This window comes from Lissotriton vulgaris, chromosome 6, assembly GCF_964263255.1.
Source record: "Lissotriton vulgaris chromosome 6, aLisVul1.2, whole genome shotgun sequence".
Classification (NCBI taxonomy): Eukaryota; Metazoa; Chordata; class Amphibia; order Caudata; family Salamandridae; genus Lissotriton; species Lissotriton vulgaris.
The window spans coordinates 1,341,564,086-1,342,713,016 of record NC_141694.1 but is presented as its reverse complement, the minus strand read 5'-3'; the positions used below and the strand labels follow the sequence as shown (position 1 = coordinate 1,342,713,016).

At 43.5% G+C, this 1,148,931-nt stretch overlaps 1 protein-coding gene and 1 pseudogene across 3 annotated transcripts; both read left to right on the top strand.

Annotated features, from left to right (window-relative positions):
* The first annotated feature begins 236,708 nt into the window (after window positions 1–236,708).
* Window positions 236,709–1,117,575, top strand: LOC147708865 (muscarinic acetylcholine receptor M3-like). Of its 3 annotated transcripts, XM_086927480.1 has the most exons (6): window positions 236,709–236,798; window positions 394,500–394,665; window positions 785,106–785,281; window positions 821,787–821,912; window positions 1,081,474–1,081,598; window positions 1,114,391–1,117,575. In XM_086927480.1, the coding sequence occupies exon 6, from the start codon at window positions 1,114,410–1,114,412 to the stop codon at window positions 1,116,213–1,116,215; it is 1,806 nt and encodes a 601-aa protein (XP_086783606.1). In that variant the 5' UTR covers window positions 236,709–236,798; window positions 394,500–394,665; window positions 785,106–785,281; window positions 821,787–821,912; window positions 1,081,474–1,081,598; window positions 1,114,391–1,114,409; the 3' UTR covers window positions 1,116,216–1,117,575. The 3 variants fall into 3 exon arrangements, with proteins under 3 accessions (XP_086783606.1, XP_086783604.1, XP_086783605.1); XM_086927478.1 differs by lacking the exon at window positions 821,787–821,912; XM_086927479.1 differs by lacking the exons at window positions 236,709–236,798; window positions 394,500–394,665; window positions 821,787–821,912 and adding an exon at window positions 621,170–621,714.
* Window positions 479,779–486,379, top strand: LOC147708866 (TSC22 domain family protein 1-like; annotated as a pseudogene).
* Window positions 1,117,576–1,148,931: the final 31,356 nt, after the last annotated feature.

Sequence of the window (1,148,931 nt, the reverse complement as noted above, 5' to 3'; positions counted from 1 at the left end):
TGAACCCCTCAGGTTAAACTTCAGGTGCCCGCCGAGAAGGTCCTGCTGCAGGCAAAGTCACCAACTCCTCTCTGACCTCGTCCTGCCACCTGACTCAGAAGACTCATGGACCCTGTGGTATTCAGTTACCTGCTTGTTTTGTCCCCACAGGTTGGACCAAGGTTTTGTTTGTTCTTCAGTAGAGTTGGGGAGGAATGTATTGTCCTGCCGGACACATTCTAGTGTTCTGCAGGAAGCTGTAACCCCAGCCACTCCCTAGAGGGCTGGACACACCGCACCCCCACACCCATCCATCCCAGGTGTCACAAGTGATGTGGCCCCCCAATAAAAGGGCCCGGGTGCACGTGCTCGTGGCCAGTTATCACACTAACTCTCATGATGTCTGTGTCCCTCATTTACATGATGCGGGCCTGAGGCCCGACACCACATTGATGACGAGGCGGGTCTGACCCGCGTGTTTGTGGGCATAGACACTGCGGTTCCTCACTGTATTACAAGTTTCATAGGATATAATGGAATTATAATACTGTGGATGGGATGTCCGTCACCTTGTGACAGAGTATCCCATCCACTAACATCCTAATCAGGCCCATATCCATGACCAATTCAGGTGTAATTTACATATTACTACCAATACTGTTTTGTTTGCATTGCATATCACACCCTAGATCGTGTGTGTGTGTGTGTGTGTGTGTTTTTTACAGGCTGTCACACTTTGCCTGCGTTAGAGGATGTGGAAGTGAGGCACGCTTTGTTGTTTCTTTTACATACATTTATTTCCATTCACAGAGCTATAGAGTTTCATTCTGGTGCATACTCCTGATTAAGGGTTGAATTACTAACTGCATAACACACTCACTCCAAAAGTGAATGTATTAATAATTTACAAAAAAATAAAAATCGAATTGCAGGAAAGGGAAAATGTGTTGTAGAAAGATATCATAGCAAATCTATAAATGGGAGCTGCTGATTTTATTTTGTAAAGTGGCTTTAAGGCACAAGTGAAACTTTAAGATTATAACTTGCTAGACAACTATAGCACAGCATATCTCCCACTTAGATCTCACTGTTTGTTCATCACAGAGAAACCGGATAAACTGGTGCCGTTGTTCTCCATGTTTTCATTGCAGATAGTGAGTGAGCTTTCTCTGATGTCAGGTGCCAAGGAGTAGAACATGTCTGTCAATACAGTGTGTTTAGTAGTGAGAACAGTAGATAAGATACCCCAGATGGATTTATTTGAAATCCAGCTGCGCTGTACTTCAAGGAAATGGTCATACTTTTGGCACCACTCATGGACTTTAGGCAGGAAGCCCAAAAGGGCTCGAGACACAGCAGAAAGAAATGAAAGGATTGCATTTACTTTGTAAACTTTCATTTATACTGATGTTTACCTCCACCTGGGAGAAAGGGGAAATGGGGAGGGAGGTGGCACAGCACAACATTTGAAGTTGGAATCGAATTGTAGTAAGATAGCAGAATGCATTTTAACTTCCTGGATATCGTTCTAAATTGAAGATAATAGTAAGGGTTGGGGATGTGACTTTGGACATGTTGAAGAAAGGTGCAAACTATAGATTTACCTTCAAGCTATGATAAAATACCGCACTGAGACTGTACGCAGGGTCGGACTGGGAGAGAAAACAGGCCAGGGCACCAAAGTAAAAGAGGCTCCCATTAGTAAATTAGGTAGCTAAAAAAGTGGCCTATGTTTGCCAATTTGGGCAGGTTTGAACTTCCAAAGACACACGGTGGCAAGTTTTTTGCAAGGTATGAGGGAATGCCTGAATTTGAGCTTGCTGCAGACAATGTTTGGTTTAATATCAGGGAAATCAACAGTAAAAACCAGTCTAGCAGACTCTAAAACTGACTCCCAAACAACCAAATACTCTCCTGCACACTGATCTTCCAGACCAGCCCTTTGGGGACTGCATGTTTGCCCTAAAGGCTGTTAGAAATAGGGGTCCCTAGTTGGCATTGGTATGCACACTGTCCAAGTAGGTAACCTTCCTTCTAGTTAGTGTAAGGTAATTACACACCCATGATAGTCCTTGGTAGCTTGGCACGTGCAGTCAGACCCATATCAGAGGCAATGTACAAAGCATTTGTACATGACACACATATTAACACAGGGAAAACACTACAAATGGACACCACCCAGGTTTAGAAAAATAAAGTATCTTTATCTAAACTAAACAAGACCAAAACAACAAAAATCTAACATACACTCCTCAAAATATAACTTTTAAAGGTGTAATAAATGTTGTCCATAGGAAAATATGGCTGCAGTGATTTTACATAAATTACCTTAAGATGCGTAAAAATTCACAAGGCAAAACAGCCACAGAGGATATAAGCGTCAGAAAACACAGAAATACATTGGTTCCTGAGTCCATAGGGACAGTCAGTCGTGCTGCACGCAGAAGAGGGAAGTGGTGCATCAAAATACAAAATGAGTCTGGTCTGGGGGTGATACCTTAGAAAAACTTGGCGCACAGATGCAATGCCTGGAAATCTACATGCGCTGGAGGTCGATGAGGCTGCGGCAAACATGCGCTGTGTCTTTCTTCAGCCCCTTTCCCACTAAGTGTTGATCTTTTCAGCTGCACAGCATGTCCTGCATCGGTGTCAGTACGGGGGTCTCAGACTTTGGAGACATGTTTTGCTGAACTCAGGCTGTGGTGGTGTCTTTGGCTGTGGGCAGGCGCTGTGTCGATTTGTTCTGTCACATGGGGGCAATTTCTCCTGCACAGCAGTTCTGTGTCAGAAAAACAGGCGTTGGAAGTGTAATGCATCGATTTAGATGTCTTTTTGATGCTTTTTGCAGCAGGAACAGCCTCCATGAACACAAAACTGGAATTGGCACCATGAGGCTGGTCAGAACTCCCAGCAGTGGACTTCAAAAATTCTGCAGATGAAGTCTTAGTGCCCATGAGACTTCTTAACAGGGGACAAGCTCTACATTAGGCTCCTGGAGAATCTTCTCAAGGAGGATACAGCAGAGGAAGTCCTTTTCCACTCCAAAGCACAAGCAGCAACTGCAGGCCAAACCAGCAAAGCAACACTCAGCAAAGGTGCAGTACTCCTCCTCACTGCTCTTCAGCTCTTCTTCTTGTCAGAAGTTCCTTTTGATCCAGAAGTGTTCCAACAGGCTGTGGTTTTAGGTCCAATATTTATACCCCTTTTGACTTTTGAAGTCTATGTAGTTTACAAGTGCCTGCCTTGCCTGGCCAGGCTCCAGACACACTCCAGGGGGGTGGACACAGCATTGTGAATGTACAGGCACAGGCTTATTCAGGTGCAGGTGACAGATCCTCCCACCATTCTAGCTTAGGAAGGCCAATACGCCTGGTGATGGGCCATGAGCATAAGCAGGGCACACCTCAACTCCCTTTGTGTGACTATCTAGAGTGAATACACAAACCAGGCCCTGTCATTCTAAACCAGATATTGATTCCACAGGAAGGCAGAGGCACTAGATGGCAAAACACGAAAATGCCAACCTTCCAAAAGTGGCATTTCCAAGCATACAATTTAAAAAACAGCTTTACTAAAATATGTGTTTTTAAATTCTGAGCCCAGAGAGCCACAGCTCCAAACCTCCACCTGTTCCCAAATGAAAGTTAAACTTTTAAAACGTTACAAGGCACCTCCAAAGATAACCTATTGCCAGTATTTCACTATCAGAATATGTAAAGCACACCAGTACATGTCTTACCTTTCACATATACTGCGCCCTGTCCACAGGGGTACCTTGGCCTACCTTAGCGGTGCCTTATATGTAGTAAAGATGAAGGTTAGGGCCTGGCAAGCGGGCGCACTTGCCTGGTCATCATGGCAGTTTAAAACTGCACTTACAGACACTGTAATGGCATGCCTGAGACACGTTTACAGGGCTACTCATGTGGGTGGCACAATTAGTGCTGCAGGCCCACTTGTAGTATTGGATTCACTGGCCCTGGGCAAACACAGTGCACTTTACTTGGGACCTACCAGTAAATCAAATATGCCAAGAATGGATAACCAATCAAAATCACACTTTACACAGAGAGCATCTGTACTTTAGCCGTGGTAAAGTGTCCAGAGTCCTAAAGCCAACAAAAACAGGGTCAGAAAAATAGGAGGCAAAAAGGCAGAACGTTTGGGGATAAACCTGCAAAAAGGGCCAGGTCCAACAAAGACCACTTTAACCATGTCCCATACCATGTCTCGTAGCAAGCCATTGAAAAACAAGAGGACTATTTCACAAAGGCATTTCAGAGTATATAAAGTAGTACCCCTGTTCTATTCTTTCTCTTACATAATTTTGTAAACTGGCCCTAAAATATCTAAAATATGAACACAATGGGAATATTCAGTTTATATGCATATGCACTCAGGACAAGTATAATTAACTCTACCTTCCTTTCACTTTTACAGATAGGGAGGGAGGTGTTTAGTGGTCAAAATAAAAGAGTACTCCTGCACTCATAAATGTTTTTTGTAAATCAGCTACAAGGTGGATGCACTTGCCAAATCAACATGGCAGTTAGCAGTGGCAGGCCTGAGACATCTTTTCAGGGCTTCTCATGTGGGTGGCACAATCAGTGCTGCAGGCCCACTAGTAGTATCTGATTTACCAGCCCCGGCACACCCAGTGCACTTTACTAGGGACTGACCAGTAAGTCAAATATGCCATTCATGGATAACTAATCATGTTCACAAGTTACACAGAGCGCTTATGCACTTTAGCACTGATTAGCAGTGGTAAAGTGCCCAGAGTCCTAAAACCAACAACAACAGGTCAGAAATAAACAGGAGGAAAAAGCAAAACCTTTGAGAATAACCCTGCAAAAAGGGTCAAGTCAAACGTGTGTATGCGCTCAGGTCAAGTATAATGAACTCTGCCTTCCTTTCACTTTTACAGCTTAGGGAGGGAGGTGTTTAGAGGTAAAAATAAAAGAGTACTTCTGGGGCTATTACTTCCTGTACTCATAAATGTTTTTTGTAAATCAGCCACAAGGTTTTCTTTCTACAAGAAAACTGAGCAGTCATTGTGCTGTATCAAATGACAATTAGCACGTGGCTTGAAAATATTCAAGAGGTATGCCACAATAATGACAATTATATGGATCTTAGGGACTTGAAAAAATAGGAGATTTTCATGTTGTCTTTTTATGAGCATTCAAAATGGCAAAGACTTTTGGTTATCCCGTCCCATATGTTAAGGCATTTTAACAAAGCAAACTGTCCAAGGAAATGAAACAGTTCTCTTGTCAGCTCTGGCTTAGGAAGAGTGCAATAGTACTTAGAGCAATCAAGGATAATGGGGGCCCAGACTATTGACTAAGTGGTAAAACTAAGCAATAACTAGGGTACAGTGAGCCCCTAAAGTCACTGATCCCCAGTACCACTGCACCTACTGCACCATTCGTAGTTACTAGTCAGATTTATTTGTAATTTAGACATTTCAAGATGGCGGCCAAAATCTTAAATGGTAAGTCTTATGTGGGAAATATGTCAGAGTTTCAGAACACACACGGAAGTAATGTTTTGATTTGGCCTTATTGCAAAGTATTTAAAGTTGATATAGAAATGAAAATGTAATGATTATAATTCTATATCGATCAAGTATCATAGGATGTTTCAAGTGCTTTTACATTTCTTAATTACAAAGATACAAAATGAGGATTATTTGACTTTGGTAAGGCACAGCAACATTTGTTGTAGTAAACACACAGCCCCCTGACAGCTAACATCAGAAAACCTATAATTAACTCCCAGGTTTATCAGTCACACAAGGTCACCATTAAATACATTGGCTTTGTTTGGGGCACAACAATAGACAGTTTATATTTCTGGACTGCAGTAATCATACACGACAGGTGGATATTGCCAAACACCGTTTGTTATGCAATGTAATTACGCAATTATTCCGCATATGCTTCCTGCAACAAGTCCACCATATCTTTCCTTCTTTAAATGCATGGTAGCTATCTTGGAGAACCAAAGATTCTTGAAATGTAACAAGTCTAAGATGAAAATATGACTTCCAGGTGAAACAATCAATATTTAACTCTGTGGTCTTTAGAATACTGACCTAGGTTTCTCTTCCAGCATGACTAACATTATTATTTGGGAATTTATCTGGGATAAGAGCTACAACTGCGTCACTGGTTAACCAGCGTTGATAAACACAGGTGTGTTTCACAATTGTACTACTAAATATTGACACCAACAATATTGCGTTAAAAGCCACAGGAGGGACCCATAACCTCAGTTGCGACGTAGGTAGGTACAGTATCATATAACAATGTCTCAATGGGAGTCAATGAGAGTATTACAATTTAGAACGTAAATTGATTACACAAAAACATGTAGTCCCAATTTTTTGTTTTAGCGTAATTATATCAACAAAGAAAGAAGAAAAGATATATACTTTTACATGGGTCTATTAAGCAGCATCGACTATGCTTTTTTGGTAAATTGCATACAAGGGCACGATGAACGCATTGTTTTTGTGAAAAATTGTTTAAATGATGCAAGTGAAACACGTGAAAAATGTAAAGCAGTATTTTGGGGAATATTTGAAAAGAATATTATGTGTGAACATTCACTTTATAATACAAGCAATGGAAAATGAGGACATAATTTATAATCCCAATTAGGCTGCTATCATGACTTGAGGTCATCATCAGGACAAGGAAAAACAAGGAAGGTGATTGCTGCCTGATGGGGAGCAAGATGAGAGTTACCACTAACAGTGAATACATTTAAATCAATGTAGATAAATATGGGGTACGTGTTTTGAGGTACTTGAAAGGAATCCAAGGCACCAGGAAGGGAGGAAAAAGGGAAAAAAGGCTATGTTAGCCAACCCAAGTATAAGTTAGATGGAGCAGCCTCCATTAGAATCAGTAAAAGTGTGGCCAATACACTCACATGGATCAAATAGCTGGAGCAATTTTTCCAGGAGCTGAGCCAGCCCAGCTAGTTACCAGGGAGGGTGTCCGCAAGCTGTCCTTCAAGATATGAGTGATATTGGAACAAGGATGAAGTTGTTCAAAGGGCTGTAGGAGACAAATCAGAACAACCTGGTCAGATTAAGGTCTGTGAAAGGCTCAAGTAAAGAAAGTAGCAGCAGTGGGCACTCACCCACTGATGAATATGGCTTAAAGGAGAAGCACATCTGTGTTTGATAGAAATGAGAATGTGAAAAATCAATTTCGGTCTACAAATGATCTGGAATGAATCTGAAAGGGATAATGAAATGTGAGGATTGAAGGCATTTTTCCTTTTTAATTAAAGGCAGCTCTACCCGAGGGTACCTACGAAACCCATGGCAAATAGAATGAGGGCGGGCCAGCCAGAACATGCACCCCTCAGCAGTGCAGGACTAAAAGGGGATTTGTAACAATATTTAGCAAAAGATTATGCATGCTATTTTGGCCCTGAGAGTGGACTGAGACCTGCTAACCAGACTTCATTCTAGAACATATAGAGAGTAAGGAATTTCGTCCTTGGATGCTGGACGGGGAATACTCCTGATCCCCTGGTCAAGACTTTATAAAGAACAAATGGAGGAGTACTATCCGATGAGGGAGATGAAGGCTTTTTCCAAACTGTGAAACACTGTTCCTTTGTTAGTAAACCCCTCACTCACCACCTAGTGGTGACTTGCTTCATCATCGGGGCCCACCCAAGTGGCCTAGCGTCACTTGGGTGTGCTTCAACACCTGGGTTACAGTGGAGCAGGTAGTGAGGTGTGGGTTGCAGACAAAAAAAGTGTGAGTGTTAAAATTGTCCTGGTTAGTACTTAATATAGACTTTAATAAAAAGGTAACTGGACAAAAATTAAAACGTAACGGTGAGATACTGGGAGGGGAGTTACGACCTACGTATCTCTGCTATGTGTTGGTCAACATGTTTCTACCATTAGGGGTGATCCCCGGTATTCTTCAGGACCAAAACAAGGAAGTGGGAGGTGTGGGTCCCCTAAAAGACGCACCCTGTCCTAAATCCTTGGCCATCCAGATGAAAAAATTGTTTCTCTGGGAAGTCACACCTAAAATATAGGGTGTAAACAAAAACCTAAGGAAGGAAGAGAAGCAAAGGAAGTAATTACTATCCTGTTACGAAGTGCAGAAATTAGGTGCAAAAGACGTGCCATATTGCTCGCTTTCCACGGTGGTGAATGGAAAAAAGTGCCTTCTTAAGTAGAGGGTGTGTCTACTTATGGGGTGGGAGCGTGCTCATATCGTGAGAGTGTACGCTACAACATGGTATACCTAGGGATAATTCAACAGGTAAAAGTTCGGCGTCCTTAGTGCGTGCCTGAATCAGCATGCTTCAACATAAAATCGAGTTCACTGGGGTTTAGTGCTCATATCTTTATCAGCGTGAATTGCACTGCGTCTGATAATTGCCTTACATTGCATAGTGGGCTCAAATATATCCAAATGCGGATGAGTGGTGTACACAAAAGACACACAAGACTCACACAAACAAATAACACAGAGAAGGTCACGAAACGTGACTTGTCAGAACTAGGGCTTACTGGAGTAATACTCAAGTAGGACTTCAGCGAGCAGGGGGTAGGTGCTTCACTCGTATCAACATAATCTATGCGGAAAAGTTTGTTGCAAGATAATATGGTTAAGGGAAGCTTGCCTACATGCTGGCTCATGCGTTCAGGTAATGGTGGAACCTGTATGTAGTTCAAGTTTACTTACAGTTGGTAGTGGAAAGGAAAGGCTAGTCACCTACTTCTACCGTCCGCCGCTCAGTTGTAGTGAATGGGCGAGCGCGGTGTAGATAAAGCTGTCAGCCTGCTTCCGGGGTAGGTCACGTGGACGCTACGGAGGCCCGTGAAGGGGTTGGTTGACATGGAGATAGTTGGAAGCTACGCATGCGCATGGGCATGGGAGCTGCGCATGCGCATGGGCGATGCGGAGTGGGTTGGCATGGGGATAGTGGGAAGCTGCGAATGCGCAGTGCGATAGAAGTAAGGTTGCTACGCAATAGTGAACAACGTGACGAGGAACGCTAGGCTCAAGCACTAGAGCTGTTAGCGTAAGTTGATACGAAGGGAAAACAAAGGAAGCTGCGATAGTGCAGAGGGATTGGGATGCTACGCAAATGTAATTAGATACGAGTAAAGTATCAGGGAGACTGTACCCAAACACTAGAGTTGCTAGCGTAAGGTGATAAAAGGGGAATCCTCAGCGTTCAGAGTGGGTCTAATTACAGTGCGTGGCGAAGCTGAGGTACTGTCATGATGGCGTGTGATCATATACACAAGGATACTGTGTATGCCTGGTAATGAATCGGAGGCCATAGATGTTGAATGCATATCAAATATATGCGTGGCTGGTTTTGCTGAGGGGTGGCGGATGATAGCAGGCTGAGATGCTATTTAAATACAGAGTTCCACGGAATGTTATCATTAAGACCCCGTTTGTGCGTGGAAAGTCTGTATATCTATCTCTGTTCTTTTTCGAAAAGGCGCACTTGGATGTTGGGCCCTGGTTGCAATTGTTCTATGACAGTCCATCTCATATCATTGGTGGTGTGATGGGCAGTTAGAAAATGATCCGTGAGTCTTGTCATATTCTTTTTGCATCTTATTGTGCTTCTATGTTCGCAGATGCGTTGTTTGATTTTACGTGTCGTCATACCCACGTAGGGTTTTCCACAGGTGCAAGTGATGAGGTAGATGACATTGCTGCTGTTGCAGTTGGTGTGTGATCTCTGCTCCCATATTTTGCCAGGTTCCAAGGCTAAGGTCTTGGTGTTTTCAGTCAGGTGACAAACACTGCAGTCCCCGCATCGTGAATGTCCAGTTACTGGTGGGAGACCCCATATCTGTGTTAAGGTTGGGTCATTGGAATTCGTGTTATTTCTGGGTCTTGTATTGACCAAGGTGTTTTTTAGACTTGGCGCTTTTTTATATGAGAAAAGGGTTTTTTCCCAATTGAAGGTTCCAGAGTTGACTATTGACCAGTGTTTCCTGATACTTTTGCTAACCTTGTTGGAGATCACATTGTATGTAGTCACACATGTGAGGGGTATGTTATCATTATTTTTCAATGTTTCTTCCAACAGTGCTTGGCGCGGTTGATTTCTGGCTCGTTTCTGGCATTTCTTAGTGATCTTTGTTGGGTAGCCACGTTGTATGAGTTTCTCCGTCAGGTCTTCAGCCTGTTCTTTGTAGTCAATGAGTTTACTGCAGTTCCTGCGTAGTCTTAAGTATTGTCCATAGGGGAGGTTTTCCCTCAGTGGTCGTGGGTGAAAGCTCTCAAATCTTAAGAGGTTGTTTTTTGCTGTGGGCTTAAAGTGTGTTTTGGTAGTCAAGAATACTTGTTCTCTTTTGATCTCAATATCTAGGAAGACCATTTCGTTCTTGTTCACATTGTGGGTAAAGTGAAGGTGTTGATCACAGGTATTAAGCCAAGTAATGAATGTTGTTAGAATTTCTTGTGGGCCCTTCCAGATTGCTAGCACATCATCAATGTATCTGCGCCAGAACATTATGTTTTCCAGGAATGGGTTGGTGGGTGAGAGGATGTATTTTTTCTCGAAGTCAAATACATACAACCCCGCTACGCTCGGCGCGAAAACACTGCCCATGGACGTGCCCCCTATTTGTAAATATAGGGACCCTTCAAACTCAAAGAAATTTCTTTTAAGTGCCAAGGTTGCACATTTGATTACGAATTCCTTTGGTGTTCTATGTTCCCATGTGGTTTGTTCTAGGACTTCTTTTAGAACACTGATGGTGGCATCCTGGGGGATGTTGGTATAAAGGCTTTCTATATCGAAGCTAACCAGGATCATATCATCATCCATTTTGATGGTTTCCAGTAGTGTTAGGAGGCTTTTAGTGTCTTTTAAGTAGGTGCTGGTTCCTTGCACAATTGGTTTCAAGAAATGGTCGCAGAACCTAGACAGAGGTTCAAGGAGTGAGCCTATACCAGATACTATAGGTCTACCCGGAGGTGGTATTCTGTTCTTATGCATCTTTGGGACCACGTAAAAATATGGTATTTTTGCCTCTGTTTTTGTGAGGTAGTCAGCTTCTTGTTTGGAGATGTCTCCTAGGTGTTCTGCTTCTTCCACTAAATCCACTATTTCTCTTTTTAGATCATCAGTGGGATCGTTGGTGAGAGGAAGATCATTTTTACGATCCTCAAGTAGTCGTTTGCATTCTTGTTGGTAGTCAGTTAAGTTCATAACTACTAAGCCTCCGCCCTTGTCTGCTGGTTTGATGATGATGGTTTCATCTCCTTTGAGGTCTGATAGGGCCTTTTTCTCGGCTCTGCTGATGTTCTGGTATCGGGTGGGGGCAGTAAAACCAGATTTCATTGCCAGTGTTCTAACCCTTTAGTAAGTTATGCTAAATTGGATACACCCAATTGGCAAGTGCTGGCGTACTTATAATTGCTAGTAAGTGGTACCGCAGGTACCCAGGGCATGTAAGGCAGAGTGTTCACTCATGGCTGCAGCACTGTTTGTGCCACCCTGCATGTGACACAGACAAAACATACCCCAGCCTGCCACTGTTGACTGACAGGGCATTATGTGATACATCCAGTTCGACTTGCTATTATACCTAATGGCAAAGACACCACTTACCTTAAGTAATCTATGCCAGCCTCCCCTTAGGAAAGTCTATAGTCCTATAGCAGGGACCTGTATATTACTAAGTAAGATATATGATTTTCTATATGTCTTAGCAGCAACACTTCCAAAGGTCAGGAGCGCCATTGGCAAACACAGTGTTACCGTCTTCTCCTTTCCTTGGCAATGAAGCAACCACTGCAGCTCAACCCAGCAAACAGCACACTGGCAGAGGGCCAATCAAACTCCTGCAGCTTCCTTGGTTCTTCTCCTTGGCAAAAGGTGCCTTGCTCCCAGAAGTGATCTAAAGTTCTTGGGACTGGGTCCCAATAATTATACCCCAAAATCTGTTGTTCTCTGAAGGCAGAAAGGACTCTGCCGAGTCCAAACCAGTTCCTGAGGACTTTGTTTACATGACTCCTTCCTTCCTTTCACAGTGCAGGGCTGGGACATCAGACACCCCACAGGAGGTGGAGCCAGCACAGGGGAGGGAAGGCACAGCTCTGGAGCACTTTGTTGACAAGATTCCTCCTCTCCGATAACAGTGCAGGGCAGAGACATCAGACAAGCCACAGAAGGTGGAGCCAGCATTGTAGAGGGAGGGCCCAGCCCTATTCAGGTCCCAGATGCAACTCCTCCCTCCCATCTAGATGCAGATCTTTCTATTCACCACTGGGCTGCCCCAGCCTGTCTCCTGGAATCCCCCAGCCCTGTCACTCACAAACCCAGACAAGGAATACACATCCTAGCAGAGGCAGGCCTGGACAGTTAGGCAAGAAAATACCCACTTTCTAAAAGTGGTATTTTCAAACACAGAATGTTAAAACCAGCTTTACTAAAAGATGTATTTTAGCATTCTGAGTTCAGGCATACTAAATTCGAATTTCCGCCATGTTCCCTGAGTCAGTTAGGATTATAAGAATGTAATAATCTAACTGCCCATTCTGGCCTATGGAGAACAGGTAGCCTTGCAATAGTGAAAAACGAAATTGGCTGTAATTTACTATTAGGACATGCTACATACACCAGAGCATGTCCTACCTTATACTTACAATGCACCCTGCCCATGGGCCAACAATAGGGGTGTCTAATATGAAGCAAAGCGAAGGTTTAGGGACTGGCAAGTGGGTGCACTTGCCAAGTCGACAACACAGTCACAGACTACACACAGGCCTTGCAATAGCAGGCCTGAGACACACTTTACAAGCTGCTTCTGTGGGTGGCACAACCAGTGCTTCAAGCCCACCAGCAGTATTTGATTTACAAGCCTTGAGATGGACGGGATCACAGAAGCAAGATGGCGGCTGAGTGAGACCTCTGCTGACTCACCTCCACATCACCGCTCTGATCCCTGCGTGCTGCCCGAGAAATGCACCCTGGACCTGGGATCTGGAACCAGTGGAAAAGCTGGTGTTGCTGGCGGGACCCGATCGGAGTACACGGCAATTCCGTCGCTACACGGGGTCATTGGCATCGAGTTTCAGGATACAGCCGACGCTGGAAAGCGCTAGCCCGGCTTCCTTTGATAGTCATCCCCGGCTGGGGTGAAACTGACGTGAGCGGCCTGTGGGTGCCTAGCAACTGTAGCTTGCTGCAGAATGCCAGGAACGCAGAAACGTCCTTGAGGAGCGAGATGGCAGCCCGAGGGGGAGCGCGGGTCAAGTCGCGCTCCACAGTACCTGTTCCAGCCCTGATTTCACGGTCAGAGACCAAGGATCTGAAGGGGGATAAGGACGGGAAAATAAGCGCGGACCAGCGCGAAGCCGCCTCGAACACCAGTAAGAAGAGAATGTGGAATAAAAACGCTAAGATTACTTTAGCAAATTCAGGCAGTGCCCCACTACTAAAAAAGACAAAAAACAGACTGCCATTACAAGCCTCTTTCCCAGTAAAACAAACAAGGATTTAATTAATGATTCTGTAGGTGTGGGGGACCAGGCATTAGACCAGAGGGGGGCCATCGAGTGCAGGCCTAATCCTGAAGAGATAATAGTCACAGACAATGCAGAGCAAAGAGAAATGCAGAAATCATGGGCGTCAAGCTCCGAGATTACGGTGCTGAGCATTGATAATAAGACTGGCGACACATCACAGAAAGCGGGAACCGAACTAAACAATTCAAAGGTTGTCAATCAGCAAATAAATGATATTCATGATTACATCGTAGACAATGTAGTCACTGTAGAAAAGGGTTACATGTCCCCAGACCCCACAGAGAACTTTTTTTCTATGAATGAAGAGTCGGGGGACTCCGAAGATATGCTCCTGCTCAGTGGAAGTAGGGCCGAGGGATGCGAAGATTCTTCAAAAAGTAATGGTAGCCAGCAAGGAAATCAAAAAGGGCTTCAGGTGGACAAAGGTCTAAACAGCAAGAGGATATGGAGGAAGAGCATGAACTTAGATGGGATTACTCAGATACGCAACCACTTGCCCTGACAGGTGAGCAGGATGCAACAGCCGAGGGTAAGAGATCCCAGGGCAAAAGCAAGGATCATAAAAAGGCAACAGAACCCACGCTGGCAATGATCTTACAATCTCTAAACTCATTTCAGAAGGAATTCAAGACAGAGAATCGGATTGCTCGAGCTGCAGCTAAAAAACTCCAAGGGTCAGTGCGTAAAATCGGGAAAACATGCACGGACATCGCAGAAAGAATGAGCATGGTTGAGACCCGGACTGAAATACTGGAGAATACAGTGGAAACTCTAAAAACTCAGGTGACTTCACAAGACAGCACTGTGACTAATATAATGTGGAAGCTGGAAGAGGCAGAGAATGGCCAACAGCGGAATAATCTGAGGATCCTTGGTATTCCAGAGAACAGCGAGAGGACGGATATCAGGGTGTTCAAGAACGCATTTCCCGAACTGACATACTGGGACTGGGACAAAGAAATTCAGTGAGTGCACAGATTCCCCTTTACACCCCCTAAACATCCTAAAGGAGGCCAATCCTTTCCTAGAGTCATCCTGATCTATTTTGGTAACTTTTTATTAAGGCAGGCAGTCTATGACCTTGCAAGACCTAATAAAAAATGGAACTGGGGGAACTTTTCCTTTTTCACCAAGCCGGACTTCGCACATGCGACGGTGGAAAGACGCTGGCAACTGCGGCAGCTGATTACGTCATTTCAGAAAGCTGGGGCCACCGCTTTTCTACAAAACCCTGCTAAACTAAAAGTGGTATCACAAGGCAAAACAATGTTCTTCACCTCAGAAATACAGGCTGAGCAGGCCCTGAAGGATATCACTTGTGAGAAAGCCGGGCTACAGGGGGAAGCTGATAATACTGTCGCACCAGTCGCTACTGTTAAATCGGATTAAACTAGTCTGAAAAGGCTAATTCCATAGTAACTTGCAAATGCAGTTTAGTGATGTCTAGCTTATCTCTTTTTGTTGTCTCTGTATAGCTGCTTTTCTCTTTCTTTTGTTACATATTTTCAGGGCTAAATCACATCTCACGAGATATAATGCAATAATGTATTATAGGATAACCTTCTAGGGTTAGACAGGGAGTACACACGGATGCTGGGGGAAGAGGGGGTGTGGAGAGTGGGTGAGGTCGGTCAGACGTTATCACACAGGCTTAGGATTGAGCCTGGCAGCTTCAAAAAAGTGGGGGGTGGGGGGGTCAAGAGGGGGTGAGATCAGGGCCCAAGTTTTCCATTGGGGGTATGCGGAAGGTACAAAAAAGTACAAGAAAAAAAGGCACGGGGTAGCATAATGGCTTAGAAAACAACATAAAATTCAATCGTTAACTAACAGATATAAGGATGGCTAAACTAAAAATTCACTCAATGAATATTTGTGGCCTGAACGATATTAAAAAAGGCAGAAAGTAGCAGTGGGACTACAGCTGACTGGAGCAAACATCACATGTCTTCAGGAGACGCACGTGGAGGGGTTACAACAATATCTGCTCAAAACACTTGGATAGCGATTCTTTACACCCTCAACACAAGGGACTCGCACTAGGGGGGTCGCCATCTTGGCAAAAGGAGGGGGGGGTACAATTCACACAATCAGTTGCGGACAAATTCGGACGATATGCAATTGCCGAATGCTGCTATAACAATGGGGAAAGTAAGATGACGTTGTGCACTATCTATGGCAATGTTAGTGATGACCCAGATGTACTGATCAGTGTTTCTAATGAATTGGTACATTGGCCTCTCCCCCTGATTGTATGTGGGGACTTGAACATACATCTACCAGGAGAATGGTCCATAGGCTCAGAGTTCAAATTTCAGGGCAGGAAACAGAAAGTCTTCCAGGCATTAAAAGAGTTGGAGGGTGGAGTTGGAGGGTGAAGTTGGAGGGTGGAGTTGGAGGGTGGAGTTGGAGGGTGGAGTTGGAGTTGGAGGGTGGAGTTGGAGTTGGAGGGTTGAGTTGGAGTTGGAGGGTGGAGTTGGAGTTGGAGTGGAGTTGGAGTTGGAGGGTGGAGTTGGAGTTGGTGGGTGGAGTTGGAGTGGGAGTGGGAGTGTGGAGTGGGAGTGTGGAGTGGGAGTGTGGAGTTGGTGGGCTACATGGTTTAATTGATGGATGGACACTGAAACACCCAGGGGACCCCGGCTTTACTTATTATTCGCACCCACACTCACGGCATGCAAGGCTAGATTATATGCTTATTTCTAACTCTCTAAAAACGACCTGCCAAATAGAAAAATTACCTAGAGTCCTTTCGGACCACAATCCACTTGTATTAAGCCTAACATGTGGCCCAGATAAATCCACTATAAAACAAGCATTTGCAATGCAATAGGTCTCGCATTAGGAAAGTTTGAGCTATTGGTCTTGTAAATGACAATTTTTTTATTTATGTGTTTGTTTTGAAAATAGCTAAATTAATAGCTTTGTCATTTACAATGCCAATAGTTATATCTTTCGCAAATGTGACACCTATAGCATTTGTAATGCAACATGTTTTGTATTTACGTGACTTAGATGTATTGATATTACAAATAACAATGGCTTTTATTTTTTTTTAATAAATAATACTTAAATAAAAGTGATTGTAATTTATAATGGCAATAGCTTAAACATTTGTAAATAACTTTTGTGAAGAATATGTTCAGTGTATTTTATTGTGATGAAAATCCAAGATCAGAAGTGAAATATTAACATCTTTTTGTGACATTTGTAATAAAGCTTGAAACATTGAGCGAACATATTTGAACCAGTTGTAGTTGAATGGTTGCACAGATTGATGCTGTGATGGCGCGGAGTGATGCTGTGGCGTTCAGTGATGCTGTGGCGTTCAGTGATGCTCTGGTAGCACATAGTGATGTTGTGGTGCCCCTGAGTGATGCTGTGGAGGCCCTGAGTGATGCTGTGGAGGGTCTGAGTGATGCTGTGGAGGCCCTGAGTGATGCTGTGGAGGCCCTGAGTGATGCTGTGGAGGCGCTGAGTGATGGAGGGTGGAGTTGGAGTTGAAGGGTGGGGTTGGAGAGTGGGGTTGGAGCTGGAGGGTGGAGTTGGAGGGTGGAGTTGGAGGGTGGAGTTGGAGGGTGGAGTTGGAGTTGGAGGGTGGAGTTGGGGTTGGAGTTGGAGGGTGGAGTTGGAGGGTGGAGTGGAGGGTGGGGTTGGAGGGTGGAGTTGGGGTTGGAGGGTGGAGTTGGGGTTGGAGGGTGGAGTTGGGGTTAGAGAGTGGAGTTGGGGTTGGAGCTGGAGGGTGGAGTGGGAGTGTGGAGTGGGAGTGTGGATTGTGGAGGGGGGAGTGTGGAGGGGGGAGTGTGGAGGGTGGAGTTGGAGGGTGGAGTTGGAGGGTGGAGTTGGAGTTGGAGGGTGGAGTTGGAGTTGGAGGGTGGAGTTGGAGGGTGGAGTTGGAGGGTGGAGGGTGGAGTTGGAGGGTGGAGGGTGGAGTTGGAGTTGGAGGGTGGAGTTGGAGTTGGAGGGTGGAGTTGGGGGGTGGAGTTGGAGGGTGGAGTTGGAGGGTGGAGTTGGAGTTGGAGGGTGGAGTTGGAGGGTGGAGTTGGAGGGTGGAGTTGGAGGGTGGAGTTGGAGTTGGAGGGTGGAGTTGGAGTTGGAGGGTGGAGTTGGAGGGTGGAGGTTGGAGTTGGAGGGTGGAGTTGGAGTTTGAGGGTGGAGTTGGAGTTGGAGGGTGGAGTTGGAGGGTGAAGGGTGGAGTTGGAGGGTGGAGTGTGGAGTTGGTGGGTGGAGTTGGAGGGTGGAGTTGGAGGGTGGAATTGAAGGGTGGAGTTGGAGGGTGGAGTTGGAGGGTGGAGTTGGAGGGTGGAGTTGAAGTTGGAGTTGGAGGGTGGAGTTGGAGGGTGGAGTTGGAGGGTGGAGTTGGAGTTGGAGGGTGGAGTTGGAGTTTGAGGGTGGAGTTGGAGTTTGAGGGTGGGGTTGGAGTTGGAGGGTGGAGTTGGAGGGTGGAGTGTGGAGTTGGAGGGTGGAGGGTGGAGTTGGAGGGTGAAGGGTGGAGTTGGAGGGTGGAGTTGGAGGGTGGAGTTGGAGGGTGGAGTTGGGACTCGAAGGGTCCTCGGGGAGGGGAGGGAAGAGAGATTTTGCCTAAAAAAAAAACAAGTTGCGCTATTGGCATTGTAAATGACAATGCCTTTTATTTAGGTTTTGGATTTTAAAACATAAATAAAAGGCATTGTCATTTATGATGCCAATAGCTTAAACTTGTGTAAATTCGAGACCTACAGCCGAATTAGACCGCAGGAAGACGCACGGAACACACAAACAGGAAAACGGAAAGACACATGCACGCAATAATGACAACAAGTACACGCTCAGAAGGGCACAGGCACAGATGAGCACAAAATCTGTCACAGCCATCGATAGTCACAGGCGCGCACACAAACACACATAAAGTCAATAACTAATCAATAATAAATACTGAGCGCCGACAAGGACCAGCACACAAACACAGTCATAATCACAGACGCACACACAAATACAAGGGACATCAATAATGACAAATACTGCGGGTCCACAAGTACACACAAACACAGGCACACATAGCCATGATAATTATAGACAGACACACACACAAACACAAACACACACGAAGTTAATAATGACAAATACTACGCACTGAGAAGGACACAACAAACACAGTCATAGGCACCCATAGTCACAGACGCAGACACAAACACAAACACACATGAAGTCAATAAAAACAAATACTACCCGCTCACAAGGACCAGCACACACAAACACAAAGTCAATAATGACAAATACTACACCCCCACAAGGGCACACAGAAACACACATGAAGTCAACAATGACAAATCCTATGCGCCCACAAGGACACACAGAAAAACAGACATACATGAATTCAATAATGACAAATTCTACGCGCCCAAAAGGACACACAAACACAGCCATGGTATTCATATACGCATACACAAATACAAACCTACAAGATGTAATTAATGACAAATACTACACGCTCACACGGGCACGCACAAACACAAACTAAGTCAATAACGACAAATACTATGAGCTCACAAGTGCACACACAAACACAGCCACCTAGTCCCCAATAGTCACAGACGCACACAGAAATACACGTGACGTCAATAATGACAAATGCTGCGGGTCCACAAGGGAACACATAAACAGACATAAAAAAAGAGAAAGTCAGCGAAGCACTCCCCAATTCAAACTATGATAGCTCTTGAAAATCACAAAAGTATGCAATCAACTGTCTATTCCATCAATCAAATTAAAACGACTGGGCGGGCGCAGGTTTGCCTATTTGGCCCCCAGGCTCTGGAACTCATTCCCACTCTCAGTCAGGAACTGTGACAGTCTTATGGGATTCAGAAAGGCCTTAAAAACCTGGCTTTTTGGACAAACTGTTTAAACCGATCCTTGTAGCGGCTAATGTAGTAACAGCGCCAAGGGACCTATGGTGTAAATGCGCTTAATAAATCCATCTTCACATAACATAACATAACTATGTTATACATATGCCAAAATGCAATCAAAGACATAAAACAATCCCATCAGGGTAAGATGAGCAAATCATGATGTTATGGATGTGTAATTTTCTTTATTTTTTGTTAATAATAGACGTGAAAATGCAGCCAACACGTGTTTCGTCCGTATACAATTAGTACTATGGACTTTCTCAAGGCAATAAGGCGGTCCAAAATATCATCAAAGGTCACGTAATGGTAGGAACTCCTAAGCGCAGTGTGTTAGGAACCAAATCTTGAAAAAGTATATTTAGAGCTGAGGTAATCGAGCCCTCTGCACAAACAAATCGATGGTTATACACAATCCGTATTAATATGGCCCCCAATGACAAGCAAAATAGTTTTGTAGCGTGACCCGTGCAGTAGAAGTTACTTAATCACGGTCCGAATATGATCCATAACAAACAGACATGAAGTCAATAAAGAAAAAATGCGTGTCCACAAGGGAACACACAAACAAAGTCAATAACAACAGGTGTTACAGGTTCACAGACACATAGGCATAGCCATCGATAATCATAGATGTACACACAAACAGAAACACGCATGCAGTCAATAATGACAAATACTAGGGGCCCACAAGGGCACACACAGCCACATACACACATTAATGACAAATTCAATCGTTCACATGGGTATAAATGGACAGGAACACACAACACAAAAATTCACAGTCATCGATAATCAGACGCACACACAAACGCACACCCGGAAATAGATAAATGCACACTCAAAAGTACATAGACACAGAACGCTGCTCTCACAAACACACAAAGGGGCACAGAACCTGAACTCACGCCACTATTGCACTCACATTATAAACACTCTTACCCCATGCATATCATCATAGTAATGGACACATTGCAGAATCTCGAACCCCATCAGAAAACAGAGACATACAATAGAAACAAAGAACAAACATACATATAAACGTCCACACATGAAAACACACCTATGACGATGCACGCAACCAACAGAATTATGAAACCATGCGTGTACACGTACAAACGGAAAAAAGGGCACAAACACTTGTGCACATACATGCCAGCTAAACTCACAAACCGCAGGCGCCCGCACACATGGTGATGGAGGGGTAAACAAACATTGGCTCACCCAAACACACGTACACAGGCATTATCACACACAAACACGCAGACAGGGCCATGCTCACGCTCAAACACGGATACACACGTATGCTCACGTGCAAACACGATACACAGGCAAGCTCGCGCACAAATATGGATATACACTCATGACCACAAATATGCGGATTCACTAGCATACTCACGCACAAACATGGTCACAGGCATGCTCACGTCTAAACATGAATATGTAGGCATGATCAAAATCAAACACGGGTGCGCAGGCATGCTCACGCACACACACGCCTTTCATAGGCAGACAGCAACCCGTTTAATGACACAAACAGGCATTTTGATTATTGACTGATTTCCTAAGATTGGCCTTGCCTTTGCAAACATTCGAAGGTGCGAGAGTTATCATCAATACATGAAAAACGCCGTGAAATGAAGGCAAACGAAAGTACCTTAAAAATCTGCATAACGAAAACTATATAAACTCCACAAATATTTAATGAATGAAAATGAAGCGCTGCAGTTTGGGAAAGTGAAAGCGGCAAAAAGATTTAAAAGGCTGCAAAAAAAAAGTTAGTGGCCGTGATATGTAAAAAAGGAAACACCAAGAAAATGGAAGAAGCCACCTACAGTAGAACACTAGGCAGAACTGTAGCATGAGTCGACCGGATACAATGCCTGGTGTTGGTAAAGCGAAAGCGCTCTAAAGATCTAAAAGGCACAAACACAAAATGAAGTGCAGCGGCTCGGAAAGTAAAATATAAATAAAGTGAGCGTGGTGTCCCTAGCGGGTACCGCGCTCCCTAAAGTAATTAAAAATTAGTCGCATGCAATAATAAAAACTCACCGCCGCAGCCCGGCTTGAACAGGAAGCCAGGCAACCTGTGTTGGGACAGGGGCGGGGCCGCAAAAAGACAGGAAGCAGACCGGAGCCTACCCCGCGCTCCTGTGCTGAAGCGCTCCTGTGCCCATCAGCCGGAAGATATGTGTGTCAGCTAGCGGGGCTCCCGTGCTCGTGGAGAGCCCTGCCTGCTGCTGAGGATGACCCGCTGCCTGCCGAGGGAGAGAGGGACACACAAAAAGAACTCGGTGAGTGGGGTGTGAGGGGGGGATGTGTGCGCGCGTGCATGTGTGTGTGCGAGGTGTCTGTGTCTGTGTGTGTTTGTGCGCGTGTGTGTCTGCGTGTGTGCCTGTGTGTGCGCGTCTGTGTGTGCACGTGTGTCTGTGTGTGTGTGTATGTATGCATGCATGCATGCGTGCGTGTGTAAAAAGAGCCGATGACTGGTGGGGGATGGAAAGTGAAAGTAACCAGCGCGCGTGTGTTTCAGTCTGTGTGGTGGCTGGCTGTGTGCGCATGGTGCCGTGCGCGCCCACGAGGAGGAATCTAAGACAGCGAGGCGCGTGGGCGATCGCTGTCTCACATTCCCCCAGGCACGCCAGCAAAAGTCCATCGCTACGCTATCGCTACGCTCGACCTAAACATGGACATTTGAAAGATCATTATTAAAGAATGAGGGATATTGCCAGCATATGACAACCTGGATTCTGGCCTTTCTGGAGGATAATCTGGGCTCTACCACAATCAACATGGTGTGGGATACCCTGAAGGCCTGTGTCAGAGGCGAAGCAATGCAATTCTCCTTTCAGTATAATGAAGAAGAAAAAAAGAAAAGGACACTATTAGAACTAAACCTGCGTAGAGCTGAGGAGGATTTGATTAAGGCAGTACAGGAGGGAAGGGTAACAGTCAGTGAAGTGAGTAGGGTAGCAATCGCCAGAAATTATATTTCAGAGATATTAATTGAAAAAGCAATTACCAAAGCTAATATACGTAGAGAGAAAACTTATGAATTAATTGAAAAAGTGGGACACCAGCTGGCGGTACTAACTCGGGAAGAAATATCAATTAATCTAGTTAAAGAAATCAAGGACCCAGAACTCGGTTTGAGATCTGAACCCTCTGATATAAGAGCTGCATTTCAGGGATTTTATCAGAAACGATATCAAAAGGCTAATAATGAGCAGAGAGATCCTGAAACATATTTTGACCCACTTACTACAGATCAACTGGGAGCAGAAGATAAGGAAATACTAGATAGTCCCCTCCATTTGGAGGAAATCCTACTCTCTATAAACTCCCTAACTAATAGGAAAACAGCGGGGATGGATGGGATCCCAACCGAGTTCTATGTCAAGTTTGCACCTCAACTCAGGGCTATTATGTTAGAACTGTTTTCATATATCTTTCAGGGGGGGAATCCACCGATGTCATGGTCATTAGCCAAAATAATCGTTTTTCCCAAGAAAAATAAAGATCCCCAGGAAATGGGCTCATATCGACCCATTACCCTGATTAATGAGGATTCGAAAATATATTCAAAACTATTAGCCGCACGGCTCGCGCCAATGATACATAAAATAGTCTCCGACAGTCAACATGGTTTTGTACCGGGAAGATCTACAATTGACCATGTCCAAAGAGTTATTTCTCTCTTTGACTACACGGGAATAACAGGGGACCCTATGGCGCTCATTCGGCTTGACGCAGAGAAGGCGCTCGATAGGGTCTCCTGGAAATTCCTCTGGGCCGCCATGTTAAACTGTGGCATTGGAGAGAAATTCATAACAGCGGTCCAGATGCTATATGTAAACCCTAGTGCTAGTATATTGATTAACGGGGCTCTGTCTGAAAATGTTATCATTACTAGGGGGACAAGACAGGGTTACCCCTGTTCGCCCCTCTTGTTTTCAAACTATATTGATACATTTATACGCAGGCTAGAAAATAATGTTTTAATCCCCCCTATCCGAGTGCGTAATCAGGACACAAAAATTCTAGCATATGCCGATGACATAGCTATCGTCACCTGTGACCCCAATAATGCTATAAGTCTGATTAAAAAAGAAGCCCAAATGTTTGGTACAGTCTCAGGATCTAAATTAAATTCCAGCAAAACACAGATCGTGCTTAATAACAAAATCAAGATGAGGGACTCTAGAATAACGAATAAGGCCACATACCTGGGGGTCAGTATTAGAGCTAATATCGAGAATATTGTTAATGACAACGTACAACCACTCATACAGCGTACCAAGAAAGAACTGTTTTGATTAAACAATTTACACTTAACTATTGGGGGTAGATGCAACGTAGTTAAGATGCTTTTTTCCCCAAAATTTTTATATTTTTTCCGGGCAATATGCTTAGAATTTTTTCCCCAATTATTCAAAAATATAGACACCATGTTTTCTCGGTTTATATGGGGTTATAAGACACCATGTAGGGCATATAGATGGATTACACTACCAAAAGAACGAGGAGGGTGGGCATTGCCCAACCTTAAGTTATACTATTGGGCCACTGTGTTAAGATATAGGGTGGTACTGATAACTGTCAAACCGATCGGCAGTAGCATACCCACTCCACAAGAACTTTTTCTAGGGGAGGGATGTGCAGACTGATTTGCATATAGCCATGTCTGAACTGGGGTGGTAGAGTGGGCTAAAGAACGGTGATGGATTAAACCCAGATCTTTTGACTGGGTGTGAGTGTTTGATTGATTCAGATGCTCCGTCCATCACCACCCCCTTTTGTACCGCTTTTGGCCACCATAAGTGTGGCAGGGTATGCTCAGACTTGAGTCCCTTGCTCACTTTGCCACTGGATTCAAGCAAGCCGGGCTGAAGACGGCTGGAATGCCAGAAACCGGTCCTCAGAAGCTTGTTTCCGGTCCAGGGAAGACATGGCTTGGCAGTTCGGGCTGGACTGTTCCCATGAGGCATAGGGTCAGACTGATTTGCATATAGCCATGTCTGAACTGGGGTGGCAGAGTGGGCTAAAGAACGGTGATGGATTAAACCCAGATCTTTTGACTGGGTGTGAGTGTTTGATTGATTCAGATGCTCCGTCCATCACCACCCTCTTTTGTACCGCTTTTGGCCGGCATAAGTGTGGCAGGGTATGCTCAGACTTGAGTCCCTTGCTCACTTTGCCACTGGATTCAAGCAAGCCGGGCTGAAGACGGCTGGAATGCCAGAAACCGGTCCTCGGAAGCTCGTTTCCGGTCCAGGGAAGACATAGCTTGGCAGTTCGGGCTTGACTGTTCCCATGAGGCACAGGGTCAGACTGATTTGCATATAGCCATGTCTGAACTGGGGTGGCAGAGTGGGCTAAAGAACGGTGATGGATTAAACCCAGATCTTTTGACTGGGTGTGAGTGTTTGATTGATTCAGATGCTCCGTCCATCACCACCCTCTTTTGTACCGCTTTTGGCCGCCATAAGTGTGGCAGGGTATGCTCAGACGTGAGTCCCTAGCTCACTTTGCCACTGGATTCAAGCAAACCAGGCTGAAGACGGCTGGAATGCCAGAAACCAGTCCTTGTCATGGCTTGGCAGTTCGGGCTGGACTGTTCCCATGAGGCACAGGGTCTGACTGATTTGCATATAGCCATGTCTGAACTGGGGTGGCAGAGTGGCCTAAAGAACGGTGATGGATTAAACCCAGATCTTTTGACTGGGTGTGAGTGTTTGATTGATTCAGATGCTCCGTCCATCACCACCCCCTTTTGTACTGCAGGATGCCTATGGCGCCATGTAAATGATGGCTATTTTAAAAAAACAAAGTTTAAGACTATCTCCAGTGTCGCCAAAGTATGGGGGAATGTTAGAAAATTACTGAGTCTGGGTCGCTACTCTTGTTATACCCCCGTGAGTCAAAATATGGATCTTCCAGGGATTTTCCATGACACCTGTATGAGGAGATGGATTGAGGTAGGGGTTAGACAGCTCGGGTGCTTTTTCTCGGCAAATGGCCTTAAGACGTTTGATGAACTGAGGTCAGAATTTAATATCACTAACAGGGACTTCTTTAAATTCCTTCAGATGAGATACTTTTTATTAAAGAAAGGAGGTGGTCGTATTAAATTTCAAACTTGCCAAACTATAGAAAATCTGTGTAAAGAATCGCCTCCAAAAATTGGGGAAATATATGAAGTACTGAACACATCATTTCCAGATGACATGGATAAACATGTGGTAGCATGGCAGACTAAAGTAGGGGTATCTTCCTGAATCCCGCTCTATGCATACAAAATGTCACTTACCTGTTTGATGTCTATAAAATTTCAAGCGCAATTCTACAAAATCTTCTTCTCACTTTACTGTACCCCATACAAAATAGCTAAATGGGGGACGGGGAAAGGTACAACATGCCCACGCTGTGCATCGCCCGAGGCAGATATTACCCACATGTTTGCCTCTTGTAACATACTAATTAATCTGCTAGCGGAAATCTCTGGCTTTCTCTCAGACATTTCCCACGTTAGGGTGAATATTACAACCGAAGAGGTTATGCTGGGCACAACTAGCAGTGCCCGACCGAAACAGATACATGGGTTGATCTTCGTGGCAATGGCTGTTTTTCGGTTGTGCATAGAATCATCATAGCTGGATCCGATGCCACCATCTTTTTTGCAATGGAGGGCTAGACTACTTGCAACATGCAGCCTCGAGGTTGCTATCTATAAAAACAAAGGGCTTAATGCTTGAAGAAGGGGTATGAAATTTTGGGAACCTATGTTGGATTGGATCCAAGAGCATTGATCGGATTAATGTTAACAATAGGTGTCAGATCTTAATGATAGATTTGGGGCTCTTTCATTTTTTGCTTTTTCTATTCTGTTGTAGAACGGATGAGTTGTCTTTTAATATTTTTTTGAGAAATTCCCGTTTTCTCTTTCTTTTTGTTTTGTTTTTTCTTGTCTTGTGATAAATTGAGTGGCAACTAATTTCTACCTATGTTTGTAATTGAGTTGGGTACCTGATCTCAACGGAGGTGTGCGGGGGGGTGGAGAATGTGTAAAAATAAGAAAAATGTCTGAATAAAGATTTAAAAAACAAATGATTTACAAGTCTTGGGCACACATGATGCATTGTACTAGGGGCTGGCAAGTAAATCAAATAACCCAATCATGGAATCACTAAATAGTACATCAATTTTACATAGGGAGCACTTGCACTGTGGCACTGAATAGAAGTGACACAGTGCCCAAAGTATATATCCAGCAAAAACATATCAAAAACAGAGGAGGCAATCGGTAAAAATGGAAGGGAGACTCACGTCAATGATGCCAGGTCTAACACGTGTCCCCTCCAGCTGAAATGTGGGGAGAACTACCCTTCCCCTCGAGAGTTCTCTTCACTAAGGCGGAAAAATCTGGACAGACCATCAGCGTTGGCGTGTTCTGTACCAGGGCGGTGTTCCACCGTAAAGTCCATACCCTGTAGAGAAATGGACCACCTCAACAACTTTGGGTTCTCATCCCTCATCTGCATTAGCCATCTGCGGGGCCTGTGGTCGGTCAGAACCATGAAGTGAGTCCCAAACAAGTATGGTCTCAACTTCTTCAGTGCTCAGACCACAGCAAATGCCTCATGCTCAATTGCACTCCACCTCTGTTCCCATGGAAGTAACCTCCTACTGATGAAGGCTACAGTTTGGTCTAGACCCTTTTCATTAATCTGTGATAGAACAGCCCCCACACCATGCTCTGAAGCATCTGTCTGAACAATGAATTCTTTTGAGAAGTTGGGCGCCTGAAGCACGGGTGCTGTGCACATGGCAGTGTTCAGGGCATCAAAAGCATTCTGACAGGTGTCAGTCCAGTTCACTTTCTTGGGCTGCTTCCTGGAAGTCAGCTCAGTCAAGGGTGCAACAATTTTGCCATACCCCTTGAAAAACCTCCTGTAGTACCCCGTGAGTCCTAAAAAGGCTCTCACCTGTGTCTGAGTCTTTGGGGGTTCCCATGCCAGGATGGTATCAATCTTGGGCTGTAGGGGCGCTACCTGGCCGCTCCCTACCTTTTGACCCAAGTACACCACAGAACCCTGCCCGATCTGGAACTTACTCGCTTTGATCGTGAGGCCTGCCTTGTGCAGTGCCATCAACACTTTCCAGAGGTGGCGCAGATGTTCTTCCCAACTGGCGCTGAACACTGCAATGTTATCCAGGTAGGCGGCACTGAAATCCTCCAGTCCAGCCAACATCTTGTTGACCAACCTCTGAAATGTTGCAGGGGCATTCTTCATCCCAAAGGGCATAACCCGGAATTGGTAGTGCCCATCTGTTGTGGAGAATGCTGACCTCTCTTTAGCTCCATCAGTCAAGGTGATCTGCCAGTACCCAGACGCCAAATCAAACATGCTGAGGTACCATGCAGCCCCGAACCGATCAATGAGGTCATTAGCTCTGGGAATGGGGTGCAAGTCAGTCCTGGTGACTGAATTGAGCCACAGTAGTCCACACAGAACCAGAGTTCAGTTGTGGCACCAGGCGCTGCAGCCTTTGGGACCAAAACAAGTTCAAGTTCAAAGTTCAAAAACATTTTTATAGCGCACTACTCACCCAGAGGGTCTCAAGGCGCTTGAGGGAGGGAGGTGAATTTACTTATCGAATATCCAGGTTTTTAGTTGCTTTCTGAAAGAGAGGTGGTTCTGAGTGAGGCGGAGGTGGGTGGGGAGAGAATTCCAGCTTTTAGCCGCTAAGTAGGAGAAGGATCTTCCCCCCATGGTGGATCTGTGGATGCGCGGGATTGCAGCGAGGGCTTGATTGGACGATCGTAGTTGGAGGGAGGGGGTGTAGAAGGATAGACGCGTGTTGAGGCATTCGGGTCCTAGGTCGTAGAGGGCTTTGTGTGCGTGGGTGAGGAGACGGAACGTTATTCTCTTGTTGACAGGGAGCCAATGGAGGTCTTTCAGGTGGTCGGAAATGTGAGCTTGCAGAGGGATGTCCAAAATGAGCCTGGCTGAGGCGTTTTGGATGCGTTGGAGTTTTCCTGTAGTTTGGCTGTGGTTCCGGTGTAAAGGGTGTTGCCGTAATCCAATCGGCTTGTGACCAGTGCATGGGTGACTGTCTTTCTTGTTTCGGTGGGGATCCAATAGAAGATTTTTTTGAGCATTCGTAGGATGTTGAAGCAAGATGATGAGACGGCGTTGAATTGTCTGGTCATGGAGAGCGAGGAGTCTAGGATGAAGCCCAGGTTACGTGCGTGGTCCGTAGGTATGGGTGCGGTTCCGAGGGCCGGTGGCCACCATGAGTTGTCCCAGGCAGAGGGGGATGGTCCTAAGATGAGGACTTCTGTTTTGTCCGAGTTTAGTTTTAAACGGCTGTTCTTCATCCACTCGGCTACTTCTTTCATCCCTTCGTGTAGGTTGGTTTTGGGGCGGTCTTTGGGTCTTTGGTGAGGGAGAGGATCAGCTGGGTGTCGTCTGCGTAGGAGATGATGTTGAGGCTGTGTTGGCGTGCGATGGATGCGAGGGGACTCATGTATACGTTGAAGAGGGTGGGGCTGAGTGATGATCCTGTGGTGCGCCGCAGATGACTTCGGTGGCCTCTGATTTGAAAGGGGGGAGGCGGACTCTCTGGGTTCTTCCGGTGAGGAACGATATGATCCAGTCCAATGCCTTTCCTTGTACTCCGATGTTGCTGAGGCGTTGCATGAGGGTGCTATGACAGTTTGTGTCGAAGGCTGCGGAGAGGTCAAGTAAGATGAGAGCAACTGTTTCTCCGTTGTCCTGTAGTGTTCGGATGTCATCTGTTGCTGCGATGAGGGCGGTTTCGGAGCTGTGTTTGGCTCGGAAGCCTGATTGAGAGGAGTCGAGGGATTTGTTGGATTCGAGGAAGGTGGCGAGCTGACTGTTGACGGCTTTCTCGATGACTTTGGCGGGGAATGGGAGGAGCGAGATGGGGCGGTAGTTCTTAAGTTCGGTTGGGTCAGCCGTGGGTTTCTTCAGAAGGGCGCTGAGTTTGGCATGTTTCCAGTTTTCTGGGAAGGTGGCGGAGTTGAGGGAGCAGTTGATGACGTCTTGGAGATGGGATGTGATGATGGTGTCTGCTTTGTTGAAGATGTGGTGGGGACAAGGGTCGGTTGGCGATCCTGAGTGGATGGAATTCATCAGGCGGATGGTGTCTTCAGTGGTGATTGGGTTCCAGGCGCAAAGGTTGTTAGAGGTGGGTTTTGGTTCGGAGGTGGGTGGAGTGGGCTGGTCTTCGGACTGGTTTTGAAAGCTGCTGTGTATTTCGGCGATTTTGTTGTGGAAGATTGATGATAGAGTCGCAGAAGTCTTGGGAGGGGGTGATGTCGTTAGTGCCTGCGGAGGGGTTAGTGAATTCTTTGACGATGTTGAATAGTTACTTGCTGTTTTGGGCATTGTTGTCAAGTCGATCCTTAAATGCTGATTTCTTGGTGGATCGGATGAGTTGGTGGTGTTTGCGGGTGGCGTTCTTGAAGGAGGCCAGGTTGTCAGTGGTAGGGTTTTTTCTCCATGTTTTCTCGAGAGTCCGACAGAACTTCTTGGATTTCTTAAGGTCATCGTTAAACCAGGGTTTTTTTTTGTTCCCTTGCTTGATTAGATGGTTTTTCAAGGGTGCTAGTTCGTCTGCGCTGTGGGTGATCCATTGTGTGAGGTTGGTGGCTACTTGGTTTGGGTCCGATGAATTGGCAGGAGTGTTTTGTTGAAGCGACGAGAAGAGTTGGTCGGTGGTGATTTTGTTCCAGTTTCTTCGGGGAATAGGTTGTGGGGGGTTATGGGACGTGGATTTTTTGTAGTGGAAGTGAACGCAGCTGTGGTCCGTCCAATGGAGAGCTGTGGTGTGGTCGAAGGAGATGTGCTTGCTGGAGGTGAAGATAGGGTCGAGCGTGTGTCCGGCGGAGTGGGTGGGGGTGTCAACGAGTTGTTTGAGTCCGAGATTGGCCATGTTGTCCAGAAGGGTGATGGTGTTGTTGTCGTTTTTCTTGCCCAGGTGGAAGTTGAGGTCTCCCAGTAGAATGTAGTTCTCGGATGGGATGGCATGTGGGCTGATGAAGTCAGCGATGTCTTCACTGAATTGTGAGCGGGGTCCTGGGCTGGCCCAAGGACTGTTAGAGGACTCAACCACCCCTAAGGCAAACATCTTGGAGACTTCCTCCTTGATGTAGGCCCTGACCTTGTCAGTCTCTCTGTAAGCCTTGTGCTTCACAGGAGGACTGTCTCCAGTGTCCACATAATGGACGTACCAATCTGTGACACCAGGAACCAAGGAAAATAGATCAGAGAATTGCCCCAACAGTTGGCGACAAACTTGCTGCTGATCAAGAGTCAGTGTGGCAGAGAGACTGACACCATCCACTGACCCATCTTGCTCTGTTGCAGACAGGAGGTCAGGAAGAGGCTCTGTCTCCTCCTCCATTCCATCATCTGTCGCTAGGTGCATGCCCACTTCGGACCTTTCTAAGTGGGGCTTCAGGTGGTTAACATGTAGGACCCGCAAAGGGTTCCTTGGAGACCACAAGTTCACCAGGTAGATGACAAAACTCTTGCGCTCCACCACCTCAAATGGACTGGTCCACCTGTCCTGGCTCTACAGGGGCCATGACCCAAACTTTCTGTCCAGGTTGAAGCTCAATCAGAGCGGCATTCTTATCATACCACAGCTTCATCTCTTCCTGGCTGGCTTCCAGATTCACCTGAGCAAGATCTCTGAATCACTGAGTCTGGTTCCTGAAGGCCAGCATGTAACTGTATACATCCTGGGGATATTTCCTGGGACATTGCTCCCAGCCTTCCTTGACCAGACTCAAAGGTTCTCTTAACGGGTGTCCATACAACAGTTCAAAGGGCCTGAACCCTAGGGACTTTTGTGGCACCTCACAGTAAGCAAACAGAAGACATGGCAAGAGGAGAAACCACTTACGCCTCATTGGTTCTTCAAGACCCATGATCATACCTTTAAGGTTCCAATTGAATCTCTCAACCAGCCCATTACCTTGTGGGTGTTAAGGAGTAGTGAACTTGTAGGTAACACCACACTCCTTCTACAGAGACTTCATATAATTGGAAATTAAGTTAGTACCTCGGTCAGACACTACCTCTCTGGGGAACCCCACACGGGAGAAAATCCCCATCAGTGCACATCCCACCACGGGGGCCATCACTGTCCTGAGTGGGATGGCTTCCGTGTACTGGGTAGCATGCTCCACCAAGACCAGGATAAACCTGTTGCCCATGGCTGTCTTGGGGTCCAGTGGCCCCACAATGTCAATGCCTACCCGTTCAAAGGGCGTACTGACTACTGGTAAAGGTTGGAGAGGAGCCTTGTGCTTCCTTCCACTTTTCCCACTTGACTGGCAAGTTTGACAGGTTCTACAATGAGTATCTGAACTCTTCCGCATCTAGGGCCAATAAAAGTAGGAGACAAGCCTTTCAAAGGTCTTGTTATGCCTCAGATGTCAAGCTAAAAGAACGTCATGAGCCAACCCCAGTAGGAAGGCTCTGAAGCACACGGGCTGACCCAGGCTCAACAATCTTATGCAGGAGACCGTTCTCCTAGTAGATCCAATGTGATCCAGACTGATCACCTGCTGCCTGGTTTGTGGCCTGTTGCCTAAAACCCACAAGAGATGGGCACGTCTGCTGCTCTTCACAAAATTCCTCCCTGGAGGGCCCCCTTCTTTCTACCATTGGGTCAGCTCAGGTAGGTCCCCCAGTTCAGAAACTTGCTCCCCTGTAGGTTCCAGGGCATCCCGCTCAAGGTCTGCCTCCTCCTGGACCATGGGAACAATGGGGGCTGATTTCCCATGCCCCCTACCTCTTCTCTTTAAGGCAGGTTCCTGGGCCATACTTTCAGGCTCCAGGATCTCTTCAACACCCTTGGCTGCCAAAGACCGAGTGGTCACACACGCCCACTCTGGCAAACCTAACATCTCCAAATGAGCCTTCCTCTCCACGTTAGCCCAAGGGGAGCTTTCTAAATCATTGCCTAACAGACAATCAACAGGCATGGCTGGCCTTACAGCTACTTGAAGAGTACCAGAGACCGCCCCACTCAAAGGGAACCTGAGCCACTTTGCAATGGTTCTCTGTGTTGTCAGCGGCAACAACTGGGAAGAAAGTATTGGGGACCACCTGCTCTTCAGCCACCAAGTGACACTTGACAGCTCTCACACTGGCTCCGGTGTCTCTAAGAGCCTCCACTCTATCGCCATTGATGGTCACCCAATGCCTGTATTATTTAGTGTTATCAGGCAGCTGAGTTTTAGGGACCATCTCAAAGTCTCCTAATGAGACAAGGGACATTTCTGCGGGACCCTACCCACCTTGGGCACCCATCTCCTCCCCATCCAGGGCTGCACTGGCTATCTGATGGGGTGGTGCACGGGGTGGCACATACTGACCCTTTTGGGGACACTGGGGATCATACCAACGTTGTCCCACCAGCTTACACTGAAAGCAGGTAACAGGTCCCCTATGAACAGGTTTACCTGTCGGGGATCCTGACTTCTTCTCAGGGGGAGGCTGGGAACTTCTACCTTGGTTCCCTTGGGAATTACTTTGGGGCCCTTTCTGGAACTCCCTCTGTTTACCCTTGTCCCCCCACTCTTCTGCTTGGGACCCTGCCCACCTTTGGCGGAGTCTCCCACATGACCCCTGTGGGCTCAAGTACTGACCCAGTGGTCCGCCTCCTCAGCAAGATTCCTAGGGTTAGTCAACTTGCTATCAATAAGGTGCTGGCATAGGTCTGGAAAACAACTAGCAGACAAGTGCTCCCTGGCAACCAAATCATAAAGCGCCTAGTGACAATGAGTTACCCTCAGGGCAATTTCATGGGATAAGTAGGGCACCCCTGGCACCCTTCCCTTTAGTTAGCACTGGAGTAGAAAAGAGGACTGAAAAAGGACTTCCCTGCTGCCTTATGGTTTGCACCTTTGTCCGAATAGGGACCTTTGCTTCTAGTCGGGGAAAGGTGGATACACTCCTGAAATAACCCCTGCTCACCCCCTTGGTAGCTTGGCACAAGCAGACAGGATTATCTCAGAGGCAGTGTGTTAAGTATTTGTGAACACATTCAGTAATACAGTGAAAACACCACAAATGGACATCACACCAGTTTAGAAAATAGCAAATCTTTATCTAAACCCACAAGACCAAATACAATAAAAATCCAACCTGCAATACTCTTGAAAATAGTACTTGTGCAAAATAACCTTTAAATCGCAGGCTTGTCTCAGAGGCAGTGTGTAAAAATGTGTGAATACATACAGTAATACAGTGGCAACACTACAAATGGACACCACACCAATTTAGAAATATAAGTAATCTTTCTCTAAACCAAAACAAGACCAAACAGCAACAATCCAACATACTATACGCTTAAAAATAGTTACTGTGCAAAATAACCTTTAAATTGCAGGTAAAACGTGAATATACAGTTCCTCCAACTCAGTAGCTCCGTCTGGGGCTACCGTGATACTGATATGACAGAGTCTAACAGTTCCAGCCAACCACGTTGATACGGATTAGCAAAAGCATCAACAGACTCAGAGACAGTACCTTTTGTTGTTGGCGCCAACACGATGGTACAAGCTTTCCGGGGCAACCGTCGCAGTTGCGATGTGAGATGGAAGCATTGCAGCGTGTGGTGTCCTCGCTGCTCAGTGCAGACAGCAGCTTGCGGACGAGTCGGTGAGACCAAGGCTTGTCTTGCAGGGTGAGGCGGTGCTCGATGCAGTGCTGGCAGGTCACGATGCAGTGATTGAGCCGGTTGATATTTGAGTTGGGAAGCAACGGAGTCGATGATGCCCAGGAAGTGTGTAACGAAGAGTTGTAGAGTTACAATGCCCCCATGACGAGGTGCGAGCAGCGGCTCGTTGACAGAGTCGGTGAGACCAGTGTTGCGTTGCGCAATGAGGCGGTGCTCTCTACGGGGCTTTCAGGACACGGAATCCTGCAACGGACTCAATGACAGAGTTGGTTACCCTTTTCCTCTCCAGGCAACCAGCAGTTCCAGAGATGGTGCCCAGAAGTTTGTTCATTTGTTGAGGTCTTTGATGTTCCTGAGACCTTGTGAACAGGGGCAAGCTCGATTCAAGCTCTTGAAGATCTTCTTTCAAGCAGGGGACACAGAAAAGTCCTTTTCTCCTTTCCTTGGCAGCAAGCTGCCACAGCAGGCCAACCCCAGACAGCATAAAGCACAGGGGCAGTATTTCTCATCAGCTTCTCTGGCACTTCTCCTTGGCAAAGGTTCCTCTTGATTCCCAGAATTGATCTCTTTTTATACAGCAAAAGCATTTGTTCTCTGGTGGCAGAGAAGCCTTGTGCTCAATCAAACTGGTTTTGTCCTATCTGGTGCAACGTCCTAGCAGGAGGTAGAAACAGCATTGTCCTTTGCAGATCAGGCCCATTCAGGTGAAAGGAAATCGCCTCCCACTACTCTAAATGCAGTCCAGGTCTATTCAGCCCAGCCCTGACTCATCAGGCACTCTTTAACCACTACTCCACCCCAGTCCCTGTCATCCAAAAACCAGATATCTAATAAACAATCCAGGCGGAGGCATACTGGATGGCTAAGCAAGAAAATACCTACTCTCTAAAAGTGGTACTTTCAAACACAAAATGTAAACATCACTAAAAGATGCATTTTAACATTCTGAGTTCAGGCATACTAAACTTTATTTTCCTACCTTGTTCCCAGGGGTAGTTATGTTTATAAGATGTTATAGGCAAACTCCCCTTTCTGTCCTATGGGAACAGGTAGCCTTGCATTAGGGAAAAATGAAATTGGCAGTACATGCCGCACACATCAGCGCATGTCTTACCTTTCACATACACTGCACCCTGCCACAGAGGTACCTTGGGCCTACCTGAGGGGTGTAAAGACATGTAAGAAAAAGGAAGGTTAGGGCCTGGCTAGTGGGTGCACTTGCCAAGTCGACATGGCACACAGGCTCTGCAATTACATTTACAGGCTGATTCTGTGGGTGCCACAATCGGTGCTGCAAGCCCACTAGCAGCATTTGATTTACAGGCCCTGGGCACATACAGTGCACTGTACTAGAGACTGACTAGTACATCAAATACGGAATCATGAAAACACCAATCCATAACAGTAATTTAAAAAAGGGGTCACTTGCACTTTGGCACTGAACAGCAGTGGCAAATTACCCAAAGCATTTAGACCCGCAAAACAGAGTCCAACACACAGCAAAAACACGGAGGCAAAAGAAAAAAATGCACGGGAGACCCACGCCAATGGTGCCAGGTCTAGCAGGGCCCGTTCATGCATTACTCTGCTTGAAAGGGGTGTTCTATGGGTGTTGCTGTGAGTGTTGCCACGCAACATCCATTGAACTTGACGCATTGCCAGATTTACAAAATTTTCCAAAACACGGAATGCGTCAGAATCCTATGCCTCCCTATGGGAGACTTAGGAATGGCAATATGAGGAGAGATAATTTTTATTTCTCCTTGTTTTTCCTCTTTCTATGCATGCTGCATTCTGCAGCCCACATAGAAATAGGAAAATGCCATTAATGATTGCTTTTGTTCAGCGCAGGCACCCTTGCAAAATGACGCAAGGAAGCCTGCATTGGCACATGGCAGCCAATTGTGCACCAGTGCAAGGGAAAGCACAGGGACGCATCCTATTGTTGTTTGAAACAATGTGTCCTTACACTTTGAAAATGATGCGGCATGGTGCAGCTAACTGGTTTGTGGCACGCACTACATAATTTTCTTGGACATGAGACCCTAGAGGTGTTTCCTCTTGCCACTGCACCTGCGGTATATTATGGTGGGGGCAGAGAGGTAGTCGAAAGGCATACAAACAGGTGGGAGGCCATCAGTGCGCAACCCAAGGACTCCCCTTAGCAGACGAGAAAAAGGGTCCCATGCACCCCCCTTGTCATCGACCTGCAGACTGACTTTCAACTATCACTTGAGATGAGAGTTATAAATATTGAAAAGTCAGGTTCTTCCTGCGTACGTCCTAAAATGTGAACTCAAATTGCATACCTTTGAAAATCTGGGTTCATCCCTGGCTTGGCAACTGTGTTTATGGGCTGGGTGAATGGCAGAAAAGGTTCTAATGCTTTCAAATACATCTAAATTAAAGCAACCTGTAGAGCATATCCTTATTGCATTTCAAATTACTCGTATTAACTCTTAACCCCCTGGGCTTTGATCGCCCTCAGATATTGCATTGTTCTCATGCCCTTTAACCCTGGGAAAGGAAAACAAACATATAGGATGCGTGCCTGGTTCGCTTCTCAGAAGATGTGTGGCATTCCTACTTAGGGGAATCTATTGGGACCCGTTTACATGGACTTCATGCGAGGGTCGAAAACGCAGCAAATGCATAGCTCTTCCTGTTTTTCTAATAGAGAACAATAAACACATGTTTATGTCACCAGGCAAAAAAAGAAGAAAGCAGACTACGAAACAACTGCATCGAATTTATAACATATTTTCCACTTATGAACATTGTAAGCATATTTTACAATGTTTAACAAAGAAAAAGCCTGAATGACGGCTAAGCACTGATAAATAAAGTGAACCAAATTCCTCATATACCATGGATGTTGCTTTTGTAAAATGAAATGGCATACATTGGTTTTGCCTTAGATGTGGATTCAGCTCCCACATTTTAAAAGTGCAATCTTTAGGCTCAGTTTCCAAATCTTTTTCTATGAGTAGATGTATCTTACTCCTGTCGGATATGTGTTACAACTGAATATCCACTTCAGGGTCACAGGCAATTTATATGAGTATTTTCCAGGAGTAAGACATGCTTTCTGAAGGAAACCGTGAGTAAGCAAGTCATACTTCTGGGAAGTAATGAGTTAGTCACATCTAATTTTGAAGTTTGATAATCCTACTTATTGCACAAGATATGTGACTCAGTCCGGGATATTCGGTTGTGACTCCCAACCAAACCTCTAGTAGGACGCACCTACGCCGGCCAAAGTTCGTGAATTGGGCTCTCTATTTGTTCCCTAACAACCTGTACCACCTGAATAGTGCATCAACATGGGGCCAAATTGTGGGTCACATTTGACCAAATTATGCAGCAATGAAACACAATTATGTTGCAAGGAGAACGATACGGCATGGACAAGCAAAGTGTGTGACAAGTAAAAACCCCCAAAAAAATTTATATTCGTTTTTGAGGACATTCTGTGTAAGCATTGTCTAGCTATTTTTACAATTGTAACACATTGCAACAAAAGGAATTTCATTATTGTTTCACTAAAGGGGCAGGAAGGGTTAAGTCTATAACCCCTACCATCAGGTAATTTACCTACAACACATGCATCAGACAAACTGCACAACTCCCTATACCCAAACTCAGGAACAGACCACACAAACACACATGTTAGTACCACTTAGCAAATGCTAGTGATCTCATCCACTTTGATACTAATTCGCCCAAACACACACGCAAACCATGTAAAGCTTAAACCAGCCAAAACAAGCTCATCAACACACACATGGTAGTCATCTATACCTCACACAGAGTTGGCCTAATTATAAAACACAGCCTCAATAAACTCTTTATAACAGAAACATGCCTCACCCCTCCTCCAAACATATCTGTGATGTCATCATCCCTACCTGCTACAGCATCCAAAACATAGACCGGGTATGCAAGTCAGAAGGAAGACCCATTGCCATCCACAAGTCTACCTGGCTGTACATGTTCACTGACCAAGCAATATCTAAATCATTTGAACTCGTCGTCACCTGCCATGTACACCCTTTGCATGATACATGGGCTCTATCTTTTCATCTGTTCCACTGGGTCCAAAAAGAAATGAAATAAAAAAAATATCAGTTCTCATCAACATTGCCTCCATACAGCACTGCCTCTACTTCCTGCTTGGGAATTCCACTCTTACCAGTGACTGCAGCACCAAGATATTAACAGTGCCTCTCAGCACTCTCTTCAAGACCCTCGACAACTAGAAACACATCATCAATCCCTCCATTCATGTAGCAACATGCCGTTCTCACCCTCAATCCACTAATTCCTGAGCTGTTTGGACCACTACGTTATCAGCCTCTCCAATCTCCACCCCACACTGAAGCATCATGGGCAACTGAAATGAGAAAAAGAGAAACACTGCTCCTTCATTGACCTCCACATTGATACTCTTAAAAGGAACACAGCAGCGCCATAAATGTATCCCAGCAAATATCAATATGTTAACAATATCTGCATATCAAGGAGTCAACATACTATTCAACAAATAAAATAGAAGTGGGGGAAAGCTATATTAAAATCAATGCACCATTGAAACCACAGTCATAGAAGAAAATCTCCCCTCCCATCGTGAGCACCTGTATAGTTTATTATTGGTTGCGGTGAAACGTTGGTGTGGTTAAGTGGCCAGATATATCAGTTGTGTAGTGTGTGACCTATCTGGAATGCAAAGTCAAACTGTTCATTTTACTGAAACAATCGCTTGAACTCCTTCCAAATACATCCTCCTACATTGTTGAAAACAGACCTGACTTGGTCATATCTGACCATGATGAAGTTGTGCGCGGAGGAAGTAGATTCATATTAACTCATGGCACGATCTGCAGAAGTCCACCTGGTGTGCCTTGATCATTGAGTTGTGACAGCCTTGAAGGACTCTCAGTCTGCAGCCATTTTGCATACCCCTCAAATTGCCAATTTTGATATGTTTACAGTGCCGCAAGATAGTTACTCCTCATGGGCTCGATGCACAAAGCTTTTTCCATCAGTAGTTGTTACTCCTGTCTTAGAGGTGAGATACATCATTGTATTAGGGTCTGATCCACAAAGCATTTTTTGTTGGTAAGTTGCACAACTAATACATGCTTACACTCAAACTGTGGGTAAGCAACCTTACACTTGAAAATTCATGAATAATTGGCAATTAAGACAAGTGTAATACTCATCAAAAATGATTTGCGAATCAGGCCTGGACAGTGAGGTGTAACTCACACCTAATACCAGGGTAAGACACACATTGGGAAATCTTTGTGAATCATGCCTTGCATTTTTACCAGACCGCCCCCAAACCAATGCATTTGTAACTCGTCCCTTTTGCATTTGGCCATAGTGTCTTACAAAGTGCTATCTTTTCACATCTGGACATTCTATTGAAACAAGGCACAGAGTCAATCTTGCTGTCTCAAGAAGGAATGACTGCAGTGTTCCCTGACCTCATGCCAGATGATAGGAGGACACAAGCATCCTCGCCTGACAAAATACCTAATGCTGTTTCATTGACAGATGAGGTTGTGAGATCAATGTCCATAGCAGTCAATGAGCAGATTATTAGGCATGTGGAGTACACTAGCAGTGCTGTGCTAAAGCCTTTTCATTTAACATAGAGCATGGATGGGTAAGGGACATGATGAAGGCTTACACCACTGAAAATACTATAAAAAGCAGATTTCACAACAATAAAGTGATTCTAGAACAGGTATTGGACAGACGTAAACAAGGACACAGACATTGTCAACTACCCAGAGGGCAAAAGTGTACAGGGCAAAGCACAGATTGATTGTGTTGTGCCAGATCAACAGTGTTTTGAGTACCAAAATGGCAATAACAGTCATGTAACCAAACGGAGGAGCAGGGGAATAGATTCAGCAGCAGTTCGCTGCTTTCCATAAATCATGACAAGTCATTGTAAAAGATATCAAGAATAATCCGAGGGAGTGGCTTCACACTCGAGTGAGAGACACAATGCTGCTAATGCACCACAAAAGCCAACAATATTGGAGGAAATATTTGACGTTTTGTGGCAATGGAATTGAGAGAGCGCAATTTGAATAAAAAGTATATCCGGACCATATTCACAAGCATATCGCATAAACGTGGAATCTATAACGTGAAGTTAACACTTGTAGCGTAAAATTAGCCGATGTAACCAATGTAATAGGAAATGTATCTGTATCTATTTTATAAAGTGTATTAGAGTTGAGAAGCCCGTATACATAGTGGGCTAATATAGAAATGTACAGTAATGCTTAAGAATGGTAGAATGTGCAAAACTGAATAGACGTGTGTAATCATGAAATGGAGAAAACGGTGAAACGTAAAGTAACAAAATGTGCAGAGAATGTATAACACGGTAAACATGAGAATATATATGTTGTATTCTATGTAGAATGTATTCACTTATAAGCAAACGATTTGCTAAATTCGATTATATATAAATGTGTGTTAAAGGTTATACTGTGTAGAAGAGGTTGTAGGAATGTTAGGAAAGGTTTAGTCATATGTGATTTTAACCTAACTGACCAAGAGTTCGCAGGAGTGTAGTCCGCTGTATGTAATTTAGTGGGCTCACAGGAGTCGTGAATAGCCTTGAGTTGAATGTGCGAGACAAGAGTCAAAGGTCTTGCTAGATTTAAGGTGACAATGTTGGAAGAAGTTTATGGCCTAAACGTGATAAGAGACGCTTGGAATTTGAGTTTTGTTTAGAAATGACCGTTCACAGGACCAACTAAGGTTACGAATACAGTCGTAAAGAGTAGAGTTCTGCTGAGGTGATAGACTTTTGCTTCGAAAGTGTCAAGTGAAATGTCAAATGAAGTCACCAGCAAGAAGACGAAGATGGCGTCTAAGGAGAAGGGTCAACTTAACGGACGACGCGAAGAGATGAAGCTATGGAAAGAGCAAGGAATGACATCATGGGGAAAGTACGTGGTGGGCGTCGAAGGGGCGTTCCACCCATACTGTGATTGTGTATTTTAGGGACAGTACCCCGGAGAGAAGATAGCGCAGATGACTTGAGCAGATGGCCTGAGAAGTCAGAGAGGAAGATCAGAGCGCGAGAGAGCAGTAGGCCGAGGACCCTTAGAGAGCGGATGGGTAGGCAGAGAGGGTACTGCTTCTCAACATAAGTTACCATTAAGGGTTAAGAGAGTTTGAACTTCTTTGGAAGTCAAACTGCTGACACCTTTTTAGGTAAGGAACTTGCGAAGTAGGGATTTCACCTAGTACAGAGTAGGGACAGAATTAACTTGTTTATTCTTTTTGTAGATGACGCAACGGGACCACATTGTATATGCTTCAATCTGGAGATTTGGAATTTATTTGAATTGTATTCTTTTGTATACTTATTGAATCTTATCCTGAGAGGATTGTATATGCACTTAATTCTGATTTTATATAAAACTTTTAAAACTTCATCAGTTGTCAGTGGTCCTTCAGAGTTGCGTCAGTTTATGGGGTTTATCTAACCTATGCGGGGTTTGTCTTTTACTCAATGACAGAAAATAACCGATCCAAATTGATGAATGAGATTAGTATCTAAGTGATCAAAAAGGGTATCAAAATCTCATTCCCCGCAGTTGGTAGCAGAGAAAGATGGTTTTCTTCTTGAGGAAGACAACCTAGGTCAGGTCTAGATTACCCCAAGGTCCCTAGTCATCGACGACCAGACGAAGAATCCCTGCCGAAGACGGTGCTGACGGTGCGTCGAGAGAAAAGCAGCAGAATCGGTCGAGAGTGAGTATAAGGGTCATGCGTTGTAAGATTGCGGTATTTTATGTTGTACCTGTGTTGTAATGTCAAGCGGAGTTGAATGCCTGTAGTGTGATTGAGGGAAGGTTGTGAGCGCGCGCAACCGGATAAAATCTTAAGTTCAAGGAGAGCTTAAGTGGTTCGGGTGTATCGAACACCCAGAGTAATTGTTCACCATTGAAAGGGGGTCATGAGGTACCATTGATCGCCCGACAGACCGATGATAGGGGGAGCGTAAGAGTGAGTGTATGAGTAACGGACGCTGGTCGTACGTTTACTGTGTGTAAGTAACCTATCAGTTAAGGCGAGCGTCTGACCGTGTGAGGAAAGACGTCTCGTCAGTTGAGGTGACAATTACAGTTAGACTGTGGCCGTACAGTCAGAGAAAAGTGATCGCTTGGACGGAAGTAGTCATTTTTCAGCGTATGAATGAAAACGCATGCAAGATCGTGAGACGAGCTGAGAAGAAGGGGAACTGCTGCAGAGGGGACGAGTGACGTCAGCGTAGAGCCGCGCTGAGATTGGTCGGTCAGCGTAGAGTCACGCTGGGATAGGCCGATTAGCGAGAGCCACGTAGGGATTGGTTGTTTGTCATCGGGACGTAAATAAGGAAGAGAAAAGGAAAATCGTAGATTATCGAAAATGAAGTGTTTTAAACGTTTAAGGGCGATCTTTAAGAGAGATAGAAGAAACTTGTATGCCGGAGAAGAAGCTCCACCAGAAGGCACACCAGCTTATCATATGGCAGTGAATGTAGGCTTACACTCGATATTATGGATCTCCGAGTGGAATAAGCTAACGGAAGGGAATAAGGAACTGACGTTTCCGAGATACGGGACGTTTAAATTGGAAGTATTGAATCAACTGAAAGCAGTAATGCTTGCAACAAGACCTCTACCGAGGCCAACACAGTTCGAAGCCCTTAGTGCATGGTTTAGAGCAGCACACGAAAAGAGCTTAAAGAGGCGCCAAGAAAGAGTGAGGCGATCGGTAAAAGCAGTGCAGGATGCTAAATGGGACGATGAAGCTAAAAAGTGGAGGGTGCAAAAGATAGAAGCAGACAAACTGTTCACAATGCTAGAAGCTACGGGAGAAAAGAAAACTCTAGAAGAAGATGAGGATAGCGAGCCGGATGAGGATTTGATAGAAAGACTATTAACAGATAGACCACCTCCGTACAACAGAGAAGCCGAAAGTCCCGCATTACAGCAAGGAGACGGCGCTAGATGGGGGGAATATAAATCACTCCCAGTAACAGAGTGGGATGTCAAGAAAGGTGAGGAAGTACCCCAATCTAGTCCCGAACAGAGAGTAGTGGGAAGATTCGTGGTCCAGAAGGTGCCAGAAACACAGCATGCAAGGTCGTATCAAATGCCCGACGCTTTACAAGTTCCTGTTACTATAGGCCCTATAGTGTCAATCTACAACCCAGAGGGGGTCCAGCAGGAGGAACAGGCACGATGGGACAGAGAGAGGGCAGAGATAGAGGGAAGGAATAATACGATCAATTCCCAGAGGCAGTTGCTAGGACCAATGAGTCGGAGTACCCCACTAGATTCCGCAACGGGTCCCTGGATAGAACAGGGGGGCCAAAGAGGACAGATGGATTTGAGGGGACCGAAACCGAAATCCTATAAGGAATTAAGGGAATATTTGAGAGAATGGGATGCTGCCGAAGAGTCTCAGAATAAAAAGTTAGAAACAGAAGCAGAATGGAGAGATCAGGATAACAGGATCCTCTCTCACTGCTGAGCTGGCGAAAGCAGCCCTGAGTGGGAGGGAGGGAGTCAAGGAAGCCGAGGAGATACTTGCCATACTGCCAGTGGCAATAGGCAAATGTGCGACAACAGGAATGCAGGGTGTGGGGGAGTGCCTCGCGTCATCCTTAGTGAGGGGGAACGAAAGAGGCAAGAATACCGAAATAGTTTCAAGTGCACTCACCATGCCCCGGACAAAAATGTGCGACATTGGAATCACGGGAATATGGAGAGTCGCGAAACGTCTCGCCATGCATCCGGTGATCACGAACGAGATCGCGGGAACATGGAGGACCGTAGAGGACCCTTCATTTTATTGAGCGACACCAGACAGCAAGGGATTTGCAGTGATACAGAACAGCACGGAGGATCTTATATTGTATCTAGAGAAACCGAGCCGAAAAGACAGAATGTAGTAATGGGGAATAGATCAATGTTCCACCATACCCCAAGGGAAGATGGAAAAGCTTGGGATCTAGAGAGGTGGGAACAAAGAGAAACAAGAAGAACTCCTCATAACTCACCTGTGCTTAGACGTAGGGCGCATAGTGGAGGTGAGAGGGGTGTGAGTGAACAACCTAGGACTGACATACTGAGAGCTGAAATAAAAGCAAGACGGCTTGATGTAACGAGTTTAAAATCAGACTTGGATGAGATAATTGACGGCACAGTGGCAATAGAAAGGTTAGAGCTGTACGAACGGGATGAAATACTGTTTTTATCTAAGGATGTTACTCGGAAAGCAAGGGCAGCTCATGAAAAATTATCTGAATTGGCAGACAGGTATATGATAGACATGTCACGGACTAAAGCTTTACAGGCCAACCATAGGCTAAATTGCACGGATCAGGAGCTAGATGAGCGTAGGACGATTGGGCTAAGAGTACACATAAGGGAACTAATCATGTGTATCAGAATATGGAGGGATCTGGATAGATGGGAGGAAAGATGGTCCAAGAGGGGATCCGTCAGAAGGAGTACACTTGCGAAGTCCCAAGATGGAGAGCTAATGCGAATGGAAGCTTTCCCTTTGCGAGAAATCGCGAACGGAAACTACGTGCATGTACCCTGGAGTAGGGGGGATTTAGCGGCATTTACTAATTCTTTCCCCAAGTTAAGAGAGAACCCTGTGGAGTGGTACAAGCAGGTAGAGAGGTTCGTGAAGATCTCTAAGGTACTGTGGATCGATTTGAACACTCTGTTCGATATCGTAGTACCCGGAGATTTGTGGACGGCATGCAAGCTTAGTGTCGAATGGCCCGCTTGTGAGCCTCCGAGAGATGCCAGGACGAATGGTCCATCAGATAGAGTCATGGAAAAGTACGAGAGAGTAATAGCATGGTTAAAAGAGAAAGTGCCAGTGCAGGACATAGACTGGGTTAAGATAGATCGAACAACTCAGGAACCTAAAGAGACAGTTCACGAGTTTTATGAGAGATTGCTGAAAGCATTCAAACAGTATAGCGGGTTGGATGTCATGGATCCTAAAGACATAGGACAGTTTGTGTCGAAGTTTGTTCTAGGATTGAGACCAGACATAAGCCTAATGATTCAACAGCATTTGATTTGTTGGCAGAACAAACCGTTAGATGAGATTCTGAGATATGCAAGGTACTGTAGCGACGAAATAGACTCAAAAGCAAAGAAACTTAAAGAGAAGCTGATGTTGGTGCAGATGCAATCAGCTGGAAAGGGTGGACAACGGCAACAGGGAACAGGAACACCAGTAAAGAAACAGAATAATCAAAGCAGAGATGAGGAAGAAAGACCGAGACCGAGAATAGATATCGCAACACTGAAAAAGACAACGAGGTGCCATCAGTGTAACGAGGTGGGACATTGGAGACGCGAGTGTCCCTATAATGTCGAGACGGGGGAGTTAGAACAGGAGGAGGATGAGGTTCAACCCAGCATGGTAAAGGGAACAGCAGTCCCGAAGGGAAAGTTTATCAAAGGGGGGAATCAGACTCCTCGAGCGCCGTTCCCTCAACCGCCTCGCATTACAAATGGAGGAAAAACCTATAGACAAATGCCATTGTTCGTAGGAGGAGAAGAATGCTACTACGTTGATCCTCTTACAGGGCAACGAGTGAATAGAGAAGAAGACTGTACTCTAGGAGCGGCCCTGGAAGTAGACCAGAGAGGACCATACGTAGAAGCTGAGGTGGCTGGATGTCCTACGACCTTTTTGGTAGACACGGGGGCCACTCGATCCACTTTGAGATCAGTGGTAGTCCCAGGTCTGCCAATGTCGGGAGAGACGATTCAGGTGGTAGGAGTCGCAACCAGGAGGATGACGAATCCTCTGACAGAACCAGTGTCAGTGAAGATAGGGAATTACAGTGATGAACATCAGTTTGTAATCTGTGATTCTAGCCCTGTGTGTCTGTTAGGAAGAGATCTGTTGTGTAAACTGAATTGCACAATACATTGCACACCTGAAGGGGTAGAAGTGCAGACCAACGATGAGGATGCCGATTTTAAGGTTGTAAACTCGCAGGAATGCGTGGAACTATATCCTACCTTGACAGTGGAGGAGCTTCCACAGGACTTGAAGGAGACAGTGTCAGCTGAGGTGTGGGATTTTACTGGAGAAGAAATAGGATTGATCAAAGGGGTAGAACCAGTAAAGATCATGGTAAAACCCAATGCTGAGTATCCAAGAATACCACAATATAAGTTGACACCGGAGACGATTGCAGGAATTAAGCCTGTGATCGAATCCATGATTAAACAAGGAATACTGAAGGAGATCGTGGGAAGTCCATGTAACTCCCCGATTATGGGTTTGCAGAAGCCTAGTGGAAAATACAGAATAGTGCAGGACCTACGAAAGATTAATAATATCGTTGTTTCATGTTGTCCAGTGGTACCGAATCCATCAGTGATATTGTTTCAGATACCGTTCCAAGCTGAATGGTTCACCGTGATAGACTTATGCCAGGCTTTCTTTTCGATTCCTTTAGATGAGGAGAGCCAGTATTTGTTCGCTTTTAAGCTGGAAAATCGCGTTTTAACATGGTGTCGTATCCACCAGGGGTATACAGAAAGCCCATCGATTTTTAACCAGCTGCTGAAGAAGAATCTTGAAAGTCTAGTACTGCCCAAGAACTCGGTTCTAGTCCAGTACATAGACGACCTCCTAGTTGCGTCAGAAACTGAGGAAGCTTGCAAGGTAGACACCATCACCTTGTTAAATCATTTGGCCGAGAACGGACACAAGGTGTCTCCAAGTAAATTGCAGTATTGTCTCACCGAAGTGCAATACTTGGGCCACAGAATTGAAAAGGGAAAACGGAAGGTGTCTCCAGACAGAATAGAGGCGATCATGAAAATGAACGCGCCTAAAACACAAAGAGAAGTCAGGATGTTTCTAGGCATGGTCGGTTATTGTCGACAGTGGATAGCCAACTTTTCACTGAAGGCAAAACCTTTATTACAACTGACGCACAAAGGAGTAAGTGATCCGGTACCATGGGACAAAGATTGTTTGATGGCATTTTTGCAGCTGAGGGAGGACTTATGTCGTGCCCCGGCTTTAGGAATGCCTGATTACACAAAACCATTCTTGCTTTACTGCTGCGAAAGAGAGGGATGCGCTTTAGCAGTTTTGGCCTAGATACACGGCGATGCGCGTAGGCCAGTTGCTTATTTTTCGGCTACATTAGATCCAGTAGCCGCAGCGTTGCCCGGATGTCTCAAATCCGTAGCTGCAACGGGTGTCAGCATTGAACGATGTGAAAGTGTGGTAATGGGACATCAGTTAGTGGTGTACGTACCGCATTCTGTAGAATTGTTAATGACCAGGACTAAGACTCCGCATCTGACGAATAGCAGGCTCACACGCTACGAGCAAGTCATATTGGCTGCCGAGAATGTGACCCTAAAGAGATGCTCCGTCTTGAATCCTGCTACGTTGATGCCACTTCCAAATGATATTGATGATGAAATTTGTACAGATCATGACTGCCTTGATGTGACTGAACTATGCACCAAACCGAGACCAGATATCGTAGATGAGCCATTGACTGACCCGGATGAAATATTCTTTGTTGATGGTTCATGCGTAAGAGACGATATTGGTCAGCTGAGAGCAGCATATGCAGTTTGTACAATTACCAGAGTTGTGGAAGCCGCCTGCCTGGAAGGAGTACATTCCACTCAGGTAGCTGAAATTATTGCTTTGACCCGTGCCTGTTTAGCAGGTAACAAAATTCGAGTCACCATATACACCGATAGCCAGTATGGTTTCGGGGTAGTTCACGACTATGGGCAGTTATGGTCTCAGAGAGGTTACATGACCTCCTCGGGTTCTCCAATTAGGAATGGAGAATTCGTGAGATTATTGTTAGAGGCATTGCAAGGTCCGTCAGCCATAGCAGTTGTCAAATGTGCCGCGCACACGAAGAACGTAGACTTTGTGTCGCAAGGCAACCGTTATGCTGATGAGGTAGCACGTTACTGTGCAGAACAAGGTTATTCTCACACCAATGTAGAAGTGGGGGGAATACAGGAAAGAACTGAATTGACAATGTTGTTAGATACGGTAGATACATGGGATGAGTTAAAATGTGTTCAGGAAAATGCACCAGATGATGAGAAAAAGGGCTGGGAAACAGCTGGATGTACAAAAAGTGAAATGAACTTTTGGATATCTGCAGATGGGAGAGCAGTTTTACCAAACGAACTTGTTAGTCCAATGGCAAGGAAATTGCATGGATCAGCACACATAGGTAGAGATGCTATGGTGAGAGTATTCAGACAAACGTGGTTTAATCCGAAGTTTAGAGTAGCGGCAGAAGCAGTATGTCAGCGTTGTGCGATCTGTCAGCAACTAAACGTAGGAAAGAGAACACCAGTCACACTGAGTCACATTGGGAGGTCTGGGGGGCCTTTCAATAGAATGCAGCTTGATTTTATCGAAATGCCTCAATGCAATAGACTCAGATACGTTTTAGTGATTGTCTGTATATTTTCTAGATGGGTTGAAGCTTACCCGACACGTAGGTGCGATACACTCACAGTAGCGAAATTGTTGCTTAGAGAGTTGATACCGAGGTTCGGGGTGCCATCCTCTTTGGAATCGGACAGAGGAACTAATTTCAATAGCGAAATAGTGAAGATGCTATGTTCAGCTTTGAGTATTGACCAGAAGCTCCATTGCAGTTATCGACCAGAAGCTTCAGGGATTGTAGAACAAATCAACAGTACAATCAAGTCCAGACTCGCCAAAGTTTGTTCATCGACATCCCTGAATTGGCCTGATGCACTTCCATTGGTTCTTATGAGTATACGTAGCACACCAGATAGGAAAACAGGTCTGTCTCCACACGAGGTGCTAATGGGAAGAGCTATGAGATTGCCATCGGTTCCAACTGCAGCGCTATTGAACATCACAGACGATTTGATCTTGGACTACTGCAAGGGACTATCTGATGCCATTAATTCTGTGTCCCTCCAGGTCCAGGCTGCAGAGGTTCCATCAGCACAAGACTTATGCCATGACCTGTGTCCGGGGGACTGGGTCCTGGTGAAGAAGCATGTCAGGAAGAACTGTCTAGACGTGCGCTGGCGAGGACCGTTCCAAGTCATACTAGTTACGAACACTGCAGTAAAGTGTGGAGGTTTGCCCAACTGGATACACGCCTCACACACCCGAAGAGTGCCAACACCTCTGGAAGAAACAGCTCCTCTCTCGGATGAGAATCCAGAGGAAAGCGGAGAAGCCACAGAGGGGGAAAGCCAAGCTGTAGAGGTGATCGAAGAGGCTGAGCCTGTGTCGGTGCAGGCTGACGATGGTCAGGACACCAGTGGGACCGAAGTCGTCTCAGAAGAAGAGAGTACATGGGAGTTCGAATCAGATAACGAACAAGCTGTGAGTGATCAAGAGACAAGTCCAAAGACAAGGAGCAGGAGGACAAGGAGTGACGAAGCCAGTTGGCCGGAGAGAAGGAGAAGGCCAAGCCTAAAAGCAAATCAAGAGAGAACCCTTGTCCCGATTTCTGAAGAGTCGGATCAAGAAGAAGAAACTACGGATTCAGGTTCTGAGAGTCCGAGAAGATCGAGAAGGGTACGTGTGCCCTGCAGAAGGTACGCCACCCCAGAGTGGACTTATCTAGCAGATGTCTTGGGGACAGAAATCTGGGAGAGTGAAAGAAGTGAAAGTTATCGATCTCGATCCATTTGTGGCAGTGGAGATATGGATGTTGACGCCTGGACTCGAGACTGAGGGGTTACTGACTTTCACACTTCCCATACCCCCATACCTAAGTCGGATCAAAGATCTAGTGCTAAATCGATTACAGTTTCCGACTTTTGGTCATCAAATACCAGAACAAGAAGAAAAAGTCATTTGTTTTGAATTATTGGAACATGTTATTAAAGCTGCAGGTACGAGAATAATTGTAGATGCATAAAGACTTTTGTGTTTAAGCTATAAAGAAGAAGATAACCTAGCGCCGAGTGGAAAGAAGAATAAAATTAGGGATTACATTTAGAGGACGGAGAAGGGTTAGGGTTGTCTATTGCTGAAATGAAAAAGACATTGTTGTGAAAAAGAGACTTTGTTGATAAAGAGCACTTTACAGACTAAGAAAGCAAATAAAGCAACTAAAGACTTGAAAAGAAACTTTTCTTCGCAAAAGAAGGAGTTACACTGTTTGATAACATGGAGAGCGGCAACCCAAACCGAAAAGCCAAATGCATAATAGGTACACTAATAGCAGTAGTAATTTTTCTTATCATTACAGTAGTTACCACATCATACATGGTAGGACATGCAAGTGAAAAAGAGACAACAGATGTAAAGCCTGTAACGACTTTGAAACCTGCTCTTGTTGGGAAGAAGGAGGAGAGCAATGTCATCCGTGAAAAGACGTTACTGGCAAATGAAGCTCGTAGGTTACACGTAGACGAGTCACAGGGAAATTTTAGGTCAAATGCATATGCCAAGCTATTGTACGAGTATATCGATGCCATGGAGGCCAAGGAATGTTATGTATGTATGCAATTGCCGGCTTCCGTAGACGAAGGCATCCGATATCATCATCTCCCACTGACTTATGGGATAACATGTAGTTTATTGCTCAGTATATTTTATGGTAGGGAAGGATTTGAGTACTACTTTTCAAATTATGATTCGGTACTGCCTGAAGTCCCAAATTATAAACAAATGAATAAGTGGGACTATTATAAAAAGGAGGATAGATTAGCCAAGTTCTTTCTTCCTTGGGATACACTAGATACTTCATATGCACGCAGAAATAATCTGACTTGCAAAGTGTCAGAGGTAGAGAAAAAGTTCATAGGACAGGTAGATGATAGGTACAGAAGGCAGAAGATTCTGAAAATGTCAGGACAGTGGAAAACAGATTGGACCGAAGAAGAAAAAGCACACAAAAAGAAAGGTAGCAATGGTCCAATAGCTTTGGATAGAACGCAGAAAGGAAAGTTATGTTTAACTCGAAGCAAGACGTATTATGAGAGTGTATTTGTAGGTGAAGTAAATTGCGAACATGCTTTTAGGTTAGAGTACTATACGAAAGATTTTATGAAAGGAATGCAAGCGATTCCTAATGTATATTTTGTATGTGGAAGAAATGCCTCTGTAAAACTGCCTGACAATTGGTATGGTTCGTGTTACTTGGCAATTGTCTTCACCAAAATATATCATGCAAAGGATTTAGCGATCATAGAAGGAAAGGCTCCGACAAGAACGAAAAGGGAAGTAGGAGATGCTGAAGTAGTTGGAGACATATTTGGAGCGACGTTTCCTATGTTAGGTTTAATACTTAACGATGTTAAGATCAGGAGACTAGCTACAGTTGTAGATAGATTATCTGCAAGTACTGCAAGGTCATTAATGCTAGTAGAAGGAGAGATGCAGTCGATTAGAGCAATGGTTCTTCAGAATCGACTTGCTTTAGATGTACTGCTAGCAAAAGAGGGCGGAGTCTGCAAGGCTTTGAAGGCCCAAGAATGTTGTACTTACATTCCAGACAATTCAAAACCACTTGAGAAAGTCATACAAAACATTACAGAGATACATCGAGAAATCGAAGATTTATCAAAAACAAATGTTTGGGAGGAAGTAGGTCATGGAGTAGGAAAGGTTGGAAGTTGGTTTGCCAACCTTGGTAAAAGCATTGTGTGGTATATACTAAAACCTGTATTAATAGTATTGATTTGCATAATCACATTATTAGGGTTAGTGAAATTGTATAAATGGTATAGGTCGAACCGGTTACAAAGGTCCATGAGAGAGCAAGAAAGGAGATTAGCTGCTTTACAAGATCAACAGTACAAAAGCTTAAGAGCTCTCGAAACGATAAAAAGAGGGAATTTTGTAACTAGTTCTGTGTGAGGTGTTATTCAAATTGCATTTAGTGATGACCACTAGAGGTCATCAAAGGGGGGAACTGAGAGAGCGCAATTTGAATAAAAAGTATATCCGGACCATATTCACAAGCATATCGCATAAACGTGGAATCTATAACGTGAAGTTAACACTTGTAGCGTAAAATTAGCCGATGTAACCAATGTAATAGGAAATGTATCTGTATCTATTTTATAAAGTGTATTAGAGTTGAGAAGCCCGTATACATAGTGGGCTAATATAGAAATGTATAGTGATGCTTAAGAATGGTAGAATGTGCAAAACTGAATAGACGTGTGTAATCATGAAATGGAGAAAACGGTGAAACGTAAAGTAACAAAATGTGCAGAGAATGTATAACACGGTAAACATGAGAATATATATGTTGTATTCTATGTAGAATGTATTCACTTATAAGCAAACGATTTGCTAAATTCGATTATATATAAATGTGTGTTAAAGGTTATACTGTGTAGAAGAGGTTGTAGGAATGTTAGGAAAGGTTTAGTCATATGTGATTTTAACCTAACTGACCAAGAGTTCGCAGGAGTGTAGTCCGCTGTATGTAATTTAGTGGGCTCACAGGAGTCGTGAATAGCCTTGAGTTGAATGTGCGAGACAAGAGTCAAAGGTCTTGCTAGATTTAAGGTGACAATGTTGGAAGAAGTTTATGGCCTAAACGTGATAAGAGACGCTTGGAATTTGAGTTTTGTTTAGAAATGACCGTTCACAGGACCAACTAAGGTTACGAATACAGTCGTAAAGAGTAGAGTTCTGCTGAGGTGATAGACTTTTGCTTCGAAAGTGTCAAGTGAAATGTCAAATGAAGTCACCAGCAAGAAGACGAAGATGGCGTCTAAGGAGAAGGGTCAACTTAACGGACGACGCGAAGAGATGAAGCTATGGAAAGAGCAAGGAATTACATCATGGGGAAAGTACGTGGTGGGCGTCGAAGGGGCGTTCCACCCATACTGTGATTGTGTATTTTAGGGACAGTACCCCGGAGAGAAGATAGCGCAGATGACTTGAGCAGATGGCCTGAGAAGTCAGAGAGGAAGATCAGAGCGCGAGAGAGCAGTAGGCCGAGGACCCTTAGAGAGCGGATGGGTAGGCAGAGAGGGTACTGCTTCTCAACATAAGTTACCATTAAGGGTTAAGAGAGTTTGAACTTCTTTGGAAGTCAAACTGCTGACACCTTTTTAGGTAAGGAACTTGCGAAGTAGGGATTTCACCTAGTACAGAGTAGGGACAGAATTAACTTGTTTATTCTTTTTGTAGATGACGCAACGGGACCACATTGTATATGCTTCAATCTGGAGATTTGGAATTTATTTGAATTGTATTCTTTTGTATACTTATTGAATCTTATCCTGAGAGGATTGTATATGCACTTAATTCTGATTTTATATAAAACTTTTAAAACTTCATCAGTTGTCAGTGGTCCTTCAGAGTTGCGTCAGTTTATGGGGTTTATCTAACCTATGCGGGGTTTGTCTTTTACTCAATGACAGAAAATAACCGATCCAAATTGATGAATGAGATTAGTATCTAAGTGATCAAAAAGGGTATCAAAATCTCATTCCCCGCAGAATCCTAATCAGGTAGTTGAGTGTGGGTGATTATCTTAATTTCCCTAACTATTGAGGGCATATGTCATTGTTAATCTCTGGATGAATATCCTCGCTGCTGCTGTGTCTGAACTGGTGAGGATCTCTTGGTCTTTGAAGTAATCCAACATGCAGTATTTTGTGGATGCTTCAGGTCTAGTATGCAGGTGATTCAGGTGACAAATGGGGCAAGAAGGGAACCATGAGTGTGTGGGGTATCATGTAGAGGATTTTCGTGATTATTACCCATATGGATTATTCATGTAGTAGAACACAATTCAAATTTCTTAGCCTTGTAATCTTGCACAGTCAAAAATGATGTTGAGGATGGTTGTATCATATAGAGCACAGGGGAGCAGCTTTGCTTATGCATTGAAGCGAAAGTAAGCACTGTGATTGAAGTAGATGCAGGGGAATCTGTGGGGTTTCTTGATGGGTCCTTGTGTAAGGATGGGTCCATGTTTGCATCCGATGACTCCTATATAAATTGGAAAACAACTGACATCACAGATTTGTCTCTGTGCTTGTCAAATCTGAAAATCCGAAGGTTGTTGATGTGAAGTTGCCATCATGTGCCACATATTTCTGAAGTGCAATAGTATTGGTCCATACACTTTTACAAATGGGGATGGATAGTGATGCAAAATGTGTATTACGTTATTTTTTGTAGGGATTTGGTGCCATAGGGTGGGGTAGCATGTAGACATGTCTCTCACTCCAGGGCTTGATCCGTCTTTTCTTGAAAGTGACACATGGGACATAATTAGGGATAGGGATCAGTGGCGGCATTCTTGTTCAGTGAATCTCTGTATACATTCTCAGTGAATTTAGTCATACAGTATTGCTCTGTGCTTGAACCTTCTTTTTCTATGTGCGTTCCCCCGTAACTGCTTCCATGCTCATGACGGAGCCGCTCCGTCATGAGCCTCGGTTCAGCTGTGCTCATGACGGAGCGGCTCTGTCATGGCCCGCTTGGCACGCCTGCGCAGCGCGAATTCCACGCCTGTGCTGGACGTTCCATTGAGCGGGTGGGGCCATGACGGAACCGCTCCGTCATGAGCGCAGCTCAACTGAGGCTCATGATGGAGCGGCTCCGTCACGAGCATGCGAACACCGCTCGGCCCCCCCTCCCCTTCCCCCCTAGCGCTGCGGCGGAATTGCCGCCGCAGCGAAGGGGTTAATGCCCTGCTCATGTGTACAAAGCGGCGCTAAGCCACTTTGTGTGGCTTAAACTCGCCTGGTAAATATCGTACCCTTTGGCGCAGTTATCTGCATCGGAAGGGCATGAAATGGGTGTTTCTATGGGCGTTCCAGAGCAATACCCATTGCGTTTTGATGCTGGCCCAGATTTACAAGGATGTGTAAATCTGAGGCAGAGCTAAAATCTAACCCTATTGAAAGGCACGATTTAGAGTGGCGCAACAAGGAGAAATACTTTTATTTCTCCTTGGTTTTTGCTCTTTCTTTGTATGCTACATTCTGCAGCTAGAAGGAGCAGTTTGCCATTAATGGTGGTTTATGTGCTGGAAGTTATACCTCCCTGCACATAAATAATCACCCCTGCAACGCAGGCAACCTGGCACCATGGTGCAAGGGTGTCTGAGTTGATGTTAGGCAGTTTTGTTAGGCACCAGCATAAGGAATAACACAGGGTTGCACTGTATTCTTGTGAATATGACACACCCCTGCATTTTTTAAATGATGCAGTGTTGCACTTCTAAATTGCTTACAGCACTGCATTGTTTCATTGTAAATATGCCTGAGTGACTAGTTGGCAGAGGTATGCACCCTGTCCAAGTAGAGACCACAATCCTGGTCAGGGTAAGTCAGATACACAACCTAAATTAACATGTGCTCTCCCTCTGGTAGCTTGGCACAGAACACTTAGGCTTAACTTAAGAGGCAATATGTAAAGTGTTTGTGCAACACTTAAATTAAAGTAACACAGTGAAGACACCACAAAAAGTCTCCACACCAGTTTAAAAAAATAGGGAATATTTGTCTGAATACAAACAAGACCAAAACAACATACATTCAATAAATAGAATTTGAGATATGAATTTTTAAAGAATAAACTGCAATGTAGTACTAAAAATCCAATAGCGCTTAGGGGTTATTTGAGGTTGTGCTGGATGGTATAAATCCAAAGTTTATGCCGACGATGATGGAGAGGAGGCTGGCTACAGGGCCCATGCAGGGCCCACTGAAAAAGTACCTTGGTTTGAATAAATGTTGGTGTCAAAGCCTTAATGCATCGGTTTCAAACCATGCAGTCTAGTAGATGCGTCGAGTACAGCCTTGCAGTCGGGTCCTGCATCGTTGTCGTACCCCTTTCGATGCAGGCGATACGTTGTTGTTGAGCCTCGCAGTCAGGGCCTGCGTCATCATCAAGCTGCGCAATGATGTCCTCAAATCGGCTCTGTGTCAGCATCGAAGGGCACTGCATTGGTTCGGATTGTTGCTAAGTCGTCACTGCATCAATTTCTGTAGAAAAACAGCTGCAGACCCCACATTCAAGGCCCTGGACTGGATTGGCACCTCTTGGTAGGACTCCGAGTTGGCAGTCCAGCAGCTGAAGCAGTGTTAATGGAAGTCTTTGATGGACCTGAGACTTCAAAACAGAAGCAAGCCTTTGGAGAAACTTGGGTTCAAGGTTGTGGAGAGCAGATCCAGTCCTTCTCATTCCCAGGCAAGGAGCAGCATACAACAGGCCAGAACAGCAAAGCAGGTAGCAAAGTGGCAGTCCCTCCTACAGCATAGCAATCAGCAGGCAGCAGGCCAACACAACAATGCAGGTAGCAAAGTGGCAGCACCTACTACAGCACAGCAGCTCTTTTTCCTGGCAGAATGCAGTGTTCTAAAATCATGGTGTCCGGGGTCCAGTACTTATACACAGCTTGACCATTGAAGTAGGGGGACTTCAAAGAGATGCTTTTAAGGGCACAAAGCCCTGCCTTTCCTGTCCTGCCCCAGACTCACTACAAGGAGGTATGCAACCCATTGTGTGTAGACAGGCACAGCCCTATTCAGGTTCAAGTGTCAGCTCCTGCCCCTCATCCTACCTCAGGATGAGTCATCAACACTCAGATGGCTGATCAGTCACATCTGCTCTGCCTTTGTTTGTGGCTGTCTAGAGGGAATTAAGGAGGCCCGCTGTCACCGACCCCAGATGTGTATTTCAGGTCCAGGCAGAATGCATCAAAGGGTTTAAGTAAGAAAATGCCAACTTTCTAAAAGTGTCAATTTCAGAACTGCAATTTAAAAAACAACTTCATCATGAGTTGTATTTTTAAATTGTGAGTCCAGAGACACCAAATTTGATTTTCCTATCTTATCCCAATTGGAAACTACACTACAATGTTATATGGCAGTACCCATGTTAACCTATTGGAGAGATACGCCTTGCAGTAGTGAAAAATGAATTTAAGAGTAGTTAACTTCCAGGACATGTGAAACTTAAAAGTACATATTCTACTTTTTAAATACACTTCCCCCTGCACTTATGGCTGCCCAGGGCCTATTTTAGGGGGTACCTATTTGTAATAAAATGAAGGTTTGGGCCTGGATAGTAGGTTAACTTGCCAGGTAGAAATGGCAGTTTAAAATGCACATACAGACCCTGCGGTGGCAGGTCTGAGCCATGTTTAAAATGCTACTTAAGTGGGTGGTACAATCAGTGCTGCAGGTCCCTTAGTAGCATTTAATTTACAAGCCATGGGCACAAGAAGTGCACATTACCAAGGACTTAGGTAAATTGAATATGCCAGTTGTGGATAAGCCAATGTTACCATGCCTAGTGTACAGAGCACATGCACTTTAGCACTGGTTAGCAATGGTAAAGTGCCCTGAATCCTAAAGCCAGCAAAAATGAAGTCAGCAAAACAGGAGGTCAAAAGGCAAAAAGGCAAGGGAAACCAAGCCAAGGATTCCAGGTCTAACTGAGAGGCTGCTGGTATCTCTATTTTACAAGGCTGATCCCCTTTGTTGTCTGCTCCTTCATGTTTGATGGTTTTTTTGTCTGTTTTTTTGTCTTTTTGATTTACTTTGCTCTGAACAATTGCTAAGCTGAGCCCTGTCACTTGGTGTTTTCGCTGGGTGTCATAATAAACCACATTCTGGTTGTTTGTGGAAATGTTCTATGCGTTTTGTGTAATTTACATTCTGCTTGTAAACATGTCCACCAGTGGTTAAACAATCCTGCAGTTAGGGCAACGTGTTTCATTTGTTGTTGTTGTTTTAGAGCATTGTAGGCTTTCTTGGATGAGCATGGATATTCTTATATGTGGTCTCCTGTTATTTCAAGCAATGATTGAATAATCACCAGCTTATGGCCTCTTTTATCAGCGCGTAAACTGCTTCTATATAAAAATATAGGGCCTTATGTACAAGAAGTGTCACATTGATGCAACACTTTTCAGTGCACCCTCCTCGGAACACCATGGATGCGTCATATTTACAGTATGGTGGATCATGTTGTAAGGAGTTACAGATATGTCAGTATTACTGATGTATCTGTAGGCGCAAACGTGGCGCATTGCTGGGGTGTGTCTGAAAACAGACGCAACTCCAACAATGTGTCCTTTCACATGGGCTGTGTCACCCTTATGCCGGCCATGAGGCAGGTGTAAGGTTTTGGCGCATTGGCATCCTAGAAGTGGCGCAGTGAAAACTAATAGATTTCACTGCACCACTCCTACGATCTTTTCTTGTGGGGGAAAGCCCACCCTGCATACATTATACCTGATGCAGGTATAAGGTAGTGCAGGGGTTTACGAAGTGACGCATTGGCATAAGGATGTAGCAAGGGCTCATAAATATAGCCCATGGAGATTTTCACTCACGTTCTTCATCGTGACTCCATCATTTCTATATTTGGTAATGGTGCCTTTTTTCAAATACCCTTTGTCTACTGCATTCCAAGTGAGCAAACATCGGTCCTTGCTCCTCAAAAGACCATTCAAGAAAAGCAAGTGTTTCGAAGTTTCCATCGCACATTCTGACATGTCAAGTTATATTAGTTCGCCTATTCTCATTCCCAGAGCCTGTTTCTCAAATATTTTCTAAACTTTCATAGGCTTGTGTACTAATTGGCTGCAGATATCTCAGTCAGTTTAGCAAGCAGTATTCCCAGTTTAGCTTTCTTATTTTATATTGAAAAATAACAAGCAAATGGAGGCTGGGAGTTGCTGCGCCCGGTTTGAGCTGAGAGTGATTTGAGATTAATAGATAAGGCAAAAACAAAATCCCCATACATTTTAAATATTTTCAGCCCCTGAAAAACAGTACATCTAGACTCAAGGATTCCTCTCAAACATGCTAAGGGAAAACAACTGGACAAGTGGCATTAAAAGTCAAGAAAGATTCGTCGTGTTTGGTCTTAGATAAACACCCAGTGCCTCTTCCGTAGATAAGAATAATAAACAGGATGTCTGATGGTTTTTGATCAATTATGCCTGCATGAAAGCACCGTGGTATGTTACTGCACGTAGAATTTTTAGGGAAGGCACAGAACAAACCCAAAATGTATTCCTAGATGTTGGAATTGGACATGCATAAGTCTGCAAGAGGACTGCAGCAGGGAAGAACTAAATAGGATTCTATATACGTCTTTACCCAGGTGGGATCTTTATGCAGTTTTCCTCAGGGCTTGCCTCACCTCGATGACATTTGGTTCGCTGTCCGCAGTGGAATATGAAACATGCTTGTAAACTGGCCACTGCATGGGAGCTTCACTGCAGATACTGGCAAATTCTGGCAAGGATACTGCTCAAATTACTTTCTTATTTCACTATCCTAATTCACCACAAATCCTTTATGGGTTCCGGAGTAGCGTGCTACTCACCGAAAAAGCGCTTCAACACCTCCTATGTGATAGCAAGCGCTATATAAATCCTAACCTTTTCCCTCTTCTATCCCTCCACTATCCTTCTCAATCCAAATAACTGACTAACATGTCCACCACTCAAATTACTTTCATATTTCATTATACTAATTAACCACTAATCCTTTATGGGTTACGGAGTAGCTCTTCAACATCTTGTCTGGGGTAGTAAGCGTTATATAAATGCAATTACAATACAATACAATACAAAGAAGAAGTGGATTCTGCCCTGAGCCACGGTCACCTCCCTCCTTCTCTGAAATTACTTTAACTTTCATCCTGAGTTTACCTTCTTTTGATGTTGCCCTGCCTTTACCATTTTAATGTCCATGCCTCCAGCATCCCGCTTTTTTACAGTAGGGCAGGCCTTCCAAAGTACTGAAGCTGGCAGCCTTGTGGTGGAAGACTGGCAGGAAAAATTGAAACTCTGCTCTCAGAAACCCACAGTTCACCGATTTCTTGATGCGGCGGGAAAACCATGTGGAGGACGGCAGAACAGTACATCATCAACTTTTGTCATGTGTCTCCTTACTGCTGATCTCTCTATGACCCCATTAATCTGAGGGAGGACCGGATTCCATATTCTGCTAGTTAGGTAAACACAATATTTACCATGAAAGAATCAAGAGCCTGAAATATAATTGGGTGGCAATGGGAAATTAACTGATTTCCAGAGGAAGCACTCAATTTTAAGAGAAATCCACCAGTATATTTCCTTTCACCATCGGGGTAATACCACTTTTGAATTTTCTGTTGATTTGTGTTAGAAATGGGGGCCTCTAGTTGGCAATGGTTTGCACCTTTGTCCAAATAGGGACCCTTGCTTCTAATCAGGGAAAGGGGATACACTCATAAAATAACACCCTGCTCACCCCCTTGGTAGCTTGGCACAAGCAGACAGGCTTATCTCAGAGGCAGTGTGTAAAGCATCTGTTAACAATACAGTAATACAGTGAAAACACTACAAATGAACACCACACCAGTTTAGAAAAGTAAGTAATCTTTACTAGACTTACCACAAGACCAAACAACAAAAATGCACAATGCACTGTCAAGAATATGACTTTAAAATGTTAGGAATAGCTTAGTTCAATGTGACACTTTACTCTCAAAGTACCATTGATGCATCAGGCAAAAAAACCAAAAGGGTTGCAGGGAAGGTGATGCGTCGGTTCCTTGCTTCGGGGGCAGTGATGCGTCGGTTCCTTACTGCAGCACAGGGGAGGTAATGCGTTGGTTCCTTACCGGAGAGGAGGTGATGTGTCGGTTTCTTACGGCGTTTGGGTTACGTTGCGAGTGGATGGCGCCTCAATGCAATGTGACGATCCGGTGCGATGCGACAAACCGGCATTTTTGATGGGATGCGACAACTTATGATGCGATGCGTGCATATCCGATGGCCATGCCGCGAATTCGATGTTCTTGAGCCATGATAGGCCCTGTGACACGCTTCTCCAGTGATGCGATGGTGACCTCAGCGGCAGCGGCACGCTTCTCCGATGATGCAACACGCTTTGTCTGCGATGCAACAGCGAACAGCTGCGGTGGCAGCACGCTTCTTTTGGCGATGCGACGGCAACTGCTGCGGCATTGACCCGCTTCTCCCTTGTTACGTTGCGCATCCAGCTCCCAGCGTCACGCAGTCTCCAGAGGTCCCAAAACAACAGCAGGCACATCACTGCAGGTAAAATTCCCAGCAAGGGAATTCAGGGAGAGCTGGTGGTGAAGTCTTTGTGGCCCTGAGACTTCAGAAGAGGAGACAAGCTCAACTTCATGTCCTTGGAGATCTTCCTCAAGATAGTAAAAGTAGACACAAAGTTCCTTTTCTCCTTTCCTTGGCAATAAGTAACCACTGCAGGCCAACCCCAAATAGCAACCAGCACATGGGCAGTCTCCTCATTCAGCTTCCTTGGTTTCTCTCCTTGGCAAAGGGTTTGTCTTGATTCCCAGAAGTGATCTAAAGTTCTGGGGTCTGGGCCCCAATATTTATACTACTAAATCCTTTGTTCTGTGAAGGCAGAGAGTGTCTGTACCTAGTGAAAACCAGTTATGTTCTCCTTGGTGCAGCTTCCTGGCAGGAGGGGGAGACAGCAGCATTGAAAGCAGACCTGGCCCAGGTAGCTGAAAAGAAATCTCCTCCCCCTACTCTCTATTCTCTGTAGGCTCAGGCAAGTGAAAGGAAATCTACTCCCCCTACTCGCTATTCATCCAGGTCCTATTCAGCCCAGCCCTGACTCATCAGACTGCTGGAGCCAAAGCCCTCTCCAGCCCCCTGTCACTCACAAACCAGACATGGAATACACAAACCTAGCAGAGGCATACTGGATGGTTAGGCAAGAAAATACCTACTTTCTAAAAGTGGTATTTTCAAACACAGAATGTAAAAATCACCCACACTAAAAGAAGTATTTTAACATTCCGAGTTCAGGCATACTAAACTTGTTTTTCTACCTTGTTCCCTGGGCCATTTAGGATTATAAGATGTTATAATCAAAACTCTCAATTCTGGCCTATGGAAACAGGTAGCCTTGCAATAGTGAAAAACGAAATTGGCTGTAATTCACTATCAGGACATGCTACACACATCAGGGTATGTGCTACCTTTCATATACAATGCACCCTGCCCATAGGGGTGACTAACATGCAGAAAAAGGAAGGTTTAGGGACTGGCAAGTGGGTGCACTCGCCAGGTCGACATGGCAATCCCAGACTGCACACAGGCTCTGTTATGGTAGGCCTGAGCCATATTTTACAAGCTGCTTCTGTGGGTGGCACAGCAAGTGCTGCAAGGCCACCAGCAGCATTTTATTTACAGGCCCTGGACACATATGGTGCACTGTACTAGGGTCTGACAAGTAACTCAAATAGCCAAACATGGAGTCACTAATCCATTCCAACAATTTACAATAGGGAGGCAACAGCAAAATAATGGAAGAGAGACCCACGCCAATGGTGCCAGGTCTAACAATTTAACAGTTCCTCTAGAAAACAGACAATTTTCTATTATGACCCAGCTCTAAATCAAGCTTTGCATGATTACATGCAATCCCTGCATAAAACTCCTCTGGGTCCTGCAGTCATGATTTGAGATTTCATATTTGCTAAATCTGTTTTTAGTTGTCTGTACAGATTGATTTAATTTAATCAGCTCTTGGTTTTATTCTGTCTTTTGTGGAAATGCATCCTTCTTTATAAAGAAACTGACATTTCCTCCACGATTCTGGGGAGGAGATATATGCGAGAGATGGTTATCTCATAAATGTCGTTTACTGCCTTGGCTGTCAGGGTTATGCAGTAAGAAGTGAACACCACCTTACTAATCATCAGAACATTGTATGATACAACCTTGCATGCCTAAGCTACGCATGCTTATACAACGCGGTCTGAACCATGGCCTTGTCTTTTCCACGCATGTTTTTATCACTCATTGACTTACTACGAATTCCTTTGTGAAGGCATGATTGCTAAAGGGGTATGCATTATAAATTGCACACCCTAGCCCACCCGCCCCCTGCCCTGTGCCCTTCATACCTGATATTCCAGCCCTAAAATCCAACCCGCCCAGGACCCTGCCCCAAAAACTACCCTGAACCCAGCCTCACTGCCTTGAGCCCTAAAACGGATCCCTAGCACTTAAAACTACCTCGTGCCCGCCCTGAGCCCTAAAAACCTGCCTTGCCAAAAAACTACTCCAACACCCCACCGCCAGGAACCCTAAAACCGACCTCCACTCCTAAAAACTACCCCTCCTCCCCAAACCCAGCCCCAGCCACCACTTATCTGGCCATGTCCTGGAGCTTCCTCTCCAGATTCTTCCGGTTCCTCTCCCTGCCCATCCACCCATCTAGACCGCTGACTGCCTTAACCAAGCATATGCGTGTTTAAGGCATAAGCATGGGTCAGGCAGATGCGTGGTTTAGGGCAGCGTTGTTCTGCTTGCATGGAAATAGCATGCCTGGCTCAGCCCACATCGTGAAGGCCGTTTCCCAGTAGAACAGCGTCTGCAACCCAATGTGTAATGAATGCCTTCACATCAGAAACAACACTGCAATAGTGGTGGACCTACCCTACAAGTGCAGCATACCACCACATCTCGCCCCCTAAAACAAGGCGCTCCAGACACGTACGAGAGCAGTCCTGCAGCTGGAGCAATCCCACAATATTCCACACCTTGGGCATCTCTGGGTGCTCTCTAAGTGCCTCAACATCTCCCTCTATGGGTGTTGGCTGACCGCTGCCCAGCACTACCGTCTCCACTTCCCCGAAGCTTCCACTGCCCTCCATCGGGTCGGAGCACCGTGGTCGAGACTCCTGCGCACATCTGCACGCCAGCCCAGTGACCACCCTTGTAGCAAAGCAGCAGCAGCCTCAGCAATGGCGGCAGGGCTGGCTTCCGACTTACTAGCCGGTCAGAAATTCTGCCAGCAGGCAAAGGATGTGGAACGGCTGGACATCTCCCACTGTCTACATATAACCAACCAGACGTTGAAAACATTGGCTTTCTGCTGCCATTTTATCACATCGCTCAACATTACTGGATGTCCTAAGATGACGGTTATCAGTATTCAGTATTTGACAAGTGTTTGACGCTACCTCCATGTCTTGGGCATCTCCGATCTGTACACCTCAGTGACCGAGCGCTGAAGTATGTTCGCAAGAGCTGCAAACAACCCTGAATCCTCAAAATGCTGTCCTGCAGAAGCCTTACCAAATCAGCGGTTCAAAAATTGGAAGCAAAAGTGCAGAAAATTGAGTACAGTAGTGATGATCCACCTGTATGGTTTGGGTATGATCGCCAAGGAAATGTATTGAACTGCGGCTTAAAACCAAAGAACAAAACAGGAAATGACAATCACAAGCAACATGATTCTCCTGAACGAAAACAATGAGCGATCATAGGTTTGAGACAACCATTGTTTAAAAATGCCAGTTTCAATAATGGTGTTTAGAAATGTTTTAAATAACTCTCGGGTAAAACTGTAGTTTTAATTGTATTTAATGTATTGAAATAGCTGATATAGTGTAAGCCATCATAGAAAAAAAATGCTCGACATTATTCTGTAATTAAAATGCCATGTTATCATGTCTATGTATTCTTTTGTAAGTCTACATTTTATTAACTTAAGAGATGATGTGCAATTACAAATGTAGGTCTTCAGCACAGAGGATGTTATCCCCTTCAGTTGTAAAGCTTTTCACATACATATTTTGTCTCGAGGAAATTATACTTTATAAGTTAAGCAGAGCGAAGGTGTTCTAACATGCATAAGGCAGGATTGTGAAAAACAGCAAACAAAAACTTGCGACTGAGATATTGTAATAACAAATAAATACAAAAAAGGATCAATTTGTTCATATTTTTTGTAGTGACGCCACGCAACAATATTTTCCTGCATAATACTGAAACACAAAAACTTTTATTAGTTACCTCTCACAACTGTTGGAAGTCTAAAATTGAGAGAACAAATGACCAATACTAGATTAATAATTTGCATTTGTTGATACCTATTGAATACTCTAATGATTACAAATGAACATTAGCTGGTTTTGTACAAGAAACAGGTCACTCACCAACTAAACTGTCACTTTTGGTCGCGTAGCAGCCGTAACATTAGGCATTCATTGTAGGATGCAAATCAAACTTTTATGTGTATTGCGACAGTCCACGTTGCTTCTATGTGTATTGCGACAGTCCACGTTGCCACACTTCCAGAACAAGAAGAAAAAGATTATAATCTACAAAATGGTATTCTTGAAATAAATAAAAGAAGTTTTTTTTTTTGTTTGTTTTTTTAAAGGGGAGTGGATATAGCCTTACGGCTAGAGCGGTCGTCCACGAAGCTTGGTTCGAGTCTCGGCAACGATGCTCAACATCCTGTGATTCTGGGAAAATTATTTAATCTCCCTGTGCCTAACAAAAATGAATGTGTCCTTCTGTAACGAAACGGGTCCTAGGTAAAGCGCTCTGATACCCGATATCTCGGTCTCTTTCGCAAAACTCTTTTTTAAAAAAAAAAAAGGAATTTGGGAGATGTCCTTATGTAAATCAGCAAACTCCCTTTTGGATTTACTCCTTTATTTTTTTGAGATTATATAGCATGAAAATGTACCATAGATTCTCAGCATGGTTGATTGTGTTGCCTTATTGCATTCTACACGAGGGAAACTACTGTAATTGATTGAATTGTCTGTTTTATCCTGAAATTGGTGTATCTTCTCTGGTGGTCTCGAAAACGTCTGAATGCAGTCGAAATCTCTGTATGAAAATATACTGATCTGAGGCTGTATCGTGGAAAGGGTTGCACTGTCCTTCTTTGTGCCATGGTGCACCTTTAAACAGGTGTTCTGGGCAAACAGGGACAGTCCCTATGACAAATAATGCAGTGCTCCCTGGGTAGTTGCAAACCTGAGGTGCCCCCAGGGCGGCGCATTCAGTGAAATTCTGAGCAAGGCCGGTCTATGTTTGACAGTGTGGGCAGCATACCTCCCGCACTTTAAAGAAGGGAGTGGGATGCCCCTGCTGGCAGGGGTAATGATTGACTGCACCCACCCATAGAGGAATATCTGGCAGGGTCATAAAGACCCGCTTAACAGCCTCCAGAGGGCTGCCTTTAAGAGGTGCACTAACAGTGAGCCATGTTTTTATTTCACACTGTGAGTGTGCCTCCTAAGGGTCTGTTTTCATCTGCGCCCGCATCTATATACAGCTCGTGCACAGAAGCAAAAAGATTTCCTCATTTGCATTGGGCAATGCCCCCCATGCAAATGAGGGAATGCCCTCTCATCATGGCACTGGCACTACATGTGCACCATCGCTATCAGTAGTACAGGAGCCGCACAAGTGTCTGTGGCCACTTCTGTAATACCATAGTGTCCCAGGAGTGCACAAAGCAGCCGCACTTGTCCTTTGCGACCCAGTGCACACCAGGTATTATAGGTTCTGATCTCATAATTCCGATGGTTCAGTAACTGCTGTTACCGCCCCCATGACAATTAGGAGGCCACTGGTAATGAAAGCTTTCCTTGGGTTTTATATTATCTCACCCTCTGTTTTATGGGCAGACCAATCAGATAAAACTTGCCTGTTTGATAAAGTCTCTGTCCTGGATCCCATACTATCACCTATTTAGACTGTCTTCCTCTCCAATATAATCACATTTTTTTGCCAAATTATTTACAAACCTTTCTATGTTTCTCTTCCCCTTCCCTAGCTCTCTCTGACATGCATCCAATTGTCTTATAGCTTAAGGTCCTCTCACTTCCTTCCACCTCAGCACTATCAAAACAACACAATTTCACTTCATCAATGCTTCCTTCCAGTTTAACTTTCCTTTTACCATCTTACGGCTCATTCTCTTCAAGCAATTTAGACGACATCTTTGCACTCTCGTCCATGCACTTCACTCATATTTCAACTATCTGAGACAGGAAAGATGTCACCGGCCACTTGTTCAAGTGAGGAAAATGAGCCTCCCTGAACCAATATTGAATAGCAAAGGATAGCAACATTTGGTGTTCAGTGGGCCCCAGGGCCACAGCACCTGATGCATACATGACAGTTACACCTCTGCTCAGAGACACAGAGATTGCTCTTTTAAAATTGAAGCTTAATGCAGTCACGTTTTACTTTTCATACCACAAAACACTCATGCTTACTTTGGTATTCTCCCATCTTGACAATTGCTCTTCTCTTCTTCTGGGCCTCCTGTCTACTTCTTTTCAATCCACCCTGAGTGGAGCAATGTACCACTGTGCACGGTAAACACCCTTTGCCACGCAGTCTAAACCATTTCGTGCCTTTGTAATGCAGGCATCACATAAAATGTGTCATTAACACACGGTCCTTTAGCACACAAGTCGTTACAGCGACTTGCTTTAGGGAGTGTGGTGTTGGACTGGTGTTGGATTTCAAGTCCAACACCTCTTTCCTTATTGATACTCTGACTGAAGTTGGAAAAGTAAATTATACTATTCCAATGTGCAGCGCTCCCCTAAGGCAAGTCGTTGTAATGACTTGCGTGCTAAAGGAACGCTTTTTAACGATGCAGTCATGGTAGTGATTGCATTGGTAAGTCGGGTACAATTTAGGCTTGTGTGGTTCCGTCATACAACCTTGTGCACTGTCTGCTCTCCAAAACAAACATCAATGTCCTCTGGCAAATGCATGCATGAACACAATACTCTATGCAAATCCACAACAGGATATAGAGGGCTATTAACCAGTTTTCTCTTTCACAATTAATGCAGTTATCTACTCTAACATTAATCTATTCTAACTTTACCAGCCAATATCCAATACGTCTCACCTGTAAACAGCAAACAACATGGGCATATTTACTAGAAACTGGCGCAGCACTGTGTTACGACAAAATTGGTAACACCGCATTCCATCAGTTTCAAAATGAAGGGATGCACCTTATTTACAAGAATGCGGTACACCCCTGCGTTTCCCCTAGCTCTGCCGCTAAAAAATCCGCCTAGCGCCAGTGCAAGCACCCTTGCACCATGCTTTAAGGTTGCCTGCGCTGCCCGGGTGATTGCTAACCAGACTGTAGTGAGCCACCGGGCTCATATGATACAATGTCTCCACATCAACTCCCCGGTCTGCGCCCGGCCCAGAGAGTTGATGTGGAGATATTGTATTGTATGAGCCGGTTGGCTCACTACAGTCTGGTTAGCACTTATGAGATACTGCCATGAGGTAAGGATGTGTGTGGCAATTGGAGGGGGCGGCCTGTGTAGGAATGTGAAATGCACATGGGAGTGGAAGGAGGGCCAAGTGGGAGGTAGATTAGAGAGGGTGTTATGCAAGGTGCGCAAGAAGTGCAGAGGGGAAGGAGGGATGGAAGGAAGATACAAGAGGATGGAAGGCATGAGAAACAAGGTGCTCAAATGGAATGGAAAGAGGTTGCAGAGGGAGGGTGAGAGGGTGTTGGAGGCATGGGGACAAGCAGCATGAAACAAAATGGTGAGCAAGACACACAGGAGAGTCAACAGGAGCGGACAGAGAAGGCTCTAGTTGTAAAGGAGTCCGTCATGCAGTTGAATGCAAGCTCTGCGTTGGAAGCAGAAAGATCCACCCTAGTAGCCAATAGCTTCAAGTGAGAAAGAAATTACCCCCTAGGCTGAACCATTGTGTGGTGACAAAGTCTCAAGCCAATGACTGAAAAAGGCTGGTCAAAAAAAGTAACAGTTGAAAGGGGTGGAATCAAAGTCCACTGGATGTATATTGTGAGTAAAAAGAGCAAAATGTCAGCAAAGTGTCAGCTATACTGGGTATAAGCCGAGAGGGGCTAGATTTTCCCTTGATAAAGAACTGAAGTGAAAGCAGGGATTGTTCTTGTTCCAAAAAATGCAAACTGTAAGAATTGTACTTGAGGAAGACCTTTCTGTGGAAGAATTTGCAGTTTACAAAACATAATGAAAAGAGCCGAGGATACTGGTGCTACAAATGATACATCAGGCGGTAAAGTAACGTGTTTGTTCATGGAACCTGAATTTCAGTAGTGTTAGAGAGCCACATTTGTTGCATTGTGAATAGTGCATCAACCACACACTTTGTTAATAATATATCCAGTGCTTAATTTACAAAAGGTTAAGTGCAGGGGCTTAGAGTTTTGCTCAGAAGCCCAATACCAGTGTGTTGTATGTCAGCATGCCTAATACCAAGGCAGGTAATCTTAGTTATACCTCATGTCTCTTTAATCCACAACCAGATACACCCTTTCTTTAACTCTTTCATGGTTCTGCTTTCAACCTTTATGATGCTTCTGTGGCAATCACTCCTTCCCCTTATTTACAAGGTGGTGTTGAGCCCCTTAAAGCAGCTTAATGCTGCCTTGTGAATAAGGCCCCCTTTCACGCAGCACTTAGGGTGAAAGGGGTGTACAATAGGTTTTGCAATGGGCGTTCTGCCGCAACACCCTTTGCTTTTGGATGCTGCCTCCCATTTACAAGGGTGTCGTAAATAGGAGGCAGCACCAAAAATAACACCAGGGAAAACCTGTCCTTAACCAGACTCAGCGATGAAAAATGATTAATTACTGATTGTTTATGTGCAGAAAGGGACAACTTCCTGCACAGGAATAATCCTTCTCCTCAACACTGGCACCCTCGCACTATGGTGACAAACCACAGGAACATAAAAAAGTGGAACCATATCCGCTTAACCACCGCGGCAATTCCGTCGCGGTGTGGCAGTTTAAAGGAGTGGGCGGGGCTGCGTCGGCCAATGGATGTGCTCAGCACTACGGATGTAGTGCTCCCGACGGCCGTTGGCCGACGAATGCATGGAAGGGCCTAATATAGAAAAATGGGTTCATCATAAACATGACCATAACCTGCCGTGTAATAAACAAAACTCAACTGAGCAGTGCTAAATGATTGGAAAATATGTAAATATTGAAAAAATTGTAAGCGAAGAAGCTTCACTCCTTTGTAGGCAGTAGTCTGGTCTTTTGAGCTTCGGTAAAAGCTTTGGGGTCCTTGGATAATCTGTAAAGGTCACTCCCAGAGAGGCCTTCCTGAAGAACCCGGGAATAGGAGCCTGTCTTTTGAGGCCTTTAAAATAACTAGTTCAGCAGAAGTAGGCTCTAAAGACAGAAAGTCGTAAAGCATCATATCCATCTTCCCACTAGCCAGCATCTTTGATGATGAACCTTCAACAAAGGTGCTTAGAAGTGGGAAGGAGTGCTAGGCTTCAGAGACCGTGAGGCTCAATCTTTATTTTGTGGGGAGCTTTATAGCAAAGGTATCAGAGCGTTTTACATGAGCACAAGTTGCGATACAGAGGATCACCTTCATTACGCTAGGCAGAGGGGGATTAAATGATTTGCCTAGAATCACAGGATGTTAAGCATCTTGTTAGTAAAGGCTTAGTTTACTCTGTCCTACCATTCTTATTACTTGTTTTTGTACTTGGTGTGTTACTTTTATTGTTCTGGGGAATTGGTTCTACCTGTAATGTGATTTACTCTTGCTGAATTCTTTTAAAAATCGATATTTTGGGAGTACTGGTGGGGAATGATTTTTACATGAATTAACTACTGCTGAATTCATTTTAAACGTTTGGAGTGTGTTATACTCCCTCTTTTTTGCACTCTGCACTTTCATGAGGCCAGTCTCTTTCAGTGCCCAGTTTGGACGTGCCTTGCGCCTTTCGTGGGCAGCGCTCTAGTCGCTGCACGCTGCACACCCCATCAGCCAAACCCTACTTAATAGCCTCTACTCGGACGTGCAGTGGACGCGCACAGCTGGCATGCCGAAGGCGAGCCTAAGGCAAGCCTGTCTGTGACTGTCCGCGCCAAGTCAGCGCTCAGGGCCAGAAACGCTGCTCGTGTTGGGTCGTCTAGCAGTAAGATTCTCCATCTAACTAGCGAGTACCTAAAAACCTGTAGACCTCTGCTATGCCCTTCATATTGTGGCTACTCGCCACTTTCAAATTTGGTCTTCGTTTGTCCTGACTGTGGCTTCACGCCCACATGTGAGCCTTTCTCTAGCCCTGGGTCTAAAAAATCACCTAGGCCTCCGCTTATTAGAGCTGCCCTTATTAATGCCAGATCAGTAAGGAAGCACTATGTGGACATGGCTGACCTGGTCTCTGACCACTCATTAGATCTTCTCTTTATCACTGAAACCTGGTTAGACGCATCATCTAACCCCGTTGTTACGCTGGTTACCCCTGCTGGCTATACATTTCATCGGGCTGACTGCCCAGTTGGTATGGGAGGTGGCCTTGCCATCTTGTATAGAACTAATTGGGCTCTTCATAGCGTAGCGTGAGTGTGAAGCCTTGGATTTCAGCATGCAGCTCTCAGCCCATTTCACACTAGGTGGGTCTCTTATCTATCGTCCCCCAGGTCTGCCGGTTGCTTTTCTTAAATCATGCGGGGACGCTGTGGTCGAACGAGCATTGTGCTTTTCACATTATTTGATTCTTAGGGCTGTTAATCTTCATCTGGACCAACCTGAGGTGCCTGACTCTGCTGCTTTCCTTGACTCCCTCCAATCAGTCCAACTTTGTCAAGGGTCACGCATCCGACCCATCAAGGGGGCATACATTAGACCCCATCAGCTTGAATTTTCCGATTCAGGTAATAAACCTTTGCCTGTCTCCTGGACCACTTCCCAATCTTTTTTTCTTGGGAAACCACACGCCCAGTTCAGCCGGCAGGCTCTCATCATCCGCCGGCCTTTAGCAAAATCGACCCTCTCCAGTTTATTAGCTCTTTGGCTTCCGCCTGGCGACCCCCCAAGACAGTTTGCAGGGGTATGTGAACAGGTTTAAGACATGGATCTCTGATTCGGTGTCCGATCTTGCAGCTCCCTGCCGGTCTAAGTTGGCAAGAGATTCACCTTCCAAACCATGGTTTTCCCATGAGTTGAAAGCCCTTAAACACAAATGTAAAGTATTGGAGAGGGTGTGGCACTCCAGTGGCTACGGTCCCTCGTCCAAACTCGCACTTAGGGCCAAACAAAAAAGCTACTACGCTGCCATTGAGGTCTCTAAAAGCCGCTACTACACTTTACGTATTGTCCAGGCTAATAATAATTCAAAGGAAATCTTTGCTATTGTACACAGTTTTATGTCACCTAGCGCTCAGGTGCGCACGACGCCAGTTTCAGAGGCCTGGTGCAACACTCTTTCTAAGTTTTTCGTGGACAAAATATGCAGCATTCAAGCTATTTTTTCTGCCCCTGCTAGGGGGCTTACAGCTTCCTTGTCTGGCCGTTTGGCTGTTGGTACGGCCAATATGTTGTTAACCTTTGCACCAATAGATCTTCTGAAACTCTCAAAATTTCTTAAAGCCTTGAAGTCCGGCTCTCCCAACGACCCTTGTGCCGCCAGACTCCAGGCCGCTGCCATCATAAATCCCGAAGTCAACCATATCATCAACATGTCCCTTTGGGAGGCCACGGTCCCCATATCTTGGAAGCAGGCACTGATTCTCCCTCTTCTTAAAAAGTCGTCTCTTGATCCATCGATACCCGTGAACTACTGTCCAATCTCGCTCCTGCCAAGTTTAGCTAAGGTTTGCGAGAAAGTAGTTACTAACCAGCTCACCAACTTTGTTGAGGTAACAGGCATCTTACATCCGGCACAATATGGCTTCCGAGCAGCTTACAGCACAGAATCAACATTGGTAGGGGTGGAAAGGCAATTCGGGAGTGTTTGGATGCCGGTGGGAGGGCAGCTTTGGTTATGCTAGACCTCTCAGCGGCATTCGACACAGTGCCCCATTCCCTGCTCCTTAACGGCCTCTCGGAGATTGGCGTTGCCAGTTCTGTCGGAGGCTGGATCAGGTCTTTCCATGAAGCTTGAAGGCAGCAGGTCTGGCTTCCTCCGTGTGCCTCTGTGCCTCAGCTGGTGGCTACTGGTGTCCTGCAGGGGTCATCCCTTAGTCCCCTCTTATTTAACATCTACGTTACGCTGCTGGTTTACATATCAGAGACATTAGGGGCTAAGGTGATGGCCTACGCTTATGACACCCAGCTCCTGTTCTCTTGGGGAGGAGATGATGAATCAGTCTTGTCTACGCAACACTGTCTAGCCTCTGTCTTCTATTGGCTGGCCCAGGCTCAGCTGCAGTGCAACGAAGGGAAGTCGGAGGTTCTCCTGTACGGGACCTTTCCTGGCTTCCCCCTGCCTAGTGCAGGGAGTAATGCTGCAAAAAATCTTGGGATCTGGTTCTCTGAGAACCTGAACTTTTCCACACAAGTCAAGAAGCTCGTTGGGACCTGTTTCGGCACCTTGAAATCGCTGAGAAAGTTTCTTCTCTTTCTTCCAGGGCCTGCTAAAGAAACTGTGGTCCGTGCCTTGATTTTATCTCACCTGGATTATGCTAATGCCCTCTATGTGGGCATTCCTGGCTACCTCCTAAAGAAACTGCAGGTAGTACAAAACTCTGCTGCCAGACTCCTGTTAGGCTTGTCAAACAGGTTCAGTGTGCGTGTTCATTGGCGCTCAATGAACTGGCTTCCAGTGGAGTCCGGAATCCAATTCAAAATGCTGGCCATTGCCCATAGGGCTCTCTATGGCAGGGGCCCCACCTACCTTCAGAAGAGATTTGCCTTTTATAATCCAGTGAGACAGTTGCACTCTTCTTCTCAGCTTCTGATGCAGACCCCTATATTCAACCGCCAAAAGCTGGGCGGCTGTTCACTTGTCATGAAAGCTAGCCCGGCTTAGAATGCTTTGCTTTTGGCGCTGCAGAGCATTCAGGATCACGTGATCTTCAAGAAAAAGCTAAAAACGTTCCTCTTTTAGTTGTCTTCCTGCTACATTTTCCTTTACCTCGGCACACGCCGGGACACTCTGCCGAGTAGCTGAGTGCGATACAAATATATATAACATAACATCCCTGCTGCATCTTGAACCCAGTTACCCAGCTTCAAGGTTGACCTCGCTAGTGGTTAAGCCACAACCTTCACCATGTCACTTTTCCTCTCCAGAAGTGCTTTAAATGGGCCGGTACTGTCCGGTACCGAGCATGGGCACGTTTTTTATTTTGAGAGTGAGAGGACCGATACTTCTCAAGAGAGACTTAAAATGTTTAATTTGAGAGTATAAACCACAGGGGGAGCCAATTCTGGTTCCACCAAGTAGCACAGCCACACAGACTATGAATCCAATAAATTAAATCCACGTATGTAATCTTCACTTTTTAACCACGCTTTTCTTTCTTTATTCTTCTTTTTTAACCGATATTTTAATTTCTATTATGCGTATCTGCTGTTTTTCATCACTATTCGCAAAAGTTCAGAAGCACAAATGGGTTTCCACATGTCATGATTTATTTAAAAAGACCCAATGCATTTCGGGAAAGCATTCCCTTCATTAGGGGCATCTAAAAAGATAAATACATGTATTTAATCTACCTTCATCTACATAATGACGCGCGTCACTTCACATGAAATTAAGCTGTACTTAAATTAAAACAACCAAATCCATCTGTTTTACACAAGACTGATATTAAACGTAAAAAGTGAGTAAAAATGCTGCAGTTTAATCTAACTAAAACTTTCACATAGAAAAGCTGACAAAGTTTTACTCATCCCGACCACAACACTCGTACTGTTAACAACCATAGAGTAGAACGAGTCTACCCCATGTCATTCCCACCACTACGATGAATGATTATTTTCACTAATTAAAAAGGCTAATCACAAAGCGTGATTGCTCTTACCATGACATCTGGTTTCTTTATGGAATTCATCACTTCTTTAAAACGACATGACAGTTTCTATTGCATTTTCCTCATGTTACCCAGCATGCCGAAGCGAGCATATCTGGTTTAGAAACAAACTGACTGACTCGACGAAACTCCCTGTTATATATTTTCCCGCCCTCCTCCAATACATCCAGGCGAATGACTGTAACAAGATTCTAAACAGAAATAAATGACAGACTTTTGGCTATTACATGTTCTTATCCCTTTCTCCTCCCCCCATCGTTTTTTACACTAAAACTCCACTTCCCAGAATGCAAAAGACCTCATCTCTCACGACCCGATATTTTCCATAAACCTCCAATTTAACTTTTCTCAATTTTAATCAACCTAATGTTACTGATGATACAGTTCCATTACGCCCTATTATAACATTTAAAAACAAGCCTCACACTTCATAACAACATTTCATCTTTATAGCAATATTCGTGGTGTTTTCAATTCTTCCAACAGTTTATAAACTACACATATCCATATATGGTCTCCAGCCACAATTGGAAATTATGGCATGTCTTAGAGAGGCCTGGCAGGTCAGCCTGGACTGTTCCCATTGGGCGCAGGGTCAAGACTGATTTGCATATGGCTGGGTCCAAACTGGTATGGCATGGTCTGCAAAAAAATGATGGATTTAGGCCCAGATCTCTGTACTGGGGTGAATGTATGACATTGTTCTGCATTCTGTCCATCAATTGTTCTTTTTGCACTTCTCAGAGACAAGCAGGTATTCTGATACAGATTACCTGCACTTCTAATTTTCCATTTCAAGCACTGATCTCAAGGAGAGCTGAGGGCAGAGGTCGCGGGTAAGCGTGAGGCGGATGAGGGAAGAAATCCCTACATTTTCTAGTCACAAAAAATTGCAAATTGCACCGGAATTACAATCCTCGTAACGCTTCAGCATTCTCCAAAATAAAAGGATCACGGAGAGGTACAACAGCTAATAGAATCTGTGTACATAGCTTAAATTTGTCGTCAAAGAAATACAGCTATAAAGAATTCACTCGAGCAGCTGCTCCACAACATTCAGCACAAATAACACGTCCCCAGTCTTTTAAATATGTTCACAAATGTTGTGGTAAAACTGCAGGCAACAAGGTTGCCAGTCATTACAGGCACTTTTGACAAGTGGCAGGAGGTGTGCATTGTTATCTGGACACCCCCTGGTACTATCACTGAAGAGCTGCTAATTATTACAAATGTTTGTGATGCCCGGGAAAACAACCAAACGTTCGGTGAAGTGATGAACGGCTATTTTTCCCGCTCCGGAGAGTCACAAGAACATTCTGAATTACCTACTTAGCAAGCAGTGGCAACGTTAATCGGTCTCGCTTGCCAATGTTGAGTGATAAAATGCAAATAGTTTTGTCAGTGCCCTACTGGCCATGATAAAAGTATAGAAAGCAATGAAAATGTTATTTTTTATACTTTCCAGATGGCTGCTGCCTCGCGCCACTCAACAAGCATTGCATAGTGCAATTGGCCCTGTTAAAAGTATAATAAGTAATGAAAAGATACTTTCAGGATGACTGCCCGATTGCAGTAAAAGACGGAGCTATTGACATTGTCAGTGCTGGTTACTAATATCAAAATGGCCTCCAGTGTGTCACGATGCATGAACACACACGCATCATGCTGCATGCACGTGCATGCTGATGTATGGGTGGCCATGTTGCAATGGAGTTTATATTGAAGAAAATCCATTCCAAGATGGACACTGATGGACATGGTCAGCGACTGGCTGCCGCCCCCTCCCATATGGCCACACCAACCCCCGGACACTTGAACATGAAACATGGTTATCTTTGGAAGGCGGGGGGTCGCAAGACCCCCCGGCCGTATTTATTAAGGTATAAAATTAATAAATTTTTTAATTGCATGGTAAACAATGTATACAAAAATCAACAGGACATTAGATACAATATTGTCAACAAGTTTGAAAGACTAACCTTAACAGAAACTCTAATACAGATTGTTGCCTAACCGATTCTAACATCCTCATCTAGATTTTTGTATACTACATTTCTGGCCATATGGCAAGGTCGCTAACCGGTGTCAGGTCCTACTAGCTGCGCCTCACCTAGAGATGTGCGCATGCGCAGCCGGGCCTGATAATTACCCGGTCCACGCCGTCCTACTAGCTGCGCCTCACCTAGAGATGTGCGCATGCGCAGCCGGGCCTGATAATTACCCGGTCCACGCCGTCCTACTAGCTGCGCCTCACCTGAGATGTGCGCATGTGCAGCCGGGCCTGGTAATTACCCGGTCCACGCCGTGAACTCCATTTACCCACTAAAGGAGGGCCCTTACTCTGCGCCATCCGGTGACGTCATGAGTATGCGCGCGCGGGGTGGCTACCAGCCTAAGGAAAGCGTGACTACTCCAACCCGCGCTCCTTTGAAGCACCAGTTACCTTGCCCCTGAAGTTCTAGGAGGGGCCAATGTCCTCGTCCCCCTGGGCGGGAACCTCCATAGGATGAGGCCCGCCCCCTCGGACCTTAAAATAGCTGCTCACCGGTCATGACCTTACCGCATGCCCCATACCTAATAAATACGACGACCTATGGAAAAAGATTCTAAAGGACAACTACACTGGCTAAATTATGCACGCATCAATGTATCGCTACAAAGGGAGAAAAGGCCTAAACACAATTGCAACATCAAAACACGTTTGCATCAATGTATCGCTACAAAGGGAGAAAAGGCCTAAACACAATTGCAACATCAAAACACGTTTGCATCAATGTATCGCTACAAAGGGAGAAAAGGCCTAAACATAATTACAACATCAAAAACACGTTTCAGCCCAATTCACTAAAAGGGGAAAAATTCCTAAAGAAAGCATCATCAGCGTAATATACAAACCATAAAATTCACTTACGCATGGAAAATTATGGTCACATTATCCTAGCAAATTACCTAAACCGAACTAGTAAAGCATCAACCATTTGGTTCCAGGGATGGTGGGTGGGCAAACAAAGAGCCCCGAGCGCGGGGCACAACGCGATGTGGGGGGGCGTCCAGGGAACAAGAGGGTCTCCCGGGCGCTCCCCGCCTCTTTATCCATGCGGGGCCGGATGGGGAGTGCTATGCCCCCAACCCAGCCCCTCCTGCGGCCCGCCCCCCTGACCCGGATGTCCTATAATGCCATCCGGATCAGGGAGGGCGCCAACCAATCGGTGGCGGGGCGCGCCCAGGAGGGCACGCCCCACCACCGAGAAGCACGGAGGAGGAGGCGGTCGCCGCGCCGCCATGCGGGCGGGGGGGCCAAGAGCCCCCCCTTTTCACATGGTCAGCGACTGGCTGCCGCCCCCTCCCATATGGCCACACCAACCCCCCGACACTTGAACATGAAACATGGTTATCTTTGGAAGGCGGGGGGTCGCAACACCCCCCGGCCGTATTTATTAAGGTATAAAATTAATACATTTTTTAATTGCATGGTAAACAATGTATACAAAAATCAACAGGACATTAGATACAATATTGTCAACAAGTTTGAAAGACTAACCTTAACAGAAACTCTAATACAGATTGTTTCCTAACCGATTCTAACATCCTCATCTAGATTTTTGTATACTACATTTCTGGCCATATGGCAAGGTCGCTAACCGGTGTCAGGTCCTACTAGCTGCGCCTCACCTAGAGATGTGCACATGCGCAGCCGGGCCTGATAATTACCCGGTCAACGCCGTCCTACTAGCTGCGCCTCACCTAGAGATGTGCGCATGCGCAGCCGGGCCTGATACTTACCCGGTCCACGCCGTCCTACTAGCTGCGCCTCACCTGAGATGTGCGCATGCGCAGCCGGGCCTGGTAATTACCCGGTCCACGCCGTGAACTCCATTTACCCACTAAAGGAGGGCCCTTACTCTGCGCCATCCGGTGACGTCATGAGTATGCGCGCGCGGGGTGGCTACCAGCCTAAGGAAAGCGTGACTACTCCAACCCGCGCTCCTTTGAAGCACCAGTTACCTTGCCCCTGAAGTTCTAGGAGGGGCCAATGTCCTCGTCCCCCTGGGCGGGAACCTCCATAGGATGAGGCCCGCCCCCTCGGACCTTAAAATAGCTGCTCACCGGTCATGACCTTACCGCATGCCCCATACCTAATAAATACGACGACCTATGGAAAAAGATTCTAAAGGACAACTACACTGGCTAAATTATGCACGCATCAATGTATCGCTACAAAGGGAGAATAGGCCTAAACACAATTGCAACATCAAAACACGTTTGCATCAATGTATCGCTACAAAGGGAGAAAAGGCCTAAACACAATTGCAACATCAAAACACGTTTGCATCAATGTATCGCTACAAAGGGAGAAAAGGCCTAAACATAATTACAACATCAAAAACACGTTTCAGCCCAATTCACTGAAAGGGGAAAAATTCCTAAAGAAAGCATCATCAGCGTAATATACAAACCATAAAATTCACTTACGCATGGAAAATTATGGTCACATTATCCTAGCAAATTACCTAAACCGAACTAGTAAAGCATCAACCATTTGGTTCCAGGGATGGTGGGTGGGCAAACAAAGAGCCCCGAGCGCGGGGCACAACGCGATGTGGGGGGGCGTCCAGGGAACAAGAGGGTCTCCCGGGCGCTCCCCGCCTCTTTATCCATGCGGGGCCGGATGGGGAGTGCTATGCCCCCAACCCAGCCCCTCCTGCGGCCCGCCCCCCTGACCCGGATGTCCTATAATGCCATCCGGATCAGGGAGGGCGCCAACCAATCGGTGGCGGGGCGCGCCCAGGAGGGCACGCCCCACCACCGAGAAGCACGGAGGAGGAGGCGGTCGCCGCGCCGCCATGCGGGCGGGGGGGCCAAGAGCCCCCCCTTTTCACATGGTCAGCGACTGGCTGCCGCCCCCTCCCATATGGCCACACCAACCCCCGGACACTTGAACATGAAACATGGTTATCTTTGGAAGGCGGGGGGTCGCAAGACCCCCCGGCCGTATTTATTAAGGTATAAAATTAATACATTTTTTAATTGCATGGTAAACAATGTATACAAAAATCAACAGGACATTAGATACAATATTGTCAACAAGTTTGAAAGACTAACCTTAACAGAAACTCTAATACAGATTGTTTCCTAACCGATTCTAACATCCTCATCTAGATTTTTGTATACTACATTTCTGGCCATATGGCAAGGTCGCTAACCGGTGTCAGGTCCTACTAGCTGCGCCTCACCTAGAGATGTGCGCATGCGCAGCCGGGCCTGATAATTACCCGGTCAACGCCGTCCTACTAGCTGCGCCTCACCTAGAGATGTGCGCATGCGCAGCCGGGCCTGATACTTACCCGGTCCACGCCGTCCTACTAGCTGCGCCTCACCTGAGATGTGCGCATGCGCAGCCGGGCCTGGTAATTACCCGGTCCACGCCGTGAACTCCATTTACCCACTAAAGGAGGGCCCTTACTCTGCGCCATCCGGTGACGTCATGAGTATGCGCGCGCGGGGTGGCTACCAGCCTAAGGAAAGCGTGACTACTCCAACCCGCGCTCCTTTGAAGCACCAGTTACCTTGCCCCTGAAGTTCTAGGAGGGGCCAATGTCCTCGTCCCCCTGGGCAGGAACCTCCATAGGATGAGGCCCGCCCCCTCGGACCTTAAAATAGCTGCTCACCGGTCATGACCTTACCGCCACAGGCCAGCATTGTTGACCGACGATCTGGCCTCCCCCTCACCTCCTCTAGAAAGGTCATACTCACCCTGCAAATCCTTCGAACCATGCCAGTATATCAGTAGCCCAGAGCATATTCCCTGCCAAGTCGTGCCCCCCAGGTGAAGTATCACCACTGACGGGGGTGTGGCATATAGAGAGAGTGGTTCCTATACTAATTCCTACTTGGCTTACGCATACTCTTTCCACGAGGGCGTTGTTGAGCCGCCTTGTCCATACTACTCCTGCCCTTGGGCCAACCATTATGCATGCGTTCACAATCACTGTGATCTACTGGTGGCTAGTTTGTCATTTTTGATATATTGTTCCAACATGGCCGTCTGAAAATTTAGAAAAATAAAAGTTAAAAAAAAACGGATAGTGAATTGACATGAACAACTTTGTAGCTGCTGGCCCGTCAAAACAATTATAATAAAAACGTTTAAAAAAAACAGATGAGTGGGGGGAAGGTAAAATATACAGAGCTTGCAGGGCCATAGGATAATAAAAACAGGAATGGTGGAGTGACAGGAGAAGAGGGATGAGAGTTAGGAAGCGGGACAGGGATGCAGAAGGAACAAGCATTGGCAAAGCTAATATGTCTCCCCAATGAGCGAGTTATTTTCATTGTCAATTGGGTGGAGAGAAGAAACAGAGGCAGGGAGAGAGAAGAAACAGAGATGGGGCAGGTGGGAGTGAGCGGAGAGCAAACAAGGTTGGGGGGGAGAGGTTAGAAAAGAGATGGTGCAGGTGGGAGGGGGAGAAGTAACAGGGACGGATGGGTGGGTGGCAGGGCAGATAAAAGAGTGGGACAGGGGCGGGGATGAGTTTTGCAACAAAAAAAGAGCTGTAACGCAGCCAGCATTAATCTCTTTATAGCACAAAAAGTACCTGACTCACAGAGCAACTAACAGATGGCCAGCGGAGGGGCAGTAATGAAAGCTAATTAATCTGTACTTTTTCTTTGTGCCATGAACCAAAAAGGAAGTGATGCATGGCAAGCACTGCCCAATGAGAAGGCAGCAAAGAAGAGTGACAATCATGTTAATAAATGGTAAGCAATGGGCAGGTTCTAAGCCCATTATTGACTACAATAGTCTCGCAAGCAAGGGTGCATGTGAAAGCACATGCTCTTGCAGGCTCAACCTGAAAACAAAGGACATGTAGTCTGATGTAGTGCTGAAAGTCAAAGAGAATAAGCATTATCCATGCTTCTACATTCAGTTATAAACCAGAGCTATTTGCTTTGCCAGTGCATATTTCTGGAAAGTGGCAGGGCATTAAAGATCGAAATGAATAACATGCTAAACAATATAATGATGTCATCATCAGCACTGACATGCATTGGGATTATAAAATAACTACATCTAACTTGCAGACATTGGAATCAAATAAAACATCTCTTTAACTCACTTTGTAAACTTATTTACCATCTAGAATGCGGAGGGCTCTCATCTCCTTAGTTGAGCCTATTTGGCATAAGAGAACGTTTGCATTCAAATCTTTATGAACTTCTCCTTTATTCCCACAAAGTGATCATCGTAATGACACCTCAAATTTGTGTAGAAGAAAAAACCTTCTAAGGGGTTCACTGATACATCTGGTCCTTTAAACCAACAAAGAAGAGATTGGCACGGAAGCTGTAATATAAAAACAATGCATTTATTAATCTCACATTAGGGAGACTGCGTCATACAGTACCCTCAGGCCACTGTAGGAGACAGTCTAAGGAGTACAGAGAACAGGGGCCTTATATATGCATTTGTTACATAGTTAGCATAAAACCAAGGGGAAGTCCTGGCACATGCAAGAATACTATTTGACTAATATGGATATACAATATTTGCTTGCTCAACAAAGTGGGAGGGGAAACATTTCTCCTTACATCAGTAAGAATATCCTGACAGTTACATACTGGAATAGGGGTATTGGCAGCTACAGGTCTTTCAAAGCATGTGTAAGGTTCAGGAAGAGGGAAAAGGCACATGGCGAGCACATGGCTAATTAAAATGGCTGCCAAGAACAAAATGGCTTTTAGCTCATGCTAACAGCAATTTCTGCAAACTCTAACATTTGTATTTGTGGATTTGCAGTTATTTTTTACAATTTCTATTAATAAAGACATATTTTTCAAACTGTGGGGCATATTTATGAGGGACATTGGCAAAGTGTGTCATTTAACCAAGAAGGCTAACAACACGCTCCGTCACTTTAGAAATGCATGGCTGCACCATATATACAAGAATATGGTGCACCCCTGCGTTTCCCCCGCGCTGGTTCTAAGTTTAGCTGCCTAGTGTCAACGCAGGCACTCTTGCACCATAGTGCAAGGGTGCCTGCATTGAGGGGAGTGATTGTTTATGTGCAGGAAAGTGTCCCCTCCAGCACATAAACAATCTGAACTGGTGATTTGAAATTTCTATGTGTGCTACTTAATGCAGCACACATAGAAGTTGCAAAATGTAAAAAAGATTTGTAATATTCATTTATGTGCTGGAATGGTCACCTTCCTGCACATAAACAAAAGCGTTTTAATGTGTGCTTCACAACGCGGCACACATGAAAACAGCAGAAACTAGGTAAAAATAAACATTGCTCCTTATTTCGTCATGGTAAGACCAGGTTTTCCATGGTCTCAATTTTGGCACTGCCCCATATAAATGTAACACTAAATACACATCTACAACTGCTAGGTGTATGGGTATTAGTAAGCTCTGCAATGCTAGTATCAGAGAGTAAGTGAGCGCGTGTGTGTGAGAGAGACAGAGGGAGAGAGAGAGAGAGCATTTTTTTGGGGAAAAAGGTAGGATTTTTCAATACCATTAAATGATAGCATTTGATGTAGGCTCACATCAGAGAGAATGACAGTGTGGATTCTGACCGAGATGACATCAAGGCAAGCATGATTAGTGAGTGCCTTGTCAGCGCAGTGACAGACTTCATTCAACTACCACTTTACTCACCAGAAAACATACCAGCTGAATGTAGTTTTAACATCAGTAGCTGTTTGAGAGGGGCATTTTACGGTTATGGGCAGCTGTCAGAGAGCTTCTGCTATGAGAGGTAGCTTTAACCTTAGAACAAGTTCAAACCATAGCTTTCCCTAAAGTAGGAGAATGACAACAATAAGTAGGGGCTTTATGTAGGCACATGCTTTGACGAAAGAGCATTAGTAATATCCAAAGTAGTCAATATTTTCTCAGTACCTTCTTTATTTTGATTGAGCAGCAACTGGCCTATAGAGCTTTCAATTCTTTCAGTTCACTAAAAATCAGTATGCAATAGGTGGTTGCAAAACAGATTACAAGTTTTATTCTGACTGTTTTACAGGGCCCAGTCTGCTTCTCAGTAGTGAAAACCCTGTGGTGCTGAGAGTTGGGGTGGAGTTTTAATTAGGGCTGGTGAATTTATGTAATTTTTTAAAAGGAAATATGTGAAATGCCCTACAACTGACATGAAATTGCACAACATTAAGTGAACCGCTGTTTCAGTGTTTTGTGCTATTTTTTTTTTAGCTTGAAATGTGTGCTTGCATCCATGCACTTCATGCTAAAAAAGGGCACATTTGCCTATGGTGTAAACAGCTGCTTGTGTTCTGTTTGTTCGTGTAGTTCCTGTGGTCCAGTAATAAGCTTTTTTTCAAAGATGCCATCTCCTTGACACAGGGCAACATAATGGCATAGTCTTGGGCATTTCGTGTAACAAGCATAATTTGAAATGGCTGTGATTATGCAAGATTACGAAGGCGTAAACAAAATTTCACTTTTAATGACTTGTCTTTAGACAATAACTGCAATATGGTTATTTATTGAGGAAAACATACACATTCACTTTCTCTTGGCTTATTATGCTGATAAAATTGGGGACTGTAGTTCATGTTGCGTGTTCTAATGGGCAGTAGAATGTAAGTAATGCAGCTGTATGCTCATATTGCAGGCAACAATGCATATGCAAAATCTGAAAGGAGGGGGTCTATGCGGGCGAAGGAGGAAGTTCGAGAAATGTGTTAACATGGAACACCCATCATAGCAGAAGGATGCAAGGCACTTTTTGCCGAAGTGGCATGGTACAAAACGATGCCCTACTTGAAACTGTAGCTAGGGGCCCCTTAGTCTCCCATATTTCACAGATATTCATAAGCCTTAGGACGAATGGGGACCCCAGGAAGAGAACTGACCCCCTCTGTGTGGCACAGACTGCTCGGAACTAAGCTACGCCCCTGAGTCGCAGCTCATGATGCAAAGAACAGGAGATCGTCGCATGGGAACTGGTGTTGGTCTTCTGTGCCTATAATACTTACTGTGCACTGGAGTAGAAATAGAACAGGGTGTTAGATGGAATCAAAGAAAGATTATCCTGTGTTTATTTTTATCTTTATTTTGACTATATTTCCTGAATAGTCTTTCCTTGCATTGATTGCTAGAATACTACGATTTGATCAAAGTTGCAGCAACATTTAATTGGATTGATTCAAAGTTTGTAGAAATTGAAACACAAATATAAATCTGAAAATAATCCATACGAATAAAATCCCTTGCAGGCACTTCATACCTAATATTGTTAGTATTGCCCAAGCCTTCAAGGGTTTATTGGGTTTTCCCACCTCTTTGTTTTTTGCTCTTTACTGAGCACCTTTTTTTTGGTAATGTTTTGCCAAGGTTTTTGTGGGAAAAGTACACGCTGTGCGGTTTTACTGCACAGCTCATAATCCCATTTCTGAATGTTGGCAAGCACAACAACATAGGAGAGAGTTAATGGAAGCAAACACATACATGTTTTAGACCAAAAGATTTACAATCTTTGCAAGAATGCAAACTGCTTCTTGACATTTTTTTTAAACAAAAATTCTCATATTATAAGGTCTGCACATAATTATTAACCACACTTTTCTCAGTACGACAGATATCAGCATCTTGGAGAAAATAATTAAAGTACTGTGATCACGTGAATCTAAATTAATGTAGTGAAATCTTATTTAATGACCTATCAAGTTTGAATGCCACTTGCTTTGACTATGAGAAGTATTCTGGTAGAGCTAGAAGGCAAGCGTGATTTGATTTCAGTAGGTAACTTTCCCAGTTGTTACTTTAATGTTTGAAAAACAATTCACGCCTCCAGAGGACGGAAGAGACTCGTTTTCGGAAAAGATGATGCAGAAAACTGTCTTCGGTGAAGGTGCGCGTCCACGGCGGGCTCCTGCACCTGCTTGTTCATTCTAGGCCGCTCTCCCTGCCTGACTTCAGCCCATTCCATAGGAGGAGGCGGACAGCGGTTGATGGACTTTCACTGGCCAGGGATTTGCAGAGGAAATGTGCCGAGGGGGAGCTGATGACAGCGGAAGGCAGGGTTTTCAAAGTAGGGGAAAACATGCGAACAAGTCTGGTTAAAGTGAAACACTGTCTAGATGAGAGAGGACACAGCATCTCAGCAGCAGATTCATTTAATTAGAATTCGTCAGGATGAAATGTGCAAAATAATGCCAGATTTAAGTTTGAAGTAATTCAACGCAGTTTGGCCCCTAAATCTGATTTCTCAAAAGAGCACAATACAAAAAAAAGTGTTTTTTAAAAAATCTAAACATGGTAAATCAGACTTAAGGGCTGCACCTCTTCAAAAGCAAACCTAAACAATGTTTGAGAGTTCCACTGTTCTCCAATCGACAACTGGTAATTCAGGCGATTCGGAATCCACTGCACTAATACCATATAGGAACAGTGGTGGCTGGCACAAGTAAGCGCAGTGCGGCGGGGCAGGGTGGCGGTCGGGGAAGTCGACACTTGTTATGTTATGTTAAGGGAAATTTATAGAGCACACGTACACCAAAAGTTCTCTTGGCGCTGAGAGACCTTTTGCAGGTACATGCATCAAAGGATTTTGCGCTCGCAAACGGTGCGAATCGCAAAAAAAGGCCGTTTGCGATTGCAAAATCCTCTTTTGGAATGCATGAAGGTTCAAGGCCCTCGCAATTTAAGAATTCGCAAATATTTGCGAATTCTCAAATTGCGATTGCATTTAAGGAATCACATTTTGCGATTCCTTAAATGCAATGCAAGAAACCTTTTAAAATTGCGAATTCGCAATTAGGGGTTGCAAATTACCACAAGGGTGAACCTCGTGGTAATTTGCAAAAAATTATTAAAATGCTCAAATTAGCATTTTAAACACTGTCATGTTACAGACACACATGTCCTTAGCACATGTGTGTGTGAAACATGCACTTTATAATACATTTCAGGGGTGCAGGAGGGGGTCCTTTGGACCCCCCCCTGCACCAATGGAATGCATCAACATTTTGCGAATTCTAATTTGCGAATTCGCAATTCCCGTTGATTCCTATGGGCCTTTTGGCCCATAGGAATCAATCCGAATTGCGAAATAACAAATTGAAATTCGCATAATATTAGCGATTCGGTAAAAATTGCGATTTTTACTGATTCGCAAATTTTATGTACTTTCAATCATGCATCCCGTTTTGCGATTCCTTATTTGCGATTCCTTAAAAATCACTAATAAGGAATCGCAAAACGTTTTGTTGATGCATGTCACCGTTGGTGTACAACATACGACGGTATAAGTTAAATTACATTTAAAAATAAATAAAACCACTTACCTTGCGCTCGCCGCATTGCCAGTCACCCCCCCCCCCCCTCCCCCCACCGTTCTTACCTGTGCCAGCCATGACTGTATAGGAAAAGGTGCCTCCTGCTGGGCAGTGCATATTTAACAAGTGCCAGCTGACATAAGGCAGTCCGTTATATTCCCATTAGTCCTATTGTACTTGTTTGAAATAGCTGTTAGTTAATGTAAATAATAGCAGTTAAACAGAGAATCATGTCATTTTGGTATCTTTCATTGCATTTCAATGAGCTGCAATATTGATTTTTGATCGTATAACTGTGAAGGCTTTTGATGTATTTTTTATTCTTAAAATCAATATAATTCTGAATGCTCTTCTTTTTTTCTTTGGCTATGTTAATGCTTTCTCGCTGCTAAAACGGCTGAAACTATAAAATAATGCGATGAGTAACGCTGGAGTATATGCTGTTTAAATAAATGTATCATTGTCAATTGCACGATTCAGCCAAGGCGTCAATTATTTTGAAAGGAATCTTAAGAGAGAAATGTTTTTGCTTTCAGTGGCTCCTCCGACTAGATTAAACAAAAGTCTGCCGCTCTCTGAATTCTTTTCTGCCGCTCTACAGGAAGCATTTTGTTTGAAAAGTAGACATCAAAGGAAAAATCGACTTTTTTATTTATTTATGATTTGTCCATGTGAATTACTGAAATCCATTTCTTGCATCAGTCGAAGATAATGCTTGTCTACAATGAACATATCGAAAAAATGAAGTGTGTATCATACGAGATGTTAAAAAACCTCCTTGTTGAGGGAAAACGAAAGGAGAGTGAGAGGGGCAACAGCCCTGAATTTCTGGCTGTCTCATCTGAGCTTAAGAAATAATGTCCTCCCCTATAGACCTCAAGCCGGCATGCTACCTGGAACCTACCGCCGTTTGCATACAATGGACGTAGATTTATCGAATTGCTAGGGTAGAGGAAGTGACATCATATGCCCTCTGAACCTTTGGTCACTTGTTACATCTATTGCCCCTCCTTAGAATGCTATTTACGTGAGGGGTCAGCGGAAGGGCAAGAAGGCGGAACTATAGAAGGGCTTATCGAATCATTTCCTCTTTACGTTCTATACCTGCTCCTGACTTCATGACCTCGAGCTCAGTGGAAGTAAGGGCAGTGCCAGAGGTACCAAGGACAGGGGCAGCAGCTTCCACCCCTGGCGACCCCTATGTGAAATTATTGCATTGGGGCTATAATACTGGATCCCCTGCACCCACAACGCTGCTAGGACACTAGCATGGCAGCAGTATGTACCAACAGGCTGAAACATTCCTTTGTTTTATTTTACACGCTGCACTTCGTGAATAACAATAGTTGGGAAAGTAAAGGCCTCTTTCACTGTGCCCTAGAAATCCCAATTCTGCCACAAAAGCAAGTTTGCCCCAAATCTGTATTACAAGTAGTGTGCAAATGTTGCACTCCACCTCCCCACATACACAATTGTCACCTGGTTATACCTACATCATAACACCTGAATCCCAGGTCATTCATACTGAGACCCAGGGCCGGACTGGCCATACCAGGCACCGGGCAATCCCCCGGTGCGCCGCATGGGTGGGGGCCGGTTTTTGGGCCCCTGGGGGCCGTTTTTGTTACAGGGACCTTTTTGCAACCCCCGTGAGGGGAAGGGGGGGGGGGGTGGAGGGCGGCCAAGCACTTTGCCAGGGCCGGTTTTGGTTTCCAGTCCAGCCCTGCTGAGATCCAGATTTAGCCAAGTACTTGGACCCTGGTAGATGCCTCTGCATTTAGGACGTGATTGACTCTCCCTTAAATATCACACCCAGATGCTGCCTCCAAAGCTAGGAGGACTCTGACATGATAGAGCTTTGTACAATTAGTCTAAGACTGAGACCCTGAGCTTTCCTTTCTATTTCGAAAGAGTCGTTTAAGGTCATCAGAGAACTTCTGCAAACCCCCGAACCTCCGGTCACTCATGACAACCCGCGTGAAAAATGCTCAGAATTATCCACGTTCTTTAAATCTAAGATAGAAAACATCTTGGCGTCCCTCCCTCGGTTAGCGCAGGAGCAATCCTCCGAATGCAACCCTGGGTCTCAGCCTGGGGTGAGGACAGCAGAGCTGGACTCCTTTGGTCCAGTCACTGTGGACGAGGCTCTTGGGGTCTTGGTGACCCTGAAGAGTGGGTCTCCGAGAGATCCGGTACCGATGAAATACCTGAAGCAGGTAGCTTCTACCATCGGCGGCCCAGTGACATACCTTTTGAACCTATCCTTCACCCAAGGAGTTGTGCCTCCCAGCTGGAAAGGAGCGGTAGTTAAGGCCCTCCTGAAGAAGCCCAGCCTGGACCCCGCTGACCTTGCTAATTTTAGGCCTATCTCCCTGCTCCCCGGCCTTAGCAAGGTGGCGGAGAAACTTGTGAATAGGCGCCTTTCAGGTTTTCTGGAATCCAACTCTCTCTTGGGTGACTCCCAAACGGGATTTCGCCCTGGCCAGGGGACGGACACTGCCCTGCTGGCAGTCGTGGAGAATGCCAGGAGCATTTTGGATTCAGGGGGATCGGTGGCAGTGATCCTCCTGGACCTTAGTGCGGCATTTGACACCGTAGACCATCAGGTGTTACTCCAGCGGCTGTCGGGGGTGGGGGTCTCCGGGTTGGCCCTGAAATGGCTCACGTCCCTCTTAGAAGATCGGACGTTTGAGGTCTGGGAAGGCCACGAGAAGTCAACATCGGTTCCCCTCCAGTGTGGTGTGCCACAGGGCTCATCGCTGAGCCCCACACTATTTAATATCTATATGGCCCCACTGGAGAGTGTGGTACTGCCACTGGGTATCAAGATCATCAGCTATGCGGATGATACCCAGTTGGTGGTTGGGCTTCCCCAGCCGGCGAACCAACCCGACCTGCTGCACATATGTTTAGCCAGGGTCTTCACCTGGATGTGCAACTCAGCACTTAAACTTAACGGTTCAAAAACCGAACTGATGATGCTGGGGAACTCCCCTCCCTCCTTGTCCCCTAGTAGCTGGCCTAGCTGTCTGGGAGCGCCACCTACCCCAAAACAGGAGATTAAGAGCTTGGGGGTGTGGCTGGAGCAGGACCTATCCTTCAAGACACACGCAAAAAAGGCCGCAGGCGTGTGTTTCGGCCTGCTCCGGTCAGCCCGGAAGATCCTACCCCTCCTCCCGATGGCCACTAGGAGGTTACTAATCCAGGGTCTCATCATTTCACGGCTGGACTACAGCAATGCGCTGTTTCTGGGGGCTCCAGAATCAACTCTAAACAAATTGCAACAAGTGCAAAATGCTGCCGCCAGGCTTTTGACGGACCTTCCCAGGCGGCAGTCAGTCCGACCTGCGCTGAAGGCGCTCCACTGGCTCCCTGTGAGAGAGAGGGTGAAGTTTAAAGCACTCTGCATGGCTCATAAAATCTTGCAGGGAAAAGGGCCCCCTATCATGCGGAGTATGGTCCAACCTTATAAGGCCCCTCGCGCCCTCCGCTCAGACCACCAACATGTCTTGCAAGTCGCGAAAGTAAAAAAAGCCACGACTGGCGGTAGAAGATTTTCCGTCAACGTGGCAGCATTATGGAACTCCCTTCCGCATGCCCTTCGCTCCGAAACTGGCACCTTGCGATTTCGCAAACTTTTAAAGACTCATCTGTTCCCTGCTTAGTGCTCTGCTGTTTTGGTGTGTACTCTGGACGAGCGCTGGGATGCCCAAAGGTAACCACGCGCTATACAAGATTCAATAATAATAATATTAATAATAATAATATTTGTACTTGCACATGGAGAGCAATTGGAAGGAATAGTGGTGCAAGAGCCCCGGACTTTTGTCTGATGGATCTGCAGTAAGAAATACAGGGGCATATTTACTAGAGAAGTGGTGGAGCGAAGCGTTAGCCTCCTTGGATTAACAGCACGCTCCGCCACTTCTGAAGCACAGGGCTGGACTGTATTTACAACAATATGGTGCAGCACATCATTTCCTTCTGCATTAGTGCTAAATTTAGCTGCCTAACTCCAACACAAGCACCCTTGCACCATAGAGCAAATGTGTCCGCATTGTTTATGTGCAGAAAGTTGTCCTTCTTGCACATAAACAAACTTTAAATGGCGTTTTGTAAATTATGTGTGTGCTGCTTAACCTTTTCCATGCGTCGGACGTCCAATGTGACAGTGGGCGTGTGTGGAGGACGGCCGCCGGCTGTCTAAACTGCGCACGCGTCATTTTTTTCCGCGGTTAATTGAGCACACATAGAAGTTGCAAAACATAATTGGGGGGGGGAATTTGCACGTAAACAATCTAAGGCATTTTGCTGATTCTATGTGTGCTGCACAATGCAGCACACATGGAAAGAGCAAAAACAAGGAGAAATTAAACATTTCTACTCGTTTAGCCTGTTTAAGACGAGGTTTCCCCTGGTCTTAATTTTGGCGCTGCCCCATCTTTACGCCGGCCTTGTAAATATGGGGCAGTGTAAAAATCAATGGGTCTTGGGCTGGAACGCCCACCGTAACACCCATTGCTCACCGCTTTCATGCTAAGTATAGCATATAAGGGTGCCTTATTAACTTAACGTGGCTTAACACTGCCTTGTTAATAAGGCGAGGCACATATCACCACAGGTGGTGATAGGGGCCTGTAAATATGCTGCAATGCTCTCCTCCCTTGTGTCTTCAGGCTTTCCTCTACCTGCAAAGCAGGAAGGACAATGAGCAGATGCAGATCCCATAAAAAACTCAGGAGACTACAGCCCAGAAATGTTGCCTAATGCCTCTGCAGTTGGGAACTGACTGACACTCCCTTACATCTCCTGTCAGTTACCTTCTTCAAAGCCTTTAGGGCGATGGTGAGGTAGCTGTTTGTAGGATTACAGTGAGGGTTCATTTTGCATTTGGCATAATGCAGGGGGTGCAGAGGGATCCGATCAACTAAGAGTGGCAAAGGACCTGTCTCTACATCTCTTGCAGCATCCCACTTGTATTTCCATTTCTGTGCTCTCTGAAGGAAAATGTTTCCTAAAAGCGCTCCCCCTAACACAGTGGGAGCAATTCTAGCAAAACATTATGCAGAGTATCCCGCAATGTCTTGTTGACCCGTCTGAATTTGTTTAGATTTTTCAGAAAGGAGGGAGTGACTTTCTGCAGAACAAAAAAGAGATGCCCCCAACATGTTGGGGATTTTCTCCCAGAAGGGTTTTTTGTGAATATTAAAATTATGCATTAGAAGGACAAGCCTAAGTAGGCCGGGCTTGCTACTGCTTTCTTTCCTTTGATGTTATTGCCATTGGGGCACCGATCAACGGGGCACCTGATGGCCAAGCCATCAGAAGTTTCGTTGTTCATGTCCAGACAAAGCTTACAGTGGTTTTTGGTATATTGACTATATCTTCTAAACTCTAAAGGATTCCCTTGCGCTGTTTCCATTTCCTTCTGTTTATAATCTGAGTACAGTTGGTGAAAACTAGTAAAGTCTTATGAAAGGAAGAGAGTTCATTGCTAATTTCAAACACCACAAAAGATTTTACTGAGACTGTTAAATGGTTGACAGATACTAGAGCATTACATTGTCTTTGAGACTACTATTATTGCACTCCTTTTGTAAATATACTCTCACTAATATTTCAAGGTCTTAATATGGTGTAATTTGTCACAGTTATGTGACATACTTCAAAGTGTCTTCTCTGTGGTCTGTGGAATAGTTAACTTACCCTAATAGATATTGTAAACAGTGGAGTAAGCAGTACACTGGCTGACATGATGACAAATGCAGCAACGCGTTTGTGCAAGGTGCTGCGGTCCTCGTGAGCAAAGTCTGAGACTCCTGAGCAACATGGCTGACGAGGAGTAAGAACAGCGTCGTCTGTTTTTTAAAACAATTTTCACGTTTATGGCTACCATAAATATTTCTCATTAGTTTGGGGAAAGGATCACTTGTCCTGCGTAAACTAAGGTCTGCAGGTTGGTAACTGGGTGTCTCCCAATAAAATGACCCTCATACACGTGTTTGATTATCTCTTTCTTTTGGTAGCGGTATATGATGTGTCCCCGCTTCTTTTAACACGTGCGTGCGTAATCCTTGGGTCAATTTTTGTGTGCACCCTCCACCAGGAGGCTTTACCTTTAGTTGAGGCAGTAGTGATCGTGGAAAAGTGGTCTAGTGATAAGGGAAGTGGTGAATTAATAATAGTCCGGACAGCCAGTAAATGATTATTTATTAAGTCTGGATTCGAACTATGATAAAAATAGTAAGTCGTGCTGCTGTAGAATCGGTTATGGATTCTAGCGCACTTTAATGGTCTGATAAAATGGTCGACATGTTTCAGCCTTCGTAGACAAATTGGTCAGTTGGCTTTCTTCAGGACCAGGGAGTGAAGTGGTGAAAAAATTGTGAGAGAATAGGTAAAATTTTAACCTGATTCTTCAAGTGGTAGGAGGTCGTAATGTACCTCTTAGCTTGTAAGTTTTTACTTCATCGGGGAAAGGGGGACATGAAGAGGGAGGTTACGTTTCAGCCTTCGCCTCTCCGTTTGCAGCATGTGCTGTCTCTGCCGCGATTCCCTTATCACTAGACCACTTTTCCACGATCACTACAGCCTCAACTAAAGGTAAAGCCTCCTGGTGGAGGGTGCACACAAAAATTGACCCAAGGATTACGCACGCACGTGTTAAAAGAAGCGGGACACATCATATACCGCTACCAAAAGAAAGAGATAATCAAACACGTTTATGAGGGTCATTTTATTGGGAGACACCCAGTTACCAACCTACGGACCATAGTTTACGCAGGACAAGTGATCCTTTCCCCAAACTGATGAGAAGCAATTCAATAGGAGACTGAAAGGATCTAATCTCTTCCCCCCCCCCCTATATTGATTATCCATACCATAAATATTTGACATTGTTAGCGAAACAGCAAATGAAAAAGTATAAGGTATTAGTAGCAACTGACAAAGTTAGATGAGAGGGTATGATTTATAGGGCAGGTTCAAAGACGGAATAAATGCTGGAGTGGGATGCAAAAAGCAAATTCTCAATGAGCATAGCGGAACAAGTAAAGGTAAAGGGCCCATGTTTGCGCCAAGACTCAGCTGAGGATCGGACGGGCATGCGTCATTGAGTTCGGTATTTTACTATAAGTGTGGAAAGGAGTCTATATCTTCTCAAAGTCGCCAACACATCCCTAGCAGGTGCTGTTAGTTTCTCTCTAGTATATAAGTGCCAAATATTTGACCACCATACACCATAGAGTAGACATATATGGAACTCTCCCATGGGCAATTGCTAGCCTGGTAGGTAGTAATAGATGAGAGAGCAACTTATTAGATAATGATGAAAGAGTATAACCTTGCCCTACCAACATCTCCAAGCACTGCATTCAACTGATCGAAGGGTAACTGTGCATTGCTAATATCTTTAATGCAAGACAGATCCTCCTTCCAGAGTTTTGAGTGTGCACAACTTTCTATAGAGTTTATAGGGATGCTCATGCTATAGAAAATGTGATATGGAATGCTTAATGCAAGGCTCATCTGAGATAAAGTTGGTTTACGCCAGTACACTGGAAATACAACAACCGTGACAAACTGGCTACATACATATTACGTAATGACATGTACAAGATTAAGAATGGACAATTAATTGTGGGTTTGTAATGCGCTAGAATCGACTCCCGAAGGAGTATCTCTGCGCAGTAGACCGCTGGGGAACCCGTCCTGGCTTTCCCAGTGAGATGGTCCCTACTGGGTATCTCCAAGGTGAAACCAGGCATCCCCGGCGTATGTGGGGGGCCGTTGTGGAGATGAGGCAAGCTAATGCCCAGAGTTGCCGAGTGTGATCCCTGGTTAGAGTAGGCACCGAGATGAGAATTATCGAGTCCGCTGACCCTGGTCCACGACCCTGCCACGTCGGGAATTGAACCCTGGTCCCGGGCCATCCTCTGCTCTCAGGTCTGCCGCCTCTAACCAGTGAGCCACACCACTCCAATCCTTCACAAATATGGTGGATAGCCTTTTCTCTGTATGCCTTGTCTATAATACACTTGTAATATGCCAGCGGGTTGGCCGCCATGTTAATGACAGTGTATCCCATGCCCCCACCTCTAAATAAGGTCCCACGTATATGACACATGTTACAGGGTTGGTAAATAGATTAAAATGATGGCATTCTCAGTAAACCTCAATGCCTCAAGAAGCCTGGTATTACACCCAACCTGTGAGCCAATCTATTTTATTTGAAAAAAACGTTCAAAATAAGAGGGAGGGAAAACTCTTCAACATTCCAATGTTCTAATAGATGTTAATTAACTCGTATATACTTTCTAATTCAGTCTATATCACAGTGAGGCATTTTTTTGGTGAAATAATGAGAAAAATGTGTGACACCGAATGGGTAAAGAAGATCACCAAAAGGCAAAATGAACAACCAATATCTGGACCTGATCCTTAAAATAATTCAGACATCTGCATGCACTGCTGTGTAGGTCTACAACCTCACAGGAGATTTCCAACATTTTCTGAAATAAAAATAACAAATTTAGGCTGTGGCTGGACTTCTGTGTTAATTGTACCTTGCCAGGCTTTCCATAGGTTTCCAGGAGGTTAGTTAATTTCTGACATCGGACAATCTATTTAGAAATGTGTGCCTGTGAAATTGTGGATGGGAAAATGGTAAGACGTTGGTTAAATGACATTTTTTCCATTCTACTTTTTCTAGAAGCAGAAAATAATTTCCCTTGTGGACAAACTTTGACCACACCAATTTTGGGGTTTGTCCCCTTCCAATTCCCACCAACTTTGACAGGCTTAAATCGGTGTCCATTTTCTGGGTGGGAATAATTCTAGGAAAAACTTGCTAGCTGCACAAATGTTGAGGGCATTACTGCCCTGAAAATACAACTTCCTGCCCCTGAGAGTACATTTGTTGACACGAAAAACTGGATGTGAATAAATCTTTTAAGTAGCGAAAGTCACCTACTGGTAATTAGAAAAAAGTGGCTCAACATTCATAATAAAGGCTGCGTGTGTGTGAAAGCGGTAGTAAGACGGGAAACAGCCACTACAACGAAGCCGTTTCCACGAATGCACTAACCAAGCATGCTTTACAACGCATGCGTGGTTACCACTATAACCTTTACCACGCATTCCTTTACTACGAAATACGTAGTAAAGGAATGTGAGTTAAAGGCCGAAAAAAAAGGGGGTCTGGGGGTCCCCCCCCAAAAAAAACAAACGAGAGGGTTTTAAAAAAAAAAAGAAAGAAAACTTACCTAAAACACGCTCTTCTGTGCCTCTGTCCTTTATGGAAAGAGCCTCCCTAACAGACGTGATTACGTATGTGCGTCGACGTACTGCATCAAAAATAGAGAAAGGACCACTTAAAGAGCTAGAAGAAGAAGAATACCGTCGAAAGAAAATGTAAGTATATTTTTTAATTATAATAATTTATTAGGTTAGGCTTAATTAAAAAAAATATATATATATATAGGTTTGAACTACATAATCAATCATGCAGTCAGTTTAACATGAAAATGCCAATATCATGCATTGTTAAACAACGAAAAACGTTGTAAAGGCATTGTCGTGGTAAACCAGATGCGTGGTAATGGTATTCCGTTGTAACACATGCGTGGAAAAGGCATGCGTTGCAACGGAATGCGTTGTAACATCATATAACCTAGTAAGACGGGCAAATTGCCTTGTGCACCTTGTCTGTTAGAGCTCCAGGGTCTTGTGGTTTGATTTTGTGAGGCACTGTTATTATTTAAGGGCCGCTCGTTTTTGTGGTACTAAAACGTTTAAAATAATCCTGCACTTTATAGGCAGCTAAACGTCTCATGGCAAGCACAATTTATATTCTAGCTGTTAGCTCTCTCAGCGCGCAGCACACAAACAATTCCTAATATATACGCCTAAAGACTTGATGCCGTCATCTCCAAAAGCCGTTTTTAGGTCTGTTTTGACAGCGTAGTTTATGCCAGGCCCCCTGCGATCAACAAAACAGAATTACATCTTTAACACCTTAGCTGCTTTGGAACGTCCAGCTCCAGTGCTGAACGTTCCATTGCGCAGGTGCAGCTGGAACGTCCCATGGCCGACGGCAGCACTCCCGAGGTAGTGGTGCCGTCGGCCGCTGGTATAGGCGCAGCGCTTAAGAGGTTAAGAAGCACTTGAGAGCACTACAGAGAGAGGAGATTTCACTCCAGCATGTTCGCTACACTGAGCACAGGTTTTGATCGGGCAAACGTTGTTTGTTACTGCCTCAAAGAGTGCTTGTTGAATATCTCTTGTCTCACGAGGGGTGTTCCCTCACCTGACAGTGTCTCTAAATGTTTGTTTTTGGCCTTGATAGCACAATTTTAGAAAACAGCTTTTTAGTGGCTTTTTGTGTTTTCTGCTTTCTGCATGTTAAAACACAGAAAGTCCTCACCCTGATCATTGTAGCCACAAGGTGTCTAGCAGACTCTCTCAGCATCCCACTCTGGCAGTGGTGCCACCTGCCCTTTGCAAAAAGGTACAGAATGAACCCTCCTTCTCCCCCATCTTCTTACTGCGTTAGATCAAGTAAAATAATATAGGGGCATATTACCAAGCAATAGCGATAATTATCGCTATTGCTTGGTTAGCGTGAAAAAATTATCGCAGAGCTGTGGCGATTTTTATCGCAGATAAACCTTGGTATTACCAAGGTTTATCGCAAATGCGATAAAAATCGACCGCAATGCATGAATATCGCTGAAAAGTCAGCGATATTCATGCACTAGCGAGCTAATGCTCTTAGCCATGTTATCCACCTCCCATTGGATAACATGGCTAAGAACTGCTCAGGGCAGGTGTTAGCTTTTGGAGATATTCACGCTTAGCGCAAATATCTCCAAACGTTGGTAATAGGAGATAGCGATGTTAGCAACTGTTTCCAGTCGCTAACATCTTGGCACGCCCACTTTGCATGTCATTAGTGATAAATATCACTGACATGCAAAGTGGGGCCCAAGATGGTCGCTATCTCCTACTAGCTGTCGCTAACTGGTGTTAGCAAAAGCTAGGTAATAGGGAGATAATTTTATCTCCGCTTTCTTGGTTTTTAAAGCCAAAAAAGCGGAGATAAACCCCCTTGATAATATGCCCCATAGTCTCTTATCGTGGACCCTGGCATCTCAGCGCCACAGAGTTAATGGTAGGAGAATTGTATTGTGGTGATAGCAGTGGGGGAACTTAAGCACAGTCTGCACCATGCACCATCTGACCTGTACATAGTCACTGTCAGTCAACCGCCCGACACCTGATGGACCTTTCCTTTATTATGTCAAATTAAAGTGCTTGTGATGGATCCTGAGCAGTGTTAATCCCCCAAGGATTTTGTTGCTACTCAGCGGGATCTAGTCAACAACATTTTAATGCATATTGTAAAGCACGTTTGGCTTTACAATGAAAACAGGGCAAACGGTATTATAAAACCATGAAGGTTTATTTCAGGTTATAATCTTTACAGAAGGCAATCTGAATAGCTAAAAGTCAATTATATCAATAAATAGCATGACGCTCAGAATAAAATGCAAGAAATAATGCAACAGAACAATATACAGTTCAGTCCTTATGAACAAATCATAAATTAGGGGTCAGACCAGTGTGGTACTACTGGTTAAAGTCAAGGGGAAAGAATGAGCCGGCCACCTCCAAAAAGGGTCCTTTTATAATGCGTTATACAATGCAAGTCAAGCATTCAGTACAATTGTGTCAGAGTCACACTGGAGGGAATCCTTCCGTTATAAAATACTATGCTTAGATTAACTTGAAGCTTTTTCCAACTTTGTATGTGGCTGTACTGTGTAGCTCGCATGCAAAATCGGAAAAGGAAGGTAAAATTAAAGCATTTCTCCTTCCTTGCGCCAATTTTGAAAGAACGCAAATTAATTGAGGAAAAAAATGTTTGCGCCGATTTGCCTCACTATTGTGACGCAAACACGGCACAAAATCTTAGTAAATCTCTCCCTAAATCTGTAGTGCTCCACAGAGCCTCGCGGCATCTAAGCAGCCGCGGTCGGTAGTAGGAGTTCCTGCAGGGCGGTGACGTGGGGAGGGGCAGGGTGTGGGGTAGTAATGTATAGATTACGGAGTTTAACAGGTAAGTGAATATATAAATAATTTCGTTGCGCGCACTGCATCGCATTTGGTGATGCAGTGCACGCAACAAAATTCATTTTATTTATTTATATGTTTACTTACCTGTTAAACTCCGTAATCCATACATTACTTCCCCCGACCATGCCCCTCCCCCTCCCCACGTCACCACCCTGCAGGATCTCATACTACCGACCGCAGCTGCATCCAAGAAGTCAGGATGTGAGAATCAAGAGTTGATGATCTTGCAATCACCCGCTTCCCCAACGATGCCTTTGTCCCAGATGTGAAAATGGATTTGTGTGGAAAATATAGGCAAATATGTATCTGAAAACTGTGTAATTTGATTTACTCATTTTGTTCATTTTTATCTGACAGTGCTGAAAAAAAAACGAATTTTTAACTAATGTCCCCTGAATTAGTTCTAACTTACTGTGTGTTACCAGCTTAGGTGACCCGCTTTAACTGTTAACCTGTATACATCAAGGTTGCAGAAACTTTCACCTTGCGCAAAACATTCTAAGGTCATGCTGCTCTGTTATACACCTACCTTGGGCAAAGCACATTGTAAGATTGTTGTAGCACATCATCTTAGAGGTGCTGAAAATAAAACGTTATAAGCACTTAACCTCTGTGATAGTTAGCTTATTGACCTCAGATCAATGAAACTAACTACAGGTTGCTTGCCGACACCAGCAAAAAACAGATAACTGAGTGAGCTACTGTTCACATATCGGGCCCATGTGTGAAGGAGAATTAATTTCAGTCATGGATGGAACTGTTCCCCTTGCGTGTCTTGGTATACCTCCCCAAGATGGACCGAATTATAAAAAATGAAAAAAAGAATGGGCGTGCACAGAGAGCACAAACGTGCAGCTCGACGCTTCATTACCTCTACGTCCCTCGTCCTCGACCCAGTCATCACTCATGAGGTATTCCACAGACAGGAAACAAAACAGGAAACGCTTTTAGGCTCCACCCCCCACCTGCCAGGTGCTATATCAGACCTAACCACCAGAAGCACATCCTGTTTTGTTTCCTGTCGGTGGATTACTTGATGGGAGACGCTGGGGTGTGTGCCGGGCACTTACCTCCATCTTTGTCCTGTGGATCCTCCTCTGCTGGGCTCTGGGGGGATCCCGTGGACCGTCGTGGGATCACTTGGAGTGGGGCTGCTGGGCTTCCCTGTCTCCTCCTCGGCTCAGGTGTCCTGGCTGCTTGGCTTCTCGGGTCTTCCTGGTTTGCTGCTGCCCTGCTGTTCCTGCTGATGTTTTCTTGAGGTCTCCTGCTGTGCGAGGGGTTCCTTTCTGGTGTTGGCCTGCTTTCTGTCTGTCAGCTTGCTGGTGGGGGCTGTTTGCTTGAGTTCAAGTGGCACGCTGCTCCCCGGCTGGTGTCCCGCATCACGCCTGGCCCCCTTGTGAGTGGGGGCCCGGGTGTCTCCTCCGGTGTGCCTCTCTCGCCCGGGGGGGGGGTCACGGTGATCTTGCCCCCTCTCCGGGGGTCCAGTGTCGGTTCTAGTCCTTCGTCGGGCTTCCTCTACTGTTCCGTGGCAAGCCCGGCTGCTCTGTGTGTTCGCGCATGCGCATGGAGCGTTTGCGCATGCGCGGGGAGTCCACTGGTCCATTGCTTTGCCGGGAGCTTGTCGGGCCAGACGCCCGGGTGGGCTCCGGGCGCTCCGGTCCTTACTCTTCTTCCTTGGTCATCGGGGGGTCGGTCATCTTCAGCTCCCGTTGCCAGCGGCCTGGGTGAGTGTCTCTCTCTCCCTTCGGCGGTATTTGCCGCCCTGTCTCCCGCGGCGGATGTTTAGTCGTGGTTTCGTTTTGCCCGCCCCTCCCCTTTCTCTTCGGGCCTGTTTGGGGTTGGCTGGGGGGTCGGGGGGCTTTCTTCACTGGGTGTTTTATCACCTGTCTTTGATCGGTGGGGGGTTAATTGGGGTGTGCCCTCCTTGCATATTAGTACCTTTTGGGAGGTCGTTTTTTTTCCAACTAGTGCTCCTTCCTTGCTACTGCTTGGTGTGTTTGGTGTGTTACTATGGGCAAGCACCATCGTAAGAGGAAGCATTCCTCCCCTGTGCCTCCCTGTTCCCCTGATTCCAGTGGGGTCTCCTCCTCTCCTCCTGTGAAGCGTGCTGAGGGAGGTGATGATGACTGGATAAAGAGCCTTATTTTGGAGACTCTTTCCGATTTGAAGGCGAACAAGAGGAATACTGTTGGTCTTTCTGGTTCTGCTGCTCTTTATTTTGACATTTTGTCTTCTGCTGAGTCTGATGAGTCCTCTCTGTCTGCGGGTGAGCTTCAGGGAAAGTACATTTCCAGGGATCTCTTGCCGGACGTCCTTTCCCATGTGCGGGTTAACATGGGGTTCCCGGTTGATTCTTCGCCTAGTTCCTCTCAGGGTTCTCTCTTGCCGCAGTTTAGGAAGCCTGTTGCTTCTTCCTTGCCGGTGCATCCCTTTGTTTCTGATGTCTTGCTGAAGGAGTGGAAGGACCCATACCATATTTCCATGCCCCGGTTTATGTCCAAGCTTTATCCCTTACAGGATATGGCGGAGACTTTTCCTGATTCCGTTCCTGTGGACTCTGTGTGGCCAGTCTTGTGGGTCGTCCTTCTATGGCGGATGATAACATTCTGAAGGACGGCGTGGACAAGAATGTGGATTCTGCCCTGAAGAAGTCTTATGCCGCCTCGCACCTGGCTGTTCGTTCTGGCATTTATGGGGCATATGTGGCCAAGTCTCTGCTGACCGATTTGAAGTCCCTGTTTTCATCTATGCAGGATGGTTCCAGTTGTCCGGAGTTGCTGGAGTCTATGGAGCGCCAGGCAGAATTCCTGTTGGACATCGCCTTTGATTCTGTGAGGGCTTCTGCTATGTCCTGTGGTTCCTCTGTTGTTGCCCGTCGTAACCTGTTGCTGAGAGATTGGAAGACGGACGCGGCCCAGCGTTCCATGGCTTTGAGGCTGCCTTTCACCGGTGCCCGTCTGTTTGGTGACTCACTGGAGGAGAAACTGCACAAGGTCTTCAAGGAGCGCAAGCATTCTTTGTCCTTTCGTGATCTTCCGCCCCGTAGGGGTTCCTCCTTCTCTGGTGCCAGGTCTTTCCGCCAGCCTTCCCGATTTCAGCAGTCCTCATTTCGGAGTCAGCGGGGCACTGGCCGGTCTTTTCCCGGGAAGTTTCAGAAGAAGTCCCAGATGGGTGCCGGGTCTGGTCCGCAGCATTCCTGACTATGCCAGCCTAGGGGACGTTCTTGCTGGTGGTCCGCCTCTGGTTGGTGGGAGGCTTCGCCAGTTCCTTCCTGCTTGGCGCCTGACGACCTCCAACAGATGGGTGCTGGATGTCTTGTCGAGGGGCTACCGGATCGAGTTCCTGTTCTCCCCTCCCCCCTCTGGGGTGGTGCTGACCCCTTCTCCTCGGGATGCCTCCCGCCATCTGGCCTTGTCAGACGGGGTTCGTTCTTTGGTCAGCAAGCTTGCGATTGTCCCTGTTCCGATGGCGGAGAGGGGGTTGGGCGTCTACTCCGTCATCTTTGTGGTGCCGAAGATCACTGGGGGCTTCCGAGTGGTCATCAATCTTCGGGGTCTGAACTTGTTCGTGAGGAAGATCCCATTCAAGATGGAGACTCTCCAGAGGATTATCCCGCTGATCCAGTCCGGTTGGGTGTTCTCCACTCTGGACCTTCAGGATGCCTACCTGCACGTCCCGGTGGCTGTGAGGGATCAGCGTTTCCTGTGCTTCTGCCTGGAGGGCCAGCACTGGCAGTTCTGCGTCCTTCCCTTTGGTGTTTGGTCCACCCCCCGGGTGTTCACCAAGGTTGTGGCTCCCTTGGTGGCCCATCTCCATCTCCTGGGGGTGTCGGTGTTCCCGTACCTCGATGACTGGATGGTTCAGGCTCCGTCCTTGGAGGTCATGTCTCGCCACCTTCTCTTGACCATGTCTACGCTCAGGGACCACGGGTTCTTGATAAACTTGCTGAAGTGCCATCTGGAGCCTGCCACTTGGAGGACCTTCATCGGAGCTGTGTTTGATTCTGTGTTGGGCAAGGTGTTCCTGCCGGAGGCCCGGATTCGTCGCCTTCAGTCTTTGCTGAGGAAGTTGTTGTCGCAAGCCTTGGCTCCCCTCCTTCAGTGGCTGGAGGTTCAGGGCCACATGGCTGCTTCTGTCTTCACCGTGCCCTGGGCCAGGGTTTATCTGCGCCCTCTACTGTGGCATGTGCAGCGGTGGGTCCCCTTTCCTGTCCTGGATTATGCGGTCCCTGTGCCCGTGTCTCTGGACATTGTGTCTGCTCTTCAGTGGTGGCTGGATCCTTTCCACCTTTCCGTGGGGATGTTGTTCCATCTGCCTCCTCCTCTGGTTGTGACCACGGATGCTAGCGCTTCCGGCTGGGGGGCGACTCTGGACCATTGGGCTGTGCAGGCTCATTGGCTCCCGGTGGAGTCTCGCAGGTCGTCCAACTGGAGGGAGTTGTCTGCGGTGGAGAGGGCGCTCCGCTTTTTCCATCTTCATCTGAGGGGTTGCCATGTCCTGGTGAGATCGGACAACACCGTGTCTGTGGCCTATATCAATCACCAGGGGGGGACCCGCAGTTCTTGCCTGAATCTGGTGTCCTGCTCCATTTCGGACTGGGCGGAGATGAATCTTCTGGCCTTGTCTGCTCAGCACATTCGAGGTGTGGACAACGTGGTGGCGGATTCGTTGAGCCGGAGGTTTCCTTCGTCTCTGTCCCTGTGCCTGGCTCCCCGGACTTTTCGCTTGCTTTGCCTGAGGTTCGGGACTCCGGATCTGGACTTGTTCCCGCTCCCGGTCTTTTCTTTCTTCAGATGGCCTGTTGGTTTCTCGTCTGTTTCGTAGTTTTTCTCTCTTTTCCCCTTCTGTTCGTTCTCTGGTGCCACCTTGGGATTTGTCTTTGGTGTTGGGTGTTTTGCAGTCTTCCCCCTTTGAGCCTTTGGAGACTGTGGACCTTAAGTTTCTGTCCTACAAAGTGACTTTTCTGGTGGCCATCACTTCTGCGAGGCGGTTGGGGGAGCTTACGGCCTTGCGTTGTTCCCCACCGTTTTTGCGTTTTTTGGATGATGCTGTGGTGCTCTGTTTGGGTCCTGGTTTTGTCCCCAAAGTCCGCTCCCGTTTCCATTCCTCTCAGGAGCTGGTTCTTCCTTCTTTGTGTCCTTCTCCTTCTGAGCTGTTACTTCATTCTTTGGACCTGAGGCGTGCCCTGTCCATTTATGTGGCTCGTTCTGGGGAGTTTCGTTCTTCTGACTCTCTCTTTGTCACCTTTGGTTTGGCTGGTAAGGGTAAGGCTGCTTCCAGGCTCACCTTGGGTCACTGGATTAAGGTTGTCATCACTCCTGCCTATCGTGGTGCTGGTTTGCCCTGTCCGGCGGGTGTTCAGGCACGTTCCAGTAGGGGCGTGTCTGCCTCCTGGGCTGCTTACCATGGTGTGTCTCTTGATGAGATTTGTCGCGCTGGGATCTGGGCCTCCGAGTCCACGTTTGTGAGGCACTACAGGTTGAATTGTGCCCTGTCTGACCGGACCAATTTTGGTCGTGGGGTGTTGCAAGCTGTGGGGGTTCTCCCTCCGCTCTGAGTTCTGTTTGTGTGTTAAACTTTTTTCACTTGCTGCACTCCTTTGTGTCTGGTCTGTGTTTTGCTGTGTTTGGGTTGCCAAAGGCCTGTTTGGGCGTTGCTTTGGTATGCCTCATGAGTGATGACTGGGTCGAGGACGAGGGACGTAGAGGTAATGCTATGATTACGTACGGTAATCCCCATTACTCTTAGTCCTACTCGTCCTCGACCCAGTCATACTTCCCACCCTCCCTCCCTGTCCAGGCCTTTGTTGCTTGGTGTGTCAGGATGTGCTTCTGGTGGTTAGGTCTGATATAGCACCTGGCAGGAGGGGGGTGGAGCCTAAAAGCGTTTCCTGTTTTGTTTCCTGTCTGTGGAATACCTCATGAGTGATGACTGGGTCGAGGACGAGTAGGACTAAGAGTAATGGGGATTACCGTACGTAATCATAGCAGTAACTGACAAGGCAGAGTCGTCTAGCTTTAGAAAGTGGGATGCGCTTGTTTGGGGTTGCTTGGAATGCACCTATGCAATTATATCTTTGCTTCTCCCCGGGAAGTATTTCCATTTCAATGAATGAGTTGCATTGATTTCAGCATGTGGTGGAGTCGACTGTGTATGAACATAGATGCCACATTAGAAACAAGGCTTCCACTACTAAAATTAACACTTTGTTACATGTTAACCTATTGTTTACTTGCATTATGATATATAAGTATGTAACAGTAACGAAGTGCTTGTCAGATCTTAACCTTGATAAAAAAATATGTTTGTTTGAAAAAGAGCACCACATTAAAACTTTAAAAAGTTTTTTTTTTAAATAAGACTTTACAAGTATGATACTGAAATCCATACCTTTCTTATTTTTATTTCAACAAAACGTTTGTTTTTCTATCTAATTTAACAGGAAAAGATATTTGAGAAACACTACTGAGAGATGATTTTGTTGCTTAACTTGAGTACAGGATTTGATTGGACGTAAGTTGTGTGCTGCTGCAGCAGCGAAAGAGTGCTTGTTGAGCATGCATTGGCTCTCAACAAGATGGCCATGTAATGATATGAGAGCATGAACTAGGGAAAACCTTCAGTAATGAGACAACATATCAGAAGGGCAGGAGGCCATCTTTCTTTTATGTCTATGCCTTACCTTCCAGGATCTCCTTAGTATTTGTTATGTTAATATCCTGCTAGCCATGCACAAGGGGGTGGTAGAAGAGCTTCTGCAGTTGGACAATTGTAAGACTTGCATTGGATCCCTCCCACTGGTGCTGCAGAAGCTTATCAATATTTTGAAATAGCTGATGGTAAGTGGACCTCTTGAAGACACGCAATTTGAATGGACTGTCTTTTATCCCCCTCCCCCAGGCCATCTTCTCAGTCCCTGGGAACTTAGTGGACTGGACTACCATCGGGCGGCCTTCATTGTTCCCGTCTTCTTCGGTTGTACCCCGGTTGCAGCCCTACTCCACCTAGGGGTGCCTGGTTGACTCATGTCTTGATCCCCATTACCGTCCTCCCCTGCTGGCACTTGCTGCTTCACCTGGCCAGTCTTCTCCACTTCTGGGTGTCTGGAGAACTCCCATCATGCAGCCTGTATTTTTTAAGATATCTTCCTCTGCCCCTTGCTATCAGAGTGTTTGTTTGAATGTTTCTGTAAGTGCCCGAGTGCGTAGTGTGCATTCTGCTTGTGTGGGTGTAGGGAGTTGTGCCTGTGTAAGTGCAGGTTGAGTAGTGTGCCTCACTGAGTGCCGATTGAGCAGAGTGCAGGTGTGGATTCACGGAGAGATGGCTGCATAAGCATAGAGTAAGTTGTGCCTGTATGAGTGCAAGGTGGGTGAGCAGTGACACTGCATATATAGTGAGCAATGTAGCCTGTGTTGGTGCATGGGAAGAGATCTGTCTGTATGAGTATAAAGGTAGTTGTGCCTGTATGAGTGTAGGATGAGCTATGTGCCCTTGAGTGCAAGGCAAGAAGAGTGTTTGCATGAGATCAACAGTGGGCCTATATGACTGCAGTTTGAGTGATGTGCCCGCGTGAATGCAGTGGGAGAAGTCTGTACAATTATAAAGTGAGTTGTGCTTGAGGTGAGAGGGAGGTAAATGGCTGCTGATGGCATCATGAGAGGAGTGCCTGTGTGAGCTCAGGCTGAATGGTGTGCAAGATGAGTGGAGTGTCTCAGAGGGGAGAGTGTCTGTGAGTGGGTAAAGTGTGCCTATATGAGTGCAAAGGGAGCAGCAAGCCTGAGTAAAGTGATCCAGTGTGTATTGTGATTACAGTGGGTTGGAGCTTCCTTGTGAATGCAGGGTCTGTGGCGTCTCAGAGTGCAGGTTGAGGTGGGTTTATGAGTGCAGGAAGAGAGGTGTGTCTGTATGTGCGTGTGCACGGAGAGACGTCTGTATAAGTAAAGAGTGAACTATACCTGTATGTGTACAGGGTGAGGGAAATGCCTGAATAAGGTCATGGTGTGGGAAGTTCCTGCTTTGGGCAGGGTGAGGGGAGTGACTTTTTGAGTTCAGGGGGAACAGTGTGCCTGCATGAGTACAGAGTAAGAGAAGCGAGTGTAGGGTGAGTTCTGTACCTGTGTGAGGGAAGAGTGAGTCGTGTACATGTACCAGTGCAGGTTGAAGGGAGTGTTAGCAGGAGTGCTGTTGTGATCCTGGAGAGGGACCTATATGAGTACATAGTGAGTTGTGCTTGTGTGAGTGCTGATGTTGAAGGATGGGTGTGTGTGAGTACAGGGTGTGAGGTGTGCCTTTGAAGGGGCATTGAGCAGCAGATTAAAGCTAGACCTATTGGCTTTACTAATGGTTGTTTAGTGTGACATTTCTTTGTAAGAAATGACATTTACTTTAATTGCGTGCCATATTATATTTCTTGACAGGGGGAAAACAAAAAGGTTAAAAGAAAACTTCGACTCAGCACATCAGCAAGCCCTCACACATGATACCCAATATAATCAAGTGTTTGATCACAGAGGCAGATTTGCACTTTTTCTTCTCCAGTGCAAAAGTAAGAAGATTGTTTAACCGCTTGCTAATATTCACAATGCTTATTGTTTTCCTGTTGTTGCACTGCCTGTCTGAAATGTGTGGTGCACACGAGCAGCGGTGGCCTCTCTTTAGTGCACAGGAGAGCCGCCCCTTCCTTTACACTCAAATTAACGATAACAAAATGGGTTTTAAACGTCTTTTATTATCGTTTTATTTTAATCCCCGGGACCCGACCCCAGGACTCTGAGGAGTCTTGGGGGCGGGTCCAGGGGATGACATTGCCAGTGGGGGAATGGTAGTGCACTCCCTTCACTGCTCATGAGGGTTTGGACGGTTGTCTTAACCCGATCAAACCCTCATGTGCAGTGAAGCTCTCTCCATCTCCATCTGAGTTGCTGGGGCTGGAGAGAGCAGGCAAAGGATTCCAATCTGCCTGGGAGCACAAGTTGCCAGCATTCAGGCCAATCCCGACACGGTTTTCATGCAGCGTCAGGATTGGCTTCAGTGCAGTCTGGGAGCCTATGCTCAGAAGCAGGAAGAGTGCAATGCAGTGGGAGACGGTGGCATTGGTGGCAGTGGCGGCATTCAGGTAAGTTTTTTTTTTCAAATTTTTTTATCCCCGAACCCCCCCTCCCCACCTTCCTCCCTCATCCAGCCCGCCCACAACTTTGGTTGGGGATGTGCCGCTACTGCACATCAGACATATACACAATTTATTAAAAGTGAGGTTAGTGATCAGGTCTTAGATTTGCACACCCCAGTTTCACAAAGGGATACACATATTCATTTAACCTTAACCTGGGCTTGTCTTGTGGCAGTGGCAGGCACAAAGGAAGACCTGTTGTGCACAAAGGACAGTTTGAATAATTGTGTGCATTGCAACAGACCTATGACTGAAATAAATTTCATCTTTATTAGGTTAGGACATTAAGGGCCTGATTTAGTTTTTGGCGGATGAGTTACTCGGTCACAGTGGTGATGTAAATGTAAATGTAAATGTACAGGAATTTATATAGCGCAAATCACCGAGCGGTTTCTAAGCGCTTGCTTAGGGAACCCGTCCTGGTATTCCCCTGTGAGATAACCCCGGCAGAGTATCCGCAAGGTGAAAGCCAGGCATCCCGCCGCGGGGGGCCGTTGTGGAGATTAGGCAAGCTATTGCCCAGAGTCGCAGAGTGTGAACCCGTGAATCGAGTAGACACCGGAGCGAGAATTGTCGAGTCCATGGACATTTTAGGACTCAAGACCCCGCCGAGCCGGGAATTGAACCCTTGTCCCGGGCTGACCTCTGCTTCCAGGTCTGCCTCCTCTAACCAGTGGCTATCCCTTCCACCGAAATATAAATCCTATAGGATTTATATTTCGGTGGACGGAATATCTGTCAGCGTTGTGACTGAGTAACCCGTCCGCCGAAATCTAAATCAGGCCCTATATCTGCAACATATCAAGGGACAGCAAACAACTGGCCCCTGTAAAGCACTGTCACCACAGAGGAGCCCCTCGGTCCAACCACATGGACATACGACTCAGGCAAGATCGCTGTCAAGATGGTTCCATGAGTTAAATGTTTGCTACTAACATCTGCAGTGACCAGCCTATCTTGATTCCAAACTGTGGAAAAGCCACACAGTCCTTTATCCTTTTAGAGTTATAAATTGACATTCATTAAATGAGTAATAATATGAAAAGCAACTTATTTGCTTCACTAAAAACTATAAAAACTAAGTTTTAATAAAATTATACGAAAATATGTTGTGTGTATTCTCCTGCGGTTTTGATTTGCATCGAGTACCAGGTTACAAACCACTTCATGCCCACTTCTCCGAAAACAAGGCGGTCCAATTTGTGGTAAAAGGACCTACATGTTGAAGGTGTAGTTCATGAGATAGTGGTCATGAAAAATATACCCCTTCGACAATCTGTATATACTTCTCCACCTTCTACCTCCAAACAATAAATGAGCAGGGCGTCCTTCTTGTCTATCGACATACTGCTAGGACAACATAGCTCCCAAGGTTTCCAATTGCTATGTGTAACATTTTGTTTATTTCATTGTTATTACGAGTGACATTTCAATGACTATGAGAGACACTTTCTTGTGAGCAAACTCAAGCAATGAAGACAATGGAAACATATAGATAGCATAAATTACACCCATTTGAGCAACGGTAAACTCTAAAAAGATCTTAAAACTGCTGCAAAGCACAAGAAATGGAAGGGCAATAACTCGAGACTGACTGTGTGGCTGCAGTTCTCAGTTAACCGACGGCAGAAAGGCACTGCAGCTGCTCTGAAGATGATCTAATTGATCGGATCATTCATGACCGCGTGCTAGCCTAAAAAGCAAATTTTATAGCATAGCATAGCAAGTGCAACTAGGAGATTATACAGTCTCTCAGTCTCAGTCACTTACTTCTTTGTGAGTCTGGCGAGCGGCGGCGTGGCAAAATAGCTGCCAAGGTTTCAGATTGCTTATGTGTGACATTTCTTTGGTTCAGTGTGCTTGTTTGTGACATTTCATTGCCTTTTGAGTGACACTATAGAAACTAGCAGTTGTGCCTTGTGCCATTCTGCACACATACCGAGAATAAGCTGTGTAGAAATGGCTGAGTCCTAGCATTTGTTTACTTGACAGTTGCATCATGCTGCTTAAGAATCACATTTACCTTCATTGTCAATAGTAAAGAACATTATCACATTAACATGCAACTACAAAACATCACTGTGTAATTTGACTTCAGGCATAAAATACAGAAGTTCCAACTAAAACTGGCCTGACAAGATTAACAGCCAATCTATCTGTCAGTGAGGAAAGTGCAAAAACAGGCCCCAGAATGTAAAGTGGTGTTGGCTGTAAGGCTAGGACTGATAGACGGTATTAATCACGCACCTCACTACCACATGGCAGCTATTTATTGGCCACACTCACACTGCATTAAATATAAGGATTCTGACTGAATGGCTTCCCCCATCATCAAAGGAATTTGCAATATGCATATTCTCAATTTACTTAAAATAAATTTGGAAAAGAAAAAAAATACACGAACCTCCAAACATCAAATGCATTGTCCTGCTTCAGCAAAGTTTATTTTTACTTTTGGATGGTTGCACCAGTCATGGCCCACTTCTTTCACTCTAAGCCGTTGATACTTTTGACTGATGTCTTTGCTTCAGCATCATAAGCCAGAAAGGTGATAACCCATGTGTCATCATTATGGATTTGAACATTAGGCAGCAGTGGCTCTTGTAGCCAACCCCTTATTGCATTCTGGGATTTGTAGTTTTACTTTTTTTGCTCTGGTCTGTGCATTAAGTTCATCTAAGCCTACATCATTGTTATTACATTTCAAGGCCAACGAATAGCTGAATGAATGTGTGAGGTGATTGACCACCACCAAAAGACCTTTCAAAAACAACCCCATGCAACAGCTGCATCATTTCATTTCTGATTAGCTATACTGATTTCATGCGCTCAAACACTAGCATATCTCCAATTGCATGGTTTATGTTTGAATGTTTGAACAGCGAAAAGTGAAGAAATGTATGGTTTCGTTATGTTTTCCTTTAATTTACCTTTTACTATCTGTGCAAACCTTTTCTTGGGGTGGAGGTTTGCTTTCCAGTCTCCATAATCAACTTCTCAGGGTGATATTCTCGATTTACCGAAGTGGTGGCAGTAATATGGTCAAAGCAGAGTCATCAAGCAGATGCAATACGCAGAACACCCTATCATGACTCGCCTTACCTCTACTGTCCATACCCCACTCTGGCCTCACTAAGCAGCAAAAAGGGTCATTTCAGGTTCCAACATGCCCTAGCTAGGACCACCACCAAAAGACCTTTCAAAAACAACCCCATGCAACAGCTGCATCATTTCATTTCTGATTAGCTATACTGATTTCATTACAAGACAGGAGGCTACATTATGCATTAATCTTTTTAATGCAGCTCACAGCCGCTTACATCACAAAGGTTAAGAATAGAACTAAATGACATAACAGTGTCCATAAAAGGCGTGTGCCCAGATAAATCAGCCTCTTTTGAATGCGGCTCACAACAGATAAGTAACTCTCTTCAATCATTACTACTAACTTATGCCAGCTTACTCTGTTATGATGCCTAGATTTCGATAGGATGCCTATATTCCTTAATGCTGTGACTGCTGTCTAACATGCTTACTGTTTATGTCTAACATGCTTATTGTTTATCTCATTACGACACCTCTCTATGTAAAGCTGTGGCGCTACTCGCTCCCCACCCCTCCCTCGATCGCTGTCACTCGCTGCGATCCCCCGCTCCCACCCCCCCTCGACTTCCAATTTATGGTTGTCTACCTACTCCCCCTCGCACGAGGTCTTCCGCCACAGACCGCCCCCCGCGCTCCCTTCTCGCGCCTCGCGCGCAACCCTACCTCCTCGGATCCTCTCCCTCCGCGGACCCAGTACCCATGCTTCTTCTGCTCCACGCTTAAGCTCACCAAGCCCGACACCCCCATCGGCTTCAACCAAACTGGAGGAATGGCCCTCGGCAACAGCAACGCAACGCTGTGTGCCTGCTAAGGTCCATTCCTCCGCCTTAACCATTCGTAGCTCGAGCGCTTGCCGTTTCAAGGCTTTCCCGACTGCGCTATCACCAAACAGCTGTTCCCCGCTCCGGACACTACAGTTTGTGACTAAACCTACTTACCTCCTGACTAGTTTTGGCCCCTGACATGAAAAAAATATAAAAAAAAAAAAAAAAAAAGAGAAAAACAAGGAGAGGTGATTTACTACCTAACTCTATCACCCTACTCTAGGGAGCTAATTCCATACTCTGTAGTCACTACCTACCTGGCATGTCTGACCTGGAATCAGAGGACGCCATGGCAAGCTCCCCCAACCATAACTCTGATAATTTTAAATCCTTCCTTCAGAAGGAGATGAGGACCTGCATGCTTAACACATTCCGTGAGCTTATGTCCAACAAAAGGTCCCTCTTACCTGACGAGGACACTTCAGACCCCGAAGCTGATCACTCCAAATCCACCAAAAAAATTAAGCACTGTACCAATACCAGTGGAGGTCACGCCACCTCATCCGAGTTGGGAGGTCCAAGCACCTCAAAAGGCACGGGAGGTCCAAGCACCTCAAAAGACATGGGAGGTCCAAGCACCTCAAAAGGCATGGGAGGTCCAAGCACCTCAAAGAGCACGGGAGGCCTAAGCGCCCCAAAAGGTAACGTCGCCCATAGTGGCACGATTCTGACAAGCCCCAACTCTACTTCAGAGGAAGACGAATTCTTCCTGGATCCCGAGGACGAGTTTGTCCTAGACCTTGACGAACAGGATACCGACGAATGGGACTTTAACCCTCCCTCGGAGGCGCACTCCTCCCCCTCTTCAAAGGACGCGATCCTCGATCCCCTCGGTGCCGAAATGTTCTCCCCGGAGAACATCTCCCACCCTAACAGCAAAAGGTGGTACCCCCACGACCACGTGGCTAAGTTCGTCACTAGATGGCTGAGAAACTCCCTTCAAAGGGAATCTCGTAACACCATGAGATCGGAGTGCCCCCGTCCATTCATCGAGGGGAAAGTCTGCCAGACCCCGAATCTGGACCCTGACCTAATCAAGTTCCTATTCAAACTGGGCAAGGACCCAAGAAAAGGCCTAGAAAGAGCCCTTAAGACATGTCAAGACTACCTCCTTGACCTTCTGGGCCCCCTCACCAGAATCCTAGACCTCGCCGAGGAATCACACATCTCTCACACACCCCTAGACACTAACCTGATTAAGGGTTGGAGCCAGAGGGCCATTGTACTACTGGGCAATGCCAACTCCTCCCTCAATACTGAGAGGAGAAAATCTGTCCTCATCAGAATCAACCCCAAACTCGGGGACCTTGCAGAGAAAGAGCCAACAACCAAACCTAATGGCCTCCTCTTTGGACAAGATATGATTAAGACCCTCGGCAAGTACGTGGCAACCTTTACAGCCCTAGACAAAGCCCAAAACAACATGAAGCGTGTTTTTGGCCAGGCCGGTGGAAGAGGCCGTTCTTCCGGCCGTGGCAATTTCCGGCCTTTCACCTACGGAAGAGGTAGAGGTTCCTTCGGTAGAGGCAGAGGCTTCTACCCCTCCAACTCCAGACAGTACTTCCCTCAAAGAGGAAGAGGCTCACGCGGAAGAGGCTTTCCCGCTCGTGGTGCTCCCAACAACACCACCTCAAGTAAGTGCACCCCTTTCTTCTTCCCCTCCCAGGGTCGGCGGCAGACTAAAACATTTCCTTCATGTTTGGGAATCCCTGACCCAAGATCCATGGGTTCTAGAAACAGTCCGGGGCTTCAGGATAGACTTCACAGAGATTCCCTTCCAGTCTACCACTCCCAATCCTATGACTCTCTCCCCGGAGCATCTAGAAATCGTCAAAGAAGAGGTTTCCTCTATGCTAAAAAAGGGCGCAATAAGAGAGGTCCCTTGGTCTCAAAAGAATTTCGTGAGTACCCTCTTCCTAGTCAAGAAGAAAGACAAGGGTTGGCGCCCAGTAATAAACCTTCGAGAGGTAAACAAGTACCTCGTCTACCGTCACTTCAAGATGGAGGGCATCCATCTGCTCAGAGACCTTCTCCTCCAGGGAGATTGGCTAGTCAAACTGGACTTAAAAGACGCCTATTTTACCATTCCCATGGCAATAGAACATCAGTCCTTTCTCCAATTCATCTGGGACAATCGCCTTTTTCAATTTCAGGCCCTCCCTTTCGGTCTCTCCTCCGCCCCTTGGTGTTTCACCAAGATCATGAGAACGATAGTCTCCATCCTAAGAGCCAGGGGTATCCGTCTCATCATTTATCTAGACGACATACTAATAATGTCCCAATCTCACTCTCAAATTTTAGAAGACTTACAGACCTCTATGATCCTCATAGAAAGTCTTGGGTTCATTATAAACAGGGAAAAATCAATCCTTTTACCCTCCAAATCTTTGGAGTTCCTCGGCTTCACCGTGGATACTTCAACCTGTCTTCTCTTACTCCCCAAAAAGAAGATTGCCAAAATTCGGAAAGAAATCAGATTTGTTCTCAAACACCACTCCTTATCCCTGAGAGAACTAGCCAGACTCCTTGGTCTACTCTCTTCCTCGATACAAGCTATCTTCCCTGGCCCCCTCAACTACCGTGCTCTTCAGAGAGTAAAAGCCAAAGCTCTCAGATCTGGACTTTGGTATGGAGACCAAGTCTCTCTAGACGAAGAAGCCAAACTGGAACTCTCTTGGTGGCTGGACAATCTGGACGCCTGGAATGGAAGAGCTATTTTTGGTTCATCTCCAGACTTCGTTCTAGAATCAGACGCCAGCCTTCACGGTTGGGGTGCTCGTCTTCTCGACCAGGACACGGGTGGTATATGGACCCCTTCAGAGTCTTCCCACCACATAAATTTCTTAGAATTGACAGCCGGGCTCTATGCTCTGATGAGCTTCAGACAATCTCTCCAAGGCAGATCCGTCCTCCTGAAGATGGACAACGTCTCCGCAGTCTCGTATATCAACCGCCTTGGCGGTACGAAATCTGCCGACCTTTCGGACCTAGCCAAGAAACTCTGGATGTTCTGTTTGGAACACAAGATTTCCCTGAGGGCCGAATACCTCCCCGGAAAATCCAACCTCTCCGCAGACTGGAACTCGAGGTTCCTAGTAGACTTCAGCGATTGGAAACTCAATCCAACCATTTTCAATTCCCTGTCCGACCTCTGGGGCCCCTTCGATGTGGACCTCTTCGCAAGTCGCTTGTCCTCCCAACTTCCACAATACTTCAGTTGGATGCCAGACCCGGGTGCTCTCGCTGTCAACGCTTTTCTCCAACCTTGGGCCCCTCTCAGACCCTACGCCTTTCCCCCCTTTGCCATGATTCAGAGGGTTCTTCAGAAAGTGAGACAAGAACAGTGCTCCCTGGTCCTGATAACTCCTTTCTGGCCGTCTCAAGCATGGTTCCCCACAGCCTTGGAACTCTCTTACGACATTCCTCTCCTAATCCCGGCCTCTCAAGGTCTCCTCCTAAACGCAAACGGAGAAGATCACCACCTGGTTCTTTCAGGGAGCCTGAGCCTTCTTGCTTGGAAAGTGTCAGGCAATCTAACCAATTGTCTGGACTTTCGTCATCTGCTCTTACACTCCTCGGAGAATCTTGGGCACCTGGAACACACTACAGATATAATAACATCTGGAAAAAATGGTCTAGTTGGTGCTTGGAAAGGGACCTGGATCCCGTGGAAGCTCCTATCGTTAATATAGTCAATTTCCTCGTGGAACTTTTCGACAGTGGCCTCTCTTATAGATCCATTAACTGTTATAGGTCTACCATTTCCGCAGGTCACTCTATCGTCAACGGTAAAACGGTAGGTAAAAACCCTATTGTTTGTAGGATCCTTAAAAGTATCAGACTTAAGAGACCCCCCAGACCTAAATATCAATCTGTTTGGGATGTTAAATTGTTACTTGACCTTTTTTGCTCTTGGCCTGATAATTCCCTTCTTAACAGAAAATGTCTTTCTATCAAACTTGCCTCTCTTCTTTGTTTAATCTCCTGTCGCAGAGTTTCAGATGTTAAAGCTTTAGACATCTCCAATAGATCTTATGAGATGTTCGGTGTTAAATTTGAAATTTTTAGGAGAACTAAGACTATGTCTGATTCTATCTTCTATCCACGTTTTGATTTCTGTAAAAAGCTCTGTGTGGTTGACTGTATGAAAGAGTATGATTCCAGGATGTCTAATCTTCGACCCCCTGATGCAAATCAACTCCTCGTTTCCTACGTTAAACCCTTTAAACCCATCTCTTCCTCCTCTATCGCAAGGTGGGTTAAATTGGCTATGAATTTCGCTGGTATTGACCTTTCAAAATTTCAAGCTCATTCACTAAGAAGTGCAATGGCCAGCAAATCATATTGGTCAGGTGGTAAGTTGGATACTATCCTCAAAGCTGCTGATTGGTCTAATGCTTCTACCTTCGCTCATCATTATTGTAAACCAATTGAACATGTTTCTGATGTTGTGATTCAGGGCTACCAACATGCATAATGTAGCCTCCTGTCTTGTAATGAAATTGCGATTCTCCTATTAACATGACCAGAGAATCTGGATTTCATTAAAGACACGGAGGCTAACATTATCCCCCCCGTCCCTCCCTTGAGGGATATTGAGGATTAATTTGGTTTACAATGTTTTCAATGTTCCATACCTTTAACCTTGCCTTTCTTTACTTCTGAAGGTTTCCTTGTACCTTTCTTGACTTGCCTCATTTTCTTTCAGACAATTCGAATTGATGACCCACATGGATTTACAAGTTTCAAGCATACTTCCTTCAAGTTTCAAGATCTGTTCTTCGTTCATGCATTCTAAAAGAGGCTGATTTATCTGGGCACACGCCTTTTATGGACACTGTTATGTCATTTAGTTCTATTCTTAACCTTTGTGATGTAAGCGGCTGTGAGCTGCATTAAAAAGATTAATGCATAATGTTAGCCTCCGTGTCTTTAATGAAATCCAGATTCTCTGGTCATGTTAATAGGAGAATCGCAATTTCATGCGCTCAAACACTAGCATATCTCCAATTGCATGGTTTATGTTTGAATGTTTGAACAGCGAAAAGTGAAGAAATGTATGGTTTCGTTATGTTTTCCTTTAATTTACCTTTTACTATCTGTGCAAACCTTTTCTTGGGGTGGAGGTTTGCTTTCCAGTCTCCATAATCAACTTCTCAGGGTGATATTCTCGATTTACCGAAGTGGTGGCAGTAATATGGTCAAAGCAGAGTCATCAAGCAGATGCAATACGCAGAACACCCTATCATGACTCGCCTTACCTCTACTGTCCATACCCCACTCTGGCCTCACTAAGCAGCAAAAAGGGTCATTTCAGGTTCCAACATGCCCTAGCTAGGAGCCCCCCAGGGTGCTCAACAAATATGTGTCGGCCTCTGGGGCGGGCATCACTCCACCCTCTATGGGGGGGTCATAGAGAGGCTCACGCAGGTGCCGCGTCGGGGTCAAAGCTGATCATGACCCCATCAGTGACTCCAACACTTAGCTGAGTAATGATGATTCTAAAATCGGCCAATTTTTGACCCGATCACATTATATGCTACAGATTTCACAACATGGCACACAGTGTCTAAAATTAATATCACTTTGACACAGACAGTTGGGTGATGTTGCCTAGTCCTTATGCTTCATACAGTGTACCTGCTTCCTTTCTCTTGAGCTGTGACGAGCCTTGGAGGCTCTTCGATGCTGGGCAGGGGTGCAATGGCTGCAGCAGAGGTGGCCGTTCAAAGCTTCTTTCAAGTGGGCAGCGTCCCAGTCAGCTCTCCTCTCAATGCTCGGGAGTGTCTTACTCTGGCTGGCAGGTGGCGGTGCCACTAACAATAGTTGAATATTTTATGTGTGAACAGAATACTTAAGATTACATTCTTTTTTTCATGCTCAGAAGCCATCTGCTCCAGCCAGAGACCAGAGGAAACACGGCCCCATTCAATGACTTTAGCAGTCCTGCCCATGCTGAAGATTCAGCAACCACACGTGTGTTTCCGAGAGGCCAGGCGGGCTGACAGGGGGCACAATCTGTGTTTGCAGCAGGGAAAGAAACAATATATTCCACTGGCAGGTAACCTTAACAATGAGTCCTCCTTCATTTATTCTCAGGCAGAGCGGGAGTACAGAGATTAAGTGCTGCCTATGACACTGTTTTTGAAACTCTGCATGAGCCCAAGAGGGTATATATGAACTATGTATGCAGGACTAATGCATTTTAACGTGGTGGTGTGGACACTAGCATTAAAATGTGTTAGTCTAATCCCTGATGCGCAGTACTTGGCAGGACTGGAATAAACTTTAACATAGTTAAAAAAAATGTCCCCATTTAAACAACAACATTTGTGGTTCACCTGGTGATTGTAGAAAAATAGGTCACACTACATTAAACAACTTCTTATATCTAAGCATTCAAATACCCACAGTATTTATATTGAATTAAATACACTTTAGCACCAAAACAATGTATCCTTTCACATGCAACTGTTGTCTATTCCCTGTATACAGACTGTTACACCAGAATACCTTTATGCACCAAGTCCACTTCCACACAGGATTGCTTACTACAGTGTGACAGCCAAAAATATTTTTGCAGGAGTGCATCACCGCTTCCACAGATAATTTTTATTTCAACTTGTTCTGACAAAGAACCATGTGTCTCCAATATTATTCACTGAAATCTTTCCCAGTCTCCAAAATGTCTGCCATGCTCATCCACATGTTTTCTCTAGGAATTTGACCATGTTTTCCAAAATCTTTCTAAAGCTGACAGTACTTGTTGGACTTGTCCCTTTTTGGCTAACGTTCCCTAAACTTTTTGCCTTCCCCCTAAATCTTTTTTCTGACATGGTGTTGCCACCTTAGATGCTTTGGGCACTTTGCCACTGCTGATCAGTGTCAAAGTGCACGTGATCCTTGTGTAAAGTGTAATGGTAATTGGTTGTCCATAATTGGTGTTTTACTAGTAAAGTCCCTAGTGAAGTGCACTATGTGTGCCAGGGCTGGTAACACCATGCTACTAGTGGGCCTACAGCACTAATAGTGCCACCCACACAAGTAGCCTTAAAGAGAGAACCCAGGCCTGCCACTGCAGTGCCTGCACATAGTTCTTTAAACTGCCTTGTTGTCCTGACAAGTGCACCAACTTGCAGGCCTTACCCTTCCCCTTTTATGCACATGAGACAACCCTATGGTAGGTCCAGAGTATCCCCCTGGGCTGGGTGCAGTGTATGTGAAAAGTAGGACATGTACTCAGGTGTGTACCATGTCCTGACAGTGAAATAATCTCCATTTCGATTTTCACTGTTGAAAGGCCATCTTGCCCATAGGACAGAATGGGGAAGGCTGTGTAATGTGTTTCCAGCCTATCTTCCCATAGGCTTAAGAGGGAGAGATGAAGTTTAGTATGCCTGAACTCACAATTTAATAACACATCTCTTTGTAAAGGTTGTTTTTTCATTTTGTGTTTAGAAACCATACTTTTAGAAGTGGCTGGTTTTTTGTGTTCGAACATTTCTGTGTGTCTCGGCCTGGTTGTGGATTGACTGTCTGGATTTGAATGTGATAGGATCTGAGGAATGTCTTGACACAGGGGAGGAGGTAAGACAGCAACAGGCGGACCTGCGTCCTGGGTGTAGGGAGGAGGAGTAGCCCCTGGAGATGAAGAGGCCTGGGCTGCCTCCATAAAACAATGACTCCATCTCCTGCTGAGTGATTGAGGATCCAGACTCCCACTATCAAAGGAAGAAGGTGTCACTGGCAGGGAGACATCCAGAACTGGTTTGGACAGGGGTCAGTGCCCCCCTCAACACAAAGACTTCAAAGACATTTGTTTATCTTTTTGTTCCCAATCTCTTAAAATAGTTGCTGGTCTCCTTCTTATTTCATAGGGAGTTGGGCGTACTAACTCAGGCAGACATGTTCCTGAGGATCTGGTTCTAGTCAGTCAGTCAAACCACTTTATTCGATTAGTTAAAATCATAAAAGTATTCTAAACATATTTAAGACAATTAAAATATATTTTAAAATCAATTAATACAGTATTAAACATGACAAGGGTAAAAACACAGTTTAAAAGGGTAATTACACGATTTCATTTCAGTTTGCGCCCAACAATTAATTGAACAAAAATTGATTAACATTCAGCATTAAAAATCCGATCTTAACCTTAGTCTCTTACTTCTTACAGATGCAGCCAGGAAACTAGCGGTACAATACATAATTACAGGAGAATCCAACATCTCTAAATATAACAATGCGGGCTTGTACTGTGTAAAACTCAACTCCTTCAATATTGGTTTTAAATATCGAATCCGAGGTTCACAATAAAAGCAGCAAAAAAACAAGAAATGCGCATTGTCCTGGGTGGAAGAACCATCACATTTACATGGGGACGACTCCTCAAGCCTACACCATTCTTTCTCATCCCACAGGACCATATAAATTTGGTTGAAACGGAACTTAGTCAGTAGCCACCTGTGGAAGAAATTTGTGACCACTGACAAATAAGGAGCCAACTCAAAGGATGTAGTTATCATTACATGTACCCTCACAGAGGGTTTGCATAGCTCGACCGTTTCCCGCTCGGCGACACAGAGCCTGATAAAGTTGGTCTTCACCCACAATAGATCTGCTTTACACAGGGATTCTGGGCTGTCAAAGATCTCAGGGCGTCCAAGCTTTACAGCCAGGCATTCAACATAGGACAGCCACTGGATATTCCTCCTGTGGTCTAGTTTAAGACAGTCTTTTATGATCTTTTGGTTAAGGCTAAGATTCGGATTTAGCCAGAGCTTGATCCACATCAGGAGCGGAGCTAGATTTATTGTGTCTAGAATGTAACCAAGACCTAGCTCAAGGTGTAGGATTGGTTCTAGATTTGTATGCCTCAGATTTCCACTCTCATGAGACTAGATAAATGTATCTCCTCAACAAAATATTCACTGGTCTCCCACTTGCACCTGACAACACCTTCATTTCTTTGTTGTCACCCAAATAACGTAGACAAGTAAGCCTCAGGATACTTTGAGTTAGAGCTTTATTACTCAACCTAATCCACCAGTTTCTTCCAGCAACTGCCCTATCCAGAATCCTTCTGGTAGCTACTGAAACATTTGTTCCACAGAATTCCAATACATCACAGCTTTGTGTGAGTGTGCATGCACACATGTCTGTGTGACAACATGAAACACGTCTCCCAAGAATCATGGAGGTACAGCAGCATAGCAAGGGTGTTATGGGCAATAGTGCAGGTAATGAAAATGGACAACTCCTACATTCGTTTGTGTAATAAAATATGGCTTTGAGGGGTTGCACTGCTGGTGCCTCTGGACCAAGGTGCCACTGCACACAGTACATTATTGATAGCTACGTCCTTGATACAGTTTAGCATTGGTGTATGCACTTCTTTGAACTGTGGAGTTGTATTTATTATGTAGGTGTGCAGCTCCTGTAACCAGACAGGATGTCAGGCGATGATGCTCTGGTTTCTAACATTTGCCAATGAGCAAGAAAAGGGTTGACACAATTAGAATGTTTTAGAATATGGTGCCATTCAAACCAAAATAATAGGAACGTTGAGTTGACAAATAAGGATAGCGTTTAACTCCAGACCTAGGTAACTTAAGGTGCCACACATTTGTAAGCACATAATACATACACACATGTATTTTTTTGCCTGTTTTACCCTGTTTTCTGTCGTGTGCATTGGGCACAAAATGACAACTACACTATTTCATATGGGTAATAGCATTACTAGTTGTATTTATGAATGAATGAATGAATGAATGAATAAACTTTATTTGGATAAGGATGTCCATAAAAGTACAATTTGTCACACCCAAACAGATACAATAAAATATTAAAAACATATGAATATGCAATACCATCCAGTACAAAATACACATTACGGGAATATAAACATTAACAGCATAAATGGCATTTATGCTGAATTTATACAAATACAGATTTAAAACAATTTGTGCTAGTCCAACAGAAGAAAATGATATTAATAAAAAGCATTAGGTAGCGATAGATAGCGCTAAAGAAATGCAATTACGATACAATGCTCTTTCACGGGTGGTGCTGGTGTAAGGGCAGGAACATGCTGACATCACTTGGCTCCTTTCATGGCACATGCATGGCTGAGTGGTAGCGTCTAACAAAGCTGATGGTGTATGTCCACTGTTTCGTTAGGCTTGGAGAGTTTTACTGAGAGTATAAGTACTGCATAGTCCCTTCTGCGCAGTCCTTCATTAGTCCTGATCGTGAATTGGATGCTATGAAGATATACTGCACTTTGCAAGTGACGTTTTGCCCTTTCAAAATATGCGGTCAGTTAAATGAATTAGACGTATAATTTTAGAAGAATTTTCGATACGTTTTGTGCCTCTTTGGGACATGAACTCACATTTTATTTACCTATCTGGTTGTGTGGTGTGGCACAATTGCCTTTCTACTTGTAAGCATTGCTGCTAACACAGTAGGCTACCCCCAGGGGTTGCCTACTGTGTTACAGTCTGGACTGGCTGTAGCGGGCATCTGGCGATTTACTGGGAGGCTATAGGGTGGGGGCTGGTTTTGCAGAAGTGTTGACCGTTTTTTTGTTACTAGGGGCCGGTTTCGCATCGTCGATGCAATATCGACTCTCGGTAACAAAAGCAGCGGTGCTTCACACTTGCACCCCTACCTGCACCCACTCCCCCAATTGGGGGGGCTGGTCCTGCGAAGATGCCAGGGCTGCTTTGCGTTCCCAGTCTGGCCCTAGCTACCCCTCCCCTCCTGGAGTAATGCATTTTTTTAAAGAGCAATGTATATTTCACACCTTGCAGATATTTATTAGTCAGCATAACACAAACACTAGATTGCACACCCAAAAATACAAAATCTCATCCAAACATTTGGGAAAATCAGCCGACATGCTTTGAGGTGTGTGCTTGTAGCATTTATTTTTTTGCAGTTTTATTTAGTACAAACTTGACCCACGGTCATTAGAGCGCTATGCAGGAGCACTAGATTACATTACATATAGAGGTGGGTGAACGACTGAAACCCCGAACCTTTTGGAATCTTGACTCAATCTTGCATCTGGAACCAAGCTCTCACGTCATGTAATGTGGCCTGTTGTTTACAGCTGCCAATCGTGTATCGTCAAGAGCTGGTTCAAGTCATGGCCTAGGCTCATTTTCCTGGTAATCATGGCGAATGTCCATGTGCTAATAAAAGCATGTAACGTAGTTGTAAAGTACTTTTATGTCCTTGGGTAAAGTTTGTGCTGTGTAAAACTTCCCAAAACAAAATGTCGGCTCTGACTGTCACTCAAGCTCTAACATCCTCCTCTAAGAATTAATCATGACTTTTATGTCAGAAAGAAATACCAAGCTAGTGGCTTAGTTTCACATTGTGAAACTGGAAAATCTGGAAACAATCCACGCACCCTTTGCTTGAACCAATTGTGAGATCCGAGGCAAATACTTTATTTCACCAAGCATCCTTTTTGTTCATTATCAATTAATCAGGATTTATAAAGAATGGCTAAACACCCGATAGGGGATCCAGGTGCTTGCAGGCCCTCGGCGCTTATTCAAACAGCCAGGTCTTGAGGGCCTTTAGGAAATCCAGAAGTGAGGTGATGGTCTGGAGGTGTGTGGGGAGACTGTTCCGGGTCTTTGTTGTGATGTGGGAGAAGGAGCGTCCTCACTTCTGCTTCAGTAGATGCGGGGAGTATGGGCAAGTGAAAGGGAGGTGGAGCGTAGTCTTCGCAATGGTATCATTTATGAGAGTATCATCAACTACTATGAGTTCAAGATATGCACTCTACAAAAAAAACTGTCTTTTGTTTCATTTATTAACTTATAAAGTTGCTCAATCTGTTCTGGACAGAGGTAGTTAAGAAAGGTTTCCTCTTAGGCATGAATGGAACCAGGTTAAAAAGCTTGTGTAGGTGAAGGAGTGAAAGTATGTGGCAATACACAGAATGAGGGCCTTGGAGAGTCGATCGTGTCTCAACTGCTGTGTTTTCACCTTACAGGTAAAGATGTAAAATTGGAGGGAAAAAAGGGGATTTGGATATGTCGGCATTCGATTATGAAATGGGCCAGGGCCCAGGCCAAAAAACTATTCTTGGGCAACAAAAAGGAATAGAAAGCGAGAGGGCTGTGGCATGGTAGTGTGGACTGGGAGAGATGAGAGGGTACAATTATTGCCTGCTCTTTCGGGATTGAGAGACAAGTAGCCATGTCTCGCCATGGTGATATTGCACCTGGATGGAATTATTTAGTCTAGTCACCTGAGTTGGAATTGATAAAGATGATGAAGAAACACATGGGCTTCCTGAAGGAGTGACGGGGAAGGATGGTGTTTTGCTGGACACAGCTGTTGCCCAGAAGTGTCTGTAGAGTGGCAAGGAAACCAGTCGTGATAAGGGTGATCAGGAAAGCGGTCAGTAGAGAAATTGTGAGGGTTTGTAGGTTGAAATGGACATGAGTATAAGGAAAATTGTGATTTTATTCGAATTTCCATGTTTGTTTACATAAGACAGGATGCAACTGTCAATGTTAGGGAACAGACATTACATTAAGAACTTGAAAGAGAAGGCAGTGGGTGGTTGAAATAATTAAAGAAGTCTTGGGGGACATAAAGAACACCTCAGTGAATGGCTTTTTGGTGGCAGGGTCAAGGGGCAAAAGTAGAGAGATGGACAAGCAGAGAAATGAGGGGATAGAAGAGGTGGGGGCAGAAAGATGGAACAAGGAGTCAATAAGAAGGGTCTGGACTGGGGCAGGCAGGACAGACATTAAGGAAATGGTGGATGGACAGAAATTTAGAAATCATGACGTTTATAAGTAAGACAGAGTGATATCATGGCTCAAGATGACAAGGGGAGGGGAATGTTGTGGTGGGAACTGTGTTGTTAACCCCTTCCATGCTGATGACGAACCCCAGCCGTCATGCACTACGGTGCTCGTGTGCTGATGACGGCTGGGGTTCGTCACGGCCCGCCCCTGTTCGTGTTGTTTACAGCACACCAGGGGAATCGAGGCCGCATGGAAGGGGTTAAGGGCATGTTAGCTTATATGACTTGCTGAAGGAAATACATTTGCCCTGCTTTCTCCCTATAAAGGGCCTTTTGCACACATGATAAAATGGTGTGGCATATTTTTTTCCTCACAAGGTAGACAAGGTAGGCCAGGTGGGTGTAGAGAAGAGGAGGGCTCTTGTCACTCAGGGAATAAGGGGGGATACATTCTTTTCTGAGGGTGGCCCCATGGCTGTCAACTATGTCATCACGTTCTGATGCGCAGGGAAACTACTTTCCCTGTACACCAGTAGAAAAACCCTCCACCCACCCGAGTATACAGTAATAGTGGGAGAAGCCTGGGATAAAAAGGAGAATGGTCAAGTTTGGAGATTTTTGCTTGGGAGCAAGCAGGAAGAAGGGGCAAAAATCGAGAGATGGACAAGCCGGGAAAAGGGGGGCAAAATAAATGGGGTAAGAGAGCTGGAATAAGGTATTGATGAGGAGGGCCTGGTCCAAGGCGGCAGTCCAGACAGTCAAGGAAACAGTGGATATACAGAAATTGAGAACTTGTGAAGTATTATGTTGGAGTGATGTCATGTCTCTGGGGGGGAAATGGATGTGAAATTCCGGAAGTGTTTATTGGATGGGGTATTGGTTAGTAATAAAAATGTTAGATTGTTGTTAGCATATGCAGCATAGCCGAAGAATGTAAGGCTGGCCAGATCACTTCCAATAAAGCTGCGTTTATCACACATGATGAAATGGTGTGGGGTAATGATTGCCCTCCCAGTGACCCTGGGCTGCTTTCAAGGTGACCCATAGCAGGAGTGTGAAACAGCTAATTGGTGGGCTAGAGACTAGTGTGAGACTCCTCTTGTGGTGATGGATGGCGAAGCCGATGCATTCCTTATGCGTCACTTGCCCTGGCATAGAAGCCACTCAATATCCTTGGCGTGTCCCTGACTCGGTGCCCCCCCATTAGCATGTGTAACATTTGAAAATCCACACACACAAGTGATCCGGGGATGTGACCGCTGCACATCACTGACCGTAACCTGTGAGAGTAGGGTACATAAACATGCAGCAAATCCATTTGTAACAATTTTGCTCTTTGTGTAATATCGAATGTTGCTCCAAGCTAAATTGTTGTGCCCGGGCAAACCATAGAACTACAAAAATTAACAGTATATGTGTTATGCTGACATAATTATAACAAAAAAAAACATTTATCTCAATTTATAGCTGCAACTAACCTTCGGCCAAATTCAGTTGATTCAATTTTTAGTACATAAGAGCAAACCTAGCTAAAAATCAGTTTGTTATTCTGTAACAGTTTTTTTCATTGACTAGAATGCGCTCGGTTAAACACCTCACACGGAGCTAAAATGAGGTATAAACAATAAATGATTTTTTTATATTCAGCACTAGTTCCACAATCCCTTTCTTTCACGGTGCAATCTTATTTATGTGATATCGATTGTACCAGCATCTATGTTTTCAATTCCATATAACAGCACTTTGGAAAATGTGTTTGCCATGTTGGTTGCACCACGGCAGCGTTTATCAAGTATGTAGTATGAACCCCGGAGAGTTGACTGAGAAGTGTGCCCTAAAGGCTATTCTGCAATACTGTGAAGATCGGTGTAGTACAGTGCATATCTCTGGAAGTGGCTAGAATATTTGGAAATTACAATTACATGTTACCAACTACCCACCCCAATGTCTTCATCCATCTATCCACAATGATGCATTCAGGGCACAAGTCCTACAAAAAGAAGTGGGGGGACGCTGACGTCACGACAGGAACTGAGGTCACGAAAGGTAGCTTGCACTATCAGACTCATTGCCTCCCCTCTCTCACCCCATAGATGCGATTATATCAGAGAAGCTAGCGCGTGAGCAGCGTTCTGAATGAGCTCTGATCTCGCCCCAGAGAGGCCAAAGAGTGAATGTGTGGCTCCATTTGCTCCAGTTATCGAGTTCCTGGTAAAATAAGTGGGGGGACCCCGTCCATCTGCGTGGTACCCCGACTCGAACCCTGGATGCATTCATCCGTCCTTCCTCATGAACACATTTATCTATTCACCCGCAACCAGCCATACAGCTTCTAATGTACATGAGTCAGTCATTCACGTATGCAGTTACAGCAACTCATCCATTCATAAATGTAATCACTCCGGGCCATGAATCCAACGTTCAATTTTATTTATTTATTTATTTATTGGGCATTTGTAGAGCGCCTGGTTACGCCACTGGCGTGTCCCCGCGCTGTAGTAAGTGAGGTGGCTGTCCCCCCCCTCCCACAGAAGACTACTTGCTGAAAAGGTGGGTTTTAAGCTTTTTCCTGAACAGGACTTCAGATGGTTCAAGTCGCAGTTCTGACGGTAGGGCATTCCAGCAACTGGGAGCGAGGTGTCTGAAAGATCTACCTCCCATACGTGCTTTCCTGACTCTGGGGATCTTTAGCAGTCCCGTTTGTGAGGACCGTAGACTACGTGTGGGCTCATTCAACCACACATTCATCTATACATCCGAGTGCGATGTTGTAAAATAGGGGTGACTTCACCTATATGGGTATTGTGTTTGGGTCTGTAAGAAGGTTGTCTGGGAGCAGTGGTGCCTGTGCTGTGTCTGCATTCATCCGCAATTCTGAGGGGCAGGCATATGTATAAGCAAATGGCGGACAGCAGAGGTGCACCAAATTTGGCAGCGCTGTGCTCCGACATTTCCAAAACACAGGGATGCGCGGTAATTACAACAAAATGTCCCACTCCTGTGTTTTCCGTAGTGCTGGCGCTAAAACAAGCTGCCTAGCACCAATGCAGGACCCCTTGCACCGTTGCAGGGAATAACTGTTTGTGTGCAGGAAGGAGCTCCTTCCACCACATAAAAAATCATTAAAGGTGATTTGATACGTCTATGCGCGCTGCAGAGTGCAGCACACATAGAAGTAGCAAATCGTCATAATTTAATGACTGTTTATGTGCAGGAAGGGAGACCTTCCTGCACATAAACAATCATTAAAGGCGTGTTGCTCTTTCTATGTGTGCTACTGAATGCAGCACAATTACAAAAAGCGAAAGCGAACATAAAAGTATTTCTCCTTGTTTCGCCATTCTAACGCCTGCTCTTGCATGGCATTCGTTTCTGGCGCTGCCTCAGATTTACAGATCCTTGTAAATCTGGGGCAGCCTCAAAAAGCAATGGCTGTTGTGGTGGAACGCCTCTAATAACACCCAATACATGCCCCTTTCACTCAGATGCCTGAGCGACATGATACCATATTTACAAAGCGGCTTTAAGCCACAAAATGTGAATGTAAATATGAAGCAGGGCACCTCGCCACAGTAATGTCGTTAAAAGTGACGTTCTGGTGGGACAATACCCTTGAAAATATTCCCATGTGTGTTTTGTGTGTGCATGGGTCCATTGCGTGTTGTGTATGTGGATATAGGTGCTGATAGATGTTTCTACATATGTGCTCTGTAGGAAAGCATGTGTGCAGGTTGTGCAAGTGAGTGCTAGCACTTCAGAAGGGTTGTACTATGGACTAAGGGTTACTTCTCCCTTAAGAGGCACATGGGCAGGTTTTGCCTTGCACTATTATATACATTTGAGGTGATGCCTGTGACAGGAAGAAATGTCCCCTGCTTGTGCGAGCGGGTAGAGGGGACATCTTGAATCTTACTTCCTGGGCCATTGGTGAATGGCTGAGGACTGCTGCCCACGGTCATTATAGATGCCACGTAGGGAACTAAAATAATAATATTACAATAAATGTTCAAAAAATGATTTGTGATGATGTTGGAAAACAAATGCGATGTCTCGAAGAATTTAGCAGGCGAAATAAAACGTCTCTTTAACACTAGACGGGTTGAGCTATTACGCTTCGCCATCAGAGGGAACAGGGTGAAATGGTGTAATTTGAATCACAATGTTCAATCACAGCAGAAGACACAATGACGATTTTGTGACAAAAATCAATACAAGTCGCACAGTTAATCAAGGCTGAAAGCAGGGGGCAGCAGGTTGGGGGAGGGGATACAATGAAAAAGTGAGTTAAGGGGAAAGCTTGAAGGTGCATGGTTCAGTGCTCTCAGAGTGTCTCAATCTGTCATGGCTCTTGACTCATGTAATTCCAAGGCAGGGGTGGGGGCGCATTTACGAGGAGGCTCTTTAATTTAAATCACTTGAGCAATTGACATTTCACTAAAAACCTTTGTTTGTATAATCCTGTGCTTGAGATAAGACAGATTGTCGGTTTAGGCTCTTTATTTTTTTCTGTTTAGTTCTTTTGTTTGTATATTATTGCATTTTCATAATAATTATTTGTTAATATGTAAAATAATTTAATTTCACGATTACAAGCTGTTATAAGATACGTTGGTTTTCTTCACGTATATCTTTATTTTTTTAAATGTTAGACTTGCATGTTGCATGATGCGATAGTTTACGTTAGCAACGTGTATATTATGAGACACTTAATTGCTGTAATGAACAAATCAAATGTAAGGCAATCATAGTGGGCACTAATTGGCACACCCACACTCCACATTCTGAGCTAGCTGGCCATCATCATTCATGTTATGTTACAATGCAAAGTCTGAAAATAGAAACCAGGTTGATAATTTAAAAGTCGCTTGGGAAAAAAAGCTGTGTGCGCCTGATTTTCCATGATTGGTTCTGCTTATTCCAATGTACCTTGCAGAAATAAACAGATGCTTTGAGATATGGGGAAAGTATAGGCGCTATGGGTGTGATTGCAAAATGTTGATTGTTGTGCTCTTGCCTGATTATAATAGATATGGAAATTTTTCATGCCCAACCTAACACCTGCTGAAAACAAAAAAAAATAAGACGTGATATATTATGTCATTTAATGCCTTAGGGGCCAAGGATGTTGGCCGGTGAGCCTCTGACCGCTTGTTGGAGGCTCACCGGCCAACATCCTTGGTTTAAACTCTGGCCACCTCATTAAAAAGAAGGCAGTCAGAGTTTAAACCAGCATGTCAATCTGACTGGCCAGTCGGAACCTCTCCATAATCCTTTACAGATGGCATTTCTGCCGGGATTATGATGTCCTTAACCAAAAGGCTTTCCATTCTGGGATTTCCATCATGAAAAGCCTTTTGGACAGTGACTTTTTGGGTCCCTAGCTGGGCCCCCTTTAGGGGGTTGGACCATACGGTGCCTGCCACATGGTGCAGGGATTTACAGTAACTCCCATTTCTCTATGGGAGCTTGTGCTGCAGCTGGTTTCTGACAGCCTCACAAGCACCTATAGGGAAATGGGATGGTGAGGTTGCATCATAATTATGGTTTCAGACCGCTGACCCGAGGTTGGTCAGTTTAGAAACCGCAGAGATGTCAGTTGGAGGCAACTCTGACCGACATCCTAATTGGCCACTGACTGGCGAATAAGTATCTGCTTCTTCTTGCCGCATGCATTAATAAGTGCCTCTTTTGAGCACATTTTACATTGTTGGTCACTCCATTAATGTGTGTAGAAAGCATGCTTCCTTTTGTGTGATTCATTGTTTGTGGCAAAAAGGGAATTTCTGGTACCAGAATAAAGATTTTATCAGTCGCCACAACTCTCTTAAATATTTGTTTTGTTAGTTTTGCTTGCCCATGCACATGGCTAAGTTTTATCAGTGAGATTTGGGGGGGAGTTGCACGGTGGGAATCTCACATTTTCCAACTTAAAAAAAACAGTGGGCCATAGGGTTAAAGGCTGAAATAACCAATGTTCACCATGGACTTTTCCCATGAGGAGCAGTGTCAGTACTGATCTGCATTATGTGGGCCTCTGGCTAGAGTGGCAAAGTGGCAAAAACAGATGGGTTGGAATGCCAACCGGAATTACTGTCAGTGGTTAGACTATTTGCAAGCATTACTCCCATCACCTTTTGGGTGTTTGATAGGGATGTGACAAATTTGCATAGTTTGATTTGGCTAACTACGTGAAATGATGGCAAAATGACAGCAAATTAAGAGTAATTAGGTGAAACCCAAATCCTGTACTTTGCGCTATATTTTAGTGTGAAATGTCTCCATCAATGTTGCACAAAACAATAGTGCAAACACTCACAAAGCTGTGTCCCTGCCCAGGCACACTCTTTCCTTGTTATAAGAGATATCTACAGTTTTCATGCCCAACCTAAGACCTGCTGAAAATGGAGAAAGTATGTGATATGATATTTAATGTCATTCCATGCCTTAGTTAGGGGTGTAGTTAGTAGCTGCTTCTTGTAGCAACATACAATAATAAGTGCCTCTTTTGTCTTTTGAGCATGGCTTTCATTGTTGGTGGCACATTCAATTTGTGTGTGGAAAACATGCTTCACTTTGTTTGATTAATTGTTTTGGCAAAAACAGAGCTTGTTGTACCAGAATACACATTTTAACAGTAACCTCACATGTGAACCTCTCTTCAATATATTTTTGCTGGCCAATGCACACAGGCGTAGCTTAGCCAGTGAGATTTGAGGTGTGGCGGGGGGGGGGGGAATCTCAAATTTGCCAACTAATGAAAGCAGCGATCTGCAGGGTTAAGGGTTGAAATAACCAAGGCTTACCATGAATTTTTCGCATGAGGAGCAGAGTTAATACTGATCTGCATTATGTGGGCCTCTGGCTGGAGTGGCATAGTTGGCAAAAAAGGTGGGTTGGAATTTTACTTGGAGTGACTGCCAGCAGTTAGACTATTTGCAAGCATTCCTCCCATCACTTTTGGGTGTTTGATAGGGAACTTTGAAGTTTGTATTATTTGCTTTTGTGTAGTTACTTGAAACTATGACAACAATACAGAAAATTAAGCGTAATTACTTGACACCCAAATCCTTTAGTTTGTGCTATATTTTAGTGTGAAATTTCTTCTTGCATCATTTTTGATGTGAGGGCACGTTTTGCGCACAAAATTAGTGCCAACACCCCCCATAAATCTATGTCCCTGCCCATGCTTATCATTATTCGCATGCCTTGTTCGAGGACTCACAGACTTAAAGTAACTGCTTTACATAAATAGTAGGTAGTGTGAATATCTCTGAGCTGTAGTCGAATAGGCCTATCCCCCTGGATATAGTTTGCAGGGTGCTGCCACAGATAACTATATCCTAGTAGAGAGTGCATGTTCATGCTTCTTTCAGTGCAGACCAGCACTCCAGAGCTCCCAGTAAATCCTCAAAGGGTGAGGGCCTCCTTCACCACTCTCTGACAGGTTAACCTGCTTTGAGGAGGGTTGCTGTCCTCACCTCAAAGGATGAGGTAAATGGCTTTGCAGACACACAAAGACTGCAAGTATGCTCCAAGCCTTGATTAAGTGGAAGGCCGGGTGTGCACAAGCATCCTTGAAGTTGGGACCCCCCTTTCCCTGTTCAAATAACCCCAGTCACAGAGAACAAATTGTTGACCACCCCACCTGTGTTTTACACTCTGAAGTCCATGAAGAAAGAGCCCTTACAAGCCTCACACTCTGAAGACCAATGCAATAGGAATGCCTGCATACAAATGAGTTAATTCCTCCTCAAAAAGTGCCTGTGTTACAGTGTCCCATTGACTATTCACATCAGTGGAAGGTTAGCCTGATGGGTGGTGAGTATTCAGCTGACAGCCAGTTTGGGTTGCATCGTCATTGGCTGCTTTTGGATCTCCAACAAGCTAAACCATTGCCTTGTTTAAAAAACCTGCAACATATGTTTCTTGCATAAAACAAAGTGCACTGCTTCTTAGTGTACTTCATGCATGAGTTATTTGCACACATGCAATTGTGTTAATGAGTTTGGGTCTTTTGCTTGGCTATGGAATATTAGTTCGGTGCTGAGGGGCGTAACCCAGGGCCTGACAGCCCCTGTGCATGGGGTGGGGGAATCTTTCATGGAGCCCCAATGCAGCCCAAAGCCTATGAATCAGGGAGGGAGGCTAAGGGGTTCCTTGCCACATTCTTAGGGGGAGGGGGGGTGACATAATTTTTCATTATGGCTGCTGGAGCTTGAGGCCAATCAAATATTTATCTCCACTGGGACACACCTTTCTAGCAGCACAAGAGGTAAAGGGAGACAACTATCACTTGTTAACATCTCATTTTAGTGTGACCAATGTGGCCACACAATAATCCACTCAACAACTCTCATTCTGAGTTTAATAGGGTTCAAATCAATGTAGACCAATATCAACATAATCATATAAAAGTACAAAAATCCCAAGATAAGACCAAATATCCTGAAGAGATTTATCATATATGATACAAAGCAGATGTCTAACTCTATGATGCAGATGATCAGGAAAATGAATTAAGCATTACTTTTCATCTGTTGACTTTCCAAATTAACCATGAGCAAGCTATCTTTCCCTACACTGCCTTAAAGGTTCAACCCTAAGCTAAGAAGCATTTGGTTAGGATGAAATCAGAAAGGTGTCAGCTGTCGGAGCCTTGAATAGAAGGCACTCCAACCATGGTTCAAGTAGCATAAATGATCAACCTCTTGTGGAAACTCCACTAGTGTACCAAACGCACTACCTGTTAAAAGTATTACCATTAGAAACAATTAATCCATTGTAGCTTGTCCTAGCAATCACTCATGAGAATCTTTTCAAAAAATAATCCTGTATTTCTTCAGGCTATACATTGATATTATAAGTTCAGAAAAATTGTGAATTTATACATGATAATGCAAAAATCAAATGCATCAACATTAATATGTAGTGATTATGAAGGCAAATGAACTCAATCAATCTTATACATTAAATCAAAAACTGCAGAAACAAACGAATAGTCAACAAACACAATTCAAGAAAAAGCCCAATGCATTTCGGGGGGTTCCCTTCTTCAGGGGCACTGTAAGAAACAAAACATTTTAACAACTCATTGTAGCAATATATATCAACATTGTATGCTAAATAGCTTACAAAACTCACTGTGATTAATCTGAGCGGGCAATTCTATTTAACAGTGGATTGGCTCTTCTGTTTTGTCCCCAGGGCTATCACGACAGGCCTTTTCTTCATATTACGTTTACTGCTCTTCAAGTTCTTTATTTCAAGTGAGTTCTGTTGCAGATAGGGACCTGGTTTTAGTTTTCTCACTAAGTGGTGGTTTTTAGATTTTGCAATTCATAACGTGACTACTTATCTATAGAGAGGATGCTTTACTTCAAGTGGTGGTACTGGTTTGTATACTCCACACACTCATGGTGTTCTTCTGGTGGCGTTGCAACTACTCAAGTTGATTTTCAATTTTTAATGTCATTTTTGACCTTTACAATAAGCTCATACATGGCTATTATGTTTTACTGGTTCTGTCCATTTACAGTTTTTGCAAATAGAACTGCCCGCTCAGATTAATCACAGTGAGTTTTGTAAGCTATTTAGCATACAATGTTGATATATATTGCTACAATGAGTTGTTAAAATGTTTTGTTTCTTACAGTGCCCCTGAAGAAGGGAACCCCCCGAAATGCATTGGGCTTTTTCTTGAATTGTGTTTGTTGACTATTCGTTTGTTTCTGCAGTTTTTGATTTAATGTATAAGATTGATTGAGTTCATTTGCCTTCATAATCACTACATATTAATGTTGATGCATTTGATTTTTGCATTATCATGTATAAATTCACCATTTTTCTGAACTTATAATATCAATGTATAGCCTGAAGAAATACAAGATTATTTTTTGAAAAGATTCTCATGAGTGATTACTAGGACAAGCAACAATGGATTAATTGTTTCTAATGGTAATACTTTTAACAGGTAGTGCGTTTGGTACACTAGTGGAGTTTCCACAAGAGGTTGATCATTTATTAGGGCTGGCTGCCTTCCAACCAAACAGCACACAAACAATGTTCTAACTCTGTATAGCAATAGAGTACTAGATTACACATAAGGGAGTGCGCAGGTTGATCACTATTTCAAGTAGCATAAAGCCACACAGCATAAGCATAGGTCTGCTCCCTGTGAAAACCTAAGATGACTCTCCTGTCCCTCACTTGGTTCAGCATATAATATCAATTGGAGTCAGAGTAGACAATCCCACGTGATCTTTGCTGTTGAATTTTTATAGTTCAAATACAACTGGATACTTTGACCACCTTTCCCACATTGATAAGTTGCAACTTCGCTCGTCCTTGGTCATTCCTCTCTTCTCCAATGAAAACTCGCCTCCTTGCTCATTACCAGCTTCTATCATTGACCTTTATGAATAAAACATACCGGTCCGTTTTTTGAATTACGTCACTGAATTCTGTAAACCACTGATGTGAGTTGGAAGGAGGAAACGTTACACGCAAAAAGGATTCGCGACCAGGTGACTTCGAGCAACCATGTTAAGAGGCAGAAACTCCCTGCGGCGCCAGTGATTTAAATTGACATCACTGGCGCCATCTTTGGCTTTTCAAATTGGAGAAGGTTACTTTCGTGAACACAAAGCAGATATATAAAAAAGCTTTCATTATCCTGACGACTAAAGAAATTACTGGTCCCGAGGAGAACCCCAAAACCATCGGGTTCGAAACGCGTCGACCTGGCCCTATGTCATGTATAAAATATGTACAAAGTTTATGATGAACATTAGATTGTATTAGAAAGCCATATAATCTAAGGATTAGAGTGTACTATGAAAACGTGTTTCATCCTGTGTTTAATGAATAGTTGACATTGGGCCCTTGTGTGTTTGTCCCCTAAGGGGTTTGGGTATGAGTGGAAGAAGTATGAGGATAAGTGAGGTATGTTTGTGAAGGTCAAAGTTGCGAGTGGGTGTGTTGTACACTTGTATATAAGATACTTTTTTGTATAGAATCTGTGGTTATTTGTACTAATTGTATCTTTATGCACAAAAAATCTTTAATTTCTGCAAAAAAAGTGATAAGATTGCGAAAAAAAGTGAATAAACCATTGAGTGACGTAATTCAAAAAACGGACCGGTATGTTTTATTCATAAAGGTCATTGATAGAAGTTGGTGAGTGTAGTCCAGTATTGGCATTTGTGTTGTTCTTTGGTATGCATGAATATGAGGCACTCCTACAATATCTCAGGTAGGATCAAGATTACACTTCTCCATGTGACTCGCCCTGTCTGCATGCAAATGACGGAACTCCACCTAAGAAGGTGTGTTACAGCGCCCCTTTTTGCTACACCACTATGCACCCAGACAAAGCATTGCAAACAAAGTTTTTGTATCAAGGGCACATTACATACATAAGCTTCACAACGAATATCATTAGAAACTCCACATCAATTACAGCACAAATACATCAGCAGTTACCTACCTGAGTGCTAATTTTCACAGTTGCTAATATGATTTGCAAAAATGGGTTTGCTTGCAGAACACATCTGCAAAAGCGGTTTTTACTGACATGCCTTTTTTGCAGTTGCCATTCCTCTAGGGAACCCAGTGGCGCTAGCTGTGGCGTGTCTGATATTAATAAATGCTCACAGGGTGATTGCACTCCGAGAAGATGTTGAAGGTGAGAAGGTTCAATCATTGTGTTGCTAAAATTGTGGCAGGCATGCTGCCTTCCATTGTCTCCTGCAGAAGCTTTAAGGAAAACAGTGTTCAGTGAACACTAGAAATAAAAGGAAGATTAAATTTGAAAGAGCTATATTGAAGACACAGCTTGGGCTCTCACTGTGTTCGTTTTCAGTTGTTATACTCAGCCAAGTTTCACAGAAAGGCAGTTTTTTTTCTCATTTCTATCCTCCCAAGGTTACAGTGTATTATATGCTGGTATGTGCCTCTAGTGTTGTGCATAAATGGGAAACATATACAGAGTATCTGGCGAAATGAGATGCAGATCCATTTTTTGTTATCTGTTTTAAGTATTGTCTATCACACGCTGCTGTCGCCAGAATTTATCCATCAATAACATGTTTTTATTTCCAAGGCTCCAGCCGCTGTGCCTGGAAATCAATGAAAATGAGCACTTTTAAAAAAGAATTATGTCCTGTATTAATTCATAGTTTTTCCTACTCCTATCTTCTTGCAGTTGTGCTTTCCATATGCTAGTCAGTTGCACATGGTCTTACTGGATCAAGTTTTGGCATGTGTATGCATGTGTGTATGCAATATTTCAAGAGTGCAAATCTAGCATTAAGGAAGCAGAGCGTGGTACAGGGCCAAAGACAAGTATGAAGCCAATGAGCATTGCTTAATTTGTGCTGGTGTTTTCTGGTGCTCAGCACCAGCACTTATTTCTAAACTACAGCGCCTATCATGGGATTACAGCACGTGGTAGCACTGTATGTACATTTTTATGCTAAATGTGTCAGTGTAGTGTTAATTTAAAACTGATAAATCTAGCACATGGGTAATGCTGGTACTAGTATTCGGCAGCAAGGGTGGGGCAGTTGGTGGTGTGAGCTATAGTAGACTCCTATGAAGTACTTTGGGCCCTGGCACATAATGTTTCACAAATTAAGGACTGTCAATGAGTAGCAGGAGAAGATGTGGTTAATGCATTGTGATGTAGTGTTCTCTAAAGTGGCGCATCCTCAACCCTTTCCTAAATTGGAGCAAAGTTGGGGAGCTCCTGATGGATACATGTTTATAGATATATTGTTCAAGAGCCTGGTAGCATAGATGGAAATGGTCGGCAGTGAATAAATTGTGGCGGTGGCTGCAGATATTGGGCATATGTGCTCATTTTTGAGAACCATGACTAATATTTTATCCTCTGAATTTAACTTGGAGCAAGAAAGATAAAGGTGGGAAGTAGAGAAGAAGAAGTGAGAGAAAGATAGAAAAACAGTAAAAAAGGGCAAAAGCGGGGATGAAAATGAAATTGCAAGTGCGGGGAATGAGATTTTGATACCTTTTCTGATCACTTAGATACCTATCTCATTCATCTATTTGGATCGATTATTTTCTGTCATTGAGTAAAAGACAAACCCCGCATAGGTTAAGTCACAGCTTTCCAAACTGTGTGGCGCGACACATTACTGTGTCGCGCCCCAACCGTAGGTGTGTCGCATGAGGAGATGATTTCTGCCGGGAATCGGCAGAGTCCAGCTGCAGGGGCTCTTAAGAAGGGGTGAAACAACAACAAAGCCCTATTATAGGGCTTTTTATTGTTCTTTCACCCCTTCTAAGAGCCCCTGCAGCTCGACTCTGCCGAGCATTTCACAGCTCTTTAAAGACCTTGTGCATGTTAATAGGGCCTATTAACATGCACAAGGTCTTTAAAGACCTGTGAGGTGCTCGGGTGCGGCTGTGAGCGGTCCCGGGCTGCCACACACGACGGGGGGGGGGGGGGATGAGTGGGGGCTGAAACCCTTCAGCAGTTTGTCCACATGAACCCGGGCCGAGTGCGCTAAGGCTTAGCGGAAGCGTTGTCTGCATCCAGTGAGCTAGCTGCAGTGAAGGGGTTAATGGTGTCGATATGAGGCCGGTCTGTGCAGGCTACATTATCTCAAATGGGTATCAGTGTGTTTGCTGGAAGTTTCACCTATGTTTGTATTCCAATCTTAAAAGCGAGTTTGGCATTGACTTGCGTGGTCCATTGGATCCTTTTCCTTCTTTAAGAATCCGGACTTTGGAGACTTTGAAACTATCTAATGGACCAGAGTGCATCTGAGCTTTGCACAGAAGTCTTAAGAGTGCTACAGGCATGTCTGAACCTTTGCTGCAGCCAGGGTAGAACACTTTTGCGGGGCCCCTATTGGGTTACTGATCCAAGAAGCAGCTGCAGCTAGGAAGTACTGCACGGAAAGTAAAAACAAAGTATTTGGTGCCACCTTGCGTATTCTCTGGTTAACGCCCATAAGAAGGAAGAAGTCAGGCTTTCTATTTTATTATTTAAAAAAAAAAAATTGTAACAGGAGAGCAGGCGGCCTCAAAAAGCTTGAGGCCTGACACAAAGAGCCCCAACTACCCTCTGTGTGTGACGATCCTGCTTGTCCTGGGTTTTGTTCTCAGGAAGAGTGTTGATAACTGTAAAGGTTTCTTTCTCACCCAAAAATGTGAGTTCAGTGATTTCCTTTGGCGATGTACAAATTTCAGGTACGTTTTGTTTAAAAAGAAAAAAAGCTAGTGCAGTTTCATTTTGAGTTCATTTGACCGTTAAAGACAATGTAGTGCTTGGCGTTAAGGACTTAGAAATATTATTTGGGGTTGTACCTCTGCACCAGAAACGGCTTTGAAGTCAAAGCCCTGGCTTGTAAATGAAGTTAATAAGTGTTATTCACTGTGGTAATCTGTGTTTTCAGCCCTCTTCACCTCCTTAAGTAGGCGATATGTGCTTGCTTCTGCTACGCCGATAGTCAAGTGCCCAACGGGACTAACGTGGCTGTCCAGCTGGAGGGCAGCAGTTTAGGGGCCCGGTAACCATTGACTGCCTCTTGACCCCAATAAAAAGGCCTCACAGAAATATTCAGGATCATGAACATTCGTGGGGAGGAGTGGACATTGTATAGAGGGGTAAGCAAAAGGATGGATTTTATTGTAGATCAGAGAGAGCTTCTCCCTTTGGCGCTGGGTCTCAGGGCCTTTATGAATTACAAAATGGAGGACACGAGTCTGACGAGAACGAGGCTGCCATTGCCGCCCCTTTGATCACACTGCTTGAATTTTGTATTCTCCTTTTTTCGAGCTGGGTGATGTTGTGGCTCCATGTATTACGTTGCCTAGCTGAAATGGTCAAGAGTTGAAGTGCCTCACAGCTGTGTGGGGGTGTGTGTGCCTGTGGGTGGGTGTGTGGGGGGTGTGGGGTGGGGTTGTGTGGGGTGTGTGTGGGGGGTGTAGGGGTGGGTTGTGTGGGGGCTATGGGGGGTGTAGGGGTGTGTGTGTGTGGGGTGTGTGTAGGGGGGGTTGTGTGGGGTGTGTGTGTGTGGGGTGGTATGTGTGGGGTTGTGTTTGTGGGGGGGTTGTGTGTGGGGGGAGGGAGGTTGTGTGTGTGGGGGGGAGGGGGGTTGTGTGTGTGGGGGTGTTGTGGGGGGTGTTGTGTGGGGGGTTGTGTGTGGGTGGGGTGTGTGTGAGGGTGGTATGTGTGGGGTTGTGTATGGGGGGGATTGTGTGGGGTGTGTGTGGGGGGGGAGTTGTGTGGGGGGACAAACCACCAATCCCTGTGCGGCTCTCGCTAATCAGCCTATCCCAGCGCGGTTCTACGCTAACCGGCCAATCTCAGCGCGGCTCTACGCTGACGTCACTCGTCCCCTCTGCAGCAGTTCCCCTCCTTTCTCAGCTCGTCTCGCGGTCTTGCATGCGTCTCATTCATACACCGAAAAATGACTACTTCCGTCCAAGCGATCACTTTTCTCTGACTGTACGTCCACAGTCTAACTGTAATTGTCACCTCAACTGACGAGACGTCTTCCTTTCACGGTCAGACGCTCGCCTTAACTGATAGGTTACTTACACACAGTAAACGTACGACCAGCGTCCGTTACTCATACACTCACTCTGTCACTCCCCCTATCATCGGTCCGACGGGCGATCAATGGTACCTCATGACCCCCTTTACAATGGTGAACAATTACTCTGGGTGTTCGATACACCCGAACCACTCAAGCTCTCCTTGAACTTAAGATTTTATCCGGTTGCGCGCGCTCACAACCTTCCCTCAATCACACTACAGGCATTCAACTCCGCTTGACATTACAACACAGGTACAACATAAAACACCGCAATCTTACAACGCATGACCCTTATACTCACTCTCGACCGACTCTGCTGCTTTTCTCTCGACGCACCGTCAGCACCTTCTTCGGCAGGGATTCTTCTTCTGGTCGTCGATGGCTAGGGACCTTGGGGTAATCTAGACCTGACCTAGGTTGTCTTCCTCAAGAAGAAAACCATCTTTCTCTGCTACCAACTGCGGGGAATGAGATTTTGATACCTTTTCTGATCACTTAGATACCTATCTCATTCATCTATTTGGATCGATTATTTTCTGTCATTGAGTAAAAGACAAACCCCGCATAGGTTAAGTCAACCCCATAAACTGATGCAACTCTGAAGAACCACTTACAACTGATGAAGTTTTAAAAATGTAATATAAAATCAGAATAAGTTGCATATACAATCCTCTCAGGATAAGATTCAACAAGTATACAGGAACTAGAAGGAACATAAATTCCCTAAAGAACCTCAGTCTACAAAAGAATACAATTAAAGTCAATTCCAAAATCAGCAGATTAAAAAGCATAGACACAAAGTGGTTCCGTTGCGTCATCTACAAAAGAGAATAAACAAGTTAAATCTGTCCCTACTCTATGCTAGGTGACATCCCTACTTCGCAAGTTCCTTACCTAAAAAGGTGTCAGCAGTTTGACTTCCAAAGAAGTTCAAACTCTCTTAGCCTCTAATGGTAACTTATGTCGAGAAACAGTACCCTCTCTGCCTACCCATCCGCTCTCTAAGGGTCCTCGGCCTACTGCTCTCTCGCGCTCTGTTCTTCTGCGCTCGCTCCTAACTTCTCCTCTGAGCTCTCTATGATGGCATCTGCTCGGAGCTGTTCGCTGTCTTCTCCCCGGGGTACTGTCCCTAAATACACAATCACAGTATGGGTGGAACGCCCCTTGACGCCCACCACGTACACATTTACACATGAGGTCATTTCTAGCTCTTTCCATAACTTCATCTCTTCGCGTCGTCCGTTAAGTTGACCTTTCTTCTTAGGCACCATCTTCGTCTTCTTGCTGGTGACTTCATTGACATTCCAATTGACACTTTCAGAGCAAAGTCTATCACCTCAACAGAACTTCATTCTTTACGACTGTATTCGTAACCTCTTTTGGTCCTGTGAACGGTCATTTCTAAACAAGACCCAAATTCCAAGCGTCTCTTATCTCACTTAGGCCATAAACTTCGTCCAGCATTGTCACCTTAAATCTAGCAAGACCTTTGACTCTTGGCTCGCACGTTCAGATCAAGGCTATCCCCTGTTCCTATGAGACCACTAAATTACTTGCAGCGGACTACACTCTTGCGAACTCTTGGTCAGTTAAGGTTAAAATCACACATGACCAAACCTTTCTAACATTCCTACAACTCTTCTACACAGTATAACCTTTAACACACATTTATATGGATATATGATGTTACAACGCGGACTTTTACTCCGCATACCGTTACAACGCGGTTTTTACAACGCGGATACTGTAACAACGCATGTATTTACAACGCATTTTTTTACAACGCAGGTACCTTTACAACGCATACCATTACAACGTAAGTATAGGTAAGTATATGTTAATATTAATAATATAATAGTAACTTAATTTTAAAAATATATATGTTAATATTAATAATATAATAGTAACTTAATTTTAAAAATATAATTTAATGTAATTTTAAATAATTTAATTTACGTTTATTATTTTAAATTTAAATTAATATTACTTTATTTTTACCATGTACCCCTGTACCCCAGAAACTGAAAACTGACCCTAAACTCCAAAAATAAATTAAAGTAATTTTATGAAATATAATTTAAATTAATTATTGAAAATTAAAAATTAAAAAAAATATAACATTATTTTTACCCTGTACCCCTGTACCCCAAAAACTCAAAACTGACCCTCAACCCCCCAAAAAAATGCAATGTAATTTAATTTAATTAATTTAGTATTAAATAATTTAATTTAAAATTAAATTTAATTTATTTTTACCCTGTACCCCAAAAACTGAAAACTGACCCTGAACCCTAAAAATACCCCTTTACCCAAAAACTGAAAACTGACCCTGAACCCTAAAAATACCCCTTTACCCAAAAACTGAAAACTGACCCTGAACCCTAAAAATACCCCTTTACCCAAAAACTGAAAACTGACCCTGAACCCTAAAAATACCCCTTTACCCAAAAACTGAAAACTGACCCTGAACCCTAAAAATACCCCTTTACCCAAAAACTGAAAACTGACCCTGAACCCTAAAAATACCCCTTTACCCAAAAACTGAAAACTGACGCTGAACCCTAAAAATACCCCTTTACCCAAAAACTGAAAACTGACCCTGAACCCTAAAAATACCCCTTTACCCAAAAACTAAAAACTGACCCTGAACCCTAAAAATACCCCTTTACCCAAAAACTGAAAACTGACCCTGAACCCTAAAAATACCCCTTTACCCAAAAACTGAAAACTGACCCTGAACCCTAAAAATACCCCTTTACCCAAAAACTGAAAACTGACCCTGAACCCTAAAAATACCCCTTTACCCAAAAACCCTAAACTGACCCTAACCCCTAAAAATACCCCTTTACCCCAAACATATAACATTTAAAAAATAACTATATACTTACCAATACTTACGTTGTAATGGTATGCGTTGTAAAGGTACCTGCGTTGTAAAAAAATGCGTTGTAAAAACATGAGTTGTAACAGTATCCGCGTTGTAATGGATGCGTTGTAACAGTAGTGCGTTGTAAAAAATGCGTTGTAACAGGTGCACACCCATTTATATATAATTGAATCAGCAAATCTGTTGATTATAAGTGAATACATTTTACATAGAATACAACGTTTATATTCTCGTGCTTACATTGTGCTATATATGCTGCACATTTCTTCGCTTTACGTTTTCGCCGTTTTCTCCGTTTAATAATTACACACGTATATTCAGTTTTGCACGTTCTGCTGTTCTTAAGCATTACTATACATTTCTATATTAGCCCACTATGTATACGGGCCTTCTAATTCTAATACACTTCTAAAGTGAATACAGATACATTTCCTATTACATTGGTTACATCGGCTAACTTTACGCTACAAATGTTAACTTCACGTTATGGATTCTACGTTTGCGTTATGTGCTTGTGAATATGGTACAGATATACTTTTTATTCAAATTGTGCTCTCTCAGTTCCCCCCTTTGATGACCTCTAGGGGTCATCACCAAATGCAATTTGAATAACACCTTACACAGAACTAGTTATAAGATTCCCTCTTTTTATCGTTTCGAGAGCTCTTAAACTTTTATACTGTTGATCTTGTAAAGCAGCTAATCTCCTTTCTTGCTCTCTCATGGATCTTTGTAACCTGTTTGTCCTATACCATTTGTACAGTTTCACTAACCCCAACAATGTAATTATGCAAATCAATATTATTAAAACAGGTTTCAATATGTACCACACAACGCTTTTACCAAGATTGGCAAACCAATTTCCAACTTTTCCCACTCCATGACCTACTTTTTCCCAAACATTTACTTTTGTTAAATCTTCGATTTCTTGATGTATCTCAGTAATGTTTTGTATGACTTTCTCAAGTGGTTTTGAATTGTCTGGAATATAAGTACAACATTCCTGGACCTTCAAAGCCTTGCAGACTCCGCCTTCTTTTGCTAGCAGAACATCTAAAGCAAGACGGTTCTGGAGAACCATTGCTCTAATCGACTGCATCTCTCCTTCTACTAGCATTAATGACCTTGCAGTACTTGCAGATAATCTATCTACAACTTTAGCTAGTCTCCTGATCTTAACATCGTTAAGTATTAAACCTAACATAGGAAACATCGCTCCAAATATGTCTCCAACTACTTCAGCATCTCCTACTTCTCTTTTCGCTCTTGTCGAAGCCTTTCCTTCTATGATCGCTAAATCCTTTGCATGATATATTTTGGGGAAGACAATTGCCAAGTAACACGAACCATACCAATTGTCAGGCAGTTTTACATAGGCATTTCTTCCACATACAAAATATACATTAGGAATAGCTTGCATCCCTTTCATAAAGTCTTTCGTATAGTACTCTAACCTAAAAGCATGTTCGCAATTTACTTCACCTACAAATACACTCTCATAATATGTCTTGCTTCGAGTTAAACATAACTTTCCTTTCTGCGTTCTATCCAAAGCTATTGGACCATTGCTACCTTTCTTTTTGTGTGCCTTCTCTTCTTCGGTCCAATCAGTTTTCCACTGTCCTGACATTTTTAGAATCTTCTGTCTTCTGTACCTGTCATCTACTTGTCCTATGAACTTTTTCTCTACTTCTGACACTTTGCAAGTCAGATTATTTCTGCGTGCATATGAAGTATCTAGTGTATCCCAAGGAAGAAAGAATTTTGCTAATCTATCCTCCTATTTATAATAGTCCCACTTATTCATTTGTTTATAATTCGGGACTTCAGGCAGCACCGAATCATAATTTGAAAAGTAGTACTCAAACCCTTCTCTACCATAAAATATACTGAGCAATAAACTACATGTTATCCCATAAGTCAGTGGGAGATGATGATATCTGATGCCTTCATCTACAGAAGCCGGCAATTGCATACAAACATAGCAATCCTTGGCCTCCATGGCATCGATATACTCGTACAATAACTTGGCATATGCGTTTGATCTAAAGTTTCCCTGTGACTCGTCTACGTGTAACCTACGAGCTTCATCTGCCAGTAACGCTTTTTCACGGATCACATTGCTCTCCTCCTTCTTCCCAACAAGAGCAGGTTTCAAAGTCGTTACAGGCTTTACATCTGCTGTTTCTTTATCACTTTCATGTCCTACTATGTATGATATGGTCACTACTGTAATAATGAGAAAAATTACTACTGCTATTAGTGTACCTACTATGCATTTGGCTTTTCGGTTTGGGTTGCCGTTCTCCATGTTATCAAACAGCGTAGCTCGTTCTTTTTCGAAGAAAAGTTTTTCTTTTTCAGTCTTTATTTGCTTTATTTGCTTTCTTAGTCTGTAAAGTGCTTCTTATCAACAAAAGTCTCTTTTTCGCAACAATGTCTTTTTTATCTTCAGCAACAGACAACCCTAAACCTTCTCCGTCCTCTAAATGTAATCCCTAATTTTATTCTTCTTTCCACTCGGCGCTAGGTTATCTTCTTCTTTATAGCTTAACACAAAAGTCTTTATGCATCTAAAATTATTCTCGTACCTGCAGCTTTAATAACATGTTCCAATAACTCTAAACGAATGACTTTTTCCTCTTGTTCTGGTATTTGCTGACCAAAAGTCGGAAACTCTAATCGATTTAGCACTAGTTCTTTGATCCGACTTAGGTAAGGGGGTATGGGAAGTGTGAAAGTCAGTAACCCCTCAGTCTCGATTCCAGGCGTCAACATCCATATCTCCACTGCCACAAATGGATCGAGATCGATCACCTTCACTTCTCTCACTCTCCCAGATTTCTGTCCCCAAGACATCTGCTAGATAAGTCCACTCTGGGGTGGCGTACCTTCTGCAGGGCACACGTACCCTTCTTGATCTTCTCGGACTCTCAGAGCCTGAATCCGTAGTTTCTTCTTCTTGATCCGACTCTTCAGAGATCGGGACAAGGGTGCTCTCTGGATTTACTTTTAAGCTTGACCTTCTCCTTCTTTCCGGCCAACTAGCTTTTCCATTCCTTGTCCTCCTGCTCCTTGTTCTTGGACTCGTCTCTTGATCACTTGCAGCTTGTTCGGTATCTGACTTGAACTCCCAGCTACTTTCCTCTTCTGAGGCGACTTCGGTCTCACTGGTGTCCTGACCGTCAGTAGCCTGTTCCGACACAGGCTCAGCCTCTTCGATCACCTCTACAGCTTGGCTTTCCCCCTCTGTGGCTTCTCCGCTTTCCGCTGGATTCTCATCCGAGAGAGGAGCTGTTTCTTCTAGAGGTGTTGGCACTCTTCGGGTGTGTGAGGCGTGTATCCAGTTGGGCAAGCCTCCACACTTTACTGCAGTGTTCGTAACTAGTATGACTTGAAATGGTCCTCGCCACCGCACGTCTAGACAGTTCTTCCTGACATGCTTCTTCACCAGGACCCAGTCCCCTGGACACAGGTCATGGCACAAGTCTTGTGCTGATGGAACCTCTGCAGCCTGGACCTGGAGGGACACAGAATGAATGGCATCAGATAGTCCCTTGCAGTAGTCCAAGATCAAATCGTCTGTGATGTTCAACAACGCTGCAGTCGGAACCGATGGCAGTCTCATAGCTCTCCCCATTAGCACTTCGTGTGGAGAGAGACCTGTTTTTCTATCTGGTGTGCTACGTATGCTCATAAGAACCAATGGAAGTGCGTCTGGCCAACTCAGGGATGTCGATGAACAAACTTTGGCGAGTCTGGACTTGATTGTACTGTTGATTTGTTCTACAATCCCTGAAGCTTCTGGTCGATAGCTGCAATGGAGCTTCTGATCGATACTCAAAGCTGAACACAACATCTTCACTATTTCGCTGTTAAAATGAGTTCCTCTGTCCGATTCCAAAGAGGATGGCACCCCGAACCTCGGTATCAACTCTCTAAGCAACAATTTTGCTACTGTAAGTGTATCGCACCTACGTGTCGGGTAAGCTTCAACCCATCTGGAAAATATACAGACAATCACTAAGACATATCTGAGTCGATTGCACTTAGGCATTTCAATAAAATCCAGCTGCATTCTATTGAAAGGCCCCCCAGACCTCCCTATGTGACTCAAAGTAACTGGTGTTCTCTTTCCTACGTTTAGTTGCTGACAGATCATACAATGCTGACATACTGCTTCTGCCGCTACTCTAAACTTCGGATTAAACCACGTTTGTCTGAATACTCTCACCATAGCATCTCTACCTATGTGTGCTGATCCATGCAATTTCCTTGCCATTGGACTAACAAGTTCGTTTGGTAAAACTGCTCTCCCATCTGCAGAAATCCAAAAATTAATTTCACTTTTAGTACATCCAGCTGTTTCCCAGCCCTTTTTCTCATCATCTGGTGCATTTTCCTGAACACATTTTAATTCGTCCCACGTATCTACAGTGTCTAACAACATTGTCAATTCAGTTCTTTCTTGTATTCCCCCCACTTCTACATTGGTGTGAGAATATCCCTGTTCTGCACAATAGCGTGCAACTTCGTCGGCATAACGGTTGCCTTGCGACACAAAATCTACATTCTTTGTGTGCGCGGCACATTTGACAACCGCTATGGCTGTCGGACCTTGCAATGCCTCTAACAATAATCTCACGAATTCTCCATTCCTAATAGGAGAACCCGAGGAGGTCATGTAACCTCTTTGAGACCATAACTGCCCATAGTCGTGAACTACCCCGAAACCATACTGGCTATCGGTGTATATGGTGACTCGAATTTTGCTACCTGCTAAACAGGCACGGGTCAAAGCAATGATTTCAGCTACCTGAGCGGAGTGTACTCCTTCCAGGCAGGCGGCTTCCACAACTCTGGTAATTGTACAAACTGCATATGCTGCTCTCAGCTGACCGATATCGTCTCTTACGCATGAACCATCAACAAAGAATATTTCATTGGGTTCAGTCAGTGGCTCATCTACAATATCAGGTCTCGGTTTGGTGCATAGTTCAGTCACATCAAGGCAGTCATGATCTGTACAAATTTCATCATCAATCTCATTTGGAAGTGGCATCAAAGTAGCAGGATTCAAGACGGAGCATCTCTTTAGGGTCACATTCTCAGCAGCCAATATGACTTGCTCGTAGCGTGTGAGCCTGCTATTCGTCAGATGCTGAGTCTTAGTCCTGGTCATTAACAATTCCACAGAATGCGGTACGTACACCACTAACTGATGTCCCATTACCACACTTTCACATCGTTCAATGCTGACACCCGTTGCAGCTACGGATTTGAGACATCCGGGCAACGCTGCGGCTACTGGATCTAATGTAGCCGAAAAATAAGCAACTGGCCTACGCGCATCTCCATGTATCTGGGCCAAAACTGCTAACGCGCAACCCTCTCTTTCGCAGCAGTAAAGCAAGAACGGTTTTCCGTAATCAGGCATTCCCAAAGCCGGGGCACGACACAAGTCCTCCCTCAGCTGCAAAAATGCCATCAAACAATCTTTGTCCCATGGTACCGGATCACTCACTCCTTTGTGCGTCAGCTGTAGTAAAGGTTTTGCCTTCAGTGAAAAGTTGGCTATCCACTGTCGACAATAACCGACCATGCCTAGAAACATCCTGACTTCTCTTTGTGTTTTAGGCGCGTCCATTTTCATGATTGCCTCTATCCTGTCTGGAGACACCTTCCGTTTTCCCTTTTCAATCCTGTGGCCCAAGTATTGCACTTCAGTCAGACAATACTGCAATTTACTTGGAGACACCTTGTGCCCGTTCTCGGCCAAGTGATTTAACAAGGTGATGGTGTCTACCTTGCAAGCTTCCTCAGTTTCTGACGCCACTAGGAGGTCGTCTATGTACTGGACTAGAACCGAGTTCTTGGGCAGTACTAGACTTTCGAGATTTTTCTTCAGCAGCTGGTTAAAAATCGATGGGCTTTCTGTATACCCCTGGGGAATACGACACCATGTTAAAACGCGATTTTCCAGCTTAAAAGCGAACAAATACTGGCTCTCCTCATCTAAAGGAATCGAAAAGAAAGCCTGGCACAAGTCTATCACTGTGAACCATTCAGCTTGGAACGGTATCTGAAACAATATCACTGATGGATTCGGTACCACTGGACAACATGAAACAACGATATTATTAATCTTTCAAAGATCCTGCACTATCCTGTATTTCCCACTAGGCTTCTGCAAACCCATAATCGGGGAGTTACATGGACTTCCCACAATCTCCTTCAGTATTCCCTGTTTAATCATGGATTCGATCACAGGCTTTATTCCTGCAATTGTCTCCGGTGTCAACTTATATTGTGGTGTTCTTGGATACTCAGCATTGGGTCTTACCATGATCTTTACCGGTTCTACCCCTTTAATCAGTCCTATTTCTTCTCCAGTAAAATCCCACACCTCAGCTGACACTGTCTCCTTCAAGTCCTGTGGAAGCTCCTGCACCGTTAGGGTAGGATATAGTTCCACGCATTCCTGCGAGTTTACAACCTTAAAATCAGCATCATCATCGTTAGTCTGCACTTCGTCTCCTTCAGGTGTGCAATATATTGTGCAATTTAGTTTACACAACAGATCTCTTCCTAACAAACACACAGGGCTAGAGTCACAAATCACAAACTGATGTTCATCACTATAATTTCCTATCTTCACTGACACTGGTTCAGTCAGAGGATTCGTCATTCTCCTGTTTGCGACTCCTACCACCTGAATCGTTTCTCCCGACATTGGCACACCTGGGACTACCGCCGATCTCAAAGTGGATCGAGTGGCACCCGTATCTACCAAAAAGGTCGTAGGACATCCAGCCACCTCAGCTTCTACGTATGGTCCTCTCTGGTCTACTTCCAGGGCTGCTCCTAGAGTACAGTCTTCTTCCCTATTCACTCGTTGCCCCGTAAGAGGATCAACGTAGTAGCATTCTTCTCCTCCTACGAACAGTGGCATCTGTCTATAGATTTTCCCTCCATTTGTAATGCGAGGCGGTTGAGGGAACGGTGCTCGAGGAGTCTGAGTCCCCCCTTTGATAAACTTTCCCTTCGGGACTGCTGCTCCCTTTACCATGCTGGTTTGAACCTCATCCTCCTCCTGTTCTAACTCTCCCGTCTCGACATTATAGGGACACTCGCGTCTCCAATGTCCCACCTCGTTACACTGATGGCACCTCGTTGTCTTTTTCAGTGTCGCGATATCTACCCTCGGTCTCGGTCTTTCTTCCTCATCTCTGCTCTGATTATTCTGTTTCTTTCCTGGGATTCCTGTTCCCTGTTGCCGCTGTCCACCCTTCCCAGCTGATTGCATCTGCACCAACATCAGCTTTTCCTTAAGTTTCTTTGCTTTTGAATCTATTTCATCGCTACAGTACCTTGCATACCTCAGAATCTCATCTAAAGGTTTGTTCTGCCAACAGATCAAATGCTGTTGAATCATCAGGCTTATGTCTGACCTCAATCCTAGGACAAACTTCGACACAAACTGTCCTATGTCTTTGGGGTCCATCACATCCAACCCACTGTACTGTTTGAATGCTTTCAGCAATCTCTCATAGAACTCGTGAACTGTCTCTTTAGGCTCCTGAGTTGTTCGATCTATCTTAACCCAGTCTATGTCCTGCACCGGCACTTTCTCTTTTAACCATGCAATTACTCTTTCGTACTGTTCCATGACTCTCTCTGATGGACCATTCGTCCGAACATCCCTATCGGGTTCACAAGTGGGCCATTCGATACTAAGCTTGCATGCCGTCCACAAATCTCCGGGTACTACGATATCGAACAAAGTGTTCAAATCGATCCACAGTACCTTAGAGATCTTCACAAACCTCTCTACCTGCTTATACCACTCGACGGGATTCTCCCTGAGCTTTGGAAAGGAATTGGTAAATGCCGCTAAATCCCCCCTACTCCAGGGCACATGCACGTAGCTTCCGTTCGCGATTTCTCGCAAAGGAAAAGCTTCCATTCGCATTAGCTCTCCATCCGGGGACCTCGTAAGTGTACTCCTTCTGACAGATCCCCTCTTAGACCATCTTTCCTCCCATTTATCCAAATCCCTCCATACTCTGATACTCAGGATCAGTTCCTTTATGTGTACTTTCAGCCCAATCGTCCTACGCTCATCCAAATCTTGATCCGTGCAGTGTAGCCTATGGTTACCCTGTAAAGCTTTAGTTCGTGATAGGTCTATCATATACCTGTTTGCCAATTCAGATAATTTTTCATGAGCTGACCTTGCTTTCCGAGTAAAATCCTTAGATATAAACAGTATTTCATCATGATCATACAGCTCTAACCTTTCCATTGCCACTGTGCCGTCTATTATTTCATCCAAGTCTGATTTCAAACTCATTACATCAAGCCGTTTTGCTTTTATTTCAGCTCTCAGTACGTCAGTCCTAGGTTGTTCGCTTACATCCCTCTCTCCCCCACTACGCGCCCTACGTCTAGGTACAGGTGAGTTGTGAGGAGTTCTTCTTGCATCTCTTTGTTCCCACCTCTCTAGATCCCAAGCTTTTCCATCCTCCCTTGGGGTGTGGTGGAACAATGATCTATTCCCCATCACTACATTCTGTCTTTTCGGCTCGGTCTCTTTAGATGCGAGATAGGATCCTCCGTTCTGCTCTATATCACTGCAAATCCCTTGCTGTCTGGTGTCGCTCAATAAACGATAAGGTCCTTCACGGTCCTCCATGTTCCCGCGATCTTGTTCGTGATCACCGGATGCATGGCGAGACGTTTCGCGACTCCCTGTATTCCCCTGACTTCGTCCATGATCACCGGATGCATGGCGAGACCCTTCGCGACTCCCCATGTTCCCGTGATTCCAATGTCGCACATTTTCGTCCGGGGCATGGTGAGTGCACCTGAAACTATCTCGGTACTCCTGCGTCCTTCGTTCTCCCTCACTAAGGATGACGCGAGGCACTCCCCCACACCCTGCATTCCTGTCGTCGCACATTTGTCTACTGCCACTGGTGGTATGGCAAGTATCTCCTCTGCTTCCTTGACTCCCTCTCTCCCACTCCGGGCTGCTTTCGCCAGCTCCGCAATGAGAGAGGATCCTGTTATCCTGATCTCTCCATTCTGCTTCTGTTTCTAATCTTTTATTCTGAGTCTCTTCGGCAGCATCCCATTCTCTCAAATATTCCCTTAATTCCTTATAGGATTTTGGTTTCGGTCCCCTCAAATCCATCCGTCCTCTTTGACCCCCTTGTTCTATCCAGGGACCCGTTGCGGAATCTAATGGGGTACTCCGACTCATTGGTCCTAGCAACTGCCTCTGAGGATTTATCGTATTATTCCTATTCTCCATCTCTGCCCTTTCCCTGTCCCATCGTGCCTGTTCCTCCTGCTGGACCCCCTCTGGGTTGTAGATTGACACTATAGGGCCTATGGTAACAGGTACTTGTAGAGCATCTGGCATTTGATACGACCTTGCATGCTGCGTTTCTGGCACCTTCTGGACCACGAATCTTCCTACTACTCTCTGTTCGGGACTAGATTGAGGTACTTCCTCACCTTTCTTGGTATCCCACTCTGTTACTGGGAGCGGTTTATATTCCCCCCATCTAGCTCCGTCCCCTTGCTGTAGTTCGGGATTTTCGGCTTCTCTGTTGTACGGAGGTGGTCTATCCATTAATAGTCTCTCTATCAGATCCTCATCTGGCTCGCTATCCTCATCTTCTTCTAGAGGTTTCTTTTCTCCCGTAGCTTCTAGCATTGTGAACAGTTTGTCTGCTTCTATCCTTTGCACCCTCCACTTTTTAGCTTCATCGTCCCATTTTGCATCCTGCACTGCCTTTACCGATCGTCTCACTCTTTCTTGGCGCCTATTCGAGCTCTTTTCGTGTGCTGCTCTAAACCATGCACTAAGGGCTTCGAACTGTGTTGGCCTCGGTAGAGGTCTCGTTGCGAGCATTACCGCTTTCAATTGGTTCAATACTTCTAACTTAAACGTCCCGTATCTCGGAAACGTCAGTTCCTTATTCCCTTCCGTTAGCTTATTCCACTCGGAGATCCATAGTATTGAGTGTAAGCCTACATTTACTGCCATATGATAAGCTGGTGTGCCTTCTGGTGGAGCTTCTTCTCCTGCATACAAGTTTCTTCTATCTCTCCTAAAGATTGCCCTTAAACGTTTAAAACACTTCATTTTCGATAATCTACGATTTTCCTTATTAATTCTCTTCCTTGTTTACGTCCCGATGACAAACCACCAATCCCTGTGCGGCTCTCGCTAATCAGCCTATCCCAGCGCGGTTCTACGCTAACCGGCCAATCTCAGCGCGGCTCTACGCTGACGTCACTCGTCCCCTCTGCAGCAGTTCCCCTCCTTTCTCAGCTCGTCTCGCGGTCTTGCATGCGTCTCATTCATACACCGAAAAATGACTACTTCCGTCCAAGCGATCACTTTTCTCTGACTGTACGTCCACAGTCTAACTGTAATTGTCACCTCAACTGACGAGACGTCTTCCTTTCACGGTCAGACGCTCGCCTTAACTGATAGGTTACTTACACACAGTAAACGTACGACCAGCGTCCGTTACTCATACACTCACTCTGTCACTCCCCCTATCATCGGTCCGACGGGCGATCAATGGTACCTCATGACCCCCTTTACAATGGTGAACAATTACTCTGGGTGTTCGATACACCCGAACCACTCAAGCTCTCCTTGAACTTAAGATTTTATCCGGTTGCGCGCGCTCACAACCTTCCCTCAATCACACTACAGGCATTCAACTCCGCTTGACATTACAACACAGGTACAACATAAAACACCGCAATCTTACAACGCATGACCCTTATACTCACTCTCGACCGACTCTGCTGCTTTTCTCTCGACGCACCGTCAGCACCTTCTTCGGCAGGGATTCTTCTTCTGGTCGTCGATGGCTAGGGACCTTGGGGTAATCTAGACCTGACCTAGGTTGTCTTCCTCAAGAAGAAAACCATCTTTCTCTGCTACCAACTGCGGGGAATGAGATTTTGATACCTTTTCTGATCACTTAGATACCTATCTCATTCATCTATTTGGATCGATTATTTTCTGTCATTGAGTAAAAGACAAACCCCGCATAGGTTAAGTCAACCCCATAAACTGACGCAACTCTGAAGAACCACTTACAACTGATGAAGTTTTAAAAATGTAATATAAAATCAGAATAAGTTGCATATACAATCCTCTCAGGATAAGATTCAACAAGTATACAGGAACTAGAAGGAACATAAATTCCCTAAAGAACCTCAGTCTACAAAAGAATACAATTAAAGTCAATTCCAAAATCAGCAGATTAAAAAGCATAGACACAAAGTGGTTCCGTTGCGTCATCTACAAAAGAGAATAAACAAGTTAAATCTGTCCCTACTCTATGCTAGGTGACATCCCTACTTCGCAAGTTCCTTACCTAAAAAGGTGTCAGCAGTTTGACTTCCAAAGAAGTTCAAACTCTCTTAGCCTCTAATGGTAACTTATGTCGAGAAACAGTACCCTCTCTGCCTACCCATCCGCTCTCTAAGGGTCCTCGGCCTACTGCTCTCTCGCGCTCTGTTCTTCTGCGCTCGCTCCTAACTTCTCCTCTGAGCTCTCTATGATGGCATCTGCTCGGAGCTGTTCGCTGTATTCTCCCCGGGGTACTGTCCCTAAATACACAATCACAGTATGGGTGGAACGCCCCTTGACGCCCACCACGTACACATTTACACATGAGGTCATTTCTAGCTCTTTCCATAACTTCATCTCTTCGCGTCGTCCGTTAAGTTGACCTTTCTTCTTAGGCACCATCTTCGTCTTCTTGCTGGTGACTTCATTGACATTCCAATTGACACTTTCAGAGCAAAGTCTATCACCTCAACAGAACTTCATTCTTTACGACTGTATTCGTAACCTCTTTTGGTCCTGTGAACGGTCATTTCTAAACAAGACCCAAATTCCAAGCGTCTCTTATCTCACTTAGGCCATAAACTTCGTCCAGCATTGTCACCTTAAATCTAGCAAGACCTTTGACTCTTGGCTCGCACGTTCAGATCAAGGCTATCCCCTGTTCCTATGAGACCACTAAATTACTTGCAGCGGACTACACTCTTGCGAACTCTTGGTCAGTTAAGGTTAAAATCACACATGACCAAACCTTTCTAACATTCCTACAACTCTTCTACACAGTATAACCTTTAACACACATTTATATATAATTGAATCAGCAAATATGTTGATTATAAGTGAATACATTTTACATAGAATACAACGTTTATATTCTCGTGCTTACATTGTGCTATATATGCTGCACATTTCTTCGCTTTACGTTTTCGCCGTTTTCTCCGTTTAATAATTACACATTCAGTTTTGCACGTTCTGCTGTTCTTAAGCATTACTATACATTTCTATATTAGCCCACTATGTATACGGGCCTTCTAATTCTAATACACTTCTAAAGTGAATACAGATACATTTCCTATTACATTGGTTACATCGGCTAACTTTACGCTTCAAATGTTAACTTCACGTTATGGATTCTACGTTTGCGTTATGTGTTTGTGAATATGGTACAGATATACTTTTTATTCAAATTGTGCTCTCTCACAAGTGTGAGACAAAAAAGACAGGAATTGCATAGTTTTGTACTTAAAAGGCATGGGGTAGCTTGGTGTTTCACTACTCGAGCATTCAGCAACTCTTACTTTTTTGAATATCTCGGACTATATAACTTCAATGGAATGCATCGATCGATACTACGGGTTAAATAAAGAAAAAAAAAATAGTGACAGTTAAAAATTAAACAATAGGCCCAAGATGCCTGTCAAATCATCTGTAATTGTTTGCTTTTAAGTTCAGGTGAATCAATGAAACCCTCAGACATCAAGTGTTATGCGGCAGAAGCTGTCTGCGAGAGCTCAGGATTTGGACTACAGTTTTATCCTTTGTAATAATGACTTAGTGGCACTAATTCAATCGCTAAACATTTTGCACCAATCGCTTGGAGTGTAGCAACATTTTTATAAGGACTGGTGTCAAACCAGAGTGAATAAACATCCCCCATACGTCTATTTTTCTAGATTCGCTGAGTGTAATACCGTCTTTTTACCATGGCGGAGTGTGGGGAATTTCCAAGATTCAGCTGAGGCTCAGAAATTGTAAAAATGGCATATGAAGATTGGCAAATATGAGTATATGGTTTGTGGCATGCTGCTTTGGACGTGCCGAGTTTATAAACAAACATATTTAAACAGAAACGGAGCCTAATCTAATTTTCAATAGGCCTTGTGAGCATTGACCCCCATTATTTTCTTTGTTAAAGAAAGTGTAATCTGAAATAAGGCAAGCAGTAAGAAAGGATTTTTAAGATTTGGTGGTAATAACACTGAATGTAGACTTTACACTGTAGCAATAAATGTGATAATCAGCCTTTCTTGCTAAACATGCGCCGAACAACCTATAACTATTTAACTGTATCACACCTACATAATGGTGCATTTGTTCTATTATTTCTTGTACCATAAATAAAAGCATGGCATCCTTTTGATGATGAATGACATTTTTTTTTATCTGGAACACATTTTACCATCTGAATGCCAGGTTCTCCCATCTTCCCACTTCAAAGAGATACTCAACAGGAAACCAATAAAACTGAGAGTAAACACCAGCACGTGTGACTTTGTATCAGTATATTCCATGTCACAACTTGTCTGCATTCACTTTAGGGTACTTGCTCTTAAGTGCTCTTGGTGTCTCAGATGTCACATATCAGTAGTGTCTAGCTTGCTTTGTCAGATGTGACCATCTCTAGCTAAATTATTGCTTGATGTCTTCACCAGCTCTACATAGTGTTGTTGACATAAGGATGGTGTCCTCCCTCCATCCTCGTGAGGTTCTTGCTAACATCTCTTAATCTTTCCTATTAACTAGCCTCTCCCTATAAAGTGCCAGTAGTTAGAGCTGTCATTTCATGAGGTTCTCTCAGGGCCCTCCACCACGATGAGTGCAAATTCCCATGATGTGTCATTCCTGTTTACATGCAAGGGGATGCTGGTTCACTATTTCAACATAAATGTTATAACAACCTTAACAGTAGCTTGGAGAATACTGTTAAAGGCTAGTTGCAGACAAGGAATTTAGGTGAGGTACATGTGTGGAGAAAACCACCAAATCTATCTATCTTCTGACTTTTATATAATACTAAATTAGTTACAAATAACACAGGTGAGTTTTTCTTTTGCAAGGTGGGGCTGAGACTGGGAAGGTCACATTCATCCCCACCTTGCATGGCTTTCTGAAAATGGCCGCTAAATGAAGCTACAAAAGGACTACTTTCCCACATCTTTGACACTTATGAGGTTACTTATACTATTAAAACTCCAATGCATAATATTTTAGGGTAGGTGTTGGACACTAAAGGGAATACATCTACTATTTTCACTCCATTCTAAGCCATTTTAGAGAAGGTGTTGGACACTGAAGGGGATTCATTTACCATTCCTACACCAATCTAGACTATTGTGAAGATGGTGTTGGACACTAAAAGAGTCATATTTACTATTCCCACTCCAATCTAAATCTTTCAGAGAAAGTGTTGACATTCCCTGGCTCCAGATGCACAACAGGAGAATATAGAGCTATTTGTGTGGGGATAGGCACAGCCCTATTCAGGTGCAAGTGTCAGCCCTCCCTCACGCTCTAGCCCAGGGAGACACACCAGCCTGGTGATGGACCATCAGGATATGTGTGGTACATCTCAGCTCCCTTTGTATGTGTCTGTCTACAGAGAATGCACAATGCCCAGCTATCACTCAACCCAGACGTGTATTCAGAGACAGGCAGAGGTACAGAATGGTTAAAGTAGAAAATGTCCACTTTCTAATAGTGGTACAAAAGGGGGTGGTGATGGACGGAGCATCTGAATCAATCAAACACTCACACACAGTCAAAAGATGTGGGTTTAATCCATCACCGTTCTTTAGACCACTCTGCCACCCCAGTTCAGATATGGCTATATGCAAATCAGTCTGACCCTGTGCCTCATGGGAACAGTCCAGCCCGAACTGCCAAGCCATGTCTTCCCTGGACCGGAAACAAGCTTCCGAGGACCGGTTTCTGGCATTCCAGCCGTCTTCAGCCCGGCTTGCTTGAATCCAGTGGCAAAGTGAGCAAGGGACTCACGTCTGAGCATACCCTGCCACACTTATGGCGGCCAAAAGCTTCAAGATAGCCTGGCTGATGAGGATTATGAATCTGAAACCGGTCCCAGGATGATTGTTTCCGGTCCAGGGAAGACAAAGGGAGCTGAGATGTACCACACATAACGGTGATGGATTAAACCCAGATATTTTGACTGGGTGTGAGTGTTTGATTGATTCAGATGCTCCGTCCATCACCACCCCCTTTTGTACCACTTTCTAATAGTGGCATTTTCAGACTTAAAATTAAAAATCTGACCACCATACGTTATGATTTTAAATTGGAGTCCAGAGACACCAAACTCCAAATCAAATCTCTCTTTTCCCAAATAGAAATGACACTTAAATTATGCTTTAAGACAATCCCAATGTTTGGATGTATGACGTTACAACGCAAAATATTACAACGCACTCCGTTACAACGCATTTTGTACAACGCAGGATCCATTACATCGCATGCCTTTACAACGCATGACATTACATAGCAGATGCTATTACAACGCATGCCATTACAATGTAAGTATAGGTAAGTATATTATTTTTAAAAAAAATGTAATTAATTTAAATTTAATTATTTAAATAAATTAAATAATTTTAAAATAATTATTTTGTACATATATTACTTTAAGTTTATTTTTAAAATAACTATTAAAAATAAAGAACTATTTTTATTAAGTAATAACATTATTAAAATTAATTTCTTTAAATTAAATTAAAAGATTTATTTTAAAACTAAACCCTAAAAAAACCCTGTACCCCAAAACCCAAACCCAGCCCTGAACCCTAAAAATACCCCTGTACCCCAAAACCCAAACCCAGCCCTGAACCCTAAAAATACTCCTGTACCCCAAAACCCAAACCCAGCCCTGAACCCTAAAAATACCCCTGTACCCCAAAACACAAAACCCAGCCCTGAACACTAAAAATACCCCTGTACCCCAAAACCCAAGCCCAGCCCTGAAACCTAAAAATACCCCTGTACCCCAAAACCCAAACCCAACCCTGAAACCTAAAAATACCCCTGTACCCCAAAACCCAAACCCAGCCCTGAAACTTAAAAATACCCCTGTACCCCAAAACCCAAACCCAGCCCTGAAACCTAAAAATACCCCTGTACCCCAAAACACAAACCCAGCCCTGAAACCTAAAAATACCCCTGTACCACAAAACCCAAACCTAGCCCTGAACACTAAAAATACCCAAACACCCCAAAACATATACCTCAGTACCCCAAAACATATACTCCTATACTCATACTTATTTTTTTAAATTACATAAATTAATATATTTAATTTAAAATATAAAAAAACATAAATTAATATATTTATTTATTTTTAATATTAATTAAATTAATTAAATAATGTTAAATAAAATATAAAAAAAATATATACTTACCTATACTTACGTTGTAATGGCATGCGTTGTAATAGCATCTGCTATGTAATGTCATGCGTTGTAAAGGCATGCGTTGTAAAAGTTGCGATTTAACGGCTGTTTCCCCAATGTTTACCTAAGGGAGAGACAGTCCTTGTTCTAGTGAAAAACGAATGTAAGAGTATTTCACTACCAGGCCATGTAAAACTGAAAAGCACATGTCCTACTTTTTGAATACACTGCACCCTGCCCATATGACTACCTATGGCCTAACTTAGGGAGGTTTTATATGTAATAACCAGGCAGGTTTGGGCATGGCAAGTAGGTTAACTTGACAGGTTGAAATGGCAGTTTAAAACTACACACAGAGGCTCTGCAGTTGCAGACCTGAGACATGTTTACAGGGCTACTGAGTGGGTGGCACAATCACTCAGCAGACCCACTAGTAGCAATAAATGTACAGGCCCTGGGCTCATATAGTGCTCTCTACTAGGGACCTATAAGTAAATTAAATATGCCAATTATGGATAAGCCAATGTTTTTTTTTTTTTTTTTTTAATCCTCATATTGCAAATTTTTATATGTATGGAGTGTTAGGTTTCTGCCTCTGATTATCTTTGCCGGAGCGGCCCCTTTGTCTTTCGTGTCTGGGAAGTTTCCAAATTTCTCAGATTTCTCAGAGGAGTATCCTTAAACCATTACATAGTAACAGGTCTGGTTAGGGATAGGGGTAGGAGCTAGCCACCTTGGCTACTCAACAAGTATTTTACTCGACAACCAGATGTTGTTTCGCATTAATCATTGGACCACGTGTACCAACCCTGTATTGAAGTCTAAATGTTTTTCCATGATTTCCCAGAATTTAAATCTTTTAGAAGTAGTTCCCTTTCTGTCTAGTTTATTAACCCTTAAGACAGAGTTCATCCATGCTCCATGTGTTGGAGGGGATGCACTAACCCAGTTGATACAGATCTCTCTCCTTGCCAGTACAATTAGCACAAATAGAAGGTTTTCCTGACATTTAGTTAATCTCCCTCCATCTTTTGTGTCTTCAATCCCAAAAAGAATGCCAATGTTACAATGTTTAGAGAGCACAGCATTTGTATTTTAGCACTGGTTTGCAGTGGTAATGTGCCCAGGATCCTAAAGCCAAAAAACAAGTTCAGAAAAAGAGGAGGAGGAAGGCAAAAAGTTTGGCCAACCGCGCAGAAAGGACTATTTCCAAAATTGAGGATGTCACAAAACCATGCAGCAGCCTTGGTGACCCCTCTGCCACCTATGCCCTGGGTACCCCTGGTACCATATTCTAGGGACATATAAGGGGGTAAAGTCTGTACCAATTTAGGATTGCTAAGTCGGGCAAAATAGTTTTGGGAGCGAGCACAGGCCCTGAGGTCTGGGCAGCAGACCCCAGTGCACTAGCAGAGTCATAACAATCAGCATTTAGAGCCAAAAGTGTGGGAGTGATCATACAAAAAGAGCAATTTCCTACAAGAGCAAGGTATGAACACTTTTCTAAATCCACATCTTGGTTAACAAATCATCTCCCTTCACATCCATTTGTTGGAAACAATGAGGATCAACTAATGCAGAAGTTTAGAGGAAAGATATTATTGCAATTTAAATGCTTTTGAGAATATTCTGGCTTCGGTATGTATAAAAATGGCATGAAGGGTTTGATGCATAAGAATCTGAAATATCTGGAAGCACAATATGAGTAGTCGGTATGACACTCGGTGTGTGTTTGTAATGGTGAGACACTGGCTACTGAGAAGTCAGGTAGCTGTGGACCCACGCATGAGTTGAACTTTAATGTTATGTCAGGAAGACAACAAGCTTTTGAGAGGCAATGTGTGGATTGTAATAAGGGGAAGGCAATTTTTTTGTAAGTGATTTGATATAAAGACAGCATCTTGTCACAGGTTGTGCTCCATGTGACCTCTATAAATAACAAGTGTTACTATTCACCAGTGTAATATTATTCAGTTTTTGAAAACAAGAACGATGGAAAGTTGAGCTTGCCTTGTCAGGATTCAAGTTTGTTACCTGCAGACACACAGGTGTCATTGGTTAGTATGCAATTTATGGAGCCATTTTTCTGGTTTGTTGGCTTTAAAAGATTTGAAGCACATATGAAGTAAGCGCTTTGTAAGCCTGTTCTAGTAACAATACAAAATAGAATTGGGAAAGAGAAACATATAATTGAACATCAAAAAAGTAGAGAGAATAAGTTCTCCTTGATTGTGTTCAAACAAAAGCAAATTAATTTGAAATATGCATTTACAAATATAGCATAAGTATTTAAACATAAGGATAAGGAGACATTTGGCCGAATTTTTGTATACCTAAACTTTGTACAGTATGATGAATATTTTGGATTTGCAAATATAATGTTAGCAGTAGATATATGAGCATTTCTGGGGTGGCATACATTCCTAACTATATGGGCATTCACATATTTTTTAAACTATGTGCACTGACTTTAACTGCCCACAAAGTTACTTCTGTAGCAGATAGGGTAAGTGTATTTTCTGATTCTTAATATGGAAGGGATAATCCCATATTTAATGGTGGGTGTGAGTAAAAGAGATTCGCTGTGTGAAATATGTTTCCAATTGAGAAGCATAACAACTGTAAATGTGAAAATACATATTTGCATCAGAATTTAACTTTCAGAGTTTTCCACTTTGGGAAAATTCTGCATCCACAAATTTTAAACAGTACAACGCAGAATGGAAAGTATGACTCTTTAAGAATTGAATCTACCTTGGATTGTTTGTAAGTAATAAGTTGAACATTTGCTCCCAATGTATAGGTAAAAATTACAGACTTAGAAAGCTATAAATCTGTGAGTCAGGCCAAAAGAAAAACGTAATGAAAGAAATATGATGAAACAGGACTATGAGTGATAATAATGGACAGAATATGGAGAAGGTAAGACTATGAGCAGAGTGGAAAGGTACAAATCAATTACATCAAAACGTTCCCAATGAAGACAGATATAATTATGTTTTTTTAGGAATTGAGAAATGAAGGCTCAAACGAAAATTCATGTTTTTCTCTTCTTATTAAATCTATGTAGCAACATTCAAACGTAAGAGGTTGAAAAAGAATAAATGTAGGTGGTGTGTTAGAGAAAGTCATTGGAAACAACACAAACCTAAATTGACCTGTTTGATCAGAGAGGGGAATGAGTCAGATGGCAGCTATTAACTGATGCATAGTCATGGACTAAGTTAAAAGTGTGTTGTAGATTCTATTGTTTGCATCTTTTGACTCGTCAACCTACTGAGCTGTGGTCACTTGTGTACCTCTCATTTCTTTCCTATGTGACTTCCGCAGAAGTGCTCAGCACTTTGTGTCGACCGTTGAACACAACAGATGGGAATGCAAGAGTTGGGTGTGGAAAACAGAGGGATCCACTTTCCTGACCTGTTGCTAGTGTTTTTAGCGTTTCTTAAATTCTTGCTAGATATTAATCCGCCTATAGTATTTTTCTAGCCTTCAAACTATTGACACAGAAAGAAACACGTAGGTTGCAGCACTTTCTCCATCAGAACTTTTTTTGTGAAACAGTTTGTTTCAGCATTACATCCAAAAGACAACCATCTACAGTTCACAAAGTTATTAAATCGTAATATTCTGTTTGACCCAGTTTTTCTCCCTACCTCTAATTGAGTTACAGCTATAAGAACCCACAGTCCGAGATCTATGCACAACAAAAACTACTGGTATATCATGCAATGTGTTAACACAACACAAACCCTAAATGCCAACATGTGGGCAACCCTGCACTTATTTGAACGGAATATTTCAATCTCCAAATATGAGAATCTTGGTTGGACTCATGGTAAAAGTTTTCAGGATTGACTTTATTTTCCACTAAGGGCAGGTCGATCACATATTTTGTCTTTGCCGCTTATTTACAAGTGAGACAGTAGCTCACATTTTTACTTGAGTATTATTTAAAACCTAGCATACATTCATTGGACACCAGGCGGCGTAGATTGCTTCAACTATTAAACGTCTATCACACATTCAATGGCATTCTTCAATGAGAGTCTTGCATAAATAATGATTCCAGAAATACCTTTTAGGAAAATTAACTTTGTGATTATGGTCATTAACGCCTTGCTTTCCATGGTGACTAAGGGCCTGATTACGAGTTTGGCAGTGCAGCATTGGGTCCGCTCCGCCGCTCCGCCGCTGCACTGCCAAACTTGTAATCAGGCCTCACACCAAATTAGGAGATTCCTCCTGTCTGGCAGGCTGGTTTTTTGCATTCCTATGGCAGGGCCTCAGAAAATGGGCACTGCAATGGGATAGCCAAAAACAGTTGCTGCACGGTATGAACTATGAATTCCATACTATGCAGGAACTGGGTAGGATGCACAAAGGGGAGCACACAGTGTGCCCCTCTGCATGCAGCCCTGGGCAGAGACGCACCCTGGCAGAGACGAAACATGTAATATGCTTCACGGGTCCGACTGTGGTCCTGGCCAGCATACTGATGTCTCATGACCACCAAAACAACACCAGGGAGAGCCAGTTCCCTGGCGGCTGCAGTGGGGCAATGGCGGTCCAACTGCTCTAGTCGTAATAGGGCGGCCAGAAAAACGCCACCACCTTGCCCTCACAAGTCTGGCAGTCCGTGGACCACTAGACCCATAATTAAGTGATGTGTGGTCCTCTAGGGACTGAAATGTAGATAACTTGATGACTGCCATTCATCCTTTTTTCCACTTATGTGGCTGGGAGGACATCTTGTAGTACAAGGTGAATAATTTTTTGATCTACTCAAACCTGAAGGCCTATACTTGACCCCTTAGAAGCAGTCAACTTAATGGTATTTGGTTCTCCTAAGCATATATCTTCATCTGTTCAGATCCCTGATAATTGAGACCTTCAAGAAAAGAAAATCAGTTGACTTGTGTGCCATTCCCTGGCATGAACCTGCAGACCGACCACATCCGCTACGTTCTCCAGTCTGGGTGAGATGTCATTTATTAAATTGCTTTCATCACATGCTCTTAGCGTATGGCTGCTTTTAGCATGCTGGAGGCAAAGCTGCTGCACAAACATAATTGGTATAAAACTTCTAATTAAGGGCCTGTTTGAAAGGCGAATTTTACAGTACATTTAATCAACTACATGGCAAACACACTTTTACCAGTTTGCTGAATGATTTTAATATCCCCATCCCGGGCAGTGGAATTGAATGCCTAAACATTTAGGGAGAGTGTATGGGAAAAACACAAATGACCAGCACACAAGTGTCTGCCATTTGCGGTGCATGTGTTTTTTTGAGCTAGAATACAGCAGCAATGGACATAAATGAATTTTGCAAAATTATGGGTAATTTCGTTCAATTTTCCTCAAATTTCACATAATTATACAAATTTCACACATACTAATGTGCCCTTTACTTTAAATTTTGTTACAGTGACCTTTATTATGGTCCGGATTCATGGTTGCACAGATAAAATAATAGTACCACAAAGGAACCCTAGCAAAACTCCTAGAAAAATGTGTTCAATCTCAGCTTTGTGATCATATAGAGAACTATCAACTTCTAGTCCAACATCAATCGGGTTTCAGGAGGGACACAGCACTGAAACGGCTCTCACACACGTTATGGATGACATTTTAAAAATGCTTGACAAAAACGAATCTTGCCTCCTGATTCTCTTTGACCTGTCATCCGCTTTCGATACGGTTAATCATGACAACCTTCTATCCATCCTGCAAAATAGAATGGGTTTTGCTGATCAGGTACTATAATGGTTCTCTTCTTTCCTTCAGCAAAGATCACAAAGAGTCAAGGCAAACCACTCCCTCACCCAGACCTCCCCTGTACTCATGGGGGTCCCTCAAGGGTCCGCCCTATCACCCATCCTATTCAACCTTTTCTGGAACCTCTTGCTAACTCATTAAATTCTACGAACATTCTCTTCCACATGTATGCGGACGGCACGCAACTCTATTTGAAAATCTCTTCCTTGGATAACATCATCTCCCTCAACACTACTCTAACATCTACTCAAAACTGGTTAACTGAGAACGATTTCCTGCTTAACACTTCCAAAACAGAATTCCTGCTCATCTCCCCCCGAACCACACCCCCAAGATAGACCTATCTCTGAGTCACCTCACTGCTTTCAATTGCACGCCTCTCATCATTGACTCAGCAAAATCCCTCGGAGTCATCTTGGACAAGCACCTGAATATGAAGAACCATATCAGTAATGTATGTAAGGGAGCAAACCATTTGTTGAGGTCACTCAGAATGATCAAACCGTTCCTTCCATAAAGGATTTCAAGCAGGTAGTTAAAGCGCTTGTCTTGCCGAGGATTGACTACTGCTGCGCTACTCTCAGTAGTGGCCTTCCCAAATACGCCCTGGCTACTCTAAGGTCATCTCTGAATGCAGTGTTCAGATTGGTCTCTGGCAGCAAAAGATACAATCATATATCCCCAGTCCTAAAATCTCTTAATTGGCTACCCTATGAAGCTTGAATTAAGTTAAAGATTGCTGTTCTGACTCACAAAGCCCTTCACCTTAATACTCCCAGTTACCTTGCAGAACAATTTGAAGTATCCTGTGGATCTAGAGCCTCAGGAAGTGCCACTACCTTTCTCCTGAAACCACTTATCTTGAACAAAATAAGTACTTGTCACCGAGCCTTCTCCGGCGCTGCACCAAGGATTTGGAACTCTCTTCCACCAGAAGTACGCAGAATTTCTTCAATGATGGCTTTCAAATTGGAAGCTAAACGATTCCTTATGAACAAATTCGTACCCTAATAGGGATACTTTCTCCTGCTAGGATGTTGAGACTGCTTTTGTTATTCCTCTCTTTCATATTGTAAAGCGCTCTGTTATCCCTTGGGATCTTGTTCGTGTTATATAAAACTTAATAAATAAATAAACTAGGTACCAGAGAAACACTGTGCTGCCATCCAATGGGGTTCAAGATGTGTTTGTGCATATATCACCTTAGCATACCCTACAATGATAAGACTCCTGTTGAAAAGATATGCTTGAGGTGGGTTTATACTATTACTCCATAAAAACATAGCAAGTTTTGATAAGTAAAATTGGTGGATGCTCTGGTTGGAATTTGGAAAGTACACAGTAAGGTATTTACGAGCTCATTTTGCCCCTGCTGGTGCGTCACTTTTACTATGGGAAAAAGTGGCATACTGGCACGTAAGGGACTTGTAAATAAGCCCCCAGGGTTTTCCTTGAGTGATTTAGATGGATTCACAAGAGAGAAAGTCAGAGCTTTTATTGAATGTATGGGGCATATTTACAAGGAAATATCAGAGTACGGAGCAGCGCCAAATTTGGCAGCACTGCGCTCGCACATTTCCAAAACGCAGGGTTGCATCGCATTTACAACAATATGGTGCACCCTTGTGTTTTCCCTAATGCTGCCGCTAAAATTAGCTGCCTAGCACCAAAGCAGGTACCCTTGCACCATAGTGCAAGGGTGCCTGCTTTTCAGGTAATAATTGTTTATGTGCAGGAAGGTGTCTCTTCCCACACATAAACAATCACTAATGGCGATATGTTACTCTTATGTGTGCTGCAGAATGCCGCACACATAGAAGAAGCAAATAGTCACTATTTAATGATTGTTTATGTGCAGGAAGGGACACCTTTCAGCACATAAACAATCATTAATGGGGTTTTGCTCTTTATATGTGTGCTGCAGAATACAGAGAAAAAACTCAAACAAGGAGAAATAAAAGTTTTTTTCCTTGTCTCTCCATTCCAAGGCCTGCTATTGCATGGTGTTAGTTTTTGGCGCTATCTAAGATTTACAGATCCTTGCAAATCTGTGGCAGTATCAAAAGGCAATGGGTGTTGCAGTGGAACGCCGACAGCAACACCCATTGCATGCCCCTTTCAAGCAAAGTGATGCATGTAAAGGGGCCCTATTTACAAGGCAGCATTAAACCACAAAAAGTGGTATCCCCTTGTAAGTATACACATAAATGTATAGGCCAATATCCTCTGGTTTGCTATTTTACACACAGCGGGAAAATAAAGTTGAGGAACAACTGCCGGGTGTTGTTTAATACAACCTTAGCAAGCAAAGCAGAATTTGAGAACTCATGCTGTGGTAATGCAATGCAAAAATATCTCATAGTATGCACTATTTGTTCAGGAGATAAAAACAGATATCAGTGCAGTTATTATATCAAGGTGTAAGCGGAGTGCGGAGCAGCACCAAATTTGGCAGCACCGCACTCGGAGATTTACAAAATGCAGGGTTGCACCATATTTACCACAATATGGTGCACCCCTGTGTTTTCCCTACTGCTGCTGCTAAAATTAGCTGCCTAGCACCAAAGCAGGTACCCTAGCACCATAGTGCAAGCGTGACTGCATTGCAGGGAATGATTGTTTATGTGCAGGAAGGTGTCCCTTACCACACATAAACAATCACTAATGGCGATGTGTTACTCTTATGTGTGCTGCAGAATGCCGCACACATAGAAGAAGCAAATAGCCACTATTTAATATTTGTTTATGTGCAGGAAGGGACACCTTTCAGCACATAAACAATCATTAATGGGGTTTTGCTCTTTATATGTGTGCTGCAGAATACAGAGAAAAAGCTCAAGCAAGGAGAAATAAAAGTATTTTTTTTTTGTTTCGCCATTAAAAGGTCTGCTATTGCATGGTGTTAGTTTTTGGCGCTAACTCATATTTACAAGGCCTTGCAAATCTGGGGCAGTATTAAAAAGCAATGGGTGTTGTGGTGGAACGCTGACAACAACACCTATTGCATGCCCCTTTCGCGCAAAGTGATGCATGTAAAGGGGCTCTATTTACAAGGCGGCATCACACCACAAAAAGTGGCTTAACGCCGCTTTGCAAATATGGCAAAGAGCAAAGACCCACCAGAATGTTGCTAAAAGTGATGTTCTGGTGGTGATATCCCCTTGTAAGTATACACATAAATGTATAGGCCAATATCCTCTGGTTTGCTGATCTATACACAGCGGGAGAATAACGTTGAGGAACAACTGCCAGGTGTTGTTTAATACGACCTTAATAAGCAAAGCATAATTTGAGAACTCATGCTGTGGTAATGCAATGCAAAAATATCTCATAGTATGTACTATTTGTTCAGGAGATAAAAACAGATATCAGTGCATTTATGGTATCAAGGTGTAAGCGGTACAGGATTCATCTCATATTTATTTTTTGTATGTACGGTTTTCTGTGGAATGGCCTAAGGGTGCATGAGCACTGTACATTAAAGCATGCATCTTTAATCAAAACAAGGCAACGGAAATGAACGCAATCAATAATGTGCAGTGGACACATGAATGAATTATACAACAACAATAAAACAGAAGCCCTCATTCTTGCACATCAATGTAGGGTAGACAGCCAAGAAAAATAGGCAACAAAAGCAAGAACAAATAAAGAGTGGAACTTTCCTAGGGTAGTACATAACTTGAAAAGAGGCAAGGGCTCAGACGGCTAAGACAGCAGTCAGTGGGAGCGGTGGTAATGGAGGTACGCCTAATTGGATGCAACCCCGAGAGTCCTGTTCAGAGGCACGAGACAACTGAAGAGTGGAGATTCGAAGACTAGAAATCATTCTTAAATATAATCGGAGGGAGTTTGGGTCAGGGTGAATTTCAGCTCCTTTTTGAGCTCTTGCTCTGATGGTAGATATCAGTCTGGGTTCTCAGTGCTCTGTGTGTGCTCACATGACCCTGAAAAAACACAGGAAGGGAGGGAGAGTATCACAGATGGATTGGTACTCCCTAAACAAGTTAACATAAACAAAGAGAATCCACCTAGTAGTGTTTGGAAGTGTTCCTCACAGTGGTGTGGAGCACTTAGTGTTTTTTAAAATACCCTTCACAGACCAAAAGGACCCTTGGTGTCATGCTTCATCATATGGGGTCTACGCACCCCTCTACGGGATGCGGCGTGCTACGACCTACGACTACGTGGGAGCACTTATAGTAATAGACTATGTATGGTGCATGTGAGGGTATCTTAAATGACAATGTTAGTGAGCAGTGGGATGAGTGAAAAGTTAAAAAGGACCTGGCTCGTAGGACTCTGAAAAAACCTTTAATTAGGTCCCCGGGCAGGTGCTGTTAAAAGAAGTGAAGTGCGAGGTGAGCCTTCTGAACGTCTGGGGTAACAATTGCCAATCTGCAATGAACTCAATTGGAGTTCTGATCCATGTGTCCCCAATAAGCGGCTCATGATGTTTACAACATTATTAAGACAAGTAATGCAAATCGCATATACTTGAGATATACCGCTGTAGGTACATTGTAACCTATAGGCCATACACATATATATTTTTTCACTTTTTTGTAAATACCAATTATTGTTTTTTGCATAGTGAAACGTGAGTAAGGTGGGGAAGTTGTACACCTCGTCCTGAAGAAGTAGCTTGGTGTCCGAAACATGTCGACGCACACATGAGGTGATGTACATAATCACGACATCAACACCTCGCACTTCACTTCTTTTAACAGCACCAGCCCGGGGACCTAATTAAAGGTTTTTTTAGAGTCCTACGAGCCAGGCGCTTTTTAACTTTTCACTCATCCCACTGCTCACTCACATTATCATTTAAGATACCCTCACATGCACCATACATAGTCTATTACTATAAGCGCTCCCACGTAGTCGTAGGTCGTAGCACGCCGCATCCCGTAGAGGGGTGCGAAGACCCCTATGATGAAGCATGACACCAAGGGTCCTTTTGGTGTGTGAGGGGTATTTAAAAAAAACACTAAGTGCTCCACACCGCTGTGAGGAACACTTCCAAACACTACTAGGTGGATTCTCTTTGTTTGCTCACATGACCCTCCTTGACTCCCTCTGTCACTGATAGCATATCGCTGGTGGCATATCTGACGGTCTCAAGTGCCTTGAGACCCTCACGGGTAAGTAGTCGCGCTATATAAACTCCTTGATGGAGAAGGAGCGTATGCATAATACAACAAGATGTTCTTAAAACCTATGAGCATCTTAAGGGGAGGCTAAAGGTTGCACTACAAAATTTACCACCACATTGGTCTTTATTACTCAAATACACCTGAATGACAAACATACCCTTTTTCATTTCAGCAACGTGTTGTGAGTTTGTATGTGTTTATGATGGTGTCCAGGAATCTCCTACGAAAGAACCAGTCTACCTCGAAGTTCCCCTTCATCAGTTAGGAGCTAGCCTGCAACCTTTTCTTGGATAGAATACCTTGTTCGCTTGATAAAAACTGATATCTATAGTCCACAGTAGGTTACTCATAAAATGCACATACAGCAAAGTTTCTTGATGCTAATCGAGAAGAAACTACGCCAATGAATTGAGAGGCGATGACCAATGATAACAGAAGTATGGTTTCAGAAGTGTTTTGAACTGAAGTAGGACTGGCTGTGAGCGAAGGAGTAGAAGCTAGGAATTCCAGGTCTTAATAGAGACAAGGAGAAGGTTTTGTCCCCAAAAGTGGCTCTACGAGATCTTGGAACAGTAAGTAAAAGTTGATGGGAAGAAGGGAAAGCATGATTGGGGACATACCAGGAATAACTAATACCTGGCTAAGAAATCAGGAGACGTTTCGGTAAATACCGAGTGGCATCTCACAGCAGTTGTATTTGGTACAAAGGTATTCCAGAAGCAGCTGGGTATGTTTCAGGGCGTTGCAACCAGTTAATATGCTTAGGAATCGAGAATCAGAATCCGAGATTTACTCAATTAAGCTGTAAAAGACTCGAGATAGAAGAAGATATGTTACCTTTATATAAGCTTTATCTTTTCACTGAAAAGAAACATGCATGCATTAGTTCTCTAATGGAAGTGGGGAGACAAAAAAAATCCATTAGTCCATTAAGGCCCCCATTACAAGTGACCTGGGAATACAACCCACAAGTGTCCAAATCATAAGTATTGATAATTTTTGAATAAGTTAGTTTGCCAACTTTTCCCCTGAGGATCCCATGATACAAGCGAAATTACTGAAGGAATCGAGAACCCAGTTTCCACAGTAAATTCCCATCTTTTTGACCTTTCCTTCCCTTCTTTCACCTAGTGCAAACTCTCTGGGGGAATCATCAGGAATTCGTAAGTTTTGCTTTCTTGGAATTCCCAGTGCAGCACAGAAGCTGTTTCTGTAAGAATAGAAAATTACGCTTAACTTTTAATGGGGCTTAAGCATAAACACTGAGGGACTCATTTACCATATTTTGACGCACGGCAGCGCTGCACGCCTTCCTGCTGCGCTGCCGTGCGTCAAAATAAAAGGGCAGAAATACACTGTATCTACGAGATACAGTGTGTTCCTGTCCTTCTCTCCTGCGCCAGCGCACAAACAATAGCCTTGCACCAGCGCAGTCACCCTTGCGTCATTTTGCAAGGTGCCTGCGCTGAGGGGATTGTTTTTGTGCAGGAAGGAACACTTGCACTTGCACTTTGATAATTAAAAGCATATTTCTCTTTCTGTGAATAGAAAGAGGAAAACAATGAGTTGAAATAAAAATATTTCTCCTTGTTGCTTCCTTTCACCTCCTCTGCGGAGCATAGGATTCTGACTCATTCCCCAGTTCTCAAAATGTTGTAAATCTGGGAATGCGCCAAGTTCCACGGATGTTGTGTGGGAAGACCCACAGCAACACCCATGGAACGCCCCTTTCACGTAAAATATGCATGAAAGGGAAACATATTTACAAGGCCATGAAAAGTCACGCAGGGTGACTTTACATGGCCTTGTAAATATAGGGAAGCCCATTGCGCTGCTGGTGCATCAATAAAAGTGACGGCCGTTGACGTAATGGGCCTGTAAATAAGCCCCTGATGGCCTCATTTACAATATTTTGATGCACGGAGGCACAGCAAGCTTTCCTTCTGCTCTGCCGTTCATCAAAATAAAAGGGTAAGAATGCACCGTACCTACAAGATATGCAGCCTGATTCATCATGCAGAATGGCACTCGCAAAGGGCCAGATTCTCAGAATCTGGCCCTTTGCGAGTGCGATTTTTGCATTTGGGATTCATCATCCCAAATGCAAAAATCGGTAATAGCGATTTCGCTATTTTGCGATGAATGACATTTAAGGAATCTCTATTTGAGATTCCTTAAATGCAATTCATCATCCATTTTCAAATTGCGAAATCGCAATTTCGGGCCGCTATTTACCGCGAGGTCAAACCTCGTGGTAAATAGCGAAAACTCAGAAAAATGCTTTTAAAAGCATTTTTCTGAGTTGCATGTTGCACACACACATGTCCTTTGGACATGTGTGTGCGCAACACATGATTAAATTAGCATTTAAGGGGTGCTACAGGGTGTCCTCTGGACACCCCTGGCACCCTTTAAATCGCTATCTTATTTGTGATTAGCAAATTGCTAATCGCAAATAAGGAATACTCCCCATGCATTCCTATGGGCCTTTTGGCCCATAGGAATGAATGGGGAGTTATTCCTTATTTGCGATTAGCAATTTGCTAATCGCAAATAAGGAATCTGTAGGAATCGCAAAAATTTTTGCTATTCTTACATGAATCCCGTTTTGCGAGTCTAGAATAGCGATTCCTTATGATTCGCTATTTCAGACTCGCAAAACCTCCCTATGATGAATCAGGCTGATGGTGTATTCCTGTCCTTCTCCCTTGCGCCCTCACACATCCAGCTGCCGGGCACCAGTGCAGACACCCTTACATCATTTTGCAAGGGTGCCTGCACTGAGGGGACGATTGTTAGGGATAGAGTGATGCGTTAAACAGAAACATATCTACAAGGCCATAAAAAAATGACTTCACATGGCTGTGTAAATATGGGGAAGCCGATTGTGCTGCAGATGCATCAATAAAAGTGACGCACCGGCGGTGCAATGGCCTTGTACATAAGCCCCTAAATATGTAAAGAACCGCATGCCGAGAGAAAAAAAGAAGTTCTAACATAATTTCGACATGAGGGATCTTCTTTTGCCATCCTTATAAAGGGGCCTGATACAAGATTTTGAGTACTTAAATGGAACCTACTTGCACTAAAACTCTTCTCCAAGTGTGCATATTTCCACAAATGTAACCCTGCAAAGATTTGCAAAATGTGCTCTTCTGTATTGAGAAGGGAGAGGGTACACCTTGTTATTTCATAGGGTGTAGGAGAATGTGTTCTTGCAGAGGTAAAAATGTTTCAGGTATAGAGAAACATAACGTAACATAATTACAAGAAAAAAACGCTTTTGCGCATTTCTGTCAATCTTATAACAATTAACTCGTCCATACGTTCAATCTACGGACGTATGCTCGTGAGAAACGGCATACATTTGCAAATATACAATGTCCACATAAATTCATGCTTAGTGCCGGTTTCTTGTAAATTAGCAAATCTGTACCAATTGTCGATGGTATATTTGCGATTCTTAGTGTTGCATGTATTTAGACATAGGGCACATGAATCTGTCGTTCTCCATTACGGAGAAGTGTGTGATAAATAAATAAGAGCACACTTACACTATATGTGGCGGGCGTGTGTATTTTGATTTTTTTTAATGAGTGTTAACACGTTAAAACGATGACTGTCGCAAGAGCAGACCTCCTGTTTCGAATCATTCTAAGCGACTTCTAATAAGGCAATGAAAATTCAGCATCACGTTACAGCTAAACACGATTAGACAAACAGATTCCGTATCACATTACTGCTGCGAAGCGTTTGCCCGCTTATCTGATTTAATGATGTGCTACCCTGCAGCTGTTTGTTATTCTAAACTGAAGCTATGGTAAACATGTGCCGAAAAGTGCTACGTCAAACTCCCATGAATAAAATATTTCAAGGGAACTCTCTTATGTAGTGACATAGTTCAAAAGACATTTGCATCTGGGGCGCCACTGCTATAGCCTCTTTGGCATCTGACCCTTGATAGCAGGGTATGCACTCACAATCGAGTCTCCCAGCAGTCAGAGAGTGTGCCTACAGATGAATACAATTTTCCCTCCACTCCCTTAGGGAGCTGATACACAAAGTGTGTGTAAATTATATGGTGATTCACAAAGTTGAAGAGATGTGTGATGTTCTCCGGTAAACGGGACTTAAGTCGTGCAAACCTATGTTTTGTAGTAGAGATTAAAAAGTGTGTACCCGCAGGAGTGAAAATGGACATTCGATTCGAATTGCCATTCCTCCTACAAAGAAGTCACGTTTTTGGAATTCACAAACATGTAAAAAAAGAACCTCACACATTTATCCGGCAGCCAGCAAAGACCCAATCTGTCCAATTTACACCGACTGTGTGCATGAAGTAGTATGTATGATTAGTCTATTTAAGATATACCATCCATATGGCTCTAAACAGTACATACAATCAAATATGAATAGAAGGATTGAGTTTTACTAATCGTTTGCATGTGCCAATTAGTCATGCATGTGAATAACAAAAAAGCAGAACAGTATGCATATGTATTCTACTGCATTGAAGAGTTGACAATTGGAGTGTGCAAAATCTGCAAAGTTCGCTTTTCCCATCTCCCTAAAGCCAGGATGACTAATCTTATAAGTCTGTGACCACAGGTAGATTTGGCTCTGATGATTTAAACCAGGGTTCTCCAAAGTCCGTCCTGGAGGGCTAGATCAGGCCAGATTTTAAGATACCTAAATGAATCTAAATGGGGATTTGCTAAAAATCTGGCATGGATCCGGCCCTCCAGGATCGACTTTGGAGAAGCCTGATTTAAACGATGGACAGTTTGGTCATTTAATAATGTTAAGGGTGAACTGGGGCAAGCCTGTTTGTTTCCTTAAAACGTATAACAGACCGAGGCCCAAACATGTCACACGGAAACAGGTCTAGATAACCACAACTACATTTATAAACCTAGAAGTACTCATGTGTCACAGTGATGTGGATATCGTTTCTGGAATAATTCTCTAATCAATAGGCGCATTAACCCCTTCCAGGCTCATGACGAGCTGGGCTCGTCATGGTGTAGCCTCCTCGCACGCTGATGACGAGCCCAGCTCGTCATGTAACATGGGTTTTTAAATATCTCAGCATAGCTCCAGAATTCCACTAGCGCGGATGGCCCACTGGTGATGGCTCCTCCGCTCTGGAATGGGAAGAGTCACCCTCTCCAAAATGATAATTCTCTGACATCTCCTTTATTACTTCACAAGAATAACAATGATTTTATCCTGGATAATCATCAAGGAAATACAGAAAAGGAGAGTGCCATCTTGGAGGGTGTACTCAAAGTGACAGATTTTGAGTTATATTATTTAGCTGTACAATTACAATGCATGATCTGAGTAAATCCACTACTCTGATTAGAAACTATTTCAGTTGCGCCCGGCATGACTCACAAATGGGGGGGGGGGGGGGCATGTGGTCACGGGGTGAGGAAGTCACATTGGGGGATTTAATTTTAAATAAATGTAAAAAATGTAACTTATCTTCGCGGCCTGGTCCTGTCCTGTGTCGTCCCGTGTCCTCTCCTCCACACAGGAAGCAGGCAGACTCCCTCCTCTACCCTAAGCCAATCACAAAGCTGCAGCGTTGTGATTGGCTGGGACACGGTCACACATCTATGGGAGGCCATTTTCTGAATGTAGGCTGCATGCAGCCTACATGGAGAAAAGGGCAGAGTGCGTATGACTGGTTTGGTCGGCCCTGGGCCGACCAAACAGTCAGCACCCACAGCAGTGGGCAAGCCACTCCTCCCCTGCCGTGGAGCAGGACCAGACCAACCAAATCCTTCTGCTTTTTCGCAATGCGAGAAGTAGAAACTTAAAATGGCATTTATAATGCCATTTTATGTTTCTGCTTCTTGCACTGCAAGAAAGCAGTGGGTTGAGGATCCTCCGCCCACATGGAGGAGCTGCCCCTGAGCTATTTCCGATCACAATAGCTAAGGATGTGTTAGAAGCAACAATAACCAACTAGTTATTCCTCAAATAATGATCCTACACAATTTTGTTGGAAGAAGTGCTGCATACGTTCAAAGACAATGGCAGCATATGCAACAGAGAGCCCAATATGGTGCCTCCTAAGGTTCTAAATTGACACCCAGACTGCTGATAAGAAGATTAGGGCGGGACTAAGAAGCCGTGTTAGGGATGTATAAGAACAAGGCAATTTCCTAGACAAACTTACGAAAAATGAGTGGTATTCAGGTCTCTCATATATGGGCAGTTTCATTAAATTTACCTCACTCCCCCCAAAAAATAAGCATAATCTGCCCAGGTGCCCCAGATCAATAATATGGATGTGGGAAAGGGCAGCATATTTATTTCATTAAGTTATGTAACTTCGTAGTCATAAAATAGAACTGAAGAAGTATGATTGACGTAAAAGCGTCTTTAGGGGCATATTTATCAATATGTCATGCAGCGCAGCAAGTCACCTTGCTGCTCTGTACCATGTGGCAGGGAAAGGGCAGGAATGTGCTGAATTTAAGATAATACAGTGCATTCCTGTCTTTTCCCAGTGCTGGCACACAATGTGCTGCCTAGTTCCAATGCAGGCACTCTTGCACCACGGTGCAAGGGTGCCTGCATTGTAAGGTGGATTGTTTGTGTTCAAGAAGGGACACCTCCCTGCACAAAAACAATCCAGTGGCATGTTTTCCTCTGAAGAATGCAGAACACATAGAAAGAGGAAAAAAACTAGGAGAAATCAACATATTTCTCCCAGCTGCACCTCCCCTGGGGATTCGTAGCAGTTTTGATGATTCCCAGGACTATCAATTGAGGTAAATCTGTGAATTTAACAAAATCCATGATAGTTGCTTGGAAGGAACCATACACCACCCATGGAATGCCTCCCTGGGGCAGAGTAAAGCAATACAGTGATTTGCATGGCGTTACTCCAGATTTATCAAGTCATTCAGTTCCACGCAGGTGGTCTTCTGCGGCATGATAAATTGCACTTAGAAGCTGCATCCCACATGCACCCCATTACGTGGTGCAAATACTTGCATCTACTTGATAAATAGCGGACTTAGTGTGTACAGTGAACCTGCTTAAATCTTAGCTCTGCCTCTTGGAGTTAGTGACTGGGTCCAAATGCAAGACTTTTGTTTGGAAATTTTCAAACTTGAGGCATCATTTAGAGTTTGTCAGTTCTATCCACATTTTGTTTGAAGCACTTAGGGCTAGATGTAGGTCGCCCTATACCGGTCGGTAACGGACAAAATTACCGAATTTTGGGCGTTACCGACCGGTATTAGGCTTTTCAGATGTAGGGGTCTAATGTGACGATTCTGTAATTTACCGAATCGGTAATTTAAGGAATCAGTAAATTACCGAATTCTTAAATACCGATTTGGTAAATTAACGAATCCTTAATGTAGGGAGCACTCAAATGACTGCTTTTCCCATTTTAGGATTCGTTATTTACCACCAACTACAAGTTGGTGATGAATATCGAAAACCCCAAAAGAAGCAATTTTTGCAAATTATTACAGTGCCATGTGGCAGACATACATGCCCTTAGGGCATGTATGTGTGCCACATGTGCACCCATACACCATTCAGGGGTGCAGCAGGGTGTCAAAGTGACACCCTGCCACCCTTCAATGTTTTCCCCCTTTTACCGAATCAGTATTTACCGATTCAGTAATTCACATTCATTCCTTTGGACCTCCAGGCCCATAGGAATGAATGGGAATTACCGAATCGGTGAATACCGATTCGGTATTTACCGATTCTTACCGATTCGGTAATACTTACCGAATGAATACCTACATCCCATTTACCGATTCTAGATTACCGAATCGGTAAAATTCAGTATTTTAGAATCGGTAAATCTGGATTACCTACATCTGGTCCTTAGTGGCATACTTATGAGACCCTTTCACAAAGTGGTACATGCATGATGCAAGGCTCCGAGTCAGATTTATGAAGCCATGCAAAGCCACATTGTGTGGCTTTACGTGGCTTCATAAATCTTGAGTAAGGCAACGCAGAACAAATCGCTGCATTGCCTTACTCTGCACAATGCAGGCATTCCATGGGCATTGCAGTGAGTGTTCTCATGCAGCCGAGGGGTTGTGACGCATTCCCAGATTTACAAGGACTTATAAACCTGGGAATGCATCACATTCTTACACCTCCACAGGGCAGGAGTGACAAAGAGAAATATTTGTATTTCTCTTTGTTTTTTCTTCACATAAAAGGAGGAAAGTGCCTCCATGTAAGCATGGGCGAATTTTGCGAATCTGGCGTTCGCGAATTTGCGTATTTGCGAACTCGCAATCCGCAAAATCCGCGAATTCTCGCAAATTTGCAGATTTTTTTTTGTGTTCGCAAGGGTTTCTGCCAGTTCGCGAGGGTTTTGTACCAGTTCGCAATTGCGAACTTACTTGGCTCACAACGGTCGCGACTATGTTGTTTCTACGTCTGGTTCATCATCACAGGTTCCCAGCACCCTCTGTTTCACCACTGCCACCCACTGTTTCACCCATGCCACCCTCTGGTACATCAATGTCAATCTTCGATACAAGGAGGACAAAGAGGACTTATTACAAAACGCCTTGAGAGATGAGGCTTTTAATATGTGTAGGTCATAATGTGTGCTTAATGGGGATCCATTAATGTGAATTAAAGCCTAAACGGTGCCTATAGAAATCTTAAGGACCATGGTCCCACATTAGTAAACTACAAATTGATACCGATCTATATGTTCGTCCTAGGCAATCTGTTAATGTATGGGTATCAGCAACTAGATAGTAGAACTAACCCACATGCAATTTATCAATCTGTACTGTAGGAAGGCTAATAACCTTGCAGGTTGCAGGTTTCAAGTGGTAGCCTGTATGTAAAAACATGCTTAGCCATTATTACAAGATTTCCCACCCATGACAAAATATTCCTATGGTCAGGCTGTGTTAAGCCAAAGCACATCACTCCTATGCTTAGAAAGAAGCTTGGTTTCAGTTTGTGAGCTCACTAGTTGCTCTGGACCGCTCTAAAAAAGTCAACATAGGGCATTGTTCAGAGTAACAATACAGCACTGCAAACAACCACTGCCATATTCTGTGGCCCGAACATGCAGTCTCAGAATCATAGAATGTCTATAGTGAAGTAGTTTCCTGAATGAGCAACAGTTATAGCCTACGGTACCAAACATAACAAGCATTGGCAAAGCTATTAGGTCTCAAGGATCCGAGAGCTAGTGCCGTTGTCAATGTCTTTTAGCCAAGATGAATAGCAGCACTGCTGCTGTTCAGCATGGCTGAAAGTCGTTTAAAAATCCTAAGCATATGGTGGCCACTTCAGTTTTTCCCCTGAAGCAACAAATAATTGCACACACACCCACCAAAGTCCCAGCGCTGCTGTGTCTGAAAGTGGGAGAGGCAGGGCAGGCGGAGCTTGGCTCAGACCTGATTTATCTTCTATTTAGCAGGCATGAAAGAGCAGTAAAAAATGGGGTGGGAGGTGTATAAAGAGAAATGAAAACAATCTCTATACGCGATTTCTACAAAATGTGAAAATCTGAGGTTTTCATGTTTAGATTATGTTGGGAGAGGATGTGGCGTAACGGCTAGAACAGCCAACTTTGAAACTAGGGGGCCAGGTTCTAGTCTTGGCGGGAGTCTCAACGTCCTTTGATTCTGGGCAAATCACTTAGACCCTCGGTTATAGGATTCTGGGGTAGGGCAGCGCAGCAAGGCACATTGCTACACTGCCCTATGCCAAATTGAAAGGGCAGGAATACACTGCATTTATGCAATACGGTGCATCCCTGTCCTTTCTTCCTGCAATGGCACCATTTTGGCAGCTAACGTCAACATATGCACCCTTGCACCATGGTGCAAGGGTGCCTCCATTGCACGCAGGATTGTTTTTGTGCAGGAAAGGATTATTTCCTGCTCAAACACAACCCTAAACTGTGTTTTCCTCTTTCATTGGAAAATACAAGTGGAAAAAAAGACATTTCTCTTCGTTACACCCCACCTCAGGATGAGTACTAATGTTGGCGCTTCCCTAGATTCACATGATTTTGTAACTCTGGGGCAGCGTCAAATTCTATGGGACTTGCGTGGGAAAACCCACCTCAGCACCAAGTGGCATAACAAAACTCAAAGAGAGTCCCCCGGGGAAGGGCTGGGAGGGGCCCCCCATGCTCTGGACCCAGTCAGGAGCTCTCAGCCTCCACCTATGAACAGTGCCTGAGGGGGGGGCCTGGAGCTCTTGCACCCCTGCATCACAGGGTCTGCGGGGGACTATTGTTACGCCACTGGTAGCACCCAAGGAATGCTCCTGGGTGCAGAGTAAGGCGGTGCAGTAATTTGCACTGCCATGCCTTACTCAAGGTTTATGAGGTCACCCAAAACACCAGTGTGCAATTTTGCTGCTTTGCAGTTAGTGCAGTTTAATAATCTATACATAGTTTGAAATGAAGCCTGGGTGGGAGGATAACAAGGAGCTTGTAAAAGCATGAGCAGTTGTGTGGAGTCCTTAAACACAAATAAAAAAGTAGCTCTTAAAACGGAAGCAGAGGATGGACATAAGTCTGTGCTGTGGGGGAGGGGTAAACACAAGAAGATGCATCATGCATGCATGCCAAGGGCAAATGGGGACAAGGGGTATGAGAGTGACAATAGGACAAGCAAATAGTAAGCCTATGGGGAGGCTGAAGCCCACAGATTAATAACTACACATCTCTTCCAGACAGTGCACGCGCTGTCTATCCGAGACTTAAAAATGATAGTTATTTTACGATATAGTAGTCTTATTTGGTAAGCACATTTTATACATGTATTCACCCGGCACCTAAAATAATTAAGACTCATTTCGGGAACGCTATAACAACAAAATGTTGCATACTGCACAATAAAAAAAATTATCTCTTTATTGTTGCATTATGGTACTTTGTTACCATGTCTGTTTGTTGTGGACAAAAATGATAGGTCAAATACGATGTTGATAACAGGCAGAAGAAAAAATGGTCTGGAGGCTGACGGGCAGTGCTCAATTTGAGCCTGTATTTTCCGGTACGCAGCACTGGTACTTAATTCTCAATACGGACACTAATGACATTCTCCACATGATGGCACTGTCAGTCTATGTTTGAGTTGAGCACAACAACAGTGTTTAATAATTCCATATACATTGAAAGTGAATAATACCTGCCTCCCATTATAACTTTGGAAGGCCTGGAATAAACACTCTGAATTGTTATACTTGTAAGAGATTGATGGTTAGCCCTTTCATTGGTACTGTCATTGGCCACGCAGGCAGGGGCACTGGGTGCTGCTATCTGGAGGTGTCTCCTGAGAAGGGCTCAGGCACTTACATTTTTTAAACAAATTAAGCACTGCAGAAGAGGCAATCAGAAGGGACAGCTTGTTTAAGGCAGCAGTCAAAGACAAACCTGTGTAGAAAGCATCATCAAGAAATTAAGCTGAACATCCCCATACAGTCATTTTATGGATTTTTTAACTTGCATGGCTGCAAATTTCCTAATGTTTGCAATTCATAAAATTGTTCCAGGAGATCTGTGCAGTATCATGCCAGTACAAAAAAAACACAGAGCAAGTGTGTGTGTGCATGTGGGAACTTTTTAAAGCTTTTTTTTCAGGCGGAAAACGATTTCCTTGTAGAGATACCCTTTGCACTAGACCCTTATGAATTGTGTGCTCTTTTCCCTTGCTCTTCACACCATCAACATTATTTTCTCCTACTTTATGTAATAGCAAATCTCCTATTATTTCTATGATGGGAAGGGAGTGGAAAAGGTTTTTTAAATACCTGGAAATCTATATGAGTATTAACAACTTTCCAAGGCATTCCTATACTGGTGTTCCTACTCATGACCTTCAGGAGAAGATTTATTCATGAGAACGCCTTTGTTTGAGTAAATCCTTTTGTGAGTCCTAAACTGACTGGGGCTTATTACCGAGGGCATTATCGCCGCATTAGCGGGACTTTTTCCCGCTAATGCGGCGATAATTTTATCGCCCTATTACCAAGCTGTCGCTAACACCAGTTAGCGACAGCTGGTAGGCGATAGCGGGCATTTAGGGACCCACTTTGCATGTCAGCGATAATTATCGCTAATGACGTGCAAAGTGGGCGTGCCAAGATGTTAGCGACTGAAAACAGTTGCTAACATCTCTAACGCCTATTAACAACTTTTGGAAATATTCGTGCTAAGCGCGAATATCTCCAAAAGCTAACGCCTGCTAAAAGCAGTTCTTAGCCATGTTATCCAATGGAAGGTGGATAACATGGCTAAGAGCATTGTCACGATAATGCATAAATATCACTGATGTTTCAGCGATATTCATGCATTTCGCAGGATTTTTACCGCTTTTGAGATAAACCTTGATAATATCAAGGTATCTCAGCGGTAAAAATCCTCGGTGCTCGGCGATATTTTTTTCCCGCTAACCAAGCAATAGCGATAATTATCGCTATTGCTTGGTAATATGCCCCACTATTCTTAATTACAAAAGCCTTTAGAAAAGCTTAATTTCTTATTCATAAAGATATGGGTAACTAGGGCGATACCAATGCACACCTCTCATTTTTGAATGCTTTCATATATATACTTTATTCAATATGCTTATTTTCTCATGAAAATCTAATTTTCATACACAGATTGCTTTTTGAATGGTGGACATGATGTTTAATGTGCATAGAGCTATCTAACTATTTTGTAATTGTCTTCAAAACAAAGTCTGAAGGATATAGACTGGAGTAATGAAAGTGTGTGCCTAGGTTTGACAGATCATTCATGCAGTAATATGCCACAAAGGCTAGCAGTACATTCATTGGAAATTAATCGTAAACCACTCACTGCACAGCTACAGGAGAGAATGGCATAAAAATTCGTTAAGTCAAAGCTTTGTTAAATTGTAATGGTGTCTTAGTTCACATCACATGTATATTGTCACAAATCTGCAAATTGTGGATGGTAAATGTAAGAAATTGGAGGGCATATTATCAACAACTAGCGATATTTATCGCTAAATGGGCTTAGCGAGGTTTTTTTTATCGCCGCGCATCGCCACATTTTATCGCAGAGATAACATGCTATTAGCAACGTTTATCTCTAAAGCGATAAAATATCCAGCGATAGCGGCAAAATGCGTGAAGCGATATTCAGTCATTAACGCCAATAGGGTCTTAACCTGAATATCCAACTCCCATTGGATATACAGGTTAAGAAATGGTCTGAGCAGGCGTTAGATTTCAGCGATATTCGCGCTTAGCGCAATCTTTTTTATTGCTCTGCCTGTGTTGATAATAGGCACTAGCGATGTTAGCGACTGCTTGCAGTCGCTAACACGTTGGGTACGCCCACTTTGCATGTCATTAGCCATAAATATCGCTGACATGCAAAGTGGGCCCCAAACCGCTCGCTATCGCCTCAAAGCTGTCGCTAACTGATGTTAGCGACAGCTTGCGAATAGGGCGATGAAATTATTGCCGCTTTGCGGCCGAAAATGGCTGCAAAAGCGGCAATAATTTCATATCGCCCCCCTTGATAATATGCCCCTGTGTTTCTGGTTTACTGGGGTGTGAGCCCTGATCAAGCAGCAACTACAATCCTTTTCAGGGTAAGGTACAAGCAAACCCCTAATTCACCTGTGCTCAACCCTCTGGTAGCTTAGCACAGAGCAATCAGGCTTAACTTAGAGGCAATGTGTAAAGCAGGTGTACAGCCCTTCAAACAGTAAAACATTTGAGAACACCACATTAAAAGATTCCCATACCAGGTTAGAAACATAGACCTGGATGTAATAAATAAAACAACACCAAAATGACAGAAATGCAATCAGTAGAACTGGAGTTATGAATTTTGAAAGAATAATGTGTAAAAAAACGACAAAAAGCACAAAGGACCAACATCAGCTATCTGGTCACCCTGGACCGGGTCAAAGTCAAAAGTTCAGCCCAACTGCAATGGAGCATGGGTCGGATCCAGTCCAAGATTAGTCCTGTTGAAGGTTTAACATCTCACATTTTTGTGCTAAGAATCCTGTTATGTTAGAGAGGTAATGAGGAGCATGGAGGGCACCGCAAGGAACTTTTAATGTCCAGGACCTGAGAGGCACCGCTTGGGAGTCAGGATCTTGCTGCAGCTGGGTCCAGGAAATGTTTAGGGAGCCTTTTACGTCCGTGAGGCACAGAACAGGAACCAGGAGACTGGCACTTGTAGTCACTCTTGTGTCCTGGTTTTAGATCATGTTGCAGTCTAGTCCTTCTTGCCCAGACAAGAGAGCAGCAGGCCAGCACAGCAGGGCAGCAGTTCCCTCAGGGCAGCAGTCCAACAGAGTGACAGTCCTTGCAGCAGCACTGCAGACTTTCTTCCTGGCAGAGTATTTACACGTCCAGAAGTGTACTGATGTGGGGGTGTCTGAGGTCTAGTATTTTTACACAGTTGTGTTTATGGAAGTGGGGAAAAGCTTCTAGAGGCATGCATTTGAGGCACCCGGATGCCCTGCCTTCCTGGCCCTGACTCGAGCATTACTACAAGGGGGTTTGCAGCCCTTTATGTGGAGACAGGGCACAGCAAAACAGGACCCTTCGTCAGGGGTCTGTAAAGAAATGAAACAGGACCTGTTCATTCACTCCACTTAATAATACATAACAGCAGTACAAATTAAAATGTGTGCTCAACGTGTATATAGTGCAAACATAATTCTAAACATATTTATGAAATTATAGCGTGAAAGGGGAAGTGCATTCTAATCCGATGGTAAATGATTTAAACTAAGTGCTCGGCAGAGACAACGTGCGGAGATGGATAATACACAAAAGGTTTATCAAAATGCAAACTATACAAGGTTATCAAACTTGCGGGCGAGAATCTGTATTGTGTGTTGAAGCGCTCACAAGTGGTAACATTATTAATAAACGGGTACACATAACTTACAGCGCACTGGAACCATCCGTGTCAATACTCTTCTCGAGATGAAAACATCGGGGAAGTGAATTTACGCGCAAAAATAAAAGAAGTCAAAAACGGACTGATGCTGACCCGAAATGCAATGGGTATTGATGAAAAACTTTGAACCGCTTTGATTAATTGCGACATAAGATGTGGATTATGCCAGCATATGAAATTTAACCTGAACATGGAACTGAATTAAGTTCTTTGATTGGAGTATGAACATTGAATTAAATAAATTTGAAATTTGTGAAGAAACCCAGTGTTTCATGATAGAGTGTGCGCACATTTCTAGTGGGTAGGTGATCCTCCCCACATCACGTTTGGACATTTAAAGGCACGGGCAGACGCTGTGTGACAAATGAGCGCCTAAAGAAAACTGTTTGAACAGATTGATTAGTTGAAGAGAACACATGAGTGCACAGGGATAACACTAATTGCTCATTGGAGACAGGGCACAGCCCATTCAAGTGTAAGTGGGCTGGGCCCAGATCTTCACTCCCATCCTGCCTGTGTTGGCTCATTCAGTCACACCTAAGCCCCCCATTGTGTATGGCTGTCGTGAAAGAATACACAGAGCCGCACGCAGTCATGTGACCGAGATACAGGTTGCAGACACCAAATGCCTAAGGCAAAAAAGTGCTAACTTTCTAAAAGTAGCATTTCAGAATTAAAATTTCAAATCTGACTTTACCATAAGTTAGGATTTTAAATTGTGATTCCAGAGACACCAAACGATTACCTATTGCCATTTGGAAAGTACACCTATAAAATGTGATAAGGTAATTCCAATGTTATCCTAGGGGGGAGCTAGGCTTTGCAGTAGTGAAAAACTGATTTAAGAGGAAATATAAACTTAAAAGTACATGCTCAACTTTTTAAATACATTGCACCCTGCCATTGGGTCTGCCTTTGGGCTGACTTATATCTATTAAAAAGGAAGGTCTGGACTGGCCAATAGGTTTTTTTGCCAGGCCAGAATTGCAGTTTTGAAACTGTTCAAACAGGTTCCAATTGCAGGCCTGAGACAGGTTTAAAGTGCTCCTTAAGTGGGTGGCGCATTCAGCACTGCAGGCCCACGATTAGCATTTAATATACATACCCTGGCACAGGTAGTGCACTTTACTAGGGACCTCTGGTAAGTGTTGGAGGCCCTGCATAGGGCGTGCCTCACTATCAAGGCTAGTAAGTGCCAGACAGGGCAGGGGTCTGTGGAGTACTTAGGGCACCAGGTAGGAAGCGGCAGGGTGGCGCCTTTACAACCTAATATTGACACCATCCTGGCTGGGAGCCCCACAAGATCGAGACAGAGGTGAGAACCTTTATAAATATCACTGGTTATTTTGAGCCATTTTTCAAGGGGTATGGCACCATTGTTGCCCCCTGGACTGAGCCAACTTCCAAGATGCAGCCAAGGAAAGTGATCTGGACTGATGCCTGTCAGACTGCTTTTGATGCCCTAAAGGCAGCCATGTGCACAGCGCCCATGCTCAAGGCACTGAACCTCTCCAAAGAATTTGTTGTGCAGACAGATGCTTCAGAGCATGATGGTGGGTTGCTCACATAACTGAATGTAAAGGGCCTAGTCCAGCTTGTAGCCTTCTTAGCAGGAGACTACATCCCATGGAACAGAGGTAGAGCTTTTGAGCGTGATGCTTTTGCTTGTTTGGGACTCACTTCCAGGTTCAGACAGACCACAGGACCCTCAGATGATAAATGAAGATGAGGGGTGATAACCCAAAATTGTTCAGGTGGTTTATCTCCCTACAGGGAATGGACTTTATGGTGGAACACTGCCCTGGCACAGAACACACTAGCGCTGATGGTCTGTCCAGGTTCTTCAGCATTAGTGAAGAGAACTCCCAGGTGGGTGGGTAGTTCACCCTACTTTCAGCTAGAGGGGACATGTGTTTGACCTGACTTCTCTTGGCTTCTTTTCCCAGTCTTTTTGCTTTCTGAACTCCATTTTTTTTATGGCATGCTACACTTCATTTCTGCTGGTCACACTTTTTCACTGCTATCCAGTGCTAATGTGCAAGTGCTCCTAATATACATTGTGTTGTGATTGTTTTTTCCTGATTGGTATATTTGATTTACTGGTAAGTCTGCGTGAAGTGTCTGCACGCAGTTATAACTGTTATGTCGACCTGGCATGTGCACCCACGTACCAGGCTCTAACCTTCCCTTTTCATACATGTAAGTCACCCCTAAAGTATGCCCAAGATACCCCCTGGGCAGGTTGCAGTCTATGTAAAAGTTGGGGCATGTAGTAGTGTGTTTTACATGTCCTGATAGTGAAATACTGTGCATTTAATTTTCACTATTGCAAGGACTAGCTCTCACATAGGCTACCATTGGAGCTGTGTTGTAACATTTTACAAGTGTAACTTTCAAGTGGGAATAGCTAGAGATTTGAGGTTTAGGCTCTCTGAATTCAAAATCTAACAACGCATCTTTCAGTAAAGGTGTTTTTTAAATTGTGTGTTTGAAAATGCCACTTTTAGAAAGTAGACATTTTCTTGCATAACCATTCTAGGTGCCTCTGCCTGCTTGTGGATTCACCGTCTGGATAAGATTGGCAAGGGATGTTTGTGCATTCATGCACTCACACAAAGGGAGCTGTGATGTGCCCTGCATATGTTGATGGGCCCTCCTTGGCTAGAGTAGTGGGAGGAGTTGTTACTGACACCTGAACAGGCTGTGACTACCCTGTACAAAGCTGCCTCCACCGCCAGTAGTGAAACTGGACTCTGGAGGCTAGAACTTGTTTTCCTGAGCAGAGAGACCTTTGAAAAAAGACTTCAAAGGGAAAAAGGGTATAAGTATTAAACTTAAAATGCCAGAACTTTGGAACACTGTTTGATTAGGGACACTGGCAAGAAGAAGAGCTGGAAGAGCAGCTAGGAGGAGTACTGCCCATTTGCTGTTTGTTGCCTTGTTGGGTTGGACTGCAGTTGCTGCCTCTGTCTTGGACAGTGAAAGAACTAGACTGAACTTTCTTGAATCCTGCTGTTAAAGCTTCTCCAAGGGCTTGAAGTAGAGCGTGCCTCCTTTGGGAAGTCTCAGGCACGCTAAAGACTTCACCGCCATCTGGAACTGCATGTTTCAGCTGCCACAGAGGAAAAAGCAGCCTGAAACAGTCCAGAACGCCACTGCCAAATCCGTGACCTTTTGGCACTCCAATGAGCACTGCTACACTTTGCACCCCAACCCAGGCATCACTGATGCCGTCAGACACCATCACTGAGCCACTGCTGGCAGCATGACCTGTGGGCACTGCACGCCACACTCCCTCGCTTCACATCGCCACCCTGGTTTCACAGATGACGATGCTCCAAACTGTCATTGATGCCTCTGCCTGTAACATAGCCTGCGGGCACCGCTGGTAAGGTATACGAAGTACTCGTCTCACACTGCAGCCTTGGTCCACCTGCTCCATTGCCATTGACTCCAAGTCGTCAACCGATGCCGCTGGCTGCACCGCAAACCTGTGGGTTCTGCACACTGCATAGCCCCGCTTTGCATCACAACCTTGGGTCTACAGACAACAGTGCTTCAGCAGCGACGCCCCCGCTGCTTGCACCATGACCTGTCAGCACCGCTGCCCTTGTCTCACCAATACCACTGGATACCGTCACCAAGCCGCTGCCTGCACTGTGACCTGTGGACACGGCGTGCTGCATCGCTCCACTTTGCACCACCTCCCCGATGCCTGCCAATGCCAGCGCTCCTGAATTCAACTTCACAGAGTTCAATCTGCAACGCTTGTAACTCCTGCACCGACCACCGGAACCAATGCCTGCTGATGCTAGCAATGCCACCTCTTCGGAGCTCAACACAAGGACCACAATGTCTTGTATTTCTAAGGTACTGTTTGCAGGTCTGCCCAAAACTGTAGCTGGCCTACAACCTCGTGGTCAGCCTGAGCTGTTGGATTTGTTTGTTCTTGACACCTTGATAGCCCTGGCGGAGTTAGCAACTTCAAGGAACTGTCTTTTAAGTTTATTCTTGCAATATTATACCTTTATTACTGTATGTTGGATTTTAATTTTTTTGGTTTTGTTTTACACAGATAAATATTCACTATTTTTCTAAAACTGGTGTGGTGTCCTTTTGTAGTATTTTCACTGTATTGCTATGTGTCCTTTGCAAATGCTTTACACATTGCCTCTGATATAAGCCTGACTGCTCATGCCAAGCTACCAAAGGGGTGAGCAGAAATTGGTTTAGACAAGCAACTCCCTTATCCTGACTAGAAGGAAGGGTTGCTACTTGGACAAGGTGCATACCTCTGCCACCTAGAGACCCCCATTTCTAACACTAGACTTCTTCCCAGTGAGTAGATAACCTGGCACTGCCCAATAAGTACCCAGAAGCAAGCCGTACTCTGAAGCAGAGAGGCCATCGCCTTATGGCACTTTATAGTGAATATAGTGCCTGGCATCTGAAGCACTGCAGATCTTAGCTTCTGATCAAGGTATCACTACTGTGTCCAGGACAGCACCAGGAAGTGTGCAGTTAACGCCGGAGCCTAGCACCTGGAAGACAGGATCGAAAACTCCCTCCACCTTGGAAGGCCTCAGCATGATTGATCAAGACTTACTGAAATTATGGGGACGGACCTGCCACAACCTAAAGGTCCTTTTTCACTGACAAGTTGTTGGAGCTTGGAAGAGGGCCATTGACAGAAGCACCTTTAGGAGAACTTCTAGAGGCTTGGTGTGCAGCTTGAAGTAGCTTGTCAAAAGTGGGCTCTTGTGTGTCATGTTCCCAGGCATCACCTACTGCTCGGGAATACCACTGCCCACAGTGTGCTAAGAGAGGTGGGGGAAGAATGCTGCAATCCCAAACTAGATATAGAAACACCACTGAACTGAGACTGAGTAAAGGGAGGAGTGAGAAGGTAGAGTACCAAGTGTGGGAAGCATCCAATTTGGAGCACATAAGATTTACACCTACAAATCGGGAATTCCAACATTAATGTAGTGTGGTGTATGTTTTTTCTGCATCATAAAGTACTTGTCTTTATTTAGAGGAAAGCACTGAACTGTCCATTTAACTGAATGTACTTGTGGGGCATGGGGTTGACCCTAAGGCCAAGCGCCCCCACACAAACCTCCGAGAGAAACCTGTAACTGCTCCCCATTGGTTCCACTGAGAGTCTAGTACTGAAAGAGTTGTACTTGGCCAAGTTTGCAGAGCCATAGTAAGTAAGTAATACAACTGTATTGTATGGATAACAAGCATTTCAAATGCAATAGGTCTCACATTACTGAAAGCTTGAGCTTTTGGCGTTGCATTATTATTTACAATGCTAATAGGTCAAACTTTCAGTAATGCGAGACCTATTGCATTGGACATGCTTGTTGATTCTTGCTCTTACCTCCAGGATATCATGCCGTTCTTCAACATCAGTTTTATCACCAAGCACAATTGCCCCTGACACCATCGATCACAAAAATCTTTTTGTAACAGTAGTCCCTTTTATTGACTCTGTATGTGTTCAATTATTTCACTTTTCTTTACTGTTTTTTTATCACATTTCCAATCGTCCTCTTTACTTTACACATAGTTCATTTACAATATTTACAATGTTTTTACTGTACATTCCTATACGTAAACTTTCATATTGTAGTGCTATATATTTGCAAAACACCACTAGTTACTATACACAGTGTCCTACTAGTTTTAAAATGTCAAGGTATGACTTTTTCTTGATCTTAACCACACTAACTGGTGTTGGTCCTATCTCATATGATCAATGCAATATATCTTTCACTTTGTCTTTTCACATTTGTGGCACAAAATATAACTCTTTTGTATACCATGCAAGTAGTCACAATATCCGACTTTTAACAACACATTTGTTTAGCTTTATAACTAATAGATATCGCCAACGCGTTTCGACCTTGTAGTGGTGGGACCTGCACGTTTATTTTATCAAGGTCTTCCTCAGGGCTGTGACTACACTGTTTGTAGGACAATCTTCCAATCCGCCTGGATGCGAGGGCTAGGTACTTTGTCTGTTCTCACCCTCGGTATCTTTTAGCTGTTTGCCTCGAGGGAATCTTGGAGTAGACTCTTACTGCTGTCTGGCATCGTTTTCTGTCTATTTTGTATGGGTTATTATTGTTTTTGGTCGATTGGACTTGTCTTATGGCTTCCTCAACTTGGATCTGAATGTCCTGTTGGGGGACATTAAACTATTTTTCATACGTTTTCTAACTTCCCTCGTAGACTGGTGTCTACTCTGAAAAGTGGTTTATATAAATGGGGATGATTCCTTTAGGAGAACAGGGACTTGAATCAAAATATATTTATCACCAAGCACAATTGCCCCTGACACCATCGATCACAAAAATCTTTTTGTAACAGTAGTCCCTTTTATTGACTCTGTATGTGTTCAATTATTTCACTTTTCTTTACTGTTTTTTTTATCACATTTACAATCATCCTCTTTACTTTACACATTTACAATATTTACAATGTTTTTACTGTACATTCCTATACGTAAACTTTCATATTGTAGTGCTATATATTTACAAAACACCACTAGTTACTGTACACAGTGTCCTACTAGTTTTAAAATGTCATGGTATAACTTTTTCTTGATCTTAACCACACTAACTGGTGTTGGTCCTATCTTATATGATCAAAGCAATATATCTTTCACTTTGTCTTTTCACATTTGTGGCACAAAATATAACTCTTTTGTATACCATGCAAGTAGTCACAATATCCGACTTTTAACAACACATTTGTTTAGCTTTATAACTAATAGATATCGCCGACGCGTTTCGACCTTGTCGTGGTGGGACCTGCACGTTTATTTTATCAAGGTCTTCCTCAGGGCTGTGATTACACTGTTTGTAGGACAATCTTCCAATCCGCCTGGATGCGAGCGCTGGGTACTTTGTCTGTTCTCACCCTCAATATCTTTTAGCTGTTTGCCTCGAGGGAATCTTGGAGTAGACTCTTACTGTTGTCTGGCGTTGTTTTCTATCTATTTTTTATGGGTTATTATTATTTTTGGTCGATTGGACTTGTTTTATGGCTTCCTCAACTTGGATCTGAATGTCCTGTTGGGGGACATTAAACTATTTTTCATACGTTTTCTAACTTCCCTCGTAGACTGGTGTCTACTCTGAAAAGTGGTTTATATAAATGGGGATGATTCCTTTAGGAGAACAGGGACTTGAATCAAAATATATTTATCACCAAGCACAATTGCCCCTGACACCATCGATCACAAAAATCTTTTTGTAACAGTAGTCCCTTTTATTGACTCTGTATGTGTTCAATTATTTCACTTTTCTTTACTGTTTTTTTATCACATTTCCAACCGTCCTCTTTACTTTACACATAGTTCATTTACAATATTTACAATGTTTTTACTGTACATTCCTATACGTAAACTTTCATATTGTAGTGCTATATATTTACACAACACCACTAGTTACTGTACACAGTGTCCTACTAGTTTTAAAATGTCAAGGTATAACTTTTTCTTGATCTTAATCACACAACATCAGGCCTGTGGCCAGTGGCCTGAAGAAAAGTGCTTAAATGTTCCTCCTCCAGATAACGACAAGGATGGATGCCGCATTTGTGCTTGACGGGTGGATGGGAGGTTGTGCGAGTGAGGAGTCAAGAAATGGCCAGAACTGGCCAACCAAAAGATTAAATTGGTGATGTCCGCTGGGAGAGAACCAAGCACCGAAAGGCAAGACAGATGCACAACATTAACCAACCAGAAAAAAGTAATTTTAAAAAGCAGGTCAACTAGCCAACCAAAAGCGGTGGGCACATGCAAAGTCCCCAATAGCGCATATACCGAATACAGCATGCCTCGCAGAGCAGCAAATCCGCTGCCAGGCGCGACCCAAAAGAATTTATAATAAGAACAATCAATACTGTATGTCAAAAAAAGTGCACAGTTTAGAGATAGATAACAATTTTGTTACACATTAATATGTTGCTTGATTTATTTTAATAAAACACAAAATGATTGATGTATGTGTTTCTGAGGAACTTAACAAGCATAAAAGTGGTCTCGAAATTTATCCTGATTCCAGCATCAATAAATATCGGGGGAAGCAGTGTTCTTCCTAAATGGATAGAATTTAAACATTCTACATGTGAAATACAAAGGCACATAATCTGAATTTTGTTAGTGATCTCGTCCAGGAACTTTTGAATTGATAAACTGGAATATAAAATAGTCTGCAACATGAAAACTCACTTTTATCTTGGAGGATAAATTGGAATGAAGATAACACGGCTGCTTCTTCATGTGGGATCCTGGAGTGTAGTAGAAGAATGTATGTAAAATCAAGCTCTCAAGGTCGCGTGCAGGGGTTAGACACAGACACTAGAGATATTGATTGATTTTCTCTGATTGTCAAGTTAATAGTGTTACAAACAAGAAAAAAAAGCATGGTGTGATGAAAATGCTTCAGTGAAATGCAGTGATTTTATGGTTTATTCTTTAGAGTGAGCACAATCAGCAGGACAATTGATTAGATGGCGTTGATGAATAGAGAATTTAAAAGATAGGCCAAGCTGAAGGTGCAGTCTTCACTGTGGAGTGGCGGATCTTAGGTTAAGCAGTAAACTAATGGATTGCACAAATAAACGTCAAGTTTTAAAATGTTGTGTACCAGAAGACCTATAGACCCATAAAGCAGAAAAGGAACAACTTTATGTGTGGGTGCGTCAATTGGTGCGCCAATTGCTCCTATACTGCATTTATTTAAAAATCTGTTAATGCAAAAGTTATTTTGCTACCTCTGTTTTTATGGCTGGCCAGATGCAGATTACAAGTGGCGCTGTTGTCAATGATCATAGGCAAAATAAGTAAGTAACTAGTAACATGTTCTAAGATTGTAGTATCAAATTAAGATGTACTAACAGGTCTTTGGATATCGAAACACATGATCTTAGCTTTTGCGGCATTTATAATGAGACTATTTTCTTTGGTATATTACTCTAGTCTATTCAGTTGGCATTGAAACCCAATCAGTGTCAATGATAATATTGCAAGGACATCGGTGTAAGCTCAATTGTTTAGACTTGTCCTCCCAGTTTGAGGGCAAACCAATCATTGTGGTCTAGGAATTCTGGTAGGTTGGCTACGTAAAAATGGAAAAAGCAGAGATATGAAACAGCACTGTTTCAAGCTGTTGGCTGTCGGTATCTTCGGAGGAAAGCATTCACAGCTTGATAGCATTATTTGCACCCAAGTGTTCCTATGAAAACTAAAAAACTAAGGGCCTCATTTATGAAAAGTGACGCATCGCTGCGTGAAAACTGCGATGCGTCACTTTTCACTTCATCCTCCTTGCGACATCAATGATGCGTCATATTTACAGTATGACGCATCATGGTGCAAGGAGTTACAGATACGTCAGTATTTCTGACGTATCTGTAGGTGCAAAAGTGACGCATTGCTGGAGTGTGTCACAAAAGTGACGCAACTCCAGCAATGTGTCCTTTCACATGGGGCAAGCCCCATGTGAAAGGGCCTGCGTCAGTCTTACGCCTGCTGTGAGGCAGGCATAAGAAATTTACGCATTTGTGTCCTAGAAGTGGCGCAGTGAAATCTTATAGATTTCACTGCGTCACTTCTCTGACCCTTTCTTGCGTCAGAACGCCCCCCCTGCATACATTATACCTGGCGTAGGTATAATGTAGCGCAGGAGTTTACAAAGTGACACATCTACCTAGATACGTCACTTTGTAAATATGGTGCATCAAGGCACATTTTTTACGCTGCTGGTGCGTCACAAAAAGTGACGCACCGGCGGCGTAAAAGTGACGCACGGCCTCATAAATGAGGCCCTAAGTGTAGTAGCATTCTGTCAATCCCCCAAGCAGTTTAAATTAAACATGGTGTATGTCTACCTTGTCGAAAGCTGAGTAGTTGACAATTGTTCCTTGTTAATTAAAGGCTGCAATGTATGTTTAATGCTAAAATGTTATGAATGGTAGATAGTGGCGTAGCGTGGGGGGCAAAGGGGCAGTTGCTCAGGGTGCAAAATTCTTTGGGGCGCACAATGATACTTGCCTTGCCCCAGGCGCCGGCAACCCTACGCTACGCTGCTGATGGTAGAGCAACCAGGGCACAAGTGAGTCTGGTTAGGCATCAACAGACCCTGTCATTTGTCAGATAGGCCTCCAACAAAAGTTTAGCAAACAGATTACCATCCACATCGAACTGTGCGATAAGTCGGTAAGGCCTTCCTTGTAAAGTGGTTGTAATACTGAGCCTTTACAGGAATTGGGGGTAACTTCAATGTTGTGTGTTTTAGTATAAACTGTGATTAAGGTGCTTCTCCATAATGTGGGGTTGTCCTTGATTATGGTATCTGGGATGTCTTTTGGGCTGGGAGTCCTTGGCGGGTGCTTGGTTTTATTAATGCCAGTGCATCATTGTTGATTATCAATGTTCAGTTGTTGAACCACTGATCGAACCTGGAATAAAAGGTCTGAGGACAAAATACAATTTGGATGAAAATAGCTCACAAACATCAAATGTAATATTGTATGTATAGTTATATAAACAACAGCTCGTCCAAGATCTATTCAGATGTCAAAAAAGGCTTTAAATCTCAGTTTTTTCAGTCAGTTAAGTCTACAGATGTTCGTGTGTGACATTTTTTTCAAATATTACACACTTGCTGTTAGTTATCAACGTTGAATTTTTTCATGAGTGTCTTGGGTTAAATGAATGAAGCTACCTAATGTGTTTCCATACTTTCTTTTGTCATTGGTGACTAATCGATCATTCTTTGATTGTTTGGTAAGGTCCATTTGAGGGTTATTGGTGGTGATGTTTGTGGGGATAAGGCGCTTAAAAAGAGATTAGATAAATATTCCTCATATTTGTTTAACGCCACGTTTGCAGGATTAGTTAATTGCGAGGATATATTCAGCATGAAATGACAGGAATTTAAAATAAATAAACATTTAGGGGCAGATTTACAAGGCCCATGCGCCACTTTTGCGTCACTTTTCCCATGTTAAAAATGACGCAAAAGTGAAACAAGGGCCTTGTAAATAAGCCCCTTAGTTTGTCTATAATTCCCACGAACCCCCCCTGGTTATTTGTGATAGAAAGATTGTCGCAATCAGCCCATTCCATACCGAAAACCTGTGGGATATGATTGATTTCTAGAGGGCCATAACTGCAAAGCTGGAACAAATATGGAAGTCAGATATATGTGAGGAGCAACTATAAGAGGAATAAGTATCCTTGGCAGCCGGTTGGTATTTTACCGCCCACTTAGGCAGTGGAGACCCAGGGCATTTATACTCGAGTATATAAGGTTGTCAGCCATTGATTGAGGTCTTGGAACAAACAATGGTTGTGATTTATTGAACTGGTAATCTGTAAATTCTGGTGAATTTAAGGTGATGTGATGACTGGCTAACAAGTTCGTGTTGAAATTACCAGTTATTAATGTTGAGGTCATAGAATAGGTATCAATAAAGTGTTCAATTTATAATGAGGCTAATGTCAGACTTAAAAGATATAGAAAGTTATATATTAAGGAATAACACTATGACCCTTTGCACAAGGATCGGAAATAATGTTCTGAAATGATTATCACAAACTCACAGGTTTCCACTGATAACTTCTGGTAGGTAAAACCTGATGAAGTTGGTAGGGGGGGTGGGGGGGGGGTAGTCCCAGTAAAAGGGCAAGGCATGTGGAATCCAGTGTGTTAAAACCAAATCAAAAACTCGGAACAGTAGGTACGTACCATACATGGTAATTAACCAGAATGAGAAGGACATCACTTGGCCTACAACTGGAACCCTTTGCAACTAGGATTTCGAAAGTTAAGAACTTGATAGGCATACATTTAGACAGCTTCCATGATTTCTGAGTACGAATCATAAAGGAATGTAATAATTGTTTCAAATTGTCGTCCCCTCTTTTACTGAGTTGGATACTGTTTTATCAGGAAGCAAGTTGGAATAGGTAGATTGAAACACTTTGGGGCATATTATCATCGATTTGCGATGATTAACACAAAGCACGCTTAGCGCTGTTTTTTTTATCGCCATCTATCGATGGATTTCCTAGCTGTGATAGAGCTGTATTATCAACGCGTATTGCAAAGGCGATAGGTAATCCAGAGATAGCGTGTAAAACCAGCAATAGTGTGAGAATTCCAGCGATATATCAACTGCACTAATGAAAAGCTTGCTAATAGGCAAGTGTGTACTTAACCTAACAATCCACCTCCCATTGACAAGATGGTTAAGTCAAGTTTTTTTCAGGTGTTTGCGGGCATTGATAATAGAGGAAAGTTGTGTTTGCGACTGTTTCTAAGGCGTTAAAGTCAAGAATGCCTACTAATGCATGTCATTAGCGACATATGTTGCTGACATGCAAAGCGAAAAGGAACACGGCTAATATTGTGGGAAAACAAGCGCTAAAGCTTGTTAGCGAGTCCTTGTTAATGGTGCGATATAAAAATCGCTGCATTATCGCCGAGAGGTGCTGCTAAACTAGAGAAAACTCGCTCGATAATATGCCCCTTTATACTTATTCAGGTCCATAGTGGTGAAGAAAAAATGGACTCAGCATGGCCACTGTGTTTGTCAATAAGCAGTTAGTGAACAGTACGCAGCAAAACCCCTTTAGGACTCCAGAGCCCAAGAAACACTCTCTGCCCTCAGAGCTGAAGACCTGTAAGATGCAAGTTTTTCCCACAGTTTCTCTTTTAATGACCCTCTTGCTGTTACTGTTGCTGTTGCCAATGAGCACTGTTGCTGTTGCCGATGAGTGCTGACGACAGCGGGGAGCGGCGCATATAGACTAATGAGCCATAGTAGGACAGTCCCAGGACAGCAGAGGCAAACGACCCCAGCCACCAACAGCTGTGGCAGAACACACCTGCCTACCCCTTTGCCTCCTGGAACTGGATCTGACAAAGTTATTCATCACAACCACAGGTGATTCAGAGAATTATCTGCATATGAGGTTTTCTTGAGGAACATGTTGCCTTTGCACTCTACCATTTCACTTTGTATACTGAATATTCTTAGTAGGTAGGTAAATCAAAATTTCTTCCCACCCCATATATAGTATTTTCTACCTTGCTTTTAACGAAGAGATGCATTACTCACGTTCTTTAAAAAAATGGATTCGCAGCCTAGCTGCTTTCCACCCAGACGTCCTTCTTATTTTATTTCTACATGGATTAAATTCTGTTCATTAGTAATTTAATTAACTTTTTGGGGAACATTGGATTTAAAGGCTTGAATTCCATCCGTAACTAGAGATATAATAACTGATTTTTTGTTCTTGCAGAATGTCAATGTTTTTGGTTTTCAATCCTTCTGTGTAGTTATTGTCGATTTGAAGTGCAACTATACTTATAAAATCCCTTTTAACAGTGGTGCATTAGGCCTTGCTAGGCCTAAAGCCTGGCTTTATATTTAGGAATGCAACCTTATATGAGGATTTATAGACCTCCCACCAAGTTTTTATAGGGGGTATGGACATGTCTGTGAATTACGCTGATAGTCAACTGTTTCCCCTCACATTTATTTCAAAGTAGGAGAAAATTATAATCTCAAAAGCTACAAATAGATACATGTTTGCCCTTCAAAACTGTAACAGTGCATTTCAATATTATCATTATGCAATATACCTATTTGCAGGGTTCACAAAGTTCAAATTCAAAAATCCTGCCAGAGATATAATTCTTCTGACCTTTTTTGGCATCTTCCATCTCGTAAAAAGTTATCTGTTCATAATAAAAAGCTTGTGTATTGTTTTTCCTTCAAGCTTTGTGTAATAAACTGCTTCTTGGAAGGTTTCTCTACAGGATCATTTGCGGTCAACCTAACCCCACGCCATACAGAAGGGGAACCGCAGAACCATGAAGGTCCATTTAAAATCCATAGGCAGCCGTCTTAATTTATTGAAAGGAGCCATCATTAAAACGGATGATCCCTCTGTGGACTTTGTTTCTGTTTAGGTGGTTATAGGAGTTATCATTGCAATAAAGGAGCTCTTAGGAATGACCAACTGCAAAATGATCATGCTAGACAGTGGAGGATGTGGCATCACTTGAGCTATATGTGTGACATTCTGCAGTGATAGAAAGCATGCTAAGATCTGTAAGAGCTTTTAAGTGTCTCGGCGGCAGCTCCTCCGCTGGTTGGCTTAGAGGAGCCTAGGTGCTTTCTGCGTCCGGGAGTCAGGAAGAGAAGCAAAGGAGGAACGATGAAGGAAAGATGGCTGCCTTGCGGAGGTGAATGTAATATATTTTTTGTTCATGCCCCGACTTGCCACCACCATTCCGTACCAGCTGCCACTGAAGTGTTCATGCTCAGACAGCCACACACCCTTTTAGAATAATATTCAAGTTGGATCTCTAAAGGTTCAAAATGGTTTAAGACATTGTTTCTAGCAGCGGACATATAGTGCAGCATTATAGGTGTAGGAGCAGCAGGATGTTGAAATTTAGGGCAAAACTTGGATCCAGCAAGAGGGTCACACAAAGGTCATCTGGTTCATCTCTCATTTTCAAAGGGGGCCTGGACTTCCTGAATCTGAGCGTTCTCCTATGGCTTATTATCTCAACATGAGACCTTCCTCAGCCTAGAACCTTGCATCCATTTGCTGAGATTTCATTAAGATATGCTTCCTACCACCTCTCTGCACTGTACATGGCGTCCTGTTATTGCAGTGCATCTGTGTGCAGACAGTTTTGCCTCATCCTTGAATTGGGATGCTGTTGCTTCTCCTAATGTGCCTACTAAAGCAAATTAATACATCTCAAGAGCTGACAATGGATATTAATTGAATTCAAAAGGCCTTTGGTGATATTGACATATTCCTGAGATCCTGTGTCAAAGGACAGCAATGCAAACATGCTTCTTTGGGAGTGCCCTAAGAAAAATATATAGGATCTCTGGTTAACCTAGATATGTTCATTAAATACTGTCACTCAAAAAGCTATACTTTACCATAATTAATGAGAAAAAATAGTTATATTTATTTAAAGATGTAATCTTACTACGCTTACATTATGTTACTTAAACAAGGACTGATAATTCCTGAAATCTCAACCTCATTCATTTTAACAAACCTTCATTAGAATCTTTTTTTTAAAGTTGCATTTCTTTTTATTATCAGTATACCAATTGTAAAATAAATATTGTTCTTCTGCCTATATGCTATCTTCTTCCCACAACCTACTTGCATCTCGCTGTCCTCGCGTGGTAATTTACTAATTGTTCATATATTCACCCAACACTGTTTTGTATTGTTACCAACTTTGTTATGCTTTGGCGATATCTTTTATCTCTCTCCTTACATGGTGTCTATTATGCCATATTGTGTTACCCTAGATACCTTTGTGATTGTGAAGTACTGCACTTTCTGTGTGTCTGGGATTGGTCTGCACTTGCAGTTTCTGCCAAGGAAAGGAGAAGGACTTTGCTGTGTGCTCTGTCCCCTGCTTGAGGAAAGTCTCCAAGGTCTTGAGTAGAGCTTGCCTCGTGTTTAGAAGTCTCAGGAACAGAAAGACTTCATCACAGCTTCCCTGAACTTCCTTGCAGTGAGTTCTAGCCTGCCAGGAGTACCTGTGACTGTGTGGGGCCTATGGCGGTTGTTTCTGCTTCTGGAAAGCAACGCAACAACAAGAAAATCAATGCATCGCTCTTCTTGCGACAGTTTTTCCGACTCAACACCGTGGTGTGAGTAGAATCTCCCTCACCGCTGCTCCACTGCTAAAACTGACACACTGCCTGCCGCCGCTGCAAGAATCGATGCATCGAGGGATCGTGGCTGAAAAACCTGACACAGCGCCGCTCGACTCCGCTGCATCCTTCACCGATGCATCCCGGATTTCCGCGCATCTTCTCTGTACAGCAAGTTTTCCCCAACAGGTCACCTGCGGATCGGAGTTGTCTCAGAATCGACAAATCGCTTCCTCCTACAGAGTGGACCAGATGCACTGCTCCCCTGTGTCCAGCGGAACGGTCACATAGCATCCACGAAGGTCCCAGGAATCAACGCATCACTTTGTTTTTCAATGTTTCCCATCGCTGCAGCTGTTTGGCTTGGTGAATTGTGTTGCAACGACAGGTCCTTTGCAAGAAATTATGCATGCATAGTTTTCTGTAGACTCAGTTGCTAAAACCTTTTGAAAGTCATTTTTCTTAATACTTGTATGTTGGATTTGTGTTGTTTTGCTCTTGTTAAGTTTAAATAAAGATACTTAATTTTTCTAAACCGGTGTGGTATCCATTTGTGGTGTTATCACTGGGTTACTGTGATTGTTGGTACAAATACTTTACACATTGCCTTTGAAATAAGGCTGTCTACTCGTACCAAGCTTCCAAGGGGGTGAGCATGGGTTTTCTAGAGTGTGTATCCCCCTTACCCTCACTAGAAGGAAGGGTCCTTATTTGGACAAAGGTAACTTACCTCTGCCAACTACCCCCATTTCTAACAGTAGATGACTGTTAAGTGCGCCTATTTTTGGTCACTAGGACTTAATCTACATCATCAATATTTGGCCTAGAGTGTGATGTAGAAAGGCAGAAAATGAAGAATTAATGACAGAAAGAAAGACAGGACAGATAAAAAGGGAAAAAGGGAAAAAGCAAGACTGCAATTGAGACATGGGGTGTAGGATGGTGGAATATGGGCACATTGGGTGCAATCAAAACATAGCAGCATTAATACTCGGAAAGCCTGATGGCATGCAGCACCAGTGGCTCACTCCTACAAAACGTTGGGCTCTTGCCACCCCCTTTTTTGAATAAAGCACTGAAGCTTTCTGATGTGTTATGTCTCTCTTTACCTTTCCTGTCTCCCTCTTCCACCGACAATGAGGGGCATATGTTCAAGCCCCTATCGCCACAGGAATGTCACTTTTTGTGACGTTTCTGTGGCGATAGGGGATTTGCCTTATTTACTTCTGTAATACATATCCTTCTGTTGTATATATCCCCCTGTGTTGCTTTCCTTCCTACCCTTGACTTCTCGCTTCTTTTGTTTTAACAAAAATACCCTGGACAAGTAAAGGACAACTGACTCCCGACCCCAATCGAGAGAAAAACAGAAAGCCTTTCAGCACACCCACCTGTACACATAAAACTCACATACACACCTTCCTAGACCAAACTCAGCCTGCGTTTATGCTAGCATGCAAAAAGCATGCTCTTCCAGTACCACTGATGGCCTTGACTGATCTGCTTGAGTTGTTGCCCAGGTAGAGAATGAACAAGAATGCCATGGCAATGGTGGTTGAAACCATACAAACGCAAATAGCATAACATAAGAGGAGACAATTATGGTTTGACATGGTGCATTGCAGTTTTTCTTCAATATCCCGAGAGAGTCTAGTGAGAGTATGGTGCTATACCTGGAACAAGGGCATCATGCCACTTCAGACTACATGAATTGTATTCAATTGGCACTTCCGGCAATACCTTTGTGCATTCTCTGAAATGCCAGTTCATAATATGCCATTCATATCGTTATCTGAAGCTGTCCTCTATTTCACAAGTAAATCCCCATACATTTATAAAGCTTTTTTTGTTTCCTGTTGTGATGTGTACTTATGTCTATTCTGGCAAACTGAAAACATGAGCATCGAGGAGAAATAAAATAACCCCCTACATCTCTGCAACCACTGAACTGTAACCTTTTGTTCTTTGTAAATATTTGCGAGTGGAGTGCAATGCAGCACCAGTCTATGCATGAAGACTTTGTCACTGCCCTAAAATGCACTCCGGTTTAACACAGATTTCTTCCTTGAACTATCATGCTACCAGATAATACAATTACCCACCCCTTTATACAGCACAGTGTGAAATGTGTAGGTTAACTATGCATGGTGCAACGTTGCATTTGCTTATATAACCAACTTTTGCCTCTGTTTTCGTGCATACCATTACATTTGCAGGTGCATGGAAATCAAGAGAGCCTGTAACTAGTATCGAAGTGGTGTGCACCTTTGTCCAAGTCGGGACCCTTGCTTCTAGTGAGGGTAAGGGAGTTATACCCTTAGACAACCACTGCTCACCCCTTTGGTAGCTTGGCATTAAGCATGGGCGAATTTTGCGAATCTCGCGTTCGCGAATTTTGCGGATTTGCGAACTCGCAATCCGCAAAATCCGCGAATTCCCGCGAATTTGCGGATTTTTTTTTTGTGTTCGCCCGTGTTTCTGCCAGTTCGCGAGGGTTTTTACAATTTCGCAATTTGCGAACTTACCTGTCGGGTCGCAAGTTTTGCGAACTTGTTGTTTCTACGTGTCCAGCCTGTTTGGGACACTCTTCTTCATCACTGCCACTCTCTGTCACCACTGCCACTCTCTGACTACTCATGCCACCCTCTGGCCCTCCCATGCCACCCTCTGTTTCATCACCACACCCTCTGGTTGTCCAGTGTACATTATTTTCGGCAAAGCAAAGCACACCTTCCCTGCCTCAAGTGACCTGAATTAATTTGGGGCTGATTAATGTGTCACAGAATATTTTTTTAGCTGGCACCTGCTTCCTTAGTGCGCCCTGATTAGTGATCTTTTGCACTTGCTAAGTGCTTTCATTGTTGCAAAATTAGTTACAACACCTGCCCTGCCCCAACTGACAATAATGAATTAGGGGCTGATTAATGGATTTTAACTTCCAGCCTGGCTCCTGCTTGTCTCCCTTAGCTGTAATTCAGGACCTTTGTGGCATATGTGTAACTATTCTGAGGTTCAGAGCAGGGTCACATAATAGTTGCAACTGGCAACTGAACTCTGGAGGGGCCCCTCAGGAAGCACTACAGGAAATGGCTACTAATGATGAGCCTGAACTTTTGAACCTGGTAAGTAGTTTCAGTTTTGCTAAGATCGTATTTCTGCAATTTAGCACTTATTCGCGGGGCGCGAAGTTGTACTGGGAAGCCGCGAACTCACGCGAACAGTGCGAGCAGTGCGAGCAAAATCCGCTGCTCGCGGATTTGCGGATTTTGCGGGAGATTCGCGAATCTCGCGGATTGCGAATTTCCCGAAAATCCGCAAAATCCACGAGCGAAACGGATTTTCCGCCCATGCTTACTTGGCATGAGCAGACAGGCTTGTCTCAGAGGCAGAGTGTGAAGCATTTGTGCACACATCCAATATTACAGTAAAAATTCTTACAAACGGCGACTACACTGGTTTAGAAAAATGAGTAATCTTAATCTAAAACAAACAAGACCAAAACAACAAAAATCCAACATACAGTTAGAGAGATATGACTTTTAAAAGGTAAAAACTGTTCAGTCCAGAGCAACCTATAGTTGCGACACATGCAACACAAAGTACCTTGGATGCGTCAAAATCATAAGCAAGAACAGCCACAGGTGATGCGTCGGTTCCATATGCACAGGGAAGGTGATGTGTCAGTGCCTTGCTCCAGTGGAGGTGATGTGTCGGGTCCTTACTGCCACACAGGGGAGGTGATGCGTTGGTTCCTTACTGAAGAGGCGGTGATGTGTTGGTTTCTTACTGTCCGGGTAGGTGATGCATCGGTTTCTAACTGCGGCCCAGGCGTTGCTGTAGATTTAGCGCCCCAGTGTGATGCGTGGGGATTCAGAAGGCATAGGCTCTTGATGTGGAGGCGGTAAAGGAGCTGCATCAATCTCTCCAAAAGCGGTCCTCTGATGCGTCGGTTCTTGCAGCCGCACAGCAGGGCCTTTGTCGGAGTCGTGCGGTGATCTCAGACTACTGAAATCGGTGCACAAGACTTGGCGTCCGGAGATTTCTCAAGCTGCCTGTAGGTGCTGCGCCAGTTTCTTCAGAGGCATGGCGGCGATGCATGGGAATTCATCCCGCACTGCGGTGTTGCTTCGGAAAAGGGTGCAGATGCGTCACCCTTCTTTAGTTGCATTACGTTTCTGAGCTCCCAGCAGCAGGAAAAACCTCCAGAGACCCAACACAGTACCAGGCACCTCTTGGCAGGTCATAACTCCCAGCAATGGAGTGCAGGGGAGCTGGGGGTGAAGTCCTTGAAACTTCAGAACAGGAGGCAATCTCTACTTCAAGCAATTGGAGATCTTCTTCAAGCAGAATACGCAGCACACAGTAAAGTCGTTGTCCTCTCCTTGGCAGAAACAGCCATGGCAGTCCAACACCAGACAGCACACAGCAAAGGGGCAGTACTTCTGCTTCAGCTTTCCCATCTCTCCTTGGCAGAGGTTCCTCTTAAGTCCAGAAGTATTCTAAAGTTCTTCGTCTTGGCCCCAATATTTGTACTCAATTTCCCTTTGTTCTCTTGTGACAGAGAGGCTCTGTGCTCAGTAAAAACCAGATCTGGCCACCCTGGCCATTGTGGAAGGCAGACCATGCCCATTTAGGTGCAAGGAAATCTCCTCCCACTACTCTAAATGCATCCCAGGTGTATTCAGCTCCGACTCATCCATGAAAGGCAGGACCTCCCCACTGTGAATGTACATCCCCAGCCCCTGTCACTCCAAAGCCAGATAGTCAAACCTCAAACCAGCAGAGGCACACAGGATGGAAAAGTGGTATTTTCAAACACACAATCTGGCTTTCTCAAGGGCCACACCAAGAATTTGGAACTCTCTCCCACCCGCCATCAGAAGAATCCCTTCTCTGTCACGCTTCAAAAAGGAGGCCAAAACTTTCCTCATGGGTAAATTCCTTGTCTAATCTCTACCTTCAACCACCACAGTGTGCCTGACTAATCGCCTTTTCCCAGATCACCTACTCACTACACCGAGAAACTGTGGGGTTTTATACTGATTCTAACTGTAATTGTAGCCACACACATGTGTCCCACTATTCCCCTATGTGTCCAGCACCCCTGCCCCTCTCCAATTGTTTTGTATACTTGTATATTTCTAAGCCATTTTTTTGTTCACTTGTGTAAACCTTGTAAAGCACCCTGATACCCTCACAGGTCAAGTTTGCGCTCTATAAAACACTAAAATAAAATAAACAATATAAAAATCATCTTTACTAAAAGATGCATTTTTATACTCGGAGTTCAGGCAACTACATCTTCTTTCTATCTTACCCCAATGGGAAGTTATACTTGTAAGATGTAACAAAGTATTCCTTATTCTATCCTATGGGACAGATACCCCTACCATAGCGAAAAACGAAATACACTGTATTTCACTATCAGGAAATATCACACAGACCAGTACATGTCCTACCTTTCACATACACTGCACCCTGCCCAAAGGGGTACCATGGGCCTACTTAGGGGTGACTCACATGTAATAAAAGGTAAGGCTAGGGCCTGGCAAATTGGTACACTTGCCAGGTCAAAATGGCAGTAGAGACTGCAAGCAGACACTGCAGGGGAAGGTCTGAGAACACTTTGAAAGGCTCCTTGGGTGGGTGACACAATCAGTGCTACAGGCCCACGAGCAACATTTGGTTTACATACCCTTGGCACACACAGTCCACAGTACTAGGGTCTTGGCAGTAAATCAAATAAGCCAATCATGGAAAAACCAATCCATATGCACAGTTTACATAGAGAGCACATGGACTTTGGCACTAATCAGCAGTGGAAAAGTGCCCAAAGCATCTAGACCAGCGAAACTGAAATCCAGCACACAGTAAAAATACAGGAGGCAAAGGCAAAAAAGACAGAGGAAAACTATGCCAAGGATGCCAGGTCTCACAGTGGAGTATCGTTATCCTTCCCACAGGTTACAGTAGAATATTATACACAATCCATACTATTTATTAAACTCCTTAATAACTCGATAGCCAGGCGTTTAATTAAAATTTTCACACATGTTTTTGGAAAGTTGAGTTTTAACTTTATTTACCAAAAATTTTTATTGGCATGCGATCAGCAATCTACAACAGATTCCATGTTGCCATATGTATTGCAAAAGATATACTTTGGTATGTCATAGTACAGATATTCATAGAGAGAAAAAAGAAAAAAAAACTAATAACGAAACAGAGCAAAAGGCAAAAAATGAAGGTACAAAGTGAACCCTTGGTGAAACCCCCTACACATAATCATTTTACACAAAAGTATTTCAACAGCCTCATGTAAGAGTAGCAATCCATCGCAGTCATCGCTTCCCGTTAATGTATTATGCTTGATGTAAGAAATTACAAGCATCATTAGGTTGTTTCGATTACAATAGTCCTTATACATAGATTACTATATCTGCGATACATGGACTACTATATCGGCGACCATTACACTCTCTGCAAAAAAGGTAATGGTAGTAACATCACTTTCCAGTCCAATTCTGGGTATGGGTAAGACTCATGTCGGGGATGTCATCAGTGGTGGCTACCGTAAATAAAAAATGGTGAGACGCGAAGGCGCACAACTCACCATAAATTCGGGAGCATGATTGCTGTGGCACTCTTCTTAGCTTTCCACGAGAAGGAAGGATTTCCTTCCTGCTTCTGGAACGCATCTCCAATCAATCGTTGAGCTGATCTCATGCTGTGAAAGCAGCTCTCGGTTATTGCAGGATCAGGCTCACCCAGCACTCGTTTTTAGGCTAGGGCCTTGTGCCAGCAATCTCCAAGCTGTTTCGCAGCCTATGGATTACTGGCTATACACTGTGCATGTCAGGTTGCCGTCACAAGATGGCCAGCCAATCGGACATGCGCACTGTAGACCAGTGCTGCCATCCTGCATTCGCAGGATTCAGCCCTGCCCCCACCTTTGCGCTCAGCACAGCGCAAGCTGGTGTGGTGGCAAATAAATAAAATGGCATTCAAATGGGTTTGGGGTTTGCCTGCTGCAATCACAGTAGTCAGGGAGACGCTCCTCCTCGCCCAAGGAGGAGTCGCCCATGGATGTCATAATGACGGAATTTCATGGTCCTCTATTTCCGATATTACCCAGGCCAGTCCCTCCTTTGATTGTACCACTCGTGTTGCTTGCAGCCACATAATTTCTTATTGAGGTGAGACTTTGCTTTTATTAATGATTCTCTAATCCATTTTGCTATGTAACAACAGGAAGCCTTACTCTTCGACAAAATGCTGTTGAGTTTACTTAGCAAAACTGCAAGATATATTCAAGGAGGTTTATCTTTAGAAACGAGTCAGTTTTACTTAAGGAATCATACCAATGCTGTTTTAAATATTTGAATAATCTATTTATTGGCTCTTTCCAAATAATTGATTCCCATAGTGGATAGACACATGGTTTGGATATAATGATTATGTCAACCGTGGGATATGCTGGGTACATACACTGAAGCCCATGATCTCTCCCTTCTCGGTCCACATAGACCTGCCCCATCTAAAGAAAACAGATATGTTTGCTAAACGTGCCACAATTTAAAGTATGAATCAACACCTTCCTCAGCCTTTTCCACCGTTCTCTAATAATGTCTAGGACAAGTTAAAGGGCAGCGAAATGCGTCAGACGTCTACACCAGCAGAACGACAACAGAACAGGAATCCTACCACAATGCACCTGGTAATCCACACGTTAGATTACACAACACCTCCACACTCTTCACCACCACCGGGAATACTACTCAGGGGCCTACTTGGAACAGGCGTAGAACAATCTCTCCTACACTGCAGAGAGGTGAAGTTGGAACCACCATATGAGAGGCCATACTTGTTAATTCCATCCCATTGGCACCAAACATATTCAGCAGGCCAGAACCCACTACCAATAAAACTATTGAAGAGGTGTGGTGCAGCGGCCAAAGAGGCTGACTCCGGAGCGCAGGGTTCACGCTTCAAGGTTTAATCGCTGGCAGCAGCTCAGCTCAGCATCATGTGACTCTAGGCAACAGCTCACTTAATCTCCCCGACTTCCCCCAGCGCTTTGAAATACTTAAGGGGGTGATATATTTGTACTTTACAAATAAGAATGATTATTATTATTTTTATAAAACTTAATGTTACAGACAATGGCAAAAGATCAAACTTACTCTGTTACTAACCTTAGCACCACAGACATTTGCAGCGGGTTGTAACTACACTCTCAGCCATACTGGTCTTTTTGGGGGTGTAGGCTTATCCATGGGCAGTTATGCTGTGGTTGAAAGGAAGCTTAGGGTACCCTTAAGATATTTGCTCCATCACTTTGTTTTACACCAATGAGCTTATCATCTTGTAGCTGAAGTGGCCTCTTTGTTCAAGGAGTCCCACTCAGATCGAAAATTGCATATGTCTTCAAGGTTGCCTCACTCAGTCCTCCTGGCAGTTAGGCAAGTGCATCCAAATGGAGGTAATGTCAGTGAATTCGATTAAAGTTTTGTAGAACGTCTCTTCTTTATGACTTTCAATGCTTCTAACTCTTTGCAGTATTGGAAAGAAAATCATGTTGGCCTTCATTCGTCAAGAAGCACAACAAACGTAGCTGGAAAATGAATGTTAATACCGAATTAGCCATGTTGCTAATGAGTAGTTCAATTGCCATACAGTACACTTACTCAAAGCTTTTATGGGATGTTTTAAGGTTGGGTGGAAATGCAACTTCCTTCATTTTTCGGAGAAAATGCTTAATTTGCAGGAGATCCCTCCAAATTGCTGTACAGAACTACCACCCAACGCTGAATCAGGTCCTAAATCTATTGCTTAAGTTAGGTTGGGCCAAGAGAATCTGCGCATATGAGTTTTTGTTTTAATAGTCTTTTTGTTTGTTTTGTGTGAAATGATGATAATATCTACAAGGGTTTATTTTGTGTGCCTAAACTGCAAGGCCAAATACATCCCACATCTCTGACCTCATAGAGCTGTCCTATTTTTTCTAGCCAAAAATGTTTGTCATCCAAACCACAAATTAATCCATGTATTCAGCGTTGGTGCTTTTATCTATCAATGTATAATGAAAAGATATATGCTTTGGAAATAGTAAAGCAATGGGACAAGCATTTACCACCAGGCCCCACTACAAAGACAGGGTACAAGCCCTTAGGTTAGTCTGTCTCAACCTTCCAGACCCTTGTAGACAATTGAAAACCAGAACAATCCACACATGAAAGCAACGTCTTCACACACTATAACACCCACAAAAAAGACCCACAAGCAAGGCCATTTGAGTTTGAGAAAAGGCCACAAGAATCATGCCCCCTAAAGAGATATTTATTCGGATAACCCAAAAACTGGCAGATAACCTGTACTGGGCAGAAAACACCAAGGGCCTCGTTTATGAAAAGTGACGCATCGTTGCGAGAAAACAGCGATGCGTCACTTTTCATTGCGCCATCCTTGCGACACCAATGATGCGTCATATTAACAGTTTGATGCATCATGTCACAAGGAGTTGCAGATATGTCAGTATTTCTGACGTATCTGTAGGCACAAAAATTGACACATTGCTTGAGTGTGTCACAAAAGTGACGCAACTTCAGCAATGGGTCATTACACATGGGGAAGTCCCATGTGAAATTTGCCTGCGTTAGTGCTAGAAGTGGCACCGTGAAGTCTTATAGGTTTTATAGATTTAACTGCGTCACTTCTACGAGGCTTACTTGCGTGGGAACGCCCCCCCATGGCATACATTATACCTGGTGCAGGTATAATGTGGCGCAGGGGTTTACAAAGTGACGCATCTAGTTGCGTCACTTTGTAAATATGGTGCAACAAGGCACATTTTTTACGCCGCTGGAAATGATATGGTTTGCAGTGAAGAATGAAACTTATCACAAATTATTTGGAGTATGGTAAGGTCCAGAACAACAGCAGATAATGTGGCCTTTTTGCCCTCATCCTTTGCATAGAAGTTATCATTCATCTCGAATATGAAATGCTTTGACACTAGGCTTGATCATCCTCCCCTTGATTTCATAGTGCACTTTCACATCCTTATGTACATTACTTTTAGTTTGTGTCATTGATGCTAGCTGCTGGCATATTAGCTAGGGCTGGGCTTACTTTGCGAAGTAGCACTACGCGAACCTACGCAAAGTGCACTTCGCACTACACGAGCTACGCGTAGTACTGGGCGAACTGCGTAGTACCCTGTTTGCACTGTGCAAGATGCCATTTTCAATGAATGCACAGTGCGGACAAGCATCCCGCTCTATGCAATCATTGTAAACGGCTTCTTGCGAAGTGCGAGCTGTCGTTTTTTGCCTGTCGAGTAGATTTTTACTCGAGAGGCAGCTTTCTCAACGCAGACTGGTAGTTTCTCATCGCGGGCGGTCGAACGCATACGTGACCACTCGCAGTGAGAAACCTGACCTCCCCACATTGAGAATCTCGCCCGGAGGTTTATTATCCACGCTCGCGATCGGAACTTGATGTTGCTGATTTCGAATGAGCAAAAAGTCTTGCCGGGATGTCATTTTGCTTGCTCGCGGTCGCCAACTTGACGTTAAGGACCGCGAGTAAGCAAAAAATGACCGCTGCACTACGTTACGCGTGTTTGCACTGTGCTACATGCAGTTCGTGTAGTGCGAAGTAGCACAAACTTCACCAACTACACGAGCGTAGCGTAGTGCTTTGCTCAGGGTTAATATTAGCGAAATCGCACGTAATTCCTGATTGTTAGGATTTGTGTATTTTTTCTTTTTACACTTGGTTAAGCTTTTTTGTGTAAATTTGGAATGTGGTAGAATTAATGGTTCCAGCAGAACATATCTCACCGAAACTGTTAAACTGATGTATGTCACAGCCCTGAGACCGTTGCTGTTAGGATCAGTCTCCCGCTGGTATCTCCTATAATGTTTACATGAAAAGTATGCCCTTGCATACAATATTCGTTTTGACGACCAGCGGAGTGCATTTTGTGAAATAAGTTGCCAAATCCTTGCAGTACGGGGTGCCACAAGGGTCGGCCCTGAGTCCGACCCTATTTAACATTTATGTGGCCCCCCTTGCGAGGTTAGTAAAATCTCAGGGGATGGAAGTGGTGTCATACGCCGATGACACCCAAATCATGGTGTCGCTGGCCCAATCTGTTTCCACCTCCGACACCAACTTTAGGACCTGCATGCAAACAGTCTCGGACTGGATGCTTCAGAACTCCCTAAAGTTGAATGGCGATAAAACTGAGATCCTGGTCTTTGGCAAAGACCAGGATGTCTGGTCTAGTGAGTGGTGGCCGTCAGCTCTGGGAACCTGTCCATCTCCTTCCCAGTCAGCTAGAAATCTAGGCGTAATTTTTGACACCTCATTGTCCATGACTCTACAGGTCAATCGAACAGTGGCCACATGTTGGAGGGTCATAAAAATCCTCAAGAGAATTCTTCACTATCTCTCTCCTTTAGCATGCAAGTAGATAGTGGTTGCATTAGTGGGTTCCAGTTTGGACTACTGCAACGCACTTTACGCAGACTCCAACAAGGGACTCATTCAGCGCCTTCAGGTCGTACAGAATGCTGCTGCTCAATTTTTTTTGGCGCTTCCTAATGCATCCTCCGCAACAATGGCCAGAAAGAGGCTGCATTGGCTCCCTATACATCTGAGGATCTCTTTTAAGATATTATGTCTAGCATATAGAGCTCTCGCAGATGGGCCACTGGACCCCCTAGGTGCCCTTCTGACTCGCTACTTGCCCAGTAGACCCCTCAGATCTTCGGAGATGAATCTGCTGGTGGTTCCTCGCGCCAGAAGGGTGCGCTGGGGTAATAGGGCATTTTCCATTGTAGCCCCTAGACTGTGGAATTCTCTTCCCCAGGAGATTAAGACCCAACCCTCTCTGTCCCTTTTTAAAAAAGCGCTGAAAACCTGGTGTTTTATCAAGGCCTACCCACAGTGAGAGTATATTTTAATAGCTAGTTTTCATTTGGTTAGGCGCCTTGACGCCCATTGGGCTTAGTAGCGCTATAGAAATTTATTTTCATTCATTCAAGTTGAATTTTTATGAAAAATTACGCATATTATGCAAAAAAAGAAATTCACAGATCGGGCCAACCTATGTGATAACCTATTAAAGTTTGCATACCCTCAGTTTCTTGTCGTTTCTGGATTCTGAGTAGAAATCCATCAATAAAGAGCTTTGTGAAAACTATGCATGGTGAATATGTTATTACATATTACAGCGGATCAGTTGCTTTTATACAGCTCGATTTACTTGCAAATATATAGAATAAATGTAATGTAATGAAAAAAGTCTCATAAAGCAGACGTCCTTAAAGAGCTGCTTGACTGCTCAAGTGCACATATTCTCAAGGGATGCATGGACTGTTTTAGCCTTGGGTGGAAATGGAAAATGTTCCATTTTAATCCTTTTTTGTTGTCAATTGAAGCCACCGCCGTTTATCATGAGAGGGACATTTCATCTACATACCTATCACGCCTGCGAATTACAGGGTGGAGCACTGCCGTGTTTCAGGCCGGCTGCCAGTGATCTAGTGTGACAGAATTCATGTTTCATTTCGCTCAAGTCATGCCCACCAAATCGGAGAAAATGATGTCAGCCTGCTGCAAGTTCAAATCCAATCCAGAAAGGGAGGCTCTGGCACTTTTTCGAGAAGATGCTGCGATGCAAACCCCAGATAAAAACAGCAGACTCCCAAAACTAATTTAGCAGATGCTGAGGCCAAAATGCCACACAAGAAGAGTTTTGCTGTTTTTGTCGGAGTGCGCCGTTGTACTGTTATGGCAAAATTAAATGGAACACCCATACATTATTGACAAATATATTTATTTGACAATAGGCATGGATTCCAGCAGTGGAGAAGCATGGGTGCCAAGGGCTCTAATGCATGCAAGAGAAATGGACCCCATACCGCTGATTTTTAGTAAAATGAGATAATAATATGGATTCTGTGGGCCCTCAGACGCCCTGGGTTCCAGTTCGGGTGCGGCTCTACCTGTGCCAGGACTGATATCTACAGCCTTTGAGTCCGATATTTGGAAGAGACACCTTCCTGCACATAAACAATCATCTCTGTAACACAGGTACCCTTGCACATGGTACAAAGGTGCCTGCATTGGTGCTAGGCAGTTATTTTAGCACCAGCAGAGGGGTGAGTACAGGGATGAGCTGTATTCCTGTTAATATGGTGCTTCCCTACATTTTTGAAAAGACGCAGCTCAGCGAAGTAGATTTGCCTGCGGCACCACGATGCGCCATTTCATTGTAAATATATCCCCCTAATTTTCATTTAATATAAGTCTGACCCAAATGAGTGTGTGTCGCTGCATGTGAAGCACTGGAAAAATATGCAGGATCGCTCCGAATAAGGAGCACATGCATATTGCACGATGTACCATACATAAAGGTTTACATGATCTAGGACCAGCCTATTTGGCTAATAAATTTGTACCATACGTCCCTACACGCACACTCAGGTCAAGTGAGCAGTTGCTGCTGAGGGTACCCAAGATCAGCAGGACTAGATTGGGTGGAAAGGCCCTATCAGTGGCGGGTCCCATTTTGTGGAATGCGCTTCCACTCATATTGAGACAATGTCCCGACCATCTCCTTTTTAGAAAGCAACTGAAAACCTTTCTGTTTAGACAAAATTAGTTGAAGCCTGTCTGTTAGTTTAAAAATGATGTAACTGATTCATATGTTCTTAGAATGTCAGTGTGATTGTCTGGATATTTGCTTGCCGGCTGTCCTGAGCGCGGAGATACTCCTTTGGGAGTTTATTCCTAGCGCTATACAAACACGCAAATAAATAAATAAATTGCATCAGTTGAGCAAACTTGTGAGGTACATAGTCAAAACAAGACAAAATATGATCAATAAATGTTTGCCCGCCAGGTCACTTGGAGGGCATGAGTGCTATGTCACTAAGGGATTCCCAGGCTGCTTGACTAGAAGGCAACAGTACTCTACAGGTTTCTATGGAAAGTGAAAGGCAGAATCTAAATGTAAAAAAATTAAAAAAGGATAAAGCAGAGAAGTTGCTCAAAGCGAGCCCCCAGGCATCCCATGGACCATTATGAAGAATTTCCAATGAAAGCTATGTGTTTTTTAGTTTTCTTAGCAACTACTAAAAATGTCAGATGGCAGCTCCATTCTTTCCATCCTGTTCCATTTGTCTGTCAACTTCATATACTTATTCATCATGAGTGAGACGCTGGTGCTTATTATGCATAATTGTTTCAGTAGGCGGAGCAAAGTTATGTAGTTTGCTGTGTACATTATTAGGTGTGCATATTTTGGACCCAATAACAATGAGAAGCAGCTCATACATGCACATTGGATGGTGTGGTAATTGTCTAATTTCACAATTTGCACATCGGCACAACTGCAAATTTGTGTTAGGATAGGATAGGATAAAAGGTATAAAGTTCACTAATACCTAAGGGTGTCAAGGCACTGGGCAGACGGAGGGGAGGAAGAAGGCACACATCAGCCATCTATGATGAAAAGAGCCATGTTTTTAGCAGTTTTCTAAAAGCGGGAAAAGATTCCACGGTGGAGATAGAGGGGGCCAGGAGTTCCAGAGTTTGGCGGGCGCTACTGAAAAGGAAGGACTGCCCCATCTGGCCCTACGGAATTTAGGAGAGATCAGTTTTTCTGGAGGAGGATCTCAGGGTCCTCCTTGGGGTGTACCATTGGAACATGGTTTTCAGCTGCAGCGAGCCTTCACTCTGCAAGGCCTTGTGCACCGTACTAAGGACCTTGAAGGAGATGCGCTTCCTAATGTTCATCACGTTGTCCCATTTCAATCCTCGGGAGGATTTACCAAATTTTAATGTAGCATTTTGCAGCAGTCGCAAATGCTGCGCTGCGCTACATGAAAAGAGTGCCCTATTTACTAAAATAAAGCACTCTCCTCCCCTCTACCTTCCACCGGCACTGAAATCAGCTGCAGTGACCCACGGAGACACCTTTGCGCCATGATGCACAGGTGTCTCCATGAGTCTAGTGTAGGTTTTGTACTAGAAGGGTACCCTTCCAGAGCAAAATACTATGCTGAGACTCACTTCAAACCTTTTGCCTCTTTATATGCATGATGTACAGTGCAGCACAAATGCAAAGCCGGAAAAGGAAGGAGAAATGAAAGCATTTCTCCTTCCTGGCGCCTACTTTCAAAGGGCGCAGATTTCTCATGCTAAACCCTGTTTACTTTGTTTAGGAAATTGGGTTTAGCTTAAGAAACCTTGGGTGGTTGCATGGGAATGCCCATACACCGCCCTTGGTACACCCCATGGCGCAAAGTAATGCGAAGTAGGGCTATGCTCTGTTTCCCTGCTTCCAATTACTTTTCCATTATTTCCAGTGCTAAACAAGTTTAGTGCTGGAAAGTAAATTGAGAAAAAAAAGTTTTAGCCAATTTGAATCACTTTTGTGACGCAAACACGGTGCAGATACTTAGTAAATCTCCCCCTTCATTGTTAATTAGATCCCGTGAGTTTATGTCCAGAAAGAACATACACACCGTGATGTCATTGGCCTCTGTGCTGGCCTCTGGCAATCTTTGTTTCCTATCCTTGGGATGTTTTTGTAAAAACACAGATTTCATCAAGGGCTGTTTAGTAAACAGGTTAATATGACATCATTTTTCTAATCCTCATCACTAGTTTATTTACATGTTATATATGTGGCCTCAAACGTGATCACATTCTTTTGGGTGGTTACCTAAAAACAATACATATATATATTAACACTACTGTAATTTAAATGCGTTTGTGTGGTGTGAGGTGCCATACTGTGGCAGAGATACCTTTATGATCTTTCCCTTTTACTTGTAACAACACTAATCTATATCTTACATAATATGACCCCAAATTGTTGTGTATATTTTGTTTTCCTACCTGTTATTTGAACCTTTTCACAAGGGAGCCGGGACCAAAATTCTGAGTTAAAACTACTCACAGAGGAACTGTGTGTAGTGCATTATGACCCTGTTATTCAACGCTGCGCCGCGCTAAACTATGTTATAATAAATGATGTTAAAATGCCATGGCGTTCTATATTATGTTTTGGGACCCCAGTTTTCCATTTTTACTGGCTTTTACAGATAAATATAAACAAAAAACGATTTATTTTCCTGTCTGAATTTATTTTTATATCTAGAAAATAGCCTTTCTTTGGATACAGATTGAGAGGCAGGGGAGATTAAAAAAGACAATAGATTTCCTAATTAAGCTTAATTAAGTACAGATCTACAGTTATTTATGCTATGCTGTAATGCAAGTGTTTTAAGATAATGCTATAGCACTGTACACTGCTGAAATCTTTGAAGATTCAAATGCGAGTATACATTTATCAGTTAATGAAATGTGTAAAAATACCAATTGCAGTTTCCTTTATACAGAAAACACAACATAAACATAGATAAATACAGAATAAAATGAGTACAAAATAAATTTGGATGAATACAGTCGGAAATGTGAAACAAAACTTAAAACAGGCAGCAAAGTGATGGTATACTATTTTATGCTAGCAAGGCACTACCCATGCTTTTCAGCAACAGTGGGGCCCTGCCACTTATGAGGTGTGACATGGTGCCCATGGCCTCAGCCCACATTGCACTGCATTTCATTTAGCATTCTTTCTAAAAACATAAAGTTAGTGTTTTCATGGTTACTGTCAGTTTGCATGTCAGCTCTCCTAGCCTCCTCTGGTCCTGCGTCTAATGACAGGAGGAGAACGAGGGTGCCTGATGTGGCTGAGCCACGATTTATCTGCAGAATATGATTAAAGAACAAGACACAGGGGCGGCTCCTGCACTAAGGCGGAGGAAAGTCGGCCCACTGCTCTGTAAGCAAGTAAAATAGTAAAAATAAATTGCTAATAACGCATTGTTATTATCATTTTATTTTTATGTTGGTGCTCTGCGGCTTAGCGGCGGGGTTGAACTGTCACAGAGGTGCAGGGGGAGGATTGGGGAGCATTCCCTTAAGTGAGTATGACGGTTTGGCTGGTGTTCGTAGGCCGGCCAAACAGTAATGCACACTTTGCATGTTCTCCACCAGGCTGATTTATACAGCCTGGGTGGAGAGCTTACACAGCCCCCCATCACTCTCTGAGCGCTGAACCACAGCGCTCAGACCAGTTGGGCATCCAGCTCTGTTAAAAGCTAGCAGCGGCTTTGAGGGAATTTTCCTCTAATTAATAATGTCCCTGTGCCCCTGCCCCTGTTCACAGCATAGGAATCCCGGCCTGCTGGTTACTATTTCCAGCAGTCTCAGATATCTATCATGAACAAAACATCAGCGCACATCACATGTAATCACTTTTATCCTCTGTGCAGTTAGTACTTTTTCTCCATCAATGTTCTTGCAGGAACAATCTTTATCATTCCCAGAGAGCCATGTTGTGTAGACCGTTCAAGTTTTATTTCTTAAAAGACAATGCTCCTTAGCCGTTTTCACCTTTCTTATTATTTTCAACTTGTCTTATAATATACTGACAAAATCAGGTGGCGGCGGTCCTGATTTCCTTTGTGTGTAACACAATTAGGATTGAAAAAAAGGTTATCAATGATGAACCTTAAGAAACGCATGACACACTTATGGGCGGTGATGGTGGTCAATTTTTATGTGTATATCACACTGAAGGATGAATTAACAATATATTTATAGATGTATAGTAGTTAGGTACATTGTAAAGTGGTCAAGACATATAGGTTATAGCTTGTCTTTTTATGTATGATTTACAGCCTTGAGGAAGCCCGCATAGGGCGAAACGCGCGTCGGCACTGGAGCATGTCTTTTAAGAAATAAAACTTGAACTGTCTACACAACATGGCTCTCTGGGAATGATAAAGATTGTTCCGACAAGAACATTGATGGAGAAAAAGTGCTAACTGCACAGAGGATAACAGTGATAACCTGTGATGTGCGCTGGTGTTTTGTTTTTGTTATTGTGACATTCTGCTCCAATTGCTGTGGGCAGGAGGTCTCTTTGATGCTTTAGGTGGATGTGCATCAAACGCCAAGGCTGCACTTAATATTGAATGTGTCGAATCTAATATGTGGTTGTAGTGTTTACAATAAGAGGACACCAATTGATGTGCAGATCATTCTATAGCAAATGCACCCTTCTCTGTGTTCTGTCAGATATCTATCATGTTGCTGCCATGGAAGATTGGAGACCATTCCATACAGAAGGAGACACCAGAAAAGGAAGCAGGGTCAGTAAAACAAATTACTGTTTCCCAGCACATGTGTGGGTATATGTGAAAGTGTGTATGAGTGGTTAAAAGAGAGAGAGTGTGAGTGAATATGAAAGTATTTGTGTGACTGAGTGTATGTATGAGAGAGTGAAAGTGTGTGTGCAAGATTGAACGAGCGAGTCTGAGTGAGGGAGTGATAATGATTTAGGGTGAGTGCGAGTGTGTGTGAGACAGTGACAGTGAGTGTGAGTGAGAGTGTGAATGTGTGTGTCAGTAAGTGAATGTGAGTGAGAGTTGTTTTAACTCACACTCGGGTTCTAAGAGTGATTCTAAGATTGTGTTGTAGCTATTAAGCCCATTTCAAGAATGTGAATTGTGTATTTTACCAGACTATGAAGGGCTGTCCATTGGACCTATCAGAAGGTTTTTTTCAGTGACAAATGCATACCTGAAAACCTTTTGCCTTAAAATTGCAAGTGAGTTGAAGTCTTTAAGAGGATATCCCTTTAAGGTCACTAGAGTACAAACACAAGTTATGGTGTTGAAGGGTTAAAAAGGGGATGATGGATTGGGATGCAGCCTGAACAATTGCTAGTGGTTGAGATTAATTCAAGCATTCCACCCATCACCTTGTTTTTGATGTCATAAGTGTAGCGGATCTCTCCAGAAGTGAGTCAATGTGCTCACTGTGCCAATGAAACCAAACTAAATCTGGCTGATGAGCCCTAACAACGGCAAAACCAGTCCTGGGTTGCTGTATTCCAGTTCTTCAAGGACTTGGCCTGGCAGTTCAGGCATGGACTTAAAGATTATGGCAATTATCACATGATCGAGGATAGAAAATTGGCCCCAGGAGTAGCGTGTTGATTTACTTCAAGCTCACAAACCATACAGTACTCTGTCACAATGAATGGATGATGTCATTTGAGATGTCATCGGGGATGCCATCAATGATGTCCTTTAACATGTCATCCATCATTTAATATGTACAAGTTATTGTTAGATCGGTAAACTTTAACTTGTGAATTTCAGAATTTCAGGATTTTTTTGTTTTTAAACTTTAGGCTTTCAATCCTCTCTATATATTTGAGCTACATATAGATGTATGTAAAGATGTATATGTAATATGTTACAAATAAGTATGCCTTTGAATAAGAATATCCTTTAAAATTTATTTCAGATTGATTAGGATAACTTACGATGGTGTCCTATAAAAAGCATTTCTTTTTCAAACTCATGCTTAGGCACAAAGCCAGAACTGCAGGTATAGATTTTCACTTAACCTTGGCCAGAAAATAGATTTTAGTTCAGTATAATTTCTTCGATTCATTTAGGGTACGTCTAGATAGCATTACACGAAAAATAGAAAAAAGGAAAATTATATCAATGTAATTATACCTTGTATGTTGTTTTCCTTAACAAAAATGTTATGAAAAGTCAAACCGGCTTGGCTGAGGTGCTTTATTCTTCTCTTAGTACCTTGAACAGCTCAAAAACCAGCAGTCCCAGCTTAGAAAAATACTTAAGGAAAAAATAGATATCTGGAGTTGTAGCAAGCCCACTTGTTATTGAAAAACTTGGAAAAGGAGCCCGAGTGACCCACACTGCTAGTCCGTAGGCTTTACCATGGGCCATTGACTTGAAAACCTCACTTGGTGCTGAGGCGACCATACCTTCCACATCATGAAATAGTGAGTAGAGATGTTTAAAAACGTTTATTGGTGCTCCCTTTTCCTTCCCTTGCCTTGGTGTAGGTATCAAAGATGGCGTTGTTCATGATTGCCAAGCCCCTCCACTTTGCTAGCTCCATGGCTTTACCCAGGAGTTACGCAGCAGTTCGGTTTGATGACCTACCTACCCATCTACAGGATCAGTGCAGAATGCAGTTGCTGCAGTACACCACTTTCAAATACTTGTGAGTTGTATGTAATTCAGCCAAGTTATAGATACTTCCTTCCTGATGTCCTTGAGGGGTCACTGTCCTCACATTTTGATCAGACAGCTGTGGTTATCCAGATGACCTCAGAGGGTCAGATCATGTGTCTGCTGCAATGATACTGATGCAAAGAAATTATGAGTTGCTATTATACTGTTGCAATATTTTTTTCTGTTTGTTAACCAATATCGTTCCACTATCCTGTTTGTTTCCATTGAAACCACTCTACAGGTATGCACTAGAGCATTTTTTTTATTTTAATATACCCATAAAAAGTATATTCCCAGTGTGAATTGTTGAGTATGCCTATTTATGATAAAAAGGGATTTGAAGCCCACTAATAACAGACATCCTGAGAGATCTTAATACTATTAGTTGCCTAATACACACCTTTATCATGTAAAACTAAGTGTGTTGCATTATTACTGTGCACGGGGTTCTCCCATCTCATGATGGTTGGGTAAATCTGTGAATCCAGAGGGTCTATAGAATCCAAACTTCAGTCCATATTCTGAAGAGGTTCCAGAAAATATATCAGAATCCCGCGGCCAGCATTATCGAAGGTCAGGGTGCCAAATATCAAGGCTGCCTAGTCTTGTTTTTGCTGCATTCCTTCCTCTACCATCAGCCACTCCCTATCCTTTTGTCTCACATTTTCAGGTTCTTTTTCATCCTTTCTTTTATTATCTGTCAAAGTTTTTCTGTCTTTCTCATCCTCCTATTACCCCATTTTTTAAACTCTCTTGCTCTGCGTGAAGTTTTGATCAGGAAAAATAGGTACCGGTCCCCAAAAATGCATGCCACTGGCACCACCTGCAACCAGAGACTCAAATTAGGCACTGGGGATAGACGTTCATCATAATAAACAAGAGCTAAATGGAATTCTGGAAGAAAAACAGACACTTCATACAGTGAGAAATGTAGTATTGTGCATTTTAAATATAAATACTATTATTTTGAAATAATACATTAACTAATATGTGAAATATAATATAGATGGATACATAGCACAGTGTATGGGGATGAACAAATCAGTGTCATTGTTTGTGCACTCCGCAAGTATTGATATACCAAGATCATTTGTATGAGTTCTACAATGTGAACTTAACTCATTTAGTTGACCACTGATGCATGCACAACCATGTGTTTTCTGATTTGCACAGAGAATGCCTGCTTCCAGAGGCACATTTCTCAGTATAGTGAATGTGCTGGCTGACATGGTCTGTTCTCACACAACATAGTTTGTAGATCACAATGGGTGTTGTCAACAAAGGTTGCTTCATGATGGAGGGGCCTCTGGCAAAGGACCTGTAAGATCCATCAGACTCTCCACAACACCATCAGTATTTTGTATTGACATATTGAAACAACAGTGGTGGAACCTCTAGTTCAGTACAAGATTCAGATCCAGGGGCATCCTCCCACATACTCTCACAGCAGTGGTTGCAGCTTCATCATGGTTTCAATGGTTATGTCGGGCCTTGGCACACAATCTTAAAGGGTTGTGTCTGACCATTTGCGTGTGGGTCAACTTGGCAACCCCAATGTATCTAAGGCACATTTTGCAACCAAGTCTCACCTAGCAAGAAAATGGCCACCCTTGGTGTGGAATTGTGCATTTTATTGGGCACACCGGTGCAGGGGTCACCCTTCTCTGTTTGCGGGTCCTTAGACTAACAAAATAGAGATTGACACTGAATCTGAAATTCAAAATAAGTTTATTCACTCATAAGTGGGACCTTGTTCATACAACACCCTCAACTGTTCCAGGAGGTAGTGGATTGAATACACAGACCACTGTGTTTATATACAGAGTTTTCTACAATGGTAAGCATGTGTATACAAATAGAAGGTAATGGCCTACACAGGAATAGTTACCAACAAACATGGGCAGATGGGAAATCACTTAGTCAGCAAAGTCGGAGGGGGAACAGGAGTGCTTATGGCAGCACTAAGCGATTAACAGTTGAGTATGAGACCAGGGGCCAGATGTAGGTAAGTAACATTTACCGAATCTTAATTACCGAAAATTACCGAATTTTACCGATTCAGTAATTAAGATTCGGTAAATGTGAGGGGTTGGTATGTAGGGAATCCAGATGTTCCCTTTTACCGAATCGGTAAAATTCGGTATTTACCGATTCGGTAAATACCGAATCGGTAAAGCCTATTGATTCCTATGGGCTTCAAAGCCCATAGGAATCAATAGGCTTTACCGATTCGGTATTTACCGAATCGGTAAATACCGAATTTCACAAGGGTGCAGGGGGTGTCACTTTGACACCCCCTGGCACCCCCTAAACAGGCGTGGGTGCCATGTGGCAGGCATACCTGCCTTAAGGGCAGGTCTGCCTGTCACATAGCATAGGTGTGCATGCACACATGTGCATGCACACCGGAATCGGTATTTTACCATGGATTTGTATTCCATGGTAAAATACCGAGTCTGTAAGCCATGTGCAGAAGGTACATTGCCTACCTACATTGCATTTTCGGTAATTTTACCGAATCGGTAAATATTACCGAATCGGTAATTATTTTACCGATTCAGTACATATTACCGAATCGGTAAATTTACCGATTCGGTAATGATACCGATTCGGTAAAATTACCGAAAATGTGCCCCTACATCTCAATAGCCCTTTACCGATCGGAAACGGCCGAAAATCGGTATTTTCGGCCGATTCCGATCGGTAAAGGGCTACCTACATCTGGCCCCAGGTGTTCTGGCAGCTACAAACTCTTTAGCATGCATATTGCTTTTAGCTGAGTGAGGAAGTCAACTAAAATAGACAGCACAGGCAGGCAAATAGATGAGCAGCAGAGGATGGGAGAGTTACATAGCTAACAAAATGGATGCCACAGGCAAGGTGACTTCAGCTTATGCTAAAAGAATTATTCCAGATTGCCACACCGGAACAATGCCATTCCTGATATTTGATGGTTATTTTTGTTATTATGATGACTATTTCTGGTATAAGTGAAACCCCTCCAGAATACTTGGCCATCCCTGGCTTAAGGTGACCATTCGTGTCATTTGCTGGCTCTCCCTGTTCTTTGACCTCTTTGCAAATTAGAGCCACTACAAATAATTGATGATCATCCCTATCATTGAATGAATTAATTAATTAATAATACTTTATTTGTGCAGTTAATTAAAACCATTATAAAACACATCATATTTTAAAAAGTACGTAAGAAAAAACACTTTTAGAAATATAAATATTTGTTTGAAAAATTATTATTACCTTCATTTCTTTTTGGTGATAAAATAAGGCAAAAATTTGAAAAAGACCTATTATGGGCGAAGCAAGTAAAAAGTTCAGTATTGTCCAAGCCTCCACAACGCGGGCCCAGCTTTCTAAAGAGCTCCAGAGGATGCTCCTGACTCGGCATGTGGAGCGTTGCCTTTCAATAGTGTGCGAGTGTTGTAAACAAATTTCCCAAAGCTCACCATGTGCTTTACACGGCCAAAGTCTAGAGTTGCTGGGCTGACTCTTTTGCTGTACGGGTGCCCAGTTGAAGGAGGATTGGTCTAAGATAAGTTCTACGAGCCGGCTGATGGGCTGGACAGCAAAATAGAATATAGGCCAAGGATTCTCGTTTGTAAATGCAGAAGCGGCACTCCCTAATACTCTGCATTGGGTTTGCGGTTGGATATAGTTATTTTAAAGGAAGAAGGTGTAATCTGGCAGCTAAAATCCTGTGTAGGGCTTGCCTCCCCACGGCCTGCCTAAGGTGGAGTTTCTGTCTGGACCGTGTGTGTGTGAGTCTTTGGGCCTCATGAAAGTCTCTTGCTGCCAGGGATTCCATGTCCAAAGTGCCAGAGCGTAGCTGCAATTGCTTTTTTATTGTTGCCTATCATTGGATGGCGAGCCTGCATTGATTGTGGTCGCCCTGACAGTAGTATATTGAATCCATCATAATGTATTATCAAATATTGGTATTGTAGCATTGGTATAGGCTGCAAAGTGCCTTCTGGTTGGTTGCATAAAGTGCTACTGTTTATGTTGAGAACCCTCAAAAAAGATCCATATTTTTGTAAGTGTGTTTCAAACCTTGCATGTTTGGACAGAGAAGGTTTTTCCAACAATGTGGGCTTATAGTGTGGGTCCACTGAGCTCGACCCCTCAAGGCACTTTTCAGCTATAAGTAAATAGTAATAGTAATTCTTACTGAGTAATGGAATCCCAACCTGTCAAGGCACAGGAAGATACTATAGGGGGTTCATCCTGGAGTGACAGAAGCCAACCCTTTTAATGCAGTAACAGGCCGCAGGTAAATATTAAATGGGTTCTAGCCGGGTGTGGCATTCAAACCAGAGGAGGATCTGATGAACTACCTATAAATACTGTATGAGTCCACCTAGGAGAGACAGAGGCACAATCCTTAGACATATGATTAATCAAAAAGAGCATACCATAAGGGCCATTTACAGAAACACAAGGAGAGCAAACACTTTACAACCAGCCATGGTATAAGCACTGTGGAGAGCAGTGATAATGGAAGAAAGCAGTCAAAAGTAATGGGATATGATGTCCTCCCACGAGAGGGTCTGGCCTGACTTTTTAGTGTGTGGAAAGACAGAGAGTAGTGAGTGAATCAGTCATTCTGTGGAATAAATGTATCTGGGCTACTGAAACAGTCAATACATGTATTGTGTATTGCATTGTTGGACTAGCCATTATATCCAAACAAGCACTAGTCACCTACCTTTGAAAATTTGAATATATTTCCCTCCACTAAAGGAAACAAGGATTATATAGCCATGCTGGAACTTGTAATCTTAAATTCCAATGAATCTTTGCGGATCATGGTTAATGTGTTATCATTTGAGGCTGCACCTGTCCTTCTGGGGCACTCATTAATGTGATTACTTAATAAAATGGCAAGCTTATTTTCAGGGGAAAATGTTTGCATTTGCTAAAAATGTAAATCAATAGTTTGGAATGATTTTATCTAGGTGGAAATTGTTATTTTTGAAAAAATGTGAAAGCCTTGCAGTTGAGAGGAAAAACTAGTGCTTCTGAAGAAAATCTCAAAGTGGTGTGTTAGGAAAATGTGTGTTAATTATCAAAAATTCAAATCAAGTGCGTGAAAGTTAAACTAGTCACTTCCAGAAATGGCAAGTTGATGTTCAGAAACAAAATGCACCTCAAGACGCTTTAAAGTAGAAATGTATATTGATTTATGAATATTCCAGGCATGCGCCTTATTGCATGGCATTTTACAATCTATATTGATTGCATGTCTGACATTATTGACACTTCTGCTGTTTGGGACTGTAATCTTGGTTTAACCTAAAGAGACGTGTGGTGCTTGAATATATGGCATTCGTCATTTGAGCGGTATCTCTAGTGACTAAACCGTTAGTGGATGTCCAGCATAAGGATTCGCATTGCCATCAAAGGCCTGAAATAGTGCGATCTCCATAACATTTTATTTTTCAATTGAGTCCCATGCATGTCAAATCCTAGTCAAATTAAGTCACGACAATTGAATTAGAAACTATAGAATGGGAAACCAAAAGGAATTGGACAACGTAAGTAAAGTATTATACCATAAACATTTCAAAAAATTCGAAGTGCTTTGTAAAATTACAGATTTTTTAACTCTCTGTACAGCCCATGTTTATAGGCCATTTTAAGGTCGATTCCAATAGAAAAAAAGCCCTCTTTTCCCTCGTTTTATAAAATCTTGTTGGGACTAATAATAAAAACATTTATCTGAGTTCTGGAGTGTCGATGTACCAACCAATCATTAATTGCCATGAGCACTGTGTTTCGAGAGTTTTTTCAATTCATGTGTCTCCCCCCTAGAAGTCGGCTTACCCCTTTGTACTGGAACAAGGATGTTAGCAGAGACCCAGGCAAAGGTGGAAAAGGGGATAATGAGAGAGAGAGAGAGAGAGAGAGAGATACCCACTTCCTCAAGATTTTTGTTCTGAAAAACTGCAATTGTTTTCCGGAGGCACAGCATCTCAGAGCCAAATTAGAAACATGGAATGGAATGGAATGGAATGGAATGAGTATTTATAAAGCGCGGTAGTTACCTGGAGGCGTCCTAGCGCTGTGGTCTAACATAAGGATGAGAGAACACAATTTGTAAAGCGTAGAAAACATAGGAGAGGAATTAGATGCAAGGGTACCAAATGTGGAACTAACCCCATGCAAACAGAGAGGATGCTGTAACTAGCGGCCAGTATACCCCAGAATCCAGAAAGATGGAGAAGATGAAATGCACACACTGTAGCAGGAGAGAGCGGGCCTGGACACAGAGACTAACTTACAAGAAGGCAACATGGCAGGAAACAAAACCATATGGTAAGGAAACTGGAGAATCCAAGGGAACTAAACAAGGGAGAAAACAACAGAGATAAAGGGATGAAAGAACTTGCCTGAGAACTGTAGCGAAAAGCGAGGAGTTACAACAACCACTATTGCCAGACAAAGTACTCTATAAAGGTGGATTAAAAGACCTGGTTTGGCAATATTGACCTGGAAGTGTACCAGATTGTACTGGCCCTCTAGTGGTTGGGTCTATGCATGTGAGTCTCTGAAAAGTAGACTTTTAAGTGCAAATGCACGTGCACATTTTCCACTGTTGTATGTGCGATCACTTCCAAGCTCCTAGTCTCCTGTGTCGAAATATGCCCTAGGAACTGACATCAATGCACTTTACATAATGTACCATTTTGTATAAAATATGGTCCAAGGGTCCAGCTGCGTAAGACAGAGACAAATTAGAGAGGGAAAGGAAAAAGAAATTATAGTTAGCAACAAATTGGCTGGTTCTGAGGTTACCTTTTCAATCAATCAGTCAGGCATAAGTACAACACTCACCCATAAGGGTCTCAACGCATTGGGGGGGGGGGGGGGGGTGCATGCAGTTCCATAGGTCATCCAAAAAGCCAGATCTTGAGATTCTTTCTGAATTGGTGCAGTATTGGGCTTTGTCTTTTGCGGAGTTCATTGCAGGACTTGGCCATGGTGTAGGAGAAGGTTCTGCCACCGCTCTGGCCCTGTGGTTAGGGGACCGTAGCTAGGTCGGTAGAACGAAGGTCATCACTAAAGTAAAATATTAGCCCAGAAATAACCAGAAGTGGTATGTCTGAAAATGCTTTCTGAAGGCGAGCAGAGTGTTGAGATGTTAGATCAGGCTACAGTGAGTTCCCTAATGATGGCAACGACTGCAGAAAATGGGATTTTGTACCTGACAGCATTTGAACTTTGGGACTTCAAGGTGAATAAAGGTGTTTCTTTTGAGTTCTTTTGTCCCCCCAGAGATAATGGCCACATGAGTCAGGTAGCAAGGATTCTTTGGGGAATTGATTTGAAAGCCATGCACACAGGGTGGCCAATAATGATTAGATTATGGCCAGCACTTTACACATTCTATCTTTATTCAATGGTAAAAAAAGGTGCTCTCCACTTTCAGGCCCCCTGTATATATAGCAGGTGAAAATTGAATCATCAGACCTAAAATGGACAGGACTGTGAGGACACTTGGTTATTAGTGCTTATTTTATCCTCAGAAAAATTTCATCTGGCAAGTCTTCTCAAGTCAGTACCACTTCTGATCGTATTTTTGGGGAAGAACTTAGGGTCACAAACCATTTTGGATGTGGACACCTTAAATGACGAATTTACTGTTCTGCCTTTAATCTAACTCTCCTCTAACTCTCCTCTGCAAATATTTTACATTTTGGCCTTGGCTTTCATCTTACTTGGATGCACCGTATAAAAGAAAAATCTGATTAGCTTAAGTATGACACGTTTGTGGTAAGATCCAGAGCCAACAGAATCCAAAGAAAATGCCAGTCTTAAATGTGCTACTGCATCATAGTCCATCTGCAGAAGCAGCCATCAATGTTTAGACCAGCATTTTGGAACCCAGCCAGTTATCGAATGAAAACTGATCAAGGTAGAGAACAGCATATAAATTGGCCTAGTGTACCTCATTCATGCATACTTTATCTCAAATGTATGTTTGGATCATTGCAATTAAATGGCTTTACCAGCAGCCGTGGTCGGTAGTAGGAGTTCCTGCAGGGCGTTGACGTGGGGAGGGGGAGGGGCAGGGTGGGGGGGGGGGTAGTAATGTATGCATTACGGAGTTTAACAAGTAAGTAAACATAGAAATGAATAAAACGAATTTCGTTGAGCGCACTGCATCGTATTTGGTGATGCAGTGCATGCAACAACATTTGTTTTATTTATTTATATGTTTACTTACCAGTTAAACTCCGTAATCCATACATTACTACCCCCCACGCTGCCCCTCCCTCTGCCCACGTCACCGCCCTGCAGGAACTCCTACTACCGCCCGCGTATGTTTACCTGAAGATAGAGAAGCCCTTATTGTTTGTGTGATGGAAAGATCCGCGAAAATAAAGTCTATTTCTGTTTATCTCTACGCTATACAATTTTTATCGGGAAACATTTAAAAAACTTACTGTGACTGACAAAAGATTAGGAACTTGTAAGGATGCCCTATTTCTTTGTTTGGACTTCACCAATGTAAGAGTACTTATCTGATATACGTGTGTCAATATTTATCTGACAAGCTATTGGAGGTAAACATCTGAATTTCTAGAAGTTGTAATTAGCCTTTCAGTTTTGAATATAATTGATAGTATGTGGAATGCTGCTAAGATCATGTTTTTCAGAGGACGATTTGGGATGAATTCAGAAGAATGCATCCTAAGATGTTGTACTGGAAAACATATACAATAAGGCATGTTTTACGGTTGGAAATGGTGCAATGTTTAAAATGAGGGTGTATATTTTATATCAATTTAGGTTTTACATTTCTTTATTCTATTTGTGTTGATTAATTCTGAATGTTATTGTGAATTCTGCACAAATGTATCTATGGTAGAAGTGTGTACGTTGTTTATGTTAATGAATTCCGATTTAAATGGAGACATCTGTGATGGCTGTCATTAGCACTCATGAGATCATATGCTACTCTCTGGGAATGCAGACACAACATGCAGCACACAATTAAGAGACACCACACACTTTGCTCATTGTGCGGGCCGGAAGTCACGAGTGACCCCGGCCCGTTTATTTATGTTCTCTGGCCACGCCTGGCCAGAGAGTGATACATTGTGTGGTATGGCTTCCGGGGTGTGCTGGTGTTCATTGCACAACTAGACCGCTACACCCCATCTCAACTTAGTCCTTCTTTTTCTTTGCTCTCACTTGCAGGCCATAGTTCTATTCAACACACAAAGTCAGCTAGCCTTCTGTTGGGTTGTGGGTTCCCCCTGAGGTTGTAGCGATGTTGGCTGTGCTCTCATTCGTGCCGGGGAGCCTCTCGGGCTGTAACCACACTCCCCACTCTGCATGCTGGGTTGACTTGAACATTCACGCTCTGTTGCCTCCTGAGGTGACTCATTGTTAGCGCCACCTTCTTCTGTGACTGGGTCTCTTTCGGGAGTCACAGGTGGGAATCCCCTCTGGGTTGGCTCGACAGGAGGTGGAACTTCTTTGAACCACGAGATGTTCCGGGTGACTACTTCCCCGTCACGTTCTGCAGTGACATCTGTTCCTTGGGTTGACCTAACGGTCCACAGACCCGGCTCATAGGGCGTTCGGAATTTTCCTCCACTCCATTGATTCCGCAGTATCACCTTAAACCCAGGAGTTATCACCCGGACTCTCGCCCTGCGTCGGGGGCTGACCTTTTCGTTAGTTTGCTGCCGCCTTGCTTGGGCGTGTGCTGGGTCATAGAGTTCTGGCATCCAGTTCATTATTGTTGGTAATAGATCCCGTCGAATGCCATTAAACATAAGCGGCCACGTTGACTGCTGTGTCGTGCAATGAGGTGTACTGCGGTATTCCCTCAGGAATTGTTGTAGTACCGTTTCTGTATTGGTGCCTTCCGCCACCGCTTTGCGCAGTATTTTGTTGATGGTGCGCATGAATCGTTCAACTTCCCCATTTGCTTGTGGCCACTGAGGCGTTATCCGGTGGTGCTTGATGCTTAGACGTGTCATGAAATCCTTGAATTTGCTGCCTTGAAAAGGTGGCCCGTTATCGGTCTTGATGATGTGGGGCAATCCAAACATAGCGAAAGACTTCTCCAGAATTGGCTGCAGGTTGGCGAATGAGGTTGACGGCATGATTTCGACAATCGGGTATTTGGTGTAGCTGTCAATGAGGACAGCGGTGATTCTCCCATCCGGGAAGCTCCCGAAGTCGAGGTTCACCCATGACCACGATGACGGAGAAGGGTCTACAGTGATTATCGGTGCAGAGACTTCCGCACTGCTGGTAATCTGACAGGCATTGCAGTTACTCACAACCGCTTCCACACTGCTCTCAAGGTCGGGGAACCACACCTTCTCTCTCATTCTCGACTTCATCCTCCCAATTGCCTTGGTATCCTTTGTGGGCAAGTGTTGTTGCCCGTTCCTGCAAGTTGTGTGGTATGACGATACATCTGCCTCTCAACACTATGCTGTCCTCCGCTGAGCTGAGTTAGTTTCGAACTCTTCATAGTTTTCCTAGGTGGTTCCTGTCGGGCTCACTCCACTCTGATATGTTTTTGAGGAATCCTTCCCACGATCTACTTGTGAGAGCGTTGATCACCCTCTGAAGCACGGCATCTTGTTCCTTTGTTCTTTTATTTGCTCCAACGAGAGGGCTCGTGGGCATGACCACTGAGTGACCATATGGACGAATTCTTCTGTCCTCGCTTCCTTCTCGTCCGCCTCGCTGACTGATGGTGCTGGGTGTCTGGATAGAAAATTGGCCGTATTCTTGGCACCTGGCCGGTATGATAGCTCCATTTGATAATGTTTTAACTGTATCGCCCATCGTTCAATCCTGGGCGGCGGGTTTTGGTGCCATACCTCTGAACAATGGGATTAACGGCTGATGATCTGTTATGACTCGGAATGGGTGTCCGCTGACATATAAGTGAAAGTGCTTGCACGCCCATTTGATGGCAAGAGCTTCGCATTCGATATGCGAATATCTGGCTTCTGTGGCTGTGAGCGCTTTGCTGGCAAAGGCTAACGGGACCCAGGTCCCTGGTTCTGTCTCTTGGGTTAACAGCGCCCCAAGGCCTACTGGGCTGGCGTCCAGTAGTAACTCCGTAGTGCGTGATGTGTCAAAGTAGGCCATGGTTGTGCTGTTTATAAGGGCCGACTTCACCTGCTTGTATGCCTTGTCTTCTTCGGTGGACCAGGTCCATGAACGTCTTTCTTCGTCAGGTTCCTGAGTGGGTCTGCGATGGTCGCCAGATTTGGGATGAACCTCCCACAGTATGCCATTCCTAAGTAGCTTCGTACCTCCAACGCGTTGGTTGGGGCCGGAGCAAGTTGTATTGCTTGGGAATTTCGGGGATATACCTTGATGCCGTCTAAGCTGAACACATAGCCAAAGAAGTCAATTGTTTTACAGAAAAACGTGCACTTTTCTTTGTGGAGTGTCACCCCGTGTGTGGCCAGTCGCTGCAGCGTGGCTCGAAGTCGCCTATGATGTTCCTCAAGGGTTTTAGAGTGAATGAGGATATCAACACTTACGTTTATCACTCCTTGGAGACCTGATAGGAGCTCTCTCACCGTATTTTGAACTATCTCTGCTGTGGAGGATATTCCGAAGTTTAACCTCTTGTATCTGTGTAGCCCCAGGTGAGTCGAAAATGTTGTGATGTACCTGCTTTCTTGGGCCAGCATGAGTTGATGATATCCGGCATTGAGATCAAGTTTCGAAAATCACTGTGATCCATTTAAGTCAGCCAGGATATCGTCGACTGTCGGTGTCAGGTGTCTCTCCCGTTTTATCGCCCTGTTGGGCATTTTCATGCCAATGCAGATCCGGATCTTCCCTGGCTGCTTCGGTTTTTCAGCAATTACCATGGGAGAAACCCACGGGGTAGGCCCATGCACTTTTTCGATAACTCCCTGCTGCTCCAGTTTTACGAGTTCTTGTTCCACCAGTGATCGGAGGTGAAATGGTATCCGACGGTGTCTCAATGCTACTGGTTGCACTGCCCGATCTATATGTATCTTCACTGGGGGCCTCTCAATCTGTCCTAGCCCTTTAAATAGCTGAGGGAACATGTCCAGAATGTAGTCAACCTGGAGGAGCTTGACTGCGTTGGCAAATGCGATTAGATTGAGATCTTCGGCAGCGTGGCTAACAACAAGTATGTCGGCATCCCTATCCACAACGTGGAACGTGGTCATTACTTCTTGCGCTTGGGACTTCACTCGAACAGACATCTTTTCGTTCAGCGGAAGTGGCGTTTGGCTTCCATACGTGAATATGCGGACCTTGGATGGCGTCAGTACAGGTTTTAGTTTCAGCTGCTTGTAATGCTGTGCCCCAATGACGTTGACGGTTGCCCCGGTGTCATTCAGGCCAGTGAAAAGGGATCCATCTATTTCAATGTTACATTTGGGTTGTGGCCATCGTCTCTTCTTCAGATCTTCTGCGAATGATACAAAATAACATTCCACGTCATCTTCTGTGGCAGAGTCTTCTAGGCATTGGGCGTGGCGAGCTGAGGTTTTGACTGGCCGCGACATCGTTGGTTCTTCTAGTGCTAGATGTCTCACGGTTCCTGTTGGTGGTTTCCTTCTCGAGCTGAATCTACCATGTGAGCCTTCGCGACATACACTCGCGAAGTGGTTGGGGTCCCACATTTGGAGCATGTTTTTTCTCTCGACGGACAACTTTCCGGCAGGTGCTCTTCTCTCCCACAGTATCCCCACTGCGATTACCGCGGTGTTCGAGTGGGCCACCTCCCTCGTCCGCCCCGGGACGATGTGCGTATTGCGTCTGCTCGCTCCGTCTTGACTGTTACCGCTTGCTCCGGCTGCTGGTTGAGGGCCGCTTCCAGCCCCGTTGCTCTTATGTCTGAAAGCTCATGGGACCTAGCCAAAATCAGAATCTCTGCCAGGGTTATTCGGGGTTGCCGAAGGATGAGTGTTCGCAAGGTTTTGCTGCAACAGCCCTGGATGAGTTGTGCTGTGACCTCCTTTGCCTGGTCATCTTCGGTGCATGTATTCGCTAGTTCCCTGAGGGGCGCATTAAATGCATCCATTGTCTCACCCTCACATTGTCTGGCTTGGCGAAACTTGAACCTTTCATAATGGGGATTGAGCTGAGGGTCGAAGTGGGAATCTAGTGCTCGAACGGCGGCATCATAGTCATTGGCAGCACCTGTATTTGGAAGGTGTGCAAACAACGTGTATATTTCATCGCCTCCGAAATATAATAGCAGTGATCTTTTGACGGCATTGTCGGTCTCCCTCGTCGTGATGAAGTAGTTTTTGAGGCGACTCACCCATACTTTCCACCTTGGTAATGCAGTTGCTGGGTCCATTAATTCACTAAATGGCTGAAGCGCTGTGATTTGCATGTGGACTGGAGGCGGAAATGCCATGGGGATTGCTTGCTGTAGCCCTGCTTGCACTGCTGGAACTGCGGGTTGAGCTGCTTGTTATTGGGCAGCTTGCGCTGGCTGGTTCGACATAATGCAACCTCACATCGTGCTTTAGCTGGTGTTGTCTTGCAATTACCCTTGATTGTATTTGCCAGTGTTTGTTTGTTCCCCTACGGTGGTGTTGGGGTTGTGGGTAATTATATAGGGCTTCTGTCTTCAGGACTGATTGACTCAGTGTCTTTGATTTTTCTTTTACTGTTTGTTGTTATTGGTTCACTGTTGGTTTTTCCAATGTTTATTTGTGGTGTTGTTCGTTCTTGCAGTTTGGCAGGCTTTGCTCTGTGGCAGGCTTATTCTCGAGGGGCTTTGCTGGGCTTTCACGCATTGCTCACCGTTAGGGACAGCTCATCTAAGCTTTATTGCCAGTTTCTCTTGAGAAAGGCCTCACTGGGCCTTCGCGCACCTCTCATCGCGCTAGCTCTAGGCGTTTGCTCTCACTCGCTGTCTTCCGCACATGCGTGTGGGTATTTCCTCACTCCCGGGCCTCCGATTAGGCTGCTTGTGTTGCTGCTGGGGTGCGCAGCACTCTGCTCACCACGCTGGACTTCAGGGCACCTCACTCAGCTTGACGGACGCTGATTGCGTAGCGCCTCATACCCCTCCGATGGTCGCGATGCTCATCTCGGTCAATCGCCGGTCCATAGCTGCGATGGCCGTCTCGTCTCAGGTGAGGCGTGTGTTTCGATATCCCACCCTCGTCGCCAGTGTGACGGCTGTCATTAGCACTCATGAGATCATAGGCTACTCACTACTCACTGGGAATGCAGACATGACATGCAGCACATAATTAAGAGACACCACCCACTTTGCTCATTGTGCCGGCCGGAAGTCACGAGCGACCCCGGCCCGTTTATTTATGCTCTCTGGCAACGCCTGGCCAGAGAGCGATACATTATGGCTTCCGGGGTGTGCTGGTGTTCATTGCACAACTAGACCGCTACAACATCTAAAGATCTTTTTATGAGGAACAAAAATATTTAAAAAACGCTATTTTGTTAGAGTAACCTGGTTGGTCACTGCATTTTTTTTCTGCATCTGCCCACACTTATCCTCTACCCTGTATTCTATTTTTTGTCCACGCTGATAAAATACGATGAAACCTTGAATCCAAAGTCCAATACATACTCTGTTAGTTGGTATATAACAGTTATAATTGCTGCAGCATTTTTCTGATGTAAAAATTGACTCATTAAACAAAAAATAAATAAATACAAAAAAATAAATATAAAATAATGCTTGGTTACAAGTTTTTTTGTAACAAAAACTTTACTATGTTTGATGTCTAAGAGAAGCTTTTAAAGATAAAGATGAAATATACATTTTATAAACAATTTTGGTATAATGTAAATAGCAGTGAAGTTTATTTTGTATGAACTATATACTTTTCTTTATTGTAGCTTCACATTCAAATGACGTTGGACCACCCACTGAATATTAACTGCTTGACGTTGTATGGACTTCCTTAGCTAACCACAGGCATTGTATGGTGAGTAAATAGCCTTCAACCAGAATTTCGCTTTTTTTGTGTCATCTAAAATATTAATTCTCATTGGTTTCTTTCCAAAACTTGTTAACAGATATTTTTATTTAACTTGAAGGCACTTGATGGTGCTTGTTCTTTAAACCAATGACTAGGGTAAGATAACAAAACAGTCTATCACAGGTGAAAGGCTTGAATAGCAAGGCTTCAGTTAATGGAACACATTTGAGGCTCCATATGTTGCAGACTCTTTCTTTTTGATGCTTGTAAAAACCAACAGTATTTACTTAGTTTGCATTAACCTTCACTACCTGTGCCTTCGGTATATCTTCTGATAGCTTAATTTCCTAACTTTGGCATTTAGTATATTTTTACGTTTTTTTTTCTGGATGCCTGTAGAATTAATTGGCAACCTCCATTTCCATCCTATCACCAATCTACCCTCATACCTCTAAGCATTCTCTCCCATTTGCCTCCTTTGAGGACTCAAACTTTTATTATGCTTGTACATGCCACTTCCTCTATCGTGTTTAGTCTGCTGGTCCCACTTCCTCAGCACCATGTTGATGCGCTTTCCCTGGAAATAACATCCTCCGCTCCTTACTTCCAGCTTGCCATATATTTACTCTTCCTGAACTCTCTAGTGAGTGAAGTTATAACAATAAAGGTGGGAAGCATGATCAACCTCTTGTGCAGAGAGCTTTCTGAAGTGTCTAGCTCAGATGGCCCTTATAGAGCCCTAAACACAATAGAAGGCTTCATAAACAGCCTGCCACATATACATGCAGACATTGGAGATATTCTCAGTGCCCAGAGTCAGAAGCTCTATGCACTATGGTGGGATTCTGCAAATGTTCTCCATGTACCAGACTCTTAACAGACTCATTGTTTGACCCTGGTTGTTCAAAACAATAGTACCTTTTGTGAAACATATCATATGTATTAAGAATAGTAGTCATATACAGCATACATCAGGCAAAGTTAAAACATGCTTCCCATCTAAATCCTTCACGCCTAAGGAAGTGGCGACACTACTGCTGGGTGGTATGCAGTTTCTCATATAGCCTTAGAGCCTGAAGTAGCATGCTCTACCAGCCACTAAAGGCCCGCTCGAGCATTAAGGTGAGGGCCATTAATACCGGAGCGGGCCTTTAATGGACAATAGAGCGAGCTACAAAGGGCTCTTAGGTTATTGTTACAATCCGGCCCTAGAGGGCAGAATGTTCTACTTTGTAAAACAAAGGCCTCACGGAGCCCGAGGGGATTGAAATCCCCTTGGGCTCCGTGAGGCCTTTGTTAACAGCAACAGCTCTGCACAGACATTGGAATGTTGATGCTCTGGGATCCTATCGGCCATTAGAAGCCCAGAGCACTCTATTGTCTTCAATGGAGCTCTCAACATTCCAATGTTCTAATATTTAAGCGATTTACAATGATATGGGCGCTGACAAGTTATAAGTTCACAGGGTGGTCTGCACAATTTGTGACTAAGCACCAATCGTTACCTTTGCTGTGCAATCTGAGGATAAGAATCTTATTTCAATTAGCAGAGAACAAAGCGTTCCAAGACTGTGTTTTTTATTTTGTTGCTGAGATGTTCAAGCTGTATTGTTTGGTAGTACATGCAGTTGAGACTGAAGAACTTGAAATTCACCTGGGCATATAAGTGGCACTAAAAACACCTTGTTGTTCTGGGACCAGCATTGGTCTAGCTCTTAGGGCTGGAAGGACAGAATTATGCATTAAGGCTAATGGAATGGTGGATGAGTTCCTAACTATCTAGAGGAGGATAGAGATACATTCTAAAGAGAACATGTAGCAGGTGTAATCTTTCATGAACTCTGTATGTTGACTTCTACGCTTCAGAAAGGAAACGTCCCACTTTGAGATGCTGTTTGTCATTGAACGAGAGGACATAGTCTAGTATGCCAGCTGTTTCTGAAAGTCTAAAGGGCAGATTTGTGTTATCAAATGTGTCAAAGGCAGTTATTAAGTTAAACACTACCAAAATTGCTTTTCTACTGCTAGGACAGAAGCGAACCTGTAGGCAGGTCAAAGAGATGGATGGCTTTCATATGACATTCCAGTTAAGCTGAAGGAGTGTTTTTTTCTGTTTGGGGTGTCAAAATAGTGCAACGTATGTAATAGCTCTCTATTTGCCATAGTGTTGATTGCAGGGCAGTGGGTGGTTTTTGAAAGATGAGTGACACTTTCATTTTAGAGGTACTAAGTCAATACCTTCTTTGAAGGACTGCCTAATGAAGCGTAGGTAGACTGGTTCCTATCTGTTTTCTCTTTGGTGGAAATGTAATTGCTGAGAAAGTGACATATAGGAGGATTCTCTCTAAGGTTTGTGAGTTTTTGATTTTTCTGAAGCTCACTTGTTTTGTCAAGGGAGTAAATTAGCCAGATCCTTCTAAAGTGCTTGATTTTCAGGAGGTCAATGATCTCACCTGGACCCTACAGCTAATGACCCAACTCTGCCTTTGTGATTACTAAAGCCCTTAAGACACTAAGAAAGCCCTGTATGGCTAAAGTGACCCGACACAACTTAAAAGAAGTGCACAAACTCTTCAACGGGAATGGTTCCTATGGCTTTGCTGCCACATTCTAACTGTAGCTGTTCAGGAATGTTTTAACTTCACTGGCTGAAGAGGCCCTCCGCGCCTTAGAAATTCATCATGGAGATGTATAAGCAGTGGTTACCGGAGTTCTTATGCTGTGTACAAGAAACATCAGAAAGGGGATGTGTGGTAGATGAACTAAACATTTTTATACAGAATCTACATCAGATTGCCAAACAAACCATGAAATGAAGGTTCCTTGTGGTTATCCAAAGCTGCCCTTAGAGTATCCTGGTCTACCTTTGACCAACTTGGGCCAAACTAAAATCTACTGTTAGGAAAATACTGGGAGGAACTATGGTCAACAAAATGAGTAAACAATAGGATGAAATGAACAGTTACAAATCAAGTATATAACATCTACATTTCAATGCGGATCGATTGTTCCAACTGCAAACATAGATGTCAATGTGAATCTTTACAAAGTTTGATTAATCTGTGCAAACGTCAGTAAAATATCAAAAGGTTGCCATGAGTCTTTTAAGTAGAGGAAAGTTAAAAAATTAGACCTGCTCATGGGTGGAATGACTGTGAATGCCGTTGAAGATTTGGACCAGTAAAAAACTTAAGTTGACATTTTTTCTGTGAGATTAATCCTCTCCAACATCAGATTTGTTGAGGCTGTATCAGAAGAAACTCTGTGAGACTGAGGAAGCGAAGTAAATATTGTTGTGTGGTTTATTGAAAACAGGCAACAATCTCTTAACATGAACAAGGCATTTGGGGGCATATCTACAAGGACGGCGATAAATAAACGTAAAGCGCGATTAGCGTTTTGTTATTTATCACCGTCTATCTGTCATTTCTCGCCCTGGTAAGGCATTATTAAAAACACGTTACTCGAGGGCGATAAAAATTCCAGAGATAGCGGGGAAATTACTGTTTTGCAGGGGAACATCACTGGTTTTCCACCGATGTTCCCTGCAAAACGGCGATAACCTTGCTGATACGACCCACTGGGTCGTATCAGCATAATCCACCCCAATGTCAGGGATAGGTAAGTCTGCATTTTAGCAGATGTTAGTTTATGGAGAAAACAGCTGTTTTCTCCAAAAACTAACGTGTGCTAAAATCCTGTGGGCTGACTTGTAAATATTGTGACTTGAACATCAGCGATATTTGCAAAGTCGTCCATCCGGGGTACGCCCAGTGATGCTCACTTTGCATCTCATTAGAGATGCAAAGGGAGGCGTTGGGAAAAATGGTGCTAACATGTGACTAGGCATGTTAGCACCCTCTTGTAAATAGGGCGATGGTTTAGAGATAAAGCCCTTGTAAATATGCCCTTTGAGTGTCTGAATCCAGACCAGAGGTTCTCATTTAATTTGGCAACTTCTCTTAATTCGTTCTGCTGCTGTTTTTTTAGAGCTTCAATCTTTTTTGCCGTTCAGCAAGACTAAGCTGTGTAAGGCAATTTGGAAATAAGAGGGTTAGGGCTAGACAGTGAGGAGGTTATTCTGTTAGACGCTGTGTCCTGAATACCCACATTCTGGACTCAAGTCACTAGTGTTGGGAGATGGCCACTGTTAAACGATGCACAGAGGTCTAGTAGATCAAGTGCCGAAGGCCGTTTAAAGAAAGACTGAGTCCTCCGATTGTCCGTGGAAGATATTAGAATAGATTCTAACACTCAGCAAAGGTAGAAGCTGGCTAGTCAATGGCAGAAGACAGCCTGTGGGGTGGAAAGGTTTTTTTTTTTTTTTTTTACAAAGAAGTATCCTTTTTTTCTGTTGGTCAGTAATTAGCAGCGTTACTTGTGTCTGGAGCTGGCTTTTCCGAATAGGTTTAATTGTCGCACATTTTAGCTTGCAGTTGTTAAAATTTATTTGCTACCTATAATTTCATAGAATATTGTAGAGGCTGGGTTCCATATTTGCCTCATTTGTGAAAGAACAGATCAGGGAAAAAGCTGTGAGAATAGGGGCAAGTTCTGAATCTGAACAACTAAATGGCTCACCTTCAAGGGCACTGAATGTCAGTTTATTTCGCCTTGTGCAACATTGTCTATAATATCAATTGAGCCATTCGTTTTTAAAGCTTAAACAAGTAGCAGCTAGCTGGAACCTGCAAAATGTTTCATAATTTAGAATGTTCTCATTTTTTAATTGTCTCTCACAGGTGTGTACCTTAAGTGTATATTTGGCAAATTACCTGTTAGCTTCAGATTGGTTTAAATTGCATGAGGTAGGTAAAATTGTAACCCATTAGAATTTGGGGGCATATTATCTAGAAACAGCGTTAAAATTATCTCCGCTTTAGCGGCAGGAAACTTCCTCTAAAGTGGCGATACTGTGCTTGATAATATGCCCTTGTGAATTCCCATAGAAGTCCATGTTCTGGTGTGAACATGGGCTTCTATTGAAATTCTCGATAGCATATTATCAAGCCCATTATTGCCGCTTTAGCTGCAGTTTCCTGCTGCTAAAGTGGAGATAATCTTAACTCCGTTCTTGATAACATGCCCCTTGGTATGTTGTGATCCTGTCTGTTAGTACATATCTCGGTTCACAAAGTACCATTAAATTCGCTAAATTAAAGTCGGTGAGCAAATTTTGATAGCATTTACCAAATGCAATGTTCATATCTGGCTGTCAATTCTTAAATATGGATCTATGGGAGCTAGGAAGTTTGGATAAGAAACACAATTTTCCCAAAAGCCTGCTTTGATGTGCTAAACTCAGTGATGGCTGGTATGTGAAGGTGGTGGGGGCAGGTAACAGGGGTGGGGGCCGGGGGAGACAAATTAAAAATGTTAATACTTGTTGCGGGGGTGGGGGAGAATGAATTAAAATACTCGCTTACATGTCTGCCGCTGCCACCCGCCGTCGCCATTGCTTCTTCTGGGTCCTCTTCTACCCACTTCCAGAGCAGGAAGCAGGAGGCAGAAGGAGGCACTCAGCTCCCAGCCAATCAAAAGGCTACAATGCAGCGCTGAGATTGGCCCGAGCGCTGTGGATCAGCACTCAGCCAGCGAATGGAAGGCTTGACATGTTCTACATGCATGCTGTAATGCAGCCTTCATGGAGAACATGTACAGTGCGCAACAGTTTGACCGGCCCAAGCTGCCGGCCAAAGCCCCCATGCACACTAGGAGTGGGCAAACCACTCCTCCCCTGCCTTTCTCTGTGAGCAGAGCAGCCCGCCCCTACCCAGCTGAGCAAGGGGAAACATAAAATGATAATACCAATGAGTTATCATTAAATGTTTTCCTTTTTCGACCTGCTCAGTGGAGCGACGCACCTCTGTCTGGCTAAACTGAAGCGAGAGTATAGGTTGCTTACATCATATGAACAAGATATTAGAGTTGAAGAAGGACACAAACTGTGTCTTTGAGTTTTCTCACAACCTAATTTATGAGAGGCCTGCTTGACACTTGACTGATTCTGAACTCTAACAGCATCCCCACTGTGTTTCGCTTCTCTGCAAAGCCGGTCAATTCAAAAGTGTGAATACCATTTGGCACACCAGAATGGGTTTTGTCAAAATATAGTTTTTATATAGATATGCTCAAGTCTTTTAATATGACCCTCACAGAAGAATTCCATGTTCGTAATGTTACTCAAGTGAGGGAAATGAAAATAGTACATGTAACCCTGTAGATTTCCATGAAACCTCATGACATTGCAATATATGGCTGGGATGCGTTTAAAGGGACTAAAGGGGAATACAAGTGATGTATAAAACATTCCCTTTTAATTCCAAGCACTACAAAGCCGTCTTCAGTTTAGACTTCCTCTGGGCAAAATGACTAGCATAAACTTTGTGGACGCTGAGATGGAACATATTGATAACTCTTAGCCATGAACCCTGGGTGCAACCCTGGAGAATAAGATTCAAAGTTGCATTAATGGTGTGCTCATTACAAGTTTTTCCTGGGAACCAATATGGTACTAACACACCAAATGACCTATAAAATGGCGGTAATAGAAGTTACCAGGAGCTATATGTATAGCTTTTCGTCCATGACATCAGGAATTACCCAGAAAATCAGTCTTTGTGAACTGATGTCCATGTTTTGAAATATGTTAGGCACTTTTGAAAAGATGAATGCAACCTTCTTTAACTATGTTGGATGAATCTGGGGGAAACAGAGGAGTGTGTGAGATTTGCATCATTTGCATTTGCATATTATGTAAAACTTTAAGAAAATTATGCAAAACTATGTGTAATTTAGCGAAATGCAAAACCAGCATTTGGCGCTTCATTAGTAGTGTGCTCCATATAAAGGAGCTGATTTTTTGCACATATATGTGTGCAAAAAAGTAGCTCCTTTTTATGGAGCACTCTACAAAATTCACCAACAACACTCTGAATCTGCTCAACTCAAATGTCTGATAAATGGCCCAGGGGACCACCACGCACAGTGCCGGAACATAGCTCTTTTGCTATAGCTTAACAGAAGGTTCACTGCTCCTGCAAAGCCATAGTAAACGGTTCTCTGCTTCCAGCAAGTAAGAGCACTGAAAATGCTTTCGCTTGCTGAAAGGGGTGCACAATTGTTTTTACAGGAGGAGGCGGGAAGTCGACAGGGAACCCAGGTCACCTTCAGGTAAACGTGACTGTCTCCAATAGAGTGGGTGCCCTGGGTGGGACCAGGGCACCCACAATTGAGGTCTGGCCCCAGGGATGGGATCAACGGGAAGGCACAGCATCCATCCCATTATTTATTTAAAAAATATCAAATTTTAAAAAAGAGGCTGGACTCTGGGGGATGGGGTACTGCTTGGCCCCTCACCCTTGAACTTTATAAAAACATTTTTTTAAAGGCCTGTCCCGGAGGATGGGGTGCCCGGGGCTGTAATCAGCCAGCCCCTTCCCCCATTCAAAATAGGCCTAACCCCAGGGGCTGGGGTCCCTGAAGCCGAAATTGGCCTCCTTGCACACAACTGGGTTGGGAATGAAGTCCCCTTGGCTGCTAAGGGTCCTTGGGGGTCAACAATCTCTCTTCTTACCTCCTGTAAGTCCCACACAGTGGGATTGCTGAGAGTTCTTCAGAGGTCACAGACCCCATTCTACACCACTTTGCATACTCACCTCCTGGTGCACTGCTGGCTGGGGGATGAAAACCCTTTGGATGCTGATGGACCTTGGGGGACAACAAACCCTCCTGTTATCTCCATTAAGTACCACAGAGCTCGATTGCTGAGAAGACTTCGAAGGCCATGCCCCCTTTCTCCACCAATCAGCAAACGCACCTCCTGGTGTACTGCTGGTTGGGGTATGAAGTACTCTTGGATGCTGACGGTTCTTGGGGGCCCGCCCAGAAGTCCTCCTGTTACCTCCAGTAAGTACGACACAGCAGGATTCCGGAGAGCTGTTTGGAGGCCTTCCCCTTTTATCCACCACTCTGCGGATGTGACTACAAGTTAAAAAACCATAGCTATTCACTTAAAAAAACAAAGGGAAGTTATAGTTAGGAAATAGAACTAAATAAACCTTAGAAGTTCACTGAAAAAACCAAAGGTAACAGGGACCTTATAGTTAGGGTCAGATATCACTCGCACAAAACCAGTGAAATTCCGCAGGTACAGTTCCCTGAGCTAACTATAACTTACGCCCCCCCCCCAATGCATTACCTGTGACCTCACATTATTGATAATATTATCATTATTATTATTATTATTATTATTATTATTATTATTATTATGCGTAACATATCAAGCGCTTCGCTACCTAAGAAAGGTTTCCTAGTGCTAGGCTCATCTACAGAATGGATTAGGATCTGCAAGTCTACTAAAGGAGACCTTACTTTGGGAATTCAGAGCATTGGAACAGCCAAACTTTTAATATTTATGAAACACAGAAAGTGGTTGGCACACTCTCAAAATCGGAGGAAGATCATTCCACATGCTCGGACCAGAGAAAAGGAAGGCACGACCTCCTTGTGGGTGATTTCTCAATTCTATGAATTACTGCCAACCTAGAATCCCTTGAGCACAGGATGCGAGCGGAAAGGTACAGTGACACCAGCGTTCAAAGATATGAGTTTCAAGGCATTTGTGCATATAGCACAGGGCCTTGAAATACACTGTGCATTCCACGGGTAGCCAATGAAGCGTCTGAATCAAGGTGGATATAGAAGTCAATTGAGGAGGGCAGAGCAGAAGCCGTGCAACAGCATCTTGAACAATATGGAGGTGTTCATGTAAAGCTTTCCTGTCCCCAAATATAACACATTCCCATAGTCTAGTCTTGAAATCACCAAGGCCTGGACTATCATTCTCTGAGCAGCAATAGGGAGACAGTATAGGATTTTTCTAAGCTATTTCATGATGCCAAAACAGGTAGTGGCAACCTTGTTAATTTGGTGCCTTATAGTGAGTTGGTCATCAATCCACATTCCTAAATTGTTTATGACCGATACAAGACTGGGAGGGCGGCCCATAGTTGAAGGCCATAGCTGAGAGTTCCAGGGAATAGAGGGATTCCCTACCAAGAGGACGTAGGTGTTATCACCATTTCATTTTAGGGAGCACATCCAAGCTGATGTTTGACAAAAGCATGAGTTGAAAGCCTGCACATTGTGGTTATCATTAGCTGACAGCGATACAACAATTTGTGTATCATCAGCATACGAGAAGAGTGTAAGTCCCCAATTATCAACAATATCTGCCAAAGGCCTAACAAACATACATATTACATCACTGATGACATGGTCAGTGACATCACTGATGACATCTCAAATGACATAACTGATTACATCACTGATTGAATCATCCACAGAACAACTCACACACCCACTCAAACCCCAGGCAACCTCTCATAAGCCCACTCCCACACAACTACATTCAGAGATCCAGTCCGGTACTCACACACCCACTCATTCCTCCATAGAGGCACATACACACTAACTCATTCACTCGTACAGCCACTCATACAACCATTCACTCACTCATACCACCACTCATACATTCAGTCATTCGCTCGTACAGCCACTCACATAGCCACATACTCACCCATGCAGTTACTCACACACCCACTTTTTTATCTACAGTCACTCACACACCCACTCACACATACAGCTTCACAACACATCCACTCACTCACCAATACAAGCACTCACACAGTCACTCACACACCCACACAACCACTTACATACCCATTCACACACCCATACAAGCACTCACACATCAGCTCACTCACCCATACAGCCATTCACACAGACATTTACTCTACAATACAGCTACTCACACACCAACTCACTTAACCAAACACCCACTCACTCACCCATACAGCCACTTATACATGGAATTACTCACTTATACAGCCATTCAGACACCCACTCACTCACCCATACAGTCACTACACACCCACTTATCCACCCACAGAGCCAACCATAGAGCCTCTCACATTGCCACTCACTCACCCATACAGCCACTGACACAGCATGTTACTCAACCACACAGCTACTCAAACACCCACTTATACAACCATACAGCCACTTACACACCCCTACATACATGGATACATACGGTCACACACCATTCACTTAATATATGTTACAAGTAGTATCACTAAGTAGTAGTGCACCTAGTACACTAATTTAACTTTTGTAGTAGATTAGTATATATTTTTAACAGCCATAAACTCTTTAAAATACTTTTAAAATAGACATGCATTGTCAGTCATACAGGATTTACAATGGTTTCTCTTTTTCTTATGTCAACAATGCTTTTTGAGTGAAACTGAAGACCTCTGAGAGTCTTAACAAATTTGAATGGCAAATACAATAATTTTGCTTAATTTAGAGAGAATAATCAATGGCATTATAAACCAATAGGGTGCACTACTCTACTGTGTGGTGGTGGTCTGTAAGCCTTACGTTTAATCCCATAACACCATAGAGAAGTTCAGCGGAAATCAAAATCATTATATTTTTTTCCCTCGGTTTCTCCTTCAAATGACTTATTTCTATATCAAGCTTTTTAATGTAATGTCATGAAGTTTTTTTAGAATAAAAACATTAAAACAGAATATAATTCAAAAGGGCAAATATGGTAAAATTAGTTTTTTGTGTACATACAACGTTAACGCTCTTGAAATATACGCCGCTACTTTTCTACTTAGATTCAACAGTTCATTAAAATGTGTGCAGTATTATTGTAAGTAAATTAAAGTGACTGCTGCAATTGAAATCAGTTTACCTTTTCACAAAATAAAATAATAAGCGATGTTGAAGGATGATACTGTCATTAGGCTAGTCAATATTTTCATTTGAAAGCTTTCAGGACAGATAAAGCCCCTTCATCAGGCAATTCTCATACAACTGCCTATCATCTTGACATATTGCAAAGATACAGCCGAATAAAGATATCACCATCCAAAGATTACTTAATGTTTGTCATTTTAAAAAATTGACATTTGGTCTGACAAATGCTGTACTGTAAAGGCGTTTTGCTCTCTCTCTTATTAGATATGAAATTAATATTGAAGTCTACAATATGTGCAGCAGGTTTGCATTGAAATATTAAAACTTAGAACCTCACTTGGGCAACGGTTTGCTCCCTGGCTTTGTTTGTAAGCATTCCAAGCAGACAGTGAGACACATGCCTGTTAAAGGCATATGATTTGAGCCCAATTATCCACCTGCAGTACCTGCTGAACGGTGTCATACATGAATGAACGAAGAACTGAATGTCTGATTGAAAGATCTAATGAATCGATAACACTGTTCTGAAAAGTCATTGTTCTTCCTGGTTGAGAGGAGTGCAGCATTGTGGATTCAGAAAAAATAAGTGAATAATTTGTTCAGAAGACAAGATGGTTAGTATCGAAGATATGTGCACATTTAGGGGATTTGGCTTGACATGAGCCCTTGAGGGATTTAGGGTAGGTATTTATTGGATGGTCAAGAGGAGGAGTGCAGTGCCGTATTTTGCTGCTGAGTTATTTTAGTAACTCCGGTGGATGAATTTGTTGGTGAAGCAAAGGGTCTTAGGCCCTCATTACGACATTGGCGCAGCGGCACCAGCTCAACCCCCCACCAAAGCCACGCAAGGACCGCCTACCATATTACGAGTTAAAAATGTGCAACTCGTAATAAAGTCGGCGGTAATTTGGCTGTTTCCATGGTGGTGTCCTGAAAACAAGCATACCAATGGGAATGCCCTAAAAGTTCCAGTACGGCATGGACGGTGATCTCCATGCTGTGCTGGACCTGGGGCAATACAGACAGGGGGCACATATTGTGCTCCCTGAATATATGCCCAAGGCGTGAGTGAAATGGAGGCACTGTAGGGCCCCCTTTTATTCTTGCATCACATGCTTTTTCATTGCGGGGCTCTGTCATGAAAAGGCTGGCAGTGCAAGAACTCAAAATATACTGAACCGGACTGCGCCAGTCCCTGCTCAGCATAATGCGTTGTGGTGCTCCTGTGCCACCGCCGGGAACAACTGTTCCCTGGCGCAGCAGGCGGTCCACCACCAATACGACTTTGTATGTCATAATCAGCCAAACAGTGGATTGCCACTCCTGCGCCACCACAAATCTGACGTTCAGAAGACCTCCAGACTCATAATCAAGCACTTAGTGTTTACCCAAGCATAGATATGAATATATAAAGCCTGTTCCTTAGCTTCAGAAAATGAAATACTCATGCTGCTTTTCAGCTCTCAGCCTTGTAGCTGGGGCTACTTGTGAATGATGCATCAGGTGTATCTTCACAAGGTCCTAGAGCTATGAGTCACCCACCACCCCCTTTCATCACTCCATCCCCACCTGTAGCTATGTTATTCCCTCAGATAAAGGGATGTTGGCTCAGATTTATTAGGGGCTGGATGAAAGAGAGGATGGATAACTGTAAGAAAGTGGATTATTGAGATGGGTGGGAGCCCCACTCAAGTAATAAACACAATCCTTGTAAGGACAAACCAAATAAGCCACAAAATAAACCTGTGTTTTACCCTCTGGTAGCTTGGCGCAAAAGCAGTCAAGCTTAAGTGAGAGGCAATGTGTAAAGCATTTATGCAGCACTCAAACTCCAATAAAGTGAAAACACACCACAAGAAAACATCCAACTAATTTAGAAAAATAGAGTAAATTTTAATAAGTAAAAGAACTCCAAGGACCTCTAAAAGACCTGGTGAGGCACCTCTTGAGGCTGAGGACTCACTCCAGCAGAGGCCAGAAGCAAGCTCAAGCAGGTCCAGTTGGTGGGCCATAAGGTGGTGGATATCACTGTGAGGAGTAGGTAATCGCTGGAGCTTTCCTGTCATGGTGAGAGAAGACTCAGTCAAGGGCTCTGAGGTAGGTGCCAAGAAGGAGATGTGATTAGGTTCTGCATATAGGGCAGCAGCAGATCAATAAAGCTGATTTCACCACTACACTGTTCTTCCAACTGTTGCCTCATGTACAGCACAATCCAGAACCTGCCTGCAACATCAGACAACCGGGTACTGGAATGCTCAGCACCCACAAGCACATGCTGGATATAGCATTTGCGTTGGCTGGAGACACAGCAGTTATTGCTGTAGTGGTTGTTATTCGCTCATGCGATGAGCAGGCCGTTACTAGAACTTTGCTCTGGCAATCTTTTCTTGGTGTGAAGAGTCAGCTTGTGGTAGCAAAGAGTCCAGAACTTTTGGATTTTCACCTTTCACTTGGTTTTTACGCTAGAGAGATGTACTCTAATGCCAGACTACGGTCCAAGACCTGGTGTGCACATCTCCAGGATCAGGACTCACTCCATCAACAGCCAGCAGCAGTGCTCAGGCAGGTGCAGTTTATGATGATCAATGGGGCAGGTGCAGGGAAGGCCTCTGGAAGCTTGAGGTGTCCCTGTAGCTCAAACAGAAGGAGGCCTTTGAAGTCACTTAAGGGGACCCTAAGTTCAAGGCAAGCAGATACAGGTCTGCCCTCATTCCCAATCTTTCTATTGGTCAAAGAATGTTCTGATGTGAGGTTCTGAGGGTGCCACTTTTATGCAGTGCTAGCCTGTGTGTTTGGAAGCCCCCTTTCTTTGTCTACCCTAAAACAGTTCTGGTCAGTTCTGCCCCTTGCCCTGGGTTCGGATCAATACTGTCTAGAGTAACAAAGGGCAGGCAGGCTAAGATGTCAGCTCGATTTGCCAGAAACATAGTAGGCTACTTCAGAACTCAGAAAGGGAGTGGGAACAGCCCTCATGCTAGCCTTTGAAGAACATGAAGGGCTGAGAATAGGCCCCTGAGGATTCTCAGGTGAGGAATACCCTGCACTATACCCTAGGCTCTTTAGTTCATTGTCTGGAAGGAATACACATCACACCACAGGAGTGATGTCGTTTGCGCTGATTCTGCAGTGCTGAACAAGGTCCTGGTGCTAAAAATCAGCACAACTTACTGATTCCACTCACTCGCAGAAATCTGCAGAATCTCGCAGAGGTTTTATGTGACTATGCAGAGATTCCACAAAGTGAAACTCCGCTGGTTTCACCCACCTCTGATTTGATACCCTAGGATCTTCATGCAGGAGATGAGACTGACATAGCAGGGCACTAGTGACTAACAGTATTCTTAGAGCATTCTGCAGATTATATTATGTGACCAAAAGAGTAAAGAACCAGTCTAAGTCAGTAATAGTAAGCGAGGAACTCACTAGCGAAGAAAAGGAATTCCACTGATATGAAAAGGAAAAAAACCAGACTATTATAACCACAACGAAGAAGGCTTTACCATGGTTTAGAATTGATACATTTTTAACAAAGGAGAGAGGGAGAGGGAAAGTGGATTCGGTCTCCCCTGGCAATTTACATAAACAAAATAGAATCCACTCTAGTGGTGGTACTGGTCCCTACAATGGTAGGGAGCACACAGTGTTGTGTAAAATACCCCTCACACATCAACAGGCCCCTTGATGTCATGCTTCATCATTGGGGTCTTCGCACCCCTCTACGGGATGCGGCATGCTACGACTCACGACTACGTAGGAGCACTTAAAGTGTACTATGTGTTGGTGTGTGTGAGGGGTTAAGTGTGAGTGGTGAGGTGGTGAAAAGTGATAGTTAAAAAATACCTGGCTCGTAGGGTAAAAATAAACTTTATTAAGCCCTCGGCTGGTATCGTTAAAAGGGTGCAGGGTGACAATATATAGAAAAACATATAATAAAGGCGCCTTCACTTTCTTAGTAAATCTGATCTACTCTCTGATTTCTTATGAATCTGAGCGATTTTAATCTATTTATAAATATGACATACATGGATGCTTTTTTGCGCTGTCTGTAGGAATGGCACGTACCGGAAATATTGTGTATTCTCATGCAGACACTGTCTTGGCAGGCTAATGGTAAAGGATTATACATGGCCATATGGCTTGTGTGCTACTTCACGGGAAACCCCACACTGTCAAGTCCCATAGGAAACAGGAGCGACGTTAAAGCATCCAAGTAAAGCATATTTCTAAAATCACAACCTCTAGTGCTGAATCAGGAAAACGCTTAGTAATTATTATGTAAGACGTCTGGAGAGTCGGGGAGCGAGGGCGAGCCATAGCTCACAGTACCTTTCTGCGTGAACGCATTTCGGTAGCTGTGCGTCAACATTTGTCAGGGGACACCTTTATAACGTGGCTACTCTTTGAAGGCCTGTTCCTCCATCTGTTTCACTTGCATTTTTCATGGAGGCGTTTGCTGCTTTCCCAACGGACTACTTTTATATAATTCAGGTACGTTCAAAAGAAATTCAAACATAAAAAAATACATTAAAAAAATTAACACCTTTGGCAAATGATCACATTGTAATATTTCTTTATTTTTATTTAAACTATCTCCTTTTGCCATGTAAAAAATAGTGTCCAAACCATGCCGTTCGAGGAATATTAAAAGTGATGCACCAGCAGCTCAAGGGGCTTGTAAATAAGCCCCAGTGGCTTCTTAACGGTGTTAGACTTGGGGCCTTGGGCGTCATTGATGGGGGGGGGGTATTTAAGCTCCTCAATTGATTTTTCACACCCTTATGCAGATCTGTTAAAAGTATGTCTCTAGGTTTTGTGCTTTTAATAACTGCTTGGCCGTGTTTGAAATCTGTCACTGTTTGTCAGTGCTGCACAGTGGAGTTTTCAACACTTTGATTAAAAATGACACACCCCGTGCCACATAGTGGCCAGAGCCCAAGGTTAACGGGCATATAATCTGACTTCTGCTAGATGCCTGTTCGGTAAAAGGATATTACCAGTGTATGAACTATGAGAACGTTAACATCAATGTTCAGAAATGGAAGATGCTTAATTGTGAGAGGCTTCTTTGAATTACGATTCTTTATAAATTATTGAACTATTGGTGACTTGAAAATGGCTTTTGTCTTTGAACGCCCTATAAAATATATCACTGTGCACTTCCAAGCTAAACTCACAACATCCAACGCAACTCCTCAAATTGTACCTTTAACCCGTTGCCTGCGCCGCAAATTCCACGCTAGTGCGGAACGTTCCATTGAGCGGATGGGATAGGAACGTTCAGCGGACGTGCGCAGCACTAGCGAGGTAGTGCACGCGACATCCGCTAAACGTTCCCCCCACTTAAGGGGTTAACACCTTGGCTGCTTTGGAACGTCCAGCTCCAGCGCTGAACGTTCCATTGCGCAGGTGCAGTTGGAACATCCAACGGCCGACGGCAGCACTCCCGAGGTAGTGGTGCCGTCGGCCGCTGGACGGGCGCAGCGCTTAAGGGGTTAAGATCCATTCAACACAAACATTTCACATATTTGAGTATCAGCGAGTCCACACCAGCACACCGGATAAAAAACAACACAAGAGTTCACACTGAGCAGGGCTGGGCTATTACTGCAAAGGGTTGTTCGACGGAACCATACATTCCATTATCACGAATGCCGTTTCAACGCAATCTTAACCACATGGGTGCTGCTGACGAGCTCAGCTCGTCATGAGGCGCAGCGGAGTTGCACTCATGACGAGCTGAGCTCGTCACGGCCGTTGGAACGTTTGACTACGGGGCTAATTTCCCCGCTGTGCTGAACGTTCTGAAACGGGTGTGGCCGTGACGCGCTCAGCTCGTCATGAGTGCAGCTCCGCTGCGCCTCATGACGAGCTGAGCTCGTCACCAGCACGGCGGCGCCCGGCGCGGCCCGCCTCTCCCCGCACAGCAGGGGGAAAACACCCTGCAGCGAAGGGGTTAATCACACAAGTCTTAACTGCGTATATGCCTTTACCACCCATGCCTTTACAATGAAACATACGTTTTTAATGCATGTATGGCAAAGACAAAGGCATGGTAAAAACTTACCAGGTATGTGTAAACCCCCCCCAAAAAATAACATTGATAAAGGCATCATGCACGAAACACGCCTGGAAGAATTGCTTTTTAATAAGTCTATAACCCTGTAAATGCTCCGTACCTGTCTGGTTGAAGCTGGTGTATTTTATGCTAGTTCCTGCCTTAGCCAATGGTAGATCCCGCCCTAGGGGTTCAGTAGTAATGGTGGGACCTAGGAGCTGAATTTATTAAAAGACTCCTTGAACCGCTGCTGTCACGATTGCCCTGCCGACAAATGAAGGTTGTATGCTGTAATACCGTATGCAGTCTAGTTGTTGGTGGGTGGAGCTAGGGGGACAGAGGAAGGGGAGGAGCAGCGACAGGAAAGGGTTAGATAGAGTAGGGACGGGGAACAGTGAAGAAGTAGAATAAAGAGCTTGTGAATAACAATCGTGTCTAGCGTGATTATTAGTAGCACAACGCTACATATGCTATTTAAGTCTAAGGGCTCGGAGCTATTTGACCGATGCCTGCGGCCATATTGTGTGTTTTTCATCCAATGACTGGTGAGGGTATACATGTTGCATGATGAATTGACTGTCCTTATTGAGGGGCCAAAAAGGTATGGTGACAATAAGAGAATCAACAATGTATTCAAGGTAATGTTACTAGCATCTGATTCAGCCTATCTGGAATTATGTTTCATCTGGCATTTGGGCCTACATGAGACAAATATGATCGCAGTGGCTGTAGCATTGCCGTAAGACTTCTAAGCTGTAAAAGATCAGTAAAAGCATTGCAGCCCTCCCATTGGCCCTGTATTTACAAATGAGAACGGTGCATATAGGACTTAAACCAATCAGAGAACTGGCACCATATAACAGCATTTCTAACATTGATAAAGGCATCACACCAAAATGCGTCTGGAAGAATTGCTTTTTAATAAATCTTTTACCCTGTGAGTGCTCTGGACCTCTCTCATTGCAGCTAGTGTATTATATGTGAGTTCCTGCCCTCGCCAATGGTAGTACCCAGTCATATCAAACATGTTTCGGCATGACGCCTTTTTCAATGATTAAACTGCTCAAATATGTCCTCCAGTGTCGGATTGGCTTTTGAGCCGTGTCATCACCTCTCATTGGCGGGCTCACAGCCAATAGGAGAGCTATAGTTCTTATTGCTGCTATTCCCCAGCTGCGTTGTGTCCCGGCATCCACCTTGTACCGGTGATCCCATAAATCAAAATTTCTCCATGATGGCAAATATCATTAAGCCCCGATGGGCCGATTCCGATAACACTGCAAAGGCCTTATACACACCGCTGGCTGTTTCCTTAATGCAGTGCCCCGATTGGAGGCCCAAGTTCTCATAACACCAGATGGGTCCCTCGCCAGCCACTGGGTGTAACAAGTGACTTGCCTGCATCGGTCAAATGGCTCGGCAACCTCGGGCTTGATGCATCATATCCTTTTGGATGGAGCTGTGATGTTAGAAGGGAGAACCCACCCTCTATCATGATGCACCCGCCCAAGGAGTTAAAAAAGCAGTAATGGTGGGACTTGGAGCTGTAGATTTAACAAACCGCATTTACCGCCGCTGATGTGACGGCCCTGCTGACCACAAAGGGAGCGAGCTATACAACCCCAGGGACGCCGAGCCATTTGACCGACACCTGCAGTCAAGTCATTTGTTACAGCCAGCGGCTGGCCAGGGGCCTATCTGGTGTTATGAGAACTTTGGCCTCCAATGGGTGGACTGCATTAAGGAAACATCCTGCGGTGTGTCTAAGGCCTTTGCAGTGTTATTGGCATCGGCCCATCGGGGATTAATGATATTTGCCATCATGGAGAAATTTTGATTTATGGGATCACCGGTACAAGGTGGATGCCGGGACACAATGCAGCTGGGGAATAGCAGCAATAAGAATTATAGTCCTTCTATTGGCTGTGAGCCCACCAATGAGAGGTGATGACACGGCTAAAAAGCCAATTCGACACCGAAGGAAATATTTTAGCAGTTTAATCATTGAAAAAGGCATCAAGCCGAAACATGTCTGAGATGACTGCGTTTAATAAATATTGGTTTAAACCCCGCGAGTGCATCATATCCTTTTGGATGGAGCTGTGATGTTAGAAGGGAGAACCCACCCTCTATCATGATGCACCCGCCCAAGGAGTTAAAAAAGCGGTAATGATGGGACTTGGAGCTGTAGATTTAGCAAACAGCATGTACCACCGCTGATGTGACGGCCCTGCTGACCAAAAAGGGAGCGAGCTATACAACCCCGAGGACGCCGAGCCATTTGATCGACGCCTACAGTAAAGTCATTTGTTACACCCAGCGGCTGGCGAGGGGCCCATCTGGTGTTATGAGAACTTTGGCCTCCAATGGGTGGACTGCATTAAGGAAACATCCTGCGGTGTGTCTAAGGCCTTTGCAGTGTTATTGGCATCGGCCCATCGGGGATTAATGATATTTGCCATCATGGAGAAATTTTGATTTATGGGATCACCGGTACAAGGTGGATGCCGGGACACAATGCAGCTGGGGAATAGCAGCAATAAGAATTATAGTCCTTCTATTGGCTGTGAGCCCACCAATGAGAGGTGATGACACGGCTAAAAAGCCAATTCGACACCGAAAGAAATATTTTAGCAGTTTAATCATTGAAAAAGGCATCAAGCCGAAACATGTCTGAGATGACTGCGTTTAATAAATATTGGTTTAAACCCCGCGAGTGCATCATATCCTTTTGGATGGAGCTGTGATGTTAGAAGGGAGAACCCACCCTCTATCATGATGCACCCGCCCAAGGAGTTAAAAAAGCGGTAATGATGGGACTTGGAGCTGTAGATTTAGCAAACAGCATGTACCACCGCTGATGTGACGGCCCTGCTGACCAAAAAGGGAGCGAGCTATACAACCCCGAGGACGCCGAGCCATTTGATCGACGCCTACAGTAAAGTCATTTGTTACACCCAGCGGCTGGCGAGGGGCCCATCTGGTGTTATGAGAACTTTGGCCTCCAATTGATGGACTGCATTAATGAAACATCCAGCGGTGTGTCTAAGGCCTTTGCAGTGTTATTGGCATCGTCCCATCGGGGCTTAATGAAATTTGCCATTATCGCGAAATTTTGGTTTATGGGAACGCCAGTACAAGGCGGATGCTGGGAAACAACGCAGCTGGGGAATAGCAGCAATAAGAACTATAGCCCTCCTATTGGCTGTGAGCCCACCAATGAGAGGAGATGACACGGCTAAAAACACGATTCGACACCGGAGGACATATTTTAGCAGTTTAATCATTGAAAAAGGCATCATGTCGAAACATGTCTGAGATGACTGCGTTTAATAAATATTAGTTTAAACCCCGCAAGTGCATCATATCCTTTTAGATGGAGCTGTGATGTTAGAAAAAACCATAGGTTTCACACCAGTTATAGTTAGCTGGTCAATTTACTCATACAAAACCTTTGAAATTCCCCCGTTATAGTTAGTTCATCTAACTATAACTTGCGCGCCCGCAATGCACTGCGGATGACGTCACATATTACATCTCTTATGACATGGTCAGTGACATCACTCATGACATCACTCATAACATCACTGATGACATCTCAAATGACATCACTGATGACATCACTGATGATATCATCCAGTGGATGTGTGTCTTTCTGAAAAATAAATATTTTTTATATATGTATATCTAAAGGTCGATGGAAGAATAAATGGGTAAGTAAGTGTCTAAATGGATGACTTTTTTGTAAAATTGATTGTATAACTGACTGATTAATTGTTTCTTAGTGAATACATGAGTTAGTGAGTAATGTTTAAATATGTAAATATCTGTATCAGTCTCAAACATTTTTTGAATAAGTGGCTGCATGGGTTGGTGAGTAACTACATGAGTGTCTATATAGGTTATTAGTTGTTTTTTGGAGTATCAGTATGAGTGTCTGAGTGTTTATATGGTTTGGTGGGGGATATTACTTAGCACATAGATGCATTAATGAGTGACTCAATGTTTATATGTGTTTTGAAGACTGCATGTATGCAGGACTGTATGGGTGGATGAGTGTGTGTATAGGTGTGTTAGTGAGTGAATGACTGTCTCGATACTATCTTTATGACTAAGTACATATGTGTTAAACTACTATATGTGAGTATTGGTGTATATAAGTGAGTATATATGAGAGTTAGAGATTTGAAGAGTTCCTGTATAACTAAGTATGTGTTTCTATAAGTAATCGTTTAAGAGAGTCAGTATGTGTATGTTTGTGTGTATAGCTGTATATGCAAGTAAATGGATGTTTATTTGCATGTGTGTATGTAACTCTATGGATGAGTATCGGTGTGTAACAGGATGTATTGGTGTATGAGTAAATATGATGATTGAGTACATGAATGAGTGACTATATAGAACTGTTGGTGAATGATTGCATGTGGAAGTAGATGTTGGAATAGGTTGTTGTAACTGGTATTGGTATCTCCATTTTCTTGAAAATGTTTGTTTCTAATTTTTGAATGTGTGTATTAAAGGTTATATTGGAGTGAGAGGAGGTCTGCCACTCTTTCTCAAGGATGATGTCATCAGTGATGTCATTTGAGATTTCATCATTGATGTCATGAGTGATGTCACTGACCATGTCATGAGTGATGTAATATGTGAAGTCATCAGCAGTGCATTGCAGGCGTGCGAGTTATAGTTAGCTGAACTAACTATAACGGGGGAATTTCAAAGGTTTTGTACGAGTAAAATGAACAGCTAACTATAACTGGCGTGAAACCTATAGTTTTTTCAGTGAATTTCAAAGGTTTTAAAAATGCTAATTCCTAACTATAACGTGTGTGAAACCTATGCTTTTTTCTGTGAATTTGCAAGGTTTTTTAAATGCTAATTCCTAACTATAATGTGGCTGAAACCTATGGTTTTTTCAGTGAATTTCAATGGTTTTGTAAATGATAATTTATAAATGTATTAATTGTTATATTTTTTATACTGATTTGCTACATTATTTTAAATTATTTATTTTTAGATATTTTATTTTTTAAATTACATTACATATTTTTAATATAAATGAAAAAAAAATGTTTTCACACCTATCTGCAACGCAGCCCCCTGCCGCGTTTGCAGAGGGGGAACTAATTCCTCTTGCATATTGGGGGTCCCTGAGGGCCAACTAGCCCACCTGGAACCTCCAGTATGTGCCAGGGGGCTGCATCGCAGAGAGGTGTAATGAGGCCACACCCTTTTTTACACCTCTCTGCAACACAGCCCCCAGGCGCATTTGCAGAGGGGGAACTAATTCCCCTTGCATACTGGGGCCCCTGGGGGCCAACTAGCCCACCAGGAGCCTCCAGTATGTGCCAGGGGGATGCGTTGCTTTGCCCAGGATGGCGGCGGTCCCCGGGGCAATGTGGGGGGATTGGGGACCCCCCACACCTCTTTGTCACTATGCACCCGCGATTTAGTCCCCCCGGGGGGTAATTTGAAAAAAAAACAGACCGGGTTTTTAAAAAAAAATATTTGGGCCTTGGAGGTCCTTGTGGGACCACCTGGGCAGGCCTAGGGGGTCAGGGTGTGTCTACCCTGCCCCCTTTTTGTGTTCTACACGTTTGTTTTTCTGTTTTCTTGTGCCTCGGTCTACCGATCACAAGATGGATGCCAACACTTCCTGGTTTGAAGTGTTGACAGCCAATGAGCATGCAGCTTTCAAAACAGAAATTGTTGGCAGCCATCTTGTGCCTCTGTAGACTGAGGCACAGGAAAGCAGAAAAATAAACATGTAGAACTCAAAAAGAGGGCAGGGTGGAAGCACCCTGACCCTCTAGGCTTGCCCAGGGGGTCACACAAGGACCCCCAAGGCCCAAATTTTATTTTATTTTATTCGAAAAATCGCTGGGTGCGGGCGCGGTGCGCGCTTATAGATATATAATATATATATTTTTTTTTCCTTTCGATTTTCTCAGGAACTGCTGGAGGGAGTTACACCATTTAAGCATTTAAGCAAAAGGGTGATCTGCGACTCAGACTCTACCATTTTGCCAAATTTCTTGTAATTCCGTTCAGCCGTTCGGGCTGTAGCCGTGTCTAATCGTCCTATGGAAAATAACATGGGGAAAACACGTTTTGGGACCCCCCTTTTTTCACAGCCCCCACTTTACGAATCCCCTCAAAACATTCTGGAAGGAGTGGAGCGGAGCGGGCCATCTTCTTTGAGAAATTCCCGAAGATTCATCAACTGGCGCCAAAGTTATTCCCAATAGAATGTTGTGGATATCCTGTGGAAACTAGGTCTTAACTATAACTACCTACTGGCGACCGCCAGTAGGTTATATATATATATATATATATATATATATATATATATATATATATATATATATATATATATATATATTACCTACTGGCTATCGCCAGTAGGTATATATAGTTAGGATTAATTCCCTATGGGATTTCTGAAAATTCTATGTCTAATAACTTTGGCGTTTGTGGACGGAATCGGCTGACATTTTCAGGAAAATGGCACATTTTGTTTCTGAGCAGCCCCTGAAATTTTGGTGGGGTTTCGTCAAGGGGGGGCTGAGAAAAAAGGGGGGTCCCAAAACGCGTTTTTTACATTGAGTTTTCCATGGGGCGGTTGGCCTCACTTTTAGCTCGAACGGCTGAATGGATTTGCACGAAACTTGGCAAAATTGTAGGGACTGGTAGCCCGATGTGCCTTTGCTAGGTCTCAATATATGTGCTTCAGTGGATTTTGAGAAATTAACGTTTAAATCAAGATATATATCTGTAACAGCGCTCCGGGCAGCGATCCGGTCCGCTTACTTTTCGCGTTTCGGAACTTTGCGCGCAGAAAGCTGATTGGCTCTCCGGTGTCTGTCAACATTCTAAACAGTCCGGAGCGGCCGCCATCTTGTCTCTCGGTAGGATCGAGAGAGAAGAGGTGAAAAACGAAGGGGGAATTTATTGAAAGGGTGCAAGGTATACCCCTCTTGACCCCCTAGGATTGTTGTTGGGGTTATTAAAGGGTCCCGTGGGGAAAATAAAAAAAATATTATTTTTCACGGTAGAAGCGTTTCCCGGGCCGCGAACTGGGCCGCAAACTGGTAGCGAAACGGGAATTCGCCATTTTGTGCTTCGTTTTAATTGTTTAGAGACAAAAATTATCGCCGCACATCGGCCACAATGCATGAATATCGTTGAAAAGTCAGCGATATTCATGCATTATCCAGCAAATGCTCTTAGCCATGTTATCCACCTTCCATTGGATAACAGAAAGCTGATTGGCTCTCCGGTGTCTGTCAACATTCTAAACAGTCCGGAGCGGCCGCCATCTTATCTCTCGGTAGGATCGAGAGAGAAGAAGAGGTGAAAAACGAAGGGGGAATTTATTGAAAGGGGGCAAGGTATACCCCTCTTGACCCCCTAGGAATGTTGTTGGGGTTATTAAAGGGTCCCGTGGGGAAAATAAAAAAAAAATGATTTTTCACGGTAGAAGCGCTTCACGGGCCGCGAACTGGGCCGCAAACTGGTAGCGAAACGGGAATTCGCCATTTTGTGCTTCGTTTTAATTGTTTAGAGACAAAAATTATCGCCGCACATCGGCCACAATGCATGAATATCGTTGAAAAGTCAGCGATATTCATGCATTATCCAGCAAATGCTCTTAGCCATGTTATCCACCTTCCATTGGATAACAGAAAGCTGATTGGCTCTCCGGTGTCTGTCAACATTCTAAACAGTCCGGAGCGGCCGCCATCTTATCTCTCGGTAGGATCGAGAGAGAAGAAGAGGTGAAAAACGAAGGGGGAATTTATTGAAAGGGGGCAAGGTATACCCCTCTTGACCCCCTAGGAATGTTGTTGGGGTTATTAAAGGGTCCCGTGGGGAAAATAAAAAAAAAATGATTTTTCACGGTAGAAGCGCTTCACGGGCCGCGAACTGGGCCGCAAACTGGTAGCGAAACGGGAATTCGCCATTTTGTGCTTCGTTTTAATTGTTTAGAGACAAAAATTATCGCCGCACATCGGCCACAATGCATGAATATCGTTGAAAAGTCAGCGATATTCATGCATTATCCAGCAAATGCTCTTAGCCATGTTATCCACCTTCCATTGGATAACAGAAAGCTGATTGGCTCTCCGGTGTCTGTCAACATTCTAAACAGTCCGGAGCGGCCGCCATCTTATCTCTCGGTAGGATCGAGAGAGAAGAAGAGGTGAAAAACGAAGGGGGAATTTATTGAAAGGGGGCAAGGTATACCCCTCTTGACCCCCTAGGAATGTTGTTGGGGTTATTAAAGGGTCCCGTGGGGAAAATAAAAAAAAAATGATTTTTCACGGTAGAAGCGCTTCACGGGCCGCGAACTGGGCCGCAAACTGGTAGCGAAACGGGAATTCGCCATTTTGTGCTTCGTTTTAATTGTTTAGAGACAAAAATTATCGCCGCACATCGGCCACAATGCATGAATATCGTTGAAAAGTCAGCGATATTCATGCATTATCCAGCAAATGCTCTTAGCCATGTTATCCACCTTCCATTGGATAACATGGCTAAAAACTGCTCTGTGCGTGAGCTTTTTTTTTTTTTTTTTTTTGCTGCGTGACGTTTGTTAACGTTCGATTCGATGGAAATCAGGAAGTGTTGAACACCATTTTGTCACTGCGAGTAAATATTTTGTTATAAATGAATCCTTATTGATAAACATTGTCTGCGCCATCTTGCGTTTTTGTCCAATGCCACAATTTTGTCGTGCACGGCAGCCATTTTAGATGCCTTGACCAGGGCCACTCTCTGCACGCCGCCGATTCTCAGCATGGCTCCCCACCCTCGCACGCATCTCCCCCACGCAATGGTCACCCCCGCTCTCTCTCTCATGCATGGGCCATATACTTCCCCTATCTGCGCTGCTCTTCTCTGAGAATCACACCCTGTGCCCGCTCGACACCTCCCTTTCACCCTATTCACTACCGCACCCTCTGACACTCCTCTTCCTCTGTGTCCGATTGTCCAGGCCGGACCTAGGCTATCACCTAGCCCTGCGGATGTAGTTTATGGCCCCAGCTGTAGAGTATCCAGACATGTCAACCCTCCCGATTCAGGTGTGAGACTACTGATTTCAGTGCTAGTCTTTCGCTTCCCGATTCCTGCAAGGAAAAACCCGGGGGCATATTTCCAACAACTAGCGGTAATTTTTGTCTCTAACTTGTTTAGAGACAATAATTATCGCCGCACTTCGGCGAATTTTATCGCACATAAACCTTGCTATTAGCAAGGTTTATCGCAAATGCGATAAAAAACGGCCGCAATGCATGAATATCGCTGAAAAGTCAGCGATATTCATGCATTAGTCAGCAAATGCTCTTAGCCATGTTATCCACTTCCCATTGAACAAGCGCATGGTCTTTTAGAGGTTTGTGAAGTACTCGGGGCGGCGGTGTGTGTGTGTGTCCTCTTTCAGGAGCGGGCGGGGGGGCACTGCCAGCAACTTGCCAGGCCAGGCAGTGTTCAACACGTGCATCACCCTTTCTCTGCCTGCTATTGCGCTCCATGCTTCGGAAAGGTAAGAAAAAGAACGTGCATTTGAGTTTGAAATGTCCGATCTTGTAGCAGTACACTTGCAAAGCCCACACATGACAATAACCCGATTCAAGGCCCCATTCACCCGATTTTTAAAAAAAATATAGTACTCCAAGACAGTTACATTTTAAAACTTTATTAATATTTAAATATAACGAACGCAACAAAAACTGTAAATATATTTAACCATTTTTTGAAATTAACCAGAACTATAACGATAACAACAACAACAATAATATAACTTTTATGCCTAAATTACGCAAACATTTAGCTAATCTGCTAAAGGGGGGAGTCGCCATTTCTTTACAATAATCAATAATGAAAAATCCACATCAATAGGGTTGCCCGTTTTCTCGATGCAGCACTATAGTGCAATATACACAGCACCTGGGGTGTCAAGAGTGAACAGGTCTTTCTTTGTTCCTTAAGATGTTATCTCCGAGAATGCTGATGCATTGGTGTCTGTACACTTCTTTGTCAATTCTGTCAAGATGATAACTGCTTTATAAACAGACGATATCTTTGTTTAGTCATTAGTGTTAAGTGTGTCTGAAACTACAGTGCCCTTCTGTTTTTTTTTCTTCAGGCTCTACAGAGTTTTGTGTGTTGTTCTTTTGAGCGACAATTATTCCAGAGGTTTCAGGTTCACTTGTTTTGTTCTGCAGTGAGTTAACAGCTTTAGAGAGTTCATGTTTATTTGCTATGTCCTGCTGTTCGTCAACTGCTTCAGAGACGTCAGTCTCATTTTTTATGTTTCAGTAGATCCTGGACCTGCCCGGCCGCGCCCAAAATGGCGCCGGTGTAAATGGGACTCGTAACTGCTTGTTCTGAACTGGTTGCCCAACCTTGATATCACGAGATACATATGCAGTTTTGAAGCACATGGCGGAGGCTTGTCTGCTGTAGTGGGGCGCCCCTTTATCGTTTCAGTCGCCATTCCGCCCGCTTTTGCTACACTGTGCCTTTTCCGCCATTCAGCTGTTTAGCGCCCGCTCTTACGGCTACAGCATCTCGCTCACCATGTAGTTGAGTTGCTCCCACTCTTGCGGTGCAGCGATAGGCGGCTGCCACAGGACTCTTAAAATGGCGGCCGGTTCTTCGGATTTGGGCCTGGTCCAGTAAAATGGCCCTGGGACACCTTGGAACTCGGACGCTTGTCTGCCAGGGCTTGGGTTCCATTCTCGAAAGCGTCCCCTCAGCCTTGAAGATTGTACAAAAGTCTTGGGGGCCGTCGACTCCCGCAGGCTTCCGGTGGGGAGCGGCTGCCATGATTGCTTGCGGAATGGCCACGACGGAGCTACGAGATGGTGGTGCTCTCATGGTGACGCCAGCTTCAGTCTGAAACATCCAGAAACAAGGTGGGGCTTTCATCGTTTGGGGAAAAAAAATGTTTTAATCCAATGAAAAGTGTTATTTTTAGGTCACATGACCTAGTCTTACATAATTAGGAAAAGAAAAGTAAAATGAACCAATGAAAAGTTTTATTAACAAGTCACATGACCTGTTATGCTTACGTTACGCGCTGCGCGGCGCGCTCTGGATCGTTTCCGGGAAGCTGCGCCTTGCGCACCGGAGCACTTCCGGGTGCGCTAACGCGTCGCGTCATATGACGCATTACGCGACAATGCAGGTGCAGAATATAGTCAAAATGTGTCCACCAACCAGCGGTCGGAATTCCACCGCTTTCAGCAGTCCAAAAAGTTCGGTCAAATCTTAAGAGCGGGAGCAACTCAACTACATGGTGAGCGAGACGTTGTAGTCGCAAGAGCGAGCGGTAAACAGCTGAATGGCGGAAGAGGCACAGAGTACCAAAAGCGGGCGGAATGGCAACTAAAACGGTAAAGGGGCGCCCTACGAATGGACCCCACTTACTTTGAATAGTGAAGCTGCAGCAGGTGCAAATAAGGTTTAAACAGTGTTACAAGAGCTGCTTAGAACTCTGAAGTATGGCACTCAACAACCAGGACTTATGCCATTTATGTAAGGCAGTGACATGGAAGCAACTCAGGGACAAAAAGCATGAACGAACATTTACGTATGAAAATCTTATTTGGAGAAGGGGTAGAATCCAAACGCCCCCTGCCAGTTCGCGCCACTACACCGTATGTGGAAAATCTGAAGCCATCATTCTACAAACTCTCAACGCTTGTTATCAGTGCATGACTTTCATGCTCGATCGATTGAGCTAGCCGGATCGGGCAATAAAAAGTATAAAATAGTTATGTAAATAGTTATTTAATAAAATGTTTTACTCTGTTTCTTTGGTGGTGTGTTGTGTATATTTATAATATTTGCATAGGGTTTGCCGTTATTTTGGGCGGTGTGGGTGGCGGAGTCGAGCTGTTTTGCAGCCCTCATGGTGTGGAGCTCAATTCATTTCACTATTTTCGTATTTCTCATGAAGGGTTATTCCTAATGTTTGTATTTTACCGAGGTTAAAAAGAGATCGAATTAGTGGTCTACTGATTTTGCTCGATTACTTTTCTTTTTTTACACGATTTTTCACTATCTGCAAAGACTAAACAGAGTATTGCGACTTTGTGCTTGTTTGTAAATAGAGAATGATCCAAAGAGAACCAATTGTAAAACAGTAAATGCTTGGATAATAATTAATCAAATGGAGAGACAAGCAGGTACGACGGATTACAACAGGGGTAAAGGTCTGAGTTAACTACCGTTCACTATCTGCAAAGAGAGAGTACTACTAAGAGAAAAGAGGGGAGTGGGGGGGGGCAGCGTTCAAAGCACATCAGCGTGCATAAACACGAAAACGTTTTTACCTATCACGTACTTGACATTTGACAGCTTTTGATATTTGCTATTAAAAAACCATTGAAATTCACAGAAAAAACCATAGGTTATACTCCATATATAGTTAGGAATTTGCATTTACAAAACCTTGAAAATTCAATGAAAAAACCATTGGTTTTAGGCCATATATAGTTAGGGATTTGCATTTAGAAAACCATATTTTACTCGCATAAAACCATTGAAATTCCATATATAGTTAGATGCGCTAACTATATATCGCGCACCCGCAATCCACTGCTGATGATGTCACATATTACATCATTCATGACATGGTTAGTGACATCACTGATGACATCACTGATGACATCTCAAATGACATCAGTGATGACATCACTGATAACATCTCATTTGACATGACTGATCACATCACTGATGATATCATTCATGTGATAATACCATGAACCTCTTCAGACTCTAATATAACCTTAGATACAATCAGTGTAAACAGACAGTCACTCATCCATGGAGTTACTCACACACCTAGTCAGTTATGCCAAAAATCAATCACACCTCCATTTTCTCAACTATAGAGTTATACACACCTTACTTATTCAAACATATACTAACACATATTTACTTTACTCTCTTATACAATCTCTGATACATGTTCACAATGATCCATACAGCCACTCACACATTCACTAGCTCTTATGCACAGTTATTTATAGATGTCAACTCTCACATGTACTGTGTTTTACATATGTACTTAATTTGACATGTAGCACTGAGATATACATTCACTCAGTAATACACTCATGCACAGTCAACCGCCCATACAGCTGTTTCCACATGCAGTTTTGAATCTATACATATAGTGAATCAACTACTCACACATCTATGTACAGAGTCACACACCTCCCAGCCACCCATACACACACACTCAGTTTCCCATACAAATACTTGGACAACCAATCAATAACCCATACAGTTACTCATATAGCTACTGATCAACATATGCAGCAGTTTGTAGAACAACAGATATAATGATGCACAAATTAAAACAGTTTAGTCACTAACCCATGCACTCAGTGAGACACATTTAATCACTCACTCATACAGTCAGTCTTGCACCTACTAAATCCTTCATCCAGACACTTATACATCCACTCATTCTTCAATATGTAAAACATATTTTAACTTTACAGAAACATAGAGTCACTGGATGTTGTAATCAGTGATGTCATCAGTGATGTCATTTGAGATGTCATCAGTGATGTCATCAGTGATGTCATTAACCATGTCATGAATGATGTAATATGTGACATCATCAGCAGTGGATTGCGGGTGCGCAATATATAGTTAGCGCATCTAACTATATATGGAATTTCAATGGTTTTATGCGAGTAAAATATGGTTTTCTAAATGCAAATCCCTAACTATATATGGCCTAAAACCAATGGTTTTTTCATTGAATATATATATATATATATATATATATATATATATATATATATATATATATATATATTGAACGGCTTAAAAATACTACTTTAAGAGACGGCACTCCCTTAGTGAGGAAATTTAATTGAAATAAAGATAGCATGTAGACAGATAAACGTCTACGCGTTTCAGCGAAACTAGCCTTGTTCACAACATATATATAAATATAAGCTGCCTCCCGCCCTGAGCCCTAAAACGTGACCAGTCCAAATACCCACGAGACCCCAGCCTCCTGCCCTGAGTCCTAAAATGGCACCAGTCCTGAAAACGGCCCCTACCTCCCCGCCCTGAGCCCTAAATCTACCCTCTGAACACTGCCCCCTCCCTCCTGAAAACCAACCTTACTTCAACCTGAGTCCTAAAACACCCCCAAGCCTGAAACCTGCCCCTTCCTCCCCGCCCTGAGCCCTAAAACTACCCCCCCTGAAAACTAACCCCCTGAACGTTACCCTCCTCCCTCCTGTAAAACAACAACCCTTCCCCCACCCTGAGTCCTAAGACGGCCCCTTGTCCTGAAAAATGACCCATTCCCCCGGGAACTAAACCCCTTCCCCGAGCCCTACTTACTGCATCCCGGTCCATCCTCTCCTTCTTGTCCTTCCTGCAATATTCCCTGCCTAACCGGTCTCTGGAACTAGACGGCTAACTGCCTTAACCATGCATATGCATGGTTCAGGCATATGCTTGTGAAGGCATGTGCCTTGTTAAGGCAAGTGGTATACCGCTTGCGAGGTAACGACGCACGTGGCTTAGCCCAAATGGTTAATGCTGTTTTCCCTGCAAAGGGGTGCAGACGCAAAAGATACTCTGATGTTTTTATGTACAGAACAGCGCCTTCAGTTAAGAATCGCAAACAAAACAGGTGATGGACTGAATGTGGATCAATGTCACACATTCATCCCAGTCGAAAGATCTGGGCCATAATCCATCGTTTTTTTGCACTCCACACCACCCTGGGTTAGACAATGGCGATATGCAAATCAGCTCTGACCCTGTGCCCCATGGGAACAGTCCAGTCCGAACTACAAAAGCCATGTCCTTCCCAGAACGGAATCAAGAATCGGCACACAGTACGTCGAAGAACATCTGTGAATTAACAATGTGTACCCATCCAACACAACCTAGTCATTCCATATAGTTGGCTGTCACCAAACTCATAACAGTACAAACCGTAGCAGCAAACACTCCTTCCCACAACTGAGCATTCTAATCAGAACAAGACTCATTCCTCGATCAGAGCACTATATATTTGGACCTAACTAAGCTCATAAAAGCACTCCAATCTCCATAAAACAATAGACCATCTTGTTAAAGCACACAAAACAGTAAGCCAACATCCACCCAGCACTCCACAACTAGTCTAGGGTAGTCATGGGATGCCATACCCTCAATTATCTTGAAGATGTACTTCAAGCATGGCAAAACAGATACCAAACCTCAGCGATTGCAAGTACCTGAATTGTTAAAAGGCTTTGTCTACAGACAGTAACCATTACAACTTATATGCAGCTAAACCTATACACAAAATCACTCCCTACTGATAATCCAATATAAACAATCAGAAAACAGACTCCAGTCTGTGATATTATCCCCAAAATCAGTGTGTGTTTTTTGGTGCTTAATTTGAGCCGGTAGTTTCCGGTGCTCGGCACCAGCACTTAATTGTCCGCACCATCTCTTGTGACAGTCTGCCACAAAGTGGCACTGTCTGGTTAATTTAAAGATGACCACAACAACAGTAAAATATTAGTTCAATATACATGAAAAATGACTGTTACCTGCCGCCCAAGCCATTCTTATAACGTTGGGGGGCTGAAGTAGTCTGAATTGTCACACTTGTAGGAGGTAGAGTGACGGTTAGTAGTTGTGTTGCTACTATCATTGTCAGCACAGTAGGGGCAATGTGTGGTGCAGGCTACAGTGGCCTCCTGACGAGAGCCCTGGCACTTATTTATTTTTACAAATTAAGCAATGAAAGATACGCAAACGATGCATAGTCACACCACTGGGAATATAGCGCTATGCAAATCTCTGTGAAGTAACATAACATTACATAACATAACGCCTGTGGTTTTGATTACAATAATGCCACTGCCAGTATTCTCTGTATTTGAAAATATGTAATGCTACTTGATTACTTTTTTAACTGCAGTTTCTGTGTAAGTTGTTTTTAATGTTTTCAATTCAGAATGATGTGATTGAACAGCAACTACTTTAAAGCTCGGTAGGTTTCCCAAGTATAAAACACCATCATGGAAGAAGAGACAAGAGTTCAAGACATTAGCGTGACCTGTGTGCTCATGATCCTTCAAGGCACTATACTGCAGTGCTTCGCGGCTCTGCGCCTTCTATAAATGTCCTGAAAGGTATTGTTTGTGGGCGGCCATTTCGGATACTTGCCTACAGCGTTGTTTCTTGAAACTGTCATACTCATGATCCACTGATTGCTGGGTAATCAGTGGCCCGATTATGCGCCTGTTTCCAGGCAGAAATAATTACGAATGCGTTAGTCAGTCATTTACTTTACTGTGCTTTGCCAACAACCGCACTGACAGCTTCCTCTGTGTCTGTCAAAGTATTTCTGTGCTGGCTAGGCTATTATTGCTATTAACACATTGTCAACTAATGCTAATTTATTTGAGACTTTTCTTCTATAGGTTGCAAAAAAAGTAAATTGAATGCACATAATTCAGTCCAGTTGGATGGATGAAAGGGTTTGTACTATTTAAACATCAACTTGCCAATTTGCCCCTTTCTGTCAACTTTCAGACGGAAACTATGTTTTCTCTCCATGGACAAGATATCAGTGAGTCCACTGGGGGTGCTTCGTGAGTTGTGTGCTTCTCCCCAGCACGCAGAAGTCTGTGGTCCACAGGCGTTCACCCCAAGAGTACCTCTACCCTCCCTCATGAGTGTAGTGATGGTGAATGGTAGCTGAGAGTGAGGGGCACAGTCCTTTGTATCAGAGCCCCTGAGAGGGTAAACAACCAATTCTCTCTGAGTAAAAAAATCACAGCCCCCAATAACATAGGTTCTTCTGTTCTGTATACGGCTGTGTTGCGCCTTTTTGTTGTTTACAAGTGGTTGTAGGGAGACCATGTGAATTATGAATTGGGTCATCTCTGAAGACATATTACATGAAAGCCGCCTGACTTCCCTGTCCGTGGGGAATTGCTTGGGGCATTTCTTCAGAGAACCCAAGACATTGTTACTCTTTTAGTGTTACCCTTCAACCTTTCACCATTTAGCTATCTTTGCAGTCAAGTAACACGTAAAAGATGTTGCCTCTTTCATAACCCCATTTGCTATTTCAGAGTATTCTTTCTTCTAGGTAGTATGCATAGCCACATTGTCTTCTTCCACGAAAAATGTTCATAATTCCTACAAAAACTATGGAAACCACGTAGAGTAGGTGGGGATAGATGCTTTTATGCCATCATCATGACTTTACCAATCGTTTATACACAAGTATTATTTGTGCTATCCCTTGCAAAGAAAAACTAAGCAAGGTACTTACTTCCACACAAAATGACAATGAATTACATTTACAACAAAACGATGATGAGTTACCACCATAACGCAGGTACTCTAGCTGTTACAAAAAGTTGAGAGCCTGCTTTAGTGTTTGGAAAATTGGTTGCTCCTTCAAACACGTGCCGAATATACTGACCTCCATATTTCAAGTATATTTGATCCTATTACCCTTGTTATATGGAGGGCGGGATAGATAAGGCCCTAAGTTGGGTGAGTATTGCCATCCAAAATGTTCGCTAGTTACGAGTTCAACATGGTTTTAGCGTATTACAAGAAAAATCTAAACATGGATGCATTTGCCTACAACACCAACTAACACCAACATTTGTGAAAGAATACTACATTAGTGTACAGACAGAAAATCAGGAATCCCTATGAGCTGCAGGTAGGCTAATTATTGGGAAATCTGCAAGTTTCTGACCGGCCATTTTATTACCTCATAAAGTAGCAATGATACATACATCTAACACTGATATGTTTCTGTCAGTCAACATCATCATCTGTAAACCAGTATTTACTGTAACTTCAGAATCCTGGGTAAATTACTATATGGAACACTGAGAAACCAGCTGCAATCGACCATCAAGGCACAATTTAGGGCCTCATTTATGAAAAGTGTCACATCGCTGGTTGAAAACAGCGATGCAACACTTTTCATTGCGTCATCTTTGCGAAACCTTCGATGCTCTGCATTTACAGTATGACTCTCCATGTTGCAAGGATTGACCAGATGCGTTAGGAATCCTGACGTATCTGGGGGCGCAGACCTTATGCCTGCTGTGAAGCAGGAGTAAGGATTTGAAGCAATGAAGTTGTAGAAGTGGCGCAGTGAAATCTCATAGGTTTCACTGCACCACTTCTACAAACCTTTTTGGAACGCCCACTCTGCATACTTTATACCTGACGCAGGTATAATGTGGCACAGGGGTTTACAAAATTATGAATCTGCCTAGATGTGTCACTTTGTAAATATAGCGCAGTGTGGCGCATTTTTTGCTCTGTCGGAGTATCACAAAAAGTGACGACACTGCGGCGTAAGCCCTTCATAAATAATGCCCTTGTTCTTAGGTGGATATCTTTTACAAAAAATGGTTGAACCGTCTTGATGACTTAACATTAACCATACTGTGGTCGGAGAAACATTACAACACAGATTGGCTGCATGAAGAACAATTTCCGATTGGCTATGTTAAGCACTTTTTGCAGACCATCTTTCAAGGATGTCACGTGTAGAACCTGGGAACATTCTTAGTTAAAGGAGATGCTGAAACATAGAGCCATATTCAACTTATCAGTAATTTCTGTCCATCTGATGGAATCACTGTGATATGTAGTGTACTCTATCCTTTCACGCTCACTTTCCTACAGCATATGCCTCGAAAGCAAACATGAAACTTCTTTTAACACACACCTCATTTGTCATAACTAAAAGTGTTCATCATTAGGCAGTGGCAAAGAAGGGCAGACTAATCCTCGCTTTGAACAATGCACTGATTTATTAATGCTATTAAGAGATTCACTTCTTTCAAGTGTGGCTTGAAAGCTCTACTGGTGTAAAGTATTGATGAGCCAATGTCCGCTCAGAACTATAATGATATGTTTTGAATTAAAATGGAAACAAAGGTTAAAGAGATACATGCGAAGGAAAAGGCCTCCAGTAAGGGTTTTCTAAGAAATCTTGGCGCGCCTGCCTTTCCCCTTGTGATACTCCTGACATCAACGGGAAAGGGAGTAAGGTAATAAAGGCATCCGTTTTAAAGCCAGCTCACTTTGTTTGAAGGTTAATCCGTTTATTATTGCTTTGTCGAGTGGTAATGAAAGTGAATTATGTTGTCCCTATTCTAACATAAAACTGAAAAGGGTAGTCAGGAAATTAACAGACAAGGATATTCAAAGGGACATGAGCACTCAATACATCTGACCAAGAAATGGGCAGGCATTTCCTGACCCTCAGACAGGGGCAGCTCCTCCGCAATGGCAGAGGAGCATCGCCCCACTGGATGATATTTCAGTATCGTTTTATTTTTAGGGTGCTGGCTCAGTCAGCATGTGCAGTGAGGGGCGGGCCGAGGCATGGGAGGGGGGAGGAGGAGTTCTATGTGCACTTCTTAAGTGCTTATGTGTGTTTGGCCGGCCGTCTTGGGTTGACCAAAACACACATGCAGACTTAGGTTTCTCTAACGCACCTGTATTGAAGAACCGGGTTACAGAAACCCCACAGACTCCCTGTCCTGAGCGGAGTGTCTTTCTAGCCCGCTCTGGCACAGCAGCGTGGGGATTGGACAGGGAGTCTGTGACATATAGTCACAGTGTATGCTGGGACAAAGGAGTCCCAGCACTAAAGCGCGACGCAGGAGGCAGCAGGTAAGTTTAACTTAAACAAACTAATTGTTATTATAATTATGGTCCCTCCTTCTTCCACGATCCCTCCTGCGCGCCCTCTCACGCTCCCTACAGTGCTCCCCGCCTCACCACTTTATGTATGTGGCGGCCACCACTGCCCTCAGAGCTCCTGATACCGATGGTACTGGTAACTTTTGTGGTGGAGAAACCCAGGCCATTTGAGCTAGACCCCGAGTGTTCAGTAAGAAACGAAGAATGATTGAAGGAATCGAAAATACTGTTTTTAATTTCCTAAATAGTGAATTTTTAAGGAATCGCTATTTAGGAATAGCAAAAGCCTATGCATGTTGGGATGATGCATCCCAAATGCAAAAATACCGGGAGCAAAGAGGCAGATTCTGAGAATCTTCCCATTTGCGACCGGTATTTACTTTGATGCATATGCCTGAAAGTTCTTGATTTTGCTGTGTTTTTTTCACCCATATAAATCATCTACCTTCTGCAGTCCAATTCTCCTAGATAAAGTAAACAGATTTGCAGTGTTTCTGTGATCTCATAATTATGATAGGATTACTAACTGCAATTTACAGACCTACTAGATTTAAACGAACCTCATACTGATGTCAATAGTATATCCTGCCTCCAATTTGTAAAGTATATTTCTAAATACTCTTTCTCGTCTTTGCCACCATATTTAAGGAGGCATCAGCATTCAGCTAGTAGATATGTGTGATATTGAACACTCTACTAGGATCAGGTGCAATCCCTTAGAACTGATCTGAAGTGCACACTTTGAGGATCATCACTTGCAATTAATTGCCCACTGGCATAACAAGTGAGTCTTAAGATAATTGGGCCTGTCCCCTTCAAAGCTAGAAAGGCCTTAACAATAGTCTTGGATCTGACCCAGAGCACAACATTTAACATGTGCACATCTTACAAGGTGGAGGTTCTTTGATTCAAAAGAGAAAATCATCTCACCATTCTTCAAAAAGAAGTGGAATATTTTATGGCACTTTTTATGTCCAATAGTCTAAATATGCTAGCATTGTAATGTGGTCATGTATATATAGATCTGGGGGTGAAAAAAACTAGTTTCAAACTCTTGAGTAGCCATGAATAGAAAACATCTCTGTTAGGAGTGTCTTGCTACTCAGGTCTCTTGTCACATGATTAACTTAAGCATTCTGGAACCCAATTTACAAAATGCGTTTTGTAGCATGTAGATTAGTACTCCATTGGGGCAACTTACGTACTACAAAATTCAATCCACCTTAACCTCTCCGAACCTTTTGTGCAGAGATCCCCGCACACATAATTAGATTATTTTGTAGGAAAGGAGGGAGGGACTGGGGGGTAATGGGAAAATAGGGATAAGTGCTCAAAAAGGGATGGAATTAATGGAAAAGTAAGGAGGGTTGGGGAACTTGCTAATGCAAAACCCACCCGAGGAAAGAGTCAGTCCATTGCAAATTACAAAACATATTACTAAAATTACTACAGCTCTAATAGTGTAACAACAAGCTTAAAAGTATTACAGTCCAGCCCTGCAGTAAGTCAAGCGCCATACAGTCACTGGTACTGCAACACATTCTCCAAGAAAACAATGGAGGTGGAACATTAAACAAACACTGCATAGGAATTAATGTTAAATCAATTAAAATAGTTAAATATTTAATTATGTGTGTGTCAGTGTGTGTGTGTGTGTTTGATAAAAATGAAGTATACATATTGATTCATTTTATTTTTTAAATGTGGCAATACTTTTAAATATAACAAACAATGTAATTAATCTTGTAACTTATGTTCAAAAATATTTAAATTACGTACATGCATAACCTTTAGCCAGATTTACTAAACATTAAATACAATTGAAAATGTTAGAGAGAGTATGTTTTTAAAATTATTTTTTATAAAGTGAATATTCTGAAATTAAATTAATATAAATACACTTTATTATTAAATCTGCATTCAATTTGAGGAGCTAACATGCTTTATGCTTTAACCTTTTGTTTTATTAGTTCCAGGTTAATTGCATTGAAGTATATTTAAATATTTTTAAATAAATAATCTTTATTTAATTTCACTATACTTTTCCACATGGCAATGTATTTATTTATTTATTTATTTGAATGGTTTTATATAGCGCTGGCTAGACCTGGGGGTATCAGAGCGCTTTACATGTGTGAAAAACAAGATTACAGGAGTTGCTCAAAAAGCACAGTATGAATAAATAAAAACGTTTCATTGAGGTCTAATAAACAGAGACATAGCAAGAGCAGATACATTGACATACATTTTTACTTAGGATGGGGGATATAGAAGGGGGAGGGGAGAGGTGAGGGGAGGGAGTGAAGTAGAGGAGGATAGGTTCGTCAGAGGTTAGAGGTATGATTTAAGGACCCAAGTATTTGCTGAGGAGGTGCAGTGTAAGGTCTTTTTTTTTAAAGCAATGTAGGAAGGGTTGCAGCGCAATTCCTTAGGGAGGGCATTCCAGACAATCAGCGCATTTCCAGAGAAGGAGCGAGATTGAGTAGTTTTCTTTTCGAATAAGTGAGGGATGAGGAGTAAAGTGTTTGTGCTCCTCCTCGTTTTGGAGCTGCCCGCTTTTTTAGTTTGTTTGTGAGGTACAGTGGGGCATTGTGGTGTAGGGCTTTATGTGTGATGCATGCTGTCTTGTAGGAGGATCTACCATCAACGGGCAGCCCGTTGAGAGCCTTCAGGGCAGGGGAGTTGTGATCAAAGTGTTTATAGCCAGTGATGAGCCTGGCTGGTAGGTGGAGCACAGATCTGAGTGGGGCTAGGTGGACTTTGGGGGTTCCTGTGAGGAAAGCATTCCCATAGTCGAATTTGAGTGTACCAGGGATTGGACGACCCATTTGAAGTCTTCCGCTGGGATGAAGGGTTTGATTTTCTTCAGGTGACGGAGAATGAAGAGAGCTCCTTTAGCAGAGTTTATTATGTGGTTGTTGAGGGTTAGATTTTTATCAACGGTAAAACCAAGAGATTTCACAGAGTTGGACAAAGAGAGCCAGCAGTTGAGTGCATTGAGGTCAGAGATCCAGGTTTGGATGGGGAGTCTGTTGTTTTTAGGGGAGAAGAGGAAGATTTCAATTTTCTTGGGATTGAGTTTGAGTTGGTTGGAGTGAAACCAGTGTTGGATCATGTTTAAGGTATGGTTAAGATGAAGTACATTAGTTTGGGACCTAATCTTATTGTACAGTCGTGTGTCGTTGGCATAGCGGTGGTACTTGATTCCTGCTTGTTTCAGGATGAGGGTAAGAGATTCCATAAAGAGGTTAAAGAGTGAAGGGGAGAGAATAGAACCTTGGGGGACACCTAGGGAAACCGGAGAGGGGTTGGATAGACAGTTGTTCATTTTCATTTGTTGTGGTCTGTGTTGGAGAAATGAGGTGAACCATTTAAGGACCTGACCGTTAAGGCCAAAGCGTGACGTGAGTGAGTTGAGAAGGGAGTTGTGGTTGACTGTATCAAAGGCAGCCGAGAGGTCGAGGAGAATGAGTAGGCAGGATTCACTGTTGTCAAGGGAAGCGTGAATGTGGTTGATTATATTTAGCACAGCGGTTTACGTGCTGCAGCCTTTTCTGAAGCCGGATTGCAAGGGGCCAGGAAGGTTGAAGTTGTTAATGTGTTTATCTAATTGAAGCAGAGCACATTTTTCCAGGGCTTTGGAAAGAAGAGGCAGGTTAGAGATAGGGCAGAGGTTGTTCAGCTCATTATGGTCTGTGTTGGAATTTTTAGGGATAGGCGTGATTTGACCAAGTTGAAGAGAGTCCGGGACACAACCTGTGGAGAAGGAGGTGTTGATGATGTTGGTCCAGTAAGGGGCAATGATGTGGTTTAAATTCTGGATAAGACTGGAGGGGATAGGGTCTTTGGTGTGTGAGGACAGTTTAAGTTTGGTTATGATGTTAGAGACTTCGAGTTCAGTCACGATGTGGAAATTAGACCAAGATGCATATTTTTTTAGTTGCTGAGGGGGAAGGCTGGGATCTGGAGGGGTAGTAGTGAGAGGGGGAGTGGAAGGGTAAGGAGATAGTCAATACGGGAGGATCAATAAGTGTATTGTCAGCGACGAGAGGGGAATTGGGTGTGATCTCAGTTAGATGGAAGGAGTGTACGATTTTTGAAATTTTATCCGTGAAGAAGTTGGCAATTTCTTCACATTTATTTATTGAGGTAGTAAGTTTAGGGGGGCTGTGGATGTTTGGTTGCAAACAATTTTAAAAAGTTCTCTGGGTCTGTTTTTTGCCCAATCGAGTTGTATTTGGAAAAAGGAGGCATTTTCCTTGAAGATGTGTTTTTTATTGGATGATCTAGCTGCTCTGAGACAGTCAAGATGGGGGGCAGACGGGTGTTGTCTCCAAGATCTTTCAGTCAGTCTAAGTGAATGCCTTTCGTCATTGAGATCAGAGTTAAACCAAGTTTTAGATGGAATGGTTCTTTGTTTTTTTTAGTTTTGGAGGGGCTAGGAGGTCTATGACTTCACAGGTGGTCTTGTTGAAGAGCTCGGCGAGCTTATTTGCGTCTTGGGAGAGAGGGGTGAGAAGAAGTTGAGCTTGTAGTTTAGATTCCAGTTTGCCAGGAGGGATTTGGTTGAGGTTTCTGGTCCATTTCAAGGGTGGGTTATTTTTAATAGGAGGGGTTTGGGGAGCAGATGAGGTGATGGTCAGACCAGTCAATGGGAAGGATGCTGGAGATAGTAGCCAGGTCATTACTGGATATAATGGCATCAAGAGTAGCACTTTTGGTGTTGGTGGGCGAGTGACAAAGTTGAACAAGGCCATTGATTTCTAGAAGATTGAAGAGATGGGTGACTGGGGGTCAGCAGTATTGTTCCAGTGGATGTTAAAGTCTCCAAGAAAGGTGTTTTTCGAGTTGGAGAGAACGGATTGTGAAAGAAGGTCGGATAGTTCCTCAGCAAAGGGAAGTGAATCACCCAGAGGATGGTAGATGTTATGTAGGTGAATTGGGAGGGAACCCTGAATGATGAGTTCGGCACCAAGGTATTTGAAGGTTACGTATTTGGCGTTTTTAACACAGGAGAGCTGCACTTCATTTTTGTAAACAATAGCTAAGTCACCACCAATTCTGTCTGTTCTGACTTTCCTAATGATGGAGTAGCCCGGGGGGGTGAGTAGGTCAAGGATGGCCGTTGAGTGGTCATTAACCCAGGTTTCTGTAAGGAAGATGATGTTGATGGAATCACTAACAAGGGTTTCGAATATTTCCGTTGCGTGTCATGCTGCCGGGCAAGCAGTTAACAAGCATGCAGGATAGGGGCTTAGGGTTGGCTTTGGTATATGGTGGTAAGTTGGATAGGAGGTCCGGGCGAGATGGGAGAGGAGGGGGTTCTGCTCATTCCCAAGATCACTTTGATGCTGGAGAAATGAGGGGTGCATTTGGGGATCAGGGGTTTGGGAAGGTAAGATTTACGTAGGTCCGTAGTGGCAGAGGGTGAGAGACGGTACCTAGCACAATGCGGCCTAGAAGGTCTGTTGTAGAGGGGAATAGTTTTCCAGAGGTTATGTTGGGAAGGGTGAGTGAGGCAAGGTCTGGGGCCATCCAGATTGCAGAGGTCCTTGTTGTTCAGAACCCTGAAGTCTTCTCTAAGTCTCATAAGTTCAGTCTGAACAGTTGAGAGGGTTTAGCTCCATCCCAGTGGAAGGGCTGTCCTCCAACAGGTGAAAGTTACTTCTGGTTATTCTGAGTGAATAGGCAGATATCTCCCAGCACATCCTACCCGTACACTCATTGAAAGACAAAGCCACCTTCCCCAGAGGGATACAGGTCAGACACTACTGAAACTTGATTATACAATGACCAAAACCATGATATCAATTCAGATAGATTCAATCACTTGAGTATTGTTTAAACTGGTGTATTAGACTCCCAGATCAGTTTCTCTATTAATAGTGGTCATATGGTCTTCAGATATTGCTTTATGTACCTGCATTCAAATCAATCCTAATCAGGAGCCCTTAAATGATGTTGGAGATACAGCTGAAACACTTCCTTACTCTATCAGTACTTTAGTCTTAGCTGCGAATCATAGGAAGAATTTCAAAGAAATGTGAAATAAATTTGTCTATCTCAGTGCGACTAAGGTTCAGTATGCCCTTAGCCATTGTATTAGACATAGGCATTTAGTAGGTATCAAAACCTGCAAACTGGTGCGATGCCAGGTTGACCATTAGTGTGCATCCCATCAACACTCATCCAGAAAAGTTGGCATATCTTGAAAATTAGTTACCATGACTAAACAATGGAAAGGATGATAGGCAGATAAGGCAAATTCATCTCTCTCCATGGCCCTTGAAGTCAAAAAGGTAGGTCAAAGGTTTGGCTAAGGTGCCAGTCACTTGCTTTGCTATAGGTATGTTAAAAATATCCTTATGCTGCTAAGAGAGGATTTACTATTCTTCATCTTCACTACCCTCCTGCCTCCAGTATACACACAAATGATCAATATAATATTTTAATTCTCATGAATTGTGATGGCTACCTTAGAGGAAAATAAGCCAATAGCAGGACTGATTAGAATGTCCCAGAATACATTCTATTTTTCTATGCGACATACATCCCACACCTTCATCTTTAACACTAGCAGCCCGTCCCGACGCTGTCCGGGTATGAATTGCTGCCTACCAGTAGTATATTGTTTTGTAGGATTTCGTTTTGATAGCATTTCTTATCTGTGACAGGCCTGTGAAACGCTCCGATTCACAGTGCACTGCTGATGCACTTAAGAGTGCGCGTTCAGTAGTGTGTGAACTCAAGTTTCCCTACTTTATTTTTCCTTGCAATATTATATAGTGCGAACTCGACAACATGGCATGAGCACAATTTACATTACAGAAGAACACATTCATTTGTGGTAGGCACGGGGAGACAAAGCAATTTGCCTGGAATCACAGGATGTTGAGCTGATGCCGAGATTCAAACGTAGCTCCCCAGCTCTAAAGTACGCGATTCTAGAACTTGTGGCAGGAGGTGTGTCTAAAAGTGTATGTCGGTGCTGGCCATCAATGAGAGAGACCTGTGCATTTTTCAAATGGGTGGTGAAAAAATATGAGTATGTTGCTGGAGATGTGTGCCGCCATGCCACCAATGTACTTACCGGGGGAGGGTAAACACCCATTATTCCGCAACTTTCTTTCCGCATACCATCACTCTGCATACTTTCATTACAAAAGTACCATGACTCCGCAATGCCATTATAACACATGGCATTACATTTTATATGCTTTTACCACGCATACATTTACAACGAAATTCGTTGTAAATGCATGAATGGTAAAAGCATGTTTTTTTTAATGTTTGGATAAGGTAAGTATGGGTATAGGGGTATATGTTTTGGGGTACTGAGGTATATGTTTTGGGGTGTTTGGGTATTTTAAGGGTTCAGATATAGTTTTGGTTTATGGGGTACAGGGGTAGTTTTAGGGTTTAGGATAGGTATGGGTTTTGGGGTACAGGTGTATTTTTAGGGTTCAGGGCTAGGTTTGGGTTTTGGGGTATAGGGGTATTTTTAGGGTTCAGGAGTAGGTTTGGGTTTTGGGGTACAGGGGTATTTTAAGGGTTCAGGCTAGGTTTGGGTTTTGGGGTACAGGGGTATTTTTAGGGTTCAGGGCTAGGTTTGGGTTTTGGGGTACAGGAGTATTTTAGGGTTCAAGGGTAGGTTTCAGTTTTAGGGTACATGGGTATTTTTAGGGTTCAGGGCAAGGTTTGGGTTTTGGGGTACAGGGGTATTTTTAGGGTTCAGGGGTAGGTTTGGGTTTTGGGGTACATGGGTATTTTAAGGGTTCAGGGCTAGGTTTGGGTTTTGGGGTATTTATTTATTTATTTATTTATTTATTTTTACAATTTATACAGCGCGAACAAATGCCCGTGGGCGTCTCGGCGCAGTGGTATTTTTAGGGTTCAGGGCTAGGTTTGGGTTTTGGAGAACAGGGGTATTTTTAGGGTTCAGGGGTAGGTGTGGGTTTTGAGGTACAGGGGTATTTATAGGGTTCAGGGGTAGGTTTGGGTTTTGAGGTACAGGGGTATTTATAGGGTTCAGGGCTAGGTTTGGGTTTTGGGGTACAGGGGTATTTATAGGGTTTAGGGATAGGTTTGGGTTTTGGGGTACCGGGTATATTTATAGGGTTAAGATGGGTTAGTGTGTAAGGGTGTTGGGGTATTTTAAGGAGTAAGGGTGGGTTATGATTATGGGGTGCAGGGGTATTTAAAGGGAGCAGGGTGGGATTAGCATACGATATGAGACATGGCATGAAGGGCGGAACGAACCACACGCCCCTAGCGTTTGTCACGCCCCCAGCACACGCCCACAGCACAACGCAGACACGCCCACAAGAAACTACTTTGCTAGCACAGTTCTTTTACCTTTTAAATGTATATGGTGGGCGTCTGCATAGTCTATGTCCTTCTGCTGTAACTGCCTTTTCCAACTCTGTATTGGGTGTTGTGATTGGTGCTGTGGTTCCTGAGATTACCCGCCTCAATGGTTTGGGCTCTCTCTTTATTATATTAGTATGGATATGGATATGTTGTCACTGTTGCAGCCTTAATGACACAAACTGTGTGAAGAAATGTATGCAAGATGCAAATCCTTGTTTCTACTCTACACCTGAGACATTGTCACATTGCCATTCATCTCCAAAACAGAGCCTATTTTTTTAAATAGGCTGTGATATTTAAATCTCTTGCTGGCTATAGTGTAGAGGAAAACACCAGCCTAAAATGTTTAGTTGCCTCTCTTGGTGTTGTCATATCACGTTGTGGAAAACTGATGTTAAGAACTAGGGGGTAGATGTATCAAGCTTTTTTCTTGTCGCAAGCGCTGCGAATCGCAAAATAGCAGCTTTTGCAAAAAACAGGAAATGAGATGTATCATGCAAAAAGTTTGCAATATTACGGAATCGCAAATTTTGCGATTCCTTAACATTGCGCAAGCATTTAAGAAATCGCAAATTGCGATTTCTTAAATGCTATGTATGAAACATTTCATTTTAGCGAATTTTGGCTAAGAAATCGCAAATTACCACCAACTTGTAGTTGGTGGTAATTTGCGAATTCTTTTACAAATGCACTTTATGCAATTTGTAAAGGTGCCATGTGACGCTCATACATGCCCTTAGGGCATGTATGTGCGCCATATGTGCACACATGTCATTTTCAGGGGTGCAGCAGGGTGTCCTTGAGACACCCCTGCACCCTTGAAATTATTCTCAATTTGCGATTAGCAAATTGCGAATCGCAAATTGAGAATAATTTCACATTCATTCCTATGGGCTTCCTTGCCCATAGAAATGAATGGGAAATTATTCCTTATTTGCGATTAGCAATTTGCTAATCGCAAATAAGGAATTTTTGAAAATCGCTAAAAAATTGTGATTTTCTACATACATGCCATTTTGCTATTCCCAAATAGCGATTCCTTAAAAATCGCTATTTGAAAATCGCAAAAGGGTAAGTTGATACATCTAGCCCTAGGATTGGATATAGAAATGTTTCAATAACTTGTTACTGGTGAGATGAAGTTTAAAGTGTCTGTCATGCACTTGTAAATTAGCTAGACAGAGAAATGGTTAGAGAGAATGTTTTACTTTTAGAAATGGACATGATTGATTGTTGTAGAGTATCAGTTAGCAGCAAACAGATAGAGGCATTATTGTGTATCTTCTTCACACATGACCGGTGATAGAGGTGTTAGAGGGTAGACGCTTCAGGCCATCAAATATTTCACTGCTTCAGCGACTATATATTTAGAAACTAGATTCCTAACAAGGGTTCAAGTTAACTCTTATCCATAATGTGAAATATAAACATAATAAAATGCCAAAAGATTGACGCACAAATAGAATAACCTCTTCGATGAGCATCAAATTTCCCCGCAGAGTGGGCGAATTTGACGCGTGCGCAGATCAGACGGCCCCTGGCCATCCGACGCACACGTCCACCGTGACGTCGGACGTCCGACGCATGAAAGGGGATAAGGTTAGAAAGACTTAAGATAAAGAAGACAGAAGTTGAAAAAGAATAAAATAGAACATGGTTTAAACAAATCATATCCCCACATAAGTCAAAAATTATTAGAAAATGTATTGATAAGATAATAATGATAGAAGCAATAAAATACTGATGGCGCTCAACATGTTACACAAACAACCATAGAGCATTATGCTGTGTATACATACAAAATGGCTGAGGAAAAATATATACATATATGTATATGGCTGAGATACCCGCCACCCCCTCTCAACGCAATCCCCAAGGATGGGAAAACGAAACGGTTCTGAACTTTTTGGAAGGCGGGAGGGAGTGACCCTCCCGGCCGTATTTATTAAAATATGAAACAAAATCAAAAACATTAAAACAGTTTCATATTATGTACAATTTCATTTCCACATTACGATGTTTGGCTAACCTTAACATATTTCTAATACAAAGGTTCTCCTAGCCGAACTAACATCCTACAAAACATTGAACTTGAAATTGTACATCCTAACGTTAAGGGCCAACGGCAAGGTCGTAACCGGTGTCAGATCCCTAAACCAGAATTACCCCCCCCACTTGGGAGGGGCGACCGCACAGAGGCTGTACCTCAAATGCATCTACCAATTTCCCTTGACTTGACGGGGGCCCCAATGAACTCGACGCCATTTAAAGGTCGTCCGAGAACTCGTGTGAGGTGTCTAGAAGGTAGCGTAAACCCCCTCCCCACCCCACACAACTTACCACATCTGCCGTCGCAGGTGTCCTGGCCCCGGGAAATTCCCCAGGAGGGGCCTTAGCCCCTCCTATCAAGGAAGGGGCCTTGACCGCCTTTCCTTTTCTTTCGGCGGCCCATCCTTAGAAGGGACCGCCTCCCCGTTGAGGGGCCAATGGCCACCTCCCCCGGGCGCTCCCATCCGTAATGGGTGACGCCCCCCCATAGGGATCTTCCAATTACTGCTCACCGATCATGACCTTACCGCCCGACCAAAATAAATACGACAATTAACTAAAACTTAATAAAAGACAACCATAACTACTTCACGTAAGATTTACTGATCAACACTAGTGAAAAACTTTATTCGAAAACATACTCTAGCTGATCATTCTCTTTATTAACAAAACACAACTTAATAGGTTCATCATCACAACCTGTAAGAAAGAAAGTTACCACATCAAAACTTTATTCAAAAAACCACTTGCTGTCTTCAGGGGCTGGTGGGTGGGTCAAAATTGGCTCTTCGTTCCGTCTCGAGCTCACGTGCAGCGGGGAGGTGCAGCTTCAGAGCACAGGAACAAGAGGATGCTTTCTTGGCTTGTTGCTCCTTTTATCCGTCTTCGGGCGGGCGTAAACCCGCCTCCGCCTTGCCCCCCGGGGGCGTGGTCGGCGGCGTCATCGTCTAGGACAACCCACTCCAGGGCGGGAAAAGGCGCGCCCCGGCTACGCCGCTTCGGGCATACCAGCCGAGACACGCCTCCCGCCCAAGATGGCCTCCCAGGGGGATCGGGGTACTCCACCATACGTTCGGGGGGACCGAATGGTCGCCCCTTTCCATATGGCTGAAATACCCGCCACCCCCTCTCGACGCAATCCCCAAGGATGGGAAAACGAAACGGTTCTGAACTTTTTGGAAGGCGGGAGGGAGTGACCCTCCCGGCCGTATTTATTAAAATATGAAACAAAATCAAAAACATTAAAACAGTTTCATATTATGTACAATTTCATTTCCACATTACGATGTTTGGCTAACCTTAACATATTTCTAATACAAAGGTTCTCCTAGCCGAACTAACATCCTACAAAACATTGAACTTGAAATTGTACATCCTAACGTTAAGGGCCAACGGCAAGGTCGTAACCGGTGTCAGATCCCTAAACCAGAATTACCCCCCCCACTTGGGAGGGGCGACTGCACAGAGGCTGTACCTCAAATGCATCTACCAATTTCCCTTGACTTGACGGGGGCCCCAATGAACTCGACGCCATTTAAAGGTCGTCCGAGGACTCGTGTGAGGTGTCTAGAAGGTAGCGTAAACCCCCTCCCCACCCCACACAACTTACCACATCTGCCGTCGCAGGTGTCCTGGCCCCGGGAAATTCCCCAGGAGGGGCCTTAGCCCCTCCTATCAAGGAAGGGGCCTTGACCGCCTTTCCTTTTCTTTCGGCGGCCCATCCTTAGAAGGGACCGCCTCCCCGTTGAGGGGCCAATGGCCACCTCCCCCGGGCGCTCCCATCCATAATGGGTGACGCCCCCCCATAGGGATCTTCCAATTACTGCTCACCGATCATGACCTTACCGCCACAGGCCGGATAGTTGACCGGCTATCCGGACCCCCCACAACAACTCCTACCTAAAGGTCATGTTTTAAACTCTTTAACCAAGCTATGAGGTCTCCTATGAGTAACTCATTCCCCACCCGGGACAAATGGACCCCATCTCCCAAATACATACTGTCCCCCTTGATACAACCATGCGGAATAGAATGCAGTGCACTTGAACGAAACAATCTACCCAACTTGTTATTTACCTTCTTCACTGAGTGATTCAGAGCAGAAACAGAAATCGCCCCCCGCCACACTTTTCGTGGAATCATATGGGACCATGCAATTGTGCACCCTGGAACTCTTCTCGCCAACCAACTTACAGTGGAAAGCATTGCCTCGAGAAGCAGTCGTCTACCAGTGGTCACCAAATCATTACCCCCAAGATGGACTATGATTATAGACGGCGGTGACCTTGTCCGCCCTAACAAAACCCTCGAAAAAGGATTGAAACTGGTCATTACAGAGCCCGCCCCTTCCGTAGAAGGTCACCCTGTACCCGTATTCCCCAGCCATGTGAATCATGTCACCTGCTTCGAATACGTCCGCGGCACGCCTCACGTATGAGTGGCCAACGACCCACACCACTTTTTCCGCAGCCGGTGATGTTTGACCGCTGGTTCCCAGGTGTCGGGTCGACTGCACAGTCCGCCCCGCCTCGTAAGCTTGCGAAACTGTAAAACCAAACAAAACAAGAAGCGTGAGTACATGATAACAGCTTCACAACATGTGCAACCGCACATACCTTTTGTAACAATTCGAGGACCAACGCCCCAAACGTTTCACTTTTTCTATACTCAGACCCCTGGCTGTAGCCTCAGTAGCAGCCCCTATCCGAAAGGAATGGGTCCCAAACTCGCCGGGGTTCAAGCCCGCGGCCAAAATTGCCATCGCAAGCACCCGCTGGAACTGAAACCTCGTCAGTGGGGTAGCATCAGCGTGCCTCAACAAGGTCCCCCCCCCATGATGACGCCCTCTGCGCTAAATATTCCTCCACGCAAACAACAGGGCACATGGGAGATCCGGGAATACGATGTATGACTACACAATCCCCTATCGCACCCTGATCGGCCTTGGACCTGACAAACGAGACAGTCATCGTCTCCCTCTTTACCTGAATGTGCTCTCGGCACAGTCCACCCATCGTATCCCGCTTGTTCTTTGCCACCAGTTCGCTCACCCGCATTGCCCCATGAAATGCTAACGCAAAGGCGGCCCGGAATAACCCTGTTTCATACTGGGATGAACATGTCGCAGGGAGTACGGATAACAACAGGGCCAACCTATCCAGACCTATCGGGCGCCTCTCATCTACTCTGCGACCCTCAAGGTGTTGCCACCCACGAAGCGCTTTCTGAACTACGAAAGACGCTGTCGGGTCCTGGATCCCATGAGCCCTTGCCATAAAGGAAATGGCGGCCCTATGCCTCTGGGCCGTAGCTACAGATTTGCCTGCCTGATGTAAAGACAGCAAGAATTGTACAACAAGCTCTTCCTGTCCCCAAAGCTCCCCCCTAGCAGAACCCAAAAAGGACCAATAGGAACGGAACGCCCCTTCATATGCCTTCCTTGTCCTGGGTGCTAAACTCTCTCCCACGAGGTTTTGTAGTTCGGGGCACCGAGAGACCAGAGAGCTTCGGGAAAGGGTGCCGCCACCGGGTCCGCTGTGGGCAGAAAACCCCAGAAGGCCTGCATACGGAAACGAGAAAGCGCATCAGCCGCTTGGTTCAGCACCCCTGGGACATGTCGCGCCCTAAAGAGCACATTCAACTGCATACACAACAATACAATTTCTTTCAGCAGTCTCAGAATCCATTTGCAACGAGCTGCCTGACTATTGATACACTCAACCACGGTCATGTTATCAGACCAGAAAACCACAGAGTGATCTCGGAACCCCTCAGGCCATGTTTTTAGGGCCACCAAAATAGGAAAGAGTTCGAGGAAAGCAATGTTACTTGTCAACCCGCACTCATGCCACCATGTCGGCCATCTCTGAGCCGACCATTGTGTACCGAATATGGCGCCAAAACCTACACTCCCCGCCGAATCTGTCCACAGCCCCAGCTCTTCGGAGGACACCGCCGGCTTGTTCCAGACAATTCGACCATTGAAATCCGCCAGGAACGCCAACCAAATGCGCATGTCCTGACGAATCTCTGCCGAGAGCCTCGTGCGGTGGTGTCCTTCCTTAAGGCCGACCATGGCTTGTGCAATCGAGCGGGAAAAGGGGCGGGCCATTGGGATTACTCTAAGGGCAAAATTCAACTGGCCCACCGTCTGTTGCAATTGATGCAGTGTTACCTTCGTCTCTCGAATACATGTTTCAAGGGATGCCCTGAACTTCAAAACCTTTTCTTTGGGCAACCGAAAACAGCCCTCCCCCGAGTCGAGCTCGATCCCCAGAAACTCGAGTGTAGTCGAGGGACCCACAGTCTTACCTGGTGCCAATGGCACGCCAAAGTGATTCATTAAGACACAAAACTCTTTTAAGGCCTGCCCACATTCTGGATCCCCGGCTGCCCCCAAGAACAGAAAGTCATCGAGATAATGCATCACATGCTGAAAACCTGTCTTTCTTGTGAATACCCATTGCAAAAAACAACTGAACTTCTCAAAATAAGCACAAGATATGGAGCAACCCATTGGCATACATTTATCCATGTAATAGCGGCCCTGAAACATGAAACCAAGGAGACGCTGATCGTCTGGGTGTACCGGGAGCAACCGGAACGCTGACTCGATGTCTGATTTGGCCATCAGCGCTCCGGGCCCCAGGCGATTCAACATGGCGACGGCCTCATCGAAAGATGCGTACCGCACCGAACACACTTCCGGGTCTAACGCATCATTCACGGAAAGACCTCGTGGGGCTGACAAATTATGTATCAGCCTAAACTCACCCGGGTCCTTCTTGGGGACCACCCCTAAGGGGGAACAAACAAAGTTAGCAACCGGTGGAACATCGAATGGACCGGCAACGCGCCCTCGAGTCACCTCTTTCCCAATCTTTACCTGTACCACCTCCGTATGCTGCAGGACCGACAGTTGGTTCTTACAACTCGTTTTACCCTGAAAATCCCCCACTGGAATGCGAAAACCATACGAAAACCCGTCTCGTAACACCCCAGCGGAGACATGATCCGGGTATTCATTGAGCCAAGGAATCATTGCCATGGTATCAACCGGGGTAGGAAAAGGCGCCCCTCGGACTCTTTCAGACCTGTTTGGCGCTTCCCCTACCACCGTTATCACCCGTTTGGCTCTGCACATGGTCTCGGGATGAGAGCACTGTCCACACCCCCCACATTCGTGTCTAAACTTGCATGACCCCTGAGGCCTAGTACATTTTCCCCTGTTAAAATTCCAACAAATCCCCTTTTTACCTGAGTTGCCACTCGACTTCGAGTGATGCTCGTTACCTGCACCCGTCCGAAAGGGTGTCCCAGAGGTTTGGCGGGAAGACTCACCCCCGCTACCCCCCAACAATGGTACCTTTAACATGCCTGAATTTTCCATTTTTTGCCAGGAAATGGAGTCATAACAATCCCAAGTTAGAGCTGTGTCGTGTTCCTTGGCCTTCCTAAAAACATTGTCATAGCAGAACCACTGGTTGCCCTCGTACGCTACAGAATACTCCATAATACGAGTCTGATAAATAGGCAACTCTGTCAACAATTCAGGCCTTCGCTCACCCATAATGGAGGTAAAGATGCCAAATGCTCTGCCCCAAGTACCAATGTTCTCGTCGACTTTAAAGGCGGCCATTTTTGCGCGCCAAACACTTGGATGCATTAGCTCCTTTTGGGCCTTCACATGCTCGATCTCGTAATGATCGGTAAGCAAGGAAAACATGTTAACATACTTATTGGCCCAAATTTTTTCCTTAATTTCCAGTGGAACATGCTGGGCCACTTTTTCCCTTCGCGAGGGTACAGACCCCTCCCCCGCAATCGGCAGTAGCCGCTTACCTGAACAAGGTGCTGTGCTTGCCGACGAACTTGCGCCTGCTGCGATCTCAGCCACCGGAACCTGTGGGGGAACAGAAGATGGTGCCTTCGCAGCCTGTCTAGATTCCCGTAGTTGCCTCATGGTGCCCTCCCTATCCTTTCCCAACCACGCTGCCAGTTGTGCAGCCAACTCGGGAGGCATATCTTCTTCGTCCACGGGGGTGACTACCACGGGGATCGGATGCCCCTCCTTCGGAGCTGGGACTGCCCCCTCTATCGGTGTATCGGGAACCGGGGCCTCCCCCCCAGGTGCCCCCCTCTTGGGCCTCTTGCCTCTCCCGCTAGGGACTACTCCCGGCAATGCTGGTCCTACGACTCGCTTCGGGCCTCCCTCCCCGTTCTTTACCGCCATCTGTTTCTTCAACTCGGCTACCTCCTTTACGAGCATGCGGAGCATCTGATCGGTACCGACCCGTTTTCCGGCCTTCTTGCCCGGCATTCTCCGACAAAGATATCTGTAAAAACAAGAACAAAATTACAACGCTCAAAATTGGCTCTTCGTTCCGTCTCGAGCTCACGTGCAGCGGGGAGGTGCAGCTTCAGAGCACAGGAACAAGAGGATGCTTTCTTGGCTTGTTGCTCCTTTTATCCGTCTTCGGGCGGGCGTAAACCCGCCTCCGCCTTGCCCCCCGGGGGCGTGGTCGGCGGCGTCATCGTCTAGGACAACCCACTCCAGGGCGGGAAAAGGCGCGCCCCGGCTACGCCGCTTCGGGCATACCAGCCGAGACACGCCTCCCGCCCAAGATGGCCTCCCGGGGGGATCGGGGTACTCCACCATACGTTCGGGGGGACCGAATGGTCGCCCCTTTCCATAAGAGTACCTGATTTGAAGTTTCATGAATGAACAATTTCCATTAACTACCTAGACATATGCAGTTGATTAGTTTTTCTTTGCAAATTTCCGTATTGGACGCTCCAAGTTAACTCTTATCCATAATGTGAAATATAAACATAATAAAATGCCAAAAGATTGACGCACAAATAGAATAACCTCTTCGATGAGCATCAAATTTTCCCGCAGAGTGGGCGAATTTGACGCGTGGCCATCCGACGCACACGTCCACCGTGACGTCGGACGTCCGACGCATGAAAGGGGATAAGGTTAGAAAGACTTAAGATAAAGAAGACAGAAGTTGAAAAAGAATAAAATAGAACATGGTTTAAACAAATCATATCCCCACATAAGTCAAAAATTATTAGAAAATGTATTGATAAGATAATAATGATAGAAGCAATAAAATACTGATGGCGCTCAACATGTTACACAAACAACCATAGAGCATTATGCTGTGTATACATACAAAATGGCTGAGGAAAAATATATACATATATGTATAAGAGTACCTGATTTGAAGTTTCATGAATGAACAATTTCCATTAACTACCTAGACATATGCAGTTGATTAGTTTTTCTTTGCAAATTTCCGTATTGGACGCTCCAGTATTCATTAATGCTTGTCCTGATGATGACCATTGAATTTTAATATGGTGAAACGCCATCGACGCCCATATGTGGCCCAAATTAAACAGGACACATTTGTGTTATATGTTGTTTTTTGTTTTGTCTAAACCACATATATGTATATATTTTTTCGCAGCCACTTTGTATGTATACACAGCATATTGTTCTTATGGTTGTTTGGGTAACGTGTTGAGCGCCATCAGTATTTTATTGCTTCTATCAATATTAATGTAAAGATGGTAATCATTACAGTTTAGTTCAATTATTATCTTTATTTAGTACGAGATAAAGTAAAACACCTCCAGCTTGCACTTCAGCTTCACAGCTCTAACCTCCTTTCACATTCAAAGCAAAACATTCCACCAATGCAGATAATTCTATATTACATTTAAAAATGAAGACAACTCTACACATCTTCCCCCTTGTACACAAAAAGAAAAAAAGCAATTACAACTATATTTCAATGTGCAATACCACATAACAAATTAACTGGCTCAACAAGTTGAAAGAGGGTCACATCTAATTATACATCAATCACGGAGAACTGTTTGAGGAGCATTACATTTACAGACACTTTTTGTGCTCCAAGCAGAGCCATCAGCTAAAATAAGAATATTCTTCTTGACAGCTCTTACTTGAACAGGTTTTAAAAATTTGCACTCACCCATGATAACTACCCTACTCTTCCTGGTTGCAACCCAATCACCTTCTTTTATGTCTGGCACTTTAACAGCTTTCCTGTCATTATAATAGCTAGTGGCAGCTAATTGCTTTTGACACACATCACTCTCAACAGTGGTGCAATCAGGGGGGCGTGGCTTGGCCGAGCTGCGGAATGGCTGCTTGCTAGAGCGGCTCCGTCGGCCGACTGTGAATATCCGTTAATAATCCGACCAAAGGCATGCTGGATCAGACCACGCACGGCAGCAGTTAAGTGGAAGACATCCTGCTGTGATTCCTGAGGTGAATCAGACACCTCGCTGATCGATTGGAGCCCGGGCGCGCTGGGTCGCAAGAATCGCCTGGGGCTTAGTACGCAGAAGTAGAGCCGGGGCCTAAATTTTAGCGACGTGCGGGACCTGGCCGTGACTGGCTCGGACCGCGCCCTGTGAGTGAGGTGCTCGGAGCATGACTGTGATCCGGAAGCAGTACCTGGCACTCCAGAGGAGGAGGCGGGACGGACCGCAGCTGGAAAGTTGTGTGGAGGCAGGGACCCCCCCCCTCCCGGCACGCTGCGGGAGATCAGCTGCAGGGCTGTGAGCCTTACCGGAGACAGCCCTGATGACCGGCCCGATTTGACTCTGAGGCTGCTTCGGGTTTGTCGGCTGGCTGAATCTTCGAGACCGGGCGAGCAGTGAGGAGGCGAATGGGTGCGGCTTCCCGCGAGGTCTGAGCGGCATTGAACTGTGAACGGGAGGGCTGGCCGCCATTTTGATGTTCGCTATCTGTAACGTGCAGCTGTAGGAAAAACGGACCAGAAGCAAGGGCGAACGACTAGACCACCTGTGGTGAATTTGCTGGCGGTCTGCAATAGAAAGACCCCTGGGGCAAAGCGGATTTAACAGATCAAAATGATTGGTGCTGCTGGGTGTGGCAGGTCACATATGTGTCGCGTAAACCTCACCACATTGGATTTATAACTAGTAGCGGGACCCCACATTACCCTGCTGTAACACTAGTGCTTGTGCCTGCACTGGTGCGAGACCAGCCACTTCAGCGTTTGCTGCCGCGGAGACCCAGGTGAGCGGCATAGTGGAGGGGTAGCCTGGCTCACGCGTGAATTGTGGAACAATATTGAGACGCATTGCTGGCATTTGCCTTGCATGGCTGATTTGGCTACCATTACACCCTAAGGCCTGCCGAAGTTGACAAGAGCATAGGGCCCATGCCCTGCACAGTTCCCTAGCGGTCGTCCAGTTGGGTGGGAGTGTGGTGGCACGGTGTGCACACGACCGCGCTGGCTGCGCCCAGGACCTGATGTGCAAAGATCCAGCTGCACCGGAATAACAGCCAGGTGCATCTTGCACGCGCCAGAAGAAGCTGATGGTGTGGATTTGGGAAGGAAGGACAGGGTTTGATGGCGAATCCCATGCTGAGGAAACTTAATAAAACTGCGTAGAGATACTTAGAATCGCCCTGTACGCGGCCTGCAACCCGACTGGCAGATTGGATGTCTGTTGCTGTGATGGGTAAACCAGACACGAGACAGCCAAAAATTAAGTTTGAAAGAAAATCAAACAAGATTGGTGATGCAGATGGTGGCCAACTGGAACTGCCAACGGGCTTTACGACACCACCACCCCAGGATGATATACGCTCAATGTTCAAAGACCTGAAGACTAGCCTACAGAGTCTGGACACCAAGATGGATATCCTGGCTGAGAGAATGGACCGCATAACGTAGCGTATGGACAAACAAGAAGGAAGAGTTGGTGTGCTCGAAACAAGGGTCACCGAAACTGAGGAAGGTCAGATGGAGCTGGACAAAAAATTGCGTGGCATGGATGGCGTACTTCAGCTTATCAAACAAAAGAACGAAGATTTGGAAGCGAGATCACACAGAAATAATATACGCATTACAGGGATTGCGGAGTCCACGAACATACAGAACATGGAAAATTATGTGGAGGAGATGATGAAAGACCTCTTTGGCCAGGATCTATCGGCGATGTTCCTTATAGAGCGCGCGCACAGATCGCTGGGTCCGTGGACCAAACCCGGCACTCTGGCAAGACCGATACTGGCGAGAATACTGAAATACAGAGGCAGGGAAACGATCTTGAAACTCGCCAGGGAAAAGGGGGAGATTCAGTATAAAGGCAATAACATCGCCCTGTATCCGGATTTTACAATGCAAGTTCAAAATGCTCGCAGGGAGTTTATCCCTGCTAAAAAGATTTTTCAGCAGATTGGCACCCGCTACGCTTTGATATACCCTGCTAAGTTTAGAGTACAAGGACACGGTAAACCTATGTTCTTCACGGACGCCAAGGCTGCCCTGACATACGCGAAACAACTGGCGAAAGGACACAAACAACGTGAGGCGATGCATGACTCTCAGCTGGAGAAATCCCTCAGTGACATTGAGTAACATATTGAAGCAAGACGCATTGGACACTCAGATAATTGCATAATGCAAATAATTGACACTGATGCGGGTGGGGTAGATGGAGGGCGGGACTATCGTGGTACACAATTCAAATGATGCTGTTTATATGTGCGGTCCAATGGTTGGGAGGCCGGTCACTGAACACGCTGAAACCACTGCTTGTGCTGCCTGCGGGTCCTGGACCACATGCCGATAGTTCGGCCACCCTGCCATGAGTGCAGGGGAGTATAGCGGACTGACTCATGCACCCCATAGGGAAGATTCCAGAGAGTTCACAACCCTGGTTAGAATGGAATTGGGGAGTTGTGGTTGGGTGGGTATGTACACGACCTAATTGGGGGGTTGGTGTGGGAGGGGGGTGGAGGGTAGTTCAGTTTTTCAAGTTTGACCTGTCACACATAGTACTTGCGATTTTATGTACAGTGATACAGCGGACTGGGCCAGGTTCATGCATGCAATGCTCTCTGACAGCTCTAAATGCCTGCTGCTACTGATGTGAATGGACACGCTCCACGTATGGCACCACTCAAATGTTTGTCCTGGAATCTGAGAGGGCTTAATAATCACAGAAAGGGGAGGTTGATACAGTCATACTTGACAAGGAAAGAGATAGATATCTGCCTCCTACAGGAGACTCATTTGCACAGTGGGGTGAGATTGTTGTAGCTAGCTATTCATCCTACGCTAGAGGAGTCGCTGTCCTCATACGCAAAGGGGATCCCATGGAAAACACACACCACCATCACGGACCGGGAGGGCAGGTTTATCCTACTAAGTGGTATGCTTTATGGTACTACTACATTAATTGTGAATGTGTATGGCCCTAACTCCAATAGCCCAGAATTTTTTTTATGATGCATGTCGGAGGATACAGTCGCTAATGCCAGTGTCACTTCTGTGGAGCGGGAACTTCAATGTGGTACTGTCTTCGGTGGTAGACAGAGAGGGGGTCTCCCGAGAACATCATCCTGGAGCCGTCCAGGCATTACGGGACGTCATGCAAGAATTGCAATTGGTAGACACATGGAGGGTATTACATCCCACGGACAGGACAGGCACATGTATAACACACCATAGAAATTCATGGTCACGGCTGGATTACTGGCTGCTGTCAAGGGACATACATACACAAGTTATAGATGCGGAGCACTATCCACGCACATTCTCGGATCATGTGCTTGCAGTGGTGAAGCTGCGCGTTCCCGAACCTTACATACTGCCATTCGCTTGGAGGTTTCCATTAGGAGCCTTGCTAGACCAGGTCTTCCGGGAGGGTCTTAGAGAGAAGATAGAAAACTATTTCACTTTAAATGAGGGGTCGGTAGACTCCCCCGGTACACTCTGGGAAGCATTTAAGGTGGTAATAAGAGGTGACTGTATAGCCTTGAAAACCAGGGTTTTTGAAAGACATACGGGCCGCACTTGGGAGGCTGGAAGCAGAAATTGGTGCATTAGAGAGAGATTTCCAGACTAACGCTTCTGCGGCAACAGTAGCATTAATCAGAACTAAACTGACAGAATTCCAAGGCGAGGCGGAAAGGGAAACAGCGTATTTACATAAATATGCGCAAGCTCTGCGCTATGGTGAGGGTGACAGGGCTGGGAGGGCGCTGGCGGGACTGCTGCGTGCACCTAAAGGCACTGATTTTATCACAGCATTACAAACAGAAGATGGAGATACCGCTCGTACACCGCGACATAAACTTTCCACAATGGTTGATTATTACAAGCAACTATACTCCACCTCTGTGACAAACTTGCGCTGGCATGGTTTAACTATGGGGCTTGGAGTATATGAAATCTGCCGATAACGGTAGATGACGTGCGGCAAGTGATCAGCGGTATGCCGACAGGCAAAGCCCCGGGGGCGGATGGCCTGACAGCCGCCTTTTATAAGGAATATGTTGATCTATTGGCTCCTCGACTGTTGCAGGTATACATGGAGGCGGTAGATTCGGATGAGCTACCCCCTACTCTCAGAGAAGCTATGATTATAGCATTGTTGAAACCAGATAAGGATCCTACCTCACCAGACTCCTATAGACCTCTATCGCTCATTAATATCGACGCGAAAATTTATGCCAAATTGTTAGCGAATAAACTGCAACCCATGCTTCCACGAATAGCGCTACCGGATCAGTCAGGTTTTATACCTGGCAGGGCTACGTCGCACAACCTCCGGACGTTATTCAGTGTTTTGCATTACCTAGCGCCACAAGTGCAGGCTGGGGTGGCTTTTTTGGACGCCACCAAGGCATTTGATTCTCTAGAATGGACATTTCTGTTTGTCTTGTTGACTCGTATGGGTCTTAGTCTCCCTTTTAAACAACAAATCTAGGTATTATTCAATAGGCCACGGGCAAGGGTCCGGATCAACAGGCAGGTGTCAGACTCCTTCTCCATAACGCGTGGAACGAGGCAAGGGTGCCCACTGTCGCCGCTATTGTTCGTCATCGCCACTGAGCCACTGGCGGCGAGATTACGTCAACACCATACGCACAGGAGTATTGGCTTTACGTCCAGAGGCCTCTTGATCTCTATGTACGCGGACGATATGTCCATATACATTTTGGATCCGGCAGAAAACTTCAATTCATTAATGCGTGAAGTTGTCAAATACGGGGGGCTCACGGGTATTCAAATAAATTGGGCCAAATACACTATTCTTGCACTCACAGATGGGACGGCGCCCTGCGAAACGGACTATCCAATAAAGTGGGTGGAATCCGGAACTCTCTATATCGGCATTATTATAAGGAGATCCATACACGAATTGTGGCTTGATAATTATGGTAGGGTGATGGACTAGATTGAATCCAAGGTAAAAAGTTGGAGGTGCCTTCCCCTGTCGCTGTTGGGGCAGATAGTGCTCACTAAAATGGTCATACTCCCTAAACTATTATATTTATTTGTAAATATACCAATGCCTCTTACAGTGCCATTCTTTAGACGTTTGAGAACGGCGGTTCTGGAGTTGGTTTGGGCGGGTCGACAACCTCGGGTGTCCTGGAACTTACTAACTCTCCCTTTTGACCAGGGTGGGCTGGGGGCCCCGGATTTTGAATTGTATGCCTACAGTGCGCAGGCGCAATTCCTTCACTTCTGGCAGCACCCGACGGAATTTCAACTGCATGTCGCGATTGAGATCGACAGGTCAGCCCCGACTCCTTTGCATGCAGCGGCATACCAGCATTATAAATGTCCACAGGGCGAAATCGACACGGTGGAAGCAATTAGATGGGCCTGGAAGGGTATAGCAAAGAGAGCGGGAGTGTCAGAGTTGTACGCCCCATCTATGCCGCTTGATGGGAATCCGTTGCTAACCCTATGACAGATAGAGCCGTTGCTCTGCGGGCTAAGGTGCATGGGTTAGAGAAGGGGAGGACCTCTTTCCTGAGGCAGCATTCCTGACATTACAACATATGTGCCGGGTACAAGCGCCCTCCATGTCAGACACACTGCTTTATTACCAAATTAGGTTGGCGTGCAAAGCCCGCTACTCAGAGTATCCCCAGGAACCACGCTCCCTACCTGCTTTGGAGAATGTCCTGTCCAACTCCTCTTCAAAACAACTTATCACGCGTATATACAGTGTAACTCAAAAGAATTCTCCCATAGTGTCTCCTGTGTCCAAGAGCAGTTGGGAAGCGGACATGGACACTACCATCACTGACCAACAATGGTCTTTCTGCTGTGCACAGCTAGAACATGTGTCTCCTAATTATAGGCTCCGTCTCATTCATTTTAATTACCTGCATAGGGTATATCGCACACCAGTGCAATTAAAACGTATGAATTTAGGGGCAGATTCAAACTGCTGGCGCTGCGGATATGTGGATGCAACATTCCTCCACTTGGCATGGTCCTGTAGGGAGATAGCTAATTTTTGGCTAGACGTACTGAGGCACATAGGCGAGATTATAAGCATCTCGGTCCCACCCGATCTATTAGTGGCGCTATTGGGCTATGTTGCGGAGACACCGGTGGGCTCTCGCAAATTGCTGGCAATGCTGCTGCTCTTGGCTAAGCGACAGGTGGCGGTGCATTGGAAGAGGGAGAGGCTGCCTACCGTTGCTGGATGGCTGCAGACTGTTACGTACTGTAAGGATCAACTAACCCGCTATTAAGAATTGCAACCCTGCCGCTCCAGACCAATAGACATTTGGGAACCGTATGTATTGTGGTTGACGGCGGGAGGTGCGGATGTAGCTGTTGATACGGATGGCTGATTTGTAGATTTTGGAGTGTTTGCTGTTGATGAGATTTCAGAATTGATATGTGCATTGCTTGGGAAAACACCTGATAACTGGAACCTGTTCACTGGAAGTTGCGCCAGAGACGATCTACCTGGACGCGAAATATACTGGCAGTTGTGTACAGTTCAGGGGGTGGGGGGAAGTTAGATAATAGTTTCCATAAGATATGATAGTTGGACAACAATCTCATGCATCTTTTATTTTCATTTATGTTATTTCTGTTGTTCAGCAACTAAGATCTGTAAGACACCTTGTTCACGTGTACACTACGCTGCCGAACCCCCGGGATGTCGGAATAATAGCTGTGTATTATATTGAAGTATAACATCTTAAACACTGCCGGCCCTTGGGTTGTAGGTATGTCGAAGCTGTGTAATCTTGTGACCGTAATAAACACTGTTGAAACTAAAAAAAATAAATAAGAAAAACAGTGGTGCAATCAACCCACACATACTCTTTATCTTTCATCCAACCAGGTACTTCCTTCACACCTGGCTCACGTCCTTTGAGAGAGACGAATGGTGACACACCAGTCACAGAATGTGGTGTCACTCTATACAATCACACCAATTTCTTCAATTCTTCCAACCAAGACAATCCATTTGACAGCGATAGTTGTATATTATCCATTATGAAACAATGTATTCTTTCTAATAATCCATTGGCTTGGGGCCTGAACAAAGCAACCCTTTCATGTTTGATTCCTAGTTTACTCAAGAAATCCACCATCTTTCTCAATACCAACTGTACCCCATTGTCAGACACCAAGGTCTTCGGAATTTCCTCATTCATAAACACTCTCTCCAAAAATCCCACAACCTTGGCTGTATCAATGCAATCTGTAGTTGCAATGACAAACCACTTGGAGTGGTAGTCCATCAAAACCATCACAAACCTGTTGCGAAAACCACGTCTGGAAATCAGACCCAAGAAATCAATGGCTACTCTCTCCCAAGGACGTTTGGGAAAAACAGTGCTACTCAAAGGAGGCTGCCTCACAATCTTAGTCTTATCACTGTTCACACATGCATAACACTCCTTCACTACCTCCTCAATATTACTGTCCATTCCTGGTCACCAGAAACACTGTTGGATCATGTTCCTTCCCAGGTGATCCTCATGAGCGATGTCAATATTCCTCCTTCTAATCCCCACTGGTGGCACAAATTGACTCCTCCTTAACAACCACCCATGACACACTCTCAACTCGTCATGTACATGATGATAACCCTTAATACAGACATCATTCTCATGATCACCCCAACCTTCAGATACAAATTTCATAACCTGTTGTAGAATATTGTCGTCAGCCGTGGCAAATGCCCACTCTTCCTTACCGAGAGCTAATTCCACCCTTTCGCGCCCTACTACACTAATCTTCTCATCCACTACTTCTTCATCCGGCACCAATTTCACCACATCAAGAAGGGTCCTGGATAAAAAATCAGCAACTACATTTTTCAAGCCCTTCACATATTCCACTTCAAAATTGTACTCTAGCACCAATAACATCCATCTAGAAATCCTGGGGGCAACACTACCGTCTACACCCCTTCCCCCTTAAACAAATGAATAAGGGTTTTGTGGTCAGTAAGGACCTTGAAAGGTACACCCAAACAAAGGATCTGAAATTATTTATGCCCCAACTACACGCTAGAGCCTCCTTTTCAATAACTGAGTAGGATGTTTCAGCATTCCAAAGTCTTCTAGATGCAAATCCAATTACACTTTCTTCACCATCATAAATCTGAGTCAACACAGTCCCAATTCCAACAGCACTTCCATCAGTGGTAATGAACGTTTTAGCATTTACGAGAAAATGACCAAGAGTCGGAGCTCGAGCAATACAACTTTTCACCTTTTAAAAAATAATAATTTGGTAATTTGAAATCATTACATAGTGAAACAGGTCCAGATTCGGCACATCAAAAAATGAATGGACATCAATTATCCCTTTCAGAGCACAATCTATCTCCAGCATCTTACATATAGCAAACGCATTTGTATGCAGAGTGATGACACAGGTTAGACATAAACAGCAGTTCAGTGACATGTTTGAGCCATCCCGAGGCTGCAATTGATACATAATCATTTGCACATTATCTTTCCCCTTTATTGATTCTAGGTTCCTTCTCCTCCAATAGGTACAGCAAATATTGCGTGTGTATATCATAAGAGCAAAAAAAAACAGAAATGGCCAATTATTCAAGCATGTCTCCTATTGATTATGTGTCAGGGAGGTCAAGGTAGTCGTGTCTTCGGAGCCCTGCGAGAGGAGGTATCCTTGTAGCGGCCCCCATATTTCTAATGGTCTAGAAGCTTGTGGCAGCAGTCTGGCGTATGTGGAGGTCTGTTCTTGGCAATACACTAGGTCTGCTATCCATTCCTTAAATTTTAGGGCGCGGCCTCTTCCCCACCTACACGCCACCCTCTGTTTTGCCAATAAAAGCGCTATAGCTATAAATTTCCTGTACGTTTTTGGTATCTGTGCTGTGTACCCAAGAAGCACCAGCATTGGGTCCCTCTCCAGTTCGCTATCGACCATCTGTTCCAGCGCCACAAACACCTATTCCCAATACTCTTGTATTGTCATGTACCCCCAAGCCGAATGCAGGAAACCGGCCTCCGGCTGTTTACATCGCTCACATCTGTCATTAATAGTCAACTTGAATCTAAGTTTCTTTATCGGGGTATAATATAGGCGATGTAGATAAATATAGTGTATCACTCTCAGCCTGCAGCTAGCCGAAATCTGGGATGTCTGCATGCAGTAGTATTGCCACTGGTCATCAGTGATGTCTTGCCCCAAATCCTTTCCCCAGTGTAGCCTAGCTGGGCTAGTACTTTCCACTCTGTACATACATATAGTACTGTATAGGCCTGCACTAGGTGTTTTCCATCAGTGGATCCCAATAGTAGGTGCAATGGCATCAGGCATTCCGGCTCCTGTGGGAAGTCGGGAAGAATCGATTGCATTCCTTGCCTTAGTCGTACAAATAGGAATACATCCAGTGGTGTGCATCGTACTCCCTGCATGAAGTGCTCTAGCGTGCGGAATGTCCCTTCGTGAAAAAGGTCTCCCCATGTGCTAATATGAGCCCGTTTACATAAGTCTAGAATACAGCTTTTCACCTTATGAAATGCTTCACTACAAGCTTCATTCCATACAAATAGAACACCCTTCTTCAATAGTTGCCTCAAGGGTTCTACAATCTCAGTGAAACCTTCCACAAACTTGGAACAATATTCCGCCAAACTGAGAAAAGATTTCAACTGATCCTTAGTAAGGGGAACAGGAGCATTCTTTACGGCAATGACAATACGTTTTTTTGGTTTGATTCCCACCTTAGATATTTTGTGCCCAAAATAAGTCACCCAATTTTTCTTTAATTGACATTTTTCTTTCTTAATTGTCATCCCATTCTCTTCCATTCTCCTCAATACTTCATCCAACACCTCATCATAATGCGTACCATCCTTTCCTACAATTAAAAAATCATCTTGAAAGCAAAGAATATTTTTCAGCCCTTCATGTGTTCTATTAATTCAAAATGCATTCTGCAGTAACGAAATGTCCCCAGCTGTGTTACAAAAGACGTGAGATGCCTACATTCTTTGTGTAAATCTATTTGGTGATAAGCAGCTGACACATCGATCATGCTAAATACATCTCCCCCACCCATGGCAGTCAACATCTCTGAAATATTAGGTAACGGCTGCCTATCGACCCAAATATTTTTATTCAGGTCGCGCAAGTCCACACATAAGCGAATCTTCGCTCCTTCCTTAGGTGCCACCACAATGGGCACCAACCATTCAGAGGCCTCAATGGGTTCTATTATTCCTTGCGCTAAGAGTTTTTTAAGTTCCTCATGAAGAAGTTCTCTCATGAGATGAGGCACACTCCTCACCTTGTGAACAACTGGCTTAGAATTATTTTTCAAAATGATTCTGTGAGAAAAATGTTATGGCTTTCCCAGATGATCAGATAACACATTGGGATACTTCTCCATCACAGTCACCTCATACGTATCAATTTTGTGCACGACCAAAGTAGTAACTGGTTCAGTGGCATTGGGATTTAAAATGATATTGAGATCTTTTTGATGATGCCACCCTAAAAGGTCAGACCCCCGTTTTGTCAGGCAAACACGTCCAAAAATGTTGTTACTATTAAAGGAAATTACCATCCATCTCATCCCCACAATTTCTATAATTTTTCCACAATACCCAGCTGCTTTAATGTCGGGCTTGTCCCACACCTGTCCACATTTTGGAAAACATTTATCTAGAGGGTAAAGTCTACAAACTATCTGAATCCACCAAAATTTCAATTCCACATTTGTCCAAGCTTATAACACAATGAGGTTTCTCTAACTTGTTTTTGCTTTCCTTGGGAACATCATCTAATGATAAATGTGGATCAACATTGGAATGCATTGATTTTTCACAAACTTCTACACTCAGCATTAGTTCACGCACACTTTCACAAGTGTCCTGCATCTCTTGGACCCGAGTGAATTGGGTTTTAGTTCTACAAACCTTAGCAAGGTGACCTTTCCTACCACAAGCTTGACATATGGCATTCCTGCCCATACACATGGTACTAGAAGCAATATGGCCAGGACTACGCAACGGTAACATTTAACTACTCTAATATCAAATCTAGGAGTTGGAGAAGGAGTTTTCCCAGATTCATTAAATGTGTTAGAAGAGTGGAATGTCATAACAGATTTTGCTTTCTTGGTTTCATCAACAACTGCATGTACTTCAGGTGCCTTTGGAATATGTTCCTTAGTCAACATTGAGTTATTGCTGTAATCTGTGTACTCCAACCCTTTAGCAATTTGAATCGCTTCTTCAAGTGAGGGATCTTTGATTAAAAGTTTCTCTCAAACCCTTTTGCTATTAGTACACCTTACAATTTGGTCACGGATAAGAGAATCAGTTAATTCTCCAAATTTGCATGTTAGCGAAAGTCCCCAAAGCGCAGCAACATATATTTTTTTGAGTACGACAAAAAATAATTATGTTTCTTTCAAACAGAGTTAATTTTTGTAACAAAACGAATCTCGAGCATTTGCATTGTCATTACATAAACATTATTTGGCTGACCATCCCTAAAGAAATTTCTGGAAGATCCTCATATAAACCCCTCACTTCAACACCTAAATAATTGAGTAATACGGCTTGTCTACGCACCAACCCATACTTCTCAGCTCCTTTTGCTAACACGTAAATAAGAAACTGTTTTTTCCACTCCTTCCATGGAATAGGAGGTTCACCAGGAGGAGCAAGAAAGCTAGGTGGTGCAGACAAACTTTGATCAGCCATAATCACAGAAAACTCCACGCAAATAGCATAGAATATAAACTATCCCAATCACAGATAACTGCACGTAAATAGCATAGAATATAAACTATTTCAATCACATGTAATTACCTCCAACAAATGTTTAAACACAAATACAATCTGATTCAACAGTATGAACAGGCAACCTGTAAGAAAATATAGGTTAAACAAAATAATGAGCTAATGTAAAAAATTTAAATATCTACCAAATTAATAAACTGGTAGTCTTCTGTTTCTATTAAAGAGAATATGTTCAAGTTCAAGAAGATCGATGTGAGGAGTGGAGACTTTCTTTGTAGACGTAGATAACAAACGTTTACAAGTAAATGAAGTTGAATCCACTCTAAGATGGCCGCCAGTGAAAACAGAAAAGTGGTGAAGGAAATTTCAGCCCAAAGAGGTAAAATGGCCGCCACAATACGTGGTTTACGTATGTTTTCATTTGGCAGTTGGAGTCAGACATTGAAGAGACAGTGCAAAGCACGAGGACTCTGCGAGAAGGTGAGGGTGACTAACAGACTTTCAAAATTGAAGAAGTTGAAGAATTTATTCTCAACGCTTTCACTCCTTTGAGCTTCGCATAAGGTAAACAGCGTACTCTCACACCCCCAGCATAACTTAAATGTAATTAAAATAGCAGGGCAGCAAGTCAATTCAGTTTGCACTGCTCAACGCCCGCAGCAAATGTAATAACAGTCTTTTTGAAATAACGCTGCTTCTTCTGTCCCGTATACCTCTAAATCACAGCTGTAAAAAAGCACTCCTTCACACATTCAGCGCTAGCGAAAATGTAGTCAAAATTAAATCAAGCAGCGGTTCCATTCAATTTACACTGCTCAGCGCTGGTAAAGATGTTGCCAAAATCATCCAGCAAGGCATCACACGCTCAAAACTTCAAGAGGCTTTGTAGAAACACTTACAGTAGTTGTAGTGGTAGAAATCCAGGGGTGGGGGTGATAGTAGACTGCTCCCTGCACAGTATGGCTTCACCAAATCCTTGCCAAAGTAAAGATGGTATCCAGTAAAGTTTAGTTCACTTATTATCTTTATTTAGTACGAGATAAAGTAAAACACCTCCAGCTTGCACTTCAGCTTCACAGCTCTAACCTCCCTTCACATTCAAAGCATAAGATGTCACCCATGCAGATAGTTCTATATTCCATTTCAAAATGAAGACACATCTACAATTATCTTATCAATACATTTTCTAATCATTTCCTACTTATGTCGTGATATGATTTGTTTAAAACATTGTTCTATTTTCTTCTTTTTCAACTTCTGTCTTCTTTTTCTTAAGTCTTTCTAACCTTATTCTCTTTGTGCCTCAATCTTTTGGCATTTGGTATGTTCATATCTTCCATTATAGATGAGAGTTAACTTGAACCCTTGTTAGGATTCTTGTTTACTAAATATATAGTCCCTGAAGCAGTGAAATATTTGATGACCCCGGGTTCAAGTTTGAGTGCTGCCCCTGTTTGTGGTCACTATATATTTAGTAAAGCACACGGGGGATGCAATAGGAAATAAAAGCCCCTGAAAAATCCTTAATCATCCCACCACACTCTTAAACATCCATTGCAAAAATGATTCTGACAAGAACAGGCTATCGGAGATGATCCTTTACCTCTTTTATAGAAGTTCTGAGGAACGGTCAATGCCTTTTGAAAGCAATGCTGTCTGTCCCAGATGTATATAAACAACAAGGGGTATGATCCAATAAGACCTACTGCATGGGGTTGATCAATATTACAACATGCTATCAGTAAGGACACCATGTGGCCATTAATACACATTAATTTAAACAAACACAACATACACATTAATCTATTGTGTTTGAGTATTTCTCTCATTCTATTATTTCATACATTTTTTGCACAATATATTTTACAGTTTTTGATAATCTTATTTTTCAAGTACAGACGACAAAAATACATGAAACAATTACCAGCTTGACACAATACACATACATCAGACATTTGAAAAAGAATTATTTTTCAATCCAGAACTTGTTGATGTTATTTTATGTTAATTGTTGCTTATATAGCATGTAATCACCAGCCGGTCTCTTAGCGCTTGTAGAGAAAGCTCTGGTATCTACTGATATCCCAGAAAAGCACCAGACTAATGTATTAGACTATAGCCAGGGCTTCCCTAAACAAATAAGTCTTTAGACTCTTCCTGAAAAGGCGGAGGGTGGGTTCCTTATGAAGGTTCACCTGTAATTCATTCCAGATTTGGTGAATTAAACCAGAGAACGCTCTGCTACCTTTCAATGCCAATGTGGCTCATGAGGGGGCCAAAAGACCTGCCTTGGACGATCGCAGTGTGCGTCCCGGAGCAAATTTCATCAGGCGCTCCTTAATATAGCCCGGCGCCTGGCCAAAGATGGCTTTATGGGCAATGCAAAGGCCCTTAAACTTGAATCTCTGTTTGACCGGGAGCCAATGCAGTTTAAGCAGCAGAGGGGTGGCATGAGCCCATCTGGGGAGCCTAAAGATCAGCCTAGTTGCATCGTTCATGATCACCTGCATCTTGCTGATTAGTTTCTCAGGGAGGCTGATATAAAGGGCATTGCCATAGTCCAACCTGGACACGATTGTGGCAGATATGATCATCTGTAGGGTGGTAGATGAGAGCAAGGGGGCCAGCTTCCGCAGCTGCCGCATTATGCCCAGGCAGGTGCCAACCACTTAGGACACTTGATTGGTCAAGGAGAGGTTGGAATCAATCCTAATGCCCAGGCTTTTGATGGCAGGCACTGGCCTAGAGGCAGTGCCGAGCTCTTGAGGCCAAAAAGGTCATTCCAGAGGTTCCCCTAAGGAGAAATTGACTTTTAATGAATTCACAGTGAATCTAAATATTTTCTGTACGCAAGACTGAGCTTGCGGGGAATTATTAATCTGCAGAATAAATTGGGTATTGTCTACATAATTAAATACTTGTTAATCCATAGCTGCTAATGCTGCCACTAATGGCTGGAGATACACTCTAAAAATTAGAGGAGACAAAGCTGAACCTTGGGGGACCCCACAGGTGAAGTCACCCCTGTTTGATCGCCCAATTGAATCCTTTGGGACCTCCCCGGCAAAAAACGATTCAATTCACTGATGAGCCAGCCCGCAGATACCCAGGTTGGCTATTCGCCATAGGAGTAGTGCATGGTTGACTGTGTCGAACGCCGCTGACAGATCAAACAAAATCAGGGCGCTCGCATCTTTATTATCAGCTCTGAGTCTGAGCTCATCAAGCACAGCCAACATCACTAGTTCAGTACTGTGATGAGCCCTGAATCCAGCGTGCTTCACTTGGAGTAAAATGTGTTCCTCTATAAAAGATGAAATTGTGAGGACATGTTGCTCCATAACCTTTGCTAAAAAAGGGAGATGGGCCTGTAGTTTTTAAGATTGGCCCCATCCGCACCTGACTTCTTCAGTAGTGGGGTGACCCTGGCTTCCTTCATACTAATAGGCAGGTAGCTTGCCTCCAAGGAGTGAGTGAGTAGAGAGAGAATCTCTCTTTCTAGCCCGGGAAGGTCCATATGAAAGATGGTTGGTGGGCGGGGGTCTGCAGGGGAGCCCGATTTTATGCGGTTCATCAGGCATGATATGCAAGCTAAGTCTAAGTTTGGAAAAACTGTGAGCTTCGCATCTGGATTGCGGATTGATGTCAGGGAGTTACATAAAGTTCAACTATACTCTCTACGCTCAATGTATTACCCCTATAGACACATGGGATTAAAGGTGTATTTTTAAGCTTCCTTCTTTACCAAGAAATGTGTCCAAATTTCTTCCCTTTCCATAGATTTCAAAGATCATAACCAGAAAAGGTTAGTTATTTTTTAGAGAAGGTTCTCCTTTTTCCCAAAAGAATGCCAACGCTTTTCAACCTCATTAACTGGTGGGGTGAATATCAACAAACAAATACAAAAAAGATGTATTTACAATTATATACACTGTTGGAATTTGATACATCAAGATCTCTACATTAGTTGTATGGTACCTTTTACCATTTCTAATGGTGCAGAATGGTGTATTTTGTGAGAAATTAGGGTGATTTTAATCAAGTAAAAGCTGTGTAAGTCTAGTGCTCCCCACGGAAATAACCACATGTTTACATGAACGTTAAAAAGTCTTTAGTAAACGTTCTCAGATCTAGATGTGGCATAGATTAGAAAGAGAATGCCCTCTCTGAAGTGGTGCCTGGCCTGGAAAACATCAAATGGCACAGATGACCTCCAAAGTGATGGGTCCAAACTGTACGACAGTTCTTGCAAGGTTGAATTTTTGGTTCTGGATAAGAATGTGACTGGATAAGAGCTGGAACCAGCAAGGCTGGAGCAGGGCTGAAGATCTCAGGACTATACCAGAACAGGAGTGAAGAATCCTAGAATAAAGGGAAACCTTTTTTCACAAGTTTCACTCCTTGAAGAGGCCCCACAGCGCTATGTAAGAGTCAGTTGTCATGCCTCTCAGCGTGGTTCACTTTATTCATAGTCTGCACGTTGAAATATGCTGTGCTCACACCAACACCTTAGGAAAATAGCATACATAACTGCACTGAGTAGCTGTTATTAGAATTTGTGAGCCACACCCCTTCTCCTGCACTGGGAATTTTAATAATGATTTTAGATTAAGTCAGATTTCTAGATGGGACAACATTAAAACCTTTTAAACCATTAACAAGAGAGGTTTTTGCACAAGGCATATTCCGAAATGAAAAATGTCAATGTCCACTCAAATGTAATGATAATTGGAAAAGGAGGGACAGTAAAGAAAACAAATTGCCCAAAGTTCAATATTTTGGTCAGGCAAGATTGAATCCAAGTTTTCTTTATTACATTTTGTGCAATTCAGCCACTGATTATGTATCACATTCCCCTGTCATCCTGATGACCATTTTATCAGTGACTGTAAGAAATTGGGTTATTGGTTAAGGGGTTGGTGGCCCCACTCAGGCAGCAATCACAATGCTTGGCAGGGTGAACTATAAAAGTCACTAAATTAACCTGTGCTTAACTCTCTTTTGGCTTAGCCCAAAAGCAGTTAGGCTTAACTTAAAGACAATGTGCAAGGTATTTATGCAGCGCACAGATAGTAATAAAGTAAAAATATGATACAAGAAACATACGATCCAATATTTAGAAAAATTGAGTAAATTCTAGTATATAAAATGATCCCCTAATGACAAAACTCCAATAGTAGAACCGGAGATATTAAATTTTAAAAGCTTTTCTGAAAATAGCACCTAAATTCACATATCGCCACTCGCGGTCCTCTGGTTGCGCTATACCGGGGAAAAGTCACAAGTTAAGGCCTATCACGATGGAGCGCGGGTGGGATAATACAGGGACCCAGTTAGTCCTACTGAGGAGTTACCTTCTGAGTTTGGTGCGCAGAGTTCTGTTCCTGGTGGAAAAGGCTGTCACAGGTGGTCGACGATGCAGTGCAAAGAGCAGGCAGGGTGTCATGGGCTGTGGTCGCTGTAGTGTGAAGAGCCGGACAGTTGTTGCACGAGCTTGAAGTGTGGCTCTCGATTTGCTAGTTGTCACTGGAGGTCGCTGTAACCTGAACAGCAGGTCTAACTGCAGGTTTTCAATGGTGGTTGTTTCAGGCAACAAAGTCCTGGTGCATACAGACGCATTTGCAGTTACAAAGAGCCCAAACTTCAGGATTTTCAACTTTTCCTGCAAAGAAGTACACTCTGATGCCATCCAAGGCTTCAGGAGATGGGGAGGCACCTCTTGTGGATCCGGGTTTCACTCCAGTAGAGGCTAGCAGGGCTCAGGCAGGTCCAATTGCAGTTCCAGTTACAGCAAGTCAGCTGGGCAGTTACAGTGAGGCTTATGAAGCTAGTTGTGTCCCCGTGGCTCACATCAGGGGTCAGCCAATTGACCCTTAGAGACACTCTGGGTTAGCCTGGGATGAAGTTAAGCAGGCCAAGTCTTCTGTCTCAGACAGCAAGGCAGGTCCTTGCATAAGGGCAGTCTACTGGCAGCAGGCCAATACATCCTCTGTATCTTTCACAGGTAAAGGAGTGTTCTGACGAGTGAGTCTGGAGGTCCAATATTTTTACTTGGTGCCATCCTTTGTGTGTGAGGACTCCCTGTTTTACCCCCAGATTTGGTTCTGGAAAGTTCATCATCGTCCCCTGTCAAAGGTCTAAACTGTCCGGGGGTGAGAAAAGGCAGGCAGTCCTGTCACGATGGTACATCTTGTCCACATCTAAGCCCCCTTTGCTTTACTGTCTGGAAGCAATGCACAACCCCCACACAACAGAGCCATTTACAATCTTGTGACCCTGGACACTGGCAGAAGGCACAAGGGGATGGGACAAGAACATGCCAACTTTCTAAGTGCCATTTCCAGAATTGTGACTTAAAATCCAATTGTAGCATTAAAGAGGACATTAAATCACAATTGATGAGAGTGTAAACACCTAATCTCTATCTGCTACCAATCCAAATGTATCACTTATTTATTATAATGAGGGAATACAGTGTAAGTCAATCGGAGAGATAGGCCTTATACCAGTGAAAAACAACTTTGGGAGTTTTTCACTGCCAGGACATGTAAAACTTAAGTACACATGTACATCTAAATACAAAATACTTTCTAAAAGAGACGCTTTAGGCCTGGCTAAGGTTTATTTTGCTAGGTAAAAATTTCAGTTTAAGACTGCACTAGAGGCCACAGTGACAGGTCTGGGACAGGTTTTAAGAGGATACTTTAATGAGTGGTCCAATGAGGGCAGCACAGTGACCTAAGAGGCAAGTCAAATGTATTGTGCTTCCTATATCGTGCGTTTATTTATTGACATAGATTAGCACCATATGGTCTATTAAACCATAGTGGAGAGGTTTTCTTCACAAATCATGAACTGAATTATTTCAAGGTGGTCTCAAATGTGATGATCATCAGAAAAGTAGGCACAATTAAGTAAAGTAATTGCCCAGGTTCATACAAATCTGTCAAGCTGGGAACTGAGACCATATTCTTCGGATGAGGGCCCCACAGTTAGTTTTTGCCCCAGTCTCCACAAGAACGCCTTGCTGGCCTATGCAAAGCACTGGACCACAGATCAAAGGCTCTTTACATACTGGTAAATCAGGACCCACTTAGGAAGGGGCTGTTGTCGAAACAGGAACCAGACGACAGAAATGGACTTGGCCCAAAAATAGACATACTAAATTCAGTGGAGTAGCAAAGGGCGAGGAAAGACAGCCTCCTCCCGCTCTTTCCTGCTGTCTTGGGGCGGCAATCACTGCCTCCCCCGCTCTACAATGCGGCTGTCGCAGGGCGGCAGTTGGTAGAATCTCGCCAGCAACCCCCTCCCCGCTTTTCAATGCGGCCGCCACGCCAAATGTAGGGTCCGCCACTGATTAAATTGATGTTCATATTTGGTGGCCATGATGGAATGGCGTCTCATTAAAGTGAAGTTGAACTGATACTGCTTCCCCCTTGCCTCCCTGTCTGTTGTAAGCCCGACAACGTGTGAGATCTGAAGAACTATAGTAGGTACTAAAACTCTTGAAAATATATGCATAAGAATTTTAAAAGTTTATTTGAATCTAGATTGGCTTCAGCCCTCAAGAGAAATCAAGCAAGACAATTTACAAAATATCTAGTGAAACATGAGTAGAAAAAAAGATAAATCCACCAGGCTGTTACCGAAGAAGGCAAGTCGCATGAGCCTTGCAAGCACCCAAGGCACATGAGCAGAGAGACACGGTTGCAATTCTCTGCGTCCATATTAATTTAACTTGACTTTTCCTTTTCAAAAGTTGGTGTATATTGTGAACAACGCTGAATTATTCAGAATGTTTTCCCCCTTTAAGTGTATTTTCTTACTTGTTGAACTTTTAAAAATGAGTGTCTCTCTCAATTTGAAGTAACGACGGGATGTATGCATTATTGATTGCAGGGCATGGGAATGTAAATGATGGTGTACTCTGTAATGAAAACGCTGAAAGACATCCGCAATTCTATATATTTCTCGTATTGCTTTGGGAGTTGTTCTTTCCTGCTTACATGTGGGCGAGAAGAGACTGCAAAACCTAATATTCCAGCAATTGAATTGCTTTTATAAACAAACACTATTCGAAGGAAAAGTCTCAAAATGAAATCGTGCAAAAAGTCTTGAAATGTGAAGGTATTTATAAAATGTCGCTTTCAAAAGCAGCCAGAAACGTCTCTCTACTAACATCTAAATTGTTCTTTCCATTGAGACATCTAAGGATATGGTTGTTCTATAACATGTTTTTCTTGCATTCAGCCCAAAAGCAAAATTAAAGTTTTCATAAATGACTACTGAGTAAGCGCAGTTATGTGGCTTTTTCTACAGATTTGCACAGCTAACTTAAACTTGTAAACAAACGTTTGTGCCTTAAAAATCTAATAATCAACGAAACACTAACAACTTTTAGATGTTCCACATTTTGAATACTTCTTAAAACTACATCATGTGAATACATTCCGTAATAACCATTGTGACATTCTATAATAGCCTCGAATGACAAAGCAGTACTTTATTTATGATCTTATATCTTAAAAAATAAGGGGAGTAAAAAAGAACGTAAAGGGAGGGCCATCTAAGTGCAGAAAACAAATTAAACATGATTTACTTCTAGAAAAGGATTCTCTTGTAACGGGCAAATGTGTTTGGTGCAGCAGGTGTAGTGGCACTGTGGATCAGAGGCCTGAGGGGCTCAATCAGTTGTCACCATACAATGGTCTTATCGTCATGTGACCCTTCTCCTGTTCACCAGGTACGAATAAGATACTCCAGCATTTTTTTCCATGTTGCTCATGAGAAGCGACTGTCCATTCCATTCTCACCGGTTAGTTGATAAAGAGCTTATAAATATAGTTGCTCTTCATTGATTTAGTCAAAAGGTCGAGCTCCAAACAATTCACTCACAATGAAGTTCTGGAAAAGTGTGTTATTGATTGATGAATGTTGCATAAACAGAAACGATAAAGCAACATTTGAGGAAACGTGTCAAAAGTCCATTACACCATGCTATGAGATAATGCTGCTTAGGGAAAAAAGGCAATTCAATGCACTTAAAGTTAGCATTTCTTATTTAGTAAAATAAACTCATAATTAGGTTCAAGCATAACAGAATAAATAAAGTATATCACAGAGAAATAATTGCAACGTCAGAGATTATTGCATAGGAATGTTCAAACTAAGACTACATGTTTTCAAAGTATATACATGTTGTGGAGTGGTGTTGTCGCGGCTTTTTGCTTGGGAAGGCCTACTCTGCATCTCATTAGCCATAGTTGCGGGGGTCATCTGTGGCAATGTTTTTTGCGGCTGCTATAACAGATAAACTGGTGCTATGGGCTATTAGCACCAGCTTGTGAATGGGGCAATACATTTATCGCGACTTTGGCTGCGATAAAGTGTTGTTAACTTGGCAATGGCTCCTTGAGAATATACCCCTATAACTGCAATACAATGTGTAAATCTGTCTTTTGGTTAAAATGTGAAAACTACAACACCCAGAATTCTATGGGAGGGGGGTGCAGGAAGTGGTGTAAAACAGATTGTGAAAGTAATGTCTCCCAACCGCGAGAAAGGCCTTGTTGGCCGAAACGCATCGGGGTGACAGATTGGCTCTGTTGAGATAAATATTTTCAAAAACTAAGGATTTCTGAGTTGCAATGGGCATTAGGTGAACTTACAAGGTGCCCAGTGGGGAAATAAGAACTTTTCAAGGGAGTAGCAGCGGCAGTCCTACTGAAGGTATAGTGCTATGAAACTATTATAACCATAATGCACTGAGCAGACGCCCAATGGGCGGGACAATTCTTGTATTTAAACTTCCTGCTGGCTGCCTTCCCAACATGCCATTACCCTGGAAAAGGGCGGGGAGATGCCCGAAACGCGTAGGACACAGATGGAGAAGTAACAAGCTGTGCAGGTGTCTTTGTCAACGCGCTGCCTGGCAGGAAATAAAAGATTACAACACCACATTAGAGCCTCCAAGTTCGGGTGCTTTACATTTGGAAAATATAGTGGCCTGCCTTGGTCGCGGAGAGCCCAGACCGCGGAAGAGCGGGTCCAGTGCTGCCACAAATGCAGCACGAATGGAGCGGTGTTGTTTCTGCTAGGAGAAAGACACAGTGCAATTGGCATTAGACGAACTTACACGGTGCCCAGTGGGGAAATAAGAACTTTTAAAGGGAGTAGCAGTGGCAATCCTACTGAAGGTATAGTACTATGAAACTATAACAACCATAATACACTGAGCAGACGCCCAATGGGTGGACAATTCTTGTATTTAAACTTCCTGCTGGCTGCCTTCCCAACATGCCATTTCCCTGGAAAAAGGGCGGGGAGACGCCCGAAACGCGTAGGACACAGATGGCGAAGTAACAAGCTGTGCAGGTGACTTTGTCAATGCGCTGCCTGGCAGGAAATAAAAGATTACAAGACCACATTGGGGCCTCCAAGTTTGGGGGCTTTACATTTGGAATATATATATATATATATATATATATATATATATATATATATATATATATATATATATATATATATATATATATATATATCACTCACGGAAGTTTGCCCGATATGGGGAGGCCCTCTCTGGATGCTCGTAGCCTCTTGAAACGGAGATTGCAGCCACTACTTGCTTGCTCCTTTCTACTGCTTAAACCCCTCTGGCCCTACGCGTTTTGGAAATCACTCCTTGTTCACAGGCTTTGCAATGGATGAGACATACAGTGACTGGTAAGTGTTCTATTCTTTATTCATATACTCAAGCCGCAGTGGGCGTGTCCAAATGCCTCATGGGCGTGAACAACAAGGCATCCTGGAATATGCAGTCTTTAATGAAACCCCCAGTGGGTGTCGCGGCGTGTCTCACCTCCAAATAAAAAACCCCAGTGGGTGAAGTGAGCAAAGTCAAGTGTGCTGTCCAGTGATTTCTCTCGTAATGAGGCACACATCCAGTCCTGTGTAACGTGCCCGAACATCAGACACTGCAGGGCCACACACTGGCAGGGTAAGTGTGGCAGGGTACGCTCAGACGTGAGTCCCTTGCTCACTTTGCCACTGGATTCAAGCAAGCCGTGCTGAAGACGGCTGGAATGCCAGAAACCGGTCCTCGGAAGCTTGTTTCCGGTCCAGGGAAGGCATGGCTTGGCAGTTCGGGCTGGACTGTTCCCATGAGGCACAGGGTCATACTGATTTGCATATAGCCATGTCTGAAATGAGGTGGCAGAGTGGGCTAAAGAAAGGTGATGGATCAAACCCAGATCTTTTGACTGGGTGTGAGTGTTTGATTGGTTCAGATGCTGCGTCCATCACCACCCCCTTTTGTACCGCTTTTGGCCGCCATTAAGTGTGGCAGGGTATGCTCAGACGTGAGTCCCTTGCTCACTTTGCCACTGGATTCAAGCAAGCCGGGCTGAAGATGGCTGAAATGCCAGAAACCGGTCCTCGGAAGCTTGTTTCTGGTCCAGGAAAGGCATGGCTTGGCAGTTCGGGCTGGACTGTTCCCATGAGGCACAGGATCAGACTGATTTGCATTTAGCCATGTCTGAACTGGGGTGGCAGAGTGGGCTAAAGAACGGTGATGGATCAAACCCAGATCTTTTGACTGGGTGTGAGTGTTTGATTGGTTCAGATGCTCCGTCCATCACCACCCCCTTTAGTACCGCTTTTGGCTGCCATAAGTGTGGCAGGGTATGCTCAGACGTGAGTCCCTTGCTCACTTTGCCACTGGATTCAAGCAAGCCGTGCTGAAGACGGCTGGAATGCCAGAAACCGGTCCTCGGAAGCTTGTTTCCGGTCCAGGGAAGGCATGGCTTGGCAGTTCGGGCTGGACTGTTCCCATGAGGCACAGGGTCATACTGATTTGCATATAGCCATGTCTGAAATGAGGTGGCAGAGTGGGCTAAAGAAAGGTGATGGATCAAACCCAGATCTTTTGACTGGGTGTGAGTGTTTGATTGGTTCAGATGCTGCGTCCATCACCACCCCCTTTTGTACCGCTTTTGGCCGCCATAAGTGTGGCAGGGTATGCTCAGACGTGAGTCCCTTGCTCACTTTGCCACTGGATTCAAGCAAGCCGGGCTGAAGACGGCTGAAATGCCAGAAACCGGTCCTCGGAAGCTTGTTTCTGGTCCAGGGAAGGCATGGCTTGGCAGTTCGGGCTGGACTGTTCCCATGAGGCACAGGATCAGACTGATTTGCATTTAGCCATGTCTGAACTGGGGTGGCAGAGTGGGCTAAAGAACGGTGATGGATCAAACCCAGATCTTGTGACTGGGTGTGAGTGTTTGATTGGTTCAGATGCTCCGTCCATCACCACCCCCTTTAGTACCGCTTTTGGCCGCCATAAGTGTGGCAGGGTATGCTCAGACGTGAGTCCCTTGCTCACTTTGCCACTGGATTCAAGCAAGCCGGGCTGAAGACGGCTGGAATGCCAGAAACCGGTCCTCGGAAGCTTGTTTCCAGTCCAGGGAAGGCATGGCTTGGCCGTTCAGGCTGGACTGTTCCCATGAGGCACAGGGTCAGACTGATTTGCATATAGCCATGTCTGAACTGGGGTGGTAGAGTGGGCTAAAGAACAGTGATGGATCAAACCCAGATCTTTTGACTAGGTGTGAGTGTTTGATTGGTTCAGATGCTCCATCCATCACCACCCCCTTTTGTACCGCTTTTGGCCGCCATAAGTGTGGCAGGGTATGCTCAGGCGTGAGTCCCTTGCTCATTTTGCCACTGGATTCAAGCGAGCCGGGCTGAAGACGGCTGGAATGCCAGAAACCGGTCCTCGGAAGCTTGTTTCCGGTCCAGGGAAGGCATGGCTTGGCAGTTCGGGCTGGACTGTTCCCATGAGGCACAGGGTCAGACTGATTTGCATATAGCCATGTCTGAACTGGGGTGGCAGAGTGGGCTAAAGAACGGTGATGGATCAAACCCAGATCTTTTGACTGGGTGTGAGTGTTTGATTGGTTCAGATGCTGCGTCCATCACCACCCCCTTTTGTACCGCTTTTGGCCGCCATAAGTGTGGCAGGGTATGCTCAGACGTGAGTCCCTTGCTCACTTTGCCACTGGATTCAAGCAAGCCGGGCTGAAGACGGCTGAAATGCCAGAAACCGGTCCTCGGAAGCTTGTTTCTGGTCCAGGGAAGGGATAGCTTGGTAGTGCGGGCTGGACTGTTCCCATGAGGCACAGGATCAGACTGATTTGCATTTAGCCATGTCTGAACTGGGGTGGCAGAGTGGGCTAAAGAACGGTGAAGGATCAAACCCAGATCTTTTGACTGGGTGTGAGTGTTTGATTGGTTCAGATGCTCGGTCCATCATCACCCCCTTTTGTACCGCTTTTGGCCGCCAAAAGTGTGGCAGGGTATGCTCAGGCGTGAGTCCCTTGCTCATTTTGCCACTGGATTCAAGCCAGCCGGGCTGAAGACGGCTGGAATGCCAGAAACCGGTCCTCGGAAGCTTGTTTCCGGTCCAGGGAAGGCATGGCTTGGCAGTTCGGGCTGGACTGTTCCCATGAGGCACAGGGTCAGACTGATTTGCATATAGCCATGTCTGAACTGGGGTGGCAGAGTGGGCTAAAGAACGGTGATGGATCAAACCCAGATCTTTTGACTTGGTGTGAGTGTTTGATTGGTTCAGATGCTCCGTCCATCACCACCCCCTTTTGTACCGCTTTTGTCTGCCATAAGTGTGGCAGGGACTGCTCAGACGTGAGTCCCTTGCTCAGTTTGCCACTGGATTCAAGCAAGCCGGGCTGAAGACGGCTGGAATACCAGAAACCGGTCCTCAGAAGCTTGTTTCCGGTCCAGGGAAGGCATGGCTTGGCAGTTCGGGCTGGACTGTTCCCATGAGGCACAGGGTCAGACTGATTTGCATATAGCCATGTCTGAACTGGGGTGGCAGAGTGGGCTAAAGAACGGTGATGGATCAAACCCAGATCTTTTGACTGGGTGTGAGTGTTTGATTGGTTCAGATGCTCCGTCCATCACCACTCCCTTTTGTACTGCTTAAGGCAGATGCTGGTATATTTATACCTGGAAGGTGCCGAGTTTGACGTAAGGTTGGACATAAGACGTCACTAACTGGCAGTTCTTTCAGGGCTCTTAGGACTTCTAGGACAAATCAAAACAGAAGCAGGGGAAACTCCCGAGCTGCTGGAGGCTTGGTTTGTTTAAGAACGCGTTGTACTTTCTAGGAGTCTATGGGAGTAGCCTTGCCGTATTTGGACTATATTGGCTATGACTTAATATGGATATGATTCTTATGCCTTTATAGGGCTATGATTTATTATAACCACACAAGGGCATACATTGGGAATATCTAATTAGGGTCCTAGATACATTCACAACACATGCTCGTGACCGTTCGCGATGAGAAACTACCAATCCACGTTGAGAAAGCTGCAGGTCGAGTAAAAATCTACTCGAGCGGCAGAAAAGTACAGCTCGCACTGTGCAAGATGCCGTTTTCAATGATTGCACAGTGCTGGATGATTGCCTGCACTGTGCAATCATTGAAAACGACATCTTGCAAAGTGCGAACATGCTACTACGCAGTTCGCGTAGCGCTACGCGTAGCTCGCGTAGCTCGCGTAGTGCGAACTGCACTTTGCGTAGCTACGCATAGCACTACTTCGCGAACTACGCCCACCCCTAATTATAACCATTTGGTGTTTGCAGCCTGTTTCCTGGGTCACATAACTAGGTGTAGCTGGAAGATGGTCGTTGTATATTGCTCCCAGACAGTGAGACAAAAGAGCATAAGTGTTGGCAGGTTGGGCTATATCTGACTTGATGAGGCGCAGGAGCTTCCACCTATGACACTTGCACATCACAAAGGCTCAGCCTGAGTACACTCATAATGGGATTGCCGCTGGTTGTTTTTGACCCCAGACAATCTGTAGTCAGGGCAGGGAGCAGGAAATGCCATGCACCTCCAGGAGTGGAAACCTCCAGAACCTTTCCCTACTTCAAAGTAGGCACCAGGTATAAATATTGGACCTTTAGGACTTGTGTAAGACTCAGAAGGATTGCTGTGCTGCTCTGCAGAAAGGACTGCTACTCTGCTGCCCTGCTGCCTCAGTGAAGGACTGGACTAGCATCTTGAACCCTTGACCACCAGAGTGACTCTGAGGAATACTTGGCTGGCCTCTTGATCAGAGCGTCAGGGACAGAAAAGGCTCCAACCACCTTGAACCGAGCACCTGGACTCTGTCCGCTGTGAGTCCTATCCCCAAGTGGTTCCACCTCAATCCTGGACCCCTGCAAGTGGGCCTAAAAGTGCTCTTCTGGCCCAAATGTGGTCCAATGAAGCAGAACCAATACATTGCATTGCATCTCCTCGCAGCTGTATTGGAACTGCTGCAGTGCGTCACATGCTCGATGCAGGACCTCGCATCACAGCTCACAGTCTCCTCAGAACCGCCACTGCTTGACACATCCTGAACGTTGCCCTCATTGACGGCATCCATGGCATTGAGGCAGGCCTCTGCATTGTAGCCCCACAGATCTTTTGAACTGACGGTGTGTCACATACAGGTAGGTACTTGTGACAAATAGGGAGCCTTGTCTCTAGTCAGGATAAGGGGATTACACTCCTAAATAACCCCTGCTCACCCCCTTGGTAGCTTGGCACGAGCAGACAGGCTTATCTCAAAGGCAGTGTGTAAAGCATTTGTAACCACATATAGTAACAACACTTCAGATGGACACCAAACAATGTTTTCATATCAAAAATAAGTATACTTTATATAGAATTACCACAAGACCATAAACAACAAAATACACAATACTGTTACTTTAAGATGGTAGATTTAGCTTAGTTCAGTTCAGTTCTTAAAATGCAACACTTTGCGTCAATGCTTCCACGACAAGAAATGTCGCAGCGAGGGAAATGTGTCAAAGTTCAAGTACAAAGAAATAAAGACATGAAGATCTTTCCAGATATAGCCATGTCTGAACTGGGGTGACAGAGTGGGCTAAAGAACGGTGATGGATTAAACCCAGATCTTTTGACTGGGTGTTAGTGTTTGATTGATTCAGATGCTCCGTCCATCACCACGCCCTTTTGTACCGCTTTTGGCCGCCATAAGTGTGGCAGGGTATGCTCAGACGTGAGTCCTTTGCTCACTTTGCCACTGGATTCAAGCAAGCCGGGCTGAAGACGGCTGGAATGCCAGAAACCGGTCCTTGGAAACTTGTTTCCGGTCCAGGGAAGACATGGCTTGGTAGTTCGGGCTGCACTATTCCCATGAGGCACAGGGTCAGACAGATTTGCACATAGCCATGTCTGAACTGGGGTGGTAGAGTGGGCTAAAGAATGGTGATGGATTAAACCCAGATCTTTTGACTGGGTGTGAGTGTTTGATTGATTCAGATGCTCCGTCCATCACCACCCCCTTTTGTACCGATCTTTCCAGATGCGGCATACTTCTCCGGGGATGCGAGAAGTTCTCGGTTCGATGCGTGAACTGCAGTGGCGACACCCTTGTCCAGAAGTGTGTTGGCAACAGCTTCAGCTGCGACACTCTTCTCCCATGATACCTGAAGCTTCCGCACAATGCTCCAACTACAGCGGTGACATCCTTGTTCAGAAATGCGATGGCAGCAGCTCCAACGGCGGCGCGCTTCTCGGGGATGCAAGGCGCTTTCTTCGATGCGGTGGAATGCGACAGTTCCAGCAGTAACACCCTGGTTCAGAAGTGTGACGGCAGCAACAGCGACGGCGACACACTCCGACCTCGTTGCAAGACTCTTCTCTCGATGCGGTGCAGTGCGACAACTCCAGCAGCGACACCCTTGTTCAGAAGTGCGATGGCAGGCAGCAGCACTAGCGACACGCTACTTCTTCGTAGCGGCACGCTTCTCTCGATGCGGTGCAGTGCCACAACTCCAGACGGGACCTGAACGGAGCACACTGCGAATTTAAGACGCCCTGTGACCCTCTACCCGATCCATTACAGATCTCGGCGTTCAGCACCGAATTAACCGACGCCCTGTGACCCTCAACCCGACCCATCACAGAGCTCTAAATTTCGGCATTCACCACCTAATTAACCGAACTAAGGAGAAAGATATCACGCCAGAAGTGGTCCCGCTCCGCGATAGACGATGAATTCATGAGGCACATCCTTTTCTCATTTAGAGAGCCCTTGGTCCTGACGAGAACTCCAAAACCAAGGAGTTTGAAACGCGTAGACCCCTCCATATTACGTTTCTTACGTGGAAACCATAAGAGAACTGAACAAATCTTTTGACCTCAAAGATTTATATCTAAAAACATAGATCTATGGTTTCCTATTCATGAACTGTATATAAATTGTATGAAAAATGTATGCCCTTTTATATTGTTAGTGGTGTGAATGTGCTTAGAGTATGAGTGCAATGTCTTTTTGTATGAATGATGTATAAAAGTAAGTAGTGACATGTTTATTTTGTTCCTTTGTAATGTGCTTCACAAAAAAGTCGTGTTGAAACAAAAAATGGTTTGAAAAATACATAAAAGAAGAAAAGTGTAAATAAAATGCAAATCCGAATTGATTGACTCTAAGATAAGATTCCTTCTTGCATACAGTTTTGTTCATATGCACGGTATGAAATAAGTGGTTTGAAATTACGTGGCAGTATTGGCATTTAGTTTTGGAATACTACAACTCCAGCGGCGACACCCTTGTTCAGAAGTGCCACAGCAGCAGCAACGGCGACACGCTTCGTTCTCGTTGAGTCGCGCTTCCAGCTCCTTGTGGCACGCAGTCCCTCAGAAGGCCCAAAACAGCAGCAGGCACTTCCAAAGAACTCTGGGAGCTGGGTGTTGAAGTTTGTTGTCGCTGAGACTTCAGCAGGAGGCAAGCTCTTTTCCAAGCCCTTGGAGATCCTTCACAAGTTGAAAGCAAAGTACACAAAGTTCCTTTCTACTTCCTTTGGCAGTAAGGCAATGTTGTAAATAAGATGGTGATAGATGACAGGATACTTCTAGTTGATTACATGTAGATTTATTGTAGGACACAGCTGAGTACAAAACATCACCAGCTGACCATACCATCAACTGACACAGGTAGAACACTCTGGTACAGGTTAGAACACTCACAGGTATTCTGGGAAGCTGAGCAGGTGAAAACACTGAGGAAGGGCTAATGACTACAGTCAGCCATATTACAAGAAGAATCAATATACAACACATCTTCCTCCTTTACAGAAAAGAAATTAAACAAACATAAAAAATAAAGCTTAAAGTATACAAGACAGCAACAATGATATTAAAGACAGTAAGGAGGGCTAAGACGACTTGAACTAATTTTAGTTCATGCAGGCAAATGAGCATTTTGGGGCAAAGAGTGTAAAAGTGAAGTGTGAGGTGAGACACAACACTTAAAACAACTAATAGGCATCACCACTACCTACTCCCCTTAGACTGACAAAACAGGAAAAAATAGTCCACTCTCTCCAATCCGTCTTTGACCAGCAAAACAGGAAGAGACGGTCAACTCCCCCAAATCTGTTTCCGTCCATCAACACTTTACGCTCTGAGTTGAAGATAGACAGTTCAACATACGGCTTCGTGCTTTATAGATACCACATTCTTAGATAAACTTTGAAGATTCCAAACGTAGGTGCTCCTGAAGATTACTAAGAGCAGTTTCACAAGCGATGTAAAGAGATTCATTTTTTTTGCTTGAAGCATTCACTTCAAAAGATGGATACATAGTCCTAGATGTGACTAGCTTAGATGCAATCTAGACCACTGTCCATCCTCGGTGTTAATCCTGGAACCTATGTCCCAACTTCTAGTTGATTACATGTAGATTTATTGTAGGACACAGCTGAGTACAAAACATCGCCAGCTGACCATACCATCAACTGACACAGGCAGAACACTCTGGTACAGGTTAGAACACTCACAGGTATTCTGGGAAGCTGAGCAGGTGAAAAGACTGAGGAAGGGCTAATGACTACAGTCAGCCATATTACAAGAAGAATCAATATACAACACATCTTCCTCCTTTACAGAAAAGAAATTAAACAAACATAAAAAATAAAGCTTAAAGTATACAAGACAGCAACAATGATATTAAAGACAGTAAGGAGGGCTAAGACGACTTGAACTAATTTTAGTTCATGCAGGCAAAAGAGCATTTTGGGGCAAAGAGTGTAAAAGTGAAGTGTGAGGTGAGACACAACACTTAAAACAACTAATAGGCATCACCACTACCTACTCCCCTTAGACTGACAAAACAGGAAAAGATAGTCCACTCTCTTCAATCCGTCTTTGACCAGCAAAACAGGAAGAGACGGTCAACTCCCCCAAATCTGTTTCCGTCCATCAACACTTTACGCTCTGAGTTGAAGATAGACAGTTCAACATACGGCTTCGTGCTTTATAGATACCACATTCTTAGATAAACTTTGAAGATTCCAAACGTAGGTGCTCCTGAAGATTACTAAGAGCAGTTTCACAAGCGATGTAAAGAGATTCATTTTTTTTGCTTGAAGCATTCACTTCAAAAGATGGATACATAGTCCTAGATGTGACTAGCTTAGATGCAATCTAGACCACTGTCCATCCTCGGTGTTAATCCTGGAACCTATGTCCCAAATTCAGGCTTTCCAACTTTGCCTCCGTTGTGGACATACTGTCCAAACTCTGAACTGGGACCTTTGTCCCCATTGGGGACTTTCTGTCCAGACTCCGACCTGGGACCTTTGTCCCCGTTGTGGACTTTCTGTCCAGAGTGTCACCTGGGACCTTTGTCCCCGTTGTGGACTTACTGTCCAGAGTCTCACCTTTGTCCCCATTGTGGACTTACTGTCCAGAGTCTCACCTGGGACCTCTGTCCCCGTTGTGGACTTACCGTCCATCCCCATTGTGGACTTTCTGTGAATGCTCTCCATCTTGGTACTGAGACATTGCGCTCCTTCCATGCTCTCCATCTTGGTACTGAGACATTTCGCTCCTTGTTCAGGGACAACCTTGACTCCTCTTAGCATGACCATTGTCCATATTTTATTATCCGGAACAGCCTTTGTCCAAACCTGTTTCTTTTACCTCTGTCCCCTCGGTTCTTCTGCTGAGTTATGGACTAATTTTTCCCTGTTCTTTGACTTTCTGAAGGTTCTGTACACAGTTAGTTACCACTGCAGGCCAATCCCCCAAGCAGCACTTCAGCTTGGGAATAGTCTCTCCTCAGGTTCTTCAGGTCCCTCTCCTCAGTAAAGGTTTCTTCTTGTAGTCCAAAAGTGATCTAATTTCTTGGGATCAGGGTCCCAATATTTATACCCCAAAATCATTTGTTCTCTGAGGGGAGATGGGCCTTTGCTTGGTCCAAACAAGTTCTGAAGCACTCTGTTTACCAGACTTCTCCTTTTCTTTCACAGTGCAGGGCAGAAACATCAGACGCCCCACAGGAGGTGGAGCCAGCATTGTGGAAGGCAAGTACAGTCCTGGAGCACTTTGTTTACAGGACTCCTTCTCTTCTTTCAGTGTGCAGGGCAGAGACATCAGCCGCTACCCAAGAGGTGGAGCCAGCATTGTGGAAGGCAGGCACAGCCCTATTCAAGGTTCAGGTGCACCTACTCCCTCCCATCTAGATGCAGATCTCTCTATTCACCACTGGGCTGATGCATCCTGTCTATTGGAATCCCCCAGCCCTGTCACTCACAAAACCAGACAAGAAATACACAACCTAGCAGAGGCAGGCTTGAAAGGTTAGACAAACAAATACCTACTTTCTAAAAGGGGTATTTGCAAACACAGAATGTTAAAATCAACTTCACTAAAAGATGTATTTTATCATTTTGAGTTCAGGCATACTAAACTCGAATTTCTACCATGTTCTCTGAGTCAGTTAGGATTATAAAATGTAATACTTCTAACAGCCCATTCTGGCCTATGGAGAACAGGTAGTCTTGCAATAGTGAAAAATGAAAATGGCTGTAATTCACTATCAGGACATGCCACATACATCAGGGCTTGTCCTACCTTATACTTACAATGCACCCTGTCTTTGGGCCTACCATATGCGTGACTGATATGAAGAGAAGGGAAGGCTTAGGGACTGGCAAGTGGGTGCACTTGCTTAGTCAACATGGCAGTACCAGACTGCACACAGGCTCTGCAATGGCAGACCTTAGTTATATTTTACAAGGCTGATTCTGTGGGTGGCACAACCAGTGCTGCAGGCCCACCAGCAGCATTTGGATATACATGCCCTGGGTACACTCAGAACACTAGACTAGGGTCTAACAGGTCAACCAAATAGCCAAACATGGAACACGGAGAAGTGTGGCTCACTGTTTAGAGGAGGCCGACCTGGAAGCAGAGGTCAGCCCGGGACCAGGGTTCAATTCCCGGCTCGGCGGGGTCTTGAGTCCTAAAATGTCCATGGACTCGACAATTCACGCTCCAGTGCCTACTCGATTCACGGGTTCACACTCTGCGACTCTGGGCAATAGCTTGCTTAATCTCCACAACGGCCCCTCGCGGCGGGATGCCTGGCTTTCACCTTGCGGATACCCTGCCGGGGCTATCTCACAGGGGAATATCAGGACGGGTTCCCTAAGCAAGCGCTTAGAAACCGATCGGTGATTTGCGCTATATAAATTCCTGTACATTTACATTTACATTTACATATAACTACTGATTAATACATCAATTTACAAAAGGGAGCACTTGCACTGTGGCACTGAATAGCAGTGGCACAGAGCCCAAAGCATCTAACACCAGCTCAAATACATGAGGCAACAGCAAAAATGGAAGGGAGACCCACGCCAATGGTGCCAAGTCTAACACATATCTCTAGTTCAACTGATTAGATTTTTGTAATTTTTTGGTGCCACCTAATGTATTACATTTAATCTGTTTTTCTAAATTGGTGTGGGAGTTTTCTCTGATTATGTTTTCAATTTATTACTGTTTCAGTTGCTGTATAAATACTTTACACGTTGCCTCTGAGGTAAACCTAACTGCTTTTGTGCCAAGCTATTAGAGTGTTAAGCACAGATTAATTTGGGGTTTGCTTGTGTTTAACCATCACAGAGATTGTAGTGACTGCTTGAGTAGGGTTTCACCCCTCTTAACCAGTAACCCAAATTCTAACAATTTCCAAACTTAAAAACAGTGGTGGCTCCTGCATTAGAGTGTGTGGGGCATTGACCCTGTATTTTTGGTCCCCAAAGACGCTGAATTTAATGTCTATAAACCTATTGTTAACGCGCTGTACATTTTTTTTATATTGACACCAAGCCTTGTTCCTTAGTAATTAGGGGTGGGCTTGGAAATACGACAGAGGCCTGGTCAGGCCGTCAAGACACTTGCACTTCAAAGTGCGCATGTCAGGTTGGCCAACTGTCTTTCAGCGACCAGCCCAACATGCGCACTAGAAACTTCTCACTATCTGTGCATAGTGATAGGGGTGGGGCGGGCAGCCGCAGCACTCAGAATGAGCACGGGGTCCACCTGCCCAAACCAATCCTAGCACTGCTCTCAGCAAGCGAACAGCGTCTGGATTGGCCAGGACTTTCAGCGCTAACTGCAATAGTACAAGAGTCTGGGCAGCAGCTTCTCCGTGAGACTGTAGGAGTTTAACAGAGGCTGCTGAGCAGCGCTAGAGCCACGGAAAGTTCCAGTGACATGGCTGTAAGGTAAGCACTGGCCACAGCTTTCCTTATCTTGGGGTCATCACCCCTTCTCCCCCACACTATTCTGCTCGGATCGAATGTGCAGAGCTATTGCTCAGTGGGACAGTAGGTGTCACCAGCCGCCATTGAAAATGAGGTTCCAGCGTAGAAAAAAAGACCCTCTGTTTCTGGTTTAAGAAGTTGTGTTTGCTGGCTGCCAAAGTGCATCAAAAAGTATCGCTTGTGACTTAAGGTCATTTGCCAAGGACTTTGTAACTTTTAAGGAAGAACCTACCTTGTTTGCTATGCAAACATTTTATAGTTCTACATACGTCACGTACCTGCAATACAGGCTTTAACATGTTGCATTTTACCATTTTAACTTCCGCATTTGAAATTTACAATCAGTTAATTCAAGATTAGCCCTCCTTTGTTTACAGTGGAAACAGCTCTTTCTTTAAACGTGCAGACATTGTTTCTTTATTCATTAAAGTTAATTTAGATCAAGGGGGAGAAGATGTGGCATCCCGCCAAGAGCTGCCTACTTTGGAATTGGGAAATCATGTTTTAGTCTCAGCGTCGGCTCAACAACACCTTGTAATTCTGGGCAACTCCCTTAATCCCCGGTGCCTAAAAAAACAACAAAAATGAAATGTTTCCATGTGTAAAGTAACGTTCCGACAGCACAAAGGGCCCCCTTCAAACCAGCATGTATGCCATCGGATCTTTGAAATGAGAAATGTATCAATCAAAGTAATCCCACATTTCATCCCATCATAACAACCACATCAAAGCCTTTCTGACCTCCGATGAAGTACAATTTTAGTTTAAGTATTAAAAAAGTATGACATCATCATGCCTATTTTGAGAAAAAACAATCACCGAACAGGTGACCATTCAATTCCTCTCAAATCTGCAGAGTAATACTTGCCTAATAACAACTGATAAGACTTTCAGTTCTAGAGTGGATTACAAACCATACTCTTAGACAAGAGAGGAACTACTAATCATCTGTGACAAAGGGTAAATCTGTCCGCTCATCTTCCAGGACATCTCAGCCATGTTAAACACCCTAGGCCACAAGGTATTACTCCACATTTTGTCTACTGACACGATAAACAGCAGACTGTTGCATCCCGATTTGCATCTTTATTGGGTACTCACACTGAGTAAGTGTGCCCAGGTCATTATTTGTCTGATAATATCTTAATGGCTGCGGAGACCCACATATATTGGTTCAGTCATCTATGTTTTCCAAAGTGTACCTGGTCCTTCTCACTTGCATCTTACAATAACACTGCACGGTCATATTGATGAAGTAATAGAGTTTGGATACTGCATCACTAGGTATTCCAGTCCAACAGAACCATTATTGATTGTTGCATGACTCTGCAGCAAGGATGCTGTCCAAGGGGGGGGCTGCCACATTTGGAATAATCTAGAACCTCTTCTTTAGGAAATTAGTAGCGCCCATATACAGAACTTTGCCATTGTCCAGCCTGGAAATAACCAGAGCCTGCACTAGTGTCCTTTGATTGGAGAAAAACAGTATTTTTCACAGACATCTAAGGATGCCAAAGCATCAGGGTGCCGCCTTGCTTTTTTGTTGTTCCATAGTATGTTTGTCATTCAGCCGGAATCCGAGATCTTGAATCAGCTGATTGGAATAGGTCATGACCCCACTTCTTCCAGCCAGGAAACGTTCAGCAGGATTGGGCGATTATTAGCGCTATCTGAAACATCCAAATTCATTTTCTTATGTAACGGTATCACCATTGCGTGTTTCTACGCCGATGTGAACACACCATTTGACAAGGAGGTATTGAGCATATCTACCAAAAGTGGGAAGAGTCTAGTGCTCACCATTCTCAAATTCCAGATAGCAACAGATCTAAAGAAGAGCCAGACTTAATGGCATCTAAAAGAGTCAAGAAATTAGTGTTATCAATGGGATGGAAAGATACCATTGTGGATTCAGGGCCCATAGGAGTTTTCAAAGAATTTAAAGTAAAAGTTAAGTTAAAGGAAGCATGAAATATTTCCCACCTTTTTACAAAAAAAGTCATCAATTTTGTTGCAGTCCAACAAAGACTTTGCAATATGAAAATGTTCTTAAGAAGAATTTTGGGCTGTGGCAATTTATTCAAAATAGTAAGCACCACGAGCGGCTCAACAAGCCCTATGATAGTCCCTCATGGCCATCTTAAGCTTTGCTTTATCCTCTAGTAAAAAGCACATTCCAACCGTTTGCAGTTTTTCTGTAAGGCTAGTACTGAATCATTGAACCAGGGGGCCAAGATATGGCGTTTAAATGTAATACCTGGTTTTAAGGGAAGTACTAATTATTAAAGTGAAACGGATCCAATTGTCAACAGTACTTTGAGAGTATCCACAATCCCTTCTAGTTTAGGCATATATTCTTGAAGATAAGGACAAAAAGGGTGGCGTTGAATTTGGTCCAACACCTAAAACGTGTCATTGAACGTAGGAAAGGCTCTCTTGCCTCAATACCCCAAATTGAAATAGAGACTGGAAAATGATCTGACCAAATAAGGGGGATCGAGGAGTTTGCCACGGCATTTAAGAGCTTAGGAAAATAGGATCTAATAAATGCCCTCCTCAATGAGTGATTGTATTTACTAAAAGATGTTGGCCCAAAGCCTTAAAATCCCCAATAAGAGAGGAGGCTACACTGCAATCAAAATTGTCTACAATTAATGCTAAAATAACCCAAAATGTTGAAATTGGTGCATTTGAGAATATAGGGAGATAAATCGTCCGCCACTAAAGAGTTACTTCTACCAACAGACCCTGATGATGGTAGCTCAGCAAACCAGAGAAGGTAGCATGTTTAACTAGACATTGGGAGAAGATAACATGCTCACAGACTGGAAGGCGGAGATTATCAATCTGGCAATAACATTTAGACTTACAATAATTGCTACCTCACTGCCCCTTGCCAGGAGCAAAACAAAAGACTGCAGGAGACCGGGACTAAAGAGGTATGTTAATGTCCCGACCTTTTTTGCCAGTCTCCTGGCACCTACACACCACCCCATCATATTCTCCCTCCTCCCCTCCCCCCGACACTGTGGCAGTTATCCTTTGCTCACCTCTACCAGGGCAGTATTTCTAGAAGACAACTCCCCCACTGCTAATCCCCCTCTTATTTGTCCCCCAATTTCCCATGGCACCCATCACGCACAATTAGCAGCATGAAATACATGGTGTTAGAGGGGAGCTATTTCTTTAGCCTCCCTAGCGCCATCCACATCTTAATTTAAGGCTAAAGTAACAGCTTCCTCCAACACCAAGTGTTAGCACATTGGTGACAGAGCACTCTCTCTGGCACCAAACATTTGTCTTCCCAACTCTGTAATGGTGTGCAGTGCTGGTTTTCAGCCCCACATCTGGGACATAATATTTTTGTGACAGGCAAAAATACCGTAAATTTTGATTTATTTGGGCTGCAAATTTTTTTTATTTGAGGTTGGTGAAGTTTGCAAAACAGTCCACAATATCCTGGAGTCTGATTACTCGTTACAAGCAGGCAAAATGCAGGCGGAGATGTAAAATTGCAATCAATTTCATAGCGGGAGGAGAAACAAGTGTTGCGAAAAGTAAGATCATGTTGCATAACATTCAAGCTGCTTACCGACTTGTGGGACCCTACCAATATGCTGCATGCTATTTTCAGCTACCCCCACCTGCTCAATGACTCCATTTATTTATTGCTTAAGCAGTCATATTTTTAATATGCATCGTCCACACTACTAGTGGGTCTGGCTTCTTTACCTTATCATAAGGACAACAGCATATCCTGACCGGCAGTGCTCTTCTTTTAGTTTCCATGTTAGCTGATACCACAATTCATCAATCCATCAGGATTCTTATAAAGTGCGACTACTCACCCGTGCGGATCTCAAGGCGCTGAGTGTGTAGGCTGGATCTGCGGTTCAGTCGAAGAGCCAGGTCTTTAGGTCCTTCCTGAATCACGGCAGCGATGGTGATTGCCTGAGATGCAGAGAGGTACCACAGCTTTAAGCAGAACATTTATTATTGAAAAATGAGGACAGAACAAGCAAAGTGTGGCATCCGTTCATGCACAACACAAAGGCAATTCATCAATCCATAAATGTGCACCTCCAAATAAATGCAATAGCAATATTGATTAGACATATGGACTAGGAACCTGAAAGAAAGGTTAAAAGCACTTCTGAAGAGAAACGGTTGCAGTGAACTCAATGAAAGTGGAAATCAATGGCTGTGACTTTTGTAAGAGTTCAGACTAGAAGGGTTTGTAGTTTAGAAAGAAAGTACACTGTGTGAACAGAACGCTGGCAGCAATGAAGAGTACAAACGATAATGTCCCAACAGGGGCGGCTCTAGGCTCATGGGGGCCCTGGGCAGGGAGCGTAGGTAGGGGGCCCTGGAAGAGGGGGTCCGGGCGGGGCGGAGCTCAGGAAGGTGTTTGGACGTGGAACAGAGCCGGAGGCCGCCATATCCCTGCCAGGGGCCGCCACGCAAATATGTATCCATCCTCAGGGGATTATTATAGTAAGGATATATATTGGTGTGGTGGCCCCTGGGGTTTGGTGGCCCTGTGCAGGTGCACAGCTTGCACATGCCTAAGGCCGCCCCTGGTCCCAACACACAAGGAATAGCAAGCTGGAGGGCCAGAGCCACAAAACATTCTGACAGATCTACACAGGTACACGTACTCAGACACACAGGCACAGATTTAAGAGCTTTAGTAATTCACAAGCATTCCGAGTACTATGCTGTGCAGTCATGACTTCCTCAGATATGTCATGTGATATTTTCTGTTTCCATGAAGCTTATTTGTATGCACGGTTCAACTCCTCTTTGTGGAAAGGTAGCCCGCTGTGCAAATGCATTTTTTTTTTGTTTCACAGGGACAGCATTTTCCCCATGGAAAAACCCCTTGAAGTAAAATTAAATGAAAAGGCATTTTTAAAACGCAAGCATACTCCAGGGAGTATCCCTGCACTAGAGAGTATGGTAACCTGCAGACTAAAAGTTGAACGTTTCAAGCTTCTTGCTGCAAAGACCAGATTTTTAGCCTCTTCCTGAAAACCGGATGCTCAGAGATAGCAAGCAGATCCAGAGGGAGTTTGTTCCAGGTCCTTGATCCGAGATAAGAAAAGGATCTTCCTCCAGTTCTGGCCCTGCACATTTTTGGGCTGCTGGCTAGATGGCCATGGTTTGACTGTAAAATCCAGGGAGGGGCTTTAGCACAAATCCTCCTCCTCAGGTACCCTGCTCTTTTCTCGTGAAGGGCTTTTTGAACCAGGAGCCGGGTCTTAAAGAGAATCCACCTTTTAATAGGTAGCCAGTGGAGTACATTCAAATGGGGGGGTCATATGGGTTCTTGGAGCAATATTGAGGACTATTCTGGCCGAAGCATTCTGGACCACTTGCAGACGACTCAGAAAATAGTCAGTCAGAAAATAGTCATGAAGGGGAAACGGCCTTATCATGATTGCCTTAACCATGCATGTGCCTTAACCACGCAATGCACTGTCTAGTTGGCATGCAGAGGCACAGGAAGGGGAAGACAGTTGAGGAAGGACTGTTGAGTATCGGAGAGGAGACAGTGAGGTAAGTGCGGATGGGGCTTGGTCTTGGGGGTGGAGTGGTAGTTTTTCAAGGGGGGATTAGATGTTAGTACTCAGGAGGAGGTCGGACTAGTTTTCAGGGTGGGGACAGTTTTTAGGGCTAAGGACACTTTGAGGTATGTGGGGTTGGGGCATGGTCTAGGGGGGTGGAGGGGTAGTTTTTGAGGGTGGGGTAGGTTTTAGGACTCAGGAGAATGTCAGGTAGTTTTTAGGGTAGAGGACAGTTTTTAGGGCTAAGGGTAGGAGGAAAAGGGGCAGTTTACAGGGCAGGGGGCAGGATTGGGGTAGTTTAGGGATGTAGAGAATAGTTTTTAGGTTTCTGGGCAAGGGGGGGCTGGGGTCTGGGTAGTTTTTGGGGTGCAAGCTTAATTTCTAGGGCTTAGGGAAGGGAGAGAAGGGACAGTTTACAGGGCAGAGGGCAGGGATAGGGTAGTTTAGGGATGTAGGGGATAGTTTTTAGGGCTCAGGGAAAGCGACAGTATTAGAACTCAGAGTGGGTAGGGGTGAGGTACTTCACAAAGGTAGGGAACAGTTTTTAGGGCTCAGGTGAGGAGGCTGGTGTCAGGGTAGTGTTTGGGGGATGGGCATAATTTTTAGGGCTCAGGGCAGGGAGAGAAGGGACAGTATACAGGGCAGGATTGGGGCAGTTTAGGGATGTAGAGGATAGTTTAGTGCTCTCGGCGGGTGGCTGGGGCCAGGGTAGTTTTTGGGGTGTGGGTTTAATTTTTAAGGGGCAAGGGGAAAAGTGACAGTTTACAGGTCAGGGGGCAGGGGTATGATCTTTAGCTTGCATGCCCTTTTACCCATCATGTCTTTACCACGAAATTGCGTAGTAAAGGAATGCATAGTAAAGGCATGCATGCTAAAGATGCAGTCGTGGTACAGACCGCATGGTACAGGCATGGGTTGTCCAGGCATGTGGTGTACCATCTTACAACCATCAGGAAGACCCAGATAAAGTACATTTCCATAGTCGAGCCTGGAAGTAAACAGGGACTGGATCACCATTTTCCTAGTTTCGACAGATAGGAGAAATAAAAAAAAATTCAAAGTGCGTAGCAGCCCAAAACAAGTGCTCACAAGAGCATGAATTTGAGGTTGGAAGGACTGGGCACTATCAATTTTGACTCCCAAATTTGTTTCCGAGCTCTGGTGAATGCCACATGGAGGGACTCTGTGAGGACACCAAGACATCCATACCTCAAATGGGGGAGAGCTAAAAAACCCAATCTCAGTTTTATTGGGATTGCATTTTAGTTGTTTAACGGTCAGCCAATTGAACACATTAGTGAGACAAGATTTAATAACTCCTCCATCAAATTCTGCCCCTTTTTCACAAGTGAAATGCAGCTGAGTATCTTTGACGTACAATATTACTTTAACCCCCAATGTCTCAGCAAGGACGGCCAGAGGTGTAAGATAGGCATTGAATAAAGTAGTGCTCAATGCCAAGCCCTGAGGTACTCCAACTTTTAAATCCCAAAATGTGGATACAAGAAGGGGGATCCACACTCCTTCGCTTCTGTTAGCCAAAAAGGAATTCCACTTCCACTACATACAACAATGTATGAGGTTGTTCCTTTCGTAGGTTCACGGCGTAAGGGGTGTTAAGGGGAGTTACTCTGATCCTCTGCTCGAGTTCATCTCTGGCCATTACAATGGTGGGAAAGGGTAAGAGTGAAGTGAGAGAATACTTTTGTGGATACGTGTGGTTTACAGTGATGTAATCGAACAAAGACCAGCACTTTATTATTTACGAATTATTTATTTATTAACATTTTTTTTATTGCCCAGACTGTGCAACATCAGCAACCGAGCACTTTACAAAGAACAGAAAAAATAAAGACTGGAGAGTTACTTTGAAGAGTGTGAGAATGGATGGCAGGAAGAAACCATTTGGCATTAAGTACATTCTAAACAGATGTGTTTTTGAGTCTTTTTGTAAACATTGCAAGCAAGGTTTGAATCTTAGGTCACTACTAAACATTTCCAAACATTTGGGGAATGTCCCAGTGGAGCTTTGTGATATATGAAAATGGTGGATTATCGAGTTTGCAAAGTATGCACTGTATGAGCAGTTTTCTTTTATATGGCGCGATGTGTGAACTCGACTGAAAGGTACTAGAGAGCTTAACAAGATGACATTGCATTATTTACATAACTTATAAATAACTTTATAACATAACTTTAGAAGGAAAAATCAAATGTTTACTTACCCATTAGAAGCCTGAAGCAAGACCACAATGTTCTCCAGTCAGTGGCCCCAAGCTCGGGGTCCCACAGACAACTTCCTTAACCAACCCATACTCTGTTCATGCAGTTAATAATGTTAAGCAGCATGAGAGAAGTGCCAGGATTGTTTCAAGTGGGCAGGCACATCACTCCCATCAGCACTGGAGGCCTGTGCCTGCTCTCCAATCAACAGTATAAGACAGTTCAGGTTGGAGAGTTTTGAGGTGCGGATGTCGGACTGGCCATCGCAAGACAGTCAGCCAAAGCAACATACAAACATCAAACTGAATTGGCCACTGCCTGCTGGCAATCGTAGCAATGGCCCATTGACCAAACCCTGCCCTCACATGCGTCTGCGGCTGGTTGAGTAAAAAATAAAATGGCAAAATAATCATTTTATTACAAATTTATCACTTTTTCTGCGCTCGCTGCAGGGAAGGGGGCGACGCTCCTCTACCCTTATGGAGGAAGTGATGCTGGATTGCCCAGAGGATGTGTTTATTGCATTCGATTTTTGAGTGTAAGACTGTCAAGAAGTGTGCAATGTTGTTTCTAGACCTCCTTTGAAGTGTTCTTTGTGTTTCAGATAGATGAGAATACCAATTCATTCAAAACTAAAGTTAAGTGTAGCAGGTATCATTGTGCTACTCCACTACCAGCCAATCAATGTTTGTTCCACGGAGGAGCATTAGAATCATGAAATCATACTTTCAAAAACTTAAAATCAACCAAGCACAGTACTTGGTGGTGTAACATCGTTAGGTCTATCCCACCACCCTGCTTGCATTTTTAACAGTAACTGTAAGAAAATGGAGCATTAACTGAGGGGTTGAGAACCCACCTCAAATAATAATCACAATCCTTGTCATGGTGAAACACAAAAGTCTCTAAATAAATCTTTGTTTAACCCTTTGATATCTTGGCACAAATGAAAACAAAGCCAATGCTAATGTGAAAAACTATACATTAATTTATGTGAATGAAATCACATCTTTGCTAACAAATTTTCCTGTTGTGAACTCCACATCAATCTGACTTGTAAATAAATTGTAAGGGCAGCAGTGTGACCTAGTCTTAAGGTTATTGATTAATAGGTCACAGGTGGGGTGACACCTTTCCGGCAAACAAATGCATGCACAGGATACCCTAAATCAATCCCAGAGATAGACGGAGCAACACTACAATGGTCAAGGGAGATTGGCCCCAAAGAAGCACACATGGCTGGGGGAGGGACACACGCGCTCCTAAAACACCATATAATCAGAGGCCGCATGAGATAGGAATAAATAACCAATCAGGACTCAGCACACACAGTTGATCACGTGCTCCACATGCCAGACATCTGGGCAATTTGCCCACTGGCCACATTGTGCACACGTTAGACTGAGGCCCACCTGCCTTATCTACTAGACAATTAATTTATGGCTCCAAAGGCATCAACAAACATTCCTTACCATACAAGGATCGCCGGAAATGCTTATTACCTACAATGAACTGCATATACAAAGGCCGCATTGTAAATTGAGACAGTCCTCATACCCCGCACCTGTTTTTGTTCTCCTGGCCATCACGTTTAATTAAACAAACTGTTCCTATTTTGCCAAACGCCTCTTGTTTCTTGTTTTTTCAAGGTATTTCATGTTCCGAATGACTCAGGGCTGCTGTATATGTTCTTTCTACTGACTATCCTCACTAAAGTTCAACATCAAGGGCACATGCCGGAGTCAAGGAACCACTCTGCTGCTAATCTCCCAGGGTAGGGTTGGCTGACCACATCTCAAGGGGAGGTTAGTTGGATGAGGGGGCAGGGCAGCTCCCAAAGAAAGTCTTTAAAAAACAGTTACCCAGGTCCCTGCGCCAAAAAAGTTAATAGGGACATGCTCCAATCACCAAGCCGAAAGATCCCCCTTCTCAGGCATCTGGCCAGGGACCAATGTTTCCTTCATGGCATATAGTCCCAACTGTGCCACCAGAAAGCTAGAAGCTTCCCCCTCAAGTTGAGGCCCCTTTCAGCTCTAAAACAAAGCTGTTCTCAGTAGAGGGAATCAGGATTCACATGTGCTGGGATGGTAAAACCCCACAAACTCAAATGTAACGTTATCCATCTTTATTATCATGAAACCCCCACACAAATATATCTTGCACTAATCTAAGCATCCCATCAGGAAAGGAGGGGTGGGCTCAATGGCTCATAAAAGAGATTAATCTGTGGTAAACAATAATCACCCTTGATTTCAACAAAACTATCAAAAGATGCCCTGATAAAATCCACCTTCCGGTGCCTCACTAAAATCACGATTATTGGAGTGTAGAGGGCACACCCCAAGGGGAAAATGCAGGAAATTAAAAAAAACATTGATCATGAAAATACTTCTGAATTAACAAATATACCAAGTTCTTATTTGAAGAGGTCAACCACAGAATAGTCAAGTGCACCACAACCCAGCATTCATATCAAACATCCCAGCAAGGACAAGAAGCATACAATTTGAGGCTTTTTGAACTAACACAGCAAACATTTAGTTTGAACTTATAATGGAAATCACAGTCACTGTAGGACCACAGACGCCTCCTTGGGGATCCATACCATGATCTGCAATGTCAAATGAGAAGTTAGGTATGATTGCATTGTTATGTATCCTCTGTCTACTGTCAGTGACACCACACTTATTCACTGTTGAGGTACTGCCTAGTCAAAAGGAGTCTGCTAAAAAAATACCACAGCACTTGCATGGGGGTCTCTTCCATGTCACCTACTATTACACTAAGCCAAACACTAGCATCCAACATGCACTACACAGCGCCTTTATGCTCAATATATTGTATCTGCACATGACCACAGTGGACTCCCAACCATCCGCCAAGTCATGTTACGTCTTTTCACTGATTCCACATGCAGTAGGCACAGACAGCCTTTACGTGTCCCAAGAGGTAGCCCTTGAAAAAGCAAAATGTTTTCTCCACCTATATCTATACAGAATAAGGGCCAAGATCCAGCTTTATACCTCTTCACTGAGCCTAATCATATCCAAACCGAGTGGGATAGGATGCGTAGAAGGGGCACCAGAGGGGAGGATACTGTTTGGGCCCGAGACTTCCCAGAGAAGAACTTCTTGGAGGTAGCAAAACCCCCAACTCAATGCACAAACATGTTCGCTACGACATTAGTTTGTGGTCCAAGGGTGGCACTTAGCATGTCTGAGCCATCTTCTTTAACAACAAGTGAACTCCGACATGGAGTTCCTGTGTAGTGCCATCCAGCTTGAGGATAAAAAAAGGAGAATGAGTCACATGGGGAATGGATGAATGAGAGCATGACCACCCCTTCTCAGGAAATCTGGGACACTGAGGTAGGTAAATATACTTGACTAGAATGGAAGGGGAAACCCGTAACTGTACAGAAACCTACACTGTATTCCTTATGTTTCACAGGTAAAGGAATGCTTCCACTGAGCACAAATGCTAACTGTGGAGTGATCATGCACATAGAAGAAATATCGGACTAGCACCGGTTAAGGAAAAAGGCAACTTTGCTGCATCAAGCTCGTGAAAAAAGAGCTGCGGACTATTTTGGCTGGACTCAGTACAAAGACATCCCAGAAGAATTCAGACTGTTCACGGACACACACGTATTGGCAGGAGGGTCTATACCCTTCTTTACCCTATAGACAAAAGCTAATGCTCGCTTGTTAAAGATAACCAGGTGGGAGATGCTTAAGATGATGAACATCACTGAGCTTGGCCTTAATTCGATCAGGGAACAACTGAGAGCAATCCACCTCATGGGGCCCAGGACTGTATTTGACATCACTTGGCAGAGCAGGACTCACAGCGGAGGAGCACATGTTCTGGTAACAAGATGCAGGTGAAGTCTTTGATATCCCTGAGATTTCAGAAACGGGAGGCAAGCCCAAAAAGCCCATGTAGAACCTTTAGAGATGCAGGATGTGAAAGTCAAGTCCGGTCCTCTCACTGCCAGGCAAGAAGCACAGGCATCAGGCCAACACAGCAAAACAAGCAGCAAAGTTGCAGTTCCTCCTGGGAGCACAACAGGGTCTCCTCATGGAAGAATACCCTCAGTTCCAGAAGTGTTCTGAGTATATGGTGTCAGAGGTCCAGTACTTATACCCATTTTCAGCCATTGTGGTGAGGAAACTTCAAAGCAGAGAAAAGTCTTTGTAGTGGACAAGACTCTGTCCTTCCCTGCCCTGGCTCCAGACACACTACAGGGGGGTATGCAACTGTTTGAATGGGAACAGGTACAGCCCTATTCAGATGCACGTATCAGCTCCTCCCTCACACTCTAGCTAAGGAAGACCCATCAGCCTGGTGATGGGCCATCAGGATATGCAGGCCCAGGGTACACCTCAGCTCCCTTTGTGTATGACTGTTTAGAGAGAATTCACAAAGCCCATCTGTCACTCAACCCAGGTGTGTATTCTAGAGACAGACAGAGGCTCAGAAGGACTAAAGTAAGAAAATGACAACTTTCTAAAAGTCCGTTATGGAGGTGTAGAGAACGTCGATTGAAACGCCAAGTACACGCGAAGCAGATTTTGACGCAACTATAAAGAACAGTGACACTATGGATTCCCTGATGAAGGGCGATTCGGCACGCCCGAAATGCATTGGAATGTTAATAAATCCTTGTCATTTATGTGGAAATGATGATGAAATCGTTGTGAAATATTCATGAAACAAGCATAAAGAAAACAATTAAATTCAAAAACAATAAACAAAAACGGTTTTCACTAATGAACAAAAATGTGTGGAATCCTCTGATTCAAAGGGAGGAGAATTAGGTGTGCCCAAGGGGATATCCGTAATGGTCCATTAGGGATACGTCTCACAATTCATTAATAAGGCGCCCAGGGACGTTGGTCGCCACCCACGGAAGCACCCAAACTTTTCTAAAAGAAAAATAGGAATTGAAGCTGTGCACTCATCCAATTGTTTTGCAACTTTCTAAAAGTGGCATTTTCAGACCTGAAATGTAAAAAACAACTTCACTAACAGATGTCATTTTAAATTGCGAGTCCAGAGACACCAAACCTACTCTTCCAATCTTCTCCTGAATGGAAGTTACACTTGTAAAGTGTTACACGGCAGCTACAATGCTAATCTACGGGAGAGATAGGCCTTATTGTAGTGAAAACCGAAAGTAACCAGTTTTAACTACCAGACCATGTAAAACTCCGAGGTTTATGCCCTACCTTTCAAATACACTGTACCATGCCCACGGGCTAACGTAGAGGTGACTTATCTATATATATAAAAACTAAAGTATGTCCGTCTGTCTGTTTGTCCTTTATGCATTACTACACTATTCATCCGATCGCCATGAAACTTTGGGAAGTTGTTGAGTATACTCCCGCGAAGGTTTCTGTCAAAAGATTTTTTTTTAAATAGGTCGCCAGGGCCCTCATAATCTTTCGAATACTGAAATAGACAGCAAATTTGCGAGCATCGTCGACAGTTATGACCCCCAAACGGAAATCGATTGGTCAGTCTACATCAGAAGCACGAAAGAAAAAGGCATTACAAGTTTCAGAAACAGACGAGCAATGGAAAGCAAGATTAGAAGCTGTTCGAATACAAATTGCTCAAGCCCCTAATTCTCAAACGAACGAGCAACGAGAATCAAGATTGGAAGCCGATTGAGTACGCACTGCTCAAGACTGTTCTTCTCAAACGAACAAGCAACGAGAATCAAGATTGGAAACAGATCGATTACGCACTGCTCAAGCCCGCTCGAATGAAACAGGAGAGCAACCAGAATCAAGATTGGAAAACGATCAATTACGCACTGCTCAAGCCCGCTCGAATGAAACAGGAGAGCAACCAAAATCAAGATTGGAAGCCAATCGAGGACGCACTGCTCAAGCCACACTTAGAAATATTTTCAAAAATAAAATGAATAATTTTCAATAACAATGACACAATGTAAATTTAATGTTATCATAACGAGTTTCCTTGAATTTCGTTTCTTCTGAGATCGCAGCAACGCGTGACGGGTAAGCTAGTATGAAATTAAAAGGATGGTGTGGGCCTGGCAAGTAGGTGAACTTACCAAGTCGAAATGGCTGTTTTAAAACTGCACATACAGGCTCTGCATTCAGGACTGAGACATGTTTGAAGGGCTACTCATGTGGGTGGCACAAACAGTGCTGCAGGCCCACTTGTAGCATTAAATCCACAGGCCCTGGGCACATGTAGTGTACTGTACTACCGACTTATCAGTACATCAAATATGCCAGTCATGGAGAAACCAACTGTCCTTACAGTTTAGGCACAGAGCACATGTACTTTAGCACTGGCCAGCACTGAAAGTGCACAGAGAACAAAAGTCAGCAAAAATGAAGTCAAAACCTGAGAAGGAAGAAGGTAAAATGTTTGTGGTAACAGCACAACAAAGGCCATTCCCAACAAATACATTTGAAATAGCAGAGCCAAATTGTGCATTTTGCCTCAATAAGTCAAAGATTGGCAACATTGTGTTAGAGCCATCATTACAAAATGGATAGCCCAATTTTGTTAGGAACGCACACAAAGTGCTAAGAACAGGTTATAATTATACACAGGACAGCCAGCATGTTGCCAGGAATGGCCACAATATGTCAATGGTAGGTTGTTATTAAGCCGATGAGTGCAAGACTTGTACCAAGAATGGCCATCTGTCAAGTATAGGACATTAATATTCAAAAGCTCACCAGTATGTTGTAAAGAATGACCACTCTAAGTCAGCAATGGAACACTTTTATCCAAAAGAATACTCATAATATTACCTAGAATGTTCCAAATATGTCAAGGAAGGAACCTACCATGCCAAGGATATCTAGGTCAAAATGTCACGAACAATGACCACTGTGTGCCAAGAATGGATCACTACTATCAGACAGAATGGGCACTTTTCGTGAAAAAACTCATCAATGCATACGCAGAGATTTGCATTTCCTCTTGAACGTACATTTGCTAATTTTTGTCTGTCTTCAAAAATTCCAAATTGTTTAACTTTCCTCCTGACTTATTTTCTTTCCAAAGCCTGGAAGGGCTAGAAGTGGTCCTCTGATCTGCCATCAGGTCTTTGTATTAACAATGGGCTGAAAATTCGTTCCGCTCACGGAATTTGCAGATTTTCCACGATTTCGCGATCCGTGAATCTCGCGAAATCACGGTAAAATCCGCGAATCAGCGGGGACGAATTTTCAGCCAAGCACTTACAGGGTTACAGCAGCAGGTGCAAAAGTTGAAGCTAATTTTTTGTAACCTTTTACAAAAGGGTTACAAAGAAATTAACTTCAACTTGGGCACCTGCTGCTGTAAGCCTGTAAGTGCTTCCTGGCGCCTCATTGCCTACTTGCAACTATTCTCTGACCCTGCTCTGACCATTGAAGCAGGGTCAGAGAATAGTTACAAGTAGGCAATGAGGCGCCTGTCATGAAAATTAAACCTCAACAGGAAGCACTGACAGATATAAAAACAAGCATTTGCAATGCAATAGATATTGCATTAGGAAAGTTTGAGCTATTGGTCTTGTAAATGACAATTTTTTTAATGTATGTGTTGGTTTTGAAAATAGCTAAATTATTAGCTTTGTCATTTACAATGCCAATAGTTATAACTTTCGCAAATATGACACCTATAGCATTTGTATTGCAACATGTTTTGTATTTACGTGACTTAGATGTATTGATATTACAAATTACAATGGCTTTTAATTTTTTTAAATAATTAATACTTAAATAAAAGTGATTTTAATTTATAATGGCAATAGCTTAAACTTTTGTAAATAACTTTTGTGAAGATTATGTTCAGTGTATTTTATTGTGACGAAAATCCAAGAACAGAAGTGAAATATTACCATCTTTTTGTGACATTTGTAACAAAGCTTGAAACATTGAGAGAACATATTTGAACCAGTTGTTGTTGAATGGTTGCGCAGATTGATGCTGGAGTGGTGCTGAGTGGTGCTGTGGTGGTACTGAGTGGTGCTGTGTTGATGCTGAGTAGTGCTGTGGTGGTGCTGAGTAATACTGGGATGGTGCTGAGTGATGCTGGGGTGGTGCTGAGTGGTGCTGTGGTGGTGCTGAGTGATGCTGTGGTGGTGCTGAGTGGTGCTGCTGAGTGATAATGTGGTGGTGCTGAATGATGCTGTTGTGGTGCAGAGTGATGCTGTGGTGGCGCTGAGTGGTGCTGTGGTAGTGCTGATTGGTGCTGTGGTGGTGCTAAGTTATGCTGTGGTGGTGCTGAGTGGTGCTGTGGTGGTGCTGAGTTATAATGTGGTCGCGCTGAGTGATGCTGTGGTGGCGCTAAGTGATGCTGTGGTGGCGCTGAGTGCTGGTGTGGTGGTGCTGAGTGGTGCTGTGGTGGTGCCTGGTGATGCTGTGGTGGTGCTGAGTGGTGCTGTGGTGGTGCGGAGTGATGCTGTGGTGGTGCTGAGTGATGCTGTGGTGGTGCTGAGTGGTGCTGTGGTGGTGCTGAGTGGTAATGTGGTGGTGCTGAGTGATGCTGTGGTGGTGCTGAGTGATGCTGTGGTGGCATTTAGTGGTGCTGTGGTGGTGCTGAGTGGTGCTGTTGTAGTGTTGAGTGATGCTGTGGTGGTGCAGAGTGGTGCTGGGGTGGTGCTGAGTGATAATGTGGTGGTGCTGAGTGATAATGTAGTGGTGCTGAGTGATGCTGGGGTAGCGCTGAGTGATGATGTGGTGATGCAGAGGGCAGAAAGGCACAAAAGCAGTCTAACAAAGGGCAGGAGGGCAGAAAAACAAGGGAAAAATGAGTCTAACAGAGGGCAGAAGGGCACAAAAAAACAGTCTAACAGGGGGCAGAAAGGCACAAAAACGAGTCTAACAGAGGGCAGTAGGGCACAAAAAACGAGTCTAACAGAGAGCAGAGGGGCACAAAAACAAGGGAATAACAGAGGGCAGAAGGGCACAAAAACTAGTCTAACAGAGGGTAGATGGGCAGAAAAACAAGGGAAAAATAAATCTAACAGAGGGCATAAGGGCACAAAAAACGAGTCTAACAGGGGGCAGAAGAGCAGAAAAACAAGGGAAAAACGAGTCTAACAGAGGGCAGAAGGGCAAAAAAACAAGGGAAAAACTAATCTAACAGAGGGCAGAAGGGCACAAAAAAAGAGTCTAATAGGGGGCAGAATGAATCCCGGCCTGCGTGTTTGTCCATGAAGATGCCACCTTTTTGTGCAATACCTTTACTCAACTGGAGTACTTTCTTTTTTTTATTTCAAATCATTTTTTTTAGGGAGACAAATAAAGAAGAAGATACACAAAATACTAATAAGCAATACATACATCGGTACATAGAATAGACATAATACAAAACAAGCAATAAATGAAATGAAATACAATAAACAATGAGCGGCATACAAAAAAGAATACAAAATGCAAAATAGGATGCATGTCAGAGCCCAAGGGAGATGTTCAACACACAGTTGTTACATGGGTACAAAGCAGTATGCATTCATGAGCAACTGGAGTACTTTCTACTGTCTAATCAGTAAGTGCTCCCTCGTTGGCTAAATGTATTGGGGCAGATTTACAAAAACTGGCGCATCCCCAGGGATGCACCAGTTATTGTGCGCCGCAGCTCTGCCACTCATGGTGCGCCGCATTTACAATGCGGCGCACCATGTGGCAAAAACGGCACAGATGCGTCACGCATCTGTGCCGTAAAAGCAGCGCATTGCTGGAGCTGCGTCGCAAGCGCGACGCTGCTCCAGCAATGCTCTGGGGGGCCCTATCTCCCCAATGCTGCGTCAAGCCTTGCGCCTGCTTCAAGCAGGCGCAGGGTTTTGACGCAGCATTAGGCCAAAAGTGACTGAGTGAAATCTTGTAAATTTCACTCAGCCACTTTTAGGAGGCGTTCCTGTGCAGGATCGCCCTCCCCTGCGCCGGAACGCCTCCTGATGGTGCAGGGCTTTACAACGTGACGCATCTCTCAGATGCGTCATGTTGTTAATACCCAGCACCATGGCGCATCTTTTGTGCTGCCGCTGCGTCACAAAAGTAACGCAACTGCAGTGCAAAAGAGGCGCAAGCGGCTTGTAAATCTGCCCCATAGTGCTTTTACTACACTGTAGCTGCGTAAAGGGCCAGAAGATGTGTCTCCAGTGACCATGTGTGCCTGTGCCTGTGTTACAGGCACACATGGTCACTGGAGACACATCTTCTGGCCCTTTAAGCAGCTGCAGTGTAGTAAAAGCACTATACATTTACCCAATAAGGGAGCACTTACTGGAGTAGCCGGTAGAAAGTACTCCAGGGCAAATCGCCCAAAAATCTGCGATTTCGCTGGAAAATTCGCGTATTCGCAGATTTGTTTTGCGATTTCGCTGGGAAATCCGCGAATTCGCGGAACGCGAATTCGCAAATTTCGCCCATGCTTACTTTGTATACACACAGTAACAGCCGGAACAGTGTGGTAGCAGAGACAATAAGGGGCATATTTACAATGGAATGGCAGAGCCTGGCATTAAGCACAAAATGCTAACGCCACGCTTGGCCATTCCAAAAAGGCTGGGATGAGCCGTTTTTTACAAAGATGTGGCACACCCCTGAATTTTCCCAAGTGTTGGCGCTAAATTAAGCAGCCTAGCACTAACGCAGGGTCCCTTACACCATAATGCAAGCGTGTTTGCATTGGGGGGAATGATTGGGTATGTGCAAGAAGGTGCCCCTTCCTGCACATAAACAATTCAAAAGGCCGATTTAAAACTCCAATGTCTGACTGTGAAAAGTCGTTGAGGTCCCAACAATGAGTGCTTGTGCCCTAAATCAGCAACCACAGACACAAATTAAGCACTGGAAGGGGCTCACCTTGTCATTATTATGGCTTTCAAACCGGTCGTTTTTACATTTAATATTACAAATATATCTCTTATGCCGCTTTCTCCCTTTCATTTTCCTGATGTCAACAGAACAAAGATGTAGTAAATGAAAGACCAGCTTTGCTTGGTACAGACCATCCTGTAATGCATATTCATGAGCATTTGGAGTTTTAACTCTGATGTATATGGTTTTAGAGTTTACAATAGCAGATGACCTTGAGAAGGAGTTCCTGGGAGATTCCTGGCTAGTGATTGGCATAAAGTACCTCCCTTGCCGCTTCAGGTTGATTGAGTCATTTTTCCCTACAGTTTTTCTCCTAGATTTCTTGCGAACATTGTATTTATTTGTATTACTTTCGTAATGGTAGGTATCGTTTTTGAAAGCAGAATTTGTCGTATTGTTGGTCTCTATGTAGTGGTTCCATTTTTTCATTGTTGTAAGATACGATCAAAACTCCTAATAATGCACATTTTTTATGGACATGAAATTAACGCATGCAAGGTGAATGTAAATTAAGAAAGATTTAGGGACATATTTATCAATGGTTTGCATTGTGTCTGCATCACACAAAGTGGTGCTGAAGATGAGGATAGGGGAATTTTATGTGCACAGTTACTCCATGGGGTGTCTCGGTGAAGACTTAGAAAGGTCTGCAGGGTGGACATGACATGTGCAACGCAAGCCCTAAAATGTAATTTATCAAGCCATGCGTGGCCCTGAGTGGCTTGATAAATCAGGAGTAATACAGTGCAAGTCACTGCGTTTAGTTGCTCTGCAAAAGGGAGGCGTTCCATGGGCATTCCCATGCATCTGCCATCGCTTTCTACGCATTTCCAGATTTACCAATACTGGTAGACCTGGGAATGCGCCAAAATGCTATGCCTCCCAGGTGATGCTTAATGGGGAGACATATCTTAATTTCTCCTCATTACTTCTTCTTTCTATTTCTGCTTCATTCTGCAGCACACATAGAAGGAGGAATATGCCTTGGATTGTTTTTCTGCAGGACGGTGTCCCTTTATGCCAGTGGGGACTACCGTATAAAAAATATGGTGGGGAGCGATCGTGCCAAACTCAACTTCTCCCTGGCATTCCACAGGCAGAAATGGAAGGACTTCCTTCCTGCTTAGTGAAACATGAATCCAACCAATCCTGGAGCTGCTCTCATCAGTGTGAGAGCAGCTCTAGGATTGGTGGGAGCAGGCTAGCCCAGAATTCATTTTGAGGCTGGGGGTCTGTGCCAGCAATCCCCCGGCTGTTTCTACAGGGCCCATATCAGGCTGACCGAAGGTAGCCAGCTAGCCAACCTGACATACACATGGAAAGGGGTAGCAGAAATCCTGCAATAGCAGGATTAAGCCCTGCCCCCTGCCTCACACTCTCGTTGTGCACAGCGCGAGCTGATGCCAAATAAATTGCATTATTATGCCATTTTAATTTAGTGTGTTAGCCTGCTGCTCTTGCAGCAGGCAGGACAATGCTCCTCTGCTCTTGTGAAGGAGCCACCCGGTATTTCTGTTAAAAAACAATCCTGCATGCAATGCAGACACTGTTGCACCATGGTGCAAGAGGGCCTGCATTGGTACTAGGCAGCCCATTGTGCGCCAGCGCTGAGGAAAAGGCATAAATGGGCCATATTTTAACAAATACAGTGCATTCCTGCCTTTTCCCTGTATGTATACAAGAAGTCAGGTGCGTATGTAATTGAATTGGAATTAAAATAAAAACATAGCGCCTCATTTATGAAAACTGTTTCATTGCTGCGATAAAGTAGCGATGCAACAATTTTCGCTGTGCCCTCCTTTCGACACGATGGATGCACTGTATTTAATGTACAGAACTCCAGTTCGAAAGGAATGAGAGATACGTCCGGAATACCGACGTATCTGTCAGCACAAAAGTCATGCATTGCTGGAGTTGTGTCACAAGCATGTCACAACTCCAGCAATTCATGTGGTAGGCCTGTGCCTATGGCACTGCGGTTTTGACGCAGTAGCGTCGTAGAAGTGTCACAGTGAAATCTCGTAGATTTCACTGCAACACTTCTACGAGGCTTTCTTGCGGGGGAACGCACATCCTGCCTACACTATACCTGACAAAGATATAATGAGCGCAGGGCTTTACAAAGTGACGCATCTGCTTGGATGCATCACTTTGTAAATAGGGCGCAACGTGGCCCTACATTGTTCAAGCCACCATTGCGTCACGAAAAGTGTCGTAACAGCGGCACAATAGTGCCATAAGATCTTCATAAATAAGGCCCATGGGTTTCATTAAATACCGTTGAGACTGATCCGCACTTATTCTATGCAGCACATATTCAATACTGCCTAGGCACTTTGAACTTTTAAAGGCTCTCTATGTTTTGCGTGTGATTGTTTTATGAATTAGTAATAGACAATAATTGTTTTCAATCGTGTGAATGAAAGAAAGTAAGTTCTAAACACGAAAGAAGAAAATTAATTAATGGAATGGGGGTGGGGTGCAACAAAATGCTTGGACAGGGTGGGAAAACAACATATTCTATTTCAGCCTGGGAACATTCTCATTTAGATACTGAGAAAAAATTTCCATTACAAGGGCGATCAGAACCAAATGTGTTTGCTTGACATGTTAGGGAAAGTTTCGAATTTGAACAATGTTCCATACCCACCGCCTGACGGTCAATCCTGCTCACGTATGTCATGACAATGTCTGGTGTGGCCAACATGAGGTGTGAGACACGACTCCATCCATCACAGCGGAATGACAGCTATGGGAGAGGGTATTTATAGAGTCAGAGACATTTCTACACTCTGCATATTCAGTTTAATTAATTGCAACTAGTGATTGATGTGTTTTTCTCACACTCAAACAAAGAGAAATGTACATTTTGTTTGCCAGCACCATTCGCCAGGGCCCTGCAATTCTATTTTTAAGGCTGTGCTTTTGCACAGATCTGCAGATCAGATTACAATAGGCGTCAAGGTGCTTCTTGCAAAAGGGCCTTATAAGGGACATGGAAGAAGGCAATTTTCTGATAACTAGGAATGGAGGAAACTAGTGAAAGGGAAGCCTGAGGTCAAAGTAATTACTTGCTTCCTTCCTTCTCCCCTCCAAAAAAGCAGATTTCGAGCTAGATTCACAGATCCAATCCTGTGAGGGATTCCACATCTCCTCCATCGGATCCGCTTGCAGGTTGCAGATTGCTCACTAATGTTGCGCCTTAGAGAAAGTGTGTGAACCAAATTCAGCTCCACTGTGCTAGCCATATGTTTCTCTCCTGTTTCCTACAAGGCCTGTTAGTGTCCTCATTGGTTCTCCCAGGCCCAGCGATGCCACCAGAGCCATGCTAGTTCTTGTGGATATACCCATAAAACAAATGTCTCAACAGTTTGGGGCTTGTTTATGAGCCCCTTACGCCGCCGGTGCATCACTTTTTGTGACGCACCAGCTGCGTAAAATATGGGCCACACTGCAACATGTTTACAAATTGACACATCTAAGCAGATGCATCACTTTGTAAACCCCTGCTCTACATTATACCTGTGTCAGGTATAATGTATGCAGGGTGGGCGTTCCACCGAAAAAAGGCTTGTAGAAGTGTTGCAGTGGAATCTTTGAGATTTCACTGCAACACTTCTAGGACGCCACTGCGTCAAATCCTTACACCTGCCTCACAGCAGGAGTAAGACTGGCGCAGGCCCTTTCACATGAGGTTTACCCCATGTGAAAGGACACATTGCTGGAGTTGCATCTGTTTTTAGACACACCCACCACGTTTGTGCCTACAGATAAGTCAGGAATACTGATGTATATGTAAATACTTGCGACATGGAGTGCCATACGGTAAATACCTTGCATTCATGGTGTCGCAAGGAGGGCACACTGAAAAGTGTTGCATCGCTGTTTTTACGCAGCGTAGCAACACTTTTCATAAATGAGGCCCTTAGTTTAAATGTAAATAATTTACAATAGCAGAGGATAGCCTAAAATTCATCAAGGCCAAAATTTCCATGACTTGTATAATTCTCCCATTATACCTGTACCATTAAATTCCCGCAATTACACCCAATTGCACCTAGGTGCCCTTCTATGACAAATATTGGGTGCATGCACAGGAACATTTCAGACAACCAGAACGTGAATCGCTCCTGTTTGAGGTGCTTGTGCTTTTAATGTTATTTTTTTTTACCACTACATGCATCCTTGTGACCAAAATACACATAAAGACATATTTTGCTGTAAAATATAGCAGCAAATTGTAGTTTTGCATTTTGTGTGATTACTCATATCTTTGTGCGATTGTTTCAAAAATTTAACACAATTACGCACAAGCAAATGATTAAAATTTCACACACACCCACTAACATCTGATGTGGATTCTTTCCAAAATAGGACAACCCTGTACTAGAGACGTCTCCAATCCTTGCTTTGGATTTGTTATGTAGCATGCCTGTACTGCATGTGACACAGCAGATTCACTTTGTTCAGAGCTTCTATACGCCCTGCGTTGGAGATTTTCACATGTTTAGCTTTAGCATGCCTAAGGATAAGTACATGAGCAGCAGGTGTCAACGGACAAGGGGCCCTACACCATCATTGCAGCACCAGCAGAGATCATAGAATATTTGATATCATCTCTAATACATTTGAGAAATAGTCTATCCTCTGCAGACACATCATTAAGTCAATGCCCTCCTTGAGATTGTCCTTTCTTGTTAGAACACTCTCACAGCAACTGCAGGGGGCTCGCTGCCAAAGCACTTGGCAAGTACCATGCTTGGACCAGGTGCCCCTGTCACAGTTGCTTTATGACTTGGAATGACTGGCCATTAGAAATAGGCTGCATTATTAAAGGACCATTGTTGCAATTGTGTTCTGCCCATTCAGTATGCTCTGATTTTTTGCTTTCTGGATCACCCGGTTTTGGACTTTTTACTGTGGGAAAGTCTCACTACATGTATCTCACCCGAAGTAATCACATGGCAAATGAAATATGTATGTCTACCACCAGTGTGTGCCTTTTAAGATAAATCTGCTATGATGCAGCCTGGGTAAGGGGTACTTGGATGGTTACACATGAACATGTGAGGACACATGTGTGCCCACATGTGCAAGCTGCATGTGTGAAACTATAATTGTGCGCTGCCCAGTAACTGTGCAAAGATAGCCTGGCCAGAGGGGAATCTGCAGGATTAGATATTGACCTGGGGTAGGCCTTATAATGTTAGTATAAACTCGGCCTTAACGCTGCCTTGTAAATGATGACCCTATTCACCTAGCACTTAGCGTGAAAGGGGCATGTAATGGGTGTTGCATTGGGCGTTCCACTGCAACACCCATTGCTTTTTGACACTGTTCCATATTTACAAGGTATAGGGCTGTGCCAGAAAGTAATACCGGGAAACACCTTGGGGCATATTTACAAGGAGTTAAGGTTACCAGAACGTCACTTTTTGCGATGTTCTGGTGGCATTAAGTCCTTCTCCTTATTTACAAGGCAGCCTTAAGCCACGCAATATGGCTTAACACTACCTTGTAAATAATGCCCCTATTCATGCAGCACATAGCGTGAAGGGGGCATGCAATGGATGTTTCAGTGACGGTTCTGTTGCAACACCCATTTCTTTTTGATGCTGCCCCATATTTACAAGGTATGTGGTAGCGCCAAAAATAAGACAAGGAAATAACTGGTCTTAAACAGGTGATACGAGTAGAAATGTTTTATCTCTCCTCGTATATTGCTCTTTCCACGTTTGCTGAATTCTGCAGCACACAAGGATAGAGCAAATCACCTGTCAAATTGTTTAGGTGCTAGAAGGTGGCCCTTCCTGCACATAAACAATTGCCCCTGCAGCAAAGGCACCCTAGCAAAATGGCGCTAGGGAAAGACAACAGGAGTATAAGCCGTAGACCAGATTGAGATCTGGGTGTACATATGTATAAAACAATATCTCAATTGGATTCACTTGGGCAACAGATATATTTGCATGCACACAACATTACAGATGATCTGAGCATAAAGAAAGAGAGACTCAGAATTTTTAGTTTTGAAAGTGCATATAGCATCATATATTAAGGGATAATATTAGAAAAAACAGTCAAAGCAATAGTTTGGAGAACCGCACTTGAGGCATATAATGCAGTGGCAAGCCAAAGGGGCTTTGTGCACTACGTGATAGTGAGACAAACGGTGAAGGCGCAAGTGACATATGGGTGAGATACAGCGAGGGGCGCATAACGACAAAAATGAAAACACTATATACAAAATTGTTGGTTCCTCCTTGATTAAATGGGTAATTGATGTTAGTTTGGGAGCCAAAGAAGGTATTGCGCCATGAGTTGAGCTGTGATGCGGGGCAGCTTCTTTAGTTCTAGGAGAAACGCTGTGGTGCACCATATTTTTGTATATACGGCACATTCCTGCATTTTGAAACTGACAAAGCATGGCATTACCAATTTTGGTGTAACAACACGCTCTGCCAGTTTCTTGTCATATGCCCCCATATCTTATTTGTCTTTCACCCTCAAGCCGCACCCACCTGCAGGAATCTCTGCATTTGCATTATCTTAATATAACACTGTTAAGCTCCTAATGTAACCTTTCCTTAAATTCTCCGTGAAGCACTCGAACGTCTCATCGGATAAAGTCTGTACTATAGAAAAACCTAAATATATACGTTTGATATTGTATGATGCACACCCTGGTTTAACCCAGACAGGAGGAATTATTGTGACATTTACACCCACGTTCATCTCTGCAAGACCATTGAACAGTTTTTCCTGCCTGTTTTAGGTGGTCAGAAAGTACTTTTGATCACTATGGGCCAACATATTTTTCCTTGCTAGAAAATTCCACGAAGATGCACAATGAAAGTATTAAAGAGCAAACATGTAATATCCTGATTTTTGTTCACATGATTGGTGGATATTCTGCATTTATAAAGTGTCCTTACATATGGAGAAAGTCAATGAGGCAGATGTAAACATTTGCAATTTGTCACATTTGCAATGTCGGGGTTAGGGTGGGATCATGGTTAGTTTGAATAATTATTTACTTGCAGCTGTTACTTATAGGAGTCCTCAAATTAGTATGGCTTACCTGGTAGATTGTTGAGGCAGTGTTTTTGTCCATCTGTGTATGGTATTGTTCATGTCTTCGAGGTCAAGATGGGTCTTTGTTCCCTTGAAATAAGGGCAGGACATCTTCTGCACAAAATGGCCATATTTAATATCCCATATTCACCATAATTGTCTTCAGTGTGCTGGAAGCAAGTAATTGTGCGGATATTCAAAGGTTTGTGCCAGACGACTAACATTGGTCGACATTTGATTTGCATACAGGCCATGTTCTTCATCTTAAAAATAGAGACAATCTACCTGTACACTAAATGATAAATTATGCCTAGATGAACTACTTTCATCATATGGCATGTTGTATCTTTTGAGTGGAAAAGATGTTTGCATATATCTCTCTGCCATGTCTGATGCAGGACTCTATGAAATCAGTTGCTATGTTTGGATGATTGGTGTTGATCCATGCCTGGAAATAGATGGGGTTCCCTCAAAAGCACAAGAGAATTGTGGAATGTGTAAATATTGATTTAGTGCACTGTATAATATACAGCAGTTGTCATTAATATATGCGCTGCTTACTTCGTACAAAAATAAGTGCCAGGGCTCTCGCCAGGAGGCCACTGCAGCTTGCACCACATATAGCCCCTGCCAATGGTAGTAACTACACAACTACTAACCCTCACACTCCTACAAGTGTGGCAATTGACACTATTCCAGGGCCCCAAAGCAATAAGAATGGCTTGGGTGGCAGATAATAGTCATGTTTTAATGTATACTGAATTCATAATTGATTGTTGTTGTGGTAATCTCAGACAGTGCCACTATGCAGACTGCCACAAGCTCCGGTGTTGACAATGAAGTGCTCAAATTAAGCACTGAATATATCCTTCATTCATTTCAATTTGCATTAGTAAATACTTGCACCCCTTTATCGACATTTTCAAATCCCATATCCTTCAGTTTGAGTACTGTACCGATGACAGCAAGACTCTAACAAGATCTAATTTGAATGGTGTCATCCTCTCCGCAGGTGACCAAACCGGCTATCTTGCACAACACACAGCAATGCAGCACACAACATTGTGCAGAGATGAGGGGGTACTGTTTATCGTACTAGAAACATTCCCCTCCAGTACAATTTCCTATACTCAGAGGAATCCCTGGCATTGAATGTGTATTGTGTTTTCCAAGCGCTGCACCACTCATGCTGTGCATGAATTTTGGTGAGTAAACAAATACATTCCCCCTTGCTAACCCCTTGGCCAGGGCGCCAATTCCGCTTCGGCGCTGTGGGGGAGGGGGTGAGCGTAGCACCGCCATGCTCGTGACGGAACCACGCCGTCATGAGTCGCGGGCGAGCTGTGCTCATGACGGCGTGGTTCCGTCATGACCCTGCCCACTCACTAATTCGCCCGCACAGGTGGGGAATCAGTGCCACGTAAGCGGAGCGGCGCGGCCGCAGCACGATGGACCACACCGTCATGAGCACACGCCACCCGTCGCTCATGACGGCGTAGTTCCGTCATGAGCAGGGAAGGGGTTAACTAATGCCTGCAGCAAGCAGATGTTCATTTTTTGATGTTAAGCCTGGTCCAGCTAATATTTTAGCTTGGGCTTTGCGTCAAAGCCTATCGGTATTTGCAATGATCGGCCCTACTAATGTCCCCGTAATGCCCCTCTTGGTAAAAACAAGTGTGAAGATGAGTAAGTGCTGGAAAAAATTGCACTTTTCATAGAGAAAATGCCTTTTGTGCTGGAAAATAAGTACAGTTGCAAGACCTTGTGTCACTTGGTGCCGGCTCAAAGACTTAGCAATTCTATACCCAAATTTTAACAATAGGTCCTACAGTAATCATTCTTTGGGTTTCTCTAATGGTGTAAGTATTTTTTTCAAATAGTGAATTGATTACATTTATCACAATAGCTCTGGGTTCATACTCGTTATGGACATGGAATTTGCAAAATCTGGCAACCAAATATTCCCTCTTTTGGAAGCTTACACTGTTAAAGTAATTTGTCCAAATGGTTTTAGAGCCAATTTTTAGTTTACAGTTAACCTCTGATTGCCCTTCCTTTGGTTTTAGATTTGTTGATCTCAACTATGAGCAAATGTTGACTCTGAAAGCATCCTCTAAAACAAAGAGCTGAACTCCTGCTCACGGTGTAGCCCCTTCAAGCCTAGAGCCTGCTACTCCTCGAAGAATTTTATACCCCTAATGGGATATAGTACGTTATCAACCTAGAAACAGTTATTAGTACAACTGAGCTGTACGTAGAATTTAATTCTGGATTCACATTATTGAAAGTCCCCATGAGTGCTAAAGCTGCGTGTGCCAGTTGTTCACGCCCCTGAGCCACTTTAGTAGTAGAGAAAGGGGGCAGAGACACTTGTGCTGCCCCTTCTGGAGAAGTGTGGCTCAGTGGAGAAGTGTGGCTCAATGGTTAGAGCGGCAGACCCTAATGCAGAGGTCTAGCCCGGGAACAGGGTTCAATTCCCTGCCTCGGCGGGTCTTGGGCTCAAAATTCCACGGACCTGATAATTCTCGCCTCAGTGCCTATTCCAATCATGGAGTCCCACTCTGCAACTCTGGGCAATAGCTTGCTTAATCTCCACAACGGCCCCCACAACGCTAAGGATGCCTGGCCTCCACTTTGGGGGTGCCCAGGAGTGGACGCCTCACAGGGAAAGCCAGGATGGGTTCCACAGCGGTTTTCGTACAAGTGCCTTGAGACCCTTGCGGGTGAGTAGTGCGCTATACAAGTATCAATTTTTTACATTTAATACAGATGCACTGGTGACAACTATGGACCAGTGTGATCAGGAGGAGGCATTCCCTAACTTGCCTGTGGGTGTGGCCTATAGACATGTGGAACCACTTTGCCAAAGCATCTGGTGAGATCTCAAAGAAGCTGTCAGGAGATAAACTGATTGTGCACAACATAGTGGAGGTGCTAGTGAGTACACACAGCTACCCTTGGAAAAGAAAGTAGGCGGTCCATGGGACTTCTAAGGCATCGATCTGCAATCTGGAACAGTCACTGCATCCATCTGCAGGTGGATTTTGCCCCTCCCTTTAAACTGGGGCCAGGTCTCCAGTTTCAGGAAAAGGCCAGATTAGAGCTTTCAAACAGCTGATCAACTTTTTCCTAATGGGCTGCTCAGAGGGAAGGCTTTTCTGTGCACCTGCTCTCTAAACAGAATATTGACCGTAATAGGGTGCAGTGTTCTAGTCTGCGTATGGCACACACATTTGAGGGCATACACAGAGCAGAGTGGGACCGTTCACCCAATATATTAGAAAATCGCAGAAGGATATGGTACTAAGGAAGATGATGATATAGTAGGTAAGCAGATTTAAGATGTTAATGAAAGAATGTAGATTCAAATCTTATGAAAGAATGATGATGATGATGTATATTACATTTAAACTTGTAAATTGTTCTGTTAAAAGAAGCATACATCATTGAAAGCATGAAACTTGATAAAGACAGCAACATTACGGTAATCAGTATGATTCCGAAAACCCACAAACACATTTGAGTAGAAGGTTCCCATTCGGAGAAGAGATTTATTCTCATCATAAACCACATCTTCAACTAGAAACTTTTAAAAGTATAGGTGCAAAATGAACCCCATGTAAGAACATCCCAACCAGATTGCACAAAGGAAAACAAAAATTTATGTTTTTTACACTTATCTTGCCTCTGGTTTCGGCTTCTTTTTTACCTTGTGTCCGCTCTCCTCGTGGGACAGGAAGCCGGGAAGAACAGCCAGGCGCCGCTGACCAATCACAATGCTGCAATGCGGTGTTGTGATTAGTGAGCACCCAGGCTCCCCTGACCAATCACAATGCTGGAATGCAGGACTTTGATTGGTATTGGGTGTCCTAGTGTCCTAGTTCAATGCTCAACCAGGGAATGGGCCCTTGGGCTTGTTCTCCATGCTGGCTGTTATGCAGCCTGCATGGAGAACTGGGAAAGTGAGCATGAATAGTTTGGGGGGCACAAGAGGGCCGACCAAACAGTCATTGCGCACTTAAGGTGGGCAAAGCACTCCTTCCGTGCCCTGCTCCGTGAGCAGAGCAGCCCTGCCCACAAAGGAAATATAAAAAGATAATAACTCAAAGTTATCATCATTTTATATTTCTTCTCCTTTACACTGCTCAGAGGCAGTGGGATGGCGGTCCTCTGCCAAAGCGGATGCGCCACCATTTGTTCCAAACATTGACTGATATTGGATCAAAGAGAGGTGTGGAACGCAAATGCATTTCAGTGTAGAAATGGAAAATATACTGATAGAGGGGGAGCTACAATTGCTGTTGGTGCGGGGCTGAAAAGGACATGAAAAAAAAATATTGAGGAGGAGCTATAGTTGTTGTTAATGCGGGGTTGAAACAGAAAATATAAAACGAGATCCAGAAGTGAATGTGAACAAAAGGATACTGGTATAGAAAAATAGATAAAACAATACTTTTAAATGTTATTGATTCAGTATCATGTTCAGGTAATCCACAGTATGAATCATGAATAAGTTACTATAACCACCATCTTCAATTAGATACTAAGGGGCAGATGTATCAACATTCCATTTTGCTAGCGATTTTTAAGGAATCGCTATTTAGAAATCGCAAAATGGAATTTATGCGGAAAATCGCTATTTTTTTGCGATTTCTTAGTCTTCCTTATTTGCGAATTCGAATTTTGCGAATTCGCAATTAAGGAATAATTTCCCATGCATTCCTATGGGCCAGGAGGCCCATATGAATGATTGTGAAAATATTCTCAATTTGCGATTCGCAATTTGCGAATCGCTAATTGAGAATAATTACAAGGGTGCAGGGGTGTCTCAAAGAACCCCTGCTGCACCCCTGACATCTACATGTGTGTGCATATGGGGCACATACATGCCCTATGCGCATGTATGTGCATCACATGCCACCTTCAAAAAAAATTGGGCATTTTTAAAAGATTCGCAAATTACCACCAACTACAAGTTGGTGGTAATTTGCGATTTCTTAACCCAAAATCACAATTTCGTAAAGCTACATACATCGCATTTAAGGAATCGCTAAATTTGCGATTCCTTAAATGTTTAAGCAAAATAAGGAATCGCAAATTTTTGCGATTCCTCACTTTGCGATTTTTTCATACATTTCAAAAAATGCTAAAAAGCCTTTTGCGATTCGCTAAGGCCGGAATTCCGGCCTTTGCGAATCGCAAAAGGCTTGATACATCTGCCCCTTAGAAACTATTGGTGCAAAGTGACCCCTGTGTGAGAAAACCACAACCAGACTGTGAATAAGCTGGGTAGTGAAATACAAAGGTAATGCTGTACTTTAAAGATGCTGGTTAATGCAGAGAACAGTTATAACATACTACGGAGAATGTGAATATAGTGCCCAGCAAGGAATTCAATAGGGCAGAGGGACAAGCATGAATTTATGTTGTAAATGTTTTCTGTGCAGCAGATCACTACAGAGCCACTGGATCTCAATGCATATTATGCACTCCCAATTTGATCCCTCTGTCCAGCAGTGTGTGGAGAGCTAAACGCATTTCAAAAGTTCAACTTAACCTGCAGGTATTGCTGCTCCCTGTTGAAGCATGACATAGACTCTGCTAAAGCAGGCGGTGACCGGACCAGCCTATATGTTTGGATGGTCCCCCTAAAAATGCTCATGTTTTAAGTTTTTGGGGACACATTTAATATTACTTTACATTGTTTGGGACTGTTGCTAGAATGTTCTGCACAGCAGATTGCACTCTGTGACTTGGCTCATGGCTGAGGTTGGCCGGGCACTCCTCTCCGACGAGAGTGGAGGTGGAGGAGGGTTGGTTGAGTCACACAAATTTCCCTTTGGCCCATAAGTAAAAGAAACTGACAAGATAGGGCTGTGGGGCATGCCCTCCCTGAGCCTTGCTCCACCTGGAGGTGCAGCGCCCGAACACGTGCTACCTACCTTCAGGAACAGCTTCTCTTACTTTTCCAGGCAGTGCAGGACCCGAAGGTGGTGATACTTTTAATTCAGATGCGGCCTATCCCACATTTGCAGCACCCCTAGCCACCAGGCCCCGCCCGCTCAATTAAACGCGCCGCGCAGGCGCGAAATCAGCGCCGCGCAGGCGCGGTGGCCGGTCCGTGACGGAACTGTTCCGTCATGAGCACAGCTCACCCGCGAGCCATGACGGAACGGTTCCGTCAATAGCCTCGAAGAGGTTAAACTTCAACCTATAAACATTCAAGCTCCCCACTTAAACGACAATGCCATTAGTGAACACTAAGCTGTAAGCCAGTTGTCATGTTTGCCCTGCATGTGGGCATATGTGGAGTTTTAGACCAGGGATCCCTGGTTGTCTGAGCTAGATACCTTAGGCCAAATAGGGACCTGCATTTCCATGTCAGGGAATTAAGGTCACCTTCTGAGATAGCCCCCGCTCACCCCCTTGGTAGCTTGGCACGAGCAGCCAGGCTTATCTCCAAGGTAAATGTGTAAAGTATTTGCAACCACGCTCACAGCAACCCAATGATGACACCACAAATAGACTCCACACAAGTTTTTTAAAAACGAGTGCAAATTTTAAATAAAAAGATATACGATAAGAAAACAAAATATAAATCCAACATATGAATATGTGTACTATCTCTCCTGGACGGTTCTTAGGCCCACTATAAGTTCAGGCGATATTAATGAGCGTGTGTAAACATTCCACTGTAATCCTAATTCCATGTTATGGAGTTTGTAATGCTACAATCAGGCACTTTTGCAAATTAAAAATAATGCAATGCGTAAGCAATAATCAGGCACTTTGCAATTTAAGCAAAACCAAATTGGATGATGGACGGAGTGTTGAACATTGCAAGCACTCACCCCGAGTCAACTGATCTGGGTTCAATCCATCATCATTCTTTAGTTCACTCCACCACCCCAGTTCAGACATGGCCATATGCAAATCAGTCTGACCCTGTGCAAGACATGTCTTCCCCGGACCGGAAACAAGCATCCTGGGACCGGTTTCTGGATAATCAGCTGTCATCAGCCAGGCTAGCTTGAATCCAGTGGCAAAGTGAGCAGGGACCCATGTCTGGGCATACCCTGCATTAGAATAATGCAATGCATAATACATCCACCACATACGTCATTATGCAGAAATAAGGCAAAGCGTAATACCATAATCAGGTAGTTCGTTATGCAGGAATAATGCAATGCATAATACGCTAATCAGGTAGTTCGTTATGCAGAAACAATGCAATGCGTCATACGATAATCAGGTAGTTGGTTATGCAGAAATAAGATAATGCGTAATACACTCCGGCACTGATCACAGTGCCTTAGGCGGTCTCTCCGACACTTCTTCTGACTTGCAGTCAGCCTCTTTCAACAGTTGCCCCCAACACGGGTATGGTGTAACAAAAAGTGCAGCTCCGCACTACGGCCCCGGTACTGCCACTCCCTTGGTAATACGGGCCACGATACAAGCCGAAGTAGAGGCTCGTGCTACCAGAATGAGAGAGAGGCCAAGAGCATCTCCCTCCAAACCTGCACCCCACCCCAGGAGTCGACACACATTACCTGGGGGGCGCAAACTCACTCTCCTCTCCTCATCCAGCGGTTTGGGCCTCCGATGCAATCTTTGTGAATTGAAAACGGAGGGCTTGGGCCGGAGGCTAACCTCCTCCGGGGCTGCCGGTCCAGGCCGCTACTTCTACAAAGATCTTAGGCTGCCACAGTGCACACGCACACAGCGTCGCTGAGACTCCCTTGAGCTTCTGGTGCACAATCACCAGCACTCCACACGAAGGTCTCAGGCTTTACGAAGAACACGTACACACAGCGTTGCTGAGACTCACTTTAACTCCGGGTGCACGTTAACAAGGCAATCCTCACGAAGGTCTCACACTGCACAAAACACACGCACACAGCGTCAATGAGACTTACTTGTGCGAGACGCTTCTCTCGATTCGGTGCAATGCGTCAGCTACAGCGGCGACACCCTTGTTTAGAGATGCCACAGCAGCAGCTGCGACGGTGACACTCTTCTTCCTCTTGAGTCGTGCTTCCAGCTCCTTGCGACACGCAGTCCTTCAGAAGGCCCAAAACAGCAGCAGGCACTCCCAAAGAACTCTTGGGGAGCTGGGGGTTGAAGTCTGTTGTTCCTGAGACTTCAGCAGGAGGCAAGCTCAGTTCCAAGCCCTTGGAGATCCTTACAAGTTGAAATAAAGTACACAAAGTTCATTTTTCCTTCCTTTGGCAGTCAGGCAACCACTGCAGGCCAATCCCCCAAGCAGCACTTCAGCTTAAGGATAGTCTCTCCTTAGTTTCTTCAGGTTCCGCTCCTCAATAAAGGTTTCTTCTTGTTTGTCCAAAAGGGATCTAATTTCTTGGGATCAGGGTCCCAATATTTATACCTCAAAATCCTTTGTCCTCTGAGGGCAGAGTGGCCTTTGCCCAGTCCAAACCAGTTCTGGAGCACTCTGTCAACAAGACTCCTTCTTTCCTTTCACAGTGCAGGGCAGAAACATCAGACGCCCCACAGCAGGTGGAGCCAGCATTGTGGAGGGAAAGCAAAGCCCTTGAGCACTTTGTTGACATGATTTCTTCTCTTCTTTCACAATGCAGGGCAGAGACATCAGCCGCACCCCAGGAGGTGGAGCCGGCATTGTAGAAGGCAGGCACAGCCCTATTCAGGTCCCAGGTGGAACTCCTCCCAACCATCTAGATGCAGATCTCTCTATCTACCACTGGGCTGACTCATTCTGTATCCTGGAATCCCCCAGCCCTGTCACTCAAACTCCAGACAAGGAATACACAACCTAGCAGAGGCAGGCTTTGGATAGTTAGACAAAGAAAATACCTACTTTCTAAAAGTGGTATTTTCAAACACAGAATGTTAAAACAAACTTCACTAAAAGATGCATTTTATCATTTGGAGTTCAGGCATACTAAACTTGAATTTCTACGGTGTTCCCTGAGTCAGTAGGATTATAAGATGTGATAATCTAACTACACATTCTGGCCTATGGAGAACAGGTAGCCATGAATAGTGAAAATCGAAAATGGTTGTAGTTCACTATTAGGACATGCCACACACATTAGGGCTTGTCCTACCTTATACTGAAAATGCACCCTGCCCTTGGACCTCCCAGAGGGGTATCTGATATGAAGAAAAGGGAAGGTTTAGGGACTGGAAAGTGGGTGCACTTGCCCAGTCAACATGGCAGTACCAGACTGCACACAGGCTCTGCAATGGCAGACCTGAGACACACTTTTACAGGCTGCTTCTGTGGGTGGCACAACCGTTGCTGCAAGCCCACCAGCAGCATTTGGATTACCAGCCATGGGCACTCCTGGTGCACTGTACTAGGGTCTGACAGGTAAACCAAACCAGCCAATCAGGGCATCACTAATCCATACATCAATATAAAACAGGGAGAGCATATGCACTTTAGCACTGATCAGCAGTGGTAAAGTGCCCAGAGTCATAAAACCAACAAAAACAGGTTGTAATAACTCCAAAGGTGATGAAGAAATTATGACAAGGAAAGCTCGAGTTCAAGGTAAGAGCTGTTTATTCTTTGGTCATCCACTCTCAGAATACAGGAATGCCCACATTCTAACCTGAGCTCCCGGGCATACTACTAGAGGGGAGAAGAGGAAGGGTGGGAGGAAGGTACCAAGGTGACAAGGAAATAAGATTACAACACATCTCCTAACCCCAAGCAGAGAATCAAGGGAGCCAAAAATAGTAGGGTACAACATAATGACAAAATATATTAACACTAAAAGGTAGCAGATAATCCTAACTAGGAAATCGGAAGGAATAAGGGGAGCAATTAATACAAGGAACAGATGCAATTAGATATTTCCAGCTATTCTATCCCCGCTCCAAGCTTGACCATTTTCCAGCTGCACTACATTTTTCCCACTTCTTTTTACAATTTGAGGAGTGAAAAATGTACTTTGCCCAGCTTGTACATGGGTGGGCTTCTTCACTGAGGTTGAGTCGTTGACTTTGATGTTAAGATCTTTTACTCCGTTTTTTTGATCATACCATTTTTTGTAACTGGTTTGATGTCTCAGAACCTTCTGGTGACTCTCCTTTCTGTCGATTGCCATAGCCTTTCCCCCACCTAACCAGAGGGGATTCAATTTGGTGCCTGGTTCTCTCCCTCTTAGGGCCACAAAAGGTGAGATGCCGCTTATAAGATTGGGTGTTGTTTGGTAGGACCATAGGCAATCTCTGAGGGAATAATCAATGTTAAAGCCATTGGTGAGCGCCAGTTGGATGTGATCCTTTATCATGCGCTTTGTTCTTTCCGCCAAGCCATTAGCTTTTGGGCAGTAGAGTGCAGTTCTTTCATGTTTAATGTTAAAGTCCTTGAGAAATGCCATCATTTCTTCAGAGGTGAATTGCACCCCATTGTCGGTTACAAGGACCGCTGGTATCCCTTGGAAGAAGAATACAGATTTTAGGAACATATTAAGGTTGTTGGTGGTGGTAGAAGATGTGAATCTCACATTTACCCAATGTGAGGTATAATCCACCAGGACAAACATAAATCTTTTTTGGGTTCCTAACATTTCCATGGGGCCAATTATGTCCATGGCGAGTTTCGTCCATGGCACTTCTGGTACTTCAATTGGAGATAAAGGAACATTGCACACTACTTTAGATTTGTCGCTTCTAGCGCAACTGATGCAAACCTTGACTATTGTTTCTACCATTGAGTCTAGTTTAGGGAACCAAAAACTATTCCTAACTTTAGCCTTGGTGATACTCCTACCTAAGTGCCCTTCCTGGGCAAAGTCTATTATTTTTCTCTGTTTGAGGAAGGTGGAACTGCTTTCTTGTTGCGGTAGATTTTATCATCAATGATGGTAAGTTCATGCCTCACTTCCCAAAATTCCTTTAGCTCGTCCTGCATCTCGCTGCATTTTTCTGGCCATCCATTGATAATTAAGTTTTTTAGTGAGATCATCTTAGTATCATTCTTTATTCCTTCTTCCCATTCCTCCTTCGTGATCGAGGGAAGTTGGATTGATAAGATAGCGGTGTCCAACGTATCTTCTTGGTGTTCATTTATGAGGGGAGATCTTGATAAATATTCTGCCACAACATTTTCATGTCCTAGCAAGTACTCGATCTTGAAACTATATTTCTCTAAATCCAGAACCAATTTAGCAATTCTGGGAGACTCCCGGTGATATTGTTTGGCAGAAAAGATGTATTTTAGGGGTTCGTGGTCCGTTCGAACTGTGAACTTTATTCCCCACAGAAAAAAATTTAAGTGATTTATTGCTCTTTCAATTTCGGAATAAATCCGTTCGGATTGACTGAGGGTGCGGGAGGCAAATGGTGTGATGGTTTCTCCGTCATCCCCTTTCTGAGATAAGGTTGCTCCCAATCTTTTGTTAGATGCATCAGTGCTTAAGATGGTCTTCTCTTTGCAGTCAAATGGGCCGAGTGCAGGTGACTCTACGATTTTGAGTTTAAGTCTGTTTCCTGCTTCACTGTGCCGTTCTTCCCACTGAAATTCTTGCTTGACCTTAACCCCTTCCATGCTGATGACAGAACGGTTCCGTCATCAGCTACGGGTGAGCTGTGCTGATGACGGAACCGTTCCGTCATGACTCCGCCCGCGCAAGGCGGAGTCAGCACAGGCGGAAAATACGCTGCGCACGGAAGGGGTTAAGGAGTTCCCGCAAGCACTCACATTTCTCGGAGAAAGATGGAATTAACTTAGCCATGTATTCAGTTAGGCCCAAAAATAACTTGAGTTCTTCCTTACAGGTGGGAAAAGGTGCGTCTTTCACCGCTTGAATTAGGCTATGTTCAGGCCGAATCCCTTCTTGTGTTATTTTGTGTCCTAAATAATCCACTTCCGTTACTTTTATTTTGCATTTTTCACATTTTACTGTCAACACAGATTCAGATAGTCTGGCACATACTCTCCTGAATACCATGTCATGCATCTTCTCCATTGGCTCCATAAACTAAGACATCATCCTGGAAGCACATACTGTTGGGAATTCCTTTGAGGACCTGCTGCATCATCTTTTGGAAAATGGTGGAAGCCGAGGCGAGGCCGAAAGGCATCCTTCTACACATGTATGTGCCAAACTGGTTTGAAAATGCAGTTAAAGGACGAGATTCCGGGTGGAGTTCTACTTGATAATACGCCATGGAAAGGTCAATAACTGAGAAAAATGTTGCTTTCCCCATTGTACTTAACATTTTGTTTATGTTGAGGAGTGGAAATCTCTCAACCCAATTATTTTCGCTAAGGCTGCCTAAGTCTATGCAAAGACAAATGCAATTCCCACTAGCCTTAGAGGCGATGACAATGGGGGCTAGCCATTCTGAGGAATTGATGGGTTGTATGACTCCTAATTAGCACAGTTTCTCAAGTTCATCTTTTAGAGGTTGTCTTAAAAGAAGTGGGACCTGTTGGGTCTTATGGATTATGGGATTGGTGCCTCGCTTCACTTTTATTTTATGTTGAAATTTTCTCAAAAGACCCAACTTGTCTGAAAAAAGGTGAGGGAATTTGTCACAGAGCATCTTCCTTGGGTCGGATTTTTCCACAAGGGTGACGTGTTCCTTGTTGTTGGGGTTGAGTATGATACCCAGCTCTTTCTGATGCTTCCATCCCAAAAGGTTGGATCCAGCACTCACTAAATATACTTTCCCAATAGTAGACCTTCCTTAAAAGTCTATTTGTGCTTCAAACATGCCTACCAGAGGGATGGGATCTTTTGTGTAACCTTGGGGGAAGATATCTGGTTTATCACTTGTTATATTCCGCTCTCCTCGAATTTCTTTAAAGTCTTCAATATTCAATAGAGTGAAGGGGGAACATGAGTCCGCAAACATTTCTATGGATATATCATTAATTAATATCTTACATTTCGGGTAATCAGGAACTGAATCATCACTTGTACCTTTCACTTAGAAGATGAATTGTAGTTCGTCATTGTTCTCGTCTATGACTGCCTTCACTTGGCCGCTGTCTTTGTCCCTACAAACCCTGTCCAAATGTCCTCTTCTATTGCATTTCTTGCAATAAGCATTGCTTGCGGTGTACAATGGATTGTTGGCTAAATGATTACTGCTACTGCACCTGAAGCATTTGAGATTGACATGTTCCTTCGTGGGTTTGTTGGGTGGATCTCCTTTATTTTTAACTTTCAATACATTCTTGATGGTTTCATCAACCTGTACTGAGGCCACCACCTCCTCCGTTACCTAGATCTCTTTCATGCATCTAGCAGTGTGTTCGATAGTCTGTGCAATGGAAATCGCTTCTTCTAATGTAGGGTTCTGTGCCAATAGCTTTTCTTGTATTCTGCAGTTATTGGTACATCGAACCAACTGATCACGAATTAGAGAGTTATTAAGTTCTCCAAAGTCACAACGCTGGGTGAGACCTCTTAACACTGCAATATAACTCTTAACAGATTCATTCTTCCCTGGAACACGTTTGAAGAACTTGTGACGTTCAAGTACTACATTTATTTTATCGCTGAAATGGGTGCCTAGCTTAAGAAAAGTAATTTTGTAAGCGTCAAGTTCTTCATCCTCTTCTAACTCTGGTTCAGGTAGGGTTTCATACACTTTACGGCCATACACTCCTAGATTATGTAAAATAATGTGCTGTTTACGCACAGCAGAGAACCGTTCACCCCATAGCAATTAAGTATGATTCAAAAAGTTTGGTCCATTATTTCCAGTGGATCTCAGATTCTCCACAATCATTTAGAAATAAAGGCAGTTGGCATATCCCCAGTGTACCCATGCTGGACCTAGCAATACAAGGGAATATTTTCCAAAGAAACCAAAAGTGTCAGGGTACCCAAGGAGGAGGTTAACACTATGGAGGGTCCTGAAGATAAAGCAGGCTGGAAACTAGGTAAACAAGAATACAGAATAAGCAGGATGCTTCCTTCCCCTTTACCCACCCCCTCCCCTATCAAGAACGTACTAAGGAGTAGAGGAGGTACTCTAGGACCACTAGCAGATGAAGCAGGCTACACTAGACTGTGAAAACAATAATATTCTGCTGTTACAACATGACTGGTGTTGAGGGCTTAAGAGATAAAGTCCCAACCTGAAAATTAAATAATTAAGGAACGAATAAAAACAGCCGGATAAGGCTTTAAAATTCAAAACACAGGCAAGCCCAAATGAAGATCTCACAGTATTATAGAGGCTCTAGGTCAGAGCTAGTTCTGAAGTAAATAACAAGATACTGAGAGAGTACTTGAAAAGTAAATAGGCTGCTCCAGAATCACATAATAAGTAGCTTTAAAGTCACCAACAAACGCCTCCAGAGTTAAATAAAGGTTACCGAAATTCGTGTCCAACAATTTCCTGAATGTACAGCACTCACGTTGTTCTCCTCACTGCATGTGGAGAAGTAAAGGGTAGCAGAATGTCATAACAGGTGCCTCAAAACGTAAAAATATAATTTCCTGAAGATCAAGTCCTACCGTAGTCTGAAAGGACAGCGTAAGAGTTGTTCGCCTCACCGTACTTCAGAGTCGAAGCACCGCTGAGGGAGGTCCTTGCTGGAGGGGGATGTAGGGGTCACCCAGGATCCATCTCAGGAGAAGGAGACCGGGCGCCAGGAAGAAGCAGTCAAAATAGGAGCTGCAGGAGGGTTGATGGTCGACAGAAGACTTCCCCTGCAAGTGAGACTCCAGAGGTTGCCAGGTGCAGGGTGAGGCAGCACAGTCCCCAAGGCACAATGCGTCAGTGAGGAGGCAGGGAGCAAAGGCAGAGCAGTAGAGGAGGCTGTCGGCTCAAGGTACCAACATCGGACGGAGTGACATGGCACACACAGGGAGGACGGCAGGTCAGAGGGGGCAGTCGAGCCAGAAGCAGGAGTCTGCAGCGTGCAGGGGTCAGCGCGGGATGTTACCCGAAATCCCCACAGCTCACCTGGTGATTGGCACAGTTCTGAAGGATTATACCTGATTCGGCACCACAGAGGTTGTATCCTGGGACAACCAGGACGTGTCAGTGCCTGGATACTAAGCTTCCATGAACCATCTGCGCACAGGGCTGACAGGAAAGTTCTTCATTCGCCCATGCGCTAGGTTTTCAACCTTGACAACCGATCTTGATGGTGCAATTCCACAGGGTGTTTGTCGTGAACGGCACAGTCCCACATAATAGGCAAATTCCAACACACAAGGATCGCACATGAATTATCGTTGAACACCGGCCAATTTATCATTAATTTCCTGAGAGAGCATAGAAAGGGGAGATGCCCAACTGCCCCCTGTGCAGTTACATCGCCAGTGTAATAACTCCTAAGGTGATGAAGAAATTATGACAAGGAAAGCTCGAGTTCAAGGTAAGAGCTGTTTATTCTTTGGTCATCTTCTCTCAGAATACAGGAATGCCAACATTCTAACCTGAGCTCCCGGGCGTACTACTAGAGAGGAGAAGAGGAGGGGTGGGAGGAAGGTACCAAGGTGACAAGGAAATAAGATTACAACACAAAACACAAGAGGAAGGCAAAAAGTTCAGGGATAACCCTGCAAAAAGGGCCAAGTCCAACACTCCCATTTCTCTATGGGAGTTTGTGTTGCGGGTAGTTTCCGCCCGCAGCACGATCCCAAAGAGAAACCATCCGCAGCACAAGCTCACATATAGAAATGGGAGTTTTTGTCAATCCCTGCACCTTGTGGCACAAAATCGAAGGTCTCTTGATTGGGGGTGTATGTTTTATTTGTTCTGTATTCCGTCCATCATTTGTGTGTCTTTTGCTTTCTCGCCCTAAGTGTGCTGTGTATTCCCAGACATGCGTCCCAGGCTGACTGTGCCACTGGAATCATGCTAGTCTGGCTAATGAGGGGTGATAGCCCAAAACCGTCCCAGGATGCTTGTTTCTGGTCCAGGGAGGACCTGGCTGGCAGTTCGGGCTGGACTGTTCCCATGAAGAGCAGGGTCAACACTGATTTGCATATGGCTGTGTCTAAACTTAGGGGTGAATGTTTGATTTGTACCACATTCTGTCCATCTTTTGTCTCTATTTTGCTTTCAGTGTTCTTATCAAGGCACATATTTTTACAGGTGATGACACTATCAGCAAAATTAGAACAAAGCTTGGAGCTTTAACTGCTGTACCTGTGAAGTTTCTAAAAGGATTTACTGAGACAGAAGAAGTGTGTGACTTTAAAAACGTAGAAAATGACCTTGAGCTTTTGTGGAAAACGAGTTCTGATAATCACACATTTGCCAATCTTCGGTACAGTCAGTTCAAGAGATCAGTCCCGCTAAGTGACCTTACACTGACTTCATATTTTGTGCATGTACACATTAAAGGAGCGTTCTACTTGATCAGAAGATGTATAAATGTTTTGGATCATGCATATGTAGAGAAAGATCTATGTGATTTTGGTTGGGAAGATATTGATGGGTTGCTAAAACGTACGAAATTTCTAAAGCCTCTACTCACAGAAATTACACTTACATGTACTTACGAAACCTGTACTACGAAAAGATGTCCCTGTCGATATGCTCTTCTCAAATGTTCAACATTCTGCCAATGTACCACGAGCGATTGCCGAAACAAATCAAGTGAACTATGAAAATGTGTCTTAAACAGGAGTGATAAACATTATTTTTTTCATATTCAGATCATAAACATTGTTTGGTGTATACATAAAAGATTAAAAAACAATTATTTTGATTCATTTCTGTATTAGTCTCTTCTTAGTTTTTATAGACGCGGTTTTGGAAAATTGCAGCAGGTTTTATCTGGGAAGTTATTTTCTGTCTCAATAAGACTACTTGACCCTAAAACCTATGTTTTGATGTCAAAATGAAGTATATAAGTCTCATGGTTAATTAAATATTAAATCATCACTGCAACACATCCGTCATTTTTTTAAATGAATTCCAGAAACATTTGGCCTGGATCAGCAATGTCTACCCAAGCTAAATGACTTCTCAAATGAGCCAAAAACACAATTCATAAATGAAAATCTCTGGACAACAATTTCTTTACTGAGGTATAACAGGGGGCCGGGATTATCATTACCAATGGGTGTCCTTGTTGAACTCGCCGCTTCCACTGAGCACTACATTTTTATTTGTAAAATGGTAAGCAAAGGAGCATACTGGTTTAGTATCTGGAATACACCTTGTGAAATTCCTAGAGAAACATGAAATGTTGCTACTTGTTCACAGTTCGAGGCTCGTACTGCAGGCCACATTAGAAAATAAAAAGGAAAAACCCGTAAAAACCGTGTAATTTTGCAAGGAGGAACCAATTGCAAAACACGTGGCAAATCCATTCTATGAGCAAAATGTGTTTTTGGTTGACTTTGGCATATTTTGGATGTCGCAAGAATGTTTTGCCAACCGCTGTACGCAGCAACATTTATTTTGCATCGACAGATAGTGAACCTGGCAACACATCACAGCAAGTTGCAGAAATGTTCAGCCTTCGTAAGACCTTGCTTTTTCCTAGCAGACCATTTTAAGCTCTGCGCCATGTGTGGCGGCAGTAGCGTGTCTTTCTTGACCAATCGTTTCTCTGTTTTAAGACATTGTAGTAGCAGTTTCTCTTCAGACGCACGTTTTCTCTTTCCAATTTCACTGCGCAATTCGTCTTTCACTTTCCTCATGAAGTTAGGCATCTAAAATGAATTTCCAAGCCTTGACATTACTTTTAAAAAATGCAAACATTGGTTATTGGGACCAGGTTCCGTTTTGAAACTTTCTTAGACAAGCCTGTAAATGGAAATGTTTGTGAACGATCACAGAAAAAGTTCTACTGACTCGCGCACATCTGGGGACATTTAAGGAGAGAGGGCCGTATTTCGGGGTCTGAGGCACACACGGCTTAGATCTTATGAGCTGATTCCTATCTTTGTCCCTGTGGCTTGGATCGGGCTCCTATTAATCTAAACTGTTTTGTCTCCTCGTAATCGAATTATTGAATAATTCTTAGAATGCCGCTTGCGCCACTTCCTGTTTCTTTCAGGTTTAACAGCTTCTCTGACAGGACTTTTGTACCGCGGCCAAGGTTGAGAAACCTCCGTTCAGGCGAGGACGTCGGTGCATGTTTCAGTACATTTATTCAGAACACTATCTCGTTTAAATTAGCATAGCCTGGAGCAAAACGGAACAGGAAGGTGTTGGAGTATTAAGCGTGTCTTCTACTTGCTTAAGTCAGCAACTTTACAGCTGCAGGGAGGAAGTGAGTGGGCCTCCCCTGATATGCTGTACATTTTAACGCATTGTTTAATTGCTGTATACTATCTCATTTTAGGATAATTCGTTTTTATTCAGAAGGAATATCACCATACATATCTCCAGAACGACATTTATCTATAATTTCATACAGCTATATTTATTTTAGCAGTTTTATATAGCATAAACTCGGCCCAAGGGTATTCGAGCAGCTCACATGAGCGCAGGGCTTTAAGTGGGATACAAAAATGTGTTGTGTGTGGGTGTGTTAAAAGGGGCGTGGCCTATGCTATAAGGGTGTGGCTTAAATATGTAAACTACATTTCTGTCATTTCTATAGTGATCTGCCCGAACAGCATATTCTTTCCTGTATGAGTTTTCTGTTATTGCGTCCATGTATGGAGCACAACAACTGACAAACACCCAAACCTAGCCAGGACTATAGCCTTTGCAAATGGTTGGTAACTGTTTATGATAAATGAATAACAACAATGATTGTGTTGTAACTAACTCATATAGAAAATATTTCAGTACTGGAATTGTGAGACTGAGAAAAAAATATTAATGAGGCCCGAGAAAGGAATAGTGATCTACTCAGTGTCTCAGTTGCTGCTTTTAGGTTCATTCTATTTAAGACATGTTTGAACCCTTTCCCTCAACAGCTCCAAGTGTATAGAATAGCCCTCCTCTTTCTTCTACAACACCCTCTTTTTCATTGTCTCCTGACTGCATTTCTTCCCATCTACTTCACTTGACCACCCTCCGAACACACAATGCACCCGCTCATTAGTAAACACTGCATTTTGTTTTCCTTTCGCCTTGTCAATTTTTTGACAATCGTTTTCTTTTTTTACACATACGTGCACAGAATCACAATTGCAACTGGAATACATGACCACTGCTCTGTGCGCTCAGCAGAGCGGCCAGTGATTGGATGACCATGTATTCTGTACACCTTTTTGACAGACTGACAGGCGCTATGAGAAACTCACACTCCCTTCAGCCTCAACTCCGGGGCTCTCAGTTGTGGTGCTTTTGAAACGCCAGGATGCGACTCAGATCAAAGTATGCACTGTATGTACACCAGTAATATGCGACGAGAAGAAAATACAGAAACACGACATCCTGAATGTAGTTTACCTAATCTTGCATCTCCTAAGAGTGTTAAACATGTGAAATATATCCAGAAACGAAATCACTGACATGTATTACTTTAATGATTTTTACATTCGTTGCTCGGACAGTTATTAGTGTTTTTTACAGAAGGGTTAAGACGTAAACATAGGACCCGACAGGGACTTGTTTTAATGCCTGTTTTTCATGACTATTGGATCTGAACTAAAGCCCTGCATGAGCGCCAGTTGCATTACACAAGGCCAGATTCTTTTTTTTAGGCAATGTAGAGTGATTTGCCCAGAATCACAGTATGTTGAGCCAACTCTGGGACTCAATCCTAGTTCCATAGTTCCAAATAGACGGCTCTGACCCTAATGCCACATTTGTTCTCCTAGTTGATGAAGGTAACCCCCACCCCAAGATTAACAGTACAGGAAATGAGAAGAAAGTAAAAGCTGAGCAGTGGAGGGGTAGGTAGTGAAAAATACAGGGAAAGCAGTAAGAGAGAGATAGAAACAACTTCCTACAAACATCCATTTCCTTAGTAAATATCTCCTAAAGTTCTGTCCCCCCCCCCCCAAACCCATGCCCACAATCTGCTGATCACTAGAGTGATCAAATAGTGAAACCACTTTCTGCACCTAAGTCATTCCAATGTATTGCATCTCAAAGTTTACTCTCCAAGACCATTCAAGTAAGACTGTGGTGCCACCACATGGGAAAAAATAAATACCTTATTGTCATTCAAGATTTTCAGTTTCACATGACTGAACAATACAGCTTGAAGTTTTATTTTATGCAGTTCCCGCTGTATCCCCTGGAGTTGAAATTTTGAAATCTCTTTTAAAGAGTCAGCATACTGAAATAAGAGAAGAGGAGTATGAGTTCACCATCAACTTGGAGGGAATATGTCAGTAAGAAAACATTGTGCAGAACCGGCTTTTTCAGGTCAGGATAATCTCACCATCCATATTCACCACCGAGAAGAAGCGAACATTCTCTTTGCTCTATGCACACCTTCACCAGCTGCAATGATAAATGATCCTCAAACTACGTTTGCATCTCTTACAGTACTGGAACCCCATTAGAAATGATGTAAGGTCAAGTACTTCAACAGGGGGTGCTCTCCTGACATTATCCTTGATGCACAATGCACTAACAACCGCATTAAAAAGCTTTTATCATCTTTTAGTGATCTGAGAGGCTCACTTTTTTATGAGCCATGACAGCAATGACCATGAGTTTCCCCTGGGAATAATGCTGTTCTCAATGGTTCCCTGGTGTTGCAAAGGCTGTTCACACTAGAGGCAAGATTCCTGAGGGGAGACCCAACTCAAAATGAGACCCCCTCCGCTAAAACAGGTGATTGCCCCTGAGATCTCCTTTTGGCTGCTGGCGCCCACGACTCCAGGGCACCTGCTGCAGATATTATAATACAGCTCACAAAGGCTAGAAAAATACTGATATTTCAGGCATTGATAGACTGACTTTTATGGGGTTTGTTAAGTTGTTTTATTTGGTGAAACACTCCAGCCATCATGATTATGCACCAGAGTGCTCCCTGGCTCCTATAATCGAAGATTAGCATTTTATTATGTTTTCCACAAACGGTGCCATTGCTTTTTCTCCTTCATAACTGCAACTCTGCTTTAGCTACCTCGCCCTACCCTCTAGTCCAGCCCTAGTGATCTCCTGACCTGTAGTCTTTCTGGCTGTAGCCCCCAGTTTCCTTCAGGGGTGACCACTCTGCTTGCTTGCACTCACCAACCACCCAGGTGTTCTACTTTTTGCAGGCTGACTCTGGGTCCATTAAGAGCCTGTAGTGCTCACTCATGGGTCTCGCATAACAGGACCAGTCCTTATAAGTCCAGTGGACCCCTTTATTCAGGGTCTGTAGCAAGTCCACCATCTACTGGGCCACACAGGACATCAGGGAGCTATGCCAACCATCATTGAAGAGAGTCCAAAAAAGTCCAGAGTACAAGCCAGGGGCCCCAGACTCTTGACAGTGGTTCATCCGCCTTGACTGATCCCAGGGTTGCACTCTTCTTCTCAGCTCTCTGAGTCTCTATAGCGATTTCAAAATGAAGATGCAGTTTCCTATGGCTGATATGGCACCCACCCTACCTGGTGGCGCCTCATCACCCTTTCACCCCTTAATGCCATTCACAGGTTCTAACCCAGGGCTGGTACCACCCCTCTGCTATACTTTGGGGAAGTTTGAAGATGGCAACTCTATTTAAAATTGTAGCACAGCTCTCCCACACTCTGAATCACATTCTGCTCACTCTGGCCTGGTCTTGTTTCTCCAAAACGCCAAAAGATCCGCCTGCGGTAACTGTAACCAAAGATTTGGCTGTACTTCCTTTGTTCCATATGGCAACAGCCTCAAAGCTTATTAGGAAAACGTTTCTGATGACAGTGATAGAGATTCGTACCTGTGCTTTTCCTTCAGTCCCTTTCCCTGCGATGTGCCAGTTATGTTCATGGAATCTTTGAACTGTTGGCTGGGCAGTAGAGCATTTAAGTCTGCTAGTCAGGCAGCTCAAACAAAACTCTCATTAAAACTGGTGCAGATAAATATGTCTAATAATGATAAATGTGAAGGAATCCAGATATGACCAAAGAATTAATTTTTAGCTGATCCCTATCTACCACAATGCTACCTGACCTGAGTATCCAGGCTGAGCAAGGCAAAAGTCTTCCTCATTGAGCTTCCAACTGTGCTCACACATGTGGGCACATGTTTACTTGCAACCTTCTCAGAGTCCCTTGCCACAGCTGCACAGCAACCAAATTATTTTAGAAGGTAGGCACAGAAGGTTACAAATAAAAATAATTTTTCATATACTGTTGCAGTAGGTGAGCCTCCAATAAGGGATCCCGCACCTCAACAGAAGTAAAAAAAAAAGGGGGGCCGAAACGTTTAAAAAAATCTGTAGGGTTTCATGGGCTCCAACCCAAACTCCTACACACCCAGTTGTACAACATTATAGTGCTCTAAATTTGAAGTTATCCAAATCTACTTCTGATGCCTAAACGTGTTCTGTCAACAGGAATTAAGGTTAGTAAATTATTACATAGATAGATATCATTTTGTATAAGTCCTTCCACCTTCAAGAAGACCTTAAGCACGAATCTGCTCTTGGCTTTACCTCGAGTAAAGCATGTTAGAATAAGGGGTGTGCCTTCTCATATCATATCGCTAAGCTATACAACAGCCTGCCCATGGAGTTTATGAAAGTCTCCTCTTTTGGACAATTATTCTCCCCTGGTTAAGTGCCAGGGCATTTCTTCGATGCAGCTGTTTGCACATATAGGAAGTGTTTCAGTTATTTATTAATTCATTCATTCAAGCACCTTCTCAGATAGTTTTATGTTTTGCCAACTTCAGTCTGTTAAGGCGTTCTTTGTCCACTAACTGTCAACTAGTCCATGTAATATCCATTGTCCAGCTGTCAGTTGTTGTATTTTTAGTGGTATATAGTTTTAAAAAAACTATTTAGCAGTATAAAATGTTACATCTGATGTCACTACTGGAATCTGGCCTGTCTCTGCATGAAAATAAGTGCTTAATTTGAGCCGGTGGTTTCTGGCGCTCGCCACCTGCACTTAATTGCCAACACCAGCAGTTGACAGCTGCCACATTGTGGCGCTGTTTTTTTGTAATTTAAAGATGAGCAGAACAACAGTTGTTTACTAAGTCAAGATACATTGTAAACTAATACCTGCCACCCAAGTCATTCTTATACCATTGGGGGCCTCAAACAGTATGAATTGTCAAACTTGCAGCAGTGGGATGGTTAGGAGTCGTGTATGTTCTGCCATTAGTTGAGCTGACAGTGACAATATGTGGTGCAAGCTGTGGTGCCTTCCTGACGTGAGCCCTGGCACTTATTTTTTTTTTTACAAATTAAGCACTGATGAAAAGCACAGCTCACTAGGCTGTAGGATCTTTCTCTCCATCTTCATGCATAAACCTTTTTCCAAGACAATTCTAGCAGGAAGACAAGAAAGCCATAGACAAAGTAGACAGAGAAAGGGAGAAGAAAGTTTCAAAGGAAGTGAGTGAGGAGGAAAAGGACAAAAAGTATCCAAAGTACAACTCCAGATAACTTGAAACAATACATTTTCAAAATGGCAATGTGCTGGCTTGAACAGCCAATGTCTTTTAATCTGCTTTCTACATTTGTGGTTGTTTATTCTTGGCCAACTGTGGTGGGATTTTGGAACTGCAATGTTTACTTTTTGTTTCCTACTGATATGGGAGCACGTCACTATGTAAATGAAGCGGGCAAGGAGGGGGTGAGTTAATGGCGTCTAACTATCATAGATAACATGACATTAGCAAAAGGAGCTGCAGCCAGACTCACTTGAGTATTATTTATTGCTAAATTTCTCCAAAACAATAAAAAAGATGTATATATACGCCCAGGTTACTCGTGCCCTTTTAATGGAATTGATAACTATTATTGTCCCCTTTGAAAAATGCCTTCTTCCATGCAACGTTCGTGTTCAATAGTAAAATAAAAAACTTTTAATAGTCCATCTAAAGCGTGCTCATAGAAACATTTTGCTAGAACATCGTGCAACATGATAAAATCAAAATTCGCAAATAGTGGGATTACCATGTTCAATAAACGAGTGCTTTTGTCACGAGATTCACAAAGCACTCCTTCAGAAGGGAAGAAATAGAAATCTTTACCCAGTGCCTGTGTTCCAGGATTATTAAACTATTTGTCCGCGAGACATACAGCATGCAACAAACCGGCTGCGGAAGTCAGGGCATTCAGTGTTAGCTGTCATCACTGCAGTGCTGTTTAATCTCAAACGAATACAAAAAAAACCCTTTAAATAATTTAAACAATCTCCATGTGCGGACCTTGACAGAGCAGCTGGGAACTGCTTCCAGGCTGCATGCAGTTATGTAATCAGTTTTTGTCTCAAAGTTATTGCTTTGGGTGAATAACGTAGTTGCGGATGAGTTGTGCTGCCCTGAGTTCAACACAAAGCCACACACAAAACTAACACACTCTCTCTCTCACACACACACTACACATGACGACGCGATGAAGCAGGTTATACATTGTAAAATATGCCAAAGGGCAGCAGGCCGCTTTACTGTTCAGGCAACATTGGTCCCATGCATACAAGAAAATTGAAAGAATATAAAATATAGACAGAGTCAATCTATATTAAGAGTGACATGTCCAGCCGGACAGTGGTCTTTCAAAGTTTACTCAATTTACACGTAGTTATACCACACAGAGTACCTTCCACAAGTCAGCCAGTGTGGAACACAAGCCTGTGCCCAGCACTTACAGAACGGGTACAGAAGGTGGGTATAGAGAGCAAAGAAGGGCTTTATAAGGCAAAGCACGTTTTTCTGTCATAACTGCAATTGTACAGAATATTTCAACAAAGCACCATTAAAACACATAGTAATCACGTTTTAGTTTTTGGTACTTAAAGGTCGACGGTGTTTTGGACCCCTAGTAAATCACGGGGACCATCATCAGGACATTTTCAGTGAAAGCCTTAACAATAATTTAGCCTCTAAATGCCAGTGATCCTCAATGGGAAATGGCGGTGGAGAGATGGGGATTACGAGCGCCCGCAATCAGGCGTAAGTTGCCGCGGAACACGATGGTATCCGTCGGGGCCAGGGGAACCGGGTGAGCCGGTTGGCAATCGTGCTTCCTGGAGTATATTTTAAATGTTTTTTCCATGCGTTTACCTTGACTCTTAGGGGCATATTTACAATAAGGAGGCAAAGCTTGTTGGTAAGCCAAGAAGGCTAACGACACGCTTCGTCACTTTAGAAACGAAGGGCTGCATCATATTTACTAGAATATGGTGCAGCGCCGCGTTTCCTACCCACAATCCACCCACGTAAAGCATCCTGGAGCAGAGTAATGCAAAGCAGTGGCTTAGGCTGCCTTGAGTTGCTCCAGATTTACCAAGCCATGGAGGACTACACAAAGTTGCCTTGCATGATTCTAGGTTTTACGTAGCCTTTACACGACTTTACTTGGCACAAGGCGTTGCAAAACATTGATAAATATGCCCCTGAGCGTCTACATGAACTACACAAAGGACATATGTAGCTTCAATAATAAATGGCTAAGCGTGAACACTCCTGAACTCTTAAAAATAAATAAAAATGATCAAACCATAGCCAGCACATAGCTCACATTTAGATGTATCACTGACTCCTGTCTTAAATAAATTACACAATATTTAGAGATATCTAGATTTAGAGAAAGGTTAAGGAAATAGCCTAAGCAAGTGAAATAAGAGTATTTATAACTTATGCACTATTCTACGAGCTGTGAATACTAGGGGTCGCGTGCAGCTATATTAAGGCACAATGGCCACATGACTAATGAACCGTTTGAATGCACCTCATCATTTGATATTATGATGCACTTCCTTCTCCTTGATTGAAGACGTGGTCCTGTACTTCGGGTCCCTTGAGATTTCTGTATCCCTGAGGGTCTATTCTTACCCTCTGAAGACAACTGGGCCTGCAGGTCGTACTATACAGAGTAGAATACACTCTTGTATTTCCCTACGATTAGGGCTGTGATAGTCCACAAAGTGATGATAGGAGGTACTCGTGCTGGAACTTGGGGACACCAGTGATAGTGATTGATCTTATAGAAGCATCTCACTTCCTTGCTTCCTATGTTAATTTTGTAACAGTCATATGCTCTAGGCCTGTGAGCCCGAATCAGAGGATACGAGGTACCTTACGAATACACAGATATGCCCTCATCCTTTTCCTACATAAAGATTGTGTGAAGAGTAAATTATATGAACTTTTGTGGCCTATTTTGACCTGAGACCCTTTGTACGCATTTTTCATGAGATCATTGAGCCCTGACAAAGTTCAATCTGAACAAAACGCGTTGGCTGAGGCTTTTAAAAAAAAAAGATTTTGAATAATAAAGAACTTAATAATTGAAGATTTGGAGACCAGTTGAACATTGCTTCTTTGTACACCGTTCTTTTTGGATAAACGTATGGTATTTGTAGAACAGTGGAGCTTAAGTGTGGCAAGCTCCGGACGTATGTTGCACATTATCAGGACTGACTTATGATACGAAGAAATTGAGGTGCCTTACCAGGGTCTTTTGTTGGAGAACCATAGCCAGAACATAGTGCACATTTAGATGTATCACTGACTCCTGTCTCTAAATAAATCACACGATATTTAGAGATATCTGGATTTAGAGAAAGGTTAAGGAAACAGCTTAAGCAAGTGAAATAAGAGTATTTATAACTTATGCACTATTCTACAAGTATCTTTATTCAGTTAAAAAATCATAAAAGAAGCATACAATTCATTGTAACAATTCCATTAAAATCGCAATAAAAACAATCCAAATGTTAAAATCTCCATGATAAGTCATCTTGAATAAAAATACTGTGTAAAAACAACTTGCCATTTAACCATGTGCAAGTATCCAAAAAACAACTGCAGCTGTCATCATCCTAGGGTTGTAACAAAGATATCTCAATAATAAATGTGCAAAACGTACAAGAGCAGCTAACACTAGCAGCATAAACATGAGCAGTCTCATTTTGTTAAATATAATATTTTGTGTGCATAATTCAACTCCCAGTATGTCCTACCATCAATAGACCATGGGAAAATACAGAAATTGACAACTTGATACTTGTATGCAGCTAGTATAAATATTTGATTATAATTACTTTCCCACTACCTTACGCAACATTGCTGCATCTGTAATTAATCTATCCTTCCTTTTATTGGCACAAGGCCATAAAAGTGCATAAAACACATGATTAGTTCAATCAATCAATACTTGGTTAAATGACTACACTACAAAAGTCATTGCATCAAGAACAACAATTTACAGACAGAAAGTGTGTAAGTAAAACTGTAAGGGAACCAGGATCGCTGCACTGCTGATATTTGGACCTTAGTCTCCACATGCATACCAGATCCCATGAGACCACAAACCCTTGGGATTGGCTACAATCAGTTCTCAAAATCCTAATTACTGTTCGATTGAGTAAGCGTAATTTTTTCTTGATAAAGTGGTGGCTATTCACCGTTAGTTAGATCCTGATTTAGCCCTTCATTGATAATTCCACCTTTCCTGACATTTGCCTTACTGACCTTACGGACTCACTCTCCCAGGCCCCCTAGTTGAAGAGTATCAACAAATTAGGCACCTGGCTCCTGCTTGACTTGGCCACCTTTCAACTTTTATCGGGAACCATTAAGTCTGGCTCCCCACATGATCCTCTTGCGCCACCTAAGCTCGGACTTCTGGATGAGTCGCTTCTTAACATGATTCTTAATCTTCTTAACACCTCTTGGCCAGGTTCTGCAGAACTGGAAGCATGCTTTGGTGCTCCCCCTACTAATAAAGACTACTAATAAAGACTGGTCTTGATCCTCTATGCTGGTCTAACTATCATCTCTCCGTCTTCTCGAAAGTCTTGGAAAAGCATATCAACGCCCAACTTTCCTTTCATGTGGCTACTCATAATCTACTTCATCCTTCTCAGTCCGGATTTCAATCTAGCTACAGCACAGAATATGCTCTGTGTTAGATCTGGGGGTCTCTAGTTGGCAATGTTTATCACCTTTGTCCAAATAAGGACCCTTACTTCTAAGTCAGGATAAGGGGATTACACTCCTTAATAGTCAGTCAGTCAGAAAAGCTTTATTCGTTTTTAGTGCAAACATAGAATCATAAAAGCAGCAATCACAGTAAACCATTTCATACAATATCATAAAAAATACATTAAAAGTAAAGTTATACATTGACAATAACATGCTAAAACCTTTCATTACTACAATTAATGGGTTAAGAAATTCAGTTTCCTCAGGATACTTTTTTAAAAAACGGACATGGTTGCTATACAAACTTCATTTTCCAGTTGTTGTAGGAATAAATACTCTGGCCGGCATTGCCGCCATTCGTCCCTGCTTCACATATTGCTTAATCCACCTTTTACGTTCATTCTCATAGTATTTACAAAATAAAACCACGTGGAATGTGGATTGCAATGATACATTATCACACGGACAAAACTCAAGATTCTTTGACCAATCATTTTTGAATGGGAATGTTACCAGTCGATGGAATGTTTCGAATCTAAACCTGGTCAAAATAAATCTATCAAAACCCTTTGTGCAATGGTGCAAATAAGGTTGGATAGTATTACAAGCCAAGGTCATTTGATATTTAATCACAATGTTTTAGTAATTTCGCCTATTGATCTACGCAGTTCGAAATGGTTCATGCATAGGGTTTTCAATTCCTTTCTTGATATCATGCAGATCAGTTCGGGGTTATTATACAGTTCGGGTCTATGCAGATCCGTTACTGTTTTCCTCACATAAGCTAACCATGGGATATATCTGGAGTCATCCAATGCCATTACATCCTTTATAATTTCACGATTAAGACCCAGCGCGTCTGTAGACCAAACTCTATGCCAGAGTAAAATAGGTTGTAATTTTATAAGATCTGTAATAAACTCCATTCCTAGTTCTGCATGACAATTAAAAACTGAGGAACCCTGAGGTAATGCTAGAATATATCTTAAAAAGCTATTTTCAGCCATTTGAATTGACGCTACATTCTGAAAACCCCAAATGCCCGCCGCGTAAAGTGTTATACTTCTACATTTAGCTACATATATTTTTAGAAGAATCTCCTGTGGCCGTGATCCTAGTTTTTGGGAAAAGTTCACTAATGCTGCGATTGAGCGTTTAAACAATAAGGTCCTGCTCCTAACCGCAGGACCCCAAGAACCCGCCCCAACAAGAAGCACCCCCAAGTAGGAAAATGTTTTAGTGTGCTCAATAGTAACATCACCCACCTGGATAGATTTACATTTAGCCCGTCCTTTTCCGCACACCATCACGAATGATTTATTGGCGTTTAATCTTAGGCCCTTTTCATCCATGAACTCAATGTATTTGGAAAGTGCCTTCTGGGCACTTGTTTTTGTTCTGGCCATTAGCACCGCGTCATCCGCATAGAGAAGGGTGGCAGCCTGCTTGTTGTCGTATCTTGGTGAGTCCACTACCCCGGTCTCCATCTCCTCGTCCGAAGCGTTCGTATATATGGAGAAAAGGAATGGGACCAGTACGCAGCCCTGTCTACCACCCCTCTCTTTCTGCGGAAAGACCTGGTGCATTCTCCCTTGGGGCCGTGTCTCACCTTTGCGGTGGCTCCTGCATAAAGTTGTCGTAGAAATTGCACAATCTCAGGTTCCAACCGCAAATGCTCCAGAACTCCCCAGAGCTTCTTATGATCAACACAGTCAAAGGCGGCTGTGAAATCAACAAAAATGGTGTATAGGCACCCTCTCTTTGCTTGAGCATATTTCCCTTGAAATAACACGAAATTTAAGACCTGCTCCACGGTGCCCATCCCCTCCCTAAAACCGTACTGGACCCGGCTCAAGATGTTATTATCAATAGCCCAGGTTTGTAGTTTATTTAAAACCACCCTTCCTGCTATCTTCATTAGTGAGTCCAGGAGTGATATGGGCCTGTAGTTAGCATGGTTCTCTTGGTCCCCTTTTTTATAAATAGGTATTATTACTGAATCGGACCAGGTTTCTATAAATCCTTTGGAGCAGCAGGCCATTAGCACACGTGTTAAAAGGGTTGTATGGCATTACAACGCGGGCTTTTAACACGCGTGCCATTACAACGCTGTTTTTACAACGCAAGTCATTACAACAACTTGCGCTGGATAGTGGAATAGTTTATTTTCTATTCCAACTCCAGCCCACGTTACACTAGGGAAGGTGTTGGAATAGAAAATTAAACTATTCCCTATCCAGCAGCTCCCTCCAGCGCAAGTCGTTATAATGACTTGTGTTGTAATAGCAGCGTTGTAATGGTAGCGCGTGGTAATACCCGCGTTGTAAAGGCTGTTTACCGTTAAAAGTGGGGCCCAAAGATCAATATTCAGTTTAAATATGTCGTTTGGAATCCCATCAGGGCCCGGGGCTTTATTTCCTTTGCTATTGTTGATTGCCGATATTACTTCCTCTTACGAGAACTCTATGGGTATTGGAAATTGCTCCTGCTCATCTCCCTCCAGCAAACTATTCTCAGGGGGCCTAACAGAATTGCCGGCTTCATTATTATATACTTTCGAGAAGAAATCGATCCAGGTGTTTTCATCTATTGCGATTTCAATTCTTGGGGCATCCTCTTTAGAAAAGAAAGGGGCATTCACTGCCTGCCGGAACAAACCGGAACCTCTAAGTTGAGCAGCCTCATACAGGTTTTGCCAAGCCTGTTCTGTATTGTATGCCTTCCTGCATGCTCTAATTAAATCATAATCCCTTTTTTGTGTGCTCAGTGCAAGCCTTAAGTAGGGAATATGTTTTTGTGCATTGGGTGTTAAACCACCCATTGCTCTTAGGTTGCCTATTTTTACTTAATATAGAGAGAGAATTTTGAATAACCCTGGTCACCTGTGAGAAAGCATCCAAAACCTCAGCGTGAGAGGTATCTTCATCTAGGCAAACAAGGATCGATGTTAACGCCTTTGAAATAATATCTGCGTTTAATTTTTTAGGGTCTTTTTTACCCCACCTTAAGGCGAAGCCGTTCTGTCTTGCCAGAACAATATCTTGCGACCATGCCAAACGCTCAATAATGGAGGAATCGGTACTGTCAGGTAATTTTAGATGTAGACTAAGGGGCAAATGATCACTTATGCCATTTGGACAGATCATTATTTTTTCCACCTGATTAGAGTATTGGTTTAATAGAATAATGAAATCGACCACTGAATTAAAACCTCGGCCTATATCGGTGGGACTGAAATTTACATTAGGGGAGCACATCATATTTACAAAACCAAGATCGAACATGGCCATGATATCATTGATTTTGTTCCCCTCTTTCTGTGTGAACAAAGTGTTTTAGACAAACACTTTCTTCAAAATCATTTTCCCCAGAGCCACATGCATTCAAATTACAGACATTTATATTAAAATCCCCTGCCCACAACAGAATTACATCTCTTCCTTTTACAGTGGTTTGGACCTTTAAGTCTTCTATATACGCTTTTAACACATCCATGAGGTTAACATTATCAATATTATTATAGAAGTTTACCACCAATAACTTTATAGGTGAGTATAAATCAATGGACACCATTTGATAATAAGGTGTGCTCTTTAGCATATTAACGTTCTGCACCCTAAGCATATTGGATACATAAACACAGATTCCCCCTTTGTGTCTTCCATGTCGGGACCGCACCGCTGGGTTATGAAATGTTTTATAACCATTCAAATGCTTTTCATTTATGAGCCAAGTTTAATAACTCCTGCTCACCCCCTTGGTAGCTTGGCACGAGTAGAAAGGCTTATCTCAGAGGCAGTGTGTTAAGTATTTGTGAGTATACACAGTAATAAAGTGAAAACACTACAGATGGAGAAAACACAGGTTTTATAAAAATAAGTATTCTTTATATAGACTTAAACACAAGACCATAAACGACAAAAATCCACAATACTACACTTAAGATTGCTTAAAAGATGATTCAAGTTGCTTAGTTCATGTTGATGATAAATGCAGCAAATTTCTCAACAAAGTACCTGGATGCGTGAAGCAAAGTAAAACAAAAGGCTCGCAAAAGGGGAGATGCGTCGGTTCCATGATCCGGGGGAGATGATGCGTCGTGCCTCAATGCTTGCGCAGTGTAGGGGATGCGTCGTGCTTCTTACCGGTGCGGAGGTGATTCTCGGCCTGCGGGACGGTTGCGGTACGCAAGATGGCGCCTTGATGCGATGCGACGATCCAGTTGCGTTGTGAGAAGATGGCGCCCTTGATGCGGCGATGCGATGACGATGCGATGACGCCCTGGCAGCGACTCTGTACTTTGGAGCTGCGACAGACCCTGCAACACGCTTCTCCGGTGATGCGACGGCGGCACTCTCGGTGGCGTCGCGCTTCTCCGGTGATGCTACAGCAGGCAGCTTCCAGGGAGATGCTGCGAAGGCTCGTTGCGATGATCTCTGCTGCGGCGGCGACACGCTTCTATCGATGCGTCGCGTTTCCAGCTCCCAGCGGCACGCACTTGACTGGAGTCAGAATTCCCAGCAAGGAAATTCAGGAGGGAGGAGCTGGAGGTGAAGTATTTTGGCCCTGAGACTTCAGCAGGAGGCAAGCACAGTTTAAGCCATTGGAGAATATTCTGTAGATGAATGAAAGTCCTTAAAAAGTTCCTTCTCCTTTCCCTTGGCAATGAAGCAACCACTGCAGGCCAAACCAGCAAACAGCACACTGGCAGAGGGCCAGTCCAAACTCCTGCAGCTTCCTTGGTTCTTCTCCTTGGCAGAAAGGCTTCTTGTCCAGAAGTGATCTAAAATCTGTGGGACTGGGTCCCAATATGTATACCCCAAAATCCTTTGTTCTCTGAAAGAAAAGAGGGGCCTCTGCCTAGTTCAAACCAGTTCCTGAACACTTTGTTTACAGGGCTCTTCTATTCCTTTCACTGTGCAGGGCAGAAACATCAGATGCCCCACAGGAGGTGGAGCCAGCACAGGGGAGGGAAGATACAGCTCAGGAGCACTCTATTGACATGATTCTCCTTCTCCTTTCACAGTGCAGGGCAGAGACATCAGACAAGCCACAGGAGGTGGAGCCAGCATTGTGGAGTGAAGGCCTAGCCCTATTCAGGTCCCAGGTGCACACCTCCCTCCCATCTAGGTGCTGATCTCTCTATTCACCACTTGGCTGCCCCAGCCCTGTCACACACAAACCCAGACAAGGAATACACAAGTCAGCAGAGGCGGGCTCAAATGGTTAGGCAAGCAAATACCTACTTTCTAAAAGTGGTATTTGGAAACACAGGATAATAAAATAAACTTTACTAAAATATGTATTTTATTATTCTGAGTTCAGGCATACTAAATTCGAATTTCTACCATGTTCCCTGAGTCAGTTAGGATTGTAGGAATGTAACAATTTTAACTGCCCATTCTGGCCTATGAGAACAGGTAGCCTTCAATAGTGAAAAACGAAAATGGCTGTAATTCACTATTAGGACATGCTACACACATCAGAGCATGTCCTACCTTATACTTACAATGCACCCTGCCCTTGGTCCTACCATAGGGGTGTCTAATATGATGCAAAGGGAAGGTTTAGGGACTGGCAAGGTGGTGCCCTTGGCCAAGTTGACATGGTAGTCACAGACTACACACAGGCCTTGCAATGGCAGGCCTGAGACACACTTTACAAGCTGCTTCTGTGGGTGGCACAACCAGTGCTGCAAGCCCACCAGCAGCATTTGCTCTACACGCCCTGGGCACACATGGTGCACTGTACTAGGGGCTGGCAGTAGCTCAAATAACCCAATGATGAAATAACCAATTAGTATCTCAATTTAACATAGGGAGCACTTGCACTGTGGCACTGATTAGCAGTGGCACAGGGACCAAAGCATAAATCCAGCAAAAACATATCAAAATAGAGGAGGCAATCCGTCAAAAATGGAAGGGAGACTCACGCCAATGATGTCAGGTCTAACACTCTGCTTGGGGTTAATGAAATTCTCAGGCAGCAGCTGGATAGCGGTGGTACAGCAGCCTTTATTTTACTGGACGTGAGTGTGGCATTTGACACTGTCTCACATTCTATCCTGGTTGATCGTCTTGAAGCCTCAGGTGTTGCAGGTGTGGCCTTGGAATGGCTTAGCTCTTTTTTTAAAGGGTCGTTTGTTCCAAGTCTTTTCACACACCATTAAATCTAATCCAGTAGCCTTCAATTCTGGAGTGCCACGGGGTTCAATTTTGAGCCCTTTGCTCTTCAATCTTTATGTCTTTAGGTAGTCTGTGGTCCTCCTCTAAGCACTGCCAATAGGTTTATTGCTCCTGTGTCACCCAAATTCTGCACCAATACAATAAGGGTCTAAGCCCTATTTTTGTACTGATTGCTCTCAGTCCCAAGTCTAGGTGCTGAGGAATGAACGGGTTGCTAACAGGAAAGTCAGTCTTATGCACTTAAAAATGTTCCCTTAAAGTTCACTTGTGGGCATCTCTAGTGGTGTGCGTCTCGACCCATTTAGAAGCAGGGTCAGACTGGGGCAGAAAAACATAAAATAGGCCCATAGCCCAACATAAAAATGGTGCATATTAGTAAATCAGATAGCTAAAAAGTAGCCCACATTTACATATCTGGACAATTTTGAACTTATGAAGGCATCCTGTATAGTTCAATTCTCAAAAATCCTTGTTTCGGTTGCAAACCATCAAAGGTACAAAATATCCATGTAATACAGGCAACGGTTTGCTTCATTCAACATTCATAATACATAAGTATAGTTATTTTGCAAGGTTTGATAGACTGCATGCGTTTGTGCTTGCCGCATGCAGTGTTTGTGGTAATATCAGGGAACAATGAAAACTTGATCGGTAGACCATCAAGCTGGCCTACAAACAGCCGAAAAATGGCCTACGTATTCACCTGACATACCAGGCTTTTGGGCACTGCCAGATTGCTCTATAGGCCAGTCTGACCCTGTTTACAAGCAAATGCAGGATATTAATGTCAAAACCTTCTTCTTCCATTGCAGGGGTACCCACTTATTACAGGAAATGTCAGGAATAGGGGAGAGAACCCAAGTGCTAGGTTAAAAGGGAATGGAAAAATAAAAAAAGAAACACTCATTCCAGTAGGCAACTGGTTGGAAACCCTGGGCTGGCATAGCAAGACCAATGGTGAAGTAGCAGCTTTTTGAATATTAGTCGAGGAACTGCAACTTTCATGCCAAATAGGAAGAGTTGCAGTAATAAAGGATAATACAGTAGATATGAACATTAAACATATCAAGCAATTCAGGATTTGAATTACCAGTGTGGAGTGCAGAGAGTCCATGACTAGCCCCTTGGCATACCAGGAATACTGCCCAGCAATTAAATGAAAGCACGCTACAGCACCAGTACAACACAGTCTACAATAAGGAAAGCAGCTGCAACTACACAAACTTTCTCAAAGACCAAGGGAAATAGAGACCTAGGGAACAACAGAAGGATAACAAAGGTATCAGGGTGGAGTGATGGGTGCAACCTGAAGAGTAAGCAAAGGAGCCATAACAACTGCGGTTCCCGGACACCTGCTTTAGTGCATGGCAGGTCTTTATACAACAAGGGTCAGCTTTAAAGCAGTGTAACCGGTGCAACCATACTGGGTGCTGACTTGGGTGGGGGTGCTGTGTTTAACCCCTTCCGTGCTTGCGTTGTTACCTGCTGGGTGCTGCGCACGACCGTTGCCGACGCAGCCCTGCCCACTCCGTCAAACGCCCGCACCGCAGCAGAATTGCTGCAGCGGTAAACGGGTTAAAATGAACTTATGGGTTTAAAAGTAGGGAAAATCTCTTGTACGCTCAGCAGTTTTCTGGCAACAATAAAAATGTTGAGATCATTCTGGTGATTATTGCTCCTGCTGATGAAAGATCAGAATTGTGTCTACTGGCAGTTTTGACTCATCCTAAAGTCGTGCAGAGGGTTAATATGCCTGCTGCAAAGTATGTGTACTATGCTGATCACAGAACTGAGTGCGAGTGAACTAAGAGTAGCACCATTAAAACAATTAAATGTATGTCAGAGAGGGACAATAGACAGATGAGTGGCATACTGCTAGAGAGTGGTAGTGAGGGAATTAGTGTAGAAATAGGTCATGGGTGGGGGGGCGACAAAAAAGACTGTCGCACTGGGCGCCACCAGCGCTAAAGTCGGCCCTGTATGCAACTTCACCTAGATTGACCTGAAAAGTTTCTCGCTGTGAATGTCCATACCGATTCTCGTGTGGCAAACTAAACTATAGTATTTTGGAAGTATTTGCTCTGTAGGGTATTCTATTTGTATGTAGTTTCCATTATTCTAAATCTCCTCCATGTATGATATAATTTAGTTCTGTTCTGGGCTACAGCAACTGGTGACTTGACAGTGATACCCCATGTCTATGTGGTGCACAGCCACCCAGATGTACCATTTTGTATATTAACAAATATTTGTAAATACATTTACATATTTAGCTACGCACTTAATTTACATAAAATCTAGACATAACTGCTGCAGAAATTCAATGAAACAACTGTAATTACACTAGCGTACATAAGGTGTGGTGCAAGGAAGGGTATGCTGGAGGAATATACGTTTGTGTGAGAGGAAAAAGCACAACTCATTTAGAAAGGTATCAAATTCCCTCAATCTAAACTGTCAAAATGTACTCAATATGAGCAATATGCAAATGTAGGGATATGAAAATTCATCTCATACACTTAGAGGCCTAACTGCATTTTGTAGAGGTACATTATTACAAGCATACTATAAAATGCTGTCAACAAACCTATGTGCAGAGGTCTCTGCTTTTCCTATCTTTTATGTGTGGAGATCTCTACCCTGACTGCAGAGATCTCTGCTTATGCAGGTATACGTTTTTGTGATAAATGTGGAAGGGACTGGGGAATGGCTAAAAAATGGGGAATATTTGTTCTAAAGGAGGGAGGGGTTTTGGGAAGAGTAAGGAGGGGTTAAGAGAGCGTTAGGGAGGGTTTAGGGAGGAGCATGCATCTACCCTCAAAAGAGGTAGCCCTTTACTGTTCACAAGCTGAATTTATAAACTTACTAGTCAAAAATGACCCAAAACACAGGTACTGCAAAAGCCTCTCATTGAAAATAATGGAAGTAGGGAAGTAAAATACAACCTTATAGAAAATAATGTTAAAATAAATAAAAAATGTTAAACTTGTCAGATCGAACATACCCCAATTTCTCTATTCCGAAGTGACAAAATTAAATCTTTTAAAATTTGTAGGCATATGAGGAGATTTGGGAAACTAATTCAGCAAAACTTGGGACCTGTGACTGCTGAAGGAAGATAACCAATCAAGCATGTACCCCCCAAAGGCATAAAGAGGTATCTGAAAGTATGGAACATGTACAGTTAGGTTACCCAGAAAGAAACAGTCACTTGAAATAACACAACATTACCAGGTTGGAGTTAATAAAGATTAATGAAGATTGTAGGATGTTACAACCGTTGACAAATGTATTGGCGTCAAAGGCTGTGGTTATGCAACATCTACTTTGCACATTAGACTCTTAGAAGGGAGTCTGTTGTGATGTCTATTTCAACTATTGCTTATAGCTATATTGTCGCTTCTTCAGTCTATACTTATTTTCCCCTTATCTGTTATTTGAAGCTGTTGATCCCGGTGTGTGTTACCTATCAGTGATAGTACTGAGATCGAGTTGTAGCTCTTACATCTATATGGCCGAAAACCAGTATGTGGATGATAAAATTGTACAAGATCAGGGTAAAATAAATGTCCCTGTACAGTGATCTTTTAAAAACACAGGATCTCGTAGTATTCTTTCTGTGTCCTTTTTTTATTTTCTTCTGGTGTTATTCCTACGAGGTGTACACCAGGATCATGCCACATGCTTGCACCTAAGGTTATGCTGTCTAACGAAACCCTGAGTTAATTCTACTAGTTCTGGAACACAAAGGTTCTCAAAATAATTTTTACTCTATGTATCTATAATTATGATGGTAGCACAGTTTCTCAAGCCTCTGTGAGTGCCAAAATGTGGAATACTATAAATAAATACTCCCCAAAAGAATAGGCAAAAAGATTATTAAAGACAGAAGAGGATGACAGATGGCATTAACCGTGCTACATACGTTTCAAAAATATATTTCTAAGCTACTAAAATATTTTACAGGTTGGAAGCCATGACCCTTTTCAAGATGAGCAAACGCAAAATATAACTCTTTCGGTGGGCATGTGAAAGCTAAACCGCCTTTACATCCCACAATTTGTACACATCATCCAAGGCAAATGTGATAAATACAAACTCAAAAGCAAACAATAATTATTCTTAAAACACATTAAATAAGTGTGGTTTTGATGTGGTTTCATTATATGTGGAAAGGCATCCTATATGGGATGTAAAATTAAGAAACTCATTGTTCTAATGTTTACTGGTCAGTTTAGGACATACACAGGTAATATACGTAACATAACATTGAATTTACATATGTGGTATTTAGCAGGATTTATTTTTCCATTCACAGAGTCCTATGTAGTTTGGTAATCTGTTTCATTTGCATAGCTGAACAATGCATAACAGTAGGGAAAGTACGACTCAAGTTTTTGGATGTAAGAAATTCATAGATTTAACAAGTAAAGATGAAAGTAATAGTTGAAAGTAAAAGTAGCCCACACTTGGGTCCTGTGCACACTGTGTAACCTAAACAATACTATACCCAGCTGTGAAGCCCATAGCAATGGTGAAACCGGTCTTGGATTGCTTTTGTTTTGGTTCAGGGAGGACCTAACTTGGCAGTTTAAGCTGGACTGTTCCCAGTGGAGCAGGGTCAAGACTGATTTGCATATGGTTAGGTCCAAACAGAGGTGGCATGGTGTGCAAATAACAATGGACTGGGACACATCCCAAGTAATTACCTGTGGCTGAGATTAATTCAAGCATTCCATCTATCACTTTTTGTATACTTTAAAAAGAAAAATTTGCATCACCCTGGAGCTGTGAATTTGATTTCAGATTACCTAGTTAAATTTCATGGTCTACTGCAACATATCCAGCAAACACACTGAAGAAGGTTTGTGCATCAAGAGTGGAAAAAGCTCACTCCCTTATCTTAACCAAGACAGATTTGGTGCCCCTTAGCAGACAGATCTCCAGCTGGTGCTCATATAAGGCATTATCTTTCTCTACATGTGCTTGAAATTGATGCATCATTCTACCCTCCATAGGCTTGGTAGTGAAAAGTGTTTTTTCTAAATTGGTCTAAAGTTGGCTACATAATTATTCAGTCATTGATATGGGATGGAACGGTATGGTAAGGCATTACTGAGTGTTGAGATGTTATTTTTCTCAGACGTAAAGTCTATTAGATGCTGTCAAGAGCCTTTTTACTGTGTGTCTTCTCTACAAACTCATAGAAAAGGAGCTGCATAACCAAAGCCAAGCATTAATTAAGGGTTGAACACGTTTTTTTTTCTCCAAAAAGTGAATGCATCTACGCTTCTGTAGAAGAAATGATGGCAAGAGAAAATGGCTGGAACATGTCCGCAGGCATAAACATTTGGAGCCTAAGCAATTTGTCTGCAGCATTGTTTGAAGAGGAAGCCGCAATTCTGAAAAAATAATGGACTTGCTTTTGTAGGTATGACAATCCCTCGTGAGAAAGACTGCAACGTCTCCCCCTGGGTTCAAGAGTTAAAATAGCAACACTAAAGGATGCTATGACTATTGATGTACCCCCAAATAAGTACTCTGAGTGGCAAGGGTTTGAACTCAGTTGCTGTAATAGATTCATAGACTGAGCCAGGAAATAATTAATGGATGTTGAACTAGTGAATCTTACTAAAAAAAGAAGGATATATCGTACAAAAATATAACAACTTACTTGTTGTAAACTGCAATTCAAAAACAAAGAAGTTCTCACCTCAAAGAAGCCACAGAAGAAATCAAATACATTCAGTGGACAACAACTTTCACACTTTCTGTCCAGTCAGTGACAGCTTGGACAACTTTTGGTGGAGCATGAATGAACATAGTGGAAACACCCAAGGTCTGCATGGTAGAAACTTATCACCGGAACTCTGATATGACTATGGCTCAATAGGCTGAGGAAATGAGTACAAATCAATTTAATTGTGATATATCTGTTCTGTGACTACTTACTGAGGAGCTCCCAGTTTATACATGCTCATTATTACATAAGCATGTCTTGCTATGATAGGTGAATATACAGCAATGCAAATTATGCTTTGTAGTGGAAGTTTGAACTAGGCATCCAGACACAAGACAAAACTACAGAGAGAAAGATAAAATGCTGAGGTGCCTCACAACATTATTAGTTACCAAGAAATACATTCAACTTAATACATGCCAGACTATGTACCCGGTGTACTGTATCGAACCCTCATCATGTACACAATCACCATTCAATAATATCCATGTCACAAAATATCTTTTCTTGGAAGCTATTTTATATACAATATATCATACGGAGAACTAAGGGTGATTTATTTGCATCAAGATCACATAACAGCCCCCACCTTTCCCCTCTTAATCTATACCATTGTGTAATCCCTTCTTAGAGCAGTGTGGCCCATACTACATGCATGGATCTTGGCAGCAATCTATGCCACTTTATAGCCATAATGCCTTTAAAGGATTTAGTACGATCATGTGCAATGTTTTTAGACAAAGATCTAAGGAATAGACATGTTACTCAGGCCTGATGTGGGACACATTGAGTGCTCTCAGATTCTTAGTCATTTTTTGGGGTGAGGCAGATCTATTTCATTGCTGCCATCCTGTGTGCGGTATCAATGTCCGCAGAACATGTAAAAAGAGAATCAACTCATGCTAACAAGAAATCATTGTCCGAGATTAGTCTTACAGTTTCCATTTGTACCTATTGCAAACAAAGACAAATGTCATATTGGTCTCACCCATCCAAATGAACAATCTCAAATACTGAGTTCTATGTGTGGAGGTTGTTATGTTTGAGAATCAGTCAAGTAGAAAAGCATTTGGAAAGCCATTTTGGGCTCGGTGGGGTAGGGCAGGTCTCCATCAAGCCAGTGGTTCCTCCACCTCAATTAATTTAATAAGTTGATTAATTAGGTTATTTATTAATCAGAGATGTGGGAAACATCAGGTTTGCAATGATGGAGCCTCATTTGACTCCACCATCAGAAACCTAGACCCAGTGTCTTTTTCACTCAGGGATGCCTGGACACAGTGACCGGTTTTCCACCCTGTAAAGGGTGGAGTCTCTGCCACTGATATTTTTCTCCCCAAGAAGGTTAAGAGACCCGTGGAGGACCAGGCAGTGAAAGATAGAAATGTGCCTTATGAATAAGGATAATACTTCCTGCAAATCTGGGACATTTTTATTTTGCCTTTCACAATCATATCCCCGCAGAAGCGAATGGTGAGCGGACAGAATCAAGAAGGTGGCCCATTTGATATTCAGCTATGGCAAAAGTGTATTCATCACAAGAGTGGATGCTCTTTTTTTGTTTCGCAGAGATCCTCATTTGGCTAGTGGAGCTCTCTCAATAGAGCAGATCATCCTCTGCGGGGGCGGAAAGTGGAGGAAGTTGAAGGCTTCTCCGACCCTGCTGACTGGTAGGCTGCCCATTAAGGCCAAAATAATGTCCACAGTGTTTTTCCTTCCATTTGTGAGATGTTTTCCTCTGACAATCGATGAGGACTGTATCTTAAAGCTACAAATTGCATCCTAGATTTTGATTTCATACAGACACTCTTGAAATGGAAGGGCTCAGGTGAGCAGGATGTAATGCCACATGTTGATTTTGACTGCTCTCAGTCATTTCATCATGCAATGTTTTAATGTGTTGTAAAAAATAACTTCAAAAATATTAACCAATCATATAACAATTGACAAATTACTGTTTTCTTGGGATATTCTGATAAATGGTACATGTTGATTAGAGCTAAACGCTTTCAAATTAAGCAACATATCAAATGGAATAATGAAAATGTTCAAATGTAAATCTTTCTATTACATAATGTTTGTATAAAATTGAAAAATTAAAACGCTCAAAATGAACTATGTTTAATTACACGGTATACATCATTTAAAATGTACACATTTGAAAGTTTTAATATTATTTATGTTCTGTTTTGTATCTTTAAGACTGGTACAATAGCTTCAATTGACTTGATTTGAGGAAATAGCCATTGTGATCTACAGCAGATTAGTAATATTAAGTCATTATTTTACCTAAACGGTTCCTAACCTTTGAGACCAATCACTCTAGGTGTTTTCTTGACATGGCTGTTTACAGTACATATAGAAAGTGTGGACATTAATGCATATACTTTGCCAATCATGTTCTCTTCTTCCAATAGCATGCAACGCTGATGGCGTCAGTACTGGCAATACCTCAAACCCTGCATCCCAGTGAAAAGGCAAAGTCATTCTTGGTCTAACTTTACAGGACTCTGAATGTGTGGATATCTTCTACCACTGACGTTTATCAGGCAACGTGCAAACAACTATGTAACATCTTTGGAGGTACACTACACGTTAACATATTTTTGCATTGGTTATTCTAACAAGGATAGCTAGAATTTCACACTTTGCTGTCAAATGGTTGCACATTAGGTGATGTGTTTCTTGTTTTCCTCTCTGATATCTATCATTTTGTTTTTTAATTTTGTTGCATTTTTATAGAAGGGACTGCTTTACACATTACATGGCTGACATGAATGAATTGCAATGTGTTTCTCGGTTAAGACTACATGGGTGAATGGCCTGTTAAAAGTCCCTAGGATGGAGATGTGGGTGATAATATGGGATATTCTGATGGAATGCTTTGTGTGCCGCTTGCACCACTTCCGTGAGGTGATGTAAAACTGAGTTGGTTAAAGTGTTCTGTATTAGCTTTCATAAGGTGACCAGTTTTTGTTCCATAACCTTTCACCAGCTCAGTTGCCATCTCTACACTTTCATCCTGGGACAGTGGCGTAGCTAGGGGGGGCGGACCGCTCCAGGCGGTACAATTTTGGGGGCGTTCACACGGCACTTGTGGCCCGTTGCGTCTGCGGCGACCTTTATAATTTATTTTGGGACACTGTGTCCACAAATAAATTATAAAGGCCGGCGCGGACGCAACGGGCTACCAGTGTCGCGTGCGGCCCAGTTTGAAAGTGTGTGCTGCGCGCACCTGACCTGCTGACTGTTGTTTAATTGCTAGTGCACCAGCGGGCGTAACACAGTGCTTCCAAAATTGCGGCCACAACGTCCCACGTTTGAATTTGCTGAGCTCAGTTCTCGACTGTTGGCCCGCAGGTCCGTTCCAGCCTCCAGGGCCGTCAATCAATGTTGTAGCGCACGAGTGCTACCATTGACGGACCTGGACGACATTAAATGATTTAAATATTTTGCCAGCCCTGCCCTCGCTATGAAAATGACGTAGCACTGATGCGTCACGCGCTTCACAGCTACGCGCTCTCCCGCTCATTCTTGCCTGGAGCAGTCGGTGCAGTGCTGCCCTCTGGGCGATTTGCTGGATCTGGAGACTGGTCTGGCTGTTGATTTAGGTTCGAACCAACCACCCCTGTGTGGCATAGAGATCCTGGATCGAGTCACGAGTGAGGTGAAGATATTTAGTGAGTGGCAGCATAGCTGCCAACAGGAGTTTAAGTGGGATGAAAAAACTTGGGGGTCTCTCAAAGGGGGGTTACCGATTTAGTTAAGGGCGTGGATTTAAAACACTCACACAAAAAAAATCTGTGTTTAGCATTGTGTGCCGCCTGACATGTATTTTGCTGTTTCTGTCATTGCATCCAGATATGTGATACAACAAGTAACATCATACCTACAACCAGGCCCGGTTCTAGAGGGTAGGTCAGGCATACCCAAGAATTGCCCTGGCCATTGTGAACTGGAAAATGAGTGTTCTCATCCTTATGTCTCACAGGGGCTTGAAGCCCCATTGTGCCCTGCTGCATTGTTTTATTTAATCATTAACCATTGACATGCTCTAGTTTCAGGCCTGGGGACAGGTGTGAAATCAGTAGGGATAGTAGTTGCTATGATGTGCAAAAGAACCGCACAGCCATCCTGAACTCTTTCACTCACTCACACTAAAGAGGCTGCAGGCTTCAATCAGAAGGTACCTAGGAGTTGCAAAAAGTGATATGACAGAAACGCTTTGCAAAGGATTTCCTTTTCCCCAAAAAGTTAGTGAAAATGTGTTTATAGTTAGCATATATATTTGCTCAGGTTTTAAAAAAAAAATCTTCCTATTCTGAGGCCATTACTAACTTGCAGTATTACATAAAAATAAATTATTGGAAAAAGTAAAACAAAAATGTTTTATCTTTCCATTGGTTAAATGAAAAAAACATTCTACTCATCATTAATTCACACCAGAATAATTTGTATGTCGATTGTTACAAGTGATAGAAGGATTAAGTGAGTAAGGACCTATGGGCAGGGCCACTGGAATTATTTGATTGTGCAGACCTGGCATTTTTCGCATAGCTATGGATTTGCCACATATTCCATTATCTTCTGCATAATCTGCCGATTTTTAAAGAGGTTGTTTTTAGCTCAAATGGTTCAAAAGTTATAAAATTGCATTGACATGTGGCGATGAGTGGAAGGTTCTTTCCTAAGGTTGACTTGTCCCCTTCTGATTGCTTATTGTTATATTCAGGTGTTAAACTGGTCCCAATGAAGTGCAATCTATGTCCAGTGTTAGCAAGCTTAAAAATATAAAAATAATGAACTAATACTATCACATAATGTGCCGCATTATGCTGCATAGTTTGCTTTTTCTTGTTGCACAATTTAGTCAACACTGCTGCATAATATGAATAAAAGCTTCAGCCTGAATTTTCCGCATCTACATTTTAAAGTTGTGACAAGCAAAGTCCTTCCCCTTTCCCAAAGCTAGAAGGGCAACAGAGAAAGCGAAGTCAGTAGCACTTTGGGTGGTAGTTATTGTCTTAAAAATGTTATGTATGTTCATGTAACTTGCATGATCGAGGTAACTATTAGCGGCGATACTACGTGTCTCTCAGACCTCTTTCAAGTGCTCACTTTGCATGTCAGCGATATTTATCGCTAATGACATGCAAAGTGGGTGTACCCAACCCGTTAGCGACTGACAGCAGTCGCTAACATCGCTATCACCTATTACCAAGAAAGGCGAAGTGATGGAAATATTCGCGCTAAGCGCGAATATCGCCAAACGATAATGCCTGCAAATACCAGTTCTTAGCCATGTTATCCAATGGGAGGTGGATAACATGGCATACAGCATTTGCACGTTAATGCGTGAACACCGCTGGTTTTCCAGCGATATTCACGCTAATGCCTGCAATATTATCGCTTTTGAGATAAACGTTGGTAATAGGACGTTATCTCAGCGATAATATTGGGTGAAGCGCGGCGTTAAAAAAACTGACGCTAAGTTCAGTTAGCGATAAGTATTCTTTTCGAATCAGATACATGACAGCCCATTACAGTGTCATCTGAAGTGCACAGCAGGCCTTAAAGGTATTTGAAATATGAGTTGCGTTTGCCACGTCTTTGTGGGTGTTTTTATTAAGTGACAGTGGCCCATTCAAGCAAGGGTGCATCCTTAAAGCATATATTGCACTCAATGTAATGTATCCGCAGGTATTGTATCATTTTGGCGTTTGGCAACCAAATTGATAGTTAACTGCAGTGAAGTCACAGGTGCCAGAAAAATGTGCTTTGTAGAAAATGGAATTGAAATTTAGTTGGGTAGGTGTGAATAAAAGCCTAAGCGTAACTTTTATTGTCAATGATGACACTAACAATTACTTGCTTTTGTAATGAAGTTTAAGGGGAGTTGCTTACTTTGTCTTAAGGCGGATTGTTGTACTTGTGTTGTGAGATGGTATGACTTCACAATTACCTACATTTAAATCTCGAAGGAAATGTGATTAGTTTACAAATCTTATAATTTGTTAATAGTTCTCCATAAAGGGTGCAGTTTAGCGGCCTTTCTCCTAATCCATATGATTCTAAAACTATGGGTTTTGGGAGCAGACAATAGCATGCATTTTAAGATCTGTAGTCATTGTGAAATCCCCCAAGACACCCACAATCAGGACACCATCAGACAGCATACGAAAACGTGAAAAAGAAGCAAAAAGCAACAGGCCTTCTTCATCCATGCACCAAGATTTGAATACAACTCGTCTGTATTCCTCCGGGCCTCACCCAACTGCTCCAGCATAGGAAAGGGCTGAAAATCACCTATTTAAAGAACACTACATCATAATGCAGAAACAGTCAATTTCTGCTCCCAGAATCCAGCTATTTCTCCAATCACTTGTTTACTTCATCTATGACTTTTGATATTGTCCAGCACTCTGTTGCTTTTTTAATAGGTTCACTCTGTGCAGATACAAATATACAAATATACATATATACATATTTACATACAATTCCACAATCTCAAAAAACATCCTCGGATTGACAGCTACCCATCTACAATTTTACTTTGTGACTGAGTCTCATGCAAGTGAGAGTCCAACAAAATACTTATTTTTTGGTAACAGTAAAAAAGGATACTATAATGTTTGTAACCGAAATAAAATATGTTTTTGTTTGGTGCCATTTTTTGTTGTTTTTCTTTATAGTTTCAAGTCACTTTTTATTTGAAGTGCGTCACTAGTCGTTATTTCCGAACAGGGTATTTTGCTTTTTATTTCAAACCTTATGCAGAAAAATATTTTCCCTAAAGTATCTTTTCCTGAAGGTCTTCAGAGGATCATTTGCTTTCACGAAGCAGTCAAAGTTTGAGGGTTTCTGTTTAGCAATATTGTAATGATCCACTTGGATTTCTGGTGCTGTGATAGGACAACAGCAAACAAGAGACATTAAAAAAATATGTGGCTGATAATGATGATGCCTAGATCTCAGTGACACCTTTGTTATCCACTGTGGCATGTCAAGTGACATTCTAGTCAATGGGCAGAATGACGAGGAGAATGACGAGGAGGAATGGGGGCGATTTCGATGGATAATTCATTTAATTTTCCCTCGTCATTGTCAGTCGAAATCCCCCCCTCACCCGGACTCCCGCCCTACCGCTCTTAGCTGCACGGGCTGCGGCTGGATTACATTATCTTTTGTGTCACTTGTAACCCTGAAGTACAAAATCTTGGGGTATTGGGAACTGCCTCATCTACAATGTTATGTTCTTATACCGGCCCCTTAGGGTCCAACAATCTGTGAGCTGATTCATGGATAGGCTTTGTTGAGGGAGAAGGGGATTGTGGGTGCCACATTAAATGTACATCTGAGCTCCTGAGTAAATATTTGAACCTCACCACCATCACACTAATTGTGAAATCAAAATAATATGTGTACTGTCACCCTCCCCACGTCCATCTTGGTTTCTTCCCCCACGTATATATATATATATATTTTAAAACCCTAGGAATCCTGGCTTTGTGTTGTCCCTCCATTTCTTAGCTTCTTCTTCTCCTTCCCAGAGATAAGTAATGAATATTAATCCCACATCCCTATGTGTATTCCTTCCCTTCCCTAACTAATCATGTCGCTTATGCTCTGTTTTAGAGATCAGGAATGTACAGGTAAAATAATGCTTATTGTACTTTGTGACAGAGAGCCATTGTCAAGCACAGAGATAATGTGGCTGTCTCCAGTGTATTTGAATGGACAAATGACATGCAGGTGAGATGAAGTTGGTGCGCCACAGCTTATGCCACTATTCCAAGTGAAAAACAGGATGACAGCTGCCTTTCCACCACTTCTACATGTCTCTGGAGTCCCTCGCGAAGCGCTGGCTTATAGCCTGTCATTCCTCATAATAGAAATGTTGAATCCCTAGATAAGCATAAGAAATTCAAATAAAGGCATACAAAACCAAAAAATTGGTCATGTTATGTCAAATTTATTGTATTACTGAATATAACCCCTAAAATGTGGTGGTCAAAGAATATCGAAGGTCAAAATATTGAAAGGAAAGAGCATATAGGGAAGTGTAGATCTATATTCTTAACTCCACATCTATGTACCTTGAAGATATATGTAGCACATAGGTACTTATAAGTGGACTTAGGTTTGCGATGTTGTCCTTGATATCGTGTTCCATTGATATTCTGGGGTTGATATTCAGGGTGCACACCTTGAGGTCTATACTCCATTTGCATACATGCATTTCAATGATTAGAACTGGCTCTAATACAATGGCCACTTCAAAGAGAGCTGTCTCAGCCTCACATTAAATGCTAGAGTGAAAAAACAGCAGGAGAAAACTACAGTTGATTTTTCTTTTATGGATTTTCGCTCAACAGCTTTGAAATGTAAGCTATCCCTTTGAGCAGTGTAATCTTTCTTCTATGAATGAATACAACACTCAGGAGAATGTGTAGCATTACTTTTAATAGCACTCTGCTGACACTTGTGTGATATTTTTGGCACTTTCAGTCCCATAGCATAATTGAATTTATCTAAACATTAGCTATATCCTTCAAAACTATCAAAAAGTCATGCAGAAATGTATTTGTGTACATGGAGCTTTTTTTAGTGCTGACAGATTTTAATATAGAGTCTGCCAGAACATACTTGCAGTACATACCAATGGACACTTTTGTCCAAAAGGCCTTCGGCTCCTATGTATTTCGATAGGCACATTTATTTTTAGGTTAAATCACCTCAAGTCTTAAGTTGCCACGAAAATATACTGAAATGTTTAGACTTCTTGGTGCATGCAGACTGCCAATTTTCTTGGTTCATTAATCATTATAAATTCAGTATACTTGCCAGCTCTCTCTTGGTTCGCACACTTTCTTCTATCAGTAAGACATCTCAGACTTGATGAAAATCCTTACATTACTTCAAGCCATCCATTGTGTGAAATTTACCAGAGCCTTCGTCCTGTAGAGCCTTGACTACCCTGGTGGAGTGCGGGGAGCTGAATAGGTGCAAGGGAGGATGATGCCATTTGGTGTAAGTGTGACGGCAGGGATCGCCCCACCCCCACTACCTCACGGAGCCTGAAATTATGAGTCATAGGCAATTAGAGGGTACTTGTAACAGGCTGAAACATGTCAACCTTACTGAGCTATAGATGTTAGAGGTCATTGCACTCATAGAACATCTCACTGTTTTCATTCCAGCTAAAGGCCCTTATTAATAAACAAGAAGTGGGACCCTGAAGGCTTTTTGAACTTGCACTTAGGTTTTAGTAGGAGCTCAGTTTACAAACTGCTTTGAGCCCACACACTCACACAGGTGAACTGGGTGAGGATCCGATGATGAAGAATGCCATTCGTGGTACTAGTGGGTGAGGATTTTACTAATATATCCAAGGGATGCACGGGTCGCACCAATTCACCTGGGTGCAGATCCTTTTCCACTTTGATATATATGTTAAGACCAGTTAATGTGAACTCTTAAAATGTTAGGAGTTCATCAGTTGTGAGGCTTTCCCTCTTTTGTGCACTGATTACCATTTTATCATCCACAGAGGTGCTTTGCCTGGTTACACCAGCTACAAAACCAAGCATGTAGAATGTGCCATCACACAAAGTCCACCCTGAAAGTTTTCCATCTGCTGCAAGTTAATCCCAGGTTCATATTCAGGACCTCTGCACCATCTACCAAGCCTACTGGGAAATAGCTAAAAAAAATACCTGCAATAACTATTCCCACGCTACACCCACAAAGAAAACTTCACTCCTCATCACCTCACGTGATATTTCAACACATGTTTGGGAACTGAACCTAACTGCATGAATTTCAAGAAGCCCCTGAAAACTGAACTATTTAGACTCTTTCTAACAAGGTTGTATGACGTTACAACGCATACTTTTGCAACGCATGTCTATGCAACATATTTTTCACATTGCAACATCCTTTACAATGCATTCCATTAAATTGCATGACACAACATCGCATTTTAAGAAACTACTTTTACAACGCATTCCATTACATCGCATACTACCTTTACAACACATACCATTACAACGCATACCATTAACATTGCATTTATGGTGAGTATTGGATAGTATAGGGGTAAAAATTACTATTCTAACTCCAGGGGTTTCAACAGTAGGGTAAGTGTTGGATAGTGTAGGGGTACATTTACTATTCTAACTCCAGGGGGGTGCAACAGTAGGGTAAGTTTTGGATAGTGTAAGGGTACTATGCGTTGTAATGGTATGCATTGTAATGGCATGCGTTGTAATGACTGCGTTGTAATGACATGCGTTGTAATGGTATGCGTTGTAGTGTCATGCGATGTAATGGTTGTGTTGTATTGGCATGCGATGTAGGGGATGTTGCGATGTAATGACTGTGTTGTAATGGTAGTGCGATGTAAAAGTTGCGTTGTAAAGGTTGTTTCCCTTCTAACAAACCATCAAGCTCTAGTGTCCGTGACCACAGAACATCAAATATGGTCACCTACTCTTATATGATCAGACCCTCCTTCACTTTTGTTCTCACTGGACAGTGTTCCTTCCCTCACATTACACATAGAAGTAGCTGAGGATTACACACAGAGCATTATATTTTGCGCTGTCTGCATTGATGTGATTCTCAGTTGGGCAAATAGACTATTTTCAAATCATCAATCGAGTGCCAAGTCTCAGTAGATAATAATTTTGTTGACAATGGTATTAAAACCCAGACACTAGTCCACAATACTGGCGGCACCTTCCTGAACACCACCAAGAAGAGTGGCAGATATGAACCTATGCTACTATTGTCCAACCAAGAAGGGTATTCAGTGTGTTCAAATCATCGTACCCTCTGTAAGGTGTACCATAGCAAATTGTGGCAGAGGGCTTCCTACAGATGGCAGGCGTCAGTGCCACACCTCTCCAAGACCCATGCCTCTGAAATCAGAAACAAGGGGAATCCTACTGACAGCGACTAAGGAAAGTGTTACCCACGTTGGTGTGGGAGCACTTAGTGTTTTTTAAAATACCCCTCACACACCAAAAGGCCCCTTGATGTCATGCTTCATCATAGGGGTCTTCGCACCCCTCTAGCGGGATGCGGCATGCTACGACCTACGACTACGCGGGAGCACTTATAGTAATGGCTATGTGTGGTGCGTGTGGTGCAAGTGATAGGGATATTTATGTGAGTGGTGGGATTTAGGGAGGAGTTAAAAAGATACCTGGCTCGTGGGTGTATTGGAAAAAACTTTATTCACAACCCCGGGCTGGTAGTACTAAAAGAAGTGAAGTGCGAGGTTTGATCTGTCGTATTAATGCTCCCACGAGCCAGGTATCTTTTTAACTCTTCACTAAATCCCACCACTCACATAAATATCCCTATCACTTGCACCACACGCACCACACATAGCCATTACTATAAGTGCTCCCGCGTAGTCGTAGGTCGTAGCACGCCGCATCCCGCTAGAGGGGTGGGAAGACCCCTATGATGAAGCATGACACCAAGGGGCCTTTTGGTGTGTGAGGGGTATTTTAAAAAACACTAAGTGCTCCCACACCACCGTGGGTAACACTTTCCTTAGTCACTGTCAGTAGGATTCCCCTTGTTTATGTAACTAGGCCTGTGGAGTAAGAATCCTACATCATTACTCTACCTCCCTCTTTTGTTAATTTGCTCTGAAATCAGAAAGACATATCCACAACATCAAATATGAAAGACTGGAACACAACATTACCCTCTTTATACTTCACGTAACTGCTCTCTCTAATCCTCTCTGCTGTAAGAGGCAGTATCATCTAACAATATGTGCTCTAAAATGTGGTTTATTTTGCACACTTATGTAAACAAGTGGTCTCATAGTGGGCCAACCAGGCAGCAGCACACACCTGACATAAAACTACTGGCTTACTCACTACTTTTTATAAAGACAGGTACACACTCTGACTCAGACTTGCTACTGCCAAAAAGGCATGGTTAAGATCCACCCTTGATGACTGTTTACCTGACACTGGTCGATTCAATTCCTAGACCCATATTTTTGGACAATCTTACTGTGATTTTCAGACCCCTGTCTAGCAAAGCACCCTCCTCTATACACACGAGCAGGTAACTGGTCTACCAGATTTAGCAACCAATAGAAACAAGGAGATCTCATTCTCTCTAGGACACAGCTCCTTTACAGAACGTTTGGATTTCCAACTTTCACTTGGTTTTAAGGCAGGAGGTCTACACACGTACGTCAACCTAGGGTAAAGGACCTAGTGGGGGGTGTGCCTATTCAGAATCAATACTTACTCCTGAAAAGGCCAGCAGCAGGGCTCAGGCAGGTCTAAGCAGGTCCAAATGTTGCTGGTCAATGGGGCAGTTGCCGGGAGGCTTCTGGAATGTTGTTGTGTCTCTGTAGATTGAACAGATGGTCAGTCGCCTGACCCTTGGAGTCACTTCAGTGATGCCTGGGTTCAGAGCAAGCAGGCCCAGTCATCTTTCTTCAGACAGCAGGTTAGTCCTTCTTATCAATCTTCCACAGGCCCAAGAGTGTTTTGATGAGAGGTTCTGTAGGTACTATTTTTATGCCCATTACTAGCATATGGGTGGGGGATGCCCCCTTTGTCTAACCTTCCCCACTTGCTGGGTTTCACTCCAAACTGTCTTGAGTAAGAAGGGGCAGGCTGGCCTTTGTGTAAGCTTAATTTGCTAGAACCATGGAAGGCAGACCTTAAAGTCAGGAAGAGGGTGTGCCTCCCTGAGGATTCCCTTCGAAGCTCAGGAATGCTGAGAACAACCCCCCCAGGCAACCTACTCAAGAGAGGCGGCTGCACACCCAATGCCCCTTTGTTCCCATGTATGGTAGGAATACACACCCCACCACAGGAGAGTCATTTACTTTCATGTGACCTTGGACACTGGCAAAAAGGCACATTTTCTTTAGGCAGAAATATGGCAACTTTTTAAAAGAGCATTTTCAGAATAGTAACTTAAAATCCAACTTTACCATTAATGGGAGTTAAAAATTAGAACTTAAATGAGTGGAGCATCTATTTCTCTACCTGTTCCCAAACTGAAATTATTAAGCATGGGCGGATTTCGCGGATTTTTTTAATGGGGGAGTCTTCTGTGCGAGTTCAAGTGCCTCTTGTGTGTATAAATGGTCAGAGACCGATCAGAGCAGCAGATTAAGAGAAAAAAAGCTCCTGGTCACAGGAACAGCACGAGGATTGCGCTCGTGAAAGTCAAGGATACAAAGGCCTCTATCCAGCATCACAGCTGATTTTCGATGGTAGATTTGGGAAGAAGGCACACCTGCCCAGCCTCGACGACGCTCATGATTGTTTTTGGGCTGATTAATGAGTCACTGAATTTGAGCTTCAACTAGTTCCAGCGACCATGTGTGTGTTACTATGCAATCGCCCCGAAGGGCGCAGGGGTCCCTTGAGTGAGCTGTCCATCATAGTGGGTAAATGGCGGGAAGACGGTGCACAGCCACCGCGAGTGTGTGAGCGGGGCCAAACGGGTGGGGCTTCCATGCGAGTTCACATGCCTCTTGTGTGTATAAAAGGTCAGAGACCGATCAGAGCAGCAGATCAAGAAAAAGAAGCTCCTGGTCACAGGAACAGCACGAGGATTGCGCTTGTGAAAGTCAAGGATACAAAGGCCTCTATCCAGCATCACCGCTGATTTTCAACAGTAGATTTGGGAAGAAGGGCGGCACACCTGCCGAGCCTCGACGACGCTCACGATTGTTTTTGGGCTGATGAATGAGTCACTGAATTTGAGCTTCAACTAGTTCCAGCGGCCATGTGTGTGTTACTATGCAATCGCCCCGAAGGGCGCAGGGGTCCCTTGAGTGACCTGTCCATCCATCATCCTGGGCTGTAACTATTTTAGGATGGCGCCGGCAAGCTGCCAGCGCCATCCTAAAATAGTTATTAAATTAGCTACATCAGGAAGCACTAATAGATAAAATAAAGCAGGTGCTCGAGCATCTGCTTTATTTTATCTATTAGTGCTTCCTGTTGAAGCTAACTTAGTAACTATTTTAGGATGGCGCTGGCAGCTTGCCGGCGCCATCCTAAAATAGTTACAACAACAACTTCAAGCTTGAAGGCTTGAACTTTTGCCCCCCGAATCCGCCTCTCGCGGATTCTCGGATTTTCGGTAAATTCGCGGGAGTTCGCGGATTGCGGATGTACCGAAAATCTGTGAAATCCGCGAGCGGAACGGATTCACGCTTAGAAATTATCATTTATTAAGTGTAATAAGTAACCCAGTGTTAGTCTTTGGGAGAGATAGTTTTACAACGGTGGACTAGGACTTCATGATGTTTGCACTGTCAGGACATGTAAAACTTAAATGCACATGTCCTTTTTTTTAACTGCACCCTGCCTGAGTAGTGGTTAGGGCCTTCTTTAGGGAGGACCTATAAGTATTAAAAAGGAAGACTGAGGCCTAACTAAAGCTTTATTTTGCCAGGCTGAAATTTCAGTTTAACACTGCGCTAAAGGCTGCAGTGGTAAGGCCCGAGTCATGTTGCACAGTGCTACTTTAGTGGGTAGCACAATGGATGCTGCTGCCCACTACTAGCATTACATTTACAGTCCCTGGATACAGATAGTCCAATTCACTAGGGACTTATAACAAAGTTAAATGTGCCAATTAGGTGTATGCCAATATTACCATGTAATGGACAACAAGAGGAAAATCAGACATGATTTCTTCCCTTAAGTTTTCTTTGACCACTGTCAGTCCTAATCCACAACATCCAAGCTTCGGCTCACACTCCAGAATCATAATCTATTGCATGGCATACAAGCACCGAATTATTCTGATGAAGACAGCTTACTGAAGGAAAAGAGTCTCCACATGATTATGTACACAGTAGCCTGCTTGAAATGTACACTGTCGTACTTAGAGGGGTTTTCCTATTGTTTTGCCTTCTCCCCTCCTATTTTTCGGACTTCATTTTTGTTGGACTTAGAAGTCCGTGCACTTCACCTCTGCTAAGCAGTGCTAAAATGCTTGTGCTCACTCCATAAAATATGGAAATATTGGCTTACACATCATTGGCATATTTAATTTACTTTTAAGCCTCTATTAAAGTGGTATACATTATACTCAGGTCTGGTAAAGTAAATGCTACTAGTGGGTGGGCAGCACCAGATTTAGATTTGGATTTTAGATCTAGATTTAAGTCAAATTGGCAGTTTAAAACTACCAAAAGGCTGCATTGGCATGCCTGAGACAGTTTTAAGGGGCTACTTTAGTGGGCAACACAATACGTATTGTGTTGCCCACTAAAGTAGCCCCTTATAACTGTCTCAGGCATGCCATTGCAACCTGTTGGTAGTTTTAAACTGCCAATTTGACTTAAATCTAGATCTAAAATCCAAATCTAAATCCGATATTTGTAAAGCACAAACTACTTACCCCTAAGGGTCTCAAGGCACTGAGGGCCGTCGGGGTGATTACGTGAGTTATTGGCCAGAGTCACATGCTGCTGAGCTGCCACGGGCGATTGAACCGTGAGCCCTATGCTCCGCAGTCAGCCGTACTGGCCACTGCACCACGCCTCTCCTCTTGGAAAAATAATCCCCTTTCCAATCCTAAAATGTACTTTTTAATATATATGTCATCTCTGGCCAGACACAGCCCATTGGACAGCGTGCATTAGCATTAAAAGGTTGGGCATGCACTTTTACATTTACATGTCCTGATAGCAAAAAAGTATCAATTATACCAAGTATGCCTACAGAGCCATCTTTGGGATGCAGGAGTTCGACAACTGCACCACAGAAGAGGAGGGGGGACGATTGCAGATGTTCCCTCTGTTTGGGGCATTGAGTGAAGCAGGTAGCAGTCAGCAACACCACCAACAAGCCTTGGTCCAAGCAGACGTCACAATGAGGTTAATCTTCTTCCAGAGGTCTGTGGAGCGCTGTAGAGCACTGAAACTCGAAGAGGTTCAGGGCTATGTTTCCCAGAAGACACCTGGTTGATTATTTTTTAGCCGGTCCACGACTGGGTCTGGTGGTCGGTCCTTCTATGGATCGTGGAAGTGTGGTTTGTGCCTGTCGACTGCAGAGGGACGAGTACCCCTATCTTGAGTAATTCCTGAAGAAGTCTTTAGGTTGCAGAGGCATTCGCCTTCCTTGTGGAACCGGTCTCTGGTCCTGGACAAGTCGTAGTCCGGCGGGTGCAGAGTTGGCATCTTCTCTTTCTGGAGACGTGCCTTATGCTAACACAGGTCTCTTCTTTGTCCTTCTTCTTTAGAGCAGATCTGGAGTTCTGGTGTCGGGGTGTCACCTAAATCCTAAATTTATGGGGTGTATCGAGGTGTGACGGCTAGCAGCCAATAGGCTACTAGTTCTGCGGCTAATCCGCCCCTGAGGTGAAAACATCCGGTGGGTGTATGTCACCAAACTACCCAGAACCCACATTTTTTGTCTTTTCAAGATGGTAAGGGCCATCTTCGGCTGTTCAGACCAACTTGCCCACTCTAGAGGGCGTGGCGAGCATTTGGGGAATGTGCGCATTCTGCATACTTATTTTCACGCCTGCTCGCAGTCACAAGGGCTGAGAGTAGGCCTCCAATGGGAGACAAGTCACTTACATATCAGAGACGGCGAAGCCTTTGAGGCTCACCACCCTGATGGGTCTTTCACTAGCCATTCTGGGAGGGCGGAGGTTTGACCTACTTCCTGCCGAGGCCTTTTGTCTCACGTCCTCTGGGAGTGATAACACTCACCTGCAGAAGGTCAGACTTCGGTGGCAGATGGACCTAACAGCCTGCCAAGGCACAGGGAACTGGGTAACTTTGTGGGCACCCTCTAAGTGTGGCACATAGGTGCATGCTCATGAGAATTGTATCAGGGGTGAAAAAGCATGGTGTTTGATATCAAACACCACTAAATTTGGTGGTGCCATTGTGGAGCTGGCTATCTCAGTTTTGTCCCGTAGCCAGTTCACTTAAAGTAAACTTGGATTTGCAAGATTACTGTAAAGGTATATGTGTCTGTACATATATAACCATGTGGCCATGACAGAGAGCACCTATTATTTAAGAGAGAAGTTTTTCATACTCAAGAAAAAACTATATATGCAACTAGGAATTTATTGAACTTTTTCCATATTATATATTAACAATTTATTATTCAAGTAGTACACTTAAGTGTTGAACGTTATCTATACTACTATTATAAAGGAAGAACTTTGAACCTTTGAGGCGGGTAAACTCGGGAACCACAGCTCCAATCCACACACCCGATACATCATTGTAATCATCAGGGTGTGCAGATGGACATAGGCTATATAAACGTAATAAATATACGTTATTTAAAAAATTTACCGAAAAAAGTAGTCCCTTGGAAGAAGCGCCATCCGCGACGTGCGTGCCCGACGTGAGGAGCGCGTGGAGGAGCGGCATCTAGGAGCGCGAGGAGGACCGGCGGACATGGCACGGTGAGGAGCGGCGGACAGGCGGTGAGGAGCGGTGGACAGGCGGTGAAGAGCGGCGGACAGGTGGGGAGGAGCGGCAGACAGGCGGGGAGGAGCGGTGAACAGCGGATGATTTAGGTTATTTATTTATTTATTTAGGAGCGGTGAGCGGCAGAAAAAGGAAGCAAAAATGAAAATTGTGAGCAAGAGGAAGCAAACGGAGCATTACAAAAGTGAGCCAAACGGTGCATTACAGGAGGAAAAAGTTACGTGTGCAGGTTACAAAAGCGTACATCGTGAGCAAGAGGAAGCAAACGGAGCATTACAAAAGTGAGCCATACGGTGCATTACAGGACGAAAAAGTTACGTGTGCAGGTTACAAAAGCATAGAAAGTAAACATAGAGGTATAGGAGGAAAAAGTGACGTGTGCAGGTAGCAAGAGGAAGCAGACGGAGCATTAAAAAAGTGAGCCAAATGGTGCATTACAGGAGGAAAAAGTTACATGTGCAGGTTACAAAAGCATACAAAGTAAACATAGAGTTATAATACTGCAATATATGGAGGAAGGCTCCGGGGGACCCACAGACAACGTCGGGGCTGGCGGGGGCCCTGAAGCCTAATTGCTCCCGGACAACGTCGGGACGGGCTGCTAGTTATAAATAAAACAGATCAAGCAGTTCCAAAGTAAGTGCAAAGGAATAAGTGGTAGATAAAGTGCTCATGAGTTAGATGAAGATCCAGGAAGGTAGGAATACAAAGGACGGAGCAAGGACTCGTGAAAAAGAGACTTGCTTGAATGCAATCTTCTCCTGTAACCACTAACCCCGTATTAAACCTGTATTGTGCAATAACATGCATTACACAACATTTAAGTATAAGATTGAAGCTTGCCTATGTGTTTTACTAACCAGTAACCCGAGTGTATTCTAAAAATGGCCGCTAACTGAAATTCTTTAGTGAGCATGCGTCTACTGAATCTACGTAGTATGACGTATCTTATCCTGGAGGGAAACTTTCTGCACTTGTGCAGTAGTTAATACAATCGCTGCTTAAAAGTCACATGCTTGCCACCTGCTTGCTGAAAAACGAAACCCAGCTACTATACTAATGCTAATGCGGGAAGAATAATACTAAGTAAATGGGATTAGAGTAGAGATAGGTGGTATACAGAGAAACCATTTATTTTTGATTTTAACATTTGTCTTTTTGACTCTTTCAATAGTGCTTTTTATGGGCCTAAAGTTCTGAACCACAGTCAATTCCCTCTCGCTCTACCGCACATGTGCAGTGAATCCAAGCTGGAAGACGCAATGTTAACTTGAACATCGGCTAAGGCTGCAAATGGTTACTTTCAGGGGAACCGGAACAACAGTCCACTGAAATGCATGAGAACCATTTTTTTTTCTCTAATATGTGACAATTACATTGTGAATATGGGTGGGAATAAAGCCTAATGTATAAAACTTAAGGGGTGGGATTTTAAACAAAGAACTGAAAGAAAATAATGGGAAATAAGCATGGTGTGATTATTACCTCCCCTTGCCTGCCCAATCAGAGTTAGGAGTTTAATTATTTTGAAACATTAATGGGTGGTATAAACATACAGAATGGAATAATTGAGGTAGTTCTTAGTTAGTTAGTTAGACTGGAGACTAGAACAGTCGAGAGACCGGGATGCTGTCCGAGAACACAGAGAAGTCCCAGACGGAGATGCTGAATTGATGAACCAATTATCTCAAGCAAATTAATTTAGAAGAAGATCGCAGAAGAATCTCAAAGAGGAAGAGAGTGTCAGAGAGAGGTGCTACCCAAGTGTCAGTAATAGAGAGGTCATCTGTCCTGTCCTGAATCCTGTCCTATTTCCTGTCCTGAAGTCTATGTTCGCCAGACCTTTCCTGGGGGACCCTTTCCAATTCCTAGGCCTGGGAGTAGGTTTCCACACCATACTTGGTAATTATATCTATATCTGTGTCTGCGCTTATGTGCTTTTTGCTCTATTCTCTCCCCTTCATGCAGTGTCATTGCAAAGTACAAATGAATGTATCTTGATTGATTATTTGAATCTTCCTTCCTGTGAGACACAGGGTTTGCTCTGTACTGTGTAAGTGGTTCACATGAATTTAATCTAACATAAAATTTTAAAAGACATCTCGACCCTGAGGCTTACTCAACGGAGGGGGTGTGGGCTAGTAATCGCCATTTGCAGGTGTGCAGAAATAACACTCAATAATTTATTGTCCAGTCTGTACTTTGCTTTATAAGAGTAAGAGTACATTTATTAAACACACACAGTACTCAATACTATGCACCAATTTACAAATATACATAAGCTGTTGGAATTACTTTGTGACATTGCATAACATCTCCACCCCTACCACAGGGGGGCGCGGTCTAGTACCACCACTCTCATGTATGCACATCATCTTGCCCCCAATGCAGTTAGTTGAACATAACCTGGAGCGAGGGCCCTGCGCACTGGCACTATCCCAGTGCCGACCCACTCCAGTATCTCAATCAGCCTTTAAAATAGGTAACCCTGCCTTGGTGACACACCACCCTGACTGAGCATTTTCTACTGACCATAAAGTATGCACCTCTATATCTTAAGGGCTGGCAGTCTGGGTTATTCGCCTAAGTGCAGCAGTAAGTCTACATGTTTACGCATCACTTTAGAATGACAGTACTCATCACATTTGTGGATCATTAGAATGCATTGCAATTACAGCCCCTAAATGCATCACAGATTAAATCACAAGATTACGCATATACAGCCAGACACCCTAGCAGGAATGTCTGGCAACATAACCTCTCTTTGCTTATGACATAACCTTACACAGGTACTTCACATTATACATGTAACCTTCAGTCGCTCTAAAAGAAATAACGCTAGTAAAAGCATTTCCAGTGCAATTACACCTCTTCACGTCCAGGGGATGCTTTCCTCCAGACATCTCCAACTCATCCCTTCACTCTATGATGCACTTCTCAATACACCCTCAGAAGTTCTAGCCCAGAAGGTGTTAAATGCTGGCAGAGCCCTGGAGGGGTTATTCTTTTAGATGCCCCATGAAACTTAGGGAGGGACTTCCACTTTCGTACCGGGGATACTGCACTTCTCCAGCAGCTCCCCCTGCATCTCTTTTACCAATGAGGGTGACCCCCCCTCAACAGGGGGCCACCAGGCACCAAAAACGAGTTCCCCATATCTTGCAAGGCATTATGGGCACGTCAGGCTCCTTTTGTGCATATTTGATTAGCGGCTCTACTGTTGTGCTGGGGAGAGCAGCGATGCCGCCAGTAGCCTTATGCTACTTCTGCCTGCTTCGGTGAGGGGCTTGGTCCCACCCGGACCCCCAGGTGATGGTAATGGCTTGGGGAGCCCACCTCCGGCCGATCAGCGGATTTTCAGGGGCCCTGTCCCACCCAGGCCCCGCAATGCTGCACCTCCTCATTTGGGGTCCCGGTCCCACCCGGGACCCCCGCCTGCCTTCGTTGTTGGAGGGCAGCCTGGGGAGCCTAACCCCGGCTGCTCCCTGCGCATCTAGCACCCATGTATGCTGCCACGGGAGCTGGCTGGGCACTTCTAGTCTGCCCCCTGGCAGACGCATCCTCGTCCTCCGGTCCGGCTGGACTGCGGGGGAGTGCGGCATCACTCCCTCGCCTCCTCCCATTCTTCGGGACCCGAGGATGGGGTCCCAGACCCCCAGACATCTTTGGGGGGTACAATTGCCCCCCCTCCATCCCGGTCTCTTCGGGGCCCGGGGATGGGGTCCCGGGCTCCCTCCTCCTTCTTGTGGGGAGCACGCTGGTGCTCCCCATATTTGGCTGTTTTGGTGGGGGCCAGGGAGGGCACCTGGCATCCTGCTTGTGGGCATCTTAATGGGGAGTGCGGCAGCGCTCCACGATTTTGCTTCGGGGCCTGGGGTTTTGGTACCAGACCCCTTGAGACCTCATTTGCGGGGCCCCCAATGTTGCTCCCAACACCGACTCCTCTGCTTCTTCAGGGCTTGGGGATGGGGTCCCGGCCCTTGGGCACTTTTTCAACGGTGCTCTCCCCAACCTCTTATTCGGCGGGGGCCAGGGTGGGCTCCTGGCACCCCATGGGGAAACCTTCACAGGGTGCGCAACGGCACGTGCCGACTTTTCTTCTCTTGGGGGCAGCCCTCGGGACCTGACTCACACCGGGGGCACATCATGGACTGGCAGCAGAGCCCCACGTGCTTTGTCATCGGTCCCTCCAGAGGTCAAAGGTGGCCTACCATCTGGTGGGCGTATCTCTGCCCCAGGAGTCTGATTTTCTTCATTTTCTATCTCCTCTTGCTACTCTTGGCCAGCCCCAGCCACTGGGAACACTCTCCTTCACCCTCTGGGTCTCTGAAAGGGGGGATTCAGCTGGGAGCCGTCTTCACTGGCTCCCTGCACCAGCCTTTAGCCTGTCTCTCCCTTTGCGCCTCTCTTCTGCTTGCGCAGAGGACCAGGCTGCTGTTCACTGGTCCTGGACTTTTCTCCTGGCGCTATTCAGGATCCTGGGGGCAGTCAGGGGGTTCCTTCCCCCAACTGCCCATGGCCAGACTCCAGCACCTTCTTCCTGAGCAGACCACACCCCAAAGAGAGCTTCTCTTCCTGTGCAAGCACTTTTTAAAAGTTGAGTAGGGGGCTGGCCGGAAGTCTTGGTCTGTCCTATCAAACAGTGACACATCACTTCACTGCCACTGCACCCTCCTTCCAGCCCATCCTCTGGGTTTTTTACAAAATGGCGTCATCCAGGGTCTCTTGCCACATGGTCTCTGCAAAAGCCCTTTCCCCCCTCGCTGCCTTCCCTCCTTGGTGCAGCCTGGTGCCTGGCACCCAGTGATAGCTGCTGATGGATGAGCATGTAGCCCCACCCATCTTCTCTTCATGGAGAGGAGGCCTTAGCTTGTGGAAGAAAGGTTATTAATCCTTCCCGCTGAGGTCAGCCCTCAGCCAGGGTCTGGTTATGGCTGGCTCAGAGAAATATGACAGTTCTGGATGACCCAAAAGCTGTACAAATATGACTTTGGACTCTGCAGAATACTCTTTCTCACATCCGTTACAGTGGGCTTTAGTGCATGTCTGGAATCTGTAGGCCTTATGAAAGTTACTCTAGCCCATGGGCCCCACACCCCCACAGGGGAATAATGAAGTGAAAACAGTAAAACACACTGACTTTCCCTGGCATGTTCCTTCCCAGTGTATAAAGCCTATTCCAAGTCACCACCCTATTCTGCATAGGTACTGCCACAGCATTCCCTCTGTAGCGGCTCCTGGACTGTGCACACCAGGAATCTCCCCTGCGCAGCCCCTACACGTGTGCACACGCATGTACACCTGGGTCTGCATTTAACCAGCCTTGTGTCCCTTACTCCAGCTGCTGCGCAGAGGCCTGGTCAAGCCAGGGGGACACGAGTAAAATCCCCATGCAGTCTATTTCATCCTGAGTTCACTGCAGGTGAGTCTTCACTTATGAGGCTCCCCCACAGTAAAAGCTCAACAATTAGGTGCTCAAAAAGTGAAAATTCCGGGCAGCCCATAGTGTCAGAACCTCCGTCTAACAGTCTTACTCGAAAGAAGAGTGAGCGGAAGGTTTTACTTGCAGTGAAGAGAAGTTAACTATCCTTTGATTTAGTGAAGCAGACAGAGTAGCAAATGTTTATATGTAGATTTATTTTGAGAGAAAAGTAAAGTAAAAAAAGTTTACGCATTACCTTGTGAAGGGAGGGTCAGTTGCCGGAGTTGCACTGACGTCACAGTGTACCGCGCTGGGATTTGTGGAAATAGCAGGTGTGTGACAAATGCAGATTGTAAAGGAGGGGGCAGTAGTAAGGAGCAGAACTGATGTCAAACAAAAGGCCGCACTAGCATTGGTCAGATTACAAGCGTGACCTGAAGCCTGATTGGAAGCCAGAATAAGAACTAGATTTTGATTGGCTAGTAAAAAATTGGTATGAGAGATTTACATTTGCCTTCAGGTGCGTGAAGCCCTCATAGGAAAAATCAAGATTTGGGGATTATTGTTTTATTCACCAAGGGTCTCATTTATGAGGCCGTGGGTCACTTTTATGCCGCCGGTGCGTCCCTTTTTGTGACGCACCAGCAGCGTAAAAAATGTGCCTTGTTGCACCATATTTACAAAGTGACGCATCTAGGTAGATGCATCACTTTGTAAACCCTTGCGCTACATTATACCTGCACCAGGTATAATGTATGCAGCAGGGTGTTCTGACGCAAGTAAGTTCATAGAAGTGATGCAGTGAAATCTATAAGATTTCACTGCGCCACTTCTAGGACGCAAATACGTCGATTTCTTACGCCTGCCTCACAGCAGGCGTAAGACTGCCACAGGCCCTTTCACATGGGGCTTGCCCCATGTGAAAGGACACATTACTGGAGTTGCGTCCCTTTTGTGACACACTCCAGCAATGCGTCACTTTTGCGCCATACAGATACGTCAGAAATACTGACTTATCTGTAACACCTTGTGCAATGATGCGTCATACTGTAAATATGATGCATCATTGGTGTCGCAAGGAGGGCGCAATGAAAAGTGACGCATCGCTGTTTTCACGCATCGATGCGTCACTTTTCATAAATGAGGCCCCAAGTGTATAGAAAAATGTATGGTGAAAAGAGAAAAAAGTCATTTATTCGAAAAATGTCTTCAAGAAAGATAAACCCATTCTGACTAGGGATGGAATTCCTATACCTCCACGTAAAACACCTGCTTCATTCACAATGATGGAGAGAGGTTATCATGCATGTGAATGGATGGAGAACTGGATGGAATACACAAAGGATGATGGTGTTCTAGCTTTTCCAGAGCATGGTACCTTTAATGGAAGAATTTTACAGAATTTGCGGATGAATGAATTAGAACCAAGACCTAGATTAACCCATTATGAGGCATTAGAAGAATGGGAGACATTTAAGAGAGAAAAGGGTCGGAGAGGAAAATGTTCAGTATATTTTACCAGAGATATGCATGGGACGCGTGAACAACAAATGAAACAGTGAAGAACAAACAGCAAGTAAGTGTAAAGAGAAATCAAAACATTTGAGCTCAACTGGGTATGGAGAATCAGAGAATGAGTTATTAGAGGACATTTTGAATAAAAACACTTCGCTGTATCAAGAGGGACCAAGTAAAGTTATCCCAAGTGCCCCAGTATTAGGGACTCCATTGATTCCACAGGTTGTACATGACCCAACAGTTAATAAAATACTGTATGATAAGGAAAAAGAAGCTTTGAATAAAAATAGAGAAGAATTTATACAGAAAAAAACCAATTAAATATAAATCCTGAAGCATTGACAATACCTGTAACTTTAGGTCCTGTTGTTCCTTTGTATGGAGACAAGGTCAATTGTCCAAAGCCACAAATTGCAGCAACTCCTTTAAATAATCCAAGAAAAGAAATCATAATAACTGATGAGCAAGCCAGTGAGTGTGATTTAGTAATTTCATTAATGGATTTACCGATAAGAGACAATGTGAGTGAAACCCCAAAAGAGCAATACCTAGCAGTTCAAAGGAAGGAAGAACAGTGACATCCTCAGGGATCTGGAGTGCCACATCAGTAACCCCAGAAGATGTAGAGCGATGGGCCCAAGGGACTAAAAAATAGAGTTCGGGGGCGTGGCTAAGATGGCAGCTTAGCAAGACGTGTTCTCCGGAGGCTCCCCGTCCCCGTTCCCCAAACCGGGTCTAAAAGCAGACCATTTAATCTCTAAGCATCTGTGCCGACACCTATAGGCACGCGAGACGCCCACGGGGTGATCGGGGGCCCCGGCGAGACTCGGGGACGGAGGAGTGACCACCGAGGGGGCGCCGCCGGCGGAGACCGTTGGAGGAGCGGGGAGCAATGATTCGGCGCCCGCGGCGAGGAGAGCGAACAGGCCCCACTCCAAGACCACAAGACTGAGTGGCCGCGCTGGGGGTCCCCCTGGCTGGTGCAGTGGTCCGGAAGGGGTATCCGCCGGAATTCATCTGCGGGGCCCAGGGAGGCGACCCGTGAAAGGAGGCACCCACGGAACCGGCGCTGAGGGACACTCGAGGCCCCGGCTTGGGCCTACTTGGCGACGACGCGGCAACCACAGGCTGCGCCCAGAGGTGAGGAGCGCGGCTCCGGGGGCATCGGCCGGGCCTCTAGCGCCCAGGGACCCTGTCAGACGTTACAAGAGCCCAGGGACACACGGCCAAGCTTCAGGTGTAGCGCCATACGGCCTACTATAGCAGGGCCGCCGGCCGGAGCAGGTGCGCCACCTATGAGGACGAGCGAAGGAGGCAGCCTGGGGCTATCAAGCAGATCGGGGGGTGCTGATCGGGCCCCCGGGGAGGGCCCCCGGGCCAAGAGCTTTGTCGGACTGAGGGGCCCTAGCACCGAGAGCCTGAGCAATACACCACCGCGGCCGACCAAGGCTCTACCCTTGGGTGAAGGAGAGGAGAGGAGCCACTAGAGCCGTAGGACACACAGGAGGGAGCTGAGAGCGATTACAGCGACCCCAAGGGAGAAACCTGGGGAGACTACCATGTCGGGGAGCTGACTTGGGGGCGATCGGTGATCCCCGGAGAGGCGCCAGTCGGGACCGGACTCTACTGCCGGAGGTGGCAGCTCGGAGGGCATAACGCGGGTTCCCGGTGCATGGCCTCGGAGTGCCACGAGACAGCGGGCCCGGATCCCGGAGCCAGGGGGCACACGACCCACAACGACACATAACGTTACCACGAGGCATCACTCCCCTGTTCGTCCGCCATAAATTGACTGAGATCCCGCCGAACGAAGCATCTCGGAGGGGAGAAGGCAGGATTGACCAGATTAGAGAGGATGGCTTCCTCCAATCATAAAGGGAACCGTACCATAACCGAACTGCTGGGCAAAGGCCCTTCTAAAGCCGACAAAAGCCCTGACAAACCGACTCAGGCGCCCCCACCTAAAGGGAAAGATCACGACAAGGGAGAGGCCCCGGCGACCAAGGCATTCATGGAGGCCCTCTTCACCTCCCTTAAAGAGGACTTCCAAACCCTCAGACAGGAAATTGGGGGGGGGGAATATAAGGAACTGCGTCGGGATGTCGACGACCTTGGTGAGAGGGTGGCCGCAACTGAGCACGCGGGACAAGCAAGGAACAAAGAAATGGAACTCTTGAGACAAGAAATTATCAGGCTCACTGACCAACAAACTGACCTCCAATCCCACACAGAGGACCTCGAAAACCGCTCGAGGCGCAACAATATCCGGGTCTGAAATGTGCCGTCCAAAGCAGAGGGGGATGATATGGCAGGATACTTACAAGCCCTGTTCTGAACAGTACTTGACAAGAGCAAGGACTTTGAAATCCGCATTGATAGAGCCCACCGGGTGGGCCCAGCTCGCCGAGCTCAAGGTCCCCCGCCGGACATTCTGGCTTTCCTGCCAGATTACCCTCTCAAGGAACGTATACTGAAAGCAGCGCGGCTCAAACAGCCTCTACGCTTCCAGGGCCATGATGTGGAACTTTTCCAGGACCTTTCAGCTATAACCCTGCAAAAGCGAACATCATTCAAAATGGCCACCGCCTTCCTCCGTAACGAGGGGGTCCCGTACTCTTGGGGGCACCCCTTTAGGTTGATCTTTAAATGGAACGGGGCCCTCCACCAGCTACGATCCCTACGGGACACATGTAAACTGTTGGGCATACCGCACGAGGAAGACCGAACAGACGAGGAGGAGTGGGGCAATCATCAGGGGCCCTGTCCGGATCCCTTCGGGCGCAGGGCGATGGCTGGCAAAAGGTGAGAAAAGGACGCCCCTCCAGGAAACACCTCAAGCCAAATCCGGAAACAATGGCACAAGAAAAAGCTGCAGCGATTCAAGAAGTATCTAGAGACACTGGCGCCGACTCTTGAAAAACTGAAGTGAGGGTCCTGCTCAGCTAAATATGGCGACACCATTTGGGGACGGGCGGGGGTATTGAGCAGTCGAGCTGCCACTGCCACATAACCCATTCATTTCCCCCTATACCGCAGGCCTGGACAGACTTTCTATAGGCCTGGAACAATGTTCATCAGTTGGGGTTCTTGGTTTGGGAATGTGCTCATTTTGTTCTAATGGGGTTTTTGAGGGGAGGGGGGGAGGGGTGGGGTGGATACTGTACTAATTCTCACCGTAAGTCCTTTGAGGGATATATTGTGGACTATTTATAAAGGGCACCGGAGTAGAGGAGCTGACACGGGTGGGGACATGGGAGGCCTCATCAACATCAATGAGGGACTAGGGTGGCAACTGCAGGAGGAGTTGAGAGGGGGTGGCTCTCCACGGGGGGGAACGGGGCTGAGATCTGCTTCTGTAGAGGAAACACCATGGTTTGACTTAACATGCCGCTTACTATAGGAACCTGGAATGTCAATGGGCTTAACTTCCCGCAGAAGCGCCAGAAGGTCTGGAAATATATTCTGGACCACCATTTAGATATAGTGGCTCTACAGGAAACTCATCTATTGAAAACTGAAGACCATCGTCCTAAACATAAAAGATATCCCCTCATCTATAAAGCCTCGGCTTCCACTAAACAGAAGGAGGTGGCTCTCCTCTTTAGCCCGGCGTTCAGTTCCAACCCCTGGCCACCCAGGGCGACAAAGATGGGAGATGGCTGATGGTCAAGGGCCGTCTGAAGGGTAGATTGTGCACATTTGTAACACTCTATGCCCCCAACACGGGGCAAAAGAACTTCTTACACTTACTGTTGGGGAAGGTGACCGACTTTGCAGAGGGCCCCCTATTCCTTCTGGGGGATTTCAACCTAGTTTGGCACCCAGCACTTGATAGCACACACACACGTCGTTTCGACATGGGTAACTTCCCCGAGTCCATACAGACACACATTGGGGACATGGGCCTCCTGGACACATGGCGGACCTTATACCCACTCACACGAGATTACTCCTTCTTTTCACATGTACACCAGTCGTATTCTCGACTGGATTACATCTTTCTAAGTCAGTCCTTGCAGGGTAACCTCCAGGATGCCAAGATATTACCCATCTCGGTGTCCGACCACGGTCTGTACACAATGTGTCTTTCATGGCTGGGCAATGCCCCGAATCCTGCCCGTTGGTTCTTCCCGGAAGCCTTGACGAGGGACAAGGAATCGATTGCACAGCTAAGGGAGACTATCACTGAATTCTTCACCTTTAATAGCCCAGATGAGACCTCCGAGTATAACACATTTGACACTTTCAAGGCGGATCTGAGAGACAAATGCATATCACTCAAATCAGCCCTGAATAAGCAACGAGCGAAGGAAAGGGAAGGCTTAGAGGAGGAACTAGAGACGGCTGAACGGACTCACAAGCTTATGCCCACTAGCCAGACACTTCGCACACTCACGGCACTCAGGGGCAAGTTACTGGCCATATATAATGACAGGGAAGAATTCACCCTTCTCAAATTGTGCAACCTGTCCTACGCCCAGGGCAACAAAGTAGGAAAACACCTAGCCAGACAATTGAAGGACAAGAGAGAGAGGGAATACATAGGGGGTATTCAAGACGAGTCAGGGAAGCTACTCCATAGACACGAAGACAAGGCGGAACTCTTTGAGTCCTTTTACAGCTCACTGTACTCAGCTGACGCTCTTGACACTGAACACCAGCAAGCCTTCCTCAAGGACTTGCCAATCCCGCAGGTCTCCCCGGAATGGAACGAAGCTCTCATTGCTCCTATCACTCTTGAGGAAGTACAAACAGCTATTAAAGCACTGAAACCCCATAAGGCACCCGGTACTGATGGGTATACCGCGGTCTTTTATAAGACTTTTACGGCGGACATTAGTCACCACCTGGTCCGGCTCTTCAATCAGATGGCCCTGGACGGCGATACCCCTGACTCTATGGCAGAAGCGGTGATCTCAGTGATCCCCAAACCAGGTAAGGACTCCACTTGCTGTTCTTCCTGCCGACCCATTGCCCTTCTGAACATTGACGCAAAGCTGTACTCCTCTATACTGGCCAGGCGATTGATGGTCCTCATGCCTCTTATTATCCATCCCGATCAGTCTGGCTTTATTAAAGGGCGCCAAACACACGACAACACTCGTCGTATCATCCATTTAATCGAGAAAGCCAACAAGTTTAAAATTCCTGCGGTCCTAGTCGGCCTTGATGCTGAAAAAGCATTCGATCGAGTAGATTGGATTTTTCTATGGGCCACACTTGCGAAATTTGGCTTCTCCCCCACATTCATAACGATGCTCCAGGCTAATTACAGACACCCAAGATCCAAAGTCTCAATCAACGGCGTGAAATCTGCCTCATTCTGCCATTCCAGGGGGACCAGACAGGGCTGCCCCCTATCCCCTATGTTGTTCGCCCTTAGCATAGAACCCCTAGCTATAGCAGTCAGGGAGCACCAGGGGATTGAGGGTCTTCCTTTCACCGGTGAGTCCCATAAGATCTCCCTCTTCGTGGACGACATCCTCCTCTCCTTGTCTAACCCGCTAGGTTCACTCCCACACCTACAGGAAGTACTTAGCTCCTTTGAGACAGCGGCGGGCCTCAAGAATAATCTGGGTAAATCCTATATACTTAGCCTTACCCTCTCGCACGTGGAGACTTTACATCTTCGATCACTAACGCCTTTAGCGTGGGCGCCCTCTTTCATACAATACCTAGGGGTGCAACTAACACCCAAACTAGAGAAACTGTATGGAGCCAACTTTCCTCCAATCCTCTCCAGCATTCAAACAGAGCTGACGAGATGGAAGCCGCTCTTTCTCTCCTGGTTGGGACGTATCCACGCTATAAAGATGACACTTGTTCCCAAAATACTATACCTATTCCAGGCACTCCCCATAGAACTTGATGAGCATTTATTAGGCGCATGAAAACAATGATTCTGCGCTTTATTTGGCAGGGAAGGCGGTCCCGTTTCTCCATCTCCATGTTTCGACGTCCACAGAGGGAGGGGGGAGCAGGGCTTCCTGATCTTAAACTCTATTATAAGGCGGCCCAACTACGTATACTGGTCGAATGGGCGCAGATGGAGTCGGAGAAACATTGGCTCCACATGGACCGCAGTGTAGCAGGCAGAACGATATGGGACTTGATCTGGCGCAAGAAAAGGGATAGACCCCCAAATTCATACCTCAGTACCCCAACACGCACTACTCTTAAGGTGTGGGACACCGTGGCAACGAGAGAGGGTTGGACATCCTTCCCCTCACCACTCACACCTATCCACTTCTCCTCCCTCTTCCCCCCAGCGATCCTGGAGGGGTTGTTTAATGCTTGGAGGGAGGGAGGTTGTCTCGCACTGCCACACTTATTCCACAACTATGACCCCCTTACCTTTGAGAATTGCACAAAAGAGTATGGGGTAGGGGATCGTGAGCGATACCATCATGCACAGCTGCTACACTGGGCCCTCAACCCGCGGATCAGAGAGGGAGCCACCAGACCTCTCACCAAGTTTGAATTACTCCTCCTTAAAACTAAGTCCATGAAAGGGGCTATTTCAGCTCTATACAAGCTCTTACTCTCCACAGATATTAACCCCCGCCCACGACATATGGCCTGGTGGGAGGGGATGGCCCAATGTGACATTTAAGAGGAAGACTGGATCCATCTATGGACAGATGTCTTTAAGTTCAATCAATCCACAGCTCTGAGAGAAGCCCATTTGAAAGTAATGATAGACTGGTACTTATACCCCTCCAAACTAGCTAAAATCTTTACCGGCACGTCAGATCGATGCTGGAGGGGATGCGGCCTCTTGGGGGATTTCCAACACATCTGGTGGGACTGCCCCTCCATTCGGCCATTTTGGGAGGAGATCCTGGCGCAGGTAAAAACCATCCTGGGGTACCCCGTCCCAACCTCCATGACTGAGGCCCTACTTGGCATTAGAGACCCCATGCTAGAACATCAAACTAGGGCTGATAAGAGAATTATGTGGCTATGTCTGGGGGCTGCTAAGCTGGCTATAGCTGCAGCGTGGAAGAAGAGGGAAGCTCCAGGGATGTCCCTGTGGCACTCCCGCCTCTGGCAACTGATGAGCCTAGAACGCATGTCTGACATAGCCCGTGAGGATTTTAAAAACTTTGAATACCGATGGGGTCCTTTGGTCTCCTTCCTCTCGAGGGGCCTGCCATCGGCGGTTTGCCCTCCCACAATCAGGGCCCTTCATCTATTCCAAGTCTGAGGTACACTTTACGGTCGGAAACTCTATTGTACTGCAACACCACCACTGGGGAGGGGAGGGGAGGAGTGGGGGGGGGGGTGAGTTGGGGTTTTCTTATTTTTTTAATCTTTTTTCTACTCTTTGACTCTTGGTGTATTACCCACTATCGAGCCTCCTCGACCTCTGCGGGGGCATTACGTACTGGTGGCACATACTGGCACTTGAGCGAAATGGGGAGCATAGAGGGAGGAATAAACGTGGAGACACTCCTGAAAGTGACATTGCTCTTGATGATGATCCCTCGCGATGGACATAAAGACTGCACCCCATTTACCTCGAAACTCACCCCTTCAATTACATTCTGGTCCAGGCTTAGGTACACTGTGGCTATGGGGTACTTCGATTTGCTACTTGTCTGTATGTGTGAATGATGTGTTTTGAATTTCGGAGAGCCCCTGCAAAGGCATACTGGCGAATCGTGCTTTGAGTCTATGTTTTGGAAACCACAATAAAAACTACTTTGATAAAAAATAGAGTTCACCTCCTAAAATATTAGATATTTACAAATTAAAAGTGGAATTTGAAGAATTGATTGCTGGAAGTAGGTGGAATAGATAGATTGAACACTTATGATGAAGAAGAATTGTTGTTTGTATGCAGGAGCATAAGCAGAAATGCGAGGCTGTTTCATGAGAAATTGACAGAACTATCCTCTGAAATGGGAATAGATATAGGGAGATCAAATGTATTACAGAAGCCTTTGTAGTGAGGGTACTGGGTCAATTACAGACATTACTAGGTTAGCATAAGTGAGGTAAATGCTTAAACACCATTTTGTTGCATCTGCCGCTTTTGCACACTGCACTATATGGCTTTCGTAAATAACCTGCTTGTGCTCTTTCACATGAGAACGGTCTGTTTTTCACAAATCTAGGCGCGCTCTGTGCCCTTAGTCTGCACAGCGCGTTCAAGGTCGAATAACAATGTATGCTGTTAATTTATGTTGATTAGACCCACGCACATTAGACATAACAGAAAATGCAACTGCTCCACCTCAAACTTGGGTGCTTTTAATATTGCATGAGGCGGCACTTGAAGAAAACCTTTCCAACATCAAGGAGCTGTTCTTGTCGTGGGATGTGATTCATTCCATCTGATCTTGGAGGTATGGGGTCCCCCGTCAAAACCTAGAGTTCTTCTTCTATTATTAATTAAAACGAGATCCTAGCACGGGGAGGGTGGTAACTGCACTATAATCCTGTTTCCACTGTCATTTATAATATGATTTCCCCTTTTGTGTTTTATGGCATTGTAACAATGCTGATTGTATTATCCTTATGCATTTGTCTGTTAGTATTGGTGAAAGTACTGCATCTTAGAGCACGTTAGTTAAAATAAACATTTTAAACTATACCGTGTCTCTGATTACTCACTTTGTGGACTGGCACGAGAGGTTGAACGAAAGAGTGTTCTTGATTCGCACCATTCCTGAGAGTATCCTAAGTTGCATGTTCTAGGTTGTCTAATCATTAGTAGCATCGCTGTAGCACGGAGAACGAATGAGACACTAATACTAGTCGGATCAGGGTTCTGGGCACTGAGGTGGGTTTTTTGGTACACCACAATACACAGAGGTCCTGGTTTCCTGCGCATAGTTCTGTGCATTAGCAGAATCCCCTCAACACCTTAGCAAGTGGAGTATACTGACAAGGATTTGAAAAATATGAATTTGTCTGGAAGAAAGTTGCAAGTGAAAAAGTTGCTGAGTATCTTGCAGAAATGGGGAGACGTTGATAAGTGGAGAGTGAGATGGCAAACGAAAAAGGAATAAGCACAAGCTAAGGAAGCATCTACTGCATACCTAATGAAAGAAACAGGGAAAATAGAAAGATTGGGTCCTATGAGGGTGGTACCTGATGGAGGATACGTATATGTTCCATGGAATCTGTAGGATATTTTATCATTTCCAAACGAGTTCCCAAAGTTGAGAGAGAGAAACCAGTTGAATGGTATCGGCAAGTTGAAAGATTCGTTAAAGTTTTGAAGGCATTTTCAGTGTATTGATACCGCTACGGATCCTTCCTGGACCGCAAAATTGGTCCCTGTTTCTCTTCTAATTTGGAGCCTACGGGCCTTTCTTCCCATTCTCAATGCACTGATCGCAGTACAGTGCTTTATAGGTGAGTTTTGTGACCATCCCCGCCATACCCAAGCCTTACATTCACTTTATTAAGTACCTCACCATTCCTTTTACCTATTTCATAGGTTGCTCCCATCTCCGTCCTGAAGAAGACCCCTTTCTAAGGAGCAATTGACCTTCACTCTACACCCGGAGTCAAAACATCGCCATTTCCTACCATACCAACCTGTACTGGAACTAGTAAGTGGTATAAGAACCACTTCAGGAAAGATGAATAGGCCTAGGGCCTAGAGAATCGCTGGGGCTAAACTGGACAACCAAAGTTTAGGAAGTAGGAGTCCCACAGGATGCATGTGCAGTGTCTAAACACACACGCGAGTTACCATAGAGTTTCAATGAGAACGTAAAAGTTACAAAGTAGTAGATTTCGGACACTTTGGTGTGGACTACGGGAAAACCCTGTTAAACTAGGACACTTGCATAGTTATTACCCACTGGAGCACCGGAGTACACGAGTTTCCTCCCAGAGAAGCCGGGTGTATAGGTGTCTTTTCGTGTCGGGTTTCGTGGCTGAATCCTATGGAGAGCTGCAAGAAAGTGCTGCAGGCGACAAGGAGGAAAGTGTCGGATGGATCCAAGGGTGGATCGGAGCAGTGGAGAACCTGAAAGCAGAGGGGACAGAGTCTGGGTCACTAGCCAGTGACCAGGAAGGAACCAGGAAGGAACCAGGCGATTTTGAGATGCAATCAGGTGAAGAGGTGAAGCTTGTCTCCGCAGCCACGAGGTCCTGGAGGGGTCGACTTTGACCAGGAGCTGGAGTCTAGCTATATCCATGCTTAGATATCAAGATTTGTAGTTAATATTCTCCAACCCCAACTATGGATTAAATGCAATGTGTCAATAACTTCCAGACAGGTTCTAGTCTTATGAAATCTAGATCATTGTACTGTATTTAATTATTCTTTGTATTCCTGCATTCCTAAATCTTCATGTAACTCATGAGCACTTTATCTATCACTTATTCCTTTGCACTTACTTTGGCGCAACTGCTCAATCTATTTCATTTATTATACTATTTAACGCTTAAGTGTACTAAGTAAATAATACAATGTTAATATATAATAAGACAAAAGTGAAATCAGTCCCTAGTTGCATTTATTGTTTTTTCTTGAGTCTGAAAAACTTCTAACTTCTCTCTTGAAAAATTGGTGTTCTCTGTCAGGACCACCTGTGTCTCTTAACATATACTACCCAGGTCATACTGATTGTTTTGGGTTTCCCCAATGTTTGTGTAATGGTGTACATATATACCTGTACAATTAATATAATGCACCCTGCCTCCTGGGCTTTAGGAGGCCTACCTTAGGGGTGACTTACATATATATTGGTAGTAAGGGGATGTTGCCACTCATTTTGTGTTGAGTTGAACTTGAGCAGCAGAGCTGCTCATGCAGGCAGAGGTAGCAGACCTGCAGACTTTACTTTTACTCTGGTCACCCAGGGTAGCACAATTAGTTAATCCCATTCCCCTGGGTACCACTGGTACCATTTACTAGAGACTTATAGGGGGGGGGGGGTAAAATTCCTTGCCAATTGGGTGTACCAATTCACATAAAAATTTGAGGGAAAGAGCACTGGCACTGGGGCCTGAATAGCAGGTCCCAGTTCATTTTCAGTTCTAATACCACCGGATCCAGAGCAAAAAATGAGAGTGACCATCTAAAAAAGGGCACTTTCCTACAACTGTCTTTGTATTATGTTTACTAGAATGTTCTCTAGTTTTCCAAAGAAGTGTTTCCACTGTTTCCATATATGGACAATTATATATTTTGTTGTGATGAACTGGGTGACTGAGCCCAGCAGGCTCCCTTTTACAGTAGATCTTTGGTTTTAATCTTCCACTTTTATATAGATTTTAGCATTAATAACATCGATCATAAAAATTGCTTTCTATATATATTTTACAATTTTATGTACTAATGTATGTCTGCCGCCCAAATATACACCTCAAAACCATAGACCTTCTGGCTATCTTTCTCTTGTCATGCCCATGCCATGGTAACACACTTTGTACTCGGAGCATTTGTTTCCATCCCTACATAACTTCATCTGTAGAGTTATCCAAGATGGCAAAGGCCAGGTCCAAACCAATCAGATCGACAAGGACTTTAACCCGTTGCATTCTTGTGACGGAACCGCTCCGTCACAAGCCACGGGTGAGCTGTGCTTGTGACGGAACGGTTCCGGCATGGCCCACTCGCCGCGCCTGCGCGGCGCGAATTCCGCGCCTGCGCTGACTAATTAATGGGCGGGCGGGTTCGTGACGGAACCGTTCCGTCACAAGCACAGCTCACCTGCGAGCCGTGACGGAGCGGTTCCGTCACAAGCACGGGACCGCCGCGCGACCGCCCCCCCCCCCCTTAGCGCTGCGTCGGAATAGCCGCCGCAGCGAAGGGGTTAAAGCATCTTTAAAGCCTTACTCACAAGCAGGAGTCAGGAGAGCCTTATAACAGTCTGGACCACTGAACCTAATGCACACTGAGCTGCAACCTGAGTATAAGAAAAATATTAGGACGCCTAAAATGCTATAACCACCATTTACAAAAGAAAGATTCATCCTTGAAATTGTAAACCAGGTAGTAAAGTCAGTCAGACGTCAGGATATTAAGAGCTGCCAATGCCCGACCTCCGCCTGCAAGCTCCACCAAATCTGGCTTGCTGTCTTCATATAGGCCTTGTTTTACTCCCTCCCAAATGCAGAATCTGCACTTGCAAAAACTCAAGTGGACTCCCTTGCCCAGACTGACCCATCCATATCCAAAGTTGCAGGCACCGAAAAACCCAAACAATACCTCCTCGACTGCCATAGGCTGAGCATAGTCACCACCATGAGAAGGGAAAGACGCTCACGTTCTTGATTTGTACCAAAACTTTACATTTTATTTGAAGTATTAATGAATAAAGGATGCATGCAAATCGAGAAACTGTTTAGGAGGGTTGCTCTCTTTACTATTTATATAATGTCTCCTAGGTCTGTGCCAGGCATTTTCTTGCCACCACAAATTCCGTTGGAATGATTTAAATTTATTAAATTCTCTGCATGCGAAAAATCACTTATTTGTTGTTTGAGAAAACAGGCAAAGAATCACCCATTGCTCGACCTATGTATTATTGATTTAGCTGTCAGTCTCATGTAATGTAATTCATAATTCCTAAGAATAATTAAAATCCTATCTTCAGATTGAAATTAACACCAGCCGAGTTATTTGGTCACAATAAAATATTGATTTATTAAATATTGAAAGACTCTCTTTGGAAACTATATATTGAGTCACTCAATGTTGCCCCACTTAACGACATTCGCAGTAAACGTGTATTAATTTGTTGAGTTTACAGGCAGATTTGAGCAAAAAATGTCATATGCCATTAATTTAAAATTCGTGTATATTTAACTTTAAATGCTTTAGAAATATTTCGGTTTTCATTCAAACGCTCAACACTTTACCTTGTTTAGCTCTATCTCTCCCTCTTAAGAAAAAACACAATAATATTTATTTTTCCCTTTAATAAAGATAGAAGCTCACAATGCTATCTTTTATCTTTTATCTTGACGTACCTTACTTCCCATAGCTAATAGTCACATGTTTGCACTTAAATGTTTTCTTTTCGGCCCTCTTTATTGCGTTACGGCCGTGAATTGTGATACAGAGCCAAATCACACTGTCTACTCAAGTAATGGTATTGTTCATTCGCCTGAAATTAACACTCGTTGAATTTTAAGTCCAATGAATAAAGGCTATTTTGTGTTCGATTGGAATTCCTGAATTGTACATCTCCTGTCTGGTTAGAATTAGAATGAACCGCCACATCCTAGTTGTGATCTGGCAAGGAGAAGTGTAAATTTGCTGCCAAAAGCTCTTTCCTGCTCAGTTTGCTTCCAGATCAGTCCACAGGTCCTTGCCTGCAGTTGGCCTTGGCTGGCCCAGACAAAGGGCAGCTGTAATTCATTTGGCAGGAGACAGGGAGACTGATAGACTCAATTTGCATCTATTCTCCTCTGGGGTCTCGTTGATTTACCTATATGGGGACTCTTGCCGCCACATTCATCATTGTTGGTATTTGCGATTCCTAAATTGCGAAAATTAAGGAATCGCAATTTAGAAATCGCAAATACCTATGCATTAAAAATTCGCATTTTTATTTGCGATTCCATATTTTTCCTTATTTGTGATTCCCAATTTAGCAAATCGCATATAAGGAATCCCATTACATTGATTCCTATGGGCCTAGAGGCCTGTAGGAATCAATTGGAAGGCATTCTCATTTTGCGATTCGCAATTAAGGAAACGCAAATTGAGAATGCAATTTCAAGGGTGCAGGGGGGGTCCAAAGGACCCCCCTCCACTCCTGAAATGTACCTGAAAGTGCTTTTTTCACACACACACATGCCCAAAGGGCATGTATGTGTTTAAAATGAAACTTTCAAAAATGCACTTTAGTGCATTTTTGAAAGTTTTCTAAAATTACCATGAAGGTGAACTGCATGGTAATTTACCACTACTAATTTGCGAATTCGCAATTTTAAAAAAATCATGCATTGCATTTAAGAAATCGCAAAAATGTGATTTCTTAAATGCAATTGCAATTTGAAAAATCGCAAAAAAACTGTAATTTCTTAAATTGCGAAAATAGCAAAAAGCTTCATGCATCCCAAAAACGGGATTTACATTCGCAAACGGACGAATTTTGCGATTCGCACCGTTTGCGAAGGCAAAAAGCCTTGATGCATGTGGGCATTGGAGTGTTGAAGGGATTAGGAGCAGGCGTTTTATAGACTTGGAGTTGCAAGTATACAGCGAACACTAACGTTTTGACATTTAAATTATGGCAGGAATTACCTTGATTCTGCAGTTGAGATCAGAGGTCATCTGCCTGGGTGAACTTTACATGGCATCTGCAGTGATTATGAGACACGAATTGTAACGGCTGACAGTTTCTTCTTTTTACAATTACTCTTTTCTCATGTTTAAAATAACAACACAGGATTATGAGTTTGGTGATGCACCTTTAATGCCGCATTAATCCCATTGTGACAAATGTTCTGTGCGATTTTCATGACTAATTAATTCATGTTGTCTGCATTTTACGGTATTATGAGCAAACTAACATGCAAGCATTGTACATAATATTTATTTTCCTTGTTATGCCTTACCTGTATTAGTGCCTATTTTCGGGTGTGGACAGCATCTACATGACGCATTTGGGTTTTATTTGTGAGCTCACGGACACCGTGAGCTCACAAATAAAACTTTAGAGCTCGCCACCCTGAGTGCTTGTCTTTTTGCGTTGGCACACCGCGGAAGTTTGGAGCGAGTATATATATATATATATATATATATATATATATATATATATATATATATATATATATATATATATATATATGTATATATATATATATATGTTCAATTGATGCTCCGAGGAAAAAACTTGAGCCGCACTCTATGTGGAGTCTGAAAGCTTTATTTTTGCCGGCATTGTCCTTATATATTTCGGTCTATCCAGACCTTCCTCAGAGGACCGCCGCTTCATCTCGGGACCCCAAACCGTGACCACATCCAGCTGTAGGCATTTTCAGCCCTGTTCCTGAAGCCCCCTAGTGGATTCTTTGATGGTAGGGAAACGCGCATGCTGGTACTTGTGGTCCGTTGGGGTAACGATGTTCCTCCCCTTCAGTGGGTGATTTTTGTGCTGCCGTCTCCACACACCCTGTGCAAACAGCCTTTTGTGTTGCGGGGGAATCCGGCCAAAGTCCAGTCCTTGGCGGCTGCCAGCTGCCTGGATTGCTTGCGCAGTCAAAAGGTTTGGGTCCAATTTGGGCAGTGTGCTGGCGCTCTTGTCGGCGGTGCGGAGCTCTTAGGCAGAACCACGCCTATTTATATGTTCAATTGATGCTCCGAGGAACAAACTTGAGCCGCACTCTATGTGGAGTCTGAAAGCTTTATTTTTGCCGGCATTCTCCCTATATATTTCGGTCTATCCAGACCTCCCTCAGAGGACCGCCACTTCATCTCGGGACCCCAAACCGTGACCACATCCAGCTGTAGGCGTTTTCAGCCCTGTTCCTGAAGCCCCCTAGTGGATTCTTTGATGGTAGGGAAACGGGCATGCTGGTACTTGTGGTCCGTTGGGGTAACAATGTTCCTCCCCTTCAGTGGGTGATGTTTGTGCTGCCGTCTCCACACACCCTGTGCAAACAGCCTTTTGTGTTGCATGGGAATCGGGCCAAAGTCCAGTCCTTGGCGGCTGCCAGCTGCCTGGATTGCTTGCGCAGTCAAAAGGTTTTGGTCCATTTTGGGCAGTGTGCTGGCGCTCTTGTCGGCGGTGCGGAGCTCTTAGGCAGACCCACGCCTATTTATATGTTCAATTGATGCTCCGAGGAACAAACTTGAGCCGCACTCTATGTGGAGTCTGAAAGCTTTATTTTTGCCGGCATTGTCCTTATTTATTTCGGTCTATCCAGACCTTCCTCAGAGCACCGCCGCATCATCTCGGGACCCCAAACCGTGACCACATCCAGCTGTAGGCGTTTTCAGCCATGTTCCTGAAGCCCCCTAGTGGATTCTTTGATGGTAGGGAAACACGCATGCTGGTACTTGTGGTCCGTTGGGGTAACGATGTTCCTCCCCTTCAGTGGGTGATGTTTGTGCTGCCGTCTCCACACACCCTGTGCAAACAGCCTTTTGTGTTGCGGGGGAATCCGGCCAAAGTCCAGTCCTTGGCGGCTGCCAGCTGCCTGGATTGCTTGCGCAGTCAAAAGGTTTTGGTCCAATTTGGGCAGTGTGCTGGCGCTCTTGTCGGCGGTGCGGAGCTCTTAGGCAGAACCACGCCTATTTATATGTTCAATTGATGCTCCGAGGAACAAACTTGAGCCGCACTCTATGTGGAGTCTGAAAACTTTATTTTTGCCGGCATTCTCCCTATATATTTCGGTCTATCCAGACCTTCCTCAGAGGACCGCCACTTCATCTCGGGACCCCAAACCGTGACCACATCCAGCTGTAGGCGTTTTCAGCCCTGTTCCTGAAGCCCCCTAGTGGATTCTTTGATGGTAGGGAAACGCGCATGCTGGTACTTGTGGTCCGTTGGGGTAACAATGTTCCTCCCCTTCAGTGGGTGATGTTTGTGCTGCCGTCTCCACACACCCTGTGCAAACAGCCTTTTGTTTTGCATGGGAATCGGGCCAAAGTCCAGTCCTTGGCGGCTGCCAGCTGCCTGGATTGCTTGCGCAGTCAAAAGGTTTTGGTCCATTTTGGGCAGTGTGCTGGCGCTCTTGTCGGCGGTGCGGAGCTCTTAGGCAGACCCACGCCTATTTATATGTTCAATTGATGCTCCGAGGAACAAACTTGAGCCGCACTCTATGTGGAGTCTGAAAGCTTTATATTTGCCGCCATTGTCCTTATATATTTCGGTCTATCCAGGCCTTCCTCAGAGCACCGCCGCATCATCTCGGGACCCCAAACCGTGACCACATCCAGCTGTAGGCGTTTTCAGCCCTGTTCCTGAAGCCCCCTAGTGGATTCTTTGATGGTAGGGAAACACGCATGCTGGTACTTGTGGTCCGTTGGGGTAACGATGTTCCTCCCCTTCAGTGGGTGATGTTTGTGCTGCCGTCTCCACACACCCTGTGCAAACAGCCTTTTGTGTTGCGGGGGAATTGGGCCAAAGTCCAGTCCTTGGCGGCTGCCAGCTGCCTGGATTGCTTGGGCAGTCAAAAGGTTTTGGTCCACTTTGGGCAGTGTGCTGGCGCTCTTGTCGGCGGTGCGGAGCTCTTAGGCAGAACCACGCCTATTTATATGTTCAATTGATGCTCCGAGGAACAAACTTGAGCCGCACTCTATGTGGAGTCTGAAAGCTTTATTTTTGCCGGCATTGTCCTTATATATTTCGGTCTATCCAGACCTTCCTCAGAGGACCGCCGCTTCATCTCGGGACCCCAAACCGTGACCACATCCAGCTGTAGGCGTTTTCAGCCCTGTTCCTGAAGACCCCCAGTGGATTCTTTGATGGTAGGGAAACGCGCATGCTGGTACTTGTGGTCCGTTGGGGTAACGATGTTCCTCCCCTTCAGTGGGTGATGTTTGTGCTGCCGTCTCCACACACCCTGTGCAGACAGCCTTTTGTGTTGCGGGGGAATTGGGCCAAAGTCCAGTTCTTGGCGGCTGCCAGCTGCCTGGATTGCTTGCGCAGTCAAAAGGTTTTGGTCCAATTTGGGCAGTGTGCTGGCGCTTTTGTTGGCGGTGCGGAGCTCCTAGGCAGAACCACGCCTATTTATATGTTCAATTGATGCTCCGAGGAACAAACTTGAGCCGCACTCTATGTGGAGTCTGAAAGCTTTAGTTTTGCCGGCATTCTCCCTATATATTTCAGTCTATCCAGACCTTCCTCAGAGGACCGCCACTTCATCTCGGGACCCCAAACCGTGACCACATCCAGCTGTAGGCGTTTTCAGCCCTGTTCCTGAAGCCCCCTAGTGGATTCTTTGATGGTAGGGAAACGCGCATGCTGGTACTTGTGGTCCGTTGGGGTAACAATGTTCCTCCCCTTCAGTGGGTGATGTTTGTGCTGCCGTCTCCACACACCCTGTGCAAACAGCCTTTTGTGTTGCATGGGAATCGGGCCAAAGTCCAGTCCTTGGCGGCTGCCAGCTGCCTGGATTGCTTGCGCAGTCAAAAGGTTTTGGTCCATTTTGGGCAGTGTGCTGGCGCTCTTGTCGGCGGTGCGGAGCTCTTAGGCAGACCCACGCCTATTTATATGTTCAATTGATGCTCCGAGGAACAAACTTGAGCCGCACTCTATGTGGAGTCTGAAAGCTTTATTTTTGCCGGCATTGTCCTTATATATTTCGGTCTATCCAGACCTTCCTCAGAGCACCGCCGCATCATCTCGGGACCCCAAACCATGACCACATCCAGCTGTAGGCGTTTTCAGCCCTGTTCCTGAAGCCCCCTAGTGGATTCTTTGATGGTAGGGAAACACGCATGCTGGTACTTGTGGTCCGTTGGGGTAACGATGTTCCTCCCCTTCAGTGGGTGATGTTTGTGCTGCCGTCTCCACACACCCTGTGCAAACAGCCTTTTGTGTTGCGGGGGAATTGGGCCAAAGTCCAGTCCTTGGCGGCTGCCAGCTGCCTGGATTGCTTGGGCAGTCAAAAGGTTTTGGTCCACTTTGGGCAGTGTGCTGGCGCTCTTGTCGGCGGTGCGGAGCTCTTAGGCAGAACCACGCCTATTTATATGTTCAATTGATGCTCCGAGGAACAAACTTGAGCCGCACTCTATGTGGAGTCTGAAAGCTTTATTTTTGCCGGCATTGTCCTTATATATTTCGGTCTATCCAGACCTTCCTCAGAGGACCGCCGCTTCATCTCGGGACCCCAAACCGTGACCACATCCAGCTGTAGGCGTTTTCAGCCCTGTTCCTGAAGACCCCCAGTGGATTCTTTGATGGTAGGGAAACGCGCATGCTGGTACTTGTGGTCCGTTGGGGTAACAATGTTCCTCCCCTTCAGTGGGTGATGTTTGTGCTGCCGTCTCCACACACCCTGTGCAAACAGCCTTTTGTGTTGCGGGGGAATTGGGCCAAAGTCCAGTTCTTGGCGGCTGCCAGCTGCCTGGATTGCTTGCGCAGTCAAAAGGTTTTGGTCCAATTTGGGCAGTGTGCTGGCGCTTTTGTTGGCGGTGCGGAGCTCCTAGGCAGAACCACGCCTATTTATATGTTCAATTGATGCTCCGAGGAACAAACTTGAGCCGCACTCTATGTGGAGTTTGAAAGCTTTATTTTTGCCGGCATTGTCCTTATATATTTTGGTCTATCCAGACCTTCCTCAGAGGACCGCCGCTTCATCTCGGGACCCCAAATCGTGACCACATCCAGCTGTAGGCGTTTTCAGCCCTGTTCCTGAAGCCCCCTAGTGGATTCTTTGATGGTAGGGAAACGCGCATGCTGGTACTTGTGGTCCGTTGGGGTAACGATGTTCCTCCCCTTCAGTGGGTGATGTTTGTGCTGCCGTCTCCACACACCCTGTGCAAACAGCCTTTTGTTTTGCGGGGGAATCGGGCCAAAGTCCAGTCCTTGGCGGCTGCCAGCTGCCTGGATTGCTTGCGCAGTCAAAAGGTTTTGGTCCAATTTGGGCAGTGTGCTGGCGCTCTTGTTGGCGGTGCGGAGCTCTTAGGCAGAACCACGCCTATTCATATGTTCAAGTGATGCTCAGAGGAACAAACTTGAGCCGCACTCTATGTGGAGTCTGAAAGCTTTATTTTTGCCGGCATTGTCCTTATATATTTCGGTCTATCCAGACCTTCCTCAGAGGACCGACGCTTCATCTCGGGACCCCAACCTGTGACCACATCCAGCTGTAGGCGTTTTCAGCCCTGTTCCTGAGGCCCCCTAGTGGATTCTTTGATGGTAGGGAAACACGCATGCTGGTACTTGTGGTCCGTTGGGGTAACGATGTTCCTCCCCTTCAGTGAGTGATGTTTGTCCTGCCGTCTCCACACACCCTGTGCAAACAGTCTTTTGTGTTGCGTAGGATTGTTGTTGTTGTAGGATTCATAAAATCCTTACATCTAGCTGAACACAGCCACATGTTTATTGAATTTGTAAAATGTATATTTTCCTTTTCCAACAACAATTGTATATACAATTGAAAGGTATGGCCATGGGAACCTGCTTCGTCCCCAGCTATGCAAATTTGCCTCTGCCTCTTCTGGGAAGCGCAGATCCAGGGCAGGTGGCACACTGAATGGCAGAGCAGACCGTTTTTTTAATATTCAAAACACCAGTAGTGAAGCCCGCACTCGGGCAAAAACAAGATGGTATGATAGCAAAAGAGGTTTTATTAATTCATAAACCCTGTGTGACGCATTTCGACCATATGACTGCCTTGTTGACACACAGAGTGTTACGACGGAGTATCAATTGATGAGTGGGGAGGAAATCAACAAAGGCCAATGCATGGTACATAGTCATTGTTACATAGCAAGGGCGGTAGCCGTCTTGAAACATGTACTTATTAGATCATTCTCAGTCTTATCCTGTATGGAACTACATAGGAAAATGCAGCCAAAAATGAGAAAACACAATGACACAATTACCTTGGTGACATTTGTCATAAGATCATATGTATGAATACAAGAAACATTACCTGCATCTAACATTAAACATAAATAATAATATATTATAGTCTAAGGTCACCCACAAAACGTTCTAGGGGGATGACAGTATTCCAAATTAACTGGGACACACTTGATGCATACCTTGTGCTTACTGATGGGTATAGTACCCATGTCTGGATGAGCTAATCAACAGAGCAAAGAAAGCCCAAAGAAACAATTTAGTATAAGTGGGTTGACACAAAATGTATAATAAAACCATTTATAGAGCACATGGCTACACTATAACAGTGTGTCCCGAGCTAGACGAATATATATATATATTTATATATATATATATATATATATATATATATATATATATATATATATATATATATATATATATATATATATATATATATATATATATATATATATATATATATATGTGTGTGTGTGTGTGTGTGTGTGTGTGTGTATATATATATATAGGTGTGTGTGTATATACACACACACACACACACACACATGCACACAAAAAAGACCCTCACAGCATCCCAATGAAACAAGCATTGGTAAATGTGTTAGGTTTTGCCTATATGTTTAACAATAAGCTGTTTTTGTTGTAAGTTGTAGCTTGATGAGTAGTTGTACAATATAAGTTACAGAAAATCAGTTAGTGTTATGACTTGTTTATGTACAAAAAGGCAATATATTGTGCTTTTACTAGTAGAATAGTGTAGGTATGTAATAGCAATATTTGAAAAATTTAATGAGAGGGAAATAATTGAATTAATTGAAAAGCAATATATGTGTTTAGAGGAGTTATGAAAAATGTTGGGCCCCATGCCACTGCACCTGCTGCACCATTCAAATAATGACCCCGGTGCCTGAAAGCTAACTGCCCTTATGACTGTCTTGTTTAGTAGTAACATTTAGCAATAATCTGTGTTTTGTGGGGTCCGTAGAGCTTTTGGCCCTAGTGCCACTGCACCTGCTGCACCAATCAAATGATGCCCCTTTTAATTAAAAGGTAACTGCAATTGTGACTGCCTGTTTAGTGGTAAAATATAGCATTAATAGGTGTTTAGAGGCATTCTGTCAACTTTTGGGCCCGGTGCAACTGCACATGCTGCACCCTTTAAATCATGCCCGTTTTAATTACAATTGTGACTGCTTGTATAATAGTAAAATCGATCTGATAATGCCTACAAAGTGCAAGGAAAGGTACTGATGCATGGATAGGAAATGCCACAAACGTTCTAAGGTTAATGTATCTGCTTTACACAACAAAGTAATAAAAAAGCGAGCATTTTCGCATACTGTTAGAATTTGTGTGCCTATTCCCTTTGGGAGAAATCTTATTTTATAGTTTAACAGTCCCTAAAGTCTGGGGATTAACCTGTGGGAATAGCTTTAGTATATAATAAGTATTGTAAATGCGTGCAGCCGGGGAAAGATAGGGATCTGTAAACAGTACATGCTGTGCAGCCTTAAATTAAGAAAAAACGCAGATTTGGGTGAGTACTTTGGTCTCGGGAACTGATAGGAGAAGACCCTTTTAAGATACAATAAATACACTAGATTTTACAAGGCGAAACCTAAAAAGAGCACAGCACCTGCACTCCAGTCCGGTGTTACTTCTTTTATTTTTAGGTAACACATTTCAGTAAAAAAACCTTCATCAAATCTGAATGCAATGTGCCAAAAACTCATGAATTCGTCTAAGAAATCAGCACAATAAAATGACTTCAATTAATGGTCCGTGGCTGCTTCAATGCTGTCATCACATTTTGTAAAAAAGTGTTAAAATCACCTATTCTAATATTGAAAATAATGAAAATAAACAATAATAATCAGCCAAAATGCACAAGGATGTGATAGAATCAATAAAAGAGGACCTTGATGATGTTTTTCAGACACAATAGTCATAGAGAGAGGACTATGTACACATAACTCGAAATAGCAAATAAGAAATTGAAACAAATACATCTTGTGCATAGTGAAGTGATTAACAATGCATAAAAAGTAATTGAAAGTAATTCAATGCTGAAATAAAAGTTACAAAGAGTTTTATTCAACATTCGCTTTCTCAAAGCACATTGCCCAAGCAAATCATGCTCCGCCACTTTAGAATTGCAGGGCTGCACCATATTCACAAGAATATGGTGCAGCTACGCTTCACCCTGCGCTGGATCTAAATTTAGTTGCCTAGTGCCAACACAGGCACCCTTGCACTATGGTGTAAATGTGCCTGCGTTGAGGGGAGTGATTGTTTATGTGCAGGAAGGTGCCCATTCCTGCACATAAATAATCTTTGAATGGCATTTTGTAACTTGTATGTGTGCTGCATAATGCATCACACATATAAGTTGAAAAACGTACATTTTATTAAATGATTGTTTTTGTGGAAGAAGGGACACCTTCCTACACATAAACAATCACTAGCATTTTGCTGTTTCCACACATGAAAGCAGCACAAATGAGGAGAAATTATAAATTTCTCCTCATTGTTCCAGGGTAAGAGCAGGTTTTCCCTGGTCTTAATGTTGGCACTGCCTCCTATTTATGCCACCCTTGTAAATAGGGGGCAGCGTCAGAATCAATGGATGTTGCGGTGGAAAGCCCACAGCCACACCCATTGCCCTCCCCTTTCACACTCAGTACAGGGTGAAAGAGTGCCTTATTTACAAGACAGCGTTAAGCCTCGTTAAGTGGCTTAACACGGACTTGTAAATAAGGCAAAGTCTCTATCGCCATCACATCGTCACTTAAAATGATGTTGTGGTGGCGATAGGGGCTTGTAAATATGCCCCTAGGTCTCATACAAGAACATTACTCATTCATCATGTCTATTCCACATTAGATCGTCCACTAGATGGAATGCCAATGCAGAGAATAAAGAAAGACAGCATTTTATTATAATCATGAGGACTGGATTGAGTATGTTTTTAATTTAGGTATTAATGTACCTTTACACAGGTACATACATGATTTTCACCCCATATTTGGGGTTACGTCTGACAAATACCTTCATATGGTCACTCGACATTCAAGAATACCGTAAAGACACAATTTTGATTATATTTGGATTATTATTACCATTGTGATGGAAATAAAACTGACATGAAAGTATGTGGTTTGATAAAATTGACAAAGAAATTGGCTTCATTAAAAAGAAACCGTTCCCTGGGTTAGGCAGCCACACTAATTCGTACTTACCCTTTTGACACTAGGTTTTATGCCAAGAGGATTAAGGAACTTTTTTTCTCTCCATTTTTTGTCTGTCAGGGGCTCACACTTATATGTAGGAGGCACAGTGTTGATTGTACTCTTTATGCAAATATTGGGATTATGATGACAAAAGGGGTAACTGATACTGGAATTTCCCCTACATTTCTCATAAATGATAGTGCTCATGCACACCAAATGTTAGTTGAGATATGCTCTTTAGAGTAAGGGCGGGACCATGCGCATGGGTTTCCACTATGCAAAGTCACTTTGATTACACGCAAGGTAGTTAAACTCATCACAAAAGTCACTATGAGGTGATTTATTATAATTTAAAGTTAAAAGGCACTCGCTACAATGTTTAATTTGTGTATAATTATCTTAGCCCTGAAGAAGTCACAGAATAATTTGCCCATATTGCAACAGAACACGTGTTGGCTAAGGAACTTATGTAGGAACAATGGTCCTAGAAAGAAACAATACAGTGTACACAATCAAAACATAAATTCAAGACAAAATATAAGACACAAGGTATTTGTTGCACACAGTGTTTCATTCACACTGGGCATCAATCTCTTAGTGATAGTATTTACACATTATTACATTTGAAAGTGTCCCTACGCGGGAACGTGATGAGGGGGTGGGGTGATAGTGGGTCGGTGAGTATAGGGAAGTGATTGCAGGATAAAGTGTGAATCAAAAACAGTGCATCACTTTAAAAACCTGGAGCTCAATAATCAAAGTTTAACAGAAACAATACAAAGCCATGGTTTTAAACAGTAACACAGTTTAGAATATCTGTTGTTCAGGCTGGCTAAACGGTTAAATGTCGACATTTCGACCCCAATAGAACAGTAGGCTGTTGTATCCCTTACGCTGGTGTCTTCATCAGGACAAAAGTGTTGGGGATGAGGGAGGGAGTGATCATAAGTAGCCTCTGCACAGGCTATGGGCGTAGAAGGGCGGGTAGGCTCCTAATGCATTAGAGCCGAGAAGCACTTTAAAAAATTTAGAGCTTGGACTGTGTCATACCAGGTTAATCGAATATCACTGACATGGTTAATATAATCTGAGTTAGCGGAAAAGCGCACGGAATCCAAATAAATCTGCGCTATGAAGTGCGGGCCAAACTGCTACTGATTACTTTGCGTCTATGCTCTGTATAGATGCCTCAGTTCGAATTGAGCGGCTAAGGAACTTAGGATAAGGACCCAATGACAGAACAAAAGGTAAAAAAATAAAAGAAGAAGAATAAGGAAACAAAAATATTTGCTTCAGGGAAACAACCCTTACAACGCATGCTTTTACCCCGCATGCCATTACATCAAAATGGCTTTCTATAGGGGGTATAAGGTGTTTGATTTAACTCCAATATCTTCCCTACTGTTGCACAGACTGGAGTTGTAATAGTAAATTGTACAATTCCAAACTCCGGCGCTCCCCGGACAGTAAGTTGTTGTAAAAACTTGTATTGTAATGGAATACAACCTTTGCTTTGATATCATATACTGTGTACTAATTTTATTTGCGTGTGCTGGGGGATCTTGTTGAAGTTGTTTTGTTGGTTTTAGAGAAGGGTGGTTCTCTCTACCTTTACAGTACTGCCTACTGACTTGAACATCCAACATATTATATTGTGAATTTCCCTGTGGGGCCCCATCTCCCTAGAAAACTCACCACCCATCTCTCTATTTTATATTTAAAGTGCACCTGAAGGAAAATGTTACCCAAGTTGGTATATCCTTTCCAAATCCTAATTATTTTACCCAGTACCTATCCATATCTTAGGACCACAAGATGTGCATATCTAAAGAACTATGCTAGTTATGATCTAAAATAAACAATGGTTAGACACTATACACTATGCCAGTTATGCAATAACAAAAACCACTGTGAGATTTACCAAGCCACACCGTCTTAGTGATGTGGCCCCTTGAAAGAAAATGTACAGGTGGGTTTTTTGCCATTGCTTCTTTTTGCTTTCAACGTAAGGAGACATTTCAGAGCAGTTACCCTGTTCAGAATTCTCTCTTATCTTGAAATGATTGAAAGTACAATGTTGGATGTCTGAGAGAGCTCCAAGAACTGCCATAGGTACTGGAGTCTCCTCACTGGAAGGACTGGTTATGACTGTAGAGACCTCTATTAATATCCAAAAGTAGTGAAGTCTTCTGCATAAAGGGCTTGTCTCTGACCTTAGGAACATCTAATAACTGTCTAAGGTACTGCACTCTGCTACAGCCAGGACTTGTGTCAGACTCAAGGGGTGTCTTGCAGCAACTCAAGGTATTTCAGCCTGTTGAAGCACAGACTTTCTTTTAACTCAAGCGACCTTTAGTAATAACATAACATTTATTTGCAAAGCACACGTTCACCTAAGAGTATCTTGACGCTGAATGTCAGATGTTTTTTGTCACCCAACTCAATGGTACTCATTATATCAACTACAGAAGGATGAATGGCTGAGGTGACACACCAGGATTTGAACCTGTGACCATAAGTCCCCAACAGAAGACAGACATAATAGTCCACTAAGCCACTGGACCCAACAATCGCCTAAAGTACTGCAGTCTGCATCAGGAACTTACTGGAGGCAGGTTTTTAAAACTGTGAAGGGCATGCCACATTCGAATAAGGCAAGTATAGAGTGCAAAACAGTAATTAGTGGGGCTAAATGTGCAATATGAGCAAGCATTGGCAAAGCTGAGAGGTCTGATGTGCATTTTCAGTTACAAGCCAAACCTATTGGCTTTGGCAGTGCTTACTTATAAAAGGCAAGACCTAATGACTTTGGCAATATTTGTTTGTATATTTTGTGACAATATAATAAATATTGATCTGACGGACATCAATTGCTTTATAGATAGGTCTGAAAATCTTACAGAAATTCTTCTTCAAAAAGACCTCTTAAAAATGTCCCCTTAGATTTGTTTCAAAATCATATTTCAACACCAATTTACCTCTATATGTGGATTTGGAAATTCAACAAGTTGAATATCACACAAATTTAGAACTTCATCCACAAAGTCAAGGTTTCCCCTTACCAACCAGTCCTAAAGACCTGGTAAGAACTTGATAGAAGTCAAATCCCCTCTGGATTTCAGGAGGGGAGACTACATCTGGAAGAGGATTCTTTGGTGGAATCTCTTTCAATATATCATCCTTATTGTGAAGTAAATTCCATAGCTGAATTATTCACCAGATTAACACGATCCTCTTAAAAATAAAAGATGTCCTACTGTTAGATTTGGGGGTCTCTAGTTGGCAGAGGTAGGTACCTTTCACCAAATAGGGACCCTTGCTTCTAGTCAGGGTAAGGGGCTACACTCCTAAAATAACCCCTGCTCACCCCCGTGGTAGCTTGACACAAGCAGGCAGGCTTATCTCAGAGGCAGTGTGTAAAGCCAGTCAGTCAGTCAAAACCACTTTATTCGATTAATTAAAATCATAACAGGTACATATTAAAAACTCACAATTCATAATATTCAGTTAAAACGATGAAAACAATTGTACTCCTTAAAAGATATCAGTCAGAATAAAAAAGGGGTTATCAATGGGTAATCATACAATTCGATCCGTAAAATTTTAACAATTATATGTCGGCACTCATATGACCACGACTAAAAAAGGAGAGATAGAAATAATAGGGTGCACAGCTGGTCAACAAACAGCACTATTTACACATCTTTGATTCCTAATACATACAGCTGCAACAAAGTAACTTGCGATATTAAAAATAATTCAAGGAGTTTCCAGTAGTTGTAAGTAAAGCAGGGCAGGCTTAGCCTGAACTACCCCTATTCCTTTTAACAGTGGTATTATAAATGTTATCCTAATATCGTGATAATAACCACAGAAGAGGGTAAAGTGCACCGTGTCCTGGATAGAGCTATCATCACATTTACAAAGGGCTATGTCAGCAGGCTTACTCCACCCGTCGTGCATACCCAAAACAAAATGTATTAGATTAAAACGGAATTTTGTCAACAATGTGCAATGGAATGGCCTTGTGACCAGCTGCAGGTATTGCTCAATCAGCGGTGCCGTTACTAACAGGTAGTGGGCCCTCACATGTGGCTTTTTTAGTTCAATATCCTCCCTTTCCATTGCTCTTCGAGCCCGAAAGTGTTTTTTGACCCATACAATATCACCCTTTGCAATGGTATCCCGGATTTTCAAATAACTCGGGTCGGCCAAGATTCTCCAGCTCATTTTTAACATAGGATAACCACTGAATTTCCTTTCTATTATCCAGCCTAAGGCAATCTTTTAGTATCTGCTGGTTTAAAAATAAGTCTGTGTTAAGCCAGACTTTCAACCAGCAAATAAGCGGGCCATACTGATATAATCCGACACAAACCCCATCCCTAGTTCCTGGTCTGTGGCGAAGGTGGGCAAAGATTGTGGGATTGCCAACAGGGAGCGGAAGAATTTATTTTCTACCTTTTGAAGGTCTTCTGCCTGTTTATAACCACATATAGCTGATCCATACAGTGTTGCTGCTAGACATTTTGCCTTATATATTGAGAGCACCGCTTCACAAGGCCGACCCCCTAGTCTTTGTGCAAAGCTTTGGACTGCAAGGGTGGCTCTAATTAGTGATGTTTTTTTTACCCAAAGTTGGGGAGTCCAGGAGCATCGTTCATCGAACAGAACTCCCAGATAAGTAAAGGCCTTCACCCTTTTAACTTCTGCCTCCTTACAGTAAAAATACCATAGCTTGTTCTTTCCCACCCCCATGGCCATGATATTTGATTTAGCACTATTTACCACCAAGTCCAGGGAATCCATAAATTCCCCGAACGCAGTCAACAGCCTTTGTAGGCCAAGGGGTGTACGAGCTATCAATACCGCGTCGTCCGCGTATAGGAGAACCGGGATGGAACTGTCTCCTATACGCGGAACGTCAAGTGTGGCTATAGCCAGATGTTTATCCAAAGCATTGACATATAAGGTAAATAGGAGAGGGGCCAGAATGCAACCTTGTCTGACCCCTCTACCCGATTTAAAAAAACGTGTACATGCTCCCTCCTGGGACATCCTCACAGTTGCCTTTAAGTCCCTATGTAGGTCTGCCATATCATAAACCAAACAGGGGTCAAAACCCAGAGCCAATAACAGTGTGTAAAGCATTTGTGAACACATACAGTAATCCACATCGCCTGTGCAAAAAGCCCAGAACGTTTGCTTTGTCCTACACCCATCCTGATCGTTACCAATGCTGATATTCATGACACAAAAGCAGCAGGATTACCATTATCACAGGGGAACCATCTAGACATATCAATCTCCCCCCCACTTATCCAACTGGGTGAGAGAGTAGATCAAAAGGAAGGCTGTGCTGAGGGTGCTCCCTCAACACTTGAACCCCCCCTTGCTCTACAAGAAAAGGATGGTAGCTCGCTCAAAGTACAAGAGCACACACATAACAAAAGGAAACGCAATCCTACTTCGGCATACTCTAGAAAAAAGGCCAAAGTAGCAAAGGCACAGCTACCATCCAAGGCACCTCCCCTTGATAAATCGCCACCACTGCAATCCTCAACTCTAACAACATGCAGAGAAGGCACCTCCCCTCACACAGCAATCATACAGGAAAACAACGATCTCACTATAGAAAGCGATACTGCAGGAATCCCCCTATGTTCCATCAAAGGGAAGGATGTTGAATTTCTCACTATTGTTTGGGAAACATTAAAAAAACTACTCACCCCAATAGAAAAGAGATTCACACACCTAGAGGCACAGCTCCTAGAAATCGAAAAAAGTATAATAAACCTGGCTACTGTCACCATGCAGAACTCTAACTCCACGTGTACAACCACAAACCTTCCCACAGCCGTAAACTCGGACTCTACCACCGAAGCAGCACTAATCTCCCGGCCTCCCCCTAAATCTAAGAGACCAGGTTTGACTAACATACCCCCAACTGCCGCATGCTCTTCCACTAACACTTCTAATACTACACCCAAGGTCAAACCAACACCCAAACCCCGAACCAAGGTTAGTGTCACCAATCTTCCCAGTGGGGTAATACCATCCACCTCAGCCGCAACTGCCCCAAGCACATCTGCCCCGAACGAGCACCCCAACGTTAGAAACAATGGCCAGAGCACCAATCCTCCAACATCACAGAGAGCTAGTACCAGTTTCATTCGATCAAGGGGATTTGTAGATCTCCCCCCAGAGGTTAGCCCCTATGTTGTGGTGCTAACCGGGGTAACTGAACTGGTATATAATCAGTACGAAAACTTCAACTCTCTCAAGAACAAGGTGATACACTGGTTGGAAACCAACAAACCAATCCCCAATCATTTAAGGAGCAAAATCCTCATGGTACGTAGGGTACCCTGGGTAGGGACTACACAAAAGACCTTCCCTGGAGATTGTGTGATACTCACCTTTGAGGACTCTAATACTGCTCACGCCATTTATTCATGGACAAACCACAACTCATCCACAACAATAATAGCAAGACCACTCACCTTCTTCTACCCACCACATCCCCCAATAGCTCAGGGGGGGAACTGGAGCATGATGCAGCCTAGGAAACATACTTGGGGAGCACAAAGTAACTGGAGGGCAGAAAATTTTGGAGGTTGGAACGGGATCCCGACCTCCAATAGATATGGGTGCCTCGAGGAGGTGGACTGACTTACACATCCAGCAAACATTACACCTCCCTCACCCATTCAAACTAGCAATCACACTCACTCTGCAGATAATGCACTGTCAACCAGCACTTTAGAAACACCTACGATCGGCTCTCTCACATTATCTCCACTACGCATAGCGTCAAGTGACCTTTGCTTAGGAGCAGCTAGATATACTAATTGCTCTCCTATGGGCGAAATTGCTGACCACAGCCAGGGGTTGAATATCAATCTTCCCATTCCTCTGAGCCACACACCAAACAGTGCTCTACTTCATACTACCCCACCCAACCAGTATGGAAAAGCTGTAGCATTAGGGCACTGGGGAACACCAAACATCAGAAGTACACCAGAGACCCACGGCACGCTCTCTATTCTATCCTGGAACGTGGCTGGGCTAGCAAATAAATTAGACACCCCAGACTGGAGAGACCTAGTAGAGAGCTATGACATCTGCCTCTTACAAGAAACTTGGGCCAGAGAACAACTTAGCTCCCAGGGATTTGCGACCTTCAGTATTGAAGCGAAATGGGGGGGCAAAGGCCGCCCCTCAGGAGGCCTTTCAATCTGGGTGGGGTCGCACCTGGCATGTAGGGCCACACTCATGGAAACTAACTCCTGTGACTTCCAATGTGTTTCTCTAGATTGGCCATGCGGAGGGAAATTGGTAGTGATAAATTTTTATTCAAGGCCAGCTGGGGTCGCTGCATTATCGGGTACAGTGGAAGACCTAGCATACTTTCTCGACACACACAACTTTTCCTCCTCTCTAATAATAGGTGGCGACTTCAACAATCAATTCGAACCACTCCCCGCCTACGTGGAAGGTATATCTGCCGAGGAGGATGAACTATGGGACATTCCCTCCTTGGCAGATGCAGTCATAAAGACATGCTCCCCCCTTGCCATTCAGATAAAGTCCCTCACACTCAGTCACTCTCTCAGGGCATGCAACGGCCGGATGGAGGGTGATATTCCCCCTAAAAACACCTTTAACAGGCTGGGACACGAATCAAGGATTGATTATATAATGATACCTACCAGAGACTGGAAGAGGGTGAAAGACTTTAGAATCATCCCTAGATATGACAGTGACCACAACTTGCTCACACTAAAGTTCGAGACCCCCTATCGCCAGCTGGAAAAGGTAGATTGCAATGCACCGCCCCAGTCCGACCTAGTGCTAACTAGTAACAGACGCAAAATCAAATGGACCAAACTGCTGGAAAATCCATCTAACATTGAAAGACTCTATGCTCTAACCGCACCTGCCCTGGCAGAAGTAGAGTGTTGTCTGAACTCACTGGGGGGCGAATCAGAGACTGACACCACGAGTAGCCTGGTCCCTCAGGACCACTTGGCTGTACTCGGGAACATCCACTCAGAGCTATGTACCAACCTCGCAGACATACTGAACCCAGTGGCCAGGCTTCGCAAGCCCAAAAAGAGAAGAGCGACTTGGTACAACTCCTCCTGCAGACAAGCGAAAACTCTCCTTCTCGAATCACTGAAAGCCCGAGAACCTCCAGCCGAAATCAGGGAGAAACGCCTTTCCTACAAATCTGCCCTCCACGCCGCAAAAATTGAATGGGATGAGGACAATTGGTCAAAGATCACAGCCGCCCTTGCCTATCAAGACTCGCGGACATTCTGGCAGATTGTTAGGCATGGCTCGCCCGAACCTCTTGCAGCTGTCGAGGCTTGTATTGCACCTTCCGTCTGGGAGGATCACTTCAAAAACCTATATCTCCCACACAACAGCGAAAAGGGAGGTACTAACCATGGAGGAGAGTCCTCTGTCGCTAAAAGCGGGTCAACTGCGATCGAGGGTTTCACCCTAGAAGAAATCACACTGGCAATCTCTTCCCTGTCTCCTGGTAAGGCGCCGGGCCTAGATAGGCTACCAGGAGATCTCTACAAACATGAACCCAGTGTTTGGGCCCCCTACTTAGGGGTTCTTTTCAATGCTATCCTGAAGGGCCTGCCACTTCCATCCACCTGGCCAGGGGCTGAAATCGTGCCAATCTTCAAAAAGGGTTCGCCCCTCCTCCCTGCAAACTACAGGCCCATAAGCCTAATTGACGTTTCCCAGAAACTCTTTTCGAAACTTTTGCTAAACCGCCTACACGAGTGGATCAGGGACTATAACATCTTGAGTCCCTTCCAGGCAGGTTTCAGGGAAAAGGTCTCCACAGTGGACCAGGTCTTTCGTCTGTCCATGATACACTGGAAAACAGTACTACTAGAGGGTGGCAGCCTCTACACGGTATTCGTGGACCTAAGGGCAGCGTTCGACCTGGTACCAAGGAACAAGTTGTGGGAGGTTCTTGACAACTTGGGGGTCCCTGACGGTCTCCTGAGCATGATAATACGCCTCCACTCCAAAAACTACGCCCAGGTTAGATGTGGCAGGATGGGAGAATTGTCTGCGAAGTTCCCCGTTGGCAGGGGGGTGAGGCAGGGTTGCGTCCTCGCACCAACCCTGTTTTGCCTCTACGTCAACGGGGTAATCGCCCATCTAGCAGGTGTAACCAACTCCGATGCACCGAAATTGGCCTCCGTGAGGGTTCCAGCCATAATGTTCGCAGACGATACACTGCTCTTATCAAAGTCGGCAAAAGGTATTCAGCGCACCCTTGATGGCTTTGTGGACTTCTGTGGTACCCATGGGCTAGAAATTAACGCAACAAAGACTAAATTCATGGTCTTCAACCCACCACAGAAATTTCATTTTCGTCCCAGCATCTTACACACCAAACTAGAAAGGGTAAAAACCTTTGAATATCTAGGAATCACTGTGAATGATAAATTTACCTGGAGCTCCCATCTGGAAAAAGCGGCACTGAAACTGACCCAGCATTCGGGAGGTGTAATGAAGCTCATGGCAAATAACAAATCCTCGGTCAGGCCGATTGGCCCCCCATTACAGATCTACAAATCTCAGGCAAAGGGGGCCGCCCTCTACGGATCTGAACTTTGGGGCCACGTAAATACATCTAAACTACTGATGGTGGAAAACAGATTCATTCGTAACCTGGTAGGGTTACCATTGAGCACCCCTCTCGTCCCGCTGAGGATGGACCTTGGCCTACGACCACTTAACGAGGAGCTAGCTCTACGTCCACTGGCTTTTTGGCGTAGACTATGGTCAACCCCAGAATTGGATAGCTACAGAGAAGGTCTACGAGAGATCCTAGCCACACCAGGCGCCGGAAAAATCAAATGGCTTGCCCACATTAAGCACGAACTTGTGGCTGTAGGTTTCTCAGGCCTGTGGTCCGACCCTCAGAATGAGTGCCAAACCCTCTCCAAAAAAGATCTAGCCAGATCCTATCGAGAACTTAAACTCTCACAGACTCTAAACCATCAAGATCCTGGGTCTTTAACAGAGTCCTTTTTCTCCCATAAAGCGGAGTACAATATGGAACTGACTCTAGATAAAATCTATCCGAACATACTGAGGAAATTATATCTCCAGTGGAGGCATGGCTCTCTTCCAATTAAATCTTTTTCGGCCAAGTGGAACCAAGATCCCAGCAGTACCTGCCCTGCTTGCAGAACAACCGATGAAAGTGAGCTCCACATTCTCTTCTTTTGTCCCGTTTACCAGGGGATTCGTAGGCACTGGATTGTCCCCTTATGCAGGAACTTGGGATTCTACAAGTGCATGCAGGCTTACAGAGTTTTAAAAACTGACATGTCCCACCAAATTGTATTTGCAATGGCCAAATACCTGGGCGCCCTTTGGTTCATCAGAAGGAAATATCTCTGAACTGTGGACTGAATATGGTTCTGTTGCCTACATCCAGGTGTCTTCCAGTAATGTTTTTATACATTTTTTATGTATTTTATATTCATTGTACAAACTTATTTTAACATATGTGTAATGCAACTGTCTTTTATGGTAATATTCTTACCGAAATAAAGGTTTTTTGAATTGAATTGAACATACAGTAATACAGTGACAATACTACAGATGGACAACACACAGGTTGTATTATAAAAATAAGTATTTTTATATAGACTCAACACAAGACCAAATGACAAACATCCACAATGCTGTACTCAAGATATACTTAAAAATAGGTTGTTCACTTAAAATCAGTCTCTAGCAAGAGATAACTCCAACGTGAGTTATCACGACGTTGTGACAGGAGAAATCCCAAAGTATAGTGGAGACCGTGAGGTGCGCAGCGCCGGGCCCGGAATCAAACAGACCCCCCCAAAGAACAGTACCTTGGAAAAGCGATGAAAAACAAATACAGTTCACAGCGTCGGGGAGGAGCGACTGGTGGTGCTGCGCATCGTCGGCTCCTTACGACCCCAGGGGAGGTGTAGATTAGGTTTCTTACTACAGCGCAGGAGAGGTGAGACAACCGTTCCTTACTGCGTTGGAGAGGTCACGTCACGAAGGCGCCAAAACCACGGTTCCTTACTATGTTGTGCTGTCGATGGATTCTCAGTCACCCACGTCGAGGATCAGCTCCGCGATGTCGATGTCAGCTTTGGAGTCGATGCGGCCTAGCAGCAGGCGTCGGGACTATGGCACCAGTCGGAGCAGCACTCACGGCTTCAGGCAGGGTATGGCGTCGCTCGCTGGCGTCGATGTGGCAAGGCGGCCAGCGTCGGTTCTACAGTGCAAATCGGAGCAGGGCTCACGGCTTCGGTGCAGAAGACGACATCGCTCGCCGGCGTTGCAATTTCCTTCTGCAGCAGCTAAAACCACAGTTCTAGATGCAGGCAAGCAGAAGGGGTGAAGTCTTGTATCCCTGAGACTTCAGGCAGGAGGCAAGCTCAAGTTCAAGCCCTTGGATATCTTCTTCAAGATGATGAAAGCACACTCAGTCTTTTTTTTTCTTTCTTTGGCACTTTAGCAACTACTGCAGGCCAACCCCAACAACGCTCTCCTCCTTCAGTTTCCCAGTTTTTCTCCTCACCAAAGGTTTGTCTTGATTCCCAGAAGTGATCTAAAGTTCTGGGGTCTGGGTCCCCTCTTTTATACACCAACATCCTTTGTCTCTGAAGGCAGAGAGTGTCCGTATCTAGTCCAAACCAGTTCTGTTCAGTCCTGGAGCACTTTGTTTACAGGACTCCTTCTCTTGCTTTGACACTGTCATCAGACACACCACAGGAGGTGGAGCCAGCATTGTGGAAGGCAGGCACAACCCTATTCAGGTCCAACCAAGGTGCTCCCCTCCCACTACTCTACATGCAGATATCTATTCAGCCCTGTGCTGACTCACCCTATCTCCTGGAATCCCCCAGTTCCCTTCACTCAAACTCCAGACAAGGAAAACACAACCTAGCAGAGGCAGGCTTGTACAGTTAGGCAAGAAAATACCTACTTTCTAAAAGTGCTATTTACAAAACACAGAATGTTTAAACCAACTTCACTAAAAGACGAATTTTATCATTTTTAGTTTAGGCATACTAAACTCAAATTTCTACCTAGTTCCCTGAGTCAGTTAGGATTATAAGAGGTTATAATCAAACTTCCCATTCTGGCCTATGGGCGACAGGTAGCATTGCAATAGTGAAAAAAGAAAATGGTGGTAATTCACTTTCAGGACATGCCACACACAACAGGGCACATCCTACCTTTTATCTACAATGCACCCTGCCCTTGGGTCTAACTTAGGGGTGACTAATATGTATAAAAGGGAAGGCTTAGGGACTGGCAAGTGGGTGCACTTGCCCAGTCAACAGGGCAGTACCAGACTGCACAAAGGCTCCGTGATGGTAGGCCTGAGACACACTTTACAAGCTGCTCCGGTGGGTGGCACAATCTGTGCTGCAAGCCCACCAGCAGCCTTTGATTTACAAGCCCTGGGCACACACAGTGCACTGTACTAGGGTCTGACAACTAAACCAAACAAGTCAATCATGGAGTCACTAATCCATACATCAATTTACCATAGGGAGCACTTGCACTGTGGCACTGTATAGCAGTGGCACAGTGCCCAAAGCATCTAAAACCAGCAAAAACATAAGAGGCAACAGCAAAAAAATGGAAGGGAGACCCAGGCCAATGGTGCCAGGTCTCACAGCTACCATCACTGTAATCTAAACTAGGCCCCAAACTAGGCTAATATTTATTGTGCTAACTGAATACTGCTGTGATAAAATGTTCAGAGTACCAAATTTCCACTTAGGTGTCCTCTGTACATAACTGATAACTGCTGATAGGGTCTGAGAGGCTGCCCCATCTAAGCCTGTCCATTTACCTTTCTGCTACAAGTTTATAGACTCTATTAATCCCCAGCTCTGTATTCCTTCTGACAATATGAGCATTAACCTACTTCTGATGATTGCAGTTACATGTAGGTCCCAATATTACTTCCTGCAACAAGGCTAATTTATTGACCTATTGCTCTACCCTCTCCAGAATATGCTCTTGCATCTAGCCCTACTTGCTATTGTCTTCCTCCATTGCTTCAGACAACATAGGCTTACGCCTATGTTGCATCTCTACTTATAAGATATTTTGAAAAAAGCCTTAAACGTTTAGGTAATTCTCTGCTGGGTTTTGTGATATGTTTCTTTATGCCATATTCTATCTGTGACATAATGTACATGATATGGCACCAGCTTCGATGACCAAGTTTGAATGATGACTACTTAAAACTCAATGTCAGTACAACAGAGCTTTTTTTATATTAGACAACACCTCATCTGCCGTAATGCTCTTTCGACAAACTTTATTTGCATGCCACTTACCCCAGAGGCAAAGGAAAAATCTGTTGAAATCAAATTCTATCAAAAAATCACCTTGTCTCCTCAGGTCAAGTTGGTGGCTGTAACCTGTTTCTTCTCCCATTGCCTTTTGCGCAAAGTTCTTTCCTTCCACCAAAGGCAAACTACTCTTCGGCAGTGACAGCCTATGTGATATTTAATATCCACCTCTGTAATAGCTGGATCTAATGTAGTTCCTAAATGTGATCTGGCTTGTGATTGTGGGCGACTCGAATTCTCAAAACAAGGCAAAATCAGGCATGCATAATGCAGATTATCTGTTTTGTTTGTTTATCATTTTCAAATGGATCAGAAAGTGGAGCATATAATAACTGGCGTGGCATGGGGGGCCAGAGGGGCAGTTGCCCCTGGCACAAAATTCTTAAAGGGCATTCTCAAAGGCGCAAAATTTTAAATAGGGGTGCAGATTTTTAAAAGAAAAGTGTGCCCTGGCAACCCACAATATGCCACAGCATATAATGCTTGCAGCACATTTAGAACTCAGATAGATAGTAATCTCCAAAAAGGAGAACAATGAACCCAATATACCATTTAGTAAGTACAATTAGTAACAGTGCTAGGGTGCATTACAGTACCAAGTAAAAAAAGTGATAATGAGCTAGTGTTACAAGCAGTGTATGCCAGTTATGACAGAGTACGAGCCAGAAGAGAATTTAGGAGCGTGCATATCCAGCTCTTCTACTCTTGAGTCCAGAAGTGATCTAAAGTTATGGTGTTTAGGTCCACTCCTTATACTCAATTTTGTCTTTGTTCTTCAATGTTCTAGGGTTTCTGAGCCTAGTTAAACCAGTTCTGTCCTCATTGGTGCAGTAAGACCACAGGGGATGGGGATAACATTGTCCAAGGGAGACAGGCCCTATTCAGGTGCAAGGAAAACTGCTCCCACTACTCTAAATGCAGCCAAAGCTTATTCAGCCCAGTTCTGATTCATCCAGGAAGGGCTAGGCACACCTCAACCCCTCCCAGTGGCTGTCTACAGTGAATGCACATCCCCAGCCCCTGTCACTCCAAAATCAGATAGTCAATCCACAAATCGGCAGAGGCACACAGAATAGTTAACCAAGAAAAGGCCTACTTTCTAAAAGTGTCATCTCCAAACTCATAATTTAAAAACCATCTTTACTAAAAGATGTGTTATTAAATTCTGAGTTTAGAGAGTCTAAACTTTATTTTCTCATCTTGTCCCAATGGAAGTTATGCTTGTAAGATGTTACAAAGTATCTCCCATGCTATCCTGTGGGACAGATAGCCTTTCAATAGTGAACAACGAAATTGGCAGTATTTTACTATCACACACACCAGTACATGTCCTACCTATCAAATCCACTGCACCCTGCCCATGGGGGTACCTTAGGCCAACCTGAGGGGTGTCTTACATGTTAGAAAAGGGAAGGTTAGGACCTGGCAAGTGTACTTGACAGGTCGACATGGCAGTTTAAAAATGTGCACAGAGACTGCAGTGGCAAGTCTGAGATAAGTTTAGTTTAGTCATGTGGGTGGCACAATCAGTGCTGCAGGCCCACTATTAGTATTTGATTTACAGACCTTGGCACACTCTGTGCACTTTACTAGGGTCTTACCAGTAATTCAAATATGCCAATCATGGATAACCAATCATGATAATAATATACACAGAGAGCATACTTACTTTAGCACTGATCAGCAGTGGTAAAGTGCCCAGAGTCCTAAAGCCAACACAAACATGTCAGGAAAAATAGGAGGAAGAAGCAAAAGGTTTGTGGAAACCCTGCAAAAAGGGCAATTTCCAACACTCATATATCTAGAAAAAAGTAACGAGTGTTGTCCAAGTTCAGGGTGGTTTCTCATCAGATTTAGAGGTTATCTGGAGCAGGATAGTGTCCCTGCCTGTAAGTTCCACCGGTTTTCGTTGGTGCGTGGGTAGAAGGCATATTGAAGGCCCCAGTAAGGTGTTTTAAATGTTTTGTGATTGTGTAATAACTTGCACTCTGACAATACCACTGAGTTTGAGTCTGCTGCAATGGCTCATGGTCATTTTAATGCATACTCTTTTTTTTCCCACATCTACAATCTGGAAATGGCTGTATTTTTTGTTAAATTGCGGTGCTACAAGGTCATGCATGCTATTTAGAGGGAGCGCAACATGTTCTAATATAAACTGACCGTAGGAGATGCATGGAGGGGAACTACAATCTTGGAATTTTGTGGAGTTTGGTTAGGCAACAGCAGAATGTCATGGTTTACCACAACTGCAAAAGATGCCTTTATACGGTGCTTCCTGGAAAGTTTTTCATGTTTAAATACGTGTAAATAAGTAAGTCATTGGGCCTTATAAAGAGACAGCACTCGGTTTCAGCAGATGCAGGAGTAGCTAACAACTCTCATGTCTAGGGTAAGATGAAGCAGAGAGAGCTTGCTACGAGATATGATGGGAAGGCTGCTGGTCTTTTGCCAACATGCCCATGTGTTGCACTAAGGGGCGTAGAGGTTTTTTTAACTTTCAGAACCATTTTAGGGGCTTTGCAAAGAAGGTTTAGTTTGCATTAGAATACACCATTGCAACATGGAGAGATCCTCTTGTGATAGCTGTCCATATATGTGCAATGGCTCTGCAATGGGTTGCATTGGCCATCAGCAGCAGTATTTTTGCTGCATGCCATAGTGTAACAAGGAAAAAACAGTAAATAACAAGGAGAGGTTATACTACACCACGAAAAACTGCCACCTTCAGTATCTGTATTCCCCTGGGATGTGTTAACTCAGGCATCACTGTTGCACCAGGAGAGCCTCTATCTTCAAATTGTAAAAATTACTGGATTAAAGTGCAGTCTTGTACGTTCATACATGTAATCCCATTCCATTTCCAGTTCTCAGTGGCATTCTAGGTTCATTATTCTGGTCTCCACAGGACAACATATACCATATTGTTCTTTGTAAGCGATTCCATTCAATGGTCCTGAAATAGTCTATGAGAAGGTTTCCACTGTTTGGTGAAGCTAGGGCTGTGCTGTATCAAATACTTAAAATAACTTCTTTGAAATGGAATAGAGAAGTCAGGATTTTACCATGAAAGAAGTGGGCATGATTAAGGGGGTAGAACTAGGGGGTATTGAAGTTTGAAGCACTGATTAATTTGCAAAAGAATAGGGGTCTGACCCAAAGGTTTACCCAGAAGCCTTCCACCAGCACTGCGGAACCCCATCTTTACCAAATACTAACGGCCTGATTATGAGATTGGCGGCTTGGTAGAGGGCTGACACACCAGCGCCCCTCTCCCACACCGCCAAAATCCACCGCCGGCCACCGACCAGATTAGGAGTTATCTCCTTGTCTGGCGGGGGTGCTTTGGCGGTCCTAATGGTGAGCCTTAGAAAGGCTCCGCAATAGGAACGCCAAAGCCTGTCTCTGCATGGCATGGACTGTGAAATCCATGCTGTGCAGGGACAGGGGGTGCAACCATATAGGGGGGCAAAACTTGTGCCCCGCAGCATGCATCCCCTGGCATGAGGCAACAGGGGGTCCTGAAGGACCCACTTTGTTTCCTCACTGCTACAGTTTTCATAGAGGACACCTCCGTGAAAACTGTGGCAGTGAGGAAACTCCTACTATGCTCTGCGGAGCAGCAGCACCAGCATATTATGGCCTCACACCGCTGCGCCACTGCAGCGGGATCCATGATCCCTGGCGGTTGTGGCAGGCCTGTGGCATTGGGACCATGCCACTTGTAATGCAAAGGTTGGACCGACAGTGCTGTGGTTCCTGCCACGCCACTGGGAGTTTGGCGGTCCACAGGACCGCCAAACTCGTAACAGCTTCTTAGATTGTCTCGTCTTCATTTACCCCCATGCCTATTTAATCCACCACCATTCACTCTCTATTGCTTCATCTCACTCTTGCGCATTCTTTTACATCCCTGCTTTCTACATTTGCCAGTGTTTTCATATGTATCTTTTCTTCTTTCTTTCCCACTCCCCTACATTTGCCTCTCTTTTTCGGGGTCAAAATCTGATAATGTTAAGTAAGTCCTTGTTCCGCTAAATGAGTGCCTGCAGCCACTGGCTCCAATTAAGCACTCGTCTGGGGCTAAGAAGATGGGCATACATACGTATTCCTGCTTTCTGTAAAAGTGAAATAATTTTGCTATTCCACATGAAAATGTAATCTCATGTCTCAGCCTCTCCCAAAGACAGTGGCTCTACTGCACAGCCATTCTGCGCTTTTCTGAATGCTGTTCTATAAAATGATGTAATACCAGGCATTAGACATAGCCACATTAGGGGTGTCTTTATTGAGTTCTACCAGCACCCCATTTAAATCAGTGCTTACATCAAATATTGTTGTATGTCTGGGCTTTCACAGCTGCCAGGTAGCTAGCATCTGTTTGAAGAGAATTTTCATGGTTGCTGGTTCCATTGTCTGTGAGGAACAAACAAGTTTCTCGGCCTTAAATGAAACTGTGTTTACCTTCGATGAGCAAACATTTATTGGCCCTAAATTGCACGTTAATGAGTAATCCAAAGATTATGAAGGTGTTGAAAATGTAGAAACTGGCCAAATGAAAAAACTACATTTACAGACTAAAAATAATCTATTAAAGTATTGTTGCATATACAATGTAGAACTTGTACACAACTGGAAACTCGGCCTTTGTTTTGGGTTCAGCTGTAATTTAAAATAAGAAAGCCCCCCTGCCGCCTGTACATTACTGCTTCACAAAGAAATCAGACAACGTCTGGGCGCTGCTGATTTGTATCCTCGAGTTGGCAAATTACAACGGGACACATTCAGCATATTTCACTGGGGCTAGATGGGTTGCCAACCCCGCTCAACAATAACTGTCAGATAAGAGATCTGGTTGGATCCCCCTTCATTCAGCACTGCTTCCATTCAGTGGTTGTTAACTATGAGACAACGAAGGATATGTTGGCCTGCTAACTAATCCACACACGGGTACTCTAGGATAACCTGCAGAACTCTAGCAGGAGAGTTTGCCCCTTAAAACGGGCAAACGTGGTAGTGGCTTTCCAAATTGCAACCTAAGAAACCCCATTTGTACCATCAGAGATTGTTTATTTAAGTGTGGCAATATCTTCTAAATACAGATATCATTTAAATATGTCCAACATAATCAGTTGCATTTTATGCTGCTCGGAGTTCATAATTGTGCTATAGTTGGCAAGTTTTGAAAATGATTAGGCTCAAAGAAGATAGTACCACAAAGAATACTGCAGGGGAGAACTGTGTGAAAACTTTATTCACAGAAATGTGAAAAGAAAAGATGGATTATCCATCTAACTTTAAATTGCACACAGCTGCCTTCCACTTGCTTTTTACATCTTCATTGAAGGATGTCGCCTCAAAATGAAATCATTCACCAGACAGAAGCTAAACTTAAATAAACTCTCATCATGGTGAAAACCACTGGAGCAGAATCTATGGAAGACTGAGATTTGGAAAGAATTTCTTTTGAAACTCGCTTTATAAGCCTTGTTCGAAAAAATCCTTGTCCGCAGTCAAGGGGATGGGGTGGGGGTGTAGGGGGCACACACACAATCTTGGAGAAAGCTTAGCCAGTGGTCTATCTTGGCTCTGAGAAACAAATGTAAAAATATGATAGACTTTAAAATGAATTTGTTTTATTTTTCACGTTTTTCAGTGCATCAGTTAAAAACATACGACTATATTATGGAATTAAGAGACATTTAACTTATCCAAAATGTGTCAGTTTGTCATGTTCTCTTTTTATATAGCCTATTTTGTTATCAAATGGAAAGCAAGATTATTTTATTTGAGCCATATATAAGTGAGGTTTTCTAGAGCACAGAGCCTGTACTGTAACTTCTCATACCTGAATTTTTCTGAAAGTCCTCCGCAATACCTGTAATATAATATGTCAAACTGGTCAATATGTCCTTTCATACTTGCTTCAGGAAGTTTGATATGTTGTAGTAGCCGTGGTAATCAGAAAGGAAAGCAATTAAGTTAAGTAGGTTTAATGTGTCTTATTTTCAAAACTACAGAACGTCATAAACTCAAGGACAGTTCTTAAGACAGTACAGGAACAATAGGAGTCCTTTTGCTTTTCAGCCTCTCCCCTTGACCACCCAACAGGAAGGGAAAGAAACATTAGATGTCATCTGGCTACACAAGCAGATTGCAAACTCAAAGCATTTAAGAATCTGGACAACTAAAGCAAACATTGGCAAAACCAATTGGTTTGGCCATAGTTGCCGACCTTTTGTCTTTGCTTATTTTTTTGATGAATGTCTTTTACATAAGAGGCCCAGTAGCAGTATTGGGGAGAGCAGTCATCCACTGCCTGAGTAGAAGAAGCTTTGGCTAGGATAGATAGATAGATAGATAGATAGGTAGATAGATAGATAGATAGATAGATAGATAGATAGATAGATAGATAGATAGATAGATAGATAGATAGATAGATAGATAGATAGATAGATAGATAGATAGATAGATAGATAGATAGATAGATAGATAGACATCGTATGCACCGGGAGAAGAGGAGAGGCTCCAAGGTGCAGGGTGCGTGTTGAGGTGCAAGCAAAGCGTTGGTGAAGAGCGCCCGATCGTCGTGAGCACCAGAGAAGAGGCGAGTCTTGGACGCATGGTTTGCGTGTCGAAGTGCAACCTGAGGTGCTGGCGAGGAGTGCCTGGTTAGGGTGTGCGCTGAATTGAAGTAAAGTCTCCACAGTGCTGAGGGCGGGTCTTGATGTGGACTGAGACCACCGGAGTGAGGGCCAAGTCATCGGGCCCTCGGAGTACATCAGCAATGGCCCGGACCGGCAGCTACAGAAGAGCTAAGATGCCGGCCCAAGTTAGCCGCAGCCCGTGACGGAGTTCTGGATCAAGGCCCAAGTCGCTGATGTCGGGATGGAGAGTGGGATCGTGCCCCCCCCCCCAGGTAACGTGGATCAACACCTGGGGTGGGGTGCGGGCCCAGATGGACACTCTACCGGCCTCCCGCTTCTGTCAGCTGCGCGAGCCGTTGCTTTGGCTCCGATCCAGGCTTGTGCTGGCCCAAGATGGGGCAGTACTGGGGCCGGAGTCGGAAGTAGTACTTTTTGTGTCATTATTTGATCCATAGCGGGGGCACTGTTAGTGGAGCACGTAAAACTGTTGTATCACTCTTTGCATTATTGCTGCTAACAAACTATCGAACTGTCGTATGACGCCTGATCTCATTTGTGCCTGATGAACGTTATGCTTGGTGCACTACTCACTGCGCTATTTTCTCCCTTGCATATTACCTGATTGTAACATAGCGCATTGCATTATTTCTTCAGTGCACAGTATCTGAGTATTTCGTGGCACAGTGTATTATTTCTTCATTGCACCGTACAGGATTGTAGCGTGACGCCTTGCTTTGTTTCTTCCTAGTACAAGGCATGCTGGTAGTGATACGCATTGCATTATTCCTTCAATTGCAAATTACATGACTGTGTCTCTTCGTATGACATAGTTTCTCTGTTGCACTGTATAAGAGAATATTGTTATGTACTGCAGTATTGTTTCCTTTTGCAATGTGTGTGATTCTATCAATACGACTTGCCTAACCTTTTGGGAAATGAATAGACATGAGCTTAACTGTTGGTTAGAAGTGGTGGGTGGGGATTAGAACCTACCAACCCACCGGAAAGAATACTACTCATTCTTATATGTTGATTTTATATCTTGTGGTTGGATCGTATAATTGGCTATATAAAGATTATACTAATTTTATCAATACTTGTATGGAGTCTATTTGTGATGACATCATGGGGTTACTGTGAGCATGGTTGCACATACTGAACACTTGTGCCTTGGATCATGATGTGAGTATCTGGTATAAGTGTTTGTTGAATTTGTGTGGAGCAATGCTTGAAGGTTTGCATTGAATGTGTGGTGGTGTCTTGGTGATTTATGGATTTTGATTAAATTTTGTCTTGTGTATATATTCCCTTGTTGTATTTATTGTTAAATGCACATGTATATAAAGCACTGTTGATAAAGTGATTTAAAGGATATCTGCCAAATAAAATAATTGATGCCATAGTAAATCGTTCGGACCTATATGTTTTACTCTTAGGTTCTGGTTATTAAACAAGTTTAGGAGTGTTGCTCAGTACTGGCAATTGTTCTGTTTTGTTGTTATAGTGACTCAGCCTTACTGAGTAGAGTCAAGGCCCTTTGGTGTTTCCTGGATATAAGCCTGGCTGTTCGTGCCAAGCCATTAAGGGGGTGAGCAAGGCTATTTCAGACGTTGTCCTTACTTAGCCTAACGTTGAAGCAAGGGGTCGGGGACCCACGTCTCCAGAATTTGGTGGTGGCGGTAAGTGACAGAGACCTCCACTTCCAACATGCGGGAAATGCAGCTGCAAAACAGCCCACACAAGTATGCTTGAAATGCATGTAGCAAGGGCGAAAATTATTAGATAGACAAGCACAGCACAAGCGCAGTGCAGGGGAGAATATATAATTAAGCACAGCGCAAGCGCTGTGCAGGGAAAACATTTTTAAAAGTGCCCCAAAAGTGGATGAAAACAGCACTTTGGCAACGGGACACTGATGAGAGACGCACAGGAAGAACAACACGAGGAACAACCGGACACAGAATGCTAATGCCAATAAAAATGGAGGAAAAGTAAGTGGCAAGCACAGGCACCAATGAAAAGCAAGAGGACGGGATGTAAGCCCCTTTTAGGATTTATATTGAATACAATAGATTTTGCAAGTATTGTGCAGGCGAAACCTAAAAAGAGGGCTAATAATAGTGGAACTGGAAGAGCTGTAACCCAAGAATCAAACTCTGTAAGAGCGCCAAGACCTCTTCATTTTTTGATAAATATTAAATATTCGTAATTGAGGGGTTGAGCCTCTTCTAAAATCCTTCTTTTTGTCTAGTCAGCCTAGCCAGCATTAACAATAATATACAAAATAGCAACCCCTTAGTCTGCTGGTTCACCTGGCTTGACAAACATCATTATCTCCATCTGAACTCTCATCATGGTGAAAACCACTGGAGCAGAATCTATGGAAGACTGAGATTTGGAAAGAATTTCTTTTGAAACTCGCTCTATAAGCCTTGTTCGAAAAAATCCTTGTCCGCAGTCAAGGGGATGGGGTGAGGGTGTAGGGGGCACATACACAATCTTGGAGAAAGCTTAGCCAGTGGTCTATCTTGGCTCTGAGAAACAAATGTAAAAATATGATAGACTTTAAAATGAATTTGTTTTATTTTTCACGTTTTTCAGTGCATCAGTTAAAAACATGCGACTATATTATGGAATTAAGAGACATTTAACTTATCCAAAATGTGTCAGTTTGTCATGTTCTCTTTTTATATAGCCTATTTTGTTATCAAATGGAAAGCAAGATTATTTTATTTGAGCCATATATAAGTGAGCTTTTCTAGAGCACAGAGCCTGTACTGTAACTTCTCATACCTGAATTTTTCTGAAAGTCCTCCGCAATACCTGTAATATAATATGTCAAACAGGTCAATATGTCCTTTCATACTTGCTTCAGGAAGTTTGATATGTTGTAGTAGCTGTGGTAATCAGAAAGGAAAGTAATTAAGTTAAGTAGGTTTAATGTGTCTTATTTTCAAAACTACAGAACGTCATAAACTCAAGGACAGGTCTTAAGACAGTACAGGAACAATAGGAGTCCTTTTGCTTTTCAGCCTCTCCCCTTGACCACCCAACAGGAAGGGACACAAACATTAGATGTCATCTGGCTACACAAGCAGATTGCAAACTCAAAGCATTTAAGAATCTGGGCAACTAAAGCAAACATTGGCAAAGCCAATTGGTCTGGCCATAGTTGCCGACCTTTTGTCTTTGCTTATTTTTTTGGTGAATGTCTTTTACACAAGAGGCGCAGTAGCAGTATTGGGGAGAGCTGTCATCCACTGCCTGAGTAAAATAATCTTTGGCTAAGATAGATAGATAGATAGATAGATAGATAGATAGATAGATAGATAGATAGATAGATAGATAGATCGATAGATAGATAAATAGATAGATAGATAGATAGATAGACATCTAATGCACCGGGAGAAGAGGAGAGTCTCCAACGCACAGGGTGTGTGTGTTGAGGTGCAAGCAAAGCATTGGTGAAGAGCGCCCGATCGTCGTGAGCACCTGAGAAGAGGCGAGTCTTGGACACGCGGTTTGGGTGTCGAAAGCAAACCTGAGGTGCTGGCGAGGAGTGCCTGGTTAGGTTGTGCGCTGAATTGAAATAAAGTCCCCACAGTGCTGAGGGCGAGTCTTGAGGTGGACTGAGACCGCCGGAGTGAGGGCCAAGTCATCGGGCCCTCGGAGTACATCAGAAATGGCCAGGACTGGCAGCTACAGAAGAGCCGCCAGCCCAAGTTAGCCGCAGCCCGTGACGGAGTTCTGGATCAAGGCCCAAGTCGCTGATGTCGGGTAGGAGAGTGGGATCACGCCCCCCCAGGTAACGTGGACCAACACCTGGAGTGGGGTGCGGCCCGGATGGACACTCTCCTGGCCTCCCGCTTCTGTCAGCTGCGCGAGCCATTGCTTTGGCTCGAATCCCGGCCTGTGCTGGCCCAAGATGGGGCAGTACTGGGGCCGGAGTGGGAAGCAGTACTTTTTGTGCTATCATTTGATCCATAGCGGGGGCATTGTTAATGGAGCACGTAAAACTGTTGTATCACACTTTGCATTATTGCTGCTAACAAACTATCAAACTGTCGTATGACGCCTGATCCCATTTGTGCCTGACTAACTTTATGCTTGGTGCACTACGCACTGCGCTATTTTCTCCCTTGCATATTACCTGATTGTAACATGGCGCATTGAATTATTTCTTCAGTGCACAGTATCTGAGTATTTCGTGGCACAGTGTATTATTTCTTCATTGCACCGTACAGGATTGTAGCGTGACGCCTTGCTTTGTTTCTTCCTAGGACGACGCATGCTGGTAGTGATACGGATTGTATTATTCCTTCAATTGCAAATTACATGACTGTGGCGCTACGTATGGCATAGTTTCTCTGTTGTACTGTATAAGAGAATATCGTTATGTATTGCAGTATTGTTTCCTTTTGCAATGTGTGTGATTCTATCAATACGACTTGCCTATCCTTTTGGGAAATGATTAGACATGAGCTTAACTGTTGGTTTGAAGTGTACCTACCAACCCACCGGAAAGAATACTACTCATTCTTATATGTTGATTTTATATCGTGTGGTTGAATCGTATAATTGCCTATATAAAGATTATACTCATTTTATCAATACTTGTGTGGAGTCTATTTATGATGACATCATGGAGTTACTGTGAACATGGTTGCACATACTGAACACTCGTGCCTTGGATCATGATGTGAGTATCTGGTATAAGTGTTTGTTGAATTTGTGTGGAGGACTGCTTGAAGGTTTGCATTAAATGTGTGGTGGTGTCTTGGTGATTTATGGATTTTGATGACATTTTGTCTTGTGTATATATTACCTTTTTGTATTTACTGTTAAATGCACATGTATATAAAGCACTGTTGATAAAGTGATTTGAAAGATATCTGCCAAATAAAATAATTGATGGCATAGTAAAAAGTTCGGACCTAAATGTTTTACTCTTAGGTTCTGGTTATTAACCACATCAATGCTACAGCAATTCTCCCTCTGTGCTGAGGAGTCTTAAACACCATGGATCATGACGAGCTGAGCTAGTCATGAGCACACAAGCAGTGTACTGCATGACGAGCTGAGCTTGTCATGAGTATGGAAGGGGTTAAACAAGCTTAGGAGTGTTGCTCAGTACTGGCAATCGTTCTGTTTTGTTGTTATAGTGACTCAGCCTTACTGAGTAGAGTCAAGGCCCTTTGGTGTTTCTTGGATATAAGCCTGGCTGTTCGAGCCAAGCTATTAATGGGGTGAGCAAGGCTTTCTCAGACGATGTCCTTACTTAGCCTAACATTGAAGCAATGGGTCGGGGACCCACGCCTCCAGAATTTGGTGGTGGCGGAAAGTGACAGGGACCTCCACTTCCAACAAGCTGGAAATGCAGCCGCAAAACAGCGCCCACAAATATGCTTGAAATGCATGTAGCCAGGGCGAAAATTATTAGGTAGACAAGCACAGCACAAGCTCCGTGCAGTGGAGAATACATAAATGAGCACAGCGCAAGCGCTATGTAGGTAAAACATTTTTTAAAGTGCCCCAAAAGTGGATGGAAACAGCACTTTGGCAACGGGACATTGATGAGAGACTCACAGGAAGGACAACACGAGGAACAACTGGACACAGAATGCTTTTGCCAATAAAAATGGAGGAAAAGCAGGAGGCAAGCACAGGCACCAATGAAAAGCAAGGGGACAGGATGTAAGCCCCTTTTAGGATTCATATTGAATACAATAGATTTTACAAGTATTGTGCGGGCAAAACCTTAAAAAGAGGGCTAATAATAGTGGAACTGGAAGAGCTGTATCCCTAGAATCAAACTCAGTAAGAGCACCGAGACCTCTTCATTTTTTGATAAATATTAAATATTGGTAATTGAGGGGTTGAGCCTCTTTTAAAATCCTTCTTTTTGTCTAGTCAGCCTAGCCTGCTTTAACAATAATGTAAAAATAGCAACCCCTTAGTCTGATGGTTCACCTGGCTTGACAAACATCAGCATCTCCATGACCATGTTTAATTTCTTTTTTAAATCAAAGCAAAACAAACAGACTCCAATGAAATTAGCACAAGTTAGTTACCCTCAGCACCTGTGCACTGTGCTCTTATGATTGGGATCTTCTACTTCAAGAGCCTGCTAGCTTTACGATCCCTTATGGCAAAAGTATGCCCCGAAATGCGGTTCCCAGCATCAATTACAACACAGGCGGGAAATCTCCTTAACAACCGGCCTTGGTAGCGCAACTCTAGTTGTGTGTGTGTTAAAGCAAGGGGGTACTCTCAACTCCAGGTAAAACCACTTGTGCAGTTAGCTACAGTGCTGACTTCGTCATCCGGGACGTGAAAGGAATATGCCCAGATCGTCTTTGTGCAGTGACCCTGGTTTACTCACAGAAGGCAGGTGACCGAGAGCGCTCTACTGCAGACCCGCACCCCTGTCTCCAATGGTAACACCAATAGGCTCCTTTGACTGATTTCAGTGGTTATGTAGAAAGGTAGGGCCGATTTCGACCGAGAACCTTTAAGTATTGCCCAGCGTTAGCCGCCTCTCATACCACTCAAAATGATCAAACAAAGAGGCAGGCGCTGGAGACTGGAAGGCAGGAAACAGGAGTTTATTCCGACGGAGCAGAACACGTCAAATCAGACAACAGGGTATCTTCTCGAGGTGCTCTAACCGCATCTCTGAGGCCTGGTCTCTTATACACAGGTTTATGGTCTTTATTACAGTTTATTACATATGGCACATTCCTACAAATACTTTGAAGTACGGAAGGACATCCTCGGAATCCCCGCTTCAAGCCCGTTCCCACACACATTTATAGTAGAAGTCCCCACCCCGATCTCAATAGGTGATGACTGTCGCGCAGCTGGACATTCCGTCGGTTCCCGGAATGTGTGCGGTTGATCAGATCTCATGGGGTGGGGGCTTTGATCAATTGTAGATCCTTTGAAGAGAGAAGCTTCCTACTGTATGGGGGCAATAAACTGCATCTGCAGGGCCAGGTGGTGGCCTGGGAACGAGCAGGACAATCGGGCACAGAGGATAGGGGGTTCATCAAAGGATGTATGATCATGAAAGGGATGGAGGGAGGTGTTGGCTGGGTACGGGATGTGGCTCAGAGGCAGGGTCGCGCTGAAAGGGAGGTTTATGGCCCAAGCATGTGAGAGCGGGGGCTGTCAGCGTGCGGGGGATGCTTGCGAGGTTAGAGAGAGAGAGAGACGTGCTGGCTATCGGCAGTGGGCAGAGAGGCCATGGCACTCAAAATGGCTGCTACTTACGCGCACATATGAGCCTGAAAAGGGACAAGATGGCGCCGATAATGTTGATGTCGCAAACTAGATTTTAACAGTTACCTGGGGGCGCGGTCTCTCTCCTTCCTTCGCTTCAGCAACAGCTGATTGCTGGGACACCACGCACGTCTGGGGACTCAGCGTGGCTCCTGCAGGTGAGGAGCCCCTCGTTGCCAGGCAACACCCCCCACTGACTTCAATCCCAGCATGGCTCCTCTCTGTCGTAGGTGGGGGAATCGGAACAGTGCTCTCAAGGCTACCAGGCTAGCGGCGGTGCTTTTCAGGCACACAGCGCTTCTCTCCGGTCACGGCCGGAAGCCCACACAGCGCTTATCCTCCCCTTGAAATCAGGCTCGTTGGCTGACAACTCGGGCCAGCGGCGGGGACGGCCTTACAGTTGATCACAGTGCTTTTCTGAACATGGGCACACGCACACCTCAATGTAGAGGTGAGTTTAAAAAGCCAGACACTCTTGGTAGAACAGGAAGAGAAGCCCTTCTCAGCAACTCGGACTCCACGTAGCACACCAGCTGGATACAAGCGCATGCACACAGCGCCTCTGGGAATTCCTTGAAACTTTTATGACCTCGTATTTCTTATAACAGGAAGCCAGCTCTTCTCAGGCCTTTGGAGATAGTTTCACTTCAGAGGGACAAAGCACACAGCACAGTTCCTCTTCAAATAGAGGGACACAGCACACAGCAGAAAGTCCCTTAGTCCTCCTCCTTGGCAGAAACAGCAACTGCAGGTCAGCCCCTAGACACACAGCAATAGCAGCACTTTTCCTCAGTCTTCTTCAGCTGTTATTTTTGGCACGGATTCCTTCTTGATCACGAAGTTTCCTAGTCTAAAGTTTAGGTGTTTTAGCTCTGATATGTATACCTCAAAAGTCTTTGTTCTTCATGTGTGAGGGGTCCTGGACCCAGTCCAAACCAGTTCTGAGGGCACTCTACCAGTGCACATCTTTTTTCTTTGTGAGTGTGGGCCGGTGCCATCAGACACACAGCAGGAGGCGCAGCCAGCATTGTGGAAGACAGGCACAGCCCTATTCAGACCCAGTTGCTACTCCTCGCACCACTCGAAATGCAGATAGGTCTATTCAGCCTAGTGGTGACTCACCCAGCCTCCTGGAGCCACCCCAGGCCCTGTCACTCACAAACCAGACAGTCAATTCACAAACAGGCAGAGGCGCACAGAAAGGTTGAACAAGAAAATATCCACTTTCTAAAAGTGCTATTTCCAGACCCTGAATTTTAAAACCATCCCTCCTAAAAGATGTGTTATTAAATTTGGAGTTCAGAGATACCAGATTCAATTTTTCTATCTTGCTGCTATGGGAAGATATGCAGGTACACAGCATTCCCCATTCTGTCCTATGGGCAAGATAGCATTTCAATAGGGAAAAACGAAATTGGCAGTATTTCACTATCAGGACATGTTACCCGCACTAGTATATGTCCTACCTTTCACATACACTGCAGCTTGCCCAGGGGGTACCTTGGGTCTTCCATAGGGGTGTCCTATAAAAAACAGCTTGGAGGTCTTTTAGTTTTCCAGAATTACTAGGCGCACTACCTGGGTGGCCGCAAGGTGATATGTTCAAAAAGTAGTCAGTGTAGACAATGAGGTGAGTGGTAGTACCTCACAACCGCTCCAAGATGGACCAGCAAGCTGATCCACACAATTAGAAAAAACAACGATGCCCCTGCGCTATACACATACAATAATAGGTTAGTATTGATGTAAGTTAGTTTAGGAAGATAATAGAAGTTGTTGGGACAATCTAAACATTTTGTGACTCTCCGAGAATGAGTATCAAAGAGTGAAAATACATGGATGGATAAACAATCTGTTCTTGCTGTAGTCACTTCTGTTTATTGTTCCATTTCAAAAGCGAACAAGTGTTTCATCGCAGGGAACAAACTGCGAATCTTCAGGGCTGGATAGAAACATAAAATACAATTTTTGGAACATGTTTTGTTGGCGAACATATTAAGGTAGTGACTTGATCGTGTCAACCAGAGTGACAAAAGCATGCCATTTGAGTGACTTTGTGTCAGTGTGAAGAGAAAACACTAATTTAGTGACATATGTGAATAGGGAATGGGTTAGATAACCCCAAAGACGGAAAGCACTGGCCGGATCGAAAAGTGAAGTGGCAAGGTGAAAAAGTGTTATACTTTTTATGTCATGGCATCCCAAGTGACTTATAATTGATATTGTTAAGAGCAAAGCGAAGAAGGGCAGCATGAATTTCAATCCTTTACGCGTCATACATTGTGCACATTACTTAATACATAATTAGATCTTTTCAAAGGTATATTCTAAACATTTGTGCACTTATTTCCAAGAACTTTTAAAACCCTCTTGTGTGAGAAAACCATTCTATTGGGTAGATATCATACCTTGATTGAAACACTTCTAGGATTAGAAACATTCCATCCGGATGTCTAATCCTCAATCATTTTGTGATAATGAATTTGGGGAGAAGGCCGGTCAGTGTGTAGACTCTGTTGAGTGTCTACAAGAGGAAATGGAGAATGCAAGAAAAATGAGAAAAGGGAGATAGATTTATGGGATATTCTATGGGTGCTAACCCAAAAGTGCTCTTGAAAGTTAAGTTCTGCAGAAAGGGCTTTACCTGATTCAGTTGTCCGCTATTATATACAGCAGCGGTCATGGTTGGAGAGATGTTATTGAAAGTAAACGACACTCACCCTCTTAGAAAACGATAAAGGATGAAAGTTCGTTTAGGTAAAAAACCCAGTCCGGGCGTTGTGTGGAATCCTGAATTCGGATTTCCAAAAATTATATATTCGGGCTGAGCGGGATCTGCAGAGCATATAAAGTGTACATAAAACTCGTAAAAAACTCGTAAAAAACAGTGTCATGCTTGAATAAGTACATAGAAACATAAAAAGTCAGGAGAGATAGAGTATCCGAAAGAGAACCTACCTCGATTATTCACGAGTAATGTGAAAACCGGGAGGGGAAATAAGTTCGTGGTTGGGCGGGTATGCCATTTCGTTCAAGTCGGCAGTTCACCTGAATATGTAAAAATGGCAGTGATTGGCCAACATGATTTGTAGTAAGAAGAAGTCTCATGTCAAAAGGACGAGTAACGTCTAGCATGACTTTCAGTTTCGTGACGCGGGGGCCGGAAGTCAGGCCGGAATAAATACCGGTGTTCTGATTAAAAAGGCTAGAACGCTGGCTAACCTCCTTGTTCTCCGAAAGTTGGCCAAAGAAAGAAGGAATACTAAACTCACTGGAGTATTGAGTATAATGGGTATTTCACTTTCAAAATGTTTTTATGTACGTGCTGACACTTGTTTACGGGTGTATAGGAAAAAACGTCACTGGAAAGTATGTACCCAAATAAGGGTTGGCCGTTATAGGGCGAAACCTACAAGAAAGAATTGTGTTTAGTATTCCATGTGTGAGGATATTTGTATAGTGTAAAGTGTATTAACACATTAGATCGGGGGTCTCCAAACCGGTCCTGGAGGGCCGGATCCATGCCAGATTTTTTGGATATCCCCATTGAGATACATGAAGTAATTTTAAAAATCTGGCATGGATCCGGCCCTCCAGGACCGGTTTGGAGACCCCTGCATTAGATTGTCGAACACATAAAGAAATGAGTGAGTTGAAAAAGAGCACATTCGTGTCATGATGACACCCAGCATGGGAATATTGAAAAATATTGAAAAGGGGATAAGAGGGTAAATGAGGGCCTGGTAACGTTCATTTCGAGATTATTTTCTAAAAGTTATTGAACCCAGTGTAGGGCTACACAATCCTGAGTCTTACGTGTATGTAATACTCGGTATCATGGTGGATTAAAAATCTTTTTTCGGATAAAGAAAATGTATTTTGGTTTTACACTCTGGAACTACATGGTGGATTAAAAATCTTTTTTCGGATAAAGAAAATGTATTTTGGTTTTACACTCTGGAACTACATAGGTGACCCTCTTATCTGTGTTTTCTAAGCATGAACTCTCTAGCGCGGACACCGAGTAAGTGACATAGATATATAATAACAATGTCTAGTTATGAACACAAATGAAAACAAACGTTATAGAGCGCAGGAAAATTTAGAGCCTGTTGCACAAATACGTTATGTTATCTATTTTTTACAGTAATCAAACATATCGTAATTAAATTATGTAAAGGTTGGATTCTGGTCATCTGGTGAAAGAAAGAACCCAAAGAGACCATCTTTTCAGAGGTTAGTGGGGTCTAGTTACCCAGAAAGAATTGCAGTTCTGGGTCATAGTTTAAACCACACTCAATGCTTCGAAGATGCATGATCCAAGTTGCTTCCTTACGTCTCAAAGCTAACTCCCGATTGCCACCCCTCACATGGACAGGCACAGTTTCGATTCCAAAGAATGATATTTGGAAATCTTCTACATTTCCTTGACATTTCACTACATGTAGAGCTACTGGGTATTTAGGGTCCTGTTTTTGAATAGCCCTCATGTGTTCTGATATCCTGTCTTTCAAGGCCTTTATTGTGCTGCCAACATATTTCTTACCACATTGGCATTCTATGATGTAAACCACATATTTCGTGGTGCAATTGATATTCACTCTGATGTCATACATTTCTTCAGACAGGCCCTTGAAGTGCTTGGTTTTATGTTTGGCCCACATACACATGGTGCAAAAGCCACATTTAAAGAACCCATTGCTGCGTTGTGTTAACCAGTTAGGGGTCATGTCAATACGTGGGACTGTAGGACTCAGCCTATTCCTCAAAGTTCTCCCTTTGCGAAAAGTGATCTGAGGGGTTATAGGGATCATTTCTTTTAGTGTTGAATCATCTCTTAGCAGACCCCAGTGTTTAGTCATGCTGTTCCTGATTGGATAGTGAAGTGCGTTGTATTCCGTGACCATTCTCACTGTATTGTCTTTCGCCTTCTGGTTATCCTTAGTTTTCAATGTGTCTGGTCTCTTGACTTTATTTAATTTCCTTTTCGCTTTGATTAGGATGGTCCTCGGGTAGCCACGTTTCTCAAATCTCATGTTCATGTCTTTCAAAGTGATATTGAGTTCGTCATCCTCACTGCAATTACGTCTTGCACGGGTATCGATCTAATCTGATGGAACGGATTAAAACTATCCGCTCGTAGAATGGCATTGCAGGATGTGGGTTTTCTGTACAGTTTGCTCTGCAGAGTGTTTTCTTTGACATAGAATTCCAAGTCCAGAAATTCTATATGTGATTTACTGTGTTTCATGGTGAAACTCAGTTCCCAATTGTTCAAGTTGAGATGGTCAAAAAAGCTCTGTAGCAGTTCATCTGTGCCAGTCCATAGTAAGATGCAGTCATCTATATACCGACCCCAAAATAGAATGGAGTCAGTATATAGGCTGCCTTGTGTACCCCAAATGTGATCTGCTTCGAAAGCTCCCATAAAAAGGTTGGCGAACGAGGGTGAAAATTTCGAACCCATGGCTACTCCTCGTTTTTGTTGATACCACTGTTTGTGAAAGATGAAGAAGTTGTTGTTTAAAATTAGGTTCATCATCGAAATAAGCATTTGTGTGTGTGCCCAAAGCGAAGCTGGCCGGTTGGACAGAACACGGGTAATTGCTTCTATACCTAGGCTAGGATTAATGCTGGTATAGAGAGCGACAACATCCATGGTGACTAAAGTAGTACCCGGTTGCCATTCCAAATCTCCCAAAAGGCTAAGAATGTGTTTAGAATCCTGTATATAGGAAGGTAAATTCCTGACTAGTGGGCCCAGGAACACATCCACATATTTAGCTAGTCTTTCAGTTGGACCTCCGATTCCAGATACTATCGGTCTACCTGGTGGGAAAGGGAGATCCTTATGGATCTTATGGATTTTTGGTTTGAATACTTTAAGATACATATACTCATCTTCGTTCAGGAGACCCTCTTCTTTCCATTTACGTAGATGGTCGTTGATATTAGTTGTCAATGCACCCATAGGGTTTTGTGCAATTGGTTTGTAGCAAGATTGGTCTGCTAATTGATTTAGTATCTCGTTGTTGTATTCGTCTGCGTTCATAACCACAATATTTCCTCCCTTGTCTGCCTCACGGATAATGATGGTAGGATTGTTGGTAAGTGTGGTTAGGGCGTTACGCTCTCCTTTTGTTAGATTGTCTTTAAATGTGAATGTTTCATTTAATTTTTTAGTGTTGATTTTGTTCAAATCTTCTAGAACATGCCTGTGAAAGTTATCAATACTGTTGCCATCCGGTAATGTGGGTGTCCAAGTGAACTTGGATTTAAGACCACTAGCAACCCCAAAATCTGTGTCTATATTAAGTTCCTCTAGAAGTTGCCCCATTTCCATAGGGCTATCTTCCCGTTCAGTAATTGACAACAGTAAATGAATTGCTTGTATATCTTTAATTGTGTGTACATCATTGTCCAATACATCAGGAATATTTCTGACATTCTTTCTAGTAGGTATTTTCCCTGCAAAGTACTTTTTTAGTTTCAAGTTGCGGACAAACTTAAAGAGATCTATTTTAATTTGGCAGATGTCACCTGTAGAGTATGGATTGAAACTAAGGCCTTTTGCGAGTAGATTGGTCATGTCTAGAGTAAGTGGGAAAGAGGATAGGTTGATTACTTGGACCTCTTTGCTCTCATTTGCTATTTCCTTGTTATGCCGGATCTTAGTTTTTTGCGATAGTCTTCGTTGTCGACCCCTGCTCCCTCTGTAGGTTTTTGGGTTTGTACGCCTCTTTGGGATTGCACCCTGTTTCCCTTGCAAATGCGTTCCATTTCCACTAAAAAATGAGTGTTATTGGCATCTAGGATATCCCCCATTTCTAGTTCTGGTTTACTTGTACCTACAGTGTTAAGGGATGTATTACTAGATGAAATGGAGCTAGGAGCAGACGTATTGCCCCCGGATAGGGGTGTCCTATGTTTAAGAAAAATGGAAGGGTCAGACCTGGCAAGTGTGTACACTAGACAGATCAAAATGGCAGTTAATAAACTGCGCACAGGCACTGCAGTGGCAGTCCTGAGACACCATCTTAGGGTTACTCCTGTGGGTGGCACAATCAGTGCTGCAAGCCCACTAGTAGCATTTGAATCACCAGCCTTGGCACACTCAGTGAACTTTACTAGGGACCTACTGGTAAAACAAATAAGCCAATCATGGATAACCAATCACTATAACAATTTACACAGAGAGCATATGCACTTTAGCACTCATCAGTAGTGGTGTGCCCAGAGTCCTATAGCCAACAACCACAGGTCAGGAAAAAATAGGAGGAAGAAGCAAAAAAGATGTGGGGCTAACCCTGCAAAAAGGGCCATTTCCAACAGATAGTATGAGTGATTCAATGCCTCTGCTTGATCTGAAACCGAATTGTAGGTCTCACATTAAGCCATTATCATCCTTAAACTTGCAAAGTTTAATAAATTCTGCTCTTTCTATTATTTTTCCCAGGAAAGGGCTATTCGAGATAGACCTGTAGTTTTAAGCATCTAAATTGTCAAGGGATTTCTTTTTAAGAAGTGGTATAATGTAGATTTTCAACGCACATTGGAATAAATCGAGTTTCAAGGACTCGTTGAGTAAACGTCTACTTACCTCCCCTGCACAGGTTGTGTGAGCAATACCATTTAAGATTTTTGGCAGTGCTGCTTCTGTGTGTTTTCAGGCATCTCAGTTTTTAAGGGGAGCAGTCTGTGCATAAACTTTGAGCTGTAGGCTTATCTGCCACTTTTTGTCTGTCTGCTATTCCATCATATATGAGCTAACGTGTTGCACGTGTGCAACCTGTAGCACATTTACTTTTAGTAAGTGGAATGTGTTGTCCTCATCTCCCTATGGCACACCAGTTTAAGGTATACTCATGCTCAACTCAGGGCTTTGTGTCCCATATAATAAATGTTCTGGGTTTTTGTACTTCCTACGATACAGCACCACTACACTCACATATACCATCCTCAGATTTATACTTATCATATATTGAAACCAAATGAATTTACTCTTCTTGTGGCATTGAATCCCATTGTTATCGCTCCTTCCACAGTTTTCCACTTTCCAGCTAGCTGTCGATTACGGCTTCTGTGTTTCGGATCCTCTTGAGAAGCACCCTTGTTCTGCATCTGCAAGCTTCTCATACCTGTTCATCGCATATGTCCTGGAATGCAAGGAAGGTTTGGTCGATCTGCTGGTCAGCTGCCTTCAGCTATGCCACTTGTACAGTGGCATAGTATTTTGTCAATGCCTTAAAACAAATTACCCGTTATTATATATGGGGTAACCCGAGAAGAGTCCTAGGACCTGGGTATCAAGTGTTGCAGATATGGTGGTCCTAGACATAGAATTCCACACACAATTAATCCAAAATTACTCAGCTCAATTATTTTTCATATGAGAAATTAATTCCTAAAGTGAAAAAACAAGAAACACAATAGCCCAAAAATACACAGGTGTCCAATACAAACACAAAAACAGGTTTGTTTTAACGTTTTAAAAGTAGAGGAGAAAACTCTACTATTTATTCATAATAAAAATCTCCTCATAGGGCAGTACACAAATATACAATATCTACAATTCGGAACAGAAGGGGTTACCGAGAGAGAATAAAGTGCATAGAGTGAGAAATTCTTGTGCTCGTGCAAAGAAAAGAAAGGACCAAGCGGTCAGGGGATATTGAGTAGTATGGTCATTGAAGAATCTGTTGGCTTTGATTCTAGACAGAGCCTGCCCTCAAAAGTTAGTCTGTAAAGGAATTGTAATTGTCTTTACAGCGATCACTTCGCTCAGATGGTTTTCGGTCTTCAGAAAGGGTGAGTGGGCAGGGGCATAGGAGATGCAGGCTCACTGTATGGAAAAGATGTTGACGTTTCGACCCAAGGATAAAAAGGGCAATTTGTATCCTCATAGGCGGGTCTTCATCAGGACGGGACGGTGAAGGGAAGGAGCATAGTTACATTGCATTCATGTAACCCCAGAAGTGTAGGCGGACACCCTGTTAGTGGTGCGCCTATTTGCCAACTGGTCAATTCGTTAAAAGAGAGCCGATCAAACGTGCTCTCGAGTACCTCGCTCTGTCGGCGAAAGATGATAAGTTGGATATTCAGCGAAGCAATATACACGCTGTGTCTCCTCCGTAGAACTGCGCGGCCTATCAATGGGGCTCTGTCTGTCGGTGAAACAAATTACAACAATTTACAACATCAAAAGTATGAAAGCAGGATGCATATCAAGGGTAATTGCTTTAACACCAGTGGTGTTGTGCACACTTAAGAACATTACAACTCACTTGCTCCTTCTCACTCTTTGGCTCAAAATCGGGCACATTATTTTAGAAAAGTTGTCAACTTTGTAAGTCTGGCTATTTTCCGGGACCTCAAAAGATGATTAATAAATTGATTGGGACATTCATATAAATTAAATTATTAAGTCAATGCCAAAAATGCAACAAAGATTTTCAAAATCAAAGGTAATAAATAAAAATAAAATAAAAATAAGTACACTTATTTTTATTCATCTGACATTTCCATAGAACGAGAAAGGGGAAATGCACAAAGAGGAAAGAAGGAGGAAGAGAAAGATAGAAAATAAATGGAGGAAGCAGGAACCTGCTAGTATGAGATAAAGGGGCAGGGACAGGAGCATATCTTCATGTGGGCGGTTTATGGTATTTCTCCCCCCTAATAAATGTATATTCTGATACATAGTTGAGTACAGGAACTTTCAGTCGGGTATTGTGAGGTGTCATTTGGATTTCACCTGGAATTTTTATATACACAAAGAAAAAAATGTACACACACTCTCCCCAAGTCTGTTTTCAAAGTCCTCAAAAATAGTAGGTATTTTACAAAATATTGTGTTTTTCTATTAGTGCTCCTACCATTCTGCATTCCTCTCCCTTTCATCTGCCCCTTAGAACCCTTCTCATGCACCCTGATTGTTGTATAATCTATTTAAACATTCTATACGAGCACGAATGTCAGAAAATCTGAAGAAAACACCCTCTACTCTTACTGTCCAAGCTACATCTCTGGGCAGGGAGTTTCTGAGTGTCGATTAAAGAGACAGGAGGTTAATTCCAGACTAGCAGTCTCGGTATTCAGCGTGCTGGTGCTTACTGCATGCTTCTGAGCAGAGCGTTGGGGCAACAGCACTCAATCTTCTTCAAATTAAGCACTGTGGGCCTCATTTACAAGGCCGCTAGCAGCACTTTTGCACCACCAGAGCGGCACTTTTTTTGACGCTTATTTATTTTATTTATTTTATTTGTTTGCATTTGTATGGCGCACAGCTACCCAACAAAGGCTTCAGTGGCGTACTATGCTGCGGCATATTTACAGAGCCACGCAAAGCCACTTTGACTTTTCATGGCCTTGTAAGTATGTGCCCTATTCACGCAGAACACTTTGTGAAAGGGACGTTCCATGGATGTTGCTGTGGGTGTTCCCACGCAACAGCCAGAGACATTTTAAGGCATGGGCAAAGTGGGCTCTGGCCTAGGGCCCCAGCCTTTCAGGAGGCCTAAGCATGGTTCGAAAATCCGTTTCGCTCGTGGATTTTGCGGATTTTCGGTAAATTCGCAATCCGCGAGATTCGCGAATCTCCCGCAAAATCCGCAAATCCGCGAGCAGCGGATTTTGCTCGCACTGTTTGCGTGAGTTCGCGGCTTCCCAGTACAACTTCGCGCCCCGCGAATAAGCGCTAAATTGCAGAAATACGATCTTAGCAAAACTGAAACTACTTACCAGGTTCAAAAGTTCAGGCTCATCATTAGTAGCCATTTCCTGTAGTGCTTCCTGAGGGGCCCCTCCAGAGTTCAGTTGCCTACTTGCAACTATTATGTGACCCAGCTCTGAACCTCAGAATAGTTACACATATGCCACAAAGGTCCTGAATTACAGCTAAGGGAGACAAGTAGGAGCCAGGCTGGAAGTTCAAATCCATTAATCAGCCCCTAATTCATTATTGTCAGTTGGGGCAGGGCAGGTGTTGTAACTAATTTTGCAACAATGAAAGCACTTAGCAAGTGCAAAAGATCACTAATCAGGAAGCACTAAGGAAGCAGGTGCCAGCTAAAAAAATATTCTGTGACACATTAATCAGCCCCAAATTAATTCAGGTCACTTGAGGCAGGGAAGGTGTGCTTTGCTTTGCCACAATAATGTACACTGACTGGACAACCAGAGGGTGCTGTGATGAAACAGAGGGTGGCAAGGGTGGGCCAGAGGGTGGCATGAGTAGTCAGAGAGTGGCAGTGGTGACAGAGAGTGGCAGTGATGAAGAAGAGTGTCCCAAACAGGCTGGACACGTAGAAACAACAAGTTCGCAAAACTTGCGACCCGACAGGTAAGTTCGCATTTTGCGAAATTGTACAAAACCCTCGCGAACTGGCAGAAACACGCGCGAACACACAAAAAAAAAATCCGCAAATTCGCGAGAATTCGCGGATTTTGCGAATTGCGAGTTCGCAAATCCGCAAAATTCGCGAACGCGAGATTCGCAAAATTCGCCCATGCTTAAGGAGGCCCCACTGATAGAGCCAGCTCTGTTCAGCAGAGGCTTGCCCTGATGACCTTGAATAATTCTTCAACAGATTATTTTAAATGCTATTTCTCTTTCATTTATTTTTTGATGTGAGGGATGTGTGAAAGTCTATGACAGTCATTTTGCTGAGAAATGTTGTGTTTATATCTTATGCAACATCCATACGTAAAGTTTTTTTAGATCAAAACAGGACCTCATATATTTAAAAAAATGGGAAGAGTCACAGAGAATAATTGCAGTAATATTAGTGAGCTGCTGCTGCGTTACAATATTGAAAACACCCATCACTTTACATTAATATTAGATGTAACATCTTTAGAATTTGGATGACTGTGCCTGTGCACTATCAGTGACCAGGCCAACGAGGGCATGAAGGAGCTGAAGCTGGGCCATTAATTCAAAACTGTTCCGAACAGGGGGCCCCCAAAATGCAATCGTCCCAGGCTCCCAAAATCCTTAAGATGTCCCTGTATGAAGCGTGCCCAGATTTACGAAGAATCATAAACCTGGGAACACATCAGATTGTGGCGTAAGGGAGGTTCAACGAGAAGAAATATCCTTGTTTCTCCTTGCATTTTTCTCTTTCTATGTGTGCTGCAGAACACACATAGAAAGAGGAAAACACCTCTCGCGATTGTTTTTGTGCAAGAAGGGAATCCTTCCTGGACAAAAACAATCACCCCCTACAGCGCACACACCCTTGCACCATGGTGCAAGGGAGTCTGCGATGGCGCATGGTAAGACATTGTGTGCCAGCGCAGCGGAAAAGAACAGGAATGCGCTGTATCTCATACATATGGCACAATATGCCCTTTTCTTTTGACGCAGGGCAGTGCAGCAAGATAAGGCCCTATCCCCCAGATGCATCAAGAACCCATTTTGCTATTCCTTATTAGCGAAAAATAGCGATTCGCTAATAAGGAATAGCAAAATGCTATGCATGAAGAAATCACTAAAAAATAGCAATTTCTTAAAATTCCTTAATTGCGACTCGCAAATTGCGGGTCACAATTAAGGAATACCTCCCCATGCATTCCTATGGGCCCATAGGAATGAATGGAAAGATAATCTCAATTTGTGATTCTGAATTAGAAAATCGCAAATCGAGATTGCAATTTCAAGGATGCCAGGGTGTCAAAAGGACACACTGTTGCACCCCTGACATCTGGATATGGGTACTTCTTGCACACACACATGCCTTAAGGGCATGTTTGTGTGTAAAATGGAACTTTGAAAAATGCACTTTAGTGCATTTTTCAAAGTTTTTGCAAATTACCATGAAGTTCAACTTCATGGTAATTTGCGACCCCTATTAGCGAAATCGCTATTTTTTTTAACTTTAATGCATTGCATTTAAGGAATCTCAATTTGAGATTCCTTAAATGCAAGTAATTGCAATTTTGCGATTTCTTTAATTGCGATTTTTGCTTTTGGGATGATGCATCCCAAATGCAAAAATACCGGTCGCAAAGGGGCAGATTCTGAGAATCTGCCCCTTCGCGAGCAGATTTTACCTTGATGCATCTATGCCTATGTATATTCCACATGCAGCTGAAAACGGCTCCTTTCAAGGTCTCCTAATCTTGGGGGAGGGGTGGAAGAGACATAATTGCAAGGCTGGAACCCCAACTGTGTCACATCTGAGTTTAATGTAACTCAGGAAGAATGAAATACTAACCTAACCTAGCTCCATTCATAGTTGTGATCTTCATTTGACACAGAGGTCACTGCAGCGCGCACTCTTTAACATCCTCCACAACGACAGCTTAAGTAGCAAGCGAGCAAGAAATCTCGATGAAAAGTGAATAAAACAGCGGTGTGTGCAATTTGCCGCACAGGGCTGTTTTTTCCTTGTTTGACTGCTTTCAAACATGGCTAAAATGTGTGGATTGTGATATCCAACGAAATTGCATTTTAAGCGACATTTGTAAAAGGTATTATCAGGCAACGCTTTCTCATTGCTGAGTTTAATGGGATAACTTTCTTTAAATTGGAGGTTTTTGGAATGTCCTTATAAGGTACTAAGTGAAGGTTCTCCAGGCTCGAGTGTTTTACCTGGGGGCGGAAGAGTGATGGGATTTGAAAGACCGGCATTAACTTCTCAGACAACCCATAAGCTTTCCCAGTTGTTCATCACCCGCGCTCAAAATGCCTTTTTTCATTTTTACAAATTGCCTTCGAGACCTTAGCAGTTATCTCAGCTGGCAGAAGATTGGAGGCTTTGGAGAACCACAAGAGATTTAGTGTCACTCCAGTAAACTTCCCTCCACCTAATCATTTTTCTGATCTTTTCGAGAGCACCTGCAAACGTTTTTAAGCTAGTTGCAGGATTTTTCTGCATAGGTCTTGCATTTCTCTGATGCAAGGCCAGGCACAGATTTTGCCATTGCAACTTCTTTTCCATTCTAAATCCTTGCAAACAATATAAATATTTTCTTGAAGTCTACTGACATTTTTTTTAAAGTTTATGCTCTATAAAAGAGGACCCACGCAAACAAATCAAAAGCACATAACTTAAAACGTGTAAAAAAGTTAATGACATTAATTTCTCGTGTCCAGGTATCTTTAATTTTATTATGGATATCACCAAACATCGGTTATTGTTTTTGATTAAACTAGTGGCAAAAAAATGATACATGCGTCGGTTCTGGGATTTTAGGATGTCAAGGTGTAATTGGGGTTTACTGACAAACCCCACTGGCAGTGGAACCGCTGCAAGGCTTCTATGAGCATTATAAAGTCCCCCAGCTGTCGCACCCTAGATGGATGCACTAGTCCTGAACCTATTACCGATACAAGTGATATTGAATGAAGAAGGCCATTAATGAGGGCAATTGATGTATCACAACAGCAAACTTGGGCATGCATATAATTGAGGGACTGAAAAGATTTTGAAATGAGAAAGATGAGATAAATTACGTCTGACGCAACAAATGAAATATTAATGCCCACTAATTATTGGTCCCGTCTGTTCCATAGTTAGTGTGAGCAAATGTACCTTTTACATGGTCACCCCATTTTTCTGCTCAATTTTATGAATGGGTTTTACACTCTGCACACTGTGGCACAGCTGACCAATGCCCAGTGAATGTTCTCTAACCCCCTAAAACATGTACATATGAGCTAATCCCTCATTGGCATATTGGACTATTCTATAAGGCAGCAGTATATGATGTAGAAGCTACACCCATGCCTTGGAAAGTTAAATGTCACCTGTGGACTGCAGCACATGCTGTACCACCCAGTAGTGTGACAAAGAAGACATGGCTTCAGGGCTTCCAATGTAGCCTTGACTGCTGCAGCCCCAACCTGCGGCCGACTTGCCAAAGTAACCCTTTGATAAGGCAAAAACCTCTCTCCAGAAAACTGTTTATGATATAGACAGATATCATTATGAACTCTGACAGCAAACATTTAAGCAGAAATACATGCAATCCGGCTCCAGCCACTTATACCTTTCCTGACCAGTCAGGATTTATTTAAGGGCACTTTACACTACTCACTATATGCACCCTGTGTCGGTCATCCCCCAAATACTTCCTGAATTACCTTCTGCAGCCCTTTTTCTAGACGGTGAAAAAGAATTTGATTCTGTTGAATGGGCCTATATATTTGAAGCATTAACTAGACCCGGTCTAGGCTGATATTTTATTGGGATTAATTCATTGGCTATAAAAACCTAACAGCTGGAATATACATTAATGGGTACATATCGGTTAGTATTCCCAACAGTATTGGCACTAGATAGGCGTGTGCCTTGTCATTCTGTTGATTGCCATTACCATGTAACCCGTGGCCTGCACATATCGAGAACCGCACACCCATCAGATACATATAAAAGGCAAATCATTAATAGTTTTGCTGTAGGGCGATGCTGTACTATAGTTTGTACAGATTGCAGCATGTGATAAAAACCCATTCTTAGAGACACTCTCCAATTTGGGGCATTTAATGGATTCAAGTTTAATAAAGCCATTACCAACAGTTCTGCATTCATGTAATGTCCATTTAAATGGTAAACTGATTGTATTAAATAATGTGCTATCTATCTATCTGTCTGTCTGTCTGTCTGTCTGTCTATCTATCTATCTATCTATCTAACTATCTATCTATGTATCCATATGTATATATATATATATATATATATATATATATATATATATATATATATATATATATATATATATATATATATATACATATATATATATATATATATGGAGATATATAGAAATGGAGATTTAGGGATATATAGATATACATATATATGTGTGGGTGAATATTACCTACTGGTGGTCACTAGCAACTAATTATAGTTAAGATCTATTTTTCATAGGAAAACAGTTTTTTTCTTTTCCCAATAACTTTGGCACAGGTTGATGAATCTTCGCAAAATAAAAATAAAAAAGTGGCAAGGTCCGGTCAGCTTCTGTCTCTAATGTTTCGGGGTGATTCGTCAAGTGGGGGCTGAGAAAAAGGGGGGTCCCAAACCGTATTTTTCCCATGTTAATTTCCATGGGAAACTTTAGACAAAGCTAGAGCCCGAACTGCGGAACAGAATTACACCAAATTTGGCAAAAAAGTAGGTCTTGGTTCAGAAAGAGCCCTTTTTAGGTTTCGGCTACCGTCCCACTGCATAAGCAGTGGGTAGGCGGAGCCGAAATCTTTTGTTAGTAGTATAGGGGGCCTGAACACGCCCCTCTTCTCCATTGGCTGGCCTCGTAAATGCTGGCCAGCCATTGGAGGAGAGGAGCGTCACTGAGTTCAGGGCCCGCCTTGACGCGATTCGGGGGCGTTTCCGTGTCTTTTTTTAAGTCACGCCCTCTCCTCTTCCCATTGGCTGGAATTTTACCTTCCAGCCAATGGGAAGAGGAGAGAACGAAAATACGCCCCCAATCACGAAAATGGCAGTGGTTTCTCCGAGGCCTTTCTGCCTCCGAGAAACGTGGTCGTGGAGGGCTCCTCTCTTGTCAAAGTGTCCTCAGCTGATACGAACAGCTGCCGCTTCCTCTGCTCTCCTCCAACTGTTGCCACCTGCGAGAAAATTAACTGCGCCACGGGCTTCCGACTCACAAGCACCACCGCCTGCAATGTCACGTTGCGTTTTGTGACGGACACGTACTTCTTCCTTGTATGGCTGCTCTGCTCGGGCAGCAGTCCCAAGTTAATATTTAGGTGTTTTTTGGGTTTCTTTTCCCCAGGCTCTTATGCTGCCCGTTTTTGACGTCCGGCTGTAGCGCCAGGAAACCTTTAGTAACCGGCCACCGACAGAGCAGACCACACCCAAGAGTCCGCGTTCACTTCCTGGTGTGCGGAAGCCTAATCCTCTGCGGCAATCATGGAAGGTGCACGGCGTAATCCAGGCCGCGGCGCCTTCGTTCAGGCATCCTGAGTGCCGCTCAACAGCAGCTGGAGGATCGAGCTGATGAGGAGCAGGCGGGATTCCCTCAGCCGTGCAGCGAGGACTCCCAACAGAAAGCGGCGCCGGAGTTGTCCGGTGACGAGCGCGGCGACGAGGAGCAGCTGCAGCACTTGCGGGGCGCTGTCCCCCAAACCAGCCGCGCCTGCCCGGCCTGCCCCCTCCTCAGCCTCATCCGCTGCTCATAAATGGCATCGCCGGGCCCCTGCACCCCGAGCCCCTGCAGCCTCCTGCCGCTGGCCTGCCCAGGGGCATGGCTGCAGTGAACATGATGAACAACCTCCCTGGAGCTGTGCACGTAGCCCCCCCATCCGGCCTCCGGGGGCTCCATCGCACAGGTGGAACAGGTGGCGGTGGCGGCCGCCGCGCTGGGGTCGGCCGTGGGGCAGCTGCAAACTCAGCCCCCTCCCCCCGCAGCTCCCGACACGGCGGCGGCCGCATCACGGTTCCGGGTGGTGAAACTGGACTCTAGCTCTTAGCCCTTCCGCAAGGGCCGCTGGACTTGCACCGAGTACTACGAGCGGGAGCAGCCTGTGGAGGCCCCTCACAGGGTGGTGGAGAGTGTCAGGCAGGCGGCCGAGGAGAGGGAAAGCACCAGCGAGAGCTCGGCCAGCAGCACTCTGAGCCACTATACGGAGTGCGCAGGCCCCGGTCTGCAGCAGGGGTACTCAGAGCCCGGGGCTCAGAGTGCCACCTTGCCAGCACAATCGCACCCGCCTGAAGGCGGCTGTGGACAGCAAAAGCCGGGCTACCAACCTCCATTGAACCCTTCGGCTGGTCATAGTATGGGGGCCATGCCTTCAGTGCACCAACAACCCCCCTATTCACAGCCTGTACAGACTCTGCCCCAGCAGCTCCACTATGCAGCCCAGCAGCAGATTCCCTCTGCCCTCATCGCCATGCCAGCTACTCAGACTACTGTTACAGGGAGCGTGGCTGATTACTTGCAGCACCCCCCATAAGCTGCAGACCTTGGTAGGGCCAGGGCTCCTGGGCATAATCTTTCGGCACACATGCAATCCACAGCCGCACAAGCACAATCCACGGCCTCTGCTATGACTGCTGCACATGCACCCACGATGATGCCCACGTCAGTGGTCACCAGTCAGAATGTGCCCCAGCAAATAAATCTCCCCCTTGCAACGCCTGTCAGTCACAGCGTGGGTCAATCCTTAAATCTGCCCACTGCGTCGCAGTCCAGTCATAATGTGGCAGTGGGTCAGCACTTGAATCTGCCCTCCACGGCGCAGCGAGCACCAGCAGCTATTAACCAAGGAATGCCCTCCGTCATGCAGCAGAGTGCCCCCACTCTAACTGCACCTCTCCTGCAGCCGCTTCAGTCCCAGGGGGTGCCGATGGGCCCGCGGAGCCTTCCTCAGTAACTGGTCATGGCAGCGCAGAAGGCCCCCGTTCCCGCAAAACCCCAGGCTCAAGGATTGGAACCCGTGCTTCAAGGAATGAATAATCAGCAGATCCCGGCTGGCGGCCCAATTGTCCCTGCCTCAGCCGCTGTTAGCCAGATCAGCTTGACAGCTTCTGCTGGTCTGGGCCCCGCACCTGTCATGTCCCAGCCCCCCACTGTACACCCCCCACTGTACACAACAGGGCTCAGGGTGTTGCTCACTATCCTGCCAGTGTACCGGTGTCTCAGCACATACCACACCAGATACCTCTTAAGTTCTGCTCAAATCTTTGCGCCCTCGCTCATCCAGTCAGTGGCAAATCAGATCCCAGATGCAAGGCGTCTCATGGAGCACTCGGTGGCCGGTTTGCCGCAGTCCATCATCGCTGAAGGCATTTCAGGAATAGGTGGTTCAACTTCTTTGGAAGGGAGGGGGTGGCAGTCTAGCGGGTCCGGCTTCTTCCCTTGAAGTCCTTACCTCTGGTCGATGGCGAGGATGACAGGTAAGGTCATGTGATGGCCTTGGTGTACCCTCTACCCTTTCACAATTTGGTTGACTCAGTGATGGCGTGTCCTGTGACTTCGAAAACACTCTCTAGTACTCACCATTTGTGCCTTCTGTTTTGTGCTTACAGTATTGGGGGGAATTGTGCATTTTGCTGTGCATCTTGCTATGCATCATGGTTTTTATCTGAACCCTAATTTAATACTACTATGTTAAAAAAGATTTATACATCGGTTAACTTTGGACGGCACTTTTTGGATGTCCTTAACTCCATTTAAACTGCTTTTAGAAACTGTGTGTCTTAAAGCACAAGTTTCTGTAACTGCTAGGTACTACTGTGTGTTTGTGATGCGACACAAACTTCCAGAAGTAAAGTGCAATTTCTCTTCGACGAATTCCAGGTATTTCAAGCAGGGTCAAGAGTGTCTGAGATGGTAGGGTACAGCTGCCTGTTGTTTGCTCATGAGTCTGTTTTTTCTCCTGAACTTTTTCCTAGTTATTCATTTCTATCCAGGATATGAATCAATGTATTTTCTACAAGGCGTACCTCCAGTTCCCCACCAGCCCAGCTCTCATTCATGAACTCAGACCGGTACTTTATCTCCTCATCCGCTCCTCTCTGACCCCCACCCACCCACCCTCACCTCCACCCCTCATATCTCATCACAGCGCCCGCTCTTTCACCCTCTTTCAGATTTCTCCCTTCGCCTCCACGTGCTCCCTCTGCCCTCTCTCCTCAGAGTGCACGCATCCCTCCTCACCTCCGGTTTCTGGAGTTCCCCTGTTCTCTACTTGTCCCCAGCCCTCTCCCCCATCTTCCATCCCTCTGATCTCGCTTCTCCACACTCTTATCCTCTCCCTGCTCCCCTGGATGTATTCCTCTCTCCTGGTTTCGCTGCTGTTTCTTCTCCCTCACACCCCTCTGTTCTTTCCCTCTCTTCAGTCCTATCTTCGTTCTTTCGCCTAAACTCGCCTCCACCCCCTCTATATATTCTGCTCTGTCTGTACCCTCGCCCCCTCCATCTCCCCTTCGCTTTCTCATGTCCCTCCTTATGCCCTGTACCCATCCCTCAAGCCTTCCCTCCCCCCTCCCCTCTTTGCTGCTGCCCTCAACTCCCCCTCTTCTGTCTCTGTCTGCCGTCTCTTTTCCGGTCAGACCTGTCCCTCTCCCCCTCTGCTCACTGCCCCCCCCCCCCCCGCTTTTGCACTTTCCTTGCTCCCTCTTTCGCCTACTTCTTTTCTTCTCCTGCTCTCACTCTCTCACTCTCTCACACTCTCACACTCACTCTCAATCTGTTCTTGTTCTCCACACCTCTGCTATCTCTCCATTCCATGACCTAGAACCCACTTCGGCTCTCTACCCCCGCAGTTCTCGGCTCTTGCTTGCTCCCGCTGATCTACTGTTTATCAAAATAATAGTTTATCATCAGTTTATTAAACACTATAAACATAAAAAGCATATATTCTCAGTTTATCATAAAAATCGACATCATTTACAAGTTTGCATAATAATTAACGACGCTTCTAAAATTAATGGCAATTTTACAGATAAGCCATCTTTCTCTATTCTTTCTCCGACTGGTCTGGTCGCCTCTGCTCGTCTTCGTCTCGTCTCTCACGTCTCAGTTCTTTCCAATCCCTCTCTGTTGCCTCTCAAATCACCCTCCTTCCGCCTGTCTGTTCCTTCTCCTCCATCACTTGTCTGCCCTCCCTAGACATGCACTGCCTCCCCTTCTTCTTGCGGTGCTCTTTCCCTTCGCTGGTGCTGCTTTCCTCCACCTCTGCTTGCTCTCCCTCTTCGCGCCGGCTCTCCTCTTGGGTTCTCTCCCTTCCCTCCACCCTCCTCCCCCGGCTCTCGCCGTGAGTGGGGGGCTCTGTGTGAGTGGGGGGCTCTGTGTGAGTGGGGGGCTCTGTGTGGATAGCTTTTTTTGTAGGTGGCTCTGTCTGTGTGTGGGTGGCTCTGTCTGTGTGTGGGTGGCTCTGTCTGTGTGTGTGGGTGGCTCTGTGTGTGTGGGTGGCTCTGTGTGAATGACTGTGTGGGTGGCTGTGTATGTGTGTGGCTCTGTGTGGGTGTAAATGCAATAGGTCATGCATATGCGAGCGATTAAGCTATTGGCTTTGTACATGACAATGCCATTTATTTAACAATTAAGCTATTGGTAATGTAAATAACAATGCTATTTATGATTTTTTTTTAAAAACACAAAAAAAATGTCATGAACAATGCCAATAGCTCTACCTTTAATAATGCCGAAACCATTGCATTGTAAATGCTTGTTTTAAATGTCGTAAATCTTTTAGTAGTTTCGGAGAAATTAGAAAAATAATGGGTTCGATATCTGTCCTCCATAGGTAACTTTAGACAAAGCTACAGCCCGAACTGCTGAATGGAATTACACCACATTTGGCAGCAAGATAGTGCTTGCCTCAGAAAGAGCCCTCTTAGTTAAATTATGTAAATCTGTTCAGTAGTTGCTGAGAAATTATAAAATGAAAGTTTCGATATCTGAGCACCGAGGAGGGATCGCGAACCCCCCAGGCACGAGCTTCACTCTGATTGGCTGCTAACACTCCAAACCAGGATGTGTTGGCAGCCATCTTGTGACTCGATAGAACCAAGTCACAAGAAAACAGTAAATCAAATATAAAAAACAAGAAAAGGGGGCAGGGTATAAACACCCTGAATCCCCAGGCCTGCTCAGGGGGTCCCAAAAGGATCTCCAGGGCCAAAACCGGGTCACACTGAGTGCAAGAACCCTGTTAAAAATGAAAAAAAAAAAAAGCACGGTAGGTCGTGCTTTGTTTTTTAAAGCCCCTGGGTGGTCCAGGTCCCAGGGGCAATCCTGATTATTTTAGTGGGTGCCTGTGGGGGCCCCATAGCACCGTGGACTGCCACAACCCCGGGGCTATGTTGATTATGTGCGGGGGACCTTCACTTTGTAAAGAAAATATTGCGTGTGGGGGTCCCAACCCCCCATGCTGCCCTGGGGACAGGATGAGGGGCTCATGGGAACCCAAGCCCTGGGGACCGTCACCTCCCTGGGGCTGTCAAAATTACTTAGTTTGGGGGGGCTTGTGCCCCCCACTCTGTCACGGGGACCACCACCTCCCCGGGGCACTTTGAATTTAAAAAATGGGGGTCCGTTACGGACCCCCATGCCCTGGGGACCACCACCTCCGTGGGGGGTTTAAACATTGGAAAGGGGTCCGATCAGCCCCATCCTGGAGCCATTGATGGCCCTGGGTACCACCACACCCCAGGACCAGCTCCTGCAGTGACCTGGGGGCCCATGGTGGGTTGGTTGGCCCCCCGGGACCCTCAGGAATCAAGGGGACGTAATTCCCCAATTTACAATGTACCAGGGGGTGTGTTTGCATAGTGGTGCAGGTAGGGGCAGGCCTGATATTGCAAGTGTGCACATCCCCTGGTGCTTTGTAAATTGGGGATTAAGTCCCCTTGAATCCTGAGGGTCCCTGGGGGCCAACTAGCCCACCAGGTACCTCCAGTAAGCGCCACAGAGCTGCGTTGCAGAGAGGTGGTCCGAGGCCATGCCCCTTTTTACACCTCTCTGCAACGCAGCTCTGTAGCGCTTACTGGAGGTACCTGGTGGGCTAGTTGACCCCAGGGACCCTCAGGATTCAAGGGGACTTAATCCCCAAACCTACAATGCACCAGGGGGCGCATTTGCACAGTGGTGCAGGGAGGGGGCGGGGCCTGCTATTACAAGTGTGTAAATTGGGGAATTAAGTCTCCTTGAATCCTGAGGATCCCTAGGGGCCAACTAGCCCACCTGGTACCTCCAGTACGCACCAAAGAGCTGTGTTACAGAGATGTGGTCTGAGGCCACGCCCCATTTTACACCACTCTGCAAACATGGTTTCTGGTGCACTGCTGGTGGGGCCATGAGGTCCTCTTGTGTCCTGAGGTTTAATGCAGAATCCCATCTGAACACACCCTGTTCTCAGCAACACTTTCAGAATGCCCACCTAGACCCAAGCTCTTTCCAAAACCCCTAGTATGAACCCTGGCTCAACAGAGAGGATAGTAAAGTTGAAACAATTTTACAACCCATTCTTTTGACATCAGAATATAACTCAAAGGGCCAGCACAACATACTCAATAAATGGAAAATAGTAAGGCTTCTTCACTCACTTGGTGCCTTGATATCTTTTAACTCCCAGAGCATGGAGTCAATTGAGCTTGTGGAAGGAGCTATAATGCCTTTCAAAGAATCAATGAGAGTAACTTGGGCTAACCTTAAATAGCCAATAGGGTTCAGAGTTACAAGGATCATTTTACAGCATGGGCAATATAATGTCATGGTGGGTTATGTGGAACCTCTAACTCATCCATCCACCACTGCCACATACTCAATTTTTTTATTCAAAGTTGATTCTTAAGGCGAATCAGGGATACACAAACCCCAACCCAATTACTGACTATTTAAGTCCGCTGGAACCCTAGAGAGACAAGCAAGCATAAAGAAATGTTAATCTTTGGAACAAGAATATGGAAAAGACTGGAGCTGGCTGACTACTACGCTATATTAAACTGCCTCACAGTGGGGGTAACAGTATTTAACAACTTAATCAGGAAGCAGGTTGTTCAAATTGTTAAAAATGCTTTAATGGAATGTAGCTGGGCTGGCTACACTTCTAAATGACGTACACTCTTAGGGGCTTATTTATTAGCCTTTGCATCACTTTTGCGCCGCTGGTGCGTCATTTTTTGTGACGCACCAGCAGGGTAAAAAATGCTCTATGTTGCGTCATATTTACAAAGTGACACATCCAGGTAGATGCGTCACTTTGTAAAACCCTGCGCCAAAATATACCTGCGCCAGGTATAATGTATGCAGGGTGGGCGTTCTGATGCAAGTAAGCCTTGTAGAAGTGAATCTCATAGATTTTACTGCATCACTTCTAGGACGCAAATGTGTCATTATCTTACGCATGCCACAGGCACATTTGAAATGGGACTTGCCCATGTGAAATAACCCATTGATGGAGTTGCTTCACTTTTGTGACACACTCCAGCAATGCGTCATTTTTGTGCCGACAGATACGCCAGAAATACTGACATATCTGTAACTCATTGCGACATGATACGTTATACTGTAAATATGACACATCCAGCATGTCTCAAGGATGGCGCAATTAAAAGTGACGCATCGCTGTTTTCAAACAGCGATGCATCACTTTTCATAAATGAGGCTCTCAGTCTTTTCTTTCCTATAATGATATAATGTGTATTCAGGAATCATAGTGCTGTAATCCTTCTCCCGTTTTGGGCTTCTGGGGTTTTTGTGTCAATGCTTCAAAACTGCATTTAAGTAAGGGAAGAGCCAATGGGGCATGGGTATCTACGTATACAACAGCCTCAGATGCGCCACTAATAATATAGACCTTGTTTGCAATAATCTCCAGGCACTACACTTACCATGGCACACTTGAGGGAAAGAAATATATTCTCTCCCGCTAATAAACATTAATCTCTATCCAGTCAGTATAAAGAAGCAAGTTCTATACAGCACCTGGAGATGTTTGCCCAGTTTTAACTCGTGATTTAAATCTTATCCTGGCACAAAAACTGATCAGGGATTCTTTTCATACATACGCAGATATTTGCTATGAAATTCCGTTGGTATGTTTTGTGCATCAAAAGCATGCACTCAGAGATCTTGACTTCGTAAGTCACTACAATCATTTGACTGACGCTCTCTGAATGAAAGGTTCTCCGCTGACAAGCCCCACAATGAGCGTCGCCCCACTGTTCCGCAAGCAGTAGTTAAAATGCTAATAACCAACATTATTATCATTTTAGTTTTCCGTTTCCTGTTGTGGGGTGGGGCGGGGCTGCTCTGCTGACAGAGATGGGCTATGGAGGGATGATAGACCTGGCATCTTTGGCGTGGTTTCCCCCTATCTTTTTGCCTCTACCTCCTGTATTCTTGATGCTGTGCTGGATTTCGTTTTTGCTGGTTTAGATGCTTTGGGCACTTTGCCACTGCTGTCCAGTGTCAAAGTGCAAGTGCTCCCTGTGTAAATTGTTATTATGATTGGTTATCCATGATTGGCATATTTGTGTCACCCAGAAGTCCCTAGTAAAGTGCACTGAGTGTGCCAGGGCTGGTGATAACAAATGCTACTAGTGGGCCTCCAGCACTGATTGTGCCACCCACATGAGTAGCCCTAAAATGGTGTCTCAGGCCTGCCACCGCAGTGCCTGTGTGCAGTCTGCGAACTGCCATGTCCTCCTGGTCAGTGTCCCCACTGGCCAGGCCTAACCCTTCCCTTTCTGTACACATTGGTCACCCCTATGGAAGGCCCAAGGTATCCCCTTGGGCAGGGTGCAGTGTATGTGAAAGGTAGCGCATGTACTTGTGCAGGTGACATGCTCTGGTAGTGAATTACAGCCATTTTCGTTTTTCACTATTGTAAAGCTATCTTGCTCCATAGGCTATCATGGGGGATGCTGGCTACAGTGGCTACCAGCATATCTTCCCATAGGAGCAAGATAGGAGATAAGAGTCAGGTATACCTGAAGTCAGAATTTAATACCACATCTTTTAGGAAAGGTTGTTTTTAAATCCTGTGTTTGAGAACGGCACTTTTAGAAAGTTGCTGTTCTCTTGTCTGACCCTTCTGTGTGCCTTGGCCTGTTTGTGAATTGACTGTCTGGTTTGTCAGTGACAGGGGCTGGTAGGCTCCCAGAGTCTGAGTCGGCCATCTCTGGGCTGAATAGCTCCATCTGCATCTAGAGTAGTGGGAGGGGGTGTCACCTGGGCCTGAATAGGGCTGTTCCTGCCTTCCACAATGCTGGCTCCACCTGATGCTGGGCGGCTGACGACCCTGACCCTCTCTCTGAAAGGAAAGGAGAGGCCAGGAAAACAAAGTGTTAAACACCCAGAACTGTCTCAGAGCCCTCCTGCACGAAGGGATCAAAGACTTTTAGGGGTATAAGTACAGGACCCCTGACTACAGAAAATTAGATCATCCTGGAATCAAGAAGAAACCTCTGCCAAGGAAAATGCTGAAACTGAAAAAGGTAGACTATCCTGCTGTTGCTCTGCTGGACTGACCTGCTGTTGCTTTGCTGCCAAGGAGAGGGGAAGGACTTTGTTTTTGGTGCTGTATCCCCTTGCTTGAAGGAATCTCCAAGGGCCTGAGAAGCGCTGGCTCCCTGTTAAGAAGCCCCAGCAGCAAAAGGACTTCACCCCCAGCTTCCCTGAACTCTTCTGAGAGAGTTCTTTCCGTCCTAGACGGGCCAGGTCAGTTGTGGTGCCTCTGGAAGTTGTACCTGTGTTGGGAAGCTGGAAACCAACCTTTTAAAGACTTTCTGCAAGTTTTGTCGCATCGCTCGCTTGCGGAGCGCATCCCCGTCAGTGCGAGGAAATTCCCGCCGCTACGAAGGCCGAGATCGTCGCAGCGCCTGTTGCCGCTGCCAGAGTTGTAGCATCCTTCGTTTACGGTACGCACCAGACCGGTGCAGGAAGATTACCATAGCTGCGAGTGTCGTCGCAGAGCCTGTCATCGCTGGGTGAGATCGTCGCACCTCTTGCTTGCGGACCGCATCACGTTGCTGCGAGTGTCGATGCAGAGCCATCTCATCGAGGAGCTGCAAGAAGAAGATCACCGCTTGTCCGTGCATCATCACCCAGGAGATCATCGCAACTCCAAAGATCATCGCATCATGCCTTTGCAAGCTTCTTCACTACGGAACCTCTGCACCGGAAACCCTACAAGGTATCGCATCCCTCACCATACAGACCGGAGTCAACGCATCACGCAATCACATGTACTTAAGAGGCGGGCACCGGACTTTGTCTTATCTGTTTTCACTGTCAGCCTCTGAGAAAGAATTAGAAATTCGAAATGCTTCAGGCAGCGGTGGACCCGCTGTGAAAGAGATCGGGTGTCTGGCGTCCTTCGTACCTTTTCAATAAAGGAGTTTAAGCTTGTAGCTCCTTGTTGTCTATTCGTGTGCCTCTCTAATGTGGGACACAAGCTGGAGCTTTGATTTTAGGTGGCGGTCCAGCCACAGAGAGAGCACCACCCCAGGAACTAAGGGGGCCACGGGGGATTGTATCTAGTACCCCCCATATGTGGAGTAACGACAAAGGATTTAGAAGAAAACTCGCCCGCTGAGACTCGCCCGCGGGTTTAAAATATTTCAGCAGAACATTGTAGGCACTTCAAATGGAACGTATTTCCTACCGGGATTCCAACTCCCAGGAGTACTTGCGCAGCATCATTATGAACTGCCCATTGGAGGGCGTGCAATCACATGTACTTAAGAGGCGGGGACCGGACTGTGTCTTATCCGTTTTCACTGTCAGCCTCTGAGGAAGAATTAGAAATTCGAAACGCGTCAGGCAGCAGTGGACCGGCTGTGAAAGAGATCGGCTGGCTGGTGTCCTTCGTACCTTTTCAATAAAGGAGTTTAAGCTTGGAGCTCCTTGTTGTCTATTTGTGTGCCTCTCAATAGTGGGACACAAGCTGGAGCTTTGATATATATATATATATATATATATATATATATATAACACTTGTGTTTCTGTTTTCACAGCGCATTTGCATTTTAAGTGTTATCATAACATGTAGTATTTTTACTATTTTCTTTGCGCTGTGATTTGCACACCCACAGTAATTGGCTAAGCCAACTGCACTAGCACTTTAAATTTCTGCCACCGCCCTCTGGGGCACCATGTGACCAAGGCCTCTGCGAGGCTGAAACGTTATGCTGTCCGTTGCAGAATAAAACTTTCACTCACGGAAAAATTGGGTCTCCTGTTCTTTGGCGGCGCTGCGGTAGGATCGAGACTACGGCGTTGTTTGCAAGAACCTGTGTGGATTTGTTAGCCGGTTGAGTGCTTCTCCCGCGCTGTGAGACCCCTCCTTCATGAAGTGGCTACGCGGCAGGAAGCCGTAACCTCTGGTGAACCAGAGGTGTTTGTTTCTCCTGTTTGGGAGAGACCGCGAAGAGCCCCGGGATACCCGCCTACATTGCCGGTTCAATAGCGGATCCGACGCGGTTCTGGGACGGCTGTCTCAGGTTCGCGTTGTTTGAACTTTCTAAAGAACGTGGCGAGTCTTTTTGGGACACATCCCGTGAAGGAGTATGTTCCATATTCGTCGGCGAGGGGCATTCATCTACCTGCCGACGAACAGTGAGTAACGCATGATTGCGCGTTTGTAATATTTCATCTCAAGCAACATGGCAGCTGGCGCAAGAAGAGGGAGGGAGGTGGCAGCCCTCGATGTATTTGATAATTCCCCGGCTGGGGGGTCGCACGTGGCAGGATCCACGGAGCAAACATCCGACAGTGCCCCAAATCTTCGTGAAAAATTTAAAAAACTTGAAAAATTTACTAAACGTGAACAGGCCAAGTGGTGGGAGCACCGCTCCCTGAGCAGATATCTTGAGGTCGACCGCATACCCAGGGGGCTACGAGTAATGCTGGCCCCAAGCTATGACCAACCCGACCCTGAAATGCTCAGAGAATGGGCCGAATGCAACTTGGATTCCTCCAAAAGACTGGTTCAAATCTTGGTACGCAATGCTGAATCAGACCGTATCAAAATACAGAAACAGATCGATGAGCTGAACACAGAGATACACAGCTTGGGCAAAGACAAAGTTGCGGAATGTCAAAAATTAAGAGAGGAAATGATGGTCCGAGTACAAAAGGAGGAAGATACAATTATAAAAAGGAAACAATACAAATTCCAGCGCGATAAAAATGACTATCTTGAGGGGCGCATTTTTACATTTGCGCGCAAGTACGACGCTAGGAAATTGTCTCAGCCTCCCAAGGCCCGCAGACCTTCTACTAATGATGGGGTTCAGAGAACAGTTTCACCGGCCAGTTCATCTAATGCAGACCTGAGTTCCAACATCGACAGTGGGTCGGAATATGAGGCAGGCAGAACCTGGTCAGGGTTGGTGTTTACTCGGTTCACCCTGGCACAGGAATTGGAGTGTGTGAGTCAGGACAGACGAGACACACTACGGCCCAGGGTGGACCCTCAAGCAGCCAACAAAGTCCCAACGCAAAACGGAGAGAGCGCCGCAAAGCAAACGCAAGGCGCAATACCAAAACGCAAGACCTACAAAAGACAGTGGAGCAAAAAGAAACAGCAATAGAGGTGCCAGTTGCTACAAACTTCTCTGTCATCAATCTCACTCCTATGAAACTTTCGCCTTTGGAATTGAAGACTCTTTCCATGGGGCTGTCCTTTTGTCCCCCAAGGAACTTCAATTATGAAGATACACGCATTGATTTGTTTAAGTTCACGCGAAAGCTCAAATTGAGGAAGCATTTTGCAAGCAACAAATCCCGATAAGCAGAAGTGAGAACTGATAAGAGCGACCCCAATAGTCCAGACCTCATAGCTAATGATTTACCATTACTACAAGACTTAGAGGGTTTGCGACTTGAACAATCCCTCTCACAGAGTCCGAGCACCCCTCCAACTGTGACTACGGGAGGCCTGATAAACTTCAAACCAAAGACAACATATACACCTCAGATGTTGCATGATAACATCGACATTTTTCAAGAGGCAGCAGTCAAGGATATCAAGGCACTGTATGCACAAACACTGAAAAGTAACAAGTACAAAAACAATTGCAACCGGAAATATACGGATTTGGTGGCTAAAATACAGAAATGTGGGAATGTAATTGTACGTCAATCAGACAAGGGAGGCAATATTGTTTTATGGTCAAGAGATCTTTATTTGGAGGAGGCGCGATTACAGCTTAATGATGTCTCGTGTTATAGACATTGTGACGTGTCAGCAATTAAGAAATCCCATACAACTTTTTATTCAATGCTGATGGGGTGGAGATCATCAGGCCTCATCAGCATGGATGAATTAAAGTATCTCAAGAATGACCATCCCATTATGCCTGTCCTCTATTTGATCCCCAAGGTCCACAAAAATCCTAACAAACCCCCTGGCAGGCCCATCATCTCTGCATGTGGGGGACTTTTTTTGGAAAAGACTACCATCTATGTGGATTCCTTTTTGCAGGACTTTGTGTGTGGACTGCCCTCCTACATCCAAGATTCCAGTGACTTTTTGAGGAAACTCAGTGAATTACAATGGGATCCTGATTGCTTGTTAATTACGCTTGACGTCACAGCTCTATACACAGCATCATTCATGTGGATGGTTTGAGGGCTGTTTCACACTATTTGGGTCAACGTCCGATTGAAATGGTTGAGCATAACAAGATGTTACTGTCAATGATTAGTTTCTGCCTGAACAACAACTTTTTCATGTTTAATAAACAACATTACCAGCAGGTCAGGGGAGTAGCCATGGGGGCCTGTTTTTCTCCCAGTTACGCCTGTATTCATATGGGGTACTGGGAGAGACAGGTCCTCTATGGTGAACACTCAGCTATATGCAGAGATCACATCGTTCGGTGGTACAGATACATCGACAATGTTTTTATGATCTGGAAGGGGACACGCACACAGGCAGAACATTTTATTACTCAGTTGACCATCAACATTTACAACCTAGCTTTCACATCTGACATTAGTACAAAAAATGCCACCTTCCTAGACGTTGCAATTGAAATCAGCAATGGTCATTTGGAAACATCTTTGTTCAGGAAGCCCACAGCGGGCAATACAGTACTACATGCCCTTAGCCATCATCCTCCACATTTAATCAGGAGCATCCCTTACGGGGAGATGCTCAGGATTAGGAGAGTTTGTAGCACTGAGGTCCAATGCAGTATAGCACAGGAAGCCAGTAGACTCAGGTTTCTGGCTCGAGGCTATAGTGAGAACACAGTTGCAGCGGCTATACGTAAAGCTAATGCAATGCCGCGTGAAGTTGCCTTACTCCACAAGAAATCACAAATTCCAACCGTAACGCCTATGCAACAACCTGTCAGACTTATATGGTCGTTTAACAGCCAACATGGGGCTCTCAGAAAGATCATTAACAAATACTGGGATTTAGTGATATGTGATCCAGTTATAGGGAAAGCTATGCCCAAAAAAACGGCTATCACTTATAGGAAGGCTTATTCCCTGCAAGACGCATTGGTAAAATCTAGCCCTGAACTGGAATTAAGGAAAGATTGGATGGCAGCAAGTAAAGGGTTTAGAAAGTGCTCTTCTTGCAAGGCATGCACCCATGGGGTGAACAAAACAGAATACTTTGCACTAGCACTTTAAATTTCTGCCACCGCCCTCTGGGGCGCCATGTGACCAAGGCCTCTGCGAGGCCGAAACGTTATGCTGTCCGTTGCAGAATAAAACTTTCACTCACGGAAAAATTGGGTCTCCTGTTCTTTGGCGGCGCTGCGGTAGGATCGAGACTACGGCATTGTTTGCAAGAACCTGTGTGGATTTGTTAGCCGGTTGAGTGCTTCTCCGGCGCTGTGAGACCCCTCCTTCATGAAGTGGCTAGGCAGCAGGAATCCGTAACCTCTGGTGAACCGGAGGTGTTTGTTTGGGAGAGACCGTGAAGAGCCCCGGGATACCCGCCTACACTATATATATCTCCTCCAATCCTGCTCTCAGTAAAAACAGGTCTGACACATGCTCGGGTTGCCAAACTGGATTTTAATGCCACCGGTACACCTTTACCAAGCTTCGCGATGTCCATAGTTACAGCGTCTGGCAGACGCGTTTCGGCGTGTGCCTCATCAGTGCCAGGTAAGTGCTGCATCTCTCAAGGTGAATCATTTCGCGGGGCTGCTGTTTAAATACACCGAGTGTTCTCATTGGCTGGGACTCATGGATGTAAAGAGCAGACAGGGAAAGTTCCTCCGATGATCAATGTCGCTGTAATCCCAACCACGAGACCTCGGGCACGGTGCACCAAGTCCCGCAATAAGGAACAAGCACAACAGTCAGATTGTGGTACAGTGACCCATCTTCACACATGATAATACGTTTGTTGCTTCCCCGGCTCCTTTAGATATTGCGGGAATGAACAGGTGGAATATCATCCCAGCCGGGCATTCCTTAAGCAGACAGACTGCCTGCTCCCTCTACCCAGTACCTCCAAGAAACTACAGGCTGGGGGGGCGCCGCAATGTGCTTTTCAAACACTCCAACCCAAGAAAGTTTGTTGGTTATTTGCGGTGCTCCTGAACGAGGGGCGTGTCAGATAAAACGGAGCCGACCTCCGCCTCCACATAACTCCTCCAATCCTGCTTTCAGTAAAAACAGGTCTGACACATGCTCGGGTTGCCAAACTGGATTTTAATGCCACCGGTACACCTTTACCAAGCTTTGCGATGTCCATAGTTACAGCCTCTGGCAGACGCGTTTCGGCGTGTGCCTCATCAGTGCCAGGTAAGTGCTGCATCTCTCAAGGTGAATCATTTCGCGGGGCTGCTGTTTAAATACACCAAGTGTTCTCATTGGCTGGGACTCATGGATGTAAAGAAAAACACACAAGGTTGCCCCCTGGAGACGCCGCACACTGAGGGGATCACACAGGATGCCACAGGTGGTTGTAATGTCAGCGCTCCCACTCGCCCTCAAATATTGCAGCCAAACAAGTTTTGGAGTTATCCTTGATCACTGGCTTTTGCATCAAACAAACGGAGAGAACAAGCAATTGGGGACACCTGTTTTTATTAAATAACAAGTCCGGTCCCAATGGGCGTAGGCAAGATTGCATTATGGTTGTGGAAGTCCCATGAAATATAGATTCGCCGAACTTGTAGTCCCATCTTACATCAAGTGGGTGCTGTTGTCTCCGTATAAAATCTTTGCCCCAATGGGTTTAGTAAACTGAAAATTCACTCCTAGGTAGAGGGAAAGGAAGGTGCGCCGCATTACTCCATATATCATACTGTGGCTCAGGCTCCCTCAGTTCTTGCACCAAGCTCGCGGTTGCGAGCATTGAAGAGACGCCATTTCCGGCAGCGGGGCCTCTCCGCGTTTGGACACCCGCATGGGTGTGTGCTCTGGGTCTGGAAAACAGAGCAGGCCATGCGCCTACACCACGCATAACCATAGACGAGAGAGAGTTGGCCGTCTGTGAATCTTAGAATCTTACTTTATGTTAGAAAAAAAACCACTTTAAATGCACAGAATAAATCAAAATTTTAAATGACACTGTAGTTAGTTATGGTACTAATAAATTACTTCAGATTAAAAAGCTTCTGATATTCACTAAAAAAACAACGGTTAAAGCGACATTAAGTGAAAATATCAGTTAAAAAGTACCATTGAAAACTTGAAAAACACTGAAATTCACCATTTATACTTTACTGAGTTAACTAGAACTTGTGTCTGTTGCTCTTCCACCTTCAAACACAGCTCCACATTCCACTCCCTCTTGCTGCACTTATACTAAATGATGCCCTTTCATCTCTGCTAATGACTTTGTCAACCTCTTCCAGTCTGATTTTGAGTGAGCTGGAGATTACCTTTCTTTTGAGCAGGGTCAGAATTTTTATAAGTTCAGACTTTACTGCATTGGGTAAGTACCAGGTTTGATAAAATCTGAACCCTCTTGTTAAATTTCAAGATATCTGCTGGGCTCTAATAGAGGAAAAGAGAATGGTATTTACTATGATGTGTATTTGATGTCGTAAGTAGCACAATCCGCATATTATTGCCTAAGAATAAGTGTCTTTCACAATGTAGGTCACTGTATTTGTTGTTAATGCTCAATTATTAATTCTTCCCCCAATAATAATTGCTACACAAAAACAAATTATTCAAAACATGGCGACACGTGTTGCCACACATTGGAGGGCTATTCAAAAAGGGTCACTTTTAACTATTCAGTTTCCTTATGTTCGTATTTAGGTGTTAAAGGGTACTAACGAGGTCGAACTTTTGCAAATATCGTGTCCACATGTGCACAGATGTCCAAATAATGAGGTAATAGCAATACAAAATGTGGCTTTTTCTGCCACATAATTTGCCTTTTTTTGCCATATAATTTAGTGAAACCTCCTGCATAATTTGGTCCTACCCTGTTCCATAGTTCCAGCGGCCCTGATTATAAAGCTGTAAAAAGTAATAGTTTTTAAACATTGACGATTTCTCGCCCACAATGCCCTCACAACAGTGCCATGAATACACCTAGCAATGTCAATTTATCATGTGCACTGTGTATAGGTCCAATATTGTTGTATGTGGAGCAACATCATTGTACATTGAACTTTGCGCTAGTGAGGTTTCTCCAAAGCACACTGAATGCACTCTAGCTAATCTCAGATTTTACTCTCGAGTGAAATGAGGCACAGCCCATTAGTCATTCGAGTAGGATCACATAATGTGGACACCTTGGGAAGCTGGGGCTTGAACAGGTTTACTGCTTCCACATTGTACTAGCTATGGGTATTGTTTACTTTCTCTCAGGTAATTTCAAAAGAGACAACCTTGTGCCCCTTTCAGTAGGAAATCAGAACATGTTAAATAAGTACACACATTACATGTTAAACCGAGCTAACACAAAAAGACTTTCTAGAATATTTACTAAATTAAGAGAACACAGGGCATTCGATTTTTTATTTTAATCTCACTGGCTTCCTTTTGTTTAATAGACAAGCTGACTTCAGAAGAGGTTCCACACCTCAGTAAAGGCACTCATCAGTATTAGCAAAACAAAAATCTCCCCACACAGTTGAAGGTCTTCATAGAGACAAAGATGAAGTGGATGGGCTGATCATGAAAATGCTGTGGAGCACAGCCTAATCATGGCACTCCCCGGCTTCGTCCCGGCCAGCCTATTCGAATCCTCCCAGGTCTTATTGTGAAATGCAGAAGTAATTTGGCACAGGGCTGTTGGCTAGTACCTCATCTCCTGCACAGATGGAGGAGGAATAGTTGGGGGATTTGAGAATGCTATACGAACACAGAAATCCTGGCTCATTTTTGGCTAAAGAGAACAGGAAAACCTTTCATAAGCCAATGCCAGGCAACTTGCTTGAAAGGTCTTGGCTCGCAGCTCTCTAATATATGGGGCCTCATCTACAAGAAATTGATGCAGCGCGCCTCACCCCATTTAGCTGTGCCGTGCTGAGTCATTTGCAAAGCACAGGGATGCATCATATTAACAACAATACAAAGAATCCCTGTGCTTCCCCCTGCGCTGGTGCACAATTAGCTGCCATGCGCCAGAGCAGGCACCCTTGCATATTTTGCAAGGGTTCCTGTGCTGCGGAAATGATTTTTGTGTGGTAAGGGACACCTTCCTGCACAGAAACAATCATGAATGTCATGTTCCTCTTTCCATGTGTGCTGCAGAATGCAGCATGCATAGAAGGAGTAATAAAAGAGGAGAAATAAAAGTATTTCTTCTCGTGGCGCCCTTCCTACGCCCTACAGAGTAGGATTCTAACGCATTACTAGTTTTACAAAATGTTATAAATCTGGGAATGCGTTTAGTTCCATGGATGTTGCGTGGGAAGACACACCGCAACACCCATGGAATGCCCATTTCACACAGAGTTTTGCATGAAAGGGGCCTATATTAACAAAGCCATGAAAAGTCATGCAGGGGGACTTTACATGGCCTTGTTAATATGGGCAAGCCCATTGCGTTTCCAGTGCGTAAAAAAAGTGGCACACCAGTGGCGCAGTGGGCTTGTACATGAGCCCAAATTATTGCTAAACAGTATGACATGTAATCTAAATACCTGGGCTCAAATGCCATCTTCCCCACTTTATCAAATTGAGGGATTTGAGGCAAATCATTTTACTTAAGTCTGGGTCCTTTTCCTTGACCTACCAATTTGAGAATACCTTGATCTAATTAAGTTTAATAAATGTGCCACAAAACAACCTGACTGATATATATATATATATATATATATATATATATATATATATATATATATATATATATATATATATATATATATATATATATAAGACAATAATGTCAATCTACAATAACAAAATTGGACCAGTATACAGTGCACATGAAAAAACTGACATCTCTTGGCTAATTGAAGGCAAAGCCCTCAGAGCTTGAGTATATTTTTCAACATCTCTGAGTTCATGTGTAGAAATTATTACTTTTAATAAATGTCACTCAGAACAGCGATACAGTCTAATTGACTAAAGTTGAAGAAATGCCTTTTTTTTTATTATAAGTCGCTCATATTTTTACAAGGGGTTGTTAAGTTAGTTACAAGTCAAATCTTTTAATGGTTCGACTTGAGCTTTGGCATTAGCACAGCTCTACTTTCTTTACACATTACCTGGCGTGCAAACATTTACTCAATAAATTTGTGATTTAACAACTCATGGATCACGGTATTCATCAAAATGCCTGAGGTAACAGAAGTGATATAATTTTACTTTTTGTCCAAGTGGTATTTATTGCATATACAAAATATGTGTTTTTTTTTAAAAAAAAAGACTGTGCCACAAGAACTCAGAACAACACTGGGAAACCAAAGTATTTATACCAATAATCATATTGATTTTATGGTTCCCCTAGGGTGTGTCCCAAGAATAAAATGTACTGGTAAATAACATGTAGATGTGCAAGAAAGAGATTCCAAACAAAAGTGGTTTCGGACCAACTGTAGCAATTCACGTAGACCATATATTGACTGTGAACTATGTTAATAACTTATTCCTTAACCTTGTTAATTCATTTTGATTATGATCACTTGTAAGGTGTTATCAGTTAAGCAAAGTACAGAGCTGAAGTTTTTGTATTTATTCACATGGGGGCATATTATCAAGCATGGCGTTAACATTATCGCCGCTTTAGAGGCAGAAAACTGCCGCTAAAGCGGCGATAATGGGCTTGATAATACTCCGTAGAGAATTCCCATAGAAGCCCATGTTCACACCAGAACATGGGCTTCTATGGGAATTCACAAGGACGTATTATCAAGCCGATTATTGCAGCTTTAGTGGCAGCTTTCTGCCGCTAAACCGGCGATAATGTTAACGCTGTTTCTTGATCATATGTCCCATAGTTTTCCATTTTTTCACATTATTGAAAATCAGCGGCATGTTTTGAATTGAGTATTATCTTATTTATTTAAGTACATCGTACTGCTAAATACATTTGTTTGACCGAACTTAGAGTATAATGTCCCCCAGCCGTGGCCCGCGGAGGGAGTTCTGTGGGGCAGAGAGGTGGGCGGGGGAGGGGCAGGGTGGGGGGTTCTTAACACCGGAATATGAATGATTGCAGGTTGGTAAACGAATTAACAAATAAAACGAATTTTGTAATGCAGGGTGCGCTACGAAATTCGTTTTATTTATTACATTGTTTACTTACCTGCAATCATCCATATTTCGGTGTTTAGAACCCCCCGCCCTGCCTCTCTGCCCCACAGAACTCCCTCCACGGGCCGCGGCTGATGTCCCCACTCACAGTGGAAGCTGCAGAAAGTAAGCAGTGCTCATATGGGCACTGTTTACTTTCTGTTCTTGGCATTACAAGTCACCACTACAGAGGGTCACCTAAATCCTATTTCTGCAGGGTTGTATTTTCCACAATAATGGTAAATCTGAGTGTCAATAGCTTATCCATAGTTGATTCAAAGCGCAGCCTTGTCACTGGGCTGGACCTCAGATCCACTCGAGTTGGCAATTTGTTTTGCCTCTGTAGATTGCGGACATTTACATACCACATCCTCCTGATAACAACTGGACAGAAATGACTAAAGACTGAACATGCTGTGCTTTCATCAACACAAGATCTTGCAATTTTATCTTGAAAAACAGAATTACTCGCAATGCCAGAGGCTATGAACGTTACCCTTTTTGTCCATTTTCTGTCGCCTGTTTTTGCAAACATTGCAAGAACCTTATAAGGGCTGGGACTGTTTTGAAGTCACACAGATAGATATCTGTCCCGTCTGGAGCATATAAAGCACTACAGATTGCGACCTTTTCATTTTATGGCTATTTTATTGTGGAATAATTACATTGTGCATTTCTATTACATATGAGATAAGCGAGCTCTCCCTCTATTAGCGTTTTCCATGACACATTATGGCACGTAGGCATTCAGCTTCTACATAAAAATCTGCTTGAGTACGTTTCACTATGTGACTTGATTGATATGTATTGTAAACAGCTTCTTAAACGCCTTTCTCTAGCCTCACATTCAGTAAAGCAACACAGAGGCATATTCACACGAACGTGAGATAACTATTGCCATAGTAATTTATCAGCAGAAAAAAATTGGCACTGCCTAACCCCGATTATTATCGCTGTGATAGCGGGGTATTCACAAGCCTGCACTACATGGCGATAATTACAGAGAACGGCGGAGAAAACAGGCGACAACATCATTGCAATGGCGATAGTTATTCCTGCGTTAGCAGGTGATAGCTGTGGATAGGCACATCAGCGCAAGAAAACTCACCTTTCTCAATCCAGGCGATATCGCATCGCAAACATGGCCCTACAAATATTAGGATGTGAGGGTTAGGATGTCAAGTGAATAACAAATGCAGGAGACATTGTCCGGTTCATTTAACATTTGGCATGCAACCTGAAAGACTGCTGTGTCAACAGAGGCCCTTTCCCCGATCTCTGTACCCCATCTCTATTGAAAGACCCTGCCAGCCAGCACCTACAAGTGATAGTTGGAAATACATTCATGGGGTAATGCTGGGGGGTTGGCAGGTTATTAAAAACATATTGGGGGGGCTGGGGGTGATGGCGGTGGGTGTTGTGACCCTCATGGGTATCGGAGCAGCATGATCATTGCCTCCATGGCAGGTGTGGGTCTTCAGGTGTGGCTCTTGGCTGGGCTCCCCTTCATGCTGTGGGTAGTCGTCCTGCTTAGCACCAATAAAAGACAGGTGTAAAATCCTTGGTGCTACAGCAGGTTGTCCCCTGTTTTTTTGCTTCACATCGCAGATCTGGCAGGTAGTTGTGAATGTGGTGTTGTGGTTTTCTCGTGTGTTTTTGCACAGGAATGCCTACTCTGCATCTCATTAGTGTTAGTTGGTGGTGTCCACCGTGGAGATAAATTTGCGGGGCAGTTATTGTGGGAATACTGGCGTTGTCTGCAGTTTGCACCAGCTTGTGAATGGGCTGTGAAATCTATCTCCACTTTCGCTGCGTAAATGTTCAAGATAAATCGGAGTTAACTCCTTGTGAATATTTCCCTCAGAATCTTAATTTGCAGTTTTTTAGAGTTTGCATAGGAAAGCACATATGGTAATCAGTCAGGCTTCACAGGCTGCAATTCCAAACTGACTGCCAGTATGCCAGACATTTAATTTTATCTGTTCGAATTGGGTTAGAGAGGCACAGCACTGATTACTGACAACAAATTTTGTGTGAAAAAAAACACTTTTATTGAAACAGGTGCAAATCACATTTTCCTAGGCATTCCGCCTTACAAAACTAATGCCTCACTACGCAAGAATGTCACCTATATCTCTTCCTCCCCCACTCGTAAATGCTCCCCTCTACATAACCTAACTCTGTATCTATCTACATCCTACTGTACTGCACTTTTGCAATTGTGATCTTTAACTTCTCCCACAGTTTATCACTGCATCTATTAACATCTAACTAAATTAACTTCCCATAGTGTAACCTTTCACTTCCACATCCAGGTATAAGCTTGTTCCACACTCCCTTTCAGCCTGGTTCGCCGATGGCAACAACAATAGCATTAGCTAAACCCATGCAAACTTCTTGGCCAACTGCGCCTCTATCAAAGCTACGCTGGCACAACATATTGTCCCCTGCACACATGTTCCAACATAAAACACCATGGGGGACAAGTATCCACCTAAACATGGACTGCCCCCAAATCTGAGGGATATTTTGGGAGAGGATGGAAGGTCCAAAAACAATCTCCTCACCCCGTACCCTGCCAGCCACCAAGTCACCTATCACTAAATGGTGTCAAAACTTGACTATAGCCTTTTGCTCCACCATCCTACCAAATATAGCCTAACAAGTCTATTGGACAGTCTTCTGGACTGTACAACCTCCCCCAATTAATCTGTGAGACATACCTCCCCCTAGTGGACTGCCCCTCAACACCCTATTGGATGAGAGAGGCACAGCAGCGACCACTAAAAACTTTTTTTTCAAAAAAGGTCAAGTTTATTGAAAAAGGTGCACATCACAAATTTTCCGAGGCATTCCACCTTACAAAATGTATACATCAACGTCACCTATAAGTCTTTCTACCTCCAGCCCTAAATGCCCCTCACATAAGTTAGCTCTAACTATTTACTAAGTATGGGCGAAATTTGAGAATTCGCGTTCCGCAAATTCACGCGAAATCAAATTGGCAATCCATAAAATCTTTGCCGATTTTTGTTTTTTTGCGTGTTCGCAGGGTTTTTTGCGTGTTCGCTGGGCTTTTTGCGTGTTTGCGGGCCGCTTGCATGGCAAAGTTACCCAAGCGGTTGTGTATGGGCACAGCACCCTCTGGTTCACCACTGCCACCCTCTGGTTTATCACTGCCACCCTCTGGTTCACCACTGCCACCCTCTGGTTCACCCCTGCCACCCTCAGGTTCACCCCTGCCACCCTGTGGTTTACCACTGCCACCCTCTGGTTCACCACTGCCACCCTCTGGGTCACGACTGCCACCCTCTGGTTCATCACAGCACCTCTGGTTCACCACTGCCACCCTCTGGTTAACCACTGTCACCCTCTGGTTCAGCACTGCCACCCTCTGGTTCACCACTGCCACCCTCTAGTTCATCACAGCACCCTCTGGTTCACCCCTCTCATCCTTTGGTACAGCATTGTCACCCTCTGGTTCACCACTGCCACCCTCTGGTTCATGACTGCCACCCTCTGGTGCATTACAGCACCTCTGGTTCACCCCTGCCACCCTCGGGTACAGCACTGTCACCCTCTAGTTCACCACTCCCACCCTCTGGTTCACGACTGCCACCCTCTGGTTCATCACAGCACCTCTGGTTCACCACTTCCACCCTCAGGTTAACCACTGTCACCCTCTAGTTCAGCACTGCCACCCTCTGGTTCACCACTGCCACCCTCTGGTTCACCACTTCCACCCTCTGGTTCACCACTGCCACCCTCTGGTTCATCACAGCACCCTCTGGTTCACCCCTGCCACCCTCTGGTACAGCACTGTCACCCTCTGGTTCACCACAGCCACCCTCTGGTTCAGGACTGCCACCCTCTGGTTCATCACAGCACTTCTGGTTCACCACTGCCACCCTCTGGTTAACCACTGTCACCCTCTGGTTCAGCACTGCCACCCTCTGGTTCACCACTGCGACTCTCTGGTTCACCACTGCCTCCCTCTGGTTCACCCATCCCACCCTCTGGTTCACCCCTGCCACCCTCTGGTTCACCCCTGCCACCATCTGGTTCATCACTGCCACCCTCTGGTTCACCCCTGCAACCCTCTGGTTCAGCACTGCCACCCTCTGGTTCAGCACTGTCACCCTCTGGTTCACCCCTGCCACCCTCTCGTTCATCACTGTCACCCTCTTGTTCATCACTGCCACCCTCTGGTTCACCACTCCCACCCTCTACCGAGACCTTTAGTGACGCAGGGGCAGCACAAAGGATGCGCCATGGTGCAGGGTATTAACAACGTGACGCATCTGAGAGATGCGTCATGTTGTAAAGCCCTGCGCCATCAGGAGGCGTTCCCGCGCAGGGGAGGGCGTTCCTGCGCAGGACCACCTCCTAAATGCGGCTGAGTGAAATCTACAAGAATTCACTCAGTCACTTTTAGGCCAATGCTGCGTCAAAACCCTGCGCATGCTTGAAGCAGGCGCAAGGCTTGATGCAGCATTGGGGAGATAGGGCCCCCCCAGAGCATTGCTGGAGCTGCGTCGCAAGCTCGACACAGCTCCAGCAATGCCCTGCTTTTTACGGCACAGATGCGTGACGCATCTGTGCCGTTTTCGCCACATGGTGCGCCGAATTGTAAATGCGGCGCACCATGGGTGGCGGAGCTGCGGCGCACAATAACTGGCACATCCCTGGGGATGCACCAGTTATTGTAAATCTGCCCCTATACATTTAGCCAACGAGGGAGCACTTACTGATTAGACAGTAGAAAGTACTCCAGTTGAGTAGAGATATTGCACAAAAAGGTGACATCTTCGTGGACAAACACGCAGGGCGGGATTCATTCTGCCCCCTGTTAGACTCGTTTTTTGTGCCCTTCTGCCCTCTGTTGTACTCGTTTTTCCCTTGTTTTTCTGCCCTTCTGCCCCCTGTTAGACTCGTTTTTCGTGCCCTTCTGCCCTCTGTTAGACTCATTTTTCCCTTGTTTTTCTGCCCTTCTGCCCTCTGTTAGACTCATTTTTGTGCCCTTCTGCCCTCTGTTATTCCTGTGCTTTTGTGCCCTTCTGCCCTCTGTTAGACTCGTTTTTTGTGCCCTTCTGCCCTCTGTTAGACTCGTTTTTGTGCCTTTCTGCCCTGTTAGACTACTTTTTTGTGCCCTTCTACCCTCTGTTAGACTCGTTTTCCCCTTGTTTTTTTGCCCTTCTGTCCTCTGTTAGACTGGTTTTTTGTGCCCTTCTGCCCTCTGTTAGACTCGTTTTTCCCTTGTTTTTCTGCCCTTCTGCCCTTTGTTAGACTGCTTTTTGTGCCTTTCTGCCCTCTGCATCACCACATCATCACTCAGCACTACCCCAGCATCTCTCAGCACCACCACATTATCACTCAGCACCACCACATTATCACTCAGCACCACCAGAGCACCACTCTGCGCCACCACAGCATCACTCAGTGCCACCACATTATCACTAAGCACCACCACAGCACCACCACAGCATCACTCAGCACCACCACATTATCACTCAGCACCACCACAGCACCACTCAGCACCACCACAGCATCACTCAGCACCACCACAGCACCACTCAGCACCACCCCAGCATCACTCAGCACCATCCCAGTATCACTCAGCACCACCACAGCACCACTCAGCGCCACCCCAGCATCAATCTGCGCAACCATTCAACAACAACTGGTTCAAATATGTTCTCTCAATGTTTCAAACTTTATAACTAATGTCACAAAAAGATGTTAATATTTCACTTCTGTTCTTGGATTTTCGTCATAATAAAATACACTGAACATAATCTTCACAAAAGTTATTTACAAAAGTTTAAGCTATTGCCATTATAAATTAAAATCACTTTTATTTAAGTATTAACTATTTAAAAAAATTAAAAGCCATTGTAATTTGTAATATCAATACAGCTAAGTCACGTAAATACAAAACATGTTGCATTACAAATGCAATAAGTGTCACATTTGCGAAAGTTATAACTATTGGAATTGTAAATGACAAAGCTATTAATTTAGCTATTTTCAAAACCAACACATAAATAAAAAAATTGTCATTTACAAGACCAATAGCTCAAACTTTCCTAATGCGAGACCTATTGCATTGCAAAGGCTTGTTTTTATATCTGTCAGTGCTTCATGTTGAGGTTTAATTTTCGTGACAGGCGCCTCATTGCCTACTTGTAACTATTCTCTGACCCTGCTTCAAGGGTCAGAGCAGGGTCAGAGAATAGTTGCAAGTAGGCAACGAGGCGCCAGGAAGCACTTACAGGCTTACAGCAGCAGGTGCCCAAGTAGAAGTTAATTTCTTTGTAACCCTTTTGTAAAAGGTTACAAAAATTTAGCTTCAACTTTTGCACCTGCTGCTGTAACCCTGTAAGTGCTTGGCTGAAAATTTGTCTCCGCGGATTCGCGGATTTACCGCGATTTCGTGAGATTCGTGGATCGCGAAATTGCGGAAAATCCGCAAATTCCGCGAGCGGAACGAATTTTCAGCCCATGCTTACTATTTACATCCTACTGCACTGCACTTTTGCAATTGTGATTTTTAACTTCTACAGTTTATCACTGCATCTTTTAACATCTAACTAAATTGACTTACTATAGTGTAACCTTTCACTTCCTGCCCCCGTCCAGGTTTGAGCTTGTTCACTCCTTCCCTTTCAGCCCAGTTTGCTGACGGCAACAACAATAAAATTAGCTAAACCCAAGCAAATTTCTCTGCAAACGGCGATTCAGAAAAAGGCCTTATCTGAAAAATGTTCTGCCCCCTCCCTTTGTCCGGAGCATCAATGCTCATCTATGTATATTTAAGGTACTTACCAAAACCTTCCGTAGTGGTAACAAATACAAATCCATGCCGTACTGTAAAAGATGTATTCCTTCCCTACGAGAAAAAAGAACGTTCTCGTAATTCAAAACTGAATGTTACATTCTGCTCAAACCTTCATCCCTACAGAAAGTTCTAATTTCTCCATTGATCTTCTGTCTAGTTTTGCCAATAGCTGATGGCTTGTTTGCACCTCACCATTCCGCCTTGGAGTACACTTTGCCCAAATTACAAAACACCTTGACCAATGCTGTTTAATCTCCTTCAGATCCTTCTTTACAGCACCAACAATGCCAAATCCTTCTCAACCACCTAATCATTCTTCCGAAGATGAATCACCAGCACATTGGAGCTCCACCTAGTCCTCAAAATCCTGTTTAAGCTGGCCAGCAAATCCTTCCAACACATGCCAACAGTTGATTAAGGCTCCCATATTGCTCAATATTCAAAAGAAAGAAGCGATGAGCTGGCCACATTCTTCAAGAATAAGGTGGAAAAGATCTATAATTCGCTTCACTCAAACATGAGCCAGAGGCCTGCAGTAAGTGCAGTTCCCATGAGCTTACAGGAACCTCCCCCCAGTATGGAGCAAACAACAGCCCTCTCCCCCCATGCTATGTTTTCTTTCCCTAAACTAAGCAAAGAACAGCCGGGGTCCCATCTACAAAACATCAAGCACGATCCCCTTTGGACCCTGCACTGCCCCACATTCTTGCTCAATGGGGGAATTGTGTTTTAACGCAACTGACCGACCTCATCTCTCTATCTCTTGAAGAAAGTAAAGTACCTAAGGAGTTGAAGAACGCCATTGTAAAACAATTATTTTAAAAAAACGCAACTTGACCCCCCGGTAATGGCAATCTATCCCCCGATCTCACTACTGCCAATTTTGGGCAAAATATCAGAGAATCATGTGAACAGTGCTATTTCACAGTTTCTGGAAGAAAATAGCATTCTACACCAGACCCAGATGGGTTTCATGACCAGAGCATAGTACAGAGTCAGCCCTACTTATGGTCACTGAAAAATTAAAAAGAATATTAGATCAGGGAAGGTCCACAGCGGTGGAGTTATTAGATCTAAGGATGTCCTTGACATAGTAGACCTTAAAATTCTTGTCAACAGGCTAGAAAACATTGGGATTAGAGGCACAGCCAACCAATGGGTGGCCTTGTTCTTGAATGATAGATCCTTTCAATGTATGGAGGCCGGAATCCTGTCAGACACTCTTTCAGCACCTTTGGGAGTGCCTCAAGGATCCTCATTGAGTCCAACTCTTTCAATATCTATATGGGCCCATTGGCCCATATAGTACTGGAGTTTGGACTCTCCATTGGGTCATATGCTGATGACACCCAATTGGTGGTGTCAATAGCTGACTCTATTATCAATTCCAACCATAGGCAGCTAATGATGTGTCTGGAAAAAAAGGGAATTGGATGGCTGATTGTTTTCTCAAGCTGAATGGGGATAACACCGAGCTAATGTTCCTGGGCAGTAATTTTAGCCCTCGGGCAGAGATCCCCTGGCCAGCAAACTGGGGTCAACCCCCCAACTCCGAAATGTTCTATAAAAATTCTGCCCATGTGGCTTGATCAGAATCTTACTATGGAGACGCAAGCCAAAAAACTGGCGGGTAACTGTTTCGGGATACTCCAGATGATCAGGAAAATCCTGAGTCTAATCCCAGAGAATTCAAGAAAGACCTGTTAAAAGCCTTGGTGGTCTCGAGACTCGATTATGGCAATTCCCTGTACCTTGGGAAACCTAAATACATCACCAATAGGCTACAAGTGGTCAGAATGTGGCATCTAGACTGCTTCTTATAATACCTAGGAACCAGTCAGTCAGAGCGTCTTTGAGAGAGCTGCACAGGCTCCCTGTGCAGACCAGGATATAATTTAAGACACTCTGCCTGGCGCACAGAGCCATGTATGGTAGAGGTCCAGCTATGCTATGAACCTTGATCTCCCCTTACTCTCTTTGCCGCTGTCTTGGGTCAGGGTCGAATGTTCTGATGAGCACTACCAGAATTAAGAGATCAAGGTGGCTGGTAGATCATTCTCCCATCTTGTTCCGAAACTCTGGAATAGTCTGGACCCAGAGTTCTGACGGGTTGGAAACGAACAGTCTTTTAAAAAGAAAATGAAGACCTGACTGTTTCCCTAACTCTCACTTCAGATAGCTGTTCGTGGCTGTTATAGCGCTGGGATGCCTGCGGGTAGCCATGCGCTCTATAAATCCCATAAACAAACATAAACAAACAAACTTCTCACGCATTTCCTGTAACACTCAGAGGACCAACTCCTGAGCTGCAGAATGTCCTCCAGATTCCAACCACTCCTGACGGTCTCTGTCGCTACTGTAATTTGAAACAAATGTGTCCCATACTCTCCTGCTGCCACCCCCAATTGAAACAGTGCTTTTGCAATACCACTTACAGCTGAAATGCTGTCACAGTGCAAAATCCCCCACCACTGCTGTCACCGGTACTGGCCTGCAGCCTGTCTCCCCAAGATAACTGGAAGTAGATTCTTATGAGATAAGCCTGTAAAACTTTCCTACCTGTGGACCTCATATCCGTCTTAGATCCAGGTAACAATATTTCCAACTGGTTCTCTTGCCTCACCTCATCATTCCAGCTCACCCCTTAGAAACCCTTCCCACCTACAATTCAAAACACTCTAGAGGCCCCCCCAAAAAAACCAAGTCATCAAACAAAATGTTGAGTTTCAAACACCACAAAACAAAAACATTTAGGAGCTTCAGAACCTGGGAAACCCTGGCTGACTGCTTGTTCAAAATGTGCACCACTGCTATATTATCAATGTTGAAAGCACCTTCTGATGGGCTTGCTCTGAACCCCAGAGTGTGATAGACACTACCAGTGGGAAAAACTCTAAGAAGGCAACACTTCTACCCCCATGTTTCCAGTCTGCAGTCAACTTGTTTGCACAACAATGTCCCTGCCAGTACAGACAGAAACCTATGCCCCTCTGCAGCATCAGAAAGAATCTGTAGGTCCCACTCACTCTCGACTAGGCTGAGCAATGGAAGGCCATTGAATGAGTATAGAAAGAATCGCACCATGCATAAGTCCTCTTTCACCCCCTGCTGGCAATCTCAAATTGTACAAAAGGGGGTGGTGATGGACGGCTGATAGCCAGAAACCAGTCCTAGGATGCCTGATTCCGGTCCAGGGAAGACATGGCTTGGCAGTTCGGGCTGGACTGTTCCCATGAGGCACAGGGTCAAGGCTGATTTGCATATGGCCATGTATGAACTGGGGTGGTGTGGTGAGCAAAAAAGCGATGGATTTAGGCCCAGATCTCTGTACTGGGGTGAATGTATGACATTGTTCTGCATTCTGTCCATCAACTGTTGTTTTTGCATTTGTCACCCCGAGTGGGAGGGGTATGCTCAGACGTGAGTCCCGTGCTCTCCACGCCACTGGAGTCAAGCTATCCTGGCTGAAGACGTCTGATAGCCAGAAACTGGTCCTAGGATGCTTGATTCCAGTCCAGGGAAGACATAGCTTGGCAGTTCGGGCTGGACAGTTCCCATGAGGTACAGGTCAAGGCTGATTTGTATATGGCCATGTCTGAACTGGGGTGGTGTGGTGAGCAAAAAAACTATGGATTTAGGCCCAGATCTCTGTACTGGGGTCAATGTATGACATTGTTCTGCATTTTGTCCATCAACTGTTTTTTTTGCATCCGACAATCTCAAATGATGAAGCCTGAAAACAACAAGCCCAGCCACCTACAAAATGATCTGCCTGCCCTCACCACTCTAGGAGCAAATTTCAAATAACCCAGTCGCACCTGCACTTCCTTCGCCTTCACTTTGATTTTCTCCGGCATGGTATCCTACAACAACTGCATTGTCAATTTCTTATCAGAGCTGCCATTCTCTGGAATTCTTTGCCACCCCATATTCGAGGGCTCACTAGCTATCTCCATTTTAGGAAAGCCATCAAAACATTTCTTTTTCCTTCTCTGTGGGCCTCCCTGTGCCTTCTGTGCATGCTATTCTCTTGCTGCTTAGCCCCGGGACGCCCCTTAGCTAGGGCTGCTGCTGCGCTTCATAAACTTCTAACATAACATAACATTATCAGGCAATAAACTATCCTCCTTGGTCACAGAATCAATTTTGATCCCCAAAAATGACAGTACCGTACTAAAAACCAAGGTCTTGTCCAGGGTTAATGGGACCCTAATGTCCCCCAAGGCATCCTAGAAACTAACCAGCAGCTGCTGACAGTCCGTCAAGCTGGGTTGATTCACAAAGAAGAAATCATCCAAATAGTGTGCCACAGAAGTGTGTCTGATGGACCACATAAATAACGGTTGCAAGAATGAACTGAAACACTCAAATAGAACACAGGATATTGAACACTCCATTGGTAATGCCTTGTCTATATATCACTGGCTATTAAATCCCCAACAATTAGAAATAGTCAGAATGTACCGGTAGCAACCAAAATACCTCTGCCCACCTTTTCAACAAGTGACATTGCCACATTCACCGAAGAGTGCAACACTGAAAACAGTTCCTCTGAGATAAAGTCATTCAAAGATTCTCCTTCGGGCCAGGATGCATGTTGAATTATTCAAAATGTCCCCCTCTCTTTCTTAGGAACAGCCCCTATTGGAGACACAATCAATTCAGTCAAGGGTCAAACGGGCCTGCCATTCTGCCCTCCTGTACTTCCTTCTGAAGTTTTCATGCACCACCTGTTTATGCTCGCTAACAGACTTCAGATTTTCCAACCACCTTTTCACCAGTGGGTCACCATACCCCAGTCTGAAATCCTGTTGGACTCAGCCCCTTTTGCAGGGTCATCCCTGAACTTTTTGCCTTCCTCCTAGTATTTTGTCGGACCTGGTGTTTGTGGTTTAAGGACTCAGGGCACTTTAGCACTGCTGTCCAGTGTAAAGTGCATGTGCTCTCCATGGCAAAACATGGTAAGATTGGTCTACACCAGTTTGGTTAATTTTATTTACATGCCAGTCCCTTGTAAAGTGGTATCTCAGATACCCAGGGCCAGTAAACTAAACGCTACTGATAGCTTGCAGCACTGATTGTACCACCAACCGAAGTAGCCTTTCAAACCTGTCTCAGGCCTCTGCCATTGCAGGGCCTGCGCACTCAGTTTACTACCACTGTGACGTGGCACATAAAGTGGGTTCTACATTTGTGCCTCCCTTTTACTACATATTAGTCACTTCTAAAGTAAGCCCTAGCTAGCCCTATGGACAGGGTGCATGGTAGGTAAAAGGTAGGACATGGGCCTTAACTGTGTGACATGTCCTGGTAGTGACAAACAGAAAATTTGGTTTATCACTACTGTGAGGCTGCCCTCTCTTAGGAATGCATTGGAGATTCCCTGATAAGTGTGTCAGTGGTAATTCCTGATATGAGAGGTGTAGCGGCATCAAGTTTGGTATGTTTGGAATAGTGGTAATACATGCTTCGTAACAATGTGCACTGATTTATTATCACTATTTTAGAAATGGCACTTTTAGAAGAGGGCATTTCTGTGTGCTATGTGTCTTTATGCCTGCCTGATGTCTATTGCATGTCTGGTTCTGGAGTGACAGGGACTGGGGCGGTGCAGTGGACCCCGAGTGGCTGGGTGAGTCAGCATTAAGCTGAATAGGCTGATCTGCATTTGGAGTAGTGGGAGGAGTAGCCCCTGACCCTGAATACATCTGTACCTGCCTTGTACAATGCTGGCTCTGCCCCCCGTGGTGTGTTTGGGGCCGGGACCTAAGCTGTCAATGGGGACTGTTGTGCACTGACTACAGCCAATGTCCCCTCAGAGTAGAAAATTGCAGCAGTGAGACCCCTACAAAAAAAACAGCTCCCTGATCCCACCACATTACCTAATCTGCGTCCCATTTCATTACTTCCTGCTCTATGTAAAATCACAGAATCTATGGTCAACCAACAACTGACCAGGTTCTTAGAAGAGAGTGAAGTATGGCATCCTAACCAGGCTGGTTTTAGAGCACAGCACTCAACGGAGTCTGCTCTCCTGCATACTGCAGATACCATCCGTACAGCCCTAGACCAAGGGAAGAAGGCCGTCCTGATTTTATTAGACCTATCGGCGGCCTTCGATACGGTCTCACATATCATCCTGATAGACCGTCTGAAATCCTTTGGCATCACTGGCGTGGTACTTGAATGGCTCAAGAACTTCCTGAGTGGAAGGAGACAGGTAGTGACGCTAGGAGAATTTCAATCTGGGGAGAGAAGACTCACGACAGGAGTACCTCAGGGCTCTAGTCTTAGCCCGACATTGTTTAATGTCTGCACCGCACCCCTAATCAGTTTGATTGCTTCGTTTGGCATAGAAGCTATAGCCTATGCCGACGATACGCAACTGATCCTGACCATGGATAAAGACAACCAGGTCTGGGAAGAGAAACTCAAGGGCTGCCTTACGGTGACCTTTGAATGGATGCGAACTAATCATTTGAAATGTAACACCGGGAAGACGGAGATAATGCCGATGGGCCCAAACAATGAATTCATACCCAGACTGTGGTGGCCTGAGAGAGCAGAAATACCACCCAATACTGCTGTCACGGCCCGCAATCTAGGAGTGACCTTTGATAAGAATTTGTCCTTTAAACAGCAGGCACTGAAAGTGGCAGGTACGTGTTTTGGTGTTATAAAGAGTCTGAGAAAGTTCCTCGATCTCCTTCCTCTGGAGGCCAGGAAAACAGTAGTGGTCGCACTGGTTACATCTCACCTTGATTATTGTAATGGACTATATGCAGGCACCAATAAGGAGGTCACCCATAGGCTCCAAATGGTGCAGAATTCGGCGGCCAAACTCATATTAAAATGGCCCAGAAGATCATCAGCGACAGAAGCCCTTAAGACTTTACATTGGCTACCTATCATTAAAAGAATTCTATTTAAAATATTGCTCATTACCTTTAGAGCATTTCATAAACGAGGACCACTGTATCTACGGAAAAAATTCACCAGATAACATCCAACCCGAATTCTCCGCTCGACCAATGCCAACCTTCTGGCAGCTCAATCATTCAGGCTTAAGACCCGCGGAGGCAAGTCCCTCGCGGTGTTAGGTGCAAAAGCCTGGAATACCCTTCCACCTTACATAAGAGCTCTGGATAGAGAAACGGAATTCAGGAAACAATTAAAAACCTGGATCTTTACCCTACCTGACACTACTGCCAGATCCCTAGTGTAAGAATTCTATCTGATCAGCCATACAAGTGGGCGCCAAGATGCTCCTTGGAGCGATAGTTGCGCGGTATAAATAACCCCTTACATTACATTGTTAAGTGCCCCCCAGAACTGGGTCTCCAAGCCCTGTGCTAGGGCAGAACAAAGACTGTACAAAGTATAAATATTGGGGCTGTGACCCCATGTAAGGTGTGCTTACTTGAGACTTGAGTAACACTCTGCCAGGAGGAACCACCGTGGGGCCACTACCTCCTGGGAGGCCCTGTGTGCTGACCTGCCTGGGCCCAGCACAGCCTTGTGTATTCCTAAAAAAGGAAGTGCTCACTGCTCCCTGTTTTATGACTTCAAATGGGAGACAGGCTGAGCTCTTTAGATTCTTCTGGTGCCCTGAAACGCCCGGAGCAGGGCGTGGAGCACTTTAGCTAGTATGGGGCCAAAGGGCTGCGTGTGGTCGTGCAGCGTGTGTCAGGCTGCACTACCTAGCCCGGAGCAGCTGGTGGCTGTGGTCGCTCAGTACTTTTGGATCAGGAGCTGCTGTGCTGGAGTCCAGAGAGCCACCCTCAAAACTGGAAGACAGGCAAAGTCGCCCAGTTGTGGGTGGGCCGTCCAACAGGAGAGAAAGCAGCCAAGCGGAGTCCTGGTTGCTAAGCAACCACCTGAAGGAGCTAAAATGAAACCCTGCCCTTAGCCATTCCTGTGTTGCCGTAGCAACCTGATCCATGAGCAGGGAATGACTGTGGGGGAGCCAATATCCGGTCCAAGGATGCTTGTTTCTGGTCCAGGGAAGACCTGGCTTAGCAGTTCGGGTTGGACTGTTCCCATGAGGAACTGGGTCAAGCCTGATTTGCTAATGGCTGGGTTTGAAGTGGGGTGGTGAAGTGAGCTAAAGAACAATTATGGATTCAAACCAGATCTGTGACTGGGGGTGAGTGTCTGAAAAGTTTCAGCGCTTCGTCCATCGTCTCCTCGTGTTCGCTTCATATGCTGGTTAGTCTGGAGAGGATGGATTACTGGTTACAGTTTTATGACTGGGAGGACAATGCCAGCATATTGAAGAAAGAGTTTCATTGGGGATTTGTGGGAAATGGGATTTCTGGTTGGCTAGGGCAAGCGCCTAAGCCAGACAGAAACCACCACTCTAGTCAGGGCAAGGGAGTTACACACTGGAGATAACTCCTGCTCATCCCCTTGGTAACTTGGCACGAGCAGTCAGGCTTATCCCAGAAACAATGTGTAAAGCGTTTGCGCAACACAGTCACACAGCAGCGACACACTAGGCACATCACAAAAAAAACTCCACACAAGGATAATTAAAAATAGCCTTTGTGTTATGAATAAAACACATTAGAAGGCAATCACATATATACACCGGGCCACCTGGCACTAGGTATTACTTTACAGGGATTATGTACATGACAGGGCCAATCGGGCCACTGTCAGAACCCTTAAAACACACAAGTAGCGACAATAAAAACATCCAGTACCATCCTGGTAAAGGTGCTCTTAGCACCACACGTTGGGCATCAATCACATTAGGCATAAACCACATTAGACATAAACCACATTATGCACATATCATGATCAGCAGTGTACCTTAGTATACCCCTAATAGTGAGCACATATTAGGAATCCTCCATCATCAAAACAACATTGTGCACAACGCGCAGTTCATGAAAGTCACACTCGTTACCCATATCAGTATAAGGCTTCAGACTCACCCGATACTTGGGAGCATGTTACTATCATAAAGTTGCAGCGCTTCTGCGTGTCCCGTAAAGGCTGCATGATATTTGCAGATACGGGGCCACCGTCGAGGGTCACCACCCCGTCCTCCTCTCTAATTGGCCTCCAAGGTACGTATGCAGGAAGAAGAGGGGTGCTGGGCGTCACACACTGCCCCGCTATTAAGGATGTCCCCTTAATTTCAGCTGCTCGCTTGTGTGGTGCAGCCCCAACACAGAGAATGAGACCGAACAGTCAAGCCCGTGTCTTGCACTAACCGGCCTCTGGTGGAGATTGAGGCTGCCGTCTCTACACGGCAGCAGCGCAGCCGACTCCACCTCTCTCTAAGCTCAGAGCCAACCTGCGGGGCCCAATTCACCCGCCGGTGAGAGGCCCGCAACCATACCCCGCTGGGCACAGGCCTGCAAACCCAGAACTCCGTAGGTGGAGGGCAGTCCATACAACACCAGGGAATACCCGTAATCCTCACTTGACAATACGGCCCTCCCCTGCAGTCATGCCCCGCTCACGGATCTGGAGAGGAATAGTAATTTTTACCCTTACACTACTGTTGCCCTAAAAGTATTATGCGTTGTAATAGTATGTGTTGTATTGGTATGTGTTGTAATGGAATGCGTTGTAAGTGTAGTTTCTAAAAATGGTTGTGATGGCATGCGATGTAAAATCATGCGTTGTAATGGATTTTGCGATGTAAAATCTGTGTTGTAAGGGCATGCGTTATATAAGTTTACGTTGTAACTTGTCCTATTCTTTTGTCCTGCCAATCACTTTTAATTAATTTTTGCTGTATCACTCTTGTTGTGTTTGCCACCATTTTGAGGCTACCAGGTGTTGTTAGCAATTTATGAGCCTATTGCCTCTGAAGAAGAAAATTCCTTGGTTCACACAATGCACTGTGTAATCTTGGGACAGTTACGCTGATGGTTTTTGCTGAATTCTAAAAGCATATCTCCAGCAACACATTTAAAGCTGAGCCTATGGTGCTGGTTGATTTCAGTCCTGTAGCAAATCTCTTCAAGTCTCCATATGGTACTGGTTGTATACTGGAACGTGTATAGTAATTATCCTCACATTGCATATCTACTGCTAAAAAAACACAAAGGGCTGTTTTTGTTCCAAAGCGAAATCTAAAAAACACTGAAAATCACCTTTTATATCAATCTACACAATCAATGCACACAGCATAATTTAAAGTTTTGGCATGCACTACGCAGTCCTTTAAACAGAACGTCATGGATGAGATCTCAAACTATATCATGGAAGACATTAAATATTATCAGATATGACATCAGTAATGCTATCTGCAATTAAATGACTACCTGTACAAATATGTGTAGTGCAGGTTTTGTGTGTGCATCAAGTAAGAACAAGAATTGATACAAGACCACACACTTCTAAAAATGCAAAATAACCTAACACTCAAGGGTTGATTTAACATGTATGAGGAACAAATAGACTGTGTGTGCCCCTGGTACAGGGCTGTGGTCAATTTAATCCAATGCTATGGACACTTAATTGAAGATGTAAGGGGTGAGACCTCAATGTTTGATCGAAATATATATATTTTCAAAATATTCACCACAAACAAGTGTAATCAGTGTGCACAAGATATGGAGAGATACCATTAATGAGGCTATCAATGATGCCATTTGAGATGTTATGAGTGATGTCATGTGTGAGGTCATAAAAGTTGAACGGGGAGGGATAGAGAAATGAGTAAAATGTTTGCCATGCACTTGAAATTTGTATGTGTTACATACCACACAAAGACTGAGTTCAAGAGCTTTTCCCATTCATAGTGGAATTAAAGGTAATGTATATGTCCTATTTAAATAACGCTGTCTTGTATAGTTCACATATCAAGCAGGGGACAGTGTTTTATTGGTAGGAGTAACTGAGAATAACATTTCAGGAAGAAAAAAAACATACTCAGTATGTTATCCACTGGGAGCTACGAAAGTTTAAAGACTCACAGTGGTCACTCTTGACCTTACCCATGAGCATGCTACAGTTTCCCTCCCGTGAAAAAACTCTGAACCTCCATCTGCTATCCTGCAATACCAATCCTATTTGAGTGTTCAGGATAGACCATGCAGCATTAAACAACGTGGTGCCAGAAGAACCACTACTTTCAGGCCAAAAAAGATATTGAGGGCTTCTTCCAAAAATCTAAACTAGCCATCAATATTCTGTAGGACATCTTCAATTAGCACTATTGAGAATACAAGAAAAACAGACTGCCATTGTATCATATGTCCACTAAGTTTTTTCTTCCCCAGATTTAGGTTCAACATCAGCCACTTTATGTTGTCCTTCCCGGTAACGGGTTTCTGACACAAATGGTTACCTCGATGTCCTTGTGCCAACTACTCAGCACCTTGTGCCATGTACTTTGCTTTATTCTGTCACTTCCACGAGAACCCAGGAAACGGCTCCTGGTCCCATTGCTGCATGCAGCTAAATGTAGATCCTATAGACCCACTTTATTATTCTTGCAAGAACTTGCTACAGACTTTGTATGTAATTATATAGCGAGGTACATCCAGCAATGTATTAGAATTATAAATACAATGTTATGCTTGAAAAGTGATGAAAGTATAATAGACATGCAAAATGTAATTTACCTGATATCTTTTAGGATGTTTTTATGCATTGATTTTAGGATTGGATGTTTTATGATATATGTGTTCTGTCTTATATGGATTTTAACAGTTTATGTATCTTTTATGGCAACATTTTGCTGGATTAAAGATCAATTAATTGATTAAACTCATTGAATTCCTCACAGAAAGTATAATCACATCTAGTAACAATATCTGTCACCTCTCCCGCTTCTACAAGGAACCCAGGAAACAGCTTCTAGTTCCATTGCTGCCTGAGATACATATAGATCATATCGACCCACCTTATTATTCTCGCAAGAACTTGCTACAGACTCTGTATGTAATACTGTAGCTAGGTACATTCAGCAATGTATTAGAATTCGAGAAGCATTGTAATGCATGTAATCAAAGTACAATTGGCATGAAAATTGCAATATACCTGATGTAATCTAGGGTGTTTTATGTACTGATTTTAGGGTTGGAAGTTTTATGATGCATGTGTTCTGTTTTATATGGAATTTTATAGGGATTTTAACTCTTTTATGTAACTTGTATAGCACAATTTTGCTGGATTAAAGATTAATTGATGTAGTGAACTCATTGAATTCCTAACAGAAAGTATAATCATATCCATTAACAATATCTTCCTGGGGTAATTCAATTTATACTGGCAAGAGCTAAAATGATCTGCTGTTTCATTTAAATTTTAGTCAATACCCTCCTGCAGTTGTACAACTTCTCATTGCGAAAATAGAGTTACTGGAGATAAATGCTTGATCCTTGTGTATCAGTCAATCGCTTCCTCACGCCCTTCTCCCTTCATTCCTCTTAGGTTGTGATGACTGGACAGAGTTAAAGACACAAGTAGCATGTAATGAATCCTGAAGCCTCAGAGGTAGCCTAAGTCTTTCAATCTATACCATTAGTGCAGTGGTCTCACAGCACTGGACAATGAGACAATGTCCTCCCTTTTAAAAAACTGAAAATCAAAAGATCAGCACAATTGATACTTAATAAAACTGAAGGAAAAATCAAAGAAATCGCAGAGCCACATCATAAATTCTGCTTAATTCAGAAACTCTGTCCATCACCACCCCCTTTTCTGAATCGTTTTGTCCACCATAAGCGTGGAAGGGTATATGAGTCCCTTGCTCATTGCACCATCAGGATTCAAGCAAGCCGGACCGATGACGGCTGTAATGCCAGAAACCGGTCCCCGGAGGCTTGTTTCCTTCCCAGTAAAAGAATTGGCTTGGTAGTTTGGTTTGCCCTGTTCCCATGATGCACTGGGCCAGGGACAGACTAATTTGCATGTAGCCAGGTTCTGAGCTAGGATGGTGCAGTGAGCTAAAAAACGGTGATGGATCAAGCCCTGATCTGTTGACTGGGTAGGAGTATTCTGCTTAATTCAGAAACTCTGTCCATCACCACTCCCTTTTCTGAAACATGATAAATGTGGCATCAAAATCCCCTACTTGAAAACCTGGTACAACTGCTAAACAACCACGATAAACATATGTTTGTAGAAAATCATTCTACATCAAAAGAGATGAGGATTGAGAACAAAAACACCAAACCATTGAAAATTGTATTATGATCCCCTCTTCCTCCCTTCAGAGGTAATATCTCGCAATAAACCTGTGAAGATATATTTGCCTACTTGGTACAGAAGGAGAAAAAAGTTTATCTCTGCCTCACCCTTCACCCAAAATGCCCAGGATGATGCCTCTGCAGTCCAAAAATCAAGTGGCATATGACCTTCCTTCAAAGAAATCACCCATGAAAGATTTATTGACAAAAAGGTCGTCACATCTGTCACATCCTACTTACTGAATCTGATTACCACTTTGCTATCAAGGAACAGTTGAACAGTACTTCAAAATAAGCCACGTCCCACCACTGCTAAAAAACATGAGGTGGAACACATTTTGCCCATTTTCAAATGTAACCTTTCGATCTTAAGTTATAGAGAAATCCAGCTCACACCCTTTATAGATGAAAATTGCCTCTGCGGGGAATGAGATTTTGATATCAATTTATGATTATGATAAATTTAATAAAGAATCCCATTCATCTGTTTTGGACCGCTCGTATCTGTCATTGAGGAAAGGACCACCCCCGCATTGGTTAGACAAACCCCATTAACTGACGCCACTCTGAAGAACCACTTACAACTGATAAAGTTTTAAGAGTTTTATATAAAGTTAATTTTGAATGCAATACAATCCACTCAGGATAAAATCTCAAAGTATACAAAATACAAACTCAGCTACAATATCAGAAACTTAAGCTTCGATGTGAAGTGGTTCCTTCTGCGTCATCTGCAGTAAGATAAAAATAATCAAGTTACAACTGTCCCTACTCTGTGCTATGTGACATCCCTACTTCGCAAGTTTCTTCCCTAAAAAGGTGTCAGCAGTTTGACTTCCAAAGAAGTTCAAACTCTCTTAGCCTCTAAAGGAAATCTTAAGTTTCAGAAGCAGTACCCTAACTGCCTACCCATCCGCTCTCTCTAAGGGTCCTCGGCCTACTGCTCCCTTGCGCTCTGATCTCTCAGCGCATCTGCTCAAGGCATCTACCCTTGCTTTGGCTCTCGCCTTAGCCTAATGCTAATTGCTCTGCCCTCCTCCCCGGGGTGCTGTCCCTAAAATACACAATCATCGTGTGGGTGAAACGCCCCTTGACGCCCACCACGGACTTTCCCCGATGATGTCAACTTCCTGCTTCTTCCATTGGTCCACTCCTTGCGTCATTCGTTAAGTTGACCTTTCTCCTTAGATGTCATCTTCATCATCTCATCGTCGACTTTTACTGATTCTTTCAGATCAAATGTCATGTGAACTTAGACAAGGCTTTAACTTATACTTGCAACTCTTTAACCTTCCAGATCCTGTGAATGGTCTTTTCAAAACATAGTTCACCTCAAAAGTGTCTCTCCTCACGTTCGAGCAATAAGCTCCGTCCGGCATCGTCACCTTAAATCTAACAAGTGCTAGACTTCTTGGCTCTCACGTCCACATCAAGCTATTTACGACTTTTACAAGCCCTCTAAATTACATACATTTGACTATGCTCCTGCGAACTCTTGGTCAGTTAGGTTACAAACACAAATGACCTAAACTCTTCCAGCATTCCTACAGAAACCCTCTACACAGTATAACCTTTGGCATACATTTATATACTCGTAATTTAGCAAAAGTCTTAGTTATACTTGAATATGTTTTACATCGAATATATAATACATAGAATGCGACTGCATAGAGTATAACTTATGCATTCTCCTTGGTTACATTGACATGTAAGTTCTCTCATACATTTATCCACGTTACCATTTGAAGTTACACACGTACACGAATTCTACTGTGCACGTTCTATATTTCCTAAGCATTTCTACACATTCTTATGTTTACCCCTCATGTATACGGGCCTTCTAAATCTAATGCATTTTTAACATGTGAATACATTTACATTTCCTATACCATGTTATCACATTAGTTGGCCTTTATGCTATAATCGCCAACTTTACATTACGATATGCGTTTCATTCCTACGTTTATAACACATACGTCTAGATATGGCTATGACATACTTTTATATTCAAATTGCGCTCTCTCAGTTCCCCCCTTTGATGACTTTTAGGAGTCATCACTAAAAGCAATTTGAATACAACCTTTTATACAGAACTAGTTACATCAGTTCCTCTTTTTATCGATTCAAGTGTTCTCAGACTTTTATACTGTTGATCTTGTAGAACAGCTAGTCTCCTTTCCTGGTCTCTCATCGATCTTTGTAACTGGTTCGACCTATACCATTTATACAACTTTACTAATCCTAATAATGTAATTATGCAAATTAATACTATTAATACAGGCTTTAATATGTACCATATTATACCTTTGCCAAGATTAGCAAACCAACTTCCAACCTTTCCCACTCCATTTCCTACCTTTTCCCAAACATTGATTTTTGATAAATCTTCAATTTCTTGATGAATCTGTGTAATGTTCCGTATGACTTTCTCAAGTGGTTTTGAATTATCAGGAATATAAGTACAACATTCCTGAACCTTCAAAGCTTTACAAACTCCGCCTTCCTTTGCTAATATCACATCTAAAGCAAGTCTGTTCTGTAAAACCATAGCTCTAATCGACTGCATCTCACCTTCTACTAACATTAATGATCTTGCAGTACTGGCAGACAATCTATCCACGACTGTTGCTAACCTTCTAATTTTAACATCGTTGAGGATCAAACCTAACAATGGAAACATCGCTCCAAATACATCTCCTACTACTTCTGCATCTCCTACTTCCCTTTTCGTTCTCGTCGAAGCCTTTCCTTCTATTATCGCCAAATCCTTTGCATGATATATTTTGGGGAAGACAATTGCCAAGTAACACGAACCATACCAATTATCAGGTAGTTTTACATAGGCATTTCTCCCACATACAAAATACACATTCGGAATAGCTTGCATTCCTTTCATAAAATCTTTCGTATAGTACTCTAAACGAAAAGCATGTTCGCAATTCACTTCACCTACAAATACACTCTCATAATATGTCTTGCTTCGAGTTAAACATAACTTTCCTTTCTGCGTTCTATCCAATGCTATTGGACCATTGCTACCTTCCTTTTTATGTGCCTTCTCTTCTTCTGTCCAGTCTATTTTCCATTGTCCTGACATTTTTAGAATCTTCTGCCGTCTGCATCGGTCATCTACTTGTGCTATAAACCTTTTCTCTACCTCTGATACTTTGCAAGTCAGATTATTTCTACGTGCATATGATGTATCTAGTGTATCCCAAGGAAGAAAGAATTTAGCTAGTCTATCCTCCTTTTTGTAATAGTCCCACTTATTCATTTGCTTATAATTCGGAACTTCAGGCAGTACCGAATCATAATTTGAAAAATAGTACTCAAATCCTTCTCTACCATAAAATATACTAAGCAGTAAACTACATGTTATCCCATAAGTCAATGGGAGATGGTGATATCTAATGCCTTCGTCTACAGAAGCCGGCAATTGCATACAAACGTAGCAATCTTTGGCCTCCATGGCATCGATATACTCATACAATAATTTGGCATATGCATTTGACCTAAAGTTTCCCTGTGACTCGTCTATGTGTAATCTACGAGCTTCATCTGTAAGTAACGCCTTTTCACGTGTAACAGTGCTTTCCTCCTTCTTTCCCACAAGAGCAGGTTTCAAGGTCGTTACAGTTTTTACATTCGCTATTCCTTTATCGTTCTCATGTCCTGTCATGTAAGATATCGTTACTACTATGATTATGAGGAATATCACTATTGCTATAAGTGTACCTACTATACATCTAGCTTTTCTGTTTGGGTTGCCGTTCTCCATGTTATCAAACAGCGTCCCTCGTTCTCCAGCGAAAATTCTCCTTCCAGTCTTTGTTTGCTTGTTTGCTTTCACAGTCTTTAAAGTGCCTTTTTTATCAACAGGTATCTTTTTCTTTTCTCTTTTTAGCAACAGACAACCCTAGCCCTTCTCCATCCTCTAAATGTAATCCCTAATTTTATTCTTCTTTCCACTCGGCGCTAGGTTATCTTCTTCTTTACAACATACGTACAAAAGTCTTTTATGCATCCACAATTATTTTTGGACCTGCAGCTTTCACAACAATTATTAACAGTTCAAAGCGAATAACTTTTTCTTCTTCTTCTGACATTTGCTGACCAGCTGTTGGAAATTGTAATCTTTTTAGCACTAAATCTTGGATTTTACTCAAACGTGGGGGTATGGGAAGTGTGAAAGTCAGTAACCCCTCAGTCTCGAGTCCAGGCGCCAACATCCATATCTCCACTGCCACAAATGGATCGAGATCGATTACTTTCACGCTCTTCACTCTCCCAGATTTCTGTCCCCAATACATCTGCTAGATAAGTCCACTCTGGGGTGGCGTACCTTCTGCAGGGCACACGTACCCTTCTCGATCTTCGTGGACTCTCAGTTCCTGAATCTGTCGTCTCTTCCTCCTGATCCGATTCTTCAGCGATCGGGGCAAGAGTTCTTTCTTTCTTTCCTTCCGAACTTGGCCTTTTCCTTCTCTCCGGCCAACTGGCTTCTTCACTCTTTGTCTTTCCGCTCCTTGTTCTAGGACCTGTCTCTTGGTCACTCTCAGTTTGCTCGATATCTGTGTCAGACTCCCAATTACTTTCTTCTCCTGAGGTGACTTCGGTCCCACTAGTGTCCTGACCTTCGTTGTCCTGTTCCAACACAGCGTCAGTTTCTTCGATCACCTCCACAGCTTGGGTTTCCCCCTCTATGGCTTCTCCGCTTCCCGCCGGATTCTCATCCGAGAGAGGAGCTGTTTCTTCTGGAGGTGTTGGCACTCTTCGGGTGTGTGAGGCATGTATCCAGTTTGGCAGCCCTCCACACTTCACTGCGGTATTCGTTACAAGTATGACTTGGAATGGTCCTCGCCAACGCACGTCTAAGCAGTTCTTCCTGACATGCTTCTTCACCAGGACCCAGTCTCCTGGACTCAGGTCATGGCACAAGTCTTGTACTGACGGAACCTCTGCAGCCTGGACCTGGAGGGACACAGAATTAACGGCATCAGATAGTCCCTTGCAGTAGTCCAAGATCAAATCGTCTGTGATGTTCACTAGCGCTGCAGTCGGAACCGATGGCAATCTCATAGCTCTCCCCATTAGCACTTCGTGTGGAGAGAGGCCTGTTCTTCTATCAGGTGTGCTACGTATGCTCATAAGAACTACTGGAAGTGCGTCTGGCCAACTCAGGGATGTCGATGAACAAACTTTAGCCAGTCTGGACTTGATAGTACTGTTAATTTGCTCTACAATCCCTGAAGCTTCTGGTCGATAGCTGCAGTGTAACTTCTGATCGATATTCAAAGCTGAACACAGCATCTTCACCACTTCGCTATTAAAATGAGTTCCTCTGTCCGATTCCAAAGAGGATGGCACCCCAAACCTCGGTATCAATTCCCTAAGTAACAATTTTGCTACTGTAAGTGTATCGCACCTACGTGTAGGGTAAGCCTCAACCCATCTAGAAAATATGCAGACAATCACTAAAACGTATCTGAGTCTGTTGCATGGAGGCATTTCTATGAAGTCAATCTGCATCCTATTGAAAGGCCCCCCAGACCTTCCTATGTGACTCAAGGTAACTGGTGTTCTCTTTCCTACATTTAGTTGCTGACAGATCGTACATCGCTGACACACTGCTTCTGCCGCTACTCTAAACTTAGGATTGAACCACGTTTGTCTGAATACTCTCACCATAGCATCTCTTCCTATGTGTGCCGATCCATGCAATTTCCTTGCCATTGGACTAATAAGTTCATTTGGTAATACTGCCCTTCCGTCGGTAGAAACCCAAAAGTTCATCTCACTTTTCCCGCAACCTGCTGTTTCCCAGCTCCTTTTCTCATCATCTGGTGCATTTTCCTGTACTGCTCTCAATTCATCCCACGTATCTACAGTATCTAGCAACATGGTCAATTCAGTTCTTTCCTGGATTCCCCCCACTTTTGCATCAGTGTGAGAATATCCCTGCTCTGCGCAGTAACGCGCTACTTCATCCGCGTATCTGTTTCCCAGTGATACAAAATCCACATTTTTTGTATGCGCTACACATTTGACCACGGCTATGGCCATAGGTTTTTGCAAAGCCTCTAACAGTAGTTTCACGAATTCTCCATTCCTAATAGAAGAACCCGAGGAGGTCATGTAACCTCTTTGAGACCATAACTGCCCATAATCGTGAACTACCCCGAAACCATACTGGCTATCGGTGTATATGGTGACTCGAAGTCTGTCGCCTGCTAGGCAAGCACGAGTCAAAGCCACAATTTCAGCTACCTGTGCGGAGTGTACTCCTTCCAGGCAAGCGGCTTCTATAACTCTGGTAATCGTGCATACTGCATAAGCTGCTCTCAGCTGACCGACATCGTTTCTTACGCATGAACCATCAACGAAGAAAATTTCGTCTGGGTCTGTCAATGGCTCATCTACGATATCAGGTCTCGGTTTGGTACATAGTTCAGTCACATCGAGGCAGTCATGACCTGTACAATTTTCATCTTCCACTTCATTCGGAAGTGGCATCAAAGTTGCAGGATTCAAGACAGAGCATCTTTTTAGGGTCACATTCTCGGCAGCCAGTATGACTTGCTCGTAGCGTGTGAGCCTGCTATTCGTCAGATGCTGAGTCTTGGTCCTAGTCATTAACAGTTCTACAGAATGTGGTACATACACCTCTAACTGATGACCCATAACTACGCTTTCAGATCGTTCAATGCTGACACCCGTTGCAGCTACGGATTTGAGACATCCGGGCAACGCTGCGGCTACTGGATCTAATGTAGCCGAAAAATACGCCACTGGCCTGCGCGCATCTCCGTGGATCTGAGCTAATACCGCCAAAGCGCATCCCTCTCTCTCGCAGCAGTAAAGCAAAAATGGTTTTGTATAATCTGGCATTCCTAAAGCCGGGGCACGACACAAGTCTTCCCTCAGCTGCAAAAACGCCATCAAACAATCTTTGTCCCATGGTACCGGATCACTTACTCCTTTGTGCGTCAGTTGCAATAACGGTTTAGCCTTCAGTGAAAAGTTTGGTATCCACTGTCGACAATAACCGACCATGCCTAGAAACATCCTGACTTCTCTTTGCGTCGTAGGCGCGTTCATTTTCATAATCGCCTCTATTCTGTCTGGAGACACCTTCCGCTTTCCCTTTTCAATCCTATGGCCCAAGTATTGCACCTCAGTCTTACAATATTGCAATTTACTTGGAGACACCTTGTGTCCGTTCTCGGCCAAGTGATTTAACAAGGTGATGGTGTCTTCTCTGCAAGCTTCCTCAGTTTCTGACGCAACTAGGAGGTCGTCTATGTACTGGACCAGAACCGAGTTCTTGGGCAGTACTAGACTCTCAAGATTTCGTTTCAATAACTGGTTAAAGATCGACGGGCTTTCTGTATACCCCTGAGGGATACGACACCATGTTAAGACGCGATCTTCCAGCTTGAAAGCGAAAAGATACTGGCTCTCTTCGTCTAACGGTATCGAAAAGAAAGCCTGGCACAAATCTATCACGGTAAACCATTCAGCTTTGAACGGTATCTGAAATAATATCACTGATGGATTCGGTACCACTGGACAACATGAGACAACAATGTTATTAATCTTTCGAAGATCCTGCACTATCCTGTATTTTCCACTAGGTTTCTGCAAACCCATGATCGGGGAGTTACATGGACTGCCCACGATCTCCTTCAGTATTCCCTGCTTAATCATGGATTCGATCACAGGCTTTATTCCTGCAATCGTCTCTGTCGTTAGCTTATACTGTGGTGTTCTTGGATACTCAGCATGGGGTCTTACCAAGATTTTTACCGGTTCTACTCCTTTGATCAATCCTATTTCTTCCCCAGTAAAATCCCATACCTCAGTTGAGACTTTCGCTCTCAGGTCTTGCGGAAGCTCCTCCACTGTTAAGGTAGGATAAAGTTCCACACACTCCCTTGAGTTTACGACTTTAAAATCAGCATCCTCATCATTGGTCTGCACTTCTACTCCTTCTGGTGTGCAATGTATCGTACAATTCAGTTTGCAAAGCAAGTCTCTCCCTAACAAGCACACAGGACTAGAATCGCAGATCACAAACTGATGTTCGTCACTATAATTCCCTATCCTTACTGACACTGGTTCGGTCAAGGGATTTGTCATCCTTTTGTTCGCGACTCCTACCACCTGAACCATTTCTCCTGATATTGGCAGACCTGGGACTACCGCAGATCTCAACGTGGATCGAGTGGCCCCCGTATCTACCAAAAAGGTTGTAGGACATCCCGCTATTTCAGCCTCTACGTATGGTCCTCTCTGATCTACTTCCAAGGCGGCTCCTAGAGTACAATCTTCCTCCCTATTCGCCCGCTGCCCTGTAAGTGGATCAACGTAGTAGCATTCCTCTCCTCCTACAAACAATGGCATCTGTCTGTAGGTTTTCCCTCCGTTTGAGATGCGAGGGGGTTGAGGAAACGGGGCTCGAGGAGTCTGAGTCCCTCCTTTGACAAACTTGCCCTTCGGGACTGTGGCTCCCTTAACCACGTTGTTCTGAACCTCTTCCTCCTCCTGCTCTAATTCCCCTGACTCAACATTGTAAGGACACTCGCGTCGCCAGTGTCCCACCTCATTACACTGATGGCATCTCGTCGTCTTTTTCAGTGTCGCGATATCCATTCTCGGTCTCGGTCTTTCTTCCTCATCTCTGCTCTGATTGTTCTGTTTCTTTGCTTGCGTTCCTGTTCCCTGCTGGCGCGGTTTATCCTTTCCAGCAGCTTGCATTTGCACTAGCATTAACTTTTCTTTAAGCTTCTTTGCCTTAGAGTCTATCTCGTCACTGCAGTACCTTGCGTATCTCAGAATCTCATCTAGAGGTTTGTTCTGCCAACAGATCAGATGCTGTTGGATCATTAGGCATATTTCTGGTCTCAATCCGAGGACAAACTTTGAAACAAACTGTCCTATGTCCTTGGGATCCATCACATCTAACCCGCTGTACTGCTTGAATGCTTTCAGCAATCGCTCATAGAACTCATGAACTGTTTCCTTCGGCTCCTGAGTAGTTCGATCTATCTTTACCCAGTCGATGTCTTGCACCGGCACTTTCTCTTTAAGCCATGTTATTACCCTCTCGTATTTTTCCATGACTCTAACTGATGGACCATATGTCCGAATATTTCTCGGTGGCTCGCAAGTAGGCCATTCAACACTGAGCTTGCATGCCGTCCACAAGTCTCCGGGTACTACGATATCGAACAGTGTGTTCAAATCGATCCACAGTACCTTCGAGATCTTCACGAATCTCTCTACCTGCTTATACCACTCGACGGGATTATCTCTAAGCTTTGGGAAGGAATTGGTGAATGCCGCCAAATCCCCCCTACTCCAGGGCACATGAACGTAGCTTCCATTCGCGATTTCTCGCAAAGGGAAGGCTTCCATTCGCATCAAGCCTGCGTCCTGGGACTCCTCAAGCACACTCCGTCTAACGGAGCCCTTTCTGGACCATCTTTCCTCCCATCTATCCAGATCTCTCCATATTCTGATACTTACGATCAGTTCCCTTATGTGTACTTTCAGCGCGATCGTTCTACGATCATCCAAATCCTGGTCCGTGCAAGTTAGCCTATGGTTACTCTGTAAAGCCTTAGTTCGTGACAGGTCTACCATGTACCTGTTTGCCAAATTAGATAAGTTCTCATGAGCTGACCTCGCTCTTCGAGTAATATCCTTGGATAGGAACAGTATCTCATCTGGTGTATACAAGGCTAACCTCTCTAGTGACACTGTACCATCAATCAATTCATCCAAATCTGCCTTCAAACTCATTACGTCAAGTCGTTTTGCTTTTATTTCCGCTTTCAGCATCTCAGTTCTGTGTTCTTCTCTCATATCCCTCTCACCTCCACTATGCGCCCTACGCCTGAGCACAGGTGAGTTATGAGGAGTCTTCCTTCCATCTCTTCGTTCCCACCCCTCTAGATCCCAAGCCTTTCCATCTCCACGTGGGGTATGGTGGAATAATGCTCCATCCCCCAACCCTACGTTCCGATTTTTAGGCTCGGTTTCTCCAGATGTGAGATAGGATCCACCGTTCTGTTCTAACCCATTATAACTTGCTTGTTGTCTGGTGTCGCTTAATAAAATGAAAGGCCCTCGCCGGTTTTCCGTGTTCCCGTGATCTCTTTCGTGATCACCGGATGCATGGCGAGACGTTTCGCGACTTCCTAAATTCTCATGACTCCTTCCACTATCCCCGGATGCATGTCGAGACGCTTCGCGACTCTCCACGTTTCCGTGATTCCAGTGTCTCACATCTTTCCCTGGGGCATGGTGTGTGCACCTAAAGGAATTCCGGTACTCCTGTGTCCTACGTTCCCCTTCACTGAAGGTGACGCGAGGCACTTCGCCACACCCTGCACTTCTGTCTTCGCACATTAGCCTATTGCCGCTATTGGTAGGACAAGTATCTCTTCTGCTCTGTTGGCTTCCTCTCTCCCACTCGGGGCTGCTTTCGCCAGCTCCACAATGAGAGAGAATCCTGTTATCCTGCTCTCTCCACTCGGATCCCGTTTCTAAACTCCTATTCCGAGCCTCTTCGGCAGTGTCCCAATCCTTCAAATATTCTCTTAAGTCTTTAAAAGTCTTTGGTTTAGGACCCCTCAAATCCATTGGCCCTCTTTGACCTCCCTGTTCTATCCTGGGACCCGTTGCAGAATCTAATGGGGTACTCCGACTTATTGGTGCTCGTATTTGCCTGTGGGGATTCATTGTGGCATTCCTATTCTCCACTTCTGCACTTTCACTGTTCCATCGTGCCTGTTCATCCTGCTGGACCCCTTCTGGGTTATAGATTGACACAATAGGGCCTATGGTAACCGGAACCTGCAAGGCGTCCGGCATTTGGTACGACCTGGCGCATTGCGTCTCTGGCACCTTCTGGACCACAAATCTTCCCACTACTCTCTGTTCAGAACTAGTTTGGGGTATTTCCTCAGTCTTGTTAGCGTCCCACTCTGTTACTGGGATCGACTTATATTCCCCCCACCTAGCTCCGTCTGTTTGCGGTAATATGGGACTCGCAAGTTCACCGCTGTATGGAGGTGGTCTATCTGTTAACAACCTTTCTATTAGATCCTCCTCCGACTCGCTTTCCTCATCTTCTTGTTCTAGAGATTTCCTCTCTCCCGTGGCCTCCATCATGGTGAACAGTTTGTCCGCTTCTATCTTCTGCACCCTCCATTTCTTAGCTTCCTCGTCCCATTTAGCATCCTGCACTGCCTTTACCGATCTTCTCACTCTTTCTTGGCACCTCTTTACGCCCCTTTCGTGTGCTGTTCTAAACCACACACCAAGAGCTTCAAATTGTGTTGGCCTCGGTAGAGGTCTTATTGAAAGCATCGTCGCTTTCAGCTGGTTCAACACATCTAGTTTAAACGTTCCGAATCTTGGAAACGCCAGTTCTTTTTGCCCTTCAGTTAGCCTATGCCACTCGGAGATCCATAATATCGAATGTAAGCCTACGTTGACTGCCATATGATATGCTGGTGTGCCTTCTGGTGGAGCTTCTTCTCCGGCATATAAATTTCTCCTTTTTCTTTTAAAGATTTTTCCTAAACTCTTAAAACACTTCATTTTGGTCCTTGCTAATTCTTTTCCTTATTTGCGTCTTGATAACAACCACCAATCCCTGTACGACTCTCGCTAATCAGCCTATCCCAGCACGGTTCTATACCAACCGACCAATCTCAGCGCGGCTCTACGCTGACGTCACTTCTCTCTTCTTCAGCAGATTTTCTCGTTTCTCAACTCGTCTCACGATCTCACATGCGTTTTCATTCATACATTGAAAAATGACTACTTCCGTCCAAGTGATCACTTTTCTCTGACTGTACGGCCACAGTCTAGCTGTAATTTCTACCTCAACTGGCACAGCGTCTTTCCTCTTACGGTCGGACACTTGCCTCAACTGATAGGTTACTTACACACAGTAAACGTACGACCAGCGTCCGCTACTCATTCACTCACACATACGCTCCCCCTATCATCGGTCTGTCGGGAAATCAATGGTACCTCATGACCCCCTTTCAATGGTAGACAAATTACTCTGGGTGTTCGATACACCCGAACCACTTAAGTCCTCTGGACATAAGATTTCATCCGGTTGCGCGCGCTCACAACCTTCCCCCAATCACACTACAGGCATTCAACTCCGCTTGACATTACAACACAGGAACAACATGAAAACACCGCAATCTTACAACGCATGACCCTTATACTCACTCTCGACCGACTCTGCTGCTTTTCTCTCGACGCACCATCAGCACCGTCTTCGGCTGCAATTCTTCTTCTGGTCGACGATGACTAGGGACCTTGGGGTAAACTAACCTGGCCTAGGTCGTCTTCCTCAAGAAGATAACCATCATTACTCTGCTACCAACTGCGGGGAATGAGATTTTGATATCAATTTATGATTATGATAAATTTAATAAAGAATCCCATTCATCTGTTTTGGACCGCTCGTATCTGTCATTGAGGAAAGGACCACCCCCGCATTGGTTAGACAAACCCCATTAACTGACGCCACTCTGAAGAACCACTTACAACTGATAAAGTTTTAAGAGTTTTATATAAAGTTAATTTTGAATGCAATACAATCCACTCAGGATAAAATCTCAAAGTATACAAAATACAAACTCAGCTACAATATCAGAAACTTAAGCTTCGATGTGAAGTGGTTCCTTCTGCGTCATCTGCAGTAAGATAAAAATAATCAAGTTACAACTGTCCCTACTCTGTGCTATGTGACATCCCTACTTCGCAAGTTTCTTCCCTAAAAAGGTGTCAGCAGTTTGACTTCCAAAGAAGTTCAAACTCTCTTAGCCTCTAAAGGAAATCTTAAGTTTCAGAAGCAGTACCCTAACTGCCTACCCATCCGCTCTCTCTAAGGGTCCTCGGCCTACTGCTCCCTTGCGCTCTGATCTCTCAGCGCATCTGCTCAAGGCATCTACCCTTGCTTTGGCTCTCGCCTTAGCCTAATGCTAATTGCTCTGCCCTCCTCCCCGGGGTGCTGTCCCTAAAATACACAATCATCGTGTGGGTGAAACGCCCCTTGACGCCCACCACGGACTTTCCCCGATGATGTCAACTTCCTGCTTCTTCCATTGGTCCACTCCTTGCGTCATTCGTTAAGTTGACCTTTCTCCTTAGATGTCATCTTCATCATCTCATCGTCGACTTTTACTGATTCTTTCAGATCAAATGTCATGTGAACTTAGACAAGGCTTTAACTTATACTTGCAACTCTTTAACCTTCCAGATCCTGTGAATGGTCTTTTCAAAACATAGTTCACCTCAAAAGTGTCTCTCCTCACGTTCGAGCAATAAGCTCCGTCCGGCATCGTCACCTTAAATCTAACAAGTGCTAGACTTCTTGGCTCTCACGTCCACATCAAGCTATTTACGACTTTTACAAGCCCTCTAAATTACATACATTTGACTATGCTCCTGCGAACTCTTGGTCAGTTAGGTTACAAACACAAATGACCTAAACTCTTCCAGCATTCCTACAGAAACCCTCTACACAGTATAACCTTTGGCATACATTTATATACTCGTAATTTAGCAAAAGTCTTAGTTATACTTGAATATGTTTTACATCGAATATATAATACATAGAATGCGACTGCATAGAGTATAACTTATGCATTCTCCTTGGTTACATTGACATGTAAGTTCTCTCATACATTTATCCACGTTACCATTTGAAGTTACACACGTACACGAATTCTACTGTGCACGTTCTATATTTCCTAAGCATTTCTACACATTCTTATGTTTACCCCTCATGTATACGGGCCTTCTAAATCTAATGCATTTTTAACATGTGAATACATTTACATTTCCTATACCATGTTATCACATTAGTTGGCCTTTATGCTATAATCGCCAACTTTACATTACGATATGCGTTTCATTCCTACGTTTATAACACATACGTCTAGATATGGCTATGACATACTTTTATATTCAAATTGCGCTCTCTCACCTCCTTGGTGAGCATCAGTCAGGTTTCACAGCAGATTACAGCACAGGGATTTCACATTCTGCAGAAAGGTGACTACTGCTTCTCCATCCTTTTGGACCCATCAGTGGCCTAATGCTCTGTGAGTCATGCTATTCTTCTCTGAGGAGCTTTATCGCTTAATGGGGTTAAATGGAGCAGTCCTAGGATTGTTTTTGCTAAACCTGATAAACCAATGGCAGCATATGAAAATAAACAACTTTGTCTCCAGCCTTCTTATGCAGACATGGGCTCAACATTCTCGTACAACCCTTGAATAGAACGTTTTCCCTTGATTCTAAATCATCCTACCATCTTGTATCGCGTCGGTGCTGACAACAGTCAGTTCTAATTGAAAATGTTCTCTTTTAAACAGGGGTATTTTATGGCTCAAGCCCTTTAAGATATGCAAACATGGATGACTCACCACTATCTGAAACTGACCTCGCACAAAAGAAAGTTTATTTCTGTTTCTTCTCCTAAATGCTCCACTCCTCCTCGGTTCTGGCTCAACACACTGGCAGTGCTTAACATTAGCCCTGGAGTATGCTAAACATCACTTGACTTCCTTTTAGACAAGAACCTTAACCTTAGTGCAAAGATTATCTCGCAGGTCAAAAGAGCACATTTTCAACTCAAACTCCTACCAAGAATACACCTTTCATTCCGGAGCTAGATATCAAATAATGGGGCATATGTACAATAAACTGTCAGAGCGTGCTGTTACTCCAAAATTGGTAATGCCGCGCTCAGATGGTTTTAAAATGCAGGGATGTGCCGCATTTACAGAAATTCCCCTAGTGCTGGTGCTGAAAAAGCTGCCTAGCACCAGCGCAGGCACCCTAGTGTCATTTTGCTAGAGTGGCTGTGCTGCAGGGTAATAGTTTATGTGCCGGAAGGTATCCCTTCCTGTTCATGAACAATCGCCTCTGCAGCACAGGCACCCTGCACATAAACGATCTTAACAGGCGATTTGCTCTATCCATGTGTGCTGCGGAATGTGACACACGTGGAAAGAGCAATATACAAGAAGAAATAAAACATTCCTCTTCATATCACAGTTTAAGACCAGGTAATTCCTGGTATTATTTTTGTCACTGTCCCATACCTTGTAAACATGGAGCAGCATCAAAAAGCACTGCAACACCCATTGCGTGCCCCTTTCACGCTAAGTGCTGCATGAAAAGGGGCATTATTTACATAGCGGAATTAGGCCATGCTAAGTGACTTAATGCCACCAGAGCGTCGCAAAAAAGTTACAATTTGGTAGCGTTAAATACTTGTAAATATGCCTTTAGAAGTTCAAGTTCATGCTCTTGAGGTCACTCCATGCTAATTCCATACTCTTGGGAATCCCCAAAATGCTCCTGCTTCCTTTTAAAGCACATTATGAATCCACAAAACCTGATTATTCATGAACAATAATTAATTAAAACGTATTAACGGATGTCAGGATCAGTTTTAACAATATCTCTGCCTAAGGGCTGGCTTTTAAAACTATTGCCATTCACCGCCCGATCCGAGTGTTCAATTTCCACTATTTGTCAATAAACCAGGCAGCATTTCATCTTGTACTTATCAAGAGAAAAACATTTGTGAAAAGGTTAGAAAGTACCTCATGTAAGAATCACCAAGAGAGCTGCTGGTTGGTATGCCCTAGTTTGCCCATGCTATCTTCATTGGTAACTTTCATAACCATAAAGAAAAAAGGAAAGTGTCCAGTTTTTGAGAGGTGAAAAAAAGAAAGAAGTGATGTGTATAAGAATGCACTATTAGTGCTTGTGTCATTCTATACCAACTGGACCCGTCGTGAAAAGAAAGGCAGAAATTCACTTCTCCAAGCTAAAATGAGGTGTGACTCACTTGCAAATGTACATTATTTATTGTGTGCCGTGAATGCCCTTAGATTAAAATAACAGCAAGTATTTCACCATTTCAATTAGGAAAGGCAACATGTTTTTTTGCCAATCTACCAGCTGCAACTTCATTAGGGCTCCGGGACCAGTCTTCACCTCACTGGTACATCAAGATTAGCCAGATGGTTGCTGATATCTTTTGTAGCCCCAACACACCGTTATGGGGTGCCCACACCTTTTAGCCACTCATACCCTGAAGATAATGAAGGTCACTATACATAAACCGCAGTTGCAGGTGACTGAGCATGAGATAGAGGTGTTCGCGACTGCCATTGATGTGCGGCGACCTTGAGTATCCACAGGGGATGCATGACTAAAAGGTGTGGGCACCCCGTAATGGTGTGTTGCGGGTTCGAAAGATGACAGCAACCACATAGCTAAGCTTGATGTACCAGTGAGGTCCCTGATGAAGTTGCCGCAAGTAGATTGGCAACGAAACATGTCGGCCCTTCCTAATTGAAATGATCAAATACATGCTGTTCTTTTAATCTGAAGGTACTCACAACACTCAATGAATAATGTACGTTTGCAAGTGAGTCACACCTCATTTTAGCTTGAAGACGCAAATTTCTTCCTTTCTTTTCACGACGGAGTCCGGTTGGTATAGAATGACACCAGCACTTATAGTGCATTCTTATACACATCCCTTCTTTCTTTTCTTCACCTCTTAAAATCTGGACACTTTCCTTTTTTCTTTATGGTATGAAAGTTACCAATGATGATAGTGTGGGCAAACTAGTGATTACCAACCAACATCTCCCTGCTTACGTGAGGTACTTTCTGATCTTTTTTCCTCTTGCTATGTACAAGATGACATGCCGCCTGGTGTATTGTCAAATAGTGAAAATTGAACACTCAGATCGGGTGGTGAATGGCAATAATTTGAAAAGCCAGCCCTAGGACAGAGATATTGTTTAAACTGCTCCTGATATCCTCCAATAAGTTTGAATTAATTAGTGTTTGTGAATAATCAGGTTTTGTGGATTTACAAGTTGATGAGGGGGGCAACCTGATTATTATTTCCCCCTTGAGCTCCTTTTTGTGAATGGTTCTCTTAAAGCCCCTCTATCGGCAGCTGCTAGGCTGGTCAAAGGGTCAAGAAAATGTGATCACCTCTCGCCAATTCTAATCTCAGTGAAGTGGCTTCCAGCAGAGGTAAGGAGCATTATAAAACTAGCAAGCATCACATATCAAACACTCCACTCTGGAAGCCCAGGCTATCATTCACAGAAGTCATTTCCTGCTTGGGATGTGTGACTCACTTCTCCTTAACGTACCAGGCTTTCAGAAGGCAAAACATTTTTCAGAAAGTGCCTCTAAGGGGATGGAACTCCAGTCCACCTGCCATGAGGAGAACGTCATTGTAGTAAATGTTCAAAATTGAGCTGAATGGCCTGTTGTTTCACCTGCACTTCCACAAATGTCTTATTCCTATGAATAGGGGCTCACACTAACTCATACATTGTTGATTATCTCATACTGTGTGTTTTTATTCTGCAAGCTCTGTATTGATATAGAAATGCTTAAAGGTCTTCAACCATTCCGATATAAAGTGTTTTGCCATCCACTTCTTCTTTTCCATACCAGGTAAACTTGGTACTAAATAAAGACAATTAACATTTCGTCTTCTCCTCTCTTTACCTTTGCACATCCTCCTCTCTCTCTCCACTATCTGCCTGTCTGATATTTTTGTGTTTTCCAGTCCCTGAAGTGGTATCCCCACTACTTCAGAAATAAACAATCCAGTAGAGTCAATGGCTAAGCTCTGGTGTGCTCAGAATAAATGCTGTTAATATATTTGGCTACATGAGTTACATTCCCTTAATGGATAATATTTACGGTATACAATGAGCAAGTGGGTGATAGAAGGACTGTGAAATATGTAGATCTGCCAGCTCACACCGTGCCACTGTATACCACACCACATCACTCTTTTCACGCGGTCACCTGGTGTGGAGCTGATATCACATGGTGGCTGGGAAGGCATTCTGGAAACCTCGTTCATCAAAAAAGGGAGGGATGAGGAAGAGTAGTGTCCGTTTCTTTCCCCAGGGATTAGATGCAGTTAATCAGAAAAAATGGACACTTGTTACACCTTCTAACCTTAGGTTCAAAGGATGAAGAGTACCCTCAAAGACTCAATGCAATCGTAGGTGCGGTATATATGGTTCACCCGTCCCGCATTGAAGTTAAGGCAGTTATCATTGGGTTATCTTCTATGTATGAACTGCCAGCCTCACCCGAGGCACCTCTGGGTTATTGGTGCAGTGTCCAGAGATATGAGGGTTTCCCCACTATATACAGTGCAAAGAAAAAGTGACAAAAAGAAGTGATGTGAAAAAAATATTTTAAAAAATGGAAGTAGCCCCAAGGGTTTATTGAGGGGTATATTTCCACTGTAGGTAAAAATAAGACTATACTTTTTTGCAGACCGAGTTACTGGGTCTGTTGGTATATTATTGAAAAAGCGTCGACATGTTTCAGCTCCTTGGGCCCTAGGGGTCTATGGAGCTTTCGTCAGGACTTATTCACAAACATAAAACATAAATGGTATACTCACACGATTTGTGCGGTATCTGTTTTACAATTTTTCATTATCTTAAATCAGCAAAAGTTGTGCCACTACGGGGGTTCGCTTGTTTCTGAAGCCCAGAGCCGCGTGGAAGTTGTATCCAACTTGTGCTGGCTCTGCCCCCGGATTCTGGAAACCTCTGCATGAGTGGATTTCCAGATGATCTTGGGAGGCTCTAAGCAGCCAATGTCGAATAATGGGTGTGAAATATCCCAGGAGATCGGTGGCAACCTCAGCAAGCTTTCTTTTTTTGAGAGAGAGGTTGAGGCTAGTGGGAGGGGGAGGCAGACTGCTTTTCAGCTGTTCTTGGCACAGAGCCCCCTCCCCCTCCAATGCCCCGCCCTATCCCCACAATGTGTTTTGTTTTTTATTTGGCTGGTCTAGGTTGGCATTATCGCAAAAAATGAATAAAAAAGGAGCAGGCCTATCTAAAAACAAAAATGACTGACAGGAGCCTGGGAAAAAGGACAGATGGCCATGGGCAATGAACAGTTAAAATATTACAGTCATAATGAACTAAAAGAAAGTTGTACATCTCCATAAATACACATTTATTTGTTTTGCACAGTGCACCTTCAGTACAGAGCTTGTTGGGATGATTTCCATTGAGCATTGACTTTTGATTTTCCAGCCTCTTTAAAAAATCCCAGAAAGATTAGAAATTTGTAAATTTAGCATGACTGCACAGAATCATGCACCTGCTGTAAAAAAGATAAAACGTATTCCTGCTCTTCTCATGCCTGCTGTGAGTGCCTTCAAGAACCACTTCTCTGCAGAGGGCCTCTGCAAAGTGCACACACGCAGAGATTGTCTTACTTTGCAATAGGGGTTTCTTTCCAAGGCATTACAACAATTACAGTGCAGCCATATTTTATATTTGTGCATTAATATTAATGGGCGCAAAACATACGAGTTATATTACAACTGTCTGCGCAGAACAGGCGCCCAAAATAAATTGAAACCCTCAGTCAGGATCCTGCTTCTTTTCATTTACTGCGCTGATGGCCCTCTTCAGTTTCCTGTTGCTTCACACAGTAGGGTGTCAGGAAATGAGCATAAATGGTCTCGTCTGTTCCCAGGCTTCTCTGCTGGCTTTCACCCGCCATACTGAGATCAAGCAGCAGCGCACTCCAGAGCATGCTGTGCAACAAGCACTGCGGGTAAATAGGCATTGCTACAGAGTACAGAGAAGGGGGACTGAAAATTACAGAATGCCAAAGGCCTAACACCGCAAAGCCACAACCATATACAGCCTGTGCAGACATGGCTATAATGTCCCTAGAATTGAAGGTCACCACAATGTGTGGCTATAAATTAAATGGAAGTAGATGCATTCAAATAACCTATGGCAGACTTCGACCTAGACTTTGCATCAATGTATGCATTGCTGGCAAAAAAACCTACAGGAGTGTGCACAGGAAATCTATTATTATATTTTCACATGTATTCTCAGTCCTATATACATGTGTCAAAAGACTTTGCACGTGATGGAAGTTCTTCAGATGTTTCCATGGCAGATGTATGCAAAACAAGTTGTTAGACATGTCTGTTTTAGGGTGGTCTTCCCCTAGTCTGTTTGCTTTTTGCCTACATGTTTTGTTGAATCCTTTTGTTGTCCTTTAGACTCTGAGCACTTTACCACTACTAACCAGTGCTAAAGTGCATGTGCTTCTTTCCTAAACATGTGTGTAACTGGTGTATACCTGATTGACATAGTTTACTTATAAGTCCCTTTTAAGGTGGTATACCATATGCCCAGGGCCTGTAAGTTAAATGCTACTAGTGGGCTGCAACACTTTTTTTGCCATCTACTAAAGTAGCCTTTTAAACCTGTCTCAGTGCCTGTGTGTGCCGTTTACTGCCACTTTGAATTTGCATTTAAAATGACGGGCCAAGCTTAAAACTCCCCCTTTACTACTTATACGCCACCCCTAAGGTAGGCCCTAGGTAGCCCTAAGGGCAGGGTGTAATGTAAGTAAGAGATAGGACATTTACTTTTATGTTTTGCATGTCCTGGTAGTGACAAACAGCCAACTTTGTTTTTCGCTACTATGAGGTCTACTCCTCTCATAGGTTAGAATTGGGAATTCCTTAATCTACTTTTAAACAGTAGTTCCTAATCAGAGAGGAGTAGCTTTCTCATATTTCATATGTTTGAAATGGTATTGTAAATCCTACTTACTGGTGAAGCTGGATTTAACATTGCTATTTTAGAAAAGGCAATTTTAGAATTTTAGAAAGTGGACATTGCTCTGTAATTATTGCTTTGTTGCCTGACAGCCTGTCTCCAATATACGTCTGGGGTGGGGGACAGCTAAACTTTGTGCATTCCCTCTAGTCTACCAAGACACAGTAAGAAAAGGTGTGTCTAAATACCCATCTACATACATGTACATTCTGATGGCCTTGACTGGTCAGGATGGAAGGGAGGGGCTAACCCTCCCCTTAAATAGGTAATGTCCTGTCCCCACACAAAGGGCTGTTGTACCCCCCCACCCCCCCATTGATAGACTGACAGGCAGAACTGGGGTGAAAGAGGAACTTGTGCACTTCAGAGAGCTGCTTTGAAGTCACCCCCCCTGGACACACATCAAAAAGGCACTTTTGGTTATAAGTACTGGGTCTCTGACCCCTTAAAATCAGATACTTTTGGATCTTGACATGAACCTCTGTCACATCTTAGGACTGCAGACTTAGAAGCCTCTTGTGTGGCCTTGCGGCCTCCTGCTCTTTGACTCTGCTGCAGGAAAGCTGGATTCTGCCTTCACTCCTAGTGATCTCCAAGGGCTAGTTGGTTTGCCCCCTGTTGCTTGAGACTCAGGGAAATAAAAATGTCTACCCCTGCGCGTGGCTCACTGGATCTCCTGTATGTGTGTAATAGAACTGGCACATCAATCCGGATGTGGTAGTAAAAAATGGGCGCATCGCATCAGAAGCAGCGCTTTGCCTCCAGAGATCAACTCATCGGACAGCACTTTGCCACTGCTGCAGCTTGGTGAGATCGATGCATCCCCGCGACTGCATGGCATAATCTGATGCAGTGCCCAAGGCCTCTCGAGTCCAGCACCTGTCTTCGGAACTGACGCAGGTACTTTGGTCACCGGGCCCTGCATGGGTCCAGTAGCCAGCCTGCACTTCTACGAGGACGGCCCGAACTTTGTCTTGCACCACTTCAATGCGACTTAATTGAACCTTTTTAGTGCTGCTTACTTCTAAGCGCTTTACTGCATTTATTGTTTTAAAATTCAATAGCTCAACTTCTATACATTGGATCTTTGTCTTTTTGGTCTTGTTTTGCTTCTTTAGAAATGCCTACCTACTCTGTGCCAAGCTACCAGAGGGTGAGCACAAGTTGTCTTAGTGTGTATCTAGCTTACCCTGTCTAGGATTGTGGCTTCTGCTTGGATATGGGGCATACCTTTGTAAACCAGAAACCCAATTTCTAACAGAAGTTCTTTGGGATGTTTTCGACCAGATAAACGTTGGCTGTATTGTAAAAATACTTCCCTAACTCCTCTATGAAATATGCTTTTCCTTCCAGGGCAATATTCTTGAATTTGCGTATTTCTACTTCAACTTATCAGTTTGTCAGTGTTTATCAACTTTTTGCAGGACATCCACAGAAGAACATACCCTGTTCTGGCTATTGTCAGAGATTCACTCAAACAGGCAGACAACTGGAGAAAGATACAGAATGGATGCAGGAGAACATTTGATCTGATAGTGGAAACATTAGCTGGTCCTGGTTCTGTTGCTCATGATCAGGAATGCCCCAACTACAGATCAGTTTTGCAATTTTTAAATGTAGGTTAAGTTTGTAAAAACGTTATGAATCGGAATCAGGCTTTTATACTAGTTACCCAAACACCCTTGTTGAAATTGCTTGGCAAATATCCCATAAACTCTCACACAAGGGATTGTTGTGGGGAACTTTTCTTTAAAAATGTTTGAGAGTTGCAGTTCCCATATAGGATTATGGTGGTGGGAAATTCACTTAGAGCAAAGCTTTCCAACAGCATCAGCAGATACTGTTATAAGATTCTGCAGCAATGCAGATATGGCAAATGTAATAGAAGAAAAGCTAGAATTACGTTTAGACTATAGGGGAGGCTAAGTTAAAAAAACAATGGATGATATCATTATTTTTGGAACTTTCCTTTCTCTTCTGGAAATTTTAGTGAGATGAAATCGATTAACATGTTGACTCAACATGCTCACTTAAATTAAAATGAAATAAATAGGAATTGTTCACTGAGCCCTATATTCTTCAGAAGAAGACAGCTGTCTGCAGTATCGCCAGTGGACCATCCAAACAAGTACCAGTTAGCAACTGTTAATATAGGGCCCTAGTCTCAAAGGTAATTTAATTTCAAACTTTAGGTTCATAGCTGAAATTGCGGTATATTTACAAAGAAGTTGGGGAGTGAGGCATTAGCAGTCATGGCGTAATGCCTCACTCTGCCATGTCAGAAACACAAGGCTGCACCATATTTACAAGCATATGGTGCAGCTTTGCATTTCCCCCTGTGCTGGCGCTACACTTAGCAGAGTAGCGCTAACACAGGCACCCTTGCACCATAGTGCAAGGGTGTCTGTGTGCAGTGGAATATTGTTTATGTGCAGGAAGGTCTCCCTCTTTAAAAGCCATTTTGTCACTTCTATGAGTGCTGCTTAATGCAGCACACATGAAAGTTACAAAATGTCTTTTTTTAAGGATCGTTTATGTGCAGGAAGTTTCACCTTCCTACACATAAACAGTTCAAGGCAATTTGCTTTTTCCATGTGTGCTTTGCTTTTTCCATGTGTACTGCACAAGGCAGCACACATGGAAAAAGGAAAAACCATGCAAAATAAAGCATTTCTCCTCATTTTGCCAAGTTAAGACCACGTTTTCCCTGGTCTTAATTTTGGTGCTGCCTCCAATTTACGCTGCCCTTGTAAATATAGGGCAGCATCAATATCAATGGGTGTTGCAGTGGAACACCCACCCCTTTCACGCTAAGCATAGTGTGAAAGGGGGCCTTATTTACAAGGCAACCTTAAGCCAAGTTAAGTGGCTTAATGCTGCCTTGTAAATGAGGCAGAGCACCTATCGTCACGGAAACGTCACGAAAAGTGACGTTCCTGTGGCGATAGGGGCTTGTATATATGCCCCTGCCTTTCTAATGCCTGCTGGAATCCATAGAGGGATTCTTGGCGGGCATAAATACATTTACTAGTGCACATTTCTTTGCCAAGAAATCTGCTACTCTAAATCTCACCGAAGGTGTGGAAAGCTGTAATTTGCCCCAGAACTTTGGGAATGGACACAAACTTACATTTGTGGGAATTCCCAAACTCTACTTTGACCCCTTTCCACCCTGAAAATGGATAGAGATTTGTTCCAGACAAAGGGCTAGAGTAACGCATCTTCCATGAGAGAAACTGGAACAGATCACCCCCACATTTTCTAGGCAGTTTTGGAAGGGCTTTCTTCATGGGGACAACCATTCAGAAAAAAAGGACTTTTGCACAGGAGGCTCTATTAGGAATCTTTAAGAAAAGTCACATGAACTTCAAAGAAGTATACTGGTAAACCTGTGTCTTGTGCAGCTTTCCAGGCATACTTCTGGGAAACCTATACACCACCGGTGGCTCCTCCGCTGTGGCGGAGGAGAGGTGCCCCCCTCAAAAACAGCAGGAAAGGAAAAACAAAACAACACTTGTTTTATTTCTCCTTTGCTGACGATTCTTGGGGGCGGGCCTAGGTGGTGACAACACTGAGGGGAGTGGTAGTGCACTCCTTTTACTGCGCATGATGGTTTGGCCGGCCGTCTCAGGCCAGAGAGAGTAGGCACAGACTCCCAGTGTGTCCTGGAGCGCTAATCGAGAGCGCTCAGGTCAATCCTGAAGCTGGTCTCATGCAAGAGCAGCTTCAGGATCGGCCGAAGGGCAGGCTGGGAGCTTGTGCCTTCCTGAAGAGGAGCAGAGGAGTGTGCCGTAGGACGCAGATGGCTGAAGTTACATTTTTTTTCAAATCAGTATTTTTTATTTTGTCCCCCTCCCTTCGCGACCCCTATGCCCCCTCACTTCTACCCCCTGCCCGCTCACCTTGCCACTTGTAGCAAATACCGGCCGCTACTGCTGTACACTTAACCCCAAAGTGAGATGCTAATCTCAGGTATACTTTTTATCAGTTGTTTTCGTGAGTATTGCCCATAATATGTAGGAATTCAAGGAATATCAGGCTAAGAAGTATATATTTAAGAAGGAAAAGACTGAAAATGAGTCTTTTGATGAAGTGTGTTGAGCATAAGGATTTTTTGTCTTAAACATAGTGAATACATCAATATGAAATTATGCTACAAAATAGGAAATGTTGCTATCAATTTTTTTGGTCTGGGTGATAGAAGTTGTATGCTCAATGTTTTTCTTAAAAAACGTGAGTATTTGATTTCTATTGTTGTTTCTAAAGATATAAGTACCATGCAGCCCTTGAGGTGGTCACTTAGTATCCAAACCTCTGCTGCCACTTTTTTCAAATTTTTCATCAATAACTAGATAAGTGCAATGAATTCCAAAACTTACAACTAAGGAACTAAATTTAGAAAAATAAACACAGACATTCTTATATTGTGATGTTGCAAAGGGTATATTCCATTGAAGCGTGGTGTCTATATTTTAACTGACACTTGAACAATCAATAATATTGAAAATATTGCATTAAAGCACAACCAGCGCTGTAGTCAATAATGTATAGAATATTTCCGTGTTGTATAGACTACTGCTCATTGAATAACTTATTCTTATACATGCAACAAATGTTGACTATTGTCGGACAGGGACAAAAAATATCAGCCGAATTAAAAGTGGCCCCAATAGAGAATCAATTAACTAAAGAGTTGGCCCACATTTGCGCATCAGGGTAGTTTCCAACTTGTTAAGACATTCTGTATGGGTGTTTTCCTGAGCATGGGGGGATCGAATGCATTTGTGCTTTCTGCAGGCAATAGTTGTTGTAATTATCAGAGAAATTAACATTACAAACTCGCCCATCAGACCTTAAAACAGCCCCACAAACAGACAAAAAGTCGGCCCACACACTAACTTGTCAGATCAGCCCTTCGGGGACTGCCTGGTTTCCCGTGTAAGCCTTTCCGACCCAGATGCCAAATATGAATTTACACTCAAACAGACAGACGGACGGACGGACAGGATTGGGTCGGTGGGTGGATGGATGGATGTATGGATGGATGTGCCTGTGCAAAAATACTCCACACACTATTATATCTACTCTCTAAAGTCCTATCCAGCTTGATTAGAACTGTAGTACTAGTACATATCTGGTTTAACTGACTAAGTTGGTTTTCTATTTCTCATTTTGTTGAGTTATGTCGTCAGGTGTCTTCTGTGGCACAGCATTAAAGGAATGACAGAATCCGTTCTAGCTTGAGCTGGTCAGAAAATAGTCCGTTCTTTATTAGCCTTCAACATGTCACGATCAATAGCAATTTATGTTGGCGTACAGTCATGGAGTTTCTGCAATTTAATTAAAGTACCTTCAGTTATTGTCTGTAACGTAAAAGAAAGGATATTTCAAGCTAGTGTGGGCGGCTGAATTCTGACATATGGGCTTTTCAAATCAATCTTTGGAAGAAGCCTTTTACGTTTTAGGAGAATCTTTGTTTTTCGGCGCTGTAAAATGGCCCTTGTTATTTCTACTGCCATTCAGGCTGTTACCAGGGCTCAAATTTGTGGTTCATAGTGGTACATATCTAATCTTCCCACTAATGTCTATTTAAACAGTGTTAATATAGATTATTAAATATGAGACAGACACAGTATACACATTGTGCACAGATATTGAAGGAAATAACTAAGATGTATTAAAACAAATAAGCAATTTTTAAACAACATTTAGATTGACGAGTTGCTAAAAATTCTTGTTTTTTGTGGTTAGTGCTTTAAAAGCTTTGCAACGGTCATTGCTGGCACCCCTCCCCAAACAATGCTCCTTTCCACAAATGCCTTTACTACCCCCCCCCCCCCCCTCCAATAGTGCCCCTCTTTATTTCATAACGCCTGTTGGACATTAAACTTCGTTTTATAGTTCTGCTAATCCCAATGTGGGATGTCATAGCACTTTACTTGACAAGCATATATTATATAGAGACAATGAATCATACAAGTATGTAAATCAGTTACATAAGAAAATTATTTCTACAAAGCATGTAAGTCGCATATCATCCATACATGTTTAGAGTGCTTAGGCTTGAGAAAGACTTTAAAAACATAAAGCAGTGGTCGGTGTTGCCTGCTCTAGCACAAATGTATTGCTATACAAACATACACTTTTTAGCACTTTTAGAATACGCAAAGATTGATTAAAACAATCTTTCAAAACCGAATCCTTGCAGTTTGTGTGCAGCTCTTTGGTGTTGACTCATTGCTCGCTGTCCTATATTAGATTGTAACCTATGAACCAAAAGTAACAAAAGGATCTCTGTGAAAAAAGCAGTGGCCCACTGAGCTATCCACATACAATACAAATCTGAGATCTGCAAGTTAGACGTTGCTTTCTGCAGCAGGCGCGTTAACCCTTTCTGCTACATTATGATGAGTCAAAACTGTGATTAGACACAACACAGGTCTCTCCCGCAAGGTACATTAATCACCGGAGCTCTCTTGACATTATTTTTAGCCAATGAAAATTTCTGGGCACCCAAAGTAGTGGTGCTTTTAAGCCTGGAAAATATTGTCAAATGCAGCAACTTCCCCCTTTGAGCTTGGCGGACAGTGAGGCAGTTTGGTCGCACTGCCCAAAAGCCTAAAATGCAGACATATATTGTAAAAAAAACAAGTGCCGGATCTCCCATCAGGAGGCACCTTCCAACAGTCCATTTCTCCTGTTAGCGCCACGTAAAACAGAACCATCTACTTACCATAAAAGTGGGGAGACGAAGTAACGTAAGGCCCAGAGCTGCCGACTTCGGTACTGGGGAACCACGTTCAAAACTCGGCATCGGCTCAACTTCCTGTGATTCTGGGCAGATCATTTAATCTCCCCATGAATTAATTTGTCCGTAACTGGTGCTCCTGAAAAGCACCGGTGTTGATGAAAGTGCTGGGGCTGAGCACCGGAAACCACCAGCTCAAATTAAGCACTGCTATATTTGTTGAAATTAACAGTGCAAATACCACAGCAACTAATGAAAATGTATCTCTAACCAGAGCAGAATTGTCCAGTACAGGCACAATTATCAAAATCTGCTCCTGTGCGCTGTTGCAAATGTTGGGTTCAACACTTTCTTCCAGACGGTTTTAAACTAAATAGGAAACCTCTTTTCTTTAAGGTGCGCCTGTTTTTCGTTTTAGAATGGCAGTTACAAAGTTTTGAGAAGCGATTTTATATTTTACATTTTTATTCTGTAAACTGTGTTCCCGTTGCGATCGAAGGTGGGTTTGGTGGAGCAGGCTTTGATTGCTGTCAGAGACGTTCGTGCTGCTACTCTCTCTTGCTTCACCGAGACCGGAAGTGTCTGCTGCATGGCTGGAGCAACTCCAAAGCCCGCCCTCGGGGAAGCAGCCTCTTTCCAGCAGGACAAGGTGATTTCTCTGTTGCTTCTTCCATCCCTCAACAGTTTCTCAAGGTGACTTAAAGATGTTTCTATAGGCGGTTATTTTAAAAAACAGTACTATGCTATACAAATGAATGTATTTTATTTGGTAAGAATGGCACATTGTATTGTGATCTCACTGGCGCCATGTATGACTTCAACCTGGATCTTGATCATTATAAGTAAAAGAGTTGCATATTTATTATATGTAATTTTTACGATCGGGAGTCAACAGAATGCCAGGTTCTAACTGTAATTACGTTGACAGCGTTGGGGGTGGGGTGGCTGGGGAGCAGCATCTACAAACCCATCCATGAGTATTTATCACCAAGCCAACCTCACTGATGAGTGAAACAAAGCAAGACACTTTGGGGCATTCTTATGGGATTGTAATGCAAAGCAGCCCAGCAAGTCGCATTGCTATGCTGCACTTCATAACAGGGAAAGGGCAGGAATGTGCTGAATTTATTGCAATACAGCGCATTCCTGTCATTTACCCAGGACTGGTGCACAATTCAATGCCTAGCGCCAACGCAGATACCCCTTGCACCATGGTGCAAGGGTGCCTGCGTCACATGCACAGAATTGCTTTTGTACAGGATGGGGGCACCTTCCTGCACAACAACAATCCTGAGAGGCATATTGTGCTGCATAATGCTTAACACATAGAAAGAGGAAATAACAAGGAGAAATAAAGATATTTCTCTTCCTTATGGCTCCCCTGAGAAGGCGTATCTTTTTGGCTCTTTTCCAGACCTACCACTTTTGGTATATCTGGGAATGTGTCAAAAACCTTGGGAGTTGCATGGGAACTCTCACACAACCCCCTTGGAATGCCTGCCCATGGCAGAGTAACGCAATGCAGAGATTTGCGCTGCGCTGTGTTACTCCAGATTTATGAAGCCACTCAGCGCCACACAAAGTGGCCTAGCGTGCTTCATGAATCTCATTTTTTAGTTGCGTTGCTCTTGCCCCAGAGTGACGCAACTGGGCTCCTGAATATGGCCATCTGTTCATGCTACACCTTTGGCTACTTCAACAAACGTCACCACACTCTGATTCAATTAGATGCCTAAGCCTGACAGCCCCCAACCTACTCACTTTTCTCAAGGTCAAGTACACAAGTTTAGGAGGCAGATTCCTTCCCATGTAGGGATCATCCTTCCACCTTTTCCTTCTTCATCTCTGGCTTAAAGAAGATATCTTGAATTCCACTAGTTACTAAGAAACATGCATGTTCACAATGGCTTACAGCACTTCCTTCAAATAGAGATTCAAGGAGCCGGCTGAATATTTTCCACATTCCTTTCAATGTTCTAAAGCTGCTGACAAATAGTACACATTCTAGTAAAAAACTCCAAATAATATATACAGCATCAGCAATAAACAAAGTTCTATTTCAGGGACCATAGCTTGTGATATATGTTGATGCTCTAAATAATTAGGAGGATCGAGATGTATGATCAGGACTGTCTAAGTCCTCATAAGTCCATGTACGAGCCAATGGAGAAACCTTCACAAAGCATGATTTCAATGAAAAAGCCAATAGGTTTATTCTAAACTAAGTTCATTGGATAAGAGAAATAGAAGTTAGTTAGGGAATTATTAATAAATCTCTCAATTGTGACTCAAAAGAATGTCCTTAAATGACCCTTACCACTACCACTCTTTACCCACACCTCCACCCTCCCCTTTTTTGAAAATTTAAGAAATTGGGTTATGAGTTGAGGTGGGTGAAAACCTACTCAAGCAGCAATGACAATCCGTGCCAGGGTGAAGCCACAAGCAAACCTCAAATTAACCTGTGCTTAACCCTCAGGTAGCTTGGCACAAAAGCAGCCAGGCTTAACTTAGAAGCAATATTTAAAGAATTTATGCAGCACTTCAAACAGTAATAAAGTGAAACACAACACAAGAAAAATCCCACACTTAGTTAGAAACATAGAGTAACATTTAATAAACAACATAAGACCAGAAAAACAAAAATGCAATCAGTAGAACCGGAGATATGCAATTTTAAAAATTTAAGGGAAAATAGAGCCAAAAAGTACAAAGCGTCAACTGTGGATATCAGGCCAACCACGACGAACAATGGACCGGTTACCGGGTCCTATTTAAACCTACTGAATAAGAGTCCCTTAAGTCCTGGTTTCGAAGCGATGCAGAGTCCCACTTCAAGAATGCGTCAGAAGCTGCGAAGCAAGGTCCTGCTTTGCTTCATCATTAAGGATTCCGTTGAAGAGGGGCTTGTGGTGCAAGGGTCTGCTTTGAGATGCATCACCTACCAGCTGGTTCCAAAAAAGCTGTGAGTTGTTGAGGATGCTATTTACGAGAGTCTTCTGATACGAAGGCCTGCGTGAAGGATCCATCATGCAGCTGTGGTTCTAGGAAGGCTGTGGGTGGCAACGTGTAGTTCTGCACCAGAGACAAACCACATAGTGGTTCTCTTGCTGAGTTTAGTGAGATGATGCGTTTTGCAGCAGCTCTGATGCAGAGCTTCTTGTCAGTGATGCATAGCGCATCCGTTCTGCTGGAAGCAAAGTTGGGTCTGGTAGAGCACCTTCGGGCCCACTTCCAGTGATTCAGGACTGGGGTTCCACCACTTGGAAGGGTAGGGCTAACAACTAGCAGAGTCTAGGTGCTGGATAGAAGATTAAGGAAGCCTGTTCTGTCCCTAAGGCTTCTGATCAGTAGGCAAGCCACCTAGCCCTTGAAGTCACTCTGGTGGGCCTAGTTTCACAATGCACATCCAGTCCTTCTTTCAGGCAGAAAGGCAGCTACGCAGCACAACAGGACAGCAAAGTGGCAGTCCTTCTTGCAGCAAAGCAGAACAGCAGTCCTTCTGAGTCTTCCACGGGTCCAGATGTATACTGAAGAGTTGGGGGTCTGACGTCCAATATTTATACCTGGAGCCCACTTTGAAGTAGGAGAAACTTGTTGAGGTTGCCACCTCCCCCACCCCCAAAAGGCACTTGAAATCTCCTGCCTCCCTGCCCTGGCCCCAGATTTTCTGGGGTCACAATAGACTAGTACCAAACCCTTTGTGAGAGTACCCAGGCAGGGACTTTGTGATGTGCAAGTGTGGTAGATGACAGCTCTTCCCTCTCGTTACCTCACACTGGCTCATTCTGCCAACATCTAGCTTCTCTTTCTCTCACTGTCTGGGGGCAATACAAAAGACCAACTGCCAGCTACACCCAGTCATGTGACCTAGGATACAGGCAGCAGTCACCTAATGGTTGGGGGCAAGAAAATGCCATATTTCTAAAAGTGTCATTTTCAGAATTGTGATTAAAAATCTGACTGTACCATTAAAGAGAGCTATTAATTGCAATTCTTTAGACACCAAACTCAACCTATCTACCTGCTCCTTATTGAAAATTATCGCTTTTTAAATGTAATAAATTAACCCAAAGTCATCCTTTGCAAGAGGTGTTGAAACACAAATTTAGGAGTTTTTCACTATCAGGACATGTAAAACTTAAAAGTACATGTTCAACTTGTTAAATACTCTGCATCAGTAGGGCCTACTTTAGGGGTGGCATATATTAAAACAGAAGAATGGCAATTTAAAACTGCACACCCAGGCTGCAATGGCAGGCCAGGGACAAGTAAATTAAATATGCCAATTGGGTACAATCTAATTGTACCATGTTTAGGGGAGAGAGTACAAGCAATTTAGCACTGATTAGAAGTGGTAAAGTGCACATGGTCCTATGGCCAACAAAAATGAGATCAGCAAAAATAGGAGGGGTGAAAGCAAAAATGTTTGAGGAAAGACCACCCTAAGATTGACAGGTCTAACAACTAACATAAAAATCTTCTTACTAAGTAAAAAAAAAAATGTTACCTATGTGGTAAAGGTGAAAAATATTTACCTTCATGGTAAGAACTGCATAGTAAAGGCTGCGTTGTAAATGCCTTTTGCCCTTACATTTTGATCGGTCCAGTTAAGATTCGAAATCCGATTGCTGCTGAAACGGTTTATGTTATGTGTTAGCCAGAGTGTTCTTTAAACCAAGTCTCAGTTACAAAAATTAATTTCAGATATCCTATAAATTAAAATAATTCATTGACATGTTTAACTAAGGTACAAGCTTTAATTAAACACTAGTACAATGAATATGAGCATGGGAAAAGCAGGCAAGGGTGTCTGAGGTATCTGCAGAGTTCACTAAACTCTGAACAAGGTACAAGCTGTGAAATGGTAGAACAGAGGAATTCAAAATAGCAAGTTCATATTCAATATCTGGCAGTCTGATCATACTATGGTTCTAATAATGTAAATTTCGTAAGGTTATCTGCTTAAAAACACAAACTTTCAGTTTGCTTGTTTCACCCACCATCTGATTCCCACTTAAACAATGGGGCATGGAAAAGCACTGTTTCGTAGAGGACCTTGGTGTAGATGCACCTTTTGCACAATTGCGTCTGCACTATTGCAACATGTGTTGACTTTGCTTGATATTGCTTGAATTCAATAATAATATTTAAAAAATATTTATTTTATTTATACATTTATTTGATTGGTTTTTGCACTGTACAATGTTACCCTTGTTGGAATGCTCGTGCAGAATGCGCCCATACAGAAAAAAGGGAGAGAGTAACAAATTATTTATTGTTCAAGTGCTTCAACACCTCATCATCGGTAGTAAGTACTATATAAATACAGTTTCAGTTTCAATTACCAGGTCTTTAAAGCTATCCAGAAAAAAAGAAGTCCTTCATAAGGCGAAGGGATTGAGAAAGGGAGTTGCATAGGAGCATTGTAGCAAAAGATGACAGCTAGTCCTGGCTCTACGAATATTAGGAATGGCAAGATGGCCTTTCCCAGAAGTATGCAGCTTTTTGCAGTTTTGTATATCATGATCTTGGCCCAAAGGTATCAGAGCGCTTTACATGAGCCACCAGTTTCATTACAGATGGACACATTCATTTTTTTTTTTTAGGTACAGGGAGATTAAGTGATTTTCCCAGAATCATAGGATGATTGAGACTCCCACCAGACTCGAACCTTGGTTCCCCAGCTTCTGAGTCAGCCTATCTAGCTGTTAAGCCACATCCTGTTAAACTGCACACAGCTGTCTTAAGGGGCCCTATTTGTGGGTCCTTCGAGGGTGTCCTAGTAGGATTATGGCTGCCTAATCTTGAACACGCTGAAAGTTGTGCAGTTGGTATTTAGGCAAAACCAAATAGATGGAATTTGAGTAAACCAAGCGAAAAGCAATATTTGATTGCAGCACCAGAAAGCAGGAATCAGGAGGAAACAACAGGAAGATTTTGGTAAGCACTCTTAGAGAACAACAAGGGGTCAATTTAGAGAGTTGTTCAGAGCCATTAAGTGGTTTTCCAACAATGAAACCGAGGTTGTGCACCTCCACCATGGCTGTAAATTTGCCCTGTGCGGGTGGTTCCCATAAGTTCGACCACACACAGGAGATTGTTTGGATGCCTTTGATTATAACAGTTTCCATTTTATTAGAGTTAAGCTTTAAGACGTTTTTCTGTAACCAGCCAGCAATGGTCATCATGCTAGAAGAATTGCTTAGACCACTGGTATCTCCTTCAAGACATTGGGAATATTTTCAGCAGAATGGAGACGTGTGACGTTAAGCAAACATTGCTAACGCCACACTTCTCCATTCTGAAAATGCAGGGATGTGCCATATTCACAAGAATGCAGCAAACCCCTGCTTTTACCCTAGTTCTGGTGCTGAGTTCAGCTGCCTAGCGCCAACGCAGGCACCCTTGCACCATAGTACAAGGGTGTCTGCATTGGGGGGAAGACTGTTTTGTGCAGGAAGAGGGACCTTCCTGCACATAAATAATCATTGTCGTATTGCTGTTTCTATGTGTGCTGGACAAGGCAGCACACATGGAAACAGCAAAAACGAAGAGAAATAAAGCATTTCTCCTCGTTTTGCCTGTTTAAGACCAGGTTTTCCCTGGTCATAATTTTGGCGCTGCCTCCTATTTATGCTGACCTTGTAAATAGTGGCAGCGTCAAAGTCAATGGGAGTTGCTCAATGGGTGTTGCGGTGGAACGCCCACCACAACACCCATTGCACTCCCCTTTCACGCTAAATACAGCTTGAAAGGGTGCCTTATTTACAAGGCAATGTTAAGCCACATTAAATGGCTTAACGCTGCCTTGTAAATAAGGTGAGGCAACTATCGCCCTCACAACGTCACTGAAAGTGATGTTGTAGTGGTGATAGGGGATTGTAAATATGCCCCATTATTTGGATATTTTCTGCATATCACATTAGCTCCAGTCTGTAGGAGTGAATCAGTTTAGTCAAGGGGACTACATAGATATTTAATGTAGAGCTTAATAATGAGCCCTTTGGAACCCCATGGGCGATGTCTTTAAACTTGAGAGCTGTGAGGAGGTAGAGTAACCGCTTAACTGCATCCCTGCAGATGAGCAAAATGTCAGTTTGGAGCTTTGCCCAGAATTCTTGTCTCTATGAGGTGTAAGGATAGTATTGAATTGGAATCTGTATATGAGGCTGCTTTTGCCATGTTGAAAAACTAGTAATCTAATCTTTTCATTAAATACATAGTGCTACTGAACGTATCAATCTTGACCAGAAAACTGAAATCTGCTGGAATTTAAAATTGCGCCCTGCATGTTATATGTCAGGAGAGGGTCCTAGACCCACATAGTCGTTGTGTAGGCTCATATATTTAATGTAAAACAGGCTGCAAATGTAAGCTAATGATATTCCATCTTCCCTTTTTTTAACCGGAGGGGTCACTTAAAAAATGCAGTCTGATAGAATACAAAAGAAGACTTTGATAGTTTTGAAATGGTCAAGGCAGTGCTTAATTTGAGCCGGTGGTTGCTGGTGGGGGGCACAAGCTCTCTTTTTTGGGGAAAATCACTTATTTTTCCTCATCAGACATTTTCTGAGTGCAAGAGAGTGAAAAGAATCTGAGGGGAAAAAGGAGGAAGAGCGGGACAAAAAAGTGCTTCAAAGTTAGAAAGCAGTGACCTGCAAGAGTGAGATAACGGGACAGGGAGTGTCTGGCAGTGCATTAAAAATACCTGAGGTGAATTCAAGACTATGCCTGCTTGGTCTTTGTCCTGCTGACACTTAATAGCGCCAGCAGTGGGATTCTGAGCAGAGCTTTAGGCAGGTCCGGCTCCTCCACTAGGGCGGAGGAGCATTGCCCCACTGCTTTCTCGCAGTGCACGAAGCAAAAACCTAAAATGGTAATTACTACCATTTTATGTTTATTTTTATCGCATTGCGAAAAAGAAGAAGGGTTTGGTTGCAGGCTTGCGGGTGGACCGGGCTGCTCTGTGAGCAGAGGAGAAGTGATGTGCCCACTCCTGAGGGCGCAATGACTGGTTGGTCGGCCCTCTGGGGCCGCCCAAACTAGTCATGTGCACCCTGCCCTTTCTCCATATAGACTGCAATGCAGTCTACATGGAGAGAATGGCCTTCCCGTAGGCACCTGGCTGATGGGCTTCCCCACCAATCCCAGCACTGCTATTGCAGAGTTGTGATTGGCACAAGGGAGGGGAGAGAGGCTGCCTGCTTCCTGTTCCTGTAGGAACAGGAGCTGAGAAAATGCGGGACCCGTCCGGTGGACAGATATGTTTTTTTTTATTATTAAATTTACCCCTGTTAGACCTGTCATCATTGGCGTCAGTCTCTCTTCCATTTTGACGGATTGCCTCCTCTGTTTTGATATGTTTTTGCTGGATTTATGCTTTGGGCGCAGTACCACTGTTAATCAGTGCCACAGTGCAAGTGCGCCCTATGTTAAATTGATGTACTAATTGGTTATTCCATGATTGGGTTATTTGATTTACCTGTCAGCCCCTAGTACAGAGCACCATGTGTGCCCAGGGCTTGTAAATCAAATACTGCTGGTGAGCTTGCAGCACTGGTTGCGCCACCCACAGAAGCAGCTTGTAAAGTGTGCCTCAGGCCTGCCATTGCAAGGCCTATGTGCAGTCTAGCACTGCCATGTCGACTTGGCCAAGTGCACCCACTTGCCAGTCCCTAAACATTATCTTTGCTTCATATCAGACACCCTATGGTAGGCCCAAGGGCAGGGTGCATTGGACGTATAAGGTAGGACATGCTCTGATGTGTGTAGCATGTTCTAATAGTAAATTACAGTCATTTTCGTTTTTCACTATTGAAGCCTACCTGTTCTCAGAGGCTAGAATGGGCAGTTAGATTATGATCATTGATAACTTTATTTCGACCACAGTGGGCCATAAAAGTACATGTTAAAACAAACAATAAAACATTAAAATCCATTTATGAATGAAAAATAATTTAGGCTAAGAACACAATTCATATGTACACACATATTTACGATAAAACACTCATGACTAAAAATAGAATTAAACCATGTAAGTAGTTATCAATGCGATTCATTACATCTGTGGAAGCTTTTATCTAAATTCAAATCATTATAAAGGTTCTACGTTTGATCCACATACCATGTAAAAAATGGGAAACTGCAAAAGTCACAGGTGGGTGGCTGTCGTGCTTCAGTACTCTGAGCGCATTTTCGCAATTGCGAAATTCCAAATTTCTACAGATAGGTTTAACCCATCGATTACGATCATTTTCCAGCGGGTGTTCACACGCCGAGCACTCGGTACTTTTGTTTGCATCCCATTTACTGGTCAATGACCTCAATGGCAAACTGCTCATTCTTAGTTGCAAATACAACTTTCTCGCTTGGGGAGGGTAAATCATGTTGAGAATTTCCTACTTCTTATACTCAGCTTTTATATCGAGGAATTGAGTTGTCAGTCTCCCAGCTATCGTGCTGGCATGGAGAGTCAACAAATTATGGGACCTATACCTTTTTACCAGTTCAGCTCTGGCATAGGCCAGGCAGGCTGACTTGGGAGATTCCCATAGCTCCGGAACACCGATCAGTACACACAGATCCTGAATATGGGATAACCATGGAATTTTCTTTGACCTAGATGCGACCCATGCCTCCTGAAACTCTTCACGGTACGGGGCAAACTCTGGGACCGACCAGAGTCTTCTCCAGTAAGTTAGTGGCCTCAGGGCCACCTCCTCTTCCACGGGGAGTAGCCCTAGATCAAACCTTAATGGGACCAGGGGGGTGCTGACAGGTAAGGCAAACAAATCTCTCATGAATGAATGTTGGACCCTTGCCAAACTTTTTGGCCGGTAATGTCCCCAAAGTTCCGCCCCATATAATGCGGCTGCTCTAGCTTGTACCTTGTATATTTCTACAATGGTGGCAGCCGGCTTAAAGGCAGATGTTCTATACATTTTGGATAACCCACCCACAGTCTGTGTCAGTTTCAATGCAGACTTGGCTAACTGTGCATCCCAACCCAGATGTTCCTCAAGAGTAATACCTAGATATTCAAAGGTCCTCAAGGGGTGTACCGTTCAAGGCCGGGTTTGGTCGCGTCTGCCTCGGAGGGTTAAAAATCATGAACTTTGTTTTGGCCAAATTAATCTCCAGCCCACTTGGGGGAAAAAAAATCTGCAAAACCATCAAGGATACGTTGGATACCAGTAGCTGTTCGAGACAACAGTAGAGTGTCGTCCGCAAACATTAGTGCAGGCACTCTTCCTGTGGCTAATCTCGGGGCATCCGTATCCTTTATACCTAAAAGATGTTTAACAAGCCCGTTAATATAGAGGCAGAAGAGAGTGGGAGCCAGGACACATCCCTGGCGTACCCCCCTTTGCACTGGAAAACGTGCCACATCTAACCTGCGCAAAATTTCCTGAGTGTAGTCTAATCAGTACTCCCAGAAGGTAGTGTGGCATACCGAGATCATAGAGGACTCTCCACAGTTTGTCCCTAGGGACCAGATCGAGCGCGGCCCGCAGGTCCACAAAGATGAGGTAGAGGCTGCAACCCTCCACACTCGCTGTTTTCCAAAAAAGGACCTGTAGCCGAAAGATCTGATCGATGGTAGATGTACCTGTTCGAAAACCCGCTTGTAAAATACTCAGGATCTCGTTTTTCCTTTCCCATAACGGAATTCTATCCAGAAGTATCCGCCCAAATACCTTCTGTGGGATATCTATCAGGCTAATGGGCCTGTAGTTCGAGGGTTGCAAAGGGCAGCCCTTTTTAAAAATAGGAACTATCTCTGCTCCCAGCCACGCCTCTGGCGGGTCTGTCCCCATTAAAGAGATAAGGGGCCCATATTTTGAGTTCAGACCGAAACAAGTCCCCGGGGATTTTATCAAGCCCTGGGGCTTTGTTAGGTAGTAGCTTCGCAATGGCAGATTCCACTTCCACGGTCGATATCTCCTGTGCCCCTCCCAGTCGATACTCAGGGAGGAGGTTCAGAGACACCAACTCGGAATTGCCATTGCACGGTAGGGCGTAAAGGCTGCCAAAATGTTCTTCCCATACTGCTGGGGCTATGTTGGGGCTTACTGCGTTCTTCCCACCCGACCCTCGTTACTAACAATTGCCCAGAATGTTTTGAAGTCTCTGCACTGTAGCGCCGACCTCAACTCTTCCCACTTATCTGCCTCCCAGGACTTTCTTTCTCTCTCTATGACTTGCTTATACAGCACCCTAAAGGACTTAATCCGGGATTTATATTTAGCCTTGATTGCTTTAATCAGATCCCCTTTCAATTTGCGGCAATCAGCAGTGTACCAGGGGTGGGTCTTGACTAAGTATTCCCTATAGATCTGTAGATCTGAAGTGGGAAAAAGCCCTCTAACATTATTGAGGCTAGCTGGTTATGAATTTCAATGGGCCTGTTGTCCCTCCCGTCTACAGACCCCGTAGACTCTACCTCTGCCATGTCACTGAGATGGGGCAGGACCTGAAGATATATTTGCGACTGCCGGTTTGGAGAGCCCATTATGTGGGGCCATTTTATTCTCAGTCTATTATTGTGGAGAAGAAGGGGCTGTGGAACAGAATTCGGCTCTTTCATATTATTAGTCAATCCCCAACTCCCTGGATTTAGTGATATAACCAGGGCATTGTGGTCGCTATTCGTCCATTGATGGATCTTAAAATCCTGTACCTTGTCCCATAATCTGGATTCGATCAAAATATAGTCAATGATTGATGATTGACCTGCTCTATTAAAGGTCATGTTTCCAGGTCTGTCCGATTTTAGCCGACCATTGCAAGGCCTTTCGGATAGAGACAGTATAAGGGAGGTAATTTGTAGAACCAACAGGGTCCACGCTTTGACTGGAGGAATTAGGGTTTCCGGTATGTTCCAGTACTGATTCTCCTCGTCAGGGTCCTCCAAGCTTGAATTGCTGAGGGGTTCAAACTGACAGTTAAAGTCCCCCCCAATAATTATACAAACCTAGATTATTACATTCTTATAATCCTAACTGACTCAGGGAACATGGTAGAAATTCGAATTTAGTATGCCTGAACTCAGAATAATAAAATACATCTTTTAGTAAAGTTTATTTTAATATTCTGTGTTTGCAAATACCACTTTTAGAAAGTAGGTATTTGCTTGCCTAACCATTTGAGCCTGCCTCTGCTGGTTTGTGTATTCCTTGTCTGTGTTTGTGAGTGACAGGGCTGGGGAATTCCAGGAGACAGGCTGGGGCAGCCCGGTGGTGAATAGAGAGATCTGCATCTAGATGGGAGGGAGGAGTTGCACCTGGGACCTGAATAGGGCTGGAACTTCCCTCTACAATGCTGGCTCCACCCCCTGTGGCTTGTCTGATGTCTCTGCCCTGCACTGTGAAAGGAGAGGAGGAATCATGTCAACAGAGTGCTCCAGAGCTGTATCTTCCCTCCCCTGTGCTGGCTCCACCTCCTGTGGGGCGGCTGATATCTCTGCCCTGCACAGTGAAAGGAAGAAGAGAGTCTTGTAAACAAAGTGCTCAGGAACTGGTTTGGACTAGGCAGAGGCCTCTCTGCCTTCAGAGAACAAAGGATTTTGGGGTAAAAATAATGGGACCCTGATCCCAAGAAATTAGATCATTTCTGGAACAAGAAACCTTTCTGCCAAGGAGAAGAACCAAGGAAGTTGCAGGAGTTGTACTGCCCCTCTGCCAGTGTGCTGTTTGCTGGGTTGGCCTGCAGTGGTTACTTCATTGCCAAGGGAAAGGAGAAGGAACTTTGTAAGACTTTCATCTACAGAATATTCTCCAAGGGCTTGAACTGTGCTTGCCTCCTGCTGAAGTCTCAGGGACAAAAGACTTCACCTCCAGCTCCCTCCTGAATTTCCTTGCTGGGAATTCTGACTCCAGTCACTTGCGTGCCGCTTGACGCCATCGAGAGAGTTGCCATCGCATTACCGGAGAAGCGTGTCGCAGGGCCTGTCGCAGCTCCAAAGTACAGAGTCATCGCAAGGCTGCCAGGGCGTCATCGCATCTTCATCGCATCGCCGCATCAAGGGCGCCATCTTCTCGCATCGCAACCGGATCATCACATCGCATCAAGGCGCCATCTTGCGCACCTCAACGGGCCCGCAGGCCGAGAACCTACGCATCACCTCCGCATCGGTAAGGCTCACGATGAGTCCCCTACTCTGCGCAAGCATTGAGGAAGGACGCAACCGTTCACGGAACCGACGCATTTACAACTTGAACTAAGAGACTTTAATCATCTTTTAAGCAATCTTAAGTGTAGTATTGTGGATTTTTGTCATTTGTGGTCTTGTGTTTAAGTCTATATCAAAAATACTTATTTTTATACAACCTGTGTTGTGTCCATCTGTAGTGCTATCACTGTATTACTGTGTATATTCACAAATGCTTAGCACACTGCCTCTAAGATAATCCTGTCTGCATGTGCCAAGCTACCAAGGGAGTGAGCAGGGGTTATTAAGATGTGTAATCCCCTTATCCTGACTTAGAAGTAAGGGTCCCTATTTGGACAAAGGTGAATACCATTGCCAACTAGAGACCCCCAGATCTAACAACCCCCCTCCTGCTTGACACTCTCCTTGTGACACCCCCCCGCCCCCCACGATTAATGCCAGCTGTGACTGTCTTTAGGCACCGGCACTCATTATTTTCCAAATTAAGCATAAGGTATATATAAAGGTAAACATTATGACACAGACCTAATCCTACCAAAAAAGGCAAAGATTTACAATGGGTTCTAAAGCATTAGCAGTATGTGTTTTTTTAGAGAGTGAAATGTTAATACTGTTAGAAATTTTAATAACCGTTAGCCTGTGTTTATGATTTGTACACGGTAGAAAGGCTACTTAAAGAGGAAAACGAAAAAGCGGAGTGCAAGAATTGAGGGCCACCATATATCCTGAAGCAGATACTCACAAAATCTCCAGGACTTTTTGGGGCTTATTTACAAGCCTCTTGCAACACTAAATATAACGCAAAAATGGCGCAAGGGGCTTGTAAATAAGCCCCTTTGTGTGTTAATGAGAAAATTCAAATGGTGGGTACCAACAGCTCAATTTAAAGTGAAGATATTTCACTTAAACATTTTTACCATTGCAAGGTGTACTGTACAATATGGCAAATAGGTGTGAAAAATCAGTAAACGTGATCTAGTAGAGGTCGCTGGTTATGGTGACTGGACCTACAAATCCCAGTTGCGGGCGGCTTGAAGAGGCGGATGTGAAACAAGGTAATGAGACCTGTAGGAGATCTCCATCAGTTCTGAACAGAATTGCTTGAATGCAGAAAACAATACTGAGAAACACCTCTGAAGAGAACCTGTTGATTAACCCCTTCGATGCTCATGACGAGCTCAGCTCGTCATGAGGCACAGTTGAGCTGTGCTGATGACGAGCTGAGCTCGTCATGAACAATGATAAATCTGAGAATCCAGCACCAGAGAAAAATATCCCTAGCAGCGAAGGTGTTAAAACATGGGATGAGAAAGGGATTTTAATAGGCCTCACTTCAAATATATCATTGAATAACATCTCTGATTGGAGGCAGTATGCAAACTAAATGATATACAGAACATCTCGCAAAGCATGCATTTAATCTGCTTAACCCCTCCCATACTGGTGACGAACCCCAGCCGTCACGCGCCGCGGTGGGCGTGCGCTGATGACGGCTGGGGTTCGTCACGGCCCCGCCCTGTTCTTTTGTTTACCGCACAGCGGTAAAATCACGCCCGCAGCGAAAGGGTCAAAGAAGACTGCATGAAGAAATAATTATGGTCCTGGAAAGACAAGAAAAACAATGTTCAGTGCAAGGAATAATACAAACCCAGGAGAGAATGCAACCACATATGTGTATTGCAATTATGGCAAGCGAATGAAAGGCCACCTTGCTTAGACATATGTGCCTCCCTCTGAAAAAAATGATAGATGAAGGCAAGACTATCCCAAAAAGAAATTGTCACTGTTTAGATGGCACGCCATTAATTCTTGAACGCCTTCTTCGCGTGTCTCTTCTAGAGACAGCGATAGCTGACCCATGTCGAGACCTACTGTGTTCAAAACAAGATTTAGACTGGGTTTGGGGTCAGACCCTTGCTCATGGTTGGATGGCTTTCTTGTCTTTCAAAGTTCACTGAGACTTATTTGATGAATTTCATCCCCTGGTCTTTGAGGCATTTCTTCTTTATATTGTTTTTGATTGGATGAGATCTATATTTCTACTACTGAGGTAAGGTGGCCATTTTATTTCTCTTTAAACACTCCATGGAAGTGAATCACTTTACTTCCTCTCTTCCCCATCACCTCATACTCACTGTGTTATTTATTTATTTTTATATTTATTATTTTTTTTCCTTTTTTGCGAGGCTCAGCAGCTGCTCTTTTTTGCCTAGCCATTCAGTTTTGCCTGTTTACTCTAGCACTTACAACGTCACCCCATTCAGCTGCCTACACCACGCTTCTTCAAAATTAGTTATTTAATATTTTTTTGAAGGCTAGGCAGCTGAATACTGCTACCAGTCCACCTGCATGCCCTTATTTGTGTGGCTTACTTTATTTTATAAATTACCTCTTCGACCCGGCATCCATCGGCTTGGAATAATAAATTAAGAATAAAATATTTTTAATAATCATTCCAAGATGGCCACCGCACATGCATGCACACCCACAGCGGCCATCTTGGAATGATTTTTATTTTGCTTTAAGAAAAATCATTAAAATATGCCGACTGTGCACATCTGTACACTCGCAGCAGCTATACTGAAATTCATTGTCATTTGCTTTAAAGGAAAGTATTCCAAGATGCCCATCATGCTTGAGTATGTCTGCATGGTGGTGGATATTTGGGGAGAAATCAAACACTCATAACCAACGTGTCTGGGGTGAGAACTTTTGGCTTTACTAATGCTTTTTACAAATGTTTTGGCCAACATGGCCAGGCATACGGTGAAGGGGAGCGTAATCTGGGCCTAGCTAAAATTTTGGCCTTGTTTCACATCACAGAAGTTTTAAACAAAATTCATCTGTGTGTCATCGCCTCTTTATTCCTGAGGTAAAAATATTATACGATGAAGAAAATGCAGAGCTTCATTTAGGTGGACAAATTTGAAAGTTTGACCTAAGTAATGAGGCTGTTCAAGGTATTTGCGAAGAGAGGGCTACTAATATGGGGTACAGAGAGATTTGTGGCTTTTATGCCCCATGTGTATTTTATTTAGAGGTTTTTGTAAAGAGCAGATCAGGCCACATAAGCTTTGGAGTGCTGTACAATATCAAAACGAGTAATCTGAAACAAGAAGAATTTCAGTTTGATGTAATAGAAATAGACAGCAACAGCTAGGAAACTATGATAGGGAAAATCTTGATTAAATCACATATTACACAAAATTCGGAATCAGAATTTTGCTCATGTGCAAGATGATGGAGTTGACTCTAATAATGTTTCCTGCTTCATGGGAGTTATACTGGCAGCCTTGGGTGCTTTGTGGAGTTGGGGATTGGAATCTCTAATAGTGCTTCCGGTAAAAAATACTTGTAAAAAATGACTGTGATGAGCTTTAACAACAAACATACAGCACACACGAAGTGTAATGACCCAGAGAGAATAATATCACTCTACCTTGAGGAGGTCGCCAAGAACCTATATCTTTAACCCTTTCGATGCTCATGATGGAACGGTTCCGTCATGAGCATAGGTCGAGCTGTCCTCATGACGGAACCGTTCCGTCATGACCACGCCCGTTTTCATTAGGGCCCAGCACCGGCGGTAAATCGGGGCAGCACGGATGAGGTTAAGGCACATTCTGCGTGAGCTTGCCCCACTTAAATAGGGTTCTGATTTTTTCCATACAGGTAGTGGAAAGCTGCCTTTTTTTGCAATCACATCGATCATTTCCGATGAGTAGGCGTTTATTCACTAGTGTCTGTTCTGGATTATCATATAGGCAAAGTAGGCACCATGGGCTCAACTCCTTTTAAGGGCCCCGGGACAATAGATCAAAATAATATTGATTTGCTCTTGAAAGAAAATTCAAATCAAGCTTTCTTAAATTGTTTCCAATTAATTTTTGTTTATTAACATTAATAATTATTCATTTTTTGTTTTGTGTAATAAAATGTGTTTATTAAAATTGTTGGTTGGTAAAATTAAAAACGCATTAGGAGATAATTTGCGATGGGTGCCACTCAAATTTCGACTGCCTAGGGGTCTCCACAGGGTTTAATCTGGCACATGTGTGTGCACAGTGTACATTTGCGTCTTTTCTCATGACGTCTTCTGCTATGAACCATCTAAATATTGCACAAATTTAATTCAAATCAGAGAAAACCATACAGAAGTTTAGCTTTCAATGAAGAAACGAATTTCCAAAACTATAAATGAAAAGGGTTAACCAATATGATTGATAGTGATAATCAAATTGGTTAACACTTTTCATTTATAGTTTTGGAAAGTCGTTTCATAATTAAAATCTAAAATTCTGTATGGTTTTGTCCGAGTTGAGGTAAATGTTTACTTTGGTCAGTGTCTGATATTCTGAAATCATCAATGATGAGCTTTGGAAATCACACTAGGTTTATTGATACAGTGTGACACCTCACACTATCATCAAGTGAACATAAATAAAGTTGCAATATTTCAAATGTGGATGAAAAGCATATTGTTTGCACACTTAAAGTACAATGTCCCCTGTGGAGTCCCTCCCACGCAAAGTAAATAGAAAAATACAAATGGGAGCACTCCCTCACTATTCCTTTACATATAACTCACTCACTCGTGTCACCATCCCTTGGATGTCATGACATTAAAAACATCAATTTTTAGCAAAAGCATACGAAAATTGGGTTGTGAACATAGCCGAATTACGTTCAAATTGAACAGAATTCAGCCACCAAGGCAAACAACTGGAGCTGCCACTTTGATAAAGCAAAGACACCTGGATTTTAAGTCTCTATAAACAACAAGCATTGGCAAGGCAATAGGTCTAGAATATGAATGAACTGTCAAGCCAGAACTAAAAATCCATGTTCCTTAACCCCTTCGCTGTGGGGTGTTTTTCCCCCCACTGTGCGGGGGGAGGGGGCCGCGTGCGGCGCCGCTGTGCTTGTGACGAGCTCGGCTCGTCATGAGGCACAGTGCAGCTGCACTCATGACGAGCGGATCTCGTCACAACCACACCCGTTTTCGAACATTCAGCACAGCGGGGTAATTATCCCCACGTGCAAACGTTCCAACGGTCATGACGAGCTCAGCTGGTCATGTGTGCAACTACACTGTGCCTCATGACGAGCTGAGCTCGTCATGAGCATGGAAGAGGATATTGACTGCCCTCCTCCCATCTGTTCTGCCTCCAGAGAAAAATGCCATAAATTATCTAGTTATCTAAGTGCCTTATGACTTGGGGGAAGCTGGAGCAGGCCACTATGCCAGTGCCCCGCTCCTGCCCCCCAAAGCCATAATTAGGCCGCCTGCCGGATGGCCCACAGCAGTGCCTGTTTAAAGGCTCATAGGAGAGCCGTAACAGACACAGCAATGGAAACACCATTGCAGGTTCCTGCAGGGTATGGACTGTCAAGTCCATGCCTTGCAGGTACTGAGGGTGCAGTCAGAGAGGGGAGCACCCCATGTGCCCCCCCTGCATGCATCCCCTGGCACAGAGGCAACAGGGGGCCCTGTAGGGCCCCCTTCGTTTCCTCTTCCCCACACTTTTCATGGCAGACTTACCACAATGAAAATCATTTTGGGAAGAAAACTCACAATATGCTGTGGCCCGCCAAGCATATTGCGGCCTCAAGCCCACAGCAACACCAGTGGTTGCGTTGCCAATGCGGTCTGACCGCCAAAGTCTTAATGGGACATTCGGACCGCCAGTGCCGGGTGTCCGCACTGCCACTGTGGCAACTGCTGTCCATCTGCTGAAGTAATAACAAGACCCTAAGACACATTAATAGCATTGCAAGGGCATGTGTGTGCCCTTGCAAGTTCACCTTAAGCAGCTGGATAAATAAACAACATTATCACAACTGTGTGGAGAACAGGCTCATTTTTGTGGAAGCACACAAATTCTGCCTAATCAAAACATGTACTCCTGGCACCCAACATGTGGGCAGAGCCATAATCCCTCTTCTGGAGATACCCACAAAATTGTCTGGAGACAGCTGCACTGACCATTAAAAAGGGGCAACAGGTGACTGTGATGTATTCCTATATGCACAATATAGATAGATGTATATTAAACAGTAAAAATCAGAAAAAACAAGAATTTGGCCTTCGCTGGAATCATGCACTCATTTTGCTGTCTAGATGGAGGACAACATCTGGAAAACATTTAATAAATGAGAATTGGCAATGTCAACAGGTCTGGCCTTTGCAGGCTGGTACAGTGGTTAATTATATTTTGTAATTTGCTAAAGAAAGCATATGCCACAAAAAGAAAAATGCATTATTTTACCATTTAAGCATGTCCACCATATGCTTGTCATAAAACTATTTAATTAAAAAATCAGTGATGTAGTTTTACTAGTGATTTTTGTTTTGAAATAACAAGCCTTCCAGCAGCTCTATGCATGTGTTACTAGTGTAATTGTTTGTGAAAGAGATAAGAATACATCACAACCTAACTAAGCACTCAAGTTGTAAGCAGCTACAATGTTACAATGTCACTTAAACACTGTATATCAGCAACTTAAAAAAGCAGACATAAACTAAATCCCCATCTAACTGGAAATCTGAATTGTAGGCAAAATAAATAGCTGGTATTTAATGTGAAAATGAAAAAGAAATGAAAAAACACACTTTGTGCCTGCATTGCCACTGTAAAGAGAATAGCTATTTTTCAGAACAATGTCCACAGGCTTCGTGCATTCACGGTGAAGGCAGTCGGTGGAATCACCCACTGCCCAATGCTGTGTTCTGTAGTAGGCTGAAACAAAATGCGAATGATAGTTTAACAGACTAATGGATGAAGCCTGCTGACCCAAACCCTTCTATTTATGGACATTATGTATTAATTATTATTTTTTTAACAATAGTCTGGTGAGTTGGCTAAAGCTTTCTCAATGGCCACATCTGAAAAAGTGCTCCTTCATAATCACATTATATAATTTGGTATAAGAAGTCACATCATTGCTTTTCACCAAGTTCCCTGGTGTTTTGTTTTTAAAGTGATGTCCACCTACTCTTGAATATCAAAATGCAAAAAACACAAATTGTTATTTGGGGTGAAAGATAGTCCACACAATTTACTAACCTGTTAGGTCCAGTCAAAAGCCTCGTTAATTTAAACCTGAGCTCAGCCCCCGGTAGCATTGGCAGAAATAACGTAAAAAGTCAAAGACACAACACAATACAAATCTCAGTTCAATTTATAAAAGGAGAGTAAACCGTAATAAGCTAAAAAGCATCAAAATTTCAATATGGTTTAAGTCAAAATGATGCCAAAGTACCAAAATGTCATGCTTCCCTTTCCCTGTCTCTAAGCTGGCTGGAGAAACAATGCAAGGTTGTTAGGCCCATTGTGTGGCAACAGGACGCAGCATATTCAGATGTAGGTGGGGCTGTGCTCTGCTCCGTCCCCCATCCTGCCAGCAGATGGCCCATCTAGGCACACCTAACCCTCTTTTGTGTGACTAGGAGGAATTCACAAAGTCTAACTGTCAGTTACACCCAGTCATGTCACCCAGGCCAAGCTATAGGCACAAAAGGGGCTAAAGGCAGAAAATGCAAACCTACTAAAAGTAGCATTTTTATGATTGTGGTTAAAAACCCAACTTTACTATGCAATACGGCTCTTCACCACTATTCCAAAGAAACCAAACATGAACTGCTTCTCTCTTTCCATTTTGGAAAGTACACTTATAAAAGGTAATGAGGCAACTCCAATGTTATCCTCTTAGAGAGATAGGCCTTGCAGTAGCGAAAAACAAATTTCAGAGTTTTTCACTGCCAGTACAAGTAAAACTTAAAGGTACATGTGCTACCTTTTAGATATACTGCAGCCTGCACTTTGGGCTGTCCAAGACCTCCCCTAGGGGTGAGGAATATGTATAAAAAGGGAAGGTTTGGACTTGTCCCAAGGTTTATTTTGACTAGTTGAAATGGCAGGTTAAACTCCACACACAGGCTCTGCAATGACAGGGCTAAGGCAGGTTTAAGGGCTACTTAAGTGGGTGGCACATTCAGTGATGTTGGCCCACTAGTAGCATTTAATTCACAAGACCTGGATACATATAGTACCACTTTACTATGGACTCATAAGTAATTAAATATTCCAATTGAGTATAAGCCAATATTACCATGGTTAGAGGAGAGAGCACATGCACGTTATCACTGTATAGCAGTGATAAAGTGCTCAGAGTGCTAAGGCCAGCACAAACAAGGCCAGAAAAATTGGAGGTGGAAAGCAAAAGTTAAGAGAGAAGACAACCCTGAGGCTGGCAGGTCTAACAGGCCCTCAGGGCCTCACGGAAGGCATTTAGAGACATTCAGGCTGTCAGGAAGACGCCAAGAGCAGGGGCCAGTCCAGGACCAGTTGCCACTGGTCAGCTGGGCAGTACAGGAAAAATTCTTCTTGCAGCTTGTTGTGTCCCTGTAGTCTCACAGTAGGTCCACCAATTGAACCACAAGTCCACTTCCTTGTCCGTGGTACAAATAGGAGCAGGTCCAACCCTTCAGGTTCCCTCACAGGGCTCACACCGCAGGTGCATCCCTTCTTATGGCCTTCCACAGGTTGAGAGAGTGTTATGAGGAGGCTCCTTGGACTTCAACTCTACACACTTTCTCAGTAGTTCCTGTTTATATTACTGAAAACAACCCCCAGTGTTACTCACTTTTCAGTTTCTGGATTGAGAAACCCTTCTCCCCTTGTGCAGAGCCTGTGTGCTGTTCAGAGATGTGACCAGAGCAACAAGCAGTTCTCTTCTCTGTAGTCACTCAATTCTGGTTCTGTGGGTAACTTTCCTCCCGCTAGGTTTGATTACATCCTAGTTGTGAGGACCAAGACTAGGACTTTCCAGGTGTCACCTAACATTTTGTTGTGACAGGGCAGACCCCTTGGAATTAAATTAAGTTCCTGGGCCCACCTCAACTGTTCCTCCTGGAAGAAAACAACACCCCCCTAAGGCAACTGTCCCTGCCCTGTGAGCAATTTTAGTACTTTAGTCACATGTCATTCAGGCTAGGTACTGACTGGAAAGTGGCTGTAGAGCTAATTCAAGCTAGAGACTTCAGGTAACTACATAAAAGTTACATTTTTCATATATGTAAAAGAAATCTGACTTGAACATTAAATTGGATTTTGGTTAAATATAATAAATAAGTCTTTGAATTCAGCCTGCAGCTAGTACATGTCAAAAATTATTATAGATTATGCGCACATTACTACCTGACCAATGACATTACCATATTGGGCTTAGTAACTAGGAGAAAATGCAATTTCTAATGTCACACACGTCCTCTTCTAAATATTATGCATCCTGCGTTTTAGACAGCAAGAAGTGCTTAGGGGTGACATTTAATTTTTAAAATGAGGTTTTCCTACCACTCAAAAGCTTTATTTTGATACGTCTGTTCAGCAGGGTTTAAGCTACACGGGGAAGGCCTAAAGGCATGTTGACCTATGTCATACTGAGTGACTCAATAAGTACTGCAGTCCACAGTTCACATTTAACTTTTTATGCCCTAGGTATATCTTCTGCACCACATACTATGGACTTAGAAGAAAACTGAATAATCTAGTCAGGGATTTACCAATTTGTACATATTAAGATGTCAGAGTGCTGGGCACAGAGTCTAAAACAAGCAATGCAATTCTGCAGAAAATGCTGATGACCTTGCAAAAAGGGCATTTTTTCACGAAACAGAATTGCTCCAGGAACCCATAAATTGGCGGTTACTGGGTACAAGCAAGAAGAGGGTGGAATTTGGAAGGTCAGAGTCATAAAAAGCAAAGTCTGACAGTTAACTAATTTTTTTTAAACTGCTGCAAAGAAATTGGCAACAAGGAAATACATGACCATAAATATGTTGCTAATACTTAATTGGTCATAAACAGGCTACATTGCAAAATATTTTAGGGGTTAGGGCACCTGCTGCATAGATCTTTATATGTCCAGCAATTATTATAGGATAATTATAACAGCGAGTTAAGTCTTGGAGGCGGGAACTCTGTCATCTCTAGTGACAGTTTTGGCTCACAAAGTAGCACACTGGGTGTCTATTCCTGCTGCAGAGCAAAGCACTGCCCCTGTGCTCCTCTTGTACCAGATTCATAGAACATTTTGTGTAAAAGATTCAACACATTTTGTTCTATGTTGATGACAGCCACTTAAGCAGGACCGGACTGGAAACCCAAGCCAGCCCTGGCAATTTTGTCGGACCAACCCCTGGGGTCTGAGTGTTAAGCACTGTTGCTTTTGTTACTGGGGGCCATTGCACCATTGCAAAACCAGTCTCCAGTAACAGAAACACCCCCCACCACTTCAAAATCGACCAACACCCTTCCAGCCTCCCTGGGAAACACCTGATGCCCGCTATTGCCAGTCTGGCCATGCACCTAACTGTCATACCTATTTTCTACATGAATCTGAGGTTTCCTGCTTTTTCCCAAGTAAAGTGATGAAATTCAATCTGTTTTTCTGTGTATGGTACTTTAGAAATACTGGTCTCTGCAGTCTCAGCACAGACATGAGCTTTTGAGCAAGCTATCTTTTTAAATACCACGGAGTATACACAGAGAAAACATTCCTTCAGTTGTTGCATTTGATAACTTAACTTTGTGCAAAACGTTTGCGCACAATTATCCAAGTGTCAATTACACCAATTTAAAAGCAAAATCATGTTTCCTTTTTAGGGCACACTACATATAGCAAGTGGCGTAGCCCCTGCATTTCCCCCCCCACTGCCACATTGAAGAGCGGGCGGGTACTGGTGATCCCTCTGCTTGCCATTGCTGTCTCATGATGGCCGCATTGAAGAGTAGGGGGTCTGGCGATAGCGGCCCCGGGATAGCAGGTACCAGCGGGGGAGGCTGCACCACTGCATTTAGCTTGCAGCTAGGGGGCTGCCTTGCAGAGACGTGTAAAGAGGCTGCTCCCCTTCTTACACTTCTCTGCAATGCAGCCCCCTGGTGCATACTGGAGGTTCCTGGTAGGCTAGTTGGCCCCCAGGGACCCCCATTATTCAAGGGAAATTAGTTCCCCCTCTGCAAACGCGGCAGGGGGCTGCCTTGCAGAGACGTGTAAAGAGGCCACACCCCTTTTTACACCTATCTGCAAGGCAGCCCCCGGCGCATACTGAAGGTTACTGGTGAGCTAGTTGGCCCCCAGGGACCCCCAGTATTCAAGGGGAGTTAATTCCCCCTCTGCAAAACGTGCCAGGTGGCTGCCTTGCAGAGAGGTGTAAAGAGGCCACGCTCCTTTTTACACCTCTCTGCGAAGCAGCCCCCTGGCACATACTGGAGGTTCCTGACCCCCTAGGCCTGCTCAGGGGGTCCCACAAGGACCCCCAAGGCCCCCCCAAAAAATGTGTTGAAAAAAAATCCCGGTATACGCGTATGGTACGTGTACCCTGCCAATCCCCCCCCCCCCCCAAAAAAACCATTAGGGCACCACTCTGCAAACGCGCCCCCTGGTGCATTTGCAGAGGGAGAAATAATTCCCCTTGAATACTGGGGGTCCCTGGGGGCCAAGTAGCCCACCAGGAACCTGCAGTGTGCGCTAGGGGGCTGCCTTGCAGAGACGTGTAAAAAGGCCATGCCCCTTTTTACACCTCTCTGCAACACAGCCCCCTGGCGCATACTGGAGGTTACTGGTGGGCTAGTTGGCCCCCAGGGACCCCCAGTATTCAAGGGGAATTAGTTCCCCCTCTGCAAACGCGCCAGGGGGCTGCATTGCAGAGACGTGTAAAGAGGCCACACCCCTTTTTACACCTCTCTTCAAGGCAGGCCCCTGGCGCATACTGGAGGTTCCTGGTGGCCAAGTAGCCCACCAGGAACCTCCAGTATGCGCTAGGGGGCTGCCTTGCAGAGACGTGTAAATAGGCCATGCCTCTTTTTACACCTCTCTGCAACGCAGCCCCCTGGCGTACACTGGAGGTTTCTGGTGGGCTAGTTGGCCCCCAGGGACCCCCAGTATTCAAGGGGAATTAGTTCCCCCTCTGCAAACACGCCATGGGGCTGCTTTGCAGAGACATGTAAAGAGGCCACACCCCTTTTTACACCTCTGTGGAAGGTAGCCCTCTGGCGCATACTGGAGGTTCCTGGTGGGCTAGTTGGCCCCAGGGACCCCCAGTATTTAGGGGAATTATTTGCCCCTCTGCAAACGTGCCAGGGGCTGCCTTGCAGAGACATGTAAAGAGGTCCCGACCCTTTTTACACCTCTCTGCATTGCAGCCCCCTGGGGCATACTGGAGGTTCCTGGTGGGCTAGTTGGCCCCCAGGGACCCCCAGTATTCAAGGGGAATTAGTTCCCCCTCTGCAAATGCGCCAGGGGGCCGCCTTGCAGAGAGGTGTAAAGAGGCCACGCCCCTTTTAACACCTCTCTGCAAAGCAGCCCCTGGCGCATACTGGAGGTTCCTGACTGCCTAGGCCTGCTCAGGGAGTCCCACAAGGACCCCCAAGGCCCCCCCAAAACATTTTTGTTGAAAAGAATCCCGGTATACGCATATGGTACGCGTACCCTGCCTATCACCCCCCAAAAAAACCCAATAAGACACCACTCTGCAAACGCGCCCCCTGGCGCGCTTGCAGAGGGGGAAATAATTCCCCTTGAATACCAGGGGTCCCTGGGGGCCAAGTAGCACACCAGGAACCTCCAGTATGTGCTAGGGGGCTGCCTTGCAGAGACGTGTAAAGAGGCCATTCCCCTTTTTACACCTCTCTGCAACGCAGCCCCCTGGCGCATACTGGAGGTTCCTGGTGGGCTAGTTGGCCCCCAGGGACCCCTAATATTCAAAGGTAATTAGTTCCCCCTCTGCAAACGCGCCAGGGGGCTGCCTTGCAGAGACGTATCAAGAGGTCACGCCCCTTTTTACACCACTCTGCAACGCAGCCCCCTGGAGCATACTAGAGGTTCCTGGTGGGCTACTTGGCCCCCAGGGACCCCCAGTACTCTGCAAACACACCAGGGGGCTGCGTTGCAGAGAGGTGTAATGAGGTCACGCCCCTTTTTACACCCCTCTGCAACGCAGCCCCCTGGCACATACTGGAGGTTCCTGGTGGGTTTGTTGGCCCCCAGGGACCCACAGTATGCAAGGGGAATTAATTCCCCCTCTGCAAACGCACCAGGGGGCTGCGTTGCATAGAGGTGTTAAAAAGGGACATTGCCTCATTACACCTCTCTGGAACGCAGCTCGCTGGCGCATACTGGAGGTTCCTGGTGGGCTAGTTGGTCCCCAGGGACTCCCAGTATGCAAGGGGAATTAGTTCCCCCTCTGCAAACGTGCCAGGGGGCTGCGTTGCAGAGAGGAGTAATGAGGCCACGCCCCTTTTTACACCTCTCTGCAACGCAGCCCCCTGGCGCATACATACTGGAGGTTCCTGGTGGGCTAGTTGGCCCCCAGGGACCTCCAGTATGCAAGGGGACTTAATCCCCCAACTTAGAACGTGCTACGGGGTGCGTTTGCACAGTGGTGGAGGTAGGGGGGGGCTTGAATTGATATGTGTGCAAACATGCCCTGTGGCGCATTTTAAGTTGGGGAACTAATTCCTCTTCAATCCAGAGGTCCCCTAGGGGCCAACTATTCCAACAGGTAACTCGTGTAAGCACCACGGAACTGCGTTGCAGAGTATTGTAAAAAGGGGGCGTGCCCTCTGAACATTGACTGGTTTCACTTGGAAATTCTTCTAAAAAATTCCTCTAATATCAGCCGAACTACGAATTCCGATTTACTCACCTGTTATCAGGAGAGAACTCAGTGCTGCATCTTTCAGCCCACTACTGATCCTGAAAAGTAATTTTAACCATACTTACCAGTAACTTGAATTTCCTTCCATAGGATATCATTGCCTGCTTTATAAAATGTATATAAATTAAAAAAATATAAAATAAAAATAAAAAATATTGCAATTTCAATATTTTTCAAAACTTTTTTTCAATTTATATTAAAAATATGTAATGTAATTAAAAAAATAAAATATCTAAAAATAAATACTTTAAAACAATGTAGTAAATCAGCATAAAAAAATATATAACAATTAATACATTTAAAAATTATCTGTTACAAAACCTTAGAAATTCACTGAAAAAACCATAGGTTTCAGCCACGTTATAGTTAGGAATTAGCATTTAAAAAACCTTAGAAATTCACTGAAAAAACCATAGGTTTCAGCCACGTTATAGTTAGGAATTAGCATTTAAAAAACCTCGCAAATGATGTCATTTGAGATGTCATCAGTGATGTCATGAGTGATGTTACTGACCATGTCATGAGTGATGTAATATGTGACGTCATCAGCGAGAGGTATAGTTAGCTGAACTAACTGTAACGGGGGAATTAATGTGTGAAGCCTATGTTTTTTTCAATCAATTTGCAAGGTTTTTAAATGCTAATTCCTAACTATAACGTGAAGGAAACCTATGTTTTTTTCAGTGAATATATATATATATATATATATATACTCCTCCACGAAGTCGAGTAATTTCTGTTACTCCCCACCTCTCAGGGCAACCAAAAGCACCCCTGGCAAAGACCCTACACCCAGTATATATATATATATATATATATATATATATATATATATATATATATATATATATATATATATATATATATATATATATATATATATATATATATATATATATATATATATATATATATATATATATATATATATATATATATATATATATATATATATATATATATATATATATATATATATATATATATATATATATATATATATATATATATATATATATATATATGCAATATATATATATGCAATATATATATATGCAATATATATATATATATACTGGGTGTAGGGTCTTTGCCAGGGGTGCTTTTGGTTGCCCTGAGAGGTGGGGAGTAACAGAAATTACTCGACTTCGTGGAGGAGTTGCTAAAAATGAAGGAGAATACATCCAAGAAAATTCCTCCAGTATGTTATCCACGTGCTGGGACATTCTGCCCACAGATTCCCATCTGGATGTAGCACTTTCACGAGAATCGGAAAGTTTGCAGTTACCAAAAAAGTATAGTTTTCACTAAAGAATTATTTTCCTAGTTCAAGTGTCAAACTTTGGTAGCTGTGGATAGATAATCGCACATCTGAAATCTCAAAAATTCAAGTCAAGTGCCTATAATATCCCTTAGTAATAAATATTGGTGCTTACATGGTATACTACACCCTGCTACCAGGAAGGTGTAAGTTGATTGTAACCCAAAAATTTACAACCCCACTAAACGATACAGAAGCACACATAACGTGCATTCCATTACATAAACAACTGTAAGAAAGTTAGCTTGTGAGTTCCAATAGTTTTATTTCCAAGTGGTTCCAATAGGTCTAGATTGCGGATTTGTGTACATCAACTGGCACCCGACACATGTTTTGTTGAAAAACTACTTTTTCAGGCACAGCACAAATCGTCATGTCGAAATAGTGTGGAGAATTACCCAAGTTTCAGTAATTGACACAAAAGTGAGGTAGAAACCGTCTGGGCCATCTGAAGAATAAATTGACTAGGTATTGGTACGTATTTGTTTTTGATTGAAAAGGATTTCAAAGAAACATAGTTGCCTGAGAAAACAATACCATAAGTAATGGCCCACCAAAACTACATTAAGACGCTAAGTTGTGTGTGGACAAATAAGGGCCATGAAAAGCCACAGCTGACACTCAGGCAGATGTCAAGACACAGCTGATAGTTTTGGTATTGGTATTTCCAGTCAAAATCCTATACCTAGTTTTTTCCTGTATTTATAGCAAACAGACTGAAAATGGCTGGGCATGTTATAATTAAAACACTGTATTATGCTGCACTGTTATGTATTTGTAGTTCTGGGCGAATTGTACAGCAGTGGGCCTACTTTTTTTATCTGTGGCTTGCTTGTTTTCATTCTGATTTTTTTTTGGAATTGGTCTTCCTTCATTCACACGCAGCAGAATGGATCACTTCCTGAATGTATCTGTCAGGGAACTTAAGCAGAGGTGTTTCTCATAGTGCCCTGTCTTTGGGAGCTGCCAGGATGATGCTCGTCTCATCTTTGCCTCCTCAATTTTCCTCTCAATTCAACATCAGATTTAGGCGAACCCCTCTGCCACAGTCCAGAACCTTCAGTGGAAGAATATACTCTGTAACGCATAAACATAGGCTAATTCTCCCCACCCTTCTATGTCCCGCAGCACATAAACATATTTATTTTGTAAGCGGTAAACCAAAAAACATCAAGTATGTTGATCATCAGTGACAACAACCAGTTCTACGCATGTGGGATAATGCTGGTGATATGAAATTCAGGACTGATAGAACAACACCTGCAATTTACCAAAAGCACCAAGACCCTTTAAATGTGCATTCAAATGAATGCAAGATATATATTCTTGAGGCTTTGCCTTTGCTTTCTTTAAAGCAGTGTGGGCTATGATGTGTGTGTGTTGGGTTATAAAGGGTGAAAGTAACTGGGAACATGGAGGTCTGTACATAGTAGAGGGAAGGAAAGGTTTCAAAATCATGCACAAAAGTTGGGTTGTAGTGCATTTCTTTTCACAGTGTATCAGGGAAGCAGAGGAGAGAGCTAGGTGGGACATACAAGTAGGGTGCATCTTAAAGCAATACTTGCAGCTCTTTTCTAAAGTGTGGGATTGAAGGGTGTTAGCACAATGGTCAGCAACAGTAACAAAAATCGCATTTGAGTCAAGAGCAAAAAAAACACATCACTCTAGTCATTGAAAAAATGAGAAGAATGATGGGGGAAAATTGTTCCACATCTGAGCCACAGGACTGGCTTTCTTAGCAAAAGTGTGTGGCAGCAGCTTTGGGTGCCACCAATTAAGTCGTGCCAAATTACAGCAAAAATCAGACAACAGCCTTTCGATGTAATAGGAGCACCCCAGCAAGCACAATGCTATTTGCATTTGCATAGAAATGTAAGGCAAATTGCTTACTTCTTGAGAGAGTTTTGGATAAATAGGACCTAGATCCATGGGTGCTAGTGTCCCGAGTAGAATCAATCAAACAAAACGTGTTTGAGTTAAGAGTGAAAAGACAGTCTAGTTAACAATAAAGAGAAAAGCAAAAAACACAAAAAAACACAAAAAACATACAAGATGAAGCATAGAGAGAAAACAGTTATATCATTCGTCAAAGTGAAACTGCAAAACTGAAAAGGCTTCAGTCAGGGTCTTTTTGAGCACCAGGAGTGGAGGTGCAAATCTAATAAAAGTTGAAGTTCTAGCGGCATTTCTGTGAAGGAATGCACCAGTGCAAATTTTTTTGTTGAAGGGATATTTCAAAGTGGCAGTTAGATTGTTTCTCACCTCTGGATGCCCATTGTCGCATAGCATTCTTGGGTTTGGTTGAGTTTGGAGGCTTGTAAGCGATGTGGGACCTTTTGTGGCAGGCCTGCGCTTCACGTGGGAGTGAACTCAAGAAAAGTAGGTGGACGGTGATGTGGCTGAATTTCTTTCTGATGGAGGCTTCTCAGGCAGCTGAGTGCAGAGCAGACTTTGTGGGAATCAGAATCTTTTTGTGGAGTCATATGAGGAAGTGATTGCCATAGCCACTATGTGAGAAGACAAGGATCTTACAAGCTATGTTGAGGTTGTGAATTGGGATAAAAGTCAGCAGAATGCATAGCTGGTTGAGGGTGTCATTAACCAACTTCATAATGTGGGTATCAGAGTGCAGTTTATTATCTCCCAAAATATTTTGTATCATTGATGATATTTGGGCTTTTCCGGGTGACTGGTGCACCAGTCCATTTAGGAATATTGTGGTCTGACTTGTTGCAGAACAGAACGCTGAACTATAGCATATTGTGTAACTATTAAAATATCTGTAATCAGCGTGAAAGTTCATCTAAGGCATTGCTTAATTGGTTACAAGTGTGCCCACAGAGAATTATTTTTCCATCATTAGATTTTAAACAAGAGAGAGAAAAGCAGAAAAGCGGGAAAAAAAGATAGCGGACAAAGAGTGACAAAGGGAGAAATTGAGGGTGAAAAAGAACCAGCAATAGTGGGGCAAAGGGGCAGGAAGTATAGGATGGTGGATGACAGAGCCATTACTAACTCCAACATTAAGCAGGCTGGCCATGTGCTTATGAGAAAAAGTGGGCACCGGGCACTTATTATTTTACAAATTAAACACTGATCTGAGCTCCCCTGTGCGCATTACTCTGCATACCAAGTGAAATCTTAATTTACTTCACGGAAAAAAATCAACTGAAGTAAACACATTTCTAAAATGGCTTGCCTCAGGATGGCAAATTGATACTGCAACGAGTTATGCATCCGATGAGTTCTTGATTAAGTTCAAGTAGTTTCCAATTTGATTTCGTCGTGACATATTTTTCATTGTAACAAGTACTGATGTAGAACTCTGCCCAGGAAAAGTGTAAAGAGCACATTTTTCACATGCTTTCTACAATGCAATATGCAGCAACTATATGCTAATTCAATCGCTGTAAACATTGATCTATTATTTTTAGTATAGCACCATAAGTGCTGGAAGTAGGATTGCAGGGGTGCTGCAGCACCCCCAGAAATAATCATGCTGGAGTTCAGAAGGTGAATAAGCAGTAAATATGCATGTATATTTTGTGTGTTATGGTGTCACAACAGAGGTCAAACGTCAGGCTATGTCTTCTGACAAATTGCTGCTTATTTGGAAAGTGGCATGCACTTAAATTTCTATGAATGCACAATGAGAGGATTTTGTAAAAGTGATCTAGGTGACAATCCTGCTGTGGTACAGAAAATGGGAGGAAAGGCTATAGAATCTCAGTTTTCTCTTACACTCAACATTTAACTGCCAGAAAATGAGCTACACACATTTTAAACTATATCAGCATTTAGGATAGCACAAATGATGCAGATTTGTTGAGATTCAGAAGAGTGATGGAAACGAAGATGTTATTAGGATCAAAACAAAGCAAGACACCACTTGGTGATAAACAAATTATAAATATTCGCTTAAACAAGATGTCAATGCATTATTGTTTTTGCACTACATAGTTTTACCAGTAAAACTACATCTGTGCAAATTTACTGGCCATTTCAAAGGAAAATGTGCTGTCTGTAAATGACTTAACGACACAACATCCGTGATCCAAAATGCACAACCAGCTACATACAGCACCAGGACTACTCTCCTGTTTAATTGGTGTGGCGCATTTGGAACACTTGTTTTTTGTTTGATGCTTGGATTTTTCACAATCTCTATGACTTCAGTTATCTAATATTAATAGCAGCACCCCTACTGTGAAAACTGTTCCCACATCTGTATAGTACTTGGAATAGTGTAATTTGTTTGAAAAGGTAATAGACATCTAATACCAAGCAGGTTATGTCAGAACTCGTCTGTAACAAAAAAAAGTATTTGCCTGTTACCTGTAATGCCTTATTGAAGGGCTGAACAATTCTCCTTTAACTTTCTTTGTAGTCATAGGTTAGGCCCTGTTTCCTTAACAATTACATTTTCAGAGGAAACAAAATGCTACCATATAATGTTCTCATGTGAGGGAACCTTTGCTGCAAACACACACAGCGCCATAAACCAACCACCCTCTATTAGCTCATTATAGTAATTTCCTTGAATGTGACACTGTTGCTTCCAAAGTGGGTCTGCCTGAAACTGCTCTCTTTGTGCTTGGTGTGTATACAAGGGTTAAGAATAGCAATATTTTAACAGCAACAAAACGCGTTCCAGTGTTTTTAATATCGTTGTGGACATACATTTTAGTAACTGTGATCCAAGTCAAGCATTTTGTTGAAAAATTAATTTATTGACTATAGTGTTAAATTATATTTTTAGCATATTTCTTGTATTGCTAAACACTGTTTATAGGGACTTTGGTATCATAAGGATTTAAATCCAGCCAAATGTACCTCCTCAGCCGAGTTTGATGATGTTATAAAGTCAGTCTGTCTTTGGTTTCTAGACTCCATCTGGTATTGCAATTCATCGGTTACTTGCAATATCCAATTACTTGCAGTAGAGGGTACATCACCCAATGTATATTACAATACAAATTCCATCCAACAGAGTGAAAAAAATAAAATCATATGAAATACAGTGCTTGCAATCTCAAAAAAAGGCACAGCAAACATAAGAAATGCACAAAGTATCAAAATACATTAGATGAATGAAAACAGTCAAAAAGCCAAGGATGTGTTAATGTGGGAGCTGGCCCTCTCTGCAGGGTCACCAGCAAAGATTTTGCCTTTTTCCCTCCACTTTTTGCTGAATTTGTTTTTGTTGTTTTCTTAGTACTCTGTGCACATTACCACTGCTAACAAGTTCTAAAGTGCTGGTGCCCTCTCCCTAAAACCTGTTAGATTGGCTTATAGCCAAATGACATACTTAATGTACTTATAAGTACCTGGTGAAGTGGTACTACATGTACCCAGGGCCTGTAAATTAAATACTACTAGAGGGTCTGCAGCACTAACTGTGTCACCCACTTAAGTAGCCCTTTAAATATGTCTCAGACCTGCCAATACAGCCTGCATTAGTGCGGTTTTAAACTGCCATGTGGACCTGGCAAAATAAACCTTTTGTCAGACCCAAAACTTTCTTTTTAATACGTTTGTCATCCCACCATCCTGCCCCTCTGCAACCCCCGGCTTGCTCTTTGTGTTACACCAATCACCTCTCTTGGCACTCTCCTTGCTCCCCACAGCCCCCTCCAAGGAGAAGGTAAAACGTGAACTGGTCTAATCTGGGACTGTATCTGACTGGCATTCCATCACGATCGGCCTGACTTTGACTTGGTCCAGTACGACCAGATAGCCGCAGTTGGCGCTTTGTGCTTTTAGGCGCTATGTTACAGTTTGGTTCTTTAAAAATTCATAACTCCGATCCTACTGATTCAATTTTTGTCATTTTGGTCTTGTTTAACCTATTACATTCAGAACTATTATTCTAACCTGGTGTGGGTTCTTTTTGTATGGTGTTTTCACTATTTTACTGTTTGAAGTGTTGTACAAATACTTAACACTTTGCCTCTAAGTTAAGCCTGACTGCTCTGTGGCAAGCTACCCGGGGGTTGAGCACAGGTTGTCTTTGAGGGGGGCTCTTTGTACACATTATACTGCAGTGCAGATATGATCAATCCCCCGGGGAACACTTTACACTGTGAGAACTACACGTGATTTTGAACCTTTGTTTTTTACTAGTTGTGCACCGTCTAGGAGGTGCATGATAAATCCTTCAAGAACAGTTGCAACAATACAAAAGCACATATTCATGATGTGTAGACAAAACTTCTGGTTCTTATCAAAAAGTCTAGAAAGACAAGCATGAGAGCCCCTTATTTCTGAAAGTTGTGAAATGTATAATTAATTAACTGGAGGGTGACAAGTACAATCACAAAGTCTCATCTGAAGCCTTATTCGGACTCACCTAGGAAGATTACTGCAATTCATTGTGTTCAGTTGTATTGCCACATTGCCCCCAATGGCACTACATGTGAGAGTGTCTTCATGAGACAGTAGCTGTTAAAAAGGAGTACACAATGGCTTGTTTAGCAGTGGATTTCCTACTATGAAGCTGTGTAAATTCATTGCACACAGGAGGGAAATTAATGATATCCAATTAACACATACATTGGCACAGAGGTTTTTTCTTCTCTGATCACCCTGTAGCAAATTATTTCTAGGTAAGTTTGATTTTGTCAAATTGTTGAGCTGATTCCTCACTAATAACTTTTTGGAGTATTCTCCTTTGCTTTGTAAAGCAAATTTTTGTTAGCATTAGCCCTTTACAACACATCATTTAGTAGGATTCGTAAAATTACATTTAAACTTTCCCTATAATCAGTTCTATAATTATTTAGATTTTCTGCCTTTATCTTAATCCAGTAAGGGGTGTGTCTGTGACATAAAAATTAGTCACCTTTTTACACCTTAAAACTAATTCAGATGTGCTCACATTGACTTTAGTTATCATTCAGACATTATGCATTGCTCATTTTAACTGTGGCAGTTTAACAGTGCTCTGAACACTCACAGTTCATCAACCAGTACTGCAACCCATCAAGTGTAACTTTAAATATACTCTTGTCTAGCTTATAAATCTGCATATTCAGAGAGATGAAGGATCTGTGTGTGGAGTTTTCTTTTGCAGAACTGCAGTATAATATAAACTCCATGCTATAGTTAAAGATAACAGATTACAGATTTCATTAAGGGTTTGTGTTCACTCTTGTTGTTCATCATTTATAGGTTAACATGTAAATATAAAGCCTGTCTTTATTACATTAAATATCTAGTCAGAATTGTTGCTTACCATCCAGCTCAATGGAGGAGCAAGAGTGCTTAGTCCAATTGAAAGAAGAACGCAGAGCGGTTCAACGGGGTTATGCTACAGCAAACATGATGGTTTGGGAACCTCCCCGGTAGTGCTCAAATGGCAGGGACCACAAGGGGGAAATGGTGGTGGGATTTGTAGGGGGAGCGAAGCTTAATAATGAAAACTCCCATATGTTGGCTTTTACCTCTCAAATTTCATAATGGAGGCTTCCATGTTAGGTTTTGGTGATTCAACAAGAACTAGACCGCTACACCATAGTTTCTTTCAGCACAATGCAACTTAGTTATGACGGCGGCAATGTTGGAAGTAAACATGACCGTCTACCTGTACCAGCAACTACAATTCCATTCAATCTCCCTCAGAGTAACTGCAAGACCATTGTTAGAGTTGATGGAGTTCTTTTTCCACAAAGCAAGTGGCAGCTAATTCATAGCTGCCTTTTTGACTTTGTAGAAACAAGCCTTTTACCACGACTTCACAATAAACACTTCAGAAATAAGAACTATTGATTTTAGTTCTAGGAGATGGCTATGAATCTGCTAGATGTATCAATACCTCTGCTGGATCCTTTCCTTTATCACTTTGAATCACAGCAATATAGGGGGTCGAGCCCAAGGAGGGCTGTCAAAGGCTCTATAGCTTTGGGTGCTCCCAGATAGCTAAACGACAGGCTATGTGTTTTGCTGTCCGCAAATTACAGCTTTTGGGCCATGGTATTCATTCACAAACTACCTTAAATAAATTGATCATGCTTGAATATAAATTGTAACTCTCCTTCAGAGAAATGCAATGTAATGAAACTAAAGTGCTTATCTATTTGTTACTGTTCTTGTATTAAGTGCTCTGACATCCATTGGGTCTAGTTTATGCTATATATATCTTTAAATAAATACATGGGGCCCGATTCACATTGGTAAAGTTAGACCCAAAATCTAACTTAGAACAAAAGTCCAACTTCTTTTCGTTTTTCACAAAGGTAAGTAAGTAAGTAAGTTACTACTAACTGAAAAGGTAGCTGGAAAAGTATTTTGGGGACCCCAAGAAGGGCCTCTGTAGCCCACTGTAGAGTGGCCCTGGGGGCACATGTAGTGCCCCTACACACATTCATGCTCTGTGTGGCAGGCACCACATTGTGCCTGAGATGCGGTGCTTCGATGTGCACAAAGTGCTCTTTTACACGGTGACTTGTGCTGTAGCCCTTTTCCTGGACCGCAGCACAAACCGCAATGTAAAAGAGCACTTTTCCAATCATCAGCGTGGCAGTCCGACTGCTTGTGGGGTGGTCTTTGGACCTACGAGAAAGCGTTCGGAGGTCAGGCCAACTGGCATCATAATGATACCCAGTCACAAAGTGGATGGCTCAATATAGTACTTAGTTTTTACACCATATGGTATGGCCATATAGTAAAATAGCAACATTCTATATGCCAAACGGGGCTCTAAGTGAATTCAGAGCACATATAGAGGTAAATGGATAGCAGTGGCTTAGTGTTAGAGTTCAAAATTATCAGAAGGTAAATTCCCCCCCAAATTTTAAACTGGGGGTGACAACCCAGAAAAGAAGACACTATTCCATTTTTTAGAAGAGGAAAATATTCGTTTTTGAGTTTCTGAGCAGTACAGAGACAAATACATTGTCTCTGGAAAATGTTCTAAATAACTATTTGCATCATTTGCAGAATTGTTGAAAAGAATTAGCCACCTATCTACATCACCAAACACTACCTAGAAGGTTAGTTCATGCAGCCTCACTTCTCTGTGGGAAATCCACCACCCACAGCTGAGATGCCGTCATCATGGGATATAAAAAAACATGTAAGAAGCTTAGGTGCTAAGTAGGGGCATGTGAAATTTGTGGACTTTGCTTTTGTTTAATTCTACAAAATGTTGGAAAAATGATGTGAGATTACTTGCAATTACACAAAATGCAAATCTGTTATTACAAGCTATATTTTAGCATGAACCTCATCCTCACATCAACTTTTGGAAAGAGAACACATTTTAACAAAAGCACATTGAACAGCAGCTGCTCAAATTCTGTTGTACTAGTGAAGGTATGCAAATGTTTTTCAGTGAATGGAACATTATTACACAAAGTGGAGTAATGGCGCAATTGAGGAATTTCAAGTCTAAAAAAATATCATCAAAAAGATATAGTGATGATAAGAATATCATTATTACAGAGTAATGCAAGTATGAATAATGTTTTGTAAGTGTTTAGTATTGTTTTTTATAAATATCATATATACTATTTATTTTATATTATTATGTATTGTTTTATGATTTGGGGTATTTTATGTTATTGTTTAGAGTTGTCTTAAATTGTTTTATTACTTTGGTAAACTTTTTAAAGTATTTTTGTTAATGTATATTTTGTACATTAATTGGATAGTTTCTTATTAATAATGAAAATCATTTTTTTTGTAAAGTACCTGATTTTAGTGTTCTTTTTTTTCGATAGAATTAATATTTTGTAAACGTTTTATATGTTGTAATTTATTTAAATTTTTAGTATCATTGTAAATAATGTTTACATTTGTATTTTTTAATAAGTACATTTTTTATGAAATTGTTTAAGTAAATTTTCAGAGCATTTGGTAGTTTATAGAAATTGATGTCTTTTTTAAACATAATTTGTATGAATATTTTAATTCCTATTTTTTAAATGTATTGTTAATGATTTCAAAAGACATACTTTATATTTCTTTTTCAGTTTTGTAATACTTTCCCTACTCTTGCTTAGTTTGGAGTGGAAATATTAAATCTTCCCCTCCAAAGTTCAATACTTTCACTTATGTTTCTCAAGTTGGAGTAAGACCAGTGCCCCCCCACCGCGCACACAGTCCAATGCTTTTCCTACTATTGCTTTGATCAGAGTGGGAATAATAAATCTGACCTGTCTAAAGTCCAACACTTTCCCTTCTGTTCCTTAAGCTGCAGTGGAATAGTACCTTTTAGCATTACAAAGGGCAACTCTTTTTAATATGTTAAATGTTTTTAATTGGTAATAATGTTTACATTGGTAATTTTTAATAATTCATTTTTTAATGCATTTGTTTTATTGGAACATTGGAATGTTGGGAACTCCTTTGAAGACAATGGAGTTGCTCAGGGTTTATATTGGCTGGCATAAGCTCTAACATTCCAATGATTACCTTCATATTTCTCCCATTTTATCCTTAGTGTGTGGAATGTTCTAATAGCTTTATAGCCTTTCTGCCTCGGGCAATACCGGTTGTTCAAGGCTCTCACCCTCATTATAGGTTCTTGCCTGTGGCTCAGGCAAATAATTCTGATTCATGGCCTTTAACAGCCTGTATAGCCCTTAGCAGTGATCTATAAGGCTATAGTACATTTTAGGACTATTCGTGTATTTATAGTAATTGGTGTATTTCTTAAAATATGTTTATGAATATTTTATTTGATATTTTTTACATTAATTAATAATATTGTGAATTATTTTATTTTTATTTCTACACTTTCTCTACCATTGCTTAGTTTGAAGTGGGAATGTTAAATGATACCCTCGAAAGTCCAATACTTCACTAATTTTGCTTAGGTTTCAGTGGGAATAGTAATGCTACTCCCACCCCCACTTCCCTCAAAGTCCAAAACTTTCTCTCCTCTTACATGTGTTGGAGTCTGAACAGAAAATCTGACCATTGCAAAGTCCAACACTTTCAATTATGTTGTTCAGTTTGGAGTGGGAATAGTACATTTCATGTTTCCAAAGTGCAACATTTCCCCCACTTTTTCTTAGGTTAAACTGGAAACTGTAACATTGTATTCTTCCAAAGTTTATCTTTTTTGTATTTGCAGTGCTAATTTTGTTTTTTTTAGGGTTTCAGTTTCATTTTTATTTTAATGGAATTTAGTCTGTGTTTTTCATATGGTGTATGTTTATTAATTTGATGGAGAATTGAAAATACGTTTCTCTTTTGCTGAAAATACAACTATTTATATTAACTGTGGAAAATGTTATTTTTGTTAATATTTTTCTTTTTTCGAATTATGAATATATGTTTTATCAATTTTTGTTGTTCCATACTTTTTGTTTGTAATATATATTGTGATTTTATTTATAGCATAATTTAATTTAATGTTATATTTTATTTTATTTAGTAATTTGTTTGACTGCTATGAACTTTACTAATGTGTTTAGCATATTCCCTTAATGATTTAATAATTAGATGGTATAATTTAAAATGTTTATCCCACTTTTTAATATAAATGTATACAATTTATATTTTATAATCTTCAATTATTTTTGGTGTTCGTTATAAGTGTAAAAAATAATTGTACTTATTTATATGTTATTTATTATATATTAAAGTTGTTTGAATGCATTTTAAAGATTGCATTTATTTAAAGAAAATTCTTATTTATTGATAGGTGTGTGTGTGTGGTGGGGGCATGTGTGTGTGGTGTGTGTGTGTGCAGGAGTGAGTACATTATTTTTTTAATGTGAGTGAAAAACTTCCTAGGCAATTATTCAAGGAAACAAGTCAACAACGGAAAACATCAGAGGACGAAAAAATTAAAAAAGACATTCATTTTAATAATATCATCATAAAAACAATTTCTGTTATGTTGACCACATAACACATAACTGTACAAACATACACAATATAAAAAGAATTCCATCCTTTCTAAAACAAGGACAAATTACAGAAGTTGCATTTATACACTTGGTGGCAAAAAATCCATTGACGCGCATTTCGGCGTATACAACGCCTTCTTCAGTAGCCACACATACACATACATTTTTGCTTCTCTAAATGTTGCTTCTTATAAGCAAATAATAAGTCTAGTAGCCAGTGTTTATTCAAAAGATCCGTTACTTCAAAAGTCTTGATACAGTAGAAAGAGTCTGGTGATGATTCCTCGACCGATACTTGGAGGGAGGGTAACCACACCTATCTAGCGGTCTATAATAATGACCTGCGAGAAAGCAAACTGATAAAAAGTCGTTTTTTTCAATCCTCCAGCGGCGAGAGTATAGTATATTAATTCAATTTCAATTTATAATCTTTATTCGGTTCTTAAAAAGACACCATAAAAGCACAGATACAAAATACACACATAAAAAGTTTTTAGGAAAAAACACATCAATAAATACGGGAATCATTGATTAAAATGTTCATACAATTTAACTCGTCATGGGAACAGGCAGATGTCAATGGTCAATTTTCTCTAGTATTTCTTAGTCTTATTGCTACACGGATAAAGTTTATGGTGCAAAAGAGGGTGTATGCGTCCTCTGCTTCCTGTAGGAATCTCAGAGCCGTTCTTGCATGTTTAGGTTTTATGTCTTTCAGAATCCCCACCAGGAACTTGCGTCTTGGCATGGTATAAAATGGACACAATAGGACAAAATGAAGGGTATCCTGCGGAGACCTGTGGTCGCAGCCGCAGGTACCCTTCTCCGCCAGTGTGTGAGTAAACCCCGCCGGGACCGCGAGAATATGATGCAGCATGTTTAGTCTGAACCGTGTCATGACGAAGCGGTCCTGGGCATTAAACATGACCCTTAAAAAAGGTTCCATTCCATGCTTTGCTGTAAGTTCGTTATAGCTGGAATTTGTGGGTTTACAATTTTCTTTTTCTGCTCTTGTTAGCTTGAGCTGTGCCAAGAAGAGGTTCTTCACCAATGGTTTGCTCTCAGGTGTTATGGAGTCTGGGGATGTGAAAAAGTTTGTGCAATCAATTTCGGCTAGAGATTTCTTTACATAGTTCAGCCAAGGGATGATGTCACCTTTGTCTTTTTTGAGGCAGTCCTCGATGATTTGTCTTGTGAGGGCGGCCTCTGGATTAGTCCATATTTTGACCCATGCCAGGAGAGGTTTAATTTTGATTTTATCTTCTATGAAGAGTTCTCCTAGTTCTTCATGGATTATGTGGGCCGATACACTCTGAGGGACCTTCAGAATTCTCCTCAAGAATTTATTTTCTTCGGTCTGTATCTGCTGGGCTTTACTATCCAAGAAGCCCCACACTTCTGCGCCATAGGAGACTTTCGTGCAACAAATTGACCTGTAAAGATTCAAGATTTGTTCCGGGGACCATTTTCCCAGTCTTTGCCCGTATCCCATGATAGCTCCCACTGAGGCTGCAAGTTTCGTGGAATGTTTTTCGACCAAGGGTTTAAAAGTAAGGTGATGATCGAATAGTACCCCCAAATACGAAAAGGTCTGGACTTTGTCGATTTTGTGTGACCCAATGTGAAAGGAAAAAGATTCTTTTGTAGGTTTTCCAACGGACATAATGTAGGATTTTTCCAGATTGGTTGCCAGGTCTAGTTTGTCCATAAATCTGACAAACCCATCAATCAGTTTTTGCAGGCCTAGGGGGGTTCTAGCAAGCAAAACCGTGTCATCGGCGTAAAGTAACACAGGTACCGCACGATGACCGATTTGGGGTGAATCCACCTTGAGTTTAAGCAGGTCTTTTTCCAGCGAGTTGATGTAAATGGAGAACAAAAAGGGCGCAAGGATACATCCTTGCCTTACTCCACTTGTGCAAGTGAAGGGGTCGGTCTTCTTACCCTCTTGGCTGTACCTTACGCTTGCAGTGGTGTTCCGGTGGAGATTTTGCAAGGTGTCCACTAGCGGTTGGTCCACTCCTAGTTCTAGTAACATGCTCCAGAGCTTTCTCCTATTTACACGGTCGAAAGCCGCTGAAAGGTCCATAAACCCCATATGAATGGACCCCTTTCCAGCGATGGTATATTTGGCTATCAGGAGGTAAAGATTTAAACATTGGTCAGTAGTGGATCTGCCTTTCCTGAAGCCATATTGCATTTCTGAAAGGATTTGATGTTCCTCGGCCCAATCTTGCAATCGCTGTAGGATGACTCGCCCTAGTACTTTTGCGGTCACGTCTATAAGCGATATGGGTCGGTAGCATTGGGGGTCATCGCGGTTCCCTTTCTTGTAAATTGGGACTATGGTCGCCGTTGACCAAGACTGGGGCAGACCTGCCACCACCTCCTCATTTAATACCCTGGTGAGTAGCGGTGCCCACAGGTCGGGTTGGCTCAGGTACAGGTCTGGTGGGATTCCGTCCGGGCCCGGGGCCCTATTTTTACTTAGCCCAGTTATTCCCCTTTTGACTTCTTTCAAAGAGAAGTCTAGCTTTGCCGGCTGATGTTTCCTCGATGTATCCTCCAGGGCTAGGTGGTTTGAGTGGTTATATAGGCTCTGGAAGTGGGTCTGCCATTGCTCCGGTAAGATGATGTTTGTGATTTTTGGTGCCCCTTGGTCCTGGAAGCAAGGGGAGTTAATCACTTTCCAGAAGCTAGCAATGTCTTTTCTTTCGGCGGCGTCCCTTAAATCCTCCCAGGCCTGGTTTTGTAGGCTTTGCTTGCGTTTTTTCAAGGCCTTTTTATACTCTGCTCTGCTCTTTGTCACCCTGGTCTTATCCCTTGGTTTGCAGTGAAGGCTATCCTTCAGTTCTTTAAGCGCCTTGGTGCAATTCACATCGAACCAACGGGGATATGAGTCCATTTTATTAGATCCCGTGGTCGTTAGTGAATTGTTTACGTGTTGCGCGATTTCTTCGAAAGCCTTGACCACCGGTTCCCCGCATACACTTGGGTCTAAGCATTTGTCGATTGCAGCTGAAGCATCTATTAGTAATTTTTTATAAAAACTGTCCCCGTCAATTTTTGCCCATCTGATTCTTCTTCCCTGATCCACGGCTTTTTCCACGGTGTCAGGTTTCTTTGGGCATGTGTTAAAATCAAAACCTTCGATTGCGATAAAGACCGGGTTATGATCACTAAAGCTGCTGGCCTCAATTTTAGTGTTGTTAATGTTTCTTTTTAGGATGGGCGAGACTAGAATAAAGTCAATGTAGGAGTGGCATCCTCTTCCTTTGTACGTTGGTGTCAGTTCACCTAGTTCACCCACTGTCACAAGGTCTAGCGTTTGGGTTAAGTTATTCCTTTTCGTTAGTCTCTCCAAATCCCATCCCTCTTTTGTATGTGCAAAATGCGGGCCTTTCATTAAAGTGCATCTAGACCAGTCTTTATTAAAGGGTTTTAGTTTGTCACATAAATGACAGTTAAAATCTCCCGTTAGTATTACGCTCGGTTCATTTGGTGTCTTGTGTAAAAAGTTTAAATTTCTTAAGCATTCCTCTAGTTCAGAAATAGCTTTTCCCCTCTCCGTCAGTGCTGGGGCGTTGTACCAATTGACTAGGAAAAGGGTTATTCTTGATGAGGTGAACCTTAGAACTTGTAGATTGTGTGAGGCCCATTTGATGTTACTCCAGGTGCCCTTAATGTCTAAATTGACATATATAGCAAGACCCCCACTTGCTCTCCCAGAGGTTACTTTTTTGGCTGGGACACAAAAGCTTTTGTATCCTTCCAGGCTGTAGTCATTTAATTCGAGAGCCCAAGTTTCCTGCAGGCAAATGATGTGGTATTTTTTGATATAGCTAAGCCATTCCTGTGATTCAAACTTGGCCGCTAGTCCTGCAATGTTCCAGGATGCTATTAGTAGGTTTACTGGCGTCTTTTCTTTAGTGGTTCTTTTTGGTTCATCTGTTAGGGGCGTAACCTGTTTGCCTGTTTCTGTTAGTGTGGCATTGTTGAAATGAGTGTCACTAAAGATGTTTAGTGGATTTGTCCCTTCTTCTCTTCCAAGGCTGGTATTCGGAATTTTGGTATATCCTCCTCTGTCGGGCACGTCAACTGTTCCATTGTCCATCCCTTTTTTCCTTCCTGTTATTGGTGGATTTTCCACTTTCCACCTCTCAGTCTTGGGGGACTGATTGACCCAACCCTGTCAGTCGACCTCTTCCAGCACACCGAATCTGTTCCAGTGTGCATATTGCATTAGGGAGGAGTCGTAGTTTGGCATGGCAAAGTTTGGTCTTTGCCATTGAGGTGGACCATAGTGGGTACCAGGATATGGTAAATTATTCGGGAAGGTTCTGTTGTTCTGCCTGGTTCTTTGGGGTGCAAAGGGATAGAAATAAGACAAATGTACCGGGTGGATCTGTGATCGGGTGTAGCTAGGGGGGGCATTACAGATAAAATTAACTGCAGCCATATCTCTAAAGTTTATCGTAATTATATCCCCTGCTATAGTCTTGGTGCCTTTGCCGATCCACTCCCCTCTTCTTACAGACAAGATTTCCCCAAAAACATTGGGGGTCAAGAGTCTGTGTATTTGTAGCCACTGTGCGCATTTATTTTTCAATTCTATTTATGATTCCCGTTGGCCCTCCCTTAGAGGTGGAACTCCTGTTAAGACCACTACATAAGGCAGTGCTTCAGGCGGGAGATTAATTGTCCTAAAGCGAGTAGATGTTTTATTTTCTTTAGTTGTTGCAGTGGGCGGAGGCTTTGAATTCACATTGGGGGTTTGAACATTGTTTGCTTCCAACGTTTGGGGGGGTCCTGGGTTTGATTTGTTATTTTCAGTAATTGTTTTGTTACTGCTTTTCCCTCTGTCTGATGTGGAGGAAGCCTTTTGCTTATCTTTAATACTTTTTTGATTGGCTCTGTTTGGGATTTTTGCGGGCGCATCAGGGATCGCAGGAACCTTGTCCTTAGTTTGGCTATGGGATGTAACGTCGGTCTGTTTTCTTAAACCGCCTTCTTGCCCTGATTGGGTTTTTGTGCCGTTCCCTCTGTTGTTTACAATTGATGTTAGTCTGTCTATTTTAGCTATGAGGGGTTTTAGCAGCACAGTAATGGAGTGTTCGAGGTCCGTTTTAAGGTCAGCCACCATATTGGTGATCCAACACGGTATTCCCGCGGCCGGTGGGTTTATTGGTGTGACCAGGTTGTGATTTCTAGTTTTTGAAGATCCTTTTAAAGATCCTTTTTTCCCCCCACGTTTAGGGCCTTCCTTGTGCAGATTTTTCTCAATACTGCAGGGAGTGTTAATATGGTTGTGTGTTTGTACAACAGATCTCTCGCTGCGAATGTCTGCAGGCACCTGCGCACAGGGTAGGTCGGCAAAAGAAGAGGGAGAAAGGGGCAAGCTGGTGTCGAGTTTCTCTACCAAATCTCGAGAGGCCTCGGTCAGGTTGATAAGGGATTCCTGGGTTTCCTGGATAATTGTCACGGGTGGTAGTGACATTCTTCTTTCGGTGTTTGCGATGGCATTTGACACTGCCCCTATAGTTTGTTTGAGCATTTTGTCAATAGCGGTCAGTGTTGGTAATGGCGGGGGAGGATCCGTTTTATTTTTTGTGCTCGATCTTAAAGTGGGCATCTTGGGCTTCTTGGTGGTCTTCCTCATAATCTGTAGTGCTGAATACAGAGGGCAGGTTTGGCTGGTGCAGGTGGAACCGACTAGAGGCCTAGTTCAAGAGTTCTTAAGTACAATTTTTCAGGGGGGTGGCCCAGCCCAGCCTCTTCTGGCCTCTGAGGGCCACAGAGGGCCCGTCCTTTGCCCGGGCTTCGCTCGGCGTCCCGCTCGCGTCCCGCTGAGCGGTATACTGTTTAATATAAGGAGGTTTTGCAAGCAGGGGGTGTGTCTTCCTGGGGGTGCGCCCGTGCACACCTGTGCAGCGCAGGGACTCCTGGTCTTACGAGTCCCTGTGGCGCGCTACCTCGATGTTATCTCAGTGCTCCCTCCTCCTGGGACAGACCCAACAGCGCGAGTGCTCTCCCAGCCTCGACCCCACGCCACTCACCGCGCTGCAGCGCCCGCGAAGCGGGTGCTGCAAGTTGTAGCGTTGCGGGAGGGCGGTCAATCCCTCCTGGGACACAGGGAGGCCGGGTGACAGCAAAGGCGAGGGTAGAAAGTCTGGAAAGTCTGACGGCGACAACAGCAACAGTCTGGTTAGTACAAAGGATCCAGCTGGAGGCTACACAGTTTCCCGCTTTAGTAGGCTGGACAAGCAGGGGGCGTGTCTTCCTGGGGGCGCGCCCGTGCACACCTGTGCAGCGCAGGGACTCCTGGTCTTACGAGTCCCTGCGGCGCGCTCCCTCGATGTTATCTCGGTGCTCCCTCCTCCTGGGACAGACCCAACAGCGCGAGTGCTCTCCCAGCCTCGACCCCACGCCACTCACCGCGCAGCAGCACCCGCGAAGCGGGTGCTGCAAGTTGTAGCGTTGCGGGAGGGCGGTCAATCCCTCCTGGGACACAGGGAGGCCGGGTGACAGCAAAGGCGAGGGTAGAAAGTCTGGAAAGTCTGACGGCGACAACAGCAACAGTCTGGTTAGTACAAAGGATCCCGCTGGAGGCTACACAGTTTGCCGCTTTAGTAGGCTGGACAAGCAGGGGGCGTGTCTTCCTGGGGCCGCGCCCGTGCACACCTGTGCAGCGCAGGGACTCCTGGTCTTACGAGTCCCTGCGGCTCGCTCCCTCAATGTTATCTCGGTGCTCCCTCCTCCTGGGACAGACCCAACAGCGCGAGTGCTCTCCCAGCCTCGACCCCACGCCACTCACCGCGCAGCAGCGCCCGCGAAGCGGGTGCTGCAAGTTGTAGCGTTGCGGGAGGGCGGTCAATCCCTCCTGGGACACAGGGAGGCCGGGTGACAGCAAAGGCGAGGGTAGAAAGTCTGGAAAGTCTGACGGCGACAACAGCAACAGTCTGGTTAGTACAAAGTATAGTATATTAAAAACGAAGGCAAGTTACCGTGTTTACCCTCTATATTGGGAGCCAGCCGAAGCCCGTAAGACCAAAGTTACTGCTATTACATCGACAGGCTTGAAACGTGAAGCTGCATCCAAATAAGTAAATGGTGCCGTTCTTGTGATGAGGTTATGATATGTATAGACTCTGGATATATGAGTCTTTATTTTAGTTTGCCGATGTTGCCTAGAGCAAAGCAAAAGATGTCGCAGGCGTGTTACATTTTTTTGTTGTTTTTTTTTCATTATTTTTTTAAACGTTACATTTTGAAATATTTTTCAATATCTATACTCACTTATGTAATCTCGATATTTGCTACAACGAAATTTGTAGACAATATTTGCCCAGCCTACATTGTGAGTGCATAAACTCAATATTTAGGACTACAATATTTTAGCTGCAATATTTTTATATCACTATTTGTTTGAAATTGATATTATGTAATTAAAGTAGACTTAGCCTGGACTACTAGCTTTTCAGGCTGAGTCCAAGCCTTTCAATGAACTAAAGGCCAAGTTAATAATTATTTCAAGCAGTGCAACACAGCAGACACCTTGCTGCACTGTGTGAAAGAAGGAGGGCAGGAATGCGCCATATAGATTGAGATATGGCTCATTCCTGCTCTCTGCCTAAGCTGGATCACAAACTGCTACTTAGCACCAATGCAGGCATCCTTGCACCATGGTGCAATGGTGCCTGTGTTGTGGGCAGGGTTAGTTGTGCGCAGGAAGGAGCACCTTTCTACAGAAAACCATCCTCTAAGATGTTTTCCTCTTTCTATGTGTGCTGCAATCAGCAGCACATGTAGAAAGCAGAAAAACAAGGACAAGTGCAAATATTTTGCCTTGTTATGCCTCCCATGGGAAGACAAGGCATTTTTACTCATTCCCTGGTCTATCAGCATTGGGAATGCTTCAGAATCCATATGGGGATACATAGGAACAACAAAACAACACTTTTGAATAGAGGGCCTGAAGGAAAGGTTTAGAGACGTGCATGGGCATATTCCCCACTAACAACAGTATACCAAAACAGAATATCCGTGGGTCTAAATGAGCTCAAACAAGCTCACCAGCACACACAGTATAAACTAATTCCTCCCATTCAAAAATAAGGGGAGTCCTTTAAAGAAGACGGAATCCCATCACCCACCGAGGAGGCATGCTTCACCAACTGGGATCTTCTCTCAGTTTCAATTCCTAGTGCAACCAAGGGCTACACCCCCTCACTGTGAGGGAGGAGCTCAGGGATGTTTTGTATGATCAAAGAGAGGGATCAACTAAGATCCGTAAGAAGTGAAGCAAACAAGGCATTAAGGGTAATGGTTGCTTGCATTGCATGTGATGATGAGTGAAGTGATCTAAATTGACTACCAAGAGAAACAAATGTATTATACATTTGTTTACATACATTAACTCCTGGTGTCAAGATTAAAAACAGTGCAAGTGCAGTTTAGGAAATAATGACTGCACTAGTTCATAAGACAAATCTACATGTTTCAGCCATAACCACCAGTACCAAAACCAATCATGGAGAGACTCACTTGTGTCCAAACTTTCAGCACACTATCAAATGGGATACAAAAGAGCGCGAGGAAGCAATAGCGGATTCTGAATGTGGGTAAAGAGAATATTCCTCTGCCATTGTTTTCCCTCAAAAGGAGTGCCAATCTCCGAGACAATCTATTCCATACAAGTTCCAAATTGAAACTACAAAACAAACTGAACACATTATGGGACATGCCTTCTGTTCAGGGCCACTACTCTTGTCCTGCACCGCATGTCCCCAGACTGAACAATCATCAACGGTGGACATAGGAACCGGGAGACCATGGGTACAAACAAGACACACTAAGTACAACAGTGACAGAGTTATCTGCTTGATTACCTGTCCTTGTCAATTGCTGCGGGTAGGAATGACAACACATAAAGTGAAACTCAGGATAAATGAGCACAAAAGCACCATACAATGCAACAAACCAGCAACGAGACTAACAAGTCACTTTCAAACTCAGAAACACAAAGCTGAAGAACTTAAGTGGACGGTCTTAGAACAACCATTTGTTCCTCCTCATGTAACAGATATCAGCAAAGTTCTGTTCCTTAAAGAACAAAAATGGACTTAACATTGATAGAGAAGGTCTGAACGATGATATTCCTTGGACCCTGCTATAAGATTCAGGGGCATGCTCGTCTATTTGCACTTCACTACACTACTGTTTTTCTTTGAAGAGTTTAATTTCCATAATCATGGTTTTGTGCATAACTTTAATTGGTTGAAATTATGTAATAACCACCAAGATTTTCCGGACTTACTTTTCCAGCCTCTGTTACAGCGATGCAGCATGCTTTCAGATCACTGTCTTTGATCTGCCTTCTTGCCCTGTACTTACAAAGATCGAGCACTCTTTGTTGCTCACATTTCCTCATAGTGACACTTTAGATCTTCACTAAAATAAGCCCCTGCGTATTTTAGAGGTTGTGACAAGGTAAACAAGCACAACCGCAAATTCTGAACTACATTTCACATGCTCAGTAGCGGCTAATGTAGTTCTTTATGTAAATGTCTTCAATATCATTCCCCGCACTACATTTCCCATGAATCCAAGGACTTTAGTAGTCCCTTTACTTCCTTCACTCTATAAAGAAGCCCTTGCATATTCTATTGGCTGTGACAGGGTAAACAAGCATAACCGTAATTTCGGAGCTGGTTACACTACATTTCCCATGCTCAGTAGCGGCCAATGTAGTATTTTACGCAGGAGTCTTAATTTTCAATCCCCGTATTACATCTCCCATGAATCCAAGGGCTATAGTAGTCCCTTCACTCTATAATGGTGTGATCGGATTGTGACGCAGTAATCACTGCAGGATCCTCACCTGCAAGCAATCTGGCTCCTAGAGTACATAGGTGCATGCTCTCCTCTGGTCGGATACATCCGGTTCCAGCTCTCGTCAAGCCCGGGGTACCGACGGAGAGGTAAGCGCGGACAGCGTCTCTTGCGGCGCTGCCATCAAAACTGCTTGTAATTCTTCCTTTCTTGCAATAGTTTTTACTAACCGCGTTTTACACTTGTCAAGGTAGGTGCCCTGCAATTGCAACGTTAAGAGTACTAGGTCCTTTCTAGTCAGAGTGGGAAACAAGCGGTCTCCTTTATAATTTATTCTACAAGAGACGCTTTGCAACTAAGCTTTTCTATGTATTTCAATATGCTAGGGCAACTCTGCAAACAATCTTTTATAAACAGGCTTAACATCATTTCAGCTATTTCTGACACCTGCATTAAAACGCAGAGTTCCCCCTTTGTCTTTAGCGGGTCATTTACTGAGTTTTCTACCTAATGAAGACATTTTTCAAATGGGGCACACTATTCTATCTGAACAAGCCCTCACTAAGGTTTGACAATTTGGACATTAAGGTAGCAGTGCCTTTTTACTTTGTATGTCCATCTGCGCTTTATATTTGCCAGCTAATGCAATGTTATTGAAGACCGGGCCCTAAGCAGTAGTTACCGTTTCTTTGTAGAGATTGATGCAAAAGTATATGGATGATGTTTTTTACAGATTGCTAGTCATATCTGTAATGAGTTAATCTTATTTAAACAAAGCGGTGACTCACACACTGAGTTGTTGCCAGGAGAGGTGAGGTGTTCACCCATACACCACAGGTAAGCATAAACTTTTTACATTTATTGTACATAGAATTGACATACACTATAAAGGTCTGAGGTACACACATGTAGTACAATATAGAGTACAAACCTGAATACTAAACCTTTTCAACATAGCATGAACTTATGTGAATGTTTTTTCTCTACGGGTGACATCTGTATCCTTGTGATATCTCTACAACCGAGACCACAATACTATGTAGGTTGTATTGTTTCCAACTACATATATCCTAATATACTAACACGTATTTAACTTTTTGAGTTTGCAGTAGTGTTCAACATCTTGGTCCTGAGGAAGGCCAAGATCATAACTTGATTGTTATGGCTGAAACATGTAGACCTGTCTTATGGACTAGAGCAGTCATTATTTCCTAAACTGCACTTGCACTGTTTTTAGTCTTGACACCTGGAGTAAATTAATAGATTTGTTTCTCTTGGTAGTCAATTTTAGATCACTTCCCTTATCATCACACGCACTGTAACCATCACCCTTAATGTCTTGTTTGCTTCACTTCTTGCGGATCTTAGTTGATCCCCTCTCTTTGATCATGCAAAACATCCCTGAGCTCCTCCCTCTCAGTGAGGGGGTTGTAGCCGTTGGTTGCACTAGGAATTGCAACTGAGAGAAAATCCCTGATGATGAAGAATGCCACCTCGGTGGGTGATGGGATTCTGTCCTCTTCAAAGGACTCCCATTATTTTTGAATGGGAGGTATTAGTTTATACTGTTTGTGTTGGTGAGATTGTTTGAGCTCCTTTAGACCTGCAGATTTTCTTTTTTGGGATACACAGGAACACCTGTGCTCCACCCATTGGACGCCTCCCTGGGGCAGAGTAACTCAAGGCAGCGACTCGGGCTGCCTTTCGTTATTCCAGATTTACCAAGCGGCCATGCAAGGTGGTCTTGTGTGGCTTGGTAAACTGCCTTATAGATTTTCGTATCACCCTGCATGGCGCAAGGGCGACGCAAAACCCTTCATAAGTATAACCATAAGGTTAAAAATCCAAATCCTCTCAAATAATTAGGAAAGGGCAAACTACTGCAGGTGCCATGTGCCTTTTTCCCCAAGTGACTTAGAGAATGGTGCTTTGTATTTTCATTTGCATGCTGTGGTCCAGGGGAGTGCATGGATGGATCTTGTGGTGTGTTCCTCATTTTCACTTACCATCAATATAGTGCACACTCCATTAATAATTTAAATACGCTTGAATTAGTCTACCGAAATAAACGTTTAAGAGATTATTAAATTGCACATAGCAACCTCTTGATGTACAGCACCGTACAATGACTTAGTATGTGCTTCCTCTCATAATATGGGCATAATTACGCTTAATTTGGGGGATTTATTCAATATGAAGTGTTATAGAACCTGATATGTGTATCAGATATGAAGGCGAGGCTCTATACATTAATTATAAACTAGAATACATCTGTTTGAATTGGTGTATTCTCTGCAACAGCCAGAATCTAAACACTGATTGAAGATCTGTAAATCTTCCTACAAGTAAATATAATTTGAAAAAAATACTAAAGTAAGCTTTTTTAGAGCCTGGGTGGGCCCATTAACTGATTGCCAAACTTGCCATTCATTTAAAAACAAACCTGAAAATATCATCCCTTGCAGCTTGAAAGCAAAATTAATAAGAAAACAGTGAAATTAGGTGAATATGTAAACGATTGAATTATGGGGAGCAAAGGTATGTATGTGGCATCATTTAGTTTGTACGTTTACTAGACTTTGATGTATGTTGTTGTCTTCATTTGAGGCACTTCTTAGTCACACAGTACTATGGAAGTTGTATTTCTGTAGTGGTGAATCACATGTTCGATGAATGGCCAATAGAAAATGTTATTTTGTGGCGCATAGGTATATTTAAATATTCTGTATTTCCATGCCACGATTAGAGTGTTTGCAGACAGTGGAAATATGATCAATAGAGGTTGCATATCGGGTAGTTGAGTCCTATAATTAAATTGGTATTCATATATTTTTTTAAATTTTATTATGGCTTGATAATACATTTTTACCATCAGAAAAATGCTCATTGAAAATTGTCAGATTAATATTATAGATTACTATTTGGTATGTTTTAGTAAAAAGGGCGCAATGTATAGTTCATGCACGCTTTCAAAGGAGGTGATTTACTGTTTTGAAGCATTCTTGCCATTGAAGGGTCACAATTTCCCTTTGCTGTGTTTAGATAACAATGGACAACTGATTGGACCGAATGCTTGGGTTTTACTTACATCTCATTGGTTGATTCTTGATTCGACAAGAGAGACTGATTAAACTGGATGGTTTTGTTGTGATTTTCAACAGGATTTCCATGCTTAGAGAGACGTGACTAATTGTCTGGAGAATGACAGCATCAAAAGGAGGGACTCATTTTCCAGGCGTCCCACTGATTGAAATTTGTAAATATGTCGGTCAATGAAATAGTTATTATTTATGTCAGATAATTAAAGGGCGTGACAGCGATTCTGTACATTATAGGTTTACAGCTCATTGTTATTGGTGTTATAGCAGAAGTCAAGCAAGTGTTCTTAAGTAATAATATGTACATGGATGTTACATGACAAAATCGTGACACAGGTGCCTCAACTACAATCTGCATTCTGGATCTGATATGTAGGCTTTTCCCAAGTGGGAGACAGTGATGGAGGGAGGCAGACCTTTTCCTGTTGCTGGTGCACTGAGTTTCCCTTCATTAGCCACACGCAGGAAGCCAGTCAAATACTTTATTTCGATCACACAGGACAACAAAGAATTATATAAAACAATATAAATGATACAATCAGAGATATCTGTTATCATAAAAGAAGATGCAGTGTTAAAACAGAACGACCCACTGTAAATGCGGGGCACAATTACAATACAATAGAGAGGATCTGAACATTCGTACCACTAATCACATCCCTGTGTTATTTACTCATAGTAATAGTTGTGGAGAACACCCCACGTCTACCACATTCGTTGACACTTGGAGCGACTTATCCAGATTACCATAAGAAATGTTGCCACAACAAAGACATGGAACCGATGTGTACTAGTGCTCAAAATTTGAAAAGCAACCTAGTACCTAGGTTTTTGCAAAGTGGAACAGTCCACTTTTTCTGAAACCTACTGTACTGGTGGTAAAAGAACAAAACGTGTACCAATGATTCTTTTCCCTCACCACATGCAGGGCATCGGTCATCATCCTCTCCATCAGCAGACCAATTAAAAGTAAAAGATTTGACCGGGAGGATGTCATATCTGAACTGCAGATATAGTTTACGCGCAAAAGGGGGTTCACTTTCATCTTTGGTTACCTCATAACTCATAATTGGTTTAAAACCAACAAAGGACAATGTAAGGCTACCTGCACTCTTGGTCACTATATCCATGGCTCCAGCATCCCAATATAGATTTGTAATCTTTGCTCTAGACAGTTGGCACAATTGCACAGGAGAAGACCAAAATATATATCTAGGCTCAACCTCTGCAAAAATGATTTAATAGTGTAGAACAATGGAATTGTTGTTCACACACAGGAAGCAGCAATGCCATCAATGGCCCTATGTGTGGTCCTAGGCTCAAATATCATGTGATTCTGGACAAATCACTTAATATATTCGTGCCTAAAAAAAGAAAATATAAATATATTCGTCTGTAAAAAACTGCAAAAAAATGAAACCTCGCTTACATAAAGTCACTGTGCAAAGTAACTGCCATTGCGAAGGCAATGGTACTGTTCTTGCTCAAAGTTAAATTCTCTTGTGGTGAGTATTAGTATTTTTCGCTATTCAACAAGATATGGACTGCACAGTTAAAAATCAACATGTGAATTACAGTCCCAATTGTATTATTTAAAAGGTATTGATACTACTGGAGAATTGAAAAACGCCCTACCTAGAGATTTTTAGAAAATCTCCCTTTTTGTGTTTACACCCTCGTATTTTGTTGACTGGTATTGCTGGGTTTTTTCAACTCTGTACAGTGGGGTGCTACTGTCCAGACTCCATTGTTTGGGCTCTAGTGTTTAAAACATGGTAAAATTGGCTAATCTCCTGTGGGCATATTTAATCTTCCAATAAATTCTTAGCGTCATATTTTATACGTGGAGTTGCGTCGATCTTGCATCACGCAACATGGTGCAAGCACAACGTAAGTCCAAAATGCATCTTATGAAGACAGGCAAGGCCAAGTTGTATGGCTCAGAGTGGCTTCATAAATCTGGAGTAACGGTATGCAGCGCAAATAACTGTGTTGCATTATTCTGTCCTGGGAAGGCATTCCATGGGTGCTAAATGGGTGTTCCCACCCAACTCCCATGGTTTGTAACACTTTTCCATATTTACCAAAAGTGATAGACCTGGAAATGTGCCCCAAAGTAAAGACCTCCCAGGGAAGGCATAACAAGGAGAAATATCTTCCTCTTTGTATGTTTTCAGCATGTTTAACATACTTACCAAAGAGGAATATGCCTCTCATTGTCGTATTTTGCAGGAAGGTGGTATGTGCAAGAGTGTATTAGCTAGAAAGCTTACTCAAGCCGGCACTAATATAGTGATTATTAACTAATATTTGTAAAGAAACCTCAGCCATGGCCTCAATTGATCATTTATGCCTATATTATAAAATCTATACATATTTTAAGACATTTTTAAAAAATGCACATCATTGAGAAATATAAGAAATGTTGAATTGTAGTTGCAAAATAGAATGACTGGGATAATAACAAACATTTGAATACATTTGAAATTGAATTCGAACAGCCTGCATTTCTCGCTAGTGGTAGATTTTGATTAGGTGTGTATCCATTCTGAAGGCATTCCTGACAAAAGGAATTCTGTTATAACATCTACACCAACATAATATAGGGTCATACAGAGGCAGACTCATAAAACAGTTTTGAAATACCATGTGCTCACAAAAAATGATTTAAGTACTATGAGTATTAAAAGAACACTCAGTGAGAAAACATTTCCTAAACTTTGATCAGGCAGGAATCAAGCAGAGTGGAATGAGCAATTAAACATAGAAACAATGTTTAGGAAGTAAACACATTAATTCGCTCAACCAGGAGCAGATGGGCTAGAGAGACATAAAAAGTAATTAAGGTCATTTGTTTAAATGTAAGTGAAAACAGGTTGATGTGCATCAATGGAGCAGGTTTGAATGAGAGCAAACAAATAGAAGTAGAATAGAAGAAGCAAAGAGAAATGTTGCTGAGATAGGGACTTTTCCATGAATATACTGCAATTAAGAATGTATATGCAAGATAATGGCAGTAGTAAGCTGGCTTATTCGTGGCATTTATCCATTTGAGCGTGGCACCTGAGAAAGTACTAGGACATCCGAAGGGTTTTGGGTCTAGTCCTGGGGGAGGGAAACATAAACTTGAATGTAAATCAGGTGTCCTCAGTTACTCTGTCCAGCATTCAAGAACCGCATGAGCCACAACTCTCTTGATCACACCTTTTTTTCCAGTACCAAAATGGAAGTTGTTCTGTCGACATTTAGAAAGAGACAGTATAAATGCATAAATTCCAAAAAATTTACTTGGAATTCTGAAGCATTAATTAAAATATTCTGCGTCTTAAAATAAGAAGACTGTGAGTGTGTAACTTTATTATTTTATGTTAATGTGACTCCAAAAACAGGCAATGCTCATGTATGCACATTTAGCCTGTTGATATGAAATATGTTATTGTAAAGTTATTTTTTTGCTGGGGCCATATCAAGAAGTGGCGTCCCTGCTGCCCAACATACAAATGTGTGTTCTCATAGAGAATTACACATGTTTTTAACAAAATTGTATGTGAGAATTCTGAACCTGTTACATTGTAATGGAGACATTTGCAGTCAGCACATCGTAACAGAGAGAAGATCAAAGTTTGTGTGATTATCTATTATTGGTATTTGCACTTGTAGATATTGAATAGATATATGTCACTCAAAGATGGAGTGAAAACAAGGCTGCTTCAAGAAGACGGATTTAAGTTCTATATTTATTTTATGCCACAAATCACTTGGGATGATCTTCCCACCAACTTTTTGCCTTCCTCCTCCACTCATTCTGACCAGGTTTGTGCTGGCCTTAGGACTCTGAGCACTTTACCACCGCTACCCAGAGCTAAAGTGGATGTGCTCTTTCCTTAACCCTTTTGCTTCTAGGCCTCCCCCCCGTACTAAGCCTTTTTTTTGGCTATTTGGGGTAGTTTGCGCTGAGACCCCTGCAACTTTTTGACCACATAAGGTATCCATGCCAAATTTGTGTCATTTTCTTCCAACATTATGGGGATTTTAAAGGTATCCAGGGGTTGTCGATTCCCCTGGAGGGGACCCACAAATTAGCGAAAATACAGCATTTTTTTTTAAATGGGAAAAAAGTGCTGCAGAAGAAAGCTTTTAGTTTTTCCCCTGCAAATGGTATCAAAAAAGGGTTTGTGTTCTGAAATCATCAGCTTCCCAGCTTTCAGGGACAAGCAGACATTTGTCAGAAAACTAAACTTTTTTAACACAGTTTTGGCATTTTACTGGGACATTGCCTATTTTGTCCTTTTTTGTGCTTTCAACCTCCTTCCAGTTAGTGGTAGAAATGGGTGTGAAATAAATAATTGATAAGAGAAAGCTATACAATTTTGAAAAGTAGACAAAATCCTAAATTTAGCAAGGGGTCATTTGTGTAGATCCTTCAAGGTTTTTTTATGGAAACTAACAGTTTAAAATAAGACAAATTGAAAATTAGTTGAAAAAAACAGCCATTTGTGCCAATGTTTTCACCTGTAACTACTCCTAAGTAAGACAAATGTTTAAAACTATATACCGTTACATCTGCTGGACCCTTCTGGTTGTGGGGATATGTAGGGCTTGTAGATTCACCAAGAACCCGAGGAACCCAGAGCCAATAACTAAGCAGCGTCTTGCAGTGGTTTTTCATTGTGTACCGGGCATATAGCATTTCATTTGGTAAAATATAAAGAGTGAATAATAGGTATCAAAGACACCTATGTATTTCCAAAATGGGAACAAAATATAGAGTTTAGAAGCAGTAGCTATTTGCACATCTCCGAAATTGTGGTTACCCATACTAGCCTGTGAATTGTAGGACATTTTTCAAAGTTACTTATTTTTTTACACATTGTCTTACTTTAGGAAGGCAGAAATGCATAGAAAGTCAATAGGTAATAATAGTTGTTCTACCATTCTGAGTTTCCTTAAGTCTCCCGATAAAAATGGTACCTCACTCGTGTGGGTAGGCCTAATGCACGCAACAGGAAACGGCCCAAAAACGCAACCTGGACACACCACATTTTTACTGTGAAAACGGATCCTTTTTTTGCACAGTGCCTAGGTGTGGATTGTGAACCCTAGTTCAGCCTGCACCTAGCGAAACCTAGCAAACCTATACATTTTTAAAACTAGACACCCAGAGGAATCCAGGATGGAGTGGCTTGGGTGGCTCTCCCCGGGTTTTGTTGCCCAGAATCCCTTGCAAACCTCAAACTTTGTAAAAACAAAACACATTTTCCTAACATTTCTGTGATGGAAAGTTCTAAAATCTGCATGGATCCACACAATTCTACACACCCCGTGTTTCCCAGAATCTTCGTCTTAGTCTTAGTCTTTCTGATAGATCTATTTTCACATTATAGCTAACCCTGGGCGAAGTACTACGCTACGCTCCTGTAGTTTGTGAAGTTTGCACTACTTTGCACTACGCAAATTGCACGTAGCACAGTGCAAGCACGCGTAGCGTAGTGCAGCGGTCATTTTTTTGCTTGCTCGCGGTCCTCAACGGCAAGTTGGCGACCACGAGCAAGCAAAATGACATCCCGGCGAGACTTTTTCCGCGTTCCCGATCAGCAACATCAAGTTGCCGATCGAGAGTGTACAAAATAAACCTCCCAACAAGATTCTCAAAGCGGGGAGGTCAGGTTTCTCATTGTGAGTGGTCGCGTATGCTCGCAACCGCTCATGATGAGAAACTACCAGCCCGCGTTTAGAAAGCTGCCGCTCAAGTAGAAAACTCCTCGAGTGGCAGAAAATGACCGCTTGAACTGTGCAAGATGCGGTTTGCACTGATTGCACAGTGCAGACAGGCATTCGGCAATGTGCAATCAGTGCGAACATCATTTTGCACAGTGCACTACGCAGTTCGCGTAGCTACGCGAAGCTCGCTTAGTGGGATGTGCACTTAGCGTGTCTACGAGTAGCACTACTATGCAAACTACGGCCAGGGTTAATTATAGCTGTAAGGGTGTCTTAGTTTATCGGCCCCCTAGTTCCCTTGCTAACTCCTCGCTTCAGCTCGTAGAACTGATAGCACCTTATGTCTTCTCTACAAAGAATTTTCGATTACTGGGAGATTTTAACATACATAGTGAGTGCCTGGACAATGTGGCTCTTCTGGCTGACCTCGCCGCAATAGACTTAACCAAAAGTAATGACGGTCCAACGCATGAAGCAGGGCATACACTGGACATTATTTTCTTTAACTCATCCCACATTACATGTGCAGCCCCATGGCCACTTAGCTGGCCAGACCATGCACTCGGGGACCTAGAAGACAGACAGCACCTGGCCTAGGCGACAAACGCCTCTAGTGACAATGGCACAAAATTGCCCCTGATTTTTTTCTCAGCGGTTTTTCCATTCTCAGGCGACATTGAACCTGAGAATGCTGAGGAGGGTCTAGCCCGCATTAATGCTTTGGCTAGACTTGCCATTGATCAGCCCGCCGCTTTAAAAATAATACCCAGTAAGCCCAGGCAAGCTCAGGCGGCCTGGTTCACACCCCAGCTTCGCAACAAAAAATGCCACTGCAAAAACTTGGAGAGGCGATGGCGAATGTTAGGGGGTCCATGCAAGCCATACCTCGCTGGACTCCCCTGGGTGTCTAGTTTTCAGAAATGTGTGGGTTTGGTAGTTTCCCAAGATGGTCGCTGATCCCGGGGCGAAAATCCAGGTGACACCCTTGCAAAACCAGGTTGTTTTGTAATAGGTCATTTTGATGTCTCCTTAATACGTTTCGGGCCCTTGCCTGCCGTGGGTACTTGGCCCACCCACATGAGTGAGGTACCATTTTTATCCGGAGTTCTGGGGGTGGTAGGCAATTTTGTGCCAGTCCAGTGATCCCACAACTTTCCCACACAGAAATTTGAGTAAAAAGTGATTTTCTTCAGCTAAATTTGAGGTTTGCAGGGGATTCTGGGTAGGAAAATGTTGGGGGGGTCCACACAAGTCATACCTCCCTGGATTTCCATGGTTGTTTCGTTTTCAGAAATGTTTGGGTTTGGTAGGTTTCCTTTGATGGCCGCTGAGCCGGGTACCAAAAAGGCAGGTGACCCCCTTGAAAAAGCAGGTCGTTTTGTGATAGATAGGTGGGCACCCAGAAATTTCTGAAAACTAGACACTCGTGGGAGTCCAAGGAGGTGTGGCTTGCGTTGATCCCCCAATATTTTCCTTCCAAAAAATTGCTGCAATACTCAAATTTAGCTCAAAAGTCAAATTTTCCTCTAATATCTGTGCGGGAAAATTGTTGGTTCACCGCACAGCACAAATTTCCTACTACCCAGCATTCCTCTCAGTCTCCTGATAAAATTGACAACTTGCTTGTGTGGATGGGCTAAGTTCCTATGACATGGAAGGGCCCAAAACTTGTAAAAATTGAGGGGGGGCCAAAACGGGTCTCAAAGGCCAGTTAGTTCATATGTTTTTCGGCTGACGCTGCTTTTGGCATCCACACAAGTGAGGTATAATTTTTCTCTGGAGACTAAAGGGAATGCTGGGTAGTAGGAAATGTGTGCCTACACGGTGATCCTACAACTTACCCACACAGAAATGTGAGGAAAATGTGACTTTTGTAAGTAAATTTGAAATTTGCGGGGGAATCTGGGTAAGAAAACGCTGTGGGATCCATGCAAGCCACACCACCAGCCAAGAGTCAGCACACACACGCAACCATCCACACACATCACCAGCCAAGCGCCATCCATGCACACCACCGGCCAAGCTCCAACCACACACACCGTCAGCCAAGCGCCTCTACGTATAAATAAAACAACAAAATCCCAGGCTCCTAGTGGGCTTTCTGCCCCCTCTGGGGGGCAGATTAGGGACTATTGCCCCCATCTGCCTCCTGTGGGAGGCAGAAAGTCTGTGGCAATTTTTGGGGGAGGGTAGAGGCACTGGCTAGCCCATTTTGGGCAGCCCCCACCTCTACGTCTAAAAAATACCCAATCCCTGGGGCCTAGTGCGCTTTCTTCCCTATCGTGGGTCTGATCAGGAGCTATTGCCCCATCTACCTCTGGGAGAACAGAAAGACTGTGATATTTTCGGGGGCATTGGCATTGCCATTTTGGGCGGACCCCACCCCTAAATTCAATAGAAAAAATCCCTGGCGTCTATTGGGCTTTCTACCACCCAAGGAGGCAGACTGGGGGCTACTGACCCCCTGGAGGGGCAGAAAGACTTTAATTTTGCTGGGGTGGGTGCGGGCATTGCACCTCCCACCCCTAATTGCAGTGAAAAAAATGTCCCTGGTATCTAGTGGGATTTCTACCTCCCTGTGTGGGGCAGATTGAGGACTACTGCCCCCATCTGCCCCTCTGTGGGGGAAGAAGGACTGTAATTTTTGTGGCAATTGGGGCATTGGCATGCCCATTTTGGGAAGCTCCCAGCCCTATTTAAAATGTTATTTGCAATGGTACCTAGTGGGCTTTCTGCCCCCCGGGAGGGGCAAAAAGACTGAATTCACCCAAATTATATGGGGTGGACAAAGGCCCTGGCCAAAGGGGCTCCTCCCCCCACCCTGGTGCCAAGTGGGTGGATCCCTGCTAGGGGATCACCCTCCTGGGGAGATCCCCAAGTAGGGATCCACTAGGGAGCTATTGGGAAGGGAGATTCTTCCTGTTCCAACAATACCTCTTCTGGCTTTTTACGTGCTCAGAGGGCTGAGATAGCCCCCTGAGCATGTAGAAAGCGAAACTGATGAGCCTCTAGGCTCATTTCAGTTTCACTGAAATGACATCAGCGCGACGTGCGCACTGATCGTCATTTCAGGGAAACCTAAAATACAGCCACAGGAGCTGGGGAAGCTCCCGAGGCTGTTGGGGGGAAAAAATGAATACCTCTGGTGCCCGCACCAGAGGGATTCCCTGTGCCATTGCGTCGGACATGCGGGAGACGTCCAATGCACATGAACACTAATGCGTCGGACGGCTCCTGCGCGTCCGACGCATAGAAGGGGTTAATCCATGGTATTATTGGCTTGTCCCCACTTGGCCTATTTAATTAACTTATAAGTTCCCAGTAAAGTGGCGCCACCTGTGCCCCGGGCCTGCCAATTAAACACTTCTAGTGGCTCTGCAGCACTGATTGTGCCATCCATGGAAGTAGCCCTTTAAACATGTCTCAAGCTCCATTGTAGAGCCTGTGTGTGCAGTTTTAAACTGCCATTTCGACCTGGCAAAAGAAACTTTTAGCCAGGCCCAAACATTGCTTTTTAATACATATAAGTCACCCACCCCTAGGGCAGGCCTTGGACAGTCCAAAGGGCAGTATGCAATGTATTTAAAAAGCAGGACATTTATTTTTAAGCTTTACATGTCCTGGTAGTGAAAAACTCTTTAAATAATGTTTCACTGCTGCATGACCTATCTCTCCTACAGATAACATTTGATTTGCCTAATTACAATTTATACGCGTAATTTCCAAATAGGAAGATATAATCAGTTCATATTTGGTGTCTCTGGAATCTTAATTTAAAATCCTAATTTATGGTGAAGTCCGATTTTCTATATCAATTGTGAACATGCACTTGTAGAAAGTTGGCATTTTCTTGCCTTAGCCATTTGGTGCCTGCAGTCTACCTCTGGCACATGAATGGGTGCAATTGTCAGTTGGGCTCTGTGTATACTTCCAAGACAGCTACAAGCAATGGGAGTTTAGGGGTGCCTGGATGGACCGTCACTGGCAGGATGGGATGGAGGAGCTGAACACATCCTCATTTACACCTGAATATGCTGTGTCTTATTTGTACACAAAGGGCTGCATACTCCCTGTAGTTAGTCTGGTGCCAGGACTGGGTAGGCAGGGCATCTGTGCACTTCAAAGACATGCTTCTAGAAGCTTTTCTTCACTTCAAAGGCAAAGCTGGGTATAAATATTGGACCCCAGACACCAACTCCTCAATACACTTCTGCACCTGTGAATACGCTGCTGGTAAGAAGGACTGCAGTGCTGCTGAGGGTCTGCCACTCTGTTGGACTGCACTCTGCTGGACTTCTTCTTTGCTGTGCTGATTTGCTGTCTGCTACCCTGTTGCTTTTGTCAGGAGGACTGGACATGTATCTCTTGAACACAGAACACTGAGTGGCTCCTTGGGTGAGTTCACTGGCCTTCTGATCTGAAGCTTCAGGCACATAACAGGCTTCCAACAACCTTGCATCTGCACCTGGACTCTGCCATCTGTGAGTTTACCCTGCTAGGTAGTGCCACCCGGTCCTTGATTATTGAAAGTGTGCTTAAGGTTCTTTGCCAGCCTATGTACATCTAGTGGAACCGAAACATCACCTCTGCTGCGTGGCGCAATCACGAGCAGAACCAATGTATTGCTGCCATGGCCTGCAACGCTCATAAACCGGCTGCATGACGCATATCCTCAGCAGGTCCTCGCAGCCCTCATCTACAGCAGCCTTGACCAGGGACTCTGCATTGCAGTCTCACACCCCTTCAAAACTGACACATTGCCCCGACTACATGCTGCATCCTTGATGCAGGGGGTCACATTGCAAGCCTCATCTATGTAATCTTTGGCACCGACACAACCAGTCCTTGCCCCACAGCCTCAGCTCATTCCGGACTGACGCATCACCTCAGCTGCTTAACGCATCTTCTACGCAGATCCATGCAACACTCCTCAAATCAGGATTCAAGGTACTTTTGTTCAGCAGCCTTAAATGGGTTCTTGTAGCTGGCCCATGTTCCAACGCGGTCAGCCAAAATGTGTGACTCTGTCACAGTCCGACGCAACCAGATGATCAGATATCCATAGTTGGCGCTTTACACTTCACTGGATCTTAGCACTATTTTTTTTTTAAACTTTAAAATTCAATATCTCTGGTTTTATTAATTGGATTTTTGTTGTTTTGGTCATGTTTTATTTGTTAAAATCTACTCTATTTTCAAACTCTGCTGTGAACTTCTTTTGTGGTGTGTTTTCACTGTGTTACTATTTGAGGTGTTGCACAAATACTTTACACATTGCCTTTAAGTTAAAACGTACTGCTCTATTCCAAACTACCAAGGCGGTGAACTCAGGTTAATTTGGGGGTTGCTTGTGTCCTACACTGACAAGGACTGTGGTTGCCGCGTGACCAGGGCTCATCCCAGTCAACCAACGACCCAATTTCTTACAATCACTCACTATATGCTACTATACAAGCACCTGGAAATACCTGCCTGTCTTTGACAACGTCTTCAATAAGAGGAGTGCGTTTTAGGTATTGTTTGAATCATTTCAATAGAAACCTGTACATTCTTCAAACAATTTCCTCCTGTATAAATGCTTGTGTACATTTATTAATAGGCTTGGCCCTTTTCACCAAAGGGCCCAATGTTTTATTCAGGAGGCCACTGCGCATTCCACAACTGATTGGGACTGCCATCATTGTAACGCTCCCTACTAAACATCGTACTCCTATAAATGTGACAGTTTGGACAATTCCAGCCCCCGAAGCAGTAAGGATAAAATGGATGTCCTGACATTATTATGAAATGTTCTTTTAATTACTAAACCGATGCACTCTACACAGAAATAGAGAGACAGTGCCACCATGTGGTGGACTGTCACAAGTAAGTGGGATTTCAACAATTAAGTGCAGGTGCCGAGCACCGAAAAACACCGGCACAATTAAGCACTGGTTGCCCCTCCCCTATTTTATGAATATTTTTTTTCATACACAGATCGGCACAAGCCTGTCCTTCCCCAACTATGTTTCTTTTCATGCTTTTCTCCCCTTACTACCTTTTAGTTTTGTTTCCATTTGTCATTTCCTATATGTTTATTCCCTCACCCATAACCTTACGTCCCCTTGTTTTCCAGCTTTTTCTCTCTCCTGCTCCATGATGTGCCTAACTGGTGACTGATGCTCACTCTTCAGTTTGACTGTCTCAACTCTTACTGTGAGTCAAAGCTGTTAAGCAGAGGTAGGGTATCATGTTAGTGCAATATAAAACTCCGTAAGCATCAGTTCCCTTGCCTCAGTGATCAATCATGTTCTCATGTTGACTCTCTCTGCAGACCGTGCTTAAGAGCAGCTAAACTTGTAGCCATCCTTTATTGTGGAAACCCCTCAAAGCATCACATAATTACAAAATACACTCAAGAACCTGAAAAGAAATACAGCATTATATACCAAATGTGTGTCTCTTTGAACTTGCTGAGTTTGATTGTTTTCTCAGAATAATATTATACTTTGATATTTTAGTTTTATTTCTTTTTTCTCTCTTGAGTGGTGAAGGTGCGGCGTCATCCATCCTGTAAATGCAGGATATCCGGCAGCTACGATTCAGTTCTTGTGCCCATGATACTTTCTGTGATTGCGTTCTGCTCATCAACCTGCAGGGGGTGAAGCAGGTCTCTTAATTGCAATTCCTGATAGGCTCAAAACAAACGCATCAGCACACATCAGCAGTCATTTTGTTTGAGTCTTCGTGATGTCTAGGGACTATCTGGAGCTTCTAACACCTTGATGCCAAGAAAAAAAGGAAATCAGCTTGTCACTTCATAGATACTCAGGCGATAAACTTTAATTTAGGGTCAGGTTTTGAGTTTTCTGAGCTATCTATGAAATGTAAACATTATATATGGCTTTTTTTACGGCTTTCTAATAGCGCGCAAAGGTATCAGAGTGATTTACACGAGCACCAGTTGCATTACACGAGGACACATTCATTTTTGTTAGGCACGGGGAGATTACGTGATTTGCCCAAAATCATAGTATGTTGCACGTGATTCATACCCGTTACCTTGATTTGAAGTCGACCACCCTAGCCATTAGGCCACATCCTATCCCCAATAAGTCCTCTTACTAATAATTCTTTATTGCTATCCACAAGAACTCAACCGGGGAAGAATGAAACATCGAGAAAAAAACAGTAAGATTCTAAACTTATATCTTGCGGTCTTCGTGTAGCTCCTTGATGCCAGTTCAGAACTCAGTAGGTTATATTACAAGGATTGCACCTTGCATTACACCAGTATTTCTGCAACAGTGGCAGTAGTACACTCGTTATCTAGATGAAACAACCTGATTGCCACATGTTGTGCTTTGTAGCACACATTAAATCAGTATTATTCTATTGTATGTTGAGTTGCAGCTGCCACTAGACTTCTGACAATCAATCACTCAGGGGTTTGAAAGCGCAGCTAATCACCCGTGAGAGTCTCAAGTCGCTGGGGGGTGGGGGGGGGGGGCACCATTGGGTGCTGGGATCATCTGAAGAGCCAGGTCTTGATGTCCTCTCTGAACTGGAGCAGTGTAGAGCTTTGCAAATGGTGGAGGTCGTTCCAGGTCTTGGCTGAGAGGTAGGAGAAAGATTTTCCACCCAGATCTCTACAGCAACTTCATAAAACACCAGAGTTATCTCACCCTTAATATGGCACATAACTTGATGGCTACACAAAGATCTATGTAGCAGATGCCTTTACCTTAAATGCTATTTTCAAATGCAGGCTGCTTACAATTTAGTAAGCCAGTGACGATTTATTGTCACATTAGTCATTGTTGCCAATTTCTTTGTGGAAGAGTTTTTTTTTATTTTTTTGCTAAATGGATATTGTTTTCTCAGTTCTCCTTTATTTTTTTAATATTCAACCATTCAGCACGGTATACATTCAACATCGCACGATATTCTAAGCCCAAGAGAAATCTTGGGATTTCCAGGAAACAACTCTGCAGCTTGGCTGTTCCATCTATATACCTGGTATACAATAGTTCACAGGCTTTGCAGTAACAAACAAAACCCATCACCCTTCAAAACCCCCTATAACTCCTCCCCCTCTCTAATGCCTTCACTTCACCCTCAGTTTCTGCTTTGTGGGTTCCTGGAGTACATGTTTTCCATTTGAAATCCTGAACGTTCTCTTAAAACCTTATCTTCACTGTACCTAGTGCCGAATATATGTTGAAGAGTACGTACAAGGAAATCATCTTTAAACCATAAATAACTGTCATCCCTCATGTGTTAATTAATTTTTTTGGGGCATGCTATTTTGCATTGCACATACCACACACCAGTGCTTTAAATTTTCCGATCCTGTCCACTTCTCAAGAGAAATTGAATACTTTTTATTGGAGAGTACCGGCACTTCTCAGAAACAAGCAGGTACTCTGATACAGAGTACCTGCACTTCTATTTTTCCATTCCAAGCACTGCCTCACACAGAATTTAGGCCTGTTGACATCTGAAATATTTTCAGCATGTGAGGAGCAACGGGGCTCTGGAGGGGACATGACTTTGTTCCAAGCACAGCCTGGGGCACTGAAACTCATTGCCTCGCCCTTCCACAGCAAAAACAAAAACAATGCTGTTGAGGTTGCCGCCAGGCCACTGTCCCGGGGATTATTCACACCCTGGAATGGACATCAGCCGTGCAGAGCCTCCAAACAATTAGCTGGAACCTGCTCTATCCAGGAGTTTCCAGCTAATTCTGAGCACAACATGTGACAGAGGCTTCTCATTGGGTGACCGTGTGATGGGAGCTGATATTGTGTGAAACATGATGGCACCATGTGACTTGTAAGGTCTGCAATTTGTCTCGTTGCAGTTAAGTAATGGCAAATATTGTGTAAAATGTGACCCTTTCACAAATGCATCATTTTCCCAGCAAGCACGCAGTTCAGCATTACACCGAGGGTACAGTGCCCCCTTCTGGACTTCTTATGTGCTAGCCATTCAAAGGAGAACAATCCTCATTTGATAGTTGACATGCCTTAGTGCAAATAGGATGATCGCACCTGCACTTGTGCACGCTTCCATTACAAGAAATGCACGGGGGCAATCTGGACCACGAAAGATGCACTGAATGTCTTACACTTATTAGGTGAGGAGAACTGGCATACCAGTTGTAAAACCTTTGGAGGGGCATGGAAGAATCGGTCAGTAAGTGCTCCCCTGCTTGAGGAAAGGCCTGGTTTTCTTCCAAAGTGTGGCTAGGGGGCCACATGGACACACCCTGCTGGTGGAGCATGGGCACCTCAAGATATGCACACACCCCACAAGGTTAGGTGAAGCATAAAATCAAACATGCAGGAGGTATATTACTTATTAAACATTTAGGTTGCACACTAGTTGAGGCCTTCAGAAGCTGTCATGAAGTGTCACGCCCCCCTCGTCCTTGGATTCCCCACAGCAGGTGGGAGGTCTTGGCCCTTGCTTAAAGTGTGGCCAGGTTGCGTAGTGAGTGAGTGCGGGGGACCCATACTAAGAAAATGCGTCGTAGGCCCTCCTGACCCCGGAAGGAACAGAACATATGGGTGCCCGCAGGCCCCATTTTAAAAGCTGCCGAGGTCTGAAACACACACTTAAAGGCTCGCGGACCAGCTTGAAACTTGAGGCATGTGACTCAATGCATCTTTAGCAGAGACTGCGCCATTTGGTTCATGTTGGGGCAAATTTCTCCTGTTTGCACAAAAGTCTCTGCTGTGCACCCGCTTTTCTGTCATATGAGCCCCGTTGCTGTCACCAACTGAGCCATTTCATTTACATCTGAAGAACGAAAGGTTTCTGTCGAGACTGAAGTTGGCGGCTTCCAAGTTGCACACAGATGTCAGCAGCAGTTGCATTAACCTAATTGTTTAATGTACCGGCTATTCTGTAGAGCTCTGTTCTTAATGCTTGGTTTTTCACAAAATATTTCAACAATTCCCGTATAAATAATAAATCACCTGCTCTCGATTAAAATAAATGCAGCTAATACATTACACCCACACAGAATCTTTAAGTTGTACGGCAGAGAGCAACCACCACGGTGAGAATTTAAGCACGCTCCCTTATTCCCAGGCAGGTGTGCTGCCCTAAACGAACATATTAACACCCACAGCGCCTCCTGCGGACGCGAACATAATGCGTGACACGCGAGTTTCACGGGTCTCGTTATACACGCATTCATTAAACTTAAGCAATGCTTTGAAATACCCTGGCTAGGGTTTATTAGAAAAGCGTGTGCGAGGTGTCACTTCATCTTGAGATTGTGTACACAAACACAGCATCATTCATCCGAACAAGGGGATGCGCTGCCCGAGAGCCCATTGGTCCCGCTCGAGCCATCCAGGAAAGTGCTGCCCAGTCGAAAGCAAACCATGTGCCTGCACGAACCAAACCTCAGACGTACGTGTTCGGTTACAGTAGAATTACAACCGTGACGTCGAGAGAGCGGATTTCGTGCATTAACTTAAAATTCCCAAGAAGAACTAAAGCCTCCAATGTCGTCCTAAACAATGGCGGTTAGGAGACGAAAGGGAAGCTGGCATTCAAAACGTTCATTGTTTTGGTAAGTGCAGTACGGAGGAATGCTCTCCTTATACAGTGCTCGGTTCCGTGTGGCAGCGGTGATGCCATTCAAGCGCAGCAGCGCGCGAGGAGGGGAGGCAGCCGCGGCTCTGCGAACTCCCGCGCGTGTGTTCCAAGAGGGGCGCGCGCGCTCCGCGCCGAGCGCCGGAAGATGAGGAGACTGCTGCCCCCTGGAGGGGGAAGCCCCCGAGGGCCACATGCGCCTGACGGCCGGACAAGAAGAACGGGACCCCACCCTGCCAGCCGCGGCCACTCCGTGCACTCACTGAGGCTTGAAGGGCTGTGCCGAGCCCGGCGCTGACGGACTACCGAGGACTCAGCGTGTTCTCCTCTACCGGTGAGTTGAGAGGAGTATGCGAAGCGGCAGCATGGGAGACTCAAACCAGGTCTGAGGCTTTTAAAATCCCGCGCCGCATCACAAATGTGCAGTTTTTTTGAGCGCTTCAAGCATGTTTACGGGGGTTCTAGTTAATAATCTGAGCGAAACATATATAACTATGTAAAATTGTTTAACACACACAAATATATGCATATATAATATATAGGCAGACGTGCAGAGTACAATGTGCTGTTTATTACTATTGCTGATAGTGAGGACAGAGTGAAAGTGAGTGAGATTGAGACAGAGCTTCGCAAACCACCCCCTGCCCCCCCCCCCCCCCTATCCGCGCCAGCGCCTTGATACCATCACGGGTGGGTAGTGTGCTTCACAAATCTCTGATTGATTGATTGATCGAGGAGGGGCCACTGATTCATGAGAGGGGAAGCACCGAGTGAGTCACGATTCCCCTTTCCACTCTCAACAGTGCTAATAACGGCCTGTGACACCTCTGTTTTTGAGCATATCACCTTTGATCTACCATGTTAATAAACTCTAATTTCACCTTTGCACTGTAGTAATTAATGTGGGAATTCATGTGTATTAGTACAATTGCTCTAAATAGTGGGTTATTGGTCCCCATTTGTTTTTACTGCCTTGTTACACTGCAGTGCAAAGATTACATTTGAGCAGATCAACACAGAACAGCACAATTGAGATGAGATAAAAAACACTTTTTACAGCCTCACAGATTTCGTGTAAGAATTACTTTATGAAGGGAAGCAACTCTCTTATTTTCACAATGTTCCTTCAGTGTAATTTCACAATGCAACACAAATTTAACCCCTTGCATTCTGATTTTGGTTAAACATTTTATTGAAACAAGTGTACTTGAAAAAAATAACATGGCGCAAACCATATATGCAAACGTAAAAATCATGCTATTCTATTTATTGCCATTATTAATGGGAGGAGCATCATGACTCATATGAGTCATGCCCCTTCCCCAAATTCAACGATAACAAATAGCATATTGCACGCTACACATGGCATAAATACTATTTATAAATATGACTTGCCAATGAAAATGTGTGCAAATAACGTGTTGTGTATAGTAACTGTACTAATAATTGTGCAATCAGACATTTATTACTTGAGTGCAAAGGTCAAATTAAAATTTAAAATTAGATTACTGCAACATTTACAGGAGAAAACACTGTTTAATGCATAAGAGATTGAATATTACATATCCTTTACACAAGTAAACAATTAACCCAATAATCATGAGGCCACTTCAGTGTCGTTTCACCTTGCAGAAATTTAACTACTTACGTCCTGGCTTTATTTGAATTTCTTTTTCAAATAAATACAAATGAAAAATATGTAATTCAATTAATCATGTATACCGATATGCAGTACTTCCATTTCTGAAAGGATGGCACATCATGACCCACTTGAGGCTTTGCCTCTTGTAAGTCATAGTCCCTCCCAAAACTTAACAATGGTAATTAATAGTATGTTACTCTCTGTACGTCTACATATCTAATACATATTTATACAACGTTTACTGATTTATATCAAATAGTTCCTCTACATGGATCTCAGTGTGAAAAGGTGTGATCACATTCTTTTCACAGCCTCTCCTTTTGCAGATGTGGTTAATTTAGAAGCTATGGTTGGATAATTAGGCCATATTTTCTGCCTTCTGTTGGAGTCTTTCTGTTTTGTTGTAGAGGGTTGGCTTATTTGCTGTTGTTGTCTTTCTGCTCTGTATAAGAAGGTTTTCTTTTAGATGTCTGTAAGAGGAGAGTTTGCAATTACGACAGGCTCAGTGTCTCCTCGTAGCTGTCAACTAGCCCTTTTCCACAGGTCATACTATTGATAGGTGATAGCCATGTCCCACATTAAATAAAAACTGAAATTGGAATTCAGGAATAGTGGAACACACATAAGCACTCAGTACTGACCCCTCACACGAACCCTCTGGACTGGGCAACAAACAGTGCAAGGAAAGGGAAATTGTCAGTGTGTTTATAGAGTGGCGACTAATATGATGCACCTTTTACAGGTTTTAAATTGAGTGATAGCTGCCAAATGACTACATGCCCAGTGCCAAACCTTCGGCCAGCCAAGGATTACTGAAGCAAACAGAACTTTGTTTCTGGAATGTGCACTTGGACCTGCCGCATTATATGCTTGTGATATTGTAAGTCCCACAATTCAAAGTAATGTTGGATCAAAAGCCAAGACTGGTAACAGTGGCGGTTGGTGACATTTGAAAGTGGTGAGCATAGAATAATTGTCACACTACACTGTGGCGAGTGAGCATAGCGAGGAGCCCGAACAACCTACGTGGATATGGGGAAGTTCTCCCCCAGAGAGAATTTTGAAAAAAGAGTGGACAATGTTGCATTTTCAAGAACATTTGAGAAATGTAAATAATAATAATACATTTAAATGACCTAACACATGAAGTCACGTTGGAATATAGTCGTTAGAAGTAGTAATGAGTAGTAGACCTTAAAACATGTAAAATAAATTACAGCATAGGTTTTAGTGAAATGTAAGGTGTAATTGATGACTTTCTCAAGTAAATGTGCTAGAGATTAGACTCCTAAAATAGTTGATCTCTTATTCTGTACATGAGTATTGAAAAATTGGAAGGCTTCTGGATTAGAGTTGATAATCTGGGGGTGTGGGATTTGGGTCTTGATATTCTGTACCCTGAAATGTTTTGAAATTAATGGATTAAGTAGTTGGGCTCTATACAATGCACTTTTGTTAAGCCCATCATAAAAAGGTCCCCTCTTCTAGCAGTGCATTAGGCTGGCGCACAAGCATCAAGACTTCTGCTGAAGATTTTCTATAGTGAAAAGTATTCTACAGCTCTAGACAATACCTACTGACATGAACATTGGTGGAGTTTACTGTACCCTGAGGTAGTTTGAAGCAATTTGTTATAATTCTAGCCCTTACGAACCCCAAGAGTGTAGGAGGCAGAAAAAAACTGTGAAAGATTAATTTAGACTTAGAAACGGAAATTATTAAAACAATAAACATGTCATATCATTGGTGCAAATGCCAAATGAAAGAAGAACAGCAAACATTGAACCAATATATCTAATTCTACAATTCGAAATGAAAAGCACACAATCATTAAAATGTACTTTCTTTCTATCTTTATAGAAGTGTCTAGGATCAAACGTAAGTTTGTATGCAATCAACTTAACCTTTTAGTCCTGACCATCTGTTGTCACCCCCTGTAAAATAAATGGCAAGAGCACAATACTCCAGGGCAAACCCTAACACCTCAATTATGCCTGCTTGGTCAACTCTCGGTTTTAATAAGTAGACTGAAATAATAAAATACATAAATCAGGAAATGCAAACGTGTGTTTTTCACGAACAAGCGAAAAAGAAGGGGTGTTTTCCCGAAAGTAAACGCTCTTATTATAAATAAAGAGGCATGTAGAGTGTGAAACGGCACCGCCATTCACTAAAGGTAGTTCCTGCTTATACCCTTTTAATAACAATGTCCTGCCACAGTTAGCGGGGACGGCCTGGTTAGGAGGGTTGGGTGAAATAGCTTTTATTCCTTCAAAAAGTCACAAAATGTACTTGCCAGTAGGCTGCGTGAAATTTGGACACGAGGACATACCTTGTTGAACACGTGGCCATGCCTCATAGACAAAAAAAGTAATGTGAGATACTGGCAGGAGACTTATGGTATGACGGGTGGGCTGGGGAGTGGAAAAGGGGTAGTCACGTGGGGAGGGGTTTAATAAAAAGAAAAGAAAACTCACTGCGCTGCCTCAGCTCCTGGCCAGTCCCGACTTCTGCAGTCCCGCGTTTTTCTGCTGCTCTCCTCAGGAAAGCCACTCACAGGCAGCCTCCCTTCCCTATGTCAATCACAACACTGCAGTGGCAGCATTGTGATTGGTATGGTGCAGGCGTACAGCGCCCCAGCCGGGCGCCTAATGGGAGGCAATAGACTGCATGCTGCCTACATATCTAGGATAGTGCGCATAACTGCTTTGGTCGGCCCCAGGCCGACCAAAGCAGCCAGGGCCTACTCCCCTACTGCCCTCGAGCAGGACTGGCCACCGCCCAACCATCACCAGGCACTTCTGCTTTCTTGCAGTGCAAAAAGCAGAAACATAAAATGGTAGTTTTACCATTTTATGTTTCTGCTTCTCGCACTGCGAGAAAGCAGCGGGTCGATGCCCCTATGGAGGAGCCGCCACTGACGGGTAAGAGGTGCTTCTGCCAAGAGGCTGGTAACCAGAAAGGTGTGTTCATAATATTGCAGCACATCATTTGTGAGTGCTGCAGAAAACTAATGCAAGTGATTGTTAATTTGTAAGGAAGCAAACAGTATTAAAGAATGCCTTCTGGCAACTATAAATATTTCAAGTTATCAAACTTTCCATCTTTCTGTGAGGGCAAATTCTAATTTAATGAGGGTGGTATAAATCACGCCTGTTGTTTTCAGCCAACAGCACTAAGCAAGCATTGGTGTAAAATCAATTATAGACACAAGGTTACCTTCTATACGACTTCAGGTCCTTAAGGAAACTGTGCTACAATCCAGTTTTTCAATTAACTACCCAAAGGGAGTTGTAATCCCTGTTCTCTTCAGTTTTACCACTTTAACCAACACACCTAGAAACAATTACTTGTTGAAGAAAAGTCAAGATGAGATGATTGCGTCACTAGTGACATGGAGTCATCTGGTAACCACAGTTGTAGTATTGCTTCTCCTTTCAGGGCTCTCCCATTTCCTATTTCCATGTGTGAGGAGATCACATAGTCTAGGCGATTTTTCTTTGTATTTTGGAATTTGTTATGAAATCAAGACTACACATCAAAAATGGCAATGAAATACCTGAATTGAGTGAACATCTCACACGCTGACTTGGGAAACTGGAACACTTTGGTCTGTCAACCTCGAGCAACTGTAAAGAAAACAGAAGAAAGAGACACTCAAACCTGTGTAGGAAATGATACATCCTGTTAATGTATATGAATTTTGTTTGGACCTATGCAAGCCTGAAACTTGGCCCAAAGGTTGGTTTGCATTTCTAGTACTCCGTAGGGAGAGGCAGCGTATTAACAGATTACTTTTGTCACACGGCCTCAAAGTTTTCAGTCATTTGATTTTCTTTTATAAATCATAGTTTTCAGGTGTTTCAATTCTTTTGGCTTAAATGAAGTGAATTAAAGCAATAACAAGGACACAATCTGATTTTGTTAATGAAAATCAGTTCTGGAAACAAAGAGTCCCAGTGTCATGACGTCATCTGCTAACCCGACATAGGCAAGGATTTCCTTCACCTTTGGCGTGCTATACCTTTTCAGCAGACACCACAGGGAGTTCCCTTTTCAGGTTGCAGCGACAGAGAGTAAGGTAGCAGAAAGATGGCCCATTCAATACATGGGCTCACTAGTTTTAATCTACCCCTTAAGGCCTACTGGAATTACATCAATCCATTCAATTGCATTTTCGAGGGATTTCCTAGCACTGCAACAGTTGCTTCAAAAAGACCTACATAATGGTTTGTTGGGTGAATTGGCAAATTATTGTATGGCCTGCCTCTGTGCGGCTATGCAGAACACTTCGTTTCTGTGCGTGCTGAGGGCTAGATTGGTCAACAATGCCTGATTCCATGCAAATCCACTCAACCAGCAGAATGTCTGAGAATATCTTGCTTTAAATCCAATCTGCATCTGTCTTGAATTGAATGTGTAAAGAAAGTCGGCTGAATATTCCATACATCCGATTACAGAAATGTAATTTATTAATCTTTTTTGTTTAGTTTTTATTAGCCTATTAGCATACATTACCAATTGGCACACGCAAACAGTTTCATATTCATAGCACCCCAAACACCGTCACACCCACCCTACCATGGCTTATGCATAGACTTTCGTAGAGCAGAAACTGTGAGAAAATAGTCAAAGCATCGTGCGCCAACACATCAGGGCTCCCTGACTCAACTTCAAACAGCACAAGCCCACACACACCCTAGGCTCCTGCGTTCTGCATGCAGTCCAAGATCCTAGTTCTCCTGCCCTCTAATAGATGGACATTTCCATCTACCGACGGGATCAATCTATCTAGGGTGGCATAGCGTCCGCAGGTTCAAGCAGCCCAGGCCTATAACTCATCATCTCATTTTTTATCCCTCCGGCATTTACGCATGCGACTCTCCTCTGCCACTGACTATTCAGCCATGTCTTTTACCCATTCTTGCACACCAGAAGGGGCTGAAGACAACCAGTGAATGGCCACCCTGCTGTTGGCTAGGATTAACCCCAGCATCAGGAACCTCCTGCTCAGGCCCTTCTCCTTACGCGCTGGGAATAAGCTTAAAAGGCATTGTCTCGGATCACGCAGGACCACACAAGCGTTGGCTGTGGTCAACTAGTCGACAATTGTCTGCCAAAAGGCGTTAAGTGCAGGGCAGCCCCACAACATGATTAGAAAGTCTGGATCTTGACCAGGCAACCGGGACAGGTAGATGCCCTCCCTGGATAAATGGCATTAATGTAGCCGGATTAAGATATACTTTGTGGATAACATTGTAGTAAATTAATTTGAACCTCACATTTACTGTGCCCATCTGTACCCCTGTATGCACAGTTTCCCATTCCTTGTCTGTAAACTGTTCCTCTAATGCCTCTTGCCATCTGCCCTGTACCTGCAATATGGTCAGTGGGGTATTGTCTCGGTTTACCCTATAATTAGAAATCCGTCTATGTCCTCCATCCATATCGAGTGACCAGTGTGCCAGACTCCTTGGGGACTTCCAGAATGAGGGTAATATTCTGCCATCTTAATGAATTGTAGGAATTGCCCCCAGCCAAGATTAAAGGTCTCCATTGCCTCCTGGAGTGTAGAAAACCTGTCATTTGGGTACAGATAACGTAGGCTGCTACAACCTTCTCCCCACCACCTATCCATTGCAATTGTGTGCATTATTTGAATGAAGGGCTGCAAAGACCATATAGACTTGTTCGGTGCATAGAAGGCGCCCGCAACATTTGACGGGCCACCCGTCCCCATGCTTTACACACCTGTCCTACCACGTAGAGGACCCAAACAGCAGAATTTCAGGTAGGGGCATCTCACCACAAGTGCTGCAGAGGAAACGTTTCTCTCAGTTATCCCCCTCGTCCAGCCAATACACTTCATGTTGTAGCAGGTAAAACACCTTTATAACGCAACTTTAATTCCGCATACCTTCACCCTGCATATCATTACAACGAATGTACCATTACTCCGCAGTTCTATAATAACGCATGCTATCATATCTATATGCTTTTACCACGCATGCTTTTACAAGGAAATTCGATGTAAAAGCATGAATGGTAAAAGCATATGTTTTTAATATTTAAGTTTAAGGTAAGTATATGGTTTTAGCTTGGGGGTTTTGGGGTATATGTTTTAGGAGTTCAGGGTTATTTAAGGGTTGGTTTGGGGTCCTTGGGTATTTTTAGTGTTAAGGGTTTATTTAGGTATTGGGGTGCAGGAAATCTTTTTTGGGTTCAGGGTTAGTTTAGGTTTTGGGGTGTAGGGGTTTATATTAGGGTTAAGGGTGGGTCATGGGGTACAGTGGTATTTTTAGGGTTCAGGGCTAGGTTTGGATTTGGGGTACAGGGGTATTTTTAGGGATCAGGGCTAGGTTTGGGTTTTGGGGTACTGGGGTATTTCTAGGGTTAAGGGATAGGTTTGGGTTTTGGGGTACAGGGGCATTTTTAGGGCTCAGGGATAGGTGTGGGTTTTGGGGTACAGGGACATTTTTAGGGTTCAGGGATAGCTTTGGGGTTTGGGGTACAGGGGCATTTTTAGGGTTCAGGGTTAGGTTTGGGTTTTGGGGTACAGGGGTATACTTAGGGTTCAGGGATAGCTTTGGGTTTTGGGGTACAGGGGAGTTTTTAGGGTTCAGGGCAAGGTTTGGGTTTTGCGGTACAGGGGCATTTTTAGGGTTCAGGGATAGGTTCGGGTTTTTGGGTGCAGGGTGTAATTTTAGGGTCAGGATGGGTTAGTGTTTAAGGGTGCTGTGGTATTTTAAGGAGTAAGGGTGTGTTAGGATTTTGGGGTGCTGGGGTATTTTAAGGGACCAGGGTGGGGTTAGTTTTTAGGGTGAAAAGGGTCATTAAAAAAAAATATATATATACATATATATATTCACTGAAAAAACCATAGGTTTGACACATGTTATAGTTAGCTGGAAATTTTACTGATATAAAACCAATGAAATTCCACATTATAGTTAGTTGGACTCACTATAACTTGCGCGTGCAATGCACTGCTGATGACGTCACATATTACATCACTCATGACATGGTCAGTGACATCACTCATGACATCACTGATGATTCCATCCTTGTGACAGAGTGACAGACCTCCTTTCAGTGTAATGTAACCCTTGAAACACATATTCAAAAATAGAAACTGAAATTTAAAAAAAAATGGAGATACCCATATCAGTTACAACAAGTAATTCAGTAATTCCACCATCTATATACACATCCACTCATTCACCAACAGTTCTATATAGTCACTCATACATATACTCACTCATTATATGAAGTGATACACCTATACATCCTGTTACACACCGACAGTCATCCAAAAGTTACTCACACAAATACTCACACATGCAAATAAACTATTGAACATCCATTTATTTGAATATAGAGTTATACACACACTTCCACCTTACTTCTATTGAAAATTACACATATTTATTCTCCTAAACAATCACTTATAGAAATACATACTTATTTAAACAGGAACTCTTACAATCTCTTACTCTCACATATACTCACTTATATACATCAATATTCACATATACTAGATTAAAACATGTCGTTACTGATAAAGACACTAGTGAGACAGTCATTCACTCACTAACAAACACATATACACACTCATCCACCCATACAGTCCTGCACATATGCTGTCTTCAAAACACATACAAACAGAGAGTCAGTCACTCATGCATCTATGTGCTAAGTAATACCCCCACCAAACCATATAGACACTCATACTGATACTAAGAGAAACATCTAATAACCCATATACATACGCATGTAGCTACTTACCAACACATGTAGCCACTTATACACAAAGTGAAATACTAATATATATATTTAAATATTTAAACATTACTCACTAATATTTATTTTTCAGAAAGACACATATTCACTGGATGGTGTCATCAGTGATGTCATGAGTGATGTCACTGACCATGTCATGAGTGATGTAATATGTGACGTCATCAGCAGTGCATTGCACGCGCAAGTTATAGTGAGTCCAACTAACTATAACGTGGAATTTCATTGGTTTTATATCAGTAAAATTTCCAGCTAACTATAATATGTGTCAAACCTATGGTTTTTTCAGTGAATTTCATAGGTTTTTTAAATGCTACTTCCTAACTATAACGTGTGTAAAACCTATGGTTTTTTCTGTGAATTTCATTGGTTTTTAAAATGCTAATTCAGAAAAATGTTGTGTATGCAACCTATACTTTTGTCAATAAAGTTCTGGCAATATTTTTTTCGAAAACAAGCCGTTTTCTTCACTGTTCAAGTTGCATAGAGACTCCTTGTAAAGCAATACAGAATTCGAAAGTCTGTACCTTGCCTTTTTTTAAACACATTAAAATTTGTCTGTAAATAAAAAAAGCCTTACTAAACTTTCGGTGTGCGCACTCTTGGCAACAGTTGTCAATAAAATGAATATCGCATTTCCAGGCTTTCGTGCGCGACCGAGTGCGCGCACCTGCCTATATATTTCGTGAAAACTTTGCAATTTGCACTTATTGAATTTCTTCATACACCCCTCAAAGAACTTATAGTACGTCAAAGAGACTGTACCTAGACTTCTTTTTTATTCTTATGAAACTTTTCAATAAATAGAGCCGAATGTCTTTTTAAACTTTTGTGCGTTACCGGATGTACACACCTTGGTATTTTTTTTAGAAATATAAAACGTTTCATACTTTAACAATTGTGTGCTTAAATCCAGCTCAGAAGATATACAAAATCAGGATGGTAGTTGGTTCAACCCGGACCGTTTATTAGAGGTAGATCGTCCGACTCCACTGGAGGACAACCCTAATAAAAAGGACATATATATAAAATGCGGACTATCCGCTGTATCGTGCTAGCAAACTATAACATATAAATCGTTAGAAAAAACATGAAACTAGAGAGAGGAACCGAACTCGACGCCATGATGGCTGCAAGACAGCTCGGCTCCGCCGCCCACCCCGCCCAAAATAACGACAAACACTATGCAAATATTATAAATATATACAACACACCAGCAAAGTAACAGGATAAAACGTTTTATTAAATAACTATTTACATGGCAGCCTGCTGCAACATGAAAACAACACTTCTAATTGCTTCTTAGTAGTTTCAATTCTGAAATTGAACACCCAGTACATCCAGAGGTGATGTCCGACAAGTTGTGTGGGGGGATGCCTTGCTAATGCCGCCACCCCCACCACCTTCTGTAGGAAGGACTCTGGATATGCTTGGTCCCTGAGAGGCTTCGATGTCCCTGCCTTGCACAAATGTCATAAGTTCTGGATGTTGCGTGCCATACTTCAGGGTCCGACAAGTTGTGTGGGGGGATGCCTTGCTAATGCCGCCACCCCCACCACCTTCTGTAGGAAGGACTCTGGATATGCTTGGTCCCCGAGAGGCTTCGATGTCCCTGCCTTGCACAAATGTCATAAGTTCTGGATGTTGAGTGCCATACTTCAGGATCCAAGAAACGCGGACTCGGAGGGGGCGCTTGGCTCCTGCCCCCTCCCCAAGTCTTGTTCCCCTGGTATGGCCTAAGATCGCCCCCGACATAGGCGGCCGGCTCCCGAAGTCAGGCGGAACTTCTTGCCTTTTGATGCCTCTTCCATTCTGGACCTTGTCCCACAATCCGTTTGACCTGAAGACACGTCCTGCGGTGCCCTGGTCCGACCATCACATATACCTGCGCCAGGAGACGGCGTGGGGTGCACTGGAAGGGAGAGGCGGCGCGAACGAGCCTCTCCCACCTCACCAGGTGGAGGTTTCTTAGCTACACCCCAGCGCTTCACTCGGCCAGCTGAGTTGCGCCTGCTCCTGCGGCACAGTGCCTCGCTCGGCCAGCTGAATTACGCCTGCTCTTGCTATTACACCGTCTCACCCGCCATCCGGCTGAATTGCACCCACTCTTCCGATACAGCGACAGGCGGCTGCCACGGAGCTCAGGAAATGGCGGTCGGCTCCACAGACATGGGCCTGGCCTGCAAGGATGGCTCTGGGCAACCCTGGAACTCGGACGCTTGACTGCTAGGGCATGAGCCCCATTCCCAAAAGCGTCCCCTCAGCCTTGAAGATTCTACAAGAGTCACCGAGGCCCCCGACTCCTGCAGACTTCCGGTGGGGAGCGACTGCCATGATTGCTCGCGGAATGGCCACGACGTAGCCACGGGGTGCTCTCATGCTGACGCCAGCTTCAGTCTGAAACATCCAGAAACACTGTAGACTACCAATTCGATCAGTTCCGGTGGAGCCCCAACGACGTATCGCGTGGTTGCGTAATCCGTCATATGACGCGCCGCGTTAGCGCACCCGGAAGTGCTCCGGTGCGCGAGGCGCGAAGCGCAGCTTCCCGGAAGCAATCCGGGGCGCGGCGCGGAGCGCGTAACGTAAGCAGCTACATTTCAGTTGGTTCTCCCTCACAATATTTTCAATGTCACATAAAAGTCACCCATCACCCACAGCCATCTCTGGCTGTTTCCATGGTAACACCTCATTCTGCACCTGGCTGAAGGCACAGGTCAAAAGTTCATATCTCAACGTTCTACAGCAAAGTAACAACACTCACACCCAATAGTACTTTTCGTTTAACATAAACATTAACATGCAACGTACTGTTCAATCTCCACTTCTTACAATCAACCAATCATTTTTATTTTTTAAACCACACCCAGCCTCTTCCTTTTTCTTTATTTAGAATTTCAACTTCTAACTACCATTCCACTAACAGAACCGATCGGAGGACGACTACAAATCCCTTGAAAATGAAGGTCTGGCTAATAGGACACAGTTATATTCACTGGAGTGAAAAATATGCAGTAAGCAGACGAATTTGCAACCTCGGCTTACCAAATGTACACATAACATGGATTGCCAAAAGAGGATTGAAATGTCACCAATTGATTCCATTGGTGAAAACCTTTATGCATCTCCCAGAACCAGACCTTATAATTGTGCACTGTGGTGGGAACGATCTAGGCACAATCACTGGGGTAGGTCTGGAAATGCTTCTAAAAGACACCTTTCGACAATTGATGACACTTTTTCCTCGATCTGCCTTGGTATATTCCAATATATGCCAAAGACAGAAATGGAATTGGTCCAATCAACATTGTGCACAATTTGAGAAAGCAAGTAGACATGTAAATAAATCTGTTTCTGCGTTCCTCAGAGATTATAGCATGGGTTCTATTTACCACAACAACTTGCGATACCACATGCAAGACGTCTATAGGAGAGACGGTGTTCATTTCACGAATGAGGGAAACAGAATCTTCCTCTGCAACATCAGGCTCTGCATCGGTACTTACTTATAAATGCAGAAAACACTCAATTAACACAATGGCTCTTTTCAGAGCCACCTTATATCTAAGTACTCAAACTTCTCATTTATCTCCATTTTCACACTCTTGTAAAAAGGTGTGCGCGACCGAGTGCGCGCACCACGCAACTTTAAAAAAAAAATATATATATATATTTTCGCCTTTAAGGGCCTTACTGCACACCCTGAGAAAACCTACGCAGCAAAACAATCTCTACCTTCTCCCCTTTCCATGTTCCAACGCTTTGAAATCAACAATATATTTACTCGCAATGACAAAATGGCGGTCAACACTTTCTGATTTCCTTCGAATCGAACGTTAACAGACGTCACGCAGCAAAATTCCGCTCGCGCGCGCAGCCGATTGAGTGCGCGCACCCGTGCGCGCGTATAGATATATAATTGACTTTAACTTTAATTTCCTCAGCAACTACTGAACGGATTTACACCATTCCAAAAAAAGCGTAATCTGCGAGCCGGACTGTACAGTTTTGCCAAATTTCTTATAAATCCATTCACCCGTTCGACCTGTAGCCGAGTCTAAAGGTCCTATGGAAAATAACATGGAGAAAACACGTTTTGGGACCCCCCTTTTATCTCAGCCCCCACTTGACCAATCCCCCCCAAACTTTTAGGGAAGGAGCGCAGCGGACCGAGCCATCTTCTTTGAGAAATTCGCTAAGATTCTTCAACCAGGGCCAAAGTTATTCCAAATAGAATGTTGAGGATTTCCTATGGAAACTAGGTCCTAACTATAACTACCTACAGGCAACCGCCAGTAGGTAATATATATATATATATATATATATATATATATATATATATATATATATATATATATATATATATATATATATATATATATATATATGAAGAAATCCCCGCCTGTCAATGGATGACAGGCAGCAGCAGGGTGCAGACCTCGCAGCGCCACAGCAGACAGGCAAATGAAGCTCTCCAATAATCCAACTCGAGTGAGTAGCAGGTTCAAAACATTTATTAAGGGGTAACGCGTTTCACTCCACTAGGGAGCTTGATCACACAAAGGCACTCATAAAAGTGAGGATATATATACAACAAGTGGGAGGGGCTTGATTGGGGAGAAAAAACGCCCAAAAATAAAAAAACAGCAAAGTAAATAAAGCAACAGTGTCTACATTAATCCAACATGTAAAGCACACATGGGAAACAGCATGTACCACATGGAAAATTACATATTAAAGATAACACAATGCAGTGTGATGAGAAAGCAATTCTGGTAAGTATTAAAGCAGATAAAGAGTAAAGCAGCGCTGCATGTTTCATGAAGGTTGCGAATGAGTAGCATGTAAAATAACATGGGAAGTCACGACAAAGTGCCAAAATAAGTATTTACATGGAAACAAAATTAGCAAACCAAAGGGTCAAAAGAGCGCGCTGAAAACAATTACGGCATAGTGCCTAAGTCAAATATCTGCACTTTAGAGTAATTTAAAACAAAGGCAATATATCAAAGAGCATATTAGTGAAAATTTAGCGTGGCATAACATAGCAAGCTGAGAGAGACATGTGAGCTCAAATAAGGGTAAGGGAGGAGAATACAAAGTGCTAGAAAATAATCATAAAAAAAAGAGTAAATAAAATATACTAGAGAGCCCAACCACAGATGTGAAAAGTTAAAAGTGAGAGGAGAGGGAAAGTAACAGAACAATAGAAGAGTAAGACAGCGGCAGCACAAGAAAATAGTAGAAAGCATGGCAACAAATCCTATTCAAGTTACAAATATAACAAGAGTCATGATTCTAAGGTTACGCTATGCATAACATGTGGCAAATGAGCCAGCAGTCAAACAAAGAGCCTAAACTGAGCGAGAGAGAGGAAAAGACTGGAGTAAGGAATAGAATAATAATGACCAGACCAACTAACTAATGGCAGAATGAAGCATTATAAGAAGCTTTTCAAATCTTCAGTCAAGTTAAGACCATTAGGGGCTTTGGTGTCGAGGGATATATATGTCGAGGGATATATATATTATAGGGTAAGTACTTTTACTAAGTTTAGAACTTCACCACACATGCCTTTACATTGTAAAGGCATGCGTGGTAATGTTATATGCGGGGCAAAAGATTGCGGAGTGATGGCATTGCGGAGTATTTGAACCTGTTTTGTTAAAAATGCGGAGTCATGGTATGCGGGAAAATAGTTTGCGGAATAACGTCACATATTCGTTCTAACAGCATGACCAGGTAATAGAGCTCTAAATTGTTTAGTTCCAGCCCTCACTGTTGCCAGGGTTGCTTTAAAGTTGCCGAACTTATCCTCCTTCTCTCAATCCACCAGAGTAAGTTAACAAAGGTCTTGTCTAGTTCTAGGAAATATTTCCTTGGGATGTCAAACAACGCACCCTAAAAAGTATAGAGACACCGGGGCAGTGCAATCATTTTCACCTTATCCATTAAAGATAAGTAGGGTCTGTTCCATATCTTAACCAAGGGTCTAAGGATTTCCAGGACCATTCTAATATTCAAAGATTCAAACGTCCCCACCTCCCTTGCTATCCGTATCCCTACATACCTCACGCTGGAGAGCTCCTAGGGTAGGTGCTAATGCAGGAGCTGCTGTCCTGGGGTCTCTCTCAGAATGCCTAGTGGAAACAGTTTTGATATGTCCCAGTTTACCTTTAGTCCCGAGACCTCTCCAAATTCTGCAAGGGTTGCTAATAGAATGGAGACTGAATACATTGTCTGTCTCGAATAAATCAATGCATCATTTGGCTACAGAGAGACTGCATGCGTGGTTTCCCCTATTGTCACTCCACAATCGTGCAGCACAGAGCGCAACTGGCACACCAGCGGTTCCATTGCCAGTACAAATAACAGTGGTGTTAAATGGCACCAAGTCCAGCCCCCCGATGAAGAGGGAAATCATGTGACAACATCCGGCCAATACAGACCCTCGCCATGTGGTCCAGATAAAGCAGCTGTACCCACTTGACAAATGTCTCCCCCATCCCACCTTTAGCAGGTCCTGCCATATGAATTCCCATGATATGAAATAGAATGCCTGCTCAATATCAAGCAGTGTACCGGCATAGGAGTCATTCCACAATTCAGGTGTGTGCATTACCAGGGACAGCCTCCTCAAATTACATAGAGTATTTCTGTGAGGGATGAAACCGCATTGGTCTACCTGACCAAAGCTGGCAGGTAGTCCAGTAACCTGTTCGCCAGGAGCTTGCTTAGCATTTTAACGTCAACATTTAACACGAAGAGGGGGACATACAAGTAAACCTCCTTAACATCCTTATCAAGCTTGGGTCTCATGACTAAAACCACCTACCTAATCGAGTCTTACAGCTGTTCCCTCATAAAGACGTTCTGATACACTACTAGCAGATGCTCTGCTAAGGAGTCTGCTCTTCTCTGATAGAACTCAACCGGCAGGTCATCCCCTTGGGGCTGTAGAGGTTTTGAATGCTCAGATTGTCATCACGATTTTCCCCATGGCGAGAGGCGCGTCCAGTTGTGCTCTGCCCTCCTCAGTCAGACAAGCCATCTGCAGACCTGCCAGATAATCTGTCCCTTCTTCTTGAGAGTCAATGCCTGGCTGCACATAGACTCTGCAAATGTCCCACAAAGACCTCCATAATGTCATGCTGGAATATTGCCTCCCCACCCTGGGAATCCCGCACCATCACCACAGGAGTCCTTTGTGTCTCATTATGGAGCAACTTGGCCGCCATCTTACCAGCCATCTCACCTTCTACATATAGCCACTGTCTATATCTTGTGTGCACAAACGTATCCAGCCTATACCAGGTCTCCAGCAATTCTCTCTTAGAATCTTTTTTTCCTCTAGCTTTTAGAGGTCCACCAGACCCTCTTCCAGCGCAACCAGCATTTTCGTTTGCACACCAACATGCTTTTGAGCTGCATTGTTACACCACACATCATTTTGATGAATTTCCCCTCAGAATCAATTTCATAGCATGTCACTTTGTGGCTCATGTGTTGGTGTTCTCCCAATTGTCCTTAAAGTAATGATCTAATACCTTAGAAACAGAACGAGCGAATATGGGATCTTCCAAGCTTTGCCCTCATTCTCCAAAGTGGGACCCGCATGATCCTCCTACTAGGTTTGTAGGAGAAGAGCAGTGGGGAATGATAGGATATATAGTACGCCAGATAGGAAACAGATATAATATACTTGGCCAGTGTGCTGGACATCAAACCGTAGTCTAGAAGGCTATACGTCGCAGTCGCTGAAGTGTAACTACAGTAGGTATGGCTCTGTGGATTGCACTCTCTCCAAACATCATGGTGACCAAGTCCCCGCATAACCTCACGGAGTGCCCCAGTCATTACCGCCTTCATGTCTAAACTAGGGGGATTATGATCAAGCTCACCAACTAATACACAATTGAGGTCCTTAGTAACTATCACTTTCGGGCCAACTGGATCAGCAGCAGGCCTCACCAATGCTCCATAGAAACCTGCCTTATCTACATTATGGACATACATATTTATCAAGCATAGCACCCTGGCATCCAGCATATTGGATGTAATGACGTATCTACCCTGCTGGTAGACCACCACTACTGCAGCTAATAACGGGGTCCCAGGAGCCACCCAGATCAGCGCACCTCTGTCATTACTAGAATAGGAAGCCATATATATCAATCTCCTCCATCGTCTGCGCAACTGTCCAATACAGTACCCCCACAAGAGTGTTGCTTGGAGAAATGCCACAGTAATTCCATATCTTTTCAAATATGTGTATACCCTCCTCCTCCTTGCAGTCTGCTCAAGTCCCCACACATTACAAGTTTGGAATTTCCACGTATGATCCATCATGTACAATATTTGATGGTCACTGCACCCCATCTGTCCCAGTCCCCCACCCCACTCCATATCCTCTCCAATCAGCCATTCAGTATTAACTAACAGAACAGCAGGAAATCCCTCCCCATTTCCCCACCCACAGGCAATGTGTTCAAACAGCTGGAGCCCACAACATCCGGGCCAAAACTCACAGCACACATCACCTCCCAATCAACAGAGGCCTGAACCTCCCTAAGTGCATTTAGCTGATATCCCATCATCACGCTGGAGCAGCGAGGTCATAATCGCTTAAGCTGCACCCACGGAACCGCTGCCCCTGTCCCTTCCCGCCTGCTGACATGGAGTTCGAAGGCCACCTTTACTGTCTTTCAATATCACTACAAAGGAGCATTGAAAAATGAATCCCCCAGCAAAGAATAAAGTGAATAGAACAATATTACCCCCTTCAGTATAACGTCATAAAACATTATCAATAACATGGAGTATAATTTACGATAGAGACTGCTGCAGGCAGCCTCAGTTCTGAAATCTCCAAGTAACTCCAGTTTCTTCACACCAGCACTCAATGTTGTACCCAGCAGAGCCTCCGGTATATATGTGCCTATCACGTAGTTCAGGGCGCCATTCCAATTACCAGGGCAGCCATGCCTATCCAGAGCTCTCGGAGCCCCATGTCTGTGCTGTCACTGAGACTGTCCCAGTCACCCCGGTGATGGCAAAAGGACCCACCATTATCCGGTATACAATTGAAGTCCTCTTATATTCCATCTGAGGGAACCACCATCCTTCCAGTTTGCCTGCCCCCTTTCTGGGCCTCTGAGCCTGTATAGTTCCATCACGATCTTTTGCTCTGTCTGTTAGCGGCAGAGTTATCTGATTTGCGGCTCAGCTGGGTCTTACCTTTCGCGTCCTCAAACATGTTTAGTCAGTCATTGGCAGCCAGGAGGAATAAAAAAAAGTGCTCTCTTCCATTGTGCTGCACCCTGAGCCTTTTCAGGAACATTCAGCCATAACCGAAATTAAGGTCCCTTAAATACCTTTTGGTGAACAGGAAGTTATTTCTCTGGTCTTGCACCTTACGGGTTTAGTCCAGGAAGGTCATGATTTTCCACCCCTTATGTAGCAGTGCCCCATGCACCCGAATATGTTACAATATTGCATCCAGGTCTCTGTAATTACAGAGTGTGGCAATGATAGAAGGGGGAGATGCCCCGGTTTTTGATCAGGTGAAAAATGCGGAGAACTTCCGTGGCTTGAGAACAGTGGTGATCCAGTCCTCCAGTCCTCTGTAGGCTGACCCTCTGCCCACTCCGGGAAACCCACAAATCATAGATTGTTTCTCTTGGATTATTCCTCCGCATCCTCAATCCAGTTTTCCATGCGGGCTGAGTGGGGCCGGAGCTCTGCCACTGTTTTTTGCAAGGTCAACATTTCTTGTTGGAGCACAACAACTTGTCCCTTAGCCTCCACCACTCTCTCCGACATGTTCCTGAAGTCAGCTCCAAGTGAACCCACTCATTCACCACCATATAGGTCTTCACCAACATGATCTCCTTCAAACTCATGATCGCTGCCATGTTGTCAATGTTGGGGCACACTGTTCCATAGGCAAATCGCATCCAGTTGGGACCTCCGCTGCCACCCCTCCAGGAGCACAGGATGAGTGTAGTTGTGCATCTTTTTAGTCTGTACCTGCTTGGTGGGTTTATGCGCGGGACCCTCGCTAAATTCTAGCTCCCAGGTCCACAGTGAATTCCACCGTCATACCCTGGAGTCCAACACACTCAGAGGTAGGACGAGTTGCCTCAAGGGAGCCCCAATAAAGGTGAACCAGCGTGATCTTGGCCATTGAAGCAAGCAAGGGTCTTAGATGCTCACCCCTTCAACACAAAGCTCAGAAGGGCAAGCAGGACGTCCAATGGGAGAATGCCCCCTACGTAAGGAAATCAGATTGTCCCCACACCAGGAATCCGGGAGGCAAGATATAGCGGCACCGCTGCGTCCCACAGGGTCCTCGACCCCACACAGTGATCACATGTCACTCAGCACATCAAGGGGGGTGTAATTTAATCACAACACGTCCTGAGTACTAATGCTATGTGTGATACACTCAATTTGTCATGACGGTTTAGCATTAGCAATTTTCATTGAAGAATAAGGTTCATGCTCATAATCAGGGTCACTGGAAAATGCAATACTGTGGATCTTTCACCATGAATACGAATTTGTGATGCATAATCTGCAGATTTTAACCGAAGGATTGTTCTGTGGATCAAAAGCTATTTAAACCTCTGCAACATGTGCACCACTATTTTTAATATTTTGTAAAGGTTAACTGAGGTCTAGAAATATTTCTTTATTCAGTCATTTAAAACCGTGCAATTTCAAAAGCAAAAACGGTGAAATCGCAATCCAGTTCTGTATAAAAAGAAGAAATACATGATTTAAACTACAAAAAAGTGACACGTACTGGATAACGTTCAACAGAGATAGGAGGGTAAAAGTCTATGTTAACTTACATGCATTACCAATGATGCATCTCTTTTTTAAGGCTGAATCCTAAATAAGCACATACCTAAACAATACAATTTTCCTTAACTATTTCTTAATGGAAGAAGGTAGTTTCCGGGCCTCTATAACCTAAACAAATAGTGAATACATCAAAATGAAGACAAACTTTGAACATAATTGTGATGCTCAAAATATATGTAAAACCATTATTTACAAAAGCTGTCCAGACATAGACCTCCCTTTTGCTGATTGTAACACTGTTCATGTTTACACAATCAGTGTTACTCCGGAAGGTGGAAACACATTGTTCTGCAAGACAGAAATTGTAAATGTCACAGAAAAACAAAGGATCTGCTGAATGCGTGTAGTATTTATTTCTTTAGAATCCTATGCATTTCATACACTAGGATACCTTTTCCATTAGCGTGTAAACCAATCAAAATCAACGATAATGCCACACTATGTGTTGCATAGTTTGGCTTTAATATATGAATTTTGACATAATTTGTTTTTCCTTGTCACATAATAATGTCCTGTAGTTGCCTCATAATTTGGGGACTGATGCTGAACAATTTGGTCCTCCACTGCTAGGTAATTCTAGTCATCGTCTGTATAATTGAAGTAGCTATTCAAGGTCCAGCATTCAACCTGCCATTGCTGTATAGGTCAGAACCAGCAGCAGATGTGACAAGTGAAAGATGTCTAATTGGTCGCTAAGCCCAGGAAAAGATAAAAAAAAATGCATTGTCAAAACCGATAGACTTTTGGTGTTCTAGTCTAAAACATAAGACTGTTGACTATGTAGATATCAATTGGTTGTTAGTTGCCTGGCTTATTGTGATACCATTTGTAGAATACTTGTTCTGAGTGTGGTAATGTCTGTCATTAAAATGTGCCAGTTTGTATTTATTTATATAATTTAGTCATAGGAGTAGCACAAAACAATACCTGTGCCTAAGGAGAAAGTTGCACAATATGCATATTGAATGAGGCTGCGGGCTCTGAATGACTTCAAGACCTATTATACTCTGTTTCATTCTTTAAATGACACAATTTTTTAAGATCGGATACTATGGTAGATCTTTAGTGCTGCAATAGAGAAATTAGCAGTCTGCATTCTGAAACCAACCAATGTCCCAGGACCCAATAGATACATTGATATTGTCAATAAGGTTTTCGGAGTAGATTCTTGTAGATTCTCCAAAGAAACAAACCATCTAGATGAATGCATTTTAAATACAAGCAGCTATGCCAGAAGAATTAGATGGGTATATTTTCAGCTGGGGTAGGGCAGGCATGGAGTTTTAGACAAGAGGTCACAAAATGGTTTAAATGAAAAAAAAGAGATTGGACAGTCCAATCTTTTTATGTGCAGTGATTCTACAATTGTGAAGTTGCTACTAGTAAAATACCTTTGTGATTAGCAATCTATCATACACTTGCACAAAAGTGTGCGTGTACCTCTGTGAATCAGGTTCTTAGTGTCTATTTTGTAAAGATTATAATCTTTAAATTTTTGTTTCTATTTGTATATGTGTTACCTCTATAGTGCACACCTAGACATGGCCAAAGTGCAGCACTAAGTCAACGAATGATAGATGAGGTAGCTGGTATACAGAGTAATAATGAATTGTGATGTAGTGTTCTTTAAAGAGATGCATTTCCAACTCTTTCCTGAATTGGAGCAGCTTTTGGGCAGTCTCCATGGATACAGGAATGTTGTTCCAGATCCTGGGTGCCTAGATAGAAAAGTCTGCTTGCCTGCTTTTTTCTTTTTTCACTTCTTAATCTGCAGTCTGATGGTGTCTTGGCTGCACGTGTGATTAAAACCACCAGAAATGGTGAGCATGTCAGCAAGATAAGTTAGGATTTTGGTCATTATGGTGTTGTATATGATGCAGCTGATTCATGAGTCATGCTGCTGACTGTACAGCACCCTTAGACTGAACCAGGAAGGAGTATTCGACTCTATGAAGGAAAGGGTTAACATCATTGGGACGTGACCGTATGAGGGTTTGAGCAGCAGTTCTGGAGTTGCTCTCTGTAAAAACTTTTTTGCTTTCTGACCTGGTACCAGACCATCTTTGTGAGAGGGCGATTGACTCTGGAGCACGGAGCTCATGGTTCGATCCCTGGCGGCAGCTCAGCCCAGCACCATGTTACTCTGGGCAATAGCTTGCTTAATCTTCCAGACGGCCCCCAGAGCCTTCAGACCCTTTGGGGTGATTAGTTTGCACTTTACAAATACGGGTTATTTTGTTATTGTTGGAAATGTGTTTGTTGATGGTTAGGTTGGTGTCCAGGGTGAAACCAACGTGACTTTGCAATCTGTTAAAGTTGGGTTTCAAATGGTCAATATTCATGGCATTCATGGCATTTACTGAGGTTTGTACTCTTTCTTCTTTGCTGTTTTTGGGGAAAAACAAGGATTCTGTCTTGGTTGAGGTTGAGCTTCTGGTGGGTGCTGGAAATCCAAGTCTGGATGATATGAAAGCAGTGTTTGAGGCAATAAATATTTAAAGTAGACCATACTTCCAAATAGAGTTGTGTTTAACCAGTACATTGGTAAACCATGATGCTACTAATAGGGTGTTTGGACAAAATATTGAATAAAAAATGTCGTGATACAAAAATATGTCAAGAATATTGGGATTTCAAAAATACTGTCAACAGGAATATCAGATGGAAAAATATTTTTTAAGTGTTGTTTTAAATACTGGTGTAAAAAATATCGACTTAGAAAATATTGTATGTAATATTGTTTGTAAGTGTTATTTTGTATGTAATTTAATGCAGTGTGTTTGATTCTATGGGTTTATTATTTTTTATTTGTTTTTAGTAACATAATGTATTGATCATGAAATTGTTAAAATTCTTGTTTTCAGTTCTATTAGTCTATAAAAAATAAAGGATTTATCTTTTTTTTTAGCAGCACAGGATTGGGTTTTTAGTGGATAAGGGTCGGGAGAATTTTAAAAAGTGGATATTTTAATGTGAATTTAATGTTAATTATTTTAATGATTGCAAATTAATTAAAAACATTTTTAATGTATTTTGTTACAGTAGTAATTATATAAATATTCATTAATAATTAATTAAAATATATGTTAATTGTGTGATTTTTTTATTTTTTATTTTATTTTAAAGTTAAATAAATATGTGAATTAAAATAATTAAATATATATAAAACTAAATTACAACTTAAAATCATTTAAAAAAGATGTATGATTTAAATATTTTCAATTTTTTTATGTTGAAAATCACTTTGGGCCTAATTACAATGTTAGTCGGAATGCCGCTGGTTGAAGGCTTTCTGACCGACATTTTAGGTTTAAAGTCCGACCGCTCTATTTTGGTAAAATGCGGTCGGAGTTTAAGCCAGGCGGGTAATTTGACGCGGTTCTAACGGGCTCAAGGACCCCGCCGGCCAGTTGGAAAGACCTCATAATCCGTTCAGGACGGTCTTTCCGCCATCCAAATTATGTTGTTTTCCGACAGCCAATCCATGTTGGTCTTTCCGACGTGGATTGGCTGTTGGAAATTGACTTTGGGCGACCCTTACAGGGCCCACTTCCCCCCTGCATTTTGCCCTGGGGGTCATCTATGGTACCCCCTAAACATCCCTGTGCCATGTGGCAGGCACGGTGCAGGGATGTTTGAAAGCTTCCATTTTTCAACGGAAGCTTGTGCTGCAAGGGGGGGTTCCTCCCGCTACACAAGCTCCCATTGAAAAATGGATGCTCCTGACCGCACCATATGCGGTCGCATCCAAATAATGTGGTTGTAACCGCCAACCTTAGATCAGTCACTTTACAATATGCAAAGGTGTCAGTCGGCCTATGTCATGTAAAAAAAATGTGTTTATTTAAAAAAATGTTTTTTATATTCCTTTATTTTTGTGATTGTTAATTTTGAGTTATGACTATATATGAATAATAGTGCTAAAATATTCTTGTATATGTTAATGTTTAAATATTAATATGTAGGTTTGTAGTTTTGGTTATTGTGTTTTTTAAAATAAAGGTTCGTTTTTTTATAGATTAAAATGTATGTGTTAATATGGAGTACTGATTGTGAATAGAACATTTTTAGTCTGTAGTGACTTCCATAGAATGTTTTAGATTGCAGTGGAAATAGTGGGAATGGTGCATGTCACCCCTTTAGTGTGCAACACCTTACCCTCATTTAGGTTAGATTGGAGTGAGAATTGTAAATGTCATACATCTTCTTTCCAACACCTTTCCCAAACTGGTATAGGTTTGAGAGGGAATAGTAGTTGTCACCCCTTTAGTGTTCAACACTTTTTTCAAAATATTTACTTTAAGGTTGGAATTGTAAATGTCACTCCTTTAGTGTCCAGCACCTTCCACAAGTTGGTTTAGATTGGAGTGGGAATGGTAAAGGTCAACCTTGTAATGTCCAACACCTTCCCCAATTCGGTTTAGATTAGAGAGGGAATAATAAATGTAACTCCAACTATTCAACATCTTCCACAAATTGGTTTAGATTGGAGTGGGAAAAGTAAATGCAAATCTTTTAGTGTTCAACACCTTTCCCAACTTGGTTTAGATTGTAGTGGAAATAGTAAATGTCACCCTTTTAGTGTCCAACACCTTCTCCAAATTGGCTTAGATTGGAGTGAGAGTAGTAAACGTATCCCCTTTAGTGTCCAACATGTTCCCCCATTTGGGTTAGATTGGAGTGGTAATAGTAACTGTGACCTCTTTAGTGTCCAACACCTTCCCTAAATGGGTATAAATTGGAATGGGAATATAAAATGTCACCCCTTTAACGAAAAACACCTTTCACAAATTGGTTTACATTGGAGTGGGAATAGTAAATATCATCTTTTAGTGTCCAACGCCTTTTCACAAATTAGTTTACTTTGGAGTAGGAATAGTAAATGTCACCACCTTAATGTGCAACACCTTCCCCGAATTGTCTTCGATCGGAGTGCGACTGATAAACCTAAATCCTTTGGAATCTAACACCTTCCCCCATTTGGGTTAAAGTGGAATGACCCTTGGATCACATGAGCCTAGGATGGACGGTGCATGTCCAATCTTCCTTCCCAGCAAACAGGGCAGCAGGTAGCAGGGCTAGGAGTGCACTGAAGACTTGGGGGGTCATTATGATGATGGGCGGACTTAGTCCTACCGTCATCCTAGCGGGACTCGGGACAGCCCGCCATAAGGGCGGCGGTCCCGGTGTCGTAATTTGACAATGGCCGAGTTAGCGCTTAGCTGGGCTACACGTTTTCCCGCTTAAATTGGCTATACTTGGAAACACCATCTTGTGTGTTACGGCGGCCGTCTTAGATCATGAGCGGCCTCGTGGCCAGCGTGCCCTTTTGTCCGTTGTCCGTGCCACTGACCACTCGAGTTTGCCCAGCAACAGGCTATTTTTAGTAACGGTCAAGCCTGTATATGCGCAGTCCCAACTGACCAGCCACCCCTCAGGAATGTGCCGCCAAACTGACCAGCGGGGTTGTAACCCCTCCAATGAGCTGGCTGTGTTCCAAAAATGACCATATATGTACATAACGCTCTGTAACTCTGTACCGCCTATCTTTTTATTACCTGCAAATTGTATAAAACAACGGGTCACACCGATGTTCGGTGTGATACTTCTTGCATTACCGGAGGGTGCTGTAGGAATGTACCACCACCCATGGGGTCCTAATAAACTTGTTCTTTGAATTTTTCAGTTTCCGTGCCAACAGTTCTTTCAATGTAAGTGGGTTATCTTCGGAGCATGTAGGCCTTGGGAACCCGATACTACACCGGGGGTGGTATTAGGATGTGCCCGCCACAGTGGCGGGCACATCCTGCATGTTAAGCATTGTGGCGGGCGGTGCTCCCAGCACCGCCCACCACAATGTGGAAAAAGCAGTTTCACATTTGCATTAACAAAGCGGCAGGCACCGCGCAGTGCCTTCCGCTTTGTAAATGCAAATGAAGGGGGGTCCCACAGGTACCCCCCCGTGTGCACCCCCCTACTCTCCTTTACTCTGGGGGCCCGCACGGGGCTCCCAGAGTGAAGTCCTCCTGCGTTTCCGTGGGGCATTGCCGCAACGGAAAGGCATTGCCAAAAGCACATCATAATATGGCTGGCGTTGTCTGATAGATACCGCCACCATATTATTCCTTTTCTGCCCCTGCCGCAAGGCGACCGGGGCGGAAAAGCGGCGGGCGGTCTTTCCGTCCGCCGAGGTCCCCCCCGCCATACTAAGATGCCGGGCGGATTGCTTCCGCCAGGCTGGCGGTGGCCGTTGCCAGCCTGGCGGGGGCAATCCGCCCGCCATCATAATGGGCCCCTTGGTTTCCTAGGTTTATTCTTTATACCTGGTGCCTTCCTTGAATTTGGAAAAACATCTAGTGGATTCCCCTTGAACTGCTCAGGTGTCCTGTCTCCCCTGTCCGGGCTCCAGACTAACAACAGGGGTATGCAATAATTTGTGTGAAGCCAGGACACAGCCTATTCAGGTGTAAGTGAGTCTACGCCTAACTCCGCCCTCCCATCCTTCCATTGATGGCCCATGCAGGTACACCTCAACTCTTTATTGTGTGAGGCTGTCTTGGAGGAATACACACCAACCAATTGTCAACTACAACCAGTCATGTGACCAGAGATTGAGTGTGGGCACTAAATGGATAAGCCAGGAAAGTGCCACATTTCTAACAGTGACATTTTCAAAATTGTAACCAAAAAACCAGCTTCACCTTAAAAGAGGATTTTTCATTATAATTCCAAAGACACCAAACATTAACTGTTTACCTGTTTACCCACCCATTTTGAACTTAAACCTTATTACATGTAATAAGGTAACACCAATGTTATTCTATGGGAGAAGCAGAACTTGCAGTACTGAAAAATGAATTTGAGAGTTTTCTCATTACCCGGACATGTAAAACTAAAAATTACATTTATTTTTATTTTTTAACTCAATTGCACCAAGCCATGGGGGCTTTTGAGGGCCTACCCTAGGGATGAGTTATATGTACTAAAAAGACAGGTTTGAGCCTGCCAAGAGGTTAATTTTTACAGGGTCAAAATGGCAATTTAGAACTGCACACACTGAATGAAATTGTGTGCCTAAGCAGTGGCGGCTCCGCCTCTAAGGCGGAGGAGTGTCGCCCCACTGAGCAGGTCAAAAAAAGAAAATGATAATAACTCATTGTTATTATCATTTTATTTTCCCCTTGCTCAGTTGGTTAGGGGTGGGGCTTCTCTGTTCACAGAGCAGGGGAGGAGTGGTCTGCACACTCCAAATGCACAGGACGCTTTGACTGGCAGTCTCGGGCCGGTCAAACTGTCATGCGCACTTTACATGTTCTCCATGAAGTCTGCATTACAGCCTGCATAGCGAACATGCGCAGCCTCCCATTCTCTGGCTGAGCGTCATTCCACAGTGCTCAGACCAATCACAACGCTGCATTGCAGTGTTGTGATTAGCGATCCGGAGACTGGGAGCTGGGTGCTTCCTGCTGTTTCCTGCTTCGTGCCTTGGAATTGGGCAGGAGAGTACCCAGAGGATTTGGCAGCAACGGCTAGCAGCAGTGCTAGCTAGAGAGGTGAGTATTTCAATTTTTTATTCATTCCCCCTGCAACCCACATATAGATATTTTATTCCTTCCCCACCAACCATTTATTTATTTTATTTTAGCTGTTTTATATCGCGCTCATATACTACCAGAGTGTCCTGGCGCGTAAAAAGAAACAAGTATGTGGCCGGAGGGAAAGAAGAGAACAGAAATGTTCTTTTTCAATGAAGAAATTAATAAGCAATTCTGAAAAGATAAGTTTTAAGTGCCTTCTTAAATGTCACAACATTTTCAGTTAATCTCAGGGGGAGGGGGAGGGTATTCCAAGTCCTGGCCGCGGTAACAGCAAGAGATTGGCCTCCCAAGCGAACTCGCGGAAATCGGGGTACTCTTAAAAAATTGCAATCTGCTGAACGCAGAGCCCGAGTAGGGACATAGCGGGAAAATCTGTCTCTCAGATAAGAGGGGCCAAGGTCATGAACTGCTTTGAAAGCTATAGTAAGAATTTTAAAGGTTATCCTCTGCGCTACTGGCAGCCAATGTAGTTCTTTCATGTGAGTCTGAGTACTTTCTCTATATGGCACATTGCACAGTAGGCGAACAGTCGCATTTTGGATAATCTGGAGCTTTGAGACCAAAAAAGCCGGAGAGCCACACAACAAAGAGTTGGCATAATCAAGTCGTGATAGAATAAGGGCTCTTGCGACCGACTCTCTTGCTGAAGAGGGCAGATAAGGAAAAATCTTCCTCATGGCTTTTAGGGACCCGAAGCACACCATGCGACTCACCCCCACTGCCTTCAAATTCCAGCCGCCTCTGTGCCTGAGACAAGTTAGCAAGGCTATTTAAGTGGGTGGCACAACAAGTGCTGCAGACCCATGAGTAGCTCACAATTTACAGACCCTGCTTGCATGTAGTACCACTTTACTAGGGACTTATAAGTAAATTAAATTTGCCAATTGGGGATAAGCCAATGTTACCATGATTTAAAGAGTGAGCACATGCACTTCCTCACTGGTTAACAGTGGTAAAGTGGGCAGAGTCCTAAGACCAACAAAAACTAGATCAGATTGATATGGAGGAATAGGGCAAAAAGTCTGGAGGAAGACCACCATAAGGAGACCAGCATAAGGCTTGCAGGTCCTCCTTAGGTCTGAGGTGGGTCACCTGGAGCAGGACCACATCGGCTTGCTTGGATTGTGGATACACTAGGACCATCTTGTGCCAAATAAAATACATGAGACCATTCAGGTTCCAGGAGATGGCATGCAGAGGTTTGGGGTGACACATCGCAGTACTGACTAGCTAGGAGTGACATCACAAAGGTAGGAGGGAGGAGGAGGGGAGTCGAGGGGGTGAAAAAATAAAGATGGAAAGAAAGAATAGGGAAGGAAGAGGAGAAAAGAAGGGGAAATGAATGCCAGTAGAAAAGAGATGGGTAAGAGAAGGGGACCATGATGAAGGGGGATAAAAAAAAATTCTACGGGTGTGGGGAAGAGGAGGGAGGCTCGAGAGAAGTGGAAGGGCGGGAGAGGAAGGCCTAAATCAACGGCAGGGCATGGGCTTTCAAAGGGAGTGGAAGTGACCAAGGCCAAACCAGCTAGGAATCTTCGTGAGGTGCCTCGGTCCACCCCCTCTATATAAGCTAATCTTGTTATAGGATCACAAAATATATGATGCCAACAGCAATCGTATTCAGCAGTCCCTTACTGTTAGTGTCCTTTTAACAGAGTGTCCTGCTTCACAGTTTCCAGCTATCAAGGTTTCCTGTTATATATATAAATCTTAGTGTCCCGAAGGCAATGACCACCATGTATGCAAACAGACCAACAAAACAAATCCCTTGGAATATTATTGTGTTGACGTTCAACAGGAATATCATGACATGACCTTATGTACTAAACAAGGTGGTTTCTACCACCTCAGATATCCTGGGTTTATTGATACCTCTTAAATGAACTATTTATTTATAAGAATAACTTCCTTCGTTCCACGTTATGATGGAAATTAACTTATTGAAGGGTGGTTCCCATCATGCCTTGAGTCTCGAAGGCTTGTGATTCAAAAACATCAAAAACTTCCTTTCAGCCTATAGCCAACAACTCTGAATCTAATCGCAGCAGAAACATTGTGGTTCCAGATTCTGTGTTCAATTGTTTCGATCACATCCGACACACAGATGCAGTGTGGTGTGACAACTTCTATACTGCCTGCCCCCATGGACCTTCCTATATACTGCCTATGTAACAGCATAACATAGAAATACATCGCACATCACAACATTAGTATAGCGTAGCACAACATAACAAAAGCACAGCGTGGGACTGCATAGCATTCCTATGTACTGCCTAGCAGGAAACTATAACATTACATGGCATAGCATAGGCATAGAATACTATAACATAAAGGTATCAGCGCAACATAAACATAAGCATAGCCTAGACAATCAACACATCATCGCTGTAAGACTCCATAACACAACATAATTATATACACAGGGGCCTATTTATGAGATGGTTTACACCATGTTTGCACTCCAAAACATGAAATGTAAACCTTAAGTAAAATATATGAAGCCACGCAAAGCCATTTTGCATGTCCCTGAATGGATCTGTGAATCTGGAGTAAGGCATTGTGTAAATGTAAATGTTTTGAGCTACCCGTAGGTTTCCTGGCGCTGTATAACGCTGGGGAACCCCTCCTGGCTTTCCCTGTGAGATGGTCCCTATTGGGCATCCCCAAGGTGAAGCCAGGCAGCCCCGGCGTTGATGGGGCTGTTTGTGGAGATTAAGCAAGCTATTGCCCAGAGTTGCTGAGTGGGACCCATGGTTAGAGTGGCACCGAAGGCGAGATTTATCGAGCCTGCTGACATTGGCCCAACACCCTGCCGCGTCGAGAATTGAACCCTGGTCCCGAGCCCACCTCTGCTTCTGGGTCTGCCACCTCTAACCAGTGAGCCACACTACTCCACAAATGGAGTAGTGTGCTGTGCAAATTGCTGTGCAAATTGCTACATTGCCTAACTCTGCCATGGGAGGCGTTAAATGGGCGTTGCATGGGTGTTACCACACAACTTCCATGGTTTTTGACACATTTACCAGAACTGATAAACCTTTGGAATGTGGCATAAAGATAGGCCTTCCCAGGAGAAGACTTACGAGGAGAAATATATTTATTTCTCTTCGTTACTTCCCCTTTCTACGTGTGCAGTATTCACACATTGAAAGAGAAATAAATCTCCCAGGATTGTTTTTGTACATGGACTCCTGACAAGCCTGCATACAATCAGGTACCCTTGCACCATGGTGTAAGGGTTCCTGCGTTGGCGCTAGGCCGCCAAAAGGGTGCCACTGTGAGGGGAAAACGCAGGAATGTGCATATTGCCTTACATGCAGCACATTCCTGCCCTTTTCCTGTATGAGGTGAAGCTCAGCAACCTTGCTGCGCTGCACTGCGCTATGCTGCGTGACATGTTGATAAACAGGACCCTTAGTGCTGAAAAAAAACCATAGCGTTTCTACTGAGGAAATGTGGTCCTTCCAGTTAAGTCACCTTGTTTCTAGTCACAAATGTATTCTGGAAATGTAACTTTGCGTGCAGTGCTGCCAGAAAGCTGCAAGCACCCCTAGTATAAAGCATTTGTCCTACTGTGGCACATAACTAGTGGAACATAACTAGTGGCTCATAACTAGTAGATCACAATTGCTGTGGAAGTTTGAGATGTGCTGTCAGACTGAGCACCACTCCTGACATTTCCTATTAGAAGCTCCAGCTACATCAGGATGACAGAGCACCAGAAGTAAATGCGCACTATCAACATTACTGGAAGCCATACTCCTCGCCTAATGAAAAAAAATGTTTTTATAGGAAAATAGCTGCATCCGGAATAACACCTGGCACAAATTGTTCTTATGCTATTGTGTGTGTGTGTCAGAAAATACACTATCGTACCAAACGCACAACACCTGCAGGCATAAACAGTCACTCTGCTAATAGTATTTTCCTGTCTGGTTTAATGGGAAGGTACATTTAGGGAGCTTTTGTTTGAAGGTGGCAAACTGTTGTCAGATTTGTACTTTGAAAGAAGGCCTTGGGACTTTATCCACATATCAGAGAATCAATCGCAATTTCCCCCCCCCCAGAGAGAGACTATTTTGTAATGGTGTCTCCTGTTACAAAACCGGAGCGAAACTGTTGGGTTTCCATTTAATGCCAAAATATGTGAATCTAATTTTTCATTTACAATTCCCTTTTTCAAAATTACTGCATTGCTACCATTAAAAGCAGAGTTTCTTGACACTATAAAATTGCCTAAAACTGGTCTGTGTGGCCTCATTGGTTATAATATGTATTTCCTGTGAAGACCACCGGTCACACCATGGCTTTGTTTGTCACGTGTGTTTTTGAAAAGAAGTTGCTCTTGATGTCAGTGGTGATCAATTAAAGTGGTGAGGCACACATTAACACACCGAAGTACAGGACCCCTTCCTTCCAAGGAGTGCCAGCAGTATGGAGGGAGCTTCCCACAGAGAAATGTGAAAGAGATGGCTGGGTGAAAAATGGGCAAAAGGACACAGTTTATGGTGGCAGGAAAAGCGTGAGAATAGTCCATGAATAAAGAAGTGGGCAGTGTGCCACAGTAAAAAGAGGGAGTGTGCGTTCAAATTACGGTAGAAACTGAAGGAATTGAATGAGAGGCATGAGAGATGTGGACAAAGGTAGTTAGAAGAGAGAACGCAGTATAAAAAAAAGCTTATTGGAACATAGCCATTTCAGGGCTCGCGTCATGCATGGGGCTCTTAGAGCCCAGCCAGACCATCTGATTATCTCTTACTTGGCTCTCCATTTAATTTGTTGACTCATCCACCACTAATTATCAGTGTGTCGGGGCGGAGTACTTTGCTTTTCAACATTTCCAAGTCCTCCACTTCCAAAGTTTGAGTTTAGTATCAAAGGGGCAGGAAGATTAAGTAATAATATATCCATGAGCAAAAAGTGCTCTAAACAGGAACAGGGTACGATCTCACCAACTCCTCCCTGGATTGGCAGGATGTTTTGGACAAAGGTGGGGGCAATGTGGCAGAGGCACCAGTGAGAAAAGTATGCTCCTAATATTCTCTTAGTCCAAACGTACTTGCCCAAAGGAACACAACAGCACTCGTTGTAAACATGGGTCAAAGTAGTGGTTAACTTGTGGGAATGTATACTCTTAGTATATCTAAGTGTATCTTTAACCTATCTGTGACTGCTGACACTTTTAACTACACAGTCACAGGAAAATAAGAAGGTGAGTGCAGCAGTCAGGCGGAGACAGCAAAGTTAATAAGAGACAGCATTCATTTTTTTTATAGACGCAAATGACTGATACGCTGCTTCGAAGAAATAATGCAACCAGAAGTGTTAGGTTGTTTCATTAGTTTCTTTTTAATGCTGTCAGTGAAGCCTATGCATTGTCAGCAAATACATTTTGGACAATGTCTCGTTACTTTACTTGATACTTTCCCAAGAGCTCATTCACTTCTCCCCTTTAGAAGTCCGAGTATTGAAACTGTGACCGTAAGCAGGAAAAGGGAATGAGAGGCCAGTGAATACACAACATGGGACTGGCAGAGGAGACAGGCTATTTATACTGAATGATAGGAGCGAGTACATCTGCCCTGTGTAATGTTGTGTTATAAGAACTGTTATAGCAGACATCTGCAATGAAAATGCCTACGTATACCGCTGACATACCAGTTATGTCTGAATGAACTATTTACACCTGGAGCAACGTGAGATCTCTGAAAATCATATGGTATGCAATGTCTACATGATACGATTGCTTTCATCCTGTATTTCTTTTTATTAGCTCTATAAACTCGCAAACCAGCACTACGCCAACGCCTCGTTCCTTAATAATAGGCAATACTGTTAGAATTGAATGCCTTTCTATAAGAAGCACACACCTTTGCATCACTGTGACCTGGGATATGGTTATGAGCATGCGCTGACAGTAGCACAGAGGCAGTGACCCTGGAACAAGGAATGCAATGGACCAGGGGCGTGAGGCACAGGGACAGGGGCTATATCCCTGCCAGGACAGCACACTAACAATGTGACTGAAAATACACTAACATCGAGGCAGGGAGGCCTTCGCGGTGATTATGGTCCGTGGGCAGAGAAACACATAAACTGACATTCACTGGACACAGTGGGACAGTACAATTATGGTCCGAGGGCAGAGAAACACATAAACTGACATTCACTGGTCACAGTGGGACAGTGCATAATCAGAGAACAGGAAGGGGCACATACAGTGGGTGACGTTGGCACCGTAACTGTAAAACACGTACACAGGGGCAGAGAATTACACACGCTGGATAAGAACTGATACTGGGACAGGAATTAAATTGGCACACACACATTCAAACATGCTCTCACTCATACAAGCATACATACACACATGGACGCATAGAAAGACATTCACACATCCCTATGCACTCCTGGTATACAGACAATCGCACACTCGTACACATTTGGAGGCCTAGAAACACAAAACGCACTTGGTGCTTTTTCCGACCTACAGTGCAGGCCCATGTTTCCAGACTCCTCCATTTTCTAACTTCTAATAACATCACAACAGAGACAGGCCCACGAGGTTTCACCGAATCAGAAGCCGGAATAAGCTCTTGCTTGATGTAGTTATGCACAAATGCGTGCAGACTGTGAGTCGGAACATGCACTCCAGACTGCACGGCTCTAAAACACAAAGTGATGTTTACTGTCAAGGTCGGACCGAAGGAACAAAAAACAGAGCTGGCAAAAACTCTGACAGAAGGCCTGCTCCCTTCGTATCCTCGTGCAGTCGATCACTTTCCTCCTCCTACTCGCCTCTCTCTCTTCACCACCTCTGATCGTTTTCTGTCTACCTTCTCCCTCTATTTTCTCTTGAAACCTCCAATGCCTGCTACAATTAATCTCGGGGAGCTGGGGAAAGTGACAGAGGCACAGAGCTGCCCCGTGCTTTCAGAACAGGCCTCCAAGGGTTCCAGACCACTGGGGAACTGCCGGGGGGACTAAAACACTGTCAGGCCCTGGTTACTGCTGCATGCAGCCAGCTGCACTTTTTAAAGCATACACCCCAATACGTGGAGTTAGCATATTAGCACACCACTGAAAGAGTGACTTATTTTAAAAAAGTTACTATACTGTGTCATTCTTTGCTGTTTCATTGAGGGAACTGCCCGACCATAGATTGATGGTTCTGCACTCTGATCACACCGCAACTGCACTTGGTGCAGTTGCAAACTCCTATTTCTCTATGGGAGCTTGTGCGGCAGGCAGAGCCGTCCGCTGCACACACTCCCATTGAGAAATGGGAGTTTTTGAAAATCCCTGCCACAGGGTGCAGGGATTTTCAGGAAAGCACCATAATTGTCCCCCAGGCCCCTAAGCAGAGGACATGGGGGGAAGAGTGCCCTGCTAGGGGCCTCCAATGTTGCTTTCTGACAGACTTTCCATGTCTGAAAGGCCAACATAGTAAGGCTGTTGGAAATCGACATCGTAATCTCGACGGATGAGCCGACCCTGGCTCCGCCTTCATTGAAGGGATTACTATTCCGCTCCTGTTCCAGCTGGCACACAGAGCCCATTGGAAAGGGCCAGCAGCAGGTTTCAGGTAGGTCCAGGCATGTCCAGTTTGTGGTGGTGAGCTGTGCAGTTGCAGGGAGGACTGTGGAAGCATGCTGTGTCCCTATAGGTCACAAAGGAGGTCAGCCAACTGACCCTTGGAGTCTCTCTGAGTAGTTCAAAGCAAGCATGTTCAATCTTCCTTCTTCAGTCAGCAGGGCAGTCTTTCATTCTCAGACAGGAGGGCAGTCCTTCTTCTGAATCTTCCACAGGTCCAGGAGTAGTCTAATGAGAGGTCCTGATGGTCCCACTTTTATACCTGGTGCCAGCGTTTGGGTGAGGAGTTTGCTGACTTACCACCAAAATGGGTTCTGGTCAGTTCACCTCCTTCCTGTGATCCTGGCTCCAAAATGTCTAGGAGGATAAATGCAAGAGCAGGTGTGGCATCAGGTTTCTTTGTGTGTGCTGCAGGTAGGGCCCTTTTTAATGTAATCAGGACAGGGCACTGCTCCTTCCCAGCCACTCTGTTAGGAAGACCATCTCCCCTCATTTATTGGCCCTTTTTCGTTTCAATGTCTAGAAGGAATACTCAACCCACAACAGTCGAGCCATTCACAATCATGTATTTTTAAGTTACATGTCCTGGTAGTAGTAAACTCTTAAATTCGTTTTTAGCAACTGCAAGGCCTGCTTTTCTCATAGGGTAATATTGGAGTTACCTTATTACATTTAATAAATTGTAACTCCAAATGGAAACAATCAGTTCATGTTTGATGTCTTTGGAGTCGTAATGAAAAATTCTGTCTTACGATAAAGTTGGATTTTGAATTACAATTTTTTTTAATGCATTTTCCTCCCTTAGCCATTTAGTGTCTGAAGCCTATTTCTGGGTCACATGGCTAGGTGTAGCTGACAGTTGCGCTTTGTGTATTCCTCTTAGACAGCCACACCACAGAGGATTTAGGGGTGCCTGAGTCACCTATCACTAGCAGGATGGGAAGGCAGAGCTTGGCTCAACCGTACTTACACTTCAATTGGCTGTGTCCTCCATCCACACAAATGGCTGCATACCCCCTGTAGTTAGCCTGGAGACAGAGGAGTCAGGAAACCTATGCACTTCAAAGGGAAACCTCTAGTAGATTCTCACTCTTCCATGAGGTGCCTCGTATAGATATTGCAAAAATCACAGGGGATTGATTCTGTTTAGGTAATCAGAGGCAGGAATCAGAATAGATATTATTAAGTATACAAAGCCTCTGACACCATGGATCACACAGGTTATTTTTTGTTGTTCAAGTCCTATTTATTGACAATGAACGCTCATATATTAGCACATTATTTTAGGATTCAAAAGGGTACACATTGGGTGTGAACAGCTCAGCTTTGAATATCTCCTTATAACATAGAGTACATTCACTATTTACAACAAATAACTTGTTAGCTACTAGGTAAATCAACGTGAGGAAAACACAGTGACAAAATTACAGTGAAAAAATTAATGAGTTCAAATATCAACAATCCACAATAAAAAGAAGAGTGAGTTCGTGTATCAACAAAATCTTATTTACAATTGATATTTCAGGGTCCTACTATGAATCTAAGGGAGATTATATTGGTATCCCAGGGGAATGTTATCAATTTGTCCCTCAAAGGGAAAAGTTAGTTGTCCTGTATCTTGCCAGGGAAAGTCATGTATTCAAAAGTATTTAATGCCTAATTGTGAGATGCGTCTCTCACTATATGTCCCAATTATTTAGTTAGATCATATGGCATGTGTCTCTCCTGGCACTGGGGTTGAGCCTACGCGTTTCGACCTTGATAAAAATCTTGACAGGGTGAAAAGTTTGGGCAGGTCTTCATCAGGACTCGCAGTAGGTGTTGAGGAACATCATGTTACACCTACTGGAAAATTTTTAAGGAGCATGTTTTAGTGGTTGGTTATGGAATGTGGGACCAGTTACAGTGCTTATAAGTAATATTTACAAATATTTGCAAATGTTGGTTATTTAGATTGAAGATCACGTACCCAAGTGTGGGAGAATCGGTACTGCATTCAATGAGTACAGTTGAGTAACAGGAGGCGAGGTTTCTCACACGCCGGTGTGGTGAGGCTGTGTGTCTGCAGTCTTTAGTTACTGTGGAGAGAAGCAGGGAAATGGGTTCAGACCTTCGTGTGGATCAAATAGGTCCTGTGAGCTTCTCTTGGTTCTGAGTTTAGTGCCTGTTTCATAATGCGTACGAGAAAGCAGCATTTGCCAGTCTCAATTGTTGTGAAGCTAGCGTGAGGCATATGCGCTTTGTTATTAATTACAGGGTTGTGGTTAGCCATGCTTTGTCTGTGGTGTGCCAGGGCGTCTCGTACCTGGGGAGGTCTGGAGGATTCTTTAGTGGCGCCACGGCCTCGTCGCTGCGGGACAGTTTGTCCGCGAGGTAGAGGAGCAAGGGTGCGTCACATTCCCGGCGTCTCCTCTCTAGAGCGTGTTGCTTCTCTCTCCGCTACCGCTGTAGTGAGTTTACACAGCGTTCAGAAGGCTTGGGGTCTTACGTCTTGGTCGGGGATGAAAGCAGGGCTCTCATAGGCGTGTTCGCCGGCTTAGGTGTCTCAGCACTCCTGATAGGACGGCGTTATCGCGTCATGTGCGCATGCGCTTGTTGCTAGGAGATCAGGACGCTTTTTTCTTCGGTGGAAGCTTCGGACATCGCGCTGGAGTTTGTGTTGTGTTTAACACATGAAACTGGAAATTTCCGATAGTTCATTGAGTCCGTGGTTGACTGTATCTAGATACATGATAGTCTTGGCTTCTTGCTTGGACAAGTTATCGGCCACATTTTTACCTTTCACTTGTTTCACCACAGTCCATTTCAGGTCATCTGGTCCGTGCTGTTTTTCAATGCAGTGGGAGACCATTGGTGCATTTTCCTTTTTGCATCGAATTCTGGAGCGATGTTGTGATATTCTTGTTTTTATGGGTTGGCTTGTTTTGCCAACGTACGCAAGTCCGCAAGGGCATATGGCACAGTAGATAACGTTGCAGGTATTGCAGTTTGTAAATACCTCATGTTTGATTTGTTTCAGGCCATAGAAAAAAATTGTTCCTTCTATGGTGCTACTACAGGAAATGCAGTTGCCGCATTTATGATGTCCTTTGACTGGCGGAAGGTTCAGGAGTGACTGAATTGAACTGTCTTGCCTTGGTAATGTTGTGTCTGCTCGAACCAATTTGTTTCTCACACTCTCATTCTTTTTTAGTGCGAAGATAGGTGGACCTTCAAATGGTTTCAGGCTCCGTACTGTATTCCAATTTTTTGTGACTATTTTCTTGATTTCTGCGGTTGCTCCAGAGAAGGTTGTCACACATACAATTGGGGTGTCTTCCTTGTTCTTATCTTTAGGAGTCAAAAGGGTATCTCTCGGGATATACCATGCTCTCTTCATGCTTCTCTTTAGTAATTTCCTGGGATATCCTCTTTCGATTAGTTTATGTAACAGCTCTTGGGCATGGAGGAAATAGTCAGTTTTCTTGGTGCAATTCCCGTAGGTGTAACATGATGTTCCTCAACACCTACTGCGAGCCCTGATGAAGACCTGCCCAAACTTTTCACCCTGTCAAGATTTTTATCAAGGTCGAAACGCGTAGGCTCAACCCCAGTGTCAGGAGAGACACATGCCATATGATCTAACTAAATAATTGGGACATATAGTGAGAGACGCATCTCACAATTAGGCATTAAATACTTTTGAATACATGACTTTCCCTGACAAGATACAGGACAACTAACTTTTCCCTTTGAAGGACAAATTGATAACATTCCCCTGGGATACCAATATAATCTCCCTTAGATTCATAGTAGGACCCTGAAATATCAATTGTAAATAAGATTTTGTTGATACACGAACTCACTCTTCTTTTTATTGTGGATTGTTGATATTTGAACTCATTAATTTTTTCACTGTAATTTTGTCACTGTGTTTTCCTCACGTTGATTTACCTAGTAGCTAACAAGTTATTTGTTGTAAATAGTGAATGTACTCTATGTTATACGGAGATATTCAAAGCTGAGCTGTTCACACCCAATGTGTACCCTTTTGAATCCTAAAATAATGTGCTAATATATGAGCGTTCATTGTCAATAAATAGGACTTGAACAACAAAAAATAACCTGTGTGATCCATGGTGTCAGAGGCTTTGTATACTTAATAATATCGTATAGATATTGGACCTCAGACACCTGCTCTTCAGTACACTTCTGGACCTGTGGAGGCACTGCCAGGAAGAGAGAACTGTTGTGCTGCTGAAAGCACTGCCACTCTGCTGGACTGTTGTTCTGTTGATTTCTGCCTTGCTGGACGGCTGCCTTGCGGAAGTTCTGCCCTCCTGCCTGAGTCATAGGGATTGTTTCTGCATGTGAACCTAGCACTCCCAGAGGGACTCCAAGGGCTAGTCTGCTGGTCTCCAATTCTGAACCACAGGGACATAGCAGGCTCCCAACCATCTGACCCAACACTCAGATCCAGCAGGAGTAAGCCCCTGACCCCCAAATGGTGCCGCTAAGGGCCTTGACCATTGGTGTTACCTCACTGGAGCTGAAATGAAGGTTTTTAGGTTCTTTGTGACCACAAATAGGTCAGTGGTGCCAAACCTTGTATCTTGCACTGCCCGCCAACGCTAAATTCCATCAACGTGACCCTTCAAGCTACAGAATTGACTGCTCGCGGAGAGCCCCACCGTGAAGCTTTGGCCCAACTGTTTACTACAACAGCAGGATCTCTGTACTACAGCAATGACTATCCACAACGTCAGGCCTGCTCTTTGCGCTAACCGTCAATGACACTTCCCTGCTCCTTGCGTCCCCCTCTACTTTGGACGGGATTCTTTCCACTGGCCTGAGAAGGGAACTCTCCAGCGGGACTAACATGGTCCCTGTATCCAACCCACACTCCATGATGGTTGTCCTGAACTTGCAACTCGCTCTAGGTATCGCATGACCAGATAGCCATGAGTGGCGCTTTGCCTTCTCTACGCTATTTACACTTACATCTTTAAACTTCCACATCTTCTGTCTACCTATTGGATTTTTGTCATTTTTGTCTTGTTTCATTTATTATATTCTGCTCTATTTTTCTAAATTGGCGTGGAGTTTTTCTTGTGTTCTGTTTTCACTTATTTCTGTATGTAGTGCTACATAAATACTTTACACAGAGTTTGACTGCTCTGCGCTAAGCTACCAGAGGATTGACCATAGGTTAATCTGGGGTTTGCTTGTGTCTCGCCCTGACAAAGATTATGGTTGCAGCTTAAGTAAATGGGTTTCACCCCTTCAACCAGTAACCCAATTTCACACAGAATACCATGCCAAGGTCATCAGGTTTAACACTTATGTTCTGTTCTGTATGTATGTATGTAGGCATACTTGTATAGCGCAGCTGTCACCCAAAGGGTATCCTGGCGCTTTGACCACAGAGCATTCCTACCGATGTCAGTTACACTGCCTTCGGAAAAAGATAGGTTTTTAGGTCCTTCCTAAAGGACATGAGATCCTGCTTGCACCTTAGGGCTAGAGGTAGAGAGTTCCAAAGCTTGGCGGCAGTAAAGCTAAAGGAGCGGCCGCCCATCCTCACCCTTCTTATCTTAGGAACAGTCACCAGAAAGGCCGAGGAGGATCTCAAAGGTCTGGCTGTAGAGTACCAAGAGAAAAGACCTTGCAGTACTACAGGACCCAGCCCATGCAAGGCTCTGAAGACCAAGCAAGCTGATTTAAAACAGATTCTTTTTTGCACCGGTAACCAGTGTAGGTCTGAAAGGGCGAGGGAAGACGAGGCAGACCATGGCCGCGAAAGCGCCAGTTTAGCTGCCATATTCTGTACCCGCTGTAGCTTCATAATTAGAGTACCGGGGGCCCCCAGAAGCAGTGCGTTGCAGTAGTCTAACCTACTGAGGATGATGCTCCGCACTGCTTCCGTCCTCGCTGAATGAGGAAGAAGTGGCAAAATCTTCCGCAACATACGCAGCAGCAGCATACAGGTTGCCGTGGTTTTGTTGACGAAAGCGTCCAGCTGGAGACTAGGCCCGAGCAGGACGCCTAGGTTGCGGACTGAATCTATGCATTGAGTTATAGAGACACAGTTTTGTTTTCTGATTACATTATTGATATTTGCCACTTCTGTCATTGCATTAATTTCTAGAAAGTTATGTAGAAATATTGATGGCCTCACAAGATGAATAACAGAAGGGGAAGGGCATTATTAACTGATTGAGGAGGGTGATATAAGTGAAATTAAAGTGCTTATTTGGCAACGTTTATCATAATCCTCATTTCAGAAGATGTATGCCCTTGGTTGTTTTACAGTGTGGGCCTGATTTATAAAGTGTTTTCTATGACTAGTTGTGGTGCACACCTGTCTTCGGGCCTGATTTAGAATCTTGTGGATGGATTTCTTAGCCACAAATATGATGATTGTCCTGTCCTCCACTTGACAAGTGAACTATATCATACAGCATTTGTAAAAAAGTGCATGGGATATCTGTCCGCTTCTGACTGAGTAACCTATCCACTGGACTCTAAATCAGACCCGTAGATGCGAGTAACACTTGACTATACAAGCCTGATTCACAAAGCATTTTCTATGTGTAGTTTCCCAAAGTCAAACTTGCGTTCACCAACAGCACTCAATAAGTTATTGTCTAGTCAGTGCTTTTTCTTTAAAACACATACACTACTAAATACTATATACTAAATATTAAATATCTAATTTTAGCATTTAATAAATGTAACAATGTAACCCAGTGTTACCCTATGGAAGCAGTCAGACTTCCTACTGTGAAAATCATTTTTGGGGATATTTCACTATAAGGACATGGTCCACATTAATTTCTACGTGCCATTTTCTAAATATAATTCACCCTGCTTTTATAGGCAATAAGTCCTACTTTGGGGTGATTAGTTAATATTCAAATGTAAGGTTTAGGCCTGTCAAAAGGGGTTATTTTGACAAGTCAAATTTGTAGTTTGAAACTGCCACAGGTTGGTTAGCTGTGTGCAGCTACCACCCTGAGCACAACGGTAGTCTCCCAGGTACAGCCCACACATGTGCATACACATGCGGGATGTATGATGTTACAACGCATGCTTTTACCACGCATGTCGTTACAACGCAGTTTTTACAATGCATACCATTACAACGCATAGCGCTTTGGTGTGCTGGATAGTGAATAGTTTAATTTTCTATTCCAACTCCAGTCCACGTGGATAGTAGGGAAGGTGTTGGATAGTAAATTAAATCTATTCCCTATCCTAGAGCGCCCCCCAGCGCAATGCATTGTAATGGTTTGCGTTGTAATGGTTGCGCCGTAATGGTAGTGCGTTGTAAAAGTTTCGTTGTAAAGGCTGTTTACCACACATGTGTACACATGGGGGCACATATAACCAGCCCCATGCTCCGGACTCTAGTTGTGCTACAGCTGCCTTTTCTTTAAAAAGGCAGACAAGCTGTAAACACGCTTAGTCCAGTTTACCATGAGATTTCCATGTGTGAGACTCAGACAGTAGACACACCTACTGTAAAAGTTCATAAAACCAGGTGATCAAATGCAAAAAACCCTGGCAGACTAAATGGGCAGAACCCCTATGTAACACCCACCTACACAAGAAGTGGGGTCCTACTACTAATAGAAATGCTTTATTAATCTTGCATGGATATTTGCATGTCATTCGTGCGGTTGTATGACATTACAACGCATGCTTTTACCCCGCATGCCGTTACAACTTAGTTTTTTACCCCGACTTGCTGTTGGTGGTGCGCTGGAGTTTGGAATAGTATAATTTACTATTCCAACTCCAATGTGTGTAGCAGTAGGGAAGGTGTTGGAGTTGAATCCAACACCTTATAACCCCTAGAGCAAGACATTTTCGTGTTAATGGCATACGGGCTAAAAGCATGCGTTATAACGGTTGTTTCCCCATTCGCGCCTAAGCCTACATTAAGAAACACCTTCTCAGAGTAAAAGCTCTGTGAATTTTAACCAAAGTTTTTCTTACTTGAGGTAAAAATAAAATAAACAGCCATATATTATGCATGTTACCTGAGAGATGTCACATTCTTGTATTTGTGAAAAGTCATTTTTTTGCACTGGATGCTCCTACAGTAGGTTTGTCCATGAATATAAAATGTGTATACATCAATTTGTACTGAGGATACAATACATTTGTTTATCATAACACCAATTGCACTACCTTATTTCTTATCCCCAAAACGTAATTTTGTCAGACCACACACATATTGACTGGAAAGCTTCAGTAGCACAAGAAACGTTCTCATAAATCGCAGCTCTAAAATCATTAAAGTGTGCAACAGTAGGACCTACACAGATCAGTAAGGCTTCAGTTGTATCCTCTAGCTATTAATTTTCTGCGTGCCTAACAGATGTATAGAATTCGTAGATTTATGATGCCAGTGTGACTGCTGCCTGGCTGTATGATGGTAACCAGGTATATACACATAGCTGCAGACTAATGACGTGCGCCAAAAGAACCTTCAGTCAGAAGAGTAAATTAAAGGAGCACGGACGTCAACCAATGTGTGTTGGAATCTTGACATCTTTCCCCTTGTCCTAAAACATGAGTGTAGCCTTTGAGAGCCTGCATCCCTGGCTCGGCTCCTGCACTCATTTATCTTTGCTCTGGTACTCCATCACATCATAAACATGCTCACCTGCTAGCCGCTCCCTGGTCTAGAAGTACAAATGACCTCTCTTCCTCCCCGGCAGAAGCTGCACTGCCCTAATAAATTCAGGCACACATGGCAACCTACATCGTAGGCCATTGTTGCTCTCTCCAACGATTTTGTTTCAAATATGCAAACTTTTGTTTTGGCATTCGATTTGTAGACTTGTCATGGTAGTAGAAATCCCGCCGCTTCTGTTTGCAAAAACATTTAACTGTAGCTTTCGATGGCATGCGTTCTTTGTTGCCCCCTCCCCTCCCCCCTATCAGTGCCCCTTTCGGAATTTGCTTGTTGTCCCTCTACGTCCTGCTTCTGTTCAACAAGCCACCGTGGTGCACGTGAACGGCCTTTCCCGGCTAGCCCGTGAAGACGTATTTAAATTGTATCCTTTTACATTTGCTTTGCTTCCATTTCTTCTTTTAATTTCACATTAGTTCACTCATCAGCCCATTGGGTCTTATGTTTCTTATTCTGTTGTAAACGAGCCCCAGTAGCACAGTGTTCCAGGCGAATAATAGCTAGTAGATAACCCTGAAAAAGTATGTGCCTTTCAAGTCAGTCATGTTTAGTCTAGTGTTTGCAACATCCTTTTTCTGCTTTTTGACTCAAACTGATGTAAGGAAAATGTATAGAACAAACAGAATGCAACCTTCATTCATTGTCTTGCATTAGTCAAGTCAGTGGCGGCTGGTGTACCTTTTAGGAAGTGAGTGACACAGGAAAGCTTAATAGACAAACATGGGGTCCAGGCTGGATCTTCTTCCAGAGAAAAACATTGAAAAAAAATTTCCCAATAAAGCAATGCTTATAAAGCAGTGGGAACATATAGGTTTGAAATATTAAACACATAAAAAATGGCCCTATATCTTGCTGCACTAATATATTCAACAGTTACTGTAATGTGAAAATAGTACAATACAGCAACTTCAGACTTTTAAAGTGAGTGCTTGCCCTGTGTCTTGCACTGCATGCAGCATCAACTATAGAAGAAAATGCTCTAACCAGGCTTCGGGAGGTACCCACAGCTGCTGATTGCAATCAGTCCTATAGAAATATGTGAAAACAGGTCTTCAAGTGGGATGAAAAATGTGGGGACTCTCTTTAGGGAACCTGTAAAATAAATATATGTGAATCCCATAGTGTGCTGTTACCCGACCGGAATTTTGGTTTCTCTTTGAAATGTAATTGAATCCAGATATATAACACAACAACTGACCTACACCGAAAACTATGATTGGCTTTGTCAATGGTTGTTAGTGGTTTAACATAATGAGTAACAACAAGGATTTGTTATAAATAACCTTCAACATTTTTCATTTGTGAAATTTTAACAGTATTGATTCCTGTGGAAGTCGTTTGGCCCTCTAGTTATGTGCATTTTATGTTAGATATTAATGTTCCTATTCTCTTCACATCTCGTCCATCTGCACATCTTCAACCACCTCTCTTTCCTCTTCGCTTCCCTCTTTTTACTCTTCCCGAATGCACTTCCTTGCATCTCCCTCACTTCACCACTTCCAAACATACACTGCACCCACTTACATTTAAGCAATTTATTTACTTTTTCTTTTGGCCTGTAAATATTTTGCCATCTGAGCACCCCTTCACACACATTTTCACAAAATTGCAATTACAACTGGAATACATTTTCATTGTTCTGTGTGCTCTGCAGTAAGGCAACCCACAATTCCACACTTTGCTTTAGCCTCAGGATCAAGGTCAGAGCTCCCATGCAAAGCCCCTCAGAAATACCTGTCATGGCTCAAAGTATGCTTGGAAAAATAATACAGAAAGAAACACTTGATTAAATAGCTAACTCTTGAGGAAGACAAGATTATATAAAACCTGAAATAAGAGAGGAACTAAATCACTGACATGGATTGCCTTAACATTGTCTAACACTCATTCTTTGTAAATCAACCCTATAGAGAAAATTTTCAAATAAATCCATGCTTTTGTCATTAATGTTGGTAAGGGCATGAAGATAGGGCCAGTTTTAATGTCACACAGCAGATAACTGTCTACTGTAAGCAATGATCTCTCGCTTTGCGCATCACTCAGATATTTGGATCAACTTCCCAAAGGGAACAAGAAACCACATAGTTGCCAACTAACTGATTAGGTCAGTTAGTAAATGACCAGTCCTTTCTGAGCACAAGAGCAACTGCAGGCCATTGATAAATTTCCTCCAATGTTTGAAGAAAATGAGGAAACCCATTTGCTGCCCCTCACACAAAATCGTACGGTTGTGATTGCACCACTGGCTATGCTACTTTTGAACAATGCATTTTGATTTTTCATTTCATCAAAGCCTGGAGCTTAGGGCAAAGCAGGATTTCTGAGGGTGATAAACTAAAAAAATTGGCAATTCATTGGGCCCTTTGGAGGCTATATGCATGCCCTTGAGAAGGGGCAGTGCAGTGTAGATAAAAAAAGCACAGTGCTCTTTACCAGCCTAGCCTGGGTAGCAATCACCAACAATAGTCACTATAGAGAGTTTGATAACGTCCGCTGGGGTTTTAAAATGTATGGAGACATCATTCACTGGGAGGCCCATTTAAATGCCACATGAGTACAAATTATTTGGAATCAGACAGACATTTTCTGCTGGGTTTGCACCGCTTGTTTGATTTGAACAAGTGATTCTCTAGGCTAGACACTTTCAGGCAGCGGACAGAAAATGAGATTTGCAGCTCAAATCTCGGTGTCAAGCTGCAGACCAGTAATATTTGCTAAACTCAGACTGACCTGCTCCTCTTTTGGATCCATCTCGCAGTGGGACAAATGCTGCAACTCCACTTTTAACAGGGCCAGCGAAGTGCAGCCAGGGCCTGGAGTGTCACAGTTGGGGGGTAGGGTGGTGAGGGGTCTCAGAACAATATTCATAACTGAAGATTAGCATTCTAACACTTACCATTACAGAGGACAGGGCAGCAAAACACATGTTCTTCACTGTGCTTGCGTCCACTCCTACGTGTGGCAAATGGGTAGGGGTGGGATATATGCCTGTGAATTTGGGGCTGCTGCTCTTACGCAGGGAGGGAGACTTCAATGCCCCAAAGCATGATGCTGACAGTGTTACTGGTCTATACTAGTGGATACTGCCATAGAATACAATGATAGTGACTCATTTTGAAGGGCTTTAGAAACGTAAGCCCTATGTCATGTGTCACAATGCAGAAAGTTGATTTACTGCCTAGCTTCCGCTTCCTACTTCAGAGCGAGGCGACCAGGCAGCCTGGGACAGACAGCACAGACTTAAATACATCGATTTGTTTAAAGATATGATTGTATCACTAAATAAATTGATTTTATAATTATACAGGAATGTGAAGGGATTTCAGAGGGGTGCAGCCCCAGAGTCCTAATGGAGAATCTACCCCTGAGTCAAGTTGTTGAGGAAGGCGATTCTAGGTGACCGTATTGGCTACCACCCAGAATGCTGACAACGCGAGCGTCTGGCAAAGGGCTCCACAGTTTCTCCTGTTGATTGCGCACTGCAGTTTTTAATTTAAACCTGCATCTACTGGAACATTTCTGCTCACCGAAAGTGACTTCTACTTCCGAGGTTGGTACAGAGGTTAGCAGACCCCTATCCCATGACACGCTGTCCTAACTGTCTTACTCCTTAGACACCCCTCAGTCACACCTCCCCTCCTCTAACACTATCTCCCCTCATGCAACTATCCACGCGGCATTGATAAACGCCCGCTCCCTACCAAAGCATAAATATGAAATTCGAAATGTCATTGAAAATCATATTTTCGATCTCCTATTTATGACGGAAACTTGGGGTGACCAGGCCTCAGGGCCTGACTTCTATACAGCCCCACCCTGGAAGGTTTCTCCATCTGTAGATTCGATAGACAAAATAAAAAGGGTGGCGGTCTTGCTATCTTCTACTGAGACATCCTTTCTATTAAATCAGAATTGTCCCCAACAATATCCCTGAAGCATGTTGCTTCTCGATAACAACCCCACATATTTCACTTTTTAAAGGGATTATTCTTTACCGTCTCCCAGGATCTCGCACAGAATTCCTTTCCTCGCTAAATTGTCTTCTAGAACTGGTGGCAGGTGAAAATAACTTCTCCATTTTAGGAGACTCTAACTTTCATCTGGAATTGAAGGATGACCAAGACACCTCAGCCTTATTAGCTGAACTAGATGCCGTAGGTCTCACACAATTGGTCTCTTCTGCCACTCATTCAGCTGGACACACTCTAGATGGACTCTTTTCTAATGACCAACGTACGGTCCTGGGAGATGTTCTAGATTTACCTGACTGACCATCATACAGTTCTTTTTCACATTCAACCCAACACCAATAAACTCCCCCACACAACTCCACCACACAACTCCCTCGCTCCCTAGAAAGTTTAAAGCCTGGAGCAAGATCAACCACCTCGAGTTTTAATCCTCCTTAATCACACTTCAACCTGATTACCCCCAAGATGATCCTGAGCTGGAGGCTAATCTCTATACACGCTGGATTAGCTCTGCAGTTAATAAGGCTGTACCTACCAAACATAGATCCATCAATCGGATCACAATCTCAGCCCCTTGGTTCACTGAAACTCTTAGGTGCGAAAAGCAAAAATGTCGACACCAAGAACGTCGCTGGCGTTCAAACTATGATCCCATACAAAAAGTTCTTTATAAACAATCCCTTGGCAATTATAAATGCCTGCTGATTGCAGCCAAAAGCATTTTTTACTGCAATCAAATTGAATCTGCAAAAAACTCGGCTAAACAACTCTTCCAAGTGGTATACAAGCTATCAGGGCAAGGTTCAACCCTCCCCATCACTGCCACCCAGACACTCTGTAACTCTCTAGCCACTCATTTCCAAGAAAAAGTCTGCACTATATACAATATTTTCTCATTAAACAAATCATCCAGCACCTCCACAACCGACATCAATGGAGCTACTATCCCCACAGGCCGCCTTCCCCCTCCATATTCTATTCTCACCAACACAGTTCAACCCCCACTCTTCAAAGAATTCAATCAAGTCTCCCCAGATTCCATTATTCATCTTCTTTCTGCTACTAAATCAGGATCCCCAGAAGACCCATGCCCTCCAAGTATTCTCAGTCTTAACCCCGCTATCATAGGATCCAACCTAACCAATATAATTAACTCTATGTTCACCATTTGGAAAAAAAACGGTCATCAAGCCCCTCATAAAACAGAAAAATCTTGACCCCACAGTCACTGCTAGCTAAAGACCCATTGCATCTCTGCCACTACTAGCAAAAATTGCAGAAAAAGCCATGAACACCCAATTGGCATATTTCATCGAGCAACACCGTCGATAGGATGACACCTAATTTGGGTTCAGAAAGGGACATGGCATTGAAGCTGCCCTCATTAAAGCTTCTGATGAAATTTAAAAATTCTTAAATGCAGGAGGAGCAGCGGTTCTTATCTTACTGGACCTTTCGGCAGCATTTGACACGGTCGATCACGCCATCTTGATCGACCGTGTCTCTGCTTTGGGTATCACTCATGTGGCCAGAGCCCTTCTTGCATCATTCCTGTCCAACCGCACACAAACAGTCACTTTGGGCAACTTCACCTCCCCTCCTTTCTCCTTCCCTTGTGGTGTCCCTCAGGAATCCTCGCTAAGCCCGACACTGTTCAATATCTATGTGTTGGACTTGGCGAGGGTCATCAAATCTTACAACCTTATCCTGACTTTTTATGCTGACAATACCCAACTAGTGTTGGTAATACACAATAATGGCGCCCGGGTTGCAGCCAATTTTCAAAAAGGAATGTTGGCCATTAATGCTTGGATGGCAAACAACTTGCTCAGATTGAACTCTAGCAAGACGGAAGTATGATCCTTGGTAATCTTACACCTTCCTGGTCCTCCCTCTGGTGGCCAGCAGAACTAGGCCCACCCCCATCACCAGTCAAAAAAGTCAGAAACCTTGGAGTAATCTTTGACACTAAGCTATCTTTCATGCACCACGCCAACTCAATAGTCTCATCAGCCTTCTATACTATCACGATCATGAAGAAACTTCTCCCATACCTCCCTTTGGCGACCGCCAAAACACTGGTTAGCACTTTGGTCATGTCCAAAGTAGATTATTGCAAAGTCTATTCATCAACGCGCATGAAATAGTCCTCAATAAACTACAACTAATACAAAATGCTGCAGCCAGGCAGCTGACACGTACGCCCAAATTCAAACCCATCTCTAAAGTCATTTGCCAACTTCACTGGCTGCCAGTCAGAAGCAGATCCAAGTTTAATGCTCTCTGCATTGCTTAACCACATGGCTGCTGTGGGGATTTTTCCCCTGTGCTGGGAAACTCTTGATGCCATTATTCATGACGAGCTCAGCTCGTCATCAGCACACGACACCCGTGGGTGATGACGAGCTGAGCTCGTCATCAGCATCGAAAGGGTTAAAAGGCCATTCATTCCATCGGCCCTGACTTTCTCAGGCAATCCTTTCGCCCATACAATCCCCCCAGACAACTACGTTCCTCCTCTGCTAATCTTATCATTGTACCCCGAACAAAAAAAGTATCTTGGGGGGACAGATCTCTCTAATGCGCCACTACCAAACTTTGGAACACTCCCCCCCCCCCCCAAATCAAAGCCAATCCTACCCTGCTTACCTTCAGGAAGCAAATCAAGACTTGACTTTTTAATCAATAATCTCGCCTTCATGCCCGATTGCCGTCAGTCCTCAGTGCCGAGACACCCAAGGGTATTTGCGAGCTTTATAAAATGCATAAATAAATAAAATAAAAATAAATGACTGGCAGATGGATTATGAAAAGAAGAATGCAATCCTCTCGATAAGACAGAGGACCATCAAAATGACTCTGGCGCAAGGCAACGAGCATATTTACACCAACTCTGACAGCAGCCATGATGTGAAGATTGAAACCACATAGAAATTTGTTCCACCATTTATCAAGTCATTGCTAAATACAAGGTGACTTTTGCCTCCAAGCTCAGCGTTGATCCAAGCATGAGCGAAACATGCTCCGATGCACAACATCTAGCTGACAAAAGGAACTTGTGGGCGAATCTGTGCAGTCTTGGGGAACACCCAGGTTATAAAAATACACACAGGCATGCACTTTGTAGCTGTACAAAGCTCTGAATATACTGCTTTCAAAGCAGTTATCAGTCCTACCAATCAGTGCCGACGTGCCCAAACACTGACCATGAGAAACAGCCAGGATGTGCTAGGAAGCTTTCATTAGTGCAACCTGCATTACAATTCTATGTGGCCAATGACCAGTGAGCAGTAAAATAGGCGGTATTCTCTGCCTCAAATTGACCCTGGGAGTGCCTTTAAAAATGGAAATATGGAATTTCCAGAGGAAAAGTGAATACCATAGGATACCCTTATTCCTAATTTTCCCATAATATTTCCCTGGGTATATTTCCTGCTGCTAGCTTGCGTAGTGTCTGGGTGAAGCCACAAGACACACAAGGGGATATGTATAAGGAAGTGTTGGAGAGAGGTGTTAGACTTCCTGGCTTAACGCCTCTCTCCACCGATTCTGAAATGCAAGCCTGCACCATATTTACAAGAATGTGGTGCAGCCTTGAGTTTCCCCCTGCAATGGCGCTAAGTTTAGCAACTTAGCACAAATGGAAGAAACCTTGCACCATAATGCAAGGGTGTCTGCGTGCAGGGGAGGATTGTTTTTGTGTAGGAAGGTGTCCCTTCCTGCACATAAACAATCCTAAAATGCCATTCTGCCACTGTCATGTGTGCTGCTTCGTGCGTTTGTCCTTCTTGAGTCTATTGAGGACATGTCCTCAGACTGACATCATTATATGGTCTGGTGGCTCTGATTTTGGTTCTGCATGCACGCAGACTCGCATAGATGCTGACATATGTATATTGCTAACGAAGAGCAATTGAAAGCACATTGTGGAACGTATCTAATGCCCCTTTGGTATTTATTGCATTCATATTTTATTTCATCAAGGGGGGTGACTCACAATTTTCGTAGGATTACAATGCGCTATGTTGTGGCTAGTAACCATGACCATATGAAACCCCAGAGGGATGTGTGAGATGTATACATTGTCTGCAGACTCGTTTGCTGTGTTCACTGCGGCAGCTCTGAGAAAGGGGTTCGTGTCCCACCGTCTGAATCCAAAGCTTATGTCCCTGTGATTCTGCACACCCCAGTTCGCTTAATTCTGATAAAGTAATCTTCTCATGAATAGTTGGTTGCCTGGCGCATTCTTTTCAACTCTTTTCATCCTTGTGAGAACGTTCATGCTGCCTGTTCTCTGATGATGCTAGGTTTCATGATTTGCGTTTTCCTACCTTCCACGACATGACTTCTCAAATACATGTCTTCGGAGTTTCATACCTCCAATTACCCTTAATTTAAGGTTTTTTTCCAAATATTGGTTCAATTAAATAAAAAATTACGATAAAACACGTGGTGTGGAGAAGGAGAAGTATGCATTCCACTGTTAAAACCCATTGAACATATACTTTTATGAGGGCTGGTGAGGATAAAATAAAGAAGAGATGAGTATTTCTAAGTCAAACAGTCATGACTATTCCTCTTAATGTCATGGTTGCCTTTGTTGCCACGTTTTTGACAGTCATGGTGCATTTCATCATGCATGTGCACAGATGCAATGTTTCAGACATTGCTGCAGATTAGTATGTGTAGAAAGGTGAGCACCTGCACAGGGTATAATCCTTGCATACCAGTGGGTAAGCATACTTTGGCATGTCTGTTCAACTTGTTCAGTCCCTCTGTCTTTCCATTGCTACTGAAATAAACATTTCAGTTCTCGAAGGTCAAGAAAGTTGACAATTGGGCCAATGCCCTCATGTCTCCTGTGAATAAGGTTCCTCTGCTGGTGCATGACTCTGCATTCCCCCGTTGAACTCCCTCTTTTTATAGTCACTCATCTTCAAGCATCTTCTCCCTTTGTCATTGGTCCTCTTTCCTCAGCATGCCATGCTAACCTTGACTAAGTTGGCAAATGCTCCTCGGTGGACTCCCTACTGTAGGCATGACTGTTCGGCAAACACTCTTTATACTAAAGTTTTACTTGCACTGTTGCTGCCTCTGAGTCGCTTGCTGATGGTTGTTTTTATGCTCATTGACAATGTTAGTGCATAGTACTGCATTGTACTGTATAGCATGTGATATGCGCACTGAGAAAATCAGAAAAGTAATTAAAGATGTTTTAATTAAGCTCAGGCTCTGGTACCTTCGCTAGGTCACATTCCAGTTCATTGGTTATTTGCTCACTTTGTTACCACAGACATAGATCAATGATATGCACTTCCACCTTAATCCTGCTCAATGTGGAAGATTCCTGTCCAAACTTCTGCGCCACTTTCCACCTAAACAGGAACACAACAAAGCTAAAACTGCCGTTAAGGCCTCATCAGTGAGGTGCAGCTTTAGTCTTATGCATAGTGCTTAATTTGAGCCAGTGGTTTCAGGTGCCCGACACTGGGACTTTATTGTCAACACTGGCACTTATGTTAGTTTAACCACATGGTGGTGCTGTTTGTCCGATTTAGAGATGCGCACAACATCAGTTTTACCAATTCAATATACTAATACCTACCACCCAGACCATTTCTATAGCCTTGGGTGCCTGGAATAGTCTTAACTGTCGCACTTGTAGGAATGTTAAGGTTAGTTGTTGTGTTGGTACAGTCATTCGCAGTGGTGGCAGGGGCAATGGGTAGTGCAAACTGCAGTGACCTCCTGACTAGGGCCATGGCAATTGTTTTACACATCAAGCACTACCCATGCATAATGATACATGAACCCCAAGGCAGGGCATAGCTGCTGCATTTAGGACTGCTGTCTGACAAAAACAAAAAGTGGTAGGTGGAATTCTTCAAACAATCTCTGCCGCTACGAACTACTTTTGTGCAGCAATTCCAGGCCCTGTCCAACCATATTCTAATCAGACTTTGCCCTTTTACAATAGAAACAGCTGAATTGATAGGCCTTGTCTCCTCTGAATAGGAACACATGCATGCCCATAATAGTTCCAACCTTGCTGAACCTTGTGAGGGTGGTGCTTTTTGACCCAGTTTCACCTGTCAGCCTTAGGGTGGTCTTCCCTCAAACTCTTGCTTTGCTCCTCTATTTTTTCTAATCTCCTTTTTGTTGGCCCTAGGACTATGTGCACTTTACCAATGCTAATCAGTGCTACGGTGCATGTACAATCTTCTTTAAGCATGGTAAAATTGTCTTACACCCAATTGGCACATTTAATTCACTTGTAAGCCCCTAGTAAAGTGATACTAAATATACCCAGGGCCTGTAATTTAAACTAGTGGGCCTGCAGCACTGCTTGTACCAGCGACTTAAGTAGCCCTTTTATACATGTCTCGGACCTGCCATTGCAGCCTGTGTGTGCAGTCTTAAACTGGTATTTCGACTCTGCAAAATAAACATTTTGCCAGGCCCAAGCATTCCTTTTTAATACATATAAGTCACCTTTACTGTAGGCCCTAAAAATCCCTGAGGACAGGGTGCAGTGTACTTAAAAGGTTGGGCATGTACTTTCAAGTTTTACATGCCCTGGTAGTGAAAACCACTTACATTTATTTTTCACTAATGCAAGGCCTACCTCTCCCATAGGATAACATTGGGTAAATAATTACATTTAATAGGTGAAAACGTTCAATTAGGAGCAGGTAGGAATGTCAAATTTGGTGTCTAAAGAGTTGTAAGTTAAAGCTCCCTTTAATGGTAGAGTTGGATTTAAAGTTTCAGTTTTAAAAATGCAATTTTTAGAAAGTTAACATTTTCTTTTCTCTACTATTTGGAGCCTGTAGTCTGTTCGTGGGTCACATGACTGGGTGTAATTGGCAGTTAGACTTTGTTTATTCCTCCCATACAGCCGCTTAATTGAGGGATTAGATAAACATGGATGGGCCTTCAACTGGTAGAATGGGGCAGAGCTGGGCACAGCCCCATTAACAACTGAATAGGCTGTGCTCTGCCTTCACACAAAGGAGTTGTCACCACTCCATTGTTCATGCAGCTAGCATGGAGCCAGGGCAGGGGAAGCAGGGAACTCCAAGGACTTCAAAGGTAGTTCTCTAAAAACATTCTCTACTTCAAAGTGGGCCCCAGTTGCAAGTATTGGACCCTCAAACCCAACTCTTCCGTACACCTCTGGTCATGTGGAAGGCTCAGAAGGACTGCTGTGCTGCTCTGCAATAAGAGCTGCTACTCGGTTGCCTTGCTGCCTAAGTGAAAGGACTGGAACTGAATCTTGAACCCAAGACCACCAGAGTGATACAGTTGGCTGTCCTCTTGACCAGAACCCAAGGGACAGAAAGGGCTCCAACCACCTTGAACTCAGCACCTGAACTCTGCCTGGTGTGGGTTCTACCCCCCAATTGGTGCCACCCTAGTACTGGACTCTTGGAAGTGTGCCTGAATGTGCCCTGCTAGCCCAGCTGTGGTCCTTTCTTTGGAGCTGATGCAGTCAATGTATCCCTGTTGCAAGATCTCACATTGCATCCCGCAATCTCCTTTGAACCACTGCTGCACAATGCATCCTTGATGCAGGCCTTTGTATCGCAAGCCCCTCGTCGGCATCCTCCTTGACGATCAAGTAGGACCTATAAACTGCTGGTGCACAACACATCTTCAATGCGGAACTTCGCAACGTAAGCCGCTCATCAATGGCATCATCAACGTCAACGCAAGACCTCACATCGCAGTCTTGCAACTCCTTGAAATCGCATCATCGACTTGGGATCTAGCAACAGTGCACACACAGCGCCTAGTTTGGTCCCTACATCTGTCCTGTGCACCATTGCTGTGGGCCTGAACTTGAGCCTTTGTCCCGGTCTGGAGCGAACAGATAATCACAGTTGGCACTTAGTGCATCCAGGCCCTATTTTTACCCAAACTTTAAACATGCATTATTCCGGTTCTACTGATTTGATTTTTGTCATTTTAGTGTCAAGTAATTTCTTAAATGACCCCATAATTATGCCCTGTACAGTGACGCAGATTGGGCTTTACATGTGTATAGCTCTAGTACAGGGGAGACTGCTCTGGAGTAACAACTCTTGTGTCTCCTAGCTATTGGGACTACATTTTGAGTTAGAATCGTTTTACTTTTATCAATTTGGGATTTCTGGTTCATTTTAGTGTCTAAAGTAATTCCCAAGTAATTAAAATTGTGCACAGTGTTTTTCTAAAACTTTTATGAGGTTTAACTGCCATGTACTTAGTCTTTGTCGAGTTCATCTCCAATCCTTTATTGTCACAGTAAGACAGGAAGGTATCAAGTAAGTTTTGTAACCCTCTAGGTGTCTGTGAGATATAAATAGTATCATCTGCAAATAGCAGTGCAGGCACATGCTCATCACCCAGCTTGGGAGAGTCATGCTCGCAGCCCAAGAGGGTGGTCGGTATATCGTTAACATATAAGGAGAGCAATGTCGGTGCCAGCACGCAACCTTGCTTGACCCTTCTCCCTATGCCAATACGGTCAGTAAGTTCTCCGCGTGGGCCCCATCTCACCCTTGCATAATTGGCATCATGTAGCCTGACAATTTGTTTCAAGATTTCCCCAGGCACACCCTGATCCCTCAATCTCAACCACAGGGCGTCCCTAGGGACAAGGTCGAAGGCTGCTCTGAGGTCAACAAAAGCCACATACAGATGGGCCCTCCTTATATTGATATATTTCCAAATGATACATAAAAATCTAAATACCTGATTGATAGTGCTTATTTTTCCTCTAAAACCAGCCTGATACTTCGTTAAAATTCTAGTTTCATCAATCCAACTACTCAGTTTATTTAATACTTGTCACGCATATACCTTTTGAAGGACATCCATTAAGCTAATAAGTCTGTAATGGGCTGGGTTAATTTGGTCCCCCTTTTTAAAAATAGTAACAATTTCGGCACCCCGCCATGTCTCGGGAATTATAGCACCCTTGGCAATTTTATCACAAAAGCAATTTATATATGGAGCCCATAACATATTTTCATGCTTCCATAAATCACCAGGTATCCTATCAGGTCCAGGTGCTTTCCCGGGTTTAGTTTCCTTAATGGCTACAGTGGTTTCTGCCATACTAAAGGTCAGAGATATCGCACTAGAGTTTAATCCTAGCTCATCATAGTCGATAATAGGCTCATTTTCAATGGGGGAGTATAAGTTAGAAAAGTGCGAGACCCAAGCATTGGCATCTAAAAACATGTCTCTACAGGGAGTTCCATCTCTATTAACCCTAGCAATTAAGCATGGGCGAATTTTGCGGATCTCGCATTCGCGAATTTTGCGGATTTGCGAACTCGCAATCCGCAAAATCCGCGAATTCCCGCGAATTTGCGAATTTTTTTTTTTGTGTTCGCCCGTGTTTCTGCCAGTTCGCGAGGGTTTTTACAATTTCGCAATTTGCGAACTTACCTGTCGGGTCGCAAGTTTTGCGAACTTGTTGTTTCTACGTGTCCAGCCTGTTTGGGACACTCTTCTTCATCACTGCCACTCTCTGTCACCACTGCCACTCTCTGACTACTCATGCCACCCTCTGGCCCACCCATGCCACCCTCTGTTTCATCACCACACCCTCTGGTTGTCCAGTGTACATTATTTTCGGCAAAGCAAAGCACACCTTCCCTGCCTCAAGTGACCTGAATTAATTTGGGGCTGATTAATGTGTCACAGAATATTTTTTTAGCTGGTACCTGCTTCCTTAGTGCGCCCTGATTAGTGATCTTTTGCACTTGCTAAGTGCTTTTATTGTTGCAAAATTAGTTACAACACCTGCCCTGCCCCAACTGACAATAATGAATTAGGGGCTGATTAATGGATTTTAACTTCCAGCCTGGCTCCTGCTTGTCTCCCTTAGCTGTAATTCAGGACCTTTGTGGCATATGTGTAACTATTCTGAGGTTCAGAGCAGGGTCACATAATAGTTGCAACTGGCAACTGAACTCTGGAGGGGCCCCTCAGGAAGCACTATAGGAAATGGCTACTAATGATGAGCCTGAACTTTTGAACCTGGCAAGTAGTTTCAGTTTTGCTAAGATCGTATTTCTGCAATTTAGCACTTATTCGCGGGGCGCGAAGTTGTACTGGGAAGCCGCGAACTCACGCGAACAGTGCGAGCAAAATCCACTGCTCGCGGATTTGCGGATTTTGCGGGAGATTCGCGAATCTCGCGGATTGCGGATTTCCCGAAAATCCGCAAAATCCGCGAGCGGAACGGATTTTCCGCCCATACCTACTAGCAATTAAGTTCCAAAATGATGCCTGATCTTTTGCCTTGCAGGTCTCCAGCAATTCAGACCAAATATTCTCATCCCAGCATTTCTTAGCTTTTGCAATTGCCCCCTTGTACAATATCCTCTTTTCCCTTAGTAATAGTACGTCATTAGATTTTGTTACAGGTAACATTTCCGATAGACTTTTTTCTTAACTACTTTTCAATATTTCCAGCTATAAATTAGCCATTTGTCTGTATGCAATTTGTAATCAGACATAACAAGTTATTGGTATTCAGTAAATTTACCTGCTGTGTCTGTCACCTTTTGTGTGACATTAATGAAAGCAGACGCTACCGGGAAATTCAGCCTTTCATGTTGATAACAGCACCCAGAAGCCTTATCTCAGTTTGAGACTTTTCCAGTTGTCAAATCCTGAAAGATATCGAGGGAAGAGATGTCTTGTTCTCTCTCCTTTTCACTGACAAGTGAATGTAAGTTGCATCTCAAACGTCAGTGTGATATGTACTTGCCCTTTATGTGTCAATCTAAGGCATAAGTCAGGGAACAGGGAGACAGGTGGGACAGAAATTTAACCTAGAAAGTGGCTGTCTCTTGTCTTGGTGCACAAGAAAGTACATGGGCTATTATCGTAGGACAATAAGAGAAAATAAATATATCTATGACCATGAAATAACTGTAAAACAGCAGTCTGAATTTAATATACCTTTTATAACATACATTGTTGTGCCTTCTGTTTATTATTTACAGTTGTTATCTATTCTAAACTATGCCTATTTCCTTTTAGGACTGGTTTACCTCAAGCTTCACTTCATGTGCCTCTTTGAATGTTATAATAATTTTCTTTACGTGTCTCTAAGGTATATGAACCTCATTGTGAACACATACATTTCCCAAGGACCATGTGGGAGACGGATGGGGGCACCTCATCGCAAAAGGGCTGTGGTGATTCCCAGGGAAATTGAAAATAGCATCTTCTGACAAACAAAATATTTGCATGTAGCCAAAGTTTTTAGTCAACTCTTCACACACAAATTTAGCTTTTTTTCTTCAAAGCAATTTAGGATGAAATGGAATTGAAATGGCTCTACCGCATAACCCTAAACCTTCTGCATTCGTGTCTGTATGTATTGTACAAATTTCCATGGCCTGCACCCTGTGTTAAGTCATGTAATTCACAATGCTTTCTCAGTCTTATAAACCATCTACATGCGGATGGTCCAAAATGGTTCCTGTGCTGGAACCCTCAAGCCCAGCATACATACTGCACGTTCATCCTACTGCATATACATATGTTAATCATACATGTGAAATCCACATCCCATATGCATGGAGTGAAGCACCCGGTTGTAGGGGACTGGGAGACTGCTTTAAACAGGTAACCCTGCCTGTGCAGGCAGACGGTAAGAGGCTTGTCCTGCAGGAACAATGAATCACTGCTACAGCTGTCAGTCCTTTACAGCCCAGTGCGCTCTCTCTCATCACGGGCAAAAGGAAGAGATGCACATGTTGTGCCCCTCCAGACACAGGAGCCCTGCTCTGGTTTTCCATCTATTTCTAAGAAGTCCCTCAGCATACAGGCAAGATAGTCGTGTGCTACATCTAAAAAATCACAAATAACCAGAAACCCGCTACAAGGGATGCATGCTCTTCAGAGCCAAGGATGGATCTGCACACATAGCTGGTGTCAATAGAAATCGCATTTTTTAATGCATATAAAACTGGCCATTGATGATGTATTGTGTGAAAAAATTCTTTAAAAAATATGTCCATCAAATTTCATCTCTGAAAGCTGTTTGCACACACATCAAGGCTGATTTACACGAGGACCCAAAAAGTATGTCTTCCATTGGCTTTTTTGATGGGCACGAATATAAAAAAACTGCCTAACATCCATGCTCAGTCTGTACTGGTGTATAGGTACTGGGCACAAAACAGGACTAGAAGCCTTGCCCTTTGTCCATTGGTTGCTGGGCATGAAAACAAGCTGTGCCCAAAACAAAATGCGGTGGGGCACTGGGCAGAGGGTATCATTCATAGAGGCCATTCCCTTCCTGCTGAGAAGAGTGGCAGATCATATCTAGTTAGTATCATGTCAAATAGCAGCTAGATATGGCCGAGGAGTAGGTCAATCTTCTTCTAAGAGTGGGGGACTGCGCAGGGTATCTGAGAACAGAGCATGTCTAAAATGCCCTGGGCATGTAATGATAGTGAATGTAATGTAATGTGTCTTATAAAGCGCACTGCTGCCCTGAGGCGTCGTGGCGCTGTAGACCGCTGGGGAACCCGTCCTGGCTATCCCTGTGAGATGGTCCCTTCTGGGTATCTCCAAGGTGAAACCAGGCATCCCCGGCGAATGTGGGGGGCCATTGTAGAGATGAGGCAAGCTAATGCCCAGAGTTGCCGAGTGTGATCCCGGGTTAGAGTAGGCACCGAGGCGAGAATTATCGAGTCCGCTGACCCTGGTCCACTACCCTGCCACATCGGGAATTAAACCCTGGTCCCGGGCCGTTCTCTGCTTCCGGGTCTGCCGCCTCTTACCAGTGAGCCACACCACTCCACGAAAATCCCTGGTTGAAGAGCACTGGGCTGGATGAATGTTGTGCCGTAGTGCACCCAATACCCACTAAGCATAGCCAAAGAATGTTCCTCATGAGCACTGGTGGCATTGACATTTTGTCATTGTTAGTCATTGGATTTGGTTAATGACAAATCAATTTTTATTTGGTTATTTCATCTAACTGCTAGATACTGATTTATGAAAAAATAGTGTTTACTCTGTTGTCATCCAAATGCTTTCTGTACAACCTTAACTGAAACGTAAGTGAGGTTTTCTAGTGAACTTGAAAGGTTGACTGTGGACTTTGGAACCACCCTATTCCAAATCTTCGTACCTGTGCACTTGACCAGTGGTGGGGTGTTGACTTTTGTCTTTTGGTGATTAGATTCATAAAAGTTAATTAGTGCAATATGACTTGACAAGTCATCACCATGTCTATAAGTACTATTCACGGTGCCTGCGCATCTATTTTCTGTGAATGTTATTTTATTTATATAAAATATATAAGTGTAGTGTCCTGGGTTGCTATCAATTATACATATATGTGTGTTTTCTAACGGTTGTAATAGCATTTTGCTATCTAATACAGTTAGAAATGGGGTTTCTAGTTGGCTAAGGTTAAAACTTATGCCAGGCAGAACCCACCACTCTTGTCAGTGTAAGGGAGTTACACACCCAAGATAACCCCTGCTCATCCCCTTGGTAGCTTGGCAGAGCAGTCAGGCTTATCACAGAGGCAATGTGTAAAGCATGTGTGCAACACACAGACCAGTGACACACTAGGCACACAACAAAAGAGACTCCACACAAGGGTACATACAATATCCTTTGTATTACACATAAAAACATTAGACCTTAAATCACTTTGTAGTATGTAAAGCACATTAGATCACATGCAATAAATCACTGTGCCACTAGGCACTTGTTATGAACATAACATAACAGACCAAATATCACGTTGCCATCCAGGCAATTGTCATAATTTCACCTGTAGTGCACTGCAGTAAAATACTTGCAAGTTGCATTGGTCACAAATCCCTTGAAAACATTAAGCCGAACCTTACTGTGAGAACCACCAATGTAAGCAAACCAGTCATTCAACAAGCATCACACTTAGGGCAATCAAGCAAATGCAGCAGTTTTTGGGTTCAGATTAGAATACCTGAATTGCCTGATATCCCCATTAACGAGTTGGGGGCAACGTCCCTGCACTCCTACCCCACTTTTATCTAGCCCTCCCCAAAGTTTTCAATGTAGCCCCCCAGGACCCTGTGGCTTCCCCTCCCGGTATGTTGCAAGGGAAAGGGGATGGCGCACACTTCAGCAGGAACTCACAAGGTCCTCCTTACATGGACACTGTGTGAAGTGCAGCTGCCTGCGAATGCGCAGTGCAGCTGCTACCAGCACAGAGGAGGCTGGGAGATACACTGAAATTCCCTCCCAAAGCATTTACCCGTATAGAGGGGCGGGCCCACCTCCTGCATGGGAGGAATGCTGAAATAATGCCCCCAAATCTACCAAGCCCTTCACAAGACCTTCCCTTGGCCCTTCTCAGCGGTGGTGGGGGTTCTCGGGCAAAGGTAGGCATCAATCAGGACACAAGAAATATGCCCCCACTGGTCTCACCAGTGTAGATAAACTCCTGCGGTCTTCGTTTGGGACCCCCAGACTGTATAGTCCCACCGGCAGTTTCTCCGATCCTGCGTGGTTATCAGCATGCAGGTCTATGCTGGTCTTGCCCTCTCTACCAGGGGGAACTCAGACAAGTGGTGTTGCTGCTCCCAGGACTCAGGCAATGCTGTTGGACGGTTTCCATCCCTTAGACAGTGTAGGTCGCAGCCCCCTTCCCAAAGGGGGGCTGTAAGAGGAAATCCAGCCACTGCCTGCTAAGAGAGATCACAGAGTGTTCACAAAGCATGCCCTTCCTTTGAGCACGGCGCTACTCCCAGGACGGTCTGCAGCGCCTTGGGACACAAAGAGCTGGTGACTCTCTAGTGCTTGCCGGTCTCAGTTTGGAGTGCTCCCACAATTAGAAAGCAATCTCCCCACACCTAGGCCTCCACTAAAGCGCGACACATGAGCTTACTTCTTTGCAAAGGGGGCAACTAAAGGGGGAAGTGCTCTCCACGCTCTAAGCACCTCGATGAGCCAGGGAGCAGCAACAGAACTCCGCATGTATTGGAGTGCACAGTAAAGCGCTCCTCATGCACTTTTTGGTAAAAATAAAAGGCAAAGAACAGTCCCTCTCCTATTTCCGACAGGAGTCGCAACTGCAACACACATCAGGGGCAGCACTCCTCATATAGTCTGTCAGCTCTCCCATCAGGCAGGTTATTCTTAGACCCTACAGGGATATTTTTTACTTGATGTCTTTTGTATCCCTGAGACGTCTAACAGGTGGCAAGCACACACAAGCCCTTAAAGATTCTTCACAAGCAGGATACCACAGCAGGGCAAAAAGAGTTTGTCCTTTTCCACCAGCACAGCTAGAAACAGCAACTGCAGGCCAACCCACCTCTCACTCAATAAAAGGCAGCGCTCCTCACACAATCCTTCCACTCTTCTTCTTTGCAGGGTTCTCTTGTTCCTTGAAGTAATCCAAAGTCCTGGGGTTTTAGGTGTAATACTTATACCCCAACATGTCTTTGTTCTCTTTGTGGCAAGGGCCTCTGAACCCAGTCCAAACCAGTTCTGCCCTCACTGGTGCAGCATGACCACATGGAGGGGGAGACAGCATTGTGCAAAAGGAGACACATGCTAATCAGGTGTAAGCAAAACTCCTCCCACCACTCTAAATGCAGACTAGGTCTATTCAGTCCTGCTATAAGTCACCTAGTCAAGGCAGGACACATCTCCACCTCCTTCAGTGACTGTCTAGAGTGAATGCACATCCCAGCTCCTGTCACTCACACACCAGATGCTGATTCCACAACAGTCCGGGGTGGGGGAGGGGGGAGGTTGCATAATGGGGCTTAGTTAAAAGAAAGAAAAACTTCACTGACCGGGCCTGCAGTGCCCCTCCTGGGCCGGGACCCACGCTTGGTGTTTTCCTGCTCCTGAACAGGAACAGGCATGCTCCCTCCCCTCCCGTAAGCCAATCACAATGTTGCAATGGCAGCATTGTGATTGGTGTGGACAGCATCCAGCCGGGCGCCTGTAGGGAGACCATTTTCTCTATATAGGCTACATGCAGCCTACATAGAGAAAATGTAGAGTGTGCATGACTGGTTTGGTCGGCCCCACAGGGCCAACCAAACAGTCAGGGTACTCTGAGTGGTGCAAGCCACTCTGCCCCAACCCGCCCACCAGCCCGCCCCAACCAGGCATACCTTGCCTTCGGCTTTCTTGCAGTACGAGAAGTGGAAACATAACATTGTATTTTAGTTATCATTTTATGTTTCTGTTTCTCGCGCTACGAGAAAGCAGTGGGGCGACGCTCCTCCACCCTAATGGAGGAGCCACCTCTGTTCCACAAACTGCCAGAGGCACACAGAATGCTAAAGTAGGAAAATGCACACTTTCTAATATTTCAGAACACAAAACAATGAACCCGGCTCCATACTACCGTACACTCCTACAACTTATGGAGTAACGAACTGTCAACTCTTTTATCTGTCCGAATGGAATTTTTATTAGACCATTCCTGTTTCTTTAAAAATGAATCAAAACAATTTTTTGGGGACTGAAAAAGAAACATAGACTTATCAAATTCACACATGAACTTACACGTATATACAATTCACAATAACATACACTTAAATGGACTTAGAAACTGTGAAAAAATTATTAGCAACAGCTTGCGAAATGACAAAATCAGCAAATGAATTCATACATTAATCTGATGCAAAACACATTTTTAGAAAAATTTACATCATATACAAAGTTTAGTAATAAACATGAACATATCCAATGTTATGAACCACATATGTTATTCCAGTGTCAAAAGAGTATCTGAATAGTGTATCAGTCCTTTATCCAATAGTTTCCTTCAACACTCGCCGCATTCATAATGAACTAAATGCCTCCCAAAATGCCAACGGGTTTCAATAACCAGGCAAATAGTACTGGAACTATCATCAGGCCTTCATATAAATGGACTGGATATTCTGTTTTCTAGAGTTGGAGCAGCCGCTCCAGCTCGTTTACTCCAAGAGTTTTTGGCTTTTCTGCCACTGGACTCATTTATGTTACTGCCGACGAGGCTCCCTCATCTTTACCAGTATAAATTTATTTACTGCATAGTATGGGCAGGACTGAGTTACTTGAAGGCTCTTTATTTTTACCGCGTCTTTACCAATTCAAAACTCTGGATGCAATGGACTATTCTTTTGCTCAAATACAGGCGTGCTTTCCCTCACAGGTATTATTTTTCACTCAAAAACGAGAAGAAATATTTGAATATTCCTTCTCCTTTTCGAGTGAAAAATGCCCCGATAGGTTTTTGTCACTTTCTAAAAGTGGCATTTTCAAACACAGGATTTTAAAATCACATTTACCAAAAGGTGCATTAATACATTTTGAGTTCAGAGAGTCCAAACTTCATATTTCCATCTTGCCCCTATTGCAAGTTACACATGTGAAAATGTTACAGTGCAACCCCAATGATAAGCCTATGGAACAGATAGCCATTCAACAGTGAAAAATATAGTGAAAAATGAAATACACAGTATTTCACTATCAGGACATGTCACACACACTATTACATGTCCTACCTTTCACATACACTGCACCCTGCCCTTGGGGGTAACTTGGACCTACCTTAGGGGGGACTTACATGTAAGGAAAGGGACTGTTTGGGCCTGGCAAGTGGGTGCACTTGCCAGGACAACATGGCAGTTCACAACTGAGTGTGCAGACACTACAGTGGTAAGTCTGGGATACATTTACAGGGGCAAGTCATGTGGGTGGCAAAACCAGTGCTGCAACCCCACTAGTAGCATTTGATTTACAGGCCCTGGCACACACCATGCAATTTACTAGGGACTTACCAGTAAATCAGATAGGCCAATAATGGATAACCAATCCTTGTCAAAATGTGTACAGAGAGCATATGCACTTTAGCACTGACCCGCAGTGGTAAAGTGCCCAAAATCCTATAGCCAACAAAAACAGGGTCAGAAAAATAGGAGGCAAAAGATAAAAAGTTTGGGGATAAATCTGTCAGAAGGCCACGTCTAACAAATACATAACATAGTTTCTTGAATTATATGTATGAACAGAACAGGAAAATAACCTCTGTTTCACTGATATATCAGTTTAAAATGTGGAAAGTTGACTGGATGAGACATATTGCACACCCTTACCTCAGTAGCTCTGAATTTACACTGTACGATTTCCATTCTTATGTGATGTCTTCCTGCCCATGGAGAGTCTGACCTCTAACATGAACGCTTAGGAAGTCCATTTATCAAACAGCCAATATCTGTATGTCCACTGCTTTTTGATCGATGCTGTCCTTTGCACTGGTGCTATTTATAATTGTCAGGCATGTTCATGTTCCAATAGGCATGTTTAAATAAAAGACATATTGTACAGCAAGACTGAAATGCCAACGTAATTTGTTAGAAGGATTCAGTTCTGTCACAGCAGATGAGGTGTTGTTAGCTTTAGAGAAAATGGCTTAATTAATAAAAATACGTTCTTTTTTTTGGTAAGTCACCCGATTAGGAGGATGTCAAGAAGAGCATGGAGCTTGCTCTATCTGAAAAATTCCTACAGCATTGTTACCTAGCTCGTTTATTTGTTCTGTCAGTCCTTATGAAAATTTTAAAAAACGATCTTTTGGGATGTTTAAAAATCAATGAACTTTTTTTAAAACGTTTTGGATTCCACTTCCTCACTAAGGCCTTTTATTTTTGCTTCCAGTGAGGCTATTAAAACTCTCAGACATCGAACGACCTAAGTCGCAGACAAATAGTGTGAGACTGAAAGAGATTGAAATTGCCCACCAGACGCCTTTAATCAGCAAGGCCAGGTCCATATGGATTTGAGCACGATTTTACTAAAACCGTCTGCTCTATTGTGCCCAATTCCAGACAGGAAATATTGGCAGCTTGTCTGTGGTCTTAATGACGTACCATGGCAACCCATCAATAAAATCGATGGCATGCTTGAACGATAAATTGGAAGATACCTGGCAGCCTATCTAGCATCAAGACCCGCGAACTGTTCTCTGAGAGGCATGCAAGCTCACTCCTTTAATCAGAATCTGACGAAACTGCCTCCATGCGCGCTCTCTGAATAGCATGCAATAACGACAAGTGGTATCTTGGGAAACACTATTACTTCAATATATGTACTTCATATGCTCGCTGATATGTCACCGCCGGTTGCGTCAGTTCACCAGCATGTTTGGGGTAACGGAAATGGAATCGCATGCTCTTTGACCCCCGCTGACATAAAAAGAAGTGACATCACACAGCCTTAGAATCAGGCAAATATACTTTCTCTGTACACTGTTTATTGCGCAGCAAGGGTGCCATGTCCCACAATGCAAAGAAGCAAAACGAGACTACAGTGGTAGGTAACAGCATACAGTCATACCTGGGTGCAGTTTGTTGATGAATATCAACAAACTTAAACTAAATGGGGATATGACGGAGGTCCTATTTTTTGGCGAGTTGAACCGGGTTCACCACTAATTCCAGCACAGTCTGCAAGGAATTTGGGTATCAAATGGGAGTGTGACCTATCTTTTGAAAATCAAGTCTGGCACATCTTTTCGACCTGCTTCGGAAACTAAGAAGCTTGATAAAATTCCTGCACCTCTTACCGGAAGAAAGCCGCAGGGTCAAAGTCCATGCTACTGTGACTTCTCAGCTGGCCTATGCGAACAGCTTGTACCTTGGGCTACCTAATATCTGATCCACTGACTTCAGATGGAAAAAAACGCGGCAGCAAGGCTCATCCGACGGGTGCAGTTCCGCCACCATATCTCCCAGCACATTAGGCAGCTGCACTTGCTCAAGTTCCTGATCCTAGCCTTTCAAGCCCTTGTAACAAAGGACCTAGGTATCTCAGACATAGGCTGTGCCCTTACAAACCGAAATGTACACTGAGATCAAACTCCCAGCACCTACTCTGTGTACCTCGCTTTGCTAAGTTCCGAATGGGAGGAAGATCATTTACAGTGAGGAACGCCAGGCTATGGAATTCCTTGCCATCGCATATGCTCTTGGTGGAAACAGAGCCTGAGTTCAGAAAGATCTTGAAGACCCTGCTCTTGAGCCAGGGATAGCTCCTGGCACAGTTTCCATACCTGATCTCCGCTCAGCGCTGGGACATCTCTGCTTGGGGTAGCTGTTGCGCTTTACAAAAGCCACTAATATCAGTGGGCACCTCAAACGCCTTGGCTCCGGTGGCACTACACGTACTGCACTAATGAATGGCACAACCAGCTAATAACATCAGCAAAGCTTAAGATGTGCTTACGGCTATGGTGCAGGGGTTGCAAAGCAGTAATGTTGTGAGAACCAACATAGTTTCCATGTGCCACAGTCTCTCACTTTGCTACATAACACTCCAAGCATAAGTGCAGCTGCCCTCGCTGCCGCACGAACACTCCTTAGCATCAAGCACACCAGTAAAACTACTCCTGCTAGAAACAACCCCCTAGCCATCAACTTCCAACCAAACACATTTAAATAAATTAATATAATCTCATGCGTTTTATCTCTGCAATTATAGACTTGTGTTGATTGATTAATAAAGATATTCTTCTAATCAATAGCTCATCCAAGAACAAATGCATATTATGCTTCATTCGTCTTCACTCCACTATTTGTCTAAGCACAATCTGGTCATCAAATCTAGCAACAATATACTCCCCCAAAGAGGCGGCTGCACCACAATTAAGCCCTCTATCAACAAAACACGATCTATGATGTAGCATACTACCTGTTCACTAATTCACATCAGTGTATCATAAGGCGTTTTGTATACATGCAATGAAGAGTATACTATTGCATCATTTGTTATCATGAAATATGACGTAATTCCTCGAAATGTTCCCCGAAATTGCATTTGTGTAGCGAAATTGGTGTGAGATATCTAGCAGGACTTTGTCATTTTGTAACCGTTTCACAGAAATACTATGATAAAGGTTTCTAGGGAAATATTGAAATCACCTTTCGTAGCCAGTGCTTGTTAAACAGTATTGTCGTCAACAAATATGGATATATTATGTTTGGTAAGCCATAAAAATCCAGTAAAAAATATTCATAAGACGTTAAAGATATAATGAAAATTACTATAAGTAAATACTGTTAACGCCGTCAAATAATTTATTTCGCCAAACGGAAATGGGTTGCATTTTCTCTAAGGGAAAGGAGCGAGCTTTTGTAATTGTACATCGTTTTTCCCATGAGAAAACGTATTAGTTTGGCATTCTTCGAGATGTTGATTTTACAGACTTTGAAGTTTTATGTTAACGATTTCATCTGATTTTATATGGGTTAAAATTCACAGGCGATGAAAGGTTATTTTCTTCTAACAACAACCTTACCCGAGTTTGTACAGCACTAGGTAATTGACGTTTCTATTTTATGGTTAAATGGCTCACTTGAAGTATAAACTAATCAGCATTAGATTTCGCATTATCAAGTTAAAGCAAGATATCATTATGCTATACTGTAAAATATAATGGCTTTTGAGCCTACAAATCGAATTTATCTACCAAAAGCCAGTGGCGGCTGCCACAAACAAAGGGTGGTAAGATGGGTGGAGGGAACGCGCTGGTGTTTGTAATGATATATATAAACAAGCATTGGCATAGCCAATAGGTCGCGCTTTTTGGGACCTTATAAGTATTTAGTTGTGCAGCACAATATCCTTGGTGCAACAGCATCAACTGTTGCATGGCTAAACACTTATAAGGTCTCAAAGGCGAGACCTATTGGCTATGCCAATGCTTGTTGACAGTGCAAAGAAAAGGTAAATTGCTGCTTTACTTTCTTCCTGTCGATCAAGGCCCATGACTTTCTACTCACAATAATGCAAACAAACCCAGTCCTCGGTGGTCTGTGCCTCTGTCTTATCAAAGTAACCTATTTGGAAATAGAAACAGAAAGTTTATCTATATAAATAAAATGTGAAAAAGGTTGATTCCAGTCTGACATTACGTGTCTGCCCTGAGTGCTAGTGAGTGAATTCAAGCAGTTGTCTCCCTCCCACACAGAAGGCAGATGTCAATGCTGTGTCCAAGCCACTCTGCTGCCATTACTGGTACTGTTCGTGTACTGCCTGGAGCCTGTCACAGCAGAGACGGCTGTGAGGGGAACTGCTCCAACCTATTTCCTTCGAAAGTGCAAAGAACACGTTTTCATGGGACCACGGGACACCGGGTGACTGCAAAGCACCTGTATCGCAATGATGACCATGAAAAAAAGACACCAACTGTAAAAGAAATAGATGCACCAGTTGCTGCATAACTAAATACTTATAAGGTCCCAAAGGCAAGACCAATTGGAAATGTCAATGCTTGTTTATTTTATTTTAAAAACAGTTTGCGCTTCCTAACGGAACCCAAAGCTGCTTTAAAACGAAAAAAACCTTCAGTTTTCCATTTTGGAAAACTTGAGTGAGAGCAAGCAGTGGTCCCCTAGACGACTGTCTACCCCCCCTAAACCTGCTATGCTGAATCCCAAAGGGTAATGGGTTCAAAAGGGTCCACTTCCACAATCCCAATTTGCAAGTTACTCCCTCAACATTCCCCTCCCAAACTGCGACTTAGTGTGTGTTTCTAAATCAATTTTGTGCGTTGGGAAAAAGTTTTCCAAATTGCAAAATAAGGTTAGTACATGAGAAAATGTGATTTCGCTGTTGCAAGCCCTGTGGTTTTGGATTTGCAACCAGCAAATCACTTCCCTAAGTACTTAGGGATACCCTGCTGCCAAAACCTTCATGCGGATGCCACTGGTTTCAGGCTGTGGTTTTGAGATCTTGACAAGATACCCAAGTGATTATATTTATGTAGCCCTTCCTACCCCTGCCTAGGCGAGACACATGCTGGCACTGGATGCAAAACTGAATGTGTCAATGGCACCTGCAAAGTAATAGGGATATCCGGGTGGTAGGATCACCAGATTACTCCAAGTCACAGGGACACCATGGGCCAGATTTTCAAAAAGGCCTTTCAGCCTGATTCATGATCGGGCCGTTTTGCGAGGCTCAAATAGCGAATCATAAGGAATCGCTATTTGAGACTCGCAAAACGGTAATCATGTAGGAATCGCAATATTAATTGCGATTCCCACTGATTCCTTATTTGCGATTAGCTAATTGCTAATCGCAAATAAGGAATAACTCCCCATGCATTCCTATGGGCCAAAAGGCCCATAGGAATGCATGGGGAGTATTCCTTATTTGCGATTAGCAATTTGCTACTCGCAAATAAGATAGCGATTTAAAGGGTGCCAGGGGTGTCCAAAGGACACCCTGTAGCACCCCTTAAATGCAAATTGAAACAGGTGTTGCGCACACACATGTCCAAAGGACATGTGTGTGTGCAACATGCAACTTAGAAAAATGCTTTTAAAAGCATTTTTCTAAGCTTTTGCTATTTACCGAGAGGTCTGACCTCTCGGTAAATAGCGGCCCAAAATTGCATTTTCGCAATTTTCAAATGCTTCATGAATTGCATTTAAGGAATCTCAAATAGAGATTCCTTAAATGTAATTCCTCGCAATTTAGCGATTTAGCAATTACCGATTTTTGCATTTGGGATGCTGAATCCCAAATGCAAAAATCGCACTCGCAAAGGGCCGGATTCTCAGAATCCGGCCCTTTGCGAGCCGATTTGGGCCTAGATGTATCAAGCCTTTTGCGATTCCTTAAGGCCGAAATTCTGCGAATTTCGGCCTTAAGGAATCGCAAACTGACATTTTGCATTTTTTGAGATGTATGTAAAATTAGCAAAATAAGGAATCGCAAAAAATTGCGATTCCTTATTTTGCTTAAGCATTTAAGGAATCGCAAATTTGCGATTCCTTAAATGCCATGTATGAAGCTTTTTTTTCTTGCGAATTCAGGTTAAGGAATCGCAAATTAACACGAACTTGAGGTTCGTGTTAATTTGCGAATTCCTTTACAAAAGCAAAATGTGCCAATTTTGAGTGTGGCATGTGACACACATACATGCCCACAGGGCATGTATGTGCGCCATATGCACACACATGTAAGTTTGAGGGGTGCAGCAGGGTGTCCATGAGACACCCCTGCACCCTTGCAATAATTCTCAAATTGCGATTAGCAAATAGCGAAATCGCAATTTGAGAATTTTTTCAAAATCAATCCTATGGGCCTCCTGGCCCATAGGAATGAATGGAAAATTATTCCTAATTTGCGAATTCGCAACGTGCGAATTCGCAAATTAGGAATCATAAGGAATCGCAAAAAAAAAGCGATTTTCTACATACATCCCATTTTGCTAATTCTTAATAGCGATTCGGTAAAAATCGCTATTAAGAATTCGCAAATGAGAACGATGATACATCTAGGCCTTAGCCTTCATGAATAAGGCTGTTTTGCACTAATCCGTCAGTGTGCAGTGAATCACAGACTGTGCGGCTCATAAATATGAATGGGCCAGGAATCAACTTAATGCCTTATTGTAGATGCTGGGATGCAGTAAACCATCACCACAGCACTCAAATGTGCATTCTGCAGACACGAACAGTGGTGCATTGTGACTGGGGCATCAGGACGAGAATGCACCCTTGGGTGGAGCCCCTGCTGCTCCTAGAAATGTCCATAGACTGCTCATCCTGGTGTCTACTAGCATAAATTGACACCTTACACTGTCTGTATTATGTTTAGCATGCATGTTCTAAACTGTGTATTTTACTCTGAGTCTCAAGAAGGAGAGAACATTCTTTTGACAGCCCCTTGCACCCTCTGGAGTGACAATGAGTGCACTGAAGTATGGAGATAAAATTAGCAAAACTGGCGAAATGGGCGTGTAGAAGCTGCCTACCCTGTATGGCCCGATAAAAAAAATCTTGCATTAAGTGTGTCTTACTCTTGTAAGGAGTAAGTCATAAGTACTACAAGAGTAAGTGATTACAAAACCTCTGAGTGCATGAGGAGTAAACTTTAGGGAGTGATGGAGTAATTGAAGTAAGGTCTCCAAAGCCACCAAACTGAGAGTGGTTTTGCGGTTATTATGTTTAACCTGGTGAGATGGTCACCTGAAGGGAAGGATCCTGCGCAACTCCTGTCGTCATGAGGCCTATTACTGGGGCCTGTTCCGGAGGTCACGTATGTCAGAGGGCAAAGATAACATACAGTCCAGAGAGGAGTGGTCAGTGCGGCGCATGGTTCAAGCGGGGTGTCATATAAGGTGCTCAGTAATGAAAAGAAGGATACGCTGCAGAAGAGAGAAATGTTGGCATTTCTAAAGAAAGAAATGCTTCATGCTGGAGGGATGAAAGCCACAAGCAATGTTAATAAAACTCCATTGGCAGCCAAGGTACTAAATGAATGGGGCAGCCTTTTACTAGAAAGGGTGGGGGAGGTTGCATCTAAGAGGCCTACAGACCTGCTGAGCAAAAGGTAAAGAAGTGAGAGTGATCCTTGGAGATTACTGGCCAGATTCGCAAACATTCTGCTGTGAATGTGATCTAATTGCTGCTGCCGTATTCCTGAATTCCAGGAGTAAACTGGGAGTGCTCCTGGCTTACTCCATAACTTCAAAAGTAAGCCACAAGTACTAGAAGAGCAATTCACTTCAAAATCTAGGAATCGGGCCTCGCTTCGATGCTCTAAGCATAAATGGTATCCAGGCGAATAGGCATATATGATGAGTGTTGAAATCTCTTACCTCACCGCTCGCCTGTAGTTTTGCTGTAGATATTTATTTTATTGAGGAAGCGGAGAGAGGCCGTTTGCTAATATACGATCTGCACCACTCGAGAAAATAATATGAATCGAGAAGGGTGACCCTGGTCAGGCGTGTCAGCACCTGCGCCGTGAGGGCTGCAGAATGTGAGGCTGCACTGGAAGCCTGGAGCAGAATCTTATCAAGCACTGAGTCCACTTGGGAGATTGCACAGAATGTGTATCACTAACATACATTTACAAAGACGGTTTACATCATATTGACATCGACGGAAAATTCTTTTTGCCCACGTGAAGCTTAACCCTTATGAAAAGAACCATATAAAAAGTATTTTTAAAAAAGTTTAATACTTGCCTTTGAAAATACGTGTATGAAACCTTGGGATGACTCATCACGGATTGGTTTTTTGGACGTTCATTCTAGCGTGGCGCATCAGAAGCCTGGCCGCATGTGGAACTGTAAGTATTTAAGCTGCTTTGCATACGTTTACCTTCTCCTCACTCCCACTGTCCGCACTTTCATGAAGAACACCTGATTGTATTCACACAATGTGGTCTTTTCAGTGAATAAAATACTTCATGTACGCGAAGGACTGAGTGAAAGACAAAGGAGTGCGTAAAGCAACACAGAGATACTTGGAAGATGTGCAAAAAGAGACTACGAGAAACAGAAATAAAGCCTCACTCAGCCAGGGATGGAGGGAGCCGGAGAGGAGACAGAGACAAGGACAGGGGGAGACAGATAAAGAGTCATAAAACAAGCCATAGGGCCAGAGGTAAGGATATGTGGATAACGAGATAGATGGGGTAGTGTGCTGTGCGTGTGGGGGTAGGGAGGCAGTGAGAGACACCCAGAGAGCGAAAGACAGGCAGAGATACGCAGTGGAAGAGATGGACTAAGAGGGAAGAGGTAGAACAGAGAGACTGTACATAGAATGAAAGACAGCTAGAGATTAGACAGGGTTAGGAAGAAGACATATAAAAAGAGCCCGGGAGGTGTCAGCACCTTGCTTACTTATGCATGCAGCCGGGGTCAGAAGCCTGGCCTGTCTGATCTGGTCACCTGATAGCGATCTGAGCGCACACGCAGCGGGACCCTCCCCGGGGGCTGAGCTCAGGGCTCCCGAGGTGACACTGAGAAAGCGCTCACGCCTCTGAAGCTGTGAAGCCTCACTCAATGGGCTGTCTGTGAGCTGGCTGCGGCTGCTCGCTGTCAGCAGTGTGTGTGCGCTCCACAAGCTTTCAGAGTTTGTTTAAGTACGTAGTGCACAAGGAGGCCATTGACTTTTTTAATTCACTCGAAGAATTTAGCAAAATCGGCCTAGAAGGGCAGACTGAGGCATCATTTTAGACCCCCAATGATCTGCAGTAACAGTTAGAAAGTCACGGAAAAAGGGATGCCCCCAGGTGGTCTTGAGCATGAGTGTGTTGCTTCCCGAAAAGTCTTGCAAAAAAATGTCCTGTGATGTACAATAAGTTTGCTTTAAAGGTTGAAAGCTCTGAATAACAGCGTCATTTCTGTTCACTGGCTCCTGAGGTGAGATGTGCTGAAATAAATAATCGAGCTCAAAGACTCCCATAAACAAGTGCGCGTTCCTCGCACAAGTAGGGGGTGGGGGGAATGCGGCCGAGAGCAGGCAGCATTTCCCTTGCGGGAGCGAGCGTGATAATTGCTAACACATGGCGCGACTCGCTCCCACAAGGGAATCGCCAAACGTGCACACGTTGCTATTCAAACTAATGCAGCGCGTGCACGTTTTTGCCCTCAAAGCTGTGCCGATTACTAAAGGTCTTTTTCTTATGCAGCGCATGCACGCTGCATAGGCGAGACCAAAAAAAGAACTTACCTGAAGCTTCCGCCACAACCCGTGTCTTGTCACGCCTCCAATCCTCTTCCTGGTCCCAGCAGCCCCTGGGACAGTTTCCCATCCAATCCGTATGCTGCTCTCATACTATAAGAGCAACACTGAAATTGGCCTGTGTTTGTGTGTATATGTATTCACTGATAAAATCAAAGGTTAAATTGAAGTTATTTTTAGGTATGGTAATAGATTCTTATCTTTAAAAAATCAATGTCTTCAATGATGTAATTTGAGCTGTCATCAGTGTGAAGAACCGTGTTTTAGAACCCAGCAGCGCCAGGGAAAACGCTCAAAGTCTTCGGATTCACCTGCCTCTGCAAACAGAGACACGGGACACTTCTCGATGGCGTCAAAGACAAAAGTTTATTGGCTGCAACCAGGAACAGAGATCTACGAAGCACAACACGGGTGGTTCGCTAGAGACTGCACAATTTCAATGAGCGGAGCATGGTCTTTTATGCCAAAAATCACATTCCAAAGTAGCATCGGTTACACACAAACTGACCAATGACAATGTGACATTTCAAAAGTAGTGCATGACGACAATCCCATTTTCCGTTGTCCAGCCCACCAGAAATGACCAAGCACATTCCAACTTTCCTGTTCGATCAGACCGGACAAACTCATCATAAAACCTTAACCCAAATCAGTGATTATGTCATAAAGGAAGGAGCAGAAACAGATTGGAAGCAAGATAGAAGGGTGGGTGCAGTGTACTGTAAATTCGGCAATGTCCTGCTCTTTGATCTTTATCTGACCAGCTGCTTAACAAGGAACTGGCTCAGCGAGGTCAGCCTCGGGCAAGGGAGTCAGTTCGGCCAGGTCACTCAGGAGTCAGCTAAGGTGTACGTGTCCCAAGGACTCGTTCGGCCGCAGTCATCGGCCTATGTGAGGGCAACCACACAAAATGGCTGCCGTCCACAAAATGGAACCCGAAGGTTCAAACGAAATCCCTGAATACGTAGTGTTCTCATTGATCGATTAAGATGAAAATACTTGTACACACCGCACTCGTGATTTGCGGTCCGCTGACACCAAAATCGTCTATTTCCGACGACCTTTATTGAACGGGTTCGGAACCACAGAACCTCAGACCCTCAAACTACGGAACTACAAGTGATGTCATCATTGATTTAATTTAACGTCATGAGTGATGTCATAAACAGTGCATGGCAGGGGCAAAAGTTATAGTTAGCTCTCTAAACTTTAACTGGTGAACTTAGACATTTTGGGTTCATTTGATAGTATTATAAATAAAGGAAAAATCAATAAAGAACTTTCGCATTTGGACGTATTGAGTGCGCACATTCTGCTTCTCTGTATGGAATAGAGGGAATCTCTATACAAGTGTTACTGGCTTAGCTCAGCTGCACATTGTGACACCCCTGACAGGATGAGGAGTAGTGGGAGCAGGGGCGGCCTGCACAGGTAAATGCTGTGAGGCGAAACAGACGACGGGTTAGGTATAATTAAATAAATAATACCTATCCCATTGTCTGTCGGCATCCCCCCTGCCATGCCCTGCCGTACCCTGCCCTGCTCCACCATCCCACTGCCTCACCAAAATTACCTGTGCCGGCCGCCGCTGAGTGGGAGACCTATGAACTAATTCGTAGAGAGAGAGAAGCAGATAGAGAGAGAGAGAGAGAGAGAGAGAGAGAGAGAATACATAACAGGTAACTGTGTAATATAGCTCAATGGTGCCATGTAGGTGTTCTGGTGATATCATAAACCACAGGGCCAATGACCAAGTTGTTTGCCAACGCCACCAGAAATATAAAAAGGCAAGATTGGACTAATAATATGCAGTGTAGTACCATTGTTGGATCTGGGTAGGGTCCAGGGCTTACAAGAGGCAAATCAAATCTGAAAATATGGTTTATGCGTTGGAATTTTTTCATGCATATTTGTTTTAAGAAAAGGCATTTAAATAAAACCAGAATGCAAGGTAATGAATATGTGCAACTAAAATCACTCTGAAAAGATATGCGATTATTAGGAAAGGTGTTTCCATTTGTAAAGTAATTGCTACTAGCAGGCCGTGGAAAATGTTTTCTCATGTCAATTTTACTGTCCTTTGGTAATTAACTTACTTTTGCCCTTTGCACCATAGAAGTAAATGTGTGAATGCACGTTTATTAGTACAGCTGCTCCAAATAACATCAGTTCTTTGACCACATTTATTTTCACTGATATGGCGCACATATATATAAATATATATGTAAAACCACATCCCTCCACTACGAAGAAACCAGAGGCCAGAGGGGAATCCTTGGAAGACAACTTGTTTAATTCAGCACAGCAAACAGTGGCGGCGAATGCATTTAGGCAATGTGCCTTCCTCAGCGCCCTGCACTGAATGGAGCCCTTCATCCTGATGCACAAGTCCTGCTACTCTTTTGATCGTGTCCTGCAAGCTCCTCCCCCTAGCTGATTCGGCTCACCTGTTGGTTGTTGCGGTCAATGAGCAAACCCCAACTCCCAGAATGCAATATGTTGATGCTTCTGGGTCGGGGGTGTGGGTGAACGTGTAACAAATGGTACGAGCTTGTCAGTCTTATGCAGGTAATGGTGAAGGAATCCCAAATGTAGTGCCAAAGTCCACAAAAGCTTCCTTGGGTCCCCTTGGACTGCTGCTGCCTATCAAACCAGGAAAGCGAGTAAGCAGGGGCAGCCATGCAGCAACATAACGCCCTGTTTGGAGGTAAAATACCTCGCTCCGCTTGTGCCATCCTGGAAATAGTGGCGGACACCGGGCTTCTCGATACCACAAGCCTCCAAGTCGCTGCAGAACAGTGCAGTGGCAGTTGTAATTTGGGTCACTTAAAGCAGCAGGGCCATCTGTACTGCACCCCAGGCCTGTGCAGAAAATATAAAACCACATCCCTCCACTACAAAGAAAGCCGAGGCCAGAGGGGAATCCTTGGAAGACAACTTGTTTAATTCAGCACAGCAAAGAGTGGCAGCGAACGCATTTAGGCAATGTGCCTTCCTCAGCGCCCTGCACTGAATGGAGTCCTTCATCCTGATGCACAAGTCCTGCTACTCTTTTGATCGTGTCCTGCAAGCTCCTCCCCTAGCAGATTCGGCTCACCTGTTGGTTGTTGTGGTCAGTGAGCAAACTCCAACTCCCAGAATGCAATATTTTGATGCATCTGGGTCGGTGGTGTGAGGGAACGTGTGACAAATGGTACAAGCTTGCCAGTCTTATGCAGGTAATGGTGAAGGAATCCCCAATGTAGTGCCAAAGTCCACAAAAGCTTCCTTGGGTCCCCTCGGACTGCTGCTGCCCATCAAACCAGGAAAGCGAGTAAGCAGGGGCAGCCATGCAGCAACATAATGCCCTGTTGGAGGTAAAATACCTAGCTCCGCTTGTGCCATCCTGGAAATAGTGGCAGACACCTGACTTCTCGATACCACGAGCCTCCAATGCCATAAATATTTATATATAGGTTAAGCTGGGTGCTGTAATGGCACAGAAATAAAACCTGCTGTAAACCTTCCTGGTGGAGTGCGAGTATAATTGCTTTCTTTTGGTGGAAAAAAATATATATATATTATATTATTTATTATTTTTGATCCTAAAAAAGAAGTGTATCACTCAATTACGTTCTGAAAAACCAAACAACTGGGAAAATGCATTATTATAGATTTTCAACAGTGATTCTTTTGTTGTTGTGAATAATGCATATTTTTTCTAAAAAAGTAGTCTCCGTGTGATGTTTGTAAACACGGAGAACTTTCTTCCCTTTTTATGATTTCTGTCAGTATTTAAATGATGAGAAAAAAATGGTGGTCATGTGACCAAGAGCCCGTGAGCTCGAAACGCGTCGTTTGTTTATGCCCAAATAAACAACTTTTTCCAGTACCTGATGGTGTGGCTTGTCATCCTTTTCTCGATTGAGAGGACTTTGTGGATATATATATATATATATATATATATATATATATATAGATATATATATATATATATTCACTTGTACAAAACCTGTGAAATTTAGCTGTTATAGCTAGCTGAGCTAACTATATTTTGGGCCATTGCAATGCACTGCTGATGACATCACATATTACATCACTCATAACATGGTCGATGACATCATTGATGACGTCTCAAATGACATAACTGATGAGATAACTGATAGACCTTGGGAGGTGGCAGTCCTTGGAGCTGCGTGGGCCCGCGCAGGCCCCCACATCTCATTATTTAATTGCCCCGGGACCTCGTACACCCGGGGCTTAAAGGAGCTTTTAAAATTTGTCTTTATTCCCGAATCCTGACTAAATTCTTTAAAAACATGCTTTTTTGGCCCAGAGGATCCCTGTGCAACCCCCTGAGCAGGCCTAGTTTTTTTTTCTTGTGACTCAGTTCAACCGAGTCGCAAAATGGCTGCCAACACTTCCTGGTTTGAAGTGATGCTAACCAATCAGAACGCAGGCTCGAGATCCGGAGGGTTCGTGGATCTTCCGTACCCATATTTGGATATCTGAGAAATATTTACATTTCTCAGAAAGTATTGAAGGGTTTTACACGATTTAAAGAAAAAGTTATTTCTGAACCATGAGGTACCTTTTTGCCTAATTTAGTGTAATTCCGTTCAGCAGTTCGGGCTGCAGCCCTGTATAAAGTTTATATGGAAATTAAAATGGAGAAAAGGCGTTTTAGGACCCCCCTGTTTCTTGCGCCCTGCTTGACGAATCACCCTGAAACTTTCAACACAACAGCTGATCTGACCGCCCCATTAGTTTTAAAAATGTTGCAAAGATTTGTCAAATGACGCCAAAGATATTAGCAAACCAAATAACGCTTTACCTATGGAAACTAGGTTCTAACTATATCTACCTACTGGCGACTACCAGTAGTAGATATATATATATATATATATATATATATATATATATATATATATTCCACAAGTTGCCCCACAAGACTTCCAATCGCAGGATTCCTTGCGTAGATACTCACCTGAGTTTGATGCATGATTAAAGGGTGTATATTGGAGAGTCATTTGGTGGCATCTCTGCGCAGCAGCATAAGCCTCTGAGGAAGGGTGGAGCCCGAAACATGTCAGGTCGCTGCAGGCATGGGGCACGCCTCTAATCTTCCCTGATCCTATGGACGCTGATTGGGAGTGCACCTCGCACTTGTGGGGCAACTTGTGGACCTTGTGTAATTACGGCCGGCCCGGCCGTGGGTTGCACCGCCGCATAGCCAGCGCTCCGCAGCTGTTCTGATGAATAGTGCGGCGGGACAAACTGGCGAGAGGCTGAATGGGAGAAGATGTTAGCGGTGTGCCCGCCATGAATATAACTTTATTTTGCTCAGTAATGTTGCCAGCTCACTTGGGCGTTATTTTGGACTTCCAGGATTCCCTGCGTAGATACTCACCTGAGTTTGATGCATGATTAAAGGGTGTTTATTGGAGAGTCATGTGTTGGCATCTCTGTCCAGCAGCATAAGCCTCTGAGGAAGGGTGGAGCCCGAAACATGTCAGGTCGCTGTAGGCATGGGCACGCCTACAATCTTCCCTGACCCTATGGACGCCGATAGGGAGTGCACCTCGCTCTTGTGGGGAAACTTGTTGACTATATATATATATATATATATATATCTGTTGCGAATAAATATTTAGGGGTCTATTAGAATGGCGGGCGGATCGCCATTTCCCATCGCCCCATCACATAATTCCCCCACCAAATTACAATGGCGATGGGAACCCCAGCGCCGGTTTTCTGGCGGTCAAACTGGTGACCAGGCAGAAAAGGGCTCATACATGGGGGTGGTGTCTGCAAGACGCCAGACACCTCCATCCATATTATGATGGGCGGCTGTGCAGGGCTTTCCATGGCGGAGACTGGGGGCCCGTTGCGGGCCCCAGGGGTGGGGTGGGGTTGGGGGTGCACTTGGGGGGTACCCATGGTACCCCCCTCCATTTGCATGCACAAAATGGCAGGCACCGCCCGGTGCCTGCCACGTTGTGCATGCAAATGTGCGACAGGCATATATTGCATTGTGGCGGGTACATCGTAATAGGCCCCTTAGTCAGTTGTCTGAACATATTTTATAGAGCTCTGTAGCCACTTTATCTGCAATTTTGGACTATTCGCTGCCTACCAGCAATATGTCTGATGCTTGGAATTTACAAACCTGTTTAAATACTTGCCTCTCCTTTCACATTGATCAGTCATCCTGAACGGAAAACTAATTTTATTATTCTTTGAAACTGAATAAGTTCTTGTTGATGTGCCAAAATCGCGTGCCCATCAACAGATGCCTTCCATCTAAATATGTGACATTTATTCCTTTAATGGAGGGTGAGAACATCCCAAAATAGCTTGTGCCCTTACGAGTCACTGTGGAGATCTTTGTAAGTGGCTTTAGCAACTAATTCAACACGGGTTTAAGGGATGGCAGAACAGAGAGTCTATGAAAACTCCCTTAATGCCTTAACACAACAAGATGATCCTTCTCAGAGTGTGTTTGTGGCTGGAGAGGCATTTGGTGTCTCATTTTAGAGTGGAATCTGCTGTTAATTTCAGGTAGTTTTTCACTATTTTGGGTTCACACTTGGATGTTTTCGGTGAATGTCTATGAAAAAAGAGGATTTTAAATACTCTGCTACATTCCCTATGCAGTAACAGTAGCCACTCGAAGCCTGTTCGTGTGTGGAAAGCCCAATGCCATGTTCTTCCCAATTGTTATTCATTTGAGGCACAATGCAACAGTATGACCTGCTAAAGATGAATGTTTCATAATGTATAGGAACTACCTAGGACTTCTGACTCCATTTGTATTGCCTTAAGGAGGGGGCTTTTTAGGTATTTTTTCAAATTATCAATAGGATGAAATGGATACTTTGACTTGCCAAAGGTACTAAGGTCAAGATTATAAGTTGAGCAGAACACTTTCCCTGGGAGGGCTACCGCCTGCTCCATTATAACTGATCTGGCGTTCCTGCACCCGGATTACTCTGGTGCAAGAACCCTCGAACTGATAGTAACGGGCAGAAAGGGCAGCCGATGCAATTGTGTGGGGATTAGACGACAAGTAAATCCCCGTCCCCAATGTCACAGGCAAGGACGAAACTGTCAGGCCACAACCTGACGTTGCCACAAGCTCCCCTTCCCTCCCCTCTGCCACATTTTTCATTCCCCTCCTTGTAACTTTTAGCCAACGCATCAGCCCCACCGCCTCTGCCACCGTTGTCACTCCCCTCCTGGTAACTTTTAGTGAACACCAGCCATACCGCTCCTTCCCTGTGCCACCTTTGTCACTCCCCTCCCGGTAACTTTTAGCTTACACCAGCCAGGGCGGCTCCTCCGCAATGACAGAGGAGGGTCGCCCAACTGGCAGAGCCAGCGGCTAAAAATGTAAAGAATATTTGATAATGTTTTTTTTTTTTTAAAGCAGCTGGATCAGCCAGAATGCACAGGCAGGGGCGGGGCCGGGCTTGGAGGGGGAAGTAGAAGGAGTGTTATGTGCACCTTTTAAGTGCACATGTGGGTTTGGCTGGTTGTCTCAGGCCTACCAAAACACACATATGCACTTAGGTTTCTCCAGCCCGGATGCATTGAGCAGCCAGGCTGGAGAAACTCCATGGACTCCCTGGTCTGAGCAAGGCGTCTTTCTAGCCTGCTCAGACCAATCACTGCGCTGCACTGCAGCATGGGGATTGGAAAGGGAGTCTGATGCAGCCCAAGTGCCTGCTGGGACGCGGCCGTCAAATTAAGGTACGTTTTATCTTATTTTGAATTCTCCCCCTGCGCTCCCCCTCCTTCGTGCCCCCCCACCCCACCCCTGCCACACTACGTTTTGTTCTTTGGTGGCAACCACTAAACACCAGCCCATCTCATCTATACCACCTGCAATGAGAGTGTTAATCGCCACAGATTTGAAAAATCATGCTGGTTTGCAGCTGGAAATACGAGTCTGCAGGGGTATTTCCCATTCCTTAAGTACACATTACTAGCGGAGTATTGCCTCATAGGGCCGGTGTTTATGGGTGCAGTTTCGACCCAACCTATACTGTTCAATTTGTCAATCGGGCCTTAGATGCATGTTTGTCTTTTTACCCCCAAAATGGCTCTTATTCCACATTGCAACTTTGATGCACAGCACTGAAACTGCACGTGCCTTTCAACTGAAAGTGATGAATGTGGCCAGATAGTGCATTTGTCACACGGCACTCCGTGTATCAGTCAGATGCTTTTCTGGGCCAAACGGCTTCCTGGTTGAAATTGATAAAAACAAAACGCGTATGCCGTCTGTGACCCACGCTGAATGAGAGAAAATCTCATGCACAGCAGCGGACTTAAATGTAGTTGGGAACCGTCGGACTGTGGCTGTTCTTTGTTTATTTGAATGCATTGCATTTTGTGTCTTTCACTTTTATCTATTTAAAGGCGGTAGATATCAGTCTTGCATTTGCCAGATATTAGGTTATTCATGCTATGTCCTAACATATGTCAAGGAGGCGATTTGGGACTGAAAAATTACTTGCATTTTATTTAAATTAGCCGATAAATGTTATGTGCTTTTACGAGCCACTGTAAACATCTTCATTGGTGTGCAAACTTTCCTCACACTGAATTCAATGGCGTTTCAGGATGGACTATCCATCTTATCGCATTGCTGAATCCTGTACAAACTTAGGGTGCGCTGTTAGCGTTAAAGCTCAAAGAGACAGCCTTTTGTCACCTATCAGCATCCATCAGGAGAGCATTACAAACAAAGTGGCGACAGGGATGCTAAGCAATGTGCTTGAAGGGACCAATAAGAACATTCAGCCTTTAATCCCAGAGTATGTATGTCATTTCAAGAGAAATAAGCTGCTTACCCCAGCGTGAATGAGATGTACTATGTGGCAACTTCATTTGTTCTGTATGTGTATATGTATGTATGTATCTAGATGCTATTTCTATAATGCAAGCCTTGCCAAAAAGCAACGGAGCACAGCACAGTGTCAACAAGTAAGATAAAGCCATTGAGTGATAGGGAAGGTAGCTGGTTTAAGGATGTCGATTTCTTTAAAGATGCGTTGGAGCAGTGATGGATACGTGGATATTGTTGCAGATTCTGAGTGTATAGATGAAAAAAGCCTGCTGCTTTTTTTTTTTATTTGTTTTTACACTTCTTATTCTGCAATCAGACGGTGTACTTGAGGTGGGTGTGCAAAGAACCACCAGAAATGATAAGCTTGTCTGCAAAATAAACAGCAGTGCTTATGGTTATGGCTTTGTAAATAATGCAGCTGATTTTGAAGGTGGTGCAGGCCATGTGATCACATTTCTACAGACCTTGGATGAGACATGCTGCGATGTGTAGGATGTCCATCATGGATGTCGATTCACCAACATGCCCGGGCTAGCATAAATGACATCACAAACCCTTAGACCTTAACAATATCATTGGAAGAGGCATCATAGGACCTATGACTCTGAATATTCGGTGCAGAGATGAAATATCCCCGCAAAAATATTGTGGGACAGAAATATCGCTGCAAAAATATCGTGGGGAAGAAATATCGAGAACAAAAATATAGTTGACAAGAATATCGCCTGACATGTAAGTAATAACAATTACATAAATATCTTTGTAATAAATATTGTTTTATTAATAATTGTATGAATGTTAGTGTTTTTAAACAAATAATTGTTTGTCATTTTATTATATGTTTTAGAGTTTTACTAGTTATTAATTTATTTTAAGTTTAATTCTGCATTTTTAGTTACGTAGCAGGTTGTGGGTTTATAGGGGAATAGGTAGGGAAGTAATTTAATTTTATAATATGTATCAAATAATGAATGTGTTACTTGATTAATTAATAATAGTTTAATAATTAGTTGATAATTTCAATTAGTCAATTAATAAATAAGTAGGTTAATTGTTTAATTAATTTTAGGTGTGTGTTGTGGTGTTTATATGTGTAAATTGTGTGAAGAGTGGTAATTAATGAATTTTTTTATTGATTAATTATTAAATACTTATACATTAATTACCATTATTTAATTAGTAATTATTAATTGTAATTGTGTAATTAATTGTAGGTGTGTGTTTTTGTGTTTATTATGTATAAATGGTGTAAAAGGTGGTAAGTAACTACTTTTTATTGATTAATTAATAAATAATAATTCATTCATTTTCATTAATTAATTCGTACTTATTAAATTTAATTGTGTAATTAATTGTAGGTGTGTGTTGTAGATGTTATAGTGTTGAATATTATGCAATTATTTTTTTATTATCTTTGTTAATAATAATATATTTACATTTTTATATTAATTATGTTAATATTGGAAAATAAATTTAATAAAAATGCTGATGGTTTTGTATTTTATTGTTTTGGGATTCCGCACTTTCCCTACTGTTGCACTCATTGTAGTGGAAATGATAATTTTTACCCCTACGCTACCCAGCGCTTTCCCTACTGTTGTATGAATGTAGGATGGTGCACCAAAAAAAGAGAAGTCCGTAGCACATGTACTTGAGTAGAAAAAGTTCCTTTATTGTTTAGTAATCTTTAAAAGGCCTCAGCCAACGCATTTTGTCCCCGAGGGGACTTCGTCAGGGCTGAAAGAACAGACATAAAAACATCTTAAGTAAACAAATATAAACCAATATAATCTATATACAAAAACTAAACACAGTATTCACAGGCAAACAGATACAACATGTTGATTCATAAATGTGGATCAACCACAAAAACACTATACATATTAAAAGAAACTGAACAGCCACATCAAACAACATTTATGATTTGCTTCTTGCTGTGTAGGCCTGGGAGTAGCCCACACAGCAACCGCAATGAACAAAACAAGAATGAAAATATTCATACAAAAACCAGTTGAAGAAAAACTCGAGCAGACCAGTACCCCGAGTGAAGCACAAACAGAAAGAATGGCGTCATGAAAAAGAAGACAAAAAACAGAAAATTCAGGGAGGAAAAAGGAAAAACACAGGGAGAGCAAAAAATAAAATTAAAAATAAAAATAATAATAAAGACTCTCCACCCAAAGGCGAAAAAGAAAGCAGTCTAAAGTCACACAGATGATGCGTAGGTCATGTCCGGTTAACATTAAGGAATAACGCAACTAAGTCAACACAAAATCACACAATAAGCAAAGTCAAGAAACTCACCAAGAAAACACAATAATATTACAGATGAACCCAGGACGTGCTAATCCAAAGCTGCGCGAATCCACAATAAAGGTCAATGTGGTTCTAAAAAACATATATATATATATTTGGCATAAATAAAGCGCTTCAGTTGTGTATATCAATAATTACATATATAACCTGCCACCCAACTGCACCAAGGCCAAGTATGGCGGTCACAGATCTAGGGCACCAAAGCTGGAAGTAAGGCACAGGCAACGCGCCCTCCCTTTACCTAATATACGATCCAAAAGTGGTGTGGTCAATACAATGTAGGGACTAACGTCGTTGTTGCGAAGAAGTCAATCAGAACTTGCAAGAGCAGCAAAATAACCTTATAAAACATGAAAAACAAAATAACATAGTAGTAATGACCAACAGAAACGGGTGTCTCAAAGATGCAAATAGACCAACAGACCATGTGTCCATCCACAAGCAGAAATCCTCCTAGTGAGAGAGAAGTTTTACCTATTATCAGACCCACAGATAAATATGAATTCACACCCTAGTTAGTGGTGACGACCACGGGGCCCAGTTTATAACCAATAAATTGGCGGGGGCACAGAGTGAAATATGTTACCACCTCGGGTACTGGTAGTGACCAAAGGGAGGCCCACCGGGTCACAAAGCACTCACAGGAGAACCTCCAGAAACCAGGCAGTAAACCCTCATCACATAAAACCTGTATATCCTGAACAGCAATGCCCAAGACTAAAACACTGTGCCCCTGCAAAATACTCACCCAAACCAATACATATGATCCTTGTATCAGATAGCTGAAAATCAGAGGGTCAACGGTCCTTATATCAATGGTGTAGCCCTGCATAAAACAATAAAAAAGAGACCAACAGCACCATAAATTACTGTAGACCTACGCCTAGGGCCACCTACATATATTTGACGCTGCAAGGTATACATGCCCTTAGCGTGTGTACAGAGGTGGACAATCCTTGGTGGATGAAAAGCCTGGAATGTAACCAATTTGAAAATTAAGGCACCATGGGCGATGCTGCTAATAATGAGAAACTGAAAATACACAAAGGAGAGATCAAGAAATAAAACCGAACTCACATTCCCTATACCCCCCGTTATCAAACTGCACGTGCAGAGGATACAACAGGCGTAAGGAGTAGCCAGCGAAAAAACGTACCTGCAATTATGCGTGAGAATGCGAAGAAACAGGCATGTATAACGCCTATACACCGCCGAAATAAAAATCTCCCCATAATAAGGGAATATTCTAAAGAGTGAAAGAAAAATATTTTTAACAGCTATATAAAAGAACTCATGTGATATACATCTGAGCAATTATGGGATTCAGTTGACAGATAATCCGAATCTACAGAGGACCTTGAGAAGGGATCCCGCATGTTTAGCCCACAATAGTGTCCCCGTATTGTACATACATCAATATCCCCGCCAGTAGCCATATTAATGGGCCATACTGAACACATGTCAGCGTAGAACATCTATCAGGCATACGCATTGCGGCGTCTGACAACGGTAGAGAACGGAGAAAATCACCCGCTCCTAGCGCATTTACATTGTTGCTATGGTGGTAGCTTAAGATCCCTACTCAAGGGAAAAGCTTCACTATGTCCCACACAAGTCGCTTACCTTCATTCGAAAAGACCAGACAGCCGTCAACCGGAGGTTCAAAGGACCCGCCATAGTTATCCGGCTAGCTAAAATACACCCACCTCCGTCATGTGACCGGAACCACACGCCATGTCAAAACTCTCGGAAAATATAGTCCGTGAGACTTAGGGTAAGTGTCAACTCTCTGAGCAACAACCAATGGAAACGAAGAACATTTTATAAAGTTTTTAACAATAAAGTTCAAATGAGAGATGTAGTACATTATCTCATTGTTTTATTCCATGTTGTTTTCACATGAATTATTTGTTCATGAAGTTGATTTTTTCAAACACTCCTTCCAGATGTAATACATCTATTACATGATAAGCTCATCAATTCACCCAATGCATTTCGGACTGGGGAAGTCCTTCATCAGGGGTGTTCTGCAAACAATACAAATACAATATATGTATGATCCATCGAAGCGTCCGAACATATAAGAAAAGTGAACATTTTAAAAGTGATTGAAAGCAAAGTAAACCGGTGATAAAAAAATGAGCTGGTGTGAATGATTATCCCAGTAGCACCAAGTAAAGAGAGATAACTGGAAATAATATGAAGCCAAGTGTAACAGAGTATAATGCATGCATATTCGAATAAGTGAAGAAAAAAATTAAGTTCAACGTGTCCAACACCCAAAATGTGATCTTCTTCATGTGCTGTGAGGTTTACCAACTATAACCCAAGTTAGACACCGTCAACAAAACTTACTGGTGATAACGCGTAGACCTGCGCGTCTACATCGGGCGCCGTTCGCTCTATGAAAGTGATCGCGTGTGCCGTATATACGGAAGTAAACCAACGTGAAGCATGTGTGTGTGCATAGAAAGAGGACTACTTGAAATACCCCAGATTACAACCAGGACTAGGCAGCTCACCGCGCCTTCCTAAACTATTTTTTGAAACCAAGTTGTCCTATATATTGGTAAGAATCCGTTAGAGAATTTATTTATATCCATGTGTTCTCAGTGTAGCCGCCGAGTTACCTACATAGATGTTTAATTTTAAAATAGCTTTTGCCCATCTTTCTGCTTACACTGTAGAATGGTTTACAAAGGCCATTTCCAGAATCGGCTCAGCATTATAACCTGACGCTTGCCAGAGAGAGCGGTTGGCCAATTTTACAAAAGTGTCCACAGATCGACGGACTTGGAATCAATCCCATTATCATTACGGGATAGGAATGATAAAAATAATCCGCAGGTACGCTCTTTATAATATAGACCTAAAATCTAAGAGGTTCTAAATATAAGCCAATACAGACTCAACAAAATGGGTACATGTGCTTCCCCTTGTAGATGGTAAAATATCTCCCGATTCCTGAGAATCACAGCCACTACAACCTATAGGAAACGCCACATTAAGGAAACCTACAGGTATGAGACTACTAATAGGTTTAGAGAAAATGATACATAGTTAGGAATTTTTCCATTAGCTTTTCCTACTATAGAGTGTTAACCACTTCTCTAGCTCATCTATCAAACTAATATCCCCTAATATGGGATCTTAATTGAAACCGAGCTCCAACAATTGATCGCAAGAAGGCTTATAACCTTAATGTGCAGAGAACCTCTAAGTCCATATAAGAAATAAGTGATGTTTCCATTTATTCTACGCAAAACACTGTTTGTTTAGATGACAGATAGATTAGAATCACTGTATTAGATGGAATTAACTTGTTTTGAAAATTAGATATCTAATTTCATGTGTATCCATCTTAGGAGACTTATGAGGACCCAACTGTATGACAGACAACGAAAATAACAGTCTTGATAAAGGTGGCACCGAATTACACGCAAAACCACCGAAACGCGTCGACGCAAGTTCGAGTACAATTCATGTTGTTCCTCCCTGATGCATATAAGATTGTAAGGTTATAACACCAGGGTAGTTTGAAACTTTTTCTGTGAATGTACGCCTTGTAAACTTTCAAGTCTTATGTTTTACAATTTAGGTTTGTCTGTCCCATACTTTTGTGCAGGTCACAAAAATATATATTTGTTTTTAATTGTGTGTTCATACTATTTTACAAATGTACTGTATGCTATTTTAAATATTTGAATAAATTGTTATGTACTCTTTATGTTGTTTACATTTTTTAACTTGAGGAGCATAATTCCACTGTGTTATAGCCAATTTTCTAGCTTTTCCTGTACACAAACCCAAGGGAATCAATCTGTTTCTTACATAGAAAGAGGACTACATGAATGGCGGCCATGCTGTAATGGTGTGTAATCAAGAAAAGTGAAAATAACCGTAAAACAAATAAATCCTGAACAAAAAATGGTGATCAACAATGAAATACACAGAAACATAACAAGGAAATCTGTTCAATCATAAGTAAAACAGTCAAAGTTTTTGACTGTGCCTTGTGACCCAGTCCGTTAATGCTTCAACTGCACCAGGCAATGATGCACTTTGGCCTGGCGGGTGCCCTGTTGATTAGACAGTCTGAACCACCGACATGGAAAGAAATACTTACTTAGTTTCGCCCATCCGGATTAGACCTCCAGGCTCCCGACGGCACCTGCACGATTGCGGGTTCGTGATCCCCCGTAGATAAAAGGTCATGGCTGGCGTGCTTCCAAGTCTGGAGAAATGTTTTCTCCTCAAGCGGAGGGGTTGACCTGCTGTAACAATGACAGTCTGTTGTAGGTTCCCACTATGCACACGTAACCTCTTGGGCTTCGTCACCTGTTCCCCACAACAAAGCACCTTGTGGCGTGGGTGCAGGGAGAGGTGGCCAACGACATCGGACAGAGGCTGTGATATCAGGCACTGTTGTCTTCCTGATCTGGATGCCGAAGACAGTCTCAGCTCCTGGTTCAGGTTCCCCCAACACCCCTCGGACACCACACACTCTGGAAAGCAAGTTACCACAGGTCGCCTGGTTGCAAGCACTGGTCCTTCGGACTCTGCAAGCTTCCCCCACACTCCCTGAACTCCTCATGTCCTGGCACCTCAGGGGGCTGCTGACTTTCACGTGCACACTCCTCTGTACAGCATGAAGATGGTGTACCTTACAACTTCCTTGTCTCAACCACGATCACTACCACCTGTCTACCGCACCCTATGTGGTCCTTGCGATCTTGTGAGACAGCGAGATCCTTTGTTTGTCTGGGATCTTGTGGTCAGGAGGCCAGCTCACCGGCCCTTGGAGAGAACTTCAGGACCCAGGCTAAGCAGTTGGCAATTAGCTGCAGGCCAGCAAAGTCCAGGCAGAATCCACCAAGTGATAGTCCCCTTACTGGAGTGGGACAAGCTCCAGGCCACCACAAGTCTGCAGATAGTCCAGTTGCAGTCCCTCCTGCCATAATGATTACACATGTCGATGTCCCAGCATCAAACCAGCGTAGTATGGTTTCAAAAGTGTCTCTAGCTTCTGAGGCCAGAGTCCAAGTAGTTATACCCACAATGGACTTTGAAGATACGGCCACATTTAAACTGCTCAGGCCCTCTCTACATTTTGCCCTGTCTGCCATCCTAACCAGGGAGGATTTATCACATTCTTTAGTGGGGCCAATACTCTACCCCTAAGAATGAGGGTGCCAAATTCACCCCCATGTAACTGTCCCAGAAAGGCACCTGAGAGTCAGAGGTTTGCAGTACCCCCTGAGCCCCTAGTTATGGCTTTCTGTCAGGAATGCACAGATGTTGCTGACCCCCTAGCACCCTGTTGTGAATTAGGAGACAGGCCAACAGGTCAACAGGCACATAGAGCCACGAGCATTAAAATACCCACTATCCCAAAATTGACATTTCCATTACCGTAATGTCGAACCCACTCCCTCTGCTGGAGAGGATTCACCATTACAAACTCATCAATACCAAACACTATATTGTTACTACTCTGCCCGTAGGATATACTGCTCAATAGCCTTTCCCTACATTCCCCCATGCTAATCCAATATGAGAAGCAGGTCCCTTAGTACACAACACACCACCTGGTGCCATTGATTATCCTTGCATATGAAGCATTAGCCCAACCTTTTTCCAACACCGCACCCTGTCAGCAGGTGGAACTCTGATGTAGCAAGAGATATGCAGAACCTTGGAATGTAGCTTTTCAAATGCCAAGTCAGGTTACAGTAACTTGTGCACACAAGCCCCACCAGGTCAAATCTGAGCTACCATAGATGAGCTACCTCCGTGGAAGGCACAACCAGGTAGCAGGCCTAAGGAGACGCATTAGAAATACATGCCCCGGGTATAGGCCTTACCCCTTGACAAGGGACTTACAGCTAACTCAAATCAGCCAATCATATATACACCAATCACCAGTATGTATATGTGGGGCACAGCGCTTTGGCACTGCAGGACAGTGTCAAACGCACTCAAAGTCCTAAGTCAGCAAAACAAGGTCAAAACATGAGGTCAACAGCAGCTGGCCCTGCTCATATGGCATGGTTGTCCTCCATTATGCCAGGAATTATCTCCAATGTGCGAGTGCCAGTATTTTCTAAGAGTGGCCATATGCCAAGAATTACACCCAGCATGCAAGTATAAGTTTTTTAGGATAGATTACCCTTATGGCAAGAATTACTTCCACTATTCCAGTGCCAGTATTTTCTCAGAGGTGCCTGTCAAACTAAGCATTGCCTCCAGTATGCCAGTGCCAGTATTTTACCATGGGTTCCTCTATAAGCGCGGAATTCCCTTCCGTGTGCCAAGGCCAATATCAGACTCACCAGCTTAAAACCCCATTCTCACTCATGATCACTTACATTAACCCACTCATACTCATTCACTCACATTTAGGCTCACCCATTCATTTCCCCTCCCTTGCACTCACTTGTTCATTCTCACTAGCTCTTACACTCACTCTTACTTTCACTCATTTGCATTCATTCACTCTTACATATGCCTCGGCGGCTGATTTACTGATACTTTCTCACTCACCCCTACTTGCACTCACTCATTCTCAATGCCTTATTTTCACTTACTTTAACTCACTCATGCATTTGCATTCACTCATTTTAAGTCACAGTTACTCTTAGTCTAACTCATTCATACTTTCCCACTCACAATCACTTGCAGTCACTCTTACTCACTCTTACTCATACGCACTCTCATTTATTCTCATTTCCAGATACAATCACTGTTGCTCATGCACATTTTGACTTACACTCCCTAACACTTATTCATTCTCAGTCACCCAATAACTCACTTGAAGTCACTCTTACTCAAACTCATTCTGATTCATTGATTCTCTCACATACACTGACAATCAATCTCACTCATTCTCACTCACTGACCGACTCTCTAAATGTTCACATATAAACATGCTGTTACATACATAAGTTCTCTCTCACAGAAACACACTCACCCACAAGCGTGCACATCACATATATTTAAAAGTATTTACTTACCTCAGCTGCCAGTAAAGGTATTGTTCCACCTCCTAGTGCTCCAATTTTTATTAAAATTGTAGTGAATAATACAATAATATTCAACATTGCTGTAATAAAAATGCAGTGCTAAATTTATGAAAAAATAAATGCAGGTGCCCACATTTTTTTCATGCAAGGTATCACCAAGTTATCCCACTGCTGCCAGCTGCTTCCATCACTGGAGCCCAGCTTCCTGATTGGAAAATGTGCAAAACTATATTTGAGCTAGCGACTGAAATGAGAAACCCCAGCTACTTCGAAGGCTACTTGAGAGACATTGTAAAAAATGCTACTAAATGGAGCATTCTGCAGCGCAGTTTTCACTTAAAGTTCCTAGAAACTAATTGGTTTTGAAAGGGCACTCTTGAACTATTTGTGTACCTGTATGGTGAAATTAGGCAAGGGCTGGGGCTAGTCAAGAGCTGTTTGGTGCTTTGTTTTGAGCTTAAGGGTATTTAACCTTGTCAGTCTAGTTCACATAATTGATCTTACATATTTTATGTAATTAACTGTTCCAAAACGGTTTAAAAACACACTGACTGACAGACCGATATATAGGGTGAGTGCCAAGCGGTAGAAAAATGACACCTATCATGCCTGTCAGCATTTGACAGTAATTAGACCGTACAGTTTAACTGACAACAAAGTAAATAAGCTTTCATCAGTACAAACTCCAGATAAATAAAGGAATTTCACAAAGTTTTTACCAACAAGGAAGGGGCGTTTTACTTACTACATCTCACAGGTTACCCTTAGTTGGTGGGTGCCCTGTGCCTTGTAGTTCCTACAAAGTTGATTGTGTTCACCTACCTTTTTTTTTTATTAGAACAGGAAAACAAGCAAACAAAATCAAGCAGACAGAATACTTGGTATTACAAAATAAATAACAAGAGACACAGATAACAGTTATTCAATTGATAACATCCCTTGAATCCATGGAGATACATTAATATATGTGAATTAATAGCAACAATACAGATGCTCCCCAAAAATATATATATATTTTAATAATCTAGAGAATAAATACCCTATTTCTCAGTAGTCTGTATTAAACAATGGTCGATACTTATGCTTACACCCTCCCAGTGAATCCCCACGCATATATATATATCCATGTATGATTGTTCCTCTATAATCAATTGCTACGCTCTACAATAGCTACATCAGACTAGCGTACAATTTATTTGAAGTGCATATAAGATTAGCTGCAAAAGAAGATTTTTTTCTTAATTAGAAACTACAATATGTTTAATAGCTATAAAATGAGTACCACAGCCTGGCATTTAGATCAGAGACTATAGAAAGTGCAGTCTACTGGTATACTAACAAACAAAGAAGTTTAGGAGCTTATTCAAAGTGTATTGTGCTGGTGCAGCACTGCTTTTCAATAAAGTGCTGAGTTTAACTGATATCTGAACGAAACCTTCGTCAAATCTCGCCAATCGATATTGAGAGCTATTGAGAGTGCAGCTACGGCAGCATCTACTGATAAAATTAAATGCAGAAATTGGCTCTGATAAAACACCGGACTCTTATAACCTCCTTTCTTCCGTGACACAATAGGTAGAGAAATTCTGTCAGATAGCTCGAAATCTTGCGATAGCTCCTACCTGTTTAGCATAGGCCTCCTCAAATCTGAATGTCCTGCGCATTTTATTAAGCCAGTGATCAAGACTGGGTAGCTTATCCGTTCTCCAATTTTGCTGGACGAGTGACCTAGCGACCACTATGTAGATTAGTATAAAATACTGCTGATATTTTGTTAACCATTTCACCTCCCCCGAGGAACCAAATAAAACCACCATAGGTGATGGATCGATTGTCACAGACATAGATAGCGAAATCCTGGTAAAAACGTCTTCCCAGAATTGCTGTAAGTTGTTACATTTGTAAAAATGTGCACCCATACTCCATCTGCCTGTTTATTACATTTGAAACATTGGTTCGGGTTCGTTGGATACATCTTATGCAATCTCTGGGGGGTGTAATATGCCAACTAAACATGGGCAAAATTTGCGAATTTGCGATCTGCGAATTTGCGGATTTGCGAATTCGTGATCCGCAAAATTCACCAATTTGCAGATTTTTTTATTTTTGCGTGTTCGCGAGGCGCTTTGCGTGTTCGCGGGGCGATTTGCGTGTTCGTGGGGTTTTTTGTGTGAGACCGCGATGCGCCCTCTGGTTCATCACTGCCACCCTCTCATTTTTTGTGCCCTTCTGCCCTCTGTACCACTCGTTTTTGTGCCTTTCTACCCTCTGCCCCACTCGTGTTTGTGCCCTTTTGCCCTCTGCCCCACTCGTTTTTGTGCTCTTCTGCCCTCTGCCCAACTTGTTTTTGTGGTCTCCTGCCCTCTGCCCCACTCGTTTTTGTGCCATTCTGCCCTCTGCCCCACTCGTGTTTGTGCCCTTCTGCCCTCTGCCCCACTCGTTTTTGTGCCGTTCTGCCCTCTGCCCCACTCGTTGTTGTGCCATTCTGCCCCTTGCCTCATTCATTTTTGTGCCATTCTGCCCTCTGTCCCACTCGTGTTTGTGCCCTTCTGCCCTCTGCCCCACTAGTTTTTGTGCCATTCTGCCCTCTGCCCCACTCGTTGTTGTGCCCTTCTGCCCCTTGCCCCACTCATTTTTGTGCCATTCTGCCCTCTGCCCCACTCGTTTTTGTGCCATTCTGCCCTCTGTCCCACTCGTGTTTCTGCCCTTCTGCCCTCTGCCCCACTAATTTTTGTGCCATTCTGCCCTCTGCCCCACTCGTTGTTGTGCCCTTCTGCCCCTTGCCCCACTCGTTTTTGTGCCATTCTGCCCTCTGCCCCACTCGTGTTTGTGCCCTTCTGCCATCTGCCCCACTCGTTTTTGTCCCCTTCTGCCCTCTGCCCCACTCATTGTTGTGCCCTTCTGCCCTCTGCCCCACTTGTTGTTGTGCCATTCTGCCCTCTGCCTCACTTGTGTTTGTGCCCTTCTACCCTCTGCCCCACTCATTTTTGTGCCATTCTGCCCTTGGCCCCACTCGTTGTTGTGCCCTTCTGCCCTCTGCCCCACTCGTTTTTGTGCCATTCTGCCCTCTGCCCCACTCATTGTTGTGCCATTCTGCCCTCTGCCCCACTCGTTGTTGTGCCCTTCTGCCCTCTGCCCCACTCATTTTTGTGCCACTCTGCCCTCTGCCCCACCTATTTTTGTGCCCTTCTGCCCTCTGCCCCACTCCTTGCCTTTTATTTTAGAATGGCGCCGGCAAGCTGCCAGCGCCATTCTAAAATAGTTACTAAGTTAGCTTCATCAGGAAGCACTAATAGATAAAATAAAGCATCGCTAGTCGTAGAAAAATGGGAAATTTTATAGAACTTTCCTTCACACTTACGTACTAACAAAATATTGTCGAAAACTGAATTTTCCTCGCCTAATTGTGAAAGTAAATTAGTCAAGGAAGCCTGGTAGTAAGTGAAAAAATATGAAAGTGATAACCCTCCTGAAGCTACATCCAATTGGAGTGTAGTTAACTTCACCCGGGGATGTTTATTGTTCCACACAAACTTCTGAATCATTTGATGTAGCTCTTTAAAATAAGGGCTTGGAATTTTCAGGGGGAGAATTGTAAAAAGAAACAAAAACAAAGGGAGCACTGATATTTTAACCATAGAAATCAGTCCTATTAATGATAAGTGAAGTAGAGAGCATTTATCTAATAGTTTTTTCACTTTCATGAGCATGCTATTATAATTCAGAGAGAACAATTGCCCAAAATCGTTTGTAACATATATCCCCAGATATCTAACTGGATGTGGTGGCTTTAACTGAATGGAAGCGGGAATATCAGATGGTCCTGAATTAAATGTAAGAATTTCGGTTTTAACTTGATACACTTCATATCCCCCAATCTGTGTACATTTTTGGATTTCATCAAGTGCAATCTGTACATTAGACCCCTCCACTTTAAGATATAAAATGTCATCTGCGTATAGCTTAATTTTTGCCATCCCCTCCATGGGGGGCAAAATCATTAAACTATTTTGAATTTTAACAGCTAGGGGTTCAATAAACAAAGGAAACAAAAGGGGGGATAACGGACAACCTTGCTGTGCACCTCATATTTACCTTGTCTGCTTCTGAACCGTTAATAATAATTTTGGCTTCCACATGACTATATAACACTTTTAGCATTTGTATTAATTGTAACGGGAAACCAAACTTCCCCAGAATAAAAAATAAAGCACATCAATTTAATATCGCATGGTACAACCATCTTCCTCAATTTCCCTTTATACTGAGGTGGGAGAATATTAGACGATGATTTAGATGATGATTGGCTTCATTCAGTGACAATTCGCCTCAATTGATGTAGCCGCTTAGCCTTCTGGGTGTGTGTCGAACGTTGCTTCTGTAATGGTCTGGCGGCCATTTTGTCTTCGCGCCATGATGCACTTGCTTTTTTCTTCACTTTATAAACCATTACAAAATGGTTTATATATTTATTTCTTTATTTATTTTCACGTGCTCCAGACTAAGAGTTTTTCTCAGCATTTGTCGTCTGAATGAATCTGACAAGCATCCATCAATATCTAAAACGCATAACTTCTTCAGCATCAATGTATTGAAATAAAGTAAACTTTCATGGCATTTCCTAATCCTGTTCTTGTGCCATGAATGTATTGTGTACATTATGCATGACGAGAGTTAGAGGCATCAGTTGAAGTGCCCATTACACATAGAAATGCGCCGTAGATTTAGCCATATTATCTTGGCTTCCAAATTTCCTGCCTTGGTATATTGTCCTAATCCTGTTACTAGAAGTGCTCACTGGAGGAAGGCAAAGAGAAATTGGCGGTCAAACAGAAGAGCCTCCCAGCAGCCGTCGAGCTAGAGACAGGAAAGAATGCCATATGTGTGGAGGAGGCTGTTGTATCCAAACACTTCCCAACATGTTTCCAGTGACTACATTTATTGTAAACATTAACTGCTTATAACACCTTAGCTGCTTTGGAACGTCCAGCTCCAGTGCTGAACGTTCCATTGCGCAGGTGGAGCTGGAACGTCCAACGGCCGACGGCAGCACTCCCGAGGTAGTGGTGCCATCGGCCGCTGGTATAGGCGCAGCACTTAAGAGGATAATAGCAAGATACCAAAGTCCTCCTAGTTAGTGCAGACCTAGAGAATGATTCACTGGCCTCAGCATGATAATTTGCCTAATTAAATGACAAAAACATTTACCCTAGTTTGTTCTCAGAAGCATAAATATCACAAATGTAAAGTCGCATGTATAACACTACTTCTTAAAGACTCTCATAGTTTGTGGTGAGCTGGGCAGCTTGAAGTACCACCGACTGGGAGGCGCAGCTGACCATAGAGGAAGGGTGGCTTAGCCCCCCCCCCCAAACCCCCCCAGTCAGCAATCAAAGGGCGCAGCACCAGCCGGATGTGACAGTGCACCAAGGAAAAGATTGGTCAGCAAGTGGCCAAGTGAGTTTGGATTCAAAGGGCCTACTCAGAAAAAGGGGCATGGTCACATGCCCAGACAAAAGGCAACGGGGACAAGCAGACCTAAGCTCAGTTGCTGGAGTAAAGAGATGGTCGGCACTAGCCGAGATGCCACACAAGAAGAGCAAACGAGCACCCAGAGAAGAACACCCGAAGAAGTTAATGCTTGGCAAAGGGACTAGAATGCTGAGTGGCAAGCCGGAGGTACGTCTTTGAGGACATCACGCAGGGAGGCGCAAACAATGAGTATACCCAGAAGGTAGCGGCAGGCACCGTGGATCCTTCAGAGCAACGAGGACAGCAGAAACAGCATTACAGCAGGAGAGGGGTGTACTGGTCCCAACTCATGAGCACCTGCGGCCAGGGCGGAGGTGTCCAGGAGATGGCATCAGGTACAGGCTGGATCAGAAGTGAAGATTGCAGATGGGCCCCTGGACCCAGCATGGCAGTCCAGAATATTAACTCCGGGTAGCTGTAGGTGCTCTCTGAGTGACAAGCCTTTTTCCAGTTCTCACACCGCACCGAGGGTCAGCGTGGGCTGCTGTGCCCCGGAGGCAGTTGGCACAAAGGAGCTGTGCAACTTCTGCATAGTATGAGTGAGGGGGGAATGGCTGCCTTGTTCTCAGCAAAGAGCGAGCATTAAGGAAGCACTGGCAACATTTACTGTATGGCTGGAAACACGGAAGGTAGGAGGTACAGCACTAAAAGGCGGAGCTAGCACAGGGACCATGCAAACCTAGAGATGGACCCTGCTACGAACTTGGATGGGTGCTGTGGCGCATTAAGGCAGTGACAGCTTAAAAGCTTTACCCTAGCACAGCTGCCCAAAGGTACCATCTTAAAATGCGTGGGAAAGTCAAAATGGACTCACTGAAAAATGTCATGACCCTAATTTCTGAATTCTGAGCTGTGATAATATAGGTACGCAGAGTCAGGTCAATGGGTGATAGCTCAGCACTTTGTAATCTGCCTGAGAGCCCTACTAGGCTCGGGCTGTGCGTCAAGTTCAGGAGTTGCAGGGCACTGGAATATCCATTGTTGCTTTCCAGTATACCAGGCCCTACTTCAGTTACATACACATCATATCTCTTTGAACTTCAAGCAAAGCAGTGAAGGGTGGTACCCCAGCAGAGTTAAGTTTGGGTACATTGGAGCTCCTGGCATTTTAGGTTTGTAATACTCGCTCTATTGATTCCCTCACCAGTAATCCATGGTTAGGGAAAGGTTTGCAACCAGGGGAAAGGGCTGCACCAGGCACATCTGTCCTCTATCCAGTCGTGGGAGAACAGAGATCGCTGCGGAGAAATCCAGGGTGTTCACTTATTTTGGCATTGTTCACGAGATGGGGACCTAGCTCCCAGAAACAGAACAGTGCTTTTTAAATAATCAGGCAATCACAAGTGAGACGATGATGTGTTTACGCCAATATTAGACATCACACTGTAGAGTTGTGTTGACATCACTTCCCACAGGCTTATCAATTAAGCGCAGTTGAAGTGATTTACCCAGAATCACACAACAGTTTGCTCAATTACAGAAGCCACATGTTTAAATTCTAAGGCCAGCAATTAGGCATGTGGTCATTTAAGGGATGGAATGCATGAGATCAATTAGATGGAATGACGGGTGGGCCCTCCTGCGGTTAAATTAGGATTGCCTGTGCAGAGGGTCAGAAGGTGATTGGCTCATGGCAAGTCACGGGGGCAGAGGAGTAGCCAGTAGGGCACTCTCGAAACAGTGCATAAATTTGCATTTATCAAGGAGGAGTAAGTGCCTGTCCCACAGAGTCGTTATCTGCAGAGGGTACTGTGTAAGTGGCAAGAAGCTGGATTTAGACTCTTTTGAGTTAGTTAGCGCGTGTTTGGATCCCATCTTGCACAGACTGCTATAGCCGTATTAGTTTCCCGCAATAGGATGCGACTATCGTGGTTGGTCCTCCCCTGAGGCATGATACCAGCGGCCCTGAATGTAAATTAGGTACTTCACGTCTGAGCACTAATTCAGGCACGTACATAATTAGGGGCAGATGTACTACTTCTGGCGCATCTCTACTAATCAGCAGTGATGAGCCAGAAGAGTTGTGACGCATCTGCCCACCCGTGCACCACCACTGATGCGCTGTATTTACAATGCGGCACACCGTGGCGCAAGGATGGGCAGATGCGTGTCACATCCCCCGGGGGGGGGGAAGGCGGCGCATTGCTGGAGATGGGTCACAAGCGCGACACAGCTCCAGCAAGGCTCGCGGTGCCCCTATCCCTAACATGCTACGTCAATCCTTCCGCAGGGTTTTGACGCAGCATGGCCTTAAAAATGACTGAGTGAAATCTTCTAGATTTCACTCAACCACTTTTAGGAGGCGTTCCTGCGCCGAAATGTCCCCTTCCCAGTGCAGCAGCACCCACATGTGGCACAGGGCTTTACAACATGACGCATCTCCCAGATGCGTGACATTGTAAATATCCCGCAGCATGGCGCTGGCTTTGCGCCTCCCCTATGTCTCAAAAGTGATGCAAAGGCTGCTCAAATTAGCCCCTAGGTGTTTAAGTGATCTACACATGATCGTGTCGGCCTTGGATTTATTTGATACATGTAGAAGTGCAGCCATGGGTCGGCTGTGTCACAGTTTGAGCAGATTTGGGCACAAATTTGTCAATAGAGTGACAAGGTAGGGTGTAACATGAGAGTGGCAGATCGGGTTCACTTTCACATCTTCATTGGTGTAAGCATCCCAGTGTGGACTCGTCTCAGGTGCAATCAGAGCATGCGCCATATGAAGAATGAACACCAGCCGCCATAATGCCTTGCGGAAGACATACCTGTAACAGCCAAACCCACACATCTGCACCCTTCCATCTTTACCATGCTGTTTCTATGCCAGTTGGTGGCTCGTTAACTGCGAGGGGATACAATGTAGGTTTTAAGTAACAGTTACTGGCACTAGCGCCATTAAAATCCTGCTGTAAATACTAAGTGTGGGCGTAGTTCGCGAAGTAGCGTTACGCGAAGCTACGCGAAGTGCACTTCGCACTACACGAATTTCACGTAGCACTACGCGAGCTGCGTAGTACTATGTTCGCACTGTGCAAGCTGTGGTTTCAATGATTGCACAGTGCGGACAAGCATCCGGCACTGTGCAATCATTGTAAACAGCATCTTGCACAGTGCGAGCTGTAGCTTTCTGCTGCTCGAGTAGATTTTTACTCGAGCGGCAGCTTTCTCAACGCGAACTGGTAGTTTCTCATCGCGAGCGGTCGCGAGCATGCGCAACCACTCGCAATGAGAAACCTAACCTCCCCGCGTGGAGAATCTCGCTGGGATGTCTTTTTTGCTTGCTCGCGGTCGCGAACATGACGTTGAGGACCACGAACAAGCAAAAAATGACTGCTGCACTATGCTACGCTGCACTACGCGTGTTCGCACTGTGCTACGTGCAGCTCGCGTAGTGCGAAGTTGCGCAAACTTCGCAAACTACGCGAGCGGAGCGTAGTGCTTTGCCCAGGGTTAGTAAATACCTATAAAACACAGAGCGTGGAAATAAATGTTTTTGTGGTGGAATACCAATTTTTACTACTGTTACCAAATATGCAACTTTCATCAATTATTGGTAAATGTGAAGAGAACCATGCGAATATATTGACGGTGTTTCAGTTCACACAGTACAAAGAATTAGGACTTTAGAACTTTGATCTTTCTCAATAGGTTCTTCACGATGAGAGAGACGTCAAAGCACAGAGACAGGCTACTTGTAGATGGAGACAGCTCAGAGAGAGCGGAGCGCGTGCTGCAGACCTGTGGTGTAACCTTTGTGGAAGGATATCGAATCAATTGTGGCGGACTCATTTATTTGAAGCTTGAAGAATGTGATCAGCATGCGTATGCATGACATGAAAACAGACTATTAAATTAGGGTTCCTCCAGTATCTTCTAACAGGAAATAGCATAACGTGTATTCGTAAAACACACGTGCTCCCCAAGGGGTCTCTTGGCGCAGCAGGATTGACCCAGTCCTTCATTTTCCTAATGTTTCAAAAAGGATTAATTTGGATAGAAACAAATTCTCTGGGAAAGAGAACCCCACAAACATGCTTGCACGTTAACTTTTCAGTTTGTTTTCTTACGGAACAAGCAGTTGTGACTACTACACCGTGTAGTCATCTGTCTTATGTGATATTACCTATTCAAAGATATAAAACGCATATAAGTGGTTGTCTCGGTGTAACGGTGTGTGGTGTGGGGAACATCCTTTACGATGCAACTATTACCCCGCACTACCATTACAACGCGGGGTTTACAACGAAAGTCGTTACAACGACTTTCGCTGGAGGGCGCTGTTTGATAGGGAATAGTTTAATTTACTATCCAACACCTTCCCTACTATCCACAGGGACTGGAGTTGGAATAGAAAATTGAACTATTCCACTATCCAGTGCCCCCAACGCAAGTCGTTGTAACGACTTGCGTTATAATCCCCGCGTTGTAATGGCATGCGGGGTAAAAGCATGCGTTGTACTGACATACAACCGTGTGGTGTAAGCACACTGACACCCTACACTAGTATGAAGGGAAAAGTGCCTGGGCTCTCGTTACGTGCACAAGGTCACACCAGCTTGAACCCCCAATTGTCACTGCCAGCACAATCAATTACAGTATCCTCAGCTACTAACCATCACACTGCTAAAGGCATGATTATTTAGATTGTCCAACACCCAAAGCTATAATAAGGGCTTGGATGACAGGTACTAATCTGATTGGTCATTGGGGGCTCGGTTGCCTTTACCCCACCTGTGAAATGGTATGACACACTGATGAATACATAGCTTAATGCATTAAACAAGCATCTTCAAAGTTGAAGGTTGGCTTTATCTTAAATGGCATCCTAGTGTGATGCGCTTGCTAACTCTAGATAGAAACGTTATGATTAGTAAACTCACTTTGTCCATAGAAGCTGTGGCAAAGGCAGATGAACAAGGAAGGCAGGCTAACCCTGAACAGCAATTCGGCTAAGGATGACAGTTGCTTAGTAGGGGGGGACAGTATGTCCCCAAAGGAGTACATAGGGGGATTGTGTGAGGGCACTAGACCCAAGGCCATTAGTGTCAGGCGATTCTTCGGCCACACAAGTTGCCATGGAAGGATGGTTGTTACTGCACCTACAACATAAATATAAGTATGCACATCCGGTCTGCCCAGTAATTACAAAGGGTCAATGCATAGCGCCAAGTCTATGATGAGGTTCAACCAAGCAACCTTCAGTCGACCATGGCGGTATTGAAATACGGTTCGGATAGGATGGGGAGGAAGCCTGTTGCCAGGCAGGACAACTCCGAAAAAATATCAAAATACCTAGTAATATGGCCACGACACAAGACTGTTACATGGCATAGTTATAATTTCTTGCTGCATAATTCCATGGAAATCAAGGTTTCTGAGATTGGTCTTTTTGAAAGGCAAAGACACGAACCTCACTACCTCAGTTGGGTATGGAAATACTGTAGATCACCTGTCGGTTAAGCATGGTAAAATGCAGGGGCATATTGGTCAGCTTGGTTTGGAGCGACCAATCGGTGGGGCCCCCCCTGGTGCGCAACAAGGTTAAGAGGGCATGGGGCACCCTTCCCCCTTAAGAAAGAGTCTAGTGCCCATCGGTCTAGTGGAACTTTAGATAGGAGTGGATCTTTAAATAGCACACAGACCGGGAGGCTTAGCTGCAATGGTGAGGGGCTTGCTACAAACCTTACAAAGGGCGGTAAGAAGAACGGGTGGCAGCTAAGCCCAGAACAATGCTGGGCGTCGCTAGGTTGATGTGACCAACCAGCGGGGGCTCCTGTGTGCACCACAGGGTAAAAAAGGGTGTGAAGTCATGTGGCTTCACCTCTGGTGCTCCTCAGAGCTCACATATGGTAAGGGTTCATGTCCAGTGGAGTGAACGACCTGTTTCCACTCAACGTTATAAGGATACTTCAGTTGTTAGTTATACTAGACGTGGGGGGAGCTTTTTGTGGTTGGTAAACCACCTCGAGCGTGGCAGGGAGTCGCAGAGTTTAATAAGAAATATCTTCACATAAGGACGTAAAAGGGCAATTGCCCGAACAAGGTCCTTAGAATGCCTTACTCTTGAGGCAATTGCCTGGACAAGGTCGTTGGGATTCCTCAGGGCAGGAATACTTGAGGGCAGAACAAAGAGTAAGAAATGGTCAGTGCAGGGCAAACACAGCACATGCAGCCCAGTCTTGGCCAGGGGGCCACGAACACCAGTCATTTGGTTGCAAGTTGAAGCCTCAATGCTGTGACCCACTGTACCAAGTAAGTGACGGAAGTAGAGCTGTCACGGAAGTTGGAAAGTGATCTATGATAACCTTGAAGAGACATCATGATTCAATGATGATGAATTGAAAGATTAGACAAGTTAGGGTTAATAATATGCAATAAAGTATAGGATGTAAACAGTATAACCTGTTATGAAAATATCTTATGTTGTATTCCAAGATAAGCCAGAAATGAGCATGTTGACCAATGCCATTATGACAAGTGTGTATTTATTTTGGGAGTTGCTCACAAGGCTGGTTGGGGGTTTAGCTTGGGATATAAACTATTTACGGTTAGTTTGGGGACATCATCTAGGAAATCAAATTGAGCGTCATTCCGAGAATATATACATTTATTAGCCTAAGCAGCATGCCATCCTGTGCTGTCCAATATCATATTTCATCCCTCCCTCTCATTTACATGTTAAACTATCAAATGGTAGCAACAGGTCTATCCATATTAGTGTACCATATGTGGGGACGAAGTACATAGTACCGAATAGCTGGCCTTTCCACCTGAGGCAACTGTTTTACCTCTTTGCTGTGCCTCCTGTAGTAACACAATGGTAATACCTCTCCAGTATACGAATTCTATGTCATTTAGTCGGGCCTCCCCAACCCTTGCACATTCCAGAACATCAAACTATACTTGTGTGTGTCAGTCATCACTTAGCATCAGGAAACTCCGGGCTATTACCCCCACCCTCAGTGGACAAACCCCCTAAGACAAGTTTTGTTCCTACACCCTCGTCCACCATCTCTCTAGCTACAATGTTGTTGCCCCTAGCAGCAGTAGTCTGATCATACCAACTCTTTATAAACCATCAAAAAACATCCCCAACTGTTTCTCCCCTAAGGGTCTAGTGTCATGCCACTGGTACGTATATAAACTTATAAGGCAGTAAAAAAAGAAAAAACCCTGGGTCTTTGGACCACATGCATCAAAGGAAAAAAACGGTCGCAAACGGGCAGATTCTCAAATCTGCCCCTTTGCGACCGGTATTTTTGCATTTTGGATGCATCATCCCAATTGCAAAAATTGCAATTTAAAAAATTGCAAAATTGCAATTACCTAAATGCAGTGCATGAAAGAAGAAAAAATTGCCATTTCGCTAATGGGGCGGCGCAAATTACCATGAAGTTAAACTTCATGGTCATTTGCAAAAACTTTGAAAAATGCACTAAACTGCATTTTTCAAAGTTCTATTTTACACACACATGCCCTTGGGGCATGTGTGTGTGCAAGATGTACTCCGATGCAGATTGATTTCAGGGGTGCAACAGGGTGTCCTTTTGACACCCTGGCACCCTTGAAAGTGCCCCCACTATTAGCGATTCGGTAATACCGAATCGCTAATAGTGAATGTCTTCCCATTCATTCCTATGGGCCTTTGGGCCCATAAGAATGAATGGGGAGGTATTCCTTAATTGCGACTCGCAATTTACGAGTCGCAATTAAGGAATGTTTAGAAATCGCTATTTTTTTAGGGATTTCTACGTGCATAGGCTTTTGCGATTCCTTAATTGCGATTTCTTAATACTCGCAATTAAGGAATCGCAGAAGAATACCTTGATGCATGTGGGCCTAAGACTCAGCAAGGGGTAATGGGTGTGATGCTGTTTTGGGTATCACCCCCCCACAGACATCAGCTGTAATCAAAGTTGAACACTGTATATAGTTTACATAGTCTATGTGCAAAACTCCCTCCGCCCAAAACATCGGGCTCATTAGAGTCTGCTCAACTCATTTGTGTGGCCCAGTTCAAATTAGGCAGTTTAACACCAGTACAACCGGCAGTCAGCTAAAATCTTTCCAGCTTATTTATGAGCCCCCTGCGCCACGAGAGCGTCACTTTTTGTTTTGCTCCGGCGGCGCAAACTACAAAATCATATCTATGAAGTTACGCAAAGACTCGTTGCGTGGCTTTGCATGGCCTCATAGATATAAGTAGTAAGGCAAGTCAGCGCAAATTGCTGTGGTGCCTTACTCTGCGCTCGGGGGGGAGGAGGTTCCGTGGGTGTACCTATGCAGCAGCCATCGATTTTGACACTTTGCCATATTTACAAGACCGTGTAAACCTGGGTAAACGCCAAAACCTTACGCCTTCCAAGGTGAGACGTAACAAGGAGAAATAGCTTTATTTCCCCTCGTTTATTACTCTTTCCATGTGTGCTCTATTTTTCAGCTTACCCAGAAAGAGGAAAATGCCTCTCAGGATTGTTTTTTGTGCAGGAAGTTGTCCCTTTTGGCAAAAAAACAATCCTGCCGACAACACAAGCACCCTTGCCTCGTGGTTAAAGGATGTCTGTGTTTGTGCTAGGTTGCTAAAACGGCACCAGTGCTGGGGGTAAGGACAGCAATTCACTGTATTAGATATATATGTTGCATACCTGCCCTTTCACTTTGATGTAGGGCAGTGCAGCAAGGTGACTTGCTGCACTACCCTACGTCAAATCCCCATAATTAAGGGCCTGAACACCTTCCAATTGTGCAGTGCACCATACAAGGTAAAATATTATTCCTCACTGGGGTCACTGTTAGGCATCATGCTTCAATGTGTATCCACAGAGACTCCCCTACTCTGCAAAGCTCCCACCGTTGAGCCACTAGCCGCACCTCATCCCCACCAGCCTGCTCTGTCATCTTACTCTCATCTCGCGAATCTGCCCCCTGGTCAGCATTATGAGAAGCGGCGGGCCTTGCCTCTCAGCTTCCTCACCTCTGGAGGTCCATACGAGTTGGCATAGGTGGCAGCCAGGTCAAGCCATCAACCACGACTGCGAAGCTGAATAACTTTCTCAGCCAAGGTACCTGTCTATAGAAGTGATAGATTTTGTATCTGCTCCATGCATGTTTGATTATTTTGATGTTTCTGAATGTTCAAGTTTTGTTTACTTTTAATGTGTACACTAGTGATTAAGCTAATGGAGTGTTTCTATTACTCAAACAAATTTTCCATCTGAAAGAGCAAATACTAATTGTCTAAGAAGGGAACCAGACTGAAGATCTCATTTTCAAAGCTGACATGGCTGATTAAATAAAGAAAGATTATTAAATTGTTAGTTTGTTTGCATTTGCAAAGAGCATTTTCATGCTGAGAGAAATACAAGACTGACTTAGAACGAATCAGACAAAGAACTCTATTTCTCAACTCCTGATTTGTTGAAATCCTAATTTCATTGTCAATGTTTAATTCCCGTGAATTTCAGAAACTAATTCATGTGTATGACATCATTTTATTCCCACATGACATTTGAGATTACTACTGTTTTTGGAATAGAAGGCAAATGTACAATAAGATAGTCTTATGCCTATTAATCAAGATGATATGCCTAATTTATTCAAAACAATGTTTGTATGGGTGGTCTTTGGCCAAAGATGGTAGTACAATGCCAGCAGACACACACACACTGCCCCACCCACTCCAACCCTCAACCTGACCATGATAGGGTTCACTTTGTGTGGAGTTCCCCCATGGGAGTTGGATGTGTCTGCAGTGCCTCTGGATCAGGTGTGAGTTGTGGGGGTGCCTAGGCACTCTCACTGCAGGATCTCTGTAGCGGGGTTTGGTCTGTAACAAGCTACTGCATCTAAGATGACCCCCCATCAAAGTGTGATGGCTGGGCCTGCTGCATGAGTAAAGAGGCTGAGGTGAACTGACAAAGGGAGAAGGCCCTTCGAGACCACTGATCAATGTTCCAGTGGAAGTGTCATTTACTTCATCAGTAACTGCAACAACGAGGAGTTACCCAGCCTATGTTAGCCAATGGGCACATTATGAGCAGCCAGTGGGAGCCTTGACTCTTTCCTTAAAACCAGTACACAAGGAACAGGTCTGAGACCAAGTTCTCCTGATGCGATGGCAACTCTGATCGCAACAGGTTGACACTATTCCAGACTCAGCACATAGCAGGATCTTAGGAAACATTAATGTGATGTACCTAGCCAGGGCATTATTTAATGTGAACTTCTGGCCACAATTAGCAATCGCACACCTCTGCCTGGCTGCACACATCTGAAATTTAGGATGACAGAGAGGCAAAAGCACCAGTTCTTACAGATGCTACAGTTTGTGTTGCCTGCCTTAGGCCTCGAGGTAACTTATCCCCTATTGGCTTTTTGGAGGTCCTGTGTCTTGCAAACCTCTATCATCATGCCTCTAGATTCCAATGCAACCTCTGCCCATGGAACTGTCACCCTTTCTAAGGAATAAGGAAATCTCCCAGACTCTATGAAGGAAAGAAGACTGCCAATGTGCTGCCTATGAGTGACTTCACCGCAATGACTTAAAAGAGAGCACTCGTGGAACACGGAGAGTGTGGACTGAGATACGATGTAGCTGAGGAGTCAGTGTTGTGATGACAGAGTTTAGCAGCATTTGTTCATAATGGAACACAGATACACATACTGGGGGTTCAATGAGAGCTTTCTTTTAAAGATATTCCATGACCAATCTGGTGTAGGAGGTTCCCAGAAGATAGACACTTCTCTTATGTCATGGCTCTACAGAAAGTCCACGGTGTGCTTTGAAACAGATGCAGGTTGGACCTTCGCAGTTTACGAAGGTGTCTTTGCAGGCAGTATCTCCTACAAACGAATTTTTAAAAGCTAGATTGGATGAAATCTAGACTTTGAAAAATATTAACTGACCATGTGCTTTCTTTCAGGACTTTCCCAAGTCGATATATTGCTGAGATCAAATCTGGCATACACTCTCTGTATCAGAGGATGAAAACTGTAGAAATGTCGTAACCATAGTCGAAAGTATGGATGAGCAGACAAACATTCTGATAGATGAAATGCTAAATATTTGGAAAAAGGGTCCATAAAAAACAACATGCATCAATCACATATGCTTATTTAATTGAGATGTTTAGAGGAGTGCTGCTGCAGGAGGAACTGGACTTCAACATCGACATGATAAAAGTCCATAGGGTGGGAATACACTCAAGGGACTTAAATGCAAGGCAACATGACATCCTGGCAAAAATGGCTGACTCCCACTTTAAAGAAGAATTATGTTTGAAGGATAGCAAATGGACCCTTCCGATATTGAAACAGCCAGGTTTGTTTCTGCCAGGGTCTTTCTGCAAGTTCCCTGATGAAGCTCTGGGTCAACCTTTCAATTTTCTTTAAATCAATGGACCTTTCTTGTAGTCTGAGAAGAGAAGGGGTTAGTGACAAGTTTAGATCCATAAACTGTGTGACCAAATGTGACCCCACATTAAGAGTCATCAGGGCACATGCATCAAGCATTTTTGTCTTTGCAAACGGGCCAATTCGAAGAATTGGCCGATTTTCAAGAGCAAAAAATGCTTTTCAGATGTAGCAAACCATATTTAGCGATTCGGTAACCTTTTACTGAATCACAAAATGGGTTTATGATTCGCTGTCAAGAAGGGGCGTATTTAGGGCATCCCTTCCTAATACCGAATTGCATCGGTATGTAGGAATGTTTGGTGACCGAAATGCTGTTGCAAAACATTCGCATTTTACCACCTACTATAAGTAGGTGGTAACCCATTCACAAATGAGAAGGTGTCCCCAAAGGGCCCCTTCCCCTTTGTGAATGTTTGTTACAGCATGATTTAAGAGCAGGCAGTGGCCCCACAGACCACTGCCTACACTTAAAGAATGAAAATAAACTTTTCATTTTTATTTTAGAAACGCATCCAGTTTTCCTTTAAGGAAAAATGGATGCATTTAAAAAAACAAATTGCTTTATTTCAAAGCAATCACAGACATGGTAGTCTGCGGACCCCAGCAGGCCACCATTTATGTAATTTTTGCGATTTCTAGGGGGTCGCAAATTGCAACCTACCTTATTAATATTCATGTGGTAGGTCATTTGCCAACCCTCGAGGAATCACAAAAAGTGTTTAACACACTTTCATGCATGCCGTTTTGCGATATCCAAATTGTGAATTGCAAGGATTCGAAATTATAAAATCGCAAAATGGTTTCTTCATGCATCTGGCCCATAGTCTGTATCTTAAAATTAAAAAGGGATTTATTATAATCTCATTGCCAAGGTAATATAAATCAGATGCAAAAATATGCTGTAAATATACAGAATTATTGAAGGAAGGCCAAATCGACAAACAAAATTGGTCCTTCACAGCAAAGCACAAATCAAGATTTCCATAGTTACAATGTAAAAGATTAAGAACTAAGGGCTCCATTACGATGTCGGGGGGACCGCCACCGCCATGGTGGCGGTGGCGATCCGCCCGACAGAAATGCCAGCCTGCCACCCTTTTACCCCCGCCACATTACAATGGCGGGGGGACCGCAACAGAGGGAAACACCGCCTGCCACTTTTCCACCCCGGTCGCATTGCGGCCGGGGCGGAAAACGATTAATATGGTGGCGGTGTCTATGAGACACCGCCAGCCATATTGCAATGGTAAGAGTGCAATGCCTTTCCGCGGCGGCAGTGCCGCCTCGGAAAGGCATATATCCAAAGAACAATGGTTCCTGTGGCATAACAATTGATACAATATATGATATTCAACAGCTTAAATTAGCAATATTGATTTGTAACAGATAAGGGCCTGGCGAGGAAAGAAAGCACACATATGCTAATTTATAAGAAAAACTTCTTATATTTCAACTTATGAAGATATTCATATTTATAACAGCGACATATATACAAAAAATATATATACAACAAAGTGCAGTGTGGATAGCGTGGTACTCGTGGTAATAGAGGCGATTGTCACTCTAGTCGCAGCGGAAACAGGAGGAGACCTCCATCAAGCAGGTCGAAATGCCACCGACGCCATAGGGAAAGAACTCTTTAAGCACAGTGATCTATGATTGTAGATAGTCACTGACAGTAACTGTTGTATTATAGTGCTTGGTCATTCCCTTTCTAAATACCCATAACAAAAAACTGTACAGATCACTTACTGTTGTTTGTTTTTTTCACAAAATAACTGGGGACACACTGCACTTTGTTGAAATATAAGAAGTTTTTCTTATAAATTAGCATATGTGTGCTTTCTTTCCTCGCCAGGCCCTTATCTGTTACAAATCAATATTGCTAATTTAAGCTGTTGAATATCATATATTGTATAAATTGTTATGCCACAGGAACCATTGTTCTTTGGATATACACTTTGCCCTGGTTCCGCTGTGAGTAGGGTCCCCTTGTTTCCCCCTTTCGCCTCGGAAAGGCAGGCGGTGTTCACTCTGTGGGCCCCCTGTGGGCCCCCGGAGTGAAGGCCAAAGGAGGGTGGCACACGGGGGGGTACGTGTGGTACCCCCCTGCATTTGCAAAATCAAAGCGGCAGGCACCGCGCGGTGCCTGCCGCTTTGATTATGTAAATGATGCAAAGCATTTTTTGTATAGTGGCGGTCGGAGCAGAGAGCTCCGCCCGCCACAATACTTTAAATACAGAATGTGCCCGCCACTGTGGCGGGCACATCCTAATGATGCGTGCGGGCCCACCGCCCTTAGGGCAGGTAGTCCCGATTTCTGATAGGATGGCGGGCTGGCAAAGCCCGCCCGCCATCCTAATGGGGCCCTAAGTCTTATGAGTGGATGAATGGTTTTGATCCTTGTCCCCATGCATGGGAAAGAATTACAGTATTACTAGCTATCTCTACACTAAACTAAGAGTTAAGGAAACCCTATTAATCCAGAAGCAAGCAAAGGTGTCAGCATTAGAACTTCTGTAGAAGTTCTGTAAGCAAATAGCATAAAGCCATACAATCAGAAGTCAGGAGGGAGCTGTTCCTCTGGAAGTCTAAAAGACATCTCTAAAAGTTAAGTTCACAAATAAGAAACGCACAGAAAGTTCTAGACACATGACCTTACATTATTCAGAATTGTTATTTCCATTTCCCATGAAAAGTTCCAGCACCTGGTATAATACTCCCATTTTCCAGTCTTCGCTGCTGAGGCGTCCTTGAATTTCTCCCTTCCGCAGATATCACCAACTGGTTGCACTCCCTTGTTCTCCTCATTAACTTTAATTGACCCTGCCTGTTCTTTCTCGCCACCCTATCTTAAAATACAATGGGGATTATTTACAAGCCCTTTGCGCTGCTGGTGCGTCGCTTTAGAAAATGGGAAAAAGTGACGTATCAGCGGTGCAAGGGGCTTGTAAATAAGCCCCAATGTTCTTTTACTAACTAAGAATGCTTTGGTCTGCACCTGAAAAAGGGAAAAATATATTGCAAACAACCTTTACATTCAATGTTAAATGTCCCTATATAAGCTTAAGGCCCACAGTCAAGCTACGTTAGCAAGTTACTTTCAAAAGCATATAATTGTGCAAAACTGTAAATACATTAATACATATAGGGTTATTCATCTATATCACACTTTCACACATGAATACATTTGTATTTATTAGAAGAACTGATCACGTTATAGGCAAAACATCAACACTCTCATGATTCATTCTTTCCTAACCTATGGCGAATGCACTGCATCAAATGCATTTTAGTGCAACCCCAGTACAATGTTAGCGTATATGTGACATTTGTCGAAGGCCCAACTGTTCCTTAACCCCTTCCCTGCGGGGTGTTTTTTTCCTGCTGTGCGGGGGGTAGAGCGGCCGCGGGCGGCGCCGCCGTTCTCATGACGAGCTCAGCTCGTCATGAGGCACAGTGGAGCTGCACTCATGACGAGCTGAGCTCGTCACGGCCACACCTGTTTTGGAACGTTCAGCACGGTGGGGAAATTATCCCCGCGTGCGAACGTTCCAATGGCCGTGACCAGCTCAGCTCGTCATGAGTGCAGCTCAACCGTGCCTCATGCCGAGCTGAGCTCGTCATTAGCACGCAACGGGTTAAAGAAAAATAGTTAATGCATATACTCATTTAGAACACTCCATTACTGCACTGTCTATACTAGTGCATTACGTATATTACGCAAATACATGAGGCCAAAAGTACACACATATATGTGGCCTTATCAAGATAAAAGAGTGGAGCACAATTTTGCTACTCCAACCCTGCAACAGAGATGGGAGCTTTGGCCAGTGATGCAATAACCTACTGTGAACCAAATGCACTACGGATTGAAATTCCTCACTGAGCTGCGAGTCCTTTGGCAAGGACAAGAGGAAATGATTTTTAACCTAGAAGATGGCATGAAAATGATGTACCCTAAAAATAAATCTGTTCAGGACATCTCCTACGCGCATGTCGTTCTTTTCTCATGGACGTCTTCAGGAAAGTGCAGTAATATATTCTCACGTCTGAGGGAGCTTGTATTTTGCTTCTGTCATTGGTTTTGTGCACTGGCCAGCACAGCAAGGAAGTGGGGAGAATAACCACGATATCAAACAACTCTTTCGATTAAAACAGAAGAGATTATTGCAGGACCATTTGTCAACAAACCAGCGCCTGGCTTTCTAGAACCGTGAATTCGGTTTATGGCGTATTTGCTAATAGCTACCTGCTTTTCAGGCTCTATTTTCTATTGTTTGAGTTTATTGGCATTTTATAGTATTCTTATTACACCAGATCACTCTCCACACCATTGTGCAGAAATCAAAGTTCTAGGATTTCTTTGATTTTTTTTCCTATTCCACACTTGCTAAAATATTACTTTTTAAAATATTTTAGTACAATACCTGTTGCATAGTGTGAGTTCAGGTCACATCGCTATTTTTTAATCCAAATTGTATTTATTGATTTTTCAAAATTAAGTCACAGTAAAATAACATAACATAAATAACAAAAATACAGACATATGATGAAACTAAGGGAAATTGCAAAAGAAGATGAAAAGGGCATGTTATCCAAAGTGAGTTGCAATAGGAAAGGCAGTTATGTTGGAAAGGTACACACAGGTGGACTATACAATCTAAAAGTGATCTATGATACATTGCAGGCGTACTTTGAAATATTCCATATGATTTTGGTCCTTAAAGTTTTCTTCCTATCACTTTATACTGCTTCCTCAACTCCCCCAGTAACTGTGTCTAGCCGTTCACTTTTTCTCTGCTTAGCTAGGTACATTGTTTGTATTCAGTCAGCCGTTTCAGTGAACATTGGAATCCAAAGAAAGAGGTATTTCTAAATGAAATGTCGTTTTCAATACTCCAGGGTACCCGAGATGTAGCAAATACGTGTTTTATCTGAATCATTTTGCAATAATGGTACTTTGGTGAGTCCATGTCTAGGGAGATTATTGTTATCCATAGTTTCCTACTGAGAATTTTTTCATCTAAGGATGTATTGCTACAGCAGAGAAGTAGAAACCAGCCGAGATTTTGGAGATGATTATAGATTAACTGGCCCAAAAAATGTAGTTTTATGTTTCTGTTTACTTTAGTAAGTATCACTGCCGTTTCCCCTCCCTCAGACACAAAAGGAGGTTATCCCATTATTTCCATGCCTCTGCTATGGCTCTCACCTGTACACCCAGTAGACATCCTCCTCAGAGTTCAAAGTCATTGTAATCTTTTGCCTCGTTCTCTCACTCATAATGTGATGCACATTTTGGCTCTGAGGTGCAAGGGCAATTCAGAGGAGATCTGCAAAAGGGGAAGGGGACATTTTCATCCGCTGGTTGTGCCTGTGGCTTTCATTGGCAGAAAAACGGAGGCAATTCTTATTTAAATGTAAACCCTTAGGACAAATTAGGTATACATGCCACAGCAGTGGGCATTTTCTTTTACAAACCATTTGATTTGAAAAGTGAAGACTGGTGAAAAGTTAATTCACAACTTTTTTAAATAAAACCTAAATTCCTGAAAACAAAAGCATTTTGCTTACGTATTAAAAAACTATCTTTTTTTTAAAAAAAGATCATTATTCGTGGCATGATGAAACCTGCTGTAAAGTCAGCTGGAACCAAAAAAGCAAAATACTTTGGGTAGTAGAAATAGTCTTATGAAACATTAGCAAATGGGCATTTGATCTTGGCAAAGACTGAAGTAGTTTGTGAAGTAAGCTTCAGTATCATATCGAGCCCTATATTGCTAATTTTCAACTTCAACGTGGTTTAGAAAGGTGTGATGTCTAATATCTAAACTAACCCTGGGCGAAGAACTACGCTCCGTTCGCGGAGTTTGCGGAGTTTCGGCAACTCCGCGCTCCGCGGAGAACGCGAAGTTGTCGAATACTCCGCAAACTGCTGCGTAGCGTAGTTCTCGCGCGCTCAATAGCATTTTCGCGTGCGCGAGGATGCTTGTCGGTAAGATCGAGTTGCCGAACACGCAGAAACTGCAATCTGGCACAGAATAACTCGCGAACACGTTAGTAGTGACCGGAAATAAGGGGAGGCGAGCAGGCGGGACAAACCTCATGGGTAACTTCGCGTGCTACACATCCCGAGCATGCAGGCAATCAATCAATCAATCAATCAGGATATTTGTGTAGCGCGCTACTCACCCAGAGGGTCTCAAGGCGCTTGGGGGAGGGGGGTCCGCTACTGCTCGAACAGCCATGTCTTGAGTTGCTTCCTGAAGAAGAGGTGGTCTTGGGTCAGGCGGAGGTGGATGGGGAGGGAGTTCCAAGTCTTGGCTGCCAGGTAGGAGAAGGATCTTCCTCCCATGGTGGATCTTCGGATGCGTGGCACGGCGGCGAGGGCGTGGCTGGTCGATCGTAGCTGGCGGGTGGGAGTGTAGAAGGTCAGGCGGTTGTTGAGGTACCTGGGGCCCAGGTCGTGGAGGGCCTTGTGTGCGTGGGTGAGGAGTTGGAACGTGATTCTCTTGCTGACGGGGAGCCAGTGAAGGTCTCTCAGGTGTCCGGAGATGTGGCTGTGTCGGGGGATGTCCAAGATGAGTCGTGCGGAGGCGTTCTGGATGTGTTAGAGTCTTTTCTGGAGTTTAGCTGTGGTTCCGGTATAGAGGGTGTTTCCGTAGTCCAGTCGGCTGGTGATGAGTGCCTGTGTGACCGTCTTCCTGGTTTTGGTGGCGAGCCATCGGAAGATCTTTCGGAGCATGCGTAGGATGTTGAAGCATGATGATGAGACGGCGTTGACTTGTCTGGTCATCGAGAGGGAGGAGTCCAGGTTGCATGCGTGGTCCGTTGGTTTGGGTGCGCTGCCCAGGGCAGGGGGCCACCAGGAGTCATCCCAGGCGGAGGGTGATGATCCAAGGATGAGGACTTCCGTCTTGTCTGAGTTCAGTTTCAGGTGGCTGTTCTTCATCCACTCGACTACGTCTTTCATCTCTTCGTGTAGGTTGGTTCTGGCGGTTCCTGGGTCGTTGGTGAGGGAGAGGATCAGCTGGTGTCGTCGGTGTAGGAGATGATGTTGAGGTTGTGTTGGCGTACGATGGCTGCGAGGGGGCTCATGTAGACGTTGAAGAGGGTGGGGCTGAGTGATGATCCTTGTGGTACGCCGCATATGACTTCGGTGGCCTTGGATCTGTACGGGGGAGGCGGACTCTCTGGGTTCTTCCGGTGACGAACGAGATGATCCACTCCAGTGCCTTCTCTTGGATTCCGATGTTGCTGAGGCGCTGCACTAGGGTGCGGTGGCAGACCGTATCGAATGCTGCGGAGAGGTCCATGAGGATGAGGGCCGCTGTTTCCCAGTTGTCGAGCAGGGCTCGGATGTCATCTGTGGCTGCAGTGAGGGCGGGCTCGGTGCTGTGGTTTGCGCGGAAGCCGGAGTGCGAGTGGTCGAGGCTGGTTGGGTGAGCGCAATTGGTGATCCACTGTGTGAGGTTGTTGGCTGCTTGGTTGGGGTCCGTTGAGCTGGCGGGAGGGTTCTGGCTCAGTGAAATGGTGAGCTGGTCGGTGGTGATCTTGTTCCAGTTCCTGCGGGGAACTTGTTGCGGGTGGTGGTGAGTCGTGGTCTTTCTGAAGCTGAAGTGGACGCAGCTGTGGTCTGTCCAGTGGAGTCCGGTGGAGTGTCTGAAGGAGATGTACTTGCTGGAGGAGAAGACTGGGTCAAGCGTGTGTCCGGCGTAGTGGGTGGGGGTGTTCACCAGTTTCATGAGTCCGAGGTTGGCGAGGTTGTCCAGCAGGGTGGTGGTGGTGTTGTTGTTGTTGTTCTCCAGGTGGAAGTTAAGGTCCCCTAGGAGGATGTAGTCAGCGGAGGCGAGGGTGTGCGGGCTGATGAAGTCTGCGATGTTTTCGCTGAATTGTGTGCGAGGTCCTGGGGGTCTGTAGATGAGGGTGCCTCTGACTGTGGTCTTGGGGTCGGTGTGTATCTGGAAGTCAAGATGTTAAGCGGCTGTGAGGGTGTCGTCTGAGTTGGTCGTGATGCGGATGGTGTTCTTGTGGACGATGGCGATGCCTCCTCCTGTCTTGTTGACGCGGTCTCTCCGGGTGATCTTGTATCCGTCCGGGATGGCGACGGCGATGTCGGGCGCTGAGGAGGCGTTCATCCATGTTTCCGTGAGGAAGGTGACGTCTGGAGATGTGGTGTCGAGCAGGTTCCAGAGTTCCAAGGCGCTCCTGAAGACGAAAAATGGCTCGCGAACGGATCAAGCAAGCTACTACGCATGCTCGCGGAGTTATGCGTAGTTCGCGGAGTGCAAGTGCATCTTCGCGTAGCTCCGCGGAGTGCGGCTACGCGAACTACGCCCAGGCTTAATCTAAACCTTATGATAAAGGAGGACTATGCTGCAACAATAGCACCGGATTTAGGGCCTGTAGCACAGTGTAAGAAGAATAATTGACATGGACTATTTTGATTAATTTTTTAAACCATTTTCCCATGCATCTTAGGCTTTTTACTTGTGATTCACTACATGGCCCTTGATTTGTTAGGGCAACATGTAAAACTGTACAAAAAAAGACTGTCCAAAGAAACAGTTGTATTACAAATATTCAGCCAAGCAATTGCTTGATCTTGGATGCGTGTTCAAGCAGACTACGATGGTGTGCGTGCTTTAGCAGCGCTCTGTGCCATCCACCCTACTATTGCATTCAATCTGTAATTTGGGCTAGGCATCTCCACCACATTTAACTCCTCAGTGAAAGTCTTGGACTCTGCTACCACACCACTGGTGATTTCAGAAATCCTGCGTACATTTGGACCGTAGAAAACTACCAGATGGTGGACCCATCGCCCGAGGAGAAAATGCCACCCGACACCAAGCCCTGGGGCACAGCCTTGAGGCCTAATACCTACGACCAACCACCATGTCCACCTTCTATCCCATTGAGGCTTAAAATACCTGTCCCTCCACCTTGTGTTAAAAAGGCATTCTTGAGTCAACGAGCTGAAGAGCTCACATGGGATGCACCTGTGTGCCTGTGGAGTGGTACTGTGACATGTGAAGACTTGGGCAGCATTTCAGCAACGCCAGATGACTTTTCTCTGCTCTGTTCTACTTTAGCTCTCTACTGATGAAGGGCTAAACTCAGAAACAGGTGTGTAGAGATAACAACACTACCTGCACCAACTCTGGTGAAAAACAACAGCAACTTTGAAGTACGTGTACTGCATTTACAAGAATGGAACTGGATGTACTGTACTGGGATTGGAGGCGGCGTGCTCGCTCTCCCCCTTGTTTTTCTTCCACTTAATGTAAGGGGTATGCACACAGCATGAACACGTTATTCTGTCTATGCATACCTCTAGAGGCACCGGGCGCAAGTCATTTTCCTTCAGGAGATGCATAACACTGCAGCGAAACTACCACACCTCCAGAAACGTTGCGCAAATCAATCCATTCTAATACCTATTCCACCTTAGCTAGAGGGGCCATGATATGGATCCGCCTGGGAACTCCCTTCCAAATCTCCAACACCATTACTGATAGGATAGGGCGTCACTTATTTCTGGAGGGGTGTCTTGATGGTATTCCTGTACTCTTCCGGAGCATATATGCCCCAAATTATGAACAAGGCGCATTCTGGACCAAACGCACAGTAGTTCTAGCCCGGAAAACACATGTACCGTGGATACTAGGAGGCGATTATAACTGTGTTCTAGATTTGCACTTAAAGCGCTCTCACCCTCCATTACCACATGACACCCTTTCGCTCAGGCTGAACTCTTTACTACCTGAGTAAGACACTGGGCTCTTGGAGAATCATTGAGGCCTAAACATCCCAACTCCTAGCCCTGCTTTTTCTATTCAGTGCCACACAACCTATATGTGCACCTCCACTGAATTCTATGCTCCCTCTCTCTACTGCCTTTAGTCTGTGCCGTGGACTATATAAGCCATGTAGTCTCGGACTGTGATCCCCACACAGTATACCTGCAGAGGTCCCTCTGACCCCCCATGTGGCATCTACCCTGTGATTAAATGGAGGACTCCTCCTTTTGCAACACCCAAGACACCTGAATACTTAATTACTTTATGGAGAATGAAGGCACAGCGCCAAACAGGACACTAGAGTGGGACGACTTCAAGGTGGTCATCTTTGCGTTGTGTATTTAGGAGATTGTCGGTGTTCACAGAACCTTTATATAGAAATCTCAGAGGTAGAACAATGTCTAATTCTGCTGGAATGGCAAGAACAATGTGACTCAGCTGCTTGGGCTGCAATACAGGAGGCGACGTTCCAACATGCGGCCATCTCCTCATTTGACTGATCCATCAAGAGCAAAGGGAGATACCATTCCTAGAACTCAAATCCCCGCAGGTACAACCCTGCACACACAACACAACATCCTCCGGAAACTCCACAGGTATTACTCAGAAATAAACCAAACCCCTGTGCCCCATTATAGGAGCAAAGGCACATTTCTCGCGCATTTACCCTACTTCAAATCTCCGCAGCACAACAGAAAGCCCTAGATGCTGTAATTACTACTGCTGATGTCAAGCAAGCGATACAGGTCTTAGCAGGGACCAAGACCACTGGCCTCGATAGCCAGCCCTTAGAATACTAGAGCACTTTGAGCGTAGCCTAGCTCCTCGACTGACCACAATGTACAACAAGGCACTACACCTAGGGAAATTACCACCCTCCCTTCTGGAATCTATACTACAGCTTCTCCTGAAACCCTACAGGGACCCCAACAACGCTTCCTCATACCGCTCCATTGCCATACTGGGGGCAGAATACAAAATACTGATTAAAATCCTGTCAACAAGTACGCACAAATCCTCCCAGAACTGATATATCCAGACCAAAATAGATTTGTCCCAGGTCATACAACATCACACAATCTTCAACGGTTTTTTCACATATACGATCAGGTTCAGGAACACTTCCCAAAAGCCGCATAGCTGATCCTGGACCTGGAAAAGGCGTTTGACTCACAAACTGAAACTACTTGTTTCAGGTCCTTGCACTGATTGGCATAGGTTAACACCTTATAGTCTACACATACCTGTCATACCTTAGGCCCCTTTTCTGGCCCTGGCTGGGGCCATACATCTCTGCTCCATTCCCAGTCAAACGTGGCACCCAGCAGGGATGTTCTCTCTCTCCCCAGCTCTTCGCAATTGCCATGGAACCTCTGGCCATTCGACCGTGGAGGGGCAGAAAACGTTTGGGCATTTCCCTTGCAGACAGGACACATGCAGTGTTGCTGTATACAGACAACCTCCTATTGAACCCCCAGGACACTTGCACAGACTTAACCCCTATAAAAGCTACACTCCATCCATTTGCTAGGTGCACTGGCCTTGCGGTTAACTGGGACAAATCATCCATCTACTCACTACACCCTGACTTGCCTTCATGAGCGATTTGCTTAGGTGGGGCTCCGCTCACCTGATGAGGCAGTACAATCTGGTATCTGGCCCTCACCTATATCACCCCCTACCTGACCTTCTCAATGGAAATCTCTGAACCATGCTAACAGGGTAAACAACCTTTACAACAAAACTTTTACAACGCACTACCATTACAACACAACTTTTACAACGCTAACCATTACAACGCATTGCGCTGGGGGGCGCTCTAGGATCGGGAATAGGTTTAATGTACTATCTAACACCTTCCCTACTATCCACGGGGACTGGAGTTGGAATAGTAAATTAAACTATTCACTATCCAACGCCCCAAAGCACTATGCGTTGTAAAGGCATGCGTTGTAAAAACCGCGTTGTAAAGGCATGCCTGGTAAAAGCATGCGTTGTAACGTCATACATCCGCTAACAGCAATGAAGACACTAATTATATTTTGGAAGAAACATCCACTAGTCACTAAGGGGAAAATTATCTCATCAAAAATGGTAGTCTTACCCCGCCTCTTTTATTCTTCACCAACCGTTGGTTTCTTCTGAGAACTTGATACACTGCTGGTGCAACTCATATAGGGTGCTGGCTGCCGCCAGATAGCCCTGAGAACATTATAGCTATTTGTCAGGGGAGGTGGTCCAGGTGCCTCATCCTTTGAGGCTTACTTCCTGATGGCCCAGCTGCAATGGGTGATTCAGAAAAGGGGGTGGTGATGAACAGAGTGTCTGAATTAAGCAGACCACTCTTACCCAGTCCAAAGATCAGGGCTTGATCCATCACCGTTATTTATCTCACTGCACCATCCCAGCTCAGAACCTGGCTATATGCAAATCAGTCTGTCCCTGGCCCAGTGCATCATGGGAACAGGGCAGACTAAACTACCAAGCCAATTCTTCACCAGAAAGGAGACAAGCTACCGGGGACCGGTTTCTGGCATTTCAGCCGTCTTCGGCCCGGCTTGCTTGAATCCTTATGGTGCAGTGAGAAAGGGACTTATGTCTGAGTATACCCTGCCACACCTATAGTGGCCAAAAACGATTCAGAAAAGGGGGTGGTGATGAACAGAGTGTCTGGATTAAGCAGACCACTCTTACCCAGTCCAAAGATCAGGGCTTGATCCATCACCGTTATTTATCTCACTGCACCATCCCAGCTCAGAACCTGGCTATATGCAAATCAGTCTGTCCCTGGCCCAGTGCATCATGGGAACAGGGCAGACTAAACTACCAAGCCAATTCTTCACCAGAAAGGAGACAAGCTACCGGGGACCGGTTTCTGGCATTTCAGCCATCTTCAGCCCGGCTTGCTTGAATCCTGATGGTGCAGTGAGAAAGGGACTCATGTCTGAGTATACCCTGCCACACCTATAGTGGCCAAAAACGATTCAGAAAAGGGGGTGGTGATGAACAGAGTGTCTGAATTAAGCAGACCACTCTTACCCAGTCCAAAGATCAGGGCTTGATCCATCACTGTTATTTATCTCACTGCACCATCCCAGCTCAGAACCTGGCTATATGCAAATCAGTCTGTCCCTGGCCCAGTGCATCATGGGAACAGGGCAGACTAAACTACCAAGCCAGTTCTTCACCAGAAAGGAGACAAGCTACCGGGGACCGGTTTCTGGCATTTCAGCCGTCTTCGGCCGGCTTGCTTGAATCCTGATGGTGCAGTGAGAAAGGGACTCATGTCTGAGTATACCCTGCCACACCTATAGTGGCCAAAAACGATTCAGAAAAGGGGGTGGTGATGAACAGACTAATTTGCATATAGCCAAGTTCTGAGCTGGGATGGTGCAGTGAGCTAAAAAATGGTGATGTATCAAGCCCTGATCTTTGGACTGGGTAAGAGTGGTCTGCTTAATTCAGACACTCTGTTCATCACCACCCCCTTTTCTGAATCATTTTTGTCCACCATAAGCGTGGAAGGGTATACTCAGATGTGAGTCCCTTGCTCATTGCACCATCAGGATTCAAGCAAGCCGGGCCGAAGACGGCTGAAATGCCTGAAACCGATCCCCGGAAGCTTGTTTCCTTCCCAGTATAAGAATTGGCTTGGTAGTTTGGTCTGCCCTGTTCCCATGATGCACTGGGCCAGGGTCAGACTAATTTGCATATAGCCAAGTTCTGAGCTGGGATGGTGCAGTGAGCTAAAAAACGGTGATGTATCACGCCCTGATCTTTGGACTGGGTAAGAGTGGTCTTCTTAATTCAGACACTCTGTTCATCACCACCCCCTTTTCTGAATCAGCTGCAATGGGTGGTCAGATGGTTGGTGAGCCACAACCTAGAGGATACACATCCCAAAGCGCTTCCCCTCACTACTACTACCATCCGAAGTTTCCTACTCCCAGGGCTACTGCCGGATTCCTCATGCTCTTTACAAGTACCGATAGCCAGCAAATGCATCAATAGGATACTCTTCCTCATACAACATGTCACAGTGTACGCTCCAGGATTCCCACTACAGGGTTTCCCTCGATACCTCGGGACATACTCTGCTTCAGACCTGAGACACTGGCCCAAATGGTCATTGACCAATGCCAGCGACCTCTTTTCTGAAGGCCATCTTCTGATGTGTTACCACCTTCAGACATACCACAAGCTCCCGCCAGGCCAATTCCTCACTTACCAACAGCTGCACCACACATACTACACGGGATGAAGAACCAACTTCACCATGGAGGAGGGCGGTCATCTGACCATATGGCTCTACCAAGCAATACAAACTCACACAGGGGCCTCACTCGGACCCCTGCTTGCAGGGCCCTCCCCAAGAGGGCATGGGGGGGCCTGCTTGATGCTGAGTGGGACCAGGTGCTAGGCTTTCCCCAAAATGTCTCTAGGAATGCCAGATTCAAAAATATACAGTTCCTAGTCCTTCACCGGGCACATCTAACATCCACATGGCTTCATCACTATTTCCCCACAGCCAATCCACGATGCCCCTGCTGTCGGATTCGGAATGTGGACCTTCGCCTCAGGCTGTGGTCCTATCCTGCCCTTGCCAACTACTGGTGAGGTGTCCACACCTCAATGCGCGAAGTTACTGAACTTACAGACATATCCACTCGGGAGGCCTGCACCCTAGGAATTGTCAAAAGAAAGAAAAAACCCTCTAAATGCACTCACTTTGCTGGCCTGGCCCACCTACTCGCCAAGAGGACACTTACACTACAACGGAAGGCCCAGAACATATCTCCTGCTGGCAGCTTGGCAGAATACAGTGCTTAAGTGGGGGACGGCCGTAGGGACAGCCCTCCGCTATGAAAAATTCTGACAGCTTCGTAAATGCCATTTGTACCAGGAATGGGAACCCCATCTCGATCAATTCATTCACCTAATGTCCCCAGACAATTCTTCTCCCGGAGACCGATATCCCATACTCTGACCCTGTACCCCTGCACGCACATGTCCACCCCATGATACATCATCACCTGTACTTGCACCCAGACCCTCTTCCCTCCCCTTCACTCCGATAATCTCATGGAAGAGATGCATAACAAACCCACCCTCCCGACCTGCCAACATTGTCCCAGGAAAGTTGCAGTTCTTTTCCTGGTGTGAACTGCCACGGTTACTCACCATGCCTATGCCAGCCCACTCTACCTCAACCCCCTCCCATTTTCCAGTTATTGCTATTATATTTTGAGGTTATATTTTGCATACCTGTCACTTGAGAAAGCAATACTACTGTTCAAGAAGTATATCCTATGTTTGGCATGGTACATCCGGGAAATTATGTCTATCTTACAGTGTTAACAATTGGGTTTCTGGTTAGCAGAGGTGTGCACCCTGTCCATGCAGGAACCACAGTCCTAGTCAGGGTAAGTATAGTACACACCAAAAGCTCACCTGTTCTCACCCTCTGGTAGTTTGGCACAAAGCAGTCAGGCTAATTTAAAGAGGCAAGGTGTAAAGTATTTTTGCACACTCACATACAGTAACACAGTGAAAATGCAACAAAAGTTCTCCATAGCATTTTAGAAAAATAGGCAAAAGTTATCGGAGTTAAACAAGACCAAAATAATTAACATCCAACATACACAAGTCAGGCTAAGAACTTTGCAATATTAAATCAAAATGCTGTGCTTAGAACTCAACAGCTCCAAACTGGGCAATCTGGTCATGCTTGACCAGGGCAAATCCAAAAGTTCAGTCCAGCCGCGTTGGATCATGGGCTTGATACAGGAGTCACGCAGATCTGCTGACAGTACCTAAGATGCGTTGATGCTCGTGGATGATGCATTGAAAAATGCAGGGGATGCGTTGCTGTTGAAGGCGATGCGTAGGGTCTGAAGGCAGGCAACGTTGTTGATGCGTCAATGTCAAGAGCGCTGTGCATCGGTTCAGAGATGTCGAAGTTGAATCACTGGGCTAAAGATGATGCATTGATTAGAAGCTACACTTAGCCAAGGGTGTGTCAGAGCTGGACAGGGCATCGCAGATGTCTGTGGTGCATTGTCCAAGACTCACGCAGTAGCGGGGATTCAGAGGCATGGCATCGACAAAGTCAGGGAAGCAGCCCATGGTGCTACCTTAGGCCTACCTTAAGGGTGTCTTACATGTAATGAAACAGAAGGTTTGGGCCTGGCAAGTAGGTGAACTTGACAGGTTGACATGGCAGTGTAAAACTACGCACACAGGCTCTGCAGATGCAGGTCTCAGACAGGTTTGATGGGCTACTCGTGTGGGTGGCGCAATTAGTGCTGCAGGCCCACTAGTAGTATTTGATTTACAAGCCTTGGGCACATGTAGTGCACTCTAGTAGGAACTCATTAGTAAGTCAGACATGCCGATCATGGAGAAACCAAATTCCATAACATTTTAAACACAGAGAAAATGCACCTTTGCACTGGTCAGCAGTGAAAAAGTGCCCAGAGTTTAAAACCAGCAAAATGAAGTCGAAATCAGTGGAGGAAGAAGGCAAAAAGTTTGGGATAACCAAGCAAAAAGGGCCATTTCAAACTCATAGTAATAGTTGATTTCAGCATTACCTGTTCAAGGATTCTCTTGTTGCAACAAAATGTAAAACTGTTGAAAAACTCAAATAATAAAAAAAAAAAAGAAAGCAATGGCTTGATCACATGGAGTTAATTACAGATGTTGGATAAGTTCCTGGCAATCCGATCCACTTACTTGTGGTGACATTGTGAGGGTAGGACCCCCAAACCACTGGGTAATTGTAATTCTACATGCGAACTTTACAAATATTTTGGCTAAATGCCATATGTTTTTGCAGGCAGTTATAAAGGACAACTAATTAAATATTCAAAATGTCCACAATCTTTCCAAAGTTCTAGCAGAAATATTTTACATTGTAGCAAGTCACGTATATGCAAATACAAAATGCTGGAGTAGTATCGGGCTGTCATTATATGCCATGGTACTTCCAAAACTAATCTCTGACAGAATATCGACGGACAGAATATCGACCTACAAAACATCAACGCTGGAATATCAAAGGCAAGTATATCGACACCCTTTCTACAACATGGTAAGTACAAAAATATTGAAACCAAAATATCGATGTTAAAAATATCGTAATTAAAAATATCATTTTTTTCTGTAAAAAAAAAGTAAAATAAAGTAAATATTTAATAATGTTTACAATTATTAAATACATATTTAATAATAAAACTGTAATTAAAAATAAACATAAAATATATAATATATACTCAACATTAATTTTTAATAATTATTTTAATTACTTCTAAATTATTAAAAAATACTATAAATTACAAATATATCCACACGCATGAAATAATAACATAAATAAAAATGAATAATTATATTTAATAAATTAAAACAATTAAAAATACTTTCAATATTTTTAAAATTAATGAAATACAACATTGTTTAAAATAATACAAAAATTATTAAATACATCAATAAATAAAACTACTATTTAAAGTCCCAAAAAAACGACTGTAATGAAAACATTGGATAGCCTAGAATGTAAAATTACTATTCCCACTCCAGAAAATTCAACAGTAGGGAAAGCGTTAAATAGCGTAGGGGTAAAAATTACTATTCCCATTCCAGAGAGTGCAACAGTAGGGAAAACGTTGGATAGCGTAGGGGTAAAAAATTACTATTCCCACTCCAGAGAGTGCAACAGTAGGGAAAGCGTTGGATAGCATAAGGGTAAAAATTACTATTCCCACTCCAGAGAGTGCAACAGTAGGGAAAGCGTTGGATAGCGTAGGGGTAAAAATTACTATTCCATCTCCGGAGAGTGCAACAGTAGGGAAAGCGTTGGATAGCGGGTGGGTAAAATTACTATTCCCACTCCAGTGAGTGCAACAGTAGGGTAAGCGTTGGATAGCGTAGAGTAAAAATTACTATCCCAACTCCAGAGGGTGCAACAGTAGGGAAAGCGTTGGATAGCATAGGGGTAAAAACTACTATTCCAACTCCAGAGGGTGCAACAGTAGGGAAAGTGTTGGATAGCGTAGGGGTAAAAATTACTATTCCAACCCCAGTGGGTGCAACAGAACGGAAAGCGTTGGATAGCCTAGGGGTAAAAATTACTATTCCAACTCCAGAGGGTGCAACAGTAGGGAAAGCGTTGGACAGCGTAGGGGTAAAAATTACTATCCCAACTCCAGAGAGTGCAACCGTGGGGAAATCGTTGGATAGCGTAGGGGTAAACATTACTATTTCCACTCCAGAGAGTGCAACAGTAGGGAAAGCGTTGGATAGCGGGTGGGTAAAAATTACTATTCCCACTCCAGTGAGTGCAACAGTAGGGAAAGCGTTGGATAGAGTAGGGGTAAAAAGTACTATTCCAACCCCAGAGGGTGCAACAGTAGGGAAAGCGTTGGATAGCGCAGGGTGTAAAAATTACTATTCCAACTCCAGAGGGTGCAACAGTAGGGAAAGCTTTGGATAGCGGGTGGGTAAAAATTACTATTCCCACTCCAGTGAGTGCAACAGTAGGGAAAGCGTTGGATAGCGTAGGGGTAAAAACTACTATTCCAACACCAGAGGGTGCAACAGTAGGGAAAGCGTTGGACAGCGCAGGGGTAAAAAATACTATTCCAACTCCAGAAGGTGCAACAGTAGTTAAAACGTTGGATAGCTTAGGGGTATAAATTACTATTCCAACTCCAGAGGGTGCAACAGTAGGGAAAGCGTTGGATAGCCTAGGGGTAAAAATTACTATTCCAACTCCAGAGGGTGCAACAGTAGGGAAAGCGTTGGATAGCGTAGGGGTAAAAATTACTATCCCAACTCCAGAGAGTGCAACAGTGGGGAAATCGTTGGATAGCGTAGGGGTAGAAATTACTATTTCCACTCCAGAGAGTGCAACAGTAGGGAAAGCATTGGATAGCGGGTGGGTAAAAATTACTATTCCCACTCCAGTGAGTGCAACAGTAGGGAAAGCGTTGGATAGCCTAGGGGTAAAAATTACTATTCCAACTCCAGAGGGTGCAACAGTAGGGAAAGCGTTGGATAGCTTAGGGGTAAAAATTACTATTCCAACTCCAGAGGGTGCACCAGTAGGGAAAGCGTTGGATAGCGTTGAATTTAAATATAACATACTAATAAATACTTTTTATATTTAAAATAATGTATAATTACATTTTTAAATAAATCTACATCATTTACAGACAATTAATAATTATTAAAAGCAATTACAATTGAATAATTAATTAACAATAAATTAACAACAAATACCAATAAAAAAATAATTAAATATTACTCACCAAATAATAAATATTAAATAACATATTTTTCATTACCAAAAAATATTAATTATTTAAAATGAATTCACAATTAAAAATTATTAAACAATAAAAAAATGTCATACCAAATATAACTTTTTATGAAACATGTATTACCAATTAATTAAAAATATTTTCTTATTATTAAAAAAACAAAACCAATTAAAAATATTAATTGCCAATTACCAAAATTAATTACCAATTAAAATATTAATCACCAATTAAAAAAATGATTTCCAAATAAAAACATGAATTACCAATTAAAAGAATTAGTTAACAATTAAAAACAACAATTACCAAATAAAAAAAATATTAATTAAAATAATTAATTGCCAATTAATAACTAATTCTAAATAAAATAGTTATCCATTACAAAAAATATATAAATCATTAATTAATTACAATTAAATTACTTCCCACCCAATTCCCCTATAAACCCACAACCCGCTACAGAAATAAAAACAAAAATTAATTAATATTAATTTATAATTCCTAAAAATTAATCATTAATTTAGTATATTTAAATTACTTCCCACCCTATTCCCCTATAAACCCACAACCCGCTCCAGTACTAAAACATACAATTTACTTAAAAATAGCATTATTAATATATAAAAATAGTATACATACAATTTAAAACAATTAAAATACTTAACAAAAACATATTACACATACATAATAAAATACATAAAAAGAATACAAATATTGATATTAGTAACATCGAAATTAGTTACATCGATATATATGCTATCGATATTACTAACTTGGATATTACTTACATCGCTATAAAAAAAATCGATATTACTTACCTTAGGGTCGATATTCTGTCCAACGATATTCTTGACATCGATATTCTGTACCTTCGATATTTCCAACTCTATATGTCGGTAGGTCGACAATAAGGAATCTATATTTAGACCGTGTATCTTCCAAAACATATGTATGGATGATTCTTAAATATTCAAAGTTGCAGTCAAGTCTATTAGAGTGCTGCTCAAGTAATCAATGTGTCTTCAAATAGTGTAATGCTCAGAGGGTTAGACTGCAAGGGGTGCTGCTGAGATTTACTGCTAATTATTCAAGCCCAACTATATTGATCTGAATACTGACCTCCCAGACTCAGGGTCAGACAGTAGAATTGTGTGTCTGGTTACAGAACCCCTTAACAATTGTGTATTCACAATGACCCAGTACGTAATGCATTTTATCCTAGTCAGTATCCACACTTACACACAATGCAGAGTGTCTCAATGCAGCCTCAAAATTGAGACAAGGAGGAGGAACTAGCCAAAACTCCATGAGCCAAAATTCACATTGGGGATAGACCAGGTAGTGCTTCAGGGTGTAATTATTTGGCTATATGGATCTATTTATAGTGAGAGTAACTGGGCAGTTCTTAGTGGTGGTGTGAGCAGGAGAGTGATGGGTAAAAGGGAGCATTGATTTGAGGGTGAAGGACTTTATGGAGAAAGCGTTTGTGGGATATCTTTTCCTAATAAGCATACCTCTGGAACATCAACTGGGACATACTTCTGTACAAGTTGCAAAGGATAACTGGTGGTAAGCATGGGTGCCTTAAGAGTCAACACCAGTTGTTGGTTGGTGTAACCCTCTAAATTGTCCTGCGTGGTCCATTACTTCAATAGGACTGACTGGAAAAGAAACATGACTTCCATGCCTGCTGCAATGAAGAATTCCTGTCAGCCGTCCTGGGCATAGGAGAGAGGTGACTACAGCTATTGACATGAATTCAGAACATTTTTGTAGGGCTGGTAGTGGTAACCTCTTGTTGACACAAGGTTCTGCCTAGGAGGAGTACTTATCTCTGCTGATCTCATCTTCTGTAACTGGAGAGTGAAGAAGGTAATGAAACAGAGAAAGCTGTAATCTGCAGCAATGACAACCAGTGGGCAAATTGCAACAGGGCATTTCTCCTGCCTAGTCCTGTAGTCCTTTTCCTGTGCCTGGGGAGTGAAGAGGGTCTAGAGGAAAATAAAAGCTAGTTCTTTACCCGGATAACTGAAGTCAGGCCCTGATCACATCCCATCTGGATTATGAAATTGTATTTTGCCCGTGTCTCTCTCAGTCAGCCCTAAGCATACTGAAAATTGTCCAAAGTAGCTCATCTTCTGCTGAGATTGCCTAGACACCAATCTGTCTCCGCATCTCTGGCAAAATTTCACTGGCTTCTGATTTTTAAAAGTGTTCAGTTCAAAGCTTTATGTTTTTCTTTCTGAGCGTTTAACAAAAGGGCGTCAAGTCTGCTGCCTTCTCTCGTCTAACCTTATACTCCATCAAGAACCCTTAGATCCTCGACTTCCTACTGTGCAGTAATCCCCGGATTCCATAAAAGCGGAATTGGTGGCCATTCCTTCTCCCTCCTTGCTTCTAAATTCTGGAATTCTCTTCCATCTATACTCCGGAATTCTCCTGAGGCATTCATTTTTAGGAAATCCCTAAAGATGTGGTTGTTTAAGCAGTCACGTTAACTTCTTGTCTGGCTCCTTCCTGTCTTAGCGCTGGCAGGCCCTCTCTGGGTAGTCATGCGCTTTACAAATCACCATATCATAGCATAGCAGTGCTGCTGCTGAAAAATCTGAAGAGCCATTTGGAACTGGATATTTTGCAGTGGATCTGGACTTCTTAGTGAGCCATTCTCTTCAATGAAACACGTTGTCTGTTGCTTGTGAAACCAGTTCCTATAATGTAACTCTTGAAAACAAGAAACTGAAGTTACAGAACTTTTCTAAAGAATGTAATCTTTGGGGGGCCAACAGATAGTACCAAAACTACCCGAAAAAGACATAAACTCTGTAGCTTCATCTTAGTACTTTCTCTGCTTTGAGATCTGTGGCATAAAGTGTGAGGCAGTAGCGGGATTACTCAACAAACGTATCTAACATTGTAGAGACCTTATTGGTTACAGTATCCACTCGTGCCATACTGAAGCCTCCAGAAAATCTTCTGAGTTTGAAGATAAACTTTTTCACCCGGACCATCCATCAACATTTGCCCTACCATGGTCCTTTCTAAAGCAGCTGCAGAGTGTGTCTTTGTTCCATCTCCTGCATCCTACAGAGTAACATTAACTTCCCCATTGTTAGATCTGGGGGTCTCTAGTTGGCCGCGGTTGGTGCCACTGTCCAAATAGGTACCCTTGCTTCTAGTCAGGGTAAGAAGGATGCACTCTTTAGATAACCCCTGCTCAGCCCCTTGGTAGCTTGGCACGAGCAGTCAGGCTTATCAAAGGCAATGTGCTAAGTATTTGTAGCAACACTCACAGTAACACAGTGAAAACACCACAAACTGACTCCACAACAGTTTAGAAAAATAAAGGTATTCTAAACTACACAAGACCAAAACGACAAAAATCCAACATACACAGTTCAAGAATATGTTTCAAATGAGTTCTTAAGGTTGCGTTAAAAAATAATCTACAGTTGCATCACGTTTTAGCCAACAGTACCTTTAGATTCGACAAAAGTTCCAAGTGAAAGCTGCAGCGTTGAAAAGCAAGCAATGGTCACTCCTGAGACCCTGGGGAGGCGACGCGACAACCCTGTTGGATGCAGCGGGCATGTTGTGGTGACTCCGGTCTGTATGGGGAGGGATGCGATACCTTGCATGGATACCGGTGCACAGGTTTCGGTGGAAGCAGCTCGCAAAAGGTACGATGAGACGATCTTCGGGTCGGCGACGATCTCCGGTGCGGCGACAATGCAGAGCTAAGCGGTGATATTCTCCATTTGCGGCCCATCAATTTGATGGCTCTGCGACGACTCTCGCAGCGACGTGATGCGGTCCGCAAGCAAGTGGTGTGACGATCTCACCCAGTAACGACTGGCTCTGCGACAATACTCGCAGCGATGGTAATCTTCCTGCACCGGACTGGTGCGTCCCGCAAACGAAGGATACTACAACTCTGGCAGTGGCAACAGGCGCTGCGACGATCTCGGCCTTCGTAGCAGCGGGAATTTCCTCGCACTGACCGGGATGCGCTCCGCAAGCGAGCAATGCGTTAAACTTTGCAGAAAGTTCCTAAAATCTTGGTTTCCAGCTTCCCAACACAGGTACAACTTCCAGAGGCACCACAACTGGCCCAAGCACTCTAGGAAGGACATCACTCTCAGCAGAGTTCAGGGAAGCTGGGGAAGTCCTTTTGTTCCTGGGACTTCTTATCAGGGAGCCAGCTCTTCTTCAGGCCCTTGGAGATTCCTTCAAGCAAGGGGACACAGCACAAAGCAAAGTCCTACCCCTCATTTTGGCAGCAAAGCAACTGCAGGTTAGTCCAGCAAAGCAACAGCAGGACAGTCTTCCTTCTTCAGTCTTCCAGCTTTCTCCTTGGCAGAGGTTCCTTCTTAATTCCAGGATGATCTCATTTTCTGTAGTTTGGGGTCCTGTACTTATACCCCAAAAAGGCTTTGTTCCCTTTGTGCAGGAGGGCTCTGAGCCCTTCTGAACCAGTTCTGGGTGTTCCTTGAGCACTTTGTTTTCCTGGCCTCTCCTTTCCATTCAGAGAGAGGGGCAGGGCTGTCAGCCGCCCAGCAGGTGGTCGAGCCAGCATTGTGGAGGGAAAGCACAACCCTGGAGCACTTTGTTGACATGATTCCTTCTCTCCTTTCACAGTGCAGTGCAGTGCGGAGACATCAGACGCACCACAGGGGGTGGAGCCAGCACTGTGGAGGGCAGGCACAGCCCTATTCAGGTCCCAGGTGCAACTCCTCCCTCCCATCTAAATGCAGATCTCTCTATTTATCACTGGGCGGACTCATTCTGTCTCCTGGAATCCCCCAGCCCTGTCACTCACAAACCTGACAGTCAATTCACAAACAGGCCAAGGCACACAGAAAGGTCAGACAAGAGAACAGCCACTTTCTAAAAGTGCTGTTCTCAAACACAGGATTTAAAAACCACCTTTCCTAAAAGGTGTGTTATTAAATTCTGTGTTCAGGGATACCAGACTTTTATGTACTATCTTCCTCCTATGGGAAGATATGCTGGTAGCCATTGTAGCCAGCATTCCCCATGATAGGATATGGGCAAGATAGCCTTACAATAGTGAAAAACGAAACTTGCTGTAATTCACTACCAAAGCATGCCACCTGCACTAGTACATGCTCTACCTTTCACATACTCTCACCCTGCCCTAGGAGGTACCTTGGGCCTTCCATAGGGCCAACCAATGTGCACAGAAAGGGAAGGGTGATGCCTGGTCAATGGGTACACTGACCAGGAGGACATGGCAGTTCACAGACTGCACACAAGCACTGTGGTGGCAGGCCTGAGACACCATTTTAGGGCTACTCATGTGGGTGGCACAGTTAGTGCTGCAGGCCCACTAGTAGCATTTGTATCACCAGCCCTGGCACATTCATTGCACTTTACTAGGGACTTCTGGGGGATACAAATATGCCAATCATGGATAACCAATTACAATAACAATTTACACAGAGAACATATGCACTTTAGCACTGATCAGCAGTGATAAAGTGCCCAGAGTCCTATTGCCACTAACCACAAATCAGGAAAAACAAGGGAAGAAGAAGCAAAAAGTTTGGGTATAACCCTGCAAAAAGGGCGATTTCCAATACCCATTTATTATTGTTCGTAATAGAACATATTTGCTTGTACTATATCTTTTCAACCCCTAGATCCAATTTTGTATTTGTGTGATTTTACTCATTAAATTGTTCTCATTGTTATCAATCTTGATTTAGAAATTATAATTTCTTTATTTCTGATTTGTATCATTTTTATTTGGTTGAAAATGTTCTGCTGCTTGAGTCAGAGATTCCTCAGAGAAACTAGTACATTTAGGATTACGATTACTTGTGCTTTGTGTGAGATCAGTCACCACTTGCATCATGACAGTGGTCTTCTCTCCCAATATTAAAACCATTTGATTAACAATATAGGGATAGTTACTAACTGTCCCTTTTTTGGAGAGACAGTACCAGCAAGTTGGAGACTGTCCCACGTAATATTGTTGCAGAACCTGTTCCTCTTTAGTAAACACGGGTACTCAAACAAGAACTTTATATATGCACCAGCCTTGTGCTGCAAAGTGTCCCAGGGTTTTTTTTCTCAAATATTGGTAACTATGTATAGAGTATATATTTTTCCTATAATATACTTTTTCCCTACTGGACATGCAGGTGTAAAGCAATGCTCTCTTGTAGACTTCCTGTATCGAAACCCTGCTTTTTTCTGTTCCATGAGTTGGTCATTTTAAACCAATTTATCAATGTAATTAGAGACAAATTAAGACAAATCATGTTACCAAGATCTAGCAGGATTATACAGGTATAAATGGAGGGTTCAATATGGATGTTTTCATTGTATATATCTTTCCTCTTCGCTATGATTTCAGAATCATGCCTGAGTTCCAATTATTCTTTAACAAGAGTCTTTGTTATGTCTGTAAGTAAAACTTTCTTTTGACTTATTGTCTTTGTAACATGCGTTATCCTCTTCTAATCTCTGAAAAATAACAGCTATGGTCTACATTTGGAAATTGGCAGCAATAGTGCATCCACTAACTGTTGGGAAGGTACTTGAGGGCCAAACACGTATATCCGCTGCATTATTTAGAGTGAGGTGGGTAGAAATTCTTCCATTTACACCGTTTACACTGGTTTATGTATTAAAAACAATCTCTGCCGCCATTTGGTTCCTGACATGGCTTCCGAATGGTTGCTCCATTAAAGATGTAAACATAGACCAGAGTACCATACCACCAGGTAACGGTAAGCCGTTGACACTGATGTACATTTGGAGAGAAGGGGGCCAATGCACAGAAGAGAGGGAGAAGTGTGGCTCAATGGTTAGAGCGGCAGACCCTGATGCAGAGGTCTGGCCTGGGACCAGGGTTCAATTCCCCGCCTCGGCGGGTCTTGGGCTCAAAATTCCACGGACTTGATAATTCTCACCTCGGTGCCTATTCCAATCATGGAGTCCCACTCTGCAACACTGGGCAATAGCTTGCTTAATCTCCACAACGGCCCCCACAACGCTAAGGATGCCTGGCCTCCACCTTGGAGGTGCCCAGGAGTGGACGCCTCACAGGGAAAGCCAGGATGGGTTCCACAGTGGTATTCGTACAAGCGCCTTGAGACCCTTGCGGGTGAGTAGTGCGCTATACAAGTATCAATTTACATTACATTACATTACAAACAGCAAACTCTTGATTTGGCAGGCAGGTTGCTACTGGACAGTCCCTCTGGCAAACACTCAACAAGGTTCTATTTTTTTTTTGGTTAACACAAATATGTGTCTTTTTGCAAAGGTTAGTGTTGTAGTCTTCCTTTACCTGCTGCACTCTCCTTTCAGTAGTTCTCTGCCTACCTGCTCAGTTTGTGATGAGGTCATGTAGAATGTTGGAGTGTGTTTGTATGAGTGGAGTGTCAGTTGATCTGGACGGCTGAGCAGCTAGGAGGCTGCTCCTGGTGGGGCATTTTAATGGTACTTATTGACATCTAAAGGATTTACTATCTTCCTGTAACTTAAGAATAAATGTACTTGATGTAACTACAAGACCCTGACTGCGCATCTTTCATCATTACAATACTGGCGACGAGCTGAAGAACCTACGTGATCTACATTGAATGGGCTTGTACATATGAAACTGAAGAAGCGCAAGCAATAGAAGCTAACTGTCTGTCCATATGAAACTGAAGAAGCATATGAAACTGAAGAAGCGCATGAAGAAGAAGCAAACTGGCTGTCCACATGCCCCACCAGTGACCATAGACCGTTCGGCCCCAACATGGATGTGCCAGTGCTTGTTGAACTTGGGTGAGTGTTCCCCAAATCATGTGTGATCGGTGGCCTGAAGGAATCACATTGTGTGCTGAAAGCAGATGTTGTCTGATTTGAAAGATTTACACGCAGCTGATGTTTCTTTGAAGCATTGTGAGCTATCACGTCATGTGCCTGGTACTTTTCTAAGTGTTAACACGCAGCGCTATATTTAAGAGCAGCGCAATGAAGTTGGAATATTTTGATGTGTTCAACATGTAGCGCTTACGATTTGAAGTGTTTGAGCACAGGAGCGCAATGAGTCTGGAAAAATACAGTGTGTACAACATGTAGCGCTAACTGCAGCTCGAGACATTTATTTAAAAATAGACTCTCTGCGCGCATGAAGGACATTTCTATGCATTTACTCACTGTGGTGGAGTCAATGACGGTTGGCCAGCGGAGCTCCTCACTGTTTCTCTGCTGTTTCCATTTGAGGACATTGCTCGAATTCTCCGGGGTATTGGTGAGGATGACCCTGTGACGTGGGATGTCAGTAAGGTTGCCTGCGTCATGTTTAGCGTGTAAACGTGGGCAATTTCCTTTGGAAAGCGACGCTGAACGACGTTATGGCGGCCATTTTGGCACATTGGGAAGAATCCCTTTATTGTGCTGAGAATCACGTCGTTTACCATTGTTGATTGAAGATCGTGATGTTTTTCCAATTTGATTCTCGAGGTCTGGATCCCTTGTCATTTTGATTTGCCTGCTTTCAAGAAATCAGGACCTTGTAGGATTTCACCATGTGGGCCAATAGGAGCCACTGCTTTGGACTTTGTGTTGGGTGATCTCGTGTTGGTGGTGCTGCCTGTGGTGCAATTCTGTACATTCACTGGATTTAACCTGCACCATTTGGACTTTGGTTGAAAGATACATGGATTGGACTTTCGGGTGAGGTATCGCTCATCTTTACTTGGACTGGACTTTCGGGTGAGGTATCGCTCATCTTTACATGGACTGGACTTTCGGGTGAGGTATCGCTCATCTTTACATAGATTGGACTTTCAGGTGAGGTATCGCTCATCTATCTTAGACTACGGTGACCACGTTTATTGTTTTAGTTTGTTGTGTTACTTTATACCTTGTGATTTTTACATCTGGATTTTCACAACATTGTATTGGGGGCATGTTACAGTGGTATGTTTGTTTTAAACGATGTGTGGAGTTTTGTCAGAATGATGTTGTTTTATGGAAGACGTCGCGAATCTTGCCGTATTTACAACAGAGACCGCTCACTGGAGCATGGGACATTATTATTTTTGCTGGTCATTTATAGTGTTTGTCTCGTGTTTTCTGGAGTGGTGGTTGGTTAGTGTGTGTGGTGTTTCTTTTGCCTCTGGTGGAGTGTCCCCTATTCAGTTTGTCATGGAGTGTCCCTTTTCAGTTTGTGACGTGAGTGCCATGAGTTTAATGATATCCCAAATTTTGTTTGTTGTGGGTTTTAAGTGAAACAGAATTTGTTTTCCTTGGGTTTAGTCATACCCAAAACCTGTTTGCCTTAGGTCTGAGGAAGCCTATCATTTGTTTGCCATGGGTCTAAAGAAACCTATCATTTGTTTGCCTTGGGTTTAGTGATTCCCTTATTTGTTTTCCTTTGAGTGTAGGGTTACACAAAATATGTTGCCTTTGGGTTAGTGTTTCTCATAAATTGTTTGCCTTGAGTTAAAATAACTCATATTTTGTTTGCCTTGAGTTTGTAAAACTCATTAATTGTTTGCCTTGAGTTAGAATAGCTCATAATATGTTTGCCATGAGATTAATGTTCTCATAATTTGTTGGATTTCGATTTACAGTTACCAATAGTTTTTTTTATGGGTCTTGGTCCTGTCATTGTTTTTGGTTTGCGCAATTCAGGCTTGTTGATTTCAGTTTTGCTGGCGCAATGGGTTCACCGTGTGGTGAGTTGTATTTGGTAACAGCAGTGTGTAGTTTATGAATGTATCTTCTTGTTTCGCATTCCTTGTTTTACTTTTTCATTACCACAGAGAAGGGTGTATTATATGTTTTTTGTAGGGCATCCTCTTTTTCTGCCTTATGTCTATCATCTCTATGCATTTTTGAGTATGGGGGTAGGATGTGTGGTATGCTTTATTTCATGTCATTATCAAGGGGGTAGGATGTGTTGTATGATTTATTTCATGCATCTTTCTTTCCTCTTATTTGTTGTTCCGCTACACTACTTCCTTACATTTGACTGTTATGGTTTTCATGGCAATCGGGGGTGATGTATCTTTTCTTTTTCTGCATCCTCTTTTGCTCTAATGTGTGTCTAACCGCTTCACACTCTCTATTTGTTTTTCATATTATAATGGGTGAGATGTGTTGTAGTCTTCCTTTACCTGCTGCACTCTCCTTTCAGTAGTTCTCTGCCTACCTGCTCAGTTTGTGATTAGGTCATGTAGAATGTTGGAGTGTGTTTGTATGAGTGGAGTGTCAGTTGATCTGGACGGCTGAGCAGCTAGGAGGCTGCTCCTGGTGGGGCATTTTAATGGTACTTATTGACATCTAAAGGATTTACTATCTTCCTGTAACTTAAGAATAAATGTACTTGATTTAACTACAAGACCCTGACTGCGCATCTTTCATCATTACAATAGTTAGTAATAAAGTCATCCCTGTTTTATTTGTTGATGTTGCATCACAATTTACTATTTAGGCCATTACGTTGTTGCCTGCAGAGTTGGGCAATTTGTTCCTGTTGCCAGGCATCATCTTTGGCTATACTTTTTGAAGACTTTCGTCCCTAATATGTATGTCAGGCAGAGTTGCCTCCGACCAACATCGCTGAGGTTTCGGAACCAATCAACCTCGGGTTGGCGGTCCAAAACTGCAATTAATGCGGTGGTCAGAATCCGGCCGTAGCACAAGCTCACATAAATAGGAGTCACTGTAAATCTCAGCACTGTGTGGCAGGCACCATGGTGCCTGCCACACGGTGCAGGGATTTACATGGGAGTACCTGTTCCCTTGGCCCTCAAACAGAGGCCGCAGAAGAAGGAGGGCCCCTAAAGTCGCTTTCAGATAGGCTTAAAAGCGACATCATAATCCCTGATGCTAATTGGTCGGACTTTAAACTCATGTCTGAAAACCCGCCAACTCATTATCCAAGCCACCATCCTTTCGGGTCTGGACTATGCCAATGTGCTCCTTCTTGGCGCCAACAAAAGTGAGATAGCACGACGCGTGCAAAACTCTGCGGCTAGAACTCTGGTCGGCCTCCCCCGCAGATGCTCAGCCAGAGCGACCATCAAAAAACTACACTGGCTACCCGTTGATTCTAGAATCAAATTCCAGACCCTCATTATGTCCTTCAAAATCCTCAAACTCAACACCCCCCCTCTGCTTCGACCACTTCTCACTCCCTATGCGCCGTCACGGAACCTAAGATCCTCCAACCAAAACCTTCTATGCGTACCACGCATAAAACTCTGCCGCATGGGCGGCCGCTCCTTCAGGTTCCTTGGAGCCAAGCTGTGGAATGACTTGCCGCAACACATTCGCTCCATAGATAGCCTACCGGCATTCCGGAAAGCAGTGAAAACGTTTCTATTCCCTTTCCTGTAATTCTCCTTCATCCTGGTTTCTCCCCGCTCAGGCTAGGATCTAGGTTCTTAGCGCCGGGACGCCTCATTGCTGGGGCAGCTGTTTGCGCTCTACCAAAACTATAGAATAGAATAGAATGTCTTCAATATTATTGCTAGCTTAATGCCTACTTCCCACATATGGACCCCCTCCCATCCACAATAGTTCAAAATCTCAACCACATCATTGCCCCTTTCTGAACAAAAATCATCAATTCTTGTCTCACATCAGGGTGTGTCCCAGACTCCCTTCAATTGGGACAAATCACACCCAAACTTTAAAAAACCAGGGTCCGACTATAACAATCTCACAACCTCAGACCTATCTCCAACCTCCTGTTCCTAGCTAAAACCTTGGAGAAGTGCATTTTCCAACAACTTAACAAACATGTTGATGATTTCAACGTCCACTACACCTTTTAATCGGGATTCAGGAAAGGTTGTAGCACCGTAACAGCCATGCTCAATAGTTCAGATGATATCCACAGATCCTTAGATGAAAGTGACAAATGTCTTTTCATCCTTATTGACCTATCAGCAGCTTTCGACACAATAAATCATGCAGCTTTACTTGAGACTTTGAAGAGGCGCTCTGGCATTAATGGCATAGTACTTAAAGGGTTCACTTCCTACCTTCAACACTGTTTGCAACAAATTAAAATCAACTTCTGTCTCTCTAAGCCCACACGAGTCACACTTGGGGTCCGACAAGGCTCGATCCTCTCCCAGTCCCTCTTCAATCTCTTCACGGAACCCCTTACAATCATTCTGAAGCAAGCAGGAGTTAAATATCACCCATATGCAAATGACACACAATTTTACTACAAAATCAAATAACCCAGTGACATACAACACCTCAATGCCACAATAACCAAGATACAAACTTGATTTAACTCAAACCACTTAAAGCTGAACCCGGACAAAACAGAATTACCACTGTTCTCTCCGAAAAGTAACCACTAATCAAATCCAAGACTGGCTCAAGAACCTAGATGCCCTAAACTGCTTTCTTGTCCTATCTGACTCCGTGAAGTCACTAGGCATTACCCTGGACAAGAACTTGTCAATGAAGGACCACATCAAAAACTCTGCAAAAAGGTGCGCTTTACTCACTAAAACACCTCAAGAAAATTAAACCTTTCATTCCCCAGGATGATTTCAAGACAATAGTACAATCCCTAGTCCTCTCTAAACTGGACTATGGGAACCTCATCATACCAGGGACGCCAAAAGCTCACTTAGCCTCACTAAGGTCAGTCTTTAACATGGCAGCTCGATTCATAAGTGGTGTGAAACGGTTTGAACACATCACACCAACCCTCAAATCCCTCAACTGGCTTCCCATGAAGGTAGATGTATTTGCAAATTGGCCTGCATGACACACAAAACCCTTCACACACATTCCCCAACTACCTAAACAACAAACTGGTAAAAGCAGGAAGATCCAGAACTCTGAGAAGCTCCAACTCACTTCTTCTCATCCCTCTGAAATTGAAAAGGAAAAGCACTCAGTCTCGATCTTTTTCTGGTAACGTACCTAGGATGTGGAACTCACTTCCTATAGAGCTCAGATGTAACCCCTCCTTCTCCTGCTTCAAAAGGGACCTGAAACTACTTCTCTTCAACAAATATTTTACCGACCAAGTCAACTGATCTAGACTTCAATAGCCTAGCTGACTCTCCTCTTAACTAGCCCATCAAGGATAGGTGGTTAATTGACTGTTTCAACTATCTAAGCTTTTCCCCTCCCCATTACTGTATGCCCTCTTATAATGTTATGCTTATCTCTTTATGCATCCTAATGTACTGCTACGTCATGCTATTTTTCCTTTGTGTATGTTAATCGCTCTGATACCCATGGGTCCAGCTAGTGCTATATAAAACGTCAAAATAAATAAATGAACCGGATGGTGGAAACGCTGTTCATAAAGGATTATGTTGCAGTTTGGACTGGCCAACAGGCTTCTTGAGCTCATCGGAAGCCAGTCAGTTTAACTGGCCGGTTTCAAATCCAACGGTTGTCATTGTAATACGGCTGTTGAATTTGAAACCTTGGATGTCGGTCAGAAAGCCTCGGATCTGCAGTCTGAGGCTTTCCCACCAACGTCCAAATTAGGGCCTTAATGTTTCCATATCTTCTGTACTTGCAATTCTCAGCATTCTATTAGGTTATTTGTGCAAATACCGTCATTTGTAAGTGTAAACCGACAACTTCCAAAATTAGTAAATGGAATTAGTCACCAATAAAGTAAACCTGTATGCTGCCATTACCCCTGTGAACAAAACTGTTTGCAGCACAGCTAATTGACAGAATATTTGCCTGTCACGAATTCATAGAAGAAATCATAGAAATTTATGTAAATGTCATGCTAATCAGAAATGTACTCCAAAAATAGGTATTGCGTATTGGAGAAAAAGTCCAGCCTCATTAAGTGTTCTCCGAACATGTCTGATTATATTCCTTTTACTACATCAATTGTTTAGGAAGCCTATCTTTGTGGCAGATGTATTTTCATTTCTAGCCTGTATTTTATTTTGCAAAGGAGACACTTTGAGTGTCTTTACAATCTAGAATTATTACTTGGTACAGTGTGTCCCTTACTATCTTGGTTCAACAGTAATTGATATAGTCTTATAATAAACATTTTTAGCCAGAAGCAGAACACAAAACCCTCACGAGTTTGGGGCCCAGCTATTTTTGCTATGAAAAGATTGGCATAAGAATTTTGTGAGCCTGCTCTGTGGTCATAACATGGAAGCCGACCTTAGCACTAGAGCAATAAATGTGTGAAACTATGGCAATTAGTGCAATTTCTCTAAATTACATTATTGTGCCACATTTATTTTGACTTTAAGTTAATATAATATAAGAAATAGGAATCAAATAATTTTATTTTTATTTTCCATCAGGTATAGTTGCGTGAAAAATGCCCAAACTTCTTGAGGGTGTTACCTTGCATATCACAATGTGGCTTGCACATAACCATCTTCTATAAATATGTCTAATTCTTTATTTAAAATGGGGTCCATATTTCAAAATCTTACTTTTACAATCGATGGGCTGTTCACATAGAAACTTAAAGAATGGAACTTACACAAATAGAAAATGTCATTTTTTAGTATCATCTTTCTACCAAATCATATGTATCCAGGAATTTGCAACTGGAGTTTGTAGGGAACGTTAAGGCACCATTTCAATTGTTTCCTGTCAATTATGGCCTTCTCTCTCGAGATGGGCAAACAATATAGAATGCAGTGAGCGGGATTCATTATTAAGCACAGCCAAAGGATGAGATTGAAGTCTAAACCAACCTGGCAGTAAACTGAATTTAAAAAGAATGACCTATAACATGTTTCCTGAGTTTGTCCTGACGCACCCTGCAATGGCAAGACGGATATCCACATACAATAGAATTAGACTCTTTGTAGTCAGTATTATCCGAACTGCAGTCTGAAGTCAATCAAGAAGCCCCTAATAACTAGGCAAAATGTCCATTACCTTAGCGTAATCTTCCATAGGTCTGGTACTTTTGTATTACGATTGTTGGGCCAGTTCTCGGAATTATGCTAGTGTGCCACATCACGTAAATATGGGACATTCACATCCAAAACTTTAGTGGGAGTGCACCGGAACAACACAAACGCGCAGTACGCAAGCGGCTGTTGCTTGCAGCGCTTGTTGTATTTTGCAGGTTTTTTTGTGGGTTCAAAATAGACAAAACGAACGGATTTCATGTTAAAATATAGCACTAAGTACTGATTTTGTATTTTGTGTAACTGTGCATTATTTTGCGTAATTTTCCTTAAATTTCACATGATTATGTAATGCAAATTACGTGAATTTCACACATCTATTCATAAATTGAGCCATTCCTTGCTTAAAATCCTGATATTGCAGTCAAATATAAAAGATGCCAGGGTGTTAGTGTACCCAAGCATCTGGGCCCGAGCACAGCTGATGCCCCTGTTTGAACTGATTGACCTCAAGATCCACATAGTTGATACTTATGGATTCTGAAGAATCTCCATTATTACGTCAATGTACAATTGTTCATGGAGAAGCCTGGGGATACCACAGGGGCCTAGTTGTCCCAGTGCCCATCATAATCAGTGTAATTCTCAGGACTAACACAATGATGTGGGCATGGGCTGCAGCTGTCTGCGGCATGCACTGGGTACAATATGTAGCCTTTAGCACAACCTGGACCCAGGATGTAGCCTTCAGCAATAACCTGGACCACGCCCTGAATCTGGTCAATGTGGTCTGCGCCCATAGGACCTGCCCTTGAACTGTGTCCAGTGAGCTAAGGGCACAGGGCATGGCCAAATGTCACATCCACGAACAGTCTGCCACCATGGGCCAGAGCTTCGTTTCTATAAAAAATAAATGTCAGGGGCCAACATTTTTTTAGAGGGCTCCAAAGGCCCCATCTACAGATGTCAAAATGTATCTGTATTGATGTGACAGTGCTCATTATCTTCTGACACCGCTCAGTCTGGTATGGAAGCAATCACTCTGCTATGAGAAAATGTACCAGCACAATACCACAGGACATTATCAGGGGTCGGCATTCACCTCAGGCTACTCAGATAGCACTCTCTGTTCACTGTTGAGACACTAACCGAATGGTGCACAAGCAACTGAGAGTGTCCACCACCCCATGCCATCTAGTCTTGTCCTGTGTAATTAGAGCCTAGGCTATGTGCATGCCATTATCAAAAATGGGGTGACCCAAAGTGGTCCTGGACCTGGGTACAGTTCGGTATCAAATGATTTTGAAGGCGGAGTGTAGACGCCCGCTGTCCCAGTGACCGTACTGGCACAATTGAGGAAGAGGAATTCTCCTCTTCTTATTGGGATGAGGCCGCCGCCCTCCCTAATGAAACACTGAAACGATACAATTGAGACTCCTAGATACTTGCAGTGACCACGTCAAGCACCCGATAAGAAAAGGATCAGACCCTTTTGAATGGGATTAGGAAGCAGCCACGGATGGATACGTGGGACTTGGCGAACCTTATGATAAACCTTGGAGATGTCCAACGATGCCCTGCATCAAGCATTGATTACACTGACTGCCCTGATCTTCACATGGGAGTTTGACACCACTCTGGTACTGAGGTTGCCGTCCCGTCCTGAAGAAGACCCGCAGGCTGAGGCTCCCACTAACTCCTAAGCATTAAGTCGGGTCGAAACGTCGACGTCCCCATGTACCCTCTTGGACCACGTATAACTCAAATCTATAAAAACGTGCTACAGAAGAATTTTGATTGTTAAACATTAGTGAAAAAGTACTATGTGTGAATACTAAATGTGGCAAAGATATACATGACTGGAATTAGTGAATCAGTACATGTTTCTTTTTGTTTTAAAAATATCAATAACTTTTGCTCTTTTCACTCACCCCTTTAACTCTTGAGCACTTCTCTTTTTGCACGTTCTTAGGAGCATCCTCTTGATGTACCAAAAGTGTCAAAAACTATTTGACTTTCCAAATCATTGTTGAAATTTGGTGGAATAAAAATGTGTTTATTCTCCAACATGTCAGTCTGGGTTATTGCATTTTCAGTCTAATGTTTATATTGAGTACTGTGAGCAAGTGAGAAAAAGCTCATAATAAGGTACTCACAATTATAAGCTTGATTCGTTCTATCACAAATCTAGGTCTAGGACCATTGTTTTAGGATATGTGCATGGCTCAGTAGCTCTCTCTCTAGTTCATGCAAAATGTAGAGACAGAAGCTCCCTAAAGTTTGATATCTTTGACACTGCAGTTCAGAACTTAAAAACACACACATAGATTGTATTGCCATTTTAATTTATCTAAACATTAAAACACTCAGAAACAGATTTTGACAACATTGTACTGGTTTGCAATTGTTATGTCAGACATTAGATACATGATATCTTCCTAAACTGAGAGCTATTACTAACTTTTCAAATGTTCAACATGTGCTTAAGGTTAGAAAATAGAAAATTGACCTTCTTTCATTTTCTTAGTTCCACCTACCAAAGCATTCCCCCATACAAGCCTCTTCTGCCTAAGTTTACAGAACCTAGTTTTTGTATTATGTGGTGCACTTCGCACATGACTACTTACTTTAGATCCATTTAGTCCTGACAGTAGTAATGTAGAGACCGCAAAAGGTTTAATAATGGATGAATACAGAGCACATGCCATTCTCAAGAACAGTAAGTAGCAAGACGGACGTGTACACAAAGACTATCAGTAGCTAACAGTAAAAAAATAAACAAAAGCAATCACAATGAATGTCCCTCCATAGCATCAATTTCATATATGCTGGAAGCCGCAAAAGGAAGCAACAACAGACTTCACACATATCAGGAAGAGGTGTGGCGCTGCGGCCAGGGTGACTAACTCCAGAATCTGGAGATCACGGTTCGATCCCCGGTGCCGGTGGCAGATTAGCCCAGCACCATGTGCTCATAGTGCACACCACTGCCGGCTCCTCACACTATCCACCAATGCTAGTTTGTTATACCACTTCCACCTCAAATTTCAACTCTTTGCACTGCTAGTCGTTGTCACAACTTTGTGATGTAAATCAGTGCTGACTACTTACACTGCCCACCTTTGCCTGATCCATGCACTGCCCACTATTGTCTCCTCTTCATACCTCTAACCATTATAGATGTTCACACGGCCTGCCAGTGCCAGCTCTTCTCACTGATATTTGGTTCCAGTAGCCCAGTTTGCCCACCAGTGCCATCCTCATGCATGGTCTCCTTGCTCTTCATCGCACTGAACACTTATGCCTGTTTTTCGCACCACCCACCAATGTTAACTCTTCACTCTGTCCATATGCGCAGGCTCTGCCTCACACTGTCCACGAGTGCAAGATCTCCATACTGTCCACCATTGCCAGCTGCACACAGGTCACCAGGGCCAACATCTTGTTCTACCCACCGGTGCCAACTTTCATAAAGCATTCTAGTGTTAACTAGTCATACTGCAAGTCAATGTCATCTCAGCATCCTATTAAAAGTTTCTAGTGTGGGACTGTTTACCATTGTGAGTTTCACACAGTCCAGCAGTACAATCTGCTCTTTCTCACACTAATGAGCAGTGTAAACTCATCATATTGTTTGCTAATGTAGATACCCGTCAGAGCGAACTCCTTATGCTTTGGAGCAGTGCCCGCTGTTCATAGAGCCCACCCATACCAGGTTCTCACTCTACACACACGTGCAGGTTACTCACACACCAGTATACTAACTTCACACCCTGCCCACCAGTTCATGTTGCTTGTCTCGCCCACCGTCACTTGTTCTTCCCTCTACCCATGGATGTCTGCTCCTCACACTACCCACTCCTTCATGCTTCTCACATTCAATGTTTGTTTCATCAGCTTACAGAGCCATCCTGCGCTAGCTCTTCAAATTACCAACTCATGCAGTCTTCTGGTCCATCTCACCAATGCCCAATTCTGACAGTTCCCTTTAGTGCCAGTTTCTCACATGGGTTACCCGTGACATTCTTCACACGCCTACCTGACCAGGGCTTACTCCTTTTTCTGCCCAGTGGCACCTGATTCTCACACAGCCCACCAGTGCAAGCTACTCAGACTGCCAACCAGAGTGGAGAAGTGTGGCTCAATGATAGAGTGGCAGACCCTGATGCAGAGGTCTAGCCCGGGTCCAGGGTTCAATTCCCCGCCTTGGCGGGTCTTGGGCTCAAAATTCCACGGACCTGATAATTCTCGCCTCGGTGCCTATTCCAATCATGGAGTCCCACTCTGCAACTCTGGGCAATAGCTTGCTTAATCTCCACAACGGCCCCCACAACGCTAAGGATGCCTGGCTTCCACCTTGGGGGTGCCCAGGAGTGGACGCCTCACAGGGAAAGCCAGGATGGGTTCCACAGCGGTATTCGTACAAGCGCCTTGAGACCCTTGCGGGTGAGTAGTGCGCTATACAAGTATCAATTTACAATTTACAACCAATACCAACCTTTCACACTACCCTCTAGTGCCAGCTCCTTTCACTGGCAACTTCTCACAGTCCGCCAACAAACTATCACAGCCTGGCTCTTCACTACCCACCAGCGCCATTTCCTTCCTTAAATTAATACTTCATTAATTTTACACATGGGCCAAATGCAGAATGTCTGTTCTGTTACGTCACATTTGGCACTTTGTTTATTGCAGTGAACGGCTTGCGGCTCTATTACAAAAACATACATGTCTAAGCAGAGGCCCTGCACAATTTGCTGTATGTGCACAGGTCTCAGCAAAACTGTTGCACAGTATGAGATTCATAGACTGGAGTACACCTCTGAGAGGATGTAGCCTTATGGCTAGAGCGGTCGACCTCGAAGCTGGGGAACCGGGTTCGTGTCTCGGTAACGACAATAAAACATCATGTGGTTATGGGCAAATCACTTAATCCCTCCATCTAGTTTAAAAGGGAGTGCTGTTCGAGTGGGGAAATCAGGTATCACATGCCCATGGAGATCCTGGCTTTATGTATGGGTAAGCAACACAAAAATCACTGCCAGCCGTAGATATTCCCTGATTTGAATGAAACTCTTCCCAATGCAAATCCCAGACATCGCTGTGGAAAAATCACAACCACACACACAACGTGCAATAAACGTCTTTGATAACACTGTGCTGCTGCCACACCAATCTATACTGTACAGGCTGCTTTCGGCAACATAGAAATATCCATACTCCAAAACTAAAGTATTACCAAAGATAATAATATTTGGAGTACATAATAAAATGAAATTCTTCCTCAAACTTTATTCAGGAAGTACATTTTGAATTCTACTTTTAGGCAGGGATTGGGAGGGCTGGGGCAAACATCACGTGGAACCCCCTGGATGCTGTCAATAAGCAGCACCTGTTCCTAAGTTGCAAAAACAATATATTCAGGAAAAGGTAAAACATGGTGTCTGGTGAGAGTTGTTGGTTAACTTGCTATGAGGAAATATATTGTGCATGTGCATATTCCTGAACAGACACCCTTCTGGTGGCAAGAATGGTGCTGCGAGATTATTGTGCTCCATTTCATAATCGCAACAAGATGTTAACCACATATAAAATAACCATCTAGTATATAATGCAAAGACAACATATTGAAGCCACTTGATGCTTTTAAATGCATAGCTGTATAGACACATCGATATTGTAATTGTGCCCTGTATGATGCCGGCTTGTGTCTGTAACTAATAGAACTGGCGATAATAGTACATAATTACCAATAATGTGTAGCCATTGAAAGTTGTATCCAAATCTATTACACAGTCTGGGTATTTTCTGGTACTGGGTTCTTTGCTTTTCATCAGTGTTGCTTTGACTGTAGAATCAACAAGACCTTTCTGTGACGGCGTACCCATGGTTCTAGCCAATGGTTGGCTTACAGTTGTGCTTTGCTGTGGCACTGCCTGTGGTGCTTGGCCTGTGTGATCCTCTGTCATGTTTTACTGACCAAACCCAGGTGGTTAAGTTCATTTCTCAAAACAATCTTATAAGCATTTTAGTACCTCCTGGGTGAGTGGTAGCATTGGTGTTCTCCTTAACCCATGCAGTTTGGGGGTAGTTGTGGGGAGACAAGACCCAATGGGTTTCAATGATTCCAATGGTCAGTTTAGGCAGATTCTTATCATTATCACACTGTAAGGTGCAAATCAGGAGTTGATACAGGCATGTCCTTTAGTAAATAATGCCTACTTTGCTGTTCTTGAAGAGGAGACCATTGTGGTGGGGGGTCACAGGGGTATGTATTTCATATCATGTTTGTTGCAGCGGTTACAAGTTTATCCAGGAAAAAATATAAATCCACTTTCTCAATGACTAGCACCTCGGTGCTAAAAAGATGTATACTTGAGCGTTGTAGAAATGTAATGAGTGTTACTCATCCAACATTTTTCACAGCCGCCCAGCTGATGTTCTTCGGCCCAGAGAGGGAAGAAAATAGGACGACCAAGCCCAGCCAACTCCTTCCCTATAGAAAGATGTGAGCGTTTCCCAGAGTTGATATCCTTAACCCCTCCCCTGCTGATGACGGAACCGCTCCGTCATCAGCTGCGGTGGCGCTGTGCTGATGACGGAGCGGTTCCGTCTAGGCCCGGCCGCCGCGCCTGCGCGGCGCTGATTTTGCGCCTGTGCGGCGCTGATTTTGCGCCTGCACGGCGCATTTAATTGAGCGAGCGGGGCCGTGACGGAACCGCTCCGTCACGAGCACAGCTCAACCGCGGCTGGTGAAGGAGCGGTTCTGTCACCAGCATGCGGCCGCCCCGCCCTGTTAGCGCTGCGGCGGAATAGCCGCCGCAGCGAAAGGGTTAAACTTGGAAGATAACTAGAGGGAACTGTAGGACTCTCTGTTTATAAGGAACAAGTCAGAAGAGTGGAGTTCCAGGCAGGGCAAGACCCTTTCACCAGTCTCTATCTCCAAATGTTCACCCCTATGGAGCAACCTGAGCAGGAATGTGTCAGCATCCAGTGACAGGACCTCCTCTCACTCTGGAGCCTTCCCATGTGTATCAGTAGGCCCCGGCCCTGGCAGAAAGTTATGCTGTAAAGTCCTGAAAAGGTGGCAAACGCCAGCATCAGGCGTCCTTTGTGAAAATGTACCATACATAAAAGATGCGAGAAGTAAAGGAACACAACACGCTAAAAGCCCGGGCATAGACAACATAAAAACAAAAAACCCAGGTTGTAGATTTCTGTAATGGACTTAGGTCAAATCCCTTCTGATTACAAAGGATCTAATAGAATCCACTATCCTAATACTGATTTCAGTAATTCCGGATTATAATCAACCCTCATTTTCTTAAATACAATCTCACCACTCAAGCATCATAGCATGACGGTTCTGCACACTCAAGCCTCCATCTCTGGAAACTTTAATACTCTGTAACTGAAAGAACAGCTTTTGCCAGAAGTAGTAAAACTGAGATCTGAGCAGCATGCATGTCAAAATGCCTCCTACTGCTTCTCAAACTATATTAACTCCACTGTTTCTTTTAAGGCGGGTGTACAGAAAATGCCAAGAGTAGATGTCAAGTAGTGATTGTGAGCCTCACATATTGCTTTTGGGCGATTGTTAGATTTTTCTTTGAAGACCTCTCAAGAGAAATCTAAAATAGAGAAGTAATTTCACTCCTGGTTATAGCTAGTGGCAGAAAGCCATAACCCGCGGAATTGCAAGTGACATGAGGCGTCAACCGTAAATTGTTCAAGTACTGTGAGAAGGACTTGACAGAGAGCGAAACAAAATGACAGCTGGGAAGGCATTTGGGCAGAAATGTTTGCTATCTTTAGAGATTCGCTGTAGGCAACTTTACTGGATGCTTCTAACAAAACAAAATTATTTCACAGGTCAAACACTTAAGGCCTGATTTTAGAATTTGGCGATGAGTTACTACATCACAAATGTGAGGGAAGTCCCTTCTGCCCTCTCTCATGAGCATTATATTTTAATGCACTTGTAATAAGGCAGGCGGCATGTCAGTCACATGTGATGCAGTACCAGTCTGCCACACCTTAAATCAACCCCTTAATGTTAAAAATGACCAATGACAAAGCAGCGGGACATGACATGTTCAAAACTCCATACACACTGTACACATTGTGTTGGCGTGGGTGGTAAAGTGAGACACAATAGCAGCTATCGCCCTAAAATGCCAGCATAATGAAATGCAGTTGTAAGTAAACCATGTGTAAAACATTATAACTTCATTATTTGGCAACAATCAGCTTTCTTCAGATTTGTTGAGTTAAACTACAACAGTCTGTAGGGTGTTTTAAAGGATTCAGTGTTCCCAGCCCAGAAGCAAAGCAATAATGCTCTCCTTGGGGAGCTATCATAATATCATACAGGCCTGTAGGCGCAGCTTTGTGTTACTGAAATTGTTGGCTATATTTTTCACTAATGCTTCAAACAACATAATGTAATAATAGCAAAAGCCACATCATTTTTCAGTTAGAATTGCCTAATGCTGGGACTGTGTAAAATTAGCTACTTATGTATTCTCCACAGAAAATATGTCACCAGCTGTAAACCACATATTAGTTTCAGCTGATATTTGTAACAGGCTCTCATATGGTGACAAACCACAGACCACTCCCGCCCATCCTTCCAGGATCGCACTGTGCTAATAAACCCCCTAGTGATAAATTGCCTTTGTAATCTGATTCAGATTTATTTTTCTTTTTTTAAACTTCTTTTTATGAGTTTTCATTTTGTTAGGCATTTGTAGTGTTACCACATAAGTTACATGTGTTTTCAGGATACATAGATTATATCATGCGCGTAACCAACATAATATCACATAGGTAATAGTTCCACATTAGTAGTGCCTTTATCGGGCTAATTGTCCTCTGATATATCTATACCATGTTCAACTTCTAAGCAGCGGCCTAGCATGGGTTGCCAGCACACAGGGCAAGGTAGGTATTGCGCCCCCTAAACCCATGGACCACTAGGACTTCCTGTTGCAAAATTTTAAAGTAGTAGCATGAATTTGTTTTTGTTTTGCACCCGGGGCTACCATCTCTGTGGCCTCGCTCACACTATGCCACTGCTCATAAGCACACATTTTGAACATAGTTTCTAAATAATTGAGTGATATTCAGTTGTCGCCTCCTATCCTTTTTCCATGTCTGTTCCGGACCATCATGATTACTATATGCGAGCCCTGGGCTATAGGGAGCTTCAGTCAGTATGATTGGCCTAGTGTTGAAGCTAAGTGGTGGCCATCCTTTGGATACAGAGGGTGGGGTAGAGGTGGCCTTCTCTACCATCAATGATAACTTGTGGTGCCTTGCGATTTCAGCCTCGTCAATGCCACTTCTTTTGGCAAGTCCTTTTATGTATGTCTCTGCTCAGCTCGCTCCTATGGCATCGGGCTCATTGAACTCTCAGAATGTTTCTCCTAAGATTTCCAAGGCCTATGTACATTCTCTTTTGCCCTTCCAGTCGCAGTTTTCTTACCTTGAGTGTTTCTGCTTCTATTTCACTCCAGTACAATTCCAATGTAACCCACTGTGCCGCTGAAAGGCCCTTCATCTGACATCCATCTGGTTCCATCAGATCCAATTGAAGAACAAAGATTAAGGGGCATAATTATGAAATAACCATGCAGCGCAGTAAGTCACCTTGCATAGCTGCATGATAGGGAAAGGGCAGTAATGCACCGGATTTACATAATGTGGTGCATTCCTGTTTTTTCGTGCATTGCCGCACAATGCATAGATAGCACCAACTCAGGCACCCTTGCACCTATGTTGGGAGCAGGATTGTTAGGGTGCAGGAAGGGACATCTTTCTGCACAAAAACATTCCTCTGACACATTTTCCTTTTTTATGTGTGCTTCAGAATGCAGAACACATAGAAAAAGGAAGTACTGAACAGAAATAGAGATATTTCTCCTTGTTACTCCTCATCAAGGGAGGTGTAGATTTTGACACATTCCCAGGTGCACCAGTAATGGCAAATCTGAGAATGTGCTGAAATCCATGGGTGGATGCATGGAAACACCAATGCTCCACCCATGGAACGCCTCCCTGGAGCAGAGAAACACAACGCAGCAATTTGCGCTGGTGGCCTTGCATAGCTTGATAAATCAAATTTAAGAGTTGCATCGCTCTTGCGTCCCACTGCATGGCACAAAGGCAATGCAACTCTTTAATAAATATGGCCCTAGGCATATATATCTATAAATTCAGATTTGTGATTTTTAAGACACTGTCATGCCTATGCTCATCCAGTTTAAAACCTTTTTGTGAGGAGTAGGTGTTGTCATTGTATTTTGCAGCATGAAAATTCAAATGATGATGGGCCTTCCTATGGGTTTAAGAAACAGAAGGGACTGCACTTCCAGAACCCACAACGTAGACATACTTTATTTTTAAGTTCTTTAACTTAACTGACTCCTTCCCCTCACCTCAGCATCAACATTCCATTGATGATCACTGGCTCTCAGCTTAGGAATACTCCAGAAATGTCAACATAACATCATTTTCACAAGCATATGTCATGCAACAAATAGGATATAAAAATGATTAAGAACCCTTGAGAAAGATATGTACCCCTGTTTGGCAGACAATAGGATACTACATAAAGTGGTACTGAAGTGAATAACATCACTACACATTGTAACTCTGCATTATCTCCTTCCTTGCCAGCTATTTGTGTGTGAGTATTTAAATCATTACCCTTTGAAAAGCTACCCTAGGTCTGCAAAGGATTCTGAGAGTAAGGTCACATTTCTGATTCATCTTTAGAAATGGGACTTGCCAATATAAACATTTTACCAATTTTATAGCAATTCTACATTGACAACTGCACAAATCAGCGAGGGCCTGTGAGTGTATCTGGGTGGGGCCATCTAACAAAATTGGCGAAATCCACATATGTGTTTATGGGTACTTTCTAATTCTAGACCACAAAGATTTACTATGGGCAAAGTAAGGTTTCCACGTTCTGAATGAGGAGGGAACACCCCAATAAAAATTGAGATTTAGGAGAATACGGGTACTTTGTTGGAGAAATCTATTGTCCCATTGGCATAACAAAAGTACACACACCTCCGGACAACTTCCTCACCTGCAGAATAGTTCAATTCTGCATACTTTTCGGTAATCTAGGAAATCTAAAAGTGTCATCAGCTTTTAAGTCGACTATGGAATTGTTTGTCAATTTTTAAAAAGTGGCACATTTGCTGCAAACATAGACATAGTTCTATGGGAGCAAATGTTAGATTTGTTAATGAGTACCTCTGGCCATCTGTCCATTTATGTCCACTCAAACTTCATATTTGGGTAAAGTCAAAGAAAAGCTCTTGATCCAGTTAGCACATTTAAGATGCTATGTTCAACAAAAACACCTTTTGAGTGAAAATTCATGTTGTACTTCTACCCAACTGAGGCAGCCATTCAATTTTAATCTTTGGTTGAAACTAAAGTAAAGAGGAGGATATGTCTTTAAGTAAGAACGTTCAGTTGTAGTTTCAATCATGGGTGATGAATGGTAAGGTCAAATCACTATTGATTCAAAGGTTAAATGGAGCAACAGTGAGTGTTATAAAAAATGCTGTGCTCTTACATGTGGTCCTCTTCCAGCTTTGAAGCAATGTTTGACACCCAATTTTGTACATTATTCTCTTTAATACTCATTTTCAAACTCTTTCAGTCAGCGGTGATTCTTGTTCTTCATTGTCATGCATACTGCTTGTTGCGAGGCATGGATCAGATAAAAGGAATAATTTAATTGACTTAGGGACCAATTTAAAGTTACAAATGTGATGGAGTACCCTTTCTGCCAAACCCTCTACCCATCTGCAATATTAGAAGTCAGGTGGACCATCATCTTTCTGTTGGTCATGCCTCTGTTGACCTTGTCGATGAAAAACGTATTCCAACAGCCTGATGGATTCAGGACATCAGAGTAAGGGCATCACACTGCCGACCCTATTTAGCTTAGACGGTCTGATTCTTCAACCGTACCCTTGACTTGGATAACGACTGTTCATACCCACCACTACAAGGGGCCCACTCGATTAAACTCACTCAACATCTGCGTGCATGAGCAGATAACTTAAATGTACAAGAAGCATGGTGAAGCATTCACCCAACCAGCAGGGATAATCTGCACTATTCGTGGCTGCAAGATTTCCACACTAAAATAGACCTCATATTCTGTACACATGAAGCCATGACTATGGTCTCCCATGCAGAGTATTTAAGCCGCACTCTCTCAGATCACTGCCCCTTTCAGTTACATCTACAGTTGGGCAGAAGTAGACCTTGTATCCCGACATGGCGTATACCACTGGAAACACTTTGAGATATCCCACTACCCTCCTCAATAAAAGACTTGATTAAAACTTACTTTAAAGAATGGGATGCATTTAAATTAGTACTAAGGGGGCAGGTAATAAAGGCAGCGAATTGTCCATCCTAGAATCGGAAATCCACCAATGAGAACAAGCATTCCCCACTGACCTGCAGCAGAAGCCCCCTTAGCACAACTTAAATTGAAACACACAACAACAATGCAGCAGTTACAAGCCCTCGACTATAGAGAATAATTGGCCAGGAAACATCTAAAAGGAGACAAAGAAGGCCGCCTATTGGCATGGCTCCTCAAATCTGATACACCCAGACCCCCTATCACTCCATATACAATTAGGAGGGACACATGGTCAACACTCAGGATGAAATTAACACAGCATTCTGCTCTTACCATGGCTCTATCTATAAGGCCCCCCGGAGAGTGACCCAGCCATATTACAGTGCTTCTTAGAAGATATCAATCTTCCTCGCATATCATTAGCGCACTTTACTGAATTAGAATCCCCGATTTTGGACACCAAAATTGTAGACGCCATCCATTAGATGGCAAAAGGCAAGACTCCAGGGGCAGACGTTTGGCCGATAGAATTTTATACAGCCTTCCACACACAACTGGCTCCCCGATTGCTCCGGATATACAAGGAAACCTATGAGACAGGCATATTGCCATTTTCACTCCAAGAGGCCATCTTTGGTTCAACCCACGTCAGGGAACGCTTCCTTATTGCTCAGTTCTCACTGTCCGCTATCCCTCCTGAATTCTGATTACATGATATTGGGCAACATTCTGACCAATCATCTAAAAGCAGTAACCCAATTGTTAGCACATGGGGACCAGAATGGATTAATTCCTGGCAGAAATACTTTCCTCAACCTGCGCAGACTCTTCTTGCTCCTCAACTAGGCACATACAGGGGATGCAACATCCTGGATAGCCTCCCTAGATACTGAGAAGGCATTCAATACCTTAGGCTGGCAGTATTTACCCGCACTGCTTGCTAGCTATAGACTAGGGCCAGCTATCTTGAAATTGATTAAATTGCTATACAATGCACCCATAGCGAGAGTCAAGATGAGAGCAATAATCTCAGAACTATTTGAAATAGGGCGCTGTACTCGTCAAGGTGCCCGTTATCATGGATCGTCTTTGCACTGGCTATGGAACCGCTGGTGTGTGCATTATGTGAACGTTCCATAGACTGGGGTATAAAAGCATACTATCAATTGCATGTGATCTCCTTATATGCAGATGATGCCGTAATCTACATGCTCAGTGACCCAACAGTGATCAATGAGTTAATGGAACTGCTGGAGTGGCTCGAGCAAATGTCGGGTCTACGGGTCAACCGGGACAAATCACTACTATTTCCTATGACGCCTCTGGGCCTCGAACAACAAAGAAACCTCCCCCAGACTCCACTTCCTGGTCTTGCAACACTTTCAATACTTAGGGGTCCAAATGTATCATACACCAGCAGACTTGCTAGAAGGTAGCATAGGCAGGGAATTAACTCTTGATCCTCTCTGACATTCTGGACAGAACTACCACTCTCTCCTATCGGGTGCATTGCCATATCTAAAATGTTATTTCTACCCAGATTGTTATACTTTTTTGCTGCTTTCCCCTACTCCCTACTGCGAAAAATGTTCTGAAATCTCACCTCACTGTTAACATCACTAATATTGGGCATACATAGAGCCCCAGTCTCCCTTACGAAACATTATGCCACACTGTCAGAGGGAGGTTTGGGCAGTATTATGTGGCAGCCCACCTGCAGTGACCAATGCGTTAGCTGACTGGTCACAATCTTGTCGAACTAGGACACTGGGCTGCGGGATTACGCCAGCACACAGTGTTGAGGTGATTATTGGGCTCAGAGACCTCCATTCCAAAAAAGAAAACAGGAAATATTTTAATGAATATAGCTCCCTCTTGTCGGAACTGTTACCTGCCTTAGAGACCGACCTTCCCACCTTATGCCCCAGATCTAACCCTCTGGGTGCTACCTGACCAACAGAGAATGGTACCCCGACTGGAGAAAACAGAATGGGTAGAGCGGGCATCACCACATGGGGCGACTTATTCACTGATACAATCCTTTCTACATTTGAGGACCTAGTGGACAACTACTGTATTTCTCCTGTCTCCTTTCTATTATACGCATCCCTCACATACCAATTACATAAGCTAGGGGACAGATAACACAAGGAACCAGAGACATCTAGGTTGCTCCAGAGGATGCTCACTCATGGTCTTGGATGTTGTGCCATCACCATATTGTACAGTTCGATGAGACAAGACGCAGCAACCTCATTGACCTTGCTCTGTACTTACTGGGATACAACACTCTCAGTAACATTATCAGATAAGCAATGGGACAATGTCTAGCGGTTCCTAAGATAATTTTGATGAATGCTAGACTCAAATGCACTCAATTTAATTACCTACATCACACGTATCTCGCCACTCACAGACTAGCAAAAATGTACCTGAATTGCACAGATATCTTCCCCTGTTGCTCTGGCTACGGAGCTACCTTCATACATATGGTGTGGGACTGCCCAGGGCTAGTGAGATACTGGAAGAAGATAGCGGATATACTCACGGAGGCAAAAAGCAGAGTGATAGTGCTGGATGCCTTGCACTTTTTCTTGGGATTTACTAATCGTTCATCCAAAATCAAATCATTAAACACGTTCCTAGATCTTTCACAAGGATTACCTAAGCGTAGACTGACCATGTCCTTTGAATCCCACACTGCCCCTCATATTCAAGTGTGGTTGACTGACCTGCGCAAGGCCCTAGTATCCAAGCTAGAGATATCTTGTGGCCACGTTTCAGGTCCCCCATTGTCCCCTAATCCTCCAGACTGGCAGACTTACATAATGGTAATCGAGGCAAAACTAACTAGAGATACCGCTGAGCAACAAGATACCTCAAAACCAAGCAATAAATAAATGGTTCATGATGTGCCATAGGCTGCACTGTACTTTTCTTAGAAGTAACAAAACATTCGCTCTGTCCCCTGCAGTTTGAACACCTTGCCTCCCACCACCCAGTAGTAACACATAAATAGTCAGTTAGAACCTGAATACTTCTAGTAACAAAAAAAGAGGTAAAGGAAGAATACCCTCACTACACAAATTATGCCCTAAGTTTTTGTGTGTTAGTTAAACAAAATAATTCTCGAGATGTATTGTAATTCTTGGCAAGTTGAATTTAGCATTGCAATGATGTGGAGTGTAATGTATTACCCCAACCTAAGATTTGCTCCTCTATCTGCACCCAACTATCTTCCGTTTCACGTAACCATCGCATTGTATACATTCATGGTGTAAATGTATACTTTTTTGACTCTGGAAATCAACTTCGTCTGACAGAAAACAAATAAAGACATATTAAAAAAAAAAGAGTAGATAGTCTAATGTCCTTTCTTATGTCATTCTCCGCGAGGGAAAACCTGGTGGTCACTGACAGTGAAATTAAACCCATGACCTCCACATCCAGGAAGAAAATCTCCCTGGGTGTAGGGGCCCTAAATGCGGCTCCATTGAAGGTACAAAGATCACTGCTTGATTGACAGTGATCTCTAAATTTAGCAGAAGTAGCCGTCGTCAAGGTGGTAGGCGTAATGGTGACCACCACCCGACTGATGAACTACTGCTCAGCAATCTCTAGATAAGGCCATTCCTTTCTTCGGTGTTTCATTTTCTAAATATTTTAATTTCACTAGAAGTATATTCTGGTTTATTTAGAACCAAAGCAGTGCAAAATAGAAAAGATCTGTTTGCCACTTGGAGCCGTATTCTCCTTTCTTCCTCTATCTTCTTTTATGTGAGGTGGTAAGGGAGTAGGAAGAGGAAGGTTGCAGTCCCAGCCTCTGTCTAATACGTGCACCTGGAAAACCTATGATTGCACTTATGGGTCTAAGTCAGGAGAATTATGGCATCCATTAGATAATCTCTCAGAGAATTTAGAATACTTAGGTGTCCATTACATGATGCCTAGAAAATAACCAGCGACCCCCCTCCTGGACAGTAATAATAAAATGGCACTGAGAATTCAAGGGTGCAGGGGTTTCATTGGGATCACAAATAAGTACACAGGGGAGTTTTGAAAACTGGGGAATAACCAGAGGAATCTGGACTTTGCACCTGTTTCCCACCGTTATTCCCAATCTCACCTGTTATTTCACCCTTATTCTTCACCTGCTTTCAGTAGGTGAATTATCCAGAGGCTGTGGGGTAACACTAGACCCCGCACCCCCAGCAGTGAGAGGGCGGGGCTCGACCTCCAGAGGGCTCCCTCAACAAAAGTGGTAGGTGGTGGGCTAGCGTAGGGGAGCCTTCCATGTACTTTGCTGGTGGGCCCCTCAAGTTTCATTATGCCACTGTCCAGAGGAAACACTCCCAACCCACAGCGTTTGCGGGGGACTTGTAAATCCAATGATATCAGGATTATTGGGACACCCATAATTGGGGCCTTACTTTATCCACTCTTTGAAAGACTAGGGCAAACCAAGAAAGTGGGGGTGCTGTGGATCAGATTCAATAAACAGCTGGGGGTTGTGCTTTTGTCGTCTCTCCTTATTTGTAACAAGGTTCTGCTTTGAACCTCGATTGCATCCGTGTTTTCAAGTAGTGCACATGTTCTAAAACTACAGTAGATAAATCACGATAAAGTTATTGCGCTGCAGTGAATAAACACTGACGGCTGCAAAAAGAACTGGAACAAAACAGCACACCAGTTGTAATTAAACAATGTGGTGCAAAAACAGTAAATTTGTGCAAATGAACACAGGCAATATATAGCATCATCAACCCGGGCAGTTTACGGTTTATTTAAGCCTAAGAAAAAAGGAAGAGCTGCAACTTCTCGAACAAAATTTCAGTTTTCTGCAGCAGATGTTCTTCAAGAAAAAATGTCTCTCAAAGCTGGTTTAAAATCAAAACCAAAGCATGTGCGGCATGCTTGATTTATGTGCTGTGACCCTGTGGTAATATTCTGACAACTGTGTTGTTTTAATATGAATATTGCACAATTCTACATCAAAGAAACCACACTTACCCATTTCAGACTTAATAGTCCATGGCTTGTAAACATACTTTGACATGGAAATAGAGAGGGTAAATTAAACAGGAATTCAACAATAAATGATAGTGAAATTCTTAAAAGAAAAATAAACATTAGATTTGTTCATTTCTGGAAGCACCATATAACTGAATCCCGATTTTTCCCTTTTTCCTGGGAAAAGATCAATCGAGATATTTGTGGTGTGAGCTATACTTAATGGTTTGGTGCAGTTCCATATTGAGATATTTTGGTATTGAACGTTGTGATCATAAACCAGATTTAGCTCTCTGCTGGAGCAGTGTGCTGAGCAAAATTCATAAAGGAAGTTTAGTCACGGACTGCATAGTTGTATCACAGAAATAATGGGAGCTTAAATCACTATTGATTCAACGAATTAAGGAATTGCCCTAACCTTTATTGACTTTTATGGAATCAACCCTTTTTGTGCATTTGTTTGCAACTTTAATTATCATATAGGTAAAGAAGTTGGCAGATAAAGAAAGGGCTAAAACGAGAAAGATCAGCTTTGGTGTAAGAATTTGCGGAGACACATGTACATATTTTTTCTGTTAGGGCCAAACGTTTTAGTGGCGCTAGGAGTAGGGGTGCGGCGGATCCAGCACCCAAAATATCCTAGATAAACTTTGGATGGAGAATTAACACATAGAGGTCGAGATTTATTCATCTTGAAGCATTTACTGCTGGTTTGGAGCTAGCCCGTTTAATTCTGAATCCTCATGGTCACCACTGCATAGATCATGTTCGGAATTTGGAGGCCTCTTTGGGCGATATCCAGACGGACTTTTCTAGGCGTCTCAGTTTACAAAAGTTTGCCTTACATCCATTCCCTTGAGAGAGAACCCTCAGTTGAATCTGGCTACAGACTTCCTAAGCCACCCCTCTCAATTTGCAAAAAAACAAGAGCCCTCAAATTTTACAAACACTCCTGGATGCAATACACAGCAAATAAATCAAATGGCTCTCCTATCTTATCTGGTTGGATATCCGCACCAAAGTTGCAGTGCTCTCCACCTACATGTGAAAAGTTACTAGTTGCAATTTATATCTGTAAATTCAGTCATAGATGTCTCCATCCTCTAAACTGAGGGCATGGAAGCTTGTCTACACTTAGGAATAAATCTACACCCAGAAAAGGAGCATAACAAAAAAGTGAAATCTTACACCTAGATGCACTAGAAGATTTACTTGTAAGTAACTATACTTGGGTAAATGTATCTTTGTCAACAGGCCCCATATATATGTAGTTTGAACTTCAAGTAAAATAAAGATAGCATGTGTCAAGAAGTTTTGCCATTAGTAATCTTGTTTTTAATTTCTAATGTTTAATTGGCAAAGACATCTAGAACCAAAGAGTTACCAATCAATCAATCCGCATTAATATAGCTCTGCACTGTCACCACTAGTGGTATCTGGGTGCTGTGGGTGCGATGTCTTCGTCGAGGCGTTAGAGTGCTTGTATTTTATTGTCCTGTTTATCATGCTTGTTCCAGTCTGTTATAACCTGTTCTCTCTTTTCATTTGCAGGTTATTTGTTGGTGCTAAACGTGGTAGATCGTTTCCTGGGGTATTCTCAGACAACATTTCTCTCTGAGGTCATGCTTTTCGCTGATGCCTGGAACGCGGATTACTTCAATGTTCTGTTTCTTATTTTTCCACGTCCTACGACCACCCAAGATAGAATTGTCCCACAGTTGAAAAAGGTTTGTTCAATCTCATACTACATATTGTTACTGTCTGTTTTTGAAGAACCCGTTGTGAGGTACAGAGTGTTGGTGAAAGACACAGGAGTGGCCCATGCAGGTAAGAGCGGTGGGCGGTGGGTCAGGGTGGGGGGGAGTCGACGGCCGAGGAGAGGGAAAATTAAATAAATATTTGTTCTTCCCTCGTCGTCGTCTGACCATTCCCCCACCACTCCACCCCACTGCTCTTACCTGCACAGGCAGCTCCTTGGAAGACATTGAATCTTTAAGATGACACTAGTTTTTGCAAACATGCAATATCAATGTGGCTGCTTCTAAAGTAAGGCCAGGGCCTGCACTTCCATAAAACAAGTGCAACGAACCGGTAGAGGCAAAATATTACAAAAGTTCCTAAATATTTATTTTTATACGTGCTTGGTGAGAGATTTGACAAGAAATATTTGGCCTTGAACAATGCAAGTCCTAAACCACCCCATACTAATGATAACACTACAGTGTCTTAATAGTTACCTTTGTGATAGAGCATAGGTGAGCACATATTCCTCTGAAAGCTTATTCCCCAACAGAAATACTTCATAAAAATGACCCATTATGTACATTTCGTTTTAGATTAGTTCTAAACTGATGGCATTATTTGTTATTTTATTGATACAAATGTTTTAACACCTTGGCTGCTAAGGGGTTTTCCCGCTGGGTGCTGCAGATCATTGTTTCCCATTGTTCATGACATGGTCAACTCGTCATAAGCACAGGGCAGGTAAAACCCATGACGAGTTGACCTTGTCATTAGCAGGGAAGTGGTTAAGTGTTTTTAAGATGACAAATCAGAATGTTAAGTGATATATTGGTGCTAAACATTGTTCTTACATTTTTAGATTATATCCAAATAGCACCTTGTGTAAGGATATGTAACTAATATGTTGAAACCGTTTTATTAAGTGTTATACCTTACCTCTTGGTACAATATCTATCTATCTATCTATCTATCTATCTATCTATCTATCTATCTATCTATCTATCTATCTATCTATCTATCTATCTATCTATCTATCTATCTATCTATATGCAGCGAACACCTCTCTTTCCCAACCCCCCCAAAGATGCATTTAACCCAAGTCACAGAGTCTGCCAATCCTGTTTTTAGCTCATTCTATTAGATACATGCCTATGCAAGAGCATTTGCATTTTACTAGAGCTAGGTGCAATATTTATTAGAGCGAATTTATGAGTACATCAAAAAATCACCCCAGGGAATGTCCTTGGTTTTTCACATTCTCTTCTTTGATGGATGGGGTCTCCTGTATATTTCAACATTCTCTTTGTCGCACTTCCTTGTTTTGTCCAAAATAATGCCTTTACCTGTACAGAAACAGAGCTCTTTGTTTGCAGTCACGTCTACGTATTCAAGTGATTTCCCACGCTACACTAAGTTAGATTGCGTAAAATCTGCAATAAAGTACTGTAGTCCCTTAACGATTAAATATGCCCTGTAATTTGTGGAATGTAAGGAAATTCTGAATATGAACTTTTTTGTTTTTATTTTGTTTCATTTTCTATCATCTCACGTTGCTTAAGATCCGTTTAATTGCATCCTTTGCTGTTTGACTATGCAGTTACTCAATGCCCATTGGGTAAGGTCAGTGAGTCAGACTATTACTCATAATACATTCTGTCAGATCTAGCAGACCTGTTTGCATTGTAATTTATGTAACCAAGATGCTTAATATAGCCACGCTCTCGATGGATTTGAGAAATATATGAGAAGATGCTTGAGTTCTAGGAAATATATGACTTGGAAGCAAAGCCAGAAAAGTAATTGACTATCAAATAAAGCTTATTTGTAAATATAATATACTTCTTGAATAATTTGTATTGCCTGGAGTGGTTGATCAACTCGAAACCTACTTCTCTAGCATCTGGCTGGTGTTTGTCGCAGTACCACAGGTGGGATTCTGGGTAGCGTGGAGAAATACAGTCCGTGGTTTTAAGGTCTTTTGGGGTTCTTTTGTTTCACCGTTATTTTCAATACATCCCAGATTGCATAAAGTCCTGCCTCATCCAAAATCAATAACAACATTGATTAGTAACTGAGTTTGGTTTTATATTAGTATTTAATTTGATAATTGAAGATCTTCACACGTATGTTGCAAATAAGTAAAAATAATGCAGGTTCACTGGATCTTTGTATGTAAAGTTTCTTGCGGTTGGCTGAATAGTATTTTTTTAACTCGTCAAAACTCGACAGATGTCCCTTGCACAGTATTGAGATTAGCATTAGCTGTAGAACTTGCACTTGTAACATGGTGAACGAGGCATCCACCACGTGTCTGATGGAGCACCCATAATGCTTAATTTGAGCCAGTGGTTTCCGGTGTTCGGCACCGGCACTGGCACTAAATTGCCAGAAACTGAACTTATGAAAGTTCCACATGGTGGCGCTGTTTGTGTCATTTAAAGATGACCCGAAACACTGTTGTTTGTTAATTCAATATACTTTAAAAACAACTTAACTCATATTAAGTAATTCTTAAAACTTTGATGGCCTTGTACAGTCTGAATCGTCACACTTGTAGCAGTGTGATGGTTAGCAGTTGTGTAAGTAGAGTGGCAATGTGTGGTGCTAACTGCGGTGGCCTCCTGATGAGGGCCCCGGCACAATTTTTTTTACAGATTAAGCACTGAGCACCCGGACCATAAAACTTTTAAGTAAAGCTTTTAACCTGCTCACTGCTAAATTACTGCTTTAGCCAAGGGTCGCTGAATGTACCCCTGCATAAGCAATAGCTTATAGGAGGTTTTGGTATATTTGTTTGTTTGTTTCCCCTTCTCCCAGATCTGAAAGTAATTCCTAAGGGATACCTTTGGATATTGATGGATCCCCTTCATATTGTTACCATACACATGACACACTCATTTTATTGCAAGACCCTTCCTGTTACGTATTCTGTCCTTCTGGTGACCACGGGGTACATCTTGTGATCTGATCTCTACTTCCTGATGAAACTGATAAAACAGAGGAGATGGTGCTTGGAAAGCCAGCAGCCCCGCTTACAGTTCTTCCTCCCTCATTTCCATAAAGTGCTTAATATCATACCAGGGAATTACTGGATAATAGAGATGTGTACCGAGGTATAAATAAATCACTCAAAGCTTTGTTTTTGGTAATTCGAGTCTCCAAACAGAGCAGCACACACAGCATCAGCAAAATTACAAATGTGATATTGTGTTACCTCAGTGGATTTGTCTGACCAGCCGCTGTTGCCATGTTCACAGTGCTGTCCTTTGACAGCCCGCCAAGTGTCTAGGAAAGCATTCTACTTGGCACTTAACCCCTTAAGTGCTGCCGTCGGCCAACCGTCATCGCGAGCACTACCTTGCCAGTGCTGCGCACGACCGTTGGCCAACGGGCCAGCATTCGTTCTTCGAACGTTCAGCACTGGGCGCTGAACGTTCGACGCAGCTATGAGGTTAACACTTCCTGATTGCTGTAAGGCTTTATGGAATGGACCAGGCATGTGTGAAGCTGTGGGTATATGCTCTGGTAGAACTATGGAGTTTGATAGGCGCTACAGGCATGGGGTGATGAGCTTGGCTCTATATATATATATATATCCAGCAAGATGATGCATTGCATGATGATGCATTGGTGCATCCCAAGTGTTACATGTTTGTATAGTGCTACAATTCAAGTGTGTCTCTGAATGGCAATAGCATGTCAAGTTGGTGTTGAAATTTTGAAGTGTAATTTTATTGAGAAGATGCTTGCTCAATGAAAATAGATGCATATTGAATGGATACACGTATATTGGTATCCTATATGGAATAGTTACTGCGGGATCATATGTAATGTGAGAGAATAACAGCATTTATAGAGCATTGACGTGCGGCATTAGGCAGGTGATGAGGATGTGACGGGACACTGCAGCCTCTGCTTCACTTGTGCTCTCAACATTACATGTGCATTACACCTGCTCAGCAGACTATGGGATGGTGCACTGTTTTGTTTCTGACAGTGGCAGACAACCCACTAATCCATACATCACAGTAAGCCAATTTTATAGTCACAAGAGATGTGTGGTACTCCAGTAGGTGGTCATACTGGTGCACCACTGGAGCGGAAACTTGAACAAAGCAAAGATTATTCATAGCATCAATAACCGTGAATTGATTAGCTAATATTCTCAAAGAAAGCCTGCTTATTGTTGCACTTGAGTGAAGACTATAAGAAATATGTTCTACACGACTGTTGCATGAAATAGAAATCAAAATGATCCATGTGTGTAAATATTAACGTGTGCCCAAAAGGTCTCACTTATAAACAAAAAGCATAAGGGTCGTACTTAGCCAAAGTGTCCTTGAAATCAGTAACGATGAAGACTAGAATAGTTCAATGAAGACCTTCTGGAAAGCATACTTGCCCCTTTGGTCTAGAGTCATAGTCAGAGGTCAGTATATTCCAGTCACACAGTGATTTTATAAAGTCTATTTCAAGATGGATGCTCACAAATGAATTGATGCTCTGAACATTTCCTTCTCAGTGTTCAAATTATATTTCTCTACCACGTTCCACTCCCCAGTTCTTCGCTTCCATTCCTAGTCTGTTGCACCCTTATTACATCTTCCCGTGCGTGCTGATGCTCACACTGGCAGCATCCACTGCCCCGTGCTATGATTTAATTCAGAGGCTCGGAGCCTTTGGGGGTCTTTACCAATAGTGACCAAAAAGAAGGAATCCTGCAAGAGTGGTGCATCAGAGGCGATGACCTCTAGTGTCTACTATTTTTTGCTTCTGTGATCTCTGTGTGTTGTGCTACCACCAGGGTTACTATAGTGGAGTGTAACTCATGGCACCAGTTTTGTTGAGTGCATTCATCAGCACCTCAACTTGCATTAACCAAGTCCATATTTCCTTAGGTCCATCCTATGTCCATCTTTCTTCCCTTAACATTACATCCCCTGACTGCTAAAACTATCTAATATTCTGAGTCTTTTGTGTTGCTGTTTACAAGGAAGTATAGCAGTGCTTAATTTGAATGGGTGTTGGCCGGTTCACAATACCAGCATGTAATTCTCAACAATGGTGCTTATGGCAGTCTACCACATGGTGCCACTGTTTGTCTATGTGTAAGATGAGCATATCAACAGAGTGTTTGACATTTCAAAACATTAAAAGAAAAACATCATGCCAGCTGCCCAGGCCGGCCTTTTAACGTTGGGGGTCTTGAATAGTTCAAATTGTCACACCTGTAGGAGTGTGATGTTAGTAGTTGTGTTGGTACTGGTGTCAGCAGCGCTGGAAGGTGCAATTGGTGATACAAGCTGCTCTGGCCACCTAGGAAGTGCCCTGCCACTACTTTATTACAAATTAAGCATTGAAGTACAGTTAGTTCATAAACATTTCCAGTCTCTTTAAAATATGTCCAAATAGTTCAGCAACTTCTAAAGATGTCAATGATAATGTTGCCTGCTCTAGAGTCAGAATTTTCAAATTATGCACTTACATAAACCAATGTTTGAATACATATTTCCAAGACTAAAACTGATAGCTTTACTCTTTCCCATGCATGCTTTTGCACCATCTCAGTATGATTTGTTGAACTTATCTGTTGCCTTTGCTTCATTCTATGCATTGGAGTATTTAGGAAAAGATTATATTCTGCAGTATATGGGTGATTGGTACAATCTCCTCTATCTTGGCAGGATAGCGAGCTGCCTACCAAATGTTAAAAAGACCCTTCGTCTTGATTGGGCATCTCAGACTAACACCATCACACACAACTGGCTCACAGTAGGTTAAGCAGATAGGATGCTCATCCAACGCACCTTTCCATGAGCAGGATTCCCTCACTGGTGGAGACAAGGCCACTGGTAAAAAAAAAACTAGAGATGCTAATTCAATCCTTATTAATCTAATCAGGGACTTTCAAGCAGGGCCTAAATGTTGTGCCAGAGACAGAAGAATCTGAGTAGCTTACCCAAAGTGCTCCCAAACATTAACTACCTTGGACCCTTCCAACAAACCTCTTGTCACTGCCTCAGCGGGAGGATAGGAAAAAACATGGTTATTTCTGTGTGTTCTCTCTAATTGGAAAATAAAGGAGTTTGCAAAGTGAAAGTGCTTTTTACATAAAATGGAAAATAAAGGAATTTGAAAATGGAAAGGTTTCTTACATAAAAATGCTCCTCTGCTCTGAGGCTCCATGGACATTTATGTTGTGCATCCCCTCCATTATACAACAAAGCAGTAAACAGAGGAGCTAAACATATATGTGCCTTTACTCTGGGAGTTGGATGGCTGGGGTCATTTTATGTACTGCCATTAACTATCCTTGCAAAGATAATGGCTTATTTTCCGCTAGAAAAATTCTATTTGGCTGGTTGTGGGAGAACTATATTGCATGCAATATGTCTCATGGCAATAAGATATATTACATCTTATGACCATTACATTGTAAGTAAGTTTATTAATATCATTCCTAATATATATTCTCAATTCACTTATATTTAATTTACAAGGTAAATGTAGGTAGAGTTGCAAATAGTACGTATATACTCAAGCTACAATAATACAGTGTTAGCTAGTGTAACCATATACTCCCCTTAAAATGCAGTGGTAGGTCATAAGTTGATCTAACATGAAATAACTCCTAGTATATTAAAACATTTACTAGTCAATGGCAGCTTACATTTAATTCAAAACATATGTGTCCCTGGCAAGTTGGTTACTCAGGATGTGCTGGCCCCTGTGGGTGATTGTTCCCATTTATTAAAGTCAGCAGTGTAAAGATATAACTCCTCTAATCACAACTGTGTAAGACTGAAAGACTCCTGTGTGGGACAAACAGAAGGCTAGAGAAGTATCCATCAAATCAAAAGAAGACACTTGGGGTAGTCAGCAAAGCTATAAAGATCAGAGCAAGTGGCTGATCCAAGGCTCACTCCAAGTAAATCTTATGTATGTCATGTATTAAAAACAATAGGTCTGAAAACAGACAGCTATATATGTATATAGCTGATAACTAAAATGGTGATTTCAATCAATCAAAAAAAGCATTTCAGGGAGAGGGGAAAGGGAGATTATTTTTACAAATTGAGACACTGCAGGTTGTCAAGAAGATTTGCTTGTTCTTCTTTGTCATATAGGAAGAACAGCACACAATATCTGACCTCTCCAATTTTTACATTATAAATGGAAATCAATACTAAATTCCACTTCTTTACCATTAGTTCAACCAAAAATGCTCATTTTAGTTGAATTACCTTTAACATTGAAACATCTAGTCTGTCTGCACAATTTCAAGAGACAAAAAAAACACTTTCAAATATCAATTACCTGACATTGTCATGATTAGGGTATCAAGTGATTGCCCTCGATACTGAATTCCAATAGTCAGGTCTTGGTTACCCGTTTGACTCTTTTAGTCAGAAATCGAAAAGTGAAATCTAGTACCACTCTTTGTAATGGTGCGAATCATCACTTGTTTCTCAGTTGTGCTTAGCCCGACCTGTTGAATTGTTTATACCATGAATTGGTAAAACTGGCCCAATTACCAGGCACGTATTTTACAAATCCAACACACACTGTGATGGTGGACCAGCAACTCTGTCTTTTGCTCAGCAGACTGCGGGCTAAGCGGGGCTTTACGGTTGATGAAAAAACTGGGAGGGGCTTGGCCAATGTAATTAAGGGTGTGTCTTTAAACGCGTAAGCAAACAAATCTGTGCTTAGCATAGTGTGCCACCCGACTGGAATTTGCTGCTTTTCTCATTGCATCCTGCTATATAATGCAAGTAACATTACACTTACAACAATCCAGGACTATTGGCTTTGTCAATGGTTGTTAGTTGCATACTATAAATAACCAACAACTACAGCTTTGTTGTATATAATATTGCAAATGCTTCAGTTTTGACATGATAAAACGGTGAAAGACTAAGGAGTCTCTTTTAAGTTACCTCAAAGGAAGTGAAGTGTGGTACTGCAGCAGAGTTAAGATTTTTTTTTCACCCTTAGGTTGAGGGTAAAAATGGAGACCGAACAGAGACCCGTCTCAGCACCTGCTCTTTAGTACTGGCGGTGCACACCCCCGGCCGGACCTGGCCCATTTAAAGCCCTGGGCTAAGGAGTTGTTTTAGAGATGGATGGGTTACCATGACAACCCTGGGAGCGCCCATTAGACCAGCCCCGACTTGCACGGCAGCTAATACAATGTTTAGTACAGCTATTGAAGCCCTATACTTGTATGCAAGGAAATAACAAGAGGCTCGTGAAGAGCTATAAATGTCGAGAATATTATAGCGGAGTTGTGCGGTTTGTGCAATTGCACCTGCTCTCTACCGAATTATCCCTTTTTATTGGGCTTTTGCACTGACTGTGGAGCCATTGTTTAGATTGTCTTTCTCAATTTGCGAACCGTCTTTTATGAAAACGAGGAAAACAGAGCTTGGGTCATTTCTAATGATAATCAGAAGAGAACCAGTAGAAACGAAGAAGAATTAACCACGAGGTGAACTGTTCGCAAACGAACTCTGCCACCTTTCGTTTGTGCACGTTAATATGACGTCGCGTACCCTTTGACATCAGGACTTTCGGTTTCGTCGAGGATTAGTCGAACAGACATTGCCCTTGGCCATGCGCTTGTCCTTCCGCCTTTGAGTGTTTCCACCCCCCAAGGAAAGCAGCTGCCTCGCGTGTGACTAGTGAGCTGCGACACCTTGATACCAGCCCACCACTACTAGCGAGGCCCTTCAAACGGTGACGTCTGTTTATTTAGCTCGAAGAAGACGTCTGTGGTATTGCTCGGTTCCGGCAACACGTGCTCTTTGACTACTATCACATATGCCATAAATGTAATAAATACCTCAGCGAAGCGTATTTGTCATTTGTGCCAAGAACATTGACTGCACCATGCTGTATGTGGCCCTTTTAGGAGAGTTTGAGTGTACACACGAAAGGGGCAGCAGGCCTTTGTTTCACCCAGGCAAGTCCCGACCGCTCCTGGTGCTGTAGTCGCTTTGCCCAGCTTCCAGAGGTTAACTGCAGCAGTCACTGCAGGCTTCGAAAGGTAACGAGGGCAAATGACACAGGAGGACACAGGTAAATCAATATATGTATTGTGTGCTTGTCACCTCGGGGTAAACAGGTGGAGTACGTTCTTGAAAGCGAACAGAGAGGTAGAGAAGGAAAGAATGGATGGAAAGAGTACGTTTTTTCCACATGGTAGAACTTTGGTAAATCCCTACATCTGGCTCACACTGCAGTCTTTTGGAACATTTTAGGTAACTTAATATAGTTTTTAAAAAATCAAGGAACAGCACTACGCGCTGCCCAGTTCCTTTTGCATATCTAAAACTGGGGAAAAAAAGATCTTAGTAATAAGCAATGGGAGATGAAACATTTTTGCGATCACTTTTTCTTCCGACAGAAAAAAGTACTGTTTGATTCTATATAATCTGCAGAAATGAAAGATTGTAATGATTCCACTTGAAAGGAATAAGAGCTCCAGCCATTGTGGGCCCTTGTTCTGCTTTTAGTCGTTCTTTAGTGCACAAATGGGAGCTGCAATCTGCTATAAATATAATTTATGAATTTATATTTAATTTGAGGAAAACATTTGTTTTGCCTTATCCCCCCCACACCCCATTTTTTGTTGGTTTTGCTCTGAACATCTGGCATTTCAACGTCTATAGTAGATGATACCTGATGAAGTGGCCATGGACATGGTCTGTGCTTTAAAAATAAAGGCCGTTTTTTCTTTAAACTTGCAACCACTGATACTTTGAAAAGTCAACTGCAATTATATGCAAACTTTTTGCTCTGTTGCACAAAGTTCTATTATGGGGGACAGCATTGTTGGAACAAGTACTACTGGGCATTTAGTCACACTGGCTGTTAGAACTGGGGGTCTCTAGTTGGCAGAGGTAGGTCCCACTGTCCAAAATAGGGACTCTTGCTTCTAGTCATGGTAAGGAGGAAACACTCTTAGATAACCCCTGCTCACCCCCTTGGTAGCTTGGAACGAGCAGTCAAGGCTTATCAAAAGCAATGTGTATTGTACCAAAACTCACAGTAACACAGTGAAAACACCAACAAACTGACTCCACAACAGTGTAGAAAAATGAAGGTATTTAATCTAAACTACACAAGAGCAAAACAACAAAAATCCAGCATACACAGTTCAAGAATATGGTTGCAAAGTGTTCCTAAGGTTAGCGATAAAATGATCCACAGTTGTGTCACGTTTTAGCCACAGTACCTTTGTTTGCGATAAAAAGTTCTAAGCACAGAAGCTGTAGCGGTAGAAAACAAGCGATGCGTTACTCCCGAGACCCTGGGGAGGCGTTAGCGACAGCCCCGCTGCAGCAGCGGACGTGTTGCGACGAATCCGGTCTGTATGGGGAGGAAGGTGATGACTTGTATGGATTCTGGTGCGTAGGTTCCGTAGGAAGTTTTCTCTCGCAAAGGCACGATGCGACGATCCCCGGGGCTTAGCGACCATCTTCTCGTCTCGCGGCCCCTCGAAGCAAAGGCTCTGAGACGGTGTTCGCAGAGACGTGAAGCAACTCGCAAAGCGGCGGTGCGACGATCTCACCCAGTGATGACAGGCTCTGCGACGATACTCGCAGCAGTGATATTTTTCCCGCTAGCGAAGGGTGCAACGTCTCTGGCCGCCGCAACAGGCGCTGCGACGACTCCGGCCTTCGCGGCGGCCGGAATTTCCTCGGACTGACGGTGTTGCGCTCCGCAATTGAGCGATGCAATACATTTTCTGTAGCAAAGTCTCTCAAATCTTGGTTTCCAGCTTCCCAACACAGGTGCCTCTTCCAGAAGCACCACAACTGGCCCAAGCACTCTAGGAAGGACAGAGCTCTTCCAGCAGAGCTCAGTGAAGCTGGGGGTGAAGTCCTTTTGTTCCTGGGACTTCAAAACAGGGAGCCAGCTCACAACAGCCCCTTGGAGATTCCTTCAAGTCAGGGGACAAAGCAACGACAAAGTCCTTCCCCTCTCCTAGGCAGCAAAGCAACTGCAGGTCAGTCCAGCATCACGCAGCAGGGCATTCCTTCTTCTTTAGTCTTCCAGCTTTCTCCTTGGCAGAGGTTCCTTCTTGATTCCAGGATGATCTAATTTCCTGTAGTGAGGGGTCCTGTACTTCTACCCCTAAAAGTCTTTGATCCCTTTGTGCAGGAGGGCTCTGAGCCCGGTCTGAACCAGTTCTGAGTGTTCCTTGAGCACTTTGTTTTCCTGGCCTCTCCTTTCCTTTCAGAGAGAGGGGCAGGGTTGTCCGCCGCCCAGCAGGAGGTGGAGCCAGCATTGTGGAAGGCAGACACAGCCCAATTCAGGCCCAGGTGCTACTCCCTCCACCACTCTAGATGCAGATGGAGCTATTTGGCCCAGGGATGGCCCACTCAGACTCCGGGAGCCACCCGGCCCCTGTCACTCACAAACCAGACAGTCAATTCACAAACAGGCCAAGGCACACAGAAGGGTCAGACAAGAGAACATCAACTTTCTGAAAGTGCTGTTCTCAAACACAGGATTTAAAAACAACCTTTCCTAAAACATGTGTTATTAAATTCTGAGTTCAGGGATACCAGATTTTTATGTCCTATCTTGCTCCTATGGGAAGATATGTTGGTAGCCACTGTAGCCAGCATTCCCCATGATAGCCTATGGGGCAAGATAGCCTTACAATAGTGAAACACGAAATTGGCTGTAATTCACTACCAGAGCATGTCACCTGCACAAGTACATGCTCTACCTTTCATATACACTGCACCCTGCCAAGGGGGTACCCTGGGTCTTCCATAGGTGTGACCAATGTGTACAGAAAGGGAAGGGTTAGGCCTGGTCAGTGGGGACACTGACCAGGAGGACATGGCAGTTCACAGACTGCACACAGGCACTGCAGTGGCAGGCCTGAGACACCATTGTAGGGCTACTCATGTGGGTGGCACAATCAGTGCTGCAAGCCCACTAGTAGCATTTGTTATCACCAGCCCTGGCACACTCAATGCACTTTACTAGGGACTTCTTTATGACACAAATATGGCAATCATGGGTAACCAATCATAATAACAATTTACACAGGGAGCACTTGAACTTTGACACTGAACAGCAGTGGCAAAGCGCCCAAAGCATCATAACCAGCAAAAACGAAATCCAGCACAGCATCAAAAATACAGGAGGTAGAGGCAAAAAGATAGGGGGAAACCGCGCCAAAGGTGCCAGGTCTTATACTGGCCATTGAGTTTTTACAAAGAGAAACAACTTAGGGTCCCTGGTAACCAATGTTCAAGACGTCAAGGCTGCTACATGGGGTGGGCGTCAGCTAAAGCTCACCGACTTTGACTTGATGTGGGTGCAGTGGCGGCTCCTCCGCTAAAGCCTCAAAGCAGCAAAAGAAAGGAAACAAATGATAATAACTAATGTTATTATCATTTTATTTTGTCCTCCTGCTGCAGCAGCTTGCGTTAGGGGGCTGGGCTGAAGAGCAGGGAGGTAAGTGATTTTTTTTAAAGGGATCCCCGCCCCTTTCCACCCGCCTCACTGCTGCTTCATCGCAGCAGCCGTGACTTTGTGGGTGAGCAGTGAAGGCTTCACTTAAGGGAAGGGAGTTCTGTTGGGTGAGTACAGTACAACCAGGGCTTTAAGTGGGAAGAAAAAACTAGGGGGTCTATCAAAGGGGCGTTGCTGATGTATTTAAGGGCATGGCTTTAAAACACTTAAGCTAAAATCTGTGCTTTGCATATTGTGCCACCAACTGATATTTTGCTGATTCTGACATTGCATCCAGATATATAACACAGCAAGTAACATTACACCTAAAACAAGCCAGGACTATTGCCTTTGTCAATGGTGTTTGTTGCATTAAGTTGTATATTATATTGAAAATGCTTCAGCTCTTGTCGTAGAGGTTGTGGTGTCACGCTAGAGATGCCGACTTTGGAGATGGGAAAGCACGCTTGAGTCACAGGTCAGCTCAACATCTTGTTATTCTGGGCAAACCACCAAATCTTCCCGTACCTACCAATAATATTTTATAAATAAGTCATTGTGCAATGTAGCTGGTGCTCATGTATAGCGTTTCAATACCTTTGGGTCGAATCTGCGCTATATAAAGCTGGAAAAAGAAATAAAAGTTACTTCAAAAGCAGTGAACTGCAGCAGAGTTCAGTTTTTTTCCCACCCTGAGGGTGAGGTCAAAAATGGAGAGCCCAATAAGGACACATCTCAGCACCTGCTTTTTTGAGCTGCCGGTGCTGAGCACCGGTAGAACCCTGCCCACTTAAAGCCCTGAGTACAACACAATTAAAACTGTTGCAAAAATGTATGAATGTCCTATCATGGTTGGGTTAGAATACTGCACCTTTAATAATGTTAAATAATTAATAGAATACATTTATAGTGCTAGTATTTAAGCAGTGCACTGATATCTCTAATGTTCACAAGTCTCTGAGCGCATCTAAAACGAAAAATGACCAAAATAATGCAGTACAGACATATGATTGCAAACTGTGAATATAGGCAAATATGGTAATTGAAAATTTAGTAAAATGGAGTATTGTATTCTTCTCACCAGAACAGAGTACGTTGTATTTCTTTGGCTTTGATTAACTTTCACAATCCTAAAGGAGCACTACCATCTAAAAAGCACAAAGCTAAGTAAGCATATTGGCAATTCCAATATTCATGACATTTGTAATGAAAGGGGACAGGGATCCAGAATTTGTATGCCTCGTTTACGGAAAGAAGGTAGATATTTCAAACTTGGTACATGGATATGGGCACAGAGCCACCCACCCAAGAGCACCGGGAGCTCAGAACAGACCACAAGCATTCTCTCGTTCCTGTTAGCTGAGTTTTCTGCCAAGTGCTGGACGGTGAACTCAACAGATCAAATCAGGACCAAATGAAAAGGGTAAAAATAATAAAAGCCAGTATAAGGTGGTTCATGCCCGCTTGGCACAGTCAGCACTGTCTAACCTGCACATTTAAAAGCAAATCTCTCAAGACGCCTGACTCTGTCTCTGGTGAGGGGCCTGTGGGGATCTGCAGATGTTCACCAACACCAACAGCCATCGAGGCCACCCCTTGAGCATCCCACTTGCAATCTTGTGGGTCAAAGCGTTCATGGGTTCAAATGGGACCCAGTTTCTTATTTAAGATGCCACATACCCAATAAGGCACATGGCTAAGATGATTATAATCAGGCAGCCAGATAATAAATTATTGAGGTCTCAAAAAATCACCCCTTACACTTGATGAAGTATATGTATTTTCAGTAAAATAAGTGGTCAATCATGCAGTAATGCTTCCGGGGTCCCTAAGCGCTGTGGCCCAGTGTTTGACATTAGTTTAAGTAAAGTAAGATAGGTGCAAAGTTATGTTCACTTTTTTGTGTGGAGAGGTGTGGCCATTCTTTCAGGTTCTGGTGATATTTCAGTAGCTGCATCCTACCCCTCTCTTGGATGTGAGGGGCACTATAGTACACAGGTCTGATTCATAAAGCTTTCTGAGCATACCTTCAAGGGCTAAGACATGCTTACTGTCAGGGACTGTGAGTAGGTCCTATACCTGTAAATCCATAAGTCCCATTGACACATACTGTTGGAAGTGGCCCTTTCTGCAGGGTTATACCCTCAACTTTTGCTTCTTCCTATTTTTCCTGACCTGTTTTTGTTAGCTATAGGCCTGTGGGCACTTTACCACTGCTAATCAGTGCTAAAGTGCATATATTATTTCTGTGTAAATTGTTATTATGTTTGGTTATCCATGATTGGCATTTTTGATTTACTGGTAAGCCCCTAGTAAAGTGTACAGAGTGTGTCATGGTCTGTAAATCAAATGCTACTAGTGGGATTGCAGCACTGATTGTGCCACACAAAGGAGTAGCCCTTTAAATGTGTCTCAGACATGCCACTGTAGTGTCTGCTAAAGCCAGGGCTTTCTCAAGGCTAGTTTACACATTCTAACATCATAGTATCAGCGATGAGTCCGTACATTTTCAAATTAGTAATGGAAAAGTACAATTTTTGGTTGTTATGAGAAAGAAAGTCTCTCGTCAGGTCCTAATTCCTAGGACCGGACAAGAGACTTTCTTTCTCATGACCACCAAATATTGGACTTGAATCACAATGTTCCATTACTAATTTGAAAATGTACGGACTCATCGCTGATACTATGATGTTAGAATGTGTAAACTAGCCTTGAGAAAACCCTGGCTTTACCAGCCACATAGGGTGAAACACGTGTTGGCTGTTCACTTTCCCTAAAAATTTGCTTTACGAAAAACCAAAAATGTGTGAAATGAATACAATAATGTGGTGAATAAAAAGAACTATTTTCACTCAAATCAACCTGGATTAATGAATGATATTTGAACAAGGAATTATCCTTTAACCATAATATTTTTCGGGAAAAGAGGAACACCTGCTCACAACCCTTCCCTCAACTGCCTATCCAAGGCGGTAAAGGTCCAGAACCTTGAGCAAAAGTTCCTCTTAAAACATCAGGGATTCATAGCCTTTTCAGGATCCCTGGGCCGTTCACTCATTTCTCAACTGTAGTGTCTGTGCCTGCAGTTTGAAACTGCCATGTCAAGTGGGTAAACTTGCCAGGCCCTAACCTTCCCTTTTCTTACATGTAAGGCACCCCTCAGATAGGCCCAAGGTATCCCCCTCGCCTAGTGCAGTGTATGTAATAGGCAGGACATGTATTAGTGTTTTTTACATGTCTTGGTAGTTAATACTGCCAATTTCATTTTTCACTATTGAAAGGCTATCTGTCCTATCGGCTAACATGGAAGTTACTTTGTAACATCTTACAAGTATAAATTTCCATTGGGACGAGATAGAGAAATGGAGTTTAGGCCTATGAACTCAGAATTTAATAACACATATTTTGAGGGAGATTGTTTTTAAATTGTGTGTTTGAAAAGGCCTGTTTTTAGAAAGCAGGCATTTTCTTGTTTAACCATTCTGTGTGCCTCTGCTCGTTGTGTATTGACTATCTTGTTTTAGAGTGACAGGTGCAAAGGATGGATGTATGACGTTACAACGCATACTTTTACTCCGCATACCATTACAACACGGTATTCACAACGCATACCATTACAACGCATAGCGCTTTGGGGTGCTGGATAGTGGTAAGTATAATTTACTATTCTAACTCCAGTCCCCGTGGACCCTAGGGAAGGTGTTGGATAGTAAATTAAACTTACCTCTTATCCTAGAGCGCCCCCCAGCGCAATGCGTTGTAATGGTATGCGTTGTAATGCCTGCGTTGTAGTGGTAGTGCGTTGTAAAAAATGCGTTGTAACAGGTGCATACCGCAAAGGATGTGTATTCACTATAGAAAGCCAAAATCGGGGTTGAGGTGTGTCCTGCCTTCCCTGGGTGACTCATAGCTGGACTGAATAGACCTTGGCTGCATTTAGAGTGACAGGAGGTGTTTAAGTTGCACCTGAATAGGCGGTGTCTCCTTTGCAAAATGCTGTCTCCGCCTCCTGTGGTCATGCTGCAATAGCGAGGACAGAACTGGCTTGGACTGAGATCAGAGACCCTGGTCACAAAGAGAAGAAAGAGAAAATGGGGTAGAAGTATTGGACCTTAAATCCCAGACAATATGATCACTTCTGGACTCAAGAGAACCCTCTGCCAAGGAGGAGAGCTAGAAAAATGTAAGGAGGAGTATGGCCCCTTTGCTGTATTTTGTTTGCTGGATTGGCCTGCAGTTGCTGCTTCTGCCGGGGAGAGGACAAAGACTGGAACTTTGCTGTGAACCTGCTTGAAGAAGAATCTGTGTGTGCTGGCCTCCTGTTCTGAATTTGCAGGGACACAAAGACTGCAACTCAACGACCAGCACCTGGACTCCTTTATGGATTCCTGCATTCAAAAGGGCACCAATTCCAAACCTGCGCCCTGAGAATTGATTAGTGTTGCAAAGCAAGAAAAAGAACTCCGACGCCGTCAGTGATGCTGTGACCTGCACCAAGGCCGGGGGCACCGCTCAGGCAGTGCACACCTGCAACGAAGCTCCAAGGCCCTTCGACACCTGCAGGTATCGGCCTTCCTGACGCCACCGCTCGCACCAATGCCGTCACCACCAGTGCCTGCATCATGTTATTGCGGAGCCGATAACCAAGGAGGGTGACTTCACAAACTCTTCGATGTCCCATCGCCTCACCTCCACCAATGCCTCACTGCCGATGCTGTCCTGGATTTGATGCCTCGCCTCCTCACGGACTCGACTCCTCACATTCCTGTGGCAGAAAGGTACCGGCCTCGACTCAGCACGACTCCTCACCTCACCTTCACGACGCCTTGCATCATCTGTTGACTTTGTTCCAAGGTACTGTTTTCTGGGGGTCCGTGTGACTCGGGGCACCTCGTGGTCTGTGCCGTACTTTGGATTTGCGCCTGTCACAACGTCGTAATAGCCCAGGGTGGAGCTATTTTTTCTATAGTTCTATTTTTGAAGTAACTGTTTTATAAATTATATCTTGATACGTCTGTGTTCGATTTCTGTTGTTTTTTATTGTGTTTGGTATAGCTAAAGATACTTTTTTTTTCTAAACTGGTGTGGGGCCCATTTGTGCTGTTTTCACTGTGTTACTGTGTGTTTGGAGTACAAACACTTTACACATTGCCTTTGGGATAAGCCTGTCTGCCCATGCCAAGCTATCAAGGGAGTGAGCAGGGGTTATCTAAAGTGTGTAACTCCCTTACTCTGACTAGAAGCAAGGGTCCCTACTTGGACAAAGGTGCACATCTCTGCCAACTAAAGACCCCCATTTCTAACATATACTCATAGAAAAGTGTTTGCAAATGAAGCCTGGTTATTCGGTGGATACTCACAAATTAGCCTGGAGGAGGACACACCAATTCATGGAAAATGGAAGAAACTTTGTGAATCGTTCCCTTTGAAATCATGAGGAGAAAAATGCATGATCTTTTTACTCTTTATGGAATCAAGGCCTCCAACTGCAGTGGCCCTTTTTCTAGTAGTTGACAATAATACTTTTTTAATGTAGGGTTAAGTACTGTAAATGAAATGTATTTAATGACTGTGGAAGCCTGAAAGCATGACTAAGCCCTAGGACTATTAAAATTTGTGATGTTTTCAGCATGTTTCGGTGGCACCAGCTCACCACATCGTGTTATCTTTATAGGCCTTCAGTTCGTTTACACTGCGGTTGATGCCTCCAGTTCATTCCTATCCTGCACAGGTCCACGTGCAATATAAATGCACCCCATGATGCGAAGATACTGGCTGACACCGGCTGCCATTGCCGTGTCAAAGAGCATAGTAAAGCCATTATTGATTGGACACCAAAAACCACATAACAACGCTTTTTCCGAGTTCAGTTAATTAACATTGACATATTGACTCACAAAACAGCACCTTTGAGACTTCCAAGTTGATTTACACCAACTACATTTTGCCTGGTGTTTCTGAATTGGAAAAGCAATGAATCTGCCCACACTATCTAGATTGTGGAGCTTTGGAGCGCGTCCCCTTTATGATGTTCTTATTATGGGTTGTTTGATTTTATCTCTGATTTTTATTTTTGGAACAATAAAAAAGCTGCCTTACCATGGCACTTCGCTGCCTGCTCACAGTTTTATGCCTGGAGTTAGAGCACTGGGGATTGATGTAACATGTTGTTTATTATGTTCTGCAGTCTGATAGCAAGGATAGAGATCAATATAAAATGTATAAATAAACAAATTATGGCTTATCACATAGATGTATTGGCCCACACATATAACTTATATTTGAGACAGAAAAGAGTAACACTGGTGTTTGGTGTATGCATTTGTCTAAATACAGAAAACTGTATCCCTTCATCATGGATACCCACATCTTCTGCTAACAGGACAACTCGTTCAGCTCTCAACTTCGTAGTCTGGCAGCAGGATGTCCGATTTCTCCCGAAGGTGGAGTCAGCTGTGAAAGAGATCAGTATTTCCAGGTCAACCTGAAGTTTAACCTATGTATGATCTGCAGGCAGCACAGCTCGGAAAGAAATATCCCCTTATTGTTTCTGAGCTGCGGTGTCTGTAGATGATGCTCTAATATGTAGAGTTACTGAGTTAATGTATGTGGTGTAAACAGTGGCATATATCTGAGAATTGAGAAAGGGCAACACCAGTGCCCAACAGGACCGGCATATGGCTGCAGGGCAGTATAGAACCAGTACTACACCCATATAGCCGAATGGATGTCTTACAAATGAAAATGCTCCTTTCCTCCACCAACCTTAACGCCTCAACAGTTGGTGTTAAGACTGTCACACTAACACTACAGAAACAGTGCCTCTTTTAGCCTTCTGGAAGATGAGCTTTGGATCCTTCGGCGCGTTCAGGACACAGCAGTGAGGCTTTTTTGTGGTCTTTGCATATTAGATTTTTGATCATGTCTCTGAGGTCCGTATTTCGCTCCATGGGCTTCCAGAAACACAAAAGATTAATTTTAATGTTAAAGCTCTATGCTTTGTTCTGTAGGCTTCTTATAAGACTGGTCTAATCTTGCTGCCTATGCTGATCATCCCCTACTGCCCTTCCAGATTGCTTCTGTCTGATTCTCTTTCATAGGCCAAAACTCCTCCTTTCAAGTAAACTTGGGGGCAGATTCACTTTTCGTGACATACTGGTGGCATACAGGGCTCCTCCATATTTACCAGGACAGGAAAAGCCACCCGTGTGACTTTTCCTCACCTTGTAAATATGTCCCCTTCACACACAGCACTATGCGTTGAAGGGGCGTTCCAATGGGTGTTGCTGTGGGTGTTCCCACGCAACACCCATGGAACAAGACGCAGCTCCAGATGGTGCACAGACATAATATCGACTCCAAAATATCGTTTGGACAGAATATCGAGTTTTAAATATCGTTTGGACAAAATATCGACTAGACAGAATATCGACAGCCAAAATATCGTTTTTAAGGTAAGTGAAGTAATATCGACTGTAAATAATATAGACAGTGAAAATATCCAAGTATATAATCTAGATAGTAAAAAATATAGTTTTTAAAATAATATTTAATTATTTAAAGTGTTTTTATGTAATAATATGTGTGAAAAGTGTCATTTTATTTTATAATTATTTTTAATTAATGATTTTTTTAATTATTGTGTCATTTTATTATGTAGCGGGTTGTGGGTTTATAGGGGAATAGGGTGGGAAGTAATTTAATTATAATTAATTAAATATGTAAATTCATTAATTGGTAGTAATAATTAATTAATTGGTAATTAAATAATATATGTTAATTATTTAAAATTTAATTGGTAATTAATTTAATTTAATTGATTAATTTCTATTTATGTAAATTAAAATAATGTCTTTTCTGTAGCGGGTTGTGGGTTTATAGGGGAATAGGGTGGGAAGTAATTTAATTATAATTAATTAAATATGTAAATTTATTAATTGGTAGTAATAAATAATTAATTGGTAATTAAATAATATATGGTATTTAATTAAAATGTAATTGGTAATTAATTTAATTTAATAGATTAATTGTTAATTATGTTAAATTAAAGGGGTATTTTTAGGGTTCAGGGTCAGTTTTTAGTTTTTGGGTAAAGGGGTATTTTTAGGGTTCAGGGTCAGTTTTCAGTTTTTGGGTAAAGGGGTATTTTTAGGGTTCAGGGTCAGTTTTCAGTTTTTGGGTAAAGGGGTATTTTTAGGGTTCAGGGTCAGTTTTTAGTTTTTGGGTAAAGGGGTATTTTTAGGGTTCAGGGTCAGTTTTCAGTTCATGGGTAAAGGGGTATTTTTAGGGTTCAGGGTCAGTTTTCAGTTCATGGGTAAAGGGGTATTTTTAGGGTTCAGGGTCAGTTTTCAGTTTTTGGGTAAAGGGGTATTTTTAGGGTTCAGGGTCAGTTTTCAGTTCATGGGTAAAGGGGTATTTTTAGGGTTCAGGGTCAGTTTTCAGTTTTTGGGTAAAGGGGTATTTTTAGGGTTCAGGGTCAGTTTTTAGTTTTTGGGTAAAGGGGTATTTTTAGGGTTCAGGGTCAGTTTTTAGTTTTTGGGTAAAGGGGTATTTTTAGGGTTCAGGGTCAGTTTTGGGTTTTTGGGTAAAGGGGTATTTTTAGGGTTCAGGGTCAACAAATAAGATTTAAAAAAATTATTTTTATTATTTTCATTTATTATTTAATTATTATAATTAAATTTAAGTCGTTTTAAGTATATTTCAGTAATTAAAATTTAATATTAATTTAATTTAACACTGTTTTTAATAAAGTCGATATTTTTTACATCTATATTTTTGTTAACGATATTTTTAACTCGATATTTTTGTACTTACCTGTTTGTAGATACAAACTCGATATTTTGACTGTCGATATTTTGTCCACGATATTTTGGCAAGTCGATATTTTGTCAGTCGATATTATTTCAGTGATCCGCTCCAGATATACGAGAAATCGTAAATCTGGAGATGCGTCTGAATGCTACGGCACCATAGAGGTGGCGTAGCGAGGCGCAACGAGGAGAAATGTTTTAATTTCTCCTCGTTTTTTCCTCTTTTAATGCGTGCTGCATTCTACAGCATGCATTGAAAGAGGAAAATGTCTGTAGTGATTGTTTTTATGCAGGAAGGTGCCCCTTTCTGCACAAAAACAATCTCCCCACCACGCAGGCATCCTTGCACCATGGTGCAAGGGTGCCTGCGACGGCGCATGGATGCACTTTGTGCGCCAGCGCTGGGGGGAGCACAGAGATGCAACATATTCTTGTAAATACGTCGCATCCCTGTGTTTCGGAAGTGCTGGAACGTGGCTCACTCAAAGGGCTTGCGGCGCCACGCTGCAGCACTTCCTTGTAGATCTGCCCCTTGATGTGCAGAACTGGTGTTCAGAGCTGCAGAAAAAGTTCCTACTGCACTTACATCAGTTTGCTGGCTTTTCCTGTTTTGAGAACACTTAAAGAACTATTTTTTTCTCCTTAATTGCCGTGTTTGGGGCCTCTCCTCCCCTTCCTACATTTCGCTGTCTTGGTTCTACTTTGCACAAAAATAATGCCTGCGGGTGACAGTTTACAAATAAATAAATATTATTTAATTTAGTCTGTGCCCAGGCAAAACACAGATGAACTATGGTACACCTAAATAATGAATACCTTCAGCTGTGACTATCAGCAAAGGAACAACCCATTCAGACTTAGGCTAGGCTGACGGCCACTCAGAAATAATTACAGAGGTACAGAGGCATGAGAAAATCGAAAGGCATAGTTGTGTCCAGACCCAGCTGTGAGCAAACTGGATGAAACTGGAGCGATTAGATGGATCAACAAGTTAGGGACCCACATGTCTTGCTCGGGACGAACCTCAAGGAGTCTGGTAACGTTGGTATCCACCAAAATTGTCTTAAGTATATGGGCAATTAAGACACAGAGTAATTGACATTTGGCGTGTGGGATTAAATTGACGAGTGTAGACATGGGGAAAAAAATATAATGATCCTGAACGTCTAAATGCACGTAAGCAGTTTTTCTAGTTACATGGAAACTATAGTGGAGTTCAAGGAGGGTGTGGCTTAGATAGGTGCACTGTACCCTAAAGATCTGTTTATTGTAACTTGGGATTTTAATCACAAACTGCTTTCTGAGATTTTCGAGGAAAAATATAAGGACTGTTTAGCTGCTTTTAATATACAACGTGTCCGTTCCGCACCTAAAGAGGCCTTAGGGAGAGATGTAACTTTTTTTAAATTTTTTAAAATGTTCTAAAACCTTTATTGGTAACTTGCACAATGCAGCAATATGGGTATTGCTATTAGCGATTCGGTATAAGCGGATTCGCTGTTACTGATTCGGTAATAGCGGGATCGCTATTTGATTTAGTGATTTTTACTGAATCACTAAAATATAGCGATTTTATGGATGCATTTGTTTTTGCGATTCCGTAATAGCGATTTCTTAATAATCGCTATTAAGGAATCGTAAAAATTATTTTTGATGCCTGTGCTCCTAAATGACATATTAGAAACACAGATCCAGATGGACCCCACATACATTATCCTGGGCCTCCCTAAAGATGTTGATATCCCCAGATATAAACTCCTATTGAGCAATCTGGGAATAATAGTTGTAAAAAGATACATCACCAACTACTGGGGTGGGGAAGACCGCCCCACTATGGTTGAATAGCGTGACAGTATGGACTTGAAAATGGGTCAGAGAAAACAACATACACAGCCAGAAGGCGTCCCAAAATGTTCCGGAAAATCGGGCAGCCGTGGTTAAGATATCACAATTTAGAGATGGTAGGGGCTGAGATGGATAATGTGCATCCCAACACGCAGGACTCATAAATTGTGGGTGGATTACCTCATTTCCTAAGTAGGTGTGCAGCATGCCCTAATAGTGAATTACAGCCATTTTAGTTTTTCACTATTGCAAGGCTACCTGTTCTCCATAGGCCAGAATGTGCAGTTAGATTATTACATTTTATAATCCTAACGGAGTCAGGGAACATGGTAGAAATTCGAATTTAGTATGCCTAAACTCAGAATGATAAAAGACATCTTTTAGTGAAGTTGGTTTTAACATTCTGTGTTTGAAAATACCACTTTTAGAAAGTAGGTATTTTCTTGTCTAACTATCCAGGCCTGGCTCTGCTAGGTTGTGTATTCCTTGTCTGGAGTTTGAGTGACAGGGCTGGGGGATTCTAAGAGACAGGATGAGTCAGCCCAGTGGTGAATAGAGAGATCTGCATCTAGATCGGAGGGAGGAGTTGCACCTGGGACCTGAATAGGGCTGTGCCTTCCCTCCACAATGCTAGCTCCACCTCCTGGGAAGCGCCTGATGTCTCTGCCCTGCACTGTGGAAGGAGAGAAGGAATCATGTCAACAAAGTGCTCCAGGGCTGTGCCTTTCCTCCACAATGCTGGCTCCACCTCCTGTGGGGCGTCCGATGTTTCTGCCCTGCACTGTGAAAGGAAGTAAACAGAGTGCTCCATAACTGGTTTGGACTAGACAAAGACCCCTCTGCCCTCAGAGGACAAAGGATTTTGGGGTTAAAATATTGGGACCCTGATCCCAAGAAATTAGATCACTTTTGGACTACAAGAAGAAACCTTTGCTGAGGAGAGGAACCTGAAGAAACTGAGGAGAGACTATCCCTAAGCTGAAGAGATGCTTGAGGTATTGGCCTGCAGTAGTTGCCTAACTGCCAAAGGAAGAAGAATGGAACTTTGTGTGCTTTATTTCAACTTGTGAAGGATCTCCAAGGGCTTGGAAAAGAGCTTGCCCCCTGACCGAAGTCTCAGGACCAGTAGACTTCACCAGCCTTTGTGGATTGCTGCTGGGAACGCTGTTTCAGTGACTACAGAAGCAGGGAGCTGTGACCGACACTCACGACCGGCCCGGTGTCCTGCAGGCACCGCATCGAAAAACAACCGCATCGAACAACGCAAGCTCTGAGCTCATCGACTCCATCCTGGTACCATCTCTGAGCCGTTGCCTGCACCGTGACTTGTGGGCACCGCGACGTGCAACACCTCGCTACACCAAATCGAAATGGTCTGACCGACACGATCACTGTTGCTGACTTCGAGTCCTGTGAACGCATCAGGGTTTTTGCACCCCTCGACTCATACCACTGTCTGGACTGATCGACGCCAGCTCCCGCAATCCGCCTCTGTCGCCGCATCGCACACTGCAAGCACCGTATAGAGGCACCGTCTCGCCCTGCAACGTACGCCTCGGACCCACCGACTCCGTCAACGGGCCGTTGCCTGTACTGCATCGAGGGACAACGCGTCCTGCAACTCTTTCTTTGCTGCACCCCGACAAATGATTCAAGTAAAAGTACTGTGATTGAGTCTGTCGACACTTGAGTAGGCCCGTACTGACGCAGTCTGCTGGATTTGTTAGACTTTGTGTTATTTCAGAAACGCTGTAGCCGGACAGGGCTACCGACTCGCACAGAACCTTGGATTTAAGCATTTTTAACAAGATCTCTTGATTTCTAATAGTATTGTGGATTATTTTTGTGGTTTATGGTCTTGTGGTAAATCTATATAAAAGATACTTATTTTGATAAATATACCACCTGTGTGGCGTCCTTTTGTAGTGTTGTCACTGGATCACTGTATGTGTTCACAAATGCTATACACACTGCCTCTGCGATAGGCCTGTCTGCTCGTGCCAAGCTACCAAGTGGGTGAGCAGGGGTTATTTTAAGAGTGTACCTCCTTACCCTGACTAGAGGACAGGGTCCCATTTTGTCACAAGTACCCACTTGTGCCAACTAGAGACCCCCAAATCTAAATGGGAGATATTGCAAAGCAAGCTAAATTGGGCGCCTTGGAGTTAGAGGGGATGGATACCTGTTGTAGGGAACTACAAATAGAATAAGCAGATGGTACTAATTCAATAGGGGTGTGCAAGGTTGAGATGAAAAGAATAGCAAAGCAGATTTCCAGGGAGGAGGACGTTTTATATGTGGGGAAGAAACAATCAGTCTCCCACTTGAGAAGTTCGTGGATGGAATGTGAGACTTTTCCTTAACTAGAGAGACTCCCCAACAGCAAGATGCGTAGGAGCCTCCTAACGATTAGATGCAGGTTAAATCATGTTCTGATATCTGAAAGAGGCAGTACTCTGCTAAATGAAGGAAGAACTTGTATGTGTGGCCTTAATACGAAGGGAGATTTCATCCACACCTTAGTGGATTGCTTGTGGTTTTTGGCACACCAGAAGTCCTTTTTAAAACCTATTTTTATAAAATATTACGTCATGTGGGCAAGCAATTAAATTATTGGTTGAAATTAGATTTTTGGTGTGGCGTGTGCCATGGGCTGATTTTTATTATCTGTTGATACATTTTTGCAGTTAAATTGAGAAATTACTATTTTGCTCGATTGTTAAGGATTATTTTAATGAATGTTGGATGAATTGAGTTTTAAATGTATTTATATCGTGTTTTAGATTGAGTATTTCTGTATTGCACTTTATCATGTGTTAAGAATTCTAGTTTAACACCATCGGTGCGGTGCAGATTTACCCTCTGCGCTGACCATCATTATTTCCCATTGTTCATGACGAGCTCAGCTCGGCTCAGCTCAGCTCAGCTCAGCTCGTCATGAGTGTACGAGAGGTGTACCTCATGACGAGCTGAGCTCGTCATGAGCATCGAAGGGGTTTACAGACTAAGGTCTAAACAATCATATGTTTGAACTGAACTGAACAAGTTAGGGACCCACATGACTTGCTCATAAGGCTTTATTTTCATGCCAAACAAGTGATGTTACAAGGTCAAATGACTGGGGATCTGGGAATGATGTGAAGATCCCCAAAAGCTATAACCATAAACAATATGGCCGATGTACTATCACTTACCCTCAGTCAAATTTCTGCATATCCCCATGATATTTGTGATGTATGGGAAGATATATAGCCTTGTGGCTACAGCTGCTGACTCTGAAATTGGGCGGCAGTCACGTTCAAATCCTAGCTTTGCCCAGCGTCCTGTGTTTGTGGGCAAATCAATTAATCACCCTGTGACTAAAATATCTAAAGCGCTCTAATGTCCTTGGGTCAGGTTTGCGCTATATAAAACTGTAAAGAAGAGAAAAAATAAATAAGAAATGCATTTGTTCTGAGGTGGGTGGATGATTGTGCCAAGTAGGCATTTCCATAGAAATGTGATTCCCTATGTTAAGGCCACATGTAGTGTAGAATGTATGCAACGCTGTGCTCATGCATCTGTACAGAAGTGCACAGCTTGTGGTGGCACCCAGGTGTTTTCAATGGGGCCAACTATTAAGGTAATATTGTTTGTGGTTTATGGCATAAATGTGATGCAAGATGGAATTGCCTACAACTTGTAATGCTCTGTCCATATTCTTCCAAATACATTCTCTGGCCGTATTGCCTTTTGCCTCGTTGCCCTTTACTACTTTAAAATGTGTTGTTTTCCCTTTGCAAAAGCCATGTACTTTGCAGAGGGCTGGGTTTGCGAAAAACAATATTAATAATGCTTCCGTCTCTAAGAAATAGGGCATTTATAAGTATTGTTCTCTTGCATTGTACGGGAGCTTATTGCCAAATTATGTGGAACGGGCGTCTGCACTTCCTGACAGATAATTGTCCAGGATCAAATAGTTTTCTCATTAATTACCTATTGCGTTATTCATAATAGAGCACCAGTCTAATCTTGTGAACTTTCTACAGGCTTTCATTGTGCAACTTCATGAAAGGCACATTGTAATAAAGATTTACAAAATAAGTTGAAGAGTTCACTAAGAAAAAAAAATAAACATCAAAACAATGTCCCGTTTTAACAATGTCTGTTCATCAGGGATTATTTCTGTTTTTGTAGGAACATATATACCTTAACTCTTTAATACTGTTTAATCTCCCCTTATGCTTCAAAATGTATTCCTTTTGGACTAAAATAATTTATATCATCCTCATAGCTCTCAAACTTAAGAGCAAATGTTGCTCAGTTTCGTTCAGCTAATTTGCATTTCGAAATCAGATCTCGCCTCAATTTAGTTACCATCAGTGAAATATTTTAATTATTTTCTAGCTTTTTATCCAGCACGCAGGTACCCTAACATTTGTGAAGAAGTCAGCTATCCCCCCTGAAATTGTGTTTTGTTCTACTGATTAAATAGTTAAAGTCCAAAGGCGTACTTTGTTTATCACAAGACTTAATCTTCCTGTCATAAATAAATGGGTTTATTTACCATGTGACCTGAAACAGGTGGAAATGTTTGTTGTGTATGGCTTCTAATTGTGGATGCTAATAGGGCGAGGGAAATGGCACTGTGGATACATCCTTTCAATAAACCCTTACGTGCTACTTTTGCACCCAAAAGTATCCACTGGACATGTATCAATGGCTCTTTTTTTTTGTTTTGTCCTCATATCACCAGTGTTTGCAAAGTCAAGCCTGATACCCGACCTGTAACACCTCAGGCAATTTGCAATTAAACATCTAGCCCTGCGATCCAGTCCATCCAGTTACCTGGTTACTAGTTCCTCTCAGGTGTAATCAACTAAGTTAAGTTCTTACTATTCCACTCAAGCTCAAATAATCATCTCAGATCTTACTGCGAGGACCACCCTCGATTCCTGTATCCATTTTGCAGGTAGTTTTAACCACCTGGAGCCAATCAAGACCACAAGTCGGAATGGGGTCTGTCCATCTCTTGCGGATCTCTCCCCTGGCAAGGAGAATCAAATAAAATAGTAGATCCCGCCTATTTGCCGATAGGGACGGAGTAGGCTGGTCTTCCAGCCCTATCAGTACCAGTGTTAAGCTCATTTTTATATTGGCCTGCAAAATGTCATTGATTACTTTTTCGGCCATGTGCCAATACTCCTGTAATTGGGGGCATTACAAAAACATGTGTAGATTGTTGGCACTTAGCATACTGCATCTATAGCATCTTGGAGTTGGAGCTGATATACATTTTGCAAGTTTCTGGGGGGTAAAGCCTGTTAACTGTAAAGAAGTGATTTATTTTCAGGTTGGCTGGTTTAACCACCTTATAAAATAGTTTTAATGAAAGTTGCCAAATTCTCTGCAGCTCTGTCAACTGAATTGCCCCTTCCCAGATCACATATGGAGGTTTTAGCTTCTTATTTTCAGAGAGCAACAGAGTCCAATACCAATCAGCGACTTCCTTACTTCTAGGGGCCTTTTTCTGTAATTTTATTTCAAATTCCCATACTCCACCAATCTCCCTTCTATTAGCACCCACCCAAGGTAGCAACTGCAGGTATTTGAATCCTGAGAGGGAATCACCCGTTTTTGCCAACAAACCTTCCCATGGCACCACTTCCTGCATCATCAGGAGATTTCCCACATTTCAATTCCCGCCCTCCTTAATGGGATACTTAACCAATCTTGAAGGCACTCTGGCGTACCCAGTGAATCTCAGATTGTTGAGAAGTCTGACAGATAGCCCATTCCAAGTCTCTCCCCTACCCCTAACCATAGAGTAAGTGCTGCCTTCAGCGTCTTCAGTCTAACTTTTTTTTAAAATGTTCTTGCCCCAAACTTGTAGAGAAAGCCTTTAGAGTCCCACTCTTTTACCATTTGCTCCAACAGCCCACCCCATACCAAGGGCCCCGGTTTGCGCCTTTCTCCAACTTACTCCTCAATTTCTTCCAGGCGAGCCTAGCTCCCCTAGATGCTCAGACAAAACTAACCAATTTCCCCTGTAATATATCAATCATACCTTTGGTAAATGTTAGAGGGATACAATTAAAAAGATTTCTCAGCTTCAGTATTAACACCATTTTAATTAAATGTTGTTAGATCTGGGGGTCTCTAGTTGGCAATGGTATTCACCTTTGTCCAAATAGGGACCCTTGCTTCTAAGTCAGGATAAGGAGATTACATTCCTTAATAACCCCTGCTCACCCCCTTGGTAGCTTGGCACAACCAGACAGGCTTATCTCAGAGGCAGTGTGTTAAGCATTTGTGAATATACACAGTAATACAGTGAAAACATTAAAGATGGACACAACACAGGTTTAAAAAAAATAAGTATTCTTTATATAGACTTAAACACAAGACCACAAACGACAAAAAGCCACAATACTACATTTAAGATTGCTTTAAAGATGATCAAAGTTACTTAGTTCAAGTTGATGATAAATGCGACACAGTTCTCAACAAAGTACCTGGATGCTTAACGCAAAGTAAACAAAACACTCGTAAAAGGGGAGATGCGTCAGTTCCATGCCTCAATGCTTGCGCAGAGTAGGGGATGAGTCGGTATCCTTACCTACCAGTGCGGAGGTGATGCATAGATTTTCGACCTGCTGGCCCGTTGCGGTGCGCAAGATGGCACCTTGATGCGGTGCGATGACCTGGTTGCGATGCGAGAAGATGGCGCCCTTGATGCAGCGATGCGATGACAATGCGGTAACGCCCTGGCAGCCTTGCGATGACTCTTGTCCTTTGGAGCTGCGACAGGCCCTGCGACACGCTTCTCCGGTGATGCGATGGCGACTCTCACAATAGCGTCACGCTTCTCCGGTGATGCGACAGCAGGCAGCTTCGATGAACACACGCTTCCAGGGAGATGCAGCAAATCCTCGCTTCTCCGGCGATGAGATGATTCCAACTGCGGCGGCAACACGCTTCTTCTCGATGCATCGCAGTTCCAGCTCCCAGCAGCACGCAAGTGTCGGGAGTCAGATCTCCCAGCAAGGAAATTCAATGGGGAGCTGGAGGTGAAGTATTTTGTCCCTGAGACTTCAGCAGGAGGCAAGCACCGTTCAAGCCCTTGGAGAATATTCTGTAGATGAAAGTCCTTGCAAAGTTCCTTCTCCTTTACCTTGGCAATGAATCAACCACTGCAGGCCAACCCAGCAAACAGCACACTGACGGAGGGGCAGTACAACTCCTGAAGCTTTCTTGGTTCTTCTCCTTGGCAGAAACGTTTCTTGTTCCAGAAGTGATCTAATTTCTTGGGATCTGGGTCCCAATATTTATACCCCAAAATATTTTGTTCTCTGAAGGCAGAGAGGCCTCTGCCTAGTCCAAACCAGTTCCTGAGCACTTTGTTTACATGACTCTCTTCTTCCTTTCACTGTGCAGGGCAGAGACATCAGCTGCCCCACAGGAGGTGGAGCCAGCACAGGAGAGGGAAGATACAGTTCTGGAGCACTCTATTGACATGATCCCTTCTATGCTTTCACAGTGCAGGGCAGTGACATCAGACAAGCGACAGGAGGTGGAGCCAGCATTGTAGAGGGAAGTCCCAGCCCTATTCAGGTCCCAGGTGCAACTCCTCCCTCCCATCTAGATGCAGATCTCTCTATTCACCACCGGGCTGCCCCAGCCTGTCTCTTGGAATCCCCCAGCCCTGTCACTCACAAACCCAGACAAGGAATACACAACCTAGCAGAGGTAGGCCTGGACAGTTAGGCAAGAAAATACCTTCTTTCTAAAAGTGGTATTTTCAAACACAGAATATTAAAACCAACTTTACTAAAAGATGTATTTTATTATTCTGAGTTCAGGCATACTAAATTCAAATTTCTACTATGTTCCCCGAGTCAGTTAGGATTATAAGAATGTAATATTCTAACTGCCCATTCTGACCGATGGAGAACAGGTAGCCTTCAATAGTGAAAAACATAAATGGCTGTAATTCACTATTAGGACATGCTACACACATCAGAGCATGTCCTACCTTTTACTTACAATGCACCCTGCACTTGGGCCTACCATAGGGGTGTCTAACTTGAAGCAAAGAGAAGGTTTGGGGACTGGCTAGTGGGTGCACTTGGCCAAGTCGACATGGCAGTGCTAGACTGCACACAGGGCTTGCAATGGCAGGCCTGAAACACACTTTACAAGCTTCTTCTGTGGGTGGCACAACCAGTGCTGTAAGCCCACCAGCAGCATTTGTTTTACAAGTCCTGGGCACACATGGTGCACTGTACTAGGGCTGACAGATCAATCAAATAACCCAATCATGGGATAACCAATCAATACATCCATTTAGCATAGGAAGCACTTGCACTGTGGCACTGATTAGCAGTGGCAGTGCCCAAAGCATAAAACCAGCAAAAACATATCGAAACAGAGGAGGCAATCCGTCAAAATGGAAGGGAGACTCACGCCAATGATGCCAGGTCTAACAAATGTACTCTCCCATACAATGACAAGGGGAAATTCTTCCACCTGGCAAGTGATTTGTCAATTTATTTTGCTATCCTCTCCAAATTGAACTGAGGAATTCCCTCTAATGAGTTAATGATGTTGATTCCTAGACATCTAATCTCTCTCTGAACATCACCCCTCCAATCTGGAACATTCCACCACAGTATCCCGTTTTTTGCGTTGATGACCAAATAACTGGATAGTGCCCCAAACTTTTTAGCTAAAACTTCCACCCTGGGAATTGTTAAAACCGGATCTGCCGTAAAGATTACAAGATCATCCGCATATAACACAATTTCCTTTTTAAATGCCCCTGCATTGAATGCAATTACCTGATCATACCGACGCAGTATCTGGGCGAATGTTCTATATAAATATCGAACAGTAATGGCGAGATGGGGCACCCCTTCCATGTACCCCTAAAAATCGGGAAACTCTTACTGAGAGAACCATTGAGAAGAATCCTAGCTGTTGTACGATCATATAAAGCTTTTAGTGTTATACAGCATGGCCCATACCCCATACCCCATAACGTCCAATACTTCCCATAAATAGCCCTAACAAACACGGTTGAAAGTCTTGGCGCCATCCAAAGTGACTACTGCCAAGGAAACCGACCTTGATATGGCGAGATCTATGCTACCAATTAATTGCTGGGTCAATTCGTGGATCTGCCTCCCAGGAATAAATCCTTTTTGATCATCATGGATAAGTTGGGGAGCAAGTTTAGCCATCCACCCCACTAGAATGCCGACAAAGATCTTTTATTCCGCAATCAACAGGGAGATCGGTCGGTATGACTCTGCTTTCCCGGGGTCTTTGTGTGGTTTTAAGATCAAGACCATGGATGCTTCTTTCCATGATTCTGGAACCTGTATCTCCCCCATATAGACCATGTTAAACAGGTTCTCCCAAACTGGGAGGACTTTCTCTATTAATAATTTATAAACTTCTGTGGGGATGGTATCCAAGCCAGCAGCCTTCCCATTCTTAGTTCTCCTAATTGTCCCCCCTGATCTCTTCTTGGGTAATTGGAGCTTGCATTGTCTGCTACCCTTCACAAGTCAATACAGGGAGACCAATTGCCCTCATCCCATCTTTAAGCAGTAGGGGTTCGGGAATAGTGTCTTCCTGATAAAGCTGCGAGGAGAGTGTGACTACGTGATTCAGCATTCCTTCCCAATTGTTGAAAACCTCCCCTGAGGGCTCCCTCAGCTCATTAATCTCATTTCTGGTTATTTTGACCCTGGTCTTCCAGGCAAAAAGCGCCCCTGCTTTCTCTCCATATTCAAATTCCCTCACGTTTGCTGCCTGCCACCTTGCCTTACACTTTGACTCCAGCCTGATCGTATAATTCAATTCGGCTTCTTCTAATCTTCTTACCACCCCCTCCCTTTTTTTCTCCCTCACTTATAAATTGCAAAGCTGCCTCAAGGTTACCCACTTCTATTTCCATACTTACTAATTCAGCCATCTCTTCTCTACATTTAGTACATCAGAGACTATTCCAACCCCTGTATACACGCTTTACCAGCATCCCACACTATTCCAGGGGAGGCACTGTCTTTGTTGATCATAAAGTATTCTGATGGCGCCTTTGTCAAGGCAAGCACCACCTCCTCATCTAGGAGAAGGGCGCATTTTATTGTCCACCTCCTACTGGGCTGCAGTTCAGGGGTCTGTAATGTAATAATAACTGCTGAATGATCTGAAATGTGGGCTGGATGGTGTATAATCTCTTTTAATATTGGACGTTAAACATCTTTCAACCAGAAAATAGTCCAGTCTAGAAAAGTGGCAACATTGCTTACTGTGGTAGGTTCTCTCCTTTCCTCTCAGATGCCTCCAAGCATGATCCTGCATCAAGCTTTTCAAAGGATGTCTCGATCTAGGCACCAGGGCACTAACCCTCCGTGTAGATCGGCCCAGTACAGGATCGAACAGGATATTAAAGTCCCCCCCCACAATCACTGGGGCTGATATATCAACTAATCTCAGTTCCAATGCTATAATGTACTGTGGGTCATCCTCATTAGGTCCATAGAAACCGACACATATAAATTCACTTTCTGCCAATTTCATACCCGCGAAGACCCATCTGCCGGAGCTATCTGTTCTTGAGAACTTAAGCTCAATCCCACTGCCTCTTCTAATTAAAATTGCGACACCCTTGCAGCATTGAGCTTGATCGGAGACTGCAAAATTCTGAACCCAACCACACCTGCCAAACAGATCCTTATTCTCACTTGCTAGCAAATGTGTCTCCTGTAAAACCATGATTTGTGCCTGACATTTTTCCAGATACCTCAGCACTAACCTCTGGGTTTTTACCTAAGACTATTCACATTCAATGTGAGTATATCAATGTTGGCCATCATACTTCTTCTCAAATTCCTTCTCCTGCTTTATCACTGGCTCAATAAAGCTCTCCTGACCGAATGATTCTGAGGACCTCCCCCCTGAACCTACCCTGTATCAATGGTTATTTAAAATGAAAACAATCTTAAACTTCTGATATCCATGCCCCTTTTCGTAGATGGGATCAGCCAGTGACACTGAGGTCATCAGTCGTATACCCTTTCTTTATTTTTTCGCGGAACCTTCTGAGTGAACTATAAGTCTTCAGATAATCCATGTTTACAGGGAAGTTAGCTAGCTTCACTCCCAAGCTTAGTGGGTAAAAGTGAAACCTAGCCACCCTCTCCAGGACAAACATAATTCTTAGTTTTTGGATTCTTGTAAATTTTTGCATCTGTTGCGGGAAGAATGACTTCAATAGTCATGCGATTACCACCATTGTAAAAATGCACCTCCATACCACTCTCAAATATAACGTTTTCATTGGAGGACTCTTTTCTGCCAGATGTTACCTTCCTCTGCTATAACTGATTCAAGACTAGTTCCACATTAACATTTTGGTGGGTCTGACACGTTTAAAACATCCAAGAACTAGTACTCACCTTGTCCATGGACACCATAAAACCTCATAGAATAAAATGCTTGGATTGAGACCCTGATGTTTGTTTGAGCACATCTCCATTCCTAGTTTGGTAGCAGATTGTTGTAAATAAGATGGTGATAGATGGCAGGATATTTCTATTTGATTACATGTAGATTTATTCCAAGACACAGCTGAGTACACACCTCGCCAGCTGACCAGACCATCAACTGACGCAGGTAGAACACTCTGGTACAGGTTAGAACACTCACAGGTATTCTGGGAAGCTGAGAAGGTGAAGACACTAAGGAAGGGCTAATGACTACTGTCAGCCATATTACAAGAAGAATCAATATACAACATAGATATATCGGAAGGGAGTTAGTGAGTATCCACAGTTGACAGTATCCCACCCAACATCTGTCCTGGACAGAAATACAGCAAAAATACAGAGGGAAGGAAAAATAAAATTGAAAATCACACAAACAGAAAGGAAAACTATGCAGTTTATTAAAGTTGTGCTTTCCTCACCCACATAAACAATGCATTCACCAATGACTTTGTGGTCCACAATGTCATGCACGAGTTAGTCTCTATGTTCAGCTATTAATTATCAACTAGCACAACAAATCGACAGACTGCCTCCTCTTGGTAATTTCCTCATCTGAGGGAATAAGAGTGTAAGTTAGTTGGACCACAATGTCCCTCATGACCATTCAAGTTGCAACAGTTCATAATGACTTACTAGTGCAAGAGTCCCTTACAAGTATGCAACTTATGTAGATGATAACATTTATAAGCTGTCCAAGATCCACATCTTTGGGCACAGTGTCATATTATGAAACTGGCCTGTTGTAGCATGTATCTGGAAAGAAAGCACTGTTAGGAGCAACAGTTCTCATTGGTCTTAAAACCTCATACAAGAGCAGTGTTTAATGCTAGACAAGACTCTTGGGAAATCCACAGTTTATTACCAATACTTATAGTGTTTTGGAACCCATTGTCTTAAACCTTCATTTCAAAACCTGGTTATTCTCTGCTCTGAGGTTAAAGTTCTGAGACACCAGGCCTTGTGATTGACTGGAAACTATTCTGCTATTTTAATTGAGTTTCTGGAGACCCAAATGAGGAAGTGGAATGGCACGTAGTGGTTTGCGTTTGCCATCTCCTGTGACATCACTGGTTCTCTTGGATCTCTGCAGACCTGAGCCAGATGAGGGAAAGCAGAAATAATCTAACTTTGTTATCCACTATACCTTCTTGTTAGCCCCAGGGCTGTACAAACCTATGACTGACACCTAATTTCTCGCAAATCCGTTATAACCACAGCGCTGCCTTTCTCATCTCGCATTGAGAGGAAGGGGTCAGCTCTAAGCTTGGAGGGTAAGAAAAACCCAGAGGGAGGTGGGAATATGTGAGAGGAAGCCAAGTTCTTATTTTAAATATTAAGTTAAGGATGCTGCTGAAGGTGGTAGTGAATGGTCACCGGATTACTGTGTCAGATAGTGTTGTTGAGGGTGGTGTGGGAGGTTGGCAGGATTACATTTTTTTGGTAATACTTGGGCGAGGAGAGGGAAAGGTGTTGTCTGGGGCAAAGGTGATGAGAACCATCAGTTGAGTAGTTTTTATTCATCACTGCATTGACAGACTATGAGCCTGTGAGGAACATCAAATATACCAACTGCCAAATATAATATATCAGCTATCATGCTTCAGAAGAGCATCCTTGACCCATGTATTGATTTGTAAAAAGATCAGATGTACCAATCTTTTTGCTACAGAAAAGGTGTATAAAAATAATCCATAAGCAGAGATATGTATTCCTGTCCGCAGTTTAAACAATGAGTTGATGACACTCTAGATTTGTTTGTTGCACTCTAGGTCATCCCACGTTTTACTCATGATGGCATTTACGATGGTCATTTTCAGGTGTACCTGCGCTTCAATCATCTTGTGGAAATGTATTCTGGTCTGATTGATTTTTGCTCTCCAGTGGTACTATGTTGTATTGCTTTGTTGCTATGCAGCTTCCCCCTATCCGTCTCCACTACAAAGGTATGATCAAGCAGTTTTGCAATTTAGTGTAGGACAAGCAAATGCTCAGTAGCAACTCGACAGGTGGGTGGTTGGTATGTATGTGATGAATCTGTTTTATTGTGTATTAGAACATTGGAATGTTTTGAGCTCCATTGAAGAGAATGGAGTGCTCCCTGCTTCTATGGGCCAGTAAAGGCCCGCAGAGAAACATTCCAATGTTTTACATAGGCCTCTCGGAGCTCAAGGGGATTTAAATCCCCTCGAGCTTGGAGAAGCCTTTTTTTTTATTTGTTAGAACATTCTGCCCTATTGGCAGAATGTTCTAATAGCCTTATAGCCCTTTGTAGCAGGGCTATACCGGCTATTAAAGTCCTGCTTCCTAGTTAAAGAGCTTTTCTTCGGTTCGGGCCTTTAATGCGGGAGTGGGCCTTTTATAGCCGGTATAGCCCGCTACGACAGGCTATAAGGCTATATTAATTGATTGGTTGAACCAGGGCTTTAAGTGGGCTCGGTCCTGCTGGTGCTCAGCACTGGCAGTTCGAAAAAGCAGATACTGAGACGGGTCCCTATCAGGCTCTCCTTTATTGCCCTTACCTTCAGGGTGGAAAATAAATCTTACCTCTGCAACCGTACCATCCTTTACAGCCTTTGATGTAGCTTCAAAGAGACTGGTTATAGATCTTTCAGTCTCATCATTTCAAAGTAGAATCATTTTAAATATTATATAAATGAAGACATAGTCTATTTATCTTATGCAACTAACAACCATTGGCAAAGCCAATAGTCCTGGCTTGTTGTATGTGTAATGTTACTTGTGGTATTATATATCTCGATGCCGTTATAGAAGCAGCAAAATACCAGACATGTGGAACACTATGCTAAGCATAGATGTCTAGCTTAGGTGTTTTAAGCCACACCCTTAATTACATCGACCACACCCCTTTCAGAGACCCCCCTGTTTTTTCATCTCACTTAAAGCCCTGGGGCGAACATTACTGTGATGGTATGCTACCAGAATATAGAGGCCTGAATGTCATCTGACAAAAATATTACCTCATTGGTGTTAATAATATAAAATGTATGCCCAATGAAGAATATGTTTGTAAATGAGATCTAGGGAACTGTTTTGTCAATATTTTCGCAAATAACCATTGTAACCAATGTTGATTTGGGTGTTTTTTCAAAATATGTATTAAAATGAAATTACAGTGTAACACCGTGCCCTTAACTTATTACATATGTAACAAGTCGTGGCCACATAGACATGTTCTCCAGAATTGAATATTGAATTAGCCAAATGTCAAGCAGAGGAATGAAAAAGGGAATTTTGCTTGAGGATTCGGAAGATTAGAGCGGGCAGCCAGCCACAGGGAGATTGTGAAGATGGCTTGACAAAACTAGTAAAGATAGCACGACAGAGGTCCTAAAGATAGCATCACAGATGTTGTAAAGATGTGCGAAAAATAAGTGGTTCTACTTGAAAGAAGCTTTACAAGGGCATATAACAAACCACGGTATTATCTAAAGTTCTAGAAAATATTAATAGACAATTACGATGAGCCATGAATTCAACATCCAGTCAAAAAGACGAAGAATGTGGGATTGTTGATTCGTTTTTGTATTTGTGTAGAATTATGTTCTTGAAGTTTAAACTTGTACTTACTTTTGTATCGAAAATACAATCTTACCTTGTTCGATGCCAGTCTGAATAGTTTTTATCTTTCCAGGGAAAGTCCCGCAATATTTAAACATGTAGATACTTACTACCAACTACACACCACGTTTTATTACACATATGAAGGGAAATACGCCACGCAAATGTTAAATGAGTAAAGAGTACAGCTCTCAAAATCCAGTTAAAGCCCCAATAAATTATATGATAGCTACCTGAAAGTTACGGAAGAAGTAGCACGTTTGTATTTTTCTCATGAAACCTATCCTAGGTGCACATTATTGTGTTTCAAATTCACTATACACGAATTTCCATAAATACTGGGGCTTTCTTAAATGTTATCTTTAAAAGTGGACTGACCCTTGTTAACTTGGTAAAATACATCTAATGATTCTTGGATTTCCAGAGGTATATTGCAAGTTTAATGGGTAATTGTTGGAACTGACACGCTCTGGTTATCTGAGGCGAGGCTCTAGCCAGGCAGAACCTATGAGTCCCGTCAGGGGTGGGTGTTTACACTCACTTTGTAATCTGTGCCTACCCTTGGGTAGCTTAGCACTGAGCAGTCAGGCTTATCACAGAGGCAACGTGTAAAGCATTGGCACAGTAATCTCACACAACAAATATACTGAGCGTCACAAAAGAGACTTCACAGATGATGTATGGAAATAAAGTTTGTATTCAGCACACACATTAACTAACACAACATGAACATCATTTATTTCTGGGCATAAATCACATTTGGATATATCCCTAGTAGTACTAAGCCCAACAGTGTCAAGTCAAGTCAAAAGATCTTTATTCGGAGTAAAAAACATCCATAAAAGTACAGACAAAAAACACAATACATTTTTAAAAACATTCAATCAATTCAATTCAATAGTTACAATTGGAGAGTTATCCGAGAACAAACGAGCAAAATCAAAATCCATTTACAATATCCCAGCTATACAACATATGTCCCTTCATAGTAGTAAATCATTAAGTTTTTATAAAAGAAGAGAATATCTTACAATATTATTTAAAAACGCTGTTTAAAAGCACTATTAAAACACGATATTAAAACCATTATTAAACCATTGTAAAAAAGGGTATCAAAATTGAAAGTGCAGTGTGCAATAGTTTATACATCAATGTTAAGGGTGATTCTCGATCTGACAGCAGCTTTGAGAAAACAACTCATCCTAAAAATGACTCCGTCTGATCCCAATACCAGAAAGGACCGGAGTGCCAATTTAAAATTAGTTAATCCGTTTTTCTTACAATAGGGCATAAGAAAATGTGCAGTGAATTTTTTATAGAAACCACAAAAGAACAAGAAATGCATAAGACTTTGCTTCATGTCAGGGTTACAGGGGCAATTTAAGGTTTCGAGATGTTTATTATATCCCATCGGGAAGTTCAATAAATTGACTATACTCCCGTCTCGGAAACGAAACAGTAAACCCCTTACCCATCTACCAAGATGCAAACGCAAATATCTGTACGGTGGGCCAGGTTTTTTGACGTGTGGTTCAGAATAAGCCAAATATTTTACAACCGTGCATTTAATCAGGTTCTTTCTATCACGCTCTTCTCTATATAGGTCATACAATGCCCTTAAAATGATGGTCTTATGGGAGCGGTTTATTAGGTTTGGTGATGTGAACAGAGAAGCCAAACCCACACTTGCAAGGCACTCTTTTACTGCTTTCAGCCATGGTATATAATGTCCCCTGTCACACTTTAGACAATCCAAAATAATTTCACGGGTCAATGTAGCAGCCGTGTTGTTCCAGATCTTTATCCAGAATAGTGCTGGTCTGGATCTCACAAAGTCCTCTATGTAAGGGATATTTAATTCGTTATGGCATACATAGTTTGGAGAACAGATAACCCCCCCCAATACCTTACGACAAAATCTATTCTCTTCTATTTGAATAGGGGAGCAGTTGGTATAACCCCAAACCTCAGCGCCGTAAGTGCCGGTTGGCATACATTGGGTTTGGTATATCTTGACCAGGGGAGTTATTACATCAGCTTGGTTGGGCTGTCTCAAGGAGGTTACACAGTTAATAGCCTTGCCCAACTTGTTCCTGGCATAAGAAACATGTGCATGCCACGTACCACTATTTGAGAATAGCAGCCCTAAATAGGGAAAAGTGCTGGTGCTTTTTAAAACATTTGACCCTGAAATGATCTGGGGGATTTTGTGATTTTTTGGACCACAGCTCATGATTAATGATTTTTTAAAATTAGTTGTTAGGCCTAAATCGGCCATAAAAAGGACAAAACCTGAGATTAAAATACGGAGTGCCTTGGGAGTGCGGCCCATCAGGACCGCATCATCCGCATAAAGAAGTGTGGGTATAGGGACTCCATTAATGTAAGGCACATCACTAGTTAAGGTGCTCAGAGTGCTGCTTAGCTTATTGATATACAAAATAAACAGGAGAGGGGCCAGCACACACCCTTGTCTGACCCCCCTACCAATGCTAATATCATCAGAAACTTCACCCATTTGATTCACACGTACACAAGCTTTAAGATCACGATGTAAAAAAGCTAAAAAATGTACCAGATGGTCATCTAAACCATATTCAAGAAGGGTAGACCAAAGCCGGGAACGGTTAACAAAATCAAAAGCCGAGCTCAGATCCATAAAACCAAAATATAAAGGGGATTTCTTTGCGATATTATATTTTGCCATGATCAGGTTCAGGTTCAGGCATTGTTCCACCGTTCCGACACTGCTACGGAACCCGAACTGGCTCGGATGTAGGATGTTATTCTCATCAGTCCATGTTCCTATCCTTTTAAATAAGATCCGTCCCAAAACTTTTAAAGTATTATCTATTAAAGAAATTGGGCGGTAACACCCAGGGTCCAGCCTGTCGCCCTTTTTAAAAATAGGAACAATAATACTACGTGACCATGTGTCCGGGATCTCCCCTTCAGTTAAATTGTTAAAAACATTGCACAGCAATGGGGCCCAAAAATCTGGCTCACATTTTAGCTGGTCTATAGAGAGCCCATCAGATCCGGGCGCTTTATTCCCGGTGCTTTCCAAAATGGCATCAAATACCTCAGATGTAGAAATAGACATTGGGTGTGGAGGGGGTAACAGTAAAGGAAGATTGTCTGGTGTTGCATAGATTTTACCAAAATGAGCAACCCAGGTGGGACCAGTAATATTGCAATTGATTTCGGTCAGGATCGAACCGATAGATCTTATTTCCTTTACCTCCTTCCAGAACCCAGTGGTATCTTTTAGGTCGGCAGATCGTGCCAGGGAATCCCAGTGGGTTTTCAGTAAATCATTTGATCTGGTGCGTAAAGCACGCTTGTACTCTGCTCTGAGCAACCTTACCCGCGGTATATCCCTCGGTTCAGCTTTTAAGGCAGCTCTAAGCATCCTGTTTGCTTTTGAGCATGGGGCATCAAACCATCTAGGCGATTCCTCAGCCTTACTAGAGGCTGGTCGGGAAATTTCGCCTTTAATTGTGGTGCAGAGTTCAGAGAACGCTTTAACCACGTTGATCCCATGGTCCTCTGTGCTTAGACAATCTTTGATCAAACTTGGATGTTTTTTACATACTCCTGCCAGGATTCCCTTATTGTCTACTCCCTTCCAGATTACCCTTAACTTATCTGTCGAAACTTCCAGACCCATTGCGCCTATTTCACGTCTTGGACATTTACCCTTCGGCAATGATAAATGAATGGCAATTGGATAGTGATCACTGTGAATTTCACACACTACTTCTGCCCTTATTAATGCATTTGCAATGGCATGTGAAACGAAAACATAATCAATTGTTGTACCACCCCCATGTCCAATAAAAGTGGGGAATGGGGATGCATAATCTTCCATACCTACATGTTCCATGCAATTAACAAGTTCACTAGTAGCAAGAAGATCTAACAGTTCTTTTCCTCTTTTACATGGGGGATTTCTTGGATGTACATGTGCATTAAAATCCCCCCCTAAACAAATGCCATCAAATTTCCCGTGTACCTGTCCATCCATGATTTCATTAATAAAATCAAATAAGAGAATAAAATTTCGGTTAGGTTGGGACAAAAAATCATTGTTATAGAAGTTGATTAAACACAGTTTTATCCGCTCGGTATACGAGAGTGCCATGAAACTAGGACAATTTGTCTGTAGTTCGTCGATTTTAGTTCCAGCACAAATTTTTATCCAAATGGACAATCCACCACTAGGACGACCAACCAAGGGGACCGGGACAATCCTGTTATGGCAGCTATACCCCTCAAACAATAGATCCTCCACACACCAAGTTTCTTGAAACATCAATATGTCATAACAATTGACACAGTCCCTCCATGAAAGAATTCCCAACTTGGACTTCAGGCCCGCAATGTTCCAACTGAGGATGCTTAGGTTATTACCTTTATTGTTCCTCGGACAGGGACCCTGGTTAATACTTGAGGCGGATTTAGATGTGACATGTCCCTGTTGAACACATAATGGACTAGATGGAGAAATCTCCTGTGTTAATGGGGCCGCCTCTCGAGATGGTTCCTTTAACTGAACTGCCTCAGGGCACACGGGAAGTAGTTTGGTGTTTTCGGTGGGCAGTCAGTCCAGTGTGTCAAGGTCCTGGAAGATTCCAAACCTATTCTGCAATGGGAAAACTGTTGGGGGTTGCATCATCTTGTGTGGAGGACGGTAGAAATATTTTAATGGTAGTGGGGTTACCACAGTAGATGGGCCGTGTCGACCAGGATTATAGTTCAACAGGAATTTTGCAGTGCCCGGGTTTCTAAAGTTGATTACAATACAGTCCCCATTGATGTTTTTGTAAAGGGGACCAACCCAGGTTACACGCCGTGTGGTTATGATTTCTTTTGAAATATCATACCCCACTCCCTTGTGCTTCGTTAACCAGTCTATACACTTATTGTGGAGTTGAACCCATGATTCTCCTTGACCTTCCTTAAGCGGTGGGATGCCAGCCAGAACTAGGACATAAGGACAGGCCTCAGGTGGAAGATGTAGGGCCGGGCCTTGATGTTTATTAGGTCTATTGTCCTCATGCGTGATCTTTTTGTCGTGCTGGCTGGGGTTAACAGGACCCTTCTGTACTAGTGTGGTCTGTTTCGCTGTAATACCCTTTTTTGTAGAATTAATAGATACTCCGCTTGTATCATTAGTGGAGACAGAAGGTTTGGATGAAATGTCATTCCCATGTATATGGTTACATGGTAGTAAGGGAGTGTTGGTTTGACGATCAGGCAGATTACTGCCAGTTGTACCCTTATTTTTAGTCACCTTAGGTGTAACAGACTGTGTTGGGTTAGAAGTGGCTTGTTGTTCCACTGTCCTGATATTACCGTGGTCACCAGTGGTGGTGACACGAGTAGTGGATTCAAGGTCTTTTAGTAGACGTTCTACTCTCATTTTGTCCAAGTTCGCTATGCCTTTTCTCTTTGCATCCTCGTTTTTAATTAAATTCTCCAATTTATCAAGTCTTTTAAAAATATTATTAAATTGTTTGATCATTTGACCTTCCAAATTTTTAAAAATTGACTCTGCAATAGTCTCGATAAGGTTCCCCTCTGACTTAGCATAATGACTAGGTTTGTCATTTCCGTGGGGGGACTCAGTCTGGGTGGAGATAGATATATAATTTGACCCCTCGTTATTTATAACGACCACATCACCCAGATGCGGTTGATCCTGTATAGGTGCTATGTGTTGGACCAACTTCTGTCTCTTCCCCTTATTCCACATGCTTTGTGGAGTTGGTTGGTTGACAGTCCTTAGTGGCTGCTTCCGTTTATTGTGGGTTATTTTAGCAGGGCCCCTCTTTCTCTTTGCTGCAACTTTACCAGATACCTTGTTAGCAGCTTCGATAGATGTTGTTTCTGGGGCATGGCCAAGAGTCACTTCTGGTGCTATGTACGTGACGGTGTCCTCATCGTCTAAGACAATTGGTACTTCAACAATGGGATGTGAGGATTTTACGACAATTATTTCAGGATTTATATGGGTATGGGTATTGCCATTGAGACTGCTCATGGCATGTGGTAGATTTGTACTCAATGGACCCATAGAAAATCTCCTTTCAGTCTCAACAATCTCGTTGAATGCAGTGTCTATCAATGCCTCAAACGACGTTAGCAGTGTTACAGGGGACTCTGCATCCTGAGTAAGGATGTCAACATTAATGCATGTAGCGGTACAATCAGCCATTATGGGAGACCTATTTAGAGACTAACCTTCTTCGGAAGTGTTGGTGGGGTGGCCCGCCCGACCACTGTTGACCTCAGAGGGCCTCAGAGGGCCCGCCCTTTGCCCGGGCTTAGCCCCGGGCGTCCCGCTCGCGTCCCGCGACGCGGGGTCGTTGCTCCTTTTCTGCGCCTCTACTGGCGCTCCCTGGTCACAGCCGCGTCACACAGACGCGCCGCCGCGTTGCCTGCCGGGATTTGGAGTCTCCCGGAGCGGCGGCGCGGAGACTGATGACCCTCGTCTCTTTGCGGTCTCTGCGGCGTGGGCAATGGCTTCCTCCTTCCTCGAGCGTGAGAGCGGTAAGTGGGTCTGACTCTCGGCAGTGGCGGCAATTTCAGAATGCTTCCCCCCGCTCTGCCGGGTCGTTGCTCCTTTTCTGCGCCTCTGCTGGCGCTCCCTGGTCACAGCTGCGTCACACGGACGCGCCGCCGCGTTGCCTGACGGGATTTGGAGTCTCCCGGAGCGGCGGCGCGGAGACTGATGACCCTCGTCTCTTTGCGGTCTCTGCGGCGTGGGCAATGGCTTCCTCCTTCCTCGAGGGTGAGAGCGGTAAGTGGGTCTGACTCTCGGCAGTGGCGGCAATTTCAGAATGCTTCCCCAACAGTGTTAAAATTACATTAATAATATGCACACTTGGGAGAGATACTATTTCAACCCAACCCTCCCGTCCCCCCAGCACTCTTATGTGGTGCGAAACATTGTCAGATCGAGGCCCACTCTGAGAAATATTATAATTCAATACCACACAGTTATAGCGTGCACCCCAGATCACAAAGATGTCAAAAATGTGTACACACTGATAATTGCAATACTTGGTGGCGGTAGATGCTGGTCCCGTCGGATTAGGAGCGGTACTGATGCAGCGTCAGCGAGCAGACGAAGTCTGGGCTCCAGTTTCTTTCGCCAGGTGGTCCCTTACAGAAATGGAGCAGAGGTACTCTCAAATTGAGAAGGAGGCGATCGCAATACACTGGGGGTGCTGGCACTTCCACCTATATGTGTATGGAAAACCTTTTGTCGTGGCCACTGACCACAAGCCACTGGTTGCGTTGTTCTCCGGAACATCTACTAAGCCGCCACCACGCATTGAGAAATGGATACTACAGCTCCAAAACTACAATTGCCGGGTGGAGTACCAACCCGAATCTCGTAACCCTGCCGATTATTTATCACGACATCCGCGAGCAGCCACCCGGGAAGAAATGGAAGATGCAGCCGATACGGAAGAATATGTAAGGTGCATCACTGCCCGATCATGTCCGTTGTCCATATCTATTGAACACATCGCAGATGCCACTAGAAAGGACGACTGCCTTCAACGAGCTATAGTGGCCGTGCAAAGAGGAAACTGGCACAAGGCAAAAGAGGAGTGGAAGATCCTGACTCTGGGGGCACAACGCATAATGGACACCCCACCATCCGCAATGGCAGCCTGCATCTCCCGATGAATGTCAGGTCAAATCCCGACGCCAGAGGTCACATGCGCAAGTCAGTCGACGGAGAAGGTCCCAGAGACCCCAGATTGCTCAACTGGACTTAGTATTGATAAAGAACAGGGTCACCAGTGGTAAATTCTGGCTTCCCTATGAGCCTGACCCATGGACAGTAGTTAGTGTCAAAGGCACCCGAGTCACTGCTACCAGAGGCCGGGAAAATGTAACCCGCAATGTGTCGCACTTCAAAAAATACCAGCTTAATGGAGCCAGCGCGACACCCTTGGTGGCAATGGAAAATGTGCAGTCTCCGGTCCGGTCACCATCCCCAGTCAGAGACACTGATAGCCCTCAGGCTCTGATGGACATGGCTCTTCCTACTGAGTATCCACAAGCTCCTGATGAGACACCCCGCAGGGGTGGCAGAATGGAGAGTGAGGGTGTCGACTGCAGTGACACGGGTCCGAACCAAGCAACTGAAGGAATTGGAGTTGATGACGAGTCCGGAGTTGGTGAGACCCAGAACCGAGGACTGTCCCAGTACCGGCTGCGACAGAATCCGGTGCCCTCCAGTCGTCTGAAAGACTACTTAATGTTAGACTGTTCTTATTTTCTTATATTGGATGCAGCCCTGCTATGAAGAGGCATTTGCAGATAACAGACTATGGCAGATATATTGAAAGACTGTGTCACTGTTTCAATAATTGTTTTTCATGTTTGTTGGGGAGGAATGTGGTGTTCTAGTCGGTGGAGTAACCGACGGAACAAGTCACGCCCACGTGACTTTAGTTAAATAAATAGCGTCTACGCACGCACGTACGCCAGTTGGGCGACGGCGTGGAAGACGATGAGCAAAGCATACTGCTGTCTGTGTCCTTATTTCACAAGGCCAAAGTGTTAGACCCACTGCCCCCAGTCCGTCACTATCACCTGTCGTGTGTGCCCCACACGACACAACAACTGTCAGGAGTGCATAACGTCTAAACTAAGTCCTAGCATAGTGTGTGGATCTGTAAATCCCTGTACTGTGCTGTGTGCGCTGATGGGGCCCCCTGATGCTCGCCCCCACCCCCCCGCATCGCATGGGCTGCGGGGGCCTGTGTTACGCCCCTGCATATATACTAATGGTGGGCAATTATTATCCGGAGAGCTAATATTCAATTTGCACCCCATTATGATTAATATTCAGTTTTATTTGCCAAAAAGTACATTATTGCTGGCCTCCCTGGTATAATTCTGCATTATAAATGATTGCAACTAAATTCCAATTTCTGAAGTTACAGCTGAAGATTTTCGGTTGCTTTAGACTGCAAGATTATGTTGTTTTCTATTTCTTTTCACCCGCCGCCGGAGAAAGATTATGATGTGTCAGAAGATTCTAATTTAGGAGCATGGTAGCCGTGGCAGCCCCCGAATGACACAGCTGTTTCGAAAGAAGCATATGTACTCGAGCAAGCCTCACCAAAAATTGTTTCCCTAGTGGACTAGAAGTGGGTTTTTATTCCATGATCTATTTGGAAACCTAGGGCCAGATGTTGCGGCCGCAAAAACGGGTAATAGCATTTTTCCAAAAGCTATTTTGCGTGTCCCTGACTCGCAAAATAGCATTTGCGATTTTTGCTATTAGGAAGGCGGGTCCCTTCCTAATAGCGAGTCAACATACTATGTAGTAGTGTTTTGCGACCGAATTTGCGGGAAAAAACACTCACAGTTTACCACCTACTTCAAGTTGGTGGTAAACCACTCCCAAAGGGGAAGGGGTCCCCAGGGGACTCCTTACCCTTTGTGAGTATGTTGGAAAATAGTTTTTAAGAGCACGCAGTGGTCCCAGAGACCACTGCCTGCCCTTAGAAAAATGAAACTGAAAAGTTTCATTTTTCTTTTTTACATGCATCGTGTTTTCCTTTAAGGAAAACGGGCTGTATTTAATAAAAAGAAGCTGCTTTATTAAAAAACAGTCACAGACATGGTGGTCTGCTGAGCCCAGCAGCCCACCATCCCTGGGAAGGCTGTCATTCCCAATGGGCTCACAAATTGCAAGAGGCTCATTAAAATTAATGAGCCTCGCAATTTGCGACCCTATTGAGAATCGCAAGCAGTGTGGAATACACTGTTGTTCATGGGAAATTGCACCTCGCAAATTGCTACTTGCAAAAGAGTCAAAATTTGCGATGCGCAATTTTCTTGGGCCAGAATGTCCTAGTGCATTTTTGTGATACCGCATTACTGCCAAAGATTAACATTGGGGCCGATTTACAAGAAGCTGACACATCTGTAGAGATGCAACAGTCTCCCTCGATACGTCACGTTGTAAATTGACCGCATTGATTGCGCCGCTGTTGCATCAAACAAAGTGACGCAATAGCATTCTAAGGAGGCGCAAGGGACTTGTAAATCTGCCCCTTAGTGTCACTGAGTGAGTTCAGCTCAATTTGTGGAGTAGTGCCTAGATTCTGCACCACAGGGAAGCCTAGTCAGTAGCATCCACAGTTTTTGACACTTAGTCAGGACAGAAAGAACTTTGGAAATGTAGAAAACCATCTGAGACCCCAACAACATGCGTGTGCTGGCTTGCATCCTTAGTTAATAGATAGGCTGGACCTACACTGGCAATGGCAGCAATCAAAGAAAAGTGGATAGGAGTCCCACGTTACTACTGGACTGCACCGTGACCACCCTGCACATGTAACACTTCTCAATGACGCATTACAATAAAGTCACCCTTCTACCTAACAATTTTCATGTCCTGGCGCCTGATGTGGAAGGGAAAAAGACGTGTCCTGCACATAGGTCTCTAACATGTAATAGGATGTTAACAGAGTCAGTAAGACTTGGGGGTGTACGCTTCAGATCTCCCAACAATTACGCTGGAATACCTTGATAAAATGCATTATGAGAAACTGGACACAACAGGGGCTTAGGAGGCATTGGAAAGAGAAAGCAGTGTGCATTGTTGGTGGTACTGCTAACAATAGTTTTCAAACTAATGAAGTTTTAATGCAGAGATGAGGGAGGGTGTGTGTGTTTTTGTTTGTGCGTGCCCAACTATTTACTATTACTATTTACTACTGAATACATTTTTTAGGGAGTTCCAACACCCCAAACAACACCTTGAAGCTAAGCCCCAGGATGATAATCGATTCACAAATGATGTAAACTGAGCTGGCTGCCAGCCATTCAAGGACGTGTTCATACTTTAGCTGTCTGTGACCACCATGGTGTACATGAGGGCCGGGATCTCCAAAAAAGCAATTGGACATGGCGTCATGAGACTTGTGCTAATCAGGGCAGGCCTTTCAACATCATTTCCATTGCCATTCTGCCGTCTGGAAAGTCAAGATCTCCCGACCTCTAAACAAGGAAGTTGAAGCCAAAAGAGGGAGTGCCTGGAGTAAACAGGTTTGACAGCTGTCCAATTGCTACCAGCGTTTAAATCAAGCCCAAGATCTTTATAGAGTACTTTTTTCATAGGCACATTAAAAAGAATATTTTAAAAGCAGTTGTTGTTAGAGAATTTATTATGATAGTTAGTCCCTTCCTTCCAGGGCCGGACTGGCCCCAGGGGGCATCGGGCATTTCCCCAGTGGGCCGCAAGGGTGGGGGATGGCTTTGGGCCCCTGGGGGCCATTTTCGTTACCGGGGGCCAGGAATATCAGCCGACGGTAACAAAATCAGCCAAAACGGGCCCTAGAAAACAGCTCGGCCGCACCCCCTCCCCCTTGGAGGGGGAGCAGGCCGAGCAGTTTGCCAGTTTATCAATCAACAGTATACGAAAACCCATAATCCGTAAAGAATTGGTGCCTCCATTTTTCTTTGAACGGTAACTAGAGGTAGTAATTTAGAGAGCCTCCAGCACTAGAGTGACTAATGTGCTTATTAGTCACAGTACGTGACAGAGTAAGGTGTGATATTTCAATGATCATCTAATTTACTACACATGAGCTAGCAGTAACAAATACAATAGCATTTATTGCTTTAGTACAGTGACATTCCACTTGACGAATTGTAGGTGGCACCTTGGCAGAACCCTACATCCCTTGTCACCACCAACAAAAAAACTCAGTCTCAGCAGTGAGTTCATGTACCGCCTTGATCATGGTGGCAATAGCTGCATTTAATGATCCATTGTTGGCATTCATGGATGATGCAAGAGATAGGTTTGTTTCAATCATATGTCTATCATATTTAACAGAATACTGATTGCCAGGTAATGAAGGATCAAGTTTAGCGGCAATCAGGACTTCCTCTAGTGATTGCATTGTGTGCAATAAATATGGCACATGATGATCATTTTGTCGGAGATTGGATCTAGAGCGTGTCGCTCGACTCAGTGATTAAATTCAGCAGCCTTGAGTGCAGTCATTGTTTACTTAGCTGTACACTTAATATTTTAACATTTAGACCTTTTTCAGGAAAGCACCAAGAGCTGTTTAATAATAGAATAGTATTGTGTCAACTCAGTGGCGGTGACTCGACAGGGGCCACTGCTATTCAAAATAACATGGGGTGTGAGTTCTCGCGATCTGAGAGCAGGAATTACCAGGGCAGGAGGGAGGACAGGACAGTGACAAAAACTTGTAGCAGACTGCAGTGTAGGACTGGGACCGGGGTAGGACAAACTATGGTGTGTAGCACAGTAGAACAATGATTGGATCACAGCAGAATGGTAACTGGATTCACAGTATGTTAGAATGGTGGCTGGGATTGGGGTAGAACTTTAATAGGCAGTGGTGTGAATAGTCATGGGGCATGGCATGACTTTCACAAGGAGGAAGGCATTGAGTCAATAAGGAAGCTTGACTGTATTCAAAACTAGTGTGTGATGAGTTCTACCCCCAAAAATTCTTCTCTTAAAATAACCATTCATGGGTTTAAGTACATCTCACTGAGGTCTTCTCCTCTGGTAACTAAGGTCACCTTTTCTGTGTGACACCAAACTGTAAAAAACAAACTTAGTTCCAAGCGCTTTGCGAAATTATATGAAAGACACCCCTGGTACCCGTGATTTACATTAACAAACTTGTGCTGATTTGCTGTAAGGTATCGGTGTAAGAACCACCCATGTGAAATCTGGTCACTGCCCCGTTATGTTATCTTATGTTATGCAGGTTTGTAGTAAGCATGGGCGGAAAATCCGTTTCGCTCGCGGATTTTGCGGATTTTCGGTAAATTCGCAATCCGCGAGATTCGCGAATCTCCCGCAAAATCCGCAAATCCGCGAGCAGCGGATTTTGCTTGCACTGTTCGCGTGAGTTTGCGGCTTCCCAGTACAACTTCGCGCCCCGCGAATAAGCGCTAAATTGCAGAAATACGATCTAAGCAAAACTGAAACTACTTACCAGGTTCAAAAGTTCAGGCTCATCATTAGTAGCTATTTCCTGTAGTGCTTCCTGAGGGGCCCCTCCAGAGTTCAGTTGCCTACTTGCAACTATTATGTGACCCTGCTCTGAACCTCAGAATAGTTACACATATGCCACAAAAGTCCTGAATTACAGCTAAGGGAGACAAGCAGGAGCCAGGCTGGAAGTTCAAATCCATTAATCAGCCCCTAATTCATTATTGTCAGTTGGGGCAGGGCAGGTGTTGTAACTAATTTTGCAACAATGAAAGCACTTAGCAAGTGCAAAAGATCACTAATCAGGAAGCACTAAGGAAGCAGGTGCCAGCTAAAAAAATATTCTGTGACACATTAATCAGCCCCAAATTAATTCAGGTCACTTGAGGCAGGGAAGGTGTGCTTTGCTTTGCCACAATAATGTACACTGACTGGACAACCAGAGGGTGCTGTGATGGAACAGAGGGTGGCATGGGTGGGCCAGAGGGTGGCATGAGTAGTCAGAGAGTGGCAGTGGTGACAGAGAGTGGCAGTGATGAAGAAGAGTGTCCCAAACAGGCTGGACACGTAGAAACAACAAGTTCGCAAAACTTGCGACCCGACAGGTAAGTTCGCGTTTGCGAAATTGTACAAAACCCTCGCGAACTGGCAGAAACCCGCGCGAACACAAAAAAAAAAATCTGCAAATTCGTGAGAATTCGCTGATTTTGCGAATTGCGAGTTCGCAAATCCCCAAAATTCGCGAACGCGAGATTCGCAAAATTCGCCCATGCTTAGTTTGTAGAGCCCATTATCATCCTGTAGGGTTACCTGGTGCTGAGCAGGTGTGAGTGTAGGCACCCCTATGGTAGCGAGACTACTCAAAAAGCCATGACTTCAGCTTCTTACAGAATTCAAGAAGTGAGGAGGAGGCTCTTATGTGTAGTAGCAGGCCGTTCTTGCTTTAGGAGTGACGGAGAAGGCTTGATCACCAGATCTTGTTTTCCATAAGTTTGGGATTTGTGTACATAGGATTCTGGAAAAACAGACTACGGAAACAACTCAAGATATTAAATCAGCAATCCAACAAGTTGGCCAAATCTGCCCAAGAAACTACTAAAACTCATCTGAGTTGTGAAGAATGTTCAACTTTCATCACCGATAAGGCCAACACACTTGAAAGAGAGCTCAGGTCTGTAGCTGACAACATACCCAACCAAACACAAATACTGAACAATACCACCTCGACAACCGACCATGATAGGGCAAAGAACAAAGGACAGTGGGATACCTTCAAGCTATACGACCAGATTACCATCGCCAAAACGCTCTCGGATATCAAAACTAATACCCACTATAATGACCCACTCCCCTCTAAATGTCTACAAAAAATCTGCCATATCGGCATCCCAATATGGACTAGAATGATAAATGCCTCACTATCTCAAGGGATCCTTCAGGAATGCCTATTAACAGGTTAAGTCATCCCCAACATAAAAAAACCTACAGCGGACCCAGCAGATCCTAATAACTTTTGCCCAGTCACCAATATTCCATTACTTGCCAAAGTAATTGAGAAATGTGTGCAAAATCAACTGAGCCAACACATCTCTAATTTCATGCTACTGGACGACTGCCAGTCGGGATTCAGACTAGGCCACAGCACAGAAACAGCGATCCTACATATTGTCGATGATGCGTTACAGGTCTTAGATTGCAATCGAACATGTCTACTAGTCCTTCTCGACCTGTTGTCTGCGATCGACACAGTAAATCATGGAAAATTACTAGCCAGGCTTCATGACAGGATGGGACCATCAGGAAATGTGCTGAAATGGTTTGAATACTTCCTTCAGAACAGAACGCAAAGATTTCTGGTCAACCAGACTCTATCCCCATCATGCCCTAACTCAATTGGAGTTCCTCAAGGATCTATACTATCTCTATCACTTTTCAACCTTTACGTCGAACCCCTTACAGAAATTCTCTGAGACGCAAACATAGCCTATCACATGTACGCAGACGACACGCAGATCTACATAAAGATCGCATCCCTGGAAGACATCAAGGTAATGAATGAGGCCCTAAAAGTGTCGCTTTGTTAGTTAACTACCAATCATCTGAAACTAAATGCACAAAAAACGGAATTCCTAATAATTTCACCACCAAACATCCAGACAGAAGGGCATGAGTGGACCAAACTGATCAAAGCACTAATCTGCACCCCTACTCTAGTGGATTCAGCGAAATCACTAGAAATCAATCTAGATAAGAGCCTAGACATGAAAGCCCACATCAAATCAATGGTAAAACGTGCCCGTTTTCACCTGAACTACATTAGGAAAGTGAAACCATTCATTTCTATGGCAGATCTCAAACTGGCAGTACAATCATTAGTTATCTACAGGATTGAATATGGATGCACAACCTTAGCAGGTCTACCAAAAATTTCCACAGATCCACTAAATCATGCCTAAATGCAGCTGCAAGACTCATCACCGGAGCGAGGAAATTCGATCGTATCTCCCCACACCTGAAATTGTTAAACTGGCTACCGTACGAAGCCAGAATCCAACCGAAGATCGCATGTATCAACCACAAAGCGCTCCACTACAAAACACCAAGATACCTGGCCCAGAATATTGAGCTATCTGGAGGCTGCAGACCAGCCAGGAGTACCAAGGAGCTGCTGCTGAGACCACCCATGTTCCGGAAGAAGAAAACGTATAACAGAGCGATTTCAGAAGCCGCCCCCAGAATTTGGAACACACTCCCCTCAAATATTGGAAAAATTCCAAACACGGCAACATTCAAGAGGGAAGCTAAGATCTTCCTAATGAGTATGTTCCTCAAATAGGCAAGACAGGACATCACCACCATCGGGCCATAGATGTTTCCAAAACAGAACAACAAATGGAAGTGAAGAGAAATCCTCTACATGCCATGTAGAGGATAACATGTGTCGATACTACACTAATCCAGATCTGGGGATGTAGATTGCAAGGAAAAGGCAATTTGGAACTATTGGTACTGGAGTCAGAATACACCTGATACAGTACAGTAGACAAGTCCAACAACTTCCATTGAAACCTTTAAGATAGGCATTTATAGGAACTATACAGATATATGTCATTTCCGAACCTACCTCATACCTTGTGAAACGTTTAATGTATAGCTTTATATCAAACCTACCTCATACCATTGATTTGCCATGCCATATCAGATATATATCAAACCTACGGCATGTAATTGTGAAGCGCTCTGATACCCAAGGGTCACGTTCGCCCTATACAAAACTCCCTAAATAAAATACAATAAAATAAAGGTGTCTGAAAGGTTTGTTAATGCAGATGTGATTGTTGAGGTATGCTGGGCCAGTGCTATGTAGTTCCTTGGAAGTGTGTGTGAGGAGTTTGAATTGTGCTCATTTGTGATTGGGTAGCCAGTGGAGCTCTTTCAGGTGTGATGTGATATGAGTGAGGTGTGAGAGTTTTAGAGTGAGTCTGGCTGTCAAGTTCAGAATGGTCGGCATCCTTCTCAGTTAGTGCTGGGTTTTCCATTTCAACCAGGAAATAACATTTAGTCTTTGTTTTAATGACCTAACATCGCACACCATCCACTTTCTGAAATGTATTTCAAGCATACATTTCCCCAGATAATCCCTAAAGGGAGGCTTGTGTTGAAAACCCCTGTTCCAATTGCCTCCTCTTATTACGAAATGGAACACAAACACATTTTTCAGAATGAGTATGTTAAAATCTTTGATATTTTGAATTGGGATTATTTTTGTTGTCCTGCAAAGAATGTGCAGGAGATACGTAAGCTTGCTAGGTATGTTAATTCCCGGTTTCTCATACATGGACGACAGTACATTGCATTTAATTGGAAGGTCAAAGTATTTGTCATTTGCAGTTTCGTGGATATTCATTTCGACCATGAAATTGATATCTAAATTGTATCATGTCATCTGATTGTGGAGTAGCAAATATATTGATTGGGCAGCATCGATAAATGATACCTACATTTTCACTAAATGCATTCTATACAATTTAACATATTAAATATGCACCTCTTTTTTCAAAGCTTTTTGACCGATTTCAAGTTAACTATCAATTCACCTACTCAAGATTTATCCTGGAATATATTTCCTGTCTTTGTGCAATGCATGTGTAGAGCTGGCATTGTTTGGATTACAGTTCCAGCACCTACTCTTACCACTATACATTGTCCAGAGTGTGCCTTAAGCCAAAATTGTGGCACATAGTAGCAAGAGTGCACAGCAGCACCTATGAACACATTTTGGTGATAGTGTGACCTTGGCTCAAGTGTATAAGAGCACTTTACCTGAGCACCAGATAGCATTACACAGGTCAGATGTTTTAATTTTTTTTATTTAGGCCCTCAGTTTTTGGCTCAGGTAGAGGCATTCGAAAGCCTAAGTAGATTGAAAGCTCGTCTTTCTTTCTCTGTTACTGTGCCCAGATCCATCTGCTTTATATGCTTTACTTCAAAGACAAAGGATAATTTACTTTAGATGTCTGGTTCATGGATAGTGCCACAGCTGACGTCCAGACTTTGATGCCTTGCACCAGCTTTATAAATGTCACCTCATAAGTTGGCCAAGACTTAAAAGAAAAAATTCGAGTGCACAAAAAATTAATTGTTTATTTATTAGTATTAATTACTACCCAAGTGAATGGTACTTTTAATCGCATTTAGGAGGGCAAAACATCGATTTATAACACGCAAGGATTCACACTCAGAGGTGACATACAGACCTTTGCAGCTGGTGCATTATCCTGCAGAAAAGGGCAATTTTATGACAAGGAAAGGCGAATTCTACTGCGTATTGTGCAAATATAGGCACATTTATATGGTTAGTTATGAGAAGATAGGTAAATTATACGGCACATTCTGTGCAATTATTTAATTATTTTGGAATTTTAAAATACAAAAGGAATCCGGAAGCTAAAAATTGCAATTGTTTCTTAAGGAAGGGACATATTCAGCAGATGCCATTCAAAATATTTTCATCAGCAATGACCTATTTTAGTCTATGTTGAAGTGTTGCTAATCCAGTAGGACTAGATAATGTAAAACATATAGGGGCACATTTACTAACATTTTGTGATGGGTGTACATCACAAAAGTGGCACACATAGTCGCAAAATGTTTATTTTGGATTTGCTTTCCAGTTTAAAACTTGTTTTGTGCTGGAAAACGTCCTGAAAGTAATTCAAAGCAGCGCTTTGTGATGCTTTGCATTACTTTGCGCCAGGAGGCATCATATGGGGGTGGTACATGGGCAGTTGCATACACACTACCTTGGTTTTTGAAGAAAAGAGACCTACCTACCAACAATAGACACAGCTTTGTGCCAAAGAATAACACCTCTTTGCAGTTGTCATTAATAAGGAGAAATGCTTTTATTTCTTGTAACTTTTCCCTCTCTGCTTGTGTGCTGCACTATACAACAAACATTGAAAGTAGGAAAAGTTTTAATGTTTGTCAAAGTATGTTGTATATATTGTACAGGAAGAATTCCTTTTCAGTGCAAAACATAGGTTAGATATTTCACAAACAACCTTGCACTATGGCGAAAAGGTGTATGTGTGGCGCTAAGCACCCTAATTGTGCACTAGACAGAGCAGGACACTCCCATATCTTAGTAAATATGACGCTTTCCTGATCTCTTTCTCTGTCGCAATGCAGTGCAGCAACATTGGTTGCTGGACTGAGTTATGCGACTTCTCCATAAATGTGGGGCATAATGTCATAATCTTCAGAAGTCAAGCTCATTAGTACACAATTTCTTTAATAAAAGATGTGTATCATTTATATAATGCGTCCCAGTTATGATCTATAACTTTTTCATTTAGGCTTTCCATTGTGTTCATACTATAGAGCTTCTGAAGCACCACCCTCCTTTAAGAAACAGCCCCACAGAGTTTTTGCACATTTTGCATTCAAAATACATGTGTCTCAATAGTATGCATTTAGAGATCAACACAACCGATATTGTATCACATAGAGGGAGCACTGGGAGCGCTAAGTTAACAGACAGTCTCTGACACAGTTGTGGGCTGACTGTTGTCTTAAATAGCTGAAGAGTTTGAACAGTGCTATTTTACCCCCTTAGACAGTTGTAACAGTCAAAACATAGCACAACACACTGACCACAGTACAACACAGCAACATTACATTAAGCACAGTAGCACACAAAACACGTTGCCACCCGAAGAAAATGCTACACAACAAATTTGAATGTACTTTGATGTCACACATTACCGCCTCTACTATCCTGTTCTCATAAGGCGATAAAGGGTTTTTGGAACAAGCACAACCTTAACGTATCACTAAGGGCATGAAATGGTGCCTGTCAAAATTGTTTGGCATTCGGCCCTCAATTAGTTAGAACATGCTTGATATTTTTGTGAAGACTGAATATGGTGTTGAAGTAACTGTTCCTTTGAGAGCAGTAGTTTACTTGGAATTGAATGTGTAACAAGAGTAAAACAAAAGCTTTTAATAAAAAACAGTTTCTTTGAATCCAGCAAGTTTGAATTACTTTTAAGCACTTCATGTTTTTGTTTCCTGCTGCTGATGAAATAACTTCCCCCAAATCATCTATTTGTGGCGTTTACCCAGTATTCGCAACGCTGTCACCTTCTTTAAGTGCCTGAATAAGGCAATTACCCACTGAGTAGTGACCAGATAATTCTTACAAAGCATCAAACACAGCGTTGCGTCCTGTGTGCAGAGTTGTACGTTAAAGTATCAAATAAAAAACAGCCTGCAACAAAGTAGTCGACAAAATAGCGACTTGCACAATATCATCAAGTTAAGCATATTGAGAGGCAGATACATTTACTATTTTAATTCCACATCGACTTAGTTAGTTGAGATTGTACAAGTCAAAATGTTGGAGTTAAAATTGTTGCAGGTGACAGTGATTTTAATAACTTTTGATCTCTTTGAGCCCCCCAAATTTTTTTGTTTAAAAGCTGTAAATTTTGAGCAATTTGTGGTGTATGTGGAAAGCACAGCACAGTCAAACACATGTATGCTATTTTTGTTACTGAGCTACTGAAAAAAACATAGGTTAAATGGATGTTGTAGTTAGGAAATGAAAGGCTACAGGGACATTATAGTTAGGCTCACATTTCGTTCATACAAAACCAGTGAAATTCAGCAGTTATAGTTAGCTGAGCTAACTATCACTTATGCCCCCGCAATGCACTGTTTATGACCTCACATATTACATCACTGTCAACAGGTAATATTATATATATATATATATATATATATATATATATATATATATATATATATATATATATACTCTTTTAAGCTCCACACATTTCTTTATGTACAGGGGGTGTTTGGAGATTCTAAACATAAATCACCATTTTTTTTATTTTGCCGATTTTTGTAGATGATCTTCTATTTCAAAGCAGACTATTGCAAGAGGATATAATCTGACATTTTTATCTGGTTAGTTTCACATGGACATGGTTGTCATTTGGTTATTGTCTCATTCCATTTTCTCTTCAGCTGTCTAGGACCCATGAGCCGAGATTCTATACCAATGCAAGTGCACAGACCTGTTTCTCTAAATGTCATGTTTTCTGTCTTCATGCATATTTTATACTTACAATCGGAAATGAGACCATTAGCAAAACAAAAGTATCTCCTGGATGTTGTACAGGGATGACATTTTATGAATTTTATCTGCATAAGGGTACTTGTTTAACATTTATATTGCATTTTTGCTCCTTTGCCTGCTGTAAGAGCCGGGTATTTACATGTTTTAATGTGTTGCACTGTTTACAAAATGTGCACGTTAGCTTTGCAAAATCATGTATTAAAATATTCGGCTTTCTGAACAACTATGAGATTTCAGACAGCAGAAACCTGCTGATGCCCTAACGTTTTGCCCTATGTACCTGCAAGCCTTAAGTTCCTTGTGACAGCTAGCCATCTCTCCTTGCAAGATCTTGCTTCACATGCCTACTTAGATGGATGCTGAAAGCAAGTCATCACTGAAGAAAGATAAAGCCTTGGTGGCAACATCTAGCACCCAGTTCCTTATATCACGAGTATTTTATTAATACTTTTTAGTATAAGCTGTATTAACAAACAAAAAACATATTTTTTCGGCCAGGCATGGCCATAAAAGAATAAATGCATGACAATTTAAAAACGAGGAACAAATAAGTAAATCATTTGATATTGTAAATATCCAGGTTACAAATTAAATTAATAAAAAGATGAAGGAAAGAGACTAGAAGTTCGGCAACCTTTACACAAAACAGTGTCTGGAACTACTATGCAATTTGTGGTTAAAATATGGCATTTAATAATCGAGCAATTAGTTGGGACATTGGAATTCAAGAAGAAGATGTTTTTTTTTTTAACCATAAACCCGTTTCTAACTATTGTGTTAATAAATACTTCAACAAGCCAAAGTTTCAGACGTTTTTTATGTTTTCTTTATTTGAAAAAAATCCAGGTAATCCTGGTATACTTTCTCAATGTCATGTCTGCAATAATTATTTCACTTCACTTTGATAACTTTATTTCGGTCAAATACCATAAAAGTGCAATAAAATATATACAAGCACAGAGTTAAAATATAAATGCATCAGAATAAAAAGTTATTAAACATTAGATATCAAAGGAGTAGTTAAAAATAAAGGCGATGGTCCCTTAGTCCTTATGAATTATTGCAGATCTTCTCCTCCACATACCAACAAGAAACCGGGATACAGCAAAGATAATGGGAGGGGTAGTGTCATAAGTTAAGACTCTGCAGGCAAGAGCACAATGTCTAAAACCCAAGTTTTTACAAAGTGGGATGATCCAGCACTTTCGAATTTCACCATATGCTGGACAGAAGAAGAGGATATGTATAATGTCTTCCCTGGCATGGTTGCAGGCAGGGCAGTTAGCCTTCGTCGCTTTTGCCCATCTTGAGGTGAATTCCCCGACTGGTAGAGAGCCATGTCTCAGTTGAATGTATAGTTTTCTTGCCAGTGGAGGTTGCACCTGATCCAGGAACGCCTCCATCCTGAAATCAGCTTTAATTGTCAGGAAGTCATTGGTCAATCTGCCCAGGGAATTTGAACAATGTAGCAATTTGAGGTTGTATGCTTTTACAGCTGCCACCAGGACAGTCCATTGAATCCTCAAACAGTTATCCTCCGGTGTATCCCAAAGTTGGGGAAGGCCAATTTGGTAAAAAAGGGACTTAACATGTGCCAGCCATGGTATGTTCTTAGTCTTTAACTGCCCCCAAATAGTTTTGAATTCTGCTCTAAACGGTTCCAGCTCCAGGACAGACCAGAGCCTTCTCCAATAGAGCAGAGGTCGAGCTGCCATCAGCTCGGAAATAGATTCCAGGCCCAGGTCCAGACGTAGTGGGAGCAGAGGCGTACTTTGCGGGAGATCGAACAGATGCCGCATGAAGGAATGTTCCACTTTCATTAGTTTACATGTGTTAGTGTGTCCCCAGAGTTCTGCAGCATATAAGGCTGCAGACCTAACCTGTATTTTGTAAATCTCTAGGGCTGGGGTAACCGGTTTGAAAGATAGGGTGCTGGAAAATGTGCCTATGCCTCCCATTATCTGTGCTAGTCTCAAAGAGGATTTAGAGACTTGCTGGTCCCATGTAAATTGCTCTGTTAAGGTCACTCCCAAGTATGTGAATATCTTGACTCTCTCAAGGGGGGTTCCGTTCAGTGTGGGGTTGGGGCGGGTGCGCCTCGGGGGGGTTGAAGATCATGAACTTGGTTTTCTCCAAGTTGATCTCCAAACCCCGCGAGGCACAGAAGGATACAAACCCGTCCAAAACCCGCTGAATGCCAATGATGTCCTCGATAACAACAGGGTGTCATCCGCGAACATCAGAGCGGGCACTCTGCCAGTGGCCAAACGTGGTGCATTATTGTCCTTGACACAATTGAGTCTGTCTATCGGGCCATTAACATATAGGCTAAAGAGGGTAGGGGCTAATACGCAGCCCTGGCGTACTCCTCGTGTGACAGGGAAACAATCAGATAATTCCCCGTTTTTCCCACATCTCACCTGGGCGAAATTCCAAGTGTAGAGCCGGGTTATGGAGTCTAATAAGTAGGGAGGGAGACCAAGTTCCTTCAACACCGTCCAGAGCCTCTCCCTCGGGACCAGATCGAATGCGGCCCGCAGGTCCACAAAAACAAGGTAGAGGCTGCCACCCTCTACTCTTGCAGTTTTCCAGTATAGGACCTGGAGTCGAAAGATCTGGTCCAAGATCGAGACCCCTGATCTGAAACCGGCTTGAAGGGTGGTCAAAATGTTGTTTTCCTCCATCCACCCTAGTAGCCTCTCCAGCAGGATTCTGCCCATCAGCTTCTGAGTAGTGTCAAGTAGACTGATTGGTCTATAATTTGATGGGGCAAGCGGGCAACCCTTTTTAAAAATTGGAACAATCTCGGCCCCCAGCCAGGTCTCAGGTACTGGGGAGCCTCTTAGGACAGCATTAAACAGAACCGACAAATATGGGGCCCAGATCTTAGGCTGGAATCTAAAAAGATCTCCAGGGAGCTTATCCTGGGAGCCTTATGTGGGAGCAATTTCTCAATTGCCAGCTCAACTTCCCTAAGTGTGATGTTATCTGGGCAATAAATGTGGGCTCCAATAGGGGTGTCTATTTCCACTGTTGCAGAACAGGGTCCAAGTCCAGGGTCCAAGGCCTCCGGCAGTCTACACTCATGCGGGGGTCTGGGACCGTGGGGGGCTCGGAAACTTAGAGCCATGGGTTCTACAAGGGGAAGTCCCTAAGCCTGGAGCCCCATGCAGTCGATGCTCGTGCTGGGGGTCCCGGGGTACACAGGTACTGGGGTTCGAGATCCCGGTTCCCAAGGTCCCCGGCAGTCGATTCTCATGCAGGGGGTCTGGGGCAAGGGAGGTCTCAGAAGCCAGGTCAGAACTGGAACTGAAATTCTCGCAAGGAGAAGACCCAGTAACCGGGGCCCCCAGCAATCGATACTCATGTAGGGGGTCCCGAGCCCCACGGATACTAAGGGCCAAGCTCCCAGTCTCCGAGGCCCCCGGCAGTCGACTCTCATGCCGGGGGTCTCGAGACCCATCATCCCGTCTAGCCAAAGCCATTTCTGGAATCTTCCCCTGGGGCAGCCACCCGGTATCCTCCAACTCTGGGCTTGTGTAAAGTGACTTAAAGTGAGCCTCCCACACTATAGGAGCGATGTTTGAGACCCCAGTGTCTCTCCCACCTATCACTGAGGAAGTGACAATTAGCCAAAAAGTCTTGGAATCTTTTAGAAGCAGTGCCTGCCTCAACTCTTCCCACCTAGATTCCTCCCACTCGCCCTTTGCGCTGATGAGCGCCTTCTTGTACAACAATCTGGTTGTTCTAATTTTAGGGACATCCTTAGATTTAATTGCCTTAAGTAGATCTTTCTTAAGGTATTTACATGTATGGTTATGCCAGGGGTGTGTTTTATTCTGGTGCAACTTAGTCCCACTAACCGGGTAAAATACTTCCCTGAGACTCTCAACTAATTTTCTGTGGGTTTCTATAGTCTGCCCATGGGAGATGGAATTTCCCATATCACTTATTAATGGGACGGCTAACTGATAGATTTGTGCAAGTCTAGTAGGAGACTCTAGGCAAGAAGGCCATTTAACTCTTCTCCTATTATTGGATATAATATATGGTGGGGGAACCAGGGTAGAATCAAAGACAGAGTTAGTCAAACCAAATGCACCAGGTTTGAGCGATAATACCAAGGCGTTGGGGTCACTATCATGCCTTGGGACATCTTCAAAATCTTTGAACTTATCCCAGTCTTTAGGCTCCATCATAAGATAGTCAATAGTAGAAGTTTGATTTGTCCTATTATATGTGGGCAGGCCGGAGTTTTTATTGTTGCCCCTTCCATTGCATGCCCGCAGAGACATTGCAAGGGTCAAAGCATTAATTTGGAGAACTAGCGGGGTCCAGGCATTTACTGGGGCTATTTTTGGGGCGGGAATTTGCCAGAGTGAGTCAACCTCATCCTCCTCACACAACTCAGATCCGCCCAGTGGCTCAAACTGGCAGTTTAGATCACCGCCTAGAATGATCGTGGTTGCAGGGTCAAATGACCGAAGAAAATGGTCGAGCGCTTGGATAGTGCTCGATTCTTTTCCATTCATGGTGGGCCTTGAATAGATGTTGATAATAGCCAGTGTTGATCCGCCAACAGATGTTAGCAAAACACATTGGATATCAGGCGAGTTGGTATCCAACTATGTACCCTGCATACATAGGTGTAGTCCTACCCATATGGCCAGGCCTCCCGAGGGACGGCCTTTCCCTCCTGTGACTGCTCGAATATCATAGGTTGCTAAGCCAGGGTTTTCACTAGTCTCGAGGGTCCAAGTTTCTTGCATTAGGCAGATATCATAATTAGACATGAAGGAGGTCCAATCAGGTATAAGGAGCTTACTTTTTAAACCTGCAACGTTCCATGAAACTATTTTTATACTGCCTTCCCCAACCTTTACTTTATCCTTCTCACCCCACTTTCACTTGGTAGTACCTGATTCAGTCTCTGGTCGACCTTTGCCTCCTCCGTCGTTAAGGCTAAAGGAGAGACAATCACAGAACTATCAGGAAGAAGTGACTTTTCCTGGGTTAAAACACCATCCTCTGGGATACCTTCTTTATGTTCTCTTTGAGGTGTGCATGACTGCGTGAGTCAATCCACCTCCTCGAGAACGCTAAACCTATTCCGATGGGGTTGTAACGGATAAAACGGGGCATGAGATAGAAAGCCTTCCCCAAAAGGCTGCCAGAAGTGATTCCCATTCAATGGGAAACAGGATTCCTGGTGTTCTGTGGTCTCCTATTATGGGGCAGTTTGTGATTCGGGATAGGATAGAAATAAGACAGGTGCATAGGAAATATTTGCGACTCTCTATAGGAAGAGGTTCTGCAAATATGGTCAACAGCTGAAGGGTCCCTAAAATTGATTGTGATAACGTCCCCTGCCACTGTTTTGGAGCCCCTCCCAACCCATTCTACCATTCTCACTGCCAATATATGGCCTGATATATTGGGGGGCAAGGGTCTATTCAAGCGTAACCACTGTATGCACTTATTGTGTAACTCAACCTCCTGCTCTCTTCCCCTTACTAAGGGGTGGAACTCCCACTAGGGCCACTACAAATGGTTGGGCTTCTGGTGGCAGGTTAATTGTTGGCAAAAGTTTGGGGGTTGCTTTAGATGGGAGAGATCTTGGTGTTGATGTTACTTTTTTTTGTTCCAAGTTTTTGCCTCCCTTGGGGTGTTGGCTGGGTTTAATGGTCTGGCCCACAGTGGGAGAAATGTTAGGACCTGATGGTTTGGCTACAGGTATAGGAGGTGGGACAGGATTGGGAGATTTAGCATCCGTATTTACCGAACCTGATTTTTTGTTTGAAACTGCAGGGGCAGCGGGTTTAGTTACCACAGGACAGGGTATTTTTGCAGAGACGCCATCTGGAGCAGTGGGTATCGGGTTACCTTGGGAGTTATGTGGTTTAATTGTCCCCATAGACTTGCTATTTAGCATGGATGATAGCCTATCAAGTTTAGAGACCAACGGTTTAATGTGGGATGCAATTATTTGCTCTAAACTGTTCTGAAGGTCAGTCACCATATTGGTAACCCAACATGGTATCTCTGTAGGTGGATGCCGGGGATGATCGAATGGGGTCACCAAATTATGTTTGCTATGCTTTTCTGTTACCGTTTATTTATTTTGAATCCAGTGACTAATTTGCATCTACTAACTGAAACGTGTGCTTACTGGTGCCTTTTAAGTAATTTTTTAAATGTGTCAAGTCGTATATAGGATAGGTGTTATCTGACATTATCATATTTTAAAGGATGTTTAAAATCCTATTATCAAGGTTTACTCATTATACCAGAGAGAAACGTTTTCAAATATCTATGATTTTGACCAGTACTAGTTCAAACATGACAGTCTTCATTAACGCAGAACGTTCATGGACTCTTAGAATATGTGTTAAGAATTTCTATTCATTTTGAGGCATTTTTTCTTTCCCACTTTAATTCTGACCTCTGTTCAGCACTTTGGATGCTATTGATACTACAATGTATGTATAGTCTTTCTGTGCAGAATCTACACTGATATGTTTGTGTGAAGGGCATATAGCGCATTAAAGCCACTTTGAAGTAGAGTGGGGAGGAGGAAAGTGTAGGGAGTTACCGAATATAACTAAGAGCAAACAGAGTGTGCATTCCGAATGTATGACGTTACAACACATACATTTACAACGCATGCCTTTACAACACAGTTTTTACATCGCATGACATTACATCACATTTTTAGAAACTACCTCTACAACGCATTCCATTACATCGCATCCTGCCATTGCAATGCATTCCATTACTACACATAACATTACATTGCATTTAGGGTAAGTGCTGGATAGTGTAGGAGTAATATTTACTATTCTAACTCCAGTGAGGGCAACAGTAGGATCAGTGTTGGATAGTGTAGGGGTAAAAATTACTATTCTAACTCCAGTGAGTGCATCTGTAGGGTAAGTGTTGGATAGTGTAGGGGTAAAAATTACTATTCTAACTCCAGTGAGTGCAACAGTGGGGTAAGTGTTGGATAGTTTAAGGGTACTATGCTTTGTAATGGTAAGCGTTGTAATGACTTGCAATGTAATGCCTGCGTTGTAGTGACATGCAATGTAATGGCAGCGTTGTAATGACATGTAATGGAAAGGATGTTGCAATGTAATGACTGCGTTGTAAAGGTAGTGTGATGTAATGACTGCGTTGTAAAGGTTGTTTCCAGTGCATACCAAGTGCTTTCGTAGATAGGTATAGAAAGATGCATCTTCTATGTTACTTCTCCACGAATAGCTTTAGCTACTCTCAAAGTAATTACAAATCTTCATTCAAACTGAACAGCTAGGGTAGTGGAAATCCGCTCTGACAAACTGAGCAACCGTGCCATCTTTTCTATTGTCCCTAAAAGTTCCTCTGTCTTTTCTTTTCGGCAAAAGTTTGCTGAACCCATGACCTGCAGGTCCCCTCAAACTACAAGATGGAAGATGATGGTTTCTGTTCACAGATGACAACACATTCCACAGCTCTTTTACCTCTGCTAGGTATTTGCTTCCAGGGCAGTATGAATGATTCCCAGACCAGCCACCTGGAAATGTAACCAGTCCTCTGCATGTAGTCAGAGCCCACAGAAATAAAAGCTGGAAAGAGGAAGTTCCCAGACTCCTCTTTGAAGATGGAAACTGTGCTGCTTTTCGGATTGACAGGTCTGTTTGTACTTGCGGGATTCACTAACATTGATTGCAGTTAGAATGCCTCCTTAGCTTAGTGATTATCATTTGGATAAAGACCTGCAAGGTCCCCGTTTCAGAGTCCTGTCCATTTCCCCCATCTAGGAGCAAGCAGTTTTTAGTGGGGCAACTTTTTTTCCCATCACAGACCAACTACCTGGCACACTATTAATAGGTACCCTTAGCGTTCCCGTGTTTAGTTTGCTTGGCAACTTCCCTGCCCTGCCACACCACTCCCCCCCCCCCCCACTTCCCTGAAGGTAAACCTGACTCAGGCTCGGATTGGCAAGCCAGGCAATCAGACATGGGCCGATAAGCCTGTTGCCGGACTGTTTTTGGGTGGACTATGCAGTCCAATCAGCCAGGGCCATCCCTGTTTTCACTGCAAGCGCACAACTTAAAAGGCTGTTGTTACAGCCTTTGCATACATATACTGAGCCTGACCCACCTCAGGCCGGCTAATTTTTAGAGGCAGGATGACTATGGACTTCTTCTGTCACAGCATGAGCTGTGACAGAGGAGGTATGACAGAGGCCTCATGGGGCTGCTGATGGGAAGCTGTTATCACTCGCTTTGCAGTGGACTGGGGTAGGGAGGAGGATTGTGAATTTAGGGTGGTGGGATGCTAGTTTGGACCCGCTAGGGAGCTCCTCAAGTTATTTGTGCCCCTCTCCACTCATGGAAGATGAGGTGCATAAATTACTCAGTTTTTCTCCTTTTTCTGCCAAAGACCAAATATCACACTATATAAAAGTAGAAAATAACATTTAAAAAAAATGAACGATTCTGGAATGTGGGCCACTTTTTTTGGGAGTGCCCAAGCCTAATTGTGATCCCAATCTGACACTGACCTGACTTATAGATTGTGGTTAACTGTGTTAGGTGATACTTCATACATAGTGCAGAAAATATATGGTTCTCCATTTCCCTTGACCATTACTAATTTGCATTCACTGTCCATTGAGTAAAAACTGCTCCTCATGTTATCACATATTTTATGCTACGTTAGCATTCCAGTTTTATTTTACATTAATGATTTCAAGGGTTTGTGTAGTCCTATTATAAGGCATTTCAATTGTGAGAATATAACTCTTACACAAGCATTTGTAAAACATTTAGTACTCTTTTTAAGCCCATTTCAGACCCAGCTGATATTACAGTATTGTGAAGAAAGTACATTTTTGATGGATTTCTTCTACTATTGGCTAATTCTGCTTTTTTTCAGGCCTGCTTGCTAGGCTTGTTAGTTCATAATCTCCCTCATCCTCTGCTCTTAATTGCAGCCCCCTGATCATTATCATATAGGGGGGTTTCCCTATGTCCTATGTCCTGAGTTAATTTCAGCTTTGCATACATTTCCTCCCAGCTATAATTCATGCAGAGAAAAGTAATGCTGCAAGAATGCAGCCTTGCTTCACCCCTTGTTCTGTTGGTCAGGTCTGGGTCACATGTCCCTTCTGTCCATAGCTCCCCAGTGCAGATCTTTCCATTGCTTCACGTTTTGTATAGCACAGTTGTAATGTCCTTTATAATGTTATTTCAAAGCCCATATTACAAAATAGTTACTTTTGTTTACCACTGTATTCATAAGCGGCAGGCGGCCCCATTGCTTCTCTGCCAGCAGGCGAGGGGTGGGGACAGGGAGGTTAGCACTCTAGTCACCCCTGCCTACTTAACCAGCATTTCCCACCCCCGCGCAGCGGGCGTACCAAAGGCAAGCCCGTCCGCGCCAGGACAGGGCTAGGGGCCGGAACCCCTGGTCAAACCCTCCCCGGCAGCATCTGTTACACCAGGGGCCAACTTTTGGGGGTTAGAGGTGAGATGAGGGATGTATGCATGCATATTATATCGTTGAAGGAGGAATACAATTATTGTCCCCTCTGTAATTTTAAATTTAAGCCTTCTGAGTCTCTCACCTCAGAGGTTGGAAAAGTAAAATCCTTTTCTTTGCTACTTCTTAATTGCCGATCCCTCCCTAAGCATGCACGCAAAATTTGCCTGCTCTTAGAAGAGAGATGCCCTGACGCTCTCTTTCTTACTGAAATATGAACAATACAGCCTCTGATGCCGATGTGGTCCGGGTTCTCCCTCCTAACTACACAATTGTCGGACAAGATCGTAATAGCGGTTGGGGTGGGGGAATTGCCATAATATATAGAAACACCTATTGCTGTACATCGACTAGGTGTTTTCTATCGGACTGTGAGAGTTTTTCCTTTGCTATTGGCTTCTCTCTTACCTGTACCTTTTCAGTAATCCTGTTATATCGCCCTCCAGGAGGACAAGTTAACTTTTGCAGTGATCTTCCAGATATTGCTATAAATTGCACTAGTCTCGCTCTCAATTTTTCGATTCTTGGTGATTTTAACATTCACCTTGATGAACTCGACTCCTCCCCTTCACATGAGCCCATGGCAGGCCTTGAAGCCTTTCAATTGAAACAAATTGTGACGGGCCCTATCCACAAATTAGGCCATTTGCACAATCCTTTTTTTTACTAATCTCGACAATATTATTTTGGATGAGACCATCTTAGTACCCTGGTCGGACCATTCCTTGTTATCCTTTGTCTGGACCCCCCGAGATTTGTTACAATAAGGGCAAAAAAATTGGGTCGTACTTGGTCAAAACTTTCAGTGGAGAGATGGGCAATTAACCTAATAACTCTACCCCTGAATTTTGTTTCTAATCCTACTAAGGCGAATGATTATTTCAATAGTTGGCTGGAGTCTTCTTTGAAAATCACGCTCCCTAAGAAAGAATTTTCCCATCGAGTTGGCTCTAATAAAAAAGCTTGGTATTACCTCGAACTCAGACTGCTTAAACAATCATGCAAGCAGTCCGAACGGAAATGGAGGAAGGATTTTTCTGAATCCAGTAAGTCTAATTATAGAGCAGCACTTAGGCTCTATAAAAGTAAAATAAAAGCGGCTCAAACCAGCTATTATCAGGAAAAGATTGTCTCTGCTTCCAACTCCCCTAGGTACATTTTTAAAATTTGTGAATTCTTTATCACTCCCCTGGCCCTCTTACTGAACCGATGAACGCTCATAAACGTTGTAATGAAATAGCAAATTTTTTTGCCATAAAGGTTTTCAACATCTACTCGCTGTTTCAGCAAACTGATTTTGATGTACAACTTCCTCCACCCTCTCAACAAGCTAGGTTGGAGGAATTTACTCCACTTTCTCTAGCCAACTTGCAGCTACTCTTGGGGAATCTTAAGTCTGGATCTCCGGCCGACCTTGCGCCTCCTTTCATTCTTAAATTGGTCTCGGAGATTGTCTCCCCAGTTATTCAGGATGTAATTAACTCCTCACTTGCTACCAGAGTGGTTCCGCCGTTATGGAAACAAGCAAGAATTAAAGCCCTTCTAAAAAAATCTAATTTAGACCCTGAGGATTGGGCTAAGTATCACCCCATTTCTTTATTACCAGGTATTAGCAAACTGTCCGAAAAGCATGTTCACTCCATATTAGCTGCTTTTGTGGAGAACAGCAAAGGCCTGCACCCCACTCAGACTGGCTTCAGAGGCAAGCAGGGTACGGAGACAGCCCTTCTTGCTGTGGTTGAAGAAGCCAGAAAAATCGTGGACACCGGAGGCTGTGCTGCCATTAGTTTGTTAGATCTCAGCGCAGCCTTCGACACGGTAAATCATCGTATCATGATTCAAAGACTGAGGGAGGTGGGTGTAGCAGGGACTGCCCTTAAGTGGTTGCAGTCCTTTCTCTCCGATAGATCTTTCGCGGTATTTGAAGAGGATGTTCTTTCAAAACAGACTCCTCTGCAGTATGGCATCCCTCAGGGATCCTCTTTAAGCCATACCATGTTCAACATCTACATGAGGTCCCTTGCGGACATTGTGCTTCCCTGGGGGGTCCAGCTGGTCACCTACGCTGATGACACCCACCTGGTGGTGTCCATCAGCCGACATGATACTAGTGACAAGAACCTGACCTCTTGCCTGGTCAAAGTATCTGAGTGGATGGATTTGCCTTTTCTCAGACTCAATGGTTCCAAAACGGAAATCATGATGCTAGGACACGCGGCCCCCTTGAATTTAAACTCCTGGTGGCCTAGCTGTCTTGGTTCTCCCCCTCTACCAAAGAAACAAATCAAGAGTCTGGGCGTACGGATGGACCCTAATCTTAGCTTCTCAGTACATTCGCGTAAAGTTGCTGCTACTTGTTATGGTCTGATCAGATTGATGAGAAAGATTCTGCCTCTCCTTCCTTTTGAAGCTAGACGTTTGCTGGTTCAATCCCTTATTTTTTCGCGGCTGGACTACGCCAATGCAGTTTACCTGGGTGCACTGCAGGGAACTATTAAGATTCTACAGATTGTCCAGAATTGTGCCGCTCGACTCTTAATGAATGTGCTAAAGTGCAATTCTGCTAAGTCAGCACTTTGTCAGTTGCACTGGCTCCCAGTGCAGCAAAGAATCTGGTTTAAGGACATGTGCACCTTTCATAAGTCCATTACCGGCAACGGACCCCTTTGATTCAGCCTATGCTGCAATTATATCAGGTTTCCCGGACACTCAGATCCAACAATAAAAAACTTCTGACAGTCCCTAGGATTAAACGGGCACGTATGGGTGGCCGACGTTTTTCACTTCACACGGCAAAATTCTGGAACCAGCTTCCCGACCCTGTTCGTCTTGAACCTAACTATCTCCGTTTCAGGAAACAACTGAAAACATTTCTTTTTCCATGATTAGCCAATAATGATTATGTGTCACAAAGGCGCTGGGATGCCCTAGGGTAGCCATGCACTATATAAATGTGTATTCATTCATCATTCATAATGGTAATCAAGGTCAGGTTCATTTATTGATCAATGAAGCCACGGTTCTGTACCTCTGTACCAAAACACTCTGTAGCCACTCCACTAACTTATTAGCACTTTCCTGTATGCATCTAGCATCGACCATCGTGCTAAAATAGACTCCATTGTCTTTCACCCCCTTTTATAGCGCAGTATGACTTGAATCAATTTACATGATCGAAGTACTGCCCCTTTTCTCATGACCTTGCAATATGAAAACTCCTCACCATGGTTCCACTGTTGTATTCATGCTTATTATGTGAAGGAACAGACAAGGGATCCTGCACGAGCTGGAGCTAAGCATCATAAAACTCGCAAACATGAAATAAATTGCATCAGCTACACTTAGTGGATATACGCGTGGCATAGTTCAATGCTGGGTTTGCATTGATCGTGGTGGTCTACATTGTTCATTTTCATATAAGAGCAGCTGATGCTATTAACAGATGGACACCCTGAGGACTTATCTTCTGATGGCTTCTAACCCTGATTAGACAATGTAATCTTTCTTCTGAATGTCCATTAGATGGTCCTCCTTCTTTTGCTGCCGACACCACACGCTGGCAGAAATGGTGGCAAACATGGGATTCAGCAAATCGTAAGTTGGTTTCCATGATCCTTGTAATTTGTCTTTGTCTAGGCTAACTTAGAACCTTCTTGTGTAAATGATCATGTCCAGTAAGTTGTGGTCTATGTATCACAGAGATAAAATAGCAAAAGGATGGCATCTACATACTTATGGAACACCGGGCCAAGGTACGACGGGTCAACTCAACAGAAGCGACTACAACGAGGTATTCAGGCATATTTTTGCAGTGAGAAATTAAATCCAGGCAGTGGACTTTTAAACTGCAAGAAGAAACAAAGGGCCCTTTCCAGTGGACCCCACACCCCTAGTCCAAACTCAGCTGCTCAATTGGGAAGGGTGAGTGGAATGGATGGATTTCGCAGGCAATATGCTGCCACGCATACATGAGGGAGGCAGCATGATAAATATAGTGCAGTCCCTTCATAACTTAAGTATAGAACCTGTCTCTCATTGGTGCAATGGATGCAGTGGCACCTGAGTCTATGGGTGGAAGGAGCCCATTTCTCCCTAGTCTTGGATCTGTTACTACCTTCACGGAATCTGAAACGCCCATTTTATATATTTGTATCAGGACCTAAGAAACCCTTGCTAAGTCACTGAAGAATAGGAATATCTTGTATACCCTGCAGCATTGAAAATGCAATAGTGCTCATCACAACTTGCCAGTAGAGGAACTCCCGGGGATGAAAATGCAATGAAAATCTATTCCTATTTCTAGAGCCTTTTCAGTGTGTGGTAATAATAATCGTAAGAAGGTTCTGTGCTAAGCGAACATGCTACTAACAACATATCAAGACCATATTGGCTTAAGAAAAATCATGCTAAATTAGGCAATGCACCTGCCTTCATTTATATGAAATGCTTTGATCAGTGCTCTCTCTCCTTCAAAATGCACTAAACTGTCACTAAATGGTTGAAGCATAAAACAACTTGTTTTTTTTTTACAAACTTCATTTGTAAGCACTGTATATAGGAGGTCCCGCTATCCCCAACATAAATGGTACTCAATTTACCGATATCTGAAAGATGAAAGGCTTATTTGTGAGGATGATACTTTGCCATGAAGATATCTCATGACCTCTAGATCACAAGAACTTTTCACAAGGAGGTTTTAACATGCTGGAACATCTTACCTCCTGGTGACTGTGTCCAGATAGAGAAGGTCAGTCTAAAAGGATATAATTGTGTTATATACGTCCCCAAAAACATTTTTAGCTTTACAGAGCTCAGTAGTACAACTAATTCGTATCCCAATGTGAAATGATGAAAACTTAAGATATTGTTAAAGTAGAGAGGTGCATTATATGGAAGCCCATGTAGGCAATGCCATTTACTGGCGTCCTTGAATAGTAATGCTCTTTATTACACTGCACTTTTCTTTGGTGTGCCTCAGATCTGACCTGGGAAAACAAACAAGCACAATAGGGCTTTCAGCTCAGAACTGAACATGGGGGATCAGCTGCCAGAATGTGATGTTCTGCACCAACGGATTTCCTCCATAATTTCAATTAAAAAACAAGCATTTCAAATGCAATTGGTCTCACCTTTGGGACGTTATATGTATTTTGTTATGCAGCACATTAGCCTGGGTGCTGAAACATCAACTGTTCTTTAACATGGAGTCAAAGTAAGCACCAAACTGTGTGACACGCCAGGTATCGGAACACATGGAAAGAAATACTGCCTTTAAGCTGGAAATGATATAGTCCAAGGCTCTGTTTTTAATATAAAATCAGGTCCTTCGGTGGTCATATCACAGGAAATACAAGATTTGAAAAAAATATTATTGTCTATGTGTGCTTGTGGAAGGCTAATTCGATGGACTGGAATCTAGAGAATGCTAAAGTGATTCTGGTATTTTACTGACCCCTGCTGGTCGTGTTCTATCAAAAAAGTTAAATAGAGGCAGTTGCCAGAATATTTTTTAAAAGAAAGTTTCTCAGCAGAAAGCAGTTCTGGTATTTTACTAACCTCTGCTGGTAGTTTTCTATCAAGACAGCTAAATAGAGGCAGTTGAACAGAAAAATAGTCCCTAAGCGGAAGCAGACAAGTCCTAGGACTGATCTCCAGAGCCCACAAAGTACATACACACATAAGTATATAGTAAGTATATACTAAAGTATATACAAGAGGTCTTGAATAATCTACCTAAAAAAAACTACAGTCACCCAGTACTTTTTCTCTGCCCACTCTAGGTTTGGTTGTGATAACAGTGTACTTTTCTCTAAGTGTATTTTGCTATCCTTCTTCTGTAGTGAAACACGTGTCTCTCAGTATTTATTTTTCACATGCATTTATATGTCTCACTCCAAACTAAGACAATTTTTTTTCTCATGTAGTATTTTTCTAATTTTGTAATTTGTGTTTCTCAAATTCTGCCCAAAAATGATTTTAAATGTATAATATATTTTCAATACTGAAGGCTAAAACGGTAAAATGAATAAACTAAGCTATAAACAATTAAAAGGATGTTTCCCCAAAAAATGCGTATGCAGAAATGGAATATATTTATGTCCTCTGTAGAAGTTTATTTGTAAATGTTTGTGGTATGGCTTTACTCTTGCATTTTCCAGACTTGAAAGGTTTTGAGGCAGATTTACAAGCCCCTTGGAACAACTTCACAATGCCGTTGCATCACTCCTGTGACGCTGCGGCGTCGTAAACTATGCGCCACGTTGCAACATATTTACAATGTGATGCATCTAGGGAGATGTGTCACGTTGTAAAGCCCTGCGCTACATTATACCTGTGTCAGTTATAATGTATGCAGGGTGGGCATTCTGATGTAATAAAGCCTCGTAAAGGTGACACTGTGAAATCTACAAGATTTCACTACGTCACTTCTACGACGCCACTGCGTCAAAACCTTGCGCCTGCTTGAATCAGGCGTAAGGAGTGACGCAGAATGATAGGTATAGGCATTCCTGACTACTGCTGCAGTTGCGTGCTTGTGACATAACTCCAGCAATGCGCTGCCTTTACATCAAAAGATGCATCTGTCTATCCTTGCGCCACGGTACGCCTCATTGTAAATGTTTAAACAACAAGGGGTGGTGATGGACAGAGTTTCTGAATTAAGCATAATACTCTCACCCAGTCAAAAGATCAGGGCTAGATCCAACACCGTTTTTTAGCTCACTGCACCATCCTACCTCAGAACCTGGCTATATGCAAATTAGTCTGTTCCTGTCCCAGTGCATGATGGGAACAGGGCAAACCAAACTACCAAGCCAATTCTTTCACTGGGAAGGAAACAAGCTTCCGGGGACCGGTTTCTGGCATTACAGCCGTCTTCGGCCCGGCTTGCTTGAATCCTGATGGTGCAATGAGCAAGGGACTCACATCTGAGTATACCCTTCCACGCTTATGGTGGACAAAATAATTAAACAACAAGGGGTGGTGATGGACAGAGTTTCTGAATTAAGCAGAATACTCTCACCCAGTCAAGAGATCACGGCTAGATACAACATCGTTTTTTAGCTCACTGCACCATCCCAGCTCAGAACCTGGCTATATGCAAATTAGTCTGTTCCTGTCCCAGTGCATGATGGGAACAGGGCAAACCAAACTACCAAGCCAATTCTTTCACTGGGAAGGAAACAAGCTTCCGGGGACCGGTTTCTGGCATTACAGCCGTCTTCGGCCCGGCTTGCTTGAATCCTGATGGTGCAAGGAGCAAGGGACTCACATCTGAGTATATCCTTCCACGCTTATGGTGGACAAAATAATTAAACAACAAGGGGTGGTGATGGACAGCGTTTCTGAATTAAGGAGAATACTCTCACCCAGTAAATGTGGCGCATCCATGGTGGAGCAAGGGTTTCTTTACGTGACGCAAATTCACTGACGCATCTCTGCTAATATGCAGAGATGATGCGCCAGTTCTGGTATTAGTATTTTTTGTATGTAAAAATAATGTATCCTAATTGTTATTACATTCAAATAAAACGGAAAATGCTTCCTAATGTTATTGAAAATGTTTGTTTTTCAGGTGTTAACCCAGTAGAAACAACCAATGAATCCTAATGACATCCTTGTTTGTGTTTTAATTTGAGCACTTATTTATAAAACAACAGTGGCTCTTCAAAAAGTAGTCCGATCTCAATTTTTTAATGTATATATGAGTGGTATAGCATACGCTCACCCATTTTGGCCATGTGCTTTACATTCCATCAATGCGTTATTTGCCCAACCTTGTGTGTGAAAAGTACTACTCTCATTCCATGCATAACATTTTTTAAAAATCCACGAAACACTCTCCACAGCGCTAAAAATATACGATTGAGAACTTATTTTCACATCCTGGTGACATGCTATATGTGCAGGTTCGCTTCTAGCAGTTTCACCTCCTGCCAATGTTTACCCGTGATATTTTGCAATCAGTGTTTGAAAAGTGTGAATCACAAAATAACCAAATCCAATATATTTATTAATAATTCTTAAAAAAGAGAAATTATTAGCCTCACTCCTAAACCACTCTTACTAGGTCTGTCTGTTTCGACAGAGTAGCCGTCTGCAATATCTATAATTGGCCGTGCTTTAAAATAAACATAGCGTTTGCGTTTGGTCTGCCCATAGGGGTATTTCTCTTTCACAAGTACCCACAGCTCCCACATTTTGAAGATTTCAGGCATAAAAGTGAATGCTAGCATAGCCTCTACACTGCTTAGACAGTACAATTCTATAAACAGTCATAATATTGCTTCCATGTATCTATCACAGGCCAAAATTGGGGCATAACATGGAATCTCTTATTACTGTGGTTTTAGCCTGCCAGATTATTTTGGGTTACTGTACAGAGGCTGCTCTTGTTTTCTCCTCCCCAGAGTTTCATGGCATCGCTACTCCTTCAAGTAATTAACTTGTGTCTACTGCTACCTGTTTGATGTTAGTTTGTGCTGCAGAAGCTTATAAGGCACCATAACTGAAACAGTGCACTTGCAGATTTGGTCTTTTCACTGATGTTATAATATAGAATAATATGCTTGCTCAAATCACTATGTAACTGTGTTTTTTCTAGCTTTTTTTTACTGCATATAAGAGACAAGTGATATTATTTCTAAAATTCAAACAAACCTAAAAAATAGATTCACTGCAATTTTCTGTGAAAAATCTGCTTCATGAGATGTACATTGATTGTAATGATTTATACCACTTCAGAGCGCAGATCGACACCATCAGCTGATCCACAAACTCAGTATTTTTCCAAGAGCTTGGAACATGAGTGAATTCTGGAAAGCAGAACCATGGTAGTCAATGCTAAAATAGGACCCTTGGCCAATGTACAAGTACACCTCAGTAAATTTTTCAGTTCACACTGAATTTGTCCTTGTATGAGATTTAAGTCAAAATATACTTAAGGGTGAATGTGTATAGAAGGGTGAATGTGATTTTCTTTCAGCTATTTTAGGTGTTGTCGAAGCTCACCACAAGAGGAGTCAATGCATAAAGTCGACAGTCATTAAAGGTAGCAAGAAAATATAACAATGTTATATTGCTTTGTTGCATTAATAGCTCGGTTTTTAGATGTGCTCAAATCACTCATAGACTGTAGTGGGAACACAGAAGCAAAACGGTTTCAAACTGTACAAAGCCCCTTGTAAGAAAGAGCAATATCTTTTTTGGAATGGCAATTTGCTGGAAATAGCAAATGCAAGTGATGTACATATATATTTGCTTCAAACAGCTAGTAAGACCCTGACACAATTATAATTTTTTTTAATTCTGCTCAAGGGGAATTGCATGTTCTGCTCTGACTTTCAAAGCAAAAGGTCGAGTATCTCGTACCACAAAATACAAAACAGTTATGAACACTTTTTCCTGCTGGACTAGTTTCAAGTGTGTGAGGATCTTGTGTACGAATAGCTCACAGCTCCAGTTGAAAACCAAGAAAGATCTGCTTTGGGTCTGGCATGAGATACCCACATGAACACAAGAGGGGGAAAGAGGGTCCTAGGGAATGTTTAACGACCAGACAATGCTACTACCCCTATCAAAACAGTTAGACCAACAAAAACTAGCAATCGGTCAATCAAGAGAAAACAAAACAAAAACTAGGTATCTGTGTGAAAAAAGATGGAATCAACTCAACTTATCAACAGGACCAATGAAATCACACCTAGGGTATTCATTCTTTGTGAAGAAATTCCCATCAGTCATCGACCGAGAACGCCCTTCATCATCTGGGATCCTTCACTCCATTGCTACTTTTTGTTGGTGTAACTATGAGATACCCACAGACATCTGACTAGAAAGACTGCACACATTTCATTAAGTGACTTGCTGTTTTTGGCAGTGACTTCGTAGGCTTTTTTTTAATCAAAGTTAAATAATGAGCAACGTGCTTAGTGCTATATTCTGCAGGAGCACATAGGGGGAACAGCCTTTACAACGCGGGTATTACCCCCCGCTACCATTACAACGCTGCTATTACAACGCAAGTCGTTACAACGACTTGCGCTAAAGGGCGCTGTTGATTAGGGAATAGTTTAATTTTCTATTCCAACACCTTCCGTACTAAAACGTGGGCTGGAGTTGGAATAGAAAATTAAACTATTCCACTATCCAGTGCTTACAGCGCAAGTCGTTGTAACGACTTGCGTTGTAAAAACAGCGCTCTAATGGCACGCGTGGTAAAAGCCTGCGTTGTAATGTCATACAACCGCACATAGTATATATAAGGTAGTATTACAAAAACTATTCAGAGGCATAACAAGAATGCTGTGGGCTGTAGTACAAGCAAGGACAATATGTCCCTGACCACTGATATGATAGTGAAATGCAGTAATAAGCAGGGTTCAGTGGGCTCGTCAGGACACTGGGACCTTGGGCCACTGCACCACCTGCACTGTTGATAGCTTCAACCCAGGAACGACACAGAGTTTCACTAATCAGAAAGACTTGCAAAGAGACTGGTAAATTCAACAAATCCACAGTTTCAAAAGATAGGATAATAATAAGCAAGCTTACGAAAAGCATTGCAAAAATATTTAGAAAAGTTTAGGAAACTGAAGGCACCATCGTTCAACCTTTCTTTGTGTTCCCATATTTCCTAGCTTGCTATATTAGCACTGTGAGAGCCGAGGGAAGAGAGTAAACCACGTAGGTAGATGTGAAATTCATGATATCGGAGGAAGGAAATCTTACTTTTTCTCTGTCCCCAATATAAACAAAAGGCACCAGTGTAGTAAATTCTGTAAACTGCTGGAATAATGCCATGAGCACTGATGAAGGGAAGAAGCTATTTGAGTGGTCCAATTTGTTGTCACACATATATACAAAAGTAGTAGACGTAATTACCAAAGGTATTCTATATTGTCTTGCTCAAGTGAAATCAAACTTTAATCCTTATGTCCCAACTTCTAAAATGCCTTGAAAGAGCTACTATTTTCAGAAATTATTGCCATCAGGAGGCAGAGCTTGGAGCTGACCAAGCTGCCACTCCCTGTTAGAGTTCATTGCTGACGCCAGCACCAAGCCCCCTACCAGACTGCTTGGAGGGCCCCCCTGTATCCATGCCATAATCAGGGTTCCAGACTGCACCCCCTTGTGTGGCCTGAGCTGGATCTGGCTTGGATTGACCCATTTCTAGCAAGCAGCTGAGCGGCTGCAACCTTTTTCATTAGAGAGGTTTCCTGCCTTGCTCCATGGACCCAGCAAATGAGAAGACCTTGAATGGACTGTTGTTCACAATGTTGGCCATTTTGAAGTGACCACAAACACGTTATGTAGAGGAAGAAGTATCTTTATTACCGTTCATCTCCACAGCTTCCAGGGAATTACATCAACAGCCCTGGGAGCTTCAAGTACAAACATTCTATCACCAAGGAGGTGACAGAACACTCAATATGTCATGTTGGAATGACTTGACAAGATTAACATTACTTGTTTAAAAATAAGAGAGGAACCCCTTGGAGTGATCAAGGGAAATGGGGTATTCATCCAGAACTAGAATTATTCCCTTGAAATGTATACAGAAGAGTTAGTAACTAGCCTCGAATCAAATAAGACAGTCAAAACTAATACAATCACAAGAATAAAGTGCAGCAAAATGTATTGAACAGATAATAATAAAAACAATTTAGCCTAAGTATCACCAAAATAAGCTAAACATAATCATAAAATCAAGTAAAAATGTAATTGTTTTCAAAATATTGCGACCTGCGCAATACAAGACACAGACAGGGGTTTGTAAAACATAACATTTGTTCAATACCGATGGTACATTCAATGCTGTTCAATTATCACTACCATGTTTTGTCACAATCAAATTTTACATCAACATGGGAGGAAGGGGCTTGAATTGTACAACAGATCGCGTCGACGCGTTTCGGTGGTTCTGGGGGAGAATAGGGTCCACCTTTATCAAGACTTTTGTTCTGTGTCTGTCGTTTTTAGGGGTCTGAGTAGATACCCTCTTCTAAATTGTCGTATATTCTCTGAAGCGATTTGTGGAGACTGGCTCTTAAGCACTTCTATGGAGTTTCTTACTTTGTCAAATTGGCAGGTGTTGTTAAAAACATGAATTGGATCGATACTGTACTTGGTTTCTTGGACAGATGGAAAGGGCCTTTAATTCCTAATACGTTGTAGACAAGATTGATCTCCAAAGGCGTCAAGGCGTCATTCTCACCGATTGTGGATAGAGAATAGTACGTGTTCGGGATGTGTTGCTATGTGCTAACAACTCTAGGTGCTGGAGCGGCTTGAAGAACCTGATATTACTAGGGTCCGTTACAGCCTCTGGGGGAGAGCAGAAATGTTGCTATAATCTTCCGTCCCCGTAGAGCCGCTTCTCTTGCGGATGAAATTCGCTGCGTCTGGGGGTTCTGTCACAAATGCTACCTGTTCAATAAATGTTGCTGCACTTTATTCTTGTGATTGTATTAGTTTTGACTGTCTTATTTGATTCGAGGCTAGTTACTAGCTCTTCTGTATACATTTCAAGGGAATAATTCTAGTTCAAGATTAACATTACTACACACTTCTATGCTCATGGTGACAGGATGGCCCCCCTGGGATGATACATGTCTCCGAATGGGTTCCCTTGGTGCACATTTGTTGCCAAGAAATGCAAAAAGGACAGATGATGGACAGTTGCAGAGAGGGTTGATCAAGGCAGTGTGACCCCTGACTGGTTTTGCCATGACAGTTGGTCAAACTGCTGCCCCCTTGCTCCTTCCTGCCTGCATTAGAGGGCTCACCTGCAGCTCAGAAGAGATGCCTGTGGAGCGAGGCTCTGTTCCTGTAGGGGCCGTGGTGGCTGGCCAAATCCTGGCTTCCAATATGCGAAACAACAAGGACCCCCTGATACAGATCAATTTCCTGGGTCAGGGCAAATAGCATGTGTGAGTAAAATACCCACGCAAATGTTTGAAACCAGCTAGCACATGAAAAGTGGCTAAAACCACATTAAAGAAATGATAATACACTATTGTTTGTACACATTAGAATACAAATTTAATACCTGTTGCAATAACATGATATTCAATAAAATCAATACATAATTATACACACAAGATAAAAAGATTTTTTATAGCATTATAGCATATGCATGTCTTCAATCATTTAAGTAGTTCATCAATATAAAAATTATTGGATGGTTTCCTGTCTCATGTCTACGCGTTTCAACACTTTTACGTGCCTTCCTCAGGACTGTACCATCGTGCTGTAAAAGATATTTATAAAAAAGATATTTTTACAATATTATATTACTGTGTACAAAACAACTAGTATACTGACTTTTTTAACATGTGCTAGATATTGGTTGTCTACATAAGTTGATAATACCGCTTGTAAACATCTTAGTGTTTATACAGAGCTGCCATGGACTACATAAATTACAAAGTATAACCATGTCTTTCATTTAGTTTTCATGTATAACATTGATAAGTTATTCAGTTGTAACCTATTTCATTTGGATAGTACCATACTGTTTATTTCATTCTCATGATTATGGTATATGTATCAGACATCTAACTATAACAGAATAAAGAAGATTAGAGGGGAGAAAAAGGGTATGCAACCAGGTTGATGAGAAAAGGCAACAGAAAATATGTAAGTGTATTTAGGTTCAGTAGATAACAGTGTGTTTGTTCGATAAGATAAAAATAAAAGGCCATGAGATTTTTTTATTTTTTTTTGCTCCATATTGGCTGCTATGATGATCTTCGTTATACCACATAAAATATAAATTTGTATGTGGTATAATGATGGGCCCTATTATATCTGGGTATAATTTTAGCATATTCTAATATTGTCAGAAGCCTAATTTACATATCTCACTTTTCTAGTGTCATCCTTTTGTTTAAGTATACTATTATGGTCTAGGGAATCTCTTTTTTGCTTTTATTATACCTTTTTCCGGTCTTTCTATATTAAACATTCATGTCTAAAATAAACATTCATGTCTATAGATATCAAATAAGCTTACCTATTTAAGACAGAACAGAATAGATAAAGATAGAGTAAATGTTATCAATGTTATACATGAAAACTAAATGAAAGACATGGTTATACTTTGTAATTTATGTAGTCCATGGCAGCTCTGTATAAACACTAAGATGTTTACAAGCAGTATTATCAACTTATGTAGACAACCAATATCTAGCACATGTTAAAAAAGTCAGTATACTAGTTGTTTTGTACACAGTAATATAATATTGTAAAAATATATTTTTTATAAATATCTTTTACAGCACGATGGTACAGTCCCGAGGAAGGCACGTAAAAGTGTTGAAAATCGTAGACATGAGACAGGAAACCATCCAATAATTTTTATATTGATGAACTACTTAAATGGTTGAAGACATGCATATGCTATAATGCTATAAAAAATCTTTTTATCTTGTGTGTATAATTATGTATTGATTTTATTGAATATCATGTTATTGCAACAAGTATTATTTTTGTATTCTAATGTGTACAAACAATAGTGTATTATCATTTCTTTAATGTGGTTTTAGCCACTTTTCATTGGCTAGCTGGTTTCAAAAATTTGCCTGGGTATTTTACTCACACATACAAATCCTGGCTTCCTTCTTCTTGATTCATCCTCCCCGGGACAACCAGGCTAAACAAGCAGCAGGCTGCTGGCTGGTTTGGAGACAATTGTGAAGGCCCTTTAATGATATTTGGGGGCGATGGTCATCCCCCTTGCTATACTTTTCCTGTGGGGCTTTGTTGGCCTCTCATCACCAACATCCACTCATTCAGGGACAACTCCACAATGGGAGCTAGAGCCCAGGAACTCGACAGCAGCTGCACCCCTCCTCGAGATTAGGTCACTGAGAGGTGATGTTCACACCAGCCCCGTTCGTCTCAGCACTGCCATGTACAAACTCAGGAAGCTGACGGACAGATGGACTGCTGGCAAGTACTGAAGGCTTTCAGCACAGACTACTATTAACTATGCCCTTCCTCCTCCTCTCCTTTGGCGGGCTTAGTTCCTCTGCTGCTCTCTGCTCCCTGTCTGCGTTTCATGGGGCACATCTTCATCAGTGGGGGTAGTGGTCTGACTTCACTGGCCCTTGCCTGCACCATATGTCGACACGGAGACAGCCTGACCCAGTTTTTATTCTCCAAAGCTGTGTGCCGCTCACAGCCACTAGCGAAACTACCCCCCCCCGGACTTGGTTAAAACTAACATGAAGCCCTCCTTGAGGAAATCGCAGTCGTTGGCTCTTCTCTGACCACAATGGATACGAAGATGACGTACCTGACATCAAGGAGAAATTTGTCTATGAGGAAGTGTACACTCTTCGTAAGCACCTGGACAAAAGAGATCGTTGGCTGCACGAAGTGAAGAGCAGTTACGACCACATGCCAGACTGGGGGCAGGACACAAAAATTCTGCTCTACAAAGTGAAGGTCCTGGAGGAAATGGCGCAGAAAAACAATTTTAGGATTTATAGTGTCTCCAAGGGTGCTGAGAAGGCATATATAGTGGCCTACCTCACGTTGCCGGAACTTCTGCCTGTTCAACTGCGTGAACATTTGGAATTCCAGCAGGCGCATCTGGTCAGCTCCTGTCATGCTTCCCAATCTAATGCTCCACACCATATCATTTCTTGCACCCTCCACCACCAGTAAACAATGGCCATTCTCTCGGCGACCAAAGGCCTCCCCGAATCCCTGTTCATAGATGGTAACGGCATCTCCTTCTCGGCTGACTTCTCCCCACCTGCTAATGCAAAACGTAAGCATTTTTTGGCAATTTTTCCCACCAGAAAATGTAAACACATTAACTATGGCCTCATGAAACCTGCAAGAATGGTGGTGATGATCAACTGGTCTGCGAGTGGGAGACAGTACCATGGCTACAGGTGGCGCCTCAGCACCCACTCCCCAGTAGGAAGACCTACCCCCTGCAGACCCAGATATCAACCCAGCCATATACGTACAGGATGACTGTTGAGAAGGAAGTTGGACTGAGAGGGCATTCATCAGAACATGGAAGCATTACACAAGGACAGCGATAGGGACAAATCCAAGAAAAACCCTGAAATGGGGCAGACATCGCCAAAACTGGAGGAGACACTTGATCATATCCTTTGCACTGTACGGCATCTGCTAATATGATTCCCACCATGGCTACCTTCATGTCTTTCTGGGTCTGCAATTGCCCTTATAATCCCACTAGTTATCTTCTCCAAAAACACAACCCACCCTTGTCCCCCTTTTAGAAGGGAGGAGGACCCCTAGACAACTTATCCCAGGCACTGCTACCCGAAGTTGACCTAGAGGAGTGCCTTGTCCCACACCTTCCCTTTAATGATGTAAGCCTACATTAGAGGATATGGACCTCTCCCGTGTTTACCCTCTTCGATGTTTCTTTTTTTGTGGTTTGGAATGTCGCCAGCACGGGTCCAAGCCGAGCTCCAAAGTTTGGACCTTGGTGCCCTGGGCTTTTTCACCCTCCCCCAGTTGACCTCTCCACTACAGCCCTTCCTCCTGTTGTACCTGGTCTGCTTTGTCTCTTGGGACCAGCCAGTCAACACCCTTACAGATGCCTTCCCACCATCCCTCTATCCCTCTTACTAGTAGGTCACTCATATCCTGAATCTCTGTCCCTATCTCAGGAGATCATTCGCTCGCAATAATACTTTCAAATGACTCCCACACCTCTCACCTTGATCTCTAGTAATGTCAACAGAATGTTCCACTACACCAAATGAAATAAAATCCTTCATCACATCGAACAGGTAGACATTGGCCTGTCACTGGAGACTCATCTTTCCCAGGCTGAATTAGCTAAGCTCAAGCAGGAGTGGGTGGGCATGATTATTATTAGCAGTAAAACGGTCAACGACCATTGTGTGTCCTCCCCTCATGCAGTTGTTTGAAAAACTGTGGGGTGCTATCCTAATAGGGAATCCTCTCCTACAAGGTACTTAAGATGTAGAGCGACAAAGAAGGCCTCTGGGTGCTGGCAAAGCTGTGGATACTAGATAGGACCATCATAGTTGTTTCAATCGATGCCCCTACAACTAGTAAATCCCTTTTCTGGCGCGACTTCCCAGGCTTCTGTCTTCTCTCAGCAAGACGTCTGTGCTGCTAAGGGGGAACTATACAAATTCCTGACATATCCGGTAGGGTTGACTCCTATAACTGACAGGACATGGCACTCCTCTCTGACTTAGTTGAGACCTACAGACTAGTGGACATGTAGCGACTGCTGCACTTGAGGTATCATGAATGCACATTCTTCACCTATCCACATGGGACCCAATCGTGTATTGATTGCTATATGACTTGTAGCCAGCTACTACCCAAAATTATCCACTGTGACATCTTGGAGGCAGGTCTTGCAGACATGACCAAGGAGTGATAGTGGCTTAAGTCTAAACACTTTTTGTAATTGAAAAGAAAAGTCCTGCCTCTAAGCTTTACACTCTGCCATTGACACTAGAACTGACCACGTCTCCAAGATACTTAGGGAATCCAAATGCACAGTCTCTTTTTTGCGCACGGGAGAAACAATTTAGCTTTGGGTTTCTGCCCAGAATGAGAATTCTGATACATAAACATTATATGAGAATTCTCACACTCTAACATTGTGCATTTTAGGGAAATTATTAAAATGTTCCTGGTCATGTTTACAAAGGATGCCTATATTTGGTGAAGAATTGAGAATGAGACTAAAGATTGATAAAATAAGAACACAATCTGTATGGGTACATTGAAGGAACCCCTTGAGTACCATAAAATAGTTTGAGCAGTCAATAGATTTCCCCAAAGTGTCAAAAGATTTCTTTTCGAGCACAAACAACAGTCAATTTTTCAATCAATCAAGAATTAGGAAGCACAGCAAATTACGCACAAGGGTATCAAGACGCTGAGGGCTGCCAGCGTAGGTGGATCAGTTGATTAGCCAAGAGGGTGAGTTCTGGAGGTGAAAGGGAAGGCCATTTTAGGACTTGGCAGTAAAAGAGTGTCCTCCACTGTTGCTTCAGTGGATCAGGAGTGTGAGCGAGGGAGCTGGAGGTGGAGTGCAGGTGTCTGGAGGGCTGGTGGAAGTTCAGCGCAGTTGATGTATGCTAGTCCTTGATCATGTAGAGCTTTTATAGGCATGGGTTAGCATTATGAATTAGCATCTCTTCTGGATCGGGAGCCAGTGGAGCTTCTTGAGATGGGGAGTGATGTGGGTCCATTTTGCGAGGTTGAGGATGAGTCTGACTGCTGCATTCTGTATGGTCTGCCATCTCTTCAGGAGGTGGTTGTTTAGACCCATTGCTAGACCTAGCACCCTTGGCGTGGGTTTCCCCTGTATTTTTACCTTTGCTTCCTGTGCTCTTACTGTGTGTTTGACTTAGTGTTTGCTGGTCTAGACGCTTTGGGCACTTTGCCACTGCTGTTCAGTGCCAAAGTGAAAGTGCTCTCTGTAAATAGTGTTTATGGATTGGTGATAACATTTTTGGCTTATTTGATTTACTGGTAAGTCCCTAGTACAGTGCACTGTGTGTGCCTAGGGCCTATAAATCAAATGCTGCCTGTTGGTATGCAGCACTGATTGTGCCACCCACATTAGCAGCCTGTAAATGTAACTCAGACCTGTCACTGCCGTGTCTGTGCCCAGTTTGGTATTGCCATCTCAACCTAACCCTCCCTTTTCTTACATTTAAGACACCCTTAAAGTAGGCCTAAGGTAGTCCCATGGGCAGGGAGCAGTGTATGTGAAAAGTAGGACATGTACTGCGGTGTGTGACATGTCCTGATAGTGATATACAGTATATTTCGTTTTTCACTCTTGAAAGGCTATCTGTCCCATAGAATAGAATGGGAGTTAATTTACATCTTATAAATATAACTTTCCATTGGGACAAAGTAGGAAGGTAAAGTATGCCTAAACTCAGAATGTGAATATGCATCTTTGAGTACGGTTGATTTTTACATTCAGTGTTTGTAAATACCACTTATAGAAAGTATGTATTTTCTTGCTTAGCCATCCTGTGTGCCTCTGCTAGATTTGTGGGCTGAATAGACCGGGCTGCATTCAGAGTAGGGGCAGGAGATCCACCTCCTGCCAGAAAGATGCACGAGAGAGGGAAGGACTGGTTTTGGCTGGAGAAAGAGCTACTCTACCAACAGAGAACAAATGAATGTGTGCTATAAAGAATGGGGCCCAGACCGCAGACCTTTAGATAACTCTGGGATTCAAGACAAACCATTGCCAAGGAGAATAGCTAGAGAAACTGATGAAGAAGTACTGCCCCTTTGCTGTGTGCTGTCTGGAGTTGGCCTGCAGTGGCTGTTTCTGCCAAGGAAAGGGCAAGGACTTTGCTGTGTGCTGTATCCCCTGCTTGAGGAAGATCTCCAAGGGCTTGAAGTAGAGCGTGCCTCCTGTTTTGAAGTCTCAGACATCACCCTCAACTCTCCTGAATTTCCTTGTTGGGTGTTCTAACCTGCCAAGAGGGGCCTGTTGCTGTTCTGGTCCTCTGGAGGTTGTTCTTGCTTTTGGGAGCTGGGAAAGTAATGCAACGACAAAAAGCGCAACGCATCCGCAATTGTTTCCGTTACACTGCCAAAGAAACCGACACAGCACCTTTCCATGACGGGAGAAACCGCTGCACGACGCATCGAGTGCACGGATTTACAAAGTCCAAGATCACTGCACTAATTCCGATGCAGGCCCTGCTGTGGGGCTGCAAGAACCAACAAATCGTGGGACTGTGACTGGAAAAACCAATGCAACGCCAGTGCTACTGGCACATCAGGGAACCAAAGCATCCCGATCCTAACACATCACACCTGGGCGCCAAGTCTACATCAATGCTGGGGCCGCAGTAAAAAGCTGACTCATCACCTCCCCACACAGTAAGAAACTGACGCATCACCTCCCCTTCAGTAAGGAACCTAAGCATCACCTCCCCAGCGTGGCAGTAAGGAACTGATGCATCACCTCCACTGGAGTAATGAACCGATGTATCACCTTCCCAGTGGGTAAGGAACCGATGCATCACCCTTTCTGCAGCTGTTTTTTGTTTATGATTTTGACACATCCAAGGTACTTTGTGCTGAAACTGTTCCATCTATAATTTGCTATGGATGGAAATTTTCTACCTTTTAAAAGTCATATTTCGATTACTGTATTGTGGATTTTTGTTGTTTTGGTCTTGTTTAGTTTAGATAAAGATTACTTATTTTTCTAAACTGGTGTGGTGTCCATTTGTAATCCTTTCACTTTTATTACTGCATGTGTGCACATTTGCTTTACACACTGCCTCTGAGATAAGCCTGTCTGTTCATGCCAAGCTACCAAGGGGTCGAGCTGGGGTTAAGTTAGAAGTGTATCACTCTTACCCTTACTAGAAGAAGTGTCCCTACTTGGACAATGGTGCAAACCATTGCCAACTAGAGACCCCCATTTCTAACACCCATGTAGAGTGAGTTGGCATAGTCCAGCTGGCTGGTGACTTGGGCTTTAGTGACGGTTCCTCTGGTGTTGGTGGGGAGCCATTTGATGATTTTCCAGAGAATGCAAAGCGTGCAGAAGCAGGCAAATGAGACTGCATTGTTCTGTTTTTTCATGGTGAGTTTGATGTCCAGGATGATTCCAGGCTTGTGGACATGGTCTGTCGGTGCAGGAGAAGGTCCAGGTTCAGGGGGCCCTCATGGGTTATACCATGGGTAGGTCTTGTTCCCGAAGATCAGCACCTCCATTTTGTCTGTGTTGAGTATCAGGACGTTGTCTTTCAAACAGTCAGAGATGTTTGTCATGCACCTTTGGAAGTTGGCTCTTGTGGTGGATGGATTTTCTGATAACCAGGGGTTCATCTGCATAGTGTATGATGTTCATTCTATGGGTTCTGATGTTGTTGGTCCGGGGGGAGGTTTATGTAGGTGTTATTAGGTGGGGGACTGAGGGTTAAGGCTGGAGGGACTCCGCAGATGATGCTCTTGGGTTCGAATGTTAAAGGCGGGTTCTCTGGATCCATTTGAAGGTGTCACCTTGGATTCTGATGTGGTGAAGCTTCTTGCTCAGAGTGTGGAGGGATATGATGTTGAATGCTGCTCTGTGTTTGAAGAGGATCAGGGCTGCCCTTTCTCTTCAATCCAGGAGGGTTTTGATGTTTCTGTGCCAATGAGCAGGGCAGTTTCAGTGCTGTGGTTGGTGTGGAATCCGGATTTGGTGGCATCCAGCTGGTTGTTGTTCTCCAGGTATTCGGTGAGCTTGCAGTTGATAACTTTCTGGAGGACCTTGGTGGTAAACAGGAGAAGAATGATGGGGCAGTAGTTCTTGAGTTTGCTGGGGTTGGTGAACGGTTCCCATTGTTTTTTCTCCAAGTTAATTATTTTAGGTGAAATTCCCCTTTTATTTTGTAAGCAATATGTCTGCAATGTTAAATAAGGAGATATTTGTTTTGTAGAGCATCAAAGGAGTATTATCTGCTGGTTTTGAACAAGGGACTGTATTTTCTTAGCTGGCTGCATTTGCACTTCCTAGTCAGGCATAAAATTTTCCGGAATTAATTAAATAAGATATAGGATTCCAGTGACAGCATTGCTCATCTTGTCATGAATGCCAATACAACAGAAACATTTCACACAAAAAACACCTTGATCACCAACTGTGGTTAAAATGATTGATAGCTTAAAAACAAAACCCAACTGTTATATGGTATATTTGAGGTTTACACTATAATTGCCTTTTAAGGTTTAATTCATTCCGCTCTTTATTTTGGCAGCAGTGCACATTTGGGATTGCAATCATGAATGTTAATCTTCTCAGTGTGGTAACTTTCTATGGCTTGCCAAACCTGCAGTTGGTTTCCTGTCCCACAGAAGAACAGTGTTTTGGTCTGTGTGGTATGTAAATGATGATAATGTGCCAGACGACTGAAAGGGATGTTCTGTGATTAATGCATGTCATTATGACTTCAACATTGACAGCATGAATAGCCTCAGTTCTATGAACACATTATACTCAACAATTGCTCAAGAGTCCTGCCTGCAATTGACTTCAACAGTGACATCCAAATAAAATAGGATGGTATGAATTTGCCTGTCTATTTCTTGGATGCTCTAAAGGGATTCGGGGTCATCAGGTCATTAATTAATTTACAAAATATTTAATTGTATTTTCTTCATTGTGTGAATTATTTCTCAACGGGCAATAAGGGAATCAAGAGAAGTTTGTTGTTTTAGTGAGATCAGATGTCCTTACCTTGAAATATTAACTGATGCATGCTTCTAAATTGTATTTGCCAAAATACATAGGGGGTGGTTCTACCCCTTGAAATCTTTTGCAATATCCTAAAATTTGCTTTGTGGGAATAACAGAACCTTGCACAGTATGACCTTTATGAGATTGTATGTAAGTGTTTTACTAGATGATACTAGAATACAGGATCAGATTAGACTAGTCATTGGAGTAAATATGGTAGCTTTTTGTAGAATGTTTTATTTTTTGTAGTTGGGACATTTGGGTGTTTGTAGGTCCTCATGATTCTTCCCAACCCCTCCTTGCAATTCATTTAACCTATTTGTTGTTATATATTTTAATTTTTTTGTTGAATTAATGTTTGTGATTGAGACTCTATCTCAGGAATCAAATGTATGCTAGTTTGTGACTGTGAACGTCAGTTAAATGGTATTTACTGTAAAAAGAAGTTTAATATACACTGTGACTTAAACTCTATAGAACGTTAGTGGTCACAAGATGATATAATTGTTTTGTTCAGGTTTATGCCTGGATATAATTAATATATTAGGGAACATAATGGAAAGTATCATGAATGTAAGTACTACTTTATAGCAATAAGGACATAAACCATGATATCCACTGCATTGGAGGAGGTAGATTTTCCATGTATCTTATTTTTTAATGGAAGAGGTGGGTGCTATGTGTACATGATATAGATGTGTTATAATGATCTTGGGATCGTTTATTTATAAGTGGGTCAATAAGGATATTTAAGATTTCACACAGAATGTTTGTTATAAGTTCTGTAGAAGCAATTCTCGTTATTATTTTAATCCGAAAATAATGTTTGTCGTTTGTAGTGAAATAACAATGATTTAGACATATTCATTGTTCAGAAAGTGTTAGAAATGAGTGTCTCTAGTTGGCAGAGGTAGGTACCTGGGGCCTTATTTATGAAGGCCTTGCGCCGCCGGTGCGTCACTTTTTCCCATTTTAAAAGTGGCGCACCGGCGGTGCAAGGCCTTCATAAATAAGGCCCCTTGCTTCTAGTCAGGGTAAGGGGGATATACACTTTAGATAACCCTGCTCACTCCCTCGGTAGCATGACACGAGCAGACAGGCTTATCCCAAAGACAATGTGTAAAGTATTTGCACCAACACTCACAGTAACACAGTGATAACACCACAAATGGGCACCACACCGGTTTAGAAAAATAAAGGATCTTTATCTTAACTTGACAATACCAAAATGACAAAAATCCGACTTACACAGTTAAAAATATGACTTTCAAAAGGTTTCAAGAACTTGTACCAAAGGGAACTATGGATGCGTGACTTTTCATCAAAATACCTGGAGTTGCGTCAAAGTTCACCAAACCAAACAGCTGCAGCATCGGAAAACAAAGTGATGCAACACTCCTGAGACCCTGAGGAGGCAATGCAACAGTCCAGCTGCACGCAAAGGTGGTGTTGCTTCAATTCTGGTAAGTATGGGGAGTGATACATCTATTTTTCGTGCCGGTTCCTGTCTGCAGGTGATTTGTTGGGGAAGCGTGTCGCAAAGGTACGATACATGGATCTTCAGGATGTGTTGGTGATCGATGCGGCGGTGGTGTGCGGCGCCGCGGCGGTCCTCTTCACCCGCGATCCCCTGATGTGTCGATTCTTGCAGCGATGACAGGCGCTGCAACGGTTTTCCCAGCAGCGCAGCGATGCATGGAAATTCTTCTTGCGCCGTGAAGATGCGTCGGAAAAACAGCTGCAACAATAGCGATGTGTCGGTTTCTGTAGTTCTTTGAGTTTATTCTCTCTTCCAGCTCCCAAACAAGATCAACACACTCCAGAGGCCCGAAACTGGCATAGGCACCTCAAGGCAGGTCAGAACACACAACAGCAGAGTTCAGGGGAGCTGGGGTGAAGTGTTTGTGTCCCTGAGACTTCTGAACAGGAGGCCAGCTCACTTCAGGCCCTTGGAGATCTCCTTCAAGCAGGGGACACAGCACACAGCAAAGTCATTCTCTTTTCCTTGGCAGAAACAGCAGCTGAAGGCCAACCCCAGACACACAGCAAGGGCGGTACTTCTCTTCAGTCTCTCCAGCTCTTCTCCCTGCAAAGGTTCCTCTTGAATTCCAGGAATGATCTAAAGGTCATGGGTTTTAGGTCTAATACTTATACCCAAAAATGTCTTTGTTCTTTTTTGAAAGGGACTCTGAGCCTGGTTCAAACTAGTTCTGTGGCACTCTGCCAGTGTACAACAACATCATTTGTTAGTGTGGGCCTTGGTACCAGACACACCACAGGGGGGGCAGAGCCAGCATTGTGGAAGGCAGCCACAGCCCTATTCAGGTACAGGTGCAACTCCTCCCACCGTCCAAATGCAGATCAGGCCTATTCAGCCTAGTGCTGACTCATCCAGACTACTGGAGCCACGTCATCTCCCCAGCCCTTTTCACTCCAATGCCAGACAATCAATCCACAAACAGGCAGAGGCACACAGGAAGGTTGAACAAAGAACATAGCCACTTTCTAAAAGTAGTATTTTCAAACACACAATTTAAAAAGCATCTTTACTAAAAGATGTGTTATTAAATTAGGAGTTCAGGAGTACTAAACTCCATTTTTCTATCTTATCCCTATGGGAAGATATACCTGTAAAATGTTACAAAGCATTCCCCATTCTGCCCTATGGACAAGATAGCCTTTCAATAGTGAAAAACAAATTGCAGTATTTCACTATCACAAACGTTACACACACCAGTACATGTCCTACCTTTCACATACACTGCACCCTGCCCAGGGGGGTACCTTGGGCCTACCATAGGGGTGTTCTGTGTGTAAGAAAAGGGAAGGGTAAGGCCTGGCAAGTGGGTGCACTTGCTAATTTGACTTGGCAGTTAACAAACTGCACTCAGGCACTGCGGTGACAGGGCTTAGACCTCTTTTTAGGGCTACTCATGTGGGTGGCAAAATTAGGGCTGCAAGCCCACTAGTAGCATTTGATTTACCCCCTGGCACACTTAGCTCACTTTACTAGGGACCTAATGGTAAAAAAAATATGGTAATCAGGGCTAATCAATCACAATAATAATTCACACAGGGAGCAATTGCACTTTGACACTGATCAGCAGTGGCAAAGTGCCCAAAGCATCTAAGCCAGCAAAAACAAAATCCAGCATAGCATCAAAAACACAGGAGGTTGAGACAAAAAGTCATGGAAAACCACACCAAGGTTGCCAGGTCTAACATGTGTCCCCTCCAGCTGAAAAGTGGGGAGAACTACCCACCCTCTTGGGAGTTCACATCACTACGGTAGAGGAATCTGGACGGACCATCAGCATTGGTGTGTTCTATACCAGGGCGGTGTTCCACCGTAAAGCCCATTCCCTGTAGAGGAATGGACCACCTCAACAGTTTTGGATTCTCACCCCTCATCTGAATCAACCATCTGAGGGGCCTGTGGTCTGTCTGAACCCGAAAGTGAGGCCCAAACAAGTAGGGCCTTAGCTTCTTTAGCGCCCAGACCACAGCAAATGCTTCCCTTTCAATTGCACTCCACCTCTGTTCCCTGGGAAGTAGCCTCCTACTTATGAAAGCTACAGGTTGGTCCAAGCCCTCGTCGTTCAATTGTGAGAGTACTGCTCCCACACCATGCTCTGAAGCATCTGTCTGCACAAAAAATTCTTTGGAGAAGTCAGGTGCCTTAAGCACGGTTGCAGTGCACATGGTAGATTTCAGGGCATTAAAAGCAGTATGGCAGGCATCAGTCCAGATCACCTTCCTGGGCTGCTTCCTTGAAGTCAGCTCTGTCAAGGGGGCAACAATGGTGCCATTACCCTTGACAAACTGTCTGTAGTACCCGATGAGACCTAAAAAGGCTGTCATCTCTGTCTGGGTCTTGGGGGGCTCCCGAGCCAGAATGGTGTTAATCTTCGCTTATAGGGGCGGCTCCTGGCTACTCCCTACCTGGTGACCGAAGTACACCACAGATCCCTTCCATATCTGGCACTTACTTGCCTTGATAGTGAGGCCTGGCCTTTGCAGGGCCTTCAACACTTTTCAGAGGTGTTGCAAATGTTCCTCCCAACTGGAGCTGAACACAGCAATGCCATCCAGGTAGGCAGCGATGAATTCCTCCAGCCCGAACAGTACCTGGCTGACCAGTCTCTGGAAGGTGGCAGGGGAGTTCTTCAACCCAAAGGGCATAACTTGGAACTTTTAGTGCACCTCTGGTGTTGAATCGCTGACCTCTCGTTGGCCCCATCGGTTAAGGCAATCTGCCAGTACCCAGACGTTAAATCAAATGTACTGAGGTACCGGGCTGCTCCTAACCGATCAACAAGCTCATCAGCTCTGGGGATGGGGTGCATGTCAGTCTTGATGACCGCATTCAGCCCACAGTAGTCCACACAGAACCGGAGTTCTGGAATGGCACCTGACTATCGCAGGGGGTGCTTGAGGGCTCTATCACCCCTAATGCCAACATCTTGGAAACTTCTTCCTTGATGCTGGCCGTGACTTCATCAGCTAGCCTGTAACATTTCTGTTTCACAGGTAGACTGTCCCCAGTGTTCACATCACAGACGCACTAATTGGTTACTCCTGGTGTCAGGGAGAACAGGGGGGCAAACTGTACCAGCACCTGGTGACAGTCCCTCTGATGTTCTGGTTTCAGGGTAGGAGAGAGGTTCACTCCATCCACTGACTCATCATGTTCTTTTGCTGACAGGAGGTCAGGAAGAGGCTCACTCTCCTCTTCCATTCCATCACCTGTTGCAAGGAGCACATTTACTTCAGACCTCTCAAAGTGTGGCTTGAGGCGGTTCACGTGCAGGACCCTCAAAGGGTTCCTAGGAGTCTGCAAGTCAACTAAGTAGGTCACCTCACTCTAGCGTTCCATCACCTCATATGAACCAGTCCACTTATCTTAAAGCGCACAAGGATCTACTGGTGCACTCACCCACACTTTCTGGCCAGGATGAAATTCAACCAGAGTGGCATTCTGGTCATACCATCTTTTCATTTCTTCCTGGCTAGCTTCCAGGTTCGCCTGAGCGAGTTTCCTGAAGCATTGAGTCTAGTTTCTGAAGGACAGGCATATAGCTGAACACATCTTGCGGGTCTTACCAGGAGTTCTCTCCCAACCCTCCTTCACCAGACTCAGAGGTCCTCTCACAGGGTGACTGCACAGTAGTTCAAAGGGCCTGAACCCTAAGGACTGGGGTACATCCTTGTATGTAAACAACAGGCATTGCCAAAAGATGTCTCACTTCCATCTCATGGGTTGAACAAGGCCCTTGATCATGCCCTTCAGGGTTCGGTTGAATCTCTCAATCAACCCATTCCCTTGAGGGTGGTAAGGAGTGGTGAACTTGTATGACACGCCGCACTCCTCCCACAAAGATGTCATGTATTTCGAAATTAAGTTTGTACTGCGGTCAGAGACCCCCTCTCTGGGGAACACCACACGGGATAAGAGATCCCCATCAATGCACAGCCCACAACAGGGGCAGTGATTGTCCAGAGAGGGACAGATTCCAGGTACTGGGTTGCGTGGTCCACCAAGACCAAGATAAAATTGTTGCCTAAGGCTGTCTTGGGTTCCAGTGGCCCACAATGTCAATTCCCACCCACTCAAAAGGGGTGCTCACCACAGGAAAGGGTTGGAGGGGAGCCTTACACTTCCCTTCACTCTTGTCACTTGCCTGGGAAGTCTGACAAGACCTACGTGTACCAACGTGCCTTCTCATTTGGGGCCAGTAAAAGTGGGTGACAAGCCTCTGAAAGGTCTTGTCATACCCCAAATGTCCTGCGAGGGGAACGTCATGAGCCAGACCCAGTAGGAAGGTCCTGAAGCACTCGGTACCACCAGCACACAGGCTGCACTGGGCTCAGCGACCTTAGGATCACTATATACCAATCCATCTTCCGAGTAAATTGGATGTGATCCAGACTGATCACCGGCTGCCTGGTTTGCAGCCTGTTGCCACAAACAAATAAGAGCAGGGACCTCATCTGTGCTCAGCAGAACTCCTCCCTGGAGGGACCCCCTTCCTGCTGCCAATGGGTCAGGTCCGGTAGGTCACCCAGTTCGGCCACTTGTGCCTCTGTAGGTTCCAGGGCATCCCCCTCAGGTTCTGCCTCCCCCTGGACCGTGGGAACTTCTGGGGCTGATTTCCCACGCCCCCTGTCCTTCCTCTTCCTGGCAGGCACCGGGCCACTGTTTCAGGCTCTAGGTCCTCTTGATCACCCTTACTGGCTGCCATTGACCGAGTGGTTACACAGACCCACTCAGGCAGACCCAACAGCTCCAAATGAGCCAGGTGTTCCACCTCCTTCCATGGGGATCTCTCCAAGTCATTGCCAAGCAGACAGTCTACAGGCATGGATGGACGAACAACGGCCTTCGAGTAACCTGAGACCCCCCCACTCAAAGGGAACTAGCGCCACCTTACATATGCACTTAGTGTTGCCTGCTACAACTACAGGGTGAAGTGCATTGGGAATAACCTGCTCTTCAATCAATCAATTAATCAAACACATTTATAGATCTTCCACCGGTGGTGGTTCTGCAAATCCGAGGGATGGTGGCGAGGGCGAGGCTGGCGGATCGGAGCTGGCGGGTGGGTGTGTAGAACGTAAGGCGGTTGTTGAGGTATTTGGGGCCCATGTCGTGGAGAGCCTTGTGTGCGTAGGAGAGGAGCCTGAACGTGATCCTCTTGCTGACGGGGAGCCAGTGCAGGTCTCTCAGGTGGCCAGAGATGTGGCTGTGATGGGGGATGTCCAGGATGAGTCGTGCAGAAGTGTTCTGTATGCGTTGGAGTCTTTTCTGTAGTTTGGCTGTGGTTCCAGCGTAGAGGGCGTTCCCGTAGTCCAGTCGGCTGGTGATGAGGGCCTGGGTGACTGTCTTTCTGGTTTCGGTGGGGATCCACCGGAAGATCTTTCGGAGCATGCGCAGGGTGTTGAAACATGATGACGAGACAGCGTTGACTTGCTTGGTCATCGTGAGGGAGGAGTCCAGAATGAACACCAGTTTGCTTGCGTGGTCTGTGGGAATGGGGGCGGTGCCCAGTGCAGGGGGCCACCAGGAGTCATCCCAGGCGGAGAGGGATGGACCGAGGATGAGGACTTCCGTCTTGTCCGAGTTCAGCTTCAGACGGCTGAGCTTCATCCCTTCCGCAATGTCTCTCATTCCTTCCTGGAGGCTGGCTCTGACAGTGGGGTAGTTGGTGAGGGAGAGGATCAGCTGGGTGTTGTCAGCATAGGAGATGATGTTTACGTTGTGTTGGCATGCGATGGCTGCAAGGGGGCTCATGTAGACGTTGAAGAGGGTGGGGCTGAGCGAGGAGCCTTGAGGAACGCCGCAGATGATCTTGGTGGCCGCTGAGCGGAAGGGAGGGAGGTGGACTCTGAGTTCTGCCGGAGAGGAGGTGATCCATTCCAGAGCTTTTCCTTGGATCCCGGCGTGGTGAGGCGGGTTGTTAGGGTGCAGTGCAGACTGTGTCGAATGCAGCCGATAGGTCAAGGAGGATGAGGGCAGCAGTTTCCCCGGTTTCGAGCAGGGACCTGATGTCGTCGGTGGCTGCGATGAGGGATGTCTCGGTGCTGTGGTTCGCTCGGAAGCTGGACTGCGATGGGTTGAGGGAGCCGTTTGTCTCGAGGAAGGCGGTCAGCTGTTTGTAAACGGTCTTCTCGATGACTTTAGCGGGGAAAGGTAGGAGCGAGATGGGGCGGAAGTTCTTGAGGTCCGCGGTGGGTTTCTTCAGGAGGGCGCTGATCTTTGCATGCTTCCAGCTCTCTGGAAAGGTGGCAGATGCGAAGGAGTTGTTAATGATGTTCCGGAGTTGGGGTGCGATAATACTCATTGACACCTGACAGATGTCACATTGGCTCCTGTGTCTGTCAGAGCCTCCACCCTCTACCCATTGATGGTCACCCACTGCCTGTATTTCTTAGTGCTCTCAGACAGATAGGGCTCCTGGGCCAGCTCTCTGTCTCCTAATGAGACAAGGGTCATAAATGTTTGCTCCCCCCCTTCACTAGGCACCAATTCCTCCCCCAGCGCTACACTCACTAATCCTGGTGACGGAGCACCAGTGGATGCTGGCGGTGTGTTGGGGCACTTGGGATCTCTTGTGATGTGGCCCACCTGGCCACATGAATAACACTTGGGGGTACCCTGGTTGTCGTGCCTGCCCTTAGGGAGCCAGAACACATTAGGTTTGGGGGGCTGGGCCTCCTTACCCTGAGAACTGTTTTGGGCCCCTTTAGAAAACTCCTTTTGGTTACCCTTATCCCCCCCACTCTTCTGCTGGGGACCTTACCCACCCTTGGCTGGGTTACCCACAATCCCCTAGTGGACCCTGATCCAAGTCAAGAGTTTGCCTCCTTAGCAAGCTCCCTGGGATCAGTTAGCTTACTATCCAATTGATGCTGGTGCAGCTCTGGAACCCTCATACTACTACCCTCAGACAGAGTGTTCCCAACTAATTAAGTTGCACAACCTCTGGTAATCAGTTACCTTCTGGCCTTTATCCATCCTTCCACTACACATGTATACATGCTCACACATTCAACCCAAGTACTTGAATCAGGTTTCTTGAAGCTCCTAAATTTTTTTCTGTACTGCTCTGGGCTGAGCCCATACCTGAGGCATAAAGTCTCCTTCATGTTGGGATAGGTCAGGATACCCGCCTGCTCTAAATGTGACAGGGTGTCCCTCCCAGCAGCCTCAAAGTGTTTCCACAGGCCCGCCCCCAATGCTTCTCAGGAACCTCATTCATTCTCAAGGCTATCTCATACGCCGTAAACCATACATAAATATCATCACACTTCCGGTAATTCTGCACCAAGTCCTTGGATATGTACACCTTACCCCCTTGCACTGGCTGTGTGCTGCCACTATTTAAACTGGACTCACTTGTTTGGCCTTAATGTCCAGTTCCCTCATGCTCAACTCATGAGCCAATTGCAATTTCTTTCCTTCCAAGGCAGGAGCATTCTTGTTCTCCTCTACCTTGGCCTGGAGCCTCTTGACCTTCAGCTCATGCTCTCTGATCTGTTGGTTCTCCTCCCACTCCTCTGGGGAAAGACTTCCAGGGGAATGGACGCTGCCAGCCCTGGAGGCTGCTCTTGCCACAGGCAGATCCTGTGACCTGTAACCATCCCTTTGTGCATCCGCATTCACCTCGGCATCACCTGACTCTAGTAGGATCAAAACAATGAGAAAGATATCTAAAGAAAGGTGTAGAGAGGCAAAGAAGGTTCACATCGAAAACATCTGGGGGAAATTATTATGGGCAAGCAAACTACCAAGTTGGAGTGAGTTTTAGGGTCTAATAAACAAATTGTCTAAGGAAACCGAGACCCTACAAAACACCGGAATAAGTGAGTCAGCCTGGATTAAACATATAGGTAACTTGTATAACAACAGTCAAACAAGTTCTCACAGATGTGCATTATCACAACTTAACGAAACGGTGGATGCAAATCAGAAGCCAATCTCAGCTGGAAATCCGATTCTGAAAGAAGGGCCCATAGTTACACAAGATCTAATAACTTTAATAACAACAAAAAACTTAAGGGAGTTGATAAAAAAGCTGAAGCACTCTGGTGCAGCAGGGCCTAATGGTCATCCGAATGACCTCTTTAAGCAAGACCCAGAGTTTTGGGCTAATTATCTTGCTCCCCTTTTTAACCAATTGCACTCCGCGAACACGTTACCAGCCTCCTGGAGAGAAAGTTTGCTCCACCCAATTTATAAAAATGGAAGTAGAATGGAACCCGAGAACTATAGGCTCATTGCCTTAAAAGATGTCGAGGCAAAATTGTTCTCATCCTGCATTTTACAACATGTACAGGAGTGGATGGAGGAAAAAAAGATGAATCCCAAAATTTCAAACTGGTTTCAGGAAGGGTATTGGTACCATCACTAATCTAGCAACAATGGCTATAGTAATTGAAAAAGCCATAAAAAAAAAACAAGTCTACTAGCATGTTACATCGATTTGAAATCGGTGTTTGATAGAGTGCCACGAGACCGACTTTGGCGGAAATTAAAAGAATAGGGATTACCGCAGGATGTGTCAAACACAATAAAGGCCCTATATAGGGAAACATGGGCAAGGGTGAAGCTAGGAGATGGAAGCAGACTATCGGCAAAGATAAAAATAGACAATGGCTTAAAACAAGGCTGTGTTTTATCACCATGTCTATTAAATCTATATTTTGCTGATTTAAATAACTATCTCCAATCGACCAATCGACACCCACCCAATATAGCAAATGAGCCAATTTAGTATCTGCAGTACGTGGACGACATCGTGGTTACGAGTCAAACACCAATAGGACTGCAAAGAATCATAACTAAATTGATTGAATACTTGGATCTTGTAGGCTTGGAAATAAATAAGAAAAAAACCAAGCTAGTTCGCCTAGCAGGACCTAAAGCAGGATCAAAATATAAATGGTATGCCAAGGAGACGCAAATTGAGGAAACAAGAACATACAAATCTTTAGGCATCAAATTGGGCCAAAGAATGTCTTTTATGGAGCAACAAATGGACATAAAAGCGAAAGCCCAGTCATTGATTTTTGCATTTAAACAACTCCTCAAGAAATTGCAATGCCCTTCACATCGACATCTTCTGAAAATAATGGCAGCACAATTGCTCCCGACTTTGTCCTACGGCCTGGAAATCTGGCACGGCCAAGAAATTAATATTTTAAACGACATGCAGACAAAAACATTTAAAGCACTTTTTAATCTCCCACCGGGAGCATCACCAGCACAGGTGCGTCTATAATTCGGTCTCCAGAACCAGGAATATCAAAGAAAGGCAACATTCGTAAAACTGTGCTGGAAACTTAGAGCTTCTGAATCTGGGTCGCTGAACTACTTATGTTGGATGGAAATACAAAGTCAATAAATCAAAAGAATAACAAACACATGGAGCTCACATTGAAGCAGGGGACACAGCACACAGCAAAGTCCTTCTACTTTCCTTGGCAGAAACAGCATCTGCAGGCCAACCCAAGACACACAGCAAGGGCAATACTTCTCCTCAGTCTCTCCAACTCTTCTCCTTGAAAAAGGTTCCCCTTGAATTCCAGGAATGAACTAAAGTTCAGGGGTTTTAGTTCTAATACTTATACCCCAAAATGTCTTTGTTCTGTTCGTGCTAGAGGCTCTGAGCCCAGTTCAAACCAGTTCTGGGGGCACTCTGCCAGTGCACAACAACATCCTTTGTTAGTGTGGGCTTTGGCCAAAGGGGGGGGTGAGCCAGCATTGTGGAAGACAGGCAGAGCCCTATTTAGGTACAGGTGCTACTCCTCCCCTCACTCCAAATGCAGACCAGGCCTATTCAGCCTAGTGCTGAATCATCCAGAGTCCTGGAGCCATGGCACCTCCCCAGCCCCTGTCACTCCATAGCCAGACAGTCAATCCACAAACAGACAGAGGCACACAGGAAAGTTGAACAAGAAAATAGCTCTTTCTAAAAAAGGTATTTTCAAACACACAATTTAAAAACCATGTTTATTAAAAGATGCGTTATTAAATTCTGAGTTCAGGGGTACTAAACTCAACTTTTTGATATTACCCCCATGGAAAGATAACCCCCCCATTCTGTCCAATGGGCAAGATAGCCTTTCAATAGTGAAAAAATTAATTTGCAGTATTTCACTACCAGGACATGTTACACACACCAGTAAATGTCCTACCTTTCACATACACTGTGCCCTGCCCAGGGGGCTACCTTAGGCCTACCACAGGGGTGTCCTATGTGTAAGAAAAGGGAAGGGTAAGGCCTGGCAAGTAGGTGCACTTGCTAAGTCGACATGGCAGTTAGACTGCAGTGGCAGGCCTGAAACCTCTTTTCAGTTCTACTCAAGTGGGTGGCAGAATCAGTGCTGCAAGCCCACTAGTAGCATTTGATTTACCCGCCCTGGCACACTTAGCACACTTTACTAGGGACCTACTGGTAAAACAAATATGCCAATCAGGGAGAACCAATCGCAATATCAATTTACACAGTGAGCACTTGCACTTTGACACTGCTCAGTAGTGACAAAGTGTCCAAAGCATCTAAGCCAGCAAAAACGAAATCCAGCACAGCATCGAAAACACAGGAGGTAGAGGCAAAAAGTCAGGAAAAACCACACCAAGGATGCCAGCCCTAACAGAAAGTCTTTTTTTGTTTAGTATAACTTAGAATTGCTTGTTGTAAGTCTCCGGGATTCTAAAAAGGATCTTTTGAAGAACAATTTAGTCAAGTTTTTCATTTTTCAGCAGATGATGCCTCACACACAACGTCGTTATTTGTTTCATTAACTTTTAGATTGTCTATTGAGAAATCGAAATTGTATAAATATTTTCAGAAAGGTGTAATTTTCATAAAAGTAACGCTTGTTAAGATGGTTTAGAATGACCAAGAACAATTTGCATTAGTTACTTATATCCAAGAAAAATATTGAGGGTGCTGGGTGTGGATAGGGGAGCAAGGTTGATAGTTAACTTATTCATACGTTTCTCATAAGTATCAAGCAGACATCTGTGCTTAATCTTTTAAACAAGCTCTTTGTAAGACAAGGGTGAGACATAACAAAAGACGAACATACATTGATCTATTAACTTCTTAAAAACTTACCATGAATAAAATACAACAGTCTGAGATACAATCAGATATTAATCATCCACATAAATTTGCCATGAAGTTTAAAATATCCTTTACTGTTCTAATTAATGGACAACGTTCAAGGTTATGGTATTACTTCATTGTGTACAGGTTATAATCATTTGGCAATTTTATGAAATGTTTTGCAGGTCACAATATTTGAATCTTTATGGTAGCTTAATAAAATGTCTGAGTCTCTTTTTTATTCCTCTAGTCAAAGAATACCAGATGTCTTGCCTTCATGAATAGTGATATGATTAAATGTTGTGTAATGTTGATGTTGTTAGACTAGATAATTTATGTCCTCATCTGTTGTTAATCTTTTTAATATTCATTATAATAACTATCACTTGCATTACTGCAGTGGGTGATTTTACTAAAACAGATGACCTTTTGATAAACCACTCGACCAGCTTGAAATGTTGCAGAAAAAGTGTTATTAGTTAATAATAACGTTAACAAAGTATCTATTGGAATTTGAGTATTTAGCAAAGTTTCCGGAGAATTGTTTATACCAAACCATTTTGGAAAAAATAATTGGTTATTGGATACAAATGTCTAACATTGTTATTAAGAGGTACCGGAGACATGATAACTCACAATACTAGTTAGGTGGAAAAAACTGTATTTTTCAAGGTGCTGCTAATAATGAGCACTGATTAGAATTATAATGTTTAGACTTTGCTTACCTGAATTAATAATTAAACAATGGGTAATGATGAAGTGAGTGGAATTAGACAATTCTGTTGCTGTAGTGCTCACTGGATAATTACTGATTTTGCCTCCGAATTTGCCACATTATGAGCCAGATGTAGGTAAAATAGATTTACCGATTTTTAATTACCGAATTTTACCGATTCGGTAATTAAAAATCGGTAAATCTAAGGGGTGGATATGTAGGTATTTCCAGATGTGGAAATACCGAATCTGTAACATTCGGTATTTACCGATTCTGTAAATACAGAATCGGCATTTCCCATTGATTCCTATGGGCTTCAAAGCCCATAGGAATCAATGGGAAATACCGATTCTGTATTTACAGAATCGGTAAATACCGAATTTTCCAAGGGTGCAGGGGGTGTCACTTTGACACCCTCTGGCACCCCACAAATAGGCATGTGCGCCATGTGGCACAAAGACATGCTCTAAGGGCATGTCTGTCTGTCACATGGCTAGGTGTGCATGCACACATGTGCATGCACACCTGAATTCGGTATTTTACCACACAATAGGATTGTGTGGTAAAATACCGATTTTGTAGGGCCTTTGGGACTCAGAAGAGTCCCACCTACATCTGAGATTTACCGAATCGGTAAAAATACCAATTCGGTATTTTACAGAATCGGTAAATTTACAGAATCGGTAAATTTACAGATTCTGTAAAATTGTGCCCCTACATGCCAATTCTTGAATACCGGTCGGTAACGGGCGAAAATACCGATTTTCGGCCGTTACCGACCGACCTACATCGGGCCCTTTATGCTTTAGTGTAATTCCCAATAGGCTCTGCGCATTGTAATAATATATCCTATAGATTGGATGTTGGACTTATGTCTACTAGGTCTCTATTGAGTATAATACACTTAATTATGAGTGCCAGCTAGCTCAGAGGTCACTAGAAATTTTCTCGAATTAACAAGAAGAGATTAGTTTCTGACAACCGCATAAACATGACAACTTTGTTTCCCCAAGAATAAACGTATCTTCAGAGTCGTGGAAACAATAGATAGATATTTTAGTCAGTCAATCGTGCATGCTTCGTTTCATCAGAGGTGCAGAGAAATAGAGAGATGGGCGTTTTCAATAAAAGGATTTATTGAACAGTCTTCTTTCTCATGCAAGTAAAGTGATCTGATACAATTGTAAGACAGGCTGCAAAGTATAATGCGTACAGCGAGAAGAGTATTATGAAATAATACTGTAAAAGCATTGTATGGTTTCTAAACCATAGATAAATATATACATAAATAACAAAGGCTAAAAATACTCAACTGGTGCTTTTAAAATACGCCTACCCCAAAGTACCTAACCTAAGTCTAGTACGAGGGAAGAAGTAAGTGTGATGTAGCATAGGTTTCGTTTTCTTTGTCAAGAATCTATCCAAGATTTCTCTTAGGGTCTAATCAGCTCCGTACCTTGGTTTTAGAATGAAGGAGGTCTAGTATCTCTGTCTCGGGACTCGATTTCCCAACTTGGCAACACGGGAGCTGGATTCTCAGCGAGAGAAAGGACAACTTGTTGATCAGTGCGTCAGCTGGAGGGTTGACTTCCTTTGGCAATTGCTGTAGCGAGCTTCGTCGGGCAAGTAGATAGTCGAGCTGCTCAGACCAAGTGAAGGCATATTTATACCTTGAAGGTGCCTAGTTTGACATAAAGTCGTGCATAATAATGGCATCAAACGAATCTCAAGGGAATGGTAGTTCCTTGAAAACTCCATGAGTTCTTGGACAAATCAATATTCAAGCAAGGGGATGTGCCTATCTGCTTAAGCTGATTTTCCAAGAAATCATTGTGGCATTCTGGTACGGGTGGAAATAGCCATGCCTGTATTTAGACTGCATGGGCTATGTCTTAATATGGGTATGATGTCTATGCCTATATTAGGGAAATGTGAATTGTACCTATATAAGGGCATGAATCGGGAAATTTCGCTCGGATCCTAAAACGCCATACAACAATGCAAAATGTGAAGATTTCATAAAGGTATTATTTCTTGCACAAATAGTATATGAAATAATACTGACAGAGAATGTGCTGCATAATTTGTATTTTGGGCTGCATATATTCATCTATGTCACAAAATCCTAGTAGCCGTAACAGCACTAAAGTCCGGTAAATTAGTTTGGGTGCTGCATTGTGAGGATACAATTCGGTATTCAATGGTAAAATTGAAACAGTTCACATATTTTATTGTTTTCTGTGAAATGAGAGCTTTAAACACTGCATTCTGTGCAATAAAAGTGTCAAATAATCTATTGTATAAATGGAAATGTGCAGAGTATAATGTGCTGGTCATTCCTATTGTTTAGTTTGGGGATGGTCAATGACTGACAAGATGCGAAGCCTCAATTGAGTATTGATACCCTCTCCTCCAACAATGTTAAAAAAATATCATATCACACTCTATGCATCTGCATACATGCGTTATGCCATGACATTCTTTCATTGTTTTTCAAAAGATATATATTTAACCAAAACCAGAATGCAAGGTGTTAATTCTGTGTAGTAAGGTAAAATGACATTGAAGAGGCAACCTGGCTATTAGGAAAGTTGTCTCTCTGTGCGAAGTAAATTCTACAGGCAATATGTGAGGCAATAAACAGTGGGTTTTTTTCATATGGGTTGTGCTGTACTGTAACATACTCAAATTTGACCTTTGACTGTGGAAATGCATGTGTGAATGTGTATTGATTGGTACAGTTGCTCTACATAACTTGTGTTATTCGGCCACATTTATTTTCATAGACTCCTTTGGTTTAATTAAATGACCATTTGTTTATAAAAATGTAGAACTTTGAATTATTAAATGAATAAAAGTAAATCCTAGGATTAGAGTGATGTTATAGTTACAATGCAAATCATAAAAAATAAAAAGAATCCAGCTGTAGTATGCTGTGTAAACTGTAACTGCCATGTGCTGTTCGTGACCTAAAACATGCCTTTATCAATCCCATCTCAAATGTCATCATCTAGGACATCACTTATGATGTTTTACCTGAAAGTATTGATGACATCTCTGATGATATCACACATGACCACTAATTTCAAATGTTTTTGAGGGGGGCATAGTGTGTCCAAAGCTTACATTCTTGTCCTAGGCCCCCTGCACATAACTGATGAATGTTTGACTTGTAGACTCACAAGTTTGGGGGTTAATTAGAGCATAAGTGGGGTGGCTGAAGGTACTGTTTGGGGGTTTATATCCAAAAAGTAGTTGGGCACAGGATATGTCATCGACCAGGTCCAGCAAACAAATCTTTGGATATCAGAAGGGATACTTGGCCTGACTATAGGAAAACCAGCACTAATTCCAGAAAGGTTTAACATTATTCCTTTAGAGACAGTGTTGTGGCTACTAGACTTACAGAGGTTTTACTACTACAACAGCCAAAGATGTGAATGATTCTGCCCTGCTACTCTCAATATGACACACATATGAAGTGACTACAACATGCGAAACAATTTAAATAGGACACCATATAATCATAGCATGTGACCCAAAATGGGACCGAAATCCCCAAAATATGTACCTGGCAGGGACTCTTTAAAGGGAATGTGGCAGAAATGGTCACGAATAAAGACCAGCAATAGGTTAAATACTGAGTCATTCTCTGCTTTCTGTGGGTGATATGGCAAGAACTATATATTGACACTCATGAGTCTGTTCCTGGACAGAGCACACAATATGCAGTTTCTGGTTAAGAAGAGAATGGAGTGAAATGCCCTAGTAGGATTTAAATATCTTTAGTGATAAATTTGATCTGGGTGAACATAGTCAAATGTGTCACTTAGATTATGAACTGGAGATATAAAAATGGTTTGTTTGCAAGAAAACATTTAGGTGGGCTTAAACAGTGGGTGAAATTTGTAATGCGATGAAGGTAGCCAAACAAAAGGTGCTGTGTTTCCTTATTTAGCTATAGGAAGCTACCATTGTTCAGCTTGTTCCTTTAACAGTTACGTTCCATGATGGTGAGAAAGATATAACAGAGCAGATAGATGAACAAGGATCTGGTTGGTAGGCAAAAAGATGTAGAAAATAAAGAAAAATGTGCAAATAGTTGAATGTGCTGAAGATAAACATTGAAATGAAAAGAGATGGAGTTAATAGGTGGAACCTAGAGTGATTTGTATGGAAGAATAAAATAGAGTTCTAAAAATGACACACCCAGATGATTTAGAAACATACACGTCCAATTCCCTTTTATGGTTGCAAACCTGGGGACTCGCAAAATTAAAGTGTTTGCAATCACAAACTAGCTTTTTACTAGGCACAAAGCCCCTTTTGCATTTCAGAAAACTCTTTACGCTTCACAAAGAGGATTTATGGGGGTTATTCCGAATTGCAATTGTAAAGGTGTTAGAAATTGTGTTTTTGGTTGGCTAGGGTATACACCTAAGCCAGGCAGCACACACTACTCTAGTCAGGGTAAGAGAGATACACACCCAAGATAACCCCTGCTCACCCCCTTGGTAGCTTGGCAGATCAGTTAGGCTTATCCTAGAGGCAATGTGTAAAGCGTTTGCGCAACACACACACACACACACACACCAGTGACACACTAGGCACACCACAAAAGAGACTGCACACAAGGGTATATCAAAAATATCCTTTGTATTATATAAACATAAGACGCATTAGACCATACATCACTGCATAGCATGTAAAACACATTAGACCACATAACATAAACTGCTGCGCCACTAGAATTCAATCAAAAAGATGCACATATGGTCATAAATCACTTGGTTGTAGGTCCAAACACATTAGACCCCAATTACGCAGATTACTTGTGCCACTAGGCACTTGTTATAAAAATGCACCTAGATCATAAACCATCATCACTTTTACAACTAAGCAATTGTTATATCATATATAGGGCAACATCACTCTTGTAGTATGTAAAATACAGATCAGACCCCATTCACATAAATCAGCTGCACATTTCCAAAGGAAAGCCTCTCCTAAGTAGCATTGTGCTCAATATCATTGTCCCTTTTAGATGTCACCATTACACCAGGAGCAGCCTCTACGCTCCTAATAACCGTAATACTGCAGTGAATACAGTAGCAGGGGTCTAGATGCATCTGAGGCCCTATCAGGGGCTATCCGGTAATTGTGGAAGGAAAAGTACCCGGAGCAGGACCAGGGACCTCTGTTGAGAGGTTTTCTGCCATCCGGTATAATTTCTTCTGGGCCCCCTAATCTCTCTGAGGCTCCTCCCTTCCCTGAGGTAGGGCAAATCACGTAGGGGAAGCATACAGTGCCAAAATTGGCAGGGAGGCCTCGATGGTTCCTCCCCACAAAGGAAATCACTGAAGGCAGCTGTCCGCAGACTTGTGGTGCAGCTGCTGGCCCACTACGGCTCCTCAGCGACTCTGCCCCATCCTCCTTCCGGCGGGACAGCAAAAGGCGCACTCTGCAGACAGCCTGCCTTGAGCCCTACTGGCCCCCTCAGGGCTGCCTTGCTGGTGCGGGGCTCCTACTCCGTCCTTGCGGGGGACGCGCTCCTCCGTCTTCAGCGGCATGGCCAGCTGCCGATGATGTCAATCTGGCCTGGAGCTCTGTGGACCATTGCCAAGCAACAACGCAGACTCCAGAGGAATTCGCTAAGCCTGCTGCACAAACTCCTGCTGGGTGGCCAACACTTGTGGTTTCTCTGTCCTCCCCCTCACTATATGCCTCTGCGGGCAGTGTCTCTGTTGCTGCACACCATAGCTGGAGGTAGTGGAATGTTGGGCAGTGTTCTTGGAAGCACTGAAGAAGCTTCCCCAAAATACGAGCCCAGAGAGACTTCTTCAGGCTCCAGAAGGATTTAAAGATGACCGCCCAAACTGTCCCCCAAGAACTCACAGCGCTGTGGTAGGGCCAGACATACAGTGCACTGGCAAAAGCACACAGAGCACCTGAAAACCACATGAAGCTCTGGGTGGTAATGGTTGCAGAGTACAGCACTTAGAACTCTGCCTAAAATAAAAGGTCGTAGGGTACAGTGCATGGAAACTCTGATGTCCCTGAGTTTCGCAGACAGGAGGCCAGCACACACAAACCCTTGGAGATCCTTCTCAAGCAGGGGGGACACAGCACACAGCAACATCCTTGTCCTTTCCTTGGCAGACAGCTACTGCAGGCCAAGCCCAGACAGCACACAGCAAAGGGGCAGTACTCCTCCTTGGCAAAGGTTTCTCTTGATTCCCAAACAAATCTAAACTTCAGGGGTCTGCGCCCTACCTTTTATACAGCAAAATCCTTTGTTCTCTGGTGGCAGAGAAGCCCTGTGCCCAGCCAGAACCAGTTATGCTCCCTCATTGTAGCTACCCCGCAGGAGAGAGCATTGTCTTTGGCAGACCAGGCCCATTCAGGTGCGAAAGCAATCTCCTCCCCCTACTCTAAATGCAGCCCAGGTCTATTCAGCCCAGCCCTGACTCATCAGACTCTCTGGAGCCAGTGCACATCCTCAGCCCCTGCCACTCCAAAACCAGACAGTAAATACACATCGTAGCAGAGGTACACTGGATAGCTAAGCAAGGAAATACCTACTTTCTAAAAGTGGTATTTTTAAACACAGAATGTAAAAATCATCTTTATTAAAAGATTCATTTTTAGATTCTGAGTTCAGGCATACTAAATTTTATGTTCCTATCTGATCCCAATGGGAAATTATATGTATAAGCTGTTATAAATTAATTCACATTCTTTCCTATGGGCCAGATAGACTTTCAATAGTGCAAAACGAAATTGGCAGTATTTCACTATCAGGACGAGCCACACACACCAGGGCATATCCTACCTTTCACATACACTGCAGCCAGCCCGCAGGAGTTCCTTGGGCCTACCCTAGGGGTGACTCACATGTAAGAAAAGGGAAGGTTAGGGACTCGTAAGTGGGTGCACTTTGCAAGGTCAACATGGCAGTTAACAAACTGCGGACAGGCACTGCAGTGGCAGGGCTGATACATTTTTTCAGGGCTACTCAGGTGGGTGAATCAATCAGTGCTGCAGGCCCACAAGTAGCATTTTATTTACCAGCCCTAACACACTTAATGCACTTTAATAGGGACCTACCAGTAAATCAAATATGCCAATCATATCATAATTGCAATTACAAACTATTTAAAATTTGCTGACACAAAAAGAGAGGTGGTAACTAATTTGAAAAAGGGAAAGTTTCAATGTTAAACAAATTCTCCTTTGGGAACCATATTTGGTGAACTTGGGTGGACTAGCCAGTTATTCCAGGGAACACTGCCAATTCCCCCTGATATCCGCTCAAATTGAATCTTTTGTTTCTAATTAGCGCTTGTACCTTTATGGAATGTAGTTCAGTTAAAAACATCCTACTTAGGAAAGCAAATGAGTCACAAATAACAACCTCCCTAACTAATAATAATGAGGCAGTTTGTTCTTCATCCCCCTGTACATGGAATTTTACAACAAGAACTATTAGTACATAGGTTGCTCTGCAAAATTACAAATAAGTTGCAAAATGAGTGTGCAGTTTTCACTCACTATTTGTGATCTGCCTTTTTGATGAGGCCCTAAATGGGTTAACCAATCTATTGGTTTTTTGATTGGTTGCTAGGTAATTAAGGCAGGATAATAGGACACTGTGTTCTCCCTTATTGGACAAAAACCACATATCCTTAATGTAGAGGAAATTAAACCATGATCAGAGTTAGGGAGGAAGCTCCTCCAGAGTGCCAGCTGGAGAAGCCTTTCTGTGATTTAGGCAGCTGAACTGGTCATGACCCAGCATGCTTTGCAAATCAAACCTTAAGATTATCAGCATTGTTTACAATAGTCATAGAATGCTAATTGCCATTTAGGATTTATTTGGCAGAAATTCATTTCAGCCATATACAATGCACATTGGTAACTCAACAGTAGTTAAAGAGAATGTGAGGCTTCTGAGGAGCAGGATTATAATGACTGAATTTAACTTGGCCCATTGCCTACTGCAATTTTGACACAAAGTTAAAAATGGGTTATTGTAATCTGGCAGATTCCTGTCCGCCCCAATTTAGTGTATACTCAGCACCAGGCTGTGTGAATCTAGGTTAGTGCAAGTAGAGATGAGGCCCTAGACCACTGCTTATAAAAAGTCTCAGGGTTCAGATCTACAACTGAGAGCTAGGAACTCATGACAATGCTTTGGGATAGCTTATGATTAAGCCTCTAATTGAAAGGACTAGCACAGTTTTCTTAGTGATGCCTGCTTCCAGGGCAGAGGAAAATTAAATCGGGATGAGATTCCAACTTATGACGTACACTGGTTGGGTGGGTTGTAGGCAACATAATGCTGTCCGTAGATAGACTTCTACAAGGCACGAAGAGTCAAGTCAAGTCAAGTCAAAGATTTATATAGCGCGCTACATACCCGGAGGGTCTCAAGGCGCTTGAAGAAGTTTGGGGAATTACTTGTCGAATATCCAAGTTTTAAGTTGTTTTCTGAATGCTAGGTGGTTCTGAGTGAGACGAAGGTGAGTGGGGAGTGAGTTCCAGGTTTTAGCTGCGAGGTAGGAGAAGGATCTACCTCCCATGGTGGTTTTATTGATGCGAGGTACGGTAGCAAGCGCTTGGTTGGAGGATCGTAGTTGGCGGGAGGGGGTGTAGAAGGAAAGTCGTGTGTTGAGGCATTCGGGTCCAAGCTCGTAAAGTGCTTTGTGTGCGTGGGTTAGGAGGCGGAAAGTAATCCTCTTATTGACGGGGAGCCAGTGGAGGTTTTTCAGGTGATTCGAGATGTGCTCTTTACGTGGGATGTCTAGTATGAGTCTGGCTGATGCGTTCTGGATGCGTTGGAGTTTATTCAGGAGTTTTCCGGTGATACCGGCGTATAGGGTGTTTCCGTAGTCCAGGCGGCTTGTAACCAGTGCATGGGCGACCGTTTTTCTGGTTTCGGTGGGGACCCAGCGAAATGTTTTTTTGAGCATGCGAAGGATGTTGAAGCAAGATGATGAAACGGCGTTTACTTGTCTGTTCATAGAGAGTGAGGAGTCCAGGATGACGCCCAGGTTCCGTGAGTGGTCCGTCGGGATGGGTGCTTTTCCAAGGACCTCTGGCCACCAAGAGTCATCCCAGGCGGAGGGGGAGGTACCTAAGATAAGGACTTCTGTTTTGTCTGAGTTCAGTTTCAGACGGCTGTGCTTCATCCACTCGGCTACTTCTTTCATTCCTACATGTAGGTTAGTTTTGGCGGTGTTAGGGTCTTTGGTGAGTGATAGGATCAGTTGAGTGTCATCCGCGTAGGAGATGATGTTGAGGTTGTGTTGGCGTGCGATGGCTGCGAGGGGGCTCATGTATACGTTGAAGAGGGTGGGACTGAGTGAGGACCCTTGGGGTACGCCGCAGATGACTTCAGTGGCCTCTGAGTTGAAAGGTGGGAGGCAGACTCTCTGGGTTCTTCCAGTGAGGAACGAGGTGATCCATTCCAGTGCTTTTCCTTGTATTCCGATGTTTCTGAGGCGCTGTAGAAGGGTGCTATGGCAGACTGTGTCGAAGGCTGCGGAGAGGTCGAGGAGGATGAGGGCGACTGTGTCTCCATTGTCCAGAAGAGTTCGAATGTTGTCTGTTGCTGCGATGAGGGCGGTCTCCGTGCTGTGTTTGGCTCGGAAGCCAGACTGTGAGGAGTCGAGGGATTTGTTGGTTTCAAGGAAGGCGGCGAGCTGGTTGTTGACAGCTTTCTCGATGACTTTGGCTGGGAATGGAAGGAGCGAGATGGGGCAGTAGTTTTTGAGTTCGGTGGGGTCCGCTGTGGGTTTTTTCAGAAGGGCGCTAAGTTCTGCGTGTTTCCAGCTTTCCGGGAAGGTGGCGGAGTTGAGGGAACAGTTGATGACGTCTCAAAGGTGTGGTGCTATGATGGAGTCTGCTTTGTTGAAGATGTGGTGAGGGCAGGGGTCTGTGGGGGATCCTGAGTGGATGGAGTTCATCAGGCGGATGGTGTCCTCAGTGGAGATTGGGTTCCAGTCATTAAGGATGTTCAAGGGGGGTGAAGGTCCTGCAGAAGGTTGGGTGGGTTGGTCTCCAGGTTGGTTGTCGAAGCTGTTGTGGATGTCTGCGATTTTGTAGTGGAAGAACGAAGCTAGGGAGTCGCAGAGGGCTTGAGAGGGGGTGATGTCGTTGGAGTTGGCTGAGGGGTTGGTAAATTCTTTGACGATGTTGAATAATTCCTTGCTGTTGTGGGCGTTGTTGTCTAGTCGGCCTTTGAATGCGGCTTTCTTGGCAGATCAGATTAGTTGGTGGTGTATGCGGGTGGCGTTTTTGAAGGCGTCCTTGGTGCTGGTGTTTGGGTCTTTTTTCCAGGCTTTCTCAAGGGAGCGACAGAGTTTCTTGGATTTCTTAAGATCATCGTTGAACCAGGGGGCATTTTTGCTGCCTAGTTTGATTTGACGTTTTTTCAGCGGTGCTAGGATGTCTGCGCTGTTGGATAGCCATTGGGTGAGGTTAATGGCTGATTGGTCGGGATTTGAGGAGTGGGCAGGGGGGTTTTGGAGAAGCGATGAGGAGATCTGGTCAATGGTGATTTTGTTCCAGTTTCTTTGCATAGTAGGTTGAGGATGGTTGTGAGTTGTGGTCTTTTTGTAGATAAAGTGAACGCAGCTGTGGTCCGTCCAAAGGAGAGTAGTGGTGTGACTGAAGGAGGCATATTTGCTGGAGGTGAAGATAGGGTCGAGTGTGTGACCAGCGATGTGGGTGGGCGTAGTGACAAGTTGTTTGAGTCCGAGGTTGGCGAGATTGTCCAGAAGGGAGGTGACGTTGCTGTCATTTCTCTTTTCCAGGTGAAAGTTGAGGTCTCCCAGCAGAATGTATTCTTCGGAAGGGAGGGCGTGCGGGGTGATAAAGTCAGTGATAACGTCGCTGAATTGTGCACGGGGTCCTGGAGGTCGGTAGAGGAGCGTGCCTCTGAGTGTGGTTTTGGGGTCGGTGTGGATCTGGAAGTGAAGATGTTCGGCTCAAATTACTTAGGAATCAGGTAGAAGCCGAAGAGAATGGGTAGGCTGTTGGGTTATTCAAGAAGTATTCTAACAATTGGATTCTGTAAAGTGAGCCTAAAGATCCGGTTACTGGTGCAAATAAATCTTCAGTCTTTAATGGTTTCCTACCCTAGATGAATTGTGGACGGCTACTCCAACTACAAGGCAGAAAAGTAATTTTTACTGGTAATATTTCAGAATTAAAGTAAATTAATTTAGCAGATCTTAGTTAATCTGTCCAATATGTTGTAAGAAATTGGGCTACTGGTTGTTGGAGGTAAAACCCTACTCAAGCAGCAGCCACAAACCTGGTGAGGGTGAAGTCACAAGCAAACCCGAAATTAGCCTGTGTTCAACTCTTTGGTACCTTGGCACAGAGCAGTCAGGCTTAACTTAGAGGAAATGTATAATGTATTTATGCAGCAATTCAAACAGTAATAAAGTGAAAACACAACCAAGAAAAATCCCACACAAATTTAGAAAAATAGAGTCAAATGTAATCAATAATTTTAGACCAAAGTGACAAAGACTCCAATCAGTAGAACTGGAGATATGAAATGTTATAATAGTGCGAAAAGGCACCAAGTGCCAACTGTGGATAGCTGGTTGTAAAGTCACAAGTTCAGGCTGACCACGATGGAGATTGATCAGGTCACAGTGACCAAGTGAGGCCAGCTGAACTAGAATACCTTAAATCCTGCTTGCGGAGTCCTGTGTCAGGGTTGAGTTGTGCAGTCGAAGCAGTGCAAGTTCCTTGTTGGCGATGCATCACACAGTATCCGTTCTGAGGAGTTGCAAGTCAGTAGTGCAAGGGCCTTCTTTTAGGATGCGTGCACACCGGCTGGTTCAGAAAAAACTGCGAGGCTTGCGATGTGGAATCCTGCTTCACCGTTGAGGTTTCCGTCAATTAGAGGCTAGTGATGAGAGGGCCTGGGTCAAAAATGCATCACACAGCCCAATGGGGCTGCAGCAAAGTCCTTGCACTGGGAAAGTCAACACACCAGAGGTGATGTGTTGGTATTGCTCAGGGATGTGCAGCTCAGTAGAGGAGATGCGTCGGGTCTGCTGGGTCTTCAGACGGCCTGGCAGACCACATGGCAGAGTACGACTCGCAGATGGTAGAGTCCAGGTCCTGGGTTCAGGGTTGTGCAAAGTGCAAAGACTGTTGTGTCCCCAAGTCTTCTGATCAGGAGACCAACCAACTATGTTCTGATTCTATGACAGTGGCACACAGGCCTAGGACCGGGAACATCAAGACCATCAAGACACAATGCGACAGAGCATGTCCTGACGCAGGGGTGGTATGTAAAATAAGCACTACAATGCCAAAGATAGTGGAGGAAGGCAAATGCTTGCCTAGTATAGAGACTGTTGCAGGATGGCAGGCAGCAGTATCTAGGCCATCATCAATATCTGATTCAAAATTCATCAGCATATCCATCCAGCTGTGCAGGACCCTGCAGTAAACAACATGTACGACCAGCTCAATATGTGCATGCATGGCAGCATTCTTATTATTTTGAACTCCTGTTTTGAACCATTTGATACCTGTTTATTGGCAAACAGCTGATCAGGGGGCAATATGAGCAATAATAGGCCAGCCGCGGCCCGTGCAGGTAAGAGCGATGGGGCCAGGTGGGGGGGATTACAACTGACGAAGACAAGGGAAAATGAATTGTTTATTTATTTTCCCCTCGTCATCATTCATCAAAATCCCCTCCCCCTCCCTCCACCTGACCCTACCACTATTACCTGCACAGGCCGCGGCGGTACTAGGCCAGCAACGTATCCATAATATTGTTGCAATGTCTTCCATTTTAGGAAGACTGACTAGAGGTCATATATTTTGCCACTTTGTATAGCTGTTCTGTGTGTTGCAACCTTGAATCCCCTATGTCAATAAGTGGGGAATTTGAGAGGAAATTCTAGTTAATTTATTTCTTTTCTTGTGTGCTCCTTTATTTTTGGTATTTTTAGGTGTACAAATGTTTTTGTACTGCACACTACATGTCTGCTTGCATGTTTTCTCCCTCTACAGTAGAGAAGTGCTTCCGCCCCCAAGGTGGGCTTATTTTTGCATTTTATTTTTGGTTCCTGATTCTTGAAGCAGAACTCCTTAGCTGTTAACAATCAGTTGTTGAGTCCTGATTGGCAGAAGTTGTAAATGAACTGAACAAGCACATGTCGGCATTAAGCTGAAACAGCAATGCACACGCTCAGATCAATAGGAGTCAGAACGGGGCATCTGAGGATCTGTACAACAGAGGTCAGGGGTATAATGTTACAACCTCAAGAGAAATCTATATATCAGCTTCTGAGTTACACCGCTGGCCCTTTGATTCATGGACATGCTTCTAGTTCTGATTGCAGACCAGTCACAGCCAATTGCATTTGGCCCTTTCTAGAACCTAATTTTCCTTTCAATGTGTGAATGTCAGCATTTATATATGTCATGGATGTTTAGCGGTAGGTTGCAGCTGCAGTTACCACTAAACCCTCAGTCTATTAAAGGCAAAAAAAGAATGCAAACATTTCTTGAATGCTTGGCTTTGAATTAATGCATTTGGTCTGTATATCTTGGAACATTTTTTATGGCCAGTTTGTTACCTTGCATTAACACTTAAAATATTTAAAGTCCAATTGCACGTCCGTGGGTAAGCAATTCTCATCAGTTTGGACAACTGTTCTGGACTAGAGGAAGGCTCTGTTCTGCATGATGAAGTTGTTTGGCTTTAAAGAAATTCCTGAAATCTGAGCTGAATTAAATACCAACCAGGTGATTTCCAAGTTTGCTTAGTTCGCATATGAAAATCTTTTCTGAGATGTTCATCAGTTTTAGTATGTAAATCAGTATCTTCAATACAGGTTGTGTCTGTTATTCATAAACTTGATGATTATATTCTCTGAAGCAAACAAAAAGCACCTCACAACCGGCAAACAAAAGGACTTGGCTCCTGGTAACTCCAGATCAAGAACTTTATTTAAAGTTTGGCATCAAAACTCAAAACTCCTTCCAAACAGGGCAACCATCCCATATCTAAATAGGGCCCCAAGTGTTTTGGCTAGTTTCGGTTACATCATTCTACTAATCGAGTAGCATTGTAAGGCAAAATATGCTCCCAAGATATTGCTGTCTCTTTCTCTGGGACGTGCAGTTCGAACCTATTGGATGTATGATCTTTTTCTTACATGAATAAACAATTATTTATGGAAAAATCAGATTATTCTGCCTCTGCCCCCTAACTCAAAAGAATGATTTTACCCCATCCAAAGTTATCCCTGGTATGTTTCGCTCTTCTCTTTCAAGCATCTAATCTCATGTTCTAGATAAAGTGTCCACTGTCTTAGTCAATTGCTGCCTTTTTCTGAATCAACTTTGTACCTACACATTGCAGAGATAATAACATTTTTTTTATAGAAATCGGTTACTCATACTTACTGTGTTCAAAGACTCTTCATAGTGTCGGGTGCCATGATGAGAGTCCTTTTGTTAGTGGTGTGTTGAATCATTAGTGTCTTAAGAGACATACTTTAAAGCGACATTGGTGATGAAGTAAGAAATGTTGACACTGGTCTTCCTCTGATTTTAAGTGACAGGCCTGTAATATGTCAGGGAGTGTGGTTTTTGGTAAAAGGAGCTGTTTGTGTCATAAAATGTCTTACCCAGAAAAACTCTTCAGCATTGCAAGCATCAGGTACACTTTTGAGTTCTAAAGATTTTGTGGGATAGTTGCATTGAATTCTGTCGATGTTTCGTGAGAAGATAGTATCCACTGTGTGCAATAAACTCAACTTGAAAAGTCATCAATATTTCATTAATGCAGGTATGAATTCGTTATAAACTTTCATTTCTGAAGCTTCTATTGTATTCCAATCTCAAGGTTCTAAGACAGGAATTTGTGATGTTGTGGAGGTGCCATCAAGCACCTTCACTGCCCCCTGTTGGGAAGCCACTGAGTACAACCTCTGCTGAAGTTGGCACTGATGGAGCCTTTACCACACCATAGTGATGTTGAGACTAGAAGGCTGGTGCAGCCACTCAGTGCTTATTTAGTGCAGGTGCCGGCTGCTAGTCCTGCTAAATGCTGGGGTTGCTGAATTCCAAAGCTGCCTCTTTCTCCCACCACTTTACACTTCCTATCCTGACATCCCACCATTGCAAGTTCTTTTTCGTTACTATTTTCTCCCTTTGCCACAGTTTTTCTACCCTTCTTACTCCTTCTTTCTCCTGTTATATATATATATATATATATATATATATATATATATTTTTTTCTCGAACAGCTCCTCTCACCGCCGTCGCTCCTCCTCATTTCCCGGGTGTTCTATCCCGCGTTGGTGAGACGCGTAACAATGTTTCCACACACCTCCGTGATTCTCCCGGAGGTCAAAAAAGGACGGCACTCCAAGTCGATGTTCAACCAAAGTGGTTTATTGGCAGACCCCCCTGCCCCCTCGACATACGCGTTTCACCTATTTGGCTTCCTCAGTGTCTCACTGAGGAACTTGGAGTGCCGTCCTTTTTTGACCTCCGGGAGAATCACGGAGGTGTGTGGAAACATATATATATATATATATATATATATATATATATATATATATGTGGCACGCTTCAAAGGGACCCTTCCGACAAGAGGCTGTGAACGGCACAGGTCATCAGGAAACTGAGTTTTGTTCACCCGAGGTATCGGATCGTCACAGCCCGCACTCCTGCCTTCCTCTTTCAAGCAGCTGCTGCCAGCTGGCGGTCCGAGACTTCTCAGAGGGGCGCCTGCATTGTTATTGCGTCCCCAGCTTTGGAAGACATCAGACAAGGAGGTTAGGAAGTAGGGGACCTGAGGACTTTTATCCCCACAATTTTCGCCATAATTTTTCCACTGCAGCACGTTGGATGAGAGCTAAGGTGCATGATGGTACTCGCAGTCCTTGGCTGGGGCTGCTGAGGAGTCGGCGCGATAACGAGCTGCAGCTGGGCCCTTCACCACTGCGTAGGAGGAGCCTTATAAACACTTACTGGGACTAATGGAGGTGAACAGAGGCATTTGAGAAAGGCTAACGCCAAAACCTCCTGACGAGCCCCGCTGTGTCCCTTTCTTCTTTCGATGGGAGAGAAGCTGTGTGATATATATATATATATATATATATATATATATATATATATATATATATATTAATATATATATTAATATATATATTATATGAGTGATGTCACTGACCATGTCATGAGTGATGTAATATGTGATGTCATCAGCAGTGCATTGCATGCGCAAGTTATAGTGAGTCCGACTAACTATAACGTGGGAATTTCAATGGTTTTATGTCAGTAAAATTTCCAGCTAACTATAACTGGTGTGAAACCTCTGGTTTTTTCAGTGAATATATATATATATATATATATATATATATATATATATATATATATATATATATATATATATATATATATATATATATATATATATATATATATCATCATCATCTGCTTTATTTCGATATCTTGTATCATAAAAGTGTTGAATAAAATTTGTGCAAAAAATTACAAGTTAAAATAATACAAGCAATCAATTACTACATAGTTGAATGATAAGAACATATTCAAACAGTGGATCGGAGCAGTCAGCGGAACTATACAATACAAATCCCAAAAATTCATTACTAAAATCGTTGATGGTTAAAGTATATACAGTTAAAACAAGTAAAAACTTGGCAAGACGCCCCATAGACTTATATAAAGTGCCAGTGCATAGGATAAATTGTAAGTAAAAGGTTAGTTCTCCGTATAGCCTAGTGTGTAAAATGAAGGCGCCCCTCAAATGGCTTTTTGCCTAACGATCCACGCATGGCTTAAGAACTTAGCCATGCCACAAACAAAGAGGGCTCTTGGATCAGATTTCAGGATGCGCAGAGCCTCCCGATGTTTGCAGGTGCCCATGTGTCTACAGATTGGTTTCAGTCACGTTGACCTCGTGTAATTATAGGCCAGGGAAGTAAACATAACATGGGCAACGCACTCCAGCGGGGCTCTACAGCAAGGGCACCCTTCTGTTGTGTGATTTGGTAGGCGCCATTTTTTTGTAAATGCGTGGACTGGAAGTGTGCCAAGTCTAAGTGGATATACAATGCCCTGTCTCGTGGAACTTGGATTATGTCCAGATAAGGCTTGAGGGTTCTGGTCTGCTTGTGGTTAAAAAACTCCTTGGTGAGCCTCCCCACATTAGGCATGTTGAATTCCTGCCTATCTACCCAGTCCCAGAATGCGTGTTTAAGCTCCGTCTTGTTCGGGAAGTTTAGCTAGCCCACGATTCTTTGAGTCCTATTAATGACATAGTTGTCCTTACATTTGCTATCCATTTAACTCTATGATCCACATCTCTACTCATCACCTCTGTTAGTGCTGTGGTGTAGGTTGTGAGTTCTGGAGTACGCCTTACGCGGGCCCAGAAGAGCAGAGGGCGCACATTGGCCATGTCTCTGAATGATCACCTGCCCATATCTTACATTAGAGATGTTAATGGGACATTGCAGGTAAGCATCACCAAATTCCTCAGAAACTTATGCTCGGATTTACAGATGTCATCTACATTGTCAAAACCCCACAACTCTGCTCCGTACAAAGCTGAACTAACTGCCTTAGCATTGTAAACCGGGAGGGCTGAGGCGACTGGCCTGCTATGCAAAGAGCGATGTTCATTGACTAGCGCCCCGACCACACATTTATGGCTCATTCGCATCTTTGCTATATCGGGCCTCCATAGCATTTTGTCTGAGAGTCGAACACCGAGATAGTCAAAAGTGCTGACTCTCAGAGGTATATCATTCAGCGTAAGGTAGTTTCTGAAAGATTTGTGGGGATTAAATGTCATAAGCTTTGTCTTTGAGGTATTGATGACCATCCCCCTAGAGTCACAGAAGGATTGATACCGGTTCCTTAATTTTTGTAACCCGGCAGGGGTCTTCGACACCAACAAGGTGTCGTCAGCAAACAGAAAAGTCAGTACCTTTTCACCCACCAGGGCTGGAGCATCAGCTGGATCTTCTTGTAAATACACAGTCCTGGCGGACTACCCTCCCAATCGGGATCTGTTCCGTCAAGTGACCTTGAGTCCCCCATCTGCATAATTGCCCTCATGGAGCCGGACCAGTAAATTGATATATATATATATATATATATCACAAACAACTCCTCACAAAAAAGAGCAGAGGCCGCAGTAGGGGAAAACCTTTGGAGGCGTCTTTATTCAGTCATTCTGTATGGCGAATGCATTTCGGCTTCATAAGCCTTCCTCAGCGCCCAGAATAGAGAAGAGGTTAGAACGCCAGCCTGGTTATGAATGACCTGCCGCAAGCTGTTAGGTTGAGGTCTGCTACGCCCACAGACTGTAATCACGCTCACCTATTGCAGTTCACATATTGTTAGTGAACTACAAGTCCCAGACTGCTTTGTTCCATCCAAGTAGGTAATGGGGGGGGGGGGGATTTTAATACAAGTTCGGCAATCAGGACACCACAAAGTCGTTGATACCAATGTCCTGTATGGTACTAGAACTCCGGCGCCCCCTTGGGCCCCCAAACCACATCAACCACAGGAGATCGAGAATCCTTTCGGCGGGGGCAAGAATAGCAATCCATCTCGCCCAGCGTGGAGTTGTCAACTCCAACACCACCCCATCTCCTCTCGAGCCCGGTGGTGGGCAATGGCTCTTCTAATCCCTCTGAAAAGTAGAAAGTCCGCTGCAGCAGAAACCAGATGCAGCCAGGCCAACTTTGCGATGCGGGGACCTCTGATGCGCGCCTCTGGCTCGCACGCTAAATATCACAAACAACTCCTCACAAAAAAGAGCAGAGGCCGCAGTGGGGGAAACCTTTGGAGGCATCTTTATTCATTAATTCTGTATGGCGAATGCATTTCGGCTTCATAAGCCTTCCTCAGCGCCCAGAGTAGACAGTAGGTTAGAACGCAAGCGTGGTTATGAATGTGCTGCCGCAAGCTGATAGGTTGCGGTCCGCTACGCCCCACAGACTGTGGGGCGTATATATTTATATATATCCATATAATTACCGCAGAAGAGCAGTTTTACGTAAATGAAAGTGACACCGAAAACTGCTCTGCTCTTCTGCCAGTATAAAGCGGTCCATTCCCCCCTAATTGTTACAGCAAATCTCTCCTAGACATTAGAAGAAAACTAAAATACAACTAAAAGAAAACAGAAGATTCGTTCCAGAACCAACCACAAGTCACTGACGTTCCAGAATGCAAGTACCATCTGTGCATTTGCCAAATTAAGCGTTTCACTACGTTGCCTTATCTGAACTTTCTGGCACATGCCGTACATTTTCTAAAAAGTTAGCCGTCTTTACAGATAACCCTCCCAAAAAAATTAAGGCACAGGGGGAAAAGAAGACTATTTTGGAGGTCATGCTACATGATGCCCTTGATGGGCTACATATTTTAATGCCATAAAGAAGACCAATGCTTTCAGGTTATGCGACCTTGCATTGAGATTTCTTGCCTTTATGTTGTTTTTTTCTTATAGATCCCATCTTACTTTAGCAAAGCACAACTTCCCCTATTTATAAGCAGACAGAGGCACCTCCAATATCCGGGACACTATACTGATAGTGCCAGAGGTGAAGTTGTTCTTTTGGTTTCTTCTAACTGGTGGCAAGTGACATGGGACAAAATAAAACTCCACCAATAAAGATACAATATGTCGCTAAATAGCCTGGTGGTGCAGTTCAGCAAAAACAACCCTGGGCAGTTTTTCTAACTTGGTCACTACTCTAAATGTATTTGTAGACTGATTGACAGCGCTTATAAAACACTCAAAACCACCAGGGATCTGTTTGGCTTAGCAGTATTGATGTCCCGTGAATCAATGGTGGGAGGGAACAGGATACAATTCAAAGGAGTTTTTAACATTTTTGCCTTGCACCTTTTTTATAGTGCACATCTTTTTATATTGGGTCATAGAGAGATTACGTGATTACGTGATTTGTCTAAAATTACACATATTTTCGTCAAGTGTTCAAGCTGGTCTTAGAATTTGCGACGTGAAAGTTACCAACTGTGATACGGAAGAGCATCTTCTTCTGCGCTCCCGAATGTATTTCTTTTTTTTTTTGATTTGAAGATTTTTATTGAAAAATAAAGTGGCATATACATTGGCAGTCTTACAACAGTGCTGAGGAGAAAGAGAGGGACGAAAGAAGAAGGAAAGAGGGTATTTCTAATCTTTGTCTCTGATTCTACCATGCTCGAGTTAACAGCCAGCATTACAAACCTTTTTAAAACGCTCTTCATAGAAATTCGGTTTTGCATTTTACTTTTAGTTCATACCTGAGGGCCTGTTAATGTTTTACATAGAATGCAAAAACGCCGTTTTTGCACTGGTTGTTTTAGCGAGGGCAGTTTTACTTTGATCGTTGCTTTAATTGCTTGCACAAAAGTGCACAGTGCCAGTGCTAAATGTATGCAATCTACCATAAAAAATTATTGTTGTCATCCTTTTTGAAGGAATGCAATGGCAGGTCTGAAAAACGATGATTTCAAAGTGTATCTTGTATTTATCAGTTCATCCTTTGAGGTACATCACGAAGGAAATATCGGTATTTGGATAGGACTTGGATATTTATTATTGCAACTATGTAATGGTTCCAGAATCCCGCATCCAGGCCTTTTGTTGTTTTACCTAAGTATAGCTATTCCTCTGATCAGTACAAAGGCTAATGAACATGACAAAGACAATTTCATAAAATATGTGTACCATTTGTACTTCAAGCACTTTCCTGTGTTTTCCTGCTTGTTTTAGTTGTGCTTTAACAATGAAGTTTAGGAGCAGGCAAATAGGAAGTCCTGTGTGGTCGTATTTAAGGCCTTTTAAGATTCCCCACTTGGTCATTAGAGGAAGACTGCCTGCTTTCCTCTCTAAATTAGAGGATGCTGAATAATAATGTACAGGCCAGTTTTGATTTGACTTTTGGAAATATATATGATTGCTTTCCTTGGTTTTTCTGAAGATGTCTCTGCCTTGTGCAGCATGATATGCTTTGATTGGGCTCAGAGTGGGATATCTTGTTTTCTACAATAATTGACTTTTGCAAGTATTTTCTATGCTACAGAACAGCCTAATTCTGATGGCCTGACTTTTGATGAGAAGCTGCTAAATGTTATGTGATGTGTTTCCAATTCCACTCTAACTAATCATCAGTGCCTTTCATTAAAATGTCTGTTTCTGTGTTCTCTTCATGAATATAGATTAGCACTGAACAGAAAGGGATCTGAAGCTATGTACTGTTTTGTTTCTGGTGAATTTGATCATAGAGGCCATGCAGAAAATAAGTGCTGCAAGTTTCCTTCTTGCCCTTCTGCTGGGTTTAACCCCTAGAAAGACATCACAAATATATACAAGCAAGACAAGGATTGTGGAAATCTAGAGTATAATCTTCGATTAGTCACATGTATGTTTTAGCATAGGATGCTGCCATGTTAGTAACCTTGTTTGTGCCCTACACATGTAAATCGTATGACATTAAATGTTATTATGTTGAATATAAGAATGTAGGCAGCCTCTTTGTGGCCACTGCAGTGTCTGTGCACAGTTTGGTGCTGCCATGTTGACTTGGAAAATGCACCCACTTGCCAGGCCCTAACTTTCCCTTTCCTTACATGTGAGTCACCCCTAAGGTAGGCCCAAGGTGCCCTTGTGGGCCGGATGCAGTGTATGTGAAAGGTAGGACATGCCTTGATGTGTGTGGCATGTCCTGATAGTGAAATACTGCCAATTTAATTTTTCACTATTGAAAGGCTATCTGCCCCATAGGACAGAATGGGAGTTTATTTATAGCATCTTATAAATCTAACTTACCATTGGGACAAAATGGGAAAGTAGAGTTTAGTATACCTGAACTCAGAATACAAAAATGCATCTTTTAATCAAAAAAATGATTTTTACATTGTGAGTTTGAAAATACCACTTTTAGAAAGTACGTATTTTCTTGCTTAGTCATCCAGTGTGCCTATGCTAGTTTGTTTATTGACTGTCTGGTTTTGGACTGACAGGGGCTGGGGATGTCCATTCTTTTCAGACAGCCACTTTGGGGGGGTTAGGGCTGTCCTGCCTTTCCAGGGTGAGTCAGGGCTGGGCTGAATAGACCTGGGCTGCATTTAGACTAGGGGGAGGAGATTTCCTTTCACCTGAATACGCCTGCTCTGCCTCACACAATGTTGTCTCCACCTCCTGCCAGGAAGCTGCACCAGAGATTTTGTATTATAAAAAGAGTAGCCCAGACCCCAGACTTTTAGCTCACTTTTGGACTTCAAGAGGAAACTCTGCCAAGAAGAAGAGTCAGAAGAAACTGGAGGAGTACTGCCCCTGTGCTGTGTGCTGTCTGGGGTTGGCCTGTAGTAGCTGTTTCTGCCAAGCAGAGGAACTGTGTGTGTATCCTGCTTGAGAACGTATCTCCAAGGGCTTGGAAAAGGAGCCTCCCCCCTGCTTAAGAGGTTTCAGGAACAGCAAAGACCTCACCATCTTTCTAGTGACTGTCTATGGACCCACTGGTTTTAGTCGCTGGAGGGAAGAAAAGGGCAACCAACTCTGTCACTGAGTCCGTCATAGGATTCTGTGTTTTCAAGGCCCTGCAGTAGGTACCGCGCCCCGCATCCTTGGTCTCACCGATGCCATCTGAGTGATTGTCAATGAGCCGTTTCTTGCACCGCTTCCTGTGGGCACCGCACTCTGCACCGCCTCATCTTACCCTGCCTGGACAACACCAACACTATCACTGCCCGACCAACATCGACCGGCTCCGTCACCTGCACCGCAACCTTTCAGTACTGCATCGAGCACTGCCTCACCCTGCACCGTAAGCTTTGGGCCCACCTACGCCATCTGGATGATCATCACCAAGCCGCTGCCTGCACCGCATCATGAGGGCACAGCACCCTGCACCACTTTCATTTGTTTGCAATGCAACCGCGATGGTTGCCCTCGACCGACTTGCACCATCGTGTCGTTCGCAACGAGAAAGGTACAGTTCACAAGTCTGTCAACGCTTTAGCTGGCCCATACTGACGCAGTCGGCTGCAACTGGTAGACTTTGTTTTTCATCATTATGGTAGCCCGGGGCAGAGCTACCGACTCGGAAGAACTGTGTTTTCCTGCTATTTCTGCAATGTAAAGGTTATCTTGCAAAGTAACTATTCTCACAGTCTAGTATTGTGGATTTTTTGTATTTGTTCTTGTTTGGTTTAGATAAAGATTACTTATTTCTCTAAACTGATGTGGTGTCCATTTGTAGTGTTTTCACTGAATTACTGTATATGTTCGCAAATACTTTACACACTGCCTCTGAGATAAGCCTGTCTGCTCATGCCAAGCTATCAATGGATGAGCAGGAATTACTTTAGAAGTGCACCCCCCTTACCCTGACTAAGGAAGAAGGGTCCCTACTTGGACAAAGGTACCTACCTCTGCCAATTAGAGACTCCCATTTCTAGCTTGATCCTTGTGAGGGCCACTGATGTATGTTAAGGAAACTTCATGCATCGTCAGAAGAGCTAGCCAGTGAATGTTGTTCATTTGACTTTCTCATTACTTTAAGACAATCACTCTCTATTCACAGTAATCTAAAAACACAAATATTAGCACCTATGTGGTGCCACAGTAGCTGGGCTATTAAAGCACGTTGCATAGTGTGGGAGTGGTAGTGATTCAAGATTGTATGCATGGTTGTGGGCACAAAAGTAGGAAGAAGGGTGGGGTCTCTTCATCATATCCAGTGGATAAGAGAGCACAAAATACCCTTACTGATGGGCAGGAGGAAGAGCTATCAGAGGCTTTTATTTATTTATTTATTTTTTATTTTTGGCGATTTTTAGAGCGCGCAAATACCCGAGGGTGTCTCGGCGCTGTGACACAGAACTCTCCGTAGGAAAAGGAAACTAGGCATGGAATAGCCATGTTTTCAGATTTTTTCTGAATTTAAGCAGGGTAGGTGCACACTTAAGGTGGAGAGGGAGAGTGTTCCACAGTCTAGCTGTGGCAACGGTGAAACGTTTGTCTCCCCAGTTAGCCCTTCTTGCGCGAGGGACTGTTAGCAGATGGGCAGAAGATGAACGCAATGTTCTTTGCTGTTCGGGTGGGCGAAAGGCTTGTTTTAGAAATAGGGGGCCATGGTTATGAATGGCTTTGTACGCTATGCACAAGGCTTTAAATTTGATGCGGCTCCTTACCGGCAGCCAATGCAGCTGTTGGATGTAGGGGGAGACAGATGCAAATTTAGGAATGCGTAGCAGGGTCCTAGCTGCTGCATTCTGTACAGTCTGTAATTTATTGAGGACCTTTTGTTGTGCATTTAGGAGTAAGGCATTACAATAGTCGGTCTTGGAAAAGACTAGCGTGCTGACTAAAGTTTTGCCTGCGGAATATGGTAGGTACGGGATGAGTTTTTTGATTTTTTTTAAGGTGTGGAAGGCAGATGAGACCACTGAGTTTGCGTGCTGCTGGAAGGACAGTTTGTTGTCGAAGATGACCCCCAAGTTTCGTACCTTGACCACTGGTACTGGAGGTTGTCCCATTTGTTGGGGCCACCATTGAGGAGACCAGGTTGGTTGTAGTCTCCCGAATGTCATCACTTCTGTTTTATCAGAATTTAGCTTGAGGCAGTTTGATGACATCCAGGAGCTTATTGCTTCCATGCCAGATTGGAAGTTTGACGCTACTGTTTGGCCATCATCGAATACGGACAACACCAGTTGTGTGTCGTCTGCGTATGTAGTGAGAGAGATACCGTGGGACTTGATGACCCTCGCTAAGTCAGACACATATATATTGAACAGTGTCGGGCTTAGCGAGGATCCCTGTGGTACACCGCAAGGCAGGGAGAAAGTCTGGGAAGTGTATTGTCCCAGCTTCACCGTTTGTGGGCGGTTTGACAAGAATGAGGCCAGAAGCTCCTTAGCCTTGTCCCTTACTCCTATGGCCGCGACACGGTCGATCAGAGTGGCATGATCGACCGTGTCGAAGGCTGCGGACAGATCTAAAAGTATGAGGATTGCAGCTCCTCCATTGTCCATAATGGATCGAATCTCGTCCGCCGCCTTCAGGAGAGCTGTGCCGTGTCCCTGACGGAACCCGAACTGGGTGTCATCCAGTAAGTTGTTGTTGTGGATGTATGTTGCCAGTTGCTGGTTCATGATCTTTTCAAAGATTTTGGCCGGAAAAGGAAGGCATGCAATAGGCCTGTAACTGGATGGGAGAGACGGGTCTAGACTGGGTTTTTTGAGTAGCGGCTTGATAATGGCTTCCTTCCATACTGAAGGGTAGGTGCCGGATGTGAACATTGCGTTGCAGATCGTAGTGAGTGACGGGGCAACAGCTTCTGGGATAAGGTTGAGAACAGCAGGAGGGCATGGATCAAATGGAGATCCAGATTTGGTTCGGGCGATAAGGAGTTGAACCGTATATTTCGTGATATTTTCGAAGGCTGAGAAATTTGGAGTGTTATTTGTCGTAGGGTGCTCGGTAGGGGATAAGGAAGGGTCAGGTGCGAAAGTGGAGAAAATGGCTCTGACCTTATCTTCAAAAAATTTGGCCAGTGCATCTGAGAGGTCCTGTGATCCCTCTGAGGGGGGTGGAGGAGGATTGGACAGGTATGTTACTACCTGGAACAGTTTTCCTGATGAATTTTTGGCCTGGTTGATTTGGTTGGTGTAGTAAGTGGTTTTCTCGGATGTGATCAGTTTTTTATAGTTGGAAAGGGCATTTTTATAGCTGATCTTGTCTGCGTTATTATAGTGTCGACGCCATTGTCTTTCTAAGTTCCTGCAATATTGGCGCTGCAATCTGAGTGATTCCGAGAACCATATTTCATATTTCATATTTCTATTTCATGGATTGTACCTTTGGCCATACACAGGTCTGTTTTGTGTAAATATTGAACAAATCAGAGAGCAATCCACTATTAGTGATTAGAGAATGGTGTCAGTGCCTCTTGTGCATAATACAAACTTTGAAATTCACTAGAGCGACCTGTAACAGAACTAACATTTGATGTGATACAGAATACAGAAAGTAGTGGAATGAAAATTGCTGAGTAGTAAGCAGCTACTTAGCCTGTCAAAAAGCTGTTTTGAGAAGTAAAATGAACAGCTATGATACATAGAATATATTGACATATTTAACTATATATTTATTGTATTTATCATTTTAAACATGCACTCTAGTACAATGGTAGTTGGAAGTTGCACGGGAACAGTAAGCAAATTCTATTATCAAACAAGTAAATTGAATTAACTATTGATGTGTATTTATTAACAGTTAACAACAGGAAACAAGCCTGTTTACTTTATCATGTAATGTAATGTAAATGTAAATGTATAGGCATTTATATAGCGCACTACTTACCCGTAGGGTCCCAAGGCGCTTCGACCGCTGCGAAACCCTTTCTGGCTTCCCTGAGAGATGGTCCCTTAATGGGTATCTCCAGGGTGAGACCAGGCATCCCCGGCAGTCTGGTGGGGCCGTTAGTGAAGATGAGGCAAGCTAATGCCAAGAGTTGCCGAGTGTGATCGCTGATCAGAGTGGGCACCGAGGCGAGAGAATTATCGAGTCCGCTGACCCTGGTCCAGAAACCTGCCGCGCCGGGAATCGAACCCTGGTCCCGGGCCGTCCTCTGCTCTCGGGTCTGCCGCCTCTAACCAGTGAGCCACACTACTTCATAGGATGAGGCACGTCAAAGCGACATAACTTTAATGCTTGTGTTCAGTCAATGTATTTCCCTCTCTGTATCTGAACATCCACTTGATGGTTCTCTCACTAATTTTGTAAATATTGGTTCCACTTGTGCTCCAAATTGCCTTAGACCAGTAAGTCTCATGGCTTTGACTTAGACACCTCACAAGTTGCTTGTCCACTGGAACTTGACTGATGAAATTTGAATACTTATCTTTCCAAGCTGCCTTACTGACTCTGAATTAATCTGTCTTAAAGTTGCCAATTCATCTTGTTCAGCCTCTTGTATTGATTCTGTCTTTCCTCTCTGCTGCGCTTCAACCATTTCATCTTGTGATCCATCAACAACCTCCACTCAGTGCAATACTAAAGTAAATTCCCCCTTGCATGAGTGTTAGAAAAATAGACTACATAAATGCATACAGGCAGGAGCCTTAAACATGTAGCATAATAAATCTTTAACAAAGCCAATAAAGCTGTGGGAAAACTCCAGAGACAGCTTCTTTCCCATCAAAAAAAGTTTTAAAGGAGATTTACTGGGAGAGGGTGGCATACCGAATCTGGAGTGGCACTGGTTCTTCAACCATGGCTGGAGGCTTTCTAGAGGCAAAGCTTATCCCCAGGTTAGAGCCTTATTGGGACGCCATTACCAAACCAGGGGAAAGGAAGCTCTACTTCCAGCTCAGAGCAGGATCCCTACCCCTCAAGTCTTTGACCGGCAGGTGGGCTAATGCAACTATCAGCATCTGCCCTGAATGTGGGGATCACAAGGAAACCATTGGTCATTTTTTATTTGTTTGTCCCGCCTATGTAATTCCAAGACGAGTCTGGTTAATCCCACTGTGTAAGTCTTTGGGTACTACTAGTAGTGCTGAAACTCTAAGAATCATACGCACTAGCACTTTATTGTCCATCTCAATAGCAACTGCCAAATATTTAGGATGGGCATGGGTGCTAAGACAGAAAGTTTAGGCAAAGTGAGGGACCATAGGAGCTGTAAGAATTCTTTGTTTAATTCTTGATTTGTGCTGAGTCATTCTGAGGTGGACTTGCTGCGTGGTTTTGCCAATATATACTTTAGGGCATGGGCATGTGATGCCATATATCATGTTCCGAGTTTTACAATTTGTGAATTCCATGTGTTTCAATTTCACATTGTTGAACACAAATGCTATGCTCCAGAATTAGGGTGTACAATGGTTTATGCACCCGGCAGGGGCTAAGAAAAATTGCCCATGTGGCCTAAAGTAGCTCCGTGATAATTGATTATGGTCAGGTCAATGGAGTTCTTTTGTTTATGAAAATGTCTTGCTGGTGTAATTTTTGGAATAATCTGTGGAATATTGTTTGTGTAAAATTGCCACATTGTATAAAATTGTCTCATTGTATCATTAATCTATTTCACTTGACCAAAACATTTTCCTGGTGGATGGTAGTTGTATTGATTCTCAGACGAGACATGAATGTGTACCTTTAGTAAGTGGTAAAAAAATGTAAATTGCATACACTGAACATATGAACCTTATGGTCGTTTTTTCTTCTCCGCACAAAATAAATAAGCGGTGAAATACATGAACCAGGTATTCTCTGTTTTGTAAAATATTATTGTAATTCGTCCATACCTGGTGGGCTGAGGACGAAATCCTCTTTGGATGCTACATTCAATTCATAAGGAGCAGGCGACGGTAGAGCATCGAGGAGGGGGTTGTGCTGTGTGCGGGAGGAGCTATACCCAGATCCTTAGCCCCGTCCTTTTCAGACGGGGGGCGTGTTTTTGACTGAGAACGTCACTAGTACAACAAAACTAGAAAATACGCCCCCCAATCCGAAAAGGACAGGGCTTAGATCGAAAGAATGACGTCACTGAGACCTCTTCTCCAATGGCTGGCCGACCTTTAGGAGGCCAGCCAATGGAGAAGAGGGGCGGGGCTTAACCTCGTTACTCAGAGTCATTAAATCTCGCCAGCGAGACTTCGCATGTGCGCAGCCTACGCTAGCCGAGACCTAAAAATAGACTTACAAAATGTAGTAAGGCAACTCCAATGTTCTCCTATAGGAGAGGTAGGCCTTGCAGTATTGAAAATCAATTAAGGAGCTTTTCACTACCAGGACATGTGAAACTTAAATGTACATATCAAACTTTTTAAATACCCTTCATCCTGGCCTCTAGGCTGTCCCAGGCCTGCCATAGGGTAGACTAATATGTATTAAAAAGAAAGGTTCGGCCTGGCAAAGGGTTCATTTTGCCAGGATATAATGTAAGTTTAAAACTGCTCACACACACAATGAAATAGCAGACATGATACATGTTTAAAGGGCTACTTAAGTGGGTGGCACAATTGGTACTGCAAACCCACTAGTAGTGTTTAAGTTACAGGCCCTGAGCACACGTGGTGCACTTTACTAGGGACATATAACTAAATTAAACATGCTAATTGGGTATACTCCAATTCTAACATGTTTTAAGGATAGAGCACAAGTGTTTTAGCATTGGTTAGCAGTGGTAAAGTGCAAAGAATCCTAAAGCCAACAAAAACGAATTCAGCAAAAAGGGTAGGTGGAAGGCAAAAAGTTTGGAGTTGATCCCACAGAAAAGGCCATTTCCAATAGTGGGTTTCTGTGTGGTAGCAGTGAGAGCAGATGTTTCCGATGCCCAAATACTTGGTAGAAGTTCCTGTGCTTGTTAGGACAAAAGATACCTGTTCTTTTCCAATGGGACCTGAAATTCATCTTCATGCTTGCAAAGTTCCAGACGGTAAGCGTGTATTAACGATGGAAATTAGAATATTAAAATAAAATAACTGCAGTGTGCTGTGGTACAAAGTAATGATGCAAGTTCCAGTCATAAACGCAGCTTTATACCTAAACTTTTGGATAAAAGGTAATTTGCTCTCAGTATGTCCCCAATTGCGGCATTGACATTTTTAAATTCCACCCAACAGCCTTTCACTTTGCTTACGGTAAATAGCTGCTCTGCATATCTATGTTGCAGAAACAATACCGGTAAGCGTACAGCTAAATAGCATGGCATTGCAGAAATGGAAGGCTAGTATATAGGTATGGGTGAGTGTATAGGAGGGGTGAACAATTTGTTCACCCAAAATGTTCTGTATTTTCGAACTCCACAAAAAGTTGGGATGCTTCCCACTTCCCTTTTGACCATGCAAAGATTTTTGAATCAGGTAGCAAGGTCATTTTCTTGCTCGGTGCTTCTAGAACCAAAACAAACTAAACATGACCTGCGCAGTTTGATTCTAAGGTATTGCAGAATTGCGATATATTTACTGGATAAAAAATCTATGTAGTTTTTTCAACAAGTGTATGATTTTCCTTAGGTCTTCCATGCACAATTCATAGAGAAGAAAAGAATACTAATGGCCTCATTACAAGTGGGCCATAATCAAGACCAGTGGAATTATGGGGCAGGGGAGGACAAAATATGCATCAAGAAAAAGCTAATTATATGGCTTAATGTGGCACATTTTGTGATAGCATAACCTCATTCATTTTGACATTTTTAGTTTAGGCCTTAACACTATCTGGGCAAAGTAAAGAGTTCACCTCATTAGTATCAGCCTGACACCCAAATACAGCATGAAGCAATAGAAAGATGACAAGTCAACCACCCGAAGGTCCTTCCATTAAGCAGCAGCGCATGTTGGTGCGTTCATGGTAACTTTTTATCCGCTTGAGCTAAAAACTATTTTTTTTGGTTAAAATCTGCATACAATGCTGCAGATGATGGATTATGTGGCAATGCAAATCTAAAATCATGCCACTAACACTGCAAATACAAAATCGCCTAATTACAGTGGTTCTGGTCATAATGTCCTATTTGATTTGGAAGAGGGTGTGAGGGGCAAGCAGGCTGGAAGGAGCACTCAGGCCAGAAATGAGGGATGGAAAGCAATTATTGGCCGCCCGAATTTGCTCTCGATGGCGGGTGACTGTAGACCCCCATAATAGGAAACCCGGAAATAGACAATAATACTTTCAGGGGGTGGATGTCTCAGCTCAAAGACAAAGCAGGGCTCGTTAAGGATAGGAATAGGCCTGGCCATAAGAGATTATCGGCCCCTTGGTTTGACCAGTCTCTGAAAGGAAAGCAATGAGAGGTACGTAGAGCCGAACGTAGGTGGCATAAAGAGTATCGAGAGGAGGATCGTTGTAATTATAAAGCAGCTTGGAGCTCATATCATGCATTCATCAAAAAAGCAAAAATTTTATTTTACACTACAGCAATGGAAACGGCCAACAACCAACAAAAAGCTATCTTTAAGATAGTAAATGGCTTTAACAACCCCAAAATATTAGTGCGGGAAATTCCACCCTCTGAAAATCTCTGCAACACAATCGCAGATTTCTTTGAGCAAAAAGTACAAGGCCTAACTAAGGACTTTGGAGCTCCTGTCAGAGAGCTAGGGGAAATTAGCAGTATGGGGATTTGTCCTTCGGACTATTTGGAGACCTTTTGGCCAATTAGTCTGGAGGAGACACATCGGGCAATACTGGCAACCAAATCAGGGTCACCATTTGATCCATGCCCCCCATGCTCCTACATATGCTTGTTGACATTGTCAACCCGGCAATTACCAATATTATAAATACCTCATTGGCCACGGCCAACATCCCCTCAGAATGGAAATTGGCGGCGGTTAAACCACTGCAGAAAAAACAACTTCCTGACCCCACCACATTGTCTAATCTTCGACCAATTTCATTGCTCCTGATATTATGTAAAATAACAGAGTCATTTGTAAACAAACAAGTCACTAAGTTTCTTGAAGATAACCAGGCCTGGCACTCTAACCAATCAGGGTTCAGAGCACAACATTCCACCGAATCAGCTCTCCTGTTTACCACCGATACCATCCTAATGGCCCTGGACCAGGGTTAGAAGGCAGTCCTGATCCTTTTGGATCTGTCGGCAGCCTTCAACACGGTCTCACATACCATCTTGATTGACCGGTTAGTAACATCTGGTATAACGGGAAAGGTCCTGGATTGGATTAAGAACTTTTTAAGTGGAAGGAGGCAAGTGGTTACCTTGGATGACTTCTGCTCGAAGGAAAAACTATTGGCGACTTGACTACCGCAAGGGTCTAGTCTAAGTCCGACACTTTTCAATGTGTACACCACCCCTCTGATCAGGCTGATATCGTCTTTTGCCATCGACGTGGGTGCATACTCCGACGATACTCAACTGATCCTAGTCCTGGACAAAGATACACAGGACTGGGAAAAAATCTTAAAAGTTGCCTGACAGCCACTTTCGATTGGATGGGGAAGAACCATTTGAAATGCAACACGGGAAAGACGGAAATCATGCCAATGGGTCCTCATAATGACTTTGTACCTAAACTATGGTGGCTGGAGAATGTAGAGGCACCACCTCATACCCAGGGCCGGACTGGGAACCAGAACCAGCCCTGGCAAAGTGCTCGGCCGGCCCCCCTCCCCCCTCCGGGAAGAGAGGGGAGGGGGGAGAGGTGCGACCGCGCTCTGTGACAGGGCCGGTTTTCGGCCGTTTTTGTTACAGGGCCGTTTTTGCAGCATAACGGCCCTGTAACAAAAACGGCCCCAGGGGCCCAAAACCGGCCCCCAACCATGCGGCCCACCGGGGAATAGCCCGGTGCCCTCAACGGCCAGTCCGGGCCTGCTCATACCACCAATGCGGCATGTAACTTAGGTATTAAGTTTGACTCCGCTCTATCTTTCAAACAACAGGCACTGACAGTAGCAGGGACCTGTTTCAATGTCATCAAGGGATTAAGAAAATTATTCAACCTACTTCCCTTGGCAGCTAGGAAAATGGTAACGGTCGCCCTTGTGACATCAAGATTAGACTATTGCAACAACCTATATGCAGGGACCAACAAGGTGGTCATGCACAAACTCCAGATGGTACAACACGCAGCAACGAGGTTGGTGTTGAAATGGCCAAGGAAATCTTCGGCATCCGCGGCATTAAATACCTTGCACTGGCTACCAATAATCAAGCGGGTCCTTATTAATATCCTGGTTATTACTATTAGAGCCTTCCATTTTCAAGGGCCAAAATACCTACAGGGGAGGTTCTCAAGGTACCATCCTGTGCGTACTTTGCGGTACTCCAATGCCAACCTGCTGTCTGTCCCTACCTTTAGACTCAGTTCTAGGGGTGGCAAATCTTTGCCAGTCCTAGGGTCAAAGGTCTGGAATAAAATTCCCCCTCACCTCCGTGCCATAGAGCGGGAATCGGAATTCCGTAAGGCATTGAAAACATGGATCTTTAATCTGCCTGATAGCTGTGCCAGAGTACTAGTGTGATAAGTCCGGAGGTACTACCATAAGCAGCCTGACCAGTGCCTAGATCTTCCTGGTCAGTAGTTGCGCCTAGATGCTCCTTGGAGCGACAGTTGCGCGGTGCAAATATTGGATTACATCACATTACATTTGCAACAGAAGTTATCAGCAGACATAGGAATTGCAAGATGCAAGAATGCTGGAGTCCTACTGTACCCTGGCCAAATGTTTCACCAGCTGGAAAACAACTGACAATGGGGAAAAAATGTGAGTATTAGGTGCAGTAAAACTAATTGCTCTGGTAATTTCCTATTTTTAAGGTGCCCCTTATGGGTCCACTCAGAATTCCTCTGTATTCCCATATCCCAGAATTACCTTTACCTGCTGTATTTGTTATTCCAGGAGGTGGAGCCAATGCTTGCTGTCATGAACAACTCAACAGTGTTTTAATATGTTTTAATGCAAATGGAATACATGAGACGTGAATCGTTACAAATGTTTCGGTTTTTACTTGGATGTGTCTAAGAGAAAGGCTTTTCAAGCTACAGCAAGTTGTAAAGTTTCCCATGGAATTTTGCAAAGTATGCAAAAACCTATGCAGCCGTGCACACCTCTGCTGTACAGTTTAAACCAAGCTGTAAATCAACAGAGTGCTGAATGAGAGAAGAGATGGGGGTGCTCCATTGAGGGAGGGAAAGTTCAGCTTAAGTTCAGCTTACTTTGCAAGTAGCATAACTCTCTCTTTCGAACTTACAATGACAACCGAAGGCTGATGTCATTTCTTGGAGTGGAGATGTTGCTTGAAGATTTGGGTCTTCAGCTCCTCACTCAATACGACGAGTATAGGGCAGGGCCGGACTGGGAACCCAAAGCAGCCCTGGCAAGTATGTCAGACCAGTCCCCCCCCCCCCCCCTTCCCCCCGAAAGTGTGGGACAAGTGTGAAGCACTGCTGCGTAACAAAACCGGACCCCAGCACTGCTGCTTTTTTTTACTGGGGGCCGATATTGCAGCACTGTTGCAAAATCGGCCCAAGTACTCCAAAACAGACCCCCCACCCTTCCAGCCTCCCAGGGACATGCCCATGCCCACTACGGCCAGTCCGCCCCTTTATAGGAACTAGTCTGTCCTATGTGAGGTTGGAGTTCTAGATCATTGTTGCACAGGGGGAGAAGGTCTATTTTCTGGTCTTTTCCTTCCAACATCCAAGCATCAATTAATAAAACGCAGCTTCAAGAGAGTCCTGTATAGATACTTTTGACAAAAAATCTGTAGATTGTAGTTCGGGCACATATGCATATATCTGAAAAGTTCTACCATCATGAAAAACTCCAAACCATTCAATGAAGAATTGACAAAAGTAGGTGCTTTCTGCTTCGTAGCTGTCAGAGACAAAGTAAGAGGACATTAACATTATTTAGTGATTTCCAGCAAATTGCTCTGTAAACCACACACAGAGTTTCAAGCTTACATCCAATAAACAAGAAACAAAAGGTGCCCATAAAAATGGCTGCACATGAACCACATGGCGGTGTTTTTTGGAACCTAGACTGCCGGCCCTTGAGATGCACTGATCCCTATCATCACCTGCAATTCTTTTTTAGTTATTTATGTGCAAAGTCACATATTTTGTCATCTCCATCTGATGTCTTAAAATGATACCCTTGTAAATATTGCCTATAAAGACTCATTATCTATGTCCATGCACCGCATTACTGCACTTGCTTATCAGGATGAGGGGATGGGGATCTTTTTACCTTTAATGGAGATGAACAAACCTGGCAAATATTTTTTCCAAAGATATGCATACGGCCGTGGGTGAAGATGCAAAGCGGGACTGTATTCTGGCTGTAAGAAATAAAAACTGACGTCTTATTAAGGTAGGACCATTTTTCGAAATAATTTTTTGTAATGCAAATATTGGTACGATGGGGAGTGTTCGGTGCAAATGATGTCTTGATGAGTTAATTTATTGCAAACTTGGTTAGCCTACAGGATTCGGAGAAAAGTGTATTCGACTTAAATTATCTTTGTTTTAAAAATGTTTAAAAACATAACCTTAACACACCAAATATAGCCCATACCAGGGACTGGGACTGGTAGATAAGGTTCCTGGATTGTTTGATCTCTGAATGTAAGCCACCTTTACTTTTATACATTGCTAAGATATCAGTGTCTCTGGGTCTTTTTCGACCCAGAGGAAGGCATGACATAATTCTGGTATAATATTTATGCGTGTGGCACTTGTCAACCCGTATTTCTTGTTCTTTCTTATGTGTTTATCTTATGATTTGCTAATATGTACATTATATTTCTTTGTCCAAGTGCCTTTTTTTAAATTAATTAAATAAACATACACACAAAGATGTACAGCTTAAAAATGGACTTCTGTATTATAAATTGGTCTCTGGCGCAAGTGCCCTTTTTATATAAACACCAGTGCATTACTCAGGAAGAGGACCGAATGGGCTGCAGTTTAATTAGCTAAAAGATACACGTACAGAGATTTGGTGTCATAAATGAGGCGAAGCTAGTCTGAAAGGCTGTTCATTTTAAGGTAACCCGCTGCTTGCTGCTCTTTCCATTTCGTTCCACAAAGCCGAGTTATTAAGAGTGTAGAAAACAATCGAAGATTAATCTGTAAATGCAATTTAGAATTATACATGTAATAATGTGTGATCAAACGTGCATCCACGGGAGCAGAGCAGTATGTATCTATGCTGGTGGGTGAGCTTTAAATGTGCCTTAGACTTTTTGAAGGAAAAGTGCCTGCCTTTTGCTAACATATAAAATCCCTGGTGCCCTATCACGAGTACCTCTTTCTTTTCGTTTGTAGCTTCTAAAGTGCGTATGTGTTACTCCGAATTTTTCTGAATTATTGCAGGGACTGCAGACAACCCAAGTATGAGACGGTGAACAGCGATAGCCTCTGTTTTCGAGTTGTGCTGTCTCCTGCACATGTATTAATTCAGAGAAATTATGACTTAACCTGTATGTGCTTTAGAAAGTGAAACTGCTCCATGAAAATACCATGGTTATGTAGGCTAGTGGTCCTTAAGTATTTGACTTCTGTGGACAATAGGGGCCCCCACTGAATCATTATTGGAATCCGGGGAGCCCCAATTAGTCATTACTGGAAGCTGGGGACCATTGCATAAGAATTATCAAATTGATGATATGAAACGCAAAGCAATACAAAAAAAATACAGAAACATTCAATAAAAAAATACACAAAGGATTAAATAATGCATTTAATTTCTTTACAAACCTATTTTAAAAAGCTGGATTATTTTCATTTTAATGGGAAGACTAGAGCTTTTATGAATACAATTTTCAGCCACTCTTCATCCATTCTGTATTCTGTTTGATGCCCTTGCCCTGCTTCCACGAATAACTGAGGATTCAAACTTAATTTTTAGGCTCCAATTTCAAATTCTGTCACATTTACAGAACATTTTAAAACTTTTCAACTGTAAATTTTGCTACTTCATTTAGTTATGCTTTATTAACCCGCTAATGTTATTTAATTTTCTAAGCAGTGACAGACCACCTGAGTAGGCTTCACGGTTGCCCAGGGGTGCCTGGACCACTATTTAAGAACCACTGATTTAGGCAACTCTCACGGTCAGTTCATTAAATTGCAAGCCTTTTTTTACAATTTTCTTTGACAGGACACAATAGTCAGTAATCTTAGGAGCGTCCCAAAGTGCATTAGCCCTCCCCCTCCCCACGTCACCACCCTGCAGGTATTCCCATTGCCAACACACGGCTGTATCATTGGGAATGAAATAAGCCACCAAGAACTTGGTTGATGTTTAATTGTGATGGTCCACAGTGAGGCTTCCTTAATGGTAACAATTGCTAGTGATAGAGAGATTCTTTCAGTAGAAATGAAGACGTTCAACACCAGTGCTAATTTGACCTAGTGGTCGTAGACAGGGCACAAGGTTCCACAATTTTGGGGACCTGGACTTGTCCTTCATCAGGCGTCTACCCTAAACAAAAGAGAAAGGCATCAAAGTGGGGAAAAGGTGGATGAGAAAGATGGAAAAACAGTGACAAAGGGAGAAATAAGGGATGGAAAAGAATCTGAAAGAGTGGGATAAGGGGGCAAGAAGAGGATGGTGGTGGATGAAAAAGGAATAAAGTGGATTGAAGACTAAACATCCTTGGTAATGGGCAATCTCGGTATGAGGCTGTGCTGGTGGCGGGGCTGCTAAGGAAAACATTGGGTGCTGGCCTTTGTTATTTTACAAATTAGGCACTGGGCGCCACCATTCTTAAAGAAACCCCTGTTATCAGATGCACAAACTCTTTGCATGGTGGCAAAGCTGTGTATTTGATATAGGAGAGTACAGGACAATGGCATATGTATCTCTATTTTAAATGCTGTTGTCTCACATGCTCAATTCACAAATTTGGCCCTGGGCATGCGTCTGCATGTTTGGTTAAAATGTTAACAATTAAAAACATCACTTTAAAAAAAAAATGAGTTTGAACTCAAGGTACCTTTCAATGAATTATTCTCTATACACCGCAACAGTTTCTAAAGAGCATGAACATCAAGCTGCTTCAAGTTCCTCCCTGACATATTATAGGCCTTCTTGCAGCTCCCTGACATATTATAGGCCTTCTTGCAGATATAGTAACTGGGAAAATGTCCCATCCATAGCACATCGTTGGAACACTTTTCGTTAAGCTGCTTAAATGGGATATAACTAGGCCCGAACACTGACCTTTTTCTCTCCGTCCTTGGCGGCATCCTGGCTACACTTGCGTAATAATTACTCTAAGTAGCATAGTTGACTTTCAAGCAAATATTATGGCTATTCCTGGCATTACAGTGGCCCAGCCCAGACACATTGCACCATTCCCAGCAACATTCTGGCCGTCCCTGGCATAATGGTACCCTATTCTTGCCATGCCGTGCTCATCCTTGACAAAATGATGACTATTCTTAGCATAACAGTGGACCGTTCTTGAATTATGGTGTTCATTATTTTCATAATTAGACCTATCCTCAATGATGGTACCAGAACCAAAATCATGCCAGACATGGCCCCAGCGGGTAAGAGCAGTGGGGCCGGGTGGGGTGGGGTGGGGGAGGATATTTAGACAGACGATGATGAGGTACAATTATTTATTTATTTAATTTTCCCCGTCATCGTCCATCTAAATACCCCCACCCAGCCCACTACTCTTACATGCCCGGGCCGTGGCTGATCACTGTCATACCATGAAAATCTTGTAGTTGATGATGGTAAAAGGACATGAATGTTAACACCTTAGCTGCTTTGGAACGTCCAGCTCCAGTGCTGAATGTTCCATTGCGCAGGTGCAGTTGGAACCTCCAGCGGCCGACGGCAGCACTCCCGAGGTAATGGTGCCGTCGGCCATTGGTATAGGCGCAGCACTTAAGAGGATAAGGGCCTGATTTAGACTTTGGTGGACAGGGCAACCCTACCATGTGTTCCTCAATTTCCATTTTGACTAATAGAGAGCACTTTAAACTAATGCCTGGTGTAAAAATTATAAATGAATACAAATTAGTACCTCATATAAAGGGAGTCATCTGAGTAACGCTGCTGTGAATGACTGAAGAGAAATAACATTTTAATTGCATTGGAAAAGTAAAGGTGCTCTAACATTGGATGTGGGCGAGTGGATAAAGTTTAATTATACCTGTTATTTAATGTAATTACTGCACATTCATCGACATGCAATTTAGTAAACTCAGTAATTATTACCTTCCTCTTCCATAAATGCAAGCTTTTAAAAAAAATCAGTACATTACTCGTTCTTTCATAATTACAACACATGGAAAGTGAGTGTGCTTCACTAATGCGCGTTGAACGTACCCCGGCACGAAAAGAACGATCAAATTAGCTTTTGTAATGAGGGTTTGAGGTCACATGACTTCTGCGCCTCCTGGTGGGCCGGCAGTGACGTAAGCGGTGGGGAGTGCTGCAGCCCCCGTTCGGTCTCCCTGAGAGTACGAAAGCAATAATGCCGCGCGGCGTTTGCCGTAATTTAATAACCAGCTGCCCCAGGTGTCTTTGCGGTATGAGCTTCCTGGTACCTCTTGGGAAGTGTGTTTATTGCGATGCCGCCCACTAATTCTCAGGTGTGAGGCAGCTTTAAAACAAAATATGGCGGAAACAGCAAAAGTTGTAACCTGAAAAGGAATCTTGGCCGAGTGTTTTCAAAGTGTGTGCCATGCACCACTTGTCTCTGAAGTTTACTGAGAGAGCCTTCCTTGATGTCTGCAACATAGCTGCCAGGGTTTCAGATTGCTTAGGTGTGACATTTTCATAATTTCACTGTAATTATGAGTGACATTGAACTATGAGTGACACTTTCTTTCGAGCAAAAATTCAAGCAATGAAGGGAAACCTATAAATATCTGAAATGACAAACATTTTAGCGACATGAAACTCTAAGTGGCCTCTCTCGCTTCAATGCCTGTGCGCATCTTAATTGGCCGTAACACAGTTTAAAACAAAACTTCAAATTTAACAAGAAAATGTGTGCACAAAAATAAATGATACGAGTTGATACACATGGCAGCATGACTTCACTGTCCAGGTATATAAATAACCGAAATGGAAAAATGAAACTACGGATTCAGAGTCCACATACAAGTCCGGATTTCTAACACCAGATACCTTGTACTCATCACACTGGGGCTTTTCTAAAACATGTTTGCCACCTCCGGGTTCACAACCTTATCTGGGCTAATCAACTCCTGCATCACTACATGCAGGCTCAGGCTGCTAAAATTTAATTATATCTTTACTAGTGTTCTTGATATAAACTATCAACATGTCAGTGATCACATCTGAGTGGCAGACTCGTTTTGCAGCCCAGCATCCTAAGTTAGGCACCAGGGCTCGACTGGGAACCAAAACCGACCCGGCAAAGTGCTCAGCTGGCCCCCGAGAGGGAGGGAGGGGGAAGGGGGAGAGGTTGGGGGTGTGACCGAGCTCTTTGCTGGGGCCAGTTTTCACCCGATTTTTTTACAGGGACGATTTTGCAGCTATGCTGCATAAACGGCCCTGCAACAAATTGGACCCCAGGGGCCCAAAACCGGGCCCCACCCTTGCGGCGCACCGGGGGAATGCCCGGTGCCCGCAACGGCCAGTCCGGCCCTGTTAGGCACTCAGATGTATTAAAAACATGATCCCTGCCTCTGCAGCATGACTCTGTGTGTTATCTCGACACTCCTAATGATTGTGCATGATGAGGCACAGTACGCATCAAACTGGCGGCACACGCAACTGTGTGGCATAGAAACATATCTGCCCCCATTGCCAAAGAAGGTAACTACAGTTTCATTACTATTTGTTCTTAAATGAACACACATGGTATGTATAGGCATTTATATAGCGCACTACTTACCCGTAGGGTCCCAAGGCACTTCGACCGCTGCGAAACCCTTCCTGGCTTCCCTGAGAGATGGTCCCTTAATGGGTATCTCCAGGGTGAGACCAGGCATCCCCGGCGGTCTGGTGGGGCCGTTAGTGAAGATGAGGCAAGCTAATGCCCAGAGTTGCAGAGTGTGATCGCTGATCAGAGTGGGCACCGAGGCGAGAGAATTATCGAGTCCGCTGACCCTGGTCCAGAAACCTGCCGCGCCGGGAATCGAACCCTGGTCCCGGGCCGTCCTCTGCTCTCGGGTCTGCCGCCTCTAACCAGTGAGCCACACTACTTCACTTAATTATTGTGACGTGACCCTATGTCACGTGTTTCAGCTGGGCGGGCTCAACAGTAATATGAATACAGCCCTCACAGTTGAGTCACCAGGCCAGGCCCTACTGCCCACTGCCCACTGCCATGGGTGAACTTCGATTAACCACTGTAGCAGGCAGCATTACACAATCTGCCATCTGTAAAGTGCACGCTGCCGATGCAGCGGGCAGTCCTCGCTCAGAGTGCTTTTAAAGAACGGTACTTCCATTTAGCGTGTTTGCACTAGTAGTGTTAGGAGGCACTATGTTGAATGTGTACATGTAATCACACTTCGAACTTAACCAGCATTAAACCAGAGGCGCTGGCAACTGAATGATTGTATGCCTAATTCCAGGGTGCTAAGCACACTTACTTTTGCAGTGAGATCAGGCAGCTGCAATTAAAACTGCCTGGCTCGCCTAACTGCACCTGGTGGCTGGCCTCGGGCATGATGTGGTGCACACGGCTCATAGCTACCTGCAGTCAGGGGTCCCGCTCTGAACCACACCCTCCACATTGAGTATGTGTTCAACCATCGTGCCTGTTGGGGGTCTCCACTCCGGCGTTGATCACAGATTCATTTACACGGTGAGCTCATTGCAATGCATGCGCTTGACATCAGACACTTAGGGTGATATTCTCAAGAACGTGTGATACTAATCGCAAAATTAGCTTAACACAACTTTGCATATTGCAGTCTATCTTGGGAAAATAACGCTGTGTTAACGTTGTATTCTCAACACGGCGGTACGATGCAATAGTCTCATGATAACGCATCAAATGACTGCAACACCTAAAAAATGCAAAACACGAACCCGAAAAAATGCGGCGATGTCCCCAGTCACAATACAAAAATCAGCAATAACCAGCAACAGGCCTGCAATTCCCAAGCGTCATGCGGGAAAATGCACTATAAAAGGAGAGAAAAAAAAATCAAAAATGTAACAGCGTACCACCATGGACGCACCCGGACCAAGTGCAGAGGATAACGTGGCCCCACAGAAGACCAGCAAGGAACCTCGGGGGTTGGGGAAGGCCAATGAGAAGAAGAGGAAGACGCGGTTCAGTCCGCAGGGAAACAGGATCATCGTTACGGAGGTGATAGAACACTACCAACAACTGTTCGTCATCTCCAACGTTCGCATATCTATCAAGGCCCCCCCGAGTAACTGATTCTAATAATTCCTAGGTCAGGGAAAAAACATATATGAAAAATAACAACCTAGGCAATTAACACTGGCTTGTCATAGATATTAATAGAGAGGGGGAGAGCTAGTCATAATTCAAAATCTCATGTTTATTAACATAATCAAAAAAGTACAGATTTCATTAAAAAATGAATTATTAAAACCGTTCACATCAGTAATGAACAAACAACATTACATATACATAAAAAATAGTTAAAAAGTGGCAAAATGAACAATATCGATGCGCGTTTCGGCGACCTGCGCCTTCCTCAGGAGTAGCTAAGTACTGCCTATAAAAAACATAATATACAATAAATATAATTTAACTAATAATAATATATACATACAGATTCAAGGTTAAACATTGACATAATGAGATGTCTTTTCATCACCTTATTATCATCATTTACTTGACCTCTCTATACGACAAGCCTGGACACATTTATAATAGCCAAACATAATTACATCTTTATTTCATTGCTCATTTATAGTTTCAATATTCACTTCAAATAGGGAACCGTGTGTGGGATATAGGGTACTAATTGATACCATACAGGTTACCAACTAGAAAATGATACTTACTAGATCAATGAAAATTGGAAGCTCAGTCGAATACAGGAGCCAGCAGTCTTTGGTTTAAAAGCGGATAACTAATGAAGAAAAAATAATAGTAAATGATGTACAACTAGAAACATCATGAAAAGACTATGTGTGCCGTTTTAAGTACCACATGAAACAGCTATATTCTGATAAAAGACTTACAGTGAATAAATTTGTGGTTTTTATTATTTCGAATTTGTCCAGCATGTATCAACTTCAGCGATAATTTCGAGTTCAATTCTTAACTAAAAACATTTATACCGTTTTGTTGAAAAGAATAGTATCGCGATCTCTAATGGGGCAAACAAAAAAGTCACAAAATAAGTGACCCCATAAGTGTTTACATCTAAGGATGTACACACATCCTTAGATGTAAACACTTATGGGGTCATTTATTTTGTGACTTTTTCGTTTGCCCCAACGTTTTTAGTGTTCTAACTTAGTTCTCAGTTGTGTCAGTATATTGTCAGTATGAAGGCATCATATCAAAGCTTGCCTGCAGCTTCTTATTCCAGGGACCTTAAAACTTCTCTTAAGAATGGATACTCTTTCAACTTTCAGTTCTGGACAAACAGAGAGGAGGTGCATAATGTTCTCTTCACCAAGTTTACATAAGTTAGAAGTCGTTGGTGCCTCTGTACGCAACCATGGCACTAGATGACACCATTAAGTAAGGCCTTGTTTCCGGTCCTGCCGATTGCGGACCTAAACCTTTCTTGCTGGCAATAAGTAGCCTTGACCATTACCCCTTTTCCCCGTTCCTCCAGATAATATACGGGAGAACCTCTCCCCGGGCCCCGACCTTCTGGACTAGAACCCCTAGCGAAGTAAATACTGGTGCAATGTTTTTAACCCTCATAATTTTTGTGTGTGTGTTTGTCCCACTGTACTTTTACAGCGCACTCAGGCGCACTATGTTGATAGCACGTAATTTTTATGTGTTTGTATTGTCTTACTACCTATTTCTTAATCAATAGTGACACCAGGGCCAGTCTCCTTCACCACAGGGATCGGCCCTGTGATAGATAGATACTAGACACTGCGATATGACTGAATGCGCCTAGATTTAAGGGCCATTCACCGTGTACTACGCACACAGCCTGTTCTAACCAGCATGCTCTGATTGCATGCTACAGCGTTTGTCACTTGTTCTTAACACAACAGGCACAGCCATGCATGTTATACTTCACCAGATCCTGCATGGTTCGCACTGCCTCTAGCAGACCCTGATAATGCCTTATTGTGTATTGTTCTCCTTTTTCCTCCCTACAGGATTTTCTCGCTTCCCTGCAGTATATGTAAGTTGAACAACTGCATTATTTTACCTTTCCACACACCTTAGCGCGTGTGTTGGACATTGTTTACACGTGGCACCACTTTTTGCCACTCACTACTTGGTCCTGACGAAAGTCCCGTACACTTTTCTCCTGGGACTGAAACATGTAGACCGCCAACACCTAGCCAACTAAGTAGTCATCATTTTTCTACTGGTAGTTGCATCACATACTTTTATACCACAGCCTGGTCCGCCACGAATAAAATATTGGGCAAGGATCCCCAGAGGTGCATTTTATTATTCACCTTCATCCTCATCACACTACAGCACCACACCTGCTCCGCTGTAATCAGGCGTTGAAGCACAACCAGGCGGCATTCGGCTGCCTGGTTGGACCCCGATGATGAAGCATGACACCAACCAGGTTGGTGTGTGAGGGGTTTATTAACAAAATCTAATGTGCCCAGCTGACAAAGCTCAATTTACAAGTGACTTGGAATATCAACTAATATTCCACTACTTCCACACAGTGGGCCAGTCCAATTTGTTTTCATGACTAGATGACATGTGCCCGGAAATACTCGAAAGCGAGCTTCTATGAATATTTGCTTATACTTCACAGTCCAAGGAATTTCAAGATACGATTGAACTTTTACCTTGGTATATCCATTCATTAGAGGCCACGCATGTTCTCTTTTTGAGAAAGTATCTTTATCCAAGAGCAGTGATAGATGCTTAGTTGTACTATTGATAACTTTTTTAAATGAGTTTGCGGTAATCTGCATTTCCCAGATCTAATTTACTGAATAGTCCTCTAATGATGTAAATAGATATTTCCACGCCTGGGCCTTCCAGTTTAAATGTATTTCTTGCCACAATAATTTAGAATTTTTATTTTTATCCTTTTCCATATTTTAATAAATTGGCCTTTTTGTGCAAATGCCTGATTAGTCATCCCAAATTCCATTCGTATCTGCGCGGTTGATGCATTATGTGGAATTAAAAAGAGGGCTTTATAGATTTTCGTGACTGCATTGTTGATTATGACTGAGTCTTTTCCACACAATGATTCACTTCCATATGTCAGAGTTTGCAAAAGTTTTGCTGATATTACTTTCAACAACGGTCCATAACTCTGCCCTCCTATGGATCCCCAGATCATGAACCAGGGGAATGCTTTCGCCTGCAGCAGGAAATGCATATCTGCACAAACATATAGTTCAAACTGGGTGAAAAGAATGAGGTCTTTCTTTTTATGAAAATATTTTATTCACTATTTACACAAAACCTCATTAAAAATCACAGACACTTTTCTCAACGCGGAAGTTTATTCACACTGACATTCATGATTTATAAAATCCAAAACATGTTGTATCTTGTCAAAGGTCCAAAGTCTTGAGTTCTAATCTGGTTACTGGTGAGGCATTATAAATATGAAGTGCACAATCCTGTTCTGCAGGGCTGTTTCATTATGTAAATGAGTGCCCGGGGCCCTGCCCTAGGAACACTTAAACTGAAACTAAGTTTTGAAATGTAAGAGCTAAATATATCTTTTGCTACATGACATGAAGTGTGTACATGTAAGCTTCGTTTCTGCTGAGTGACAAATGTATTGTTAGCAGTTAAATACCACTTTAGATAGTATCTGCTAAATATGTATAATGTGTATAGCTTTCGTTACTGAGATGAATCAGGGGAGAGAAAAAAGAGAGACAGGGAAGGGGAAAGCAGTCAGAGAAGAAGAAGAGAGAGGGGAGAGAAGTGGACATAGCAAGAAAGAGAGAGAATTGGATGAACATAGAGAGAGAGCCCGTAAAAGGAGGTGAGCGGGCTGGGTTTGGAGTTTTCTCCGGGGCTTTTTTTTTGGTTCCCCAGTCTGGCTCTGCTTTCACACCGTTTATATACAGACTCCAAGCTGGTGTTGGAACTCATTTAGGTAGGTCTGTGGTGAAAAACTCTACGGGAAATGTTTGTGTATACTCACAGTGGCCTTTACTTTGCTTCCCTCCTCAGAGCAAACATCTTCCAGCCCCAAAGTGTCCTGTCTTGCAAACTCTGTAACGGTGGCAGACTTTCCGCCTTGTGATGAACAAGATATACAATCGGGGACTTCTACTAAACCCATTTGTATAAGTCAGGATGGTGGATTTTAGGTCGAAAATGAATTTTTTACCACACCTAATAACTTGACAATGTGAGAAATGTTTTGAGATTGGTGCACGTGTGTGAAGGCAGTGCCGTTTTTATTAACGTTATCAGGAAGAACCAATCAGTGGTAGAACTGTGCTACTGAGGTATTGAAGAGACTGCAAACCTCTCTCATTCCTACACACAAATTATTCGGCCGGTGTCTGTTGTCTTCCCATCCACTTGCCATCTGGGTTCAAGGAGAGGAAGAGCTCTGATGCCTACAGTAACAAAGCTTCTCTAGCAAAAATCTTGACCATTACATAACTAAGGCTACAAATTGTAAATTGTTTGGGCTTTAATTGCACGCATTACATTTGCCCAGATGAAAGATATTTATTAATCGACCTTCAAAGGATTATAGTCTGTGATGGTGAGGCTGGAGTGTAAACCTGTAACCTGCAGGTAGCACACAGATATCTGCAGCAGGTACCTATGCCCACAAGGCAACTGAGGGACGTTCTACAAAATCAACTCGACTTTATCTTTTAGTTTGCTGCCTTTTAACATCTCGTGAAAGGCGCAGCTCTTTCATGTGAGTGCTTCCACTGTACTGCGCCAACGAGGAGAGCTTTGGAATTGGTCGGTACAGCATGTCGCCCTGGAAACAATGGGGCATTGTTAATGCATCATCTGGTACCTCGAACATGCAATTTGGTACACCAGGCATTGAAAGTGCCGCAAATTAATTCTTTATCCTTAGTCTCTGTAAATCTGTATCTGTAAGATAAAATTAGGCAAGCCGCAAGTAGACAGGCGCTTTTGCGGAAGATCTGAATAGTCACAGAAAAACAGGGCTCACCTCAAACAATGGCATGAAAATTACACGATAAAAATGCTAACTCGGGAGGGGGGGGGAAGTAAAAGTGATTCAGCGTGCAATCTGATACCATGGTCATCTGTGCAGAAGCGAGGAAGCCAATCATAATGATCCATAGTGACCCATGCTGCTGTCTGGCAGAAATATGAAATGTCAGCAAAACGTTTTAGGAAATCACCAATATTTTGTTGGTAGGTTCCTAAATCCTGATATTCATGTGAAGTAAGTGCCTTTCCATAGTCCAAAAGTGGGGACATCCTTACTTTTTTAATGCTGGTTTAGGTTAAGGAGTTGCTCTACAAATAAAAATGTATTTCCTCCCAAGAAATAATAGCCAGGCCTTGGGGCTGAATTGATTAATGCTTCAGCTCCTGACTCCTTAGCCACAGGCTCTAATAAATTACACAGTGGGTTCATTCATCCTTTCATCCGTCTGAGGTTTATGAAACCAGTACAGTTGAGTCATCTTAAACATCTTTAACTAGTCACTAGTGTCAAGCGACCCCCTCGGGGTGAATATGCACTCTACAAATGTATTTATGTTATTTACCCATCACTTGCTGATGCAAAATATTCCACTTGGTGCAAATTCTACCTCAATAAAATGTGTGCACTATTGTGCTTGTAAAAATCTACAATTGTCATTGATTTCATTTAGTAGACTTGCGATTCCCATTGTATGGGAATTACTCATGGTTGGAGTAGGTAACGTAACATAACAATGGGACATAACACAAATATATTACAAATCACTAAAAAGTCAGGAACCTACTTCAAATAGAAGTAACCCTATGAGAGAGCAGATTTCTGATTATTAGCTGAATCGTCCAAGTTTGTTAGTCAAGCATATCTAAAACAATGGTTTAATTATTGGTAATATTGTCAGCAGCACCACCGATCCAGTAGATAAAGCATAAGATGAAATGTATCTATGGTGCAAATGTTTTGACCCAAAAGGCTTGCAAAGAATTGTGATCATCTACAGAGTGAATTTTGAAAGCGTGTCTTGGGTTTGTGTTAATTCCATTTTATGCATATAAACTTTAACTGGGGTCAGAACCTACTTTGCGATTAGGTTCCAGATCTGCAAAGCCATTTTGTGATCACACAGTCTGTGATTCGCAAAATCACATGATTGGCAACTGGAAAATGGCACTGCACTTAAACCATAAAGAATTATTCTTTGGAAGCTGCTTGTTTAGGGCGCACCTTTCAAATAAAGGTTCTAAACATTCGGAACTTGCAGACTCCAAAGTTGCAGTGGTAACATTCCTAAAATGGATGGGTTCCTTTTTAAATGTAAAAAATAGGAGTTTTGGGGTATAAGTCAGTGGTCTAGGACGGTGGTTCTTAACTTTTTGGTCCGAGGACCCCTGGGGCACAGCAAGGCCTACTTAAAGGCTCTACGACTGCATTACCAAACTAAGTAATATTAAAATGTATTCATTAAAATGAATAAAGTATATACCAATTGTTAGAAATGGGGTTCCTGGTTGTCTGGGGTGTGATCATTGGTCAAGCAATAACCACAATCATAGTCGGGGTAAGGCACCAGCAATCCCCAAGTTAACCTGTCCCTCCTTCTGGTAGCTTGGCACAGAGCAGTCAGGCTAAACATGAAGGTAATGTGTCAAGTATTTGTGCAACACTTAAAACTGTAAAAACTGTGCAAACACCACACAAATGATCCAACACCAGTTTAGAAAGATAAAGTATATTTTAATAAATACAACAAGACCAAAACACCTAAAATCCAATCAGGGAAACCAGAGATATTGAATTTGAAAGATTTAGGGTAAAATTGCTCCAAAAACCACAAAGCACCAACAAGGTATATATGGTCGTGACAGACCAGGCAAAGGCACAAGTTCAGGCCTACCGTGATAGAGTGCGGACCAGCTATAGGGACCAGGATAAGCCCCCTGAACAAAACACCCTAAATCCTGGTTGCAGAGAGTTGTATGGATCCTAAGCAAGAAGCATTGCATGATCAAAGCGATGCACTGGTTCCGAGATGCGATGAGGCTGCGATGCAAGGTTTTGTGTGGCATCGTAGAGGATCCAGATGACCGGGGCAATGCAAAGTCTGGCTGTGAGGATGCGGCACAAAGCTGGGGCCATTTTTGCTTCTTATGAGCTGTGGAGCTGGTATGGGGAGGCCGGCATTATTGTCGAGCTGCCGTCCACAATGGATGCGAGGACCTTGATCGGGGATGCGTGGGTGGTGATGTTTTGGTTCTGAAGATGTGAAGGGTGATGGAGACGTTCTGCACTGGGCCCAATCGATGTAACAACAGCGTGCGTCTGTTCTGCTTAAGGATGTGCCACTCAGCCCAGGAGATGCGTTGGTTCGGCTAGAGGATGCACCACTCAGCAGAGAAGTTGCATCAGTTTTGCTGGTAAGCACCTTAGGCCCAGGGGCCCAGGACTGGGGTGGCACCACTTAGCAGGGTAGACTCACAGAAGGCAAAGTCCAGCTGCAGATGAAAGGTTGTCGGAAGCTTCTTACGTCCCTGAGGCTTCATATCTGGAGGCCAGCAAACTACCCCTCGGAGTCACTCTGGATTCTGGGGTCAGAGATGCAGGTCCAGTCCTTCTCACCCAGGCAAGAGGGCAACAGACAGCAGGTCATCACAGAAGCGCAGTGGTGCACCAGAGTGGAAGTCCTTTCAGCAGCACAGCACTCCTTCTTCCAGGCAGAGTATCCACAGGTACAGAAGTCTACTGGAGTGATGGGGCCTGCGGTCTAGTTCTTATACCCAGTGGTGTCTTTGAAGTGGGGAGACTTCAAAGAGAGGATTCAGAAGTGCACAGATGCACTCCCTTCCTGTCCTGACTCCAGACTCACTACAGGGGAGCATGCAGCCCTTTGTTTGTGTGTATGTAACATACTTGTTAAAGGTTTCCCCCTAGTTTGGGTGCATAGGCATTCACCTGGTCCAAGGTTTCTCTTAGATCCACCCAAAAGATGTTAAACTGCGCTAGCGCTAGCACGCATCCCTGTTTAAGGCCTGTTGTTGTCCGAATCTTACAAGAGACCCTGATTTCATCTCCTCTTTTTTATCCTTATCCACATATCTGTGTGAAGTTGTTGAATTCCCCTTAGAATCTTCCCTAAGATCACCCCGGCTGCAAGTTTGAAACAGAGTTTTGCTCTGTCCACACGGTCAAAAGGGGCCTTCTCAAATCCACAAAACAGCATTACAGGGAACTTTGAAGTTTCTGAGCTTTTCTTATTGTCAAAACTAATGCCGTCAGGTTGGTCAAGGTGTCTATCCCAGGGCAAAAGCCAATTTGATTGTATGGGATGATCTTCTGATTTTCTGCCCAACTATTCAAATCACTGAGTAGAGGCCCTGCATAATATTTTGCCTAGTTATCTAACAATGCGATGAAATGGTAATTTTAAGGTTCACATTTTTTCCGAATTTGTGGATCAGGTGGACAGTTGCTCCACTCCAGGAGCATGGAATATGATTGAAGGTTTAACAATAGTTATATGGTGGAGCTCGATAGTTTATAATTTCTACGAACTTGATTTAAAGAGTGAATTAGGCAGGCTACCATCGGATTTACTTTTTGTTATCAGCTTCTCAATTTGTCCAAATTAAAGATTGTCCCATATGAACCATTCATGACCATTACCAATTGGTACGGGGATATATCTGTGTCTGGAATTGTTGTTACTGATTCCTCTGGGCTGATATTATAATGCGCTGCTAAATACTGGACCCTAGTTGACCTGGTTATATTAGCGTTGTTAGCCATGCGCGGACTTCTTTCCAAAGAGTTAGCGGTTCTCCAGAAATGGGTTAGATGTTTAATTTTAAAATAGTAAAGTATTATTGCCCACTGGCCTTCAACGTGCTCCTTCTTAGCAGTTCGTAATTCTTTTGAGTGCATGACAAGGTCAGACGTCATGCACTCATATAATGTAAGCCCGACGATCTTCCCAACATTAGAGGATTGGTTGGAGCATGAACAATGTACTTTGATATCCCTTGCTAGCTGTGGATTAAACAACCAGAATGACAATTACACACAAAAGGATAACTTGGGCCCAGACAATGCAGCCTCAGCCTGAAAGTCACTATGGAGAGAACTCTGGGAAAACAGAGTAATTGACGCCCCCCCTCCCCTCCATGTCACAGGGCAAGCAGGAGTTTCTAAAAGCACAGTCCACTATTGTAATGATGAACTGTGTGATAGGGGCCAAGAAGAGGCATACTGGCCGTTTGAAGAACCGGATGGACACTAAACAGCACTTATAGCCTTAATGCCCATGAGGATATAAAGGAGAATCCCTGGTCATCTATCCTAGCAATGGCCCTGGTCAGAGCAGAAGCCCTAAACGTCCACTCCGAAAAACTAGCCATTCAAGTGGATCTGTTAAACATGCTGGCAAAGTATGTTACCCGAATCGATGCCTAGCTCAAAACATTACTACACACTTCACTTTCATTATCGCGGCCGGCCAATGCCCATATCAAGTACTGATCATGTTCCCCTCTTGGTGACAACCTGAATCCTCTATCAAGCGTATTGCAGCCTTTATTAACGGAGTAAAAAAGTAATTTAAAGATATCACTCCTCAACAGCCAAGATGGCCTGTTCAAATCAGCCAGCACAGTTACAAAGAATAATACTGGAAAGGAATTAAGCATTAGTTCTCTCTCATCAAATTACAATATTATAAGCTCACCAGCCGAGTTAACAAAAACAAAAGCAGTAAAAATCAAAAAGAAGGAGAACAACACCCAGAAACCACTAGTAGTAATGGCAGAGGTTGTATACAGTGAGCTCGACCTCTAAAACTAGCCCCGGCTAGTGATGCTTATTTAGTTTAAAGAATGAAAGTTACACTTGTTAAATCACGGAAGCATCAAGTAGCAATGATTGCTTCGTCTAGTGGCTGCTAAGGCCCAATTTAGAGATTCTGCGGAAGCACTGCAGAGACGCAGGCCTGATCCCTGCCTCTAACCCCATCTTGATGATAGGGATATCCTGGCTTTGTGAGAATAAGGAACTAGATTCGTCAAGCTTAATTGCGTTTGCAAAGGGCCAGATTCTGAGAATCTGGCTCTTTGCGAGTGCAATTGTTTGCATTTAGGATTCATCATCCCAAATGCAAAATTCGCTATTATAGAATTCGCACATTTGCGAGGAATTGCATTTAAGGAATCTCTATTTGAGATTCCTTAAATGCAATTCATGAACCATTTTAAAATTGCGAAATCGCAATTTTGGGCCGCTATTTACCGCGAGGTCAAACCTCGTGGTAAATAGCGAAAACTTAGAAAAATGCATTTAAATGCATTTTTCTAAGTTGCATGTTACACACACACATGTCCTTTGGACATGTGTGTGCGCAACACCAATGTAGATTACATTTCAGGGGTGCTACAGGGTGTCCTTTGGACACCCCTGGCACCCTTGAAATCGCTTCCTTATTCCCCATTCATTCCTATGGGCCTTGAGGGGAGTTATTCCTTATTTGCGATTAGCAATTAGCTAATCGCAAATAAGGAATCAGTGGGAATCGCAAAATCAATTGCGATTCCTACATGAATCCTGTTTTGTGAGTCCTTAATAGCGAATCGTTAAAATTCGCCATTAAGGACTCGCAATTCCTTACCTTGATGAATCTGGCCGATAGTGAGGCAGTGGCAAGCACTGCATGCTTATTTCCTGTTCCACCTGGTGGAAACAGCACCTAGGAGAGCCTGCATGTCTTGAGGATTCCCTTAGATTCCTTACACATTGTTGTATATGCAGGGCAGTAAAGGGTGGTGAGTCTCAAAGCTCACGGCATATCAGCAAAGCATTCCTGTGATTTTTTTACCTGACCCGACTGTATCGGCGCGTGTTACATGAGCACCAGTTACATTTCACATAGACACATTCGTTTTTGGTAGACATGGGGAGATTAAGTGATTTGCAGAGAATCACAGGATGTCGAGCCAATGCCAAGTCCGGTTCCCCGAATCCAAAGTCGGCAGCTCCGGTTGTTATGCCACATCCTCTTCCCTTTTGTTGTGGGCGTTTGTGCACCCCAAAGATCCATTTTTGTGATTAAAAGGGTGACTTGATGTGCAATGGTGAAGATCTGTCTCTTTCTCTCCAAGATTCCAAGGCCCTCCTGGCCTTCACCACAAGCATGACAGGCGGGGTAGAAATCCACTGAAATTTGCTGGGGTAGAGGTTGCCAACACTGCTACTCAACAGCCATTCGTCCTTTTGTCCAAGTCATGCAAGATCGTGTTGTTAACCCTAGCACAAAGTCCTTACCTGACAGGGATAAGACAGACTCGTGGCAATGCCAAGGATACTGTCATCCAATGTGTGCTTTTACCCCCTCCTCCATCCCCTTGTAATTAGTGACCAAGGGCAGCTGGTACCCTTTGACACAGGTGGGGTGAGTGAAGTACCCCACCACTTCCCAAAAAACGAAATAAAACACCCTCCCTCTTCAAAAGCCCATAATAAAACTCCACTAACGTCCTCCTAGGTGTTCGTAAACTGTAGTCTGCTGTGCAGCTCCCCCAACCAATCCAGATCCTGCTCTAATGCTATAAACCAGCATGAGAGGAGAGCCAGGATAGGATGAAGAGGGTTGGCCGGATGCTATTTTAGGCCTATACTTACTCTCCACCCAATGGTTTAAGACAGCTTGGGGTGGAGCGCTTCAAAGTGTGCATGTTCGGCTGGCCATCGCAAGACAGCCAGCCAAACTGACACTTTGGAGCGTCCAGCCAGCCTCTCAGCAGCTGAGGACAAGCCGCATGTCTCTTGGATCAAGGGGGGTGAGGAGGGGGGCTGCATGTCTCTCTGTTCAGGAGCTCGCAAAGGGCGGGGGATGCTCCCTCAGCCTAGCGGAGAAACCGCCCCCTACATAAATCAAGGTCTATATGAGGTCCATGCCTCATGGAACATCATATATCTCTTCCCTCTGATTTTATGAAACAGTTGCTACTAACTAGGTCCAACCAAAGAGCACATTTTGCCGAACTAAAAAACGTCTCCAACTTGAATCAGTTTCTTTTACAGAGAATGATCAATTTGTTACAGAAAGAAAAACGTTTTTGGTTGAATTAAAGTTTTATAGTAAAACGGCGCTGCAAATTCAAGAGCGTCACTTAGTGTGGATGAATGGAACGTGGGCTCGTCGTGCGCCTGATTCTATGTAGGGTTAATACACTAGTCCAATTCTTGTTCCTTATCTACCTTATTCATTGATTTATCAATATTAGGATGGAAAAGCTTGTAGTAAGGCAGATTGAAACTTCATTTATTAGTATTTTTCCACAGATATGCTCAACGATTCCATGAAGCTCAAATATGGCGCCCGGCGACCTGTATATGAATACCTATGGCTGTGGCCCATTTTCAGCGATTCAAGCGTTTTAGAAGCTGCTCTGGTCATCTGGTAAGGTGGTACTGCTAAAGCAGCTGTTTATTTAAAGTAAACCAGGCATCAGCTATGGTGTGGAAATAGCTCCCCCTAGGGCTGATAGAAAGATTGCGTGTGCATGTTAGTGCTAGCCTTCGATCCTTCAGTTGTTTTTTCGCTCTAGGTCGGGCCTCGGGACACCTTCTATATGACTGACAAAACAGTTTGTTTCTTTATTTGTAGACCGGAATATATCAAACGCAAAGCACATCACATAAAAAAACAAAACGCAAAGCACATCACATAAAAAACATAAACACCAGGTTCAATGCAATTATTATAACCAAACATCCAAAATAATCATAGTGTATACAGAATAATACTTGCTAAGTTAAGTCTAAAAGAGGACTGCATGACTTAATAGCAGCAGACCAACCGGGGTATATAAGCAATGCTCTTTTTCACAGACTAAACAAAGGCAAGGACACAACATCCGAACATAACGGAGAAATATTTCAGCATAGCAACGCTACATCATAAAACCAGAAATGGGTTTCTGCTCTTTTAAGACAACCTAAACAATGGATTCATATCAGACAACAATGATTACTTTAGTTGTCTGTGGTAAAATGGACTCTGTTGTCGTTTGAACATGCATGGCAGTTTGAAGAGAAAGAAGTGATGCACACACCGACATCTGCTTTCTGACGATATGCAAAAAATAAAACCCAGAGCCCCATGGATTCTAATTCTACACCCAAAGATCCACAAACATCGATCTATATGGCGAGCGACTTTGCGGTAAGTTACCAAACAAAAACCCACTTGGTACAAACATAGGGGCATATTACCAAGCAATAGCAATAATTATCGCTATTGCTTGGTTAGAGACAAAAATTTACAGCTGAGCTGCAGCGATTTTTATCGCAGATAAACCTTGGTATTACCAAGGTTTATCGCAAATGCGTTAAAAATCGGCCGCAGTGCATGAATATCGCTGAAAAGTCAGCGATATTCATGCATTACCGAGCTAATGCTCTTAGCCATGTTATCCATCTCCCATTGGATAACATGACTAAGAACTGCTCAGGGCAGGTGTTAGCTTTTGGAGATATTTGCGCTTAGCGCAAATATCTCCAAAAGTTGGTAATAGGAGATAGCGATGTTAGCAACTGTTTCCAGTCGCTAACATCTTGGCACGCCCACTTTGCATGTCATTAGTGATAAATATCACTGACATGCAAAGCGGGGCCCAAGATGGTCGCTATCTCCTACTAGCTGTCATTAACTGGTGTTAGCGACAGCTAGGTAATAGGGAGATAATTTTATCTCCACTTTCTTGGCTTTTAATGCCCAAAAAGCGGAGATAAACCCCTTTGATAATATGCCCCATAGTTTTGTTAATAATTCATTGCTAGGAAACATAAACAAAAAACTCCAAAATAAGACACAGCAACACAATACCGAAAAAGCTGCAAAAGAATTACCAAAAAACACATTGACAAAGAAAGTAGTCAATAAATCTACTAAAACCATTTGCAACAATTCCCTGAAGTGCCAAGGCAATATTGCACAATCTAATTCTGTACATGATACCTTCACAAGTAAGCTATATGTAAACTGAAAGTTTTCAACAAGTACCGACCCCGACTAGTCAGCGGGATTTAAAAGACAAATTTTATTTTGTACTGCATTAAATGCCTTACGAAGATTTTATCTGCACACCGTGGACAATCGATTTGACACTATTTTTGGCTGTTTTTATTCATACGATCCAGGGACGGCTTTAGCGCTGGTGGCGCCTGTTGCGACAGTCTTTGTGTCTTCCCATAACCTCCTAGGACCCCCTTACTACCACGAAGCAAACATGTCCCTCATCTCTCCATAGCCCCTCTCTCTCTCTCATACCTTTCATTTGTTTTAAAGCGCTATAAAGCCTGGTTTTATTAATCCACCCAGCTATCCACATACAATACCGATCGGTTCTTTGCAGCAAACATTTTAACCCTCCGTGCTACTTTATGGAGAGTCACAAACCTGCCGGTAGACACAGCTTTTCTCTCTATCAGCAACATTAATTACAAGAGTTATCTTGACATTTTTATTGCTGATAGAATTGTGGGGCCCACAAGGAACTCTGCAGCAGGTGTTTTTAAATCGTACATTATTGCTAAGTTGGTGCCACCCCAGAGGTGTGTGCCCCCCTTCATGTCAGCGCCCAGTGCTGCTGCACCAGTCGCACCACCCTAAAGCCGGACCTGCTAAGACCTTTCTTGCTACCATTGGTTGCGAAAGTAATGGCTAGAACTGCACACATGTATGTAGAAACTTCCCAGTGACAATTTAGAGCAGAACTTGGCATGTTCTTGCCACTCACCACAATTGAGTAATCATTTCGCAGTTCCTTGCAAAATATTTAAAAAACAATTCTAAGAGCCTGCAATGCCTTAAATGAAGTAAAGCGATCCTTGGGGGAAAAAGCCTTTGGATTATGGGAAAAGGTTGCATGAGATGCAATGGAGTTATGAAAATATGTCTCGTACATTGTTCAAAAGTCTTCCAAAAGAAAATTTTACCACATATTCTGAAAGAGACCTCCTTGGACAGCTCTTGTACAGCTGCAAAGATATACCTCTTTAGCAACAGTAGGCCAAGAGTTATAAAGCAGTACATGCAGAGTCGGGCTGGCATCTAAGGAATCTGGCAATGACCGAAGGGTCATTCTTAGAGGTCAGTGTTTGGTCCAGTTTCTTGTCTGTTTGTTGGCTTATTTTATGATCTGGTGGGCTAGTTTTTTACTGTTCATTTTCCTGATGATACCGTAAACAATGCCTGCACAAATGCATGCAGTCACCTATCTCTTTCAAAATACTTACACAGCTTGTCTACAAGTTCATAACTACCCGGATTTGCAAATGTGAGACAGTTCTTTTAGCTATTTGATTCACTAATGGGTGCCAACTTTATTTTGGTGCCCGGGCCTATTTTCTTTCCCAGTTTGACCCGAAGTACATAAGAAAAAGACATATGTTGCCTTCACTGTAGGAGGTAATTGGCACATCATCACTTGTCCCTTGAGCACTCAATTCCTTTGTGTCATGCTGAAACTGAGTTTGCACCCAAATCTGGGTTATGAGTCGTGTACAGGGCCAGACTGGCTGTACCGGGCATTGTGCATTTTTCCTGGAGGCTGGATGGGTGGGGGCCGGTTTTGTTACTGGGGACTGGTTTTGCAGCAGTGCTGCAATCTTGGCCCCATATAACAAAAGCAGCAGTGTTTCACACTTCCCCCCTCACACTCAGGGAACTGGTCCGACAAAATTGCCAGGGCTGCTTTGAGTTCCCAGCCTGGCCCTGCCCGCGTACAGACTTCCCACAGACCCAGCATTTTGATCCACTTTCTGATTGGCTGAGGGGGTGCCCTATCCAGACAGAACCTACCACTCCCAACAGGGGTAGGTGATTACACCCACTGTATAACCTGCGCTTACCCTTGGGTAGCTTGGCACTGTGCAGTCAGGTTTATCACAGAGGCAATATATAAAACATTGGTGCAGTACTCTCACACAATAAATACACAGATTGTCACAAAAGATACTTCAAGTGTATGTAAATAATGTTTGTATTCAACACACACATTCATTAACAAAACATGAACATCCTGTATTTCTGGGCATAAATAACATTTGGAAATATCACTAGCAGTACTGGGCCCTACTATGTTAAAATGACATCAGTGGTATGCACACTTGGCAAAGATCCTACTTTACCCCGCGGCACCCTTAAATCGTGCAAAATGTTGTCAGCACTAGGTCCACCCTGGCAATTATTGCAATTAAATACTACAAAGTTACAGTGTGCACCCTAGATCACAGCGATATCAGAAATGTGTACACACAGATAACTACACCACTTTTAAACAGCACTGTGGGCCATGGCTGCACGGGTAAAAAGCATTGTCAAATATAGTATTCTTTTGGCAAGGAATCAATGACAGGTGGTCCTCATGCAGTGACTCCCACATATTCACTCAGCACCGAAACACAGTGCAATGGATATCAGGTAGGTCCATATAGAGCGCACACACACGCACACAGCACCATAATGCTGTGCAACTGATATCCGTCAGGGCAGTTGATAATACAAATGCATACCCCATGGCCCAGGTCTTCCACCACCTTTCAGCTAACACTGACTACCCTGTGCCCATGGGTTGGTGATGAAAAATCCTCCCCTTATACTAGGCTGATTGCGTCCGGAGTCACACTTAGTCAGGGTCCCAGGGAAGAAGATGGGGGAAGGTAACAGGGCTAATTAGGCAGCAGTTGACAAAGGGGGGTTTGGCCACCACTTGTTAAGTTCAACAACAGTATGCAATGTTAGAAATGGAGCTCTCTAGTTGGCACTGGCTTCCACCCTGTCAATCTGTAAAGTATTTTTACAAACACACACAGTAACACAGTGAAATCGCTACAAAAGGACACCACACCAGTTTAGAAAAATAACCAACATTTTCTGAATAAAACAAGACCAACATGACAATAATCCAACATACACAAGTAAAGATATCACTTTTAAAAGGTTCACAATAGTTCAGTCCATCGGAAACTATGGATGTGTCACTTTTATCTCAAAGTACCTGGATGCGTCAAAATCAAAGACGAGAACCGGTGCAAAGGATGTGATGTGTTGGTTCTTTACTCCCAGGGGAGGTGATGCATTGGTTCCATACTGCCAGGGGAGGTGATGCGTTGGTTTCTTCTTACCAGGGGAGGTGATGTGTGGTTCCTTACAGTGAGGGGAGGTGGTGCGTCGATTTACGGACAAGCGGCCTTGGTTCCTTATTGCTGGGCCACGTCGATGAAGAACTTGGGGCACAGGTGCGGTATGTCAAAAATCCGAAAGCAATGGGTCAATGTGACGGCAGGGAAACAAGTGCTGCGTCAATTTTTCAGCTGCGAAGCAGGCAATGCATCAATTTCTTCAGCTGCACAGCAGGGCCTACGGCGTCAGAACGGGTGCCTGGGACACTGGTGACACTGTGCACAGGATTGTAGGCTGCAGCGATCTTTTAGCCACACAAGCAGGTGCTGCATCAATTCTTTGGCCGCACCGCAGTGATGTGCTGGCTTTTCACCAGCACCCCAGTGCTGCATCAAGAAAAACAGGAGCTGGAGGTCAATGCATGGATTCTCTTGGTTCTTTGCAGCAAAAACGACCTCCAAGAGCCCAGAACTCAAATTGGCAGAACTTGACAGCTCAGAACTCCCAGTAGAAGAGTTCAGGTTCTGCAGATCAAGTCTTTGGTAGCTCTTAGACTTCTTAACAGAAGGCAAGCACACACAAGCTCTTGGAGATCCTTGGTAAGCAGAATGTAGAGAGTAAAGTCCAGTCCTTTCACTCCCAGGACAGAACCAGCAAGCAGCAGGCCAGCACAACAAAAAAACAAGCAGAGTGACAGTTCCCCCTGCTATAGCATCCAGCTCTTCTTCCTGGCAGAATGTCCTCTTAGTCCAGATGTGTTCCGAAGTTATGGAGTCACAGCTATAGTACTTATATTAGTTTCTGCCTTTGAAGTAGGTAATCTTCAAAGGGAAGTCCTTGTAGTGCACATGATCCTGCCTTGCCCTGCCCTGGCTCCAGATACACTGCAGGGAGGTGGGGACAGCTGTGTGTGAGGACAGGCACAGCCCTATGCAGGTGTCCCACCACTCTAGCTCGGGAAGGCCCATCAGCCTGGTGAATTCCCATCAGGATATGCAGGGCACACCCCAACTCCCTTTGTGTGACTGTATCGAATGGATGCACAAATAGCCCAACTGTCACCCTAACTTAGACATCGATTCCACGGGCAGACAGAGGCACAGAATGGTAAAGCAAGAAAATGGCCACTTGCTATAAGTGGCATTTTCAAAACGCAATTTAAAAACCAATTTCACTAAAAGATGTATTCACAATTTGTGAGTTCAGGATCCCCAAACTCCAAATCTCTATATCTTCCCAGTTAGAAGTTACACTTGTAAGAGGTTACAAGGCAGATCCAATGACAACCTTTGGGAAAGATAGCCTGTGAAATAGTGGGAAGCAAAATTAGCATTATTTCACAGGACCTGTAAAACACACCAGTTCATGTCCTACCTTTTAAATGCAATGCAACCTCCCAAATGCCTACTTTAGGGGTGCCTTACATGTAGTTAAGGGGACGGTTTGGGCCTGACAAGTGGGTATACTGGCAATATCAACATGGCAGTTCAAAACTGCCCACACAGACAATGCAGTGGCTGGCCTGAAGCATGGTTGTAGGGCTACTCATGTAGGTGGCACAAACAGTGCTGCAGGTCTACTAGTAGCAGTTGGATTACAGGCCCTGGGCACTCACAGTGCACTTTACTAGGGACTTACCAGTAAATAAAATATGTCAATCATGGATAACCAATCATCATCCCAACTACACAGGGAGCACTTGCACTTTTGCACTGCTCAGCAGTAGTAAAGTGCGCAGAGTTCTAAAACCAGCAAAAATGAAATGCAGCCCAAAGTCAAAAGCAGGAGGTCAGAAGCAAAATAGACAGGGCAAAACATGCCAATGATTCCTGGTCTAACAGCAGGGCAGAAGCGGGTTCAGGGTAATAGTAGTTCAACCAAAGGGTTCCATAATTATCCTTGCTGCACCAGTCCAGTTCTGCGAAGCACTGGGGTGGTCATGCAGTCTCTTGACAGACTTCTGATCGCTCTCTGAAGCATTCCTCATCCTAGTCATTTACTCTCAACACCCATCCCCGATCCAGGCAATACTACCTGGCAACCCAAACTTGTCTGGGCTGGATGAGTAGAGTACAGTTGATCCGCTTCACTGAGGGCCCAAAAGGAACAATTAATGAATGGGGGGGAAGGAGGGGAGCCTCTCAGAAGGAGCCACCCCATCAGACATACATTGATCAAAGTAGCACCCAGGCAATCCGGGCACAACAGAACACAAATCTGCACCTCTGCAACTCCCTGGAAATGAGGCACAAAGTTTGGTGCACGTTGATATGGAATGCACCAGACAGTTCTGATCACACACAATGAAGAGTTGCAAACTCGGAATCTCTCTGAAAATGAGCCACAATGACTGGTGCCGTTGATCCAAGTCGCACCAGAGAATTTCGGTCACACACAGCAAAAAGTTACAATTTCCCTAGCTCCCTGGAAAGGAGGCACCACATCAGGTGCACATGGATTCGGGTCACACCAGACACTACCTGTCATACACAATGAAGAGTCGCAAATTGTGTACCTCCCTGGAAATGAGGCAGACTGCCTGGTACGTGTTGATATGGGTTGCACCAGACAATTCCAATTTCACACACAGGCGCAAGTTTACCAGTGCCGCATGAGGTACTATTACAGGTACGCCATCCCTCCGAGGGTCACAACCTGTGAATCGGACATTGCATGCAATGAGCATGTAGTCGGCATCTCGCACAAGAGAGATGCAGCACGATCAACTAAGCGGGCCACTCTGGAACCCACAACTGGTGAATCCACTCACCAGGAACAAGACACTTAAGCATGTTGAGGTCCCCAAGATGCAGGGCCCACACTCCTTAGATGTGAGCAAGACTTTAGGGGCTCCACACAAGGTAGTCCGGTCTCCAGACACAATACTTAGTTCTGTGCACAGACTGCGCTACCAGTTGGGATCCAGCAAATGATATGGGCACCTAAGAGTGCACCTCTGTCCTGGTGTCACATGTAGACAGTGTGGTCCCTCTTGGGAGGTCTTATGTCCGTGAAATCTCCACAAGACAATAGGGGGCAAGCCAACAAGCCTTTGGGGGGCACACTTCAGTGTGTCACACAGCAGCAGGTAGTCAGCCTAGGCCAGCCACAATTCAGGAAGTATGCACGGTCCCTTCCAATGTCAGTAATCCTCCTTGTGCACCACAGAGTCCTCTGGCAGTGTGTAACACGCCGTTCCAGGATGTCCAGTCCCACATCCCCACAATTGTATCTCTATCATGCTAAAGTATGGCACCAGTGCTTAATTTGTCTAAAAACAAGCGCCGGGGCTCTTGTCAGGACGCCACTGCAGGTTTCACCACGCATTGTCCCTGTCTGTGCTACCAATGCTAGTAAGAACACAACTACTAACTATCACACTCTTTCAAGTGTGATAGTTCAGACTATTCCAGGCCCCCAAAGCAATAAGAATAACTTGAGCGGCAGGTAGTAGTAGTTTTTAATGTATACTGAATTATTAATTGACTGTTGTTGTGGTCATCTCAGACAGCACCACCTTGTGGCATACTGCCACAAGAGCTGGCGTTGACAATTAAGTGGTGGTGCTGAGCACTGGAAACCACCAGCTTAAATTAAGCACTGATGGCACTAGTAGTTATACTGTAATGTGCCATTGAAGTAGGGGATGGTTCAGAGGGCTCCTTTGACCTCACTTCTCCCCTAATTTTTAGTCCTGTCTGCCATGAGGCTGTGGAAAGCAGATCTTAATCTTTAGTGGTGTCATGATCTGACTTCCCAGAGGCCAAGTGTACCAGTTGCATGCCCAATGTTTATAGCTGTTACTGGGGAATGAACAGATGTGCTCCTCCAGCTTCCAGTGGGAACTTGAGTAAAACTAAAAGGCACACAAAGAGCTTTAGAGCAGAGTAATGCCCACTTTTTAGAAGTGGCATTTCTAAGCTATTAATGACAAATCCACCTTTACCACAGGAGAGGGGTTGTCATTGTGAATCCAATGATTAGAACCATTATGATGCTGCTCCACTGCAAGCCACTATTGCAGCTTGAAGTAATTTCAACCATTCCCCCATATTAACCCATGGGAAGAACAAACCCCATAGGTAGTGAAAACACACATGGGTATTCATCACTACCTGATCAGGTAACACATATGTGTATCCACCCGCCCTTTCACCGTCCACTTGCTGCAACCCTCAAGACTTACCCTAGGGGTGCACTAGTGGTAGTGAAAGGTCCGCTCAGGAGTGGCCAGAGATTTAGAAATGCCAACCTGAGCATAAGTGCAAGGGCGCACACACAAGCCTGCAATGGCAGGCTTGAGACTGGTTTAAATACATCAGGTAAGCACCACTTTCTAACATGTGCAGGAAGTGCCCAGAGGTCTAAAGCCCCGAAAAGAGAATCCACAAAAAGCAAAATGTTTCGGGGAAACGCTACCTCAAGAGTTTCAGGTCTAACATACAGTATATCAGGTCACAAGTAAATATTGGAATACGGACATTTTTTACTCTGCTGAATTGTTCGTTATGAGCGCGTGGTTTCTGTGACTGGCATATTCTTTGTTTCTGGCAAGCGTTCAGCCAGGTCCCTGTCTCTTAACTTTTGAAATAGGCAGAAGCTACTGTCCCTGCCTATACAGATACTGGTTGTAGGTCAAATCTGCTGCTTACATGCTAAAAGACTGGGGGGCAGCAAAGCAAGAGGCATGGGGACATAGAGGGCAGCAAGAGAGACAGAGATACAAAGGACAGAGGGACAGAATGACAGACATACAAAGACGGACAGAATTACAGTGACCCAGGTTCCGGCATAGAGAAACACGATAGAGAGATAGACCAATGACAGATGGGGTGATAGGCTTTAGGATATGTAGAGTCAGATGTGAAAGAGACAGATAGCAGCAGACAAACAATTAAAAGAAGATTGAGCCGAAATATAGAGACAGCTACGTAGACAGCAGCACATAGACAGAGTTGCATACATGGACAGAAAGAGATAAATGTAGAGGTAGATATAGATTTATGGAAAAAGATATATATATAAAGATTGACGGATGGATGGACGGACGGACGGACGGACGGACGGACGGACGGACAGACAGACAGACAGACAGACAGACAGACAGACAGACAGACAGACAGACAGATTTTGGAATGTCCTTATCAAGCTCTTTCTCTGCTTTTCTGTGTCTCTGTCACCCCTATCTTTTGCAGTCTCTAGTTGTCTTCTCCTCTCTTTGTCTTTGTCTATTTCTCTATCTCTTTCTGCCTTAATCTCTTCCTAGAATCTCCCTCTTCCTTCCCTGTCATTACCTTCCAGTCCTTCACTGTCTTTCTCTTTCAATTGTTATTGAATTTACCTACTGTATCACCATAGAGTCAACGTTATTGGTGCACATGAAATGGAAACATAGAAACAATAAATCATAGCTGCTATATATATAAAGAACATCTGGGCACCTGTCTCCTGAACCTATCATTTTTCTTGCTCTCAAAACCTGAAAACCCTAATTTCATGTAAGTTTCCTAACACTTTTATTATCTTAACTTGACTACATCGATTACATCAATTACAAGTACCCTAACTTTTACAGCTGGTCTCTTTCCCCTTTCTCCCATTTTAGATATCAGTATTCCTTCTAGTTCCAAAGATGATGCTCTGATTGTTTCTCGATCTGCCCAGTTTCCGAGATGAATATCATCATTGTCTAATATGACTTGAGTGACTGTAAAGATGCAAATCCACATTTAAAGGGCTCTCCCTTTGCACTCTTTTAAGATATGGCCTTAGAGACAGCTGTAGCTATCTCATCAGATTAATGTTCTTCCAAAACCTCAAGCATGATACGTGGATAGAAGAGATTTTGGTCAGCGGACTTTGTCTGTTAAATTGTCTTCCACATCTTGCTTCTGCCCCACCACAGCATTCAGCAAGGGGCCATGCATCAGCCTCCTTTAACCCCTACCTCCATTCCATTTGAGTGATTGCACAAAGCCTATGCATATTGTTCCCATCCACCTAAACATCATTCCTTTCTCTTCAGTGCAACATGTACCTCTTAAATTTATTTTTTGTCTTTAAATGCCTGCTATTTTCCTGTTCTGCACTTGGGGCGCCTTTTTTAGATGCTGATTTATTTCCTGCCTTCTTTTTAAGCCGAGTCTAGACGGCGCATGCACTGTCTCTCCAGACATGCTGTATTCCCTCTGTGGGCTTACAGCCCACCCATTGCTTTTTTATTCCTCAATTCGATTGTCCTTCAAAAAGGCTTCCTCACTAGTGGTTAATCCTTCTTCTTTGGCCACCCTTGTTGTCATTTGTATCCTCTCACGAAGCAGTGCCTAACTTCCCATATATTTTCCCATTCCTCTTAAAGTGTTGCTTTTATTTTTTTAGTTGCTCTGCTTTAAGTTCCGTTGGTCCATAGCTTTTTGCATTTTATTGCAGCATTCGTCCCTCCAAACTCCTCCCATGTTGCTGGAAGCCCGCCCCAACTACCACATGGCCCTGCTCGTTTCCTAAATTCCTTGAGCAGCCCGTTCTTTGTCTTATTGGTAATATTTGCAGATAAAGCTACTATTCCGGTTTGCATTTTCCATTTGGGGTAGAAAAGTTAGTATGCCCTGCCCACACTACATCCAGCTACCTGAACTCTGCTTGTTGTCGCCGTGTTTTCAGTGGCAGTGGCTCAAGCCAAGCAGCAACGACTAGAGCACCAGCGGCGTTGACTCCTGCAGGTGCTGTCAAAATTTTCAGCACTCCCCGGGACCCCAGTCATGAGGGATCCTCCAGCCAGTACAAGCATCTAATAAGGCAATGCATATGAAGCCAGACTTCATGCCACTTTCCCAGGGAAGAAGCGCCGGGGAAGCAGCAGCTGTGTGGTCAGCCACCAGCTGGCAGACAGCCTTTTTTCCGAACTGAGGTCTCTATGTGGGCTCTAAATTGCTCTTTAACTGTCAGTTCACCACAGGTGGCTCAGGTGGCTCAGTTTAATTTGTACCAGCTTGGTGGGGGGAATTAGAAAGGATGACATTGGAGTGTATTTTCCTTTACAATGAAAAGGCTAACCCTTACAGTGACTTAAAACTCTTTAGATTCTGGATTGGAGGTGTGCTGGGTAAACAGTTTTTCAAAGTTTCAACTGGACTCTAGCTGATCATAATGCCTTGTATGTTTGCCAACTGTTTTATTTTATCACATGTACAATAAGAATGGTTTCATTGTTTCACTGTGTGAATTTTATGGGTTGTGCTGAAAAGTCGAGTGATTTTATAGTTATTTTTCAATGTTTGCATGGCCTGTTTGCAGATAGGCGTATAAACTTAACACAATAAAATGTATTAAATCTAACTTTACTATGCCTTGCAACATGATAAAACTACTGCAAGCTAGTATTAGCTGTGCAGTGACATATGTGGCGCACATCCTAATTTTTAAGTGAATGAATGAATGAATATTAGTCTTATAAAGCGTGAAATTTGCCCAAAGGCATTAAGGCGCTGCGGATAGAGCCATAGGTCACAGGTACATAGAAGACTTCCAACAATTAGGTGGTAAATAGCCAGGTCTTTAGGGCCTTGTGGAAAAGAGATTGGGACTCCTGTTCGGAGACTGACAGCGGGAGAGTGTTCCAAAGCTTAAAAGCAGCAACAGAGAAAGCTCTCCCCCCACCTGGATCTCCTGAACCTAGGAACTACCAGCCAGTTTTTAAAGGCAGATCTTTACAGCTTCATAAGGTCATAAAATTGGAAACGCCTTTTAATGCCTTCGTAGCATAAGTTATAAAAGGCTTGGTGAGTGAGGCAAAGGGCCTTGAATAAGATTCTCCAGCCTAGAGGAAGCCAGTGCAGCTTGCGAAAAAATGAGACTGGGTGGAATTTAGGAAGATCCATCACCAACCTGGCTGCTGCGTTTTGAACAAGCTGCAGTTTGTGAATGGATCCCTTATTGATGTCCAGATATAGGGCATTACAAGCATACAATCTGGACAGCACCAGGGCGACAACTGTCTGCTTTCGGCAAGAAAAGGAAAGACATGGAGAAATCTTCCTCAAGACCCTGATGATTCCAAAACAAGTGGAAATCGTTCTATTGATCTGGGGGTCGAAAGAAAGGGAACTGTCAACTATGACACCAAGATTTTTTGCTGTAGGACTTGGACAGGGGCATGAACTGAGCAATTCATGCCACCAAGCGTGAGACCATTTGGATTGTTGGCTACCAAAGACCAAGACTTCTGTTTTGTCACCAGTGAATCTAGGTAGTTATCGACCATCCAGGAGGTCACTGCCTGCATGCACATTTTAAAGTTTGTTGCGGACACCTCTATGCTATTGGTGATAGGCAGAGCAATTTGTGTGTCATCAGCATAGGACAACGCCTCCAGCCCAAAGGATCTGATGACTTTGGCCAGAGGGGCAACATAGAGGTTAAGCAGAATTGGGCTCAATGAGGATCCCTGAGGGACTCTGCAGAACATGTGATTAGCATCCGAGTAGAATTGATCCAGTTTTACTATTTGTGACCAGTCAGTAGGAAAGCCGGTAAGAATCTTCAGAGCAGAGCCTGTGACCCCAATTACCTTAAGACGGCCAACAAATTTCAGAGGAGAGACGGTGTCAAAGGCCGCAGTTAGGTCTAGGAGGATTAGTACAGAGGTGTGCCCAGTATCAACCTGAGTTTGAATGTTATTAATTGCAGAGGTTAATACAGTCTCAGTGCTGTGGCCACTTCTAAAACCATTTTGGGAGACATCAAGCAAAAGGTGTTCATCCAGATAGGAGCTGAGATGGAGACTGAGGTGTTGCGGGGACTGGAAACCGAGAGATAGGATGATAAATGTTTTATACAGAAGGATCTAGGGTGGCTTTTTTAATAGTGGTTTGACCACTGCAGTGGTCAAGAGGTAATCTCAATGCCTAGGGAGAGCAAGTCTTATGCTGGAATATTCTCTAAACGGTGCCGAACCAAGGACTGAGTGTTCGGGGAGAGGGCATGAGGTAGGTAGTGGATGCGCAATGTTGGATGGCTACCTGGTGGGAGCACTATGTCAGGTGCCTGCCTGGTGGAGGCGTGTGAGTCACGTAATTGAGTTCGGGAAGACGCGGTTGAAAGGGCTTTTAGGAGGCTTTTGAATTTTGGAAAAGAGGGGGTAGTTCTCATGTCGGCTGGGATGGAGTTCCAGATTTTCGGAGCATTGCCTGCAAAAGAGCGGGCTGCAGTTTTTTGTTTATGCGTTTTCAGGGGGATGAGTAGGAGGGAGTTGGAACTCCTGAGGCTTCTTGACTGACCGGCTTTCTTGAGTTTGGAGGCTAGGTATTCCGGTTTCCCTGTGTGCAGGGCTTTGTGTGTGAGGCAGGCAGTTCTGAAGCTGGCCCGCATTTCTACTGGGAGCCATTTTGGATCTCTGAGTGCGGGAGGTATATGTTTACATTTTTTTATTTCGGTGACCATTCTGGCTGCTGCGTTGAGGGTGGTTTTGAGTGGGGCTAGGTGGAAGAGAGCTGTACAGGAGATGACTGCGTTCTCATAATACAGTCTGAACAGCACTAGATATTGGGTGGCTTGTTTGAGGTCAATAGGAGGGAGGTGGGGTTTGATTTTATTGAGGAGCTTCAGATAGAGGAAGGCGCTTTTGGCGGAGTTCTTAATGTGATTGTTCATGGATAGTTTGTTGTCAAGGGTGATTCCCAGTGATTTGACGGAGTTTGCCAGGGTGAGATTTCCATTGAGGGCATCAATTGCTTTCAACCATTCAATGATTTGCGGGTTTTCTTCCTTGTTGGAGATGAGGAGGATCTCGGTTTTTCCCTGATTGAGTTTAAGGTCGTTCGTTGAAAGCCATTCTTGGACTTCTCTGAGAGTGTTGTTAAGTCTTAGAATGTCATTAAAGCAGGAGGTTTGCAAGTTGATCTGTGTGTCATCTGCATATAGATGGAAAGGTATGTTCGCTTTTTTTAGAATGGAAGTGAGGGGTCCAATATATGTTGAACAGTTGAGGGGAGAGAACGGATCCTTGAGGGACACCTCTGTTCACGGGGAGGAGATCAGAAGCAAAGGATTTGATTGTTACTCTTTGGGAGCGGTTTTGAAAGAAGGAGGAGAACCATTGAAGGACCACTTCATCTGCACCTACTCGCTCTTTGAGAGCTTTGATGATAAGACTGTGTCTACAGCGTCAAAGGCTGCTGATAAGTCTAGGAGGACAGCAATGGTCTGAGTCGAGGGAGTTGAGGATGTCGTCCATGATGTTGAAGATTGCAGTTTTGGTGCTGCAACCTTTTCTAAAGCCTGATTGGTGATGGTCTAGCAAATTTATGTTGTTAATATGTTTGTTCAGTTGATGGAGAATGCACTTTTCAGGGATTTTGGCTAGGAAGGGGAGATTGGAGACTGGTCTGAAATTATTCAGGTCCATAGAGTCTAAACATGGTTTCTTAAGAAGAGCAGTGACTTGGCCGACTTTGAGGCAATCTGGTATGATGCCAGTTTTTAGGGAGCTGTTTATGATTTTGCACCAAAGTGGTGCCAGGGTGAGTTTCAGTTCTTTGGCCATTTGAGAGGGTATGGGGTCGAGGTTGTGTGATGAGGGCTTAGAGGAGGAGATTAAATTGAGGATCTCAGATTCTGGGATGGGGTCGAAGGAAGACCAGGTAATTGCCGGTCGCCCTCTCGAGGTAGTTTCGATTGTTGGGGAGCAGTTTTGCCGGGGGGATGGATGTTGATGTCCAGTGAAAGTTCGATCTTGGTGATTTTTTCATTAAAGAAGTTGGCGAAGTTGTCACATAAGGCTTTAGAGGGCTGGACATAAGAAGTAGCTGGCTTGGACATTTCTTTTTTGATGATGTCAACGAGTTATCTTGGTCTGCTTTTGGCCTTGTCCAGCTCGGTACAGAAAAAGTTGGATTTTTCATTATTGATGTATTGTTTGTACTTTCTTCTTGCTGCTCTGAGTTCTTCGCAACGGCTGGCGGAGGGATTCTTTCTCCAGAGACGTTTTGTGGCTCTGAGTTGCCTTCTTTTCTCCTTAGTGTCCTTGCTGAACCAGGATCTGGAGGGGATGTTCCTGGGTTTTTTCAGTTTCAAGGGGGTTAGTTTGTCTAGGATGGAGGACATGGTAATATTGTAGTGGGATGTGAGTTCTTCAGTTGAGAGGCCTTCCGGGGAGATTGGCAGGAGGGAGGATATTTTCTCTTCTAGATCAGCTGTGTTGATCTGAGATATGTTACTTGACCATGTGGGGGGTCCGATATGGAGGGATGAGACATGATCTGTTGAGGGAGGTGGAATAGGATAAGGTGATGATCTGACCAGTCGACCCGAAGGATGTGATCTCTAGTGATTGCGTCGTGTTGGGCAATGATGGCATCCAGGATTGTTCCTTTGTTGTGGGTTTCTTTTGAGCAGTGATGGGTGAGGTTGTTGGTATGGAGTAGTTCATTTAGGTTTTGTACTGGAACACTGTTCTTGTCATTCCAGTGGAGGTTGAGGTCGCCTAGAATGAGGTTGTTGGTATCTCGGAGAGAACAGTGAGCGATTAGGTCTAACAGTTGTTCTGAGAACGTGACGCTGTTGCCTGGGGGATGGTACAGGAGGTGGCAGTGCATTAGATTTTTGTTGGGGTTTTTGATGTTGGCGTTTAGGCATTCAAAGGAGTTGAAATTTATGGTCTCAATTTCGGACACTGCTAGGTTATCGTTGTGGATAATTGCTCCGCCTCCGCCTTTTTGGTCTTTTCTATTTTTGTTGATGATAGAGAAGCCTGGGGGTACAAGCATATCCAGGATCGGTGGAGAGTAGCCATTGAGCCAAGTCTAGGTGATGAAGGCTATGTCAATGTCATGGTTTAGAATGGATTCTGCCAGCTCTGTAGCATGTTTCGTGGCAGACCTAGAGTTTATGAGCATGCAATTAGTGCGGGAATCTCTTTTTTCTGGTTCCGTAGGGATGGTGATGAGGGTGGCTGGGGGTCTGAGGGGTTTCAGGATAGAGTGTTCACTTCTAATCCCAGTGATTACCTGAATTGTAGATTACAGCCCATGGGTTGGAGAGGTGATGTAGGAGGAGGCCAGCTGGAGCGCTTCTTCCGGGGACATGGATTCCATAGCCCTATTCGGTCTTGGGGCCTGGGACCAGGTAGGGTAAGCTGACTGGTTGTAGGCAGGGGGTTGGGAGGCCTAAGGTGGGTGTGGAGGGAGGAGATGGGGCTGGAGTTGGCATTGGCGGGGGTTGTTGAGTGGTGAGAGGTTGGTTAGGATAAGATTCAGGCCCTATATTAAGGTGTTGAGTTGGCTTTCAATGCGGGTGAGGCGGCAATCCGTCTCTTCTTGAAGGGGGGTGAGTTGCATCTGGGTGTGATCTCTTCGGCGAGGGGAGCTCTGGCAGAGTTGTGCTGACTTTTGTTGTTAGTTAATGTGGCAGTTTGGGTTATGAATGGGGCATAGAATGTGAGGGGTCGAGATGAGGTAGTCGATTTTTCTTGCTAGTGGGTAGATGTCGCGGGAAGGGAGACTTGAGGTGTGGATTGCTGTCGCCCGGAACTGAATGGGGGGCGTTCCACGCAGGGTGTTTCTTTGGGGGTGTGGTAGAGCAGGGGGAGGGGCCGTGTCATTGGAGGTGGAGGGATTGGAGAGGGTTAGAGGATAAGCGCCAGTGGTTGTGAACTTTGCACACAATTAATCACAAGGTCATTAAATCAGCACATCACATCATCTCTTTTGCACATCATCATCTACTGGCAGGCAAGTGTACATTAACAGTCTACAGTTAGTTATTTCCTCCTGCTGAGTATCTGGTTGGGGGAATCCCTTTTTTGAGTGCAACTGGGGCGCATATTTGCCCTCTGTGAGTGTTCCACTTGCCCCAAATGTATTCCTATTTCCTGGGGCATCTTCGTTTTTCATAAACTGACTTTTCTGCTACCATCGCCCCATCCATATCTCCCTCTGATTGCACCATGGTAGGCAGAGTTTCCATTCCCCATTTCTTCGCAATGTTTCATTTGCCAATTACATTGCCCAGTGTGACAAGGATACGCTCCTTACTATTGAGATCTGTTGGACCCCCATTTGTTGAGTAAGTATTGCTGTGCTGTCTGCTGGATTTGTTTAACCATCACTGTCTGCAACTGCCTCACTATTACTCTTCAGTGATTCTTGATGACAGGACATTCCTATAGGATGTGGAAGAATGTGTCCTCCTCCCTACACTGTCGCCTGCAGGTAGAGTTGTCTTGCCTTTTCATTTTGGTCATAGTGTTGCAGGAATAATAGGCTCTGTGCAGGACTCGGAATTGTATTAGTCTTAGTCAGGTGTTCATGGCTACCTCTCTAGGGGAAGCTTAGGCCTCCTGCCAGTCCTCTTCTTTTAATTCTCCTAAGTTATACTGCCATTGCACTCGCAATTTTACCAGGGTATCTGGCATGGCGTTTAGTAATGTTTGGTATGTCTTCGAAACAGCTTAACCATCTATCTGGTTACATATTAGCCTGTCTTCCACTGGGGACAACTCTGATCTCGCCAGGAAAACTGACATGATTGCATGTCTGATTTGTATGTATTGATAGGTCTTGGATGAAGCCACCTCAAATTCTTCCCTCAACACATCTAAAGGCTTGATCTATCCCTTTGCCCATAAGTCCCCCACTTTCGATATGCTTATCCTGTCCCATTTGTCGAACCCTGGCTGTTTAATACGCTCTCCCTGTATTTCTGCATCCCACAGTGGAGTAGCCTGGGTTATTTTATTTTACCATCCAAGTTGTTTAGTTACCTTGTGCCAGATATGGATGGTTTGTTGTATCTGCCCCATTAATACCTGTCACTTAGGATTTGTTTATAATGCCTGTCTATAACTGCTAAGCCACATAAGCAATTTGTCCATTTGGTATGCTGGGTCTGAGTGTGGACCGTACATCCATTGATTAACTACAGTCAATTGAGTTGCCCAATAATATAGTTGTACATCTGGGAGGGCTATACTACCCTCGTACCAGACCCTCACCAGTTTATGTGTAGCTATCGTCTGAGGTTTTCCTGCCCATAGCAGTGTTCCTATTTCACTCTCAATCTGTGTGAAATATGTGTCTGATATGGGAAATGGTGTATTTTGTAAGGCATACAAAAATCTTCGTAATGCCATCATTTTAAACAGGGCGTTGTAGCCAAAAAGGGACAACAGCAGTGTTCTCCAGTGTTTTGTATTGTTTTGTAACCGGTTTAACAGCCCACGTAGGTTGTGTTTGTAAAAAAAGGAGGGGTCTCTTGTGACTTAGATCCCCGGATAGCGAAAACCTTCCTCTGTCACTATAAATGTGCAGCCCAATGGCAACTTTGGTTTGGGACCCTGAAGGACAAATAATATTGACTTGGACCAAATAATGGTATACCCAGAGTATTTTCAGAAATTAGTAAAAATGTACATAATCCTATTTATTGATAAGTGAGGTGACGCCATATAGAGAATGATGTCATCTGCATATAGGGAGGTTCTATCCTTCCATCCCGCTGTCCATTTCAGTCCTCTGATAATGGGGTCTCCCCTGATCCAAGCCGCAAGGGGCTCCAGCATCAAGGAGAAAATCAAGGGCGAGAGTGGCCATCCTTGTCGCGTTTCCCACTTGAGGAGGAAGGGGTGTGAGACGTGTCCATTCACTAATACTTGAACCAGGGTTGCGCATATAATAGTTTAATCCAGGTGATAAATTTGGGGCCAAACCCCAGTCTCTCTAGTACTGCAAATAAATATGACCATTCGATGGTGTTGAGGGCCATACGGGAGTCAAGTGATAAAATTGCAGCCGCTTCTTTGATAGTGTAATTTCTACCCAGCACTCCAGCAAACGTCTTAGGTTTAATGCTGTGTTTCGCCTTGACGTAAAACCGTATTGATCCGTGTGCATAAGATTCGTAATCACCAGTATTAGTCTGTTGGCCAGTAATTTAGCTAATATTTTTACTTCTGCATTAAGGAGTGAAATAGGGTGGTATGAACTGCAGAGATCCACTGGCTTTCCCTGTTTATGTATCACAATCATGGAGGCAAGTCTTTGATCTTGGGGTAGACATCCCCAATGTATGGTTTCTACATACATTTCTTTAGGGTAGGGTGCAGTTTTTGTAGCAACCAGTTTATATAAGTCTATAGGGAGTCAGTTGGGCTCCATTGCTTTCTCTGCTCGTATATCACCAATAGCTCCCGTTATTTCCTCGTCTGTTTTGTCACTGTCTAGTAGAGAAGTTTCCCTCGATGTCAAGGAGGGGAGATGCATTTCTTTGAGTCGCTATCTGGTGTCATCCGGAGTGGCCTAGGAAGTAGGTGTGTATATCTCTGTAAAATTTGTTGCAAAGGTGTCTACTATATCTTGGGGATCTCTTAGGTTTGCACCAGTCTCGGATTTCAGACAAGCTACCCATCTCTTTGCTTGCTCGCATCTATCTAGCCATACTAGTAATTTCCAAGCTTTATCGCCAGATTCATATATTTTATAGAATACTGTTAGTCGCTTACTTTTTGCTTCATTGGTAACTGCATTTTGATATTCTTGTCTTTTAATTGTCAGCACATAGATAGCCTCTGCATTGTCGGTCAGGGCAACAGGTGACTCCCTCTCTAGGATCTCCGCTTCCAAAACTATTATTTTGCTGATCGTTTTTATGCCCGACCGTCAGGGAGAGTGATTGACCCTTAATTACAGTTTTAAATGCTTCCCAAAGTGTCTGTGAAGAGCAAGCAGAGTCTTCGTTTTCATTAGTAGTTTGAAAGTAGGTTATCCCGTATTTGTGGGAGTCTTAAATATCTGACGTTTAGGGAAATTGTGTTCCGAGCCAACTTTGTTCCTTGAGAGAAGGTGAGCCAGAACGGAGAATGATCTAATATTCCTCTCGCTAAATGAGGGATTTCTTTAACATAGTGCAGTTGATTAGCTGGTGTTCGTATGTGATCCATACGCAACTGGCTGTTATGTGTCCCTGAATGGAAGGTAAATTGCAAGGTCTGTAGGTTTTTGCTCTCCAAACATCCACTACGCCCATTGCTTCTAAATAGCTCAATAGGGTAGTGTTCGTACTATGTGTATTCCTAGGGGTTTTCTGTCTTTTTGTCCAAAGAGGGTCAGGTTTATATCTCCTCCGAGTATTAGATCTCCCTCCGGTAAGTCAAGTAGTAATGCGCTCAAGTCAGGTAGGGTTATTCTTTGTAACATTGGAGGTATGAGACTGATAGCATATTCAAGGTATTGCCCTCCCATTTCCCTGCAAAAGCAGCAAATCTCCATAGTGGGTCTGTCCATATGCAGTCTATCATATATGGACATCGATTATGTAGCAGTATCTCTGTCCCTCTAGATCCCGTTGTGAAACCAGAGGGTGCAACCAGTTTGTAACCCCCTCTGTTTATTGCCTTGCATGTATTGCCATCAAGTGGGTTTCTTGTAGTAGCACCACAACAGGTGTATGCCGCCTGAAGTACTATAGGGCTATTCCTCTCTTAAGTCCACCTCCCAACCCATTGATGTTCCAGGAGAGAAGTCGGAGGGTGGAACCTACCCGAGTTTGTGTCTGTCATAATGATGGACGTATCCAGACTCTCTCCCTCCTTTCTCAAACGGGTGGATGCAAGGTGTAAGATGTTGCGATGTGCATGCCATTTCTGGTGGTGGCCGATTCTCGTAGTTGGTTGTACATTGAGACTGAGTGGTGTGTGCTATATTGGCTAAACTAAGTCTTAAAATACAGCTACCCCAACTTGCTGCGTAAAAACATTGTTCTACGTTATTATTCATAAAAATGATTCCAACCCCCCTCCCTGCCTTCTTGCATGACGGTATTAGAACAACCCACCTCCCCAACAATGGAGAGAGCCTGTCGTCCCTCCCCATTAAACTCAGGGGGATCTAGGCTCCTGGAAGCCATTGCCCCCCCCACCTTTTCCCCAGTTTTAGATTGCTGCATGATGCCATTGTAACTATTCCATATACATTTATTGTTATAACCTTTTCTTCTTAGAGAGCCCCGAGGATGCAATCCACGCATCCATATGTGCCCCATAGCGTTAGCACAGTTCCCCCTCGAGTCACTAGAGCCCAGCATGAGCTTGTATGCTTCACTGTAATAGTCACATAGGTCTGCATTAATTAAACCTCCATTTGGAGTAAGTCTCAGGATAAATGATTATTCCTCTTTGTCCAAACCTTTGTTTGATTTCTTGGTATTGTCCAGTGTAGCATCTACTTTCATCATGCGGCTTGCACTTTTCCCTGTTTTGTCTTCCAAGGCCTTGGCTTAATCACTGTACGCCATCATTCTAGCCAGTCCCTAGTGTCTTGTGGTGTAGAGAAAAACCCGACCTTACCCTGAGCTTCCACTGTCAGTTTGACGGAAAACAACATTGCGTAATTGAGTTCTTTATCTCTGAGCGCCCTCTTGACTTTGGGAAAGATGCGCCTTTGTCATTGTACACTGAGTATAAAGTCTGGAAAGAATGAGATAGCTGCATTTTCATATCGCACTGGAGCTGTGCGGGTTATTTGTAGGATTGAGGTTTTGTAATTCTCGAGTCTGACTCCATTTTGTTCTGTGCCACCATTTTGTGTTGCCCTCACTTAGGCCTGTGAAGGTAGCCTGGCAATCAAAGTGGCCTGGCCTTCTTAGTTCATGTATACATTAACTAGGTTTCTTTTTGACTCTGAAATGAACTGTAAGAAACTGACCTCTTCACCTGAAACTGACCTCGCAAAGCCAATTTCCCTGATCGATCTTTGTCTAAGATTGATAATCAATGTTCAGGACATCGTTAACTTTTAGTTTCCTTGCACATGCCTTATCTTGTTCAGCATCTGTTACTGTTTCTTTTTTATGTGTCTTCATTACATGGGTTATGCTTTCAATTATAGGTTTGTCCGGCTTGTGGAGATTGAATTTGGGACATTCCTAATAATTAACTTTTGGGTTGGGATACTGTAAATTGAGTTTTTGTTATGTGATACTTTGTTTGAAAATGTTCCTTATTGGCTAGAATTTTGTGCAGTGGGTGTACATTTATAATGTGAATATTGGGTATAAAAGGAGACATCTCGCCTTGGTAAAATGAGCAGTCTCCTGAGAATTTACACTGTGATGTATTTCTAGGATCACTGTTACTAGCTGCAGCGAATAAACTTGGTCTCGGATGCCATCCAGAAGTATTCTGTGTCTCTGTATACCAAGACAGGTGAACTCGAAGATCTTAGGCGTGCCCCTGACGCCGCTGGGTTAAACCCTGGTTCTTCAGGATGACGTCACAGAAATTAAAAACTCGGCCCATAATCGTTCTTTGAGGGGCTCCTGGCCTAGGTTTTCCCCCGGGACTCTATGTGCCCTCTCAATGGAAATGTAGTTTGACAGACCTCAGGGCTGCAGGTGTGTTGGTATTAGGTCCTCCAAAAAAAGTTCCGCAGCTGGCCCCTCCGCTCGCTCTTGTACCCCGATAATTCTTATATTGTTCCTCCTGGAGCGGTCTCAATAATCGTCCCCTTTATCCACTAATGTTTTAGTTGTGGTTTGTAAGTTCTGGATTTGTTGTTGGAGAGTCTTGGTGTCTATTTTTAATGCGTTTGTTACATCTTCGACTTCCTGGACTCGGTCTCCCAATTTGTGCAAATCCGTTCGTATAATGACACCTCTGTAGATACCGTGCCTATACCTGCTTCCAGTGAGGTTTGTACTTTACTGATGGCCGCAATGACGTGATTTATGTCTGCGGTACATTCAGGTTGGTTGCTCATGTCTTTAGTATTTGCTTGTAGAGAGTATTTATCTAGCTTTGTTTGATGTGTTCTGTGCCCTCTTTATTGCCCGACATGTCTGTTTCAGATGGGAAGTATATATTAGGTATGACCGTTGGTCCCTCTCCCTGGGTACTCCCAGCTGCCTGCTCAGAGAGAATTTGCCACAGCCTGTCGGTTTTTCCTTAGGTTGGAGGGTTGATCTATCCAGATGCGGTTTTGTGTAGTCCCGTGCTGTGCTAAAGCCACTCAGTGTTTACTGATTTGAATAACTGATACTCTTTATACCAGGAGCAGGAGAGTGGTGCTGTTTTAATGTAATGCAGTCCCGGTAGAAAACACCCCGTTACCCCTTCACAAGGAGGTGAGGGGACAATTCTTGCTATCTTCGCATCACTCTTGTTGTTCCAGGTGCTATTCTTATCCCTTCAGAGTGGTATGTTATAGGCTCACTGAGCCAGTATGGATCTTATTATTTCCCTCTCGCAGCCCCCTGTCTCAGCCTCACAGTACCTGAGTTGTTCCTTCTTCAACCCCTGTCCACACCACCGGGCCCCGTGTTTGTGGCCTCAAGTCCTCAGTTCCTTACAAGGGGAAATCTCGCTGATGCGGGCCCCACACTCCGCTCCTCCGGATTCTCTGAGGTCGCAGCTTTCACACCCGGCGGTTCCTCCGCGAGCGAACGCTCCCTCAGCAACCAGGGTCTCCTTCCCCCGTCGTCAAGGAGTTTATGAATGTGCACTGGTGTATTAATGCTGCAGTTATAATACTGCACCGTAGAAGGAGCTCCTTGTCACCGCACCTCATGCATTTCACCTTGTCTTCCCTGGGCCTGCTCACCACTGCCGCCGCAGTTCCACCTTTTCCGTAGATATTGGGGGCATTCCCAGTTCTACTTATTAGGCAGAACGTCACCAGGAGGTTCTGGGTGACCTGGCCAGGAACAGCGGCGCGGTCACCTGAAGTGTGTCTCTACGAGGGGTGCACGCGGACATTTGTGATCAGGCCCAAACATTACAGTGACTACCAGCTTTCTAATGCGGCACACGCCTCAGCCAGATCCTCAGATCTCCGGGATATGCCTGACTCTGCCGGTACTCCGAAGCAGTCCCTCGGGAATCGGACTTCTCTGAACTCAATTTGGCTCCACGCCTACGGATCAGTTCATTGGATTTTGTGGGAAACGACTCGGTTTCCCAGCAGCTCGACTAGTGTGCAGCCATTTTCCTGCGGTGTTGGCCATGCCCGAGGTAATTTGAAAAAAATATATATTTTCTTGTGATGCACTCCATAAGAGTACATCGTTTTGCTGGCCGTCTCTACCCATCCGTCCTTCTACCCCACATGCATTCTATGGTTCCTTATCTTGTGTAAAAGAAAGTGTGTAGTGATTGTATGACTCTATAATCCCTGGCAGCACAGCATCCAGGGAATTGTGATGCATGGCCACACACTTATAAGGTCCAAAAGGCGAGACCTATTGGCCATGCCAATGCTTGTTGAAGTTGTTATTAAGAGTGCAAATGACGCTGCAACACTGTAATTGGCTGCAGTTTGATTGCATAGTTAGGTCTTTATTTATTCTTGTGTCCTTCACAAATAATAATATTGAAATACTTGGTATCACTGAAAGGCTTGTTAATTATAAAAAATATATCATCAATGATAAAGCTATATCACTGAATAGTTTTTAAATTTGAAAATGTTATTGCAGGAAAGAGGCTGCCATGTTATGTGGCAGCATGCGTTTTCTTTTTATGAAAAATGTCCGTTATTAACAAAAACCTTACTCCAGCTTTCCAAGGCCTGACCATTTGGGCTCTGCCTGTCCTTGTTTTTTGATGCATAAATCATTGAGGATAGGTAATAGTTAAAACAGATCTAAAAATGTACAACCTATAAAAATTAAAAAAGTTTTTATTCTCGCCTGCCCACACACTTCTGTTTCAATTTTAAAAGTTTGTTCTTTCTAAAGAACTAAAAGGTAACTTCAAAGTATTGTGCAGAACCTTTTCCACCCATAAAAGTAAATTAGAATTTCGAAATCTCTGGTAACAATCATTGCTCCACATTTGTCTGCAATTCAATTCTGTGGGACAACGTGTGCCAGCTAGAGGTTGGGGAGCTATTGGAAGGTAGAACCAGACTCCAGTCAAACCCTTGGCTCTGGTTCAGCTCTACGTCCTCTTGCACCATTGAGCTGTGCTTAGCTAATGGCTACAGTTGCCGTCCATGTAACTTGGGAGGTTAGGTTTCAATCTCAGTCTTGGCTCAACATCCCATGAATTTCTGGAAAACGCCCTGTGCCAAAAAAAATGCATCTCACTTAGTCTGTCTGTTGTGAAACGACGTTATGGCCTTAGGCAAAGTTTGTGCAATGCAAAACTGGCAAAAAGAAAACCTGGATTCTTCTTGTCACCCACGCTCTAATCTTACCCTCCAAGAAACAAGGACAAAGCATTAACCTTTCCTGTTAGAAAGAAAGCCCATCTAAAGGATTAACTGCACTGTGAGAAGCTGGAAAATCTAGCATCACTCACGACTGGCCTGCTTGACCAAATTGTGGGATCCTAAGCAAATACTTATTTTCATACCTGACTTACCTGTTAGTTCACTGATTGCATTGTTATTAGGGCTGGGCAGCGTATTGTGTATACGTTTATGATCATGCATGAAACTTATTTAGACATGGAGTACATAATGTACTCTGTCAGGGGAACGGAGAAAAAAGTCTGCCTACCTGACTGGGTACCTGTCCTATGAATTTAGGATTGTTCAGCAGCCCAGTGGACAACTCTGATCATGGTCCGAAAACACCATCTCAGCAGTTTCAGTAAATAAGACAGAAGTTAAAAGTTTTGCAGATGTCTCTGTAAAACATGACTACAGCCCGTCAAACATTTAACAATTTTTTGTGCTTTCAAAAACAAAATCATAAAGCAGGAGTTTGGTATCGAAAAAACAAAAACTAATGACTCCACACTATGGCAGTTTTATTCCATAGTGTGGGGGTAAATTAAATGTTGTCATTGTCCCTCACCAGCTCATTTTTCATGGCGCTAAGGAAGAGTAAAAACTTACTATTTGACCGCCCGCTTTAAGAGGCATATTTACAACAGAATGGAGAAGCGTGGTGTTTAGAAAACATGGCTAACGCCATACTTCTCCATTCTGAAAATGTAGGAATGCGTCATATTCACAAGAATGCAACCCTCTCCTGCATTTCCATTAGCGCTGGCACTGAGTTCAGCTGCCTATCGCCAACGCAGGCACCCTTGCACCACAGTGCAAGGGTGCCTGCAATAATTGACTCCTTCTCAAAAGACTGGTTAGAATCATGTTTATTCAACCATGACCTTTCCCCCAAACCATTCTTGGAAAGGGGCCCTAGGCTATCGCCCACCCAGCCCAAAAAAGAACTTCAGCTATCGTCTTCTAGAATTCATAGCCCCCATGTACTTTCAACCCAGCACTTTCTTCTATTGGGAGATTTCAACTAACATGGCGAAGACACAATGAACCCTGACACCAACCAGCTACTTTCTGAGTTAGAAACTCTGGGCTCACGCCAACAAGTTACGGGACCAACTCAGACTGCAGGTCATACCCTGGACTTAGTTTTCTCGATGTTGCCACTAACTTGCATTGACCCCCCTGAGGTAATTGAAATTTTTATGGTCAGGTATGTCCCCTAACGAGTACCCCATCGTCTCCATGTACGAGTTAAAGTGCATGTAACTTCCCTCCGCAACCGAATTTGATGACGCAAATACATTTGCGTCCAACGTTAACATGTCCTCTATCAGATCCACCATGAATGGATTGATAATTCAGTTCCTAAGTATGCCGTGCCACCGTCTTTACATGGTGCACTTTCACGTTTTCCTGGCTCTGCCGAGTTAGGCCCTGATCCCTGCCATTGAACCACTTTCCGTCTCTGTCTCCGACAGCTGCAACGTAGAGATGAGGTGCATCCCTGACCTCTGTCTTACTTCCTGCCAATCGAGCGGTGCCCGGCTCGGCCTGGTCCGCCTGCCAAAAACAGTATTTTGCCTTCAAGTTATAAGCGTAGCCAGCTCAGCCTCCTCGAAAACACATTCCTGTCTAGTGGAATAAGTAAACAGCTTCCCGGTTGCAGAGCAAGGGGCCAAGCCTTCCTGTCCTCCTCATGTAATTCATTGCTCCCGTTACCATGGTAGGCCCTGGCTCCGCGCATTTGCACCTAGACACGCATACATTTAGTATAGAATAGCCTCTGCCCGAAAGACCTTTTACTCCAGATTAAACATCCTCCAAATACAAGATATCAGACATGTTTTAGGAACAGGTCGATCTGACATGCCAGACTTATGTCTCTTCTACTAGTATTAAAAGTCAGACCCTTAGCTTCCTCCAGATGCACGTCAATCACACGTCATATTAGCTGCGCGCGCATTCAGGTCACAAGTTTCAGCTGACTCTGCAAGAATTCACTAAGCATCCACCCACTTATGACACTTTTCTGTGACGTTTCTAGTTCACGCCTCTGTGCACACCCATGTTCACGCCTTTTTGCTAAGCACATGTGTTCTTATCATATACATTTCACTTGTCACGCCTACTGTATTCACTGCCATTGTGGCATTTTACTATATATGCCATGTACTGTTAATAAATCATTGAAATCTTTCCTGACATCTTCCCTCGCATACCCGAACCCTTGTATTGATGGAATAGATCTCCATTGACTCGAGTCATTTCTGAATTAAAGCCCTTTAAGACTCAGACACCCCGGACTCTGCCTTTCATTTTATTGAGCTATTCTTTTACTTGAAATTATATGGAAAACATGTACGGTAAAATATTTACCACATAATTTGGCGCCCGAATAGGGACCCCTCCCCCACCCCACGCGCCGGTGATGCGTCGCAGGCCTTGCCCCCTGCCACGGCCGTGACGGACCCCATGCGCATCTGCAGGATTTCCTGTATCTCCCTCAGGCCCACGGAGGTGACGGAGACTGCGGTCGACATCCAGACGAGGCGGTGAGGAGTGCGGAGGATCCCGACCAGAGCCCAGCCGAGAGAGCAGTGTCCGAGGTGTCGAGAGGCCCACCTGTAGTGCTGAGGCGCATGCGTAGTGCGCAGCCGAAGCAGTGACGTCAGTCCAGTCCAGTCGAGTTTCCGAGGCCTTCCGTTCCGTGCTTCCCGGTGAGTACCGTTGCTGGGGACGCATCAAGACGGGTGCATTAATTTGTATCCGGTCAAGACGGGTTTGGGTACACAGATCCGGTCTGCACTGTTTTAGCAGTGTATCTGTGCTGTTTAGCAGTACATCAAGTTATTCGTGTGTTCAACGGTTCAATTTTGTTCTCGTTATAGAAATAGTGGGTAGTCTATATCTGTTCGAAATGTTTCAATGTGTTTAATGTTGTGGTATGAGTGACTGTTTGCATATTCTATTGTGTTTATTGTGTCCAATTTAGAGCAGCAATGCCTTTGTTCTCGAAGTTACGACAGATAGGGACTAGGAAAGGGATTCTTGAAGAAGCAGTTCCCATCCCACCCAGGGACACTCCTGGGCATTTTATGTACCACAAGCACGGCTTAGATGCCATATTATATCTAGATTTGTGGGTGGATTACACGAAGGACTTGTCAGAGAATCAGAGATGGCCCGTTACAGGGACATGGGATGCAGAGTGCATCATGAGAGTAGAAGAAGCGTTATGGAAAAAGAAAGCTAGACAGTCACAGAAAGATGCCATTGAATTGTGGCGTAAAGAATCACATAGACGGACAGAAAAAGCGTTCAGAAAAGCAGAGAAAAGTAGAGAGGATTCCGAAAAAGCCAAAGAAAAAGAACTAATAGAAGAGGGAGAACGAGTTAGAATGGAACAACACGATAGACAGAGTAATGCCATCATGACAGGACTGTATCCAGTTCTGGCCCAGGGCCTGCCCAAGGCGACCCCGGAAATACCGAAAGATCTGCCCCCTCCATTGGTTCCGACTAAATTACGTCACAAGACCGCAGCAGACATTTTCCTTTCTTCCTATTTAGACGACGTAGCTCCCGCATATACCAATGCACCTGCCCATGTACCCGTACCACCTGCTGACGTTAACCTACCCCACGATCATCTACCCCCAGGTCCGCAACAGCAAACCCCTCCTGCACCACTTCCCGCACCTGTTGTCACTTCCCCTATTGTTCTCCCTGGTATTCATCCGCTTAATCCTTTTGGGCCTGGCGCTCCTCAGGGCCCAACCCCGTTACAAATACCGACCCTACAGCCAGGTTATGCTCACGCCTCTGCCTCAGGAGGTGCTACAGGAGGTTATCGCACCCCGCCACAGTTACAACGTGTGACATTGAGGGAATTCGCAATGTCGCGAACACCTAAAGGAGCTCCAGCCGAAAAGCTTAAAGAACAACTTACTGATTGCAGATATGATACAGTGCCAGGAAAAACAGGAACCATGTTGTTAGCATCTCTACGTTTAAGACGTGTTACAGATTATTTAATGTTACTACCAGAAATGCCAGACCATCTAGACAATATATATCATTTTATCAGAACAGGAGAAAGACCGGAGTGTGTTGGTGAAGCCATGTCACGTCAGAAAGTTGAAACTCAAGGAATAATAATGCGATTTTTGGTTAATTGTTTGATAAGGGAACAAGATCAGCCCAGTTGTCCACAAGGAGAGATGGATAGATTGACTAGATGGAGTCAGAATATTGCCGAGGGTAAACATGACAAGGAGAGATGTGTACATGCTATGGTTAGAAAAATCCGTGCAGAAATAATAGCAATACATGCCCGTCGAGAGTCTGATAGGCAACTTGAGTCAGACGACAAGGAAACCTCAGATGAGGAAGAACCAGAGACCACAGCAGAAACCTCGCAACTAGCAAATAGAGACATGATAGCATACGTAGGTAGAGAGAAACTCCCTAGACCATCTCCTCTTGATCGGCCCTTTGACAGACCCATTCGTTTAGAAAACAAGAAACGTTACCTTTGTCCGATACCAGAGCGGTATTCCCTTGAGCACATATTCCAAAATACTGACAAAGTACTGAAAGACAGAGTAGGTTATCACGAACTCAATACCTTACGAGAACAGGAACTAGCCCGGTCCGCAGTACAGTGGGCCGGGGATGACAGCATATACAAAGACGATTCAGTAGTGCACACACTTTTAAGTCTCACTCCAGAGGAACAGCGACTAGCTGGTATATACATGACCCAACACCTTATTATACAGTATGAAAACCAAGCATCTGATCCAGGTCCGTTATACAATTTATTGCAAGACTTACTCCTGAGAAGATGGAGAGGCCTAGGTACCAATTTAATTGAAACGATTTTAGAACAATGTCACAAATATAGAACTTTCTTGACTCCATATCTTGTTTCCGTTCCACCCCCAGTCAGGCAGCCATATCACTTAGACAAACAGAATCCTTTACGTGAAGTACATCCAGTCAGGAAAGCCGATGATACCCTTGAACGTGTGTTTGTATACACGCCTATAACTAAAATGGAATTATTGGAAATGAAGAAAATAGTGCCAAGTCATGATAAAGACCCTGCAGGTTTCCACCGTGAAATAAAAGACATGTTACTTATGGGTGATTACACCTATCCCGACATTATGAAAATATTGAAAGTGTTATTGCCTGCCGGTATTTACGAGAAACTCAAAGAAAAAGAATGGGAGGTGGGTGACAAAAAGATTGATTGGGCTGCATTAGAAACTGAAGAAACTGGTCGAACCCCAGGTGTAGGTCTTGGGGATAAAACTAAAGCATTACCAGGTTTATTAGTACAGGTTTTGCCTAGACTGTTAGCAACTAAAAAGGAGGATTGGGATGCAATCTCAGCCTGCAAACAGAAACACGACGAAGACACTAGTGATTTTTATTCCAGATTCGAGAAATGTTTTATTATCAATAGTGGCCTGAAAACAAGTAGCGAGTCATACCCACACCTTTTTGTGTCAAAATTAGTCGTGAATTCTCTGCCTCAGGTTAAGAACCGTGTATTGAAAGTCGAGAGTACATGGCAAGCCAATACGCCATCCCAAATGTTACAAATGTTACAATACCACCAGAACAGAATTAGAGAGGAACATGATCACGAACAGAGACGTATGAAAGACACGAAAATGAAAATATTAGTCGCTCAGTCAGTTCCAGCAGATGGTCAGAAAAAGGGCGCGACACAGTCGAATAATTCAGCGGCTCCCGTTAAAGGGACATGCAACTATTGTAAACAGCCAGGTCATTATGTAAACGAATGTACCATTCTGAAACACAATATCGCTACAGGCAAAACCAAAGAGAGACCACGTCCGCCCAGACAAGATCAGGTCCAACAACATGTTCCACAAAATGTACAACCTATGCATGTTCCACAGCAGGCCGTAGCGGTACCACAGCCCCAACCCATTGCCGCGACTCAGCATGTCACACAGCAGATGTACCAATATGCCCAACCCGATTACCCCGATTATCAGCAATACACATGAAACAGCCTAGAGAGGGAGGTTGGCTTGCCTCTTATTGAGGTTCCTGCAGATCAAGAGGGTCCTTATGTACATAGTCAGGTATTAGGGAAAGATAGAAAGTTTTTGATTGACACAGGGGCAAGCAGAACAACCATCAGTCATGAAGGGGTTCCAGGGGCACCCCTCTCAGGCTCACAGAATGTTTCCCTTGGATTTTCAGGAAAGCCTATTGTTAATGAAGTATCAAAACCAGTACCCCTTGCAGTTGGTCCATTGTCCCGAACTACAGATTTATTACTCACGAAATCATGTCCAGAAAACTTGCTTGGTATGAAAACCCTGAAAGCTCTAGGAGCTGTAATTTGTTGTTCTCCGGAAGGAGTCAGGCTGTTCCTTCGTGACTTCAAGGGCCATTATGTATTGAGAGATTTTGACCCCAGGTTACAGAATGTTCCTGCACATTTATGGGCTAAAGGCCCCACTGATGTAGGTTGTATGCACATTACTCCATACCGTGTCACACTCAAGCCAGGAGTTATACTACCACGAATCCGACAATACAAGTTACCACCAGATGCTGTAGTGGCTTTACTGAAAATCATTGACGAGCTCATTGCACAAGGAGTGGTTGTAGAAACCGACTCCAATGTTTGTAATTCTCCTATCATTCCGATTCTTAAACGTACTGATCCAAATGCACCTCCAGTCTATCGACTGGTTATTGATTTGCGCGAATTGAATAAATGCATTGTACCACAGTATCCTGTGGTTCCAGATATCTCTTCCTTATTGATAACTATTGACTCAGAGGCGACGTTCTTTACTGTAATCGATCTGAAGAACGCCTTCTTTAGTGTCCCCATTGATCCGGAAAGCCAGTATCTTTTCGGATTCTGTTTAAATGGCCGAAGCTTCAAATTTGCACCCGCACCTCAAGGATTCACAGAAAGCCCCAGCATCTACAGCCAAGCATTGAAACGACAACTTGACAATATTCACATGCCTCCTAATACTGCCCTATTGCAGTACGTCGATGATCTATTGATCACCGCCCATAGTGAACCAGAATGTGAACAAGCATCATTGACAGTTTTGTTTTTCTTGGCGGACAAGGGACACAAGGTATCTCCTTCGAAGCTACAATTCTGCGCCCAGCAAGTAGTGTACCTTGGGCACTTGCTGTCCAAAGAGGGGAGACAGCTGACACCAGATCGTATACAGTTAATTGCACATCTTCCACAACCCAAGACACAGAAAGAAGTACGAGCCTTTATTGGACTCACTTCCTATTGCAGACAATGGATTTCCCAATATGCATTTCTAGCTAAACCACTCATACAGTTGACAACACAAGAGGCAGCGTCTTCGACTGTCCTCCCTTGGACTCAGGAACATACACAAGCTTTTGACGAATTAAAGAAAGCCTTATGTCAAGCACCTGTTTTAGCGACACCATGTTACAGCAAACCTTTTACACTTTTCGTCACAGAACGCGACGGCACAGCGTTGTCGGTTCTCACTCAGCTTCAAGCAGACAAACACAGACCGTGTGCTTATTTCTCGAGCACATTAGATCCAGTAGCCCAGGCCTTGCCTGCGTGCTTGAAATCAGTTGCAGCTACAGCTCTAGCAATCAGACAAAGTGATTCCATTGTATTGGGACACCAAATGACAGTACAGGTTCCACACTCTGTGGAAGTTCTCCTAAACAGAACACAGACCCAGCACTTGACCATAGCAAGACTGACAGGTTATGAACTGACATTATTCCAACCACACATAGAAATCAGACGTTGTAATACACTGAATCCTGCTACACTTTTACCATCAAGCACAACAGATCCTACTCCACATGACTGCGTAGATGTAGTTGACACAGTTACGAAACCCAGACAAGACTTGACAGATGTAGCATTACTCGATCCAGACCTGACACTTTATGTGGATGGTTCATGTTTGAGAACAAGTACAGGAGAGCTAGTGGCCGCATATGCAGTGACCACTGAGACGGAAGTCATAGAAACACATCGCATTGACACCCTGTCAGCCCAAGCAGCAGAGCTCGTTGCTCTGACCCAAGCCTGTATACTAGCCAAGAACAAGAAAGTGAATATATACACAGATTCACGTTATGCATTCGGAGTCGTACACGACTTCGGTGTCCTCTGGCAAGAGAGAGGTTTTCTAACCTCTCACGGAGCCAAAATCCAGCACAGTCCCCTCATTCAAGCACTGTTGGAGGTGATACATTTGCCTACAGCCATAGCCATCATGAAGTGCAAAGCACATACGAAAGTAACAGACAAGATTTCACAGGGTAACGACTTTGCAGATCGGACAGCGAAATATACAGCACAGACTCATACACAGACGACTGATGTGACAAAGACTGACGTATCATCACTGACACACAGCATGACAGTCAGGGACCCCGCACTAGATGTCATTGACATACAGACACATGCTACTTCAGACGAAATCAAGAAATGGGCTGAACAAGGAGGGGTCCAGACAGAACAGGGTTGGATGACGAGGGGAAAAACCACATGGTTCCTCCCCGACTCTATGGTTCAAGTTATCATCAATACTGCACATAGTCCAGCACATTTAGGTGAAAAGGCCATGTTAGACAGTTTACAGAATCTCTGGTTCAACAAGCATTTACGAGCAGCAGCAAAACAGAAAGTGCGTACCTGCATGATCTGTTGTCAGTTCAATCCAGGAAAAGGGATTCCCGTAGAGCAAGGTGGATTTCATCCTCCTGACTATCCTTTTGAAGTCCTCCAGATGGATTATATCCAGATGGACAGGTGCCGAGGATTTAAGTATGTCCTCGTAGTTGTATGTGCCCTATCCCGATGGACAGAAGCATATCCCATTCCAGATTACACTGCCCCGACCACTGCCAGGCAGCTGGTTCGTGAGTTTTTCCCTCGATACGGTTTGCCCCGTGTCGTATATTCGGACAACGGTCAGCCATTCTCATCTGAACTTATGAAGCAGGTCTCGCTTCTATTGGGGTATCAGTGGAAGTTTCACTGTGTCCGGCATCCAGAGGCAGCAGGTCTCGTGGAGCGTCACAATCAGACTCTGAAAACTCGCCTTGCAAAAGTGTGTAAAGAGAAAGGCGTAGATTGGATAGTAGCATTGCCAGTTGCACTGTTTTATATGAGAATGGTAGCCCATTCTAGGACAGGGCTATCCCCGTATGAGGTGGTCTTCGGTAGACCTCCTAATATGTGGGGGACGCCTCTGCCGAGAAAAATCACTGATGTCCAAAGTACTATGTTGACAGATTACCTTGCTTCCTTGATGTCTGCACTACAATCATGTCGTTCACAGGTTGCAGCAGCCTTCCCAGACAACACCGAGGTGAAGCCACATGCACTGGTCCCGGGTGATACTGTAGTTGTCCGGAACTTTGATAGGACGAGCCCTTTGGAGCCCCGCTGGAAGGAGCCGAAGATTGTTTTGTTAACAACCCGGACTGCTGTGAAACTGGAGGGGAGAAAGGGCTGGGTGCACTCCAGTCACGTGAAGAAATTTCATGGACTTCCGCCAAACCCTGATTCAAAGAACTCTCACATACCAGAGACAGATACTAAACTCCCCCTTCGAGAGAAAACTCCCCAAGAGGAGTACAGACAGAAATTGAGGTCTAGTAAGTCAGACAGTTTAATTGTTTAAGTCCCCTCCTGGGTGAAGCGGTTAGGCAGTTTCTGACAATGTACAAGTTAGACCCAAATAGAGAGAGAGATAGACAGGAGATCATGAAAAGAAATCGTTACTGTAAGAATCTCTGTAGTAGGTGCATCTGCACCCTGATTACCATGTTTCTTCTGAGTCTTACGTTAATTGGCATCAGTTTGATGTTGTACATGTATTTTCCGATTGTACATTCCTTTTCTAATGACACTGCAGAGCACACGTTTAGTGAACTACCTCCACACGAACTGTCTTATCGACTTGCGCTGCGCAACAATACATTTATTCATATGTTACACCATTCTCACCAGATCAACAATGTTACTAACTGTTGGATATGTGGCCGACTCCCTCCCTATCAGAACTACAAGGGAGCTCTGCCCCTCTTTCCTTACCCGTTTACGCATAATGGTTCCTGTGGTGCATGGTTTAGTTTAATATCATCTTTAGACACTGAATCAAGGGTTTCCCAAGGCAAATGGATATGGGGGAACCTGAACACAGTCATGAATAAAGCATGTTTCCCAGATGAAGAAGGTCTTCCACAAATGACGGGGACCGATCTAGAAAATGAAGTGTATGGATTAGGCAATTTTACACTCAACCTCATGATACTAAATGTTCAGTCAGAAACTAGTCCAGACTTGCCATCCATATCAGTTTTACCAGCTAAAGGTGTATTATGCGTCAGAAAGAATGGTTCAGTACATCTAGGCCATAGTGATTGCACTACTGTGGTCGAATTCAGTGATGAAGGCAAGTCTACATTCAAAGCTTCCCGACATTCCTATTTCATTTGTGGTCATACAGCTTATGTACGTTTACCTCTAGACTGGGATGGTACTTGTTTCATTGCATTCTTATTGCCACCAGTTTTTCTAGCCCCATCTGATTATCACAGAAACTCCCGCCTCAATCTAGTTAGGCACAAAAGAGATCTTCCATTAGTTGATTTTACTGAAACCGCATGGGAGCAATATACAGATTTCAATAAAGGATTCTTTCCCTATTTAGGCACAGTTTCCAATAGTAAACTGATACGCAAATTAACCAGAATTCTCGAAGCAGTAGTGAATGAGACTACTTCAGCTTTGGGTAACTTAACAGAGGAGCAGTCTGCTATGAGACTTGTTGTTCTTCAGAACCGCCTTGTCCTTGACGTCATCCTGGCTGATAGGGGCGGGGCTTGTAGAGTCATCGGATCCAGTTGTTGCGTGTTTATTCCTAATAACGCGCCTTCAGTCTATAAGGCCATCACCAGACTTCACGAAATCGCCCATCAGATACACCAGAACCCAGGCTCCTGGACCTGGTCCGGTTGGCTCTGGAGTGTAATAACCGCCTGGGGATGGAAGCTATTGTCATTCCTAGGGATTATATTGGCCATTGTGTTCAGTTGTTGTTTATGTCTTCAATGTGGGCCAGCGATTTGCGGCTTGTGCGCCACAGCTTGTATTCCCCGTTCAAGTTCACGTTCCCATTCCCGATTAAAGAAAGAAGAGCAGATGATGTTATACGAACAGATAGATGGTCTCATGAAAATAGATATATCCTAATGGGTCCGTAGGGGACAAGGAGGGAATGAGGTAATTGAAATTTTTATGGTCAGGTATGTCCCCTAACGAGTACCCCATCGTCTCCATGTACGAGTTAAAGTGCATGTAACTTCCCTCCGCAACCGAATTTGATGACGCAAATACATTTGCGTCCAACGTTAACATGTCCTCTATCAGATCCACCATGAATGGATTGATAATTCAGTTCCTAAGTATGCCGTGCCACCATCTTTGCACTTTCACGTTTTCCTGGCTCTGCCGAGTTCGGCCCTGATCCCTGCCATTGAACCACTTTCCGTCTCTGTCTCTGACAGCTGCAACGTAGAGATGAGGTGCATCCCTGACCTCTGTCTTACTTCCTGCCAATCGAGCGGTGCCCGGCTCGGCCTGGTCCGCCTGCCAAAAACAGTATTTTGCCTTCAAGTTATCAGCGTAGCCAGCTCAGCCTCCTCGAAAACACATTCCTGTCTAGTGGAATAGGTAAACAGCTTCCCGGTTGCAGAGCAAGGGGCCAAGCCTTCCTGTCCTCCTCATGTAATTCATTGCTCCCGTTACCATGGTAGGCCCTGGCTCCGCGCATTTGCACCTAGACACGCATACATTTAGTATAGAATAGCCTCTGCCCGAAAGACCTTTTACTCCAGATTAAACATCCTCCAAATACAAGATATCAGACATGTTTTAGGAACAGGTCGATCTGACATGCCAGACTTATGTCTCTTCTACTAGTATTAAAAGTCAGACCCTTAGCTTCCTCCAGATGCACGTCAATCACACGTCATATTAGCTGCGCGCGCATTCAGGTCACAGGTTTCAGCTGACTCTGCAAGAATTCACTAAGCATCCACCCACTTATGACACTTTTCTGTGACGTTTCTAGTTCACGCCTCTGTGCACACCCATGTTCACGCCTTTTTGCTACGCACATGTGTTCTTATCATATACATTTCACTTGTCACGCCTACTGTATTCACTGCCATTGTGTCATTTTACTATATATGCCATGTACTGTTAATAAATCATTGACATCTTTCCTGACATCTTCCCTCGCATACCCGAACCCTTGTATTGATGGAATAGATCTCCATTGACTCGAGTCATTTCTGAATTAAAGCCCTTTAAGACTCAGACACCCCGGACTCTGCCTTTCATTTTATTGAGCTATTCTTTTACTTGAAATTATATGGAAAACATGTACGGTAAAATATTTACCACACCCCAAAACCTGTGCTCTGGTCTGATCATTCACTAATCTGTTTATATCTCCCCGCCCGCAAGACAAAAAGTCAAGTACTCATGTGCCATAACAAGCCATCTAGACAGTAGCAAAAAGTTACCCCACATGCTTGGGCCAAGGAACAAATGCCCCCTATGCACTCTGACATTGCAGACGTGGACCTAGCGCTCTGTAACTTCAACAAGATATTGAATTCTGTTTTTGACAAAATTGCCCCTCACTGCCTCGTCAAAAAGAGTCCTCATAGACCTCATGCCCCTTGATATACACCTAACCTAAGACCGAGAAAGCCTCCTGTAAAAGACTGGAAAGGAGATGGTTTTGACCAATCTCCCCGCTGACAAAATATCTATATATTCGCTCTAACTTCATACCATGGCAACATCGAGCTAGCCCGCAAAATCCATATTATGACAAAAATTGATGAGGCAGGGAACTCGTCTAAACACTTTTTAAAAAACTCAACTCCTTCATAAATCTGGCGGCTTGTTCTCCAGAACCTATTCCGTCGCAATCACTTTGCAACGCTCTGGCTGATGATTTTGATGGTAAAATCAAGAAGATCTACCAAAACTCTTCTTCCATCACTGCCGAGCCCCATGAGAGGCATGTAGTCCTTGTTCCTCTCAACGACCCAACCTATGATCTTTTGAGGTCTGCAAAATCCAGCTCTCCTACAGACGTTTTTCCTCCCAGAGTTTAGCCGAACCTTGCTTGTGAATTGGCCCCAAAAATCTGCTCACTAATCATTCAATCACTAAATACTGGGAAAGTCCCTTTAGACTGGAAGTCAGCCTTGATCAGGCCCATTCAAAAAAGTCCAATTTAGTCTCTACTGATCTTGCTAACTATCATCCTATTTCACACCTCCCTCTGTTGGCTAAGTTACTGGAAAATACATTAATCAGTAACTGCCAACCTACCTTGAGTATAACAGCCTATTAGACCACTCTCAGTCTGGCTTCAGACCTCTCACAGTACTGAGACCACCCAGCTTGCGGTCACTGGCCATATTAAATGCTCTGTTGATGCCAGTGCTCCTACAATGCTGGTTCTGCTAGATCTGTCAGCAGCATTTGATACGGTGTTTCACCCACTACTTCTTGACAGACCACTGGAGATCAGGATTCATTGTATGGCTCACAAATGGTTACCGGAATTCTTGTCCCTGAGATCCCAAATGGTCATTCTGGGCCCTTACAAGTCTAGAACAATATCACTTGACTACGGGGTCCCCCAGGGCTCTTGTCTCAGCCCTACGCTTTTTAATATCTATATGGCCCCCCTCGCTAAGCTAGTCAGAGTTTTTGGGTTTGAGATCATCTCAAATACGGACATTATGCAACTGCTTTTTTCCTTTGGGAATAATCTATCTCAATCTAAAGCTTTGTTTTCCTCGGGATGAAAGCAACCTGGATGGTGGAAAACAGACTTCAGCTCAACCCCTCTAAAACAGAAATCATGTTAATCAGACAGGCCCAACTTCTTTGGGCTCCTGAGTGGTGGCCATCAGAGCTGGATCCTGTCTCTGTACCCAAACTGGTGGTAAAAAACCTGGCAGTTTACCTGGACTAATCCCTCTCTATGACAGAACACACCTCGCCCATTACCGGCTCTCGTTTTCATATGTTATGTCTGCTGAGAAGAGTTTCCCCTTTTTTACCACTCTCCTCAAGGAGAACCCTTGACCAGGCCCTGGTTATTAGTCGTCTCGATTACGGGAACTTACTTTTGGCTTCCATAAATGAGAATCCGCTCTCTAAACTTCAGGTTGTCTAGAACACCGCTGCACGTCTCGTATGTAACCTCCCCTCAGGCACAGCAACAGCCCCTCTTCTGTAGTCTCTATATTGGTTAATGGTGAGAAAGAGAATAATTTTTAGGTCTCGCTGATCTAACGCACATGCGTTGATCTGCGCGAGTTTAATAAGGGACTTTTAAAAATGCTCCCAAAGTCTGCGGATCGGGCACAGTGCATGTGCACTGGGCGCGTGCACCATTTGTCCGCCTGCAGCTTTGGGAGGAATTTCGCGGCCACTTTAATGTTCTCAGTGAGCCGCGTGGCCACTGAGAACATCAAAGTGGCCGCAAAATGCTCACCATTTGCCTTTTAGTCTCCCCTGTAGTTCATGACAGTCTGTATCACCATTTGCCATCGGCCTTCACTTTACTGCTTTGCTTGTTCTTTTAATCTCTAACAGATAGAACTGCTATATTTGGATCCACACAGTGCTAAACTCCTTTTAAACATTAACTGGTCGCCTGTTAGTACCAGTTTACCCTCTAAATGCATCAATCAGTAGCTAAGGAAAGGGTTACATTTGCCAAAAGTATTTCAGTGTGTGTTAAAACAAATTGCTGCAATACACTGCTCCCTTTGCCTCTGATTATTATTTAATTTGATAAATACAGTGCAAAATGTAGTCTCCCGTTGCCGCATAATTATTGTGGCCCTCACTTTACGAGAACAGCAGACACAGTTATGTGACCTTATCCCAGCAAGTTTTTGTTTTGCTTTTCTCCGCTACCCTTGAACGGCATCAATAGAACAGCACCAATCAGGATGACCCGGGCACCCTCTGATCCTCTGTGTTCTCTTTGACAGGAGTTGCTTGATGGTATTGCACTCTCATTCCATCTGTGAAATATTTGTCTTGTGCCTGGCTCCTCTTTCCACAGTCCTAGTGGTTTCGGACTTGTCGATATAAAAGTCTCTCTTCCTGAACTGGGCAAGAGAGAATCGTCACTTACAGACGCATGCCTGTCGGAATCTGCCTGTCTTCCCCACGCAGATCATTTTGATTGGTGGAGACAGTTTGGTGCATCCTAACTAGATGCATTAGTCGGTGTCTTCTTTCTCCCCTGGATGTTGCCAACCTCGGCCCCAGTCAAGGTGTTTGCTCAGGTTGGTTGTTTGCCGGATGCGAACTGCTTTATTTAACGTGCGTGTTTGCATGAGCGTGCACCGGTGCTGGGTAATCCTGTTTACACCAAACATTGACTACGGCTCACCAGTAAAACAGGTCTCGGGACTGACGTTAAACCGTGCCTCAGAGATGAGGGGAGCTCTGCTGCTCGCGAATGCTTAGAATGTGCACTTCCTTAGGGTTTGACAACTCATTAACAGAAATATTCAAAGCCACGTCACCTCCTACCCGGAAGTGCCTCTTCGGCGGCCTCCAGCTGCTGCCCGGTAGCCAGCCATGCTGGAGCTGCGTACGCCCTAAGATACGCAGGCCTTGGCCTTTGATTGACCTCCGTGGAGATCCTGTGCACACACTGTCGCCCACTCCTTCCATCTGTAGGCTGAGGAGTTAACTGCTGTCCATCCTGATCTGTTTTAGCCAACCTCGCACAATGACCTATAAACTGAACATAAAATGTGTGCCAAAGGTCCCCCTGCAGAGGCAGAGCGTCTGCCTTGCCCTTCGCTGCCATCTGCTACTACAGTGACGTCTGGTCACTTACATTCTGTTAGCATAAACATTTATGTAGATTCCTGCAGAGCTGCCTTCATACATTGGACTTCTGGTAGAGTCCCATTGCAACCTGAGCGAGGCATTCCTGCACCATTTCCCAGGCTTCCTATCGCTGGAAACAGGCACGGAGAGTCCCATTGCAGCTTTAACAAGGCATTCCTGCACAGTCTCCTAGGCTTCATTCCGGTGGAAAGGGGTGCAAAGAGTCACATCACTCCTCTATCCTGCTGGTCATTCCTATTTTTCCCTTCCCCTCTTTGCTATTATCTTTCATATTTCTGCCCCCTCTCCCTTCTGTGTTTTACGGTTTCTACTTTGTCCTCTCTCACCTCTATTTCAGTTACGCACCTCATCCCTCCATCCCCCCGCCTCTCCCATATCCCACGCGTCCTTCCCCTCCCCCTGACCTATCCCCCTTTTCCTCCCACCCATTCACACTTCATCATCTGACTGTCCGTGTCCCCACTATCTATCTATGGCCCTCACTCTATCTATCGCTCCCACTTTATCTATCTATGGCCCTCACTCTGTCTATCACTCTCACTCTATCTCTCTCACTCTATCTATCACCCTCACTCTATCTATCTATCTATCTATCTATCTATCTATCTATCTATCTATCTATCTATCTATCTATCTATCTATCTATCTATCTATCTATCTATCTATAAATCTATCTGTCTATCACCCTCACTCTATCTATCTATCTATCTATCTATCTATCTATCTATCTATCTATCTATCTATCTATCTATCTATCTATCTATCTATCGCCCTCTATCTATCTATCTATCTATCTATCTATCTATCTATCTATCTATCTATCTATCTATCTATCTATCTATCTATCTATCTATCTATCTATCTATCTATCTATCTATCTATCTATCACCCTCACTCTTATCTATCTATCGCCCTCACTCTTATCTTTCTATCGCCCTCACTCTTATCTTTCTATCGCCCTCACTCTTATCTTTCTTTTGCCCTCACTCTTATCTATCTCCCTCCCTCTATCTATCTATCGCCCTTCCTCTATCTATCGATCACCCTCACTCTATCTATCTATCTATCTATCTATCTATCTATCTATCTATCTATCTATCTATCTATCTATCTATCTATCTATCTATCTATCTATCTATCTATCTATCTATCTATCGTACTCACTCTTATCGCATGACCACAGCATCACTCAGCACAACCACAGCATCACTCAGGTGCACCACAACATCACTATGCGCTACCACAGCATCACTGAACGCCACTGCATCACTCGTCTCCACCACAACATCACTCAGCGCCACCACAGCATCACTCAGTGACGCCACAGCATCAATCTGTGCAACCATTCAATACCAACTGGTTCAAATATGTTCTCTCAATGTTTCAAGCTTTATTACAAATGTCACAAAAAGATGTTAATATTTCCCTTCTGTTCTTGGATTTTTGTCACAATAAAATACACTGAACACAATCTTCACAAAAGTTATTTACAAAAGTTTAAGCAATTGCCATTATAAATTACAATAACTTTTATGTATGCATTAGTTATTTAAAAAAATTAAAAAGCAATTGTTATTTGTAATATCAATACATCTGAGTCATGTAAATACAACACATATTGCATTACAAATGCTATAGGTGTCACATTTGCGAAAGTTAAAACTATTGGCATTGTAAATGACAAAACTATTATTTTAGCTATTTTCAAAACCAACACATAAATAAAACGTGTCATTTACAAAACCAATAGCTCAACTTTCCTAATGCGAGACCTATTGCATTACAAATGCTTGTTAAGTTATACTGTCTAACCCACTGCGCTCTTCATGGTCAAGGTCCCACATACTTAGCCTCCAAAGGTCTGCTCTACACCCCTTCAAGACTTCTGAGATCATGTGATAAGGCCCTGCTCAAAGTCCCAACGTTTAGGAAGGCCAGAGCAGGCTGTTGATACTTCTCTTTCCTTGCCCCTCATCTCTGGAACAGCTTGCCTATGCAATTACTCTGCTGTGAAAATCATTCCCTTTTCAGGAAAGCGCTTAAGACCCACCTATTTTAAGTTCGTTTTCAGCCTGTTCGTATGTCTTAGCCCCGTGCCGAGATACTCCTCCGGAGGTGATTTGAGCGCGTAATAAACAAAATAACATAACATAACAAGGGTGTCTGCGTTGGGGAGAAATTATTTTTTACATAAACAATCATTCATGGCGTTTTGAAACTTCTAGGTGTGCTGCTTAATGCAGCACACCTAGAAGTTGCAAAATGTCTTTTTTTCTAAAGATTGTTTATGTTCAGTAAGGGTCACCTTCCTGTACATACACAATCAATGGCAATTTGCTGTTTCTAAGTGTGCTGCACAAGGCAGCACACATAGAAACAACAAAAATGACGAGAAATAAAGCATTTCTCTTTGTTGTGCCAGGGTAAGGCGAGGTTTTCCATGGTCTTAATTTTGGCGTTGCCTCCTATTTACGCCACCCGTGTAAATAGGGGGCAGCGTCAAAATCAATGGGTGTTGCGGTGAAACACCCACGGCAGCACCCATTGCCCTCCCTTTTCACGCTAAATACATCATTAAAGGGTGCCTTATTTACAAGGCAGTTTTAAACCATGTAAGTGGCTTAACAATGCATTTTAAATAAGGCGAAGCCCCTATCACCACCACAACGTCACTGTGGTGGCGATATGGGCTTGTAAATATGTCCCTAAATTGGATGTGCAGTCAAATGTCCAAATCCGCAATGGCCCTTACTCTGTTGGGCCATCAAAGGAGTTTGCCCTCTATGTATGCGGAGTAGTCTCTATTACTGGCATCCTTAACCCCTTCACTGCGGCGGCAATTCTGACGCAGTGCTAGGGGGTGGGGGGGCCGCACAGCTCACCTGCGCTTGTGACGGAACCGCTCCATCACGCGCCTCGGGTGAACTGTGCTAGCGACGGAACGGTTCCGTCACGAACGCGCCCGCTCAATAGAACGCGCCGTGCAGGCGCGAAATCAGCGCCGCGCAGGCGCGGCGAGCGGGCCGTGACGGAACCGTTCCGTCACTAGCACAGCTCACCCGAGGCGCGTGGCGGAACGGTTCCGTCATAAGCGCCGAACGGGTTAATGTACGTCCAACTCAGGCAGGAGACGGTACAATCACATTAAAGAAATACCTGTCAATTCAGTGATACAATCTGATTTAATAAGTTGAAAAGCTTTTGAATGTTGCAGAAATGTACTTTGTTTTAAATGTTTACCTTTTCATGTTCGGCTTGTTGCATGCTAAATATTTCTAGGGCTCAGTTCGTGCACGGTCTCATAGAGCCAGTGACCTGGCACGGCTCAGCCTCCGCTCTCCCTTTTAATTTGTTGTCTTGCCCACCTCAAGTCGCAGCGCACAAGGGATGTATCATGCCATTTACCACTTCATTTGATACACACAGCCATAATATACATGAATTTGAGTAACATGTGAATACATTTGCAAAATGAAAGGTTTTGCACATCCTGCTGCAAAATGACAGAACATTTCTTATCTATTTTCTATGCGTGATCCCTGCTCCAAGCTTCCTGATATCAGAAAGGCGCAGCTCGTGAACCTCCTAATCACATTACTGCCATTGTGAAGCTTTTTTTGTTGTTGACACTATTTCCTACTATACGTGAAATTATCTTCGAGTCTACCCAGCTGCCGCATAATTGCCAGGCTTCTCCCTGAACACAATTGGAGAGTTGAAGCAGGTTTCGCCCACGTGTTTGCCTTTCTCGCGCCCATCTATCACCCATTAGTTTTGGCCAGAGGCACCTCTAAAAGCCCTGACCAGCGAGGGGAAATGAAACAAAACAACCCCAGGTTATGCTGTGGTGCGTTACTCAATCACAGCGTGGATGGTTCCGCTCTCAGAAATAATGCCGTTTCATAGACAGGCTGCTCGCTTTCCCTGCTCGCAGTATCACACGTGCGGCTGTGGCAATGGAGGGGATATGATATGTGCACTTTCTTTAAAGGAAAGCAGGGGCGTTGCTATCTAAAGTGCAGTGGCACCGGGGTCTAGAGGCCTGAGGGGGCCTCACCAACCTTATCACTGCGTTTTGTTTTACTATTCAGCCAGTGGTCAGGGAGCCATTTTGCTCTTGCTTGCCCTAGAGTTCATGGCACCCTTTCTCTTTACCGAAGGAAAGATTCCTTACCGAAGGAAAGATTCCTTACTGGAACTTTGGGGCATATTATCAAGGGGGTTTATCTCCGCTTTTTTGGCTTTAAAAGCCAAGAAAGCGGAGAAAAAATTAACCTCCCTATTACCTAGCTGTCGCTAACACCAGTTAGCGACAGCTAGTAGGAGATAGCGACCATCTTGGGCCCCGCTTTGCATGTCAGTGATATTTATCACTAATGACATGCAAAGTGGGCGTGCCAAGATGTTAGCGACTGGAAACAGTCGCTAATATCGCTATCTCCTATTACCAACTTTTGGAGATATTCGCGCTAAGCGCGAATATCTCCAAAAGCTAACACCTGCCCCTGAGCAGTTCTTAGCCATGTTATCCAATGGTAGGTGGATAACATGGCTAAGAGCATTAGCTGGATAATGCATGAATATCGCTGACTTTACAGCGATATTCATGCATTTCGGCCGATTTTTATCGCTTAGGAGATAAACCTTGATAATAGCAAGGCTCCTAAGCGAAAAAAATCGCCACAGCTCGGCGATAAAAATATCGCTGCTAAACCAACATAGCGATAATTATCGCTAGTTGTTGGTAATTTGCCCCTGTGTCTTTCAGAAGTCTATCTGTCAAAGCATGACTATGAGTTTGACTTTATGCATTTACTACCATAACACAAGTTAACCTGCGTGTGTGTTTTTTTTACTTCCTCTGCACCCATTGTAGTGGAGTTACTGTTACGATGTGCTTTAGAAGTGATTTTTGGGATGGGTGTGTATGTTAATTCGAGGAAAGTCTAAGGTTTGAGTACCAAACTAACTCTATATTTTTCATGGTGTGGTGGCTTGTGATGTAACTTTGATCTGTCATGTGTCTTTTTGGTCTCCTAAGGCAACAGAGCACCACTGTATGGTTTACACTGATGTAACCTATCATTGTAATTCATCTGAATTGTTTATTGTATTCTTATTATATAAGGGATTAAGAACCACCTGCTGTACATTATAAGGATATTGCAAGTCACTGACGAGTTCCCTAACCATTGAGTTCTTTTATAAAGGTATGAAAGTCTGAGGTGACTTCAAAATCCTTATTATGTACGGCAGGGGGTACTTTATCCCATATAAAACATGGTCACACCATCACCTTCACAGCATGCTCTTTAAAACATTGGAGCATAGCTCTTTCATAAGAAAGAGAGAGATTTGTTGCAGAAAGGTATTAGAAACAGTTCAATACAAGTCAGTTTAAGACAAAAAAGCTGCAGCAGTTGGGGATGTGTAGAAGCATGCAGAAAGATTCGAACTTTTCTATAATTACCTAGGGAGTGCAGAAAATAAATGTTTTCTTTCTGTTTGCCACTGTAAACTAGAAAAATAGAGCAGAAGAAAGACAAGCAATGTTTCATTTTCAGTGCTGTAAACAGCTGCTCTGTGACCTTGCTTGCCTTTCACCTGGCTGCTGGTGTTGTCAGCAGGCATTGTGATGTCAGAACACAGCTGTAATAACTTATTATAGTTTAGTTATGGCCTCTTTTCTTTATAATCGGTGATTGGTGCCTCAGAAGTACCCAATTATGAAGAAGTTTGATATGGGTGTTTAGAAAGGGATTGCAGAGTCTCCTGTAAAAAAAAAAATATATATATATATATATATATATATATATATATATATATATATATATATATATATATATATATATATATATGTATATATATATATAGTCCAAAGAACCACCGTTTAGAAGGTGCACACGCAAACAGGAATTGACAGCACCGGCTTCACCTTCACAGAACAATTTTTATTCGCCTTACGCTTTTAGGAGCGTGTCTGCTCCTTGGTCACAGGCATATCTTAAAGTGGCGCAGCAAGTAGTCAGAGAGGCTTTTAAACAGCATGCACATTTAACACGCCCTCCCAAGGGTGGCAGATGATCCCAGTTAGTACTGCATGCTGGTATTTGTAGTCGTACTTGTCCTTTAGTAGGTTACTTTAAGCCTCCTCGACATTTTCAGTTACTTTTAGTGGGTGCTGCTTGCACTAGTATTCACGATTATTTCCGACCTCCAGTAGGTTTCTTTTGAAGGAGTTGCCTTCTTTTGTGTTTCGAGTCTGTGTATATATATATATACCTTAGGACTGATCACTTGCTAAAGCAGTGGAATTAAGATGTAAATAATATTAGAAAAAAATAAAAAAGTTATGCTGTAAAATGTGTAATTGCATCTAAGTTGATTAAATCTAAATTGATGTTTTATCTAATTTTGATGTGGTTGAAAATAGTATTTTTTCCATTTGTTCTGTTCTGTTTTTCTTTTAATACAGGCTTCTGGAAGTTAGGGTATTTATAAGAGAGGCAACGTGTATGACTGCGACTGTACAACACTTAAGATCCATTTAAAACAAGAGTTTTTACCTCTGATCAGGCTTTTCTCCAGACATAAACTATAGTCCACTGGCAAGCAAAACTCCTCAGTCAAACTCATTTTCCATTACTAGACAGCTTCAAGTGGTGGACAATTGTGATGACTGTGCTCAGTGCTTTATCAAGTTCTCCCTTTTGCATGCACACGTGGGCCCATATAATGATAGGCTCTTGTGGCACAACTCAGAGCCCAGTGCCGGTTTTATGCGTTTGAGGGGCATAAACATTCATCTAAAATTTCTCAGAGTTAGGGCGTTATTTTGACACAACATAACTCAGGAACCTTTTTTACTGTTTCTAAACGTTACTATCTGAATATAAATCACTTACTCCAGAGACATATCTAGTTAAATGAATTTACTTTACAAATTGCAGATGCATAAAACAGGCACCTGGCTCTGATGTAAGGAGAGTCAGTGCCCAATGCCAACCCTACTACCGAGCTCTGGTGGTGCTCTCAGAAGTTAGCGGCCTAGTTGATGAAAGCGGGGCTATTTAGTCTGGGCACGCCAAAGGCAAGCCCATCTGCGCCCGTCCGCGTGCATGCCGGGCACAGGGCCTGTCCCCCTGGCCATTTGGCCCCAAAACGAACCATCTATACCATCAAGGAATTACACAAGCTGAATCCTGGTACGGGAACTTTATGTTGTTCACTAAATTGCAGGACTATCATCGAGCGAGGTATGGAAAGCGCTTCCTGCCCCAGCTGCCAGACACAACTTTCCCACCTTTTAAATTTAACGGTACATGAAGCTAGAATCCCAACACTCAAGAAGTCAAACTTAAATAGGACAGGCAATCTAAAATGTCTTTTACTGAACGCTAGATCCTTAATTAAACACAGCGTAGAATGTGCTTTGTTACTGGAGGAACAAGAGATTAAACTAGCCTTTATCACAGAAGCTAGGACAGATCAGGCTTCTGGACCAGATTTAGTGAAGGCCACACCCCCAGGGTTTTATTGTTATACTCTGGATAGGTTATATAAAAAAGGCGGAGGTCTTGCGGTAATTTATCACGTTTCCTTAAAACCTAATTTCTTCCCGATTTCCAACTCTAGATGTGAAGCCTTAGCCTTTGACTTTCACTCTATGAATCATAGGATTTTTAAAGGTTTACTGTTATATCGCCCTCCCGGTCCTAAGAAAGGGTTCCTGGAGACAGTGGGTACCTTAATCGAAGAAGGACTCTGTCAAGATTCATACACAGTATTGGGGATTTTAATTTTCATTTACAAAACCACTCGGACCCTGATATGCAACAGTTGGATCAAATCATGGAGGCTGGATGCCTACATCAGCTGGTGACTACTCCCACACACGAAAAGGGACATACCCTAGATGGGATATATTCAAACAACCATGACTTGGGTTGTATTTTAGTTCTCCCTCTTTCATGGTCAGACCATTGTGCTATTCAGTTTGAACTTAAAGGTGGCAGGAATCAGCCATTTAAAACTAAACCAGACCAGGGGATAATGAGCAGGGCCTGGGGAAAATTGGATATCAATAAATTTGAGAACTCCCTTAGCAGCTCGACGCTACCCCCTCCAACTGAAGTGGAAATTGCAGCTGCCGATTACAATCAATGGCTTGCTGCTTCTTGCAATCTATTAGCCCCCAGTAGAAAGTGACTTCATAAACGAGCTATACCATCAGCCCCTTGGTACTGTGAAGAACTTAGAGCCAAGAAACTGGAATGTAAACTGTTAGAAAGGGTTTGGCTCAAAAAGTATACTGACATAGATAAGGAAAAATATAAACAATCCATAGCAAGTTACAAACAAAGCTTATTTGAAGTTAAAAGACAGTCATTTTCCATGCAGATAGCACTGGCTAATTCCAACTCCAAGGAACTTTTCAATGCTATTAAAAAACTGACTACATCCATTAGTCCTAAGAGTCACAGTAACCCCTCATTTTGTAACGAAATCGCCGCTTTTTTTAAACAAAAAGTTGAAGTGATATTCTCCTCATTTTCTGAGGTCAATGAAAAGACAGTCAGATAATAACAGCGATAGGCTGAATAGCAAAGACTGATCAATTTTTACCATTGGGGGTAACAGAATTACGATCAGGAGCCCCCAGTGATCCTTGTCCTGCCTAGGTCATTAAACAAATTCCAGAGATGATAGGAATGGCCATGGCTCCCTCGCTTAATACTGTTTTTGCCTCGGGTTTATTTCCTAAATTCTCGAAAGTAGCCTCTGTCCTTCCGCTTTTGAAAAAGCAGAATTTAGACCCCAAAGACCCCAATAACTATAGGCCGTTTTCGCGGCTCCCTCTCCCTGCTAAAATCCTGGAGAAGGTGATAAACATCCAACTCAGTGCTTTTCTCCATCGTAACAACTCTCTGGACCCCTCTCAATATGGATTCAGGGCCGACCACAGCACTGAGTTGGCTCTGTTGAAGTCTACGGAGGAAATCAGAGAAACCGTAGATGGAGGAGGTAGTGCTTTCCTGATTTTATTAGACCTGTCAGCGGCCTTTGACACGGTCCATCACAAACTATTGATGGACCGGTTGTCTGGAATTGGTGTGGAAGGACTTGCGTGAAAACGTATACAGTCTTTTCTAGCTGACAGGTCCCAAACAGTGGATCTGGATGGCAATTCATCTAAGCCATTTACACTCCCGTGCGGGGTGCCACAGGGCTCTTCTCTGAGCCTTACGCTTTTCAATATATATGTGGCACCTCTAGCGGGAGTTATTAGATTCTTTGGCTTCCAGCTCACCTCCTATGCTGACGACACACAAATTGTGTTGTCAATAAGCAAGGGAGGTGAGAAAGAGACTGGGGAGCGCTTCCAAGAGTGCATGAGTGCATTATCCAGCTGGATGTCCTCCAACTGTTTAAAACTTAACTCTAATAAGACCGAAGTTTTAAAGTTTGGGAACAATCCTCTGGTGTGGACACCAGAATGGTGGCCTGAAGAATTGGGTCCCTGTCCTACACCCACCAAGAAGGCTAAAAACTTGGGGGTAAATGTGGATGATAGACTTGTCATGGGGGACCAAATTAGCATGGTGACCTCAGCCTGTTTTATGATTCTTAGAATCATAAGGAAAATAAAGTTCTTCCTGACAGAAAGCAATCTGAAGACAGTGGTCATGGCCCTGATAACATCGCGGTTGGACTACTGTAACAGTCTATACCTGAATCTGCAAAAACATCAGATGTATAGGCTTCAGTTAGTGCAGACAACAGCAGCCATGCTGCTGTCTGGTACCGCTAAATTTGCTTCTGTCAAAGGCGAGCTCAGGAAGCTTCACTGGCTACCTATAAAACAAAGATCTCGCTTTAAAGCTCTTTGTATAGTCTGTAAGGCTATTAATGGTACTGGTCCAGCATTTCTCAGGCAAAAGTTCCAATGGTATGTGCCCAGGAGGATACTGATCATCTGCCAGTGCTAAATTAACGCACGTTCCCAGGATGAAAAAAGTAAATTTGGGAGGTAGGAGTTTTATCTACTGTGCTTCGAGAGCCTGGAACGAGCTTCCATCGCTTCTCAAAAATGCTCCAAATCTTCTTACGTTTCGGAAGAGCTTGAAGACGTGGCTTTTCTCACAGTGACACCCCATCTGTTTCCCAGGAGGCCCAGTGTTAGCGCCAGGACACCCAAGGGTAATCACGCGCTCGATAAGTGCTATTAACATAACATAACATAACCAAGCAGTTCAGTTCAGCCAGCCCCTTAGCTTACTGGGAGCACTACAGCACACCGGCATGCCAGGGCGTGCTGCCACTCCAGCTTTAGTTTAAGTCAGCAGGGTGATTTAGCAGTGCTATGGCAGGTGCTATGCCTATTAAATGTGACTTTGTATTTCAGTGCGGTTGTGTGGACCACTACACTGCAATGCGTTAGTCTAACGCCTGATGCATGGTACTTGGTAGGGCTGTTGCTACGTTGCAAACTTCAAAAGTGGGGTTCTAACTTATTCACCAGCGGAAAGGGGACCTCTTTGGACCCCTTCCTGTTTATGAATTGTGGGAAATGTTTTTAAGGCGGTTGACAGTCGTCCAGAAGACCATTGCCAACTTTCGGAGAAACTTTGATAGAAAGAAAACTTTTTTAAAAAAGGAGCCATATTTCCTTCAAGGAAATTGGGCTGCTTAAAAAAGGCTCTTTATTTAAAAACAATCATTGTGGTCTGGGGACCTTTGCAGGCCGTCATCCCTGTGACTGTATCCAGTTGGAGTGAGTCGCAGTTTGCTATGAGTTAGGTTAGATAGTGACTCACTCCATTTGAAATTTTACAAACTGACCTATTAGTACATAGGTGAATCCTAAAATGTAATACTGGTTGCAAAAATACAAGTTGCAATTGAGACCAGTTTATGCGACCTGTATATTGGAACATCTGGCACAGAGTTCTGACCTTCGTTACTCGGAATATAGGCAAACGTGTGCTATTGCCACAGGTTAGTCCCCATTCTGACATTTTGACTGGGGAGCTAATACTGCACCTTGGAAATATTACACACTGCTCTACTTAGATTTACTGGGAGTGGTATTCTTACTCAAATAGCGGGGCATTCGAAATGATGCCCAAATTGTTGTCTCCCTCAATCCCTCAGTCAATGCATCTGTTTTTAATGACAGAAGACTGCAGACACATCAATTCACAGTCATTTATAAGGCCTGACCACCTGCTTACTAAGGGCAAAGTCCTTAATCCCTGATCTCTTTGCTTTGGCTGAGGTGTGAAATATTTTTATCCCGTAAGCTGAATATGAAAAATAATGCATCAGAAAACATGTGCTTCAATTACTATGAACCCTGAGGGAGCTGTTAGCCGAGCGCCTTCAGCCACAAACAATCTTCAAATTACCTCTCTGCTCTAATGTATCTCATTACTCTTACCTAGTCGCGTAAAAAGGAAAATGTTTTTCAAGAGCAGAACGAGGGAAGGGAGGCGGGTCTTCTTTTTTTGTTTCCTATAAAGTGTGCTCCATGATTCCCAACTACTTATAGTTCTCGAAAAAGGCTTAACCATTCTGATCTCTTCAATAACTTAATCAACTTGCAATTGGATTGCTGTCAGGCAATGGTCTATCATCTCCTAAAGACGGTCTGTTGCATCACCTGGGAATATGAAATTATTAGCCAGACAAGCGAAAAGATGTTAATATGAAGGTAAAAAACAATTCTGTGCTCTGTCTGTTGTAGAGAATTTAATGGAATTTAGAGACCACGCTGGCACAGGTGAAATATATTCGGTCAAGACACTCGTGATCCTTACTGTAGAGACAAAGTTTACTTTGTTTACAAAACACTACAGGTTTATTTATGAAGGCCTTGCTACACTTTTGCGCCACTATTGCATCACTTTTTGTGATGCAGCGATGCTATACACAGAGCGCCACGTTGTGCCATATTTACAAGGTGGCGCATCTAGGCAGATGCTTCACCTTGTAAAGCCCTGCACCACATTATACCTGCATTTAATTATTTTATTTATTTGATAAGTTTTATAAAGCGCGAACAAGATCCTAGTGGATATCAGAGCGCTATACAAACAGTAAAAAAGTAAAAAAGGGTTGTAGCGGTGTCACAATGAAATCTATGAGATTTCACTGCAACATTTCTAGGAAGTCAATGCTTTAAAACCTTACGCCTGCAAGGGTGATGCAGTGCCATAGGCACAGGCCTACCCCATGCATTGCTGGAGCTGGGTCATGCTTGCGACACAACTCCAGCAATGTGTGACTTTTACGCTGCCAGATTAGTCAGGATTCCTAGCATATCTGTCATTCCTTGTGACATGGAACACCGTACATTAAATATGGTGCATCCATCGTGTCGCAAGTAGGGTGCATTATAAACTGTTGCATCGCTCTTTTATCGCAGTGATGCAACAGTTTTCATAAATGATCCAGTACATGTCACCAGGCACATACTTTATAGCCGTCTGTTGCAGATCCATATTTCAGGCATGTTAATACATACATACCAACAGTCCCCTGCCTAAAATTCCCTATGTCTCAGTAGAATTCGATTGCAGAAATGTATTCCACCGAATTTGTGTTTAATTCTCCCACTTTCCTGTTCTAAAATGTTGGCAATGCAGAGGCAAGAAATAAGCTATCAAGACATCAAGCTTGCCCCCATTCCTGGAGGGCCAAATCCAAGCCAAATTTTAAGTTTAAGATAACTGCATTTATCTAAATGGGGATATGGATCCAGCCCTCCAAGGCCTACATTGAAGAACACTGATTTTCATGGTTTAAGCAGCACTCCTGTCTTCTTTGAGGTGGCCAACTGATGTTTCTTAGGTGGTGTATATTAATGTTCCACACGCCTCCACAAGGGAGAAAGTGTCCTAGGGAAAGTTGAACGACCAACTGCCAGATTTAATCCCCAATTCAACTAGTACTCATTACAAACCAATCTGATGGTCAAAAAAGAACACCAGATTGTTTGTAATGAGGGTGTATATTAATGGTCATGTTCTGCAAATACAGATGGTCTCTCTTAGTCTTGCTATGCATTATAGTGTTTAGGATGTGATTCCAGTCTCCAGCAGGGTCCCATTAATTTCTTCCCACCTCCTTTCACTGATAGGGATTCAGCAGATTCAGGCAATTCTGGTGCTCTGGGTTCCTATGTATGTACATTTTCTCAAAGATATAGATTGGGTACAATCTGTTCGTACATCAGGCCCATAATTCTGTAGTAGTTCTGTAGTTGTTGATGCCTTTCCCAGATTCTTTTGTGGGAGCTCTGAACAGGAAAGTCTTTGTCTAGCTGCCAGGAATGAAGCACATTGGTGCTGGACTGGCAAAGTGAAGTCTAGAAAAATGAACACTGTTATTTTCTGCCCTGAGGATTATGTCTCTGTCATTGTTTGTTACCACCAGTCTTGGAGTAGCACCCAGTGAGGCTCTTTAAGCTGGAACTCTATGTTCCCTTTCTAATTAGAAGAACTGGATGAGGACCTGTGTTTCCACTGTTTGTCCCAGAAGTTAACCATGTCCTTTGATTGAAAACCCTCCGGGAGATCCAAGATGTGAATGTTACTTTGGTGGGTCATACATCAGAGCCCTTGGCTGAGCTCTCAAGGAAAATAATTCTGACTGTCAGATCAGCTACATTTGTTGTAATTAAGCAAAGGTGGGTTGGAGCACTTGCAGAGAGGATTCTGTTTGTTGCTCTCTCTCTGTCATTTGTTTTTGACCCTCTCTCACAAGCACAACATCAACCCCATTCTATCTTGTGTTCCAAAGTAGTTTTAGTGGCAGTTATTTCAGCCAAGATCCCAACCATTACAGCCGTGGAAATTAGATCCTCAGTGACATTTGCTCTTTTCGTTCTGCTGTTTTGGTATCAGGAACTCGTGCTGAGCCATCTATTTAGTTTTAACTGCCTTCAATTTGCCATTATATGTTTGTTCTCAAGAATATTCACAGTTGGTTTCCGGACAAATCCATGAGGATTTAAGTAATGCTGATCAGGGCATTGTTTTATTAATTACCGATATTTGTACATATGCAGTACGTACCCCACAGTTCACAGAGATTTCAGTCTCCTCTCCTGTTCTTTGTTTTCAGGGCTGTATGTCTCGGCTCTTTGACTCTCACACCTTTACCAGAGCCACTTTGTGTCACACCCGCCGCATGATCTTCAATAGCAATCTGTTGTGTTTTCTAATGCAGAAGTGGGTTGCTTTAGAGTTCAGCATAAGTTCATTATTATTACATGCCACTAGATAGGGCTCTGACGCCACCTCTTCATAACCTCTGACCTGTAATATGAGATGTCATGAAATGGCTGGCTCCACCGAGTCTTCTGACATCGTCATTGAGAGGCAATCCAGATCCAAAAGGGTTATCAGGTCAGGGAAAACCTATCCTCTTCCCCTATTACCAGGAAACTGATCATTCAAGGGAAGCACGGAGCAGATCACTGTACCATAGAATTTTCTGTCAGCTCATCACAGAAATCACAGATTTCTTCTTCCACACCCACTCACTCCTCAGCGCTTTCCCTTCTGAACAGAGAGGCAGCAAACACACGATTTAGGGGCTGGTTACAATGTTGGTCGGAAAGGCTCCAAATGGCATTCGGTTTGTCCGAATTGGATTCGGAACATGTTTTTCCGACTGATTCAGAAAGCCTTTGGATCGACCAATTACGAGAGAAACCATAAGGACTTTCCAACTCGGTTCCGAACGGCATTCGGAGTACCTGAGTCATTCGGAGCCATCTCGTACGGGTTTATGGAGCCCATTTCTGACCAACGTATTACGACGTCGGATTCGGACAGTCTTTCCTAATCGGTTGTTCCGATATGGATCGGCTCTCGGAATCTGACTATGGGGGCCCATTGCAGACAACCTCTTCACCCAGGGCCCTCTGAATGGGCCCTGTGGGGGTATCCATTGAGCTGCTCTACCATACACAGTATGGCAGGCACCATGGGGTGTCTGCCACAGGGTGCACAGTTTTCCCCACCTACCCCTAATTAGGTCTCGGCCTGCCAATGCGCTTGGCATTGCTGGCGGAGATTATAGTAAAGGCAAAAGAACAGTCTACCAACGGCGGATTGGACACAGTTCATGTGAGACAGGCGCATGCACAAACCAGCCACATCACACCACCACGTCACAACACCATTTGTCTCTGCCTCCATCAGACTTCGAGCTGCCGCTCTTCCCCCAATCACACTTCAAAGGCTGCCGCTCCCCCCCAATCACACTTCAAAGGCTGCCCCTCCACGCCCCCGCGTGCACATCGCACACCAGCACTCTCCTACTTCCCCTCCCACGGCGGCCGCTCTTCCCATTCACGCGCTCTGCAACATAGTTTTCTAAGCCTTGCTTCCAGCCTTAAGCCTCCCCCCCACTTTTGCACGTTGCCAGAGAAACATCTGTCACTTTTTACTTCCACCGCAGTACCCCTTGGTGCAATTGCAGTCACGGTCTAGTCTTTATACAAGAGAGACTTACTGCGTCCTTGGAACACTCCAGTAGATGCCAGTTCCTCACTCGCCTCCGAGACACTAATTTTTTGGTCTCGACCTAAAGCATTGCTTTAGCAATGCTTGTTTGCCACTGTGCACTTTAGTGTAATCGAGCACACACTAATGCATGTCTGTTTCTTAACCGCTCCCCACCAACCAGGCCGTGTCTTCTCCTTCTCCACTCTACTCATTCATGTTGATCTTCCGGTTAGCTTATTAGCAGCATTCTTTTCTGTTACGCAGCTCTTTGACAGATCTCTTGGTAGCCTCTTTCCTACCATGGCCTGGTTCTTTCCTTTCACCACTCCCTGCATTCCTCTCCTTGCGCATGCTCCCATTTCCGAACATGCCCGTCCACTTCTCTAAAGTAACTTTAAGGGTAACAGCAGCGGACTATGATCGGTCTGTGCAGGAAGACAACAATACTGTGAGCTCAAGTGTGTTCTGGGATGAACGAACGCAGGTTCCAGGAAAGCAACGCGCGTGACTGAGGGAGATGATTGCCCAGTATTTCAAAATAGCACTGTACTGCTGTAATTTAATTAAACCTTTTCTTTTGCTGAGCCGGCTCACGTGTTTTCATGACAGTGTTTGATTTACTGCTTCTGTGTTTTTTGTCCCTCACATGCTTCTCTTGTAAGGGCTCTTAACCCCCCCCTTGCCCCCCCCCCCCTACCCCTACATTTTCCCCCAGGCCTCCCCTTTCCCAGCTGGCCACATTTTGTTCCTCACTCTTGGAGAGAGACTTTTTCCATCTCTGTTCCGGTGCCCCCGTCCGCCCTTCATGTTAGTCTGCTGTGGGGGATTTTGCTGAATTACGACACCCTCAGTGGCCCACAGCTTCCTCCCAATGGAAGATTGCCTGTAAATGTACATGTTTGTTTGCAAATTGGGGACTTCGGCATTTGTTAACTAATGTTCAGTGGCTCGTCGACTGAGCTGCACATGATGCTCACTCTTCTGCTGAATTATGTGGCCTATACACTTTCATCACTGTAACATGCTGTTTTGGCGCTCTGTTGTATGTTTTTTAATAGCATTCGCATGAGGCTCACTTTGCTGCAGACAGCCACCCGGCTTGTTCTTCTGTCCCTGGACTTGTGCTGCTAAGTCTACAAGCACAAAGTGTATTATTTGTTTCCGTAAAGCATGCTTGAAGACTGCTCATTTGTTAGTTCAGTGCTGCAGATTTCGATCCATGTCTGGGCAATGTCTCCTGTCCATGCATGGGGTACATATGTTGCCATGGTGACCTCGTAATTCATCCGAACCAAATAATCAGAGCTTTCTTTGTTGAATGGAGACTCAAATGTCTGGTATATTTGTACTCGGGACAACAAATTGTTGACTGCATTGTGGAGCGTATCTATAGCTCCAAAGAGATTGCAAAATGAGTCTCTTCACAAAATCGAAATTCATGCTCTTTGGTTTGGCGGATTGATGCAGTCGGGCACTTTTAATCTTATGTCAGCCAACGGTGATTGACTGACTACATGAATGTTGAGTAAGAATTCTGTATACAGATGAATGAACGAGTGGGAGCATGAATGGAAACATCCAGTCACTGTAAGTGATATGCCAGACCTACTGGCTTTGCCAGTGCTTTATCATTTTAGCCCCAGCCTCACACTAGTGTGTGCATAAAAGCCTAGGCCTTGTCCCTTAGCATAAGTAAGGTCTTGTTTGCTAAGTAAACGGTTACGCCAAGATATTACTATTAAGTAACCAGATACGCAATGTCACTCCTTTTCTAGGCTAAAAGCAACACAGTGATTTATGTTGTGTCAAATACTATTTTCTTCTGAGAATAAAACATAATCTTGAATTTCTGTTAGGTAAACGTAACTTGATACAGACTGTAGGACTTACATTACAAAACGTCTGGCAGTGGACTTAAATGCTGTGAAGGTTCTCTCTGGATTAAGTTCACACTGTATGTGAGCGACAAGTTGGGATGGCATGTAAATCTGTTACAATTTGTTCACAAGAGCGTGTGTGTGCGCAAACAATATGTGCTTCAGAACTTGTCGCATTTTACAATCTTCTTCGCTCCGATAATCTTTCCCATTATCCTGTCTAAATCTCCCATGGTTTAATGGCGGGACGCCATTCCTTTTGGTAATAGTGTCTAAACAGGGACACAATAAGGTTTTGTGTATCAAAATATTTATTAGTGTCATGATACCTATGTCATCTCTTCAAACAGCCTTGACTTTCAAAGTTTCAAAGCCCATACTTAGAATCTTGAAAGAAATTAGAAACTGCAAGTCCCAGGATCCCAAAAGAATTTGGCTAAAAAGCCAGGACTAAATTAAGGTTTCACCGGGGCCCACTTTAACGCCACAACTTACATGTTTGTGCAGAGACGTTTTGAAAAAGAAAAAAGCCCCCTTCAGGTATCTGCAGTGCAAGTGCACCTGCCTCATGTTCAGAGCAAGTTCTGTAGGTTTTTTAACCTCTCCGCACACATACGATCATGCAAGTGCACTGCATGCCTTTTCTGTGACACAGACTTTGGCCCTGTGCCGGCGGGCTCTGTTGTCTGGAGGGACAAAACATGTGAACTCTCTATGCAGAGCATAACTGTCTTCAGCTTCCGGGGCTGAAGTAGCGAGACAGGCCTTTTTTACCTGTGTCTGTCTGCCAATGAGTATCCCTTGCTGGCCTCTGCAGTGCTTTTTAAATTGCTCTTCTAGTCTCCTGTAACCTAGTACTTGCTCCTATGCCCACAGGACATAAATAATGCATGTGTGAAGGTTGCCACTGAAAATAGAGGATACATAGGCGCAGGAAGCGGGACTGTGTACGGTACTGCAGCACTTCAAAATAACCAAGTTCAGAAGGGGAATGAGCAATAAAGATTACTTTTTCAGCTCGTCGTATCTGCCATACGTTAAAAGGCTAAGGTCAAATATCGGGTTGTCTTCTGCCAATTTGCTCCCTATTCTTTACCATGGAGGTTAGTGGGTATGCCTTCTGTCAGATTGCTGGTTTATTCTCCTGACACAGAGGTTGGTGTTTTGGTGGTAAATTTTCTTTAACTGCAGAGTGAGAGCATTTGGTAAAGTGAACTATAAGACAATCTTGCTGAGTTGGGGGGGATGTGAAAAGAAATGCCATAGATTTGTTTTTCAAACACAACAATTAAATTCCTGTAAATAAACTTTTGTATTTATTTCTTGTACGTTTCTCCATGTATCTCTTTCTTTGTTTCTTTCCCATTTTATTTTAACTTCTTCTCTCTTTGCCTTTGTACATCTCATTTTCTTCTTGCCTTACTCTCCATCCTTTTCTTGTTGTCTTTTTTTCTCTTGCCTTCTTTCCTCTTTCTCCATTCTGATTTCCATATTTGTGTCTTTATGCCTTTCTCTGTATTTCTTTTTTCTTCTTCTACTTTCATTCATTAATTTCACTGTTTCGTTTTTTCTTCCTTTCATTTTTTTCTCATGTATCTTTGTCCTTCACCGCCTTTCTGTTGCTCCTTTCTCTATTTATCCTCATTTATTTCTTCTATTTCATATAATCTTTCTCTGCTTGCCTTATTTTTCTTTCTTTTTCTCTTACATCTTTTTCTGCACTCTGTCATCCTTCCCTCTATGTCTCTTTGTCTCCCCTCCTCTTCTAATTTTTCTCTCACATTCTCTATCTCTATTTATTTCTCGCTCTTTCTCACTTTTGCTGTCTTAGAGCAAAGGTGCAAAAACTGATCCTCAGGGACCACAAATGTACACTTTTTGCTGTACAGTTCATGTGTCATCAATGCTGTGTGCTGCTTGTAGCAGGAATAGGTGACTCTAGGGGCAGTACTCTACGCACTCACTCTAACTATCGCCCTCCCTCACTCTATCCATCGCCCTCACTATATCTATCGCACTTACTCTATCTATCTATCGCATCACCACAGCATCACTCAGCACCACCACAGAATCACTCAGGGGCACCACATAATCACTCAGGGACACCACCACATCACTATGCGTTACCACAGCATCACTCGTCACCACCTCAACATCACTCTGCGCCACCACAGCATCAATCTGTGCAACCATTCAACAACAACTGGTTCAAATATGTTCTCTCAATGTTTCAAGCTTTATTACAAATGTCACAAAAAGATGTTAATATTTCACTTCTGTTCTTGCATTTTCGTCACAATAAAATACACTGAACATAATCTTCACAAAAGTAATTTACAAAAGTTTAAGCTATTGCCATTATAAATCACAATAACATTTTTATTTGTAATATCAATACATCTAAGTCACGTAAATACAACACATATTGCATTACAAATGCTATAGGTGTCTCATTTGCGAAAGTTAAAACTATTGGCATTGTAAATGACAAAGCTATTAATTTAGCTATTTTCAAAACCAACACATAATAAAATATTTGTCATGTGCAATACCAATAGCTCAAACTTTCCTAATGCGAGACCTATTGCATTGCAAATGCTTGTTTCAATGGGAGCATGTGTAGTCGGTCGGAATGCAGTCTTCCATTGAAGTCAATGGGAGTCTGACCGAACAGTGTTCAGACAATGCAAACAAGATAACAGATGCAATAACATTAGGGAGAAAACGACAAGTAACAAGCAAAACAAACAATTAAAAAGGACAAAATTTTGTTTATTATTAAGTATATATACTCAGATTAAAAACATAAAATTTATGACATGTAAAAATAATAAGACTTTTGACCTATTATAAAGCATCAACACAATACAGCATTACAAATAACATCATAAATTCTTGATTCCTAAGACAATGGCGGACAATATCAATCCTCTTCTCGACGCGCGTTTCGGCGTTTTCACAGGAACGCCTTCTTCAGGAGCCACATATACAATCGAGAAACCAATGAATACTGCCTGTTGGAATGCACAGGGACCGCAGCTGATATGTCTGCTCCCTTCGTGTTATATTGCAGTGCGATGATGGTAAACGGTTTTACACGTACAAAAAGACTTTCGGAACGCAATCGCCAAATTCGTTCTCTTAACGTCGTGTTGTAATGCGGTAATTAAAATGAATACCGCTGGTGCATCAACCCGCGGGCGTCACGATCGATAGGTCCAGTGGCGTCCCGCAGCCGTTGGAAAAGGAAATCAGCGTAGTAACGTGACTTCCTTCCTAACGCTGATTTCCTTTTCCAACGGCTGCGGGACGCCACTGGACCTATCGATCGTGACGCCCGCGGGTTGATGCACCAGCGGTATTCATTTTAATTACCGCATTACAACACGACGTTAAGAGAACGAATTTGGCGATTGCGTTCCGAAAGTCTTTTTGTACGTGTAAAACCGTTTACCATCATCGCACTGCAATATAACACGAAGGGAGCAGACATATCAGCTGCGGTCCCTGTGCATTCCAACAGGCAGTATTCATTGGTTTCTCGATTGTATATGTGGCTCCTGAAGAAGGCGTTCCTGTGAAAACGCCGAAACGCGCGTCGAGAAGAGGATTGATATTGTCCGCCATTGTCTTAGGAATCAAGAATTTATGATGTTATTTGTAATGCTGTATTGTGTTGATGCTTTATAATAGGTCAAAAGTCTTATTATTTTTACATGTCATACATTTTATGTTTTTAATCTGAGTATATATACTTAATAATAAACAAAATTTTGTACTTTTTAATTGTTTGTTTTGCTTGTTACTTGTCGTTTTCTCCCTAATGTTATTGCATCTGTTATCTTGTTTGCATTGTCTAAATTTCCCTGTCAAACATATTCTGTTACTCAAACAGGGGGTCCTTCTTATTTACACGAACAGTGTTCAGAACCATCGTAGTCGGTCGGACGGACAAATCCAATTCGGTCGTAGACCATTCAGAGACCAATTCGATCAGGATGCTTTCTGACCGACATTGAAATGAGGCCCTTAGTTGTCAGGTGTTCATTGCTCTTGACAACTCCTGAAGGCTCCCACGCTGACCTTAGAGGACCAGGAAACCAAGAGGTTGAGGCTGGCACACTTGTCGGTCTGCATGCACCATATGCTGTGTATATACTGGGCTACACAGCATATACCTTCAAGTATTTAATAAGCAACATTAATTATAAGATGACGGCTGCAGAATGTGTATGAAGAGTCTCAGAACCGGACGCGTGCTGTGACTTCTGTGGAGGAGGTCACCTGCAGTGACACTAAAGCTCAGGCGCACCTAAGTGCCCGCCCAGGTAAGACACCCTACACAGTGTGAAACAAAAGGCGACAGGTCTCACCAGAGGGCATAGATACATAGCGGCCCCCCTCCTTATTTGCTCCTCGCCAGCAACATATGAAGGGACATAAGGTGCACCTGACTAAACACATAGCACGCACAGCAAACTAAATAAATACCTGGCTCTTCCCACCTGGTATGCTTGGAGCTGCAGGGTGCCCTCCTCGCCTTGCGTGACCTCCCCGGTAAAAGGCCCATTGCCTCCTCAACCCTGCAAAGCGGCAGATGAAGAGAGACTCAATCCAACCTGACCATAAGGTACAGCGTCCATTCTGTAAGGCTCATACCGGCCTTTTCCCCCTCTTTTTGCAAGACAATGTTTGTTGCCATTATGTTCTTAGCCCGACCACGATCGCGCACCATTAAGTGCCTAACCCTGTGATGGCAGCTGAGAGGAGGGATGGGCTCCATTACACCAAGGCACCCCCAGGACATCGGTACAGCTGACTCTGCCTTTGTGTGCCATCAATGCTGCGGCAGTCATGGAGAAATGTGTCATGGGAGTGTTTTGTGTGTGTGTCTGTGCGTGTATGAGGGGGTGTGTGCGGACTGACGTGTGTGTGCGCACCTGTGCGTGTATGAAAGACTATGTTCACATTTGTTGTGTGCTTGTGCATGTCTGTGCGTGTGATGGTGTGGACATGTATTTGAGTGTTTCTGTATTAGAGCAAGTGATTCTATGTGTGCTTGTGTTTGTGCGCGCAGATGTTTCTGTTTGTGTGCTTATGTCTGTGCGTGTGATGGTGTGTGCATTTATTTATTTTCGTGTTTTTGTATTAGAACATGGGATTGTATGTATGTTTGTGTGTGTGGATGTTTCTGTATGTTTCTGTATGTGCGCCCTCTGTTCGCTTATGAAAGTGTGTGCGCACAATTGTGTGCTTGTGCATGTCTGTGCATGTGATGGTGTGTGTGTGTGTGCATGTATTTGTGTGTACGTCCTTGGGTATTTTTGTTCTGGAGCATGTGATTGTAAGTGTGCGTTTGTGCGTGTCTGCGTGTATATGAGAGTTAGCGCATTTGTGCGTGATTGCGCATGTCTGTGCATGTGATGGTGTTTGCGTGTGCATGTATATGGGTGTTTTTGCATTAGAGCATGGGATTTCATGTGTGTTTGTGTTCTTGGATGTATATGGCCATGTGCTTGTCTGTGTGCTGCAGTGCGCATTGGAGAGTGTGTGCTCTCATTGGTGGGTGCTTGTTGTGCATGTCTGTGCATGTGATGGTGTGCGCATGCTTCAGTTGTTATTTTCTAGCGGCTGCTGTCCTGGATATTGACTTTAACTGCCTGATGCCTAACCTTAGGATGGCCACCAGAGTACCAGTGTACAGTACAGCCCCCTGCCTGACCCCAAGATGGCTTCCATAGTGGTCCTCTACACGTTGTTTAACTTTCCTGGGACAACAATTGGACATTGACCAGACCTTGAACTTATCCCCTAACTTGCCTACACATCAGGACTTGGAACCTGCGGAACTTACCCCAGACTGTGGAGACCTATCGATTTGGCTGATTCCCGGTAGAGCTACCATATAGCTAAAGAGGAGATGGGTTGTGGACTCCTCCTCCCTGACGTCACCTACCCTGCCGGACCTTGGGCAGATTTTCCCCTCGTCTCTACGTCCTGTTTTCCTCCTACCCCTTTACCCTGTCCCCTTACCCTTCCTGCTCCATTCACCTTGTCCCCTATGTTCTTTAAATGCTTTTCTTGATACGTATGTAATTTTTAATTGATGTAAATTGCAACATTATTGTCCCGCATGTAAAGTGCTCTGATTCCATCGGGTCTAGCCAGCGCTATATAATAACTCATTAATTAAATCTGTTCCCATTTAGTACTCTTTCTCCCTTTGTCTACCTCCTCAGCTCCTAGCTCCTATCCACTCTCCCCTGAATCTCTTGCCTTGCCAGCTAGTCTGCCTAGCCCCCTGTCCTTTGTGCCCTTTGACTAAGCACTCCTTCTCCCCTTGATAGGGAAAGATCCAATATTTATACTCTGGAGTCTCATCGTACCCGCTGAGTCCACTGCTCCTATGGAGCCACTCACAGCTGAGGTATGGTATGGCACCCCTTGCCAAAATACTCCCCTTTTTGTGGAAGGATCCAGTATGTAGGCCTTGGAGTCGCAGAGACCCCTCTGAGAGAGTCCACTGCGAAAAGGGAGCCTCCCGCAACAGAGATAGGAAAGCAGTACCACTTCCCCTGGGATCACAGCTTACTGGACTTTGGACGTTGCTTTGACTCGTCTACTGGTTTGTGTCCCCGTCGCCCTTCCCCTCCTCTTTCCAACCCATGTCCTTCACCCTACCCTCCTCTTACCCACCTTCATTACCTGTCTACTTCCCCAGCTCCTTCACCCCTCCCCTGAATCTTCCCCTTGCCTGCTTTTCCCCTTATGTATATGTGCTTATTGTTTATCTTCACCTTACCAGTAACTATGTTGCCATGCTCTAATAACTGTGTAACCTTTGCAACGATGTAACCTGTAACTATGATCTGATGCTCCTTTAAAGCGCTCTCATACCTCCGGGTCTAGCAAGCGCTATATAAAACGTTTAAAATAAAAAAATAAAATAAAAAACCAAAAGGGAGGTATGAACGGCTCCTCAGCCTGCAGACTTCTGGGCTTCCACAGAACATTCCACGCATAATCTGAGGTTCTGTACAGAATAGAATCTAATGCACATTCCAAGGACATAAAACCATAGTCAGTTGAGCTGATGCACCATTAAGTCCTGATGCTGGCAGACACAGAGTGTGGTATAGGCCCTAATCCTCCGCATCATCTTCCACAGAAACCATTTTTGTCACCTTGGGGCTTAAGATCAACAGTTCCATGCCATTTTAAATTGTACTGGGCCGCCGAAGCAGGTTGATTGCCAGGTTGGAGCTTCCCTTTGTTGTGTTTTAGGCTTGACAAGCTCCAGATACACCAGATTCTTGATCTCTGGCTAATCCTAATTGCAAGTGCTTTCGTATCTGCACTATATCTATTGGATTTTTCATGATTTGGACAGGCAAGTGGAGAGCTCCTTTAATTTTTTCCTACCTCATCTGCTCCCGCTCTGCACAGAAACACATAGAGAGATTCTATGGTTCCTCAAATAATAAAGTATTGCCTTCAAAAATAAATATGTTGGCTTAAATATTTCCTTTCTGCTGACCACTTTTCATTTAAGAAAAACAGATCAGGCTGTACTGATGCTTCATGGCCTGTCTTTTACATTAGCTGCTGCTGGCGCTCGTAGCAGGCATTTTGATGTCACAATTTAACAGTAATAATTAATTACAGCTGAACTTCGACATCATTTCTTTGTTACAGGTGGCTAGATACATCAAAACTAGACTGTAATAAGGGAATTAGAGATGGTTTAAATACAGTGATCGCAGGCTTCCATGTATTATAAATAATCAAGTTTAAATGCATAAATGCATTGCTGATAATATTTTCTTCCTGGGCGCTTATTTTGGCAAGAGTGGTTAGGTGTCTCTCCCACTGAAGTAACTTCTCCACTACTACTACACCCTGTTCTAAAACAGTCTTATTGTTAAAATGTTACATTTGGCCCTGGCAAAGAGCAATACAACTAAGAGGGATATTTTGCCATCAAACATTTATAAATTTAGGAACATCTGAGCATCAGTTGCACCTGCTATTACATTTCAACCAAATAGGTCAACACACCAAATGCAACAGTATAATAAAACAAGTGGTATTTCCAAAGAGACTCTATAGGTACCAGTTCATTTTGGAAGATCGTCACAGCAGATTGACATAAATACTGGCAAAACAAATGATGCTTACTGAATAGACTACACTAGATTATTATACGTTTGGTACTGGCAGGAAATTATTCAGCAACCTGAATGTGATACTTTACATCCTTGTGCCACTTGTAAAGGATATATTTCAATCTGATTTTATCATTTCCTAGCTTTCCAAAAGAATTTCTGAAACAATCTAACACCCAGTGTCCTCAAGTGACTTGTGAGAACTTGCTATAAACTGTTATACCAGATTTCATTGCTATATTTACCCTTCCCTTGGGCATTTTTTGTTTAAATTTTTCCAATTTAAATTATTCAAGAGAGAACATTCTATAGCTTTTATATATCAATATTGGTTACTTGTTTGTCAAGGGATAATCTACCAGCTTTAGTCCAAACACTCGTAAAGTGACATTAATTTCTTGAATCAAAACTGTTGCGTTCTTCACAAAGAAATTATCAAATTAGGAAACCGGGGAACTAAAGAACTTGCTAGATTGTCAGGTAGAATGTTTGCAGAATGCCCATTAAAATGACTTCGATTGCCTCAATAAACCAAAAATGTATACAATGATACATCTCCATCATCTCTGTCAAGCAAAATTAAACGCTTTTTATCCATTTAAATCATAATGTTGCCAAAGATGTCAGCAACATTTAAATATCCTCTTATACATTCATACATTTATTTTGGCAGTATACAAAATGTGTTAAATATTGGGAATTGGGATCAGATTTGAAGATGAGAAAATTGCAAAATAGAACTTACTCAACATAGGACATATAATACTGCACTGCTTTGAATTCAACACATTGGCCCTTTTATTGAAGCCATGGATATCCATCAAACCTACATTTTGGCTACATTTGTCAGCTTAAAGCATTGGATCGTAGAATCCCATGTTTAAACAGTTGTATGCCTTGACTAAGTGGCCAAATATAAAGTTGTTCCTATACCAGTAACTAATCACAAAAAACAGCCAAAATGGAATTTATGTAATAACAATTTTTGAGATTTGAGCCAAGAAATGAGCTGCAGGGAGGCGAAGATTATAGGTGGTTGATGTTCTGTATGTATTAGGTATATGTGTACTAGAATAGAGTTGAAGTGATTTCATGTTGGGAATAGTTTTCACATTTTTCTTTTTTGCTTGATTTTCTCTTTCTGATGAATCAAATTAAATTTGAAAAAAAGAATGTTGTGATATTCAATTAAGAGTAAATGTAGGTCATGGGCATATTTTTTTGCCAACTTACAAGTTGATAAGGCACAGGAATATGCTGGCAATATTGTGGCTTTGATTGTTTAGCAATTGTAAACTTACTGGTGTAACATATGGCATGCCTAATTTGAAAATGTGTTTGTATTCAAATTCTTATGACTATATTTTTGTAATTATGATAATAATATTTTTAAAAGATTGGTGGGTGCATTGCCGGGGCACTTCATCTTGCATCTTGAAGGCACAATCTGGGCATGTGACACCATACGGTAATATCAGGCTGCTTTATGCACATGATGCAATACCTGGGTTGTACCTAGCATGCAAGGCTGCATCAGAAATATGAGTGTTATAAGCAATATAAGCTAATTTAGTACCTATGTATACATCCTTTAGTACTATTGCGGCTTTATGTTGCATATGATGACTGTACCTGGTAATGTGAGCTTGTATCCAGAAAATCAGGAAGAAATTCGCATATAATAAGGTACTTAGTATAAGTGCAATGCATGTGCATATGAGGCTGTACCCACCCTCAGAATGTCATGTTATGCATTGTTTGCATAGCATGCCACTGCCCCTAGTGTGGCTGTTGGGCAGTTTAACGGCCCAGAGTGATTGCCATCAGGCCTGCATGTTTAGTTCATGAGGTGTATGGTTGTAGTATGCTGTTTATGGGAAGAGTTGAGTGAGGTAGCAAACATGATGCTGTACGTAGGTATGTAGCATTTATAAAGGAAGGTGTGCAAATGGAAATTGAGAATGATTTAAGTAGCATTTACTCTACAAACATAATTGCAAAGCACTAAAGTGGTGGGTGTGCAATACTATCCCCTTCTAATCAGGATGGTGGTGCAACCCCCATCGGATAAATAATTGCAACAGTATATTTTGTCTATGGGGTTCACTCATAATCTTTATGATTCAACACAAGGAAACCCTTAGGGACTTAAGTAAACTGGTCTATGGGGGTCACTGTATGCCCTGAAGATGTAGGAACATTATAAACTGCCCCAGAAATGCGTAAGGTGCAACATAAGAAAAATGAAGAGCCACATAAGTAAAGAGTATTTGAGATCCACCCTGAAATGCTTATATTGCATGCCAAGGGAAGTCCTAAGCTGCTAAGTAAAGTATTTATGAGATCCACCCAGAAGTGCTTGATTCTGCCATTCAGGAAAGACCACAAACAAGATGCAATGATGGTGGTACAACCCAAGGAAAACTCAAAGTCATCTCAGTAAGAGGTCCGTGGAGTCCTCTCAAAAGCACTACAGGTAAAAACCAAAGAAATCCACAGCCTCCTCAGTAATGCATCTGTGGCGTGCAACCAGAAGCGCTGAAGGTGCACCCCATCAAAATCCACAGGCACCTAAGGAAAGGGCCTCTGGGTACAGTGCTGAAGGGACAGACAATTTGTTTAGGTAAAATGTAGGAGCTGGTAGTGACCAGGCTTCAATTTGACGTGAGCAGGCATTAATTTGTAAACCTGTTGAAGACATGTAAGCAGATAATTGAAAAGATGAGTATGGAGAAGGGGGGTAAAACGAAAGGACCAATGAGGGAGCAACAAGATGAAATTCTGGCCCTAAGTCCATCCTATGGCCTAACAGGACAAGGATACTTTAGGGAGAGGCCCTTAAACTTTCTTCCCATTACCTGGAAGCCCGGGCTGGATTTCCTGCGGTGAATGATTAAAGGGGGTCAAGGTAGTGAAGGAGGAGCCAACTCAAATGTGGCACCAGCATGAGACAGAGATTCAGGGGCAAATGTGAGGAAAGAAGCTCAAACAAAAAAGTAATGTATCTGTGCATATGAGGCAGTTTCAGCGCATAATAGGTATAACACGTTCAAGGCATATCATGACTGTAATTTGAAAATTGTGGATGTATCTGATTATTTGATGGCTTTACTAATGTAAATTAGAGCATAGAATAAAGAATAAGGTAACAGCATACAAGACTCTACCTAGCGTATGATAAAAGCGCATTGTCACAAGTCTGAACCTGGCTTTTACAGTTGTAATTTGAATGTGAGTTTTGTAAAGGGCACCTGGCTAATTCATGTTGCATCTAGAATAATATTCTAGCATCTCCTTGGGGGCAACTGCATTTAATATCTGAAGGCACCATTTGAGCACCTGAAGCTAAATTTTGACATTTGAGATCATCATTGGCAATGTGGCAGCATTAGCTGGGCATATAAGGCTGCAAGCGACAAAAAAATAAAGCAAGAAATATTGGCTTTGTCATGCTTGTTTAACTCTTCCAGAGTTCAGAACGTGCTGACTTGTTGCCACTTAAAACACTTTTGTGTGCTGTGTAATACCTTGGTTCCATTGGCCCATAATGGCTCTGGATGAACTTATTCAGTTGAAAAAACAAGATATATCCTGAGCTAATAGCATGAGTCAGTAAAGGTTTCCAAATGAATCACAAAAAAGATGGTCTTCATGTCTTCATTTATTGCGATGTTGTTCTTCTTAATACAATCTAGCCGCCAACACGTGTTTCGTCTTTGGTGGTATAGACCATAGACTTCTTCAGGGCTAGAACATCATAATATACATAATCAAGAACAAGCACAATACATGAATGAAATACAACAACATTGCTCCTAACATATGTCCATAGTGTGATAAAGCAAGCCAAAAGAAAAGTGAAAAAACAAACCCAAAAGTAAGTGGCTAGGACAGACCAATTAGAAAGTGTTTGTCCCTTAAATGAAAATAAGGGTTAAACACCTGAAACACTACACAAGACACCCCAAAAAAAATTGAGTGTCTAATAAGTAACAGTAGAGTGATAAGAGAAAGTTTTCAAAAACAATAAGGCAAATTCAGTATTGCCTACACCAACCACCAATAAGAACCGTGCTACCCAAAAGGAAGATAGAAACTCCAAGAACACCAGAAATAATCAGCCTCTCAATAAAAGAACCAGGGTTCAAGTGTTGTAATATTCAAAGCATCTAAAAGCGTGTGTGAAGAGTGAAAAGAATTGGAAAAAAACAGTTGTAGCAAAACCAAAAAGTCACCTATTGCTAGACTAACAATTCGCTATTAATAGGTAAGTGATATCGACGAGTAATGGAACGAGTGATCAGGATCTATAGGGAAAGTCAATCAAGGTCAGATGTATCAAGTTAACAGTCAGAAATTGAAAGTAAAAAATCAAAGCTATAAAATCACGAGTAATATCAAAAAACGACTGCTCGACTCTCGATTCAGTTAATTGTGATTCAAGAGTAAGGTTCAAATTCTCAGAGGAGCTCTAAATGACCTAATATCCGTGAGGTGAGGAAAGAGAAAAAATACACACCCTCAATTAGAATATAGCAAATCAGGCCATAATAAACATCCTTAGTAAGTCGCAAAAATTCGTCCCAATACCCATCAAGTAAAGGTAATAATAAAGGTCGCAGACTGCCAGTGATGACATCTAGTATGTCCAGAAGCTGAAAATATTTCTGATTTAAAAAATGATGAGCTGCACCATGGTAACACTCATGTAGTCACCCGTAATGATATTAATCATTGGTAACAGACATACAGAAAAGACGCTCTCTCGAAATAATAATGTTAACATTAGCCTATATGTGCACCAGTAACACAAAAAATTACGGACAAGTTTAAACTTATATACTCAAATCCCATATCGCATATTAGGCATTAAACGTTGGTAAAGGAAAAGTTGAATAAAACTCAAAAACGATCAAACTAATGGCACCATCAGTCTCTATTCAGTAGTGCCCAAAATTGTAATATCTACATTACGAAAAAAAATGCAAAAAAATTGTTGCGGACTCACCATCGGAAGTGGTGTGATCCGACACTAAAAACCAGGAACCGGCGTGTAGCACAGTCACCATGTTGGAAATCCAATATGTAGAGCGTTTTTACCAATAAACAAAAAAGTAGGACTAACAAAAAAGAAGGACGCCACAGGTCAAAAGTAAGATCGGAGCAGCGTCAAAAAGGTATGCGCCATCTTATAATGGGACGATAGTATCTGTCCATATATAGGGAAAAATAATGATACAGCGTACTGGCACCAATTGTAATGTCGCAAAATCGGCATTTGAAGATAGCACTATTTCCTGAAAAAATATTTATGTTGGCACATCCAGTCGCAAAAATTAACTAATATCGAACAAGGCGAATCCGTGTATAAATCGTCACTATGGTCCAAAATAAAACATGTGAAACATGTCCATTGTAGCACGCATATGTACCACGCATCTAGGTGCAGCAAAGAAAAATAGCCTAAATGGAAGGGAACGTATTCACGATTGAGGCCGTATCCCTCCAAAAGTACTAATCTCTGCCCAAATAAACACAGAAAGAAGAAAAGAGAAACGAAGGAAAAATAGTGAAAAGAAAACCCAAGCATGAATTCCAAGTGACAATAACTATTATTCAAAACATAATTTATAAATTTAAAAGCACTAAATTCAATATTAGCACCATCATGTTCTAAAGTATATAGACGTTTTACGAATATCATATTGGAATCCAATAGAACTTAGTCCCAATTAAATTAACAAGGCAATAGTCATCAAACCTCCATAATAGAGTCATCATGGACTCACAAGCTTCATAATAAATCCGTATTGTGATATTTGAATGATATTGAGTAAAAATAATTAGATATTATACATTTATGTATTGAAGGATTGGTGAAAGTAATAACCAAAAAGGCAAAGAAGTGCAAACATTTATCCAATATTAGGAGTCGTATGAGGAGTGCACTACTAGAATGTCAAAATTAAAATGGGTTTTCATCCCCAAACCACCATGCAGAAAAAACAACAATACAAGTTACATTTGTACAGAACTATTAAGAATCATCAGGCAGTTGTAGTGTGGGATTCATTAGAGCAAGCTCATGTCAAGGAATCATCACATAAAATTCATGTCAAGTAAAGTACAGAAACAACCTCTATCTAAATATTGCATGAAGCAGAGCACATATTCTAAAAACCAAGAAAGTATTGCAATTTATCATCAAAATTAAGGCCCCTTTCAACCGCACGCACTTGCATGGTCCAACGTGCTTCTGTTTGTCTTAATTTAAGTTTGCGGTTGCCCCCCTGACATCTGAGGGCATGGTCTCAATGCCATGAAAGGATAATGACAGATGTTCTGTTTGAGAACCACATTCAAGTGCATGTGCTGCTGTCGGATACCTTGCATCTCTATTCTTCAGGGCCCTGAGATGTTCAGCAACACGATCTTTAAGCTTCCTGATGGTGCTTCCTATATATACTTTGTTGCACCTGCACAGTACTGCATATATAACAAAGGTAGTGTTACAGTCAATGTGTGTCTTGATATAAAATGTTTTACAGCTATTATAGCTAAAGTGACGTACTCTATGCAGCGACAGTCTACACATACTGCAGTTACCACATCGAAACGACCCTTTGTTGTGTGAGTGTAACCAAGAAGGAGTATAGTCTTTTAATCTAGGGTAACTAGGACATATCATGTTTCTGATTGTCATATCCCTATGGTAAGTAATCAATGGGTAAGAGTCTTCATGCTGTCTCAAAGTAGGGTCAGAACTTAGCAATAACCAGTATTTCTTCAGGATTTGGTAAATCTTAGTAGACCAGGGATTGTAGCCAGTAATTAATCGGACCGGATTTTTAAGTTCAAGACTGTTCGTTTTCTTGGACTGAAGCGTATCTTTTCTTGGTAATTTCAATGCCCTCATTTTGGCTCTACGATACGGCTTGCTTGAATCCTGGTGGTGCAGTGAGCAAGGGACTCATGTCTGAGTATACCCTGCCACACCTGTAGTGGCCAAAAACGATACAGAAAAGGGGGTGGTGATGAACAGAGTGTCTGAATTAAGCAGACCACTCTTACCCAGTCAAGAGATCAGGGCTTAATCCATCACCGTTATTTAGCTCACTGCATCACCCCAGTTCAGAACCTGTCTATATGCAAATTAGCCTGACCTCGTGCCTCATGGGAACAGGGCAGACAAAACTACCAAGCCAATTCTTCACTGGTAAGGAGACAAGCTTCTGGGGACAGGTTTCTGGCATTTCAGCCATCGTCGGCCCGGCTTGCTTGAATCCTGGTGGTGCAGTGAGCAAGGGACTCATGTCTGAGAATACCCTGCCACACCTGTAGTGGCCAAAATCGATACAGAAAAGGGGATGGTGATGAACAGAGTGTCTGAATTAAGCAGACCACTCTTACCCAGTCAAGAGATCAGGGCTTAATCCATCACCGTTATTTAGCTCACTGCATCACCCCAGTTCAGAACCTGGCTATATGCAAATTAGCCTGACCCCGTGCCTCATGGGAACAGGGCAGACCAAACTACCAAGCCAATTCTTCACTGGTAAGGAGACAAGCTTCCGGGGACCGGTTTCTGGCATTTCAGCTGTCGTCGGCCCGGCTTGCTTGAATCCTGGTGGTGCAGTGAGCAAGGGACTCATGTCTGAGTATACCCTGCCACACCTGTAGTGGCCAAAAACGGTACAGAAAAGGGGGTGGTGATGAACAGAGTGTCTGAATTAAGCAGACCACTCTTACCCAGTCAAGAGATCAGGGCTTTATCCATCACCGTTATTTAGCTCACTGCATCACCCCAGTTCAGAACCTGGCTATATGCAAATTAGCCTGACCCCGTGCCTCATGGGAACAGGGCAGACCAAACTACCAAGCCAATTCTTCACAAGCTTCCGGGGACCGGTTTTTGGCATTTCAGCCGTCGTCGGCCAGGCTTGCTTGAATCCTGGTGGTGCAGTGAGCAAGGGACTCACATCTGAGTATACCCTTCCACGCTTATGGTGGACAAAAACGATTCAGAAAAGGGGGTGGTGATGAACAGAGTGTCTGAATTAAGCCGAAGATGGCTGAAATGCCAGAAACCGGTCCCCGGAAGCTTGTTTCCTTCCCAGTATAAGAATTGGCTTGGTAGTTTGGTCTGCCCTGTTCCCATGATGCACTGGGCCAGGGTCAGACTAATTTGCATTTGGCCAGGTTCTGAGCTGGGATGGTGCAGTGAGGTAAAAAACGGCGATGGATTAAGCCCTGATCTTTGGACTGGGTAAGAGTGGTCTGCTTAATTCAGACACTCTGTTCATCACCACCCCCTTTTCTGAATCGTTTTTGTCCACCATAAGCGTGGAAGGGTATGCTCAGATGTGAGTCCCTTGCTCATTGCACCATCAGGATTCAAGCAAGCCGGGCCGAAGACGGCTGAAATGCCAGAAACCGGTCCCGGAAGCTTGTTTACTTCCCAGTATAAGAATTGGCTTGGTAGTTTGGTCTGGCCTGTTCCCATGATGCACTGGGCCAGGGTCAGACTAATTTGCATGTAGCCAGGTTCTGAGCTGGGATGGTGCAGTGAGCTAAAAAACAGTGATGGATTAAGCCCTGATCTTTGGACTGGGTAAGAGTGGTCTGCTTAATTCAGACACTCTGTTCATCACCACCCACTTTTCTGAATTGTTTTTGTCCACCATAAGCGTGGAAGGGTATACTCAAAAGTGAGTCCCTTCCTCATTGCACCATCAGGATTCAAGCAAGCCTGGCCGAAGATGGCTAAAATGCCAGAAACCGGTCCCCAGAAGCTTGTTTCCTTCCCAGTATAAGAATTGGCTTGGTAGTTTGGTCTGCCCTGTTCCCATGATGCACTGGGCCAGGGTCAGACTAATTTGCATGTAGCCAGGTTCTGAGCTGGGATGGTGCAGTGAGCTAAAAAACGGTGATGGATTAAGCCCTGATATTTGGACTGGGGTCATGACCAATATTGGACTAAAATGATGACACGTTCATAGTGCCGAGCATCATATCTGGTTCCCAGGCAAAGTCATTCAAGATGTTCAAAACATGTGTAGTATCCCTGATGTCAGAGGGTAAGTTTAAGACGTACTGTTGTAAGAAAATATCTGCAAATTCTGCCAATTTCTCGATCGGGCCCCCTATACCCGATACTATGGGCCTGCCATGGGGAGAAAAAGCGTCCTTATGAGCCTTAGGTAAGGTATAAAGACATGGGAAGCGAGGTCGATGTACAGTCAAGTATTTAAATTCATCATCAGTAAGAATAGCTTCTTGATGCCATTGTTTGAGATGATCATTAATTTTAGTAATGATCGTAAAAATCGGATTATGTGGTAATATAGTATGCCAATCTTGATTGTTAAGCTAATTAAAGATTTCATCATCATATTTAATCTTGTCCATCAAGACGACATTCCCTCCCTTATCGGCCTCCTTCACAATAAGGGAGGAATCATCCCCAAGGTTCTTTAATGCAATCCTTTCTTTAAATGTTAAATTGCTATCAAAGTATGATAATAATCTAGTTTTATTAATCCTCTCTTCAAGTTTATCTAATTATCTATTCACACTCTTATGGAAGGCTAAAGTATTGTGCTTGTTCTTGATTATGTATATTATGATGTTCTAGCCCTGAAGAAGTCTATGGTCTAACCACCAAAGACGAAACACGTGTTGGTAGCTAGATTATATTAAGAAGAACAACACTGCAATAAGTGAAGACATGAAGACCATCTTTTTTGTGACTCATTTGGAAAACTTTACTGACTCTTGCTATTAGCTCAGGATATATCTTGGTTTTTGAATTATATGTGGTTTTGTTTTTGCATTACCCATTTGGTTGATGGTGGATGGCCATCACCTTATCATTGGAGCTTTTTACATTGTGAATTTAGATTCTCTCACAACCCAGCGCAATTATCACTTAGCCATCCTTCGCCTATAGTATTATTCAGTTGAACTCTGAATCTCTTGATTTTTTACATTCCAAAAGGGCAGCAGGTGAAGTTTGTATTTACATTTCTAATGCCCTGTCCAGATGGACAAATCCTATTCAAGGCGGTATAATGCTCTCCCCAAATCTCCCGATATAGATGCAACAACGGCCATACTGTAGGCTTCGTAGTGTATCTCTTATGTTTCGGAAGATGTACTTCTATTAATGGAGTGGAAGTCTAATATCATTCATAGGCGTTCATCATAATCACGTGTAGAGCTCACCCGCTTATAATCTTGTATTGAGCAAACATGTGGTGTTATAATGTTTTAACGCAACTACGTGACATATTTTCGGTTACTGTCAAGTAGCATGAAGAATTAATGTAGGAAAGAAATGTAACTAGCAGGAAAAGTTAACATGACGAACTCGCTTTGTGAAGTCTGACACTTCATGTACTAAGTGTGTTTATTGATGGTAATATTTTCATAATTTGGCAAATGTGTTAGTCGAAATGTAATACTAGTTATGCAAATGCATAATGCTTGTCATTCTTATGTTAGTCAAAGCTTTAGGCCTGAAATGCAAACCCCCGACAAACTCTTGCTGTAGGATTGATGTTCTTAATTTCATGTGCACTGTGGAAGCTGTTCTTTCTCACTTTTTGTATTGAAGATGGAGAAGCGTTCTTGTAGACAAAGTAATGTCATTGTTTTAGCAGCTAGGCAAAAGGAGATAAGAGGTTACAGTTACATGGCTCAGAGGTGATAAAGAACAAAGTTGGTTTCACACAGGATAAGGCATGAGAATCAAGGACGAATTGGTGTAAAGGATGTATATGGAGAACACAGTGGAAAAGTATGCTCATGACCAAAGTTCCCTCTAATTGTTTTCTTCTGTGTGCAGCAGTGTAAGGTGTACATGCACTGCAGCCAAGGCTATGTGCCCCAAGAAACCAACCATCCATGTAATAGGTACATGGTGTTCTAGTTTAGGCCTAAGAGGTATGTGCTCACATGTTTCCTTATTGGCATTCATTAAACAGGTTACTAAACCTGCACAGCATGTCTGTCACTATTCAAGAGAGTATACCCACTTGACTTGTATTTCTTCTTGTGCGCCTAACAAGTGCTATCGGTTCCGATCCCCAAATGAAATTATGCTACATATACAATATCTTTTTGCAAACCATGTTTATTCTGTTTTCTCAAATGTTCTCATATTCATTGATCTCAAAGGACACATCTCATAAGAAAGTCTACAAGTACATTTTAACAGTTCCTTTCCATGTACTGCAACCAACCTTCTTATCACAATAAAGAAAACATTATGTGATATATGTAGTGTGTGTGCTTCACAATCATAATTGCACGCTCGGAGAACTCACAGTGAGCGCACCTTCAAGCACACACACCCGATAAGGAACACTGTTCATGACTACTGTACCTATTGTCAAATATGTGCAAGGTGTGCATCATGAGACAGCTACCTGTGGATAACAGATTGTTGGAATTAGGAAAAGTGCCCACTTCTTTCTTGCCTTCGGAGAGGGAGCATCTCAAAATGAGCTCTTTCTCTTGAGGTGGTGGCTTTATGCTGCTTGACCCATTTGATGGTGGAGAGACTTCTTAGGGAGACTCCCCATACTGAAACCTTTCCTCCTTATTTGGAATTCTTATGTTGGGATGTCATTTTAGCGATAGAGTAGGGATAGATTTAATACTTTTCAGTCAGCAACCCTCTATGCAGAGAAATCCGGAGGAGTCCAGAATGAAAATATGTTGCCCCTTTCACTTTCAAAGGCACATTAGTGGGCTGCGCATAGAGAGAGAGAATTGTCCAAAACACCCAAGACTTTCCATTTATAAACATAACAGATAGACACAGTTTTTAAGGAAATACGTACTTATTTCTAGGGCTAGCCAGGCCTTTTATTTCACTGGGCATTTTCCCCTCTAGACTGAAGCTCTTGGAGGCCGGTTTTGAAAGTACTGCTGTATCTCGTTCTTTCCCCAGCTCTCTAAGGTCAATTGTAGCATGCACATTGATGCCTTAAGAGAGACAGAAAGAGAGGGAGGTAGGGGAAAGTTAGATAGAAAGTAATCAGAGAGAGACAGGAAAAAAGAGGGGAGAGCGAATAGGTGGATGGAACAAAAAAGGATGCATGAGAAGACAAAGGGAGTGGGCTGCTTTGAGCATGTTTGCCAGGACGGCTTTTGATTTCCTATTCCGTCCCTTCTTATTTCCTGATTATGTTAATGAATGAGAGGCCTGTGGCAGCTGACAGCAGTCAGCTATCCTGGGCCACCGCTTCAAAGTGACTCCTGAGTTAGGCATACCCGTATTCCTATTGTGTCACTGGAATTGTGCAGGTGGAAAAGAAAGGGAAATAGGAAAACAGCTCACCACCCACCATCCCAGGGAATTACAATTCACTAGGAACATTCAGGTAACTGGCATGCCTTGGGGGCTGATTTGTGATCACAATACGTATCTAAAGCTCAGCAAGATGTTTATAGGGAAAATCATTAATATTGAAATGCCCTAGGATAACATTATTCATCCTGTTGTCGTGTATAGGAGATATTCTCTTAGCCGATCTTCTTACCCAGATTTTGGTGGTTGTGTTGTGTTATGCTATGTTATGTCATTTCATAGAGTTCTTTTAAAGCGCTTGTTCCCCAGACCTGCTTTTTTTGGCACACATGATATCTGAAAATCTCAACGACTCATCTGCCGAAATAGTCCCGATTTCAGTAAATGTTCACCATTTAATATGTTTTCTTACTGATTACTGAACTGAACGTTTTGTAACTTGACCCTGGGCTGCCCGCATCCAAAGCTATTTGAAACTGATAAAGTATTGTATTATTTGTAATTGCATACATGTTGCACTTTGAACCCCTGCTGTGACATCAAAGCTCACTTGTTTACTGATCACATGCTACTCCTTGGGGGCATTGTTATGAGAAGATTACGTTTCTGTTATGGGCGACAAATGTACTATTCTACATCCAGTCTAATAAACACTGGGTTAAGTGCATTCATAGTGGGGTGACATTATTCACATTTACTATTCTAACTCCAGAATAAGAAGTAGCTGTGAAACTCGAGGACCACACATGCTTCTGGTTATCATGTCACTGCTGAGTTTTTACATTGTATATAAGTTGACTGAACATCGGAGCTTTAAACAACTGAATTGAAAAACCATCTAATGAATATACCTTATGCCATACTGAGAAGCCCTGAAGAAGTCTCTTAGGGAGACGAACCACGTTGGCTATGGCTTTGAACATTTGTTCTTGGGAAAATAAAGAAAAATTCTTTTAAGAGAAATAAAGAGAAACTACTTCAAGAAATACACATCTAGGATTCATATGTCTCTTTGTGTGCTAACTGATCTTTGAATTTTGATGTGACATGTTTATAGTACATTATATAGTGCTGAACCTCTTTGTATTAAATCTAGTCTAATAAACACTGGGTTAAGTGCATACATAGTGGGGTGACCTTGGCCAGATTTACTATTCTAACTCCAGAATAAGAAGCATTGGGGAAATATAGGCCTACAGGTTGAGTTTTGATCTTGTAAAGCATGTGAGAATAAATCAATTACATAATGTAGCAATAACGACTCAGTTAATTACAGTTTATGACAGTGCCCTTGTTTATTAAAACAAACATCAGAAACAATCCAATTAGGAGCAACAAAAAGGCTACATAGTTGTGAGAAAGTGGATTATTAGGGCGGATGGAAGTGCACGTCACTATCTTGCTAGGTCCAGTAAATGTTTCAGCAATTTAAACCTGAGCTCCACTCCATGGAGCTATGGCACAGAGAATTCAGGCTTACTTAAGAAAATGTGTAAAGCATTTAAGAGTTCCAAAACAGGTATAAATTCAAAAACACATCCCAATAAAAATACTGCTTAAATTTATAAAAATACAGAATATGTTTATGAAAATAATGACACTAAAACAACTTCTCAGGAAGTGGTCCTTTCTTTTTAGCACAGGTAAGAATCTAAAAACTGGCATACCCTCTCCACAATCCCACTTTGCAGAGTGCTCATCTTAGCAGGTTATCTCAATTTCCAATATTCTCAGTGACTTGTTTCAGAGAGTCTCTCATTCATACCTGTATACTCATCTGTGCTTGCAGGGACTTGTAATCCTGATATAGTTCAATTCATCTAATTGAACAATCACACCTGAAAATAATGATCTGTAAATGAAAAGTCTAATACTATCAACGTTGTTTCTTCATGATGTGCAGTGATAAACCTGCTGGTGTGGAAGTGCATTTGTGGCAAAGGCTGGCCAATGGAAGGAGGTAACACCCAACTCTAAGGGCCCGATTCCGATCTCGCTTGTAAAGCCCTCCGTACGACTCGGATCCGTAGGGCTTTACAAGTGAATCGTGCACCTAGAGTCCGAGTGAGGGAGTACGATGCATTCACATGCTTACAGACTCGGTTCGCTCGGACTCCCAATGAACCCTATGGGAGCCTGTATACTGGACGCTTAGACAGGCTCCCATAGCAAAAAGGGGTGGGTGGGGAAAAGTGTACACCCTGTGGCGGGCACACCATGGTGCCCGCCACTCTGCGCATGCATGGGAAGGAGGGACCAATGGTACCCCCAGTGGTCCGAATCGTACAAAAGGGCTATGAATCGGATCCATAAAAGCCAAATCGAAATTCGTAGGCCTTCTGACCGAGATCGGGATTGGGGCCTAAATATTAATCTGCACTGCAGTAGTTATGTTTGAGTGTATTTTTTATGTGGTTGTATAGTGCCTCCAGCTAGCTAGCAAAGGAGGGCTATTCACAACACATGATTGTTTGAGATTGTGTTACAGTGTAAGACAGGTTATTGATTGCACGTCTGGTACCTGGAGGAGCTTGAGCATGTTGGTGACTTGTTAATATATATAACATTCCTACAAAGCATATCTAACCGGTTTTAAAACATTTTAAACTAAAATCTTTTTAATATAATGAAATTAAATCTGGGCAGAACTTTCCTTGAGAAAAAAAGCCTCAGAATCATATTTGATTAGAATTCCTGTTGTATATCATGATGTCACATTTGTTTATAGAACGATCATAGAGCCTCTTCTTATGCAAAAAGGGAGAATTTATCTTTATGTATTTCAGTGTTGCTTGATTTTGCTGCTATACAGTGTCACTCAAATTGTGATAAATTAGGCAATGGAATATCACACAAAAGCACATTAAAACATTGGAAATGTCATAAAACAAACTATAAGAAAATTTGACAGCTTTAAAGTCTGTCATGATTTTATTACACCTTGTCCTACACGCCCAGTGTTTGGCAAAATAAAATGATCAGCAATTACACCTGTCAAAACAAAAGGTAGTCACATTTAAATACAAAGAACGGCCCATGACATGTACCTTGTCTAGTAAGAACTATCAAAGCATTGAGGACCTGCTGCCTTACCACTGCTCCAATCAATCAATCATTCAATTTAAGCTTATAAAGCGCCTGGTTGCACAGCCTGTGCGTCCCTGCGCTGCGACAAGGTCCGATCCGAAGAAAATAAAAATAAAAATCAGACAATGGAATTATCCACTGGAAAGAGCCATGTCTTAAGTTTTTGTCAAAAGCTACTCTCAGATAGTTCCAGTCGGAGCTCCACCGGGAGCTTGTTCCAGTAGGATGCTGCAAGGAACCTAAAAGAGCGACCGGCCATCCTGGCTCTTCTGATGGTAGGGATGCGTAAAAGACCCGTACCACTAGATCTTAACCCTCGAGCTGGGACATACGGGATTAGAAGATTGTGTAGATAGGAGGGGCCTCTCTTCTGCAGGATCCGATGACTAAAGCACATGGCCTTAAACAGAACAAGTTTTCTTATAGGAAGCCAATGTAGCAATTCAAGAGCCTTGCTAGAGGCTGCTTCTTGGGAAGCCTTAAAACCAGACGGGCGGCCACGTTCTGAATGTGCTTGTGTCTCTGAACACATTTGATGTTACAGAACATTCCCATAGTCCAGCCGAGATGTCACAAGGGCATGGACCATTGACTTTCTTGCTGACACTTGGAGAACATCTAAGGTCTTGCGAAGAGTGGGTAGGACCCCCACACAGTTACCCATCACCCGTCTGGTGTGGTTCTCAAAGGACAGTTTAGGGTCCAGCCATATCCCCAGGTTCCTCACCTGATCTTTCGGGGAGGAGGTCTGTCCCAAAGTGGATGGCCACCAGGCAGAAGACCAGATTGAGGGGGACTTGCCTATAATGAAAACCTCGCCAATTCCTGGAGACACAGTGTAAAATTCTGTGTGGCCACAGCCGATTCTTGTGCCAGGGATACCACAAGTTGTGTGTCGTCCGCGTACGACACCGCACTAACTCCAAACTTGTCCACCATCTCTGCCAAAGGGGCGATGTAAAGATTGAAGAGAGTAGGACTAAGAATGGAGCCTTGTGGGACCCCCTGGTCAAGCTTAACACTTTCAGAAAGAAATGGTCTTTGTGACACCTGAAAACATCGGTCGGTTAAGAAGGATCGCAACCATTCCATAGCTCTACAGCCTACACCACCCTCATAAAGATGCCGCAAAAGAGTATGATGGGCAACGGTGTCAAAAGCAGCACTCAGGTCAAGTAGAACTTGTGCTGCCGTCTGTCTTTTATCCACTAAACCACGAATGAGCTCGATGGATAAAAGCACTGCTGACTCCGTAGAGTAAGTGGCACGAAAACCATATTGGGTCGGGTGTAATAGATTACGATTATTAACATGCTCACTTAATTGCATGTTAACCACCTTTTCTGCTACTTTTGCAAAATATGGCAGGAGGCAAATTGGACGGAGGTTCTCCATCTGATTAATACTAATGTTTTTTTTTTCCGAGGAATAACAATGGCCTCCTTCCATGTATTTGGGACTAACCCGGAAGAAAAGGAAAGCTCCAGAAGATGTCTTAAGTAGGGTTCCAGTGTAGTAAGACTCTCCCTCAGGATCCTTGGGGACGCTGGGTCACTGGGTGAGCCAAACTTAATGCTGGTTGCCACTGCTATAAGTCTGTTTCCGCTAGGTACTACAAAATCACATAAACATTCTGCCTCTGGGATCATGAAGATCTCCTCGGTAGTAGCACTACCCTGTTGAGCTGACATAGGGAAAGTGGCATAAATCCGCCCCACTTTTTCCGAAAAAAGTTCGCTATTTTATTACAAGACTCAACTGAGCTCACGTTGGGTGCAGTAACTCTAGCTAAGGATGTGATCTCTTTAAAAATAGAGAAAAGCTCTTTCGAGGGGTTCTTGGCTGTTATAATCCTATTATTATAGAAAGTAGCCCGAGCCTGCCTGATCATAGCATGGTATTTCCTAAGACTGGATCTATAAACCAGCTTAGCAGAGTCATCAAAGTTTCTCCTCCAGATCCTATTGAGGCGCTTAAAGGCTGATTTGGCCATTCTCAGATCATTGCTGAACCAGGGTGCAGTCTTTCCCTGCCTGCCAGATGCTTTAGAGGACCAAGGAGCAGTGGTGTCCAGTGCCTCTAAGATGCGATTTTCCAGAGCAGTGCATGCAGACACAATATCACTGCCCCCAGGAATCCCCCCCCCCCTTTGTGAGAGCCGTGTTAAAACTCGACGTGGAAAAATTCACCCATTTCCTATTCTGTTTGGTGGTAATCGTATTATGTAGACCAGCGAGCAACGGCCGCCTAATCTCAAAAGGAACAATGAAATGGTCAGACCAAGGAATCGGAATGGGAGGTTTAGTAGATAAATCAGACCAATTGGCAAAGATCGGGTCCAATAAATGGCCGTGTTGATGGGCAGGAGCATCAGATTTGAGCATAAGTTGGAGATCAGCTAGCTTATGCCGGACTTTCTGGGCTCTATTGTCAGCTGGATACTCTAGATGTAAATTTAGATCTCCAAGCAACATTAGTTTAGGAGAGCGCAAAGCCGGTTGCACAATATGTTCAACTAGACTAAGGGCAAAATCAGTTTGGGGACCAGGTGAGCGATAAATGGGGAAACCCTTTAGACAGCAGTCTGATGAGGCTCATATGGAGAAAACCCCAGATTCGCAATCCTTGATTTCAGTGGATTCTAAGGTATACTGGATAGACTTTTTATGTATAATAGCTATTCCCCCGCAACTCTTCCTCATTCGGTCAACCCTGATGATGCCATAGTGATGAGGGAGTGCTTGTGGACATTGTGGACCTGGGGTTGGGTGAAGAGACACTGTAGAGCCAGGCTGGAACATAAGTACGTCACCTGCATGCTCGGTGCCGCAGTGTTAATGGCATTGCACTGCAGACAAAGACAAGGGCGGACTTTAATGTAGTGGTTGCAAACTCCATTGATGCTGCTCCATCGCCTGATGCAGACCCGCCAGGCCACATCCATACATGTACAAGTGGACTGTGCATGCTGCTATTAGTGCAGGCCTCTGCATAATCACAACAGCACGTCCGCTACCCGCCTGTGCCAGTTCATAATTATTCTAAGCCTAGAAGCAAATAAAGACTTTGCAATGCATTTAAAAAAAAATCTAACCTGTGTCCTGATAAATCTAAACCTGTGTCCTGATAAACGTCTGTGGGAGCCGGGGGTCGCAAGCAAAGTTGCATGGGTTGCAGCAGATTTCTTAGGGGTCGCAGTTTCGGCCCCCTAGTGACCCTCAATTGACGTCCATGGCTATTTCTGGAGAAAGGAATCTGAGATTGCGAAGTGAATTTCCCAAATACTGTATTTTATGATAATGTGCTTCAGTCTTAATCATTAAACAGAAACATAGCGGAAAATTTCAAATGGTTTCCAGCTTCAGAATCAAAAAAGAGTTACTATTCTGCCTTTCTTAGTCGTGCAGGAGCCTCCCCGGGATCAATCAAGCCTTGAATAAATGTGTAAGCCTTCTGAGTTACACCAGCACTTCAGCTGCATTCCCATGGGCCAGTAGCTTCTGATGTTCATTACTATTCTGAAAGTTAAGCTATAATAGTTGGAAGTCATCTGGATATTTTATTTTAAATCAATATTAGCGTGTGTAGGAACAAATCTTGTGGATTTGCTCCCTCACTCTTTTCTTGTTATTGGCAAATATATGGCTGTGCAGCTGGTGTAATTAAAATGAGTCGTCAACATTTCTCCTTGGAACAATAACGGAATCCAGTCATAAATGCTTAACTATGCGAGGCCAAGGAAAAACACACATTACAACACTTCCTGACCCAATGCGGCAAGCGTTTTGGTGTGAAAAAAACATACAACGCCATCACTGCTCCGGCATGATTAAGACAAAGAAGTCAACAAAATATATACTAAACTATAGGAAATGATAAATATATAGATGATAAAGTATTCACAAAAAAAATTAAATGTAAGGGCGGATATTTACAGGTCCTCCATATATATATATATATATATATATATATATATATATACACTGAAAAAACCATAGGTTTTAGCCCATATATAGTTAGGGATTAGCATTTACAAAACCTTAATTTACTCGCACAAAACCATAGAAATTCGCATATATAGTTAGATGCAATAACTATATATCGCGCAACCGCAACCCACTGCTGATGATGTCACATATTACATCATTCATGACATGGTCAGTGACATCACTGATGACATCACTGATGACATCTCAAATGACATCACTGATGACATCACTGATGACAACATCCAGTGACTGTATGTTTCTGTAAAGTTGAAATATGTCTTACATATTAAAGAATGAGTGGATGTATAAGTGTCTGGATGAAGCATTTAGTAGGTGCATGACTGACTGTATGAGAGAGTGATTAAATGAGTCTCACTGAGTGCATGGGTTAGTGACTAAACTGTCTTAATTTGTGCATCATTATATCTGTTGTTCTGTAAACTGCTGCATGTGTTGATCAGTAGCTATATGAGTAACTATATGGGTTATTGATTGGTTGCACAAGTATTTGTATGGGAGAGAGTGTGTGTGTGTGTGGGTGGCTGGGAGGTGTGTGACTCTGTGCATAGATGTGTCAACAGTTGATTCACTAGATGTATGGATTCAAAACTGCATGTGGAAACAACTGTATGGGTTGTTGACTGTGTGCATGAGTGCATTGGTGAGTGAATGTATATCTCAGTGCTACATGTCAAAGTAAGTACATATGTAAAACACAGTACATGTGAGAGTTGTCATATATAAATTACTGTGCATGTGAGCCAGTGAATGTGTGAGTGGCTGTATGGATCATTGTAAACTTGTATCAGGGATTGTATAAGAGAGTAAATATGTGTTAGTATATGTTTGAATAAGTAAGGTGTGTATTACTGTATAGTTGAGGAAATGGAGGTGTGATTGATTTTCTGCATGAGTGACTAGGTGTGTGAGTAACTCCATGGATGAGTGACAGTCTGTGAGTGTCTGTTTACACTGATTGTATCTAAGATTATATTAGAATCTGAAGAAGTTCATCGTATTATCACATGAATGATATCATCAGTGATGTGATGAGTAATGTCAAATGAGATGTTGTCAGTGATGTCATCAGTGATGTCATTTGAGATTTCATCAGTGATGTCATAAGTGATGTCATTTGAGATGTCATCAGTGATGTCATCAGTGATGTCACTGACCATGTCATGAATGATGTAATATGTGACATCATCAGCAGTGGGTTGCGGTTGCGCGATATATAGTTATTGCATCTAACTATATATGCGAATTTCTATGGTTTTGTGCCAGTAAATTAAGGTTTTGTAAATGCTAATCCCTAACTATATATGGGCTAAAACCTATGGTTTTTTCAGTGAATTTCAATGGTTTTTTAATAGCAAATATCAAAAGCTGTCAAATGTCAAGTACGTGATAGGTAAAAACTTTTTCGTGTTTATGCACACTGATGTGCTTTGAACGCTGCCCACCCCCCCTCTTTTCTCTTAGTAGTACTCTCTCTTTGCAGATAGTGAAGGGTAGTTAACGCAGGCCTTTGCCCCCGTTGTAATCCGTCGTGCCTGCTTGTCTCTCCATTTGATTGATTGTTATCCAAGCATTTACTGTTTTAGAATTGATTCTCTTTGGTTCATTCTCTATTTACAAACAAGCACAAAGTCGCAATACTCTGTTTAGTCTTTGCAGATAGTGAAAAATCGTGTAAAAAAACAAAAGTAATCGAGCAAAATCAGTAGGCCACTAATGGGATCTCTTTTTGACCTCGCTAAAATAGAAACATTAGGAACAACCCTTCATGAGAAATACGAAAATAGTGAGATGAACTGAGCTCCACACCATGATGGCTGCAAGACAGCTCGGCTCCGCCACCCACCCCGCCCAAAATAATGATAAACTCTATGCAAATATTATAAATATATACAACACACCAGCAAAGTAACAGGGTAAAACATTTTATTAAATAACTATTTACATAACTATTTTATACTTTATATTGCCTGATCCGGCTAGCTCAATCGATCGAGCATGAAACTCATGCACTCTGATAGCAAGCGTTGCTGCTGATGCTATGCAGACAAAAACTGGTTTTCAGTTTGTACATTCTTCAAGATTTTTCCATCCAAGGCTGGTTGAGAGTTTGTAGAACGATGGCTTCAGATTTTCAACATACGGTGTGGTGGCGCGGACTGGGAGGGGGCGTTTGGCTCCTGCCCCCTCCCCAAATCGTGTTGCCCTAGTGTGGCCTAAGATCGCCCCCGACATAGGCGGCCGGCTCCCGGGGTCCGGCGTAACTTTTTGCCTTTTGATGACTCTTCCATTCTGGACCTTGTCCCACAATCCGTTTGACCTGAAGACATGCTGTAGTGGGGCGCCCCTTTACCGTTTCAGTTGCCATTCCGCCCGCTTTTGCTACACTGTGCCTCTTCCGCCATTCAGCTGTTTACCGCCCGCTCTTGCGACTACAGCGTCTCGCTAACCATGTAGTTGAGTTGCTCCCGCTCTTGCGATGCAGCGATAGACGGCTGCCACAGGACTCTCAAAATGGCGGCCGGCTCTTCGGATTTGGGCGTGATCCACTAAAATGGCCCTGGGACACCTTGGAACTCGGACGCTTGTCTGCTAGGGCTTGGGCCCCATTCTCGAAAGCGTCCCCTGAGCCTTGAAGATTCTACAAAAGTCTTGGGGGCCCCCGACTCCCGCAGGCTTCCGGTGGGGAGCGGCTGCCATGATTGCTCGTGGAATGGCCACGACTGAGCTACGAGATGGTGGTGCTCTCATGCTGACGCCAGCTTCAGTCTGAAACATCCAGAAACACTGTAGACTACCAATTCGATCAGTTCCGGTAGCGCCCCAACGTGACCCGGTAGGGAAGAACTTGCCCTCCCCTCTTTGACTGATGGTTCTTGTTGCCTGTCCCTTCTGTTGTCATTTAACAGAACTTTTTAGACTGCTGAAAGGGGTTGTGTTCCGACCGCTGGTTGGTGGAGACATTTTGACTATATTCTGGACCTACGTTGTCGCGTAATGCGTTATATGACACGCCGCGTTAACGCACCCGGAAGTGCTCCGGTGCGCGAAGCGCAGCTTCCCGGAAGCGATCCAGGGTGCGGCGCGTAACGTAAGCATAACCGGTCATGTGACTTGTTTATAAAACTTTTCATTGGTTCATTTTACTTTTGTTATTCTAATGATGAAAGGCTTGGTCATATGACCTAAAAATTACGCTTTTTATTGCTTTCGAACATTATTTTTTCTTAAACATATATGTTATAATGTTCCAGGCTAATGTACTTTCCCGGAAAATTTACAACTGTCCTGCAAGTAAAATATATTCCTTTTTCTAGCAAAAGGGCGTTTCTTCGTCCCATGACGGAGCCGTTCAGCAAAAGATGCTCGGCCTGCTGTCTTAGTCGCCGATACGCCTGAATATCAGATTCTTATCGATCACTTTATGTTGCAGGAGTAAAAAACACAACAGCCCTTGACCATTTATCTTTACTGCGTTCCTGCGTATTATACCTTTTATCCGTCATGTAATTGGACTGCTTTATTTCACTTGCCTTTTACTGATTCGAAAACAGTGACTAAAATTAAAAACTTTACCAATGTAAATACTACTACCATGTTTTGTTTTAAAAACCTTTATTGTGAAAATGTCAGTATACAAATACGGGCCTATAACCACGTGGGCCGGCCACGGAGCAAACTGGAATCGTATATGATGAGGAGACATTTACACTGTAGAGGAACGTAACGAGCGGGCCATTAGGTTGCAAGAACTAAGGTGTCTAACAGTTGCGGAATCGGTGGACGTACATTTTGTAATTAAAATACGACAGGGCCACTTACAATAAAATTTTCTAGATATACATTTGCGGGCAAGTACCATGGGTGACGTTAATTCGAACTTTCAATAGTACAGTAATCAATAACACATCAGAACTTAATATCGATAAGGATGTCGAAATATTCAATCAATTCTCGTCCCCACCCGCCATGTGCTTCAAAACTGCATACGTATCTCGTGATATCAAGGTTGTGCAACCAGTACACAACAAGGGGTTACGAGTCCCATTCATAGCGGCGCCATTTTGGGCGAGGCCGGGCAGGTCCAGGATATAGTCAAAATGTCTTCACCAACCAGCGGTCGGACCAGAACCCCTTTCGGCAGTCAAAAAAGGTTCAGTTAAATGACAACAAAAAAGATAGGCAACAAGAAACAACAGTCAAAAGAGGGGAGGGCAAGATCTAAAGCCATTGTTCTACAAACTCTCAACCAGCCTTGGATGGAAAAATCCTGAAGAATGTACAAACTGAAAAACAGTTTTTGTCTGTATAGCATCACCAGCAACGATTGAGTCAGCTTTGTGTGAAGCCGCCATTTTGATTCAATCAATAGCGTCCCCCTGCACACATTCAGGGACCTGGTCGTGTCTTCAGGTCAAACGGATTGTGGGACAAGATGCAGAAAGGAAAAGGAAAAAAGTTCCGCCGGACCTCGGGAGCCGGCCGCCTATGTCATGGGCTATCTTTGGCCACACCAGGGCAATAGTGAAGCTGCAGCAGGTGCAAATAAGCTTCAGACAGTGTTACAAGCACTGCTCAGAACTCTCAACTATGGCACCCAACATCCAGGACTTGCCATCCGGATCTTGGCGCCTTGTGCTGGTTCCGACCTATTCACACATCGGTCCGCTACTGACACCACCTCATAAGCCAACGGGGCACCCCACGCCGACTTTCGGCGCAGCATTGTAGGATGGCCACACCAGTGCGGCAACTTGCTAGACACCACCTCGGTGCCATCCAGATCTCGGCGCGTTGTGCTGCCTTCGGCCTACTGTAGCCGCAAGTGCGGACGCAACTCAGCTGGATAGCGAGTGAAACACCAAGGGGCGCCCCACTGCAGCCGAGGAGCCTCCATCTTGGGGGCGACGCACAGCATCACATTGCTTTCCAATTCAGTCAGATCCTCAAACAGCCCCCACTGACTGACGCAACCTCACAGGCCAACGGGGCGCCCCACGCCGACTTTCGGCCCAGCATTGTAGGATGGCCACACCAGTGTGGCAACTTGCTGAACACCACCTCGGTGCCATCCGGATCTTGGCGCGTTGTGCTGCCTTCGGCCTATTCGCACATCGGTCCGCTACTGACGCCGCCTCACGTGCCAACGGATTTTCTACGCTTTTTATAGCAGCGCGTAACGTAAGCATAACAGGTCATGTGACTTGTTTATAAAACTTTTCATTGGTTCATTTTACTTTTGGTTTCCTAATGATAGAAGGCTTGATCATATGACCTAAAAATAACACTTTTCATTGGATTAAAACATTTTTTTTTTCCCAAACGATTAAAGCCCCACCTTGTTTCTGGATGTTTCAGACTGAAGCTGGCGTCAGCATGAGAGCACCACCATCTTGTGGCTCCGTCGTGGTCATTCCGCGAGCAATCATGGCAGCCGCTCCCCACCGGAAGCCTGCAGAAGTCGGGGGCCCCCAAGACTTTTGTAAAATCTTCAAGGCTCAGGGGACATCCGAGTTCCAAGGTGTCCCAGGGCCATTTTAGTGGACCAGGCCCAAATCCGAAGAGCCGTCCGCCATTTTAAGAGTCCTGTGGCAGCCGCCTATCGCTGCACCGCAAGAGTGGGCGCAACTCAACTACATGGTGAGCGAGACGCTGTAGCCGCAAGAGCGGGCGATAAACAGCTGAATGGAGGATGAGGCACAGTGTAGCAAAAGCGGGCGGAATGGCAACTGAAACGGTAAAGGGGCGCCCCAGTACAGCAGACGAGCCTCCACCTGGGTAGGCCCGTTCACGCCGCCCTCCCACCCCCCCCCCCCCCCCGGGGCGCCCCACGCCGTTTTTTGGAGCAGCATTGTAGGATGCCAAAACCAGTGCGGCAACTTACTGGACATCACCTGGTTGCCATCCACATCTCAGCGCGTTCTGCTGCCTTGGGACTGTTCGCACAACAGAACGCTACTGACAAGGCCTCCCCCCGCACCACCCAGGACGCCCCACGCCATTTTTCGGAGCTGCATTGTAGGATACCAAAAACCAGTGCGGCACCCTGGTAACATCACCTGGGTGCCGTCCAGAACTCAGCACGTTGTGCTGCCTTGGGACTATTCGCACAAAACACAGCTACTGACCATTGTTGCTTCTTTTTAAAAAAAATGTTTAAATGTATTTACTGTTTTTGTTGCGTTGTATATATTTATAAGTTATTAAAATGTTATAATCCTACTACTTTGTTGGAGTGCTATATATTTTTAATGTGACACATAATTGTAAAAACTTTGATGTACAAAGAGGCATCCCTAGAATCTTCCGCTTCAGGCTCGGACCCACACACCCTCACAGTGAGAATCCACTCCCCAAGCACAATACAGGATGGTTATCAGATACTAGGAACGCGTGTGGTGTGACGGATCTCATCGGGTGGGGGCCTTGATCTACTGTAACTCCTTTGAAGAGGGGTGATTCTCTACAGCTGGGGCCATAAACTACACCTGCAGGGCTAGGTGATAGCCTGGGACCGGCCTGGACAATCGGACACAGAGGAAGAGGAGTGTCAGAGGGTGCGGTAGTGAATAGGGTGAAAGGGAGGTGTCGGGCGGGCACAGGGTGTGATTCTCAGAGAAGAACAGCGCAGATGGGAGGAGGTTTCTGGCCCATGCATGAGAGAGAGAGCGGGGGTGACCAGTGCGTGGGGGAGATGCTTGCGAGGGTGGGGAGCCATGCTGAGGATCAGCGGCGTGCAGAGAGTGGGTCTGCTCAAGGCATCTAAAATGGCTGCCGTGCTCAACAAAAGTGTGGCATTGCAAAAAAGGCAAGATGGCGCAGACAATGTTTATCAATAAGGATTAATTTATAACAATTATTTTTAACAAAATATTTAATCGCAGTGACAAAATGCCGGTCAACAGTTCCTGATTTCCATCGAATCGAACGTTAACAGACGTCACGCAGCAAAAAAAAAAACGCTCACGAACAGCGCAGATGGGAGGAGGTTTCTGGCCCATGCATTAGAGAGAGAGCGGGGGTGACCAGTGCGTGGGTGATGCTTGCGAGGGTGGGGAGCCATGCTGAAGATCGGCGGCGTGCAGAGAGTGGGTCTGGTCAAGGCATCTAAAATGGCTGCCGTGCTCAACAAAAGTGTGGCATTGCAAAAAAGGCAAGATGGCGCAGACAATGTTTATCAATAAGGATTAATTTATAACAATTATTTTTAACAAAATATTTAATCGCAGTGACAAAATGGCGGTCAACAGTTCCTGATTTCCATCGAATCGAACGTTAACAGACGTCACGCAGCAAAAAAAAAAAAAAACGCTCACGCACAGCTGCTGGAAGACATGTATCAACATATATGAGCCTCCTCAGCCACCCTCAGAAAACATAAGGGGTCAGGATACGTCTCCCGTACCCCCTTATACCTAGTAATTTAATTAAATTGAAACACAAAATGGCGAATTCACGTTTCGCTACCAGTTTGCGACCCGGTTCGCGAACCGAGAAGCGCTTCTACCGCGAAAAATCAAATTTTTATTATTTGCCCCACGGGACCCTTTAATAACCCCAACATCATTCCTAGGGGGTCAAGAAGGATCTACCTTGCCCCCTTTCATTAAATTCCCCCTTCGTTTTTCTCCTCCTCTTGTCTCTCGATCCTACCGAGAGACAAGATGGCGGCCGCACCGGACTGTTTAGAATGTTGACAGACACCGGAGAGCCAATCAGCTTCGCTACGCAAAGCTCCGTTACGCGAAAAGTACGCGATCTGGTGCGCTATCTGGGACGCTGTCACAGATATATCTGTTTTTTAAAACGTTAATTTCTCAAAATCCACTGGAGCACATATATTGAGACCCAACAAAGGCACATCGGGCTAACAGTCCCTACAATTTTGCCAAGTTTCGTGTAAATCCATTCAGCCGTTCGAGCTAAAAGTGAGGCCAAAGGCCCTATGGAAAAATGAATGGGAAAAATGCGTTTTGGGACCCCCCTTTTTTCTTGGCCCCCCCTTGACAGAACCCCCCCAAATTTTCAGGGGCTGCTCAGAAACAAAATGTGCCATTTTCCTGAAAATTTCAGCCGATTCCATCCACAATCGCCAAAGTTATTAGACATAGAATTTTCAAAAGTTCCATAGAGAAAAAATCCTAACTATATATACCTACTGGCGACTGCTAGTAGGTAATATATATATATATATATATATATATATATATATATATATATATATATATATATATATATATATATATATATATTGTCATGTGATCAAGCCTTGTTCGAAGGCGAAACGCATCATGGCGGCAGCGCTGGGTTTACTGAAATAAACCACCTTGCACCAGCACTCTATGGGTCGACTCTTTGTCACTAAGGAATAGGCAGTTCTTTGCTGTCGTTGGTGTGACAAGCCTCGTGAATATATATATATATATATCTATCTATATATATATATATATATATATATATATATATATATATATATATATATATAATGTAAAAGCTTTATTGAGTGGGTTTAAATGTCGATGTTAGTCTCTAAGACGATATGTCCCACTCCACATAGAGGTTCATAGACAAGTATGCAAATAATATGAATAATATGAGTAATGTATACAAAAGTGTATTTGAAAATAAGTGACTGATTTATAACCTGATAAAACATGCTGTAACCATTTATTATACACATTGTATCAATTACTAGGTGAAGTCGCAATGAGCACGGTACGGATAATACAATGTTGCTGATACCTTGTGCCCTGGGGATATTTAATGCAGAGGAATCCAATTAAGGATGCATTTAGAAATGTGTAGGGGAAAAGAAAAAGAAATACATGTTTCTCTTTAAATGTTTCTTTACATTTGTGTGACCATTCCAAAAAAGCAGAAATTTCTGCAAATGTATTTCAGATGAATGGTTGTTTTACCAGTGGCGGCTGGTGACATTTAAAAGTAGTAGGGCATAAAATGTGTATTGGAGAGCACCGCGGCAAGCGTAGCGAGCGAGCTCGAACGACCTAAGGGGGGTTTAGGGTGAAAATTTAGAAAAAAGAGTGGGCAAATGGTCAATTTCAAAGCAAATTTGAGCAAGAAATAAGGTTAATGAGGTGATGGGGTGCAAAAGTTAAGGAAATGGCCTCATCCCTATTGTTTTTATGACTTGAGTGCCCAATTTAATTTCCTAAAACTGCCCTTGAATCCTGGAAGTCACTGCAGTGTTGTTAAGACTAGAGTGTAGATGAGGTGTGCAAGGTGTCTGTCAACTTCGGGGTCTGACTACACCCCTAGGCCGGTGGCACTTCTACATGTTTCCCATCCACTAAAATGGATTACCTGAACTGAGGCCTACCTAAACGTGGTGTAAACCGAATTTATGCAACAATGTGAAATAGTCAACTCATAACTCCACAGTCCTCTTCAGCTGCTTACACAGCAAAACATAGTTTTACCACACGTAAGAGTATTTGTAAGAGGAGATGCACAAAAATGCCCCAACATCTCCATAAATCTCTTAGGACAGTTGAACTATCAGAATAAATTGCCAGGACCAACATGGATGTAATTGACTTGTGTCGATACGAAAATGCAGTAGACATCACACCAGGGCAAGAGGTGAAGTTTTTACCACAGTTATTTTAAATGGCCTTGAACCAAAGTAGGGAAGGGGGAGTTTGGTGTCGCCCTCCTGGCTGACTAACGACCTCATTATTGTTACAATGTGTCTAGCAGGTGTGCTGCGGGCACAAGCAAGGGCGGGGGTTGGCACTGTGCGGAAAGGACTCACACCATACTTGCTGTCTGGGCCGGAAGTATTTCCAACAAGCAGGCGCTCCCTTTTATTTAACCCCGCAGGCCATCCCTGGCCTGCGGATGTCGTGTGGCAGTCTAGTCGCGCCTAGACCGCTAACCATTACATCCCTATCCAACTCAGCCTCTGAAAACAAACAGTTCCAACAGTTTGTGTGATGGGCACACAAATTCAAGGTACTTGCGTGGCTTGATGGTGCAGAAGCTGGATGTCATCAGCAGGCAAAATCCTGAAGGCATTGGCTCGGACGCGAGTTTGGTCGCAGACTGTATCCTTGAGGACCACCACGCGGCCGCGTGGTGGCAGGGGTTATGCCGGCGTTATGCCGGGCAGGGGTGAGGTGGTAGCCTCCGGATTCTCCTGGTCTCTGCCGCTTCTCTGTCCTTCGCTGGGCATTCTGACAGGACTTCCTTGAACCGTGACACGTTTTGGGACACCTCTTCTGCTCCTCTTTGTGCGGTTACCATGGTTCTGTTATTTGCAGTGACTGTCCAGGTCCCGGGTTCGTAGTTGGTTCTGAATGTCCCTCCAGGATGGCGGTCCTGCAGGAGACAGTGGCCCCTGACCTCAGTGCACTTGGTGTGGCATGGCGGCGAATTTTTTGGTACTCTCTTAGGAACTCGTGAAGACTCTTCTCTGGATCCGCCTGTTAAACTACTGCTATACGGAAATTCTTGTTCAGTGTACGCATGAAACGTTCGACATCACCATTTGCTTGTGGCAATTGGGGAGTGAATCAGCGATGACGGATTCCACACTGTCTTAGGAAGGTAGCAAACTCGGTGCCTTGAAACGGTGGCCCATTGTCCCTGCGGATCTTGTGAGGGAGTCCAAACATGGCAAATATTCTTTCCAGGATGGGGCCGACGTGCATGAATGCGGTGGACATGACCGACTCCACTATGGGATACTTTGAGAATGCGCCCACCAGCACTAGCGTGTGTTTCCCTCCTGGGAAGCTCCCAAAGTCTATGCTCACCTTGGACCATGGGTGGTGCACGCTACTTCAGTGATCACAGGGATGGGTCTTCGCAGGGCACTTGTCAGTTGCTTGTGGCAATTGGGGAGTGAATCAGCGATGACGGATTCCACACTGTCTTAGGAAGGTAGCAAACTCGGTGCCTTGAAACGGTGGCCCATTGTCCCTGCGGATCTTGTGAGGGAGTCCAAACATGGCAAATATTCTTTCCAGGATGGGGCCGACGTGCATGAATGCGGTGGACATGACCGACTCCACTATGGGATACTTTGAGAATGCGCCCACCAGCACTAGCGTGTGTTTCCCTCCTGGGAAGCTCCCAAAGTCTATGCTCACCTTGGACCATGGGTGGTGCACGCTACTTCAGTGATCACAGGGATGGGTCTTCGCAGGGCACTTGTCAGTTGGCACGGCGGACAGTGGCGGACAAAATCCTCGACCATTTTTTCCAGCTCTTGGAACCACACCTTTTCTCTCATCCGTGCCTTCATCTTAGTTGCTCCTTGATGCCCTCCGTAGGCTAGCTGTGTTGCCCTGTGCTTCAAGGCTTGGGGTATCACCGACCGTGACCCTCTTAGCAGGATTCCCTCTTCTGTGGCACTGAGTTTGTTTCTTATCTGCCAGATCTTTTTTAGGTTCTCCCGTTCTTCTGGGCTCCAGGAGTTGACTTGGCAAAGGTAGTATGTTCATGATCCTTCTTGGAATGCTCGCAGGGTTCTGGCATGCACAGCATCGGTGGCGGCCGCCTCTTTGAAGTCATCCAGGGTCCTGTTCTGGGGACATGCTGTCATCGACACCAGGTAGACGTAGTGTTCTGTATATTCAGTGTCGACTTGAGTCTCTGGCGGGACGGGGTGTCTCGACAGGAAAACAGCAGGGTTTTTGGTTCCCGGCCGGTATACCACCTCCATCTCATACGGCTGCAGCTGGACTGCCCATCGCTCAATGCGCGGAGAAGGGTAAGGCCCCATTCCTTTGAAGAGAGGTACAAGGGGCTGGTGGTTGGTGACCATGGTGAACGGTTGCCCTTTTAAATAGAGATGAAAGTGGTTACAGGCCCACTTAATGGGCAACGCTTCCCGCTCGATTCGACCATATCTTGTCTCGGTAGGTGTTAGGGATTTGCTGGCCAATGCCAGGGCTGTCCAGTAGCTGGGTCCATGTTCTTGTGCTAGCACTGCCCCGAGGCCTACTGGGCTTGAGTCGACGAGCACCTCCACTCTCTTCGTTGGGTCGAAGTATGCCAGCGTAGCTTCTCCTAGAAGGGCATCCTTTATGCCTTGAAATGCTTTTTCCTCTTTCTGGCTCCACTCCCACGTGGCGTCCATCTTTGTGAGGGTTCTAAGTGGTTCGGCCCGGGTAGCCAGTCCTGGGAGTAATCGCCCGCAGTACGCGGCATGCCCAAAAAGCTGCATACTTCCGTTGGTGTTGCTGGCGCGGGGGCGTTCTTGAACACATGTGATTTCCTCGGGTCTACTTGGATGCCTTTTTGGTTGAACACGTACCCGAAAAACTCAAGAGACAGTTGGAAGACCTGGCATTTTTCCTTATGCAAACTCGCTCCATGCTCGCTGAGACACTTTAGCGTGTTGCGGAGGTGTCTGTGGTGATCAGCGGCTGTTGCGAAGTGGATTAAAATATCGTCGCTGACATTTAGCACTCCGGGCAAACCTGATAGCATTTCTCGTATCGTATTTTGGAACACTTCTGCTGCCAAGGATATTCCGAAATTGAGCCTTTTGTAGCTTCGTAGCCCTAGGTGGGTGCTGAAAGTGGTGATGTAGCAGCTTTCTTCTGATAATGGGAGCTGGTGATATCCTGCATTTAAGTCTATTTTCGAAAACCACTTGGACCCGTTGACGTCTGCGATGATGTCGTTCATTGTTGGTGTGATGTGGCGTTCCCTTCGGATGGCTTTATTTGGTAGCCGCATGTCAATGCAGAGGCGTATGGCTCCTGGCTGTTTCGGCTTTTCCGCGATGACCATTGGGGACACCCAGGGCGTGGGCCCTGACACTTTTTTGATGACGCTTTGCTCTTCCAGGGTTTCCAAATCTTTCTCCACTAGTGGCCGTAGGTGGAACAGCACTTTTCTATGTAGCAACGCAACTGGGGCGACTGTCTTGTCCATGTGTAGTTTGATGGAGTCACACTTGATGTGTCCGAGCCCTTTGAAGAGTTCCGGGAACTGACTTAGTAGCTCTTCTACTTGGTGACTTTGGATCCTCTTCCCGAAAGAGCCAAAACCGAGGTCTTCTGCCATGTGGCTGCTCAGTAGGGTATAGACAGAAAGAAAAAGATACCCTGCTGAATTTTCTTCTAAAGTAAGGTCCTAGGCCAGGATCCTAACAGATAAACATAGCAACCAACCAACGAATTAGAGCCAAATCATCACTCTTTTCATGAAATTTATACTTTTTTAATTATTTTATAGATAGGTCATTTATTTAATTCTTGATTCATCATAGAATTTTTTTTTAGATATGTCAACACATAATGGCCCACATGCATCAATCTCGGCTTTTGCGATTTCTAAATTGCGATAAAAAGCGATTCGCAATTTAGAAATCGCAAAAGCCTATGCATGATTATTTTTTAAATATTTATGCAATTCGGTAGAAATCGCTATTTCTACCGAATCGCATAAAAAATGCGATTTTGAAATTGCGAATTTGCAATTCCCATTCATTCCTATGGGCCAAAAGGCCCATAGGAATGACTAGGAATTGCGAATTCGCAATTTCAAAATCGCAAATCCTGATTGCATTTCAAGGGTGGTGAGGGGGGTTCAAATGAACCCCCCCTGCACCCCTGAAATGTATTTTTCGCATCATGTTGCACACACACATGTCCTAAGGACGTGTGTGTCCGTAACATGAATGCTTTTAAAATGGGTTTTCTGTGTTATTAACACTTTTTGCAAATTTACCGAGTAGTTCAACTACTCGGTAAATTTGTCCCTCTAATTGCGAATTCGCAATTTCAAAAGTATTCATGCATTGCTTTTAAGAAATCGCAAATTTGCGATTTCTTAAAAGCAATCGCATTTTTGGAAATCGCAAAAATGTTGCGATTTCAAAAAATGCTTGATGCATTCCAAAAAGCATTTTTGGAATTGCAAACGGCCGATTTTAAGGAATCGCACCGTTTGCGATTCCAAAAATGCTTGATGCATGTGGGCCAATATGAAATATTCAAAGAATTCATACACTTAGATTTCAAATATACAATTTACAAAAACATACATCATTTTAAAATAGTTACAATATACATACACACGGAAATTTTGCATCCGTCCTGGTCTCGCCACGAAGACGATTCTCGGCCAAGTGCCCCCCCCCGCCTTGGTCCTTGGGAAAATTCCATATCTTCGTTACCCGGTAAGAATATGTGGACCTCCCCCCCCTCTCCCCTTGGGGTTATTAGATGATCCATTCTTTTCGCTAAAAGTGAGGAGGGGGCCTTTATTAGCACGTCCTTTCTGGCAGCTTTGTTGTACTATTCTGCAAAAGGGAAATGCAACAATATACTCTGACTGGGAGACCCGCTTAATATTTGTCCATTTTTTTCTATTGTTATTTATATAGAGATGCACCAGTGGACCTGACCCGTGGGTGAACCCCCCTCACGAAACCCATATCTTGTGTCCGGGAGGCTTTAGACCAGGCTATAATCATCTTTGAGGTATATACTTTGAGCAACCGCGTCAGGGGGACTATTATGATAATGGCTGCACGATCCCGCACCCACTAGGACCGTAACATCATTGATTATTTATTAAATCCTCTCGTGTGATTCACGCCCTTAGTCAGCGCCAGCTACCTTCTGCTCGAACGGAGATAGGCTGGTCTTTATATCTTTGTCAGTCATCTCCTTCGCTAATGCGGTGGGTTGGGTAGCTGAGATTTACCTCTCTGGCTAATTGTGGACAGGTCTCCTCCGGGACAATCAAGCCTATATTGCTTTCCCTATTGAGCCTATCAACTCCCTAGTTGTTTGAAAACCGGCCCCTTGGAGGGTTGGAGCGAAGATATTGCAAACACAGGCTAATAATCTTCATTGTTTTATTTTTTTATATTCTTGGGACGTCTAGAATTCCCTCAGTGACACATATGAAGCCGTAGAATACCTGGAAATAACTACCAGGAATTAACCTTGATATAGTTCACCGTGAGGAATTACCACTGGACTATTTACCAGGTAAGCAATGCATGTTGAATCCGCTCCCGCTAAGCACTAAGGGTGGACCTTAGACGTATGCCTCTACAGGAATTCTGGGACTGTATGTACCCATTAGACCAATGGAGTTTGATATCTAGTTTAGAAAAGTCAAATTGATTTTCTATTAATCCCCAGACTGTTCCTGTCCATTTCCTACTTGGTCTGTGCGCTACAAGTTTCCTCCACAGACTAGAAAATTACGTTCTCTGAAAGAGAGAGACACAGTGGAACTACTGCTACCGATAAGTGGATCCCTCCCATCACCCTAGGCCTCAGTAAACCCTGGTAAACAGTCCACCACTAACTATCATTTAGCCTATGAGTAAGGCTGGTTAATCCATCAGTGTTGAAATCTGGCCCTTGATTTTGGCAGGGACATCACTTGCTAAGCTGCCCTTTTGAGAGTGAGAGGCAAATAATTGCTGAGGAACTTGGGAGTCATCTTCGATAGCAAACTAATTTTCAACCTTCATGTCAACAAGGTTGTCTCCTCTGCTTTCTTTATGCTAAAGAAAATAAAGAAATTGCTGCCTTATCTCCCCTCCTCTGCCGGGAAGACTTTAGTTACCACTCTAGTATTCTCCAAAATGGATTATGGAAATGCCCTCTTCCTCAACACCCAGAAATCTGTGCTGTCAAAGTTACAGTCTGTACAGAACGCGGCTGCCAGAATTCTTTTAAACATCCCTCGCCGCCAGCCTACTACCCTTGCCATCCGCCAGCTTCACTGGCTCAGAGTAGAGAGCCGTATTAAGTTCAAGGCCCTCTGCATTGCCTACAAGGCAGTGCATGGCACAGGACCCAATTTCCTGACTGAGGCACTCCAGCTGTACATCCCCAAAAGATTGCTGAGATCGGCTAACACTTGCCTTCTACCTGTGCCTCGCACTAGAACGGCAACTTGGGGAGACCGTCGCTTTTTAGTGGCTGCACCAAAACTCTGGAACCTTCTTCCACTAAATATCAAAAATGCCCCCAACCTGATGAGCTTCCGGAGGCTCGTAAAGACATGGCTGTTCGATCAGTGAACTCTACTATTGTGGTCCTGCTAGCTCACACATGCGCCGAGACACCTCAGGGTAATTGTTTGCGCAATAAAAATCTCAAAAAATAAATAAAAAATAAAATAAATAAAATGAAGATAGGTATAAGATGAATGAGAGAGAAGAACAGTGGTAGGTTGATGGATGGGTGTTGGAATAATGCTTCCAAACCCGGGAGCTATTTTGTTTGTAGCCCTACGCTATAATTACTTCAGCCGTTAAGATTAATTCCTCTTGAGCAACGTCTGAATTTAGAGCCAAATGCATATCTACTGTATCCCTGCGACTGCATATAATGTGAAAAAACAAATGTTTAAATGATAGTTTATGTGATATCCTTTTGCATTCTAGTGGCCCTGTCCCCCCCATGGTACATTGTCGTCCTGATGAAGGTGTGGTCCTTACCGACCCTGACACCGAAACGAGCGTCGGCGTGAATCGCCGTTGGCAGAAGGATTGGTTACTCCATCTTCAACCCTACGTTTTGATATTCTTTTCTGCCCAGGCGTTTGAATAATTGACCATCTGTTATTCAGTTGATGGTGTTCATGTACCATAAATTGATGTATGAAAGAATGAGTGAGTGAGAGTGATATGGTTTGTGTGGGACACGGTCTTATTTGTGTTTGTATATTGTAACTATTGTAACTATTTTAAAATGATGTATGTTTTTGTAAATTTTATATTTGAAATCTAAGTGTATGAATTCTTTGAATATTTCATATTATGTGCTGACATATCTAAAAAAAAGTCTATGATGAATCAAAAATTAAATAAATGACCTATCTATAAAATAATAAAAAAAGTATACATTTCATGAAAAGAGTGATGATTTGGCTCTGATTTGTTGGTCGGTTACTCTGTTTATCTGTTAGGATCCTGGCCTAGGACCTTACTTTAGAATAAAATTCGGCAGGGTAGCTTTTTCTTTCTGTCTGTTTCATACCCCATTTCCTGCTGTTTAAAAGAATCCCTGGGGAAGCCTCCTTCTATTTTGCTGCTCATTAGGGTGTGTGCCTCCCTGTCGATGATGTGAATTGTTGCCGTGACCTCGAAGTCGTCTGCTTTTATGGGAACTGAGATTTTTCCTTTCAATTGGAGAGGTGCGTCCGCCCCGTAAGCATAGATTCTGGTCTTAGACAGCGTCACCAGTGGGCATGGCTGTAGATGGCGATATTGTTGGAGGTCCATTACATTTACAGTTGCTCCAGTGTCAAGGAACACCTTTATTTCTGTTCCCGCCACCTGGATCATGCATGTTGGTTGAGGCCTGCACCATCGTTTGAGTTCCCCTGCAAAGGAGATTAGGTATACCTCGTCTTCGTCTTTGGAGGGGTCTTCAGGCGGCCCTTGGTATCTCCGGCATTTTCTTTGAGCATCTTCGGATGGTGTTGTTTCTGTCACCGACAGTTGCCATACCGCCTGTGTTGGGGGCCTTTGGTTCTGTTAATCATGGCCTCTGGTTCACCTTCGGCATACCGTGGAAAAATGGTTTGGTATGCCACAGTTGGTGCAGGTCTTCCCTTGTGCTGACAGTCTTTTGCGGCGTGTGGTTTGTGTTCACAGTATCCACACCTCTGTTTGGATGTTTCCGGCTTTGGTCTCGGAGGGCGTCCACCCGGTCCGTCTTGATGGCGTTGGACCGTCCTTGTGGCTTGATTAGTGCTTGGTCTGTTTCATTTGCTTTCGCTGCTGACAAGTCGTGTGATCTCGCCAATATCAGCATATCTTCGAGTGCGATCTTCTTTTGGCCTAAGATGAGGCCTCTCAGCGTCTTGTCGCGGCATCCCTGAATCAGTTGCGCCCTGATCTCCTTTGGTTGGTCATCTTCAGTGCATGTGCTGGCTAGTTCGCATAGTTGGGCGTAAAACGTGTCCATGGGATCCCCTTCCCTTTGGCGGGCTTGATGCAGTTTGAACTGTTCGAAATCTGGGTTCAGCTGTGGGTCAAAATGGGTGTTCAACGTGGTCACCGCTGCGTTATAGTCAGTGGCTGCCCCTCTGTTGGATAGATGTTTGAACAACTTGAAGATTTCATCACCAGCGTAATGCAGCAGCAGAGACCTCTTGACTGCCTCATCGGTCTCCCGGGTCGTGACGAAGTAGTTGTTGAGGCTTTAAATACATATTTTACCATATATATCTGGGGGATGCCGTTGTGGGGTCCTCCAATTCGCTGAATGGGGGTAAAACCCCTGAGGCTTCATGTTGGAACGGTGTGTGGGGCGGTTGTGTCCCCCATTGCTAAACGGCAGCCGGAGGTATTGGGTAGTGCAAACTGGCAGCGTGCTTCTCACTGGTGCAATTGGGACTAGCAGGAGTAGCAATGTCCTCTGGCACACGTGGAAATTTGCTGGAAGGTCAATCTGCTTTATTTTATTTCTTTTGAAAGTTTTATATTAAGGGTGGGCGTAAAATCCGTTTCGCGGGCGATTTTGCGGATTTTCCGCGATTTCGCGATCCGCGAATCTCGCGAAATCGCGGTAAAATCCGCGAATCAGCGGGGGCGAATTTTCAGCCAAGCAAGGGTTACAGCAGCAGGTGCAAAAGTGGAACCTAATTTCTTTGTAACCTTTTACAAAAGGGTTACAAACAAATTAACTTCAACTTGGACACCTGCTGCTAGTTGCTTCCTTTCGCCTCATTGCCTACTTGCAACTATTCTCTGACCCTGCTCTGACCCTTGAAGCAGGGTCAGAGAATAGTTACAAGTAGGCAACGAGGCACCTGTCCGAGGAATTAAACCTCATCAGGAAGCACTTACAGATATAAAAAACAGGAAGAAGGGAGAGGATGGCAAATACACCCATTTTGAGTTGTCAGGAGGGGTTAAACTAAAAGAGACCTTTACAGCACAATTTTCATATGCATTTTGCTAAAAATAAAAAGCTGTATTCTCTGTAGGGGCAACTCAGGAATCTGGCCCTTCAGAGATCCGGCCTCTCTTTCTTTCTCTCGTTCTCTCTCTCCCTCTCTCTTTCCCTCACTTTCTATCTATCTATCTATCTATCTATCTATCTATCTATCTATCTATCTATCTATCTATCTCTCTCTCCCTCTCCCATAATCGACTGCATGGGCAACTTCGCTATGCAAGCGGCTCGCGAAGATGCAAAAAGCCCCGCGAACACGCAAAAAACCCCGCGAACACGCAAAAAACCCCGCAAACACGCAAAAAACTAAAATCCGCAAATTCGCACAAATTCGCGAATTTTGCGGATCGCGAATTCGCAAATCCGCAAATTCGCGGATCGCAAATTCGCAAAATTCGCACATGCTTATTTTATATAGCGCAAACCAGACTCTTGCTCGTATCAGAACGCTTTACAGGGCAAGTGGAGTAAATATATGATATATTACGATATAGGATAACACAAAATAGGTAAGTTATACATACGTCTAGATCAAGAGAGGATGGTGCTAAGCTAGAGCAAAACAACAAAGATAAAGAGAAGGACGAATATGAACCAAGAGAAGCAGCTAATACAGTGCAGTGAGTAGCCATAGAGTTCACGTGAATTGAGCCATGAGGATAGCTTTCACTTCTCTTTTGAAGACGGTAATGGAAGGGTTCATTCTGGTTTCATTGGGCAAAGCTTTCCATATCCTCGGAGCCATACCAGAGAAGGATCGGTTATACGTTTTTTTCTTGGCAAATCGTTGAGGTTGTAGGAGCAGAGTCTTGGCACTCCTGGAAGCTCTGCTGCCCGCAGAGAGCACCAATTTCTGGGCTAGGTATTGTAGGGCTTTGTGGTAGAGGGCCTTGTGAATCACACAAGCGATTTTTAGATGAATTCTGGCTTCAAACGGTAGCCAGTTGAGGGCTCTCAGGTCTAGGGATATGTGGGCGTTTCTCTTAGAACCTGTGATGAGTCTCGCCACTGAGTTTATCGTGGCTCTTAGCGGGGCTGTCGATGGCCTAGGGAGTCCGCATAAGGTTACTGCTCCATATTCCAGGTGTGGGATAACTAGGGCTTGAACTGCTTGTTCGAGATCGAAGGCGGGCAAATAGGGTTTCAGTTCTCGCAGGGTCTTAAGGGGGAAGTTGGCTCCCTTTTTGAGGTGCTGATGTGTTTCTGCATTTTAAGATTGCTGGCCAGCGTTACCCCCAGAGATTTTGCTGAGTGACTATGAGCGGTTGTCTATTGAGAGCTGTTAGGTGCTTAATCCAGTCTATGATAGTGTAAGTTTTGTTAGGGCGAGCGATCACAAGGAATTCCGTTTTGAGTGAGTTGAGTTTCAAGTGGTTTTCGGCCAGCCAAATTTGGGTTTTTTGTAGTGTGGTGTTGAGTGATTTGATGTCTTCCAGAGAGTGGATTTTGATGTATATTTGGGTGTCGTCAGCATACATGTGGAAGTGTATCTTGGAGAGGCTGAGAAGATCAGTGAGCGGTTTTTGAGGTAGTGGCAGTACCTCAGGAAGCGACTTCTGGGCTCACGTGTCTTTTAGCAGCTCCCCTGTGGGTCACGCACGCTGCAGGAGTCTCTGTTGGGGGGTGGCTTTGATGCGGTGGGCAAACACGGGTCATATCCTGGTCCATGGAGAGCGCGTGGGCAGTGGACCAACCTTGGTAAAGGAGGCCTTCGTAGCTGCAAGGCAGGATGCACTCCGGTGGCTGGGTGCGCACATGTGAGTACTGCGGTGCGGCCCACGTCTGCGGCCGAGAATGTTGTGTGCTCAGCAGTGGCTGAGCAGGTAGCGAGCGAGGGTCTCAGCCCCACTCGTCGCCAGTGTTACAATGTGCCTAGCAGGTGTGCTGCGAGCACCAGCAAGCACGGGGTTGGCGCTGCATGGAAAGGACTTGCACACTTGCTGTCTGGGCCGGAAGTATCGGCCCCGAGCGGGCGCTCCCTTTTATTTAGCCCCGCAGGCCACAGATGTTGTGTGGCAGTCTAGTCGCGACTAGACCGCTAACCATTACAATTATGATGAGCTTTCCTTTATCTATCTGGTAGCTGGCGATCTGTTGTCTGTTCAGCCTCATGCAGCACTCCCATTACTAAAACTATTTTGTCCCGAGCCCCCTTCATGCAGCAGCAGAGGCACATTCAAAGCAAGGGACCTCTTCAAAATAAACTTGTTTCCCGTCCACACACAGGCCCCCTCTCTGCATATGCTAGGCTGTGTTTTATTCGCGTTATTTAGACAATATTGCTCACAGCCTTACTGTCTTCCCTATGAACTGATTTTGAGCAAAAGGCTGTTCAGTGACCATGCATGGTCAAATCCCTGAAACCCAAAAAGGCAAACAGTGCAGACTCCTTTTTCTGCACCATTATTGAAGTAATCAAGGTTAAAACAAAATTCAAAAATATAACAGGGACCCAGATGCTAACGAGGTTATGCAAAATGTCTGTGATTTTATAGATAGCCAACATCTGGGGAGACTAAACTTGTGGTAGAAGTCCAAATACACACATGGGTCAGCCACACATCGACTACCTGCAGAGGCCTGTTGTGTGCAGCAGCCGTACTGTGTGCGATTACGGAGGTTATTGGCCAGAAGCTGTGTGTAATCTGGTGCCTCCAATTCCAAATACACACATGTGCCAACCACACATTGAGTGCCCAGAGGCACGTTCTGTGAAGCAACAGTACTGTGTGCAATTATAGGGGTGATTGGCCAGAAGTGGTGTGTGAGATTGTGCCTCCAATTCCAATAACGTACAAGTGTCAGCCATACATCGACTCACAGCAGAGTCCTGTTGTGTTTAGCAGCAGTGCTGTGTACGATTACAGGGGTGATTGGCCAGAAGTGTTATGTGAACTTGTGCACGGTGCCCTGGTGTGCTGTTTGGCCTGCGAGGGCTGCCTTCACAAGTACATGGCACACAGACCGCTGTGTGTGGACGTGCCATGTGCACGGTGGCATCAGGAGCAGATATACACACGTCAAAGCCTTGTGTTGTGGCACTGGGGGGACAAGGGGACCCTACTCACTTAGGAACCAAGGTGTACACTATATATCAGAAACATTGGTTGCAGTGGTGCATCAAATGTACGACTGATAATCAATACAGCATATGTTAATTAATAACACTTAGAGGGTTTTGAAGGGGATGTCAGATAGAGAAAAAACTCTACACATTTAGATTTCTAACCATCATTTGATGTTATATTTCTTTTCATCAATCGGTCAATATTTACATACATTTAGTGTTTCAAATCACAAGTGCAGAAGTGACCCAATGTGTAAAGTGAGAACCAGAAAAATACAATAAGTTATACAAAAAAATAACAACAGGTGTAATGTACAGGGTTTCTTCAGGGAATATTATACAAGGAAGAGAAAACGACCATCAGGTAAATAATAATGACAACAATGCATTTCACAGTGGCTATCTAAAATCATAGGCACTGTTTGTAGGGTTCGTTTTCTGGGGCGTCGATGGCGTTTCGACCCTGGCAGAATAATGGGTCTTGTCAGGACTGGGGAGTGTGGGGCTTCTGGACGTGTACAAGCTCATGGACTAGATAGTAATAAGTGACCACCATGCGAGAGTAAAAGGATAAATGCACTTACAGTTAACCCAGCCGGGTACACTGTAGTGGTGGGGTCCTACTTGGACAGATTTCGAAAATCAAGGCTGGATGTGCCTGTGGGCGTGAAACGCTGCGCAATGGCAGACCGGGACGGTACCCGGAGATTAAGTGCACGATCGCTCTTGTGATTCACTCGATTTTGCTGCCGTGATAGGAATCAGTCTATGACAGACCGGGACGGGACCCGGGAATTGAGAGCACGATCGCTCTTGTTGACTCCACCCCTTCCCTCTTTAATGCTTACTGGTTGCCGCCTCAGTCTTTCCATCATCCTCCCTCCAATCGTTCCATCAAATCATCAGTCGCTCCACCTAAATATGATAATCTCACTCACGTATGTTTCTGTGTGTCGCCCCCTGACCTGTCAGTGCCGCAGTGTGGCTCCATACAGGACTGAGCTTGCTGATTTTGAATGGGCGTGTATGTTCTTTTTCCAAGGGACTAAACTGGACAGGTACCGGAGCATACACCGTCTGAGTTTCTCCTGAAACAATCTGTCCAAAACTTTCAAAGCCAAAACTAAACCAAGACGACCCGGGGTCCACATGTACGTTCAGACTTTCTTTAGCCATTGACTGAAGTCTCTGCACTTGCTTTGCAGTTCCGGAGCGTTCTCATGCCCACGAGTTGGAACAGTCAAGTATGGAACTCCTTGCAGGCCTACAAAAAACACACTGATTAGCAGGCGATGTTCATCAGTCAATTGAACCACTCCTGTTCCAATATGGCCAACTCGATCCCAATTGAATAGCTTCCACTATTGTCCTTCTTTCATTTGGTATTGTCTACTTCCGAGCTCCGAAATAAGGCAAAAGAGTCTCGCCGCACAACTAAAGCAATAACATTCATTGAGTTCATGTTGAGATAACTCTTACATGTGATGTGGGTAATTTTAAGTAGCTTTATTGTAGGAGGTAAGACAGCTTAACAACCACCCAGCTGGTCAACGACCAGCCCGTCCCAAAACGTCCTTCGGAATCTCCACATGGAATCCTCCCGCAACATTCCTTATTACACACTCCCCATTCTAAGAAGAGCACTACAATGAGGACGACCTCATCTTTACAACAAAGGTTCTGTCAGACTCCACTGTTTCCTTGTTCAGAAGTCTCTTATTGAGGAAATGCTGCACAGCTGGCTACCCAATGCACTTTGCACTTCTTCCTCGGTACAATTAAGGACTTGTATTCTATTACCAATTGGTTGTGACATTTGGAGGCAATTCAGCTAGACATTTGGAGGCAATTTGGCTAGCTGTGGGGCTATTAAAATCTCTTTTCCAGATGATTTCCGTCCTCAGTGCTACAAGCTGCTAGTGGTCAAATCTCATGTAGAACTCTTCACAATAGTGGTCCTATGGAACGTTTGAAGGATGAGGCCTACAAACAAAGACTGTCGCTCCGTGCTGACCATATGGTTGTTGTGCAAGAACCAATGTTAAAGGGATTTCATTTAAGGCACTAAATGATTAAATAAATATGGTATGCCCCTGATCATAAAGCCTGGGTAGGGTGCCATGCTGAAACTATTCTAGGGCACTTGTAGAGCAAAATTAGAGGACAAGCAAGACAGTCGCAGGGGAATAGAAAAAGATAAGGCTGTTGCTGCCTTTCGTGAACACTACTCACTAATGGGTCTCATGGAGTGGGAAAGCAAGAAAAAAGAACAAAGGAGTCAAATGGTGGAAGGCTAAACTTCACTACAATTTACAGTTAGAATGGCATAAAACGGAACCATGGAGGTGTGTGTCGTACTAATACACCTTATTTTTGCTCCTATGTGTACACTCGCCAATTCCCTTCTTAAACAAGCATTGGCAGAGTCAATAGGTCTCGCCTTTGGGATCTTATAAGTGTTTAGCCATGCAACAGTTGATGCTGTTGCACCAAGGATATTGTGCTGCATAACTAAATACTTATAAGGTCCCAAAGGCGAGACCTATTGGCTATGCCAATGCTTGTATTCATTTTTTTAAGAGTAGGCAGTGGTCCATGGGACCATTACCTGCTCTTAAAAAAAGTTTTTGCATACATTCACAAAGGGGAAGGAGGTCCCTAGGGGACCCCTTTAATTTGCAAATGGGTTACCACCTACTTAAGTGCGAATGTTTTGTGACCGCATTTCAGTCACAAAACATTCCTCCATACCGATGCGATTCGGTATTAGGAAGGAAAGCTCTAAACACTCAGGCCCACATGCATCAAGGTATTTAGGAGTCTCAAACGGTACGAATCGGTAAATTCGGCCGTTTGCGATTCCTAAATATCTTTTTTGGATGCATCAAACATTTTTGGGAAAATCGCTATTTTTAGCGAATTCCAAAAATGCGATTGCTTTTAAGGAATCGCAAATTTGCGATTCCTTAAAAGCAATGCATGATTGCATTTTAAATTACAAATTCGCAATTAGGGGGTGCAAATTACCACGAGGTTGAACCTCGTGGTAATTTGCGAAAAAGTTTAAAAATGCTCAAAATTGCATTTTAAACACTGTAATGTTACAGACACACATGTCCTTAGGACATGTGTGTGTGAAACATGCACTTAAAAATACATTTCAGGGGTGCAGGGGGGGGGTTATTTGGACCCCTCCCCTGCACCCATGTAATGCATGAACATTTTGTGAATCGCTAATAGAAATTCGCAAAATGTCAATGCCTTCCCATTGATTCCTATGGGCCTTTTGGCCCATAGAAATCAATGGGAATTGCGAAATCGCAATTTAGAATTCGCATAATCCCTGCTATCGGTAAAAATTGCGATTTTCACCGAATCGCAAAAATTATGTGAATAAATTAATGCATCCCATTTTGCGATTCCTTATTTGCGATTCCCTATTTTTCGCAAATAAGGAATAGCAAAATGTCCCGAAGATGCATGTGGCCCTCCCCTTACTAATAGTGAATCGCTAACCCATTTTGCGATTCGGTAATAGGTTACCAAATCGTAAAATAGTGTTTGGTACATTGGGAAAGCCTTTTTTCCGGTCACATATGGCTCGATTCTGTGGCCATTTGAGACCTTAAAAACGTTACATACATGTGGCCCAGAAAGAGTAGCAATGTACGGAAACACCAGATGCCAGGTGGTATGGGAGTGATTAACCGGATTTTCATTTCGTTTTTGCCTTGTGACTGATATTTCACACTGTAGTCCCTGAGTCTTCATGGGTCTACCTTAATGTTGCAAGTGATGATAATAATTCTTCTTTAATGCAAATATTATTAGCTGTTTTAATAGGTGAATATCTACTGGAACCTGCTCATATTTATAAGTATAGCCCACTGTAAATGATTCAGTTAAGGTGTTTAATATCCTTCAGGTGATGCAACATAATTAGGGAAAAGTTGCCGGAGCTGTATCTGACATTAGGGATGTCGCCCACACATTCCATTTCTGTGGGAATACAAGCCGTTTCTTTAAAACATTTCATAGCCTTTTCCTAACACTACACTGCCATCTAGTGTTACGCTTGTAAGCACTGATTAAATTCTGCTTTCACAAACAACATCGTCTCTACAATCTGGTCGGACAATATCGTGGAGTTTTTTCTTTAATGTCTGCCAAATATCATTAGATTTGGGTCAATAGCCGAGCTTTTATAATTATTATTTTGTTTTAGTACTCGTTCCAAACCGAAGGCAACATGGTTAAGACATGTTTTCAATCTGTGGCGGTTCTCGACAGTATGAATTTAAACGAATGCAAAACCAATGCTCGCATCGAGCTCACTCGAATGTATTCAAAAACTTTTTGGATAGGCTGAGACAGGTGTGTGCCTAAATGGAGCGTATTTACTTGGGGCGTGGCAAATATGCTTCGAATAGCACTGATTAACTGATTTACAGCTACTAAATATGAATAATAATGACCAAAGAGGCGACCGTTAAATCTTCATTTTGCATTTGGTGAGAGCACTATGTTTCGTAGTGAAACGTTCACAGCATTAACCTATTTCTACGAGCCTGCATAAGATTTTCTTTCCCGATATAACGAGCAGGAGTCTACTTCATGTTTTCTAATTGTGGAACACTAATTTGTTTTCAGCAATGTACATTTAAAAGAAAAAATTATCCCATGACCTTAATACTAGGAGTGTCCGTAGCGTACAGTTTGCTGTAGCATAATTACATGAAATACAGTAAAATTAGGTGAAGTTAAAGCAACATTTTGCAAGATTACAGAGAATTATAAAAGCAGTGTAACCCAGCATTCAGTACTCTTTTCTTAATGAAAAATGAACCTTCGCATCCATAATGGATACATTTTACACTGAGAAAATAGTGCTAAATGCAACAGAGCACAAACAGTAGCAGTCAGCAGCTGCTTACAATCGATACATTTGCAGTCCCTATTCTTTTGCTCCTGTAGTAGGATTTTTGTGCCAAATGATTTACAGTTACTAAAATGGGTGCAATCACATCATTTTTGGTATTTTTGCGTCGAGTAATGTACAATTTCTACGATTATTCCAGTATAAGTAAAATTTCGGCCAGGCCTTCTTAAAACTTTTGCATTGGTGAGAGGAAGCATGAAGACACAGTTTTGCTTATTGTATGTGTGAGTGGGAATGAGTACGAAGCGCCTCCCTCTTATATTGATACCGAAACTCTGCACTACAGAGCAGCTCCTCCCTCTGACCCTGGGACTGAAACTCTTCCATTGTCCTACAATACAAATCAACCCAGCCCCTCTACCCTACCACCAACGCATACCAATAAAACCACCATCATACCGCTTTCCCCCTGCCTTCATGCGCCTTCCTCCTATATTGATATCGAAACTCTGCACTACAGAGCATCCAAATTAATGCAGAGCATCCATAACTCCATTCTGGATCTAAAGAACCTTCTTCACCTTACTGAACTCTCCTTCTCTAAGTTCAAGCCTCCAAGGAACCCCAACCCCTTCCTTACCACAGAGCCCCCTAATCACCCGCTTCCGCTATCCTTGAGACGCCTTCGCCCTCGCAAGCAACCATGCCACCTCTTGGTGGATGATATTCTAGCTCTCCTCCTCTCCTACAACTCTACACTTGCCACCCCAAGTCCACTTACTGAAGTGGAAATTTTAGACATCCTCCTTTCCTACAAATCTGCCTCAGTAACCTTTAGTCTGCAAGACGTGAATGTTGAACACGCCATCCGCACAGTCGCTATCAACCCCTACAGATCAGCCACCCCCACAACAGAAGTGTAGTTGATAGCAACCTGACGCCAGCACCATTGTCCGCCCCATCGCACAACACTCTCTCTGACCCCCCTCTATCTGGCCTCCTAATTAATTGCCGCTCAGCAGTTAAGCATGCTGCTGATATCGCAGACCTCACACTGAGCCAAAACATTGATTTAACAATCCTGACGGAATCGTGGCTCAAGGAATACTCATCTCCATGCCTAGACCTCCTAGTCCCTCCCAGCTACAACATTGCAAGGCTGGACAGGCACTCTAGCAAAAAAGGGGGCGGCATTGCCTGCATCTACCGCTCTAACCTCCTCATCACGGAACTCCTGGTAGACACCACCGACTCCTGTGAATACCTTGCACTTTCCATATGTAGCAGCACCACCCAACTGTGCAATCTGCACATCTTTTACCACCCCCCCCCCAGGCACAAGTGACGCCTTCACAGATCACCTCATGCAAATGATCACAGCCAAGGCTTCCTCAAACTCTAAAGACATTTTCCTTGGGGACTTCAACCTACACTGGAATGACCCCAAGGATCCTCATGTCAACGCCATGAAAGATCCCCTGGCCGATCAAGCCCTATCCCAAGCCTGCACAGTCCCTACACACTCGAAAGTTGCCACTATTGACTGGATCATTGCTAAAGAACCAATAGTCAAGTTTACCGCTATTGACCCTTGTGCCTGTCGGTGCCTGTCGGTTATTAACTAGCTCCCACAAAACAAGGATACCACAACAGGTGTTTCTCAAACGCTGGGTCAGAGACACCAAGAATCTTGATCCCAGGGAACTGGCAGTTTGCTGTAGGTCTGACCTCTCCCCCCCCCCCCCCATATCACATCAGTACGTGAGCCCCAATGATCTTTAGTCTGCGACTATAACTAACATTCTTGATGACCTTGCCCCGCTAAAACTAAAAAGAACCCAAATCAAAGACAGAAACCCTTGGTTCAATGGGTCCCTCAACAGCGAGAGGAATGCCCTCCGGCAGTCAGAAAGAATTTGGAGACACACCTCTCAGCCGCACATTTCAAACTTCTCCGCCAGGCAAGAAATGCCTACAACAGGAACATCCTCAACTCTTAGAAAGAATTCTTCAGCTCAGAACTGAGGAACGCCAAGAACAGACCCCGCAAACTCTTCAAATTGGTCAAACAACAATCCAACAAACTGGCCAAAACATCGAAAGAAACACCCAAGTCACTAATATCATCCGAGGAATTCTCCTCCTTATTCTCAGACAAAATCACAGCCTTAGGAAACAAACTTAGTTCCGCAACTCACTCTCAACCCCTTCCAGATTTGCCTCCCTTGGAGCCATCTCCACAGGCTACACCCAAAAACCAAGCGCACTGGACCAACTTCAAAATCTATGACGAACACTCCGTCTCTAAAATCCTGTCCACCTTAAATTTGAAAAACCACTTGACCCACTCCCCTCCAACTGCCTAGCTGCCACCACCCAATCCATCATTCCTAGCTGGACTGCAATAATTAAAGCCTCACTTCTTCAGAGATTGATACCTGACTCTCTGAAAGCCAATCAAGTCCTACCCATCCTAAAAATGCCGGAGCTTGACCCTGCCTCCCCTGGCAACTTTAGACCTATCTCTAACATCCCACTCCTAGCAAAAAGTTTGGAGAAGTGTGCGCAACAGCAGCTGAGCCAACACATCACCAACTTCCACCTACTAGATGAATTCCGATCTGGTTTCAGGCCAGGGCACAGCACAGAAACCATCATTCTAAACATCGTGGATGATGCCCTCCAAGCCCTAGATCAAGGCAAAACCTGTCTCCTAATCCTCCTATATATATCCTCCGCCTTCGACACGGTCAACCATGGAAAACTACTCGACCTCCTCAAACTCAGGATGGGATTGGATGGCTCTGTTCTTGAATGGTTTAGGTCCTTCCTCCACAACGGCTCTCAGAGATTCCTAATAAACGGCAAGCTGTCTGCACCCTCTCCTTTCATGGTTGGAGTCCTTCAAGGATCAACCCTGTCCCCTATCCTCTTCAATCTTTACCTCAAACGCTTCCCGAAGTACAACACATTGCACATATCTCCTACCACATGTTTGCTGACGACACCCAGGTCTACATCAGCATCTCCTCTCTCAATGATATTCTTTCCTTGAATGAAGCACTGAAATTGACTGGCCAATGGCTTTCCTCCAATAAACTCAAAGTCAACGCAAAGAAGACAGAATTTCTACTAATATGCCCTCCCAAAACCAATCCTGAGACTCGGGTATGGATTAAGGCCATCACAGCCTTAAACTGTCCTCCTACCATCGGCCAAATCCCTTGGAATAATCCTTGACTGTAACTTGACCATGTTGGACCACATTAGAGTGATGGCCAAATCAGCCAGATTCCACCTGAACTACCTAGGGAAGCTCAAACCATTCCTTGATACTCCCGACCTAAAAATGGCAGCCCACTCACATGTCATCTCTAGACTCGACTATGGCTGCTCTACCCTTTCTGGTCTACCCAAGATCTCCCTTGCACCTCTAAAAGCCTGCCTCAACGTGGCCGATAGACTACTAACAGGCTCAACGAAATTCAACCACATCTCACCACATCTGAAAGATTTGAACTGGCTTCCGCTACAGGTCAGAATCCAGCTCAAATTGGCATGTATCACACACAAAGCACTATTCTCAAACTCCCCTGCATATCTTGCCCACAAACTTGTGATATCCGGAGGAATCAGAAACTCCCAGTCCGCCAGAAACCTCTTGCTTCAACCTGCACGTTTTTGGAAAAAGAAAAGTTACTATCGGGCCTCCTCCGGGGCCGCACCAAGAATATGGAACTCACTCCTGCTCGCCATTAGAAGAATCCCTTTTCTAGCTCGCTTCAAAAAGATCCCAAAACCTTCCTAATGGGTAAATTCCTCACATAAAATGTTGCCTTCTAATCACCCAGTGACCTTGCTCCACTTCTGTCTAATACATTCCCCTGTAGTACCCAGACCCCATTCACCCGGCACCTCAGGGCATCCCACCATGGACCTTGGAACCTTGCTTCTCGTATATTGTAAATGTAAAATGTAATTACATGTCCTTTTATCCACATTTGTATCCCGCAACCCCACCCCGTCCCAAGTTTTTGTCTACTATTGCAGATTCCTGTAAAGTGCTCTGATACCCTAACGGGTGAAGTTCGGACTCTATAAAAACTCTAAAAATAAAACAAATAAAAGATATGAAAGTGGATGTCTGAAGCAGTAGGTGAGGAAGAGATGTATAAAAAAGGAAACCAGAGTGTAACCGAGAGTAAGTTGTGTAAGAGAAGGGAGTACAAGGGTTTTAGAGAAGAACAAGTAACAGGGTTCCGAGGGACAGAGGGCAGGGTCTGTGAGAGAGGAGAGTGTGGGAGCAGGTGTGAGTATGCAGTAAAATTGGTGGGTTGATAAGCAAAGAGTGTGGGACAGAGGAATATCTGGGAGAAAAGTTTCGAAGAATACAGTGAGACTAAAAGATATACAAAAGGAGGCTGTGACTGTAAGGAAGAGAGTAGGATGAGTGAGAATAGGAAGCTGACTGTTTATGTGATATATCAATAAGTTGATATACTGTGTAAACAGTCCAGGTGTTTCCTTATGAGTGGACAGAACTTGCTATAATCCCAAAGTGCTCTATTAGGGGATAGTGTGGTCGAGCAACCTTAGGCTTAACACAGAGAAGTGCAAGACTTTTGCCGATACACCCAAAAATTTATAAATGACAACAAGACTCAAGAAAAAGATCCACACCATTTATAAAAACAGCAATTATATATATATTACCTACTGTCGCCAGTAGGTATATATAGTTAGGACCTAGTTTCCATAGGAAATCCGCAACATTCTATTTGGAATAACTTTGGCGTCGATTGAGGAATTTGCGTGCAATTTTCCAAAAATTTGGCCAGCTCAGTTCTGCTCCTTCCCTGAATGTTTTGGGGGGATTGGTCAAGCGGGGGCTGAGAAAAAAGGGGGGTCCCAAAACGTGTTTTCCCATGTTAATTTCCATAGGACGTTTAGACACGGCTACAGCCCGAACCGCTGAACGGAATTACACCAAACTTGGAAAACTTGTAGGGACTGGTACACAGAAGTGCCTTTTGTGTAAATGGTGTAAATCCCTACAGTAGTTCCTGAGAAAATCAAAAGAGAAAACATACATGTATCTAAAGCAGCTTACTGTAAGCTTACTGTACTCTGTACCATTCCGAGCACAAGCTGCATGCTGATTGGCTGCCAATGTCTGTCAACACTCCAAACCAGAAAGTGTTGGCAGCCATCTTGTGCCTCGGTAGACTGAGGCACAGGAAAGCAGAAAAACAAAGGTGCAAAACACGCAAAGGGAGCGGGGTAGAAGCACCCTGACCCCCTAGGCCTGCTCAGTGGGTCCCACAAGGACCCCCCAGGCCCAAATATTTTTTTTCTTTTTTAAATCGCGGGGTACGCGTACATGATAGCACCTCATTAAAAAGCATTGCAGTTAATAGAAGGTTTTAAGACTTTAGTTACATTATAAATCATTTGTTGATGGTACCATACTCATTTTAGGAATTGTGGTGTGTTCTAAGGTGATTTTACAATGTGAAAAAGCCTTCTGCTGGAATATCATGAATCATCTTTGAAAGAAAACTATTATCTAATGCTTTTCCCACAGTGGTTTGGAAGGGGATCTATAAGCTAAACTGAAAGCATATTTTCTGTTGATTCACATTATCTTTCTCAGTCATGTGAGAATGAAGTCTGACATTCTCAGTAAAACATGTACATCCAACAAGGACAGAGACTGTCAGTTGATTCCTTTGTGTTCTACTGCAGCCTCCTAAAGTGTTCTAAAGAACAACTAGAGCGCTAACAGTCCTACTTATTACAAAGGTATGGCACACCTGAAGCCATCTTGATTGGAATAAAGTGGTAACTCTTAAAGCATTTAATTTAAAAAGGAACAAAATGAGGGGGTATATTTTGCCATAGAAAGTATGATTAATGCTGCAGAAAGAAAAATTAAGGCACATTTTGAGTGACTTTTCAAATCCTCTTCTATTTCATTAAAAAATTCTGACATGCAGTCTCCCAAGATGGCCACCAGAGACAAAAGAGCCCAAATGTAGCCCAAATATCACCCAGATGTAGCCTAAGTATAGCCCAATGACAGAATGTCCCAGAGTGTTCTAAAGAACAACTAGAGCGCTAACAGTCTTACTTATGACAAAAGTATGGCAGACCAGAAGCCATCTTGATTGGAATGAAGTGTTAAGTCTGAAAACATTTAATTTAAAAAGGAACAAAATGAGGGGGTTCATTTTGCTATAGAACGTATGATTAGTGCTGCAGAAAGAAAAATTAGGACACATTTTGAGTGACTTCTCAAATCCTCTTCTATTTCATTAAAATAATTCTGACATGCAGACTGAAACATGCACTTTGAATACCAGCAGCAGACTTCCCTGGTGAGCAGTAGCTTTACTACAGTGATCCAATGAGAAACTAGAGCGCTAACATTCAGAATTTATGGCAAATGTGACACACATCTGAATGCCTTCTTGATGGAACCAAAATAAACAAGCATTGAAAATGCAATAGATCTCACCCTCGTTTAAGTTAAAGCCATTCTGTTTGTAATGAGGTGGCTTTTTTAGCTTTGCTTTTATTAGTGTTTTTCAAACTTTCATGTAAATAACATGCATATGTATGCATATATGTATATGTATGCATGCATTTATATTTGTATTTATAAAGATATGCAGATTATATATGTTTATATATGTATGTATATATATACACACATACATAAATATAAATGCATATGCATATATATGCATATATATATGTGTATATGTGTGCGTGTAGAGAGAGGTAGAGAGGTAGAGGTAGAGAGGTAGAGACTAGTAGAGAGAGGTAGAGAGTAGAGAGTGAGTAATAGAGAGTGGAGAGTGAGTATTAGAGAGTAGTAGCGAGCAGTACAGAGAGTAGCAGAAAGTGAGTAGTAGAGAGTAGTAGAGTGAGTAGTAGAGAGTAGTAGAGAGTGAGTAGTAGAGAGTAAGTAGTAGAGTGAGTAGTAGAGAGCAGTATAGAGTGAGTAGTAGAGAGTAGTAAAGAGTGAGTAGTAGAGAGTAGCAGAGAGTGAGTAGTAGAGAGTGAGTAGAAGAGAGTAGTAGAGAGTGAGTAGTAGAGAGTGAGTAGCTGAGAGAGAGAATAGTAGAGAGTAGTAGAGAGTGAGTAGTAGAGTGAGTAGTAAAGAGTGAATAGTAGAGAGTAGTAGAGAGTGAGTAGTAGAGTGAGTAGTAGAGAGTAAGTAGCAGAGAGTAGTAGAGAGAGAGTAGTAGAGAGTAGTAGAGAGTGAGTAGTAGAGTGAGTAGTAGAGATTGAGTAGTGGAGAGTGAGTAGTAGAGCATAGTACAGAGTGAGTAGTAGAGCGTAGTAGAGAGTAAGTAGTAGAGAGTAGTAAAGAGTGAGTAGTAGAGACTAGCAGAGAGTGAGTAGTAAAGAGTGAGTAGAAGAGAGTAGTAGAGAGTGAGTAGTAGAGAGTGAGTAGCAGAGAGAGAGAATAGTAGAGAGTAGTAGAGAGTGAGTAGTAGAGTGAGTAGTAGAGAGTAGTAGAGAGAGTAGTATAAAGTGAATAGTAGAGAGTAGTAGAGAGTGAGTAGTAGAGTGAGTAGTAGAGAGTAAGTAGTAGAGAGTAGTAGAGAGAGAGTAGTAGAGAGTAGTAGAGAGTGAGTAGTAGAGTGAGCAGTAGAGATTGAGTAGAAGAGAGTGAGTAGTAGAGAGTAGTAGAGAGTGAGTAGTAGAGAGTAGTAGAGAGTGAGTAGTAAAGAGTGAGTAGTAGAGATAGAGTAGTAGAGGGAGAGTAGAGAGTAGTAGTAGAGGGAGAGTAGAAAGTAGTAGAGAGTGAGTAGTAGGAAGTAGTAGATAGTGAGTAGTAGGGAGTGAGTAGTAGAGAGAGAGTAGTAGAGAGTACTAGAGTAGTAGAGAATGAGTATTAGAGAGTGAATATTAGAGAGTAGTGGAGTAGTAGAGAGTGAGTAGTAGAGAGTAGTGGAGAATATTCCAAAGTTTGGCACAGCACCACTTGCACAACAAGTCCAATCAAATCATATCACTTAGAGTCCTTATTGAAGCGCTGAATCTTGGTGTATATTCAAATGCTTTTATTTTCCTTCAGTTTATGTACCACAGCCAACCGACGCGTTTCGTTCTGTACAACAGAACTTCTTCAGGACGTTCTTATTTCCTTCAAGTTATGTCGGTATCCTGTAGTCATATAACTAGATATTTCTTCCAAATGTTAGACGAGACGTAAGTACATTCTTATTTAAAGTGACTAGGTATCAATTTTACCCACACAATTCGGGCAGACTTGAGTAATTTATAGCATCCTCAAATACAGTCTTTCAAAAATTCCAAAGTATAGGACATGATAATCCAAATCCAAATGTTTCTCAAGAAAAGTCATTTTCAATTGTTTGGAATATTGGCATTTGAGCAGATATGACCCACGGACACGGTTTATGACTTTTCTTGAGAAACATTTGGATTTGGATTATCATGTCCTATACTTTGGAATTTTTGAAAGACTGACTTTGAGGATGCTATAAATTACTCCAGTCCATGGATGCTGCTGGGAACGCCCTCAGCAACACCCATTGCACACCCCTTTAACTCAGGAGACTGCGTTAAAGGGACTGATATTTATCAGGCAGGATTACGCCACAAAAAGTGGCTTAGTCCTGCCTGATAAATATCACTCAGTCTTCTGCGCCACCGGAACGTCACAAAAAGTGCATCATTCATGACATGGTCAGTGACATCACTGATGGCATCACTGATGACATCTCAAATGACATCACTGATGACATCATCCATGTGACAATCAAATACACCTCATCACACACTAGTATAATCTTTCATCACTCACTGTAAAATAGAAAGTGCCATATTTGAAACCATTGACACACCAATAGAAATTTCTAAACACCCACTTAGTTATTCATAGAACTATACACACATCTAATCACTTACCTATAGATTCAGTGTTATATGCAGTGAATAATCAACAGAACACTATCAAATATACTTATACGCCTTTTTCAACATTACACACCAGCACACATTGTATTCATTTATAAAGACATCCTTCTGACTTATGCAAACAATTGATTATACTTACATTTACTCACCTACACACTTATACAAACACCTCTTCATCTATTTATATAGATAGTAACTCACACTTAGTGTGTTATAAAATCACTATTACAAGTATACAGTTAACTATATAGTGACTCATACAATCACTAAATCTTAGGCACAATTAATTAGATATAATTGTCACATACACTGCCTTTTTTCAAGTTTAATGGATATGTACCATTGAGAGAAATATTTCATCACCACCACACCCATAAACATGTACACTCACAGAAACAACTGTTATAACATGTAGTCTTAACCTCATATACCTACTGAATGAACTATTCACGCATTTTTTGGCAATCTCACACCCCCCACCAAATCACATAGACATTCATTTACCCATATAAATACTCAGTTAGGAAACCAATAACAAATATAGTCCTTAACATAGCAATTAAGACAAAGCAATAAAGACTTTCACACAGTTTAGTAACTACACATTATATATAGTGAGACTCTACAAATTAGTCAAGGAAACAATCAATGACACTGTTACTAAATCCACCATCCACACATTTATATTTATATATCCACTCATTCTTCAATGCAAAGTAGTGTATTTATAATACATATTTAAATATCAAAGCAAACCACATTCACTGGATGATGTCATCAGTGATGTCACTGACCATGTCATGAATGATGTAATATGTGACATCATCAGCAGTGGATTGCGGGCGCGCAAGTTATAGTGAGTACAACTAACTATAACGGGGGAAGTTCAATGGTTTGGTATGAGTAAAATGTCCAGCTAACTATAATATATATGAGGTACAGCTAGTGGGGTTTTTAGGATACTCAGAGAGGAAAGGCGCTCTACCTAGTGTGAACGTTTGGTGTGTCTTTATGGCTAAGTGTTGGCGTGGTGCGGAAGAGCGAGCGGAAAAGACACCTTAACCGTTCAACAGAAGATCTGAGGACAGACCTCCAAGACAATGAAGACAGCAAAGCTCTCGCACACAACAAGCAAGGTATTACAACGGTAGTTATGCAAAAGTAAACATTGTAAACATGTAGCCAAATGAACGACAGATGCAATTTCTTGTATATATTCTTAATACCTTTAATACCTTGCTTTTTGTGTGTGAGAGCTTTGCTGTCTGAATTATAATATATATATATATTTATATATACGTGCGCGGTCGTGCACGGACCTTCGCGTGCGCGGGCTGCATGCTGATTGGCTGCCAATGTCTGTCAACACTCCAAAACAGAAATTGTTGGCAGCCATCTTGTGCCTCGGTAGACTGAGGCAGAAGAAAGCAGAAAAACAAACGTGTATAACTCAAAAAGGGGGCAGGGTAGAAGCACCCTGACCCCCTAGGCCTGCTCAGGGGGTCCCACTAGAACCACCCAAGGCAAAAAAAACAAAAAAAAATTCGAAAAATCGTGAGGTGCGCGTACCGTGCACGCACGGGTCCGCGTACGTATGCGTATGGTACGCGGACGGTTCTCGTACCTTTCTGAGAAAGCTGCATGCTTATTGTCTGTCAACACTCCAAACCAGGAAGTGTTGGCAGCCATCTTGTGCTCATTAGACTGAGGCACAAGAAAGCAGAAAAACAAATGTGTAGAACACAAAAAAAGGGCAGGGTAGAAACACCCTGACCCCTAGGTCTGTTAAGGTGGTCCCACAACGACCCCCAAGGCCAAATTATTATTATTTTTTTAAGAACCCGGTATGTTTTTTTGTAAAATTATCCCCCAGGGGGACCAAATCGTTGGAGCATAGTGATAAAGAACTGTGGGGGGTGCCCAATCCCCCCCACACTGCCCCGGGGAACGCCGCCCTCCGGGGCAAAGCAACACAGCTCCGTGGCGCATACTGGAGGCTCCTGGTGGGCTAGTTGGCCCCCAGGGACCCCCAGTATGCAAGGGGAATTAGTTCCCCCTCTTCAAACATGCACCGGGGCTGCGTTGCAGAGAGGAGTAAAAAAGGATGTGGCCTCATTACACCTCTCTGCAATGCAGCCCCCTGGCGCATACTGGAGGCTCCTGGTGGGCTAGTTGGCCCCCAGGGACCCCCAGTATGCAAGGGGATCAGTTCCCCCTCTGCAAACGCGCCAGCGGGCTGTGTTGCAGAGAGGTGTAACAAGGGGCATAGCCTCATTTCACCTCTGTGCAATGCAGCCCCCTGGCGCATACTGGAGGTTCCAGGTGGGCTAGTTGGCCCCCAGGGGCCCCCAGTATGCAAGGGGAATTAGTTCCCCCTCTTCAAACATGCACGGGGGCTGCGTTGCAGAGAGGTGTAAAAAGGGGCGTGGCTTCATTACACCGCTCTGCAATGCAGTCCCCTGGCGCATACTGGAGATTCCTGGTGGGCTTTCAGGTCTTATATAGTTAGGAATTAGCATTAAAAAAACCTTTGAAATTCACTGAAAAAACCATAGGTTTCAGGCCTTATATAGTTAGGAATTGGCATTTAAAAAACCTTGCAAATTCACTGAAAAAAAACATAGGTTTCAGGCCTTATATAGTTAGGAATTAGCATTTAAAAAACCTTTGAAATTCACTGAAAAAACCATAGGTTTCAGGCCTTATATAATTTGGAATTAGCATTTAAAAAACCTTTAAAATTCACTCAAAAAACTATAAGTTTTAGGGGTGTTCTAGTTAGCTGGACATTTCACTCATACAAAACCTTTGAAATTGCTCCTATATAGTTAGTTGTACTAACTATATTTATATTTTGCGCACCCGCAATCCACTGCTGATGATGTCACATATTACATCATTCATGACGGATGTATGACGTTACGACGCGTACTTTGACAACGCGTACCGTTACAACTCTACTTTTACAACGCAAGTCGTTACAACAACATGCGTTGGGGGGCGCTGGATAGTAAATAGTTTTATTTACTATTCCAACGCCAGTCCCCGTGGACTCTAGGGAAGGAGTTGAATAGTAAATTAAACTATTTACTATCCTGGAGCGCCCCCCAGCAGACTCAGTGCTATATTTGGGCATGAAAACAGATTGGGAGGAATCCAAACTACCAGTAGATTCATCATGGTCATACAGATGTTTATTAATGTATTTTTTCCAATACTTTGCTCAGGAGAGGCAGTAAAGAAAAGGGACGGAGATTGGAAAGTTCTTCCATAGGGACCTCGGTGTTCTTACAGATAGGGATGACCGGTGACTCCTTCCATTCCAAAGGAAGATAACCATCTCTCATGGAGAGGTTGGGAAGCGTCCCTATGGGCGAGGACAATTGATTAGAAAGTGGGGCAATGACTTTAGCTGGAATGACATCACAGAGCCAGATTTTACTGTCCATAGTAAGGCTTCCACATCTTCAGAGGTCATAGGGGGAAAGCTCTCCAGCAGCTATGTTGTTTCAGATGCTAGCGGGTCAAAAGGCATGGCATCAGGTTGCTAGCCAGAGGGAGTGAACTTGTCATAAATTAGTTCAGTTTTCTGAGTGAAATACTGAGCAATATCATTGCAGAGAGCTTGAGAGGGGGCTTCTAAATTGTCACAGACTTTAGGACTGGTGAAGGACTTGAGAATATGGAAAAGGGTTTTAGGGGCATTCTCTGCCCGGGCTAGCTTTAAAGCAATAAAGGCTTTCCGTGCAGCCTTTATATTTTAATGGTAGTTAAATAGAGCTGTCTTAAACGTATCTTTGTCCCTCTCATCATGAGATCTACGCCATTGTTTCTTCAGGTTTTTACACTGCAGCAGAGTTATACTGGGCTAAGCCATCCTCTGTGTTCGAAGTTTCAGCATTCCAGGGTGTTGCAAAAGCAAAATGGAAAGGTCAGAGGAGATTTTATGCCATTGTCTGCGGACACAGTGAGAGTCAAAAGGGGGTGCAACATCCACCCTGGGACCCTGGATATGTAATTCAATAGATGCGTGATCTGACCTTCTCAGCTGCCGGGGGGATTCACACGTAATACAGGGTGAGTTAGTAAAAATTATGTCTAGTGTGTGACCGCTGTGTGTGTCGGGCCGTAGTTGAGCTTAGCTAAGCCTAGGAGACCAAGGTCTGCTAAAAGCATTGACACGTTGGGGTTGGCAGTGCATTCACTGAGTACATTAAAATCACCCAACAAAAAGAAGTTATTGGTCGAGATAATGTGGGGAGCTATTTTATCTGTGAGCTGGAGTCAGAAGTCTACCAAGTTGCCTGGGGGTCCATAAACTCAGGCACCCTTCCAGCTAAGTTGTGAGAGGAAGTCAATGCAAAAGACTAACATTTCGATGTTAGCCTTCGACCGTTGCTCAAGTGTGGAGACTTTATTACAGTTTTTGTGAATAATAGCTAATGGCTGTCTATCCAGTCTTAAGATCATGTAGCCATCAAGCAGAGCTAATGTGATGGCGGGAGTGAAATTAGGCTTGAGCCAGGTTTTGGTCAAGAAACCTAGGTCTGGGTTCTCCGAAGTGAGGAGATCCCACACCTCCGTTGCATGTTTAGGTAGGGCTCTAACATTACTTAGAACACCTTTCCAACCGTGATTGGAGTTGTAAGGAGACCTCCCGGGTTCTGAGATGGATGAAGTATCGTCCTTGGGAGTGTAGGGGCGATTTTTATGTGGGTCATGCCCAGAAACTCCATGGATTTCTACAATTTTGGTTATGTAACATTGATTACGGCAGGATAAACATGAAAAAGGACCATCCGGTGTTGGCAGAGTCCAAGCTGCGTCCCGAGCGTGTTACAAGCAGAGGGACGGTAAGTCTTTCTTCAGGTCAAATAGATCCTTACTAGAATAAGATACAGTAGGAGTTGGGCCCTGTCCAGAAAAGAAACTGGCATGGTTTCTGGCGATGTCAGGGCGTGGACGGGTGCAGAAGTGCTTGCCTTTGGCACACCTTCGGCGCACCCCAGCGCGCCCGTTGCATGCGTCCGCTGCGCGTCCTGCAGAGCATCCGGTATTGTAGAGGTGGTTGAGGCCACTAGACCCCAAACCTCCGTCAGGCCAGAAGTCGCCCTAGTCTCCATCCACGCAAATGGGATGGAAACCACGGTGGACCGGGGAGAGGCATCCAAGAGGTAGGAGAATGTCATGTCTCTTCTAAGGTAATCAGAATCTGCTTCTCTGGTGCTAGGGACTCCCCTAAATACTGAATTTAGGGGCTTTAGGGGGAGTTTAGGGTAGTAGCCAATGGCTACAGAGCCTTGGGGTCACTAATTCGCCTATATGACCACTTCCTGTAGGTAGTGGGCTTAACCCTGTTCCAGAATTCCTAAGTATGCTATCACAAAGACGGCTACTTCTGAGAAATCGTGTCCACCTTACAGTCGACCACCTTAGGACTAGCTAATTTTTTCAACAAATTGAGCTACTTGAGGGTGATGAAGTTCCTGCTATACTCTCGCAGTTCAGACCTATTAAGATAAAGGGTCATCAAAAGATTTTTGAGAGGTCGACTCACCCCTAACTTATCAATGCAAGTGTCATAATTTAACAAACTCTCACACTTCAATAGGTACATTGCCACTCCAGCAGACTCAACTGAGAGAAGCTATCTGCAAGCAGTAGGCCAACACAGCAAAACAGTTAGCAAAGTTGCAGTCCATCCTGTAGCACAGCTCCTCTTCTTGGAAGAGTCTTCTTAGGACCCCAAAGTAAAAGGGGTCATAGACCCAATACTTATATCCAAATGTGTCCTTGAAGTAGATGTGACTACAGAGCAAAGTATTTGTGGTGCACAAGTCTCTTTTCTGCCAGCCTATTTGCAGGAGGTAAATCAGAGTTTTGAATTAGGCTAGGATACTACCTTGTCAGGTGTAGTGTCAGCTCCTTTCCTCCATCTTGCCCCAGAAGACCCCTCAGTATGCATATGAATGCAGATGCAGTTGAGTGCCCTGTACTTGTGGCGGTCTAGAGGGAAAGCACAGTGTAGCTTTCACCCCACCCTAGACGTGTATTGGAGACAGGATCATGACGCATGTGTAGTTTCCCTCAGCCATCTTCTCTAGCGTCTTTGCCTGAGGCTATAATGCTTATTGTATTTTGAAATTGTCTCTTTCTCTCTCCTCTGCGTTTGCTGTGATTTTTAAACTTACAAAATTGCATGATTTACTCTGACATTTGATTCTTAAAATTGTTCTTTAATAAAGTGCCGCTCTGACTCAGTTCTGACTCAGTTCCTACATTTCACACGTGTGTTTCCTTATTATAGATGGAGCACCCTTGCACCCTGCTCAAATTAAGCTGGTGCATTTCCCCCCCCCCCAAAAAAAGAGAGTAAAATCTCACCCTTTAACAGTGTGGTTGGCACAACCAGAACATGTAGAACAATAAGGTACACAGCCTGACTTTTACTTACACAGCACTCTGCCCTTAGGGCTATCTAGGGGTGGCTAACATATAATAAAGGGGCGTTTAAGGCTTGGCAAGTAGTTGGAAATACCAAGGTCTGGTATCAGTAAACTGGGCCCACAGGCCCAGCAGTGGCAGGCTTCAGTCGGGTTTGAAAGGCAACGTCTGTGTGTAGCACAGTCAGTGCTGCAGGCACACTAGTATCACTTGGTTTACAGGCCCTGGCTATATGTTTATATCACTTTACTAGGTACTTATAGGTCAACCAAATATACCAATCATGGTTAAGCCAACTATCATCACATTTTAGTTAAGGGCACATGCACTATAGAACTTGTCAGCAGTGGTAAAGTACTCAAAGTCCTAAAACCAGCAAAAACGAAGTTAAATCAGAGGAGGAGAAAGGCAAAAAGTTTGGGGTAGCCATGCAAAAAGGTCATTTCAAAATGAAGCTTTGTAAGAAACGTGTCAAGAGGAAGCTGTAAAGGACTTAGACCAAGAGAGTGATACAGAAATGGAGCAATTAGACAATGATTAGGGGTGGGTGAAAATTTTTGCCCCACCAGTAGAGTTCGATGAGTTTTGCTCACTTCGTGCTCTGCTTGGAACACGGAGTCCAGCAAAACTTCACCATTGCATGCTGGACTCGCCAACAGAGAATTTGTGTCACATAGCGCAATTTTTAGGCGCAAAAATGCCCCCCAGTGAGATTTCTCAACACAGACGGTGATGGCAGGTCGCGACCAGTTGCATTGTGAAAGATGCTGCTCGGTTAGAAAATCTACTCAAGCAGCAGAAAGATGCAACATCCTCTGATGTAGCGCAGTTTGTGCTGATTTAACAGTGCGGAACAAGCTCCTGGTGCTAAAAATAATCACGAGCAGCATGACATGCCGTATTTTGCCTGCTTCCAAAACTCCATGGAATCTCGCTGAATTTTTATGTAACTCTACATAATTCTGCAGAGTGACACTCCACGAGTTCTCCCCACCTCTAGTTATGTTTTAGAGGCTAGTGTCATGTCTGTTGCAATTATAAAGTCTTTGTCAGAAACGGAGTGAAAGAAGATAGATGCTTAATATGCTACCTGAGATTTCCACACCACCAGCGTTTAGCAATGGCACTTCTAGTTCTCTTTGGAGAAGCTCAATGATTCTTCCCACAATAGAGAATGGATGTACAAAGAAATATCCCCAAACATTTGATTTAATTCAATAGTTCACAAGAATTCACAGTGCAAAGTTGTAAAGTCCACCCAAATGTTGACTAATATTTGTCCTTACTCACAGAGTTGGTTTGCTTCTAAATGATCTGAAATAATAGCACACCTTTATTTTCCCACTGTTATTTATTGCTATTTAATTTCAGCATTTACTTGAGTAAATGGGTATCAACCTTGCAAGCTTTTTCAAAACAATGTAATGCATGTAGTGGTTTCATCTATAATTTCTTTCTCGTATTTATACTTTATTCACTTTATATAGCATTGACTGTCAAACTAGCATTTAAGTTGTGTCAGCTGCTGTAGTGATGTTTACATACCTATACGTTGCCATGGTCTGTGCATTTTTATGTTGTAAAATGTCTTTGCTTGAGCTTTCTGCCTTTACAAATAACATGGTTGTGTGGTATCCTAATGAGCGACACTCACTGGTGAATTTCACACAGGCTTAGTGTAATAAGACAACCACAAGAACACGATTCATGTTATGTGGTGAGTTATGGTTGTAACCAAAATATTGATGCAAAGCTGTAAGAGGTGCAGGTACCTGGTCAGCAAATCATTTGGATCAATAGAATGTCCTCAGTGCTATATGCTCAGGGTCGCAGAAGGAAGGTATCAGAAAGAAGTGACCAGGCTGCGGTACCTCTTTGATGTTTTGGGATGCCTTGCTTCGACAGGAACCAAGCCCTACAGACTTGATGGGCGGGCTGTGTGAAATGTTACAAATTGACTTTTGTGCAGCAGGTGGAATTTTAGGTGATAAGAGCATGGGTGCAAAGAAATTTGCGTAACAGGTGCAAGATATGAGGATGCAATTGGGAGTTTCAAATGCTAACTCCATGCCATCTGATTCGATGTAGGTCTCCTAATGGGTGATATTAAATGTATTATAAGTATTTGTCTTTCATTTATGTGCTTTCTTTTCCTGATTCTATATTATTGGTCATTGCATTTGTGATTCTCCCCTAAACATGGTAGCTTGGTGTGTATATACATTTGGCATATGTAAGTTACTTGAAACTCCCTTGCAAACTGGTATACCATATATCCAGGACCTGTAAATTAAATTCTACTAGGGGGCCTGAGCACTAATTATGCCACCCACACAAGTAGCTCTTTAAACATGTCCCACGCCTACCACAGAAGACACTGTGTGTGCAATTTTATGGCCACTTCAACTTGGCATTTAAAACCCTTTTTCAAACCTGAAAATCCCTTTTTATTACACAGAAGTCACTCCTAAGGTAGGCCCTAAGTTGCTCAAAGGACAGGGTGCAGTGTAAGCAAAGGGTAGGACATGTACTTTTCAGTTTTTCATGCCCTGGTAGTGAAAAACGTCTAAGTTCGTTTTTTTCACTATTTTGAGGCCTACTCCTCTCATAGGTTAACGTTGGGAATTCCTTAATGCACTTTTAAGCTGTAATTCCTGGCTAGGAAAGAGTGGCTGTGGAATGGAAATGATGAATCCTCCTTACTGGTAATGATGTAATATGTGACGTCATCAGCAGTGCATTGCGGGGGCGTGAGTTATAGTTAGCTGAACTAACTATAATGGGGGAATTTTTATGGTTTTGTACAAGTGAAATGTCCAACTAACTATAACCTCCCTGAAACCTATGCTTTTTTCAGTGAATTTCTAAGGAATTTTAAATGCTAATTTCTAACTATAACGTGCCTGAAACCTATGTTTTTTTCAGTGAATTTCAAAGGTTTTTTAAATGCTAATTTCTAACTATAACATAGCAGTCGCGTTTGCAGAGTGAGCATGGGCTTCAAACTAACCCTGGGCGAAGTACTATGCTACGCTCGTGTAGTTTTCGAAGTTTGCACTACTTCGCACTACACGAATTGCACGTAGCACAGTGCAAACACATGTAGCGTAGTGCCGCGGTCATTTTTTGCTTGCTCGCGGTCCTCAACGTCAAGTTGGCGACCGCGAGCGAGCAAAATGACATCCCAGCAAAACTTTTTCCTCGTTCCCGATCAGCAACATCAAGTTGCCGATCACAAGCGTGGAAAATAAACCTCCCGGGGAGGTTCTCAACGCGGGGAGGTCAGGTTTCTCAATGCGAGTGGCTGAGTATGCTCGCGACCGCTCGCGATGAGAAATTACCAGTCCGCGTTGAGAAAGCTGCAGCTCAAGTAGAAATCTACTCGAGCGGCAGAAAACGACTGCTTGAACTGTGCAAGATGCGGTTTGCACTGATTGCACAGTGCAGACAAGCATCCCGCACTGTGCAATCAGTGCAAACAGCATCTTGCACAGTGCACTACCCAGTTCACGTAGCTATGCGTAGCTCTGTAGTGCGAAGTGCACTCCGCGTAGCTACGCGTAGCGCTACTATGAGAACTACGGCCAGGGTTACTTCATACACCTCATAGCAATCCCACTGTGTGGGATTTACTGGAGCTAACAGGAGGAGTAGTTAGCCCCAACATCAACCTTGGGGGCCAACTACCCCTTTTATTACCACCAGTAAGTAGCACACAGCAGTATTGCTAATTTTTTATATCACGCCCGCCCCCTCCCTGCACCACTGTGCAAACGCACCCCCCTAGCACGTTGTAAATTGGGGGATTTAGTCCCCTTGAATCCTGAGGGTCCCTGTGGCCCACAAGCTCACCAGGTACCTGCAGTAAGCGCCACAGAGCTGTTTTACAGAGAGGTGGTCCAAGGCCACGCCCCTTTTTACACCACTCTGCAATGCAACTCTGTGGAACTTACTGGAGGTGCCTGGTGGGCTACTTGGACCCCAGGGACCCTCAGGATTCAAGGAGAGTTAATCCCCTAACTTACAACGTGGCAGAGAGCCTGTTTGTACAGTGGTGAATGGAGGGAGCAGGACCTGATGTGACAAATGTGCAAACACACCCGTGGCACATTTTAAGTTGGGGGATTACGTCCCCTTTAATCATGAGGGTCCCTGGGGGCCAACTAGGCCACCAGGTACCTCCAGTAAGTGCCAGAGAGCTGCATTGCAGAGAGGTATAAAAAGGGGCGTGGCCTCAGACCCCCTCTCTGCAACGCCGCCCTGTGGCGCTTACTGGAGGTACCTGGTGGCCTACTTGGCCCCCAGGGACCCTAAGGATTGAAGGGGTATTAATTCCCCAACTTACAACGCACCACAGGGCCTGTTTGAACACATGTCACATCAGGCCCCGCCCCCTCCCTTCACCACTGTGCAAATAAGCCCCGGGCGCGTTTTTAGTTGGGGTAATAAGTCCCCTTCAAAACTAAGGGTCCCTGGGGTCCAACTAGCCCACCAGGTACCTCCAGTAAGCACCACAGAGCTGCTTTGCAGAAAGTTGTCAAAAGGGGCGCGGCCATAGACCACCTCTCTGCAACCCAGCCCTGTGGCACTAACTGGAGGTACCTGGTGGGCTAGTTGGTACCCAGGGACCCTCAGGATTGAAGGGAAATTATTTCCGCAAATTAAAACGCGCCACAAGGCGCATATTTAAGGTTTGCATATTTAAAAAAAATAATTTTTAGAAGGGCGCTGTGTGGCCCCCCTTCCTTTTCTATTTCTTGGGCCCTGGGGACCCCATCCCCAGGGCCTGACCCCTATTTTCTTTTCTTTTAAAAAAAAAATACCGGAAGTGGCCCGCGTGGCCCCCTCCCGAGGCCATTTTCGGCCCGGGGACCAGTATATTTTTTTGCTTATATTTGGAGGGGGGCCCGTGCCTCCCTCCTCAGGTTATTTATGGCCTTGGGGACCTCATCCCCCTGGGCCAACCTTTCCTTTAAAAAACATTTTAAATTGCTTTTTTGGGGGGGAAGGGGCTGCTGTGTGGCCCCCTCCCGGGCCACTACTAGCCCTGGGGACCCCATCCCCTGGGGCCTGGTCACTCTGTTCGGGTCCATGGGGGGTCCGCATCCTGCGGGAGCCGGCATTGCTTTTCCATGCAGCTCCCCATGTGGAAAAGCAATTCTGCTTTGGATTTTGGGAGCGAGAGTAGGAAACCTGGTCTTGCTTCCAAGTTTGCTATGACAGGGCGGGAGCCGGGCAGCTCCTGCCCTGCCATAGCAAACAGCAGTGTCCCGGGGTGGGCACCCCGGGACACTGCAGGAGCCGGCCCTGGGGGGTGGTGGTCTCCAGGGCCATCAAGGGCTGCAGGAGGGGGGCCGCGTAGTGCCAGTAAATACCCGAGTGGCGTAGGTGACTCCACCAATGTAGAGCTCATGTCATTTATCTACTAATGCGGAGATACCTGAAGTAGTTGGGCAAGGATATGGCCCGTAAAGAGTACTTGGCGTGTCAAGATAAGACACGTCCTTGGTTGGTGTGGCAACATGCTGGGATCGCGTATTGCCTAACATATATAATTAAGACACACAGATATAAGTATGTGTCTATAATGTATTGGATAATGTGTGTATGGTAAATCTAATGTTGCATGCCGCAATGAGGTGTATGATCATAAGTGACATGCATGCATGTGAATTGAACCAAGTCAAAAACAACATAACATACTAACACGATAAACCCACAGTATTGCCATGATGGCACTGAACAGATCTACTGTGTGGAACAAGTGTTCCCCAAGCACTGGGAACCCACTCCAAGGGTTAACAGCTGTCAATAACAGAAATCACCGCATCAAGCATAAGCAAAAAACAAAATGCAACGGTCAAAGTACATCAAATGCATTGTTGTGCAGCAGAAACATTATACATACAAAGTGCAAGTCACAAAGTGCCAAATGTATAGCAGGAGAAGAAGAATAAGAGTCGGTGGTCCGTGCCAGTACATTTCAGTGAATGGATCCCTTCCCTTCTTCCTGTGGGACAGATAAGAGAAAGAAAAGACAATTACTAATTAAAAACAGGTCATCTGATTACTGATTGTGCTAGACAACTCAAAAGAAGTTAAAAACAATGGATACTGTGTTCGTCTTACAAATGGAAGAAAACAGGATAGTGAGGAAAATAAATGGCTCGGAGGTTTCCGCAAAGAAGTATTAAGATCACTCTTATCAGAAGAAAAGGTCATGTTAACAGGGACCAGGCAAATTCCCTACATGTTCCGGTCTCGCCAAGGCCTTTCTCACAAGTAAATTACACAGTTTCAAAATCAGACGTTAAATACAAAAGCTGATAACATCACTTCCTGTTTGCATTACCCATGGCATTGTGGTGTTTGTAGTGCTAAAGAAGAAACATGAAGTGCAAAGTGCAATACCGATTCAAAATATGCGAGGTGGCCATTATGTATGTAATACATTTGTGTGATCTTTGAACAAAAAACTCAATAATTTCATAAAATAATTTTACAAATTGCAGTTTAAAGTTCATTAAAGCAACATTTCACATTTCTAGATTGGCCCGCTAGTGTTATGTGTCAAATAATTGCCTCAAATTGTTAATAAATGTGATTGTAATAAATGTGATTGTTAACCTTATGAATAATTCCTACTCATAAACAGAACACTTCCGGCTTCTATTGTTCTGTTCTTGTGATCGACAGATTTAGTACTGTGTTACTAAAATTTCACAGAAAGAATTGTTGTTAAAGAGTTGCCCCTAATTCATGCTCAAGGACAACCTTCCCACTGTAGTGGTTCAAGTGCCAATTTTCTCTATAACCAGCATATATTTAAAGTATAATCCTTTAACTATTGTTTAGATTATTTGACATAAATAATGGAATTATAACGCCCAGCTGCATAATATAATAAACTTGTGGTAATGTGTGATCAAGTGCAATTAAAAAGTATTAACGGTTATGATTCGGAAAGGAGAGAGGTGACATAATGAATAAAGTTCATTACAAGTGTGTATACAGTTCCTCATTCTGGTTCAGGCCATGTGGGGTGAGAGTCCGTAAGCTTAAGATGTGTCGTGATTCTCGCTGCCTTAATTTTCGTTCACAATCATCAGCCCGATCATGACATTCCACTTGTTCGATTGCATAGAACTTAAGTTTTTTCCAATCACTGTCATGAGGGGATTCCATGTGCATGGCCACCGCATTACTTTGATTTCTGTATGTAGTTTCTCTCACATGTTCCAATATATATATATATATATATATATATATATATATATATATATATATATATATATATGTATATATATATATATATATATATATACATATATATATTTATGTACACTCACACACACATATATGTATCAACTATACTTATGTGAGAGAGAGTGTTCCCATTAAAAAGGTATTTTTGTATAATTTTCTTAATGACTTTCTCTCTGTTTAACAAACCTCCATGTAACATTTAATTAAAAAAGTATATCCAAATTGGGTTTTTGATAGCAAGTTTTGTGCAAATCAGTCATGGGGATCCCAAAAATTAACGGGTCTCAAAAGTGACATTTTCGATTTTAACTCCATAGGATTATTGGCTCCTCAGTACAAAAAAATTGGCTGATGAGAATTACACCAAATATAGCTTGCAATTAGAATTGTACTCAAGGAAGCACCTTTGTTTGTTTTGTTGGAAATCTATTCAGTAGTTTTTGACACAACAACATTTCAATAATGTATTGGGTGAGCTTAAAATGTTTAAAAACATTAGAGATAGCTGGACCATTATTACATGGATGTTGTATAAACAGGATTCACGTATAATTTGTGTACTTAACTCTAAAAAATAAAAGGACTTTTTTTCACTGTTAGCCATTTCAGGGCCATAAATTCAAACTAGGGTCCGTGTACTAAAAGTCGCAGATTGGCTGAGTGGACCCTTGCTGGGCCCACTCTCATATTCACAGACCTTGTAGCGGGTCCCTGAACCCATGAGGAGACGAACAAGGGTACAACAGTCTCTAAGAGTATGTAAATGCCCCATTTGGGTCCACAAGCCCCCCTCCCCTGAAATAAGTAGTTATACTTTATTTTTTATTGTTTATCAATTAAAAAACAGGGGCCGGGGGCAAGCCCCTGCTTGGCCATCCAAAGTTTGTGTGCAGCAAGGGGTCAGGCTTATGTCTGGATAGGTGCTGGGCTTACTAGATGCCTGGCCTTGCTGCACTCTGTGCAGCGGGGAAAGTAACCATTTCAAAGAAGTTGGAAGTAGTATATTACTAAAAATCAACTACAGTTAAAGTGAAGTAATGGTTAGAATTAGTTATAGCACCTTAATATATATATGATTACAAAACACTTAAGTTCACTTACAAACACAGTGAAAATCAAGGTCACAAAACAAAATCTAAAACACACTGGAAATTTGGAAATTATGGCTACCTCTGCAATACATAATTCAAAGTATGTGGCCGGCTGTGGGTATAGCATGTAGAAAAACGAGATTTTGTAGGAAACTCCTGCTGTGCACCGATTATAAAGACCAATGGTACTGACACAAAAGGCTTCAAAGATATTCAGTATTCCAATGTGGAAATATCATCTTAGATGTTAGATTTTCAAGAGTGTAAATTACATCTCCTGATGCGAACAAAGCGCCTTTACTATCAGTAAAATGCCTTGGCATACTTCTGCACAGTTAATTGTTGAATCTTTTTATGTTTTCTAGAGCAAATTTCGGAGCAACATGAAAGTGGGAGCAATGGTGATATTCGTCTTCATAAGTAGAGCCAAGTGTTCAGGAAGAAAAGATAACGCAGGGTCGTACTCCGAAAAATAACGTTTGTTTGAAAAGTAAGATACATTTTCATCTCTATATAGTAGCCTGGTTAAGTGCCAAATTGGAGAGCCAATTAACTTTTCACATTTTTTATTTGGCAGTTTTATATAGTACCAACTCGACCCAAAGTGCTTTACATGAGCACCAGCTACATTACACAAGGACAGATTCAGGCTTGTGTCCTAAAGGATATTTCTGTGTAAGGAAAGCTGTCATCACCTGACCATTGCGATGGTAGAATAAATAAAACTCCTTGATATAGTTAGGAGTTCCTAAAACTGTAGCATTTGTTATTTCAGTCTTCAATTTTTGGAAAGACTCTCATCTCTGGTGTCCATGTTATTTTGTCATTTCTGTCTTTGCTGGTTTGATAGAACAAGGGCCCTAGGTAAATCCTGGTAAATCCTGGTCTTAAGTTGGCAAAACGAGGGAAAATGCATTATTTCTCCTAATTTTTGCTTTTTACAAGTGTTCTGCCTTGTGCAGCAAACATTGAAAAAGCAAATTGCCATGGTTTGTTTATGTACAGGAAGGTGTCCCTTCCTGTACATAAACAATCTTTGGAAAAATATGCCATTTTGTCACTTTCATGTGTGCTTTATGAAGCAGCACACATGAAAGTAACAGAATGGCATTTTAGGATTGTTTAGGGCACCTTCCTACACATAAACAATCCTACCCTGCTCGCAGAAACCCTTGCACTGTGGTGCAAGGGTGCCTGAGTTAGAGCTAAGTTGCGAAACTTAGCGTCATCGCAGGGGGAAACACAAGGCTGCACCACATTCTTGTAAATATGATGCAGCCTTGCGTTTCAGAAGTGGTGGAGAGAGGCGTTAATCCAGGAAGGCTAATGCCTCTCTCCACCACTTCATTGTACATATGGCCCATAGTGTCTTCTCTGCACTGCTTCTCAGTAGGACTACAAATCAATATTTCATCAACATATTAGAACAATGTGCTCTCACACTGGAGATTTGACAGGTCATTCTTTACCATTCTGTTAAAAACTCTAGCGGACTCACAATACCCTTGGGGTAAATAAGAGTACAAATGCTTAGTCCTGCAATAGGAGAATGGTTTCAGAAACTGGCTGTCGGGATGGAAAGGGATGCTAAAGAAGGCATTCTTCAAAGTAATAGCAGAAAAATACTTGCCATCCTGTGGAGTATTCCTCAAAATAATGGAGGGGTTGGGACAATTGGAAATTCTGGTGTCACTACATCATTCAGGGGGCACAGATCTTGAGCCATACTCCAAGTATTACCCTTAAATTTCTTGAACGGGTAAATCAGGGTGTTACAGGAGACATTCCAAGATAAATTATTCCGTGCTCTAGTAATGCATGTATTATAGGGGTGATGCCCTCATCTGCTTCTTGATACTGAGAATATTGCCTCACTTTGGGTAGGAGAGCACCTTCCTTTAATGTAATTCGGACTTGTGTGGCAGTACTAATAATACTGACATCATGGGGACCCTTAGTCCACATGGTGGCTGGTACCAGGAACAGATCTTCTTCCCTAACAGAATCAAAAGCTCTATCTTGTGTAGGCATCCTTACTTCTATAGTGTTTTAATCGGTATGTCAACTTGGAAAATTATTAAAATTTCCAACATTTACCTGGCTCAATGAAGATGACGCATGACCATAACACATTATTATGGTCACTTGGTATCAGAGCACCATAGGTTGGTGTTACTTCTAAAGTCTCTATTGGCCATATTAATTCAGCATCAGACATCTAAGAGTCTTGCTGAAAAAGGAAATCTTTAGGTAATTTAACTTCAATTCTCAATAACTCTGGTGTCTCTGCTATAATTGTATACACTGCTGTAGTAAATGCTTCAATATCAGCAGGTCATGCTCCAATCTGATCTCCTGTAGAGGAATCTACTGTTAATGCCATGATCCTGGAAGATGAATCTCCAGGGGTGGAATAAATCATGGTCCCATCAGATTCAAAATAAATAGTCTTGTTGTTTTTTGGCCGTTAGACCTCTTCCCAGTAGATTAATTCGGGCAGTTAGAGAAAACAGTAAACAGCCATAAATGTGCCTCCCTCCTGCTTCCATCTCCACTGGTTTATAAAAAGGAACCCTTATCATTTCCCCAGAGGATGCTGGTGTGCCCATTGATCTCTTAGAAATCGGAAGGCTTCCCTCTTTAATACAGGACCTAGTTGCTCCTGTATCTATGAGAAATGCATACGTTTTTTAATTGATAGCTACAATCACAGTGTGTTCCTCATTTGGCCTGTGTGTCCCTGACAATACTGAACACATATAAATATTCTGTGGGCACCTTCATTGTATATAGCCTCTGTTGGACTTGGCACCATTGGTGTGGGTCTCCCTTCCATTTTTTTTGCTGTTGCCTCCTGTATTTTTGCTGCTGGTCTAGATGCGTTGAGCACTTTGCCACTGCTGTTCAGTACCAAAGTGCAAGGGCTCCCTTTGGTAAATTGTTGTATGGATTAGTAATTCCATGATTTGTTATTTGATTTACTTGTCAGACCCTACTACAGTTCAACATGTGTGCCCAGGGCCTGTGAATCAAATGCTGCTGGTGGGCTTGCAGCACTGATTCTGCCACCCACAGAAGCAGCCTGTAAAATGTGACTCTGCCTGCCATTGCAGAGTCTGTGTGCAGCCTGGGACAGCCATATCTACTTGGCAAGTGCACACACTTTCCAAATCCCCAAACTTTTCGTTTCATGCATGTTAATCACCCATAAGGAAGACCCAAAGTGACGCTGGGGCAGGGTGCATTGTATGTGAAAGGTAGGACATGCCCTGATGTATGTGGTATGATAGTGAAATACTGGCAATTTCTTTTTTCACTCTTGCAAGGCTATCTGTTCCCATAGGCCAGAATGGGCAGTTTGCTTATAACATCTTATAAACATAACTGACTCTGGGAACACAATAGGAAAATAAAGTTTATGCCTGAACTCAGAATTTTTAAAGTGCATCTTTTGCTGTGGGTGATTTTTGCATTCTGTGTTTGAAAATACCACTTTTAGAAAGTAGTTATTTTCTTGCCTAACCATCCAGTGTGCCTCTGCTAGGTTTATGTATTGCATGTCTGGCTTTTGAATGACAGGGGCTGGAGGAGGGCAGGGGCTCCGACAGTCTGCTGAGTCAGGGCTGGGCTGAATGGACCTGGGTTGAATTTAGAGTAGAGGAGGAGATTTCCTTTCACCTGCCTTGGCCAGGCCTGCTTTCAACAATGCTGTCTCCACCTCCTGCCAGGAAGCTGCACCAGAGAGGACAGAACTGGTTTTTGCTGGGTACAGACACTTTGTGCTTTCAGGGAACAAATGATTTTTGTGTATAAAAAGTGGGACCCAGACCCCACATTTTAGATAACATCTGGGAATCAAGAGGAACCTTTGCCAAGGAGAAGAGCCGGAGAAGCTGAGTAAGAATACTGCCACTGTGCTGTTTGCTGTCTGGGGTTGGCCTGCAGTGTCTCCTTGCTGACAAGGAAAGGAGAAAAAGAACTTTGCTGTTTGCTTTGTCACCTGCTTAAAGAAAAGATATCAAAGGGCTTGAAACTGAGCTTGCCTCCTTTCTGAAGTCTCAGGGACACAAAGACTTCACCACCAGCTCCCTGAATTTTCTTGCTGGGAATTCCATCCTGCAAAGAGGTGCCTGCTGCTGTTTAGGAGCGCTAGAGACTGTTTGTCGCTGGCAGCTGGAAGATCGATGCAACAAGGAATAAGCGCGTCGCATCCGCACCTGTTTCCGACGCATCTCCGAGCCATGAGGAAGAAGCATGCCGCATCCACACTTGATTTCGACGCCTCATCAAGCCACTAGGAAGAAGCGCGCCGCATCCCCACCAGGTCCCGAAGCATTGCCGAGGAAACCGCCGCAGCACCTGCAGTGCGGCTGCAAAAGTTCATGCATCGTACCGGATCATTGCATTGCAGCGCCATTTTGTCGCATTGCACTAGATCGTTGCATCACATTGAGGCGCCATCTTGTCGCATCGTAAAAGTTACGCAGTAAGAAACAGACACATCCCCTCTTCCCCGGTAAGGAACAGACGCATTGCCTCCCCTGCGCTGCAGTAAGGAACAGATGCATCGCCTTCCCTGTGACCCTTTTGTTTATTTTGCGTGACGCATCTAAGGTACGTTGTGGGAAAAGTGTTGCATTTATGACTTTCCTTGAATGGAACTATTTCTACCATTTAAGAGCCTTTTTTTATACTGTATTGTGGATTTTTGTTGTTTGGTCTTGTTTTTTTAGATAAAGATTAATTATTTTTTCTAAACTGGTGTGGTGCCCATTTGTAGTGTTTTCACTGTATTACTCTATGTGTTCACAAATGCTTTAGACACTACCTCTGCGATAAGCCTGTCTGCTCATGTCAAGCTACCAAGGGGGTGAGCAGGGGTTATTTTAGGAGTGTATCCCCTTACCCTGACTAGAAGCAAGGGCCCCTATTTGGACAAAGGTATCTACCTCTGCCAACTAGAGACCCCCATTTCTAACAGCCTCCCACTGAATTCAATTGGAAAGGAGTTTCTCCTTTCACATCTACATCTCCATGTCCACTATGAAGTGGAGCCACCATTGGCGGTGTTTGGTAATTTTTTCTGAGGAAGCACCCGTTGCGCTTGAGACAGTATTGGTGGCTGTGTATTTTGGGATGGTGTCTGCGGCGCATATATTATTTGCATATTTGATTGTGGCTGTACTGCTGTGTATCCTGGTTGATTATAATTTCCTGTTCTTCCACTTCGCTCATCCCATCTTTTAGTTTTGCAGTTTCTAGTAAAATGCCCAAATCTCTAACAATAAAGACATATCTGATACCACCTTTGAGGACCCATCCTACCATTTCCTATTCATTCTCATCCTCCTCTACCATTTCCCTGAATCCCTACATTATCCTGCTGTTGTGAGTGCTGTTGTTGGATTGCACCTGGAACCGAACCTACAGACATTGCAGTAATCTGAGTGGTGGCTACTGTCGCAGGGATCCTGCTCTTACACAGATCTGTGCATAGAGACTTGGAACCTCAGTGAATTAGGGTGTGCCAAAACTCACCTTAGTATCCAAAATCCCCTACTAGACTAGCAATCAGTGTCTCATTGGTTCTTACTGACTCCCAATGATTTAGACAACCCAGAACATGGACTTAGAACACCTCAGGTAATGTGGAACACAAACACTCTCTTGTTATACTAACATATCAATCCAGAACCAGTAATGTAAATGAGGACGCATGCGAGTTTGAAATGTTTATATCTAATGAAGTGCTCTCAGGCACAGTATCTTAGCTAATACAAGCAAACATATTATAAGGAACAAGGTTAGCAGCATGGTTACTATTCCAGAATACAAAAGGCGAAAGCATATTAAAATGCTAAAGGGAAAAGGTCTAAATAGAACCTCAGTTTACCCCCCCTAGCTAGTACATTACATTATATCTACACAAGGTCTCTTCGGGTTTAGAAGGGTGGGCCCATACCTTTGGGTTCAGTAGAAATGGATCACATCATCTCCTGCACCAACTCTCTGCATGCTGATATTCATCAAGTGTGTAACTCATGCTCTGTGCAGTGCAATATTAATCACGCCTAAACTCAAAGTTTGCCACAGCTGCATATATATTATGTCTACTCAGTGCGCTGATCTATCTAAACAACAAGCGCTGTGTTGAGATAACCTTGAAGGCCTCAGCACTCACTGTACAGACAAGGCTGATATTATAAGCAAACGTTATTCTCGTGTGAAGCAAAATATCCAACTGGGCGAAAAGCTTTAATAACAAAATGTGTCGAATGCAGAGGCTGCAGAAAAGAGAAATGGCGTTAAAACTTCTAACACGCTCATGCTAACATAACACAGTGCAAAGGTGAAACCAGACCACATGACACCCTCTCTTTGATCCGAGCACAGATAGGACAAATAAAAAATGCTGGCATGAGTCAGCACTTCTGTGCCAGAGCAACCAGCCATCGGGATCCAAACTGGATATGTTAAAGGAGGAATCCAACAATAGAGTTTGTAACTCTCTCATTAAGGTGGTTTGTATTGTTATCAACATTTTGGCAATCACTACCTGCATAAAGCTAATACCAGGAGGCTCACTGTAAATTACACCCAGTGGGAACACTGTCCAGCTCCTATACAAGGCAGTTCTGCTACCTTCTTGAAAAGGTTCAGTTACTTTACAGATTTTAATCAGTGATTGCCAGCATGTTGATAACAATACAAACCACCTTAATTAGCAGACTCCAAGTACAAATCTTCAGCATCAAAGGCAGCATAATATTTCAAATCAGCAAACAATGATTCTACGGCCTGAACATCCCAATCATCAGAACTTATATTTTATTTAACTGCATCACCCATAGACACTCTAAGCAGATTAAGGACATTTATATGTTTGTACAAAAAAACAGCAGCGGACCTTGAGGTGCCGCACCTAAACTCCAATTCCAATGAGTCAATGTTCAAATAAATTTGGTATTGTGCTGCCAGCCCCGACACCAGCTGCTGTTTGGCGCCGCTGTGCTCTCCAGATCAGTTGAACAGTTTTTTAAATGCTCATGGGGGCGCACCAAAATAAAAGTCCAAGAAGAAATAAGTAGAAAAATGTTCTTTATTTATCTTTATCCAGCTAAGAAACACGTCTATCCCGTCCATAAAACGGTTCTGGTAATCCAATGTTTACCCGTCCCTGGCCGTATTCGTTTGAGGTAGTTGCAGTGCTGTACTGGCAGACGTTCGGTTTCAGCGTCTCGGCATGGCTGGTTCCAGACAAAGTCCGTGAAAACGTGAGAAGATAAGGGAAGAGAGATACTGCAAATAATCTTAAGAACAGAACTGTGTCGGAATGAAGAAATGAATGGCGAGAAACTAGTGTGATTACAGAGGGAACCCCTAAATATAACACACCGAAAAGATTTGTAGCGCCCTGAAGAAACTCCTTGGTAGGGAGTGAAACGCGTTGGCTGAACTTTCTACATATTTTGCTGATGACGTGTTTTTTAGCCGGATAAAGATAAATAAAGAACATTTTTCTACTTATTTCTTCTTGGACTTTTATTTTGGTGCGCCCCCATGAGCATTTAAAAAGCAGATTAGGGACATTTATAACCTCAGTGGGCCCATGGATTTGAAATTGAACAGCATCCCATACAATCCCATCTAAGACAGGCCAAGTAGTGATATTAACTAAAGCCAAGTCTCTCTTCAATCTGTGTGATGAGGAATGGGGAGCTAATGTTCCACTGATATGTCAAATGCATGTTCTCTCCTCGACATAGAGTCCATTGACGAGACGGAAAAAATAAAACGCAAAACCAATTGACATAAAAAGGTAAATTGAAAAAAGTACCACCCAAATATAAGTCCAAGGGGGAATCAAAAAATGTTTTTTAAACAGTCTAGCCAGAACAGAAATCTTCGAAGGCTTTGTTGATGTGTGGGAATCAGTGTCAAATGAAAATCTGGATTCTGTAGCCAAGCAGTTTTGCAAATCAGGCATTATTAAGTCAGTTGGATAAGTATAATCAGTTTCATCATGTCGAGTACCAGGCTGTATACTCAATAAAGGACTGGAAATAGCAGGCATCTCGAGAGCAACATCAGGTACAGGATTGGAAACCGGGGCCAAAACAGAATTTCTCAAAATCGAAGGACATGAGACTGCCGGTGTCATACTAAGAAGAATCAACCACTCTGTGTATCTTGACATTGTCAATGGAGATACACCTGTTCTCCTTATGACCTGGAAGTGGTGGTAAAATGACTGTTCTTGTGCCTTCACTCCAAGCACTGGAACCAGAGCTCGATAAGAGGCACCACATTCTTTCTTGTTTTCGCTCTTCTCACAAACCAGTTCTACAACTTGGGGTAGCCAGTCTACTACCGGGATCTGCAACACATCATCCGAGGTGGAGGGCAAATGTTCCTTTGTAAGACTGTCTCTTGTCTTTTGTAGAGCCTGTAAAACATTGCAATGTTCATCTACGTCAAAAGAGGCAGCTTGAGCCACCGAGTCTAGACCGTCAAGGTCCGGGACATACATCTTGATACCAAAGAGCATCTCGTATGGGGCCCCCCCACCCAGAGACCTTCTAGGGAGATTATTAAGAGCACGCTGCACGCTATTGAGGTAGGCCAGCCAGTTCCTGCCAGTGCCTATAACTCGAGCCGTCAAAGACTGCTTTAAATCTCGGTTCATCCATTCCACAACACTATTATCCTCAGGTCTGTATGGAGACGAAAACTTGACTAGGACCCCCAACGGAGTCATGGCATGGACAAGGGAACTAACCTCTGAGCTGTCAAAGAGTGGGGTAGGACACCATTAAACCAAACTCGGTGCTGCCAAACATTAATCGGAACTTCCTGTGTCCTATACGGAGCATATTCCTGCGGCACAGCAGTGGGAGTGTACGTGTCGAACACAGTAGTATTTGCGTTCACAGCCGGGAAGGTCACCCAAGAGTAAAAAATTTCATATGGGTAAACCACCTCTGCACTCACCACCATTGTTAATGGCCATGCCATCCACTGGGATATTATAAGTCAGCAAATGATTGCGCACCGCAATGCGACTATGTTGCGGAATGTCCACCGAGGCCATAGTGACACAGAAACGAAAAGGTACAATAAAAAACTTTATAGCACAACTGGGTAGTAATTCAAGGAAACCGTTTAGAAAGAATCAAGTTAGAAAAGACCCATGTAAGTATAGGTAGGTTTGTCCGGCACCATTGTCTTCCGGAAACAACAATGAAGGGTGTTAAGGACTGATATGAGTACTACTCAAGTGTCATGTAATAAGACCACCTACGGTTGGGCGCCATGTCGCAGGGATCCTGCTCTTACACAGAACTGTGCATAGAGACTTGGAACCTCAGTGAATTAGGGTGTGCCAAAACTCACCTCAGTATCCAAAATCCTCTTCCACGCTTACAATCAGTGTCTCATTGGTTCTTACCGACTCCCATTGATTTAGACAACCCAGAACATGGACTTAGAACACCTCAGGTAACGTGGAACACATAAACACTCTTTTGTTATACTAACCTATCAACCCAGAACCAGGAGTAAATGAGGACACATGCGAGTTTGAAATGTTTATTTCTAATGCAGTGCTCTCAATCGCAGTATCTTAGCTAATATAAGCAAACAAATTACAAGGAACAAGATTAACAGCATGGTTACTATTCCATAGAATACAAATGCGAAAGCATATTAAAAAATGCTAAAGGGAAAAGGTCTAAATAGAACCTCAGTTTACCCTTCCTAGCTAGTACATTATATTATATCTACAGAAGGTCTCTTTGGGTTTAGAAGGGCGGGCCCATACCTTTGGGTTCAGTAGAAATGGATCATGTCATCCCCTGCACAAACTCTCTGCATGCGGATATTCATCAAGTGTGTAACTCATGCTCTGTGCAGTGCATTATTTATCGCGCCTAAACCCAAAGTTGGCCACAGCTGCATATATATTATGTCTACTCAGTGCGCTGATAAATCCAAACAACAAGCGCTGTGTTGAGATAACCTTGAAGGCCTCGGCACTTACTGTACAGACATAGCTTACCGAGCAAGGCTGATATTATAAGCAAACATGTTATTCTCGTGTGATGCAAAATATCCAACTGGGCGAAAAGCTTTAATAACAAAATGTGTCGTGTGCAGAGGCTGCAGAAAAGAAAAATGGCGTTTAAACTTCTAACACGATCATGCTAACATAACACAGTGCAAAGGTGAAACCAGACCACATGACACTACCACTACAGCTCCTTGTACTGCTCCTTTCTTTGCCAATTTCTGAGGCACTAACTTAGCTGCTGCTTTCTCTGTCACCTCCTGTTTATTCCTTTCTTTTTCTTGATTTTTCTTGCAAAAAATGATTATTTACCCTTGTATTTCTGTCCAGGGCTTGGCTTCTTGTATGACTGTTATCTAGGCAGCCCTGCATGTTAGAGGGCAACCATTTTTACCTACATGATTAAATAATATTGTGTTGCCTCCTGTTACTTCCCAACCCTGACCTACTTTCTGGGTCCATTTTTCTTTCATCCTATAAAGGAACTGAGCGGGATCCTCATCTTGCTGCATTGTCTGGCCTATCACGATACATTTATCTTAGCTGATCCTAAACTACTGTTCTAACCAAATTGAATGGAGACCGATCACATCTAGTACCAGTGAAGGGTAACATTTCTCCCTCCAACCTTTTGAAATACAGTGTCTGTTTCATCTCCTATAAGAGAACTTAGCAGACTCTTTACACCCCCTTCTGCTAAGGTGATTCCTGTGGTTTGTTTTTCAAAAGCTCTAATCCATTCCACCCGCTCCCTTTGTAAGCAGTGACCACAGTTTTCTGAGATTTTCCTTATCCATCTGTGGCCAAGGAACATAATGAGGGTCCCCAGGTCCCTTGCGTATCGGGGGCATTTGATGTAAGGGAGTGGGTGAATGCTGGGGATTTTGCTCTCTGGCATATTTCTGCCATACATGTAACATTTTCTGCATGTAGGGGTTGTGCCAGCCTAGATCCCCCTCACCATCAAGAATGCAAACTTCTGAATTCACCATATCACATGGGTCAAAGGACCCTTCTTGTGGCCATGGACTTATTTGTGAAGCTAGCCACTCAGTTCAATCTACTAAATTGTCTACATACAGCATACAATTGTACTAGCTATTCTCTTAATCACTGATTATATCACTAGGAGTGAGATCTGTGCTGCACAAAATTGATTAAAAAACATATTTGATGAACTGGTATATGATGCAGTGTCAATCCTACAATAATCTCACAGGATCCCATCCTGGGGTCTAGCTGGCTATGTGTTCCCTGAAACTGCAATTGCTCAAGCTCTGTCGCTCGAGTTTTCCTGCCTCTAGAAAGCATATCCCTCTCGCCTTCTCTAATAGCAACACAAATAGGCTATCCCTTTATACTTTTTGTATGATCTAAATCGATAATGGGTCTTTCTTGGATATCAACATCATGGGTGGGGTGCCTTGCTTTGGGGGTTAAAGCATTTCACCTTTGCTATCCACACGCTTGTGTATAGACTCTGTCCTATTTGTTATTCTCCCAAAATCTCCTTGCATCTGTTCTGACAAATCATTATGGTATACCTCTCTCCTTGCTTTGCTGTCTTCTCTGGTACTCTCACTCTGTGATAACCATTCTTGAACACTTTCTGTTGAAACTATTATACTCCCCTTCTCCTACTGCCAGGGTGGTAAACTGTCCCGAGTTCCTCTACAATCCTCTTCTCCCCCTTAAGCTACTAGCCATTGTGCCATACTTACAGCCTTATCCACACAGCCACTTCATCTTGCATGCTCTGCGTCTCTTCGCTGTGAAGTAGGCACATGCTCTGCATCTCTTCCTGTGGTATACCTTCTCTGCAACAAACTCGATGTTGCCGAACATATCTGTGACCGGTCATCACTATCTCCAAGACTTTGCTCTTCACTTTTACCCTACTGGGAGAGTGGCTGGATCAAGATGCATTCATTACAAACTTCACTTCTAGTTGTCCTGGAAACTGGGAGTCACCCACCCTTGTTTGATGCCTAGGTGTACTTGCATGTTTTGACTTTGGCGTTTGTGGGGGTACATTAAGGATAGCTTTTGGAGATTGTGTAGGGGGTCTCAATTTCAGGGGTTCTTAAATCCCACTATGGTTTATTGCAGCTGCACCAGTAAGTAGATACTAGGTACCTTGTGAGAGGTGTTAATTGGATCATAAACAAGTGGGATAACTGACTGGGTTCTAGTGGTCTTATTTCTTGAGGAGCATTTGGACTTTTCACAAAAGCAAACTCGCCATCAAGGTAAAGTAGCTTCTCTCTTCTGTTATTTGGCTCCTGCATATTTACTTCTGAGATCTGTAATAACATGCTCAATTATTTTATTATTAAATGTTCCTTCTTTTGGTCACGGATACATGTGCTTTTGGGTGGCTTTAAACCACTCTAGGCTGAACCATTTTAATGTTATCATATTATTTGGAGAATCCCTCTGCATATGTGTTAAAGTAGTCTCCATAGTTAATCGTGTTTCCAATACTTTCTACTATTCAACCTTCTTACCTATCTGATCATATATTAATTCATTTAGAAAACTTGCACGGATCTTTAGAAAACTGGAAGATTCATAAACTTCTGTCTTATCACTTATGTGAAGCACATTAAAATAAAAGTTTGCAAGTTATACATCATTACAGAACAGCATCATACTGTGGCGAAATTTTCTTCATACATGCATGCACTCACCATCAGTATAAAAATATGAACACTTCAACTTCTCTTCAACTTTAAACAGCGTTTCCTATTCTACTCTGTAAATACAGTTGGTAACCTTTGGTCACTTCCCTCTGCGCTTAGAGGGGATTTCTTTTTTTCACACCATCTGTCTTTGAGACCATGGAGTGACTGCCAGACATTAGGACTAGGACGGCAATTTGAGCGTTTAGATCGTACCTGGAGGTAAAGGTTAGCGACACAAGCTTTTCATCTGTCCCACTGTGTCAAGCATTGGAACACATATTGGCACCTTCCAATTTCACATTAACCACATTGACCACATCAAATGTTATATTGGGCACCTTAATCAACATTTTCTATTCAACTCAATAAATGCACCTGTCTGTTAAATACAACTGGCACCCCTGGCTACTTCCTCTTAGAGGAGGTTTATTTTTCTCTAACCATGCACTGGTTTTTAACCATGTACGGCTGTGTGCTGTCTGCTCATTTTTGTTGTTGAGCCATTTTTTCATGTTTTACATTTCTTACTGTGTGTTCATATTTCACATTACCTAAAACACAACCTTAAATGATAAATAATGGCTCAGATGTATTTGTGTTTATAATCCAATCTGATGAAATTGAGCATTTATTAGAGTACACAACCTTGTAAAATAGTTTGATTTCTCAATGCACTGATTATAACTCTATTACTAGTATGATGTGACCTATGCATACCAGCCTGTACAGATCGTGCCATTAAAGTCTCAGGATGATGTTAGATGATAAACATAGAGGCAGTCTCTTTTTACCATTAATGAGTCTAATGTGAGATGTGCCCTCTTGTACTCAGGCTTGTGTACAAGACAATAGAGGCTCGGATTTACTTACTTCTTCTATGCTTCGTAAGGCATCCGGCTGTCTGATGTCACAGTGGGCATGTACGTCGGACGTCAGGGGCTGTCCAATTAGCGCACATGTAGAATTCGCCCGCTCAGCGGGGAAATCTTGCGCGCATCGAAGCTGTAAATGCTTTGTGCCCTATTTACGCCATTTTTGAGATGCATACCCAGTGCAGGGGTTTACTATTCAATGCAAACCAGAATTTGTGTTGAAAGGTATCCTAAATTAACGCAAAGTCAAGCTATAAGTTACTTCGTGATACTTTTCATCAAGGTAGAGTTCTATGGGTGGTACATGGGCATTCCCTTAAAACCACACATGGGTTTTGACCTAAATCCTTGTCTACTAACATTTGTAGACATGGGATAGGACCAAAACCATACATCTCCTTGAAGAAAGTGTAACAATAAGAAATGTTTTCATTTGTCCTCATTTATTTCTTTCAACTTTGCATTTGTGCCGCATGGTGCTGCACATTTACTAAGTGTGAAAAGTATTAATGGATAGTTCTTTGACTAAAAGGATCCCATTAGAGTAAAAAAAAAACTCAACTTTAGAAAATACACACACCCTTGCACTATGTTGCAGTGGTGTGTGCATTAGCGAAAGGCAGACACAAAGATATAACATACTTTTTTCTCTCATCCTTTTGATGCAAGGAAGTGCAGCAACTTTGGTTGCTACACTGCTTGTGTCAAATATTAGTACATTTGTCCCTGCTTATTTGAATGAGGTATGTGATAAATGCTTCTGGGCATGAGGCGATAACAGAAAAACAGCAAATAGAAAGAGTAATTGGAGAGTGCTTTGTTTGGACTGGCTGTTGTCATTGAAATTGAATTAACATTGATCCACAGCATTACCAAAAGTTCCTTACAATTATAATTATCTCCTGTCCCCTTGATTTAATTACTGTTTGTGCCTGCTAAATGGTTGTTCTGGAAAGCAATCCTCATCCATTCAAAACAGGCGAGCCAGTTTGATATACCTCAGAATGAAGAGATGTTCTGGTCTGTGAGCCAAAAAAGCAGCACGTGCATCATAGTTCAGAGTTTGATGTAACCTTTTACAGAGATATCAGGAGATGCAGGAACAGTTCAAATTGCAGCTCACGTTGATGATATGATGACCTGATGTGGAAGCAAGCACCAGCAAATAACAGCGTTATTTGAAATATTGTTATACATTTTCTTATTAGAAAATGTAAATGCTCTGAGCTCCTTGAAAGACAATGAAATGACTAATAATGACTGGTGTAAACCTTCTGCTCCAACATTCTAGAACATTCTACCCTCAACTAGTGTTGTGTCTGCACGTTCATTGGTCATGCATGTATCACACTCTTGGTCTTGGGTAAGTCCTTAATTTCAAGCACAGCATGCAGGAAACAGGTCTGCTACGCAACACTGCCACAGCAAACTGCCCACACAGAATGCTGGCCAGTGGAACACAACTATGTCAAGGATGACATATGCCTCTTTCCGTGTTGTCATGCACAACACCAAAGAATACATTGCCATCTATACTACCTAAAACATTATTAACATAACCAAAGCATTATTATCATATCCTTGTGTCCCCCTTATAGGAGAGTGAAAATAATCATCATATATACAAAAACATTATAAGAAGAATCCATCATCCAAATCTGATTGTGCTCACAACACAATTACTTGAGTCAACCAACAACATAATCCTTCAACCATCCTGGAACTTCCCTCCCTTTTTTTTCCTTTTCTCAACACCCGACTCACTCATTCGATTTTCTCCTATACCTTCAGCCATTCTATCACTCTCATCACCAGAAGCACCCTCCAAAACAACACCTGGCGTCCCCTGTGTGACCTCCTTGTCATTCAATAAATCCCTGTGTAAGGAAGAAAGGGGCCCCTACCTAACAGGATAAACCCTGGTAAGGAAACTATTTTTTTAGAAATAAGGATTAACACCGGGTTTTGTGCATAGTTCCTATCATCTTTTAGGCGTCAAATACTTGTATAATACATACTACCTGATAACTTGATATGTATTTTCACTTTCTATTTTATTGCATTGTTATTTTTTGATTTTTCGTGATTCATTGCCTTATATTTCTCCTTATTTAAATATCAAATAAATAAGCTTTCATACAAACATTACATTACACATACATGACATACAAAGAAAATGATAGTATGATACACATTTTTCTAAATTACTATACAGTAGTTCATGATTGTATACAGAAACAGAACATTCCATTCAACGCGTTTCGGCTATGCCTTCCTCAGGAATTCTGTATATGTCTCATGAGCGTTAACTAGAAGGTAAGAAATTGTAACAATTAATATATTTGTTCTTCAGTTATTGACGTCTACCAGATTGCTTAACTTATTTCATCTGTGTCTATTATACATACATTTTTTTGTTTTTAGGACACCCTATTACTCAGGGGGAACTCAGGTTTGGCTCTTCCACAAACTGCTACCTCTAAGTTCCGACTACATTGCTATACATTAATTACAGTGCATTATTATTTAAAAACAGACTTTCTATACATGACAACCACATACTGTAGATTACGAACAATTTCATTCTTATTTACACTCAATATTTATCTCTCCAATATATACAATCATGTCTCCAATGACATACATGGCTAAAGCATTACTCCTAAGTTAGTTCATGATCATAGATGGTATATTTAAATAACCTATCCATGATCATTTACTAGAGCTTAATTCTCGATTTATAATTTCTGCAGATCATGGACTCTACTTTTTCCTATGGGCATACAATCCTCAAACATCAAGCTGTAAACTGTATGTTTGTACTTTTTCATAATCTGTGTTTATGTTTCACAATATAGTTCTAAGGTATGATGGTCACGTTGGTAATATACCTTCATTGTTACGAAAAAAAACTCTGTGTTTGCCATCTTGTAACATCCAAAAATGTGTTTACTGTTTATGATGTCATTATGTGTTTTCCAACAAAAGCATTTCATAAGTCAAGTCCTTTTTTTTTTTTTTTTTTTATGTCCCCACCTTAATCAGTGGAAAACCCCTGCGCATAACAGGAACTTTATTATTTTTTTTAACAACTTATGCTATAATACACATAGAGGAACATATACATCATGGAGAACTTAGATTTAGTAATTGATCACTCCGATCATGTGGGGCACCTGAATTTAACAGAAAAACATACAACACATTATTTCTTGCTAAACACCTGTGAGTCCTCCCTCCTACCATAATAAACTTTGCGAACCTATACATTATATACATTATATACATTATACTTCTTCTATCCAAATAAACAGAAACCATACGACACATTGTTTCTTGCTAAACACTTATGAGCCCTCCCTCCTAACACAATAATCGTTACAAACCTATACATTATATACATTATATACATTATACTTCTTCCTTCCATTTTGTTACCGGCTCCCATATTTTCAATCCTAATTTCCTCCCATTCTTTCCTTTTCTAGAGTATATTGCTTTTTCCAAACTGTAAATGTTTAAAACCTTAGCTAACCATTGTTGAAATACTGGTGCTGACTGATCGAGCCAAGCTGAGGCAATACATAATCTAAAGACAGCCATAGCAACGAAAATAAAGTAGCAACCCTCTCCATGTGCGTTGCCTGAGTTTACTCCCAATAACACAATCGTAGGGGTTAAGTTGACGGCTATTTTCAATGCTCTTTGTAAAAATTTTTGTATTTCATTCAGTATTGTTGATAGACATGGACATGTTGCAAAAATATGAATTATATCGGCCTGTAGACTTCCACATCTAGGACAATTTATCCCAGTAATCGCCCCCCATTGTGCGAGTTTTGCTGGAGTATAGTACACCCGGTATATAGTTTTATAGTGCTGAGCCTGTAATGTTGCAGAGCACAGAATATTTTGTCCCAGTTCTACTGACATATTAAAACATTCCAATTCTATATACAACTTAGTCGACCAACTTTCCCCCCACTTGACCATGTCGTCCGGTTTTGTTTCAATTAACTCTGCATAAAACCTTTTAATAGTGCAGTTTACTCCATTGTGTATCGCCTCAAGTATAGGATTTTTCTCAAATCCTCTCGAGCCCCCCCTTTTGTTCTTCAAAAAACTTCTTACTTGAAGATATTTAAAAAAATGCCTCGTTGCCAAATCATATTTCTCCTGTATTTGTACAAATTGTTTCATCCCCTGTGTACCCATCAAATCCCTCACTTTTATAATACCCTTCCTATACCATTCTATATACACTAGATCAGAAAAAATATCCTCAGGGAATACTGAATTATCTTTTATTCTCGTGTATCTATTAATTTTCCCCAAACCCTATTTCTTGGTAAAAGCTTTCCAAATATTATGAGCTCCCAAAATGGTCTTAAATCGTGTCCTTTTGAAGTAAGCTGTGTCAAAGTGTTTCAAGAATATATTTTTTACCTCTTCCCCCATCAATAAACCATATATTGCTAATGATCCTAAATCATCTTCCCCTTCTGCTTCTGCTCCACCTATCAATCCAACCATATATTGTAAAGCTGCAGCCCAATAGTAAAATTTCAGGTCCGGTAGAGCCCACCCACCTCTCTCTCTTGGGAGTACCATAAATCTTGCTGCTCTCCTAGGTTTACCTTTAGATCAGATAAATCTATTGATCATTCCTTCGATCTTTTTAAACCAGAGATTATCAAACCATAACGGGATTGTCCTAAAAATATATAAAAATTTCGGTAAAATTAACATCTTTATGATGTTTACTCTACCAACTATTGTAAGGTGTAAATTGTTAAGTCTATCTAGATCTTTCCCCACCTTTCTTATGATAGGATCTATGTTTAGTTCTACTAACTTTCCTAACTCTGCAGTAATCGTTATACCCAGATATGTTCCTGTCTGCACCACTCGTGAATCTTGACACATTGCCTTACTGTTTTTTATAATCTGTGTTTTCCCAGTATTTAAAGAGTAACCTGACACTTTTCCGAAGTTTTTAGCCTCCAGTTCCAAATATCTGATAGCCTCTGTGGGTACTGGTGTTACAACAGCCACGTCATCGGCATATGCAAGTATCTTACAGTCCCCCCTAGGCGTAACAACTGGAGGTATATTCCCATTCCCTTCCATTCTGCGTATTAATGGGTCCAGATATATGGCAAAGAGTAATGGGGAACACGGACATCCCTGTCTAGTACCCCTATTAATTTTCACTTGTTCAGTTGTTCCCGAGTTTATTCTTATCGTGGCCACCGGATCTCTATACAAAGTCTTTATTGCCGTAAGAAAGCCATTTCCAAAACCCACCCTTTCTAAGACACTCCACAAATACACCCAGGATACACGGTCAAATGCTTTCTCTGCATCTAACAGTAAGACCGCTAATGGTTCCCCTATAACTTCCATTTTATCAAAAAGGGTAATTAATTTCCGTGTATGGTGCGTAGTTCCTCGTCCAGGTATAAATCCATGCTGACTAATGGTAACTAGTGGTGTTATTACGCTAGCGAATCTTATTGCTAATGCTTTTGAGTAGATCTTTGTATCAGTATTCATTAGCGTAATTGGTCTGTACGAGCCTGGATCTGTGGGTGCCTTTCCTTTCTTTAAAATAACAACTATTTCTGCACCGGACCAAGAGTTTGGTACTGATAGACCCCTCTGTGCCTGTTGCATAGTGCATACCATATCCTTCCCTAACTCTTCCCAAAACACCTTATAGAATTCTAGCGGGATCTTGTCCGGCCCAGCTGCTTTGCCAGATGGAAGATTCTTCAGAGCACTTCCTATCTCCTGTTGATCTAATGGATTATCTAGCCTCTTTCTCTCTGATTCATCCAGCTCTGACCCTACGTAATCATTCAAATAGGCCGCTATCTCTCCAGGATCTTTTACATCACTTTCTTGGTATAGATTTGTATAGAATTTCCTAAAGACTTCTCTAATTTGGTGCACACTCGTTACCACCTTTCCCGAGCTGTCTTTTATTGCCTTTATCTCCCCAAGTGATACTTTTTGTCTTGCTCTGACTGCTAACATTCTACCTACTCGGTCACTCAACTCATAGCATTTTTCCCTATTAGTCACATATTGTTTTGCTGCCTTTGCTGTTATATATTCTTCTGCTTCATTCTCAATTTCGCTAACTTAATTATGGCAGGATTTGGTACACATCCATTACTATTGGATGAGTCTACACTCTTACTCACTTCTTCCTCTGCTAATAGTATCTCCCTTTTTAAGACCTCACTTCTCTCTTGTTCCTGCTTCCTTCTCCCTACTCCAAAACCTATAGTCTCTCCCCTCACTCCAGCCTTAAAGCTATCCCAAACCATACCTACAGTTGCTGTGTCTCTATTTATTGTCAGGAAGTCTGCTATCCAAATTTTCATATGCTGGATATATGCCTCATCTTCCAGCAGTGCTCTTTCAAAAGTCCACACCGAGCCCCCCCTTGCCACTGCTAATCCCTTTAAGGTGATAATCAGGGGGTTATGATCCGCCAATAATCTTGGCAATCTCTTAATATGTGCACCATCAAGACCCTGACTACTGACCAATAAATAGTCTAATCTTGCACTTACTTTATGCGGTGCAGAATAATACGTGTATCCATCCTCTCCTGGTTTGAGAGTATCCCAAACGTCCAGTAACCCGTTATTCCTGGCTAGGGAGCAAACTGCTTGAAACACTCTTCTTTTCCTTCCTTTGTATTTAATTGGGGGTCCTAACCCCAATCCCAGGCCTCCTATGCCATTGATGTTAAAATCCCCTCCTATTACTACATATGGGGCCCAAGTTGCCAACTCTATATCGACCTGTTCAAAGATTTCCGCATCGTCCCCTGTAGATCCGTATATAGAACCAAGAGTTACCCATTGTTCTCCTACCAGGCATTCTATCAGAGCCCATCTCCCCCAAGCATCCTCCCATTTTTTCCTAGTAGTGATGTCTCTCTGTCTTGACAGTACTGCCGCTCCCATATTCCTAGACCCCTGTCTTGAATACGCTAATACAGTAAGTCCCAATTGTTCAAGCAGATGGATTTCAGACACCTGGATATGTGTTTCTTGCAATATTAGGAAGTCTAGTCTAAGACTCTTAATTAATATAGCCACCTTCTACCTCTTTAGTCTGTCATTTAACCCACAGACATTCCATGTCATTATTCGAGTATTCATTCTGGGTTATTAAGTAGGTCGACATTTCTTATACCAATACACAGCTCAATCCTTATACATGACGAACTAACAGCCATATAAAAATCATACAGTTTTCTTTTATTAGTCATTATCTTCTGACTTACTTCCTTTGTTCCTCTACAATAACTCCAAAATGTTTATTCCTCACCCAGCCCCCCCACCCTCCCCCTCCCTGAGTTCCCACCCTGACTATCCCACCCCCCCTACTGGCAAATAGGTCCATGGGACCTATATGTGACAGCTGTGACTGTCTGGGAACACCGTGCCCCCCACTCCCCCTTTCTTAATACCAGCCTATGCAAACAAGATGAAAATATCCTATATATATACAACTTCTTAACTTACTTTACTCTAATCATTTGTACTTCTTATCCATTTTGTGTGCTTTTACGGCTTCTTGCTTCCTTGCGCTACCAAAGCTACTGCTCGCTCTTTATCAGCCTGTGTCTGGGACTGTGGGCTATTCTCTTTCAACCATGTCAGAAACTCCTGTGCTTTAATTTCAGAATAAAAAATTTTAAACTGACCATCCCTTACCACTTTTAGCCTGCTAGGGAACATCAGGTACGCCTCGCATCCGATTTTCTGAAAAGGCACAATCAGCTCCCGCAATCTCCACCTCCTTTCTACAGTTGTATGGCAGAAGTCAGGCCTAGCAGAAAACTCAACATCTTTATATCTGCACTTGGCCTGTGGTTTTGCCTTTGCCATTATCTCCTCTCTCAGCAGATAATTTCCAACATATATAAGTATTGCTCTAGGTTTGCTTGATACATTCCCCTTTCTCTGTGTAAATGGAAATCTATGTGCACGCTGTATCTCCGATTCCCAATCCCAGCCTTCTATGTCAGGAAGTGCACCCTTGAGTAGCTCTATAACGTAAGATCTCACATCCTGCCCCTCTTTACCCTCCGCAATACCCAAAAGTCTGATATTATTTCTGCGCTGCCTATTTTCAAATTCTTCCAATTTCCATGAGACGTCTGATGTAGTCTTCTCTGGCTCCTGCCTGAATATCTGCCATTTCTTCATTTCATCCTCCAACATACCGGTTCTTTCTTCTACCTCTGTAGCTCTCCTTGACAAATCTGCGTATAATTTGTTTACTTTGCGGAGAGATCCTTGTATCTTTTTACTTTCTTGCCTAGCTCTACGGCTTTCCACTCTCGCCTCGGTCTGTATCTGCTTCAACATTGAGAACATCATTTCAAACCCTTTAGGTGATGATTGCCCTTGAGACTGACTCTGACTCTGCCTCTGCCTTTGTTCCATACCTTGCTCTGATATTTCTATAGTACCCATATTTTTATCTCCTGTCACCCCAGCAGTCTCTTGGTACATCTGTGACGTTGCAGAGTAATCCCAATCCAGTCGCTTTGCAATATCAGCATTTATAGGACTTACAATATTTTTTGATTTCCTTCGTTTTTTTGTCAAAATTTTGGACTTACGCTTAGCAGATACCTTTTGAACCCTCTCCAGATTCTGATGTGGCTACTGTCTCTGTCGCTAATCCCGACATTGTTTGCTCATTCTCTGTCTCCACAGAGCTTGAGGAGGCTTCAGAGGTGCTCCCCCCCAACTCCTCTTCTCCGTCCACCTCCTCCTCTTCCTCTTTCTCATCCTCCTCACCCTCATTTACAGAAAAAAAGCATTCATCAGAAGGAGAGCCTGGAATTGTCAAAGGGTGACCGCTGGAATGGCCTCCTTTTTTTAAATAAGGACCATCGGAATCTACAATAGCCATATCATTAACTATTATCATAGGTCCAGATTTAGTAAGTTCTTGAGTAAACTCCTCCCCCGTAGTATCTTCTGGTGTATGGACCGTTACTTCAGTCCGGATTTCTGCTCTCTCTTTCCCTGTTAATGCCTCTATTGATGCGATATCCTTGTCCATACACACAGACACAGCCCCCTCCTCGTCCTGACAATTGCCATTATTGCCATTATTTACCGCCCTTTGCTCCTGCCGAGTCAGTGTTATACTGTCCACTTGCACTTGATTCATAGCCTGTTTCTCCCCTTCCAGTGAATCATTCTCTTTCCCATTCTTCCCTCGCTCTGCACCATGCGCCTGCAGCGTTACTCCTCCCGGCTGCTTTGAAACCCCTTGCCCCGCCCCTTGCTCGTTCGCTGTGCCGGTTGCCTCCACGCTTACCGGTACTGTCAGAGCTGGGTCCGTAGCGCCGTCTTGATCCAAATGTTGTGGAGTAGGGGCGGTGTTGACTCACACACAGCGAGATCTGCGGAAGCCGGCGTGGTTGCTGATATCCCGCGAGTGCCGACAACAGGTAAAAAAGCCTCGTAAACCGTGGGTTGCCTCATGGTTGCCTGCTCAGATACTTTGCCGCCTGCATTGCATTTCTTGCTAGATGCCGTCTTACTTTTTTCCTTTTTCTTCTTCTTTTCAGTCATGCTGCTAGTTACATCATTTCTGACAACACTCCTTTCTTGTTCACCAACACGAAGATTATCCCGCTCCTCCTGACTCCGGAGCATTTTCTTCGCTCTGAGGTTAGCCGCAGGCTGCTCCAGGCAGCTCTCTCTCTCTCCTCTCTTGCGTTCCTTGCTATTTTCGGAGCCATCATATCCCAGTAGCTAGACGATGTGGCTAGCGCTCTTTGATAGCGCAGTCGAGTCCAACCAGTAACCTTGGCTATCAGCTGATTTGAGCACCAGCGCCGTCCTCACCGTCTGGGCGGTTAATTCTTTCCCATGTAGCTTATATTCAGCTATGACTGGGGACACTAAGATAAAATCTTTCTTATTTTTTTGCCCAAGCAAGTACACCATATCCTCGTTTCTCTCATGTACATCAAGAAAGTTCGTCCACCGGTCCGCATACACGTATCATCTTTCTCTCAAAAAGAATTCAGGGAGAGAGGGGAGACACGTCCTCTCCCTACAGCCTGCCAGCGGCCATCTTGCCTCGATCTCATAAGTCAAGTTCTAGGATTATTTAACAAGACCATAAAACAAACTGACTTGATACTTGTACTATAGTACCTGTATATAATTCTCAGAATACCGACTACAAGCTTGAACTGTGTCAGAGATGTAACGGTTACTGCGGTTTGTAGTTCAGTTCTAAAAAGAAAAAATGGGCGTCAATTTTGTAATGGGGCTGCTAGGGCCTGTCGAGTAGAATTAAACCGGAACCCCTTAAAAATATTCATATATTAATGCGCACCCAAATATCGATGCAGTGGCCTTATTTCTCTCGTCACCCTTTATAGCAGTTTTCTTATGTTTCCACCATTTTCACAAATTTCGTAAATTCCAGTATGTAGGAAAACAAGTTGACGCAATTAGAGAATGAGTTCTTTACGGACATGTGTTCCTGATTCTATTTACTTTATAAAACAATTATTGTCAGTACCTGGAATTTTGCAATCAGGGTCAGATTGGTTATCCTGGTTTAGACTTCTATTATGTGGCTTCTTCAGTAAATTTTACGGCCTTGTACCCGTTCTGCTGCGTGAAATAAACATGAGCCAATAAATATTTGTTTGGTATTTAAGTTTATCCTCTATTCTACCTTTTCTTGAAAACTGTTTCATTTAACTAATTACCCAGATGTGTCTATTTTATACCCTAAGATTGTTTGTGATTGAACTCACACTTTTGTTGATAAAGAAGCGCAAACACTCCTCGTCAAAATGGTGGAGCTTTTACATAGAGCCTGCCCGTAGAAATCACCAAGGATACGGTCTTTGTGATTATCGCGAGACTTAGCATTGTTTGGCCATTTATGTCAAAATGCAAAAGCAGAATAGTTATGGAGACATGATTGTATTTATTGGAGAGATAAATATTGAGTGTAAATAAGAATGAAATTGTTCGTAATGTACAGTATGTGGTTGTCATGTATAGAAAGTCTGTTTTTAAATAATAATGCACTGTAATTACTGTACAGCAATGTAGTAGGAATTTAGAGGTAGCAGTTTGTGGAAGAGCCAAACCTGAGTTCCCCCTGAGTAATAGGGTGTCCTAAAAACAAAAAAATTATGTATAATAGACACAAATGAAATAAGTTAAGCAATCTGTTAGACGTCAATAACTGCAGAACAAATATATTAATTGTTACAATTTCTTACCTTCTAGTTAACGCTCATGGGACATATACAGAATTCCTGAGGAAGGCATAGCCGAAACGCGTTGAATGGAATTTTCTGTTTCTGTATGCAACCATGAACTACTGTATAGTAATTTAGAAAAATGTGTATCATACTATCCTTTTCTTTGTATTTCATGTATGTGTAATGTAATGTTTGTATGAAAGCTTATATATTTGATATTTAAATAAGGAGAAATATAAGGCAATGAATTCATGAAAAATCAAAAAAATAACAATGCACTAAAATAGAAAGTGAAAATACATATCAAGTAGTATGTATTATACAAGTATTTGACGTCTAAAAGATGATAGGAACTATGCACAAAACCCGGTTCATTCAATAATTCCCGCCGGACTCAACTATATTCTCTAATCAAATTGAATTTGCACCTTCATTCACCACCTCTTTTCTAAAATCGTTCAACTGAGCCTTTGAACCCAAGGCAACACACTTAAGATTCAATTCTTTGCCATTACTCAGTCTCACCACATTCTGCAAGGTCTCCACAACCTCTTCTGGCTCAAGAAATTTACTTTCTCCTTCTAAACTTTTGTTGGGTTTCTGTACATGCACTTAATCTCCAACTTTAACAAAAGCTGGTTTGACCAGATTAGTGGAGTCCTAGTAACACTAGTAACACTTACATCTCATATGCGTCTCTTCCAACTTCTTCCACATTGAATTTGGTGACCAATGCTTCCCTGCACTGTTATGTAACCACACCAGAGTGAACTTACACTGTGGCTTCTACCATTATCACAAATGGAGACAGGTCAGTGGTGTCATTAGCAGTGATTCTCTATGCCCACACAGCCTTTCATACCGCATTGCACTGGACACGGTTTCCATACCATACTCTGAATGACTCCCTTAATCACCCTATTACATCTCTCCACAAGGCCATTCCCACTTGGATTATACCTGGACATGGTTTTGTATTTCACCCCTACGCTTCCAAAATATGTTTTTGCGGCATTCGAAACAAATTGCACCCCATTGTCACTTAACTGTGTGGCAGGAATCCCCTCTGACCAAAACACTCGGTCTAAGAACTCCAACACCGTGGCAGTATCCGCTTTGTCCACTATATCCACAACCAGTCACTTAGGGAAAAGGTCCATTAGCACAATCACATGCTCCTGGAGATCCCCTACAGGACCTAATAAATCCACCGTAACAGATTCCAAAGGTTGTTCAGGAATAATGCACTCACTCATGGGTAGTCTCAATGTCCTTACTGACTTGTCCACCGAAGAACACACCCTGCAGGAGCTGACAAACTTTTCCACCACCTTATCAAGTTCAGGCCAACAATTCCTTAACTAAAAGTTTGATTGTTACAACACTAAAATGTTCTTCATGTCAAAGGCTCAAAATTACTTCAAGTAATCCACATTGGGGAAAAACCTTACCTTCCCAAAGAACAACCCTTTTACCTACTGACAACTGTGACCTGACCTCCCACATAAGATTAACTGCTCCTTTCTTAGCCAACCCTCTTACATGTATTTCAAAACCATTTGCTAAACATCATCCTTCAGTTCCTTCTCCAACTCCTCCCGCTTAATAGCTGGTGTGCCTGAGTCATGTATCAATACAATTGTAAAGTCATCCCATGTATCTTGTTCACATTTTTTTAACAAGCAGGTCATTCTGGATAAACAATCTGCCACTGTATTGTTCTTATCAGGAACATACACAATGCAATAAACATAATCTTTTATTCTCATGGACAATCTCACAATCCTAGCAGAGCCTGTAACACTCCTTTCTGTTGTCAAAAGTTTCACTAAGGGCTTGTGGTCAAATGGTAGTTTGTCTACCCCACACAAAAACACGAACATGTCCAAAGCCCGTGCGCATGCCAAAGCTTTGTTCTCAATAATGGGATATTTTTCCTCAGGCCCAGGGATCTAGATGCAAACAGAATGATCCGCTCACCACCCTTAGCATCCCTCTGTGAAAGTGCTGCCTCTAACCCCTTATTACTAGCATCTGTCATTATGATGCAATCCAACCCAAGGTCAAAACTACCCAAAGCAGAAACTTTTTCCAAATCACGCTTAATGCTTCTGAAATCTGCCTCACACTGCAAATCCAACACAAACTTCACATGTTTCTTGAGTAGCTGTCTGATATCATTCACCTCATCAGCAAAATTTGAAATATATTTTGCACAGTCCCCCGCCATTACCAAGAACAATCTCACCTCATCTTTGTAATCAGGCGCGGGGGCTCCAGTTATTGCATTAATCAATAATGGTTTGGGTTTAACCCCCTTCACTAATCCCAATGCCTCAAATAAATTACACTCCTTTCCGCAAATTTACATTTGTTCAGCTCTACAGTCAGCCCCTTACACTTCTGTATACTCAGAACTTTCCACAACCTCTCATCATGTGTCTCTGTTCTTTCCAAAAACTAGGATATCATCCTGAAAAAACATCACTTCATCCTCCTTCTCAGTTTAAGCCACTGGAAAACGGCTGCCACCATTGCCAGTGAAAAAGATCAAGCGAAACCGCTTGCCCTCTACGCACTGTTGCGATTCCACCATTGCCAGCCCAAACTGCATCTTTTTAAATTGAAAACACCCAAAAGGCGTGATAAATGGCGTAAGGTTCCTAGACGCATATGTGAGGGGAATCTGATGGTATGCCACCCAAAAGATCAATAGTAGAGAACCACATTGCACCCTTAAAGCATGAAACCATTTAGTGATCTTTGAAAGAGGAAAACGATCTATAACAATGTTATTGTACAGATGGCCCAAATCAATGCAGAGACGGATTTTCCCATAGCTGAGGCGTGCCACCACCACTGGTGAAAACCACTCTGAACTTTCTATTGGTTCAATTACATCCATCTCTATTGGTTCAATTACATCCATCTCCAACAGTCTATCCAATTCCTTTGAGACTTCTTCACATATCAACAATGGTATAATTCTCAGTTTGTGTACTTTGGGAGTAACATTTCCCATGAGTAAAATCTTGTGCTCAAAATCATCCACCATGTCCAGATGATTGCTGAACACTTTTGGAAACCTATCCACCACCGCCTTGCTCAAAGAAAATCCTACATCCAACACTTTCTCAGTACTGTTCAGATACAGGACAATGTGTAACTTCCCTTGATCCTGCCAACCTAGTACTGATGGTCCTCTTTTCACCAAATACAGTTTACATCTTGCATGTCTTCCCTGAAATGAAAAGAAAAGGACAACCACCTAAAACCTAACATATCAATCCTCTCTCCCATGTAATTCTCTGGATTAATTTCTGTTGTTTTTAGGTGTGAACTTATTTTTTACACAATGTACTCCTCCACACCTCCTCATTGACTATGGTAAAAGGAGAACTTTAATCTGCATATATCCTAATGGAAACCTCTCCATTTGACATATCACACTCTGGCTTCCCTTTGGCACTCTCCTCATTTATATTCAAAACAATCTTATCTTGTAAGCTCATTACATTGTGTTCTGTTCTTCACTTTCCTCCTCAATATCACTTCCACAAGGGCTTCCACTCTCATATATGCATTTAACCCTATTCCTTTTTTTCCTGCACACCTTTACATAGTGGTCCTGAATGGCACACATACTGCACTTTTGTCTAATCGCAGGGCATGGCTTGCAATGCGCTAGATGCTCTTTACTGTCACAGTGGTAACATCTTCTTTCTTTCCTCATTCGTTTCTCCTTGTAGTTACTCTTCTGGTCTTTCTCCACTTTACGTGTCAACACCTTACACACACACTCCATCATTTTCTCAGATTGTTTTAATTCTGTGGCACATCTACCCAAGATCTCTGCTCTGCATACTATTGGTAATACATCCTCTATTGGTGAATCTCCATTGATCTAAAGTAGTTCTTGGATAGCTGGATTATTAGCATGCATGGCAAGTTGGTCCCTAATTAAATCATCATGTATAATGCCAAATTTACAATCTATTGCTAGCTTCTCAAATTCAACGACAAGGTCATCAGCAGATTCCCTTTTGAATTGTTTACGTTGAAAAAACTAGAATCTCATGATACCAATACATACTTTAGGTGTTTAGTATTTATCCAAGTCTTTCAGCATGGCCATAAACACATTGTCATCTCCACTTACAGTAGCCTAGGCATATGACTGTACTTCTTCAATCCTAAAAGACCTAATGAGTCAAAGAGTATTCTTTTATTTTCTTCAGGTGACATTTTATCTATCTCATCCACTGCACTATAATTCACAAAATAGTCTTTCCACTCCACACATTTCATTGATGGCTCCGTCCTGACACCCACAATGCATGTGGAGGACTAATTGAACAGTTTTGTTGAGCCATTGTAAGTATGCTACCAAAAAGCTATATTGGAAATCTTATAGTGTTCCTCCCAACATAGTGTTCACGTAGCAAATATGCCACAAATATTAAAACACAAACATGTCTCTTCAAAAATGCAGCAGAAAATGTAATTATAATAGTAAAAACAAATAAGGGTAAATACCCTCACCTGTTTCCTGAATGCTGTGTACACATAAAAGTCCCACGGGACAGGCTTGTAACTAAAGCTGTGCCTGTCAGCGTGCAACCAGATTCCTACATCTCAGGGAAGCTGTGCCAACCAGTGGTAGGCTTGGAAAAAACGTCACTTGTGGCGTGGGCGGATACTAACAGGCTGTGTCTGTCAGCGTGACAGGCCGTTAAAATAATTGACATGCCATTATTTGACCTTCCGTCGGTCTGCACTACACGCTAAAGCAATTGGATGATAATACCATATCCAAGATGGTGCCCTATCATGTAGCGTCATATTGTGTAACCCTATGCAAGAAGCGTTACAAGCGCCCATAAGGACTAGCAGCCATAATAATGGCAGAACGCAGGCTTAAGCGCATGCTCTCCACAGGATTCCATGCACCGTTGCTCAAAAAATGCAGCTGAGTAACCACACTCAACTGTGAAGTACACAGTTCGCAATGTTTCTTACACGCCACACGCCTTTGCCCGCAGCTCCCTTACCGGTGAAAGACAGTAGATAACCAAGCAATAATAACCTCACTGTGGCTGTCCCCAAGGTGGTCTAAAAGTCCTTGTAAATCAGGTTGAGGTCAAGAATAGTCATACAGGTTCAACATGTCGCAAATGTGTTGTGTGCACATTTTCATCAGTTACGCATATATCATACCGGTAGCGTGTGTTGAGTAAGTCATTTATTTCGAGCACATTATTGAGGAAACAGGTCTGCTCTGCAACACTGCCACAGCAACTATCGCACACAGAAGGCTGGCCAGTGGAACGTCCCCAAGGATGACATATGCATCATTCCGTGGTGTCATGCACAACACGGAATAAGCAAACCCTAACATTGAGTGGTAAGTTTTAACAGCCTCATTTCCCTTCTGCCTTGATCGTTACCAGTTGTTAAAGGCCCTCTCCTTCGTTATATATTATAACTAAAGTACAGGGCAGTTAACTGGTATGGTCCTTGGCAGCAGGCTTTAAGGCAATAGTATAACACTTTTCAAGGAAAATAAACAAAGTATATAACTCAGTCAAATGCCACCTTGTCACAAACTCTCCTACAAGCTTCATTCAGTTGCGGACACATTTGTGACATCTTGCACCATCTCCTCAGATCCAATCAGTACACTGGTCAGTTTTACAAACTGGATATATTAAGGGGATCACAGACCATTGATACAGGGATTTGGTGCAGTTAGTAAATGAAAAGACAACGACTTCTGTTTTTTGAGAGCTCTGTCTGAAGTAGGTCTTCAGGTCCAAGGAAGAGAGACATAATGATAGAGGAGACAATTTGCTTTCCCATTAAATATGACCACTTTTATTGAGCTTGTCATAAAATGACCACAAATAATTGATCACTGAATATTCTCCACTTGGGGATGCTTTATGCAGGTACTATGTAATTGTCTGCTAAACTGTTAGAGGTGTCAATGGTGTGCTCTGTTAAGTGTATCTCCTTAATGGAATATTCATTGACGACTGTGGGTTTCTGGCCTTAGTGTAAGGGGGTTAATGAGTGGTGAACTACAAAGAACAGTTCTTTGCTGTGATGTGATTTTTGGAGATGGTGTTTCGATAGAGGTTAGCTTTGGCCTGTGTGGTCTTTAATTTGCATTTAGCTCATGCCAATTATTCAGTGATTAGGTATAGGGATAGAAACAGCTGTGCCTGTTACAGGCCAATCTCCCTTCTCGATTCTTCAATAAAAATCCTGGGACGAATAGTGTTGGCAAGACTTCAAAGCTGGGCGGAGGAAAATGAAGTCATGAGCGACTTGCAATTTGGTTTCCAAAAAGGGATTGGCACAATCGAGCAAGGCCTAAATTAAATGTTATTGCAACACAAATATATAAGGATAAAGTCGGAACGCTTGTATTTTACCTTTGTGGACCTTTCATCAGCGTTCGACTGCGTGTCACACACCAAATTGTGGGCAATAATGAAAAGCTTGGGAGTGGACAACACCATCATCTGTTTCCTGAGGGAACTTTATAGTGGAGCCACAGCTTCTGTTCGCTACGGTAGGGGGGGCGAATGCTCCAGACAATTCAGTGTGGGCCGTGGAGTGCGTCAAGGTTGTGTTTTAGCACCTTTTCTTTTCCTCCTCTACATTAATGGGCTTGAGCATCACCTGCTGCAGGAGTGCAGAGATATGCCCAGGGTGGGGAGGAGGGCAATCCCTGCGCTCATGTATGCGGATGATGCCGTGCTTATGGCACGTTCTCCTCAAGCTTTGCAAAAACTAGTAGTAAGTTTTGAGAACTTTATGCTGAATCTAGACCTACTAGTAAATTGTAGTAAAACGTTCACAATGAACTGTGGTCCAAAATCAGGTAAACCGATGAAACAGATGTTTTTAAATAATGTTCCATTAGACAACACCTCAACTTTTTCCTATTTGGGCATTTTATTCCATGAGTCAGGTTCTTGTACAAGCGCAATTAAGGCCAGAACTCTTCTATTTATGAAAACGATCATGGCTCTAAAGAATTTTGTTAGAAAATTGGGCAGGAAGCCGATAAAAGAAATGTTAACTATATATAAAGCAACATGCTTATCCGTGGCTATGTATGGCTCAGGCTTGTGGAGGTACGCAAATGTTGATCCAATCCAGGTGGTGGAAAACAAATTTATGAGGGAAGTCCTTGCAGTTCCACAGTGTGTTGCCACATTTAACTGTCACGCTGAACTTGCTCAACCCTACATAACAGACATTATTAAAATTCAACCTATCCTTTTGTGGCATAGGGTATGGACCACAAATGAATGCGTTATGAATCGGGCTCTATTACAGGATACCCTCAGCCTGGATCATGTGGATAGAGCAGAATGGCTGGGATACGTAAAGTGTTTCCTGACTGAGATTGGGTGCTATTCTTATTACTCAGATCCATCTTCAATGGATAGCATCTCAAGGAGTACACTGAAAACACTCTGCCTGGACCATCTTGAGGATAAGAGGAGGAGAGCTGAAACTCTGAAACACTCAGTACATTCCCACCTCCTTACTCTATGTGAGACTAAGTCTGTACAGCCATACCTATCCCTGCCCATGACAAACTATGATCACTTTCTTTTAACTCGTTTTAGATTTTGTATATTTTTTAGATTGGTGTCTTTTCCTAGTATGAACTCATGGATACGTATATTGCCCACTTGCTCGTGTGATGGCATGTCACATCAATCGGATATCCATATCCTTTTCTTCTGCAGACTTTATAGTGCCTCTCGTAGAAAAATTATCGTCCCTTTTTTAAAAGAAATGAATTTAACCAGATGCCGCCCAGCTTTTTTAGAAGTCAAGAGAATGGATACGGTTTTAACTGTAACTGTGGTTTTAAGTTTTTTAAAAAGTGTTTTTAAATTACGGAAACAAATGGTAACTGAAATGGTTTAAATTTTTTCTTATTGAATAACTTTCTAATGATCTCCCTCAGTGAATTCACATTATGAGCTGTAATCATTGTAATCTGTTTTTATGTCTGTTACTTTTATGGTTACTTGTTTTTAACCGAGTAAAGTTCTTTGAACTGAACTGAACTGAACAGTGATTAGGTTTAATGACCTAGTTACAGGCAGGCTAGACATGGTTTGAGGTATTTATTGCACCTGAAGAATTCCAACACTGTGTGTTTTTGCAAACCATTTATCGTGTTTTTGTGCATAACAGATGTTAAACTGAAATCAGCAGTTGTACATATCTGAACATATACTGTTTGAGATTTCATAAAATCAAGTTGTAAAACATTTTTAGAAAAAGTAATGTTAGGCTTGTCCCATACTCATTTAGTAAAAATTATTCTTTTTTTCTTCTCTGCAGGTTATGTCAGTGAGTCAAAATGACCCTGTCTATTAACAGTACATCCTCGCCCCTCGTCTCAAACTTCAGCTTCCTGGACAGCTTTGCAGAACTCGTGGGTCAGCACAATGAAACAGCAGCAATACTTGGCAGCTATGACCGCTCGCAAATGAATGAGAGTTTCCCCTTGAAAATAGTAGAAGCAAATCAGTCACAACAAAACAATGGCACTGATCCTCTTGGTGGGCATCCAGTATGGCAAGTGGTGGTGATTGTTTTTCTCACCGGCATCTTGTCCCTGGTGACCATCATAGGAAACATTCTGGTGATAGTGGCCTTCAAAGTCAATAAGCAACTAAAGACAGTCAACAACTACTTCCTTTTGAGCCTTGCCTGTGCGGATTTGATTATTGGTGTAATTTCTATGAATCTTTCCACTACCTACATCATCATGGACCACTGGGCTATGGGCAACCTGGCCTGTGACCTGTGGCTAGCCATTGACTATGTGGCTAGTAATGCCTCCGTCATGAACCTTCTAGTAATTAGTTTTGACAGATATTTTTCTATCACAAGGCCACTTACATATAGAGCGAAACGAACAACTAAGAGAGCTGGAATGATGATTGGCCTGGCCTGGGTAATATCATTCGTGCTTTGGGCCCCCGCCATTTTGTTTTGGCAGTATTTTGTCGGTGGTCGGACAGTGGCCGAAAATAAGTGTTCGATACAGTTCCTAACAGAGCCCGTTATCACCTTTGGGACCGCCATTGCTGCCTTTTACTTGCCTGTCACCATTATGACTATTTTGTACTGGAGGATTTACAAGGAGACAGAGAAACGCACCAAAGAGCTGGCTGGACTGCAGGCCTCTGGGAGCAAAGCTGAGACAGTGCGCTTCATGCGCAAGACCGGCAGCTCCAGGAGCTGCAGCAGTTATGAATTACAGCAACAGCAGAGCATTAAACGTTCCTCCAGGAGGAAATTTGGCATTTGCAATTTTTGGCCTATGTTGAAGAACTGGAAACCAGAAGCCGAGCAAGCCGACCAGGATCACAGCAGCAGCGACAGCTGGAACAACAATGACGCAAATGCTTCTGCTGAGAATTCCGCTTCTTCCGATGAAGAGGACATGCCCGTGCAGACCAGGGCTATATATTCCATTGTGCTCAAGTTGCCTGGCCACAGATCGATCCTGAACGCCACCAAGCTACCATCTTCGGATGACCTGAATGCATCTGGCGATGAGTTTAAAAAATCAGACAATGAGGCCAAAGAGCGGCGGCCGAAGAAGCTGCACTCTCAGAAGAGCCTAGAAGATGGAAGCAGCAGCAGCCTCCAGAAAGGTTTCCACAAGCTTCCAACTGGACCGGCAGGGCAGGAGGAAAAGAGTTCCCAGCTCAACTCTTCAGTGACCAAGGGAACAGCACCGCTCCCTCTCTCGTTCAAGGAAGCTGTTCTGGCGAAAAAATTTGCGGCAAAGGCAAGGAACCAGATCACCAAACGGAAACGAATGTCCCTCATCAAAGAAAAGAAAGCAGCACAGACTCTGAGTGCAATTCTTTTTGCCTTCATCATCACATGGACTCCCTACAACATTATGGTTCTTGTGAACACTTTCTGTGACAGTTGCATTCCTCAAACATATTGGAACCTCGGTTACTGGCTTTGTTACATTAATAGCACAGTAAACCCCATGTGCTACGCACTGTGTAATAAAACTTTCAGAACCACTTTCAAGATGCTGCTGTTGTGCCAGTGTGGCAAAAGAAAAAGGCGCAAGCAGCAGTACCAGCAGAGGCAGTCTGTGACTTTTCACAAAAGGAGCCCTCACCAAGCCTCCTAAAATATATCCGTGTCAGATCGGAGGGGAGCGGGGCTTTGGGACAGAGACTGATCAGTGTACAGTGTGTTTCTTGATGAAAAATGAGATCAGGCTCCAGAATCCTATATTCTTTCAATAGATGTATGTATTTGGCAACAGAACCTACTTTGTTGGGAAAAAATATATCAAAATGTTATTATGAAGAAAAAACTGTTCCTTACCATAAAAAATGTTTATGTACCTCTTTTTTCCAATCTGCCCTCCACCTACAGTTTATAACATTGTTACACTCTGGTATCTCAGGTAAGCCTGTCTCACTAACAGTTGTCTTTACTCGATCGAGAATCCATTAAGTTCCTCTACAAGGCGGAAGGAGATAAGACACAAGTGAAATCAAGTTTCAATGTTTCTATTGTCATGTGTATGCATGTGGCAAAGCTATTTTGATAAAGGAGATCTTCCAGTCTTTTGCTCCTTGGGATCCATTTTGGCTCCCGCCACATAGAATCTTCTGGAAATAAGCAAAAGATTCTTCGGAAGCAGATCGTTCCGGAAGGAAAATGGGACTCCAAAATGTATTATTCCAAGTGCAAAAGGATATGCACAAATACAAAACACACATGTGTTACCCTATAAACTAATATTTGTAAGGGACAGGTACAACCTTAAAAAGACACATGTTTACCTGCCTGATGGGTTTGGCCTTGTTTTCGCTTATATAGCAGCAGAAGACCGAATCAACCACAACCTCCAATCAACGTGTGACTCTTGGGAACTCTAAAGGGAACATAAGGGCTTTACACTTGTAACCACCAGTGTTTCCTGGTATTATACTGTGTGCACTTTGCATCCAAGAAAATGCTGTGCTTTTGAGTGATGTTTTAAGTTCAATATATTCACATTTTTGGAAGATCATTTTGTACTATCCTTCGAACTGACCAAATTCTGTTGCCGGCACAGGTTTGCAAAGAGTACTTCCTTTGTCATATCACATCAGTGTTGTGAACACAGAACTGGTGTACAAGCTGCTTTTTGTATTCAGTGTCCGATGGTGTTTACAGATGATTTTGACTACAGTGGAAGTGAATTCAATGGTGTCTGTGTAGATGAACTGTTAACAGTTTTGTGTTATGTTTATATGAAGAAAATATTTATACATCACCAAACGTTTATTTAATGTTGATAAGTAGTACAAACGTAATGTCCTTTTAGTGATTCATAAAGGGGCCACCTGATCTATGAATACCTTCTAATGTATCTAGCTTTCATGTTGCTAAAAGTTAGCTATACTGTTGGTATCGAAAAAGAATACTTTTTTATACGACTTGTATAAAATGTCTATTTAAAATAAAGTTTGTAGGCTATGGTGTCATGAATTACAGTCAGGAGCAAAAACCTAATTGTGTTGTTTGGCCCATTGTATGAAGTTCTATAAAGTGAAAACAATAAATGATGTTGTTTCGTGTGCCAAATTTGCAACTAAAAACGATTAGGGGTAGAGAAGAGGGTTCACCAACCCCATTAAAGCACTCTGCTATTTAAAAAAAAGAGTGGATTCACACATTACAATTGAGGCAAAGAAGAAAACTATTTAATTGAGCAAATCTGTCCAATGGAGCAATACATACATGGATAAAGTGGTAGTGCGTTCAAAATAAAGTGACAACAATACAACCCGAAATACAGTGCAAATATCACAAAAATGAAAAAAAAAGCAGCAGCCATTATAAATGACATCCATAGCAGGAACTTAATCGTAGATCACTCTTGAATCGAGTAAAAGAATAAACAATAACATTCATATTAATACAAAAGATTAGTTCCCATCTAAAAGACATAAGACCTGAATAGTAGAAAAGATTAAGAACATTAGGGGGTGATCGTGCCACCAAACAATCTAGAATAAATTGTTAAAAACCCTGACCAGGTAGCTGCAAATCTACGAAGGTACCCTATATTTTTGGCATATGCTTCTTTCCATATATATGTCCTAACCATCTTCTTGTGCCAATTATGAATCGAATGTATCTTATCAGACTTTCAATTCTAGAGAATTGCGGACCTAGCCACTGCCATAGCTATAGAGGAAAATATTGCGGGCACTTTGACAAGTTCAGGACGGATCACTGAAATAATATCGACGGACAAAATATCGACTTGCCAAAATATCGTGGACAAAATATCGACAGTCAAAATATCGAGTTTGTATCTACAAACAGGTAAGTACAAAAATATCGAGTACAAAATATCGTTAACAATAATATAGATGTAAAAAATATCGACTTTATTAAAAACAGTGTTAAATTAAATTAATATTAAATTTAAATTACTAAAATATACTTAATACTACTTAAATTAAATTATAATAATTAAATAATAAATGAAAATAATAAAAATAATTTTTTACAATCTTATTAGTTGACCCTGAACCCTAAAAATACCCCTTTACCCAAAAACCCCAAACTGACCCTGAACCCTAAAAATACCCCTTTACCCAAAAACCCAAAACTGACCCTGAACCCTAAAAATACCCCTTTACCCAAAAACTGAAAACTGACCCTGAACCCTAAAAATGCCCCTTTACCCAAAAACTGAAAACTGACCCTGAACCCTAAAAATACCCCTTTACCCAAGAACTGAAAACTGACCCTGAACCCTAAAAATACCCCTTTACCCATGAACTGAAAACTGACCCTGAACCCTAAAAATACCCCTTTACCCATGAACTGAAAACTGACCCTGAACCCTAAAAATACCCCTTTACCCAAGAACTGAAAACTGACCCTGAACCCCAAAAATACCCCTTTACCCATGAACTGAAAACTGACCCTGAACCCTAAAAATACCCCTTTACCCATGAACTGAAAACTGACCCTGAACCCTAAAAATGCCCCTTTACCCAAAAACTGAAAACTGACCCTGAACCCCAAAAATACCCCTTTACCCTAAAACTGAAAACTGACCCTGAACCCTAAAAATGCTCCTTTACCCAAAATGTATCAATATTATTTAATTACCAATTAATTATTAATTAACAATAACAATAAAGTAAATATATTAGAACATTAGCTGTAATTATTTTAATATTAATATTATTTTTTCCAAATTAATTACTTAAAAATAACACAAAATTAAATATATTAAAAATTTACTCTAATTAATGTAATTAACTAATTACAAATAATTAATTAACAATTAATTACTAATACAAAATATGTTCAAAATTATATTAATTAATTAACTAATTAATATTAATTAATTATCAATTAATTATTAATTAAAAATATTAACAAACATATATTAATTAATTAATTATTATTAAATTACTTCCCACCCTATTCCCCTATAAACCCACAACCCGCTACAGAATTACATTACGCAATTATTATAAAAACAAAATTCATTTAATAAAATATTTTATAACATTAATACACACTATTCACACATATTATTACATAAAAATACACTATAAAATATTATATATTATTAAAAATTCGATATTTTTGCTATCTATATTTTATACAGTCGATATTACTTCACTTACCTGAAAAACGATATTTTTGTAGTCGATATTATGTCCTGTCGATATTTTGTCCAGTCTATATTTAAAACTCGATATTATGTCCAGTCGATATTTTGGAGTCGATATTTTGTCTGTATACCATTCAGGACCTCTATTGAAGAACCAAATCAGACCTATTTAGGGGAAGGGGTAATGTGGACCTGTAGTGCTATCGATTGATTGATCATTTGAAATAGTTTGGCCCAAAATTGGTGTATATCACGACAATTAAACAAATATGAATCCAAGACCCTATCTCTAGATCCCTGCATCTCTAGCAATACTCTGAGGAAGCCAGGAACATCTTGTGCAGTCTTTTGGGCATATAGTAGGTTAGCCATCTTGACAAACAGGCCATTCTTTTATAGTTGGCAGCTCGCAGCGCTACATGCCCTATTTCACATAAGGTCTACCATTCTTTTTTGCTAACACAGCACCCGGTTTCTTTTAATAGTTTAGGGAAAAGTTACCAATCACTTTCTGTTTCCCCAGCTGCGATAAACAAGAATGCCAATTGCTAACTCTAGTTAGGCCCTAAGCATATAGTTGGCTTAAGATAATAAAAGTCTAAATATTGGTCATGGCATAATTTGTTTTTAAGAAGCTTATAATTTGATTAAAGCTTAACAAAAGGGCTAAAAACCTAGCGCTGGGACAGAGTGTCGCTAGTGATACAATTTTGATAGATTGAAAAATTCCCCCAACCATTCAAAGTCCGCCTCCTTTCATAATAGTTGCAGGGACCCCTGTGAGAGATGTAAACCAGAAGCCTGGCAATCATCAAATTCTAAATATGAATGATATCTAGGAATTTTATGTAGTTTGAAAAATACTTGTATGCGATAAACTGGATCTGATATGTTATTTCTGGATTTTTTCAGCAATTTCGGGGACGAAGAAAAACAGGTAATTTAGTTGCACTCTCAACCAGCATCGTATTTAGCAAAACATTTTCAAATTTAGATAATATTGTTAGCTGAACCCAAACAATTAAACAAAGCTGCATGATAATACAACTCAAAATCTGGGAGGGTAAGCCCCCCTAAGTTGGATCTAATTGTAAAATTGCTAGCAAAGTTTGTGGCTGTTTATTTGCCCAAATAACATTTCTAATTAATTTATGTAGCTCACTAAAATATAATTTAGGTATTTTAATAGGAAGGTGAATAAACAAAAATAAAAATAATGGCAAAATGGAAATTTTTATGAGGGATACACGACCTATTAATGTTAAAGGAATAAGAGACAATCTGTCTAATAGCCTCTTAGCTTTTTTAAGTGTGCTCCCATAGTTTAGCATAAATAATTGATCATGATGTTTAGTCACGAGTAAGCCTAAATATCTAATAGGTTTAGAGGTTGCCTGTTTAGGAAGAAAAGGAAGCGATACAGAGGAAGCTTTAAACCAGAGTACTTCAGTCTTTTCTTGATTTAGCCTTTACTCACCAATTCGTGTGAAAACTGTAATTTCATCAAATGTGTTAAAAATATTAGATGACTCTGCTGATAAGTAAAGAATAATACCATTTGCCAATAGTTTAACTTTTGGCATTGCCGTGAAAGGAGGCACTATATGGAGTTTATTAAGAATTTTTATTGCCAGAGGATCTATAAAGAGCGAGACTAGAAGAGGGGACGGCAGGCATCCCTGTCTAGTCCCATGTAAGATCCTAACTACACCAGCCTCTTCTTTATTTATCAAAAGTTTAGCCTCTGAACCTATATAAAGCTCCTTTAGCATTTTAACCTGCTGCTCAGGGATACTGTATTTTTTTTATTAAAAAAAGCATGGCCTGCTAGTCAACAAGGTTGTATGCTTTTTCTGCATCAAGTATTAAAATCGCTGTCTTGACCTTGTTGACTGACAGAAAATCCATTGCTTTAGGCCATTGATCTATGAGATATAAAACCTGTCTGATCCTGATGACCACCTGTTGTGCACACTGAGCCAGCCTTGATGCCCATATTTTCATAAATATTTCATAATCTACGTTTAATAGACTAATGGGGCGGCATGCACTAGGATCTTTATCTTTCTTAAGAAAGCAAACCACCATCGCTTCTTTAAAAGTTTTAGATACAGGGTTTCCATTTTTTATCAGATTATAATATTTAGTGAGAAAGAGCAAATGCAGAGGCTCAAAGGTCTTAAAAACTTCAACTGGGATTTAGTCATTACCTGCAGCTTTTCCATTAGCTTTAGTTTTTAAATATAAATAACTTTGGTTTGTGAGATAGGCTTATCGAGGGAGTTCGCTCATGCTCTTTAAGATAGAGGGCAATTGTAGAGATTCAAAATATAGAATGAGTGAAAGTAGGCTAATTTCCTGCGTTTCCTCATAAATAGTTTCAAAGTGTTTCAGAAAAACCTATTGTCCTATAGGTTGGCTTTCCTCATAGAGTTTTTGTTTATAAGTCTTACTCCCCTTGATTGCCTTTAGATTAAAAAATTGCCACAGCTTGTCTTTAGCTACCGATAGGTCTTGGAGAGAGGCTGTTTTTTGGGTTTCTGACCTAGCCTTATTTTATACTATTGCTATCTTTTTCGACCGCTGACTGTAGCGAAAGCACCTCTTGGGATTGTAGTTTACTCACCGCAGAGGTATATACTATTGCCTGGCTTCTGAAGGCTGCGTTAAAAGCCTCCCACACAAAAAGGGTCCGGATTCGCATTGGTTCCAAAGACGTTTCTAAGGAAAAGCTGCAATGCAGTGATACAATCCGCATCTTCAAGAAGGGATTTATCGAAGTACCACGGCTTAATACTTCTATACCAAGTTTGGTTAGATGAATTATCGTACAAATAACTGAATGATTGGAAATGATGTCAGACTCCCCTTTGAATAGCAAGTTGTCAATTTAAATAAAATCTATTCAGGAGGCAGTCTTGTACCTAGAGAAATAGCAAGTATAGTGTGGCTGCCCTGGATGTCTTTGGTGCCACGGATCCAACATTGCACAATCTTGATTCATCCTGTTGATCAATTTATTTGATTTGGGTTTTAATTGCTTTTTAACTGTTAGGGGCGGACTAGCCTTTCTCTAGGCAGAGCTCCCTCACAGCATAAAAATGGACCTATGGGGTCGCCGTGCAGCGGACGCGGGCAGCGGACGTGCGCAGCGAGCATGCCGGTGGCGAGCCAAAGGCAAGCCCGTCTGCGCCAGTACGGCGCCAGACATGCTGCCAATCTCGAGAGGGATAAGGTAACCTATACATGGGAGGATCTGTGGAAATTTAGGGATAAGGGGAGTGACTGTGGGCAGGTTGGGGGGTCGTTCTTGAGGGCCCTTTTTGTTGTATATAATGTGGTTTTCAAGCTACACTTACTCCTCCTTCCTGCTGCCACCTTCTCAGACCCAGCAAGCACATTAGCGTATTGAGCCTGAACTGTCGCTAACCTGGTAGAGGAGGCCTCCCCAGATGTTCTCTTTCTTACTGAGACATGGCTTTCTGATGCCATGACTGCTGAACCTAGCCTTGCACTACCAGCAGGCTATACCATTCTTTCGCTTAGTAGAGCAACAAGAGTTGGGGGTATAGCAATTATTTTTAAATCATGCTACCCATGCTCTTTTGCTATACAGATGGTTAACGGTTGTGAATGCGCCCATTTGAAGGTCACTTTGAGCCCAAATTACACTTTGTTTGGGCTCCTAGTATATCGGCCCCCAGGACCTTCCATAGGTTTCATGGAGGCCCTTGTAGACATGGTCAGTATATTAGCAGTTAATACCACCAACTTCACAATATTGGGGGATTTAAACCTCCATTTAGACAATTTGGATGACACAGATATGGCTAATTTTGTGGCTGACCTTGCCGCCTGCCAACTGGTGCAACTGGTCTCAGGTCCTACCCACATTGCAGGGCACCTATTAGACCCAGTTTTGACACTAACATATCTCAAATCACAATGCATGCACCGGTTAGGATGGGATGGACTGATCACTTCTTAGTCTCCATGTCCCTACATGGTGTCATTCCTGCTCTAACTAAGAGGCAGTTGACCTCTCTGAAACAGCTGTGGTCTAAATTGAACTGGGATCACCTGGATGCTTGCCTCTTGGCTACTCGCCCAAATTTGCCAGAGGACCCTAACGAGGCACACAGGTTATTCTCAGAGTGGATAGAGCATACACTGGACAGCATAATCCTTATGAAACGGTCAGTCAATTGAAAAACCAAAACACGTACATGGTTTAAGAATGAACTCTCCAATATGCGCAAGGGTTGTAAGAGACTAGAACGGATATGGAGAAGAGACTTCAGTCCGACAGCTAAAACTATCTATTGGGCAGGTATTAAAAGGCAGCATAAGGCGCTATATCAGGGATGTGCAGTTTTCATTTCCAACCAAATCCGCGAGAGCACTAATCCATCTAAGAGCACATTTTCTATACTTGCCAGTTTGCACTTCCAGCAAGTCATGGCCGGGTTGACCAGTAAGTCAAATAAACAGTGCGGGGACCTGGCCATCTTTTTTGTGAAAAAGGGGGATGACATCTACAGGTCCTTCTCGATCACTCATAGTAACATGCTGGTGGCACACTGTTGTTAATGGGCTAATAAAGTCCACAGCTTTCCGCAGATCCCGGTCGATCAACTAGTAGCTCTCTTCAGCAGGATCAAATCAGGATCCCCCTCTGACCTGCTTAAACCTGACCAATTCATGAAGATGTTGCCGACAATTCTACCTTCCCTGAATCAGGTGATACATAGGTCTCTCAGCACAGCCACTGTGCCTTTGGCCTGGAAACAGACTAAAGTAATTCCATTACTTAAGAAACCTGCGCTTGACCCATCCAAACCGGAAAACTACTGCCCTATTTCCTTGCAACCTGGGCGGAAAAGATCACAGAGGCCTATGTGAACTCGCTTCTTTTGGACTTTCTGGTGGCGAATAACATACTGGACCCCATCCAAAATGGTTTCAGGCTAGGTCACAGCACGGAGTCAGCTCTCCTAGCTGTTACAGAATACCTCTGGTCATAAATGGATGAGTGCCAAATGTCGACGCTGATCTTGTTAGATCTAAGTGCCGTATTTGATTCTGTGTATCATGATATATTGCTAAGACGCCTCGCGGAGGTTGGAATTACGGGCCTGGCTCTGGAGTGGCTTGCTTCATTTCTCTATGAGAGATAATTTACGGTAACTGCCTCCCTGTTTGCCTCTGGTGAATATCCAGTAAATGAAGAGGTGCCACAGGGCTCCTCCCTCAGTCCCCTACTATTTAATATCTATTTTCAACCTTTAGCAGCAGTAGCCAGCAGCAGGGGACTGACTATGGTCTCCCCTGCTGATGATACTCAGTTGGTGGTGGCAGCACTCTCTAATAACACCGAGCGAGACGCCCTTAAGTTTGAGCCCAACCTATCGGCAGTGATCGAATGGATGAACAGCAACTGCCTCCAACTGAATTCAAACAAGTCAGAGGTACTGATAGTAGGAAAGGACAATGGTCGGTCGAGTGAGCGCTGGTGGCCAGCCAACCTTGGTACCCCCCCCCCTTCTCCAAAGCAGGCAGTTAAAAACTTAGGGGGTTTGGCTGTACTCTTCTTTAAACTATCTAGTCCAAATAAAATAAATGGCAGGGACCAGTTTTGGTCACTTACGAGGGCTCAGACCCTTGCTGTTTTTTTTTTTTTATGCATCCACACGTCAGGTCATTATTCAAGCAACAGTTATGTCGAGACTTGATTATGCTTGTTACCTCTATCTAGCGTCCAATAAAGGGGAGGTCTTGAGGCTGCAAAGGGCACAGAATGCAGCAGCAAGAACACTCCTGGGTCTGCGTAAATTTCGCTCTGTGTCAAACGCCATTCGCCGACTCCACTGGCTACCTGTGGCCAGACATATTTAATTCAAAACCCTATGTATCTCTTTTAAGATTTTGAAATTGGCCACTCCTCCTATTTTGGCTGATCTTTTGTTGCCATACACCCCTACTCGACTTCGCCGCTCAGAGGGTCAACACTTGGTGGCTGTTCCTCGGACACGCAGACTTAAGGCTGGTGGTCGCTCTTTTTTGTTTCAGAGCTGCCACTCTCTGGAACTCTCTCCCTGGGCAGATTTGTGGCCTTGTTAATTACCTAGCATTCAGAAAGGCCATTAAGACCTATCTTTTCTCTGCATCTTAATTCTTGCCACTTCTTATGTTCTGTCAGTCTTTCCTGCAAGAGCGCCAGGACGCCCCTTGGCTGGGGCACCCGTTGCACTCTACAAGACACCGTAACATAACAAAACATTTGAAGTGTCTTGGCGGATATCCTGAATATAGTTGAAGTCTCTACCCCAAACTATTGAACCCTCAGAAACAGCCAATAAATCTTACATTTAGAGAAAAGCCAAAGTATAGTGCCATAATAATACAAGAGATTTAACATTACACCTCTAAGCTTAATTTAAAAAAAATCCATTGGCCTTGAACATCTCACTAGCTTGAAGTACTTCACAATTACAATTATTAGAAAATATAATAGCAACCCAGTGAGCGGACATACTTGCGGAAGCAAACAAAGCTTGGTTATTCCCCTTAGAAAGAATCAATTTCGCTGTGTTTGACTTAAAATGAGTTTCCTGAATGAACCGAACCTGGGGAGAGAAGGACAGCAACCAAGTCAACATAGCGTTTGCTTTTTTAGAATTCAAAACTCCCTTCGCATTACACAAAATTATTTTGATACTATCCATTTGTTATGAAAGTTAAAGCTTTTCATAGCACCAAAAACACAGGAGCTTGAACATTAAAAACAGACAAAATAAACGCGAATAAGTATGAAGAAAAAATACATTTGATCCACTCATTTTTCTCTGCTACTCTAAACCCTCACCTGACCCACCCTGCCGATCCACGTAGCGAAACCATAACTGAAAGGACACCATGAAATTGCATCCTAAGCCTGTGGAAATTGCCTACCCCAACCACCCACCCCCATCCCCCGTCAACACCTTTAAGAAGGTGTGCCCCCCCCAAAAAAGAAAAAAGGGTTAATTAAAATTCTGAATACATCTTAGTTTCTAATTAACTTTAGAAAAGCCTGGGCTTTGGAAAGAACATTGAAGATCTTGAATTGTCTTTTCCAAAGAACCTTGAGTTTGGTGGTTTGAACTAAGGAAGTTCTGGGCAGCTATCAATCTAAATGCAAAGGCTAGTTGTTGAAAGGCCTTTCTATTGCTAGATAAAGCTACAGAAAAATCTGAAAAAATATTCAAGGAAACGTTTTGCAGGACTGTGAACGTTTTCTGCTGAATTACTCTTGAAAGAACTTGTTCCATGATCCGGAAATCCGAAAAGTTGACCAAGATAGTTTGTGGCTATTTAGCCCCTGGTGGCTGATGGAAAGGAACTCTATGTGCCAGCATGGTTGTCAAATCTTTAGGGGCAGATGGTAAAATATGATCTAAAATTAACATAATGAAGAGCTGAGGAAAAGACTGTATTTGACCCTGAGATTCGCTTCTGCCTGGAATTCCTTTGAACCTGAGATTGGAGCGTCTTGCATGATTCTCCAGTGATTCTAACCTCATCTCCAATTCCACAATTTTTGCACTCAGGTGTAGAACGAGATAATATCTGAAATTCTTTGCTCAGCTGCCTGTAGCTGTTTTGGAAGTGCCAGTAAGGTTTCCTCCATCGTAGTAAGTCTTTGATTTAATAACTCTGTATCCAAAGCTTTCTGTACCTTTATCCTTCGTATCCCCTCCAAAATTGTATTGAGCTTTTTAACAGTCTCTGGCAGATACTCCTGTGGAACGCTGGGAATTCTGAGGCAGAATGCTTGCGAGGGAGGATTAGACTAAAGAGTGGGAATCACTTGGGAGCCGAAACTCTATACTGTAGAGGGCCCAGAAGGAAGTTCATTTGAGATCAACAGGACAGCTGGAGCGCTACAGTTTGGCTTCTCTCTCTCATTTTGAGAGTCACCCCCCTCAGTTGTTAACGGCGTTGATCCACCTGATGTCATATTGGCATAGGAGTTGCCTGGTGATAACCCCATACTGGCATCAGCCTAGTCCTCCGCACAGGCAGGCTTAAGCCCTAAATTTTGAAATAGAGGAAAGGTCTTAACTTTTTGAGATGGCCGCCTCCCCTAATTTTTATCCTGCTCTGCGCTTGTCGTCAGTTGAGCTGGAGAAGAAGTTACATTCTATGGGCCGCTAGAAAGTGAAGAGGAGCTGCGTGCTGCTTCTGCTTTAGCCTCTGCAATGCTTAACTTATGCAGTAGTGAACGATCAGCTGCACCCTTGCCCTCCTCTTCCAGCGTCTAGCCAGGATTAAAAGTGAAAACTGGACCGCCTGAAGGATTCTCCATCTGTTTATCTTGCCATTCAGCAACTCTGCTTTGAGAAGCTTTCTTATGTTGTTTTGGGGGTACAAGAGGGACTGGAGAACAATTTTAGTGTGACGTTGTTGCATGACAGTATGGTGCATATAATGTAAATTAATATAAATCCCTTATGCCACAAAATATTGAATGACAGGTAAGAACCCCTTTAGGCAAGAACCAGCCAGGATCACATACCTTGAGGGTTGCCTTGCCACCTCCTATTTCAGCAAACAGCCTTGGGTGCTCCTAACCAGTCCTGTATAGTCGGAGACAAAAAAAACCTGATGAATGACAGAGCAATCCGAGCTCCACTGTCTTCACGACGACCGGAGTTGGTTAATCCTTTAAACAGGAAAACAGCAGCAGAACCCCAGCAAAACCTAAGCAGCAGCCCCCAAGGCTCTTTTAGCCGTGCCGCTGACCCAGGAGCGTACCAACAATAGATGCTCCACTACCATAGATTCACCTGGGCCCATAAACACACACGGTTGAGTAAACCCCTGGAGTCAAAGTTTATATATATTTTTTATAATTTTTACAATAAATCAGGATTAGTTATTTGGTACCTCTATTCATCTCAAACTAACCCTTTCACTGATCAAGGGGGGCATATTATCAAGACAGGCGATACAATTATCGCCGTTTTAGCGGTAGAAAACTGCCGCTAAAACGGCGATAATGGGCTTGATAATATGCTCTATGAAATTCCAATTGAAGCCCATGTTAGATGTCCTTCACATTTATCATGGGCTTCAATTGGAATTCCACAGAGCAAATTATCAAGCCCATTATCGCCGAACTGCCGCTAAAACGGCGATAATTTTATCTCCTGTCTTGATAATATGCCGCGTAGTTCTTTCCTCTGGTCGATGGACCATTAGTTGAACTAGTTGATGGTGACAATGTACATACCTCTAACTTTTCTAATTTGAAGAGAAATAATCACAAACTCAGGAAGGTTTTAAAATCTTTATCTGAGTTTCAAATGCATGTGAACCGTCTCACATACACAATGCAATCACCATCATTCTTAGGAGAGAATATTCAATTAAATCAACAGGCAAATATAACATGGACTTATTCAATGATCAATGTCAAAGGAAAAGAGAGGATAGAGGGAAAAGAAAATCTGCAAAAAATGTGAAAATATAAGTACCAAGAATGGTGTGAAGCCCAACCCCCTGGCCAAAGGGCTGGTATGGGTCCCCCGGGATAGGGCAGGAGAGATGACGTCTCTGAAATACCGATGATTGTGTCGCACCCCTCTCCGACACTCTCTTCTTCCTCGAGATTCTTCTGCAATCTTCTTATCTAACCCAAATACCTTAGGATAGAATGTTCTGCATTTGGCTCTTCATCAGCATCTCACATCATCTCTCCCAGCATCAGCATCTCCCGCTCCAAGCTCTCAGCAGCCTCTGTTCTTCTAACTAACTAACTAACTAAAACTATCTCAATTATACCTTTAGTTCTTCATGTTCCACCCACTAAAGTTTCAATATCATAAAAATACGAAATGTAATTGATCAGCTAAGGGGAGAAGATCATCACACCATGTTCACATGTCATCTAAAACAGTTCGACCATTGTTCACAAACCCATCCCCTTAATTGTTATTCATAATTTAATTTCACACCCGCATTCACATTTAATTTGCAACATTATTTTAACAGTCGGAATACAATCCACATCGTTGAACTTTTCACAATCTGTTCCCAGGGTATAATACTTTGCAACCTTGGCTTCCGTTCAACATCTATTCCATCATTCCTAGTCCAGTGGACATGCGCTGTCTTCCCTCTATTCAGCTTAGTTCAGTTATAAATGAGAGGACCAAATGTGCATTAGTAATAAAGTCAAAAAGACAAATATTATTTTCACAGAAAAAATGGTTTCACTGTATACCACCCATCTCTACTCTATGCCAGTATATTTATTAGCCTTATCCCCGCGTTAGCTTTAGTAAAAAAACACTTGATTTAGTTTGAACAAGCAGATTTGCATGCACATGAGTCTTTAAGAATCCATTTTAGTGTCTTCTGCTCATGGGCAAGAATTTCCCTCCAAGCGATCGCTCGTCATATTACGTGGTTGCAGTTGACGCATGCACAGTAAAGGCTTCCCCATTTGGAGCGGTATTAGTCCTTAGTTCATGTTTTTCCCATTAGTAAACACATAAGTAAGCTTCACTAACCAGCGTATTCATGTGGTGCGAATTAGTTTAACACAAAACAATTTTATTAACTTGTTAGTTAAAGGAGTGGTTTGCTCCGAGCAAGTCTCTTTTCTTCAAATCTTTGCTCCATCAATACCCTCTCTGATGGCATTTTGAGCCATCACAAAATTACCTATACCAACCAGATGCCAGCTTTCAGCATTCCTCATTCTCCTCCTTTTCTTTCTTAATGTTGTCTTTGTTTTCTAAATCTTTCATCTTTTTGTATATCCTTCCTTTCATTTCCTCCATTTGTATCTCCTCGTATTCCCTCTTTCTTTTCTTTCCTTTCCCATTCACTTCGTATTTTCTTCCTTTTCCTTTGTTTCTGCAACATTTGCACCGAATCATTATTGCTAAAACGATTAATGTTATACCAACAATTGGAAGAATTATTTGACCTAAAATACTTTTCTCTAAATCAGAAAAACAAGTCCCTATTGAAGAAAGACTATTTGTTAGTACCTACCACACACTGTCAACCTCCAGTGATGTTAAATCTTCCTGAAGAATTGTAATAATCTTAATATACGCTCTAATTTCCTTACTTTTATCAGGAATATAGGTGCTACAAGTTGAACTTTCAATTCAAAAGGGGATGATGGACGGAGCGTTGAGCAAATCAAACACTCACCCCCAGTCAACTGATCTGGGTTTAGCCCATCACCATTCTTGAGCTCACTCCCCCACCCCTGTTCAGACATGGCCATACGCAAATCTGTCTGACCCTGTGCCTCATGGGAACAGTCCAGCCGGAACTGCCATAGCCATGTCTTCCCTGGACCGGAAACAAGCATCCTGGGACCGGTTTCTGGCATTTCAGCCGTCATCAGCCAGGCTAGCTTGAATCCAGTGGCAAAGTGAGCAAGGGACTCGCGTCTGAGCATACCCTGCCAACTCAGGGCGAACAAAGCGATACAAAAGGGGATGATGGACGGAGCGTTTGAGCAAATCAAACACTCACCCCAGTCAACTGCTCTGGGTTTAATCCATCACCATTCTTGAGCTCTCTCCGCCACCCCAGTTCAGACATGGCCATATGCAAATCAGTCTGACCATGTGCCTCATGGGAACAGTCCAGCCCGAACTGCCAAAGCCATGTCTTCCCTGGACCGGAAACAAGCATCCTGGGACCGGTTTCTGGCATTTCAGCCATCATCAGCCAGGCTATCTTGAATCCAGTGACAAAGTGAGCAAGGAACTCATGTTTGAGCATACCCTGCCAACTCAGGGTGAACAAAGCAATACAAAAGGGGATAATGGACGGAGCGTTTGACAAATCAAACACTCGCCCCCAGTCAACTGATCTGGGTTTCATCCATCACCATTCTGGAGCTCACTCCGCCACCCACGTTCAGACATGGCCATATGCAAATCAGTCTGACCCTGTGCCTCATGGGAACAGTCCAGCCCGAACTGCCAAATCCATGTCTTCCCTGGAACGGAAACAAGCATCCTTGGACCGGTTTCTGGCATTTCAGCCGTCATCAGCCAGGCTAGCTTGAATCCAGTGGCAAAGTGAGCAAGGGACTCACGTCTGAGCATACCCTGCCAACTAAGGGTGAACAAAGCGATACAAAGGGCTGAAAGCCCAAAATAGGTCATAGGATGCTTGTTTCCAGTCTAGGGAGAACCTGGCTTGGCAGTTCAGGCTGGACTGTTCCCATGGGGCACAGGGTCAAGACTGATTTGCATATGGCTGGGTTCAAACTGGAATGTCATGGCGAGCAAAAAAACGATGGATTTAAGCCCAGATCGCTGTACTGGGGTGAATGTATGACATTGTTCTGTATTATGTCCATCACTTGTTGTTTTTGCACAAGTTGAACTTTCAGCATTCCACAGACTCTGCCCTCTTTTGCTAATAAAATGTCAAGCGCAAGTCGGTTTTGTAAAACCATAGACCTAATTGCAACCATTTCTGTGTTTATCATCAAGAAACCCCCAGCAGTATCAGTCGAGGGACAATTTACTAATTCTATGTGAATTCAGAATGACTCCCAATGAAAGTATCATTGCACTAAATATGTCACCTACTATTTCAGAAAAACAAGCCCTCTTTCTCCATGTCAGTCCATTAGTGTTTTCATTGCTTCCAGTGACTCTTTTTACATGATACATTTTCGGAAATACTATCCCAAAGTAGCTGCTTCCATACCACAGTGCATGCAATTTATAATAAGCATTATTTCCACACACGTAATAAACCCCAGGAAATACTGGGTCAGTTCCCCCTTTTACTCCCCAACCTCCCAAAATTAGGAAGTTATGGTCACATTCACTGGAACCAATAAATACGTTATTATAATCTGTCTTTAACCTATGGAGGCAAGTTTTCCCTTTCTTCACAAAGTCTAGGGACATCGATTCATTATTTGCCAGCTGTATAAATTCCCATTTTCCCAGCCCATAGTGTTACATGGGTTTTCTGTTCAACAGCTTTCTTTTGGAAATCCTGTCTCCTTCCCTAAACTAAATTCAAAAAAACTTTCTCTTCTTCGCGTAATATACATGTTAAATTATTCTTGTGTGCCTTGACTATATCCATTGCTTTCGTCATTAAGAAAAACTCTCCCATGATCTGTGCATCTTGACTACTAAGTACTGGATTCATATTATTTCGAATAGGAGAGCTCTGAAAATACTACATCTAAGTTTGAATAATAATACTGGTTTTTCCCGTTGCATAAAACAGACTTGCCAGAGCACTACATGATATACCACATGTTAAAGGTAAATGGTGATATGTAATTCGCTCTGATACAGACGCTGGTAATTTCATACAGACACAACAATCACTAATCTCCATTGTATCTACATATTGAAATAACAATTTTGTAACAAAATTTAAAGACGTGTCATTATCTGATACTGTGTGATGAAAATCTGTCTCATCTGCTGCTTCTAATTCTAATTTGTCTCCCTTTATTGTAGCTGTTTTCTCATTAGTAACTGTATCATTCTTTTTATTTGTTAACATCAAATAAGGCACTGTCAATGTTAGAAATAACCATACTGAGATCACTAATAAAATGCTACATATACAAGCTCTACAACATCTCCGTGTTAAACTTCGTTTCGGTTTCTCAGTGACTTAAATTTTCGCCATTTTAATCTGGAAAGATATTTTCTCCTCTTTCTTTCTTCACTTGGAAATTCAAGTTCTTGTTTTGAGGTGGTGTCAGTTTTCTTTCGTCAATCTGTGTTTCATCTACTTCTTCTGATTCCTTACTTAAATCTAAATTCTCAAATTCTTCTAATATTACATAGGTCTACTCAGGGGCCTTGTATTTATTGTTCAGAATTCTCAGTATTGGGCTTCTTTGTGGGTTTCTCACAGTTGACTGTTTAGACTGAGTTTAACTAGTAACCTCATTCACTTGCTCAGGTCTTTCATTTGTTTTTCACAGATAGTATCTCAGTCTTTTCACTCCACCTGGCCAGTTATCACTCTTTCTGACCCTTTTAACTTGAACTGCACTTTCACCATCTCCGTCTTTTTCTAGAGTTCTTATGTTTTCAGTATGTCTAGGCACAATCTGTTCTTGTTCTGAATCACTCTCTACCTGTTCCTGTTCAGGTCTTATTATTGTTATTTCATCTGCCTGAACTTATTCTTTTTCCTCTATCTAGTGCTGTTCGGGTCTTAGTTCAAATTGATCATCTTCTTTTGCCCGAACTTGTTCTTCCTCTCCTAACTAGTCCTGTTCAGCTCTTACTACAATTTTCTCTTCTGCTGCCTCAATGTGTTCTTCTTTTCCTGTCTCTCCCTGCTCAGGTCTTTGAATAGTTCTGCTTGCCTTTGCTTGAGTATATTCTTTTTCCCTGTCTAGTCCTGCTCAGGGTCTCAAGTAGATTTGTTCACTTCTCCCTGAGCATATTCTTCTACATCAATCTGATCCTCACTACTTTCCTGTCTTTCTAATCTGGTCCTTCTTCTTGTCTGAATAACAACTTCAGGTATGTCAATCACTGGTATCCATCCATCCTGATTTGTGCATGGTTAATACTTCAGACTCTACCACTCTAGACTCTTCAACTTCACAGCCTTCAGCTGTTCAACTGGTTTACTCAGTTGCTGTACTTCTACTGTAGGGCCTGGAACTCTTTTGGTATGAATGGCATGAATCCAATTGGGTAAACCTGCACACTTCACTGTTGTGGTAGTGAACACAATGACTTGACGTGGTTTATCCCACCTGGGTGCTAGGCACGACTTTCTGGCATGTTTCTTCACTACGACCCAGTCTCCAGGATTCAAATCAGGCACCTGTGTTGGCTGCCTGGCAACTGCGTCTTCTCTAACCTGGTGAGAGACAGAACGCACTAAGTCAGCCAATCCTTTGCAATAGTCTAATACCAGATCATCAGTTATATTCATCAATGTATGTCCTGGAATAAATGCTGGTCTCATTGCCCTTTCCATGAGTATCTCATGTGGACTCAATCCTGTTTTCTATCAGCAATACTTCAGAGTCCCATCAACACAAGAGGCAATGCATCTGGCCATTTCAGTGATGTGGATGCACACACTTTCCCTAACCTTTTCTGTTGTATCATTTAGTTGCCTCTGGACGGTATGCACAGTGCAGTTTTTGTTCAATATTGAATGCTTCACAGATTAATCAAATTATTTAATTATTAAAATGAAGTCCTCTACCTGATTCCAAAGTGACTGGAAAACTGAAACAAGGAATCAACTCTCTTAACAGCAATTTAGCAACTATTGGACTGTCATTTCTCCTAGTGGGGTATGCCTCCATCCATCGTGAAAACAAACACACAAGGACGTACTTCATTCTGTTGCTGGGAGGCAACTCTATGAAGTCAAGCTGCATTCTTTTGAATAGTCCCATTCTTTGGAATAGTCCTTCAGACTTTCCAACTGTCCCCCAACTGACCACTGTCTTCCTGCCTGGATATAACTGCTGACAGATCAAGCATCTTTGGCAAAGATTCTCTGCAACTACCCTGAACTATGGATTGTACCAATTCTGTCTAAATAATCTAATTATTGCGTCCCTAACAAAATGTGTGTCCCCACGATACATTCTTGCCATTTGAGAGAGTAAGCAGTCTGGCATGATAGGTCTGCCATTGGTGTATACTCATACATCATATTCCAGCCTTCTTTCACAATTTGACTTTATCCCCTTTTCTTTTTTATTTGTCTCAACCTCATCCTGCAATTGTATAACCTCATGCCATGTTTCCAGAGCTCAGAAAAAACATAATTTGGCAGCTCATTTCACTTGTTTCAAATTTTCTGTTAAGTGCCATGTTATTTCTTGCATAATATTAAGCAATTTGGTCAGCATCTCTGTTACCTGTCGCCACATAGTCATTACATGACTGGTGAGCAGCACACTTGACCACTGCTATTTCCTTTGGCAATTGTATTGCTTCCAACAATTCTTTTACTTTTTTGCCATTTCTTAAAGGAGATCCTGAAGAAGTCAGAAATTCCATCTGCATCCAGAGCTGGCCAAAATCGTGCACAACCCCGAAACCATATTGACTGTCCTTAAATATGGTTATCCTCCAATGTTTCCCAATTTTGCATGCCTTTGATAAGGCCACCAATTGGGCTACTTGTGCAGATTTGACACCCGGTAAATAGGAGGCTTCAATGAGCCCTGATATTTTATATAGAGTCCTCCTCTCTCTGATCTCATGCATGACCCATCAACAAATAGTTTATGATCTGATTCTTTCAAGGGCACTTCTTTAATATCTGGACGAGGCTTGGTACACATCTCAGTTACATCCAGACAATCATGATCCACTACATCTTTAACTTCTTCACAACATGGGTCTGGCAATAGTGTGGCAGGATTCATTATTGCTTATTACTGTCACATTTTCCGCTCCCAGAATCACTCTTTCATATTAAGTCATCCAACTAGGGGTAAAGTGCTGCGTTCGAGTTCTTGTTCGAGTTCATGTTAAAAGAATCTCAACTGAATGTGGAACGTAAACTTTAACTGGATGTCCCATCACAATCGATTCACTTTGTTCCAGACTTATACAAGTAGCAGCTACTGCTTTTAAGCAGCCAGGTAACGCTGAAGCCACAGGATCCAGAGTAGCAGAGAAATATGCTACTGGACATCGGCTTACTCCATGCCTTTGAGTCAAAACTGAAAGTGCACAACTTTCTCTCTCACAACAAGCCAGTGCAAATTCTTTCATATAATCAGACATGCCTATGGCAGGGGCCTCACATAGACAATTTCACATATGCTTCCCCACTCTCATCATTCTAGACAATCGAATCTCTGCTCTACAGTACCCAACTACTCCAAGAAACATTCTCATCTCCTTTTGCATCTGAGGTAGTTGCATCTGTTTGATTATCTTCATCCTTTATGGGGTCACTTTTCTATCTCCTTCTAGAACTGCAATTTTCCTGGAGACACTTTGTGTCCTCCTTCGGCCAAATGGTTTCGTAATGCAATTGTGTCAGTGACACAATCATCTCGTGCCACCAGTAGGTCATCAATGTACTGAACCAGGACTGAATTTTTGGGCATGACCAATGTTTCTAGACAGTTTTTCAGGGTTTGATTAAAAATCGATAGTCTCATTGTATACCCTTGAGGCACTCAGCCCCATGCCAAGACACAGTCTTTGACCCTACAGGTGAACAAATATTGGCTGTCTGGGTGCAAAGGAATAGAGAAAACGTCTTGGCATAAATCAATTACTGTAAACCAGCCTGCATTCCAGGGGATCGGATAAAGTATTATTTCTGGATTTGGCACTACTGGGCAACAAGGCACTACCATTTTGTTTATTTTTCTTAAATCCTGCACTATCCTGTATTTCCAACTAGGATTTTTAAGTCCCATTATTGGCGATTTACAAAGACTACCCATTATTTCCTTTAAAATGCCTTGTTTAGGCATTCGATCAATTTCTGGAGCAACTCCTGCTTTCACTTCTGGACTCATTTTATACTGTTGTTTGTTTGGATAAACTGCACCTTCCTTCACCGTCACTTTCACTGGAGCTACATTTGACAACAGCCCAATATCTTTTCCTGAAAAATCCCACACTTCTGGATTCACTGTAGTTCTCAACTCTTCTGGTAATTCACTTTAGGTCATCAATGAAAACATCTCATCTACTTCAGTACCTTATTTAGCAAGCATCATTTTGTATACAACATTTTCACTAGGGGTATAGAAAGCAACACCATCTGGTGTACGGTAGATTGTGCAATTCATTTTGCACAATAGATCTCTTCCCAATAGATGTACTGGACTGGAATCGCAAATTACAAACCGATGAATGTCTTTAAAATTTCCAATATGTACTTCCATTGGTTTTCTGATGGGGGTTCTAATCTGTTGATTCGACACTCCTACAACTTTGATAGAATCTCTAGAGAGGGGTAGGTGTGGGATGTCTGTTGTTCTCATAGTAGACCGGGTAGCACCAGTATCCAATAGAAAGTGATATCATTACCTTCCACATTCCCATCAATAAATGGACCTGACTGACCTAATAGCAAGGATGCGTCAAGCACACACTACTCTTCCCCCCACCCCTCATGCACCGTCATTGTGTAAAGTCTATCCTGTCATCATCGTTGTGTAAAAAATAATGTGTAACCACAGGAATTTTGTTACCACTTTCTCTGTGACATCCGGCATTTGCACTGTATTTTTGAGTGTTCACAAAGTTTGGCGTAGGAGCTGGTGGCACCTGATACTGTGGAGTAACTACCTGCTGCATCTGATTCATAACTACTTCATTCTGAATCTGTGTATTTAAATTTTGATTTGGCCCATTATTACTCTGAACGTTCTTACACTGGTTCTTCCAATGTCTAAGCTTTCCACATGCATGACAAGGAAACTTCTCCTTTGCTTCCTTTCTATTCATTCGTCCTCTTTCTTTACCACCATTCACCTCTTGATCTTTCTGATTCTGCTCTTTCACCTGATTATCAGTCTGGTATTAAATTTGTTTTCCGGCTGGTTTGCCAATTTTACTTGTGCCCACATAATTTTCTCTTTTAGCTTCCTACGCCTTGCCTCTATGTCATCTCCACAATACTTGGCATACTGTAAAATCTCGTAGATCGTCTTGCTCTGCCAGCACAACATTTGCTGCTGAATCATCTGACTACTCTCCAGTTTCAGACCATACACATACCGATACATTAATGTCCCATATCCTTATCACCAATGTTCTCAAAACCACTATACTGCTTAAATACTTGCAATAACCACTCATAATATGCATGTACAGACTCATTTGGCTCTTGAGTTGATCTATCTATCTTTACCCAATCTGTTTCTTTAGGAGGGATTTTCCCTTTCAGAAAAGTAGTTACTTGGTGATATTTCTTCATCACTTCCTCTGAGGGTGCCCCTGTTTTCGAGTCTCTAGCATACTCCTCATTTGACCAATAAACTGTGATCTTATACTCTGTCCATAAGTCAGCAGGTACCACAATATCAAATAAATCATCCAGATCTTTCAACAGAACCTTCAAACCTTTCACAAACTTTTCAGCCTGTTTGTACCCTTCAACCGGTTTCTCCCTTAACCGAGGGAAATCATTTGTAAATGACAAAATATCCTGTCTGTTCCATGGAACATGAACATATCCACAACCAGGAACCTCTCTCATGGGACATAATCTCTCTGCTTTTTCTGATTCTTTTAGCAAGAATGCTGATGATGCTCCCTTTGTTTCTGCTTCCTCTTTCTTCCTTGTTCACCTAGTCCTCTACTTGTCAATGTCTCCCCACTTCTGCAAAATGTTCATTAACTCTTTTTCTGTAATAAAAATCTGTTTATCAGACACATTCATATTCTCAAAATTCTTGCCAGTAAACTCCACTTGATATGGTTTCTGTAATAATTTTGATCTCCCTATATCTACTCCAATCTCTGAAGCATCTTCTGTCAATCTCTCATGAAACAATTTTGCATTTATGGTTATACTCCTACACATAAACAACAACTATTAAGCAATGTAAAGGTTCAACCTTTCTATTCCCACATTTCTAGCTATCATCTCTTCCAACTCCACTTTAAGTCTGTTAATATCTAAGATCTTTGATGTTGAGCTTCGTTTTTCTATTCCCTCTGCCCATCTTTCTAAATCTTCTGGAGTGACTGCTGTCGAACCTCTAGTTCTTAACGGTATCATAGACCCTTTTCCTTTCAGATATCCGGGTGTAACTTTCGGAATTCAGTTAAAGGTTCCCTTATTGGAAGGTCCATTAATGAAATGACTGAATCACTCTCACTGGCCTGATCATCAGATATTATTACCCTTTTTTCTGGGATTAATCATAGGAATTGTTACTTCTTGAGGTTTTTGGCAACTCAATTTATCTCCATATAAAGGATAACAGGACCTATAGTCATTAGTACTGTCAAAGCTTCTGTATTTAAATTCAATTGACTTATTTTCTGTACTAATTCCTCCCCAGTTTTACTTATGGATTTTCTCCCATTATCTTGAAGCACCCTATTAACTGAAGTATCATGTAAAATTTGAGGAATTAAGGGTGTTCCCATGACCGGTGCACTTGGGGTGACTCTACTAGGTCCTTCTTGATATGGTGGAGGATTTTTAGTTAAAATTTCGTCCAATCATCTGATTGACCATATCCTGTCACATTCATGTGCTTTGTTTTCACCTTACACTTGCTTCCTGACTGTTCCTCAGCCATTAACACTGGGTATAATCCTTCTAATACCATAGCTCTTCTCCATTGCTTCATCTGACTTTTGCGTGACTCATGCACATATCTGGGGAAAAATCATCTATATCTCTTACCACCTCTGCATTTGTCTCATTCAAATGACTCAGTCTCCCATTCTTCCAACATCTCATACTGAGTTAACCTTGGTCTTGGATCTAAATCATTCATTCTCATCCTCAAATTCTGAAGAATTCTCCCATTAAATGTACCATGTTCTGGAAAAGCTAGAACTCTATCACCTTTTGTATATTCTATCCAATTCTCCAACCATACACAAGTATGATATCCTCTTTCCATCATCGTAAAGGAAGCAGGTGTTTTTGGTGGCGGATAGGAATTCCCTCTCTAGTCAACACAGGCTTGTCTTTCTTAAAGTAATTCTTAATTTTCTTTATTAATTATATTTTTCTCTTTTCTCCATACATTCTGGATGAAAGATATATGAAAGAATATTCAGCAAACCCTTGAACTCTGCTATCGGTGCGACTCACACAGCGGTCAAATCAGAATCCAACATACAATTCCTTTTCGGTCAATCCTAACGCTGCTTCTATCCATTAACCAATACGACTTAGGCTCATGCTCGTGGTCTGACCAATGCAGGTCCGGCCTTTTGTGACTTCAGTATTGCTCCTCACTACTGACCCCTCATTTACAATCTGCTTCTGTCTCACGCCCGCTGTTTCAACCAATCCCAGCGCAGTTCTCTGTGACGTCAGCACAACTCCGGCAACTGACCCTCCCATCACAAGGTAATACGAAAACGTATTTCTTTACTTTTCATAAAATAAAATCCGTTAGTAACAACATAAAAACATTCGCTACTCTGTCTGTTCCACTAAACAAGGATAGATTTCAACTTACTCTTGAGTTTAAGAATTACTCCTCTTCTACTGCGAGTAAAACCTCTGGTTATCCTTCATTCAAGCACGGGAGAACCTGTTACTCCTTCAGTGTTACCCCTACTGGGAAATAAGACCAACGTTTCACCAGAGAACCCACTGCTATCACTCACACTCTACTTTTATATGAAATAGTCCCTAGTTTAATACTGCCAGCCCTACATAGCTTCTCGGTATTATTTCATTAGACGAGCAACCTCACTGCAGTGTGGCTTCCGTCACCACATACTATTCATTTTCCTGGGATTTCCAGACAACGTAAAACAAGATGTTAACACTTTTGGTAAACATGAATCAATAGTCAATAATCAATATTTATCACCAAATTAGTAAAAATTAACCATATCTCTACTACCAGAAAACTGATCCAGCCGCGTACAAACAACAGATACTCCACTACCATATACTCACCTGGTCCCCTAAACACAAACGGTTGAGTAAACCACCCGATTCAAAGTTTATATATATTTTCTATCATTTCTACAATAAATCAGGATTAGTTATTTGGTACCTCTGTTCATCTCAAACTAACCCTATCACTGATCTAGTAGTTCTTTCCTCTGGTCGATGGACCATTAGTTGAACTAGTTGATGGTGACAATGTACGTAACTCTAATTTTTCTAATTTGAAGTAAAATAATCACAAACTCAGAAAGGTTTTTAAATCTTTATCTAAATTTCAAACTCACATAAACCATCTCAAATACACAGTGCAATCACCATCATTCTTAGGAGAGAAAATTCAATTAAATCATCAAACAAATATAACATGGATTTACTCAATGATCAATGTCTAAGGAAAGGAGAGGATAGAGAAAAAAGGACATCTGCAAATAATGTGAAAGTGTAATTACCAAGAATGATGTGAAGACCAACCACTTGGCCAAAGGGCTGGTAAGGGTCCCCCGGGATAGGGCAGGAGACAAAGACTTCAGGCCAGAATAGATGACCTTTCTGAAATACCGACCATTGCGTCACAACTAAGGGTGGGGCGTAGTTCGAGAAGTAGCGCTATGCGAAGCTACGCGAAGTACAGTTCGCACTACGCAAACTTCACGTAGCACTACGCGAGCTGCGTAGTAGCATGTTCGCACTGTGCAAGATGTGTTTTCAATGATTGCACAGTGTGGACAAGCATCCGGCACTGGGCAGTCATTGAAAACGGCATATTGCACAGTGCAAGCTGTAGTTTTCTGCTGCTCGAGTAGATTATTACTCGAGCGGCAGCTTTCTCAACGCAAACTGGTAGTTTCTCATTGAGAGCGGTCGCGAGCATGCGCAACCACTCACAATGAGAAACCTGACCTCCCCGCGTTGAGAATCTTGCCGGGATGTCATTTTGCTTGCTCGCGGTCGCGAACATGACGTTGAGGACCACGAACAAGCAAAAAATGACTGCTTCACTACGCTACGCTGCACTACGCGTGTTCGCACTGTGCTACGTGCAGCTCGCGTAGTGCGAAGTTGCACAAACTTTGCAAACTCCACGAGCATAGCGTAGTGCTTCGCCCAGGGTTAGTCACAACCCTCTCTGACACTCTCTTCCTTCTCGAGATTCTTAAGCAATCTTCTTATCTAACCCAAATAAATTAGGATAGAAGGATCTGCATTCAGCTCTTCATCAGCATCTCACAGCATATCTCCCAGCATCAGCATCTCCCGCTCCATGCACTCAGCAGCCTCTGTTCTTCTAACTAACTAACTAAACTAGCTCAATTATACCTTTCGTTCTTCATATTCCACTCACTAAAGTTTCAATATCATAAAAATACTAAATCTAATTGGTCAGGCAAGGGGGAAGATCATCACACCATGCTTGCATGTCATCTAAATCAGTTTGACCATTGTTCACAAACCCTTCCCATTAATTTTTATTCGTAATTTTATTTCACACTTGCATTCAAATTTTATTTGCAACATTATTTTAACAGTCTGAATACAAGTCCACATCGTTGAACTTTTCACCATCTGTTCCCAGGGTATAATACTTTGCGACCTTGGCTTTCATTCAACATCTATGTCATCATTTTGGGTTAACTTCCAGTGGACATGCACAGTCTTCCCTCTATTCAGCTTACTTCAGTCATGCATTAGAGGCCCAAATGTGCACTAGTAATAAAGTCAGAAAGACCAATATTAATTTCACAGACAAAATGGTTTCACTGTATACCACCCATCTCTACTCTATCCCAGTTGATTTATTTTTCCTCGTGTTAGCTTTAGTAAAAACCACTCAATTTAGTTCAAACAAGCAGATTCCATGCCATTTTAGTGTCTTCTGCTCATGTGCAATAATTTCCCTCCAAGGATAGCTCGTCATACTGCGTGGATGCAGTTGACGCATGCAAAGTAAAGATTTCCCCTTTTAGAGCAGTATTAGTCCTTCGTTCATGTTATTCTCATTAGTAAACACATAAGCAAGCTTCCCTAACCCTCGTATTCATGGTGTGCGCATTCGTTTTAAACAAAATAATTTGAATAACTTGTTACTTTGTTAAAAGAGTGGATTGCTCCGGGCAAGTCTCTTTGCTCCATCACCGCTGGCTTCTTCAGCTTTTCCAATCCATCAGCGCCAGAGCTCCGCATGTAGACACAAACCCCAGTGTCTGATGGAGGAAGAGGTAGGGGCCGGGAAAAGCCGATTCCGAAAACGTCAGCAGCAGGATATGGGACACCAACTGCCGACACCCGTCCTGCACTCGGCTGCTTGATATATTTTCTTATTTGTCAGAAGATCATATATGTAGCATTATGATTTGCTCTGTAGTGATACAAAATGACCATGCTTCCCACCAAAGCACATCTTAATAAAAAAAATAGTTGCAAAATACTGCCTACAAAAACGTGGCAGTTCCGAAACCCGGTTAGGGGTATCTCAAACCTGGTCATTATCGATTTACTTCAGACAGTTACTCTTGCTCCATCTGGAGATCTAGTTTCCTGTGCCTTGAAAACAAAAACAAATTTTTTTTCTCAATATTTTTATTAACAACACTTGAATGTACATTCATAATATATACATATAAGAATTTAGAAACAAACAGCACAATTGAGAAAAAAACCCCAATAAACAATGAAATATAAAATAATAACAAATCCATGCACTTAGTTGATTTGGCCATATAGAAATAAGACCAATAACAGAAGGTTTTGCATTAGCATTCATACTACAACTGAAATATTTAAACTAAAGTACCACAGACTTTATCTAATTTCATTAAATAATCGCACACCTTTTATTTTAGCTAGTGCGGACTCCATAGTGTAAGTTTCTTTCACCAAAGACCACCATTCCATAATATGGGGTGGTTTTGGGGATATCCATGTTCGGGCAATAGTCAATCTAGCACAGGAAAGTAAAATAGTAATTAAATCTTTCTGTGGGCTGCTCATCGCTTGTAGATCTAACAATACCATTGGTTTAGTAAGAGGGGGATCTCTTGTAAGTTTTTGATTCAGAACACTGTCAACTACGGACCAAAACTCAGTCCGTGCTGGACATGAGAATAACATGTGTTCCAAATCAGCTGCTATCAGATCACATTTGGGGCATTTAGACCGTTCACTTGTTGAGCTATTGTGGGACCATTTTGACATTTTTTCTGGTGTATAGTATAGAAAACATATTGTTTTGTATTGTTGTAACCTTAAGCTAGAAGACTGTACTAAGTTATTGATACTACAAAAAGATGCAGAAAGCTTATTAGCAGTTATGTTAATGCCTAATCGTGTGCTCCACTTCGAAGCAAGTTTGACACAGTCATCCTCTTTATAGGTATTGAGGCATTTATAGCCCTCACTAATTACTGATTTAGTCTTAGTTGTGTAAAAGCAGTTCCAGATATCTGAATCAGAAATTTCCCTTAAGTTAAGTTTGCATATAAAAAAATCACGGATTTGTATATACTTGAACCACATAGCTTCAGTCAATTTATAAAGGATCTTATGTGTTTCAAAATCCATAATGCCATCATAACCATAGAGGTCCCCTAAAGTATTTATACCGAAAGAAGCCCATACATTACCTGCTCCGTTGTTAAAAATTCTAGGAAGCCCTGGATTGACCCACAAAAGGAGTTTAGGGTGAAAGAAAGAAATTTTGCATATAGTCAGAATCATAAACCATATTTTAACAGTTTCTCTTGCTTCTTAAACTTTACCCGCTTGAAGTAATTGGGGTCATTCACTCTAGCTAAAAACATATTAGAATTAGCGTCCATCATAAATTGATAAAAGTAGTGTTGATTATCTTGGTTAATTAAACTACGAAGGCGACCCAAAAAAGTTGCCAAGAAATATAACCTAAAGTCAGGAAAATTAAGCCCACCTTTATTTAATGGAAGCTTAAGTAAAGCAATTAATCGTCGTGCTTTTTTATACCCCCAAATGAAGCTACTGAAAATCCCATCTAACCTTTAAAAAAAAATTATTGACACGTAATGGGATGGTCCTAAATAAATAGAGAAATTTAGGCAATACCTTCATTTTAATTAGATTGATCCGGCCTATAACACTTAGTGGAACCTTGTGCCATTTTTTCAATACTATAGACACTTCTTTTAATAGAGCCTCATAATTAAATGTAATTATTTCGCTTATTTTAGATTAGATTTTGACACCCAAATATGTAGCTGCTCTGCATATCCCTTGAACTAAAGTCTGGGGTTTATAGTTTGTTATTATCTGTGTTTTGTTTATATTTAGTTTGCATCCAGAGACTGCCCCAAACCTATTGGCTTCCTCAGTTATCCCATGTAGAGCTTCTACAATATCTGTAGAATATATACCAATGTCATCAGCGTAAGATGTAATTTTTAAAGAATGAGAGCCAAAATCAAAAGGGGCTATTTGAGATTGAGTCTGTAAAGCATCATGAAATGGTTCCATAGATAGAGCAAACAGCAAGGGTGATAAAGGGCACCCTTGTCGAGTGCCCCAGGATATTGCAAAATTAGGAGATGTCAAACCAGCATATCTAATTTTAGCAGTTGCATGGTCATAGAGAGCCTGTATCCACCTTAGATATTGACCTTTAAAACTGAGGGTTTTCATAACTGCCCAGAGATAATCCCACCCCACTCGGTCAAAAGCTTTTTCGGCATCCAGCAGTATCATACCGAGTGGCGTGGAATTAGTCTCTGCTACATCACATGCAATTATAGCCATATTTGCATGGGCTGTTGTATCACTGCCCGTAACAAATCCATGCTATTGTGGATTGACTAGTTTAGGCATAAGAGGAGCCAATCGTGTGGCAAGGACTTTGGCGAACACTTTTGCATTTGTGTTAATGAGTGAAATGGGTCTATATGACCCACACTCATCAGCAGGTTTATTCTTATTTTTTTTTTTAAACTATCTTTGCAATATTCCACCAGTTAGGGGCTTTTCCCTTTTCAGCAATTGAGTTAATTACCTTACAGAAGAGGGGGAGTAATTCATCAATACAAATTTTATATAGTTCTAGTGGTAACATATCCTCCCCAGCAGCCCTGCCCGATGGCAGTGAGGCAATTGCAAGTCTAATCTCTGTCATGGTTATTTTCTCAATCAATTGATCAAATCCTTCTGTTTCTCTTTTCTTCGTAATATTAACATCCAAGTACATTTGTATGTTATTTGTAGCAGGGGGGTTCTCTGGAGTATACAAAGTTCTATAATAGTTAACGAATTGCTCAAATATCTGTGCAGGCTGAATATAAGCAGTGTTATTAGGTCCTTTTATTGTCTTATTTAATGTTTTAGCTTTATCATCAGCAACTTTATACGCCAACATTTTCCCAATTTTATCACCGCTCTCATATTGTGTCAATTGATATACAGTTTAGCACTGCTTCTTTCTCTAAACTTAGTTTTCATAGCAGTCCTAAGATTGACTAGCTTGTAACCCAATTCGGCAGTACTTAGAGAACCTTGATATAAAGCCTCTGCAAATTGATTTTCCAATGCCTGTATGTTGGTAACCATGATTTTAGTCGCTTCCCTACACTCTGACTTCTGTCTCCAGACAAACTGTTGCAGAAATCCCCTTATACTAGCCTTACAGGCATCCCAGACTACAAGGTGTTAGGCAGAATTAAGATTTATTTTAATAAACTCTACAAGATGTTTTTCAAGTTGTGAGATAAACTCTGCATCTAATAATAAGTATCTGGGAAACGAGAATAGCCTTGGGCCATATCTTTTTTGTGAAATATTGAAGACAAGAAAAATTGGGTTATGGTCTGAAGTGACCCTATGGCAGATCTCCATAGTACTTGTATCTAAAATCCTATCTGATGCCCAAGCCATATCTATACGTGTGCATAATTTATGTGGTGCGGTGTAGTAGGTATATCCTGCCACATTAGGATATATTGTTCACCAGACATCCTTTATATTGTGTATACGCCCAATCTCTAAGATAGCTGCTCATGACTTACACATACGTTGAAAAGCACCCCGCCTAGTAATATATAAATCGTAATTCATAATACAATTAAAATATCCCATAATTATAAGCTCTCCTTCCCATTCCAGTAGTTCAACATTTAGCCGGTCAAAAGTGGAGGGATCGTCTATATTTGGTCCGTATATAACACAAAAAACACATTTACAATTTTCCAAAACTAGCTGAGCAATAGACCATCTCCCCCCTAATCCAAAGCAGTTTTGACAATTTCTACCCTAAATTGCTTCTGTTTCAAAATAGCAACCCCTCTAACTGATGTATTTAATGCTGAACAGGCTATTACATCGTAGCCTAACTGCCCTAATAGCTTCCTGTCCTTATGAGAGATATGTGTCTCTGATAGTAGAACTAAATGAGGGTTATACATTTTTAACTCCTCTTGGACTTCTCGCCTCTTGTCCTTGCTATTAAGGCCTGCCACATTCCAAGCTAAACATCTTAATCAATACATTTCATTCATATATAATTCCTTCCCATTCTGACTAAAAATAAAATTATATCCTTATTGTCAACTTTGACAAATCCCATTCTCATGTTGTTATTTTTTAAATATTTAACCCCCACGCAGACCCACCCACTCAAACACCCACCATTACCACCCACCTCCCTCTTGTCCCTAGGGGGGGAACACCCCTCTATGATCTGCTGCCGCTGATTAGGCAGCCTAGCGGAGTGACCGCATCGGAGGCCATCCCTGTAACCCTACTATACTACTAAAAGAAAAGAAAAGAGGAAAGGCTTCTCTAATAGTTTCAACACATTTTATTCTAATCAAAGACTACTTAAAGAGAGAAAAAAAAGAAAGATTCAGAAATATTACAGAACAAGACTAGTCCTTCATAAACTAAATTCTGCATACTAATCCCCCTTAAATAAGCCGCAGGGTTTAGTGCAGTATTAATATTCTTTAACTAAATTTAGAGAGTGCTTGCTCAGCTTCCTTATCGTCAGTAAAGACATATGTGTGGCCGCCTTTGATTACTTTAAGACGGGCTGGCTCCTGGAGGAACACTTGTCCTCCCAGAGATTTAAAAGGATCTATGAGCTGACGCAACTTCTAACGTCTTTCCATCATGGCTTTGCTTAAATCAGATCAGACAAAAAAGGAGACATTCTCTATTGCAACAGGGGAATTGGGTCTATCTTTTAATGAAACTGCCTGTCTCAGCAGAAAATTTCTGAAATAGATCAAGAAGGGATGGGGGAATTTACTCTGCCTGTTTCTTAGGGTTAAAGGTAATCTATGGACTCTTTGAAGCTGTGAGTCCCAATCCCAGTCCGACAAGTCTGGAAAAGCCTTATGGAATAGGTTGACTACGTATGCCCTCGCTTCTGACCCTTCTGATCCTTCTGGTATGCCAAAAAGTCTAAGATTTTGTCTCCTTTGGCGGTTTTTCATATCTTCCAGCTTAGTCTGCAAATTCATGTTTGGGGGGTTGAGGAGGATATTAAAGTCGCCACCCATTATTATTGGCATGGTGACTTCTGCGAGTTTGGCCTGCACTTTAAGAAGACAGTCCGGGTCCTCGACATTAGGGCCATAGT

Excerpts from the sequence above, each read along its gene's own strand:
- LOC147708865 (XM_086927478.1), top strand. The coding sequence starts at position 1,114,410 with ATGACCCTGTCTATTAACAGTACATCCTCGCCCCTCGTCTCAAACTTC.